This window comes from Canis lupus, chromosome 16 (assembly GCF_048164855.1).
Source record: "Canis lupus baileyi chromosome 16, mCanLup2.hap1, whole genome shotgun sequence".
Lineage (NCBI taxonomy): Eukaryota > Metazoa > Chordata > Mammalia > Carnivora > Canidae > Canis > Canis lupus.
Genome location: NC_132853.1, coordinates 49,107,498 through 50,246,012, shown reverse-complemented (window position 1 = coordinate 50,246,012; position 1,138,515 = coordinate 49,107,498). Strand labels below are relative to the sequence as shown.

General features: G+C 41.1%; 11 protein-coding genes, 10 long non-coding RNA genes, 1 other non-coding gene and 4 pseudogenes across 76 annotated transcripts; 17 read left to right on the top strand and 9 right to left on the bottom strand.

Annotated features, from left to right (window-relative positions):
* Positions 1-16,531: 16,531 nt before the first annotated feature.
* LOC140607043 (transformer-2 protein homolog beta pseudogene) lies at positions 16,532-29,952 on the top strand (annotated as a pseudogene).
* Positions 29,953-54,332: 24,380 nt separating this feature from the next.
* LOC140607046 (uncharacterized) lies at positions 54,333-118,469 on the top strand. 6 transcript variants are annotated; one of them, XM_072781360.1, is made up of 14 exons: positions 54,333-54,375; positions 54,846-54,950; positions 61,745-61,798; positions 64,144-64,247; positions 66,134-66,187; positions 68,087-68,191; positions 69,416-69,469; positions 71,515-71,568; positions 72,117-72,221; positions 87,318-87,371; positions 87,963-88,063; positions 101,020-101,073; positions 101,806-101,910; positions 103,322-103,353. In XM_072781360.1, the coding sequence occupies exons 4-12, from the start codon at positions 64,187-64,189 to the stop codon at positions 101,059-101,061; spliced, it is 630 nt and encodes a 209-aa protein (XP_072637461.1). In that variant the 5' UTR covers positions 54,333-54,375; positions 54,846-54,950; positions 61,745-61,798; positions 64,144-64,186; the 3' UTR covers positions 101,062-101,073; positions 101,806-101,910; positions 103,322-103,353. The 6 variants fall into 6 exon arrangements, with proteins under 6 accessions (XP_072637461.1, XP_072637460.1, XP_072637465.1 ...); XM_072781359.1 differs by having other exon boundaries at positions 54,340-54,406; XM_072781364.1 differs by lacking the exon at positions 103,322-103,353 and adding an exon at positions 92,283-92,333 and having other exon boundaries at positions 54,340-54,406; positions 101,806-101,890.
* LOC140607558 (iron-sulfur cluster assembly 1 homolog, mitochondrial pseudogene) lies at positions 58,984-59,358 on the bottom strand (annotated as a pseudogene).
* Positions 118,470-131,610: 13,141 nt separating the features above from the next.
* On the bottom strand, positions 131,611-132,948 carry LOC140607557 (spermine synthase pseudogene; annotated as a pseudogene).
* A 23,657-nt stretch (positions 132,949-156,605) lies between these two features.
* Positions 156,606-217,155, top strand: EFCAB3 (EF-hand calcium binding domain 3). Of its 8 annotated transcripts, none has more exons than XM_072781349.1 (14): positions 156,606-156,645; positions 159,298-159,333; positions 164,406-164,459; positions 165,938-166,042; positions 174,858-174,911; positions 186,508-186,598; positions 190,261-190,337; positions 197,062-197,205; positions 198,913-198,984; positions 200,071-200,191; positions 206,280-206,473; positions 206,829-207,013; positions 213,659-213,781; positions 216,681-217,155. In XM_072781349.1, exons 1-14 carry the CDS (start codon positions 156,621-156,623, stop codon positions 217,005-217,007), a joined length of 1,608 nt encoding a protein of 535 aa, XP_072637450.1. In that variant the 5' UTR covers positions 156,606-156,620; the 3' UTR covers positions 217,008-217,155. The 8 variants fall into 8 exon arrangements, with proteins under 8 accessions (XP_072637450.1, XP_072637449.1, XP_072637448.1 ...); XM_072781348.1 differs by having other exon boundaries at positions 159,298-159,351; XM_072781347.1 differs by lacking the exon at positions 156,606-156,645 and adding an exon at positions 158,702-158,777.
* An 8,550-nt stretch (positions 217,156-225,705) lies between these two features.
* METTL2A (methyltransferase 2A, tRNA N3-cytidine) lies at positions 225,706-242,874 on the top strand. 5 transcript variants are annotated; one of them, XR_012009195.1, is made up of 9 exons: positions 225,706-225,864; positions 226,070-226,161; positions 227,893-228,251; positions 230,696-230,745; positions 231,066-231,126; positions 234,022-234,161; positions 235,842-235,948; positions 237,836-237,983; positions 238,800-239,439. XR_012009195.1 is itself a non-coding variant. In XM_072781258.1 (9 exons), the coding sequence occupies exons 1-9, from the start codon at positions 225,755-225,757 to the stop codon at positions 238,952-238,954; spliced, it is 1,140 nt and encodes a 379-aa protein (XP_072637359.1). In that variant the 5' UTR covers positions 225,706-225,754; the 3' UTR covers positions 238,955-239,439. The 5 variants fall into 5 exon arrangements, 4 of the variants coding, with proteins under 4 accessions (XP_072637359.1, XP_072637361.1, XP_072637362.1 ...); XM_072781258.1 differs by lacking the exon at positions 237,836-237,983 and adding an exon at positions 237,984-238,049; XM_072781259.1 differs by lacking the exon at positions 237,836-237,983 and adding an exon at positions 237,984-238,049 and having other exon boundaries at positions 225,726-225,864; positions 226,070-226,171.
* Positions 242,875-251,406: 8,532 nt separating this feature from the next.
* On the top strand, positions 251,407-258,911 carry LOC140607017 (uncharacterized). The gene is made up of 4 exons (XR_012009194.1): positions 251,407-251,536; positions 255,906-255,973; positions 257,094-257,235; positions 257,319-258,911. It is a non-coding gene; the product is annotated as an uncharacterized lncRNA (long non-coding RNA).
* A 3,660-nt stretch (positions 258,912-262,571) lies between these two features.
* TLK2 (tousled like kinase 2) lies at positions 262,572-385,363 on the top strand. 4 transcript variants are annotated; one of them, XM_072781256.1, is made up of 22 exons: positions 262,572-267,217; positions 270,233-270,315; positions 313,628-313,699; positions 313,908-313,977; positions 314,984-315,027; positions 315,759-315,854; positions 325,105-325,272; positions 340,000-340,095; positions 341,305-341,397; positions 345,765-345,875; positions 346,885-347,021; positions 354,246-354,398; positions 358,164-358,230; positions 359,589-359,686; positions 361,291-361,372; positions 366,204-366,295; positions 371,100-371,189; positions 374,426-374,595; positions 375,793-375,931; positions 380,165-380,276; positions 382,188-382,295; positions 384,268-385,363. In XM_072781256.1, exons 2-22 carry the CDS (start codon positions 270,235-270,237, stop codon positions 384,439-384,441), a joined length of 2,253 nt encoding a protein of 750 aa, XP_072637357.1. In that variant the 5' UTR covers positions 262,572-267,217; positions 270,233-270,234; the 3' UTR covers positions 384,442-385,363. The 4 variants fall into 4 exon arrangements, with proteins under 4 accessions (XP_072637357.1, XP_072637358.1, XP_072637355.1 ...); XM_072781257.1 differs by lacking the exon at positions 262,572-267,217 and adding an exon at positions 268,242-268,397; XM_072781254.1 differs by lacking the exon at positions 262,572-267,217 and adding an exon at positions 268,568-268,718.
* A 1,693-nt stretch (positions 385,364-387,056) lies between these two features.
* LOC140607015 (uncharacterized) lies at positions 387,057-395,371 on the top strand. The gene is made up of 2 exons (XR_012009193.1): positions 387,057-392,914; positions 394,095-395,371. It is a non-coding gene; the product is annotated as an uncharacterized lncRNA (long non-coding RNA).
* Positions 395,372-396,003: 632 nt separating this feature from the next.
* Positions 396,004-450,911, top strand: MRC2 (mannose receptor C-type 2). 2 transcript variants are annotated; one of them, XM_072781252.1, is made up of 30 exons: positions 396,004-396,713; positions 428,245-428,646; positions 429,345-429,518; positions 429,720-429,884; positions 430,068-430,181; positions 430,542-430,685; positions 433,448-433,636; positions 433,798-433,952; positions 434,869-434,976; positions 437,107-437,222; positions 437,701-437,849; positions 438,432-438,649; positions 439,363-439,505; positions 440,596-440,698; positions 440,960-441,098; positions 441,211-441,246; positions 441,497-441,657; positions 441,756-441,823; positions 442,568-442,668; positions 442,957-443,099; positions 446,238-446,352; positions 446,490-446,653; positions 446,819-446,927; positions 447,409-447,647; positions 447,787-447,955; positions 448,050-448,199; positions 448,497-448,616; positions 448,797-448,976; positions 449,430-449,456; positions 449,599-450,911. In XM_072781252.1, the coding sequence occupies exons 1-30, from the start codon at positions 396,587-396,589 to the stop codon at positions 449,817-449,819; spliced, it is 4,449 nt and encodes a 1,482-aa protein (XP_072637353.1). In that variant the 5' UTR covers positions 396,004-396,586; the 3' UTR covers positions 449,820-450,911. The 2 variants fall into 2 exon arrangements, with proteins under 2 accessions (XP_072637353.1, XP_072637352.1); XM_072781251.1 differs by having other exon boundaries at positions 449,596-450,911.
* Positions 402,680-408,083, bottom strand: LOC140607013 (uncharacterized). Its single transcript, XR_012009192.1, has 3 exons — positions 407,927-408,083; positions 405,033-405,175; positions 402,680-403,271 (listed from the first exon to the last, which is right to left on the bottom strand). It is a non-coding gene; the product is annotated as an uncharacterized lncRNA (long non-coding RNA).
* LOC140607608 (U6 spliceosomal RNA) lies at positions 422,843-422,949 on the top strand. The gene has a single exon (XR_012009574.1). It is a non-coding gene; the product is annotated as a U6 spliceosomal RNA (small nuclear RNA).
* Positions 450,912-458,553: 7,642 nt separating the features above from the next.
* Positions 458,554-546,872, bottom strand: MARCHF10 (membrane associated ring-CH-type finger 10). 8 transcript variants are annotated; one of them, XM_072781249.1, is made up of 14 exons: positions 546,592-546,871; positions 538,738-538,844; positions 529,436-529,555; positions 506,806-506,919; positions 505,660-505,831; positions 493,073-493,225; positions 486,277-486,666; positions 485,250-485,370; positions 479,943-480,112; positions 477,249-477,358; positions 467,260-467,373; positions 462,335-462,448; positions 462,090-462,132; positions 458,554-458,964 (listed from the first exon to the last, which is right to left on the bottom strand). In XM_072781249.1, the coding sequence occupies exons 2-14, from the start codon at positions 538,825-538,827 to the stop codon at positions 458,918-458,920; spliced, it is 1,758 nt and encodes a 585-aa protein (XP_072637350.1). In that variant the 5' UTR covers positions 538,828-538,844; positions 546,592-546,871; the 3' UTR covers positions 458,554-458,917. The 8 variants fall into 8 exon arrangements, with proteins under 8 accessions (XP_072637350.1, XP_072637343.1, XP_072637346.1 ...); XM_072781242.1 differs by having other exon boundaries at positions 485,250-486,666; positions 546,592-546,872; XM_072781245.1 differs by having other exon boundaries at positions 485,250-486,666; positions 493,073-493,222; positions 546,592-546,872.
* Positions 476,757-493,648, top strand: LOC140607011 (uncharacterized). The gene is made up of 3 exons (XR_012009189.1): positions 476,757-486,811; positions 487,191-487,264; positions 488,768-493,648. It is a non-coding gene; the product is annotated as an uncharacterized lncRNA (long non-coding RNA).
* Positions 497,860-513,697, top strand: LOC140607010 (uncharacterized). 5 transcript variants are annotated; one of them, XR_012009185.1, is made up of 6 exons: positions 497,860-498,089; positions 499,041-499,123; positions 501,793-501,881; positions 502,160-502,368; positions 507,846-508,014; positions 509,925-510,041. It is a non-coding gene; the product is annotated as an uncharacterized lncRNA (long non-coding RNA). The 5 variants fall into 5 exon arrangements; XR_012009186.1 differs by lacking the exon at positions 507,846-508,014 and adding an exon at positions 506,225-506,373; XR_012009184.1 differs by lacking the exon at positions 507,846-508,014 and adding an exon at positions 510,591-513,440 and having other exon boundaries at positions 497,862-498,089; positions 509,925-510,081.
* Positions 531,434-534,172, top strand: LOC140607012 (uncharacterized). Of its 2 annotated transcripts, XR_012009191.1 has the most exons (3): positions 531,434-532,200; positions 533,029-533,194; positions 533,371-534,172. It is a non-coding gene; the product is annotated as an uncharacterized lncRNA (long non-coding RNA). The 2 variants fall into 2 exon arrangements; XR_012009190.1 differs by having other exon boundaries at positions 531,434-533,194.
* A 10,309-nt stretch (positions 546,873-557,181) lies between the features above and the next one.
* On the top strand, positions 557,182-562,877 carry LOC140607008 (uncharacterized). Of its 2 annotated transcripts, XR_012009182.1 has the most exons (4): positions 557,182-557,428; positions 557,954-558,014; positions 561,068-561,125; positions 562,682-562,877. It is a non-coding gene; the product is annotated as an uncharacterized lncRNA (long non-coding RNA). The 2 variants fall into 2 exon arrangements; XR_012009183.1 differs by lacking the exons at positions 561,068-561,125; positions 562,682-562,877 and having other exon boundaries at positions 557,954-558,414.
* Positions 562,878-583,209: 20,332 nt separating this feature from the next.
* LOC140607006 (uncharacterized) lies at positions 583,210-668,773 on the bottom strand. Its single transcript, XR_012009179.1, has 2 exons — positions 668,591-668,773; positions 583,210-584,274 (listed from the first exon to the last, which is right to left on the bottom strand). It is a non-coding gene; the product is annotated as an uncharacterized lncRNA (long non-coding RNA).
* On the bottom strand, positions 618,772-646,561 carry LOC140607007 (uncharacterized). 2 transcript variants are annotated; one of them, XR_012009180.1, is made up of 4 exons: positions 646,208-646,559; positions 637,206-637,345; positions 631,834-631,989; positions 618,772-619,049 (listed from the first exon to the last, which is right to left on the bottom strand). It is a non-coding gene; the product is annotated as an uncharacterized lncRNA (long non-coding RNA). The 2 variants fall into 2 exon arrangements; XR_012009181.1 differs by lacking the exon at positions 618,772-619,049 and adding an exon at positions 631,057-631,233 and having other exon boundaries at positions 646,208-646,561.
* Positions 668,774-669,193: 420 nt separating the features above from the next.
* Positions 669,194-1,038,521, top strand: TANC2 (tetratricopeptide repeat, ankyrin repeat and coiled-coil containing 2). 14 transcript variants are annotated; one of them, XM_072781218.1, is made up of 29 exons: positions 669,194-669,388; positions 711,579-711,686; positions 729,416-729,509; positions 780,858-780,929; positions 808,685-808,867; positions 863,702-863,812; positions 889,155-889,303; positions 895,088-895,274; positions 907,357-907,620; positions 923,322-923,447; positions 945,613-945,894; positions 950,325-950,458; positions 958,820-959,051; positions 971,903-972,069; positions 975,072-975,679; positions 991,525-991,633; positions 1,001,733-1,001,855; positions 1,002,582-1,002,818; positions 1,007,438-1,007,623; positions 1,009,723-1,009,816; positions 1,016,376-1,016,509; positions 1,017,503-1,017,626; positions 1,022,403-1,022,578; positions 1,022,897-1,023,029; positions 1,023,591-1,023,620; positions 1,024,456-1,024,547; positions 1,026,583-1,026,729; positions 1,029,155-1,029,255; positions 1,030,846-1,038,521. In XM_072781218.1, exons 3-29 carry the CDS (start codon positions 729,443-729,445, stop codon positions 1,032,794-1,032,796), a joined length of 6,219 nt encoding a protein of 2,072 aa, XP_072637319.1. In that variant the 5' UTR covers positions 669,194-669,388; positions 711,579-711,686; positions 729,416-729,442; the 3' UTR covers positions 1,032,797-1,038,521. The 14 variants fall into 14 exon arrangements, with proteins under 14 accessions (XP_072637319.1, XP_072637323.1, XP_072637318.1 ...); XM_072781222.1 differs by lacking the exon at positions 711,579-711,686 and having other exon boundaries at positions 808,685-808,756; XM_072781217.1 differs by lacking the exon at positions 711,579-711,686.
* LOC140607377 (NADH dehydrogenase [ubiquinone] 1 alpha subcomplex subunit 1 pseudogene) lies at positions 702,942-703,156 on the bottom strand (annotated as a pseudogene).
* A 2,000-nt stretch (positions 1,038,522-1,040,521) lies between the features above and the next one.
* Positions 1,040,522-1,053,155, bottom strand: CYB561 (cytochrome b561). 4 transcript variants are annotated; one of them, XM_072781239.1, is made up of 7 exons: positions 1,048,581-1,048,719; positions 1,047,637-1,047,765; positions 1,044,873-1,045,089; positions 1,043,824-1,043,922; positions 1,043,444-1,043,547; positions 1,042,810-1,042,967; positions 1,040,522-1,042,575 (listed from the first exon to the last, which is right to left on the bottom strand). In XM_072781239.1, exons 3-7 carry the CDS (start codon positions 1,045,075-1,045,077, stop codon positions 1,042,383-1,042,385), a joined length of 759 nt encoding a protein of 252 aa, XP_072637340.1. In that variant the 5' UTR covers positions 1,045,078-1,045,089; positions 1,047,637-1,047,765; positions 1,048,581-1,048,719; the 3' UTR covers positions 1,040,522-1,042,382. The 4 variants fall into 4 exon arrangements, with proteins under 4 accessions (XP_072637340.1, XP_072637341.1, XP_072637339.1 ...); XM_072781240.1 differs by lacking the exons at positions 1,047,637-1,047,765; positions 1,048,581-1,048,719 and adding an exon at positions 1,053,044-1,053,155 and having other exon boundaries at positions 1,044,873-1,045,086; XM_072781238.1 differs by lacking the exons at positions 1,047,637-1,047,765; positions 1,048,581-1,048,719 and adding an exon at positions 1,053,044-1,053,153.
* Positions 1,053,156-1,072,915: 19,760 nt separating this feature from the next.
* LOC140607005 (uncharacterized) lies at positions 1,072,916-1,075,183 on the bottom strand. The gene is made up of 3 exons (XR_012009178.1): positions 1,074,469-1,075,183; positions 1,073,843-1,073,958; positions 1,072,916-1,073,480 (listed from the first exon to the last, which is right to left on the bottom strand). It is a non-coding gene; the product is annotated as an uncharacterized lncRNA (long non-coding RNA).
* A 736-nt stretch (positions 1,075,184-1,075,919) lies between these two features.
* On the top strand, positions 1,075,920-1,095,121 carry LOC140607002 (angiotensin-converting enzyme). Of its 2 annotated transcripts, XM_072781232.1 has the most exons (25): positions 1,075,920-1,076,207; positions 1,076,713-1,076,880; positions 1,077,444-1,077,540; positions 1,078,597-1,078,740; positions 1,079,201-1,079,392; positions 1,079,967-1,080,064; positions 1,080,470-1,080,642; positions 1,081,036-1,081,259; positions 1,081,603-1,081,747; positions 1,081,972-1,082,070; positions 1,082,288-1,082,410; positions 1,082,701-1,082,912; positions 1,083,603-1,083,739; positions 1,084,604-1,084,762; positions 1,085,054-1,085,141; positions 1,087,133-1,087,276; positions 1,087,451-1,087,642; positions 1,088,767-1,088,864; positions 1,089,059-1,089,231; positions 1,091,246-1,091,469; positions 1,091,772-1,091,916; positions 1,092,226-1,092,324; positions 1,093,788-1,093,910; positions 1,094,269-1,094,456; positions 1,094,592-1,095,121. In XM_072781232.1, the coding sequence occupies exons 1-25, from the start codon at positions 1,075,935-1,075,937 to the stop codon at positions 1,094,819-1,094,821; spliced, it is 3,948 nt and encodes a 1,315-aa protein (XP_072637333.1). In that variant the 5' UTR covers positions 1,075,920-1,075,934; the 3' UTR covers positions 1,094,822-1,095,121. The 2 variants fall into 2 exon arrangements, with proteins under 2 accessions (XP_072637333.1, XP_072637334.1); XM_072781233.1 differs by lacking the exons at positions 1,075,920-1,076,207; positions 1,076,713-1,076,880; positions 1,077,444-1,077,540; ... (7 more) ...; positions 1,082,288-1,082,410; positions 1,082,701-1,082,912 and adding an exon at positions 1,083,203-1,083,470.
* A 7,109-nt stretch (positions 1,095,122-1,102,230) lies between these two features.
* LOC140607003 (angiotensin-converting enzyme-like protein Ace3) lies at positions 1,102,231-1,115,769 on the top strand. Of its 2 annotated transcripts, XM_072781236.1 has the most exons (15): positions 1,102,231-1,102,388; positions 1,102,487-1,102,623; positions 1,103,013-1,103,171; positions 1,103,450-1,103,537; positions 1,103,741-1,103,884; positions 1,104,682-1,104,873; positions 1,104,988-1,105,085; positions 1,105,164-1,105,336; positions 1,105,645-1,105,868; positions 1,105,992-1,106,136; positions 1,107,974-1,108,072; positions 1,108,536-1,108,658; positions 1,112,723-1,112,907; positions 1,113,442-1,113,866; positions 1,115,452-1,115,769. In XM_072781236.1, the coding sequence occupies exons 1-14, from the start codon at positions 1,102,301-1,102,303 to the stop codon at positions 1,113,849-1,113,851; spliced, it is 2,265 nt and encodes a 754-aa protein (XP_072637337.1). In that variant the 5' UTR covers positions 1,102,231-1,102,300; the 3' UTR covers positions 1,113,852-1,113,866; positions 1,115,452-1,115,769. The 2 variants fall into 2 exon arrangements, with proteins under 2 accessions (XP_072637337.1, XP_072637336.1); XM_072781235.1 differs by having other exon boundaries at positions 1,105,645-1,106,136.
* Positions 1,115,770-1,117,031: 1,262 nt separating this feature from the next.
* On the top strand, positions 1,117,032-1,138,056 carry KCNH6 (potassium voltage-gated channel subfamily H member 6). 3 transcript variants are annotated; one of them, XM_072781214.1, is made up of 13 exons: positions 1,117,035-1,117,182; positions 1,117,985-1,118,215; positions 1,123,286-1,123,447; positions 1,123,547-1,123,752; positions 1,127,021-1,127,446; positions 1,128,718-1,129,117; positions 1,130,147-1,130,346; positions 1,130,513-1,130,765; positions 1,133,926-1,134,119; positions 1,135,209-1,135,293; positions 1,135,860-1,136,028; positions 1,136,732-1,136,918; positions 1,137,215-1,138,056. In XM_072781214.1, the coding sequence occupies exons 1-13, from the start codon at positions 1,117,107-1,117,109 to the stop codon at positions 1,137,497-1,137,499; spliced, it is 2,874 nt and encodes a 957-aa protein (XP_072637315.1). In that variant the 5' UTR covers positions 1,117,035-1,117,106; the 3' UTR covers positions 1,137,500-1,138,056. The 3 variants fall into 3 exon arrangements, with proteins under 3 accessions (XP_072637317.1, XP_072637315.1, XP_072637316.1); XM_072781215.1 differs by lacking the exons at positions 1,117,035-1,117,182; positions 1,117,985-1,118,215 and adding an exon at positions 1,120,207-1,121,175; XM_072781216.1 differs by lacking the exons at positions 1,136,732-1,136,918; positions 1,137,215-1,138,056 and having other exon boundaries at positions 1,117,032-1,117,182; positions 1,135,213-1,135,293; positions 1,135,860-1,136,010.
* Positions 1,138,057-1,138,515: the final 459 nt, after the last annotated feature.

Genomic DNA, 1,138,515 nt, shown 5'->3' with positions numbered 1-1,138,515 from the left:
CCTGAAATTATATACAATCTTTATGAACACAGACATATAGTTCATGAAATTCACAACAGGGTTTGTGTCTCTAAAGAATTAAAAACCTTTTTGGGAGGCTCCTTGGTGGTTTAGTGGTTGAGCATCTGCCTTTGGCTCAGGGTGTGATCCTGGGGTCCTGGGATTGAGTCCCATATCAAGTTCCCTACACGGAGCCTGCTTCTTCCTCTGCCTATGTCTCTGCCTCTCTCTATATGTCTCTCATGAGTGAATGGATGAATGAATGAATGAATGAATAAATAAATAATATTTTAAAAAACAAAACTCTTCTTTGGAGTTACATAATTTTCTTCCTGGACTTTCTCTTTCTTTAGATGGGAAGATCTATACCAACGACTTGAGTGCTATACTGGATAATATGGGAGTCAAGATCTCAAATAAAGACCTTAAGGCTCTGACTAAAAATTTCCCTGCTGATGGTGAGCAAGTTTTCCGATACCATAGGTGCATGCCGAGGGAGCTTAAGTATAAGAACCACAGACAGCGGTCCAAGGGAAAGGGGCATTAGGAATGGTAATCTACCCTGATAGTAATCAAGAAGCTATAAATACAGACAAAGCATGTAACCAACATATAAGCAGGCAGTTACCAAAATCAACATGAAAGCATTGCACTTTGTATGTATGTCTTTTATGTTCATTATCTATATTATGGTTACTAGAAAACAGTCTTCCACATTTTGAGTAGAAAAATGTAGGCCACTTCGATGGTGGTACTTCTGAATTCCTTCCCATTACTAACACATAGGGGTTTGAAATATTATAGAACTATAAGTAAACTTTATATTATTGAAATGGTATACTTTTATATTTAAGCTTTTCTTTCTAATAATAAAACAATAAAATTGAATAAATCCATATCCTAGAAAAATATTATTCAGTAAATATTTCTTAAATAAGCATATATAAGGCACTTAAGATAATGCCTGTCACATAGTAAACGAGGATTTGTTATCTTTATTCCTATGTTCTCTTTCGCAGTATTTTGTGAGTCTTTTTAATCTCAATATGACTTTGACTTTTGTCCTACGGATGATAGGATTTCACTTAAAAGACTGATGAATGAAGGGAAGGCTAATTTCACAGGTAAGTGAGAAATTAAGGTAAATCTAGGGTTTCAGTCCTTTATATTAGTTTTTTTCAGTGGCATTTCTAGTATCTCACTAAAGTCTGATGTTTCCTTATTAAATACATGCATCTAAGGCCCCTTGGATTGGCATTAAGAAGGCTTCTGCAATAGAATACAAGACTACATGTCAATTTTAAATCCTAAGTTTTCTGTTGTTTGTGCAAGTAATATGCTTCATGTCACGAATATTTAGATGAACATAATCTAGAAATGTATATGGTAAAGTTTATAAAAGATTGAGATAATATATTCACTTAAATCATCAATAATTCTCACCAAAACAATCAAATGCTTTGAAGAGTAATTCAAATACAAATCAGCATTATCTTAATTCACTCCTCAGATTTTATTCTGGAAATTGTCTTTTCCAACTTTAGCAAAAACTCTTTTAATTTTTATTTAAATCAGTATTTAATAAATACCATAGGACATGCTCAATGAGTCTACGACTGAGAATATCTTTTCCTAACTCTTCATCTTGAATTTTGGATATCATTAAGCTGCAGAGAGCATATTTTATAACTTGAGATAATATGAGAGTACCTAAAGCTCTTATGTGTACCCTCCCCTCTCTTGAAAGGTGGGAAGATTGATTCTAGTGACCCAGAAGAATTTCCTGGGAAGCCTGGGGATTGAGCTCACAGATAAGGAAAAAGAGAAGCTGCTGAAAACATTGCCAATTGATGGTGAGATATCATAGAGGTGCCATGGAGGTCTTTTGTGGGTCTTTAGGTCAATGTGAATATCTCCAACTTCATTTCTGTTTATTTTCCTCCAAAAACACAAAAGAAAAAATATTAAAGTGAATTCTAAGTTATATAGCAACCTGTCTTAGAATTTATAATGGAAGTTAAGTAACTCTTCAGATGAGAGTTGACATTAACAGCTAAACATTTTGTTACTCATCAAGCCTCTAATTTGTTTATATCATGAGAAGAGAAAAGATTGGCAATCCATGAAGAAAAAAATATAGAAAGCATAAATAAAAGGAAAGGGTAATCCTTTTTTATTTAACTCATGTGAATTTAAGAAACAAAAGAGATGAACATAGAGGAAAGGAAGGAAAAATAAAATAAGATAAAAACAGAGGGGGAGATGAACCATAAGAGACTCTTAACTATAAGAAACAAACTGAGTGTTGCTCGAGGGGAGGGGAGGGAAGAGGGGGATGGGGTAACTAGGCAATGGGCATTAAGGAGGTCACTTGATATAATAAACACTGAGTGTTATATGCAACTGATGAATCACTAAGTTCTACCCTGAAGTAGACAGTAGTACATAGTAGTAACATACATTCTATGTTAACTAAATTAAATTTAAATAAAAAATGAAAGAATAAAAAAAGAAAGGGAAGCTATATTCATGTTTAAGCAAGTAGACTCCCTCAGGTACTGGAATAGGAATATTTGTCACCATGAGAGAAGTTTCTATTTCTAAACTTCACTATATTAGATGAAATAAACTAAAAATAAGAGATAACGTTTCTTAAAATACTATTTCTGAAATTATTTAATTCATGCCATTTTTGTGATTCCATGTTAGCTTCGCCCTAACATGAATTATGACTTTTCTTACAGCTGCTGGAAAGGTATATCAAAATGGGTTGCTGAAGGGTATGAAGTCTCTCAGTGGTAAGAAACCGAAGTAAAAATTGTATTTTATGACATTCTCCAACTTGACCGCCGTTCAGTTACAAATCCCGGCTCCTTACTTTGGTATCATTCCTTATTTATGATTCTTTCAGTCTATCTACATTTTAACTGATAACAGCATATAGTTTATCTTGTAGGAAATTCCATATACTCTTGCATTTTTTTCAAATCTGTATACCCCTCCCCCACAAAAAAGCAATCAAACATAGAAAGTCACAGCATAAAGTGAAGTATTAGGCTTATTCAAGGAATTGAGTCAGCTCTAACATAGAAACTCAAGCAAAAATATATATATTCATACCCTCTATTTATTGCATACAAGTATTATATTGGTTGTCTACAGTTCCACTGGCTTCAACCTCTTAATTTGTTTTATTATACAAGCTTTTTACTAAGACAAGCTCTAATTTTAACTGTTTTATTGACTTTCTCCATACTTGGACAAGTCTATTTGGGATTTTAGCTTTGTTGAAAGGTAAGTATACAAACACTAAAAATACATTTTTCTTTTTTTCTGTTTTACTTTGATAGAATTTATGATTATTATATCCATTAGGGCTTGGTTGGGGAAGCAAAATCATGATGAATGACATGGAATAAGAGATTTATTATAAGGATTAGATTATATATAATTGTGAGAGCTGGTGAAGAAGTCTGTGAAAGCTGTCACCTCTGCTTTTGTTGGTGGGCCTGAAGTCCTGAAATCACTACAGTCAGCAGGATCAGTACTCAGGAGGAAAAATTGGACATGAAAGAGTTGGAGAAAACAAAAGAAAACTAGAACGCATGAAGACAAACTGGAATCCATGTCAGTCTTATTTCCCCCCATCCTGAAGCATACAAGTGACCTGATAGGGCACCTGGGTGGGTGTCTCAGTTAGTTGAGTGTCTGACTCTTGATTTCAGCTGAGGTCATGGTCTCAGGGTCCTGGGATCAAGCCCAGTGTTGAGCTCGGCACTTAGTGCAGAGTCTGCTTGTCCTCTCTCTGCTCTTCCTCTACTCTTTCTCTCTTTCTCTAAAATAAATAAATAAAATATTTTTTTAAAAAAGAGTACAAGTGAATACAAGCACATATACATTCCCCATGGAGATGTATATGTACTTAACCCAAGATTAGGAGAAGTGGGAGGAGCCAGAAGATTGTAGGCCTGGCTTCCAACTCATGTCAACAAAGCAATCCAGAAGGTTAAGAATAATATCATGAGCTGTAATGGCACCTAGAACCTGACAATGAGCTTTACTTATTTTTTGTAAATTTTTTTGAGAGACTGAGCATGTGCCTGTGAGCCTGGGCAGTGGGGGGGGAGCGGAAGGCAGAGGGGTAGGAGGGAGGTCAGAGGGAGAGACAGAGAATCTTAAGCAGACTCTATACCAAGTGTGGAGCCCAATGCAGGACTCGTTCTCACCTCCTTGAGATCATGACCTGAGCCAAAATCAAAAGTCAGATGCTTAACCAATCGAGCCACCCAGGAGCCCCTGATGCTGATTTTTAGAGTATAATAGCAGCTTCTTCATTTGTACCTTCCAAATCTCATGCAAAATATTCTGTGGCAAGCCAGAACTCTATAGGGAAGGGAAATCATAGAATATAATTACAGCTTAGCTAATATGACATAGTAAAAGTGAACCATCAACCACCCCTTGGCAACTAAGCATCCATGTATATATCTTTTAGCCTTTTTAATATTTCTAATAAAAACAGTAATAACCGGGATCCCTGGGTGGCTCAGTGGTTTGGTACCTGCCTTTGGCCCAGGGCGTGATCCTGGAGCCCCGGGATCGAGTCCTGCGTCGGGCTCCTGGCATGGAGCCTGCTTCTCCCTCTGCCTGTGTCTCTGCCTCTCTCTCTCTCTCTCTCTCATGAATAAATAAACTTTTAAAAATCTTTAAAAAACAGTAATAACCATTTCTCATACAACCAAAACTACTATGCTAACACTCTTCTCAGAAGATGTTTCAAAATCCCAACTATCATTCTCTCCTTCTCTAGGTTATGTTTATTTTCTAATTGACTCACATTCTTCCTTGGCATCCTGTAACTTAAACAATGATATATAAGGCTAATACTGTTCACAAATCCTTTGTAGATGTGAGGAAATAGGAGATAAAAAGAAAGGAATTGGTTAAAATATCCACAAGTATATCTATATCAAATAATATAGATATACTCATGACTATTATAATCCTATGCAGTCCTTTAGCAACCTGTCATGTAGTTGTAGCTAGTATATATCTTTCTTTTCCCACTCCCATTCCATATTGCTCTTTTTCTCACCAAGAACTTTGGCTTCTCCTACTTCCTTACCTGGTAGGTGATCCTAAATTTTGTTCCTGAGGGATAAGGGTCATTATCAGACCTGTCTGCATTGTATTAGGTTGTTTAATTTACAATTAATCAAAAGACAATAGAATATCATCAGATGTCCTATATTCTAGACATATTTATCTATATTCTCAGAGTGTATTTATTCCCTGATGGTCAGGGGAATAAATCACTTTAACCAGTAAAGTCATCCTTTTCTCATAGATTCACAGCAACAGGAAGCCAAAATGGCTCGGATTCAGTATTTTTTCTTCCTCAGTCAGTTGGCCATAGGATATTCTTTTCTTTATCAACTTTATTGATACATAATTGACATATAACATGTAGGTTTAAAGTATACGGTATGATGATTTGATACACTATTACATTGCAAAATGATTACCACATTCATCACCTCACCTTAAACAAACAAACAATAAATAGAATGTTGATATGCATGTAAAATTTTGGTATAATACACTTTTTTTTCATATTCCTACATTGTCTCTTTCCTAAGGGGGGAAGTTTCATGTAAACAACCTGGACAACACTCTTAAAAAATTAGGAATTGAACTCACAGAAGAGAAACTTTCAAAGCTACCAAAAAACCTACAAATTGATGGTGAGCACTACAGATATCCTCAGGGCATCTTTTTATTTTTTCTTTGTATCTGATATGTTTAAAAATATATGTAATTGGCAGACACATGTTAGAAAGGTTTGAGGAGAGCCCAATCTTTTTAATTTAAGGTTTTTTATTTTAATTACAGTATATTTTACATACAATTTATATTAGTTCAGATATATAATATAGTGATTCAACAATTGGAGACATTACTCAGTGCTCATCTTGCTAAGTGTACTCTTTAATCCCTTTCACCTATATCCCCCATCCCCTCCAGCCACCTCCCCTCAGCTAACCATCAGTTTATTCCCTATAGTTAAGAGTCTGTTTCTTGATTTGTCTCTCCCCCTCCTTTTTTTTCTTTGTTCCTTTGTTTTGTTTCTAAAATATTACAGATGAGTGACATCATATGGTATTTGTCTTTCTCTGCGTGACTTATCTCACTTAGCATTATATTCTCCATCCATGTTACTGCAAATGGCAAGATTTCATCCTTTTCTATGGCTGAATAATATCCCTTGTATGTGCGTGTGTGTACCACATCTTTATCCACTCGTTTATCAATGGATACTTGGCAGAGAACCTAATTTCAAAGTCAGAATAAATCTTGGATCTTCATTATAATTAATCTAAAATAGTATCACCTTTCTTATGTATACCAAGAATTGCAGAGGATATTAGGATTCTAATAGGTCTGGATGATAAGAAACCAAAATAATAAGGATATGAACATCTATTTATAGAGAAGTCAATAGGCCCATTATTCTATCTATCCTTCTGTCTACCGAAGTCTTCACTCTAATATGAATTCAAAGATTCTTATCGTAGTGCATGAGACATTCAATCTCCATCTGCCTGTCTGGATATATCTCCTCTCATTTTCCTTCTGTTCAAGCCATGTTGAACTATTTGTAGTCTCACATGCATAGCATGATGTCCCTAGACTTTTCCCTTTTCTTCACTTCTCCTCCATGTGAAATCTCTTGCATCCCTCCATAGTCAGATCAGCGGTTCTGATACATTAATATAGTTCATGCATTATCTCCTGCAGGAAACAATCTTAGAACATACCAAGCTAGATTAATGGCCCCTTCCTCAGCTGTTTTTTGGTACACAAAGTTTCCAGAATACCTGGCCAACCCCAATAGTATCTTCAACTATGGCTTATAATGGCATCTGAAAACACAAGAAAGAGCACTTTTCCTAACCCAATTTCTCAGATATAAGAGACCGTTGTATTAATGGAAATCATCTTAACTCCCTGAGAGGGATTTAATAAATGGTCTCAGGTAAAATGAAAATATAAGAAATTTTTAATGGAATTGTTTCCACAAAATATATTTTTTAAATTTGTGTTCTGCACTTCTGACATTTGCATTGTGCTTTTTCTTGTAGCTAATGGGATGATTGGTCTGAAAGAGGTGATGGATGGAGTAAAAGCTACTACAGGTAAGTGAGAAAATATCAATCTAAACCATTTAGTATTTATAGTAATTATATTTTATCATTATCCCTCAATTGCCATTTAGTTGTGGCATTTATTTCCTTATTGATTAAATTACTAGCAATTCATTTATTTTCTGGTAGATTTTTTATTTATATATTTTGCTCTTCTTTTTCTAGAACAGCCAAACTCTATATTAGTAAAATAACATATGAAGTAGAATTTTAGTAAAGACTATAGAAAACTTACAAAAATGAGACTAAACAGATCTTACCTTATTGATAAAATTATTTGAATAATTTATAATAATTCTAATTGAATAGACAAATACATAACATAAGTTTCACTGAGTTCAGGGCAGCCCGGGTGGTGCAGCGGTTTGGCGCCACCTGCAGCCTGGGGTGTGATCCTGGAGACCCAGGATCGAGTCCCACATCGGGCTCCCTGCATGGAGCATGCGTCTCCCTCTCCCTCTGCCTGTGTCTCTGCCTCTCTGTGTCTATGAATAAATAAATAAAATCTTAAAAAAAAATTTCACTGGGTTCAGAATTGCCTTGCCATTGTCACTTCTTTTGTTATATTTAAAAATTAAGTTCTTTTCCTGTGAATGTCATAGTCAGTATACTTGGAGAGGTCTCATTGGCCTTTGCTCTTCATTCTCTACATATTCAAGCTACATAGGCATAGATTAATTATCGCTATTTGGAATCATTAGATTCTTTAAATTTTTATGTGTAATGATATCTGTCTTTTTTTAAGGAGGGGAGGTTGATGTCAAATATGTAAAAACTATTCTGAAAAATATGGGAATAGAGTTCACAGATAAGGAACATTTGAAGCTGATGAAAAACCTGCCTTTCAATGGTAAGCATTTCAAATACTAATGTGAGAGTTTTATAAACTTTTCTTTAAAATTTTAAAATTTAACTTCCGATTAGTTAGCATACAGTGTAATATTAGTTTCAGGTGTAGAATTTTGTGATTCAACACTTCCATATATCACCCTGTGTTCATCACAAGTGTACTCCTTAATCCCCATCACCTATTTCACACATTCCCTCCATCCTTCTCCCCTTTGGTAACCAACAGTTTGTTACCTATAGCTAAGAGTCTGTTTCTTGGTTTTGCTCTTTTGTTCCCCTATGTTCATTTGTTTTGTTTCCTTCTAAGCTTTTTTAAAAACTCAAGCTATCCCCCTTTGCTAAGATGCAAAAATAAATAAATAAATAAATGCCCATATCAAAATAATTTAAATGTTCACTTATTCCTGAGGGAAATTTCCATCTATGTTTAACTTTCAGTTTTAGAATAAACATCTACATCACGTTGACTCATACCATTGAGGGGAAAACATTTCTGAGGCTACCCTTACCTTGTAGATACCTACAGGCAAATGTGGGAAGTCAGGGAAAGAGGCATGTTAAACTGGAAGGGGCTAAGAGGTGAGAGGTGCTATTAACAAAAGAAATTGTGCATAATATATGGTGCCTTGTGTGCCAAATTTTGAATAGATTTACCATATTATAAACTTTACTGGAGGCAGGGTGAGATGGCAGAAGAGTAGGGGTCCTCAACTGACCTGTCCCACCAACTTAACTACATAACTTTCAAATCACCCAGAACACCTACGAATTCGACCTGAGATTTAAAAAGAGAACAGCTGGAATGCTACAGAGAGAAGGGTTTTCACTTCTTTTTTTTTTTTTTTAAGATTTATTTATTTATTTATTTATTTATTTATTTATTTATTCATGATAGACATAGAGAGAGAGGCAGAGACACAGGAGGAGGGAAAAACAGGCTCCATGCTGGGAGCCCGACGTGAGATTCAATCCCAGGACTCCAGGATTGCGCCCTGGGCCAAAGGCAGGTGATAAACCGCTGAGCCACCCAGGGATCCCCTGGGGTTTTCGCTCCTAACAAGAATCATCTAGGGTGAAATTTACTTAGGTCATGGTTGAGGTTCTTGACTCAGCCCACTCAACAGCCACTCTGCACTGAGCAGAATGACTAGAATGAAGAATTCACCACAAAAGAAAGTATCAGAAACAGTACTCTCTGCCACAGAGTTACAGATTATGAATTACAATTTGATGTCAGAAAGCCAATTCAGAAGCACAATTATAAAGCTACTGGTGGCTCTAGAAAAAACCATAAAGGATTCAGGAAACTTCATGACTGCACAATTTAGATCTAACCAAGCTGAAATTAAAAATTAATTAAATGAGGTGCAATCCAAACTAGAGGTCCTAACGATGAGATTAATGAGGTGGAAGTAACAGTGAGCAACATAGAAGACAAGTTGATGACAAGAAAGGAAGCTGAGGGGAAAAAAAAAGAAAAACAATTAAAAGACCATGAGGAAAGGTTAAGGGAAATAAATAATAGCCTCAGAAGGAAGAATCTATGTATAATTGGGGCTCCAGAAAGCGCCAAGAGGGACAGAGGGCCAGAAAGCATATTTGAACAAATCATAGCTGAGAACTTCCCTAATTTGGGGAGGGAAACAGGAATTCAGCTCCAGGAGATAGGTTCCCACCCCAAAATCAATAAAAACCATTCAACACCTCAACATTTAATAGTGAAACTTGCAAATTTCAAAGATAAAGAACAAATACTTAAAGCAGCAAAGGATCCCTAACTTATATGAGGAGAAATATTAGATTAACAACAGATCTCTCCACAGAGACCTGGAAGGCCAGAAAGGACTGGCAGGATATATTCAGGGTCCTAAATGAGAAGAACATGCAGCCAAGAATACTATATCTAGCAAGGCTCTCTTTCAGAATAGAAGGAGATATAAAGAACTTCCACGATAGACAGAAACTGAAGGATTATGTGGCCACCAAACCAGCTCTGCAAGAAATACTAAGGGGGACCCTGTAAAAGAAAGAGGAAGGCCAAATAAATAATCCACAAAAGCAGGGACTGAATAGGTATTATGATGACACTAAATTCATATCTTTCAATAGTTACTCTGAATGTGAATGGGCTAAATGATCCCATCAAAAGACCCAGGGTTTCAGACGGGATAAAAAAGCAAGACCCATTTATTTGCTGTCTACAAGAGACTCATTTTTAGACCTAAGGACACCTACAGCCTGAAAATGAAAGGTTGGAGGACCATTTACCATTCAAATGGTCCTCAAAATAAAGTTGGGGTAGCCATCTTCATAACAGATCATTAAAGTTAGTACCAAAGACTGTAGTAAGAGATGAAGAGGGACACTATATCATACTTAAAGGATCTAACAAGAGTACCTAACAATCATGAATATTTATGCCTCTAATGTGAGAGCTGCCAAGTATATCAATCGGTTAATAACCAAAATAAAGAGATACTTAGATAATAATACACTAATACTGGTAGACTTCAACACGGCACTTTCTGCAAATGACATATATTCTAAGCACAGCATCACCAAAGAAACAAGGGCTTTAAATGATACATTGGACCAGATGGATTTCACAGATATTTACAGAACTTTACATCCAAATGCATCTGAATACACATTCTTCTCTAGTGCGCATGGAACTTTCTCCAGAATAGACCACATACTGGGTCACAAAACAGGTCTCAAATGATATCAAGAAATTGGGATTGTCCCCTGCATATTTTCAGACCACAATACTTTGAAACAAGAATGCAATCACAAGAAGAAATCTGGAAGAAACTCAAACACGTGGAGTTTAAAGAGCATCCTACTAAAAGATGAATGGGTAAACCAGGAAATTAGAATAGAATTAAAACTTTTCTAATTAAAACGGTAACTAATGAGAATGAAGATACAACCATTCAAAATCTTTGGGATACAGCAAAAGCGGTCCTGAGAGGGAAATACATCGCAATACAAGCATCCCTCAAAAAATTGGAAAAAATTCAAATACACAAGCTAACCTCACACCTAAAGGAACTGGAGAAACAACAGCAAATAAAATCTACACTAAGCAGAAGAAGAAAGATAATAAATATTCAAGCAGAACTCAATGAAATAGAGCCTGGAATAACTGTAGAACAGATCAACAAAACCAGGAGTTGGTTCCTTGAAAGAATAAGATAGATAAACCCCTAGCTAGCCTTATTAAAAAAAAAGAGAGAGAAAAGACTCAAATTAATAAAATCAAAAATGAAAGAGGAGAGATCACAACCAATATATAGGAAATACAAATAATTTTAAAACATATTATGAGCAGCTATACACCAATAAATTAGGCAATCTAGAAGAAATGGATACATTTCTGGAAAACTATAAATTACCAAAACTAGAACAGGAGGAAATAGAAAACCTGAACAGGCTGATAACCAGGGAAGAAATTGAAGCAGTCATCAAAAACCTCACAAAACACAAAAGTCCAGGGCCAGATGGCTTCCCAGGGGAATTCTATCGAATGTTTAAAGAAGAAATAATACCTATTCTACTAAAGCTGTTCTGAAGTAGAAAGGTAACAGAATACTTCCAAACTCGTTTATGAGGCCAGCATCACCTTAATTCCAAAAACAGACAAAGACACCACCAAAAAGGAGAATTATAGACCAATATCCCTGATGAACACAGATATAAAAATTCTCAACAAGATACTAGCCAGTAGGATCCAACAGTAAATTAAGAAGATTATTTACCATGACCAAGTGGAATTTATCCATAGGATGCAGGGTGGTTCAAAACTCATAAAACAATCAATGTGATAGATCATATCAACAAGAGAAAAAACAAGAACCATCTGATCCTCTCAATAGATGTAGAGAAAGCACTTGATGAAATACAGCATCCATTCCTGATCAAAACTTTTCAGAGTGTAGGAATAGACAGAACATTCCTCAGCATCTTAAAATCCATTTATGAAAAGCCCACAGCAAATATCATTCTCAGTGGGGAAACACTGAGAGCCTTTCCCCTAAGATCAGGAAACATGACAAGGATGTCCACTCTCACCACTGCTCTTCAACATAGTACTAGAAGTCCTAGCCTCAGCAATCAGACAACAAAAAGAAATAAAAGGCATTCGAATTGGCAAAGAAGGAGTCAAAATCTCCCTCTTCGCAGATGACATGATTCTGTACATAGAAAACCCAAAAGACTCCACCCCAAAATTGATAGAACTCATACAGCAAATGGCAATGTGGCAGGATACAAAATCAATGCCTAGAAATCTGTGGCATTTCTATACACTAACAATGAGACTGAAGAAAGAGAAATTAAGGAGTCAATTCCATTTACAATTGCACCCAAAAGCATAAGATACCTAGGAATAAACCTAACCAAAGAGGTAAAGGATCTATACCCTAAAAACTACGGAACACTTCTGAAAGAAATTGAGGAAGACACAAAGAGATGGAAAAACATTCCATGCTCCTGGATTGGAAGAATAAATATTGTGAAAATGTCTATGCTACCCAGGGCAATTTACGTGTTCAGTGCCATCTCTATCAAAATACCATGGACTTTCTTCAGAGAGTTGGAACAAATCATCTTAAGATTTGTGTGAAATCATAAAAGACCCCAAATATCCAGGGGAATATTGAAAAAGAAAACCAATGCCGGGGGCATCACAATGCCAGATTTCAAGTTGTACTACAAAGCTGTGATCATCAAGGCAGTGTGGTACTGGCAAAAAAACAAACCCATAGATCAATGGAACAGAATAGAGAACCCAGAAATGGGCCCTCAACTCTATGGGCAACTAATACTCATCAAAGCAGGAAAGACCATCCACTGGAAAAAGGACAGTCTCTTCAATAAATGGTGCTGGTAAAATTGGACAGCCACATGCATAAGAATGAAACTAGACCATTCTCTTACACCGTACATACACAAAGGTAAACTCAGAATGGATGAAAGATCTAAATGTGAGACAATAATCCATCAAAATCCTAGAGGAGAACACAGGCAACACCCTTTTTGAACTTAGCCACAGCATTTCTTGCAAGATACATCTATGAAGGCAAAGGAAACAAAAGCAAAAATGAACTATTGGGACTTCATCAAGATAAAAAGCTTCTGCACAGCAAAAGTAACTGTCAACAAAACTAAAAGACAGCGTACAGGTTGGGAGAAGATATTTGCAAATGACCTTTCAGATAAAGGGCTAGTATCCAAGATCTATAAAGAACTTATTAAACTCAACAGCAAAGAAACAAACAATCCAATCATGAAATGGGCAAAAGACATGAACAGAAATTTCACAGAGGAAGACATAGACATAGCCAACAAGCACATGAGAAAATGCTCTGCATCCCTTGCCATCAGGGAAATACAAATCAAAACCACAATGAGATACCACCTCACACCCATGAGAATGGTGAAAATTAACAAGATAGGAAACCACAAATGTTGGAGAGGATGTGGAGAAAGGGGAACCCTCTTGCACTGTTGGTGGGAATGTGAACTGGTGCAGCCACTCTGGAAAACTGTGTGGAGGTTCCTCAAAGAGTTAAAAATAGAGCTACCCTATGACAATTGCACTACTGGGGATTTATCCCAAAGATACAGATTCAGTGAAATGCTGGGACACTTGTACCCCAATGTTTATAGCAGCAATGTCCACAGTAGCCAAACTGTGGAAGGAGCCTTGGTGTCCATTGAAAAATGAATGGATAAAGAGGATGTTGTGTATATATACAAAGGGATATTACTCAGCCATTAGAAAGGATGAATACCCATCATTTGCTTCAACATGGATGGAACTGTAGGGTATTATGCTGATTGAAGTCCATTGGAAAAGGACAATCATCACATGGTTTCACTCATACAGGGAATATAAAAAATAGTGAAAGGGATTATAGGGGAAAGGAGAGAAAGTGAGTGGGAAAAAATCAGAGAGGGTGACAAAACATGAGACTCCTAACTCTGGGAAACGAACAACGGGTAGTGGAAAGGGAGGTAGCCAGGGGGATGAGGTGACTGGGTGACGGGCATTGAGGGGGGGCACTTGACGGGATGAGCACTGGGTGTTATACTGTATGTTGGCAAATCGAACTCCAATAAAAAATATGCAAAAAATAAAATAAACTTTCCCTAATTTTCTCTCAAATTTTATTTTAGTGGGGGAAATTTCTAGGGCACATCATGAAAACCTCAGTTTTACTGAAATAATTTTAGTATAAAACCACATCATTTCTCTACGATCTTAATTGTGCCCTTTTTTATAGATGATAACAAGGTCTTTAAGAACAGGTTTCTAGAAGGTGTGAGGTCTCTTAAAGGTAAGTGAGAAACATAATGAGAGTGCAAATGAATCATTTTATACTGTTTCAGAAATAGGAATTTGCTGCCATCTGTCTTATACTGATTGCAAATGTATACTTTTTTAGAGCTCAATCTTTATCTTAGCAGATGAATCTCATGTTTTATCTTAGAAGTAAAGCACCACACTTTCTTGTCATTTTCCAAAGTTTTAGGAAGAAAAATATCAAATTTCAAGTTTTCATAGCAAAAAAAATATAGAAATGATTAGCAGTAATTCAGGAAATTTAATAAATAGAAAAAACTAAACTGGAAGTTCATTCATCAAAAGTCAACTTACAGTTGTTTAGAACTAAAGAATATTTACCTTCAGTACCAGAATTCCCAGAGCATTTATTGAACACCAATTTTTTCCCACCAGATTTTTTTTATTCATTAAGAAAATAGAGGCTAGCAAGAGTGATAGCCCTCAGCTCTCTATCTCTAATCCCTACCTTTAGAGATATCTTTAAGCACACCTATCCCAGTATCAAAGGATGAGTGAAGAGTACCTCTCCTCTTCAAGGCTTACCAGGATGCCCTTGAATCCACTCTCTCCCACATCTTTAAGACCCCACCCCATTGGCCATTTTCCACCTCTTCTCCTATGGATAAGCCTTCCTTTCAGCCCATGCACATACTCAACATATCCCATCCTATAAAATAAACAAATTAAAACTCTTCACACTCCTCTTTGGCCACAACTCCAGCTCTTTCATCCCTTTCTCATCTACTTCATGAGAGACTTGTCCATACCCTGAGCCTCTATTTCTGTACCTCACTCTCTTTCTCAACCTAATTTCTCTTTTTAAAAGATTTTATTAATTTATTAATGAGAGACATAGAGAGGCAGAGACACAGGCTGAGGGAGAAGCAGGCTCCCTGCAGGGAGCCCAATGAGTGACTCAATCCAGCAGTTCTAGGATCATGCCCTGAGCTGAAGTCAGACACTCAACCTCTGAGCCACCCAGGCATCCCTCTCAAACTAATTTCAGTATTGAATACCATCTAAAACCTTGTGTTGTGTAGGCTGGTCTCCAAGAAAAGTCTCAAGGAAAGTAGCCTTAATAATAACTTTGTAGTTGATGGCTTAAAATATTTGATCTCTGTGCTAAAGTTGTTGAACATTAACTAATTTACTTTTTTTCACTTTAGAATGAAATAATCTTTACTTTAGACAGATAGTAGGTTTGAGGGAATCCTTTTATAGGCTTTAGTAAGTATATAACCTGTCTGAAATAGTGTGCAAATTTTATGAGAAATTATCTGCTTAAGAAATTCACAATGGGTTATGTATATCAAAAGAATATAAAAACTTCTCTTTTGGAGTCAATATTCTTTATGGACTTATTTTTCTTAGGTGGGAAGGTCAATATCAACAACCTGGACACCACTCTGAGCAACCTGGGGATCAAGCTTGCAGATACGGAACTTAAAGATCTGGCTAAAAACATGCACATTGGTGGTAAGCATACTATCAGATACACTGGTTAACCCTGGAGAGAGTTTATTTAAAAGAACCTTTGAGGGAAGAAATGCCTTTTCCATAAGGAGAAGGGAAGCCCCAAGAGCAGTATGGTGGTACACATCAATGACTAAAACATAGAAAATGTCATTTAAGTTTATGAGTATCCAGTTAACAAAATTAAAAGTTTTTTTATATGTGTGATATGTGTAACTTTTATCCTCTCTACAAGTATCATGGTTAGTAATCTTTCCAATTTTGGATGCAAGAATGCAGATTCTTTAGACACACTCAACTTCTGAATAACTTCCTCTTACTAACACAAATAAATCTGAGCTATTATAGGCCATATTGCATCATTGCAATTGTATGGTTTTCATGTTTTGAATTTTCTTCTTATACATGCTTGTCTTAAAATAAAAATTGGGTAGAATACTAATCTGGAAAGTGTATTAAAAATATTTGTTAAATAAATATATAAAGCAATTAGAATGGGGCCTGACACATAGCAAGTGCAACTATTATAGTTGTTTCTATGTTTTTCCACAAAGTTTTGCATTCTATCATAATATATTAGATCTATATAATATATAAGGTCTATAACATATAAGATCTATAATATAATATACTGTGATTTTGATCTTCTCCTATAGTTTAAGGGAAAATTCCTCTAGAAACATTGATGGAAAATGTCACAGATTTTACAGGCAAGTGAAAAGTTACCATAAATTAGGATTTCAATTATCTACATTAAATTTTGTTTTTTCCCCGATATTTCCTAGTATTCTACCATTGACTTATAAATTGTTATTTCTCTATATTTATTAATGAAATATTTGCCTCTAGTGTTTCATATATTGATATAAAATTGTCTGTTTTTGCAATGAAATCACCATACTATTTCTTGCTTTCAAGTTCTGTAATCTCTGTTGTTTATATTAATAATATAATTCACTTCACCAGTGTTTAATAACTACAGTGTAGAATGACACAGCAAATCAGAAAATGAAGCATAAAATTGATTGAGGTAATGTCTTCATTGTATTTATCATATAATTCTTATTTTTTTAATTAAAATACTTTTTTGGGCAGCCCGGGTGACTCAGTGGTTTAGTGCCACCTTCAACCCAGGGCATGATCCTGGAGACCCAAGATTGAGTCCCGCGTTGGGCTCCCTGCATGAAGCCTGCTTCTCCTTCTTGCCTGTGTCTCTGCCTCTCTCTATGTCTCTCATAAATAAATAAAATCTTTAATAAAATAAATAAAAATAAAGACTTTTTCAAAGAAAAATTCATGTAAGCATCTATTTTTTTAATTATTAGATCAAATTTTATTCCAAAAGTAGTTCCCGATTTTAGAAGAAACTTTCTTGTTCAAATTAAGGAAATAAATTTGACCTAACATCTACATTGATTCTGTATTTGAAAATGTTTTATTTTTACTTTAATCTTCAATCTGAAAATGAGATATTAATTATCCTAAAATAATGTTTTCATTAGAAATAACTACTGCTATGTAAAATGAAAATGTGTACCAAATTTCTTATTTTCAAAGGTGAGAAGATTGACTCAAGTGCTCTAAAAAAATGTTCTGGGAAATCTCAGAATTGAGCTTACAGATAAGGAACTAGAAAAACAGCTAAAAATACTGCCAATCGATGGTGAGTCATACAAGTGTCTATGGAGCTTCCAGGGAACTTGGATTTTTGTAGATCTGTATGAAAATTTTAATTTTTTTCTAAAACATGATAGAACATTTTTTAAAACTAAAATGTAAGCTACATATAAAACTGTAAGTTTCATTTAGAGTTTATTTTAGAAGCCGAGCAATTCCTCATATATAAATTGCCATGAAAGCTAACAAATGCCTACTATTGTCCTTCACAGCTTGTACCATAAGAAGTAAAAAGAGGTAAGAGATTAGTGGAAGAAATAAAGATAAAAGTCAGAATTAAAAAGAAAAGGAAGACATATTTATACAGTACAGTAAGCCCACTCAATGAGACAAGTTTATCATATTGAAAAAGGCTTCTCTTCCTTAATTTTATTGTTATATAAAAATGAAAACTTTGGGTAAAACATTTTAAACAGCATTACTGAGATATCATCCACATACCATATCAATTAACCCAATAAAGTAAACAATTCAGTGAATTCTAATATATTTACAAAGTTGTGCATTCTTCACCATGATCAATTTTAGAATATTTTTATTATCCCAGAAAAGTACCCCATATCCATTGATAACCACCTCCCAATTTCTCCATCCCCTCAGCTCTGAGCAACCAGTAATCTATTTTCTATCTCCACAATTTTCCTATTCTGAAATTTCCACATAAATGGAATCATACAATATGTAGTCCTTTGTGACTAGTTTCACTTAGCATGTTTTCAAGGTTCATCCTTGTTCTGTTATGTGTTAATACAGTTGACCTTTGAACAACCTGGGGGTTAGGAGCACTGACTCCCTGTGCAGTCAAAAATCCGTGTAAAACTTTTGACTCTCCGAAAACTTAACTACTAATTGCCTACTGTTGACCAAAAGACTTACTGATAATATAAACAGTCAATATATATTTTGTAAGCTATCTATATTGTATACCCTATTCTTACAATAGGTAAGCTAGAGAAAAGAAAGTGTTATTAAGAAAATCATAAGGAAGAGAGGGGCACCTGGGTGGCTCAGTCTGTTAAGCCTCCAACTCTTGATTACAGCTCAGGTCATGATCTCACAGTCCTGGGACTGAGCCCCACATCAAGCTCCAAGCTCAACACAGTCTGCTTGAGACTCTTTCCCTCTGCCTCTGCCCTTTCACACTCCCTCTGCTCGTACTCTTTTTCTCTAAATAAAAATCTTTTTTTAAAAAAGGAAATCATAAGGAAGAAAAATACATTTACAGTACTATAAAAATTCCATGTATGATGGACCTGTACAGTTCAAACCCCTGTTTTTCAAAGGTCAGCTGCACTTTGTTTCTTTTCACTGCTGAATAATATGCTATTATATGGATATACCACATTTTATTTATCCATTTTTGGTTAGTGGACATTTGAATGGTTTCCACATCCTATCTATTATGAATTATACTCCTCTGAACATTCATGTACAAGTTTTTTCATGGATACACATTTTCTTTTGTCTTGGGTATACACCTTAAGAGTAAAATTGTTGGGTCATATGATAACTATGTTTAACCTTTTGAGGAAGCCAGGCTGTTTTCCAAAGCGGCTACCCTACTTTACATTTCCACCAGCAGTGTATCAGAGTTCCAATTTCTACACTTCCTAGTTGACACTTGTTATTTGCCCTTTGATTATATTATGGTGAGTGTAAGGTAGTATGTTATTCTGGTTTTGATTTTCATGATGGCTAATGATGTTAAGCACCTCATCATGTGCACATTGGTTAAATGTATATCTCTTCTGGAGAAAAATCTTTCCATATCCCTTGTACATTTTTAATTTGGTTGTCTTTATTATTGAATCATAGGAGTTTTTTATATATTCTAGATACAAGTTCCTTATCAAATATATGTTTGCAAAAGTTTTCTCACATTCTGTGAATTATCTTTTTTACTTTCTCGATAGTATTCCTTGATGCGCAAAAGTTTTTAATTTTGATGATGTCCAGATTATAATTTTTTTCTTTTGTGCTTTGGGTGTCATATATAAAAAAAACCATTGTCTAATCTAAGGTTAAGCAAATTTACTGCTGTGTTTTCTTCTAACATTTTTATAGTTTTAACACTTGTAATTAGGTCTTTGATCTGTCTTGAATTAATTTTTTATTTTTTATTTTTATATTTTACAGAGAGAGAGAGAGAGTGCAAGCAGGGGCAGCGGGAGAGGGAGAGAGAATCCCAAGCTGGCTCCACACCCAGCATGAAGCCCTATGTGGGGCTCAGTCCCATGACCCTGAGATCATAACCCCAGCCAAAATCAAGAGTCAGACACTTAACTGACTGAGCCACCCTGGTGCCCCATCTTGAGTTAATTTTTGTATATGGTGTGGGTTAGGGATCCAAAGAAATATTCTCTTTGCACATGAATATCCAGTTGTCCTAGCACCATTTGCTGAAAAGACCCTTCTTTCTTCATTGAATAGTGCTGATAGCCTTGTCAAAAATCAATTGACTATAAATTGGAAGGTTTATTTTTGGACCTAAATTCTATTTTTTGATTGATCTACATATCTAGTTCTATGCCTGTACCGCACTGTCTTGATTCCTGTCATTTTGTAGTTTTTAAACTGACAAGTGTGAGGGATGCCTGGGTGGCTCAGTTGGTTAAGTGTACAACTGTTGGTTTCAACTCAAATCATGATCTCATGGGTTATGGGATTGAGCCTTGTATGAGGCCCTGCACTCAGCAGGGAGTCTGCCTGAGATTCTTTACCTCTGCCTGTGCCCCTCGCCCCATGCACACTTGTGAGCATACATGCTCTTCTCTCAAATAAATAAATCTTAAAAAAAAAAAAAGGAAGAAAGAAAAGTGTGAGCCCCCCACTTCATTTTCCTTTTCAAGATTATTTTTTTTAATTTTTATTTATTTATGATAGTCACAGAGAGAGAGAGAGAGAGAGAGAGAGGCAGAGACACAGGCAGAGGGAGAAGCAGGCTCCATGCACCGGGAGCCCGACGTGGGACTTGATCCCGGGTCTCCAGGATCACGCCCTGGGCCAAAGGCAGGCGCCAAACCGCTGCGCCACCCAGGGATCCCCCAAGATTATTTTTTCTATTTGGGGCTCCAGCTTTACCATATGAATATTGGGATTGGCTCATCAATTTCTGCAAACAAACCAGCTAGAATTTTTTATAAAATTGCATTGAATCCATGGATCAATTTGGGGAGCATTGCCATATTCACAATATTAAGTTTTCCAATCCATAAACATAGGATATCTTTTCATTTATTGAGGTCATCCACAATGTTTTATAGTTTCCAAAGTTTAGGTTTTGTACTTCTTTTGTTAAATTTATTCTTAAGCATTTTATTCTTTTTGATGCTCTTGTAAATGGAATTGCTTTTTTAGTTTCCTTTTTTGTTTGCTTTTTGCGACAGTATAGAAATACAATTGATTTATATATGTTGTTAAAAGGCTACAATTTCTGTTTCTGAAATTATTCCATTCATGCTCTTCTTGTGAATCTCATATTCATTCTACCATTACATGGATTATGACTTTTCTTACAGCTAATGGAAAGTTATATCGTAATAGATTACTGAAGGCTATGAAGTCTCTCAAAGGTAAGTAAGAAACAAAATTATAAGGCATGTTATTTAGGTTCTCCAGATATGTCATCCAAGCATGAATCTTGGCCCCATATAAGTTTTCACTTATGATTCTTTCAGCATAACTACATTTTATCTGCTGTTAATATACACTTTCTCCTGGCAGAAAGTCTAGTATCCTCTTAGATTTCTTTTCAGCTTTTTCTCAGAAAGAGAAATCAACCCTAGCAAATACAAACAAAAAATGCTGGTCATTACTGAAGAGCAATGGTCAGCTACAATGTTAACTAATATGTCAAGTCAGTTAAAAAAAAAATTTACTACTACTTGTTGTGCTGAGTAATTGAGTTAGTTGTCTGCAGTTCTATTTGTTCAAGCCCCTTAACCCTGTTTTATTATGTAGGTTTCTCAACAAAAATAGATGAAAGGAAATACAATTCTAATTCTGACTTTCTTGACTTTCTCTTTGGTTCTTCAAGTGGACAAGTCTATTTGGGGTTTCAGTCTTGTTGAGATGTAATGATAACGGAGGCATGAAATATATTTTATCTTTTGTCTCTTTTGTTTTTTATAATATATTAAACTATTAAAGTTAATAGTTTTACTAAAAATATTTTTTTAGTTTTGCTATATAGAACTTTTTTTCAAATGTTTCTTTACTGTCACTTTCCTAAGATGGGAAGATTAAAAAGAATAACCTCCATACTAGCTTGGAAAATATGGGAATGAAGCTCACAGAAGAGGAGCTTGCTGAATTGTCAGGACAACTACAAGTTGATGGTGAGTACTAGAAATTAGCACTAGGGCATCTGTTTCTCTTCTATTTGAAGGAATGTCAATTAAAATTAGGTGAGTCAAATTTAGCTGGACTTTATTATTCTATATGAATAATTTATATCTTTTTCTAAGCTAATGTCATTGATTATATGTCTCTTTTGGACTTACATAGCAAATGGGAATGTTGATCTGCCTAATTTGATGGAAGTAGTGAAAGCTATTACAGGTGAATGCAAAGTCACTATAAACATATAATTAATTGCCATGTTGATTCTGTTAGTATACTCCTTATTATAAATATTTGTCTAGAGTTGGACTTTGTGATATTCATATTTTAGTAATAAAATTTTAGTTTTATTTCTTGATAGACCCATATTCTCTAAAAAAAATTTTTAAATTAATAACCTTTTTAGTAACTAAATTTTCCTCACAGGCCTTTCTCTTTTTGATTAAAGGAAGTTTGACATCAAGAACCTGGAAACCATTCTAGGCAACATGGGAATCAATCTCACTAACAAGGAACTTGAAGATCTGAAACAAAATCTGCCAGTCAGTGGTGAGCATATGAGATACCATTGGTTTTTTGTTTTTGTTTGTTTGTTTTGTTTTGTTTTGTTTTGTTTTTTTACCATTGGGTTTTGAGCTTTAGGTTTTATGTACCTTTAGCAATGAAAGGAATGGAATACAGAATTTTTTATGCAGATGTCAAGATTGGAGATGAGGCAATAACACTGACAAAGAAGTTAGGAATGTAGAAGTTGGACACAGGTGGCATTGTCACTAGAAGAGTCTTCCAAATTCTGAAAACAAGATAGCCACGTTTGAATCCCATCTTTTCATTATCAAGTTCGAGTTGATATTTTATTAAATAGAAGGTCAAATTTACATTTTTTAAATAAATATATTTTAATATATTAAATTTTTTCTTCTACTCTATGCTCATCACATATTCTGAGTAAACATTTGTTGAATGACTATTTAAAGTGCTTAATAAAATGCCTGGGACACAAGTGCTGTTATAATCTGAAGGGGAAAAGAATGTTCTTATGCTATTTTACCTCAAATGTGATCATTTTATGAGCTTAAAGTTACAGTTTCTTTTGTTACAGTTGATAAGAAAGTTGCTCTGAAAACTTTGAAGGATGAAGTAAAAGCTTTTACAGGTAAGAATTTGTTATAAATGATTTGCAGTAAATCATGACTTACATTAAAATTTTAATAGCATTTTCTCTATAAATTGTATTAGTGACTTATAAATTCACGTATTTTCAATATTCATTTTAATTAATATTTGTATCTACTGATCGGCAGTTCAATCTAATATTACCTAGGTTTATAAGTAAAATAAAAGATAATTTCCTCATAAGAAGTCTTATATTCTTTGATGCTTTTTTTTAAAGATTTATTTATTTATTCATGAGAGACACAGAGAGAGAGAAAGGCAGAAACATAGGCAGAGGGAGAAGCAGACTCTCTGTGGGGAGCCCAATGTAGGACTCGATCCCAGGACCCCAGGATCATGCCCTGAGCCAAAGGCAGACACTCAACCACTGAGCCACCAAGGCACCTGATGCTTTTTTTCAATGAAAGTATCTGGCTGGTACTTATAAACCCAAAAACAAGATGGACACAGTTAAAACAGGGTAGAACCCAAAAATAGTGAGTCCATTGCCAATAGCTAATCACATAGAGTTAACAAAATTCAGTAAAATATGTCATAGTTTGTTAATTGTGTATTATATTATACTAACCATCTCTTGACCTTATTTCTGAATAATTATATGACCAGATTTGCTTCTGCACTATGTGGTATGATTCTCAGTGTTAAGAATACAATCTATTTATTAACATTAAGGGACAAATTCTGATTTTTATTTACCATTTGATTCTTTTTATCAGAAAATCCTTAACTTTGCCTTTTCCTTTTCATTCTGGTATTATAAAAAGACTAGAGCAGCAAAAATATATGTTTAGATGATTTTAAATAATTAGAACATCCCTTGGTATTTTAACTTATAACTATTCCATCTTTTCAAAGGAGAAAAGATTGATTCTAGTGACCTACAAGATATTCTGAAAGACATGGGGATTGAGCTTGCAGATAAGGAGTACAAGCAACTGCTGAAAACACTGCCCATTGATGGTAAGTAAATAAATGCCATATAAATGCCAACATGCCTTCCAGGGAACTTGATTTTATGGGTCAGTGTGAGCCATTCTCAATATTTTAACAGTACAGTTTTGTCTTTAAAATGCCATAAATTAATATAAAGTCACATCTGACTTGAAAAGAAATTCTATCATTACTTCTTCAAACACAATTTGAGACATCACTACATTGCTGTATAGTTGTCTAGGTGACTAATACTACTCCCTCAGATCAGCATTAGTTTTGCAACAAGGACAATGAAAAGTAATGGAGAAATGGAACATCTGTGGAATAAAAAGAAAGAAACATTTTAATGTGTTTTTGAGAATTGCACCATAAGAGACTTTAACAAATGTCTCTACACCTAACTCTGGCAAATGAACAAGGGGTAGTGGAATGGGAGGTGGGCGGAGGGTTGGAGTGACTGGGTGATGGGCATTGAGGGGAGCACTTGGTGGGAGCACTGGTTGTTATGCTATATGTTGGCAAATTGAACTTAAATAAATAAATAAATAAATAAATAAATAAATAAATAACTGAAAAGGAGAAGGTGGGAAGCGGAGAAATTAATTAGGAGACTATTTCAATACTCTAGGTAAGAACTGAAAGTGATACAAACAGGGTGGAGGCATAGTCATAGCAATAGGAAAAAAATGTCTCTAATTCCAAAGAATAGGTAAGTTTGTCACTGTTGAAAATACTTATATTTTTAAATGTCCAGTTTGTACAACTATAAAATAGATTATTTTTATAGCAAATCATTGAAATATATCTTTCTACAATCACATAATTGGTAATGTTTTGGGGAGTCTTCATATCAATTTTCTAGAGATCTGAATTGTACCTTTTTCTTATAGCTCATGAAAAGGTGTTTCAAAACAGGTTGCTGAAGGATGTGAGATTTTTATAATAAAAGTGAGTAAGAAGTGCGAAGAGGAGGCATATGAAATATCCTTAAGCGTTAAGTTTTTAAATTTTTATTTAAATTCAAGTTAGTTAACATGTAGTATATTATTAGTTTCAGGAGTGAATGTAGTGATTCATCACTTACATATAATACCTAGTGCTCATTATATCCCGTGCCTTCCTGAATCCCCATCACCGATTTAGTTCATCCCCCAACCCACCTCCCCTCCAGCAACCCTCTCTCTATCTTTAAGAGTTTCTTATGGTTTGGCTCCCTCTCTCTTTTCATCTTATTTTATTTTTCCTTCTCTTTCCCCTGTGTTCATGTTTTGTTTCTTAATTCCACATAAGAGTAAAATCATGAAATATTTTTATTTCTCTGACTGACTTACTTCATTTAGCATAATACACTCTGGTTCCATCCACATCATTGCAAATGGCAAGATTTCATTCTTTTTGATGGCTGAGTCATAACCCATTGTGTGTGTGTGTATACATCTGTATACACATATATGCATACCACATCTTCTTTTTCCATTCATCAGTTGAAGGACATTTGGGCTCTCTCCTTATTAGCATTCAATTTATATCAATAGAATATAACACATTATTTTGCTGCTTGTATCACATCTGTGGGGTTTTTTAGTAATAACCCTTACTTTATGTTAGATGAAAGCTCTCCACTGGTTTGCACTTTTCAATATTTCTCTAAAGTAAGATATGAACAGAAATAAAGATAGGAGGGAAGAAAGGAAGCAAAGAAAGAAGGGTAGGGAGGGAGGAAGGGAGGGAGGAGAGAGGAAGGTTTAGCATTTATTCCAAAATGTGAGCAGCAGCAGAGAAAACAATCCGAGAATAAGAATAGGAAACACATACAATCTCTATTTCTTTGTGGAGATTATTGATTAGTGCTCTTTAGTTGCAATTGTATAGCCCTGTCCCACCTAACTTTTTCCTAGGCCCATATGTTTAACATTCAAGGAAACAAATTCTAACTTTTAACTCTTAAATTGTAACTTTGCTTGCAAAGAATTGTGCAGATCTATTGTAGTTTTGTTCTTTGTTTGAAAATTTTAGGGATCCCTGGGTGGCGCAGCGGTTTGGCGCCTGCCTTCGTCCCAGGGCGCAATCCTGGAGACCCGGGATCGAATCCCACGTTGGGCTCCCAGTGCATGGAGCCTGCTTCTCCCTCTGCCTGTGTCTCTGCCTCTCTCTCTCTCTCTGTGACTATCATAAATAATAAATAAAAATTTTAAAAAAAAGAAAAGTTTAGCAGTTATACTAGACTATAAAGCCATTCTCTTTTAGCAGTGTATATTTATGTAACAGTAACAACTAGTACTATCTTAAAGAGATATTTGTACCCCCATGTTCATTGGAGCATTATTTATAATACCAAGACACAGAAACAATGTGTCTATGCACAGATGAATGAATAAAGAAAATAGGACGTGTATGTACACACTTACACACACACATACATACATAAATAATAGAATATTATTCAGCTTTAAAAAAAATAAAAGAAGGAAGTCCTGCTATTTACAGCAACATGGATGAACCTTGAGGGCACTATGCTAAGTGAAATAAGTCAGACAGAAAAAAAACAGTATATGATATCACTTATAATGTAGAATCTAAAAAAAAATCAAACTCATAGAAACAGAGCTGACTGGTAGTTGCCAGAAGCAGGGGGATGGGGAAAGGAATGGGCGAAGGTGGTCAAAGGATACAAACTTCCAGCTATAAGAGGAGTTAGTTCTGGAGATATAATGTACAACATAGTGACTATAGTTGACAACACTGTGGAAAACACTAAAAGAGTAAACCTTAACTGACCTCACCACACACACACACACACACACATAAATATAACTATATGAGATGGTGGATGTGCTAACTAACTTTATGTGGTAATGATTTTGCAGTATACATATATCAAAATAATTACATCACCTTAAACTTATATTATATGTCAATTATATCTCAAAAAAATCTGGGTAAAAACAGTAATGCCTATAGTTGAAAATAATAATTCGTGTTTATGAATTTTTCTAAATATTTTATAATCATTCCATTTTTTTCCTTTTCCTTTCATGTTTTCAAGGAGGGAAGGTTGATGAATCCTGTTTTAGAAGCCATAGAGGTCAAGCTTACAGAAGAGGAACTTGATCTGATGAAGGATCTTCTTAGTGGTGAGCACTGTGAAAAACAATGTGATTTTTAAACAGATGTTGAGCTTGCAAGATTAATTATGACTGTTTCAAAGGTTTAAATTATTTGTTGCCCAAAGCCATTTGAGCTTTCAGAAGAACTCAAGGGAAAAAAGGCTGTTCATTTTTGTTGCTTTAAAACCTGTAATCTATTTCTTTATACATCTCAGAGTAGAGATGGGTGCTAGTGAGAAGGGGAGGAGTTCTTGTTGTCTGGTTTTACAAAAATAGGATCTGCAACATGTTTTTTCTCACTAATCCAAATATCACTGACATCAACCAAGGGTATAACCCAGTCCATTCACCCATTCCTCATTTCTCTGTTCATGAATTTTGAGATGCTTTCTTTTGTTCTATTAACAAAAAAAAAGTTAAGAGAATAATATGTATAGTATTATTAATTTAAAATATATATATTATACCTTTATAAGCAAAGGAACGTCTGGGAAAATATACACAAAACTGTTAGTAATGGTAAGGAGTAGTAATGACACTGAGGAGAGGTAAAAGAAGGGACATTTACCTTTTCTTCATATGCTTATATATTTTTTAATTTGTTACACAAAGTCTGTTTTAAATTCTAATTTTTTAACCTAATTTATTTTGTTTTTAAGTTAATATGAATATAAGTGATGTGGTAAAATGATAGGATTTTGGCTGTGTTCTTATCCACCAATTAGGTTTAGGGAATCACTAAATTGACCACATAAGTAATTAGCTCCTTTCAAACATCAACTTGCTGCTTAACACTAGTCTCTGTCTGCCCTTTGCATCAACACGTGGTAATACAAAATTACAATCCTTGCGAATATTGAGAAAGATCCAAAATTTCAATAAATAAGTAAAAGTAAGGTTGAAGGACTGCCCAAATCACACAAAGCCACTAACAAATGTGGACCTGGCAGATTTAGAACATTTAATAATTGAAGAAGAAAAATTCTATATGAATAATGAGATAGGACATTCAACATACACTGATAATGGATTTCAAAAGATTTAAAGGAACCCTCAGGAAAAAGTCAATCATTTTTGTAATAGTTATTTTTATATATCTTGTTTCAAAGTTCAATAGGATGTTTCAAAGTTCAATAGGATACAATAACCTTTCTCAGAAAAATAACATCTCAACACATTTGTAAAAGTTAGTATTGATTCATTGCTCTTCAAAGAATTATTCTATATCCTACAGAATAACTATTGCAATAGTTATCATTATAACCTGAATTTTCTTAAATATTATATGAAATGAACTTATTATTACAATTTTCATTTTTATTATTTAATACAACCTTGGTTCTCGTTGTAAACGAACTTATTTTCCTTGGTCATCTTCTGGAACAATAAATCTTAGATAAAAAGGACCTTTTGGAGAGCCCATGCGGAGGCGGTGCGGAGCGCTTCGGTACTCGGGGCTTGGGAGCCCGTGCGTTCTGTGAGGCTGCGGCGGAGCCTCTATACAGAAGGCGCCAGAGGTTGGCAGCTTCAATTGAAGCCCGTCCAGCGTCAACGGCAGCTAGGAGTCATGAGCGACAGCGGCGAGCAGAACTACAGCGAGCGAGAATCCCGTTCTGCTTCCAGAAGTAGAAGTGCTCATGGATCTGGGAAATCTGCAAGGCATACCCCTGCAAGGTCTCGCTCCAAGGAAGATTCCAGGCATTCCAGATCAAAGTCCAGGTCCAGATCTGAATCTAGGTCTAGATCCAGAAGAAGTTCTCGAAAGCATTATACAAGATCAGGATCTCAGTCCCGCTCCCATAGACGATCCCGTAGCAGGTCTTACAGTCGAGATTCCGAAGACGGCATAGCCACAGTCACTCTCCCATGTCTACTCGCAGGCATCATGTTGGGAATCGGGCAAATCCTGACCCCAACTGCTGTCTTGGAGTATTTGGATTGAGCTTGTACACTACAGAAAGAGATCTAAGAGATCTAAGAGAAGTGTTCTCTAAATATGGCCCCATTGCTGATGTGTCTATTGATATGACCAGCAATCTAGGCGTTCCAGAGGATTTGCCTTTGTATATTTTGAAAATATAGATGATGCCAAGGAAGCAAAAGAGCATGCCAATGGACTGGAGCTTGATGGACGTAGGATCAGAGTTGATTTCTCTATAACAAAAAGACCACATACCCCAACACCAGGAATTTACATGGGGAGACCTACCTATGGCAACTCACGCCGTCGGGATTACTATGACAGAGGATATATGATCGAGGCTATGATGATCGTGACTACCATAGCAGATCATACAGAGGAGGTGGTGGAGGAGGAGGAGGATGGAGAGCTGCTCAAGATAGGGATAAGATTTACAGAAGGCAGTCACCTTCTCCTTACTATAGTTGTGGAGGATACAGATCACGTTCTAGATCTCGATTGTACTCACCTTGTCGCTATTAAAGCATGAAGATGAAGACTTTCTGAAACCTGCCCTAAAGTTGGGATATTGTTTGTGGACAATATTTTTTATTGTCTCCTGTTTAAAAAGTGAACAGTGCCTAGTGAAGTTAGGTGACTTTTACACCTTTTATGATGACTGCTTTTGGTGGAGTTGAAATACTGTTTTCATTCTGCATTTGTGTAATTCGGTGCTTTGTTCAAAGTTAAGTGTTTTCAGAAAAGTATGTTTTGCATGTATTTTTTTACAGTCTAAATTTTGACTGCTGAGAAGTTTCTATTGTACAAAACTTCATTTAAAAGGTTTTTCTACTGAATCCAGGGTATTCTGAAGATCGAAGCCTGTGTGTAAAAATGTTACCAAATGGTAAAAAGCAACAATAAAGTTTGGTTTTTACTTTTCTTTCTAAAAAAAAAAAAAAAAAAAGGACCTCTTGTCCTATGTATCTTTTCTCTGAGTCCATTTTATTGTTTTTCTCTGATTAAACTTTGTCTTATAGCCTAGAAGAGAGTTGATCTGAAAATGCTGTTGGAAAGTGGAGGCTGTTACAGGTAAGAAAGAAGTTATCAAATACATATGATTCTGATTCTTTATACATATTGTATATTCTTTCCTGTTATTCCCTTTAAATTATGCTATTTTTTAATAAACTGATTGTAGTTTGATTTCCTAGACTTGGACTTTGATTTGTCAGTGTTTCAGCAACAAAACACAGTGCCACATTTTGTTAGGCCCTATGATCTCATTTTTTTCCAAATTAAGGTATTTACTGAAAATATGTTAGTGTAAAAAAAAGAGACTAAAGTTTCATTACCTATTATTAATCTCTCATAATAGAAAATTATGAAATGCATTATGCAAATGTATTTTGTCTCTATTATTGCTAAAGTTATGGAAATAAACACTTCAGTGTTATGCCATAACTATACTGAAACAAGATTCATTTGACTTTATTATGCATTAAGTAGTTGGAGCTAATACTTAAACAGTATTAGAAGATTTCATCTATTTTAGAATAATTAAATGGTTCTTTAAAATCATACATTACTATTTCTATCCTTTTGAAGGAGAGGAAGTTGTTGATGTCAACGACATAGGAACGGTTCTAGGAAACATGGGAGTAGAACTCACTGATAAGGAACTCTTGCAACTGGTGAAAAACCTGCCAGTTGATAGTATTTCAAATAAAAATATAGTCATCCAGGGAAGCATATTATTAAATTGCAAAAATTTCTAAAATTGTCTACATCTTATTGCTTATCAGAAGTAATCTTATGATCAATGTTATATAATTTTAAATGACTCTATTATATCTTGGGATGCCTGAGTGGCTCAGTGGTTGAGCATCTCCCTTTGGCTCAGATCATGATCCTGGGATTGGGTCCCACATTGGGCTCCCTTCAGGCAGCCTGCTTCTCCCTCTGCCTATGTCTCTGCCTCTTTCTCTGTGTGTCTCTAATGAACAAATGAATAAAATCTTTAAAAATAATAAAAAATAAAAATAAAATAAAAGACCCTATTATATCTTAAAAGGTTATCTGTGCCATTTAATCCTTTTTTTAAGATTTTATTTATTTACTTGAGAGAGAGAGAACATGAGGGAGAGAAAGATCACAAGCAGGAGGGGAGGGATAGAGGGAGAAGCTGACTCCTGGCTGAGCAGGGAGCCTGACTCAGGACTTGATCCCAGCGCTCTGGGATCATGACCTGAGCCAAGAGCAGATGCTTAACCAAGTGAGCCACCCATGCACCCTGTGCCATTTAATCTTTAGTTTGAGAATCAACAATTATGTCATCATGACTCCTATCATCAGGGTTTGATTATATCTTTTATATAATTATATCTTTTATAACTTTTGAGTCTATCAAAAGATCTGAAATTTAAGCCAGAATAAATGAGAAAAAGAAAGAGCAATATAATAAGGGAAAATGAAAATATCACAAAATTAAAGGAAAAGAGATGTTTCAGAATGGTAGCATGTCAGTATCCCTATGCCCTATAATTTCATTATTTGCCACTAAATCAGAAAATTTCTACGGTAGTTCATAAAATGTCTTACTTAAATTGCTGTTTTCTTACCATCTATGAGACTCCACATTGTAAGTTTCTATGACCTGAACAGTGCTTTTCCTTACAGATGGAAAGGTCTATCAAAGAAGTTGCTGGATGGTATAACTTTTCTTAAAGGTAAGGGGGAAACTTAATAAAACACAAATCAATCTGAGATCATCACGTTTGGCATTTCTACAAATTTCTTGTAATTAAATTGTCAACCCTATTAACACATTATTACCTACTTTTGTTTCTTTTATAGATTAACATGTTCTTTAGGATATCATTTCTTATGATGTAACTTGGAAAGAATTCCCATGTATCTCTTTGGATTTCTCAAACTTTGACAGAAGAAGAAATCAGAGCCCAGGCTGCACAGCAAAAGTGAAGGGAAAGTTAGCACCTCATCAGTTAGTTTACTCAGCAGCAAGAGACTACTAATCTGACATTTAGGCCAAAAGAGAGAGAGAAAGAGAGAGCATAGGAGAGCTCTAAAGAGCCTTCAAGAAGTTGAAGGAACTTAAGACTGAATGATAGACAGGAAGCAGGCCAGGAGGAAGGTCATGTCTAAGCAAGGTTCTCAATACCACCTTCATAATATCTGCCAAATCCACACACTATTTTTGCTCTTATTAATATTTTCATTTAAACTATTTTACTTTAACTTGAATTTTAAGGGATGCCTGAGTGGCTCAGGGGTTGAGTATCCATCCTCCTTCAGCTCAGGGCATGATCCCAGGGTCTAAGGATCAAGTCTTGCATCGGACTCCCTGTGAGGAGCCTGCTTCACCCTCTTCCTATGTCTCTGCCTCTCTGTCTGTGTCTCTCATGAATAAATAAATAAAATATTTTTAAAATAATAAATAAATAAATAAATAAATAAATAAATAAATAAATAAATAAATTTTAAGTGGTAATGGAACACCAGCCTCCCTTACCATAACACCATAACTAGAAGTTAACTGTAAAAATAAACATGATGAAAGTGAGACAATAGTCGTTCAAAACACAGGAATTATTATCCCTCTACTAGAATTCTCTGAGAAGTCATCCCATCACCTTCAGATTCTATACTGGGTATACTTACATGAAGACTAAAATTAAAACAATAAGCTCTAACTCTTACTTTTGACACTCCTCTCGTAAAGATCTCATCAGGCTTTGGTCCTTTGGATGAACATGATAACCATAATCCTCAGGATCCTAAGGTAGGGGTTATCCCACATTTGAGGGACATTAACTTCTGTATATATATATATATATATCTTTCCATAAGGAGGGAAGATTGATTCCAGTAAAGTGGATGCAGTTTTGGGAAACATGGGCATGGACCTCACTGAAAAGGAGCTTAAAGACATAATACATCTGCCAGTTGATGGTGAGCATTTTGGATACCACTGAACACTACAGAAAAGTGACTTTTATGAGCCTATTTATAATAGGCTGTTAAAATTAAAATGCTGTTTGGCATCAAGAAGGCATTCTGAAAAGCTCAGGGGAAAACATAGGTCCAAAGAAAGAACACACCCTGTCTCTTGCTGGTTTTATGTGCAAATGAGAGAAGGATTTCAAGATATCTCTGTTTTTTTCACTCAGCCTTACCTATTTTCTCCCTGTGGAAGAGGGAGAATTGATAGATATTGCTCAAATTCCACTTAAACTCTTTGGCCATATTTGCCAATACGTGACATGAGTATTCATAAAAAGGATATTTAATATATATATATATATATATATATGGCTATCTTTAATGTTCTTTATTTCTTTTGGTTGTTGATGCCACCATAAATGTTTTTTCTGGTTTTTTTTTATTGAAGTTCGATTTGCCAACATGTAGTGTAACACCCAGTACTCATCCCATCAAGTGCCCTCCTCAGTGCCCGTCATCCAGTCACACCATCCCCCCACCCACGTATCCTTCCACTACCCCTTATTCATTTTCCAGAGTTAGGTGTCTCTCATGTTTTGTCACCCTCTCTAATTTTTCCCACTCATTTTCCTTCCTTTCCCCTATAATCCCTTTCACTATTTCTTATATTCCCTGTATGAGTGAAACCATTTAATAATGTTCTTTATTTCTTAATGTGGCTAAAGAATACCTGCTCTACATGGCTGCCATCTCGGTATTTGTCTGTCTGTCTCTCACTTTTACCTGGGTCGCCTATGGAGAACAGTCTATTGCAGACAACTGAGAATAGTTCTTCTCTAGGGGCACCTGGGTGGCTCAGTGGTTGCATGTTTGCCTTTGGCTCAAGTCGTGATCCCAGAGTCCTGGGATCGAGTCCCACATCGGGCTCCCTGCATGGAAACTGCTTCTCCCTCTGCCTATGTCTCTGCCTCTCCTTGTGTCTGTCTCTCATGAATACATAGATAAAATCTTTAAAAAAAAAAAAAAAAAGAAAAGAAAAAGAAAATAATAGTTCTTCTCTAAATCTGTAACTAGGATGAAGTCATAGAGCACCAAATGCTGTTATTGAAGCAATCACAAGACCTGCCCAGATTCCATCTAAACTCTTGGTGGGAGATGTATCAGCCACGTAGTAATAAAGTCATGTGGAACAGAAAATAGATAGCTCAGCCATCCTTAAAAAATATGTTCTGCCACGGTATCTTTTACTCAGCATATGAGTTTTAGATGTATCTGTGTTATGGCTTGTGTCAGTAATTTGTTTTCATTGCTAAATAATATTGTATAAATATACACAACATGTTTATCGCTTCTACTATTGTTGGGCCTTTGCTTTTTCTAGCTTTTGACTATCATGAATAAAACTGCTATGAACATTCTTGTATTAGACTTTTTTTTTGTTTGAGATATTTTTGAGCATGTGTTTACTATTCTTTTGGGCGTGGGAGTAGAAATACTGCATCATAGGGTAAATGTGTCTTTAATTTTATAAGAATCTGTTAGATACTTTTCCAAAGTGAATGCATGCTCCCACCAACAATGTCTGAAGGTTCTCATAGCTCAACTCCTCACCACCATTTGTTATTATCATTATTTTTAATTTTAGTCCTCCTGTTAGTGTGTGGTGCTATCTCAATATGGCCTTAATTTACATTTCCCTGATAACTAATGATATTGAGTACTTTTTCAAGTCCTTATTAGACATTTATACTTCCTTTATAAAGTATCTGTTCAAATTGTTTGCCCACTTTTTATCTAATTGTTTGTCCCACCACTTGGGGAATGCTTGTTTCTCTTTCATACCACCCTGCTAGGATTACTAAGTTTCTTTTCATCTTTCTGCTTTATTATTTTTTTTTATTTATTTTTTTTTTATTTATGATAGTCACACAGAGAGAGAGAGAGAGAGAGGCAGAGACACAGGCAGAGGGAGAAGCAGGCTCCATGCACCGGGAGCCCGACGTGGGATTCGATCCTGGGTCCCCAGGATCGTGTCCTGGGCCAAAGGCAGGCGCTCAAGTGCTGCGCCAGCCAGGGATCCTGTGCTTTATTATTAAATGAAGGAGTTTAAGGCCATACATTTTCTTCTGAATGCAGCTTCACTAAGTCCTTTTCATTTTGATATGAAGAGTTCTTACTTGTTACTTTCTACTAGTAGATACAAAGATTATCTAATATCTAGAAATATATTTCTTACTTTCTTTTTCTTTTTAAGTCTTTTAAGTTTTTATTATATATAAACTTTGGAGTTCTATCAGATAATGCAGCCACTAAGATATTAAGAAAAATCTCTGTTTTGATAAAGTTTTCATTATAACCATTACTTAATAAATTTTTGTTAAGTTTGTAGGCATATAAAAATAATTTATAGTCTCTAGAGACTACATGTGGACTTCTATATATGTATTATGAAATCAAGTTTATCAGTAGTATTATTCAATTCCTTTGTGTCTTCTATTTTGTCTACAAAATAGATCTTCTATTAAGAGGGTTAAGATCTCTTACTTTAATTGAATTTTTATAAAATTCTTGGGACACTTGGGTGACTCTGTTGGTTGGGTGTCTGACTCTTGATTCTGGTTCAGGTCATGTTCTCAGGGTCCTGGGATTGAGCCCCATGTCAGGCTCCTCGCTCAGCAGGGAGTCTGCTTGAGATTCTCTCTCCTTCTTCCCCTCTCCCCACTCATACACACTCACTCTCACTCGTGCTCTCTCTCTCTCTCAAATAAATAAATCTTTTTAAAAAATTCCTTAAATTACTAATAGTCTTTGCTTTATAGGTCTATACTGTTATAATATTCTTCATAAATTGTACCTTTTGATGTCCTTCTTTATCTACATCTATTTTGATGATTTGACACTAAGTTTTACTTTGATATTAACAATTGCCAGCACTGGTTTCTTTTTGCTTGTATATGCCTTATATATCTTTGCCCATTCCTTTATTTCCAATCTTCTTTATCATGTGGTTGAAATATATTTTGTGAAATCATTATATAGCTGGGTTTTTAAGGAACCCATCTGATAATCTTTTTTTTTTTATGAGTAATTTCAGTTTGTTCAAATTTAGTGTAATACTGGATATATGTATTTATTTTCATCTTGTTTTATGTTTATTATTCATTTTCTACTCTTGTTTTCTCTTTTCTCTTATGCTTATTATACTGGTTTGTTCAAGTTGTCATTCATTATATTTCTTTTCTTCCTAATTAATTTTGAAGTTCCAGAAGAGGGTCACATTTCATTAATTCTTGCATTTCTTTTCTTTTCTTTTTTTAAATTTGTGACTATGTGGAGCAACAGGAACTCTTAAACACTGATGTTGGAAGCGGCAGTTGGTACAACTTTGATAGGCAGTTTAGTAGTCTCCAATAAAATTGAAAGTACACATACTCTATGAGCCAGATTCCACTCCTAGGTGTGGGGTGATCTGATCTGATGGAGGCTGTTGGTGCTGCCAGTGAAAGAGTTCACCCAAGGCAGAACAAAAGATATAGAAGTTTATCGAATACATGGAATACAAGATGACAAGATGGAGAGGGAAGTATAACAAAGAAGAGACTGCAATGAGGCTGTGGGGAGGGGCCACAATTATAGGGTAGCATAAGCGAGTATGGGAACTTACGGAATTTTCCCTTATTTGGTAATATTAGGAACTGTGCCTGGTTGTGATTGGTCAGTTAGGGCCTATGGCTATTTCAAGATGGGTTACTTAGTGAGCCTGTATGTATTCATCTTCCTGGTCGCTGCCTTGGGGCCTTTTGCCTTGCTGCCTTTTGCCTTGCTCAAGTTTCCATCACTCAAACCTGTTGCCTTTTTTAAAAAATTTAATTTAATTTTTTAAAATTTCTTTTTATCGGAGTTCAATTTGCCAACACATAGCATAACACCCAGTGCTCATCCCATCAAGTGCCCCCCTCAGTGCCCATCACCCAGTCACCCCAACCCCCCACCCACCTCCCTTTCCACCACCCCTTGTTTGTTTCCCAGAATTAGGAGTCTCTCATGTTCTGTCACCCTCTCTGATATTTCCCACTCATTTTCTCTGAATGGTAAATAAGATGTGGTTTATGTATACAATGGAATATTACTCAGCCATTAGAAACGACAAATACCTACCATTTGCTTCGAGGTGGAGGGACCTGGAGGGTATTATGCTGAGTGAAATAAGTCAATCAGAGAAGGACAAACATTATATGGTCTCATTCATTTGGGGAATATAAAAAAATAGTGAAAGGGAATAAAGGGGACAGGAGAGAAAATGAGTGGGAAATTGCATTTCTTTTCCTCTCATTCATTGTCATACTTACATATGATTATTAATGGCAACAAAATACTGCTTTATTCTCCATCAGGATGCTCATACCCATCAGATATTTCATTCACCTTTATCCCTTCCTTCCACTCCATCCCCACCCCCAATCCCAATAAGTGGAAACTTTTAGAATACTCATTCCTCCCACCATTTCCCCTACTCCCCACCATGAGACCTTTGTAATGTCTTTACTTCCCTAGCTCTACATTTTCAATTTTATGATCAATTCCTAAGATCTCTCTTACATAATTTTTCTTCAACTTCAAGATTCTTTATTTAGCACTTAATATTATATATTCCATAACACTGTTTTCAAACTTATAGAAAAGAAGGTAACATTTGTTCTGGCATATCTGTATTTCCACCACCTGAGGGAAATAAATGTTTCTGCCCACCTGTTTTATTCCTTCTTGATCTTTTAGAGGTCAGAGGAATTAGAATGCCCTCATGCTGGCCTTTAATTGACCTTCAGCAGGGTCTTCAGGATTCTAAATGCAAAGCGTTTCCCAGCTTTCCAGTTCTGTTTATGTGTTCTGACACCTCTTGATGCTTCCCTAGTATTGAGAGTGGAAAGAAGCCCATTCCCATTCTTTCTTCCAGAACATAACCAGAACCCAAGTTTTGATATAGCCCTAGCAGCCTAGAAAGACCATCAACATTTGAATTTCAAAAGGCAACTGCTTTGAGGCAGTAATAGAAAGGGTATGAGCCATGCTCCAGTCTCTATGTTCACAAAAGCCCTTCCAAATTTTTATTAAATTAAATACAGAAGAGTAAGAATAAAATTATAAGTAAAATTGAAAATGACCAACTTTGGTTTAAAAAAATTTCCTTTATCACACAGATGTTTTAATTCCTACTACTAGGTTCTTCTTCAGGTGAGATGAACTTGGAATATTTTAATGAAAGAGAACTTCCCTGAATTAGATGGCCTATGGCAGAGAGCCCTTTCATCTTGGGTCAGAATTTTACCAGTAATAAACCAGATGGACAAAGAAAAGGATGAATAGACAACCATAGAGATGCATATACAAAGACAGGCAAAAAAATTGTAATCCGCTCCAAGGATCCCATCTCTTTTTCATGATAGGCTTGGTTTCCTATAATAGCCCAGATAAACCAACAGATGTTTTCCATTTTGCCCTGACTGTAGCTTTGTATTGATGCAGAAGTTATTGGTGGCCAAGAATACTTTAATATACAAAGAATAAGGCCCACAAATTCTCACCACAGAATTACCAACATTATTGGTAACTGATAGACTTCTTCTGGCCATTCTACTGTTACTTTTTTGGGTACTCAAAAACAAGTTCGTTAAATTTATGATTAACTCTATTTTATTCCACGTTTCCTAGGTTACGGCTAGATTTTCTCATCAACATGGAGTATTATTTTGCTGCAGGGGCGGGGAGCACTTTTCAGAAATTAAATGACAGGAATTAGCCACTTTTCTTCCCTGAGCACAATACATTGGAAATGCTGGAATATTAATTGTATCCAGGAAATAATCATGCTTATTATCACTCAGGCTGTCATCCTTCCTCTTTTACCTTCTTGTAAAAGATATAGCAAGAGGTTAAGTTTTCTTGTGTGTGTGTGTGTGTGTGTGTGTGTGTGTGTGTATGAAACCAGCTTCTATATTTTATATTGAGGTATAATTGACAGTTTAGTTATATAACATAATTTTTCAATATTTATACATATTGCAAAATGATCACCACAGTAAGTCTAGCTAACATCCATCATTATACATACAGTTACAATTTTTTGTTGTGATGAAAACTTTTAAAATCTACTCTCTTAGATAACTTTCAGATATTATTTCAATATTAACTATAATCAACATACTATATATTACATCCCCATGACTTACTTTTTAACTGAAAGTGTGTACCTGCAAAAGGTTAAATTTTCTAGAGCAAATAAATATTGCTAAGTTTTTTGCTCCATGTTCTTGGCCTCATTGTCATGTTTCTATCCAATTAATTCCTTGTCTTACATTCCTTGTCTTACAGTAAAAGGTAAAGTTGATCTGGAAAGGCTGATGAATGAAGTGAAATCTTTTTCAGGTGAGTAAAACATTACTAAGACATTTTTAATTAAATTCTAACCTTGTATTATATTTTGCATAGTGTTTTCTCAATATTATATCATAAATTTATTAATGTTGATATTTTACATATTTTAATGAAATATTTATATTCAACTTTACTTTTGCCTTTGATTTTGAATTCTCTAGGATTTGGCTATAAAAATAAGGGGTGAGGGGCACCTGGGTGGCTCAGTTGATTAAGCATCTACCTTTGGCTCAGGTCATGAGCCCGACATCCAGGCTCCCTGCTTAGCGGGTAGTCTGCTTCTTCCTTTACCTCTGCCCGCTCCCTACTTGTGCATGCGCTCTCTCTCTCTCTCTCTCTCAAATTATTTAATTAATTAACTAATTAATTAATTATTTTAAATAAATAAATAAAGGTGATGCTTAAGTAATAAATTATATTTTCTGTAGCTTCTGCCAGTATTTTTTTAAGATTTTATTTATTTATTCCTGAGAGACACGGAGACATAGGCAGAAGGAGAAGCAGGCTCCCTGTAAGGAGCCTGATGTGGGACTTGATCCTAGGACCCCAGGATCACAACCTGAGCCAAAAGCAAATGCTCAACCACGGAGCCACCCAGGTGCCCCAGTTTCCACCTGTATTATACTGATCTTAACTAGTGTTTAAATCAGAGGTTTAACAAATTGGCCATCCATGAATTGAGTACAATCTGTAGTCAAGTTTTCTAAGATCTAGTAACACTGGTCCTGTATTCCCTCACAATAACTGGTGCGTTTTCTTTTTGGACAAGGCATGTGCTGTCTAGTTTACCACAGCCAGTTTCACTCCTTTCTTCTACCTCTAAGCTCCTACAAGCTTTTGAATTAATAACTGCTAGCTTAAATAACCAAATGTGGTAGGCACAGAATATAAGATGAATATTTTTATAAAATTAAGTTAATAGGACTGCTTTAAATAATAATCACATGATTCAACATTAAAAATTTTTAAAGACTAGATATCATAAATTACAGGCCAATTATGGTACGGTATCTTGCCATCTTAGGAGACCACTCCCTCTTTATGAAGAATCAAGAAATAAGTTCTGCCTCATTATCCTTAAACACTATTGGAATATGTGAGAATATATGTTAGGATGACATTCTTAAACCAGCTTTTTCATTATTTTACATCATTATAATATCCTAAACTTGTCATGTGTCAATACTCCATTTTTTTTTAAGGAGACAAAGTTGATGGTAATAAACTTGAAAGTGGTTTGGGAAACTTGGGGATTGAGCTCACACCTAATGAACATTTGAACTTGCTGAAGACACTGCCACTTAATGGTGAGTCTTATGGGTGCTATAGGCCTAGTTTTGTGGAACTATTTACACATGTGAGAAGTTATGAAATAAACTAAACATGCTAAACTGTTAAAACTAGAACTGTTTAAATCTAATGTTAAAAATCTGTTTAACTGTTAAAAATCTAATGAAAATACAAAGAAAAATCTCATCACTTAGATTTTCATTTAAAAATCATCAATCTGGGATCCCTGGGTGGCACAGCGGTTTAGCGCCTGCCTTTGGCCCAGGGCGTGATCCTGGAGACCCGGGATCGAATCCCACATCAGGCCCCTGGTGCATGGAGCCTGCTTCTCCCTCTGCCTATGTCTCTGCCTCTCTCTCTCTCTCTCTCTCTCTCTGTGACTATCATAAATAAATAAAATTTAAAAAAAGTCATCAATCTGGGGGATCCCTGGGTGGCTCAGCGGTTTAGCGCCTGCCTTCGGCCCAGGGCACGATCCTGGAGTCCCGGGATCGAGTCCCACGTTGGGCTCCCTGTGTGGAGCCTGCTTCTCCTTCCTCCTGTGTCTCTGCCTCTCTCTCTCTCTCCCCCTATGACTATCATAAATAAATAAATAAATAAATAAATAAATAAATAAATAAATAAATAAATAAATCTTTAAAAAAATAAAAATCATCAATCTGGGCAGCCCAGGTGGCTCAGCGGTTTAGCACCACGTTCAGTCCAGGGCATGATCCTGGAAACCCAGGATCAAGTCCCACGTCAGGCTCATGGAGCCTGCTTCTCCCTCTGCCTGTGTCTTTGCCTCTCTCTCTCTCTCTGTCTCTCTCTGTGTGTCTCTCATGAGTAAATAAATAAAATCTTAAAAAAATAAAAATCATCAGTCCAACCCATTTCAGTTTTAAGTTGCCATCAAAGGCAAAGTTCATTATTCAGCCCTCAAGTTGCTGATCAACTGAATTTGTAAAAAAAAAAAAAAAAAAAAAAAGAAGAAGAAGAAAAAGAAAGGATTAAAAAAAAGAAGAGGGAGAGAGGCATCCAGTTTTCCCAGCACCCACTAATAATGTAGCTATGTGCGTTTCTGCAGCATCAAATATATACTTTACCAATAAATGGGTAATTTTGTACACTGAGAAAAGGCTTCAGTTCTTAACTTCCTCATTAGCTTAAATAAAACAAAAAACATTGTTTAAAAATGCTTTTTAATTCCATAACCCAAAGATAACCATTATTAATATTTTGGTACACTTACTTTTAGTGCTTAGTAGATAATTTGATAGATAATATTTATGTGTATATTAATTTACTTATACTTCTTCTCTCTTCACAATGTTAACATGCATATTTATCATGGAAAACTTGATAATGCAGATAAGTAAAAATAAAACATCTCTATTCCCAACTCAAAGCGATAACTACTGTGAAAATTCTCATGTGTATTTTTCTAGTTCTCCATCTATGAATACATATCCTTTTTTTATTTGGCAACCTTGTGGATAAATCTTTGCAAACATTCTAAAATTTCTTAAGATTAAATTCCTTTAAGGAGAGTTGCAAAATGGAAGATATTTTGTTTGTTTTCTCACGTTTCCTTCCAGAATATTGTAATTTGAACTCCCACAGCCATCATTTGAGGATGTTATTTTCTCTACATTGTCAATACAAAGAAAAAAAAAGAGCATTTCATACTATGCGTTACAATTCACTCCTTTACCACTGAAGTGAACATTTTGGCATATCTATTTATCTATTTGCATTTGAATGTTCCTTAGGCAAAGATTTCTAAATTCTTTCTTTCTGAAATTAAAAGATGTATACTATCTTTCTGACTCCATTTTCAAAATATCCCATTTGTTATAGCTGATGGAAAAGTATATCTAAAAAGGCTGATGAAGGACATAAAGTCTCTCAAACGTGAGTAAGAAGCATAGTGAAAAGATTGACTCTGAAACATTTATTTGTGTTGTTAAACTATGAATCATTGTTTCCTATATAATTGTTTTTATTTATGCTTTCTTCAGTAGATCTGCACTTTACCAGGTAAACCAAGTAGTTCCTGCACTAGGATTTAACAGAAAGTGTTAAACTTTCTTGAATTTTCCTAATTCAGCCCCAAAGAAACAAAATAAAAACACAAAGCAAAAGGTGAAGAATGAACTGTCAGATAAAGATTTCAGTCAAAAGCAGAGGCAAATAATTTGAAAATACAGACAACAAAAACAACTCCTGTTTTATAAAATACTAATCCTCTCTAGCTCTCACTTTTCAAAATCCGAACATAAAATTGAGACAAATTTTTATTCTATTAACTGAACAAAACTAGTTTTCTGGTATTCATTTTGAAAGTCTTAACAATAATACTAAGAAATATGTGAACTGTTTTTTATTGTAATAAAACACATGCTTGATAAAGAGAAATAATAACACAACAGAGTGAATGCGTGGTCCAGTTTAGAAACATTCAATTTTACTATATTCCTTTCCTGCTCCTTACTTAGGAGGCAATGTTGATGTCAATAAGCTGGATACTCTTTTAGAAAACATGGGAATCAGCATCAAAGAAAGAGAATTCATGGATCTGATAGAAAGACTGCCAGATGCTGGTGAGCACCCCTGTGCTTTTTAAGGAGTACTTATTGTTTTCATCTTTACTGAGATATAACTGACATATAACATTGTGTAAGTTTAAGGTATACAAAAAAAAAAGTTTAAGGTATACAACTGCTGATTTGATATACTTGTATATTGCAAAGTGATTACCACTATAGCCAACACCTCTGAGACATCACATAATTATTTCTTTTTTTTATGGTAAGAACATTTAAGATCTATTCATAGGAACTTTCAAGTATATAATACAGTGTTATTAACTATAATCACCATTCTGTATTATGTTCTCAGAATTTATTCACATTAGAAATGGGAGTTTGTACCTTTTACCTAACATCTCTACATTTCCCCAACTCCTCCCTCTGCCCCTGATAATGACCATTCTGCTCTGTTTCTATGAGTTCAGCATTTTTGTCTTTGTTCTTTTTTAAAGATCTTTTCGTTTGAGAGGGGGGAGGGCTAAACAGGGAGAGAGAGAGAGAGTCTTAACCAGACTCCACACTGAGCTCCCTAAAATCACAATGTGAACCAAAACCAAGAGTTGCATGTTCATCCAACTGTGCACACACCCCAAGTTCAGCATTTTTAGATTCCACATATCAGTGGTATACAGTACTGGTATTTCTCTGTCCAACTTATTTCACTTAGCATAATGCCCTCAAAGTTTATCCATGGTGTCACAAATGGCAAGATTTCCTTCTTTCTCATGGCTGAGTAATTTTTTATTGTACATAATGCACCACATCTTCTTTATACATTCATCCACTGACAGACATATATCTTGGCTAATGTGATTAATGTTGCAATAAACATAGGAGTGCAGATATCTTTTTGAAATCCTATTTCCAAGTGGGATTTTGAATTACATGCTATGCTGTGGGATTAATGGCTCATATGATAGTTCTATTTTTAATTTCTTAAGGAACTGATATACTGTTTTCCACAGTGACTGCACCATTTTATAGTCCCACCAAGAATGACCAAGAGTTTCCTCTTCATATCCCCACCAGCATTTGCTATCGCCTATCTTTTTGATGATATCCATTCTAACAAGTGTGAGGTGATATCTCATTGTGGTTTTAATTTACATTTCCCAATGATGAGTGATACTGAACACCTTTTCATGTACCTGTTGGCCACTTGTGTATGTTCTTTATAAATATGGCTATTCAGTTCCTCTGCCCATATTTTAATTGGATTTGGGGGGATTTTGCTATTGAGTATATGCATTCCTTATATATTTTGAATATTAATCCCTTATCAGATATATGGTTTGCAAATATTTTCTACCATTCTGTAAGTTGCCTTTTCATTTTGTTGATTGTTTATGTTTATGTGCAGAAGCCTTTTAGTTTGATGCAGTCCCATTTTTAAATTTTTTCTTTGTTGCTTGTGCTTTTGTTGTCATAACTAAAAAAATAATGGCCAAGATTCATGTCAAGGAGCTTTTTCCCTCTATTTTCTTCTGGAAGTTTTATTGTTTTGTGTCCTACATTTAAGTCTTTAATCCATTTCAAATTCATGTTTTTGAGTGGTATAAGGATAGTGGTACAATTTCATTTTTTGCCTGTGGTTATCCTGCTTTCCCAACACCATTTATTTAAAGAGACTGTCCTTCCTTATTGAGTATTCTTGGCTGCCTTGTTGATAGTTGACTGTATACATGAGGTTTTATTTCTGGACTCTTGATTATGTTCTGTTGGTCCAAGTATCTATTTTTATGCTGTGCCAAATTGTTTGATTAGCTTTGTAGTATAGTTTGAGGGGGAGTTAAGATGGTGGCAGAATAGGGGGACTCTAAGCATGTCTTATCCCTGGAATATAGCTAGATAATTATCAAGTCACTCTGAACACCCAAGAAATCAATCATAAGTCTCAGAGAATGAAAACTGCAAGTCTACAAGCAGAAAAGTGACCACCTTCTGGAATATTCTTTTAACAAGCAGACCAAAACACACCCAGGATCTAGTTTTGTTGTTGCTGTTGTGGGTTTTTTGTTTTGTCTTTTTCTTTCTTATTTTCTTTTCTGGACAGAATGATGAGATGGAGAAATTCACACCCCCCCCAAAAAAAAAGAACAGAAGGTAGTACAACCAGGAATTTAATCAATACAGATACAAGTAAGATGTCTGAACTGGAATTTAAAACAATGATTATAAGGATATCAGCTGGACTTGAAAAAAGCATAGAAGATACTAGAGAATCCATTACTGCAGAGACAAAATAACTAAACTCTAGTCAGGTTGAAATTTAAAATGCTATAACCAAGATGCAATTCCAAATGGAGGCCATAAAAATAAGGATAGACGAAGTAGAGGAGCAAATCAATGATACAGAAGATAAAATTATGGGAGGGTAGGAATGAAGCTGAAGAGAAGAGGAAAAGAAAGGTAATGGACCATAAAGGTAGACTTAGGGAACTCAGGGACTTATTAAAATGTAATAACCTTCATATCATAGGAGTCCCAGAAGATGAAGAGAGAGAAAAAGGGGCAGACGGTTTATTTGAACAAATTATCACTGAAAACTTTCCTATTCTGGGGAAGGACAACAGATATCAAAATCCAAGAAGTGGAAGAACTCCCATTAAATTCAACAAAAGCCAACCATGATACACCAAAGCGTATCATAGTAAAATTCACAAAATATGAAGTCAAGGAAAGACTCCTAAAAGCAGCAAGGGAAAAGAAGTCTTTAACCTACAAGGGAAGACAGAACAGGTTTACAGAAAATCTGTCCACTGAAACCTGGCAGGCCAGAAAGGAGGGAAAGGAAATGTTCAACATGCTGAAGGGGGAAAATATGCAGCCAAGAATTCTTTATCCAGCAAAGCTGTCATTCAGAACAGAAGGAGAGAATGAGTTTCCCAGACAGACAAAAACTAAAGGAGTTCAGGACCACTAAACCAGCCCTGCAAGAAATGTTAAGGGGTACTCTCTTTGGGTGGTGGGAAAAAAACAAAAGCAACAAAGACTAAAAAGGACCTGAGAACATCACCAGAAACATCAACTCTACAGGTAACACAATGGCACTAAATTCATATCTTTCAATAATCACTCTGTAGTATCATTTGAAATCAAGAAGGGTAATACTTCCAGCTTTGTTCTATGTCAGTATTACTTTGGCTATTCGGGGTCTTTTGTGGTTCCATTTAATTTAAGGATATTTTTCTATGCCTGTGAATAAATACTGTTGGAATTTTATAGGAATCAATAGAATTCTATAGGAATCTATAGATGACTTTTGATAGTTATGGACATTTTAACAATATTAGTTTTTCTGGCCCATGAATGTGAGCTGTATTTCCATTTGTGTCTTTTTCAATTTCTTTCATCATGGTTTTGTAGTTTTCATTGTATAGATCTTTCACTTCCTTATTTAAATTTATTTCCAAGTATTTTGTTGTTTTTCATGCTATTGTGAATGGTATTGCTTTCTTTATATCTTTTTCAGATAAAAAGTGTATAGAAATGCAACTGATTTCTGTATGCTGGTTTTGTATCCTGCAACTTTACTGAATTCATTGATTAGTTCTGAAAGGTTTTTGGTGGAGTCTTTATGATTTTCTATATATAAGATCATATCATCTGCAAACAAAGACAATATTCTTCTTCCTTTCTTATTTGCATGCCTTTTTTTTTCTTGCCTTTTGCTCCGGCTTAGACTTCTAGTGCTATGATAAATAACAGTGGTGAGAACAAGACAAGACAATGTTGTCTTGTTCATAAGGCTCATTTTCTTATAGGCTTCTCTTTGTCCCTTCAAACCAGTGGGTTAAGTGAGTATTTTTTTAATGAAATAGTAAAGCTAGATATTGTTTCATAAACCTTCATAATCAATTGTGTGTATGTACGTATGTGTTTAGAATTTTTAATGCAGCTAACAATAAAAATTTTTGACAATCACTGGCTTAGATAATAGTAATATAACAGTTTATTTTCAGTCTATTGTTCTTTCCACTCTCTTCCTGGCTGATTCCACTTAACCATATATGTTTAGTATTTCAAATCTCTTATCTCAAACCTATACTTATTTCATGCATTTCAGTTTAGGGCAATGAGGTCTTTTTATGTAGCATGATGGGGGCAAGTATTTGATCAGATACTCTAAAATCCAGTCAGAGTAAGGAATAATAAAAATGATGTATATGTACCTTACATGTTTTATTTCCTTGAAAAAAAAAAAGGGACATTTTAACTTAGTGTCGCCATACTCTTTATAGAGATTTCTTGCACAAAAATACCTGTTTATCATCTACACTCCCACTTTAAGTTTAAGTGTAACAAAGTGCTTTTTCTTTAAGTTGAGCAGAAATTTCCATCAGAACCCATCTAGATTTTAATTCTTCTCCCAATCTTCTTACAGTTATTTATCCACACCAAATTCAGCAGAACTTTTTTTAGCAATTTGCCCTTATGTAAACTTTCTAAAACATTCTAGTCTGTTTTTATGATAATAACTCCCTTTTCTATTTATAGTTCATCAGTTTATATAATGTTATCATCAATTTAATAATAAGTACAACTCTTTATAAAAAAGCCTGGAAACCAAACTCAACAACTCAACCCATAACACAAATGCGCTGACTTGCTAAAAGTGTAGATTACTAATGCAAAGTTTAGCATGCCATCATTATCAGTATGTATGTTTTACAGTAGGAATGAAGAATATAGTTCAGGCCATCAGGGTGGATAAATGGAGGTCAATTAAGAGATCTCCTATATCAACAAACCTCTGCTGACACATACATTTCCCACTGGAAATCCAAATTCAACATAAAAAGTAAACTATCTTCCCGGTTAAATTCATTTATTCATTCATGTAAAATACCTATTGAACACCTAACACTTAGCAGTCTCTGTTTTGGTCTTAGGAATACAGCCATAAATAAAACAAATTAATGTAAATTTTGTGGAGCTAGGATTTTTATCTTTTTTTTTTTTTCACTGCTCTATTCCCAAATCCAAGCAGTCTGATGTCAGAGTCTAAACTGTTAGCTCCAACCAATCTCTTTCAACTCATTTTTCCACTCCCTACGTGGCCTTTTTCCCTCAAGCACAATTTAAAAGCTTTAGTTCACCACACACTGTGCTCTTCATTGCTCCTTTTCCTGGGCTGCTTTGTCTTTCTCCAATGATAAAAAAAAACAATACCATGAACAATGGTTTTAAATGTATACCAATCATGTGTTATCAGCCATTCCTAGAGAAATATGGAGTTAGGAATAGAATGAAACCAAAAGACTTGAGAGAACATTTTTCCTAAGGTAGACTTTATGGTTCAAAGAATTTTAGTGCCCCTTGCAGATAATGGAGCTATCTATTAAAATTCAAGAATTATAAATTTAAAAAGGACAAGATATAGTGAATAGTTTTCATCTAGTCTCTACTTCATAATTTACATGTTTTGTGCTTTCTGCTTTTTTCCTGAGTTTGGATTACCAGTGTCTAAATTTTGTCTTGACTTACAGATGAAGGGAAGGTCAAACTAAATACACTGATGGAAGAATTGAGTACTGTTCTAGGTAAGTGAAAAATTACTTAATTCTTTATACTGTTATAATATTTTCTACCGTCCCTTAATTTCCTTGTTAATTTCACCATTTTAATCCTTCACTAATTAAACATTTTCATTAATTAACATTAATTAAACATTTCTACCTGCTCTGATAACCTATTTTTTTTATAATCTATGCTTTTGCAACAAAGGTACCAGGTCTTAGCATATGACAAGAAATTTTAAAATTCAGATTATAAATTAGATACTATGTGTAAACATAATTATTTGTATAGGTCATCAACAATATAATTTCTTAGGCAATTATATTAGCCTTATATTATTATATGTAGTATTTTCCTCTAATATTGTGAAGATATGCCTTTTATTATAAATAAGGGACAATGTTATATTTTTTTTTAATTTTTATTTATTTATGATAGTCACACAGAGAGAGAGAGAGAGAGAGGCAGAGACATAGGCAGAGGGAGAAGCAGGCTCCATGCACCGGGAGTCCGACGTGGGATTCGATCCCGGGTCTCCAGGATCATGCCCTGGGCCAAAGACAGGCGCTAAACCGCTGCGCCACCCAGGGATCCCCAATGTTATATTTTTAAGTCTGATATTCACTCTGCATAATACAGCAGGTGACCTTAAGTCCTTGTTGTTCCTCTAGCAATAGAAGATGGTACTGTACAAACACATCTTGTTTTTCATAATTTATATTCATTTGATAATGTTCTATTATAGTCATGGCAACAGCTTTTTCTTAATAATATGGGAATGTTTTTATTCCTAACTCTACCTTATGATCTTCACTTAACCGAAGCCATAGGAGAGATATGAGGAACTGTCCAGACTTTCACTATTGTTGATTTTCCCGAATGTCAGGATAATTTCATCTTGGTTTTGTCTTTGAATTACTTGTTTAATTATTTGTACAGTGACTACATAGAAGCATTTAATCCCTGAAAAACAGACCTCAAACAGCTCTCAGACAAACAAAACTAGCTGAAGGTACTCTAGAATTGTAGTCCAATATTTCCTCAGGCCTGAAAAACTAGTCCTAATAATGCCTTGAGTCTATCTTACATACCCAAGTTGTCTGTTCCTTTCTTAGATAATTAAATCTATAGTGTAAATCCAAGTATAATATGCATTATGTATATGGTACAAATCCCCCTAGTTGGTGAAAAGAAAATTCAAGACAATTCTGTCATTTATCTAGGGAATTTTAACTGGCTTATTGTACTAAATAATAGGGCATGAACTGTATTATATGCTAAGTCAGCCACAAATGTATTTATTACTGTGAATAGAATACATTATACTTAGGAATCTCTTCCACCAGACGTTATTTATTTCCCCAGAAAAGTTTCTATCCCCTTGGACTAAGAAGACAAGATCCATTAGTACTGTTGGAAAGTCATCCACAATTCATACACATAAATTTTCCATTAACCCTACAGTAATTCTTTAAATTGGTTTACTAGTAAAAGGCTGAGTTATAGAGTTAGGATTGTCCTAACTCTAGCAAAGTGATTGTCTCTAGTAAAACTAGACATCATATGTCATTAGGGAATTGCAACTTAAAATAATGCAGGAATGCTACACACCTATTAGAATGGCCAGTAAGAGGAACTCTTATTCATGGCTAGTGGGAGGGCAAAATGGTATAGTTACTTTGGAAGACAGTTTGCCAGTTTCTTACAAAGCTAAATTTAATAGTACCATAAGATCCAATAATCACAAATTAGGTATTTACCTACATGACCTGAAAACATGTACACAAAAACCTGCTCACAAATATTTATAGCAGTTTTATTTATAATTGCCAAAATTTGCAAGCAAATAAGATGTCCTTGAATACAAAAATGGATAAACAAACTGTGGTACATCCATATAATGAAATATTATTCAATGATAAAAAAGAAATGAGCTATCAATCTATGGAAAGACATGGAAAGATCCGTGGTTGCCAGGAGTTTAGGAGAGTGGAATAGGGAAGAGAGATGAATATAAGGGCCACAATGTTGTCCATGTGTGCCCAGGGAAGCCCACTGGAGACTCAGTGCCCAAGGTTTTTCATATGGGGCTACTCGCATAGACACACTCTGCCTATCAACTACAAATATACCAGAATCCCAGAAGAAAAACAAATAAGTATTCACCATAAATCACATTGTTTACACAAGTCTAGACACAATGAACTAGCCTTTTCAGTTTGTATTGGAGGGAACATTCTAAAATCCAAGTTCCCAGATGCCAGCCAAGTACCAACATCGCAAGCAGGCTCTTCTAAATATAGCAGCCTCAGGCCTGTTTTGTTAACCCTTTTCTGTAATTTATTTAGTAAGATCTGCTAAAGCACTTTCTCTAGTCTTTATATAATCTGTTTACTGTGAGCTTCTACCTTTAAGATAACAATTTCCTTGAGCAGTATCAAAGTATCAAGTAATAATTACTATAAAAGTATATTGCCTATAATTTAGTTTACCAATTTAAAATCTCTAGAAAGGGCCAATGTTCAGTCACTTGAATCAATCTTGTATCTGCTAAGGACTTGGATCTTTCAAAAGAAACTAAACTTTATTGCATCTTTAGCCTACTATGGTTCCTTTTCATCAACAAATAATATTAAGTCAGAATGGTGTTAAAATACCCAAAAGATCTGTTTAGGACAGAAATACTATTACAGAAATTAAAATAATAGAAGTAGAAAACTTCTTCATGGAGTAAAGGTAATAGAGTCACTGGATTGAGAGTATTATACCAATGGATAGTAATGTGGGGAGAAAGTAGCAGTATTCCATAATTAGTAACCAACTAGCCAAAAAATATTGGATCATTTCAGTCAGCAATAGAGATTATTATTGCAGAGTACCATAAGATTTAAATATGATCTTAATATGAGACTGAAGATATTTTAACTAACTTTAGAAACTGCAGTTGCTCTGAAGCAAGAATAAAGTCAAGGCCACTGAATTAAGAGAAGCTATAATAAGTAATGGGTCTTTAACATACACTATTGATGTACTCTGTTAACACTCCTGAAGCATAGCCTAACTTCATGCACTGATAATCTAGAATGAATCAATCTGACTCTTTAAAGGATACTGTTCTTCTTCTTAAATCAAAATTTCAGGGCAGCCCCGGTGGCGCAGCGGTTTAGCGCTGCCTGCAGCCAGGGGTGTGATCCTGGAGACCCAGGATCCAGTCCCACATCGGGCTTCTTGCATGGAGCCTGCTTCTCCCTCTGCCTGTGTCTCTGCCTCTGTGTGTGTGTGTGTGTGTGTGTGTGTATAAACAAAATCTTTTTTAAAAAATTTCACATAAAGAGCAATTCATAGTTTAAAATTATTAAATATAGAAGGAAATGAGGCAACTTGAGTGAGACACCCCTCATGAACAACAGCAGAATCAGATCAGCAAAGGTTTTAGATTTTGGAATTATCAGACCAAAAATTATTAAATAAGCATGCTTAATATAATTTAATAATTTAAGGAGAGGCTTGAATACATTTGAGGAAAGAGCAAGCAGATTTGATAAAGAACCAAATAGACTTTTGAGCAATGAAAATACTAAAAATTTAAAACATTTGAAGGATTTAACAGTAATTTATAAACAGCTGAAGAAAGAACTAAGGAACTTAAGAAATTACAAGGTATATAGCACAGAAAGATAAAGAAATAGGAAATATAAACGTAAACTTTTATTACTAGTTATATTTTATAAAAATATAAAAATAGAGATCCCTGGGTGGCACAGCGGTTTGGCGCCTGCCTTTGTCCCAGGGCGCAATCCTGGAGACCCAGGATCGAATCCCATGTCGGGCTCCCGGTGCATGGAGCCTGCTTCTCCCTCTGCCTATGTCTCTGCCTCTCTCTCTGTGTGTGTGTGTGTGTGTGTGTGACTATCATAAATAAATTTTTTAAAAAATTAAAAAATATATATATAAAAATATAAAAGACACAGAGGATAGGATATATATATATATATATATATATATATATATATATAATTGAAACTATAGGAAGAAAAGAGAAAGAGAAACAAGACAGAGGCAATATTTGAAGAGAACTTTCCAGAATAGATAAAAGTGCCAATTTGAAGAAGCCAAGTAACTCCTAAGCATAATAAATAAAAAGAAATCCATTCTAGACATATACATTTAAAATATGCAACATATCTAATTTATGGATTAAAGTTTAGGATTTCTAGATTCTAGAAAGTTCTAGATCTAGAACTAGATCTAGTTTCTAGATTCTAGAAAGTAAACTTTCAGAGATTCAGTTTCCACTGATTTAAACCAAAAGACTTAATTAAACCAAAATTATTTTGCCTTTCTAAAGTTACAAAGTATAAAACTACAATAATCAAAAGATTATTTACCATAAAAATAGTACAAAACAAAAAATTATTATGGAAGCCTGAGGCCCTGTTTTTGAAACATACTTTCTAACAAACATTAACTATGTGCATTTTTATATATAGTGTGTTAATTATTTAATTCATATAAGCATGTAATCTATGTATATGTCTATATTTATGTGCCTAACATCCTGCTCCTAACGTAATTATAATTCGAAAGTATCAGGAAAACTACTTTTCTATTTTGTGAAGGAAAGACCCAAATTATTATTTGTCTCATTTCTTACATTTTATATAATCACTCAAGGTGATAATAAATTTTAATGTTTTTAGAATACATAATTGTTAACTACCCATGAAATTATTTTAATGGCACATGAGTGAAAATATTGCTAGTTAACAGCATTTGATTTAATAACTCATTAATTTTGTGTTCTTAGATTCTCCTTTGTCACCATTTCTATCTTTTCTAGGAGAGCAGGTAGATGTCAGTGATGTATGTGATCCTCTGAAAGACAGGAAAGTTGAGGTCACAGAGAAGGAATACTTTAATTTAGTAAAAACTCTACCACTTGATGGTAAGGATTTAAAATATATATGTATATTTCAAGGAGCTTTAGAATGCTGTAGGATTTTCTTCTAAAATGATACCAGATTGTTACCAGGTTGTTTTGTTTAATCATTTTTGAAGACTTTTAGAATTATTTGATTTTTGCCAAAGAAAATTTGGGTTATTTAGTTATTCAGTTATTTAGTTTTTATTATGGTAGGCAATAGCTATTTCACTTAATCCTCCCAATAACATATGTGTATTGTTGTCCTTAGTTCCATAAATATTCCTAAGAGTAAGTGGAAAGATGTAAAAATGGAATAAAGACTGTAAGAAAAGAAATTAGAGATAAAAGTAAATCAAAAGAGATATATGTTTTATAAGTTTTAAGCCATAATCCTTGCCTTTTATGCAAGAGTGAATAAATTTGCCTCATTAAAATATTTCTCCAAGCAAATTTTGTGATTATTTGAGAACAAATTAGGTAAATTTCAGAAAAATCATTAAAAGTCTATCTTTTTGAAATTTATGGAATTAGAGGAAAATTGTAGAATATTTATTGTTTAGGTGAAAGTCCCTTATTATTTTTCTCTGACCTGAATTATGCCTTTTCTTACAGCTGAAGGAAAAGTGTATTAAAAAAGGTTGCTAGATGGTGTGAAGACTCTTAAAAGTGAGTGAGAAGTATGAGAAAGCAGATAAATGTGAGATATTCTCTTATTTTTCATATACACTAGTTTATTTTTATTACATTAAAAAGTTCACATATGAATTTCCAAATATTTATGGATATGGTATTTATATGTATATATAACATGCATACATATATATACATATGTGTATACATATACATATATAACATACATACATATACATATATATAACATACATACATATATATGTATGTATATAACACTTTCACTGTGTTGATATAACAAAAGATACAGTCAGAGGATGAAACTCTATATATGTTTTTAATATTGACCCTCCTTGTATGCCTAAGGTCTTACTGGACCTTAATGTTTTATGATAATTCTAGATTAAAAAAAATGTCTTTATGAGTAAAGTGATAACCATAATATGTATGAATTAATGAGGAATTTTTCACATCTTGGTTTTTTATGCTATGTTGTCTCTCCTAAGGAGGAAAGGTTAATATGAATAACCTGAACACATTTCTGAAAAATACGGGGATTAAGCTCTCACCTAAAGAACTTGAAGATTTTTCACAAGACCTACCAGTTGATGGTGAGTATTGTACATAAAAATGTATTCTCTTGGGATCCCTGGGTAGCGCAGCGGTTTGGCGCCTGCCTTTGTCCCAGGGCGCGATCCTGGACACCCAGGATGGAATCCCGCGTCAGGCTCCTGGTGCATGGAGCCTGCTTCTCCCTCTGCCTGTGTCTCTGCCTCTCTCTCTCTCTCTCTCTGTGTGACTATCATAAATTTAAAAAAAAAAATGTATTCTCTTTAGGACAGCCTGGGTTTGAGAATATCAAGAGACCAGGGATAGTGTTTATTTAGTATCAACAGGACTTTTTTTTTAAGATTGTATTTATTTATTTGAGAGAGAGAAAGTGAAAGGGCATGGACAGAGGGAGGAGCAGAAGGAGAGAGAGAAGCATACTCCCCACTGCCTCTGGCTCCATCCCAGGACCCTGGGATCATGACCTGAGCCAAAGGCAGACGCTTAACCAACTGAGCCACCTAGGCATCTTTCAACAGAACATTTTTAAAGCATGTATCTGAATTCAGGTCTCAAATGAAAGCACATCCTGGCTCTTCATTAACAGAGTATTCTATGAATAATGAAAATTAGAGTTCTGCCAAGCCATTCTTAGGTCAAAGCATGAAGAAGAAAAGGAAAGTAGAATGTGAAACATTTAAAAGGAATATTAAAAAGTAAGTAAGAGAACAGTCTACAATGAAGAATGATTAAATAGACTGATGGTTATTTCCAGTAGGTATGCCTTGGCTGTATGCCTGGAAAGGGATAGAGAGAAACATACTAAGAATTTTAAAAGAGAGATAACTGTGGATATCGAACATAATACTGCTATGACAGTAAGAAACCACATATAACATGAGATTAAGATGTTAAATATATTAGTAAAGTGAACACTTTTCCAGAACAAAAGAAATAAATTACCAATATTGATCAAATAAGAAGTGAAAAATATAGACAGACCAATAATGATAGTTGAAAAAAGTATCAAATAATTACATCTATCACTTTTCCAGCACCGCTCAGCACTCTAACAAAAGGTAACAGGCCCAGAAGGTTTTAAGAGTAAGTTCTTTCAAATCTTTAAGGAACTGTTTATAGCAGTTACTATTTAACAGTAATGCTTACTGATCCAGAGGGCTTCAGTTTAAGATGATAAAGAAACCAAAATCTGCCTAGTTTTTCTTTCCTCCAATACCTAACAAAGTGAACGAGAACAAAAAAGTAAAAATCAGCAAAGGAAATTCAGCACCAATCAAATAATAAAAGGAGGCCTATCTAATGCCATAATGTTTAATGAGGACAACCAAAGAAATAAAAGATTTTAGAGTAGTACAGCAGAACTAGCCTTCTCTTAGCCTTTCTCCTCCCTCAGAAACTAAAATGGTGAAATCCAGAGATTTCTTACTAAAATGCCCAGATCTGGAGTGAAGCAAATTGGATAAATTTCTCTCTCCTCCTCCTCCTCCTGACTCCCTCCCTCCCTCCCTCCTAGGAAGGAATAGAAACCACTGCTGGGGAAAAAACAATAAAATGGGAGAAATGAATAACAGGAATCACTATTTAGTGAAAGTAAACACTTCAGGACCACAGGCGGAATTGGAGGTCTGATGTGAAGCTCAAGAATACCATCCCATGCACAGATCTATGGTTTGGTTAAATGTCTTTACCAGGGTTCATTCTACTTAATTAGAGCAATGAACCCTGTTGGGACATTTGACCAGACCTCTCGTATGAGAGCAGGGCTCAAGTATAACACGTAATACCTCACCACACCCTCAGATTACGGTAGAAGTGAGTAGAACAGTTTTCCTCAACTGCATTTCACTGAGGAAAGCAAAGTGGCCTTGGATGCTACAGAAAGAGCAACTAAAGGTTACATTAAACTCTGAAACTAAAATGAAGATCTGAACAGAACTGCTGAAGCCAATGCAATATAAAAAGAAAGGACATGGCAACTTTCCTAGCATTAACATAGCAAAGAAAAATAGCAAAAGGGAAATAAGAAAGAAGACAGAATGGAAGGAAGATAGCATGTGAAAAACAAATAACCCAGTCTAGTAGTACAATCAGTATAACATAAGGAACAACCAAAAAGAAGTACTTGATAATTCATAATACAGAGCAACTTGTCAACTAAAAGAATCTAAGTCAGATTGAGATCCCATCTTTGAGCAGACTTTACAGTGGCAAAAGAAATGTATTAAAAGACAAGTATTGGGGATCCCTGGGTGGCGCAGTGGTTTGGCGCCTGCCTTTGGCCCAGGGCGCAATCCTGGAGACCCGGGATCGAATCCCACATCGGGCTCCCGGTGCATGGAGCCTGCTTCTCCCTCTGCCTGTGTCTCTGCCTCTCTCTCTCTCTCTATCTGTGACTATCATAAATAAAAAATTAAAAAAAAAAACTTAAAAAAATAAAAATAAAAATAAATAAAAGACAAGTATTTCTCTTTTTTTAAGATTTTATTTATTTACTCATGAGAGACACACGGGGGGGGGGGGCGGGGGGCGGGTGCAGAGACACAGAGGGAGAAGCAGACTCCATGCAGGGAGCCTGATGCAGGACTGGATCCTGGGACTCCAGGATCACGCTCTGTGCCAAAGGCAGGCATTGAACTGCTGAGCTACCCAGGGATTCCCCCAGACAAGTATTTCTTATCTTTTGATACCATAACTCAGAACTATTCTGCACTACCAATCAAGAAAATCTTTGCCTGATACTTTAATCGAATGGCTGCTTAAAAAAGAAGTCAATGAGGCATCAATGAAAATTTTTATAACAATGTAAAATGACTGGGCCAAGTTTGGATTAAAATTTTTTTTTGTGGGCAGCCCGGGTGGCTCAGCGGTTTAGCACTGCCTTCAGCCCAGGACCTGATCCTGGAGACCTGGAATCGAGTCCCATGTTGGGCCCCCTGCATGGAGCCTACTTCTCCCTCTGCCTGTATCTCTGCCTCTCTCTCTGTCTCTCGTGAATAAATAAATAAAATCTTTTTAAAATTTTTTTAAATTTTTTTTTCATGATTGACAGACAGGACTTCCTACCTCTGAATTTTAAAAGCCATCACTCTGGGAGCACCTGGATAACTCTGTTAGTTGAGCATCCAACTCTTGGTTTTGGCTCAGGTCATAATGTTAGGATTGTGAGTTGGAGCCCCAAGTTAGGCTCCACGCTCAACCCAGATCTTGGAGAGATTGTCCCTCTGCCCCTCCCCCAGCTCATACGATAGATAGATAGATAAAATCTTTTTTAAAAAATAAAATAAAAACCATCACTCTGATCAGGATATCACCAAGGGAGATACAATTTCAGGCCATTCAACAGAGATCTAATGACTGCACATCTATTAAGAATAAACTTCTGGTAATCCTTCCAGAAAAGGCAACTTTTTTTTAAAGATTTTATTTATTTATTCATGCGAGACACAGAGCAAGAGAGAGAGAGAGAGAGGGGCAGAGACACAGGCAGAGGGAAAAGCAGGCTCCATGCAGGGAGCCCAACGTGGGACTCAATCCCGGGTCTCCAGGATCACAACCTGGGCCAAAGGCAGCGCTAAACCGCTGAGCCAACCAAACTGCCCAGAAAAAGCAACTTTAATGAAATTAGTTTAGAAAGGATGCAAGGAAGTTAAGTGCAGTGTAAGATTTCGTGTTTTTTTTCCTTTAAAAAACAGAAAAATGGGTGGGACAGATGGATGAGCTAGGTAAAGGATTAAGACTACAAGTATCTTGATGAGCTCTGAGAAATGTATAGAATGGCTTAATCATTATATTGTACACCTGAATCTAATATAATACATGAATTTTTAAAAAGAGGGGAAAACAGAAAAATAACCCCCAAAAAGCGATTTCTTATTTTCTCTCCCCTAAAAAGAATACAAACATCATTTCTCAAATCTAACAGTGGCTTCATTTTCAAAATGCATCACTGTATTTTCCTCATAAGGCAGCCATACATTATAAACCTTCAGCACATAACAGTCACATGATTTATTCAGTAAGCCTAAAGGCTTCCACAAACCTCCTGGAGCTTACATCCAGACTAGTTCTGAGGTTTCAAATATTAAAGCTTTTTCCACAGTCATAAGTTTCTTTCATGTTTGGGTTATTGAACACAAACTTGGGATAAGTTGTCTTCAACCTAGTCCAATTCTGTTCCTTAAAGTGTTAACTGTTCTTTCTTTTCAATGAACATTCTGACTCCATCTTAAACAACTTCTCCATCCGAATATACTTTTGTCTTTGTATATTCTAGAATATAAGAATATAATACAAAGCTATTACAACCCTCAGTTTGAAGTGTAAAAATTTAAGCTTCTTTTTAAGAAGTTCTTTACTGCTGAGAGTGTCAGGGTGAGGGCAGACTGGGTGGGTTGTCAGCTTTCTCTTGTTCACAGCCCAAACAGTGGCTTGGATTAGCAATGCCAACATCTTTACCTTCCTGGTGCCTTAGTGCCCTAGACTGGCTATTTTATAATTTTATATGTAAAGTTTTACATTTAATTCAATGGGTTTATTCCTAGGTATTTTTTATACTATTGTAAATAGTATTTCTTAAAATTTTCTTTTTTCAGCTTGTTGCTGATACATAAAAAATTATTGATTTTGTGTAATGAGCTTATATCCAGCAACCTGTCTTCACTCTTTTATAAATTATAATTATCTGAATATTCTCATATATAATCATGTTTCCAAATAATAGGCAGTTTTCTTTTTCTCTTTTCAATGATTATATCTTTTAGTCTTTGTCTTGCCTTACTGCATCAGTTAGGATTTCTAGTATAATATTGTCAAAATGCAATGATAATGGGCATCCTTATCTCATTTCTAACCTCAAAGAGAAGTATTTCCATATTTCACCATTAAGTATTACTTTGCTGAAGTTATATATATATAAGTTTTATATATATATATATAACTTTTATTAGATTAGAGGAGTTCTCTTCTATTCCTATTTTGCTAAGAGATTTTTTTTATCTTACTACTATCAACAAAATTTTGTAGTGTTTGGAGTATGAGTTTTGTGCTTCTTTTGTTAGATTTATTCCTAGGTGACTTATTATATTTGGTGCTATTGTAAATAAAACTTAATATTTTTGGATTGTTTTTTGCCGTTGCTTTTAAATTTATTGAGATTTGACTTTATAATACAGGATATGGTCATTTTTTTCTAAATATTCCCTATGTGAAGAAATATGTATCCTGAAATTATTGGGTTGTCTATATGTCCATTAAATCAAGTTTGTTAAATTTATTGTTCAAATTTCCTAAAGTCATAAAGATTTTTCTCTGCTTATTCTATTAACTACTGACAAATATGTGTCAAAAATCTTCAACTATAATTTTTTATTTTTCTATTTCTCAATGTAATTTTAAATTTTTCTTTATGTATTTTGAGGCCATATTATTAGGATCATACAAGTTTAGAATTATGACATCTTCATGTTGAATTAAACCTTTTTCTTTGAAATGCTTTTTCTTTTTTTCTTAGAAATGCTTTTTCTTAAAGTTTATTTTGTTTAACATTAATATTCCTACACTATTTTGCATAGTATTTGTATAGTCCATAGTTATCCATCCTTTTACATTCAACCTCTCTGAATCCTTAGACTTAAGATATTTTTAATTCTTAAGTTTTAGAGGCTTAGATAACTTCCTTGATGAATTTTATCTAGTATATACATAATAAATAATGCCCATATTACTCAGCTCTTCAAAAACACAAAATCAAAGAACACTTCCCGGCTTGATTTATGAAACTATCATAATCTTGATACCAAAATTTGATGAAAACAATACAAAAAAAGGAAGATCACAGGCTAATCTCTCTCATAAGCAAATAATGCAAAAATCCTAAACAATTAGCAATCTGAAATCATTTACATTTTTACAATATTAGTAGTAATTATGAAATTACTGACATATCTGTGTTTAAATCTACTTTTACTGAATACCTGTACTTATATCACATGTTCAATATTCTATTTCCTTCCATTCTTGCCTTCCTTTTGGAATGATTATATTTTATTTTTCTTGTTAATTTGGAAGTTTTAAAGGTTACTGTAAAAATTACAATATGTGGGATCCCTGGGTGGCGCAGCGGTTTAGCGCCTGCCTTTGGCCCAGGGCGCGATCCTAGAGACCCGGGATCGAATCCCACATCAGGCTCCCGGTGCATGGAGCCTGCTTCTCTCTCTGCCTGTGTCTCTGCCTCTCTCTCTGTGTGTGACTATCATAAATAAATAAAATTAAAAAAAAAATTACAATATGCATCCTTAATTTATCATAATCCAATTTTATATTAGATTTTTATCCTCACTCAAGAGGACTATCTTTCTTATCCACTTCCCAATTTATTGTTTTTGTTTTATATAATGTGTTCCCTGAATTACTCACATATTATCATTTCATTTCTTCTTATCCTTCCCTGTAGTCCTATATTGAAAGGGAACACAGAGCTAGGTCAGATTACAAAACTTTTTCAAAAAATTTTTTTCACCCTATGCCTAAACATCCTTGTAAAATTTAATAACATCAGGAACAAAGAGAAATTTATACGTAACAGGAGAAAAAAACAGACTACACACAAAATTTAAAAATATATATAATACAAGAGAAAATACTGGGATGAACCAAAGTGGAGGAAAGAACTTTTAAAAACTTATATTTCAGTAAGTATGATGAAAAATGTAACATAATAGTCTAGAACTAAAATTCAAGATGATATCAACATTCTAGTGGAGGGACAGATGTCATAGGAAGAGAAAAAAGAAGGAACAGTCTCATTTTTGGTCTGTGACTGCTCTTTGTCTTACAGTTGATGGGAAGGTTGATCTGGAAAATGTGACACTGAAAATGAAAGATTTTACAGGTGAGTGTTCTATAATAAATTATATTTTAAATGTTATTCTCCCAGTAGTCTATTCATACTAATTTTGCCAACTTACCTACTTATTATAAAATATTTCTGCCTGATAAAATCCATTTGACCTTGGATTATCTATTTTAAAAATAAACCACAGAACTTGTTTTTGAAAACAAGTCCTATATACTGTAGAGGTGTTTTTCTCACATATGTATATGTCTTTGCCAACACGTAAATAGCTAAATTTTAGGTAAACACATGAATAAAATAAGGTAAAGTTTTATAAAGCTCAAGATAATGTGGATTTTGTGAAAAATCAAAGACATAAGTCAGTATAAGATCTCCTTGCCATAATTATTTCTTTTGGCAACTCATTATCCAATTTGATAACTAGGTTTTTTTTTAAATAAATTACTTTTTTATTGGTGTTCAATTTACCAACATACAGAATAACACCCAGTGCTCATCCCGTCAAGTGCCCCCCTCAGTGCCTGTCACCCATTCACCCCCACCCCCTGCCCTCCTCCCCTTCCACCACCCCTAGTTCGTTTCCCAGAGTTAGGAGTCTTTTTCTTCTCCCTTCCCTTATATTCCCTTTCACTGTTATTTATATTCCCCAAATGAATGAGAACATACACTGTTTGTCCTTCTCTTATTGACTTACTTCACTCAGCATAATACCCTCCAGTTCCATCCACATTGAAGCAAATGGTGGGTATTTGTCATTTCTAATGGCTGAGTAATATTCCATTGTATACATAAACCACATCTTCTTTATCCATTCATCTTTCGATGGACACCGAGGCTCCTTCCACAGTTTGGCTATTGTGGACATTGCTGCTAGAAACATCTGGGTGCAGGTGTCCCGGCGTTTCATTGCATCTGAATCTTTGGGGTAAATCCCCAACAGTGCAATTGCTGGGTCGTAGGGCAGGTCTATTTTTAACTCTTTGAGGAACCTCCACACAGTTTTCCAGAGTGGCTGCACCATTTCACATTCCCACCAACAGTGTAAGAGGGTTCCCTTTTCTCCGCATTCTCTCCAACAATTGTTTCCTGCCTTGTTAATTTTCCCCATTCTCACTGGTGTGAGGTGGTATCTCATTGTGGTTTTGATTTGTATTTCCCTGATAGCAAGTGATGCAGAGCATTTTCTCATGTACATGTTGGCCATGTCTATGTCTTCCTCTCTGAGATTTCTCTTCATGTCTTCTGCCCATTTCATGATTGGATTGTTTGTTTCTTTGCTGTTGAGTTTAAGAAGTCCTTTATAGATCTTGGAAACTAGCCCTTTATCTGATACGTCGTTTGCAAATATCTTCTCCCATTCTGTAGGTTGTCTTTTAGTTTTGTTGACTGTATCCTTTGCTGTGCAAAAGCTTCTTATCTTGATGAAGTCCCAATAGTTCATTTTTGCTTTTGTTTCTTTTGCCTTCGTGGATGTATCTTGCAAGAAGTTACTGTGGCCAAGTTCCAAAAGGGTGTTGCCTGTGTTCTCCTCTAGGATTTTGAAGGAATCTTGTCTCACATTTAGATCTTTCATCCATTTTGAGTTTATCTTTGTGTATGGTGAAAGAGAGTGGTCTTGTTTCATTCTTCTGCATGTGGATGTCCAATTTTCCCAGCACCATTTATTGAAGAGACTGTCTTTCTTCCAATGGATAGTCTTTCCTCCTTTATCGAATATTAGTTGACCATAAAGTTCAGGGTCCACTTCTGGGTTCTCTATTCTGTTTGATAACTAGGTTTTATCCTGCATATTATCCCCCAAATTAAGAGAGCCTTTCTCCTTTCTTATATCAATAATTTAGGAACAAATTTGCTTTGACTTCTAATGACACACAATTTCCACATCCTATTTTACCTTTGCTTTTTTTTTTTACTTTCTAAATTATGAGATTTTATTTTGTTTTTTTAATAATAAATTTATTTTTATTGGTGTTCAATTTGCCAACATACAGAATAACACCCAGTGCTCATCCTGTCAAGTGCCCACCTCAGTGCCCGCCACCCAGTCACCCCACCCCCTGCCCTCCTCCCCTTCTACCACCCTTAGTTCATTTCCCAGAGTTAGGAGTCTTCCATGTTCTGTCTCCCTTTCTGGTTATTTCCCACTTATTTTTTCTCCTTTCCCCTTTATTCCCTTTCACTATTATTTTCCCCAAATGAATGATTTTACCTTTGCTCTTTAATCCCAAATTGAGAATGATGCAGTATAAGCTATCTTAAGTATACTTTAAAATATTCATCATATAGGTCAATAACATGTTCTTATAAACCTCTTGAGCCTCTGTAATATTGAGTTGTTAATTTCTAAAATTCTCACCTATAAACACTCTGTATTTTAAAAGGAGAAAAAATTGATGCCAGTGATCTGCAGAACATTCTGGAGACATGAGAGTAGAAGTCAATGATAAGGAATGTCTTAAACTACAAAAATTACTACCAGTTGATGGTAAGCTGCATCTGTAACCTCTGGAGAGTTCAGTTTTATGGGTCTAGTTGTAATATTTATATTTTAAAGTGACACATGTTCGGATGTTACCTGTACTCATCCTCAGCTCTTGCTTCCATATAAAGTTTATTATTACTCTGTGCCAATACAAGTACAGAATTCAACTGTCAAAAGAATCCTTTTCCACAAAATCAGTGTTGAGAAAAGATGTTACTGATGATTTTGAAAGGCAGAGGAAAGGAGAATTTACATCTTGTCTCTCAGTAAATATTTCAGAAGTCCTCTTAAATTCCTGTTCTCTCCCCAAGTCACTTTTCCTAACATTGCCCTTGGAGAGTCCCTTTTCCTTTTTTTTTTTTTTTAATGAAAATCGCTTTTATTTATTTATTTTTTTTAATATTTTATTTATTTATGACAGATACAGAGAGAGAGAGAGAGAGAGGCAGAGACACAGGCAGAGGGAGAAGCAGGCTCCATGCACCGGGAGCCCGACGTGGGACTCGATCCCGAGTCTCCAGGATCACGCCCTGGGCCAAAGGCAGGCGCCAAACTGCTGCACCACCCAGGGATCCCGGAGAGTCCCTTTTCCTAATCCTTATCCTTCCCAGAGATAAACCCTAAAAACTCCTCCCTCTGTTAAGTTCAATTTCTTTTTTTTATTAAGTTTTTATTTTGATTCCAATGTAGCTAACATACAGTGTTATGTTAGTTTCGGGTGTACTATATAGTCATTCAATAATTCCATACATCTCCCAGTGCCATAATAAATGTACTTCTTTTTTAAAGATTTTATTTATTTATTTGAGAGAGAGAAAGCATGAGCAGAGAGAGGAGCAGAGGGAAAAGGACAAGCAGACCCCCTGCTGAGTAGGGAGCCCAACATGGGGCTTGATCCAAAGATTCTAAGATCATTACCTGAGCTGAAGTCAGATACTTAACTGACTAAGCTACCCAGGCACCCACAAGTGTACTTCTGAATCCTCATCACCTATTTCACCCATTACCCCACCTACAGGAGTTTATTCTCTGTAGTTAAGAGTCTGTTTCTCAGTTTGTCTCTCTCCCTCTTTTATTTCCCTTGGTTCCTTTGTTTTGTTTCTTAAATTACACAGGTGAGTGAAATCATATGGTATTTATATTTCTGTGAGTGACTTATTCCATTAACTTAGCTTTATACTCTCTAGCTCCATCCATGTTGTGGCAAATGGCAAAATTTTATTCTTTTTTATGGTTGAATAATATTCCATTATTTATATAAAATATGGTGTGTGTATATATATATATATACACACACACAAACACATATATATAAAATATGCTATATATATATATACCACCTCTTCTTTACCTATTTATCTATCAATACATACTTGGACTGCTTCCGTAATTTGACTATTATAAATAATGCTGCTATAAACATAGGGATGCATGTATCCCTTTGAATTAGTGTTTTTGTATTTGTGGGGGCAGAAGCGGGGTGGAGTAGATACCTGGTAATTTGATTACTGGATCAATTACTAGATCTAGTACAATAACCGCTAACATTTGTTAAGCCCTTATGTTGTGTCAGGTTCTGTCCTCACAATTCACAATGATGACACCATATGCCCATTTTATAGTAGAAACTGTGGCACAGAAAGGCCACAGTTTGTTACTTAAGGCCACAAAAGTAGGCAGCAATAGAGCTAGAATTTGAACTCTGGCTCTTTACCTCTACACCATACTATCACTCTATACCAGAGTGAGAACTTTTTCATTGCTTAGCTTCATCATGATTTGAAGGTGAAAGCGGGTATATTTCTAAAGTTGGTCACACAAAGGAAAGCCTGACCATTATATTCTATTTGTGACTCATTCTCTGTCCTAAACTGTGCCTTTTCTTACAGATAATAAGAAAGTTTTTCAGAATAGATTGCTATCAGCTTTGAAGTCATTCAAAGGTGAGTAAGAAACAATGAGAAAGTATGTAAAATTGAGATTTTTAATCTCTGTATTTATATTTTTTCCTAGTTACTAGATCATGATTCCTTTGCCATTCCTTCTATATATTATTAATCTTATCATCTTTTTGTTTTTTTTGATCCTGTGTAGGCTTAATTCCAGGGTCAGACAAAAAAATCAGTACTCAAGATCTCCACAGTTATCTTTCTTTTTTTTTAATATTTTATTTATTTATGAGAGACACAGAGAGAGAGAGAGAGAGAGAAGTGGAGACACAGGCAGAGGGAGAAGCAGGCTCCATGCACGGAGCCTGACGTGGGACTCAATCCCGGGTCTCCAGGATCATGCCGTGGGCCAAAGGCAGGCACTAAACTGCTGAGCCACCCGGGCTGCCCCAGTTATCTTTCTATGTACTTTTGGATAGGTCTGATTAGACTATTAGCCTTCATAGTACTGAAAATAATCATGATAATGCTCAGCTGTGAATTGTTAGTTTTCTTCTATTTTTCTTTCTTTTCTTTTTTAGCTTTTTTAGAGAGAGAGAACAAGAGAATAAGCCAGGGGGAGGGGCAGAAGGAGAGGGAGAGAGAGAATATTAAGCAGACTCCATTCCCAATGCAGAGCCCAATGCAAGGCTCAGTCTCATGACCCTGAGATCATGACCTGAGCCGAAATCAAGAGTCGGACACTTAGGGCAGCCCGGGTGGCTCAGCGGCTTAGCGCCGCCTTCACCCCAGGGCATGGTCCTGTCGACCCGGGATCGAGTCCCACGTCAGGCTCCCTGCATGGGGCCTGCTTTACCCTCTGCCTGTGTCTCTGCCTCTCGCATGAATAAATATATAAAATCTTAAAAAAAAAAAAAAAAGAAGGAGTCGGACACTTAAGCAACTGAGCCACTCAGGCACCCTTCTTCTTCTATTTTTTCAATATAAAAGGTGTTACATGACCAATAAATATAAATTAAATTAAAGATAAAATAATCACTCATAATCCTGCTATCCAATCATTACCATTCTTAATATTATGAAATCCTATATAGTTAAAATAGTAATAATCTCATTGAGTCAAAAGTGCTCTGAAATTCCATTGGAAGACTCTATAAGAGATACCAACATACTAGTCACTTTTTCTTCCAGTGATGGAATACATTGTTATTGCTATAGTTAAGCAATTACATAGTTTACTTGCCTAAGAGCCATAATATTAAAAAAACTGCATCTAATACTAGAATCACATTGACTTAAGATACTTACAATATGATAGACATAGGGGAAATGAATCCATATGATGGAATAATAAATTGATGTTGTCCATCTAAGGTTCATTCTATTTATGTGTTTGCTAACTACAGAATGTCAGAGTCAAGTGCATTTACATTGTTCATTTTATGTGTATTTTCACTGTGCATATGATTTTAACTCATATATGTTAAATGATTGCATGATGTAACTTCATCCTATAAAATAACAGTTTTTTTGCCTGTGGTAGTCACCTTTTGTACCAGCTATGGTTACGTAACTTTCTGTAGATTGAAGATACAATGGTTTACTTTCCAGTACCTTGTCATTAGAAATTTAAATTGTGGGTTCTTTCTTTCTTTCTTTCCTTCTTTCCTTCTTTCTTTCCTTATTACAAGTAAGATTATAATGAACATTTCCCTCTCCCCTTTGGCATAGCCTTTTCTGCATTCCCACAAATGGAATTAGTGGGCTAAAAGTTATAAACATTTCAAAGAACCATAATAGTTACTACCAAACCACTTTCCAATAAGGTAATTCCAGTTAACATTCTAACCAGTAGCCAGGCCTATTGAGAATTGAATTAACTCATCAGCACAAGAATTATTTTTCATATTGTGTCTTAACTGGTTTTTTCTTACATCTCCATCCCTTTCTAAGGAGGAAAGATCGATGTCAATAACCTGAACACACTTCTGGGGAACATGGGGATCAAGCTCAAAAATAAAGAATTTAAAAGTGTGGTACAAAATCAACCTATGGATGGTGAGCATTGTAAACAAGTATTTTGCCTTTTAGAGGAGAACTTAGAATCTTGGGATCCATATAAGAATTTCTAAAACTAGGGCAGCCCCAGTGGCACAGTGGTTTAGCGCCGCCTGCAGCCCAGGGTTGATCCTGGAGACCCAGTATCAAGTCCCACATTGGGATCCCTGCATGGAGCCTGCTTCTCCTTCTGCCTGTGTCTCTGCCTCTCTCTGTGTGTATCTCTCATGAATAAATAAATAAAATCTTTAAAAAAAAAAAAAAGAATTTCTAAAACTAGATTGATTTGAGGAGTTTAAGATATTTTTAAGAGTCATGGAGAAGAACTTGGCCTTCAATAAAAAGAAATCCTGTCTTTTTTCATTTGTATTCATCTGAAATTAGAACAAGAGAGTAGCCAGGGGGAGGGGCAGAAGGAGAGAGTGAAAGAGAATCTCAAGCAGGCTCCATTCCCAGCACAGAGCCTGATGCGAGACTCAGTCTCATGACCCTGAGATCATGACCTGAACCAAAATCAAGAGTCAGACACTTATGCAACTGAGCCATGAGGCACTCTTCTTCTCCTATTTTTTCAATATAAAAGGTGTTACCAACGATGTAACGGTGTTACCAATTAATCCTACTCAACGATGATTACTGCTGAGAAGGTATTCACAGCTGTTATCATGCCAGAGAATGGTAGAGAGAAACAAACATGGGAGCAGTGGGGGAAATTAATGCATGTCTAATCAAGAAAGCCTGAAATACTTGAGAGAAAAATATCCATAATAGGAACTAGTAGAACATCATTATTTCCTCAAATATCCAACAAGTACATGTCACCACCATTTTAAGATAGATTCAGGAGTTGAAATACTTGAGAAAAGCTTATTGCAAATAGCTGGAAGATGTGAAGACCCTTCCTTATCTGTGTTAGATGTAAGGTTCACCAAAAACAAACAAAACAAAATAAACTGACTTCTGTAGATATCACCTTTGGCTGTGCTTAAAAGAAAACAAGAACTAGAAATATAATACATTTGTCATAGTCAGAGCCTGTGTTCAAGGGACATGGGCCAAATGCCATTGTTCTTCTTATTAATAAAGAATCAAGCACTCAAACAAGGAAATATAAATTTAAGGTGAACACAAATTATTTAATAGAATATATGGACTTTCATTGGACCCTATATCACATTTTTCCTGATTGGTGTCATTGTCCAAATTTTTTATTTTGTATTACAGCTGTTGGAAATGTTTCTCTGAAAAAAGTGGTGAGTGATGTGACAGCAGTTACAGGCAAGTTAAAAGTTATCATAAAGATTAAAATTCTAATTCTTTAATGACATTTTCCCATCTTGTCTTTTCAGTGAACACATAAATCCATAAGCATAGTACTAATTTCCATGACTCCACTTCAACAAAGTAACTAGAATATTTCCAATATCATTGCATCAACACATGGTTGTTTCCCTATCCCTTTACCATGTCTCCCCACTTTTGAGATAACACTATCCTGAATTTTATATTGCCTATTCTTCTTTAAAAAAAAATCATAGTTCTAAAAAAATAAATAAAAATTTAAAAGTCATAGTTCTATTACCTACATAATAACAACATAGTCTTTCATTTTGCTTCATTTGCCTCTATAAAAATGCTATCATAAATAATGTGTAGTGTTCCATAACCCTAATAATGTGCAGGTTCTTCAAGAAACAATAACTTGTTTTCTTAAGATAGTTGTGAGAAATGTATAAAGAAAAGCAAGAAATCAGTGTCCAAAAATGATAGTGATTAACTCTAGAGAAAGATTGTGGATAAGGATTGGAAAGGAGTATGAGAGCCCCTCAGAGTGTTATCTGTGTTTTATTTCTCACCTAGATGGTTATTACAAGGGTGTTGTTACAAGTCTTGTGTCTAATTGTGTAAGTCTTTGGGTTATCTGGATTTTAAAATTTTCTCATTTCTCCATAGCAAGTCCTATATCCTCTAAAATACTTACCAGTAATAATGCTTCTGGTCTTCACCACTGAAAAAACTGACAATCTATATAAAGGATAAACAAACTACTAAAAAAAAAAAAAAAACGAACTACTGGTAACACAACAAATCTAGTCCTCTGCCTCTTATAAATAAAGTTTTATTGGAACACAGTCATATTCTTCATTTATGTATTATTAATGGCTGCTTTCTGCTAAAATACCAGAGTTTAGTAGCTAGAACAGAGGAAATATATCCTGCAAATTCTAAAACATTTACTGTCTGGCTCTTTACAGAAAAGATTTTGCTAATCCTTGATCTAGATCATTAGAATAATAATTGAAGTAAAAATTAGGATATTGGCCAAATAATCTAATGATTTTAGGAAAAACAGAGAGCAATATTAGGTTAACCTTTACATTCTAATTTATAAGACAATTATGTAAATTCCCAGTTTACTGAGAATTATGCCTTCTTATCCAATGTTATGAAAGTGCATCTTTCCCTAGGGTCAAGGAAATATGTTCTAATTCTCTGCCTGCCTTTCCCCCTATAGCAGGTCTTGCTATATCTTTGTCTTTTATCTAGCAAGCCAGGAATGGTGATGTGTAAACATGGGCAATTTTGTTTCATCTTTTTGAATACTTAGATAATTCTTAAAATTGTCAACTATACTTGCCATTTCTCTTTTTTAAAGGAGAAAAAATTAATATCAAAGATGTAAAAAATATTCTGGAAGGCATTGGGATAGAATTCACACCTAAAGAATACCTGGAACTGGTGAAAAATCTTCAAGTTGATAGTTAGCATTTCAAATACTACTAGAGCCTTCAAGGGAGGTTGGTCCTGTGTGTTTAATACAACTTTAAAAAAAAAACTATATTTATAACATATCCTAATTTTAAAACAACAACAAAACGAATGTCTAAGGAATGTTAGCATGGCTTTGTTTTTCCTTTGGAAAGTGTAATTTAGTTCTTTCTTTGGGAATCAGCAATTCTATTTTCTTGAATCCTGCCTTTGGATGTAAAATTTTCAACTATATTGTTTTCACCTTCAAAACTAAAAGTAGAGGAAGTAGAAAAAGGAGTAAGAGAAAGAAGGAAAAGTCAAAGAAAGTAAAAGAAATATGGGTTCATATTCCATTATGCTATTTGCCATCAATTATTGGCTTTGCCCTCCATCACACACAGCACTCAGAGAATTTTCCCCATTCTGTGGTTTCAGATACACTGAAGGGTAAAATCAAAGTTATCTCTAAGGCAAATCATTTAAAAGTATCTTTGTGAAATGATACATTTGTTCTGTCTCTTTAAATCTCTATATTACTTTATCTGTGATGTCAATTGTGCCTTTTCTTACAGATTATGGAAATGTATATAAAAATAGATTGCTAGATGATGTGAAATCTTTCAAAGGTAAGTAACACGATAAAAAGAAAGATAAATAAGATTCCCCTGCCTCATATTTGTATTATCATTTAGCTTTTCTTTTGTGGATCTTATTACCTCTCATCTGAACTAATTTTGCTATTTTGAATATAGCCTTGCTCAAAATCTTTCATTTTGCTGCTTAGTAAGTATGGTTTTTGTCAAATTTAGTTTAAGAGCAGATTTAAATCTGGGTCTACATAGAAAATGTGAAGTGAAGAATTGGCAGTTATTCAAGGCATTTCAGTTGACTAGAAGAACTAAACTTAGCATTTATGCCCTACCTAACCAGAAAGAAGTTTTCAATTTGTTGTTCTACCATTATAATTCATTGGAGAATGAATTTGTACTTTGCAAGATTGCCCTCAAGCCTAAGGAAGAGGTTACAATTCTAATTTCATTTTGTCTACCTTTGTGCACTTGAATGTGTTGTCATTGATATTTATTCTGCTAGCCACGGTGCACAGGGATTTATTGAAATTTTCTCCTTCAGGGAAGTCATTAAATTTCTCTTGTGTTCCTGATTCTTTCTTTAGGTCGGAAGGTTGATGTCAGTAACCTGGAAGATGCTTTAGAAAACATGAAAATCAAGTTCCCAGATAAGAAACTTAAAGATTTGTCACAAAACCTACCAACTGATGGTGAGCATCATAGATATTAGAGATCTTTTTTTTTTTTAATTTTTATTTACTTATGATAGGCACACAATGAGAGAGAGAGGCAGAGACACAGGCAGAGGGAGAAGCAGGCTCCATGCACCGGGAGCCCGACGTGGGATTCGATCCCGGGTCTCCAGGATCGCGCCCTGGGCCAAAGGCAGGCGCCAAACCGCTGCGCCACCCAGGGATCCCGATATTAGAGATCTTTTAAGGGAAATTTATATTTATAAGCTTATGTCTGAGAATTCCTGGAACTAAATCTACTTGGGTGTTAATATGACTTTTTAACTCTTTATACTCTTTGGACATAAAAGAATATTTTGATTCAGGGTATTTTCATTAATCTCATGGTGCATGGTACAGGTGTTAGAGTGAGTTATAGGTGATAAGTATTTACTTGAAAGAAGCTGAAAGAGGACTTATTCCCTCAGAGAAGAGGTTGCTAATTTCAGATTAAGTATATGATTTAAATATCTTTTAAAAGTCTTGTCACCCAAATACCATATGATTTTTTCCATATATGGAATTTAAGAAACAAAACAGATGAACATAGAAGGGGAAAAAAGAGAGAGAGGCAAACCGTAAAACAGACTCTTAACTATAGAGAACAAACTGAGAGTTGCTGGAGGAGAGGTAAACGGGGGTGGGTTAAATAGGTGATGGGTATTAAGGAAAACATGTGTTGTGATGAGCACTGGGTGTTGTATGAAAGTGATGAATCACTAAATTCTATACCTGAAGCTAATATTACACTGTAAGTTAACTAACTGGAATTTAAATAAAAACTTGAAAAAGAAAAAAAAGTCTTGTCACCCAATTATACATTCCTATTGGAGGAGGTAATCAAAAGGTTGTAACTACTGGTTGACCCTTTAGCCAGACCCAGGCAACCAGAGGCTCCTCACTCCCTCCTCTGTCTCTGGAATGTATCCTCTGCCCACCATTCTTACAGTGGGAGCCATGTTCAAGTATGTAATGTTGAGGGAGCAATGTGTTTTGAAGCCATCTGGAACAGTATACATGACTGAACCCGGTTAAGACCTCTATATGAACTTTTAAGATACCAGAGGGTAGATGCAAAGATCTACTCATCTTGTGGCCACCCAGGAAAAGCTTTGTATGTAAGTTCCTTTGCTTAATAAATCTGCCGTCTACCAATCTGGATTGGTCTGCCTGTTCCTTTGGTCTTTCTTGATCACTGTTTATGGGGGGCCAGTTTTAGATTTCATCCAGGTAGCTTTCAAGGTTGTGAACCAACAGTTCCTCTATACTTTTGTGATAACCAACTTCTGATCCCTTCTCCCCATGTTTTGGCACTGGCTTACATTATTCCTTCCTGGTCTACCTTAGGAACTTTAAGCCACAAGTTTTACCTTCTCTTTAAAATAGCTTTCTAGGAGTACCTGGCTGGCTCAGTCAAAAGGACAGGCAACTGCTTGATCTCAGGGTTGTTAGTTTGAGCCCCACATTGGGTGCAAAGATTACATACATATATTATATATACATTAAAAAAGAGCCTTCTAGGGGCACCTGGGGGGCTGAGTCTGTTGAGCATCCAACTCCTGGTTTTGGCTCAGATCATGATATCGGGGTCCTGAGATAGAGCCAATTTTGGGCTCTGCACTGGATGCAGAGTCTGCTTGTCCCTCCCCATGCTTGCTTACTCTTTTTCGCTCGCTTTCTCTCTCTCTCAAATAAATAAAAATCTTTTTTTAAAAATAGACTTACAATTTTCTTACTCTAATTACCAAGAAATATACTCTTCATATTCATCAAAAATACTAATCCCTGCATTTCTACATTTTCTTTCAATACATAACTATCTTTTAACTTCTTTTACTGTCCAACTACTCTCTGTTCTCACCTGCTCTATAAAAATTTGCAACATTTGATCACCTCAGTCATTCAAATCTTCACTTCTATTGCTGAGCCTTGCTAAGGAAAATCATATAAACTTGCATATTAGAGCCCCTCCAAATTCATTTCCTCCTAAATAGTACAGGACCTAAGAACATTTTAACTCCGGGGGCGCCTGGGTGGCTCAGTTCAGTTAAGCATTTGCCTTTGGCTCAGGTCATGATCTCTTGTCCTAGGATCAGCCCCTTACCAGGCTACCTGCTTATTGGGGAGTCTGCTTCTCCCTTTCTCTCTGCCACTCCCTCCACTCACGCACATGCTCTCTCTCTCTCAAATAAATAAATCCTTAAAAGAAAGAACATTTTAACTCCATTTCCCCTTCCCTACATTAATATTGTTTCATATCTTTTAATACTAACTTATATTCTTTTAATTCAGCAAAATATTATTAGTAACAATGTTTTATGAGGCCAGTATTCATTCAGATTTATCCACTTTTGCCTTTTCTTTGCTATTAATCTTTTTTTTTTTTTTACTTCAGACCTTTCATTTGAGATAACTTTTCTCTGCTTGATGTAACTTCCTTATTTAGGATCTGCTAGTAACAAATAATGATATGGAAGGCATTTTGGCATAAAAACATCTTTATTTTACCCTTACTTTTGAAATATATTTTCTCTGGGTTTAGAATTCTAGGTGGACAGTTATGCTCTTTTAGCTCATTGAAGATATCATTCCACTATATTCTGCTTTATAACATTGCTGATGAGAAGTCAGCTGTGAATCTACTGATCTTTGGAAAATAATCTTTTTCTTTTAAAAAAAAATTCTCTTTAGTTTAAAAGTTTCACTACAATGTGGAAGATAGGAATGGATTTCTTTCCATTTATTCTCCTTGGGATTCTTTGGAACTTGAGTCTGAGAATTGGGATCACTCATAAGATCTGGAAAATTCTCAGCCACTGTCTCTTCCAGTATCGTCTCTGTCCCATAGTCTTTTTTCCCCCTGGAACTCCAGCTAAATGTATATTAAACCTTTTTCCTCCATCTTCCATGACACTTAACCCCTCTTCAGTATTTTCTATATTTTTTTCCTGTGCATCATTCTGGAGGGTTTTGCCTGACTTGACTTCTAGTACACTAACTCTAGTTAGTCTAATTTGCTATTGCATCTAGCTATTTACCTCTTTATTTTATTTCTTGTATTCCTATTGTTTGTATTCCTTTTTTGCATTTTGCCTTGCATTCCTTTGTTTTTTATTCTCAATTTCTAGAAACTCGACTTAGTTCTCTTTCAAATCTAATAGCTATGTTTTTATTTCTTGCAGATATTTTCAAATTTACATAGTTATCTTATAATATTGGTCTCATAATTCCAGTTAATGAATTGTTTGGGGGGTTTTCTTTACTCTCTGTTGTCTCTTCTGATTCTCACTTACAGTGTCCTTGTTTCCCTATGTGTTTGGTTATTTCCTGTATGCTATTCAATGTCACTGAAAAATTACTGTAAGAATTCTTTGAGACCTAAAATGAAATGCATTCCTCCAGAATGGATTTGCTTTTCAACTATGACTTTTCATTTCTATCCCTTCATAAGCTTTTCAGGTTATAATTTCCTTTCTTCAGCTGTACTAATTTAGTTATCACTACTTTACTTGCATTCTAATTTCTAAATATTACTGAAGTTTGTTGTTCACTGGTATCTCCTCTCCTATATTGTTGCTATCTTTTGTGAGTGATCATAGTTTTTATTCCTTACCTATTATCATTTTATTGAAGTTTGCAAGAAGAAGAGAAAATAAATACTTGAGAATAGTAAAAAAAAAAAAAAAAAAAAGGTTTTGAGACATTACCCTAGTCAACAAATTGATCAAACTATTTTTTCTGAAAAACAATTAAATAACTAAAATCCATGGGGCACCTGGGCGGTTCAGTTGTTGAGCATCTCCCTTTGGCTCAGGTCATGATCCCAGTAGTCCTGAGTTTGAGTCCCACATCAGCCTCCCTGAAGGGAGCCTACTTCTCCCTCTGCCTATGTCTTTACCTCTCTCTCTGTGTGTCTCTCATGAATAAACAAAATAATCTAAATAAATAATTCATTAATAAATAAATAAATATCCAGACTCAGATCTCCAGCTAAAAATTGAGATATGATATACACTAATATAATGAGACTGAAGAAGAGAAATTAAGGAGTCAATCCCATTTACAATTGCACCCAAAAGCATAAGATACCTAGGAATAAACCTAACCAAAGAGGTGAAGGATCTATACCCTCAAAACTACAGAACATTTCTGAAAGAAATTGAGGAAGACACAAAGAGATGGAAAAATAATAATAAATAAAAATAAATAATCCATGAGCATGGATTAGAAGAATAAATACTGTGAAAATGTCAATGCTACCCAGGGCAATTTACATGTTCAATGCAATCCCTATCAAAATACCATGGACTTTCTTCAGAGAGTTGGAACAAATCATCTTAATATTTGTGTGAAATCAGAAAAGACCTTGAATAGCCAGGGGAATGTTGAAAAAGAAAACCAAAGCCAGGGGCATCACAATGCTGGATTTCAAGCTGTATTACAAAGCTGTGATTATCAAGGCAATGTGGTACAGGCAAAAAAAATAATAAAAACAGACATATAGTTCAATGGAACAGAATAGAGAACCCAGAAATGGGCCCTAAACTCTACGGTCAACTAATATTCGACAGGGAAGCAGGCAGGATGGCGGAAGAGTAAGGTCTCCAAATCACCTGTCTCCACCAAATTACCTAGAAAACCTATGAATTCGGCCTGAGAATTAAAGAGAGAACACCTGGAATGCTACAGTGAGAAGAGTTCGCGCTTCTATCAAGGTAGGAAGACGGAAAAAAAGAAATAAAGAAACAAAGGCCTCCAAGGGGGAGGGGCCCCGCGAGGAGCCGGGCTGAGGCCGGGGCGAGTGTCCCCAGGACAGGAGAGCCCCGTCCCGGAGACGCAGGAGCTGCACCAACCTTCCGGGGCGGAAAGGCCTCGCGGGGAGTTAGAGCAGGACCCAGGAGGGCGGGGATGCCCTCGGCTCCCTGGGACACTAACAGACACCTGCGGCGGGCAGGAGAGTGCGCGGCGGGACCCGGAGCAGCTCGGAGGGGCTCCGCGAAGGGGGCTGCGGGCCGGGAGCGCGAATCCAACAGCGCAGGCTCCTGAGCACAGGGCGCCGGGACACACCCAGGATCCGGCCTCCCCGCGGGACAGGCAGAGGCCAGGAGGGCCCAGGACAGCAAGGACCCTCCTGCCCCGGAGCCTCCAGGCCCTGCAGACGGAGAGCTCCGTGGTTCCTGCCGGAGCTGAATACAGGTTTCCAGAGCTGGCCCCGCCACTGGGGCTGTTGCTCCTGGGGCCTCACGGGGTAAACAACCCCCCACTGAGCCCCGCACCAGGCAGGAGGCAGAGCAGCTCCCCCGCTGCTAACACCTGAAAATCAGCACAACAGGCCCCTCCCCCAGAAGACCAGCTAGACGGACAATTTCCAGGGGAAGCCAAGGGACTTAAAGTACACAGAATCAGAAGATACTCCCCGGTGGTTCGTTTCTTCTTTTTCTTCTTCTTCTTTTTTTTTTTTGTTGTTGTTGTTGTTTTGTTTTGTTTTGCTTTTTGATCTGTTTCCTTCCCCCACCCCCTTTTTCTCCTTTCTTTCTTTTTCTTTCTCTTTTTCTTCTTTTTTTTTTTTGTTTTTTTCTTCCTTTTTTTTTTCCTCTTTCTCTTTTCTTTCCTTCTTTCTCTCCTCTCTTTTTCTCCTTTTCCCAATACAACTTGCTTTTGGCCACTCTGCACTGAGCAAAATGACTAGAAGGAAAACCTCACCTCAAAAGAAAGAATCAGAAACAGTCCTCTTTCCCACAGAGTTACAAAATCTAATTACAATTCAATGTCAGAAAGCCAATTCAGAAGCACTATTATACAGCTACTGGTGGCTCTAGAAAAAAGCATAAAGGACTCAAGAGACTTCATGACTGCAGAATTTAGAGCTAATCAGGCAGAAATTAAAAATCAATTGAATGAGATGCAATCCAAACTAGAAGTCCTAACAACGAGGGTTAACGAGGTGGAAGAACGAGTGAGTGACATAGAAGACAAGTTGATGGCAAAGAGGGAAACTGAGGAAAAAAGAGACAGACAATTAAAAGACCGTGAAGACAGATTAAGGGAAATAAACCACGGCCTGAGGAAGAAAAACCTACGTTTAATTGGGGTGACGCAGGGTGTCAGACTGGATAAAAAAGCAGGACCCATATTTGCTGTCTACAAGAGACTCATTTTAGACAGAAGGACACGTACAATCTGAAAATAAAATGTTGGAGAACCACTTTCCATTCGAATGGTCCTCAAAAGAAAGCAGGGGTAGCCATCCTTATATCAGATAAACTAAAATTTACCCCGAAGACTGTAGTGAGAGCTGAAAAGGGACACTATCTCATACTTAAAGGATCTATCCAACAAGAGGACTTAACAATCCTCAATATATATGCCCCGAATGTGGGAGCTGCCAAATATATAAATCAATTATTAACCAAAGTGAAGAAATACTTAGATAATAATACACTTATACTTGGTGACTTCAATCTAGCTCTTTCTATACTCGATAGTCTTCTAAGCACAACATCTCCAAAGAAACGAGAGCTTTAAATGATACACTGGACCAGATGGATTTCACAGATATCTGCAGAACTTTACATCCAAACTCAACTGAATACACATTCCTCTCAAGTGCACATGGAACTTTCTCCAGAATAGACCACATACTGGGTGACAAATCGGGTCTGAACCGATACCAAAAGATTGGGATCGTCCCCTGCATATTCTCAGACCATAATGCCTTGAAATTAGAACTAAATCACAACAAGAAGTTTGGAAGGACCTCAAACACGTGGAGGTTAAGGACCATCCTGCTAAAAGATGAAAGGGTCAACCAGGAAATTAAGGAAGAATTAAAAAGATTCATGGAAAGTAATGAGAATGAAGATACAACCGTTCAAAATCTTTGGGATGCAGCAAAAGCAGTCCTAAGGGGGAAATACATCGCAATACAAGCATCCATTCAAAAACTGGAAAGAACTCAAATACAAAAGCTCACCTTACACATAAAGGAGCTAGAGAAAAAACAGCAAATAGATCCTACACCCAGGAGAAGAAGAGAGTTAATAAAGATTCGAGCAGAACTCAATGAAATCAAGACCAGAAGAACTGTGGAACAGATCAACAGAACCAGGAGTTGGTTCTTTGAAAGAATTAATAAGATAGATAAACCATTAGCCAGCCTTATTGAAAAGAAGAGACAGAAGACTCAATAAAATCATGAATGAGAAAGGAGAGATCACTACCAACACCAAGGAAATACAAACGATTTTAAAAACATATTATGAACAGCTATACGCCAATAAATTAGGCAATCTAGAAGAAATGGACGCATTCCTGGAAAGCCACAAACTACCAAAACTGGAACAGGAAGAAATAGAAAACCTGAACAGGCCAATAACCAGGGAGGAAATTGAAGCAGAAATCAAAAACCTCCCAAGACGCAAGAGTCCAGGGCCAGATGGCTTCCCTGGGGAATTCTATCAAACGTTTAAAGAAGAAACCATACCTATTCTCCTAAAGCTGTTTGGAAAGATAGAAAGAGATGGAGTACTTCCAAATTCGTTCTATGAGGCCAGCATCACCTTAATTCCAAAAACAGACAAAGACCCCACCAAAAAGGAGAATTATAGACCAATATCCCTGATGAACATGGACACAAAAATTCTCAACAAGATACTGGCCAATAGGATCCAACAGTACATTAAGAAAATTATTCACCATGACCAAGTAGGATTTATCCCTGGGACACAAGGCTGGTTCAACACCCGTAAAATAATCAATGTGATTCATCATATCAGCAAGAGAAAAACCAAGAACCATAGGATCCTCTCATTAGATGCAGAGAAAGCATTTGACAAAATACAGCATCCATTTCTGATCAAAACTCTTCAGAGTGTAGGGATAGAGGGAACATTCCTCAGTATCTTAAAAGCCATCTATGAAAAGCCCACAGCAAATATCATTCTCAATGGGGAAGCACTGGGAGCCTTTCCCCTAAGATCAGGAACAAGACAGGGATGTCCACTCTCACCACTGCTATTCAACATAGTACTGGAAGTCCTAGCCTCAGCTATCAGACAACAAAAAGACATTAAAGGCATTCAAATTGGCAAAGAAGTCAAACTCTCCCTCTTCGCCGATGACATGATACTCTACATAGAAAACCCAAAAGTCTCCACCCCAAGATTGCTAGAACTCATACAGCAATTCGGTAGCATGGCAGGATACAAAATCAATGCCCAGAAATCAGTGGCATTTCTATACACTAACAATGAGACTGAAGAAAGAGAAATTAAGGAGTCAATCCCATTTACAATTGCACCCCAAAGCATAAGATACCTAGGAATAAACCTAACCAAAGAGGTAAAGGATCTATACCCTCAAAACTGTAGAACACTTCTGAAAGAAATTGAGGAAGACACAAAGAGATGGAAAAATATTCCATGCTCATGGATTGGCAGAATTAATATTGTGAAAATGTCAATGTTACCCAGGGCAATATACACGTTTAATGCAATCAGTATCAAAATACCATGGACTTTCTTCAGAGAGTTAGAACAAATTATCTTAAGATTTGTGTGGTATCAGAAAAGACCCCGAATAGCCAGGGGAATTTTAAAAAAGAAAACCAAAGCCGGGGGCATCACAATGCCAGATTTCAGGTTGTACTACAAAGCTGTGGTCATCAAGACAGTGTGGTACTGGCACAAAAACAGACACATAGATCAATGGAACAGAATAGAGAACCCAGAAGTGGACCCTGAACTTTATGGTCAACTAATATTCGATAAAGGAGGAAAGACTATCCATTGGAAGAAAGACAGTCTCTTCAATAAATGGTGCTGAGTAAATTGGACATCCACATGCAGAAGAATGAAACTAGACCACTCTCTTTCACCATACACAAAGATAAACTCAAAATGGATGAAAGATCCTAATGTGAGACAAGATTCCATCAAAATCCTAGAGAAGAACACAGGCAACACCCTTTTGAACTCGGCCACAGTAACTTCTTGCAAGATACTTCCACGAAGGCAAAAGAAACAAAAGCAAAAATGAACTATTGGGACTTCATCAAGATAAGAAGCTTTTGCACAGCAAAGGATACAGTCAACAAAACTCAAAGACAACCTACAGAATGGGAGAAGATATTTGCAATGACATATCAGATAAAGGGCTAGTTTCCAAGATCTATGAAGAACTTCTTAAACTCAACACCAAAGAAACAAACAATCCAATCATGAAATGGGCAAAAGACATGAACAGAAATCCCACAGAGGAAGACATAGACATAGCCAACATGCATATGAGAAAATGCTCTGCATAACTTGCTATCAGGGAAATACAAATCAAAACCACAATGAGATACCACCTCACACCAGTGAGAATGGGGCAAATTAACAAGGCAGGAAACAACAAATGTTGGAGAGGATGTGGAGAAAAGGGAACCCTCTTATACTGTTGGTGGGAATGTGAAGCGATGCAGCCACTCTGGAAAACTGTGTGGAGGTTCCTCAAAGAGTTAAAAATAGACCTGCCCTACGACCCAGCAATTGCACTGTTGGGGATTTACCCCAAAGATACAGATGCAGTGAAACGCCGGGACACCTGCACCCCGATGTTTATAGCAGCAATGTCCACAATAGCCAAACTGTGGAAGGAGCCTCGGTGTCCATCGAAAGATGACTGGATAAAGAAGATGTGGTTTATGTATACAATGGAATATTACTCAGCCATTAGAAATGACAAATACCCACCATTTGCTTCAACGTGGATGGAACTGGAGGGTATTATGCTGAGTGAAGTAAGTCAATCGGAGAAGGACAAACATTATATGTTCTCATTCATTTGGGGAATATAAATAATAGTGAAAGGGAATATAAGGGAAGGGAGAAGAAATGTGTGGGAAATATCAGAAAGGGAGACAGAACGTAAAGACTGCTAACTCTGGGAAACGAACTAGGGGTGGTAGAAGGGGAGGAGGGCGGGGGGTGGGAGTGATTGGGTGACGGGCACTGGGGGTTATTCTGTATGTTGGTAAATTGAACACCAATAAAATATATATATATTTTTTAAAATTTCACAGCAATATCTTAATTTTTTTAAATTCATAATCCTGAGAACACTTAATCAAAAACCTCCCATTAAACTGAAAATATATGGAAAAAAAGCTAATATTCGACAAAGCAGGAAAGACCATGCACTGGAAAAAGGACAGTCTCTTCAATAAATGGTGCTGGGAAAAATTGGACATCCACATGCAGAAGAATGAAACTAGACCACTCTCTTTCACCATACACAAAGATAAACTCAGAATGGAAGAAAGATCTAAATGTGAGACAAGAATCCATCAAAATCCTAGAGGAGAACACAGGCAATACCCTTTTTGAACTTGGCTATAGCAACTTCTTGTAAGATACATCTATGAAGGCAAAGGAAACAAAAGCAAAAATGAACTATTGGGACTTCATCAAGATAAAAAGCTTCTGCACAGCAAAAGAAACTGTCAACGAAACTAAAAGACAGCCTACAGGTTGGGAAAATGCTGTGTGTCACTTGCCATCAGGGAAATACAAATCAAAACCACAATGAGATACCACTTCACACCCATGAGAATGGTGAAAATTAACAAGACAGGAAACATCAAATTTTGGAGAGGATGTGGAGAAAGGGGAGCCCTCTCGCACTGTTGGTGGGAATGTGAACTGGTACAGCCACTCTGGGGAACTGCGTGGAGGTTCCTCAAAGAGTTAAAAACAGAGCTACCCTACAACCCAGCAATTGCACTACTGGGGATTTGCCCCAAAAATACAGATGCAGTGAAACGCCGGGACACCTGCACCCCATTGTTTATAGCAGCAATGTCCACAATAGCCAAACTGTGGAAGGAGCTACAACGTCCTTCAACAGATGAATAGATAAAGAAGAAAGAAGATGTGGTCTATATATACTCAGCCTTTAGAAAGGACGAATACCCACCATTTGCTTCGACATGGTTGGAACTGGAGGATATTATGCTGAGTGAAGTAAATCAATTGGAGAAGGACAATCATTATACAGTTTCACTCCTATGGGCAATATAAGAAATAGTGAAAGGAATTATAGGGGAAAGGAGGGAAAATGAGTGGGAAAAATTAGAGTGACAAAACATGAGAGACTCCTAACTCTGGGAAACAAACAAGGGGTAATGGAAGGGGAGGCAGGCAGGGGGATGGGGTGACTGGGTGCCGGGCACTGAGGAGGGCATTTGATGGGATGAGCATTGGGTATTCTACTATATGTTGGCAAATCGAGCTTCAATTAAACATATATATAATATATATGTTTATGCTTTATATAAACATATACAAAATATTTTATACATTTTATTTATGTGTATATATATATTTATATACATATAAATTGAGAGGTGAGAAGCTATTGCATTTGGTCCTCAGGCTAGAGTATATTATGTTACACATGAAGCAAAAATAAGTATTTATACACGCAGATCAAATAAACAGTACTCTGCTTCCCTCAGTGATTCCCATCATATACATGATTAGCTAGTATACCTTTGTTGTTGTTCCTAGGAAATCAGCACAAACTTTCCTGCTATCTTAGAATAAAAAACTGAAAGAGATTTCTGAAGGTCCGTCCTGATAGAGAAGCTGAAAGAAATTTCAAAGTTTTCTTCTTACTTAAACTCAGTGAAATAAGTAATAAATGAAGGCTCTCTAAGGACAGGAGCCATTTCTGTGTTGCTCACTATTGTATCCCAGTGCCTAGCACAGGTATGCAGATATTTGATACTATATAAATATTTGTTGAATGAACAAGAAATGAAATTAATTACATAATGTGTTTAGCCACACTATTCAAGGCTTTCAACAAGGACTTTCCAGTTATTGTAATTAGTAGGTATTCACTGATAGTTAACTGGATATTTTATGTAAAATGACAACGTGCTATACATATAGCAAGAGCCCTCAAGGTGCAAATCTGCTAAATAAATGTATGGAGAGGAGGTGCCTGGGTGGCCCAGTCAGTTAAGCATTTGTCTTTGGCTCAGAGGATCTCAGGGTCCCTGTTCTGCAGGGAGTCTGCTTCTCACTCTCCCTCCGCTCGCTGTCTCTCTCTCTGTCTCTCTCTCTTAAATATATATATTTATTTAAATATATGGAGAAGGTATACTGGAAACTACTTCAAAAGAAGAATGGCACTGAAGGGTATTATGCTGAGTGAAGTAAGTCAATCAGAGAAGGACAAACATGATTTCATACATTCGGGGAATATAAAAAATAGTGAAAGGGATTACAGGGAAAAGGAGAGAAAATGAGTGGGAAATATCAGAGAGGGTGACAGAACATGAGAGACTCCTAACTGCGAAATGAACAAGGGGTAGTGGAAGGGGAGGTGGGCAGGGGGTTGGGGTGACTGGGTCACGGGCACTGAGGGGGGGGCACTTGACGGGATGAGCACTGGGTGTTATACTATATGTTGACAAATCAAAATCCAATAAAAAATATACAAACAAATAAATAAATTTGACCTTAAAAAAAGATGAATGGAATTCCACAGTAATAAATAGCATATTTTTCGTAAGAAATTCTATAATATGCATAATTTCTAAGTTGGAGGGGTTGCCCTAAAATACACTGCATCTGCAATCCTGGAAAAATATACCGATATAAAAGCTGATTCTGTCATTCTGACATGTTCCATTTCACTGTTTAAAATGTTTAATATTACCATGTGCAAAACATTATGCTACTTATTGGACTAGAATGTCTAGGTGGGATAAGGAATAAATACATTCTTTTCATTTAAAGGCACTCGCAATCTTTGAGCATGCAATGAACAGATCTACTAGAAAAAATGTAATAAACTAAGCTAACTTGGCAGTGTCTGACTGGAGAGTGTTAAATTGGGAAATAGCTAGACTTAAAATTCCAACTTCTTGCTCTTTTTCCAGGGATCTGGTATAGTAGGTGGTATAAAGTGAAGAGAACAAGCCTGAGGAGGGAGATGTTACATAGTGTGTAGAGTTGGGATATTAAAAGAAAGTAGAGAATAAATAATGAAACTAAAGTTAACGTTTTTAGAGGATAGTTTTCCCTTTCATGCTTATCTGCATGTGTGTATTCAACAACAAATCATAAAAAAATTAATTCTTTTGCTCTACTTAACAATATTTCTCAGTCAGTACACAATTGTGTCTGTCTGAATTGTGGCTTATTTTTTAGCTTCTGGGATGGTTGATCTGCATAAACTGCTAAAAGAAAGAAATTAAAAAAAAAAGAGAAAAATTCACAGGTGAGCAAATTGTTTTGTGAAAAGAAGTAGAACTAAAATGTAAACACTTCGCATTTACATACATATTTAAGGTTGTGTTTTCTTATTCTGTTATTGACCTTTAACTTCTACTTTTTTAACAATTAAAGTTTGATTCTAATGACATGAAAATTACTTTGGATTATTTATGTTTTGGCAAAAATGTGGCACTCTCAATAACAAGTTCTATATTCTCTGAAACTTCATTTTTTTAATAATAAATTTATTTTTTATTTGTGTTCAATTTGCCAACATACAGAATAACACCCAGTGCTCATTCCGTCAAGTGCCCCCCTCAGTGCCCGCCCAGTTACCCCCACACCCCGCCCTCCTCCCCTTCCACCACCCCTAGTTCATTTCCCAGAGTTAGGAGTCTTCATGTTCTGTCTCCCTTTCTGATATTTCCTATGAAACTTCATTTTTCATGTTGTGATTCACTCCAATGGGCAACCTGTTCATTCACTTATTTAACTAACATCTACTATCACCCAGTAAATTTTAAGGTGAAATTTTGGCAGGGATACAAATAATGTGGGCAGTGAAGATCATCTATCTCACAAGTCAGGCAAAGTGAAGAGTAACAGATTTTAGTGATGATAATAAAATTTAGATTAGGTAGCTGCCTATACATAACTTAGATCACTTTGCCTCCTATATATTCCTTTACTACAATTTGGGTTAACTCCTCTGAGGTTATTAAGAGCATTAGAAATAAGTATTTTATTTAGAACTCTCACAATAACTTCTGATAATTGTAGATAACCCTGTGCAAGCTTAGACACTTCATCATTTGGATTCAGAAGGCAATTCTCATCTGTTACCATTCCTTTCTTTTAAAGGAGGAAAAGTTGAAGCCAAGGACATACACAAAGCGCTGGGAAACATGGGGATAGAACTCACAGATAGAGAGCTCTGGAGGTTGTTGAAAATGTTGCCAATGACTAGTAGGTAGTTTACATACTGTGTATGTATGGAGTATCTCTGTGCTAGTGTAAACTTCAGTGTGAAAGCATATAAAGAATGGTTTCTTATAAAAATCTAAAAGGCAAAAAGATCAACTTTAGTTGTAAAGAAATTATGACTTTGACATTTTAGGTATATATTAGAGGGTATAATATCTTCATACCTGGGCCCTGCCATTAGGAGTATCATTACTCTGGGGTGCCTGGCTGGCTCAGTCAGTAGAGCATGTGACACTTGATTTCATGGTTTTAAGTTAAAGCCCCACATTGTGTGTAGAGATTTCTTAAAAATAAAGTCTTTTTAAAAAGAGTATAGGGACGCCTGGGTGGCCCAGTGGTTGAGCCTCTGCCTTTGGCTCAGGGCATGATCCCGAGGTCCTGGGATTGAGTCCCGCATGGGCTCCCCTTGGGGAGCCTGCTTCTCCCTCTGCCTATATCTCTGCCTCTCTCTGTGTGTCTCTTGTGAATAAATAAATACATCTTTTAAAAAAAAAGAGAGTATCATTACTGAGGGTAATGAAGCTTAATCAGGGCAAAGATAAAAAGAAGGCTAAATTAGTAGGTTGTAGAGGAAGGAAAAGGAGAAATCAGTTTGAGGAAAAAGGTATATTTGTTTCAGTGTAGAATGGACAGATGGTTCACATTAAGAATTTTATTTTTTTTCTTATTTATGAAGAGGTATGTGGGCCCGGGAAATGTAGGCATAGAACTTAAGATATTTTTAAAGTATATATTTATGAAATTATGCCCTTCCTACTCCTTTTTTTAACTATCCATATAACCTTTTTTTTTTTTTTTACCTTAAATGTATCTTATTTCACAGCTGATGGAATGGTAAAGAAAAATACATTGCTTGATTATATAAAAGCTTTTCCTGGTAAGTGAGAATCTTAACAAATGGCAAGTAAAACTAACATCTGCAGACTTTACCTTAATTTTTAAAAGACCTTACCATTACACAATAATTAGATTATTGATTTTACTATCCCTTTAGCCTGTAAATCTACTTTAGATGCAACTATATCCAATTAATTTATAGTTCTCTGACCCTGAAAAAGTTTCAAAATTTATTTGCTATCCAGAGCTCTAGTTATTGTCCAAAATAATCAGGTTGACCATATATATTACATATATATGTATAATATAATATAAAAAGACAGTATGTGGAATTGATATGTAAGTACAATTATATATAATTTATATATTATTTTCTTCTAAATACATCTTTCCTGCAAACTATATAAAGAACCCCTAGGATGAGATTGGCAGAATATATTCTATTTCTGGCTTCCACAATAAACCTCTGTTGTGCAATGTGTTGAACATGTCCCACATGTAGCTGAAAACAGGTTTTGTGGGGTTTTTTAGTTATTGTGCTCTGGCTTTGTTCCATTCAGTTGGTGTGTGAATATGGCCAGTATTTTTCTTGGATACAGTTATTTTTTATCCTTATTTCTTCTTCCCTGAGGTGGAAAGTGTCGCACCTCTAAAATAGCATCCTGGAAAACTTGGGTTATGAGCTGGAGGGTGAGGAAGTTGAGGACCTGCAGAACCAACTGCCGACTGATGGTAAGCATGTTGTTGTGCCTTCAGGGAGAGTGAGCTCCTCTAATAAAATTTGCAAGTGTATTCATATGGGAAAAAATATTACCTCAGATCATTAGTGTCTAAATCAGTAATCTGTTAAAACAGTGACAGCCACCTGCAGAACTGAATTCCTAGATGCCAACTAGAAATTGACAGATCTAAGAAGCAAGTGAAGAAATGAAACAAAGGAAAGTCAAGAAATTTTACAGTCAGAAAAAAAAAGTAAAAATCCCTTAAATCGGGATCCCTGGGTGGCGCAGCGGTTTGGCGCCTGCCTTTGGCCCAGGGCGCGATCCTGGAGACCCGGGATCGAATCCCACATCAGGCTCCCGGTGCATGGAGCCTGCTTCTCCCTCTGCCTGTGTCTCTGCCTCTCTCTCTCTCTATCATAAGTAAATAAAAATTAAACAAAACAAAAAAAAATAAAATAAATAAAAATAAAAAAATAAAAAATAAAAACCCTTAAATCATCATAAATTTTAACTAGACTAAACAAAGGAACATATAATGGCAGAAAAGACAAGTAATCACTTCCCCAAATCTTTACTTATCTTGAAGATTATCTTCAGATGAGAGATATTTTTCATTGGTCCTGCTTATTTCTGGGATTTTCTCCAGCATCATATGGATATACCTGCTCCATGCTTCTTGCTCCCTCTTCTGGCAGAATTCTTTTTTTTTTTTTTTTTTTTTTTTTTTTTAATTGAAGTTCAATTTGCCAACATACAGTATAACACCCAGTGCTGGGCAGCCCTGGTGGCGCAGCGGTTTAGCACCACCTGCAGCCCAGGGTGTGATTCTGGAGACCCTGGATCGAGTCCCACTTCTCCCTGTGCCTCTGCCTCTCTCTTTCTCTCTCTCTCTCTCTTTCTCTGTGTGTGTCTCTATGAATAAATAAATTTAAAAAAAATAAAAAACAACACCCAGTGCTCATCCCACCAAATGCATGCCCCCCTCAGTGCCCGTCACCCCATCACCCCCACCCACCTCCCCTTCCACTACTCTTTGTTTGTTTCCCAGAGTTAGGAGTCTCTCATGTTTTGTCACCCTCTCTGATATTTCCCACTCATTTTCCCTCCTTTCCTCTATAATACCTTTCACTATTTGTTATATTTCCCCATATGAGTGAAAGCATATAATGATTATCCTTCTCTGATTGACTGACTTCACCCAGCATAATACCCTCCAGTTCCATCCACATCGAAGCAAATGGTGGGTATTCGTCATTTCTAATGGCTGAGTAATATTCCACTGTATACATAGACCACATCTTCTTTATCCATTCATCTGTCGAAGGACATCGAGGCTCCTTCTGTTTCTTCTCTGGTTCTTACAACACACCAGGCTGGCTATTGAAAACCTCTCTTTTGTTTTCCAAAAGGTGGAGCTACAAGCTCAAATTTATGGTTTCTCCCTCGCCCACAGACCCTAGTGTGTTTTCTGAAGGCACTCACTGTTTACTCTCACCACTATATTCAGGAGTATGCACAAGAAGCTTGCAGCAGAGTTAGGGGTGTGGGGTTAGCACTATGGGTGTTGGAACTGCCCCTAGGCCAGGTGTGGGGTTCTTCCAGTGAGGTTCCTCCAACAATTCATGGACAGGCTTCTCTACTGAGTCTTGAAGGCAGTCAGCAGAGACTACACTTGTTTAATGCTCTTTAATATTATCTGCCTATTCCTGATCTCCTCCTTTTCCCCAGTCATAGAAGTCCCACCTCAACACTTTGGGTGCTGCAGGAAAAAAACTGGCTTCTCTAGCAGCATTCCACATAGCTGGGGTAGCTAGGAAATCACAACCCTCCCTCCCCCTCATCCCCATCCCAGGGAAAGATTGCCACCAGCTGGTGCAGCCCAGCACACTGTTGCCTTAGGAGTGGGGCAGCACTGTCAGGATTCCCCTTACCTCTCCAATGCCTCCAAACTCATTGTTAGATCCTGTGGAGGGCTGGAATCTCTCCTCTTAAAAGCTGGACCTCCACAAAGCCCTCTCTTTGTGGGTGTCTGCCCAAGTCATCACTCTCCTGAATTTTCCCAACCACAACTGAGAGGAGCTGTGGCTGGTTGGCAAGTTCCTACTGATTCTGCCGCCTGCACTAAAGTCTTTCTCCTTGTTACTCAATACCCATGTGGGCAAATTCCTGCGGGGTTTCTTGGTATATGGTGCTGGATCCCATAATGCCCACAGAGATATTTCTGTTCATAAATAGATGCTGAATTTAGTAGTTAAAAAGGGGGACAAGAAAGAGGGATGTCTTATGCTGCCATGATGCTGACATCATTCCTCAATAATTATAAAGTATTAAATGCCTGCTATATGCCACAAACAGTATTTGGCACTTGAAGTATGCTAAATAATACTAAATAAATAGTCCTCAAACAACTTTGAGAAATAGATTGTTATCTTAGTTTCCCTGATTGGAAATTGAGGGTCAGCCACAGAAGTCAATTGACTTGCTCAAAGCCACGTGACTGCTAAGTAGCAGAGAGAAGTTGTCAACCCTGTAAAAGTCTATATAGGTTTATATAACTTCAAAGTTTTGTCCTATCTACTAAATAATATAGCCTTGTATAAGAGAGGTAAGCAGTGCTTCAAAGACAATGATATGAGTGATACCTTCAGGGGGCTGTGTAATATGGCCTGAGAAATGAGGATTTTCAACCAGTAATCACACAAATTAAATGAAGGATTCAGAAAAGATTGGAAAAAAAAGAAAAAATTGGAAATCTTGATGGCTGTGGAATTGTAAGCATAAAGAATGTGCTGAGTAAGCATTGCACATGGAAGTAGCCATCTACAATATTTTAGGTAGGTGAACCCACTATAATATACATTGCTTTTAAATCCTGTGATAGTAAGGTGGCCAAACATCAGAGTACTCCTGGATTCTAAAGTAGAATAAGCCGAATGGAAAGCAGGCCCAGCAATGCTTTTAAAACTGCCTAGCTAAAAAATAATGAAAGAGATTTTAGAGGAAAGGAGAGAAAATGAGTGGGAAAAATTGGAGAGAGTAACAAAACATGAGAGACTCCTAACTCTGGAAAATGAACAAGGGGTAGTGAAAGGGAGTGGGCGGGGGTTGGGTGACTGGGTGATGGGCACTGAGGAGGGCACTTGATGGGATGAGCACTGGGTATTATATTATATGTTGGCAAATCAAACTCCAATAAAAAATATACATATATAAAATAATAATAATAATAATAATAATAATAATAATAAAACTTCCTAACACTGCTGGTATTTACCAGCAAAGAATACAAAAATACTAATTTAAAGGGACACATGCACCACAATATTTATAGCAGCATTATCAACAATAGCCAAACTATGAAAAGAGCCCAAATGTCCATGGATTGATGAATGGATAAAGAAGATGGGGTATGGGGATCCCTGGGTGGTGCAGCAGTTTAGCGCCTGCCTTTGGCACAGGGCGCAATCCTGGAGACCTGGGATTGAATCCCATGTCGGGCTCCCTGTGCATGGAGCCTGCTTCTCCCTCTGCCTATGTCTCTGCCTCTCTCTCTCTCTCTCTCTGTGTGACTATCATAAATAAATTTTAAAAAAGAAGATGGGGTATGTATTTAATGTATTTAAATATATAATGGAATATTAGCCATAAAAAAAGAATGAAATCCTGCCATTTGCAATGACGTGGATGGAGCTAGAGAGAATTATGCTAAGTGAAATAAGTCAGTCAAAGAAAGACAAATACCATACAATTTCACTCATCTGTGCAAATGAAGAAACAAAACAATCAATCTTGGGAAAAGAAAAGAGAGAGGAAAACCAAGAAACTGACTTTTAACTATATCTAACAAACTGATGGTTACCAGAGGGAAGGTGGATAGGTGTATGGGTTAAATAGGTGATGGGGATTAAGGAGTGCACTTGTGATGAGCACAGGATAATGTATTGAAGTGTTAAATCAGTAAATTGTACAACTGAAACTAAAAGCAAACAAAAAGAACTTCCTAGCACTGCTATGTATAGAATTTTATACTACAATTTTTTCTTTTGTGTTATATATTTATCATATTTATAATTTGATTCTTCAATTCCATGCTTATCTGGGATACATTTATAAAACAAATTTGGATAAATTTTTAAATTTCAGTGTTATGTTCTACAATATAAAGTTTTTATAATGTTTTCTGGATCTGAGTCATTATGGCTGGGTCTTGTTTGCACATTATCTTACAGGTGAAAAGGTTAAACTGAATACACTCATGGAAAATGTAAGGCCATTCAAAGGTGAGTGAAATCTTATAGGGAAAAGTCATTTTAAATACCAATATCCTGATGCTTTTCTATTATGCTTTTAAACATTTTATTCCTGATACTGACATTGTTATTCTTGTTGGTACATTAGTGGTATCTTTTATATAATGATCCAGATTGGTTTGGGGCTATATGCTTTTTGAGCAAACTACTGATTTTTTTATATCTTAGTAAAATATCTTATATTCTCTGGATTTTTTTTCAATAATGCATATCACTTTCCATTGTTTGAACAGCCAAAAATCTATGTTACCACAATAATTGGCATGATAAAACATTAGTATAAATCCTTTTTCTGAATAACTTATCACATAGGCAAATAAAAAGTAATATACATGCCATCTTTATAGAGTAATTTATATAAGCCTTTGTATAAGTGGTTCTAGTCTCTTATACAACTCCCATTTCAGAGTTTTTATTTATCCCACTTTTATTATATTAGAGCATTCAGAAAGTATGCTCTCCAGAATTATGAGATTTAGTTCTGTTTTTGACATTCCCTTAGAGTACTGACTCAGCACTTTTATCAACCCTGCTCTCAATTCTGCAATTAAACTTCGATGAAATTCATAATTAAGAATCATTCATAATTCTTAAATTTTCATCAGTCTATAATTTCCATCTTTTCAAATGAATCAAGATTCATGTTGATGAAGTAAGTGACATTTTGAAAAACACAGGGCTAGAACTCACACCTAAGGAATGCTGGAAGCTGCTAAGAACTCTGCCAATTACTTGTAAGCATTTATGATACTGCTATGGCCTTTAGGAAAATATATTTTGAGTATATATATTGTTGGGGTAGGTAGGGAATCATTAAACATTTATTAATTGGAGAAGGACAAACATTATATGGTCTCATTCATTTGGGGAATATCAAGAGTGAAAGGGAATAAAGGGGAAAGGAGAGAAAATGAGTGAAAATATCAGAGAGGGTGAAAGAACATGAGAGACTCCTAACTCTGGGAAACAAACAAGGGATAGTGGAAAGGGAGGTGGGCAGGGGGTTGGGGTGACTGGGTGACAGACACTGAGGGGGGCACTTGACGAGATGAGCACTGGGTGATATGCTGTATGTTGGCAAATTGAACTCCAATTTAAAAAAATAAAATTAAAATTAAAAAATAAATTAATAAATAAAAATTTAGTAAATATATATTTATATTCAATGTATTTATTGAGAACTTCTTAGGTTGTGGGATTAAAGACAAAAATCCTTGCATTCATGGAGGCTACTGTAGGGGATGGAACTGGCTGTATTGTGATTTAGAACTTCATAAAGAAATTAGGATTTTTGGGATCCCTGGGTGGTGCAGCGGTTTAGCGCCTGCCTTTGGCCCAGGGCGTGATCCTGGAGACCCGGGATCGAGACCCACGTCGGGCTTCTGGTGCATGGAGCCTGCTTCTCCCTCTGCCTGTGTCTCTGCCTCTCTCTCTCTCTCTCTCTCTGTGTGTGTGTGACTATCATAAATAAATAAAGTTAAAAAAAAGAAATTAAGATTTTTAAAGTGATAAATTTTAATTCAGGATATTAACTATGAAATGTCTGACAGTCCTAAAACATAGTGAGAAAGAAGTGGGAGAAAAAAAGAGAGGAAGTCAGGTAAAAAGTGTCAAATCAAAGAGATGTAAAGTTTTAGAACTGTAAAATGGATAAATTTAAATTCTTACTCTCTTCCTTCCCTTTATTCTTTTTTTAAATAATAAATTTATTTTTTAATGGTGTTCAATTTGCCAACATACAGAATAACACCCAGTGCTCATTCCGTCAAGTGCCCCACTCAGTGCGCGCCACCCAGTTACCCCCAACCCCCGCCCTCCTCCCCTTCCACCACCCCTAGATCGTTTTCCAGAGTTAGGAGTCTTCCATGTTCTGTCTCCCTTTCTGATATTTCCTACCCATTTCTTCTCCCTTCCCCTCTATTCCCTTTCACTATTATTTATATTCCCCAAATGAATGAGACCATATAATCTTTGTCCTTCTCTGACTCACTTATTTCACTCAGCATAATACCCTCCAGTTCCATCCACGACGAAGCAAATGGTGGGTATTTGTCATTTCTAATAGCTGAGTAATATTCCATTGTATACATAAACCACATCTTCTTTATCCATTCATCTTTCGATGGACACTGAGGCTCCTTCCACAGTTTGGCTATTGTGGACATTGCTGCTAGAAACATCGAGGTGCAGGTGTCCCGGCGTTTCATTGCATCTGTATCTTTTTTTTTTTTTTAACATTTTTATTTATTTATGACAGTCACAGAGAGAGAGAGAGGCAGGGACATAGGCAGAGGGAGAAGCAGGCTCCATGCACCGAGAGCCCGACGTGGGATTCGATCCTGGGTCTCCAGGACCGCGCCCTGGGCCAAAGGCAGGCGCCAAACCGCTGCGCCACCCAGGGATCCCTCATTGCATCTGTATCTTTGGGGTAAATCCCCAGCAGTGCAAATGCTGGGTCGTAGGGCAGATTTATTTTTAACTCTTTGAGGAACCTCCACACAGTTTTCCATAGTGGCTGCACCGGTTCACATTCCCACCAACAGTGTAAGAGGGTTCCCTTTTCTCCGCATCCTCTCCAACATTTGTGGGTTCCTGCCTTGTTAATTTGCCCCATTCTCACTGGTGTGAGGTAGTATCTCATTGTGATTTTGATTTGTATTTCCCTGATGGCAGGTGATGTGGAGCATTTTCTCATGTGCATGTTGGCCATGTCTATGTCTTCCTCTGTGAGATTTCTCTTCATGTCTTTTGCCCATTTCATGATTGGATTGTTTGTTTCTTTGGTGTTGAGTTTAAGAAGTTCTTTATAGATCTTGGATACTAGCCCTTTATCTGATAGGTCATTTGCAAATATCTTCTCCCATTCTGTAGGTTGTCTTTTAGTTTTGTTGACTGTATCCTTTGCTGTGCAAAAGCTTCTTATCTTGATGAAGTCCCAATAGTTCATTTTTGCTTTTGTTTCTTTTGCCTTCGTGGATGTATCTTGCAAGAAGTTACTGTGGCCAAGTTCAAAAAGGGTGTTGCCTGTGTTCTCCTCTAGGATTTTGATGGAATCTTGTCTCACATTTAGATCTTTCATCCATTTTGAGTTGATGTTTGTGTATGGTGAAAGAGAGTGGTCTAGTTTCATTCTTCTGCATGTGGATGTCCAATTTTCCCAGCACCATTTATTGAAGAGACTGTCTTTCTTCCAATGGATAGTCTTTCCTCCTTTATCGAATATTAGTTGGCCATAAAGTTGAGGGTCCGCTTCTGGGTTCTCTATTCTGTTCCATTGATCTATATGTCTGTTTTTGTGCCAGTACCACACTGTCTTGATGACCACAGCTTTGTAGTACAACCTGAAATCTGGCATTGTGATGCCCCCAACTTTGGTTTTCTTTTTTAAAATTCCCCTGGCTATTCGGGGTCTTTTCTGATTCCACACAAATCTTAAAATAATTTGTTCTAACTCTCTGAAGAAAGTCCATGGTATTTTGATAGGGATTGCTTTAAACGTGTAAATTGCCCTGGTTAACATTGACATTTTCACAATATTCTGCCAATCCATGAGCATGGAATATTTTTCCATCTCTTTGTGTCTTCCTCAATTTCTTTCAGAAGTGTTCTATAGTTTTGAGGGTATAGATCCTTTACCTCTTTGGTTAGGTTTATTCCTAGGTATCTTATGCTTTTGGGTGCAATTGTAAATGGGATTGACTCCTTAATTTCTCTTTCTTCAGTCTCATTGTTAGTGTATAGAAATGCCACTGATTTCTGGGCATTGATTTTGTATCCTGCCATGCTACCGAATTGCTGTATGAGTTCTAGCAATCTTGGGGTGGAGACTTTTGGGTTTTCTATGTAGAGTATCATATCATTGCGAAGAGGGAGAGTTTGACTTCTTCTTTGCCAATTTGAATGCCTTTAATGTCTTTTTGTTGTCTGATAGCTGAGGCTAGGACTTCCAGTACTATGTTGAATAGCAGTGGTGAGAGTGGACATCCCTGTCTTGTTCCTGATCTTAGGGGAAAGGCTCCCAGTACTTCCCCATTGAGAATGATATTTGCTGTGGGCTTTCGTAGATGGCTTTTAAGATGCTGAGGAATGTTTTCTCTATCCCTACACTCTGAAGAGTTTGATCAGGAACGGATGCTGTATTTTGTCAAATGCTTTCTCTGCATCTATTGAGAGGATCCTATGGTTCTTGGTTTTTCTTTTGCTGATATGATGAATCACATTGATTGTTTTACCAGTGTTGAACCAGCCTTGTGTCCCAGGAATAAATCCTACTTGGTCATGATGAATAATCTTCTTAATGTACTGTTGGATCCTATTGGCAAGTATCTTGTTGAGAATTTTTGCATCCATGTTCATCAGGGATATTGGTCTATAATTCTCCTTTTTGGTGGGGTCTTTGTCTGGTTTCGGAATTAAGGTGATGCTGGCCTCATAGAACGAATTTGGAAGTACTCCATCTCTTTCTATCTTTCCAAACAGTTTTAGTAGAATAGGTATGCTTTCTTCTTTAAACGTGTGATAGAATTCCCCAGGGAAGCCATCTGGCCCTGGACTTTTGTGTCTTGGGAGGTTTTTGATGACTGCTTCAATTTCCTCCCTGGTTATTGGCCTGTTCAGGTTTTCTATTTCTTCCTGTTCCAGTTTTGGTAGTTTGTGGCTTTCCAGGAATGCGTCCATTTCTTCTAGATTGCCTAATTTATTGGCGTAGAGCTGTTCATAATATGTTTTTAAAATCGTTTGTATTTCCTTGGTGTTGGTAGTGATCTCCTCTTTCTATTCATGATTTTATTTTTTTAAAGATTTTATTTATTTATTCATGATAGACAGACAGAGAGAGAGAGAGGCAGAGACACAGGCAGAGAGAGATACAGGCTCCATGCCGGGAGCCCAAAACGGGACTTGATCCTGGGATTCCAGGACTGTGCCCTGGGCCAAAGGCAGGTGCTAAACCGCTGAGCCACCCAGGGATCCCTCATTCATGATTTTATTAATTTGAGTCTTCTCTCTCTTCTTTTTAATAAGGCTGACTAATGGTTTATCTTATTAATTCTTTCAAAGAACCAACTCCTGGTTTTGTTGATCTGTTCCACAGTTCTTCTGGTCTCGATTTCGTTGAGTTCTGCTTGAATCTTTATTAACTCTCTTCTTCTCCTGGGTGTAGGATCTATTTGCTGTTTTTTCTCTAGCTCCTTTAGGTGTAAGGTTAGCTTTTGTATTTGAGTTCTTTCCAGTTTTTGGGTGGATGCTTGTATTGTGATGTATTTCCCCCTCAGGACTGCTTTTGCTGTATCCCAAAGATTTTGAATGGTTGTATCTTCATTCTCATTTGTTTCCATGAATCTTTTTAATTCTTCCTTGATTTCCTGGTTGACCCTTTCATCTTTTAGCAAGATAGTCCTTAACCTCCACGTGTTTGAGGTCCTTCCAAACTTCTTGTTGTGATTTAGTTCTAATTTCAAGGCATTATGGTCTGAGAATATGCAGGGGACGATCCCAATCATTTGGTATCAGTTCAGACCTGATTTGTGACCCAGTATGTAGTCTAGTCTGGAGAAAGTTCCATGTGCACTTGAGAGGAATGTGTATTCAGTTGAGTTTGGATGTAAAGTTCTGTAGATATCTGTGAAATCCATCTGGTCCAATGTATCATTTAAAGCTCTCGTTTCTTTGGAGATGTTGTGTTTAGAAGACCTATCAGGTGTAGAAAGTGCTAGATTAAAGTCACCAAGTATAAGTGTATTATTATCTAAGTATGTCTTAATTTTGGTTATTAATTGATTGATATATTTGGCAGGTCCCACATTCGGGGCATATATATTGATGATTGTTAAGTCCTCTTGTTGGATAGATCCTTTAAGTATGAGATTGTGTCCCTCTTCATCTCTTACTACAGTCTTTGGGATAAACTTTAATTTATCTGATATGAGGATGGTTACCCCTGCTTTCTTTTGAGGACCATTTGAATGGAAAATGGTTCTCCAACCTTTTATTTTCAGGCTGTAGGTGTCCTTCTGTCTAAAATGAGTCTCTTGTAGACAGCAAATAGATGGGTCTTGCTTTTTCATCCAGTCTGACACCCTGCACCTTTTGATGGGGTCATTAAGCCCATTCACGTTCAGAGTTACTATTGAAAGATATGAGTTTAGTGTCATCATAATATCTATTCAGTCCCTGTTTTTGTGGATTGTTCCATTGGACTTCTTCTTAATGGGGAATTTTAAGAGTCCCCCTTAGAATTTCTTGCAGAGCTGGTTTGGAGGTCACATACTCTTTTAGTTCCTGCCTGTCTTGGAAGCTCTTTATCTCTCCTTCCATTCTGAATGAGAGCCTTGCTGGATAAAGTATTCTCGGTTGCATTTTTTTCTCATTTAGGACCCTGAATATATCTTGTCAGCCCTTTCTGGCCTGCCAGGTCTCTGTGGAGAGGTCTGTTGTTACCCTAATACTCCTCCCCATAAAAGTCAGGGATTTCTTGTCTCTTGCTGCTTTAAGGATCTTCTCTTTATCTTTGGAATTTGCAAGCTTAACTATTAGATGTTGAGGTGTTGAACGGTTTTTATTGATTTTAGGGGGGGGATCTCTCTATTTCCTGGATCTGAATGCCTGTTTCCCTTCCCAGATTAGGAAAGTTTTCAGCTAGGATTTGTTCAAATACATATTCTGGCCCTCTGGCCCTTTCGGCGCCCTCAGGAACCCCAATTAAATGTAGGTTTTTCTTCCTCAGGCTGTCACTTATTTCCCTTAATCTGTCCTCATGATCTTTTAATTGTTTGTTTCTTTTCTCCTCAGTTTCCCTCTTTGCCATCAACTTGTCTTCTATGTCACTCACTCGTTCTTCCACCTCGTTAACCCTCGTCGTTAGGACCTCTAGTGTGGATTGCATCTCATTCAATTGATTTTTAATTTCTGCCTGATTAGATCTAAATTCTGCAGTCATGAAGTCTGTTGAGTCCTTTATGCTTTTTTCTAGAGCCACCAGTAGCTGTATAATAGTGCTTCTGAATTGGCTTTCTGACATTGAATTGTAATTAGATTTTGTAACTCTGTGGGAGAGAGGACTGTTTCTGATTCTTTCTTTTGAGGTGAGGTTTTCCTTCTACTCATTTTGCTCAGAGCAGAGTGGCCAAAAACAAGTTGTATTGGGAAAAGGAGAAAAAGAGAGAAGAGGAAGAAGGAAAGAAAAAGAGAAAAAAAAGAAAAAAGAAAAAGAGAAAAAAAAAAGAAAAAAGGGGAGGGGGAAGCACAGAAATCAAAAAGAAAAAAAAACAAAAACAAAAAACAAGGGGGAGTATCCTCTGATTCTGTATACTGTTAGTCCCTTGACTTCCCCTGGAACTTTCCAGTGCTGCTTGGTTAATAATTTGTTTTTCCCCCGTTTGTCTAGCTGGTCTTCTGGGGGGAGGGGCCTGTTGTGCTGATTTTCAGGTGTTAGCACTTGGAGGAGCTGCTCTGCCCCCTGCCTGGTACAGGGCTCAGTGAGTGATGTTTATCCTGTTTATCCTGTGAGGCCACTGTGAGGTTCAGTGGGGGTTGTTTACCCTGTGAGGCCCCAGGAGGAACAGCAACAGTGGCAGCGGCCAGCTCTGGAGCCCTGGATTCAGCTCCCGCAGTCACTACAGAGCTCTCAGCCTGCAGGGCCTGGATGCTCCGGGGGGCAGGGCCACTGATCCGCTCAGCTTGGGGCAGGAGTGTCCTTGCTGTCCTGTGCCCTACTGGCCTCTGCCTGTCCTGGGGGAGGCCGGATCCTGGGCTGTGTCCCCGGTGCCCTGTGCTCCCGGGCCTGCGCTGGTGGATTGGTGCTCCCGGCAGGGCAGCTTCCTGAGCCACTCCGAGCTGCTCCCAGGCCGCAGGGCGCACACTGCAGCCCTTTAGGGAGCTCAGCCACGGGGTGTGGTGCTCTCCCTGGGGCGCAGGTGTCTGTTAGTATCCCAGGGAGCCTGAGGGCATCCCACCCCCCCGGGGTCCTGCTCTAACTCTCTGTGAGCACCTTTCCGCCCGTGAAGCTCCTGCTTCTCCCTGTTGGTGCTTTCCTGTCCTGGGGACACTCGTCCCAGCCTTAGCCCGGCTCCTCGCGGGGCCCCTCCCCCTTGGATGCCTTTTGTTTCTTTATTTCTTTTTTCCCCGTCTTCCTACCTTGATAGAAGCGCGAACTCTTCTCACTGTAGCATTCCAGCTGTTCTCTCTTTAAATCTCAGGCTGAATTCGTAGATTTTCAGGATGATTTTAAGGTTATCTAGGTAATTTGGTGGGGACAGGTGACTTGGGGACCCTACTCTTCCACCATCTTGCCCCGCCTCCCTTCCCTTTATTCTTAAAGCCAAAAAAGAGAAGGATGTGTGAATAAGAAATTAGATAAATTTGTAAAGCCAATCATGGGACATTATGTCTTTAAGAAATAGTCTAGGGGCACCTAGGTTAAACATCCAACTCTTGGTTTTGGCCAGAGTCCTGGAATAGAGCCCAGTGTAGTTGGGTTCTGTGCTCAGCGGGGAGTCTGCTTCCCCTCTGCATCTCCCACTGCCCCTACCCCACACTCATGCTCTCTCTCTCTCTCTCTAAAATAAATACATAAATGTTTAAAAAATAATAATCTGTACTCTTGTTATGAATTGCTGTTTTACTTTCTCTGTTACATCAATTATGACTTTTCTTATAGCTGATGGAAAGGTATATCACAGTCGATTGCTACATGGCTTAAAGACTTTCCAAGGTGAGTGATAAGCATTATAAGAAGTCAAGTGAAAATGAGATCTTTAAGTTTTGTGCTTCTTTTTGGAAATCCCTTTAATTGCTTAATGATAACAATAGCTAATTTCTCTTGATTATAATGCCAGGCACTATCCTAAATACATCTAGCAACTCATTTAATTATCACAAAACTCCTAAGAGATCATGTGCTTATATTAGCACCATTTTACAGATGGAAGATATTAACTCACTTGCGTAAGGTCACACAGTTTGAACTTGGGAAGAGGATTTAAACCCATATTTGAGCCTATTCTGTTAAATATAACAATTAGGCTATTAACCTTTTTCATTCTCCTTTATGACTTATAACTCAAGCTCAAGTAATCACTAAGTTTGTAGAAATAACTTACTGTTATAAGAGCAGGCTACAAACTCAGGAACCAGAATTATAGCTATTGTTTCTGACATATTCCTTTATGAATAATAAATGAAGAATGAGTAATAGGCCTCATTTCTTTTATTTGCTTTAGAAGTCTACAACAAGTTTTAGCAAAGTGTATTGTAACATGTAAAGGACATGTTCTTTTCTTCACATTCCCCAGCCCTATCCCTTGACCCCTTAGTTTTATGTTTTCCTTGAACATCTGCATTGAACTTTGCTTTCCTCTTTCCCATTGGGGTTTGATGCATAGACTTATCTAGAATTTTTAATTTTAGACATAGTTTCACATTTTAATTTTACCTCTTTATTAAGGTGGGAAAATTTTAGATAATAAAATAGAATTCCTTCTGGAAAATTTGAACTATGATCTTGAAGAGAAAGAAATCCAAGATCTACACAATCATCTGAAAATTGACAGTGAGTATTTCATTTAACCACTTACCACTTCCTGTCAGAAAAAAATCTTTGAAATATTCTCATGAAATCTGAGTATTCTTATTCAATTCCACTGAGAAAGTTAGAAGTACTTATAGAGTTTTTATCCTCGATGGTGAGAAATATGACTTCTGATTATTATTCTCAATATTGTCAGAGGACCAACATGGCACTGGTAGATTTAAATTTAGCTAGGAATATCAAAAGAGCTCTTAGAGGAAAATAACAGAAGTTATTGAAATAGATGTCAGAAAAGATCAGAGATTGACAAAACCAAGTGAGGAAGTAGGATTGTTTAGTATGTAATGTACAAATAGAGGCTATCATATTCTCATTTAACAAATACGAATGTCAGGTTGGGTTGAAGTAGAGGCTCAGTGATATCTGACTTTAGACTAATAATGTGGCCCCAAAGAAATAGCTTTTAAGTGAAAAGGATCAAGTGGAAAAGAATTACCATACCAAACAATCATGTTAGCATGTTAAAACAACTTCTTTAGGGATCCCTGGGTGGCGCAGCGGTTTGGCGCCTGCCTTTGGCCCAGGGCGCGATCCTGGAGATCCGGGATCGAGTCCCACGTCGGGCTCCCGGTGCATGGAGCCTGCTTCTCCCTCTGCCTGTGTCTCTGCCTCTCTCTCTCACTGTGCCTATCATGAATAAATAAATTTAAAAAAATAATAATAAATAATTTAAAAAAAAACAACTTCTTTAGAATTCTATAAGGTGGTTGGACATTAAAAAATTTTTTTAAAGAACATATTTCCTCTATGTAAGGAATGACAACTTAGAAATTTTCATAGAAAAAAAGGGACCCTATTCCCAATAATAGTACATGTTTTGTTTAAATACGATTTATGATTTGCATTTTAGAGAATGGAAATATTTCACTGACCTCCTTTATGAGTACAGCAAAGTTATTTTCTGGTGAGTGAGAAGTAATGATGAAAAGATATAAAATTTTAAAAAAACAGAAAAGATATAAAATTAAGATCCTTTGTTGTATATACATACCATTTTTTAATTGCATATCCCAATATTCCAAAACTATACACAAGCCTTATTTTACCAATATGCTGATGGCATGTTTGTTTTTAAGAATGTAGATGGACTTTTTATTACCTGTGGTTTTAGAAGTATCATTTTTTAAGAAGTATATTTTATTATAGGCTGGTTGGCTTGTCCCTGTTTTTTTAGAGCAGTAATAAAAGCATTCTTTTGATGAGGCTTAAAGGAAACATGTTATCTCTTAACCCCTTCTTGTGATAGTTAGATAGGCTTCATTGTCTCCTTGTTCTTCTGCAGTTACATCTCTAGCAAGTTGAAATACTGCTCTTTTATTATAACTATCTTAAAGTAGATATGAAAATGTACATATTTCCCATCTTTTTAAAGGTGGTAAAATTAATGCCAGTGACACACAACTCTATCTGGAAAATGTAGGAATTGAACTAACAAGGAAAGAAAGCCTGGATCTACTGAACATACTGCCACTGGATGGTAAGCATTTCAGGCACTGCATTTAGATTTCAGAGAATATTGGCCTTGTGAGTTATTATATAAAATTCTGGAAGTGTAACTATTTAAAGTCCCATTAAAAATTTTTAAAAGGAATGACATCACCAACATGGCACAAGTTGTTTCTCCTCTTTAATCCCCCTTTTTAATCAATGAGTTGTACACCCACACACAAACAAGAGTACCTGTGTGAGTGTTTTGGAAACTGGCACCTTGCCGCAAGGGACCCAGGAGGAGTCTCACTCCTCACTCACCAATCCAATTGGTAAGAGACAGACAACCACCCAACAAGGCTGCAGAACCAACAGTCAGCAAAACTGCCTACACCTCTCTCATTGCTGTCAGGCAAAGATCAGGTGAGTGCTGATCCAGGCATGAGACCTTTCAGAAATCCAGCCTTCCTGAAGGGAGACTCCAGCACACCATCAGAGAAAAAGAAAGAGAAAAGAAAAATATGAGTTTGGCCACAGTGGAGGCAGTAATTATCTCAAGGAGAGATATATTGGCCACCATGACCTCTCCCACAAGGGAAAGGAAAGCAGTGAGTGAGTGCCTGGCTACCCACCCCAGCACATCAGGACCAGCTGGAAAACCCTATTTCTCTCCACCAGCATCCGGAGCATTAAGGTGGTTGCTCTCTGACTGGGAAAGAGGCAGAGAGACAAATTTCAACTGGCTTTAAAGAGATTGTGCTCAGCAGGAAGTCGACCCATGGGCCTTTGGGAGTACCACTCCTTGGGATCTCCCTGTAGTTGTCTAGCATCTCCAATGGCCAAGTGCTAAACCCACACCTCCCCCATTCTGCTGCTAGGTCACAAGTGCAACCTCTAGAGTGAGCTACAGTAGTAAGCACGCTCAGCAAACAAGCTATCAGGAGTCACAAGGAAGAAACCATAAACTTAAGCTATATCGCCACCTAGTGGAAAACAAAAGTTTTCAGTAGCCAACCTGGTGAATTCTAAGAACCAGAAAAAAATACAAAGGCTTAAAATTTGGCCTCAAAGGCACTCTGACAGTATAAGGTAACATCTCACTGTGGTTCTGATTTGCATTTCCCTGAGATATTACCTTATACCTGTCAGAATGGCTAGAATCAAAAAGACAAGAAATAACAAGTGTTGACAAGGACATGCAGAAAATGGAACCCTCATGCACTATTGGTGGGAATGTAAATGATGCAGCCATGGTGGAAAACATATGGAAGTTCCTCAAAAAGTTCAAAGGAGAAATACCATATGATCCAGTAATTCCACCACTGGATATTTACCCAAAGAAATACAAACACTAATTTGAAAAGATATGTGTACCCCTGTTTATCGCAGCATTATTTACAATAACCCAGATATAGAAACAGCCCAAGTGTCCATCAATAGATGAATGAATAAAGATGTGATATATATATATATATATATATATATATATATATATATACACATACACAATGGAATATTACTCAGCTATTAAAAATGAGATCTTTCTAAAAAAAAAAAATGAGATCTTTCCATTTGTTTGGGGGTTTTTTATTTTTATTTATTTATCCATGAGAGACACAGAGAGAGGCAGAGACACAGGCAGAGGGAGAAGCAGGCTCCATGCAGGGAGCCCGACGTGGGACTCAATCCTGGGTCTCCAGGATCACACCCTGGGCTGAAGGTGGTGCTAAACCACTGAGCCACCCAGGCTACCCAGATCTTTGCATTTGTAATAACATGGATGGACCTAGAGGGTATTATGCTAAGTGAAAAAAGTCAGACAGAGAAAGAAATACCATTTGATTTCACTCATATGTGAATCCAAAAAGAAAATATTAAACAAATAAACAAAAAGCAGAATCAGACCTATAAATACAGAGAACAAACATGGTTGCCAGAGGTGGGGAAAGTGGGAGATGGGCAAACTGGATGAGGAGAAGATAACTGGAGATGCAGGCATCCTGTTATGAAATGAACTGTAACTGGAGATACAGGCATCCAGTTATGAAGTGAATGAGTCATAAGTACAGCACAGAGAATTTAGTCAGTGGTATTATAATAGTGTTGCATGGTGACAGATGGTAGCTACACTGTAGTGTGTATCATAAAGTATTGAATCACTATGTTATATACCAGAAACTAATGTAACATGTATCAACTATGCTCAAATTAAAAAATAAAAATAAGATAAATATTGGGAAAGTTAAAATTAAATTTAGCTACAAAATGAACAAGAAGAGTGAAGGAAGCATACCTTCACAAAGACAAAGGAAAAATTCATAATAACAGCACCATAGAATATAACACTCCATCTGAAAGCACTAGGCAAAAAGTTAAGTTACCTACTTAACTTCAAATGCAATAGAAGCGAGGCATCTGGGTGGCTTAGTGAGTTAAGCAGCCAGTTCTGGATTTCAGCTCAGGTCATGATGTCAGAGTCCTGGGACTGAGGCCCACAAGGGGCTCTGTACTCAGTAGAGAGTATGCCAGAGAATTCTTTCTCCTTCTTCTTCTGCCCCTTCCCCTGCTCTCTCTCTCTCTCTCTGAAATAAATAGATAAACCTTTATAAAAAAATGCAAAAGCAGCAACACATAACTACAAGGAATATTTAAAATCAAAGAAATATGACATCACCAAAAGAAAATTATAATTCTCCAACTGAGCTCAAAGGCATGCATATTAAGATCTAATGGATAAAGAATTCAAAATAATTGTTTTGAAGAAACTCAGTGAGCTACAAGAAAACTCAGAAAGAAAATTCAGGGACACCTGGATGGCTCAGCAGTTGAGCGCCTGCCTTCAGCCCGGGGCGTGGTCCTGGAGTCCCAGGTTCTAGTCCCACGTCAGGCTCCCTGCCTGGATCCTGCTTCTCCCTCTGCCTGTGTCTCTGCCTCTCTCTCTGTGTGTCTCTCATGAATAAATAAATAAAATTTAAAAAAAAAAGAAAGAAAATTCAATGCCATCAGGAATAAAATGTATGAACAAAATGAGTTCTTTACCAAAGAAATTGAAATTATGAAAAAGAACCAAACAGTAATTCTGGAGCTGAAAAATTAAGTGAGTGAGATGAAGAATGCAATTGAATGCATCAGTAGCAGGGCATACAAGATGCAAGAAAGAATACATGATCTAGAGAATAGAAATTTTGAAATAATATAGAAGAAAAGAAAGAAATTTTAAAAGCAGAGAAAGCCTATTTGAGCTACAGAATTCTAATCAAAAGACAAACATTAGAATAATCAGTCTCCAGAAGGAGAAAAAAAAGGGAAAATGGGACAGAGAATTTATTTAATAGCTGAGGGTACTTAGGTAACTTAAATGTCACACTCTTGATTTGGGCTCTGGTCATGATCTCAGTCGTGAGATCAAGCCCTGAATCGGGTTCTGCCTGGAGTCTGCTTAAGATTCTCTTCCTCCTGGGGATCCTTGGGTGGCTCAGCGGTTGAGCACCTGCCTTTGGCCCCAAGCATGATCCTGGAGACCTGGGATCGAGTCCCATGTCAGGCTCCCTGCATGGAGCCTGCTTCTCCCTCTGCCTGTGTCTCTGCCTCTCTCTCTCTCTCTCTCTTTCTTTTTCTCATAAATAAATAAATAAAATCTTTAAAAAAAATTTCTCTTCCTCCTCTCCTGCTGCCCCTCCCCCCAACTTGCACTGTTCTTGCTAAATAAATAAATAAATATTTTAAATCTTTAAAAAGAAAGGAAGGAAGGAAGAGCTGAGAACTTCCCAAACCTGGAGAAAGAGCTCGATGTAAAAGTCCACAAAGCTAATAGATCACCCTATTATCTCAATGGAAAAAGAGTTTCTCCAAGACATCTTATTTTGAAACTGTCAAAAATCAATAATATTAACTAGACTTAACTGTGATCACTTTACAATATATACAAATATAAAATTATTATGTTGTAAACCTGAAACTACTATGTTATATGTCAATTATATCTCAATTTTAAAAATTAATGCTAAAAAATCCTAAAGAAAAGAGGAAAAAGCAAATGTAACCTAGAAAGGAACCCCTACTATATACTATCAACAAATTTCTCAGCAGAAACTCTGCAGAGTTTAATCACAGATTCAAAGCATTGAAAGATAAAACTTGCCAGCCAAGAATACTTTTCCAGCAAAGTTATCCTTTACATATGAAAGAGGAATACAGGCTTTCCCAGACAAACAAAAGCTGAGGGAGTTCACCAATAATAGACCTGTCTTGCAAGAAATACTTAAAGGAGTTATTAAGCTTAAATGAAAAGACGCTAACCAGTGACATGAAAACATACAAAGGTATACAACATATTGGTAAAGGTGGAAAATATGTTAGACTTAGAAAACTTTAATTCTACAATAGGATGGTATGTTAATCACTCAACTATAGCATAAAGGTTAAAAGAAAAGTAGTAAAAATAACTAGAGCTACTATAAATTGTTAACAAATATGCATATTAAAAATAGGTAAATTGTGGCATCAGTGATGTGAAAGGGAGAAGTATAATGGTGAAGCCTTTGTAGGTGATTGAAGTAAGTTGCTATAAGCCTAGAGTGAACTATTTTATCTATAAGATATTTTCTGTAAACCTGTGGTGTCGTAACAAAGCAAAAATCTAAATTAAACTTAGATTAATTTAAAAGATAAAAAGAAGGGAATCAGAGGACAGCACCACCGAAACTTACCAATTTACAAAGGTAGGCAGAAACAGAGGTGAAAAGAAACAATGAATAAGCCAGAAAGCAATGAATAAGATGGCATTAGTAAGTCCTTGCATACCAATAATTACTCTAAATGTGAATGGATTGAAATCACCAATCAAAAGTAATTGGATGTTTAAAAACAAGATCCAACTATATGCTGCCTATAAGAGACTCACTTCAGCTTTAAGGAAACACATAGACTCAAAGTGAAGAGATGGAAAAAGGCATTTCATGTGAGTGGAAACCAAAAGAAAGTGGGGATAGCTATGATTTTATCAGACAAACTAGATTTTAAACCAAAAATGGTAACAAGAGACAAAGTCATTATATAATGATAAGGTGGTAAAATCATTAAGATTATATAATAATCATAAATATATACAAGCTCACCATCAGAGTATCCAAATATATTAAGTAAATACTAACAGATCGAAGGGAGAAATAGACAATACAATAATAGTAGGGAACTTCAATGCCCTGCTTTCAATAGTGAAATAAGTTCATTATCCAAAGACAATGGTATGAAACTAGAAATCAACATGAGGAAAATTGGAAAATCTACAAATATGTGGAAACTAAACAACATACTCTTGGTGAACCAATGGGTCAAAGAAATCAAAGGGAAATCAAAGAATACCTTGAAACAAATGAAAATGGAAATACAGCATACCAAAACCTATGGGATGCCTTAAAAGCAGTTCTGTTGGAGAAGTTTAAAGTGATGAATAGGGCAGGCCCCACTGGCTCAGCAGCTTAGCGACACCTTCAGCCCAGGGCCTGATCCTGGAGACCTGGGATTGAGTCCTGTGTCAGGCTCCCTGCATGGAGCCTGCTTCTCCCTCTGCCTGTGTCTCTGCCTCTGTGAGTGTGTGTATGTCTCTCATGAATAAATAAATAAATAAAAGCTTTCCCAAAAAAAGTATTTAAAAAAATTTTTTTAAATAAAATAATAAATAAATATGTCAGGAAATTAGATCACAAATAAGCTATCTTAGTTTATCTCTAAAGAAACTAGAAAAAAAGAATAATTAAGCTTGAATTTAGCAGAAGGAAGAAATAACAAAAATCAGAGTGCAAAGAGTGGAAGTTTGACTCCTTTGCCAGCCTATATGCCTTTTATTTCTTTTTGTTGACTGATTGCTGAGACTAGGACTACCAGTACTATGTTGAACAACAGTGAAGAGAGTGGACATCATGTTCCTGACCTTAGGGGGAAAGTTCTGTTTTTCCCCATTGAGGATGATATTCGCTGTGGGTCTTTCACATATGGCCTTTATGATGTTGAAAAATGTTCCTTCTATCCCTACTTTCTTTAGGGTTTTTATCAAGAAAGGATGCTGTATTTTGTCAAATGCTTTTTCTGCATCTATTGAGAGGATCATATAGTTCTTATCCTTTCTTTTGTTAATGCAGCATATCACATTGATTCATTTGTGGATGTTGAACCACCTCTGCAGCCCAGGAGTAAATCCCACTTGGTCATGGTGAATAATCCTTTTAACGTACTGTTGGATCCAATTAGCTAGTATCTTGAGAATTTTTGCATTCATGTTCAAAAAGGGATATTGGTCTATTATCCTCCTTTTTAGTGGGGTGTTTGGTTTTGGGATCAGGGTAATGCTGGCCTCATAGAATGAGTTTGGAAGTTTGCAGAAGAATGAAACTGGACCACTTTCTTACACCATACACAAAAATAAACTCAAAGTGAGACAGTAATCCATCAAAATCCTAAAGGAGAACAAAGGCAACAATCTCTTTGACCTAACCCACAGCAGCTTCCTACTAGACGTCTCCAGAGGCTAGGGAAACAAAAGCAAAAATGAACTATTGGGACTTCATCAAGATTAAATGCTTCTCCCTAGCAAATGAAACAATAAACAAAAATAAAAGCCAACCTATGGAATCAGAGAAGATATTTGCAAATAATATATCAGATAAAGGGCTAGTATCCAAAATCTATAAAGAACTTATCAAACTTGGGGATCCCTGGGTGGCTCAGCAGTTTAGCACCCTGCCTTTGGCCCAGGGCGTGGTCCTGGAGTCCCGGGATGGAGTCCCCCATCAGGCTCCCTGCATGGGGCCTGCTTCTCACCCTGCCTCTCTCTCTCTCTCTCTCTCTCTCTGTCATGAATAAATAAATAAAATCTTTTTTAAAAATTAAGAGAAAAGTAAATGTAGAAAGAGCCACTTCTGGCATAAAATATTCTGTCCTTACCATTTAAGTCTTAATTTGAGAGTAGTGTTCTCTCTGGAATATTCCTGTTATGGATAAACATTTTCAAATGTTGGATCCAGCATCTACAGCAAGTCTAAAGCTAAAGATATGGAAAAGGTGATAAAACAGTTGTAGAAAGGAAAGAAGGACACTTTAGAAAAAGAAAAAAGAAAAGAAAAGAAAAAATCTGTTTCAATGTGTTGGAGTTCCACCAATAGTATATCTGATGCCAGAGAATGGATAGTTACCCTGAGAATCTTAGTCATTCCTTTGCTTCCTTCTTTGGATTATAACATAATAACTTATAAAATCTACAAATATCTAAATATTACTATCTTTCTCAATTTCCACTTCTTGGTAAACTAAATTAAACATTATGTTACAGATCATATAAAGGGGTATAAAAATAGATTGATGGATGGAGTGAAGACATACAGAGGTGAGTGAGAAGCATGCTGGGAAAGAGAAAACATCTTCATTTCAGCTTTTGCATTTACTATTCTCAAATCTTATTTCTCAATTATTAGATTAGCTAGCATTCTCAGTTGTATACAATCATATTTGGGAAAATTGCCTATGCTATTTTGTCATTGTAGCAAATTTGAAGTCTTATTTATTGGTAAATTGTGTATTGGTTGTCTCTTTGGCTATAACTCATCTGTCTTGCCTGGTTTTCTCTTTCTTCTGGGTAAACTCACCCTAGAAACTGCTGTGGTTGTGTTTTCTGGAAAATTGATAGGGAGAACTTTTCCACTCCTAATCCTTAACTAATATTTTGATCATTCCAAGAGCTTTATGGTGACATTGCTTTTTACTTCCTGTTTCTGTTGGTCAATTTATATGACCAAACATTTTTTCCCTCTTTGGCATAAATACAAATTTATTTTATTCTTATGTCTTTCTTTCTTAAGGAGTAAAGGTTAATGTCAATAAACTAGATGATGCTCTTGAAAACATGGGATTCTCACTTGAAGAGGAAGAAATGGAGGAATTATGCAGTCACCTGTCAATTGATGGTGAGCATTTCAAGTACACAGTGAAAGGAAATTTTTATTTTTTTGTGGAAACCTCTCAAACATATTAATTTCATGGGAAAAGCCAGAAGTTTATATAGATCCAATGCTAAAGAGTGGAGATATATTGTCTCAATATTGATCTTAGATAAAACATCAGTAATTGCTCATGTTGCTGCTTACAGAGTTCATATGCCAGAGAATATTAAAATGAGATGACAGTCAGTGCTGGGATCAAGTAAATATTAAAAAATAAAACAGAAAATTATATTTGAGGGGTGGAAGAGAAATTTATAAAGGAATTCAGAAGGCAACAAAAAGAAATGGGGTAGAAGAGTGCTGGAAACTATTAAATGCTATTTGTACTGTTGCAAAATATATATAACATATATCTAACAATTGCATTAAATAAACTCATAGGTATCAAATTTTAAATTACACAGATATTACCCACTTCCTCAAGACTATGATCAAGTAGCCCATGAATCTTAATTTTAAATAAGCAATCCCCCCTACAGTTAACTTGCTGAAATAGCTAACCTTTATGATATAAAGAAAAATATATATTAGTAAATTTATGTGAGATTAGTACTTTTTGGCATGATTATTAGCAACATCATCTGATCAAAGCACTCTATAAAACTCTTAGTGTCTTGAACATCTTAACATCGTTAGCTTCTTGAAATAATTCTGTAGACTGATTAGTAGTTTGATAAGCATCTTAGAAGTGTTGGTTTACCTAAGCTTACCTAATATGATCTGATGAATGCTTGAAATCAAGACTTTCTGCTTGTCAAAAAAGTAATCTCCTATTTTTTTTCAATTCTAACCCTTTTTCACAACTCTGTCTGTAATATATGAGCCAAGTAAGATTATATAAAACTCCTATTGGAATTGGAATATGGCCCCAGCTGAATATCTCAAAATAAATATTATTGCTTCTGTTCAGTAAAGGTACCAAGTACTGAGTTTTAAATATATAACCAAAGAAACAAAGATACAGTAATAAACCAAAGAGATCCAAGGAACAGAGAGACAGTAAAAGCACTTTAAACAAATTTCTGCTCTAATGCAATGCTCTATTGTTTAATCTGAAGTCATTCATAACCCACTGGTTGCTTTGACATTAGCAATTGCTGCCACAGAAGCAGAGACTTTGTATTATTTGCTTTGTATTGCCAGCACTGAAAATAGGGCCTGGCATATAAGTAGGCATCCAGCAAATAGTTGATGAGTTAAAAATGAAAAAAATCAGCCTACATCTAGGTGTTGACTGAGATCCTCCATTTGGGATACTGACAAGAATTGGCACACCCTCAACTGCTGTAGCTGCTGAAAACAAAGAAGGCAGCTTAGATAATCACAAAGGTTTGAGACAATAAGGAGCTCAGACTAAGCTGAACAATAAGGTTTATCTCCTACATGAGACCACTCTGTTAAGACATTGATTGATGAATGGATAAAGAAGATGTGGTATACATATACATGTATGTATATATATATATGTCATAAGTCAGACTTATGACAGAGCTCAGGGACATATACAGATCACAGAGTTATAAAGCAGGGTTGATCCTGACAGTCCTTTGCACAGTGATCTTCAGATCTTAAAAGAAAAATAAGGCATAGACTATATTTTGCTTAACTTCTCTTTTAAGGAGAATGGAGAACTGTGATATTCATATAAAAGGGAATAGAGCTATGTGCAGAAAGGGAGAAATCTGGGATGAAGGCCGTACTGCTTTGGAGACCATGATGAAGAGCCTGGGATCTTAACCTTTGTACAGTAAAGAGTTAGTAGAGGTTTTTAAGTTAAAAAATAGAACCTTACACCTGAGGGATCCCTGAGTGGCTCAGCAGTTGAACTTCTGTCTTTAGCTCAAGTTGTGACCCCCAGGTGCTGGGATCGAGTCCTGCATTGGGCTCCCTGAATGGAGCCTGCTTCTCCCTCTGCCGGTGTCTCTGCCTCTCTCTGTCTCTCTATCTTGAATAAACAAATAAAATTTTTTTATGTATCTTAAAATATATATAATATATGTGTGTGTGTATATATACACATACACACATGTAAGTAATGGAATATTACTCATCCATAAAAAGAATTAAATCTTGTCATTTGCAACAATATAAATGGAGCTAGAGAGTATAATAAGTGAAATAAGTCAGATAAAAACAATGCCATATGATTTCACTCATTTATGGGATTTAAGAAACAAAACAGTGAAGGGAGAAAAATTAGAAGGAGAGAGAGAGAGAGAAATTAAGAAATAGACTCTTAAGAGAACAAACTGATGATTACTAGAGGGAAGGGGAGTGAGGGGATGGGTCAAATAGGTAATGAGGATTAAGGAGTGTACTTGTTGTGATGAGCATAGGATGATGTATGAAAGTATGGAATCACTAAATTCTACACCTGAAACTAATATTACACTTTATTTTAACTAACTGGAATTCAAATGAAAGCCTAAAAATCTTTTTAAGAATAAAAGAGGTAGCTCTTTTATATAACGTACAGAAACCAGTAAAAAGAGTCAAGAAAAATGAAGATGCAAAGGAATATCTTCCAAACAAAAGGACAAGATAAAACTCCAGAAACAGACCTAATGAAATGGAGATAAGTGATTTACCTGATAGAGAGTTCAAAACAACAATCATAAAAAAATGATGTTCATTGAGGTCAAGAAAACAAGTCATGAACAAAGTGAGGATTTCAACAAAAAGATAGAAAACATAAGAAAGTACCAAACAGAAATCCCAGAGCTGAAGAATAAAATAACTGAAATGAAAAATTCAGTAGAGGGATTAGGCATCAGACTAGATACAGTGGAAGCAAGAATCAGCAAACTCAAATACAGAGCCATGGAATTTATCCAAACAGAGGAGCAAAAAGAGAAAGAGTGAAAAAGAGTGAAGATAGCTCATAAGATTAATGGGCTACCAGAAAGTGAACCAATGTTAACACTGTAGGAGTCCCAGAAAGAAAAGAAAGAGAGAAAGGGACAGAAAGCTTATTCAAAGAAGTAATGCCTGGAAACTTACTTAACCTGAGGAAAGAAACAGACATGAAGATACAGGAAGCTCAGATAGTGTCAAATAAGAGGAAACAAAGTTAGCCACACTAAGATACATTATAATTAAATTGTTAAAAGCTACAGGCAAAAAGGAAGTCTTAAATGTAGAAAGAAAAAAACGTGTTATATACAAGAAAATCCCCATAAGACTATCAACAGATTTTTCAGTAGAAACTTTGCAGACCAGAAGAGGAGTGGCATTATATATCCAAAGTATGAGAAGAAAAAGCTGCCAACCAAGGATACTCGGTGAAGTGGTCCTTCAGAATTGAAAGAGAGAGTTTTCCAGGATCACCTGGGTGGCTCAGTTAAGTTCCTGATTCTTGATTTCTGCTCAGGTCATGATCTCAGGGTTGTGAGATCAAGCCCTGTGTCAGGCTCCACACTCAGTGTGGACTCTGTTCCTCTCCCTCTGCTCCTCCGCTGCTTTCTCTCTCTCTCTCTCTCTCTCTCTCTCTCTCTCTCTCTCTATATATATATATGTATATATATATATATATAATATAATATATATAATATATCAAATAAATAAATAAATAAATAAATTATTTTAAAAGAGTTTTCCAGACAAGCAGAAGCTGAAGGAGTCCATCACTACTAGAGTAGCCTTGCAAGAAATGCTAAAGAAACTTCTTCACAAAAAAAAAGAAACTTCTTTAAACTGAAACAAAAGGATGCTAATTAGTAATAAGAAAACATATGAAAATATAAATTTCACTAGTAAAGGAAAATATATACTTAATTTCAGAATATTCTAATATAATAGTAGGGTATAATTCACTAATCTAATGTAAACATTAAAAAAGTATTGAAAATTATAACTACATTAATTTGTTAGTGGACACACAGGTAAAAGATGTAAGTTGTAATAAAAACTTTATAAAAGAGTGGGAAAGTAAAAATGTATACCTTTGGTATGCATTCTTAGTTAAGTTCTTATAAGCTTAAAATAGACTGTTATAAATATGTTTTGTGTAAGCCTCATGGTAACCACAAAGCAAAAACCTATAATGGATGCACAAAAGATAAAGAGAACAGAATCTAAGCATACCACTAAGAAAATAATCAAATTACAAATGAAGACCCCGAGAGAAGAAAGGATCAAAGAAACTGTGAAACAGCTAGAAAGCAATTATTAACAAAATGGCAATAGGGCATAAACTCTTTACTAGAAGATGAGTAAGGTCAGAGGACCTAATGTAAAGCATGGTTGATAACACTATATTTATCATTGAAATTTGCTAAGAGTAGAAAATGTAAATATTCTCACACACACCAAAAGACAAATTTGTGAGGTGATAGATGTGTTAACTAGATGGGGGATTCCTTTCATGTGTAGGTATATCAAATCACCATGATGGACACTTTAAATATATTACAATTTTATTGGCTGATTATACTTCAATAAAGCTAATATAAAAGACAAAAAATGAAAATAATTTCTCTTCTTCCATTCTGACGAACGAGGAACACAAAAAAAATTGAATAGATGTATCTACCATATTTAGTTTTTTTCTTTTTTCAACCTTATGCTTATATAGTGTGAAAATAATTAGAAAAAAAAGACTTTAGGCAACTAGTAAGTCCTTATACTTTATCCTACAGTTTAAGAATTTTATGTAGGGGACCTGTTTTAGTCCACTCAGGCTGCCATAACAAAACACTGTAGTCTGTGTGACTTACACAACAGAAATATATTTTCTCACAGTTCTGGATACAGGGAAATCCAAGATCAAGATACCAGCTGATTCAGTTTCTGATGGGGATTCTCTTCCATGATTGCAGAGCCTGTCTTCTCACTGTGTCTTCTCATGACATGGAGATAGAAAAGATGGAGAAAACAGGGAGAGACACAGGGGGAGAAATACAGACAGAGAGAGAAAGAGGTATCTTACAGTCCTGTCAGATTAGGGCCTCACCCTTATGACCTCACAACCTTAGTTATCTCTTAAAGACCTTATCTCCAAATAGTCATATCAGAAGTTAGGGCTTCAAAATATGAATTTGAGGGGACACAGTTCCATAGCAGGACTATATCTGAATTTTGTCTTATCTTGCAGAAGAGAGAAGAGTTAAACTGGATGAACTTCTGGATCAAGTACATGAAGTTTTAGGTGAGTGAGAAGAAATGATGATGCATGATAAAAATAATCTCAATATTTAAGAAAAGTTATATTTAAGTATTTCCTGTTATTCTATGCATGACATATTAATCCTGTCATTATATATCTTTCAACTGGTAATGTATATATAACTAAAGAAACAGCCTTATAAATTAAATGTTATTCATTATTATAATCAATTGTTACCTCCATCTTATTCAAAAAGCCACAGTGTAATACCTAAATAATAACCCCTATCTTCTTTGGAGTTTTTCAGTGATATAATTTTATTTTCTACTGTTTGAATAACAAAATGCCAAGGCAAATTACACATACAGGTAATATAACCATCTGAACAAGCTCATAATTTAGGTAAAAATAAAACAATAGTGCAAATACTACATGCTGGCAGAATACACCAGTTAATTTAGTGGGATGTTAAAACACCAACTTTCTGCATGCTGTATTAGTTCCTTGTTCCCAATATTAAGGAACTCCTTTTTAACAGAAAGAAGTTCCATTTCTGAAAAAAAAAAAAAAGTTCCATTTCTGAATCTCCTTTCTAATTTTATGTAATTAGACAACACTTAATATTTCCATTGCTTTTTATCATATATTTGAGAATGATACGACACAGAAATAGTTGATATGATGATGGTGATGATGATTTAAAGCTTCAAATTTGACTTTTTACTATTGTTTTCTTTTTTAAGGGGAAGAAATTAACTATGAAGACCTAGAAAATATTCTGAAAAACATAGGGTTAAGACTCAAACTGAAGAACTCTGTGTTGATGAAAAGTTTGCCACTTGATGCTGAGTATTTAATTTACCAATGAGGTATTCATCCACCCAGTAAAAGTTAATTGGTTGCCATTGTACTAGACATAATACTAGGCTCTGAGTTACAAAGATGCATGAGACAAAGTCCAGTTTCTAAAAACACTCAGTGTAGAGATGGACAGCACATACAAAATGAAAACAGAAACAAATGCTATCCACTATCTATTCGGCTATAAAAGTGTAAAGGAGTTGTTGACCAACTATGCCTGGAGTTTCTAAGGCTTCACAGAGTGGTTATTACTTCAAATAGGCCTGAAAGGTTTGATGGTAAGAGGTGCCAAGAACTAAAAATAAAAGCATTGAAAAAGGCATAGACATACCTGACTATGTATAATTTCATGTTGATCTAATATAGAGTACACATTCACATTATGTGAAGATATACTTTATTAACTTGAATCAATCTGATCAATAATTTAGATATAATCTATCCATGAAATAGGATAATAACAATCCCCAGCTATGGTGATGGTGAGGATAAATAAAATGATAGGTATGGAAATCTGAGAAATTTATAAATTTTTTGAAATACAAAATAAAGATATTAGTTATTAGATTTTCTATTTCAGGGATCCCTGGGTGGCGCAGAGGTTTAGCGCCTGCCTTTGGCCCAGGGCGTGATCCTGGAGACCCGGGATCGAATCCCATGTCGGGCTCCCAGTGCATGGAGCCTGCTTCTCCCTCTGCCTGTGTCTCTGCCTCTCTCTCTGTGTGTGACTATCATAAATAAATAAAAAAATTTAAAAAAAAAAGAAAAAAAAAGATTTTCTATTTCAAAAACCCAGTAATGTTTATTAAATAATTTCTATATTCAAGTCATTTTTCTAAATTCAGGAGCTATGAAGATATATGCCAGAATCTTACTGTTCAAAATAACAATTTCTGCTTTTAAAAAGTTCATAATCTAGTTGAGTAGATAAGACAGAAATACATATTTTAAGCTTCTGGATAAACAGCACTTTTTTCAATATTTGCATTAGCTTTACTTCTTCCTAAAATACTAAAAAGGCACAAAAGAAATTAAAAGGCATAATCCACAAAGACTAAGAGAAGAGAACATTATAGCAGATAAGAGATGTCAGTTAAATTTCAAAAAACAGAAAGTGGATGAAAGACCATAAAGATGAAAACTGAGCCTGAAATGGGAAACAAACAAGAAGAAGGCCACTGCAAGGGCACTTGGTTGACTCAGTCAGTAGAGACTGTGACTTCTGATCTCAGGATTGTGAGTTCAAACCCCATGTTGGATGTAGAGATTACTTAAAAATAAAATATTTTTTTAAAGGCAGCCATTTCACATCACAGAACCATAAATGGGGGGATCCCTGGGTGGCTCAATGGTTTATCACCTGCCTTCAGCCCAGAGCATGATCCTGGAGTCCCAGGATTGAGTCCCACGTCAGGCTCCCTGCAAGGGGCCTGCATCTCCCTCTGCCTGTGTCTCTGCCTCTCTCTCTCTCTCTCTCTGTCTCTCATGAATAAATAAATAAAATCTTTTAAAAATATTTAAAAAACAAAACAAAAACAAAAACTAAACTATAAATGGCTCAGGAAGTGGAGGCACCAATTACCTCCAAAGTCAGGAATATGAGTATGGTTGAAAGTAGAAGAACTGATAGAAAATCTTTTAAAAGAGCAATGTGAGGTACCGGGGAGCGGGGGGTGGGGGGCCCTCAATCAGTTGCGCATCTGCCTTTGGCTCAGGTCATGATCTCAAGGTCCTGGATCAGCCCTGCATCAGGCTCCCTGCTCAGTGGGGAGTCTGCTTCTCCCTCTGCCCTTTCCCTCTGCTTGTGATTTCTCTCACTCTCTCTCTCTCTCTCTCTCAAAAAAAAATTTTTTTAACTGTAACAACAGGCATAGATCATTATATAATGATAAAAGAGTCAGTTAATCAAGAGGATATTACAATTATAAATGCATATGCACCCAATATCAGAGCACCTAAATATAGTTAGCAACTACAACAGATCTGAAGGGAGAAGTAGAAAACATACAATAGTAGGGGACTTCAATATCCCACTTTGAACATTAAATATATCATCTAGACAAAAAAAAAATCAATAAGGAAATAGTGGGCTTGAACTGTACCTTATACCAAATAGAACTAATAGACTTATACAGAACATTCTATCCAACGTCAAGCAAAATACACATTCTTCTCAAATGCACAAACAACATTTCCCAGAAGAGGTTATACGTTAGGTGACAAAAAAAAAAAAAAAAAAGTCTTAGCAAATTAAAGGTTAAAATCATAGTAAATGGAGCACCTGGGTAGCTCAGTGGTTGAACCTTTTGGTCAGGTCATGATCTTGGAGTCCTATGATCGAGTCCCACATCAGGCTCCCCACAGGGAGACTGCTTTTCCCTCTGTCTATGTCTCTGCCTCTCTGTGTGTGTTTCTCATGAATAAATAAATAAAATCTTTTTTAAAAATCATACTATATTTTTTCACTGCAATGATATGAAACTAGAAATCAGGAAATCCCCTACTATTATTGTACATTTTTCTATTTAAGATTTACTCCCTTAGCAAATTTCAAGTATACAATGCAGTATTGTTAACTATAGTCACCATGCTGTGTATCTCCAGAATTTATTCCTTTTATAACTGGCATTTCTACCTTTGACCAACATGTTTTCATTACCACCTTGCTCCCTGGCTTGTGGTAACCCCCTGCTACTCTCTGCTTCTATCAGCTTGACTTTTTTAGAGTCCACATATAATTGAGATCATGTAATATTTGCCTTTCTGTGTTTGGCTTATTTTACTTAGCATAGTGTCCTCTAGGTTTATCTGTAGTGTCACAAATGACAGATTCATACATATTTATAGTGAAAATATCTTTTGTTCTATTGATCCTCTTACAGATCCTTCTTTGTCCCTTATGATACATATTTTGCCTTAAATCGTATTTTGTCAGGTATAGTACTGTTACCCCAGCTGCCTTTTGGTTCATATCCATGCTTTGGTTTTCAAGCTTTTGTATCTTTTTGTTCTAAGTGTGTCACTTGTAGACAATATATTCTTTGATTTTGTCTTTTAATATCATCTGATAGCTTATATTTTGTAGTTGAGTTAAATGCATTTATAATTATCATAATTATTGTTATATAGGACATAATTCTGCTATCATATTTCAGTTTCCATTTATACTGTTCTTTTGTTACTTTTTTTCTGCCTTTATATTTCCCTTTAGATTCATCAAGTTTTATTCAGCAGGTTGAAAAATTACAGTGGTTGTCCTTAAGACCCATATTCATGGCCACTTTCCTTATTGACTTCTTAAATTTACCAATCTGTATCATCCCCCAGATAAGCCAAGAATTTTATTACACTCTCACATCCTATTTGTCACTGAGTTCTTCATACAGTGCACGGTGAGCACTGCAAAATGTGTAGAATCGTTGAATCACTATATTGTACACCTGAAACTAATATAATACTGTATGTTAACTATACTGGAATTAAAATTTTTTAAAAAGCTGAGACAACCCTTAGAAAACAATCACCCACAAGAAACTCCAGCAGGCTACATGTATGAAGTACATATCCATATGTATGCATACATGCCTATACTTGCCTATACTTGCAAGTGCTTACTTACATGGGGAACCTCAAGGATAGGGGGGAAAGGCTTTCCAGATGAGGAAAGCAATGCATACAAAAGCATAAAATCATGCAAAATCATGAATATTAAGAGAGCAGCAAGTATTTCTTTGTGACTAGGCTATAAACTTCATGTTACAAAGTAGCAGGAAACAAGGCTGGAAAGGTATCCTGGTGAGACCAAAAAGACCTTACACCAGGCTGTGGAGTTGAACCTTCATCATCTTGAGGTAGTTCACAGAATTCCTTTATAATTCTTTTAGTTAATGTAGAGTTGATGGTGATCTTATCACTCCTGATTTTGATCCATATTTTTTCTCTTTGTATTTGGTTACCCTAGCTAAAGGTTTATCAATTTTGTTGATCTTTTCAAAGAACCAATATCAATTTTCCCTAGTGATTTTCTGCTTTTCCTTTTTATTGATTTCAGCTCTAATCTCTATTATTTCCTTCTTTCAGCTTACATTGGATTTAGTTTGCTCTTCTTTTTCTCTATTCTTAAAATGAAAATCTAGGTTATTAATTGGTGATTTTTCTTCTTTTCTAATTTGGTGTTTATTTATAACTATAAGTTTCCTCAAAACACTCGAGTGCATTCCAAAAATTTTGATATGTTGTATTTTCATTTAATTAGAAATACTTTCTAATTTTCAATATGATTTCTTCTTTGATCCATGGTTACTTAGAAATGTGTTTTTTAACTTCCAAATATTTGTGAATTTCCCAAATTTCCATCTGCTGTTGATTTTTAATTAATTCCACTCTAGTTAGAGAACATAGTTTCTATTATTTTAGTCCTTTTAAACTGAATGAGACTTGTTTTATGACCTAGTATATAGTCTATCCTGGAGAATGTTTCATGGTTGGTAATATTGTTCAAATCTTCTTTATCTTACTGATTTTTCTGTTTAGTTATTCTATCCTTTATTGAAAGTGGGATATTAAAGTCCCCAACTATTGTTCTTGAATTGCCTGTTTCTCTCCTGGATCTCAGACTTTAACCTACTGGCAGTGATATATCTAGAGTATTCCTCATTTATAAATCAATACTGATGACAATGCAGGGGCATTATTGGAAGCAAAGGCTCAAACTTAGAAGATATCGCTATGCTCCAAAAAAAGATGATGAGGGCTTGAGCAAGAGAAGTACACTTAATAACAGATAAGAGATTAATTTGGGATACATTTTAGAATTAAAATGAATAGAATTTGATGACTGATCACATGCGAGTTAGGAAAAACAAGAAAATTTTTAAGAAAACAAAGACCCTTTGGTGGCTAAGTCATCAGTTGTATTATCACCCAATTGAAGAATTCAGGGAGACATTCAGGTTACAATGTCAAGAGAATAGTTTTAGTTTTAGACAGGTTTACTTTAAGAGACCTACATTCATCTAGAAATATGGATGAATATGGTTGGAAATGAATACTCTAATAATTCAACTTTACTTAGGAAGTTAGCAACCCACAGATTCAACAAAGCTTAGCAACATATCAGAGGGCTAATAAGATTATTAGCAGACCAAAAGAAGCAGTGAAAAAAATCAATGAATGGAGGAAATATTTGATAAGAAAAGTTTGAAAGTAAGCAAATCATAAGGAGGAAACAGTATTAAGAGAAAGACAGAAAAACATTTACCTAGAGTAGATTCAAAACTAAGTTCAGAACAAATTCGAGACAGAGAATAATTTTCGAAGTAATATACATTTATATCAATCACATCTAGCATATGTTATCATGACCTAATAGTGAGAGCAACAAGTACTGACTAGGAAAAGTTTCCAAGATAACAGTTCTCATGGGAAAAACAGCAAAAACCTGCGATTAATCTCACCAATTCCTCTAATTATATGCCATTGTGGAAAAAATTTAGGAATTGGAATAAGATGCCGATCTAAACCTCAGCTCTGAAAATTCCTGACTGTGCAAGATTGGTCAAATTAACCCCTCTGATTCTTAGTTTCCTTTTGTTAAAAATAAATTAATGGCTACCTTTCATAAACAGAAGTTCCTAGTGTAGAGCTTTTATACTAGTAATAATAACCAGTATGCATTCATCTCAACACAATGCCACTTAATTATGCCTTTGCCCTGGCCAGAGAAAGTAAATTTTCCACAGGATAGTTATTTATTACTGGAAATATATAATTTCCCGGTATTTTTTATCTGCCTGTGAAAGGATGTGGATATTTTTCTTATCACATTTTCCAGGTATCTTGAAAGTTTACTGAAATGCCACAACTGTGATTTTAGTGGTGAAAGGATAAGCCATCTCCCTGAATACTACTTTTCAGGTCAATAAGCCCACAGGAAATAGCATTAGAGACCTGCTTCAGACTATTATAAGTCTTCTGTGGGACTAATTGAAATACATGAAAATGGACGAGACATTTTCATGTGAGGCACTGACCACCTATCAGGCTGTTCCTTCTAAATACCCCCATTTAAAAGGAAAATACAAAATAAAGACTTAAAAAAATACAAAATTTTTAAAAATTGTTATTCAAGCCCAATTAGATTGATCAAAGCTTTTTCAAATATATATTGAGTGTGGATAGTAGAAAAAGACAGCTAAGTGTTGCCTGTCATTTGAGTATAGAAATAGGCATTATCAATGCTCCAAGTCAGATTTTCCTACTGTACTATTTGCCCCTTTTAAGATGCATATCAGCCTCATAATCAGTAAAATGTAGGTCTTCCAGATCTGAAAACAGAAAAGGCTACTCTTTTTTTTTTTTTAAGGCTACTCTTTAAATGTCAGTCCAGTGCTCTGCTATGTAGAGCTTATCTTAAAAGAATAAAAACTGAGGTTAGAAGTGTGAAATTAAGTATTTTTTTATAATCAGACCTTTATCTTTCCACATTTTCCATTTGATAAGAATATAGGATAAAATTCCAGAGCAAATAATTAAAATTTGCTGAATTTTGCGTTGTACTTCAATGTATGACTTTTATGTCTTTCTTCTATTTCTCTCTATTACTGTTTTTATGCATAAAATTCTGTCTTACAGATGAGGAGAAAATTAAAGTAAGTGTAGTAATGGATGAAGGAAAACTTTTTACAGGTGGGTTAGATCTTTATTACCTCATTATTCAACATCTATATATCCCAAGTGTGGATCTACAAAAACCAACCTTCCAAGAGCTCATTTAGCTGGAGCAAGAAAAAAACATATAAATAAATGCAATAAAATGTTATCAGTGCTATGTTAAAAACCTATACAAAGTAAAGAATGGCCACTTGCACCTGAGGAAGAGAAATTGGGAAACGCTTTAATAGAATGGGCAACACATGAGGTGATCTTTAAACTATAAGTCAGGCTTACCAGGGAGAGTAGGATGGGCATACCTGATAGAGAAAAAAATAATAATAAAGGCACCAAAATGAGAAACCATATGATGCTTTAAGGAACTAGAAAAAATCTGGAGTAGCTAAAGCATAAATGCTGTCAGGAGTTTGGCAAAGAATAAACTTAGAGAGTATGATGTAGGATGTGGTGGGCTGAGTAATGGCTCCCAAAGATATCCAGGTCCTAATCTCCAGAACTTGAGGAATGTTACCTTATATAGGCAAAGGGACCATGGTGATGTGACTAAGGATCTTGAGATGGGGAAGTTATCCTTGATTATACAGTTGGGCCCTAAATATAATCACAAGTATCCTTAGGAAAGCAAGGTGACTATTGATAACAGAAAAAGTAGAGGGAGGGATCCCTGGGTGGTGCAGCGGTTTGGCGCCTGCCTTTGGCCCAGGGCGCGATCCTGGAGACCCGGGATTGAATCCCACATCGGGCTCCCGGTGCATGGAGCCTGCTTCTCCCTCTGCCTGTGTGCGTCTCTGCCTCTCTCTCTCTCTCTCTCTGTGTGACTATCATAAATAAATAAAAATTTTTTAAAAAGCCACACACACAAAAAAGTAGAATAGGCTTGCAGTATAAATCACTTTAAAAAAAAAAGAGAGAAAAGAAAAGAAAAAGTAGAGGGCAATGCAACAGCAGAAGCAAGATGCTGCATTGCTGACTTTAAAGATGGAAGAAGGGGAGTAAGTTAAGGAGTGTAAGTGGTCTCTAGAAGTAGAACATGGAACCATCCCACCTAATACATTGACTTTAGCAGAGTGAAACTAATTTTGGGCTTCTAATCTCCAGAAGTATAAGAGAAACTGTATTGTTTTAGGCCACCATGTTTTTGGTAATTTGTTACAGTAATAGGGAACAAATATAAGAGACAAATCACAAATGGCCTTGAATATCTAGTAAAGGAGTATTAATTTCATCCTGCACAGAGAGGGGAGTCATTCTAGGATTTTAAGCAGGGGACCATGTGATTAAATTTACAAATTAGAAAATATTGCTCTAGCAGCAATTATATAAGGGATGGATGGAGGTGTGTGTACAAGAAAAGAGTGAAGGAAAGAATCTAGAAAACATATTGTAACTGTCCAGGCAAAAGAAAATAAAGGGCAGAAGTAAATAATTCTCTATGAGACTTGAGAGGAAGGGACATATAGAAGAGATGTTACAGATATAGAACCTGTAGAATTTGGTTACTGATCAGGTATAGAGATAGAGCAAAAGGATTGAATGAAGGATAATGCCTCAGTTTCTGAGCTGGGTAGTTGGATGGGTGACAGTGACATTGACCAAAATAAGGAATTCAGTAAAATAAATTTAGAAATAAAGATACAGTTTTCATTTTGTTCATATCGAGTTTGAGGTTCCCATAAGACATCTAAGGGAGATTGAACCCAGGCAGTTAAATATGTAAGAATCTGAGGCCACCTTTTTTTCTGAGACAAGCAGACTTCAAGTCAGGAAGGATACAGATACAGAGAATCTACATATATATGGGAGTAAAATTCAGAGGACTTTACCTAAAAGCTTCAAGTTTCCCAGTATAGTAGGAAACAATCATCTACTAAAAGAAAGGGCCCAGTGGTGGGGTAGAGGACTTTAAGGAAAGTGTTGATGATTTTGGATAACTCTGATAGAGAATAAGAACTAAAGTTGGTGAGGAATATATGAAAGCCTTGCTGATAAGTGCCAAGAGTCTAACCAAAGTCAGATATTATAAATAAGTAATGGCAACTTTTCACATGATTATGATATTCTTAAGTTGGACCAAAGTAGGAGATTATGAAGGCTGATGTGCTGAAAGAGTAAAAGCATAAAGATATTAAAAGTATAGTCAAGAGAGTGGTTAAGTAGTGCGGATAAGAGAGGAAGTGAGGTTATGATGGAAATTATGAACTTGGAGAAAAGTGAGAGAGGAGGAAATGAAAGTCTCTATAGAAACACTATAATGGGTGTGGTAGGAGTAAGGAAGTAAAAGAGTAATATGAGGTTCTGGCCAAAAAGTAAAAAGTATGTTAGAATTTAAGATTTTAGAGGCAAAACATCTCCAGGTGATGACAAAGTTCAGGATATCCATGATGGCTAACTAGTACAGAATTTAGGAGACAATCACTGAGAATAAAGAGCTCAAGAAATTTGGAAGCCATATTGTGGAGTTAACTATCCAGACAAAGACTGGAATTCCCTATAATGATGCCAGGAATTTGGGTGCAAGAAGTCTATAAGTAATAGGACAAGTTCCTGAAGTGACCAAAAAGTCAGTGACAATAAAAAGAAAGCCAAATACCATAATTCTAACAAGAGGAGAGGTTTGAGTATGGCCAGAAAGCAGCAATCTGGATCTAGGAGATTGCAAGCCCTAAGGCAAATGGGATATAGAAAAAAAGAGAAGTTTTCTCTCAGAAGAAAGAAAAGGAAAAAGAAAAATCTATCAGGAACAGGCAGTGTTCAGTTGGGGAAGAAGAGTCTGTAAAGAGACTAAAGATATAGAGAAATTCATATTCAATGAAATAATGAGTCCAAGAAGGCACTTTGGGAAGAGTGAAAAAAATCCTAACAATGGAAAGAAAAATCAAAGTGGTAAAACACAGACTAGATTTGAGAGGACATATAATTTTGCAGACTTACATTCTGAAGAATGGGGATGATACAGATAAAAGGTGTGATTAGACTGATAATCTTGAAGCAAAGGGCCCATGTATGTCAAAACGTGATCAAGTTGGCAGACTAGGAAATTGCTCTGTTTTGTCTGAAGAGTTATTCCCTTGGCTGGTTACAGGGGGATAGTAGAAGCTCCAATAGTCCAAGGTGTCACATAAGAGGTCTGAAGCAGTTAGGGGAAAACAACTCTTGTGCACACTTCCTACCAGGCACTTATGCAGAAGACTGGCTAACTCCCTAGATATTATCCTCCCAATGGAAGCACTGCAGTATGGTTCCAGAGGACTACAAGTAAGAGTTTTCTTTTTCTGGAATTGGAAATGATTAGGAGGTCCAAACTGTCCACCTAAATGGCATCTTCCCCCCCACCCCACCCCCACACACACACGGGCTTTATTGAGATATAATTGATATATAACATTGTATAAGTTTAAGGTACACAATGAGATGATTTGATATACATATGTATTTCAGAATATTTACCACAATATGGTTAACACATTCTTCACCTCACATAATTACCATTTTGTTGTTTTTGTTGCTAAACTGCATCTTCAAGCTAGAGGGAAGAGCCATCATGAAGGAAAGTTTCACATAACCATCTTACAAGTGGATTGGGAAATGGCTAAGGGGGGCAGAGCTAAGTGGTAATTCCCACCCTTCTAGCCAGGAACTAAAACCAAGTCCATTACCAAACAAAACTTGTTAGCTTTGTGTGTTGTCCATTTTTAGGACAGTCTGGTATTCCCTTGTCTGTCTCCCTTTGGCACTTTACATTAAAGCCCTAAGAATAAAAATATCCAAGTGCTAGTTTTTCTGGGACACTCAAAAGAAGGGAGCTTAGAAGACTACATCTAATTTCCCAGCCACCCTTACTGGAAGTCCAAAAAGTATACTGGGTGATAGTAACCGCCAAGAAGAGAAGAAACCAAGCCCACCAAATCCCTGAGGCATGACAGAGAGCCAGTCTGGGTTAAGAAAGTAGCCCCTGGAGAAAAGCTCTGTGTGGTTCCATGTTATATAATTAAGAAGACTCTGCAAGAGACACGTGGGTGGCCCAGTGGTTGAGCATCTACCTTCGGCTCAGGGTCGGATCCCAGGTTACTTCCTGTGAGGAGCCTGCTTCTCCTTCTGCCTCTATCTCTGCCTCTCTTTCTGTGTGTTTCTCTTGAATAAATAAATAAACCTTAAAAAAAGACTCTGCAAAACCAAGATTTTAATGTTTACACAAAATTATACTTCAATAGCATTGTTTTCCTTATTGATTATTCTCTCACTCTATATACTGATGAATGTTTACATCTACTGACTCCTAGCCTAAATTTAATCATCACTGTTTTAGCCAGAAAGCTCTAGGAATATGTCTTTGCTAGCATTCTTTCAGCTTTACATCATTGTTTAATCAACAAATGCCATATCAGCATTTTTTTATAATATAGGATCATCATTCCTCAATTTTCAACCATTACCACCTTTTACTTTTTAAAGGTGAGAAGGTTGGGGCAGCCCGGGTGGCTCAGTGGCTTAGCACCACCTTCAGTACCGGTTGTGGTCCTGGAGACCCGGGATCGAGTCCCATGGCAGGTTCCCTGCATGGAATGGAGCCTGCTTCTCCCTCTGCCTGTGTCTGTGCCTCTCTCTCTCTCTCTCTCTCTCTGTGTGTGTGTGTGTGTGTCTCATGAATAAATAAATAAGATTTTTAAAAAATAATAAAGGTGAGAAGGTTGATATGAGTAACCTGAAAACCTTTCTAGGAAATATGGGGATAATGTTCACAGAAGATAAAGGCCTGAAACTACAGAATAAGCTTCCAGTTGATGGTAAGCACTAAAAATATCACAGTGGGAGGGAAAACAAATCACAGTGGCCTTCAAGGAAAGTTGAGTGTGTGAACTTTTGTAACTAATACTTTCTATTTAAGGAATGTTTCATCCCCCCAAGTCCCATCTCTAAAATGATTTCACCAAACTGAGAACTGTTTCCACCCTTAAGTTTTATTCCTGGAAGTGAAATAATATGAATTTTTAGAATAAAACACTTAAAAGTCTGTGTTTCTGAATTTATGCATGTTTTACTTAAATTCATTTAAATATCAACAGTACTGCCTGAAACTGAATTTTTCCCTTTCTTCCAGCCAAGGGAAAGGTGTATGTGAACAGATTGATGAAAGAGTTAAGGTTTCTTTAAGGTGAGTAAGAAGCATGATGCAAGGGCAAGTAAAACCGGTCATCAAGCTTTGCTTTTATTTTCAAAAACTCTTACTATTTTACAATTTTCAGATTATTAATCCCACCTACCCCAGCCATTTAAGTCAGTGTTTATTCTTTATATACTTTAAGCACACTATAGTCACCAAAATGTTTTAAATATAGTAACCCAAAAGCAGTGGTTCCCAAATAAAATTGTACATCAGAATCATAAGGGGGAAAATACAGCATTCAAAACACTAGGCCCCTTTCTAGTCATATTGACCTTGAATTTCCAGAGATAGTATCTAGAAACATATGTCCTCAAAAAGTTTCCCAGAGTATTGTGATACAGTAAATCCATGGATTGCTCAACAGATGGCTGGTTGAATGGATGGTTGGATGGATGGATGGATGGATGGATGGATGGATGGATTGATTTATAGTTAATCCATTGATTTAGCAAGTTTTGAATTCTGTGCAAACACACGTATAAAGGCTGATTTTTAGTCTTTGCCTTGACTTACAAATACCCTTAACTCCTTACTATCTTCTCTTAGATATTTTCCTAAAAGTCCTAACGGAATCTCACAGATCAGAATTTAAGAATTTCTGACTTACATACCAAAACCACATTTACTTGGATAGTTTAACTGTTCTTTGCTCTTCATTGTATATGTAGTACTGATATCTAAGCATGACCTAGAATAACCCACTCTACATTACAAATATTTTTCATATCCCATCCCTTTCTCTCCTAAGGGGTGAAGATATCTCCAAATAAGGAAGACATTTTCTTGAAAAACATGGGAATTGATCTTAAGGAGAAAGAAATCAAGGAACTGAAGGATCGCCTACCAGTTGATGGTGAGAGTTTTGAGTGTCAATATATCCCTTAGCCAAACTTTGGACTTGAGGCTAGTCTCAGTTCTGGAATGACTGAAGATAGGATGTATATGAAAAGAAGAAAAAGAAAGAGTGAGTAGGCCTTTATCATAGCTATCAAACTGGCCCAATGGCTATCACTAGGGAAGGATCACCAAGAATCCTGCCCCATATAGATGGCAAGTGTCACTCTTCACAGGAAATGCCAGGATCTAACAGAATACTAAAGATTTTAATCTTTGAGTCCCTATTGCTAATCCAGCATTAAATAGAAATGGCCAACACTACGGTCCTGACACATTCAAGGTACTGTTTTAAGCATTTTACATATATTGTCTTATTAGATCTTGCAAAAAACTCTACAAGTCAGGTTCTATTTTTACCCACGTTTTACATATAAGGAAACTAAGGCACAGAGAAGTCAAGTAGTGTGCCTACTGGAATTTAATTATTTAGTAAACATTTATGGAGCATCAATCTTGTGCAGACCTTTAAACTAATGCTGAGATAATTGGAATACAAATGATTCTTGGTATCTCACCCTTAGGGGAATTTACAATCTTAGGATTATTATTACACATAAAACAAGAGTGTGAACACATTTGAGTAGTGATGGATTACCACCTTGACCAAGTCATAAGTGGAGAAAGAGCATGTCCCATAGGCAGCTTTAAGGTTCCAAACTAAATCTTGCCTATTAGAGCAATAACATCTTTTAAGTACTATCTTAACATTTCAATCCAGTCTTTCTCAAACTTGCAGGTTTACAAACTACTAAAACTGTATCCATTGACTTCTAGTAACTTCAGATTTTGAGAAACAGACTAAAGGAACTAAGTGCATCAATTATGAAAAAGTCTTTCAACTAAGGATAGGTATTGCAAAACAAAAGTTTTGTCATCATACTTGGGAACTTAACTGAATATATCAACATGATGATTATCATGTTGGCAACCTAAGAGCAGCCAGACAAGCATACCAGCATTCTGTCCTTTAAGGGGATCACTTGATGCCAAAGTGATCATAAGCCCAGAGGTAAAATCAGCACTGACAAAATGGAAACATAATTTTTAAATAAAATTTTTTAACTCTTTGTTTTTTCGTCTCATTTATAATTTTAATCAAAGCATTGCTATTCATTTTTTCTTAACTCTTTCTTATAAGCACCAAATTTTATTATTTTTTTTTAGCACCAAATTTTAATATCTAGGTCAATTTTTTTGGGAAAGAAACACCATCAAAGAACTTCCCTCCAGAATAAAACAATGATGTTCATTCCTCCAAACAACTGAATTTGAAGTCTACTGAAACAAAACAAAGAAGCACCCCCCCACACACACACACAGAAAAGTAACAAAAATCACATTCTAGGAGTTCAGTGCATTTAGTAGCCTTTGCTGTGCTGTCTAATCATCCTTCAGCTGACTTTTTTTTTAATTGGAGTTCAATTTGCCAACATATAGCATAACACCCAGTGCTCATCCCAACAAGTGCCCCCCTCAATGCCTGTCACCCAGTCACCCCCACCCCCCCGCCCACCTCCCTTTCTACCACCCCTTCAGCTGACTTTCAAAAAAATTAACACCCTAGCGCATCAAAATATACATTTTCCATTTGCTTTGTTTAAATTAAAAATAATAATTAAAAAAAAAGAAAACTTGAAGGAATTCACAATCAATTGCCTGACTCATTTCTATGTCATGTATAGCCTATGAAGGTCAGGAAGGCTATTTGCAGCACACATGATTAGAAGAGATTGGTCTTCAAGGTTTAGCTTTCTTCCAAACAGTGTAAAATACCCACAATTCCAAGTATGAGGGAACACAGATGATCTCCTTTGAGAATTCCACAGGACAATACAAGTGCCCAAGCTGTTCTTCATAGAGCAACAAGGCTTCTGTCAAATTCACACAGTTACCCTGTGTAAAATATTTCCCATCTTGTTTCAGTACTTTCATTGAGAGGTCAAGAATCAGTCTGAGAAACTCCCATGTGGAATCTTCTTCTGGAGATGTGGAGATTGGAACAGCTGTCAAATCATTAATCACATAATCAAACTCTCTCCCTTCTTTGGCGTACCTCTTCAGTACTGGAATACAGTCTTCTATTAGAACCTGATAGGAGTCTCCTTTAAGATTGTTTAAGACGTCACCACATGTTTTCCGCATGTATTTCTTATATTCATCAATCACCATTTGGTCAATCTCTACCATAGTGACCATCTTTGGTTTCAGTTTGACTATTTCACATAATATGCCCCATCTCCACCCCCCAGAATCAGTACATCTTTGCCACTGTAGTCTTCTTTTCCACTGCCCTTGATGTCCTGGGTAAACGCCAAATCACTCTCCGCCAGATTAACATCCCCACTAAGGATGAGAATATATCCAAACTGCTTCGAGTGTAAAATTTTAGTGTTCTGATAAGGTGAATCTTCATCATACACTACTTCATCTATGTCATACTCAACCAGGCGACCATGAGCAGTGGGCCAGTATCTGTCAATGGCCCCTCCTCGAAGTATGGGTGGTAACTGCTTCACCCGCTCAGTACTGTCCTGACTCAGTCTTTCATTCTTTCTTCCACTTTGTTCAAAAGACTGTTAACTTCTTGGCCTTGCATATCGCCACCATAACTCTGAATCCAACAACACAAATCCATGTGGGTAAATTATCGAATTGGCAAAGCTGCCGTTTTTGTTTATGTAGGTCGAAAGATAACCATGGTCTTGCCAGGTGTACACCAACTCCGTCATCCCTTGCTCCTGGAAAATGAACTGGAGGCCTTTTAGAATGGTCTCGCCATCAGCTCTGGCGCCGAGCTTGAAGTCGAGCATGCTGTGCCGTGCTGCTGCCATAGTGAGGCGAGGCCCTGGGCCATGCCTGGGGCAGGCGGCAGTGGGAGACGTGGGTGGGGGGGGGCACATTGGGATGCGGCCGGTGGGGAGTGGGGCGCGCGGGTGGCCGGGCGAGGAGGAAATAAAATTTTTTAACTCTTTTTTTTTTTTTCTTTTCTTTTTTTTTTTTTTTTTTTAAATTTTTTAACTCTTAAGACATTTCAGACCCATGCCTGAAAAAGAGTAGCCTAATAAATAATAGATTGTCTTGAAGGAAAAGAGTGCTTTAAACCTTGCTAATGTGTTGTGCTGTATGGATTTTGATAGTGTAAAATACAGGAGCTATATTAATTTAAATTGATGACATGAAAAATAATAAACTTCTAGCAAAAATGTTTTTAAATGGTTGAATTTGGAGTTTCTATTTCAATTTTTCTAAAAATCTTTTTGATGCTTTTTTGCCTTAAAGATAATGGGAAGATTGACTTAAATGTGTTGATGGATGAAGTTAAAAATATTACAGGTGAGCAAGATGTTACAGTGATGAATATATTATATGGTCTTAAGGTTTTATATGGAACTATATTTTTAACACAATAGTGTTTTATCCCTCCATTTATTCACTTAAGAACTGTTTGCTCAGCACTTACTACATGCCAAGCATTGTTCTAGACACTTAGGATTCATCAGCAAACACAGCAAAGATCATTGCTCCCCTGGAGCTTAAATATTAGCAGGGAAACAAGCAATAAACAATTGACATAATAAGTCATTATAAAATATGTTAGAAAGTGATAGATGCTATAGAAAACAATGAAAAGTAGACTGAAGGAGATTGGAAGGGCAAGGCATATTGGAGAAAGAGTCACTTGTGGCTTTAAACAGCTAATCAGGCCTCCTTGAGAAGGTGACATTTGAGCAAATACTTGAAGGAGGTGAGGGTTTTGTCCATGTGGAGACTTCTAGAAAAAGAATTTTAGGAAGAAGGGGCAGGGACTAAGACCCAAAGGCAAGAACGAGCCTGGACTATTCAAGGAACAGCAAGAAGACCAATGTAGCTGAAGCTGAATAAGGAAGGAAAAAAATAATAAGAGATGAGGAGAGGCAGGTGATGAAAGCAAGATTAGTCAGGACTCTGAAAGCTCTGCCAGGATTTAGGCTTTCTTCTGCGAGAAATGGAAAGCCACTGTAGGTTTTAGACCAGAGGCATGATATGATCTGATCTATGCTTTCATCAGATCTTCCTGGATTCTGTGTGGAGAACAGACTCAAGGAGTGGGGGAGGAGTAGTGAGTAGAGCCCTAAAAGGGCTTTTAAAGTAATCCATGTTAGAAATTATGGTGATTCAGGGATCCCTGGGTGGCGCAAAGGTTTGGCGCCTGCCTTTGACCCAGGGCGCGATCCTGGAGACCCGGGATCAAGTCCCACGTCGGGCTCCCGGTGCATGGAGCCTGCTTCTCCCTCTGCCTGTCTCTGCCTCTCTCTCTCTCTGTGACTATCATAAATAAAAAATAAATAAATAAAAGAAATTATGGTGATTCATATCAGGGTAGAAATCAATGAAAATGATAAAAAGTGGCTGGATTCTGAATATATTTTAAAAGGAGTTATTGTGATGATGGATTTTAACTAGACTTCTTGTGGTGGTCATTTCATAATTTATACCAATATCAAACCATTATGTTGTACACCTGAAACTAAAATAATGATATATGTCAATTATATCTCAATTAAAAAAAATAAAAAGAGTCAACAGGATTTCCTCATGGAAACTAGATAGAGGGAGAAGTCAGGGATGACTCTTAAGATTTTTGTCCTGAACAACTGACTGGACAGACTTGCCCTTGGAGCCTGGAGAAAGTTGCCAGAAATACAAGTTTAGTTGGAAGAAAACTAGGAGTTCAGTTTGAGACATTTTAAGATACCTATTAGACTCCGAAATAGAGATATCAGGTAAAAGTTACCAGACAGTCACAAGTTCAAGAGATATCTTAGCTGAAAATATAGAATTGAAAGCCATAGGCATATAGATGGTATTTAAAGCCATGAGATTGAATGAATTCACCAAAGGAGTGAATATATATGAAGAAGGAAAGAGAACTAAAGAGTAATGCTAGAGCACTTCAACATTAAATGTTAAAGCAAAAGAAACCAAGAAGTGACCAGTAAAGTAGGTAGAAAACCAAGAGAATATGGTGTTCTGAAATCCAAATAAGTATACTAGGTCGGGTATCCCCAGACACAAACCCTGAGACAAGGATCATGTATACAGGTAGTTTACATGGGCGGTGAGCCCAGAAAACACAGGACTCTGAAAACTTCAGCAAACTTCAAACTTCAGCAAAGAGAAGTTTCAGGCAGTGAAGAGAGTTTAAGAGAAAATGGTAAGGTAAATATAAATCACAGGGGAGTAGGGAAGTGAAACGTGAATGAAGGCAGCAAATAAAATATGGGTTTATCAGGCAAGTTACCAAGAAGGTAACTGGAACTTAATTCCACTGGAGAATATCTGGGAAATTCTAGGTTACTTTTACACAAACCCCTCTCAGTCATTGGTTGAGAAATGCTCAAGGAGAAGGAGGCAATATTGCTCCACTGGCATTTCTAGCAGTAGAGCATAAGCAGAGTGAGCTCTGGCAACTGAAGAAATCCCTCAGACAAAGAGACACCAGCAATTGAAACTTGGACTAGCATGCATTAACTGGTAAGTGTTGAAGAGAAATGATCCAGGCATCTATAGCATCTGCTACAGGTATAAGCCAGGAAGACAAATCAACAGTCAAACAGATCAATAGGTCAAGTAAGATAAGACCTGAAAAGTGGCCATCGCATGTGGCCACGTTAGTGATCTCAATCACAAAATACCAAAAATATCACAAAATCAGTGATACCAAAAAGAGAAGTTTCAGGTAGTGAGGGTGGAAAGAAGCCTGACTGAAGAGAGTTTAAGAGAAAATGGTAAGGTAAATATAAATCAAAACCATCATGACATACCAACTCACATCAGTTAGAATGGCTAAAATGAACAACTAGGGAAACAACAAATGTTGGTGAAGATACAGAGAAAGGGGAACCCTCTTAGACTGTAAGTGGGAATGCAAACTGGTACAGCCACTCTGGAAAATACTATGGAGGTTCCTCAAAAATCTGAAAATAGAACTACCCCACAATTGCACTACTAGGTATTTATCCAAAAGATATAAACATAGTGATTCAAAGGGGCATATGCACTCCAGTGTATATAACAGCAATGTTGACAATAGCCAAAATAAGGAAAGAGCCCAGATGTCCATCAACAGATGTATGGAGATGATAGATAGATAGATAGATAGATAGATAGATAGATAGATGATAGATACACACACACTAGAATATTACTCAGCCAACAAAAAGAATGAAATCTTGCCATTTGCAATGATGTGGGTGGAACTAGAGGGTATTATGCTAAGCGAAATAAGTCAGTTGGAGAAAGACAAATACCATATGATTTCTTTTGTTTTTTAAAGATTTTATTTATTCATGAGAGAGAGAGCGAGAGAGAGGCAGAGACATAGGCAGAGAGAGAAGCAGGTTCCCGTGGGGATCCTGATGCGGGATTCAATTCCAGGACCCTGGGATCACAACCAGAGCCAAAGACAGAGGCTCAACCACTGAGCCACCCAGGCATCCCAATACCATATGATTTCACCAACAATGTAGAATTTAAGAAATAAAACAGATGAACATAGGGGAACGGAAGGAAAAATAAAATAAGATAAAAACAGAGAGGGAGACAAACCATAAGAGACTTTTAACTATAAGAAATAAACTGAGGGTGGCTGGAGGAGAGGTGCCTGGGGGTATGGGGTAACAGGGTGATGGGCATTAAGGAGGGCACTTGATGCAATGAGCACTAGGTGTTAAATGCAACTGATGAATCACTAAATTCTACCCTTGAAACTAATAATACAGTATATGTTAACTAAATTGAATTCAAGCTAAATTTTTTTTTAAAAAAAGAGAAAATGGGAAGACAGGATTTAGAAAAGGTGTGAATATCTGAGAAATTTTGCTGCAAAGGGGAGCAAAGAAGTGGAACAAAGAGGCAAGTAAGTCGAAAGTGGTGTCAAGAGAAGGCTTTTTTTTAATTAAAGAGATAAAAGAATTTATGATCAAATGGAAGAGGAGGAAGTGGTGGTTTGAAAAGAAAAAAAGTGATATAGTCAGCAAGAAAAGCAGGAAAGTTAATACCTAGCAAAGTGTAGTGTGGTCATCCAGAAGAATTAAGGACTCACCTGAGGTTCATGATCCATTTAAAATGAGAACAGTCAGCACAGTTCACTTTAACACTAATTCAGCTGCCTGGCTGCAGCACAGAGTAAGCACAAACTTGTATTTAAACAGGATTGAGCTTTTGCCAAGTGGATATATTGAAAGCAAGGGCAGAGCAATTTCAATCCAGTCTTTCAAAACTTAAATACACTTAGCACTTTCTTTGCTCACCATTGCTTTTTACTTCTGTTCTTTATTGGGTTCAGTTTCATTCTTCCTGAAGTACATCCGTCTTAGTCATTTCAACAAGAGTTAGTCTTTGAAAATATCTTTATTTTACACTCAGCCTTGAGTCATGCATGCTTTGACTATGTCAAAGACTCCTAGATTATCATTCTACCTAGAACCCTGAAGTGTGCTGCTAGTATCTCCAAAAAGTGTAATGATACTGGTTCCACAAAGTTGAAACTGGATTCATCTATTGCTACAGGGAAGGAACTTCTGACAGCTTTTCAGACTCTCTCTCTCTCTCTCCCTCTCTCTCTTTCCCTCCCTCCCCTGTCCCACCACCCATACATTGGCAGAATTTAATATAGAACCAGCCAGCAAAAGAAAAATGTGGTCTAGAGTCCGAGCCTCAGCATCCCAAAGCAGAGGTTAGAAGGGTAGGATTGGAGCTAAGAGATAATAATTAAACAGCTGAAATAGCCTACCCTTTGGGCTACTCAGCTATGCACCCTTCTACACATATTTGAACTCAACTTCCATATAACAACATAATAACTCTGCATTTCCAAGTTGTAAGAGGCAACTGTCCTTTATACAAATGAAGAGGTCTTCATTCACTCCCCAGAATGCGGAGAAACAAAGTTCTAACAGTCTCTGAGAGAGTCACGCTATCTCTGGGCTATGTTAATTCTCAAATTTAGTTACAGTCCCAACTGAATATTTAACCTAAATTTAAACCTGTAAAGTTAACCTATAATAAATGTGTATTCAAATTTAAAAGGGGAAAAAAGGGAGAAAGAAGAAAATACACACAATATATGTAGATGGACTGTTTTCTGGCCTCTCTTTTTGCTGCTAAAAGTCAGCTGTAAGTCTTCATTGTTTGTTTAGAGTTAATCTCTTTTTCTCTTGTAACTCTTAAGATTATCTCTATCTTTGAAATTCTCATTATCATGTGGCCAAGTGTGGACTTCTTTTCATTTTTCCTACTTGGAACTTATGATTCCTGAAACTGAACATTTATGCCTCTCATCAAGTTTTAGAATCTCTCAGACCTCATGTTTCACATATTGCCTCTCTTTTGGAAACTCCTAGTACATGTTTGTTGAACCTTCTCATTCTGCTCTTCATGTCTTTCTTTCCATATTTTCCCTATTTTTATGTTTTTGGCTTTTCTTAAACCTCTCTTCCAGTTTGCTGTCTCTACAACTGTGCAATAGGTATATTTTTATTTCTAAATATTGTTTTAGTTCTTTTCCAAATTGGCCCATTCTTTTCCCTGACTTCTTGTTCTTATGCTTTCTATGCTTTCTTTTCTCTTCGGTGGATTTTTAGATATGTGATTTCAAATATATCCCCAATCTGATATGCCCAGCTTACAGTGTAATCATGTAAATATAAATTTTTTTTACATTTACATGAAAATTTTTACAGAGAACCAGGTTTTATTGTCATTTTTAAAACTAGTCCCATTATCCAGGTAAAAGAAGAAGAGGAAGGGGAAGGGAAAGGGCACAGGGAGGCTTAGAGGAGGGGAAGGAGAAGAGGGAAAAGAGAGAAAATACAGATATTACATTAGTGATTGAATAGTTATTCATCAAACACATCTAAATCCCTGTTTTATTGATTATATATGAAATTGTCTTACATTGAGGATATCCTCTTAGGTTAAAAAAAATTCTGACTCCCGGGGCACCTGGGTAGCTCAGTGGTTGAGCATCTGCCTTTGGCTCAGGTCATGATCCCGGGGTCCTGGGATCAAGTCTCGCATCAGGCTCCCTAAAGGGAGCCTGCTTCTCCCTCTGCTTATGTCTCTGCCTCTCTGTGTGCATCGCTCATGAATAAATAAATAAATAAAATCTTTAAAAAAAAAAAGATTTTCTAACTCCCTTCTTGATTCTGAATAGCTAAACAAGGCTTCATTATGCCTAGCTCTTCCCCTGTACCTGAGAAGGATGTTTCATTATGTATGTATTTCTTACCAAAGGAGAGAAGATTCCTACTGAGGACCTGAAAAATGTTCTAAAAGACATGGGAATAGAGATTACAAACAAGGAACATAAAAAGCTTCTGAAAACTCTGCCAGTTTCTGGTAAGCATTGAAGTTCTACTTCACTGATACCTAAAAACTTACTCATTTGACAAATAGTTATTGAAAATCTGTTCTGTGCATGGCACTATCCTAAACTCTGGGAGAACAAGGACCATGTTTGCAATGACTATGTATCCTCATGGAAGGTTTCTTTTAAGGTTTCATATTAGAAATTTTACTATTTGGTGGCTCAGTCAGTTAAGTGGCTAACTCTTGGTTTCAGTTCAGGTCATGACCTCGGGCCCTGGGACTGAGCCCTAAGTGAGGCTCCACACTCAGCAGGGAGTCTGCTTGAGGGTTCTCTCTCTCCCTCCCCCTCTGCCCATCCTCCTGCTCATGTGCTCTCTCTTGCTTTCTCTCTCTGTCTCTCTAAAACAAGTAAATAAATCTCATTTTTTTAAAAAAAGAAAGAATTCTACTGTTTGAAACATTTTATGTCAATTAAAAACATTTTTTTAAAAGACTCAATCCTAGCATTTAAAAAAATTCTGTTCTTATTATTTAAAGAACTGGGACCTCTTCAGTCAGAGGTCCTATCATAAGACAAACGTGTTCTTTTGTTCCTTTTGGGGAAATCTAAGGTCTAAGCCGGAAGAAGATGAAAGGGCAGGAAAGCTGAACAAAGAAAAGGTGAAGTCAAACTGGGGAAGAGAAAATGAGAAAGAAAAAGCTGTGTGTATTCAGCAAACTAGCTACTAACAATAGCCTTGTATACTTTGCATTTCATTGAAAATGAATTGTGATAAATTTCTAAATTTTCCCTTTCTGAAAGTAAACACTTTAATTTCTATGAATCATCAAAAACTCAGTAATGTTTTATCTTACAGCTGATAAAAAGGTGTTTGAGAAAGAATTACTGGAGGGTGTGAAATCTTTCAAAGGTAAGTGAGGAAAAGGATAAGGACAATAAAATCAAATTGTCGTAACTATTTTTTCTGATAAACATTTTACTCAACAAATATCCAGGTCTCTACTGTGTGTTAGGTACTTGAGAAAAATCTGGAATATATAAAGTACCATACAGAAAAAAATGCAATTACCCATAATCCCAGGTAATAGTACCTTTTTTATTATAGCTCTCTCTATTCTTTTCTTCTGTGTATATGTATGTATAGATAATAAAACTCCTAGGGTATATTTTATGTAACCTACACTTAATCCTAAAATTTGAGTGTAAGAATTCCACCATGCCAAAAACTTCTTTATAGGGAATCCCTGGGTGGCTCAGCAGTTTAGCGCCTGCCTTTGGCCCAGGGCATGATCCTGGAGTCCCGGGATGGAATCCCACATCAGGCTACCTTCATGGAGCCTGCTTCTCCCTCTGCCTGTGTCTCTGCCTCTCTCTCTCTCTGTGTCTTTCATAAATAAATAAATAAATAAAATCTTAAAAAAAAAAGAAGAAACTGATTTTAAAAAATAAAACTTCTTTATAAACACCATTTTAAAAAAAGATTTTATTTATTTATTTATTCATGAGAGACAGAGAGAGAGGCAGAGACACAGGCAGAGGGAGAAGCAGGCTCCATGCAGGAAGCCTGATGTAGGACTCGATCCCTTGACCCCAGGGCCTGAGCCAAAGGCAAACCCTCAACCTCTGAGCCACTCAGGCGTCCCAATATAAACACTATTTTTAATGACTCTATCATCAGGTTGTATTTATAATTAATCATTCCTTTTTTATTAAACACTTAGGTAGTCTCCAGTGTTTTGGTCTTATATATCTGTGATCTTTGTCCAACTTTAAGCCATTTTCTTTGCATAGATTCTTCTGGTAGATCCTGTAAATCTTACCATGTTTAAGGCTGTGATATATACAAATGGATAAAAATACTGGTTCCCATTATGCCCGGGCCACAATAAATTATTTTCACATTTTTTGATCCTTGCCAATTTGATAAATGAAAAATGGAATCTAATTAATGTTTAGATTTTTTGTTATCAATGAAGTTAAAAACTGTTTTTATATCATTGTCTTTCAGTCTTTTAATTATTCGTTCCTGCCTTTTGCCCATTATCATATTAGAATATGAGATTTTTCCTTTTTTTTTTTTTTTTTTAATGATAGGCACACAGTGAGAGAGAGAGAGACAGAGACACAGGCAGAGGGAGAAGCAGGCTCCATGCACCGGGAGCCCGACGTGGGATTCGATCCCGGATCTCCAGGATCGCGCCCTGGGCCAAAGGCAGGCGCCAAACCGCCGCGCCACCCAGGGATCCCAGTTTTTTCCTATTAATTTGAGTGTCCTCTTTATAAATTAAAGATATTAGCACAATTGTCATAGCTACAGAAAATATTTTCACAGTTGGTTATTTGTACTTATACTTTATTATGTTGTATTTTTTACAACAATTTATTGAAATGTATTTTACAGAAGAGGGGCAGGCGGCGGAAGAGTAGGGTCTCCAAATCACCTGTCCCCACCAAATTACCTAGATAACCTTCAAATCATCCTGAAAATCTACGAATTCAGCCTGAGAATTAGAGAGAACAGCTGAAACGCTACAGTGAGAAGAGTTCGCGCTTCTATCAAGGTAGGAAGACCGGGGAAAAGAAATAAAGAAACAAAAGGCCTCCAAGGGGGAGGGGCCCCGCAAGGAGCCGGGCTGAGGCCGGGGCGAGTGTCCCCAGGACAGGAGAGCCCCGTCCTGGAAAAGCAGGAGCTGCACCAACCTTCCCGGGCGGAAAGGGGCTCGCGGGGAGTTAGAGCAGGACCCCAGGAGGGCGGGGATGCCCTCGGGCTCCCTGGGACACTAACAGACACCTGCTCGCCCAGGAGAGTGCGCCGAGCTCCCTAAGGGCTGCAGCGCGCGGCGGGACCCGGAGCAGCTCGGAGGGGCTCGGGCGGGGGCTCCGCGGAGGGGGCTGTGGGCCGGGAGCGAATCCAACAGCGCAGACCCGGAGCACAGGGCGCCGGGACACAGCCCAGGATCCAGCCTCCCCCCGGGACAGGCAGAGGCCCAGAGGGCCCAGGACCGCAAGGAGGCCCCTGCCCTGAGCTGAGCAGATCAGCGACCCCGCCCTGGAGGCTCCAGGCCCTGCAGACGGAGTAGTTCCTGCGGGAGCTGAATCCAGGTTTCCAGAGCTACAGCAACCACTGGGGTTGTTCCTCCTGCGGCCTCACGGGGTAAACAACACCCACTGAGCCCTGAACCAGGCAGGGGGCAGAGCAGCTCCCCCAAGTGTTCACACCTGAAAATCAGCACAACAGGTCCCTCCCCCAGAAGACCAGCTAGATGAACAAGTTCCAGGGGAAGTCAAGGGACTTAAAGTATACAGAATCAGAAGATACTCACTCCCCCGTGTTTGTTTGTTTTTTTCTTTTGGATTTCTGATTGTTTCCCACACTCTTTTCTTTTTTCACCTTTCTTTCTTTTTCTTTTGCTTTTTCTTCTCTTTTTTCCTTTTTTTCTTCCATTTTTCTTTTTTCTTTTTCTCTTTTCTTTCCTTCTCTCTCTCTTTTTCTCCTTTTCCCAATACAACTTGTTTTTGGCCATTCTGCACTGAGCAAAATGACTAGAAGGAAAACCTCACCTTAAAAGAAAGAATCAGAAACAGTCCTCTCTCCCACAGAGTTACAAAATCTGGATTACAATTCAAAGTCAGAAAGCCAATTCAGAAGCACTATTATACAGCTACTGGTGGCTCTAGAAAAAAGCATAAAGGACTCAAGAGACTTCATGACTGCAGAATTTAGATCCAATCAGGCAGAAATTAAAAATCAATTGAATGAGATGCAATCCAAACTAGAAGTCCTAACAACGAAGGTTAACGACGTGGAAGAACGAGTGAGTGACATAGAAGACAAGTTGATGGCAAAGAGGGAAACTGAGGAAAAAAGAGACAGACAACTAAAAGACCATGAAGACAGATTAAGGGAAATAAATGACGGCCTGAGGAAGAAAAACCTACGTTTAATTGGGGTTCCCAAGGGCGCCGAAAGGGCCAGAGGGCCAGAATATGTATTTGAACAAATCCTAGCTGAAAACTTTCCTAATCTGGGAAGGGAAACAGGCATTCAGATCCAGGAAATAGAGAGATCCCCCCCTAAAATCAATAAAAACCGTTCAACACCTCGACATTTAATAGTGAAGCTTGCAAATTCCAAAGATAAAGAGAAGATCCTTAAAGCAGCAAGAGACAAGAAATCCCTGACTTTTATGGGGAGGAGTATTAGGGTAACAGCAGACCTCTCCACAGAGACCTGGCAGGCCAGAAAGGGCTGGCAGGATATATTCAGGGTCCTAAATGAGAAGAACATGCAACCAAGAATACTTTATCCAGCAAGGCTCTCATTCAAAATGGAAGGAGAGATAAAGAGCTTCCAAGACAGGCAGCAACTGAAAGAATATGTGACCTCCAAACCAGCTCTGCAAGAAATTTTAAGGGGGCCTCTTAAAATTCCCCTTTAAGAAGAAGTTCAGTGGAACAATCCACAAAAACAAGGACTGAATAGATATCATGATGACACTAAACTCATATCTGTCAATAGTAACTCTGAACATGAACGGGCTTAATGACCCCTTCAAAAGACGCAGGGTGTCAGACTGGATAAAAAAGCAGGATCCATATTTGCTGTCTACAAGAGACTCATTTTAGACAGAAGGACACATACAATCTGAAAATAAAAGGTTGGAGAACCATTTTCCTTTCAAATGGTCCTCAAAAGAAAGCAGGGGTAGCCATCCTTATATCAGATAAACTAAAATTTACCCTGAAGACTGTAGGGAGAGATGAAGAGGGACACTATCTCATACTTAAAGGATCTATCCAACAAGAGGACTTAACAATCCTCAATATATATGCCCCGAATGTGGGAGCTGCCAAATATTTAAACCAATTAATAACCAAAGTGAAGAAATACTTAGATAATATACACTTATACTTGGTGACTTCAATCTAGCTCTTTCTACCCTCAATAGGTCTTCTAAGCACAACATCTCCAAAGAAACGAGAGCTTTAAATGATACACTGGACCAGATGGATTTCACAGATATCTACAGAACTTTACGTACACATGCAACTGAATACACATTCTTCTCAAGTGCACATGGAACTTTCTCCAGAATAGACCACATACTGGGTCACAAATCGGGTCTGAACCGATACCAAAAGATTGGGATCGTCCCCTGCATATTCTCAGACCATAATGCCTTGAAATTAGAACTAAATCACAACAAGAAGTTTGGAAGGACCTCAAGCACGTGGAGGTTAAGGACCATCCTGCTAAAAGATGAAAGGGTCAACCAGGAAATTAAGGAAGAATTAAAAAGATTCATGGAAACTAATGAGAATGAAGATACAACCATTCAAAATCTTTGGGATGCAGCAAAAGCAGTCCTAAGGGGGAAATACATCGCAATACAAGCATCCATTCAAAAACTGGAAAAAACTCAAATACAAAAGCTAACCTTACACATAAAGGAGCTAGAGAAACAACAGCAGATGGACCCCACGCCCAGCAGAAGAAGAGAGTTAATTAAAATTTGAGCAGAACTCAATGAAATCGAGACCAGAAGAACTGTGGAACAGACCAACAGAACCAGGAGTTGGTTCTTTGAAAGAATTAATAAGATAGATAAACCATTAGCCAACTTTATTAAAAAGAAGAGAGGGGGATCCCTGGGTGGCGCAGCGGTTTGGCGCCTGCCTTTGGCCCACGGCGTGATCCTGGAGACCCGGGATCGAATCCCACATCGGGCTCCCGGTGCATGGAGCCTGCTTCTTCCTCTGCCTGTGTCTCTGCCTCTCTCTCTCTCTCTGTGACTATCATAAATAAATAAAAATTAAAAAAAAGAATAAAAGATAAAAATCATGAACTAACCATTATCTAACCTCACATCCTCTTAAAATATTTAAAAAAAAAAAAAGAAGAAGAAGAGAGAGGAGACTCAAATTAATAAAATCATGAATGAGAAAGGAGAGATCACTACCAACACCAAGGAAATACAAACGATTTTAAAAACATATTATGAACAGCTATACGCCAATAAATTAGGCAATCTGGAAGAAATGGATGCATTCCTGGAAAGCCACAAACTACCAAAACTGGAACAGGAAGAAATAGAAAACCTGAACAGGCCAATAACCAGGGAGGAAATTGAAGCAGTCATCAAAAACCTCCCAAGACACAAGAGTCCAGGGCCAGATGGCTTCCCAAGGGAATTCTATCAAACGTTTAAAGAAGAAACCATACCTATACTACTAAAGCTGTTTGGAAAGATAGAAAGAGATGGAGTACTTCCAAATTCGTTCTATGAGGCCAGCATCACCTTAATTCCAAAAACAGACAAAGACCCCACCAAAAAGGAGAATTACAGACCAATATCCCTGATGAACATGGATGCAAAAATTCTCAACAAGGTACTAGCCAATAGGATCCAACAGCACATTAAGAAAATTATTCACCATGACCAAGTAGGATTTATCCCCAGGACACAAGGCTGGTTCAACACTCGTAAAACAATCAATGTGATTCATCATATCAGCAAGAGAAAAACCAAGAACCATAGGATCCTCTCATTAGATGCAGAGAAAGCATTTGACAAAATACAGCATCCATTCCTGATCAAAACTCTTCAGAGTGGGGATCCCTGGGTGGCGCAGCGGTTTAGCGCCTGCCTTTGGCCCAGGGCGCGATCCTGGAGACCCGGGATCGAATCCCACGTTGGGCTCCCGGTGCATGGAGCCTGCTTCTCCCTCTGCCTATGTCTCTGCCTCTCTCTCTGTGACTATCATAAATAAATAAAAATTAAAAAAAAACACTCTTCAGAGTGTAGGGATAGAGGGAACTTTCCTCGACATCTTAAAAGCCATCTACGAAAAGCCCACAGCAAATATCATTCTCAATGGGGAAGCACTGGGAGCCTTTCCCCTAAGATCAGGAACAAGACAGGGATGTCCACTCTCACCACTGCTGTTCAACATAGTACTGGAAGTCCTAGCCTCAGCAATCAGACAACAAAAAGACATTGAAGGCATTCAAATTGGCAAAGAAGAAGTCAAACTCTCCCTCTTCGCCGATGACATGATACTCTACATAGAAAACCCAAAAGCCTCCACCCCAAGATTGCTAGAACTCATACAGCAATTTGGCAGCGTGGCAGGATACAAAATCAATGCCCAGAAGTCAGTGGCATTTCTATACACTAACAATGAGACTGAAGAAAGAGAATTTAAGTAGTCAATCCCATTTACAATTGCACCCCAAAGCATAAGATACCTAGGAATAAACCTAACCAAACCGGTAAAGGATCTATACCCTCAAAACTATAGAACACTTCTGAAAGAAATTGAGGAAGACACAAGGAGATGAAAAAATATTCCATGCTCATGGATTGGCAGAATTAATATTGTGAAAATGTCAATGTTAACCAGGGCAATTTACACATTTAATGCAATCCCTATCAAAATACCATGGACTTTCTTCAGAGAGTTAGAACAAATTATTTTAAGATTTGTGTAGAATCAGAAAAGACCCCGAATAGCCAGGGGAATTTTAAAAAAGAAAACCAAAGCTGGGGGCATCACAATGCCAGATCAGGTTGTACTACAAAGCTGTGGTCATCAAGACAGTGTGGTACTGGCACAAAAACAGACACATAGATCAATGGAACAGAATAGAGAATCCAGAAGTGGACCCTCAACTTTATGGTCAACTAATATTCGATAAAGGAGGAAAGACTATCCATTGGAAGAAAGACAGTCTCTTCAATAAATGGTGCTGGGAAAATTGGACATCCACATGCAGAAGAATGAAACTAGACCACTCTCTTTCACCATACACAAAGATAAACTCAAAATGGATGAAAGATCTAAATGTGAGACAAGATTCCATCAAAATCCTAGAGAAGAACACAGGCAACACCCTTTTTGAACTCGACCACAGTAACTTCTTGCAAGATACATCCACGAAGGCAAAAGAAACAAAAGCAAAAATGAACTATTGGGACTTCATCAAGACAAGAAGCTTTTGCACAGCAAAGGATACAGTCAACAAAACTAAAAGACAACCTACAGAATGGGAGAAGATATTTGCAAATGACGTATCAGATAAAGGGCTAGTTTCCAAGATCTATAAAGAACTTCTTAAACTCAACACCAAAGAAACAAACAATCCAATCATGAAATGGGCAAAAGACATGAAGAGAAATCTCACAGAGGAAGACATAGACATGGCCAACATGCACATGAGAAAATGCTCTGCATCACTTGCCATCAGGGAAATAAAAATCAAAACCACAATGAGATCCCACCTCACACCAGTGAGAATGGGGAAAATTAAGGCAGGAAACAAATGTTGGAGAGGATGCGGAGAAAAGGGAACCCTCTTACACACTGTTGGTGGGAATGTGAAATGGTGCAGCCACTCTGGAAAACTGTGTGGAGGTTCCTCAAAGAGTTAAAAATAGACCTGCCCTACGACCCAGCAATTGCACTGTTGGAGATTTACCCCAAAGATACAGATGCAGTGAAACGCCGGGACACCTGCACCGTGATGTTTCTAGCAGCAATGTCCACAATAGCCAAACTGTGGAAGGAGCCTCGGTGTCCATCGAAAGATGACTGGATAAAGAAGATGTGGTTGGGGATCCCTGGGTGGCGCAGCGGCTTGGCGCCTGCCTTTGGCCCAGGGCGCGATCCTGGAGACCCGGGATCGAATCCCACATCGGGCTCCCGGTGCATGGAGCCTGCTTCTCCCTCTGCCTGTGTCTCTGCCTCTCTCTATGAATCTCTCTGTGTCTCTCATGGATAAATGAATAAAAATCTTTAAAAATAAATAAAGTGTATAATTCAGTGGTTTTTAGTATATTAACAATTGCATGACCATCAGCACTATAAATTTAGAACATTTTCATCACCCTAAAAAGATACTATCTCCATTAGCCATCACTCCTCATTCCCCACAGCCCTCCCAGACTAAAAAACCACAAATCTACTCTCTGTCCATTATGTTGTATTTTGATACACATTTTTAATTTTTGTGTATTTAATTATGTCAGTCATTCCTTCTATGATTTCTTCTTTTTTCGTATTTAGAAAGTCCCTTACTATCTAGATAGCATATAAAACGTATATATATTTTATCTTTGATTTCCTAAGATTTCACTTTCTTCATTTATTATTTAACTCATCTGAAATTGACTCTGTAAGTCCTCCTATTTTATAGTGATTTGATCAAAACTACACCAATAGTTTTCAGTCATTTTGCCTCATTAACTCGAATTTTTCGTTATGTATAATTATATTAAGAAGGCAATTTGTTGTTACTGTAGGGAGTTTCAAATCTTACTTTTTGGCCAGAATAACATGATATGGTTTTGTCTTTGCCTAATTTACCAGTAGCCAAACTTGTTCTTTACTTTATTTCTCTCTTGTATAAACTTCTCTCAAAAGTTTAGTTATAGTATCATGTGCTCTTCCTGACTCCCACACAAGTTAATGTAAAGAGCTTCTTTTGCTCTCATTTCTAGGTAAGGTTGATGGCCTGGTTTTTCATTTTGTGACATCCTTATCTACTTTTTTCTTTCCTGACTCTAGCTAGGAAATGTTCTACAAAATACTGGGTTCAGACTTGAGAAAACGAAATCCAGGACCTGCAGAGTCACCTACTCCCAGTTATTGGTGAGCATTTTAAGATTCCTTGGTCTGGGGCACCTGGTTGGCATAGTCAATAGAACATGAAACTCTTAGCCTCAGAGACATGAGTTCAAGCCCCATGTTTGTTGTGGAGCCTGATAGATAGATAGATAGATAGATAGATAGATAGATAGATACATACATACATACATACATACATACATACATACATACCTTTATCCTGTAGATAATGACTAGTCTACCTCTCTCCAGCAGAGAGAGAAAAAACAGGGGCAGAGAGGTTGCTGCCAAGGTCCAGATGATAAGGGTCTTTATTAAGGAACTGCACTGGTGATAGAAGGGGAGGGCCGATGGGACGTGGTAGGTTAAAGAGAGAGGGATACTAGAAGTGTGAAGCAGAAGTTCATAGCTTATATGATTGGCATAAACACACACACACAAGCGGGGTGGAGGAGAAACAGAAAAAGGAGCAAAATGAAGACAAAAAAGTTTAGAATAGGGGTGCCTGGGGTGACTCAGTCAGTTAAGCACCTTAACTCGGTTTCAGCTCAGGTCTTGATCTCAGGGTTCTGTGATCAAGCTCCAAAACAGACTCCTTGCTCAGCAGGAAGACTGCTTCTTTCTCTCCCTCTGACCCTCCCTCCCCTGCTCAAGCTCTTGCTTTCTCTCACTTTCTCTCTCTCAAATGAATAAATTTCTTAATTTTTTTTAAATCACATTTGTTAATATCACCACCAATCCAGTCAAAAAAGTGTTTAAGTATTAGGAACCTATCAAGTCATAGGGTGGATATAAGATCTTCTAAATTTAAATTTTCATTTGAAAACTCAGACTCTACCATTAAATATCTACTGTCAGTTGTTTTCTTACAATAACAGGCTCACTTTGTTCATTTTCAGGAAGATGCTTCACAAATACCAAATACTCTGAACACCTGGATTTTGTCCATTTTTGCAAATGAAAATAATGTTTATGAAAAAAGCAGCTACTTTGCTTGAGACTCAAACAATCACACAAGTTCTTTTTCTCAAGAAATCATTGTATTTTAGTATGTGACTGATGTGCTTTATACAAACTTTTCAGTTCGTTATACAGAATATTTAAAAATGTGTTCTCAAGGGTTAGGATGTAATAAAATAAATAACTTTTGCTATATTATCAGGAACATTCTTTTTTTTAAAGAGTTTATTTATTTATTCATGAGGGATGTGGAGGGGGCGGGCAGAGAGAGAGGCAGTCTCCATACAGGGAGCCTGGTGCAAGACTTGATCCCGGGACTCCAGGATCACGCCCTGGACGGAAGGCAGGCACTAAACCACTGAGCCACCCAGAGATCCCCTATCAGGAACATTCTTTTTTTATATATATAAATTTATACTTTATTGGTGTTCAATTTGCCAAAATATAGAATAACACCCAGTGCTCATCCCATCAAGTGCCCCCGTCACCCAGTCACCCCCACTCCCTGCCCACCTCCTCTTCCCCCACCCCTAGTTCGTTTCCCAGAGTTAGGAGTCTCCCATGTTCTGTCTCCCTTTCTGATATTTCCGACTCATTTTTTCTATCAGGAATATTCTTAAGTGAAACTGACATTCTTTTACTACAAGCATGTACAGTGAAGAACACAATGACTGCAAGTACATTTGTTGCCATGGCCTTGATTTATGCACAGATGCCAGCAGTTTCACCCACCACTGCTTTTGCATCATCAGTGCAAATGTCAAAAGTGTAAAAGACAAAGGGTATTGGGTGACTCCAGAGGTCCCTGGATCACACTTTGAGAACTGTGGCTCTAACCATCTCAGCCTTCTACTCAGTGCAATAGAACTAGGCCTGAAAGAAGGAAAACTAACATTTGGGATGGACCTGACTTCAAACAAACAAAACATTCCATTCATCATAACATTCTAAAGATTTTTAATAGCTCATAAAGTAAAAAAAGAAGCTATATTAATTGAATAGATATATACTTAAAGCTCAGACTTTTTGTTATATGTTTCTGTGGATTGAAAATATAATAAAAATTTTAGAATAAAACATGGACAATTATTGGTATTTCATACACCAAATCTTTATTTAGGAATTTTATATAGGGGCACCTGGCTGGCTTAGTCAATAGAGCCTGTGACTCTTGATCTTGGGGTTTTGAGTTCAAGCCCCATGTTGGTTGTAGAGATTACTTAAAATTGTCTTTAATCTTCAAAAAAAAAAAGAGTTTTATTTAATTGTTCAAGTCTTGTTATCTTCAACTAAATCTAAATTCTGAATTTTCCTACAGAAAACGAAAAGGTTGATTTGGATGTGTTGATGGAAGCAGCTAGTGCTTTTACAGGTGAGTGAGAACTTGTATACAACATCATAAAATTGAGATCTTGATGCCTTGTAGAGAATTACCTTTTTAAAGCAGTAGTTTACCCCCTCTAGCCATCAATAGTAAGTTTGCTTTGCTCTTTTATTTATTTTCTTATTTATTGATGATTTTGTCTTATTGACAATAATTTAAATCATTAGAGATTTAGGAGAAGCATGGGCACTCTCAAATATTTTGGCCAGTAACGTGTCCATTTCTCTAGTGTTTAAAGAATCAAAAGGTAGGTGAACATAGTGAATCTCTAATGTGAAGTTTTTGCATCAGGGGTTATGAGCACTATGAACAGTACAGTTAAGCCCCATAATTCAAGTCATAAAGCAGTAACAGAGGTATTACTTGCCAGCATAATTATGTCTATTCTGTATACCATCATAAGTCATTGGGCAGTTACACTCCATGCTATACTGACCCAGACATGGAATAGGAGTGTTATCTTCTTATTTTGATTAAAAATTTTTTCAGGTATTGAATTTTACAATAACTCGTGTATTTCAACTTCATCCTGCAGTTAGAAATAATGCTGTACTGGATTATGTTTTTCATAATTTAGAATAATTGTATTTTTTAATATTGTCACCTGAAATGATTCCCATCTATTCAAAGGAGAAAAGGTTGAAGCCAGTGACTTAAAAAATGTGCTGGGAAACATGGGAATTGAGATTACTGAAGAAGAACAGTTGATGCTGTCAAAAACTCTGCCAATCTCTAGTGAGTATTTAATATGCCATCATGGTGCTCAGGGAAATGGGGCACTGTGGGCTTCTGGGTGAGAATTGTCTAATGCCCTGAGAAACCTCCTAAGGAAAATGCAATCCAGACATAATAAACCCCATTCTTGTCCCTTGTGTTTTAGTTTGGAAGTGAGAAATTTACAGGTGAGAAATTCCTGTCTTTTTCATTCAGTCAATGGACACCTTGCTATATATTATACATATTATGAATGCTACACAACTAAATTCTTCTTTAGTCCCTTGAGTGTACTCCATATTCTCAGTGCTTCCCCTGAGAGCCCTCCCATCTCCCCATAATCCAGCAACTAAAAAATAAACATCTGAGAGCAGGGAACCTCCAAGACCATATGCCTAAGCTGTCAGTATTTGATTCTGATTGGTCAATGATCCAACCGGTCAGTCCCTCAAAAATTCTACCTCCTGGGCATCTGCATATACTCGCCCCCAGAGACCCTACCAGGCCAGCCTGTGCTTCACCTGGGCCTCCTGCCCAGTCTCAAGGACCTCCATGTAGACATCCCTCCACTCTCCAGCTTGTGTCCCCCAAGCAAGAGCAAGCCTGATCACCCACATCAGGGTGGGTGCTAGCACCCCTTATGGCAGAAGCAGCAGCCCAAGCAACAAATGCTCAATGCCCATCTATATTCTCCTCACATATACCTAAGGCTGTGGCCACTCCCTATGTCTAGCATTCCCCCAGATTGCTCTCAAGGGGCCAATTATGAGAATTGGAGCATAGTTAGGATATCAGCTCTGAGCAAACAGGGTAGAGATGCCAAAAGAAGCAGATGGACTATAATGGAGATGGCCACGTACATATGCCAGGCGCTGAGTATTCAGTCAATGCTTCAGACACTCCTTCCACAGGAAAGGGCACTCTGAGACAGCACCTATGGAGATGGACTAGGCTGGCAAATGTCCCTTGTTCTTTGTCCCTGTTGAATTCCATTTATGAAAAGAGTTTGCTGAGAGAACAAAATTTAAATATTGTTTTATACTACTGTTTGGGTTGATAACTATTTTTAATAAAATCCCTTTATAGGCTCTACCATCCAGGCTAAACATACATTTATAAGAATACCTTATGGGCCTAGAGCAGAGGCAAGAAAAAGAGAAAGACAAAGAGTTCAAAGTACAGTTAAAGAAGGGAAAAATTAGAAGCACATATGTGGGTGTATTTGTGGCCTGCATCAGCTACTGCCGTGTGTTCCAACTGGGAAATAGATTGACCACATTGTGGGCATTCCTTTTATTATTATTTGACAGTGAAACAATAAATTTCTAGGGAATTATATAAAATGTCTTACAAAATTATAGAGTTCCTTATCCTTTTTTTCTCTTGACTTGAATTTTACCCTATTGCACAGGAGATGGAAAGGTATATAAGAAGAGATTACTGAATACTGTGAAGCCTCTCAAAAGTAAGAATTATGAGAACAGCAGCTAAAATGTATTATGCTTTGCATTTGCTTTTTTTTAATTTCCAATTAGAATAATGCTATTCCATTATTCCACTGGTTTACTGACACTGAACTTGAACTTTATAACCTACCACTCTTCTGTAGGTATAACTATATTAGAGGAAGTTATTCTTAGTAATATACAGCAAGTTCAAGATTCTGATTTCATTTACATTGGTTATCTTTATCAATTCATCAGACTTATCACTCTTCTTTTTCATCCATGATTATTTCAATTAAAAGTTATAGCACAATGTTGAGGGCGCATTTTCTCTTCTCAGCTCGAACACTGACTATCTGGGTTCAGTTAAATGGCCATTATTTCACTCTGCAGTTACAGCAGATGCATACTCAAGACTAGCATCTTCCACTTCTTGTACTAACTTGTATTATTTACATCCTCTTTTTTCCTTAGGGAAAACATGTCAGTGTCAAGAATCTGAATGCTATTGTAAAGAACATGGGGATTCAGCTTGAGAAAGAGGACTACCAGGATTTACTGACCCAGCTGCCCATTGATGGCAAGTATTTCAGATACCACCATACCTCAGGGCAAATCTTAGGGCTTCTATATGAGGGCTTCTGAAAGTCAAGCTATTTTTTAATCTCTTTGAAAAAATTTAAGAAATATTTCAAACATCTATTAAAACAGAAAACAAACAGTACAATGAACACTTCTGTAGACACTGGCTAGAGTTAACAAATATTACCATTTTGCCATATTTCTTTCATATATCTTCCTTCCTTTCTTTCCCTCCTTGAACACTTTTTTAATAAGACAAAGTTTCATTACTAACTGAATAAGACCAATTTAGTTGGATAAAAATGTCACACAGAGGCCAAGTAGAATTCATTAGAAAGAATTTGCTAAGGGGTAAGTCCCGGGCTAAAAGTCCCTGAATTAGAGGGCTCTTAGATTCAAACGCAGAGCCAGTGGCTTCCCATTAAAAACTTGATGAAAGGGGCACCTGAGTGGAGTAGACCTAGGTGTCTGTTCAGGTCATGATCTGGGGTTCTGGAATTGAGCTTTGCCTCAGGCTCCCTGCTTAGCGAGGAGTTGGCTTCTCCTTCTGCCCCTCCCCCTGCTCATGTTCTCTCTCTTTCTGTCTCTCTCTTTCTTTCTCTTTCTCTTTCTCTTTCTCTTTCTCTGTGTGTGTGTGTGTGTGTGTGTGTGTTTCTCTGTCTCTCTCAAGTAAATAAATAAAATCTTTTAAAAAACTTGATGAAAAACAACTTGTTAAGAGAGTCAGACAGCACATCTTTCAGCACAGCCAGCACAGGCCAAACCAAAATAGTTCTTCCCTAATTCAGGGTTCATATCCTCAACCAATGGGAAGCTGGCAAATGTAGCTAAGGCAGGCCACTGTCAGCAGCAAACACCATTGCTGCCCCTCCCTGTAGCTGGCCTTACCATAGAAAATAGTTTTAGCCTACCCTATAGTTTAAAACTTCACTTTCCCTGGGTGATTATTCATTAGGTTGTCTGGTGCCTCTTCTTATCATGTAAAAATCACTATGAATTATTTTTCAGTTATGACATTGTCCCCACATATTAGCCAGGGACCCTTAAAATGCTTCCTACCAGGAAAGGTGTTGTTACCGATGAGTATTTTGAGACCCTTGATTTAAAAAAATTAAAAAAGGGGACGTCCAGGTGGCTCAGCGGTTGAGTGTCTGCCTTCAGCCCAGGGCGTGATCCTGGAGCCCCAGGATGAAGTCCCACATCGGGCTCCCTGCATGGAGCCTGCTTCTCTCTGCCTGTGTCCCTGCTTCTCTCTCTCTCTGTCTCTCTCATGAATAAATAAATAAAATATTTTTAATTAATTAATTAATTAAAATAAAAAATTTTTAAAGAACAACATTTTTTTCTATTCCAAAAGTGACTACTGTAACCCTGGAATTTATTCATTCATTTAGCTAGAACAACTCTATATGCAAGATACTGAGCTGACAGTTTATACTTGGTTGTACAAAGAAAATTAAGGCATGATCTCTGCTCTCAAATAGCTTAATGTCGTGAGGGGTGGAGGTGAGGAACATAAAATTTAGAGAGTAAGATTGATGGCATCCTGTTAAGGTTTAAGGGTCAGCTGCTATGTAAATAAATGATGTCTAGGTTTCAAATTCCATCTTGTCTATTGAAATATACCTCCTTATTGGGTCTGAAGAAACGGAGATCCTATTAGGAGGGACTACAGGTGATCCTTGAACAACACAGGTTTGACTGTGTGGATCCACTTACATGCAGACCTTTTTTTTAAATAAATATAGTACAGTGGTATAAATGTCTTTTCCTTATGATTTCCTTAGTAACATTTTCTTTTCTCTAGCTTGCTTCATTGTAGGAATACAGTTTAGAATACATATGACATACAGAATATGTGTTAATTGATTGTTTATGTTATCTGTGAGGCTTCAGGTCAACAGTAGGCTCTTAGTAAAGTATTTGAGCAGTCGAAGGTAACACATGGATTTTCAACTCTGTAGGGGGGTTGACACCTGTAATTCCCACATTGTTCCAGGGTCAACTATACTATTAAACCTGCTTAACCTCTGTGTTAAGGGTCATTTGATACTTTGTACAAAGTGGTATTCATTAAAGGGATGTTCACTTAAACTTTTTAATCGTTTTCTTTGTTCTTATTTTTTTTTTTCTTTTTAAATTTATTTATTCATGATAGTCACACGGAGAGAAAGAGAGAGGCAGAGACACAGGCAGAGGGAGAAGCAGGCTCCAAGCACCGGGAGCCCGATGTGGGATTCGATCCCAGGTCTCCAGGATCGCGCCCTGGGCCAAAGGCAGGCGCCAAACCGCTGCGCCACCCAGGGATCCCTCTTTGTTCTTATTTTGAATTAAAAAGAGTAACTAAAGAAAACTATGAAAAACAGATGAATTTGAACCCTTTATATTACAACTTAAATTTTTCATATAATTTTTCCAAGTCTAAGATTTGGTCTGTGTGCCCAAATTGTCTTCTTAGAGAATAAAATGGTTGAGTTGAATGTTGTGATGGATGACGCAAAAGCTTTTACAGGTAAGAAGTTGTGGGAAAAGGGAATTCATTATTAACTAAGATGTTAATGCTTTTTTTAATATCTTATTTTATTTATTTAAATTCAATTAGTTAACATATGGTTAATGTTAATTATAATGTATCATTAGTTTCAGATGTAGAATTCAGTTCTCATCAGTCATACAATGCCCAGTGCTGATTATATCATATACCCTCCTTAATGTCCATCAACCAGTTACTCCAACTCCCCACTCCTGCGCCTCCAGTGACCATCAGTGTGTTTCCTATGATTAAGAGTTTCATGGTTTTTCTCCCTCTCTGATTTCATTTTATTTTTCCTTCCTTTCCCCAATGGTCCTTTGTTTTGTTTCTTAAATTCTACATGTGAGTGAAACCATATGATATTTGCCGTTCTCTGACTGACTTATTTTGCTCAGATAATACCCTCTAGTTCCATCCATGTTGTAAATGGTAAGATTTCATACTTTTTGATGACTGAGTAATATTACATTGTATATATACCACATCTTCTTTATCCATACATCTTTTTTGTTTTGTTTTGTTTTTTATTATTTTTTTGGAGTTCAATTTGCCAACATATAGCATAACACCCAGTGCTCATCCCATCAAGTGCCCCCCTCAGTACCTGTCACTCAGTCACCCCAACCCCCCGCCCACCTCCCTTTCCACACCCCTTGTTTGTTTACCAGAGTTAGGAGTCTCTCATGTTCTATCACCCTCACTTTTCATACATCTATCGATGGACATCTGGACTCTTTCCACAGTTTAGCTATTGTAAACATTGCTCCTATAAACATTGGGGTGCAAGTGCTCCTTCAAATCACAATGTTTGTATCCTTTAGATAAATACCTAGTAGTGCAATTGCTGGTCATAGGGTAGCTCTATTTTTAACTTTTTGAGGAACCTCATACTGTTTTCCAGAGTGGCTGCACCAGCTTGCATTCCTACCAATGCTGTAATAGGGTTTCCCTTTCTCCTCATCCTGACATTTGTTGTTTCCTGACTTGTTAATTTTAGCCATTCTGACTGGTGTGAGGTGGTGTTTCATTGTGGTTTTGATTTGTATTTTCCTAATGCCAAATAACCTTGAGCATTTTTTCATGTGTCTGTTGGCCGTTTGTATGTCTTATTTAATGCTTTATAGAAAAAAAATATTTTTTAAATATTTTATTTATTTATTCATGAGAGACACAGAGAGAGAGGCAGAGACACAGGCAGAGGGAGAAGCAGGCTCCGTTCAGAGAGCCTGATGTGGGACTTGAGCCCGGGACTCCAGGATCATGCCGTGGGCCAAAGGCAGGCACTAAACCGCTGAACCACCCAGGGATCCCCAAAAAGATATTTTTAAATAGTAGTTTTCTCTTCGGGCTATTATTGGCATGCTAAATTGACCCTCTACAGATTTACTGGTTAAATGTTTGTTTGATAACCTTACTGTTTGATTTGGTATTTTTCCTGTATAGACCTATATTATGTAGAGTTTGGGCCAATGTTTTCTGCTTTGCCATTGTTTAAACAATCAAACTATACCCTGAACACTGTTCAGTCTCAAGATGAAACCAGGAAATATGGTCACTATGTCAGAAAACCCCATAATCCAGGAAATAATGGCATTTGACTTAAACCTGGGATTATATATGCTTTTGCTTGAGTTAAAAGTATAAATTCTATTTCTGACATAATCTATACACCCACATGTACTCTGAATCTACATAGGTTAACAAGTTTCACTGTCAATTTGCTCTCCTAATTAAGCTTATACCACATAGGTAATCTTTTTCATCATTTGAAATCCTTCCTAAAATTTTTTTTTTAAGATTTTGTTTATTTATTTATAGAGACACAGAGAGAGAATGAGAGGCAGAGACACAGGCAGAGGGAGAAGCAGGCTCCATGCAGAGAGCCCGACGCAGAACTGATCCAGGGTCTCCAGGATCACGCCCCAGGCTGCAGGTGGCGCCAAACCACTGCGCACCGGGGCTGCCCCTAAAATTCTTATATGTTAACAATTTCCATCTTTCCAAAGGAGAGAAAGTTAATGTCAATGATCTGAACAATGTGCTGAGGAAAATGGGGCTAGTACTCACTGATAAGGAGAAGCAGCAGCTGCTGAAAACTTTCCCCATTCATAGTGAGTAGCACATCTTTGAAACCCAGATCGATGGGCATGTGTGTGTGTGTGTGTGTGAAAACTGCTAAAATTATATGTATATGTCCAATAAAACTCATTTAGAAAACACAGTTACACATAAGAAATCCTATTCTTGTCACTCCCTTTTGAACATTGAAGTTGGTAACATCTTTCACTGGTTTCCATCATCAAGGTTAAATTATCCTGTCCCCCTGGAGTACTGCGTCACCTTAGTCATGACCCAAGGGAAAGAGGAAAGGCAGGGGAATAAGAGTAGGAAGAAAAGGGTGAGAAATAGGGAGATAAACACTTTTTTTAATTCAACCAATAGGTAGATTTATATCCATGAAGGTTTTATCTTTGGTTTCATTCCTACTTGAGGGTAAAATAAAATAAAATCCTAAACAAATCTGAAGGGTTTTTTTCCCTCTGAAATTATGGATGTCATATTGTCCTTGTGCTGTCTTTGTTAACCTTCCCTTCACTTAATCTCTATTCTTAATTGTGTCTTGTCTTACAGCCAATGGAAAAGTATATAAAAATAGATTGCTAAAAGGTATGAAGGCCATCAATGGTAAGTGAGAAACATAATGAAAGAGCTAATAAAAATAAAATCCTTATGTTTACCATTTGCTTTTAAATGTTCCAACTTTGTTTCTTCCCATTTAACATATGAAGATACTAACATTTAGTTGAGTTAAATTGTCAGCAATTTAGTTCCAGAACAAGGAGGAGGCCTCAGCACAAAGAAATACTATATATTATAGATGAGGCATGTATGCTTTGATTCACCAGGGAAAAGGAAAATAAAAGGTTTTTATTTCCCGTGTAGATATTGCCAAATGACTTTTCCAAGATGGTATCTAGCAATGGTAACTCTCACTTGAAATGTGTCAGGGAGTCCCTTCCCTCATATCCAAGTAGATGTCTTCAATTTTGCTAATTTTTGCCTGTCTAATGAGCGAAAATAATACTGTATTTTACTTGTATTTTCATGGTTATTGATAAGGTTAGACATCTTTTCATATGTTACTGGCCATTTATATTCCTCTTTTATGAATTATCTATTTGTATATTTGCCTGTTTTTCTACTCTCAGTATGTTTTTTTTATATATATATCAATGTGTGAGGGCTTTTTTCTACCTTTGATGATGACCTTTATATAAATAAATAGTTGAAATGCAACTAGAGCATGTTACAAGAAATAGCACTGGACTCACTGTCCACTACTCCTATTCTTATTCTTGGCAACTTCAGTATCTTCCATATAGATCAGAGTTTTTGACTTTACAGTGCAATAGACCCCTTTGACAGTATGATGAATGGATCACTTCCTAGTATAATACTTTTAAATGCATAAAACAAAATACGTAATATTATACAGAAACTATATTAAAATACAATTTATCAAAACATTGATATCAATTATTAGTACTTACACATTTAACAAGTTCTGGTAGTAGATCTAATAATTATTAGAATTTTTAAATAGTGATGAGCATAAGCAACATACTACCATATACCAATATACCAATATATTTGCAACAACTACCATATAATATGAAAATGTCAGTGATCTGTATTAGTAACAAAGTCATAGGTTTTGCTACTACATGGTTTATTGCCTATACTAATCATTGAAGAAAATGCTAGATTTAAGTTAGTGACTAGTGAAAATAAAGATGTACAGTTGACCCTCAAATGGTATGGGAATTAGGGGCACCAGTCCCCTTTGCAGTCAGAAATCAGTATATAACTTTGACTCCCCAAAAACTTAAAACTACTAATAGCTTACTGTTGACCGAAAACCTTACCAGTTACATAAGTCAATCAACACATATTTTGTTATATGTATTATATATTATATTCTTACAATAAACTAGAGAAAAAATGTTATTAAGAAAATCATAAGAAAAAATACATTTGCAATACTGTACAGTATTTACCAAAAAAAGTCCACATAAAAGTGACCCCCTGCAGTGCAAACCCATGTCATTCAAGGGTCAACTATATTTTTTCCCAAACTCAAAGATTCCTTGAATTCTATCATTAAACGGTCCATAACCCCAGGTTAAGAAATCCTGATTAAATCCTAATTAACTCCTGATATAAGTCACTCATCCAACACCCTGACCACCTATTCCTTGACCTCTCTAATTTCAGTCATCTTTTACTCCCATCCCCTTAATTGCTCCTCACATGGTGATGGCCTAGAGCTTATCCTCATCTAATACTTCAACCCCAAAATCTCTATTTCATATACCCACTTTCTGACCTTTATCCTTCCAGTTTATTTACTATGCAGACATTTCTGCCATAACACAATGTAGGAATGCCTGAAAAACCTCGCTTTCTATAAAACTTAAATTACCCACTAAAGTAATGGAGTTTATGGGGAAAATTGGAGAAGTCCATTCAAAATGTGTGCCATTTGTAACCAGAACACTAACAAAAGCAGCAATACTGTGTGAGGAAGCTTAGCCCAGGTAAATAGCTCAGAGTAACTGGAGACTATTTAAAAAATAGATATGCAGATCCACAAGGAAAGAGTTGAAAAGCTGGCTTGCAGCTCTGAAATAGTATAGATGAAAGCAGAACTCTGAGCCAATGAACCTGGTTCCCCTTCCTATATTACAGGCACTTATTTTAAAATTTTATTAAAATAGAACTGAAAAGGCCCCTGCTGTATCCAAACCAGAATTTTTTCTTTTCCTTCTGACATTTGTAATTCTAATTCTTTCACTTAGGAAAAAATGTGTGTGAACCAACACACCCTCCACATTGCTGTGACATTATTCCATTCAGCAGTTGAAATCGTAAACTGATGCTGTTGAACAGGTGTGGTAGCAGAACAGAATGCAAAACTTCAATTCGAGCTATTCACCAGCCACCTGTAATCTCAGCTCGCATTGTAGGCTGGCCCTTCCACTTGTGCCCTAGATCTCCTTTCCACCTGCCTTCTCAAAGACTTAAGTCCTGCAGCTTTCCCCCTTTCTCTCTTGCATCATCAATTTCTCCCTCTATAGATTCCACTGACATGCAGATAATGCTTTCCTATTTTCCTTGTGCCCTACCAGTTACCACTCCATCTCTTGGTTCCTCTTCAGAGAAGAACCTTTCAAAAAGTTGTCTGGTGACTGATTGTAGCTACACTTGTGGTGAGCACAGCATAATGTATAAACTTGTCAAATCAGATGTTGTACACCTGAAACTAACGTAACATTGTGTTAAGTATGCTTCAAAAAGGAAGGAAGGAAGGAAGGAAGGAAGGAAGGAAGGAAGGAAGGAAGGAAGGAAGGAAGGAAGGAAGGAAGAAAGAAAGAAAAAAAGAAAGAAAGAAAGAAAGAAAGAAAGAAAGAAAGAAAGAAAGAAAGAAAGAAAGAAAGAAAGGAAAAAAGAAAAAAGAAAAGAAAAGAAAAGAAAAGAAGAAAGAAAGAAAAGAAAAGAAGAAAGAAAGAAAAGAAAGAAACCCAAACTTGTGGTTACTCTTTGTCTCCACTTCCTCACTGCTCCCATTCACCCTTTAGTGCTCCTTTCCTGCCTTGGAATTGAACCAGCTCTCAATCATCAATGACCTCTATCTCTTGCCAAGGTTCATGGTCAAGTCTCTGTTCTTATTTTACTTGATATCTCAGCAGCATTTGACATAGTGACTAACCCCTCTTTATTGAAACATTTTTTTCTCCAGACTTTTGAAGCCCCATACTCACCTGGTTTTTCCTTTCCTCATAGAGAGCTGCTTCTCAGTTTCTTTTTCAGTTTCTGACTTTTTCCCCTGCAAGATCTGTAAATAATGACCTGTCCAGGACAAGACTCTTGGCTATGATTTTTTACCTGTATCTTCTTCCTAGGAGCTTGCATCCAGTCTCATTGGATCAGATATCTCCTTTAAGCTGATAAAAGCAAATTTATATCTCCAGTTCAACCTCCCTAAGTCAGGAATGGTATCTCAAACTAGCTATTTGAGTATCTCCACTTGGATGTCCAAAAGTCATCATGAATTTAATGGAATAGTAATTAATTCCCCTAAAAAGCCTTAAGCCCTCCTCATCTCAGTAATGGCATCCCATCTACCCTGCTGAGTGAGAAGGGGGGCGGGGTTAGGGGGAGATGAGAGGAAATGAATAGTTTTCTTCCTTGATTTCTCCTTTCCCTTATATCCCACATTTTTTTTAAGATTTTATTAATTTATTCATGAGAGACACACAGAGAGAGAGACAGACAGACAGACAGACAGAGGGAGAAGCAGGCTCCATGCAGGGATCCTGATGTGGGACTCGATCCCGAGACTCCAGGATCTCGCCCCAGCCAAATGCAGGTGCTAAACTGCTGAACCACCCAGGGGTCCCTATATCCCACATTTAAATCTAGGTTCTACCTGAAAAATATGTCCTAAATCCATTTATCACCACCTATACTGCTGCAACCCAAGACACCAGCATCCTTTTCCTGGGACACTCAGATCATCTCAGATCATCTCCTCTCTAATCCCCATTCCTCCAGTTTCCATATCCTGCATACAGTAGCCAGAGTGATCTTCTGAAAGCTGAAATCAGATCAAATTACTCCCCTTCTTCAGGGCCTCCAATGAATTCCACTGCAACCAGAACAAAAATCACAACTTTATCATCAGGCCAACAGTGCCCTTCACAATTTGGCCCGTGTCACACCAGCCTTTTCTCTGCCTCTCAATCATATCAAATTCTTCCCTGTCTTAGGGCTGTCCCATGTACTGTTTTTCAAATTAGAATGCTCCTCCCCTAATTGTTTATATGACTATCCTCTTCCCAATCATTCAGGCCTCAACCCAAATAGATCCTCCTCAGAGAGGCCTTCCCTGACTTCCCTGTCTAAAGCAATCCTAATGTTACACTTTATTATATAACTCTATGTTATTTTTATAACATCTTAATCTTAACAGTATCTGAAATGATCTTTTTTGTTTTACATGTTATCTGTTTCCCTCTGCTAGATGTATACTCCTTGACATCAAGAATTCTGCCAGCTGGTTTACTTTTGTATCCCCAAAGATTAGCAAAGTGCCTGACATATAGAAGCTACCCTCTATATGTTTGTTGATTAACTGACTACAATAAAAAAGTACTCGAGGTCAGGTTCATTTGTTGTGTCTCCCTATACTGACCTCTAACCAATCACTGCTTAATTTAATCTTAACTCTGGTGGTCTCTAAAGCAAAGGGAAAAAAAGGAGATACAAGAATGATTCATTAGAAATTGAAAACTTGGGCAGCCCTGGTGGCCCAGCAATTTAGCGCCTGCCTTGGCCCAGGGCCTGATCCTGGAGACCCGGGATGGAGTCCCACGTCGGGCTCCCTGCACGGAGCCTGCTTCTCCCTCTGCCTGTGTCTCTGCCTCTCTCTCTCTCTCTCTCTCTGTGTCTCTCATGAATAAATAAATAAAATCTTTAAAAAAAAAGAAATTGAAAACTTTCTTCATTTCTAAGATAACACTATTATCTCTGAGTCTGTAAAGTTCTAAGGAAAATTTGGGGGGAAAATGCTGAATTCTTCTAGCCTTCATAGTTTCAGAATTTATGCATCATAAATTTTGTGGGTCTCAGTAAGACCAGCTTATCTGATTCTTAAGCTTATACTATCTGCCTTACAGGTGATAGAACAATTGGACTGAATCACTTGATGGATGCTATCAGTTACATCAAGGGTAAGTTGCAAGCTATGATGAAAGGATATTATAAGTAACACCTTAATGTTTTGCAGTTGGTAGGGAAAAATATTTCCCCTTCATATATGTTTAAATTCTTGCAAATATATTCCATTTTTATGGATGTTTCTGAACTTGGGTAAACAGTAATTACTGTATGTTTATGTAACAATGCCCATATTCTCTGAAATTTTCCCCAAAGAGTTTTTCAACATAGTAATAGGTATCAAGAGTCCAAGAACTATTCTTTTTCCCCCACAAACCCCACTCACAGGAATTTATCCTCTGAAAATAATTAAGCTGAATAAAAGAAAAAAAATCTTACCTAAAGCCCTTCAGAGAAATTTGAAACAGCCCTAAATATCTAACAGTATGGGAATCACTACAGACACCATGGCCTGTTAGGCTAGTGGGATATTTGTGTTGAAATGTTAACCATAAGGATTATGTGGCAACTTGGAAATATGTTAATGATATCATATTAGGTTGGAAAAGCAAAATACAGAATTGTGTATATATTAAATTTCCATACAGTGAAAGTATAGCCTTATTGTCAAAGGCCAGAAGTAAAATATGAAAAACTACAAATGGTTTTTGTGGTAGGGTAGTAGAATTATATTTTTACCCTTTATTAATCTTTAATGTTGTTGCATTATTTTTGTAATGAATGAGAAAAAATTACTTCTGTGTTGAGATGAATAAAATTCTTGGAATGCATAGTGATCAGAGAAGTAAACTCCAAGCAAATATTTTTAAATAAAAATAAAATTTTAAAAACTGGTCTAGGGATCCCTGGGTGGCGCAGCGGTTTAGCGCCTGCCTTTGGCCCAGGGTGCGATCCTGGAGACCCGGGATCAAATCCCACGTCGGGCTCCCGGTGCATGGAGCCTGCTTCTCCCTCTGCCTGTGTCTCTGCCTCTCTCTCTCTCTCTCTCTCTCTGTGTGACTATCATAAATAAATAAAAATTAAAAAAAATAAAAAAAATAAAATAAAAACTGGTCTAGAGAAACTGAATTTTCAAGTAGGGTAGGAGGAAGGGTAAAAAGAAAACCAAATCCCTGTATGTAGTTTAACTTGCTATGGATTTTGCAATACCTCACCTGTCAATTCCTAACCTTGTAATGTACTTTCTTTTTTGTAGCCACCAGAATTAAAGACACAGGAATTTTTTCTTTTACGATTCATTCATTCATTTTAAAGAGACAGAGAGAGCACAAGCAGGAGGAGAAGGGAGAGAGAGAGAGAATTTCCAGCAGGCTCCAGGTGCAGACTTTGTGCTGAACACAGATTCTGTCTCAGGACCCTAAGGTCAAACCAAGAGTTGGATGCTTAACCAACTGCACCACGAGGGTCCCTGACACAGGACTTTTTTCACAACCTCCTGTTGATTTGGGGTATATATGTGGGCGATAACATTTTTCATCTTTTATAGATAGTTCTATAATATTTCCACTATTTGTTTCTTAATTTTTCTAAGGAGAGGTGATTGATATCCATGACTTAGAAAACTTTCTAGCAAGTGAAGGAATCAAGCTCACAGAAGAAGACATGAAGGAGCTGATGCCTCATTTGACAGTTAATGGCAAGTGTTTTAAAAATTCTCTTCTCAAAAAAAAAAAAAAAATTCTCTTCTCTTCCCAGAAGTGTCTTTGTTATCCTGTATATATGATCCTCAGAAATTATCTTTGTCTTTTCATCACCTCAACAATGCTTCTCAAACTTGAACATGCATATGAATCACCTGGGCATTTGTTAAAATGCAGATTATGATTTGGGTCTAGGTTGGAGCCTGAAAAATTCTGCATTTCTAACAAGTTCTCGATGATGCCAATGCTACTGGTCCATGGACCACACTTTGCCTATAAAGGTCCTCAAAGATGAAGAAATGATACATTAAGATTGTGCCCAGCCTTTCATTTCTTAAGTCACAAGTACAAGCAATATGTTAAGGTATGATTCCAGTCCAAAAATAAGAATGAAAAATATAAAAAAAAAAAAAAAAAAAAAAAAAGAATGAAAAATATTAGAGTAATTGAAATTTAAAAATAAAAATGAGTATTAAAGAAAGATATACAAGAGGAACCCAGGGAAGTTAAGGATTAATTGATTTCATTTATGTTTGCTCTTTTGTTTGCTTATTGCAATTTGTATTATTGAATCTGGCTACATGCTTATCTGCTGGCTCTTCTGTTCTATAGCTACTTTATTTTTTTTTCTATAGCTACTTTAGATGAGTCTTTTTCTTTTCTACTATTTTCTTTGCTGTTCTAATTTTATTTTTTTTTTAAAGGTGATCTGAGAGCATTTGCGGAGTAGCATTTCTTACTATCATGCTTCAGTGATGTTTCTGTGCATCTCTGACCTTCAGTGTAAAAGATTGTATATTGACTTCTTCAACCAACAAATATTTATTGATTACTGAATATGTCCAGGCACTATACTAGGTACAGGAATATAAGAGTGAAGCAGGGAGTATAGACTTGGTTTCTCTGCTAAACCTAACTGAAAGTAGGAAGTAAAACACTGAACCAGTATGTTTCTCAAATCTTGGTTTTAAAGCAATAAATTTGAACTTACTCATTGCAAACATCACTTTCTGTTCTCTCCAGCTTACTATATCTTCTTATTCACCTAGACTTTCTTCCTCCCCTCTCTCCAATGGAGGAGAAGAGGCTCTTTTCAACACCTCCAAATCCATCGCTCTTGACCTTATCATTTCCTAGTTCTTCAAAAATTATTTTTTAATTATTTTTTAATTTTTTTTTAATTTTTTTTTTTTAATGATAGTCACAGAGAGAGAGAGAGAGGCAGAGACACAGGCAGAGGGAGAAGCAGGCTCCATGCACCGGCAGCCTGACGTGGGATTCGATCCCAGGTCTCCAGGATCGCGCCCTGGGCCAAAGGCAGGCACTAAACCGCTGCGCCACCCAGGGATCCCTAAAAATTATTTTTTAAATTGAGATATTATTGACATATAACGTTATATTTCAAGTGTACAACATGATGGTTCAGTTATTTTTATTTTAAAAGAATCGTTTCTTCCATAATTCCTTTCCAACACATTCAATTTCATCTCTTTCTTTCTACTCTATGAAGAGGCCACATGGTCCACCACTGCTTTTTTTTTTTTTTAAGTTTTTATTTATTTATTCATGAGAGACACAGAGAGATAGGCAGAGTCATAGGCAGAGGGAGAAGCAGGCTTCCCTCAGGGAACCTGATGCAAGACTCAATCCCAGGACACCGGGATCATGCCCTGAGCCAAAGGCAGACACTCAACCACTGAGCCACCCAGGTGCCCCCTCCCACCACTGCTTTTATTTTTTTTTAATTTTTTTTAAATTTATTTATGATAGTCACACAGAGAGAGAGAGGCAGAGACATAGGCAGAGGGAGAAGCAGGCTCCATGCACCAGGAGCCCGACGTGGGACTCGATCCCAGTTCTCCAGGATCGGGCCCCGGGCCAAAGGCAGGCGCCAAACCGCTGCGCCATCCAGGGATCCCTGCGCCATCCAGGGATCCCCCACCACTGCTTTTAAAAACTAACCTTCAACTGGTTCTTCTGCCTTATAATCATAATCACTCATCCCTCATTCCTTTCTCAGCTCACTTTTATAGGAGCCACTTCTGCTTCCTCTGTTCACATTCTCTCTGAATCCTTGCAATTGGCTTCTCTGCTCACATAGCCCTTGACTCAACTGAAATAGCCCTCAGAATCCGAAATTACTAATGATTTCCTTTGCCAGCTTCACATATTCTAGCTTCCAAATGTGGGAACAACTGAGGGTTTATTTCTCAGTCTTCTCAGTTTTAATTCCTTCCCACCCTTGATTATATCACTTCCTGATGGTGGCTTCATTATCAACTCTCCATGGCAGCAGATCTCAAATCATAGTGCAGGGACACTCTCTCTTTTGAGAGGTCCATGAGATTGAAACTATTTTTAAAATAACAGTAAAGGGCAGCCCAGGTGGTTCAGCGGTTTAGCGCCACCTTCAGCCCAGGGCGTGATCCTGGAGAACTGGGATCAAATCCCATGTCAGGCTCCCTGCATGGAGCCTGCTTCTCCCTCTGCTTCTCCCTCTGCCTGTGTCTCTGTGCCTCTCTCTCTCTCTCTCTCTGTATTCTCATGAATAAACAAAATCTTTAAAAAAATAAAAATAAATAAAATAAAATAACAGTAAGACATTATTTGCCTTTGCCATTCTCATTCATTCACAAATGTACAATAGATTTTCTAATAAGCTACATGACATATCCACACATGATATCTGAAAAAGCTATTAAAATATTTCTTTTCTGGGTGCCTGAGTGGTTCAGTTGGTTGAGCAGCAAGCTCTTGATTTCCACTCAGGTCATAATCTCAGAGTCGTGAGATCAAGTCCCATATCCAGCTCACACGCACATACAGCCTGCTTAAGAGTCTCTCTCTCTCTCTCTCTCTCTTTCTCCCTCTGCCCCTCCCTTTGCCTCGCACTCTCCCTCTCGATCAAAAATAATAATAATAAAATATTTTTTTTCTGACTACATAACTCTGAGGCCACATTTTCTTCAACAGAAGAAATATATCATAGCAAACTAAATGCAGAAACAGATTGAGAATCCCAGCTGTCTTCTATTAAGCCAGACATTAAAGAGATTTGCAAAAATGTAAAACAATGCTATTTTAGTTTAGGCTGCTATAACAAAAATACCATAGGCCGGGTGGCTTATAAACAACAGAAATGTATTTCTCACAGTTCTGGGACCAGAAGTCCTGAGATCAGGGTGCCAGCAAGGTTGAGTTCTGGTGAGAGCCCTCTTCTGGGTTTCAGATTGTCACCTTCTTATGGCATCCTCACATGGCAGAGAGAACAGAGCAGCAGGCTTTCTCCTGACTAATCCATTCATAAGGGTCTGTCTTCACAATCTCATCCTATCCTAATCACTTCCCCAAAGCCCCGCCTCCTAATACCTTTACACTGGAGATAGGATTTTAATATCTGAATCTGGAGAGACACATTCAGTCAGTAATACTACCTTTCCCACTAAATTTTAATGCCTTAATTTTCTCATTTCCAATTGACACATATTTTTCATTAAAAAGTATGTTAACATGTACTGGATTTATTATTGCTATTTTTTTTTTTATTGCTATTTTAAAACCTTTTTTGGGGACGCCTGGGTGGCTCAATGATTGAGCATCTGCCTTTGGCCCAGGGCGTGATCCCAGAGTCCTGGGATTAAATCCCACATTGGGCTTCCTACAGGGAGCCTGCTGCTCCCTCTGCCTGTGTCTCTACCTCTCTCTCTGTGCTTCTCATGAATAAATAAATAAATAATCTTTAAAAAGAAATAAATAAAACCTTTTTTAAATTTCTCAGTTTTAATATCTAATATGGTAATTATAACCCACGTAATAGCTATAACACACAAACCTTTTGGAGGTCCTCAAAAATTTTTAAGAATGTAAAGAAGTCCTGAGACTAGCATGTTTGTTCTCTGGATTATTCTTTCTCACCACAGTATTTTCAGTTGCCTGCTATATCTTTTTTTTTTTTTTTTCTTTTTTAAATGTCAGCTGAGTCTGGAAAAGATACTGCCAGATCCAAGTCCTGTAATATCCCTTCTCCACATGTAACCTTTGGAGTGTCATACCTTGAAACACAGAAAAGAGGAACTGTATTGAAAAAGTAGAGAGATTTGTCTCACTAAGATTTATCCTTTCTTCCAATACACTCACCTGAGGGAAAAATGAATCTAATTCCCAAGCAAACCAGTTTCTCTAGTTCTTCTAACTCATGGGAGAAGTTCCAGCCTGCCATGGCATTTTAATAATTTCACAACTTTTATCAGTTTTTATGAGTTTTTTTTATTTAAATTCAATTAAATTAACATACAGTATATTATTAGTTTCAGAGGTAGAGTTTAGTGATTCATCAGCTCATATAACACCCAGTGCTCATTACATCACATGCTTTCCTTAATGCCTGTTACCCAGTTAACCTTTCGCCCACCCCCCTACCCTCCAGCAACCCTCAGTTTGTTTCCTCTAGTTAAGAGTGTCTTATGGTTTTGCTCCTTCTCTGATTTAATCTTATTTCATTTTTCCCTCCCTTCCCCTATGATCCTCAGTTTTGTTTCTTAAATTGCACACATGAGTGAAATCATATGATAATTATCTTTTTCTGATTTATTTTGCTTAGCATAATACCCTCTAGTTCCATCCACATTGGATGCAGAGAAGAGGAACCCTCTTGCACTGTTGGTGGGAATGCAAGCTGGTACAGCCACTCTGGAAAACAGTATGGAGGTTCCTCAAAAAGTTAAAAATAGAGCTACCCTATGACTCAGCAATTGCACTACTGAGTATTTACCCAAAAGATATAAACATAGTGATCCAAAGGGGCACCTGCACCCCAACGTTTACAGTAGCCATGTCCACAATAGCCAAAATATGGAAAGAGCCCAGATGTCTATCAATAGATGAATGGATAAAGAAGATATGGTATATATACACATGGAATATTAATTACTCACTTTTTATGTGACTTCTCTGTGTTTGATTCAAATGCTTTACAGGAAATGGGAAAGTTAGAGTACATTCAATAATAGAGGACCTGAAGAAGTTTAAACATGAATGGAAATTCATGATTCACTTTATAAAAATGGATAATCTGGTGCTATGAGTTTATTTTTATATGTATTTTCTCAGTTAAAAAAGTAATACTATTCATTATAGGAAATTTCTATGTTCAAAAAAATGAAAGAATGGAAAAGGAAAATTTTAATAATTTCTAATCCTCTCAATGATAATCTATAACTTTTCTCACCCTTAATTTTTCCCCTTATACATACAAAATTTTTGAGCAAATTTGTGCTTTAAAGTCCTGCTTTCAAAGTACGTTTCCATTTTCTTATTAATACTTGAAACTTACCTATTGATAGGTACATCTGATGACCCCAAATTCCTTTCTGGATGCCTGTGAAATTTAACACATAACCTCAGTACTTTCTGTTTGCAGGCCTCTTAACATATTTATTTCTAAAATAAGTTTCCCAATGCCAAATACCACCGTCTGTACTTACTTAGAAAAGAATGAATGGGAGGTTTGAAAATGATGCTGTGAAACTCATCAGGAGAGGCAAGTTAAAACTTGTCTTCTGTCCTCTTGCTCCTAACACAACCTCAATCTGTACTTCAGTCTCCAGTCATTTTGATTTGCTCTCTATACCAGCATTTTTCAATGAGAATGATTTTTTTTAATTGATGTATCTCTGAAAGCCTGCTAGTGATTCAAAAAGAAGAATTTAAGAATAATTTAAGGTGTTTTATGTAAGTATCTACAAAATGAATCTTAATAAGAGAAGATAAATTTAAATTCTGGGCACCCACACTTAAATTTCCAAATGAGTTCTGTTGTCTGTTGTATTTTATTATTTGCAAAAGAAAAAAAGATGTCTTTGAATAGGTCCCATTCTATCCCATATATTGCTGCTTCTGACGCTGGTGCCAGAAAACTTTCAAAAATGTCTGCTTAGTAGCTTTTAACCCCAGCATTTAAAATCATGGTGATAAATTTAGAGATGTTAGAAGCAATCCTCTGTGATCCTATATAAGATCAGTGTTCATCTGGCAGCCCAGGTGGCTCAGCGGTTTAGTGCCACCTTCGGTCCAGGGCCTGACCCTGGAGACCCCGGATTGAGTCCCACTTCGGGCTCCCTGCATGGAGCCTGCTTTTTCCTCTGCCTGTGTATCGGCCTTTCTCTCTCTCTCTCTCTCTCTCTCTCTCATGAAAAAATAAATAATTTTTAAAAATCAGTGTTCATCAATAAGCATTTATTGAGTACCTAAGCACTGTGAAAAAGAAAGTTCAGCAATAAAAAAGAGACAAGCTAAGTTCCTGCTCTCAGCAAGACTGTTTTTGAGTAGATAGTATATGCTCAATAAATGCTTGTGGATTTGACTAATAGAGGTTCTAGTCTCCTGCTTTCAGATAATGGAAGATGCACTAACCCAAGCAGCTTTATCAAGGTCATTCTCATAGTAACCCTCCCAATCTGGGCCACTCAAAAGAAGTAGTTATATAACACTATATAAAACCCCAGGGGACCTAAGTGAGTCACCCAAATCAGAATCCATTGTTAAAACCCTTTTACAAAACTGAGAGAACACAACTTGCCAGTCCTGTCTGCTTGCTTTTCCATCCTTTTTTATCCTCTTCCATTTCTTCTTTCTACCTGTTTTTCTTCTCTTTTCCCTGTCTCTATTAATAGACTATTTTTATCTCACTCCTGCTGCCACTTGTTTTCCTAGTACTGTTGCCTTTTTCTCTTGTGTTTCCAGTCTCTATTAAACATACATGTTTCACATGCCTACCCTGCTCTCCAAGCACTTGCTTTTTTCACTACCTAACCCCATTCCACTTGTTGCCACCAAAATGTATCTTATTCTGTGAGGTCCACTGTGCATTAAAGAATATGTAGACATTGAAAAGTATGTTTCATAATTTTAGAAACTTCCAATGGTAGAGTCTATTACACAAATTCACCAGATACTACTTAAAGTCCACTTACTAACTTTTCTTATGGATATAGGTATTTAGGGAACAGATTTATTTCTGAATACAGTATTAACATTTTTTGTACATTCAAACACATGCTACCTATGATTTAATTTTTCACTCTCAAATTTCTGATGACTAGACTCATTTTTTAGAGAGTGGCATTTTTTTTTTACACTTATGTATCTTTTTCTCTCCAATTCCCATTTCACCATTTCTATTTTTCTAAGGAATAAAAGTAAATTTCAGCTACCTAAGTGTAATAATATGAATATGACACTTCTATGTGAACATCATCAAGACCTGTCAATAATTCATGTCATTTGATGTTAAACATTCAAATTTCACCTCTGGCCTGCAGTGATATAGGTTGTAGGGTTCTGTATGAGATTTTCTAAAACCATACTTATTAGGTCTATAGGGGAAAACTCTAATATACATTTAGAAAAAGGCTATTGTGTAAAATCTGCCTCTTGTCAGAAACAGTAATCTTCCATGTCACATTGCTAACCAGAGTGGTACCACATGCAATATTCTAGGATGGCATAGGATGCCACCAGCAAACTAATGTCTAGGCAGGGAGAAGAACCAAGCAACAGAGAAAAAGAGAATAATGAGAGGGAAGGGAGGGAATAAAGGTGTTTGGTAGGTTTTTCTTAATCCTACAAATAATGTATTTTGTATTAGTATTAATCTCTCCCTTTGCATAAAGAAAATATACCTATTTTATCTGTACTGCCTTCTACATGATATATTACCCTGTATAGCCTTCACAGCCTAAAAGTACTACCAAAACTTTTCCATGTTTCCATAGCATAACCTGCAACTGAGCTTTCTTGACATTAAAATATATATTATTGACTTTACCTGGACAAACTAAACCAAACTTAGGGAATTGAACTATTATACCCAGCACTTTTCTCCTGAGTTAATCTCCTTGTGTATATAAAATGAAACTATGTGACATTTTGAGGGAAAAAAAGAAAAGAACCAGTACTATTAAAGTACTTGTTTGGTTGTTGTTCTGGCCATGGGATGAGGTAGAGCAAGGAGGGGAGATTTTGTAGTCAATATTTTAACATACATTGCATGCACACATTTCACAGGAGAATTCACTAGAAAGAAATCTCTATACTATTAAAAGGCATATAATTAGTCAACAGTTCATAACCAAAGCACTAAGGAAAATGAAATGGACAGTAGGTCATTCTCCTCAAGTCAACAAGTTTTCAAAGTCACTTCACTTCCTTTCATCCTAAAAGATGATAAATGAATAGTCTTAGGGCAGCCCCTGTGGCGCAGCAGTTTAGCACCTGCAGCCTGGGGTGTGATCCTGGAGGCCCAGGATTGAGTCCCATGTCGGGCTCCCTGCATGGAGCCTGCTTCTCCCTCTGCCTCTCTCTGTGTGTGTGTCTCTATGAATAAATAAATAAAAATCTTTAAAAAAAATGAATAGTCTTACCTTCAATGTTGACTCTATAATGCTTTTTCAAAAACAATTTTTTGGAGTTTGATACACTAAGGCACCAAAAATGGCTGTATAAATTAAGAGGTTTATCACTAACTAGAGATGAAAGAGTGCACTTGTCATGATGAGCACCAGTGTTGTATGGAAGTGTTGAATCACTGAAACTGAATATACAACTGAAACTAATACTGTACTGAATGGTAACTAACTGGAATTTAAATTAAAATTCTTAAAAAAAAAAGGGGTATGTCATATATAACTGACATTTTCTTCACTTTCCCACTCATCAGAAGAAAAGTTAAAAGAAAAATTGTAATGTCCTCCTATACTACTTTTTAAAACTTTAGAAATGCATATAATTTTGACTCTTAATCTTGTCTTTAAGCAAAAGGGATGGTGCCACCACATAAGTTGGTGAAAACTGGACATGATACTGAAGGTGAGTATGAGACCTAATGTGAAGGCATCGTCATGATGGGATTTAATACTTTGACTTATATATTTCAATCCTATGGTTATTTTCCCTCATTAGTTTTGTTAGCCACTACCCTCTATCTACTTGCTGATAGGCAACTGTAAACCATTCTCTCTCCAGGTATTTTTCTGAGTTCCTTTTGCTTTTATAGTCCACACCACACTGCATCACATGTGATTTATCAGATATTTTCCATTGTTTTCTAATGGATTTGTTTGTGATTAATTTCTTTTTCTTTTTTCTTTTCTTTTTTTTTTTTATTTTTTGTAAGATTTCATTTATTTGAGAGAGCAGAACAGGAGAGAGACAGAGCCACGTGAGCAACAGTGGGGTGGGAGAGTACAGAGGGTGAGGGAGAAGCAGGCTCCCCCTAGCAGGGAGCCCAATGTGGAGCTTAATCCCAGGACCCTGGGATCATGACCTGAGCAGAAGGCAGAGCTTAATTTACTGAGACACCCAGGAGCCCCCATGATGAATTTCTTTTCATCTCTAGTTACTTTGTTTCTTATTTGGTACGATTTATAGTGCAACTACACAGAGCAAATGATCCTAACTCTGCTACTAAAGAGATTAATTCAATTCACACTGTGCTTTAGTGGTCTTATCAATAAAATGAAAAAGGTGAATTAGATTAATGATGTTAGTTCTGTTCTTTTTCAGCTGCAAAATTCTAACTTTTGTGGTTGAAAAGACATCATCAAGAAAATGAAACAACAGGGATCCCTGGGTGGCGCAGCGGTTTGGCGCCTGCCTTTGGCCCAGGGCGCGATCCTGGAGACCCGGGATCGAATCCCACGTCGGGCTCCCAGTGCATGGAGCCTGCTTCTCCCTCTGCCTGTGTCTCTGCGCCTCTCTCTCTCTCTCTCTCTCTATCATAAATAAATAAAAATTAAAAAAAAAACCTAAAAAGTTTATTTAAAAAAAAAAAAAAGAAAATGAAACAACCCACAAAACAGGTGAAATATTTGTAAATTATTTATCTGATAAGGGTCTGATATCCAAAGCAAAACATAATAATATAAGACATTTGTAACTCAACAATAAAAAGACAAATAACCTAACTTTTTAAATGGGCAAAAGATCTAAAATCATATAAAAATGACTGATATTCACATGAAAAGATGTTCAACATCGTTAGTCGTTAAAGAAATGCAAATCAGGGCAGCCCCCGTGGCACAGCGGATTGGCGCCACCTGCAGCCTGGAGTGTGATCCTGGAAATCCAGGATCGAGTCCGCGTGGGGCTCCCTGCATGGAGCCTGCTTCTCCCTCTGCCTCTCTCTCTCTCTCTCTCTCATTGTCTCTATGAATAAATAAATAAAATCTTAAAAAAAAAAAAAGAAAAATGCAAATCGAAACTTCAAGCTACCACTTCACACCCACTTGGATGTCTACAAAAAAAAAAAAAAAAGACAATAACGAATGTTAATGGGGGCATGGAGAAATTGAGAGTCCTCATATATTGCCAGTGGGAGTGTAAAATGGTGCAGCTGCTGTGGAAAACAATTTGGTAATCCCCAAAATGTGAAGTATAGTTACAATATTACCCAGCAATTCCACTCCATGGGTTATACCCAAGAAAAATGAAAACATATGTTCACACAAGAATTCTTACAAGAATGTTCATAGATAGAAACAAGACCTGTAATAGTTAAAAAGTGAAGAAAATCCAAATTTTCTTCAACTGATAAGTGGATACACAAAACGTGGCCTATCGATAACAATGGAATATTGTTCAGCCATAAAAAGAAATAAGGGGATCCCTGGGTGGCTCAGCAGTTTGGCGCCTGCCTTCAGCCCAGGACGTGATCCTGGAATCCCAGGATCGAGTCCTGCCTCAGGCTCCCTGCATGGAGCCTGCTTCTCCCTCTGCCTGTGTCTCTGCCTCTCTCTCTCTCTCTCTCTCTCTCTCTCTCTGTCTGTCTCTCATGAATAAATAAATAAAATCTTTAAAAAAATAAAAAGGGGAACCCTGGGTGGCGCAGCGGTTTAGCGCCTGCCTTTGGCCCAGGGCGCGATCCTGGAGACCCAGGATCAAGTCGGGCTCCCGGTGCATGGAGCCTGCTTCTCCCTCTGCCTGTGTCTCTGCCTCTCTCTCTCTCTCTCTGTGTGACTATCATGAATAAATAAAAATTAAAAAAATAAAATAAAATAAAAAATAAAAAATAAAAAAATAAAAAGAAGTATAGATACGTGCCAATGCTGATGAACCTTAAAAACATTATGCCAAGTGAAAGAAGCCAGACAAAAAGGCCACATATTATATTGTTCTGTTTATATTAAATATCAAGAATAGGCAAATTGATAGAAATAGTAGATTGCCTACAGGCAACCATATGGGGAGTAGCTGCTAGTGGTACAGGGCTTCTTTCTACATGATGGAAGTATTCTAGAAGTAGATGGTGGTGATGGTTATACAACTTTGTGAATATACTAAAAACCACTAAACTCACCCTTTTAAAAGAGTGAGTTTTATGGTATGTGAATTATGTTTAATTGTCTTTAAAGTATAGGACTGACAAAAAAAAAAAAAAAACCCACAAGAATGCCAAATCTGTACCTGTTTACTTGTCAAGCTCTGTAAATGGAAAAAATAAACAATAGGCTGGCCCCAAATATAAATCTTAGTCCCAAAGCACCTTCCATATACCCAGTGTATCTATCTGTGGAACCCCACTTATGTCCTGGGACTATCAGCCCCACAGATATCACACCAGTCTACCAGTTCTAAACTACCTAGGATATGCCCACAAGTAAATTAAATGAAATTGCCCTTCATCCCATGTGGATCTGGTTAGATAACTATTGGTGTACCTAAATTATAATACATGCCTATTCCCTGGGATATTTTAATTTCCTATGTATACCACCCTATTAATTTTGATGACTTCTGTCACCAATATTCACTCACAGATCATGGAAACCTGAATTTGGGTGAACTGGTCCCACTTCCCTGTCAGCTACTTTTGCCATCTTTTATATCGTTATTCTTTGTTCCTAGCAGATACTAGGTATCTGCTGAAGGAATGAATGGATGCCTATATCCATTCATTTAAACAATCAGTTAGTGTCTGCCATGTGCCAAGCATTATTCTACATGCCTAGGACAAAAATCCCTACCCTCACAGAACTTACACTCCAGTGAAGAGATATATCTAACAACAACAACAACAAAAATAAGATAATAGTATGACAGAGACTACAAAGCATAAAATAAAGCAAGGATACTTTTCCAAAGAAGATATCCCGATGACCAACAGATACATGAAAAGATACTCAACATCACTCATCATCAGGGAAATACAAATCAAAACCACAATGAGAGACTACCTCATACCCATCAGAATGGCTAAATTAACAACACAAGAAACAGGTGTTGGCAAGGATGCAGATAAAGGGGAACCCTTTTGTGCTGCTGCTTGGAATGCAAACTGGTGCAGCCACTCTGGAAAACAGTATGGAGGTCCCTCAAAAAGTTAAAATTATAACAACCCTACGATCCAGTAATTGTACTACTAGGTATTTACCCAAAGGATACAAAAATACAGATTCGAAAGGGTACATGCACCTCAATGTTTATAGCAGCATTATCAACAATAGCCAAACTATGGAGAGAACCCAAGTGTCTATCAACTGATGAATAGGTAAAGAAGATGTGGTGTATATATACAATGGAATATTACTCAGCCATCAAAAAATAAAGTCTTACCATTTGCAACGATGTGGATGGAGCTAGAGTGTATTAGCTAGGTGAAATAAATCAGAGAAAGACAAACACTATATGATCTCATTCATATGTGGAATTTAAGCAAGAAAACAGATGAACATACGAGAAGGGGGGAAAAAAGGAGAGAGAAGCCATAAGAGACTTTTTTTTAAAGATTTTGTTTATTTATTCTTAGAGTGCCGGCAGGGGGAGGAGCTGAAGGGATAGGAGAGGGAGGGGAAAGAACCTCAAGCAGACTCCATGCTGAGCACAAAGCCCGATGTGGGGCTCCATCTCACCACCCTGAGACCATGACCCAAGCCAAAACCAAGAGTTGGATACTAGATAAACTGAGCCACCCAGATGCCCCAAGATTCTTGACAATAGAGAACAACCTGAGGGTTGATGGAGGAAGGTGGGTGAGTAAAATGGGTGATGGGTATTAAGGAGAGCACTTGTGATGAACACTGGGTGTTGTATGTAAGTATGTATCACTGAATTCTACTCCAGAAACCAATATTGCACACTATGTTAACTACCTAAAATATAAATTTTAAAAATGAAAAAATAAATAAAGCAAGGAAGGGGGGTATAGGGAACTCTGGGAGCAGGGGAAGATAATCAAGAAAGGCCTTGCTGATAAAGGACATTTAAGCAAAAATATTAAAAGGTAGGGAGTGAGCCATGAATAATCTGAGGCAAGGGATCCCTGGGTGGCGCAGTGGTTTAGCGCCTGTCTTTGGCCCAGGGCGCGATCCTGGAGACCCGGGATCGAATCCCACGTCGGGCTCCCGGTGCATGGAGCCTGCTCCTCCCTCTGCCTGTGTCTCTGCCTCTCTCTCTCTGTGTGTGACTATCATAAATAAATAAAAAATTTAAAAAATAATAATAATCTGAGGCAAGAGCACTCCGTGTAGAGGGCAAAGCAAGTGTAAATGCCTTTTTATAAGAGCATGTTTACAGTATTTGAGAAAAGGCAAACTGGCCATTCTGGCTAGAACAGAGTGAACAAGGGCAATGGGGGACATAAGATCATAGAACTAGGAGACAGGGCTATCATGTTTAGTCACATAGTCTATGCAATGCACAATTGCAGGGTTGTGCAATAAGGTATCCCAATAAGGGCGTAATGCAGGTGCAACCAGTAAAGATCATATAAGTCTTGAAGGCTATTGTAAAGGTTGGATTTTTACCGAGTGACATAGGAAATTACTAGAGAATTTGAGCAAAGACATGATGTGATCTGACTTAGGTTTTGAAAGGATTATCCTGGCTTCTATGTGTAGGATAAACTTGACAGGTAGTGGACAAGGCAAGAGCAGAAGCAGGGAGACCTGAACAGCAGGTAGAGGTGGAGATAGTGGAAAGTAATTTGGTTACATTTATATTTTGAAGATGGAATCAACAATATTTCCTGCTAGATATATTCCCTGATGTATCCCAGGGCCTAGAACAAAATAGGCACTAATAAAATATTTACAGAATAAATGGATTGGATTAGATGTCAAATGCAAGAGAAGAGGATTGAGCATATTCCATATTAATCTTTATTAAGATTTTAATAAAATCTTTAAGAAAAAAGAATGAAATTGCTATTTCCTAACATGAAGAGATGAATGAATAGGTGACTGGATACATGGTGTTATATTTGTTGAGTTAGTAAATTCATTCAAATCCATATGGATACAAATATTATGAAAAGAAGAGCTATTAAAAATCAGAGCATTTAGTGGTTTTCAGAACATGGGTTAAGCAATTTAATATTAAAACTTGCTATAAAGTTGATGCGAAATTTTCTCATATTTGGGGGGGGCATTCAAAGATTTTATTTATTCATGAGGGACACAGAGAGAGAGGCAGAGACACAGGCAGAGGGAGAAGCAGGCCCCATGCAGGGAGCCTGATGTGGGACTCGATTCCAGGACTCCAGGATCACACCCTGGGCTGAAGGTAGGCACTAAACTGCTGAGCCACCTAGGGATCCCTGAAATTTTCTGATATTTTGGATTGATTCTCAAGAATAAACAAACAGGAGGAATATATTTTATATTTTCCCCTTATTGCCTTATAAGTATTATTCTTATAATCCCCCACACACCCTTGCACCGCATGCCTTGTTTGAATGGTATGGGGGCCAGGGTTTATTGCTGCTCCAAAAAAACCCATCCATGTATTTGTACATAAATTTTAAAATTATAACTATTGGTCTGAATGAGTGATAACTAAAGTCATATTGTGTAAAGGGGAGTAAGACTTTTAATTTCTGCAAATATTTCCGTTATCATTAATCTAGACTAGTCAGGAGGGAGCAAGAGAGGAATTGGGGCTCATCAGGATTAGGCCATCCCAGAGGATTTTGCCTACCCAGCCTACCAGAGTTGAGGGTAGGAAATAATATTTCCTTCATGCTGACATACCCTGATGATTTCTAGATCATAAAGATTAGGACAAGCCAAAGGGGAGGGAGTAATGATGAAGCACAATATCTCTGTCCAAAAAGGAAAGAACACCTTGCCTTTACCAAGTCATTCATTGAACACCTCCTATGATTCTGTCATAGAACACTGAGCTTCTGACCTCAAGGTGCTTACAGTCAGGGAAAGCAAAACAGCCAGGGAGAAAAAAGAGAAACTCTGCCTGTAAAGAAATTGGCCTACTGGGGCAGTATCTCTAACAGAGAGGTAGCTACTTTTTTATTATTCTGAAAAGTCCAGTTCCCATTAATCTGGTAAATGATAGAACTTGTAAAATGTTCGTCTCTTTAAGGCTCATATATCTTTGTCTGTACAAGATGGATCAGATATTATATATTAGGTTTTCAGAACTTACAAATTATAAATCACACTGAGACACAACATTTTGTCATGGAGTTTTTCTGCTTTAGCAAACAGTACTACATAGGAAGAAGCCTAATACCAGATATCCTGCCCCATCTAATATTCACTTCCTTTTTATTCCTTATAAGGTCAGAAGAGAATATGAGCCTAAATAACTATTAGAGTAATATGGTTGAATTAATTCCCATAGAAAACAGCTATATTCATTCAACATTCCTACTCAAATATCTTTAGGATTCCCCAGTGCTAATAAAGTGCAGACTGCCTTAGCTTAACAATGAAGATGTGTATATGTCTAAAAAAAACAAAAAAAAAAAACAAAAAAAAAACAGATTAAATGAATGACATGCATGGTATAAGAAACTAGAAAAATTAATAGGGACTATGGCAATCAGGAATCTTAATGATTTTAGCTAAAAGGTTGACACTTGTTCTGCTCTAGCCAATTACTGCTATACCAGAATGTGAGCCATTTTCTGATCTTTGGGTTTTTCATGCAAAGTCCTAAACTGATAACTCTATGTTTTCATTTATGAAATTTAAATTTTTTAAATGCTCTGTAAGGCAAATGAAACTTGTGTGAGATTCAGATTCACAATCTCTGCTTCTGTTTACCACCCAATCCAACATACCTAATCCTTTTTGCTTCCACTATCTCACTTAATGTAATCCTATCCTCTAATGTAGCTGAACTGTTTCTCATCTCCTAATTTTTATGATTATTCTACATGCTTTTGCTCTTTTTTCACTCTAAATTGCTCTTCCCTCAGTGCTACATGTTAAAAATTCTGCTTCTCCATACATATAAGACCCAAAGCAGTAAACTCTTAGAAGAAAACGTAGGAGAAAAGCTTCATGACAGTGGGTCTGGGAATGAGCCCTTGGATATGACACCAAAAGTAAAAATTTTTAAATTGGACTGCATAAAAATCTAAAACTACTGTGCATCAAAGAACACAATCAACAGAGTGAAAAGGCAACCTACAGAATGGAAGACAGTATTTGCAAATATTTCAAATAATAAAGGGTTAATATCTAAAATATGTAAAGAACTCCTACAACTCAACAATAACAACAGAAAAAAAAAGCGGGCAAAAGAACTGAAGAGACAGTTTTCCACAGAAGATATACAAATAGCCATTAAGTATATGAAAAGATACTCAGGGTGTCTGGGTGGCTCAGTCAGTTGAGCCGTCAGCTCTTTTTCTTTTTTTTTTTTTTTAAGATTTTATTTTATTTATTCATGAGAAACACAGAGAGAGGCAGAGACACAGGTAGAGGGAGAAGCAGGCTCCATGCAGGGAGCCAGATGTGGGACTGGATCCTGGGTCTCCAGGATCACGCCCTAGGCCTAAGGCAGCACTAAACCGCTAAGCCACCTGGGTTTCCTGAGCCATCAGCTCTTGATTTCAACTCAGGTCATGATCTCAGGGTCTTGGGATTGAGCCCCATGTCAGGCTTCATACTCAGCAGGAAGTCTGCTTGAGGATTCTCTCTCTCTTCCTGCCCCTCTGCCCCGTCCCTGCTCATGTGCTTGCTCTCTCAATAAAATAAAAAAATAAATCAAAAAAAAAGAAAAGATCCTTAACATTACTAATCACTAGGGAAATATAATTTAAAACCACAGTGAAAGATCCCTGGGTGGCGCAGCGGTTTAGCGTCTGCCTTTGGCCCAGGGTGCGATCCTGGAGACCCGGGATCGAATCCCACATCGGGCTCCCAGTGGGAGCCTGCTTCTCCCTCTGCCTGTGTCTCTGCCTCTCTCTCTCTCTCTCTTTCTCTCTGTGACTATCATGAATAAATAAAAATTAAAAAAAAAATAAAAAATTAAACCACAGTGAGATATATCACCTCACGCCCATCAGGGTGGCTACTGTCAAAAAAAAAACAAAAAACAAAACAGAAAATGATCTAGAAAAATTAAAACCCTTGTGCACTTAGTGGAAGTGTAAAATGGTGGCAACCATGGAAAACAATATTTCTTTAAAAAACTGAAAATGGAATTACCATGTGATCCAGCAATTTACTGCTTGGTATATATCCAAAAGATTGAAAGCAAGGTCTCAAAGAGACATTTGTACACCAATGTGTCATAGCAACTTTATTCATAGTAGCCCAAAGGTGAAAGCAATCCAAGTGTCCTTTGGCAGATAAATGGATAAATAAAATGTGGTACATATAATTATTATTCAGGCTTAAAAAAGAAGGAAATTCTGACACATGCTACAACATGGATGAACCTTGAGGACATTATGCTAAGTGAAATAAGCCAGTCACAAAAAGACAAATACTGTGTGATTCCACTTAGATTTCTAAAGTCTAATTCATAGAAAATAGAATGGGATTAAGGGGAAGGGTAAATGGAATGCTATTATTTAATAATTTTAGAAGCTCATTTTTGCAAGATAAAAAAGTTCTGGAACTTGGTTGCACAACAGTGTGAATATACTTAACAATACTAAACTGTATGCTTGAAATGGTTAAGGTAGTAAATTTTATGTTTTTTTACCACAATTTAAAATAATAATATTAATATTAATATACTTCTCAACAATACTATCCAATAGGAACTGCCAGTATTTCCATTTTAATCCTGGTAGGCTCTAACAGAGTAGGTCCTTATTAAATACTTGTTTAATTAATTTATAAATTAAACCATCCCTTTCTTTCCCTTTGCATCACAAAGCAGAATAGGAGGCAATGTACTAAGTTCAGAAACACTAGGGAAATGTCAAATTATGCTCACAATAGGGATGTTTGGGTGGCTCAGCGGTTGAGAATCTGCCTTCTACTCAAGGTGTGATCCTGGGTCCCGGGATGGAGTCCCACATCGGGCTCCTTGCAAGGAGCCTGCTTCTCCCTCTGACTATGTTTCTGCCTCTCTCTCTGTGTCTCTCATGAATAAATAAACAAGATCTTTAAAAAAATTATTCTCATAATAAATAAACTCTGAGAGCAGAGATAGGAAGCCTATAAAACTGCAGCTACTAAGTGAGGCCTGAAACAATTTTGAGGACTGAAGCTAAACCTTGGGTGTCAAAGGTATCTATCTATGCTTGGCCCTGAGGAAGATTAAAAACATGCCCAATTCCTGTGCTAAATGATTTACAATGCCATGAGACATTTAAGACCTTGAATATTAAAGTTTCTAATTTTAGAAATATTTTAGATTTTTTTAGAAATATTTTTCTATTAAAGTTTCTAAAGTTTCTAATTATACAGTAATAATTTGTAATTGCTTTTTAAAATTACTCCTTCCAATAATATTATAGTCTTCAACCCTATGAGAGTTTTTGTTTTGTCCTTCCTAAGCTTAAGCAATGAATGAAATGGTTCTTAATCACCATTCAATCAAGGCATTTAGGTAAAAATTTTCATTTGAACAACTTCAGCTCACTAATGTTTAACATGGAATACAAAATTTAAAAACAAAAAACTTCCCCTTCCCTGAAATCCCCACAATGTCAAAATGTTCTCATTCTGCAAATCACACCCACACATACCCCAGGGGTGCTAAGTAAACCACAGTGAAAACATGGTTGCTCTAAAGCTGGAAGGGGCTCGTAGGTCATTGTCACCTGGGCCTAAGCCTGAGAAGTGAATGAGGTCACAGTTGTATGATGGAACAAACCCCCTTATTGGATTCTTGATCTGATTGAAGCCCAGAGGTGGAAGGAAGCATGGCTTAAAAGTAGGCAAATATCTGGATTTTGTAGGAGTCTATGCTGAGTCTTTTTTTTTCAATCTATCATCTCTATGAGAGATTGAAGGTAGTTTTTTAAAGTAATGTTTATTTTGCACTATGAGGATGATTTCACAGCACCTTTCAAGTGCCTAAATTATTGAGCCTCTCCGGAGTTCCCATCTCTGTGGTAGGTTTCTAGAGTTTGAATACATGTAATGGGGTTGTTTAGAAATGACTGGCTTTCCAGGCTCTGAGATGAAGACTTGGGAAAATGGACCAAACTGTAACTAAACATTCAAAGACTTTTCTTTGTGGCTTCCTAGTAGTTATCTATTATTCCTAAATCAGCAATCCAGTGTTCTTGCCAGTGAACCACCTAATACAGTCTATACTTTGAAAATTGCAATTGGAGAGGTAAAACCAACAATAAAAGGGGGAAGCCCTACCAACCCAGCTTCTGATCTATAGGCCCTGATGCCCAAACTCTGCCTAAGTGGAAAGGCAGGACGAGGGAGGCTCTAGTGGTTAAAAGTCCATTTGGGAGGTTTTAGAGTGGCAAAACAGCATTGTATCCCACCTCCACTCCTACATTCAAGAAAGACCAATGCACTCCTAAGAATTGACAGGGCAGGGACAGACCTCCCAGAAGGAAATCCTGGGAAAATCTTAGTACCAGGCAGGTATCCAAGATATAAACAATTGGGTAAATATTTTAGAAATGCTGTCACATTTTATTCTCTGTCAATTATGACATGAAATTGTCTACTTATTTCAAAAATAAATTTTGTTTTTACTTAAAGTTACTTAAATAACTTTTCCACACACTTCCAGGATGCTTTATCTATGTCACACGGTACCATTTGCTTTTATACATGATCAGAGTGACACTATTTGAAGGGGGAGACAACAGTAAGATATTTTGCTTAGAGATCTCAGGACAGTGAAGGGGTTCTTACACATGGCCTTCCAACTTTGCACATACATCTAACTTGAACATGTGCACATTTGCACATGTTCCTCAAGGCCCTGGACTTCAAACTCTAGGTCTTGAGCTAGAATAGTTGCTAAAGAAAATAGAGGAATTTGGGCAGCCCGGGTGGCTCAGCAGTTTAGCGCCACCTTCAGCCCAGGGTGTGATCCTGGAGACCTGGGATTGAGTCCCACGTCAGGCTCCCTGCATGGAGCCTGCTTCTCCCTCTGCCTGTGTCTCTGCCTCTCTCTCTCTCTCTCTCCCCTCTGTGTTTCTCATGAATAAATAAATAAAATCTTAAAAAAAAAGAAAAGAGAGGAATTCATCTGTGATTTGATCCTATTTGTATCTTCTGAATTCCAGACAGAGTTACTGGCCCCATGGCAGTTTCTGACATTAAATCAAAACTTAAGCTGAATCCTCTAACAAAAATACCCAGCTTCCATGGCAAGAGGTAAGTAATGAATGTCTTCAGGTGATAAATAGATTAAGGTAAAGAATTTTTTTTTTTAAAGATTTTACTTATTTAGAGAGCACGAGCAGGGAGAGAGGCAGAGGGAAAGAGAATCTCAAGCCAACTCTGTGCCAAGCACAGAGCCTGAGTTGGGGCCTGATCTCATGAACCTGAGATCAAGACCTGTACTGAAACCAAGAGTCAGACACCCAACCAACTAAGCTACCCAGGTACCCCACATAGATTAAGGTAAAGACCTATTAAGGTGATAACAAATTTTAAATACCCACAAGGCTATGGGGAAACAAATTAGAAGGCTCTTCAAGTACCCAAAGATAAATTTATTTATAAAACTAAGCATATGAAAAAAAAACTAAGCATATGAATTGAAGATAAAGTTTTTTTTTTTAAGATTTTATTTATTCATTCATGGGAGACACAGAGAGAGAGGCAGAGACACAGGCAGAGAGAGAAGCAGGCTCCCTGCAGGGAGCCCAATGTGGGACTCAATCCCAGGACTTCAGGGACTCCAATCCCATGCCCTGGGCTGAAGGCAGGTGCTCAACTGCTGAACCACCCAGGTATCCCAAAGATAAAGATTCTTTATGAAAAGAAAAAAATATATGTCCTTTTAGATTGGAGAAACAAAAAGTTCTCTTTCCTGTTCCCCTCAAATGAGAGAGAATTTTTGCGTAAGAGGACAGACTATCGTAGAGGGCTTAAGAAGTTGTCAGTAATACATTAAGATATTTTGAGTGCCAGTTTAACAGAGAATAAAGTTAGAGGATCAGAAAGAAGACCTAATCCCTTAAGCAAGTCAGTCCAGAGAAAGGGTCTGTAGCTCAACCATGGCCAGAAAAATGAAATCTGGGTAAATTGGCTGTGACTAACCTTACGCTAAAATTGGGAAGGGAGATATGTCTGTGACATTAAAAATAGCTTTTTTCGGGGTAGCCTGGGTGGCTTAGCGGTTTAGCGCCGCCTTCAGCCCAGGGCATGATCCTGGAGACCCAGGATCGAATCCCATGTCAGGCTCCCTGCATGCAGCCTGCTTCTCCCTCTGCCTGTATCTCTGCCTCTCTCTGTGTCTCTCATGAATAAATAAATCAAATCTTTAAAAAAATAAAAATAGCTTTTTTCTTAGTCTGATAATTACAAATTCCAGTAAACTGTAGCCACAAATGACCAAAAGAAAGAGCTTGGTCTATATTTTATCACAGCATAAGAAGAAAAGCCTCTCTTCTCTCTCAAACCATCTACTTTCTGTGCCATTTTGAGAGTATTTCTCCTACTGTCCTTGACTATGCCACTGCTACAGAAGTAGATTATTGACCTTTTTAGAGGCACGTGAGTAAGACAACCTTAAAGCTGCCAGATCCCTTGATCTCGTTGTTCCCTTACCCTGAATTACAAGCTGTCTCTTGAACTAGTGACATCCTTGTCATGGAAAGTAGTCAAGCACAGACTCGATAATACCACACGTAGAGGGAATTCCTCCATGAGATGAGAGGCCAGACTGGGCTCATTCCAAATCTAAGGTACTTCAAACCTTTGAAACATTATAAAATAAAAAGACTTTCCCATGCATGAGCCAAGGTAAGATTTGAAATTCTGCGAAGAGTATCCTTTAAAAAAAAAAAAGATTTTATTTATTCATAAGAGACACAGAGAGAGAGAGAGGCAGAGACACAGGCAGAGGGAGAAGCAGGCTCCATGAAGGGAGCCTGACGTGGGACTCGATCCTGGGACTCCAGGATCATGCGCTAGGCTGAAGGCAGGCACTAAACTGCTGAGCCACTCAGGCATCCCAAGAGTATCCCTTTTTTTATGTAACTAATAAAAACACACTGCCTGGCCTTCTACTTTCCTCTTGCTTCTTGAGAAATCCATATTTCTCCATCTACTGCATCTTTTATATCATGCAAAAGAAATTCATTTCTATTTAGAAACACAACAAATATAAAATGCCGTATCTGAGTAAGGGCCAACTTAAGTTTTCAGAAGTCCGAACAGATAATAGAACAGAAATATCAGAAGAAGAAATCAGTGTTATTAAAGCAGAGAAAATTAAAGGTAAAATTCCACACCTAAAAAGTTAGAAATGGTACATTTTGAGACCTTATCACTTCCTTTTTTCCCAGGTGCCTCTTTGAAAATGAGTTGAGGGGGGCACCTGGGTGCCTCAGTGGTTGAGCATCTGCCTTTGGCTCAGGTTGTGATCCCAAAGACCGGGGATAAAGTCCCACATGGGGCTTCCCTCAAGGAGCCTGCTTCTCCCCCTACCTATGTCTCTGCCTCTCTCTGTATCTCTCATGAATAAATAAATAAAATTTAAAAAAAAAAAAAGAAAGAAAAAATTAGTTGAACCTACTGGAGACTGTAGAGGATACTAAATTCATAAACCATAACTTTTTAAATTTACCCATGCTTAGTATTTCTTCCCCTTTTACTTTTTTAACTGCTTCCTGTAGAAATAAAAACCAAGAGATTCCATATTAAAACTTTAAGCTTAGAAAAAAAATTTAAAAATAAAACTTTTAGCTTAGGATCAAAGCTAAACGTATTTTAAGTAAAATTAATTTATAAAATCATGATTATTTAAATCTACTTTTAAATAACTGTATTATAAGCAAACCCAGTTTTAGGTAATATATTTTTATGTTCCTAAATTAATAACCTCCTGCAGATCTATACAAACTATCTGCAAATATTAATATGTTTTCTCTCTTTCCAGATTTTATTTTTCTGAGAAAATGAAAAGTCACCCAAGGTTCCAAACTTTCTAGAAGCACTCTCTGCATCAGATGATAGATAGAAAGTTAGAAAGGAAAAAAAAAAAAAAAAGAAAGTTAGAAAGGTAGATAGATAGATAGATAGATAGATAGTTGATACACATAGAGATAATGTATAGCTATACTACCTCTATTTTATATGCTGGTAAAAATACAATTTGGCAGTTAAAGTCATAAAATAACTACAGTTACAAAGCTTTCAGTATAAAGATATTCACCATAAGATTATTTATACCATTTAAAAATTTAAAACATGGGGATCCCTGGGTGGCTCAGCGGTTTGGCGCCTGCCTTTGGCCCAGGGCGCGATCCTGGGGTCCCGGGATGGAGTCCCGCATTGGGCTCCCAGCATGGAGCCTGCTTCTCCCTCCTCCTGTGTCTCTCTCTCTCTCTCTATGTCTATCATAAATAAATAAATAAATAAATAAATAAATAAATAAATCTTAAAAAATAAATAAAATAAAAATTTAAAGCAACTTATATTTCTAGCAATAGGAATAGTGTAGGGCTTATATCCTTGAGCTTTGGAGTCAGATAAACCTGAATTTGAATCCCAGGACTTTCACCTATTATCTGCGCAATTTGGAACAAGTTATTTAATCCCTCTGAGCCTCAGTTTCCACTTTTGTAAAATGAAGAAAATCAGATTTTTTAAGGGTATAAGGGCAACGCAGGGATAGGGCAAATATGGACCTCAGCAGCCAGCATTTTTTCACTGCCCGTCCTGTAACTATTGGCGAGTGACAGTAACAGGTCCCTTAGGAGGTACACTGTGATGCTTACAGTCATTCCAGTCAACAAAAACTGATAAATGGAACTAATATTTGCTGGTTTCATATATGTATTAAATCTTTTCATGTCTTTTGTCAGGTATAAAGATTTACCAGAATCTCTCCCCTGCCAATTACAACACAAAGAAAAGAGGCTGAATACTTCACAAATTCAAGGTAATGAAAATCAGCCCTCAAATGAAAGCATAAACAATGACCCCTTGATAAATCTGATCATTTTCTTCTCTAAGAGAGATCTGTGATTTCAAGAGTTTTCTGTAGTACTCTGCTATTTGAGAGCAAAAGTTCTAATTCAGTGCCTAATTTGTGGGAAGGAAGGGGGATTACTTTTAAACAAACATCTTCCTTGGATTTGGACAGTCCTAGACAAATATTTTTATTCAATTAAGAACTTGTGGGTGTACAAAAGAAAAAAATGCAAAGTCAAATGGAAATCAAGTAATGGGGCAGTATAAATAGCTATACTGGCTATAGTTTATTAATCCAAACAGCAAATATTTATTTAAAGCCCATATTATACTAAGCATAGGAAACATAACAAGTAAAAAATCAGACATGGTCACTGTCACTGCCCTGATAGGAATTCTTTCAGGGAACCCAGACCATTAAACCATGAATTTTAGACTGAAACATTTAAATCACAATATGACACAAGTTATGAGGAAGTATAAAGTATTTGGGGAACATGAAAGATAGTCTCCTGACTTAGTATTGGTCAGATAAGAGAGGAGTCCTAGAGAAAGCTGGATAATGAGTAGGAAGCAAATAGTGCAAGGGAAGTATTCTGGACAGAAAGAGTGGAATCTGCAAAGGCCCAAAGGAAAGGGAAGGCATGACTCCTTAGAAAAAAGAAAAGAAAGAAAATAAATAAATAAAGTTAATCATGGCTGTTTTTGGTTCTGAGAAGGCTAATGCTTTACTCCTCCAAACTTGGAACCAATTGAAAACAAAACAGAAATCAAAGAATCACGTTTACTGCTGGGAAAGCTGGCTTAAAAACAAGAGATTGTCAAAATCAGAATTGCATTTTTCATTGTAAAACTGAGCTAAATGCCTTAATAATAACTATTTATAGCCTTCTAAAAGTTTAAGGTTTCTATCGTGCATTAATATACATTGGTGCTTGTATTAAGGGTTCCCAGGATCTATTTTTTAAGATTTTATTTATTTTATTTGAGAGAGAGAGAGAGCATAAAAGCAGGGGAAGGGACAGAGGGAGAGAATTTCAAGCAGACTCCACAGTCCATGCTAAGGCAGGGCTCAATCCCATGACCTGAACCAAAGAGATCTTAACCTGAGATCATGACCTGAACCAACCAAGAGTTGGACACACAACCAACTGATTCCCCAGGCGTCCCCCAAGGATCTATTTTAATCAGGTATTTTCAGACATACAGACACAGATATGACTGTTAAAGAGAAAGAAGTGTTTTATACTCATAGATCCCTAGAAGTAAGAGACACAGCACACCATGAAGGGCTGCACAGGGGCAGCACCAGAGTCACTCAGGAGGCAAGGAGTAGGTAAGAATGGGCAAGAGCCTTCCTTACATGTGGTTTCTGCAGGAAGGAACAGGTTCTAAACATCATCTATATGCTGACAATTCTCAAATGTGTATGTCCAACCAGAGCCTCTCTCCCCAGCTCCAGGCTCATTTCTGACTGCCTCCTCAACACTTCCAATTGTATGTCTAGTAGACATCTCAAAATCAACATGTCTAAAACTGAACTCCTGATGTGTTCCTCATACTCTCTTTTCTATTGTAGCTAAATATATATAACATAAAAATTATAATTTTAACCATTTTCAAGTGTATATGTACAGGTCAACACATTAAATATATTTGTATGTTCTATAGCAATCACCACATCCACCTCCAGACATTTTCATCTTCCCAAACTGAACCTTCACACCCACTAAGCAATAACTCCCTATTCTTCCTTCACCTCAGCCTTTTACTCTTAAAATATGCTCTACCCATAGCCTTCCCCATCTCCTTTGACTGTTCTGGAAAAAGTTTTGGAGACATCCTTGACACTTCTGTCTCAGCCTACTGATCAGTCCACCAGGAAACCTCATGGGCTCTCCCTTTATTATTTTTTTTAAATTATTGGAAGCTTCTTTTTTTTAAGATTTTATTTATTCATGAGAGACATACACAGAGAGAGAGGCAGAGACACAGGCAGAAGCAGGTTCCATGCAGGAAGCCCGACGTGGGACCCAATCCCACCCCGTCTCCAGGATCATGCCCTGGGCTGAATGCGGCGCTAAACTGCTGAGCCCCCCAGGCTGCCCTGGCTCTCCCTTTAAAATATATCTAGAAGCAGCCAATTTGTACCACCTCTGCTACAACCCTGATCTGAGATACATTGTTGTTCACCCACAACAGCCCCCTGATGCTCCATACTTCTACCCAAACGTAATGACACCTAGAGTGATTGCTAAAACATAAGTCAGGGAGCGGTAAGGGGAGGACTGACCTGAGGGACTTTGAAAATGGTGTTTTGACTACAAACTCTAACACAAAACACAAAGGAACTATACATAAACAACGTACTCTAGCCAGTACAGTTGTTTCTCATAGGGGTATAGCTTAAAAATTCTACAATTGTTATACTTATATACTAGGATGGAATAACTCAGGAAATGGACGGTGGGCGGTGGGAGCCAGGATTCTCATTGTTGGAGTGGGAAGGTGTGAAGTTACAGAGAAACTGGGTGAGAAGGCTAAAGTGAACCAGCAGTACTGGGTTAGATTTGAGACATCAGTGTGAACACCTGTGAACTCATGTTTAGCTTCATAGGAATACACACAAGTAAATCAAGAAATAAATATGTGTATCAGCATTCATACACATATTTCCTAGCTCTGTCTGTTGAAAGGACTTAAGCACTAACACCCCCACAGCAACAAGCATACCCACCACCCAGAAATTTAAATGCCCTTTTCCTATAAAAGAAGCAGAGTTGCTTGGATAAATGGTTGATTCTAGTGCCTGGGTAGGGAATATACAAGACAAACCTGCAACATCTTACAATGACAAAGTAAGGAAGTTCTCAAAAAACAAAAGGATGGGATCCCTGGGTGGCTCAGCGGTTTAGTGCCTGCCTTTGGCCCCGGGCGTGATCCTGGAGTCCTGGGATCGGTTCCCATCGGGTTCCCTGCATGGAGCCTGCTTCTCCCTCTCTGCCTGTGTCTCTGCCTCTCTCTCTCTCTCTCTCTCTCTCTCTCTCTCTCTCTGTCTCTCATGAATAAATAAAATCTTAAAAAAAAAAAAAAAGGACACAGGAGCTTTTCAAAGGGATGCAGAGGCCAACCTCAAAGGGGGTTCACAGTGGTTAAGGCTGGAGCAATTTGGGCAACAAAAATAAAATAGTATTGGATTATAACTAAAAGTATAAAATAAATACCTGCAAGTCACTCCTGACAGAATGGAGACTGAATTTTTTAATGGAAAAGAGATAATCTCTCTTACAAAAGAATTCCAGGGGATCCCTGAGTGGCTCAGCGGTTCAGCACCTGCCTTTGGCCCAGGGTGTGATCCTGGAGTCCCAGGATCGAGTCCCACGTCGGGCTTCTGGCATGGAGCCTGCTTCTCCCTCTGCCTGTGTCTCTGCCTCTCTCTCTCTCTCTCTCTCTCTCATGAATAAATAAATAAATAAAATCTTAAAAAAATAAACAAAAGAATTCCAAATAATGAATGTAGATATTACCTCCTCCAGGAGGTAGAACTTAGATCTCCTGTCCCCAGCTCTCGGTCCCTTGAGTCTGGACTTCCTTTAGTGACTTACTCCAAAGAGTAAAATATGAAAAGGAGGGAAGTAATTTTATAGTGGAAGACCCCAACAGACACTCCCTCAGCCAAGGAATCAAGATAAATATCAGTGATAAGTCATATTGATAATACATAACCTTAATATACTGATGAGAATAGCACTTCACTTTGGTCTTCTTTCTAAAAATCCCTCATCTCAAGCAAACCATGAGAAAAACATTAGAAAACCCCAAACTGAGGGACTTCCACAAAATACCTGAACAATATTCCTCAAAACTGTTAAGGTCTTCCAAAACAAGGAAAGCCTGAGAAGCTGTTACAGAAAAGAGGCTAAAAAGATAAAACAACTAAATGTAATATCCTGGAAAAGAAAAATGGCCTTAGGGAAAAACTAAAGAAATCTGATTAATATCTAAAGTTTAGTTAATAGGGGCAGCCCTGGTGGCTCAGCGGTTTAGTGCCTGCCTTTGGCCCAGAGCCTGATCCTGGAGACCTGGGATCGAGTCCCATGTCGGGCTCCCTGCATGGAGCCTGCTTCTCCCTCTGCCTCTCTCTTTCTCTCTCTCTGTCTCTCATGAATAAATAAATAAAATATTAAAAAAAAAAAGTTTAGTTAATAGCACTAAACCACTGTTGGCTTCTTAGATGTGACAAATTGAATCAGAGTACTCTAAGATGCTAACATTAGGGGAAACTGGGTGAGGGATCTACAGGAATTCTCTGGGCTATCTTTGCAATTATATCTAAAACCAATCCAAAAATAAAATTTGCAACTATATCTAAAACCAATCTAAAATAAAATAAAAAATAAATAAAATTGTAAAAACGTTACTGTGCATGCACACACACGCACACACACAAACACACACACACATCTTTCTGACCTCTCCAACTCCTCTCCTGTTGCTCACTCTGCTCCAGCCACACTAGCCTTTTGCTGTCCCTGGAACATATCAGGCCCATTCCCCTTTGTGCCTTTGCTCTTGCTCTTCCCTCTGTCTGGTCCTCTCTTCTCCCAGATATCCACTCCCTCACCCCCATCAAGTCTTTGCTCAGATCTCACCTATTTAATACAAGCAACTTACCCCTCAACCCCTGGAACCGCCAAGCCCCTCGACCTGCATTATTTTTTCTTTTTTCCAGAGCACTTAACATCTTCTAACCTTCTTTTTAAAAAGATTTTATTTTTTCATGAGAGACACACAGAGAGAGAGAGAGAGAGAGAGAGGCAGAGACATAGGCAAAGGAAGAAGCAGGCTCCATGCAGGGAGCCCGATGTGGGACTCAATCCCAGGACTCCAGGATCACACCCTGAGCCAAAGGCAGATGCTCAACCACTGAGCCACCCAGGCGTCACCATCTTCTAACCTTCTAACGTGCTATCCAACTTACCTATTCATTTCATTTATAGAAGGGCAGAGATCTCTGTCTGTTTAGGGCACTAATGTACCCTAAGCACCTGAAGCAGCACCTGGCACATTAGGGCACTAATGTACCCTAAGCACCTGAAGCAGCACCTGGCACATGCCTACTGACATGCTAGAAATACTGGGAGAAATTAGAAACAAGTTAGAGATGACTCCAGCCCTAGAGAAGCCTTCCTTCAACCAAGGGAGAAAAATGTTACCTACTCACACAATTTTAAGGCAGGTATCATTATATCTCCACAAGATGAATCACTCTCATACATACAGATGCTAACACTTGAATGTGATATGAAATAAGTTTTATTCTGGTGCCATTTGAGATATACTTTATTCTGGGTTAATTTCTTCATTCACTAATTTTAGAAAATACATGTCTAACTTTGGTTCCATTTAATGCCCTGAGTATGTCTTTGAAAAAAACTTTTGAATCTATTCAACACATTCACATACATATAATTTGGGTCCATTTTGGTGCCTCCATTTTCTGTTGCTGCCACAACAAATTGCTACAAACTTAGCAACTTAAAACAACACAAATTCATTATCTCACAGTTCTGTGGGCCAGAAGTCCAGCTCGGCTAGTTCCCCTTTTCTGGGTCTTGCAAGGTCAGAATGAAGGAGCTGGCCAGCCTGATTTCTTATCAAGAGGCTCTGAAGAAAAATCTGCTTTCAAGCTTATTCAGGTTCTTGGCGGAACCTAGTTCCTTGTAATTCTAGGGCTGAAGTGCCACTTCCTTACTGGCTATCAGCCAAGAGACTCTCTCACTCCTTAAGGCTCTGGCTCTCTGTGTGTCACATCACTGTGCCCCTTCCATCTTCAAGCCAGCAACAGAGTCCAGTCCTTCTCACATCTCTCTTGCTTCTAGCTGCCTAAGGGACCCTGTGATTAGATTGGGCCCACTCAGTAATCCAGGATGATTTATCTTAATTATATCTGCAAAGTCCCTTTTGTCCTATAAGTAATACATTCACAGGTTCCAAGAATTAAGGTGTGGACAGCTTTCAAAGGCCATTTTAGCAATATATTTGGTTTTCCACCAAGTAGTTTATTCTAGTTCAAATCTCTTGGAAGGATGCTGTCCTTTATATGAGATATCTATTAAGGGGTGCCTGGGTGGCTCAGTTGTTTAAGTGTCTGCCTTTGGCTGAGGTCATGATCCTCAGAGTCCTGGGATAGAGCCCTATATGGGGCTCCCTGCTCATGGGGGAGCCTGTTCTCCCTCTCCCTCTGGCCCCCTGCTAACGCACACACATGCACACTCTCTCTCTTTCAAATAAATAAATAAAATCTTTTTTTAAAAATGTCTGTTGGGATCCCTGGGTGGTGCAGCGGTTTAGCGCCTGCCTTTGGCCCAGGGCGTGATCCTGGAGACCCGGGATCGAATCCCACATCAGGCTCCCGGTGCATGGAGCCTGCTTCTCTCTCTGCCTGTGTCTCTGCCTCTCTGCCTCTCTGCCTCTCTCTCTCTCTCTCTCTCTCTGTGTGTGTGACTATCATAAATAAATAAAAATTTAAAAAATAAAAAATAAATAAAAATAAAAATGTCTGTTAAGTACGCATTTTTCTCTCAATACTTTTCCAGAACATGATCTCCAGTCAACCATATAGTCTGTCCTAGTTACCAGAATATGTACTTATTCTTGAATAACTGCCTAACTTAATTACATTTCCTCAGCCTTCCAAGATGCCTACAACTTCTTTAACAAGGATAAAACTGGCTGTATTGATTTACATGGAATGATGTGCACTTTAGCTAAGTTGGGAATGAATCTAACCAAGCGTGATGTCTATAATGAATTAAGGTGTGCTGATATTGATCGTGAGTATTTGACTTATGATTATTTTTCTCATAAAAGGTTTTTATAAACATATTTTTTCTTTCATAAGAAATCTCATTTATTATCAAAGGTACATATATGTGTTTCCCTTTGAGGGTATCAGTAAGGTATATGTACAAGTCACAAAATCAAAGTAATGCAGAAAAAATCAAAGTAATGCTACAAAATGGACTATTCTTTGAAAAACCCTGTGTGGAAACTAAAAGTGACTGTCACATTCATATTAAATTCAGATTACCTGTCATGACGTACATTTCCAAGGGTGCGTTGAAATAACAGATATAAAGGCATTGAGAATTTCAAAACTGACATGTTACCAAGAAACTCTAAGCCCCTTGTTTCCATTTGAATCATATAGTACAAATTTTCCTTCGATCCTTAGATGCCACCTAAATTATATTTTTATTTTTTTAAAGATTTTATTTATTTACTCATGAGACACAGAGAGAGAGAGAGAGAGAGGCAGAGGGAGAAGCAGGCCCCATGCAGGGAACCCGACATGGGACTTGATCCTGGGACTCCAGGATCACACCCTGGGCTGAAGGCAGGCACCAAACTGCTGAGCCACCCAGGGATCCCTTGTTTATATTTTTAAAGCTTTGAGATACTTCCTTTGAATATACTGACTAAAAAAAAAAAAAAAAAAAAAAAAAAATGAATATACTGACTAGTGATTACAGCCCAAGCTGATATGTTGTATGGAATATATATTCAGTGCATTATCTCCTTTCACCTCTCCCCACCAAACTACCAGTGCCTCATTAAAGTAGCATAAGTTCCACCTATGAATCAATGTCACCAGTTAATTAAGGTGTCACTTGTTTCTACTAACTCTGCCCAATTTTCCTGTTCTTGCATCAAAACACACACACATGCCTCTAATAGCACTAGCCTATACATTAGAGGAGAGTGGGTACAATTTTGGGGTGTTATAATAATAGAAACATCAGGGGATCCCTGGGTGGCTCAGCGGTTTAGTGCCTGCCTTCGGCCCAGGGTGTGATCCTGAAGTCCCAGGATCGAGTCCTGCATCAGGCTCCCTGCATGGAGCCTGCTTCTCCCTGTGCCTATATCTCTGCCTCTCTCTGTGTGTGTCTCTCATGAATAAATAAATAAAATCTTTAAAAAAAAAAAAAAAAGAAATAATCAGAGGTGGGTATGGTGTGGGAAAGCTGGAATGGATTCCTTGAAAAAATGGCAAGTCTCTAGGAAAGGAGTGAGTAGATAGGACTGCAGGGGCTGAAACCCCCTAGTTTGACGTTTATACTCCCACCATTGCTTCTGGTGGCTGTGGGTCATTCAAATTCTGGTGCTAAAACCACTTCAAGACCAATTCTCCCCTGAGCAAGTCTCCAGCTTTTTTTTTTTTTTTAAGATTTTATTTATTCATTCATTCATGAGAGACACAGAGAGAGAGGCAGAGATATAAGCAGAGGGAGAGGCAGGCTCCCTGCAGGGAGCCCTATACGGAACTCCATCCCAGGACCCCAGGATCACTCCCTGAGCCAAAGGCAGACAGACGCTCAACCACTGAGCCACCCAGGCATCCTGCAAGTCTCCAGCTTTAACATGCTGTCTGATTTTAACTATTGAATAGTCCAAGGTGTTTTTATTTTTTCTTTAATATATAATTTGATTACTGAAATGCATCTTATGTCCTTGTTCTGAGCCTTAGATTTCTGTTGCAGGAGATGGGAAGGTGAATTTCTCAGACTTTATAAAGGTGCTAACAGATAAGAACCTCTTCCTTAAAGCTGTGGGTAAGTAGAGATATTACTGAACAGATGGTGGTTGGGTGGCTGCAATTCACTGCATAGTAACCATTATTCATTTAGGCCTCAGATCAGGAGACAAGTGAGGAAGGCATATTCTGGGATGAGATTTACTGTCTTACTGCTTCTCCAAAACAATATTTGCTAAGCAAATTGATACAAGTTTAGAATTCTAACTTAAATGTGTCAAGTCCTTCTGCAGGAGACACTGCTTTTTGCCCTCCAATGCAAACACTTAGAATAGTGTAGAAAAATTCAGTCACCTTTTATAATATTCTTTACCAAATGCATGTGCCACTTTGGGAGGTACTCTCTTTACAAATGATTTTTTTTTTTTTTTTTAGAAAAAGAAAAATGCTCTCTCTCATGCAAATTTGGGGTATAGACCATTCACTATTCCAAAAATATCCTCCTTATCCTGATGAAGTCCGCCCTCAGTACAAGGACTGGAGAGTCAGCTGGAGGTTAAAGAGCATATTCTCACACAAGGTCATAAATGAGGTGGAGGTGTCCTTAACATACTGTTATTAGTCCTCTGAGGATTTGTTTATGAGTTTAACAGTCTGCATGGGAAAACTAACTACAATTTGTGTCATGTTTTCTAGGATAAATATATTCCAAATTCCAAATACTGTATATGGTTTTGAAAATACATTCATTCATAGGCAGTGAACTGTCCTTAAAAGAGGCAGAAGCTACTGCTTCAAGTACTACTGTAATAATGAGGGTTTGCCTGCAAGCCTGAGATATGTTTATCAGCAATTCCTTTACCCAGAAGAACAAGACAATAGTCCTTAATGCATAAGTCGTGTTTATGTTAAATGTATTAACTTATAAGTCAATATTTATTTAGAAGTCATGGAACTAAAGTATTTTTTAATGATTAATCAGTCTATTCAGTAATCAAAATGACCTTTCTACCAAATGAAATGGATTTTGAATGTTTTTCTATAATTTTCTAGTACCTGGATTAGTATTAATATTGTAAATAAAATAAAAAGACTGTAAAAGGCTTATTACTTCTTTGGATAGATATTTTTTCAGAAGGCATTTTGAATTTTTTCCCCTTCATAGTTCCAGAAAAGGAGAAATGTTTAGATTTAGCTGGCAACCCAGGGATCCTGTTGTTTGAAATACTATCAAAGCTTGTAGAGACTTCAGCTTTACCAAGAAAGGCTATAATGGAAATAGTAAGGTAAGTGGCAAAGAAGGATAAAATCAGCCTTCATAGAAGCACTTATGAAGATATTTACAAAGCAGTCACATCTGATTAACATCCTAGTCCACAGGGTATGCTCCAAAACAAAGGAGAAGGGGTCTGTGGCAATGCTCACATGCCACATGAGACCTATTCCTTCATCCCCACTCTACTAACTCCGAAATCACAAGATGGACCTCAGACCATCTCAGGGCCTACTGAAGGCATAAGATGGCCAAAAAAGTTCAGACTCTCCTACCCTAGGCTATAGAATCCAAGAAGAGTAAGACTTTTCCAGGGATGACTTTGGGTGGCCTTGGAAATCTAGTTTGGAAGATGTTCCCATTCATGCTGGAACTACCAGGGGCTCCCAAGAGATCTTTTGACTCTGGATTAATGTAGAGCGATTCCAGACCTCCCAAAGTAGCCTTTGGATTGTAGCTGAGCCAGAACTGGACTTGCAAATAGAGGATGAGGAAACATTCTCACACCCAAATGTGCTTTATTCCAGTAAATACCACTAAAGATAAATTTCCTCAATCTATTTTCATCATTGTATTATAGATATTTAATATTGCTGTTATCAGTCCTTTTAGCTCATACTCTTTCAAAGCATCCTGCTTTCCCTCTTAGACTTAAAAATACAGAATGTTTTCAGAATCTTCAATGGGTAATCTCTCTATGCTATCCTATATCTGTCAGATATAGAATCAAAGGGTACATAAAATTCTACTCTTTATTCCGATTCAAAGGCATTTATTAAATGCCTGCTATTGGTACACAAATTTGGCACATTGCTTAACTTCTCAGCCTTGGTTTCCTCACCTATAAAATGGAAACAACAATAATAATACCTACCTTACAATAATAAAACTAAAAATACCTACTTTATAGGACAGTTGTGGGGATATGTGATAATGCAGGTGAAGTGGTTCAATAAATATTCCTAGAGCTCAATAAATATTATTATTTTGTGGAGGTAGCTAGAATAGTCATAGAACATATATATTATTTATTTTAATCCTCACCTCCTTAATGGATACTATTATCCTCATTTTAAAATGAAAAACCTGAAGTACAGGTAGTTAAGTAACTTGCCCAAGGAGCAATGGTGCCTGGATTTTAGCACAGTCTAATTCTAGAACCCATGCTCTTATCCATTCCCCTAGACTGCCTTTCACACCCAGTAGTGCTCAGGAAATCTTAGCTAGTGTTTTTATTATGACAAAGATTTTGGCTGTTACTTATCATAAACCTGGTTTCTAAGGAAATCAAGTGTTTAATACATAGCATTTGCATGTAAGGAACTTAAAATATAAATTGAGAGAAAAGCCATAAGTATGTAGATAACTAAATATGCAGATGTGAAGTGACACAAAATATAACACATAATTAATTGTCAAATGAGTGGCAAAGAATCATTCATTCCTGAGAAAGCTGATCTTGAGTTGGTTAATCCTAGATTTTTATAGGTATGCCCATAGTTGATTATAGCATTTATTGAGCATAGCATGCTGAGTGTGCACTTTACATGCATTAGCTTTTTTGTGGATTACTGTCTCCTCCCCACCTCCATGACTTGCCCACTCCACCATCTATTCTCAGCACGCCCTCTGCCTACCTGATGTCTTGACACATACAGCAACAAATGGTCCTTTTTTCTTTTTTTTTTTTTTTACAAATGATCCTTTTAAAACATTATCAGATCATGTTGCTTCTCTGCTCAAAACCTTCAAAACTCTCCATTCCCCTCAGAGTACAAGCCTCACACTCTACATGACTTACTGGCCCTCTAGATTATCTGCACTCACCTCTGAACTCTTTGACTTCATCTCCTGTTACTCTGTTCAACCCATGCTGGCCTCCTTGCTGTCTCAAATAGACCAGACATGCTCCCACCTCCAGGCTTTTGCACTTGCTGATCCCCCTATCTGGAATGCTCTTTGCCCAGATATCCACATGAGTCACTATCTCCCCACCTCCAGGTCTTTGTTCAAATACTGTCATATAGTAGGGACTTCTCTGTCCCCCCATCTAAAATTCAGCCCTCCTACCACTCCCTGTCTCCCTTTCTCTTTTTTTCACACTATCACCTTCTAGTATAGTATATAATTTACTTATTTATTTTGTTATGTATTTTCTCATGCTGCTCTCCATGAGAACAGGGATTATTTTTGTCTGTTTTATTCACTGTTATATCCTTAGTGTCTAGAAAAAATTATTTACACTCAATAGCCCTCTGTTGAATGACCTCATTTAATCACTACTTCAACCATGTGAGGTAGGCTCCAACACCCATTTGACAGGCAAGGAGAACATGGCGTAGAGAAGATCAGGCTGTATACCTAGCCCAGATCCCTCTCTAGGGTTCCATCTGCTTACTGGGCAGTCCCATAGGTACCTCAAACTCAAAATGTCAAAACCTAATTCATCTCCCTCACCCAACCCCACTTCTACTAGTTCTTCCACTTGGCTTTCAAATGTCAGTGAGTGACTCCACTGTCTCACTGTGTTTATCCAATTGCCAAAGACCCAGCATCCTCCTCAGCTGCTGCTGCTGCTCTGTCAATCCCCACATCCAACCAATCATGAAATCCTATTTGACCTCCTAAACCTACCTCTTAACTGTGCACTTCTCTCTATCCCCATGGTGGGGAGGGGGTGAGGAAAAAAGCAAAGGACTGAGGACAGAACCATGAGCAATTCCCATACTTATGGAATGGAAAGAAAAAGAGAAGTCAGCAAACGAAATATGAGTCAAAACATTAGTCATCATGAAGGGAACCATGACAGTGTGAAGTCAAAGAAGCCAGAGCCACAGAGAAATCCAAACCAGGATAGACTTTCCCCCAGTATTAAATGCTAAAGTGAGGCCAGATGAAGTCAGAACTAAATGGGTAGAGTTAGATCTGACAGTTAAGATGGTAGTTAAGAAATCATAAGGGAGGGGCACCTGGGTGGCTCAATTAGCTAAGTGTCTCCCTTCAGCTCAGGTCATGACCCCAGGGTCCTGGGATGGAGCCTCAGGTTGGGCTCCCTACTCATTGGGGAATCTGCTTATCCCTCTCCCTTTGCCCCTCCCCCTGCTTGCTCTCTCTCTCTCTCTCTCTCTCTCAGTAAAATCTTCAAGAAAATAAACTTTAAAAAAAAAAAAGAATTTTAGAGGGCATAAACCCACAAAAAAAGGGAAAACACTGGACAAGAGATATCAACATAATTTGGGAAACTGAAAGGAAATGGATGACTGTTTACCCGCTGGTAAACTCAGAACAAGTTGACACCTGAACACCTGCTGTGGAGAAGGTCAAGAAGCCAGTTCTCATCATAGAACACCTGACAGGCTCAGGAACTGAGGCACCAACAACCTCTGAAAGTAGGGAGCAGGAGAATCCTGAAACAGAAAGACTGGTTAAAAGTAACATGAGAAGCAGGTTGACCCTTAGATTCTTTTCCCTAACCCCACACAACCAAGGGACTGCCCTGACAATTACCTTTCTGAAGAAGATATACCAGAAGTATTGTTTGGACTCGGGGATATCAGACATAACTAAGTATGAAGGTATCAGAGTGGAAACCCAGAATTATGTGAAAGTCCACTTATTGAATGATGAGGCCCCCCGCCCCACCAGTCACCTTCCCCTTCCCTAGGTCCCAATGTGCTGACAGCTAGATTCATACCACTCAATTAAAATATCAGACAATCCCTCACCAGGGTAACTGACTAGCCAAGAGAGCAAAACCCATGGATAATCACAATTAAAAGGCCTCTTAAGGGCATCTGGGTGGCTCAGTCTGTTAAGCCTCTGCCTTCTGCTCAGGTCATGATCTTGGGAGTCTCAGGATCAAGCTTCTGCATCAGGCTCCCCGCTCAGTGGAGAGTCTGCTTCTCCCTCTGCCCCTTACCCCGCTCAAGCTCTCTTGGTCTCACTCAGTCTCTCTCAAATAAATAAAATCTTTTTTTAAATCTCTTTAATTGGGCTCCACCCAATTAGCTGACAGTGAAGTTCCCACTCAATACAACCCACCATACCAAAAAGCTTCTAATTGGTCTTAAAGAATGTTTACTCTCACTTTTAAATATGAATAGGCATCCAGGAACCAAAAGGGATTTCAGGAAAATCTGTGTTATTAAAGAAAGATTGCAAAAGGAAATAAGGGAAGAAGAAGGGAAGGAAGCCACTAGTTATAAATACAACATGGTATGTAACCGGTGAGCAAAGATTAGTGTGTCAGGGAAGGGGAGAATATAGACTGCAGCAGTGTTCTCAAATTCTAGCACACATCAGATCATCTGGAGTGATTGTTTCAACATTGCTGGATCCTAGGGTTTCTGATTCAATAGATTTATGTGAGGATCAAGAATTTGTATTTTGAGGGGTCAGTTTCTTATTTTGGCTCGGTTAAGCTGCTGCCTTTGGCTCAGGTCATGATTCCAGGGTCCTGGGATGGAGCTCCATGTCGGGCTCCTATTTAGCAGGAAGTCTGCTTCTCCTCCCTCTGCCACTCGCTCGCCGTGCTTGTCCTCTCTGTCTAATAAATAAATAAAATGTTAAAAAAAAAAATTTGCACTTCTGGCAAGTCTCCAGTGCTGCCGATGCTGCTGGCCTGCAAACCACACTCAGACCTGTAGAGTATACAGAGGATACTTGGAGGGAAAGAAAAGGTGAACCTTGAAGGACCTGGTAGGAATTAAATTACACTAAGTGTTAATATGTTTTCAGAGAAGAGTGAAAGCACTGGGGATGGTTGGTTTCAAGGACAGGGAAGGAATTATCTGATTATAAGCCAACCCTAGGAATTCCTGGGTGGCTCAGTAGATTAGACATCCAACTCTTGATTTTGGCTCAGATCATGATCTCAGAGTCATGGGATGGAGGCTTGTGTTGGGCTCTGCTCTCAGCAGAGAGTCTGCTTGAATTCTCCCTCTCCCACTGTTCCTCCCCCACTCGTGCTTCCTCTCACTTTCTTTCTCTCTCAAATAATCTTTTTTTAAAAAATAAATAAATAATCCAGGCTTCAATCAGAATGCTATTGGCACATCTACCAAACCACTGCTGCAGTTCCAAAGTTTAGAATGAGTTCTTTCCCTCTTTCTGAGAAGAGAAGAGAAAAAAAAGTTGCCTGTCATCATCTCAGATCCCATTGTTATAAAAGAAAAACCTGTCTACATAATGATGAGAAACCAAGGTGTTATATTTTGTCCTCTGGGACATTAAGAAGTGATGCTCCTCTGCCCAGCATGCTGAGAAGTGTGAGGTCTTCCACATTCATACTGAAGCCCCACTACACCAAGTCAGTAAGAAACAAGTCCTTCCCTCTCAGCAGCCAGGTCTCTACCACAGCTGCAAAGGAAATCCACCATTCTAGCTACAAGAAGGAATCTGATCTACCATTAATATTTAAGGCATGCATGTCTGTACATCAGATGTTACCTTTGGGGATGTTTGTGCTATGAATGAGAGTCCTTTAGCATACATAGCCTGATGTAATTTTAGAATTTATAACATAAATGAATACCAATAGATCTACTAGATCTGTTTATACACATGTTCATACACATACACACACACAACTGCAAAGAAATGTAATCAGTAGTGATTTACCAAATAGTAAAATTACAGGTGATATTTTCTTTTTTATACTTTTATTTTTCAAACTCTATGCAATAAGGATTTCTTTTAACTAAAAGTTACATTTTAAACTCAACATAAAGTAATATAATCATAGGTATGTTTAATATTTGCATTCAAGCTGGTACCACTTAAGGTTTTGTCAATGATCACAATCAATAGATATTTTTCTAGACAGGACTGAGGAGTTTGGGGCAGAGGAAGGAAACTAAAGCCCAGAGACTAGAAATATAAACTAGCCAAATAGCCTGTGCAAAGTATTAATAGATATTCTATAAATGTCACAGAAATAAGCATTTAATAATATTGAACAAATATGCAAATTAACTTTAAAATAAATGTATTCATCATGCAACTTGCAACTGGACTTTTTTTTTTCTTTTTGTCTAACAGACACTTTTTCAGTAGGACTATACAGCACTTTTTATTCTTTTATGGATTAATTTTTTTTTTAGCTATTTCCAAAGAAAATTCCAGGAAACCACATCAGGAATGTCGTGGAGCCCCTACACTACGGGTTATGGAAAAAGGAGATTTAAACTAGATATATGCACACCTCCAAGTTCAAGCACAGCTGCCTTTGCAAATGCTGCCCGGATTGCAATAATGAGAGAAAAGGATTTACTTAAATTTCTTGAAGAGCTCAAGAGTAAGAACCATTTGTCCTCTCCCATTGTTGTAAAGGACTTATTTGTACATTACTAGTCAGAAATAAATAGTAGAGGCCAAGTACTATAAAAGCAGAACCACAGTCTATTCTGAGTGACAGATATCATTTGAAAACAAATCTACATCCTCACCTGAGTCCTCCTGATACAAGTGAAGCCTAGAGTCTGGATGAAGCCTAGATTCTGTGGATGGGGAGGGAGGTCAAAAGAGTGAAAACAGGGGTCATGGCCACTGAGAAGACTAGACACAGAGCAAAACAGGCACTGCATGCATGTCTTTTATGTAAATTTATTCCTACACTGTTCATAATACCATTTTTGTTTTTATCTTTTAAGGGTGCAATCCTCCTTCAGGTAGCCCATATTCAAAAATACCCGTCTTTCCATTGTTTCCTAATGTGGACGGGGTGGTGATGGGAAAGCCATTCAAAGACATACAGAAATTAGAAATGCTAAGGAAAAGAGAGCCGCTGAACTTCTTTGAGAACTATTTTTTCCATAAAAGGGATTGGAAAACACAGGTAAGATTTTGGTTATGTCACATTAGTTAATTTAAATACTTAGGTTTTCAAGTCCTAATTTAACAGAAGAACATCTTTTATGAGATTTTTGGTTTTCATTTATTTTTTTTTTAATTTTTTGTATTGGAGTTCAATTTGCCAACATATAGCATAACACCTGGTGCTCCTCCCTCCAAGTGCCCCCCTCATTGCCCGTCACCCAGTCACCCCAACCCATTTTTAATGACATTTTCAGTCATTATATTTCAAGATTTCTATTTATTCATGAGAGACACATAGAGAGAGGCAGAGACATAGGCAAAGACACAGGCAGATGAAGAAGCAGGCTCTCTGCAAGGAGCCTGATGTGGGACTCAATCCCAGGACCCCAGATCACAACCTGAGCTGAAGGCAGACACTCAACCACTGAGCCACCAAGGTGCCCCTTAGTCATTATATTTCAAACCAGATTCCATAGCTGTGCTCCTAAATTTAAGCCCAGGTACAAATATTTCATTTAATTTCAACAAATAGTTAAACTTAATGAAAACTACCTTACACTTGGGGATAGAGGTGAGGAGTATAAGAATAACAATAAAAAGCTCCTTAAATCCTACCTATGCCTGCTCTCCCTTCAACTTAGTGGCCAGAAGCTGCATTTGGGGCTCCCTCAACTGGCTCTAGATCATGGTTGGGCCAGACACCATGGGATGAGAGAACCAGATCCTCAACTGAGTGGAATGATGCTGTGACAGAGGCGCCAGCCTGCCCTTGGACTAGAACTCTACTTATAGTCCAGCTACATCTTCTGGCCTCCTTCAAGCTCTGAGTTTTAAGCTGTCAGGCCACCATGCCTTGGTTTCTAGAAATTCTCTGAGGAAGCTCTGGGCTTACTCCTGGTTTATGACAGGCCTCCCAGCCTGCAAAACAACATCAAGATTTGACTGGAGACCAGCCCACCGTGTGAGGCATCTCCGGGTTCCAGAAGTCCACGTGGTGTTCACATTACAATAGAACCTCTTAGAAGAATAATTAATTAATTAATTAATTAAAAAGAACCTCTTAGAAGGCCTTCCAGGCATAGGGTTTAAGAGTCTCCAAGGCTGGAATGAGGGTGTAATGGGGAGTTGCTAATCAGCAGGCATACAATCTCAGTTATGCAAGATGAATAATTCTAGAGATATGCTGTACAACACTGTGCCTGTAATTAACAAAATGTACACCAAAAAATGTGTTAAGAGCATAGATTTCATGTTAAGTATTCTTACCACAGTAAAATAAAAAATTTTTAAAGATTCTAGAAGAAAACAACAGGTGTTGGCAAGGATATAGAGAAAAGGGAAAGCTCATACACACACCCACACCCACACCCCCCCCCACACACATATATGCATAATGGAATATTGCTCAGTCATAAAAAAGAATGAAATCTTGCCATTTGGGGGCAGCCCGGGTAGCTCAGCGGTTTGGTGCTGCCTTCAGTCCAGGTTGAGATCCTGGAGACCCAGGATCGAGTCCCATGTCAGGCTTCCTGCATGAAGCCTGCCTCTCCCTCTGCCTGTGTCTCTATGTCTCTTATGAATAAATAAATAAAATCTTTTAAAAAAAATCTTGCCATTATGCAACAATGTGGATGGAGCTAGAATGTATTATGCTAAGGAAAAGAAGTCAGTCAGAGAAAGACAAATACCATATGATTTCACTTATATGTGGAATTTAAGAAACAAAGGGAAAAAAATAAGAGAGAAGAAACAGACTCTTAACTCTAAAGAACAAACAGATGGTAACCAGAAGGGGATGGGTAGGAGGATACGTTAAATAGGTGATGGGGATTAAGGAGGGCACTTGTGATGAGCACCAGGTGTTGCATGCAAGTGTTAAATCACTATATTGAACACATGAAACTGATATTACTGTATGTTAACTAACCAAAATTTGAATAAAAACTTTTTAAAAAATAAAGACTCTTGGAACGCCTGGGTGGTGCAGCAGTTGGGCAGCTACCTTCAGCTCAGGTCGTGATCCCAGGATCTGGGATCAAGTTCCATGTCGGGCTCTCTGTGGCAAGCCTGCTTCTCCTTCTGCCTGTGTCTCTGCCCCCGCCCCCTCTGTGTGTGTGTGTGTGTGTGTGTGTGTGTGTGTGTGTGTGTGTGTCTCATGAATAAATAAATAAATCTTTTTAAAAAAATAAAAAATACTATAGAGGAGTATCACAGTAGCAGACTTGATCTTTATCTCTGCAGATGAACTCATCATATCCACAGGCAGATATTACGGACAAGTTGGACATTAGGGAAACTTTATTCCCCTTTAAATTTATTTCCCGGGATCCCTGGGTGGCGCAGCGGTTTAGCACCTGCCTTTGGCCCAGGGCGCGATCCTGGAGACCCAGGATCGAATCCCACGTCGGGCTCCTGGTGCATGGAGCCTGCTTCTCCCTCTGCCTATGTCTCTGCCTCTCTCTCTCTCTCTCTCTCTCTCTGTGACTATCATAAATTTTAAAAAATGATATAAATTTATTTCCCAACACTAAGCTCTCCACCTGTGATCCTTATCTGTTTACTGTCAATCTCTTCAGAATATAAGGGTCATTTAGGCAAGTACTTTCTTTCTTTCACAATCCCTATCACCTAGAACAGAACCTGGCCCATAGGAGACTAAATATCTTTTGGATGAAAGGAAAATATAATACAAAACCTTTATTCATTGAAAGCAAGATTGTCTCTAATCATATCAGCAGAGAAAGTGTCAATAGCTTCCTAAATGGTCCCCTTTTTTTATTTTTATTTTTTATTATTATTTTTTTATGATAGTCACAGAGAGAGAGAGAGAGAGAGAGAGAGGCAGAAACAGGCTCCATGCCCCAGGAGCCCGATGTGGGACTCGATCCCGGGTCTCCAGGATCGCGCCCTGGGCCAAAGGCAGGCGCCAAACCGCTGCACCACCCAGGGATCCCCTAAATGGTCCCCTTTTATCTTTGTTCTCTGCAGTCTATTCTCAACACTGCAACCAAAGTGGCTCCACTAAAATCAACTCAAAACTTTCCAAAGGCTTTTCATATCATTCAGAGTAAAAGCCAAAATCTTTACTATAACTCACAGAATCCTACACAATCTAAGCCTGAGACTTCCAATAATGGTAGCCACAGTGGTTATTTAAATTTAAAGAATTGGGCAGCCCTGGTGGCTCAGCGGTTTGGTGCTGCCTTCAGCCCAGGACCTGATCCTGGGGACCTGGGATCGAGTCCCATGTGGGCTCACTGCATGGAGCCTACTTCTCCCTCTGCCTGTGTGTGTCTCTGCCTCTCTCTCTCAGAAATAAATAAAATATTTTTAAAATGTTTTAAAAAAATAAATTTAAAGAATCACCTGGGTGGCCCAGGAGGTTAAGCGTCTCCTGATTTTGGCTCAGGTCATGATCTGAGAGTCCTGGGATGGAGCCCTGCAACTGGCTGTCCGCTCAGCAAGAGGTCTGCTTGCTCTCCATCTGCCCTCCCCACCCTACACTCTCTCTTTTTCTCTCTCTCTCTCTCTCTCTCTCTCTCAGTAAATAAATCTTTTTTAAAAAAAGAGAAAGAGGGGCAGCCCTGGTGGCGCAGCAGTTTAGCGCCGCCTGCAGCCCAGGGTGTGATCCTGGAGACCTGGGATCGAGTCCCATGTCGGGCTTCCTGCATGGAGCCTGCTTCTTCCTCTGCCTCTCTCTCTCTGAATGAATAAATAAATAAATCTTTTAAAAAAATAATAAAAAAGGAGAAAGAAAAAAGAATTACTGGTTTGGGGAGTACTAATCAACAAGAACTAAAATACCATACACCACAGTGACAAGGGAGATGAGGAGGGTTGTATTCAGAATTAAAGTTTTCCAAGTTCATTTTATTGTTTGAGTAGAGACTTAGGATATTGGCCAAATCTATATTTCATTAAAGTTATAATAAGTGTTTAAAATGTGAGGATAATCAGTAAAATGAATCATGAATAATTTAATGAATAATTATTAAAACAAGTAACTGTCAAATAGAAGGGGGAAAGAACAAGAAAAAAAGGGAAAACATGGAATAATAGAAAGTACAAAACAAAATAGGCAGAAAAATCCAAATATATAAGCAATCACAATAAAAGATAAAATATACTAGTTTTTTAAAAAGTATTAAAAAGGGAAAAACAAACAATGGATCATCTTTCAAAGTCTAAAAGGATACTAAGACTGATTTTTAATAATTTTCAGACATATATTCTTTAAAGGAGACACACCTAAAATATAACACAGAAAGTTTGAAAGTAAAAGGACAGAAAAAGATACATCAGGCAAATACAAATCAAAGTGAGCCAGTATCAATCTATTAATATGGGGAAAGTAAAATTTAAGGAAAACATAACTAAAGATAAAGATGATATTTAATTTTTTAACTCATCAGGAAGATATATAACTATCCTGAATGTGTATGCACCTAGCAAATTGACAGATAAGGTGACAGTTAACAGAATTGTAAGGATTAGACTTTTTAAAGGCATTATGCATGCTAAGAAGGTGAATAAGTAAATCCATAGTCACAATGGGAAATATTTATCATGCATCTCCAGAAACATAAAGCAAACATAAAAAACACAAAATCTTTTATTTAAAAAATTAAAAAAGGAAATCAACTGATTTTACAAAAAAAAAAATGTTATCTGTTTAAGGAAAAGAGATATGGAACATTGCAGAATCAGAATCTAGGAAAAGTTGTTTCAGGACAGGGGGAGCTTGAATACATTAGTAGCTGGGAAGAAGGGCCCTGAGAGTCATGATTCTCCTTTAAAAAAAAAATTATTTATTTATTCATGAGAGACAGAGAGAGAGAGAGAGAGGAAGAGGGAGAAGCAGGCTCTGTGCAGGGAGCCTGATGTGGAACTCTGTCCCAGGACCCCGGGATAACAGCCTGAGCCGAAGGCAGACACTTAACAGCTGAGCCACCCAGGCGTCCCGAGCCGTGATTCTCAATCCTGGCTGCACAACAGAACTACCAAGGAGAGCCTTGAACAACCCTGTGTTCAGGCCACAACCCTATCCAATTAGAGCTGGGGATGGGGCTTAGGCTTCAGTATTTTTAGAAGTTCCAACATGCAGCCAAAGCTGGCAACCACTGCCCAAGGAAGAGAAACTGAAGATGGAAGAGGGGGCAGGACTAGCTACAGAATTTGTGGAGCCAGGGGCAAAATGGAAATTTAGGGCCCCTTCTCCAAAAATTACTAAGAATTTAAAGACAGCAACAGCAGAGCAATAAACCAAATTCAGGGATCTTCAAAGCGCATAGTCCTATGGGATTGAACAGGTCACACACCCATGAAGCCAGCCATGGAACAAGGAAAATCTAAGGGAAATGGTCCAGGAGGGAAATTAATAAAGATACTGGGGCCTTGGAAATCAGAAAAAAACTCTTACATATAAGAGGCAAGGGCAGAGGGGTACCTGGGTGGCTCAGTTGGCTAAACATCTGCCTTCAGCTCAGGTATGATCCCCTGGGTCCTGGAATCAAGTGCTATGTTGGACTCTCTGCTCAGTGGGGAATCTGCTTCTCTCTCTCCCTTTGCTCCTCCCACTCCCCCGAGCTTGCACACTTCCTCTGTGTCTCTCTCTCAAATAAATAAGATCTTTTAAAAAGAAGAAGCAACAGGGCAGCAGGGCAACCTGGGTGGCTCAGTGGTTTAGCGCCTGCCTTCCCCCCAGGGCGTAATCCTGGAGTCCTGGGATCGAGTCCCACATCAGGCTCCCTGCATGGAGCCTGCTCCTCCTGCCTGTGTCTCTGCCTCTCTCTCTCTCTCTCTCAAGAAAAAATAAATAAAATCTTAAAAAAGAAGAAGAAGAAGAAGAAGCAACAGCAAAGAGGAAAAATCAGGCAACACAATGGAGAAATCCTAAGGTGCAAAAAAGAGTTAAAAGAATTAATGTTATCTAGTCCTGGTGAGACGATCATTAGCTGAGGGAGTGTGCAGATCTGGTTTTCCAGCAGCCACTAGGAGGACAGCTATGAATGTCTATAAGAGGGTTAAGAGCATTCAATGAAGAAAAGTAATGTCAAGCAGTCCCAAGGGCCTGGATGAGACTGGGTACTACACGTTTTCAAAGAAAGCAATCTGGGGCGCCTGGCTGGCTCAGTTAGTAGAGCATACAACTCTTAATCTCGGGGTTGTGAGTTCAAGCCCCACATTGGATGTAGAGATTACTTAAAAATAAATCTTAAGAAAGAAAGAAAGAAAGAAAGAAAAGAAAAGAAAGAAAAAGCAAGCAAGCAATCTGCATGTTTACATGATTTCTACCAGCACTGTTCAGCAGCCCAGGAACAGGGAAAACAGCCAGTTCCCCAGTTGAAGTTTGGAAAGTAAGATGGCTTGGAAAATTTGGCCAGGACAGAGTTGGTTCCCCTCCACCCTCCATATCTATCCCACACATAAACCATCTTCTGGTCTACATATCTGAGTAAGTTTCATTATGAAAGAGAATTTGCTAAATGTTCATTTATACACAGCGCTATACCAGGAGCCCACAAAATATGGACAGGTGGCTTAGCAATAACCTTATAAATCAATACAAACCCCTTCCTAATATGATGTGTTTCTGTTTATTATGTCTTGGTTATATAATTCAACCCAAAATATATCTTTAATCTTCTTTTTTTAATGCATAAAGGCAGAAAATATAAAGCCTATCGACCCAGTCTCAGGCTATCCAAGTGACATCCTGGCTATTGACCAAATATTCAAGAAGAAGCAGAATTGGACAGTGATGGATGCAACTGCTATTAAACAGCATGTGAGTGTTCACTGTTGCATCCCTTCCCAAAATGTGTTGACAAGAATATTTTCCACTTCAATACTACAACCACACATCCCAAAGATTTTTTTTCCAGCTCTACATCTTTAAAATAAGACAAGATCATTTCTCATTGTAATGATGCTTCTTGCTCTATGATCCAATGGATTCAAATGTTAGCTGTTATAATTCATCCTGCTAATCACCCATGGAACCATACCTAGCATTGTTTCTGGGACATTTGTTTGTGTCTTGCTGGAAATAGCAACTAGTTAAAGCAGTAAACCAGCAGTTATAGTGAGCAGGTGTACTAAGGGAATCATGATTGAGTGCTATTTCTTACAGCAGCTAAAAGAAGAAGAGTTTAAGTGCACTTCCTAGGTGCCAGGCATTCGCACTCTACAAGAACTCTACAGGCACTAATTCACTTACTTATCACAACAATCCTTCCAGATGTTATCATTGTCATTTTATAGATCTGTGTAGAGAGATTGACTTGTCTAAAGGCAGAAGTAATAGAGGAAGTAATAGAGCCAGAATTATAAATATGAGGAGCTTGGCTCCTTGAATCCACACTCTTAACCATAACTCTATGCTGCCTGTCTGCTTTTGTGTCCTGACATATTAGCAACTTTTGTACTCCACAGAGACAGACTAGGGTGTTAGTATTTCATGGCACCTCCCTTCTACATTTGACACTAACGATCAAACTCTCCTCGACATTTTCTGCTTCCTTGGCCTTTTTTTTAAAAAAAAGATTTTATTTATTTATTCATAGAGATGCAGAGAGAGAGAGAGGCAGAGACACAGGCAGAGGGAGAGGCAGGCTCCATGCAGAGAGCCTGACGTGGGACTCAATCCAGGGTCTCCAGGATCACGCCCTGGGCTGCAGGCGGCGCTAAACTGCTGCACCACCGGGGCTGCCCTTCCTTGCCTTTATAATACTGCATCTTGCAACTCTGTGTCCCTTCCTCTTCCTTTTCTTACCTGAATGTTCATCCCTTAAGGCTTGGTATTTCCTTGTTTTCTAGTCCCATCCTACTGCTCTTCCTGTTATATGCACTCATCCATTCATTTGTTTAGTAGATATTTATACACTATTAACAAAGTTCTAGGGCAGCCCGGGTGGCTTAGCAGTTTAGTGCCACCTTCAGCCCAGGGGGTGATCCTGGAGACCCAGGATCGAGTTCCGAGTCAGGCTCCCTGCATGGAGCCTGCTTCTCCCTCTGCCTTTGTCTGTGCCTCTCTCTGTGTGTGTGTGTCTCTCATGAATAAATAAATAAAAATCTTAAAAAAAAAAAAAAAGGTCTAGGAGTAGGGAATACCACAGCAGGGGGGAGGGGGGCATAGTTCCTCCACTCCATGAGCTTGGAGTGAAGGTGGAAGATAAGAGAAGGAAATATACATTGGTGATATATGAGGATCAATGAAGCTACAGGTGGTCGATACTACATGCCACAAAAAGACAAAGGAGTGGGCCCAACCTCTGGTGCATATTCATGCTGAAGTACATGGAGGCTACTTATAGCCAGAGACCTCCAGCCTACAGCAGCAGCTGCCTCAAGGGCTAAGAAGCTTGAGAAAATCAGTAAGGTGGCATACCTGTAACCCAGCAGAACACTGGGGATCTCTGAGTTAAGTGAAGGAAAAGCTAGGGCAAGTATTCTTCAGATGATCTCAGTCTACCCTCAGTGTTTCAGCTGCCACCTATATACTGATAAGGTATAAGTTAAGTTTGTCACTAACCTAGACTTCTCTCCAGTACCTTTGACTCATCTCACTGCCTGATGAACATTTTGACCTCACTGTCTTAGCATATCAAACTCTATACATGTCCAATTCAAACGCATCATCTTGCATCAAACTGGCTCTTCATTGGGGATTCTGTATCTCAGGGGTTGATATCACCATCTACCCTGTCACTGAAACTAGAAGGCCAGGAGTCATCCTTAATTTATATTTTGTCCTCACTCCTCACATCCACCTATGACCAAATATGGCGATTCTTGTTCTACTGAAGATTTTTCAAATCTGTCCTCTTCATCCTCTCCCTACTGCCTTAACTGAGGCCCTCATTAGGTCTTACCTGGACGATACCCTCCAACCTCCTATCCCTCCCTCACAGCTGCTCGCCTCACCCATTCTCCACACAGCTGCTGATCTAACGTGAAGCTCTAGCTACATCCCTGTCCTTGCAGATGAATGTTTCCCTCTCCATAGTGGCAGGATTTTCAACTATATATTCTGCTCCACACACTGAGATTTGTCTTGCTTCCATCAGCAACAGTGGCTTACTACTACTACTTACACTCAGTGATTTTCACTGAGAAAAGGGCTCTCAGCCTCACTGAGATAAGCCTAAGGGCCATGACAGCAGACAACACTTTGCCCACCTTACCTTCATCATTCCCTCCCTCTCACTTTCAAAACTTGATATTTTAGCAAAACCGTGCTTGTGCCTCCTACCAACTCCAGAGGCTTATCAGCTTTGACCCTTTATTTATGCTGTCTCCTTTCCCTGGAATGGACCCCCTCAATCTGGTCAAATCCTTAAGGAACTATTTAGCATCTTCTCCCTCCCTGCCCTAGGTTGGATTGAATGCCATCCTTGGCACTCCTTTTAGAACCAGAGACTATTTCCATCCCACATTTCCTCCTTGGTTTAGTATATTGTGTTCTTAATATTGTCATAAATGTGTTATCTCATTATTCCCAAAGTGGACATTTTGATTGCCCACCAACTCCTAATTCACATGTCCTCAAGAGGTTCCACCCAATGTATAACCTCACTGATTTTCAACTAGCCTGGAAATGTAAGTCTTGAGATATCTAGAATTGTGGTTCATAAGTCAAAGATATGTTACAGTAACTACTGCAAACGTCTGTTCTCTCACTGCAGGTGAAGAGGGCTACAGATACCTATAACTTGGGAATTGCCCTTGAACACCGGAAAAACATGCTAAACCTCTGGCGGAAGATCCGAGGGGATCTGATTGGAATAGACACTAAAAATGAGTCCTTTTATGACACCTTTTCTACCTATACATGGTCCTGGAATGTTTGCCAAGAATTACTTTCACCGAAGGACTTAAAGTTATATGATGCATACATGAATAGGAATACCTACCACAACTTTGTATTCTCTTCATCCTCGGATATCAGTGAATGTGATACAGAGACAGGAAGAAAAAGAAAACGGAAAGGTTTCAAAGGGTCTCAACAATGAAATTTCTACATTTTCTAAACAGCTCACTGCAAACTACTTTTTCATAGATCTCAAAATTATGGTTTCTTGCTTTTGTCTAGTACATTCTTAGCACCTGGAAATGTTGACATCTTTTGAATTCTGACCAGTAAAAAAGTTTAAGTCATAATGTGGTTTCCGTTTCCTTCTATTTTTTTTTTTACATTTTTTAAATTTAAATTCAATTTGCCAACATTTAGTATAACACCCAGTGCTCATCCCATCAAGTGCCCTCCTTAGTGCCTATCACCCAGTTACCCCATTTCCCCACCCACCTCCCCTTCCACAACCCTTTGTTTCCCAGAGTTAGGAGTTTCTCGTGGTTTGTCTCCCTCTCTAATTTTCCCCACTAGTTCCCTTCCTTTGCCTTATAATCCCTTTCACTATTTCTTATATTCTTCATATGAGTGAAACCATATGATGATTGTCCTTCTCCATTTGACTCACTTCATTCATTCCACATCTACATTCTCCATTTGACTCACTTCATTCATTCCACATTCTACATCTTCTTTATCTATTCATCTGTTGAAGAACATTGTGACTCCTTCCACAGTTTGGCTTTTGTGGACATTGCTGCTATGAACTGAGGGTTGCAGGCGTCCTGGCATTTCACTATATCAGTATCTTTGGGGTAAATCCCCAGTAGTGCAATTTTTGGGTCATAGGGTAGCTCTATTTTTAAATTCTTGAGGAACTTCCACACAGTTTTCCAGAGTGGCTGCACCAGTTCACATTCCCACCAACAGTGCAAGGGGGTCCCCCTTTCTCCCCATCCTCTCCAACATTTGTTGTTTCCTGTCTTGTTAATTTTCACCATTCTCACTGGTGTGAGGTGGTATCTCATTGTGGTTTTGATTTGTATTTCCCTGATGGCAAGTGATACGCAGCATTTTCTCATGGGCTTTTTGGCCATGTGTATGTCTTCTTTGGAGGAATTTCTGTTCAGGTCTTCTGCCCATTTCATGATTGGATTGTTTGTTTCTTTGCTGTTGAGTTTAATAAGTTCTTTATAGATCTTGGATACTAGCCCTTTATCTGATATGTCATTTGCAAATATCTTCTCCCATTCTGTAGGTTGTCTTTTAGTTTTGTTGACAGTTTCTTTTGCTGTGAAGAAGCTTTTTTATGTTGATTAAGGTCCCAATAGTTCATTTTTGCTTTTGTTTCCCTTGCCTTCATAGACGTATCTTGCAAGAAGTTGCTATAGCCAAGTTCAAAAAGGTTGTTGCCTGAGTTTTCCTCTAGGACTTTGATGGATTCTTGTCTCACATTTATATCTTTCATACATTTTGAGTTTACCTTTGTGTATGGTGTAAGAGAATGGTCTAGTTTCATTCTTCTGTGTGTGGCTATCCAATTTTCCCAGTACCATTTATTGAAAAGACTAACCTTTTTCCAGTGGATATTCTTTCCTGCTTTGTTGAATATTAGTTGACCATAGAGTTGAGTGCCCATTCCTGGGTTCTCTATTCTGTTCCATTGATCTATGTATCTTTTTTTTGTGCCAGTACCATACTGTCTTGATGATCACAGCTTTGTGATACAGCTTGAAATCCGGCATTGTGATGCCCCCAGCATTGGTTTTCTTTTTCAATATTCCTCTGACTATTCAACCTCACTGAGATAAGTTTAAGGGCCATGACAGCAAACAACACTTTGCCCACCTTACCTTCATCATTCTGTCCCTCTCACTTTCAACACTTGACATTTTAGCAAAACCGTGCTTGTGCCTCCTACCAACTCTAGAAAGACTCCATTCGGAGTCTTTTCTGATTCCATACAAATCTTAAGATTATTTGTTCCAACTCTATGAAGAAAGTCCATGGTATTTCGATGGGGATTGCACTGAACTTGTAAATTGCCCTGGATAGCATAGGCATTTTCACAGTATTTATTCTTCCAATCCATGAGCATGGAATGTTTTTCCACCTCTTTATGTCTTCCTCATTTTATTTCAGAAGTGTTCTGTAGTTTTTAGGGTATAGATCCTTTACCTCTTTGTTAGGTTAATTCCTAAGTTTTGGGTGCAATTGTAAATGGGATTGGTTCCTTAATTTCTCTTTCTTCAGTCTCATTGTTAGCATATAGAAATGCCACTGACTTCTGTGCATTGATTTTGTATCATGCCACATTGCTGAATTGCTGTATGAGTTCTAGAAATCTTGGGGTGGAGTCTTTTGGGTGTTCTATATACAGTATCTTGTTATCTGCAAAGAGGGAGAGTTTGACTTCTTCTTTGCCAATTTGAATGCCTTTTATTTCTTTTTATTGTCTGATTGCTGAGGCTAGGACTTCTAGTACTATGTTGAATAACAATGATGACAGTGGAAAAAAAAAATGATGACAGTGGACATCCCTGTCGTGTTTCCTGATCTTAGGGGAAGGCCTCTCAGTTTTTCCCCATTGAGAATGATATTCATTGTGGGCTTTTCATAAATGGCTTTTTAAGATATTGAGGAATGTTCCTTCTATCCCTACACTTTGAAAGGTTTTAATCAGGAATGGATGCTGTATTTTCCAGAAATGGATGCTTTCTCTGTATCTACTGAGAGGATCATATGGTTGTTTTTTTTCTCTTATTGATGTGATCTATCACGTTGATTATTTTGGTTTCCTTTTCCTAATTCTTAACTAGTATACAGAGGTCATGCGGTTATCTCCCCAGCAAACAGCTGCGCTCTGCTGCCTCCACCTGGCTCAAAAGTGCCTGGGCAGAAGAAGAAAAGCCAAATGCCGGCACTTATCTCAATACAGAGCCACCCCTATGAGCCCCTAATGGCTCCCCTAGTAATAAGCATCTGAGTTTATGTGACCATAAATCACATTAGGTTTTTGATTATTTGTAAAAGAGGCCAGAGGCAGCAGATGACATGATCTTTCAGTTCCAGGGAATAATATCACCATCTCCCAGGGACTCTTTTTTTTTTTTTAATAAATTTATTTTTTATTGGTGTTCCATTTGCCAACATAGAGAATAACACCCAGTGCTCATCCCGTCAAGTGCCCACCTCAGTGCCCGCCACCCAGTCACCCCCACCCGTCGCCCACCTCCCCTTCTACCACCCCTAGTTCGTTTCCCAGAGTTAGGAGTCTTCCATGTTCTGTCTCCCTTTCTGATATTTCCCACTTATTTTTGCTCCTTTCCCCTTTATTCCCTTTCACTATTATTTATATTCCCCAAATGAATGAGACCATATAATGTTTGTCCTTCTCCGATTGACTTATTTCACTCAGCATAATACCCTCCAGTTCCATCCACAACGAAGCAAATGGTGGGTATTTGTCGTTTCTAATGGCTGAGTAATATTCCATTGTATACATACACCACATCTTCTTTATCCATTCATCTTTCGATGGACACCGAGGCTCCTTCCGCAGTTTGGCTATTGTGAACATTGCTGCTAGAAACATCGGGGTGCAGGTGTCCCGGCATTTCATTGCATCTTATCTTTGGGGTAAATCCCCAGCAGTGCAATTGCTGGGTCATAGGGCAGATCTCTTTTTTTTTTTTTTTAATTTTATTTATTTATTATAGTCACAGAGAGAGAGAGAGAGTCAGAGACACAGGCAGAGGGAGAAGCAGGCTCCATGCACCGGGAGCCCGACGTGGGATTCGATCCCGGGTCTCCAGGATCGCGCCCTGGGCCAAAGGCAGGTGCCAAACCGCTGCACCACCCAGGGATCCCGGCAGATCTCTTTTTAACTCTTTGAGGAACCTCCACACATTTTTCCAGAGTGGCTGCACCAGTTCACATTCCCACCAACAGTGCAAGAGGGTTCCCTTTTCTCCGCATCCTCTCCAACATTTGTGGTTTCCTGCCTTGTTAATTTTCCCCATTCTCACTGGTGTGAGGTGGTATCTCATTGCGGTTTTGATTTGTATTTCCCTGATTCTCCCAGGGACTCTTGATTAAATTTGGGTGTTCCTATGGCTCCTTAGTCACGCGTCATCAGGCTCATCTCTTGGATCCCTCTTAAAAATAGTTGATCTCATCCATTACACTTGTTGCTGTTGTTCTTTAGTGCATTTAATAAAGATGTGCATGTATAACTATTACAAGTTTGGGAGGTGTACTTTTTATTGTGGAAAAAATATGCATACAATTTACTATTTTAATACTGTTTAGGTGTATATCATCCATTACATTTTTTTTCCTGTTAGAAAAAGGAAAAGACATGTCCCATATTGATGGAGACAGTGGCTTATAATATGAAATCATACCATGCCAGAAAAAAACAATGAAGATTGTGAAGGCTCCTAAAACTATTTAATGAATTGGACTTGAAGCAAATTTATGTTACCTTGAATATTCAAAACTATCTAACACTATTTACCATTCTTTACAATATTATGATGTTGAGAAACAGAACCTTGGGGCACCTGGGTGGCTCAGTAGGATAAGTGTCTGCCTTCAGCTCAGGTCACGATCCCGGGGTCCTGGGACTGAGCCTGGTGTCAGGCTCCCTGATTGGCGAGGAGTCTGCTTTTCCCTCTCCCTCTGCCCCTTGGCCTGCTCATGCTCTCTCTCACTCGCTCTGTCTCAAATAAATAAAATATTTTTTAAAAAAAGAATCTTATAGATAAGTCACCATGTTCCTACCTCAAAAACAAGTTTTATGGTTTGACAGATTTTTTTTGATATGGTTATGACTGTAATGGCAATCTAAGAGCTGTAATTTCGATGCCAAAATATTCAAATTCCTGGAATATTTTCTTGAATCAATAGGACAACAGGACAGAATATTTTTCTGTCCTGGAAATTCTAAAATGTACAGAAATATGGTCTATCAATCTGTCCCACACTGTGGTTGACAGTAGAAACTGGCATCTTGCAGATGGAATACAGTTTAGCAACAGGTATTCAGCCATTCATTCAACAATTATTTATTGAGTTGCATACTGCATGCTGGCCCCTATTCTAGGACCTGGATATATAACAATGAATGAACAGATAAAATGCCCTGACCTTACAGCTGAGTAATGCAGCTAATTATAACCACTGACTCAGTACTTCCACTTCTAGAAATTATTTCTAAAGAAGCAATCGTGAATATACAAATCATTTAGTTAGGGAATCCCGGCTGGCCCAGCAGTTTAGCACCGCCTTCAGCCCAGGGCCTGATCCCAGAGACCCGGGATGGAGTCCCACATCAGGTTCCCTGCATGGAGCCTGCTTCTCTCTCTGCCACTCTCTCACTCTCTCTCTCTCTCTCTGTGTCTCATTAATAAATAAAATCTTTAAAAAAATGATTTAGTTATAAAGATGTTTATCATGTTGGATTTATAATAGTAAGAAACTTAAAGTAGCTTAAATGGCCAGTAAATCATGATACAGCTCTATTAAACAATACCAGGGTCATTAAAACAATGTTAGAAAAGAACATTCCAAAAAAAAAAAGAGAGGGCAGCCCCGGTGGCACAGTGGTTTAGCGCTGCCTGCAGCCAGGGGTGTGATCCTGGAGACCTGGGATCGAGTCCCACGTTGGGCTTCCTGCATGGAGCCAGCTTCTCCCTCTGCCTGTGTCTCTGCCTCTCTCTCTCTCTCTCTCTCTCTGAATAAATAAATTAAAAAAGAGAGAGAGAACATTCAAGCAAAAGAATGATATTCACAAGGTATTATCAAGTTATAAAACAGACTACAGGGATCCCTGGGTGGCACAGAGGTTTGGCGCCTGCCTTTGGCCCAGGGTGTGATCCTGGAGACCTGGGATCGAGTCCCACGTCGGGCTCCCGGTGCATGGAGCCTGCTTCTCCCTCTGCCTATGTCTCTGCCTCTCTCTCTCTCTGACTATCATAAATAAATAAAAATTTTTAAAAAGATTAAAAATAAAAAAAAAAACAGACTACAACTGCTCAGAGCCATGAGAAAACTTTAAGGGGTTGTTTTAGAACCTAATTATGGTGGTAGTTGCACAAGTATAGATTTTTTAATGAAAATCTGTCAAACTGTACACTTATAATGGATGAATTTAATTGTATGTAAACTATACCTCAATGAAGCTGTGAAAAAAGAAGGCAGAAAGCAGTTCTAAAACTATTTTAACTTAAAAGTGACTTCTATAAATAAATTAGAAAAAAGAGAGTGGAAGGATACAAGTCAAAGAGTTTAATGGGTTAAATTAAGGATGGAATGGGGTAGTTTCTTTTTTTTTTTTTGTCTAAATGCTCTACAATAAACATGTATTTATTTTGCAATGAGAAAAGAACCACAAAGTCTGTTTAAAGTTGTTAAACCAGCTTAATTATCTAGGGCTGCTACATGTTCTGTGAAACTTTAAGGAGAACAAATTAGGACACCCTTCCCCACCTTTCAGTTCCAGAACACATGCTTACACAGACCAGTATTTCCACTGATTGGAACTCAAAGGAAAGCATGAAATAATTAACTACCCATGTCCCAGGTTGACGCCCAAGGCCATAATTCAGTCTGAGTGTTCTTAACCTTTCCAGGCTTTGAACCCATGCCACCCAGCTAGAAGAGCTCCTGCAGCTCACCAGCAGAGGGACCCCATAGGTCCCCTGAGAAGTATTGCTGAAGATACAGTTCAGTATATAGTCTGATACAAAAAGGACTCAACAGCCATGTCTTCCAAATTTCTTCAGAAAAATGCTTTTGAGTGTTTCAAAATTCAGAGAACAATAAGTTTTACAGGTCAACCAACCAATTCTAAAGAAGTTAGGTTTAGGATACTTTTACCACATTTTGTCAAAAGGGCCCAAGTTGTTTGACATTTTAAATGACTGATTATTGGAACTAATATAGTGATTTCAAGTGAAAACAGAGTGAATGCTATGTGAGGAAATATGCAGTGGGGCTGTTGACTGGGAGCATTAACAGCTTTTGGTGTAAGAAGAAAAAAGCATGTAGAAGAGACAAGATGCCAAGAATAAATATAAAGCAACCACTGTATCAAACAATTGGCCTTGAGAAAAAAAAAATCCTTATATACTTGCTTTTTGGAAAGGTTTTGTTCAAATGTTTCAGAAGACCATGAGCATGGCAGAAGTGCTTTCAAATAAAGTACAAGTTCTTTACTATCTTATCTTCTCGACTCACTCCCATATTTTTCTTTGTGATTAGGGAGGGTTTAGGGCTTGTTCGTATTTCTTTTCTGAGAAAGATTACAGAATCGCGCAGAGCTCCCTTCTGCCTGTGGAAAGAATCTGCAATGAAAACAAATGATCACTGGTTACCAGTGTGCCGGCTAGTACTGTTCCACTTAAAAAACTAACCCTTTCCTTAACTTCTTTCAAATGGTAGTCGTTACTCCCCTGGAACTCTTTTCAATTAACCTTGTATCGACAGGGTACTTTCTTCTAGATTTTTTAAAATTTTTTAATTTATTTATGATAGTCACAGAGAGAGAGAGGCAGAGACACAGGCAGAGGGAGAAGCAGGCTCCATGCACCGGGAGCCCGACGTGGGGTTCGATCCCGGGTCTCCAGGATCGCGCCCACCCAGGGATCCCCTCTTCTAGATTCTTTTGAGAATCCATCTATAGTAATTATCGACATAGAAATGGAAGGCTGAAAAACGTATTAATCTAACAAACTATGTGCATTATATTACAATGCAGATTGTGTAAACAAGCTCGGGTATGGGTAATTCCAAAAAGTAAGTGGTTACAGATTATGTACTTATAGGGGCGCCATGTGGCTCAGTGGGTTAAGCATCTGCCGTCCGCTCAGGTCATGATCTCAGGGTCTACTTCTCCCTCCCCCTCGTTCTAAGTAAATAATCTTAAAAAACAAAATTAAAAAAAAAAGAAAAAAGAAAGAAACAAGGGATGCCTGGGTGCTGGCTCAGTGGTTGTGCGTTAGTTTCAAGTCCCAGGATCGTCCCACATTGGGCCTCCTGCATGGAGCCTGCTTCTCTCTCTGCCTATGTCTCTGCCTCTCTGTGTGTCTCTCATGAATAAATATTTTAAAAATCTATCTTTAAAAAATTATGTAAATTAACCGCAGGTTCTCAGAATTCATTCTATAGCCTTCCCCAAAAGAAACTTTTTTTTTTTTTCAGAGCTTTCCACACTATAAAAAGCTGACTATAAAAGCTGGAAAACTCCCCTATTTCGTCAGCCAGCTTGCAATCTTGCTCAAATTCTTCTGCCATCAGGTCTACCATGAGACTACGCACCCTTAATTCTCAAAGTGATTCAAGACGCTTCCTGTCTTAAAACTTGAGGGATGGGGACGCCCGGGTGGCTCAGCGGTTTAGCGCCACCTTCGGCCCAGGGCGTGATCCTGGAGTCCCGGGATCGAGTCCCACGTCGGGCTCCCGGTATGGAGCCTGCTTCTCCCTCTGCCTGTGCCTCTGCCTCTCTCCCTGTCTTTCGTGAATAAATAAATAAAATCTTAAAAAAAAAAAAAAAAAAAAAAACTTGAGGGAAACTAGCGAACCTGTTAGAGGGCCCAAGCACAGAAAGGGGGCTCAAGCCTAATGTCTCCCACTTTCCTGACGGCCTGCACCTTCGCCAGCACCTTTTCGGGTTGGAGGGAAAAGCCGGCTCTGACCAATTCCGCGGCCACGTGCCGGGTCCCCAGAGCGCGCTGCCCCGCCCCAGAGGCGGAGCTCGAGCTCCAACCCCGGCGGGGCCCTTCAGAGCCGCCCCGCCCCGCCTCGCCTTGCTCTTTTCCCGCCCAGACCCCGCGACTTCCGGAGGGGGCGTGGACTCTCAGGAAGTTCTCGCGTTACCGAAAGGGAGGCACATCCGGCTCCGGTGTCATGGCCGACCCTTACCCTGAATGCGCGCTGGCTGCGGTCGGCGAGAAGAGGCAGCAGTTTGGGAGCAGATTTCTGAGCGATCCGGCGCGCGTCTTCCACCATAATGCCTGGTAACCGCCCTGCCCCTCCCGGCTTGCGGCTCGCCCTCTGTCCCGCCGCCCCGTGCTCTCTGAGAAGCCCCTGACCGCCGGCCACGAGTCCCGCTGCCCTGCTCGAGGCGCTCTCCTTCCACGGGAGAGGCCCTGTGGGGCCAGCGACTCACCCCGCTCGCAGCTGGAACGTGAGGCCCCTAAGCTGCTCGTTTGATTTTCCCAGGGACAATGTGGAGTGGTCGGAAGAGCAGGCCGCCGCGGCGGAGAGGAAAGTCCGGGAGAACAGTACCCAGCGGGTGTGCCAGGAGAAGCAAGGTGCGCCCAGGTGTGGACCCTCAATGGTAGCAGCAGCCAGCGTGCCAGTGGACACGCTCTCCCCTAGAGGCCAGAGACCGAGACCGCCAAGAGCCTTTGTTACCGGACTGATACCGAACTCGGGGGTGGGATGGGAGGGACAGGGGATGGGTAAGGATGGCAAAGGGCTTCACCCAAAATCTTATTAGGGCAAAGAGGGACTTTAGATTTTGGCTTTATCCGAGAGGGAGGAACTGTATCCTGATGTATTTTCTAGCGGATACATTTTTAGTTAGGTCGACTAGACCCATATTAATAGGACTGGCCTGTGGCAGCCGTGTGGTCACGTGATCGACTTAGAGGCTGTGCTTCCCGTGATTACACTCCGGCTAAAGAAATGTCACTGAAGCTAGATTCTAGCGACCAGATTCTAAATATCGTTGGGGGAGGGAGCTAACTATGGTGAATTATATGTCTTTTTCTTGGATGATGGCTATGAGGATTTAGGGCTTCGTCCAAGGAAAGCTGGGTGAAGAGGAGTGTATGTAGGTAAGCCTGGCCAAAGTCAAAGAGACCCCTTTCTGGAGAGGTGGATGATTTCACTGCAAAACATCTCTAAGTACTAAAACTAGGACTGGCAGGTCCTATGTCCTAAAAGACCATTCAAAGCAGGACTAGAAATTGGGAGAGTGGTATCCCACAGTTCACAGTAACAATTAGAAGATTCCAGTTACAAAATATTCACCCGACATAGTTTGACAGAGACTAGTTCAAGGCAAGTTAGAGCTGAAAGGGATTTTGAAAATCATGTAGTCCAATATCCTCTTTTTACAGTTAAAGAAACTTGGACCACAGGACATTAAGTGCCTTACCCAGAGGTAAGCAGTTAGTTAGTAGTAGGAGTGGTGGAACTAAAATCCAATTTGTTAGATTTTTGTTCTCTTCTACTACACTAATCAAAGCCCTGTATTGGCAAAGAGCAGAAAACTGAAGTCTGGGACTGCCGGCTGCCTTGATGGCCTTAAACTATGATGGAAGCAGTCTACCCTTAAGTCTCTCCTGTTGTCTCTCATCAGAACTCTTCTCACCTGAAGACATTTTTCCCTCTTGTCTCTGTTTTCTCCTTTCCTTTTAGACTTATTTCTGTTTTTAGGATCTTTTAGTAGTATTAAATTCATTCCTTAGCTCTACTTTCGATAAGACTCACAGGCAGAGGAGTGTATATAAAACAAAAAAGCTGCATGTATCATAATCATTGAGTTCACATGGGGAATGACTGAAGAACCTGGTACGTTTCGCCTGTAAAAGAGAAGGTTTAGCGGTGAAAATAACTGCATAACCGCCCTTAAATCAAAAGATTGTTCTGTATGGCCCTAAGAAAGTAGGACTTTTTGACCAGGAGACAGATTTTCTGCTTAATGTTAGAATTTTTTTTCTCTCTCTCTCTCTCTCTTTTTTTTTTTTCCCCCCTTAATGTTAGAATTCTCTAATAGCTAAGAGCCACCCAAAAACGTGGGTGGAGAATTGGTAGTAAGTTCCCTGGTAAAAGTTCCTCCTAAGAAGGGCAAGATACAGAGGGAATTTATGTAGGGTAGGTGGTAGAACTCAGAGATTTCCAGTTCTGAGGTTATGGCTCTACTTGAAGATACTTTTAGTATAAAATTACATTCAGTGAAGCAGGATGACGTTTGACATCAGGGACACATAAACATTGGGAGATGGTTTTTTAAATTCTTTCTTTAATATTTACAGTTGATTATGAGGTCAATGCCCACAAATATTGGAATGAATTCTACAAAATCCACGAAAATGGATTTTTCAAAGATAGACATTGGCTTTTCACTGAATTCCCAGAGTTGGCACCCAGCCAAAACCAAAACCACTTGAATGATTTGCTCCCAGAGAACAAGAGGAGTAAAGTACCTCAATGTAGAAGCAATGAGGATGGACCTGGCTTACAAATAGAAGAACAACACAAGTGTTCTTCAAATAGCCTTGGACATAAAATGCAGATGCCTCCTGTGGAAGAAAACGTAACTCAGAAACTCAGTCACCTGGAAATCTGTGTGGATGAGTTCCCTGGGTCCTCAGCTACCTACAGAATACTTGAGGTAACTCCCCTTTATTGTCCTGATAGTGGGGTTAATGAGGCTGTTGTATTGTACATGTGGATGGTGCAGAGAGGCTGACCACAAAAGTGATTGTGTCTGAAGAAGCTGACTAGACTTGACTCATGTTGGCTTGGAAACCCCTCGATTTTTGAACGAATGACATGTCTTAAATTCAAACCAGATATCTGGTGGGTGTGGCAAACAAAGATATTACCTGAGGTGTTACCTGGAAACATCCTGTTGTATCTGAACATTGTAGAATCGTGCTATACCTGCCACCTGAAAAGAGTCCCGAGTCAAAAGACAGATTCTTTTACCTCTCTTGTAATATAGGATGGAGGGGAGGGGTTAGTTGGGTTGGTGCCTGCTTCTCAGGCATGGGGGAGTTCATGTCTTCCTAGTTTGGATGGTGTTGCTGAGATAAAGCTAGACCTGGAAACGTTGTCTGGGTGGGTACTGTGATGCAGATTTACAAGTGGTGACTGCACTCCACTGGAAGCTCACCTTGGGGTTGAGTACTCTAGCCTGACCTTGTTATAGCCCCCCCCAACCCCCAAGCAGAAGAGGACCTCTGCCTTGTAGTTATGAGAATTACATACATTGAGATAATGATGTAATATCGCTAAAAATAGTGTCTGGCATGTAGTAAGCCCTTAGTAAATGGTCACTGTCTTTTTTGGGGGGTTGGGGGTTTTTTTGTTTTTAAAGATTTATTTTGGAGAGAGTTTGTGAGAGCAGGAGGAGGAGCAGAGGGAAGGGGAGATAATTTCTAGCCGACTCTGCACTCAGCGCAGAGCCAACCACCCCAAATAGTCACTGTTCTTAGTAGCACCCAGTTGAGGATAATGTAATCCATGGTTCCTTTTTTATTTTTTAAGATTTTATTTATTTATTCATGAGAGAGAGAGAGAGAGAGAGGCAGAGACACAGGCAAAGGGAGAAACAGGCTCCATGCAGGGAGCCTGACGTGGGACTCAATCCTGGGTTTCCAGGATCATGCCCTGGGCTGAAGGTGGTGCTAAACCGCTGAGCCACCCGGGCTGCCCCCATGGTTCCTTTTTCATGAATTTTTTAGCCTATGAAACACATTTTTCCAATAATAAAGTGCAGTTCAGGGATCCCTGGGTGGCTCAGTGGTTTAGCGCCTGCCTTTGGCTCAGGGCGTGATCCTGGAGACCCGGGATCAAGTCCCGCATCGGGCTCCCGGCATGGAGCCTGCTTCTCCCTCTGCTTGTGTCTCTGCCTCTCTCTCTCTCTCTCTCTATGTCTATCATGAATAAATAAAATCTTTAAAAAATATAAAGTGCAGTTCAGTAAGAAAGTGTTTCATCTGTCCTCTCTTCTCTGCACTGGGAGTAGCTCTTTCTGTCATACCCCCTCGTCACTAAAATGGACACATATGCAAAGTTCTTCTCCACCTCTTTCTTGGTCAGGAGCACTTCTCAGCTGTTGAGCTGATCACTGTCTGCAGTGGTGCTAAAACCACCAGAGACACTGATAGATGAGAGCCTCAGCTTGGCAGCCCCATGTCCCCTGACCTCACTTATTAATAGTCACAGCTTTGGAACCCAGGCCATTACAAGGGACATCGACACAGCAGCCAAGTTCATTGGGGCTGGGGCTGCCACAATAGGGCTGCCTAGCTCCGGGGCTGGAACTGGGACTGTTTGGGAGCCTCATCTTTGGTTATGCCAGGAATCCCTCGCTGAAGCAACAGCTCTTCTACATCATTCTGGGCTTTGCCCTGTAGGAGGCCATGGGGTTGTTTTTCCTGATAGGACCCTTCTCATCCTCTTTGCCTTGTGAAGGAACCATCTCCAACTCCTGTAGGTCTTTCTATGTCCCATCTGCCCTGGATGCTCCTTTCCCTATACCTCCCCAGGCAGCCTGGGGAAAGTGGTTGGCTTGGGGTTTGACAAAGGGAAGACAAAGAAATGCTGTATTAATAAGAAAAAAAAAAAGGGGACGCCTGGGTGGCTCAGCATTTGGGCATCTGTCTTTGGCTTGGTGTGATCCCACTGTCCCAGGATCAAGTCCCACATCGGGCTCCCTGCATGGGGCCTCCTTCTCCCTCTGCCTGTGTCTCTGCCTCTCTCTTTCTGTGTCTCTCATGAATAAATAAATAAAATCTTAAAAAAAAAAAAAATTTCATCGTTAGGACTATTTGCTAAAACTCAAAAAGTAAAAGCAGTTCATGCCCCCTTTTTTCCACAGCAGCTCCTTTGTGCTGCTGAGAGCCCATGCTCTTGTCTTTTATGGCTCCCCCCACTTTAGACTTCCTGAGATCAAAGTCAGGGTATGTCATGGGTGCTGTTTAGCTCTGGTCTCTGCACTTTCCCTGCTAATACAATGAAACAAGATTATCTACTGTTGATTATTTATCTAGCTCTAGGGAATTAATTCTTTGGAACATCCTGTAACTAAAAGTTCATTTTTGTCTGCAGGTTGGTTGTGGTGTGGGAAACACAGTCTTTCCGATTTTACAAACTAACAAGTAAGTGTGTTGTAAAGTTAAACTGTAAGACAGCAAAGAGGAGAAAGGGTGTGTGGTTTCTCAAAACTGCAGCAAACTGATAATAGTGGTTATTGGGAATGCTGGGGATAGGAGATGTCGATTTCTGTTATCCGTTAATGATTTGATTGAATTTGATTTCTTAGTTACCTTTGTCATCAGGAAAACTAATGAGCTTCAAAACCTATTCCACTGTTAATATGTGGTCCCTTTGATATTTTAATTCTGCTATACAGGAGAGAGAACAGACATAATTCAGTTTGTAGTCTTAATTGTGCTACTGTTTTTCCTGTTCATTTCAGTGACCCAGGACTCTTTGTTTACTGTTGTGATTTTTCTTCCACAGCTGTGGAACTGGTCCAGGTAAGTGCAATGGCTCCTATCTGTAATTTTCACTGATTAAAGGGGAAATGGTTTCCTAAAATTCAAGGTTTTTAGCACTTTTTTTTAAATTTCTTATTCTTATGTGGTCTGAAAGTAAAAGATTTCCTGAAACAGCTGGGAGTAGAGGAAAGAACCAAACATGAACATGGAACCTGTTACTGGCCAGCTATGGAACTTTGGTTAGGTCTCCTGACCTTTCCAAACTTAGATTTTATGGATTAAAATGAGATTTTTTTTTTCTAGTCAGGGTTCTTTGAGTTACAAGTCACAGAAACATCTACACAAACTCAACCAATGAAAGAGACAGTCATAGAACCCAAAGGCATAAAGTGTAGCCAGGGCTGTCACTCTGCCCTGAAAAAGTGGCAGATACCAAGGCAAGTTGGCTAAGCTGATAAGATGTTGCCACCCTCTCTTCTTCCTATCACAATACCTCCCTCAAGCTCATGGTTTCCTATTTCTCATAGCCCAGAGCCCATTTGTCCTTTGTCTACAGACCAGCTTTCTGTAATAAGTTTTTCATGTGACCTCCAACATGGCTTGCCCCCTTACAAGTCCACTTGTTCAGGCATTCTCAGAACCTCACCAGAATTACTTATTGTCCTTCCAAAGTCCCCAGAGTCTGATTGACCCAATCCAAAACTTGCTCTGTTTTAATTAGCTGTGGTCAGTGAGCAACAAAGTCATTTTTGGGGAAGAGAGATATGGAAAGAGAAATTACCCTAAAATGTGTCTAATCATGTATAATGCTTATAGTACAGGGGCTCTGGAATTGGAAGTTCCTTGTCTTTCTGGAGTGAATTACTTTTATAGATCTAGACCAGGTGAATACTGAGGCTTATTTTTAATTAATTATATTTTTTTCTTTAGTTAATTTTTTTTTTGTTTTTTTAAGGATTTTATTTATTTCAGAGAGCATACACGAGTGGGGTGAAGGCTAGAGGGAGAAGCAGTCTCCCCTCTGAGCAGGAGGTCCAATGCAGGGCTCAATCCCAGGACCCCAAGGTTGTGACCTGAGCCGAAGGCAGACACTTAACTGACTGAGCCACCCAGGCACCCCAGGAGTTGTCTTATTTTTTATTTTGTTTTAAAGATTTTATTTATTCATGAGAGACACGGAGAGAGAGAGAGAGGCAGAGACACAGGCAGAGGGAGAAGCAGGCTCCCTGCAGGAAGCCTGACGCAGGACTTGATCCCAGATCTCCAGGATCAGGCCCTGGGCTGCAGGTGGCTCAGTTTAGCTGTTTAGCACCGCCTTCAGCCCAGGCCCTGATCCTGGAGACCCGGGATTGAGTCCCACATCGGGCTCCTTGCATGGATGGAGCCTGCTTCTCCCTTTGCCTGTGTCTCTGCCTCTCCCTCTCTCTCATTAATCAATCAATCATGCTTTATTTTTTTTTTTTTTTTTTTTAAAGATTTTATTTATTTATTCATGATAGTTACACAGAGAGAGAGAGAGGCAGAGACACAGGCAGAGGGAGAAGCAGGCTCCATGCACCGGGAGCCCGACGTGGGATTCGATCCCAGAGCCTCCAGGATCGCGCCCCGGGCCAAAGGCAGGCGCCAAACCGCTGCGCCACCCAGGGATCCCAATCAATCATGCTTTAAATGTTAGTATGTGGGATCCCTGGGTGACGCAGCGGTTTGGCGCCTGCCTTTGGCCCAAGGCGCGATCCTGGAGACTCGGGATCGAATCCCACGTCGGGGTCCCTGTATGGAGCCTGCTTCTCCCTCTGCCTGTGTCACTGCCTCTCTCTCTCTCTCTGTGACTATCATGAATAAATAAAATCTTAAAAAAATAAAATAAAATAAAATAAATAAATAAATGTTAGTATGTTTTGTCTCCTGATGAGATTTTTCTTCTTGTGGTCACTTACCTTCCCGATCACTTTCCAATCTTCAAATCTAACTCTGTACATCAGAGTAAAAAATAAAATATAGAAGAATCAAGAATATTCCTTTTTTTTTTTTTTTTTTTTTAAAGAGAGGGTGAGCATGAGAGGAGGGTGTGGGGATAGAGGGAGAGAGACGGAGAAAATCCTAAGTAGGTTCACACCCAGCATGGAGCCCAATGCGGGACTCAGTCTCACAACCCTGAGATCATGACCTGAGCCAAAATCAGGAATCAGACGCTTAACTAACTGAGCCACCCAGGTGCCCCTCATTCATTTTACTTAAAAAATTTTAATTTAAGTAAGCTCTGTGTTCAACGTGGGCTTGAACTTACGACCCTGAGATCAAGACTTACATGGTCTACCCACTGAGCCAGCCAGGTGCCCCAAAAACATTACATTTTATTTATTTATTTATTTTTTAGAAGAGAGTATCTTCTTTTTTTTTTTTTTTTTTTTTTAAGATTTTATTTATTTATTCATGAGAGAGAATGGCAGAGACAAAGGCAGAGGGAGAAGCAGACTCCATGCAGGGAGCCTGATGTGGGACTTGATCCCGGGACTCCAGGATCACGCCCTGGGCCAAAGGCAGGCACTAAACCGCTGAGCCACCCGGAGATCCCAAACATTACATTTTAAAAGTACCAGTTGGGGCACCTGGCTAGCCCAGTGGGTCGGGCATGTGACTCTTGAACTCAGGGTCATAAGTTTGAGCCCCATGTTGGGTGTAGAGATAATATAATCTTTTTAAAAATAAATATCATAAAAATACCAGTTAGATTCCACAGGCTCCTCCCTGGAATTGTTCAACATTCTGGGCCTTTGACTAAGAATACATGCCTTCATGATTAGAATGATAACCCTCAGCAGGCAGTAGCAGTTACACTTAACACAAGATAAGCTTTCCCTAAGGCTGTGTGAACATTTTCTTTTGTGTGTGTGTGAACATTTTCTAACCTATGTGACTTTCAACTGTCTGCAGACAAATTCAGCATATGATCCTTGTCGGTGCTTTGCCTTTGTTCACGATCTATGTGACGAAGATAAGAGTTACCCAGTGCCCAGGGATAGCCTTGATATTATCATCCTTATATTTGTTCTTTCAGCGGTTGTTCCAGACAAGTAAGTTTTAGGTCCTTTAACCAATAGTGTAACAAAAACAAAGCTGGGATCAGGGACCTTGATCCCAGAGTTGGACCCTAAGTGAGCAGGGTGATCTGATAGGCAGGGGGAAGCCACTCTATCAGAGTGATGGCAGTATCTCGGCCCTTTTCCTAAATCTGTGTGCCTCTAAACCTCTGCCAGTTGATTGCAGCGGGTGGGTTGGCTTTTCGATGCTGTGGTTGAACATCCGCCAGGAACGGGAGCACTGTCTCTATTGGGTGTGGGGGCGTCCCCTGTTGATAATCTCAGCATGCTGTTTTAGAACAGTGGGTGCACAGCTGTTTGGTACCATCCCCTCATTGGTTTTTTTTATTTTAAGCTATTTCTAAGTAATCTCTTCACCCAACATGAAGCTCAAACCTACAAGCCCGAGATCAAGAGCCACACACTCAATCAACTAAGCCAGTCACTTGGGCTTTTTAAATGCTTTCAGTAAATCAGGCTTATTAACAACACAGAATTTACAGTGAAGCTTAACTCAGATGTTCCTTTATGTTTAAGCTCTTCAGAAAACTGCAGTACTGGGGAATTCCATAAAATCAAGTTTGGGTGAAAGGAAAGTCTTTTGCTGAACCCTGCAAGATACTGTTAAAAGTTGCTTAGATGTGGGCAGCCAGCTCTCCTAATGAGATACTGTCCTCAGGAAGCAGTGTCAGCTAGAGACCTAGGGGAATGATTGATGGTCTCTGTCCCACATTTCCTTGAGGAGAGCACGGAGTCATCTGACCTGAAGGTATTATGAGTGTGTGTGCATAAAGGCAGGTGCAGGCCAGCCCAAAAGGCCGGGCATGGTTCTAAACTTTCAGAACTGCAGAAATCTTGGGGCACCCAGCTGGCTCAGTTGGTAGAGCATGCGACTCTAGATCTCAGGGTCATGAGTTCAAGCCCCATGTTTGGAGGATAGAGATTCATTGATTGATAAAATATCAGTAGAAGTTTAAACGCTACAAACTTAAGAACTGATGTGACTGAAACAAATCATTAAACTCTTTATTCTGTATTTAAGCAGATTTTGTAGCACTTATACTTCTGAGGTTAGTACAGCTAAAACCTGCACTTGTGTGTGCAGAGTGCAGTCAAAATGTAAAGCGCTCTGCCCGTGGCACTCATTTGCATACTGACTCACCATGTAAATTGTAAGTTCTTAAAGTTTCATCTTCACTTAACAAATGGAAAGATACAGTCTCTGCCTTCAAAGCGCTCAGGCCTGGGGGGCAGGCGGATGAGTCAGCTAACTAGCTAGTCTGCACCGCAAGTTTTCAGGGCTGTGCTCCGTTTTCAGGGCTGTGCTCCGAGAGCCCTGGGAGCACAGGGCAGGGATGGCTTCCCCATGAGATAATCCCAAGAGGAATACGAAGTGAGCCAGATGCAGAGTATCTTAAGTGGCGCACTCTAACAGAAGCAGGTTATCCTCAGGCCTCTTCATCCTGAAGGGAGTGGGTCAAAGCCACAGTCCTGAGCAGACCGCAGAAGCTTGGGTGTGTGCTCCCACTCTGACTGAAGCAGGAGCAGAGGAGCTAAGATTTCAGGGTTCGTGTGTCAGGGTTAAGAAGTCCACTGGCTTTTACAGACATGCTTCAAGGAAAAAGAATCCTGTCCTTAAAGGAGACCTGATCTTCATTCCTTGTTGCCCCACAGGATGCAGAAGGCTATCAACAGGCTGAGCAGACTTCTGAAACCGGGAGGGTTGATGCTTCTGCGAGATTATGGCCGCTATGACATGGCTCAGCTTCGGTTTAAAAAAGGTATTTTGGGGCACCTGGGTGGCTCAGTCATTCGTCTTCAGCTCAGGTCATGATTTCAGAGTACTGGGATTGAGCCCCACGTCAGGCTCCCTGCTCAGCAGAGGGCTTGCTTCTCTCTCTCCCTCTGCCCCTCCCCTGCTTGCACACACACTCTGTCAAATGAATGAATGAATGAATGAAATAAAATAAATTTTTTAAATGAATAATTATGGCATTTTGCTACTATAACCAAAACAAGAAGTTTTGCCATCCTGTTAGACTTATGAATCAGTGAAATCGAATAAAAATTCTTGAATTAATAGCTCCATATATAAGGCCACTTAGTACGTGACAGGGTGGTATGTTTTTGAAGATTTGTATAATTAGATATTGGGGAGATCTTTTAACCAAGACAGCTACTTTTAGAATAGCTACTTTTAGAAAAAGATTTGATTACATGAATAATTTTAAATGTGGCATGCCAAAAGGTGTCTTTAAAAAATTGAAAGAGGGCAGCCCAGGTGGCTCAGTGGTTTAGTGCTGCCTTCAGCCCAGGGCCTGATCCTGAAGACCTGGGATGGAGTCCCAAGTTGGGCTCCCTGCATGGAGCCTGCTTCTCCCTCTGACTGTGTCTCTGCCCCTGCCCCTCTCCCTCCCTCCCTCCCTCCCTCCCTCTCTCTCTCTCTCTCTTTCTCTTGTGAATAAATAAATAAAATCTTTTTACAAATAAAATAAGTAAAAAATTGAAAGATGGGACACCTGAGTGGCTCAGTGGTAGAACGTCTGCTTTTGGCTCAGGACGTGATCCAGAGTCCTGGGATTGAGTTGTGCATCGGGTTCTCTGCTGGAGCCTGCTTCTCCTCCCTCTTCCTACATCTCTGCCTCTCTCTGTGTGTGTCTCATGAATAAATAAGTAAATTCTTTTAATAAATAAAATAAATAATTGAAAGACAAATTTTGGTGCCTGGAACAGATAAAGACTTAATTATTATCTGTGTTCTTCAAGGCCCTGTTGGCAAATTGATAAGCAGATCAATAACCCACCCAAAAAAACGGGAAAGGGAAATTTTAGAGTTGATTCACTGAAGGGCAAATCCAAATGGCCAAAAACAAACTTCAAGGTAACAAAGCCTACAGTGAGATAACCACTTCTTAAACCTACTGCTGGCCAGTTCAAAGAAGGAGATATACTTCTCCATTACTGGTAGAAATAACAAGTTGTTAGTGGTGTTTGGGGCTTGGGGGTTTTTTATTTTAAGCACACTGGTGTTCTCTACCCAGTCTTTTAACTCTTGGGAGTTACTCAAGACCTAGCATGTACTATGTGTGTTGCCAAAATCTTGGGAACAAAACGAATGCCTCTGGAGAGGGTAACACTGCCTGCCGCTTGAGGTAGACCCCATACCAGTAGTCTTAGAGGGGTTTCCATTCTGCATTCCCGATGAGAAAATCAGTGTGCAGATGTGTATTTTAAACTTGATCGCACATATAAGAGTAGCTGGGGAGAACTAAGCAAAGCAAGTAAGATATTGACATTCCAAAGGTGTAGAAGGATTACATACTGGGTTGGTGAATTGGCATTATGTCAGAGGGCTTGGCAGCTAAAGGGAGAGTGTCCATGATAGAAACAGCAGATGTGTTGTATTGTGAATGCGTGGACACGTGCAGAGACATGGGACATGGTCATGGTGGCTATCTCAGGTTTCCTTTCCGTAAGTTTCACTATGGTCCCTGGCTTTTAGTTATTTATTTTTGTTTTACAAAGAGTACATGGTGTTTATTTAATGAGGGAGGGGAAAGAACACTGTTGTCAACCTGAAACTGCTCTTGAACAGAAGGCTGAGAATGTGTGATCTAAGTCTGAAATTGGATCACGCCACCCCTCTCCAAAGCACCGTTCCTTTGTAGGAGGGAAATGACAGAGTCCTACAAAGCGCCCACAGTAACCAAGACAGGAGTCTGTTCTCTAAGAAATCGGTATCATGATGCACATTTGATTGGCAGTGAAATTCAAAGAAGTGCTTTCAAGTTTGATTTTTATCACATCGCTCCACAGGTCAGTGTCTGTCTGAAAATTTCTATGTGAGAGGTGATGGTACTAGAGTTTACTTCTTCACACAAGGTAGGAAGACGTTCCTCTTTACATATGTCGGTGGTCCCCAAAACCCTAGCTGCAGTGCTGCTCTGTGTCCTCGACATACAGCTGTTGAGCCCCTCCTACCTTTTGCAGCCTTTTCCTGCCCTTGGTGGCCCAGGGCCCATTGTCCAAGCAGGCTCCACTTCGGTCTCCACCTTGCCCTTCTGTTGTGTGCTCTTCCTCCCTGTCACTTTGTCCAGAACTGGGGGAGCCTACCCCATTTTGCAAGATTTTGATGCAGTTGGCTTCACCCTGAGGCTGGGTTCTCCCGGGGTCCAGGTGTAACCCTGAATTGCTCTCCACAGTTTGCCCTGGTCATGTGTTCAGTGTCGTCCCTGGGCCCTTTATTGTGTCACATACTTTCTTAAGCTTTCAGTTAACGTGGTAGAACCTCTCCCCTAAAAAAGTGACTGTGAAGTTAACATTTTTGTAGATTTTTGCATGTCATCTTCAAGTGTCCATAAAGCCCTTCTGGAAAATACCCCCCCATCAGCTGACTTATTAGGCTCTCTCTCTGGACCCTAAGCTGCCCTTCCCAGATAGTTTGGCTTCCTCTGTGTAAATACAAATTTGCTATTACCAAGCTGCTACTGTGCTTATAAACAAACAGCCCAGCTAAAGCCATTTAAAATAGATAAATAAAAACTGTCTCACAGTGGCCCTTTCAACATAGGAAGTGGTAGGCAATGTTTTTTCTTCAGCAGAAAATATATAAACATCTCTTTCCCAAACCAGATGAGCTGGATACACTTTTCACTACTGCTGGACTGGAAAAGGTTCAGAACCTGGTGGATCGCCGATTGCAAGTGAACCGAGGGAAACAGCTGACAATGTACCGCGTTTGGATTCAGTGCAAATACCGCAAGCCTCTCCTGTCCGGCACTGGCTAAGAGGCACCTGCTCTTGCCATGATAGGAGTTCTTGGGAGTTTTTTTAAAAAGAACATTCACGAATGGTGTCTTGTTGATGTTGGGAAGTTCAAGGATTCAGACTTGAGCATTGAACCTAGAACAGGTTGCTTTTTATCAAGTTTCTAATAATTGTCCTTCATATTTGTGAAGCCCTTTTGTATATACTTTCCTCAAGGTTGTTGGGCTGCTTTGGTTTTGGGGTTTTTTTTTGTAGGCTCTGTGCCCGGCATGGAGCCCACTGCCAAGCTTGAACTCACAACCCTGAGATCAACCCTGGATGCTTAACCAACTGAGCTACCCAGGCACCTCCTCCTCCTTAAGTTTCTTTCTTACTTTGAGATCTCAAAGAATCTTTCTTGGCATTTTGTAATTAATCATAACTAACTTTCCTAAGAATCATGAATTTAAAGGCATCAAGAATTTATTATATATGAACATAATAAAGAAGTATTATGTATGATAAAGTGTCATTTGACTGGGAGTTACATTAAATTATTTCAGAGTTCAAATACCTAAGCAAGGCAGTTGATACATTCAAGGGTAAATAAAAGTGTTGTTCAGCGAGAGACACATGAAGAACAATCATCTTTCTTTGGATATTTTCCTGACTCAAAAATACTACTTTAAGGTGGCCCAGGTGGCTCAGCGGTTTAGCACTGCCTTCAGCCCAGGGCCTGATCCTGGAGTCCTGGGAAAGATCTTGATTTTTGCAAAATTCTCTCTCTCTCTCTCTCTCTTTTTTTTTTTTTTGTGTGTGTGTGTGTATGTGTGTGTGTGTGTGTGCCCTTAAATGTTTGACACAAAAGGAACTGAGAGAACTTTATTTTAGCCACATGACCGAATGAATGATAGAAGTGAGCATTGGCAGTATTACTTTCTTTATGTTGTGCTTTTTTTAAATTACGACTTTTACCTGAGCTGAAATCATATTAAAAATCATATTAAATCATATTTAACCAAATGTGCCACCCAGGTGCCCCTAAAAAATTTCAAATTAAAGAAAAGTACCAATTACCAAGACTGTTGCAGGAATAGTCCTTTTTTTTCTGAGTAATTTTTTTTTAAGATTTTATTTATTTATTTATGAGAGAGAGAGAGGCAGAGACACAGGCAGAGGGAGAAGCAGGCTCCATACAGGAAGCCGGACGTGGGACTCGATCCCGGGCCTCCAGGCTCACACCCTGGACTGAAGATGGTGCTACACCACTGAGCCACCTGGGCTGCCCTTTCTGAGTAATTTTTAAGAGTGGGTTGTAAGGTTATGTCCCAACACTCCCACATATTTTAGTGTATAATTCCTATAACTGAATATGTTCTGTATCACCAAATAAATCCATCAGGAGTAAAAACATGAAAACGCTACCACCCACAGATTTTCCCAACGTCCCCAATAATCTACCACTAGAGAAAAGTTGCACTTAGTAGTCATGTCTCAATCTCCTGCTCTCTGGAACAATCCAGGCTTATTTTAATGACGTTGACATTTGAAGATTCCAGGCTATTTTGCAGGCTGTCCCTCAATTTGGGTTCCTTGATGCTTTCTCATGATTTGGTTCAGGTTACACATTTCTGGCAGGAACATCAAGTGGAGCTTTGCCCCTCCTGTTACATCCTATCAGGATAATGTTTTGAATTCCTGTTACTGATTATGCTAACCTTGATCACTTACCTGAAGTGGTATCTGCTGGGTTTCTCCACTGAAAAGTTACTAATAAGCATCTTGTGGGATTGTGCTTTGAAATCGGGTAAAAACCCATTCCTCATCAAACTCCAGCCCCTAATTTGGTATCTGTGATGCAGTTTCTTGGCTGAACTACTGCTATGATGGTAGCCTGAGAGGGTTTCCTAATCCCTCCATTCTTTCTATATTATTGGTTGGCATTCTGTAGGGAAAGCTTTCTTTTTTCTATTCATTTATGTAACGTGGACTCAGACTTCTGTTTTATTAAATGATTATTGTATATACTATCATTATTTTGGTGCTCATTACTCCAGATTTGGCCAGTGGGGGGGGCCTCTTCAAATGCTTCTGTGAACTCGTGACTCCCCATTATTCTTTGAGCATTTTAAGCACGGGTTGTTTAGGCTCATACACTTTCTTGCCCCAGTCAATCTGCCATATCCCTCAAGGAGTTCTGGTGTCTTTTAGTGCAGAAAGGTATTTAGAAACCAAGCTAAGTGTGCTTATTGGCTTTGGGGTGTTCTTTTTCCAACCCCCATCAGTGGATGGAGCCTTCAGGTATTTGCATATATGTACATACATACATGCATACTTGCAACTGTATTTCTATACTTAAACATAGATCTTGAAAACCATCCATTCAGATTAATGCCTTTAATTCCAATCCAACACCACAAGATTTCTTCTGGTTGTTATTCTAGTTTTTCTCTGTACTTGTAATCTCTTTCCAACAATCCCAAACTCCCATAACCTTCAATACATTAGGCCAATGCCCGCATATATAACATTCTCCTTTGCTACCGCTCACATGTGGATGGCCTCCTCACTTCTTGGGCTCTAACACCTTGCTCCAAGTCACTACCACCACAGCTCCCTGCCTCCCACAGACAACCTCCTCACCCTGCCTGGGGTCCAACAACCTACCACCACCACCACCATCCCTTTGCCCTTGCACTAACGTCCACCTTGCTGAGCTTCATTAGTGAGGTGTGGGTTTTTTTTTTTTTTTTTTGAGAGAAAGAGTGAGGGAGAGCTTGAGCAGGGAGGAGGCAACAGTGGGAGAAGCAGACTCCTCACTGAGCAGGGAGCAATGTGGAACTCCATCCCAGGACTCCAGGATCATGACCGAGCCAAAGGCAGACACCCAACCAACTGAGCCACCAGGCACCCCTATTAGTGAGTTTTAAAGAGTGGGAGGGAAGGAGATTCCTATTTCTTCCATTATACTGAATATATTTAAAGCTAAAAAAAAGTCACTGGAAGGGTATGTCATGAAGCATTTCAAAGTAACAGGAAGAGCATCTTCGAAGCACCTAGCTTAGGCTTTGGGCTTTAGGTATAAAAAATGAGCCTCTTTCTGCCTGCTGCTCTGCTTTCTTCTCTGACATCTACTAAGCTCTCTTCCCTTGCTCTCTGACTTTTTATCTGTCATGCTACCTTAAACTCCATTAGGGACTTGACATAATCTTTTAGCCTTGGAATCTCTAATAATGGTCAGAGGACAATTAAACATGGTGAAGGTAGGGCAGTCCGGGGGGCTCAGCGGTTTAGCGCCGCCTTCAGCCCAGGATGTGATCCTAGAGAGCCAGGATCGAGTGCCACGTCGGGTTCCCTGCATGGGGCCTGCTTCTCCCTCTGCCTGTGTGTCTCTGCCTCTCTCTCTTTGTATCTCTCATGAATAAATAATTAAAATCTTTAAAAATAAACATGGTGAAAGTAGATTAAAGTATGATTTTGGTGTGCCACTCAAAAACATATAGTCTAGACTATGGCTCTGACTCCCAACAGCATCTCTGGTATTTTTTTAATCAACACACAATGTTGCATTAGTTTCAGGTATACAACATAGTGATTCAACAGTTCTATGTTATGCTATATTCAGTGGAGCTGCAGTCTCACCATACAACACTATTATAGTACCATTGACTACATTCCCAACACAGTGCCTTTCATCCCCATAACTTATCCATTCCATACCTGGAAGCCTGTGCCTCCCCCTCCCCCTCACTTATTTTGTCCTTCCCCCCCACCCTTCTTCCCTTCTGGCAACCACCAGTTTGTACTTTGTATTTTCAGGTCTGATCTCTTGATATTCTTGGTGCAAGAAAAGTGCTGTGTTGGCGGGGAAGGTAACTCCACGTGTGAAGCTACTCAGGAAGTTGTGTGGTTTAGATTCAAGTCTAATGGACAAGTTTCTGAAACTGCTCTGCCAATACTAGTCATTTGGCTGAGGAGATAAATTCGATGTTGCTTGAAAAATGAATAATAGTTTAACTTGAGAGAGGTGCACTGGACCTGCTGGTGTAAAGCCACAGTCGTGAAGGTGGTGCACAGGGTCAGGATGTAACCTGGGAGAGTGTGGATTTGTGCCCCAAGAACTCATTCATTATCAGAGATTCATCGTCCCATTTGTGTTCTTCATCTTGAGCCTGGCCTCTGCTAATTATGTCAAATTTATGCTTTGCCTTGCTTTCATGTAAGTTTGCACTCTCTTGGGCTCTGGTTGGCAAATAGGGTCTTAGAAACTTAAGAGGAAAAGGAAAAGCTGATGTATTAGGACATCCTATTTTCCTCCAATTGATTCCTATCTTTGCCTAAAGATGTCACTTTAGTAATAGTGGGGAGCTGTATCAGTGGCTTAAAAGATGAGCTCAGGACAAACAGCTTCTTTCACTCTGCTCACAAAGGTCTGTTCTCTGGTTTGTGGCTTCAGCTGCTATTTTTGGAGCCCAACTGCATCGATGCGTGGCAGGCTGTTTTATATGCTGCTTAATTTGGTGTGCAGGTTGATTTGGGAACCTGGGTTAGCAAGTAGAAGCAGCACTGGCTGTTAAGTTTCGCAGGTAAAAACACTGAAATGGTGCGTCACAGCCACCCTGCTCTATTTCTGTGAATTTCTAGGTCCAAGATTGGACATCATCTTGCCTGCCATCAGTGGAACACAGTGCATGATCAAGTTACAGAGCAAACAGCCATAGTCAAATTCCATGCTTGGCGGATGTGGGGGGTTGAGGACTGGGAATCCTGAAACATGGTGGCCAGTAGACTCACCAAAGGCTCAAGCGTGGCATCTTCACCCCAACATGAGCCCCAAATTGCATTCAGTCCTTCATTCCCCACTTTCCTGAGTTTGGATTTCTTCACTAAAACTTAAAATATCCAAAAAAATAATAATAATAAAAATAAAACTTAAAATATCCTGGGGCGCCAGTCAAAGTCCAACTCTTGATTTTGGCTCAGGTCATGATCTCAAGGTCATGAGATGGAATGGCATGAAGCCTGCTTAGGAGTCTCTCTTTCCAAATAATAATAAAAATAAAATAACTGGGGCAGCCCTGGTGGTTCAGTGGTTTAGTGCCGCCTTCAGCCCAGGGCCTGATCCTGGAGACCCGGGATCGAGTCCCACGTCGGGCTCCCTGCATGGAACCTGCTTCTCCCTCTGCCTGTGTCTCTACCTCTCTCTCTCTGTGTCTCTCATGAACAAATAAATAAAATCTTTAAAAAAATAAATAAAATAAAATAAAATAACTTACATTCTTAAATTTATTTTGAAAGGAAACTTTAAATCACTACTAAAAATATAAAACAAGGGATCCCTGGGTGACGCAGAGGTTTAGCGCCTGCCTTTGGCCCAGGGCGCGATCCTGGAGACCTGGGATCGAATCCCGTGTCGGGCTCCCGGTGCATGGAGCCTGCTTCTCCCTCTGCCTGTGTCTCTGCCTCTCTCTCTCTCACTGTGTGCCTATCATAAATAAAAAAATAATAATAAAAAATAAAAATATAAAACAAGTATCACTTGACATTAACAGAAGGTATTTTTTAATATTTTTTATTGATGGGACACCTGGGTGGCTTAGCAGTTGGGCGTCTGCCTTTGGCTCAGGATGTGATCCTGGAGTCCTGGGATCGAGTCCCACATCGGGCTCCCTGCATGGAGCCTGCTTCTCCTTCTGCCTGTGTCTCTACCTCTCTCTCTCTCTCGTTCTCTCTGTATCTCTCATGAACAAATAAATAAAATCTTTTTAAAAAAAATAAAAATAAAATAACTTACATTCTTAAATTTATTTTGAAAGGAAACTTTAAATCACTACTAAAAATATAAAACAAGTATCACTTGACATTAACAGAAGGTATTTTTAAATATTTTTTATTGATGGGACACCTGGGTGGCTTAGCAGTTGGGCATCTGCCTTTGGTTCAGGGTGTGATCCTGGAGTCCTGGGATCGAGTCCCACATCGGGCTCCCTGCATGGAGCCTACTTCTCCCTCTGCCTGTGTCTCTGCCTCTCTCTCTCTCTCTCTCTGTGTGTCTCACAAATAAATAAATAATTTAAAAAATAAATAAGATTATTTATTGATTTTAGAGAAAGAGAGTGTGCATGCAAGTTAGGGGAGGAGCAGAGGGAGGGAGAATCCTCAAACAGACTCCTCACCAAATGGAGAGCCCTTCTCGGGGCGATCCCAGGACCCTGAAATCATGACCTGAGCTGAAATCAAGAGTCGGCCACTTGGGGCACCCAGATTGCTCAGTGGTTGAGCATCTGCCTTGGCTCAGGGCATGATCCTGGAGACCCGGGATCTAGTCCCACATCAGGCTCCTACATGGAGCCTGCTTCTCCCTCTGCCTGTGTCTCTGCCTTTCTCTGTGTCTCTCATGAATAAATAAATAAAATCTTAAAAAAAAATCAGCCACTTAAATGACTGAGCCACCCAAGGGCACCAATATAAGGTATCTTTAAAAATAAATACAATGATGGGTGCCTGGGTGGCACAGTGGGTTAAGCATCTGACTTTTGGTTTTGGCTCAGGTCTTGACCTCAGGGTCTTGAGATCCAGCTCCATGTCGGGCTCCACACTCAGCACAGAATCTGCTTAGATTCTCTCCCGTTCTCCTTCTGCCTCTCCCTACCCTGTGCGTTCTCTCTCTCTCTCTCTCTCTCTCTCAAATAAATAAATAAATACGATGAAAACAAAACAGTCTTAGAAGTTCTAGCTGGATCCCACTGCTGCCCAAAGGCTCTGGACCCTATGCCTAGGAACAGTACCGCTAACACAGCAGAGTCACAGCTCTCTTGGAGCTCACATCTGGACTCTGAGACTCCAAGTAAGCCCATGATACATGACTCAGGTGGGCATGTGCCAGAGAGAATTGAGCAGGGCAGGCAGAGGTAGAGGCGGGGAGTGGAGGAAAGAGCCCACTGAGATGTGGCCTCCTGGAGGAGGTGACATCCATGCATGTCTGAGTGAAGAGCCTTCTAGGCAGAAGAACAGGCATTGTGCAGGCGGGGACGTAGACTCCCACACTCTCCACCCCCAGCCGGGAGTCCTGCATGGCTCACTCTTGTCATAAATGCATCTGCCTTTAGCACATTTTAATGAGACTGTTACTCAAATGCACTGTGTACTAAGAAATGAGTAAGTATGATTGTCTCCTACTGACCCTCACATCCAGGGTCTGGATTCTTCGAGGGACGATTAAGATTATGAAGCCAGCCCAACTCACAACGGTCTGGCACATAAAGCAGGATTATTGATCTGTGATCTCAAACATAACTGAAAGGCAAGGGGATCCCCCCAGGAAAGGAAGCTACTTGAGAAACTGAAGATCAGAAGTTGATTGTTAAGAACACACCAGAGCCCAGCAGTCAGGTGGCCTGGGGGTTTCTGACAAGCTGCTGCTGAACCAAGGTCCCCCACCTGCACCCATGAGGTTGCTGCTGAGCAGATCTGTAGTAACATGAACTGGCGTTTGTTTAGAACTTAATACTCTTGAAAAAGCTTTTCATATAATTTAATCCTCACAGCACCCCTGTGAGATAGAAGTATAATTATCTCCATTTTACAGATGAGGAAATCTGATGTTCAGGGAGGATAAATGGTTTACCAAGGTCAGACAACTAGTGTTAATTGTAAGGTAATTCGCTTAAGATTAAGGAGGGGTATTTTGATATAAATTATATTTGACGCAAGGTATGGGTCCAAACATTCTTGGCTCCAACCAACTGTGCCTTCTGGAAAATGCTCCACCGGCTCAGAGGTGTTGCCTGCCATGGGCTGGAGGGAAAAGAAGGGGCACTGGCCCCATCTCTACCCACCACCCTCCCAAACCTCCCAGGAAAAAAGCTGCAACTCTCAGACCTGTGAAATAATTATGGATTGTCCATGAAATCAGCTACATAAATTGTGGTTTTACAACATTGTACAATTTGCAACATTTTCATCAAAGTTAGAAAAATGTAATCCACCAGGCTTACCCTGCACCCTGGGCCTATGAGGCTCAGCCTCCCCTGAGAAGGGAGGACCTGCTCCTCATCTTCTCAGAAGGGCTCCTCCTGGCCCACGCCGGGCCTCGGGCTGTGTCCTGCTCTGTCTCTGCGGCCAGGCACTCTGGAGGGCCAGGTAGGCTCAGTGCTCTGCTATTGCCATCTGGAAATTTTTTAAAAGATTTTATTTATTTATTCATAAGAGACACAGGGAGAGGCAGAGACACAGGCAGAGGGAGAAGCAGGCTCCCTGCTGAGCAGAGAGCCTGACATGGGGATCAATCCCAGGACCCTGAGATCATGACCTGAGCTGAAGGCAGACACATAACTGACTGAGCCACCCAGGTGCCCCAACCTTTAAACCATTCTGACTGGGCCTCCTCTCTTGGAGAGCTGGGCAGCCTTGCTCCCTTGGTGGCTCTTGCTCCCTACTCTGTCCTAGGGATGGTCTGAGAAAAGCCTAGGGGGCCTCTTCCATCCATAGGCCCAGGACTTCCATCCCCAGACCCACTACTCAGCTGGGTTAGATGACAGAATTTGACTTTCCTCACTTCAGTGCCTGACATGCTCTAGGGACCCAGTTCGTGGGTGACAGTTTATGTACTCACCTCAGAAGTATTTACTGAGCACCTACTATGTACCAGACATCATTATAAGTACTGAGGATACAATTGTGATCAAAGTAGACAAAACCTCTGACCCCAAAGAGCTCATATCATAGTATAGAGGCAGGAGGTGGCTAATAAAAAATGAAGGACAATGCTGTATGTCATGAGGAAGGTAAGGCCACATACTGTGTATGACTGAGGTGGGGAGAGGGCTTGGGGTGGGGGGGATTGACACTGGCCAAGAGCATCAGTGGAGGACTCTCACAAGTTGGGGAACATTCAAGTTGAAACCTGAATGAGGAGAAGCCATAAGTCATGAGAAGGTGGGGTACATGCAGGACCCTGAAGGTGGGAGCAGCACATCCTGAGGGGTCCGGGTATGGTGTATCTGGAAAGCCTACCTGACAGGAGAATGGAGGGGGGCTTGGAAAGGCAGGAAGAGCCCAAGGCAGGCAGGAGGTCCTGCCCTGGGCAAGAAGACCCAACCCAGGGCAGCCAAGGATCAGCTGATAGGTGGGAAGGGAAACATAAGTCCAGTGAACACCACTCTTTCCTGAGGAAGGAGAAACAGGGAGGAAGAAGGAGCAAGAAGGAAGGAACAGCAGGACTGGCACACAATTCACAAGGCCCTTTGTTAAAACTTATCAAGAATTTCCAGATGGTGGAATCCCTGGGTGGTTCAGTGGTTGAGCATCTGCCTTCAGCTCAGGTCATGATCCGAGGGTCCTGGGATGAGTTCCACATCGGGCTCCCTGTGGGGGAGCCTGCTTTCCCCTCTGCCTGAGTCTCTGCCTTTCTCTGTGTATGTCTCTCATGAATAAATAAATAGAATATTTTTAAAAATATATTTTTTTGAATGGAAGAAAGGACCCGTGAAAGCAGAAATGCTTAGAACCCATGTAAGTCACAGTGTGGGGGCAGAGTTGACAGAGGTAAATGTGGGTGAACCCCTCACTCCACCTTCTCTCTCTCTTTCCAACTCACACTGACTCAGGGAAACATATTTGTGGAATAAGTCTAAGTGGGAGAAGTATTTGTGGGTGAAGAGTTTGGCATGGAGGCACCCAGGGCATCAAGGAACAAAATCCAGACTTTTGCATTTATTCTTACAGAAATGATTTCTATTTATACGTTTCTTGCTATAAATTCCATGTTCTCAGAGCACAGAAAAGCAGGACTTCTCAGGGAGGATGTCACAAGCTGGTAACCCTCAGGCAGGGTCTTGGAAGGTGAAGTTTTTCGGTTTTTTTTTTTTTTTTTTAAGATTTTATTTATTTATTCATGAGAGACAGAGAGAGAGAGAGGCAGAGACACAGGCAGAGGGAGAAGCAGGCTCCATGCAGGGAGCCCGACATGGGACTCGATCCTGGGTCTCCAGGATCAGGCCCTGGGCTGAAGGCAGCGCTAAACCGCTGAGCCACCCGGGCTGCCCTGTGTTGTTGTTGTTGTAAGATTTATTTACTTATTTGAGAGAGAGAGAAAGAGTGCAAGCACGCACGCACGAGCAGGGGGAGGGGCAGAGCAAGAGGGAGAGGGAGAGGGACAAGCCGACTCCTCCCTGAGCGCAGAGCCTGAAGCTGGGCTCAATTCCAGGACCCTGAGATCACCACCTGAGCGGAAATCAAGAGCCTGCCGCTTAGCCAACTGAGCTACCCAGGTGCCCCGAGGGCGAAGCTTTTCCTGGTGAACGGGGATGAGGTGTCTGATCAAAGGAATGGAATTTCACAAAGACCCATTTACTGGGAAGAGGAGCAAATGGACGGGATTGCCGCTGTTCCAAAAGGACACTGCATAGGGCAGGTCTTGGAGTGTCTCCTGAGAATACAAATGTCTTCCAGTCAGTTCCTCCCAGATAGATTGTGGAGGCCCCAGATGCCATGCTGAGGAGGTGGGGCTTTATCCTGTGGGCAGCAGAGGGCCACTGGAGAAACTGAAAAGAGGACAACAGAATTACATGGACATTCAAGAAAGTTACCTCTGGCAATAATTCAGAGAGATAACCACAGGGGATGAAAGGGTACGTTGGGGGAGGGGGGCAGGGGCAGGGGAGACCAGAGCCAGGGAGGTTAGGGAGAAGATTCCACTAGTTCCAACAAGATGGATGACCCAATGCTGTGGAAGTGAAGGCGGAAAGGTGGGAACAGGGCCAGCCACATTTAACCAGTACAATGGATAGGATGGATGATGGGTATGAGGTCAGGGAGGCAGGGAGTGAGAAAAACAATCATCTAGAAGTTTCCTGGCGTTAACCAGGAGGGGATGTTGATGCCATAATTAGAGTTTCAATTGAGAAAGAGGAAGAGATTTGAGGATTTGGAGGCAAGCCTATAGTTTGAGCCACCCACAGGCATCTAATGGAGATGCCAGGTCCAATAGACACAAATTTGTAATGAAGAAAAAGGCAAGAAAAGACTTTTTTTCCTTAAAGGTTTTATTTGAGAGACAGAGCAAGCCCGAGAGAGCACGAGCAGAGGGGTGGGGCAGAGGCAGAAGTAGACTCCCCACTAAGCAGGGAGCCCGATGTGGGGCTTGATCCCAGGATCATCATCTGAGCCAAATGCAGACACTTAACCAACTGAGCCACCCAGGTGCCCCAGCAGGGGAGACCGGAATGAGGATCACTAGCACAAAGGTGGTGAATTGAAGCCACAGCAGCAGATGAGTGAGAATTAGAAAGAATGGGGTTAAGAATCAGCTCCTGGGGAACTGAACTGGTCAAGCATCCAACTCTTGATTTCAGCTCAGGTCATGATGTCAGGGTTGTGAGGTGTTACCCTGGGCTCCAAGCTAGGAATGGAGCCTGTCTCAGGTTGTCGTCTGAGTGCCTTAATCATTAAGCAACCCAGTCTCAGCTCAGGTCTTCATCTCTGGGTCTTCAGGTCAGACCCCACATTGAGGGTGGAGCCTTCTTAAAAAAAAAAAAAAAAAAAAAAAGGAATCGCAACTGCGCTCTGAGGAAGCTAGGAGAGGGGCCCTTCAGGTTCATGGATGGAGATGGTCCACAGAGAGGACAAGAGCCGTTGGAGGCTAACGGTGCTTGTTATTGTTAAGTTTTTTAATAACTAGACGGAAATGAGACCGCCAAGGCAAGCGAGGGTCCAAGAACAGATTTTATTGCAGGCACCCTCGGGCGAGGTTCCACGACTCACGGAGGAAAGAGAGTGAGTCGAGGAAGTCGCGCCGAGACAAGGTGGTAGGGGGTTTCCATAACGTTGTAAGGCAGAACGGTTTCCTATTGGTTGGCTCATATGCAAAGGAAGGATTGCAATCCAACCAGAGTGACCCTCACTATGCAAAGGAAGGATTGCAATTCGACCAGTCAAAGGTGACTTCCTCCTCTGGGGTTTGAAGGGCATTGGGTTCGGTTGAGGAAGTCCAAAGGAGAGGTGTAAGGGTCTGCTCAAGCTGTCGTCCCAAGTGGAGGTGGTGACAGGAACCTCAGCCATTTTGGCGTATCCGCCATCTTGAGGAGTTTCCCTTCCCGCCTGGCCCCAACAGTTATCAGCTGGTCAATATCTGGAGTCTCTTTCCTCACTATTTGCTGTATTTTTTAACTCTTTCATCAGTACCTATATATTGCCCTTTTTTGGTTAAAATATTCCTGGGTCAAATGAAAGAGGCTAAGCGCTGCTGACCGGCCCAGCACCCTGATGCCTGAGCAGAGCGGTAGAGAAGGCGAACCGCGGCCCACCACACAACCCCCTTCTCCAGGACCGCCCCCCCCTCCAGGAATGGCCCCCCTTCTCCAGGACCGGCTCCCTTTCTCTAGGAACAGCTCCCCTCTCCGCCCTCCGACCCCAGAAGAACCGGGGCAGCCGTGTTCCCGCCCTATGACCTCTGTGGCCCCAGATGATTGGACGGGGGTGTGCATGTGACACCGGCAGAGCCAATCAGAGCCTCTCCCGGGACGGCGGCGCGAGAGCGCACCTGGCGCTGGTGGCGGGTCCGAGGGCCTCGAGCTTAGGGGCTGTTGGTTGCCTTGAAGGTCGAGGACAGGACAGACATTGAGGTTGTGGGTGAGAGGGAGCCTGGCAGGCCGAGGGAGAAGCCCCTACCAACAAAAGCCCCGAGGGAGGCCAGGGTTGGGTCACCAGAAACAATGGTGGAGGAGGCGGGAGAGAGGTGGGTCTGAGTTGGGATGATTTCTCATTGCAATGAGAAGTTGCTGGAGAGTTTTTAAGAGAGGGAGTGGCCCGATCTGGATGACCTTCTAAAAGGTTAACACGGTGGGGTGGGGGGTGTATTGTGGGGGCGGGGCAAGGGTGGAGAGCTGTACGGTGGCCCCCGGGTATCCAGGCCGCTATGCGTGGACCAGACTTCTGGCGTGGCGGCCGGGAAGATGGAGGGAGGGAGTCCATGCAGCACCCGGGGCGGGTGTGTGTGTGTGTGTGGGGGGGGGGGGGGGTGTGGAATCAGGTCCAGATGGGGTGATGGTGATGCTGTTACTGAGGTGGGAAAGAAGCCAAACATCGAGGCTTCCATTTGGACATTGTAGGTTGGAGGTGCATGTCCCAGGGAAGATGGAGTGGAAAGCAGTGGGGTACACGGGTCTGGAGGTGGGGAAGCTGGATGCCGGTGTGTGGGGTGGCATCCGTCTGCAGCTGGTGTTAAAGCCATGGGCCTAGATGAGACCACGTGGGAGCTGGAGAGGAGGGCCTAGCACAGAGGATTGGGAGAGGGGAAGGAGCAAGGAAGGAGGGAGGAAAGGAATGTGCAGCGACCCAGAAGTCCAGAGGAGACTGCCCTGGCCAAGCCTCCACTGAGGCCAGAGAAGGACCCTTTGGATTTGGTGATGAACCTACCTGACCTTGGATAACCTGGGTGGAGATTTAATCTAGAAGTTAAATTGGGGTGGGCTTCATCCTTCACTGGAATCTGGATTTAAAAATAGTTATGAAGGACATTTTGGGGGCAAATGGCTAGATCTGAAAATGGATTTTATATTAAATAATATTGTACTAGCATTTGACTTCTTGTAATAATGGTCTGTGGTTAAGTAAGAGAATCCTGGCTCTTAGGAGACACGCATTGTAGTATTTGTTGTAGTAATGAGCAGTGAAGGAGCAGGATGCGTGCAACTTTCCAATGGTTCAACAGTAACAACTAGATATAGCCACCTACGTATGTTTATATACGTAATTTATATATGCTCACCTATGTGTCTATTACCTATATATAAATTATATACTATATATAGGTGTCTTATCTGTTAGAGAAAAGGAAAGCAAATGTGGCAAAATGCTAATTAGGGAAAATCTAGGTCGAGGGTATTTTAATACTTTTCAACTCTTGTGTAGGCTCCTAGAAAAAAAAAATGGGAAAAAAGCAACTTAGAAGAATGAGTGATAGGTGATGAGGAAAGGGAACCCACAGAATTTTGAAAGAGAAAATGGTACAGTAGCTGGAGGAGAATGCGAGGTCGAGGCAGGATTTTACACAAAATTTTTCAAAATGAAAAAAATTTTAATAAGAGCATGTGTATGTTGACAGAAATGATCCTGTGGAAAGAGAAACTGATGATGTAAGAAAGTGCTGAGAGGTACAGGACAAGGTCCTTGGGTAGGAAGGTGGCGGACCAGGGCCACCAGCACACAGAGGGTGGCCTTTGGCCCGAGGGGATGCTGTTGCATGCAGGGCCAGGCCCTGGGGTCACTGGGGCTAGATGGTCCTGTCTGAAGGCTTCCATTTTCTTCATGAAGTAGATCTGGGGCTGCCAGCTGGCTGACAGGACCCCGAGGGCAAGTGAGAGGTTCAAGCAGATTGGGGCACCGGGCCAAGAAAAAACTGGCAAATTTGTTATTTTGTGTTTAGGATCTGAATGAAGGGTATTCACTGGTTTAAGGAAGGAGCCAAGAGAGGAGAGATATAAGCCCTTACACCTCAGTCTTTCCGTCTGTAGCATGAGGGGATCATAGTGGGAGATCTCAAAGGATTTCACTCCTGTAGGCTCAGGGTCCCTTTGTGACAAGCACCTGCTGCGGGGCTTTACTGAATAGCATGTATTTGCATTGTTTAAGAATTAGAGATAGCTAGTAAAGACTGGACGCTTGCCTAGAGAGATTTCTAATTGAGGGTAAGAAGGAAAATATACAGAGAGACGCTTGAAAGGCAGACTGGGTAAGCCTCCAGGGCACCCCTGGGGGGTGCAGGGGTGGCCCAGAGGTCCCTGGGCCTCTGAGATGCCTTGACGAGGCGCCGTTTGGGTGAGCGCAGCACGAAGCCCTTTGAGAGTAAATTCTGCTCTCTCCTGGCTCTCACTGAAGTTGGCATCACACAGCGTGAAATGAAACAGCAGATTAATGTGATTAACACTGAATAAACCTCTGTGTGCGAGCAAATATAGCATGAAGTGGGTTCGGGAATTTTAAAATATCTATTATTAAAGACAGCCCGCAGGGCCGCCGTGGCACCGATGACAAAGCCAGAGGCTGCACGGGAACTTGATATTCCCACGGTCCTTTCCTCAGCAAGGTGCCGTTGCGGGGTGGGTGTCCCTACCGATGCTCTTTCCAGATCCCGTCGGGGGATTACCACCTGTGCCCCATTTTAGAGAGGAAGAATCTCGAGCACTCAACAGCAGGTTTCTAGTATCACGCGAGCAGAGACCGTGGATGTCATCACTGGCTCCCTGTGACCCACTGAGCACCAGGGGGAGGGAAGGCACCTCTCAGTCCCCTCCCACCCCCACCTCCACCCCAGAGCCCAGTGTTCCCTACTGGGATGTCCATTTCTGGCGTGCTTGCTGGGCGCGGGGCTCTGTGCTGAATGCTTTGTGCAGATGGTCTCATTTGGTCTTGATGACAACCCTTGGCGGCTGGTATTATTAACCCCAAGAGGAAACCAAGGGCAGAGAGGTTAAATACCTTGCCAAAGGCCACAGGGCAGAATTACGATTCGAACTTGGATTTGTCTGAACCAGAGCTTGTGCTCTTGCCTGCCCGGCCAGCTGCCATCTCCCAGGAGAGCGCGGTGTGGTGTGGACATTGGAGTTCCTGAAGCCCTTTGCTGGGAAGCCTTAGCACAGTGCCCAGTGCAGGTAACAGGGCGCTTGACAAGTACCAGGGACTGTGGACAGAAGGATGACAGTCCGAACAGATGAATGAATGAATGAGAATGTGACTGCCTGCTTTGTGGGGTCTTTCTCTTCCAAAGGAAGATTTCCCCATAGCTTATGAACAATCTAATTAAGGCAAAGAGGCATCAGAGAATTGCTGGGCCTTTCCTTTATTAACTGTCAGGTCCAACCTGTAGGCTGTTTATATGCCAAGGTCAGAGATCAGTCTTTAGCTGCTGCTCTCCTTTGATTCATTCTGCAAAGCCCTGAACATAAAGTTTATTGATGCGAAACTGATTGGCAGGTAGAGGTAACAAGGTGGCAGGGACAGGGCGTATTAGAGTCTCAGCCACTCTGGGGTCAGTCCCACTCCTTTGCTGTGTTCCTAAGCCATGCTCTGGTTGCTGGGTCATAGCTGTGAGCACTACAGTCCAGATAAGCAGCAAATGTCTGGACCTTCGGCCCTGTTCAGGGAGCCCATCGAGATGAGGAGGGGAAGCTTATCCCTGGTTTTGTCTATTAATTTGGCAAGGAGAGAGTAAGGAACAGAACTTACATAGGGATGGTCTTGAAACTTCACAGACCAAAGGAAATCCTTGGTAAGGCCTCCCTCAGACAGGCCTGGGAATCGGAAGGAGGGGGTTCATTGTTACATCTGCACTTTGCAGCCAGCGCAGGACTAGGATTACCCCGTTACCCCGGTGCTCAGCCCTGTCTCTCTGTCGCGCCCCTGCCAATGCGTCCTCCGCAAAGGAGGGGGTAGGGGAGCATTCGAGACTCTGCTCGTGCTGCTTGCAGAGCGTCTTGGGATAAAAACCAGGAGGTAGGCTGTGAGTTCCAGGAGAGGAGGGTGGATTCAGGAGTTGATGAAGCTCGTGCCATTCAAGATATGGAAAGGTCTCTGATATTATTCCCTTGTATCAAAACCAAACTTGATTCCGTCTGATCTGAGAAAAAGCCAGGCTGCAGTTCATTTTATTATTTATTATTATTTTTAAGATTTTTATTTGAGAGAGCACAAGCAAGGCAGAGGGAGAGGGAGAAGCAGGCTCCCGCGGGGAGTCCGATGGAGACTAGATTCCAGGACCTGGGATCACACCCTGAGCCAAAGGCAGGTGCTCAATGGCCGAGCCACCCAGGCATCACCTCCTGCAGTTCATTTTAAATGTAATTTAGAAATAGTGGTTTTCCACAGCAAACAGCTATCTGGATTTAACCCCACCCTCCCTTACAAATTAAACAGTCCATTTAGAAGCAAAGTAACAATAATGATGATAGTAACAAAATTTAACCAACCCCCACCCTCCCTTTTTTATTTCCTTAGGAAATAATCCAGGTTCAAGGTCTAGGCTGAGCAGGGAATGTGTCCTTTCCTGGTCTGTTTCTGCACAGGTAGGGAGACAAAATTCCTTTCCTCTTCTGTGGCAGGGCTGGGCCCAGGTTGCACAGAGCTCCAGACAGAAATGTCCACCAAGGAGCAGGGAGGGACCTGGGGCTTCCATGGCTGTACCCTCCCTTGAATTCACTGAATGCTGAGCAATTGTTATTGTCAGGCACTGGGATAGGAAGGTACGGAAGGAAGGATCCCAGAGGGGCGCCAGTCGATAATACTCTTGCTCTCCTGGTCATGAGTTCAAGCCCCACATTGGGGGTAGAGCATGCTCAAAAATTCTTAAAAAAGGATTATGGAGACCCCCACACTGACCACTAACCATAATGGAACATAATAAATGCTATATTCGCAACAAGAATAAAGTGGTTTAGGTGCATAGAGAAAGAAGGTGAGTGGGACTGGCTACAGTGGTTCTGGGAGTGGTTCCCAGGCCAGCAGCACCAGCCATACCTGGGAAATTAGAAATGCAAATGACAGACTCTACCACAGACCCACTGAATTAGAAACTCTGGAGGTGGGGCCAAGTGATCAGATTTGAAGAAGCCCCCAGGTGATTGTTATGTAAGCTATAGTCCTGGGATTAATAGGGCTTGGCAAACCACCTTGCACCAGCAGCTTATTTTTGCAAATAGAGTTTAACTGGGAGTAGCCACAGTCCTTCATTTACATATCATCTGTGGCTATTTTCCTGCTGGCACAGAGTTAAGTAGTTGTGACAGAGACAATAGTTGCCTGAAATATTTACAATATCCAGCCCTTTATAGAAAATGTTTGCTGCCTCCCAAGGAGTAGGGGTGAGGAGAGGTGGGTCCCCTGCTTGCCCAACCCCTCCCATGGCTGGCGCTGCTAGTGCCTCTGGCAGTCACACTTGAGGCAGCAGTGCGGGACTCAGCTCTAGTTTGGAGACTTCCTGAAAACTCTATAAACAAAGTCAATTCTATGTATCATAAATACGTATCGGTCAACACAATTAGGAAGGTGGTTTTTTAAAAGTCAAATGAGCAAAAAGAAGTCTTCATTCCAGGAAGCCCCATGTTACTCCCTGCCTCTTTGGCCAAGCACTGTGCTTGATGCTTTAAGCATACCTTTCTGGATGGGTATCCTGTCCTCATTTTACAGATAAGGAAGTTGAAGCTCCGAAGATGAAGTAACCAGCCCAAGTTCACAGAGCTCAGCAGAGTAGAGCTTGGATCAGATCCTGGTTCAGCCTTGCTCCCACGTCAGGATCTTTGCCCCATGCTTACCAGCTGTTTTCCTAGAGGTAGGGCAATGCCCCCAGTTGACAATGGGACACTCCACAGGAATCTGTTAACATACTACATACACTTTTCATACTTTTTCTAGTAGAAGAAACAAATCAGCAGGCGTTGGAGAACCAAACCCAGGCCCACTTCTTGGGAGTGGGGTGTGCTCTGGGGAACGTGGAGGAGATAGAGGGCCTGCAAGAGCATAGGACCAACTCCCCCACTGCAGGAGCCCAGTGGGGCAAGTGCTGCATCAGTGCCAGGTGTGATGCTGGCTTTCAGGCAGTGTGAACACCAGAGGCCTCCCAGCCCCCTTCCCTTTCCTCAAGTACCATTACGGCAGGTGGCTGAGCCTCTGCTCAGCTCCTGGTTGTCAGCGTGAAGGTATGTATAAGGGCGTCCCAGGGAAGAAGGACTTGGTCAGGTGAGTCTCGTATCCATGCGAGAAGGAAAAAGAACCTACCGGGGTGTTTCCTGCTCTGATATAGGAATGGAATGGATGGGATGGTCTATAGGTGCCAAGTTTGCAGTTAGACTGAGGAAGTAGTTTCTGTGTGATATCCTTGCAAGGTTGATGCTAGAGACTAGAACAAAAGTAAAATCTTGTCCTGTGACCCCTTGAGCAACCTGGGAGCCAATACACTATTGTCTGGGTAGCGAAAGCAGTGACCAAGGAAGTCCACCCTCTTGTACACAATTACCTGTTTTGGCTTCCACATATTTTTGTTAGATTAGGAAGACAACATTCCTTTGTGTGTGTGTGTGTGTGTGTGTGTGTGTGTGTGACAAAAACATTCTTAACAATAGAGCTTGGGATGTGAGGCAAAAGTTAAAACCTCAGAAAACAACAAGTGGGTTTTTAAATTTATTTTAAAGGTTTTATTTATTTATTCATGAGACACACAGAGAAAGAGAGAGAGAGGCAGAGACACAGGCAGAGGGAGAAGCAGGCTCCATGCAGGGAGCCCAACGTGGAACTCGATTCCCGGACTCCAGGATCATGCCCTGGGCTGAAGGCAGGCGCCAAACTGCTGAGCCACCCAGGTGTCCCTGTTTTTTGTTTTTAAAGATTTTATTTATTTATTCGTGAGAGGCAGAGACATAGACAGAAGGAGAAGCAAGCTCCTTGCAGGGATTCTGATCCGGGACTCGATTCCAGAACCCCAGGATCACAACCTGAGCCAAAGGCAGACCACTGACCTACCCAGACATCCTGATAGCAAGTGTTTTGAGGAGACTAATGATAAACTGCTCTTTTATCAAACTAATCAGTGGCCATGATCAGACATTTTTATTAATATTTTTTAAATGATTTTATTTATTTGACAGAGTGCTCGCACATGTGCACGTGCTGGGGAAGGGGCAGAGGGAGAGAATCTCAAGCAGACTCCCCACTGATCAGAGAGGTGGAGGGGTACTCAATCCCACAACCCTGAGATCACAACCTGAGCCAAAAATCAAGAGTCAGATGCTTAATTGACTGAGCCAGCCAGGTGCTCCTGATTTTTTATTATTTTAAACAAACTTCTTTGAAAAAATAAGCATCTCAGAGTGTCTTCTACATGCCAGCCTCCGTGCTAGTCTCTCTTAACCTAGGTCACCCAGCCTCACAGCAACTCTGAGGGGTCCCTTTACAGATGGAGTGGCTGGGAAAAAAAAAGATGGGGTGGCTGGGGCTCAGTCAGGGGAATGACACTGGACTGGGCCTCATTGATGGGGAGGGAGAGCTGAGTTTTGAACGAGGTCTTATGACTCTGTGTCTTCTATTCCTTTCACAGCATCGCATTTACTTTTTTTTTTTTTTTTTTTTTTTTATTTATGATAGTCACACAGAGAGAGAGGCAGAGACACAGGCAGAGGGAGAAGCAGGCTCCATGCACCAGGAGCCCGACGTGGGACTCGATCCCGGGTCTCCAGGATCTGCCCTGGGCCAAAGGCAGGCGCCAAACCGCTGCACCACCCAGGGATCCCCATCGCATTTACTTTGCACCAAACTCTGGATTTGGGAGGCACCTGGGTGGCTTAGTTGGTTAAGTGTCTGCCTTTAGCTCAGGTCATGATCTTAGGGTCCTGGGATCGAGCCTCACTTTGGGCTCTGTGCTCAGGGAGGAGTGTGAGATTCTCTCTCTCTGCCCCTCCTCCCTTCACATTCTCTCTCTCTCTCTCTCAAATAGATAAATCTTTTTAAAAAAATCAAGATACTGGGCAGCCTGGGTGGCTCAGCGGTTTGGCGCCGCCTTCAGCCGAGGGCCTGATCCTGGAGACCTGGGATCGAGTCTCGCATTGGGCTCCCTGCGTGGAGCCTGCTTCTCCCTCTGCCTGTGTCTCTGCCTCTTTCTCTCTCTCTCTCCGTGTCTCCCATGAATAAATAAATAAAATCTTAAAAAAAATCAAGATACTAAAGTATATTTTAGGGTGGTGGTTCTTGGACAAGATGGAACCACACTCCCATCAATAACAGACCCTGGGCCTCTGGGTAGTCTGTAAAGGCTGTACACTATGTGCAGGTTTCTGGGGCCAGCTGTGATGTCAACTTCTTTTTCCCTGTTGCAACTGTTGTTTTAGGGAGATCTTGCCTTGAAAAATCATTTCATTTTGCATTTACATGATCCTTTTTTTTTTTCTTCCAAATCTCAAAAAGCTTTATTGTGTTAACAGGCTTCATCCTCGGAGCAAGCTTGGGAGGAGAACAGGTGTTAGCTGTCAGCTTGATAGATGAGGAAATTGAAGTAACTTTCCTAAAGTCTTCGGCTAATAAATGTTAAAGCAGAGCCTAAAACTGGAAGCCTCACCAAGATACCTGCAAACCCCTGAGAACAAGACTTGGAAGACTCAACAAGTGTAGGATGAGATCAGCCACCTACAAAGAAGCAGGGTTGGCTAAAAATGGGCTATCCAAATGTCTAAGAAAATGTAAGCCTCTACATTGCTTGTGGTTTCAGAAGAGCTGTCATCTGCCCACCCAGCATCTAAGAGAGGAGTCTAAAAAGAAGGGCTCTGGTGTAATTCCACAACAGGGACAGACCAACACCCTGGCTTTTTTAGAAGACAGTGTCCTGTTTCGAGGAATTGGAAACGGCAGCTGAACATAGCTTGACACAGTGGAGCCAGTAAGATTAGCCCAGTCATCCCCCTGGCCTGCGGAGGAACCTCCTGGTGTGGTTTGCCTTCCTGAGTAGCTTTTCTGTGAGCAGAGTCAGCTGGTCAAATGTCACTGCCTGGCAGTCTTGTTCTTTTAAAGGGAGTGAGTTGACATCATGGGTGTGTACCATTCTCTCAGCATTTTCATTACATTCTTCCTGAGTTAGATTAACTCCGAAGCAAGGGACCTGAAGAACTGAGAAACGGGTTCTGAGTGATGTGACTTCGATAAGAGTCTTACCTAAATAACCAAACAACTGCCCATGCGTGGTAAGCTGTCACAGGAAGTGCAAAGCAGCTGCCAGCTAGGGAAGGCAGGGAACACAATAAATATGGGGTCATGAAACGAGACCCCAGAACAGGGTGGAGGAAAGTTAGAGTTAACTGAACCAAACTAGAAAAGTAGGTGGAACCTGGGACAGGCCAGGAGGGGGACAGAAGGGAGCCCTCGCCCCCACCCCATACAGCGGAGACCCCAGTGCAGCAGGGGGCCAACTGCACTGGCTTTGGAGAATCCTCTGAGCTGGCTGGGGACCTCATACCTCTTCTGCACTTTCTCCTCCTCATCTGTACGGTGGGCCTCCCTCAAGGTGGAAGGGATTAAATGTGATAATGAACATGCTCTCATTCTAGTGCCTGCCCTATAAATGCTCAATAAGTGCTTTCTGTCATAATCCCTATCCTTTGGGATTAGACATTAAACACAGACTCAAAACTGTTGAAACACACTACAGCATTAAGTACTCTGCTGCACCAGAACCTTGCTGCAACTGTGGTCTGCCTGTGTGCTCTGCTCCATGGCTGGCACCGTTCTCTCTAGCACCAGAGAGCCCAGGAACAAAGTTGGCCTACAAGTTCTGGGCCCGGGGCATTTTCATTTACTGTTTCCTCTTCCTGGAATGCTCTTGCCCTAGACAGTGACAGGGTTTGCACATTCATTTCATTTAGGCATCTGCTCAGATGGCACATTATCAGAGAAAAGCTGTGCTTGACCTACCTCTCTATAGAAAGTAGCATCTCTACTGCCACCAGGGCCTAGTGCTCTATTCATGTTTCCTGCCTGCTTTCTCCCCACACACTCATTACCCTTGACATTCAATCACGAGTTTATTGTTTCTCCAAGTGGCATGCACATGAGAGCAAGCATTTGATTTGGGGCTGTGCTCTTCTTTTTAACATGCCCTCCTCACTTCCTTCTACTCAAAAGCCTAGAATGGTTGTCCCTTGAAAGAGGTGGGAGGCTCTTCTCATTCTATCACCTAAAGGCAGATACTTGCCAGTTCCATATTGTTATCATGTATACACAGAAGATAGGACACACTTCATGTGATGTAAAAATATGTGGCCATGCCAGTTAGGTAGCTGATGGACAGCATTCCAGGGAGAAGGATGGTAAGTGCAAAGGCTCTGAGGTGGGAGCAGACAGCGAGGCTGGAGTAGAGGAGCTGGGGGCTGAAGTAGAAGTTAATTCCAAGGTTTCTGGTCTAGATGGTGAAAGAATAGAATTGATGTTTGCTAAAATGAGTCAGCTCGGGGGAAGAGCAGGTTTTGGGTATGTGAAGTTTTCAGATGCTTGCAGTTTGAACGTATCTGCCACAAATCCAGTGGCATACCAAGTGCTTTACATACATTATGCCCATTGCACAGGTAGGAAAACTGAGGCACCAGAACTTGCATCTCAGAACATGTATATAGAAAGGCTAGGCTTTGAACCCTGGCTGTCCTCCAAAGGCCTGTCACTGAGAAGTGCTGGTCATTAAAGGAAGAGCTAAGAGAGGAGACTTGGCTCATTTTGGAAAAATCAATAATAATTTGGGTATGGTGAACTCACAAAGGTCTTTCTGGATCTGGAATGGTAACTTTATGGAAATTAAAAGGGAGCCTGATATCACGGGAGTTTTGGGGCTGCAATCCCTTTGGCCTCAGCAAGGTTGCTGGCAAATCCATTTCCACGTCCATCAGGCCATCATCACATGATGCCAAAACAATGGAATGAAATGTGGAAAATCTGTTTGAGGTTATTATCCTGGGTTATACTCCAAGTTTTCATATTTTCTAAGATTTGCTTACTTAGAAATCATTCACAAAAATTAGCATAAAACAGACAAACCTTTCAAGGCCTTGATACGCAATATGGTCTGCAGACCAGCAGCAAGAGCATCACCTGGGAGCTGCCGGAAATGCAGAGCCTCAGGTTCCATCCCAGACTTTTCTTTTTCTTTTTTTTTTTTTTTTTTAAGATTTTATTTATTTGAGAGACAGAGAGTGAACGAGAGGGAGCATGAGCGAGGTGAGGGACAGAGGGAGAAGCTGGCTCCCTGTTGAGCAAGGATCCTGAAACCAGGCTCGATCCTGGGACTCTGGGATCATGACCTGAGCCAAAGGTAGATAGATGCTTAACCGACTAAGCCACCCAGGGGCCCCCCATCCCAGACTTATTAAGTCAGAACCTGCATTTAGCAAGATGCCCAAGGGATACAGATGCTCATTACAATTTGAGAAGTCCTTGGCCCGGAGCCGACACGGACAAACTTTTTCCGTAAAAGACTAGATAGTAAATATTTCAGGTTTTACTGGCCTGTCACAATTATTGTTTTGTTTTTGTGGTGCAAAAGCAGCCACAGATAACATGTAAAGGGTTAGTGTGGCTGTGTTCTAATGAAACTTTTATGGATGCCAAAATTAGAATTTTATGTAATTTTCATGTGTCATACTATTCTTTTTCTTTCAACTGTTTAAAAATGTAAAGCTCATTCTTAGCTCAGAGGCTGTACAAAAAGGCACTCATTTTCTGACTTGCCTTTTGGGGGCTGACCATGCCCAAGCCTCCTGCCCCTCACTGGGTGATCCCCTTCTTTCCTCCCTACGGACATGGGGCTTGGGCTCCCATCCCCTCATGACCTATGTCAGAAGGTTGATGGCTTAAGCCTAATATAAAAAGCCATAGAAGAGGGGCGCCTGGCTGGCTCAATCAAGATCTGACTCGATCTTGGGGTCATGAGTTCGAGTCCCATGTTGGGTGTAGAAATTACAAAAAGAATTATAAACTTTAAAGACACCTATTTTTGTTTTTAAAGCCAACAGAGGAACTGAGATTTTAAAAATATACTTTTGCTAGTTACCACAAATACGGGGGAATCAGTAGCTAAGGGAGGGGGCTTGTGACATTTAGTGCATTTGCTCTCTTTTGCTTTTTTTTTTTTTTAAGACTTTATTTCTTCAGGAGAGAGAGAGAGAGAGAGAGACAGGCAGAGGGAGAAGCAGGTTCCACGCAGGGAGCCAACGTGGGACTTGATCCGGGGTCTCCAGGATCATGCCCTGGGCTGAGGGCAAGTGCTAAACCGCTAAGCCACCCAGGGATCCCCTCTTTTGCTCTTCTATTTGTCTATCTTGCATTTCAGCTGTTGGGAAGAAGGAACACACAATGCAGAGGAAAGACAATTATTAAAAAATAACTTTTGGGGAGGGAGTTGGAAGAGGAAATAAGAAAAGGGAGGTACTCTCCAGGAGAATAAGAAGATCGTTCCCCGGTCAGTGGGCTGTGGGGGAGAATGGATGACTCGATAAATAAAGCAAATGGTGTCAAGGGCACTTGCTCAAGAGTTTGTGAAGCAAGCTAGGCGGGAGGAGGCTATGACAAACACAGAGACAGGAGACTGACTGGCAGAGTCGGATGAAGGCCGAGACCTGAATTTTAAAAATCTGTAGTGTATGTTTATGGCAACCAACCACTTTTCCATTTGGTAGGAATGGGGAGAAGGGGGGAAATAAGGTTGACTCAACACTTACTATAGGTCACGTCAGGCATGGTTGAAAGACATTTCCCATCGTTTCAATTTTAATTAAAGCAACTCACGGAATTAGGTGTGCTGGCCAGTTTTTAGATAGAGAACCCCAGAGGTGAAGAAGCAGGATTGGAACCGAGTTTGGTCCAGTCACAAATACTTTAGTATTTCATACTGTCCTGCCTAGTGCAATGTCTAGTGGAAATACTGCCTTCATGAAATTCCTTATTTATTCTTATGATGAGAAACCCTCAATTCTCAGGGGTGGGGGAACAATATAAAGAGACTGGGCAGATGACTTGTTTTTCTCTACTGCCCATACCACCCTGCACCCCCCCCCCACCCGACCCAGGCAACAAATGTAATGCTTTAATTAAAAAGACGTTAAGTCCTTTTTCTTTATTTTTTGGCCCTTTTCCTGTTATGAAACAAAACATCTAAACAACTCAGTACACTAGCAGCCTGGTTTCCAAAGTTAAATTGTGTGCCCTTAAACCAATCTAATGGCAAACATACATAAACCCTTTGCAGAAATGTGGAGTTTGGTGGTCATTTATTCAGGAAATACTCTATCAGGCATATATATATATCTCATTTAATCCTCCCACAGTCCTGGAAGATGTTAACACCATTTTGTGGATAAAGAAACTGAGGCATGGAGAACTTAAGTATCTTGCTTAAGGCTACACAGCTGATAAGAGTCTGGAAGGATTAAAATCAAGGACCTTGCCTAGTAAGTTTGTCCTCTTAGCCACCACATTGCAGGCTCCTTTTAGAAAAGGTGCAATCACGCTAGGACTATCAACCTGCTCAGTATCATATGCCAGGATCTTTTTGTTGCAGCTGGTGGATATTGTGAAACATTCAAGGAGATGCTGGACAATCATTAGTGTGGTACAAGTCAAAAAGCCAAAGGTTAAACCAGTTTCTCCCGGTGTCTTCCTCAGAACAACACCTTTTCCATGACTACACTGAACCAACCAACCAACCCACCCAAACTAGAGTGGTAATTCCAAAATTAAATGGAAAAATACTGAAAAACTCCACCTCCCTCACCTCCGAGATTGCCATATGCATATTACACATTTTAGGCTCCAAGTAGTACTGAAATAATGGATTCCATTTAGTTTTAACCAACAGTTTCCCAAGGACCCAAGTACAATGTCTACTCTCTTTAAAGCCTATTAACCAATCAAGGTTTGCAGAGTACATCTTGGGGAACACCAGAACCAGCCCGAGGCATGTCCAGCCAGCTCCACGGTCTTCTCTGTGACCTTGGGCATGAGCCTGGAGGAGCTGTCATGCATTCCCCTGAAGACAGGGGCAGATGATCAACATGCATGGCTTCTGACTGAATCCCTGTCTGAGCCATTAGCCTGTACAGCTAATGGGAATTGGGCCTTTGCATGGGGCATGTCACCATTTGCCAGTCTGGGACAAGGGAGTCTGACAAAGTTGCAATGTGAGTACACACATTTTAAACAAGTTGATTCACGAACCCAAGGTTCAATTGCATTGTGAGAGGTACCATCTGACAAGATAATTTACTTTGAAATTACCCATCTTTCTCTGGGAAAGGGTAAGGTTCTTTTCCCTCGCTGTTGATATTTGATATCTTCATTTCTACAATGCTTATAAATAGAAGCACCCAATCTTTGTGGTAAGCAAATTCATTAAATTCCTACAAGCAATTCCTAATAGGACCAGTGTTAAATCCAGAGTGGGGCTGTGAATAGATCTACACCAGTGTGAGTTCTTTGGCACGCAGAGAAAAACACACCAGGAAAAGCGAAACTAAAAATATCACCTTTCCCTGTATTGCAATGATTATTCGAAATAATTACCTCATCAAATGGAATCCTAGCCTTTTCGACCTGGAAAGGCCTTTGTAAATCTAGTCCAAACCCTTCCTTCATAGATGAGGTTGGCAAAGCTTGAAAAGGGTGAGTGACAGGTCCATGCAGCTTGTCAGTGGAACAGCTGGACTGAACTCGGCTCTGACTCTCTGTCCAGTGCTCTGTCTCCTAAACTCTTTTCTCCCCATTTAAGACATTCCAGTGTTGTTTTAAGGAGTTGCTTTCTTGATCATTCACTATAATGCAAAAGCTTGCCTCATTTGCTGTTTTTGTGTGTGTGTGTGTGTTGGAGGGGAAGGCAAGTCCTACCTAGATCATCTGCCCCTTGGTTCTCTGGCTAGCCCTCCACCTTGACCTCTCCTCCTACCCTCTGCCCCCAGCTGGCTCTCCCCCTCCCCTTCAAACATTGTTATCTTTGGCAATATGTGTGTGCACTTTCCAACCTGGCTGGGATCTGGGGCAAGGTGACTCTTGGTTTAATGGATTTTTTTCCCACAGTGCCCGAATTGGTCCAAGGGTATGGAAGGTCAGACAAGGAACAAAAAGTAAACTGCCATCCTCGGCCCTTTCAGCAGGTCTGTGTTCTGTTAATACAACAAGAATTAAGAAAAAATAAGAGAAAAAGGCAGAAACTCCACTTGAAGTACTTGCCTACCCCCTGGAAAAGTTCAAGGCTGTTGTTCATTGTCTGAATTTTCCCCTTGTGATTCACTTGTATTCCTTAAATCATCTTCAGATGTCTGATCATGGAAGCGTCAGAGGAAAATACAAAGTTGAGTATTTGCGTTGAAGTCAGTGTCCAGGCTCCTAGGAGTCAGTGGAGAATGTGCTCCCCCCCGCCCCCCCCTTGGGGCTGAGAGATCAGAGTGGGAGTCTCTTCTTCCCACGCTGGAGGCCCTCCAGGCTGCGGGGGCTACTAGGCACAAGAGCTCACCTCTTCCTAGTTCTCATTGCCCAGGAGACATTCTGTGTGGGCCAGGCCTGTGTTTTCTATGCTAGTCCTACCCGCAGGTCCCGCTAAGTACCCAGGAGGGCCGTGTTTTTTTTTTTTTTTTTTTTTTTAAATCAGAGGTTGCAATGGAACCTCCCCTTGGGTGCCCGGGGCGTCCCTCTGGGGTAGCGCCCCCCCTTCCGGAGGGCAGCATCCTGGCGGGGGTGGGGGCTCAGCTTTGATCCCTGGGAACCTTTTGTCCCTAGAGGCGCCCTCCGCCAGCCAGGTACGTGGAGGGAAAGTGCTGTCCGTTTTCCAGGGTTTGGTGAGCCGGACGGTCCCTTAGCAGAGCGGCGGGGCGTGCGAGAGGCCAACGCGGTGGGCACGGCGAACTCACTAGCTGGGCGTCTCCGAGGAAGTTCGGGCGGGGTCCGCCGGCTCCCGGGCTTTCTTCCTCCAGAATCCATCCCGGGGCAGAGCAAGCCCGCTTCTCACCCAAACTCGTGGAGACGAGGGGCTGGGCGGGCGCGGGGCTCGGCGAGGCGGATCGGGGAGCGCCCGGCCCAGGCGGCGAGGCCCCTCCAGCGCCGGTCCGCGGCCCAGGGCGCCGGCCCGAGCGCCTCGGCCAGGCCGGTCGGTCCCGCGGGCGGGGGCCGGTGACAGACGATCGGCGGCGGGGGCTCCCGGACTCCGGCCCGGGTCGGGCTCGGGGCGGCCAGTAGCCGGCGCCGCCCGCGCGCCCGCCCTCAGCCGCCCGGCGAGGCGGCGGCCTCCTCCGCCGGCGCGGGGTCCCCTGGTTAACCCCTGCCCGCCAGCCTGGCCGCTGATTGGAGGAGGCGGGGCGCCGGGGCAGCGGGGACCCCCCCACCTTCCTCGTCCCCTCCCCCTCCTCCCCCACTGCCGGCTCTTCCCCCACCCCCCCAGGACCCCCCCTGCCTCCCAGCCGTGCAAATCTCGCGAGGAAACACGCGGTTTCACTAGTGTGTTTACACCGATCACTACTAATCCGGACCGAACCGATCCGGATTAAGGGGCCGGAGGCGGGTCCTGGGCACCAGCGGTTCCGACCCCCCCCCCCCCGCCCTCCGCGCCGCACCCGAGTGGCCCCCAGCCGAGCGGGCCCCCACCTCCCGGCCCGGCCTGGGCCCTCTTGCGCCTCCCTTGGCCTTTGTCCGGCGCCAGGAGGCCGGTCCCGCGCCCCCCGCGGCCGCCCGGGCCCGGGCCCGCGTCAGGCGCCTGGCTCTGTACGCGAGCCCGGGGATCTGCGGCCTCCGCGGCCCCCCTCCCCCGCCCGCCCTCTCGTGGAGCCCGGCGCCGGCGGCGGCTGCCCGGGCGGGGGGTTGCGGCGCTCAGGAGAGGCCCCGGCTCCGCCCCGGGCCTGCCCAAGGGGAGAGCCGAGCGGTCCGCGGCCGGGTCGGGTCGGGGCCCCTCCCGGGAGGAGCGTGGAGCGGCGGCGGCGGCGGCAGGTGAGAGGCTGAGCCCCGGGCGGGGGAGGGCGCCGGGCCTGGGGCATTAACCGTTCGGGGGACCCCTCAGCTGAGGAGGCTGCGGCCCGGGCCCACCCGGGGGCCGCCGCCGGGCCGCAGCTCCTCGGCGCTGAGGCGGGAGGGGCTCCCCGAGGGCTGCGGGTCGCCGAGGGGCCGGACTGAAGATGGGGGAGGCCCAGGCGGCCCCGGCCTGGGAGTGGGGCCGGCGGCCGGCAGGGCGAAGGGGACGCCCCGGCAGCTGGAGGCCCCGGCAGCCTCCCGGGCGCCCCCGAGAGCCGGCCCGCCCTCCCTCCGTGACAGGTGGGCCTGGAGTTGGGGAAAGTTTGGAGCCGGCGGGAGGCGAGGGGCGCCGGGACCAGGCCCCATCGGTTCTGCTTCCCGGCTGTGGGCTGCAGGGAGGATCCCGGTCCAAGGCCCTGCTGGAATGAGACAGAGTGGAGATTTCCTCAACATGAGTTGACATTAAATGGAATAACCGCTGGGGCGTTATTTTCCGGTCCAGGCCTGGGGATGGAGGTTTAGGAAATGTTCCGAGAGACCCTAGGGTGTGAGGGAGGCTGCAACCTCTGCCATTCAGGCCTTGATTAGGGCAGGGCGAGACGCGAGGAAGGCCACTTGCGGGGAAGCGCTCTCTCTCTCTCTCTATCCCCTTCTCGCTTTCTTTCTTTTTCTTTTTTAAGATGCCTTTCTGCCTTCTGGAGAATTTCCTTATTCCCTCGCTAACCTGCACTTGTGTGGGTGAAACTTTAATTTGTCACCCTTTCATTCCCCTTTGCCCCAGGCTCTCAATCCAGGAAGGGAAATGAAACTGGAGGACTGGTAGGGGTGGTTACAGTTAACGTGGAGTTGTTAGATTGCAGAGGAGAATGTTTAATTCATGTTCTCAGTGAACTTTTAAATCATGCCCATCGTTCCAAAAGCTGTTTAATAATATGTTCGGAGGGGTTCTCTGTAATGGTGTATGCTCCCATTCCACTTTTAATATTAGATTTCCAATGGGTTCTGCAAGAGCTGATCTCTTGCAATGATGGACGCGTTTGCTGAAAGTAGCCTGTGCATTTATTTTATTGGTCGTGGAAGGAGTTTAAAAATGGTGTCCTCCTGCCCTTCCCTGCTTGGAAGGAGTGCTAAAAGCAGATGTCTAGAGAAACCTACTGCTCCAGGGAGTGGTCAGAAAAAGATTTTGTAAAGGGATGGTTATGGAGCTCTACTGATTTCCTGAGTGAATGCTGGTTGATGGTTTTACCATGGGTTCTCTATTAAATTTAAGATAATTAATTCCTTTTTTCATGAGCTACTGTGAGCTCTTCAGAGAAGGGAGCTATATAATAGAGTTATTTGAAGTTATTTGTGGCTTCTGATTCATGCTACATTATTTTTAAATTATTATTAGCAATTCATATTTTTAGTTTTAAGGACTAGTTCCTGTGGGTTGGGGAAACCTATCGAAAAGTACTTAGTTAAATTGAAAGGTCGATAGAAGGAATTTTTCTGTTGTTGTTTTGTAAGTTAGTCCTTGCTCAACTTTTACTGAGATTATATGAAGGTTTGAGGTTTTTTGCTGTTAAAATCAGATCGGAACTGGACAAGGATAAGAAGCCCTCTGAAGAGGACTTCTGAGCCATTTTTAACTTTAAACGTATTGCTATTTGAGGGAGCATGTTGTAGTTTATCATTTGTATGCTGTATTTACTTGTGGTTTACCTGTGTGTGATCATCAAATGAAATAATCACTGCATTTTCTTATATCTAAAAATTGGTACCTCATGTTTTAGCTTCTATGGTCTCACAACCTACTTTGTCTTTTTCAATAGAAATGATGGAAGAATTGCATAGCCTGGACCCTCGACGGCAGGAATTATTAGAGGCCAGGTTTACAGGAGTTGGTGTTAGTAAGGTGAGTAGAATGCTGATAATGAGCACTGTTCATAGTCTAATTGAAACACAATTAGAAAGCAATTAAGATCAGTTTGGGTGGGCCATACTGATCCATTGCAGGTGAGATGGGCTCATGATTTCGGCGAACTTTTAGATTTACCAGTCATTCCTCTAACTTAACAGTATTAAAAAGATTCTAAAGGAGAGTATATGCTGCTCTTTATCCTCTAATATGGGAGAGGTTTCCCATGGGTCTTGTTGCAAGGTTACTAATGGGATGTGTATCTGGATTTTGTGCCATGTTTTGTCAAAACTCCTCAGTCATTCCAAAAAAAAAAAACTGTTAATGAAAGGATTTGGGCATAGATTCAATACAGTGGGGTATTTCAGATAGTTTTATACTAGAGTTCTGAAAAATCTGCTTCTGCGAAGTTTGTCAGTTCTCCCAATCTGCAGTTCAGATTCCTCCTGGTTGCACCCCCAGACTGCCTTTTCTCTCCTCATTTTGTCCTTCTTGCTCACTCTTTATTATTTTTGTTCTGGGAGCATAAAGTAAGATCAAGCCCCTCTTGATGGTCAGGTGGTTCATTTAAGCAATGTTATGGCTTCCTCTGCATCCTCCTGTAGTTCACCCCTTTGCTTTCATGGTTTTAGTGGAATATATTTATGGTTTTAATACAACATGTAAAAGGTATTTGTGATGTCTTATTTAAAAACTTCACGAGTCCAAGATTGTTGTATTACTTGGGCTTGAGACTTGTGCATTTTTGATCTTTGACTTCATGTGATACATTTCTTTCTGTGCTTTGCAAGAAATCTTATTTCTCATGGCAACCTAAACATTAGTCTCATGCTTCGGTTAGTAGCTTCTTAAGGGAGAAGGTGTCAAGGTTTAGTTGGAAAAACTGGCTGCTTTGAGAGATCTTGTAGATTTGGTGAACTGGAATAGCTTTATAATTTTTGTTCATTCAACAGCTGTTGAGTGCCTGCTGCATACGAGGCATTGTGCAGGGTATCAGGAATGACATCTCAGTCTGTCCAAGCCTCCTTTGTGGAGTAAGCGAGAGGGAGATGGTACTGTGGTGAGATCTGTGTCAGAACTGTGACAAGGTGCTGTGGGAACACAGGATTCGTTACACGTTTACAGTTCTTGGTTTCTCTGGCCACTTTTACTAAGTAATTGACTTGTGGTACTTTGGAGTGGCTATACTGACTGTTCATATATTAAAGATGTATGTATAAATGTGAGTTCTTTGATCTGGGAGAAGTAGCTTCAGCTGGAAGTGAGCAGTATATTTGAGTATTAAATTGATCTCTGATTCAGTTGATTACCTAAAAAGAACTTTGATGTGTCTTTTAATTTGGGAATTCAGCAGACGGTTCATATCCAAATCTGTCTGTTCAAGTGGGCACCTATGGAATAAAAGTAAGTGTGTATTCAAGTTGTATGTGGTTTTGACTCATTGGGTTTTGTTGTTAGTATGCCTTTCTTTAGTTTTTAAGGTAATGATAGCTATATCCAAGTATACTTTTGATGGAGTAGGGCATAAGTGATGGGGATAATTGACGCTGTGAATCTTGTTGCCTAGGCCCGACTTAAAATCATGTAATTAAGGTGTCAGAAAACTTAATCTGCCTACTTATTTATTTATTTATTAAAAGATTTTATTTATTTATTCATGAGAGACACAGACAGGCAGAGACACAGGCAGAGGGAGGAGAAGCAGGCTCCATGGAAGGAGCCCAATGTGGGGCTCAATCCCGGGAATCTGGGATCACGTCCTGAGCCAAAGGCAGATGCTCAACCGATGAGCCACCCAGGCGTCCCTAATCTGCCTATTTAATAGAAAGTTTTTCCTTTTATATATAATGAAGTTTATTTATATCCAAATGTTTTTATGTCACTAATTGTATGTTATTTTGATGTTTTTAGTCATAGTTAAGTATATTGATTACAATAAATGTTCAAGGGGCAGCAAGAGATTGATTTGTTTTTTTCCCTATAGCAAACACACTTGGGGGGAAAAAGTAAATTTTTCTGTAGTTTGGAGTTAGGAAGAAGAAAAGGAAATCTCCATTTTGTAGGACTTTTTTTGCCTGCAAGCCATGGTATTCCTCAGACCACTAATTTTGAAATAGAACTGGGGAGGAGGAGGCGGCCATGGTCCTGGCAGAAAAGGTGCTTTGAGAAAAACTCCTCCTCCCAGCTTTGATTTCCTCATTATGGGTTGTAATTTCCCAATGAGGATGTCATTGAATTGATAGTTTTCAGTTTTGCAGAGATCAAGAGAGCTTTCAGCCCTTGCTCCAAATGGGAGAAGAGTGAATTTCCTGTGATAGTGCCATCTAGTGGGACTGGTACAGCCTTCAGGGGCTGTCTGTTGAGTTTCTCCTAACTATTCATAACATTTTCAGTACTTTTTGATGTCCATAGAAGGAAGAAAGTGCCACTGTGGATTCTTTCCTAGTGGACAAGAGTGTTTTAAGTAGCTACGGTGTTTGAACTTCAGGTGGTTAATAGATCTTCTGTCATGTTGCTTCAGGTTTTTTACACCTGCAGATTAGATCTGCATCACAAAATTAAGGCTCAAACAAAATGGTCAGGCTACCATTTAAAATTTTCTGTATATTGCATTTATATACAGTTCCGCAATTAGTGTATTTAATTTATAATTGGTAAACCAGAAGGATTTGTTTTGTGCCTTGGGATGTACTGCATGGGCATTTATTTATTTATTTATTTTTTAAGAGATTCATGTTTTCTATCATTAGTGGATTGATGATAGAGGAAAGTAGCCTAATATGCACTAAGAAAATATAACTGGTTTTCCTTCCCTACCTAGCTGCCACTTTTTAGGAGGGCATGTAACCATCCTCTTAACATTTTTGAGGTGATAAGGTTAAATTTGGGTTGTGAACCTACTTTTACATTTCTTTTTGACCTGATACGTGAGCTAGCCTACTTTTTTTTTTTTTTTTTTTTTTTAAATCGCCTCCCTTAAGCACTGGATAATTCACTTCTAGTTATGTGAAACTGACTCTACCTTATATTCATATGTTTTCAGTGAGGACCTATTGCAGCTTATATTGATACTCTGCTTTAGCTCTCTCTCTCAACATTTTATTTTTTTAAGTAATCTCTACATCCAACGTGGAGCTTGAACTTAACCCCAAGATCAAGAGTTACATGCTCTACGACAGAGCCAGCCAGGAACCCCATTTTGACAGTTTAAGTACAGGTAGTCTCTGTGACTTCAGAGGCTGTGTAAAGTAGGTAGGATTCTACCATTGCGTGTACTGTATCTAGCTAGTTTACTGTTTTTGTTTGTTTGTTTGTTTTTTAAGATTTATTTATTTAGAGAGTGTGTGAGAATGGGGGGAGTGGCAGAGGAAGAGAATCTTCAAGCAGACTCCCTGCTGAGCATGGAGCCTGATGGTGGGCTGTATCTCAGGACCTATGAGATCATGACCTGAGCTGAAACCAAGAGTCAGCCGCTTAACTGACAGCCATCCAGTCACCTAGTGTAGTTTTGTTTTTGCTTGTTTGTTTAAATAACGTCTCCACCCAATGTGGAGCTCAAACTCACAACCATAAGTTTAAGAAAGATTAAGAGTTGCATGTTCTTCCTACACTGAGCCAGCCAGGCATCCCTGTAACTAGTTTAGTTTTAAGGCTAATATAGTAGCACATACTTCTATAATACTATGTGCCAGGTACTGTTCCAAGTACAATAAAAGCAATAAGTGAATTTAAATCTTTTCTAACAGGTATGCTAGTCTTAATAAACTCTGTTCTCTTTTCGTAAGACATACTGATGCACACTGCATTGCTCGCACTGGTTGAATTATGGATTTACAAAGGATCACACCATGACACTTGCACTTGTATTGTAATTGTATAATTTAATTTAAATTTCATAAGCCAAAGGAATATAATAGTAAAATATAAGAATTGTTGATTCTATGAAAACTAAGTTAACTATCTTGGAAAGACAGGCCAGTAAGGAAATGCATATAAATGTTTACAAATTACTGTTTTTTATAATCTAAAAGGATTCTTCGTTTAGATCCTTGGCAAGTATCTTTTAAGTCTCACTTCACTTTTAAAGAAATTGAAACTAGAAATTGTGGATGATGCAGTATGGGTGTGGTTTGTGTGAGACTAGAACTATAGTCATTGGATCTATAACTCAAAGGGCCTGCATCAAAAAACTGGCAACAGAATATGGATTTATAAGTTTCAAGTTTAAAGAAAATGTTTAAGGCGTAATTTTTTTTAGATTCCCCATCACAGTCTACTGTTTTGATTAGTATTATTAGTTTCAGTTGTATTGAATAAAAAGGATTATGTAGTATGTGATGATATCGAAAAGAAGAACAAAATGAGAAGCCGTGAATGTGGGACAGTCTGTTTTGGCACTGCAAGAACCTTCTACATTATAGAGCCTGAAGTAAGACGGTATACTTTAAAGTATTATCACATAGTAGATTTTTGATGTCTTAAAGAAAAATCTATTTTCCTACCTTCTATAAATTTGTGTTACACAGTCACTTTTTTTTTAAGATTTTATTTATTTATTCATGAGAGACACAGAGAAAGGGGCAGAGACATAGGCAGAGGGATAAGCAGGCTCCATGCAGGGAGCCCGATGTGGGACTCGATCCCAGGACGCCAGGATCATGCCGTGGGCCAAAGGCAGTCATTCAACCGCTGAGCCACCCAGGGATCCCAACAATCACTTTTTTAAAAAAGATTTTGTTTATATTGAGACAGCACACATGTGAACAGTGAGAGGGGCAGAGGGAGAAAAAGAATCTCAAGCAAACCCCACACTGAGCACCACATGGGACTCCATCTCACAACCCTGAACTCACAACCTGAGATGAAATCAAGAGTCAGATGTTTAACATACTGAGCCACTCGGGTGCCCCATGATGATTACTTTAAATTTATTTTTATTTTATTTTTTTTGATACATGATCACTTTAAATATTTTTTTTTAATTTTTATTTATTTATGATAGTCACACAGAGAGAGAGAGAGAGAGGCAGAGATATAGGCAGAGGGAGAAGCAGGCTCCATGCACCGGGAGCCCGACGTGGGATTCGATCCCGGGTCTCCAGGATCGCGCCCTGGGCCAAAGGCAGGCGCCAAACCACTGCGCCACCCAGGGATCCCACATGATCACTTTAAATGATCAAATTTGACTTCTGAAAAGATGTTTAACTTAACTGGTACCTTTTTCTCCTGCCATTTAGTTACTAATTGCATTAATTAGAATGTGTTAGTTATGGGGGTACCTCAGTGGTTTAGTTAAGCGCCCAATTGGTGATTTCAGCTTGAGTCACGAAATCAAGCTCTGCGACTCACTCCACGCAGGGTGTGAAGCCTGCTTAAGATTTTCCCTCTCCCTCTGCCTGCCCCTCCTCCCATCTCTCTCTTAAAAAAAAAAAAAGATGTCAGAAAAAAATGTCAGTTATGGATATCTAGTGTTAACTATTTTACATACCAATCCAGTAATTTAAAAAAATACATGTTTCGGTGTTTTACATTTAATACATAGTTAGACAGTGCTCAATAAGCATAATTCTGAGAAACAGTCTACGCTTACACCATTGAATTTTAAGGCACTGTTAAATTTATTACTGTTTGCCTTTATGTTGTCTTCTCCCTTTCATTTACTTAGTATTTGTTAAGTTCTCCTCTCATTTCACATGTAGTCAAGTATCAACTCATGTCTCTTCTTTTTCTGAAATGTTTCAAGCAGTTTTCTGTCCTCCCTGCCACTTTCTCAGTCCTTCCTCATTCATAACTCTAGTAGCCAGTCTCTCCTACCCCCATTTTTCTTTCTGTAAACTGTTTCCATTTATATTTCTAAGAATAGGGGTGTCTAGTCGGTTAGGTGTCCGCCTCTTGGTTTTGGCTCAGGTCATGTTATGATCTCAGGGGTAGTGGGATTGAGCATTCTGTTGGGGCTCCAGTCTCAGGCAGGAATGTGCTTGAGGATTCTCTCTCTGCCCCTCCCCTTCCCCATGCATGCACTCTCTCTGTCTCTCTAAAGTAAAGAAATATTTAAAAAATAGATTTTGGGGATCCCTGGGTGGTTTAGTGCTTTAGCGCCTGCCTTGGGCCCAGGGCGTGATCCTGGAGTCCCGGGATCGAGTCCCACATCAGACTCCCTGCATGGAGTCTGCTTCTCCCTCTGCCTGTGTCTCTGCCTCTCTTTCTCTGTGTCTCTCATGAATAAATAAATAAAATCTTAAAAAATAAAATAAAATAAAAAATAGATTTCTAAAAATCCCAGCATTATTGTCTTAATCCCTTGCTTTAAAGTCTCCCTGTTACCTGTTGGACAGAGTTAAAGCTCCTATCCTAATTTTTCAACTTCATTCCCAGTTGTTTTCTCTCCTACTTCATTGCTCTACACCCTTAAACCGTGACTGATCTCCTGACCTGTAATGTTAGCAAAGAAGTTCATACTTTCTCCTTTTCCTTTCCTTTTTTATTTACTGGATGAACTTTCAGCTTAACCTTCAAAGCATAATCTAGATATATTGTCTTTATAGCTTTTCAAGATATCTGCATTATTCTAGTTGCAATATTTTATTAGCACTTGATAACATACTTTTATTATGATGTATTATTTGTTTCTCCTATTAGTCTCCTTGGGAGAATGTTTGATATCTTTATCTCTGACTATTGAAATGCTCAGCATGTTGTATACATTGAATAAGTTTTTGTTGAATGGAAAAAGAATATTGAGAAGACGAAAGTAGAGTTAGTTGTCATCCATATCAGTAGACATGGTCTGCTCTAGCTTATTGTTTTACTCCACTCAGAATTCTTATCTTTCAATTAGAAGATTTAGTTCATTTACATTTAATGCAATGACACGTTTAGGCTTAACTGTTCTTGGTGTTTCTTTTTAAATCTTTCTTATGCCTTTTTTACTTTCTTTTGAAATGATTTTTTTCATTAATTTTTTTCAATGAAGGATAAAGAAATAAGCATTTAATACTTCTCTACAGATTTTTGTTAGTTATTATTTTTAACATTCCATTATTCCCTTTTCTACTTTTATTTATTCATGAGAGAGACAGAGAGAGGCAGAGACATAGGCAGAGGAAGAAGCAGGCTCCATGAAGGGAGCCCGATGTGGGACTCGATCCCGGAACTCCAGGATCATGCCCTGAGCCAAAGGCAGACACTCAACCGCTGCGCCACTCAGGCGTCCCCCCTCTTCTACTTTGAAAATTATGTACTCTTCTATTGGTTACCACAGAAATTACATGTATCGATTATCAAAGATTAATGTTAATCATTTTGTCCTGTTTGTCAGTACAAGGGGCTTGAAGATTTAACTCCATTATTTCTCTCCCAGCTAACATGCTGTATTTCATATTTAATTATATATATATATTAAAGATTTTATTTATGTATTTGACAGAGAGTGAGTGAGAGAAAGCCAGAGAGAGAGAGAGAGAGAGAGAGAGAGAGAGAGAGTAAGTGAGCCAGAGAGCACAAGCAGGGGGAACGGCAGAGGGAGAGGGAGAAGCAGACTCCCTGCTGAGTGGGGAGCCTGATGTCGGGCTGAATCCCAGGACCCTGGGATCATGCCCTGCATTGAAGGCAGATGCTTAACCAACAGAGCCACCCAGGTGCTCCTAGACTTTTATTATTTCTTAAAGATTTTATTTATTTATTTGAGAGAGACAAGAGTGTGCACAAGCAGGGGATAGGGGCAGAGAGAGAGAGAAGCAGACTCCCTGCTGAGCAAGGAGCCCATATGGGACTCCATCCCAGGATTCTGGGATCATGACCTGAGCCGAAGGCAGACACTTGCTTAACTGACTGAGCCACCCAGGCACCCTGGACTTTATTTTTTAGAACAGTTTTAGGTTTATAGAAAATTGAGCAGATAGTACCCAGTTCTTGTATACTTCTTCCCTGTTTTTCTAGTTTCTGCCCACTATTTTTTTTTTTTTTTAAGTAAGCTCTGTGTCTAATGTAGGCTTGAACTCATGACCCTGAGATTAAGAGTTACATACTCCATGGTCTGAGCCAGCCAGGCACCTCTAGTTTTCCCTACTATTAATATTTTACATTAGTGTGGTAGATTTGTTACAATTGATGAACCAATATTGATATGTTAGTATTAACCAAAGTCTATAGTTTTGTTTTGTTTTTTAAAGATTTTATTTATTAATGAGAGAGACACACAGAAGCAGAGACACAGGCAGACGGAGAAGCAGGCTCCATACAGGGAACTCAGCGTGGGACTCAATCCCGGATCCTGGGATCACGCCCTGAACCAAAGGCAGACACTCAACCGCTGAGCCATGCAGGCGTCTCCCAAGTCTATAGTTTAACATTAGGGTTTACACTTTGTGTTGCACAATTACAGATTTTGGTGAAATGCAAGAAATGTCACGTATTCACTATTTGTCTATATATTTTTAAGAGTCTATATTATTTTTGAATCTCCTTATGTAGTCAGTGTTATTTTAGCCTAACCTGCATGTTTATTACCATTTTGTTCTTCATTCCTTTTTGTGTCTGACCTTCTATTTGGAACACTTTTTCTTCTAAGATATGATAAACATTAAAAAAAAAAAAAAGATATGATAAACATTTATATTCCTAAAATATATCTGTCCTTTAGTGTGGGTTTGCCAGTGATTGTCTCCCTATTTCATCTGCTTTAAATATCTGGGGTTTTTTTTTGCTATATTCTTTTTTTTTTTTTTTTTTTTAAGGGAGCAAAGGGACAGAGGGAGAGGGATGGGGAGAGAGAATCTTAAGTGAGTTCTTTTTTTAAAAAAATATTTATTTATTCATGAGAGACACAGAGAGAGAGAGAGAGAGAGAGAGGCAGAGACACAAGCAGAGGGAGAAGCAGGCTCCATGCAAGGAACCGGATGCGGGACTCCATCCCAGGTCCCCGGGATCTCAACCTAGGCCGAAGGCCGTGCTAAACCGCCGAGCCACCCGGGCTGCCCTTATGTGGGTTCTATGTTCAGTGTAACTCAGGGCTCAGTCTCACAACTCTGAGATCATCACTTGAGCTGAAATCAAGAGTCTGGTGCTTAACCAACTGAGCCACCTAGGTACACCTTTGCTGTATTCTTTAATAGTATTTTTGTGAGGTTTAAAATTCTAGATTGGCTATTATATTCTTTCAGTATTGTTCACTGTTGCTTTTAATTTTTAGTCTCATTGCTATTCTGTTGAAGGTAATCTACCTTTTCCTTGCCCATTTTTGAGATTTTGTCTTCATCTTTGATTTTCTATATTATAAAGTAGGGTTGGGTGATATGTCTAGGTTGGATTACCTTTTTCCTTTATTATTTTCCTGTGCTTTATTTACATTTGAGTTTTTTGGGGGAACCTGAGCATACATACACTTAAAAAAGTAGATTTTAGGTTTTTGGTTTTTTTTTTTTTTAATTTTAGTTTTTAAAGAAATTGTAGGCTCATGGCAAAATTGGGTATAAGGTGCATCATTTAACCATCTACTCACACATGCATAGCCTCCCACAGTATCAACATCTACTACCAGAGTGGTACATTTGTCACAATTGATGAATCTATATTGACACATCATTATCACCCAAAGTCCATAGTTAACATTAAGATTCAGTCTTGGTGTTGTACATTTTATGGGTTTTGACAAATGTATAATGATCTTTCTTTATTACAGTATCATACAGAGTAGTTCTACTGCCCTAAAAATCCCCTCTGCTCCAGCTGTTTATCCCTCCTTCCAGTAAGCCTTGGCAACTACTGATCTTTTTACTGTTGTCATAGTTTTATCATTTATGGAATGTTGTATAGTTGGAATCACACAGTTTGTAGCCTTTCAGATTGGCTTCTATCACTTTGTAATATTTACTTGTTTTTTCTGTGACTTGTTAGCTCATTTCCTTTTAGCACTAAATAATATTCCATTGTCTATATGTATTACATTTTATTATCCATCCACCTACTGAAGGGTATCTTGGTTGCATTCATTTTTTAGCAATTATTAATAAGCTGCTTTAAATATCTATATGTAGATTTTTGTGAATGATAGAATTACTTTTATTTATTCTGTTGGGATTCATTGGGATTCTTGAATCTGTGGATTGTTGTTGATCAGTTCTAGAATATTCTCAGCCATTGTCTCTTCATATGTTGCCTCTGCCTTACTCTTGGTCTTCTCCTTGCACTCTCTGTAAGCATATTGGATCTTAGAATATTTGCTCTGCCTTCCACCCTTTTTTTTTGGATTACTGGTCTTTATTTCCCAGGGCTGAATACTGGGCAGTTTCTTCTGACCTATCTTCTGCTGCTTAATTTTTTTAAATTTGTCTAATCTGCGTAAACCTATCCATGAGTTTCCACAAAGGCTGATTTGTTTCTGGGTCACTCTTGTCCTGTAAAGGTAGCCCTATGCTCCTTGTTGGATTTCCCAGACTCCCCTCTGGGGAGGGCCTGGGCTTTGACTTCATTCTCTCCCTACACCCCTAGACTTCCTAAAGTAGAGCTCAGTTTCACAGTTTTTTTTGGAATTAAGTCAGCAAATGCCCTTAAATAGAACTAAATTTTGAGTGCTGAGCTTACCTTTCTGAGTTGTGTCTTCTCATGGATTTTGGTACAGTAATTCCTGATTTCACTTTTTTACAGCTAGTAATACAAACCTATTTAATACTCATAAAATGTGCATGGACCCTTGTGCCATAGTAAGAATGCATACCTAGGTTTCTCCCTTGTGAGTTTTCACTTTGCATCTGCTTTCTTACTTTTATATAAAGTGTTGTCATTGTCATCACTCCTGGCCATTAGAGTCATTGGTGCTATTTCTTATTCTCTGTTTACTTTTAGTTAAATAAAGCAGGAATTGAAATATTCCTTAAAACTATTTTTTAAAAAGCCAAGGAGGAGAATTAATAAGGTATATTATCAGTGATTTCGTATTTCAGCCCTGAGTCTAGGGATGATTGGCTTGATCAGTCTTGTTCTTCTCTACCTTGTCTGGGTTTCAAATTGCTAGGTCCCTTTTGGTGGTAGGTTTCACTTGACCTTGACTACTACTAGATGTGTTGGAATTGGATTAGTGTAGAATCTGCATCCTCGTATGTTAGCTTTGTTAAATGTTTCATAGGCTCTTCTCTTTGGCTTTTTTTTTTCTTTTTTCTTTTTTCTTTTTTTTTTCTTTTCTTCTTTTTTTTACAGGGCAGTTGCCCAGTTTCCCTAACCCAGACAGAAACTTTACTTTTTCTAGTCCCAGATATTCCTTCCTTAGACTTCAGACATACTTAAAAAAAAAATTATTCCTGGAATATTTGCTGACTTTGCTCTACAGAGGGTCTTTCTTACCTTCCTATCTCTCTGTTCTTTTTGGTTCATTTGAGGGTAGTCTTTTGGCTGAGTGTGGGCCCCCAGAGCTTCTTTTTTTTTTTTTTTTCCAGAGCTTCTTATCATAGGTTTATTTGTCTTAGCACCTGCCTGCCTGCCCCTGGTCAGCTTTCTTTTCCCTTACAGAGACTTTCATAGGAAATCTTATTTCAGGGATGCCTGGGTGGCTCAGTGGTTTAGCCCCTGCCTTTGGCCCAGGGCGTGATCCTGGAGTCCTGTATCAAGTCCCATGTTGGGCTCTTTGCATGGAGCCTGCTTCTCCCTCTGCCTATGTCTCTGCGCCTCTCTCTCTCTCTCTCTCTTTCTCTGTGTCTCTCATGAATAAATAAATAAAATCTTAAAAAAAAAAAAAAAAGGAAATCTTATAATTTGGACTTTTTTTTTAAGTTTTTAATTTTTAATTCCAGTAGAGTTAACAGTATTATATTAGTTTCAGGTGTATAATATAGTGATTTACCAATTCTATACATTACTCAGTGCTCATCAGGATAAGTGTGTTTTTTTTTTTGTTTTTTTTTAAGATTTTATTTATTTATTCATGAGAGACAGAGAGAGGCAGACACAGGCAGAGGGAGAAACAGGCCCTATGCAGGGAGCCTTTCGCGGGACCTGATCCCAGGTCTCCAGGATCATGCCCCATGCCAAAGGCGGTGCTAAACCACTGGGTCACCAGGGCTGCCCCCCACCTTTTTTTTTAAAAATCTTGCTGTCTGTGTAGGGCTCGAACTCATGACCCCAAGATCAAGAGTTGCATGCTCTACCAACTGAGCCAGCTGAGTATTCTGCGATAAGTGTACTCTTCATGGGCTGTTCTTGCTTTAAACCCAAGGAACACTCCTTTGCAGATTAGAGCTGTCTAGAGGATCTGTAGTACCAGTGGGAGCGCTTCTCAGTTTGGTTTATTAGTTTTCCAAGGTTCTCATGTTTTCCAAGGTTCTCATGACTAAGTCAACCTTTTTTGCTTTCTTCCCACTCCCACTACTTTAGTTTTCTAGAATTTTATCTTTATTGTGTGTGTGCGTGTGTGTGTGTACTTTAAGTGAGCTCTGTGCATAATATGGGGCTCGAACTCACAACCCTGAGATCGAGAGTTGCACACTCCATTGCCTAAGCCAGCCAGGTGTCCCTTATCTTTACTGATGTTTAACAATGGAAATAGGTACACTACATTAGCTATCAGATATAAGAAGTATCATTCCCCTCACAGACCTTATGCTGAGGAATGCTTGTGGTCAAATGCTAAGTAAAAGAGAATTTTGGTTGTTTTGACGTTTTAGCAACTTAATTGGTAGTTTCCTGTGCAGTTTGGGATATAGCTAAGAATGAAATTTTCATTGTAGTCCTATCTTACTCTTTTAACATAATCTTTTTTTTTCTTTAACTATATATACCAAAATGGGAATAATTTATCTTTGGTCCTGAAACCGTCTAAGAAGTTAACTAGCTGTATGACTTGGAAGTCTCTTTGACTCTGGACACTTCCAGTTTAAAAAATTCTTTGATGAACTATACCAAAAGGGGGGGACCATATTTGAGATAGAGAAAATAAAACTCAAAAATTCCATTTAGGAATTAATATTCTCAGAGAGTAAGTAGTGGTGTTGAAATATAAAAGCCTCAGGAACAAAGCTAGAACAAAATCTTGCCAAAATCAATCTATCTTTCTTTTTCTTTCTTTCTTTCTTTCTTTCTTTCTTTCTTTCTTTCTTTCTTTCTTTCTTTCTTTCTTTCTTTCTCTCTCTCTCTCTCTTTCTTTCTCTTTCTCTCTCTCTTCTTTCTTTCTTTCTTTCTTTCTTTCTTTCTTTCTTTCTTTCTTTCTTTCTTTCAAAATCTTCTAATAAGCTTTTCATTTTGTATATGTTGGCTTTTGGGAATTTGGGTTACAAATAACATAGGAACATGAAAAGTACCTTGTTCTATTAAGTGTACTCCAAAGACGGCAGGGAGGAAAATAGAAGTGGAGCATTTTTCTGAAAATATTCTCAAAGAAAGGATGATGTCTGTTGCTTAATCTTAACTAGATGAAGGAGATAAAGAGGTTGGTCATTAAACTTTACTTTTTTATTGTGGTAAATACACATACAATTAACCATTTTAATTATTCTTCAGTGTATAGTGACATTAAGTTTATTCATTTTGTTGTACAGGTGTCACCACCATCTCTCTCAAGAACCTTTTCGTCTTGCAAAAATGAAACTCTGTACTCATTGAATAATAACTCCCCATCTACCCCTCCCATCAGTCCCTGGCAACTCCGATTCTGTTTTCTCTTTCTATGGATTTGACTACTTTAGAAATCTCATATAAGCGGATTTATATAGTATTTGTCTTCTTGTGGCTGGCTTATTTCACTTGGCATTGTACAAGGTTCATCCACGTTGTAATGTCAGAACTTCCTTTTTAAAGCTGAATAATATTCCATTATATGTACCACATTTTTTTTTTTAATTTTTATTTATTTATGATAGTCACAGAGAGAGAGAGAGGCGCAGAGACACAGGCAGAGGGAGAAGCAGGCTCCATGCACCGGGAGCCCGATGTGGGATTCGATCTCAGGTCTCCAGGATCGCGCCCTGGGCCAAAGGCAGGCGCCAAACCGCTGCGCCACCCAGGGATCCCCTATGTACCACATTTTATTTATCCATTTATCTGACGGTGGACACTTGGATTACTTCTTCCTTTTGGCTACTATGAATACTGCTGCTGTGAACATGGGTGTACAGAAGTCTGTTTGAGTCCCTGCTTTTATTTCTTTTGGGTGCACATGCAGAAGTGGAATGGCTGGATCATATTAAAATTCATTATTTTGTTGGAGTTTGACCTTCTCAGCCCTTATAATCGATCAAGGGCGGCTAAAAATGGTGATTGGGTTTCCCTGGGTGGCTCACTTGGTTAAGTATTTGCCTTTGGCTCAAATCATGATCTCAGGGCCTTGGGATTGAGCTCTATGTCAGGCTCCCTGCTCAGTGAGGAGCCTGCTTCTCCTTCTCCCTCTGCCTCTTCTTCATTCATGCTCTCTCTCTCACTATATCTCAAATAAATAAAAATCTTTTTTAAAAATGGTGATTCTTTTTCTTTTAGTTCATATCCAGCAAAAAGCCTTAAAGCTCTTAGAAATTTCATTAATATCTATAGAAGAACTAGTAATAATACTCAAACTGCAGTTTTTGCAAATAATACTATTGGCCTGGAAAGTGGAAGAATCAAACCATCATGTAATTTGGTGAGTTACATAGGATAACCTTTTATTTTAACCAATTTTAGAATAATAAGCTATCCAAATTTGGCGTCCTAGATTTTAGTTTAACCAGTATTGCCTTAACTGTTAAGTTCTATGAAGACTATTTGTTTTTCAAATTTATTTATTTATTTATTCATGAGAGACACAGAGAGAGGGAGGCAGAGACACAGGCAGAGGGAGAAGCAGGCTCCATACAGGGAGCCCGAGGTGGGACTCGATCCTGGGTCTCCAGGATCATGCTCTGGGCTGAAGGCAGCGCTAAACTGCTGAGCCACCCAGGCTGCCCCAGGTTCTCTGAAGACTATTGATGTTGACCACATAAAGATAACAAGATGTTGGTGTCTGCTGTAATGGATGTGACCTGTATGACTGAAAACTTGGCTTATATGAAGAGTAAATATGTGACTTATCACATAAACTGCTGCCAGAGTTGGTGTTAATTTAGTTCCTGTTTTGTCTGACTCCAGAGGAATACTAAGGATTAATTGTGGAATTAAAATGTAATCTGAAGGGCCGTTGATCTCAGGAGATGGTGGCTCCAGTTCAGGATATCTTCTGTTAATTAACTCTAACAGACAGATTTAATGTTCAAATTTAGCAGAAGCTACTAGCATCAAACCAAAACTAACTTATCCAGTCTGCATTATATTACCAATTGACCAGCTAGTAACAAGATACAAAATATTCTATCAATATTTTATGAACCATTTGACCTGCTTGTGTGATAATCTAGATAAGATGAAGGAAAAGAGCTATAGTGAAATTTTAATACTCAAATTTTTCAGCAGTTGAGTTCAACCAACTTTGAGTCTGTACTATGTCTAACAGGTGTTAAGGAGGGTTTAAAAAAACAGGATTCACTGTATACTCTTGAAGCACTTAAAATCAGGCATACGTGGACTCATGTCTATGGCACATAGCTGAGGGTGGATAAAGAGATGTGAAAGTACTGTGAGCCTAAAAGAAGGGAGTGTAATTTGCTCAGGAGTCAGATTGTGTGTGGAAAGGTGAGACTTTTTCTATGTTGCTTAGAAAGATCACTCTAAGATACACTGTAAATAACCTAAAGAAAGTTTTTTTTTTTTTTAAATAAAGATTTTATTATTTATTTGGCAGAGAGAGCACAAGCAGAGGGAGCTGCAGAGGGAGAGGGAGAAGCAGGCTCCCCTCCTCACTGAGTAGGGAGCCCAGTGCAGGGCTCTATGCCAGGACACTGAGATCATGACCTGAGCCAAAGGAGATGCTTAACTGACTGAGCCACCCAGGAGCTCTCTTAAGAAAAGGTCTGATAAAATATTACAGAGTAAGTCACAGAATGATAGTACAGATTAGCTTGGTTTTTAAACTTAACAAAACTGCTTAGGGTCTGGGTACAGGTTCTTTTTTAAAGAATTAATTTCAATTAGGTGATATAGTCAGTACAGAATTCGAAAGATTTCAAAGATACACAATGAAACATTTCTTTGACACTTTTCCCATGTCCATCTGATTTCCTTCCCTGGAGACAGTTATTGGTAGTAGCAATTTCCTTAATTTATATGATGGTATATGTTTATAAATCATATATATTTGATGTATATGTGACATGTTTTATATGTGTGTGTGTGCGTATGTGCAAATAAATTGGTATATTAGCCCCCTCCATTTTTTAAAAAAAAATTTTTTTTATTTATTTATAATAGTCACAGAGAGAGAGAGAGAGGCAGAGGGAGAAGCAGGCTCCATGCACCGGGAGCCCAACGTGGGATTCGATCCAGGTTCTCCAGGATCGCGCCCTGGGCCAAAGGCAGGCGCTAAACCACTGCGCCACCCAGGGTTCCCAGCCCCCTCCATTTTAAAAAAACACAGTGAGGGCACCCCTGGTGGCGCAGCGGTTTAGCGCCGCCTGCAGCCCGGGGTCTGATCCTGGAGACCCAGGATCAAGTCCTGCGTTGGGCTCTCTGCATGGAGCCCGCTTCTCCCTCTGCCTGTGTCTCTGCCTCTCAGTCTCTCTCTCTCTCTGAATAAAAAAAAAAAAAAAAAAAACTTATAAAAAAATAAAAAATAAATAAAAAATAAAAAAACAGTGACAGATATTTTATACAGTATCATATGTTTTGCTTTTTGTGCTTAAAATCTTAGAAATTGTCTTATAGTAGTGTATGTAGGGCTTCCTTGTTGTATTTGCCAAAGGTTGCTTAATATTCCAAGGTACAGGGACGCCTGGGTGGCTCAGGGGTTGGGCGCTTGCCTTCCGCTCAGATTGTGATCCCGGGATCCGGAATCGAGTCCTGCATCAGGCTCCCTTCGAAGACCTGCTTCTCCCTCTGCCCAAGTCTCTGCCTTTCTCTCTCAGTCTGTGTCTCTCATGAGTAAATAAATAAATCTTAAAAAAAAAATTCCAATGTACAGCTGAACCGTAATTCAGCCAGTTTCTTGTTGATGGACACCTAAATGGACAACAGAATTTTGTTGATAGAAGCAAGTGCTGTAGTGAATAGTCTTGAGCATTAATGACATTTCACATATGTTCATGCATGTTTACAAAATAAATCCCTAGAAGTGGAATTGCTGAGTCAGAGGATATGATGAGCATTTGTAATTTTGGTAGTTATAGCCATATTTCTCTCCATTGTGGGGAGTAATATATTTTTATACCTGTCAATCAATCCAGCCATGTATGTATCAATGAATGAAAACATTGGCTTCTCCATAGTCGGTTATGGCAAAGGAGTCCATGGACAGACGTTAGGGTTCTTGAACCTTGTAAAAAGGTAGGTAAAATTTATATATACTTACAGATGTGTCTTAGGTAAAATTTATATATATTTATGGATGTATCATTTTTAGGAGATAAGGGTTCCATGGTTTTCATAAACAGTTTTGTGACTCAAAATAGACTTAAAAAGTACAAAACTGCTTAGGGTCTGGGTACAGGTTCTTTACTTCAAATTAGAACACATATTTGTCTTTTACAGGAAGTATTTGAGCATGTGAGTAGTTATTAGAGATATTGTATGGAGAGTTACTGTGCAAGAGACTTGCTTCTAATTCCCAACCTTTTATTATTACTCCCTTTACTCCCAGGGAGATCATGTTTTAAAAGGTTATTTTTTTTCTTTTAAATGGAGTTTATTAAGCAATATTTTGTTTCCTTAATTTTATTAATCAGCGCTTTTGAGCTTTTAAGATGAGTTCTACTGCAAGGATTTGAAATTCTTTCATCCATATGGAGTCAGTAAAATTTTAGCTACTGAGTCAGTTTGATATTTTATTTATGAAAGATTTTATTTATCAGAGAGTGTGTATGAGTGAGGAAGTGGGGGGAGGAAAGGGGAAAGAGAGGGCTCCTCACTGAGTGGGGGCGGCCCCCCGCAATGTGGAGTGGTCCCAGGACCCTGAGATCATGACCTGAGCAGAAGTCAGATGCTCAACTGACTGAGCCACCCAGGTGCCCTTCAATTTGGCATTTTATTTTACTATCTATCTATCTATCTATCTATCTATCTATCTATCTATCTATCTATCGATTTTATTTATTTATTCATGAGAGAGACAGAGAGAGAGAGAGAGAGAGATGCATAAGACACAGGCAGAGGGAGAAGCAGGCTCCATGCAGAGAGCCCGACGTGGGACTCGATCCCGGGTTTCCAGGATCACACTCTGGGCTGCAGGAGGCGCTAAACTGCTGTGCCACCGGGCCTGCCCCAATTTGGTATTTTAAATGGGCTGTGCAGATAAACAGTACCCTGTTGTTATGTTTGGTTCTTTTTGGAGGATCTAAGGAATAAGCCTCTACCAGATAACCTCCAAGGCTCTTTTGAGTTCTGTGTATGTGTCAATAATATATATTCTGTGATTTAGATGAGGACCTATAAGTTCTGCTACAAACGATATTACAGATTTTATGTATTTTACTTTATTATTTTTTTAAAAAGATTTTGTTATTCATGAGAGACACAGAGAGGAAGAGACATAGACAGAAGGAGAAGCTGGCTCCTCTCAGGGAGCCCAGTGCGGGACTTGGATCCCTGGACCCAGAATCACGCCCTGAGCTGAAGGCAGATGCTCAACTGCTGAGCCACCCAGGGTCCCACAGATATTTATTTTGGAGTGAGAGAGAGATAGCAAGTGAGTGTGTAAGCAGGGAGGGGTAGAGGGAAAAGCACGCTGCTCAGTGAGCTGGGAGCCTGATGGTGGGACTTAGTTGCGGGACCTGAGGATCATGACCTGAGCCGAAGGCAGATGCTTAACTGACTGAGCCACCTAGGCATCCCCGTAGGCACTATTAAAGGTAAACTCTCACCATAACAAATTCCATAGTCCTTTCATGGTTTGGGATAATGGAATTAATTGGTGATATACATAGTATTGCAAGTCAGAATTATGTAAGTCCTGGAGAGAAACAGAAACTCCATATAATGAATTAGAAAGAGATATTATTGATTGATTGGCTTCATGCCTAGTCTAGGACTTGAACACAGGACCCTGAGATCAAGAGTTGAATACGTTTTACTTACTGAACCACCCAGATGCCCTGAGATTTAATTTATTTAGATAGTTGATGGTGTTATATAAAACTCTCTTTTTAAATACTGCATTATTATTTGGTGGCTTATTTTGAAAGAGGATTTTTCTAGAGGAATAGTCTATGTGGGAAAAAATGAGGTGAATGTTTATGTCATGCTAGATAGTGGAGCAAAATTAAAAGGTCTTAGTTGTAATAGAACTCAGGAAAACTTTTATTATTATTATTTTTAAGATTTTATATTTATTCATGAGAGACACAGAGAGAGGCAGAGACACAGGCAGAGGGAGAAGCAGGCTCCATTCAGGGAGCCTGATGTGGGACTCGATCCTGGGTCTCCAGGATCAGGCCCTGGGCTGAAGGCAGGCGCTAAACTGCTGAGCCAAGGGATCCCCCTCAGGAAAATTTTTAAAAAGTGATTGTGACATACTCTGGAACAGAACTGGTAGAGTTTTTGTTATACAGACTTGTGGTAGATAGCTTATTTTTATTTTTTTAAAAGATGTATTTATTTATTTGGGACAGAGAGTGGGAGAGGAAGAGGGACAAGTAGACTCTGTACTGAGTGCAGAGCCCATGCAAGGCTTGATCCCAAGGCCCTGAGATCATAACCTGAGGTAGAAACCAAGAGTTCTATGCTTAACCACTGAGCTACCCAGGTGCCCTGGTAGATAACTTATTTTAACTAGTTCTCTAAAGTCTTTTATTTCTGAAAAAGAAGGTTAGGACCATATTCTTATTATGGGATATTCTTATAGAATTTTTTTTTAAGTTTTTTATTTAACTAATCTCTACACCCAGCATGGGGCTCAAACTCAGAACCCCGAGATCAAGAGCCACATGTTCTTCTGCCTGAGCCAGCCAGGTGCTCTAGAATTTTTTATAGTGACATTTGTTATAATGGGATTCTGCCTTTACAACCAAACCTTTAATTACAGTGAATTTCTAAGATTTGGTCTATGTTACTGATTGCAGATAATATTTATTAGGTTATTTGATTGTCATTTGAAGGTAGACTGATAAATACCAATAAAAAAAATAATACAACAAAGAAGTAATAGCTAATAATCCCTCAGTGGAGATAAAATGGAATACTTAAAGAAAAATACACTTCAGTCTTAAGGAAGGTAGAGAGGGAAAAGAAACAAGAAGATGTGATAAATAGGGGTGGGCCTGGGTGACTCAGCGGTTTAGCGCCACCTTCAGCCCAGGGCCTGATCCTGGAGTCCCAGGATCGAGTCCCAAGTCAGGCTCCCAGCATGGAGCCTGCTTCTCCCTTTGCCTGTGTCTCAGCCTCTCTCTCTCTCTCTCTGTGTCTCTCATGAATAAATAAATAAAATCTTAAAATAAAATATGTGATAGAGAAAAAATTAGCAATATGGCAGATCTAAATCCAAATATATTTGTATTAAATAAATTGTTAATGGTCTAGCACTCCCTTTAGAAGGGAGTGTCAGGTTAGGTCATTGTTATATGACCCATCTGTATGCTGTCTACAAGAAACTCACTTTATTTTTTTTAACCTGAATCTCTGTAATTAAAAGGATGGGAAAAGATATATATAAACACCAAGGAGGCTGGAGTGACTATATTTGTATTAGACAAAGGCGACTTCAGAAGAAGGAAAATATTACGAGGAATAAAAAGTACGTTTCACAATGAAAGAAAAAAGGATCAATTCATTGGGAAGACCCAGCAGTTCCAAATGTGTGTGCATCCAATGACGGCAGAGCAAAAACTGACAGCTGAAAGGAGTAATAGACAAATCCATAATTGTAGTTGCAAATTGCAGCAGTCTCTCTCAATAATTGATAGAACAAGCAGGCAAAAAAATCAGTGAGGATATAAAACAATCGGACTATCAATGGACTGTATCTAATTGACATTTATAGAATACTATGCCCACATTCTTTTCAAGTGCACAGGTAACGTTTATCAAAATGGACTATATGGTGGACTATAAAACATGTTTAAACAGATGTAAAAGGATTTAAATTATAAGGAGTACTCTGACTACAATGGAATTAAATAATAAATTTTAAAAAATGGTATCTGGGGGCACCCGGGGTGGCTCAGTGATTTGGCGCCGCCTTCAGCCCAGGGCCTGATCCTCTGATCCTGGAGACCTGGGATCGAGTCCCACGTTGGGCTCCCTGCATGGAGCCTGCTTCTCTCTCTGCCTGTGTTTCTGCCTCTCTCTCTCTCTCTCTCTCTCTCTCATAAAGAAAATCTTAAAAAAAAAAAGAAAAAGATATCTGGGAAATTGCTGAATATTTGAAAGTTAAATAACATTTCTAAGTAAATGTATGTTAAAGAAGACTTCACAAGGGGGGAGGAATTCACAAGAAAAATTAGAAAATATTTTGAAATAAATGAAAACGAAAACCATATCAAAATTTGTGGGATGCAGCTAAAGCAATGTTTTTTTTTGTTTTTTTTAATTTTTTAATTTTTATTTATTTATGATAGAGAGAGAGAGAGAGAGGCAGAGACACAGGCAGAGGGAGAAGCAGGCTCCATGCACCGGGAGCCCGATGTGGGATTCGATCCCAGGTCTCCAGGATCGCGCCCTGGGCCAAAGGCAGGCGCCAAACCGCTGCGCCACCCAGGGATCCCTAAAGCAATGTTTTAGAAGGAAACTTAAAGCTTCAAAAGAAAGGTCTAAAATCAATGACCCAAGATTCTGCCTTCAGAAACTAAAAAAAAAAAAGAGCAAACTGAAAGAAAGAGCTGAAATAAATAAAATAGAAAGCAAATCTGAATAACCTTGTATTTATTTTTAAAAATTGGATTTGTAATTAAAAGCTTTTCCACAAAGGAAAGTCCAGACTCACGTGGTTTTATTGGTGAATTCTATCAAAGATTTAAGAAAGAAATAGTAACAAAATTTTTACAAATTTCAGAAAACTTATGAGGACAGCATTATCTTTTTTTTTTTTTTAACTTTTTTATTTATTCATGAGAGACAGAGAGAGAGAGAGAGAGAGAGACAGAAACACAGGCAGAGGGAGAAGCAGGCTCCATGCAGGGAGCCTGATGTTGATCCCGGGTCTCCAGGATCACACCCTGGGCTGAAGGTGGTGCTAAACTGCTGAGCCACCTGGGCTGCCCAGGACAGCATTATCCTGATATCAAATCAGGCAAAGACATGAGGAAAAAAGAAAACTATAGCTCAATATCCCTCATGAATATATACTAAAAAATCATTAAAAAGTGTCAGCAAATTGAATTTACATATATACACACATACATACTCAAATATAAAGGATAATATATCATGACTAATTGGTTTAATCCCAGTTGCAAGGTTGATTTAACATTAGAAGTCAATGTAAGGGATCCCTGGGTGGCACAGCAGTTTGGCGCCTGCCTTTGGCCCAGGGCACGATCTTGGAGATCCGGGATCGAATCCCACGTCGGGCTCCCGGTGCATGGAGCCTGCTTCTCCCTCTGCCTGTGTCTCTGCCTCTCTCTCTCTCTCTCTCTGTGACTATCATAAATAAATAAATAAATACCTTAAAAAAAAAAAAAAGTCAATGTAATTTCACCATATTAATAAAATAAAGCAGAAAAGCCAAATGACCTTGTAACAGATGCATGAAAAGCATTTAAACAAAATTCACTAATTTATGCTAAAAGCTCTTAGCTAACTAGGAATAGAAGTGAACTTCGTCAATATGATAAAAGGCATCTGTGAAGAACCTACAGTGAACCTCATACTTAATGGTGAAAGATTGCATGTTTTCAACCTGATGTCCAAAAGAAATCAAGGATATTTGTTTCACAACTTTTGTTTAACCTATTCTCAAGATCCTAATTGATGTATTAAGGCAAATAAAAGGAATAAGCTCACACAGATTGGAATGGAAAAGTAAAACTATGTTTATTTTTTAGATGTCTTATAAATGACATGATTGCACATGTAGAAAGTTCTAACTAGGGACACCTGGGTGGCTGGGACACCTGGGTGGCTCAGCGGTTGAGCGTCTGCCTTCGACTCAGGGCATGATCCTGAAGTCCTGGGATCAGGTACCCCATCGGACTCCCTGCATGGAGCCTGCTTCTCCCTCTGCCTGTGTCTCTGCTTCTCTCTTTGTCTCTCATGAATAAATAAAATCTTTTTTTTTTTTAAAGGAGAAAATTCTAACTAATTTATATATAAAAAAAAAGGGATGCCAGGGTGGCTCATTGCTTGAGCATCTGCCTTGTACTCAGGATATGATCTTGGGGTGCTGGGAGCAAGTCCTGCATTGGGATCCTCGCGGGGAGCCTGCTTCTTCCTCTCCCTGTGTCTCTGCCTCTCTCTCTGTGTCTCTCATGAATAAATAAAATCTTAAAAAAAAATTTATAAAAAAAACACTAGAGGGGTGCCTGGGTGGCTAAGTCAGTTAAGCATCTGTCTTTGGCTCAGGTCATGATCCCAGGGTCGTGGGATCGAGCCCCCACGTTGGGCTCCCTGCCTAGTGGGGAGTCTGCTTCTCCCTCTCTCTCTTCTTCTCCCCCTGCTTATGCTCTCTCACTCGTGCTCTCTCTCTCAAATGAATAAATAAAATCTTTTAAAAAACCTATTAGAGTTTAAGTTTAGCTAGGATACAAGATCAATTTATGAAAATCTGTTGTAATTCTGTATACTAGTGATGTACAGTTGGCAGTAGAAATTTGAGAAACAATACCAGGGATGCCTGAGTGGTTCAGCGGTTAAGGGGACTGCCTTCGGCCCAGGGCGTGATCCTGGAGTCCCAGGATCGAGTCCCACATCAGATCAGCCTCCCTGCATGGAGTCTGCTTCTCTCTCTGCCTTTGTCTCTGCGTCTCTCCCTCTCTGTGTCTCTCATGAATAAATAAAATCTTAAAAAAAAAAAAAGCAATACCATTTGCAGTAGCATCAAATAATATAAATATAAAAACAGTCCCCAAGATCAGAAGAGTGAAGAATATTTGTTAGAGTTCCTTGTAATAGAATTTACCTTGTATTTTCGTTTCATTGATGAGGGCATTGAGGTACAAAGGATTATAGAACATTTGTTTAAGTAATCTCTATACCCAACATGGGGCTTGAACTCATGACCTGGAGATCAAGAGTCATATGCTCTATGAACTGAGTCAGCCAGGCGCCCTGCATTTTTAATTTAGGTGAATGGTTCAAAGTCTTTACCTTTTAGTTATACCTGTAATATTGCAACTTGTTGAATATTCTGGCCTCTGTGTGGGGTAAACTTATTTTATTGTAATACATGCTTGATGGTTTATAGGGTGATTGAAACTGGTTAGCTTGGTCTCTTAAACTGTTGGTGGGAATACAAATTGATGTAGCCATTGTGGAAAACAGTATAGAGGTTCCTCAAAAAATTAAAAATAAAACTACCCTACAATCCAGGAATCGCACTATTGGGTATTTACATGAAAAATGCAAAAACACTAATTCAGAGGGACACATGCACCCCTATGTTTATTGCAGCATTATTTATAATAGCCAAACTATGGAAGTAGCCCAAGTATCCATCGATAAATGAATAGATAAAGCAGATGTGTGTAGATAGAATGGAATTCAGCCATAAAAAAGAATGAAATCTTGCCATTTGCAACAACATGGTTGGAGCTAGAGAATATAATGCTAAGCGAAATAAGTCAGAGAAAGACAAATACCACATGATTTTACTTACGTGGAATTTAAGAAACAGAACAAATGAGCAAAGGAAAAAGAGAGATAAACCAACAAATAGACTCTAAACTTTGGGGAACAGACTGATGGTTATCAGAGGGGAGGTGGGTGAGGAGATGGGGGAAATAGAGGATAGGGATTAAATAATACACTTACCATGATAAAAAAAAAAAGGATGTGTACCTTTGATTAATCCTTCTAGCAGTGAGTCCTTTTTACAGTGCTGTTGAAATAAACATTAAGTCGTGCAAAACTGATAACAGTGTGGAAAAAGAAAACTCGTTGGTTTAGTTGGTTAAAGTTTCATGTTAAAGATGGTCCTTGAATATCCTCCTGATAGGGAATATCCTTCCCAGAGCAAGGGGAAAGTAATAACAAATCTTCATTGACCACCAGCTATATTTCAGGCACTGTTTTTCTCTTTTCCCCAATATATAGTATTATTTTATTTAATCCTTGCAATAACCATAGGTGGGTGTTCTTTTTTATCACAGATGAGAAGACCAGAGTTCATATATCATATAGCTTAAGTGATTTGCGTAGTTTCATGCGGTGGTTCAGTGATTCAGTCCTACATCTATCAAATTTTAAACTGTTGATACCAGCTGTTTTCAGTAATTTTGCTATTGTTCACACTCCTGGACCATCCCATTCTTTCCCATTCAGGAAATGCAAATAAGTGAGATAAATTTTTACAGTGCTAACTTGGAATCTGTTCCTTATTTTAGAAGTAAATCACTCAGAAAAAAAAGTCAGTGATGTAATTTGTGATATTTCTCACAGCTGATATGTCAAGACATCATTTTTTTGTGTTTTGTTTTAAGTAGGCTCCAAACCCAGTCCCCCAGGCCCCAGTGTGGGGCCTAATGTAGGACTCAAATTCATGACCCTAAGATTGAGACCTGAGCTGAGACCAAGAATTAGATGCTTAACTGACTGAGCCACCCAGGTGCCCCAAGACACCAGTCTTAAAGTAGCTTTGATAAGTTTAATTCAATTCAGTGTCTATATTTTTTAATTGTTGTGCTTAACTCTGAGCTCTAGGAGCTATCATGTGCCTTAGGAAATAATGTGCTTTAGAGGTATAAGTAGCAGTAACCTAGCTAAGAGTATTTTACTTGGGTTATACCGAAAATTTTTAAAAATTTATTTATTTATTTATTTATTTATTTATTTATTTATTTATTTATATTTTTATTTATTATAGTCACAGAGAGAGAGAGAGAGAGAGGCAGACACAGGCAGGGGGAGAGGCAGGCTCCATGCACCGGGAGCCCGATGTGGGACTCGATCCCGGGTCTCCAGGATCGTGCCCCGGGCCAAAGGCGCTAAACCGCTGCACCACCCAGGGATCCCCCCGAATTTTTTTTTAAAGACTTTATTTATTCATTCATAAGAGACACACACACAGAGAGAGACAGAGAAAGAGAGAGAGAAAGAGAGGAAGAGACACAGGCAGAGGGAGAAGCAGCCTCCATGTAGGGAGCCCAATATGGGATTTGATCCTGGGACCTCAGGAGCCGAAGGTAGACGCTCAACCGCTGAGCCACCCAGGTGTCCCGGGTTATACCAGATGTACCTACCACTTTGATGATAGGTTAGTAGTGTAATTTTTGGAATTGGAGGGTAAGCAAATGAAGATTGCCATGGCTTAGTGGAAAATCCCTGAATTATTTTTTCCTAAACCAGATAGGTAGAAACTGGGAAGGGGAGTGTATAAACTTAAAATTACTGTGTTAAATTCTAGCTTTTGAAGGGTCAGAGAGAGCATTAGGGTTGTCTGCCTGGCTTTCTCTCTCTTTCTCACCCCCCCTTTCTCTTTCTCTCTCTCTTTTTTTTCTCTCTTTCTTTCTCTTTCTTTCTTTCTGTTTGTTTGTTTCTTTTTTTCTGCCTGGCTTTTTACATGTGATTAATTTGAGGCTCAGAGAGCAGTTGACTTGCTTAAGGTTATGTCACAATCAGTATGCCAATATATTGTGTTCCTCAATAGAAATTTGTTATAGTTTCCTGTAGGAGATGGCATTAGGTTTGTTTCTTACAGATTGATGATCTCTTCAAAACAGTAAAAGCCAGGAGCTTAAACTTACTGATCATCAAACTTTCTTCAGGGTTACATATTTTTTGGATATTTGAAATCTGGATTATAGTGATCTTTATATTTAAGTGATGTTTATATTTTTGTTCTTAAGACTATTTCTTCTGTCTTGTCTTAACTGTGAAACTTCCATAGAACTTCTCTTTTCTATCTGTAAATATTGAATTTGTAGTTTTTAATCTGTGAAGGTGTTTCATAGCATAAAGGAGAAAGACTGAGGCTAAACTGCAAACTTTATAATGAAATACACAGTCCACATGACTATTGCTTCTACATATGTTGAAATCATGCTCCATTCCTTTACATTTTGCCTTTTTTAATGATTAATTTTTAGTTATATAAGGAATGCATACATACTTTTGTAATAATGAGAACAGTAATTGCTCTGAGAAGTTTGAGATATATCTATATTTTTAAATACTGTACTTATCCACTTGCATGCATATTTATGCATAGAAAACACCTTACTGATTTTTATGTGTATTTTTTACAGAAATTAAATTATACTCTTGTTTTGCAACTTATTATTTATTTATTTTTAAAAAATACTTATTTATTCATGAGAGACACAGAGAGGCAGAAACACAGGCAGAGGGATAAGCAGGCTCCGTGCAAGGAGCCTGACATGGGACTCGATCCTGGGTCTCCAGAATCATACCCTGGGCTGAAGGCGGCGCTAAACCGCTGAGCCACCTGGGCTGCCCAACAACTTGTTTATTTTTTACTCAACAGGTGATTTTGAGATCTACCATTTAGATGTGGCTACATGTTCTTTAAACAGTCCTCCTATAAACACATCTGTTAGGACAGTATTTTATCTCTTATGTAAAGTAATATGAGGGGTGCCTGGCTGGCTCAGCCAGTGGAGCATGGAACTCTTGATCTCAGGGTTATAAGTTCAAGCCCCACGTCGGACGTGGAGGGAGCCTGCTTAAAAGATGAGGGGCACTCGGGTGGCTCAGTTGGTTCAGAATCTGATTCTTGGTTTCTGCTCAGGTCGTGATCTCACAGTTGTTAGATTGATGGGGAGTCTGCTCGAAGAATCTGTCTGCCCCTGCCCCTATCCCTGTCTGCTCATGCCTTCTTTCTCTGAAATAAATAAATAAATAAATAAATAAAAAATAGAATAAAATAAAATATGAAGTGAGATAAAGGATAAAAAATTAGAGGGAGAAAACCTAATCCTTTCCATGGATGATCAGGATTAGGTTTGATAGTCTTCTCTGTCCACCACGGTTGCAGTGCCTCCTATGGTTGAAAGTAGCTTTCTGTATGGAGCAAAATTGTGCTGGATTTTTTTTTTTCTTTTAAAAGCTTTATTGAAACGTGATTCACACACCACACACACACTTCGTCATTTATACAATTCAGTGGCTGGGTGTATTTACAAAGTTGTGCAACCATGATCATGATCAATTTTAGAACATTTTATCACCTCAAAGAGAAACGTTTATGCCTCAGATGTCACCCTCAAAACCCCCATCCCCCTCAGCTGTAGTCAACCACCAGTCCACTTTTTTGTCTCTATAGATTTGCATATTCTGAACATTTCATGTAAATGGAATCATACAATATGTGGCCCTTTTTTTTTTTTTTTTTTTTTTTTTTTTTTTTTTATATGTGGCCCTTTGTAAGTGGCTTCTTTGATTTAGCATCTTGTTTTCAGGGTTCATTCATGTTATAGCATGTATCAGCACTTTATTTCTTTCCATTGCCAAAGAATACTTCACTGTATGGGTATGCCATATTTTTATTCATTCTTCAGTTTGATGGACGTTTGGTTTTTTCCCCCATTTTTTGGCTATTATGAATAATGGTGCTGTGAATATTCATGTGTGTATTTCTGGGTGCACATATGTTTTCATTTCTCTTGGCTGTATTCCTGGGCATAGAATTGCTGGATCTTCTGGTTAAGAGATACCCTGTTAAGGGCTGGAGCTAATGTAAGACTCCAGGATCTCGTTTTTAGTCATTAGTTTAACCAAATTAGAAGCTGCCAGACTTTTCTAGTGTGGCTGCACCATTTTATATCCCTACCAGCAGTACATGATGGATAAACTTTCTTCATATCCATGCTGACACGTTATTATCTCTTTTTCTTTCTTTTTGTCATATGCATCAGATCCTGAATGAATTAATGTAGACTTTTATGAGGAGGTTTCCAGGAGAGAGGATAGTTAAAGGATTTCTTGTTTTTCTTCTTATTGTTGGGCTTGCTTGTTGTCTGGAAATGGGCTTTATTAAATTACATCGTTAGGATTTGGCATGACTAAAATATTACAAAAATCATTACTATTAATTAAGGATTTTCTTGACAGTGTACTGTAATATTTTTGTTTTCTTACTAAAACACAATTATCATTCATTGAAAATCACTGTTTCTTTTTTTTTTTTTTTTTGGTTGAAGGGTGTTGTTTTGACCTGGTATATTCATTTTAAGTTTCAGTTAATCTGATTTTTTGTTTGTTTGGGAGGAGGTTGGGATTTTAAAAAAAATATATTTAATTTTTAAAAATATTTTATTCATTTATTCATGAGAGACACAGACAGGCAGAGGCACAGGCAGAGAGAGAAGCAGGCTTCCTGCAGGGAGCCTGATGTGGGACTCCATCCTGGAACTCCAGGATTGCCCCCTGGGCGGAAGGCAGGCGCTAAACCGCTGAGTCACCCAGGCGTCCCTGGGCTTTTTTTTTTTTTATTTTTTTTATTTTTGAGGTTGGGCTTTTTAATTTTTTAATCCACAATATAGTTAACATACAGTGTGATATTAAATTCAGGTGTACAATATAGTGATTCAGTAGTTCTATATATTACTCCATGCTCATCCTAAGTGTACTCTTAAGGCTTTTTTTTTAAGAGGTGTAATTGACATACAACACTATATTAGTTTCAGATACATAATAGAATTACCCTACCCTACTCTGGTCAAAATCAAATGGAAGTAAAAAAAATGAAGTAAAAAATAAACTTAATTGTATCTATGCCACCCAAAGTATGTTTGCTACTGTTATTATTAGAGTTAAACCAATTGATTGAATTGAATATTTTTCCTGGCTTTCTAGATTAGATAGCTTCACCTGGAATCGAGATTGATTATCACAGTAAATAAGAGCTACCTCAGTTACATTGGCTTACAGTTATAAAAATTGTATTGAAATACATTAAAATGGTGCTGCCATTTTTAAAATACGTCAAATTGATTTTGTTCTTTAAAAATAATTTTTCTTGAGAACGTTGCTGAAGATGGTTCTGTAAGTTAAGAGTATAGTGGTCCCTGCTAAATTGGGAACATTCCGGAAGTAGTGGGATTCTGCCAGTTGCTGAGTATGTTTATTCTGAGTATGCATTCTGCAGCTGGGGAAATAACCACATCAGTGTTCATGTCCCACTGTTAGGTGGACCTGGGCTAAAATTCGACTGATCCCCTGACATCCCTAAGCCCCTCTTTTGACTGGTGGATCACAGTGATGTTTTGGGTCTTCTGGAATTAGTGTCTGTTCAGAGCCAGTGTCTAGTAATCCTCAAAGAATCTTTGATTATTTCATTTTACCCCATGCAGAATCACCTTGGTAGACAGTGGTAGTCCTTTTGGGGAAAGCTTGTGGAGAGAAAAATTAACAGTGTAAATTTTTCGTGGCATAGTAGGATCCTTCCTCAAGAAGACTGCTTCATTCACTGATTCTGGATCTATAAAGTGACTCAAATCTTGGGATTGACTAAGGGGCCCTGGCTCTGTGCTTGTTTCTTTTTTTAAAATATTTATTTATTTATTTATTTATTTATTTATTTATTTATTTATTTATTTTATTTATTTATTTATTTATGAGAGGAGTGCACAAGCAGGTGGAGGGCAGAGGGAGAGGGAGAAGTAGGCTCCCCGCTGAGCAGGGAGCCTGATGCAGGGTTAGGTCCCAGGACCTTGGGATCATGACCTGAGTCGAAGGCAGATGTTTAACTGACTGAGCCAACCAGGCACCCCCCACCCCCTGTGTTTTTAATGATTGAAATTAAGCTTTTGTTCCCTTTACCTAGACTCTTCTGCTTATACAGATCAGGTAAGAATTTAATAGATTTCCCTTGGGGCACCTGGGTAGCTCAGTTGATTAAGCTCTCCACTCTTGATTTCAACTTAGGTTATGATCTCAGAGTTGTGAGCCTGAGCCCTGTGTCAGGCAGGCTCTGCGTGGACATGGAGCCTACTTAAGATTCTCTCTCCTTTTCCCGCTGCCCCTCCCCCCTGCTTGCACATACATACTCTCTCAAATAAATTCATTCATTCATTCATTCATTCATTCATTCTTAAAAGAATTTATTAGACTTCCAATCTATTTCACTTATAGTAAACACTGATCAACTAGCCAGTGCCCAGCATCTCTGGGAATCAGACTGTTCTAAATGCTGACTTAACTCTGCTAGGGTATGAAAGGGTGGTGCTACCAATGTTTAAAAAAAAGTATGAAAAAAAAACAAACGTATGGAGACCCTTAGTTTTTATTTTAGCTTTTTATTTTTTTCCAAGTTTTTATTTAAATTCAAGTTAGTTAATGTATAGTGTAGTATTGGTTTCAGGAGTAGAATTTAGCAATTCATCACTTAAATGTAACACCTAGTGCTTATTGCGGCAAGTGCTCTCCTTAATGCCCATCATCCACGTAGCCCATCCCTCCACCCACCCACCATCCTCCAGTAATCCTCAGCTTGTTCTCTGTGGTTATGAGTCTCATATGGTTTGCCTCCCTCTCTATTTTTATCTTATTTTATTTTCTTTCCCTTTCCCTGTGTTCATCTGTTATGTTTCTTAAATTCCACACGAGTGAAATCATACGGTATTTGTCTTTCTTTGACTGATTTCATTTAGCATAATATACTCTAGTTCCACCCACATTGTTGCAAATGGCAATATTTCATTCTTTTTGCTGGCTGAATAGTATTCCTCTGTATGTATACGTGTCTGTGTATGTGCGCACAGATCACATTTTAATCCATTCATCAGTTGATGGACACTTGGGCTCTTTTCATAGTTTGGCTGTTGTTGATAATGCTGCTATAAACATTGGGGTGCAGGGGCACCTGGGTGGCTCAGCTATCGAGCATCTGCCTTTGGCTCAGGGTGTTCATTCCAGGTCCTGGGATTGAGCCCCACGTCGGGCTCCATGCAGGGAGTCAGTCTGCTTCTCCCTCTGCCTGTATCTGCTTCTCTGTGTCTCTCATGAATGAATAAATTTGAAAAAATCTTTTAAAAATTGGGGTGCGTGTACTCAAATCTGTATTTCTGTATCCTTTGGGTAAATACCTAGTAGTGCAACTACTAGATTGTAGGGTAGTTCTATTTCTAACTTTTTGAGGAACCTCTATACTGTTTTCCAGAGAGGCTATACCAGTTTGCATTCCTACCAACAGTGCAAGAGGGTTCCCCTTGGGAGGCCCTTAGTTTTAATTTCCATTAGGTATAACCTTTAATGGAGTATCTTAACTACTTCAGGTAGTTTGACCCTGTCGTCAGCTATGTTCCTCTGTACTTAATCAAGTTTAACTTTTGTCTGTTGTTCTCAATTCTTAAATTCCTTTTAAGATGCCAATTTAGTCTACTAGAGCGAAAAGATTAACCTTTGGCCCCTACTTCTACAAGTTTTTCTTAGTTTATATGGGCTTTATTCATGTGCTAAAGTCTGGCTGTCAACTTTTGTATTTTAACCTCAATTTTCATAGGTTTATAACTTATACACAAAGTTTTCTTTCTTTTCTTTTTTTTTTTTTTTTTTTTTAAGATTTTATTTATTTATTCATGAGAGACACAAAGAGAGAGGCAGAGGGAGAAGCAGGCTCCATGCAAGGAGCCATACGTGGGACTCGATCCCGGGACCCTGGGATCACACCCTGGGCTGAAGGCAGGCCCTAAACTGCTGAGTCACCCAGGGATCCCTACACAAAGTTTTCTTTGGCTTGTGACTAAAGTACTCTTTTAAAGCTCCCTCCCCCACCCAAAGTACATTTTTAAGTATATTAGAAAAATTTTTATTTGGTTTTAGAAATCATACTTTTTAAAACAAGAAAATTGGCTTTTCAGTTTTTTAAACCGTCCATTGACTTGTCTGTTTTTTACTTATGAAGAAATGATTAAACGAAGACAGGGTAGGGATCCCTGGGTGGCTCAGCAATTTAGTGCCTGCCTTCAGCCTGGGGCGTGATTGATCCTGGAGCCCCAGGATCGAGTTCCGCATTAGGCTCCCTGCATGGAGCCTGCTTCTCCCTCTGCCTGTGTCTCTGCCTCTCCCTCTCTTTCTGTGTCTCTCATGAATAAATAAATAAAATCTTAAAACAAAACAAAAAAAAAACAACAAGACAGGGTAAATAGTTTAAATGTTGGCATGGAAAATGGGGCTTTTGCTAAGGAGTCTTATTATCATACATTGTTAAAAAATTTTTTCTAGCTTCTATTTGAACCTGAGATGACTCTTTGAAGGGACAGTTTCCCCTCCCCAGTGACTTGGATATTAGTAAGTGTTCTAAATAGCTATTGTATATCAAATAACAAGTGACAGACTATTTTACTTAAAAATATATGAAAAATATGATATAATTGTTAAACTTGGGTGGATGAAGATGTTCTTAATATACAAGAGTGTGAATTTACCATTACAGTTTAAGGTTTCAGAAAAAAAAAAGAACAAAATAATAAAAATAGAAGAAGAAATAAATATACTGCAAAACAGACGACTAAGAATCCAGAGTTGGAAAATTGGGAAACACGGGATGCCTGGGTGGCTCAGCGGTTGAGCATCTGCCTTCGGCTCAAGATGTGATCCCAGAGTTCCAGGATGGAGTCCCACATCGGGCTCCTGCATAGAGCCTGCTTCTCCTTCCTCTGCCTCTGTCTCTGCCTCTCTCTGTGTGTCTTTCATGAATAAATAAATAAAATCTTAAAAAAAAAAAAAAAGGAAAATTGGGAAACAGCAGGAAAAATTGAGGGATAAATTGGGATCACAAAAGATACTGAGGACTTACAAAGTGAAAAAACTGGAAATGGATGCATTATATCCTATTAATATGAAAGTCTCAGTGGAATAGATGATTTCACTGGAAGTAGGAATTCATGTTGACAGTATGTAAAGATCAAGATAGATTCCTATAATCAAGTAAAAATCAAGATTATAAAATTATCTTTTCCTCTCCTATTCCTTGAAGTAGAGCAAAAATCCAGTCCCTAGTTACATGGTTTCTCCTAATCTTTTAAAGAATAGGGAGTTTTCATATTAAATAATAACATAGAAATAATAAATTCCAATAGCAAAATCTGACAAATATGAGGAATTAAAAATATAGCCTACTTTCATTTATGAATATATAGATGTTTATTTATTTATTTTTTTCTTCTAAAGATTTTATTTATTCATTCATGAGAATACACACAAAGAGAGAGGCAGAGACACAGGCAGAGGGAGAAGCAGGCTCCATGCTGGGAGCCCGACATGGGACTCAATCCTGGGACTCCAGGATCGCGCCCTGGGCCCAAGGCAGGCGCTAAACCACTGAGCCACCCAGGGATCCCCTGTTACCTTAAAATTTGATTAATATAGGGATCCCTGGGTGGCTCAGCGGTTTAACGCCTGCCTTGGTCCCAGAGTGTGATCCTGGGTCCTGGGATCGAGTCCCACATCAGGCTCTGTGCATAGAGCCTGCTTTTCCCTCTGCCTGTGTCTCTCCCTCTCTCTCTGTGTCTATCATGACTAAATAAATAAGATCTTTTAAAAAATTGATTAATATATCTAGTGTCAGTATAGCTCAAAGGCTAGTAGCACATATTTTGAAGCCACACTGCTTAGGTCTGTATCCTGGCTCTGCTTACCAGCTGTGTGACCTTGGGGAGTTTAGTTTACTAAGTTTTCTTACGATTTCTTCATCTATAAATGAGAGTAATTACAGCAGCTGTCTTAAGCTGTGCATAATGTACTAGGGCTGCCATAACAGACTGGGTGGTTTAAAGAACAGAAACTTATTTTTTCACTGTTCAGAGGCTGTTAAGTCCAAGATCAAGGTGTTAGCCGGGTTGGAGTTTTTTCTGAGGCTTTCCCTCCTTGGCTTACAGATGGCCACCTTCTCACTGTGTCCTCATATGATGTTTCCTCAGTATGTGTGCATGTCTGGTGTCTGTGTCCTCATTTCCTTTTCATAAGGACATCAGTCATACTGGATTAGGGCCCACTTTAACAATCCCATTTTAACTTAATTTCTTCTATTTATTATTTTTTTTAAGATTTTATTTCTTTATTCATGACAGACACAGGCAGAGGGAGAAGCAGGTTCCATGCAGGGAGCCTGATGTGGGACTCAATCCCGGAACTCCAGGATCAATCACCCTGAGCTAAAGGCAGGCACTTAACCGCTGAGCCACCCAGGAGTCCCTGATTTCTTCTTTTAAAGGCCCTATCTCCAAATACATTCTGATGTCTTGGGGGTTAGGTCTTCAACATAAATTTGAGGAGGACACAGTTGAGCCCATAGCAGGTTGTTACCAGGATTAAATATTATAGAATGCCTTGCCTCTGTAGCAATTCTTACCTAAGTATCGTTTATCATTATTGATTAACTATAGCAAGTAAATGATACATAAAAACTTAAAAAAACTTTTTATTTCAAAATAATTACAGATTTAAAGGCAATTGCAAAAGATTTGCATGGAGGTTTCATGTAGTTTCCCTCCCTAATGCATAGTTTTGCATAGTTATAGTACTAAAACTAGGAAATCAACACTGATAAAATCCACACAACTCATTCAGATGTCACATTATACATGCACCATTTGTGTGTGTCAATGTACACATCTGTTTACTTTTATTATTTGTGTAGCTTCTTTTTTTATGAGTTATTTATTTTAGAGAGTGGGGGGCGGGGCAGAGGGAACAAATCTTCAAGTAGACCCCCCTTAAGTGTGGACCCTGATGCAGGGCTTGTTCTCACTCATGCAGTACTCCATCTCACGACCCTGAGATCACAACCTGAGCTGAAATCAAGAGTTGCCTGCTTAACCAACTGAGCCACCCATGTGCCCATGTATAGCTTCTTATAATCACAATCAAGATGCAGAACTGCTCCAATACCACAAGCCTCTCTTGCTACTCCTTTTTAGCTATCCCTACCTCCTCTTCTTTGAAATCCTAACCCTTGACAACCACTAATCTGTTTACATCCTTGTAAATTTATTATTTTGAGAAGTACATATATATGTTTTATATATATATGTGTGTGTATATATATATATGTATGTATATATAATATACAAATGGAATCATTTAGTATATATTCTTTGGAGATTGGCTTTTTTTACTTGGCATTATTTCCTTGAAGTCCATCCAAGTTGTTGCATGTGTAAATAGTTCATTCCTTTTGATTGCTGAGTAGTAGTCCATGGTGTGGATATACCACAGTTTGTTTAACCATTTACCCAATAAAGGGCTGGTTTCTTTCCAGTTTTTGGCTGTTATGGGTGTTGATTTTGTAAGTTCTTCATAGAGTTTGGATACTGACCCTTTTTCTGATACATAATTTGCAAATATCTTCTCCCCTTCTGCCCATTTCTTAGCTGATTGTTTTTTGGGTGTTGAGTTTGATAAAGTTCATAGTAGATTTTGAGGTTTTGGCTATTTAAAAAATTTTTATTCATGAGAGAAACACAGAGGCAGAGACATAGGCAGAGGGAGAAGTAGGCTCCTCATGGGGAATTTGATATATGGAATTTGATCCCCAAACTCCAAGATCACGCCCTGAGCCAAAGGCAGATGCTGAACCACTGAGCTACCCAGACATCCCGAGGTTTTGGCTATTATGAATAAAATCATTATGAACATTTGTATACAGGTTTGTATGTGAACATTATTTCTCTGGAACAAATGTCCAGTAGTATACAGTTCTTGGGATATGATATGTGTTAAGTACAATTTTAGTTTTTAAAGAAACTGCCAAACAATTTTCTAAATTGGCTCTACCTTTTTATATTCTCACCAGCAATGTATGAGTGATTCAGTTTTTCTATATACTTGGCCAGCATTTAAATTTGTCACTGTATTTTATTTTAGTATTCTGATAGGTGTATAAGGACATTTTGTTGCAGTTTGAATTTGTACTTCCCTAATGGCTAATGATGTTGAACATCTTTGTCATGCTTATTAGCCCATCTTTGTATCTTTGTCAGTGAAATGGCTGTTCATGTCTTTTGCCAGTTTTCTATTGGATTAAAAATTACTGTTTTAAGTGTTTTATATAGTCTAATTTTAAGCCCTTTGCCAGATATATGTGGTTAGGAAATATTTTAGTGTGTGATTTGTCTCTTTGTCCTACAAGGTCTTTTGCTGAGTAAAAGTTTTAAATGTTGAGGAGGTTCCATTTATTAATTTTTCCTTTTATAGATCAAGCTTTTGGTGTTAAGTCTAAGACCTCTTCTCCTAGTCCTGTGTTGTGAAGATTTTCTCCCCCGTTTTTCCCCCTAAACGTTTTATGGTTTTGTTTTACATTTAAGTCCTTTTTTTTTTTTTTTAAGATTGTATTTATTTATTTGAGAGAGAGAGAGCACGAGCCAGGGGAGAGGGAGAGGGAGAAGCCTACTCCCTGCTGATAGGGAACCAGAAGCATGGCTGGATCCCAGGACCCTGAGATTATAACCTGAGCTGAAGGCAGACAATTAACGGACTGAGCCACTCAGGAGCCTCTACATTTAAGTTCTTGATCTCATTTTTTTTTTTTTTAAGATTTTATTTATTTATTCATGAGAGACAGAGACAGAGGCAGAGGGAGAAGCAGGCTCCATGCAGGAAGCGTAATTCAGGACTCGATCCTGGACCCCGGGAGCCATAGGCAGACACTCAGCCACTGAGCCACCCAGGTGTCCCTTGATCTCGGTTGAGTTAGTTCTTTAAATAAGTTATGAGGTTTAAGTTGAGGTTCATTTTTTTTGTGTGTGTATGTCTAATTGCTCCAGCACCAATTTGTTGAAAAGTCTATCAAATTGTTTTTGTGCTTTTGTCAAAAACTAGTTGGGCATATTTGTGTTGGTCTGTTTTTATCAGTTGTGAGAATTAAATATGCTAATATAGAATGCTCGGCCCATGCAAGTGCTACATAAGTGTTGGCTATTACTATTATTATTATTACAATGGCAAATAAGTAATAGCTTTTTAAAAAGCATTTGGATGAACTCAGTAGCCATCTCAACTTTCTAATTTAAAAAACAATATAGTTTTTAAAATATATTTATTTGAGAGAAAGAGAGAACATGCGTGCATGTGTTCATGAGCTGGGGGAGGGGCAAAGAGAGAGAAATCTCATGCAGGCCCCTGTGCTCAATCCCATGACCTCGAGATCATAAGGTGAGCTGAAACCAAGAGTCACTTAACCAACTGAGCCACGCAGGTACCCCAGTACAATTTTTATTTTTATTATTATTGTTTAAGTTTTTAAAATATTTTATTTATTTATTCATGAGAGACACACACACAGAGAAGCAGAGACAGAGGCAGAGGGAGAAGCAGGTTCCATGCAGGGAGCCTGATGTGGGACTTGATCCTGAGACTAGGAGCACACCCTGAGCTGAAGGCAGACCCTCAACCACTGAACCACCCAGGTGTCCCCCCAGTACAGTTTTTTTTTTTTAGAGATTTATTTATTTATTTATTCATGATAGAGAGAGAGGGGGGCGCAGAGACACAGGCAGAGGGAGAAGGAGGCTCCATGCTGGGAGCCCAACGCGGGACTCGAGGGACTCGATTCCGGGACTCCAGGATCGTGCCCTGGGCCAAAGGCAGGTGCCAAACCGCTGAGCCACCCAGGGATTCCACCCCCCCCCCAGTACAGTTTTTAAAAACAGTTTTAGTTGTGGTAAAATACATATAAAATTTACTGTTTTACATTCTAATAAGTGCACAAAAGTTCAGTTTTGCCACATCCTTGCCAGCACTCATGACTTTCCTTTTTTTTGGATAATAGCCATCCTAATAGGTACAAGATGGTGTGGTATTTCAGTGTAGGTTTGTTTTTGTTTTTTTAAGATTTGTTTATTCATGAGAGACACAGACAGAGAGAGAGAGAGAGGCAGAGACATAGGCAGAGGGAGAAGTAGGCTCCATGCAGGGAGCCTCATGTGGGACTCGATCCCAGATCCCGGCATCATGCCCTGAGCAGAAGGCAGATGCTCAACCTCTGAGCCACTCAGGCGTCCCTCATTGTAGTTTTGATTTGTTTTCCCTAATGATTAGTGATGTTGAGTCTCTTTGTGTGCTTATTGGCCTTTTTGTGTATCTTTGGGCAAATGTTTGTTCAGGTCCTTTGCCCTTCTTAAAAAATTTCTAAGTAAACTCTATCCCCAACGTGGGGCTGAACTCACAATCCTGAGATTAAGAGTTGCAAGCTCTACCAACTGAGGCTGTTTTTTTTTTTAAGATTTATTTATTTATTTATTTATTTGAGAGAGAGAGAGAGAGTGAGAGAGGCAGAGACACAGGAGGAGGGAGAAGCAGGCTCCATGCCGGGAGCCCGACGTGGGACTTGATCCTGGGACTCCAGGATCCCGCCCTGGGCCAAAGGCAGGCGCCAAACCGCTGAGCCACCCAGGGATCCCCCCTATCCAGTTTTTAATTAGGTTGTTTGTTGTGTTCTTTTTGATTTGTAGGAAGGAATTCTTTGTATATTCTGGATATTAACCCCTTATCATAGGGTATATGATTTGCAAATATTTTCTTCCATTTGCAAATATGATTACTCTGTTGATCATGTTCTTTGATGCACAGAGGTTTTTAATTTTGATGTAGTCCAGCATATCTATTTTTTTCTTGTTGTTGATGCCTGTACTTCTGGGGTTTTCGATTTTGAATTCATTTCTGTATGTGGAGTAAGGTAAGAGTCCAACTTCATTTTCTTGAATGTGGATATCCAGTTTTCCCAATACCCACTTGCTGAGAAGACTGTCCTTTCATCATTGGATGGTCTTGAAAATTATCTTATATCGAGTCATTATGCAGTACACCTTAAACTTATGCATAGTTGTGTATCAATTATATCTCCGTAAAACTGAAAAATAATCAAAAGAAAACATTGGAAAAAAACATATGAAAGGGTTTATTTCTGGGCTTTCAATTTTATTCCATTTTTCTCTATGTCTGTCTTTATGCCAGTGTCATCTTACTTTGATTATTATAGCTTTGTAGTAAATTTTGAAATTAGGAAGTGGAAGGCCTCCAAATTTGTTCTTTTACAAGATTGTTTCTCTGTTTGAGGTCTTAATACAACTTTTAATGGTGAAGCACTAGAGGAGTTACCTTGAAAAAGAACAAAACCGTATTCTTTATGCTTATTATTTCAGTCAGTAAAATGTGAAACATATGAGATATATATTGTGGAAAGGAAGATATAAACTTATTTACAAATGCTGTGGTTTTATATCTAAACAACTAAATCAAAAGGAACAAACTAATAGATGATTAGAAAGAATAATCAGTAAAGTGGGATCTCATTTCGGTTCTGATTTGTATTTCCCCCTTACCTAATGATGTTGAACTTATTTTCATGTGCTTATTGACCATTTGTATATAGTTTTTGGAGAAATGTCTGTTCAGATCTTTTGCCATTTTTAAATTGTTTTTGCTCAGAAGTCAGCTGTTAATGTTACTGTGATTTCCTTGTAAGTGATGTGTTATATTTCTGCTTTCAAGATTTTCTCCTGTCTTTGCCTTTGAGCATTTTTCCTATGATGTATCTCTTTGTGAATCTCTTTGTGTTTATCCTGCTAAGAATTCATTAAGCTTCCTGGATGAGTATGTTATTGCTTTTCAATAAATTTGAGAAGTTTTCAGCCATTATTTCTTTGAGTATTTTTTTTTCTGCTCCTTTCTTGCTCTCCCAGTTATTTGCATGGTGATGTACTTCAACACTTTCCCACATTTCTCTGAAGCTGTTTGTGTTTGTTCTTTCTTCTGTTTTCTCTTCTGTTCTCAGCTTGCATAATTTCTATTGATCTATCTTCAGATTTGCTAATTATTTCTTTTGACACTTCATTTCTGCCCTTGAGCCTCTTGTGCATTTTTTTTTTTTAAAGACTTATTTATTTGTTTGAGAGAGCAAGTGAGCGCACTCATGCCCACCTACAAGTGGGAAGGGCAGGGGGAAAGGGAGAAAGAATCCCAAGTAGACTCAGTACTGAGCGAAGAGTCCTATTTGGGGCTTGATGTCAGGATCCTGAGATCACAACCTGAGCCAAAAACCAAGAGTCGGATGCCCAGATGACTGAGTGCATTTTTTATTTCAGTTACTACAGTTTTCAACTCCAGAATTCCCTTTTTAAAAATATATATACTTTCTGTGTTTCTATTGGTACTCTCTATTTGATACAACATTGTCATTCATACCTTTCTTTACTACTTTAATTATGGTTTCCTTTGTCTCTGTGAACATTTATAATGTCTATTTTGAACTTTTTTTCTGTTAAATTTAACATCTCACTCTCATAGTGCCTATGGTCACTCTCATAGGCAGTTTCTATTGCCTGCTTGCTTTGTTTCCTCCCTGTTATATGGGTCATACTTTTCTATTTCTTTGTATGCCTCATGATTTTTTTGTTGGAAACCAGTTGTTTTAGTTGATATGCCAACTCTGGGTACTGATTTTTCATCCCGGTATTGGGACTTGTTATTGCTATTTGCTTGTTTTTTTGTTTAGTGACGGAATTATTTTCTCTTTCTTGCTATTCTTCCAGTGTCAAGCCTCTGGGGGTAGCTTTAGGGAGTCACAGCTTTAAGTCGGTTTGGGATGACTGGTACTTTTAGGGCTTTCTTTCCCTGACCAATGCAGCTGTTAAACTCCACTAATTGTCCAGATTGCTCTATTGTTTTCAACAATACCCTGAGACTTAAATTCCTCCACAAACTAATCAGATCAAATTGGGGCTCCCTGGAACGGAGAGTTTCTGAGGTCAGTGTCTGCTATTTGTTCTTAACCCAGAAGTACTTCTCCCCTGTGTCTTACTCTTGGGTTCTCTTCTGCAAACTAGCTGGCTTACAGTCTAAGTTGTGTGTGTTTATTACCTCCACAGATCTTCCAGTTGCCTTTTACCACGACTTCCACCATTCTTGAGAATACCCTTCAATGTTAAGCTTGTCTGTGATATTTTGGGAATGAAGTCAAGTCTTTTGGGAAGAGATTTGTTAGCATGTGTTCTTGCCTTTCTCCTGAGGCAAAATATCTGAGTCAGGGTTCTGGAGCTGGAGACAGGGACAATGGCAATCTTTTCTGAGTGACATCCTGGTTCTGGGAGCTGAGTGCTGGGGCTGGGCAATGGGAGTAGGGTGGGAGTGAGGTGCATGCAGCAACTTGCTTCTCTTGGTGTGGAACTCCCACCATTTCATGAGCTGGGCAGAAGGGCTTTTGGGGCCTCACTGTTTTCAGTGTGCCATGCCTGAGGTGTAGCCTCTGTTCCACAAGTGGGGGTTGTAAATGGGGAGCCCCTGCTTTTGATGTACTTGCCTAGGATTTAGTATCAGCAGCATGGGCTGGCGATAGTCCTGTTCCTTGCAGGAAAAAAGCTCTTGGACTTAGCTGGGGGAAGAGGTTGACCACAGCAGGAACTGGAACCTTGCTGAGATGGGAGAGGGTAGGAGTGAGAGTGATCCTGGTTCCAAAACCACAGACTTTGACCTTTCAGTCTGAATTTTCATAGATTTTTATTGAATAGTTTTCTTTATTTACTGTTTGCACTCAGAGACCATTTCTAGAGGTTTTGAATGGTTGTTTTTTAAAATAATTTTCACCAATTTCACTGGAGGGGGCCAGCAGAGCTCCTCGTACTGTGAGGCTAGGAATCAGTCCCTTGTAACTTTGTTTTGTTGAGCTAGTGGTCATACCTCCTTAAAGCTTGACTCAGAAAAGGATTTCCTTCCTTATGGTCCCTGACCACTCCTCCTGACATACTCCTTAACATATCAACTTTCAGATGATGCTTCTATGATATGGAAGGCCAAGAGAATTTATTTCCCCTGCTTATTTTCCTTAAAAAATGAATTCACTACATGTGGAGGTACTCTAGAAGGGAAAATTTGCACATGACTACAAGTTGGTCAAGGAAAAGAAAATAATAGTAGCTAGAGAAATTTTTTTTTAAAGATTTATTCTTTTATTCTAAAGTAATCTTTACACCCAACAAGGGGCTCTAGCTTACAACCCTAAGATCAAGAGTCACGTGTTCTACTGACTGAGCCTAGAGAATTTTAACATGAGGGCACCTTAGTATACTTGATTTTTTTCAAGTTGGCTTGTAGGTGTTATAGTTAATTCTTGATTTCTTTGACCTGACTTACACATCAAAATCAGCAGGCTTCGTCCTCAGTTTTGCTGTCATTTTAAATTAGTTTCTTTTGATTCCTTTTTTATTTTATTTTTTTTCCTTTCCAGGGGCCACTCAACAGTGAGTCTTCCAACCAGAGCTTGTGCAGCGTGGGGTCCTTGAGTGATAAAGAAGTAGAGGTAAGAGGCCGTATTCATTGTGAGACTTTACATGTTTCCATACTTTCAGTCTGGGTTGAAAGATAGCACTGCATAACTACAGGACACTGATTGACTTGTCTGTGCCTTATATCTCCTTATAAGTTTGATATTTTGTACATACTCTCAAATTTTCATAATGTGAAAAATTTAACAAAATGCTAATTGTAATGTATATGGTGTTTAACAGACTCCTGAGAAAAAACAGAATGACCAGCGAAACCGGAAAAGAAAAGCTGAACCATATGAAACTAGCCAAGGTAGTAATAATTTCACACCAATAAAAATACTAAATTCTTATGTACTTAGAATTTTCCAACTCACGCTAAATAATTAGTTCAGATACAGGGATTCCTAACAAAGGAGATTTTTTGTACCTTAAGGGAATAGCAGGCTGTTTATTATAGACTTGCCATTTGATATACACCTGACAAAAGTGTCAGTTCTCTGGGGACTTTTTGTTTTCCCTGTTGTAAGTTAACGATCTTCTCACAGGTTTTTCTTCAGATTAAACATGTATTATACAGAAAAGAAGTTACATTGGCGTTTTAACCATGTCTTGCATTAGCTCAGTGATTTGTTAATAAAAGATAACCAAAAATTGTTTTATTTACATGGCTGTCCTTTCTACCTCCTCTTCTTCTGTGGCAATTATCTAGTTGAACATTGGCACCCAGTGGAATCATTCTGTAAATATGAGGATTATGATGCTAAATATCCATATGTAACGAAGGAGGGAATAAATGGTTTGTTTCGTCCACCTACCCCTCTGAGGAATGGAAGTCTTAGTCTTTTTAACATTTTTCTTTTCTTTTTTTATCTACAAATCATTTTTTACTTTTGAGGGGAAAATTTTCCCAAAGTGACATGGCCACACAGTTTTTTGTGGTGTAGAATAAACTCTTTAGTTCTGATGAGTTTGTTTTGAATTCTTTGTTCTCCTAATTGAGGGCATGGACTATAAATTAATTTTATTTTGATTCACAGTTATGGCATAGATTTTGTTAGTATGTTATAAAAGAAAGATTAGCAAATCTTAAAGGAGAGCAAGCTCAGAAAAAAATCTTTTCACTGCTTTATTAAGTCTTTTTATTAGATGAGAAAACTCTCTTCTTATGAAACAGGTAATTTGGCTTTTATTTGTTAAAAGTAAAGCCAACATTTGAATTGATAACGTATGCAGTTATTGAATTCATAGTACATTTAGTGAATGATGGTTTACACATGTTATTGGAAAAACTATACTTACTTTGGTTTCATTTTCAGGGAAAGGCACTCCTAGGGGACATAAAATTAGTGATTACTTTGAGGTAAGTTAAATTTTTGGAAAAAAAAAATCTATAGTGATTTTTTAAAGAACTAAATCCTTGCGTTCATTTAAAGCTTTAGAAAGCAATATTTTGCCTTTACTGTGCTCTCCTCCCCTTCTTCCCCATCTTCATCAATCTGATGGTGCCCCTTCTCTCTCCATTAAGAGGAAACTGCTGCTGACTTCCTAAATTTAAATTTGTTTATGATGTGTCTTGTCTGTGATGATATAAAAATTCACAAATGAGGTGATTTTTCTCTTGGCCAGACTAGGTTTTGGGTCTTACAAAGATTGAAATGGAGTGACTTGGACTCTTCTTTTGTCCTCTTCCCTTTAGTTCAGTGGGACATGTAGCGAGCTTGTTGACCCATCGTTAGTGGTTCCTAAAGAAGACACTAACATCCACTATATCACTGTATTCTGCTTTCGGGTATTTTGAGACAAGAAGGGAAAACATTCTTCTCTGATGTCCTTTCAAAACCATGTGTACCTTCAGCTTTCTAGCCATGTTTTCTTTATATCTTGGTACATTTCTGCTGGAGCTCCTTCTTAAAATCTGATTGAAAAAAGCAGAATTTGACTTACATGGCATTTTTTCTTTAGCATAAGATGTATTGACTTATTAAAGGGGCCATATAATTAAGACCTGTTTGTGTGTTAATCTTTTACTCTCCTTATTTGAAGCATAGTACTGTTTTGAATTATTCATATCCATTTTTCCCTGTTGGCCAGTTTGCTGGGGGAAGCGGGCCAGGAACCAGCCCTGGCAGAAGTGTTCCACCAGTTGCACGATCCTCACCGCAACATTCCTTATCCAATCCCTTACCGGTAAGCATTCACCTGGAGAAATTTGACACCTGTTGTAGGAGACAAGAAGCCCAGGAACACTCAAGCAGTTTCTCTTCCATTAATTACCCAAGGGGAATGAGACATTAAGGAGAAACATTCATAGTATTACCTGTGAATCGCTTTAGATTCAAGTCTGTATCCGTAAATTTATGTTTTACAAGAGCTAACCCTATTTTGCAGTATAAGTTGCCTCTATGCTTACAGCTCGGTGTCCTGTCAAGGAAATAATTGCCAGTTCAAATATTAGGTTTTTATCCTTGCCAAGCTTATATGTTCCTGTAACTGAATTCTGTTTTTTTTAAAAAAAATTGGTCAGCTCCTGGCATTTGATTTATTTTCAAGGCTTTCTCAGTGATGTGGTAGAGAAGCTAATGTTACACAAATTTGAGATAAGTTTGTTTCCTTTCTTCCTTTTTTTTTTTTTTCCTTTTAAGATTTAAAAAAATAATCTCTACACTCAGTGTGGGGCTTGAACTCAGAACCCTGAGAGATCAAGAGTTGTAGGCTCTACTGACTGAGCCTGGCAGGCAGCCCTGTTCCCTTCCTTTAAGTGAGAATTGAAGGTCTTAAAAAAACATTTTAGCCAAGTTAGTGGTTCTCAACTGGGGGGTAATTTTACTTCTTAGGGGACAGGGAGCAATGTTGGAGTAATTTTTTATCACAACTAGAGGATGGGAGGAGGGAGCTGTGGGCATCTAGTAGGCAGAGGCCAGAGAAGCTGGTAAACATCCTACACAACAGGCCCCACAATAAAGAGTTACCTGCTCCAGGTGTCACTGGTGCCAAGATGGCAACTCCCTGAGCTAGCTAACTAATACGGGGTTTTGTGTTAATTTACTTGAGTGCCTTTGGAAAATTTGTTGATACAAGATCTTTGTACTCAAGAGTGTGTTCTGGCCGCTGATGTCTCAGGTATTGTTTTGGGATCTTGGAGAAAAGGGGTCTTCCTGAGATCAGTTTCTGTGCTAGGTCTCTTTTTAGGAATTTCGTTTAACTGTGCTGCTTCAGCAGAGTTGGGTAATAGTGCTCTTTTTCCTAAGTGATTTAGTTGGCTGCGTTAGAATATTCAGAATGCACTTCTTTCCCTTTTCCGCGTCATAAAGTCATGCGTTCATTAGAGTGACTACAATTATTAAAGCACTGAGGAAAATATATTCAACTTGAAATTTGGCTATCATTTCGTCATCCTTGTCAATCTTTAAAAATGTTAGAAATATTTGATGTGTAGAACTGGTTAGATTTGAGGTTTTTAAGGTAATTGTCTTAAGAGGCTTATGTACCTATTTTTTTTTAACTATTTATTTATTAAAACGAAACAATTTTTTAAAAGTGATCTCTACACCCAATGTGGAGCTCAGACTTACAGCCCTGAAGATCAAAAGTCACATGTTCTACTGACTGAGCCAGCCAGGCACCCCTATTTTTCTTAGCTTTTCAACCAATTAAAGTGTTTAAAGTATTCCAACACAAGAAAGAAATATTACTAGCCCCCCTCCCAACCCTTTTATGCTCCCTGCCAGTTATTAGCCCCCTCCCTGCCACTGGGGATGGGCACTATCCTGACTTCTAACAGCATAGATGTTGTTTTTTGTTTTTCTGTTTTTGTACTTTGTATGAAAAGAATCATACGATATATAATCTTATGTCTGGCTTCTTTTATTCAACAGTTCTTCTATGAGATACATCCATATTGTTGTATGTTGTTGTAGATCTTCACTGTCATTGTTGTGTGGTATAAGTTTAATATTTTTATTTAATAACATATATTTTAACTTTTAACCATATGGTTAATCTGTTGTCCATCTTCTTCCACTAGAATGTTAATCCCATGAGAGCAGGGACTTTGCTTTGTTGTTTATTGCTGTTTCCATCTCTCAGTACTTCTTACATAAAGGTATAATTTTTTTTACTCTTTCCTCAACTTGACATGAAGAGGTAGTATCTTGTTCAGTTTTCAATCTCTAACACCCCAAGTAGTACTTGGCACACACAGTAGATGCTCAAAACTGTGGAAAGGAAAAATCGATAGATAAAAGAATTACTTTAGCTTTTCTCCCCCTAAGTGACTCTTGTATTTTTTATTGAAAACAAAAAAGAACCTAAAACATGAGCCTTTTAATGCAGAAGTTTGGTAAACTACACCCCACACCTGGCAAGCTGAGAATGAGTTTTAGATTTTTAAAGAATTGTAAAGACAAAGAATATATCACAGACATGATATGTGGCCTTTTAAGAAGCCTGAAATTTTTGTCTGGCCCTTCACAAAAAAAATCTTTCTGGGAAATCATTATAAAGTTAGCTCCATGTAATCATTACTTAGGTCAAAAAGTAAAATATTTCCAGCACCCTGGAAACCTGCATGGTCTTCTCTGATTACAACTCTCTCCCTCTACCCTGGAATCAACCGCTGTCCTAATTTTTGTGATTATAATTTGCTATTCCTTACCAGTTGACTATGTATGCATCCCTAAACAAAATAGTTTCATTTTGTTATTAAATCAATTTTGTTAATCGTGGCATTTAATCACAGTGGTTAAATTTTCTGCATTCTGATTTTGGGCTTTTTGTTCTAGCAGTTACTAAGAGATGTATTCATATCTCTCATGGTTGTGAGAGTTCTTATATTTTTGTTTTGTGTATTAAGTGACTCTTCATCTTTTTGATACATTGTGTTCTAAATGCATTATTTCAGATATTCCATATATCCAAATCATTGTATGATATAGATATTTCCATTTTTATCCTATTGGCTTTTCATTATTATGTTTTCAATATACCTGAAAAATATCTAACTGAATTTTTTATTCAGTCTAAAGTAGTTTTTTAACTTTAGCATTTATTTTATTTGCATTTAATTTAATTATCATTATATTGGGTTTAAATGTACCATCTTTTGATGTGTTTTATATTTATCCTGCATGTTCTCTGTTCCTTTTTCTTTCATTTCTTTTATTTGGGTTGGGTTTTTTTGTGGGGGGTAATAATTTCATATTCTCATCCTCTACTAGTAGCTAGGTCCTAGTCTGTGTTTCTCTTAGAAATTACCACATGTATCTTCAGTTTACTTAAGTTTGATGTTAATAGTATCTTTAGCCTCCTCTCAGAGAAAGGATGACATCAGAACATTAACTCCATTTACTTGCTTCTAACTTGGTGGTGGTGGTGTATGTTTTTGTATTTTGCTTTTTTTTTCCAGCCTCATAAAACATTATTATTTCATACTGTCAGTGTTCATTTACCTCTTTATACTTCTTTCCTTTTTGGATTTTATATCTTCCACTTAGGGTCATTTTCCCTCTGCTTAAAGTGCTCCTTTAGTATTCTTTTATATGTATCTGCTGCAGAGTTAACTCTTTAGGTTTTTGTTTGCTTAAATAATTTTATTTTGCTTTTATTCTTTCTTGTTTGTTTATTTTTTAAGATTTTATTTATTTATTCTTAAGAGATAACACTGAGAGGTACAGAGACATAGGCCGAGGGAGAAGCAGGTTCCCTATGGGAAGCTCAATATGGGACTAGATCCCAGGACTTGGGGATCATGCCCTTGAGCCGAAGGCAGATGCTCAGTGACTAAGCCACCCAGGTGTCCCGTTTGTTTTTATTTTTATTTTTTTAAAGATTTTATTCATTTATTCATGAGAGACAGAGAGAGGCAGAGACACAGGCAGAGGGAGAAGCAGGCTCCACACAGGGAGTCCGATGTGGGACTGACTCAATCCTGGGACCCTGGGATCATGCCCTGAGCCGAAGACAGATGCTCAACCACTGAGCCACCCAGGTGTTCCCAGTTTGTTTTTATTCTTGAAATATATTTTTGCTGTGTATATTAGTATGGCATTTTTTTTCTCTTAATAATTGAATATATCATTACCATCTTCTGGCTCCCATTATTACTATTGAGAAAATAGCTTTCATTTACTTCTTATTTCTATGAAAGTATTGGGTTTTTTTCCCCCTGGCTGCTTCACAAATCTTTATATGTGGTGTTCTGTAGTTTCACTATGATGTGTCCTTTTATTTTTCTTGCTTGTAATTTGTTGGATTTCTTTGTTGGGTATCATACCAGTTCTGGATAATTATTAGGCATTGTCTCTTCAGATATTATCTCTGCCCTGTTCTCTTTTTCTTCTTCCTATGAAATTCCAATTAATTTTATGTAGGACCATGTCACTTTGTTTACTTCTTTTTTCTGTTTTATTTTTGTCTCCATAATGCTCCATTCTGGATAGTTTCTTGCCTTTCAGTTCCCAGATTCTCTGTTTTGTTTTATCTAATTGCAGTTAACCCCGGTGAATTCTTATTTTTGTTATTTTATGTTCCCTGCTGATATTTTCAAGCTTGCCTTCTATTATCATTTTTTTAAAATCTAGTAGACCTTGTTTTATAATCTGTATTTGGTAATTCTGACATTTGAAGTTTTTATGAATCTACTTGTTTCTTATTTTTCTTAGCTGTTGCTCTGGGCTTTATTTCTTTTATGCTTCATTTTATTGACTGTGTGCCGCTCATTGTTCCTAAAAAATTATTTGTGAAATTTCTTTAGGATCTAAGACAAAGATGTGTTCCTCCAGGGAAAAATTTTGTTTGCTTCTTCCAAGTACCTAGAAATTTTACTCATCCAGTACTACTTTCAATTACTGAATTCTTGGCTTTCATTTTGTTTGTTTGATTTATTTTGTTTGTTTCATTCACCCATTCAATATTGATCTGGATTGTGTTAACATTTCTCAGGGGAGCCCTTGCCTCCTTCATTGCCAAGGCAACTTCTTTGTAGTTCCCTGAAGGTGGAGGAAAGTTTTCTTTGGTTTACACTTTTCCCTGACTGAGTGTAACACTTTGGAAGCCCTGGAAACTTGAAGTGTGAAGGGTATCCTTTTGAACCCCCTGCCATCAGTGTACCTGTGATTATCTGCTTGGCATATTATACCCTGGAAATGGAGATTCAAGATCTGCAGGTACCCTTAGGGCAAATGTGACTTTGGTGCTTCATTTATGTGTCTTGTATTCCTAATTTCCCTTAGAATTTGCCCTGGCAGATCCCTACTATTTTATCAACTCTTCAGTGCTTTTAATATCTTTTTTTCCTATTTTGCCCTGTTTTTATGATTATTTCCTAAGAAAAGGTTTAGACATTCTAGCCTGCTGTATTTCCAGAAATACTCTAAAATCTTTCAGCCCTTGGCAAATATTTATTGATTATGTAACAGAATGATTAATTTTAGTATTGCAGCTTCAGAGATACAAGTAGTGCAAATATTGCCGTGATTGGGTATCCCAGTGCTTTGTAGCCTGTATTGAAATAGTTGCATTTGGTTGGGATAGGAATGTTGGTTTCAAGGAATGGGATTCTACTTACAGATTAAAATAAATTCTTTTGTTGGGATCATTTCAGTTTCTTTTCTTTTTTTTAATTTTTAAAAAAAATTTTTTAAATTTATGATAGTCACAGAGAGAGAGAGAGAGAGGCAGAGACACAGGCAGAGGGAGAAGCAGGCTCCATGCACCGGGAGCCCAATGTGGGATTCGATCCCGGGTCTCCAGGATCGCGCCCTGGGCCAAAGGCAGGCGCCAAACAGCTGCGCCACCCAGGAATCCCAGTTAGTTTATTTTCTTTTTTTTTTCTTTTTTCTTTTTTTTAGTTAGTTTATTTTCTAAAATGAGTGTTACGTAGTTTTTCCTAATGAAGTGATACATGCTGACTATGAAAGCCCAAGTCGAAGTGGTAAAATAGAAAGTCTCCTCCAGAAGAACTATTATTGAAGAATTTAGTGGGCATAAACATATAGTGTATGTTCATTTGATAGATTTCCTCATTTCTGTTGTTTATTTATTTAATCAATATCCTATGAACATTTTTGTGTCCTATAAATAGTGCTGTAATGAACGTACTTGTTATATATCTGTACTTTAGGCATTTCTTTTCCTTCGGATAAATTTCCAAACTGTAATTCCCTAGTCAAAGAATATGCTTACTTTTAGATGTCATCACCTAATTGCTAGCAGATTATCAGCAGTTTGTGGGTTCCAGTTTCTGCATAGCCTCCTAATACTGAAGTTTCATTGTCGTCTTTGTCAGTGAGAAGAATACTTTGTTTTACCTTAGATTTCTTCTTCAGTGATATTAAACATCTTTTCACAAGTTTAATGGCCTCTTTTAATGCTTATTTAGGCTCTTTGCCATTTATTTATTGGAGTATTTGTTTTTTTTCTTCCTGATGAATAAGAATACATTATTTTTTTAAGATTGTTAACTTATTATCATTTATATGGTAAACATTTTTACCTGTTTGTACTTTTATCTTTTAACTTTATGTTGACTTGCCATTCAGGGGTAAAAAAATTTGGAATCAAATTTATTGGTGCTTTTCCTTTATGTCTTACTGGTTTTGTGTTATTCTAAGATGTTCCTATATGGTTTGTATTTTGAACGTCTTGTTTAAAAAGTCCTTCACCACAGAAGATCATAAAAGTACTTGTTTATATTTTCTTGTAATTTTTATGTGTACTATGAGGAAGCATTCTACTTTTCCTATTTTTTCTAATACCTGCAAAATATCCTGCCATCTTTTTAGTAAGTTCCTACTAATCTGAAATACACATTAAATCACAAATTTTTTTTAAAAATTTTATTTATTTATTCATGACAGACACAGAAAGAGAGAGAGGCAGAGACACAGGCAGAGGGAGAAGCAGGCTCCATTCAGAGAGCCTCCCGACAAAGGACACTCGATCCCTGGTCTCCAGGATCATACTCCAGGCCGATGGTGGCGCTAAACCGCTGGGCCACCAGGGCTGCCCTAAATCACAAATTTTATATCCAAATTATAGGGGTCTGTTCCTGATTTTTCTGTTCTGTGCCACTGATTGATCAGTCTGCTCATGTACCAGTGTTATACTGATGTAGTTATGTTGTTTTGTAGTGTGTTTTAATAACTAGTCAAGGGATCCCTGGGTGGCGCAGCGGTTTGGCCCCTGCCTTTGGCCCAGGGCGCAATCCTGGAGACCCAGATCGAATCCCACGTCGGGCTCCCGGTGCATGGAGCCTGCTTCTCCCTCTGCCTGTGTCTCTGCCTCTCTCTCTCTCACTATGTGCCTATCATAAATAAATAAAAAAAAATTTAAAAAAATTTTAATAACTAGTCAAGTTTCCCTGCTATTATTTTTTAAGATTTTATTTTTTTTTTTTTAAGATTTTATTTATGTATTCATGGTAGTCACACAGAGAGAGAGGGAGAGAGAGAGAGAGAGAGAGAGAGAGAGAGAGAGGCAGAGACACAGGCAGAGGGAGAAGCAGGCTCCATGCACCAGGAGCCCGACGTGGGATTCGATCCAGGGTCTCCAGGATCGCGCCCTGGGCCAAAGGCAGGCGCCAAACCGCTGCGCCACCCAGGGATCCCAAGATTTTATTTATTTATTCATGAGAGACACAGAGAGAGGCAGAGACAGAGGCAGAGGGAGAAGCAGGCTCCGTGCAGGGAGCCCAATGTGGGACTCGATTCCGGGACTTCAGGATCACGCCCTGAGCCAAAATGCAGGTGCTCAGCCGCTGAGCCACCCAGGTGTCCCCATCCCTGCTATTCTTTATCAAAACTTAATGGCTAATTTTGTTTATATTTCCAAGTGAACCTCAGAATTAATCTGTGAAATTCCACAAAAACAACCCTCCAAAAGAGAGCAAGAGTTAACCTCTATGATGATTATACCACTATAATACTTTTTCTTGGGGGTGGGGGAGAAACATCAAAAAGGAAAAAAAGAAAAAAAACCAAAAGGAAATGAAAACCCCTAAGCATTGGGTTTTATTTTTTTATTTTTTTAAAAGATTTATTTATTTATTTATGATAGACATAGAGAGAGAGAGAGAGAGAGAGAGAGAGAGAGGCAGAGACACAGGAGGAGGGAGAAGCAGGCTCCATGCCGGGAGCCCGATGTGGGACTCGATCCTGGGACTCCAGGATCGCGCCCCGGGCCAAAGGCAGGCGCTAAACCGCTGAGCCACCCAGGGATCCCATAAGCATTGGGTTTTAGAGAAATTTGACATCTGTGAAATTTGAATGCAGGAGAGTGGTATCACTGTGTAGGTCATGTTTTACATGTCTGTGACACTGTGCTTTTTCTTTATATGTAACCCCCATATTTCTTAAGTTTATTTCTAAACATTTCTATTTTATAGATTTTTTAAAAATTTGAATCTACTTTTTCTTCCATTACATGTTCTGATAATAATAAATTGTATATGAAGAAGCTATTGGTTTTTTGTATGTTTATTTAATATTTGGCCATCTTACCCAACTCTTTATTATTTTGCAGTTGATTTGCTTAGTTTTCTTTGTGAATACTTATATCATCCAAAAATGACACTTTTTAATCTTGTATCTCATTTTTCCCCCTTATCACATCAGCTAAAACTTGTATAATAATGTTGAGATGATTGTGATATTAATGTTAGCCCTTGTCTAGTTTTCCTAACTTTGATGAAAGTGTCTCTGGTATGGCACCATTAATTTATGCTGTTTCTGAAGAAATACTCTCTTGTATTAAAGATGGATACTTCCAGTGTTTTTTGTTTTTGTTTTTTAAGAGTTGCCCAACAATGCTAATCCTTTTTGGCATCTAAAGGGAAGAATCTTGATTCCCGCCACCACCACCACCACCACCACCCCCCCCCCCCCGTCCCCACCATTACCATAATGAATTATATCAGTTTTGCTAATAATGAACCAGTTTTACATTTCTGAAATAAACTATACATAACTGTGTTGTTATTCTTTTAGTGTTCTATGGAACTTGTTTTGCTTGTATTTATTTTCAATTTTTGCATCTAAGTATAGTATGGTGAGGATAGAATTGAGAGTGAAATAAGCTCTGCCTATTAGGGGACAAATGTGTTAATCTTCATTTACCTACAGGATAAAAATAACATTTCTTTTGTAGGTTTAAGGGAATTATGAAGTTGATTTGTTGAACTCTACAAAGTAAACTGCAAATGCAGTTATTTAAATACAGAACAATTAAAATGTAATTTTACATGATTCAAGTAAGATAACACAGATTTATAGATAGGCTATAATCCAGTGGTACTTCTGTTATGCTTTCCATATTTTTCAGAAAAGGTGTTTTTCAAAAATACTCTTATTTTCGATAACTGTGTTTTAGTCTGTTAACATGTTTTGGCAGTTTCAGGTTTTCTTTCTCATGTAATTTGTGTGTTTTCTTTAATGTTTTTCAGCGGCGAGTAGAACAGCCCCTCTATGGCTTAGATGGCAGCGCTGCAAAGGAGGTGCCAGAGGAGCAATCTGCTCTGCCCACCCTGATGTCAGTGATGCTAGCAAAACCTCGGCTTGACACGGAGCAGCTGGCACAGAGGGGAGCTGGCCTCTGCTTCACTTTTGTTTCAGTGAGTACTGGGGCTGAGTTGATTGCAGATCCTTTCCTTATTGCTCTGGAGCTCCTTGATGAAGTTTGAGTAATTATTTTGGTGAAGAGATGATGACATTTCTAACTATGTGACTTCTAAAGGTAGTGTGAATTTACTCGTCTCCCTTGATATGAGGGGCTGAGAGAGACTGTTAAAATCTGAGCAGATCAGGGGCTGCATTTTGGGCTTTGCACTCAGCACAGAGTCTGCTTGTCCCTCTTCCTCCCCCCAACTTGTGCACTCTTGCTTTCAAATAAAATCCTTAAAAACAAACAAATTTTTAAAAGAAAAAAGTCTGAGCACATCAAGGGAGAGGAAATGTGGTTTTAGGTTGACAGAGAAGTAAAGAAGGTACAGACCAAATTCCATTATAGCCAAAGTACTTGTCTAATTAAAAAAACAAACAAAAATCTTCAAACTCCTGGCATCACATATTTGAAGCATTATCAGATCAGTCAGATTTTTAGCGTATAGGCAGGCATCCTGTATCCTGTTTGCCAGTCATTCCCCTCTGTGGTATTTGGGTGACCTGTATGCTCTCACCTCTTCACAGTTACTTTTTCCAAAAATATTTGGCTACCCATTGGCTGCTTTCACCTTGCTTCTTCCTCTCTCCTTGAAGAATCAAGAATTTGAGTATTATGAAAATTTGACCCTGTTTGTATTTGCCAAATTATAATTTAGTTTGACTCAAAAGTTGTTATTTTTCTTGTTTTCTATGCCCAACCATGGATGGTGTAAAGCAAAAAGAAAGCCCCATTGCCCTATTCCATTTTTGGGGGCCTCTTTAGAGCTCATGTCACCACTGATCCAAATTTCTTTCTCTTCTGCTGGTTTACTTTCTCCACTTATAACCTGAATTTCCTCTTTATTTGCTTTGTGGATTCTGAGTCATTGACCCGCCTGTAGTTGTATATTTAAAGAGGCCATGAGAATGGTGGGTGTCTTAAGGAAAGGAAATAAAAATTATAAAATAATTAGCTAGGGACCCATTGTACACTATTGGGATTTCTTTCTTTCTTTCTTTCCTTTCCTTTCTTTACTTTCTTTCCTTTCCTTTCTTCCATTCTTCCTTTCCTTTCCTTTCCTTTCCTTTCCTTTCCTTTCCTTTCCTTTCCTTTCCTTTCCTTTCCTTTCCTTTCCTTTCCTTTCTCCTTTCCTTTCTCCTTTCCTTTCTCCTTTCCTTTCTCCTTTCCTTTCTCCTTTCCTTTCTCCTTTCCTTTCTCCTTTCCTTTCTCCTTTCCTTTCTCCTTTCCTTTCTCCTTTCCTTCCCTCCCTCCCTCCCTCCCTTCCTTCCTCCCTTCCTTCCTTCCTTCCTTCCTTCCTTCCTTCACGAGAGACACAGAAGGCAGAGACATAGGCAGAGGGAGAAGCAGGCCCATCGCAGGGAGCCTGGTGTGGGACTCGATCCTGGAACTCTGGGATCATGCCCTGGGCCGAAGGCAGACGCTCAACTACTGAGCCACCCAGGCGTCCCCTGTTTGGAGTACTTTCTTACAGTTATTGCTCTTCCTCAAAGAAGAGATACTACAACTTTTAAACTTACAGAATTTTTTAGGAATGGAGAGACTTGTTGTATGAAGACAGTATACTTTTATCTGTGGGTGGCAAAAGAAGCACAACAGAAACATAAATATACTGACAGTGAGTGCCTCGGTGGCTAAGCGGTGGCTAAACATCTGCTTTCGGCTCAGGTAATGATCCCAGGGCCCGGGGATCGAGTCCTGCCCGCATTGGGCTCCTGCTCCACAGAGAGCCTGCTTCTCCCTCTGCCCCTCTGTGACTCCTCCCCCAAATAAATAAATATATGTGTATATATATATATATATATATATACTCACAGCAGTATGCCATAGTTTGAGAATGTCATGGTTCTCTATAGTATTGTTTTAAAGAATCTGTCTTTGTGTGTATATGTAAATTACATTGTGTGTTTACTATTCACTGACTATTAAATCTTCATCTTAGATCTAACATTCTTAGGTAAAACCTTGGATAATCAGAGGTTTCTTTGCCTTAGAAGCTACCTCCATTTCACTTGAGGGGAGTTCCCTTTCTTCATTGCACAAATGCTTACTGAGTGCCCACTATTTGACAGACATGTTAAGTACACAGGGGGGCTCCTGGGTGGCTCAGTTGGTTAAGCATCTGCCTTCACCTTAGGTCATGATCTTGGGGTCCTGGGATTGAGCCCCACATCTTGGTTCCCTGCTTGGCAAGGAGTTTGCTTCTCCATCTCCCTTTGACCCTCTCCACAGCTTGTGTTCTCTCTTTCACTCTTTCTCAAATAAATAAATAAAATCTTAAACAAGTACACAGGATTTTGATCAGCAAAACTCAGTCCCCTAATATGAGTATTCCATAAAAGGTATGGGGATGCAGGCTTGGGATGGGTGCACATGGATAACCACCTGCTCAGTCCTATCAGCTAGTACACTCAGCCTGTCAGAGGAGTTGCAGATGCTACAGCCAGATTGTTCTCATGTATAAAAGACATGGCAGAGGAGTTAGAAAATGATCACGTCCGAAGAAGGAACAGGGAAATAGTATGAAAACCAAAGACCTAAGTGGTTTGGTACAGTTCTGAATCTCTTTGCTTCTCTGTAGCTACAGCCAGGATATAAGCTTAGTAATATAAAGAAAGCAGAAAGCAAAAGTTGACAATAATATATAAGAAATGTTTTGAATCAATAAAGACAAACAGTTTCCAAAAGAATAGGCAAAAAAGGCCATGAGAGACCATTTTACAGGGAGAAAAATGACTAATAACATGAAAAATGCAAAATATAACAAAATAAAACTTTTGACCTATCAGTGTCAAGAATTGATATATTTGATAATTCTCAGTGTGGTTTATAGTTTGACACACCTGCAGGTTTGCATGATTGGTTCAGTCACTTGGACCAATTAGTAATCTGAGTGTTAAATTTACATATCCTGGGTCTAGAAACTCCATTCCCATAAAACTACACGAAGATTTTTATTGTATTGTTTATAATTGCAGAAACCTGGAAGCATTTCCCTTCACCAGTGTTTCAGAGGAACTTAGAACAAGGATATTTGTGACCTCCACACTGCTAACCCCAGTGATCATTCTCAGAACTAATCTGTCCAGCATGATTCATAAGCCACATGTAATGACTCCCTTCTCCCAGCACGTGCTTTTCTCTTGGCTTCCACTCTTAGATCTTTCTCATTTCCCAGACCACTAAACAGTGGAGTGTCCCAGGGCTCAGTCTTGAGACTTTTGTCTACCTTTACTCTCTACCTAATCTCATTTAGTTTCTTTGCTCTAATTATCAGCCATATGCGGAGCATTTCCAAGTTTCTATCTCTTGCCCAGAGCCCTGCCCTGAATTCCAAACCTGTGTGGTCAGTCACTACTAGTCTTTGTGTCTCATAAGTATATCAGATCTAATATGTCCCCAATGGAATTTTTCATTTTTGTCCCCTTGTTCCAAACCCATTTCTTCCATAGCCTTCCACCTCTCAGTAACCATCAGCTCTCCTTTTAATTGTTTCAAAACCTTGGAGTCATTCTTTTTTTCTTTTTTTCTTTTTAAGATTTTATTTATTTATTCATGAGAGACATAGAGAGAGAGGCAGAGACATAGACAGAGGGAGAGGCAGGCTCCCTGCAGGGAGCCTGATGTGGGACTCGATCCCAGGACCGGGATCATGCCCTGAGCCAAAGGCAGCTGCTCAACTGCTCAGCCACCCAGGCATCCCTCTTTATTTTATATCCGAATTACAAGTCCATCAGCAAATCTCACTATTAAGAATATGTTCAGAATCCTCCTACTTCTAACCTTTTCACTATTACTGACTGCTTGAACTAAACCGTTGTCTCCCACTGAGGATATGGTAGGAGCCTCCCAGCCTGATTGTTTTCTCTGACCTCTGTTTCCTTTTAATCTGTTCTCAACAGATTAGAGTGTTTCAGTCAGGCCTGCTCAGAGGTGCTTAAAATGGCACAGAAAACTTTGCATGGGCGGTTCCCCCATTGTGCTGTATGTTACTAGTCTCACTTCCCTACCAGATTCTGTCCACACTGGCTACCTTACCGCCTCAAATACTACCTGTCATGTTCTCACCTCAGGACCCTTGCACTTGATGTTGCCTTTGCCTTCACATTCTTCTCCCAGTTACTAAGCGTGCTCTGCTTCCTCAGTTCTCTAGTCTCTGCATCAATCTACACTATTAGAGGGGCATACCCTAACTACACTGTAGAATAACGCAGCTCCTCTCTGCCCATCCCACACAGTGTCTAGCTCCTGTGTCTTGCTTTGTCTTTCTCCTTCGTCTTATCACCAGCTGACCTGCCATAATTTACTTCTTTGTCTGACTCTTCCCCTCCCCCACTAGAATGTAAACTCCATCAAGTCAGGGACTTTTCTTTGTTCACTTTTGTATCTCCAATGCCAGAACTGGAACTACTCAAACAAGATACCAGTGTAGTCCTATGTTGCATGAATTGATAAAGGTATCCTTCATGTAGGGTCTAGTGAAATGCTATGTAGTTGACAGAAAAAGTGAGATAGGTGTATATAGTTTGTTATTTTTAAAAGATTTTATTTATACAAGAGACAGCATGTACACGTACAAGCCTGTACATATAAAGCATGTACATGCGCAAGGAGTTGTGGGGGCTGAGAGAGAAAGAGAGAGGGAGAAGACGACTCCCCACTGAACAGGAAGCCTGATATGGGGCTCAGTATGAGGACCCAGAAGTCATAACCCAAGCCAAAGGCAGAAGCTTAAACAACTGAGCCACCCAGGAGCCCCTAAGTATATATAGTTGACTTATATATTTGACTCTTGAACAACACAAGGGTTGGGGCACCCCCCCCCATGCAGTCAAAAATCATGCAATATAAATTTTGACTCCCTAAAACTTAACTGCTGATAGCCTACTATTGACCAGAAACCTTACTGATAACAGAAACAGCTGGTCAACACAAATTTTGTATGCTATTTGTATTGTATATGGTATTAGAATAAAGTAAGCTAGAGAAAAATGTTATTAAGAAAATCATAGGAGAGGGTGCTTGGGTGGCTCAGTTGGTTAAGCATCTGCCTTCCAGGCTCAGGTCATGATCCCAGAGTCCTCAGAACTAGCCTCATGTTAGGATCCCTGCTCAGCGGGGTGTCTACTTCTCCCTCTCTCTCACCCCTCCTCCCCACTCGTACTCTCTGTCTCTCTCTCTCTCAAATAAAATCTTAAAAAAAAAAAAAAATCATACGAGGGGGCACCCATGTAGTTCAGTCAGTTAAGTGTCTGGCTTCATTCAGCTCAGGTCATGGTCTATCTCAGACTCCTGGGAAGGAGCACACCTTTGAGGCTCTGCACTCAGTGAGAAGTCTGCTGTCACTCTCCCTCTTGCTCTGTCTCTCCCCAGCCACCTGCCGCTTGTGCTGTCTTTCAAATAAATAAATAAAATCTTTAAAAAGGGTGGAGGGGGGCACCTGGGTAGCTCAGTTGGTTAAGTGTCTTCCTTTGGCTCTCAGGTCATCATACTGGGGTCCTGGGATCAGCCCTCGAGTTGGGCTCCCTGCTTGATGGGGGGGTCTACTTCCCCCTCTCTCTCTGCCCTCCCCCCCACTCATGCTCTCTCTCGCCTGCACTCTCTCTTTCTCTCTTGCTCACTCTCTCTTGCCCTCTCTCAAATAAATACAATCTTTTAAAAAATGGGTTATGCTTTAGTATTTTATTTATTTTTTTAAAGAGATTTTATTTATTTATCCATGAGAGAGAGAGAGGGAGGCAGAGACACAGGCAGAGGGAGAAGCAGGCTCCATGCAGAGAGCCCGAATGTGGGACACGATCCTGGGACCCCGGGATCACACCCTGAGCCACCCAGGTGTCCTTGTTTTGGTATTTTATTTTTTTTATTTTTTTTTTTTTAATTTTTTTTTTTTATTTATTTATGATAGTCACAGAAAGAGAGAGAGAGAGAGGCAGAGACACAGGCAGAGGGAGAAGCAGGCTCCATGCACCGGGAGCCCGACGTGGGATTCGATCCTGGGTCTTCAGGATCGCGCCCTGGGCCAAAGGCAGGCGCCAAACCGCTGCGCCACCCAGGGATCCCTGTTTTGGTATTTTAAAGTACATTTCAGAAATCCTGACTTCTTATCTTTGAGTAACTTAACAGGCATTTCCTAAGAAATATTAACATTTTCCTGGATAATTAACATTATCACACTTTTATTGGTAAGTGTGATTTTTTTTTTTAGATTTTATTTTATTTTATTTATTCATGAGAAACACAGAGACACAGAGAGACAGAGACCTAGGCAGAGGGAGAACAGGGTCCCTGCGGGGATCCTGATGTGGCTGGCACTCACTCCAGGGACCTCGGATCATGCCCTGAGCCAGATCTGAGCCAGATCACGCCCTGAACTGAAGGCAGATGCTCAGCTCCACCACTGAGCCACCAGGTGTCCCTATTGGTGTCACTTCTTATGTAAAATAGAACTTTGCTCTCATCATCTAACCCTTTTTGGCTGCATTGACATATAGTTCCTTTGGAAAGGCAGGTTAAATGCTTAATTCTTACAGTTTAATTAACAATTTAAATTTTTTAAAGAAAATTTTAATTTTTAAAGTAAGGGATAATAGCTGTATGAAATGGTGACAATTTCTGCTTTCATTTTTATTTTGAATTTGTGGGCTTTCATGGATGTGTATTCATCGATAGAATTCTTTCTTCTGGTGTTCAGCTGGTCACAGCCTTTTACCTTTTCATCAGTTGATGAACATTTGCATTGTTTACAATTTTTGGTTATTATGAATAGTACTGCTTTGAACATTCATGTCCCAAGTTTTTGTATAGGCATATATTTTCATTCTTTTAGGTACATACTGAAGAGTGGAATTGTTGGGTCATATATAGTAACTTTCTGAGGAACTCTGAACACTTTCCAAAGCAGGTGTACCATTTTGCAAACCCAGCAGCAGTGTATGAGGTCCTCCATATCCTTGTCAACACTTGTTGTCTGTTTTGATTCTAGCCACCCTAGTAGGGGTGAAGTGATGTCTCATTGTGGCTTTGATATGCATTTCCTGAATACTAATGATATTGGACCTTTTTTCCACTTGCCAAGTATATATCTTCTTTGGAGAAATGTCTATATAAATCCTTTGGACATTTTTAAATTGGATTGTCTTTTAATTGTTGAGTTGTAAGGTTTTGAGTTTAATTTCGAAGAAGTCTAGTTTAACTTTTTTTTCTTTTGTGGCTTATGTTTAGTGTTGTAGCTAAGAAGGCTTTACCTAACATAAGGTCATGACTCTACTCCTGTTCGTTCTTCTCACTGTTTTTTAGCCCTTATGTTTAGGTCTATGATCCATTTTGTATCATTTTTGTATGTGTATGTGGTGTCAGGAATGAGGTCCAACTTTATTCTTTTGCATATGGATATCCAGTTGTCCCAGCAACATTTGTGTGAAAAGACTATTCTTTCTCCATTGAATTGTCTTGGCACCCTTGTCAAAAATCAGTTGACCATAAATGTAAGGGGTTTATTTCTGGACTCTCAATTCTACTCTGTCAATCTGTAAGCCTATGCTTATGTTAGTACCACAGTCTTAATTATTGTAGCTTTGAAGTAATTTAAATTTTGAAATAAGGCAGTGTGATTCCTTCAACTTTGTTCTTTTTCAGGGTTATTTTGGCTGTGGGATCCCCTGCATTTCCATAAGAATGTTAGGATCAGCTTTTCAGTTTCTACAAATAAACCAGCTGGGATTTATAGCAGCTGTGCAGAATCTATTGATCAATTTGGGGAGTATTGCCTTCCTAAGTCTTCTACTTCATGAACATGAGATAAATATTTATTTAGGTCCCTTTATTTTCTTTTAATGATCTTTGCAGTTTTCAGCATATAGATCTTGCCCTTTTATTTTTATTTTTTTTTTAATTTTTATTTATTTATGATAGTCACACACAGAGAGGCAGAGACACAGGCAGAGGGAGAAGCAGACTCCATGCACCGGGAGCCCAATGTGGGATTTGATCCCGGGTCTCCAGGATCGCGCCCTGGGCCTAAGGCAGGCGCCAAACCACTGCGCCACCCAGGGATCCCAGATCTTGCCCTTTTATTAAAATTATTTCTGAGTATTTATTCTTTTTGATGCTATTGCAAATAAAAGTTTTTAAAATTTTTATTTATTTTCTGATGGCCCTGTGCTAGAGAAATGTGGTAAATTTTTATATATTGATCTTATATCCTGCAGTCTTGTTGAGTGTGGTTTTTTTTTTTTTTTTTGTTCTAATAATTTTCAGGTATGATTTTCTGTATAAAGCATAATGTCACCTGCAAATAGAGACAGTTTTACTTCTTTTTTAGTCTGGAGGCCTTTTATTTTATTTTCTTGCCTATTTGCCCTCTAATACAATATTGAATAGAAGTGGTTCAAATGAATATCCTGTCTTGTCTTGTTCCTGATCATAGGAGGAAAGCATGTGATCTTTGACAGTGTTAGGTTAGCTGTGTATTTTTTTCCAGAGATAACCTTTTTTGGGGAAGAAATATTTCCATTCTGAGTTTGTTGAGTGACTTTATCATGAAAGAGTGCTGGATCAGAGAAATACAAATCAAAGCCACAATGAGGTAGCACCTCACACAGGTCAAGATAGCTAAATTTAACAAGTCAGGAAACATGTTGGTGAGCATGTGGAGAAAGAGAAACTCTCTTACACTGTTGGTGAGAATGTAAGCTGTTGCAGTCACTCTGGAAAACAGTAAGGAGGTTCCTCAAAAAGTTAGAAATGGAACTACCCACAATTGCACTATGTGGTATACCCCAAAGATACAAATGTAGTGATCCAAAGGGGCATCTGCACCCCAAACTGTGGAAAGAGCCCAGATGTCCATCAACAGATGAATGGATAAAGAAGATATGATATGTTACTCAGCCATCAAAACAAAACTAAATCTTGCCATTTGCAACAACTTAGATGGAACTAGAAGCTATTTATTATGGCTGAGTAAAATAAGTCAGAGAAAGACAATTATCATATGATCTCACTCATGTGGAATTTAAGAAACAAAACAGGATCATAGGAAAGAGAGGGGAAAATAAAAAGACGAAATCAGAGAGGGAGGCAAACCGTATAAGACACGTAATCATAGGAAACAAACAAGGTTGCTGGAGGGGTGGGGGTGGAGGGATGGGGTAACTGGATGATGGCATTAAGGCGGGCATGTGATACAGTAGCACTGGGTACTATATAAGACTGATGAATCACTGACCTACCTCTGAAACTAATAATACATCATATGGTAATTAATTGAATTTAAATTAAAAAAAAATGAAAGAGTGCTAGAAGCTTTCTGTCTATCTGTTGAGATGATCATATGGTATCTTTTTGTTCTTGAAGTTTCTCCACTATTTTTTTTCTTCATTAATGCTGCTTGTCATATAGTAGGCTTTTTTACTCTTATAACATACTTTTTTTAAAAAAAGATTTTATTAATCTGTTCCTTGATTATTTTTTCTCTTTATCCTTTTCCTCTGGAAAGTCTAATTGTTTTGGAGCTGTGTTGTTCACATTTCTTAACTTTACTTTCCTGCTTTATTTGAATTCTTGTTTTATTTTCTGGGAGATTTTCTTGATTTTCTTGTCTTCCAGATGACTGATTCTGTCTTCAACTATGTTCATTTTATTGTTTAGCTAATCTGTTCAGTTTTCAAATTTTTGATAATCTTATACTTTGTTACAAGTTCATTTTTTCATGTTCTTTGCTGCTTTTTCATTTTTATAGCTGTAGTATCCTTCGGCCCTCTTTGAACTTAACTTTTTATTTTTAAAGTTGTTTTTATTGAATTATCTGTTTTCTCTTGGAGCTTTGTCTTTTCATATTGGATCTTCCCTTTTGTGCTGTTGGATTCTTGAAAATGTGCATTTAGTATTTGTTGAATGAATTTAGAGTGGTTAATAGAGATCTTTGGCATGGATTTTTCTGTATAAGTAACATAGTGCTGCTTCTCAAATGGTGAGGGGGCTGACTGTGAGCTCTCTGGAGTGTCTGGTAAAGTCTGGGCACAAAGACCAGCTCCTCTACAAGCATCAAAATAAGGAGGGCTTTGTTTTGATGCATAAACTGTTTTACTCTCTACGGTACATTCCATTTCTTTCTCCATTATATCAGTTGTGGAGGGCAGGAGTACTGTACATTCTTTGCTTTTTTTCTTCAAGTCACAATATTCATACCAGGAGCCCTCTGTCCCCTGGACCCACTTTTTTTTCTTTTTAAGAATTCTTTTTTGGGGCAGCTTGGGTGGCTTAGCAGTTTAGCACTGCCTTCAGCCCAGGGTGTGATCCTGGAGACCCGAGATTGAGTCCCACATCGGGCTCCCTGCATGGAGCCTGCTTCTTCCTCTGCCCGTGTCTCTGCCTCTCTCTCTCTCTCATGAATAAATAAAATCTTTAAAAAAAAAATAATAATTTTTTTAATAACCACTTTCCCTCCCCACTTTTTCTATCAATTTTAACCCAACTACTTTTGTTTCTTTAAATTTAAATTTATTATTTAAAAAAAATTTTTTTAATTTAAATTTAAAAATATTTCTGCAGACACCTGGGTGGCTCAGCAGTTGAGCATATCTGCCTTTGGCTCATGGCATGATCCCTGGTCTGGGTTTTGAGTCCCACGTCGGGCTCCCCATAGGGAGCCTGCTTCTCCCTCTGCCTATGTCTCTGCCTCTCTATGTCTATCATTAATAAATAAATAAAATCTTTTAAAAAATAAAAATATTTCTGAACCTAGATGCTCTTTTATTTTTTAGTGCTATTATGATTTCATTTTTAAAATATGTTTGCATGTCAGGGGCACCTGGGTGGCTTAATCAGTTAAGCATCCCACTCTTAATTTTGACTCAGATCATGATCTCAGAGTTGTGAGATCAAGCCCTGCATGGGGCTCTGTGCCTGGCATGGAGCCTACTTAAGATTCTTTCTCCACCTCTCCATAAGCCCCCTTTCCCTCCCTCTCTATTTAAAAAAAAAAAAAAATCTTTGTGTATCAGTAGGACTTGGTAGATCAGCTTATCATTATGAATTAGAAGCCATGTTCCTTTTATATAATAGGAATAAAGAATACAGACATCTGGGGAGTTTTGCAAGGTGGGGGTTGGACTAAATTTACAACTACAGTGGCCTGCTTAGCAAGGCCAGCAACTTCTGGTCTTATTTGGGAGACTATAAGCTCTCTTTGTTTTCCAGTTTTGCATTTTTAGAGTTTAACCAGGAGGTTCACAGTTAATATGAATGAATTCTGAATGATCAGAATTAAAGCATTTTGCTGTAGACTCACTCGTCATAATAGGTCCTTCTATATCTGTAGTTCTTTTACCTTTTGAAGGTATTATTTTCATTTTTATGAGGATTTGTTACCTCATAACCTGTTTCCATTTACTCGGCTAACTTTTTGCATTTTACTTATCATTGATTGAGCTATTCGTACATGTTTTTACAGAAGGCTTTAATTTGGAAACACCCCACTGAATTACATTCTTGCACCCCGTTTGCTGGAAGAAAACCTACAATCAGAAATGAGCACATATAAAAAGGGCATTTTAGCAAAGCTTGTATACCAAAGCCTAGAAGTTAATAGAAGAGCCTTTTAGTCATGTGATTCTTTTTTTAAGGGAGGAAGAGGAGAGAGAAAATCTCAAACAGGACATCACCCTCTCCCCCATGGAGCACAGAACCCTTTCATTCCTGGGGCTCAATCTCATGACCCTGAGCTGAAGTCAAGAGTTGGCTACTTAACTGACTGAGCCACCTAGGTGCCCCAGTCATGTAATTCTTATTGACTCATCATAATTATAGTTCTAACAGTCATATTTGTTTAGAAATACGCTTTAAAGGGTGCCTGGGTGGCTCAGTCGGTTAAGCGTCTGCCTTCAGCTCAGGTCATGATCTCAGGGTCCTGGGATCAAGTCCCATGTTGGGCTCCCTGCTCAGGGGAGGCTCGCCCTCCCTCCCTCCCTCCCTCCCTCCCTCCCTCCCTCCCTCCCTCTCTCTCTCTGTCAAATAAATAAAGTCTTAAAAATTTTTTTAAAAAGAAATACACTTCAAAAGGAAAGGATTATAAGAGGAACCTAATGATAACTAAAGGAGATAATGCTCCTATAGTTCAATATAATACTTGAGGTTCATAATGATGACCTTTATTAACTAGTAAGTAAAAAAATTTGTTGCATGATAGAAAGAGTAAAGAAAGAACACTTTCATTTTTTGAATTTTCCTATACCTGGCTCTAATCACAGCTCTGGCACTTATAGGCTGTGCATATTATTCAACCTCTTTGAGATTGGTTTCTCAGTTTTTACTTCTTTGATCCCCACATCAGTCTTTTCTCTTCCCCTTGTGTTTACATACATGTTCTCTCTGAGGAATGACCTGATCATTTCCTTCAAGTCTTAACTCATACTGCGTTCCTAAGGAATTCATCCCTGACTTTAGTTTAGATTATGTGCCCTGTTGTATACTCTATAGCACTTATCTCAATTGGAATTTTGTGTTTATTATATGATTATTTAAGTTTGTGTCAATAAATATTAGCTGAGTGCCTAATCTTCTCTGGGATTGTAAGCTTTACTAAGGCAGAATAATGACTAAGTCTGTGGGCTTTGTGTCTTTAATTTTTAAAGATTTTATGTATTCATTCATGAGAGAGAGAGAGAGAGGCAGAGACAGGCAGAGGAAGAAGCAGGCTCCCTGCAAGGAACCCAGTGTGGGACTTGATCCCAGGACCCTGGGATCATGCCCTGAGCCGAAGGCAAATGCTCAACTGCTGAGCCACCTAGGTGTCCCGGTTTTGTGTCTGTTTTACTTAGTCTTTGTGTCCCTGACACCTAACATAGTGCTTAGACATAGGGAGTGAGCAGTTGTTGAATGAACACAAATGGAAATGATACCATTGTTTATCCTACTTACAAAGCTGTTGTGAGCCTTCAAGATGATTATGTGGATGAAGTGTTTATTAGTTTGCTTGTGGTCTGGTTGGGACAGTATCCCTAACTTAATAATTAACTGCTCTGCTGTTGGCCCTTGAGAGAGGCAGTTCTCGTGGATACAGGGAGTCCTGAATTCATGCTCTCCCACTTACTGGTTCTGTGACCCTGCATAGGTGCTTAATATCTTTGATTTGCTTTTTCTTTATGTATAAATGGAAATAATAACTACCATAGGGTTTTATAAAGATTGGCGTGTGACTATCACAGTGAAGCAGTTAGCAGACAGTAGTTATGCAGTAGGTAGTGGGCATAGCATTGGTCCTATGTTAATGAATAAGTGAAATAGTTTAAGGAATATATAGAAAGTATCAGAAAATTCACATATATGGAAACGTTATATTCTCTGATAGATGGTAATAGTAGATGTATTGTCATTAGCCCATAATCCTCAGAATATCCAATATTTCCTAATTATGCCTGTATTGTATTGTATTGTGTTAGGTTCAGTCTTTTTTAAGAGGATTTTTGGTGGGGGTGCCTGAGTGGCATAGTCAGTTAAGTATCTGACATTGGCTCAGGTCATGATCTTGGGATCATGGATCAAGCCCCCACATCTGGCTCCCTGCTCAGCAGGGAGTCTGCTTCTCCCTCTGCCTCAGTTACCCCCTCATCATGTTCTCTCTAGACTCTCTCTCTCTCTCTCTCTCTCTCATCCTCAAATAAATAAAATCTTAAAAAAAAAGTAGAAGGACTTTTGAAAGTATGATTGTATATTCCTAAATAGTTGAATTATATTAAGGCTTAGGCTTTATAAATTTTAAAATGCTTTAGAATGCCCTATCCATTGTGTATAAAAATTACAGTCAGCAAATGACAATATTAGAAATCATCCTGCAGTTTTGGACCACAGTGTGTTCATAGGTAATATTTGCAGATTTAGAAAATTATTCTGAATAGTAGTTCACAGTTCTTTTCTGCCCAGAGTCATGAACATTCCCTGTACATGGAATGCTTTGCCAGCCTTTTCTGACAAAAGTATATTTCCATACAAGTGAAAAGGACATGTTACTACAGGAATAACATAATTTTCTCTAATTTACATATTTAAAAATTCATTTGGGCACATTTGATAATTCAGACTATTTATAGGGACATGATCTATGCTACCTTGTTAGCTCTTGCTTCTCATTTAAATTGTTTTACTTTCATCTTGGCTATATAGCCCTGACTTCTGACTTTCATCAGGAGTTTATTTTATTTTATTTTATTTTATTTTATTTTATTTATTATTTATTTTATTATTTATTTATTTATTCATTCATTCATTCATTCATTCATTCATTCATTCATTCATGAGAGGGACAGAGAGAGAGAGAGAGGCAGAGACACAGGCAGAGGGAGAAGCAGGCTCCATGCAGGGAGCCCGACATGGGACTTGATCCCGGGACTCCAGGATCACGCCCTTGGCCAAAGGCGGCGCTAAACCGCTGAGCTACCCGGGCTGCCCAGGAGTTTGTTTTATATAATTGTTTGCATTCATACAAATTTGTGGCAGGGGATACCCGGCTTGCTCAGTTGGTGGAACATACAACTCTTGATCCCAGGGTTGTGAGTTTGAGCCCTACGTTGGGTATAGAGAATACTTTAAAAAAGAAATAATAAAATCTAATAACAAAACAACAGATGTTTGTGGAGAAAGATGCAAAACTTTCTAGTGATTAGTGATACCTTTATTACAGGCTCAGCAAAACAGTCCCTCTTCTACAGGATCTGGCAACACAGAGCATTCCGGCAGCTCCCAAAAACAGATCTCCATCCAACACAGACAGACCCAGGTAGGTTGGTGATCAATAACAGGGGAAAAGATGTTCTTAGGAATAAATTTAACCACATGTAAAATCTATTAGTCTTCTCTTTGTCTTTCCTTTATTTCTCTGACTTTGCCTCATTATTTGTGTATATTATACTCAGAATTTGCATTTTGAATATTAAAGTCTTTTGGAAGGTGCCTTAACTTTTTGAAGTGTTTCTTTACCAAATTCTGCTGTGTTGCAGAGAAATGCTTATGGTATAGTAAGTTATTGAGGAAAGAGCACTTACTTGGGAGACCTCTAGGCCTGGGTTCAAATTCTGGCTCTGCAACTTACACTATCTTTTTGGGCCTCAGTTCTTGAATACAAATCATCTGTGAAATGTGATTGTGATTATACTCTCAGACAGTGTATACAAAATGCTTATTAGGGCAATGCTTATAATATATTTAAGTGAATGTTAATTCCCTGCTTTATGAAAGTGGTTAATTTATTCCTTGTACCTGCTCATTTGACAATACCTAGCTAACTAAACTCCTTTAACATGTGGCACACTGACATAATTTTCTCCTTAAAGAGTTTTCAGAAACTATTTTTAATTTAGGGAATGTTGTGAACATTCAAAATTAGTATCTGAGAAGAATAGTGGATACACCATCCATTCTGTAGTGTTGAGCTAGCCAAATAGTACACTGCGTTTTCTTGAAGTCTCTGGCAATGTGTTACCTTCAAGACAAGATGCTTGGCAATCTGGGAGAATTTCTTAAATCTCAAGAGCTATATATACAGCCTTCAGGAGTAGATTTTAATTTTATTTGAATTAGCAGCTTTTGGACAGTTGAACAGGTTTTTACAGAAAACTTCTCTCCCCTTATGAGTGTTCTTTGTTTCCACTAGGTGGCGTGTTTGTTCTTTAGAGATTTGGGTCCTCTCTGAACTCCTTTTCTATTCAAAGTTAGTTTCATTTCTAGAGTAGTATGTTTCTGTATTACTCAATGCACAGTCATTTGAGAATTCATATATTTTATACCAGAGTTAACATGTATTTAAATGCAGGTGTAGCAAAATATAAGACTTAAAGAATGGGATCAGGAAAGCAGATTTAATTTCTTAAGCCATATGATTGCAGGCTATTTGTGTTAGCAAGTGCTTTTTTTCCCCCAGAAAAGTAATGAGAAAATTATGAGATATAATATTTTGAGACTAATCTTAACTTGTTTTTTGTTTGTATAGTCTGACCTCACAATAGAAAAAATATCTGCACTAGAAAACAGTAAGAATTCTGACTTAGAAAAGAAGGAGGGAAGAATAGATGATTTGTTAAGAGTAAGTATTAAAATGTGGTAAGAGATTTTATAACAAACTGATTGATACTGTGTGTATTTGGATTATGCACATACCATAATTATTGTCACCAAATAATAAAGTTAAATAATGGGCAGCCTGGGTGGCTCAGCGGCTTAGTGCTGCCTTCAGCCCAGGGCATGATCCTGGAGTCCCAGGATTGAGCCCCATGTCGGGCTCCCTGCATGGAGCCTGCTTCTCCCTCTGCCTGTGTCTCTGCCTCTCTCACTCTCTGTGCTTCTCATTAATAAATAAATAAAATCTTAAAAAAAACTAAAATAATAAACATTTGGATATTTTCCTTTATTTAATCTGAGGGAATCTCAGTAGGAGCTAGGATCAAACTTCTATCTAAGCACTATCTGCACTATCTTTAAATTGGAAATCTTATGTTGTAGAATTTTAATATTTATGTACTAGAGAAATAGACATGGAGTATTGTATTTCATTTGCAACTGTGGGAAACAACATAAAATATTGTTTTTCTATTACAGAGAAGTTTTTGTAATCTTTTTAAAACTATTTCACAAGTACTTTTCAGCCCTGGTTTTGCATTTTGTATCTTTTATAAGTATTTGTCTGAGGTTTTTTTATACGTGGAAGAGTAACTTCAAAAATACCTGATCTGGGGACACTTGGGTGGCTCAGCAGTTGAGCGTCTGCCTTTGGCTCAGGATATGATCCCAGTTCCAGGGATAGAGTCCCGCATCGGGCTTCCTGTGGGGGAGCCTGTTTCTCCCTCTGCCTGTGTCTCTGCCTCTCTCTGTGTGTGTCTCACAAATAAAGACATGCTTCCTTCCTTCCTTTCTTTCTTTTCTTTTCTTTCTTTCATTTTATTTTTAAGATTTTTTTTTTTTTTTTAATTCATGAGAGACACAGAGAGGCAGAGACACAGGCAGAGGGAGAAGCAGGCTCCATGCAGGGAGCCTGATGTGGGACTCAATCCCGGGTCTCCAGGATCATGCCCTGGGCGGAAGGAGGAACTAAACTGCTAAGCCACCAGGGCTGCCCAAAAATATTTTTTTAATATGCAATTTACCATATTGACTGACTCACTCTTTAAAAAACTTTGTTTTTTATTATAAAAGCAGTATATGCCTATTCTAATAAGTTTAGAGAATGCTGAAAAAATATGACACCCATAATTCCATTAACTGAGTAATAACATTTGGTACATTTCCTTTAGTAATTTTGAGCCATTTGTAGTGTGTGTGTGTGTGTGTGTGTGTGTGTCTGTGTATACACACATATATGTAAATGCATATATAAATCAGTCTTCCTGATTTATAAATAAAATTGACTAACATTTTTATCTTCTCCAATGATTTATTTATTTATTTTTTCTCCAATGATTTAGAAGGTGTAGGTTTGATCTCATTTGTACTAATGCAGTATTTTTCCATCTGGCTCCATGGGGCCCTGAAGGTTCTGTTGGAAGAACCTCCAGGGCTCGCATGACACAGCTGGGTGCGGATCTGCAGTCTCTCTCCCTTATTGAGTAAGACTATTTGAAGAAGGGTTTTGTTTATTAACAATAATAATAATGTTTAATAATAAAGGTAATAAAATTCACTGTATTGTGATTATTACCCTCCAAAAAATTTCACCTCTATTTCTGTAATTATCAAAATACAGTAAAACATAGTGTATTTGACTCCCTCCTGTATAAAACCTGGAATCGAGCACGTATCTGAACCATAAGCCTAGTCTGAGTAACATCTGATGTCTTTAGACTATTATTAAATTATTACTTTTAATATTTTGTATAAGAATAATTCTTATATTACAAGCAGTTTTATGACCTAATTTACAATAATTAGTAATATGTTAAGCTCATTGGCAGTATTATTATTTTTTGGTCTTATTTCATATTTTGGTTGACTGCAACCAAAGACAGAGGCAGAGGGAGAAGCAGGCTCCACGCAGGGAGCCCAATGTGGGACTTGATCCCGGGACCCTGGGATCACGACCTGAGCCGTAGGCAAGCGCTCAACCGCTGAGCCACCCGGGCATCCCAGTAATTATTTTTTAAGAAGGATATATTAGTGTTTTTTTGTTTCCTTGTAGATTTGAGAATTCTTTCTCTTGCCTTCCCATTTAAAAGGTGTTCTTAAAAAGAAAATAAAAGGTGTTCTTTTTGTGTCATAACTTGTTAGGCTTCTCCTCTAACCTCCTTGTTGTATGATGCAGACACACATGTGTATGCACATTTTATATTTTTTCTTAGCATTTACTATTTCTGAGAAGACTATGACCAAAGGAACAAACCCTGTAATCTGTTTTCTATGATTGTTATAGGTACTTGCTCCTCTTATTCTTGTATTTCAAAAATTTTTGCCAGGGTACATCTATACAAGAGTCTCTAAATTTTTATTCTAGAAATGTGTGGTTATGCTTAATTTTTGCCTCTATCTTCTGTTGGTCTCCTCCTTGGTTTCTAGCTTGAATCTCTGATCTCTTCCCTTTATTTCTATCACTTCAAGTCTTCTTTAAACATGATTGATCTTTTTTTCTGAATCTCATTAAACATTAATTTGTCTTCCTTATATTTTCTGTTGTTTACTGTATCTTATATCAGTTTTGATTCTAATATTTACATTTTTAGTTTACTTGATTTTATTCCCCTTATCTAATTCACTTTTTTTTTTTAATATTTATTTATTCATGAGAGACACAGACTGAGAGAGAGAGAGAGAGAGAGAGGCAGAGACACAGGCAGAGGGAGAAGCAGGCTCCATGCAGGGAGCCCGATGTGGGACTCGATCCCTGGACTCCAGGATCACACCCCGGACCGAAGGCAGGCGCTAAACCGCTGAGCCACCCAGGGATCCCCTCTAATTCACTTTCTTATTCCATCCCAAAACCACATTCCTTACAGTTTTTGACTCTGATTTCATAGTTGCCATGTCTTTTTGTGTTTTATGGAATATGACATGCTGTATTCTAAAATGTTCTTTTGATTAGGGAGATCATTTTCATCATTCTCAAGCTGATACTCTTTTTCCTGACTCAAATATTTTTACTAGGTCTGGTTTTTTGTTTCCTTTTCTCCATCTTTCAATGAAGAGAGGCTTTTTTTTTTTTTTTTAAGATTTTATTTATTTATTCATGAGAGACACACACACAGAGGCAGAGACATAGGCAAAGGGAGAAGCAGGCTCCATGCAGGAAGCCCGATGTGGGACTCAGTCCCAGGACTTGGGGATCACGCCCTGAGCCAAAGGCAGATGCTCAACCGCTGAGCCACCCAGGCGTCCTTCCATAGATTCTTTATTATGAATCAGTCACATTTATCCAAATGCACTTTTGCACTTTTGCTTTTGGTAGAGTGGTCCATAGAACTCTATACAAAGAACTGATAGAAATTATACATATAAGGAGAGTAGAAATTGGCAATGGAAGCTGTTGTACATTGGTCACTTTAAAAATGAAGCTATAAAGTCTCAAAAATTACGTGCCTGTAATATCTTCCATTTGTGCTTTTTTATTGTTTCAGAAACACGTATATCATTTGATTGGGAAATACCAGATCTTTTTCACAACTCAAGCACTTTATTATAAAGTAGCATTTATTTGCTGAAAGAATAGAGATCTTTTGTTAATATAAGTTTAAAAATTGCAAGTCGAAATTGACCTTGGGTTAGTGGTTCTTCCCTTCTCTGTTATTGTAGGAGGTTTGACTTTTTCAAAGTATTTAGCCCTTTCTTCTGACCACAGCTAAATTGACTGCGTATTTACATTGTGGCATTCTTGAGAACCAGGACCTCCTATTCATCTTGTTTGTTAGTTCTGTCTTATGCAGGCATGGGTGTGCCTGGTTTCCCTGGTAAGAAACATTTATGTAAATTCATGTCTCTTTTTCTTTGGAAACAGAATAAATAAACAAGGAACAATTGAACATAACATTATGTAGTTTTTTTAAAATTTTGTAATTTTTTTGTATTTAATTATCATTTGTAAGTATTCTGTGAGTGCTTTAAAGTGTTTAATTACCTTTTGAATGTGTTTTAAACATCTCATTAATTGTAGGTTTTTGTTTTGTGACAGTTTAGGTATATGTGATGTACTTGATTTGCCTATAATAACTGCCTTTTGAGAGGAGTAAAACATGATCAGTAGAAAACTTGCTCACTTGTAGTAACAATTCATTTTTATTAAATAGACAAGTTTATGAAGAGAGAATAAAGGAATGAAGTATTTGTTTTTTAAATCTAGTTACTCTTAGCTCTTTGAACCTTAATTTTGCTTTTGATTGCACAATAGGAAATTATGGTTGGACTCCCTAAAAACTGCTTTTGTATTAATCTGTCTTCCTTGGAGCTAATTTAAAAACTGTTTTCCCCTTGAAGGCCAACTGTGATTTGAGGCGGCAGATTGACGAGCAGCAAAAGATGCTAGAGAAGTACAAAGAACGATTGAATCGATGTGTGACAATGAGCAAGAAACTTCTCATAGAAAAGGTGAGTATCTTGGTTGGTGGCCAGCATCCCCGGGTGCTCAGGGTGTGGCATTGGTGTTGCTCCTTGTACCTTACCTAAGATGCACATACTGGAGAATAGGGCTTTTATGAGAAGACTCATTATGGTTTGACAATTAGAATTCTTTCTTACGTGGACACTGGCCCTAGTGTCCAGAGTGATAATTTGGGACGTTATTTCTGATTGTGCCTTGCTTTGAGTGTAATGTTGATTGCACAGGGATAGCTTGTCCCACTTGAGTTTATTTGCAGTGTTGCTCTCCTGAATTCTTAACATTCATCCTGTTAATTGAAATGCACATCCTATTGGTATTACAAACATTTAGCAATACTTAGACTTCCATTTTAGAGATGGTATTTGGAGTAACTTTACATTTATAGTAATGTGATAATTAAGTGCTTTTTATGCTTTGAAAAAATTAAGTTGATATATACTTGAATGCAATTACTTTATTTATTTATTTAAAATGCAACTACTTTAATTGGCTGGTGTTTCCTTTAATATAGTAATTGATTAGTTGCTAGTTATTAGTAACTCTTTCTTGAAAGTTTTTAAAATTATATCCCTAATGTGTATTTATCATAGATGGAAACAGTATTGCTAATGAAATAAATTATTATAAGCTAGAGATTTCAGACCGATTGGTGGTTACTTCTGCTGGAATCTTTGGAATGCTGTTAAAAAGACAGGGAGCACTGATAAAAGGGAAGTAGGTTATTTTATTAATGTCAAAGATACTGAGGAGGACTTTGTTTTTAATTCATTAATTTTATAGAAAGGAAACCACTTTTTTCATTTTTAATCTTAGAAATAATATCATACATGTTAATACAGAGAATTTATTTAAAGTTTTAGGGTACTTCCTGAAGACCACGTAGAGTCAGCCAGTTGTACTAAATTTTGATCAATATAGTACAAAAAATAAGCATCATGCTGTATCTGAGTTCTCATAGGAGAATAAAGTTATTTTCTATTTGTCCTTTCCCCTAAGTCAAAACAGGAAAAGATGGCATGTAGAGATAAGAGCATGCAAGACCGCTTGAGATTGGGCCACTTTACCACTGTTCGACATGGGGCCTCTTTTACTGAACAATGGACAGATGGTTATGCTTTTCAGAACCTTATCAAGTAAGTGAACTGCATTGATTAAATGAAATTGAAAAGTTAGTTTAAGTTTTCTGTAATTGTAGTCATTAAAAATTTTAGTAGTGGTAGGCACCTCTTCATTCAACTTCAGTCCTTACATGTGTAAAGAGACATAGGGAATGAGGTGAAGTGCTGGGAAAAATGACACAATCAGAGAAATAGTAAATGAGTTCTACATTAAAATTTAAAAGAATTAGAATTGCTGAAGTTAAGGAAGAAAAATCTGGTACTTGACTTTTTTTTTTTTTTTTTTTAAATTATGTAATGTATTTTCACAAGGAGTCAGTGAGCTTATTGATTCTGGGCCCACAGAGAAATGAAATAGGCAAAGACCTAAGGAAGAATGTCCTGAATTAGGTAGAAAGCAAAATAAAACCCTAGAAGAACCTTATAAGATATGTCTCTGAGGCCCTTTAAGGAGATGGTGTCCGGTGATTTGAGATAGCGGCTCCCTTAAAGTCAGAGGCTGAGCCAGTGGTCAGGCTAGGGGCCAGCCACAGTGTGTGTCTGTCAGCAGCTTGGAATCTTAAGCACTCATTCACTTTATCTTCTAACTTCACTTTTAACTTTGGTTTGAAACATTCAAGTGTCTACTTGAAGGAGGAAATTGACATTTAAAATCTTAAATTCCAACTGTGTAAATAGCTAATATTAGCTCTGGACTTAAAAAGATATATATCTTTATGTTGTACCTTTTGGTATATCTTATTTGTCTTTATTTGCTAGATTATTTTCATCTGAGGCTGGGGGGAAGGGCATTGTGTTTTTAATTGAGGACTCAAACTTTCAATCTGTGGGTCATGGTGAATAGGATGGTTCCATAGACTGCTTTTCCTTTTCCTTGCTGATGTAGCTTCTTGAGCAGTAATTGGAGAGTGTGGGACTCCTTTAATAGCAATGAAACATAAATAACATTTATGCTTGAAATAAAGTACAGATTTTGATCTTATTAATAATCCTAACCTCTGGATTGCACATTAGTAGTCACTGTCTTATGTATCATACATTACCCTCCACTTAGCTTTGGTATGTTTTTGCCTCACACTTGTACCTTAAGTATGTGTAATTTGGTGTGATAAGAGTCTAGCTGTTGAGTGAAAGATACAATACCCAGGAAGAAAAACAAAGCCTTCTGAGTTAGGCCAGGTGCCAGAGGCTCAGAACGACATCCATTCTAAAGTGCTAAGCATAGGTGGCTGGTGAGAGCAGAGATGCACCAGGGCAGTGGAAATGGCTGCTACATGGAGGCATGGCACCCTGACTAGGACGTGTAAATTGCCCTGAGATTGGCATACCGTCCAGTTTCTTTCTTTCCTTTTTTTTTTTTTTTTTTTTTAAGATTTTATTTATTTATTCATGCGAGACACAGGGAGAGAAAGAGAGAGGCAGAGAGAGAAGCAGGCTCCATGCAGGGAGCCTGACGTGGGACTTAATCCCTGGTCTCCAGGATCAAGGCCCTTGGGCTGAAGGCAGCACTAAACCGCTGAGCCATCTGGGCTGTTCCCCTTTCAGTTTTAATGCAGAAGCTGAAGTTCTTCAGTTTTAAGGCTATATTTGATATCCTCATAAATGATTATTCTCTGTATATAAGAAACTCCATGATACATATTTTGGGGATGAAGTAGCTAAACACCAGGTAGTAGTGCTAGGTTTTATAGGAAGAGACAAACCTCAAAACATTTAAAAATTTATTTATTTATTTATTTTTTTAACATTTAAAAATTTAATCAGATAATTAAATACAGTCTCAGCAGGACCCTCAGTGCAATTCTTTTGTTTTTACTTTGTTCCTCTGCTCTTTTCGAGTGATCTTTATTAATTCCCTACAATAGAAAATTTACCACCTAGTAGGTAAATCAGAGTTGTATTGCAGTTTTTTCCTTTCCAAAGTATGTTTGAACCTACTGAAATAGTAGCTTTTTTTTTTTTTTTTTTAAAGATTTTAATTATTAGAGCAAGCACAAGCAGAGAGAGTGGCAGAGGAAGAAGGAGGAACAGGCTCTCCACTAAGCAGAGAGCCCCCTGTGGGTCCTCATCCCAGGTCCTGGGATCATGACCTGAGCTGAAGGCAGATGCTTAACCGACTAAGCCACCCAGGTGTCCCAGAAAGTAGCGAATTTTACAGTTCTGAGAATATAGTTATGTTATATACTGTGGTTTACTCAGTATACTCTTCCTTTGAAGTCTTAAAGTCTCAGTCAGTGATGAGGTAATCAAAAAAATTGCTTTTGGTGGTGGTGGGGGTGGTTTTCATTTTTATTAAACAGATCTAAATTTCACCATTAAGTACTGAGCCTAAGTATATGCCGGCCTTATTTCTGAAATATAAAGCTCAAACAGATGATGTAAAGGTTGTTGAATATATTAATCAGAGAATCCGAGAGTTGGCAAAATCTGTCATACGTTTACACATTCAGTGCTACAAGTGAACTCTAGAGAGAGGAAGATATATAAAACTTTGGGTTAGAATTGTCGGAAAACCCATTCGGGACAGAAAGGAGATCCTTGTCACTGATAAGAAATTCTCTTTGACTTCAGACAAGCTAAAAGAGGCTGTCAGTTTACAAAAACCATTGATTTGTACAAAATCACCATCAGGCAAGAGAAGCAGTATTGACAGGATAGATGAAGGCTTTGGGTTGTGGGAGTTGACTAGTCTGCAGAGGGCAGGGCTGGTTGGGCTGTCACTCAAGTCCAGAATCTGTAGATTAGAAGAGCAGGCTGGAAAGTCTAGATGTAGAGTAGTTAGTGCATTCCTCAAAGGTCCTTGCTTTCCAATTAGGTTCCTAGGATGCTTTCCTCAAACAGGGAAAAAATTCTTTATTAAGATTTTGTTTAGGGCCGCTGGGTGGCTCAGCAGTTGAGCACCTGCCTTCAGCCTAGGGCGTGATCCTGGAGTGTCGGGATCAAGTCCCACATCAGGCTCCCTGCATGGAGCCTCCTTCTCCCTCTATGTCTCTGCCTCTCTTTTGCTGTGTCTTTCATGAATAAATAAATAAAAATCTTTAAAAAAAATTTTGTTTATATTGAAATAAACAATATTATTAAAGTCATGAGGTTTGACCATATACAAAATTGTGGTCACTTAAGAAGATATGGATTATCAACAGGAGTAAATTAAACTTCTAGCGTTGTAATGATAGTCTTGGTATTTATTCTGGTGTAGAAGGAGTAATAGAATCCACCCCCCTGCCCCCTTTTTAAGTAGGCTCCATGCCCAATGTGGAGCCCAAAGTGGGGCTCAAATTCATGATGCTGAGGTCAAGAGTCTGATGCTTAACTGACTGAGCCACCCAGGCGTCCCTAGAATCCCATTTTAAAATGATTTCTTGTGAACCATGTGATTCTTTGTCACATGATCTATGATGAAAAACAACTCTTGGTTGATGTTCTAAGTGTCAGATCTCCGTTGAGTGTCCATACCATTACACAGTAGATAAAGAACACAAAATTCTGGAAATCTGTAAAAATTTTTATCTGGTATATTCAGGAGTTATCTGTAGATCATTACTAAATTTTTTGTCCCTTTGGTTAAAATGATGTCTAAAAATACGTGCATTTGTTTTTTAATATCTCTCTTACTAGTTACTGTATAGTATGGTTGGAGTCTGGAATACAGTTTTACTGTTGAAGGTGTCTGTATTCATTTCCTAGGGCTACTGTAACAAAATATCATAAATTAGGCAGTTTGTTTATTTATTTTTAAAGATTTCATTTATTTATTCTTGAGAGAGGCAGAGACATAAGCAGAGTAAGAAGCAGGCTCCCTGCATGGAGCCTAGTGCAGGACTCCATCCTGGGATCATGCCCTGAGCCAAAGGCAGATGCCCAACCACTTAGCCACCCAGGCATCCCAAATTAGGTGATTTAAAACAACATAAATTTATTCTCTCACAGTTTAGGAGGCCAGAAATCCAAAACCTAGGTGTTGACAGACCATACTTCCTCTGAAGCTTCTAGGGAGGATCATTCTTTGACATTCTGTGGCTTGTGGAAACATAGCTTCAGGTTCTGCCTCCATCTTCACATGCTATTCCCTCTATGTGTCACAGTGTCTTCTCTCCCTTTATAAGGACATTAGTCATGTTGAATTAAGGGCCTACTGCACTCCGGTATGACCTCATTTTAAGTAATGACATCTTCAGTGACCCTATCTCCAAAGGTTATAATCTGAAGTCCTGGGTGTTAGAACTTTAACATATCTTTTTAGGTGACCGACTTCAATCTGTAATGGTGCCTAAGACTATGGTTGTCTTGTTTTCTTTTAAGAGGTAATGGCTTTTTAAATAGGGTTATTTAGATTTGAATGAGGTGGATTATCAGATATCAATACCTCTATAAAAGATAGTGGAGGGATGCCTGGGTGGCCCAGTGGTTGAACATCTGCCTTTGGCTCAGGACATGATCTCGGAGTCCCTGGATAGAGTCCCACATCAGGCTCCCCGCAGAGGGAGCTTCTTCTGCCTGCTTCTTCTGCCTGTGTCTCTGCCTCTCTCTCTGTGTCTCTCCTGAATAAATAAATAAAATCTTAAAGAAAGAAAGATAGTGGAAATACTCTTTCTATGGGTGATGAATGGCCATTATTCTCTAAAATTGATACAATGCAAGAAGTATTTAAGGATCAACTCTAAAAAGCAACTGTCATGTATTAGAGGTATAAGGCTTGATAGACATGGTTCTTTTCTAAGATGAGTTACAGTTTACTGACATAATTCCAGATTCTACTCCCAAAATAAATGTAAATGAAGTATCACTGATAGGACTGTCTTTAGGTGATTTTTATTTGTAAGTATAAATAGCTAAATCATTTTAAGAATATCAAGAATTAATATAGGAATTGTTACTATATTGTATATAATTGTGATCTCTGCATTTTCACGTTCAAGAAAGTGTTCTTGTTCTCAGAATATGCAGTTTAAAATTTCCCCAAGTTTTGGCATCATTGTACGCTGTATTTATGCATTACACATATGATGGCTGTGGGGCCTCTTTCTTGATGAATCTCTGGAGACCAAATTTTTTGGATTCTTACTGGAAACTAATAGAAAATTAGTTTTATTTTATGTTTAATAAAGATGATTGCTGAAAATCTCAATCTTCCAGAGCAGCTCGTTTTCAAAGATAAGACACTGTGGCACTCCACTTGCCCTCTTTAGTTTATAGTTTAAACTATATACTATATAATCATCTCTAGAGAGTATACTGTGCCTTGCATTCATGGTCCATGAAAGGATAGAAAAGGAGCTAAAGATATTTTACCAATGTTTTGATTGAGAAACTCCTTGAGAGGCTATTCTGAGACAGTGTTTTCTGGAAGACATGAATCAGAGGAAAGATTGTGATTTTACCTACGGATTCTAGTCTCAATCTAGAAGTCTTTCAAGCCGTATACATGTATTTTGGTGGGGAGGCACATCTTTAATGATAGTTTTAAAAAGTTTTTTTTTTTTTTAAGGACTTTATTTATTTATTCATAGAGACACACACACACACACAGAGGCAGAGACACAGGCAGAGGGAGAAGCGGGCTCCGTGCTGGGAGCCTGACGTGGGACTCGATCCCGGGTCTCCAGGATCACGCCCTGGGCTGCAGGTGGCGCTAAACCGCTGCGCCACTGGGGCTGCCCTAAAAAGTTTTTTTCAGACAAACAAAACTCTATGGTTTCCATTTTGCTGTTAAATTGACATCTATTTAGTAATCAGCTCATCCTGAAGCCAGAGGAATTGTATTATTAGATGAATATTTATTTACAATGCTTTGATTAGGTTAATCTTGCTTACAGTATTGTCCCTCTAGCTATAGGAGTATGAATTGTAGGTATCTACCCTGGAATACAGTCTTGTTTTTCTGGTTGTTATTCTTCCGAGAAAAAATACACTGTGTATAGGGATTGACTAGAGATTGACTACTACAATGTTGAGGTTCTGAAGAAGGTTGAATAGACTTCATTTGAAAATCGGTTAAAAACTTAGATTCCGTCATTCTGTAGAAATGAAGGTGGGATCAAGAAAAGGAGGTGGGAGGAAGCAGGGTAGAGAGAGAAGGAGGAGTTAGCATTTGATTTTCAACTAGGGTAGGTGATTTAAAGATTTTAATATTTTATTTTATTTTAAAATGGTTAATCCCAAATCTTGGTATATTTTTAATATGCCAGGTCTCCAGACTTTTTAGTATCTGTTAGGCATATATGAGACAAAGTGGTTTTCTAGTATTGCTATTTTTACTGACTCCTAATTTGCAAATGGGTTTTTTAAATTTATTTTTATTTTTTTAAGATTTTATTTATTCATGAGAGACACGGGGGGGGGGTGCGCAGCAGAGACACAGGCAGAGAGAGAAGCAGGCTCCATGCAGGGAGCCCGATGTGGGACTCGATCCCAGGTCTCCAGGATCAGGCCCTGGGCTGAACGCGGCGCTAAACCATTGAGCCACCCGGTCTGCCCGCAAATGGGTTTATTTTAGAAAATTCTGACTTCTTATTAGGACATCCATTAATGGTGATGATGTTAGATATCTGAAGAATCTTTGTAGATGTTTTTTACGAATTCATTTTGCCCCATTCTCTAAGGAGTTTTTATGAGTTGCAAGGCCTTACTGTGCTTTCTCTGAGAGTACTTATTTTTGAAAAACTTAGTTTAAGTTTGACCATATCAGTGAGTGGGAATGACTGTGGGGGTGGTAATGGCTCACTTAGAGTAAAATGAACGATAGCTCTAAAAAGAAAATCTTTTTTTACTTTGTTTAGCATCCTTCATATTAGCTATGCTTTTAGATAAAATTTGAGGAGACTTTAATCCAAATAAAAAATTAAAAGGCGCTTGGAACCTTTTGTAATTTTCTTATAGAAATAACAGGTTTTTAGTGGGGTCATACCAAGAGTTGTTTTCTTAACTGTTAAAAAGAAATCAGAAAATTCTTCCTGAGTCAGAAAATAAGGTTGCAGTGGAAATTGGATATTGTTCCTGCCTGCTTTCCTGGTCTGAGAAAAATTATAACTACCGTCTTAAAGCACAGACTCATTCCAAAACTTCTTTCTGTCATCAGTTATTTGGCTCTTCTAACCTGAAGTTAAAATCAAATCTTTATTGATTGAAAGGGCTTATTTTTTCTGAAGCCTATCACATATATACATACCAAGATATTTATTCTACAGCCATGTTACAATTTTTTTATCACCTTCTGTGCCACATCTTTTCTATCTCTAGGCAACAGGAAAGGATAAATTCACAGAGGGAAGAGATAGAAAGACAACGGAAAATGTTAGCAAAGCGGAAACCTCCTGCCATGGGACAGGCCCCTCCAGCAACCAATGAGCAGAAACAGCGGAAAAGCAAGACCAATGGAGCTGAAAATGAAACGTATGTTCTTTATTAATGTGAATTGTGAGAAACTATACTCTCCCCAAAATACTCATGTCCTGTTGAGTGCCACTGGACAAAATGATAAATTATGCGGATTTCTAGAGCATTAGCCTTCTTTTTAGTTACATTTATGGATTTACTCACAACATATATTAAAACCTTGTAAAATTCATTTTCTTAGTCCTGATCTCAGGTATTTTTGAATAAGTGGGAGAAATAATGTCTCTTAACTTGGCGTCATGGTCTTTGGCCACCCTTGTAACAAATGTGATGTCATTGTGATCGTCAAATTGTATAGTTGCTTATGTGTGGATCTGGGTTATGGTACCTCAGTATCATCTTATGGGTATTACCCAGCCACTATTTGTTTTGTTTTTGTTTTTTAAGATTTTATTTATTTATTCATGAGAGACAGAGAGAGAGAGAGAGACCGAGACACAGGCAGGGGGAGAAGCAGGCTCCATGCAGGGAGCCTGATGTGGGACTCGATCCTGGGTCTCCAGGATCAGGCCCTAGGCCGAAGGCGGCCCTAAACCACTAAGCCACCAGGGCTGCCCCCAGCTACTATTTTGAACTAAAGAATGCACAGCTGAAGAATGCTCTTTATGGTCTAAACAGCACTTAGTTAACAGTCTCAAATTTTAGGAGTAAGCTAAGAAAAAAATATATTATTTTTAGAAAAGAGTATTTTCCCAATAAGCCAAATCTTGACATCACCATTTTTTCCTCTTCCGTGGACCTAAGGAAAACACCAGTATCTTCAGTGACAGTGTAGTCGTCTTTTCCACTGCCAATCAGCAGTTAGTCTGCATGAATGTGAGGGGTAGAAGATCCTTAGTATAGATGCTGTCTTTTTTATCCTTGCCATGTGTCATATTTCCCTAATTGATTATCACATTCTTGATAATCCACTCCGCTAAGAGAATCTTCTTCTAGGACAGTTGTTGACAAGATTTTTCAATAATGGTAAATATTTCATGCTTTGTAGGCTAGAAGGTCTCTATTGCAGCTACTCAGCTCATCTGTTGTAGCCTGAAAGCAGCCACAGGCAATACATAAATGAATGGGTATGGCTGTGTTCCAATGAAACTTTATTTACAAAAATAGAGTGAGCTGACTTGCTTATGGGCTATAGTTTGCCAACTAAGCAGGAACTCCAAAACAAAATTGACATGGGAAATAACCTATATATTACTCACCTACTTAAAATATTCCTCATACATACCCCAAAGACAAATTTAAGTCAGCACCTCTGTCTTCAAGAAACTTTCAAATAAAAAAAGGGGAAAAAGATGTACAGATAGTATAGGCAGTTTCTGAAGAGTTGATGGTGGCCATGAAGTTGATTTCTCAATTGGATGCTTGAAATTTTATGTTTTAAAGATTTTTATCTATTTATCCATGAGAAACACAGAAAAAGAGGCAGAGGGAGAAGCAGGCTCCACGCAGGGAGCCCGATGTGGGACTCAATTCCAGGACCCAGGATCATACCTTGAGCCAAAGGCAGACACTCAATCACTGAGCCACCCAGGCGCTCAGATACTTGAAATTTTAAATACATTTTTCATAGAGACAGTTACTGGTATTGTAATCAGTGTATCTGTAGTGGGTGAATTGGTTTTTCAAGGGAAAAAGAAATTTGGTACAGCTGTCATTATGGGATTCTTTGAAAATAAGTTTCAGATCCAAAGATAGACACAAATAAAAGATAATAATGATATTGTATGATTTATTGAAGAATGTCTTTTGCCTTTATGTTTTCATATCAGTTCTTAAAAACATATTAACATAATCCATCTCAAGTATAATAATACTTGTATTACACTATTTTTAAAAGACCATGATATCCCATTCCAGTGAGAAAGATAGCTTACACCAGTCCTCACTCCATATATACCTGATGTGTTGGGGAGCCTTTACCTTGCCACTCATTTTGTAAATCTGTGTTAAATGCTTATTATACAGTTGGCCCTGTTCTGGACACTGGGGATACAGAGCTAAGAATATAGCCCCAGTCTTAGGAGCTAATGGTTTATTTAGGAGAAATGAACAGATTAATAATTAACTAATAATTACATTGTAATTAACTAATAATTACATTGAGTATAGTGATAAGAATACGCACAGTGCATAAGCTTGGGAAACATGTTCATTCTTACAAATAAATATTTTAAAACTAGATTCTAAATTTAAAGTCTTTCCTTTCAGAAAGTCCAAGTAGGAGCCCAGATTTTAAATTTTTCTGGGCAAATGTTATACACAGTAATCTGATCATTGTCTTCTTTTGCTACCACTCCCATATTTATTTTGTGGAGAGACTCTCCCTCCATTATTACTTGAAAATTATCATAAGACCATTGGCTTAGGAGTAATAGAAGGCATAGGCTGTTTCCTTGCCATAGAACAATAATTAGAATTCAGTCCAGGCCAGTAGTGTGTCAGTAAGCAGTTGCCATCTGGAGTCCTGTGTAAAATCCAGGCTGGAAGGTTTTCAGTCCAGTTTTTAATTAGAGTATCTGTGACTTGGCTCATTCCTTTGGCCAGAAGCCAAAAACATTCCTCTGGAGCCTTAGTGTGAGTCACATTATCCATCCTGGTATTGAACCTATTTCAGGCAAGGAGAGTCCCTAGCTATGATTTTTCATTTCTCCTTTTTTAACTGGTGTGATACAGAATAATGGATTTTAGTATTTCTGCACAGTGAAGAGACAAGCGTAACAGCCCTAGTGGATACATTTCTTCTTGCTATTCTTTTTATTTTATTTTAGTCAGATCTCAAAGGCTATTTTGTAGCCCTGCCTGGTTGATAGGATAGCTATTTCTTCCTTCAGCTATTTAGAATATATCTAAACAGTGACACCTGAAACTTTGAAGTATATGTGTGTGCTTCTAGAGTATGAAGAAAGTGAAGATAGAAGAGTAAGCTGTCACTTCTTAAATGCTCATTCCTTTCTTTTTTTTTTTTTTTTTTAAGATTTTATTTATTGGGACATCTGGGTGGCTCAGTGGTTGGGTGTCTCCCTTTGGCTCAGGTCATGATCCCAGAGTTCTGGGATCGAGTCCTACATCGGGCTCCCTGCATGGAGCCTGCTTCTCCCTCTGCCTATGTCTCTGCCTCTCTCTCTGTGTCTCTCATGAATAAATAATTTTTTTTAAAAAGAAACTATACAATATGGATTATTTCACATTTTCATTTAATAGGCACAGCAGCTTTGTTAGGTGGGGGGTTATTACTTGCTAAATGTTTAAGAAACTAAGATTTAAGTTAAAGTTGCTTTGTCCAAGGTCACATGGCCTGAGTTGCAATTTGAACTCTAGACTTCAGACTCCAAATCCTGGACTCTTCTACTGTGTTGTTCTTCTCCTTGTTATTATAGTAGAAAGGTCTAAGAGTTATCAGAAATAATCAAATCCATCGGCTTAATATTTTCCCCTCAAAAAAAACTTAGGCATATAATTTTGGCTACCTCTCCCAATGAATTTTCATCTGAAATTGTATGGACAAAGCTCATTTCATAAATAATGTAAAAATATAGCTGACTTCTTTTCTCATTTTTTACAAATTAGTCTTCTGGCTCTGCAGACCTTTCTTCATGTCACATCTGAGAAATCACAAAAGTTTTCTCTTGTTAGAGGACTTCTAGATAATCTTTTATTTTAACAGAGAGACTGAATATATCATATGACATGCTTTGTCATTTCTCTTAATAGGCACACTACAATTTCAAATAATTTACTGGGATTTCTGCCATTATTTTCCAGGTTAACATTAGCAGAATACCATGAACAAGAAGAAATTTTCAAACTCAGATTAGGTCATCTTAAAAAGGTAAGTGTAATAAAAATATGTCTGGAGAAGTGAGTTTACATGTGGTATTGAAGCAAATGTCATAGTTTGACACATTTGAGTAGAAATCTTCAGTAGTTAAGCTATTGCATTTTGTATTTTTTTTAAAGATTTTATTTATTTGTTTGTTTTAGAGAGAAAGCAAGTGGGAGTGGGGCGGGGGAGAGAGTCTAAAGCAGACTCCCCACTGAGCTTAGAGCCCAACTCACAGCTCAGTTTTGGGATCCTGAGATCATGACCTGAGCCAAAATAAAGAGTTAGATGCACAACCAGCTGAGTCACCTGGGTACCCCTCCTTTCTTGTATTTCTATATATTTTTTTAAGATTTTATTTATTCATGAGAAGGGAGGGCCAGAGACATAGGCAGAGGGAGAAGCAGGCTCCATGCAGGGAGCCCAATGTGGGACTTGATCCCGGGACTCCAGGATCACACCCTGGGGCCAAAGGCAGGAGCTCAACTGCTAAGCCACCCAGGCATCCCCGTATTTTTAAATTTTTGAATCAACTCCAGCCACCCAATGAAAGTACTTTTTCAACCAATGATGCGCCAGTGGATAATTCTATATATCTTATAAAGCTTCATAAGTAGTTATCCTTATAGTAAAAAATACACAATATGAGCAGGTGGTTCAGATTTGATATGACGACACTTAGGATATTTTAAATCACATAGTAGCTCTTATCTCTTGCCTAAACTGGCTGAGGTGGTTTTGTATCAGCCATATTGTAACATGAAGGCACCTACTTAAAACTTGTTATTGGCAATGTTCACAGAGGCATCTTGGATGTAGATTGCTTATCTCCTAAATTTAGCAGCCCATACTTTTTTGGTAGGTGCTACTTATGGTAATGATGGTCAATAAGCATCTAATAAACTGCTGTTGGTGTATGTGTTTTCCCCCACTGGGTGCTCAGATCTTGTTAAATCAGTGGAATTTAAGGCACCAAGTATAATCTGTACTTACCGAGCAGAACCAGATAGTCTCTGGTTTTTGTATTTAAAAAAAAAAAATTGTGTGCCTATATGTAAATACAGAGAACATTTCTGGAAATTTACACGAGACACTTATCAGCAGTTCCATCTAGGGGTATGATGGAGAGGAGGCGGCATGGGAGCAGAGGGCTTTTTTTCTTTCTTGTATTCATTTGGTTGGTTTGAATTTTAGTAAATACTGTGGGTTTATTTTTTATGATCAAAATTCTAGTTCTTAAATCTTTTTCAGTGGAAAAGAAACATTTACTTTAGTTTTTGAAAAGAGAAACGTCTACTGTTTTTGAAATGAGATTCTGAAAAGGCAGTGTCCTGTGTTCTGAGCTATTTCTTTCCTTTTCACTGTAGGAGGAAGCAGAGATCCAGGCAGAGCTGGAAAGGCTAGAAAGGGTTAGAAATCTACATATCAGGGAACTAAAAAGGATACATAATGAAGATAATTCACAGTAAGCAACTTGGGGGTATGTTGGGTTGGAGATTGCTGAACACTTTCTGACTTGAATTGAATGGTCTAAAATGATGTTTCTGCTTAATATAAATTGGGTAAATAATTCCATGGTGTATTTAGCTGTATTGCAAGGTATAATACAAGTTTGTGAACATAACACAGCTATGATTTGCTTTTGTTTAAATAAATAAATAAATAAATAAATAAATTTCTTTTTTTACACACACACACATATATGTTAGATTTATATGTTAAATATCTGTATACATATTATAGCATTTTTACACAGGTAGAGGTCACTAAAACAATACAGCTTTGCAGTTCTTAGTGGTTGGGATACATGTATATTCAGATTGCTGCAGAGCCTTGCTAAGTGGAAACATGGGTGACCATATGGTGTCATGGAAAGTTACTTGGTTGAGATGGCACCAGTTTTGGAATGACCTTTAAGGGCCAATTTGTGTGTTGAGATTTTAAACAAGAGACTCGTAAGTTCAGTGCATTAGTTGTAGATGAATGCCCACCTTTGTTTATAAGTTATTTAAAGGATTGCAACTGAAAAGTAGATTAAAGTGGGAAGTAGTTTCAGTCCATAATCTATTCTTATTCATGTTTTTCTGACTCCAAAATGTGATTTTCTTGGACATAGCTGTAGCTTGAGTAATTTTGTTTGGCCAGTGTGAGCCATGGACTTTTCTTTCTGTGAAGCGGCAGCAGTTACCATGACTGAGTACTTTATGGCTGTATGGCGGCAGAGGTGGTGGTGGCTGGGGGGGTGGGGGGGTGGCACAGTGCCACGTGCCCTGATGCTGTTATATCATCTTTATGGTAGCCCAGTGAAATTCAGTCAGCCCAACTGGGGATCTATAACTCTGTGACTGAACAAGGAGCTAACTGCCACAGTCATGTCACCTCTCTGTAGGCATGTCACTGTCTCAGAATTATTTCAGGAGTAACAGTCGAGCTATTTAAGATTAGGAATTAGGTAGAAATATTTGTGAAGTTATTTTTGCCAGCATCCCTTCTTTGTCTTACTGTTAGAAAGCATGAGGTGGAATCTTCTGTGGGGAAAACAGTTATATTGTAAAACTGTCTTAGAGAAAATGAATGAACAGAGAACATGTGACTTGATAATTTTTAAGTTCGTGTAAAATATCTTTACATTTTATTGTATTAGTTTTGGAGTAGTGGGAACATGTGGCTCTTGAATACTTTGGAAGAACTAAGTAGGTAGTACAGTTTGAAAATCCCTGATCTGGTGTAGTCTGTACCTTATAGCAAGTGGATGGTGATGGTAGTTGCACAACCACCTTTAAGAAAGGGAGGAAGGTCAACAAAGGTCACAGGTCCAGGTGTCATTGCGCTGAGCCTAGCACCTATGCCTAATGGCTCTAGAGCTAGTGCTGTGTGTTGTAATTGTGTGGTCTCTTTGAACTATATAACTTACTTCATGTTCACAACTAGCTATATTGGTGTTGTTGCCAGACTGTCAGCAGCAGCTGTAATCATGTGTAGAGCATGTAAGATACTCTGAGAATTTTGCCAGTGTGGAGATTATGTGGTCCTTAAACTCAGGATGTTCTGTATTCTCTGTTTCCACAGATTTAAAGATCATCCAACGCTAAATGACAGATATTTGTTATTACATCTTTTGGGTAGAGGAGGTTTCAGTGAAGTTTACAAGGTAAGTGTAAGAAACTGGGTACAGAGACTAAGGATTAAATTATTGGTTATTATCAACTTGAAAGAGTATTAAAAATAGTGATAATTGTGGGTTGATACCTGTTCGTTGAAGTTCAAAAACTTTAAGAACCTGTATCTTAGGGAGAACTGCTTCCAGTAAACTTCAGTGACTAAGGCAGGATACAGTGTTTTTGCACTGTTCTCAAGTTTGAAAAAAAAAAAAAAAAAACCAGAAAGGAAAACACTCATTTCTGGGTAAACTGTGATGATTTTTATTCTGGTTTTACATTTCCTACCTCACATTTGTTAGAAATAAGTATATGTTACTTTTATTCTTACAGTTTTATTTTTTAACAAAATAGATGTGTTAAAGTTCATTCTTACTTGAAAACCTGGTTTTTGTTTTTAAAATGTCCTCCTCTTCTAAGCCCTGAGTGTTTAGTAGCTCTGGCATTCTGAAGGAGCATCCCGGCCTCAGCTAGGCCAGTGAGTTCAGGCTGCTGTGCCTCCATTCCAGTTGGTTTGTGCTAAATGAGAAATTCAGCTTATTTTCAGGATAGCTGCAGATCCAATAACATGTTCACTAGTCACTGCCTCCTTAAGTTTCTTCCTAGCTGTTTCTGGCACCGGGCTTTTACATGCAGAATCCATTTATTAAATAGTCTTTACTATTTGGCCCTGCTTAGTCTCTTCCTGAACTGCAGCCTTCACTGCTAGGATTTATGTTGGGCCCTATGGATTTATATATGGGAAATCTTCTGAACAAAATAATTAGTTTTCATTTCAGGTACAAACAGTATAAACTAGTTCTTTTTTTTTTTTTTTTAATTTATTTACTTATTTATTTATGATAGTCACAGAGAGAGAGAGAGAGAGAGAGGCAGAGACATGGGCAGAGGGAGAAGCAGGCTCCATGCACCGGGAGCCTGATGTGGGATTCGATCCCGGGTCTCCAGGATCGCGCCCTGGGCCAAAGGCAGGCGCCAAACCGCTGCGCCACCCAGGGATCCCTATAAACTAGTTCTATCCCCCACTTTTTATTGTTATAAAAAATATATTTTCCAAAACGACTAGTACCTGTGTGTGTGTGTGTGTGTGTGTTAATTGTAGTTGGCACACAATGTTATATTAGTTTATGGTGTACAACATACTGATTGAACAGTTTTCCTTTTTTTAGTGTTAATATTTTACTGTGGTGATATATACATAAAAATTTACCATTTTCACCATTTCAAGTGTACAGTTCACTTGCATTAAGTATATTCATAATGCTGTACGACTACTGTCACTATCCACTTCCGGAACTAGAATATTATTTTTAGTGTACTATTGGGCTTGATTTTCTAATATATCATATTTTGTTATCTATGTTTGTAAGTGGGACTGGCCCATAGTTGTCTTTTATGTGCAGGCAGCATTGTCTAGCTTCTGTGTCCTACTTATCCAGAATAAGTTGTGCCTATTTTTTTTTCCTATGCCCTGGAATGCATTGCATAGGAATTGTTGGTTCCTTGAAAGTTAAAGATTTTATTTATTATTTGACAGAGAGCATAAGCAAGGAGAGCAGCAGAGGGAGAGGGAGAAGCAGGCTCTACGCTGAGCGGGGAACTGGATGCAGGGCTTCATCCTAGGACCCTGAGATCACGACCTGAGCCAAAGGCAGCTGCTTAACTGACTGAGCCACCCAGGCACCCCAAGGAAAACTTTTTGACTACCTTTTCAATTCCTTCTACAAATACTGATTTATTCATATTTTCTTCCCCTTCTTAAAGTCACTTTTGATTAATTTTTCTGGAAAATCTTCTGTTTCACCTTGGTTTGTTTGTTTAAAGATTATATTTATTCATGAAAGACAGACAGAGAGAGAGGCAGAGACACAGGCAGAGAGAGAAGCAGGCTCCATGCACGGAGCCTGACGCAGGACTCAATCCCAGGCCCCCAGGATCAGGCCTGGGCTGAAGGCAGCACTAAACTGCTGAGCCACCTGGGCTGCCCTCACCTTGGTTTAAAAATATCATCTATACCTTAGTTATTTTCTTTTTTAATGAAATATTCATTTTTGCATCTTTTTTTCTTTTTTTAAGATTTTATTTATTCATGAGATACACAGAGAGAGAGGCAGAGACACAGGCAGAGGGAGAAGCAGGCTTCATGCAGGGAGCCTGATGTGATGTGGGACTCGATCCTGGGTCTCCAGGATCAGGCCCTGGGCTGAAGGCAGCACTAAACAGCTGAGCCACCCGGGCTGCCCATTTTTGCATCTCTTGACCGATAGGTCAGAGAGGTTTAGTCAATAGTTTTTTCCCCTGCCAAGAGTCCACCTTTTTTTGTTGATCTAGTCTACTCTTTGATTTGGGTTTTGTTTTTTAAGATTTTTGTTTATTTGAGAGAGGGAGAGAAATGAGTATAACGGAGGGGGAGAGGGAGAGGGAAAAGCAGACTCCTTGCTGAGCAGAGATCTCAAAGTGGTGGGGGACGGGGCAGGAAAGACAGGGGCTTTGCTGGATTCTAGGACCCCGAGACCACGAGCCGAGCTGAAGACAGATGCCCAACTGACTGAGCAACCCAAGCGCCCAGGGTTGCGTTTAGGGGTTGTTGTTTTTTTTTTTCCATTAACTTTTGCACTTTTGCTTTCATCTTTCCTTTTACCTTTTTTGGTTTTGGTTTCATTGTTAAATCGTACACTTAATTTTTTATTTTTGATAATTTTTGAAATTGTGATAAAAACAAAATTTACCAACATTAACCATCTTTAAATGTGCAGTAGTGTTAGCCATGTTTATGTTGTTTGTAAAACAGATCTCCAGAATTTTCTCATCTTAGAAAACTAAAACTTTACCTATTTAATCAACCACTCTCCTCTTGCCCTCCCCCAGCCCCTGCTAACCACCGTTGTACTTTCTCTTTCTATGAATTGGACTACTTTCAGATAGCTATATGGGTAAAATCACAATATTTGTCTTTTGGTGACTGGCTTGGCTCACTTAGCAAAATGTTCTCAGCGTTCATCCATGTTGAAGCCTGTGATAGGATTCCCCTCCCCCCCTTTTTATTTCCTTCTTTTAAGGCTGAATAATATTCCATTGATGCACATACTTCATTTTCTTTATCCATTCATCTGGCAGTAGGCATTGGGGTTGCTTCCTCTTCTGGTTTTTATGAATAGTACTGCTTTGAACATGTGTGTGCAGATATCTCTTGAAGACCTTGCTTTTCATTCTTTTGGCTATAAACCCAGAAATGAGACGACTTTTTTAAAATATCAAAATTCATTCTTGGTACTTCCCAGTTGCTCATTAGTGATTTCTTTATCCTGTTTTTTCCCTAGTGTGTTCCTTAAACCTTTTAATATTCCTAAAATTTAGATGCTTCATCCAATGATGTGTACATTCCACGTAGTTCTTCTTTTGCTCTTCTCCACTCTCCAGAAGCCTTTCTTTTAATCAGTGGTGGATCCCAGTGTCTTGGATTCAGAAATATGGTGTGGTGGGTGGAAAAAAAGACACTTGTAGTGTCATTAATGTTCTTATGCTCTTATAAATCAGGTGGTATTTGATCTGGCTTTTAATGGCTTGAAATTGTTCTTTGCTGTAAAGCCATGATGTTATACAAGTTTGCAGGTGGACTTCAGAGTCCACTCTGAAAATAGAGTTCAGAAATTTCCATTTCTGTGAAATAAGATATTCTGTTTGAATTGTGTGGTTTTGTATTTTTAAAACTACTGGTTTAATTTTAGTATAAATTGGGAGTTTCTTTTATAAGCAGCCCTCTCTTGCATTTAGTGTTCTCCTAGAGGTAGTTTTTATTTTAAAAGATCCATAGAACAGTAATCATCACTATTCATGGACTTTTCCTGTGCCTGTTACCTTCATCTGTTCATACATTTGTGGAAACTGGCAGATGGGTGGTAATAATGTTGGAACTCTAGTATTAAGTTTCTCATCTGAACTTTAAAAGCTAAGAAAAACTATTCATTCCAAAGGAATTCCTCCATGAATTATTTTATATAAGAGACATTTCCTATTATATTAAAATGCTCCTCACTTTACCAAATTGTGATTTATACCCAGCATCCTCACAAACCCACCTGTTTGCCTTCTTCCCTTCACTGTATAGTACTACTTAGCTGATGGAGGACTTTCCAGCTGTGATGGTCTTTGGAGAAAGTCTATCCCTTTCTTTGGACAGTACTAGAGAAGTGACCTGGTGTGACCAACTTCAGACATTGTTGGCATCAGAAAGTGCTATTCATTTTACCCATCTTATGTATATGGGTGGGACTGGTTTTTGTCTCTGTTTCTGTTTGTATTTTAATAAACACAATATAACAAATTACGAGGTTATTTTCTCAACAAACATGTATCTGGAAGGGTTATTTCTCAAGGAGGAGGTAGTCTGTGTCCCCAGCATTTCAGAAGTGGCAGGACACCCCAGTGAAGCCTGTCAAGTCCCAATGTCAGCAGAGGGGTAAGACACAGCCCAGGGGAGCAGGGTCAAAGAGAGGGCGGACAGTGTCCACAGAGAGAACTGTCTGGGAGTGACTGGTGAGGCGCGGGCCGGCCTGCTGTTTGTGGTGTGTGCCTGGTTGTTTCCTAAGCCCTTTGGTGCCAGTGCGTCTGGAGACTCTAAATGATCTGATCACAAGTTTTAAGAAGATGGTTGTAACTCTGAAACAAGTACGTTATGTGTTGTCATCCATGGCTGCTTGTATTTAATAATGCATTTTAGGTTTTGAGTATATCCATGTGTTAAATAGAAGCTTCAAATGCATTACTTGCCTGTAATTCTTGTTAGCTTTTACCCAGAATATAACTTATTTCTTTTCTTTGTAGGCATTTGATCTAACAGAACAAAGATACGTAGCTGTGAAAATTCACCAGTTAAACAAAAACTGGAGAGATGAGAAAAAGGAGAATTACCACAAGTAAGTGATGCCAGAATGTCTGATTTGTCAGAGTTCAGGAGTAGTGGCTGTGGTGTGAACCCCAGGTTAACATGGTATGTGCACTGCTGTTGTGGTGTCACATACTCCTCTAACTATTCTAGGAGAGTAAGTGTTCCATCTTACCAATGAACAAACTGAAACTTCCAGAATTTGAGTAATAGTTCAGAAATGGCTGAGCTAGTATTTAAACCTAGACTTCCTTCAATCCAAAACCCATACTCTTTAACCTCCCTTTCCATTATGTATCTAACCTTAGCTACAATAAACAAGTAAAGCCTCAGAAACCATCTTGCTTGTCTGTAGAAAGCAGATGGTAGTGCCCTGGGGCTCCTGGGGAGCTTTGGGTGAGGCTTCTGCTATCTCAGTCATTTCATCATGGAGGATACAGTGGGGGTCACTAGAGGTGCCTCAATGGTGTTTACTTGACTCATTCAGCTCCTCAGTGCTGGGCTCATCTCCCCCTCATAGTTTCCCTTCTCAGAATTCTCCATGTTCAGTGTCCTGCTTACCGTGCTTGCCTGTCTTCTCAAGGCTGCTGCTGGCAGTCCTCCTCCGCATGGGGTGGGGGTGGGGGGGCATCTTCTTTAGAATGAATGATTATTACATGTACTACAGGTGTGAATTTCTCTGATCCACTAATGTCAGGTTTTGCTTATTTCCCTTACTCCACCCCAAGCTTCAGAACATTGGAATTCACGGCTCATTTGGTTTGGAGGCCATGCATAATTAATTTGCTTTTAGGGGACCTCTCCCCCTGCCACCCTGGGCTTAGTTTTGTTTCCTTGTTGTAGGCACAAGCACTGAGTTAGCCTTGCCCTAACTCTGAAAGGAGAAGACAGCCCCTTTCTATTAAAGCAGTTGTTTGTTTTTTTTTTTCTTTCCTTACAAATAGTCCTTTGGAGGAGGGAAAAAGCAGTGGACTTTGAAGTAGCCTTTTAATTGGCTGCTAAATCTCATTTCTACATCACTGACTGGTTCTTGGGGCAGGGACCAAGGCAGCTCTTACTGTATAGATGTTAGTTCTCAGAGGTCCAGGAACGCTTCTTATTCCATGTAGATTGGCAGTAGCACTCAGCACTGAAAAAGTGAGGGTTCCTGGGGGCATTAAGAGAATAGGACTGAGCAGAGGTAGAAAGAGGGATGATGTGTGCATTATGCATGGCACCCTGCATGTGTCTCTTACGTGACAGGCAGCTGCAGTCCAGATGCTTCTGAGGAGCAGTTCCATTATTATAAGTACATTCCAGTCACTTGGCGTGCAGGGACGAATGACATGCCATAGTGAATGCCAGGAGCGCTTCAGAGAAGGAAACCACATGTTGTTCTGACCAGTTATAAATGAGAAATGTCCCTGATATATATCTCAGAGTGCATAAGAGGGTTGGAACTGTATATGCTTCTCTTTAAAAATGATCTTCACCTGTCCTTGGAGCCTGTTCTGTATCTTAGTGTGCATTGACCACTCTGAACCACTTGACTTCATGAGGTACCAGCCTTGGTCAACCTTGAGAAAATGGTTCCCTTTGCTGGGATTTACACACATACATTGCCTGGTCTCAGTGTGCAGCTTTTAGGCTGGCCCTAAAGAGAACACTGGTAAGGAACACTGTGGTATCTGTAGGTGGGGTGCTACTTGCCTTAGCTTTCTGCAACAGTAAGGGATTGAAACCAGGACTATGTGCCTCTGTGACACATTTGGCAGGCTGTTTCAAATGCTAGTGGGTAGAGATTGAGTATTATCTCATGTTCCTCTACCAGGCAGGGTCGTAAAGTAAGTGGAGGAGGTTGTCTCATATATCTGAGCTCTTTGCTGGTCCAGCTCCAGGCTCGCAGGGGTGCCTTCCCACCCCTTTGTTTCCTCACCAGAGGTGGGAACCATGACACCCAAGTACCTTCTGTGGAGCCATCTCAACAGGGCCCATTTCCTAGCTGACAAACACATGGAGGAAGGGGTGTGTAGAGTTCTTGTGACTTCCATTCACGCCCAGGGGAAATTCTTTAGCACTTCCACCTTGTTTGAAAGATACTGCTTGGTATGAAATCATACTGATTAATACAGGCTATGTAGATAATGAATTAGCCAAATGTCATCAACTCCTTTGAACTAAAAGAAGGTTTATATCAAACACATAACAGATTTTACAGAGCGCTTTAAAAATTCAGTATTAAATAAAAAGTGGTACACTTTAGTGTTATGGTAACATTATAAAATGTAAAATGTTCCTATTCTTCTGCATAGTAGGCTTTGATTGCTTTTCCTATCGTGGGAGTGACTTCCCAATCCCATCTGGGATCAAGACATTTATTTAGGTAAAAAAGAAGGAAGAACTCAAAAGGTTGTTTAATTTTGAGTTCTCTTCTGTACCTCCTTCCCTGTCCTTCTCCCACAAACAAACAAAAAGCAAATTGATTGTTTTATTTTTGCATTATTAAAGCATTAGTAGGTATTACAAGATTTCTTTAACTCTTCCAAACTTTACCATACTCTGGAAAGTTTTTCTTTTCTTTGTTATCCCAAATAACATACTAAAAACTCCACAGTACGAAATATTTCATGTGAAGCTGTTCACAGAAATAATTGTATCCAAATTAGTAACTAGTGTACTCTTATGTGTGATACTCCCCTAATTTTTTAGGTTACAGTCGTTTTGGAAGTCTAAATATATACACTTACAAAAGAGTAAAAGACTGACATTTTAGTGGATAGCTTTCTTCCAGTTTCTAATTAAGTTTTATTTATTTGTAGCGCATTAATCCCTTAGATGAGAAATTAAAAGTTGAACGCATGAGGGATGTTGCAGAACCACTGGCTTGCTTAATGAAGTACGAGAAGCAGGCATAGAGCCTGACATAATGTTGAGGAAACGCTTTCAGTGACCACAGCAAATGCCCTTAGCTGATGAGGACTTTGAATGATCCTTCCTTTGGTTCTTAATTTTTCCCTTCCTTTAATTTCCTCTATTTTTTGTACCTTGACAGAGAAATTGTCTCCTCTGAAGTGTATGACAAAATCAAAAAATTTAAACAGAATGGCAGAGAACTATACAGTTTTAGTGTGCTAGCATAAGAAATTATTTCAATGATTATCTAGTTAGTCCTTAGCTTTCTAAACTTGTTTATTGTTAACAGCATCACCTTAATTATACTGAATGAAGTATTACATGGAATCTTGATACATGAAAAGCTATGATGCTGCTTAGGTAGAGTGAGGGATTGGGCCACAGCTACATTTGCTCAGCATCCACACAGGGCTCCAGAGGCCTGGGTCTCCAAGAAGGGTCCTTTGAAACCTCCAGGCCTGGGCAGCAGTTGGAAAGCCCAGAGAAGCGGCAGCACAGAGCTGGGGACTCAGGGCCAGGTTTCCAGGTCCCCAGTGTAGTGAGTGTCTTGACACTGCTCTGCCTAAGTGCTGGCAAGTCTTGTCTTTTGAGAAAGAGATAAAGATGATGAAATGAAATATCAGAAGAAGCAAAAACTGCTAAAAGTGGCAGCTTGAAAAATCAGCTTAGTCAAACCCAGTTTCCTTTCGGGAAAAACATGTTTAATTACTTTTAGATTCCTGTTCCTCGCTCCTCCTTGCCCTGATTGTTTCCTTAGCTTTTCTTTAGTTGAGTATTTCCTATGTATTTTTGACATACTGGAATACACCAATTTCAGAAAACATCACCTTAAGTTTTACTTTACCATACTCTAGAAAGTTTCTCTTTTCTTACTGTTGGCTTATAAGAAAATGCCCCAAACTAAATGGTACTAGCTTACTTAAAAGATAAAAATTTTCTGTTGCTCTTCTTGTAAATAAGAACTAAATACTTTTAAAATGATTGATAATTATGTTGAATAAACTTGTTTGATAATGCTTTTAAAATTCAGTGAATACCTAAGATTAGTTTGTTTTTGTTCCTAATCTAATTTAAATGGTTTTAAATTGGAAAAGCACTAAAAAAATGGATATTAAGTATATGTAAATTCTGATTCTAAGAAAACTAGGATTCAATAATATTTTTCTTTTTAAGATTTGTTTATTTGAGAGAGCAACTGTCTGCACGCTTGTACCCATGCACTGAGGGGGAGGGGCAGAGGGAGAGAATACCAAGCCAACTCCCCACTGTGTGCAGAGCCCAATGCAGGGGCTTGATCCCAGGACCCTGAGATCATGACCTCAGCCGAAATCAAGAGTCAGATGCTTAACGGACTGAGCCACCCAGGCACCTCCGGTTCCATAATTTTCATCAATTACACATTTTCTTAGAAGAAAGTAATGCTGGTACCCTTTTAAATTCTTTTCGTAAAGAGAATTTAAAAACAAATACAAAGCACTGCTAATTGCTTTTATAATCTGTAATCCTTTAACCAAGGAGTTTACATGCCAAAATTGATCTCCTTCATGTAGCCCCAGGATATAAACATTTATAGATATGAAGTATCAGCTTTTGAGGAAAGAGAAAAATAAGATATCTTTATAATTTTTAAAGCTTTGATATTTGGATACTAATATCAAACAGGTGAGATTGTGATAGAATAAACTTGAAAGGGATAAGAGATTGGTAAAAGGTTGGCACAAATATCTGAACAAATATCTGAACACCTGCTATTTTCTCAACAGCTTGGTAGACACTAGTAGTGAAAATAGGACGAGGGAAGATACGGGGGGGCCAGCCAGACCTGAATGGAATGCACATAGGCAGAGAAGCAAAGAGCAGTGAGAGAATGTATAGGAGTATTCTTGAAGAGGTCGGAAAGACAGTCCAAAATACAAAATGTTAATTTTCCACTTTATTTACAGGCATGCATGTAGGGAATACCGGATTCACAAAGAACTGGATCATCCCAGGATAGTTAAGCTGTATGATTACTTTTCACTGGACACTGACTCGTAAGTGCTGTGCCATTTTAGCCTAGCAGTTGATACTGGTTTCTTGCAGTGTGTTGATTATTCATGGAATAGAGTTTCAGTCTGGATTGAGGAAATACCCTCTGAGGGAACCAAGTGCACTTCTAGGCAGATGATCCTATATCAGTTCACATTTGGGCCAGCAGTACATCTCTTAGCCACAGAATGTGTTTAGTTGTGTGCTGGTAAATGTTTAACAACCAGCTCAGTGGGGAGGGCTAATTCCTAGTATCTGACAATATCTGTGATAATAAATTTCTCAACATGTCTAATTTCACACTACTAACTTAAAAAACATCCAGCTTTATTGAGATGAAATTTAAATACCATATAGTTCACCCATTTAATGTGTACGATTTAAGGCTTGTTGTAGTATATTTACAGATATGTGCACTCATTGCCATAGTCATTTTTTAGAACATTTCACTACCTCATAAAGAAACCCTGTACCTTTTGCTAGCACCTCTTATTCTTCCCCGCATCGCCAGCCCTAAGCAGCCACTAATCTTTTTTTTTGTCTCTATAGATTTCCTATTCTGGCCTTTCATATGAATGACTCATATAGTATATGGACTTTTATGACTGGCTTCTTTCATTTCATATGATGTGTTTTCAAGGTTCATCCATTCTGTAGCATGTATCAGTACTTCATTCCTTTTTATGACCAAATATATTCCATTGTGTGAATATACCACCTTTTGTTTGTCCACTCATCCTACCAGTGGTGTAATAACCAGCTCATAAAATTCCTGAAAATTTAATTATCAGCTCTTGATAACTGTCACAAGTTGGTGCCATCTACCTCTGATATGCACCAGTGAGTGTGGACTCTACAAGAGTCTCTGCCCAGCTGCAGAATCTGATAAACAGTAATGGGCCTTTTAAGGAAGGACCAGCAATGTGATTTTATCATAGAACGGGAATAATTGTGGCACAAATGAGGGGATAACCCAATGCTGCATGTGAAAATATAGCCTCACAGGCATGTAGGATGTTAGAGTTGAAAAGGATCTCAGTTCAGCCTTCTCATTGTATAGATGGAAATTTGAGCTCCATAGAAGTTAAATGACTTGCCTGAGATCTTTAGTTCTCTTAGGCATTGTTGTATTTCATTACCTGGTATAGGTAAGCTCTGTCACTTCTGTGTTTAACCAGGAACTTAGAAATAATTTCAGCATTTGAAAACATTTTCTCTGTAAGAGTCTAAACTGAGTCAGGAGAACACACCGTAGAATCTGACCAACAGATACTCTTCCTTAGCCTTGCAAGGTGATTCTGGATGTTTTGGCCTATCCCAGACAGCAGCTGTCTCAGAGATTGCTATGCTGAGAACTGTCCCACATTTACAAATGCTTCCCAAAGGGGGAGACCTTAATTCTCTTTGGAAATGTGAAGTATCCCTTCTTCCACCTGCTCAGGGAAGTATCCTTTCCAGAAGTATGGCCCTTGAACCAGGCATAGTCAGTGTAGTTAGCATGGATGAGGTTCAGATAAATATCTAGGTAGAGAACAGGTACCTGCATGGTGGTCTTACCTTTTTTGCTTTGAATAAATGCCTTGAATACTAAGTAGACCACCACCCCTCAAAATATAAGTACATAAAAGTCTCAAAAATAATGACTTGGATTATCTGTGGTTTTTAATTATATATACACTTTTAACTAATCTGAGGAATTTCCTTGGTTGTGTGCTATTCTTGAGTTTATTTTGTACCTCCAGTTGTGTGTATGGTGAATTTTCACCATCATTTTAGTAAATCTTCTGAGAGTTGTTTGAGTGAGGTTTTTATTTTAAGCTTGCACTTGGGTCAAAGAATACATCCACTAAGCACAAGAATCCATGTCTTAGACAATCTATAAATTTTTGCTATTTATCTTTAAATAAGGTGCTAGCATACCCTAGTTTGTTCCATAAGAAACATAAGCTGTTCAGTTCAGGGGTCCCACAGGACTGTGTATGTCCACCTTTCATTACGGTACTTTGTGAAGGCCTCGAATTGCCCAGAGGCCGTAGTGCTGGCTAGTCCTGAGCCTGTTTGCTCTCAGGTCTGCTCTTCACCCTTCCCCTGTTCTGCATCCTAGGTGAGTTGACCCTTGTAGGCTGTTTTTACCAGGCTTCTGTGTCAGTTGTTGTTCAGCTGGATTCAGCTACTAGAGAAGCAGATGGTGGTGGGTAGAAACATACATGCACCCCTGCCCCCACTGTGATTCCAGTTTCTCTTGGGGACCCTTGGTTCTAGTTGCACCATCTCTGCCCTCTGGCCTTAGGGTGCTAATGGCTTCCTGTCTAGATGATCTCTGAGGTGCCTCACTGGCCAGTTTACCCTCTCAGCTCTTCCATCATCCATGTGATCAGTGCCCTGAATTAACACCTCTCTGTTTTAAATACTCAGGTGGTTTTTATTTCCTGACTAGACCCTGAGTGATGCACCCACATTGTCACAGCTTCGGATAGCTTAAAGGCCTTCATCTCTCAGGAATACTCCAATAATTCAGGAAGCCTCACTTTGGTTTATAACTGCCTTGGAAGATAGGCACATGCCCTTTAATGCTACAAATGTTATAGAGTTTTAAATTGGAGTCTAATATGATGTATTGATACAAATGAAGGAAAAAGCTCATACTGTGTAATAACACATTTGTTAGAACCACAGATACTGTACTTTTACACCTTGTGTTTCACAAGGAGAGATTAATTATAGTACAGTATTGTGCCAGACTGCCATGAGACAGGACATGAAACCAGTTCTTGAGACCTGGGCAAACCCTAGATTCTTTCTGTCAGCCCTCGGGATTATAGACATGTTACACTGAGAATTGTGTACTTGACCACAATATGCTTGTTTAGACCTGGAGCACGGTAGGGATACATGTAGGAGACTTTTCTAAAAGACACCTAGCTTATGTACATTATAGTTCATGGTAGTATTCTTATAGTCTGGATTTAAGAGGAGATATGTCATGGGTGAGCTGTAAGCCCAGCAGATAGATTCCAGTGTGGAGGGTAGGAAGACTCTTCCCCAGGAGAGAATCCAGGTTCCTTCCTGTCAACCACTCAGGTAGCTGATACTGAATAAAGAATAGAAGAGTACTTTAAGGAAGAAAGAAGAATGGAGCAAGAAACTAATTACCCAAAGTTTTCAGTGCAGCTAGTCTAGGAAGCCTTAATCTCCTTGTTCTTTCCCACAGTCAAATAAATGTTGGTTTATTTGTCTTTAGGTTTTGTACAGTATTAGAATACTGTGAGGGAAATGATCTGGACTTCTACCTGAAACAGCACAAATTAATGTCGGAGAAAGAGGCCCGATCCATTATCATGCAGATTGTGAATGCTTTAAAGTACTTAAATGAAATCAAACCTCCCATCATACACTATGACCTCAAACCAGGTATGTCTAACTTTTAGGTGACAGTATTGATGGCTTTTCTCTTGTCTTAGAAGTGACTTCTGAAGTTAGAGAATGTGGCGGGAGCCTGGAAGGCCTAATAATGTCTGGCTTTTGCCTGGGTAGGTGTGGGAATAAGAGTCCTGGCCCCACAGTCTGGGTTTGAAAGGGTGAGTTGGATTAAATGCTCTGGAGAAACAATGCCCTTGTCTTTAGAGCCAGGGCGGTTCATGATGTCAGCCCAATTTAGAAAGAACTGCTCTGGCAAGCTCAGTCCCCACCCCCCCGCCGGCCAATCACTCATAGTACATAGCACTTTCCTCTACTCCCAAGTGTCTTTGGTAAGTGCCCCAAAGTAACAATGTATTTTGCAAATATGCCTCCTGTTTCATTAAATTCCAGCAGTTTTTCTTTTTTCTGTATGGTTACTGTGTAACTTCAGTAGACCTCAGCAAACAGTAGAGGGCAGTTAGACTTCTTACCTATGTTTTTTGTTGTTGTCATTGTTGGCTGTTTTCAGAAGTCTGTATGTTTTCTGGAGACAGCTGGAACCAGCTTGGCTTGGGTGTTGGTTGCTAATTCTGCTTTCCTCTCCTGGGAGCTACATATTAAATCACACAATTTATTATTCTTTAATGTTCTAATACAGTTGAAATGACTAAAAAACTCATTACAACGAAGAGATTTTTAAAACGATGGCCATTGTGTGATTGGGTTTCCCATCGCTGAATCCGGTACATTTCCCAGCATAGGAGCTGTAGGTGGCACTGTGCTGCTAGCTTTGGTGTCCTTGTTAGGTGTGTGTGTGTGTGTGCGCGCGCGCGCGCATCTGTCCTGAAACGACTGTTCTAAACAGAGTGGTTTAGAGATCCTTATTGAAAGTTTAGATGAAACTTTCTCACCATTTTTGACCAACTGTCCAAGTGATATTTTACTTTGGCGAGTTACTATTTTTTCCCCACTGCTCATCGTGGTGGTTTTGGCACCTCTAGCAGGTGGTTCTTGGAAAATGGAGATTTGCAGCCAGACACTGAGGACTCTCCTCCAGCATCCAGAGTCCAGATCATTTTATTCCAGGAATTTAGATGTTTGCTATTATGTGCAAGAATTTGAGTTCAGTTGTCCCCTTCTTGTCTGTTATTACCTTGAACTTTTAATTAGTAAGTCTCTTTTTATTCATGAAGGTTTTCATCTTTTTAGGTAATATTCTTTTAGTAAATGGTACAGCATGTGGAGAGATAAAAATCACAGATTTTGGTCTTTCCAAGATCATGGATGATGATAGCTACAATTCAGTGGATGGCATGGAGCTAACGTCACAAGGTGCTGGTACTTATTGGTAGGTATCCGGAAGATCTGCCAAGGTGGCTGGCTGTGCTTTACTGAAATGTTGGTAATTAATAATTAATATCTACATCCTGTCTTAGGTGAAAATGCTATAAACCAAAGTAGACTTTCCTCCCCAGATATTACTGTCTTTTTGGCAGTCTGACTCCTTCTGTTTAATTAATTTTTCTTTTCTTTTTTGGAAACCATTGAGAGAGATTATATATGGCCAGGCATTGGAGTTATGTGTTTCGTCCTAGGTTTCGCCCTATGGAGTAGGAAGAGAATGAGATTGCACATGTGTATTTAAAGAATGGCCTTAAATTTTTTTCAGTATAAATGCAGTTCTCTTATTTTTATTTCCCCAGGAGAGAGAGGGGGAGGGTCGGGGCACAGAGCAAGAGAGAGAATCTTTAGCAGACTTTATACCCTGTGTGAGCCTGATGTGGGGCTCAGTCTCATGACTCTGAGATCATGACCTGAGCCAAAATCAAGAGTCAGACAGACACTCAACTGACTGAGCCACCCGAGCGCCCCATTGCAGGTCTCTTTTTATGCGTTAATAGGATGAGGGATTCATCTCTAGAGTTGCCTGAGGATGGTGGGCTGTCAAGGACAAAGGAGTTGTGAAGATCAGTATGTAATCACAGCATCCCTTGAAATCTAAACAGGAAAAAAAGCACAGTTTGCTAAGAAATATATCCATCCCCTTAGCCATGCTCTAAAAGGTTTTGGGCCACATATCTTCCATCTGTTGTGACTTATCTCCCTGTGGCCACCCTACCCCAGCTGTTTATGACCTCTCCTACTTTTGCCTAGTATTCCTTTTGACAGCAAGAACCATAAAACATACCTGCAGCCCAAGCATTTAACTTTGTGATTGTAAAGGCATGTTAACAGAGCTTCCTTTTCACTTCTGAGGTGGTGACACAAAGGTACTTATTGGACATGTGATTCCAACATGGAGGAAGCAGGGGTCACACATGCTGTTAAACTCCAGGGTCTGTTGGTCATATCACTTCTCTTTGAGATTGGAGGGCCCTGGGCTCCTGTAGAATAGTGACTGCTTCGGAGGATATTGTTTGGAAACAGAGAAGGGGGAATATCATTCACCACCCACAAGATGAGCTCTATTCTCATCAGTCTGATCATATGGAAGTTAGAGAAACTATCAGATCCCGAGAAAAACACCATGTGCACAAATTTCTGTGTTTCATTGCTCCTTATTTTGTATGGAGATGGTACCTATAGTGAAAATCAGTCCCTAAATTAAAACTTTGAGATTCTAGGTTTAAAATAGAAGCTACATTTACAGTGTTTATTTACTATGGTGGTTATTGTGGGTTAGTGTTCCTGTCACTGAATGACACAAAAATATCTCTTGTTGGAAATTCTGGAAACAAGTCTATACCTCTGCTGTATAAATTCACTAGAACTTAGATTTTAGCTTTTTTGTCTGGAGCTTGTTCTTTGTAAAAAGTGAAGCCTTTTAACATTGAAATTAATTTTCTCATTGCTACCTATTGCTGTATTTGCTAAGGTTTTAAAATTTTAGTGGTTGGAGTTTAAACAAAAATTATGTTTGGGATTTACTTCAAAGTAATCTGGGAGGAGGGGAGAGATATTATATGAACAGAGATGGACCCCATGTTGATAATTATCGAAGCTGGGTGATGGTTACTTGGGGGTTCATTTTACTGTTCTACTTCAGACTATATTTGAATATAGGTTTCATAATAAAAAGGTAGAGAGGGAGGCTACTGAGAAAATTTAATTCCGTGGGTTTCTTTGAAGGTTTACAAAGTCTTCATGTTGGTAGAAGCATTGTCATAACCAACTTCCTCATATGTAATCCACTTGTGATGTCCACAGAGATATAAACAGGATAGGAAGACATAAAAAAAAATCTAGGGACTGTTTGCAGTATGTTGGTTGTTGCAGTATTTGGTAGAATTCTTCTGCATTGAATACTACTTTTATTTTACAGTTTCATTTTTAAGTAATCTCTACAACCAACATGAGGATTAAAGGCACACTCCTGAGATCAAGAGTCACATGCTCTGGGACGCCTGGGTGGCTCAGTTGGTTAAGCCATGGACTCTTGATTTGGCTTAGGTCTTGATGAAGGATTGTGAGTTCAAACCCCACATTGGACTCTATACCCAGTGTGGAGGCTACATTAAAAAAAAAAAAAAGGAAAGAAAGAAAAAGAGTCCTATGCTCCACCAACTGAGCCAGTCAGGGACCCTGAATACTATTAAATAAATGATCTGACTAGACCTTGAGAAACATGTTTCTCTATGATGATTTTATCATGATGGAATATGCATCTAGGTTTTTAAACATAGTTTAGTGCAGTGTCGTAGAACTGTCTTCTCTCTCCTAAAGTCCTTGATATTGGAGCGCTTATTATTTTCAGTATTATTTGGGTGGAGAACTAGTTTATTTCTCCATTTTTTTTAAAATTTTTATTTATTTATGATAGTCACAGAGAGAGAGACAGAGAGGCAGAGACACAGGCAGAGGGAGAAGCAGGCTCCATGCACCGGGAGCCCGACGTGGGACTCCATCCCGGGTCCCCAGGATCGCGCCCTGGGCCAAAGGCAGGCGCCAAACCGTTGCGCCACCCAGGGATCCCTATTTCTCCATTTACACATGGGGTAACTGAGACCTAGCTAGTATTTTTCCTGACTTGTACTATCCAGTGGCAATCAGTGTCTTTGTTTCTTTAATCAGTATCATTTGTACTCTGAATATTTGGCTGAATTATTACTTAGCATTTGGATAAGTTCAACAACTTCTGTCCTTCCCTACCACCTCCACAAAAGAGTTATAAATACATTAAAATGATCATTTTGGAATCAAGGTTCTATTTATTTATCCAAGATCATATTTAAATTATATATATTGAAGAATCAAGAGCCATGAAAAGTTGGGTTCAGGGAGGCTTTACTAGTAATTGGGAAAGCTGTTCTTTTTAGTCTTTTTTCCTGTATTTTTATTTCTTTGCTTTTTTCCCCCCCTCTTTGTGAGTTCAGTGTGTGTTTTGGCTAATAGTTTTCATTGTGAAATAATAATGTAGGTCAGTGGTCTTAATCATCCCAAAACATCCATTAAAAGTAATAAATAAGAAACACAAACATGAGAATAAACTACTTTTAAAAAAGAAAAAAGCCCCTCATCAAATATTTTCTGCCTCTCAACTCTTGTGGTCCCCTTCAAATTATAAGTTTAGACTTTTATACCAGTAGCACAGCAGGGTTTAAAATAAAGAATTTTTCACAGAATTGATTTTGCCAGCATGAAATCTGCAGAAATTGATCTGTTATCTTCAGAATGCTGCTTTCCAGCTGCACCGTGGCTGAGACCCTGAGCAATGAGTGGAAGCATATTTGTTTGGTTTCCTAAATGCCAAGAGGCACTTACCTTCCACACCATACAATTTGGTGTGGTTAGCTGCCCATCTCATCTGTTTCAGAGGCCAGGAGTTGGTGGGGAGGGAAGGGATTCAGATGAGGTTTGAGTTGTGCTAACTACTAGTTTGTTTGGCTTTTTCTCCCCTACTTGTTAGACTTCCAGTAAGCCCCTGACCACCCTTCGAATGGAAAATGTAAAATACCTTTGATAATTTGGGCTGTAATATCACCATTTCTCATATGTTGTAGTTATTCACAGTCCAGATTTTGCAAAGAGGTTACTTTAAAAAAAGCAGACAGCTGGTCCCCTTGGATTTATAGTGGATCCTGAATTCATTTGGAATTTTAGAAGAGTTATTTTAGAGACCATCATCTTTCTCCATCAACATGAAAGCAAACCCATACCGCTTAGAGTTATATTTTTTGACGTTTGTTGCTGCAGCTCTCATAAAAGAGAATGCACTTCTTTTGTGTTGTCCCTCCCTTTCAGAACTTGTTGAATGACACTTATATTAGGCACAAGCCTGGGAACGGATGCTGGGGTAGGCGAAGCAGGGACTGAGGGAATATTTGCCCCCCTCAGTGAATTGAGAAGTGTATTTTAAGGCTTTTAGGGCATGACTGCCTCCTTAAGTTAGAGTATCTTCTCTCTGACTTCCCTCAGCTGGGCCCAAGTTGCTTTTTTGGCAGAATTTCAGTTAAAATTCAGGTATTTAAAAAAAAATTCAGGTATTTTTATTTCCCACAAGGTCTTCTACTTTGCCTTTTTGTACATGTCCTAGATTTACACAGTCATTTTTCTAAGAATTTTTATTTTCCTTTTGTCCCAGGTATTTACCACCAGAGTGTTTTGTGGTTGGGAAAGAGCCACCAAAGATCTCAAATAAAGTTGATGTCTGGTCAGTGGGTGTGATATTCTACCAGTGTCTCTATGGAAGGAAGGTAAGGGGCAAGGTCGGGGATGGCAGCCTGACTTCTGTCTTGGGTGGCACGTGTGCACACTGGCATGGTGTCAGTCATTCTCTTGGAATTAATCATTTAGTTATACAGAACGGAATCCTGAAAGTTGTGGTTTGAAGAAAATACAGACGGTAATAAAAGCTTAATGCATAAGCAGAACTTTTCAACCCTAGAGTACTGAATGAATTCCACTAGCTATTGAAAACATGCCTTTTTGCTGTTTTCAATTAGATCCAGGATATGTTTTGTTTTTGATAATATGTACAAGGAATTATATGAAATAGTTTATTTAAAGTGTAGAGTCATCCCCAGGAGCCACTCTTTAAGGTCTCAAGAACTGAAACTTGAAATATCTACAGGACACTCTATTCCCAGTCATCCCCATTAGTTAAAGCTATTATTAATAAAAGCATACTCTCTATTTTCCATACTGGGGATATGTAGTGTTAGAAAGTATTCACTGTCTGTTACCTTTGGAGCAAGGTGATAGATGATTTGGACACATAGTAACGTAGGTGGGAAACCATACCTAATGAATTCTCACATTTGTGTTTTCCTTAAGAGCATACTATCCTATAAATAAACATACACACTAGGATCCAGTGTATATATACTCAGATTTTTACTGTCAAGTATGAATAATTGAAGTTTGTCAGTGGTCCCGACAGTGTAGGTTGTGGGTATGAGCCATTTGAGAGTTCTACAGCTCCTCTGGACTCTTAATATTTTTATTACAATTCCCAGACCAAGCTCTTAGTTCAGATTTCAGCTTCCTCTAACTTCTCCTTGGTCTTTGTTTCTTTATCTTACTTCTGTAATATAGGGAAACTATTCAGAACCAGCCAGTAGGGGGTTATTATTTTTAAGTAATCTCTACACCCAACATGGGGCTCAAACCCACGACCCTGAGATCAAGAGTTGCATGCTCTACTGACTGAGCCAGCCAGGCACGCCGCTCCCCGCCCCTCCCCGGGGAGTTAATTATTATTTATACTCTCTGATAATGTGGAAATGCTGCTGACAATGTTGGTAGAGGTTACGTACAAAGAATTGTTTGTGATCTCTCAGTTGAAGCACTGTAGAGATGACGCTAAGCTTGAACTTCTAATACTTTATTAGAAAATTGGGGTTCCTGGGTGGCACAATTGCTTGGGTGTCTGACTCATGATTTTGGCTCAGGTCATAATCTCAGGGTTGTGAGGGCCAGCTGCTATGCCCCCCTCCCCCGCCAGCTTGTTGCTCAGTGAGGAATCTGCCGAAGATTCTCTCTCTCCCTTACCCTCTGCCCCTCCCCCCTTGATCCCTGTTCAGTCTTGCATTGCACACTTGTGTTCTCTCTCTCTCCCCTTCTCTCTTTCCCTCTCTCTCAAGTAAATAACATCTTTTGGGAGGCAAAAAAAAAGAGAAAATAGCACATTGGGGGCACAGATGAAGCCACTAAGTAGCCCTAGCTCTTCCCCCCCGCCCCCCTCTGTCCTTACTTCCTCTGCTGTTTCCTTTTCCATCTCTCTTTACCTGTGTCTTGGGTCTGCCAGTGGCACACGTATGTAGTACTTAAGCCTACAGGTATCATTCAGGGCAGAAGAGGTTGCTGGTTCCTGCTGCAATGTTCTTGGCTATAAGCAAAGCTGAACAGAGGTGTTATGACATGGCCGATGCTGCTTCTAGTCCCAGCTCTGCCTTAATCTTGATGTTGCACCGTGAATATGTTACTTCAATTCTGAACCTTTCCACCCCTCACCTGAAAAAAGCAAGAGTTAGAGGAGACCATCTTCGAAGTTCTTTCTAGCAGTTCTCACTGAAGCATGTCTTCTTTCCCTTCTCCGTGGTTTTGAATTGTGTTCTCTTTCATCTTAACAAGAGGCCCACCTCTGTTTTGTTTTTGTATGATAGCCTTTTGGCCACAACCAGTCCCAGCAAGATATTCTACAAGAAAATACGATTCTTAAAGCTACTGAAGTGCAGTTCCCGCCAAAGCCAGTAGTAACACCAGAAGCAAAGGTAAGCTGTAACCCACTGGCCAGCAGGAAACGACTGCTTTGCTTTCTGTATTAGTTCTCTGGGTAATAGTGGATGGATTATCAGTATAAACAGATCCATCTTAGATGGTGAAAAATAAATGCAAGAAAGGATATGGAGGGGCGGGAATTCATTTTTTGCTGGCTTGGTCAGGGAAGGCTTCAGTGAAGTGATATGTTGAGCAGTCTTGAATGATGTGAAAGGTATAAGCCATGTGTAGGTTTGGGAGAATGTTCTAAGCCAGAGAAATGTGTGAAGCTGAGATGCAAGTGCAAGCTTAGCAGATCCACAGAGCTGGTGGAGCGGAGGGAAGGGTGGTGGGTAGGAGAGGTAGCAGGGCAGATGGTAAACTGAGATGGAAATACTTGAAGGTGTTACTCAGGACAGCTATGTGATCTGATTGCCGTTTCAAAGGCCTGTGTAGAGAAAAAATGCAAGATGGAATTATTTGACCAGTAACTATCTTGTCCAACCTAAGGTAATTCATTTAACTCTCCTTTCACATCTCACTAGGAAGCATTCTTTTTTTTTTTTAAGATTTTATTGATTTATTCATGAGAGGCACAGAAAGAGAGGGACAGAGACACAGGCAGAGGGAAAAGTGGGCTCCCCACAAGGACCCTAATGTGGGACTCAATCCTGGATCCCAGGATCACACCCTGAGCCAAAGGCAGGAAGACGCTTAACCACTGAGCCACCCAGGCATCCCAGAAAGCATTCATTTTTTAAGGCCAAGGATCATGAAGCTTATTTCTGTGACTTGAATCAAGCAGCTACCTATAGGTGTTTTTGGTTTGGGAAAACCAGGATTGTTGCTATACTTTTGTCCTTTATTAATTAAACATGGGAAAAAGAAAAATCATTACATCTCATGTTTATATTTTTAATGGATTTTTTAGACTATATTTTTAGACTGTATTTTTTAGAGCAGTTTTAGATTCACAGCAACACTGAACAAAGTAAAGAGTTTCCATGTATTCCCTGTCCTTCCACATGCACAGCCTCCTCCACTGTCAACATCCTGCACCAGAGTGGGACATTGGTTATAATCAATAGACCTATATTACAACATTATTATCATTCAAATATAAAGTATGGCCTGAAGGTGATAATGACATTTTAGATTTTTAAAAATCAGTTCATTTATTTAAAATAATTAGGAGACTCTGATTAAACAGAACTCTCTCCTTAAAAAATAGGAAAAGCTAGATCATCTGCTTGAGGGCCTTTGTGATAAGAATTGTAAATACTGAGCCAGTGGGGCCCTTCACACCTAGCACAAGGAAACTTCCATGTTGGTAGTCAATTAGGATTCTGAATGAAACCAAACTCTGTATGATTCCAGGTCTGTAGTCCTCGTGGGGAGACAAGTCCTATGCAGGTTTTCCTTTACTACCTAGGTGTGTGTGCACCTAATCATTTGCTTGATGATCTTTCAAGCAAGAATAAGATTCACCAATCTGTGACACACTGCAGTGTTAGTGTCAGTCTCCTCACCCTCTCTGTGGTGGTGGCTTGTCATCACAAGTTTTCACTTCCTTAGGAAGTAGAAAGTTCACATGAGGCTATGGTTTGTACACACAGGACCATGAGAGTAGATGTGCCTGGGTAAACTGACCAAGGCAGAAAGAGTGGTTTTTGTGTGGGTCTTTGTGCTTTGGGAGCAGAGATATTTAGAGGTCAGGTGGTGCCCTGTTTCCCCTCAGGAATGGCTTGGCCACCTCTTTCGGGGAAGTAGTCTGTGGCCACGGAGTGGTGCTGCTGCCCGTGCATCTCCTTGCCTGGTCCTGTCTGCGTGTGCCCAGTGACTCCTGGGAAGGGCCTGGAGCCCCTTCTCTGTAGAAGACTTCAGCTCCGGGCCCTGGGCCCTGGCAGCTGCTGCAGAGCCTCAGGGTTCACCCCAGGGGCGCCATGATTATGTGCCTCAGGCTTCTTCATGAATCTTTCTTTTCAGGCGTTTATTCGACGATGCTTAGCCTACCGAAAGGAGGACCGAATCGACGTTCAGCAGCTGGCCTGTGACCCCTACTTGCTGCCTCACATCCGAAAGTCGGTCTCCACGAGTAGCCCTGCTGGAGCTGCTATCGCATCAACATCAGGGGCGTCCAATAATAGTTCTTCAAATTGAGACCCACTCCTAGGCCGTGAACTGTTCAGCACACACAAGTGGACAAATGGCATTCAGCAGCGGGTTTGGAACATAGCGAATCCGAATGGATCTCATGAAACCTGTACCAGGTGCTTTTATTTTCTTGCTTTTTTCCCATCCATAGAGCATGACAGCATCGATTCTCATTGAGGAGAAACCTTGGGCAGCTCTGGCCAGGCCTCGTAGGAAAAGGCCCCGCCCGAGGTTCCGGCGTCAACGGCCACTATGTGTGGCTGCTCTGAGTGAGGAAAAAATTAAAAAGAAAAACTGGTTCCATGTACTGTGAACTTGAAAACATGCAGACTCAGGGGGGTCCCTGATGCAGTGCTTCAGATGAAGAATGTGGACTTGAAAATACAGACTGGGCTAGTCCAGTGTCTATATTTAAACTTGTTCTTTTCTTTTAATAAAGTTTAGGTAACATCTCCTGAAAAGCTTGTAGCACAAAGGCTCAGCTGGGGATGGTGTTTGACTTCGGAGGAAAAAAGTTGCTATTGCCCGTTAAAGGCACTAGAGTTAGTGTTTTATCCCTAAATAATTTCAATTTTTAAAAACATGCAGCTCCCCTCCCCCCCTCTTTTTTATTTTTGAAAGAATACATTTGGTCATAAAGTGAAACCCGTATTAGCAAGTACGTGGCAATGTTCATTCCAGTCAGATGCAGCTTTCTCCTCCGTCTGGTCTCCTGTTTGCAATCGCTTCCCTCATCTCAGCAGGGAAAGCATCGAGTGGGAGGACTGAGGTGTGTGGGGCTTTTGCCGTCGGACAAAGAACGAGGTTAGAAGCCCGCAGCTTGGAGTCTCTAGGTTTTCAACTCTTCACAATTTAAACACTTGACGGTTGTCCCTTTTAATTTATTTGAAGTGCTATTTTTTTAAATAAAGGTTCATCTGTCCATGCAGTCCTCTTGGATTCTCTGAATGTAGTAACTATGAAAAACTGTTCCAGAGGTAGGCAGAAAATGGGCCAGGGAGCCAGATGCTCCAGGGATCAGGAGGTCCTACCCACGGTCTCTGTGTGCTTGCTAAGTGGTGTACCTTTCTTGTTAACCACGATATTAAAACTTGATCAGCTCATAAGCTTTCCTCTGTTAGATCTTTTGGCAGGAAACAACCTCCAACCCTCTAAATTTTGTGGGTGTGTGCTGGTGTGTGTGTCTGTGTGTGCATGTGCACATGCACACACGCTTTGTCTAACTCACTTTAATAGAATGATCAAGTGGAGTTAAAGAATCGCAGGGAGATAGGTATTTTGAATATGAACATTCTTTTGGAACTTAAGGTTTTATTATTTTTTTTTCCATTTGGTTGTTTCTGAGATGTGTGATCAACTGAAGACGGAGCTGAAATGGGAGATGCATGGCCCCACCATGCCCTTGAAACAGCAGAGCACTCAACAGTAGAGAGGGGAGGAGACCAGAGCCTGAGCATGTGGTAGCCAGCTTGGAATGTTACTGACATATGTGGCAAGAGGGCTCAGCCAGAAATATTTAAAGATGCAGCATTCAGGCATGCAAGTTCCCTGGGCAGGGGGAGGGAAGTCAGGAAGGGTAGAGAGCTCTCAAATAATTCTAGCCTTCTTTCAAGTGTGAAAAATGTCACTGGTGACACTTTCACTGGCACCTGTGTTGGTTTTGTGGCTCTGCCCTGCCCCAGTCCCCTCAAGGCCAGGTGATCTCAGGGGAGGATGGAGTGATCCCAGTTGGAGAGATTATGCCAGGTAGGGACTATCTTACAGAACTCTGAATGGAAGGAAGTCAGTCCCGGAGCCCTTGGTACCCCCAGCTTTCCAAGTTATCACAGATAATTTTTTCGCCAGATTTCCATTTTATTGTGTTTATACACTTGTTACATACTTGATATACATGTGTGGGAGGGAGTACCTTTTTTTAACCATGACTTTCAAGCTATTAAGCAGAGGTCCCTGTGGGTCTCAGAGGTTGAACGGAGCCCTGGAAGGATGGTATGTGCATATGTGAAGAGATGGATGAGTCGAGACTAACTCAAGAGTATTAAGTTCTATTCCTTGTTTTTTTCTTCTCATTCATTGATCTTGCAAGACCTTTTTTAAAAACAAAACAAAACAAAAAAACTTTTTTTAAGGTTGAAAGAATGCTGCATCTTTAAGCCTTCCCTCTAACTTCCTGCCTCCTTCTCCCCATGGGCTTGTAAGTGGAGCTACAGGACTTTATTTGTTGATCTACCTTTTCTGCCCTCGTCCTGAAGAAGGTATGCCCTCTCTCCTCAATTCCCTTGGGTCTAGGGCCTGGTTGGAGCTCACTAGGCTTGCTTGAGTCTGGGCAAGGCCTCTTTCCACTACATGGACTAGCCCCAGAGAACATGCAGAATGTGGACTTTTTCTAGATTTTTCAGTAGCCAATGAAATCACTAAGTGGGGTTCTTCCATGACATTTTGTTAATATGGGTTTCACTTTTTCCAAGGATAATCCCTTATTGCCACAATTGATTTACTTTCAACAATGACAAAAAAAAATGTATTAATTTGTAATTAAACCCAGCCAGACTGTTTTGGACTTTCCCAACTTGGGGGGTGGGGGTGGGTGGGAAGGATATTAAAATAAGTTTTAAGAAGTGAATCTCCCAGCCTCTTGATTTTACTCTAGTTCTTCAGCTTTAAACAGGGTTCTTAGCATCCAGGGGGGTGAGTAGGTAGGGAAATCCTGCAGCTGAGTCCCAGTGGACTTTGCAGGCATGTTGGCAATGTGTTGATTCCTACAACACCTTTTGTAGTTCCACTGTGCCAGTAACGAAAGCTTGTTGGTGGGAAGACAGCAGTGAATAGGACAGGGAAGTCCTAGCTGTTAGCACACAATCCAGGGGTGAAGGCTCTGGGCCCCAAGAAGGGAAGGAAAACAGGTCTTTGATGGGAGGGAATTGGGCTCCGACTTCCCCAACAGAAGATGGGGCAGCTCTACATGAAACTTGCCCTTGAGAGCCAAGCATACCCCACTTTTGTGGCTGACCCAGACACACCGGCTAACTGCCTTAGAGGATTTGTGGCCCTCCTTCCTCTAGCACTGAGGATAGGTTTTCCTTCAGCTGAGAAGATAAGCAGGCAAGGAGCTCTTGTGTTTCTTAATTTAGAAAATAATATTCTTTAAACATAGTCATTTGTAGAATCCTAGAGCTAGAAGTAAGCATTGAATCCAGCTCCTCGCTTCTGAGAAGGCAAAGTTTACAACTAGCTTGACCCCCACCTTGGTGAGTTTTGCTTTCTGAGAATCTCTACCCCCACCCCCACTTACTCACCATTCTGCTTGCCCAAGCTTGCTCTGTCTATAATTAAAATCAGCCCTGGGGTAAGTGGAGAGACATGGTACACATACTAGTTGAGGTATGGGGGAGTCTCTGCTTCCTAAAATTAGCTGTTCTAATTTCTTAAGGCAGAATTACCTGGAGGTTAAGAACCTGGGCTCTAGAAGTAGGTCTGGTTCAGATCCTACCTCTGCAAGCTTCAGGGATGATTCCTTGCATGGTTGTAAGGAGTAGAAATAGGGTATAATAAAATGCCTGGCATGTAAGAGGGGAATCAAAAAATGTGGTTTACAGAGAGATCACAAGATCCAGTAAGAAAGATTGCTGGGCCTGAACCCATCAAGTTTGCTAGTGGAGATTCAGAGCCCTTCTACTTGCCGGGTGGTCAGGAGATCCTTTTGCCTTGGGTAGGTGACGCAGTCTTTGTAGGAGCCTTCCCCTTTGGTTTGAGATTCCCTATCTACCTTTATCCTGTGAGGTCAGCAGTCTCCTCTGACCCCAATCCAAGACTGCTTCTGGCTAAATCTGAGAGGAGCATCTGGCCCCCAGGCCACCTGGAACCTGTTAGGAATTAATGCTTAGTAGCCCCTCCCCCAGTCTGTCTCCCAGGCGGCTTCAGCACTGAGGGTCACAAGTCCTGCTGATCCTCCTATCAACTGCAGCAATAGGGTGGGCCAGTTGGAGAGAGTGACCATCAAGCCTTGTCTAAAATTCACCCAGCGGGAAGGCAGAAATGAGTTTATTTTCTGTGTTAGGGATAAAATCTTATCTTAAGCTTTAGGCTGTCCTAGGACCAATGTCATGCGTCTGCTCCTTGCTCCGTTATGAGGAGCCTCAGGAGTGCCCGTACAACACATCCCTTCCTTGCTTTGATACTTAACCGTACATACAAGAATCATTCACTCTTTTGGGCAAAGCTTCTCACCCTTGGCCTTCTTTAAAATACATATCAACTTGCCAGTACCTTATTGTGAATTAACTTAGCACGTTTTTCTTTTACCTGAGGGGTCCAGGGCTGTGGGAGAGAGCTGCGACCTGGGCTGGACCTGGGTGGGCTTATGAATACAGCCTGGCACTCTGAATCAGGGGTGAGGAGAGCCTGGGGCTGCAGCTCTTTGAAAAGGGTAAGGGTGGAGAGAACAGAGAGGTTGCAGGGAGAAGAGGGTTAAGTAGGGAGTGGTTAGGGACTCTGGCTGCTGTGGAGCTCTTGCGGGTGGGTTGGGAGAACCTGCCAGAGGCTGGGACCTGGTGAGGGTAGGGAATACAAGAGCCCTATTGTGCTGGGGTTGCTCAGCAGGGGTCCAAGACAGGCTGGAGTCAGCAAAAAGTGTGTGTGTGTGTGTGTGTGTGTGTGTGTGTGTGTGTGTGTCCCTAGGCAAGAGACCCCCATGGTGTGAAGGGGTGAGAGCAGCTGGCTGGCTGGTCTCAAGGGAAATGCCTTGTCAGAGATCTGGGATAACCTCAGCCCTCAGTAGCTTCCTGGCACCTGTAGTTGGGCATAGTGTGAGGCATCGGCAAAGGGCAGGGGCTCTAGCACTGGTGCTTTGTAGGGAGGTTTTGGCTGTGTTGGCTTCACAGCTGAGGTGTAGACAAGGTAGGAGTATCTCACTGATTTTACAGATGAGGAAACAGAGTCCCACCCAGAGAGATTTGGTAACTGGTAGTAGGTAGAGCAGCGCTGAATGGGCTTGAAATTTTTGTGAGGTGGAGCCCCTGAGTGCCATCCTTGGGCAGAGTGCTGTGGGTGACGCTGTGCCCTAGGTCCTAGTTGGAAGCTCTCTTGCCCTAACCTAGGGCTCTACTCTTCCAGACTCCCTCACAGCTAGCCTTAGAAGTCTAGCTGGACCCAGCTGGCCTGGGCATCAGCCTTGCCTCTGAGGTCCTGGGCCATGACTGAACTTAGGGCAGTAGGGGCATGGCTTCACAGAACTACAATCTGATCAGGCCATCTCTGCAGATGAGGAAATGAAAATCCTGCCCTACCCCAGCCCTGGCCAGCTCTGTCTTCCTGTTCCTCAATGTCCTAATGGACAGGCAGGAATGGCCCCCTCTGCCTTGGCCGCCTCAAGTTGCTGTAAGCCTTGAAGGAGGTGGGAGACGTGAAGCTGTTTTTGGCAACTGAAAAAAGTTAAGGCCAGAGGGCGTTTCTAGGTGCTGCCTTCATGTCACAAGGGGTCCCCGGAGAGAGATTTGCAGGATATTGAAGGTCCCCTGGTGAGGCCTTGTCCTGTTCTAGAAGGAACCTGTTCTAGAGCCAGACCTGAGCCCTGCAGCCTGGTTCCATGATGAGAGAAGGGCATGCCACTGGAAAACATGAAAAGAAAGGTCTTTCCCTACAAATTAATTTCAGATGCCATTGGTTCTTTACATCTACAGACTTTTTTCAGAGCCCTGTTCACAATGTTAATACTGACCCTGCTCCTCATCCCACATTAAGTAGACAAAACTGTATCCAGAACAAGGTAACAGGAGAGCCCCTAGTGAGGACTGTTTGGGTCATAACTCTAAACATGCTGTGTGATTAAGCCAGGTGTTCACACTTGAACTACATTTGCCAGTTCTGTAAGCTTCAGGCAACTACTCAAATCACATTGAGAGCCTTCTGTTTGGAATATGCTGGGCTAGGTGCTGTGGGAAGCAGAAAGGCACATTGGACTCAGCCCCTTCTCTAAGGAAGGTTATAATTTAGAAGCTAAATGTAATAAATGAAAGCTGGGAGCTGGTAAATTTTGTGAGAGCAAGATGAGGTCCCAGAGGAGTTGGGAAATGAAGCTGGGATGGGCTTTGGAAGCTGGCTGAATTGAAGAGAATGAGAAGGGGTAGGGATTTGCCGCACAGGGTTTTTCACACTTTGTGTTCTTCCCTTCCAGCACACCCCCACCCATTCTCTCACACCTCCAGGCCTTTGCAAATGCTGTTCACTTGCCTTGGCCATCTGAGCATCTTTGAAAACTCAGCTCAGGTGTCTCCTGCAGCCTGCCTGTCTCTGGACTGTCACATCACTTTGTACACCTCTCCAAACTCCTGCCTCATCGTGTGTGTGCTCTCTTGGCACAGTGAGAACTGGCCCCTTGATAAGCCCAGGGCATGTAGAACAAGTAGTTTGTCTGTCAAAGCATGGGGCCCATGGAGGGAAGAGGTATGGCTGCACTGGCTGTGGTGAGGACCCTCAGATGTGAGACACAAGGAGGAAGTTTTGGGCATGTCAGGGAGTAAGCAGATGAGAGCTGGGCAGGGCCAACCGAGGGGCCTACATAGCAGGTTCCAGGTCTTCAACAGCAATATTGAAAAGATAGTATTAAGGAGCTGCTTGGTGGCGCAGTCGACTAAGCATCTGACTCTTGATTTCGGCTCAGGTCACGATCTCAGAGTTGTGAGATCAAGCCCCTTGTTGGGCTTTGTGCTAAGTGTGGGGTTTGCTTAAGATTCTTTCTTCCGGGCGGCCCCAGCGGCCCAGGTGGCTCAGTGGTTTAGCGCCACCTTCAGCCCAGGGCCTGATCCTGAAGACCCGGGATTGAGTCCCATGTCGGGCTCCCTGCATGGAGCCTGCTCCTCCCTCTGCCTGTGTCTCTGCCTCTCCCTCTGTCTCTCATGAATAAATAAATAAAATCTTTAAAAAAACAAAAAAGATTCTCTCTCCCTCTGCCCCCAACCCCAGCTCACACACGTGTTCTGTCTCCCCCCCAAAAAAAATTAATAAAAAATAAGAAATCTTAAGCAATCTCTACATCTAATACAGGGCTCAAACTCACAACCCCGAGATCAGGAGTTGCATGCCCTACCGACTGAGCCAGCCAGGCACCCCCAGATATTTTTCAAAGTGTGTTTGATGGCAACCCACAGTGAGAAACACTTAACATCTCAACCCAATACATATTTCACAGGATAGAATTTAGTTCACATGCAGTATACTCTGATATTTACTGTTAAACTTCATTTTTAAAATGCTGGTCATCACCCGCTGAAACCCCAGTCCACTTGCTGCTGTGTCACTTGGAGCCCTGGAAGTTCAGACTATCCTCTTGGAGCTGGGGTAGTAGGATGATGGGCCAGCTGGATGCAGCAGCCTGGCTTCTGTTCTGGTCAGGGGCTCTATTCCACCAGGAGCCTTGAGTGGAAAAGATGGATCGGCAACGTTCTGCATCTTCAAAGCCACCTCCCACCTCTTTTGCCTCCATGCTGGAATCAGAGCCACAGAAGGATGCTGACTGAGGCTGGGCCCAGTCTTACCTTGGAGGGTTGAGTACTGAGACTAGGGAAAACCTCCCACCTGTCCTTCCTGAGTTGAGGAGAGGGAGGCAGGGACTAGGGAACAGCATCAGATGTCATCCTGAAGAGGGAAGTGCCGAGGCCAGAGTCCTGGACCAGGGCAGGCCTCACTGGCTCAGCCCCACCCTCAGTGCAAGGATAGCCTCAGAGGAATTGCAACTTCAGGTTGGGAGAGGCATCTGAGAGCCTCTGGCACCAGTCAGGTAGGGCAGTAGAAGGTTTTGGGAGCTACATCCCATCCAACTGTAGTTGGTTCTGCAGTGCTGTCCCCACTTCCTTGTGGTACCTCAGGCCACCCTCTGTTCCTCTGTGAACCCCCTTGGCCAGCTTGGTCCTGACCTGCTAAAGTCTCTCAAGTGGAGACCGGAGCCAGCGAGAATCCTGGAGATACTGGATTTGTGGCCTGTGCTGCAGCCCGCAACCTGGGCTTGGCTAGTCCTGAGCCCGCCTGCTCTGAGTTTACTCCAAGGCCCTGCCAACTGCTGCGGACCTTCCATGGCAACTCCTCCACCTGGGAGTCCCCATCTTCTGGGGAGGGGGTCTGCACAGCCTGAATAGAGACCCAAGAGTTTCAGCTGCAGGAGGAGCTTAGGGAGAGGGCAGAGGTGGTGGGAACAGCATAGGCCAGCCTCTGGCTTGGAAAAGTTCAGCGTGAGGAAAATCTTAGTGCCCCTTTGGGTTCACACCCCTTTCTCTAGGTCAGGACTGACCACATCTTTATATCCTCCTATCCTACGTGGCCATCCATTTGCATTCTTCTTGTGTTCTCCTTTCTTAAGTTTTTGTTGTAGGCCTAGCCTGCTGGGGTTGTCCACAGGCTCCACCCCCTGGGCATCCTCCAGCTGCAGAGGCTGCTGAGCTGCAGAACCAGTGAAGAGGAAACTAATGGAAGAGGTGCCCAAAGCACAGTGAGTAATGACACTTGCACATCCAGGGGCTCTAGGATTCTGAAGGGAAGTGACTTGCCCAGGGACAGGTGGTGAGAAGTAACAGCAGGAGTTCCATTTCAGCTGCAGCCCCCAGGCCTGGACTCATCGCACTGCTCCATGCTTGGCTCTTTGTGGGCATGCATTTATTAGCCAGCCAGAGTAAGCATGAGCTGCTACTGCCTGGATTGGGTACACTCCAGAGTCCCAATTTTGTATATGATTTAGTATGAGATGTTCAGACAGGGAGGGAGGTTGTATTGTTTTCTCAGGCAAAGGAAAGCACCTACTGTTGGAGTCCTGCTCACTGACCTGTGTGGCTCTCGTGACTGTGGGGTGCTGGGCAAGAGGAGAGGCAAGTGGGATTAGGGAGGAGTAAGGGAGACACCCTGATGTTCAAGAGGTAGAGGGGACACAGGACACAGGGAGGGGATGAACATTCCCTGAACATCTTTATCCAGGAGCTGTGCCGTCCCTTTATATGTAACATTTAATTTTCAGAACAAGGTAGGAATTGTTGCCACATTTACAAAGAGGAATTGTGAACTCAGAGCTTTGAGTAACTCACTGAATGTCCAAACTAGTAATTGGGAGAATCAGAATTCCAACTGAGGTCTTTCTGACTCTATATTCTATCCTAAACTTTTTTTTTTTTTTAAGATTTTATTTATTTATTTATTTATGAGACACAGAAAGAGGCAGAGACACAGGCAGAGGGAGAAGCAGGACTTGATCCTGGATCCCAGGATTACGCTCTGTGCTAAAGGCAGACAGTCAACCACTGAGCCACCCAGGCGTCCCATCATTGCTCTAAACTGGTTTTGATGAACTCAGCAAACCCACAGTGCTTGTTGCTGGCTGTGTCTGAGAGCCATTTCTCAGTATCGATTTCACCACAGTGGCTACCATCCTGGCAAAAATCTCCTGGACCAGGTCACAGACTTCACTAAGTCCCCAGCACCTTGCCTGATGCCTGGCACATAGTAATAAACGGCTGTTTATTATTATTATTATTTATTCTGCTGAGTGTTAACAAGAATGGTGAGGAAGCTGTAGGCACAGAGCACACTAGCCCTTCTTTGGGAGTAGATGAGGGCCTGGGGGCTAGGGAAGGGTCCCTCTGAAAGCCCCAGCACTCTCAGGACACCCACCACTCCTGCAGACTGTGACCATGTTCCGATGACAGCTGATGGTGTGCAGGAACTTTAAGCAGTGAGGGATGACTAGATTCTCCAGGGAGAATGGCCCAGACATAGCCCGGCTCTCTGCCCTGCGAGTTCAAGATCTAAGACAGATGGTGGCCGCAGATGTGGGTCCAGACAGTCAGCAGAATACAGTGTGTAACCCTGACACGCTGGAGCAGGAAGTCTCACGCTTGGCAGGGACTAGAAGAGGGCCTCAGAGACTTGGACAGCCATCTGTCCCTGTGAGCGCAATGCACTTGTGCTCCTCAGCCCCTGCCTGAGTGGCTGTCTTCTCTGCCTGGAATACGGTAAAAATTGGGTCAGTGTTCGCCACTAAATAAAAACTCTTCTAGAGCTGTGAGTGTTCACCTTTGTTTTCCCAGCAGCTAGCACAGTCCATCAGTGATTGTTGAGTGTGGGGCACCTCCTGCGTGCTGGGGACTTAGTGTAGTATTCAGGTGAGTAGTGAACTTTATGGACCCATGTGATTCACTGGTGATGTGGGAGTTGGCTTCTGCCCTGCTGGTGGGAGGGAATGGTAGGGAAGGGAGATCCAGTTCTGTTCCAGAACCTGGAGGGCTCCTTGGGTGTCCTGCCTGAGTTTCCTTTTGGAGGAAAGGGAACCCCTTGGTGAGGACTGTGGCTGGCACATCCGGCAATAAGTGAGCAGGCTTAGGAAGCCTAGAAGATGACTTCGAGAATAAGCATTTTGTGATTTGTTCTCTCAAGAGCCACTTGTTGAAGCTGGCCAATCCTCAAACCCCTTGTAGATAACAGGACTGTGAGAAAGAACAGGCCAAGAGAATGATCTGTGAGCCAGCGCCAGCATGGTCAGTCAGTCACCTGCAGAGCACTGGGATCCTGGGACATGCCACACCAAGATGGTGTGTCCCAAAGGGCAGTTGAAGCCACAGTCACCAGAAGGAGCTTGGTTCTGTCAGACTTGCCCAAGCTAGCTGTGGAGTGCCAGAGGCTTGCTATTTTTTAAGGCCAAAGTATGGATAGTGGGAACGTTTTCCAGGGGACTGGAGCTTTCAGTGGATGTTCCCTGTGGGGCCCTGCAGCCTCTTGACTGACATTTGTCAAGAGTCTCAGCCCAGTAGAGAGCTCTAAATGAGTATCTCTAGCCCCATATCCTTACTGCAGAGATTTATCTAAGGCAGGGGTGGTTAAAAAGGAGAAAAAAAAAATTTCAGTTATTTCCAAAAATAAGACCAAGGTGGACAGCACAGGAAACAATAAAATTTATATTACAGTTTCGTAGTGTTTTTATTTGATTACTCGTGGTGGGAAAACGTGAATCTCCTTTGCATTTAGGGTCTCTGAATGTCTCAGTCGGGCCCTAAGCCCAGAGATCTCTAGCGACTTTTCCAGAGCTGCTCAGGGAATCAGAGGTAGAGCTGGGGCTAGACTCCAACATCCTGACTCGCAGTCCAGTGCTCTGCACTGCGGTGACCTGTTGCATAATACGGAATAACTGTGGATTGTCTTCCTTTTATAAAATTTCCATTTGGTCCTTTGCGACCGGCCAGCAGTGGCTTGCTAGTTGAGAGTGAGGATGTCTGTCTGCTGGGACGTTCAGTGCACAGATTTTCCCTTGGATTCTGGATACAGCCCCAGCTAGCAAAAGCACTGCACCCCTTTGCGCCAGGGACGCATGACCTAGGGGTCATGCAAATGCTAAAACAAGACGTGCTAGTGTTTGCGCTCCGCACATGGCAGGGGCCCTGCCTCCCCCTCCCCCAATCCTCGCCCCGGTGGCCGAGCCCTGGGCTCCGCCCCCTTCCCCCGCAGCCCGGGGGAGGGGTCCTCCTAGGCGTGGAGCTTAGCGGAGGCTCCCCGGCTGCAGACGTCCGCAGAAGGCGGGATAGAGGGGGCGCTCGCGGCCCGGGTCTGGCCGCCTGGGTCGGCCGCGCTCCCCGCCCCAGCGGGCCTCGCAGCCCAGGTCCCGCCACGCCGTGAAGTTTGCGGAAACTTTTGCAGTTGCCTCCCCGCCCGCGCCAGCCGGGGAGCTGTGACGCAGCGTCTGGGGCTCCAAGCCCGGGCTGAGAAGAGAGAAGGCGAGGCGGGGAGAGGGAGGGCAGCCGAGAGCGAGAGAAAGAGCGCACGCCGGGGTCCTCCTCGACCCCGCAGATCCTCCTCCCCGCCTCCCCTTTCTTTCCCCCTTGGCGCTCCCTCTGCGGCCCCGGCCCCGCGCCCGCCCGCGCCTCCTCCCCTTCCCCTCCCACGCTGCCCGCTTCCCTTCCCCTCTGCCCCTCCAACCCTCCTCCCGGCTTCTGCGCTCCTCCCTCCGCCCTCCCTCCACCCGGCCAGCCTCCTTCCCTCCTCCCCTCTTCTCCCCGGGAGGCATCACTCCGTCCCGACCGGAGGAAGACGCGAGCCCCTCGCGGGCGGTCAGCACAGCCCCGCGCCCGCGCGCCCTGCGTCCCCGCGCCCCGCCGCGCCCCGCCGCGCCCCGCAGCGCCCGGGCATGGGGCCCCGCCGGCCAGCCCCCGCGCCCTGGCCTCGTCACCTGCTGCGCTGCGTCCTGCTCCTCGGGGGTCTGCACCTCGGCCGCCCCGGCGCCCCTGGGGATGCCGCCGCCGCCGCCCTCCCGGGTAAGGCGCTGCCAACTTGGCCAACTTCGGGGGAGGGCGGGGGGCGGGGGCGCCGGGGAGCGGGCCGCTCTCGACTTTTCCCTCCTTTTTTTTTTCCAGAAGCGCGTGTGCGTGCTTGTGTGTGTGCGTGTGTGTGTGTGTGTGTGTGACTGGGTTTTTAAAAATCGTCTCCGATTTTCTGGAAGCGGGTGGGGGGGTGAGGGGAGGAGGAGTGCGCCTGGAGGTGGGGGAGGACCTGAGTGGAACCAGATGTGGCAGGCGGCGGGGGAGGGGAGCCCGGGGGTCTCGAGCGGCCTGGGAGGAAGAGGGCGGGCTCCGGGAGGACCCCCGCGCCCGCCCCCACCCGGGACCACCCGGCTCCGCCCGTGCGCGATCTCGCTCCAGGCCCGGCTCCTTGCTTTGCCCCAGGACCCCTGCGTTATTACCGTTCTCAATTATTCGTCAGGGCTTGCTTGCCCTTCCTGGCATTTCGGGGGCGTTTCTGTTTTCCGCACTCGGCCTTCAAGGACAGCTTGTGGCATGTGGGCAGCCGCGCTGTCTGAAGGGAGCTCTGTGGGGCGATTCTGTGCCCCCCGGGTGTAGCGACAAGCTGGGCGCAGTGTGTGTGTGTGTGTGTGTGTGTGTGTGTGTGTGTGTGTGTGTCTGACCAAACTGGCACCCCTCCAGAGTAGACAGACCTTGGGCCCCAGACGAGCTGCTAAAGATGCAAAAATCCAACCAACAAAACAAAAAACCCAAGTTGTGCCTTCTCTTTCTGCTGCTCTTTCATAGGGTGACAGTGTGGGGACAGACAGACCCCTCAGCAAGAATCTGAGCGCTAAAGGGAAAGATTCACTTCCGCAGGGGGGTTGCAGGAGTCAAAGCTGGAACCGCTGCACAGTGTCATTATTCCAGCCTGAGGGCTGGGCCCAGCTTCATCTTACTGGGTGTTTAATTTGGGGATGGGGGTGAATGAAAGGGGGCAGTCAATGCAGTGTTTGCAGTCTTGTGCAAAACCCAAACAGCCCCCTGGAGGGTCCGGGTCTGTAGCCATGGCCGATGCTTGCTCAGTTGGCCCGCCCGGTATGACGTAGGGGACCAAGACACGTATTTGCACGACTGTGCTGTCCCGATTGTGCAGATGGGAGTGGTGGGGTTTGGAGTGACCCATATTCACACCAAGTAGGCCCCCCACCTCCTGCTGAATTCCAGACCCACCTGGAGTTGAATGTTAGACACATATCAGGCGGTATCGCCCTACCCGCCTTGGATCTAGGCATACCGCTGTCCTCCTGCCTGCCTCTTGCTCCTCTGGGAAGGAACTCAGAAGACAGGCCGGGTGGGAGGGGTGGAGGAGGATGGCCATTCCAAGAGCCCCAGAGCACATTTTAAAGCCAGGCCCTGGGAGAGTCGTGGCTAGAGTGCTGACTCGGCCCTTTCCCCTATGGAGCTTTTGACAGAGGGAGCTGGAAATGCCTGGGGAGAGGCCCCATCAGGGAGAACGCCTGAAGTGGCCTCCCCCCCCCCCCCCCGCCCCGCCTCCCCTTCTCATTGTGCCCCCCCTGCCCCCAGGGCTGCATCTCAGGACTCTAGCCCCCACTGCCTGGGAGGGGCCCTTTCCCAGTGGTATTGCATTCATCACCCCTCAGAAGAAGCTTAGGTAGGGGTGGGGAAGAAGCTAGGGGTGTGGCAGTGGGGGGGACTGGTCCCTGAGGCAACTGTTGAGTAATAGAGTGAGAAGTTGCGACCAGTGCCATCCCTGCACATCATTGTTCCGTCTGCCCTGAATGCTCCTCCTCTAGGCCCTGTTCCCTCTTCGCGCCCCTGGACTTAATGAATGTGGTAGTCCTCAGGACTGATTTCCTGGGTCTGAATGGTCCAGGAAATGCTTGTGGGACCTGGATTGGGCTTGGCAGGCCAGTGCTGCTGGGGCAGAACTTACCTCAGGGCACAGGGTGTCTGAGGGGGGCTTTCTGACCACCAGCAGGGGAGCCCAATGGGATGAGGGTATGGGGCACCCCAGCGCCCCTCGGGGGGCGGTGAGGCAGCAGAGTGGCCGTGCCTTGTGGGTGTGTGATGACAATCCATCTCCTCCACCTCCGGAGGGTGCCCCCCAAAATGTGACTGGAAGACCTCTTTGTTAATTGCAGCGTTGGTGTGTCTTTTGTGGAATTCTCTGCTCAAGGCCGAACCACCCACTCGGGGAGGGTGGAAGGTACAGAAGAGTGTAAGACACGTCCTTAGAGAAAAGAAAATGTTGTTGGAGGCAGGAGAAACGGTGTGGGGCCAAGGGTCACCAGGGCTTTCTGGAGGGAGGCTGGATGGGACCAGCTTTTGCAGAGGCAGAGAGAGGAGCAGAGAGGGAGACCAGGAAGGTGCGCTGGGCTGCCTGAGAATGATGTGGAAGCTTGCTGGGCTAGGGTGGAGAGTTCCTCGTGGGGTGGAGAAGCTCGGGTGAAAGAGGAAGCTGGCCAGGTGCCTGGGAGGCCAAAAACAGGGAGCCACTTGCTGGCTGTGGCAGGGAACCCCTAGGGTTTCTGAACAGGACTGGGGTACAGATTGGAAGAGGGTTGCTGGGAGCCCTGGGGATCAGGCGTCCAAGTTGAGGGGTGAAAAGACCTTGGGAGATCTTCCTGCAGGGACAGACGCTACTGTCTAGAGGACAGGCAGGGAGGCATTCCTTTTGAAAGGCAGCAGGTACTTGCTGCTACTGCCAGTCAGCCAGACAAACGGCCTGCATTTCCGGCCTAGCTCCTGGTGAGTCAGAGTTTAGAGGCTCCTAACCACCCCCCCACCCCACCCATAAAACCCAATCTTCTTGCTCCAACCCTCTGGTTTTCTGTGGGCTGTCAGGACCGGCTTGGTGCCTGGCTGAGCTGTGCTCGGTGCTGGGACCCGGCCCTCCCCCAGGCTCACCTGGACAAGGTGAGGATGCATTCCGGGAAAGAGGAAGCCCCGGTCTTTGTCCCCATCTGTTCACGTTCGAGAAACCTTGTCTTTTTGAGGCTTGCAAAGTACAGTGATTTGGGCCAATGAGATGATTTCAGAAATACCATTAAATTCTCAGAAGAGTACTCATTTGGATTCACCACTAATTTAAGCCCCCCGTGGAGGGATGAAGTGGTAACAGCAACGGCCACTGTTATTCATGTGCCGGGCACTGTGCCAAGTGCTTTACAGGCAACAGCTCTTGTATCTCTCAACCCTGGGAGGGCCTTGCCACCCATCTTACACACTGGCAGTCAGCAGATGCGAGGCATCAAGACACTTGCTCAAGATCACACTGCCACACCACTCAAAGGTGAGAGAAGTCAGATTTAAACTCAGGTGTGGCTACTGAGCCCAAACACTTCAGGACCAGACCTTACTGTGTCTTTGAGAGTCAAACACAGCAAAGATACAGGCAAGGCTGGGAAACCCTGCTTGATGAGTTTTTCTCCAATAGCACTAAGCCCTTTAGAACATCCTCTTGCTGTGTCCTCCTCAAAAGAGCCCTAGGAAGAGGGTAGAGTGGGCAACCCTCTGTTTATACTCTGGCTGTTAGGGTGCTTGTTTCTCTCCTGGTCCCACCAGGCCCAAGACACAGGGACCCAGCCCTGCTCAGCATCCTCAGGATGTGTGAGGTGCCCCCTCTGAGGAGACATCCATAAGCCTGTGATTGAAGGGGCCTGATGGTGGAAGAGCCAATCCTACCCTGCACCCCAGCTTCCCAAAGGTCAGGGATTCATAGGTTCATTCATTGCTTTGATGAGCCTGTGCCACACAGCCAGCAGGGAATGATGATGGCCTGTCCTTCTGAGCCCACCTCAGCCTATACGTCCACTGGGGGGGTCCCTGGGTATTGCTGACAGGAAGTGTCCCTTCCTGTTTGGTCCTTCAGATGGGAGGGGCCACTTCCCATGACTGGATCCTATAAATCTGGGTGGGGTGGGCCATGGCAGTGGTGACGCAGCTCTTGGATCTCACCCTGGGCACTGCAGATCCCCGTTACTCCTTAGCTAGGGGTGGTGTCTGTAAACAGGCCAGCTGGATGAAGGCAGCATCGTGGCATCTGTGACCCCGGGGACCTGTCAGCATCAGCCAGCTTCGGCCACTTAGAGGACAGATTGGGTTGGCCCCCAAACATCACATGTGGCCTCATGGGGGAACTCCAGGGATTTGTTCCTTTCCTGCTCTTCCCCCTCCTTTCCTGGCCCCTTGACTGTACAGAGACCCCTCCCATCCTGCTTGGCAGGACCCATGCTCTCTGTCACCTCTGCCCTGCCCTACCATCCTTGGGTTCCTCTGGTTGTGTGGCTATATGATGGCTATGAAACCTTAACTCCAAGAGAAAAAAAAAAAAAAAGAAAGAAACCTTAATTCCTTCCCAGTTTCTCTGGCTCCCACACCATCCCCCCGTCCTCCTTCACCCACTCTACCCCCCCTCCCCTGAATCTTCCCTGCCCACCCGCCCCAGGCCTTTGTCCACAACTTCCTCTGCCAGGGATGCCCTTCTCTTTTTCCTCCCTAGCTGTCACTGCCCTCCTTCCAAGACTCAGGATCTTGAGAAGGACACAGAGGTGTCACTGCCTTGGGCTCAGCTGTGCTACAGGGAGACCAGTACCGAGACCCTGTGTTCAGGGATAAACCCCAGCATAGAGGAGGGGCCCTCTCCTTATTGCTCTCTCTGGGATCACCTCTAGGAGGACAGTGATGAGCTTTAATCCTGAGCTTGGACAAGCTCCTTCCTATAGGGAAAAACAAGAAGCCAATGTCCCATCCTTTCCTGGGGTGGCATCTCCAGAGAGCATTTGGAAGGGGAAGCGGATGTGGTGCTCCCCAGTGTAGACTGAGGCAGGAGTGTGGTGTGGCCAGGAATGTTCCTGCTTCCTTTCTGGGCCTCCAGAAATGTAAATCAGGACTGAGGTAATGCCACTCACCAGCTGTAGAGACTCAAGTTTCTTCATTTGTAAAATGGGAAAGATAAAACAATACCCCCTCCTTAGGCGTATTGTAAGAGTGACACAAAAATGAGATAATATGTGTATGAGATGCATGCCTGGTAGAGTAATTTCTTAGCAACTAGTATAAATTATTGCTATTTTTATTATTAGTAGAGAGAACTTGAATATCAAGAGACTCAAATGTGAAGGAAAAAAAAAAAGTCCTCAACATACAGAGTCCTAACCACAGCATTTTTTTTTTTTTTTAAGTCAAAGCAAAGCATGTTACATCTTGGTGACATTTCACTAACTACTATAAGTGCCTAAAAGTAACCATACTTTTCCCTTTTCTTGAACATCAATTTAAATCCTAAAGAAGGGCAGCCTCGGTGGCTTGGCAGTTTAGCACCGCCTTCGGCCCAGGGCGTGATCCTGGAGACCCAGGATCAAGTCCCACGTCAGGCTCCCTGCTTCTCCCTCTGCCTGTGTCTTGGCCTCTCTCCCCCCCCCCCCCCCGCCTCTCTCTCTCTCTCTCTATATATATATATATATATCATGAATAAATAAAATATTTTAAAAAATAAATAAGTCCTAAAGAAGAAAAAAAACCCTACCCTCCACTGTTCTTGCTCCAAAACCCCTCAACTTGCCACCCTCCCTCTTCACTTCCCTTCATCATGAAGCTTCTCTAGCTGACCTCATCGGAACTGAGGAGTTTTCCTAGCCTCTGGACTGCGTGAAAGCCTAGCCAGTTCCCGGAGCTGCTCCCTGACCCCAGGTCACTATAGGGTGCTTTCTCCTGCTGGTCACAGTAACTAGGCCCCCTACTTACTAATTTCAGCGACCCTCCTCGGGCCTCACCTTGCAGCCTGGTGGGTGCTGTTGATAACCTCAGTTTGGAGAATGCATGCTCAGTGGAAAGCAAGACCATACGGGAGTAAAGTGTTAACAATTTGAGGTCCTCCCTCCCTTCAGCCCACAGCTTGTAGTAACCCCTGTCAGCAGTTCATGACATAATCTTCTGGTTTTTATAATATGCAAACACACAAAAATGCTCTTTTACACAAATGGGACCCTATTTTATACTGTATAATGCTACAAAATAATGTTTATTTTATAATATTCTTGCGGATCTTTCCATGACAGGCTACAGAGCTGCTGCATCCTTAATAGCGCTCAGGATGTACAAAAAAGGCTGTACAAAAAACTGCTTCCCTAAGGATGGACACTTTTTGAAAATTCTCTCTTCCTCTGGCCTTTGTCACTCAGTGTGTGTCCATGGTCTCTGCCTCCTGTCTTCCCCTCCAACCTCAATCCAGAGCCAGCACTGCTGCCACAATTGTTCCTCAAAGGCAGATTTAATCTTCAGCAGAACAAAGTCTGAATTTCTAGAATTGAGAATTTTAGGCCTTCTGAGCTAAGTTTCTGCCCAGCAAAGCTTCTGCTCTTGCCTTTCTCCCTGCGAGGAGCTCCTGCTTCCTCAGATCAGAGCCCCAGCTCAGACCTGAGGCCTTCCAGTTGCCCTCAGCTCGCAGAAGCCTTTCCTTTCCAGAGCTCTTCACCTGCCTGGTGGAGCCACTTCCTCCCTCTCTAGACTCTGGGACAGGCATTTACAGTACAGCACAGCACCTTGGATACAGTGGCATTTAGGAAGAACCTAATGAAACAAAGAGGAAAAAACAGACAAGTGTTCCAAAGACACCCCCCCACACCCAGTTTTATTGCAGTATAATTAATTGACCTATAACACTGTGTTAGTTTAAAGTATACAGCATAATGTTTTGAGATGTGTATACACTGTAAAATGATTGCCCCCATAAGTTCATCGGCCTCATCTGATTACAAACTTTTTTTCTTATGATGTGAATATTTTGTTGTAGTAGAAAGACAGTAAGGAGAGTTGTCCTTCCAGAGTTTTAGATGATGTCCCAATCATGAAAAACATATATCACTGAATTAAACAGAACAAAACATTCAATGGACTAGAATAAATTTCAGAAGTAGATTTAAACTCATTGTAAGAACTTAATGGGAGATCTACCAGAAGCAACACAGTGATGGGGAAAAGAATCTTTACTTTTAAATGTCATTGGACAACTGGATTATCATTAAAAATTTAATTTCAATTCATAGCTGATCACACCTGAGGAACTTCAGATGGCAAGTTGTCACGTGGGAAGTGCAAAGATCACTAGAAATTAAAGGAATTAATTCTCTTTAAATTATAATTAAACTAGCGAAAACAGAACACCTAATCTTGGCCGAGCTCAGAAGAAATCAGTATGTATGACTACGGCACTGTAAATTGGTGCCGTTTTTCAGGATTCAGTCTTTCAGACGATATGTAAGAAACTAGTTATGTAAGAGTTCATCTCCTTTGACCTCGTAATTCCACTTTGGGGAATTTATAAGGCCCTAATCCCAAGGAGGAAAAAAAAAATGCTCTTAATAGTGCTATTTATAGCAGCAAAACAAACTGGAAAGCATTTAAATGCCAGATGATAAAATTATGGCTAAGCAAGCAAAGATATCTTAATATGACAATTTATGTAGCTCAAAGTGACAAATAGCTAATGTCAATACACGGAAATCTAACTAGGCAAGTTCTCATGACCACAAGGCAATCTTAGAAAATAATGTGCACATACCAGTAACAAGTGGAGATGCATGCCTGACACTGACATTCATCTTTTCATTCATTCACTTCAACTGTTTTGGTTGTTTTCCTGAGCACTAACAGTATACCAGGAATAGTATTTGGTGCTGAGGACACCATGGTGAACAAGGTGGGCATGGTTTCTGCCTTCCTGAAGTTGCATTTTGAAAGTAATCTCCCCCAAAATGTGGAACAGCATAAATAGAGTCAAATGTTTACTAATTCCATTTTAGGTGCAGTTTTTATTTGCTTATTTACTTATTTATTTATTTAAAAGATTTTATTTATTCATGAAATATACAGAAAGAAAGGCAGAGACACAGGCAGAGGGAGAAGCAGGCTCCGTGCAGGGAGCCCAACGTGGGACTCGATTCCAGGACTCCAGGATCACACCCTGAGCCAAAGGCAGACGCCTAACTGCTGAGCCACCCAGGAGTCCCCAGGTGTAGTTTTTAAGTTAATTAAAAGAAAGATGGGAGCCATAGACCTCTCTGAAATCTCAGATGTGGGGTCAGGAACCTGTCTGAGAGGAGAGAGAATAGCCCTGAGTGAGACCAGCCAGGGCAAGTAGGAATTCAACTGGAAACAGGCTTGTCGTCAGTCTTAGTCCCTGAGAAAGGATTTCCTGGTATAACCCCAGAGATGCTTAACCTCTCTGAAGGCTCTGAGGGTGTAATAGCAATGGCAGTTTAGAAAGAGCCCGGAAGCACTGTTTATAATAGCCAAAACAAAATACACATTGAAAAGATACATGGAGGGCACCTGGGTGGCTCAGTGGTTGAGCGTCTGCCTTTGGCTCAGGGTGTGGTCGCGGGGTCTTGGGATCAAACCCTGCATCCGGCTCCCTGGTCCGTGAGGAAACTGCTTCTCTCTCTCTCTGCCCCCTGCTTGTGCTCTCTCTTGTTCTGTCAAAAAAATAAAATCTTAATATATATATTATATATATATATTACATATATTTATCATACAACAATTCTTTTTCTAATATGCAGTCCATGTTTGGGTTTCTCTAGTTGTCCCAATAATACCCTTTTACAGCTGTTTGGTTTTTTGTTTGTTTTTTCAATCCAGGATCCAATTCAGTGTCCTGTCTCTTCAGTCTCTTATTTTAGAATAGTTACTTGGTCTTTTTGTCTTTTACAGCATTGCATTTTTTATGACTTCAGGCCAGTTGTTTTGTAGAATGTCCACAGTCCATATTTATCTGATGTTCACTCAATACATTCATGTTAAACAGTTTTGGAAAGAAATGTACATGGGTCGTGCCATGTCCTTTCCATTGTATCACATTAAGTACGTTTCCCTATTGGTAAAGCTAACTTTGGTCACCTGATTCAGGTTGTTTACCAGATCACTAAAAAGATAAGAGATCCCTTTGCCCCTTTGTATTTAGTAGGTAATCTAAGGAACTCAACTAAAACAAGGGAAGGAACAACTAAAAAGTAACCGAAAAGCAGAATTGTTTACAGCAGCTCTATTCATAATGGCCCCAAACTTAAATCCAGCCCCAACTGAAAACTACCCAAATTCCCATCAACAGAAGGTATAAATTATGGGAGCGCTACACAATTGAATAGTATAGAGCAATGAGGGGCACCTGGGTGGCTCAGTTGGTTAAAGCGCCTGCCTTCAGCTCAGGTCTTTTTTTTTTTTTTTTTTTTAAGATTTTATTTATTTATTCATGATAGACATGGGGGGGGGGGCTGTTGGGCAGAGACACAGGAAGAGGGAGAAGCAGGCTTCTCGCAGAAGCCTGATGTGGGACTCGATCTTGGGCCTCCAAGATCATGCCCTGGGCCAAAGGCAGGCGCTCAACCGCTGAGCCATCCAGGGATCCCAGTCTTTTTATTTATTTATTTATTTAAATTCAATTTGCCAGGACGCATGATCTTGGAGGCCCAAGATCGAGTCCCACATCAGGCTTCTGCGAGAAGCCTGCTTCTCCCTCTTCCTGTGTCTCTGCCTTCTCTCTGTGTATCTCATGAATAAATAAATAAAATGCTTTAAAAATAAATAAATTCAATTTGCCAATGTATAACACCCAGAGCTCATCTCATCATGTGCCATCCTTAGTACCTGTCACCCAATCACCCTATCCACCACCCTCCTCCACCCTCCTCCCCTTCTGCAACCCTTTGTTTCCCAGAGTTAGGAGTCTCTCATGGTTTGTCTTCCTCTCTAATTTTTCACCACTCAGATTCCCCCCTTCCCTTATGGTCCCTATTTCTTATATTCCACATATAGTGAAACCATATGATAATTGTCTTTCTCTGATTGACCTATTTCACTCAGCATAATACTCTCTCAGCTCAGGTCTTGATCCTTGAGTCCTAGGATCGAACCCTACATTGGGCTTCCTGCTCAGTGAGGAGTCTGCTTCTCCCTCTCCCTCTGCCCCTCCCTTCTCCCTTGCCCTCTGCCCTTCCCCTAACTCACGCATGGGCACTCTCTTTCTCTCTCTCTCTCAAATAAATAAAAATAAAATCTTCAGAGCAATGAGAATGAACAATCCACAACCACATGCAACAGTGTGGATGAAGGTCACAAACACTGAGCCAGATGCAAGGGAGCTCATGCCATATGATCCTATCAATACAAAATACAGGAGGGTGCCTGGGTGGCTCAGTCGGTTAGGCACCTGCCTTCAGCTCAGGTCATGATCCCAGGATCATGGGATTGAGTCCTGCATCTGGACTCCCTGCTCTGTGGGGAGCCTGCTTCTCCCTCTATTTCTCATGAATACATTTTTTTTAAATACAAGAAAGAGACTATGCTGTTTGAAATCAGGAGAATGGTTGCCACTAGTGGGAAAAGTTTGGCCAGAAAGGGTCTTTTTTTTTTTTTTTTTATGATAGTCACACACACAGAGAGAGAGAGGGGCAGAGACATAGGCAGAGGGAGAAGCAGGCTCCATGCACCAGGAGCCCGACGTGGGATTCGATCCCGGGTCTCCGGGATCGCGCCCTGGGCCAAAGGCAGGCGCCAAACCACTGCGCCACCCAGGGATCCGGCTAGAAAGGGTCTTAAAGAGAATTAAAAAGAACAACCAGGGAAAAGAGGTCTGTGTAGTGTTTATGGCAAGAAGCTCGTATAAGCCAATGAGGAAAGACAGGAATCTCCGGTAGTTTTCAGGTATCTAAAATCGTTATAGATAAGACTGCAAAGGCCGTGAGCAGAGTTCACCAAGAAGAGAAGTAGCAATGTCTAACCAGCCTGTGGGAAATGTTTAAAATTGCCAGCAAACAAGGTACCATTTTCAACCCTGAAAATAGTGCCCACAAAGATCGAAGTAACCCCATGTTCTGTATCGTGATAAAAACCTCTTTATAAGTTGAAGGCTATTAATAATGAATAGATGAAACGCGGTAGATTAGATGGCCTCATGGAATAGCATACAGCCACTAAAACGGTTCTTAGAAAAGTTTTTGGAGACAAAAATCCTTTTGCTGAAATGTTAAGTACAAAAAGAATCAAAAACGTTTGTATAGATGTGTGATGTACCTGCATATATCACATACACATATACCTATAAATTACGCATATTTATCATGGATGTACATGAACATCTATTGTATTCTGAGTATATAGACAAAATTGGTAGAAAAGTCACACCGAAATTGAGCCGAAGTTACAGAGCTCGCTTCGGCAGCACATACGCGAAAAACGAAGAGAAGGCACAGGTCGTAGTTTACTGTACTGTACTGCATCGTGTGACTCCAGATGAGGCCTTTCTTCCCTTTGAACACGTCTGCACGGCTCGCAATGGGGAGGCCGGGGGCAGCGGTCCGCTCGCCGAGCCACGTGACGCCAGCGGCGCTCCCCGGCTCCCTCGCTGTAATTGGCCCGCCTGCAGCACGTGACTCCAGGGGACCAATCAGAGGCTCGCTGGGAGGGCGGCCCTTCCCCCGCGGCCGGGCGCCAGGGCGCCGGGGGAGCTCGCTGCGGCTGCGGCGCGCGGGGCGGAGACGGCCTGGCAGCGGCTGCGGAGCGCGGGAGGGGAGCGCGGTGGGCGGCCCCGCGGACTGGGACCCTGGCGGCCGTGCTCCCCGCCGCTCCTCGCCCGCTCCTCCCGTTTTGTTTTGTGGGTGGTTTTTTTTCTTTGGAGTGGGGCCTGCCCGCTTGCAGGCGAGGAGCCCCGGCGGGAGCTGGGCCAGGGCGGGTTCCCTGCGCCCCCGGAGGGTCGCGGTGCGGCGGCGGAGACCCGCCCCGGCGCTCCTGACCTCAGCAGCCCCCGGACGCCAGCCTGCTTCTCTCGGCCTCGCACTTAACCTAAGTGCAGTGTTCGCAGAGGGGTAAGGGGCAGGGGGACTTAACTGAGTTCTGTAAGCACTCAATAGCCATACGTTTGTCCTGGACTGGAGAGCGAATCAGAAAGGCGCCGAAGTTAGGGAGCAGGGCTTTTGGAAGGCTTTCTGCTTTGGAAAAGTTTCCTGATGTTTCTCTATAACACTGTGCAAGAAGTGGAGGCCGCGCTTAATACTTAACTAGAAGTGCGTAAGGTCTGTCGGAGTCCGTGCTGGGCAGTCCCACGTATACGGTTTTAAGCCTCCCGTAACTCCATTTCACAGATAAGGAAACTGAGCCAGAGAAATTTAGTCAGGATCACATAGCTGGTGAGTGGCAGAGCCAGGGATGCAATGCGGGCTTGTTTGGTTCTCTCCAAGGCCGCCTTTTATAAATTAATAAGTGTTGATTAAAACATCATGAACTGGGCAGCCCTGGTGGCTCAGCGCTTTAGCACCTCCTTCAGCTCAGGGCGTGATCCTGGGGACCCGGGATCGAGTCCCACGTCGGGCTCCCTGCATGGAGCCTGCTTCTCCCTCTGCCTGTGTCTCTGCCTCTCTCTCTCTCCCTCTCCCTCCCTCCGTGTGTCTCTCATGAATAAACAGATAAAGTCTTAAAATTAAAAAAATAAAAAAAAAAAACATGAACATTGAGAGGCACCTGGGTGGCTCAGTGGTTGAGCGTCTCCTTTAGCTCAGGTCGTGAGCCCAGGGTCCTGGGATGAGTCCACATCATGCTCCCCACAAGGAGCCTGCCTCTCCCTCTATGTCTCCGCCTTTTATGTGCGTCTCATGAATAAATAAGTAAAATCTTTAAAAAGAAAAGTAGTAAGTATCTTGTGAACCCGCTACCTAATCCAAGACAGAACATTGCAATACTTCCCTTTAGCTATGTGCTTCTCTCCTGTCTTCCTCGTTCCCACCAACCCAATCTCTGTCCTGAATCTTGTGCTTATCAATCCCTTGTTTTTAAAATCTTTAAGTACAGGGAGATGAACATAGGAATGTTCAGTTCAATGAGTTTTCACAAACTGAACACACCCATGTAACCAGTGCTCAGATCCAGCAAATAGGGCCATTACTAGTATTCCAAGGGCTAGTAAAGATGTCCCATAGCCCAATTAGACATGACTATTTTTTTTTGTCAACCGTGTTCATATCCTTGATCATCATCTCTTCAGATCTTAGTGGCTTAAAATTTTCACGATATCTATATTTTGCTCATTGATTAATATAAGCTTCTTGCCGTGTTTTTTACAAATATCTTGCCATTTGTTTTCATTTTACGTTTTTCTTGACATTTATTTTTCACTTTACATTTTCATTTGGGGTATACCTGGTTGGCTCTGTAGGCAGAGCCTGTGGCTCTGGATCTCAGGGTTGTGAATCTGAGCTCCAGATTGCGTGTAGAGATTACTTAAAAATAAAAAAAATCTTACTTTTTTTTTTTTTAATGTGGGAAATGTCTCTTTAATCTTCCTGCCCTCCACACGTGTGGTCTTTTTAGTAAGGTATAGAAAGCCCTTTGGGGTCAGATTAGGTTCTTGCCTTCATGGGAAGGCTCATGACAATACCCTTCAGCTCCCCCCATCTTCTCTAACTCTCCTGCCTTCCCTAGGCCCTCGGCAGCACATCTAAATGTGTGGAAAGCTTCAGTAAGTGAACTTAAATGAGGCTACAAAAAGACAATATTCCTTTTTTTTTTTTCAAGATAAGAATATATTTGCAGGAGCCTGGCTGGCTCCCTAGAGCATGTGACTCTTGATCTCAGGGTCATGAGTTCGAGCCCCACATAAGGCATAGAGATCACTTTAAAAAATACTTATTCATGGGGCAGCCCGGGTGGCTCAGCAGTTGAGCACCTGCCTACAGCCCAGGGCCTGATCCTGGAGACCCGGGATCTAGTCCCACATCGGGCTCCCTGCATGGAGCCTACTTCTCCCTCTGCCTGTGTCTCTGCCTCATTCTGTGTGTCTCTCATGAATAAATAAAATTAAAAAAAAAAACTTATTCATGATTATAAAAACTTGTGCTTATTTATAGCATACAATTAAAATAATAGGAAAAAAAATTTTATGATAGTCACAGAGAGAGAGAGGCAGAGACACAGGCAGAGGGAGAAGCAGGCTCCATGCACCAGGAGCCCGATGTGGGATTGGATCCCGGGTCTCCAGGATCACGCCCTGGGCCAAAGGCGGGCGCCAAACCGCTGCGCCACCCAGGGATCCCAATAATAGGAAAAGTTACCAAAAAAGAAAAATTACTTGAAATCTCATCACTAAGAAACAACCACTGTTAACATTTTAGAGAGTATCCTTCTGACTCCTGGTTTTAGCTGGGGTCATGATCTCAGGGTCTTGAGCCTCATGTCGTGCTTAGCACAGAGTCTGCTTGTGCCTCTCCCTCTGCTCCTCCCACTACTCACAGGACCTCTCTCTTTCTTTCTCTTTTTTTTTTTTAAAGATTGGTTTATTTATTTATTCAGAGAGAACAAGAGAGAGGCAGAGACAGGCAGAGGGAGAAGCAGGCTCCATGCAGGAAGCCCGATGCGGAACTCGATCCCGGGACCCCAGGATCACACCCTGGGCTTCAGGCGGCGCTAAACCGCTGCGCCACTGGGGCTGCCCTCTCTCTCTCTCTCTCTCTCTCTCTCTCTCTCAAGTAAATAAACAAAATCTAAAAAAAATTTCAAATTGCCTCTCCTCCCTCTTCCTTGCTCTCTTTCCCTAAAATAAACAAAATCTAAAAACAAAAAGTTCAAATTGCCTTCCCTCCCACTCCTCTTCCTTTATGAAACTTGACATGTTTTCATGTTGTTTTGTAACATTCTTTCATGTGCCCATACATCAATATATTTCCACCCAATGCTTTTATTGGTTGGATAGGATTCCATTGTATGGATGTACCATAACTTATCCCTTATTGGCCATTTGGGTCATTTCTCATTTCATTGTTATGGATACCCCTGTATGCATCTTAGCACATTGGACCTGCAGACTAATGGGGATCCTGATGCAAGGTGGGAAGGTGGTTTGATTCGCATCAGTTTAATGCTTCTGGAGTCACCCAGCTTCTTTGTTGTTAGGGGTCTCTACTCCTTGGCACATGACTAGGTGTGTAGTGTCTCCCATCTATAGATTCTCTTGGGGAGCATCTCTTCTGATTCATTCCTTTAACTTCCCTTTACAGATAGGCTGAGTTTAATTAGAACTTTGCACATATAAGTTGAGGTCACTTAGGGTTAAGTTTGAAACAAAGGATAGACACGCACACGCATATTCTCTAATCTTTTTTAAATTAGCAAACATGTTCATTGTAGGAAATGCAAAGAAGAGGGAGCTCGGGTGGCTCAGCAGTTTAGCGCCGCCTTCAGCCCAGGGTGTGATCCTGAAGTCCCGGGATCGAGTCCCACATCCGGCTCCCTGCATAGAGCCTGCTTCTCCCTCTGCCTGTGTCTGTCTGTCTCTCTCATGAATAAGTAAATAAAAATCTTAAAAAAAATGCAAAGAAGAGTGAAAAAAATCAGCTATCCCATAAGTCAGTGATAACCACTGTTGACAGTGTGTATACAGTGGTTCTAGAATTCGTGTGTACCTGGGAATGTTGATTACAATCCAGATATTCCTTTACCCTGAGGTTCTAATTCAGTAGCTCTGTTGCAGGGCCTGAGCACTTGCATTCCTCCTCAGGCAATTTGGACACTCAAGAACAAGAAAGCAAAAATATTGTTCTAGATTTCCCTTGATTTAAAAGAAAATAGAAAGGAGATCATATTATACATTCGGGTTTTTTTTTTTTTTAATATTTATTTAAGTAATCTCTATACCCAACACAGGCCTTGAACTCAAAACCCCAAGACCAAGAATTGCATGCTTTTCTAACTGAGCCAGCCAGGCACCCCCGCATTTGGTTTTTGTTTAATTAGAATATGAACCTCTATCCATGTCTGGATTCTCTTTTAAAGGTGTATTTCTGTTGTCTGCATAGTGTTCCATCACATGAGTGTATTTCAGGTAACTTAGTCAACACCATATTGTTGGACATTCCCCGCCCAGTCACTGCTATTACAAATAATGCTGTGTGGTTAAATTTTTGCATAGATTCCTAATTATTTCCTTAAGTTAAATTCCTATGAAGTGAATTTAGGAGTCAGAGCATTTAGGAGTCAGAGCTTCAAAAGCTTTTGAAGGCTTTTGACACATATTGCCAAATTCTCCTCCAGGAAAGTTACCCTCCTATTACTACATAGGTTGCTAACTACAACCACGAGCTCACTTTTTGCCAGGCAGGCTGATGAGGCCTTTCCATCCGTGGTCTCACCCAGTCCTGCCAGCTTCCTGGTGGGCAGCACTGAGCATGGCTCCTAGCCCATGCTAACCATTTCTCCACTGAACAGATGACAACACTGAAGGATGAAGAGGTCAAATGACTAGTTTGAAAGCAGGAATTCAAACCCAGCCTTGTATCTAAAACCTAAGGTCTCTTAACCACGCCATGATTTTCAATTAATATCAGTGATGGTTGTGGGAGCAGTACTCTTTTTATATGGTTCTAAAAAGTGTATGAAAGAAATCAGGAAAAGGGAGTGAATGGGTGGGGAAAGAGAAGTAATTGGAGGGGCCCAGCACAGACATTCCTTTGTAGGTCAGGCCTAGTGTGTTATCGTGGGTCTGGGTAGTGTCACAAATGGAGGTGGGGAATCAGGTGTTGTGTATGTGACCCTTTGTGTCTGTCCAGGGCAAAACAAGTTAAATTCACAAACACTGAGCACTGAATCAGGTTCTGTGGGAAATATAGAAAGATTTGGTTTCTTCAAGATCTTAAGAACCCCTGTGTCTCCCTTCCCTTGGTTTTATCTGTTCTAGAAACATTACAGTAATATAATTGAGGGGCACCTTGGTGGCTCAGTCAGTTAAACATCTGCCTTCGGCTCAGGTCATGATCCCAGGGTCCTGAGATTGAGTTCCACATTGGACTCCCTGCTCAGCGAGGAGCCTACTTCTCCCTCTGCCCCTCCCCTCTGCTTATGTTCTCTCTCTCTCTCTCTCCCCCTTTCTCTCTGTGTCAAATAAATAAAGTCTAAAAAAATAATATAGTCAAAAGTTATGTATAATGCCAACCTCCTGGCACAACAAATAATTTTGTGTTTCCTTTATTGCCTTCGGTTCATTGTCTATACATAGACCAGTTTTAAAGGAGGGTATAATTTAGAGGATGTTAAGCCCTTACCCACAGGACACAGTGCAGCTTGGTTTCCACCCCTCCCTCCCCCCAGTCCAATTCAACTCAGCAGACACGTGTGGAACACCTGTTGTGTGTCCCACACCAGGGAGACACATGGATGAGACACAGCTCCTGTTCTCAAGGAACTGGTTAATGGGGGAGACAGACCCAAAAAGAATCACATAAGTATTCCAGTCCTCTCCCTGGAGATCTCCCCAGGAGTCTGTGAAGAGGCAAGGAGGGTATTTTATAATTCAGTTTACTGGTGAGAAAATAGAGTCCCCTAAGGTCATTTAGATTGTAATGACAGAACTCGAACTCCCAGGCTAGGTCTGAGATTTCCCATCCTCTGGTCCTTCTTGTAGGTAAGGGACCATGGAGCTGCATGACTACCCGAGCCCCAGAGAGGATCTCATGCAGCCTCTGCGCTCCTGTCCTGCACCTGCCAGGCCAAGCAGTGTAGGCGCTATCCGGCCTCCTTCCACACTCTCCCCTCTGGCTGCCTATTTTCTGACCTCATTTTTCCTTTACAACTGGCCTTGGAGTTTATTTCTGCAGAACCAGGATGTGGCAGGGAGCAGAGCACACCCCACGCTGCCCTGACTCTCCCAGAGACCCACACACACGCACATACACACATTTTGCCCTGGCACACTCTTCTTCCTGCATCTCCCTTCCAGGCACACCTGGGGAGGGATACAGAAGTCCAAAGGCCAGAAGCAAATGGCAGTTGCCAAGGTACCCATGGGAATTGGGGGAAGGATTCCACATCTGGACTGTGAATTTATTTTTCTTTTAATTCTCTTGAAGACCAGCTTAAACACTCAAGTCCTTGGCCTTATTTCCTCTTATCGTTTCCTCTCATCCAGATAGCAGTGTCTGCTAAGCCTGGTTCCCAGGCTCTCTGCTGTGAAACAAACAGATTCTTGAGCTCACAGCGCCAGTCAGGACTAAAGCTCTTGCTTAAATATCAAATAGTAGTACTGGCCTTCCATTACTGTTTACCAGGTACAGAGCATCTTGAAGTGTTTTCTTGCTGAATTCTCCCAGACACCCAGAAGACGGGCCTCATTAGTGTCCTCCCCAAACAAGGCTCGAAGTGAGGCAGCTGGTCCCGGGACCCACACAGGGACTCGAACCTGGGTGGGTATAGATTCCGGAGCTCCCCTCCTGACCCCTCCACTGTGGCACCTCCAGGAGGTGTAAGGTCCTGTTGGCCTGTCATTGTAGAAGTCAGCAAGTGTCTAATCTCCAGCATGTAGTTTTAGGGAGATCCTGAAGGTTCCCAAGCTAAAAGATTCCAAACTCAGTTAACTTTAAAGAGTGCCATGCTCTGCTCTTAGAACCAAACAAGTCATCCTTGGATGTTGCCAGGTCAGAAGGCCAAGAAATTGCCAGTGAGTAGAGGAAGAGCTTGTTATGAAACGTGTCATGATTTCTCAGAATCCTGGTGTGCTTTATTTCAGAAATGTCTCGTGAAAGGAATGTCACAGGGACATGGTGGTTCCTGCGGAGCCTCATTTAGAGGACCCTCCCCCCTTTTTATTTTTGGTTTTGAAATAGGCACAGCCCTCTGGTCATTCTTGATAGAGATAGAATGTTTCTCCTCTCTGCTAAAAAGTCATGGAGGCATGATAATATACGGCCTCTCTCATCTCACCTCAGTGTTGGGGTGGGGGCTGAGGGGCTTACAAGAGGGATGGGTGGGAACTGTGGCAAGCTATGGAGCCCCATCTCAGTGAGTAGCTCCACCCCCCAATGGGGACTGGCTGCCTATGGGCACACTGGCTCAGTGTTGTCAGGCCTCCTGGTGTTTCCCAAGAGAAACTGGAAATCCAGGTTTTTATTATGTGAAATCTCTTGAGTTTTTTTTTTTTTTTAAGATTTTATTTATTTATTCATGAGAGACAGAGAGAGAGGCAGAAGGAGAAGCAGGCTCTCCTCAGGAGCCCCATGTGGGACTCAGTCCTGGACCCCGGGATCACGCCCTGAGCCCAAGGCAGATGCTCAACTGCTGAGCCACCCAGGCATCCCAATCTCTTGAGTTTTAAATGTTGGCTCACTTTTCTTTTGCACATTGTGAAGACCAAATATAACTCGGCTGTGGCTTATCGATACAAAGCACCTGGAACAGTTGTTTGGTGCTCAGCTTTGCAACCCGTCCTCCTGGGCTCCCATCTGAGCTCTGCCCCTTATCCACTGTGTTGTCAAGATGTCTGGTCTCTCATTTAATACCTTGTTTTCCTCATCTGTCAAATGGAATGGGAATTTTACCTACTTCTGAGGGTCGCTCTGAGGATTGACGAGAAAGCCTTGGAACCTGGCACTGGTACCTAGCAACCCCATGGTAAACGTCATCATTATTTGTGTCTCTTAAAGTACAGGGTGACTTTAAGTCCTAGTTTGCATGAGATAGGTCTGGTTCAAGCTTGTTCCACTGGTGTAATTATTGTGAATTCCTCTTTACATTCTCAATATTAGACAATAAAGTACACAATCCTCCTATATAAGCAAATCCTGGCATTGTGCTGTTGGGACTTTAACAAGTTTTAGTTCAAATGAAAAGGTCATGGACAAGGACAAGGATCCTTGGACAAGTCACTGAAGCTTTCTATGTTTCTGTTTCCACATTCTTGTCAAAGGTTCAGAAGACAGCAGAAGTAAAGCCAATGAATCACTGAAGTATAATTAGTAAAAGTTTCTTGTGCACACCCCAAACAGATTATAAACCTGGAGCATTCAAACCAAAACATGGAATGAGGCTCTCCGGTAGATTGTTATAAAGCAGCTTAGATGGTGTGGAGGCAGTAAGTGTTTATTCTTCACAGTGACTAGTTATAATATTAAAATTTTTTTAAATGAACAGGACTTGGGGGTACCTGGGGGGCTCAGTCGGTTAAGCATCTGCATTCAGCGCAGGTTATGTCTCAGGGTCCTGGGAATGAACCTCACATCAGACTCTCTGCTCAGCGGGGCATCTGTTTCTTCCTCTCCCTCTGCTCATGCTCGCTCTCTCTCTCTCAAGTAAATAAATAAAATCTTTTAAAAAAAGAGAAAGAAAGAAAGAAGAAAGAAAGAAAGAAAGAAAGAAAGAAAGAAAGAAAGAAAGAAAGAAAGAAAGAAAAAGAAAGAAAGAAAGGAAGGAAGGAAGAGAAAGAAAGGAAGGAAGGAAGAAAGAAAGAAAGAAAGAAAGAAAGAAAGAAAGAAAGAAAGAAAGAAAGAAAGAAAGAAAGAAAGAAAGGAAGGAAGAAAGGGACTTGGTTTGTGGTTACCTCATATCAATTTTGGAGATCCATTTAAGTTTTGCTTATGATGTTTCAGAGACATAAGTATTTATCCAGTTCAGGTTAGCTTTGCTTGTGTTGCCAATAAGCTAAATTAAGCTTTGCTCGTATGACTACACTGGTTTTGTCTGCACAGGGAATTTTCAAGTCTGATCTTGGTTTGTGTTTGATTTTACTACTCTAGAGGATTGACGAGATGAATTCTAAGATCCTCGGTTCACATTCATTTTGTCACTTGACAAACATTTATTGAGTCCAGACCATGCCAGGCAAACACCCAGCACATGGAGAGGCCAGAGACAGAGGCCAGTAAGGTCCTCTTGTGCAGTGGAATGGAAATCTCAATCGTATTTCAAGTATTATTTGAAAGACTGTTATCTGGAAATTGTTCACAAAAGGTTTCTAGTAAATCGAAGGTTTATATTTGAAACCTCAAACCTTCAAACCTTTATATTTGAAACCAATTTCTAGCAAACAAACCATTGCATTCAGCATAATTCTCTACACATTTCTAGTTTGTGAGTGGGTATCTACATTTAAAAAAATTATTTCAGGGCAGCCCTGGTGGCTCAGAGGTTTAGCACCTGCCTTTGGCCCATGGCGTGATCCTGGAGACCCAGGATCAAGTCCCATGTCGGGCTCCCTGCATGGAGCCTGCTTCTCCCTCTGCCTGTGTCTCTGCCTCTCTCTCTCTCTCTCTCGTGGATAAATAAATAAAATCTTTAAAAAATAAAATAAATAAAAAATTATTTCAGTGTGGAAAATTGGGAAACAGAGAAAGGGCCAAAGGAAATTCATACTTCTGTTGCTTGTGCAGTGAGCATGGAGGCTTCTAATGATTTAGCTTTAGGTTACTCCCCCCTCCCCCAACCTGCACACGCCTCTGCAGCCACTTGGTCAAAACTAAATATTAAGGATTTATTTATTTGAGAGAGAGAGAGCATGAGTGGGAAGGGAGGGAGAGAAGCAGACTCCCGCTGAACAGGGAGCCAGATATGGGGCGGGATCTCACCAACCCTGAGATCATGACCTGAGCTGAGATCAAGAGCCCCAGACTCAACCCACAGAGCTACCCGGGAGCCCCCAAAATAAATTTTATTTATTTTTTAGAGATTTTATTTATTTATTCAAGAGACACATAGAGAGAGGCAGAGACACAGGCAGAGGGAGAAGCAGGCTCCATGCAGGGTCCATCCCAGGACCCCGGGGATCACGACCTGAGCCAAAGGCAGCTGCTCAACCACTGAGCCACCAGGTGCCCCCCAAAACTAAATTTAAAAAATATTGCTATCCCCAAATTTGCCTGAGAATTTCCTAATAAGTTATTTCTCTCACTCCTTTATTTATTCATCCCCAGTCGGCCGGGTATGGAGTACCCAACCTGGCGCTGTTGGGGGGCCCTTGACAGAGGCGGTATGAACTTCTCCGTCCGGGACTTCCTCGGACAGACAGAACCCGGGCGGCGCGGGGGCGCGGGGGGCCGGTGACCTCTGCGCCTCGGGCCCGTCCGCCCCAGTCCCTAGTCCTGCCTTCGGCGCGGCGCGGCGCGGGCGCGTCCGTGGGGCTGGATGGTGCAGCCCCGAAAGCGCTTCCTGCCGCGGCCGAGCCGCCCGTCCCGGTGAAAGCGGCCCCCTGGGGAAGGAAGTGGCTTGGCCGTGTTTATTTTGGCTTCGGGCGAGCAGACGGCGCCGGGGGCTGCGGGCCGCGCGGGCTGGGGAGCGGCTGACCTCGCGGCCGGGGTGGGGGCGGGAGGCCCGGCGCCCAAGCGCTCTGGGGAGCGCTGCCGAGAGGGGGCGCCCCGACGGGGGGCACATCGCGGGGGGGCGCAGAGGGGGATGCGCACGGCCGAGGTCGGGGGCGCGCCGAAAGGGGAGCTCGTGGGCGAGAAATGCGGTGCACCGAAGAAGAGGGTGCGTGGCCGAGGGGGGTGCAGCAGCGGCGAGCACCCAGAACCACCCCCCCGCCCCGGGGGAAGGAAGGAAGGGGTCGCCCGCCCCTGGGATGCGCCGCAGAGAGCTGGGGAAAGGGCGGACGAGCTCCCTAGGAGTGACCAGCCGCACCGGAGCCTGGAGGACCCGAGCTTGGAGATCCTTGGAGACCGCTTCTGTCGCGGCCTGGCGGCAACCCCGGTTCATTCTACAAGATGGAGCCTGGGAAAGGACAGGACGATAAGATTATGATGCTTTAGTGTGAGGAGACAAAAGTCAGCAGAGGGGGAGATCAAACACCACGAAATCGCCGAGAGTGGAGGGATGGGGCCAGGGAGCCCCAGGGGCCAGCCCTAGTCAGCTGGCACCACCCGGGGGATCCAGGGGACCCGCAGAGTTGCGGGGAGGGTGAAAATTGCCTTTCCGGATTTGAATTTATGTCTCATCCTGTTGCCCACCACCCCTTCACATCACCCTTCTTTTGCTTCCTGAAGCGGAGCATGTCATACATTTTAAGGGGGAAGAAGAGCATCTCCAGAAATAAGTGATGGAGGAAGCTCACCATGGCTGGAGGGAGAGACACACCACTGACCGTGTGACAGCCGCTGGCTGAGCCCAGTGGAGTCACATGCACTTTAAGTAACGGAGAGCAGGCAGTCTGGCCTGGCTGGAATGCAGGGGCAGTCGGGAGGAGGGAGGAGAGTGTGAAAAGCTTGGAGGGTGGAGGGGAGACAGAAGCCCGCAAGAGCCAGGATCTGGGTGGGGATATTGCAGAGTTAGGGCATTGAGCCCTCCTGTCCTGTAACTGCCCTGTGCTAGGGAAGGGCCGGCCTGCCTCCCCCACACAGGTCCAATGTGTGCAGGGACATGCATAGAGCCTCTAGCAGAAGGTGGGGCAGGGTGGGGTGCTGGGTCCCCAGGGTTGGCCCTTCAACAGGGTGGGGCTGGCAGCTTCTGCTGACTCAGGGACATTTCCAGGCCTGGCCTTAGGGCCAAGCAGCTTATTGAAAACAGCTGCTCCTCTTGGCTGGTGGCCCTGCGGCCCCTGGCTCTCCCTGGGATGACCCTTTGCCTCTGCATGGCCTGAGGAGGCCTGAGGAGGCCTGAGGAGGGGAGTCAACTACAGAGAGGCTTGGCGTTGGAGGTCACCCTGCCATGCCCTCGGGGACCAAACCCAGTCAGTCCCTGCAGTTGGTCCATAGGAGCTGAGCCAGGCTGACTGCTGGGTTCTCAGTCTCTGCTCCTGCCATTCCCCCACCGTGGAACACCCTCCTTTGCTCTTGTCCCTGTGGGTGCCTCTCGGGCTTTTCTTTGACGTGCCTCTCATTCAGCAGATTTCATTGAGAGTCTGCTGAGTGCCAGGCACTCTGCGAGAATTAACCTCCCCTCTGCTTCCTTCAGCACGATGTCTAGCACTTGTAATGGAGAGCAGCCGTCTTATCCAAGGTCAGACCTCTGGCTGCCTTCGCTCCTGGACTGAGTCCCGAGAAGCTGCTGGGACAGCTGAGAGGTTTGCTCCCGAGAGACAGACACTTCTGAGCCTCTGCACTCAGCCTCAGGACTCCACCAAAGCATTGCGTGTACCTTACAGCAGATGGGAAAGGAAGAGAGGCCGTGTGACAGTCAGCAGGCAGGGAGGAGACAGGGGCTACTCAATGTAGGACACATAGCTGTAAACCTCTGAGCACAGGCACAAATGACCAGAGTGATGACCTGGATGTCTGAGAAGCCAGGAAGTGTGGACATTGCAGCAGGATTCTTGTTATATGTTAGTAACCTGGAAAATCTGTTCTGTGGAGCACCTTCACCACCAGCCATGCAGTATGAATTGGACCTGGCAGTCTTGCACACTGATGTGTTCCTTGTCACTATTTCATGGATTGCTTTGTGAGTTCTGCCTCCCGAGCTTCACTGCAAATGTCATGAGGCCAGAGGCCGTATTGTTTAATTCCCCTGTAGTACCAAGTATAGTGCTTGTCATCTGCGTGAGTGAGAAGGCCTCTGGGGGAGCAGCCAGAAGGGTGATTAGGAGGATGGGGTGAAGGCGTGGCTTCCAGGCACCTCCTCTGATGAGCCCAGGAGGCTCATTTGCAGGTCTGAGGGTCAGAGGGAATCCTGGAAGGGTAGCTTCTGGGGAGTAAGGAGGCTGGGAGAAAGTCTCCAGCTCCAAGACATAGGGTTGTGTATTTGTAAGGATTCTTTGTTGCAAGGACAGCAACCCAATGCACACAAGGTCAGCACAAAAGGGAAATGTGGCTGCTGATGAGCCAGAGTGGTCCACAGGCTGGAGGAAGAGCCACAGGAACTCGGGGTCTGGCACTGAGTGTTCAGCGCATGACCACTCTTCCTCCCCTTCCAGTGCTCAGCCGTGTCTCTGTAGTGTCCCCGTTCTCGCCTGTAGCAGGAAGGTCTTTTCCTCGTGGTAGGAAACGTGGCCATGGGCAGCCCCAGTTTCAAGATCTCAACAGAGAGAGAAAACCACATATTCCAGGGGAGGCCTCCGATTAGCCTTGTTTGGGTTCTATGCCCAATCTCTGTGCCAGGGGATGTATGCGACTACTGGCCACGAGTGAGACCTCGCGCCCGCTCACGTAGCCAGAGCCCAGTGCAAGAAAATTATATTTTTTTTTTAAATTTTTTTTTATTTATTTATGATAGGCACACAGTGAGAGAGAGAGAGGCAGAGACACAGGCAGAGGGAGAAGCAGGCTCCATGCACCGGGAGCCCGATGTGGGATTCGATCCCGGGTCTCCAGGATCGCGCCCTGGGCCAAAGGCAGGCGCCAAACCGCTGCGCCACCCAGGGATCCCAGAAAATTATAAATAATAATAGGAAGGGATGGGAAATTGATCGGGCAAGCAGAAACCAAGGCCAGAGACGAAGGGGGCAGTTCAGTGAGGTTCATGGATTCTGTTACCATCTCCGTATCTTCCATGCAGAGCCCAGGGCCTCCCAGATCATATGGTGGGAGGAACCAGGTTATGTCTCTGTTGCTCACCTCTGTACTCTCGGCGCCTGGCACCGTGCCTGGCATCTGTGAAATTCTCCATACGAATTTGTTGAGTGACTGGATGGATACACTCAACGCAAAGTTCCCTGCCCGGTTTCATACATTCATTTATTCATTCACGGAACAAGTACCTAAGGAGCCACATAGCCTGGTGCACAGCACTGTGCTGGGCGTGGTGTGCTTGCCAGCAAAATGCAGGTCATCTTGGCCCTTGATGAAGGACATACCACAACCCTAGTGAGGGGCATTCCACTCCCTGCCAAGACACCCGATGCTCCTCAGGCTACTGGGTGGGGAAGACCAGAGGGTCCTTCCCAGGTTGGGGGCACCAGACCTCTGCGCCCTGAGCTTCTGTGCTGCTTCCTGTGCGCTGGCTGAGCACGGGGATGCGAAGAACACAGTCTGTTCCAGAAACACCTTTGTGCCCTTCCCTCTCACCCTTTGCACATACACCTCCTCCAGGGCCAGGCTCATCACTTCCTGCATTGGGCTCTGGAGAAAGAGCCTCCTTTCTGCGAGGGTCCAGGCACACCCCTAGCTCTGGGTGGAAAATGCTCTCCCAAGAGCCCCTGGCCCCCAGCTTGGCAGAGTCCCCAAGATCTATCTCCATGAATCCCCCTCGGCCTCCCCTTTGCTTTGTAGATCTCCTGCAGTCCTCCCCTCTGCTCCCAAATTCCTTGTTCTTTTCTCATTTGCTGCCAAGGTGTTCTGTGATGTGCATCCTTCACCCCTGCCTCCTCCAGACCCTCAGCATCTTCAGAGAGTCTCCCCGCCCCCAGAAGGCACAGCTCCCTCCTCTGCCCCCAGACACCTGGATTTTAAGGACTTGTTGGCTTCGAGCTAGCGCTAGCTTCGGCAGCACAGATACTAAAATTGGGATGATACAGAGAAGATTAGCATGGCCCCTGCGCAAGGATGACACAAATTCGTGAAGGACTTGTTGGCTTCATGTGCTGCTGTGCCCGTGGCGGGCACTAGGACAGTGCCATGTGTTTCTTCGTGGCCCCGGCATTTCCTGGGACGTGCCACACACAGAGTAGGTGCCCCAGGGAGATCTGTGGATTTGAACCCAGAACCTAGGACCTCAGAGGAAGAAGGGGACTTGCAGCCCCATTCATGTGACAGAGGAAGAAACTGAGGCCTTAAACAGTATTGCAGTGTCCTAATCTCTTCCCCTCTCTGAGCTTCAGTTTCCTTATCTGTCAAGTGAGGGGCAGGCAGCCCGATCCTGGGACTGTCACTCCTGACTTACATGGACCTCTTTCAGACCCTTCATTGGCCACTTATTCTGGCTGTGCGGCCTGGTGGGAATGCTTCAGCTCGTATGTGGGTTTTCTGGTTGGAGGGGAGTGAGAGTTCTATCCCCCTGGGCTGCTGTGGGCTCCTGTGACGTTTGGGGGCTGCATTGTCCAATCCCATCTCTGAGAAAAATCTAGAAAAGCAAGCACGGTTTTCTTCCTCTTCCGGTCTCAGGCCCTTTTCCTACCCCCTGCCAAGGGCCACTTTCGGTTATTACTGACTGTCCTCACTGGAGGGGAGTTTCTGAGAATCAGATAGCCAGTCCTTAGAGTAGGCTCAGGCAGGCCTGGATCAAGTCATGGGGACAGTTTACGGTTCCAGGGGACAACTGGAAGGGAAGAAGCAGGTTGAGAGGAGGGGGCAGCGAGGTCTCCGCCCCCCCCCCCCCAATTGGCGTTGTTGCAGAATACAGCAACTAATGTCCCTGCCCCATAAGCCTATCCATGGTGTTTTGAGCACTCATTGAGGAAGCTGCAGGTACTATGTTTTAGGAAAATCAATTTAGCAGCTGGGACAAGGAACAGAAAGATTGGCAGATTGATTGTGATTGTTACCTAGGCAGGAGATTCATTCATTCGTTCATTCATTCATTCATTAATTCATGTGTTCATCCAGTGTTTATGAAGCACTATGTGTCAGGCAGAGTCATAGGTGCTTTGGACACAGCAGTGGTAAAGACCGAGAGAGTCCTTGGGGGCTTATAAACAAGAGGAGAGACACACAAAATAGAAGCATGTCAGAAAATGAGTTCTGCTTCTGGAAATGGCAGGGTTGCTGGCACCAATCTAAGTCTCTGGCCAAGGGTACTTAGAGACAAAGGATATAATATAAAATACAGTGGTTTGAGAGCAATCAAAAAACAGCCAGATGCCAGGGAGGAAACAATCTCCCAAAGGAAAGAAGCAGATGTGGTGAGAGTTTCAATTAAGCAGTGTCTCCCCCTGAGAGCATTGCCCCATTTGAGGACCTCAAACAGAAAGTGGCAATCTTACTGGCCAACATTTGGGGCTACCAGAAAAGCTAAAAATCAAGAGGAAGAATCCTGGAAAGAAAGAACCCATAACAGTGTTCTCTTACAAATTCTCAAATCCTTGGCAACTCCTAAACTGTGTCTGGGCGGGATGAGGCTATAAGAAACCCACCAGGAAACAGCAGCAAAGAGGCGGAGGTTTCAGATGCTGCCTGGTGCTGAGGGAACAGTGTTTGGAATTCAAGTTCCCACCAAGTTAGAGGAGCTTGATAACTGCCTAAGGTTTTCCTTTGAAACTGCAAAAGGGTCTCACCTTATGATTAAACCCAAGGCTAACAGCCACACCCTAAGACTACAGGCAAAACCAAAACAACCCCACCCTAGTAAAACCTAAAACCAAGCCTCTAGAGATTAAGATGATCCACCAGTAATTTAACTGCCTGCCAGAACAAAACTCAACATTCTTTTCAGGAAGATAAAAAAAAATCCAGACTCCCTGTAACATGTCACCCACAACATCTCATATGCAATAAAAAAAATCCAGACTCTTTAGAACATTATCCACAATGTCCAATATGTAACAAAAATTACTAGACCTGCAGGTAGCTGAAAAAAGTGACCCATAATCAAGAGAAAAAAAATAATCAGTAGACAAAGACTCAGATATAACTCAGATATAGAAAAAAATATCAGATAATAATAAATGTTGTGAGGAGAACTACAATCAAGTAATATGATAGAGAGTAACTGAGTGGCTGCTTTAGATTAACTCAGAATGGCCTTTTTAAAGATGTGACTTTAGGGCACCTGGGTGGCTCAGTCGGTTAATCATCTGCTTTTGGTTTAGAAGATGATCCCAGGGTCCTGGGATTGAAACCCACCTTGGGAGTCTGCTTCTCCCTCTGCACCCCACCCCCCCCCCGCTTAAACACTCGTGCACATGTTCTCTCTCTCTCTCTCAAATAAATACGTCTAAAAAAAAATAATAAATATATGACTGTTTTGAAAAGTCAAATACCAGGCAGAGGAAACCATGCAAGGGCATTGAGACAAGAAAGTACCAAGCCAAGGGTGCCTGGCTGGCTCAGTCTGAAGCTTGTGACTCTTAGACTCAGGGTTGTGAGCTGGAGCCCCACATTAGATACAGAGATGACTTTAAAAATAAATATTTTTTATTTTATTTTTATTTATTTATTCATGAGAGACACAGAGAGAGAGGCAAAGACATAGGCAGAGGGAGAAGCAGGCTCCATGTAGGGAGCGCAAGATGTGGGTCTCAATCTGGGGACTCCAGAATCATACCCTGAGCCTAAGGCAGATGCTCAACCACTCAGCCACTCAGGCATCTCTAAAAATAAAATCTTCAAGAAGAAAAGAAGGAAGTACCAAGCCTGTTCAAGGAAGGGCAAGGAGGGCAATGTGACTTGAGCAAAGGGGAATAGTGTGATCCAGGATCAGACTGGTAGGCAGGACCAGACTATGCAGGATCTTGTGTTCATGGTAAGAAGTTTGAATTTTATTTGAAGAGTGATGAATTGCCTTTGAAGGACTTTAAGCAGGACTTATTTGATAAGAGAGTTATTTGATGTTTGTATTTCTTTCTCTTACTGTGAGTGAGCCCATTTCAAATATTTATGAGCCAATTGCATTTCATTTTTTAGCTGTGCATATGTATCTTTTTTTAATATGTTGTTGATATTTTCCTCATAGTTCATTATGTTTTTATAGAAGCTCTTTTTATATTAGGGAATAAACTATTTGCCACCAATAAGTTATACATATTATTGCTATTGGAATTCTGGCTTTGCTTTTGGTATTTTTTGCCATGGAAAAAACTATAATGTCACTGAATTCATCACTGTTTCCTTTATGACCTTCAACATTCCAATATCATTTTTAAAAATTTTGGAACTTAATTTACATCTTTCAAAAAGCATCCTGATGGGCCATAGAGAGTGGCTTGAAGAGGGATGATAAGGCCATGGTGGAATAGAAAGAGCTTGGAGTTTGGACTCAGAAGACCGGGGCCAAATTTCAGCTCCATCTCCAAACAGCCTCATGACTTGTCAAATCATTTCATTCCCTTAGTCAATTTCTCTACCTGTAATAACATGGAAGAGTAACCACTGTAATGGCAACAACAGTAATTTACAGTGCTCTTACCACGTGTCACACCCTGCTCCAAACACTTGACATGCATTCTCTCACTTAGCCTTTACAATAGTCTGATGGGGAAACTGAGTCACGGCGAGGAAATGCAACTTGTGTGAATCACACATTAAGGGGTAGAGCTGGGTTTTGAACCGTAGCGGTCAGATTCATGCCTTTAAGACATGGAAATTATCCTGAGAGGCTAGTGGCTAATGGATGCAATAATTCCTTGGTGACAGGGATGTCCTATATGTGTGGGTTGTGTACTTCAGTGGCAGCCTGGGAATAAGTAGAAGGTGGTGAAACATGGGTGTCAGGCCTGGGTCTGCTTCCTGACTGTGTGACACTGTGAGCAGGTCACTTCTCTAAACCACGTTTCTCTTTTTTATCCCTCCCACTCTCTCCCTCCCTCTCTCTCTCTCTCTCTCTCAGCTTTACTGAGATATAATTCATATATTAAATAACTCATCCATTTAAAACATACAATTGAGGGATGCCTGGGTGGCTCAGCAGTTGAGTGTCTGCCTTTGGCTCAGGGTGTGATCCTAGAGTCCAGTCCCATATCGGGCTCCCTACATCGAGTCCCACATCGGGATTGAGTACCACATCGAGCCTGCTTCTCCTTCTGCCTGTGTCTCTACCTCTTTCTGTGTCTCTCATGAATGAATAAATAAAATCTTTAAAAAAATAAAACATACAATTGATTGGGTTTTACTATAGTCACAGAATTTGGCAGCTATCATGACAATCTAACTTTAGAATATTTTCATCACCCCAAAAGAAACCATGCACTCCTGTGCAGTCACTTCCCATTCCCATTACCCCCAGCCCAGCCCCAAGCAACCACTATCTACTTTCCATACATTGAAGTCTTGATTTCTTAATCCGTATAGTCAGCGTGCTTGGGCACAGGCTGGATTCCAGTGCCTTGCCTAGAAGGGTCTGCACAGTGAGATGGGGGGTGACGCAATGCAGGGCTGGGGGATCCCCTATCTAGAGCTAAATACTGCGTACAAAGGAAGGTGTGCAATGGTTCTGGGAGGTGTGAATGGTTGAATATGAGGGATGGTGGTGTTAGGAAGATTCTAGAAGTCAGGAAAGGAAGGAGCCAGTGAAGCTGATGGGCAAAGGGGAAGAACAAGACAAATTATGCCAGGTCAGAGAGGAACTTTGCTGGGAAAGCCACACAAGGTCGTGGAGATTGGGATAAAATTGTAATGTGCTGTGTGACATCAGTGCCTCCACTGCCCCTCAGAAGATCTTTGGAAAAGCCTACAGTACCCTACCTGATATGTGGAGTTGGGTTGGCTTTTGAAGGCAGGACAGAGAGCCAAGTCCTGCCTCCAGGTTGAGCATGGGGCTAGAGCAGGGACTGGTCATGCGGGCTCTGCCTCATGTGAGGACAGGAAGGGCTGGGGGCCCTCAGAGGGCTGGGGGTGAGGACTGGGTGATTTAACATCTGAGAGAAGGTTTGCAACCTGGCGCCAGGCTCAGGGGCAGTGCCAGCCTCAGGGGCAGCGCCAGCCTCAGGGGCAGCGTCTGAAGGTGGCACTGGCCATTAAGAGCCAGCCCAGAGGGCAGCCCCAGTGGCGCAGCAGTTTAGCGCCATCTGCAGCCTGGGGTGTGATCTTGGGGACCTGGGATCAAGTCCCAAGTCAGGCTCCTAGCATGGAGCCTACTTCTTCCTCTGCCTGTGTCTCTGCCTCTCTCTCTCTCATGAATAAATAAATAAATAAATAAATAATCTTAAAAAAAAAAAAGAAAAAAGAGCCAGCCCAGCCCAGAGAACCCCTGTGATGGCTTCATGTCCTGCCTTCCCTTCCAGAGCCCAATGTCTTCGTCATCTTCAGCCATGGACTGCAGGGCTGCCTGGAGGCCCAGGGGGGGCAAGTCAGAGTCTCCTCATCCTGCAATGCCAGTCTTCCTGCCCAGCGCTGGAAGTGGGTCTCCCGGAATCGGCTCTTCAACCTGGGCACCATGCAGTGCCTGGGCACAGGCTGGCCGGGTACCAACACCACAGCATCCCTGGGCATGTACGAGTGTGACCGGGAGGCACTGAATCTCCGCTGGCACTGTCGCACACTGGGTGACCAGCTGTCCCTGCTCCTGGGGGGTCGCACTGGCAACTCGTCCAAGGCTGGTGGCCTCGAGCGTGGTGACCAGACCCGCAGCGGCCAGTGGCGCATCTATGGCAGCGATGAGGATCTGTGTGCGAGGCCCTACTATGGTGAGAGGCTTCTTGCAGGGAAGGGGAGAGGGGTGTCAGGAGGACTGGAGCCATCTCACTCCTGTGAGATGCAGGAGTGACAGGGCCTTTGGCCTCTGCGGACCTTTGGCAGAGCCATATCTTTAACTGCAGTGGGAAACATTTTGGAATAATTAAGAAAATTCACTTCAAAGCATTTATTTTCAAGAAATTACAAAATTAATACATACTTGTAAAGACCTCAAACAGTACAAAAGTGTGTAACGTAAAATTAAATGAAAATTCCCTTCCAGGCCCACTCTCCAGGGGAGACCCAAGCCTAACTCCCATAGGTGTCTGGATCCCGATTTTGCAGGGGTGACCGGGAACCAGAGTTACCTGGTGCGGGGCCTTTTCTGGTGGACAGCTCTGCACTGGGGGGTGGGGCCTTTTCCTGTAAGACGTCCTGATCTCTGAGCCGGAGCTTGTGGGGGGAGGGGACAGCATTAGGGACATCAGGAGAACCCCTTCCTGGCCCTGTGAGATGGCCAGCAAGACCTACTCCCAGGCTCCTGCGTTGACCTAGTGCCAGAGGGAGCCTGAAAGCCATAAGCAGCACTTGGGCTGTAGCATCAGCGCCCCGGCCTTGGCTCCCTGGGAGAGGGGGTTTTCCGAGAGGGCTGGGGGAGGTGGGCAGCCTCTGGGGTCCAGATGCCAAGGGCCTGGCTCCCTTCCTGCAGAGGTCTACACCATCCAGGGGAACTCCCACGGGAAGCCATGCACCATCCCCTTCAAGTACGATAACCAGTGGTTCCATAGCTGCACCAGCACAGGCCGTGAAGACGGGCACCTGTGGTGTGCCACCACCCAGGACTACGGCAAGGACGAGCGCTGGGGCTTCTGTCCAATCAAGAGTGAGAGCAGGGTGGAGGGGGTGGGCCAGGGCGGCTCCTGGGGGCGGGCCCCGAGGGGCCTCAGGGCAGGTGGAAGAAGCTCAGGACTGGGGTGATGGGAGGCCCCTCAGTATAGCCGGAGCAGCACGTGTGTGAGGGCGTGTCTCTGCCCTCCTTGAGGGGCCTGTGTGTGGGACCCACCTGGCACTGTCGCGGTGGCAGGTAATGACTGTGAGACCTTCTGGGACAAGGACCAGCTGACGGACAGCTGCTACCAGTTTAACTTCCAGTCCACCCTGTCGTGGAGGGAGGCCTGGGCCAGCTGCGAGCAGCAGGGGGCAGACCTGCTGAGCATCACGGAGATCCACGAGCAGACCTACATCAACGGTGCGGCGGCGGGCAGTGCGGGGGGGGGGGGGGCTCTGCGGGGACCCGGAGACCCGGGCCCCATCTTTGGAGGGCCCTGAGCCCTTTCTGCTGGTGGGGAGGGGAGGCCACCTGGAGGGGGCACAGAGTGAGGAGGGCGGGGGGGGGGCGATCCCCGCCTTCCCGCGTCTGTCCTGCTGTCAGGGCTCCTCACCGGCTACAGCTCCACGCTGTGGATTGGCCTTAATGACCTGGACACCAGCGGAGGCTGGCAGTGGTCCGACAACTCGCCCCTGAAGTACCTCAACTGGGAGAGTGGTGAGGCGGGGGGTTCGGGGCGCGGGGCGGCCTGGGGGCTGCAGAGGCGTTTGGCCTTATTCCTGCTCCAGGCCGTGGGGGGGGGCGGCGGGGCAGATTTCCACCCCCTCCTGGACTGCCCCTGCCTCATGCAGTGCTCCCGTGGGACCGAGGCCCCGACGCCCTCTCCGCGGGGCGCGGGGCGCGGGCTGGGTTGCAGGCCTGGCCGGGGAGGCGGCCCCGGGCCTGAGCCCGCGCTGGGCGCAGAGGTTGGGACCCCGTGGGCTCAGGGAGGAGGCAGCGGGAGGCCCCGAGGAGCGCCCAGGGGCCGGGCTGTGAGTTTCCCTCTCCTGGGGTGCCGGCGCCCTGCCCTCCCCACAGATCAGCCGGACAACCCGAGCGAGGAGAACTGCGGGGTGATCCGCACGGAGTCCTCGGGCGGCTGGCAGAACCGCGACTGCAGCATCGCGCTGCCCTACGTGTGCAAGAAGAAGCCCAACGCCACCGCCGAGCGGCCGCCGCCCGGTGAGCCTAGGGGCGGGGCCTGCGCGGGGCGGGGCGGGGCGGGGCGGGGGGGCCCGTCGGGGACTCTGATCCCGCCTGTGCTGAGAAACAATTGGAATGCGCTATTAATTCTTTGCGAGAACCTTCGTCAAGAACTGTGCTAAATGCCGGCACTTGGCACTGTCCTTGTGGCAGTCACACTCCGCCAGAGGGTGACAGACCTCTCAACACACAATTAGAGTATCCTGAGTTATGTACCATTATAAAAATATGTGTAATAAATTTAGAGATGAAATGCCTAGAGAAGAAGCCGCTTAAGCTCCTGGGAGTTAAGATGGGTTGCTGCGTGGAAGTGACAGTTGATTTGGACCTTTCAAGTTGACTGTAAGTTTAAAAAGGCATAAAGAGCTGTGAGGGAAGGGCATTCCTGGCAGAGGGAACTGCATGTGCGAAGGTGTACAGGCCTAGACACAGACAGCAGCTTCAAGTTTGGTGAGTACTGCAGTCCAGTTGGAGTATAGACTCTAATTACTTAAAGTGTGGTTTTTGGAAGAGCAGCATAGCATCCCCTGGGAGCTGGTTATAAATGTAGAATCTCAGCCTCCACCTCCAGCCCCCACCTGCATTTCATAAGATCCTCAGGCAATACATGTGCAGGTGCAGCTGGGGTGCACTGGCTTAGCATGGTGCTAAAGAGACTAGTTGAGGGCAGCCCTGGTGGCTCAGTGGTTTAGCCCCGCCTTCAGCCCAGGGCCTGATCCTGGGGACCCGGGATCGAGTCCCAAGTCCGGCTCTTTGCATGGAGCCTACTTTTCCCTCTGCCTGTGTCTCTGTCTCTCTCTGATGAATAAATAAATCTTAAAAAAAAAAAAAAAAAAAAAGAAAAAGAAAGAATAGTTCTGAAAGGTAGGTCACAGCCAATCCCTGCAGGCTCTTGGCTGCTGGTTCCAGTTTGGGTGGGGAGCCTCTGCAGGTTCTTAAGCCAGGGAGTGCTTTGCTCACATCTGTGATTCATGGAGATAGCTCTCTGGGCCTTTGGCGGCGGTTGGAGCTCCATAGTGCTCTGAGTGCAAATCACAAATAAACTCCAACCACTTGCAGGGCTATTGTAAGGGTGGAGATCTGGCCTGGCCCCAAAGGATCATGTCCATCCATGTCAGAGGATGTTTATCTATAGGTTGGAAGAGCTACTACCGTAATCTGGTAGCCGTGGGAATGAAGAGGGAATTCTTTTTACAAGAAAAAAACATCAAACCCAGAAAAAAATCACAGGCTCACAGAAAGTAAAGAGCTTACTGAGCAAGACTTCTGCTTCTGACCACTAAAGTATTGCCAAAGGGCTGTCAGCTGGCCACTGCTTTCTCTTCTCCCCTAAGGGGTCAGAAGCAAAGGCTGAAAGCGCTGGTGCCTCAGACCTAGGGCACTTTACTTCTAGCTGGAGGGAGCCTGCGGCAGGCATCAATTCTAGGTCATCTCAGAAGTTGCTTTGTGAAGGAGGGAGGGCCCCACTTTGGGCAGGCCTAGCCTATCTGGCCTCCTTTGGGCCTGACCCCTCCCCAAGTCCTCTGTCCGTGGATCTTCCCAGTATGGCCAGGGGAGAAGTCTCCTGTGGGGCCTCATGGACCCACAGATATGTCTGTGGCCATGAAATGCCTCTTCCATCCCACTCTGAGCTAATTCTTGGATGCATTCTGCGTTTTGGGTCTCATCCCACAAGGCATGTCATTCCAAAGTCATGCATCATTGTGCTCCCAACACATCCACATTTCCTGAGCTTCCCTCCTCCCAACAGCCCAAGAAGGCCCCCTCGGGTCTGAGCTGGGTTCTGTCTGTGGCAGCTGCCTCGGGTCTTAGATTGGAGGCTGAGATGATTAACAAGTCTGAGCCCAGGAGTGAGTGGGCCCAGGCTCAGCTCTCCCCACTTTGCTGGGCCTCCGAGAAACAGCATGTTAGACCCTGGAGCATCTCTGGGAATGGAGTGGATCCCAGAGTCAGTCTAGGGTGATGCTTCGAGTGGGCACATGCTTTCCCACCTGGCCGGCGGAATCTTGCCCAAGCCTGACATTGTGGGTGGTTTAGTGAAGTCTTGTTTTCTCTTGCCAGGGCCCAGGTGAGGGCTTGTTTGCTTCAACTGCTCTGGGACTCCAATCCTAGAAAGTGAACCTGAAATGAGTAGAAGTGGGAGTGAGGAAGAGCTTGTTACTGGTTGGTTTCTCAACCCTGGGTGGAGCCCCAGGTAGAGGAAGGAGCAAGAGGAGAAATACCCACTAGGGGATTTCTTCCAATCAGCCATGACTTCCTGGGCCACTAGCCTGGTGGGCCCCACTTCCCCATCCCTTCATCCTGGACTGCCAGGGTCAGCATGAAGTCCACACTCCATATGTACTATTTGAGGTAGTGACAGTAGTTTCATTTATTAAGCAAGGTGGACATAAGCTAAGTTTGCACTATAGTAGGAAACTCCATTTACAGAGGAGGAAGCTGAGGCTCCCAGGGCTGGCCTGACCTGAGTCCCCACCCGTCTGTTTCTGAAAGCCCCAGCTGGAGGGGTTATCCTATCTGGGGTGAAATCCGCCACCACCATCTGGGCCACCAGGCTCCCTGGAGGGCTTTGTCTTTTTTGCATCACTCAGCATTGAGAGCTGTTCTGGTGGCCAGGGCTGATCTGAGACGGGTTTGGGAAGGAGGTGACTTCAGGGCCCTGTCTGTGTTGACACTCAGCGGGTCTGAGCACCCTGGCTGGGTGGCTTGGTCCCTGAACGGCACCTTGTGGGTCTCTGCAGATGTATGGGCCAATGTGAAGGTGGAGTGTGAGCCCAGCTGGCAGCCCTTCCAGGGCCACTGCTACCGCTTGCAGGCCGAGAAGCGCAGCTGGCAGGAGTCCAAGAAGGCATGTCTGCGGGGCGGGGGTGACCTGCTCAGCATCCACAGCATGGCAGAGCTGGAGTTCATCACCAAGCAGATCAAGCAAGGTGAGGGACTGCTCGTCCACACTCCCGGGGCAGAGGGCAGGGCCTCCTCAGTGCCCATCCTGTCCTGGCCAAGAGGTCCTGGGACTGTCTCTTTGTCCGTTGCCGGTGGCCGAGGCTGACCCCTCCCCGTCCTCTCTCTCCTCTCTCCTGCTGCATCCCAGAGGTGGAGGAGCTGTGGATTGGCCTCAACGATTTGAAACTGCAGATGAATTTTGAGTGGTCTGATGGGAGCCTTGTGAGCTTCACCCACTGGCACCCTTTTGAGCCCAACAACTTCCGGGACAGCCTGGAGGACTGTGTCACCATCTGGGGGCCGGTGAGAACCCCCTCTCCCCAGCCTTCTGGTGCAACCCAGACTAAAGGAGCGCTACTGTCAGCTCCTACCTCCACACCACCACCCTGTTGCCTCTCAGAAACCCCCACTTCTCCATCAACCCCTTCTCTTCCACATGAAGTGTTCGAATCCTCCTGCCCCCGACTGGCTGAGTCACCTTGGGCAAGTTACTTAACCTCTCTGTGCCTCTGTTTCCTCATCTGTCAATGGAACACTAACAGTGCCAACCTCAGAGAGTCTTTGGGGGGATTAGAGGGGTTAATTCTCATGCAGCCTGAGGACGCTGCCTGGCGCCATCTTGGTCTGCCAGCTGCTCTTCCCCGCCGGCAGGTGGCATCAGAAGCCGCATTTTATGGACACATTCCCTTGGCCGCTCGGTGCCAGCCCTACCCAGCCCAGGGTCCTGTCTCCTCAAAAAATGATGGGGTGGTGACTCTGCCATGGCTTTGGTTCTGATGCAATGTGGGGAGATGAAGGAGTTAGCGGAGGCCTTCGAGCGGACCTAAGAGATCCTTTAAAAAGACAAAGTCCGAGAAAGAGGATACTGACTCCGGGGACAGATAAGACATTCTGCTGTGACATACTGCACATGGTGCCAGGACTATGGAGACAGAGCCATCTGGCATGAGGGATGCTATTTAAAAATTTATAAACAGTTATTTGTTGAGTGTCTGCCACGTGCCAGGCATCCTCCTGGGGCCTGGGCTGCAAACACCTCTGCCCTCTGGATGGAGCCAAAGGCAGACAAACTGCTGGCCAGGAGCCGGGGAACACAGGACAGCCTTGGAACACAGAGAGGTCAAGCAAGTGGACGCAGGGGCAATTCTGAAAATCAGCTTCACCTTCAAGGGGTTTGGGGGAGGGAGGGCTGAGACTCTCCCTCATCCTGTGTCCCTAGGAAGGTCGTTGGAACGATAGCCCCTGTAACCAGTCCTTGCCATCCATCTGCAAGAAGGCAGGCCAGCTGAGCCAGGGGGCGGCCGAGGAGGACCACGGCTGCCGGAAGGTGAGGGTGCTTCTGGAGCTGCTCCTGGTGGTGGTGGGGGGGCAACCAGAGGAGTTCCCAGGGGAGGGAGGAGGCAGATGGAGACCTGCAGCCTCCCGTGGCCTCCTCCCTTGCTTGGCTTGTCCCTTCTTCCTGCTCTCCAAACTGCTCCGTTCCAGAAAAGGGTGATAGTGGATGAGGTGGGGTGGGGCCCCTCTCCATGAAGAAGCTACTTCCCAGAGGCAGCAGGGAACAGGAGGTGGGGGGGCAGGCCCCCGAGTCATCACCTGAGTGAGGCTGCCAGGGTGCACCCCAGTCCTGCTTGGCCACCTCTGCTGGCACCCCTTGCCGTCTGATAGAGTGTGTGCTTGTCTGTCTCCCCCCGGACAATGAGGCCATCCTGGTGTCGCCTTGCTGTGTCCCTAGCCCCAGGGGCTTCCAGGTGTGAGGGAGGGAGGGGATGAAGACTGACTGGGTTAGTGGGCCAGTGAGTGTGTGACTGAGGGTGTGGGTAGGTGGTGCCGGTGTCCTCCTCCAGGCCCTCCCCGGCCTCCCACCACCTGGCCCCCAGCCAAGCAGGGGGGTGAGCGGTGTGGGTGAATATGGGGAGGTTACTCAAAAAAGACACTTCATGGTGCTTTGGCCCCTGATGGCTCCAGCTGCCAAGGCCACGCTCCTGCCAGCCTGTACCTGTCAGTTTGGCTTCTCATTCTGTTCTCCTTTGGATTAAGCCCTTCACCGCACCCTGCCTCCTGTGAACTCCAAGCTCTGCCCCAGGGGGAGGGGCCTGAAACAACAGGCATGTACCCACAGTGGGGAGGAGAGAGAGCAGACAGGGACCCTGCTGAAGCATCCAGGAGGCTGGCAGGGTCAGGGACTGGCCCAGGGGCTCTGACCTGGCTCGGGGTGAGGTGGTGGCAGGGGAGGAGGAGTGACTAGCTTCTCTGAGCATCCGGGCCACCCGACCTGTGTGTGCAGTGTTGTGCAGCCCCAGTTAATGCCCTGGGAGAGCCGAGATCTTCCCACAGTCCCACCGTCTACCCCAAGGTGTTCCCCGTCCCCCACCTTCTCTTTTGCTCTGGCTCCTGCCCACGGGGCTGTCTCTCTCCTAACCTTGAGTCTACCCTAAGGCTTCCCATTTCAAGGGCTCCTGGAGAGGAAGGCCCTGGCACCTGGTGTCTCAGGAGGAGCAGGGCTGTGGTGAGGACAGGCAAAGCCTTTGCGGTGCGGGTTCGAGTCCAGGCTCCACCTTGTACTATCTGTGTATGAAATCCAATCACTTAATTTATCTGAGCCTCAGTTCCTCTTTTGAAAGGCAGCAGCAGAGAGCTCAGGGTGGCCCAAGGGGAGAGGAGTCTCCCTTGGGTAAAGGCTTGCTTGGTCTCGTGGGGGTCCGATGGTAGAGAGCCAGCCCCTCAGGAGCAGTGGTCTCTTCCAAAGCTTCACTGCTTCTCACTGAGGGCCTGTCCCCCCACCCCAGGGTAGGTGCACCCTCCACTTACTCTACCTTTTCCAGGACCCAAGGATTACCTGGGCCCTCTGCATCCTGGCAGCCCTCCCAGCTTTTCAGCTCTGTTTCTTTTTCTTTTTTTTTTTTTTAATTTTTTTTTTATTTTATTTATGATAGGCACACAGTGAGAGAGAGAGAGGCAGAGACACAGGCAGAGGGAGAAGCAGGCTCCATGCACCGGGAGCCCGATGTGGGATTCGATCCCGGGTCTCCAGGATCGCGCCCTGGGCCAAAGGCAGGCGCCAAACCGCTGCGCCACCCAGGGATCCCCTTCAGCTCTGTTTCTTAGCCAACTGGCAATTTTCCCACTGTGACTCTTGGTTTAAATGCCTAGAGAGGAGTCCAGTGGGCCACTCATCTTTTTTCACCAACCCACCGGCAGATCAGCCACCCTTGAGCCATGCTCACCCTCCAGTCTGACAGTTGTGGGTAACGGTAGGGAGGGGAGTGTGAGGCTGATGAGGTGCAGAACACAGCACGGGAAGAGCTGTCCCTGGCGTCAAACCAGTCCCCTCTGTCCTGTGCCCAATCCTGTGGCACGCTCAGTGATGCCACTGCTGGCACTCCCCACCCAGGATTTATGGGTGAGGGAGGAGAGTCCTCCCCGCAGACATCCCTCTTCTGCCCATCTCTCGAGCCAGGGTTGGACATGGCACAGCCCATCCTGCTACTGGCTGGGGGAGGACCAAGTAACCTACAGTGAGGCCCGGCGCCTGTGTACCGATCACGGTTCCCAACTGGTCACGATCACCAACAGGTACAGGACGGGCATGTGCCCAGACCAGCCCTCATTCCTATCCTGGCCCAAACAGGGTGGCATTTGCCATCAAGCGCACAGGGACTAAGTCCTTGGAGCCTCAAATGGCTAATGTCATCATAAGAATTTTTCAAATATCATCACAAGAATGACTCCTGTTATTTAGTGACCCCGTTGTGGGGCAGGGCCTGGACAGGGGCACAAACAGGTGTAGGTGTGGGCTGCCTGCCCAAGAGAGGGCTGGGCTGTGTCTGTTTCTCTCTACTTTCTTCTCAGCCAGGCACAGAGGTGCAGGCAGTAGGGGGGAAGGTCAGTTGCTGTGTGTCAGCTGCAGGGTCTCCATGGGCCCCCACTTGCCCTAAGCAAGTTACCGGGTATAACACTGAAGTTCCTGGGGCAGGGCATCTGGCCTGTGGTTCAGGGACTGAGGGGTAAGGGGTGGTGGGAGCTCCCTGCCTGACCAGCTTCTCTCCCACAGGTTTGAGCAGGCTTTTGTCAGCAGCCTCATCTACAACTGGGATGGCGAGTACTTCTGGACTGCCCTGCAGGACCTCAATAGCACCGGCTCCTTCCGCTGGCTCAGTGGGGATGAGGTCATGTACACCCACTGGAACCGGGACCAGCCCGGTGAGCCCCTCCTCTGTGGCACCTGCTCAACCCCTTCTCTGACTTTCCTTGGGAAAGCCAGGAGGCCGTATGGGCCTGCTGCTCAGGACCAACTCCCAGGGCCTCCCAGGAAACTGATCATTGGTACAGTGTGGGCAAGTGATTAGGAGCCCAGGCTCTGGGACCAAACCAACTGGCGCATCTTTGAGCCTCAGTTTCCCTTATGCCAAACAAGGATAACGGTACTTTGCTCATAGGGCTGACGTGAGGTTGAACTGGATAAATAGACCTGAAGTGCTTAGAGTAGTGCAAGCGCTGGCCATCAGAATTGTTGCCATTTCACACTCACTGTCTCTTTTAGCCTTTTCAATAACCTGATGAGACTGAGGATAAAACAGCCTCAGAGAGGTTAAGCAACTTGCCAGAAGATCTCCCAGGAGTAAGCACAGGGCTAGGACTGCCTCCATTCCCTTCCGGGCCCTGCAGAGCCCAGCAAGCTGGTCACCAGTGCAGGGGGCCGAGGCCGGGGAGGTGTGCTGTGGGGATGTGGGGGAGGGCCGGCCCAGGAGTCCTCAGCAAGCGGGTCTCTGCTCCCTCCTCCAGGGTATAGCCGTGGGGGCTGTGTGGCCCTGGCCACAGGCAGCGCCATGGGGCTGTGGGAGGTGAAGAACTGCACGGCATTCCGGGCTCGCTACATCTGCCGGCAGAGCCTGGGCACACCAGTGACACCGGAACTGCCTGGGCCAGATCCCACACCCAGCCTCACCGGCTCCTGTCCCCAAGGTTGGGGGTCAGACCCCAAACTCCGGCACTGCTATAAGGTAGGTAGCCGCTGGTGTGGGAGGAGGGAGAAAAACAAGCAAAGCCAGGGTCAAGGGCAGCCCCAGTGGGGCCCAGCCATGATCCAGGGTTCCAGGGCCACTATCTCCCCATCATGGACCACAGACGGAGGTAATCTCCGATGACGCTCTTGTCAGTGAAATTGCAGGTCTGGTACATAGTAGGTGCTTGATGAAGGTGAGGAATTGAGAAAAAAAAGACAAGGGAGAGAATTGATTTCAGAGGTTCCCAAATGTTGGGCCTGGGCTGGTTGCCTTTCACAATCACCTGGGCAGCTTGATAAAATAAATTCCAGGCTGCCATTATGGAGACTGGGATTCTTTAGGTTGGAGTAGGGCCTGGTCCTCTGATTTTTAAACTCTGCTGGGTTTGGGAGCCATCCTTATAGTCCAAGGTCTTTTATTACATGAGGAAATTGAGCCCAGGAAGGGGGAGGGACTTGCCCACAGCAAACAGTGGCTCCCTGGGATAAAAACCCAGGTCTTGGACTGGTTCCGGGATTTGGGCAGGGGGTGTTCTCTAGGAGCGGGCGATACTGGCTCCCCTCCCCTGAGGTTCATTCTCTGACGAGCAGGATTGTCTTAGCTAGCCTGCATTCCTGTCCAGTGAGGCCCCAGCCTCCTCCCTACTGCTGTCATAGGAGGCCAGGTGGACCAGTAGGGACAGCTTGGACACCTGGACTTTGTTCCTGTAGGTATTCAGCTCTGAGCGGCTGCAGGATAAGAAGACCTGGGTGCAGGCCCAGGGGGCCTGCCAAGAGTTGGGGGCCCAGCTGCTGAGCCTAGCCAGCTATGAAGAGGAACACTTTGTAGCCAACATGCTCAACAAGATCTTCGGGTACTGAGCCTGGGGCAGTGGCTTGCATGCACCTGTGTGGTTCTTGGTTTTGCTGGACACAGGGCAGAGGACAGGGTGAAGGCGCCTCCAGTGAGGCCTGTCTGAGGGCTCAGAATGACCTGTGTATCCGCAGCTAATGCTAGGATCGCCCTGTCCTTCAGGCAGCCCTGGTTGGAGACTCTGTTGCTCACCAGTGTCAGGGAGCCAGCAGTGTCCCCTGCAGACTCACAGACTTTTACGAAAGTAACTGCCCTCCCCAGCCCTCCTTGTCCATGGTAAAATCTTCTGCAAGTAGATCCAAGTTGAGCTTCCCCCCCACCCCCGACACCGTCCCATAACACCTCACTCTCTTCAATAAATAACTTTTCCTGAGAGACAGGAGGAGAAAAGCTACAGACCCCATGTCTGTCCTGTGGGCATCCTATGATACACAGCACCTATAATCCCTTAGCAGTGGGAAACATCCGAATGGATTCAGGCTTCCCAAGATCTTAGTTCCAGGGACATGTCTTTCCAGCAAACATTAAGATTACGTTATTTGACTAGTAATTATAGTTCTCATTGATGGCCTCTTACCATGTCTCAGATTCTGCACTAAACATTTAATCCTCTTTCGGTCTTTTCTTCAGCCCTAAGAAGTAGACATTATCCTGGACCCATGTGGGCTGATAGAGAGGTTGGGTTATTTCCCCGGGGTCAGGGAGCTGCTCCATGGGTGAACCAACACTGGAATCTACTTTTATCTGATTCCAGAGCCCCAGGTCTATGCTCCAACTCCAGTGACTTACTAAACTCCCTGAAGTGAAAGCCTACAGAGTCTTGCTGGCAGAGCAAACCCCACCCAAAGGGAAGCCAGGGAAGGGAGCCAGGTCAGCCCTCCCCAGCCCCAGTGAGCTGGGCGCCTGGTCCAGCTAGGTCAGTTCTCTCTGGGGAGAGAACCCATAAAGGTGGCCCCAACAGTGTCTTGCTGGTGAGTGTGAAGCCCGGATGGTGAGGCCCCAGGACCTCAGGACTGCCCAGGTCACCTGCAAGGGGCTCCTGCCCCTCTCATCCCCATCTCTATTGTCCCCTCCCCTGGGTTGTGCTGAAGTGAATCAGAGCCGGAGATCCACGAGCAGAACTGGTTCTGGATCGGCCTGAACCGTCGAGACCCCGGAGCCGGGCAGAGCTGGCGCTGGAGCGATGGCTTGGGGGTGAGCCCGCCTGGAGGGGGCGGTCAGGGGCGGTCAGGGGTGGGCGGGGCCGTGGTGGGCGTGGTCTTAGGGGCGGGGCAGAGCCTGGCGGTGGGCAGTCTGCGGCCTGAGCAGGCCGGTTAGGGAAAGAGGGGCGGGGCGGGGCGGGGCGCCCAGCCGGGGTGGGGGTTCCTAGCGCCTGTCAGGCCTTTTATACGTCTGTTCTGGGGACGCGGAGGCCTGCGCCTCGTGCCGACAACCTTCTCCCACTCCCGCCTCCAGTTCTCTTACCACAACTTCGACCGGAGCCGGCACGACGACGACGACATCCGGGGCTGTGCTGTGCTCGACCTGGCCTCCCTGCAGTGGGTGGCCATGCAGTGCGAGACGCAGCTGGACTGGATCTGCAAGATCCCTCGAGGTTGGGTGGGATGGTGCTGGGGAGCGGGGCAGGGGGCGCAGGGCGGTGGGGCCGGGAGTCCAGGGGAGGGTCTCCCTTCCCTGCAGCATCGCTGTCCCTGTTGTCCCCGTAGGCACAGACGTGCGGGAGCCCGACGTCAGCCCACAAGGTAAGGCCCCCGGCCCACGGTGCTCCCCTTGGTGGTCGGGAGAGGGTGAGGGGCGTCACCTCTGGGGCCGGGCCTGGCGGGATGGAATGAAAGGAGTTAGGGATTCGAGCCCAGAGAAGAGGAATCGTGGCGCCTGGAACCCGTCTCCAAGCAGGGACAAGCCTGGGCTTAGAGCGGTGTCTGCGGGGGGCCCTAGGCGCTGGCAACCCCTGCTGGCCTCCAGTCCCACGCTCACACTGCCCCCCCGCAGGCCGGCGGGAGTGGCTGCGTTTCCAGGACACCGAATACAAGTTCTTCGAGCACCACTCCACGTGGGCTCAGGCGCAGCGCATCTGCACGTGGTTCCAGGCCGAGCTGGCCTCCGTGCACAGCCAGGCGGAGCTGGACTTCCTGGGGCACAACCTGCAGAAGGTGAGCACACCAGTGAGCATGGGCCTACGGGCAGTGGGAGGGCAGGCCCGGGGAGGCTAGGCCCTGCCAACCCTTATCTGCCTGACCGGTTTCCCCAGTTCTCCCGGGGCCAAGAGCAGCACTGGTGGATTGGCCTGCACACTGCAGAGAGTGATGGGCGTTTCAGGTAGGAGCCTTCCAGGGTCAGCAGGTGTGGGAGGGAGCCCGTGCCGGGAGCTCCGGGCACCACCCCCAGATGGGAGCTAGGGAGGCTGCCCACAGAGACAGATAGACCTGGATTTGAATCCAGCTCTGTTCCTCCCTGGCTGTGTGGCCTTGATCAAATGACTTAACCTTTGTGGGCCTTGATTTTCTCATCCAAAAATGAGCTTAATGAGGCCTGCCTGGTAAGATTGCTCTGAGGATTAGAAATAAGGTATGTGAAGTCCTTAGCATAGGACTTCATCCAGCATCCAGCACGTAATTGGGCACCAAATAATCGCAGCTCATATTATGCTGGGGCCACCCATGAATAAGACCCCCTCAGGACACGGGCAAGAACATACGATGTCCAGAGGGGCCTCTTTGTATTCAATACCCACCTACCATGCATGAGGGGGCTTGAGGCAGGAAGGATCAGGAGCACATGTTTATCTGAGCACACTGCTGCCCTTGCACCTCTGTTCTAGGATTCTTGGACTTTTCCAGTTAGCAAATGAGTGCCCATGGAGGGCTGCACCTTACGTGGAGGCACCAGGTCTTTAGGTCCCCAGCTACCCTGAGCTCAGTAGCCTCACTCTCAGCCTGCAGCCACTGAACCCCTGGACTTGGGCCCTTCCCTGCCCCCATCTTGGTGGCCTTCATTGCTGCATCCAAGGGAGGTTGGGCCCAGGGACAATGCTGGAGCCTTCTCTGCTCGGTGTCATTGCAGGTGGACAGATGGTTCCATTATAAACTTCATCTCCTGGGCACCTGGTAAACCTCGGCCTATTGGCAAGGATAAGAAGTGTGTGTACATGACCGCCAGCAGAGGTGAGGGCGAGGGCGGGGCAGGGAGGGTGCAGAAGCTGAGCAGAGGGTTGATGTTGGGGGAAGGGAGGTGAGCAGGCCCATCAGTCTCTTCTCAATCTCTTTGTTCCCACAACCCCAGGGGGGCTAGACCCAGAGAGGGGGCCTGTGCCCCTGATCCAGCAGCCACAGAGGACTGGAGTTCAGAGCCAGACACGGGCACCTGACCCCTGTGTCCTCTTCTTAGGGCATGAGGCAAGGGTGCTGCCAGCCCTGCCCCGTGCTAGAGTGACTGCCCTCCTCTTTCCACAGAGGACTGGGGGGATCAGAGGTGCCTGACAGCCTTGCCCTACATCTGCAAGCGCAGCAACAGCACTGGAGAGCCACAGCCCCCAGACCTGCCGCCCACGGCCCTGGGGGGCTGCCCCTCTGGCTGGAACCAGTTCCTTAACAAGGTAGGGGGGGCCACCTAAGGGATTCAGGGGAGGCGATGTGAACATGAGAGGGCTGAGCTTTAGGAGTCCTGGCCCTCTGGCAACATTAGAGTCATGGCCTCTTGCCTATACCCATTGACCTCTCTCCTACTTGGCCCCAGTGCCTGGGCCAGACTCCTGAAAAATAACTCTGTATAGTAGCCCCTTCTAATCCACCAGGTAATGAGGGTGTCCACATAGGTTGGTGAGTTGTCTAGATCAGTGGTCGCCAAACATTTTGATAATGAATCCCCTACTAGTAAAACACGATATTAAACATACGAAATATGTGTGTCTACATCAGGTATGTGTGTGTAAAGAAATACATATTTACTTCCATACTAATGTAGCGAATGTTGCACATAGTAAACTATGCGCAAGAGCAAAAGAATATGCGCTAAAGATTGAAAAGGAATATTTTTAAGTTTAAAAAATTTTTCTTTCTTTTTTTAAATTTTTCTTTCTTAGTGGAATGAGGAAAGTCCTCAGAAATGATCAATTATAAGAATTATTCACATTTAAATAATTTTAATAAGAGCCAGGTAATTGCATATATTTCATTATTTTAAAAAATCCCAGCCTGACACTTTCTGATTGGAGACTTCACAGGTCTTGTTTGAAGTTTGAATTATTTTAAAACATGGGTTTAATGGTTATTGTAGAGGAAAGTTGCCTCACAAAGGCAAATATATCAAAATGGAAAAGTTCATCCATCATCAACTGGGCTTTCTTTGTTTTTCAGTCCTTGTACCAATTAGACAAAGGTTTTTGTTTAAAAATCGGCTAGTACATCTCTGCATTTTAAATTAAACTGTCGGGGCTCCTGGATGGCTCAGTCAGTTAAGCGTCTGCCTTCAGCTTAGGTCATGATCTCAGGGTCCTGAGATCGAGCCCCACATTGGGCTCCCTGCTCAGTGGGGAGCCTGCTTCTCCTTCTCCCTCTGTTGCTCCCCCAGCTTGTGTGCAGGCTCTCTCTCTCTCTCTCTCTCTCTCTGCCAAATAAATAAATAAAATCTTTAACCTGCCTCATAAACTAATCAGGAGACCCGATTAAGATGGTTTAAGAACAAGTCTTTGGCAGATTTTTTGAAACATTCAGGAAATTCTTTTCCCAAGGGTTTTGAGTGTGCGGACAAGAAAGTTGGAGGCAGAAAGTTGGAGGCAGTAACGGTAATCAGGAGCCATATGTTTCTAAACATGTTTGCAGAATGTTCCTTCTAGAGTGTGAGTTTCTTTCCAAAAGTGGTTAGTTTTGTACTCATGGGCTGATTAGTCAGACCTGGTTAGATCTTCACTGTTCTTAGATAGTGGCTCACAAGAGCTTGTCCCAGGAAGAGAGGAGCACTATCTTCTTGTTGGTGCTGGCATCTCAAGTATGAGCTTCAATCCGTGCTTTCTTTGCGGACGTTGTAAAAACCATTTAGCCGGATTGTGAGGATTAGATTAGTTAACGCTAGATCATATAATCCATAAATCTTTGTCCTGCATTGGAGTGCAGCCAGCCTCTTAGTGTCATAGAGCTCTTACTGTCTTCAGAATATTCAAGCGAATATTATACCTTTCCTACCTTAAAAAAAGAAGAAAAAAAACATGTGCAATATTAAAAACTTGGGGAAAAAACAGAAAGAACGAAAATAAAACTCAGCCTTTCCAGAAATAGCCACTATTAATATTTATTACTCTGCTTCCTTCCTTTTTCCATGTAATTGAGATCATACTACGTAACACGTTTTTGTATCCAGCCTTTCTTTGTCAGTATTACATTTTCAGCATTTCCTCATATCATTACATTGCTTTTTTTCCAGAAACTTATTCTCCTGGCTTCTTCCACCTGATATAAAACAGAATGTATTGTATGTATGTAATTAGTCTCTTTCTTCATGTGTGTCGGCATCATTGTAAAGATACCGGTTACTCCCGTGGCAAAAGCCTCTGAACTGTGCGGGGCCGTTTGCCCTTTCACTGCCTTGCCCCAGACACCTTGCTTCGTGAGTTCTCTACCCCCTGCCACAGCCCCGTAGCATCTGGATGTGGGAGGAGAGAGTGAGAGCCTGCCTCCCCTCCCCCAGCTTCAAACTCCTGTAGGGTAGGGCCACTGGCCTCTGACATGCCACTTAATACACTTGCACATGGTGGGGAGACCCCGAGTGTTGCTGAATTGAGCTGATACTTCCTCTCTTTAGCTGCTGACACTTGCTGATACTGATGTGACCTTGCTGCTGCTAATTTTATGACTAATTTCACTGATTGTTTAAAAGAGGCCTCAGAATATCTCTGAACTACTTCTGTGAAATCAAATGCATGTGCTTTGTGATAAACCTTCCCTCAGACTCTTGCATCATTTCTGTGTTTATAGTGTTCAGCCCCAAATCTGACGTTTGCATCGGTAAGCTAATGCTAGAACTCATGCTCTTACTAAGAGCTTTCACTTCTGAAGCACTTGCTATCATGTTGTGCACTGTTCTCTTTAACTCTTAAAATGACCCCAAAAGACAGATATTTTTATGTTCCCATTTTACGGAAAGTTTATATCAGATCTGGAGTCTGACCTGCCCATGTCCCCTGGCCCCCTTTGTGACTCCAAAGCTTCCTTCCTTCCTTTCTCCCTCATCAGACTGAGGAGAAAATCACTGGAAATCATTCATTTTCAGAGCCTTCACTTGAGAGATTTCCCATAGAGCTGCTGCCTCACAAAGATCATTCAGAAGAGAAGATGAGAGTGTCGTACAGATGAACATTAAGTTCAAAGGAAAAAAAATAACAGATTTCAGGCAACATGCGGGAAGGTGTTGAGCTAAAATCGAGGCAGCCCTTGTCCCCATGCATGGCCCAGGTGCTGTTGTCATAGGTAGTAGAGTCTTTGGTGGCCCAAAGACGTCCTGCCACTTACAACCCCCCCACCTCCCGCCAGGCATAGGCAAGCGTACGTGACTGTGCTGTGTCAGGCTGAGAGGGTGCCAGAGCCTTGCTCAAGGAGCCCCAGATGTCCTGGTTCTGTTCTGTTATTCTCACAGCCCTCGAAGCCTCACAGGGCCTACTGCTGAGTTCTACACAGCAGAGTTTCTGGGTTTGTGGGACAGGGTGGTGGAGGTGGACATCACGCCTCTCCCTCCGCCCCAGTGTTTCCGAATCCAGGGCCAGGACCCCCAGGACCGGGTGAAGTGGTCAGAGGCACAGTTCTCCTGTGAACAGCAAGAGGCCCAACTGGTCACCATTGCAAACCCCTTAGAGCAAGGTAGGGCCAGCCCATGGGAAGGCCCCAGTAATCCTCTGACACAGTGCCCCCCCCCCCCCCGTCAAAATGGCTAGACCAGAACGAGCAAGGGGCTGGCTGCCCTGTTGCTCATAACTCTCTCTTCTGGGGGACTGTAGCATTCATCACAGCCAGCCTGCCCAATGTGACCTTTGACCTTTGGATTGGCCTCCATGCCTCTCAGAGGGACTTCCAGTGGGTGGAGCAGGAACCTCTGCTGTATACCAACTGGGCACCTGGGGAGCCCTCTGGCCCTAGCCCTGCTCCCAGTGGTAACATACCGGTGAGGAAGCCCCCTCCTTGCCCCCCTGACCTGCAGCACTTGCCTTCACTCCCATGGTCCCCCTCTTCCAGCCTCTTTGCTGGGAATGCAGCCTCGGGGCGTGGGGGGGGCAGTGACACAAGGGGAGAGCTGCCCGGGCTCCTCTGAGCAGCCCCCTCCCCCCAGACCAGCTGTGCGGTGGTCCTGCACAGCCCCTCCGCTCACTTCACTGGCCGCTGGGATGATCGGAGCTGCACAGAGGAGACGCACGGCTTCATCTGCCAAAAGGGCACAGGTATGGGTCTCCAGTGACCTCGGGGATGTCAGCACTGGGCCAGATGCTGTGGGCCGTGCCTGGAGGAATGACGAAACGTGGTCCCTGACGTCACTCCCAGAATCTAGTATCTGCTTAGGACGCAGAGAGGCAGAAAGACCAGGCCCCAGTCAGAGGAAAAGGCAGTGAGCCCTGGGGCTCTCAGAAGGTTTGGGGGTCTGGAGGACCGAGCAGGTGCAGCTGGACACTGAGCAGGCCTGGTGTCGGGGAACCTGCATTTGTGCCTCTGAGGCCCCTGCGGCTCCTGTGTGTTCTCCCGGGCCCGTGGGGTCCGAGTGGGTCATGGCTCCAGCGAGCCCCTCAGCTTACAGGCAAGAAGGTATTATTCGTCACAGTGGCTGACACTTCCATCAGTCTGGGCCTGCTCTCTGGCCTCCCCCACTTCATGCCTGGGAATGGGGTGAGGGCGGGCCTGGCCTGAGCCCTGCCCCCTTCCCTCCAGACCCTTCCCTGAGCCCGTCCCCAGCCGCGTCACCCCCAGCCCCGGGTACCGAGCTCTCCTACCTCAACGGCACCTTCCGGCTGCTGCAGAAGCCTCTGCGCTGGCACGACGCCCTCCTGCTGTGTGAGAGCCGCAACGCCAGCCTGGCACACGTGCCCGACCCCTACACCCAGGCCTTCCTCACACAGGCCGCCCGAGGGCTGCGCACCCCACTCTGGATCGGTCTGACTAGCGAGGAGGTGGGCCCCCCACAGTCGGCCCGGCGCCAGGGCCGGCACCGCTCCCTTGATTTCCCTCCCTGTCTCCCCCCAACTCCTGGCCTTACCTCGCCTGCCTCTGTCCCCCACCCTCCCACCCTGACGGCCCCCTCGTGCCCAGGGCTCCCGGCGGTACTCCTGGGTCTCGGAGGAGCCGCTGAGCTACGTGAGCTGGCAGGACGGCGAGCCCCAGCAGCCGGGGGGCTGTGCCTACGTGGATGTGGACGGGGCCTGGCGCACTGCCAGCTGCGACACCAAGTTGCAGGGGGCTGTCTGTGGCGTGAACGGTGGTGAGCGCCCAGCTGCCGGGGCGGGGCGGTCGGCAAGGCGTGGGCTGTCCCGGGGAGCACCCTGGGCCATCTGCTCAATCCTGCACCCCCACAGGGCCCCCTCCTCCCCGAAGAATAAGCTACCATGGCAGCTGTCCCCAAGGGCTGGCTGACTCTGCATGGATTCCCTTCCGGGAGCACTGCTACTCCTTCCACATGGAGCTGCTGCTGGGCCACAAGGAGGCGCTGCAGCGCTGCCAGAGAGGTGGGCCAGGGCCGGCTAGAGCCCATGGGGGGTCGTTTCAGGTGGTGGCCCCTACCGTGGACACCTACAGGCTCCATGGGTGCAGTCCCTGTGCCACACTCTGCCTGTAGGCAGTGCTCCCACATACGTGCCCCATCAGTTTCCAGTGCACAGAGACCACGTGTGACATTACCCGTAGATAACCCGTGCCACTCAGGCTGCTGGAGAAGAGGGCTGGGGCCTCTCTGGGGTGGGGGGTGTCTCTGCTCCCCCAGGGAGACCACTGTGTGTCCTGATGCGGGTCCCCCTTGTGTCCAGCGGGCGGGGCGGTCCTGTCTATCCTGGATGAGATGGAGAACGTGTTTGTCTGGGAGCACCTGCAGAGCTCTGAGGGCCAGAGTCGGGGGGCCTGGCTGGGTATGAACTTCAACCCTAAAGGTGGGTGCCCTGGGTGTGGCATCAGGTGGGAGGGTGAAGCCTTAAGATGTGGGGAGGATGCCTTCCACCAGGGCTCGGTGGGTGTGAGGACTTGGGGGGAGGTGAGGATTGGTTCTAGAACAGACCTGCTCTCCCACCTGCGCCTCTCCCCGCGCCCCCTCAGCACCTTGTCTCCCACAGGAGGCACCCTCGTCTGGCAGGACAACACAGCTGTGAACTACTCCAACTGGGGACCCCCCGGCCTGGGCCCCAGCATGCTGAGCCACAATAGCTGTTACTGGATCCAGAGCAGCAGTGGGCTTTGGCGCCCAGGCGCCTGCACCAACATTACCATGGGCGTTGTCTGCAAGCTCCCCCGAGGTGGGTGCCTGGCAGGCACAGCGCAGCCTCCTGCCACCCCCGCTCAGCTGGCACGGGGCCTGGGCTGGGGGCCAGTGACGAGGTGGACTGGAGGGCAGGACCGGACAGGCCCGGGCCGCCAGGACCCTCCCCTGGGATAAATTGGTCTGTAGGAGGGACTGGCCCTTCCTACAAATTTCCAGATGAGACAGCAAACCCATCATTTTGTAGCGGTTAAGGGCACAGATGGGGTTCAAGCCCTGGCCAAACCACTTACCAACTCTGTGACCCCCGGCAAGTTCCTTAGAGTCTGTGGCCTCAGTTTCTTCCTATGTAAAATGAGGATGATGACAGTACCCACAAGATCAAATGAGCTAATAAAGTGCTGGGCACTCAAGAAGTGCTCTATATGTGTTTGCTTATTTTTACTGTTACTGCTTCACTTACTAACTGGTCCCTCCCTCTTCCTTGCAGCCGAGGAGAGCAGCTTCTCTCCATCAGGTGAGTCCAGGCCTGGGCTGAGACAAGCCCTCTCCCCACTTCGCCCAGCACGTGGGGACATTGGGGGGCATGGGTGGAGGTGCGGGTGGGAGTGGCGGGGCTGGGCTCGGCCTCACCCTGAGCGGTGGGCTTGCTGCAGCAGCGCTCCCAGAGAACCCAGCGGCCCTGGTGGTGGTGCTGATGGCGGTGCTGCTGCTCCTGGCCCTGCTGACCGCAGCCTTGATCCTCTACCGGCGGCGACAGAGCGTGGAGCGCGGGACCTTCGAGGGCGCCCGGTACAGCCGCAGTGCCTCTGGCCCCGGCGAGGCCACGGAGAAGAACATTCTGGTGTCTGACATGGAAATGAATGAGCAGCAGGAGTAGAGCCAAGGGCGTGGGCAGGGTGGGCACAGGAGGAATGGGGAGGCTGGGCCCTGGGTCAGCCGGGCCCCCCACCAGGTACCAGTCCAGGTGGCCTATGGAGGGGGACCTTTGGGAGCCGCTCTTGGGAACTGGGGCTGATCAGGGCGTGGCTGCTGGGAGCCTCCCTCCCATATGAGGGCTGGGCTGAGACCTGGCTGAGTGCAACGTGGTGTTTCCCTTTTGGGGCGGGGGGCTAAGGTCTTGTCACCTGGGCCTGTGCCCCCACGGTGACCAGAAGCAGGACAGGAGCCTCTTTCTGCTCCTTTCTCCCCAGGCCCCCCTGCCCAGGCCTGCTGACCCATGCCCCAGGACCCCCTTTCTCATTGCAGAGCCTGAGGACCCTCCCCTGGGCCCTCAGCTAGCCTCTGTTGCTTCTCTCCTTCCTGGCAGCCTTGGCTCTGAGCCCTCCCACCCCCATTCCGTCTCCCTGCTTCTCATGCAGCCCGTCCTTCTGAGCCAGGGCCCCAAGGTTTGGGGAGCCCTGTTGCTCATGGTGGGTGTCAGCTGAGGGGGCCAAGCATGTCACTCCTGTGCCTGCTGGGGTGGTCCATGGGACGTGGAGGAGGGGCCTGGGCTGGGCCTGAGAACGAGAGCCCCATTGGGGTGTCAGCTGTGCTGGAGACAGGACCAGGAGAAACACCCTGACCCCCAGGGGGTGACCGGGCTGAGGTGTCATCTCCTGCTGGTTGGGGGAGGGCTCTGTCCCTAAAGAGTCCCCTGTGGGGACCATAGTAAGTACCCTCACGTTTCCAGCTCCTGGCTCTGGTTGGAAGAGAGAGAGGAGGGGGTTGTCAGAGTCCTGGGGGGGGGGAGGGGGGGGAGGTTTGGAAGCAGGAGACCGCCCTCTAGTGGGGCCCAAAGGAACAGTGCCCCAGCTCCGGAGGGGCCCAGGCTGGGGTGGCCAGCCAGTCCCTGTGCTACGGCTTGGGACAATGTGAACACGGACTCAAACACATGGTCCTTTTTTTGTAGTTCTTAATTTTTTTTAATGTGCCATTATTGTGAGGGAAAAAAGAAAAAAAGAAAAGCAAACCAATAAAACACCTTTAAGAAGCTTGAGAGAGAAGGGTTTCTGCTTTGTTCTCTTGTCAGCCTTGTTCCTTGCACCATCTCAGAGGTAAATGTCATGTTTGGAGTTCCAGTCGTGCGTGCTTCTGCGGTCTACCATTTTGCTTCTGTCTCTGGGCCTCATGGGGACACCTGCACTCTTGTCTCCTCTCCTGGGCTCTTGCCCTTTGGGGCCTGCTCGCTATGTCCTCTGTGCCCCAGAGGGTGTGTGTGGGTGACAGCACGGGAGCCACCAGATGGCTGTGAGGGCTCTGGCCACTTAGCTCACCTGAGTTCAACGTGTGTGAGATGGGAGGCCGGGACGCGCTCCCTGGGGTTGCTCTACGGCTATTTGAGGATTAAATGAGATCCCCTGTGCCAAGCAGTTAGCCCCACACCTCCGAGTTCGTGCAGTAAGTGCCCCATAAACAGCTGCTATTGTTATTTGGGGCTGTGGTTCCCAGGGGGCATTGGAGGTGCCCTGGGTGGGGGCTCCACATCACCATCTTCCCAAGGTCGCTGTCATACCTGCCCCCGAGCTGTGAACAAGTGCATATGTGTCCTTGGGGAGTCTGGCTTTGAAACCCCTCGGAGGCAGGCAGTGGTCCTCAAGACTGCCCCTCCTGACTGTTCACTCTGGACACTTGAGCTGCAGACGCAGCAGCCAACAGAGAGGACTCTGCTAGTAAGCGATGGGTGCCAACGATGCCAGTCGTGCTGGGTGCGGGCACCAGGCCGTGGGGAGGGGTGTTAGTTTGGACCCGGTGGTGGGGAGGGTCTCGTCAGAGGAAGTAGGATGAACCTGAAGGAGGTGAGGGAGTGAGCGATACAGACACCTAGGCAGGTGGAGGCGGGGGGGGGGGGGGGGGGGTTGCTGGGCCAACCGTGGTGGTCCTTGGGGTGTCCCAGAGGAGGCCAGGCTGGCTAGAGGGCACGGAAGGGGAGCACGGATGAGCCTGATTCCCCGGGGCCTGTTTCTAGTAGGAAGTCCGAGGGAAGGGCTAAGCCAGCTGTCCCTTGAGGTTGGTGGTGTGGTTCAGGACCTTGGTGGTGGTCACATTCTGGACCTGTGCGTGTGTCGCACACCAGCTTTACTTCGTTCATTATTTTTTATTATTTATTTAAAGATGTTATTTATTTATTCATGAGAGAGGCAGAGACACAAGCAGAGGGAGAAGCAAGCTCCCTGCAGGGAGCCCAATGTGGGACTGGATCCCAGGTCTTCAGGATCACACCCTGAGCTGAAGGCAGAGGCTCAACTGCTGAGCCACCCAGGCCTTCCTCTCCCCCTCTTTTTTCTTTTTTAGATTATTTATTTATTTACTCATAGAGACACACACACAGAGAGAGAGAGAGGCAGAGACACAGGCAGAGGGAGAAGCAGGCTCCATGCAGGGAGCCCGATGTGGGACTCGATCCCAGGTCTCCAGGATCGCGCCCTAGGCTGCAGGTGGCTGTGCCACCGGGGCTGCCCCTAGGCCTCCCTCATTCATGATTTTTTAAAACAAGTTTCTATTTTTCTGAATAGGTAATACCACCACATGGTTCAAGACCTAACCCTAAAAGATACAGAGCTTTCACCCTGAACAGCAGGGTAAATGGGGCACCGTCTTTTAAGCCAGGGAGCCCCCAGCCGGGTTCATGAGCTGCTTCTCTGCAGCCCTGACTGAGGCCAAGCTGGAGGCCCTCCTCCCCCTGTCTCCTCCCTGCAGCTTCAGCAGCGCTCTCCTGATGGCAGGATCAGGGGCGGACCAATCTGGTCACTTTGGGGAGGGTGCCCCAATCCCAGGGGGGTTCCTTAATGATTAATCCACTTCACCCTGAAGTGATTTGCTCCCTTTGTGAGTTAAGTGCCCTGCCATTATCTGCAGCTCAAAAGACTGCTTGACCAGGCTGCAGGGAGCCACCCGGGGCAGATGCTCTCTGGGAAGCCCAGCTCTCTGCTGACCCTTGCCCAAGGAGGAAGAAAAGCTGAGGGGTGAAGACAAGGTCACCGGATCCCTGGGGGTGGGAGGAGCAGCCAAGGGACCGAGGATACAATGCCCAGTGCTGCCTGGTGGGGCCGGGGGAGTGATGGTGAGGGTCCAGGGGTTTAAATCATTCCAGAAATACCTATCCTAGCTCCTCTCTCCCTCAGGTGCCTGTAGTCCTCACCAGAGCCCTGCTCCCCACCCAAAAGCATTTCAGACAGCTTCACAGGTACCTGGGGGCTCCCTGTAGACCTCTTCTCAGCCTTTCCATGTGGGGGCTTCCCAGAGGAGGGTAGGGGGTTGCTCTAGTAGCTCTGTCAGGGCAGGAGGAAGACTCTGGGTGTAGGGGGGTGCCATTTGCCTGTGGCTCCAGAATAGTGCTGGTTCTAAGGGGACTACACAGATACCAGAACCTCCTGTCTTTCTGCTCATTTCATTTTTTAAAAGATTTTATTTACTTATTCATGAGAGACACAAAGACAGAGGCAGACACACAGGCAGAGGGAGAAGCAGGCTCCCCATGGGGAGCCCAATGTGGGACTCGATCCCAGGACCCTGGGATCATGACCTGAGCCAAAGGCAGATGCTCAACTACCAAGCCACCCAGGTGCCCCTGTCTACTCATTTCAAGTCAATAAACAATCAGCGCTCCTCCACATTCCACCTCTGCTGGGGGTGGGATGCCCTGAGACGGAACCTGGTGGGCCCGACAAAGGGCACTGTATGCCAGACACCGAGGCCAACCGTCACCTGCAGGGCTAAGCTGGCTCAGCTCTAGCCACCTGGATGTTCAGCGACAGCTCATTGAATCCATGAATGAATGGGAGGATGGGGCCACTCTCCAGAGAACAGTGTCAGGCTGCTCACCACCTCTCCTCGTCAAGGCAGGGATGGCCTCCTCCCAGGTGTCCTGGCAGAGCCAGCCTGGCCCAGTGGGCAGCACTGTGAGGCCACAGGGGTGAGGAGCCAGCCAGTCACACCACATGGCTTTCCTGGAACTGGGCCGTCTGAGCCCTGCCAAGCTGCCTGGAGCACTGGGCTTGAGTGTGTTACAGGCACAAGGAAGAGAATTGCATCTTGAGGGTGGATCAGGAAAGGAGGGTGGGAGGAGGAAAGAGGGAAAGGAGAGGAAATAGAGAGGGGGGGCCTCCGGTGGGGGGGAGGGGGGCAATGAGATGAACGTGTCCAGACTGTTCCGGCCTTTATCTCGGGGCCAAGACAGCCAAGAGGCCTCAGGAGAAGGCTGACTTCAGTCCTGACTCCCACCAGAGTCGGCACCACTGGAGCTGTAGACGTCTGTCCTTCCTTGTCCGAAAGGCAGGCGGGCTGCCAGCGCAGGCTAAGCAGCAAGTAGGCATCGCCCCCTCCCTTGAAATGGATTAGTCGCTGGTGCTCAATCCAAAAAATTGACTATCTTTTGATATCAGCAGATGGCAGGAGTTTGGTTTTTGCTGCTTCCAGGAAATCCAGCTCCTCTAAGGCTTTCTGGTCCAGTGTTTTCCCCTTTCTTCCCCGGCGCCTCTGAGTTCTGTGGTCCTGTGGAGTGTTCCTGGACCTGGTCCTTGGTCCCTGCGGGTCCCTGCTGGCGGATGCAGAGATGCCCTTCTTTTGCCCTTTTGTGTCTCTCTGGGATGTGGGAAACTTTTGGATGGTAGTTTTCCCCATACTGGGGCTGCCGGGGACTCAGGACGCTGCTTCAGATATGCCATTCCTCCGTGATAATGATAAGAAAATATTTATTATTTACTAGGTAAAGCCCTTTCTCTCTCTCTCTCTTTCTTTTCTTTCTTAGAGAGGGAGGGGTGAGGGGGCAAAGGGAGAGGGAGAGAGAATCTTAAGCAAACTCCATGCCCAGTGCCGAGCCCAGGCTCGATCTTACAACCCTGAGATCATGACATGAGCAGAAACGAAGAGCTGGATGCTTAGCCAGCTGAGCCACCCAGGCACCCAATATATATATTTGTGTGTGTGTGTGTGTGTGTGTGTGTGTGTGTGTGTGCGCGCTCAGCCCTGTTCTGCTTGCCATGAATTAATCCATGTTATCCTTTCAACAAACCATAAAGCAAGTATTGTTGTCCTTTACAGATGAGGAATGGAGGTGCAAGAGGGGAAGGGCTTGCCATGCCACCTCTCTGCTTCCCCTACCCCCAGTCTGGAGAAATTGTCAGCAACGAGCACGGAGAGCCCCTGGGATCTTGCACTCAGGCTCTGAGACTCAAGAATTTTGCCTCAACCTATTATTTCTGCTGAGAGTTTCAGAAGCCCATTTTGAGTTTCAGGGCTAAGAACGACCACTTTTCTTTTGTTCCTTCATGGCTTCCCTTCCAAGACAGGGGAAGACAGAGACTGGGCAGCCTTGGCTGGGGTAGGGCGGTGGGATATGATGCACCTATTTCTTGCATAGAATGCATAGAAATAAGGTGGGGGCTCGGTTGACCTATCAGACCTTCACAAGGTTACAGATGTTTTAGAGCTCACATCCACTTCCTCAGTGACAGTCAACTCACCCAAGGTGATATAGCGACAGGGTGCTCTCTCCTTCCTACCGCCCTCTCCTCTAGGTCTCACTCTCCTCATCTCACCAGCCTAGGTTGTGGCTATGGAAGCTCCCTGCTGCCCACGTGTGGACTCTCAGCTCCCTGTCTTGGCCCCCTGGGTCCTCCCTCCCCCGGCACCCCGGCTCCCTTGCCCAGTGAACCCCTTCTAGCAAGCTGCTCCCACCACACCATATACCCCTGCTTGCCCTTCCTCCCACCACCTCTCTGCTCACCTGAGGTCCACCATCGTTCAAGGATCTTTTCTACATAAACCTTCCCGGTACCCCTTGATTCTGATGACCACTGATTCCCAAGTTCTAGAATTGGTTAAGGATGTTACCCTCTCTCTCAGGCAGGCCAGGAGCATGGCCTTGGCTGACAGGCTGACTTCACCTTAAAAACTTGGACAGATCACTTCCCTGAGATTAAGGTTTGTGATGGTTAATTTTATGTGTCAATTTGGATGCCCAGAGAGCTGGAGAAGCATTATTTCTGGGTGTTCTGTGAGGGTGTTTCCAGAAGAGATTAGCATTTGAAGGGGTAGACTGAGTAAAGAATATCTTCCTCCCCAGTGTGGGTGGGCATTCCCCAATCTGTTGAGGGCCCAGTACAACAAAATGACAGAGGAAGGGTGAATTTTTTTTCTCTCCTTGAGCTGGGACAGCCTTCTTCTCCTGCCCTGGAGAATCAGCTCTCCTGATTCTTGGGCCTTCAGACTTGGACGGGGACCCAGAGTGTTGGCACCCCTGCTTCTCAGGTCTTCACGTTTGAACTGGAACTACATCACTGGCTTCCCTGGGACTTCAGCTTGCAGATGGCAGATGGTGGGACTTGTCAGCCTCCATAACTACGTGAGCCAATCCTTCATAAATACATCGCTTTCTACATATTTATAAATATATCCCTCTGGTTCTGTTTCTCTGAGGAACCCTAATACAGGTTTCCTCTCATGTAACATGGGGTTAATAGTAACTGCCTCACGGGCTCCTTGGGGGTCCCCAGGCCCAGCTTCTAGAAAGTGCTCTAGAAGTGGCATCTGTAGGTTCATATTACCTTGATTTGACTTTTTCTATATATGACCTGTTGCCTCAATAAGACTATGCTCCTAGGGGGTGGGCATCATGCATTTTTCATGTGTCCTCACCATCTGGCATGTGATTGATGGTTGCTAAATGTTTGTCAGGATGAAGCCAAAGGCTAAAAAAAAAAAAAAACCTCGTGTTTTATCCACTGTATCTCTATCTCTAATAGAGTGTGGCAATATTTACTCAGAAAGGGCAAGGTAGTCCTTTTCACCAGGGTCTTTTTAATAAATGAGACTTGATTCTTTGGGTACCTCAGGCCATAAGAAGCCCCATCAGCAGATCCCTGGGCCACTGAGATGTGGAATTAACAGTGTGGGTAGATATCAGTTCCACCCCAGGCCTCAGAGGAGGCACTCCTGGCTTCCTGGGTAAACCCTTGAAATCATCTTCAAAATCCCAGTGTTGGCTGACGTGAACCTATGCCAGTCTTGGGGTCGCTGCCTCAAACACTGTCACATGTTAGGGCCGACTTGGCCTGTCAGATGTGTATCCAGTCACCTCAGATTCCATCAAGCTGTCTATAAAGCTTGCCTTTAAATATGCATTGTTCCTTCTCAGACATTTCTCAATATTGGCTCCTGGATAAATCTTTAATCTTCAGCCAGCCCTGAGAGTCCAGTTGGAAAATGAAGACCCAGTTTCTCATAGAATGATTAGGACTGGGGGCTGTGTTTGTGAATGGAAGAATCTGAGATTTTAGTTTTTAGTTTTTTTTTTTTTTTTTTAAATCAGGGAGATATTTTCAACTGGAATGGCCCTTGTAGGTTCTGTTAACATTTGAGGATGTCCCTTTGCTTGGCTCTTGGATCTGGGATCTAGGCTGCCTGGCTACATCTACCAGTTTGCAGGAATAGAGTCACTTTAACTGTGGAGCATGTCATGGATGGATAAGACTTTGAGGGAATTCAATTAATTCCAGACTTCCTAAAACTGTGCTGGCACCACTGTTCATCTTGGCGAAGTCCTCTTGGCTGCAAAATCTGCTGTGGCCTCTCCTGGTCTTAAAAGAGGGAGGGAGAAGCACTTCTTTTTCCTCATTATCCCTTTCTGTCTCTTCTGTCTCTCATTCTCTGTCCTTCTCTCCATTTTTACTTTTTGAAAGATTTTTATTTATTCATGAGAGAGAGAGAGAAAGAGAGAGAGAGAGGCAGAGACACAGGCAGAAGGAGAAGCAGGCTTCATGCAGGGAGCCTGATGTGGGACTTGATCCTGGGACTCCAGGATCACGCTCTGGGCTGAAGGCAGGCACTAAACTGCTAAGCCACCTGGGCATCCCGCCTCCCTCCATTTTTAAAGAAAATTTATTGAGGTGTATCATAGAGCTCACCCATTGCGAGTGCTCAGTTCAGTGAGCTTTCGTAAGTTTGTCCCACCAGGGGACAGCAGCTGTAGAGCAGCCACATCACCAGATCTCCTGAGCCCATCTGCAGACAGTCTCTGCTCCTAGTCCCAACCCTGCAACCACTGATCTGTCCCTAGAGTTTTGCCTTTTCTAGAAATTGCTTGTAAATCGATTTATACGCTATGTTGTCTTTGAGTCTGGCTTCCTTCACTTAGCATAATGTTTTTGCATGTATCAGTGCTCCCCTCTATATTTTTTGACCATCTTTGTCTCTCTCTCTTATATACACACAGTTTTCTCACTAACCTTCTTTTTTTTCTTAAATGCCCAACTCAGGGCTTGAACTCCCCACCCTGAGATCAACACCTGAGCTGAGATCAAGAGTTGGATGCTTCACAGACTGAGCCACCCAGGCTTTTTTTCTTCTTTTTTTTAACCTCATGCCTTGATCTGGTCTTTGGGCCCTAAGGTATAAAGAGGAGAGTAGTGTGGCATCCACATACCACGCCCATTCGAAGTGGGTACGTACAGGGGCAGCCGGCCACGCAGCCTGTCACAATCCCCGGGGCCCAGGATGTGTGACCCCTCAGCGTAGTGATGGTGGGGAGAGAGGAGAAGTGGAGGCAGGGTGCGGGCTGAAATCCCCTTCCTTCTCCCCTGAGTTTGAGGCCCTGAGCCTTTCTTTGTTCAGGGAGATGGAAAAAAGAAGGAAGCTGGTGCATAAAGTCGTTTTACTGCAGATACAGCTCGAGTCCACTCGGGGTGGAGTGAGGCCTGAACAGGTGCCCTCCGTGGAGGGCCTCCAGGCTGCCGAGTCACCTGGGGTCCCCTGGGCCAAGGGGCAGCTGCAGGGCAGCGGGCGGGGACTCATCCAACCCAGGCTGCAGGCTTTCGGGGACCGCGTGGTCGCTGCTGTCCTGTTGCTCAGGCCAGACCCTGAGAGGAGAGGGGCACGAGGTGAAAATGGTAACTGTCAACACTTCAGTTTCAGTAAAGAGAGGGGAGGGAGGTGCATGGGAACACAGAAAAAGCCTCCAAGGGGAGATGTCTCCGCAGGGCTCCGGGGCCAGCCCCCGTGCTAGACAGCGTGGCTGCTGCTTTCAAGTCCGTCCCCCAGCTCAGCATCTGGAAAGCAAGAAGGTGTCTCAGGCGGGGGAGCCAAGGTGAACGGTGAGCTCTGCCAGTGAGGGTGTGTGGCTGGGCTGCCCTTCCTGCCCCCTCTGCCCCCTCCCCCACCCCCCCCAGTCCTGGGCAACAGTGTCAGCAACAGAGGTCAGCTGTCTCTGGAATCCTCAAATGGCCAGGGCACAGGGGCTGTGAGCCCCTCAACAAAAGCACCCAGGTCCACTCCTCCCCTGACCTGGGGCAGCAAATGTCTGCAGGCTGAATCCCTGGAGGAGCCCCTCAGGGTACTGCCCCTCTCTATACACTCTCCCTTCCTTAAGTTGGCAGGGCAGTGGGAGGAGGGTTGACCTAGGTCTTCAAGAAATCTTTCAGAGATCAAATGACTGGAGGTAGAGGGTCACGTGATGGGAGCAAGGGGGGCAAAGAGGCAGGAGGATGACAGTGGGATCCGAGTGGAGGAGTGGGGCATGGGGGGGCAGTCTTTATTCTTGGGGGAAACTCTTGTTCTCAATATACTTTTCCCATTGGCTTGCATGAGTGCTCCCTGACTATCTGAAAACCATTGAAAGGTAAGGAGCCGGAGCAATGGACGTCCCCCCATTCCTACGAGGACCTTCTCAGACTCTACCTCTGCTACAAGGAAGCTCCAGCCCCATGAGCTGCCCCTTGCCTATCCTGTTCTGTTCCCCAAAACTAGTTGTCTTGACTTGTGTGTATGGGGGTGAGGTGGTCTGACCCTGCCTTTAGTGCAAGGACCCTCAAGCCTGCTCCTGTCCACACCTGATGAATGGCTGTGGGAGGCACTGTTCCCTTCCCAGGCTTTGGACTGTGGTGACAGTCATTTGTGCCAGCTGGGACGCAGCCGTTAGGAGGGTTGGGTCACAGAGCCATGTGGCAAGTTGTCAGAGCCACCCAGGAACTCTCCCCAGCTGCTTTTACCTGGCGCCACCTGTGGCACTTGTGTGTTCCAGATGCAGGGGAGGGGGCCCCAGTGAGAAGCCTGGCATGGGCACCACGGAGCCATGAAGAGGCTGGCGTCTCCTCGTGCCCCCTGGTGGGCCCAGGTGTTTTGTCTTTTTCCTCCCTTTAGACCTGAACTGAGCTAGGGCAGCAGGTCACAGCTGTGACTCAGCTCTGGCAACAGTCCATCTTGACAAAGCGCTGCCAACCAGGTGAGGCACGCCAGGCTGCTGGGGACCAGAGAAGAGTGTGGCCAGGGGCTAAGCGGGAGGCAGGCGCCTCTGCCTCTGGCTGCCCTGGCTTGTCTTGATCTCGGCCCTGGCGGCAGCCAGGCGAGGGCTGCATGACCAGTGTGCCAGGACAGGCCCTCTGTGCCGGGCCCTCCTCCACCAGTGTCCCTGGGCGGGGGACCTGGCTGCCCCCACATTGGGGCGGCTCCTACAGCTAGTCCCCGTCCTGAAGAGGACGGCAAGTGGCGGTCGGTGGGACCGTGTGCCTCTGAGCAACGCAGGGGGGCAGCAGCGCAGCGCCAGGCGCGTGCAGGGAGGGCCCGCCGGGCTCCTCCGTGGGGACTCGGTTTAAGCGGCGCCCCCGGGATGCTCTTCTGCCCTCCAGAGGGGGCCGGCTTCCCTGAGCCGGGGGCTCGGAGGCCCCAGACCCTCCGGGGAAGGGCTGCGTCCCCCGCCCAGCAGGGCGACGGCGGCCGGCGCCGGGCACTAGGGGTCGCCCCGGGCCAGCCGAAGCGCGGGGCAGGTTTCCCGGGACCGGGAAGAGCGGCTGGCGCCTCCGGGGCGGGGGGGGCGGGGGGGGGCCCGAGACCCTGCCCGGAGCCGCGGGCCCCCGCCCCTCCCGGGGCCGCGCCCTTGCGGAGCCCGGGCTCCCGCCGCAGGCCGCCCCCGGGACCCGCGAGCGCGGCGCAGAGGCGCTCTCCCCGAGACACAAAGGTCTTCGCCGGAGCTCCCTGCTCCCGCCCGCCCGCTCCCTTCCCGGCCGCCGGAGGGGGGCCCGGGCGCGCCCGGACGGCGGGACCCCGAGTGGTCCCGGGGGCTGGCGGGGGCGCGGGGCGTGGGTGGACACCGTGGTGGGGCTCCCTTTGTGAGCCGAGACAAGCGTCCCCTCCTCCCCGCGTCTCTGAAAACGGGCGGCCCGGGCTCTCAGCACGGCGTGCCCTGAATCCCAAATCGGGTTCTCGAGGGTCGAAATCTGGGCCCCACCCTGGGGCGCTCGGAGCGGGTCCAGCTTCTCCTCCGGGCGGGCCTGCTGGGGGCTCCCCACCGCCCCACCGTGACCCGCTGCGACCGGCGCGCCAGGGGCCCACCCCAGGGTCTGCATCTGAATCCCCGGGAGGGACCCGGGGAACCTGCATTTTTGGTAAATTCCCCAGGTGGATTCTGACTGCAGAGCCAGGGCGGGAAATCCTCTCCCAAACCTTACACCTGAAGAACTTCTGGAGATGGAATTGTCACACCTGCCTCAGCCCACTGTGATGTTTGTTCTACCTGCTGATGGGGAAGTTCTTTCCAGTCTGGCTGCAAGCCCTCCTGCTTTAATCAAGCACATTTTCTTAATTGGGTGCTCTCTATGAGATAACGAGCCCGATGGAAGACAGCTGTCCTGCCTCCTGGAGCCGGGTGTACCTTTCTCAGGAGACCTGTTTTCCTTGTTCAACCTCTGGGTCCAGCAGGCCTACCTGACCCCCCTCCCCAGTGCATGGTAAGAAGGATCCACCGCAGCCACTAGCTGGTGGATGAATGTGGCCCCTCCCCATAGTGGCTAAACAGCACCCTTCCAGGGCTTAGAAGATCACCTAAGAGGCTCCCTGAGCACTGGATGCTGGAAAATCCCAGCCAAGGAAAAGGAAAAAAACAAAAAAACAAAAACTGCCACGAGTCATCCTGTGACCGCCTGACAATACCATATTCCCTTTCACTGGCCCTTGACCTTGGTTTCAAGATGAATTAAAATTCTTATCTGCTCTGCATCCAGCGGGCTTGGGCCTCGCCTTCCTGAGTGCTGCAGCTAGAGCTTCCCAAGCTTTGTGGGACTATTTTTGCCTCTGGGTAGTGGTCATTACTTCCTTCCACCACACGAGGTTCCACACAGGGACAGAGAAAGAATAAATTAGCAAACACCCTCAAAATGGCAGGACTGACCCCCAGACCTACTTTCATTTTCTTCCCGTCTTGGTTGTGGGTAATTTCTTGACAACTATGAGAAAGAAGACAATGAAAAATGAATGGTTTCCCCAAAGCAGTTGTGAACAGATGTATAATTCTCTGGTCTCGGGAACCGTTCTGGGAACCCCTTCCCTCCCCTTAGAGGGGCAGAGGTGCCAAAGGGCAGTGTTGATATTTGGCACCTGCGGGGCTCACCCTCGTCCTAAAGACAGCACAGAGGTAACCCAGGTCACCTTCGCCCGTGGTTCAGGGCTTCTAAATTCGGCAGTGTGAGCAGACCTGCTTCCTTTCGGCAATTGATCTGAACAGCAGAATCCCATTCTGAGGGTCCGAATCACATTTACAGGCTGTGGGGGTGAAGGCCGTGCTAATTGGCCACTTGCCTCACCACTGGCTTTTAAACAATCAGTTGTATTCTCTGCCCGGCAGGAAGCAGCAGGCCCATCAAGGCTCTGGGCTCCCTCTTTGTTCTGACTTTATGGCATTTTATGCCACAATGAGAAACACTGTGCACTCCGTGGGAGCCCATTGTGCCAGGCTGCAAGGCTGTGGGCTCCCCTGCAGAAGGGCTGGTGCTCTTCCCCCAGGAGAAGAGGCTTTGTGACAGGCGGGAGGACAAAACAAGGGGTGCCAGACACTGTACTGGGGCAACTGCTGGCCAGTGTGGAGGCAGCTGTGACTCCTGGGTCCCTGTCACCCACAGGCCAGACTGAGGGCTGGAGAAGGATGGATTTTCTTCTAAGGAGCCATCCTGGTTACCTGGTAAGTTCTACGTCAGTACGGTGCTAACGCCTTCCCTCCCAGCTGCCCAGCCAGCCTCATCCCGCCTCATCCTGCCTCAGCCCACCTCTAGACTCCGGCCAGATGACCGCATCCATGTGCCAGGCAGCTCTCAGTCCTCCTGGAAATACCATCTGGGTGAGTAGGGAAGTTTTTCCAGATGAGGGCCAAGCCTGGGCCTCAGATATTGTGGGTAGATTTGGTTCTTGGAGGCAAGAGTTTGGGGGTTTGTAGAAACAGTGTGAATGGGAAGACCTGGAGAAAGTCCCTGTGGTCTCACGCACAAGGAGGCCAGTGGAGTGTCAGAGCTCCTTGGAGACCCTGCCTGCCTCCCAGGCCAGCCTCTGCTCCCCTGCCCCTCCCCCACCATGAGTTTTCTACAGTGGAAGTCTCCCCACAGGTGAAATGTTAATGCAGCATCCCTGGGGCAGAAGACTGGAGGCTGTGCTGGCTCCAGATCACCGTCCTGATCCCAGCAAGGCCTGGGGTCCCTCTGCCCTTTGCCTTTCAGCCCATGGACAGAGGTCCTTTGTCCTGTTTTACCTAGTTTATCGAAGTAGGCATTTAAGGGGCATAGGGCAGGCAGGGAGAGGAATTCAGGGTACAGTACCATTCATTGGGGAAACAGGGAGCAGGTATAGACAAAACCTATCACTAAGAGGAAGCCCAAGACGGGACTTTGGGGGTGCAGACCCTGAATAGTGGAGCATCCCACTTGGGGACTGAAAGGGGGAGAGGTGAGGGAAGGCCAGTCTGTTTAGCTTCACCTCACAGGACCGCCCTGTGTCCCTTCCCATCTCCAGGGCCCCCACAGGGGTCCCCTTCACCTGCCCCATTGCAGCAGCAGCTGGCTGGTTTCTTCTCCCTCCAGCCCATCCTCCGTGTAGCTGCTCCAGTTTTCACTCAAAAATGCAAATCTCCTGGCCTGCCCATCTCAGGCCGGAAACCTTCAGTGGCTTCCCAGAGCTGCACACAAACGCTCCACATCCTGCTTCCTGCCTCCACCTCCACACTCCCTTCCCACCGGCTCCAGCCACACTCAACTCCTTGACTCTCTCAATAGGCAGGTCCTCACTCCTCTAAGCCTTTGCCTCTCCTTCTGCATGGAACGCCCTTTCCCTCACCACCACCCCTTGTCTGCTTGCTAAACTCTCCAAGATTTGGTTCAAACTATCACCTCCTCAGCGGATCAGGTGACCAGAGCAGGAGTGGAAGCAGCCTTGCTACCAGGCGCTCCAAGCCTTGAGAAGGCTGATGGCAAAGAGTACAACCCAACCAGATTAAAAGCAAGGCCTCTGAAACGTTAGTTTGGGTCTCTGAAGACCCTGCCTGCACAGTCTGTCCTGAAGGAGTGGAAGGAAGGGGTGACCTCACTGCTCTGTGCTCTTCCCCATCTGGCTCCATCTTCTGTCATAACATAAGGCACATTTTTTGATACTCTTGGTTACATCTTTGTCTCTCTTTAGACTCAGAGTCCCTTGTAGGTAAGGAGTATCTTAATCATCTTTGTAGTCTCAGAATCTAGTTTAGAACCTGGCACATATTAGGCACGCAGAAAATCTTTGAATAAATATATCTATACCATGAACCTGAGAGTGTTCCTTTACCTAGAATACTGTTCTCTCCACAAATTTGGACTATCACTTTCTCCAAAACATAACTCAAGACTCACTTCCTGGAGAGGCAGGTTTTGGTTTAATAGTTCGTTGATTTAGGCATCAAAGGTTAATGAGCACCTACTATGTGCCAGGCATTTTCTAGGCCCTGGAGGGTGATGGGGTACAAAGAGAGATAAGAGTTCCAAGTCCAAGTTGCCTGTGACCCCCTCTGTCCCCAACCCTTAGCAGACCATGTCTTCATTTCCCAGTTATTTCGCATTTTTGTAATCACTCCATGCTCCTGGCATTCACATTGCCTGGGACATGGTCAGCGAGTATGATTCACTGTATGCCCAGCATCATGACACAGGTGTAGAAGGCCCAGCTTTGCCTTCAGGTAGCTCACAACCTCACTAAGGAGACAAACTGTTTGTTTATGGGATCACTGGACATGCCAGGAAGTCCCAGCCAGGGAAGATCTTGTGTTGTCAGTTCATAGCCTCTGGGAATTCACTGGGTCCACTGGTTCTCTTGATCCAAGTGCTACTTTCCAGTTACTTCTTGTTCAGAGGCTTCTCAAAGAATAGGACAGCATGGCATCGTGTCTTGTAGCCGCTTTCCCGGATCCCCATCTCAGCCACCTGATACAGGCCAGGGCATGAATGAATGAGTGAATGAATGATTGTCATCATGGGCAAACATTCATCACCAAGTGTCCTAATGAGACACATCCAAGGAGCCCGATGTGAATGGGTTCTCCAGTTCTGATAGGGAGAGAGAAGGGTTTGTTGTTTGTTTTCCCAACACAGTGCCTCTTTTTTTGCTGTTATCCTCAGATTCTAAGTGTTTTCTACAAGAAGATACTGAGACTCAAATCCAGAAGAGCATGAATTTGACAAAAGCCATTTGTTTCCCTGCTTCCATTTGGGTCCGTCTTCGCTGGCTATTTGTACTGGTTATCGCTTGGTGGGTTTAGTGCGTGAGGTCTATTTCAGGGTTTCTCAAATTAAAGGTAAGCTTTAAGAGTGTTGCCCAGTCTTTCCTGCTTCCTCCCGACTTGGTGCCCAGAGTGTTCCCGTTGTCACTTACTCCTTCTCTGGGATAGTTTTACCAGAAACTTCTTTAGACCTAGTGCTTTAGGGCCTTGGTTTCCACCCATTGGCTTGTGCTGCATGTTGCTTGCTCTGCAGTCCCAGAGGCCAGCGTTGCTTACATTAGCTTGCTGACGTCATGGCCATCTGTAACCTGTATCAAACCCTGGGCGCTTTGAAGTTCAATGTGCAATAAAAAGTTCATTAAAAAAGATGGGGAATCATGAAAATAAGGTTATGGAAATGTTAACAAAGGATCATTTCCTGCTTCCTGTACATTTTTCCCTTTTTTTTTTTTTAATGTATTTCTCTGAGGAATTTATGTCACCATTAAAACTATGGAAGAGTTAAAGGAAGGACAGGCCTGGGTCAAAAAGAGGGTGAGATTCCTGCGGAGATATCTTGGCCAAGACCCAGCCTGTTCTCTTAATTGAGAGCTTGGGGTCTAAGTGGAGAATTTATGCCAGAAAAAAATTAAAAGTAGGGACAAATCTCGAATTCTTAGGACTTTTGAACCCAGCATTTTCCATAGGGATGGCTCTAAATGGATGCCAGCAGCTTGCTATCATTACAAGGTCTGCGACAATGTCAGGAAGCTGTGAAATCACTGGGCTCCAGCCTCCGGGCAGCGACCGGTGCTGGCAGGTGCCTCCTATCCACCGGAGGAAGAAGAGAGAGACGTGAAGAAAGACGGGAAACAGGAGGCAGAGAAGAGAAAGTCAAGAGAAAGAGAGGTACCTGGGATAGGGAGGCAGAGTCACTAGAACTGCCTTGCGGCTTGCCGGCTGCCACACTGGCTTGCTTGCCAGTCCTGACCTCCTGATGTGGGCAGGGGTCGAGTTTCAAGGCTGAAGGGTTGTTAAACACTAGAAGCATCAGTCCCTGACATGGTGTTAAGATAAGGTAAGGGGGGAGGGTACCCTTGTCCTACCAGTGAGTGCCCTTTCCTGGCCTGGCTGCAGACAGGCATTTTGCCAAGAGGCAAGTCCCTTGGGGCTCTGTGTTCTGACTCGACAGTGGCCGAATTTACATTGTGGTGGACTTTGCTGGGGCCAGGATCCGGTTAGTGGGAGAGCCAGGCTTCTCTCTCCAAACTACCTGGCCTCCTGGAAGGCTCCTGGTTCTCTTTTTAGAGGAAAGGCAGCCACAGATCATGATCCCTGGTAAACATATTGTCACTTCCCTAATGACAAAGGGGACCCCCATCAGCACCTTTGTTTCTTGGCATTCACCACACAGATCCTGAAATCACAAACTCTGGGAAGCAAAGCAAAACAAACAGTTCTCTTCAAAGGGAGGCCCCTGTTTTTCGGGGACCCTCCATGCTTGGGCAGTAGACATGCCCATCCATCAAGCATGCACAGTCCCAGCAGCTTTGCTGACTTTTGTTTTGGGGGGCAAATATCCCTAGAGACTCCTTTGCTTATATGACCATTAATGGCCACTTAATTACTACTCATGTTTAATAGTAAGCTATTGTGTGATTATCACTTTTTCCATCCAGAAGGCTACTGTGCGCACACTTACCCAGTGTATACACTACATCATAGTCCTGATGATGACAGTGCCATATCCTAGCAAGTGACCATGAAGACCTCAACAGATTGCACACGTAATAAACAACACTGCAAGGTCAGGGCAGGGGGAGGGGTGCTGCTGCCTGATGGGCCGCATCAGAGCCAGACTCACCCTCTCTCTTGCAACTCGGTTGTAATTGAGTCTCATGAGTTCTGCAAACCTCTGCTCGTAGAGGTGAAGCAGCAGCACCAGGTACAAACCTGAATTCATCAGCTCATTTTGTGCCTAAATATGGAAAAGAGACTTTTAAGTTCATTTATAAAATATTCGTGATCTAAATCGTGGGGTGGAGGGAGGAAAAAAAGGATAAAGAATCAACAACAATAAATAAACAACAACAAAAATATCACAGGGTGCAGGGTGGCAAGGGTACCAGGTGGCAAGACAACAGGGACAACAGCCTGTCCTTGGGGATCAGAGGATGGAGCAAGAGGGGATTCAGGGTAGAAGCTAGGCTGTCATTCTGGAATTCTTTACTACCTACTGGAGGATGCCCTGGAAAGGCTCCATGCTCCAGGCTCAGTCCCATGCTGTGAACATTTATTGGGCAGTTACATGTCAAAGCCTTGAGCTGGGTGTTGCGGGGAACCTGAGGCAAAAGGTCTCCGCAACCTGCTGGGAGCCCATCTAGTCCCAGCTGGAGGTGTCACATGCTACAGTGGAGACGCACAGGGGAAGAGAGGTTTACTGACACAGGGAAGGCCTCTTGGATGATCCTTAAAGGATGGGAGGGCCTTTGGTTGGCTCTGAAAGTTGGTGAGGGCCTTCCAAACTGAGGCACAGAATGCCAGAAAGGCACAGGGGAGGAGGGAGCAGAGCATGTGTTGGGCAACATTCCCTACTCACTAGCGTGGCTAGAGTATATGGGGAAGGTGTTTGCTTTGGATTTAAAAAATATTTTTGGCATGAGCTGGGGAGATGGGAAGGTGGGACCTGTGAGGCCAGGAGTCTGGATGTCATGCTGTGTGTGTGTGTGTGTGTGTGTGTGTGTAGCCACTGGCCTCTGAGCAGAGGAGTAAACATAATGAGATGTGTGTCTTAGGAAGGCAAACTTTTCTGTGGGAGAATTTGGAACACAGACACCACAGGGCATATTATTTTCCTAGATCCCTCGTCTGTCCAGAGAAGAGGCCCCAGGCTTTAGGTCTGTATGTTTCTCTATCTGTAATTGGGCTTAATGATGGTCTCACCAGGGGCCCCCCAACCCTGGCTGGTCTATTATTTAACTCCCAGACAGTGAGCGTGTGCCCGGCGGAGTCCTAGATGGACTGTGAACCTCAGGGCCTTGGCTCATCTCTTTCTCATTTGGTCAGTTAGCTTGTTTTGTGCTTCTGTTTTGAATGCCGCCCCCCCCCCCACCCACAGACTGTGTCCACAGCGTCACAATGTCACCTCCTTGCAGAAGCCTCCCCGATGAACCCCATTTGTTCTAATCACTTCTTCACTCCCTGATTGCTAACTCTTGCTTTTGTATACTGCATCTTGCCCCTGTTAATATTTTTGCTTTTTCTCGGTGGGTGGGTTGTGTTTTATTTTTCTCACTGGTGCTTACAAGGAGGTACCCAGGGAGGATCTGGCTGTCTGGCTGCTGACAGCTCCTGTGTCCTTAGCTCCTTGGCAGCAGTCTTCTCCAAGGCCTCACCCTGGGGACCCTTCCTAGACCTTCAATAAATTAGGAGCCATTAGCAATAACTCCTCCCCATCGGCTGCTTTGTTTCCCCACCCGGCTTCCTATCGAATGTCCACGGGTAAAGGATGGGGCTTGGGAAGCCTCTGGGAGACTCTGCATCACCCTGGGGAGAGGTCAGAAGTGTGACTGTTTCCCCAGGATAACTGAAGCTCAGACCTGACCCAGGGGCCGCCTCAGTGCTTTTCCCTTCCATCCCATTCCATCCAGGGCAGCTCAGGAAGCTAGTGTAGGACACACCTCTTCCAGGATGAAATGGCTGCCAGGAAAGGTGCACTGATTTTTTAAAAGACATTTATTTATTTATTTATTCATTCATTCATTCATTCACTCATTCATTCACAAGAGACAGAGAGAGGCAGAGACATAGGTAGAGGGAGAAGCAGGCTCCCTGTGGGGAGTCTGATGGAGGACTCGATTCCAGGACCTGGGATCATGCCCTGAGCCAAAGGCAGACGTTCAACCACTGAGACACCCAGGTGTCCCAAGGTGTCCAAATTGAGCAAGGATCGATGCGTTCTTCCTTCTGAGTCGGGTCCAACTCTGGATCTTGCCCACTGGCCCCAAGGTCATGGCTCAATGCCTCTCTGCCCTCCTAAGGCTCTAGTCAACTGTCCTTAGCAATAGGAGGCCCATCCTATTTTTAGACTTTGGCCATGTTTTCTGTGCTCTTCTGACCTTGGTCTAGAGCAGGCAGAGAGGAAGTCGCTTGTTTTCACTTTTTTTCTAATCGCCTCCTCCCACCTTCCCCCTGAGTCTGTGCCTCCTTGGCAACCTGTCTCGGAAGCCTTCCTAACCCACCCTTCAGCTTCTCCCCACACACTGAGGCTTGTCCCTCATTGGCTTTTCTCGCTGGCGCTGGCGGTGGCCTCTTGCGAGCCGCCACTGGTGTTCCGTCCAGCACTCTCTTCGCCAGTAAGTCTTGATGCTCAGAGACACTCTGATGCATGATGGCAAATCAATCAGCTAGAAAATCGCTTGGAACTATCGGGTTTGTCAAAGCATTCAGGGAAATCATTTACTTTTTATGACTCAATAAAGCCCGGAGGCATGCAGATGGGAAAATATCCACTAATGTTTTCTGCAGATAATTTGAAAAGTCACTTCTAGCAGATTGTGTCTCTTCTCTGGTCTGTGGGAGGGAACCTGTCACGTGGTGCCATAAATCTCAGCGGCCAGGCTCCTTGATGTGTGCCCTTTTGCAGAGCTTGTGATGCTGCATAGAGGGGCTGGGCTGCCCAATCAGAGAATGCGTTTGCTAGTGAACTCAGAGTCGGCTCATGCTCTGAGCCACAAGTGGGAGGGACTTGTTAGAGACTTCCAGAGCATTTGTTCGGCAAGGGCAAAATGAGCTAGGTTTTGGAGTGTCCTTGACCCTCTTTCCCTGATCTGCCATGGGGGGCATTGGCATCCATGATGCAGTATAGGTGGGGAGTGGGAAGGGCGGGGAGGCTTGTGAGGGAGGGGGCTTGTGAAGCCATGGACAGGAGCCCTGGAGCACGCAGGCTGCCTGCCAGATGTTTTTCTTTCTGTTCTCTTGCCCTCTGCCCCACTTCGTTTTGTTAATATTCATTTTGGCCAAGAGATTTGCTACCTATGGAAATTCTCAATAGAATCCACTCAAAAGAAGCAGACAGCCTGGCTGAATGTTCTATCAAGTCTTCATATGTGTTCAAGAGATGCTCCCGGGTGTGAGGGTGATTAGGTGGCTGCATGTGTCCAAGGACATCTGTCCGTGGCTGAGATGGAGCAAAGCCAGGCCTGTGCCTCAGAGCAATGACAGCCAGAGGCCCGCTGAGACCCTCCTCTGCTGCAGGGCAAAGCTGGCAGAAGCACATCTCCGTCACACAGTGGGCCCGGGCCCCCGGAATGGGCAGCCTGGGGGCCATCGAGCACTAAGACTTCAGGCAGAGTTTTAACTGTACATGGCCAAAGTGACTCCATTTATAAAAAGGGAGCAGTAACCTTTATCAGGCCTGTTTCCCCAAGGTGTTAGAGCAAAATGAGCTAATATGTGGGGGTGTGGTATTTTGCAAAACAAAAATAGCCAAGAAGAGGCAAGAATGAAAAATAGGATGCAGGGCAAGGACCACATGTGTCTTGTTTGCTCCTGTGCTCCTCGTGGCTGGCTCAGCACCTGGTATACAGTATGTGCTCAACAAATGTATGTACAGATGACAGAATGACAAAAAATGTGTAATTTTGGCCCAGATAGTGGCCCATTCAGTCATGACTTTGATTCTAGTGACTCCCATTTGAATGTGTATCAGAATTACAGAAAGGGACTTTTAAAACATAGCTCCTGGGCACCACCCCTCCCCCTCCCCCAGATTCTGATCCAGTGGGTCTGGGGTGGGGCCAGAGAATGTGTGTTTCTAACAAGTCTCCAAGTGATGCTGATGCTACTCGTCTGGGGGCCACCCATCGTTGAGAACCGCTGCCCTAAACCAAGCATCAGCAATTAGTAGTCTATCAGCTGAATCTGGCCTGAGGATGCACTCTGGTTGGAAGGAAGGAAGGACGGAAAGAAGGAAGGAAGGATGAACATGAACTTCTTCAGCTGCGGAGAGTACTCTCCGTTTTGCCTGCATTGCCACCACTATGTTGTAATGACTCTCGTAGGATTCTGACCATTTGCAACCTGCCTGGCCTCGAAGGCATTTAAGTGTACAATCTGTGATCTCCACTGTTCCTCAGCCTGCTTTCTCCTGGCCCATTTTGGAATTTGGAATATTACTTTGAGCTCTTCCTTGCCACTCAAAACTGAGTGCCCTGACCAGAATCAAGGATGAGGCCTACTTCCCAGTTAAGGAGCATGCACCCAGGACTCATCCTTCCTGCAGCACTCACAGTGGGTATGGATGCCTGGTGGGCTTAATTTTTGGGCATCTTTGAGTCAGGAAGGAGGGAGGGTTGAGCTGCCACAAGCCCTGACAAGCCTAGGATTGGACCACCAGGTGCCAGCAGCCCCAAAGTGCTGAGCCCCATAGTGCTTGGGGCCCCCCAGCTGTTTCTACCTCATGGGGCCACTCTACACACCGCCTGTAAGAGGTCCTAATATAGCAGCTGGAAGCCTACTAATAAGCCTTGGCCCTGTGGGGCCTACAGAAACCACCCAGTGTCTGAGAGATGGGGGATAATCAGATTTCAGTGTTAGGGCCTATGGTCAGCATTCACTCTTGCCCGACTCAGATACATTGAGCCAAACCAGGGAAACACTCTGGTCTGAGCCCCTCCACACCCTCGAAGCCATTGACCATGCTGATTCAACATCCAATGGGCATGACTGCAGTCTGGATTGGATTTTGAGTCAGGTGTCTGTTCCTAATGTCTCAGATTTTGCCCTCCAGGGCACATGGATAGAGGGCTCCCTCCTCTTTTTCCTTCCTGGTCTTAAACGTCTCTTCCTCAGGGAAGCTTCTCTGGTCCTGAGAGTTGGTCAGATCTCTTTGTGACGGCACATCCCTCATTCTCATCCTCTGGGGGTACTGGGGGTACCCTCACCATGTTCTTCCCATGAGAAGGAAGTGACTGCGTTGGTCTTGGGCACCTAGGTATCTCCAGCATAGTATCTGATATACAAAAGGCACTCAATATGTGTTTTAAAAGTTAAACTCTTGGGCAGCTCAGGTGGCTCAGCAGTTTAGTGCTGCCTTAGCGCTGCCTTCAGCCCAGGGCATGATCCTGGAGACCCAGGATCAAATCCCGTGTCAGGCTCCCTGCATGGAGCCTGCTTTTCCCTCTGCCTGTCTGCATCTCTCTCTCTCTCTCTGTGTCTCTCATTAATAAATAAACAAAATCTTTAAAAAAATAAAATTTAAGCTCTTATGTGTATTTTGATACCTGGCTCCATCCCAGATCAATTAAGTCAGAATCTCTGAGGCCCAGTACCGGGGCATGAGTACTTTATTTATTTATTTATTTATTTTTTGCACGAGTACTTTAATAGCAAAAAAAAAAAAAAAAGACAGCTAAATGTTAATTTTAATTATAGCAGGTTTTTATGTGTTTGTGATTTTTATAATCAAGCAAAAGCAAAAACAAACCAACCAACCTAAGTGAGAAAAATGCATAAGAGAATAAGTGAATGAGTGAGTTAGCAAGTTAATTGAGGTTAAGTGAGACCTGGACTGAGTGGAAGTCAGTTCTAGACTTTTTTTGTTTTTGTCTCTTTCTTTGAATATGTCTTTTTTTGGCACCAGCTACCCAGCTTCTCAACAAGAGACCCTGTTTAACAGGAGTGAACAGCATGGGGCGTTGGCTAAGGTGGCCCAGAGGACTGAGATTTGGGACTCGGGAAGGGGCAAGGCCTCAGAAGCCCAGGTAGACACATCAGTTCCAAGGCCAATCCAAAGGACCTCCCTGGCTGGGGATGAGCCATTGATTCCATCCTCCATGTCTTTGTGTTAACAACAGTTATGGAGTGCCTGGGTGCTCGGTGGTTGAGCTTCTGCCTTTGGCTCTGGCTGTGGTCCCAGGGTCCTGGGATCAAGTTCCACATCAGGCTCCCCACATGGAACCTGCTTCTCCCTCTGCCTGTATCTCTGCCTCTCTCTGTCTCTCATGAATAAATAAGTAAAATCTTTAAAACAAATACACCAACTACAGTTACTTCTGCCTTGGTTCATGGAGAGTTTCTGAACTTGTCCAAGTCTTGCTTCCCTACTGTCTCAGGTTTAAACTCACTGTTAGCAAACAGACCGTGGTAAATTCACAGCGGGCCATGGGAGTAGTCAGAACCATGTAAAAGGGTGAGCCCTCCACTGTTTCCCATCAGCAGGTAAATGTCGCTTGTTGGTTCTTGGGACTGTTGTTCTCTCACCAGGGTGGGTCTGTCAATCTAGCTTCTACCCGTGATTATAATGAAGGGCATTTTCCAAAGGCTTTGATGGCCTGTCAGATTTTTTTTTTTTTTTTTTTAATTTATGATAGTCACAGAGAGAGAGAGAGAGGCAGAGACACAGGCAGAGGGAGAAGCAGGCTCCATGCACCGGGAGCCCGACGTGGGATTCGATCCCGGGTCTCCAGGATCGCGCCCTGGGCCAAAGGCAGGCGCCAAACCGCTGCGCCACCCAGGGATCCCGGCCTGTCAGATTCTTATAGAAACTAGTGTAAACTCGTTTCTGCCTCCATGGAGAGTGATTATGTGCTGGATGTCTTCCACGTTCCCCCCAGAGCCCCCTTCCACCCTGCGCTGTGGCCTAGAGGCTGATCTCAATGGACTGCGTTAACCAGCCCCCTCGTTCTCTGGCTTCTCACTGGGTTTGGGCAATGGGAGGCCCTGGCAGGAGACCAGAGGGCGGAAGGAGAGAGAGGCTGGGGTGGTTGCCCAACTTGTTCTCTCTCCGCGGGGCAGTGGCAAGGCTCTACCGAAGGTCACAGGCTGTCAATGACTCTCCTGTAACTACAGGCCTCCCCTTCCCGGTGATTGCCCCAGCCTCTGTCACTTCAGGCCTCAGAATGGTCACGGTGCCAGTCCCAAGAGGCTTTGTCCCACCTTGTTGATTTCTTTTCCTGCCCACTTGGGGCCTTCATTCAGCTCTCCTCACTCACCCCTGCTGAGGAAGCCACCATCTCCTCTGCCTAGATCCTGGCCGACATGGTTCCTCTCACGGTTCCTGTTAGGATGTGCTAGTGGCCGCTTCTCTCAGCTGGAGGAAGCTGTGAAGCCGAGGTTATGAGTCTTACCCCTGCATGGACCGGTTGGCTTTTTTCACTAATGGGCTCTAGCCTGGTCCTGGTGCACTTATCTTCCTTTTTTGAGTCCAGAGAGATTGGGCATTCCTGGGTCTGTCACATGGCGGTTCTCATTCCCTGAGCACCTTTCTCTCCACGGGCATCGGATTAGAGGATATATACTCAAGTTTTTCCCTACATCTCATGCTCCCGGGGAACAATGATCTCCTACTTCCCACAGGCGAGAGAAAGGAGAGCCAGAGACTTTGTGTAGTTTCACACAGCAACTTTGGGGAAGGGAACGAGATTCAGATGCACACTTTAGCAAAATGGGTGTGCTGTTCCATGGGGCACGCTACCTCTGGCTACTTGAGTGCAAACATTGTAGTATAGCTGGAAAAATGTGCCAGTAGTGTGTCAATTCTACAAATACCATGGGTAAACCCAACAGGGCCCTGTGGCAGCATCTTCACAGAGGGCGAACAATGCAGAGATGCTTGGAACCAACAGGAGTCTTTACTAGATAAGGCATTGCCCTGGGCTGTCCCGTGTTGGTGATGTCTGCAGACCATTCTGGTAGGATGCCACAGAACCTGGCCATGTCTGGACGTGTCCTTCCCGGGCAGTCCTAGGGGCTCTATTTCCTGAAATAATCTTTGAGATGACCACATGGAAGCTGTTTGCACCCTAGCTGGTACCCTGACCACAGGCGCCCACGGGGCCTGGTTCCTCTCAGTAGCGTGACTCCAGAAGCACTTCTGTTTCTCCTCTCAGTGCCTGGGGTTGTGACCGAGTGATTCAAAACCCTCGGGCCTCAAAACGGATGGACTTGAAGTACATTTATTTCTCAGGAAATTCTTTCTTCCTTTCCTTTCCCCCTCCCTTCCTTTCCACTTCCTAATGCCCAACCTCTTCAATGCTGGTGTGGCATTATCCCCCATTGTATCATATTCCTTGGTTGTGCTGGTCAAGTCTTTCATTCTCATCAATAGTTTATTCTTTGGTTTAGCAGCCTTAGGATTTTATCTTTTTAAAAAAAGATTTTATGTATTTATTCATGAGAGAAAGGCAGAGACATAGGCAGAGAGAGAAGCAGACTCCCTGCAAGGGAGCCCAATGCAGGACTCTATCCCAGGACTCAGGAATCATGATCTGAGCTGAAGGCAGACACTCAACCACTGAGCCACCCAGGTGCCCACAACCTTAGGATTTTCAAAAGGTAACTAGACAATTGCCCAGACCCATATGTGGCATTTTGACTCAGCTGTGCTTTAGGTCTGGACACAAGCTAAAGATCTGAAAGCCAAAGTGACTCCTCTGAAGAATGATTATTTATGTACTTATTTATTTGCCTACTTATATACATACAGTAGGCTCCACACCCAGCATGGAGCCCAACATGGGACTGAACTCAATGATTCTGAGATCAAGACTTGAGCTGAGATGAAGAGTTAAATGCTTAATTGACAGAGCCACCCAGACACCCAATACATCTTGAGTGGAAGTAGCCACCTGTTCATTAGCCATATAGGACTTATGGCTTCCATATTAGGCATTGTAGTGTGTGTGTGTGTGTTCTTTTTTTTTTTTTTTTTTTTTTATGATAGTCACACAGAGAGAGAGAGAGAGGCAGAGGGAGAAGCAGGCTCCATGCACCGGGAGCCCGACGTGGGATTCGATCCTGGGTCTCCAGGATCGCGCCCTGGGCCAAAGGTAGGCGCCAAACCGCTGCGCCACCCAGGGATCCCTAGGCATTGTAGTTCTAAATAAAGGATTGTTTGCCTGATAACAATTAACTATTATTCTGAGCCTGAATCACCTAGCCCACCTATGGTTAACTTTTTCACGGCATTAGAATTGCAAACCAGGGGTACCTGGGTAGCTCAGTTGGTTAAGCATCTGACTTTGGCTCAGGTGGTGATCCCAGGGTCCTGGGATTGAGCCCCGAGTGGGGCTCTCTGCTCCTCCCACTGCTTAAGGGAGCACACATACTCTCGCTCTCTCATAAATAAATAACATCTCTAGGGGATCCCTGGGTGGCTTTGCGGTTTGGCGCCTGCCTTTGGCCCAGGGTGCGATCCTGGAGTCCCGGGATCGAGTCCCACGTCGGGCTCCTGGCGTGGAGCCTGCTTCTCCCTCCTCCTGTGTCCCTGCCTCTCTCTCTCTCTATGTCTATCATAAGTAAATAAATAAATATTTAATAAATAAATAAATAACATCTCTAAAAAAAAAAAAAAGAATTGCAATCTAAATACCCCAGGAGAATTAATTCACCGGGTATTAAAAAGCACACACTAGGTGCTAACGACCTTTTTATTAACCTTGAGTAAAGCAATTTCTTATTAACCTAGAGTTACTTGATATGTAAATTGTGGACCATTTCCTTCAAGACCCTGATTTTTTCCCCCTTTTGCTATTTTATATTCCACGAATCTGGGTGAGGAGCTTTCCAGACTATTCCTGTTTCTGTGTCCAGTCAGTTATTGTGGCTTCCTACTTTTATCCCTAACAATAGCGGGACCTCAACCCTGGGGGCTAAGACCTTTGAACGCTCCTACCCCTCCCGGCACTGTGGGCTGATGTAATAGCACACCTTCTTGGAGAAGTGAGCTTAGGGGACACTCCTAGACTCATCCTGTGCACAGGCCTTCTATAGTCTTATCAGGGAAAGCCTTTCTTCCAGCCTTGTGCCTCTAATGGACTTTGCCTTCGGAGACAGTTGGTGAGCCTCTCTTACCCGGGATTGCTGGTGCTTCTGATAGAAGTCGGTCACGTTAAAATCATCCAGGTCAACCAGCAGGCCTTGCTTACACATCTCACAAGTTTTCACAGCACCTAGATCTGCTCCTTAAATTAAAGAATTATTTGTTACATATAACCCTGGGTCTTTATGTGTTGACACTCTGGTCTCTTTGTGTTGACATTTTGGGAATGAACTCATGTGTGTTATGAATTCTGAGTTTTAGCGGCTTTTTTTTTTTTTTTTTTTTTAAGTCAGTCATCTTCTGTAGAAAAGAAGAAAAAAAAGCCCACTGCAACAAAGGAAAATTTTGAGATCTGGAAAATTTCCTTCATAATCATTTTCATTATTTTGCAAGCTTCATATAAGTGAAATTCCCAGGATTTTTAAATAACAGGTCTTGCTTTCTGTTTAAATATAAACATACTGGTTCATAAAATTGGAATCGCTACACGGAGGCTGAGTCTGTAACACAGGTGGTTGCCAAAAAGAGTGAATATTGTCCTCTGTTATTGCTTTTTTTTTTTTTTTGACAGATCTAACACAGGTCCAAGCAAATAAATATACGAGGACCAAATTGATGGCAGAAGCTATTCTCAGCTGTGGTTTAAAAATCTGCCTTTACTGTCACCCAGGTGACTTCCCACCTAAGAGAGCAAGGGAGCCAGGGGCCATGTGTGGGAACTAACCCAGCAGTATCTGCGGCCAGCACCTGAGAAGGAGCTCAGCCTCATCTGGGAAAAGAAATTTTCTTTGTTACAGTGGGCTTTTTTTCTTTTCTTTTCTTTTCTTTTAAAACATGCATTCTAGATCAGCACTTTTCCTCTGCTTGTCCTAGTCCTCAAAGCAAAACTGGAAGATGCAGGAACTGTGCTGTGTTGAAGCAAACGTTGTGTTCTTGTCTTTTCCCCTCGCCTAGGAGCTGCACTTTTGCTAAGGATGTGCCACTGTTTAGTTTATGCGTTAGAGAAACAGGACTGATTAGCTAACACATTTATTTGGTAAAGATAGGGCTTGTGCAGCTTTAGACTTCAATTCTACTTTCTACTTTGCTTCACTGGGGGACATAAAGAAAGAGTAAATAATAGAGAACTTCAAGAGACAAGGATAAACGGTAATCTCATGTCTGCGTGTTGTTTGCTTGTTTTTTCTCTCTCTTTTTTTTAGAGCCATTCTATAATACTTTAGGATTCTGAGTGCCCCTTGTGTCTTCCGATCTGATCCCACTCAGCACACTCCTACTGACATTGGCGTTTACAAGCATTTAGCAGGGCTTCCATTACACATTTCACGAGCGATTTTTTTTCCTGTGTTAAATGTTTAATTGGCCCGAATTTGTAGTAAGTTAAAACATTGCATGGTAGGGCAGCCCAGGTGGTTCAGTGGTTTAGCGCTACCTTCAGCCCAGGGTGTGATCCTGGAGGCCCGGGATCGAGTCCCAGGTCAGGCTTCCTGCATGGAGCCTGCTTCTCCCTCCGCCTCTCTCTCTGTCTCTCATGAATAAATAAATAAAATCTTTTTTTTTTTTAAATAAAATCTTTTTTTTTTTTAAAGAAAACAAAACATTGCATGGCAGGATCATTAGTAGCCGAGATCCCCTTGTTTCTACCCTGTCTGCAGGACTGAGCACCCAGCACACTACATGGAGATGTGTTTCAGCAGCTTGGGAGGGGGTATAGGTTTCTCCTGCCTGGGAAGATGCTCATGGGGGGAAAAGGGACCAGGGAGGACACAATTGGTCTGATCATCCCACTATTCATTCCTCTCTCTCTCTCTCCAGGGGGCGCAGCCATATGCTGTGGGGTTGGGATGAAGCTCTTAAGTCTCCCTGGGCTGCCTGGAAGAGTGATAATCAAGGAGGATAATGTGGAAGAGGAGAGAAAAAGGATCTGGGCTATGGGGTAAAAGGTTTTCAGAGAGATGTGTCTGAAAGACACAATGGCTATTTGTCATTGAGTTCTTGCATTGCTGTTTCCTGTTTTGTTTTTCAAGTTGCCCTTCTTCCCAAAACCAAGTTTTAAAGAAACCCCCCGATTCTCTGCCAAAAAAATGCCAGCTGACCTACTACCCAAGTGGCCGTATTTAGGTTATAACCTCCCAGGGAGCTGAGAAAGGGCTGTATATCCAGTTACAAGATCTGCAAAAGACAGGGCTGACAAAGCCAGCCCATGGAAATCTCCTTATCTAAGATGGTTCTAGAAAATTAGATCAGGGCTCTCTTCCTGCTCCTCTTGCAAAAAATGCAGCTTTGCATAGTTTCTTAGATGACATCCTTCTTCCCCCATAAATAAAAGGAAGCCAATCAGTTTTTGCCAGGTGTCCATTAGTTGGCATGGCTTGCTGTGCACTTGCTGAGGTTCGACCATTGACCTATTTTAGTTTCCTTCCTCCTGGGAAGGCATCTTAGCCTCTCTGCTCAGGTGCAGGTGGGGGAGGATCCACAAGCATATTCCAGGATTCTTCTCTCAGACTTGGAAAGCAAATTCTTCTCCCTCCCATAATTTAAAGGCAGCATTTCATCCTGCTGCTTTCCACTGGGGCTGTGAGCAGGAGCCCCTGGGTTCAGGGGCATAGATCTCCCAGCCATGGCTCACAGGGCAGAGGGAGATGTCATCAAGGCTCTGCATCCCACACCAGGCGTCTCATTGATTATAAGTTGAGGCACGTTCCCTTGCTTCCTTCCCTGCCTACCTGATGTTATTTTCACTTTCAGCCACTTTTTCAGGCACTCCTGATGAACGAACCGTAGGCTGCCCACACAGCCACAGGGCTCCAGGAGGGGGTTGGTTGGGGAACCCCCGGCTATCTGACAGATGCGACACAAGTCTCCATCCTCCTCCTCCGAGTCCTCCTGCAGGAGACTAAATGGAAAACAAGCCCTGATGACCAAGGGTCTGCACGGTTGCAGGTTCTGCAAACTACAGCTACACATACCATTTCCCAGGGCATTAAAGGGGGAGGCCCTGCAAGGGCTCCCCAGGATCACCCACTGCTCCCTCCAACCCTCCTGAAAGTTCTTCCAGGTGCATGGGATCCTGTTATCGGGCTCCTCAGCAGTGACTGACTCATGCGAGTCGCCCATGAGAATGGCCACTGCCACCGGAAAACCAGAGGCCAAGGATGGGGCTGCAGAGGAAAACCAGAGGAAAAACTGGGAGCCCCTCTCCCAGGCACAGCCATTGTATAGGAGTTGGTAGTACACCGTGTTGGTAAGTGCACAGGGTCTACGGGCAGAGGGCCTGTGTTTGAGGTCTGCCTCTGAGACTTGTGAGCTTGATGACTCTAGACAACTTACTTCAACTTCTTGGGTTTTCCTCATGTGTAAAGCCATGGGATGATGATACCTCCACCACCTACCTGAGTTGTGGGCCGGATGCCATGATGGCAGTGCAACTGTTCTGCAGATTGTAAAGAGCATCTAGTGTCTGGGGAAGCATTTGCACAAAAAGATCACTCAATGGAGGTTGGTTGGGATGGGGATGAACCAATGAACCTAGTCATGAACTCACCGATAGCATAACACTTGGCCAAAAAATTATGCCAACATTCCAGAAGGTAAGCTGCTAGAATCTGATGCAGATGGAATTATGAAAATGTAAGCAAATATGTTTGTGTTTAATAAATAATGAGTGAAGACTAGCCTGTTGATGGTCATGTAAGGTCATGTAAGGAGTCTCTTAAGAAACCTAAGACTAGGGATCCCTGGGTGGCGCAGCGGTTTGGCGCCTGCCTTTGGCCCAGGGCGCGATCCTGGAGACCCGGGATCGGATCCCACGTCGGGCTCCCGGTGCATGGAGCCTGCTTCTCCCTCTGCCTGTGTCTCTGCCTCTCTCTCTCTCACTGTGTGCCTATCATAAATAAATAAAAAATTAAAAAAAAAAAAAAAAAAAAAAGAAACCTAAGACTTATTCTTTAGAATCCTCATGGACTGAGGACTGTCTGGTCAAGGAAAGGAAACTGACTAGAGACTAAAATCAAAGAAGGGGAAGAAACGGGCATTGCTCTGGAATAGAAGTATGTGCTCCATTTTTTTCAAAGACCTTTCTCCCCAGGAAAGGGAAGTCAATGAAGAGGAACAGAATTATAGTTTTCCATTATGGGCACAAACAAAAGAAGAGATACATTTTTCAAAGACTCAGTATTTCCAAGATGTCAGTTTTCCCCCAGAATCATCTGTAGATTCAACACAGTTTCAGTGAAAGTCCCAACAAGCTGATTCTGAAACATATATAGTCAAGGACTCTTTTTAAAATATTTATTTATTTATTGTTTAAGATTTTATTTATTTGAGACAGTGAGAGAGCTTGAGCAGGGGGAGGGACAGAGGGAGAGGGAGAAGCAGACTCCCCACTGAGCAGGGAGCCCAATGTGTGGCTTGATCCCAGGACCCCAAGATCATGACCTGACCTGAAGGCAGCAGGTTAATCAACTGAGCCACCCAGGTGCCCCTATAGTCAAGGACTCTTTAGGAACAAAATGGGGAGGGAGGCTTTGTGCCACTGGCTACCAAAATATACAAAAGCCACAGACAGTAAGATGATGTGGTATTGGATTAGGAAAAAACAAAAAAGAACAATAGGCCAGAATAGAGAGCTCTGAAACAAACATGGTCATTTATACTTATATGATAGATATGACTCTTTTTTTTTTTTAAGATTTTATTTATTTATTCATGAGAGAGGCAGAGAGAGAGAGGCAGAGACACAGGCAGAGGGAGAAGCAGGCTCTATGCAAGGAGCCCAATGCAGGACTTGATCCCAGGACCCCAGGATCACGCCCTGAGCGAAAGGCAGATGCTCAACTGCTGAGCTACCCAGGTGTCCCCAGACATGACTTTTCAGTTTAGTGGGGAAAGATCCTGGGACAGTTTCGCATTCATCATGCATAACCTCACACCACATATTAAACCTAACTTCACATTCAAGTCCAAAACCCATTTCATACTCTTAAGTGTGCGAAGTAACACTATGGAGATTTTACAAAATATAGGAGGACTATCATAATGACCCTAAGTTGGAAAGGATTTCTTCATCGAGACAAGAAGATACAAATCACAATCCATAAAGAAGATGAAGTCATTTGACTTCATTAAAATTAAGAATTTATTTTTATTTATTTTTTTAAGAATTTATTTTCATTAAAAGATATCAAGAAAGAGAAATGACAAACTACAAATTGCAAAAAGATATTTCCAACACATAACTGTTAAAGGATTATATCAGTGACTGGAATGTATAAGGGACTCCTAAAACAAGAGAGAAATATTCTAAAGGAAAAGTGGACAAAAGATATAAATGAGTATTTTACAAAAGAGGAAACACAAATGGTCATTTGACATTTAAAAGAGCACATAAAATGCCTAAACTCATTAACAGTCAATGAAATTAAATGTAAATTAAGGCCACAATATCATTTTGTTCTCATTAGAGAGGCAAAATTTTGAAAAGCCAATCAATAAGTGCTGGCAAGGATGCACAACAGTATATATTACTAGTGAGACAGTACACTCATTATTTAGCATGGTGGAAGGTGTGCTACCCTTTAGCTCAGCAATCCCACCCCAAGATAAATATCCCAGAGAACTCTTCCCATATGCACCAGGAGGCATTTGCAAGAATGTTTATGTGGCACTGTTTGCAGAAAACAGCAGAGAACCCCAATGCCCATCAACAGGAAAATGCCAAATTGTGGTATATTCATATAATGGAATACTCTGTAGTCGTGAAAGTGAACAAAATAAAGCCAAAAATATCAACAAGGATGCCTCTTTCTAATGATGCTAGGGGGAAAAGCAAATTGTGGAAGAATAGATATTCCATTTTTACAGAGTTCAGAAATAGAGGTAACATTTCTACAGAATTTTTTTTTTATAAATTTTTTTTTAATTTTTATTTATTTATGATAGTCACAGAGAGAGAGAGAGAGGCAGAGACACAGGCAGAGGGAGAAGCAGGCTCCATGCACCAGGAGCCCGATGTGGGACTCAATCCCGGGTCTCCAGGATCGCGCCCTGGGCCAAAGGCAGGCGCCAAACCGCTGCGCCACCCAGGGATCCCTATTTCTACAGAATTAAAAAGTATGCACAACATATTGTTAGGAATATATATAAATATATATCCCTACGGGGAAGCCAGAAAGCAAAACACTTCCAACAACAACAAAATTAAAATAAAAGGAGGGGCACCTGGCTGGCACAGTTGGAGGAGTGACTCTTGATCTTGGGGTTGTGAGTTAGAGCCCCACATTGGGTGTAGAGATTACTTAAAATAAATAAATAAATTTTAAAAAGTTAAAAGCATAAGAATGACACTTGCAATGCAAGAATGGTTTCCTGGGGGCAGAAGGGGTTAGGAGGGTGTAGATGAGGGAGGAAAATGAAATAGGGTGGGTGAGGGGCTCAAGAGCTCCAGTAAAGTTCTGTTAGCTGGAAGGTAAGCACAGGGATATTTGGGTTTTGTTTTATTTAGAGTGCTCTAATTATTTGTATGCATTAAAGTAACTAACCAAGGGAAAATTTTTCTCAAAGTGTGGCTTTGAGAAATGGGCTTGAAATATTAAAATGAGGCATATTATAAAATATGAGCCAATGTTTACTAAAAATTGCATTTATATGCAAAGATAAAGGCGGGAGATGAAATTTTTTGTACTGCTTATCTCTGGATTATAGGATTACAGGTGATTTTTCCTTTAAGTTTATATTTTCCATATTTCCTAAAGTGAACATTTTTGAGATAATAAAAGCATAAGGTTTGTTATATAGAGAAAAAAACGGTGTCTGATAGAGAAAGTACACAACTCATAGCTATTTAATGCATTGCCACACTGAGAAGTGGATGAATTTTTAAAAGAAATCATTTTTAGCCCAAAGGCATCACTTTGGGATGGTGGAAGTCTAGACTCCTGACCAGCGGGTCTCAAGCTATATTTCTGGGTAGGTATAGATGGGTGTGTGTGAGGCCTTTTGGCCCTTCACCATGAGTCAGTGTGCTGGTAACTTGCATAATATGGAAAAGAAAAGGTCCTGCCAACAGGAAAGTTACTCATTCTTGCAGTTGGATAATAGATCTAGAGGAGTAGTCGGGGGTGCATCCTGTGTCCTGTCTTAGCCTTCTGCATTCTCATTCATTGCCATGGAATTTTTCCACTTGCGAATGAATATCAACTGGACAATTAATGGCCCAAATGAGCAGTACTAACATTTAATTAGGAAGGCTTGCATTCAAAGAATCCATTTCTAGATCCGTAAGCCAACACTAGGGAGTGGTAACACCCAACATAAAGGAAAGGGTCAAATCCTTGACATGGTGTCTAATGATGGCTTTACACGGTATCAAATTTCGTAGTTGTGAAATATCCCCAAATCAACTTACAAGACAGTGAAGATCAAAGAAACAGGCGATCCACAAAAAAGATCTTATTTCTCTCCCATGAAAGAGAAAGAAGACAGAAAATGGAAGCAGTAGTTACCCCAGCACAGTGGCCCTGCAGAGAACCCAGGTAACCATGGTAACTGGTTGGGACTGGTCTTTTGGTTGGAAAGATTCAAATTCTAGAACTGTTGGTTGGATTTGCACAAAGTCCCATGAGAGATAGCTAGTGAATTTCAAGTGTGGAGTGGTTCACTCTGGGGAGATAGCAGCCTTTTTGTAAAAAATCCTGGTTCCTAATTGCTGGTGAGAAGAGCTAGCCCTTTGTAGCAGTCAAAAACCCCTTATGTCTAGCAAACTTTCCTTCCTTAAAGTTATGGTACTCAAGGAAAAAACACTTTGGGAATCTTGAAGAGATTGAACCAGAACATCAAAGTTTTCCTCATACACAAATATTTTATGAGCAACAAAATAGACAATTTCCTCCATATAAGCAATCATTAAAATGCCAAAGAAGGGCCTATTTATGATTTAAAGTTCCCATGATGCTCTAATGAAGGCACTGCTTATTTCTACCTGGGAAACATGGAATAAAAAAAAGTATATATACCTAATTATGAAAATCCCTTACCTTTCTTGTAATTTCTTGAGTTTCTCAGGGTCTGCCTTTATCTTAATGGCTTCCTTTTCATCCTTGAAAGCAGAGACTGCCATTCTGTTTCCATTATCACTTTGATTTGGGAAATCAGAGACTGCAAAGAAAGTAAAAGGTATGTTTTCTTGCAGAGACCCAGGCACATGCAAATGGCCTTGTAAATTCATTCTTGATGGAGAGGAGCTGGAAGATTCCACAAAGGACAAACTGCTTTGAGAATTTAGTAAGAGGTCTTCTGCATATAATGGAGCCCTCTGTGATGGGCTTGTTAAAGTAACATCTGCTCCCCTGACATCAAATTCATGTACACTGTTTACTGGAAAATAACTTTGGTTTTCAGCACTGGCAAATGGATTCCTATTTCTAATGGGGGACAGTGGTCGACGAACATTAAATCTTGAGTTTCCCTCTGAGTCTGCACTGTGAATAAACGTTGACGACATTGACAAGTCTACTGGAATATCCTCTCTCATAGCAGAATGCATTAATGAGCCAGGAATGTTATAAGATGAATTCACTGGTGATCTTGGAGCTGTTGGTCTGCCAGAAAGAAAATAGTCAAGAGAATTACTAGAACTGTTTAAATAGGCATGCCAATCTCTTTCATAATCGTGAGTACCAGGCCTATCTTCCACTGAAGTACAATCTCTAAGTACATTCTCAGCATTGAGGTCACCATCTAGACTAGCTTCAGATTTGGTGTCCCATGAAGGAAAGGTGCTGTTCTTGTGTTCACCATTACCATTGTCATTCTCTCTAGGAGACCCCCCATTAGGTGGCTCAGGGTCTTGAAACACCCTTGGCCCAAGAGGAGGTGGCTCTGTCACTAGCTCCATTGCATTGCTTATTCTTAATGAGCCATGACTGGACTCATTTCTTCTTACAGAATTAGCTCTGCAATTTTCAGGATTTTCTTCAAAATTTTTATTTTTGTCCTGAGTGGCCAATGTCCCAAGAAATCGACTTCTCTTATGATTGGGAGGAGAACGAGGTGGGCGCATACCAACCAACAAAAGTTCTTCTGCTATGAGGGTCTCCTCTTCAGTGTCATCACTTTCTCCTCCAGGGTCTAATGATAAAATGGAATAAAAATCTTCATCTCGGAATCTAAATGGTGCCCTTCTTGGTCCTCCCATGGTGGTGGTTAGGAGTGGTGGTCTCAAGGACTCACTCAACACCTGAGGGGTGTTTGTTCCTTGGAAGGCCTGAGGTAGGGCTGGATGTGGCTCATTCTGGGAAAGGGCACTTGAGTCTCCTTTTTTGGCTCGTTCAGAGGTATTCTCAGTCATGGTCATTAGCTGGGAGGATGAGACTACATTTCTTCTCTCTTGAGTTGGCCTCTTCAGCTTAGTGTCACTTGCCCACATTGGGCCCTCTTGTTGAATTATTGGATCTACATGGAAAAAAAAAAACCACACAAGTTTATCATTCTCCTATAGGTGTTCATGGATGAAAGACCTCTAACACCAAGGGTGAGAGTCCCTCAAGGCAACAAGGAAGCCTAGAGAAGAAAGTATGCATGGTTAAAATGGCTGGAGGTACAAAAATAGGACTTGCTTCTTGGATTCTCCTTTTGTATATTTACGGAGCTCAGGCTGGTTCTGGGGAGACAGGGTGACCCTGAGATTAGAGGTCTTTTCTGGAGAGACACCTGAGTGGCTCAGTAGTTGAGCATCTGCCTTCAGCTCAGGGTATGATCCCAGGATCCGGGATCAAGTCCCACATTGGGCTCCTTGCAGGGAGCTTGCTTCTCCCTCTGCCTATGTCTCTGCCTCTCTCTCTCTCTCTGTCTCTCATGAGTAAATAAATATTTTTTAAAAAGAGGTCTTTTCTGGAGAAGCTTTGGGAAGGCTGTCTAGTCCAAGTCAGCCAGGGCTGATAATGGGTCAATCTCTCAAATCATGGTTTTCATTCCAGTATTTATAGAGAAGGAAAACCAGGAACACGTTCTACAAAAACCACCAGTGCCTTCTCATCTGGATTCATTCAACGTACGTTTATGATGCTCTTGCTTCACACACAGCTTTATAGAATCTTAAGGAAAGTATAATCTACATTAGCAGACTGGGAGGAAGGCTCTAGAAGCTGGTGTCCAGTTACTCTGATGATTTTGGTTACATTTACTGCTTAGTGTGATAAAAATTATAACTCTTGGGCAGCCCGGGTGCTCAGTGGTTTAGCACCGCCTTCAGCCCAGGGCGTGATCCTGGAGATCCAGGATCGAGTGCAACGTCAGGCTCCCCGCACGGAGCCTGCTTCTCCCTCTGCCTGTGTCTGCCTCTCTCTCTCTCTCTGTGTCTCTCATAAATAAATAAATAAATAAATAAATACATACATACATACATACATACATACATAAATCTTAAAAAAAATTATAACTCTCCAGTAGATTTGTAACCTCTGGCTATGATAGAATTCCTCCCCTACCCCCTGATTCTAAAGGATGAAGAGATGTACAGAGAGAAGGAGGCAAGGTGACCAAATGGGTAGGAATTTGTAGGGGTGAAATCACTTGGTCAAAACTTGCCTTATAAAATAATGATTATAAGGGTACCTGGGTGGCTCAGTTGGTTAAGCATCTGCCTTCAGCTCAGGTCATGATCCCAGAGTTCTGGAAGTGAGCCCTGTGTCAGGCTCCCTGCTCAGTGAGGAGCCTGCTTCTCCCTCTCCTCCTGGCTCTTGCTATCTCTGTCACTATCTCTGTCTCTCTCTCTCAAATAAAATATTTTTTAAAATTATAAAATAAAAAATAATAAAAAATAAAAAATTATAAAATATAAATTATAAAACTAATGAATAAGTACTACTTCCTAATGGCTTATACTGAATAGTCCAGGCACCATTCTAACTGTATTACATACATACATTTGGGCCTCATAACCCTATGAAACAATCACACCACACTATGATTGAGGACACCAAGGCTTAGGGAGGTCACATAACTTACCCATCATCATATTTCTACCAAGTGATGGTGTTGTAATTCGAATTCAAGCCTGCCTGACACTCTGGCTTGTGTTCTTAATCCCAGCCCCACATTCCCATAGAGAAACTGGCTGGACTTGCAATTGCCATGTGAAAATGAGAATCTGTTTAATTCACTGTGATGTGTGCACCGTTTAGGGTTTTTACCCTCTCGATGCGGATAGGACACTGAAAGTACTTTTCTTTTTTTAACTTTTTTTTTTAATTTATTTTTTATTGGTGTTCAATTTACTAACATACAGAATAACCCCCAGTACCCGTCACCCATTCAAGTCAGTCGGAGAAGGACAACCATTATATGTTCTCATTCATTTGGGGAATATAAATAATAGTGAAAGGGAATATAAGGGAAGGGAGAAGAAATGTGTGGGAAATATCAGAAAGGGAGACAGAACGTAAAGACTGCTAACTCTGGGAAACGAACTAGGGGTGGTAGAAGGGGAGGAGGGCGGGGGGGGGGGGGGGGGGTGAAAGTACTTTTCTGATTCCACTTCCTTTGTTCCCTCCAGGCATCAGCCTTCACGCCCTGCTCCCCTCATGCTGGCCTGCAGGATCTAAGGAGGCGCTGCTGTCCTTATTCAGCTTCTAAAGCCATCCACCTCAACAAGGGACAGGAACTCTGTGGGTTCGGAGAAGGCCTGTGTGGTACTAGCTCAGGCAAGGATTTGATTTGCAAATCCTCGGAGCATCTGGCCCAGTCAAGGGCCAAGTCAATACTGACTCACTTTAATTGAGGGCCTCCCGGGGAGCACCCGTTCCTAATGTCCTAATACTCTGTAAGCCTCTTTTATTGTTAACTGCATGGGACACTCAGCAACGCAGTGTGAATTTTTACTCATCAGCTCTTCCAGAAATCAGTTAAGCTCTCCTATCAGGCCCCTCGTGGGTTTTATAAACTCCAGTAAGAGATGTATCAGCAATTTCAGGAGGCTCTGAGCATCTGGCTGTGTATGTATAGGAGAGGAGCTGGTATGTCCACTCAGATCACATTTTGAGGGACAAATGCTTCTATCTGACCAACTGAATTGAATTATCTTGATAATTTTTTGGGGGTGGTGGGAGGTGATATAGAAGATTTGGAAATGCAGGCTCTGATGGATTACTTTTCAATTTGAATTTGATAAAGGGCCTTGGAGAAAGGTGCTGGAACTTCTGGTCTGTCCCTGAACACACAGCTGTCTCTCTGCCCTGAGCCAATTTAGTTTGGGCTTCAGGAGACGCCTAAGCAAAATAAGCAGCTAGGGCAGCTTCTAAAAAAATGGAACTAGACATTCAACAGGAACCACAAGCTTATTTCAAGGAAGTCATGGAGCTGTCACCCAGCCTCACTGGCTTCTGAATGCTGCAGGGCAGCTCCTGTGGATCCCAAAACACCCCAGGGAATGCATCTTCACCCTTCTTTGTCACCACTGCTGCCTTTCTCTTTAAAGGTTCAATCAGCCTTCCCTGGTATGTTTCCCCCTAAAGGTGGCAGACTGCGCCATTCTATATTTATGCTATTTTAACCCGATTTCTTACGTTTATCAGATAGGGAGCAGATTTCATAGCTCTGGGGTTGGGAATAAACACCCCATGTGGTATGCCAGGATGTGCTATTCATAGACCAGGCCTTACAGATTCTGCTGAATGCCTCTGGGGCCCCTTGTGGACTTCAGCTCAGAAGGGAAGGCCTCCAGGAGTTCAACTAGGTGTGGCTGAGTGTTCTAGATACAACAAGACAAACCAGAAAAAGCATCTGTCTGCCCTCAGGCTATGTCTTTGGTCTAGACTTCTTCATGTGCTTGACCAACCAGTACTAACCTGTACTTTCCTACATTCCAACAGCCATATATACTTTTAACTTTTTCCTCTGTTTATACAAGTAGTCACTATTCATTTTGGGGGAAATTTGGAACTTTCAGAAGAAGAAGAAGAAGAAGAAAAAAAAATCCCATAATCCTAAACCTAGATGGCCATTGCTCCTGTTCTGGAATTCAGGGGTTGGCTGCCAACTCAAGACCTCTGGGCTATTCTCATCCTGCAGTAGTGCTTTGACTCAGCCTTTGAACACTGAGTTAACCACCTTTAGGTAGAGCCTGTATGTTCTGGTTTACCTCCATCCCCATAGCCTTGAATATCTGTTTCTCCTGCCATCCCTGCCTGTTCCCTGAAAGCATCTGAATTTATAACTCTGAACTCTTTTACCTAGAAATACTTTTTAAAATATTTGAATATTGGGGTATATACAACTTTATGTCCTGCTTTGTTTCCCTCAGCTTTTTATTGTGAGCATTATCTCCTGCCATAAATTCAATTATTCTTTAAAAGCATGAGGGGCACGCTCTTTAAAGGGGGCATCTGAGTGGCTCAGTCGGTTAATCATCTGCCCTCAGTTCAGGTCATGATCCCAGGGTCCTGTGATTGAGCCCCATGTTGGGCTCCCTGCTCAGCGGGAAGCCTGCTTCTCCCTCTCCCTCTACCTGACACTCCCTCTGCTTCTGCTCTCTCTCTTTCTCTCTCCTTCTGTCAAATAAATAAAATTCTTAAAAAAAAAAAAAAGAACATGATATTAAGAACAGGTTAAGATACATTATATAAATGTGTCATAATGTAACTCTTCTATTCTTGGGTATATAAGTTGTTACACGGTTTTTGCTGTGCAAATTACACAGTGATAAATGTCCTTGTTCACACATCTTTGACTACATGTCTTATTAGAATAGATTCACAGGCGTGGAATTGCTACGTCAAAAGAAATGACCCTTCTGAAGACTTTTCACACATGTTGCCAAATGCCAGTTTGTACCACATTACCCTACAGGTAGGATTTGAAAGCATCTCTCTTAGCTGTGTTACCAGCCACTCATGCCAAGTGCTTGGCATAACACCTGACACAACAGTGCCCAGGAAATGCTATTCATTTCACTACCAGTATTGAATATTGTTTTAAAAACCTCAGCCAATTTGGAGGGCCAAATTGATCTCATGAAAATTTACATTTATTACTTAGTGAGATTCAACTTTTTTTTTTTCAAATGTTTATTAGCTACCTGCATTTCTTCTGTGAAATTGTCTGCTACATCTCTTCCCATTTTTCTATTAGGTATTTGTGTTTTTCTTATTGATTTGTAAGAGCTTTCTATATATTACCTCTGTCACATTTGCTTCAAATCTCTCTCTGATATAATTCAAACATCTGGCTCCTACTCTAATTTATGCAAACCACTTTAGAATGAGAGAGAAAGAATTAGAGACTAGTGAGGAAAAAATTGGGGAAAGACAAGGAGCCCTTACCCTTATATAAAACAATATATACCAGAAAATTGGGACAAATTCTCAGGGAATCTCAGGATAACAGAAGATGTCTTCTGGGTACAGGCAGAGGATTGTAGGAGCCTCATGGATTTGGGAATATTTCATGCATGCGGAACCTCACCTTTCAAATAATATTCTGGGGTATACTAGGGCCACTGGGGAGAGGACAGGAGAGAAAATAATAGTAGTTTTTGCCCACTAGAGCTAGGTGCTGGTCAATGTATTATTTCTTTAGTTATTATAGCAAGGCAGTGTAGATTTCATTATCTTGATTTTTAGACAAGGGAACTATAACTCAGAGCGTCTACTTGACTAGCCTAGCCTCCAAGGCTGGGAGGAAGAAGATCTGGGAAGAATTATTTTTTATTTATTTATTTATTTATTTATTTTTAAAGATTTTATTTATTTATTCATGATAGTCACACAGAGAGAGACAGAGAGGCAGAGACACAGGCAGAGGGAGAAGCAGGCTCCATGCACCGGGAGCCCGACGTGGGATTCGATCCCAGGTCTCCAGGATCGCGCCCCGGGCCAAAGGCAGGCGCCAAACCGCTGTTCCACCCAGGGATCCCCTGGGAAGAATTAGAAGGGAGATCTGCCCTTCTTAACAGGAAGTGTTAGATTACTAGGAGCCTGTGACATCTGGTTGCTACAGATTCACATATGCTCTTGTTGCCCATAATTCCAAGCCATCCACACCACTATCACGTTCTTACAAGTGTCCACTAAAGCATATTTCACACGTTAACATAAAGCCTATTGTGTTCATTGGGTGGTGAGGAAGTGGGATTATCGATGGTTTCTCCAAGGGGAAGACTAGGTCCATGGCAAGGTTGGCTGTCAAGTGTTACTTTGAGTCCCATGGAGGCTCCTTGGGTCCTATTTATTCTGCCACCATAGAGGAGGGTAACATGGGTCAGTGGAGTGGCATGTCTTGGGCCTTGGGATGCTCAGGACTGAAAGAGGAGGTATCCACCAAACCAGTGTTTGGAAATAAAGCATATATTTATTTTGATGTTATTTCTTACACATTGAGGTCTTGACATCCCGGGTTGGAGATGAAAAAGATCCCTATGGGACGAGAGGAGTCTGCCACCCACAGGCACCCATCCACCCCTCCTGGGCCAGGTGAGATAGTCCCAGAATTGCACAATGCTTTCTCTACCCCTCATTCCCCACCCTGACCCGCACCCCCTGCCATCTGCAACCCACCACCCAGATGCTCTCTCCAGAAGCCAAATTGCTGGCCTCCACTCAGAACCATGCACAATCATGCTTAGTGGAATAAAGGAGAGAAAAAATAAAAACAGACTCCCTGCCTGCCCTACCCTTTCCTGCCAGCCTCTCTTGGCGAAGGAACTAGATTCAATAGTTTGCTATTAAAACCTTTCAAGCATTTCATTTTAAGGTACACTCTCCTCCACATAAAAAGCACATACATTCTAAAAATCATAGAGAAGTCACCAGGTAACAGCACAAGTCATTCTGAGGACCAAGATGCATGAGCCACGAGTCCTTACCTGGTCCCCTGAGGGCTGGCGCCTTGGTTGGCAGCTGGGATTTCAGTCTGCTCCTGGCGCCCAGCACCCTCAGGCTCTGCGTTTCTGGGCTGACGATCAGTGTCCCCAGCTTTGGCCTCCTCTTCCTTGATAAAATCTGTGGTTCCTGGGCTGCTGAAAGGTGCAAAATCTTTTCAATAATTAATTTTTTTTATAGGGAAACAGCTTCTGCATAAAGAATGCTCAAGGGGCCCAGCAGTGGGGGAGGCAGTAGATTGGGCCCAGGTGGTCAGAAAAGAGTTGGATTTGAAACCTGGTTCTGAGGACCTTGGAGCTGGATGAGTTTGGACAGATCACTTCACCTCTTGAAGCCTCAGTTTCTCTACCTGTTAGTTGAAAATAGTAATGCCTACTTCGCAAGGTTGTAATCACTGTTAATGAGCACCTGTGACACCTGCAGTGCAGTCTATAAGGGGTGTGTCCTTTTGCTAGAAGTGTTTAGCTTCTCCTTCATAGCTATGGGGAGAGGCATGTTGGTAATACTGTCAAGAGCTTTCTGTCCAAGGCCCTCTCCCCAACTGCTCTTCCAAGGTTGAATCACAGCCTATTTTGAATTTTTTTTTTTTTTTTTTTTTTTTTATGATAGTCACAGAGAGAGAGAGAGAGGCAGAGACACAGGCAGAGGGAGAAGCAGGCTCCATGCACCGGGAGCCCGATGTGCGACTCGATCCCGGGACTCCAGAATCGCGCCCTGGGCCAAAGGCAGGCGCCAAACCGCTGTGCCACCCAGGGATCCCCTCACAGCCTATTTTGTACCTCCATATCCTCAGGTGGTTTATTAGCAGCTCACAGGGCCTTCCAGAAAGGATCCAGGCATTTGGGCCATCAAGTATACCTGTTTTCTTGGCTATGTGCTACCCACCACTGTGCCAGGATGATAAATTCATAGAAAGATGCCAATGTGGATTGAGTTCCCAAAATTTTTTAAAAATCCACATTTTGAATTAGGTCACTAATTGGTTTGGATCATCTCACATTTCTTCTGAGTGTGTCTGAAGCGATGGTACACATGGAGTTTGGGGCAAGAGTTCCAGTATTTTCCATGCCTCTCTGCAAGTTCTTTGGTTTATAAGGCAGTTAGATTGTGAATATCTGAACTCAATCTTTCCAAGAGAATTTGCCAGGCTCATCCCCTCTTGGACCATTCAGAAATTTCACAAATAGGGATCCCTGGGTGGCGCAGCGGTTTAGCGCCTGCCTTTGGCCCAGGGCGCGATCCTGGAGACCCGGGATCGAATCCCACGTCGGGCTCCCGGTGCATGGAGCCTGCTTCTCCCTCTGCCTGTGTCTCTGCCTTTCTCTCTCTCTCTGACTGTAATAAATAAAATTAAAAAAAAAAAAAAAAAAAAGAAATTTCACAAATAGCCATAGCCAGCAGGCAACTCAAGGGAAAGTCCTTGAGTTGTGTGCAAGACAGCAGCCGTTCTTGGCCGGTGAAGACAACTGGATTTATGTTCCAAAGTGTATGTTGTGGTTGCGTGAGTAGTTTTCATCCAGATTCAGGAAATGACTGAGAATTCTCCATGGCGGTTCATGAAGCCAAGTTTAATACAATGATTAGGTACTACCTGCTTCTCCTGATGGGTCCCAGGAGGGGAAGGTACTGGGTTCTGTGCCCCAAGGCAGAGGAGGCCATGTTCCCCTGGGGACAGGATAGAAAAAGGGGGCTGTTCGTGTTGGAGGCTCACATAGGGGAGGTGGTAGAGTCCAGAGAAGTTACGATCCTGACCAGAAAGGAGGGGAGTTCTCTAGAAAATGAGAATATATTCTTCAGAGGGTGTAAGGTGGTGATGAGACACAGTTTCCCCCAACCTCAAGGAGAGTGAGGGGGGCTTTACAGCACAGGACCCAGCATGAAGGAGGTGAGGGAGGCACCTTCTCAGCACTAAGAGATGCCTTCCTGCAATCCAGAGGTTTCTCCCTGGTCACTAGGACCTCATCCCTCTGAGCTTCCAGCAGTCAACAACTGCCTCCTGCCTCTCATCCGATGACGGGGCAGGACGCCACAGGATTTTTACTGAGGAAGCAACAGAAGCACTACCAGGGAAGGGGCAGGCTTGGGGCTCAGGCACAAAGGTCCTGGTCACAAAGATTGCACTTTGATTCCTAGCAGGGATCCCTTCAGAATATTCACAGTTCCCTCACATCCTGGGCAGCAGAACCTCACACTGCCCACAGCCCTGGCCCCCTCCACATCCTCCCATAGTCCAGGGGTGTGATCCTCCCACCAAGGACCTTTCTTCCCTAGCCTGTGCCAGCCAGCAGGTCCTCTTAGGTCTGTTTCCAGTTTCATGTCCCTTGACTCTGCTTTGGCCAGTACTTTGAGGATTCCTAGGACCTTTAGTATTTACATCTTCTAACATTGCCTGAGGTATGCATCTTTTCTCTCCTACTGGACAGTAAGCTCCTTAAGGATGAGGACCCCATCTTAGCCAGCCTTGTGTTGCCTTGTTTCCTATAGGACAAATAGTAATTGCTTTGTGTGATTTGAAGGGCTCCAAAAGATGCATTCAGCTACCATAGGGGACTCCAAAAGTAGAACAAACTTTTTCTTGTACTGAACATTCAAGATGACTTAACAGATTATTTTGTCTTCTTGTTCAAAAAGATACTTGCTTCAAAGCACCAGATCTTTTTTTTTTTTTAGCAGCACCAGATCTTTTAAACGATTTCTGAAAATTACCATATCGTCTCTGAGTTTTCAGTAAACCAAAGTCATAAAGCTGAAAACCTAGAGATTGTTTTACTAGGTCTGGCAGTGAAAATGATAGGGTGGGCAGGAGCTAACTTGGGCAGTAACCTCAGTATCTGCAGCTGTGAAATGGGAATATTCCTACCTTGCTGAATTATTGCCAGGTTTAGCAATAATATGCATAAACAGCCTCACTTAGTGTCTGGTGCTTTTAACTTGCTCTAAATGGTAGCTTCAGCTTCTACCATAAACAGTTTACTACTACTACTACTACTACCACTAGTACTACTACTACTAACTGGGAGTCTGAAGTCACTCTCAAGAGAGAACTCTCAGGACCAGAAACTTGCTATTCAGGTTTCATTGGTTGAGAATAATCTATTCAGCTGCCTTCATTTCTGTGCAGTTCTGACTCCCTCCCTCAATCCTCTATAAAAATCCAAAAGGTAAATAGCAACTCCCTTTCTATTATAATCTGTTCAACAAATACCTGTGTGGCTTTGCTATGTAATAATTTGAGGGTTCACAGAGATGAGTAAGACATTTTGGTCATGACCTTAAAAGATTGTAATCCAATTTGGCTGTACCGTTGACTTCTCTCTTGTGATAACCTTTGGATTCTATGGAAAGCAAATTCTTTAACAAAATATTCTTTTTTCCCCACCTGCAACTGCAGTCACAAATGAGGTGCTAGGCTGCAGAACTTGTACGTACCCTGATTCCGGTTCCTAATTACTTTATCTGTACCCAAATCGAACCATACTTCAGACCTCTGGGGCCTTTCCAGGATGGTCCTCCCTGTGGCATGGGACATGTATTAACGTGCAGAAAGACCCAAGTTATATTTACACTGGAAGAGGAAGTAGAACTTCGTCTTCAGAGAGGAGGACAGACCCTTGGCCTTTGAGACAAGTGAGAGATTTGTGCTCAGGAGTCTCATCACGGCATCTCAGCACCCTGAAGTCTGTCGGTGAATTTGGGAGAGACTTTGGTTTGCTTTGCACCTTCTTCTAGCATCTGAGCAAGATGATGCCTCCTGTAGCAAAGAAACCAAATGGCTATTTAGATAAAAGGTGTTTGCCCTAGGTCTCTTGATGATGCTGGGACATTCTAATTGTTGACTGAATAGTTCTTTTTTTCTTTTTTTAATTTTTATTTATGATAGTCACAGAGAGAGAGAGAGAGAGAGAGAGAGAGAGAGATAGGCAGAGACACAGGCAGAGGGAGAAGCAGGCTCCATGCACCGGGAGCCCAACGTGGGATTCGATCCCGGGTCTCCAGGATCGCGCCCCGGGCCAAAGGCAGGCGCCAAACCGCTGGGCCACCCAGGGATCCCCGGCATCTCATATTCATACAAGGCCCGGATGACTGAGAACCACGTCCACCGAACAGGGCCTGTTAGTTCCGTGTGCCTGATCATCCTTCAGGTCTTGACATCACTTGCCATATACACAGACACGGTTCTTGAGAGACAAAGTCGAAAAGAAACAGTGAAAATGACAATTCCTAACCCTTGACCCCCTCCCTCCCTTCTCGACTAGGAGGTGCCTAGATTCTCCGAAGATGCCTTTAAAAATGTATTGCTCCTTTGAGATCGTGGGAAGAATGACAGCTTAATCGCAAGAGCCGGGGCTGCCTCGGTGTGTAACAGGCAGCTTTCTGTACAGTCACAAACAACAGGTCGCGTCTACCCGCCTCTTTGGGTGAGCTGGAAGTTGTGTGCCGGCTCACATACCCAGAGGAGATCTTAATTAAAGCTTAATTACGTACCGTAAATATTTTATTTTGGAGCCCAGGAGGTGGGATCTTTTCTTTTCTTTTCTTTTTTTTTTTTTGATTTGGGGAAATGGGGTGCCTAAGAAGTAGGCAGGGAAGGGAACGTACGCAGTGACGGAGTCCTCTAACCAGTCCCCTGTAAGCGCGGTTCCCAAGGGCCGTCCGGCTGCCTGCAAGCCTCGGGAGCACCTGCGCCCTCCCGCCCGGTCACGTGGCCACCGGCGGCCGGACGACACGCGCACGCGCGAAGAAATCCAAGGAGTCTCGCGAGATGACGGGATTTTATTGGTCGCTGGCTCCTCGGCGCTGCGAGGAGCTTGAGAGGCGGGGTGGCGGCTGTGTGGTCTTCCTGCCCCCCTCACCGCCCGGGGTTGGTGGTGACCTCGCCCTCGGGCCTCCCCCCGCTCCCCCTCCCGTCCAGTCCACTGCCTTCTGGAAGCCTGAAGTCCCCCCTCACCCCGACTCCTCCGCTGTGCTGTGTGCCCGGCCGAGGGCCACTTACCACACCAGGTAGATTTTACTGGGCCTCCTGGGGCCGGGCAGGCACAGCACAGGGGTCTCCGCCGGGGCGGGGCGGGAGACGGGGAAGTAGCACAGGGTGGCCGGGGACTCGGGCACGGGCCCCGGGGACTCAGAGGAGGGGCTCATGAAGGAGGGGAAGGGCACCGGGGGCAGCTGTGGGCGGGGGGCCGGGGCCCCCGGGGAGGCAGGTGGCACGAGTGGCAGGAGGAGGCAGCAGTAATTGGTATTGGGCTGCGGGACGGGGGAGAAAGAAAAGACGGAGCAGTAAGGGGAATATTCAACACAGAACAGAGGGTGCTCGCTGCTGTCACCTGCACAAAAGAAAAAGAGCAGTCAGGAGGCAGCACTCACGGTGGGAAAGGACAATCTTAAAAAAACAAAACAAAACAAAAAAAAACCGTGAATGAATCAGAACTCAAAAAGTGTTCTTCGGGGGTCACATGCCCAGGTGCCATAGGGGCAGGCGGACTTGGATCTCAGAGTCACTTAGGAGTTAACTGAGGGACATGGCCTCATCATCACACCCTTTTCCAGCCTGGAGTCTCTGGTCTCCCTGCCAGACACAAGAAGGTTCTTCCCCCACTAAGTTCCTGCGTAGAGGCTCTGGGTCCCTGCTTCTCTCCCACAGCCACCCACAGCCAGTCTAATTAGCTGTGGCGGCTGCAACATACGGTGGCTGGCAGGGCCTCACCTAGGTAAGGCTCTCCCCCACCAGTCCTCCAGCTGCCTGCAGGAGGAGGTGGCGGTCATGCCCTACTCTGGCCTTTCTGCTGCAGAGAGGAGGCTTGGGAAAAAGAAAGAAGCAGAGAGATCCTGGTGGGATCGTGGAAAGGGAGAGAAGGACCAAGGGGGAAAGAAGCAGGTGGACGAGGGAGGCGTCCAAGTGAAGTTAATGATTTGCTTGCTAACCTCACACTTAATCTGCCAACCTTGCTGTAGGCAGAGTATGGGCACCTAATGGAGTCACGATCCAGAGAGACCCCCTCATGCGTGACAAATCTCTCAGCGCTGCCGCTAACCAGGTGGGTCACCTTGGATCAACTGCTTACCTTCTCGAAACCTGTTTCCTCATCTGCAGAATGAGACAGGTGTTTTCCCTAGCCTTGCTCCTCCAAGGGCAGTCCTTTGACCACCAGCCTGGATGTCCTCCTGGGAACTTCTTAGACACACAGAATCTTGGCCCACCCCAATCTACTGAATCAGAACCTGCAGCTTATCAGGTTCCCCAGGAATCTCTCAACTTTAAAATTCTAGAAGGAAGGCTCTCAGACAGATGTCCAAACCTCTGATGACAATCACTTGTAGTGTTTATTAAAGACGTGGTTTTGTAGGCGGCTTTATTGGAGAATCTTATGCTCTGGGTCAGGAATGGGACCCAGGAATGTGTGTTTTAATCAAGTACCTTCCTGGTGATTCTTATCATAGACATTTGGGAAAGACTGCAACTGAAATCGGTTCCAGTTCTAAAATGCCATCATTTGAACCATCCAGATGGAAACAATTACTAACAGTATAATGGAGGGTAGTGTCTCAGTCCTTATTTACTTGTATCTGCTCCTTCACTTCTAAATGCCTCTGTAGGCTCCTGGAGTGGCTCCTACTTCTCACATCCTTTCTCTGGTTGTCTTGTCCTTCTGTCCTGTCCTCACATTATTTCTGTTTGCTCCATGTACTCTCACAGGGAAGACACTCTTCAGCCCCCTTGTACTCCAGGCCTTTGGATTCCTGCTGGCGGCTAGGATCTCTCTGCTGAGCCACAGACCTGCATCCTCAGGTGCTTGCTGGCATTTCCTTCTGGCCAGATTGCCTGCCCCTCCAGACAACACCAACAGGATGGGCCCAACTCTCTTCTTGCTTTCTCAGCCTTGGCAAAGGCAACCTCCACTGGCCTAGTTTTCTGGTCAGAACTCCAGCTTCTCTTTGGTTCTTCCTTTTAAGATTTTATTTATTCATGAGAGACACAGAGGCAGAGACATAAGCAGAGGGAGAAGTGGGCTCCTAGCCGGTAGCCCAATGCAGAACCTGATCTTTGGACCCTGGGATTATGGCCTGAACCAAAAGCAGATGCTCAGCTGCTGAGCAACCCGGGTGTTCCAACTTTGGTTCTTCCTTTTTCCTTATCCTCACACCCAAAAGTCACCAAGTTCTACCAGTTCTCCTACCATGTTCTTCCTTGAACATCCTTTAAGCCTAGCTCTTTCCCCATCCTCTCTGCTTTTACTCCAGGTCCAGCCCTCGTTTCTCTCTGGTTGTACCACACCTACACTTTGTCTGGTGTCTCAGTCTGACAGATCAGGCTTCCTTCATTCTCCACCAGCCCCTCTCCATGCTACAGTCCGCTTTTAAAAATGCCAGTTGGATGGCATCGCTTCCCACTTGGATCCCCTCCCTGGCTGCTGCTCCAGTGCCTTCTGCTTGACATGCAAGGCCCTTGGGGTCCTTGCCTACCTATAGGATGTTAGCTTTATACTCTACACTTCCTAATTTGTGGGCTGACCCTAAAGCAGAGCTTCTCAAACTCAAATGTTCATACAGATATCCCAGAGAGCTTATTAAAGGCAAATTCTGGTTCAGTAAGTCTGAAATGGGACCTGAGGTTCTGCATTTCTAATCAGCTCTCAGGGGATGTCTCTGCTCTAGTCTAGGGATGCTTCAGGCCCAAAGCCCTAGACTACTTGTGGTTCCTTGGCTGTGTCTGTCTTTCTGCCTCTTGTCTCTCTCCTCCATGCCTTTGCATACTCCATACCTCCTATGGGGCACCTCATTCTTGCCTTCCCCACCTGGCTACATTTCCTGTCATTTAGGAATTTTAACCCCACTTATCCCTGCCCACAAGCTCATAGAACTTTCCTGTGTAGGGACATGATGGTATCCTGCCCTTCCACTAAGCTGTGAGCCCCTGTAGGGCAGGTTCTGTTTGTTTTATTATTTCTGTGTGCCCAGCACCCATGCAGTGCCTGGCAGGTAATTATGCATTAAGCAAAATGCTAAAGTGCAGAATGAATGGGTGATGGATGAGGAAATTAATGTGTCTTGGTATCTTCCTCCTTGGGATAGCAGGGCCGATTGGATGGCTTTGCTAACATCTCAGAGGTACCAGGTAAGTGGATGACCTCATTGCAAAACAAATAGTTAAATGTTTAAGTTTATTTACTTATGTGATCTCTACACCTAATGTGGGGCTTGAATACTCAACCCCAAGATCAAGAGTTGCTTGCTCTTCTGACTGAGCCAGCCAGGCACCCCTGAAATTTTTTATAATAAAGTTATAAGCTCTCTTACATCTCAAATTAAGATGATTTTGGTTGAGCAGCTTATAAAAAGATGCCAACCCTGGAGGAGCAGTTGGTGGTGGGAGTAGGCTTCAAAGGTAAAGGGAGGATTGGGGACTGACCTTTACCTAAGGCCTAAGCTCTTCCCTAAGATGTTAATCCTCCTGTTTACCTGGTGAGGTAGGTAATAACTCGATTTTACTGATGAGGAAACAGAGTTTAGAGAATTTGCCAGCTCACATTTATAGGACTATAAAGTGGTAGACCAGGAGGATTCTGTGCCAGGACTTCAAATTCTGGACTCTGTGACATCCCTAAGCCCTACTGTCTTGGAAGCATTATCATAAACAATTATGAATTGATTCTGTATATAAAAGCAGGAGCATTCACTTAGGTTGGTTGTTTTCTATCTTGGGCAGATGGCCTGGAAAGTTGTTGGACACCAACAACTGCCTGGAAATTCATTAATCTTGGTCTTTTGAGAAAATCTTCAGGATTTATTTGCAAGGTAAGTTATGAAGATTTGGGATTTGCCTCAAATTTCTCTTCCAAGCTGCCCTTCAAATATTTCCCAACTCAAAAGAGACCACAGTTAATGTTAGATGTTTATCTTTTTAAATATGAATTCACTGTTCTTTCTTAGCTTTACAAGAATACGTCTTCACGATAAGCCATTATTAAGCTGAATAGGTTTTGCTACTCCCACAAATGTGAATCTGGTAATGACTAACACTGAACTCAGTAATAAGTGAGGATAATTTCAGAATGCTTGGCTTTGTTTTAAAGGGCAAGGTTTTGGAAGCAGGCTCCAGGACTCCATCCAGATCCATTTTCCTGGCACCTAACTTGAAGACAGTGCCCAAGCTCTAGGTGACAGGAGAGGGCACACTCATTTCCCGTGTGCCTGGCATTGAGGCAGGCACTGCGGGACTCACGCGCCAGAACCCCACAGCACAATGGCCTTTGGATGCCTCTACGTGTCCTGGAAAGGAGAGGTAACTTCTTTACAACTCAGGCGAGGGCTGGGCGGGGTCTTGGTTGTAGACAGGAGTCCAGGAGTTGGAGGCCACAGTTGCTGTCTGTGTTTCTCTTTCCCCCAGCATTTGCTGGGCCTGCAGACTGCTCTGCTTTTCACAAATCCATACCAAATTCTGAAGTAAGAATATGTAACTCTGCTAGGCTTCTATCCCACCCTGTATCAGTGTTCACCTTGATCATGAAATGGGATTTCTGAATCCATTGCACATCAGACGCAGCTGGGTCTTGACTCACTGCCTGAATTTTCCATGTCTTTTTGGAGATAAAGCAAATCTCTGGCTTGGTGAATGCTTTCTGATTATTCATTTTTTTCCCTTTTGTGTTTTGCTTTGGAAATTCAGGGTGTAGTAAAAGCATCTGTACCTGCATTTATATCAGGATTTTTAAAGTATAACTCTGATTTTTGGTAAAGAGAAAAAAAGGATTGTGGGGAGGAGGACCACATTAAGGCAAAGAAAACAAGGTTTTCTAGTTCATTCTCTTAAATACAGTTCTCACGTCCTAGAGATCCTAATGCTGTAATTTACCAAGTGCTTATGGTATGGGGCACCATTCTAATGGCTGAGCATACGTTTTATCATTGAATCTTTACAGCAATCTCAGCAGGTAGGATCCATTTTGACGCCCCCCCGCCCAACCCACTTTACAGATGAGGAAGCTGAGCACAGAGAAGTCACTTGTCCAAAGGCCACACAGTAAATAAGAAACAAGGCCAGATGCTAATCTACACATTTTGACTCCAAAGCACTTGCCTGACACCCCACGGAGGGAGATAGCATGGAGAATCACAAGCCAACTCACTTAGCAACAGTTTCATGGAATATATGAACTTAATTTAAAATGTGTGAATTCCTTCTAATACAGTGTGAAGACCAATGAAAATCTGACAGTTATAGATCTATTTGTAGAGGGTACCACTGGTTCCTAGGTTGTAAATAGCCTTCTTAGGGGCTCTAGATGGTAGTTCACATGGATATAAGGAAAAACTCCTGTATAGAATGGGTTATCATTACATAGATCTGCACGTAAGGCAGGCTGCATTTCCTGGCTATATTATTGTATTCAGGAAAAGTCTAGCATAGCTCATTGGGGAAGGGTAGCCTATTACACAGATGTTTCAAAGGGATTTCACTGGGTTTGATGCTTCGTTTCTGCATAGAGTCCCAGTTCTGAAATGGGAAGAAGTTTTGGCGATTCATTGCCAACTTTGGATCATTCTCAAAAAGCTTTAGGAAAATATTTCTCTACAGAGGTGAAGAAAAGCAGGAAACTCTGAATTTACCCAGTGAATTGGATCAACATGTACAGATAATTTAGGCCCCAAGTCCTCTTTTTCTCCAACAGCAGGGTATTTGTTTGATTCTTCTGAGTTGCTAGTGCCACTCAACTAGACTTTTCCTGAAAAGACTCGGCTTAAATTCTCACCATGTCTCTGGGCTCTCATTTCACTGTGCTAATTAAGGAACTCTGAGGGTGCATCTACACATGTAAAATGAGTGGATCTTAACACACCAACGCTTTGCTTTTAGCCAACTTGATGAACGCAATTTGCTGCACAACTGCTTCGGCTTCCGTAGCAACTGGCATCAATCATCAGGACTGCTGTCCTCGCTGGACAGCCAGAGCCCAGTTCAGCTCCCGCCTGCATGGATCTTGGACATGGTCTAGGGTCATAATAGGATGATAAAGCTGGTGCTTTTTAAAAGCTTTTACTATAAGTAACATCCCTCATTTGATGAAATAGATATATTTCTGCCAACTTGGCTCTCTTGCCTAAACCTTGGTGTTTTCCAGGCTAGTAATTCTTCAAACGTGATGTTTTATAGAATGTAAAGTGAGTTAATTCTTCCTTTTGTCAGTGTTGTAAGTTCCATATGGAGTTTGCTCAGTCAGAAAAGCATCTGTATTAATCACACAGACCAAAATCATCTAGTGGACCTAAACTGTACATTTTAATGATTATTCTCCACAGATGACAAAGCAGCCCATTTGAATAGCTACCCAGTTTTAGTAAGAAGGCTAGGAATTATATCAAGTGAATGGAATTGCATTATTTAAGCTTAAATTCATTTTTTTCCTATTAAAAACATCCCCAATTCAATAAATTACAACACGTATTTTGAAATATTTGGGGAATGATCTTATCTGCTCTATTCCATTCTTAAACAGCTGAATTAAAAACATTCTTCCTACTAAGTCTTCAAAATGAGAAATTGTTAACTATTGATGATACTTTCCCTTGATTAAATAAGGAAATAGAATTCAGGCTTTGCTTGGAAGGACATCATTTCAGAAGCCAATTTGTTTTTTTTTTAACTTCATTAAAGCAACAAAATGTGGGTGGTTAATCTGAGGGAAAGCTGCCATTTTCTAAAAATGCATTAAGACTTAACTGGACGGGTGGTTGCATGACAAGAGCTATTTAGGATTAGAAAGTAGTTGTGATTTGTATTTAAATGAATTGCACACTATTTACAAATTCTTCAGCAGTTAATTTGGATCATTTCCATTCTACTGCAAGCAGAAAGCAGACCTTTCTGCCTAGTTACCCTAACTTCGAAGTCTGTTCCTAGAGGAATCAAGTTTGTCCTCCATATGTTGGCTTTGATGGGGATGAGCCCGAGGGACTCCATGCTTTCACTTGAATTTATCCTCTTTCTGGATACTATTAAATCACTTCTGCCTCAAGCGGAGGACTGATCTCCGCTTCAAAGGCTGCTAAAGAGTGAGTTATTTACCAAATTGCACAAAAGGGAGGATTTATCAAGCCCTTTTTCTCCCAGAGAGGACAACCTCAGAACCAGAGGACTTTATTACTCTTTCTTGGCTACAAATTATGGCATTCAGATGCTTTTGAAAGCAGCTCTTCATGCTCTTGCTTGAGTCATAAAATTTGATACCTGGGGCCAAATGCCTTTATCCACCCCTCACTCCTCCCCACCAGAGGGTGAAGAAGATGAAAAAAGTGCCAATTCCAGGCAAGTGCCACACAAAAACCAATGATTGGGCAGGAAATGTGGGCAGTGGGAACACTTACTCTACATAATTCACACCTCCTTGACCTGCTATTCTACCCTGGAATGAATTTTACCATTTGCATAAGATCACTGGACCCTCCAAAACCTGAATTTACCATTTGGAGGACATTAGGAATAACCAATACCACCAATCTGACTGACTGTTGTCATTACCTATAATACTGGGATTTTAGATTTTGTGAATTTCAGTAAGTCAAGTCAGCCACTCACCTGAAGAGGGTTTGCTGGGGCCTGCTTTCTCCAGTTTCCTTGGAGTCATGGTACTTTTATGTTTCTGTTTGACTGATGTTTGGTCAATTGCTGGAAGTCTGGAATCACACTGAGCTGCAGAACTCTTGGTAGATGGTCTTGGTTCGGCTAGAGGATCCTCCTCAGCAGAACTCTACCAAAAATGAAAGGTGTCAGTATCAGTGGCCAAGTGGGTCATCTTTGCTATGCAGAGGAGAGAAGAGCTGAATGCATGGCCTCCTTTAGCGCTAACACTGGAGCATCCTGTCATGCTTAATATGCCTTTTTACCAGTGAGATTTTGATGGACTGTATCAATTTAGAAGTACCAGTTAGAAATAATAGCAAAGTTAATGAGTCTGTTTTGTAGAACATAAAAAGAAGGCACTTCTGTGAGTCTATCATGTAGAACATTATGGCAAGAATGCATTTCTGACCCTTATGTAAACCCAAACAGCTCATGTTAAAGGCTACATAAGAAAGCAGAGGAAGCAATCAATGCCCTTAAACTTCTTGTTTTTGTTATTTTTGTTTTGTTTGTTTTAAAGATTTTATTTATTCATAAGAGAGAGAGAGACAGAGACATATGCAGAGGAAGAAGCAGGCTCCCCACAAGGAGCCCGATGTGGGACTTGATCCCGGATCCCAGGATCAGGACCTGAGCTGAAGGCAGATGCTCAACCGCTGAGCCATCCAGGTGTCCCTGATTTTGTTATTTGAACTGCTGGTTGGGTGAGGAAAAATATTCCTTATCGTAATCATATACCTGACAATGAAAAGGAAATTTTTCTAAAAGATTTATTTATTCATGAGAGACACAGAGAGAGAGAGAAGCAAAGACACAGGCAGAGGGAGAAGCAGGCTCTTCGCAGGAGCCTGATGCAGGACTTGACCCTGGATTACGACCCAAGCTGAAGGCAGCCGCCCAACCACTGAGCCACCCAGGCATCCCTGAAAAGGAAATTTAGATAGTGTATTGGGGCTGAAAAGATTGAACCTCAGTTTAATATTCTGAATTACTGGGTGCAACCTATGACAGACCAATCTTTTTAAAAGTCTCCTACTTGTCAGTCTTCTATAAAGAAGTCAGTATAGGGATCCCTGGGTGGTGCAGCGGTTTGGCACTTGCCTTTGGCCCGGGGCGCGGTCCTGGAGACCCGGGATTGAGTCCCGCGTCGGGCTCCCTGTATGGAGTCTGCTTCTCCCTCTGCCTCTCTCTCTCTCTCTCTCTCTCTCTGTGTGACTATCATGAATAAATAAATAAAATTAAAAAAAAAAGAAGTCAGTATAAATCTATGCACAGCCAAATCATGATTCCTGCAGTGTCAGAGTATCTCAGGACAGCTTTTCCAACACAACAGAAATTATCCAGGCATTCAGTAGTTATATACTTTGCCACAACTACATCCACCAGAGAAATAACAAAAGCAGTGTAAATGGCTATGGAAAACCTGATCATGAGGAGGGAGTTAAGTCATACATTATGATTTTTTTTTTAGTTTTTTTTTTTTTAGAAGATTTTTATATTTTAAGGGATAGGGGCAGAGGAGGAACGAAAGAATCCTCAAGCAGACTCCTCACTGAGACCCAGGCTGGGTTTGATCCCAAGACACAGAGGTGGTAACCTGAGCTGAAACCAGGAGCCAGACACTCAACCAACTGAGCCACCTACGGTGCCCCCCTGCCTTACAGTTTTAGGTCCTGGTGGTATGATTTGTGATACACCCTGGAACAAAACCCCAAGGTTCCACCCCTCCCTCCCAGGGGAAGGATCACTCAGTTCTTCTTCAGGCACATTAGTCTAGTATTAGAAAGTCCTCTGAAGATGCAGTCTTTTGGAGACAAAGTGCTACATTAATGCCCCTCCTCCCCTTCCAACTGTGGCAATTTGTATTGATCTCGCTCATCGTTCTTGCTGACAGTTGTGGCATTTTCATTTCAAGGCTCCTGACTCGGGGAAAATACTCTGAGTAGCTTTGAATTATTGGGTGCAACATTAAGACAAACAATTGTAAAAAGTCCCCTACTTGTCAGTCTTCTCCAAAGAAGTCTGTATAAATTTGCAGGTGGACAGATCATTATCCTTTAAGATTATAAGTCATGTTTTGTAATTTAGAGTCTGGATACAGTCTTCAAACAAATAATTATTGTTTCTCTCTGTCATTTTAGAAAACAAATCAGATAAAGAGACAGGGAAAAAGAAAGAACTTAATGAATTGGTTCTCCATTTTCCTTTTTGATTCTGGAATTTAATAGAAATCCTTGAAAATGATTGTGACATGTCAAAGATGAAGTATTAAGTCATTTCTGAGCAAGATACAGGCTGTTTTCAGAGAAGGTAATGTGGGCAAATTTTAATTATGATGCCTAAGACTGTCACAGTCAAGAAGAGCATCAGTGAACATGTGATGGAATTTCCTCCACACACTGCCCAGCACAAATACCTGACATTAGTGGGTAGAGAAGCCTGCTCATACAGGCTCATACAGCCTGTTATTCAGCCCTTTATTTCTAACCAATGCAAAGGCAAGAAAGCTGTTCTGGGCTAAGACTACCAATATCTGCAGTGACAGTGTCAGGAACAATAATAGTGTTCACCATTACTGGTGGGTCTGTTACCTTCAGCCAGGGCTGGATTTTTTTGCTTGCCCCAAGCAGTGGTGAACTGGGAGGAGTGAGTTGGTGACAAGATTTTTTTTATTGGGTGGGTGTTAAGCCATATTTATCCTTCCTTCACCCACTCATTATACTTCAAGCCTTTAATAACATAAAAGGTGAAAGAAAGTTTGGCCTTCTAGACAGTGCCTATTACATATGGAATTGTGCACCTGCATTCTGAGTACATCCTTTTCTGGTTACTGGTTCCATCAAACTTATTTCTGGTTGGTAATCATTCCAGAGAGTCCAGAAGTTGTAGCTGAAAGAGGGTTTTGTGTCAGCAGGAAACTAAAGTCACAATGGCAGGAACTGTAATACTTATGAATGTGCTTGTTTCATTGAGTCATTGTAAGCAAATCATTTCAACTTTTTGTGCCTTTATTCATGCCCTCTTATGTTCTCTGTCATTCTTATTTATCTTCTCTTATCAAAACCTATCATACTATGCAGGGAGGATGATCCTTGATGGGACAAGTCAGAGTAACTCATTCTGGCACTAAAGTGTAGTATTTAAGACTTCTTTTTTTTTTTTTTTTTTTTTTTTAAGAGTTTATTTATTCATGAGAGACACAGCGAGAGGCAGAGACACAGGCAGAGAGAGAAGCAGGCTCCATGCTGGGAGCCCGATGTGGGACTTGATCCCAGTACTCCAGGATCACGCCCTGGGCCAAAGGCAGGTGCTCAACCACTAAGCCACCCAGGCGTCCCTATTTAAGACTTCCTAGGAGGGAATCCTGGCCCTTTCAGAGTTGTTGTGTGACATAGGGTTAGTTTTATTTATTTATTTATTTATTTATTTATTTATTTATTTATTTTATATATTTTTTTATTGGAGTTTGATTTGCCAACATATAGTATAACACCCAGTGCTCATCCTGTCAAGTGCCCCCCCTCAGTGCCCATCACCCAGTCACCCCGTTGCCCTGCCCACCTCCCCTTCCACTACTCCTTGTTCATTTCCCAGAGTTAGGAGTCTCTCATGGTTTGTCACCCTCTCTGATATTTTAGGGTAAGTTTTAGTTCATCTCTCTGCATCTCAGGTTTTTTCATCAATGAACAATAGTGGTCTACCTTTTGGTGGTTCTGTGAGGATTAAATGAGTTAAGATGTGTTGGTAGCACTCAGAACAATGCCAGGCATGCAGTGCCATACAAGCATTGGCCTTTCAATTAGTTGTTCATTCATGTTCAGCCATTAAATTAACTAGCTAACTACTGAATATTAACTACCTATTGTTGAAAGCAAAAACCAAAATTCCAAATGAAAACTTTTATTGGATTTTCACCTCATCTGAAAAAATGTGAATAGAAAGGTGGATTAGTTCCTACATTGGAATCTTGGTTTCTTTCAAAAACTATATCATTTATGATCATCTTGTAAGTAGTTGGAATTTATCTAGTCTTAAGAAAAGATGGTACGATTTCTTTTTTGAGCAGTAAAGCTCTAACAGAAAATATTTAGCAATGTTTAGAGATTATCAAACAGTAATTAAATTATTTTGATTTGAAGTTGATTTTTAAAACTGTCTTTTCCTCTTGTAATTTTGAACAGTAATTACAATTTTCATTTCTTCCCCCATATGTTCCTAAGTTGAAATGTCACATGGAGGTGGAGGCAACAGCACATTGCTATTCCTTTGAGGGAAGAAAACCAGCTCTTTCAAAATCAAAGTCTAAAGCATTAAAAAAAAAAAAAAAAAAAAAAAAACTAGAAAAAACTTGAAAAAAAATCGAGTTACATGACACATGTGAGGATTCTAAGTTCTCTATTTGTAATTTGCTGAGAAAGTCCTAATAAAGCCATGTGAACTAAAACAAGTTATTATCAAAATTGACATTTTCTAGAGTGTTATTTGTACTTAACATTTTCCAAAAATCCCCTACTTGCTCTTCTGGCATTATAGAGATATATTATTGTATATATTATATATACATATATATACAATATAGTCTCTCTCTATATAGATAGATAGATAGATAGATAGATAGATAGATAGATAGATAGATAGATAGATAGATCTCCCAGGTCTGGGCTCTCTCAGAAGTTCAGAGAAAGAGTCAAACAAGGAAGAGAAGGAACTTCTGTCAGGGAATGCAGTGGCACTGGAGTAACAGCTCAGTCACACTATAATGGTTCTAGTTAGGCCTTGAAGATGGTGACCCAAGGGATGGAAATGGAATGCATTTCCTCAGGGGTATGAAAATGATGAGTTTTTTTTTTTTTTTTTTTTTTTACCTGGGACCTAACAATGTTGAGTCTGGAATGGCAAGATGACAGTGAACAAAGATGAGCAGAAGAGCAAGGAGACTAAAGCAGTTAAGAGACAGACAAAACCAACTTTTCTCCAGCTCTTGCCTCATGGCTCATTTCTGAGACCCAAGGAACAGGTTCTCAACTGGTATACCACTTCCCTCCCTCCACTACCGTGTGCTACTGAATTCTGATAGATGGAGAGACTAAACCCATTTTGCCACGTCATGTGGTGGAAAGCTGGGCTAAGAAGATCTTATGACACAGTGTAGACCAGGATACAACCTGCTGGAAATAAGAGGGAAGAGGCAAAGTGTAGTGTCAGCTGGTGCCAGAGAAAGACCACGTGTTTATGACATTTGAAATGAATGTGTTTTCATGAGAGTATGAAAAACAACGATCAAGATGGTGATTCTCGACATTCAAACAGTAACAACATGGGAAGGGTGACCAAGGGACTATGGGTGCAAATGTGTACCTTCAAACCTCCAAAGTCCACATTCACATTATGCGTCAAACACAAAAACAGAGAATTTGAGGGTAGCTTCTATAAATAGCGTTCTGGCTAGTATGGGCCCCTTTGTGTATTCAAGAACCATAAAGTCCTGCCCATGTTTAGGACAGTTTTGAGATTATTGGAATTATAAACTTCAACAACAATAAAGAACAGGGATCAGTAACCTTTTTTTGGGTTTTGGTTGTTGTTTTGTTTTGTTTTTGACTCCGGTACCGCCTGCCAGATTGAGATTGCTGCTTAACCCCATTTGTATCTCCTACCTGAAGATATGGCTGCCAGATGGGGCTGGGCAAGAGCAGGATTAGCAATAAACCCTTGCTCTCCATTTTGCCATAAGATGCTTTTTGGAGTCAGGTGGTCTGCCACGTGTATAAATATCACCCACACCTGTCTGTACCATTGACTTTGATAAAGAGCCCCACCACCACTACCACCTGCCACTGTCTGTGATACTCATGCTAGCAAGTTGGAATGACTCAGCCTAAGACACTGATCTGAAAGCAGTAGTGGCCTTGATTAAATTAATGTCTGATAGGACAGCCTGAGTGGCTCGGTGGTTTAGTGTCGACTTCAGTCTAGGGCATGATCTTGGGGACCTGGGATCAGGTACCATGTCGGGCTCCCTGTGTGGAGCCTGCTTCTCCCTCTGCCTGTGTCTCTGCACCTCTTTCTCTCTGTGTGTCTCATGAATAAATAAATTTTAAAAATCTTTAAAAAAAATTAATGTCTGATGACCATTGGGTCTGCTCCCTGAAGAAGGGGCATGTGAGACTGTAGAATTGGCTTTGTACTTTCCATCTCACTACGGAATGGCCTCTGGGTGAAACTCAGAGCTGCAAGCTACTAAAATAGCAAACATGACAGATTTCTTGACACTTGTAGGTATTATAATGCAAATTGATCCCTTGTGTGTTGTAGAAATCACTGTCAGTTTACACACATGTGGCAACACATTTTCATGCTTTTGGAAACAGTGTGTATGGTATTCTTTGGGATAGAGTTCGGTGTGGTAAGCAGTGGGTAAGGAAGTGATATGTGACCAGAAAATGTTGAATTTTAAAAATTTGAATACTACAGTGTAGTGTTTAGTAGCACATTGAGACTGTTCTCAGTTGGGTATTGCTCAGGTATAATGTGGCTACAATATATTTCTCCTCCATTTTTTTTTTTATGATAGGCACACAGTGAGAGAGAGAGAGAGAGGCAGAGACATAGGCGGAGGGAGAAGCAGGCTCCATGCACCGGGATTCGATCCCGGATCTCCAGGATCACGCCCTGGGCCAAAGGCAGGCACTAAACCACTGCGCCACCCAGGGATCCCTCTCCTCCATTCTTTATTTGAATTCATATTCCTCTTTTAGTTGAGAGGAGCATCTGAGGAATATGAAAGATTTGGCCATCAAATGGAGATCACCTACCTACAAAAATACCTCCTACTCAAAATAAGGTGTCATAAAATGTGAGAATTAATTGAGAAGTATCATTTGCAAACCACTATGTCTTCAACCCCATGCTAGGCACCACGAAGACATCTAAAGACACAAAGCTTGCAATGGGAGAGATCAGATTATATCATACTAGCAAAACGTAAAACAACATTTAAGCGATAAACGGCTGGCACCAGTTCTGAATTCCACAGAAAAAGATGTGAAGTCAAGGCAGGGCTCATGAGGAGGTGGTGGATTCTGGAACCTGAAGGATGAGTAGTAACCGCTTAGGCTAGAGGCAGCACAGGAGCCAGGGTATGGATGGAGTAACAGGTAGGACATGATTCTCAGACAGCAGGGCAAGGGGCCAAAGCAAAGTGTGTAGGAGGAGGGAGGAGAAAAAAAGCTGGATAGCAAGGTGGGATCATATGGTGGGGAAGGGGCTCTGAGATTCAAGCAAACGATTGAGAGTCAGTGTGGCAGAGACTGGGGTCTGAGTAGAAAACTGCTTACATGGTATTTAAGATTAGCATGTATGTTTGTTTCAGAGTGGGAAATAAAGCATCCTGCAGATTTGCCAGTGAAATAATCTTTTTTGGAGTTTCAGTGGCTTATTTTTATAAAGTGTAATTCTTCATTACAAAGAACATGCATGTTCATAATGGAAAAATAAAGACAAGTCTAAGAAAAAAATTAAAACATTCAAAACTCCACGAACCTTGAAATAAAAATTGCAAACTGCTTGGTCTATATACTTTAAGATTCCCTTTTAAAGGGAATTTGTGATGGAGGCTACTAGCTTCCCACCTCCATCTGTGATGGAGGCTACTAGCTTTCCACCGAAATCCCTTCTCAAGCAGTGAGTTGAAGCTGGATATGGCCGCCCACCTTGAAGGTTTCCATCTCCCCTGCCACTAGATGGGAACTCAGGAGGAAAATCAGCCAGCGGGAGTGGGAGTGATGTGTGCATTCTGCCTCAGTGCCTGGCTCAGCACTTCAACTTGAAAGGTAACAACTTCGAAAGTTGTACATTGAAGACAACTGAACCCAAGTCTGAAAGTCCCGGTGGAGGAGAGCTGCCTGCTGATCTGGTTCATCCAGCCTGAACTGTTACAGGTACAAGAATTAAACGACTGGGGATCCCTGGGTGACGCAGCGGTTTGGCGCCTGCCTTTGGCCCAGGGCGCGATCCTGGAGACCCGGGATCGAATCCCACGTCGGGCTCCCGGTGCATGGAGCCTGCTTCTCCCTCTGCCTGTGTCTCTGCGCCTCTCTCTCTCTCTCTGTGACTATCATAAATAAATGAAAATTAAAAAAAAAAAAAAAAAAAAAGAAACACGTCAGATCTACCGAGTTGAAAGAATAGTACAGATTACACCCATTACTCTTTGTCAATTTGCATGTGTGTGCTCTCATGTGCACATTCTGTGTGTGTGTGTGTGTGTGTGTATATATATATGCTTTTCAAAGTTACTAGACTTGATGCTTCACCCCTAAGTACTTAAACATGCATCTTCTATCAAAATAGGCATTCTCCTAAAAAGTGACTATACCATTTATCTTACCTAAGAAAATGTAATAGTTTCCGTGACATTGTCTAATATGTAGAGCATATTTAAATTGTCCAAAAATGTCTTTAGCACTTTGTTTTGATCTATGAGCCAATCCCAGTACATGCATTGCATGCAATTTTTATGTCCCTTTTGTCTTTGGTTTTCTGCCTTTTTGTTTTTTCATGTCTTTTACTGTTTTGAAGAGTCCCAGCCTCATAGGTCTTAAGTTCCAAATTTGATTGTTTCCTCATAATAAAATTCAGGTTAACCATTTTTGGTATGCATATTCTATACGTGTTGTGTCCTTCTTCATAACCTCACACCATCAGCACCTTACAATGCTATTTGGTAATGCTATTCAATTTCTAGGGAAAGTTGGTGAGCACCAGATTTCTTTCTTTCTTTTTTTTTTTTTTTTTTAAGATTTATTTATTCATGGGGGGAGGGCAGAGACACAGGCAGAGGGAGAAGCAGGTTCCCTGTAGGGAGCCTGATGCAGGACTTGATCCTGGATTCCAGGATCACGCCCTGAGCCAAAGGCAGACACTCAACCGCTGAGCCACCCAGGCATCCCACTACCACATTTCTTTAAAGTTACATCCTCCCCCAATGTAATTAGGTGATGATTCTTTGACATTGAATGATTCTTTGACATTGAATAGCCTACATAAGCAACATTTTATCCAGTGCTTTTAGCGTCTTTTGATGTCCTTTTCCTGATTTGATAATTATTCAGGAGTAGCAAGACTATGATTTTTCTAATTCTATCATTTTTTCTACAATTAATAGCTGGTATTCTTCTCTAAAGGAGAACTCCCCCTTCTCTTTTTATTTATGAATGTAATTTATTTGTTATCATTGTGGTCTCAAGGATATATTTTACTCAGTTACCTCATCACATTCTTTGATTCTCCAGTTGTCCCAAAAATGGTGAGTAGGTGAAGTTAACTTGACTTTAGTCTTTGAGCATTTCTTTGCTTTCTGGTACAATAAAAAAAATCATAGCTTCACCTTGTATTTTACCTATTTTAGAACTGGAATCCAAGAAGCTTTGTTCCTTTTAGTTAAAATGGTACTTAGGAATTAATATCTGCATGTGAGGTGTGTGCATTGCTAGTGTCATGACATTGTTCCTAAATCCTTTCAATAGAATTAAATTAGAAATATGTATTTAAAAAAAATCATGAGTTCACAGTGATATTTCTTTTTTTTAAAGATTTTATTTATTTATTCATGAGAGACACAGAGAGAGAGGGGGGGGGGGGGCAGAGACACAGGCAGAGGGAGAAGCAGGCCGCACGCAGGGAGCCTGACATGGGAGTCGATCTGGGTCTCCAGGATCAGGCCCTGGGCCAAAGGTGGCGCTAAACCGCTGAGCCACCCAGGCTGCCCCTAATTAAAATGTAACACTATATGGAGCCTTCCCTTCCTTGAAAAAAATTATATTTGTATTTTACATTTAACATCTTTATTCCTTAATTATATTAATATTTTTGTGTTTTATTCTGTAATAAACATGAAATAATGTCAGAATTACAAAATAAATATTACTCTAGGAATAAACCCATTATATAAAGTTCATTCTTTCTTGGTAGTTCTCTTTGTCTATAGAATATACTCCTCAGGGCAGACCTGATTTTAATTGTAATTTTTCCAAATGACAAAAATTTAAAAAAAAGAAGAGTTGGAAAAGTTATGTAGAAACTAGCATTCTTATACACCTCTAGAAATGTAAATTGATACCAATATTCCCGGAAGACAATTTGGGAACAAAAAATTTTAAATCTTTGTAATGCTTTTAATCTACTAATATAAATTCCTACTTCAGGAAACTTGAGATAATTAAAGATATGCATAAATCTATAAGAATATTCATCATAGCACTATTATAGCAAAAAGCTGGAAGCAAAGTATATGGCCAGCAGAAAGAATTATGACAGATCCATCCAGTAATTGAGGAGTATATATATATATATATATGTATATATATATATATATATATACTTTAAAGATCTTATTTATTTATTCATGAGAGACACACACAGAGAGAGAGGCAGAGAGACAGGCAGAGGGAGAAGCAGGCTCCATGCAGGGAGCCCGATGTGGGACTTGATCCCGGGTCTCCAGGATCAGGCCCTGGGCTGAAGGGTACGCTAAACTGTTGAGCCACCTGGGCTGCTCAGGAAATCTTTTTTTTTTTAAATGGAACAAGAAAAGGCAAAAATAATTTATGGGGAAAACACTCAGAATGGCAGCTAACTCTGAAAGGCACGGGCACAGGAATCAGTGAAAGGGGCATGAGTCTTCATGGGGTGAAGAAACCTTGATGGGGGTTTGGGTTACATGCACAGTTACATGCATTTGTCAAAGCTCATTAAATATTACTATTAAAATAATTTTAAAAACTATTACTATTAAAATTTGTATAATCACTGCAGGTAATTTCTGCCTCTAAAAAACTAGAAAAAACATGAACAGTCAAACCACAAAAGCCATAAATATTCATAACTAACAATGTTAATGATGTACATGCTGAAGTGTCTTTTTGGGTGTGTGTGTGTGCGGGCAGAGTACTGATGTCTGCAACTGGCTTTGAAATGCACCAAAACACAAGGTGGAGCAGTGGATGGATAGATGGGCAGATTGATATTCGATAGCAAAATGTCAACAATTGTAGACTCTAGGTGGTGGATATATGGATATTCATTACACAATTCTGCCAAGTTTTCTATATTGAAGCTCTCAGAGTAAAATATTGGGAGGAAATGGAGCAGTAATATAGATATATAGATGTTGCCAGGCTGCCAGGATAAACTAGGTACTTGGTGGGAACACTGCCAGTTGTTTTTTTTTTTGTTTGTTTGTTTGTTTTTTTAATTTTTATTTATTTATGATAGTCACAGAGAGAGCGAGAGAGAGGCAGAGACACAGGCAGAGGGAGAAGCAGGCTCCATGCACCGGGAGCCTGACGTGGGATTCAATCCCGGGTCTCCAGGATCGCGCCCTGGGCCAAAGGCAGGCGCTAAACCACTGCGCCACCCAGGGATCCCAACACTGCCAGTTGTTGTTTTTTTTTTTTTTTTTGGCTCATAATAAACATTTCCTTCATGATATCATCTAGTAACAATGAGAGATCAAGGATCAATAAAGGAGAGTCAATGTGAGATAAATTTTAAAAGATATGTCTCATACTTGGTGCTTTAGGATGAACATAAATTTATACTAACAGGTGACCCTCCATGGAAAAGGCAGTATAGCCACGTATGTTGGGATATGGGAATGACGAGTAAAACAAAGACTTGGACCTTACAGAACTTATAGTCCTGGTAGGAAGGTGCATTATTTAATCAAATAATTATTTTAAAAATGTAAAATTACAAGTCCTAAATTAAAGCATATGGTCAGCCACAGAAGATAGGACAGAAGAGTCCGAATCTAGTTGGAGGAGGGGGCAGTTTGGAAAAACCTGAGAAAGTAATCTGAGCTGATGTCTGAGGCATAGTGGGAAGGCAGGGTGTGTGTTGTGAGAAGAGAGAATAGCATGTACAAAGATTCCTTTGCTGAAAGTGGCCTGGCACATAGAAGGACCCAAATCCAATGTGGACAGACCTAGGGCAGTACAGAGGGCCAGATCCTGCAGGGCCTTATTGGCTCCATCATGGATTTTGGTTCCCATTCTGAAGGTCACAGAAAGCATTAAAGGGGTCTAGGGATGTGATCTGAGTTTCAGTGGTCACTGTCACTCCACCTGTGGAAGGGAAAGTGGAATTTGGAGGAGTAGAAGTAAAGACTGGCCAGGTCTCTGTAGTAACCTAACTAGGCAACAGAAGAGAAGCACACACATATTAAAAAGCTATTGGAGAAGTAAAATGAGAAGGACTTGGTGATTGAATAGTATATGAGGGTAAGGAAGAGAAAGAGGGCAGATTCTGTTGATGCCACACACAAAAGGATGTGTGACGGGCCAGGTTGGGGACTGTAGCATTGGGCTTGTGGAAACTTCCAAGTAGATGTAATGAGTAAACAGTTGAATATTCAGACCTGGAGATTACAAATGAGTTCTGATTTGGATATGGAGATCTGGGAGTCATTGGCAATTAACAACTTGACTTTGACAGTTAAAGTCTTGAAGAGGTGACCTAAGGAGAATTTAGAGAGCAGACTTCTTGGGGGTAGGTCATGAACTTGGATGGGAAAATTATATGTTTATTTCTACTAGCCTCCAACTGAAATCTAAGCATGGCTCTCCCTTCTGAATGCAGGCAATGAACGACAGTAGTTATTGGCAGTACCTATGACTTTGTCACCAATAGCAATCAAGATATTTTCACATTTCATTAAAGTTGTTACAGATGCCTCAAAATCCCCTTCACGCCCATCACTTGTTATTTAATGTGTTAATAAAGAAGCACATAATTTACTGAATCACAGATTTCTAAAAACATTTTGGTGACTATTTTGATAAAAGTGGTTTCCTTTGAAGCCCTATGTATTATTATTTTATGCATTTGTGAATGTTCTGAGAAGAGGATCTAGGAGTTCACCATACTGTTCCAGAGGTCTGTGATCCAAAAATAGGATAAACCCCGAGGTATGGAATGAGAAGAGAACCAAGCCTTGAGGAATATTGGGACTCAGAGCCTGGGTGAAGGAGGGAGGAGAAGCCACCTCCAGAGACAAGGGAGGAACCTGGAGGAGAAGGTGGCTTTGCAGGAGCTCAGGGAATGCAGTGTTTCCAGAGGGACTGAGGAAGGAAGCCAGTCAAAGCTGCAGAGAGGGCAAGCATGGTGAGGAATGAAAGACCTGGCACATTGAGAGACAAGGAAGTTATTTGACAAAGTGCCATTTCAGTGGAATGACGAGCATGGAAGCCAGATTGGTGTGGGTTGAGGAGTGAGTGGGAGGTGGGGAAATGGAGTCAGTCAGTGTAAATAATTCTTTTGAGAACTTTGGCTGTGAAGGAGAAGAAACCAGTGGAGGGGATGTGGGATCAAGGAAGAACTGTTCTTTTTTTTTTTCTTTTGGTAGGAGACCTTGGACCATGATTAGATGCTGATGGGAAGGCTGTTGGGCAGCTGGAGATGCAGGCAGGGAAAGCTGGATGGATAAGGGTCCCAGTGGATCTTGAGCGGAGGTGGAGAGGCTTGGAACCGGTGGGAGTGAGGGGAGGGCGGTGCACAAGGAAGGGAGTGGGTGGGCAGGGCCGCAGTGAGCTGAGGAAGCTGTCTGAGGACCCCCGAGGTGTGAGATGGAAGAGTGGAGGGAAGACCGGACAAAAGGAAGAAGATTTGAAGTGGGAGAGAGAGTTGGACAGTTAAACTGGGCAGCACTGAGGGGTTCTAGGAGGTTGGTGGCTGTGACTTTCAGTGGGCATCACATCTCACATTTGAGTGATTTTTTTCTCCAGCAGCTGCCAGGGTCCTGGATTGAGACCTAGGGACCACAGATGGCTGGGGTTTTGCCAGAGAGATGAGAAAAAAAGACAAAGGGCATAGGAATTAGTAAGAGGATTTTTTTTTCCCAAGTAGTCTCCATCCCCAGTGTGGAGCCCAAAGCAGGGCTAAACTCACGTCCCTGAGCTCAAGACCTGAGCTGAGATCAAGAGTTGGACACTCAACCACCCAGGTGCCCCTCATTAAGAAGATTAAGCACAGAATCTAGGCTGCTTAGGAAGAGAGAGTCAGTCAGGGCCCACGAGAGAGCAAAGGGCCAATGGACCAGAGATTCCCAAGAGGTAGAAGAGATGTCATTGTAAAAATGGATGAGCAGGAAGCTGGAAGTCTGGTGTGATCAGTGGAAATTGGAGATGGAGGCCTTCTGGTTGATGTCACATGCAGGCCAGGATGTGTAGGGGGGGTGGGGAGGTGGTAGCAGAGTAGAATGGAGGGGACACTTAAGATGCATCCAGAACTGAGAAGCCAGGGTGTGGCCTGATGATCCAGGAGGGTGCTGAAGTCATCCAGGATTTCGGCAGATGAGAAGATGAGTGAACAGAGAGCCAGCCACTGCTAGAGCCTTCAACGTGGAAGAGATAGGAGGTAGTAGGGATGATGAGGGGTGGGAGAGTGGATAGCAAAATAAAACAGCCAAGCCTTAGTGCACCTGTGTTTCCATCAGAGCCTGGGAAGCAGTGGTCTGGGAGCAGAACTAGGAGCGAGAAGGGCACCCTCCTATCTCCTGATCCTAAGGAAAGGGTGCAGGAGGGATATGACTGGGCCCCCCCCCCCTCCCCGGAAGGGAGCTCTGAAAAGAGATTTGATGTACATGCTCTTAGCTGCAGGAAGACTGGACAGCTCACCCTGGCCCAAGAGTGCCCATATCTCTGACTTTGACTATTCCTGCCACCTGTAAAGCTGCCATGCCTCAGCTCCCCAGATCCTGTCATGCCTTAAGATCCAGGGGGAACAACTACATCCTCTATCAGCCTTTCCAGAGTTCTTTTTGCTTTTTCTTACACTCATCAGATACTATCTTGAACTGTGGGCATTTCTGCAACATCTTATTTCACCAACCCTGTGATCTACCCAAGGTCAGGGGCATGGTTTATTTAGTACCCTATCCCCATAGCACCTACTAGCATGTCTTGGACACAAGCGGTTCATAATTCCTTAATGAATAAAGCAATATAAAAGCAATACCAAAGACTTTAGGATGAAATGCTGTATGTTGTAAATCATGTTTAATGCAGGTATGCACCCAAATAATATCTTGCAACTGAAAATATTTAAAATTTTGATAGCTGGAATTTTAATTGGCTTTTAACAAGTTTTTTGGTTTTAAAAATTAGGGCAATTTTTTTAAAAGTAGGGAGTTTTAATAAAATACAGTAAACTGAAATACACAGCATTACATAAAATGGAAAAAAAAACTATTATAATTTTCTCATACAATTTCGGAGCTGCTGAGTCCAATTAACACAAGGAACTCTCTGGGTCAGAGGCCACCAATTCTCGGCATTGACAATTTCACTGAGCTGGGATAACAATTGGTGTTTGGATCACCCGGCCACAGGATAAAATCACCCTAGTGGAAGGACTGACTTTAGGCTGTCTTGCTTATCTGTTAAAAAAGGCAGGACAACATTCTGGAAGCAACTGCAATTTGAACTGACAGTTGCCCCATTTTACTGCCATGGCCTATTTTTAAATTACCTAGTGGAACTCAGACAAAGCACAGAATTGAAGGAGAAATGAAGCACTGCTGGCTCTGCCCAGCATACAGTTAGCAATTTGTGTGCTCCTTTAATGCTGTTGAAGTCTCCAGCACCCTGGCTTGCCCACAGGCGGGCATGCATGCCAGGTATTCCAATTAATCTATAATCTAATCATAAAGGAAATATCCCATGTAGTCTGGTGAGTTAGCTGGTAGAACATAGGACATTCTGAGTTTCTTTTGTCCACAGAGAGCTTGAACCCAGACTTTCTTATGTCCTCATGTTCTTGCCTATCTGTGACAAAAGGAACTTACCCGGGGCTCTGAAGAAGCCATCTGTCCATGTGCAGAGGGGTATGCCTGGGAAAGAATGCTCTCTTCTGGTCACTCTCTGGTCACCACCAGTGTGGAGGTTTCCAAGTGGTTGATTGTAACTGACTCATCTTCAAGCCCAAACTGGCCATGGCACCTTGACAGCCTCACTAAACTACTTGCCTCTCAGGAATTGCAAGCAAGGTCAGGGAGCACTCCAGTCCAAGTGACAGCATCTCCTGTTTTCTTTCATTCATGGGGAAGTTTCCTATTTTGGCTCTTACGACTATATAACTATGACTTCAACGTGTGTGCATTCCTAAAACACTCGTGTAGCTGTCAGCCGTCATCCATTCACTGAGCTCCTATTATGTGGTGGTCTCTGGAAATATGACAATAAACAGCACTTGCTCTTGAGTAGCTTCCAGCCTAAGGGGGGGTAGGGAGATGAGAAGATGTATCCCAAGGTGGACTTGAACCCAGAGAGTGTTATGGGAATCCAGAGGAGGAACAACAGTAAAGTCCCCTGACCCCCAGGAGAAGCTCTAGAAACTTCACAGAAGAGGTGCCCTCAGAGTTGAGGGTCAGGCCATCAAGGGATTTAAGTACCTTGCTAAAGTGTTTGCGCTTAATCCCAAAGACAATGGGGATCCACTAAAGAATTTTTTAAAAGATTTTATTTATTCATTCATGAGAGACACAGAAAGAGAGGCAGAGACAAAGGCAGAGAGAGAAGCTGGCTCCCCTCAGGGACCCCGGGATCATGCCCTGAGCCAAAGGCAGATGCTCAACCACTGAGCCACCTAGGCGTCTCCCAGTAAATAATTTTTATTCTATTTTATTTATTTTTAAATATTTTATTTATTCATGAAATAGAGAAGCAGAGACACAGGCAGAGGGAGAAGCAGGCTCCATGCAGGGAACCTGACATGAGACTCCATCCCAGGACTCCAGGATCACACCCTGGGCTGAAGGTGGCGCTACACTGCTGAGCCACCCAGGCTGCCGGAGAATTTTTATTTTTATTTATTTTTTATTAAAGATTTTATTTATTTATTCATGACAGACACACAGAGAGGGAGAGAGAGGCAGAGACACAGGCAGAGGGAGAAGCAGGCTCCATGCAGGGAGCCCGACGTGGGACTCCATCCCAGGACTCCAGGATCTGGCCCTGGGCTAAAGGCGGCGCTAAACCGCTGAGCCACCTGGACTGCTCTGCCCAAGAATTTTTAATAGGGGAGTGACATGATCCGATTTGCTTGCAGAGGAATCACTCCTACTGCAGTCTGGAAGACTGGCTGGAAGAGGTGAGGTGAAGAGAAAATGTCTGAGGAGGGCAGCCCGAGTTTAGTGCCTCAGCGGTTTAGTGCCTCCTTCAGCCCAGGGCCTGATCCTGGAGACCCTGGATTGAGTCCCACATCGGGCTCCCTGCTCCAGGAGAAGGGAGAAGTCCCTTCTTCATGGAGCCTGCTTCTCCCTCTGCCTGTGTCTCTGCCTCTCTCTCTCTCTCATGAATAAATAAAATAAAATCTTAAAAAAAAAAAAAAAAGTCCAAGGAAATGAGTCCTACAATTTCCAGGCCGAAAAAGATGGCCCTGCAGAGGAGTGTGCTAATGGTCAGATTCACAACAAAGGAGACAAGACAGTTTGGCTTTGGTGTCTGATTGCTGCAACGTGTGAGAAGGAGCAGGAGAAGGAATCCAAGAGAATTTCTAGAATTCTGACTTGGGCAGAAATAAATTCAGGAAGAGGAACCATTTTGAGGGAAACAGATGATGCAGTCAGCATCTTGAGTCTGAGGTGCTTGTGGTACACGCTACGGTGAAGAGATCAACAGCTAAAATGGAAAACGAACTCAAATGAGAATTCCCACAGATCTACACTTGTCAGACCGTGGGCTGCACATTCCCTCTCCATGACGTACATTTGGAGCTTGAGATGTCGTGTGCAGAGCTATGTTATTACTCAGGTGCACCTTGAGGGTGCAGAATCTGAGCTACAGTCAAGAGGGCGGCTATGACAAACACCACACCAGGTGCTAACGATGACTCACAGCCTCCCAGGGTGGGGCCTTTTGGCAGTTAGAACCAGTGTGTGCGTGTGTGACCTGCTTCATCCGCACATGGGCCTGGAGCCAGAAAGAAGGGAGGCCCGACCCCCAAGGAATCTGACAACGGACAAGCAGAAGTTAGGGAAAATTAAAAGTGTGAGTCATGGAACGCTTATGCCATGTGCTAAACTCTGGCTGCTTTCATGACACCAGTAAGGGTGTTGGTAGGTTGACATTGACAGATTAATGGGAGAATAACTCCCTGAGAGCAGTTTGAAAGGGGAGAAGCAGAAGGTTTCACAGGCCTGCCTGAGATAGGCTGAATACCTAGGTAATAAAAGGAGGCATGCAAATACTCAGGTCGCCAAAAACACAAAATGCAAATCAAGCCAGCCTTTTGGACTCCTGCACCATCATCAGAGAGTGAACATTTGCAAGGAGCTACTGTATGCAAAGCACGGAGTTGTGGATTTTGCAGGTTCAGTTTCTGGGAAACAAAGCCCCTTCCTCACCCAAGGGCTCTTGTTTTGTTTTTTGAACTTGACCACAGTCTGGAGCAGCCCTGTCCCATAGATCTTTCTGCAGTGGTAGAAATGTCCTACATCTGTATGGTCCGGTATGGTAGCCACGAACACATGTGGCTACTGATCATGTGAAATGTGGCTAGTGAGACTAAGTAACTTAATTTAATATTTTCTTTTTTTAAATTTTCTTTTAATTAATTTAAAGTTAAAGGTAAGTAGTCACACATGGCTAGTGGCCACCATACTGGACAGCACAGTTCTAGACGTTTGCTGCCCTCATGTATGGATGGACATTCTGACTTTTTAAGCCACTGCAAGTGACTTAAAGAGGCTTTGTTTTTTATTTCAACCTCCAAAGTTAGTGTTGGATCATCATGAACAAAACAATTAAGATGCTTATGTTGGGTAATCACCTTCACACTTAAGGCTACCGTGCCTTCCGGAAGGTTCAGGTGACCTCACCGGTCAACATCCCACCGAGCCAGGCCTGGGGACAAACCAGCTACTGCTGGTATCAGGTTTACTGCCTCCTTCCAATGTAATGTTGGGTCCTTATGACCTGGAATCTAAATATTTGCCCATTGCTGATGGTAGAGGCCAATAATCCTGTTCCTAATTAGCAGAGTGAACGGTCCTGTGAGTTAAGAGTTGGTCTCTTAACTGGTTGGTATCCACCTTCTTTGCCCACGAAGAAGCAAATGCCATGACAACATGTCCTAAGTTCTTGAGGTTTGTGTATTTGGAACAGTGTCCCTTCCAGCAAGGATGAAAGATGAGAAAAGCTCATGACGCCCCTCTTCATGGAAGGTTGCCATACCTCCATATCCACCCACAAGTCCTGGGCTAATCATTTTCATCATTTTCTTTGGGAAAAATCAGAGCTCCTGTTTCTTCTCTGTGAAGGCTTGGGAAAGCGAAATACCCTGTCAATTATAGCAGGCTCCTCTAGGCCAGCGGCTGTCCCAGGGATGCTGTTGCCTGCTCATATTGAGAGACTGCTTTGCTTTTTCATCTACTAATCATCCAATTCCTAGTTGATTAGGTGGTATTTATTTATTCTACTCTGCTATTTATTTATTCTACTCTGATTAAACAGCTAACAAGGTTGTGTATAACTTCGAAAAGGGTCTAAACCTAAGTTGCCTCTTAAAATTACATTAGCATTTAGAAATGTGGCCTGGGATTGGGCTGAGGCAAAGGAAGGTATTCTGGAAGCCCCAGAACCTGTTCGGCCACTGGTACCTATTAGAGCACCATTTATAAAAATAGATACCAAGGCAGCTTATAATGTAACCTAATGTTAGTACAAACGTTAAGAGTCTCACATGTTCTTGCATTGATCCCACAAGATAAGCATTAATAATAAGTATCTCCTTGATGGGAAATTGAAGTGCTCAGAAGTGGCTTGTCTGAATTCACACTGTAATAAGGGAGAGAGATGGCCCTTGATGATAAGTGTTCTTTCTGCTATGCCACACCACTAACTTAAATGTATTTAGGAGGTACTGCTTTAAAGAACACGAGCTTGATGGTTATTGCTTTATCTTGGATTTAGATGTAATACAACCTCTGCTTGAGGTGCTGTGAAAGCCACTGGTGGTGGTGAGGTCATTGTGCACAATGGAGTGGCCACTGCATTTACTGTGCATTTGGGGATCTGCCCTCCTCTAGGCAGTTGTCTGGAAATGATAGCTTGATACTGGACCCATTACTTGATGGTAAATGTCTCACTAATTCCAGGTTAATCAGAATTGTGATCATCTGAGACAGGGTCAAGAGAGGAACAAGTGGCAGAAATTGCAATGTGAGCATCAAAATTTGGTGGTGGCACATTCATGTTGTGACTGTGGTAGAAGAATTCCCGTGGAGTAAGCCATCCATCCGCTCCTGTACTACCCACCAGTCAGAATGAACTCTCCTTTACAAATCAGAGGCAACACGTTCCTTGGAGTTTTCAGCCATAGGAGTCTCTAGAAGGGAATTAATTACTTAGGGGAAGGTTTACCTATAGAGGGCTTTGGTTAGATTTACACCTACTCATTGAACTGTATCTTTCTCCTGCTCTTTTCTTACTGATCCATGAATGATCTTTTGCAAGGGTAGTGCCTGATGTCATATCCAACACACTGAGCTCTGGAAATTGGGACTGATCTGGCCTGGATTCTCCTTTGGGAGGTGGCAGCATTCTTATAGCTTCCTCTAGGAGAAAGTCCTGGCTCCAGGACCTCCCTGGCACTGAGGATCCTATGAAAAGAGGATTGATAAATTCTGTATTTCCTCAGGATTTGAAATATAGCAGGGCAGGCCCAGACTATGAATGTTTAAGAACAACCAGATTTTCAAAGAAATTTGGGTGGGGATCCAAGCCTGGGAGGAGAACACTCCAAACCAACTCATGATCCTGGGGGCTGAAGAGTTCTGGATCTAGTTTATCTCATAAGGATCTCTGGCTTCATTTGTACACAGCAAAAGTTGAAGGGCTGAGACTGTGTGTTTGTGTGTGGTGGGGCTGGGGGGGGGGTGTTGGGGATCAGCATTATAAGCACACAAGTCAGATGGCTGATGAGTGATGCATTTGGTAACATTTTTGTTCCCTTGCCCTTCCTGTGCTCTTGTATCCAGAGACAATCCTCCGGTACACCCCAAGGAATATCTGTGATACAGACAGCAAAACAGAGGTGAATTTCACTGTGGAAAATTCTGATTTTTGTCACTCCTCTTGATAGAGAAGATATGACCTTGAAGGCACTTGTATAACCAAGGCCCAGACCCTTGGGATAGCATTACCCAGGAAAAATTTGAGATTATGTAAGTGATGTTGTTTTGGGTTCTCTGGCAGACTGAGGTACGGTGACAGAGTGCAAACATGAAAAATCCTGTTCTTATACTTTAGAAATTGCCAGTTTTATGCCTCCGACCACATATTTTTGTCCTTATTTCATCATCACTTTTATCTATGCAACCGTATCCTTTTTTAGATGTGGTCCAAGTGTTTTGCAATGATGATTTAAAGAATGAATAATTTTTATAGCATAAAGAACACTACAGAAATCTGTCAACAGCCTGTCCCCCCAAACAAAGTTTGTGGAGAGGAGCATGAAATTTCAAGTCTTAGAATATCCCAAATGTGCAAGGACTGCTGTGCAAAATGGCCACGTGAGTCTTTGTGTGAAAACAGAAGAACCCAGCTGCCCATTTATTTATCAGTCTAGAGAGATTGCTGCATGCTACTGTTTGACGTACGTAATATTTTTTTTTTTGGCTGTCCTTGGGTTTTGTTCCTATGTGCAAAAAAACCGTGAGAATTTATCTTCATGCTAAAATGTGTTGATTTTCAGATTAATCTCACTCCCTAAGTTTAATCAGCAGCAGGCATTGTATTTTGTCTTTGACTAACAGGAAACAATCCAGGCGATGTGTTCTTTTCGATGGTGCCAGTTTTGTAAGATAGTCTTTTCTTTTCAGACTTGAGGTGGAATATTTTATCATGTGATTTTATGTTTCTTAATAGGGAGTATATATCTCACCCAGGGATACATCCGCATCCATAAACATCAATCATTGATGTTTTTAAGGTATCCTTTGAACATTAAATAACCATGGTGTGAACATCCCAGATTAAAGGAGAAATCCCAATGAGAACTTGATGGATATCAAGTATCCAGGATCTATCTTAGAGATCCACGCTGCTGACAGAAAGAGAGAGTCCATCCTCTAGAGTATATTGCAGGCATAAAATATTAAATAAGAATTCATAAAAGGCATATTACTCATCTTAAATCAATTCACCATGCTAACAAACGGTGTTGAATGCAGCTTGTGGTACTTAGTGCTTACATAGGATAAGTAAAATTCTTACTCAGATAAGATCTTAAACATGAAATATGATCATAGAGTTCAGTGGGCACCCTCCCTCAGTTAGACTGCCTGGAAAGGAACCCCGACTCTACCACGCACTGGCTGTGAAGTCTTGGATCAAATTTCTTATCTTTTCTAAGGCTCAGTTTCTCATTTGTAAAATGAGGTAAATACATAGAGATTTATGAGAATTAAATAAGCTAGTATGGATAAAACGCTTATTAGCACAGTGCTGGAACATTGTAAGCACTCAGATTATGTTACCTACAACTATTATCATATCACTATCATGTTGATCTTATTATTTTTATTTTTATCCAGACAGAAATATTTGAACAATTTCTAGTTACTAGAGGATGTAGTTTTTACATTTTACTTTATTTTTTAATGATTTTTTAAAAGTTTTATTTATTTGAGAGAGAGTGACAGATACCAACAGAGATACTGAGAAAGAGCACGAGTAGGGAGGAGAGGGAGAAGCAGGCTCCTCATTGAACAGGGAGCCTGATGCAGGGCTCAATCCTAGGACTTTGGAATCATCACCTGAGCTGAAGGCAGGTGCTTAACTAACTGAGCCACCCTGGTGCCCCCATTTTACTCTATTTAAAAACCAGACTAAGTAATGCACTGGGTTAGGCTATAAGCCCATACACATATATATCTATTTTTTAAAAATTTATTTATTCATGAGACACACACACACACACACACACACAGAGGCAGAGACACAGGCAGAGGGAGAGGGAGAGGGAGAAGCAGGCTCCATGCAGGGAGCCCGACGCGGGACTCGATCCTGGGTCTACAGGATCACGCCCTGGGCTGAAGGCGGTGCTAAACCACTGAGCCACCCGGGCTACCCCACATATATATATCTTTATATCTGTATCTTTTTTTTTTTTAAGATTTTATTTATTTATTCATGAGAGACACAGAGAGAGAGGCAGAGACACAGGCAGAGGGAGAAGCAGGCTCCATACGGGGGAACCCAATGTGGGGCTCGTTCCTGGGACTCCAGGATGATGCCCTGGGCCGAAGGCAGGCACTAAACCGCTGAGCCACTCAGGGGTCCCTTTATATCTGTATCTATCTTATGGTTATATGGACAGATCAGATAGGTATAGATGCAGGTGTATAGAGAGATTACGCTGTGCTTTAGAAGGCCCAGTGCCTCAACTGTTGAAATCAGAGAGCTGTAGCATTTCTAATTTAGATGGTGCCTTGGAGACAATCTCCATTAGGCCCATGAGGAAAGAAGATTCCTGGGCCCAACTGGGTGAAAGGGGACAGTCACACAGCAGAGGAGCGACTCAGACAGTAGTCAGGATGGGAGCTCTTGCCCCTGCATCTCCCTGCCCTGACCTTTAGGATTCTCCAACACCTTTTTGAGTTGGCTTTTTCACAATTCAACCACACATACGCCAGCAGCAGCAGCAGGATATCTCCCAGAGTTCTAAGTACCTGTTTGGAAGATGACCCACTTAAAAACCGGGATCTCTCCAAATTTGTCTCTTGTCCCCAAAATTGATCTCGTTTCTTCTCATTTGGGTCTTTTCTGTATTCTTGTCGTCTCAGACAAGCCTGCAAAATAAAAACAAATGTTTCTTTGGCTTAGGTCTACAGTAACTTTAGTCTTTGATAATTTTTGCTTAATTCCTATCATGAGGAACATGAAATGCATAAGGTCCATCTCCAAGGGCTCACTGACACCTTTACTAAGTGTGAAGACGCCCAGCCTGGCATCATTCTCTCTTCCCTCTGCCCAAAATGCTAGGTCAAAAATAGTAGTCAGTGCTTTAATAAATTAAAATAACAAACCAAGAGGTGTTTTGACAAGTATTTCCCCAACAATTGCCTTCTTGGGACAGGAAGTACCTGACGATACAGGATATTAACTTCCTCTTCTGTATTAATGCGCTTCAGAGCTCCCCTCATCCTACTGCTGCTCTACAAGGGGTTCTTGGATCACACCTGGTTACAGGGTAAGACATTTCCTCCATGCACACAAGAGCTTTAGCATGTGCGCTTCCTTCCACGAATGCCTTTCATGGGATGCTCACAGGATGGCAAATCCTGCAGATCAACTCAGATCCAGCTCATGTGGAGTCTTTCCTTGCCTAGCTCCTCTTCCCCAGGCCAAATTAATTGCTCCTTTATACATACACAGCTTGAATTATGCAAAAAAAATTTTTTTTTACTGTTGTATTTAGTTGTTTTGTTTTGAGCCTGTGTCTCCTGCTGATCAGTGAGAACCCTCAGGGTAAGGACCACCTCTTATCTTTTGAATCCCCCAGCATCTAGCATTTAATGCTAGCTGAATTGCATTATTGTTTCAGAGGGAAATATCAGTCCCCAAATGCAAAATAAAAAAATTAAAATAACTGACAAAAAAAATTTCCATTTAAAAAAAACAAAATTAAGAGAAAATCTATCACCAATATTTTTTTCTTCCAGAATCAGGACCAAAAAAAAAAAACCACCCCAAGGACATCATGTGCTATTGGAGGTGTCAACTGGTATTTTAAATAGTTTAAAATAGTAAAACTTCTTGGAGAATTTCTATAGATTCAGTGCCCGAATTCACCTTTGTGCTGCTAGAGCCAAATTATTCGCTGTCATGATAAAGAAACGCAGTGTAAAGACCAACAATACTGTTTCTAAACAGGGCCTGACATCTCCCCTTCCTGGCTGGGTTGAGAAAGGAAAGATTCCTTCCGCATTTTCCCCCTTTGTTAGAAAATGCATCTCCTTCCTTGATGTGGAAGGACTTGCCAGAATTTCACGCCTCTGGGAAAGCCTAATATTATGCTACATGGTTAAAAATAGAAATGACCTGATATTAACAAAACATTAACCACTTGGAATTGGGAACAGCGGTTTGGTTACACTGTGCTTCACAAGTGAATTGCTGGTGAGGCACTGGCCACAGGGCTCATGCTTTGTGGCCAGGTGGTACCTGCGGCAAGTGGAATCCTGGAGAAAAAAGTGTACCATTCCACTCTGCCTTCTTTGGAAAGGGAGAGCACTCCAAAATGGTTGCCCCCCTCCCTTATTTTCCTGTCTCACTGTTAATCTTATTTTATTTTTTTAAAGATTTTATTTACTTATTTGACAGCGCACACAAGCAAGGGGAGCTGCAGAGGGAGAGGGAGAAGCAGGCTCCCAGGTAAACTGGGATCCTGATGTGGGGCTCGATCCCAGGATTCCAGGATCAATGACCTGGGCAAGGGTAGACACTTAATGATTGAGTCACCCAGGCACCCCCCCCCCCCCCCGGTTAATCTTATTTTCAAAAACTATGCTAATATAGATGGCAAGCCATTTTAATAAATCCTGGGCAGTGGCTTTTTTTTTTTTGTTTTTTTCAAATTAATTAATTTAGAGAGCGTGGTAAGGGGCTGACTCCTCATTGAGCTGACTCAAGCTGACTCCTCATTGAGCACGGAGCAAACAGGGGGCTCGATTCCAAGACACTGAGATCATGACCTGAGCTGAAATCAAGAGTCGGACACTCAACCAACTGAGCTACCCAGGTGCCCCGGCAGTGTTTGTTTTAATAAATAATTTGAGCAAGAAACCCTCCCAAAATACTGGACAGTAACTGTGATAAGTAAGTTAAACAAACACGGAGTAATAAACCAAGGTAAACTCGAAGAGAGTTAGCAGAGAGTTGAATGACATTCAAGTAAAGATGGGCCTCTTCTTTTCCAATGACTTCAGATCAGAGCCCGTTTGGGAGGAGCTCTGGCTCAGAGTGCTGTTTCCTGAAGCGGCAGATGTCTGTGTTATCCTAACCGACTGGGATTAAAGGCACAAGAAGCAAATGCTGATAGGCTAAAAGTGGAGGACAGTGTTAGCAAATGCACGCAAGACCAAGGCAGATTTTGTGGGATGAACAGAATTCTTGTGGGTTGAGTGTTTTTTGAAAATTCTCTCCAAGAATGCATGCAACTTAAATATTTCTTTACCAAAAGGGGAGGAGGAGTAGAATGGTTTGCAATGTCGAAAAAAATTTTTCCCCTCTGGTTCCTTATGCCTCTTCTCATAGAGGAGCCGGAGAACAAACGAGTGTCAGGGTAGGTAATTTTTATCTTAATACAGCCAAACAACCTCTCTGTGTAAATCAAACATTAGTCCTCTTGAAGTTATAGCTTTGCCGAGTTGAAGGAACACAGGGACAGAAGCAAGTCCAGACTTCCAGTCCCAGAAATAGCAAGAACCCAACCGTAAGTAACTGTCCTAGGGGCTAGTTTTCTGGTTGTTTGTAAACGTGAATGATTTTTTTTTTCTATTTTTGATGCTGGTGTCGGTTCTACTTTGGGGGTCCTGGAGTGACAGAGCAGAGTGTGAAATCCATAGGGTGAGGAGGAGGAACTGATTTGTAACTCATGATATCCCGGAGCTCCCCTTCCTCTGGAACTTTAAAAATATTCCCCTTTCAATTCCACACGTCTGGAGCTAAATTGCTATAAATAAGTTTCTCTTCATGTGAGAGAACTGGCTGAGGACAGTCTTAAAATCGAAGGCTTCAGGTAACCCCTTATTTCCTCCTTGAGCTGGGTGGAGGTGGGCTTTCTCCTTCACTCCTCCTCTGCCACCAGCCCCTAGGGCCCCCGCCCCAGCCCAACCCTCTGGATGGCCCAGTGAGGCTGCCTCCCCAGAGCACAAGCTACTGGAGTGGGGGCAGAACACAGAATGTGCATATATGCCTGTGGGGGATAACGTGGGTCTTGTGACTCACTGTAACTCAGTACGGGTAAACATGACAAACCCCAGCTCTGCCACTTTCTCGCAACGTGACCTTGGGCAGGCAGGCTAACTAACTCCATTGGTTCTTGCTTCCCTCATCTCTAAGAGGGAGATGCCCTGTGCCGCCAGCCAGCCAGAGTCTGGAGGCCCTGTTGGCAGGATGCTCAGCAGGGTGACCGGCTCCTGGCCAGGTTCAGGGAAAGGCACTCATCACCACCGTCATCAGCGTCATCATCATCATTATCATTATTAGGCTTTAATTGTTGTTTCTGATCCCATTGCTTGGTCTACGTCTCTTTCTAAAGCCAGCCTTTGCCAAATCATGTGACTCTGATCAGGGAAGAAGAAAGACTCTTTCTGTCCAGGCCTGAAGTTTCATCCCTGGTTTTTGTGCCCTGGAGGCAGAGGTTTGTTTCCTAAGCCTGCAGTTTCCCTCCACCCCACCAGACAACTGAGGAGATCCTGCTCAGGGTCAGTTGGGGTGCCTCGAAAACCACCACTTTTTCTTCAGTGTTACAGCTTTCTGAGTGGGAGGGGGGAGGTAGCGGGGGGGGGGTGGGGGGAGCGGAGGGGGATGATTGTGGGAGGGGGGGCTCAGTTTCTTCTGTGTATTCAACTACCAGTCCCGCCTTCTGGTCCTCCTCCAGCCTCCTGGTGCCTTAGGAAGCCAAGGGCCACAGGAATGCTTTCCAGCCTCACAGTCCCATGGCCATGACCGTCTCTACCTCTCCAGTGCGGTGGCCTCTGCTGAGGTTATTGTTGCTCCAAGTCCCCAAGCATGGAGAGAAGTGTGAGTTGCCACTGCTTCGGTTGGTACTTTGCTGCTGTTCTTAAATTCAAACGTGCATAACCCCGAGTCTGGGGATTGGATGATCATTGGTGGCATTCTTCAAGTTCATAAGTTTGGAGGAGGTAAGAAATCAGAGGCGTAAAAACCATCTGACATGATATTCTCCTCAAATGAGTTTCTTTTCCTGTTCTATTACAGAAGCACATACGTCAGAGGTGAGCAGGGCAGAGAACCCTCCCCTCTGGCTCCTGCGGCAGGGGAAGCTGAATTTTCTCTACTCCCTCAATCTGCCATCCTCCGCCACTGGGCATAGTCTCCTATCATGTCTTTGAACAAGTTTATAGCGTCACGTTCAGTTGTTTGCTCGGTACTTGAAAGATCGAGATGAGTAAATGACAGGAAATGAAACCCATCCGAACACATTTGATAGATTACAGAATATCATTCTGAAATGCCAAGTGTAAGCTTTCTCTCCAGCTTTCAGTAGACATTAATGGCTAAATTCTGCCTCAAGTTACATAAACACGTTTGACCAAAACAAGGAAGGAAAAAAAAATCTTCGCAGCATGAACACCCTTGAAGAAATAGAGCCAAATCCTGAGATGGCATGTAATTATGTACTAGCTACCAGATTCTGAAATAGCATGTAATATGCCAAATAGATGTTTATTTCCTCTTGTTTTTTCAAAAGGGTCCCACCCAACCACTGAAAGGAGCAGCATCAAAATAACTCAGAGTGGGTTTAAGCCACCTCTCCTCTTGCCAGCACACAGACCTGTAAAGGCACTGCTAATTTGGTATGCACCAACCCGTAGCGTATTTTGGGATGTAACAGGAGTAGTGTACACAGGAGGTTTGTAAGGGCTTCAATTTGAGCCAGTTCATTAAAGGCGAGTAAAGCACAGGAAGGAATCTATGGCAAATATATATGATTTAGGAGTCATATCTAGTTATTAGGTCTTACATTATTTGTACACCCTGAAATGGGGAATCCCTAGTATCCAGGAAGGTTGCTGCACTGTGTGAAGGCTGGGATTCCTTGACCCAGGGTTTCAGTATCGACCTGATACAAAGTCTACCTTAGTAAATTATCTAGACACACACAGGTCATATATGGACCAAATTATTGAGGGGTTATTAAGGTCATGCAATTGATTCTTAAACCCCTACTTTAAATCCTTTCTGGAACAAGACAGGGGAGAGACTAAATCATACAAATAGCTCACCACTGTTCCCTTCAAAGTCGTTTCTGTGGGTTGCTATATATTTAATTCAACAATACTCAGAACATATTAAAGACAGCCATATTTATTTTTTGCAGACTTTGTGGTGAGTGGTTTTGGAAATGCTCAATGAGGGTGGACTTGACCTTGAGAAATAGTTACAAGTCAGCTGAATCTAAGACTGATAAACAGAGTTGGTGGTCAGGTTAGGTAATGCGGGCTCACATCAATGACAGGCATTCGGTTCAACATAGAAGAGTAAGAAGCTGTGGTCCAGATTGAGAGGAAGTCACCCAGAAGACAATTTCAATACAATTTCCTAAGCAATGTGAAAGAGGGATAAAAGGGCGCTTTGGTAATGGACTGATGGAAATCTTCTAAAGCTGGATGATGGGGATGGCTGCAAATTTGGTAAATTTACTGTAAGTCATTAATTCTACACTTAAAACAAGTGAATTTTATGATATATGAACTATACCTCAATAAAGTGGTTTTTAAAAGAAGGGTGTGGTGGGAGCACAGAGGTTCCATTTAGTTCTCAATGAAAACTGGTCTTTACCTCCCTTGTCAAGAGAGTAAAGAAGGGGGAAAGAGATGGTCAGAGAAGTGGTGAAGATTTAGGCTGGTCTGGCTGTGGTTCTCAGGTCTTGGACCTGCCTTTAAGTGAAGGGAAACAACTCAAGGGTGTCATACATTCCAACTGCATCATCAAATTCACATTTTAGATAGATTTCAAAAAAAGCAATCTGAAAGATGCCAAGGTTGGAGGCAAGGGGACTGATAATAGGGACATGGTAATAATCTTGGAGAGAAACTGTGGAGATGGAAACCAGAGTGGTCGCAGTGGGATGAAAAGGCAGGCACAGTTCATGGACTTTTAGGTAATGGTGGCAGGATTTGGTTACAGGTAGGATGTGGATGGTGAGGGAGAGAAAGGAGTTGGGGAAGGCTTACATACAGAGGAGGGCAGCAGAGGGTGGACCTGCTGAGGTGCCTCTGTGACATCCAGATGGAAATGTCCGACAAACAGGTGTGCACGTGATCGAGACACTCTGGGGAAACTCAGGACCACGGGTGGGAGGAGATGGGTCACAGAGACCCTTGTGAGTTAGAGGGAAACTGGGCTGATGAAAACCGGTGGCAGGGTAGGATGGGGGGCGGTGTGTTAACATTTGTAGGGCATGGAGAAGAATGGGAGACAAACAGAAGGAAAATCAGCAAAGTGTGAAGTCAGAAAGCCAAAGAAGTAGTATTTTGAGAAGGAAGGAGTAATAGTGTCAAATGTAAATGAAGCTTCAGAAGACAGACTAAAAAGTTGTCACTTGAATTTGGCCTCTGACCTTAGTGAGAACAGCTTCAGGGGAGGGGAGGTGACAGGCTGCATTGGATTAGGAATGAAGGGGGGGAGGAGGAGTGGAGATAGAAATGTAGCAGTTTGGGGACATCTTGGGGACAGTGCCAGGGCTGTGGCTAGAGAAGGACCGCGTGTCCTACAGCTTTGTTCTTTTGTTCTCAGTATAGGCGGGGCTTGAGCATGTTTGCAGGCTGAGCCAATTAGAAGGAAGGAAATGTCAAAGATACAGACAAAAAGTCCCTGGATGGAGAGGGGCTGGGTACAGCGGGGTGTGGGCCCAGAGCTCAGGCCAGGAGATAGTGGCTTCACCCTGAGGACCTGAGGGAGGGATAGGTGTGTAGCCTGGGAATGGGGGAGGGGTGGTGAGGCTTCCCACCTGATGGCCTTGGGTCCTTTGCTTTGTTTCCTGTGTGTGTAAAACAGGAAGGGAAGTTCTTTGTTGAGAGTATGGGGACTACAGGTCTGAAAAAAGTAGGAAACTTTAAAACTGATGATAACAGAGGGAGTTGATGGACAAGTAAACACGTTCATGTGAGTCAACCTTCGCTCCTTTCTCTCCCTCACTCCGCCTCTCCATAATTCAGCGTGATGTCAGTTCTGCTTCTGTTTCCTGGGTTGGGCCACTACTCACCACCCTCCACTCCTACCGCCTGGGTCCAAGCCACCATAATTTCTCTCCTAAATTTACATCAGAGTTTCCTTACTAAGCTTTTCTGCTGCCTCTCTAGCCCCTTTCGGTCTTTTCCCCATAGGCAGCAAGAGGGATCTTTAAACGCTGTAAATCACATCATGCCACTCCCTGCTTCAAATTATCCATTATTCTCCCTGAGATAAGAACAAACTCCAAACACTAAGCTTTGTCCTGAGAGATTCCACACATTTACCTCCCCTACCTTATCATACACCACATTCTCCCTTGATCAGTGTGTTTCAGCCCCTCTGGCCTTCTTTTGTTTTTTTCTAGGGCTCCAAGTTAGTTCTTGCCTCAAGGCCTTTGCACTTGCTTTCCTTCTGCTCAGGATGCTCTGGCCAGCTCTTTCCCATCTTTTACCTCCCCAACCAAATGTTACTTCCCGAAAGAGGCTTCCCTGCCTGTGTAAAGGAGCATCATCCCCTGCCCATTACCTCTGTTTATTTGCCTCCTTGTATTTATCAGTAATTGAAACTATGTTACATATTATTTACTTGTGTGTATTGTTTCTCAATCCCAGAAAAAGAACTCTGGGAGAAAAGGGACTTCATTTAGGACATCGTAGGCACGTGATAAGTATTGTTATTTATAAAGATAGTGTTGAAAGTATCCTTATTAATAAGGACAGTGTTGAAAGTCCAGTGAAATTAGAAAAATAAAGCCTGTGACTTCAGGACACACAGTTGTGTGATTTTCTTCAGCAGAGACCATCAAATAATAAGATTGATTTTCTTATGTGTCTGTTCTGGAGACAATTTCAAACAAGTATTTCCAAAGGAGCGTCAGGCGGCAGAGGCATCTTGGTGAAAAGCAGATGGATTCCCAATGTGACCAGTTCAGATGTTTACGCACTTATTCATTTTACAGAAATTCCCTCAATTTAACAGTCTTGTATGTGGGTTGGCAAGTTGTGGGAGGAAATTGCTGACTCTGTTTCCAGCTCCAAAGCTAAGCTGTGTTATACAGGTGAAATCAGGTTACTGAGATAGGTATGGTTTCCTTGGTGACCCAGGAGGTTTGGTTATATTTGAAATTGCTAAGAAGGAGAAAAATCTGATGACAGTTCTGTGTTTTCCTTGGGGAAGGAATACTTTTCAATCCGCAGCTGAAGCTGAGGACATGCCTCCTTGATTGGCAAGGGTCGACCTCTGGCCCGCAGACTGAGCGACGCTTTCTGACTGCTCCCAGAATCTCACGCCCAGTCTGGCAAGGTTGTCCTATGCCAGCTCTGGGTAATTACATCATGACTCCTCAGGCTCCTTGTCTGTTTTGTTTTTGCACGTAAACACTGTAACTAAGGTGACGAATAGTTAGCTTATTGGAGAATGTGTTAACCACCTTTCTTCTGGTGAGGTGGCAGTGGAAAGGCATATTATTTTATAAATACTAGGTTGACCCCATTAACTCTTTAATGTTTTTTTTCTGGATATATGGTTTATCAAATTTTTAAGACTTAATGTCATTCATTGACAAGATTTGTGTGCCAAGCTCTGTGCTTACTACTTTTTAAGTAATTTTTAAGTTATTTTTTGTGACAATATTATGAAGTGGGTGCTATTATTATTATTATTAATTATTTTTTTTAGAGAGGGTGGGAAGGGCAAAGGGATAGGGAGAGAGAGAATCCCAGGTAGACTCCATGCCCAGCACAGAGCCCTAATGCAGGGCTTGATCTCACAACCCTGAGATTATGACCTGAGCTGATATCAAGAGTCAGATGCTTAACTGACTGAGCCACCCAAGCGCCCCAAGACAGGTACTGTTATTAATCCTATTGTAAAGATGAGGAAGCCCAGAGAGGTAAAGTGGCTTTACCTCTTGGTCACACATCTAGGAAGTGATGGGTTTTGGATTTTAGAAAGTGATTACTGCTTATCCTTTGCTGATACTGTATCCTGAATTCTCTCATAATACTGTAAGCGGAGGTGGAAGACAATTCCAGTTTTTTGCAGTTACCTGATATTCAGAGTCCACCTTATGCTGCATGTCCCGCAGATACTGAACCTTACTCACGAACTTCTGCCTCTCCTTTGCTTCATGCAACATGATTCTTAATCCCCAACCTGCATATAAAAGATAATAAATGTGCTGTGACATAATCCTTTGTTGCCCTGCGTATTTGGATTCGTCTTAGTATAATTGCTTTTATTCTCTTATTAATCTACTTTCCATTGTTTGAAAGGCACGGATGCCCCTTTCAGAAAGCAAAGACCCTTTGTACAGGTGTGGATGCCCTCACAGCCCTCCTGTTCTGGGCATAAATAATGCAGCTGCACTTGTCAGCTGGCTCCAGGGACCCCGTCCTGGTTATTCATAGGGGGGTAGATTGACAGATGCCTGATGCAGAAGCAGTTCTGTGACTTGGCAAAAAGGAAAACCCAAGAACCAAGCTAGATTAGCAATGACTATGAGCCCCTGGTCACTTAAATCCACTTATTCAACAGTCGTTGGGTCTCCATTCCAACTGAAGTGCTCTGCTGGGTGCTGGGATATAGCAGTTGGCAGGAGGAATGCACCCCTGCTTTTGTGTTGCTTACAGCAGGGGGTGGGGTGGGGAGGGCTGACAGTGGACATCCCTGCACCTCAGCCCCTTCAAACTCCACCAGAATTGTCTGAGGGGAATGTTCACCCTGCCCAGCGAGCTGATCAAGCCCCAGAACCTGGCTGGCTTCCCCCACATTCGCCTCTCCCACACCATCCTCAGAATCCCCAGCCCTGATGATCTTCTCCCCTTGAGTAGCCCTCTAATTCATCGTGGTGAGAGTGTGGGCCCTGGTGTGAGACTCTCTGGGTTCAAATCCCAACTGTTTGAGCATGGACAAGAGAATCCTAATTGTGATAAGTGCTATGGAGTGGAAACATGGGCTTCTTTGAGAGATGGTTATTATGGGAGGGCATGACACAGTCTAGGGGGACAAGGTTTTCCTTAGGAAACGACACTGGGCTTGCTAAGGAGCCAGGCAAGAAGTGGGATGGAGAGTGTCTCAGAAAGGACAGCAGGTGCAGGAGCTTCGGGGCAACAAGGGGCAGGTGTGGCTGAGGACCAGGACAGCCAGCACAGTTGACAGAGAGAGGGTAAAACAGCAAGAGAAGGCTGTCGGGTAGACAGGGGCCAGTTCACTTGGAGCCTGGAAGCTTATGATTGGAAGACCATATAACTGCTACCGGAAGGTTCCAACCCGGGGAGTAAATGCTTAGATTTGCATTTCATTTTATTTTTTAAAAGATTTTATTTGTGAGTAATCTCCACACCCAACATGGGGCTCCAGCTCACAACCCCAAGGTCAAGAGTCACACACTGCTCTCCCCATTGAGCCAGCCAGGTGCCCCTAGAGTTGCATTTTCAAGGGACCCTCCAGCTCTAGTGTAGAGAATGAATGTGGGGGTAGAATAAAAATAAGTAGAAAGACATTGGGAGGGATCCCTGGGTGGCACAATGGTTTAGCGCCTGCCTTTAGCCCAGGGAGTGATCCTGAAGACCCAGGATCGAATCCCATGTCGGGCTCCCAGTGCATGGAGCCTGCTTCTCCCTCTGCCTGTGTCTCTGCCTCTCTCTCTCTCTCTGACTGTCATAAATAAATAAAAATTAAAAAAAAAAAGAAAGACATTGGGAATATATTACCATAATCCAGATAAGACAGTGACAACTCTTGGTAGCAACAGTGGAGGGGGGGGTGGAGGAGAAAAAGAGGGGGAGGAGGAGGATCTCAGAGCTACTATTTACTGAGCCTCCTGAAGTGCTGGGCACTCTTCTCAACATTTACACACATTAACTCATTTGATCTTCAGGCCCATGCTTGAGGCAAGCACTCTTATTTCCATTGTGCTAATAAGGAAACTGGGGCACCAGGAGTAACTTGCTTAAGGTTACAGAGCTGGTAAATGGAAAAGCTGGGATTGGAACCCAGAGAGTCTCACACACACCAGGGCCTCCCACACTCTCACCACGATGGATCTGAGGGCTACTCAGGGGAGAAGACCATCAGGGCTTGATGACTATGGACAGCACAGGAGAAGGAATGTGGGGGAAGCCGGCCAGGTTCCTGACTGGAGCAGCTCACTGGGCTCTGGTGCCTGGTCTCCGCCAACGTAACCCTTAGACAATTCTGGAGATATTTCTCTCTGTGAGAAAGCCATGCCGAGTCTGAGGTGGTGGGGGTGCAGCAAATGGGGGTGTCAAGCCACCAGTTAGACACGGGGCTCTGGAGCTGGCTAGAGAAGTAAAGATTTGGGCACCCCTAGCATTCAGTGACAAGTGGAAAGAGGAGGAGAACCCGGGGTGGGAAGCTGAGGAACACTCCAACCTAAACGTGGGGCGGAAGAGAAACTGCAAAGCCGCCAGAGAGGCAGGAGGAAAACCAGGTGGGTGCGGTTTCATAGATGCCGGGAGGAGCGTGCTGCAAGGAGCAGGTTATTTATAACCTTGGTGAGAGCACTGAAGACAGATTGCAGTGAATTGCGCAAATGAGAGGTAAGAAGTAGAGACAATGCTTTCAAGAGCTTTGGCTCTGATTGGGGTGGCCTAAATTTATGACCAAAATATTTCAAGTCACACAGTTATTAAACGGCGCGGTTCATGAGGCGTCTGCTGGACCTCCTCAGTAGGGTCACCTGAGGTCTTACACAGCCTGCTTTTTTGGCCAGCGAAGCACTTTCAGTGATTTCTACACGTATTTTTTTTTTAATTGACATATCACATGACGTTTGCTTCATGTGTACAACATAATGATTCAATATTTGTATGTATTGCAAAATGATCACAATAAGTCTAATTAACATCCATCACCCACAGGGAGTTAAATTTTTTTCCTCTTGTGATGAGAACTTTTAAGATCTATTCTCTTAGCTTTCAAATATACAGTATGTTTTTTTTTTAAGTTTCTTTATTTTATTTATTAATCTCTGCACCCAACGTGGGGCTCAAATTCATGACCCCCTCCCTGGCTCAAGTTCAAGACTCAGTGCTCTTCTGACTGAGCCAGCCGGGCGGCCCTCAAATATGCAGTATTATTAGTTGTAGTCACCATACTGTACATTACATCCTCAGTACTTATTTTATAGCTGGAAGTTTATGCTTTTTTGACTCCCTTCACCCATGGTGTCCCTCCCACCCTCCACCCCCACTTCTGGCAACTGCCAGTTCTCTGAATATTCTCTGTATCTATGTATTTTGTTTTGCTTTTAGATCCACATATGTATGAGATCATAAATTATTTCTTTCTCTGACATAAATATACATATATAGATCTCACATTTTCATCCATCAATAGACATCGAATTTGCCTCCATGTCTCAGCTATTATTATAAATAATGCTGCCACGAGTTCGTGTTTTGGATAAATACCCAGAGGTGGAATTGCTGGATCATAGAGTGGTTCTATTTTTAATTTTTTGAGGAACCTCCATACTGTTTTCCATAGTGACTGCAGCAATTTACATTCCCATCAACAGTGCACAGGGATTCCCTTTTCTCCACATCCTGACCAACACTTAATTCTTACATTTTAGATACAAGCCATTCTAACAAGGGTTGAGGTGATATCTTATTGTCAGTAAGGGTGATACACATTCCCTCATGATGAGTGATGTTGAGGACCTTTTCATGTACCTGTTAGCCATATGTATGTCTTTTTTGGAAAAGAAGTCTATTCAGGGATCCCTGGGTGGCGCAGCGGTTTGGCGCCTGCCTTTGGCCCAGGGCGCGATCCTGGAGACCCGGGATCGAATCCCACATCGGGCTCCCGGTGCATGGAGCCGGCTTCTCCCTCTGCCTTTGTTTCTGGCTCTCTCTGTCTCTCAGTCTTCCATGAATAAATAAATAAATAAAATCTTTAAAAAAAAAAAAAAAAAGAAGTCTATTCAAATCTTCTGCTCATTTTTATTTTTATTTTTATTTTTATTTATTTATTTATTTTATTTATTTATTTGTGATAGTCACAGAGAGAGAGAGAGAATGAGGCAGAGACACAGGCTCTTCTGCTCATTTTTAAATTGGATTTTGGGGGCTTTTTGCTATCGAGTTGTATGCATTTGTAATATATTTTTGGATATTAACCTATTATCACATACATGATTTTCAAACATTTTTTCTCATTCAGTAGATTGCCTTTACATTTTGATGATGGTTTCCTCTGCTGTGCAGAAGCCTTTTTTTTTTTTTTTTAAGATTTCATTTACTTATTCATGAGAGACACAGAGAGAAGCAGAGAGAGAGGCAGAGGCAGGAGAAGTAGTCTCCATGCAAGGAGTCCAATATGGGACTCGATCCCGGAACTCCAGGATCATGCCGAGCCAAAGGCAGAGGCTCAACCGCTGTGCAGAAGCTTTTTGATTTGGTGTAGTCCCACTTGTTGGTTTTTGCTTTGTTGCCTTTTATTTTTTTAAGTTTATATATTTATATAATCTCTGCACCCAACATGGGGCTCATATTCATGATCCTGAGATCAAGAGTTACATGCTCTTCCAACTGAGCCAGGCAGGCACCCTGCTTTTGTTGTCTTTGATGCTTTTGATATCAAATCAAAAAAATCATGGCCAAGACAAAGGTCAAGGCACTTACCACCTATGAGCATTATGGTTTCAGGTCTTATGTTCAAGTCTCTAATTCATTTTCCATTCTTAGTTGATTTTTTGGTTATAATGTAATATGGTCTAGTTTCCTTATTTTCCATGTGCCTGTCCAGTTTTCCCTGCACCATTTATTGAAGAGACTATCCTGTCCCCGTTGTAAATTCTTGGCTCCTTTGTCATAAATTAATTGACGACATATGCAAGAATTTTCCAAGGCTCTCTATTCTGTTCCATTGATATCTGTGTCTGCTTTTATCCCCAAGTCATATGATTTTATTACTACAGCTTTGTAATATTGTTTTGAAATCAGGAAGAATGATGCCTCCAGCTTTGTTCTTCTTTCTGATACACATTATTTAGTGACTACCATGTGACAGGTGCTGCTCTAGACTCTGGAGAAACAGCAGGATAAGATAGACAACATCCCTACCCTCAGGTGTTTGTGTTCTGAAGCTTTCCTCTCCCTCCCCATTTTTTTCAGTCGTATAGATATTTGCAAAATCAGATTGCCCCTGATTCATGGTGACTCAGTGTCTGGACTGGTCATTGTGAAATCTCACCAGATTTATCACCAGGCCCTGAGCAATATCATTTAGAAACTTGTGCTGCTTCCTCTGGAGTTACTGTCTCTGAAGTATAGAGAGTTGGTCTTTGAGAGTCCAAATCAAAACTACAATCCAACAGATAGTTCCACAGACTACACACAAAACCTAAATTTTGCCTCTGAGTATCTTTAATAGTCATTTAGGGAACTATACTTTAGAAGATCACTTTTGGGGCTCAGTCACTTAAGCATCCAACTCTTGATTTCAGCTCAGGTCATGATCTCAGGGTCTTGAGATCAAGCCCGGTGTAGGGCTCTGTGCTGGGTGTGGAGCCTGCTTGAGATTCTCTCTCTCCTCTCCCTCTGCTCCTCTCCCATTCTCTCTCTAATAAATAAATAATCACTTTTAACTTTTCATATGAATTTGTACCTGCATAGAATGAAGTTATGTTCCCACTCTTAGGAAAACAATGCTGTTAAAACAACAGAAAGATGAGCCCCTGCTGCTACTGTTGGAGAGAGAAGCCTGTCTGAATATTAATCAGGAAGAGAACATAAGGTTTCATAACAGAAATGTGTTAATGGTCACTAACGGGGCACATTCCAGAGTCCACATGGATGATACATTTTGGTTACAAAATTAGCATAGAAAACTAGCTAATATATCCTGGCTTTAATGCTGTGTTATTTGAAAGAGACTTATTATAAGTCAAGAGGCTTGAAAAAACTTTGTCTAACTGGGTAGGAAATAACAACTTTAACTACTTACTAGGTTACCTCTGACTTCACAATCACCTACCAAATAAAGGACTTGCAAATTACCTACAAAAGTCTCTTTACCCTCCCATAAACTCTCTTATTACTGTACTTTACTATAAAATGTGTATTTAGAAGCATCATGGTACCACATGTACTTTACTTAAATGCATCAATACTCTGTGAGAGTAAACAAATACTCCAGGCACCAGGGAAAGAGATTATTAGGAGATCACCACAGTTTAGGTAAACACTCTTTAGCTTTCTGAAGTACCACTTGAACCCCATTCTCTACTGCAGGTTTGAAAACTGACCAGGACGAACCAGAAACAGAAATAATTGTATGGAGATAAATTCTCATGAGATAATGCTTAATTTGCAGATCTCAGTTTAGTGGGCCTACTCAACCAGATAGCCATTTGAAGCCCAAAAATTTTCCCTCAGCAAATACAGGCAGGTGGGGGAGGGGGGGTGATAATCAAATGTGGGCAAGGGGTATGTTTCTAAAATAGTATTCTGTATATTCTCTTCCGTTTCTCACCTTTGAACTGCTTCTCAATTTAAAATCCACTCATGGTCATGCACGTTTCTGTTTTAAGTCTCTGGTGACAATATATTGGGCCAGATTTGGGCTTTAAAAATCAACATAAGAAGCCATATTAAATTGGGAGAAGAAGAGGAGGGAGTAGGAGGGATGTGGGTAAGGGAGAAGGGAGTCCTGCTTTGCTGAAAGCAAGAGCGAGTGATTCTTCTTGGCCTTGAAATTCTACATATCTGTGAAATTTCAATGAGGAATATTCTAAGAACTTTGTGACATATGTATTCCTCTCTAGTGTAAGTTTGCAATGAATTCAAACCAAGTTTCCCTGACTAAGGAGAACAGAATCTGATTGCGGAATATATTTCTTTCGGTTCTCTAAAATGTCACATATACTGTCCTGTCCTTCTGCTCTATGACCACATCTGCCAAAAGAATCAAAGGGAGCTCTTTTTAATAACATCGAGCTATTTCACTGTTTTATTATTAGAAGTTTCTAATATGCCCTCATATTAGAAGTATTAAAGTGAATATTTTATTGGTTCAGCAATAAAGAAAAATGTAATTCAAGCCCCTCTGTAGGCTGCAGGTTCCTTTAGACCAAAATCTAAATGGCTATATTAATACCTGACAATCAGGTTTATAACCACCACCACCCCCAACACCTGGGTGCTTGGAAGAAGGAGCTCAGCACTTATTTCTCCTTTTACACAATTAATTTGTAAGGACAAAGGTACAGGATTTCTTTAAATCTTAGCTTTAAAAGATCTTAAGAGTTTTAAAATCTTATAAAAATGACTTGAATATAAGCAACAAAGATGAGTGATTTGAGGCCAATATTCCTAACACCCCTCTACTGAGAGAGAATGCTGTGGCCGAAAGGAAAGAGGAGGAATTAATATGGATGGGGGTGGTGGTGGAGATAATCGGACTCTCCCAGCCCATTTGGTTTAAGAGATGAAGGTGTGCGGGGTGTGAGGGTCTTGTAAGAAAAGCTGGCAGTGACTCTTCGTTTTATTGTGAAACTGTGACAGAGATGGGCGGCCACACACTGACTTTCAAGCCTAGAAGAGAGACACTCCATGTGTAACTGGGAAACTTTTGGGGGTGGGGTTGATGTCACAGGCTTGACAAGCAATTCGAGGCTCCCAACGATGACCGTAGCAACAGTTGCGCTCTCAGAAGCCGGAGGGGCGGTGCGGTTCCCGTAGACCTACCCTGGACTTGCAGACCCGAGAAGCCTGCGGGGACGTTATGCCAGGGTGCAAACAAGTGATTCCCCGGGTCCCCCACATCTGTCCCTTTGAGGCAGGAAAACACGGGGACGGCCGGGGAGGGGAGGCGGACAGCCTGGGCGGGGAGCCGCAGGGGGCGCGCGCGGCTGGGGCGGGCAGGCGGTTACCTGGCGGGTCAGTCCCCCACCTGCGAGGGCTGAAGGGGCCGAGGGGCGGGGCAGGCGGGCTGCTCCAGGGCGGAGGGGCCGCCCATCAATCGCGCGAGGCCGTCCCTGTGCTCCTCTTCCTCCTCCTGCCTCGTCTCCCCTCCCGCTACCGGGCCCTCTTCCTCCTCCTCCCGGGAGGCAGCTTTCTGCGGCGGCGGCCGGGCTTTCTAGGGGCGGAGGCGGTGGGGGCGGCTGCCTGGCGTCCTCCCGTTCCCTTGGCAACGCGGCCTCCTCGGCCGGCGCGCGCGGGAGCTGGGGGCCGCGGGCGCGCGCGTGGGGGCGGGGCGGGGGCCGCGGCCCCGAGGTCCTGAGCCCGGCCGCGGGCGCCCCGCGGTTGCCGTGGGAACGGGATGCGGTCGGGGAGGCCGAGCGGTGATGGCGGCGGGCGGAGAAGACACGCTGAAGGAGGCCGCGGATTGGCTTTGCCTTGATGGCCAGGCCCAGACCCAGATATTGAGGCCATCGCCCCTGCTCTGAAATCAGTGCTGTGCTTTATAAAGAACGGGATTAGAAAACGAGAGGGGGAGAGGTTTTTAATTGAATAAAGTAGTATTAAAGGCAATAGATGGGTAGAGGAGAGAGAGCGGAAATTGCAGCTCTGGAGTCTGTTCAGGGGATCTCGGAAATACCTGCTCTGAAATAAGAAATAAATGATCGAGGGAGGCACCCCGTCAGTTGCAGAACTGAGGCCGGATTCCAGTTATCTCCTGGTTATCAGTGATCTTGGCTGCCTTTCCCAAGGAAGGACATTCTTAGAGGTTTAGACTAGTGCCCACAGATTTGGAAAGGACCAGAACCTGTGCTAGCCTCACCTTCTCTCTGCCAGGTTTATTTCTGTCTGTGGTTTTCCGTAGGCCAAGATGACTCTTCCATTCATTTTGCACATGTAGGCACTCAATAACTTGCCAACTGATGTCAAGTTACGGCATTTCTGATTGGGTAGAGAATAGAGAGGAAGGAGAATAGAAATTCTTGGATCTTTCATCAGTGCCCAGCATCCCTAGGTGTCTGTGGTGTGGGTGTCTTCTCAGCAATCCCCCCAATCCAGTTGGCATCCATACTTCCTGCAGTATTGCATCCTTCCTTCTATTTTTATTGCCACCACCCTAGTTTGGGGCTCCAGGAGCTCATGGCTGGATCATTGTAAGGACCTCCCCACCACATCTGGAGCCCCTGTCTTCTGCCCTACCCAGACCGTTTCCCTTATTCTATAAGCGCTGAGGTCTCATGTTGTGGTCCGCTGTTAAGAAGCTCTCAAAGATTCCTCGCTGTGGAATAAAATCCAAACTCTTGACTATGGCTTTCCCTGTACCCTCCCCCTGGCTCGCTTTCTTGGTTTTCCTCTGTCAGCACTTCTTCATTCACACTTCAGCCAGACCAGACTGCATGTTATACTCTGAACATTACTCCCTGCCTTCACACCAAATTCTAAGGCATATTCTGAGCCAAGCAGAGAGGTAAAACCTTTGTTTTGGGCACTTTGTCACCCAGCCTTCCTTGGTCCTTCAGCAGTCGCTAGTACCTTTCCATCCATGGTAGCTCAACCCATGTTCTGTTCTTATTCTTAGCTATCAAGTAATCTTATTAAAGCATTAGTTAATACTTGAACCATTAACTGATAAGTAGTAACCTAAGACCTCTCCCCATGGTTTTCACCTTTCCATCTTTTTCAAATTATTTTTTAAACTTCAAGGATAGTTGACACCATGTTATGTTAGTTTCAGATGTACAACCTAGTGATTCGACAAGTTTATACATAATGCTCTGCTCACCACAAGTATAGCTACCATCTGTCACCATACAATGCTCTTACAGTATCATTGACTATATTCCTTATGCTGTGCCTTTAATTTCCATGTCCTATTCATTCCCTTACTGAAAGCCTGTATCTCCCACTCCTCTGCACACCCATTTTGCCCCTCTCCCCCTTCTTCTCCCGCAACCCGTTTATTTTCTATAGGTCTGATTCTGCCATTTGTTTGTTTGGATTCCACCAATAAGTGACATAATATGCTATTTGTCTTTTTCAGTCTGACTTAGTTCACTTAGCATAATACACTCTAGATCCATCCATGTTGTCCCAAATTTGCCTTTCAATTTTTTTTTAAATGATGATTTTAATTTATTTATTCATGAGAGACACAGAGAGAAGGCAGAGACACAGGAGAGGGAGAAGCAGGCTCCTCCCAGGGAGCTCGATGCGGGGCTCGATCCCAGAACCCCGGGATCACGCCCTGGGCCAAAGGCAGATGCCCAACCGCTGAGCCACCCAGGCATTCCCCAAATTTGCCTTTCAATCTTTAAGACACACTGATCAAAACTATAATAGTGAAATGATAGATGGTGAGCTTGTTCTGTTAAGTTAGGACTCCCTTCAAGTAAGAATAATCATAATGATTAATGATAATCAGGAATTATTAATCACTAACAAACAGATGAGGAACTGGAAGCTGAGGTGAGATAGTTGAAGACAAGTGACATGCCCAAGGACACAAGGTAAGAAGCAGACCGGGACTCAAAAGCAGGGCTTTCCATTCTCAGCTCCTGATGTTTCCTACTAGTAAGAAAAGCACCGTGGCACATATTAGATCCTCATTTTTCTCCTTCCACTTCAACATCTGTATAAAATAATAAAATCTACCTCAAAGCAGTACTGTGGAGATTAAACAAGAGATGGTGAAGGATTTAACATCATACTTGGTATATAGTAAGCACTCAATAATCGGTACCTTCATTTTCTGAGGCACATTTTAAGATTTTATTTAATGCACTTGAGTGAAAACCATGAATATTTTCAGATTTTTACTTTTTAATTTTTTAAAAGATTTTTTTTATTCATGAGAGACACAGAGAGAATGAGAGAGAGAGAGAGAGGCAGAGACAGGCAGAGGGAGAAGCAGGTTCCATGCAGGGAGCCTGGGACTCAATCCTGGGTCTCCAGGATCAGGCCCTGGGCTGAAGTCGGCACTAAACCCCTGAGCCACCCGGGCTTCCCTTCATTTAATTTTTTAACTTTATTTATTTTTTTTTTAATTTTTTTTTTTATTTATGATAGGCACACAGTGAGAGAGAGAGAGAGGCAGAGACACAGGCAGAGGGAGAAGCAGGCTCCATGCACCGGGAGCCCGACATGGGACTCGATCCCGGGTCTCCAGGATCGCGCCCTGGGCCAAAGGCAGGCGCCAAACCGCTGCGCCACCCAGGGATCCCTTAACTTTATTTTTTAAGTAATCTCTATACCCAATGTGGAGCTCGAACTCACAACCCCCGAGATCAAGAGTCTCATGCTCTACCGACTGAGCCAGCCAGGCACACCACCATTTTCAGATTTTTAAATAACAAGGTTTGGAGATGTCACTTTATATCTCAGTTTTAAATTCTTCCATGTTTTCAAAGTGTCTCTGAAAATTAAGTTCTATGAAAAGAATCCTGGTGCTCTTGAAAGAAGGTGGCAGTGCCAGGGGCTAGCCTATAAACAGCTCCCTAGCAACTCCAACTCTGGTGTTTAATGAGTAAACAAGTTTGGCACATCGATAAAATAAGATTAGTTCTAGTGTTAAGAAGCGATGTGCTAAGGAAGAGAAATATTAATGTGAGGGGGGAAAAAGACAACACAATTCCTGACTGGGGAAAGGAGCGTCCTCTTTGCAAAAATCTTTGCAAAATGTCCTTGGTAGATGATGAATAAGTGAAGAAAACAGAACTTAGACTCAAGTAAATAGTGGGTTCTAACGATTAAGATATTTGGTGTTTGCAAATAAGTGTTGGGAAGTTCTTTAGCTTAACCTACAAGTTCTGCAAAGGGCAGCTTCAAGTATAAAATGTCAGAAGTGTTCCATGTATTAAGTTTCAAAAATAACATTTTTTGAGGGAACATTTAATTCAGTGCAAAGAGGAAGCTGTCCAGAGGGAATAGTTATGCATTTTAAGCCTCCTAAGACTCGGGACTACCCCCTAAGCCTGGGATATCCAGGAGCCTCATGGAGGCCTGGCTCAGCTATTTACCTCATCTGGAACAACACCAGCTCCTTGTCCACCTAATATTTCCTCTTCCTAATAGCGGAATCTAACTAGGTCACTTTGTTACTGTCTAATTGGGAGCTCTCCTGAAAGGCATAGAGCAGTATGCCAAGTGGCCTCAGAACCTGGTGGCCTCCCTTGTTATTATATACAACACGGTCAGTTTTACCTTGGGCCTCGCCATGACTAATGGGTGTCTGTTCTCATCAGCTAAGGCCAATGTGGTGATGTTGCTTTCATTCAATGCACAGAGCATGAGGCATAGCAGTTTGTTTATAGAAGGAATCTCTAGAAGTGGCTTTCTTGAGAAGGGACTGTGGGCATGATAGTCCTCGAAAGCTTCATAAGTTCTCCTCCAGAACCTCTTTATGTGTGTGTGTGTGTGGGGGGGATTTATCTGTTTTATTTATTTATTTGTTTGTTTGTTTGTTTATTTATTTATTTTATTTATTTATTCATGAGAGACACAGAAAGAGAGGCAGAGACACAGGCAGAGGGAGAAGCAGGCTCCATGCAGGGAGCCCGACGTGGGACTCGATCCTGGGTCTCCAGGGTCACGCCCTGGGCCGAAGGCGGCGCTAAACCGCTGAGCCACCCGGGCTGCCCTGTTTAATTTTAAAAACTGGCTAATGGCTTATTTAATATGCCATGGGCTGTTTTGACCCTCTGCATTCATGCCGTAGCTATATTTGGCCAGACAAAGCATGCAGTGTGACAGTCTGTTAATGTCACTTATTAAAAGTGGCCTGTATAGATCTCTCATTAAGGTGGCTAGAGAGCTTGGTAGGCTCTTTCAAGGTGAGCCCTCTGGGCATTTTAGGGCAGGTCATCCAAGATTCAAGATTTAGGTCCTTGATTTTGTATGATCAGAAATGCCATTTGAGTTCATTCAGAGCTGATCTTTTTAGGAACCGATTCCCAATAATTCCACACAATGGAGACTAAATGCTCTTCACTGGACCAAGTTATTATTTTACCTCAGAGAATATAAGTGCTGGCTGACCAACTCTGGTCACATGCATAAAGTACTTTCCCCACCAGGGGAGAAGGCATCCCTAGGAGATCAGATTAAAGATCAGAAGGCTTGGTGAATATTGAATTAGATCAAAGGGACTTGAGTATTCTTAAGGGATTTCTCTAGCAAGCCGAGGAGGCCTTAAGGAAGAACATCCCTTCCCTCCAGAGTTGTTTCAGTCTGGATAACTGATTTGGATTATTCATCTCAAAGCCTTCAGAGATTTTACTACATCTTTGTTTCAGTTAACTGACTTTCTGGTTAACTTCACGGGACTGCTTCTGTTCCACTTATGCCATTAGCTTCATAGTTTGGAGTTGAGAAGAGCAGGGTTAGAATCCCAGCAGTGACACTTGCTTTGCGACAGTGAACAACTCTCAGGCCCCCACACCTCAAAATCCTCACAGTTGGGGCACCTGGGTGGCTCAGTGGTTGAGCGTCTGCCTTTGGCTCGGGTCGTGATCCCAGGGTCCTGGGATCAAGTCCTGCATCGGGCTCCCCTCAGGGAGCCTCCTTTTCCCTCTGCTATATCTCTGTCTCTCTCTCTGTGTGTCTCTTGTGAATAAATAAATCCTTAAAAAAAAAAATCCGCACAGTTAAAATGGGAATAGTCAGAGCCTCCTTGCCAGCTTGTTGTGAGGATTAACGAAATAAAGTTTCTGGCATTCGTCTGCCCCATCATAGCTGCTCAGTGAAATGGTAGCTCTCATGATTATTTACATTATGTAGATTTATTTCTCCTTGCTGAAACACAGCAGGGCACGTCACCCTACAAATTGACAAAAACCGCTCCAAAGGCCTGGTATTTCTTTAAAATGTTAATCTCATGTTACTGATATCATGGTGGTTAATTTTATATTGATATTTTTTGTCCTGAATTTCAGAGACTGACATTTTATGACCTCATTCCTAATGGTGAGGGTGTATCCAATTTGGGGCTTGCAGCCATCCATGAACTATCTGAAATTTAGTAATGCCTGTTGGGCTTTCATAGGTCAAACAGCTGAGATCTGATTCTCTTGTGGAACAAAGTAGGCTCTAGTAAAGATTGGCAAACTCCCTACAATTAATTTTTAAAAAGCATGTCCTTTAGCAGATTCCTTAGAATTTTCCTCATTTGGAGTTGTAGCCGGCCTATTTTGCTGTTTTACAAAGAGAGGGCAAACTCATTAATGTTTTTGGATCGTACAATGTTGAGATATTTCTCAAAAGTTCAAACAGGCTTTCATTTCTTTATTCGTTTTGGAAGCCTCAGACTTTTCAGAGCCCTTCATTATTGCAATTGATGCATCTTAGACAAGATTGGATGTGATTATAAGAACTCTGAGGATATAAAACATACTGCTTTTCTAAATTTCTGAGCAGTTGTTACCCAAGGAAAGAATTTGACTTCTGTCCAGAAGGAGTATCTGATTTGTTTGGACTTTGGATAAACTCAAGCCATACATGTTTGGCCAAGAGTTTAATTTGTGGACTGATCACCAAGCTCTGAGCAAGACCCAGGCCTCAGAAAGCTATGACAGCATCGGGATCTCATGTGATCTTTAAACATGTTTCTGGACAGATAAATACACAGGCCAAAAAAAAAAAAAAAAAAAAAAGAAAGAAAGAAAGAAAGAAAAGAAAGAAATTCCTTCTTATCAAGAGGGCAGAGGAGCATGAATGCTAAGCATGAACTCCTGGACATTCATGAAATGGATGTTACCCCAGGATATTTTGTTTGGATAAAAGCAGAATGACACCCCAAAGGCAGCTTAATAGAGGAGCAGAGGCAGCGCTGGTTTGGAAGGCAGGCGGGCTCCTTTCTCATTGCCCATTTCCTGTCGGTGGCAGTCGGGGAGCTTTTGCTCTGAGGAATGCCCTCTGCATGCACAGGGATGGACCGGGGATCCAGAGGACCCTCAGAGGACCGTACCACACAGAGGAACATTCATCCCTGACTAAGAACATTTCTAACCTCTGTACTCTCTTTCTTTTGTGATGCTCTTTCTGCTTTTCTAATTATACAGAAGGAGCATCAGATTAGTTGCTAACTCTAATTTCCTTCTTTAATTCTTTGAGGCTTCTGATTGCATCTGCCCCGCCCAAGGACAGCTGCTTGCCTTCCCTTTAACTAGAGGGTGGCCAGGAAGAGCTTCAAGGCCAAGGTGGGAATGAGGTGTGGGGCAGCAGGGAGGAGGACGAGACATTCAGTAAAGAGGGGTTCCTGGGGGCTGCTACCAGTCCCCAAATCTGGGTATCCCATATCAGTGAATCTGGAACACTCCATTCACTTAATCAACAAATATTTGGGGAGCCTGGGTGGCTCAGTTGGTTAAGTGTCTGCCTTCCACTCAGGTAATGATCTCAGGGTCCTGGGGTCGAGTCCCACTTCGGTTCCCTGCTCGATGGGGAGTCTGCTTCTCCCTCTCCCTCTGCCCCTCCCCACTGTGCTTATGCTATTTCTCTCTCAAATAAATAAATAAAATCTTAAAAAAAAAGAATATTTGGTAGGTGTCAAGGACAATTTACAGGTACACAAATCAATAAATATACCCTGACAAATGATACTGCCAGGGCACTAATAGTGTGTAGAGAGAGAATATTGAAGGTGATGAGGGGGAGCATGGGAACCTATTGAGACAAAGTGGTTGAAGATGGCCTCCCTGGGTGAGGTATAGAGATGAAAAGGAGCCAGCTCTTTGAGGGTGAAGGAGCACAGGCAGAGGAAACTGCATTGGGAAAGTAAGATTTATTTATTTATTTATTTATTTATTTATTTATTTATTTATAGCAGGGGGAGGAGCAAAGGAAGGAGGAGAGAGGCTCTCAAGCAGACTCTCTCCTGAGCCCGGAGCCTTACATGGGGCTCTATCTCATTACCTGGAGATTGTGAGCCAAAACCAAGAGTTGAGGGTTTAACCAATTTCCCCCCCGCAGACACCCCAACAATGGGAAAATTTTGAGGTGAGAGCTCAGGGGATTCAAGGAATTGCAAGGCAGCTGGTATGGCCACAAGGCTGTTGTGAGGGAAGGCTGGTAAAGCTGTAGGGGTTGAGGCTGGGTTTTTATTTTATGTTCAGTGGAGTGGTTTTGGAGTGATTTTTAAGTGTGCGTGTACGTGTGTGTGACATATTGTGTGGGGACCTGTGAAGAGATTCTTCACCAGAATTGGTAATGATGACCTCCTGATCCCTATCCCAATCTTTGAAGAAACTTGAACATGTCATTCGAGCACAAGTTTATCCATTGGCACAAGATTTATCCATTGGCACAAGATTGAAGATGAATTGCCAAAGTATTTCTCCTAGTTCCGGGACCCTGACATGACCAGAGGTGCCATATTGGGTGGCCTTTCCTGATTATCCACTTCTAGGTTCTCATCACAGTGCGTTTCCTCATAATGTCCCTTACTGATGCCTTTGTGTCACACACTGAGTCTTGCTGCTTTTACTCCCCTGCCTTCCTCCTTTCTTGCTCCCCTCTGCCTCTTCTTCTCTCCTTTCCTCCATGCTCTTCACCTCTGTTTTCCTTCTTTTTTTTTTTTTTTTTTTCTCTTTTTTTTTTTTTTTCTGTTTTCCTTCTATCTCTGTCTTTTCCATTAAGGGTCGGAGCTACTTGCCAAACCACAGCTCCTAGATTTCTATTTTCCCAAATTTTGTGACTCATCATTTCTGTTTTGTTTTTCTCCTCTCACACCATGCTAGGCCCTCCTCTGTTCTACTCACTTCTCCTAGAGGGGCTCGTCTCCATCCATACTCCCCTCCCTCAGTGGGCCTCACTCCCAGGTCATGAAGTTTAATCAATGTTATCAGGAAAAAACACTCTTGCTCTAGCCCTGTAAAAAGATGTGAAGGAACAGACCCCAGTGACATCAGTCTACAGCCATCAATACAGCTGAAGGCATTTCCTGAAAACCAGACAAAACAGAAGGTATCACTGTGCACCCTCCTTTCTGTGGCTCACTGTGCCCTCTGAGTCAGGATAATGAGAGAACATTCTTAAAACATGACTTAACCACTCTCAGTTCTCAAACAAATTCCTGGATGTGTGTAGAAGACGCTCTTCCAGCAAGCCTGAGCACAAATGTGCGGGCGGGCTTGTTAGCACTCTTCAGAGTTGCTACCTGTACAAAGCCACCTTCTGAGCCAGTTAGTTTGTATTAAAAAAATAAATAAATAAAACACCAGCCGGTTTGTCTGTACAGCAGACACACTCTAGGGCCACTCATGGTTGCATTTACATGGTCTCTGTGGTGTTGACTGGGTCTCTGCTTGGGGTATTTGTGGCCCCTTGACAACATCACTCTTTAGCAGGAAGAAGTTATATGGAAAATCCTGGTCAGATATGGAAAAAAGAAACAGGATGTCGGGGCAGCCTGGGTGGCTCAGCGGTTTAGCACCTGCCTTCAGCCCAGGGTGTGATCCTAGAGACCCAGGATCAAGTCCTGCGTTGAGCTCCTTGCATGGAGCCTGCTTCTCCCTCTGCCTGTATCTCTGCCTCTCTCTCTTTCTCTCATGAATAAATAAATAAAATATTAAAAAAAAAAAAAAAGAAACAGGATATTGCCCATTTCCAGAGTAAAGTGGAGGTAAAAAGTCACAACACGAGTGTCATTTGTCTTTCATTTCACCTATACCTGGAGGGGTGTGTGTGTGTGTGTGTGTGTGTGTTTAACATAGGCGGCTTATCTGAGTGGATTTTAAGAAATTAATTTAACTGAAAAATGATTAAATTACAAAGAGGAAAAAGCATTCAGTTGGCATCATGCGGGGTCAGAGGCCATTGCTAATGCAATATTCCATCAATTGACTCATTGCTATTCTTTCATTGATGTGATTTAGTTTCTCAAATAGCTCTTACCGTGGCAGGCTCGCATTGGATACATGGTACAGATGCCTTATAATCATTGCAGCGTGTTTACTTAACATTTTTAAAAGCAATTAGGTGATTTAAAATGTATTCGTGTGTGTGTGTGTGTGTGTGTGTGTGTGTGTGTGTGTGTACACATCCGCGGAGAGATTTTATAAATGTTCGGACAAGGGTTCTCTGGGAACACTAGGGCAAGTGTTGAATTGATCCACTGTAGTGCCCTTCATGCATTTCAAAGAGCTCCATGCAGACTAATGTTAAGCTTTCTTCATACCCCTTGAATATACCACTATCTCTTTTGATACCCTGAAGAAACCAGAAGACAAAGAGTCTCCCTGTGTTCCTTATCCAAGGCCGCACAACTGTTGCTGGGACCTTGAGCTTCCTGAGTGCCGGCCACTTATTTGCAGCATATCCCAAGCGCTGGCAAAGGCGGTGGCTCAGTCTGTTGGAAAGTACAGTAATCTACTGTTGTGGGGGGAAGGTTTGGACATGCTCTGCTTTTTATGGATTTTGGTACAAAATAGAGCAAGACCAGTCCTCAGAATGGTTTTTCTCAGAGAAACCCCCCGAGGTGGGTGGGGGAACAGTAACACAGCCCATGGGAAAGGGCAGAGCAGCCCTGGCAGCCGTAAGCAGGTGCGTGCGCCCACGGCTGGCAGTCTCCTGACGCCGGGACCTGTCCTCCGCCCCTCCTCCTTCACCCTTGCTTCGGGACCTTGGGTCCAGGGTTTAGAGCGCAGGCGGAGCTCGATGCGGAGGCACGAGCCCGGCCGCAGGACGACAGGTGCTCCCGGTGGCGCCCTCCGCAGAAGCCCTTGAGCGCCAAGCGTCGTGCTGGGTGCTGGGGCCTCACGGAGGAGTAAGCAGGGCCTTTGTGCTTGTGGCGGAGGAAGGAAAACAAGACCATGAGTAAGTGCTACCGCAGCGGTGGGTGGGAGCCTGGGAGAGGGACACGAGCACACCTGTCGCCAGGTCCCCTCAGGCCGCGGTGGCCTTTCCCCTGCGCCAGACGCCGCCGCCCCGGGGGCTCCCAGCCTTCCGGGCGCTGCCCTCTTCCTGCCCCCCACGTCTTGCTGTCCCTCCCTGCCTGGAGGGGGCGCCCAGCCGTCCCCTGCGGATCTGCTCAGGGCGCCGCGCACAGGGAGCCCAGGTGACCTGAACGGCCCTCACACGCGCGCCGTCCGCGACCGGGGCGCGCCGGGCCTCAGAGGCCTGGGCTCAGAGCGGCGGCAGCTGAGGGGCTGAGGAGCGTGGGGGAGTGCTGCTGGCACCCGAACCCCCACACTCCGCACCGCTGCCTACTCTTCCCGCGCATCAAGCTGGCCGCGTTTCCCCACCCAGCCTTGCCGTTCCCCTCCCCGCCCTCTCTGTTGCGGCGGCCCAGAAGGCCCGGCCGGGGCTGCTAATCTGAGACCTTTTGGCTCAAAATCCCAGGAGACCGCGGACACCATCGGGCTGAAGCATTTGAGGCACCGCTGAGGGAGAAGAAAGGCGGGTGAGCGGATGCTCAGATGTTGTCCCCCTAAATGCTCTCGTTCACCGAGTTCACCCTTCACCGTGTGTCTGTTTCATGCACAGAGCGCGGGTGGGTCTGAGCGGGAAACCTCGAGAACAAGCAGCCGTGTTGAAGTCACATTTCTCACGTGAATTGGAAGGAAAGGGAAAAGACCAGGGACCACCCCATCGTTCTCCCCGCGGTGTTCCACTAGGGTTCTCCCAAGGGCCAGATTCGGGTGCACAAGAGTGTCCTGTTGGTGTAAAGTACTGCCTTTGATTTGTGTATTGCCATCCAGCTGAGGTTGGGTAGTTCCAGTCATTTCTATTAAGAATAGTCCCCTTGTAAAGAGCCTGTGTGGTAAAGACTAGTAATTAAATGTTTTTCAAACCCCAACTGAGCTCATTCCTAGGAGCTGTCTTTTTTTCTAAGATTTTATTTATGTATTTGAGAGAGAGACAGAGAGCATAAGCAAGGGGGAGGGGCAAAAGGCCAGAGAGAGAAGCAGATTCCCTGCTGAGCCAGGAGCCTCATGTGGGGCTCCTTCCCGGGACCCTGGGATCATGACCTGAGTTAAAGGCAGATGCTTAACCAACTGAGCCACCCAGGGCCCCTATTTTTTATTTTAGAGACACAGAGAGAAAGTGTGTGTGCAGCAGTATAGGGGGGAGGGAGAAAGAGTCCCAAGCAGACTCGCACAGAGCCCAAGGCAGGACTCCATCTCACCACCCTGAGATCATGACCTGAGCTGAAGACAAATGTCCTTTGCTTAATTGACTGTGCCACCAAGGTGACCTTGGGCCTGTCTTTTTTAAAACTCTATAAACTTCAGTTAAAGTTTCAGAAAATGGATGTCTCTTAGCACTGTCCAATAGAAATATAACGGGAGCCACCTAAGTAATGGAAAATTTCTAGTAATCATATTTGGAAAAGAAAAAAAAACAGGTGAAATTAATTTTAATATTATGTGAAACACATTCTATTAAAACATTATTATTTTGGGGATCCCTGGGTGGCTCAGCGGTTTAGTGCCTACCTTTGGCCCAGGGCACGATCCTGGAGTCCCGGGATCGAGTTCTGCATTGGGCTCCCGGCATGGAGCCTGCTTATCCCTCTCTCTATGTCTATCATAAATAAATAAATCTTAAAAAAATTATTTTAACATGTGATTGATATAAGAATTATTAATGAGATATTTTACTTCTTTTTGTACTGACTATGGAAAGCTGAGTGTATATTTTTCACTTCCAGTGTATCTCATTGGGGACTACTGACATTTCAGGTGTTCAGTGCAATGTGTGGTTAGTGGTTACCTTATTATATACTGGGAAGGTAATATGCCATCTTTCAAATGGCAACAGCATAGATACCTTGTCCAGATAAAGATATTTAAATCAGCGTGCCTTGGACAGTGATACCTGAATGTGGTTGTAGAGAGTGAATTTAAGGGAGTGGGTGTTTGAATTTGGATTTAATGGTTTAATGTAAATGAAAAGCTATGACCACATCTTCTTCATCTTTTTTTTTTTTTTTGTGTGTGTGAAATGAAGTTTTGACCGGCAATCTGACATAAATGAGAAATTAACAGAGCAAATAGCTATTTTCCTGACGCCACTATCAAGCCTTGAGACCATAAAATTGGGGGATCCCTGGGTGGCGCAGCGGTTTGGCGCCTGCCTTTGGCCCAGGGCGTGATCCTGGAGACCCGGGATCGAGTCCCACGTCAGGCTCCCGGTGCATGGAGCCTGCTTCTCCCTCTCCCTCTGCCTGTGTCTCTGCCTCTCTCTCTCTCTGTGTGTGTGTGTGACTGTCATAAATAAATAAAAAATTAAAAAAAAAAAAAGAGACCATGAAATTGGAGAATGGGAAGGAACCTTGGAGATCATGTCAAACAGATCATGTCTCTCCTTGGAAATCATGTGGTATTGTCTCCCTTTCTGTGCCTCAGAATCATAGAGAAGAACCTCAGGAAAATACTGATTCCTGGGCCCCCATATCAGAGAACCAGATTCAGTTGACCTTGGGTGGGGCCTAGGCATCAGTATTTTAAAAAGTTGCCCAGGTGATTCTAACGTATGGCCTGGGCTCTGAATGCAGAAACATTCCCTTCCTTTTATAGGTGAAAAACAGAGGCTGAGTTAAGTGAGTCAATTAAGGTCCCACAGCTGGGGGCATCCTTGGGTGGCTCAGTGGTTTAGCGCCTGCCTTTGACCCAGGGTGCAATCCTGGAGTCTCAGGATCGAGTCCCACGTCAAGCTCCCTGCATGGGGCCTGCTTCTCCCTCCTCCTGTGTCTCTGCCTCTCTCTCTATGGCTATTATAAATAAATAAATAAATAAATAAATAAATAAATAAATAAATAAATAAATAAATAAATAAATAAATAAATCTTAAAAAAAAAAGGTCCCACAGCTAGTTAGAGACAGTGTGGGTCCCAGAATCCAGGTATTCTTCTTTACCTCATCTCATATACAGAGAGACATTTTTTAAAAGTATACTCCTTGCTCAAACTCAAGTCCCAAGATCAAGAGTGTCATGCTCTACCCACTGAGTCAGCCAGGTGCCCCCCCTCCCAAGGAGACATTTCAGTAATACCTCCATCGTGGGTCTTTTTTTCTGTTTGATTTCAGAATTATTCTCATCTTGAATTGAGATACATTACCCAGCTCAACCTAGATTAGACATAACCTTCAATTAAAGACTCTGAATCCTTATTTCCCCAAAACTCTCCATTTCAGTGGTAAAACTCTAAGGTGATTCTAATCTGGGATGAGGGCCCTGAAAACCATCCTAAAATGGTCCATTTGGGTTCTGCAGCTGTACAGATAATATGGAGTTTTGTTGGAAGAGATAGGGAGGAACCCCAAAGGAGTAGACACCTGAACTTGATCTTGCCTTCATTACTCACAGCTGAAGCCAGAGCAACTGATTGACAACCACCTTCTACGTAAATATATCCATGCACCAAGCAGGAAATACACATGGGTCTAATGGACTAGGGAAGCTCTGGTAGGGTGGTCACCCTTGCCTAACCTCCCTCTGATGCCTTGACAGAACGACACAGGAACTCTGTTGCCAGACCTTCCATTTGTTCCAGGAGATAGAAATGCAGGTATGTCTTTGTTTCTGTGAGATATCCCAACCTGTGATGTTGACAATGAATTCAATTTTTAGAAAAGCACTCTAAGGGTCAAATGAAGCCCACACTTTCATAAGCTCTATTCCACCTGTAAGCCTTCTGAGTGAAACTTTTAGATAAGTCTAAGACTTCTTCATACTCAGAGTTGTATTGATTTACAAAATGTTGGTCTAATATCATCATGCTTACATTTGCCCTACACCCTGTGAAACTGATGAATGTGAGCATCAGTATCAGAAGGAAAAATAGTACCTCGGTTCCTTTTTAAATTTTATTCATTTTCTCCCTGACCACATTATTTCCTTTGGTTTTGGCACCTGTGACATGTCATAAATCTTTACAATGAAATTGAAAGTAAAGATCATGACAGTTCCGAAGATCTAGTATCATTTATTTTAAAATTCTTTTGGAACATAGAACGAGTCAGGCAATTACTAGCATTGCCATGGAGTAGACTTGTTCTGCTGCACACGTCTGTAGAAGGAAAATGTTTTCCTTCACTGTAAAACAAAATGGAAGGTTCCATTGTAGCACTAGGGCAACCTCTTAGCCAATGAGATGATAATCCAAATAAAAATCAAGATTACTCATAACCACATTTTTCATTTCAAGAAAAGAAAGAAAAAAAAAAAAAGAACACCCTGGATAAGTACCCAGCATTTACATGGAAAGCCTTTGATTTCAAATACTCTGAGGTGTTTATAACAGGTGAAGGCTTTTAACAATTTAGTTGATGCTAAATTACCCTTTGATCCAAAGTATTCATCCAGCAAAAATAAATATAAGTTATTCATGAAGTGTATTAGAGATTAACGTAAAGTATATGTCGTTTCTATCTTGGTTCTTCTCCCTACACCTAACCTTGAATTTTATCACAGTTCTTTTTTTAAACGTAACAACTTTAGAATATGGACTTGTAAGAATCTGTTTCAGGTATATTTCTGTGAACAGTTCCACTGTCCTCAGATAACCAGAGGTGGGTAACAGTTTCTGACAAAAGCTGAAGGGAACAGGATTAAACACGAATTAGGGCGATTATATTTTCTTTATCTAAAACCTTCACGTCTTTGGAAAGCTGCTTGGCTTCTATTTTGAGCCACGCTGCCCACATATCTTAACGACAGAAATGTTGCATAATTTTGCTTTTCCCCTTTTTATCTCTGTTTGGGTGTATTTATTATTTCATACGTGATGATGCAAAGCTCATTAAAAGGTCCATTTATATTCTTGTTATCTGGGTGAGGATCTAGCTATTTTTTCTCACTGTTTATAAAACCTCACTGTAATATTCAGATTTGCTGGCAATGGGCCCTTCCTAACACAGTATATAGTCCATTCCCCTGTGTGACTCTGTTGATGGGAGTCTGTGTGATTTACTCAAGGCTAACAAACACCGTGTAAAAGGATGGGTCATGGATTTATCCATCCGTGGAATTTTAGTACTTTCAGAGGGAGGTTTATCTTATGTTCTCTCTCTCTCTCTCTCTCTCTCTCTCTTTTCCAATTTAATTAAAACAACAACAAAAAAGCGTTAGTCCAAATGAGTGACAGTTGGCAGATCTGCATTATTCAACTGGAGGGACTCCAGAGCTTCAGATGCTTGGAAATGGACAAGTATTTACCTCCTGTCTGTGACTGTTTTCTACCAGGCTAAGCCCGATGTTTATTGTAAACTAGCTGCCATTAAAAGCTGTAATAGCAAGCCTTATGTTCCCACACCATAAATTTGACTTGCACTGTTTTTTTATTTACCTTCATGTTTTATTATATTCTTTGAAATGTTTCATTTTAAAGGAAGATAACAGAAGAATGAAAATTGAACATATTCCAAATTCACGCTTGAAAAAAGATACACTTAGCACACATACTTTCTGCATACGCCCGGACAGCCTGATGGCCATTTTCTGGATATTGGCAGCTTCTGTGTGTTAACTATTAGATGCAATTGCTATTAGTACATCACTTGCCAAATGAGCCAGAAAATAGCCTACAAATTAAAGTTTAACTAAACCACCTAGGCCCAGGGCAGTGGTTTTCAAACTTCTTTTGGTTTCAGAACCCCTTGATGCCCTCGAAAGAGCTTTTGTGCATGTGGATTTTATCTGTATTTCCTCTATACGAAATGAGAACTGAGACACTTTAAAAAATCATCATTTACTTAAAAATAATGTTAAAAATCCATTACATGTTGACATAAATAGCATTTCAAACGAAAAACAACTATTTAGTAAAAAAAAAAAAAAAAAGTTATATGAGAAAGGGATTTAGATTGGGTGACTTAACAGAGACAGGTGGGTTCTCATCTGCTTTTCCTGTCAATCTGTCATGATCTGTTGCTTTAGTGCAAGTATATGAAGCAAATCTGGCCCTACACAGATAATGTAGCTGGAAAAGGAAGCATTTTAACAGCTTTTTCAAATAATTATGGATGTTATTCTTGGATTGCAAACCTAAATTTGACAAGTGGTAGTTTCCTAAAGGTTAGTTACAATGAGGGATCTGAAAACCTATCAGTGGACCTTTTTTTCTTTTTTAGACAGAGTTTATTTATTAGATTTTTTTTAAGATTTTGTTTATTCATGAGAGACATACAGAGAGGTAGAGACACAGGCAGAGGGAGAAGCAGGCTCCCTCAAGGGAGCCTGAGGTGGGACTCGATCCCAGGACCCCAGGATCACGACCTGAGCTGAAGGCAGATGCTCAACCACTGAGCCACCCAGATGTCCCAGATTTTATTTATTTTTAAACTCTCTACCCACCGTGGGGTTTGAACCCATGACTCTGAGGCCAAGAGTCACATACCCCAACAGACTTTATTTTTTAGGGTGGTTTTAGGTTAACAGAAAATTGAGCAGATAGTACAGGTTTCCATATTATATCTATACCCCAACCCCCCACCAAAGTTTCCTCTGCGATTAATATATTGCATTAGTGTCGTCTAACCTGTGTTAGCCCATGAGCCAATATGGAGATCTTATTAACTAAAGCAGACATTTAAAGTAGGGTTCAGGGCAGTTGTGTGGCTCAGTGGTTGAGCCTCTGTCTTTGGCTCAGGTTGCGATCCCAGGGTTCTGGGATCAAGTCCCACATCAAGCTCCCCATGAGAGCCTCCTTCTCCCTCTGCCTGTGTGTCTGCCTCTTTCTCTCTGTGTCTCATGAATAAGTAAATCTTAAAAAAAAATAGGATTCACTCTTCATGATGTATATACAGTTCTGTGGATTTTGACAAACGCATGTCCTGCATCCACCATTACAGTATCATCCAGAAGAGTTTCACTGCCCTAAAAATCGTTGTGCTCAACCTATTCACCCCTTCTCCATTTCCTCTGAACCTCTGGTAACCATTGATCTTTTTACCATCTCTATAGTTTTGCCTTTTCCAGACTATCCTATAGTTAGAATCATCCAGTATATACCCTTTTCAGACTGGAGTCTTTAAGCAATATGCCTTTAATGTTCCTTTATGTCATTTCATGGCTTGATAGCTCTTTTCTCTTTATAGCTGGATAATATTCCACTGAGTATATAGCAATTTACTTCCCTTTTGAGGACATTTTGGTTGCTTTCAGCTTTTGGAAATTATGAATAAAGCCACTATAAACACTTGTGTGCAGGTTTGTGTGTGGACATACGTTTTCACCTCATTTGGATAAATACCAAAGAGTATGATTGCTGGATCCCCTAGTAAGACTATATTCAGCTTTGTAAGAGACTACCAGACTATCTTCCAAACGGGCTTTACCATTTTACAGTCCCACCAGTAATGAATAGTTACTACTGTTGTACATCTTCACCAGCATTTGACAGTAGGTTTTAAAAAAAATTAGCCATTTTAATATATAGTAGTACCCGATTCTTGTAATTTGCAGTTCCCTAATGACCGACCTATGATGTTGAGCATCTTTCCAATGCTGTGGTTCTTTTATTTTTTTTATTTTTTATTTTTTTTAGCTTTTATTTAAGTAATCTCTATACCTAACGTGGGGCTTGAACTCATGACCCTGAGATCAACAGTCCCATGCTCTTCTGACTGAGCCAGGCAGGGATCCTTCCAATGCTTATTTTCTTCTTTGTGTATCTTCTTTGGTGAGGTGTCTCTATTGAGATCTTTTGCCCATTTTTAAATTGTGTTGTTTATTATTGTTGAGTTTTTAAAGTTCTTTGTATATTTTAGATACTAGTCCTTTGTCAGATATGTGTTATGTAAATATTTTCTCCCAGTCTGTGGCCTGTCTTTCCATTCTCTTAAATCAATGGGCCTTTTATACTAGTATGGTTTCGTGCCACTGCCCTGATTTATGCTACAGCAGCAGCAGTTTTGCCCAGCATTGTTGTGTAATATCAGTGCAAATTTCAACACAGAGAAAAGGCAAATAATATTTTAGTAGTATTTTAAAGATAATATTGTGGACACCCCCAGAAAGGCCTCAGATCCCTGGGGCCCACAGACCACACTTTGAGAACCACTGCCCTAAAGCAAACCAGTACAACTCCTACAATTTAGTTCAAGCCTCAGAAAGACCAAATGGAATTGGAAATTAGGAGTTTTCCAAATGTGAAATGTTAACTTAGTTTTCTGCAAAAAGGATTTAGAAGGCACCAAAGAAATATTACGCACTGAAGTCACTGTTCTAATTCTTGGGCAGAGTCAAAACCAATTTTGTGTAGACGTTTTCCCCCCCAGTGATTCTTGGCACAATATTTTCTAAGAAATGCATCATACCTGTGTGTATAAAACAAACAAAAAACCGAAAACAACTAAAGTTTGTGAACCAATGTCTCCTAATAGCCAAAAATTGGTAGATGATGCCCAGTAATGGGCTTATAGTATATTTGTATATATAGACAATATGTGGAGCCCCCAACTTTTTTACTCCTCCAACAATGTCCAATCAGCATAGAAATTGGGAAAGAACTCTAGCTTTGCAAACCAGACAGATTTGAATTTTAATCTTGGCTGTGTAATCTGACATAATTTCTCCAAACCTTGTGTTCTCCATCTGTATAAGGGAACTGATATCATAGCCAAAGCTGTGATTATAGATGATATGTGAAGGGTCTGGAACCTCATGGATATCCCTCACATAACCAAAAGTCACCCATCATCACCAAATGTCATCCCCTCCATTTTTTAAAAAAAGTTTTATTATTAGAAAGTGTGTGTGTGGGGGGGGGAGAGCGAGAGCGAGCGAGAGAGAGAGAGAGAGAGAGAAACTCAAAGCAGACCCTTCACTGAGCTTGGAGCCTGATGTGGGGCTTGATCTCATGACCGTCAGATCAGGACCTGAGCCAAAACCAAGAGTCAGATACCTAGCCAACTGTGCCACCCAGGTGCCTCATCACCTCCATTTTTTTTTTTAAGATTTTAATTATTTATTCATGAGAGCTACAGAGAGAGAGAGAGAGAGAGAGAGAGAGAGAGAGAGAGGCAGAAACACAGGCAGAGGGAGAAGCAGGCTCCATCCAGGGAGTCTGACGTGGGACTTGATCCCCAGTCTCCAAGATCACACCCTGGGCTGAAGGTGGCGCTAAACTGCTAAGCCACCAGGGCTGCCCTCATCACCTCCATTTTTAATAATTTCATAGTCTATTCTTACTTTCTGGCCCAGGAAAGTATGCCTTCATGTGCATTTACTGGAGAAAATACTAATCAGTCTTACTGTACCTCAATAGGAATACTAAGTTTAGACAGGGACTAAAGCAGATAAATCTCTAGTATTGTCAGTTCCTAGAACAGGGACTAAAAATATAAATGAAAATGAGAAGCAACTAGAACAGAACTGAAAGATAGGACCATAAAAGGTGTGACACACAACTGGTAAAGTGGCCAGGACCCATTCTAAAGGTAAAGGTCTAGTAATGGTCAAAAGCTCAAGATGAGGGGTACCTGGCTGGCTCAGTTAGTAGAGCATGTGATTCATGATCTTGGGCTTGGGAGCTCAAGCCCCATGTTGGGTATACAGAGTACTTAAAAAATAAAATCTTAAAAAAGTTCAAAATGAGAGCAAATCATGGGGTGTCCCAGAGGTAGGGGGAATGAAAAATCAGTGGCAAGGCACCAGGGAAATGTCACAGGGATGTACTTGCCCCCACAGAATTCCCATGGGCAAGATTAGTTGCATCTTCTCTCCATACGGAAACCCCTCAAGACTGCTTTGACAAGCATGACCTATCAAACAGCTGGAAGATTTTTAGAGTAGGAGGAGGCCTTTTTTGACGTCCTTAAAATTAAAAGTTTGGGTTCTGGGGACACCTGGGTGGCTCAGTGGTTGAGCATCTGCCTTTGGCTCAGGGTGTGATCCTGGAGTCCCAGGATCGAGTCCCACATCAGGCTCCCTGCATGGAGCCTGCTTCTCTCTCTGCCTGTGTCTCTGACTCTCTCTCTTTCTCTCTCTCTCTCTCTCTGTCTCACATGAATAAATAAAATCTTAAAAAAAAATAAATAAAAGTTTGGGTTCTGGAGCACACTTCCTGTGCTTTATGTTCTAGCTCCTTTGCTTGCTACTGTGTGACGGAGGGTAATCACATGAGGCAGTTCTGCCTCTATCTTCTCATCTGTAAAAGCATTAGGAGGACAATGCTCCATGGTAAGCATCCAGAACAGTACCTTATGTGAAGTATGGGCTCAGTAAATGTCAGCTTCTGTTATCATTAGCCTGCCACCCATGTAGCTTACTCGTCTGACCAGTGATGAGTACAGCTTTGTGCAACTTCTATGCAGTTTACCCGCAGGCCTGTCACAATGTTTTTATGAAGTGACACATCCACTTATGCTTTCACTTATTTCCAAATTAATGCAGGGCGAGGATACCAGTTAATTGACAGACAGCATGATGTTTTTTTATGGAGACTCTAGACTCCCCCTCTCTGCCCCACCCCCATGACCACAGCTTTAGGTCACTGAGTATTAAAAACTCTTTGTCTACCCTTAGAATGATTTTTGTTTTGTTCTTTTCAGATAGAACATGGATATTTGTAAAAAACTTAGGACACTAAGAAATTTTAAACTACCCATAATCTGAGTTAACCCTGGGATTTTGATAAATTTCTTCTAATCCTATTTGCACCCTTACCTGGAAGGCTAAATTCTTTCCACCATAAAATGCAAATACTGATGGAGAAGGCATATCTCAGGTCTATATCAATTAATCTAATTTTTAGTCAATATCAGTTCTTACTGTTGAGGTTTTAAGTCTGCTCTTGATGTGGTGAGAGTCTTTGGAGCAATTAAGTGCACACTAGGTAAAGAAGGAAATAGCATGTTAGTCATGATGCATTTATTCATTCAGTAAACGTTTATTAGCTTGGCACTGCTGAGCCCTGGTGATACAGAAATGGAAAACAAGCAAATACCCAAACAATTGACTCTCTTGTTTATTGCAGCATTGTTTTTAGTAGGAAAAAAATTATATCTATTAACAATCTAAATGTTCATCAGTAATTTATGGCATAGCCCTCCAACAGTCTTTAAAAAAAATAAGTAGCAGGAGGGTAGATAAACTTTTTCCTATTCCTTACACTAAGTACAACTAAAAATTGTAGACATTATGTATGAAATAAGTTCTAGGTAGTTTCACTGCAAACATTTCACTGCTTAACTAATTTGCCATAAGGCAATTTTGCCATAAGAGATAAAATCATGAAAAATAAGAGGGCATCCATTAAAAAAAAGGACCTAATTAAACATGAGAAATGAAGAACAAGATTAGAAGACTTTATTGTGAAATACAGAATATTTGAATACATTTACAGTGTAGAGAGATCCATGGCAATACTATGCAAATAACTGATTTGGTGGATTGTACCAAAACTCCTGTCTTAGAAGTATTTCATTCAAAAAAAAAAAAAAAAAAAAAAAGAAAGAAAAAACCAAAACCACAAAACAGTATAATACTGTTTTTTTCCCTCTTGTTGATTTATCTCATTTGGCATTGCATGTTTTCTTTTTTTAGGAGAGGCATCCATTTCCAAATACTAGGATGCACATTTTTAACTGAGCTTTGTGTTGCATTTTTGAAAGCCTTCCACAGGGTTGTTTGTTCCTGGTGTATATTCACATGTCTGTTGATAGCTATTTCAAAGTTCTATGGCAAATGTTGATTCAAACCTCTGTGCCCACTGTAAGACTGTTATAAGGGCTAAGATTTATATAATAGAAAGATGAGAGTACTGCATCAATGGAGAAAGGAAAGCACACTCTCCAGCAGTTGCTGAAACTGAACTGCCAAATCAAACGATCAACTTTTTTTTCTTTTCCGACAAAATTGCCTTACAGTTAGTATCTTTGCCACAAGCATTTTTGCCATGTAACTTACAGTGAGAGTGCCAGACATGACAGAAAACATAAGAAGACTCTGAAAGGTAGAGAAAAGGCAGAATGGTTAAGGACGTTAGGACTTGAGGAACAATAAGGCAGCAAGTTCCTTGAGTTTTCTTTTTGCCTCTTACATCCCGTACTTGAAACTGAAGAAGCCAGCAACCTTGAAATGCCAACAGAAGTAGACAAAAAACACCCTAATAAAAGCCTACTGTCTCTAGCCAAAGGATTGGGAAAGGTGCACTCAGCAAGACCAAACTTCTAGATAATGCTATGGACTGAGTTGTGTGTCCCTCAAATTCATATACTGAACCTCTAACACCAATGTGATAATCTTTGAAGATAAGGCCTTTGGGAGGTAATTTGAGTTAGATATGGTCATGAAAGTGAGGCTCTCATAATGGGAGTTGTGGCTTATAAGAACAAAAAATGTGAGAGAGGCTCTCTCTGCCTTATGAGGACACAGCAAGAGGTGGCCATCAGCAACCAAAGAGAAAGCCCTCACTAGGCATGGACCCTGTTGCACATTGACCTTGAACTTTCAGTCTTGAGAACTGTGAGAAAAATGTTGCTTAAGTCACCCAATCTATGCTGTGCATTTTGTTAAAGCAGCCCAAGCAGACTAAGATTTTGGTACTGAGAAGTAGGAAGTTGTGACTTTGGGTAATGAGTAGAAGCTGGAAGAGTTTTGAGATGCATGCTAGAAATAAAAATGTAAGTGATTCTGGTGAGATCTCAGAAATGAGGAGCAGCTATCTTGACACTGAAGGAAAGATGATCCTTGCTGTAACATAGCAGAGAACTTGGCTGAACTATGTTCTAGTGTCATGCGTGGGGAAGGCAGAATGTGTAAATGATACAGATACTTAGCTGTGAGGACATTTTGTACAAAAAGTGTCAATGGAGAAACTTGGTTCCTCCTTAATTTTACTCAAAGTAAAATGTGAAAGAGGAAAGATGAACTGAAGGAGGAATTCTTTTTCTTTTTCTTTTTAAGATTTTATTTATTTATTCATGATAGACATAGAGAGAGGCAGAGACACAGGTGGAAGGAGAAGCAGGCTCCATGCCGGGAGCCCAACGCGGGACTCGATCCCGGGGTTCCAGGATCATGCCCTGGGCCAAAGGCAGGCGCCAAACCGCTGAGCCACCCAGGGATCCGGAAGGAGGAATTCTTAAGCAAAAAGGAACCACACCTTGAAGATTTGGAAAGTTCTTAGCCTATCCACATTGCAAAACATGAGAAATGTTGTTCCAAAGAGAACACTAAGAATGTGGCTGAACAACCATTTGATAAAGAGATTTGGGTGTGAATCCACCATTTCAACAGAAGGCAGGGAAAGAAATGGGATTATCAGCAATGACACTGCCAATGTGAATCAAAGGGAACATTTAAAAATGAGATGAAATGAAGGAAAGCTGTCAGATTTCTTAGTTCCTATAGGACTGGACCAGAGAGCTATTCAGCTGCAAACAGGTGCTTTTAAAAAAAAAAAGGGGTGGGGGGGAGTGGAGGGAAAAAGAACCCTGAAGGCAATTTAGCCATCCAGGCAATTTAGCCATCCAGGCTACCATCTGGGTTTCAATAGGCCACATGGTCTGACTGAATTCAGCTAGGGGGATTGGACCCCTGAATCCTTGGGGGCATGATTCCTGCCTGGCTCCATCAGGTGGGACTGCTGTCCCAGTGGGTTCAGAAGGCAGAGCATCAAACCAAAGAGGATCATTCATTCTCAAGCCTTAGATCTAGTGGAATTTGCTTTGGTATTTTTGGGTTTTGCTTGAGATCTGTCACCCCATCCTTCTTTCCTCTTTCTCCCTTTTTTTTTTTTAATTTTTATTTATTTATGATAGTCACAGAGAGAGAGAGAGAGAGAGAGAGAGGCAGAGACATAGGCAGAGGGAGAGGGAGAAGCAGGCTCCATGCACCAGGAGCCCGACGTGGGATTCGATCCCGGGTCTCCAGGATCACGCCCTGGGCCAAAGGCAGGCGCTAAACCGCTGTGCCACCCAGGGATCCCTCTTTCTCCCTTTTGGAATGGGAATGTCTATCCTGTGCCTTTCAGCACCCACAAAAAAATCCACAACACTAATACTCTAGTTAAATGGTAAAAGACTGAAATTTCCCTTTAAGATTAGGAAAAGGCAGGGCACCTGGCTGGCTCAGTTGGTGGAACATGTGACTCTTGATCTCAGGATCCTAAGTTCAAGCACCCTATTTGGCTTAGAGATTACTTAAAAAATAAAACTGAAAAAGGGAACAAGCCATGGGTGTCCACTGTTACCATTCTTAATGAACATAGGGGTGGAAGGTCTAGCCAGTGCAGGAAGGAAAGAAAAAGTATGGAAATTGGGAAGGAAAGAATAAAAATCTCTATTTGCAGATGACAGATTGTCCACATAGAAAATCTCAAGTTGCAAAAGGAAAAACCAAGAAACAAAAAGCCATGTGAAACTAATAAGTGAGTTCAACAGGATGTGTGATATAACAGATTTTTGCATGTAGATCTTATATAGTAGCAATGAACACATGGATACTAAAAACGATACTATTAAGAGCCTAGTATAAATCTAACAAGACAAATATAGGACTTGTATGTTGTAAACTATACAGCATGATGAAAGCTACCAAAGAAGATCTAAATAAATGGAGAGATAGTTGATGTTCATGGATTGAAGTCTCAGCATAGTAAAAATGTCTATTTTCCTCAAATGAATATAAAGGTTTAATGTAATTCTTACTAAAATCCCAGGAAGATTTTTTAATAGATATAGTCAAAGCTATTCTAAAATGCATGTGGAAAATAAAAAAGCTAAAACAATTTTGAAAAATGAGTAAACAGTCTACCTGATTTCAAGACTTACTATAAGGGTGTAGTAAGATTGCATAGTATTGGCAAAGATACACATTAGACACATCAAAGGAATAGAAAAAAAATCTAGAAAATGGACCCACACAAATGTGCCCAACTGATTTTTGACAAAGATGTAAAAGCAATCCAATGGAGGAAAGCCTTTTCAAGAGATGGTACTAGAGTAATTGGACATCTATTGGTGGGGGAAAAACAAAACCTTGACCTAAATCTCACACTATACAAAAATTAACTCAGTCACAAACTTCTATATGAAATGTAAAACTATAAGATTTTTAGAAAGAAAAGAACCTTTGAGATGTAGGGCTAGGCAGGGGGTTCATAAAAGGAAAAATTGATAAATTAGACCTCATCAGATTTTGCTCTGCAAAAGGTTTAAGAGGATTAAAAAAAAAACAAACTGGACACCTTTCTAGAGAGAAAGTATTTGTAAGCCTCCTATCTGACAAAGGACTAGTATCTATCATATATAAATCTCAGAACTCAACAGTAAAATAGGCAAAAATCCTATTAAGGGGTGGTCAAAAGACAGGAAGACCTTAAAGAGGGCAAATAAGCATGTGGGAGGATGTTTGGTATCATTAACCATTAGGGAAATCCAAATCAAAACCATGAGATGCTATTTCCCTGTCAAAATAGTGTCAATATCAGACAAGAATAGAAACTGAATCACTTATATATTGCTTGTGTGAACAAAATTGTGCACCCTCTCTGGAAATCAGTTTGGCAATTTCTTAAACATGTAACACCCCTACAACTCAGCCATTACACTCTTGGACATTTATTTCAGAAAAATGAAAATATGTGTTCAGCTCACACAAAACCCTGTACGCAAATGTTAATTGCAGTTTTATAGCTGAAAACTGGAAACAACCCAGATGTCTTTCAACACATGAATGGTTAAATAAAGTGTGGTGCATCCAAAATACTGTTGAACAATATAAAGAAATGAACTATTGATATACACAGCAACTCCTATATGACTCTCTAGAGGATTAGGCCTGACTGAATAAAGCCAATCCCCAAAGGTTATAAGCTACACGATTCCATTTATATGACATTCTTCCAATGATAAAATTCTAGGAATGGATTGGTGGTTGTCAGGGGTTAAGGAAGGGAGAAGGGTAAGAGAAGCAAATGTAGTAGTACAATGGCTAACCTGGGAGATCCTTGTGGTAAAGGAAATGTTCTGCATCTTGACTGTATCAATGTCAATATCTTGGTTATGATATTGGGCTATATATAGTTGTATAAGAAGTTACTGTTGGAGGGGCACCTAGGTGGTGCAGTTGGTTGAGTGTCTGACTCTTGGTTTCAACTCAGTTCATGGTCTCAGGGTCGTGAGATCAAGCACCACATTGAGCTCTGTGCTGAGCAGAGTCTGCTTAAGTTTTCCTCTCTCTCCCCGCCTTGCTTGCTTGTGCTTTCTCGCTCTCTCTCTTTTTTTTAAAGATTTTATTTAACACAGTGAATGAGCGAGGACAAGTACACAAGTAGCCAGAGCGGCAGGCAGAGGGAGAAGCAGGTTCCCTGCTGAGCAGAGAGCCTGATGGTGGGGCTTGATCCCAGGACCTGGGATCATGACCTGGGCTGAAGGCAGCTGTTTAACCAACTGAGCCACCCAGGTGCCCCACTAATGAATCTTAAAAAAAAAAAAAAAAAAGAAAAAAGTTACAATTGGATAAAGGGAATACAAGATGTCTCTGTATTACTTTTTATCACTGCATGTGCATCTACAATGATCCCAAAATAAAACATTTAATTAAAGAGAGTCAGATAATGTTTTTGGTGCTTGGGATATGACAGATGTCTTGAAGAGTCCTCCAACCCACCTCAGAACGACCAACTCCTCACCATCAGTGGTTTTCTGCTGACTCTATCTAGAATATTCCATTTAATGCTATTGCAACCCTATGAAGTGCCATTATTCCCAGTTCTCTGATGAGGAACCTGAAGTCAGTGAGGTCCATTGATTTGCCCCAGGCCACACAGGTGCAAAGCCAGTGTTCTCAGACTCTCAAGATCATGTTTTAAGTCACCCTCAAGATGCAGAAAATTGAAATTAAAGTAGGGTAAGAAGTGGAGAAGCAAAATAAAACACTTGAAGTGTTCAGAGAACTCAAATTAGGTAGTTACAAGCCCAGTTGTAGGTCTCCACTCATTCCATCCTGCTTTGATGGTCCTGCCCAAAGGCCACGCCCTCCAGAAGGCCTTTCTCGAATTTCCAACCCAGTAACATCTTGCCCTCTTCTCCCAGACTTGAGAGACTCTGGTTCAATGCAGTCCACACTGCTTGTTGGTCAACCTCAAGGAGATAGGTCTACTGAAGATGATAAACATGTATCCATGGAAAACATCCTGTGTGGCAATGCCAGAGCACTCCAGGAGCCCAGAGCAGCCAGGTGCCGGCCCAGGGGAGTGGGTAAAACAGGACAAAACCTCCAGGGGCAGTGATTCAAGGCTGTGGGTCTCCAGAACAACAGTTTGTCATCACACAGCTTAAGGGCAGAGGATGGGAGAATGAAGAGGTTGGCAGGGGCCAAGTGCACATTTTAATCACCTGGAGGGAGGTTTAAAAATAGCACCACTTGAGCACCACCTTCAGAGATCTAGAATACAGCTCCTCTGCAACCAGGGCACCCTGCTGGTTCTGACGTCCCAGATGGTGGGAGGCTGGCACACAGGCTGTTTGAGTTTCCTATGGCTTCCACATCCAGTTTTGTATGAAATTAACGGCTATGCTAACAAGAAAGTCATGGTTTAGAGATACAGAGGTATTTACAAATGAGACAGTTTCTGAGGAGTGAATTCTATGCTGAGGAGTTTGGTGTTTTTTGTTTTGTTTTTTTTAAGATTTTATTTATTTAGTGAGAGGGGGTGCCTGGGTGGCTTAGTCTGTTAAACATCTGCCTTGGGCTCAGGTCATGTTCCCAGGATTCTGGGATCGAGCCCCACATTAGGCTCTCTGCTCAGTGGGGAGTCTCTTCTCCCCCCTCCCCGCCCCCACCCAGCTCCCAGCTGTGCTCTCTTTCTTGCTCACTCTCACAAATAAGTAAATCTTTTTAAAAAAGAAATAGGGCACAAGGAGGGCAAGGGCAAAAGGAGAGGGAGACAGACTCTCAAGCAGACTCCCCACTGAGCCCAGAGCCCAACACGGGGCTCCACTCCACAACATGAGATCATGATCTGAACCAAAACCAGGAGTCAGATGCCTAACCAACTGAGCCACCCAGGCGCCCCTGGTTGTTTTGTTTTTTTTTTTAAAGATTTTATTTATTTATTCATGAGAGACACACACAGAGAGAGGCAGAGACACAGGCAGAGGGAGAAGCAGGCTCCATGCAGGGAGCCAGATGTGGGACTCAATCCCGGGACTCCCGAACAATGCCCCAGGCTGGAGGCAGGAGCTAAACTACTGAGCCACCTAGGGATCCCCACCTGGTTGGTATTTTGAAGGTAAAAGGTGTCTTTTGAAGTATTTTAAAGAGAAGTGGTTATAAGGTAGTGATTTTTGTAGTTTTTTAAGTTCTTTTAATTTATTCATTCATGAGAGACAGAGAGAGAGGCAGAGACATAGGCAGAAGGAGAAACAGGCTCCCCATAAGAAGCCTGACGCGGGACTCGATCCTGGACCACTGGATCACGCCCTGAGCTGAAGGCAGATGCTCAACTGCTGAGCCACCCAGGCATCCTGATTTTGTAATTTTCAAAGGTTATTGATATTTGTTCCAGTCATGTGTTTTATAGCAAAAGAAAGTCCCAGATCACAGGTTGCATCCTGTTGTTAGATCTCTATAGTTACCTTTAATTAGAAAAGCCTCATAGCTTTCATTGCCTTTTGTGAACTTGACATTTTTGAAGGGTCTGTCCAGTTATTTTGCAATATGTATCTTGAGATTTGGGCTTGTCTGATGTTTCCTCATGATTATATTCAGGTTATGCATTTTGACAGAAATATTCCAGAAGTAATGTGTGTGCTCCTAGTCCCTCACATCAGATGATGTCAATGGGTCCCATTCATTGTGATGCTAATTTAACTCACTTGGTTAAAGGGGTGCCTGTCAAGTATTTTTGATGGAAAGTTACTTTTCCCTTTGTAACTTATAAGATCATTCTCTCAGGGAAATAGATTTTGAGATGATTGTTAATATGCTCTTACTCCTCAAAAATTTCCCTTTAGTTCTAGTAAAAATGAATGATTCTTGCTTTGGTCTATTATTACCATGATGGTTGCTAAATGATAATTTTCTACTTCTATTATTCCTTCCATATTTATCAGTTGGCTTTATTCTGTAAGGCAGAAATTTCCCTCTTCCATTTGTTTATTTATACACACACAGAGACTGTATTCTTATTTTATTCAATGAATTTTTTGACTTTTAATCTTTCAGCATCATGTTTTAGGTGTTTCTAATCAGCATATAGCTGGGCCTTTTCTTCCCCTACCTCTGACTTTCTAACCTTTGAACTGTAGGTTTTATTTATTTATATAAATTGTGAAAATAGTATCATGGATTTATTTCTACAAAAAAAGAGAGCTATCTACATGAAGTGGTGTAGAAAGATGTCTAAGATGTAGTCTAAGGGAAAAAAAATTACAGGTAAGTGTGCATAATATGAGCCCATCTGTTGGAGGAAAGAGTATATGTACATATATTTCTATAGTCCTAAAAGTCTGGAAGGTTATACAAGAAGTAAGTTAACTTTGATTACTTCTAAGGAGCTGGAGTGGAGTCTACTCACAGTTTTATATTTAAATTCTAACATCTGTAAACAGTTTTGGGGTTTTGTTTTTTTTTAATAATTAAAAGGCCCAAAGTCTGCCTGCTAGAAGCTCACAGCACAGGACTGATGAGCACTTGCATCTCACATTACCTGAGGCCAGTGGAGAAAGGCCTGGGCAGGGTATGCAAGAGCAACCAACATGAGAATTCAGGGGAGGCCCCACCGGAGTAGACATCTGAATATAGCTTTAAAGAGAGACATCTTGACTTCATGGAAAGAATGTAGGCACTGGAAATCAGGCAGGCTTGGATCGAAGTCTCTTTTTACCTACTTATCCACTGTGTGATCTTCAGGAAAGTCTGCAAGTCCCATAGGGTTGTTGGGAGAATTAGAAATTAAAAAAAAATTATTTATTTATTCCTGAGAGACAGAGAGAGAGGCAGAGACACAGGCGGAGGGAGAAGCAGGCTCCATGCAGGGAGCCCAACGTGGGACTCAATCCGGGGTCTCCAGAATTAGGCCCTGGGCTGAAGGCGGCGCTAAACCGCTGAGCCACCTGGGTTGCCCGAGGATTAGAAATTATAATATATGTATCTAATGCCAAAATAGTGCCAGCATAAACAGTCCACATATTTTTGAAGAATGAGGGGGCATTAAGGGAAGAAGGAAGAGGGTGGCCAAGAAGGTCTTGTTCAGAAGAATAGCAGGTGGTTTACTGGGCCTGAGCTCTGGGTGCCAGCTTGGGGGAGCAGAGGGCACACCAAAGACAGCTTATGAAGAGCACAGAATTCCAGGCTAAAGAGTTTGGTTTGCATTCTGAAGGCAAGTGGCATCTACTGAAGAATTTTAAGTAGAAATGGTTACAAAATCAGATTTGTAATTTGGAAAGGTCATTGGCAACTGATTGAAGGGAGAGTTGAAAGTGGAATTAGGAAGGCCAGTTCGATTTTTGTATTAACCCAGAAGGAAGATGAAGAAGGCCTGGACTAAAGTGCTTAACTGTGAGGGGGGCAGAATCATTAAGACCTTAACACCTATTGGCTCTGAGAGTCAAGAAGAAGGAAGAGGTCCTATTATCTTTGTCTTAAGCATTATGTTTGGTGGTGAGCACAGGTTGACAGAGGAGCAGATGTGAAGGAAAGAAGAGTCCAGTTTTGGCCTGCTGAGTTTAAGCTGCATCCTAGTGATTTAGGAAGCCCCCCGGAAATGTGAGGCTGGAATTTAGAAGGATGTCTGTGCACATGTTAAACTATTTCGTTTAGTGCAAGAGAGGATGAATGGCCAGAAAGACAATGGTCATTTTGGGTGATGATCAAGCATGATGGGGTATGGACTTGGTGGATTACTTGGTCTTAAAGTTCTAAAGAAAAGGCTGATGAGAAGTTTCTGTATCAATAACAAGACCTAAAAAAGTAGGAGAGGTTTAAGGATGATACCAAGAAGTCATTGCTGTTGAAATAATCAAATAATTTTGGATGTCTACAGCACAAACTCCAACTGTTTGTGCTTCCAAGGGGAGCCAGTACATATGACCACTGTTGAAACACATGTGGCAAGTGGTAAACTTCACCTGAAACTGACTGTTAAAAGTGTTTGTTCCAATTAGAGACTTAAACATCTAGTTTGGAGAGTCTCTGATAAAGGCTATTAAATCAGACAAGAATCCTGAGTGAAATACTTGAAAGTCCATGCTCAAAACTCTGGGTGTGCTTCATTGGCTCATCTGTGTGAGAGTACAAAAAATGATCAGAGCAGCATGAAAGAAGAATCCAGAGTTTTGCTTCCACACCCAACACTATATAACTGATTGGGAAACCTAGGGTCATTGCTGTGGGCTACTGCCTTCCCATGGAGGTTTTCAGCCTGGGTCCCTAGGAGAGGGACTCCACAGTTACAGAGAAGAAACGATTTGCAGAGTATTGGGCGAACATGGATATGTGCATTTGCCCGGGAGAAAACCACCTCCTGCCCCAACTCGCCAGCAAACTACTACTGTAGCCCATCCGTCTATCCTTCCTTTCTTCCTCCCTCCCTTGATTTTATTTATTTTAGAGAGAATGTGAGCAGGGGGCAAAGCAGAAGGAAGAGGGAGGAGTAAAGACTCTTGAGCAGACTCCTTCTGAGCACAGAGCCCAAGGTGGGGCTTGATCTCACCACCTGAACTGAAACCAAGAGTCAGATGCTCAACTGATTGAGCCACCCAAGTGCCCCTCAGGTGATTTTTTTTCTGTCTCTGACTTCACTCCTCTTTCTCCTTTTTACCTTGAGGAGGGAAAGGAGGCACAAACTGGGCTCTCCTGGTCGGTTGAGTTGTAGAGTATGATGTGAACAAAATGGATGCTTCAGGCCTAATTTCTTCATTTCGAGCAGCTCCAGGTTGCAGGTGGACTTCTCTCCAGAGTGAGCTATTTGTGTGAGAGCTGTAGAGTAGGAGAGCCACATGCAAATCCACCTGTGATGCTGGGGAAGAAGAACACAGACCCTGCAAAACACTGCATATGATTTCTCAATTATGGAAAAAAAAAAGTATCCTTTTGTATACATGTGTCTTCTGATGGCTACCAGATATTTAAGAAATCATTAGGAATTCATGTCAAAGTCCTGAGTCCCTGTCCCATCTTAACCCTTTATTGACTGCCTATAAATGAGTACACAGTTATCCTTACGCTCCTTCGTTGTCATTTTGGGACAAAGGAGGGGCCAACCAGATGATCTGGAAGGTTTTAAAGTAGTCATGGCTGATCCCTACCAATAGAAGTGCCGGACACACTTCCAGGGCATGGTGAAGCCATGTTGCCTGGCCACTTTCTTGTCTGGCCCTAGGTGAGGCCAGATCACCTGTCCAGCTCGTAGCAGTCAGGTTGTCTTGGGCAACCTGGATATTTTCTATTCCCCTGGGCTTGCTGCCCAGGTAAATGGCCTAGTTCCTATACTTCTACATTCAGTTTTGGATGAATTCTCTTACATATATTTTATTTATTTTTGGGAGAGAGGGAGCGAACATGAGGGAGGAAAAGGGCAGAGGGAGAAGCAGACTCCTCACTGAGCAGGGAGCCCAATGAAGGGCTCAATCCCAGGACCCTGGGATCATGACCTGAGCCAAAGGTAGACTCAACCCACTGAGCCACCCAGGCTTCCGAATTCTCTTATATACCTAACCAAGGTTCTCCAACCATCAGGGTTCAGCTCTGCAGCTGCCCTATGTAATGCTTCTCTCCCTCATGCTCCACTCCATCCTCTATCCAGGGATTTTTATCACCTGCCTGGACTTGCTCTGTCTACTTTCCTGCCACGTCCTCTCCCCTGCCTCTTTTCCTGCCCCCTTGCCGCCTCCCCAGGTAGATGTCCTCATCCCCTTGTAGGAGCATAAACTGCAGGGTCACTTGGAGAGGCCAACCCTTTATTCTAGCAATGATGGCATTGCCCAATAATTTATTTGTACATCTCTTCATGTATCACATTATTTTGAATATCTTTAGTGACTCTACTTCAGGGATTGACTTTTTTCAAATGGCCAGGCATTATTCAGGGTCATGCACAGTAACGAAGACTGTGATCAAACCCAACACATTATTTGTGTCGCTAAAGTAATAAAATTGATTTTCCTTTGCAATTTGTAATCTGGGCTCCAAAAGAAATTCTATTACACTGTAAGTGTGAGGGCAGGTGCTGTGTTTGTTCTGCTCATCACTTTATGCTCAGCTTGGAAAACTGTAGGTGCTTTCTTATTTATTTTTTTGAAGATTTTACTGATTTGGCAAAGAGAGAGAGCACAAGCTGGGGAAGAGGGAGAAGCAGGCTCCCCATGGAGCTTGGAGCCCAATACAGGGCTCGATCCCAGGACCCTGGGATCATGATCTGAGCTGAAGGCAGATGCTTAACCAACTGAGCCACCCAGGTGCCCCTTGTAGGTGCTTTATAAATAAGTTGAGTGAATGAGGAGGACTTCCAAGAATGTCTGGCATGGAAGCTGCATCACTTGAACAAGAAGATGACCTCTCAAGGTGACAGCCATGAGAGGACCCCACCAGCTTAGCACAGAAATCCTGATGTGCCTGGTTCCTCTCCTTTATGCTCATGTGGAAATACTTCTGACAAGTTGCAAGTCCAGAGAGTTAGGAACAATTACATCAGGAGTGTAAACCTTGGGATCATCTACATGTTGGAGCCATGTGTGCAGATGTTCTCAGGTGAACTGCTTGCTACAGGGGCTCACGGTCAGTACCATGTGTCTAAGTCTTTCCATTAGAAATCCTTATTACCAGAAATTTAAAATTTTCAAGTACAGCTCAGTGCTTTAGATAGATTTGTTTTTCTCTTCATGTGGTAGACTCACATCTGGACATTAGTTAGATATATTTCATCTAAAAATAGCATTTATCCAATTTACTGTCACTTGAGGAGGAAAATCTTTTTTTTTTCTTTGAGGCAGGGCTCCACTTACTCTCTGCAGTCTTTCCTGGCTCACTGCCATTTAATTTTTTTTTTTTTTCAAGTATCAGGTCGTGTGTATTGTGTGTGTGTGTGTGTATATGGAAGTACAATGAAATGTTTATTTTTATAGACTACAAAAATAGGACAACTGCATCTTCATTCTTTCTCGTCCTTTTTTTCTTTAAAGTTGTCACCAATCTTTCTGGTTATGTTGTTAAGCCCTTATCTCCGCATGGGTATGAACTTCATCAGACTTTCCTTAGTCATTATTTGGGGGCCATGGCAGATGAATTTGGGGATTCTTATCTGTTTTCTTTCAGACTGTCTTCTTTTTATTCTCTTTGATTGTGTCCTCTCATCAGTCTGTGGTTTGGAGTTTAGAAAGAAAGGGGAGAAATGAGCAAGGAGTCAAGAATGAGAGATGAAGCAGTGGGGTTAAGGTACCAGGCCCGTGGAGCCCTCTGGAGCAGTCTGCACACATTTAAGCCAGACACTGGAATTAAATCAGTATGTTGCTGCTTCATCCTAAGGCCCTGACATTAAGGAAGTCCGAGTTGGCTCTGGAAGGAGCTGGTTGTAAATAAGTGGGTCACTTACTAGTCAATCCCAATTTTACATGTTAAGGTCCTTGGTAGTTCTGGATAGTTTATCTTTGGGTACGGGAGTCAGACCTTTCTTGCTTTGTGACACTTGTCCGGTCTCCCTAAAGAGAACTCTGGCTTTTGCTCTTTTTCTCTGAAGGCACAGCCCTCTTCCCATGCCTTTCCACTTGCCAACTGGGATCATTATTTTTATTTATTGTATTTATTTAAAATATTTGAGAAAGTGAGTCAGGGGGAGGGGTATGGAGAGAGGGAGAGAACCCTAAGCAGACTCCCTGCTGAGCAAGGAGCCCAATGATGGTCTAATCCTGCAACCTTGAGATCATGGTCTGAGCTGAGATCAAGAGCTGGATGCTTAACCAACTGAGCCACCCAGGCACCCCAGCTGGGATCACTATTTTCATCATTGTGTTAGAGATGTTTGTTTTTTCCTTCATTCCTTCCAATCAGAGTTATAGGGTCTGGCCTGTTATTGTTAAAATCTGTTGTTCCTTGTGTGTTAAAGTGGCTTCCCTGGCCCTCAGTACAACCTGTACATGGCATTCCTTTCCATGCTGTGGGGAAGGGTTTACCTGACTTCATCCACATCCTCTGTCCTTCTCATTTGTCACCTCCCATGGAGGTGTATGAAATGTAAAATGGTGGAGAGGTGTTAGGGCTACAGCCTGACCTATTAAATTGAGCAACATTGGCTGAGCCATATGGCCATTCAATCCAGGCCCTGGGTCTCATCAGTACCATGTTTAAGCAAGTGTGCCAATAGCCGACATGTCCACCCAGATGAGTTTAAACACATCTGCTCAGAGAATTCTCTTCCAATCCATCAACACAGGGCCCTTCCAGTTCCTAAGCATATTCAGTCTGTAGAAACATTTGTAACATCAACCCTGAGACTAGACCTGTTGAACCATTTTCATTTTGTGAAGTATTTTTATAGATTTTTCTTTGGATATGTCTTGGCATAAATGAAACAACAGACTTAACATTTTAAGAGGAATTCTCATCTGACTGCAGTTATTTGCAACCTTCATTTCTCAACTATAAAAATTGAACAGATATGTGAGTATCATGGGTGGAATGAAATTAATTTTTACCACCCACAATAGTTCATTAGTGAAATAAAGAATGTATTTAATGGATCTGTGCTTGGTGTACCTAAAATTATTTCACCATAACAAAAGGTCTTGAAAGACTAAGAAAAAGTATGATGACAATTAAGTTGCTTCTCTGAACAGTATTCCTGTATGAAAGGAAAACAGTCTTAAAAATAGCTCACTGTAGAGTTGAAAGAGATGGAGAAATTCATAAAGGAAGCACAAAGGTGTTGCAAATGGAATGAAAATCATCTAAAAAAATACCAACAGGGTACTTGTTCCTTGCTTACAGGGTCCTCAATTTTCACAATCGTTCAGGCTTTCATTTCATTTTTCTGGGAGTGTGACTTGCTTCAGTTAGAAGCCTCAGCTAGCTCCCTCTCTCTGCTCTAAAAGACAAAACTTCATTCTTCCCAAATGTACAGGCAAGCTTTATATTCTTCATGTTTGAAACCTACTAATTAAGAATTTGACATTATAAAAAAAAAAAAAGCTAATAGGACAGGGAGACAGGAGGGAATAATTCCACAAACCTTGCCCAGTCCTTTCATAGCGCCCCCTATAGCAGGTCAGAGGTAGAGGGGATTTTAGCAGCCTCTAGTGGAGACCTTTTACAGACAAAGACCATGGAGCAGGGAGAGGGTAGGTTATTTGCTCCAGGGCACGCAACCAGTGAATGGCCAAATAAGAGAATGCAGCCTCGTGCCTTCCTCACTGCCGCTCCATGATCATTTGTTTAGTTGATAAAGGCTTTCGGGATTTCAGCACGAATACATTTTTATAGCTATGTGTCTATTAATACATCTAATGGAAAGAAATAAAATTCCTTCAAAATGTCCTTGAATGCAGACTTTGCAGAGATAACATTTCAAAGCTGTGTCCTCTGCTCTCCATCCTGAGCCCAGGTAAATGTGGTATGAAGATGTTTTCCTACAGATGCAGCTGCAAGCTAGTAGGGGTAGCAGCCTCTGGTGTCCTAGGTCAAAGAATGGTGATGCTGCTCAGATTGAGGTCTGGGTCTTCTTGGTCCCATGAGGCCTTTTGTCTAAATCTTCCTTCCCTCTGCTCCTCTTGACTCTGAAAGGAAAAAGCGAGGAATGAATCCCACATTTCTTTTTCATTATCTGGTAACACATGCTAGAAGAACTATTGTACTTTTCTGGTTTTCCAGCTGCTTGGGTTTTTATTGTCTAGACTTAGTAATTTTTTTAAGTGACAAATAGTTGTCTTGTGAAAGATCAAGAGAAAGGTGGGTATGAAATGTGGATTTGGTGTGTGTCCTGCCAAGTCATGCAGAGTTTATCTCTGTGCTTGGCATTTGGTGTGTGGAGGGAGGGCTAAAAAACAACAACAACAAAATGAGACCAGAGGGTCCCTACACTCAAAAAATTTTTAGGCTGAAAGAAACAAAAACAACAAACAACTAGAAATTATTGGTGGGTCACTGATAATAACCCTATGGCTGTCTCGGGGAAACTTTATAAAAGGGGCCGCATGTCGTCTCTTTTTTTCCTCATCGAGCAGCTCACCCAGATATAGAGAATGACAGGGCTGGAACCAGGGTGAGAGGCAAGTGAGTCATGTACCTTGGGTGTACAATTTAAGGGGACTCCCAAAATTCAGCCATCAAGATTAATATTTTAAAAATCCAAATTAATGCAAAAAAATCCATGATGACAAGATAGCAACATTTTAAATCAAGAGAAGACTAATATTAATGATTTTTCTTTCTTTTGCCTCAGGCTCTAATGTGGCTCAGCATGGCATTTGAGTTAATATCCAGAGATAAAGCAGAAGCGTGTGTGTATGCGTGCATGAGAGACAGACAGATGAATCATAAAGCTGGAGGAAATCTTAATCCCAAAAGTTTAGTCCAATCAATTCTATAGGTGAGGAAACTGAGAAATACTTTACCTCAAACTAATCACATAGATCTTGAAAAATACTAAAGCCCAAGTGTCTTGACCACCAGTCCTGTAGATACTTGCACAGTGGAGTGGCTTTCAAGGCAGGGGAAACTCACCTCCCCGAAAAGGAGGCACGCTTAATGAGTTGGTCAAATTAGGGCATTTTAATGGGCCGCAGATATTGAGAGCTTTTAAAATAGAGGTTCAGAGCACAGCATCATCTGTTTGGACTCTGTACCTATAAGGATTCCTCACAAATAAAGCATGGCCTGGAGACCCAGCCACTGCCTCTTTTTGGGTGCCAGGGCTTCCAGAGGGTAGAGGAATTATTGGGGGGGCGGGGTGAGGGAGTAGTGTCAGGCCCAAATGATACACCTAACACACTGGCTAGGAGACCTGCCTGGCTTGAGCCATTGGAGCAAATACTTTCTTGCTTTGTACCCCTACCTTGTTCTTTGGCTCTGTTCACCAGTGACTCTTCTGGCTTGGCTTTTCCTCACATTTCAATGGTTTGAGCTGAGATTTGGATTTTGTGCTTTGGTTCTGATTTAGCCAGAGGAATCCTTTTCACTGGAGTTTGACAAAGACCAGCTAGAATAAGTGTCTCTTTGCCCTCAGTGAGTCTGAATTCCCTTGTGACCTCGCAGGGAGGAATATAGGTGATGGAGGAAGAAAGGTTTGGGTGTTGCAGGTCCCTGGCCCCTTTCTTAACAGTCCCGTGTTTCTCAAACTACAAATAACTATCAACAGCCTGCATTGACAAGACTTAGAATGTAGTCCAGGTATGTGGTGATCGTGAAAATCTCTGTTCCTCCTTGCTCCTTCCCCATTGGAGTCTAGGGTGACGAAGCCTATCTTGTGTCCACACGAGGGTTCTGAATAAGGCAAATGACAGCTACAGCCTGCAGTTCCAGATCTAACTCTTTGTCGCCCATGGGTTTTGGCAAAGCTCTAGGGCCCATGGATGCTGGAGAGCTGGTCTGGGAGGATCAGTTCTAGGTAACTTGATCAACCTATTATCAGGTTGCTTGGGACTCTGCTGGTTTTAGCACTGAACCCAGGAAACTGGTACAACTGGCCAGCCTAACCCTAGTGACCAGAAGCCAGTAGAGGCGAGGCCACACAGCAATCTCTAATCATTATGGAGGTGGAGAATTTGACTTTTTCTTAAGAACAGAAAGGAAGCCCTAGTGTGTGGAGTAAAGGGGCAGGTGAACTCGCTTTTCAAGTTTAGGCATAGGAACTCTGGTAAAACCTGTCCTTCAGTCTCTGATAAGAATCAGTTGCGTTTGGCCAGGGTCTATGCTGAAAGCTGCCCTTTCACAGCAGTAAGAGTCAACCACTACCTCCATGGTGCTTAGGCTGCAGGCCAGAGACATCTGGTGAGGATCCTTGGGTAATAGGCAAGCACTGATGTGGCAACAAGCAGACTAGAAAGTCCTAGGCATCTGATCCTTCCACCATTAGAATCCAGGCAGAGGGAATGAAGGCAGGACCTCCTGTACTTAACCTCCAGGGACGAGGTTTCCAGGATACCACTTTGTGGTTGGCCTTGCAAGACACTGTGTCTTCACAGTCAGTAACCCACACTTTTCCTTGGTACTCAGGCTCTCTCCAAGAATGGGCTGATGAATATGTGTGAGTCAACACACGCATGATACGGAGCAGTCACTCACCTGGATTTTGAGAGGCTGCTGTGAACAGAAAGGTAAAAGAGAGAGAATGAGGGTTGGCAAACCCTTCAGAGTTCTCCTTTCCACTCGGATGTGCATACACGCATACTCCAGTCTGATCAAAGCATGAAGAACTCTTATGAGAGAAATCAGAAATGTGAAGTCCTGAATGAAGCCGGAAACAAGAGCCCAGCAAGTGAGTAGCAAAAGGGATCCAGTTACTGCACAGCTCACACAAATGTTCAGTGTTCAGGATCTCCCTGAGAGATCTGCACTATATCAGTTAATTTAAGCTATCTTAAAGGCCCCACTTAGCTTCCAGTCGTAACTCCCAACATAGTGGAATGAACAAACGCTGTAGAGGTTCCAGAGAGGCCACGTGCAATGGAAGATCTGCCAAGATGGGGCACAGAATGAGAGGATGAAGAGGGGGGTAGGTTTTAGACTAGAGATTGAGGGGAGGTATGGGGGATGGTTGTGGTCAAAGGCTCTAGTCACAGAGCTGGGGGAAAGGGGAGGCTTAAGAAGGCCTTCCAATGTAGCCAGTAACGATCTTTATTGCCTTATAGTTACTGGTATATACTTCTAATTGTGTCTAATTCTCCTTCCACATGGCCTCTCCACTTTCAAATTATAAGATCCCTAAAGACAGGGCTATGCTGTGCTCATCTCTGTACCCATATAAATGTTTAACATGGTGCCTTTAACATCATAGGTAGGTAGCCAGGAAACAATTCTGATAAAAACTGATTTGAAATTTAAGCACTGAAAATATACATGGTATGCTACCTTTTGTATAATAAAGGGAAGAAGTAGTAATATAAAAAAAATAAATTTATTGGAGTTTAGGGCATATATTTTGGGACAAAGAATGGCCACTATATATGTGGAAATAAACCTTGTGAAGCAAAGTGAAGTCCATGTCAGTTATAGTAAACATCAGAGTAGCCCAAACTACAAGTATGGATCCTATCACATATGTAAACCAAGTTATTAAAACTTTAACATTAAAGTATAAAAAGTACATGGGGGTGGATGCCTGGCTGGTTCAGTTGGAAGAGCATGTGACTCTTGATCTCAGGGGTCATGAGTTCAAAACTTATGTTGGGTATAGAGAGGACTTAAATAAAAACTTTTTAAAAAAGTACATGGACTTCATTAAGATCATGCATATCATTTCAATGAATGTAACTTTAACTCTTTAGATATAGCCCATAAAATCAGAATATAAATTTGACCCTATTCCATGTAAATCAGAATGACCAATTCGGTTACTTGGAAGGGCTTTGTGTTTGCAACCTCATGTGTTCTGCAAGCTGGTTCTCCATTGGGGATAGCCTATCTTCAGGGCCAGTGGGTGGCTGACTACTGGCTGAAACATTTGTTGAGGACATTCCTTCACTGCTCAGTTTATGCAGTCTTTTTCTCTTCAGTTCCTGTATTTGGCTGCTTGACCCCCCTTCTTTCCCTTGTTGCCTTCCTACCTTCGAGAGACTAATTGCCGGCATGCCTGCTCACTCGTAGGGGCATCTGCTTGCCCTTTGTCTACCACCTCACTCTCCTGCAACAACTGCTGCCTGTTCCCACTCTTCCTGAAGTTTCATCACTCAGCTTTCCTTGAGTCCAAGAGCACTTACAACCATCGCCCTCTTTCACGTGAGCTTGTCTAAGTAGATTTCTGTTCTTCAATCCAACAGGGCTTCAAACCCCTTCCTCTATTGTAGGTAGACCTGCCAGTCACACCCCGAGGTGTGTGACTGCTTAGCCTCTGTAGTGTCATCTGGGGCATAAAAGGGATACCACCCAACCTGGATGTTATGAAGGCTCAAAATATTTGGAGATGTGTAGACCGTTGAATTTTCTTTTCATTGAAATGTTTTAGTATCTCGTGGACAAGGCCCTTGAGCGACATTTAAGCACCTTGATAAGACCATCAAATGAATCTTGTTGGGCAAAACAAGGAGGGTTCCCGTTGATATTGCCACTAAGCCCTGTCTATATGGTTCATTTAGCTGCATGTAGGTGGTCAGGGATTTTGGCTATTTTTTTTTTTTTTTTTTAAGAATGACAAACATTTAAAATTGGGAAATAAAGTGGACTTTATCTCTGTAAAAAGAGTGGCTGTAGAAGAGCAAAACCTTTTTCTATCTTCAGAAGGGAATTGTGGCAAGAGAATAGAAGCTTTATAAGGGAATTACTGGTATTATCAAAGGCTTTTCAAAATAGACTTGAAATGAATAGTTGTGTGCTGGTTTTATTACAGCTTTGCAAGTTTATATTTTGTTTTTGTGTGGTATTTTCCCCCCGCCCCCCATGAGATGGTTGCTAGGGCATGAGAGCATATAACCTTTATTGTGTTAAATTTGGGACTGAATACAATTATCTTATAATTTGGGTTCAGAGTGCCATTTTTGACAAGTTATATTATGAGCTTTTTGAGGGAAATTGAGCCCACATGCCGTAAGCTGCTTCCTATTCAGTTGCCCTCCAGAGTTATGGTGTATGCTCTCCCCTCCCCCATTGCTCTGACCAGATGCTGCTGGAGGCAAACCAGATGACCCAGTGCAGCCCCGCCAAGCTCCAGCACTGTGTCTTCTCAAAAGACCCTTGTCCCCCATCAGTGTTTTTCTGGATGACTCCACGGACATGCGTCTCAAGGGTGCTGCACTTGGTTATCCCTACAGGCATGCTGCATTTTTCTGGAGGAGAGGCGTAAGCAAACAAATTTTGCAAATCAAGTCAATGTTCCTAGTAACTCCAGGACCATTTCAGAGAGGCCTTGTCTCCATTTCTGACTGGTCTGTAGTTGGCAGCACTTCTTACCATAGCATTTCTGTAAAGGTAGGTGATGAGCTATAAAGAAACTCTTAAATGCACCATGGGAGCACATGATTACAGACATCCTCCTTTTGAAATACTATCATTTTTTTCTCCATTCCTTCCTATGGCCCTAGCAGAAGTTGCGGTTCCCCTAGTAGCAGGCCTTGAGATAGAAGGGTTTCTGTGCAAATGGCTTACTAGGGAGGTAATGCCAAGAAACACCAGCAGCGGGTTGGGAAGTAATCCATGGGAGGGGAGGAAGGCAATTTAGGATAGGACATGAAGGGCACGGGTGGGCAAGAGACGCTCAGTTGTGCTGGTAACCTCTGGGAGGCAGTGTAGAAGGCACACCTGAGGTGAGGGGGCCTAGGATGCTTCTACCTGGGCTCCCATTGTCATTAGGTGAGGGCTGCATTCAAAGAAGGAGGCATTAATTTCCCAGCCCTTCTACCTTCTACATGGGCAGGGGCTACCACATCCAAGAAAGCTTTTGGATCATAAGTGCTGGCAGCTGGAATCCAAGCCAAATGTAAATGGCTGAAATGTAACCAGCTCTGGGCAGGACACCAACACATCTGCTACGCTTAGCTCCTCAGAGCACGTGTGAGGAGATGGGGCTCTCCATAGCTCCTGAGAGCCACTAACTACCCACTCCTGGTGTCTTCTACGTGAGTTATCTGCCAATCAAAAAAGAATTTGGGGCTGTCGGCTGGTTTAGTTGGTAGAGCATGGGACTCTTGATTTTGGAGTTGTTGAGTTCAAGCCCCATGTTGGGTGTAGAGGTGTTTTCTTAAAAGGTTTTTAGAGATTCATTATTAGGAAAGTAAAGTATACCCCTTAAAATATCTGTGCAGAAATACCAGGAAATGTAACCAGCGGCCACCACCAACAGATTAATGTCAACTCTTTTCAAAATGTTCCCATCCATCACTTTCAGTGGGTGAAAGATATAGAAGCAAATATAGGCAGCCTTTATTCTCAAGATGATCTTTGATCTACCATTAGATTTCCAGGAGTAGCATATGCTTACTCCTTAGATGTTTTTCAGAAGGGCTCACCTATCCCTGGGTACCTTGTGGACCTGGTATGGGGGGCAGACTGTCTATAACTTGCCCAAGTGGGCAGAGGCTAAACAGAGCTATGTGACACTGTCCTTTATTCATGTTCCAGCTCCAAATATCAACGACTGAAAAGTATGATTAAACCCAGGCATCCTAACTCCGATGACGTTCTCTTGATGACCCTGGAATCTCAGGTCCTGCTGCTCTGTTTATCCCTAATGTCATTCTGGCAGGTGCCCCAGTTGGTATCTTGTTTTGAGAGTTGATAAGTCTAAGTTCTTCCCATAGCATCATAGAACTTGGTGAGAAACAGAATTACGCTCATGGAGTTTGTATTGCACACAGATGCCACAAATGAGTGGAGCTGGTCTTCCCTTGAGAAACATATTGATGGACTGGCATCTTGGCCAAATGAAATTCAGAACACTTCACTATCAAGTCTCCCAAAGTGGCAGCCAGTATCTGTATCAGATCCATTGACCATTTCGACTAATTCCAGTCCCTGATACGTAATTTGTGAGGTTTCAGAGCTAGAAAAGACTTTACAAATCATTTAGCCAACCTAACTGATAAGGGTGCTGCATTCCAGTGTGGTTAAGTAATTTGTCCAAAATCAAACAGCTAGTGAAGAGGTGTCCCTAAGGGGGAAGGGCCAGTCTTTTCCCTCTTCACTGTGAGGCTAATAAGACAGAATTTCTCATTGGATTCAGGAGAAAGAAATGTTTGGTTCCACAAATTTTCTTGAATTTTCCTCAAGACAGTGCAGGCATGGTGGGAGATTTGAAGAATGAGACATGGTGTCTTCGTGGCTCTTAGTAAAGCAGGTATAGAGAAATAACTATACAGTGTAGCAGAAGAGTTCTATTTTGATATGTGGGTCCACATGATAAAATGAGGCAGTCACCTTGTACTTCATGTTTGATGAGGTTACTGTTACTGGCAAGGAATCCAACCTTCCCAATCTGTGCTTGACCCAGATGACTGGCAAGAAGATGCCCTGTCAACATTCACCTGCACTACTTCTTGACTGTACAACCTTGGGCAGGTACTTGATCCTAAAATTCAATTTCCCCATTTCTGAAATGCTGTAAATAACAGCATTTACAGTGTTGGCTGGCATGAAGACTAAGTGAGGTAATAGCACTCGATAAAGAGTATTGTCAAAGTTATTTTGCCCAGTTGCTACCATTGCCCCAGCCCCATAATACCTCCCGCATTTTTCCACCTCTTCTGTACACCCTCCCACCCTCACCTTCTCTCCGGCACCATCTGCTTAAGCTCTTGGCTTCCTAGTTCTCTTTCCCTCCCTCTCTTTCTACATCCCTTTCCCTGGTCTTTATTCCTTCTTAACTCTTCCAGTTCATTCTCGATGCCACTTTCTTATAATTTGTGTCCATCATTTCAGCTTGCTTCTCCCACCCCTCTCTGTCCCCATTCTACCGGGTTCTCTTGCCCTTCTCTGCTACTATTTTATTTGCCTATCTACTCCCTTCAGCTTCCCCTAGCTGTCCCTTCCGGGACACCCCTCCTCTGCCTTCTCCCATGTTCCAGGCCTAATTAGGAGCCTGATCTCCAACCCCTGGTCTTTCCCATTCAGTTTGGATCCAGGAAGCATACTTGATTATTGTGGTAGGCAGCCTCAGAGAGGGCCACCAATGGTCCCTACTTTCTCGTATCCATGCTGTCATGGGATCCCCTCCTTTTCCATATGTGTTGGATCTAGTAACTTGATTCTAATGAATAAGATAAAAACGATGGGATAAGCTTAAGTTAAAAAAGACCCCTACTTCCATTTTTGGTGCTCTTTGGCTCAGAGGAAGCTGGCTGCCATGCTGTAAACTGCCCTGAGAGTCACACATACCAAGGAACTGGTCTCCAACCAGTGAGGACCAGTGAGGTCTACCAATAACTGTGTGAGTGATCCATGCCACTTAAGCCTCAAGATAACTGCAGCCTGTCTGACATCCTGATGTACTCTGTGAAGGTTCCCCGAAATCTGAGGCATCCACCCAAGATGTTCTGGATTCCAACCCACGGAAACTGGAAGACAATAAATATTTGCTGTTTCAAGCTGCTAAAGGGTAATTTATTATGCAGCAATATTAAAAATGCAGAGTTGTCCTTCGTAGATCACCCCTCAGCAATGTTTGTCTTCTATGACCTTGAGCAAATCACTGCTATTCTTTGGGTCCATCTCCTAAGAGACTTGGGGGTTAGTATTCAGTGTCTCAAGTCTCTTGTCATATGGCCCATGATGTTACAACAGGCCTATATGTTCTATGGTTGAGTGTAGGAAGCCCAGTTAAACCTGCCCTTCTTTGTATTTCAAGCTCCACATCTTTATATTTGCCTCGCATTTTTCACTCCTATTATCTGAAGTCTGTTTCTAATTTCTGACAGAATTGCAGTGGCCTATTGTGTGCCGTGCTCTGCATGACATGCCAATTTCATTTTGGAGTCACGGCTATTGTCTTTTTCCCTGCTAATCTCTCTTGTTTTGCAAAATTCCAATAGAACGTGTGAACATAGAGAGTTGCCCTTGTGCCTGATCTTGGCGCTGTGTGGCCCCCAACCAGGGGTGGATGATAGACAGACAGACAGCCTGTCTGCCACCCGAGGCATCTTTTCTTGCTTAAAAATTTGCTTTCCAGATTGCAGACTCCCTTCCAACTCGAGCAAAGACTGGAACATATTAAATAAAAGCAGAGCTGAAATTGGACAGAATGTCTCAGCCACTTAGAATCAGACCTCTCTTTCAGGGGAATGCGTGGGGAAGAGGCAGGGCCTCGGACGTGCCTGCATGGAGAATGCAGGGGAAGAAGGCTTCCATACCTTTCTCATACCATTCAAGCCTTAAGCAGGGGCGTTTTTTCTGAAGCAGGGCCTGTAACCCAGGATCCATCACTTATGTATGGTGTCCATGGCAACCAGGCAATGGTATGGGATCCCTTTCTCACTGGGGAATTCCTTTTATGGCTCATTTCCGAAACCAGCATGGCCAGTACAGGAGTCTGCAGTTTCCCAGTTGCTTAGCAACCAGCTTCAATGCTCTAGTCACTAGGAAAAGCAGACAGGTTTTTTTTGTTTGTTTGTTTGTCGTCAGAATCATATGTTACATTCTCTCTACTTTGTCTTTAGAATAAAATAATTAGTGTGTGATAAGGATGCGGGAAAGGGCAGCCGCTCCCCGTTGTTAATGCCTCCACTGCTCCTGGAGGGCTGTTGCAGGCAGGGAGAGGGATGGAAATGTTAGCATGCTTTCGGCTGGTAATTAAGCAGCGCGAGCCATCTGCACAGTGAAAGCTCTACATTTTTCACGTCTCGTGGGGGCATCAAATAAGTACAGGGCCAGCAATCTGCGGCGTTCCCTCCTCTGAACCAGAAAAGCCCAACCCCATCCACAGGTGTCATTGGACGACCTCACTTCAGCTTACACTGGGGTTGGGTTTTTGGTAGAAAGGTAAGGATATCTAGCTCCTTTGCCTTCTTCTGGTAGTGGTTTTCAACAAGGGGTGATCCCAGACACCATTTGGTTAAGGTCTGTGGACATTTTTGGTTGTCACAACTGGTGAGGGAGGGGGGTGTTACTGATATGTAGTGGATGATACTGCGTATGGTAGTCTAGAGACCGGGGATGTTGCTAAACATCCTACAATGCACAGGACAGCCCCCAACAACAAAAGAAGTATCCTGCTCACATATCCATATGCTGAGGTTGAAAAACCCTGAGCTAGAGCAATCAGAATATCCATCTGTCTTGTTAAAAACCAGCACTATAGCTGACTAGGAAAAATGTTGACAAGGTAAAGGGTGGGACTGATCACAATCTGTTCGAAACAATTCCAACCTGAATTTCTGTATAGCACAGAACTCCTCCACCCCCTACCAGCAGTGGACTTAGCAAAGGTGTAGAACAGACAGTCCTCCATGGTTTGTGATAATGGACGTAAGCTCTGAGGTTATAAGGAAAGAGGACAGAGATGGAATGATCTCTCCTTCCAGGGAGGCAACTTTGGGGCTAGACAGATTTAGTTCACTTACTGGATCTACTGCCTATGCACCATGGGCCCTTAGCCATGTTACATAGTCTGAGACCCAGTCTCCTTCATTCCAGAATGGAGATTCAAATGGGTGTTATGAGAATTACATGTCAGAATCCTATTATGCTCTCCTCTTCCCTTTGTCTCAGTGCTAGGACCCTAACTGGCCCCTCTTCCCCAGCAGGGTACTTGGATCTGTAGAGGTATGTGAACAAAAGTGCCAGCCCTATAATGAAAGGTCATTTTTTTTCTAGCAAAGAGCAAAAAACCATTGCTTTTGGGATTTGGGGTGGCAGTCTTAGACTAAATTCAAGCACAAGTACAGGAAAACATACATGTGTGAGAGGAGAGGCAGTACTGTCTTTAAGAGTATGCCTGGGCTTCCATGTCCCAGCTCCTAGGTACTAGGCATGTGACATTGAGTAGTTACTTAACCTGAGTAGGTACTAGGTATGTGACCCTGAGTAGTTACTTAATCTGAGTGGTTTCTCATCTATGAAATGGATAATTATTATCTCTTGCAGTATTATTCTAAGGATTAAAGATAAGGTATATACAAGTGCCTAGCATGATGCCTAATATTGGGTAGGCATCTGATAAGAGGACAATACTTTTAAAAAATAAGATTGGCAGGTATGGTCCAATCACTGAGGCTGAGGATAAGGACTGTATTTAGGAAGACACAGTGGCCTCCCTATTATTTATAACAATCAGATTTCCCTCAGTAACCTGGGATAGTTCCAGCGGCCACAGTGTGATGTAAGCAGCTTTGAAGCAGTTTCTATTTTCAACCTGTGCTACATCTTGGGGGGTAATGAGTTCCATACATTTAGTAACCTTTTCTTACTCCTTTGAGATGATCCGAGAATGCTTTCTAGTTCTAATAGGTGGGTTTTGGTTTATGTTCACCTTCATGCCTTTAAATTTTCTAGACTGGAGCATATCCCCTGTCAGGCTCCAGAAGCCCCTCCAGCCCCCTGATCACTTAAAATGCCTTGTGAACTCCATTATTTCTTTCTTTCTTGAAATGCATCAACCAGAACTGCACATTCTTTACAAAGGTAAGGGAATACCTTCTTTGTACTTTTGTTGATTATTCTTCCTAATAGTTTCCAAAAATTGGTAGGCTCTTTGGGGCCAGAGTCTTTGCTGCACACTCCTACAATGAATCCCAAGGCCTTTTCTGAGGTCACAACAGTTGGTTCATAGTGGTAGCCTTTCATCCTCTACAGTTTGTACTTGCCCTGCCTGTCATGCTCTTATTCCCAGCAAAGTTTTGGCCATTCACCGAGCTTCATTTAATCTCACCATCGTTGGCTTCTTGTTGAATGATACAGCCTGGCAATCTCTAAACACTTAAGAGATTTCACTCTCCCTTCTAGATTGTTTTGTGATCCCACCTGATTTTGTCCAATCAACAGAAGCTTCTTGGGAGTGTAGCTCTAAACCTGTCACTGCTGTGATTTTTTTTCCCCCTCCACCTGGGATAATTAAATGATGTTAAATTTAGATGCTGCTTGTTCATCCCTTCAAAGCAGAATTAGGGAATCTCACCTGGAAGCCACCTTAACTGGGAAAAGTGGCAGAAGGGTATTTATTGGGCATGTATGAGCCTAGCCCCCTAGAATGTAGCACACAGGTGTCTTGTCTCCACAAGAGCTGGAGCCACAGTTACCCCAGAACTGTGAGCACCTGGAGACAGGCACCCCAGAACAGTGAGTGGCTGGAGCTGGGGCATCTCGAGGTTTACCAGAAGGACCAGAAGCACTCAAAGTATGTAGAGGTCAGGGCAGCAGTAAAGAAAGCATACAGGCAAGCTGAGGAGGGGTCAAGGGGCATCAGGCAGCCGAGGAAAGGGCAGGCAGCATGTTTGGGATCCAGGATGACAGATGGAAGATTCAGAACAGGGCACCATTAGAGCCCTGAAACAAGGCAAAATTTTATCAAGGCAGGAAAGAGAGCAACTGGGCCTGGCTAAAGTGGGCAGGGCAGCAGCTGAAGGCAGAACCTTCTAACTGTAAAGTAGCAGGGGAATCAGGGAGGGAGGGGGTTGATGCTGCTTTGGGGGCAAATTTTCTCCCTATTCCTGCAACAATATAGATTTCTAGAAGATCAGTCAGTTGGTCAATTGGCAGGGAACGTTGAATGTGTACTCTGCGTATCACACCACTCTATGGCCATTACCTTCATAGAGCTTCTGCAGAATGTTAATCTCATGAGGTGCTCCAAGAAAGACAAGTCTACTATCACTAAATTTGGGATTTTTGCAAAGTATAAGTTCCTTTTGGAAATTCATAGTGTACATTAGCATGTTAAAAGCTCTAAAACCTCTTGCATAGAAATTTGTTTTTAATTCAATGTTGCTCCAGCATCGTTCACAGCAGGATCCTTTAGTTACGTCAAAAGTATGAATGTCCTGTGGACACACCTTGAGAGACATTGTTCTTGAACATTCCTAATCTGGTGTTCCCAGGCCCTTTACAACCTAGGCCTGCCCTTATTTCTCAACTTGACCTTCCTTTTTTTCCTACAGTCCAGCCACATTGAACTTTTCCCTTGTATACACCACTGTTTCACATTTCCTTCTTCATTATGGCTGGTGATTCATCATCTGCCCAAAAGTAGGGGCGGGGGGAGGGGGGGAACCTGAGCCTTCCTCACTTCACCCCTGCCCCCCATTTCTATATATTCTTTAAGGCCTACCTCAGAAAGGACACTTGATCCATCTCTGCCCCAGCCTTCCTGTTACTATAAATAATCTGTTCTCTCTCCTGATCCCTTATGTCACGCTATCTATTACTTTTACAGCACTTAGCACTTTCGAGTTTATGTAGGGCCATTTATGCTTTTCTTTTTAGAAGACAGAATCCATATCTGATTCTTGTTCAAATCTCCACCCCAGAATACAGCACATTAATAGGATTTTTTTAGGGGGTGCAGAAAGTATGACCCCTAAGGTTGAAATAAATTTAACACTTAGGCCAGAGATGGCAAAAAATCTGGTTTATCTGCAGCCAGCCCACACTCACCTGTGGTGAAAAGACTCATCAATCACCATGTGACTTCCCCTGGGGCCCAGACAGTCCCCCGGAATACTTCTCAACACAGTGCTTTCAACAGTCATAATGACTGAGTTAGGGCTGGCATGACAGAGAAAATCTAATTGTCATCCCTGATTTGGATTTTTCCATGAAGTGAAAAGAGAATTTAGCAAGCCAAACATGAGAGCTGTTAATACTTCAGATCAGGAACTGTCCATAACAGAAAAGAGCAATTAGCAAAACTATTCATTATACTTTCATGTTCATGTCTAGTCTCACAGCTAATTATTTGTATAATTAACATGTTACCAAAAGCAAATAATTGATGAGCCTGATTTCTTGGAATGAAACACGAGTCTTGTGAAATGTAAATAGCTGTGAATTATCAACAGCTTTCCTTTACTTCAGCTTTCTAATAGGGCAATGCCTGTAAATTAAAGAAACAATGTAAGTATAATTCTCATTTATGTTTTAAAAAAACTGACTACATAAAAACAATATGATGTGTTTAAATGCATAGAGAAAACACAGGCTTTCACTCTCTAGCACTTTCCAGCTAGGTGACCTGGGCAAGTTACTTAGTTTCTGCAGTTAGAGAATGGGTCCTAGGGAGCCCCTAGTTCACAGGGTTGTTGTGAGAATTAAGTGAGTTAACTCATTTGTAAAGAGCACAGAGTAAAATATGAGCCCTTGTTTTCACTATTACACTTAGGCACTTACCTATGGTTTTTACCTATAGGTAAAAAAGAAAACTTATGCAGTCCAAGAAATACTGCAGGGAGAGGCATATAGATGTCTCTGCTGTCACATCATCTATTTGTTCCTGAAAAGCTCCCGTGGTCTACAGTGTGGGCTGATGGGGACAAACCTGGGTTGGGGCAGACCACTCAAAGCCCATGCAACTTTGTAACCAGAGCACTATCAAAAACTGTCAAAACTAACAAAATGGGGGCACCTGGGTGGCTCAGTGAAGTGTCTGCCTTCAACTCAGGTCATGATCTCTGGTCCTGGGGGCTTGCTCTTCCGGGAGCTTGCTTCTCTTGCTCTGCTGCTCCCCCAGTTTGTACTCTTTCTCAAATCTTTAAAAAACAAAAAACTAGCAAAATGTGAGCTCCACAAAACCTCAACTTGAACAAACATCTGTACATGGTATCCTGGCCTTGAACTGGGGGTTCCTGGTGGTACTTCTGAAATAAAAGTCCTGGAGGATGTTAGTTCCTCATGGGGACCAGTTGCATCACAATCCAACATTGGATTTAAGGAGTGGTGTTTATTTAAGGGAAATGTCTTCACAGTTTCATTTGTGTCCTCACTTCTTCAGAAAGTGTGCCAGGAGGATAACATGGGGATCTTAAAGTCACAACATCAGTCTTTTTCTGCAGGTAGAGAGGGCAGCTCTGTGTATTCTCAGCTTTTCTTAAAGGCCTTCTATAATGCTGAGTTTCTTATTAAAGAGGCCAGTTACTGTGAGAAGGCTGACTTTTGGTTGCCTCAAACGTTAAGATGTTAGGAAAAAGTTATATAGGAACCAACATGACTTCATGTTATACCAATTTCCTATTTACCTATGGTATGTGAGGTCATTCATGTTTAAGGGACATATGTTGTGGCAAAATAGCGTGTACTGAATATCTATCGCTTGCTGTGGTAGGAGCTAAATATAAACCATGTGATTTACTCTGCACATTAACCTAATGTGGTAGGTGTCCTTATCTCTGAGACTCAGGGACATTAACTTGCCTGAGATCACAAGTTTTTCAGTAGCAAAGCCAGGATTCCTAGCCAGCATCCAACTGACACCAGAACTCATGCTCTTTGAGACCACACTACTCCCTTAAGAGTGGAAGGAGGCAGGAATGAAGCAACCTCTCCACTCCCCACTGGTAATGACGGTAGGCCTGATTCCTAACCACAAGTCACTAACATTTAATCTCAGTTTTTAAAGACTTATTTGTTAGAGCAGGGAGAGGGCAGAGGGAGAGGGAGCAGACTCCCTGCTGAGCACAGAGCCAGACAAGGGGCTCCATCTCATGGCCCTGCGATCATGACCTGAGCCGAAATCAAGAGTTGGACACTCAACTGACTAAGCCACCCAGATGCCCCTTAATCTCATTAAAAAAAAAAAAAAAAGGATTTTATTTTTTAGTAATCTTTATACCCACTGTGGGTCTTGAATTTATAACCCCGAGATCAAGAATCACATGCATCACGGGCTGAGCCAGCCAGGTGCCCACATTTCATCTCACTTAATCCTCACAACAACCTTGTTACTTTAGGGATTCATTCCACTACTTTATAAATGAGGAAAGTGAGGCTCAGAGGAGTCACACAGTTGGCTGGTCATGGAGCCAGAATTCAAACCTAGACCAGCTGTTTCCTAAACTGGGGTGTTGCTCCCTACTTCCTATTTCTTTTTATGTCTTCATGTTTAAAGACACCATTTCCTGAACATCTTGGTGAGTCTGCTAGTTTCCAAAAAGCTACGTGAGTTGGACATCCCCATTCCCCTATTTTCTCATGTGGCAAATTTCACCGTATAAGCACATGTATTCACACAACTGGCAATTCTCATGGGTAGAGCTTATCAAGCATGCTTCATAGCGAAGCCATAAATAGCCTCTTTTTTCAGTGTTTAGAATATTTTCTTTTTGCTATTTAAGTTTGCCTTTAAACATACCAGAAAAGAATTCATAACTAGAAAAATATTACCTACTTAGGATCCAAAATAAGTTTATCAGGTAGAATATTATTTATTGATTCTGTTAATATATTTTTCCTTTAATTTACTTTTAATTTTATTTATTTTTTTAATAAATTTCTTAGAACCTTTATTTTTATTTATTTTTAAAAGATTTTATTTATTTATTCATGAGAGAGAGAGAGGCAGAGACACAGGCAGAGGGAGAAGCAGGCTCCATGCAGGGAGCCTGATGTGGGACTCGATCCCGGGACTCCAGGATCATGCCCTGGGTGGAAGGCAGAAGCTAAACCGCTGAGCCACCCAGGGATCCCCATTTAGTTTACTTTTAAAGTGACAATGCATTTGATTTTTTTACCAAATTACAAAATTTCATTGCCATAATGCAGTTCTTCACGTGGAAAAATGTTATCTACTGAAATACAAGTAAATGAAATTAGAAAAACGATGCATGAGCAAAGAGTTTAAAGAAATAAAAAACGGGTTACCTGGGTGGTTCATTGGTTGAGAATCTGCCTTTGGTTCAGGTCCTGATCCCGGGGTCCAGGGATCAAGTCCCACATCAGGTTCCCCACGGGGAGCCTGCTTCTCCTTCTGCCTATGTCTTTGCCTCTCTTGCTCTATTTCTCATGATTAAATAAAATCTTTTCAAAAAATAAATAAAAACCATTGAAAAATCCCCATAGAAATTCTAAAACTGAAGATTTCAATAGAGTTTTATTTTTATTTTTTATAGATTTATTTATTTATTTATTTATTTATTTATTTATTTGAGAGAGAGAGAGAGAGAGAGAGAGGCAGAGATACAGGCAGAGGAAGAAGCAGGCTCCATGTGGGGAGCCCAATGTGGGACTCGATCCCAGACTCCAAGATCACACCCTGGGCTGAAGACAGGTGCTCAACCACTAAGCCACCCAGGGATCCCCAATAGAGAGCTTTAAAAACAGACAGAACAATGCAGACAAAGAATCTGTGATCTAGAACACAGAAAATGTGATATTATCCAGTCAGTGGAGCAAAGAGAAAGTGAAAAAGAATGAAAAAAAACCTACAGGAATTATGGGACACAACAGAAATAATACCTACATTATGGGAATGCCAGGAAGAGAAAAGAAAGAGAAAGGGGCAGAAAGTATATTTAAAGCAATAATGGCTGAAACTTCCCAACCCTGGAGAGAGAAATGGACATCAAGATTCATGAGGCCCAATGTCCCCAAGGAGGTTGAACTGAGTAGATTCACACCAAGATACATTAAATGGTCATGAGTCAAAGAAAGAATTTTGTTTTTGTTTTTGTTTTTTTTTTTAAAGAAAGAATTTTGAAAGCAGCAAGAGAAAAATGTTATATGCAAGTGTACCCTTATAAGTCTGTTGGAAGATTTCTCAACAGAAACATTTTAAGCCAGATGGGAATGGGATGATATATTCAAAATAGTGAAAGGAAAAAAAAAAACACTCTCAACCAAGAATTTTATATCTAGCAATAGTGTCCTTCAGAAATGAAGGGGAAAGAAAGACTTTCTGGAAAAATAAAAGTTGAGGGAGTTCATAATCACTAGAACAGCCTTACAAGAAATGCTAAAGCGGGTTCTTTGAGTGGAAGTAAACAGATGCTAATTAACATTATAAAAAAATAAGGTAGTTTAAACTCATTGGTAATGGTAAATATATATAGTCAAAGTTAGATTCTATAATATGATAATGGTGGTGTGTGATTAGCTTCCAACTGTAGTTTAAAAAAAGAACAAATGTACTAAAAATAACCATAACTACAATAATCTGCTATTGGCTATACAATATAAAAAATATGTAAACTGTTACATCAAAAACTAAAATGTGAGGGTGAGAGTATAAAAATTATACTATTATACTATTGAAATTATCACTTTAAAATAGGGTGTTATAATTTCAAGATATTTTATGTAAGCCTCATAATAACCAGAGAAAAACCTATAGTAATTCTACAAAAGAACATGATAAAAGAGGTCAAAACTTACTAATGACAAAATGCATCACAACATACAAAAAAGACAACTGAATGTGAAACAAGAAATAGAGCTAAAAAAGCCAGAAAACAACAAATTGCTAATAGTAAGTCCTGACCTATCATTAATTAAATGTAAATAGATTAAATTCTCCAATAAAAAAATATATAGAATTGCTGAATGGACTTAAAAAAACAAACAAACAAGATCTAATGAAAGCTACCTATAAGATTCACTTTGGCCTTAAAGATACACATAGACTGAGAGTGAAGGAATGGAAAAAAGATATTTCACATAAACTGTAATCCAGAAAAAGTCAGACTTTAAAAGTGGTAAAAAGAGGGATGCCTGGGTGGCTCAGTGGTTGAGCATCTGCCTTCAGCTCGGTGTGATCCTGGAGTCCCCGGATTGAGTCCCATATTGGGTTCCCTGTGAGGAGCCTGCTTCTCCCTCTGCCTGTGTCTTTGCTTCTCCATCTCTCATCAATAAATAAGTAAAATCTTTTTTAAAAATGGTAAAAAGAGACAAGGTCATTAAGTAATGATAAAAGGATGAATCAATCAAGAAGAAATAACAGTTGTACATCTTCATGCCATCAACACTAGAGGACCTACATATAAAAGCAAAATCTTAACAGAGCTAAAAAGAGAAATAAACAGCAACACAAGAATTGTTATTAGTATTTTACTCTCAACAATAGTTCGCTCTGCCACACAAAGAATAAGGGAACAGCAGATTTGAACAATACCATAGACCAAATGGACCTAACAAAAATATACAGAATGTTATATCTTTGTATTAGCAGAATACACATTCTTCTCAAGTACACATGAAGCATTTTCTACAACAAACCCTACATTAAGCCACAAAACCAGTCTTAGCATACTTAATAAGACTGAAATCATACCAAGTATCTTCTCTGACCACATGGTATGAAACTAGAAATGAGTAACTGGAAAAAAACTCGAAAACTTGCAAAAAATATGGAAGTTGACACTCTCCTGAGCAACAATGATCAAAGAAAGGAAAAATGAAAAAGAATCTTGAGACGAATATGGAAAAACAACATACCAAAACTTATGGGATACAGCAAAAACAGTTCTCAGAGGGAATTTCATAGCAATACACACAAAGAAAAAAGAAAAATCTCAACCTAACAATGCCTTTAGAAACTAGAAAAAGAACAGGGGTGCCTGGGTGGCTCAGTTGATTAAGCATCTGACTCTTGATTTTGGCTCAAGTCATGATCTCAGGGTCATGTGATACACCCCTGAACCAGGCTCCACACTCAGCACAGAGTCTGCTTGTCCCTCTCCCTACCCCACTTGCACCTGTGCTCTTTTTCTCAAATATAAATCTTAAAAATTATTAGAATAAATGAATTCAGCAAAGTTGTAGGATACAAAATAAATATACAGAAACCTATTGCATTTCTATAGACTAATAATGAAGTATCAGAAAGAGAAATAAAGAAAACATTCCATTTACAATTATGCTAAAAAGAATAAAATACCTAGGAATAAACTAAACCAAGGTGGTGAGAGATGTGTACTCTGAATACTATAAAACATTGAAAGAAATTGATGACAACACAAACAAATGGAAAGACATACCATGCTCATGGATTGAAATAAATAATGTTAAAATATCCAGACTACCCAAAGCAATCTACAGATTAAATGTAACCCTTACCAAAATACCAGTAGTATTTTTCACAGAACTAGAATAAATAATCCTAAAATTTGTATGGAACCATAGAAAACTCTGGAATAGCCAAAACAATCTTAAGAACAACAAAGCTCGAGGTATCACAATCCCAGATTTGTTTTTTAAAATAATCTTAGATTTCAAAATATATTACACATGACTATAATTTTTAAAAAGTATGATACTGGGGGACCTGGGTGGCTCAGTAGGTTAAGTATCTTGGCTTTTTTAAAAGATTTTATTTATTTTGACGGAGATAAAGAGACAGAGACAGAATACACATGCACAAGCAGGGGGAGCAGCAGAGGGAGAGGGAGAAGTAGGCTCTCTGCTGAGCAGAGAGCTCCCAGGACTCTAGCATCATGACCTGAGTCAAAGGCAGTTGCTTAACCAACTGAGCCACCCAAGCACCCCAAGTGTCTGACTCTTGATTTCAGCTCAGGTCATGATCTTAGGGTTGTGTGAACTCTATCTGAGCCCATGATCAATCATGGACTCAATCTCATGGGGTTGTGGGATCAAGCCCTGTAGGTAGCTCTGTGCTCAGTCTGCTTCAGATTCTCTCTCCCTCTCCTCCTGTCCCTCCCCCACTATGTGCTCTCTAAATAAATAAAATCTTTTTTTTTTAATAAATAAAATCTTAAAAAAAAACAAACAAACCAAAATACCAGTATGGTAATGGCATAAAAACAGAAACATAGGTCAAAGGAACAGAACAGAGAGCCCAAAAATAAGCCCATCTGAATATGGTCAATCTATGACAAAAGAGATAACATCTATGGGGGAAAGACAGTCTCTTCAATAAATGGTGCTAGAAAAACAATATAGCTACATGCATAAGAGTGAAACTGGACACTTTCTTACACCATACACAAAAATAAACTCGAAATGGATTAAAGACCTAAATGTGAGACCTGAAGCCATAAAACTCCTAGAAGAAAACATTGGCAGTAATTTCTTTTTTTTTTTTTTTAATTTTTATTTATTTATGATAGTCACCAAGAGAGAGGAGAGAGGCAGAGACACAGGCAGAGGGAGAAGCAGGCTCCATGCACCGGGAGCCCGACGTGGGACTCGATCCCGGGTCTCCAGGATCGCGCCCTGGGCCAAAGGCAGGCGCCAAACCGCTGCGCCACCCAGGGATCCCATGGCAGTAATTTCTTTGAAATCATCCTTAGCATATTCTCCTAGATAAATCTCTTCAGGCAAAGGAAACAAAAGCAAAAATAAACAATTGGGACTACAAAATAAAAAACTTGTACAGTGAAGGAACTTATCAACAAAACAAAAAGACAACCTTTGGAATGGTAGATGATATTTGCAAATGATATGTCCAATATGGGGTTAATGTCCAAAATATTTAAAGAACATCCTACAACACCAGGAAAACCCAAACAATCTGATTTAAAAATGGGCAGAGGACCTGAACAGATATTTTTCCAAACATGACATCCAGAGGGCCAACAGACATATGAAAAGATGCTCAGCATCACTAATCACCAGGGAAATGCAAATCAAAACCACAAAGAGATATCACCTTACACCTCTCAGAATGGCTAGTATCAAAGACAAGAAATAACAAGTGTTAGAATGTAAAGTAAAAGGAAACCTTGTGCACTGTTAATGGTAATGTAATTTGGTATAGCCACTGTGGAAAAACAGTATGGAGTTTTCTCAAAAAATTAAAAATAGAAATATCATATGATCCAATAATTCCAACACTGGGTATCTAACCCCCCAAACAAAAACACTAACTGGAAAAGATATACCCATTCTATGTTCATTGCAGCATTATTTACAATAGCCAAGATATGGAGGCAAGCCAAGCGTCATCAATAGATGAATGGAATATTATTCAGCCATATAAAAGAATGAGATCTCCCCATTTGCAACAACATGGAAGGACCTGGGGGGTATTATGCTAAGTGAAATAAGACAAAGACAAATACCATTACACTTATATGTGGAATCTGGAGAAAAAAACAAACAAACCAGTAACAGACCCATAATGAGAGAGAGAATAAAGTGGTGGTTGCCAAAGGGGAGGGAAGAGGGAGATGGGCAAAATGGGTGGAGGGAAATGGGAGATACAGGCTTCTAGTTACTGAATGAACACATCGCCAGGATGAAGGGTAGCAAAGGGAATATAGTCAATGGTATTGCAATAGCATTGTATGGTGACAGATGGTAGCTACACTTGTAGTAAGCATAGCATAATGTATAGAGTTGTTAAGTCATTATGTTGTCTACCTGAAACTATTTAACACTGTGTGTTAACTATACTTCAATTTTTAAAAGTCATTATTGATATGGGATTTGAATAGTCACTTTTTTTTAGATTTTATTTATTCATGAGAGACAGAGAGAGGCAAAGACATAGGCAGAGGGATAAGCAGACTCCCTGGGGGGAGTCTGATGCAGGACTCAATCCCAGGACCCCAGGATCATGACCTGAGCCAAAGGAAGAGACTCAACCACTGAGCCACCTAGGCACCCTGAATGGACACTTTCCAAAGGATATCCAGAAGGCCAATAAACATATAAAGTGTAAATCATCATAGTTAATCAGGGAAACACAAACCACAGTGAGATAGCTCTACATGTCTACTAGGATGGCTAAAATTGTGAACACTGATGACACAAAACTTTGGCAAGAATTTGGAGCAACTGGAACACTCATACATTGTTGATAGAAGCACAACATTCTAAAGCCACCCTGGAAAACAGTTTGTGGTTTCTCACAAATTTGAACTAATAGCTATCCTATGGTTTTGAGCATTCCACACCTAGGTATTTACCCAAGAGAAATGAAAGTATAGGTCCATAAAAAGTTTTGAATAAAAATATTTATAATAGAAAACTAACCAGTACAAACATCCATGAAAGATAGAACCTTTATAGTGGCGAAACTGAGCAAACACACCATCTAACCAAGTAATCACGTTTATGTATTGTTTTTTTTAATTTTTTAAAAATATTTTATTTATTCATGAGAGAGAGAGAGAGAGAGAGAGGCAGAGAGACAAGCAGAGGGAGAAGCAGGCTCCATGCAGGGAGCCCGACAGGGGACTCAACCCTAGTTCTCCAAGATCAGGCCCTGGGCTGAAGGCGGCGCTAAACCGCTGAGCCTATGTATTGTTTTTTAAAGATTTATTTGAGAGAAAGAGCATGAGTAGGAGGGGCAGAGGGTGCCCTATGTATTGTTTTTTAAAGATTTATTTGAGAGGCTGCCCTATGTATTGTTTTTTAAAGATTTATTTGAGAGAAAGAGCATGAGTAGGAGGGGCAGAGGGAGAGAGAGAATCTTAAGCAAACTGCTGACTGTGGAGTCCAATGCAGGGGTGGGGCTGATCCCACAACCCTGAGCCAAAACCAAAAGTTGGATGTGTAACTGACTGTGCCACCCAGGCACCCTCAAGTGATCATATGTAATATTGACATTGGGACAAACTTCTGTGACATTTCCAACTTATTCTCAAGTTGCTTTGGAAATTGGATACACACAGGAAAGAAAGTGAGGGAGGAAAGGAAAAAAAAGAGGAAAATCTAATTGGTAAACAGAGGTATAATGCAGTCCCTTGCACTATTCTTGGAACTTCTCTATGTTTTCACTTATATCAAAATCAGATGTTACCCCAAAACATTGGAAAAGATGCTGGGAGACAATTCTCCATATCTCCCATGTTTCTCCCTGTCTTGGGAGCAGATGTGCTGATATCCTTGAAAAACTAGTCTGGGACAAAAGCTATCTGTAGTTAAAGAGCCTTGGAAGATATAGATTGGGGTACCTTGGTGGCTCAGTCGGTTAAGTGTCTGCCTTCGGCTCAGGTCATGATTCCAGGGTTCTGGGATTGAGCTCCAGATCAGGCTCCCTGCTCAGTAGAGTCTGCTTCTCCCTTTCCCTCTACCTGCTGCTCCCCCTACTTGTAATCTCTCTGTCAGATAAATCTTAAAAAAAAAAAAAAAAAAAGAAGAAGAAGATAAAGACTATCCCCTTGTAGAGCAAAGGGCAGGTTTGTTTACTGTAAGGTATAATAATATAATGTTTCCCACCAGGGCAAAGATTGGGCAGGTTCACTTGTAGCCCATTTTTAAAGATTTGGATTCCCTAAACTCAGGGCCCTCAGCCTTGAAGCGAATCTATGTGCATAGCATCTACCTGAGCCTCTGTGTGTCACTAAGACTCTGGGAGCAAGAGTAACAGGTGGAATCATGAAGTTCATACAGCACAATCTGCCACGAGTAATAAAGTTTTTTGTCTCTGACCCAGTAGTCTTATGTCTTCTGTCAGCATTCATGATACCGTGATAGGCTAACTTAATTTGCACGTAGGGGGAAATCTCAGACCCTTCACCATTCTTGACAAAAGGAAATGTAAAAACAAGCCTGGTCAACTAATTTGATAAAAGTGGATATGTGTTGTTTTACATTACTGGGCATCCAATGGAAGTCATGGGGAGCTATATGTATTTGGGGAAAGTGTGGCTAGGAAGGAGTCTGGAGAGAACAGGGAAAGGAGGAGGGAACAAAGCAGAACAGTCATGGGGGAGCAATTATTAAGGTCAGAATTCTGAGATCTATAATATAGAAGCAAATGTCCAGCAGTAATAATGGTAAAAAAATTTCATTTTGGGGGGAGGCTTTGGTTGGGATTGTTTATTTAGTTCTCATCACTTATATATATATAAAATAGAGACTCAGGAGAAATTCATTTGAGCTTTAAGTTAATTGGGGTCAGAGACTGTGAATTATGTTCCTTTATTTTATCCCTAGTAGCGTAGTTTTTATTTATTTAAGTAATCTCTGTGCCTAACATGGGGCTCAAACTCATGACCTCAAGGACAAGAGTCACATGCTCCTCCAACTGAGCTAGTCACATACCGCTATACCACATCTTCTTTATGCATCCATCAGTTGGTGGACATTTGGACTCTTTCCATAATTTGAGTATTGTTAATAAATACTTTGTAATTGATCAATTCTATATGAAATAGCCCTATTGTGCTAGTAGTAGTGAAGAAAGAAAACAAATTTTCATGAATTCCCATCATACTATTTCACTAAAAAAAATGCTTTTTAAATCCTCATTATTAGAGTAGTAAATGTTTCTTATAATAAACACAGAAAGTTAAAAGAAAAAATTTAGATTGCCTTCATTCTACTATCTGGAGGAAAATTAGTTAATACTTTTGCTTATTTTTATTTGTACAAAATTAAAATTCTATTGTATATAATTATATATCGTGCTTTTTAACTTAATGTCATACTGAAATATGATTACATCATGAAAATTTTTTAAAGCATGACTTTCATGGCTACCTAATGTCTAATGAATCTGCCATCATATATTTATTATTTTTATATTGTTTCCAATTTTTTGCTTTTGCATGATAAACTGATTGTTTAGGATTAATTTTCATGGGTGGAATTACTGGATAAAGTCATTGTCAAATAGCTTTCTAGAAAAGTTCTGCAACTTTGCCATTCCATATAGAAACACACAAGTATGAATGTATTGCCTGATAAAACCTTAACCACTTGGAATAACCAAATTTAAGTTAAGGACATGTGTTTTAAATGTGATTATTAATTATTAGTGAGGATTATACTTTAAAATTTCATTAATAAAACATTATGTTCCTGGCATAAAAAAAGTTACATAGATTGGTGGAACAGAATAGAGCCAAAGAATAAACCCACTATATATAGTATGGCCAATTAATTAAAAAAAAATTTTTTTTAAAGATTTTATTTGAGAGAGAGAGAGTGTAAGTTGGGGGGCAGGGGGAAAGGGCAGGAGGGGAGCCAGAATCAGACTCCCCACTGAGCAAGGAGCTGGACATGGGGCTCAATCCCATGACTCCAGGATCATGGTCTGAGCTGAAGGCAGATACTCAACTAACTGACCCACCCAAGTGCCCCAGTAAATTAATTTATGACAAAGGAGCCAAGAATAGACAGTAGGGGAAAGAGTCTCTTCAATAAATGGTGCAGGGAAAACTGGACAGCCACATGTGAGAGAATGAAACTAGACCACTGATCTACAACACACACAAAAACCAACTCAAAATGGATTGAAGACTTGAACATAAGACCTGAAAACCTTAAAACTCCTAGAAGAGGAGCTCCTTGACATTGATCTTGGCAATAAAAAATTTTTGGATTTGATACCAGAAGTGAAGGCAACAAAAGCAAAAATCTAATGGGAACTACATCCAACTAAAAAGGTTCTGCACAGCAAGGAAACCATCAACAAGATGAAATCTTAAAGAAAAAAAGAAAAAACCTGAATAAGAGAAAATGTTTGAAAAAAAAAAAAAAAAAAAAAAAAGAGAAAATGTTTGCTAATCACATCTGTTAAGGAGTGAATATTCAAAATTTATAAAGAACTTGTAGTATGCAACAGCAAAAACACAATCTGGGGATGCCTGGATGGCTCAGCGATTGAGTATCTGCCTTTGCCTCAGGGCATGATCCTGGTGTCCCAGGATCGAGTCCCACATCGGGCTTCTTACATGGAGCCTGCTTCTCCCTCTGCCTATGTCTCTGCCTCTCTCGCTCTGTGTCTCTCATGAATAAATGAATAAACTCTTAAAAAAAAAAACCCTACAATCTTATTTTTATTTTTTTATTTTTATTTTTATTTTTTATTTATTTATGATAGTCACAGAGAGAGAGAGAGAGGCAGAGACACAGGCAGAGGGAGAAGCAGGCTCCATGCACTGGGAGCCCGACGTGGGATCCGATCCCGGGACTCCAGGATCGCGCCCTGGGCCAAAGGCAGGCGCTAAACCGCTGCGCCACCCAGGGATCCCCAATCTTATTTTTAAATGGGGGAAGATGTAATAGACATGTGTCCAAAAAAGACATACAGATGAATGTGAAGCACTGCTCAATATCACTTGTCATCAGGGAAATGCAAATCAAAACCACAATTAAATAGCAATTCACACTAACTTGTTAGAATGGCTTTTATCAAAAAGACAAGAAATAAGTGTGAGGAGAATGTGGAGAAAGAGAACCCTCTCAACAGGGTGGGAATGCAAACTGGCATAGCCCCTATGGAAAACAGTATGGAGCTTCCTCAAAAAATTAAAAATAGAACTACCATATGATCCAGCAATTCTACTTCCAAGTATTTATCCAAAGAAAATGAAAACACTAACTCAAGAAGGTATATGCACCATGTTCATAATAGCACTTTTTACCATAGCTAAGACATAGAGGCAACCTAAGTGTCCTTTGATGAATGAAGAAAATGTGTATATACACAATGGCATATTATTCAGCTATAAGAAAGGAAATCTTGCCACTTGTGACAATCTGGACAGATCTTGAGGGCATTATGCTAAGTGAAATAAGTCAGAGAAAGATAAATATGATCTTAGTTATATGTGAAATCTAAAAAAAATAAAAACCAAAAAAAAAAGCAAAACAAAACCTAAACTCATACATACATACAGAGAACAAGTTGGTGGTTGCCAGATGTCAGGGGTGGCAAGTGAGTGAAACAGGTGAAGGGTCAAAAGGCACAAAGTACCAGTTACAAAATAAGTAAGTCATGGGAGCATAATCATAGCATGGTGACTATAGTTAATACCGTACTTCACATTTAGAAGCTGCTAAGAGAATAGATCTTAAAAAGTTATCACAAGAAAAAAAAATTTTCTGGTAACTATGTATGGTGGCAGATATGCACTAGACTGTGTGCTATAATGGAATACAGAGGGAGGAGCTCAAGTTTAGGAGCCAGAAACCCTGAGGTTTAATAATTCTTCAGTGTTGTAAAAATTCAGTTAGATAACATTTATGAAATATATACTGTATGCAAAGTACCTAACATAATGTCTGCTACTCACTCAGAAAACTGTTGGTTTTCTTCTCCTATCTGGTTTTCTGGGACTGCAAAAAGGAAATTCTTTGATAGCAAACATGGATAGAACATTTTATTATTTTTTTAACTTTAGACAGGCAAAGGAATGAAAGAAATGTGCCTTTCTGTGGAAAGACTGACTGCCCAGATCCCAATTTAACTAAATTTCCAAAAGGTAAACTTGATCTTGTAACATTTTTAATCCAATTTTCTATGTACTTCACAAGAATTGTTTTGTTGCCTATACTTTATTGTCAAACTGTCAAAATAGTCACTTCTGACTTGTTATATTTATATAATCATATAAAATGCTTTTTATTACATTTACTTGTGGTTGAATTAGATGGAATCTTTTAGAGGAAATAAATCATTCTTATAGCAGTAAGGAAGTTGACCTTATGGGCACCTTCCTGAGAATGATGTTTCATTAGTGCTGGAGCAGCTTTTGGTAGTTGCAAGACAATCTGAGGTCTGGAGACTTGGAGCAGTACCTCTCACATCCAGACTTTATCAGGCTTTCTGCCTGGGTCCTACCTACCTTGAGAGTGGCTTACTTTGTTTTCATTCTTTGTGCTTGTTACATAGACTGAAGTATTTGAGACAAAACCAATAAGGAGGCAAGGAGCAGGAACTGTCTTCAATCTAAGCATCCCACATAAGGCAAGCCTTTCAAGATGGAAATGATAAAGAAGCTGTTTACTATGGTCCATTGTGAAAGAGGCCATTTGGCACACAGACGGAGAATAAAAAAATGGGAGTGGAGACGGGAGATCGAAGAGAGGGATGTTTATATGTAGAATTACCAGAATTGAGGTACCGTGGCTTCTCTGCCTGCAAATGCTGGCTGTGGTCAGATTTGGGTACACAGCTTTCCAGAGATTGCTGGGGAAGAAATCACCTGCCAGCTGTGTTCTGCTGGTTGGATTGGAAAGGAGTAGGTTTACCCAAGAACTCAATTTTTACTGCAGTTATATGTGCCAGCACCAGGGGAAATTGATGGTAACCAATTGTCTGTGTGTTTTCGTCAGTGCCTCTTTTCTGCTGGGCTGGGCTGCGTAATTACCCGAGCCCCTGAGAATGCTTATTGTCAATGCAAGTAATTTCACATCCTATCCATTTAGTGAAAAGATGTGAAAATTGATCTCAGTTCTGCGGTAAGATTGGAACCAGAGCGCAGGCTACAAATGCCTTGGAAATAAATATGTGCCCATCATTGTTTTCATTAGGTGTTGCTGTAGACCAGCCTCTAGGAAAATGAACTAGAGACGGGCTATCTTTCTGTAGAAGTTCAGATGTGTTCCCAATCTGGTGAAGTAGGCTGTCAGTTTCATTTATTGTTAAATTTTTGTATTGTCACGTAAGGGGTTGCCAGCCCTGGAGAACACAGTTCTTGGTTTTATCCACAGACAGGAGACAATGTAATTTGACACATACTGCCAAGGAGGAACCTGTCCTTCCAATTCAGCTTATTGTTGTTTTTTTTTTATTATTTTTTTATTTTTTTATTTTTATTTATTTATTTTTTTTACAGGCTCTGTATGATTTCAAAAGTCTCTTCAAAAGGGCAGCAAAATTAGCCTTTAATAGTATTTCTTGGATTGCTTTTAACAATGGCAGTAAGGCCAAAGTTTCTAGTATTGACAGAAATGGTTTCTTAACAACTTGTTTTTATCTTGTCAAAATAAGAAAAAACAAAAAAACCCTGTGAAAATATGTTTTCATTAAGGCTAAAGACCTTGTTTTAGCTGATATCTCTTGCAAGGAGAGAACAATCTGTGAATTTGTTTGTTACATCTCTCTCTAACTTTCTGCTTCTAAGGCAAAAAGTAGGGGGGTGTTGTTTGTGTTTTATAGAGGACTGGCCTTCACTTAGCACAATTAACATATCAACAAAAATTAACGTTGCCGAAAGTTCTGCATTTTGCTGCAAAGAATCTAACTTTTAAAGTGACATTCATTTACCAAGAGCTGTAATCAAGATAAAAATCTTGGGGCAGCCTGGGTGGCTCAGCGGTTTGGCACTGCTTTCAGTCCAGGGTGTGATCCTGGAGGCCCGGGATGGAGTCCCACATCAGGCTTCCTGCATGGAGCCTGCTTCTCTCTCTCTCTCTCTCTCTCTCTCTCTCTTTCTGTGTGTATGTGTGTCCTCATGAGTAAATAAATAAAATCTAAAAAAATAATAATTAAAATAAAATAAAAATCTTTAAAATTAAACTTGGAAATAAAAGGCGAATATAAACCATTTTGCAAGTCTTCTTCCCTCGCAGGTGACATTAGCCTAACTTTGATCTACAGACATGATATCATCTACCGGGTATACCCAGTGCCAAATGACTGCATTCTTTTGACCAAAACACTGGTTTTGTGCAGCCTTACAAGTCCGGCCTAAAGAGCTTCAGAGTTGGCCTGCATCTTCACAAACAGGTCAGAGCAGATTTGAATTACACAACTCCTTAAGACAGAGCCTATTCCCCATGGCCAGCTGGAGAGTTTACATTTGTCAATTACTTCCTTCAGGGCCTGGCTCAAGATTGATTTCCTCCAAGCCTCCCTCTTTTACGAACTGACTTCACTCAGCCATTCCCTTTACCACATCTGCTTATTACTCATCTAATACTCTTTGTTCTGCTCTGCCATGCACTGTTATGTTTTACCTCGTGATCATTCTCTAAATTTTTACTTTATCCTTCAGCTAAATTAAAATTGCCTTGAAAGCAGGGCCTGTCTGCTACTTCTTTTGTGTACTCCTATGGCACTTAAGTATAGTGCTACACGTATAATCGTTTCTTCATCAAAGAGGAATGCTTTGTGTTTGTTGGGTTGGGGTTGGGATCCTGCCCTTGCCTTCTGTTCCTGAAAACCAAATTCACTGCTTCCACATCATGGGTTCTCCCATCATGGGTTCTCCCAAGTCTGTTCTAGCAATGGGATGTCACCTTCCTCTCTGCTCTGACCCCAGAAATTTCTCTAACATCTCATGGATTTGATATTTCAAAGGTTAGACTGTCCACAGTCAGGCAGGTAGGGGTGAGAAGGCAGAAGAACCATTAAGTGTACAGTATAGGATCCAAGAGGGCAGGGCAATAAACCTGTAAGTGGTAGAGGGAACTGGGGTAGAGGGTTGGGATCCATAGTTAGGATAGGACACAGCAAAGAGCTTGAGATCTTCCCAGGAGCCTCAGGTTGGGGAGGAACTGGGAAATTTTAGAGCAAAAGTGTTCAGAATCAATATTGATTTGAAGAATAGGCAGATGTACAGTATGGCATCTCTGAAATAAAGATGTAGGGCCTCCCACATTCCTAGGGAACACGACAATGTGCTGGGGGAAATATGAAGCCACAGGATAAACAAGGCACTTGTTCTGCAATGTCTATTTTACTAAACAATTTAGGAACCTTCCAGTTGCAAATGGACTAGCCTAAGCAAACCCACTCTGTCCTTTTATGGAGGGGTTTCACTTGATTAGAAAGCCTATGAAGCTTTAGGTATGGTTGGATACAGTGCTCCAATTGTACTCCCAGAGCTCTAACGCTCTTGCTTTCTGCTTTGCTTGGCTTTATTCTGTGTGTATGCTTTCTCTAAATTGAATTTGTTAGCTGGCAACTCCAGATCCTTATTTACCTTGCTTAGCCACCCAGAAGAAGAAAAAAGACTTCTCTTGGGGCTTCTGGATGGCTCAATTAGTAGAGCATGTGACTTCTGATCTGGGGATTGTGAGTTCGAGCCCCACATTGGGTAGAGAGATTATTTAAAAATAAAATCTTTTAGGGCAGCCCGGGTGGCTCAGCGGTTTAGCGCCACCTTTGGCCCAGGGCATGATCCTGGAGACCTGGGATCAAGTCCCATGTCGGGCTCCCTGCATGGAGCCTGCTTCTCCCTCTGCCTTTGTCTCTGCCTCTCTCTCTCTCTCTGTGTGTGTGTCTCTCATGAATAAATAAAATCTTTAAAAAAAATAAAATCTTTTAAAAAGAAAAAAAGGAACTTCTCATATCCATACACCTATTAAAGAGATTGCTGTGGGGCCTTGTTGGAGATAGGTGCCAGTGGGGTACCATGGTCAGCCCTGCCTGTGTTAGCAGCTCAGCCCTGTGACAAGGATCAGTGGCATCATGAATGGGAGCTCAACAGCAATGATGCAGTGGGGGACTATGATTTCATCCAAGGAAAGGATGCTATCAGACAAAAACATGTTCATGACATGTCCACGTTCAGTAATCTAACACATTTTTATCCACTATGGGCTACCAGCAGGGGTGGGGTACATGGTTTACTTTTTTCTGCCGATAATAGAACTTTGATGAAAAGGTTTGAGGAACACTAATCAATATATGAGCCTTTTTAAACCCACAGCTACTGTGTGGAATTAGGTGTGACTGTACTTATCACACTGGATGGCTGTGCCTTTCAGAGGAAAGCCTGACACTGTTTGCAGATGTTATAAAATTAAAGGGTGTTAGAAATAAAACAGACGAACATAGTGGATGGAAAGGAAAAATAAAATAAGATGAAATCGGGGAGAGAGATAAACCACAAGAGGCTCTTTTTTTTTTTTTTTTTTTTTTTGAGGCTCTTAATTCTAGGAAACAAACTGGGTTGCTGGAGGGGAGGGGGGAGTGGGTAACTGGGAGATGGGCATTAAGGAGGGCATGTGATGTGATGTAATGGGTAGTGAGGTGTTACATGCAAGTGATGAATCCCTAAACTCTACCTCTGAAGCTAATAATACAGTATATATTAATTAAATTTATTTTAAATTAATAAAATTAAAGGGTGTTTTTCAAATTTCATGGATAGCATCAATCTCCTTGCTCCTTGTATCAGACAGACCTGAATTGTGACTTGTGGGCAGTTGTGGTAAGAGCGAGTGACGGGTAGATTTTTGCCCTAGTGGAAAAGACACCCTAGAAAGTGACAGGAGGGTAGGAGTTAGGACTGGAGAAGCAACCAGAAAACAAAAACATGCAGAAGTATGAAGGACAATTGGTATGGAGGAACACATTGCTCTGGTCAGCATACAAGGTATCCCACTGCTCTGATCTGCTGAGCACCCAACCCACCATGGTTTTGTGCTCCCCAAATAAAGATAAAACCAGAAGAAAGGCATAGCAGGTGCTATCAGGCCCTACCTTTATCCCTTTGCCTCAGCAATTCTGACACAGGACTACCAGACTTCTAGTCTCCAGCACCTCCATTTCCTTGCCTGATGGTGCTCCCTGGCTACTGCTAGTGTGGTTGGCTAGAAGTGCCTGGGTATCATTTCTCCTGTGGCAGCCCTTAGCCAGTACCTGACTGGCAGGAGCTGAAGAAATACCCCATCTCCTCATCTTTTGGACGATATTCCTCTGAAGTGCATTCTATGTTGGCTCTCAGATTTGTCCAGTGGGATTAAGTTCCTGTTGCTCACAGTAGTAGCCAGCTTGATGACACATCTTTCATGGCCTGCTATCCCTTCTTCTTGCAACACCCCCTCCCAGCACTCCTATCAGTTAAATAAACCACTTGCACTTGAACCTTTATCTCAGCGTCAACTTGGGGAGGAACCCAAGCCAAGATAGAGCTTTCTGGTAAAGTCTTGGGATATTTCCTTAGACTAGGGAAGGCTTTCTATCATTTTGGATAGGAATGGTGGGCCTATCATGCAAATATTCACTAATATCTTTGTAGATTCATTTGGTTATTAACCCTTATGATATTAGGGCTATTCTGAGGTTATAGAACCACTGCAGAGCCGATGTGACCCCATAACACCTCTGTTGGTTAATTATTATTGAATAACAATAGTGATCCACCATAATAATAATCCCCTGTTATTACAGTTCATGCATCTAGGAATTGGTTGGGGTTGGCTGATCTAGACTGGGCTTGCTCATGCAGGCATAGTCCGTTGGGACGCTCTTATAGGCTGAGCTTAGCAGGGCAACTCTGCTCCACATATCTTTCCTCATACCCTAGGGCCAGTCAGCCAGCTTAGGCACATTCTTTTCTTGGCATTGACAGAGGAAGAACACTAACATGTCCATTTGAGTGAGTGCTTTTCTAAGCCTCTATTTGTATCATATACATGAGTGTTCCTTTGGCGAATGTAAATCAAATGGTCAGAGTCAAAAGGTAGGAAAATCTATCCTTTCCCTTTTGAGGGGGAATCGGCAAAGTCACATGGCAAAAGACATGAGAGAGAGAAGAATGAGGAATTGAGATCAAATCTACTCAGCGCCCAAACATTTGTCAGCATAAGTCCACTTTTCTCTTTGTCCCCAGGAAAGCTCTGCAGGAAACACTTGGCTCTCATCAACTTAAAAAAAAAAAAAAAAAGACTTTATTTGAGAGAGAGAGAGCTCACGAGCAAGCACACAAGTGGGGGGGAGGGGAAGAGGGAGAAGCAGACTCCCCACTGAGCAGGAAGCCCAACCTAGGGCTCAATTCCAGGATCCCGGGATCATGACCTGTGCCGAAGGCAGACACTTAACCAATTGAGCCACCCAGGCGCCCCCTCATCAACTTTTATAACATGTAAATTATGTTCTGACTTGCCTCTTTTTCTTAAGAAAGGGCTGTTTTTTTTTTTTTTTTTTTTTTTTTATGATAGTCATACAGAGAGAAAGAGAGGCAGAGAGGCAGAGACACAGGCAGAGGGAGAAGCAGGCTACGTGCACCGGGAGCCCGATGTGGGATTCGATCCTGGGTCTCCAGGATCGCGCCCTGGGCCAAAGGCAGGCGCCAAACTGCTGCGCCACCCAGGGATCCCAAGAAAGGGCTTTTTATGTATTTTTCTCTTATGTAATAAACTGGTTTTTATAATTTAAAATGAATCCAATAAAGGTACCCATCTGAACTTGCCTTAGTACTGAACTAATGAATTTGAAATGATGTGTATATTTCAATAGCTGAAGCATGAAAGGAATAACCAATTAGCAACCAGGAGCACTGCTTCAAGACAACACACACATTTCCAGAAGTGTTTAATTGGAGGATTCCTTTTCATGATGAATCAGACAGCCTGACTTCTTAAACCTGACACAGACCACCTTCAGCCTTCCCCAGACATGCTGAAATGGCAGGAAAATGGAAACACCTATCATCAGTATTCATGCTAGTCCTTTTTTGTATGCTCTGTCCATCAGAAGAAGGGAAAAAAAAAAGTTTTATGACTCATTGTTTTTCAAGGATGCTTTCTCTGCAGTTTTTCAGGTTGTTTTTGGATAAGGTTTTCTCCTTGTTTATACACTGCCCACTGGAGTTCTTTTTATATCCCAGGTTTGTAGTTTAAGAGCCCATCAACAAACTTCGTAGTACTATTTTCTGCTCAATTGTCTTTGGTGCTTTGAAACTGACTTGATACGCAAAAGAGAAAGAAAACGTACCTAGATTCAGCCAATGCCATTAAAAACAAGCCTATTGTTTGACCCATCCCTTTGTTGATAACCTTTTAGGATAGTTCTGTTTCCTTAGATCTGCTTTTTTGGGGGATGGCCTTTGGCCATTTCTAAAATGGTAGGTTTCTGGCGTTCTCTAGGGAATTGTCCCATAATCTGTAGGAGCCCAGGAAGGAATTTTACAGTAATTCTGCTACAGTGAAACATTTGCCTCAAGGCCAGAATAAAAAATAGCAGCTGGAAGGACATTTGGAAAGAGGGGGGGTGCGGTGTGGGAGTGCAAGAGAGGTGGAGAAGGAGAGCTTTTCACATTTGGATTAAAAAAACACTAGCTTGAAGGCAAAACTGAGACAGGGCTGGCATCTTCGACCCTTTAAACTATCCCATCTCCTCAGGCTTGGCTCTCCAAGCCAGTGATTTCACCGCCGAGAGCGCTGACCGGGGTCAGTGCATTGCGCTTGGCAACGAACAATGAACACCACGATTCCTGGATGTTGACCAGCAGCACTGGCTTCTCTTCTACTGCACCAAGAAGCACAGAAAGACTGCTGCTCCTCCCACAGCAAGTTAGCGTCCAAAATGTAGACCAGTTTCCTGGAGTCACTAGAAATTGAAGGACTAATTTCAGCCCTCTGAAAACTTTGGGGGAAGAGATGCTCCAACTTTAACCAATAAGTGTCACTGCAATCAAGGACATAGATTATAGAAGGTTTGGGTTGGAGCCTAAGAGAAATAAAGAAAGGAATGCAAACCAGGGATAGACCCATCTATATAATCATGATAGAGGAGATGGTGGCAGCCAGTCTGCAGAGATGGCCTCCAGTGAACCATGTGTCTTTGTACTGGTAGTAATGCCCTTGTGAAATTTCCTCCCTTGAATCTAAGCTGCTTTGTGACTTGTGACTATGAGAATATGGCTGAAATGACATGTGGGACTTCTGAGTCTAGGTCATAAGCAGCCTTGCAGCTCTGCCTGGGTTTCTTAGGCAAAAGGTACTCCTTTGAGACACTGCCTCTCAAACCCAGTTACCAAGCTGTGAAAGTCCAAGCTACATGGAGAGTCCACAAGTAGGCATTCTAGTTGGCAGCCCAGCTGTACTCCCCCTTGACAGCCAGCATGAATGGTCATGTTAGAGGACTCCAGGTGCCACTTGATGGCAACCACATGAACTATCCCAAGGAAAACTGCTCAACTGAACCACTGAACACACTGAACATGAGATAATGTTGTTTTAAGCCATTCAACTCAATGGTTTGTAATCCAGCAATAGGTAACCAGAACAGAAGTTATACATTTACACACATGGACATATACACTTATGGATGGACATATCAATTGATGGATTAGTTGAATGGCTTTTTATTTACTCACTTATTCCTTTACTCAACAAATATCTATTGAACATACATATGCTAGGCTCTCAGAACTCAGTCTCTGAGAACTAAGTGATGAACAAAGTAATTGTGCTCCCTGCCTCCAAAGAGCTTATAGGGGGTTATGGGAATAGACAATAAATAGGTATATGCATAATTTTAAAATTATAAGTTATGTCAAGTTTTAGGATAAAAAAAGGCCTTGGTGATGTACCAGAACAAGAGAGGGAGACCCACCCTAGCCTGGGTGATCAGGTGATCATCTAAGGTGATGATTTTGAAGTGAGTATCTGACATATATAAGGAGCTACCTCTCTTAGCGGTGGGGAGTGCAAAGAACTTTCTAGAATACGGGAATAATGAGGACCCTAAAGTAGGAAGGAACTTGAGGTATTGGAAGGACTGAGAAAAAGCCAGCATGGTTGGCCTGGAGGAATTCTCAGGGAGAGAGGCTGAGGAGGGAGACCTGGACCACAGTGTGTAGGCTTGTAGGCCGTGGGGAGTTTGGATTTTCTCTTAAACGCAATGGAAACAGTTAAAGGCTTTTAAACAGGAGTGACAAGATCCAATTTACATTTTAAAAAGGTCACACACAGGCAATCTTGTAGATAACGGATTAGAAGGGGGCAAGAGGGGAACAAGGGAGGATGTTGTGTGGGTGAGAGGATAGAGGCTTCCGACACTCCAGCTGGAGCCCTAAGAGGCACCACGTGTCATCTCCTTCCCACCCTGTCACTGGGGCCACTGCTGCTCAAATAGCCCCAGCAACATTTGTTCTAAGGCAGTTGCTCCATGGAGTGTACTACTGATTGATGACAAATGCCACAGGCCCATCAATTCTCATTCAGAGAATCTAAATTGTTTCAGCAATGCAAACAGTACCCTTGTTCTGGCTTGATAGATGAATAGCACTTATGGCCAATCCACCTCAGTGAGGCAGTGTCCCCAAGTCTGCCCTCCCTCACCCACCTCTCTGGAGCATGCCTTCATTTTACACAGGACACCGTGCCAGGGGTGGCTATGGGTGAGGGGCTCTAGGAACAGCACCACCACCACCCACAGCAAATCCTACATCTTGGGACTCTCATGGTCTGAAGTGCCAATCCATTTGGTAGATTTACTACCTGGATGAGGCCCTTTCCTGACCACCGTGGCCACTACTATCAGCAAATACTAGGTTCTGGTGCTGTTCCATTAGTTGTGAATAAAAGGGAACCCAAGTAACTAAAACCTACAATCCCCATAGGCTAGAGAAAACCTGTCAATAGTCATTATTCCCCAAAATTGTCATTGCAAAGATATTTAGCGCTGCATGTTCAGTTTCCCTCTGACTTTCTCAGGATTTGTAGACTGTTAGAAACTTCCTGTTATATTTCTGACCAAAAAAAAGCCCTTGTGTATGTCTAGCTACATGTGTATGGCACGCACTGAACTAAGCCTTCTGGGGAATAGATCCTGCTACTTCTTCCCAAGCCTCCCCTCGACTTTGCTTCCCCCAGGTCTCCCACCTCCCCCAGCACCATCTGCCCACTGTCTGCCAGAAGTCTGAGAGTCAACCTTGACCTTCTCCTTCCCTCTTCCTCCCTAGCACCACTCACAGACTACCCTTCCAAATCATTCACTTTGTTACCTCAGCCCAGGGAGTTAGTGATGCCTACAGTAGCAGCCTCTCCAGTCTCTGCATCCAGACTCCTCCCACCCAATTTCTGCAGCCTCTTAACTCCCCAGACCTCTCACCTCCTGCTCCCACTTCATCTTCTATGCAGGAGCCGTACTGATAAACTGTCAGTTTATCACAACAATGCTTTTTCCCAACCCTGGGCCTTCCCATATACCAAGGAGTCAGCAAACTAGGATCCATGGGCCTGCTGCCTCTTTTGTAAATAAAGTTCTTTTGGAACATATCCAGACCCGTTCGTTTATGGGTTGTCTACAATACAACATACAACACTCAGCACTCAACAGTAGAGTAGTGGCAACAGAGACTCCATGGCCTGCAAAGCCTCAAATATTTACTATCTGGCTCTTTATAGAAAAGCTTTGCTGTCCTTGCCATATACCATTCCCTCTGCCCAGAATTCTCTTATCTTTATGTTCTTTTGCCATATCCACTCCTTCCCTCCCTTCACCTGGTTAACACTCACTTATCCTTCAGTTCTTGGCCTAGTAATAACTTTCTCCAGGAAGTCCTCCCTGACCACACCCCATCCCCTCTACATGTTTTTCAGGCACCCTATTTTTGTGTTACAACAAAGACTACATCCACCCACCAGTATCTCCCACTAGACTGGAAGCCCCTTGAGGAGCTGGAGACAGTCTGTCTTTTAGGCCTGCTTCTCCATTTGTGTCCATGTTCTATTTGTTTAAATATTTAAGCATTATAGGGATGCCTGGGTGGCTCAGCAGTTGAGCATCTGCCTTTTGACTCCGGCATGATCCTGGGGTTCTGGAATCGAGTCCCACATTGGGCTTCCTACATGGAGCCTGCTTCTCCCTCTGCCTATGTCTCTGCCTCTCTCTGTCTTTCATGAATGAATAAATAAAAATCCTTAAAAATATTTAAGCATTATAAACTACATTATAAATTTCAAGCTAACACAAATATGTCTTTATGTTCTTACCCTGACAGGTATTCCTTTAAATGTGATGAAAAATACATGTAAAGCTATGATTCTGAGGGGATTAAAAGTTGGCAAAAATAGTAAAGACAATTATTATGACTGTCTGAGTGTTCTACTAATAGACCAGTCATGTTTAGATGAGTCATGAAAATGACACACAATTTAAGAACTAGCGTATATTTTATAAAATTTTTGTCTTCATTTCAGCGTAACCGCTAATTATGTTACTATAATCTGATTTTTACACAATGTGTGTGTTCAGTTGCTCATAATCTAGAGGATTAAAAATAAGAGTAATTGTATTGAAAGTACAAAATTTGGGTTATTTTCATAAAAAAAAAAAAGTAAATTGAAGTAGGGGCACCTGGCTGGCTCAGTCAGTAGAGTGCGTGACTCTTGATCTTGGCATTGGGAGTCTGACCCCCATGTTGGGTGTAGAGATTACTTAGACATAAAATCTTAAAAAAAAAAGTAAACTGAAGTAAAAATAAGCTAATTTTTAAAAAAGATTTTATTTATTCATGAGAGACACAGAGAGAGGCAGAGACATAGGCAGAGGGAGAAGCAGGCTCCCCATGGGGAACCCTATCTGGGACTCGATCCCAGGGCCCTGGGATCATGCCCTGAGCCAAAGGCAGATGCTCAACCACTGAGTCACCCAGACGTCCCCAAATAAGCTAATCTATATTATATGTGCTACTCTTGTCAATTATTGAAAACTAGATCTTGAAAGACAATAATTAATGAATCAAAATTATTTAGGACTATATTTCATAAAAATAATGAAATCTTAGTAAATACATAAAATAAACACATAAATAAAAGGATTTCAATTCTAGTGTGTAATAATGTCTACTATCTGACAATGTAAAGAATTGGTATCACTCTTCATAAACTATATCTAGACCTAGGCATGCACAATATGAATTAATATCATAAATATCATTACTATTTCATAATTACCTGTAGAACTATAAGTTAAAAGAATCTGAAGAGAAGCAAGGAAACAGATCTTCAGCCCCACTGGGGAATTATACTTTGTTTTGCAACAATTTACTGCATTCATGCTGAAAGGAAGTTCTGACAACTTATTTGCCTTTTCTCTTACCTAGGCTCTTGCACAGCTCAAATCCTCCCCACAAGCCAAGAAGTATCTTCCTCTGACATTAGTGGTGGCACAGCCCATATCTTTGTGGCACTGACACAGTCTTTAGTGTTTTCAGTCTTTTTTTTTTTTTTTTTAAGATTTCATTTATTCATGAAAGACACAGAGAGATAGGCAGAGACATAGGCAGAGGGAGAAGCAGGCTCCCTGCGGGGAGTCTAACACGGGACTCTATCCCAGAACCCTGGGATTATGACCTGAGCCAAAGGCAGATGCTCAACCACTGAGCTGCCCAGGTGGCCTTTTTTTTTTTAGATTATTTATTTATTTGAGCTAGAGAGCAAGTGAGAGAGATAAGGAGCAGGGGGGAGGGAAGAAGGAGAAGCAGGCTCTCCACTGAACAGAGAAAGACCAATGCAGGACTCTGAGATCATAACCTGAGCCGGAGGCAGACGCTTAACCTACTGAGTCATCCGGGTGTCCCATAGTGTTTTCAGTCTTAAGAACATACTGTCAGGGATGTAGGAAAGAGTTTTCCCAGGGTCCAAATGGTACGAGCTGCAAGAATAGTTGTTCAGATATAAAAGTCATGCTGTGCCAGGCTGAGCGAGGGGTCCAAGTGATGGAAGCACCACATATTCTTTCATGTTTGTTTTTGTATGTATTTGTAACCTGCATAACCCTCTAAAGTGAAGGGGCCTCTGGGCTGAGTGTAAAGGTAATACAGCTTTTATCCACAGTCATATCCCTACTTCTTAACCAGAGTCTGGCACAAAGTAGGTACTCAGTAAGGGCTGACTTAGGTACACTGTGAAGAATTTTTATTCTTTTGGAGCAACGAGGCACTAATATATAAACGACGATCTCTGGCTCAACAACCATTAGTGGCAAAGGTAGTGGCAATCTATTAGAGCAGGGGCCGGCAAACCTTTTCCATAAGTGGCCAGTCAGTGAATAGTTTAGGTCCTGTGGGCTGTATCGCCTTTGTTGCAAATATTCAACTCTGCTGTTGTCATACAAAAGCAGCCACAGACAATATATATACAAGTAGGTGTGACCATACTCCAGTGTGACTTTGTAGAAACAGGTGGTGGGCCAGATTTGGCCGGTGGGTTGCAGTTTGCCAACCCTAATACTAGAGTATAGGAGGAAAGGGACAGTGCTGTTGGTGAGGAGGCAGAGTCGGAAACTATTTAGGAGGTGGGATTATTAGGAGCTGGTGACTGCTAAAGGCATGGCCAACCTACTCTGATGGCCTTAATTACCGTGGCATTGTAGTGAGAGTCTCCAGCTGGCTTTCCCTCATCTGGGCTGCTCTCTCTCTGCTTCCCTGGCTTGTCACCTTGACTGTTGGTCTTTCTGTAGGTATCTGTTTTCTGTCTAGCTCAGCACTTCTCCAGCCTGGCTGTGCATTAGAATTGCCCAGGGAGTTGATGAGAAAGACCTGTCTGGACTCTCCCAAGTGTGTTACTCTGCTTGGGCTGCTGTAACAAAATACTACAGACTGAGTGGCTTAAGCCACAGAAATTTGTTTTCTCACAGTCCAGGAGGCTAGGATTCCAAGATCAAGGTACTGTCAGGGTTGGTTTCTGATACAGCCTTTCTCTGGTTTGCAAATGGCCACCTTCTTGCTATGTCCTTACATGGCCTTTTTTCCCTGTGCAAACGCTGGCAGAGACAGAGCAGGCTCTAGTGTCCATTTCTTTTAAGGACACCAGTCCTATCAGATTGGGGCCTCACTCTTGTGACCTCATTTAACCTTAATTACCGCCTTTCAGGCCTTATCTCCAAATATAGCCACATTTGGAGTTAGAGCTTCAACATAGGAATGGGCGGGGGGCACAATTCAGTCTTGTGATATTGTGATTTATAAGAAATATATATTTGGCCCACTGTTCCTGGCACATAGCTCCTAAAACCCTAGCAAAGAGCCCCTTTGTAAGGGGGACCTTTTGTTATAATATTTAGTTTTTCCTGAAATAGCTTCAGAGCTGAAAGTGAGTGTCTTTTGTTATTCATAACAAGCCCCTTTCAACTACACTGAGTTTATGTTAATGAGGTGACTTTTGGAAAGCCCCTAAGGATGGGGGCTGGTTGCCAGGGGAACCAACCAAGATTAAAAGGTTGGAACTTTCAGCCTCCCATCTCTACCCCCCACACCGTTTCTGGGTAGGAAAGGGGGGCTAGAGATTGATTAGATCATTGGCCATTGGCAATTTAAAACAATCCTGCTGATGTAGTGAACCCTCCATAAAAATCCAAAAGGACGGGGTGGAGAGCTTCTGGGTTGGTGAATAAGCCTCCATCTGTGTGCTGGAAGGGTGACAAACTCTAGACTCCACTGGGACAGAGGCTCCTGTGCTCAGGACCTTTCTAGACCTTGCCCTATGTATCATTTCATTTGGCTGTTCTCATTTGTATCCTTTAATGTCCTTTGAAATAAACCAGTCATCTAGTAAGTAAACTGGTTTCCTGGGTTCTGTGAGCTGCCCTAGCAAATTAATCAAACCTGAAGAGATGAGTCTGAGAAGATCAGATTTATAATTGCTTGGTCAGAAGCACAGGTGACGATCTGGACTTGCAACTGGCATCTGAAATAGGGAGGAGGCAATCCTGTAGGCCTGAACCCTTAACCTGTGGTATATGACATTTTCTCCAGTGTCAGAATGAATTAGATTGTAGGACATGAAGCTAGTATTACAGAATTGCTTGATATGTGAAAACCTACGCATCTGGTGCCAAAAGTAGTGTTGTGGTATTCAAAGTAAGGACACATAGCCCAGCTCTGTCACCCTTCCAGGATAAATCCAGTTAAATAGCTCACCATTTCTGTGCTTGGGTGAGCTCTCTTGATTAGCCGTATATCAAGGGAAAGAGAATTGGACAGTATGTAGAAGGTGGCAGCAGGGTCATTTGCTTGGCCGAAACTCTAAGGAGGAATAGGTCTACAGAGAAAGGGGCAGTGTTTGGCTTCGTCATGCTGACTTTCAGATGCCCATGTGAGAGTCACATGCCATCTACAGGTCTGGAATTGAGAGGTCTCAGCTACAAATAAAGATTTTAAGTCCTCATTGGCAAAGAGGTAGGAATTAAGTATATGGGAGTGAAGGAGTGGGAAAAGAGGGTCAGAAATAGAAACCTAGAGAAATTTAGCACTTGAGAAAAGGAGAGAAAGTTTCCAGTGAACAAGATTAGCATGGAGCCATTTGAGTTAGTTGAAAAACTAGAGGAGGGGATATAAAGGAGAAGAAAATGATTAATTCCTGGATTTGATAGTTAGGCCTGGGTAAACTTCATGAGATATTTGGGGTTTGTGGATACCCTTGGTTTGTCCCTGCTTTGATCCCTTGGAGGCTGGCCTGTATGAGCAGCATCAGTGGATTTCCTGGCCCTCTGGCTTCAAGTAGGGGTTGGCCAATAGGAAATATTAATAAGAAATCAGAGGGAGAAAGGAGAGAAGGGTCAAGGTGTCCATCTTGTTCGGCTCCCTTGACATGGGTCAATGTGACCTGCCTGCATGCCTTCTGAAGGCCCCCACTCTTGTTGGGTGGTCCTCTCCATACAGTACTCTCTTAGCCTGTGCTCCTGTAAAGGTTCCTTCCCTTTTTCCTGCAGGCCTAGGGTAATGACAGCTTCCCGCTGTTACCAGCCCCTGGGGTGTCACACTATTCTTCTGGCTTCAGTATCCTGTCAGCATCTTTGTAAATAGTCCCTATATTAAACTCTCCTTAAATTACCCCATTTGTGCCCTTTGTTTCCAGTTGGGATCCTGACTGATGTAGGACACATTCCAGACTGCAGTGGATTGGGAAATGAGCAGGAGAGTATGGAATATACATTATTTAGAAAAGTACAGATGATAGAAAACTATGTGCTACCAGAACGAAAAAAATGTTATTTTGCTTCAGATGGAGGGGGTGGCGGGGAGGAGGAGGAGAAAGAGGAGGAAATAGGGGCACCTGGGTGGCTCAGTTGGTTAAGCATCTGACTCTCGGTTTGGGCTTAGCTTGTGATCTCAGGGTCATGAGATCGAGCCCCATTATGGGGCTCCACACTCGGCCTGGAGTCTGCTTGTCCATCTCCATCTGCCTCTCCCCTTACTCTCTTGCACACACTCTCTCAAATAAATAAAAAAAAATCTTTAAAAAAATAGAATTAAGATAAGTTCCTTTGGTTTTCCATCCCAATTCCTTTCTTCTCTCTTAACAGAGGTCACTGCTCTCATGAATTAGGTATGAAACCTTCTAACCCTTTAAAAAATATATACTTTATTATTAGTATGCCTGACTGAAATTTACCTAAATGCTGCCATACTATATATATCACTCAGCAGATCCTTTCTTTTCTCACTAGTACATCTTTGAAAATGAGCCATGTGGATATTTATAGAGCTAGGTCATTCGTTTTAACTTTTGCATAGTATTTCATTTTTTCTATTTATTCTTCTGTTAATGGACATTATTTAGGATTCCAGTTTTTCTACCTTTAAACAATAGTGTAATGAACATCTTGTACCTTTCCCCTGATAGGAAGGTTTCTCCAGGGTATATACATAGAAGGGAAATTGCTGATCATAGGGTTTATATATTTTTAACTTTAAGGGGCATTACCAAATTGACACCCTCCCCAAGCCCCCAAAAGTAGTTCCACAAACTCCTATAAGCAGTGGGTACAAGTTATTGTTTCTTCATTTCATGGTCAATATTTTAAGTCATCAAAGTTTGTGATTTTTAAAAATCTGATGACTATAAAATCAGTATACAAAAACCAGTATACAACCATTGCTATTAAATATAAATGTATTGGGGCACTTGGGTGGCTCAGTCAGTTAAGCATCCACCTTTAGCTCAGGTCATGATCCCAGGGGGATAAAGCTCCACTTGGGCTCCCTGCTCAGCAAGAAGTCTGCTTCTCCTTCTGCCCCTCCCTCTACACCTCCCCTGATCATGCTTTCTCTCAAATAAATAAAATCTTTTAGAGTGTGTGTGTGTGTGTGTGTGTGTGTGTGTATTCCGAGTGGGTAATACATGAACATGGTATGGAATTCATAAGGCACAAGAGCATATGGAGTGGAAAGTGACCTTTCCCCAATTCCTGTCTCTTAGCTAACAGAGGACCACCCAGTTATCAGCTTGTGTTCTTCAGATGCATTCTGTAGTTAAATGCATGTAACACTAAAATATTTGTATCTCACTCCTTTGGCTTTAGTAGATTCTACAGTTTTATAGACTCAATGTTAATTGTGTTTGTTTCACCTATTTCCTCAGATCCTGCAATTATAGGTTTGGGTGACAACTTCTGAAGAGCTCCCAATCCTGGACTCATCACCTCTAAAGATCCCATGACAACTGTTCTGAGGGGCTTCAAGAACCTCCATATTAAGTTCTAGTTGTCCTAGGGCTTCCAATAGAAGCTTGTGGACTAGGTTCTTTTATCTGTCATGGTTAAGTCACCACTGTATGTATTTCCAATAGGAAGGGGTTTAGCACAGGGAATTAGAGGCTTTCACAACTCTAAGAAAGCTGCAGGAAGGATAGAGTTTAGGAATCCTTTCAGAGAATCTGAAGTGCAGGGATCAAAAGGAAGTCACTATTTATTTTTTTACGATTTTATTTATTCATGAGAGACACAGAGAGAGAGGCAGAGACACAGGCAGAGAGAGAAGCGGGTTCCCCTCAAGGAAGCCCAATGTGGGACTCCATCCAGGGACTCCAAGATCACGCCCTGAGCCAAAGGCAGACACTCAACCTTTGAGGTACCAAGACATCTCAGGAAGCCACTATTATTGATCTCAGCTGCCTTTAAAACAGACTCTTAGATCACCTAGAAGCAAAAATCCCACACCGGCCATTCCTGCTGCTGCTGCCCACACTTCTGCCTATAATATCCCCTAGAAAACAAGCCCTTCTCCTTCTCTACCAAGTATCATACAAGTGCTTCTCATTAGTGGAGTCTAAGCAGACCATGCTCTCTTGTGGAAAAAGAGGAGCCAGTGCCCAGAAAGGCAGATAGAATACCAAGTATCCATAAATGGCACCCTGCAGGGTTCACAACAAACTCCCCTCTCTCCATTACCTTCTGTCCCTAGTGGGGACAGACACCATGAGAATTTGTGGGACAGCTGTAATTTAGGTCATAGGTTTTTATATAGGCCAACTAGGACTAAGCACCTATTTTACCTTCCAAATGGCCGAGTGTGTGAGAAGGATTTTGGGAAGAGTAACAGAAAAGGAAAGACAATACCCAGTTCCTGTCCTTAAGGAAACATCATTCATTCAATAAACTTTGAGAACCTAGGTGTTCATATCAGAAATCCTAGGAAAGGCAGCACTTGATAGGGACACATAAAAATGCAGTCAAATGATTAAAAAAACTGCATAGGAATAATAAACCCAAAATTCAAGATAGAGATTATTTATGGATGGGAGGGGACACGGCTACAGTTGTGCAAATACTATTTTAAACCAGATGGAGTATAGAAGTTTGTGTATTTATTTTTCCCTCCAGTTTTTTCTGTGTCTCTCATGAATAAATAAAATATTAAAAAAAAAAAAAAAAAAAAAAAAAAAAGCAGCGGCTTCCTTCTGATCCCTGCACTTCCAGATTCTCTGAAAGGATTCCTAAACTCCATCCTTCCTTCAGCTTTCTTAGAGTTGTGAAAGCCTCTAATTCCCTGTGCTAAACCCCTTCCTATTGGAAATACATAAGCGGTGACTTAATCATGACAGATAAAAGATAATGGATGTAGGGTGTAGCACTGGAAAAAGAAAGGGAAAGAAAAGAAGGTAGACATTAAAAATTCACTTGCAGTTAAGACTCCAGTTTAGAGGTCACAGAAAGTTAAAAGGATAAAACAGGTTCCCTGGCCTCAAAAAACTTAAGTATTTGCCCAAAGGCTAGGACTGCCTTGAATGGTATTAAATATGCTATGTGCTTTCCAAGGATGGGCTCAGTTAATTCACCCACTAACCCCATGAAGTGACCACTTCTAAGCTCATATTCAGATGAGGAAACTGAGTCACAGAGCAGTTCCATAACTTGCTCCCCTCCATCAAGAAGTGGAGCCAAGAGTTTGTTAGCCCCATTCTTAACTGGTGTCCCTTTCAGGCAAGAACAATTTTGGCAATGGAACTGATGAGGTCTTGAAAGATTTGTCTTTCAAATCTACCTCAGAAGGTAGATACATAACTTGTTCATTCTTCAGTCTCCTCCCAGGACCCATAGATTTATTGTCCGACTCTGTGCTATTTTAAGTTCCATTCCCTTATTCTCCTGCCCTAATCCCCGGTTCCTCCATGCTCATTTTCTCCGTGTCCCTCCCCTCTCCCAAAGCCTCTCCAAGGCAATACGTATATACCAGCCAGCCAGCAATGCTTTTAGGTTTTCCAAACTGGTCTTCATTCTTTGGGTCTTTGTTTGAAGGAGATGCAACAGGTAATTCTCTCGGGCTGTAATTTTTCCCTCTGTCCTGCATCATTCCCATCAGATTAGAATCATAGTTTAGTTCTCTTACCTAAAAAAAACAAAAAAGGAAAAGAAAGAGTGGTGCCTAAGTGGCTCAGCTGGTTAAGTGGCTGCCTTCTGCTCAGGTCATGATCCCTGGGTGCCGCTCAGCAGGGAGCTTGCTTCTCCCTCTCTCTTCTGTTCCTCCTGCTTGTGCTCTCTGGCTCTGTCAAATAAGTGAAAAAAAAATTTTTTTTTTTCAAAGGAACTCTTTTCTAAAAACCTGTCCTTTACTCCACATACTCTGGCAACCCTATTTTTCTATTCTCCACTTCCAGTGTCTTAGGAAAAGTTGTCTGTAGCCACTGTCTTCATTTCTTACCTCTCTTCAACCCACTTCATTGGCTCCTGTCCCACTCTCTATGCTGATAACTCCCAAATTTATATTTCCAGCCCCAACCTTCCTTCTTAACCAGCTGCCTACTTCACATCTAATTTGGATGTTTAATTTCCAAATTAACATGCCCCAAGGCAAACTCTTGTTTTCCCAGCCTAATCCACTCTTCACCCAGCTTTCCTTATCTGGCAAATAACTTTAACAGGAGCCCAATCTAGGAATATGGGGCTCACTCAACCCCCCCCTCATTAAATCCACCACCGAGTGCTATCTACTCTCTTCTACCTCCAGAATATCCCAAATGTGTCTGCTTCTATCCATCTTTATCCTCGTCCAAGCCACCATTATCTCTCACCGGAGTTACTGTTATAGCCACTTTATATAATCCATTCTTTACATGGTAGCCAGAGTAATATTTTAAAATGTAAGTCAGATAATATCATGCCTCTGCTTAAAACCCTTCGAGGTCTTTCCATTACATTTAGCATAAAATCTATCCTTCAAAACTATACATGATCAGGTTTCTGGTTCTCTGACTGGATCACCCCCTCCCCTGCTCTCTAAGCTCCCAGCTATACTTGCTGTCTTTCTGTTTGTTGAGCATATTAAGTTTTGGAACTTCTGTACTATTTTTTCCCTTTTCCTAGAATATGAATTCCCCTGATCTTCCATTGTTGGCTTCCTCCCACTATTTGGGTCTCAATTCAAATGTCACCTTCTCAGAATGGCCTTTCCTCATGACCCAGTTTAAAACACTCATTTGCTGTCATCCTGTCCTATTTTCACATTCACACTTGTTACTCCCTAATGTTCCATATTTGTGTGGGTCTAGTCACATTAGAGTGCAAGCTCTGTTAGAACTAGACCCGTGGGTTTCTTGCGTTTTGCCACATGCCCAGCACCTAGAATGGTGCCTAGCACATAGTAGGCACTCAAATATTAGTTTGATAGATTAGTGAAAGATAAGATCCTTGAAGGGTACCTAGATGGCTCAGTCGGTTAAGGATCTGCCTTCAGCTCAGGTCATTATCTCAGGGTCCTGGGATCGAGCCCCACATCAGTCTCCCTGCTCAGCAGAGTCTGCTTCTTCCTCTCCCTCTGCTCCTCCTCTTACTCGTGCGTGCACACATGCACTCTCTCTCAAATAGATAAATACAATTAAAAAAAAAAGATCCTTGAAACCTGGGACTCAAGGTTTTAATATTTATTATGATTCAAACTTTTTAAAAAAAGATTTATTTTTAGAGTGAGAACAAGAGAGTGAGCTCAAGAGCAAGTGGGGGCAGAGGGAGAGGGAGAGGGAGAATCTCAAGCAAACTCCCCACTGAGTGCAGAACCCAACCCAGGCTCCGTTCCAGGACCCTGAGATCATGACCTGAGATGTCATGGCTTAATGAAATCAAGAGTTGGATGCTTAACCGACTGAGCCAACCAGGTGCTCCATGACTGATAAACTTCTATATAATTTTTGCCAACTGCCAAATGACATTGCTGTATCTCTTAAGAGTTGTCAAAATAGGATGACAAAAATATGCAACTCATCTACCTTAAAAATTCTAGTGGCTAAGGCAAACTGAAGACTTTAATGTTTTAACGAAGCTTTCCAATGAAAATTTGTTGTGATAAATGAAAATTATACTAGCTACTCTCCCCTGAACAAGAGAACTTTTTCTACATGTGGGGTTCAAGTCTTAGAACCAGAACAAGTCCCAAAGGCAAAGCACTCCCCAACTACCTTCATCTGTCACCCTTGGCCTCTTTTCTTCCTCTATACTGTGAACTATAGGAACAATGAGTATTTAAGAATTCTTCTCTTCCATCAAGAAACAGTGTCAGTAATTCCATGCCCTGGAGAATTTCAGGGTTTCAGAGTCCATATTATGAAACACTTTTTAAAAAGTGGGTTATGGGTACTTTTCTATCCACTCTGTATAACTCTCATAGATTGTGTAAGCCTTACGAAGGGCCTGGATGCTCACCACCCACATCTCCAGTCTAAAACTAGGTTATGAGTAAAATGAAAACTCTGCAAAAAAATAAAAACCTCCTGCTTCTCATAAAGTCCTCAGCTCAATTCATATCTTACAGCCATGGAAATCCAGAGCATGTAAAGAGGTCAAGAACCTAAATAATTATTCAGCTAATAGGGCAGCCCCGGTGGCTTAGTGGTTTAGCGCCACCTTCAGCCCCGGGGCATGATCCTGGAGACCTGGGATCGAGTCCGGCGTCGGGCTCCCTGCATGGAGCCTGCTTCTCTCTCTGCCCCCCCCCCCCTCTAGTAAATAAATAAAATAAAAAAAAATATTCAGCTAATAATGAACAGTAGCAGACACTCCCTTTGAAATTGTGGAAATTCTCATTTCCACACTAAAGCCAAAGAGAACACAGCCATGATGACCAGCAGGCAAGAAGACTGAAGAAGTACTTTCCTTATTCACCTGGTAGCTCTTGCCCTACTTCATCCAGAACAAAGCCAGCCTGCCACACCTGAGGCTCAGGAAATTTTGGAGGGGAGGGGGTAGGATGGAACGGAGAGGTTTTATCTAGTTGAACTATGCATAGTCTGGGAAAGTGCCCACATGAAAACAATTGACTATCAAATCATTTTTTCCCACAAGGCTGGTAAGGGTCTCCAAAAACTCTTAAGCTTCAACTACTCTGTAAGCTCTAAGAAGAATTCTTTAAGGCCCTACTTTCTTCCCCCTTCTGGGGAGAGGTCTTCATTCCTCTTCTAGAGGTTAGCCTGGGAAGATATGGTTATCTTCAAACCACAACAAAGCCCCTTGTCCCCTCCTCCCATAGTTCCTGCGCTCCACCCTGAGTTTAGGAAACTGATAAGGCAGCTGTGAAAATAGAGTGTAAAATGTTCTCTTCCATTCAAGGCAGCTGGCACAGTATGCACTTTTTTAAAAAAGGGGCCAGGAGGTGGTTATTTTCCATTTTTTAAAAATGGTTATGGATCGAAGCACAACTCAGCAACCACACTTATATTGTAGAGTCAGTTTGTCTACTCATTAGTTCATATGGAGCTCATAGGTATATATATTCATTTAGAACTTTGTCTTATATTTTAAAATGTCCAATGTACTTGATAACCTAGCTTCAGCGATTTATCCACGTAAATCCATTCCATTTTAACGCTGTTACAACAAAACACAAAATTTTGTTATGAGAATGTGCCCATGTGTCTTATGGGCTATAACATTTAATTTGTTATGATACATAATAACTTCTTTAGAGTTTTGGGGCAAAAGAGTAAAACTTTAAAAATTCTGACTAATTGGCAATAATTCTGTCCAAACTATTGAGAAAACTGCATTATGCAATTTTTAAAGGCAGTTTTATCACTTCCAAGTTAAAGAGGATCATAAAAGCATTGGCAAAGAGAGGTCCTATCAGTTTTGCTTTAATGAACGCACACGCAAATGGTAACTGTAAAATTATTAATTATCTTTGCATGTAAATAGGTACTTCAAAGTAATGTAAGATGTATTAATCAGCTCACACTGTCACAGCAAAACAACACAGACTGAGTGGCTTAAACAACATAAATTAATTTTCTCACAGTTCTGCAGGCTGGAAGTCCGAAATCAGGTGCCATCGTGGTCAGGGTTCTGGTGAGAGTTCTCTTCTTGGCTTACAGCCACTTCTTGCTTGGTCCTCACAAGACCAGAGAGCAAGCCAAGCTCTCTGGTAAACCTTAACAGGGCACTAATCCCATCATGAGGGCTCCACCCTCAGGACCTCATCTAAACCTAATTGCCTCCAAAAGGCCCCACCTCCAAATACTAGCGCACTGCAGACTGGGGCTTCAACATATGAATTTGCAGCACAGGGAGGGGTGATGTATGCAATTCAGTCCACACCAAAAGACATGTTTTATTCCTTTATGTTTAACATCCTATTTCTTTGCAAATTATAATTATGTAGATATTACATATTTGCTGAGCACACTTTTTTTATTCATGGTGCAAATACAAACTTCAGACCACTTCATCACATCACAATTTCTGTATTAGGTAAATTTTATTGGATAGGTATACAATATATGAAATAACTATGCAGTCAGTACCTGCCAAGCTCTTATTCTTCTCTTTGCCCAGATATTTCCCCCTAAGTAAATTGATAGGGGACAAGAAGTAATAAGGAATGGGTAGGCTTTCTGAGTCTGGGCCTGAAGGTAGAGGGAGGGTAGGGAAGGCAGAGCAGTTTTCACAATGAATAGGCTGGTTTCAGGTTTATAGAGTCAATTATCAAAGCTTACCTAATACTCAAATGAATACTAAGAGTTTCTAAAAGTAACCTTGATTTAAATCTTGCTTGTGTTTTTCTAAAGTACAGTGTTTTTTTTTATTGACACAAGTTAGGATGCTTACCAGGAAACCCGATAAAAATCCAGGCTCTCAAAATTCCCCTTGAATTTTCAAGTAGGTAATTCATTCTGCTCCTGTCCTGTAGATGCCCAGCTACTGGTGGCTGAACTCTCCCACCCAGGTGACCCCACTGGAGGAGTGAGGGCATGGTTGCAGAGCACTGTTGAGAGCTCACCTTGGGATGAAAAGGCATCAATTCTCTTCATAATGCCTCTCTGACTGGAGATGAAAGTGCTTTGGGGATTTGGGGCCCAACCTTATGAATTAAGAGCAGGAAAAAAGGGTACTTTGTGACAGATATTTGAGTTGCCAACACCCTAAGCTAATTTAAGAATGATCTGTAACTGATCATAATAGAATTTTGTCTTGACATTTTCCCTGGAGCTGGAAATACTGAAAATCAGAATGCTTAGTTTGAGGTGTAGCAACAAATTAACGGGAATATTGCTCATTATGATATATATATCCTTATTATGATAAGTATGATAATGATAAACATATATCTCCTTATTATACCTAATAATATTATTGCTTGTGAGGCCTGGGAGTTTAGGAAGTTCTGAGTTCAAATGCTGACTCCAACATTGATTAGCCATGTGACCTCAGGCTAATTTCTAGGCCTCTTCATTTTTTTTGTTTGTTTTCATTTTTTAAATCTGTAAGACAGAGATAACAGTACATACTTTAATTAATTGGCTGTAAGGAATAAAAAATATACGTAAATAGCTTGGCATAGTATCTGGTATAGAGTAAGAGCCAAATACATGGTGGCTACTATTATTAGCTTAGCATAATTGAACTTTCAACAATTATAATTAACTAAAGTACAGTTGAAAGATTTGAGTAAAAGATTGCTTTACTTACTTATCTCAACAACCAGAAACACTTTCTCAGGGGAAGGGAGGGAGATTTTTTAAACTCTTCTTAGTGTTCACTTTGCATATCTTTGGAGTATTTTAAAAGATGGCAAGCAGTTTTTTTCTTTAGCACTTTATAGTATCCTTCTGGTTCATAGGATATTGGTAGCTTATTTGCCACTTACATAAGAAGCTGTGTCTTAAGTCTCACTTTGCAGGAAACAGTAGGAATATTCACCAAACACTTTTGTGAAATAAAAGGTAAGACATTCAGCCAGGGTTCTGGGGATACTTAAATAGTCAACAACATAAATAAAGGGTTTCAATGTAATATACAATCCAACTCAAAATAAGAGTTTATTCCCTGGTGGTATAGGAGTTGCCTGAGTGGGCTACTCTGTTGCAATCACAGTGAAAAGACCAGCTTGAGCTGATTGTAGCCCTGGGTGCACCCAATGAGATAGCCCAGCCTTGATATGCCTCTGTGTTTCATTTACGGTAAGGAAAGTAGTGTTTGCCTCCGAGAGTGTAAAATTCATCTACAGATTTCAAGGGGAAAGCTGGAGGCTGAAGACTACGTGAGAAGACACAAAGTCTTTCAGGAAAACATTGTGAAGTGGTAATATGAAAATGGTGCTCTTGGGATCCCTGGGTGGCACAGCGGTTTGGTGCCTGCCTTTGGCCCAGGGCACGATCCTGGAGACCCAGGATCGAATCCCACGTCGGGCTCCCGGTGCATGGAGCCTGCTTCTCTCTCTGCCTGTGTCTCAGCCTCTCTCCTCTCTCTGTGTGACCATCATAAATAAATAAAAATTAAAAAAAAAAATGAAAATGGTGCTCTTGAGTCCTATTTCCCTCAGTAAGGTACTTGAGAATAGTTGGTCTGATTAAAACAGAGAAAAAATATCCATGTGCCAGAAAACGAAAAGTGGATCTTGCCTTGTGGTCTCCTTGCTCACTACAAACACTCTTTTGTCTATTAAAAGCTAGGAAGGGGGGATCCCTGGGTGGCTCAGCGGTTTAGCGCCTGCCTTTGGCCCAGGGCGCGATCCTGGAGTCCCAGGATCGAGTCCTGCGTCGGGCTCTCAGCATGGAGCCTGCTTCTCCCTCCTCTTGTGTCTCTGCCTCTCTCTCTCTCTCTTTTCTCTCTATGTCTATCATAAATAAATAAATCTTAAAAAAAAAAAGAGCTAGGAAGGGGTAGTGCAAAATTCTGTATTTATGAATAGTGTAAATCAAGTTTTACTAATTGAATTCTAAAACAGGGGAGTGATTAGAAAATTGTGGAGTAAAATGTTTCATCAATGTGAAGCCTTGCCAGCTGCTGCAGTTAGTATTATAATATATCTCTGGGTACAGTTATGGCATACGAGTGCCAGGAGTGCTCTAGTTAATCTGGATATGATAGGATACTGATAATCACACATGATCAGTGGGCCTGGGACTGTGTGTTACAGGTGATGTGTTTAGGTTCCTTCATTCTGAAGGCTTTCACAGTGTTTCTCAATCTCAGGTAATGTAATGACCCCTTCTAAAGAGAAATGAAAATTCTCCATTGAGCCTTAACATTTGCTTAAATTACCCCTAGTATGTTATCTTAATGTACAAAAATAAAACCAGGTGCAAACTCCTAATAGATATACTTCTTATGAACCAAAGTCTTTTTTTTCAGATTAAATTTAAATCAAACTATCAAGCCAATGATATTTAAACTGACAATACTAATTTAATGAGATGGATGATATTTTGCTGAAACTGTAACTGATTACAAAGTAAACATGCTACTGATTGCCACAGGGCAGGTTCTTTTGATTTCAGTGCATTTATTAATGGCAATTTTTCTTTATTTGAACTATTAGATTACGTTCCTTAATGTAGTGGTAATGCATCATTCACATACTAAGGCCACCTCTGTTCTTTTCTCTTCTGCCTAGGACACCTGGAGAATGGTATATTGTACCAATCTGATCACACACAAAGCAAACGGGCAAAATTGAGGCAGTACTCAGTTATAAAGTGGTCATTTTATTTTTAATGAAAATGTTCTGTCTCTGCACTGTCCAATGCCATATGTGGCTATTGAGCACTTGAAGTGGATAAGAGTAACCCAGAGACAGGATTTTTAATTGATTTTCATTCAAATAGCCACATGTTGCTAGTGGCTACTGTTGGGCCAGTGCAGAATCCTAGTTCATGCATTTACTATATAGTTTTTTAGGTTATCAGTTAAAATGAAATCACTAGTTGTGTGAGCAGGGCACTGTATTTAACCTTTCTTTCTTTTCTCTTCTTTTAAGATTTTATTTATTTATTCATGAGAGGCACAGAGAGAGGGGCCGAGACACAGGCAGAGAAGGAGGCTCCCTGCGGGGAGCCCGTTATGGGACCTGATCCCAGGACCCTGGCCGGGATTATGCCCTGAGCCAAAGGCAGATAGAGGCTCAACCACTGAGTTACCCAGATGTCCCTGTATTTAAACTTTCTAAACCTCATTACCTTCATCTATAAATTGGGGATGAGATATAACACACTTAATCACGTAGTACAGTGCTAAGTGAAAAGAAACAACATTTAATCCCTAGGGATGCAAGTGGTGATAACCTGAGAGGACCTTTTTCATGGTCTCTGTCACTGCCCTCTCAAGCCACCCCTGGTTGTACTTCTTTGAAATATACATTAACATTTTCTCCATTTTATGTGAAGTGCCAATAAAGGCATCTTTAGACAACGTTGCTATTTTTATTACTCTGTAACAGGCAAAATAAAAACTGTGTTTATTATGCAAAGGTAGCTTTGATTAGTCACCTGCCTTCTATGTAGATCGTCCCCATGATGCCTGGGTGGTTTAGTGGTTAAGTGTCTGACCCTTAATTTTGGCTCATGTCATAATCTTAGGGTCCTGAGATTGAGAGCCTTGGGCTCTTTGCTCAGTAGGGAGTTGGCTTCAGATTCTCTCTCCCTTGCCCTTTGCCCCTCCCTCCCTAAAAAATAGTCTCCCTGAGCCCCTCCTATATTGAAGTTTTTGCAGCTGCCAGTGATCTTGAATAAATGTCACAGATGTACCAAATATAGCCAAGGTGTTTAGATCTCATTTTTATTTCTCTGGAAAACAGGAAGCCTAAACCCCCTTCAGGGTATAGTGGACCATTATGAAATTGGTTACATCACACTACTTACTGCCTCTGCTGCTGCTCCTGCAGGGGATGGCCCTACCATTCCCCAGGTCCCATATACCCCATTTGGACCTGGCAAACATCTGGCATCATTTTCCAGAATCTGCTCAAACTTCACCTCATCTATGGAACCTTCCCTGATCCTTCCAGGTAAAACTTACCTCTTTTATCACTGCCCTCACCTTGTACTTTTACAGAGACTTGCCTCATAGCAACCACAGTTCTCACATTGATTTTACATTTATTCTTACTTTATGTTACTGACTGAATTGTTTCTACTCCAAAAATATGTTGATGGGGATCCCTGGGTGGCGCAGCGGTTTGGCGCCTGCCTTTGGCCCAGGGCGCGGTCCTGGAGACCCGGGATCGAATCCCACGTCGGGCTCCCGGTGCATGGAGCCTGCTTCTCCCTCTGCCTGTGTCTCTGCCTCTCTCTCTCTCTCACTGTGTGCCTATCATAAATAAATAAAAATTAAAAAAAAAATATGTTGATGTCCTAACTTCTAGTACTTCAGATTATGACCTTATTTGAAAATAGGGTCATTGCCAGTAAAATCAGTCAGGTGAAGAGGAGATTATATTGGGGTAGGGTGGGCCCTGAATCTGTCATGACTGGTATCCTTATAAGAAGAGGACAAGAGAGACACACACAAAAGGAGAACATCATGTGACGACAGAGGCAGAAATTGAAGTGCTATAGCTATAAGCCAGGGAATGCTAAGGATGGCAAGCAACCCACCTAAAACTAAGAAAAGACAAGGAAGGATTCTCTACAGATTTCAGAGGCAGTACAGCCCTGTTGACACTTGATCTCAGACCTCTAGCCTCTAGAACTGTGAGACAGTAAATTTGTTTTTTTTTTAAGCCACTCAGTTTGTGGCTCTTCGTTAATATACCTTACTAAAATCATAAGCTCCTTGAGGACAGGGATCTTGCTTGATTTATTTATATGTCCTTTATAGTTGTCAGTATCTGAACCAATATGTTGGCTGGATAAATGAGAGAACACAATGCATATTCCTTTGCCTTAATCAGGTCTCAAATTGGAACTGGAGAAAAATCACTTTAAATAAATTCAGTGCTGCTGCATATGCCACACAGGCTAGGCACTGCGTGATTCCAGAGTTATGTGATGTGCTGACCTTCAATTATTTCTTATTGTATAACTTAATCTACATAAGGAAAGTCAATAGAACAGTGAGCCCCCATGCTATCTTGTTAGAAGAACTACTGCTATTGTGAGGTTCAGCGCCTACTTTGCCCAATAGCAGAAAACCATAAATAATCATCCTCAAGATCGGGGATTGGTAAAATACAGCCCTGAGCCACATCCAACCTGCTTTTGTAAATAAAGTTTTACTGGAACACAGCCACATTCATTGATTGACATTGTTTATGGCTGCTTAAATCCTATAATGTGAGTGATGAGTGACTGTGATACAGCCCACAAAGCCTAAAACAGTTACTGTCTGGCCCCTTACAGAAAAATTTGCAAAACCCTGCTCTAGATAATATAAATTGGTAGACATTGCCAGAATGTTTTATATTAAGTGGTAAAAATCCCACCTTGAAACTGAAGCAATTCATTTTATCACACTTTGGAAGATTCTATACTACTACTGTTAACGTCGGCATGCCAGAAAGAAAATTATGTGCAGAAAGTAATTTATTTCTTCCTCGAAATGGAAGGCAGGGATTAAGAAAAAAAGAATGTATGAGTTTATTTATGTGTATATGTGAATAGGGTGTGTGGGTAGAGTAAGTTCCAAGCAAATATAACATATGTAACATACACAATTAGGTGCTCTATACAGGAATTTTTTGGAACTGTGTCCAGCTCCTCAACTTGGAGAGAGGTGAGAAGTAGAGAAATGGATGGAGATCTATTACAAAGTCCAAGAGGAGAAATGCTATTCCAAAGTTTATGAGAACAGTTCTGCCTGCAGTTTTATTCTTTCTGGAAAGTATTGTGGAAAGTCTTAGGCCCCTTATGCATCAGGCCTGCCATGTGACCCCATCACCCTGGTTTCAGCTGATTGGGCCAATGCTGGATGCCTGATCCAAAGGTCAAAGGCTTAGGTAATGGCCTGGTACAAGGGCTCTGCCCACTTGGGGTGAATACTGGCCACACCAATCACGTGCTCTTTTGCAGAGGTGGGGGGCGGTTAAGAGACTTATGGAGACAGTGAATCTATTTATCACGATTAGCAAAGCAGGAAGAGAGCATTCCTGTTACCACAATGACAGGGCGATTGTTACCTAAAGAGAAAATCTGCTTACAAAAGTAACACTGCATCCTGAGTGATGATGTCATTTCTAGAAGGCTGACTGTACCACTGGTATGGTCCTGCTCGTACAATTTTTGTGTTACTGTTAGAGGATAGGTTTAGTTCACAGTCAACTCAGATTCTTGATTTTGTCACTACACCCACTTTTTCCCCATCCTCTGCTCCCTTGCCTGGTTGTCCTTTATCTGCAACTGCCTTGCAAACTCTCTCTACCAACTCAACCACATACTTTTCTACTCTTCCATGTGGGCAGTTAGGGCTTACCCAGCCCTAAATATAGTACCTAGCCGCTGTGTTGGTGGGGTTATAAATGTATGGTTTCCAACTTCAGCTCGACTATCTCGAAGTTCCTTTATGTGTCCATATATGACTCACTCTCCTATTCCTTGCAGCTGATAACACAAACCTTCAACTCTTCCTGGGCTCCCATCTCCATTGCTCACCTGTATCCTATTGTCAGAGAAAACAGAGCTATCTGGCCTCAATTTCTAGACTCTTCCCAATGACTTTTATAAATTATCATCCTTCCTTTCTTGCTTTCCTGTTCCTAAGGAAGAGTTGAAACTCTCCTGTTAAAGCTGATCCTTTACCTAGGTTCCAAATTCCAGGATCTTCCATTCTTGATTCTATAGCCTTGTTCCTGTGTGATTGATCATTCCTTCTTATTTCCATATCTGCCATTTCTCCCTTGGCTTTTTTCTTCCTTGCCATTTCTCTATGGTTTCTTTCCTTGAGCATATATAAATGTTCATGTGTCCCCTTTTTATTTATTTATTTTTAAAAAAGATTTTATTTATTTATTCATAGAGACACACACACACACAGAGGCAGAGACACAGGCAGAGGGAGAAGCAGGCTCCATGCCGGGAGCCTGACATGGGACTCGATCCCAGGTCTCCAGGATCACAGCCCGGGCCGAAGGTGGCGCCAAACCGCTGCACCACTGGGGCTGCCCTGTATCCCCTTTTTAAAGCTGTTTCCTGACACTTCATAACTTGGTAGCTATCATCTTACTGAACTCGTTTTTTAAAAAAATGATTTTATTTATTTATTCACGAGAGACAGTGAGAGAGAGAGAGAGAGAGAGAGAGAGGCATAGACCTAGGCAGAGGGAGAAGCAAGCTCCTCACAGGGAGCCTAATGTAGGACTTGATCCTAGGACCCCAGGATTTCGCCCTGAGCTAAAGGCAGATGCTCAACCACTGAACCACCCAGGCATCCCTGAACTCATTTATTTTAAGGCTATTCACCTTAAAAGGGGCAGGAAATTCTGGTCAATATGGAGAACTGAGGTCACTTAAAAGAACTCCACCCCTAAGCCTAAGCACATTGAAATGCTTAAAATACAATAAGCTATGTTTCTCAAACTTTGTTCTGCAGCATCACATAACTCATCTTGAGTGATATAAAGAAAATGGCAAGCGGAGGCAAAAGACATCACTTTAAAGTACTAATGATGAGGATTTTCTAGAATTGAAAAAATAAAAGTTTTCAGATTAAATGAGAATATTGAGTTCTGAGAAAGACAAAAACAAATCCACAATCACACACATACTAATAAAACTGAAGAACCTAAAAAGCATTCTTCATCTAGTTAAATCCTCATAGCAATCCCATTATATAATATCATTATTCCTATTTTATATGTGAAGAAGCCAAGCCTTAGTCAATGGCTACAAGGTAAGTAAGCTACAGAACTAGACTTGAAAAACAAATCCATCTTCTAAAACTCACTCTTTTTCAAATTTCATTTGAAATCTCACTTTCACTTTACAACACTCTTATTTTTACCACTTTAAGATGAGAAAACCGAGGCTCATAATGCTAGATGATATGTTCGAGCACAGAAAACTGGTGAATGGCAAGCTCAGGTTTGATCTCAAGTCTTGTTGGCTTTAAAGCCTAGACTCCTTTTCCTATATCATACTGCCTCTCATACTTTCTGTGAAATTTGGCTTACCTATTTTGACTATTAAATGTTTATAGATGCCTGGTGGCTCAGTTGGTTAAGCACCTGCCTTTGGCTCAGGTCATGATCTCAGGGTCCTAGAACTGAGTCCCTCATCTGGCTCCCTGCTCAGTGGGGGAGTCTGCTTCTCCTTCTACCCTTCCCCCTGCTCATGCTCTCTCTCTCTTATTAAAAAAACAAATTTTTACACATTCTCTCTCCAACCACAGTGGCCTTCCTCCTGCTCCATGAATACACCGTGTATGTTGCAGCCTTGAGGGTCTTTACATGGACAGTTCCCTCTGCCCGGAATGCTCTTTCCTTAGGCAGCATGATATACTCAGGTTTCAGTTCAAATTTTATAGTTAGAGGCCTTCCCGGGCCACACTCCTCCCTAATGTTCTATCCCCTTATTCTGTTTTATTTTCTTTGCAGTATGTATAGTTATCCAGCATTAGAAATCAACTAGTCAAAAAAAAAAAAAAAAAAGAAAGAAAGAAAGAAAGAAAGAAAGAAAGAAAGAAAGAAAGAAAGAAAGAAAGAAAGAAATCAACTAGTCTAGCGGTGCCTGGGTGGTTCAGTTGGTTAAGCATCTGACTCTTGATCTCAACTCAGGTCTTGATTTCAGGGTCATGAGTTCAAGCCTTGCATTGGGCTTCATGCTGGCTGTGGAGCCTACTTAAAAAAAAAAAAAGAAAAAAGAAATCAACTTGTTTATTGTCTGTCTCTCCATCTCTAATGAAAGCTCTTTAAGGGTGGGTTCTTTATATTTTTAAAAGATTTTTATTTATTTGAGAGAGAGAGAAAGATAGCAAGAGAGAGAGAGAGCATGAGTGGGGAGCGGGGGAGAGGGAGAAGCAGACTCCCTGCAGAGCCAAGGACCCCAGGACCACGGCCTGAGCTGAACGCAGACGCTTAACTGACTGAGCCACTCAGGCGCCCTGAGAGTGGGTTCTTTATTTTGTTCTACTTTCTCAGTGCCTAGAACAGTGCCTGGCACAATAAATATTTGTGGAATGAACAAATGAATCAGAGTGTCTATACTTAGCTGTACTGATCCTCATAAGAATAACATGAAATGTGATGGGAACATGGTAGGGAGCACAGTTTGTCATACATCAGGATGGGGTATCAGGCAGCCTAGAGGCAAGTGCAAGGTATTAACTACATCCCTGCCTTTGAATTTAAAGAATATCAAATGCTTTTTACTTTAAATTGACCTACACAGGATCATGTGAAGAGGTTTACTTACCTGCCCTTGACCACACAGCCTGACACCTTACCCCTTGTGCCTGAATATTCACTCATTGAGTCAGAAGTGCTTATTCCTACAAAAGAGCAAGTCTGCTGAACATCTCACTCTCCACCATATGTGCTCCTTTCTTTTGTCCTTTTCTACTCTTCCATGTGGCAACAACCATGTGAGTTAGGATTATGACATCCCCTACCATTCCATTTCATAAATAAGGAATTCTCAGCTTAGAGGGGCTTATCCAAGACCCAAAGCTAGTAAGTGCCTGAGCTTGGATTTAAACTCAGACAAGATGGATGGTGTTATGGGTTGAAGTGTGTCTTTTCCAGAAAAGGTATGTTGAAATGCTGCCCCCTTAGTGCCTATATGATGGATGTCCTTATAAAAAGAATGCCATATGAAGAGACAGAGGGAGAACTCCATGTGATCATGCAGGATTAGAGTGATGTGTCTATAAGCCAAGGAAAACCAAAGATTGTAGGCGAGGGACCAGAAGCTAAGACCAGGCAAGGAAGGATTCACCAACAGGTTTCAGAGGAAGTGTGATTTCAGACTTCTGGCCTCCATAACTGTGAGACAATAACTTTCTCTTGTTCTAAGCCACCCAATTTGTGGTTCTTTGCTATAGCAACTAACCAACTAGGAAACTGATGCAGATAGCAAAGCCATCTTTCCTCTGTGCCATACCATCTTAGATATTTAGGGCAAGATTGACCTATAAGGAATGAGCAGAGAATGAATGTATGCTTAAAGAATGTATGCTTCATTTCAGCTGAAATCCCAAAAACAGAATCAGAAAGTACCTAAACCATTTTATTCACATTATGATATCCATGAATGTGAAGAAGCAGGTCCTCCAGTTGACCAAGTACAAGTTAGTTCACCAGGAGGGACGCCTGGGTGGCTCAGCGGTTGAGCATCTGCCTTCAGCTCAGTGCGTGATCCGGGGATCCAGGATAGAGTCCCACAACGGGCTCCCTGCAAGGAGTCTGCTTCTTCCTCTGCCTATGTCTCTGCCCCCCCCCCCCCCGTGTCTCTCATGAATAAATAAATAAATCTTAAAAAGAAAAGTTAGTTCACCAGGAAGAGGATGCCAGGAAATATTAGATGTCCCCCTGGGCATCCTTCCCAACATGTGTTTGTCATTACCCACCTCCTCAGCCCCAAATTCAGGATGACACCTGGGGACTTCCCTAATTACATCCAAGATAGTTTTCTGGGCAGCCCCGGTGGCTCAGCGGTTTAGCGCCGCCTTCAGTCCAGGGCCTGATCCTGGAGACCCGGGACCTAGTCCCACGTCGGGCTCCCTGCGTGGAGTGTGCTTCTCTCTCTGCCTCTTTCTCTCATGAATAAATGAATAAAATATATATATTTTTAAGATACTTTTCTCTTTTTCTCTTCTTTCTTGTCTTCACTCCCTAACTTCAACAACTACTGTTTTTTCCTTCAGCTTACTCGGGTTTTGCTTTAAATCTGGCAGTGACATCTAAAAGCATTTCTTTAATCCCATTGGAAGGAAACAGAGTACCAGAATATCTAATCCCTACTCTACCACTTCAATCAACATGTATTCTTTTGAATGATGTGATAAGTCTCTCTGGTGCTGCTGTCAAGACAGGGAATTGGGGGCAGAGAAGTCAGAGAGAGACAGAATCTGTGTAGCCAGGAGAGGAACAGAGAGGGTAAGAAGGGACATGAAAGTAGACATGGAGGTGGGTGATGCTTACATTAAGCATCACCCAACTTTCCTCCTAGAGTGGATGTTCTGACCCTTGGGAAATAAACATTTTCCAATGCTTCCTTGCCTTCTGCTCTAAATTTCTTATTCTGATTTTTAGAAGTGAAAAAAATATTTTGATTTAAGCCATATGGCTTTTTTTTCCTTACGCTGGAGCTGTAGAAAACTCAGAGGTGCAGATGTGGAAAGCAGTGGTGGGTGGGTACATAGGGTCTGTGTGTCTAGAGCTTGTGCAGTTCTGTAGCTATGGCAACCATGTGCAATGTCACTTGTGTAGCATCATAACATGGCCCTAGAGTTACCCCGGCTCCTCAACTATTCCTCTTCAATGTACTATCTGTGCTGTTGTTTCCTAGCTACCATAGCTCTGTTACATTTTTTTAAAGTATTGTTTCTGTCTGCTGTGCTGCTTGTCATTACACTTTAGTTTAGCTGGTAGCAAAACCAAAAACCCATCTCTTATAGATACTGTTAATTGTTAAAAATTGTCAGTACTTAAACACATTGAGTTATAAAGATTCTTGAGCCTGTGTCTGGACAAGATGACCACTTGAGACTGTTTCTAGTTCTAAAAGCCCATGCTGGACTCTATTAGAGCTAATGATAGTATCAATTGTCAGTATGCCTGCCTGCCTACTGACAATTTTCTTTTTTTGCCAGTTGTTACAATTTCCCAACTACAAAAGTAGTAAAATTAAAATTTACAACAGTAAAGGCAAATATATCTATGGAGCTTGTACACAAGAAATTTATGTATATGTACCCCATAAATGAAAACTTCATTGTGTTAATTCTGAGAATGTATACATGAATAATCTCTGTTATTTATTGTTAAGAACAATCCCCAAATCCTCAGAAATATTTCTGCTATAATTAAATTTAAATGCTTTTTAAAAAATTCATGTGGGTTGGCAATTTACTATGTTCGTATTTTTAGCTTCCTTATGTTTGGTCATTAATTGTGGTATCATAAACAGCTAAGATTTAAAGCCCTTAACCTTCCCAGGCCCAGCAGAAGCAAGATGTCAACACCCATAAGTTATGAGCAGGCTCCCAAAGGGACTGTAATACAAAATACACTTATAATTGAATTAACTCTGGAGAGAATTCTGGGAAGATGACAGCATCAGTAATTTTTCATTCTCTCTGAATCCTTATATAAAGACAGAGAGAAAACCTGAAGAGCAAAACCCCAAACCTGTGAAAAATATTTACAAAAGACCTAGGTAACAAGGTACCCCCACAAACTCCAGAATATAAGTGGAAACCACCATGAGCCATAAGACCTGCATGGTATCAGTGTCTGTGTGGGAGAAAGGATAAGGAAAATATATATGATGGATCTGAGAACACGAAAACCCCCAAATAGCCAATGGGCATTGGCTGGTAAGAGGGCAGGTCAATTTGAGAACAGCTGCTGAAACTGGGAGGGGTTTTGACCATATCAGTATTGAGCCCATGGGCAAAGGTTTGATGGGGCTCCTATGAACTCTCAAAATCAATCCCTTTGTAGGACAGAGACTCACACCAAAGAGAAAGTACTTAGGGTGAAATAAAAGTTTAGGAGATCCCTAGGTGGCTCAGCGGTTTAGTGCCTTTGGCCCAGGATGTGGTCCTGGAGTCCCGGCATGGAGTCCCACATCAGGCTCTCTGCATGGAGCCTGCTTCTCCCTCTGCCTGTGTCTCTGCCTCTCTCTCTGTATCTCTCATGAAAAAATAAATAAAATCTTAAAAAAAAATTTAACGGGATATGAACAGAGATGAGAGAAAAGCCCCAGACCAAAGTGCTGCAATATCATAGAGTAAGCTGCCTTATTTTTTAATACTTTCCAAAATCAACAGAGGAAGCTCTGTGAAGTGAGGAAAGCTTTCCTGAATGCTACCTTTTAACAAAAGTTCAGGAAAACTGAACTAGTGGTGAGGGGATGCCTGGGTGGCTCAGTGGTTGGGCACCTGCCTTTGGCTCAGGTCGTGATCCCAGGATTCAGTATCGAGTCCCACATCGGGCTCTCTTCAGGGAGCCTGCTTCTCACTCTGCCTATATCTCTGTCTCTCTCTCTCTCAGTCTGTGTCTCTCATGAATAAATAACTAAATCTTAAAAAAAAAAAAAAGAGCTGGTGGTAAGCATTAAGAATTACCAGTATAACTAAGACTACGTGGTGCCAAAAAGAGATTATCATATATAATGGCTGTATACTCTGATAATGTAGATATAGCCCAACTATAAAATATAGAAGCAGGGCACCCCTGGTGGCGCAGCGGTTTAGCACCGCCTGCAGCCCGGGGTCTGATCCTGGAGACCCAGGATCGAGTCCCACGTCGGGCTCCCTGCATGGAGCCCGCTTCTCCCTTTGCCTGTGTCTCTGCCTCTCAGTCTCTCTCTCTCTCTCTGAATAAATAAATTAAAAAAAATACTTATAAAAAATAATAAAATATAGAAGCAGAGCATATAAAAAAATTGGTGGTAGTATTATTACCCTAAGATTGCACTGGGGAGACAAAAGTCGGGCTTCAGGTCTCTATTAGGATTCTCCAGAGAAACAAAAACAACACCGGGATATATATAGAGATACGTATGAGAGGGGATTTATTATAGGAATTGGCTCAAGCAGTTATAGAGGCCAAGAAATACCATGATCTGCCATCTGCAGGCTGGAGAGCCAGGAAAGCTGGCAAAATAATTTAGTTCAAGACTTAAGGCTGAGTACCAGAAGAACTGATGGTGTAACTCCCAGTCTGAGGCCAAAGGCCTAAGAAAGGAGGCCTGCTTGTGTAAGTCTCAGAGTCAGAAGGCCTGAGAACCTGAACTGCTGATGTCCAAGGGCAGGAGAGGATGAACATCCTAGCTCAAGGGGGGTGGGCAGAGAGAGAGAAAGAGAGAGAAGTCACCCTTCCTCCACCATTTTGTTCTATTCAGGCCCTCAACAGATTGAATGATGCCTGCTCACATTGGTGAGGGCACTCTTCCTTACTCAGGAAGGTGCAATCCTTAATGATTATTTTAGAGTTTTGAGTGAAAAATTGTTAAATTCATAAGTATTTATGAAATCATAAGCATTTCAAGTGTTTGGTGTGCACAAGTTTATATCACACATTCTACCTGGAATTAACAGATGATTTGGACATTCTTAAATGTCTGGCTAAGCCACATAACTCATTTGGGTGGTGAATTGGTCCATATTTCTCCAAATATGTAAGCATCATATAAAGAAAAATCTCTTCCACAAAAAAAACCTAAAACACAAATTCAAAAAGATACATACACACTTATGTTTACTGCAGCATTATTTATAATAACCAAGATACAGAAGCCATTCAAGTGTCCATTGATGGATGGATAAAGAATGTGGTACACACACACACACACACACAGACACACACACACAGGGGAATATTACTTAGCTATATAAAAGAATGAGATTTTGCCATTTGTTATAACATGGATGGACCTAGAGTTATTATGCTAAGTGAAATAAGTCAGACAAAGACAAATACCATATGATTTCACTAAATGTAGAATCCAAACAAACAAAAAGCAGAATCAGATCCATAGAAAATAAACAAATGGTTGTCATAGGTGAGAAGAGTCAGGGAGATGGGCCAAATGGGTAAATGGGAGTGGGAGATACAGGCCTCCAGTTAAGGAATAAATAAGTCATAAGGATAAAAGGTACAGCATAGGGAATATAGTCAATGGTATTGTAACAGTGTTGTATGGTGACAGATGGTAGCTACACTTGTAGAGAGAACAGTACAATGTATAGATTTGTCAAATCATTATGTTTTATACCTAAAACTAATATAACACTGTGTGTCAACTATACTTCAATTAAAAAAAAACCTGCAGGGGATCCCTGAGTGGCTCAATGGTTTAGCACCTGCCTTTGGCCCAGGGCGTGATCCTGGAGTCCTGAGATCGAGTCCCGCATCAGGCTCCCTTCATGGAGCCTGCTTCTCCCTCTGCCTGTGTCTCTGCCTCTCTTTCTCTCTCTGTGTGTCTCTCATGAATAAATAAATAAAATTATTTTTTTAAAAAAACCTGCAGATTAGTCAACTAGAAGATAGGTTGATAGAAAATATCCAGATTGAAGTATAGAGAAAACAACTATGGAATATAGAGAAAAGAATGTAAGAAACATATGGGACATTATGAAAGATTTTGTTATTATGATTGTCACTGGAGTCCCAGAAGGAGTAGAGACAAGAAATGTGTCAGGAGACATATTTGAAGAGACACTAGCCAAGAATTTCCCCAGTCAGAAAACATTAAGTCACAGAATCAAGAAGCTCTATAAATCTGAAGCAAGATAAATACAAGGAAAACTACACCTGGTCAAATCACTGAAAACTAAATGCTACTATTAAAATGTTCAAATCAGCCAGAGGGAAAAAAGGGTACATTATTTTCAAATGAACAACAATAAAACTGACAGCTAACCTTTCCAACATAACTGATGGATCAAAGTCAATGGAGTTACCTCCAGACAACAGAATGACCAGAAGACAATGGAATGGGGAAAAATTATGGCAAACATATAATTCTACATCTAGCAAAAATATTCTTCAAAAATTAAGGTAAAATAGACATTTTCATAAAAATAAGAATCAGTGTCAGCAGATGTGTACTAAGAGAAATAATAAAAGGAACTCTTCAATAAAAGTCAAAAGAATGAACAAGGAGTCCAGAAATTCAGGGAGGGACAAACAGCATCAGAAAGAGGACAACTAATTTAGTATTGGTCATTTGAAACAACAATAACGTTTTGTGGTGGTTAAAAACTTTTCACATACCTTTCATACAGATGAACCAAACACCCACTGTCACTCAAGCACAGCATGTATATTCTTGCCTCTGTGCCTCTGGTCTCTTCTTGCTCCTCCCTTGAAGCCAGATGTACATCATCACATCTTCAGGAAGAGTTCATTGGCTACTCCTTCATTTATGTCTCCTCCCCACCCCTCTAACTCAGTACCATGTTGTGTGTGTCCCTTATTCAGACTGAAAATGGAGACAACTTTTTGCTCTATTTTTTATTTCACTTTGTGTTTTTGGTTTCTCACATAGAATGTAAATTTAATGTCCTTTCAAAGTGCCTACTCTATGTTATCTATATAGTATGGCTGAATAGATGTCTGTTGAAGAAAAAAATGGTAATGAGTGGGTTAATCTTGTTGTTTTCTAAGATAGAATCTTCCATCTAGTAGTTATTATTCTGAGATTTGATAGAGGCATCTACTATAAACATCTCCAAGAAACGTTTTAGTAACTTCTTGGATGGAAGATCCATGAGGGATGGATTGGATATTCACACTATGTATGTAATTTTTTGAAATTGATTTTATGCCTGTTTTTCTTTTTCTTTTTTTCTTTTTCTCCTCTCCCCTCCAATTTTATGCCTGTTTAATAAAATCCTTCTTGGTATCATTGTCCAATGTATAAGGCTGGTTGCAGTCTTTCACAGGTATGGTATTTATTTCATTTCATTTGTTTATTTTAAAATTTTATTTATTTATTTGGGGGGGGCACATGCACATAGCTGGAAAGGATGGTGGGGAGAGGGAGAGAGAGAATCTCAAGCGGACTCCTTACTGACATGGAACCCGATACTGGGCTCAATCTTAAAACACTGAGATCATGACCCGAGCTGAAATCAAGAGTTGGAGGCTTAACTGACTGAACCACCCAGGCACCCCTTAATGTGAGTCATTCAAACTATTCCTGAATGCTAAAGATATAAAAGTCACAACTCTTGAGTTCCCCAGAGGATATAAATTCTAATTGGAGGCTAAAACATATATACATATATACAAAACAAGTTGAGATGAAATCTAAAGAAATATTTTAGTAACTGCAAGAAAATAAGGTATAGTGTAGACTAAAGCTACAAAAGATAAGAAAGCTAAAAATAGTAAGTGATCATACTCAAGATGTGATTACTAGGGAAGGTGGTGAAAAGAGGTAATGTTCTGGTTTTGAAGGTTAGATGGAAATACATAGAAGAGAAGAGGCACAGATTTTTTTCTAAGCAAGGAGAAGAACATGCAAAGCACAAAGGCAAAGTAGTAAGTCATGTTCAGGAAACTATATACAGACAAGCTTGAGGAATGGAGGGAATACGTGAAGCTAGAGAAAGGCAGAGGGGCAGAGGATAGAAGACATCAGATATGTTTATTTTTGAAATATTGTTGAATTTTAGTTTTCTTTTCAACAGGAATAATCTTCATGTCAACAGCCCAGTCAGAACCCTTAGCTGATATAATGATGATCCCAGCTTTCTAGGCTACTATTTGCAATAATTTTAGCCATATGAATGTAATGGGGAAAACACACTGCAAGTGAATTATTTTTGAAATGTATTGCATGTTGACATTTGGGAAATTAGATCCTGAACAAAATGCATCCTGATTATTTGAGGTGCCTTCCCATCATGAAAAGATAAACCCAGTCAAACAATTAAACAAATGAAAATCTGCATGTTAGATTAACTTAAATTTCTGTTCTTTGGCAAGGTTCTTCTGCAAGGTTCTTCTTTAAACTTTGGTTACTATTCAGATGAATAACCGTGGGCAGCGATTATTCCTTGCTTAAACAATCTGGTCTGAGGTGTCCAGATGCCCTCATTTAAACACATTTTAGGCCAGCGCCTGGCAGTAACTGCCAGCCTAGCCCCATCTTGTGAAGAATTCTGTTGTGCCCATTCTCTATGTACCCCATCAAATGTGACCCTGCTCAGCTACTTTCCTTTTCATTTTCTGGAAAAAGCATAGCCATACTCTCTTATGAAAAACAAGTCTTCAAAAAAAAAGAAAAAAGAAAAAAGAAAAACAAGTCTTCACTTCTCCATTCCCACTCAGAAAATTCCTCTGGCACCACTGGCCCATCTCATCATGAATATACATTTGCTTTAGCCCTTCCTCCTCCTCCAATAAGTTTTTGTGTTGATGGGTTTCTGGGCTGAGCCACAGTCAGTTCAGCAGCCCTAAATCCAGAAGCACAGATAAGGAGTGAGCTTGACAAAGGGCCTTCTGAGAGATACCATAAATGCTACTTCAAGGCAAAGCCTTCCTTGTTTACTGAATGAATCAAATTTGTGTGCTGAATAGAGCCATGTGACGAGAGGATAGGAAGATGGACAGGGAGAAAATTGGACTAACACGAAGAGTAGAGCATGAATCTGGAAATTAACTGGGAATGCTAAAGAGGAATAAGGATATAAATGGAATTGTGAAGGGTCCATAGTTTCCAAATTATTTTGATCATTGAACAAAGCATGCACCTAACCATGGTTTAACATATAAAATAATAGCTCCTGACCACGAGCCTATACTTTGGAGTCAGAGAGACCTGGGTTTGAATCCGGACTTTACTGCACACCAGATTAATGATTTTGATTCTGCTACTTAACCTAAGTCCTTGTTTCTTTATTTATAAAATGTGAATGCTAATAGTATCTCCCTCAATGGAATTATTGTGAAGATAAAAAGATAGTACTGGCAAAGAGCGTAGCACTTTGCCTAACATGAAGCAAGCACAAAATAAATGTTACTTTTTTTTGAAATTTATGTTAGTCTAATTTCTCTATGGCAAACTGGTTTATACTCACTAGGAGGAATGCCTAATTAAAAGAATCTTATGCTGAATCTTTGGGGGCAGCAAATTATTATGCTCTGACTGACCTTTTTTGGTGCTTCTGTATTTTCATTGAGTTGGCTTAAATCAAGTTGCACCTGTAAATATAGGTGTCCCTATGGTGCCATAGAGTAATCTTTCTTGTAGAACGCTAGGCATATGTTTAATAAATGGTTAATAGAGTTTGTAATTTCCACAAAGCAGATTTGATGAATACCTCTAATACTCAAATTCTCTTCTGATTTTACATATAAAAATATTTTATATTTTATTAGTATATTGCATATACTAATATACAATAAATAATAAAATATATTTATATTTTATTGTGTAAAATTGAAATATAAAATATAATATATAAAATATAAACATTATGAATTATTATAATATGTAAATACACATAAAATACATATATTTTATAGATCGGGAAACTGCATTAGAAAGAGATTAAAGTTACAGTGCTTGCTGGATATATCTGTTTGATCATTTTCCAGGTGATTTATACCTAAGTATTGTCCAAAACTGAACTCATTATTTTGGCCCACAAACTTCCTCTTCTTATATTCCATTTCTCAGTTAATGGTGCAGCCACCTACCCAGCAACCCAATCCAGAAATCTGTGAATCATCTCAGACTTCTCCCTCTCCCACACTCATCATCAATAACTATCAAGTTATTGAGTTTTAACTATTAAGTATTTTTTGAGTCTGATCTTCTCTCCTCCATACTTAGCACCACTGCTTTTATTCAAGCTTCCCACCACTTCTCAAGATGATATGCTAAAACACACTAATCATGTCAACTCCCATCTTAAAAACTCAGTGGTTCCCTACTTCCTCTAGAATGAAGTCCAGGTTTCTTATTATGGCCCTCATGATCCCAAAGCACACCTCTGTCTTAATCCCAACCAAGGGGATTTAAAATGGGTGTGTATATGATTGTCTCCCCTTTTGGACTCTGGGCTCTTTAAAGGTAGAGGCAAAGTCTTTTCAATCTCTGTATCTCAGCATCTGGCTGTGTCAATAAAAAATTGTTAAATTCAAATGAAATGGTGACATCAGGTTTGAAGTCAGGTGGATGAGGTCACACTTTTTTTTGAGGTCACACTTTTTAAACATGGTCTTTATTCTTTAAAAAATTGAGATTAAATCTAGCATTTTAGTATATTCAGTGGTTTTTTTTTTGTATATTCATAGTTGTATAAACATCATCACTGTTTGATTCCAAAATACTTTTTGTCACCTGAAAAAGAAACTGCTTACCTACTAACAGCTATTCTCTCTTATACCCTCTTCCTTCCTCTTCACCATCAAGAAAGTGGAAAGGTAATCCACAGAATGGGAGAAAATATTTGCAAACCATATATCTGATAGGGGACTATTGTCTAGAATATATAAAGAACTATTACAACTCAGTAATAAAAAGACAACCCAATTAAATAATGGGCAAATGATTTTGATACCTATTTTTCTAAAAGAAATATACAAATGGCCAATAAGCACAGGAAAATATGTTCAACATCATTAGTCATTAGGGAAATGCAAATCAAAACCACAATGAAATACTACTTTACACCCAGTAGGATAGGTATAATCAAAAGGACATACAACATGAAGTGTTGGCAAGGATGTGGAGAAATTGGAACCTGCATACATTGCTGGTGGGAATGTAAAATGGTACATACAGCTGCTCTGGAAAATAATTTGAGTTAAATATAGAGTTACCACACAACGCAGCAATTCTACACCCAGTATATATAACAAGAAAATTGAAAATGTATACCCACATAAAAATATGTACACCAATGTTCATAGCATCAATATTCATAATAGTCCCAAAGTGGAAACAACTCAAATACTCATAAACTGATGAATGGATAAATAAAATGTGATATAGCCATACAATGGAATATTATTCAGCTTTAGAAAAGAATAGGGCACTGACACATGCTACATTATGGATAAATCTCAAAAACATTATGCGAAGTGAAAGGAACCACATACAAAATACCACACACTGAATAATTTCATTTATAAAGTGTCCAGAATAAACAAATCTATAGAGACAGAAAGTAGATTAGTGGTTGCCTAGGGCTAGAAGGGTTGAGAAGAAATGGGAATGACTGCTAATGGGTAAAGGGTTTCTTTTTGGGGTGATGAAATGTTCTAAAATCTATTGTGGTGAAGGTTGCACTACTCTATGCATATACTAAAAACCACTGAATTATATACTTTATTTATTTTAAAGATTTTATTTATTTATTCATGAGAGACACAGAGAGATAGGCAGAGACACAGGCAGAGGAAGATGCAGGCTCCATGCAAGGAGCTGATGTGGGACTCGATCCCGGGACTCCAGGATCACACCCTGAGCCAAAGGCAGACATTCAACCACTGAGCCACCCAGGTGTCCCTGAATTATATAATTACAATGATGAATTTGATGGTATATGAATTACAACTCAAAATATTATAAAAGAAAACAGGCAAAAAAAGCGCAATGTATAAATATAAAACTGGCCATTTATACCTGAAAAGGAAAAAAGCAAAAAGAAAAAGATGGTTAGACTGCCTTTCCTGTCTTAAGTAGGGCTAAACTGAGGATCTGATCAGGTTGGCAGGAATTATCACTATAAGAGACCGTAGGGATTGAGGGTGGTAGAGAAGGAATTGTACATTTTCAGGTTCACCCCGAAACTCTGGTTTGAACAATTGTTTCCAATTTGGGCTGCTAAGCCACTCTTGGAAACAGATATCTAGTCCTGCTTATTCTGATCAAGATCTTGAAAGCATAACTGAAAAGTGCTGGCACAGTTTATCCCAGCCCAAGACCTGACTTCCATGCCAAATTTAGCCTTTGGCAACTTCTTTCTGTTGAGAGTCCCTGGGGACTTGTTTGACCTCCTTTTGGAGTGCTGCAAGGGAATTCACTTCTGGATGGTGGCCCGGCAAGCAGGGAGTGGCTCAGCAGGCTGCCTAATCCTCTATTAAATTAATGATAAAGTGTACCCGGTCACAATCCACTGAAAGGCCAATTCCCTATATGTGGGGTTTGGACCAGGAATTTTCCAGATAACCAAAGGTAATTCCCAGCATTTAATATTATAATCATCTTGAGAGGAAATCTTTCGGAATGCATTGTTTTTACTCCTGCCTTTTTGTACTTAGGCTTTTTCAATTGATAATGAAAGTATTATGTGGCTGCTATGGAAAACTTGGAAAATATAGTGCCATTTTCTTTGCATAAGATACACACACACATGCACACACACTTTTACCCGTAGCAGGCTTTTTTTTTTTAAAAAAAAGCTTTTTTTTTTAAACATAAATAGGATTATACTCTACCTCCTAATCTATCACTTGCTTTTCTACTTAACAACATATATGGGAGATCTTTCCATGACAGTACATATAAATCTACCTCATTCTTTTTTAGGCCTGTATATCCTTCTATGGTATGGATATACTATATTTAGTCACTCCCTAATGATGCATATTTCCTTTATTTCTAATTTTTCTTTATGATCAACAATGATGAAATTTATTTTTTTACTTTTTTAAATTTTTATTTATTTATGATAGTCACAGAGAGAGAGAGAGAGAGGCAGAGACACAGGCAGAGGGAGAAGCAGGCTCCATGCACCGGGAGCCCGACGTGGGATTCGATCCTGGGTCTCCAGGATCGCGCCTTGGGCCAAAGGCAGGTGCTAAACCGCTGCGCCACCCAGGGATCCCAACAATGATGAAATAAGAACTCTTACACAACATCTTTGTGTGTGTATATTGTGTACATACAAGGTATTTTGGGGGAATGTATTTGAAGAAGTATGATTATTTGCATTTTTGATACATCTGGAAATTATTTTTTAAAAGTTTATATTTTGAAATAATTTCAAATATACAGAAAAGTTGCAAGAGTAGCATAATAAACTGCCATATCCTCTTCAGCTCAATCCCCCAATTGTTATCATATACATACAATATTTGTTCTGATCCATCTGAGACATCTGGTCCATTGTGGGCAAAACCCTTACTTCTAAATACTTCAGTGTGTACTTCTTAAACACAAGGGCATCATGCTCTTATGTAACTTTAGCACAGGAATCTGAATCAGGACATAGAATTATAACTTTGAGTTCACACCAATTTCTCCAATCCAACATCACAGAGTTCTTTTTAGGCTTCTCATTTTCCACATTTATAACTCCCTTCTCCAACAGAGAACTGCTTTCACCATTCTTCATGTACTTCCTCATTTGTCCAATACCTCTGAATATGACAGATTTCCCTGCCATGCCAGTTGTCTCCTCTGCCCTACCCATACGGCCTGCTGCTTGCTTGGCTCCAGCTATGCCAATTCTAGCCATGCCAGCTTCTACCATGCTGGCTGCTGCCTTTCCAGGCCTTGGCCCTGACCATGCCAATTGCGAGGTAGGGGAAGTTAATTACTTTTGAATGAAGTGTTGTAAGATATACTTTTTTTTCTTTTTTTTTTTTTTTTTTACTTTTTTTTCTTTAAATGAATTACCAGTATTCTCAATTATTTGAAATTCTTTCACATATGTTTGTGTCAGTAGCTGAGGATCTATCTTCTTTGATTAATTTATTCTATTTATGAGCCAATATGCTACTTTAGTTACTGCGATTGGATAATGTATTTTTTTTTTTTTTGGATAATGTATTTTGATATTGGGTAAGAAGACCCTCATGATACTTAAAGTCTAGCTATTCTTAAGTATTTACTCTTCCAGATAATTAAAATTCCTATCGTAATTTTGGTTGGAATTACATTGAATTCATAAATTATTTGGGTAAAAGAGCATGTTTACAATACTGAGTCTTCCCATCAGGGAACATGGTATGCTTCTTCATTTATGCATTTTTTCAGTTCCCTTCAGTGAATATTTATAGCTTTCTTTGTGTGAGTATTGAACATGTAGTTTGTTCCTAGGTTTGAAAAAATGGTGTGGGTGTGGAGGTGCAGAGTATTTTTTCATTTTCTTTCCAGATATTTTGTATGTTGTTGAGATGCTTCATATCCAATTCTATATCCTGTTTTTTAACTTAATATTTTGCCATACAAATTTCCTAATAAAAGTATAGTTTTTATGGTTGTATAATTATTCAACAAATATTTATGTGCCATAATTTATTTAACCATTCTTTAGGGTTGGTAAATTAAATTGCTTCTGATTTTTAAAATGCTAAATACTACTGTGATGAACATCTTTGTGCATAAATCTTTGTTCTGTTTTGGATTATTCCCTAAAATGTATTCCTATAAGTAACATCTATCTTATATATAACATAGATATTCCCTGAAAAGTCTTGTATAACACAAAAAAGGTTAGTTGAAATTATCTTCATACTTTTTAAAAGTTTTAATATTTTGCTCTTATTCAATTGCTTATTCTTACAAACTGGACCTGCATTTTTTCTAACTCTTAGTCACTTTTTGGACATGACTAGGAAGTAACAAATGTGGCATAAACAAATAGCAGTGCCATAACCCAAGCTGATGCATGAAAATCTATGTGGGAATAAAAGCATGCAAGACTGATCATGGAAGGTCATTATCTCCTTGTACCTGCAACTCTGCTCTTACATTCTTTCTTTGCAATGTTCATTTGCACACTTGACTTCTTTGCATTTCTCAATGTGATATAAAATCTCTTACATCTTCAAAATTTTATTATGTGCCTTATGGAGCTATTTACATAAAGCTGAGTGCTGCATAACTCAGGGAATGTCTTTATAGTGAATGTAATTTAATTTTCTTGATTCCTCAGGGTTAATATAGAATCAATTTTTAAAATTTCTTTCCCAAGGCCTGTGGAGGTATGGAGGACTGTTTTCTCTTATGCTAAAGGCACTAAATGGCTGTGTTTTTTGATCATGAAGTCAATTTTTATGTCTTTCTTCATCTCTGCCCTGTTTAAGATTTCCAGCTTTCTCTTCTCACTGCTATCTGCATGCCTGCATGCGATAGTTTCTCCTCTCTCTTCTACTTTACTGCTTTTAATTTTTTATGAGTTTGGAAACCAGATTGCCAGGTCTTTTAAAATCGAATCCAAGTAAAAATTAATAGCCTCTGAGAAAGGGCATCGATGAATCGAATCTCTAGCAGTAATGGGCATGGACTTTTGTGATTTCTGTTTTGTTTTTGGAGAGGTCTTTTTTCATCTCCTTTATTTCTCTGGGTCTTTGCTGTACTCCAGATAGATGGGATTGTTAAATAACCAAGTTCCACATAAATGAAGTTCCATTCAATTATTATGTTGGTAACATTAAGATGCCTCTTCTTTTCCTCTACTGAGCTTTGATTCTTTCTTTTGTTCTTTCACATTATGTGTCAGGCTGGTTGACTAAATCTAGAGAAAATGTTAATTGGGCTTCAGATGTGTGAGATAAGGTCCAGTCGAAACCTTCACTTTCCCTATGTTTTCTTCCTTGCACTTTTTTATTAATTAAAACTTCTCTATATTTCACATCAACAAAACTACAATTCCCTTAGATTAAAAAAATTCATTTCTTATCTAAAGAGTCTTTTGATTAAAAAGAAGTGAAGTGTATTTCATTATATGATAGAAAGCAAAGACAACTTACACAACTCTATTATGTTCTTTTTTAAAAAAAATATTTTATTTATTTATTCATGAGAGATACAGAGAGAAGGCAGAGACATAGGCAGAGGGAGAAGGGAGCCTGATGTGGGATTTGATCCCAGAACTCCAGGATCACACCCTGAGCTGAAGGCAGAGGCTCAACCACTGAGCCACCTAGGCGTCCCACTCTACTACATTCTTATATTTACTTTTACTCATGGCTAATTGATAAGGGCTATGATACTAAACCAAGATTGTGTGGTCATTCTCTATAAAGGCCAATCATTCTTCCTTTGCTTCTAATTGCCCGCCTAATATTTATTAACTACCTTATCACTACTTAGGTGCTTTGAGTGAGGGAATATGGCAGGTTCAATAAAACTCATGCAATACCGGAGAATCAACTAAAACATCATGTCTTATTAATGGTGGGTCAGTGGCTTCATCTTTGTATTTGGGTACAATAAATACCCTTGATGATGATAATGTTTTTATGACTATTAGATTAAATTAAATCATGTAACATATGTGGGCGCCTGGGTAGCTCAGTGGGTTAAGTGTCTGACTCAGGTCATGCATGATCTGAGCGTTGTGAGATTGAGCCCAGCATGGGGTTCCCCACTCAGCAGGGAATCTGCTTGGGATTATCTCTCTCCCTCTCCCCTACCCTCTAAAATAATAAATAAATAAATCTTAAAAAAAATAACATATGCAAAATGCCTATGCATAGGCCTATTATACTGAATGGTAATAGTCCATAGAGACTTGCTATGCATAGGCCAGGCATTTCTACATGTACCAACTTAAAATCTTCACATCAACCCTATAATATATAGTTTTTAATTTCCAATTCACAGATAAGTAACCTGAGATCTAGAAATGTAGAATAACTTTCTTGAGATCATACATTTAGTAAATAGTTAGGTTAGGATTTGAGTGCAGTCAGTCTGGGTCCAGGGTCCTTGCTCTTAAAGACCCGTGCTATCAATAGTCCCTCTGCATGAGTATTCATTTTCTTCCTTTTCTCACCTAACTTCAACCTGTTTACTGGTCTATTTCTACTTGGGTGACTTTCCATTATCTTAAATCAAGGATTCTTACCTGGATCCCATGGGTGGGTTTCAATTTATATTTTTAACCCTTGAATTAATCAGGACTCTCATATATAAATTGCAGAAATGCAGCTCAAACAAGCTTAACCATAGTGGAATTTCAATGAAGGACTAGGTTATCTCCTGGGATCCAAGGATAGAAATGTGGTGGATCTATGAACTCAACTGCCATTAAGGTATGTTCCCTCTCTTACTTCTGAGACTCTCTCTGCTCTCATTCTGCATTTAAGCACGTTCTCTTTCTCAGACTCATGTGTTAGGAAACAGATCAGCTAGCTAATAGTATCCATAGCTTCAGCTACTATGGAGAGACTGATTTGAACCTCTAGATATAATGTACAAAAATTCCAGAGAGAGCTCTGATGGGCCCAGCTTGGGTCAAGAGTTCCTAGCAGTTAACTCCAAGGGTATCCATTACAAATGCATAGCATGTATAAGCATGAATAATTTTTTTCCTAAAAGGGAGGATCCATTGGTTCCATCAGATTCTCAAGAAGTGATTTGTAATTCAAAAGCAATAAAAAACTACTATTAACACAAAATATGCTGACACCATCTCTTTCTGTCTTCCCTTTTTTTTTTTTTTTTTTATTTACTTATGATAGTCACAGAGAGAGAGAGAGAGGCAGAGACACAGGCAGAGGGAGAAGCAGGCTCCATGCATCGGGAGCCTGATATGGGATTCGATCCCGGGTCTCCAGGATCGCGCCCTGGGCCAAAGGCAGGCGCCAAACCGCTGCGCCACCCAGGGATCCCTCTGTCTTCCCTTTCAAAGCAATCCTGCTGACTCTCCTGCTTCTGTCATAGGTAACATGGTCTTCTGGAGTCCTGTTACCTTGCTGTATTTTTATTTCTCACTCTTCTTTATCCTTTGCATTCAGTTATTCAGTAAGTTTTAATTCTTCCATTCAATAGCCATTGGAACTTTTCCTTTATATTCCCACTGCCACAATTCTTAACTATCAGCTGTCACTTTCTTTAGCTCATAAAATAGTAATATCTTCTTAACCAAGTCCTTATCCGTTGTCCTTCTATGCTGAAATCCATCCTATTAGATAGTTTTGAACACTGTCTTCTTATCATTCTGCTCAAAGACATCATGGTGTCCTCCTTTTCTGGACAGCACCCTCTTCAATTTGGTCCTGAACCACTTTTCCAACCTCTTATCAACCAGATATTGGTAAGATGTTACCAGATGCTTTATCTCTTGAGTAGTAAATTCTACTCATCTACACTTGTTGCTCACTGGTCTGTTTTTTAGATTTGTACCAAGTCTACTTGTAGTTCACACCAAAGCAACTCACTTCCAAAAGGGATTTATTCTTTGATGTGAGAATTGTTATGCTTGTTCCCTGCTTTAAATTTCTGTTGACTCTCTAGGGCCCTCCCTGGAATAGTCCTTCCTTTTTTCCATTTATATTTTTTCCTGTTCTACTTTCCTCAAGTAGTAGTCCCATACCATTCCAGGCAAACTTATCTCTCTCTCCCTTCTATGAATTATCACAAAGCCTACTGTTTTACTCATGTTTCAACACTTAATTCTATATTATATTAATATTTAAATGTTTGAAGAATTTTGTTTCCTAAATACATTATAAGGTTCTAGTAGGCAAGACATCTCTCAAATTAGTTAAATGTGCTCTGTGGTACTTACCACAGTTATAAGCATCAGTAGGCACAAATACTTGTTAAGCATTTATAAATGTCAATATAAATATATATGGAGTTTTGCTTCTTCATACTGGACATGAATTTTTCACTTTCCCAAAAAAGAGATTTACTGGAAACTTCTTTTAAGTAGTAGTTCCTCTATGTGGAAATGCTTTAAAGTGTTAGTCTTGAAATTATTAAATATTTATCAAAAGACCAAGGTGGGAGTTAGTGGGGAAATGTTGAAGCTATTGAGTTTTGAATTATCAATTGCAGATAAAAAGAAATGAGATTATAAAAAACAATCAATGAGAAACATCTTTTACATCAACCTTCCAGAGATACTTTCATTGTGTAATATGGTTCACATTTTTCAAATCATGTATTCTCTGTTCTCATTTATATTTTACAGGCCTTTATCTTGAGGGTAGCTGATAAGAGGATAAAGTTTGTTTGGGTTTAGATTGTGGCTCTGCCCACCATTCAGTGTGATCTTGACCTGATCATTTAACCACTCAAAGCCCCCCATCTAGAAAACTGAGATATTGGTGGGATGTTGCAAGAATTATGTAATATAGTATATATAAGGCATTTGGAAAGCATTTATAATCATTAGGCAATCAGTTAATGGTGATGTCATTATTCTTTATTCAATAGGGGGAGAATTGAGGAAAAAGGGTAGGCAATGTGAGCCTAATGGTTTGCTTAGGAAACTTGGAGGTGCCAAGGGAAGACATATGCAGAGGTGAGTATTAGTGGGCAGAATTGATACACCAAAACGGGCATTTTGAATAGTATAGATCAAATTGGGAGGTATAAGGAAAGGTTGGGCTAATTTATGTATATTTGCATGTTCCTCTTACATGGCATACATCATGTTTCCAAATTTAAGTCATAGACTAAATGATCATTTTGACTAGAATGGATTTTCAGTAGGTGTAAAAATGAGCATTCTCAAGATTTTAGGTATCATTGATGGAAAAGAAAACCAGGGAGAAGAGCTGAAAACAGGGGTGACTTCTCTCTACAATGTTGTTCACCACCCCAACTATACCCCTCTGTCAGGGACAGAGGGTTTCCTCCACAAAGTTTAAGTATAACAGCAAATTACAAGACTTAACAGGAGTATTATGTGGAAGAGAATGGGCTGAATAGAATTATGCCGGATGATCAAAACAGCAAGGCAGTGAGTTCATTCAGTGGGTACTAGCACTGCTCAGTGTGAACATGGGATCTGGGAAAGGTCAGCCAAAAGAAATGGAGACTGATCTTTGGGAGTGAGATGAGGACAGTGAGTCAGAGTTACTCACTTCATCCGAGCAAGAGACCCTGTGGGTCACAGCTATTAGAGCTTACTGTGGGAAAATCTAATAAAGCGAGCTCTGCTGCTATACTGAACAATTACAGTGTTTTTTTAATTTCCAGGAAACATGGACTTCAAGGTTTTCATTTTGTGAATTGTTATTAAACTTTTGGTGCTTTCTACTTTGTGAAAGTTGGAAACAAATTTTAAAGGAAAAACACGGGCCTATTCTCAAAAATACAGTTTTTGAAATATGTGAGAGATTTGCATAAACATTATATAGCCAGATTTAGTGCTGGTAAAATTGTCATGTCCATATGGCTGAATTAAATCTATCAATATATATATTTTAAAGATTTTATTTATTCATGGGAGACACAGAAAGAGAGAGGCAGAGACACAGGCAGAGGGAGAAGCAGGCTCCATGCAGGGAGCTTGACGTAGGACTAGATCCTGGGTCTCCAGGATCAGGCCCTGGGCTGAAGGCAGCCCTAAACTGCTGAGCCACCCCGGCTGCCCCAAATCTATCAATATTTCATGGTGTTCTACAATGCACACAATAATTTGTACTATTTGTACTAAGTACTGCCACCTAAACTAGTTTGAAAACTAACACATTACACCGCGGACTGCCTTTCCTTATTTCTTGTGGGAAGAAATGTTATTAGCTTCAGTGAAACTCACAAAGGTTGAGACACAAAGTAATCTTTGAAATAAGCAAACAAACAAAAAACCTCAAAGGAGAATTGAATAGGGTAAATCTGAGTGCCAGAAGAATAAGGTAACAATAGCTACTGCTTCCTCAGCACTTACTATATACCAGGCTCCATGCTATTTTTCAAAGATAATCTCATTTAATTTTTACAACCATCCTGTGAGGTATCATTAACCACATTAGAGAGATGAAGAAATAAAGGCTCAGAGACTTGCTTAAGGTCACATAGCTGGTAAGTGGTGGGTGACACTGAGATTTAAATCCGTTTCCAGACTCCAATCATGATGTTGTAGTGCTTCTTTGTGTGTATGAATAAATCTTTTTGCATATATATTAGCCCTCGTAATCATTAGGTAGGTCAAGATAGTGAACATCTCCACCAACCTGGAAGGCTCCCTCCTTCCCTGTCAAATCCCCCGTAAATAATCACTACCATGCCACTAGCCCTGTCAAGTCCCCCATAAGTGATCACTACCATGCTGCTATCACCATAGAGAGGTTACAGCAGGAGTAATCAAAGGTTTTGGAGTTATCTCCAAAAGATTCCATATATCAATCCTTTACCTTGCTGTTTTAGCTGTAGTGTTCAAAGCTGCTCTAGCTCTAACTTTTCAAGCATTCATTATAGACTAGCTGTTGAAATGCCTTCATAGTCAATTTCTTTTATTATTCTGAAGTTAATACTATTTTTTTTTTTTTAACCAAAGAAAGTCCTGGATGAAGTAGATTCAAAGAACTGTGAGCAAACAAACAAACCAAACTATCTTAGAAACACCATAGACACAGATTCCTTGACTGAGGTAATTTGGGGCATCTATTTCCAGTCATGGCATCTCATTAGGAAACAGATCACCACGAAAGGTGGTTGGTTTGACTTTAGGGAAGGGAAGAGTAGCCAGGCGGAGTATGTAATAGTGATTGCTCTGCATCATCTTACAGCACACGAAAACACTGACGTCCAGATATCTTCCACAGTTGACTTATGACACAAGAGAAAGAAAAACGGGAAGAAGATCTAGGTGGAGGGGTAATGGGGGGAAGTAAGACCTCCGAGGAGGCTTTAATGTGGTGGCTTTCCGTGCCTTGCCCACTAGCTCCGAAAACCACATTACTTCTCGTCCAACCTGGCAGGAACAGAAGCAGCGTCACAACTTCACCTCAGGCTCTCAAGCTGTGGTTGGTGAATTTTCAGCAAATATTCTGCGGAACTAGTCTCCCTTCTCTCTCGTCCCTCCCCGCCCACCTACCCACCCATAATGGTTGTGCGCCTCATTCTGATTCCCACCACAGCCAACTGTGGCTTTGGAAGCGGTTTATAGAATATAACTGAGCATCAGGCAAGGAACAACCGACATATGTAGGGTTTGATGACTCCGGGAGTGATGTGTTCGTAAGGTGACTGAAGTGGGGGAAACCTAGGGGAACGTTTTGCCCATGAGCAGCAGGAGGACAGGCCCAGAAGTGGGCGCACGTGACAGCAGCAGCACCTCGAGAGTGACATCACCCCTCCGGGGGGCGGAGCCGAACTATTTAGGGCCTTGTCTGCTATTGAGCTTCCACCCCTTTTTCCCACCAAATGCCCTCGACCCCACCAGGCAGAGCCCCCTGAGGAAACGAGAAATGCCCAGACCTCACAGAGCTGCAGAGTCAGGGCCCGACCTCTCGGCGCAGGGAAGGGTTCGGTCTTCACTCTCTCTTCCAGCCGCTCCCCACCCCCAGACTGTGGAGGGGGCGGGGGCGCGCGCGCTCCACCACGCACGCGCCCCCACGCACGCGCTCTCCCTCCGCGCTCGCGCTCCTCCCCACCCCGGCCCGGAGGGGGCGGGGCTGCGGGCGGCCTGGGAGGGTGCGACGCCCCCGGCGCGGCGGCGGCGCTAGCGAGCGGCCGGCCGGGCGCGGGTTGCTGGGTGCGCTGCTCCGGCGGGGCCCGCTGGCACAGCCGCCTCGCGCGAGCCGCCCGCCGGGCGGGGGAAGGTGCGAGCACTCTGAGCGCGGGGGCTCGGGGCTGCCGGCGCTGCCCTCCCGCCGCCGCCCTCCGCGCCTCCTCTGGGCGGCCCCGCCCCCGTTCCCATCCCCCTCGCGCTCACCTCCCGGCTGTGCCGCGCGCGAGGCGGAGCGAGGCGCCCGCCGCAGCTGCCGCCGCCGCCGCCGCCGCCGCCGCCACCGCCGCCACCGCCGCCGCCGCCGCCGCGCTGAGGGGCGAGAGCTTGCACCCGCGCCGCCGCTGACAGGAGGACCGCCGCGGGCTGCGCTTGCCCGCCGCGAGGCCCCGCCGCGCCTTTCCGGGGCGCAGACCCACCGCGGGCGTCGGAGCGCAGCGAGGTGCTCTGGGAATCGCGGGCGGCGCCGGCGGGCGGCGCGGTCCTCACTGGGGATCCCGGGGACCGGGGCTTGGCCCCGAGGTGCAGCGAGCCCCTCAGAGCCGCAGGTAAGAGACCGAGGGAGCGGCGGAAGGAGGGGTCGCCTTAGTGACAGGGGCGTTCGCCTCCACTGCCTCGGCTCCTGGGAGAGGGGCGGGGGCGAGCTGGGAATCAGCGAAACGGCAGCGAAGTGCCTCCGGTGTCCAAGGTGTGGGGAAGGTTGGCTCCAAATGTGGCACCCAGGGTGGCTTCCGATGGGGAGGGGGACGGTCACTTCGATGTCACCGAAGGTGTCATGGAATTCGGTACCGAGAGAGGCTCTAGATGCCGGGGACCCAGGGTGAGATGCGAGGCAGATTGCTAAACGTGGCAGGCAATGTGGTGCAGAGCGAGTTGCAAAATGTGCCCCCAGAATGCAGCATAAAAAGTAGTTGTGAAATGTGCCAGGTAAGGCGCAGGGTGGGTTGGCCTGTGTGGCATTGAAATTCATGGTAGAAGTGTTGTGAGCGATATTAACAGTCCCCCTGGGAAAGGAGATGTGGTGTAAGAAAAAGATTAATAAGGCTCATTGCTAGATATTTTATCTCAGGAAATCGAGAGGAGCTAGGATATGCTATTTTATGAGATATAGTACGTACCCACGTGAAAGAAAAAAAAAAAGCATATCGTGTCTGGTTGTGAGATGGGAAAGAAAAAATAGGGCTAAAATAATTCCAGGTTTTGCCGTCAGCTTGTAGAGCACCGATATAATCGTGTCCTGTCTTTTATTTCAGTTGTGGAATGTTTAAAATGGGTTTCACAAAATATAAACAGTGATAATTAACATTAGGAAGATTGGGTATTTTGGGTGTCTTTCTACTCTGTTCTCTGCTCCTCTCCAGGAAAAGAAAAACAATAAACAAAAAAACCCCACACCACATCCTGATTGTAATTCTGAGTTCAAGATCATTAGGCATAGGGATTTATTTTTTCCTATGTGCCCCTGTCTTCATTTTCACACAGGTGAAAATATCTGGAATGAGGAAAACAAAACAATATGGTGAACAAAAGGGATAAATTTTCAGGCATTTTGAGGGGTTGGAGCCAAAAGCTATTGCAGTGGTTAATTACAGTGAATGACAGTAGTGCTATATTCTTGCATGTTCTTGGTGTTGAGGTGGCAAAATAGGGAAAAAAATTGAATACAGTAAATGTAGCATAAAAAGCAGCAACATGGATACTGTCAGTGGAGCACTTCTTGCAGCGCTTCCCAGGTATATCATCCTAGGAATGTGAGCACAAGAATAAAATATTAAATATTCTTTCTCTGTTTCTTTCTCTACGTTAAATATTCTGTTTCTTTCTCTATGTATGAAATTATCCACATCTGTGAAACATTGTGACTTCCACTTAAGAAGAATATCTGTGTTTTGAGAGGATTGTCAGTAAATAGCTGGAATTTCAGAAGTAACAAAAGATAGTTCAATGAGCTATGTGATATAACTTACATATGTACATTCAATGAGTGTCTACATGCTATGAAACAAACAGGAATATCCTGTTCATTAGGATATAGTTAATGATTGAAATTTTGGTGTTTTATGTTGTGATTACTGTAGAGAAATTGAATTACTTGCCTGAAGAATGTTGTTCTTATAATAGCAGTAAGTAATTTGCTAGATAATCTGAAAATTCATACTGATTGGCTTCCTCTTGCATCCACATTCAGCCACTAAGGGATCATTTGCTTCAAAGACAAAACTGGATTTTCCTTCGTGGTTAATTTTGGGTTTTAGTGTTTTCTATAGATACGGCCCTCACCTTGAGGCTATGTTGGGGCTAAAGCAGAGAGGAGAGGGCCAGAGGAGAATAAAGAGCAGTTCTGTTGGGTCTTCCTGTTTTGTTCTGACTGTAAGCCATATGTACTGCCACCCCCTACTGTCTGTAGGAAGAGGTGTTGCAGAGCCCCATTCTTTTCTTGTTATCACTGCCCCCTTGTGTAAGGGAAGAAATTGATAGTTGCACTTGGGAAAACCACTTTCCCCAGATTGTTCTTGAGAGTGATTATGTGGCTCTATTAGTCATCTATTCTTTTCAAAGTTGCAGGGGTTTAAACTTACTGTTAATCAGGTTTCAGATTTAATGTCTGTTTTTAATAATATCTAGTTTTAGTCAGTAATTCAAATTGTTCAGAATGTTTTTAATATGTTTGGAAAGATGGAGTACTATTACTAGTAGAAGTAGGTGTAATAGCTCACCCGGATATAGCACTTACTCTGTACCAGTCCTGTTATTCATGTTTTAATCAATTTCAACACCCTATCAAGTATGTCCTGTTTATTTACGTTTTACTGATGAGAAACCGAAACACAGAGATGTTCAATAACTTGCATTGGCCAGTCAAGAATCAGATTTAGCTGGCAAGTAGAAGAGTTGTTGCAATTCAGTAGGTATGTAGTAAGACATATAAATGTTAAGCCTACGAATATACCAAAAATAGTTACTTATAGTATGAACATTTCTCTTACAGGATTTACTTTTGTAATTTATCTCTGGGATTGTGAGTAGAGGAATATTAGTACTTTTTATGTGATTAAGGAAATATTTGCAATGCAGGTTGGTTTGGGGGGAGCTTTAGAGATACAAAGTTACTTTCAAGTAGTTTGGTGTGTGTGTATGTGTGTACATAGTGTGCAATAAAGGTTTATTGGTGATTTTATTTTATTTTATTTTATTTATTTTTTTTTTTTTTTAATTTTTATTTATTTATGATAGTCACAGAGAGAGAGAGAGAGGCAGAGACACAGGCAGAGGGAGAAGCAGGCTCCATGCACCGGGAGCCCGACGTGGGATTCGATCCCGGGTCTCCAGGATCGCGCCCTGGGCCAAAGGCAGGCGCCAAACCGCTGCGCCACCCAGGGATCCCTTTATTGGTGATTTTAAAGAGATAATGCAGCACATACACAGGGATCTACATACTATCTCTTTAAAAGCACCAGTAAATCTTTACTTTCTCGAGGAAAATTAAGGAGAAATGATCTATTTCTCCTATATCTTCATACTTTTATCTCTATTTTATTTTGAAAAGTAGCAAAAATGGGTTGGATGCTGGTGTACATTTTACCACTTGCATCAAGAATCTTGGCTCAGATTTTCAGAAATACATATTGTTTCATATATATTACATATGAATTAATATTTATTAAAAATGTGTAAATCATAAAGAACAGTAGGGGCAATTGGGTGGCTCAGTTAGTTAAGCATCCAACACTTGATTTCAGCTCAGTTCATGATCTCAGGGTTGTGAGATCGATCCCTGAGTTGGGCTTATATGCTGGGTGTGGAGCCTGCTTAAGATTCTCTCTTTGTTTCTCTTCTCCTAAAAAAAGAAAAAAGAAAAAAGAATAACAATCAAGGTACCTGGGTGGCTCAGTGGTTGAGCGTCTGCCTTTGGCTCAGGTCGTGATCCCGGATCCTGGGATTGAGTCCTGCATCAGGCTCCCCATGGGAGCCTGCTTCTCCCTCTGCTTTCTTCTTTCTGTGTCTTTCTTGAATAAATAAATAAAGTCTTTACAAAACAAAAACAAAAACAAAAAAAAAACCAAACCAATCCTCTCTTATACTTGTAACAGCTATTTTCTTCTGTAAGCCAAACTTTCTGCCATTCTGTAAATCACATATCTCATGTAATCAAACACTTCTTTCATTTTTATATACATTTATTGGTAAGGGGATTCAAGATAATCTATTGATTATGGCTAAGATTTATTTAGGATTTATGTTTATATACTTTAGTGTACTTAATAAATTGTCATAGAGTTAGATCATTCTTTGTATTTTAGATTGGTTGATAGTTCCTTTTAGCATACTTCACTTATGAAACCTAATTTGATGTTTACATCTTTATCATAAAGTTTTACTAAAACATTGTTAAACATTCCATTATTTCCCTCTTCCATGTTTGATTCTTGGACTGTCCCATGCTGGTTCTCTAGTTTTCCCCCATACTTCCCCATAAATACTTTTGCTTTTTTCATATTTTTTGAATGACTTTGTGTGCATTATTTTGAATGGAGAAGAAAGTAAGCCTAGAAAGGAGAACAGTAATCCCCCCTTATCTGCAAGGGATACATTCTAAGACACCCCAGTGGATGCCTGAAACCGTAGATAGTACTGAACCCATATATACTGTTTTTTTTTTTCTATGAGTATGTTCCTACAATAAAGTTTGCTTATTTATTTATTTATTTATTTATTTATTAAAATTTAATTTATAAATTAGGCATGGTAAGAGATTAACAACAATAACAAAATAGAACAATTAGGGATCCCTGGGTGGCACAGCGGTTTGGCGCCTGCCTTTTGGCCCGGGGTGCGGTCCTGGAGACCCGGGATCGAGTCCTACGTCGGGCTCTCTGCATGGAGCCTGCTTCTCCCTCTGTCTGTGTCTCTGCCTCTCTGTCTCTCTCTGTGTGACTATCATGAATAAATAAATAAAATCTTTAAAAAAAAACAACAAAAAAACCCAAAATAGAGCAATTAAAACAGTGCATTGTAATAGTTATGAGAATGTGGTCTCTACTCTCAAAATATCTTACTTTGTTGAATTTATTCTTCTTGTGATGACTGAGATGATAAAATACTTATGTGATGAGATGAAATGAGGTGAATGACCTAGGCGATGTGGTGTAGCCTTGGGTTATTTCTGACTATACATCGGAAGGAGGATCATCTGCTTCGGACTATGGGCAGTTTAGCAGGGGACCACCATATACTAAACCGGTACAGTTACAAAAGGGGAATATTAGCGTAGTTGATCTTGGAAAACAAGTATACATAAAAGAAATGCATCAAAGTTCTCTCCTTGTCATATTTCTTCCTTTTACAATAGAATTAAAACTGAATTTCTGAAATCTAGTGATTGGGCATAGTAGTTGAATATACTTACACAGAATCACCAATGTTAGCTGGAATATTTACTCATGGTTCCCAGATTTTATTTCAAGGGGCTAGAACAAGCTGTTGCAGATGGCTGTTTACTTTTCTAGTACTAGTCTGATCAAGGTAACAAATATAAAATAGTTTGGAAGTTAGTTTAATTATTTGGACTATTTTTTCCTTTGTGAATGAATTGAAACTCAGCATTGTCCTATCTGCTGAGTACTTGTAGTTAACAAATATCGTTATTATTTGGAGAGAAAGCACCATATAAATATACTGTATAAGTAAATAGTCTTTGTTATAATATGAAAAATATCACCTGGTTTGTTTAAATAACATCTTTTGTAGTAATTTGTATTACATGAAGATTGTTTACAATAAAAAAATGAGTTGAGCTCCATATGATGATGGAGGGTACATATTCCTGATGAGTCTCTTTAAAAAAATCCATGGAAAGAAATGGGTTAAAAGAAGAGTTTAAAGACTTAGAGCAACATTTTCTCAACCAATGGCCCTTTTCCTTTCTTTTAGATGTATTTTACCTTGAGTATTTAAGATTCAAGGTAATGTTAGATGGAGAACAATAAATTTGGGCCTGAGTTTTAGAAGGTTTAAAGCAGGGTGAGGATGAAATACATGAAAAAATTTTCTGGTAGGGATTATTCTTATTTTGGAAAGCTCTGTCTAATTACAATACCATGATTATTTCTGGAAACAAATTTATTAGGTCAGTTTATTTTGTTTAACAAAAATCTTTATAAGTCATTTGAAAAGTGTGTTTGTGGATGTTTTAAGTATCAGATAAGTTGCTTTTTTATGGGCCCATATGTTACAAAAATATCTTGTTATGTTCAGCTTCTATTTGTCTTTGAATAGTTGGAGGTATAAATGACTAGGTTTAAGAGGCGAAAGAATTAAGTTTGTATTAGTTTTAATCATGCTTTTGCTTTACCCTTTTCTTGCCCATAATATTAATTTCTGTCTTTATTCAGTGAATAGTAGGTATATCCTATCTCTCAAACTCCTTTTTATCAGAACGTGAGAGATTCTGATGCCATTTAAATGTAGTTGCATTATAGTGAGCAATCTTGTTACTGTGGTGTTTTTTTTTTTTTTTTTTTAATCCAGTTGCCTAAATCCTAACTCTGGGAAACGAACTAGGGGTGGTGGAAGGGGAGGAGGGTGGGGGGTGGGGGTGAGTGGGTGACGGGCACTGAGGAGGATACTTGACGGGATGAGCACTGGGTGTTATTCTGTATGTTGGTAAATTGAACACCAATAAAAATTATTTTATTAAAAAAAATAAATCCAGTTGCCCTTTAGACATCTCTACTTTTTTATTTCACATTTATGTACCTTTCTTTCTTAGATACTTTGCTGCCAGAGGGATCTTTCTAACATGGTCATCTGATTATGTCATTCTTTTCTTCAGAATCTTATCACCTCATCACTTAATGGATAAAATGGAAACTCCTTAGCAAACCATGTAAGGTCCTTCATGATGGTCTGATCTTTGTCTTCTCTTTAGACTCATTGCCTGCCATATTCTTCTTCAAAGTTCTAGGCATCAGGAGATACATGTAGAGAAATACACATATGTACACCATCTAGAATATTATTCAGAGTAACTCCTGGACTATAGTTAAAACTAACTCTAAAGACTCTTAATCATAGGAAACAAACTGAGGATAGCTGGAGGGGAGGGAAGGGAGGGGTCGATGGGTGGATGGATGAGGTATCTGAGTGATGGACATTAAGGAGGGCATGGGATGTCATGAGCCCTGAGTATTGTAGAAGACTGATGAATCACTAACCTCTGCCTCTGAAACCAATAATACATTATATGTTAATGAAATTTAAATAAACAACAACCACAAAAAACTAACTCTAAAGATAAACCAATTTTTATTCCTTTTTTATTTCCTGGGTTGGGGGAGGAAGATTAGAAGGTTCTGTGTATGAACTTTAGCTGATTTTTCATTATATATTACAGGGGTTGGCACACTACGGTGCATGGGCCAAACGTAGCCCAACGTCTGTTTTGGTATGATCTGCAAGCTAAGATTGGTTTTTATATTTTTAAGTGATTGAAAAGATATCAGAGGAAGAATAATGCTTTGTGATATGTGAAAATTATAGGAAATTCAAATTCACTGGCCATGAAGGAAGTTTTATTGGCATATGGCCATGCTCATTCATTTACATTGGTTATGGCTGTTTCATGTGTACAGCCAGAGTTGGGTAGTTAGCACAACAAAACCTAGATATTGACTGGCTAGCCCTTTACAGATAGTTACCAGTCCTTAGGTATTTTATAAATGGTCATTGAATGTCATAAGTTGGAGATAGACCAACTATGTCTGTTGAAGTCTCTCGCAGGGCATAATTGCTTCTATCGACTGAGAAAACATTGGCTACTTTGCCTTAGTAAGGATTTATCTGACAGTCTCCTATTGGGTCTTCGTGTTACAACTGTATAATGTCTAACTCTGAAGAAGTTTCTAACAAAGCATATTAATTGATCCTATTCCTGAGAAGAGGAACCCAAGTAAAGAGTTTTGAAGCACAGCATAGAAGAATATTTTTCTTTGTTTGCCCCAGTCTCTCTTATATGCATATTTTGTATTAATAAAGGTTGTTCTATGAAAAACTTGATTTTTTATATTAATTTGTTATACATATACCTTGTGTTTAAGGCATATGAGCTGAGTTAGATTAGGTACATTGGAAAAATTGGGGGATTTTTGCACATTAAATTATTCACTTAAATATTTGTTGACTACTATGTATAAGGAGTTTGACTACTGTAGTCTTTCAATTGAAAGTGGACATTTCATATTCTTCCTTAAATAAAAGCTAATAGTATAATTCAGAATTCTGTGTCCTAATATTCATTCTAACCTGGGCAAAATATAGTTAAAAAAAAAAGACTCCAGTGTATTAAAGTTTAGTTTTACTGTTTTCATTGGGTGGCAAAGGTATTATGAAAAGACAGTGATTTAAACATTCCTTTTTATAAATATCAAAAGTATTGCAGACCTAAAATTCATAAAGCAATACATAGACACACACATACACACACGATAATAATGGAAAACTTATTTACTCCAAACAGATCTCTTTGGATTAGATAGCCATGCTTATTTCCTTGTCTGTAATACCATACTTGGACTATCATATCTGATTATATCAAATGACATCCGATTATAGAGATTGACAACATGAAGAAATATGGCACCACTTTTTTTATTGCATGGATACCCCACCTGTGGATTGTAAGTAGACTAGTTAGTTACTAAACTTGAAAATGGGTGGGCATCTGGGTGGCTCAGCAGTTGAGCATCTGCCTTTAGCTCAGGTCGTGATCCTAGGGTCCTGGGATCAAGTTCTGCATCAGGCTCCCTACAGGGAACCTGCTTCTCCCTATGCCTATGTCTCTGCCTCTCACTGTGTCTCTCATGAATAAATAAATAAAATCTTAAAACGAAAAAACAACCTTGGAAATGGTACTGGATATGTAGACATTGTGATTTAATCATTTTAGTCATGGAGGATGCCTCAGATCTTGGTAAATTCCTTCTGTCTCAATGAAGGAAGTCTTTTCTTAAGCCCTTTGCAAACTTGGGTTGTGGGGGTTCCACAATGTTTAGCTTTAATTCCTGAAATTTGATAGGGCAAAGCTAGTCAGGTTATGGAAGCTTGATGGGTATTATTACTCTACAAGTCTATTTTTGTTCCAATTCCAAGGAATTCTTTTGGGCTCCCTTGGATTGGGAATTAGGGTGAATGGAGGTAGCTGGTTTCATTAGACATGTGAGTAAAGATTTGCTACATAAAAAATCCTGTTTTAGCATCAGAGAATCTTAGCTCTTTCTTTTTAGAGCTCTGAAGAGGGAGAAAGACTTCTTTGGAAGTTATCAGATATTCCTTTATTTTATTTTTAGGGGGGAGGGGCAGAGGGAGAGAGAGAATCTTAAGCAGGTTCCATGCTCAATGCAGACGTTGAGGTGGGTCTTGGTCTCATGACTCTGAGATCATGACCTGAGCCAAAATCAGGAGTCACATGCTTAACCAACTGAGCCACCTAGGCACCTCACACATTTCTTTATGATAGAATGATAATACAGTTGTTTAGTTGTAAGAAGCTTTTGAAATTCTACAATCATGAGACCAATTTTATAGTAGAAAGAACATGAATTTGTGAGTTTTTGAATCATGAAAACAGATTCAAATTATCACTCTGTCACTCACTCATTAGGTATATGAAGGTCTGAAATCTATCTTGCAGGGTTTTGATGATGAGAGAGTAAAATAATGTCATTGAAAATCCTTAGGACAATGTCCAGTATTTAAGGAATGGTTATTATTTTTTTAAATTGATTCATGAGAGAGAGAGAGGGGGGGGGGCAGAGACAGAGGCAGAGGGAGAAGCAGGCTCCATGCAGGGAGTCCAACGTGGGATCACACCCTGGGCCGAAGGCAGCGCTAAACCGCTGAGCCACCCACGCTGCCTGGAATGGTAATTTTTATTAAGCCATGGAAATCATCCTGGATTGCTCTTTTTTGATGCATGCTTCATCCAACTCCTCCCTTCAGTTCTTTACTAGCATTGTCAGTCCAGCTTTTCTTTGTTATCTTGTCTTACTCTCTTATTCAGCCTGGCAAGGCATTTAAAAGACCCATGGTAATTCAGCTACTGATTTATTTTATATCCTGAAATTTTCTCTTATGAAAGATTTGAGGAGAGTTGAGAGAAAGAGTTCTTAAATAACTGTAAACTTAAAAATAAAGACACCTAGAAGTGAGATACTGTTGGGCAGACTTCTGGTATGCATACCTTTTTGGGCTATTTCCCTTTAAGCACTACAAACTTGGCAAAAAATCAGTTTTTGATCTCCCCCCAAAATAGCAAACCACGGCATTTCTTGAGACTGTGAGCCCTTTGACAGTTCTTTTCTGTTTGATTGCAGAAACGTCAATTTTTATAAGCCTTTCTTACTTTTGTCTATAACTGGAATTTTCTCTTTTTTTAAAAGATTTTATTTATTTATTCATGAGGGACAGAGAGAGAGAGAGAGAGAGAGGCAGAGACACAGGCAGAGGGAGAAGCAGGCTCCATGCAGGGAGCCTGACATAGGACTTGATCCTGGGTCTTCAGGATCAGGCCCTGGGATGAAGGCAGTGCTAAACCGCTGAGCCATCTGGGCTGCCTTGTAACTGGAATTTTCTTTTTTCCTTTCCTTTTTTTTTTTTTTGGAATTTTCTATGATAACTTTATCTCCCCATCACCCATGCTACATGTTGATAGCTTTTTGTAATTTTTCTTTTTTAAAGATTTGTATGTGACAATCAGTTAAGGCAGTTTGCTTTCTTTAATAAAAAGGATTTGTCTATTTATAGTGTAAAATAATACATTAGAAAAAGTTTACTCCTTTTACTTTAGCATAGATAACTAGTTAACAATTCAAAATCTCATTTTTTCCCCTGAGTTTCAATTACTTCAGTACCATTTTGCCCATTTTTGCTAATTGGTGTATCATGCATACAGTTTTCATTGAATATTTTTCTTTGGCTTCCTTTCTCTTAGTTTTATCCTTAGCTGTCAAAATATCCATGACCTGATAAGTTTGCGCTAGCTATAAAATAAAAACTAGTTCAACCTGAAGACATCTTGCTTAACACACTTGAGAAAGACCACTTATATGCAACTTTAGTTCCAGATTGGATTATTTTCTATTTTTAAATAAATGAACTTCATAACAATTCCTCTCCTTGCTTTACATAATTTAATTCTAATTTTGTCTTTGGATGTATTAAAGGTAGTTATTTTTTAGTTATCAACTACTGTTTATTGTCATTACTTTTAATAAATAACTATTCTCCTCCCCTGTTCTACCTTTATAAAAAGTTATAAAAGTAATACTCTGTTTGCAACCATGAAACTGAACAAACTAGAGGTGAATAAAGGAAAAGTTAGTATTTTCCTTTCCTCTCAGGTCTTTCCCTTCTCCAGTTTTCTTCCTGGAGTAGCCAGTGTTAACCAACACTGAATGTTTTTCAGCATCTTTTTGTTGCTCAAAAACATGTAAGTATATATACACACACATATACAGGCTTTTTGTAATTTGCTTTATTCTTTTAAGAATGTATCATGGCATGTCTCCAGTTTAGTAAATGGAACTCTAATTTTAAAAAGCTGGATAACATTCCAAAGCATACTACACCATAATTTATTCTGTTGTTCCACAACGGATGGACATTAAGATTGTTTGCCTTTTTTCTTTCTTTTTTTGGAGCCACTATGAACAGTCCACTCTTACTTATGACCAGAGAAGCAAACGTTCTTTTTTTTTTTTTTTTTAAAGATTTATTTGTTTATTTTAGAGAGAGAGAGCATGTGCAGATGGGAGGAGGGATAGAGGAAGAGAGAGAATCTCCAGCAGACTCCCTGCTGAGCATGGAGCTCGATGCAGGACTCAATACCATGACCCTGAGATCTCAACATGAGTCGAAATCAAGAGTTGGATGCTTAACTGACTGAGCCACCGGGCACTCCAGAGAAGCAAACATTCTAAATAAAATATTAGCAAGATAAAACTAGTAGTGTATTTAAAAGATAATACATCAGGACTCATTTCAGGAAGGCAAGGACAGTTAAATATTAACATAATTACAATATTAAAGTTACCAGATCAAAACCATTATGATTACCTCTCTCTTTTGGGATGAGTTAGGAGACTCTGTATTGTATTTATACAAAATAGCATAGAGAGATGCCTTCCCATGTGGACAGTAGTCCACATTTTATACAGTTCTTTGACCCTCAAAGTTGATAGAAACCTTTTTTCCAGAGTCTTTGGGGGTACTTTGTGGGGTCTGGGCCTCAGCTTTGACTTAGGCCTGACTATAGGATTTTGGTTGCTAAAGCCTGGTACCTTTGACACTACGGAAATATGTAAACTTCCTGAGACTGGGTTGGATGATAAAAGGTAAGCCTGTCCAACTTTAGGGCTGGCATCTTTTAAGATCTTGTATTTGATTACTTTGAGCTTAATGAACACTTGTGGCCTCTGTATTGGCACTCATTGTTTGGAAATATTGCCCTAAATCTTTTTGAGGCCTTTTGTGCTTGTTGGCAAAGTATGCATTCCTTGGGATCTAAGTTTCTTGAAGCTTTCTAGGACTGGTTGTATATGATGTTCTTGGATTTGGCCATTTCTGTATTGCCAGCCACAACTTTGGGAGAGGTAGAGACTGGAAAAAAAGAAACACATGACTATCTTAATAGATGCCAGAAAAGCATTTGTGCCTCAGTGGATGTGGCACAATTACTAAATCCTTTCTTGAGTGAAAATGTCTGTCTTTTATCTAGGCTGAGTAGTGTTGTTGGATCATCATCCTCCCACCCTTTTTTTCCTACTATGTAACCTATACACCATCATTTTCAAGCTTGTGCAGTAGATAAGTCTGATGCCAGTCTGATTCTACTTTCTTTATAATAAACATGTTCTTCATCTCCTACACAAATAGTCTTGCCACCCTTATGTACACTGAGATTATCAGATCTAATCTTATTGTGCATTTTAACCCTTTTATATCCTGGGAAACCCAGTACTGCCGGTTCATATCACATCCCAGACTCCTGTCTATAGTTCTGTATTTCCCCCTTTCTGACCCCAGTTTCCCCTCCTCACTTTTTTCTTACTCTTTAATGTTTAATAATAGTATAGTAAAATAGGTCATTCTGAGTTGATTTTTCCAGGTACATACTGTGCTCTTTCAAAATGTAGTTTCAAATATTTATTTCAGGAAATTTTTTTTGAATTACTATTGTTATTATTCTGGTCTTTGCTTCGATTTTTCTTCATGGGTTCCTATGACTATGTTCAATCTTTGCCTATTTTCAATAGTTGTCAATTTTTCTCAAACCTTTTTGATCTCTTTGGGTTTTAAAACTTTCTCCTTTTTTTACTTTGTATTTTTGATAAGGGGCTATCTGTTTTTATTCACTCTTGTCTTTATTTCTGGAATGATTCTTTCCTTTTGTTTTTAATTATTTAGAATTTTTATAGTTCTTACATCTGTTGTTCTTTCATATCTTGTATCATTCTCTTAAGGTCTTTAGTTCATTTTGAAATAGCACGTTACAGTTCTGATCTGTTATGTGGGCATGTCTTTCTGGCATGCTTTCCTTGTCTGTAGGGATGTTATTCTGCCCGTTATTCTCTCTTGTAATTAGTATATGGAATTGACCTTAATACTTTCTGTGACTCATTTTTATTTGAAATTAATTTTAAAAAATCTTTTACAAAGTGGCTAGATTCAGGAAAGCCCTTTCTAACTTCATAGAGCTTTTCCTGTGGTTGTTTTTGTGTAGTGTTCAAAAATATGGTGCTTGTGTTCTGAGATTTCCTGGCCTTATTCTCCTCCAGTAGTTTTGTCTGGACCTTTTCTTTCCTTTGTTTCTCTTGTATGATCCCAGTTTTCACCCCTTATGATCATTGAACCCTTTTCTGTGCCTTCTGGAGTTCTTGGTTAGTCTGCAAAATTCTGATCTTGTCCTTCTGCAAAATTCCCTTTATCTTTAACCTGTTCTCTAAACAGGACTACCTTCTTACTATGAGTAAATTTACCTCTCCCCTGAGGGTGTTGCTTCCCTGTGGAGTTCTTAAGTGGTGGCTCCTCCTATTGACATGGGTTAAGTGTTCTCTTTGCTTTCTCTAGCTGCAGCTTTGGTACTCTCCAACTACTCCAGTTATGATTGTTGGTGATTATAGTATCCACACAGATGATCCTTCTGGTATTGTGGTTGTGGCCTCTTTACTTCCTCTCCTCTGCTGATCTTTGTTTGTTTTTTTTTTTTTTTTTTTTTTTTAAAGATTTTATTTATTCATGAGAGAGAGAGACAGAGAGAGAGAGAGAGAGAGGCAGAGACACAGATAGAGGGAGAAGCAGGCTCCATGCAGGGAGCCTGACTTGGGACTCATCCTATCCTGGTCTCTAGGATCACACCCCTGGCTGAAGGCAGCGCTAAACCGCTGGGCCACTAGGGCTGCCCTCCTCTGCTGATCTTGTCCTTTACTTTACCTCAGCCATTCATTCCTTTCTTTCTTTTTTTCTAGATTTTATTTATTTATTCATGAGAGACACAGAGAGAGAGCCAGAGAAATTAGAGAGAGAAGCAGGCTCCCTGTGAGGCTCCCAATGTGGGACATGATCCTAGGACCCTGGGATCACAATCTGAGCCAAAGGCAGACACTCAACCACTAAGCCACACAGGCATCCTGTCAGCCATTCATTTCTATGGCATATCCTATGCAGATGGTTTTATTTTTTAATTTTTAAAAAAGATTTTATTTATTCATGCATGAGAAACATATATAGAGAGAGGCAGAGACACAGGCAGAGGGAGAAGCAGGCTCCATGCAGGGAGCCCGATGTGGGACCCCAGGATCCCACTCCAGGCTGAAGGCGGTACTAAACCGCTGAGCCACGGGGGGCTGCCCTGTACAGATGTTTTTAAACCCTCAGTATATCTGCATTAACTGGGGGAGCTTTGAGAAACTACAGGGGCCTAGGATTCACTCTCAGAGATTCTGATTTGGTTAATCTGAGCTGTAGCTTGGTATGTTATTTTTAACAGTTTTCCAAGGTGACTTTCATGTGTGGCCAGGATTGAGTGTTACTGTTTCATAAATTGTTATTACCAATAGCTACAGCTTTCTATAATGTAATTTCTGGCATTTTACTCTCCAACTACCACTTCCAATTTTTCTGGTTCACTTTTAAGTACCCAACAACCTTAAATCTTTGACTTCACTGGAGCCTTTTAATTTACCATCTTTTCACTTTTCCTTGATACATATATGTCCTCAGTTCCTTTTCTGACTTGGTGAATTCCCTTTTCACTGTCCCTCAGCGCATACATGTTTTCAGTTTCTTTTCTGACTTGGTGAATTCTCATTGTAGTTGCTCTTCTGCATCTATACTCAACCCCCTTAACAACCCTCTCCCTTTGTTGTTCTTGCCTAGCAAAACCTAATCCTGGTTAAAACCAGCTCTACTTTTTTTATACCTGTGCACTTTTAGCTGTATATGGCTGGAGCAGAACAACTATGTTGACTTTAAATTCTTAGTTAGTACCCAGGGACTTTAAAATTCATTACTTAGTGCTGCTAAGCTATCCTACTTGATGATTCTAGTTTTTCCAACCTTCCATTTGCTTAGATGATTATATCTTTTCCTTGCATGCAAATCTTCAACATTTCCCTTTGCATCCTCTCTTTCAGCTGGTGACCTTCTTTTCTATTTCATTAAGAAAATAGAAAGTCTTCCTAACGCCTGCATCTTTACCAGTTATGGTAAAGTAACTGGTATTGTAAATTAACTTCTATTGAAGGTCATTCGCACCAATTGTTCCTTTGAGCCCACCCCTTCTTACCTTCTCAAGGACATTCTTCCTGTAATTCTAACCTGTTTTTCCTTTTCTGGATCACTGTCAATAGCATAAGAGCATATTGTAATTTTTTTCATTTCAAAGAAACACTCTCTTAACCTCACTAACTTTTGTCTACTACCCCATTTCTTTTATCATTTATACTAGACTCTGTAAAACAGTTATCTGTGTTTACCGTATCCAACTCACTTTTTTTTTTTATAGCTTTATTGAGGTATAATGTACAAATTTCAGAATTTACCTATGGTAACAGTACAATTGAATGATGGATGATAGGGAATTGTGCAGTCATCACCACAGTCCAGTTTCACAATATTTTCATCACTCCCCCAAATTCCTTTGAGCACATTTGCATTCACTCTCCATTCCTAATGCTAGCCTTAGGCAACCATTCATCTGCTTTTCTTTCTATAAATTGGCTTTGGACATTCATATAAAAGAAATCATAAGTATGTAGTATTGTTTTATAATATGCAGTCTTTTGCTTCTGTCTTCTTTCACTTAACATAATGTTTTTGAGGTTAATCCATGTTGAGTATGTCAGTATTTCATTCCTTTTTATTGGTGAATATTATTTCATTGTATGGGCATACAAATTCACACATTTGGATTATTTCTAGTTTTATTTTTAGTTTTAGGTTTTAATGAATAATACTGCTATAATCATTCATGTGCAAGCCTTGGTGTGGATATGTATTTTAATTTCTTCTTGATAGATCACTAGGAGTGGAATTTCTGGATTTGTGATCCATTTTGAGTTAATTTTTGGATATGGTATAAGGTAATGGTCTAAGTTTGTTTTTTTCTACATATGGATATCCAGTTGCCCCAATACCATTTCTTGAAAAGACTATCCTTTTTCCCCAATGAATTGTCTTGATACAATTAAAAAAATGATTAATTGGGGCATGAGAATAGATGATCATCTTCTTATGGCTGTTATCACTACTTGGAACTTCCTGTTAAATCCCTAGGTAGTCCATTAGTTTATTTCTTGCTCCAAACAGTGCTACAGCCTCAGGCTAGGAGATCTGACAACTGCCTCTGTTCACCTACCACTGAGATGGCTACTTTAATTCACAGTGCAAAAAATTGAGTCCTGTTTGGCACCAGCAGCAAAGCTCCTGGTTTTTCATGGCCTACTCTACCATGCTGCTATTTGTGGAGGGCAGGATTAGGAGAATGAGAGTAGCCCCAGGCAAAAATGCCACAGGTTTACATCGTTCTTACCCAATGTGGCCTAGTTTGCTTAAATAACCATTTCTTAGTTTATTGTATGCCTTTAGTTGATTTCCAGAGTGTTGGAAAGTCAGAGCTCTACTCTCTTTGAACCCATTCCAACCAGGCTTCCTCTCCCACTTTTTCACTGAAACTTCTTGTTATGGTCATCAGTGACTTTCATATTGCTTAATCTGTTGGTAGTTTCTTAGTTTCTCTTGCTTGATCTATCAGTATTGTTTGATACAATTGATTACACTCTCTTCCTTGAACTCTTTGACTTTCAGGATAATACTCTCACTTGGTTGTTCTCAGTCACTGGATACTCCCATTTTTGTGAATTTCTTTCACTTAGTCCTTCTTATTCTCATAGCCTCTAAAATTTGTAGTGTGTTGGGAATTTTATCTTTTCTGAGGACATTATTACTCTTTCTGCCATCTCAAGTGATGCTCTTTTTTTCTTCTCATAACCCTTTTTTTCTTCTCATAACCCTCATACCACTGGAGGTGGAGATAGATACTCTTTTCATTTTCCCCTTTCTGTATTGAAATCATTCTCCTCTCTTCCTAAAATTTTCTGGTTTTGAAATTCATGTCATCACATTCTTTTTACTACAACCTCTATTGCTGTTGACTTTATTTCCTGGTTCATCCCCTACAATGACTTTTGATGGTTACTACCTAAGATTAGACCAAACTTCACATATTAAGGGCACAGTCCTCCTCCACAGGACAATTTTCACTTTAGACACCAGTTGCAGGCTAGGGGGTTCCCAGAATCACTCTCACTTGTAACCAACTGGCTGCAGATGTGGGAGTTCGTGCTACCTCTGTCAGGTTCTATAATCTAGAATAGCTATACAACTTGGGAAAGTGCTACACTTACACAGTTTTACTGTGGCAAAAAAGATACAAAACAGAACCAGCCAAAAGAAGGGGCACATAGGGTAAGGTCTGTCAAATGTGCAGCTTTTGGTGTCTTCCCCCTTAGGAATCGGGATATGTCATCCTCCTCCTGGCACATCAGTGTATTTGCGGTACACAGAGTATTGCTAACCCTGAAGCTCACCCAGACTTTGGTGTCTAGGGTTTTTATTGGGGTTTTGGTATATAGGCATGATTGATTGATTCATTGGTCACTGATTAAACTCAGTCTCCAGCCCCCTTCTCCTCACTGGAAGGAAGGCTGTGATATTGTGGCTCAAAGCCCTAACCCTCTGATTACATGGTTGGTCTCTTTGGTGTAGGCAACCCCCATCCTGAGTCATTTTATTAGCATAAAGTGTTTAGGGGCCCGCCATGAGTCATCTCCAATGACACTCCTGTCATTCAGGAAATTCCTAGGATTTAGAGACTCCCTGGAACCAGGAACAAAAGCCAGCCAAATTCTTTATTTCACAGGATTCCTTCCTTCTTTTTACTTTTTTGTTTATACTTCCCTTTTCTCTCACCAATACTATGTCTGATCTCAGTTCTTGGTGATTTCAATCATGTAGATATTTTTTCAACATTCAGATCTTTCAGTTCTTTGAATTTCAGTTCTTTGAATCACCTTCATTGATCTTGTCTTCCACCTAACCTAAATCTTTCATTACCAAAGCTATACCCTAGATCTTGACATAATTACAACCTCCCCATAATTTTAATTTTCAGTCCCACTCTCTGATCACCACTTGCTCTTTCCAAATCTTTTTCCCCTTAGTACCCCGACTCCCAATAATTCATTAACCCCATTAGGAACTCTAATCTATTGATTCTATCACTATTTCATTGTCTCAAGGGCTTGATAACCTCTTTCCTTTCCTTATTCAAATCACTCATAATCTTAGTTTTCCCTTGTACATACCTTTGACATCATTTCTACTTTATTGATTAGTTGTCCTTGCTGTGCCAAAACCACATTCCTAGTTAAATCCATTTCTGCCTGTTCCATGCCTGCACCCATGAAGCTGAATGTGGTTAGTGAAAAACATACAATTTTGCTGATTGGTTTCATTTGAAATTCATGACCATAAACCTCAAATAGAACCCTCATGCTTCTAGGAAATCATGTTATATATCCTTAGTCTAGTAGGAGGGAGAATGCATGGATGATTATTTTATATTTTTTCCCTCTTTTTTTCCCTTTCGCATCTCATTTCTAATACTTCCATTCTTTTTCTCAGCTAATGACTTTTCTTCCTACTGTAATTGAAAAAGTTGAGGAGAACTTCTCAAGAATTCCAGTCATATTTACTCATTTATCAGCATAAGTATTCACATATTCTTAGTTACTGTAGAACTGTGCCTACTTCTGTCTGAAGGCAGTTTCTCTATTCGTGTACTAGATCATATCCAATTTTGCCTACTCAAGAACATTGCCTCGATTATTTTCTCCTCCTTCAGTTTTTCTTCTCTGACTGATTGATTCCCATCAGCATTCAAACATATTATTTCTCTCATGTTAAAAAAAAGTTTTGTTGGGACACCTTGGTGGCTCAGTGGTTGATCTGCCTTTGGCTCAGGTTGCCATCCTGGGGTCCTGGGATTGAGTCCTGCATCAGGCTCTCTGCAGGGAGCCTGCTTCTCCCTTTGCCTATGTCTCTGCCCCTCTCTTTGTGTCTCATGATTAAATAAATAAAATCTTTATTAAAAAAAAGTTTTCTTGACCTTAGTTTTTCCTCCAGCTACCACCTAATTTCTCTGTTCCATTTTGTAGCAAACCCTTCAAGAGTTGTCTATAATACTGTTCCATTTTTCACCTCCCGTTCTTTTTTTTTTTCAATTTTTTATTTTGAAATTAAAACATACAGTGAAAGTTGGGAGGAAAAAGAATTTCCATCGTGCAGATTCACCAATTGCTAACATGTGCATTACTATTCTATTATGTATTTTCTTTTTTTTAAAGATTTATTTATTTATTTATTTATTTGAGAGAGAGAAAGAGAGAGAGAGTGCATGCGCAAGGGATAGGGGTAGGAGGAGAGGGGCTCAATCCCAGGACCCTGGGATCATGACCTGAGCTGAAGACCGATATTGGCTTAACCACCTGAGCCACCCAGGTGCCCCTCTATGTATTTTCTGAATAATTTGAGAGTAGGTTGCAGTGTTCATGTGTTTGCATCTAAATTCTATCGTGTTAGGGAACCTGGGTAGTGCACTGGGTTAAGCATCTGACCCCGGGTTTTCGCTCAGGTAGTGATCTCAGGGTTGGGAGATTGAGCCCTGTGTTGGGCTTTGCCCCCTGCCTCAAAAATAAATAAATAAATAAATAAATAAATAAATAAATAAATAAATACTATGATGTTTGTTTTCTTTTTTAAAAAATAAGATTTTATTTATTTATTCATGAGAGACACACACACACAGAGGCAGAGACACAGACCGAGGGAGAAGCAGGCCCCACTGCAGGGAGCCTGACATGGGACTCGATCTCAGGACTCCAGGATCATGCCCTGGGCCAAAGGCAGGTGCTAAACCACTGAGCCGCTGAGGGATCCCCTGTGGTGTTTGTTTTCTAAGGACATTCTCCTACATCTCTTGGAATTATCAAAATCTGAAAATATTTATTTAATATACATATTTATAAATATTTATAAATGTTTAATATTGGCATATTATTTCACCCACAGTCTGTGTTTAAATTTTATCTCTTTTCTAATATGTCCACATAACATTTTGCACACTGTACTCCCCCAAGTCTAGGATTCATTCTAATATTCATTCCAGGATTGTTGTGAATTTAATCTTTAATCTAGAGCAATTGCTCAGCCTCTCTTGTTTCTTGGCATTGATATTGAAAGAGTACAGCTAGTTATTTTGTACACTAGTACACTATGTCTTGGCTTGGTTTGTCTGTTTCCTTGAGTTTTTTTTTTTTTAAGATTTATTTGTTTATTCATGAGAGACAGAAAGAGAGAGAGAGAGGCAGAGACACAGGCAGAGGGAGAAGCAGGCTCCTCGCAGGATCTGGGATCCTGGGCTCATAACCTGAGCTGAAGGCAGCCGCTCAACTGCTGAGCCACTCAGGCATCCCTATTTCCTTGAGTTTTTTATTTTTGGGGCAAGAATACTATATAAATGATGTGTGTTTTGGTGCATGCACATAATTCTGATTTGATCCATTATTGGTCGTGTTAATAACTCTGATCACTTGGTTAAAGTGGTGTCACCAGTTTTCTCCACTGCAAAGTTACTATTTTCTTTTTGTGGTATATAATAATTTGTTGGAAGATATTTTGAATTTGTAGATGACCCTTGGATGGTGCAGGGGTTGGAGGTGCTGAGCCCTTCATACAGTAGAAAATCCAGGTATAATTTGTTTTGGGGAAAATCTGAGTATAACTTTTTGACTCTCCAAAAACTTGACTAGTAACAGCCTGTGACTAGAAGGCTTACCAATAACATGAAGTCAATTAAAACATATTTTGTATGCTGTATTATTATGTACTGTATCCTTACAGTAAGGTAAGCTAGAGAAGAGAATATGATATTAAGAAAATCGTAAGGCAATGAATATGTCATGGGAATAAAGGGTATAGTATAGGGAATATAATCAGTGATATTATAATAGTGTTGTATGGTGACAGATGGTAGTTACATTGTGGTGAGCATTCCATAACATATAGAGAAGTTGAGTCACTGTGTTGTACACCTGAAAGGAATGTAACATTGTGTGTCAACCATACTCAAATAAAAATGTTATAAAAATTAAAAATAATTTTAAAAAAGGAAAATCATAAGAGAAACTATATACATAGTACTGGACTGCATAAAAAAAAATTCCATGTAAGTGGACCCATGCAATTCAGACCTATGTGGTTCAAGTGTGAACTATATGTAAATCACACTTTTACCTACTCATTTTAGTATTGTTAATAATTCTCAGTGGAATTAGAGTCTCCTGGGTGGCTTAGTTGTTGAGTGTCTGACTCTTGGTTTTGGCTGAGGTCGTGATCTCGACTCAGCAAGGAGTCTGCTTGGGATTCTCTCCTTTCTCTCTTCCCCTCCCCTTGTGTGAGAGAGTGCATGCATGACTCTCTCTGTCTCTCCTCTAAAAATAAATAAATAGAATCTTAAAAAATAATATTCATTGGAATTATTACTAGGATGACTGAAGAATGATGATTCTCTAGCTTAGCTTTTTTTTTTTTTTTTTAAATATTTTATTTATTTATTCATGAAAGACACAGAGAGAAAGGCAGAGAAATAGGCAGAGGCAGAAGCAGGCTCCAGGCAGGGAGCCCGATGTGGGACTCAATCCTGAGACTGCGGATCATGCCCTGAGCCAGGGGCAGGTGCTCAACCGCTGAGCTACCCAGGCATCCCTAGCTTAACTATTTTGTCTGTGTATTAGCTGATATTTAAATTGGAAAAACTCAGGTTTTTTTTTTTTTTTTCTTCTTGAGTAGGGAAAAAGCCATTTTACTTACATAGTAACTCTCTGACACCAGCTGAGTGTCCTACAATTTAATTCTGACATTATTTACCCAAACATAGTGTCAAATCTCACAGGTAAGTGCTCAGTTTTACCAGACTGCTCCACCTTACCCCAACTTCAGATGCCAGTCTCAAGTTCAGGTTATCACTTGTGCTTCTGATCAATGGGCTGTAAATTAGAGGTTCCAATACCCCCCCCCCACACACACACACCTTTGATTCAGTTAATTTGAATCAGAGTAGAGTGGTTCTATGAACCACTAGAGTGGTTCATAGAACTCAGGGAGACACATTTACCAGCTTATTAAAGGTCATGATAAAGGGTACAGATGAAGAGCCAGATGAAGAAATACATAGGGTGAGGTCTAAAAGGGTCCCAAGTGCAGGAGCTTCTGGCCTGGTGTGGTGTGTTTGCTACCTTCCTGTATGGTGTATTTGCCAGCCAGGAAATTCCCTGAACCCCATGCTATTGGGATTTTATAGAGGCTTCTTCATGTAGGCATGATCAATTATTTACTTTTTTATACCTTGTGCTCTCTTTGGAGGATGTGGGATAAAGGTGAAAATTATAGGCTTCTCAGCCTGGTTTGGTCTTTCTGGTGACCAGCTCCCATCTTAGAGTCATCCGGGAGCCCATCCAGGAGCCCACCCAAAGTTGTCTCATTACAACAGAAGATGCATGCCTAGTACTGTTATTATTTAGGAATTTACAAGGGTTAGGAGCCCTGTGTCAGTGATAGGTCTAAGACATATATTAGAATAAGAGATGTTCCTAGTGTTGTATCACTTAGGAAATTATACTGGTTTTAGAAGCTCTGTGCTAGAAACTGGGAGCAGAGACTAATATATATATCTTCTATTATTTCACAATATTCTCATATGGAGGAGCCAGCCAAGCCTTTGTCTTCCATTCCTTAATTAATAATATGAACTCATGGGTTCCTTCTTTATTTAGTGGGTTATGATCTATTTCTATCATTTATTTGTTGCTCAAATTGTTCCTGGTTTGCCTAGTGGGAGCAACTTCAGAGTAGTTCCTTGCTACATGCACTGGTCATTATTTTGAGCACTTTCTTGGATTTTGGAACAACATGATATTCCCAGCAGTAGAATCATACATTTCCTGATCAGGCATGGAACCTTGGATTCCTTTTTATCTTCCTTTTAATTGAGGTATGATTTATAAAGAATCAAATGCAAAGATATTAATGTTTAGTTTAATAAGTTCTAGCAGTTATACATATCTGTGTAACCATTACCACAAACATGGTATAGAACATTTGTATCATCTAAGAAAGTTTATTCATGCTTCTTTCTATTGAGTCCTCCTCTGTTCCCCCAAACAAGAGGCAGCTTTTTTTTTTTTTTTTTTTAACTTCTGCTACCATGGATTAGTTTTACTTTTCTACATTAAGGTTTTTTTTAAAAATTTATTTTTATTTTTTTTTTATTTGGCTTCTGTATCAGTCTGAGTCTAGTCATGAGAGAGAAGCTACATAGTAATTTGAATAGAGAACATTTAATATAAAGAATTTCTAACTGTAACAAGAAAATAGAGTAATGTGGCTAGTCAGAAGAGAAATTAGGAATAGCAGAAATATAGAGAAGACACTACTAGACTGAGTGAAATAGAGTATCCAAGGAAGACTGCTCTCCCCAACCCCCAAATGACATCTACACTTTGTTGGAAAGGGCATGGTCATGACTCACTTGAATGGCAGAGAAATTGCTGTGATGCCACACTGAAAGAACTTTCTGGAAATCTACCTTCCAAAATTGCTGGAAATCTGCCCTGCTGAGGAAAGGAATGTGTCTCACTAAAGGTACTCTACTATAAAACCACCAGAGGGAGAGTGTTTGGGGAAGGTGCTGGTTGCTGGGTACTCTTGTCTACCCTGTAGCCCAGGGGCAGGGCATTGGATAAGCTGCACATGCTGTAGTAACTTGATGTTGGAGAAGCTACTTTTGCTGCAGGAACCATGTGCTGGAGAAATCCTGTGTACTGTAGGAGTCTGCTGAGCAAGCCCAGTGAAACATAGGAACAAAACTTTGCTTCTGCAAAGTCTCTCCAGTGACTCCTGATAAAGCTTAATTAACATTGTGTCAGCTGGCAAACGAAGAAATACTTAAAGGTCTCAGATCCTTTTTCACAGAGCAGGCAAAAAGGATGAATTTGGAGCTGAGAGAAGTTTTTAGTGCAGGTCACATTTTCTTTGGAATCTCCTGATTTTTGGTTGTATGCTAGGCATTTTGTATAAAAGTAGAGACCTAGATAAATATTCACCTCCAGAGAGGGGCATGCTGCTATTTCTGTCCCATAACTAGAGCAGGACTCTCAGTCAATCTGATTTATCTTTGACCTATGACTGGACTTTGTTATTGTTTAGTTAATTTTATTTCACCATTGGCTTCAAATATATTGAGGATGATGTCAGGACATTTTTTTTTGGTAGGAGGGCTTAGTATCTGAATACTGACAGGTTTTCAGAGATCTCTGTGCTTTACAGCTTAGCCCCCAGCTTCTGAATGCAGATTTCTCACTGTTTTATGTTCTTTCTGGCTGCCAAATGTTTTTGGCTTATCCTTCCTGTATTCTTCTAAAAAATTAGCATATACATTCATATTTTTTATTTCTTCTTTCTTACAAGAAAGGTAGCATAATATAATACTCTTGCATTTTGCTATTTTTGCTTAACAATATACCTCAAAAATCATTTTATATTTTATAGAGCTGTTTATTTCTTTTGTTTTTACAGTTCTGTATAGTACTTCATAGTGTATATGGACCTTCAATGTATGGACATTTACAGAGTTTCCAGTATGTTGCAGTAAAAATTGTAATAATAATCTTTTGTGTATGTATTTTTATATTGTTGGAAAACATCCTGTTTCCAGCCCCCTTTAAACAGAATTTTGCCCTTGTTATTCCAGGGAAACTTCTTATCAAGGACTTCAGTGATCTCTATGTTGCTCAATACAATAGTCCTACCTAAGATGAAGATTTCATATGATCTCAGTTTGTACTCATTCCTTTGATAATCTCAATCTTATGTCTGTATTTACTGTCTATATGCTGGTAACTCCTAAGTATATGTATGTAACCCAGATTTCTTTCCCAAATTCCGAACTCCTATATCTAGCTGCTTACTTGATGTTTTTACTTGTATGTCAAATAGACATTTCAAGCACATTTGCCCCAAATTAAACTTCTCACTATTCCCCTCTTCCCTCCCAACTATTCTCCCTGTAGTCTTTTCCATCTTGTAGAAGCTCCTTCCTTCTGTATGTTCAGAATGTTGGAGTCACCCTTGATTTCTTATTTGCTTACCATATCCAGTCTATCTGGAGAACTATTGGCTACCTTCAAAACATACTTAGAATCTGACTGCTACCTACCACTTCCACCCAGGTCTGAGCTGCTGGTATCACTTACCTGAATTACTGTAGCCACCTTACTAACTAGTTTGCTTCTGTAATTTCTCTTCAAAAGAGCAGCCAGACTGATCTTTTGAAAATATGTCAGATCATGTCTTTACTCTTATTAATATCTGTCCTGTGAATGTTCGTCTTATTCAGAATAAAAGCTAAAGTTCTTACAAGAGCCAATAAGGCCCTACTACACATTTTGGCGTAAGTTCTCTGATCTTACCTACTGCTTCTAACTCCTCCCTCCTGCTCCTGAAGCCCTGGACTTTAGTTATGCAGGCCTTCTTGCTGCTCCTTGAGTAAACTAAGCATGGTTCTGGCTTATGACTTTTGCTTTTACTGTTTCTTCTGCCTGGTGTTTTATTTCCCTGGGTATCTGCACAGTTAATTTCATTGTCTTCAGATTTTGCTTGTCCAGTTTACAGTTGCAATGCTCCAATCTTCCCTTCTTTCAACCCCCAATATTCCTGTCCACCTTTTCTACCTTTTTTCCCCTTCTAGGGTTTATCATTTTCTGACATACCATGCTTTACTTATTTATTTGTATAAATATATATATATTTTAAAGATTTTATTTATTTATTCATGAGAGACACACAGAGAGAGGCAGAGACATAGGCAGAGGGAGAAGCAGGCTCCATGCAGGGAGCCTGATGCAGGACTTGATCCTGGAACTCTGGGATCATGTCCTGGGCCAAAGGTAGATGCTCAACCGTTGAGCCACCGAGGCATCCAAATTTATATTTGGGGTACCTGGGTGGCTCAGTTGGTCAGCTCAGGTCATGATCCCAGGGTCCTGGGATCGAGCCCCACATCAAGCTCCCTGCTCAGTGGGGAATCTGCTTCTTCCTCTCTGCTTCTTCCCTTAGCTTGTGCTGTCTTACTGACTTCCTTGCTCACTCTCTCTCTCAAATAAGTAAATAAAATCTTCAAAGTATACTCAGAAAAAAACCTATTCATTCTTTGATTCTCTGCTATTAGAATTTTTATCTTAGTGAATGCATTATACTAACCTGGTTTTTAATAACTGGGCTGTGTGTGCACGTGCATGTGTGTTAGTTGACATCCCACTGTTTCATTACTTTACTGATGAATAATTTAACACTATTTTACTGATGAATAATTTAATGCATTCTGTTAAATGAGAAGTTTTATGAAATAATTACCTTTACTGGTCTTCTGGGTGTTGGATTCTTTTCCTGGGCGCTTTTATATACTCTGTTAGGATTGTGTTCAGCTGCATGTAACAGAAACTCAAGTGCGGTGGCTTAATTACATTGGACTTTTTCTTTAGTAACAGAAATCTGGATATATGCAGTCCAGGGTTCGTGGCAGTTACACAATGCCATCAGGCTCCTTCTTTGTTTCTTTTTTATCTTTGAAGTGGCAAGATGGCTGTTTTCTCCCCATTTTAGTTTTTTTTATTAGGAAAACAGTGGATTTCCTTTAATCCTTGCTCATAAGCCTTATGCTTTCATCTCATTGGTTACAAATGAGTCACATGGCCACCATAGGATGTGTGGGAGACTGGGAAGCTGATACTTGAGGCACATTACATTGTTACTCCAAAATCAGTATTCTGATAACAGGGAAGAGACTGAGAATTTGGGGTAGGTAACTTTAGCAGTTGGTAGGTGGTATCAGATCATACATCTTTATTCTTTAGAACAGCCTTGCAAGTTAAATGGTGTTCTTTTCATTGTAGAGGAGAACTGGGGGTGGGGGGGTCACAGAAGCTAAATAATTTGTACAGATAAAGTAATTGATAAAGCCAGGATATGAATGTAAGTAATCTCTGTCCAAAGATCATACTCTTTCCATTATATTGCATGATCTCTTTATATTGTCTATTTAGCAGTCTGATTTAGGTAAAGATTTTGTCTAAATCATATTTAAGATTATTATTATTTTTTTTAGAATGGGATGCTCTTTTAGAACCGCTTATTGGTTTTTAAAAATATATAGTGCATATAAGAGGGTTCCTGCTGCTTGATCTTTTGGATATATAGAAATAATGAAATTATTGTATCAGAATCAAGATAAACTGTGAATGCTGTAACTTTATTGAGGTCTCCTCAGATAGAGGATTATCACAGCATCTTAAAAGGACTGTAGCTATCTTTTCAAATTAAACTAGATACAATAATAATAATGCAATAATTTGGGAATTGTCATAAAGTAGATCATTTCGGGTTTCTGAGTTCGTTAGTATTCTGTAATTTATAATCACCACCTGCCTAAATACTAATATTCCTTAGCATGTCTGACTAGAAAATCTAATGTAGCAAATCGTAAAGTGTCACCAATTTGATATTTTGATAAATGCCTTTATTAAGAATAAACTTATTCTCACATTGGCAAAATGGTCCCCATTTTGCTTTACATAGTTTTAATTTTTAATTGGCAAATTCTGGTACTTTATATACTTGTTTGAACCACATTTTTCTTCTTTGTCATTTTATTTATAACTACTCATTAAAGTGTATTTGTGTTGTTTACTTATAAACGTGCCAAAGAGCTTATAATATGTTTACTTATAAACGTGCCAAAGAGCTTATAATATGTATAGATAGAGATATCAAAACAAGTAGAAATTACTATTTACATTGGGAAAAAAACCTAAGCTCTCTTCTCTTCTTCCCCCTGAAAGTGGGGGAAGCCTTTTTCCCCCACTGCCAGGTTTTAAATTCTGTGGATCCCAGTGATCATAGTTTGGTTGGGAAAACTGGTGGTTTGCATTAAGAAAGAGTGGGAATTTCATTTCTCCCAGTGGCGACTTTGAATATCTGAATAATTAAACTAAACTTACTACTCTTTCAGAATATATTTATTGAATGTTACAAAGCAGACAATGAGTGACTTGCTAAAGATACAAAGTTGAATTTAGGGAAAAATATTATCTCCTAGTATATAAGTGATTACAAGCACAAGTTTCGGAGTCTTGACATGTCTGAGTTCACATTCTGATTTTATTTGCCAAGTATGTGATTTATGACAAGTTTTTTGACCCCTTGAAGCCTCAGGTTTCTCATCTGTAAAAGACTTATGTCATGGTGTTTCTGGGTTAAACAAATGAATGCACCTAAAGTGCTTATTAGCAGAGTTTTTGGCATATAGTAAGCACCTCAAAAACTATTAACTACTACTATGATGATATGAAGATACAGTAAGGAGTAAATATGCAATTCAGTGGAGAGAAGGTGGGCTTTTCTTAGGGGGCTGGAGGCAGGAGACTAAAATGTATTAATAAGAGAAGTCACATGTCACATAATTTAAAAAATATGTTAGATAGATATCTTCCATAGTTGTGATAGTGAGTATAGTAAGTCTCCACTAAACATAGTCTTTTTAATTCACCTGTAGTATTTTTGTTTGGTGAGAGTAATACTTTTCATACAAGATAAGAGACAGATCTATAGGAAATCAGGTTACTTCAATTTTAGGAGGTCTTAGACTGGACCTGCTTTCTTGTTTTAATTACTTTTTTGTAGATTTTCTTCAGCACTTAAGCTTTGCTCATACTATAATGAGATTTTCTCTTTTCATGTTGAGAATAGTAATGGTGTTTATGTGTAAGAATGATTTTTGAAGTTTAAATGCAGTTGATGTATAAGTGAGATCATGTATTAAGGTATATAATTGCTTTGGGTTATAGACCAAAATAAGCAAATCAGGAATTTAGAGGAAAGTAGATAAGGAAAAAAAATTTTCAGTGGTATACAATCAGGGCTACATAACTAGGGCAAAAATAATAAAAGCGATTCTCACTGAGTGTGATTTAGATATCCCAGATTTACTACAAATCCAGTACTCAGGCACAGCTGTGAAGTTTGTCAGAAGACCAAATCAGCACCAGCTCTAGTTCTTCAGCATGCCCTGGAACTTAGAACAGAAAGAAGCAAGATGGAGAAAAGGAGCCATGGTTTATATGTAAACTTTCCCTTGAACTTTATTTCAGGGAAGCTAGGAGAAGTTATTTTACTTGTGCAAACAAAAGTCTACTTCTAGGAAGGTGACTTTTTTTTTTAATTTTTAATTTTTAAAAAGATTTTATTTATTTATTCATGAGAGACACAGAGAGAGGCAGAGACACAGTCCGAGGGAGAAGCAGGCTCCATGCAGGGAGCCCAGTGGAGGACTCGATCCTGGGATTCTGGGATTCTGGGATCACACCCTGAGCCAAGGCAGATGCCAGAACCACTTAGCCTCCCAGGCATCCTGTAAGGTGACATTTTAAAAAACAAGTAGGCAGCCAGTGTAAGAGACATGTTATAAATGAGCAACTAAGGAATATAGAAAAGTGATGATATTTTGTATCCCCAGTGAATACAGATGTTCATGTTAATACTTTCATGTTTATCAATTGCTTAGCAGGTCCCAGACTGTGCTAAAGTCCTTTATTTGCTTTAATTCCCTTCGTTTTTAAAACATATGAATGGAAAGTCACTTTAATATTATTAGCTTCAATTTATGGATGAGGAAACTGAGCCTTTTAAAGGCTATTTATATTTAGTATGCTCACAATCAGGAAACTAGTAAGTGGCAATGGAGAATATCCCCCAGAACCCCATTTCTTGCCATTACACTAACACAATCAACTGTTTTGTTTGGTACAAAGAGAGAATCAAGTATGACAATGATAATTAAAGATAGATTTGGGAAACTTGATTTCTGATGTTGCTTCTGATTTGGTAAAAATTCTGGGGTAGTTAAATAATTTGCCCTGAGCCATCTTCTTATCAAGCCTGGCTTGTCTTCAGATATCTTTTGCTTCCTATGTCTGTCAACTTCAGAAATTGGAGGCTGGTCCTGGCATTATCTTTAAATGTCCAAAGTAGATAGCTGGGAGTAGCATAGAAGCTAAGTAAAGGTTGTAAGTAGCATTTTCAAAAATTAGAAGATGAGGTGCCTGGGTGGTTCAGTTGGTTAAATGTCTGCCTTCTGCTCAGGTCATGATCCCCAGTGTCCTGGGATCAAGTCCCTTGTTGGGCTCCCTGCTCAACTGGGAGTCTGCTTTTCTCTCTGCCCCTCCCTCCTGCTTATTCTCTCTTTCTCTCTGTCAAATAAATAAATAAAATCTTTAAAAAAAGAAAATTTGGAGATGGTTCATATTTGGAGGATTAATGGATTTACCTTTGTCCATATTTCATGATGAAATCATATAAAATTGCTTTTAGAGGACAGATATTCTGATAAGAGTAGTTGATTTCTTACTATAGCTAATCATTATAGTTATCCCTGATATTAACTCTTTTGGTCAACAAAAGTTAAAGTGTTCTTGTGGGTAACTTACTTTGGTCTCCTTAATGGCAATGTAGTTATACTGCTAACTGCTTATAAAATATGAGTTTATTGACCATCTTTGTTTGGTTTGCAATCTTTATTGCAATGTCTAAGAATATCCAGTCATTGCTTTCTAAGAATGTTCATGAGAAAACAGCAAATTATTTCCCATCCTCAACACTCTAAGAATTGAAATTTGAGTATTTTGGTGGACATAAGTACTAATATATTCAGTTCTGCTATATCACTTTATTTTGAGAATGTGAATTTATTTTAATATGATTGATATATCAGGGAATGATTTTAGCATAATGGGAAGTTCACATGCTTATGCACAGTTTCCTCTGTGAGAAATACTAGGTAAATGCAGAAAACTGTGCCCAACCCCAGTATCAGGAGCCACATGCTCCACTAGGCCAGCCAGGAGCCCCTGGACTATAAAATTCCCTTTCCCTTTCCCTTTCCTTTCCCTTTCCTCTTTTCTTTCCTCTTTTCTTTCCTCTTTTCTTTTCTTTTCTTTTCTTTTCTTTTCTTTTCTTTTCTTTTCTTTCTTTTCTTTTTTCTTGATTTTGTTTATTCATGAGGGACACAGAGAGCAAGGCAGAGGGAGAAGCAGGCTCATGGCAGGGAGCCTGATGCGTGACTCAGTCCCAGGACCCTGGGATCACGACCTGAGCCAAAGATAGACACTCAACCACTGAGCCACCCAGGTGCCCCGAGGCTGTAAAATTAATTTCTTTTTCCTTTCCTTTCCTTTCCTTTCCTTTCCTTTCCTTTCCTTTCCTTTCCTTTCCTTTCCTTTCCTTTCCTTTCCTTTCCTTTCCTTTCCTTTCCTTTCCTTTCCTTTCCTTTCCTTTCCTTTCCTTTCCTTCTTTCCTTTCCTTCCTTTCCTCTTTTCAGATTTTGTTTATTTATTCATGAGAGACACAGAGAGAGGCAGAGACACAGGCAGAGGGAGAAGCAGGCTCCATGCAGGGAGCCCAGTGCAGAACTCGATCCTGGGACTCTGGGATCACGCCCTGAGCCAAGGCAGACACTGAAACCGTTGAGCAACCCAGGCATCCCAGGCTGTAAAATTTCTTGAAGGCAGTTCACTGTTGCTATCATTAGTACTCAGAATGACGCTGGGCCCCTTAGTAGACACTTAGGAACTATTTACTTAAACCCTCTTACAAATTCCCATCACACTGTATTTCTCCTGTAGTACCTAGCACCTTCTATTTTGAATTGTATTTCGCCTCAGTTTTTCTTAACTCTCATTAAGAGACTGGATGGTCCTTTAAGCAGGAACTTTTTTTTTTTTTTTTTTTTTAAGGATGCCTGCTTTTTTTATTTTTTATTTATTTATGATAGTTACAGAGAGAGAGAGAGGGAGGCAGAGACACAAGCAGAGGGAGAAGCAGGCTCCATGCACCGGGAGCCCGATGTGGGACTCGATCCCGGGTCTCCGGGATCACGCCCTGGGCCAAAGGCAGGCGCCAAACCGCTGCGCCACCCAGGGATCCCGAATTATTATTAACTTAAAATTTTTTTTCTTTAGTACCTTCTAAAGGCCTTATACTTAGTTGGTTCATAATGAACATTGAATAACTAGAAGATTAGAAGACGTTTTATTTTAAAATTTATTTATAGGTTAATACTAGAAAAAGATTTGAGGCAGCCTTGCCATCTGTATTTCACATGTTTTAGAAGTAGAGAAGCATTCCTAAGCCCAAGAATATAATTTGTAAAGAATTTTAGGTTAACATATGTTACTAAAATAAAGTTTTTACTGTGTAGATGTGTTTTGGTTGTTTCTTGATGTTATTTATAAGAATGCTTAATGCCTGGACTTAGTCTTCTAAAATAGCAGGTTAATTTTAACTTCATGGTCCTGCTGGACTGGTTCATTATATGGTTTGGAGAAACCAAGGGAAAGCAAATGATGCAGGAAGTGGTAGTGGTAGTTCTGTAAATACTCTTTTGATTTGACCTTTTACTGAACCTTTTACTGAACTGGTGACAAAACAGTTGTATCGTGTAACTTTAAAATGTTTTATTAGAAAATGCGTATATTAAAAAAGATCTAAATTTTTAAACTTTGTTTTTGTGATTTTGGATTTTTTTGTTTTGTTTTCCTTTTTTGGGTGTATGTGTCACTGGTTATGCATTGAGACATTGTAGGTTGATGGGATAACTCTTTGAGAAGCTAGTCAACTTGAAAGGCAAAGATTTTCTAGAGTGCTCTCTCATCCTTCACCCTCTGAGATCTTAACTGCTTTTGCGGGGATTCACAGAAATTTTATGCTGACATTAATAATGAATAAATACTTTTGGAGTGATGAAAATGTTTTGGAACTAGACAAAGATGGTGAATGTAGTACATGCCACACTGAATTTCATTTATTACTTTTATTTTTTTTTAAGATTTTATTTGTTTATTCATGAGAGACACAGAGACAGAGGCAGAGGGAGAAGCGGGCTCCCTGCAGAGAGCCTAATACGGGGCTTGATCCCTGGACCCTGGGATCCTGCCCTTACCTGAAGGCAGATGCTCAACCACTGAGCCACCCAGGTGTCCCTCATTTATTATTTTTTAAATTAAGATGTATATTTATAAAAATTTCACCTTTATCTCCCTTTTCATACTGTACTTATTTTCTGTGGGAATGTTTATAAAGTTTATGTGTTTTTTCTCACAGTTCTAAATACACACACACACACACACACATATAGGTCCATAAACACATAGTTCTAAAAATTATAATAAGGCCATACTTTACATATTGCTCTGTGACTTGCTTATTCTCTTTCTTATTTTAAATTTTTTTATTATGCACTACATTAATGCACTGCATCACCTTCTAGAAGGGTAGATGAACATAACTGAGTTATTTTAAATCAATCAGGAAAACACTTCCTTAATGGATATTCTCCAAACCCTTTGACATATAGTAATGATTAACTCCAGAGATGCGCCTGTCTCTTTGCATCAAACTCCACGGATATGGTCAATAGGCAACTCTTTTTTTCCTTGCCCCCGTTCCTGAACCTGTGGATGTGTGCCATGGCTGTGCCAGGGATGGCCAAGCCACCTGGCCATGACACCAATCCCAGGCAGAATCTTGAACCACATCGTACTGCGGTTGCCTGGGCCAAACCCTTCCTTTTTGGCTGATAAAGGTGACCTGGCCTTAGCTACTTCCCAGTAGGCTCCCAACTTGCTTATTTTCACTTAAGTATAAAACTTGGAGAATTTTTCATCTTACAACAGATGCACTATATACTATTTAAACTGTACATCATGATATTCCATGGTTCATGTATTTCATATGCCAAAAATTTGATCATTTCCCTATTAATTGATCCTCCCTTTTTCCATCCTTCCCTCATTCTCTTCCTTCTTTCAGTTTTTAAAAAACAATTAGGTATTTTTTGGAGCGGTTTTGGATGCAGCAAAATTGAAGAGAAATCACAAAAGTTCTCATGTCTCCCCTGTCCTCAAACCTGTGCAACCCTCTCTACTGTCAGCATCCCACACCACAGTTGTATGGATTTGTTAAAATCGATGAACCTACATCGACCCATCATTATTACCCAAAACCTGTAGTTTGCATTAGGGTTCACTCTTTGTTCACTGAATTTTTCACTGAATTACAAAGTAGAAATGGCTGAAGGGAAAATTAGTGATTTGCGGATAAATTTGAAGAAGTTGCCAGAGTGCAGTGCAGATAAAGAAATGGAAAATATGAAAGCGTGGTTAAGAGAGAAAAGGCCTTTCCATTCTGTAGTAAACACTATACGTTCCTGCTCATGTTCCCTTAAGCCTACTTTAATACTTAAATGAAGTAGATGGCTTAAAAAATGCTTTTCACAAATTGACTACTCAAGAAACAGAAAACCTGAATATACCAATAACCATTAAATGACTTGTGTCAGTAGAGATGGATAGATAAGCATAGGTGAGAAGACTCTCTCAGTTGTTACTCTCTCAGTTGAATCCTGTGACTCCTTGTAAGGGAATACTTATCCCTCTTCCTTTAGTAGAGTGTATACTCCACTGACACTATGTGTCATTGTCAGGCCACATAGAATGCATACTTGCTGGGCATCCTCAATTCATAGATTAGAATTTTGGTTGGATTCTCTGATACAAAGAAAAGTGTTGCCACTTATTACTGAACTGCAATTTCTCCCCAGCCCTTTCCACTCTCCATCTTCCCTACCTTTTCCCTGTCCTTCTGTTGTACTGTTACCATTCTCCTATTCTTGATCTATCACAGGCACAATCTATGGTCTTGAGTCTTATGCATTAGCATCAGTGAAAGGGAACTCATTGCTACAATGTATGGTAATAAGAGGTGTCTTCCTTTTCTTTAAGAATTAACTAAGGACTCCTCCCTGAGGCATTAAGTATTCCCTCCCCCTCCTTATGGTTACTGTGTCCTACCTCATTTGTGGGTAGGTGATATGTGTTGTTAATGTGGTCATTGAATGAAGCTCTTGCTCCCCCTTCCAGCACTACTGGCTAATCTTTGTTTATTAGTGTCAGTTGGCAGGCAGGGATGCCTCACCTCTCCCTTCTTCTCCCTGCCAGTTCTGGCCCTAGTTTGGTTGTACTATTTTATGCTGGCAAGTATCTCTCTGAATTATTAGATACTACTTCTGAGATAGTATACAGCTGTTTCCAAAACCCATTTTCCTGGAGCACTATAGTCCCTTATACAATATCCCATGGGATCCCTGGGTGGCGCAGCAGTTTAGCGCCTGCCTTTGGCCCATTAGTGATAATTTCTGACATTACTGGAACAGAAAACATTATTACATTTAGTCTCCCCTATGAGAAGTATCCACTGTTTACTTTCTCCTCTTTACAGCTATAGGATGTACAGATCTTCCCACTTTATACCAATATTCCATTCTCATTTGGGAACAGTGGCTCAAGTTTTAAGGATATGTAAATAAAGTCTGCTCCAGATACATATACAGAACTCAGATGACCTCCACTCCTAGATATTGTCTCAGTGGTTTAGAGGTGGATGCAGTTTATTATGCACTGCTAATAGTTAATACTGTGATTGTAGTTTTTTTTTTCTGTGATTGTAGTTTAAGGGTCATTCTTGTTGCCCTGTGGTATTCAATTTAATGCTAGTAAGGACATGTATGAGGTTTTTATCAATCTGTGTTTATGAAGGTATTTCTATACATACTCCTTATGTTTTGGGTTAATTATTTACCTCAGTGATAAAACTTAAACTTCCTAATGGTATATTAGTCTTTCTCTTGCATGGTTTCTGAATAGAGAATGGCATATATTTATTTTTTCCTGAATCACCTTGATACAGTATTGCCCCCTTGGTCATCTGAGGTGGGTGTATAAAGGGTTATTATGCAGAGGCTTATGGGGGTTGTAAAAAAAGTCGTTACAGGGGCATTGATTTTTCCACCATTGTTAAAAATTGCTGCTTACAGGCCTTCCCCATCTCTCTCCAAAACTAGGCCATAGATTGAGTACCTGCCTTATAAGTATACATAGTTGCCCCTGCTGTTTTCTTGCTGATAAAAGATGCTGAGGCCCAGCAGATTGTCTCTAGTCAGCTTGGCAAGGGGGTTAGTGAGATACATGTAGTCTGTTTTATCTGCTTAGTCTCAAATATCATTTCTCGAAAGATGGTGCACTTATTAGGCCTTTGAGCAAAATGTTCTCTTTGTTCCTTTGTTGAGAAATTATTGCTCTGCCTCATAGTTTCTTAAACTGAGCTATGGTAGAAATGATACTCATCCAAGTGATGGGTTTTTTATTTTTAAAGATTTTATTTATGAAAGAGAGAGAGAAAGAGAGAGAGAGAGAGAAAGCATAAGTGAGGAAAGGGGCAGAGGGAGAGGAACAAGCAGACTCCCTGCTAAGCAGGGAGTTGGACACGGGGCTCGATCCCAGGATCCTGAGATCATGACCTGGGCTGAAGGCAGACACTTAACCAACTGAGCCACCCAGGTGCCCCCAAGTGATGATTTTAACTATCTCCTGTAGGCAGTATAGCACTGTGGGGGACACATTGTTGCTTGTCTCCTTAACTTACATTCTGTTTTCCCTTTGGTTTGGTAGCTTTAATTTTAGTGTGAGATGTGTTTCTCAATATTCTATTCACCTGGCCTGAGTGGGATGGGCTAGAGGTGGAGGACATGACATAGGCCTTAGCCAACCAGTGTATCACATTGCTTTGTTTCAGTAGTACACACCTTCAAATCAGAGAAAAATCTCAGAACCAAGACCTTACTCTTCTGCTGGCCTGGATGTGCTAATGAGTGAGTTTGAAGTTGTTGGGGACCACAAATGTGGAGACTGAGAATAGATCCAGTATAGGTGAAACAGAGTCAAGAGTTGCATCCTTGTCATCTTCAAGCCTTGGTTGCAACAGAGGTCAACCTTGCTTTTTCTTATTCTCTAAAATAAATGGCGGATTCTCTATTTTGGTTAAGCCAGTGAGGATTGAGTTTATTTCCTTGTTATAGAGTCTTAACTGCTGAGAGAGTGCCTTAAAGAATTGCTTCTCCTATTATTTGTAAGTCCTTCCAGAAAGTTATGTCTCAACTGGATGTTGGGATATTTGTATAGACTCAGACTTGGATGTCATGCCAATTTTTAAAACAAACTTAATATGGTCCCTTAAATAATTGACTTGTGACAGAGCAGTCTTTTGAAAATGTCCTCTAGAATTCCTGAGATTTTTCTAACTCTGTTGTTCTCTTTTTTACAAAAACTATATTTCCACTAATGGGAGTGGGAATACATTACTTCTGACTTACAGCTGTTTCTTTCATCCCATTTTTGTTTTGGTAAATTGCTGAGATCAAAACTGTTTATCATCACCCTTTGGAAGGTGCTGGCTAAGATATGTAGGTGGTGGTCCCCTGGGCCCTCAGAGCTTCTGATTGTATATAATTAGAATACAGTGCATATTATAGAGCTTGGTTAGATATTGCACCCCATTTAGTAACCAACAACATTGATGTTATTATCTGACACATCAGTTGGTCAATCTGATATGTTTTTTTTCAGCACCCCTGAGCAGTTATCTTAATTCTTTTTTTTGTAATAATAATTTATTTTTTATTGGTGTTCAATTTGCCAACGTACAGAATAACACCCAGTGCTCATCCCAAGTGCCCCCCTCAATGCCCGCCACCCAGTCACCCCTACCCCCCGCCCTCCTCCCCTTCCACCACCCCTAGTTCGTTTCCCAGAGTTAGGAGTCTTCCATGTTCTGTCTCCCTTTCTGATATTTCCTACCCATTTCTTCTCCCTTCCCCTCTATTCCCTTACACTATTATTTATATTCCCCAAATGAATGAGACCATATAATGTTTGTCCTTCTCCAATTATTTCACTCAGCATAATACCCTCCAGTTCCGTCCACGTCGAAGCAAATGGTGGGTATTTGTCATTTCTAATGGCTGAGTAATATTCCATTGTATACATAAACCACATCTTCTTTATCCATTCATCTTTTGATGGACACCGAGTCTCCTTCCACAGTTTGGCTATTGTGGACATTGCTGCTAGAAACATCGGGGTGCAGGTGTCCCGGCGTTTCATTGCATCTTATCTTTGGGGTAAATCCCCAGCAGTGCAATTGCTGGGTCGTAGGGCAGATCTATTTTTAACTCTTTGAGGAACCTCCACACAGTTTTCCAGAGTGACTGCACCATTTCACATTCCCACCAACAGTGCAAGAGGGTTCCCTTTTCTCCAGAACGACGATCTATCTTTTCCTTCAGCTCAGCAAACTTGCAAGCAATGAGAGCTGTGTGACAATCCAGCACAGGTGCATATCCAGCACTGATTTGGCCTGCATGGTTCAAGATAATCACCTGAGCTGTGAAGCCAGCTGCTTCCATTGCTGGGTCATTTTTGCTGTCACCAGCCACATTGCCACGACGAACATCTTTGACAGGTACCTTCTTGACATTGAAGCCCACATTGTCCCCAGAAAGAGCCTCACTCAAATGGTGCATTTCAACAGACTACTTCAGTTGTAACATTGACTGGAGCAAAGGTGACCACCATGCCAGGCTTAAGAACACCAGCCTCCACTCGACTCACCGGGACAGTACCAATACCACCAATTTTGTAGACGTCTTGGAGAGGCAGACGCAAGGGCTTATCATTTGGATGAGTTGGTGGCAGAATGCAATCCAGGGCTTCAAGCAGTGTGGTTCCGCTGGCATTCCCATCTTTACGGGTGACTTTCCATCCCTTGAACCAAGGCATGTTAGCACTTGGCTCCAGCATGTTGGTCACCATTCCAACCAGAAATTGGCACAAATGCTACTGTGTCGGGGTTGTAGCCAATTTTCTTAATGTAGGTGCTGACTTCCTTAACGATTTCCTCATATCTCTTCTGGCTGTAGGGTGGTTCAGTGGAATCCATTTTGTTAACACCAACAATTAGTTGTTTTACACCCAGTGTGTAAGCCAGAAGGGCATGCTCACGGGTCTGCCCATTGGAGATACCTGCTTCAAATTCACCAACACCAGCAGCAACAATCAGGACAGCACAGTCAGCCTGAGATGTGCCTGTAATCATGTTTTTGATAAAGTCTCTGTGTCCTGGGGCATCAATGATGGTCACATAATACTTGCTGGTCTTGGATTTCAACAGGGAGATATCAATGGTGATACCACGTTCACGTTCAGCTTTCAGTTTATCCAAGACCCAGGCATACTTGAAGGAGCCTTTTCCCATCTCAGCAGTCTCCTTCTCAAATTTTTCGATAGTTCTTTTGTCGATCCCACCACATTTGTAGATCAGATGGCCAGTAGTGGTAGACTTGCCCGAATCTACGTGTCCAATGACGACAATGTTGATGTGAGTCTTTTCCTTTCCCATTTTGGTTTAGGTTTAGCAGTGGTTTTCATGACACCTGTGTTCTGGCGGCAAACCCGTTGCAAAAAAGCAGTTATCTTAATTCTGACCCTACCTATAGATAGGGTCAGATCTCACAGGTTAACGGCTCAGTACTACAAGTTTGCCCTATCCCTCCTAGAGCCCACTTCAGATGCCAATTGCAAGTCTAGGTTGTCACCTATGCTTGTGACCCTATTGGCTATAGATCGGAGGTTCCCAAGACCCCTTCCTTGTGTTCAGTTAATGTGCGAGAGTGGCTCACAGAATTCAGAGAAACTTTTTACTTACGAGATTACTAGTTTATTATAAAAGATTCTAACTCAGGAGCAGCCAGATAGAAGAGATGCATAGGGCAAGGTATGTGGGAAGGGGCATGGATCTTCCCTGTTCTTTAGGTGCACCACTCTCCCTTAATCTCCATGTGGAAGCTCTCTGAACCCCATCCTTCTGGGTTTTTATGGAGACTTCATTATGTAGGCACAGTTGATTAAATCTTTGGGTATTGGTGATTGATTCAACCTCTAGCCTTTCCCTTCTTCCCCAGAAGTCTGTGGGTGAGACTAAAAGTTTCAACCTTATAATCACAGGTTTGGTTCTCTTGGCAAACAGCCCCTATCCTGAGGTTACCTAGAGGCTTTCCAAAAGTCATCTTACTAACGTAACAAAGGAACATTTCCACTCTTTTAGCAAATTACTAGGGTTTTAGGAGCCGTGTGTCTAGAATAATGGTCAAAGACTAAGTGTATATATTTCTTTTTATAAAATCAGAGTGTCGCAATTGGTACAATTCATTGGTATGGTCAGACTTGGAGGGTCTGCATGCTGCTGAAGTGTAGTAACTTCTACTTTCTTAACTCCAGAAATCTTTTAGAAATTCCAGGTATTCCATAGTATACCTCACCAACACCACCCCATTCAGATCTTGTGGGTATGTGTATGTGAGCCAGGTACAGCAGATAGACCAACTGAAAAGTGGTTGTGGCTTGTTCATCATAATGAGTTTGATATAGCTTTTCTTATTGCAATCTTCACTTGTCCCATCAGCCTTAGGGAGGATAGGAGATATTGGAAGCAATGCTATGGGGTTGAATCTTAGGCGGTGTGGAGTCAGAGTAGTTTTAGTTTGGAGTTCAGAGATTACTTCCTGATCTCTTTTACCAACAAATGGGAGGAGTTCTTGTGGTGGACTTAATTTATTAGAACACATTGTATTAGACAGAAGGTTAACAGAAACTAGGTTACCCTTACCAAGGAGGCCTCTGAGTAACCACCTTCCTGAAGATAAGGCCTAGAGTAATTTTTCACTGTGTTTATTATGGCTGTTAGCACAGTAATGTGTTTCTCTGAAATCATGTCTTTCTTTTTCACTAAAAAGAGTGTTTTTGTCAAGATAGGCGTAGAGGTGGTTAAAATCCTGCAAATAGCTAGTTCAGTCTCAGAATGATATATTGACAAGGTAAATCTTTATCTTACTAATATTGTCTCTTAGAGCAAAACTCTGGTGAATTATTATTATATTGATAATCTCTATATGCTGGTTCTGTATGGGTCAGGGTCCTGGTGTGATGAAGTGTGTGTGTGTGTGTGTGTGTGTGTGTGTGTTTTGCTCATTGTCCTGGGAAGGAATGGACTAGGGAGAGATGTCATTGCAACTTATTCTTTCTGTAGTCTAGTTATTACTGTTCATTCTGCACATATTTATTGAACACTCCCTTTTTAAAAAAAGATTTATTTATTTATTTTAGAGAGAGCAGGAGTGGGGGGTAGAGAGTTAGAGAGAGACTCCTAAGCAGACTCCCCACAGAGTGTGGAGCCTGACGCAGGGCTCAGTCCCATGACCCTGAAATCATGACCTGAGCCGAAACCAAGAGTTAGATGTCATGATGGTAATCCTCATAATCTCTTAACTTGAGCTACTCCAGAAGCTTCCTGATTGATCTTGCCTGTAATCTTTTCTTTTTTTTTTTTTAAATTTTATTTATTTATTTATTTATTTATTTATTTATTTATTTATTTATGATAGTCACAGAGAGAGAGAGAGAGAGGCAGAGACACAGGCAGAGGGAGAAGCAGGCTCCATGCACCGGGAGCCCGACGTGGGATTCGATCCCGGGTCTCCAGGATCGCGCCCTGGGCCAAAGGCAGGCGCCAAACCGCTGCGCCACCCAGGGATCCCGCCTGTAATCTTTTCATTATGGAGTAGCTTTTCATGAAAATTCTCTAGTGATTTCCCATCATATTGAGAATAAAATTCAGTCTTTACCAAAATCTACAGTATACTTTATAATCTGAACCCTGGCTACCTCTGTGACCTCATCTACCATTCCTTCTTACTCTTCTCCAGCCACACTGGCCTTCATTGTTGTTCCTTGAACATTGCAAGCTCGTTCCTGCCTCAATATTTTTGTAATTGCTTTTTCTCTGGCCTAGATCTTCATATACATTCTGAAGGATTACATCCTCATTTCATTCAGATCTCTGCAAATGTCATCCTCTCAGACAAACTTTCCCTAATCTTATTTGTGTAAAATAGTACCCTATTTTACTCTCTAAACATTGCCATTCTTTATTTGTCTTCATAGCATTTTTCACTACTTGGAATTAGATCATGTATTCATTTGTTTACTTACTGTCTCTTTTCACTTCTAGGTTGGAGAGCAGAAATCTTGTCTGGCTATTTTTTTTCTCAAGCTTTATATTTCCAATACCTAGAAGATTGCCTGATAAATAGCAGAAAATGAGAATTCTTAGTTGAAGGTAGGAGTGAAAAAGAGATATAACAGAGATTAAGAATAAGAGAATATTGCATGTAAGTTTTGGTTAACAAATTGAAAAAATTATAAGATGATTTTTCCAAGAAAAAGATAAATTATATTTAAAAATAAGTGGAAATCTGTATGAAGTATCTGGAATAGGTGAATCCATAGAAACAGAAAGCAGTTTAGTGTTTACCAGTGGCTGGCTTCTGAATTCTGGTATGTTAAGTATATAAGTATCAAGTATATCAAACTGTGCCCCTGCACTGCTAAATTGATTGATTTCTCATAGTATTAGCTCTTCCTCATATATATCAACTGTGTGTTGTGTACATATGTGTTTGTGTTCCCTTTTAGGTAAACCTTCCTTATGTCAGTTATCTCCCTTTTTGTCTTTTAATTTCATTCTTTTTTTTCCCCAAAGATTTTATTTATCTGAGAGAAAGAGAGCAAGAGAGCACAAGTGGGAGAGAGGGGCAGAGGGAGAGGAAAAAAGCACGTTCTTCGTTAAGTAGGGAGCCTGACTTGGGGCTCAATCCCAGGACCCTGGGATCATGACTTGATCTGAAGGCAGATGTTTAACTAGCTGAGCTACCTAGGTGTCCCTCATTCTTTTTTTTAATGATTGTTTTCAGTCCCTGTTTTACGAAAACTATATCTTACTGTACTATCTTGGATTTGAATTCTTTTAAAGAACATCCCTTTCCTTTGGTTAGCTAGAACATAAACTCCATGAGGAAACAGACTACTGTTTTGTTCATTGTTGTATCATTAGCACCTAGGACAGTGCTGGAGCTTGGTAGCATGAAAATGAATGTTTGCTAAGTAAATGAATGGATACACGCCCCCTTTATTCTGCAGTGTTTTAGAAAATACACCTCATATTGATTTATGATATTTAAATATGTATATCATCAGATGTAGGGTATGGCTTAGCCTTGATTTTGCCATTCATTTATTCATTATTTATTGAGCCTCTAGTATATACCAGTCAGTGTGTAAGTACAGAGGTGGCAGTGAACATGACAAGCATGGTCTGTTGCTTCATGGGACATACATATGTTTAGTGTGGAAGTCAAACACTAAGTTATTAGTGTTATAAAAGATCAAGAACAAGGTGTTTAAGTTTTGGGAGTTATGATTGCCAGAGGTAATCTAGTCTGGGATATGAGTGAAGATGTATGCTGACTGGTTAGAAAAATTAGATGAGTGAGAAAGAATAAAGGATGATTGAACAAATTAATGATGATGCTAATGAACTGGGCTAGAAAGTACTAACTAAAATCAGAGGAGCGTGAGATTTGGTTATTGAGATAATAGATGACAGAGTCATGGCAATGAATGAACTAGAGAGGGAGGGCATTGAGAAAGGATGTTTTTATTTTTTTAAGATGGGAGGATCTTGAGTGTAGGGAAATGCTGATGGAAGGAGCCATTAAAGGAAGAAGTTCAAAATCTAGAAGTCAAATATAAAAGATCCTAGGAAGAATGGAAGGGAGTGGGATGCAGGGCAAAGGTAGAGAATTTGACAGTAATTCATTTATCTGTCTGTCTGTTTTTAGTGTTAGTGAGAGTGATACATTTATTTTTATCCTATTTAGATTGATAACACATTTCCTTCTGGAATGAATTTATATGCTTTTCTTTTTTAAAAATTTTAATTCCAGTATAGTTAACATACAGTGTTGTATTAGTTTCAGGTGTATGGTATAGTGAGTCAGAAATTCTATACATTATTCAGTGCTTATCAAGACAAGTGTACTTTTAATCCTCTTCATCTAAGTAATACACTTATTTTAATAGGAGGAGAAGCTATGTGTTGATGGGCTTAAATTTGTATGTTTATTGGTAGGTAGTTGAAGTTCTTTCTGATAATTTTGAAGACATGTAATTTTCTTATTGTTATAGGAGCCAAACATTGGCTGAGTGTGATAGAAATGGAGAGTCAACCAATGTTCAGAAGGAATTGACTAGAGAAAAATAGTAGATTACTGAACAAGTGAAAAGGGTCCGTGAAATTTGCAACCATGGATTTCTAGTGTATCAGTCCAGTCTGGCTAATTATGCAACTTTCTGCAGTAGTGGTTAGTGGCCTTGGTAGAACGAATCAACTTGAATTTTGATTTTTGTCTGGTGTGTGGAACCAGAGAACAAAGGTGCTAGGGAGTTTTAGGATTTTGGTAGAAGAGTGATTGAAATGGTAGATCCAGTATTCTCATTTGGAGATTGAGAACTAAAGACCAGAGGAGACTGATTCCTAGGACTCAAAAGCCTTCATTTATATCTCCATATTTGTTGAAACCACTTCCCAAAATCTGGAGGGCGGGGGGAGTTCTACGTATATTTTCTTGTATTTTCTTGTGTTATTGCATGCCACATTTTCATTCATGTGCTCCTCTTTTTCTTTGGTAGTCTAACTAGAAAACTTTAACATTTTATAAGTTGATAGCAGGATTTGAGGCTAAGATTTAGGTTTCTGTACACCTTACATGTCCATGTCATACACCAGTGCTCTTGTTATGTGGTATGAGACTCTGGTGTCTGTGAACTCTTTAAGTACAGTGTAAATTTTTTTTTTTAAGATTTTATTTATTTATTAGAGGCGGGGAGGAGCAGGGGAAGGGGCAGAGGGACAAGCAGACTCCCTGCTGACCAGGGAGCTTATCCTGGGGCTTGATCCCAGGGCCCTGAGATCATGACTTGAGCTGAAGTCAGACTGAGCTACCCAGTGCCCCAGATATGGTGTAAATTTTTAATCAGTTTGTGAGGTTTATTTTTGTCACAATTGTGTATTACTAGTTCATTGTCTTTCAGTTTGACTGTTAATCTGAGTTATAAATGATGTGGAATAACTCGCTATAAGAAGTATAAAATCATTTTAAACTGGTGACACCTCCCCTCCAAAAAAATCCAGTGTGTTTACTGAGAACTGAAAACTTTGCTCTTGCATATAAAAAGATAGACCTGTAGAGTAGTACAGTAAACAGTTTTTAAATAACACAGCATTTGGACAGCCACATTAATAGTGTAGTGACCCTGCATGCTTTCATAGGTGTTTGAGAGGTTGTTGTAACAGTAACTATGTTATACATGTTGGTTGCCATTATGATTGTATTTGTTTCCTATTGCTCTTGTAACAAATAACATAAATTTAGTGGCTTATTTCTTACAGTTCTGGAGATCAGAAGGTTGAAATGGTTCAGATACGGGCTAAAACCAAGGTTTTAGCATAGTTGTGCTCCTTCTGGAGGTACTACCAGAGAATCTCTTCCTGGTCTTTTCAAGTGCCTGGTAGCCACCTACATTTTTTGGCTTATGGCCACACCACTTTGACCTGTCTTCTGTCATTACACCTTCTGAGATTCTCCTGCAGTCTTTTCCTGTTTTAAGGACTCTTGTGATTGATTATATTGGGCTCATCTAGATAAAATCTAGGATAATCTCCCTTTATTAAATTCCTTAACTTTTTTTTTTATTATTTTTTTTTAATTTATTTATGATAGTCACACACAGAGACAGAGAGAGAGGCAGAGACACAGGCAGAGGGAGAAGCAGGCTCCATGCACCGGGAACCTGATGTGGGATTCGATCCCGGGTCTCCGGGATCGCGCCCTGGGCCAAAGGCAGGCGCCAAACCGCTGCGCCACCCAGGGATCCCTAAATTCCTTAACTTAATCACATCTACAGAGAGTCCCTTTTGCTGTATAAGGTAATAAATCCTAGAGATTAGAATTTGGATACCTTTGGGGGAGGGGGGTGCGCTTTACTGACTTTGTTCTTTTTAAAGAGTGTTTTGGCTCTTTTGGGTTCCTTGTATTTCCATATGAATTCTAGGATTGACTTATCAATTTCTGCAAAGAAGGTACCTTGAATTTGTTAGGTTATTGCATTGAATCTGTAGATCAATTTGAGGATTATTGCTGTCTTAACAATATTAGGCTTTCTAATCCATGAACATGGGGTGTCTTCTGTTTAAGTCTTTTTTAAAGTTTTTTTTTCAATGTACAAGTCTTATGCTTTTTTGTTTTATAAATTCCCAATTTTTTAAATAATGTTTTTGATGTGATTGCAAATGGAATTATTTTCTTGATTTCATTTTTGTATTGTTCATTGCTAGTGTATAGAATACAAATGATTTTTGTTGCAAGTTTGTTGAATTCTTTTATTAGCTCTACTAATGTTTTGGTGGATTCTTAAATTTTTTTTAAATTTATTTTTATTATTATTATTATTTTTTAATTTTTATTTATGATAGTCACACACACACACACACACACAGAGGCAGAGACATAGGCAGAGGGAGAAGCAGGCCCCATGCACCAGGAGCCCGACGTGGGATTCGATCCCGGGTCTCCAGGATCGTGCCCTGGGCCAAAGGCAGGCGCCAAACCGCTGTGCCACCCAGGGATCTCTGGTGGATTCTTTAGACTTATATAAGGTCATGTTATCTGTGAATTTAGACAAATTACCTCTTCCTTTCCTCTTTGGATACTTTTCTTTCTTTCTTTTTTTTTTTTTTCTCGTCTAATTGTCCTGGCTAGAACTTTTATAATGATGTTGAATGGGAGTGATAAGAGCAGTTACCCTTGTCTTAATCTTGGGAAAATAGTGTCTGTCTTTTAGCGTTAAGGATGATGTTAGCTGTAGGTTTTTCATAGGTGCTCTTTATCAGATTGAGGAAGTTTCCATCTATTCCAAGTGTGTTGGGTGTTTTTGTCATGGAAGAATATAGTCTTTTGTCAAATGATTTTTCTTCTTCCGTTGAGGTGATTATTAGGGTTTTGTCCTTCATTAGTATGGTGTATTACATTGATTGATTTTTCAGTATATTGATGATTTATTTCTATCAATGACCTTACATTTCTAGAATTTACTCATTGATTATTGAATGTGAGAAAATTCATCTGTTATATGGTGATCTCAAGACTCACAGTCTAAAATTTCCATTACATGATCAGTTTCATCTTCATTAGAGTTTGGGCACTGTCATCTGTTGGTTTTTTTTTTTTTTTTTTTTTTTTTTTTTTTTGCATTCATCCTCTCACTTAATAATTTTTTCTTTTTAAATTTATGATAATCACACAGAGAGAGAGAGAGAGAGAGAGAGAGGCAGAGACACAGGCAGAGGGAGAAGCAGGCTCCATGCACTGGGAGCCCGACGTGGGATTTGATCCCGGGTCTCCAGGATTGCACCCTGGGCCAAAGGCAGGCACCAAACCGCTGCGCCACCCAGGGATCCCTCTCTCATTTAATAATTGTAAAACATCTTGCTTTAACAGTATTCTTTTTTCTTTGATATTTTTGGCAGAAAATGAAAATTCCTGTATTCTCAAATCTATTCTGTGAAAACTTAAAAAAAAAGTCTTTGTAGACTTTGTAGCTGGTGTCTCCAAGCTTTTATTGAAAGTTGATGCAGCACTTTTCAGCAAAGTGATGAGACCAAAGGAGGATTAATAGTGATAATTTATTTCATTGTTGAATCATTCTTTTTGAAAAGAATGGTTCAACATTCTTTTCTAGCATACTTTTTTTAAAAGAAATTTTATGATTTTTTAAAGATTTTATTTAGCTATTTGAGAGAGTGTGAGAGAAAGGAAGGAGCAGAAGGAAGGGACGAGCCGACTCCCCATTGAGCTTAGAGCCTGACATGGAGCTTGATCCCACCATCCTGAGATCAAGACCTGAGCTGAAATCAAGATTCGAATGCTCAACCAATTGAGCTACCCAAGCACTCCAGCATGTTTCTGTTTTCTTTTTTTATCCCCCGTCTTTTATTTTTTTAAAGATTTAATTAATTAATATATTTATTTAGAGCACAAGCAGCAGAAGGAGCAGAGGGAGAGAGAATCTCAAGCAGACTGTGCTGAGTGTGGAGCCTGTTGTGGGGCTTAGTCTCATGACCCTGAGATCATGACCTGAGCTGAAATCAAGAGTCTGATGCTTAACTGACTGAGCCACCAAGTACTCCATTGTTTTTCCTATCTTTAACAGTGAACAGACATTATATAATAATAAAACAATTTTTTTCCCTCAACACCACTCTAAATACTACTATCTTATCTGCCTATGTCACATTGTTTTTTAGGCAGTGCAGCCTGCAGGGGCTCAGATGATGCTGGTAGCTGTGTTTGGGTAGGAGTGGCAAACTGGGGACTTACTGATCTTTGGCCCATGATATAAAGATCCAGAATCTGGGATGAATTGAGAGCTCACTCATTTGTAAATCTTCTGGACAGACTACTTGATAAAATATTTGATTGAGTTGAAATTTAGAAGTTAGGCAGCTTAGTCTAATGGGGAGAAATCTGGGGAGGGTGTTGATACACATACATACATATGTGTGTGTGTGTGTGTGTGTACGGAATTATACTATCTTTTAGATATTTAAAAAATACGTGTTTTTAAATTCAAGGATATGTATTGTTTGGCATCTCTTTCATTAAAACTGTGTATTATAAAATATTACCCATTTGTTCCATTTCCATCATGTCTTCATCATTAACTACAGCATCCTTTCACATAATGTTTAAAAGTTTTCTTGAAATTTTGTAAATGTGTGTGTTTTTTTTTTTTTTTTAATTTTTATTTATTTATGATAGTCACAGAGAGAGAGAGAGAGAGGCAGAGACACAGGCAGAGGGAGAAGCAGGCTCCATGCACCGGGAGCCTGACGTGGGATTCGATCCCGGGTCTCCAGGATCGCGCCCTGGGCCAAAGGCAGGCGCTAAACCACTGCGCCACCCAGGGATCCCAATGTGTGTGTTTTGTTGCGTTACAAAAATTTCTCTGAAGGAAGCTCTAAATTGAAATATGCTTGAAAATGGGTAGCATTTACTTTAAAGATACTTAGTTTATTTTTTGTAGGTTTTTTTTTTTAAGATTTTAAAAATTTATTCATTCATGAGAGACAGAGAGGCAGAGACACAGGCAGAGGGAGAAGCAGGCTCCATGCAGGAAGCCTGACATGGGACTCCATCCTGGGTCTCAGGATCACACCGTGGACCGAAGGTGGCGCTAAACCACTGAGCCACCCTAGCTGCCCTATTTTTTTTAGTTTTAACAGGTTGTTTCCAAGGGGATTCTAAAGGCAATATCCAAATTAATATTGTAGAGAAAACCATAAAAGGAGATTTTTGTTGGTTGCCTGAGTAAGGAAAGACAATACTTAATCCGTCATTTGAATCAGTATGCATTCTTGTTTTTGTAATTAGTGTTCTACAGACAATATCTTCCTTCTTACTTTTCCTTATTTTTTATTTTCTTACTATATGCAATATTTTCTTCAGATCTTATAGAACTTTAAAAGCACTTCAGTGGTATAGTTTTATCCATTAGGCATAGTTCTAATGTCGAGAAACTTGTTTCTAGAATTGGAAAACAAAAAATAAGAATAAACTCATCCATCACAAAGCCAAAAATGAGAAAAAAAATATCATCCATTCAGAATAGAGAAGGATATAGAAAAAAATATATATTTGTGAAAAGCTTATAGAGTAAAAAAAGGCCCTGCGTGGAAAAGCTAAGGGGAATACCATGATTATTTAGCCTGAATAGTACAGAAGTGCTTTATACTTTTATTTCATTATTATTACATAAGCATTTTTATGAAGGGGGATATTGTTCTCCTTTTTTTGAATAAAAGGGTAAGAAAAGGTCTTTATGAAGGAGGGATGAACACTGAAAATGAAAATTGATCATCCACTAATAAACATAGTGCAAGAATATATTGAGTAATGTTTTGAATATCCAGCCTTGGTGGACCAATTAGAGGAGAATGGTCAATACTTTCCTTCAATGGTTTAGATCAGGTGTTGTAATCATAAAAGCTTAGGGGCCATGTAGATAACATAAGGTTTGAATCAGTTAAGTATAAGACAATTAGAAATGATTGGGGGCCTGTGAATGGCTTCTTTGTTACCTTCTGCCAGAAATTTTTCACTTGCCAGGAGTTTATTTGTTGATTTCTCTTGCGAGAGTTAGCCATTTTAAAATTTGGTTATATGGGATCCCTGGGTGGTGCAGCGGTTTAGCGCCTGCCTTTGGCCCGGGGCATGATCCTGGAGACCCGGGGTCGAATCCCACATCAGGCTCCTGGTGCATGGAGTCTGCTTCTCCCTCTGCCTGTGTCTCTGCCTCTCTCTCTCTCTCTCTCTCTCTCTCTCTGTGTGACTATCATAAATAAAAAAAAAAAAATTAAAAAAAAATAAAATTTGGTTATATAATTTGGAAAAGTCAGATGAAATTTAGCCATATATTACTGTCATAAATCCAATTAGATGAAACTGCATTTCCCACTTAGCTTCAATTTTGTGGAGTTTCTATATTAATATTTTATTACAATAAATTTTCTGGTGATGTGTTAACTTGAATAAGAAAGTCATTTTATCAAAGTGTAACTGAGATGGATAATTAGTTTTAAATAAGTATTTTATGTTTCATTTCATTCTTTATACACTTCAGTCAATTTTTAGAAAATATTTTAGGACTAGCAAAGAAAAAAACCTATATACTTCAAAAAGTGATTATTGTAATTATTTTATTGCACCCATCATCCGTTTTTTACTTAGGTTAACTTTATTGTCTTGGTTTATTTTTAGACATGAGATTTTAAATTTATTTTTGGCTCCTAGTCTTAGTAAGTTTTAAATAATGGTTCTAATAATCTGTGCTGTTACTTTTTTTCTTTTGAAACTTTGAAGAACTGAACATATATAGGTAGGTTTGAGGCAGAAGTTTGAAATATGACTAGAATTTCTTGTGGTTTTTTTTCTCATGTAAAAATTTAAACTTGCCTAGAATTTCTCTGTGTTTCCCTGACAGTTCCTGGTATAATATGACCCTAGGTAGTGCCCATTGTTACAGTTAATTCATAACCTTTTCTTGTCTTTTGAAATTTACATTGTGCCTGCTTACCTCTTTAACAGGTTAGTACTCTGATGAATCAAGTCTTTGCTCAATTTTTCATTCATTTATTTATTCATGCAAGAAGTGTTGAGAGCCTCCCATGAATTAGGCATTGAGGATAAAAAGAGTAAGACCAGGTTTCCCTCAGGGAATTTGATTTAGCAATACAATCGATTAATTTAATCAATGTTTATATGACACCTCTGTTTACCAGGCGTTATTCTTCAGTTTGCAGCAATTAATTAAGCAGTTTCCATGTCTTCATGGCAATAAACAGGTATATATCATTTACAGATTAGAATTTGAAGAAAAGTAAAGCATAGGAAGAGATGAGTGAGGGCTTTGGGGAATAATTCATGCCACAAAAAATTGTTCCCCCTTGAGTTAAAGGAGCTGTTCTTTTGTACCCCTGTATTAGTATGTCATTGGTGGCTATATTGAGCTTAGATCAGTTGTCTGAGGCTGGGAGCAGCTCTGAGCCATTAACACCTGAGGAATGAGTGCTCTGATCCTATAGTGGGGATCTGGATAGGACATCATAGAGTCCACTAATGCAGGATATCTTTTCTTTTCCTCCTCAGTGTGTTTTGTCATAATTTTTCTTGGATTTGTGAAGACTAATGCCAGCCTATAACACTGCTACTACTACTATTTTTTTTTTAATTCATTAGATTAAGGTAAAATAAGTTAAAGTATGTGCTGGTGCTACACAAAATAAAAAGCAGTATTTCAAAAATGGGACTCAAATGGGGTAATACTTCTGAGACTTAATTTGGATCACTAGATTTAGATATTTATAGTTTCAGTTAATGTTTTAAATAGATTTATTGTATTCCTTTTCTAAGCAAGGCATTGAGGAAGAAGACAAAAAGCATGGGTTCAAATATTAGCTGCATAACTGTGAGCATGCTATTTCACTTTTCTTTACCTCAAATTTTTCTTTAAAATAAAGCAAATACCACCCATCTTAAGGGGGTTTTGATGAGGGTTAAATGAGATCATATGTACAGTATTTTACATATTTTGTTTATACTTGGATACACAGAAAATCTTGTATATAAAAAATAATTGTTCATTCTCTTTCAAGAAAATACAAATTGAAGAGTTAAAAGACTTGCTGTTTAAATTTTATAATATATTTTAAAACATGAAGTCTATATAAAATTATAAAATATATTTTTTTCAGGTTTTTCAGTTTTTAGTGAAATATAAATATCAAACTTAGAATTTCTACATCCCAGTCTCTTATTTATTTTTTAAAAATATTTTATTTATTTATTCATGATAGACACTGAGAGAGAGACAGAGACACAGGCAGGGGGAGAAGCAGGCTCCTCAACAGGGAGCCTGATGGGGCTCTGTCCCTGACCCCAGGATGATTCCCTGAGCCAAATGTGCAACTGCTGAGCCACCCAGGTGTCCATCATGTAGTCTCTTAAATAGGGGGCGAAAGTAACTAAGCATAGCTCTTAAGATGAATATATTTCTTAAATGCTTGAAACATTTTTTTTCACCTTATTTATCTTCAGTGATTAAAAGGATAAGTCATTTATTGGTGTTCACCTGTTTATGTTTTTTTTTTTTCTTTTTCACCTGTTTATGTTTTACACTGTATTGGCGACCTTACTAAGCTCACTTATTCTAATAGTTTATAAGTTCTCTTAGATTTTCTAAGTATATGATCATATTGTCTGTGAAAGTAGCATTTTTTAAAAAGACTTTATTTATTTATTCATGAGAGACACACAGAGAGAGGCAGAGATACAGGCAGAGGGAGAAGAAGCAGACTCCATGCAGGGAGCGCAATGTGGGACTCAATCCTGGGACTCCAGGATCACGCCCTGGGCAGAAGGGAGGCACTAAACCACTGAGCCACCCAGGGATCCCTGAAAGTAGCATTTTTAGGGCACCTGGGTGGTCATTTGGTTAAGACGTCTGCCTTCTCTTCTACTCAGGTCATGATCCCAGAGTCCTGGAATTGAGCCCTACATCAGGCTCCCTGCTCAGTAGGGAGTCTGCTTTTCCCTTTCTCTCTACCCACACCCTTGCTTATGCTCTCTCTCTCTCCCCGCTCTCTCTCTCTCCATTCTTGCTCTCAAATAAATAAATACACTCTTAAAAAGATAGTAGCATTTTTATTTCTACTTTTCCATTCTTTGTATTTCATATTCAGAATGATATTGAGTGTAACTGGTGATAAGAAGTGGTCATATCATTTATCTCAGGCAGAATATTTTTATTCATTCGCCATTAAATAGTGTTTACTACAGGTTTTTAAAAAGGCATACTTTTAAAATATAAAGAATTTCTCTTATTTCTAGTTTTGTACAAGTTTTTTTAGATCATGAATGAGTATTTCATCAATTACTTTTGCTTTATCTATTGATAGTATGATTTATTTCTCTTGTTAATGTGGTAAATTATATTGATTTTCATATGTTCAATCACTTTTGTATTTCTGGATTAAACTCACACTTGGTCCTGATCAGTGTATTGATAGATTTCATTTTGCCAATATTTTGTTAGAGTTTTCGCATTTATGTCAAAAGAGAGGTCTGTAATTTCTTTCTTTTTTTTAAAAAAAGATTTTATTTATTCATAGAGACAGAGAGAGAGAGAGAGAGAGAGAGAGAGGCAGAGACACAGGCAGAAGGAGAAGCAGGCAACATGCGGAGAGCCTGATGTGAGACTCCAGGGTCTCCAGGATCATGCCCTGGGCTGCAGGCGGCGCTAAACCGCTGCGCCACCGGGGCTGCCCTGTAATTTCTTTTTTGTAACTTATTTCTTGTAATAACCATATTGACGTATGTTATTAAGCTTATGCTGTCTTTGGAAAACAAGTTTGGAAGTGTTCTTTGTTTTTACTCTCTGGAACAGTTTGTGTAAGATTGGTATTCTCTCTTAAATGCTGATAGGATTCATTGTTGAAATGATCTGGACTTAGAGTTTTTTTGTGGGTGTGTGTTTTTACTGTACATAACAAATTTCAGATATATAGAAAATGTAACATAATTTTACAGTTAACATGTGTATACCTACTACTTAGAATCTACTGTTAACATTTTGCTGTAATTGCTTTATTACATATCTGCCTTACCATCATCTCTCTATCCATCATTTCATCTTATTTTTTTTTAAGATTTTATTTATTCACGAGAGAGAGAGAGAAAGAAAGAGAGATAGGCAGAGGAAGAAGCAGGCTCCATGCAGGGAGCCCAACATGGGACTCGATCCTGGGTCTCCAGGATCATACCCAGGGCTGAAGGCGGTGCTAAACTGCGGGTCCACCAGGGCTGCCCTCATCTTATTTTTTGATGCATTTCAAGGAATTGGAGATGTCAGTATGCTTCTTCTAAATATTTAAGCATGAAAGTCATAACTAGAGTTCAGTTTTTACTCTTTTTTTTTGAGGTAAAGTACATATGCAGTTTCATTCACAAATCTTATGTGAACATTTGCTGAATTTTGACAAATGCATACATCTGTGTATTCCAAACTTCTTTTTTTTTTAAGATTTTATTTATTCTTGAGAGACAGAGAGAGAGAGAGAGAGGGGGGCAAAGACACAGGTAGCGGGAGAAGCAGGCTCCATGCAGAGAGCCCGACACGGAACTCGATCCCGGGTCTCCAGGATCATACCCTGGGCCAAAGGTGGCGCTAAACTGCTGTGCCACCCAGGCTGCCTTATATAGGGTTCTATTTCAGCATATTTTTAGATTTGTTTGTTAAATATGCAAATAGTTCATATCTTATTGCTGAGTAGTATCATACTATATGAAAATCCCACAGTTTATCCATTTTCCTATGGACACCTAGGCTATTTTTGGGTTGTTAAAGCTGCTATGAAAATTGTTATACTAGTTTTTTTATGCACATATGTTTTAATTCCTCCTGGGTAAATATGTAATGTGTGGAGTCATATGTTAGGAATATGCTTAGTTTTAATAAACTTAATAAACTTCTAGACTTCTGTCTAAAGCAATTGTACTATTTACCTCTGAAACAATGTATTAAGAGTTTCATTTGCTCTTTATCCTGGTCACTATTTGATATTATCAGTCTTTCAAAAGTTTGCTCTTCTGGCAGAGCATAGTGGTAGCTATGTGTTTTCCCAATGACAAATTGTGTTAATCTCTTTCAGTATATGTATTGGCCATTCATATATCTTCTTTTTAAAAGTGTTCAAATCTTTCACCCATTGGAAACTTTGATTGTCTCTTTATTGGATTGTAGGTGTTCTTTATATATCTTGGATATCAGTCTGTGTTAGAAACATGTTTTGTGAATAATTTCTCCCAGTTTGTAACTTGCCTCTTCATTTGGTGATATTTTTTATGTGCAGATGTTTTTAAAATTTTTAATGAATTCCAAATGTATCTTTTTCTCTTTTATGGTTATTACTTTCTGTGCTCTAAGAATCTTTTGCCTATTTCTAAATAATAAGGATGTTCTCCTGAGTTTTCTTCTGAAAGCTTTATGATTTTAGTGTTTGTGTGATGTTTGATGCTTGATATGTTTTGACTTAATTTTCATGTATAGTGTGAAGCACAGATCAATGTTAATTTTTTAAAGAATGGATATCTGTTTGTTCCACTACCATTTGTTGAAAAGACTTTTCTTTACTCAATAATGACTTGGTCAAAAAAAAAAAAAAAAGAACATATCAGTGTAGGTCTTTTTCTGGACTACATATTCAGTATTGTTTATCTTCTGATGATATTTAGGAGAGTACTATACTGTCATGATTTCTGGAGCTATAGAGTAAGTATTGAATTCAGATCCTATAAATACTCCAGCTTTTTTGTTAGTTTCCATGATTGCTTTGGGTGTTCTAGGCTCCTTGTATTACCGTATATGTTTTAGAATGAGCTTCTCAGTTTTCTATGAAAAAAAAAATGCCTACTGGAACTTGAATTTTTGTTACCTCTTTAGGACATTATGTAGAGAATCAACATTTTGACAATATTGAACTTTCCAATCTATGAACATGGTATATCTCTTGTTTTATTCTTTATTTATTTATTTATTTTTAATTTTTAATTTTTAAAATTTATTTATGATAGTCACAGAGAGAGAGAGGGAGAGGCAGAGACACAGGCAGAGGGAGAAGCCGGCTCCATGCACCGGGAGCCCGAAGTGGGATTCGATCCCGGGTCTCCAGGATCGCGCCCTGGGCCAAAGGCAGGCGCCAAACCGCTGCGCCACCCAGGGATTCCTATTCTTTATTTTTTTAAAGCAACCTTTTATAGTTTTCAGTGTCTTTTATTTTTTTATTTTTATTTTTGTTTTTATTTTTATTATTTTTTAAAAAGATTTATTTATTTATTTATTTATGATAGAGAGAGAGAGAGGCAGAGACACAGGCAGAGGGAGAAGCAGGCTCCATGCAGGGAGCCTGATGCGGGACTTGATCCCAGGACTCCAGGATCGCGCCCTGGGCCAAAGGCAGGCACTAAACCACTGAGCCACCCAGGGATCCCCTTCAGTGTCTTTTATTAAGGATATTTTAGTCTATGTTCATGTGGTATATGGTCTATAATTTTTCGTAATTTCTGTTAGGTTTTGGGATTATGATTATACTACCTCATAAAATATATTTGGAAGTATTCCTTCTATTTCCTTAAGGAAACTGTATAAAAATTGATACTGTTATACCTTAAATGTTCAGGAGACTTCACTAATGAAATAATCTGGCCCTGTAGTTTTCTTTCTGGGAGGAGTTTTGATAAGTTCAATTTCTTTAATAGAGATACGGCTGCTTCAGATTTTTTGCTCAGTTTTGTGTCAGCTTTGGTAATTTGTATTTTTCAAAAAACCTGTTTTGTATAAAACATTAAGTTTGGTGTAAAGTTGGTATAGTATCTTATTTTAAAAAGCCTTTAGTGTCTGAAATGAAGTCCCCTATTTCCTTTCTCATATTGGCAATCTCTCTCTTTCTCTCTCTCTCTTTTTGATTAGCTTTGCTAGGGATTTATTAATTTTACTACTTTTCAGAAATCCAATGTTTTGCTTCATTGATTTTATCTGTTTTGGATTTGTTTTCTATATCATTGATTTCTACTCTTTACTCTTCTGTTTTCTTTGATTTGCTGTTTGTTTTTGAACTTTTTAAAATAGAAGCTTAGATATTGATTTCATCCTTTTCTAATTATGTGCATTCTTCTCTACAATTATTTACAAGCATTGTTTTAGTTTCATTCTTTATGTTTCTATAATTTATATTTTCATTATAATTTATTGCAAATATTTTAAAATTTCCATTGTATTTATATACTTTATTTTGACTCATGTTATTTAGAAGTATGTCACTTAATATTCAAGTAGTAGGGGAGTTTCTCAATTAAAAGTTACTTTTAGCTTAATTGCCTTGTAGCTAGAAAATATATTCTTGAAGACTTAAGATCTTTGAAATTTGTTGAAACTTGTTTTATGATTCAGTCTGTGATCCATTTTGTTATGTATTTTGTGTATAATTTGTATACTCTGTTTTTATTTGGAAGGATATACTATGTATATGAAGTCTAGTTGGTTAATCATGTATCAAACCTGTATCTTAGTAATTTTTTTCTTCTTCCTCTTGTAGCTATTGACAAAGATGCGTTAGTTTCTCATCTGATTATGGATTTGTCCATAACCTCTGTTAGTCTTGTATATTTTTGCTTTATATTTTTTTAAGCTTTGTTATTGGGTTCATTCATACTTAGAAATATGATATCTTTTTGTTGGTTTGACTTTTTAATTATTAAGAAATGTCTCTCTTTATTTTTATAAGCTGACTTTGCCTGATATTAGCATAGCTATAACAGCTTCCTTTTAATTGTTTTTTGGATGAAATGCTTTTCCCCATTATCTTATATTTAATCTTTCTATGACACTAAGTAGTCTTATAGTGGAGTGAATATTTAACATAATAACTATAATTTGAATTTAAAGCTACCATCTATATTTTTATATTTCATTGGTGTGCACTATGCTTTTTCTCTCACTTTATACCTTCTTTGGTTCAATGAAATATTTTAATTATTCTTTTTCTCACTTCAGTTAACCTTAATGGTTATCCTAGAAATTACTACATTAATTTTGAGTTATTGCAGTCTGATGCAGATTATTAGTTTTATCACTTCCTGCATAATGCAGATATCTTAGAAACTTTAACTCTATTTATCCCAGTTCTAACCTTTTTTTGTTACTGTTATGCATTTTAAATCTACATAAAATGTAAACTTAACAAGCTGGTAATATAATTATTTTTATGGTTTTTTTTTTGTGTGTGTGTATTTTTTATTGGAGTTCAATTTGCCAGCATATAGCATAACACCCAGTGCTTTTTTTTTTTTTTTTAAGGTTTTATTTATTTATTCATGAGAGAGACAGAGAGAGAGGCAGAGACAGATGGGGAGGAGCAGGCTCCCTCTGGGGAACCTGATACGGAACTCGATCCTGGAACCCCGGGATCACTCTCTGAGCCAAAGGCAGACTCAACCACTGAACCACCCAGGCGTCCCTATAGTCATTGTTCATCCATGTTTCCCAACATTTACCTTTTTTATGACTCTTCCTTTTTGCATTTCTATGCTTTTTTTTCTAGTATCATTTTCTGTCTGTTGCTAGAACCCTCTTTTAGTATTTCTTTTACTAATAAATTCTTGTTTGTTTTTCTGAAATCACCTTTATTTCATTTTCAGTTTTCAAACATATTTTAAGTTGTGAATAGATTTCTTGATTGGCACCTATTTTCTTCTAGAATTTTTAGGAAGTCATTCCATTGTCTTCTGCCATTCTTAATTTCTGTTGAAAGTTATTTCGTGTGTTGACTGTTGCTTATTTAAATTATTTTTTTCCTCCAGCTCTTTAAAGATTTGACTTTATGTCTATCATTAATGTTAAGAAATTCTTTGTTGTTATTACTTCAGATATTACTTGTTATTTTCTCTCTCCTTTCTTCTGAGATTTCATTGATATGTGTGGTAGAACCTTTCATTGGGTTCCAAAGGCCTCTTATTCTCTCTTACATTTTTCAACCTTTATTTTTCAGTGTTTTGGTTTGGATATTTTTTGTTAACCTCCGTTTTAGTTCATGTGTATTTTGTTCAGTCTGCTGGAGGCACCAAATACAACACTTTCTGGAAATTTTGCCATGAAGTCTAGGGATAGGAGCAATAATTGGACCATGTGGGAATAAAGAGAAGGGCTTACTTACTTGTTTTTGGTTAGGACATATGGGCATGTTTATGTTATAATGGGAATGATTCAGTAGAGAGAAAAAATTAAAGCTGTGTGGGAAAGAAAAGGCAGATGTTTTTTGGCTAAAAATCCTTGAGGTGAGAGAGGACATAATCTGAAGCACAACTAGAAGAATTTTCCTTTGATAGAACTGGGATATAAGGAGGTTAGGCACTCATTCATGTATATAGTGGTCTTTGAGGTGGGATTCTGGCTTGACCAATGGAAAATATGCACCTGCCGTAAGTTTCTAGACTCTTAAACTTTGGGATGTGTGTATTGGGCATATGGGAAAATTGTCCAAGAAAAGAAGAGTCAAGTGGAAGCGGAAGGGGCTACTTAATTCTTTCATCTATTTCTGTGTAACCTTAGTGATATCTACTTTTATCTCTTAGGATACTCAAAGTATTAGAGTATATTTTTAAGGAAATACTAAATTGTTTAAGTTAGATTAATTAAATGTTTTTGTCATATTGTTAATATTTCTGTAGTATATACTTAAACATAGTTAATTCCTTATAGTGCATTTAAAATTAATTATTAATAGTGTTTTGAATAGAAAATCAAGTTTTCTAATGTATATTCCCATATTTTCTTTTACAGTTTTGTGAGTACTAGAATAGCACAACCATGTTTCGGAATAGTCTCAAGATGCTTCTTACTGGAGGGAAATCAAGTCGTAAAAACAGATCAAGTGGTAAGTGACTATGTTACATTTATTCTGTGTGATACTTCAGAAAGAGAAGTTCTTTTAGGGGTCTGAATTGATGCTACAACTTCATATATTTATTTATTGAATGGTTTATTTAATTTAGAAAAAAAAGTTTACATTCCATTAGGCTGCCATACTTTTTTTTTTTTTTTTTTTTAAGATTTTATTTATTTATTCATGAGAGACACGGAGAGGGAGGCAGAGACATAGACAGAGGGAGAGGCAGGCTGCCTGTTGGGGACCTGATGTAGGACTCAATCCCAGGACCCTGGGCTCATGACCTGACCCAAAGGCAGATGCTCAACCACTGAGCCACCCAGGTGTCCCTTCCCTCCCCACCCCACCCCCTTTTTGTTTTTTTTTTTTAAATATTTTTTAAAAATTTTTATTTATTTATGATAGTCACAGAGAGAGAGAGAGAGAGAGAGAGAGGCAGAGACATAGGCAGAGGGAGAAGCAGGCTCCATGCACCAGGAGCCTGATGTGGGATTCGATCCCGGGTCTCCAGGATTGCCCCCTGGGCCAAAGGCAGGCGCCAAACCGCTGCGCCACCCAGGGATCCCCCCACCCCCTTTTTGAAAAATACTTTTATTTATTTGAGAGAGGGAGAGCACATGAGCAAGATAGAGCAGAAGCAGGGGCAGAGGGAGAGAGAAAGCAGACTCCCTGCTGAGTAGGGATCCCAATAAGGGGCTCAGTGCCAGGAACCTGAGATCATGACCTGAGCTGAAGGCAGACATTTAACCATCTGAGGCAGCCAGGCACCCCAAGGCTGCCATACTCTTAATTAAGAGGTAGGAACACTTGAATACTTATCAGGAAGAGTTAGATAAAGGGAAGTTGGTAGAAGAAACATTAATTTAAAATATAGGAGAGAGTAATGCTTCTGTGCATTACTTAATACGAACTTTCTAGACCTAAATTTAGTTTTTTTATTTTTTAAAGATTTTATTTATTTTAGAGAGAGGATGAGAGAGAGCATGAGCCAGGGGCAGGGGAGAAGCAGGCTCCTCACTGAGTGCGGAGCCTGACATGGGGCTCCATCCCAGGACCCTGAGATCATTACCCGAGCCAAAGGCAGACCCTCAACCAACCGAGCCACACAGGTGCCCCTAGACCTAAATTTACTTTTTGAATTAACATGTGAAATTATTTCAGTCCTAGGCACTCTTTGGAGAATGAGACTGTAAAAATAGAAACTGTCCTCAGAGAGTTTTATGGAAAGTGAAATATAAATTTTAGATTTTTATAGTCATTAAAATAAAGTTTATAAAGGTTGGTTTAAGAATAGGAGATAATTCCAGGCTTTTAAGGTAAAAACAAGCTGAAACTCTATATATACTTTTTTTTGGAGAAATGTTGAGAAATGTGCTAAATATTTGTTTTCTGCTAATGAGTTGTAGATATTATATCCTTTTAATCATTTCAATTTCCTAATTTTTCTTATTTTACAAGTTAACTTTATTTTTTTTTATAGTTTTTGAGGTTTGCCTTATAGCTCAGCATATGATCAATTTTGGTGAATGTTTTGGATGCACCTGAAAATAATGTGGATTCTGCAGTTATTGGGTGCAGTGTAGTTAATGGTGGTACTCAAATATTTTAGATTCTTACTCATTTTAAAGAAATTATTTGCTGAGAAAGCTATGATTAAATCTCACATTATGGTTGTTGAATTGTCTGTTTTTCTACTTCTTGTTCCTGACAGCTTTTGCTTTATATATTTGGAAGCTATTTTATTAGATACATTGAAATTTAGAATTCTGCTATCTTCCTGGTGAATTTGGTGGTTTCACCATAATGAAATATCCTCTTTATTTCTAATAATGTCTTTTGTTTGAAAGCTGACTTTGTCTAATATTACTATAGTTATCCTAGCCTTTTCTTGATTTGTGTTTGCATAGTATGATTTGTTCTATTCTTTTTACTTTCAGCATTTCTTTTTTTTTTTAACTCTTTTTTTTTTTAATTTTTATTTATTTATGATAGTTACAGAGAGAGAGAGGCAGAGACACAGGCAGAGGGAGAAGCAGGCTCCATGCACCGGGAGCCCGATGTGGGATTCGATCCCGGGTCCCCAGAATCGCGCCCTGGGCCAAAGGCAGGCGCCAAACCACTGCGCCACCCAGGGATCCCTACTTTCAGCATTTCTATATGGTTATACTGTTAATAGAATACAGTTGGATTTTCTTCTTTTATTCATTCAGACAGGTTTTTTTCCTTAAAAAAGATGTTGGTTAAGCCACATTAATTCAACCAATGATACATTTGAGTGTAAATATAACTTATTACAATGTGCTTTCTCCTTGTCCTACCTGTTCTTTGTTCTTTCTCCTTTCTTGCTTTATTTTAGATGGATCAAAAACATTTTTTATTATTCCATATCTCTTCCTTTTGACTTGGAAGGTATATATTCTTGTAATTCTTTCTGTGGTTATCTTAAAGACTAAAATATCAAAGTTTGATGTTGATTCAAACAACTTTTACTTTCTTCTTGGACAATGCAAGAGCCTTAGATTCTTTTCACCTGTATGTATCTTAAACTCCAAGACATTATTGTTGTCTTATGTAGTCACCATTATTTAGGTTTACCTACATACTTGATTGTTACATTGATTTTCTTTTCTTTTTTCTTTTTTTTTTTTAAGATTTATTTATTTATTTATGATAGACATAGAGAGAGAGAGAGAGAGGCAGAGACACAGGAGGGAGAAGCAGGCTCCATGCCGAGAGCCGGACGCGGGACTCGATCCCCGGACTCCAGGATCGCGCCCCAGGCCAAAGGCAGGTGCCAAACCGCCGAGCCACCCAGGGATCCCCTTACATTGATTTTCATTCCTTCCTTCATCCCTCACTTTTTTCTAGATGAGATCATTTTTCTTTTTGTCTGGAGAAGACTATCATTTCCTTCCTTTGGCAAATTTACTTTGCTTTTCTTTATGTGAAAATGTCCTTATTTTGCCTTTATTTTTTGTGGGATATTTTTGCTGGGAGTAGAATTCTAGGTTAGCAGTTATCTTCTTTCATGACTTTCAAATATAGTTCATTGTCTTCTGGCTCCTTGAATTATTTCTGGTGAGAAATCCATTGTTAGTCTAATTGCTGCCTCTTTAAAGGTGATCTTTTTTCTCCTTGTTTTTAGTTTTCTAGATTTACACTGATGTGTCTAGGAGTGATTTTCTCTTTTCTTCTTTTTTTATTATTATAGTTGACATACAATTTCATATTAGTTTCAGATATGCAACATACTCATTGCTCACTATGGTAAGTGTAGTCACCATCTGTTGTCATACATTATTACAGTATTATTGACTATATTCCCTATACTGTACCTTTTATTTCTGTGACTTATTTATTTTATAACTGATAGTATGTACTTCTTAGTCTCCTTTACCTATTTTGCCTATCTCCAACCCCCCCCCCCATTGGCAGCCACCAATTGATTTTCTGTATGAATTTGTTTCTGTTTGTTGGTTGGTTGGTTTTGTTTTGTTTTTTAGACTCCACATATAATTGAAAACAAATGGTACGTGTTTTTCTCTCTTTCTCTGACTCATTAAGCTTAGCATAATAACCTCTTCCATCTTTTTTTTTTTTTTTTAAGATTTTGTTTATTTATTTGACAGAGAGCATAAGCAGGTGGTAGTTGCAGTGGAGGGAGAAACAGGTGCTCTGGGGAGCACAGAGCCAGATTCGAGACTTGATCCAGGACACTGGGATAATGATCTGAGCGGAAGGCAGATGCTTAACTGAGCTACCCAGGCGCTCATTTCAGTATCTCTTAAAGACAAGGAGATTCTTTTATATAACCACAGTATACTTATCAGTCTCAAACAGTTTAACATTGATACAGTACTTTAATCTACCATTTATTTTCCAAATTTTGTCAATTTACCCAGTAATTTCCTTTGTAGAATTTTACCCCTTGTTTTTAAAATCTAATTAGGATAAGGCATTGCATTACTTGTCATGTCTTTTTACTCCTACTCAATTTGAAATAGTTTTTCTGCCTTTCTGGACATTTTTAAAGAATAAAGACTCTCTCTCCCTTTAAAAATAAGCAGAATGCCCCTAATTTTGTGTTTGTTTTTGTTTTTTTAAATAATCAAGAGTCAGGATTTGGTCTGAATGTTACTTAAATGTATGTGTTTTCTTTTTGGAGCATCACAGCTGGAAGCACACAATGTCTGTCATTCATTAGTGATTTTGATGACCAAATCAAGATATTCTCCAGGTTTTTCTGCTATATCGATACTGATTTTCCTCTTTCAATTTAAAAACAATCGAGAGATGGACACCATTTTATTCTTCTTATGGTTTCCAATTCTTGGTCAGTATTCTCAATTTTGTCTCTTATCTCCCCAAGTGTAGTAAATGTATATTTATATTTATATCTATATTTATCTGTCTTAAAATCTATGTCTTGGGACGCCTGGGTGGTCAGCGGTTGGGCACCTGCCTTCGGCTCAGGTCGTGATCCCAGGATCCGGGATCAAGTACTGCATCGGGCTCCCTGTGAGGAGCCTCTGCCTCTCTCTCTCTGTGTTTCTTATGAATAAATAAATAAATCTTAAAAAAAAAAAAAAAGAAATCTGTGTCTGATAACGAAATGTGTCTGTTTTTGTTGTCTCTTTCTTTTGTTTTTTACTACTGTTATTTCCTCATGTGTCTAGTTAATTTTTTGGAGTAAGCATTTTATTTTGGATTAAATTTAGACTTATAGAAAAGTTATAAAGATAGTACAGACAATTCTCATGTACCCCTTTCCCACTTTTACCCGTTGTTACATCTTACATTATTATGGTCCATTGTCTAAAGTAAGATACCAGCATTGGTACACTACTCTACCAGATTTTTACTTGGATCTCATTAGTTTTTCCATTCATGTCCTTATTCTGCTTCAGAATCCAATCCAGAGAACTACATTGCGTTTAGTTGTTTTGTTTCCCCAGACAGTTTGATTGAATTTGGCAGAAACAATAATTGGCATCATTCCACTGGTCACTTTTTGATTACACACACACACACACACACACACACACACACACCCTCCTCATATATGTTGGAGATTTAAGCTGCCTCCAAATTTGACATTTAAAGAAATGATTTGTCCAAAATTTGTTTTCTGGCCTAGAGCCATGATTTTCTTAGACACCTTTAGTTGTTCACTTTTGACAACAGCACTAGCATTTTCTCTCACTTCATAACTATCATTTCATATACTACTAGATGACTAGTAGTAATCAATAAAGCCATAATAGGATGCAGTTGTGGATAGCCTTTTTGACCTGGGTACCAGATAAGTAATATGTGTCATACTAACCTTACTAACGGTAGGCTTCCTATTTGTGCTTTAGCAAAATTACAAATTATTACATGCTAGGCTTCTAAGTACTGCTCTAGTAGAAATATTATTAAATTCATACTTGTGAAGTTTCTACTGTAGTATTAAAGCTAATTCCTTTGATTTACTAGGTATTTAATTATGTCAGTAATGATTTTGGGGGGTCTTATTTTAGTATTTATTCTCCATGGTTTTTCATGTAAAATGTTTATAATTTAGAGTAGTTATAAAAATAGTGGTTTGTATTCTGTATGAAAAGAACCCTATTTGTAGAAAAGCAGTACTTTTTTTCAAACGTTTTCCAAGGCAGGAAATTCTAGAGCAAGGATGCATCTTACATATTTTTTTTTAAAGTGTACTTATGGAATGATATCATTAGTGTTTTCATCATTATTTTTCTTTCTTTTATTGTTAAAGAATAAATGGGTGGACTTGATTCTTTATATTAACTTTTGTTCATAGCTTATTTTTAAGATTAAAAAGGTGTGTTTTCATAGGCATAATTATTTGTTTTGTATTAGGAAACCAACTTAGTATTAGTTTAAAAAGAATTTGTAATAAAGGGACATTGTTATAATTTGTCTTTTAAATAGCTGATCCGAACTTTTATGCAGCCACTAGATAAATATTTCACAGATAGCGATTTTATATCATATAATAACAAATGAATTTTCTCAGACAATGTTTTTTTCCCTAAGGACATGTGAATATCAGGTTTCAATTTTATAACTTAACTCTATTTTCTGTATAAAAATTGTTCTTGATGAGTGTAGGACTAGGTACTCCTAAGTTTTACAAAAAAACAATTGTGTGACTGTTTTGAATTATGAGTTACAAAGGAAATATATGTTTCTATGCTATTTAAAAATGATACGTTTATATATAATATTTATATATTTTCTGTTTATATCTTTTGTTAACCTTATTACTTAAAATCATGCAAGTATGCTTCATTAGTATATGTTAATGCTATTACTTGATATCATTGTAATGGTAAACTATCATTCAAGTATGCGCAGGGAAAATAACTGCTAATTTCAGATATTCAAGGACTCAGTAATATAACACTCTAAGTGTAACAAAGCTGTTGGGAGAAAAAAACTTGAGGCTGTCTCCTAGCAAAGTAAAAAGTAAAGGTGAAGAAGGTAGGAGGTATAGAAAGAAAAGTCAGCCAAAGTAAGTGAGTAAAACTTATAGTTAAATGTAAATAATCAGGCAGCCCCGGTGGCGCAGCGGTTTGGCACCGCCTGCGGCCCAGGGCGTGATCCTGGACACCCTGGATCGAGTACCACGTCGGGCTCTCTTCGTGGAGCCTGCTTCTCCCTCTGCCTGTGTCTCTGCCTCTCTCTCTCTCTCTCTCTGTGTCTCTATGAATAAATAAATAAAAAATCTTTAAAAAAAAATAAATGTAAATAATCACCAGGGGCACGTGTGTGGCTCAGTCAGGTAAGCATCTGCCTTCAGCTTAGGTCATGATCTCTGGGTTCCTGGGCTCCAGCCCTGCGTCAGGCTCCCTGCTCAGCAGAGAATCTGCTTTGCTTCACCACCTCCATCTGCCCCTCTTCTCCCCACCTCGCCCCTGTTCGTGCACTCTCTCTCTCAAATAAATAAATAATCACTGATAATGTACTACAATAAGTAGAATTTATGCCAGGAATGCAAAGATGTTTGTATATCAGAAAGTCAACAGAAGTTTTTAACTTAGAAAACATTTAAGAAACCACATTGTTTTATCATTATATTCTAAAATAGCATTTTATAAAACTGAGCAGCTATTAAAAACATCATCAAATAGGAAAAAAAGTTACTTTAATAGACTAGTCTCCAAATCCAGCATCTGAACAAAGAAATACAGCATTTTTAATTAGAACAGAAACATGATAGTGATTTAACCTGTTACCACTCTTTTTGACAGTTATCTGGAAAGTTCTTGTATATATAAAGACATGAAACTAAAATTATTAGTACGAATATTGGAAAAGACAGTGTCATCACTATTAAAAGCATTTACTACCGTTTTTTTCCTTTCCTTTTTCTTTCTTTTTTTTTTTGTCCACAAGCCATTGAAGTTAATTAAAATCTTCATTGCTCTTTGAATAGTGAATACTCATAATAAACTATAAATAAATACATACAATAGTATTTAATGCATATATATTTATACTGTAAAAATATCTTTTCCCTTCCTCGGACATTATGCTTTATTTCACTGATAAGCCATGAAATTACAACATAAGTTTTTCAAGGATTCTTACCTCTTCTGTTATCGTTCTAACAAAATTTGGTTAAAACCCATACTGCCATTTAATATAAGGAAAGGAATTTATTTTTTTAATTTAGAGCTGTAAAATCTTTTGTAATACAACCTAAACCTGTCATTTTTTTTGTTCTCTGCTTTCTGCTTCTCTGCTCATCAATTTGTCCAATTTATGGTTGGCTGTTGAGATACTTCTTATGAAATTCATTTGTCCTTGCCAATTAAGATAGATTGGCATGGAACTTGAGGTGAAAAGTCATTAGAGGAAGTGACAGAATGTGGTCATACAAAGGAGAATGAGGATTCTTATTTGGTGATTAGAGGACAGTGAGCTATAAAAATAAATTTAGCTGGAGAATGAAAAAAGTGGTGAGAACCGTGAAATTGCATCTTGAAACAAGTCTGATTTGAGTGGTTTTGTTTATATTTCTGCTTCTGGTAGCAGTTCAGTAGTTAATGACACTTCTCACCAGATAAACACATATACTCACACTCATGTTTTCACATTTATTCCTAGTTTAGTTTTCATCCTCTTTTTTTCAGAGTTGTTTTAGAGTTATGCTAACTTCACAAGATGAATTGTCTTGGTTTCAGTCTTTCACTGTGCTTTATGTATCCAGGATCATGCATGCCCTGGGCTGCCGAAGGCAGACTCTCAACCGCTGAGCCACCCAGTAGTCCCTTGACAATATTTTGTATTTTATTGTCATTCATAGAATTAGTTTTTCTTTAAGCAGTTTGGATAGTTTATTATTTTTCTAAAAAATCTTCATTTCAGGGGATCCCTGGGTGGCTCAGCGGTTTCGCACCTGCTTTTGGCCCAGGGTGCGATCCTGGGGTCCCGGGATTGAGTCCAGCGTCGGGCTCCTGGCATGGAGCCTGCTTCTCCCTCTGCCTGTGTCTCTGCCTCTCTCTATCTCTGTGTCTATCATAAATAAATAAATCTTTTAAAAAAAAATGTCTTCATTTCAGGGACGCCTGGGTGGCTCGGCAGTTGTGCATCTGCTTTCAGCTCAGGGTATGATCCTAGAATGCTGGAATTGAGTCCTACATTGGGCTCCCTGCATGGAGCCTGCTTCTCCCTCTGCCTGTGTCTCTGCCTCTCTCTCTGTGTCTCTCATGAATAGATAAATAAAATCTTAAAAAAAATTTTTTCCATTTCATTGAGGTTTTAAAATTTATCTGAGTAAAGTTATGTATATTATGGCCATTTGAAATTAATTCAGTTTCTCCTTATATTGAATATTTTCATATTTCTTATCTCTTTGCTTCGAGGCATATCTTTATTTGGTTTTTCAAAAGATGCAGCTCTTTGATTTACTAATTTTATTTTTTTCTTGTGTACATTATGAATTTTCCTGATATCCCATTAACTTTGATATGTAATATTCTCATTACTAACTTTTTACATAGTCTGTAATTGTTGATTTTCTTTTTGACCCCATAATTTAATCAGGTTAGTATTTCCCAAGTGATTGATTTTTGGTTTGTTAACCCTCTGTTACAATTTTCTCACTTAATACACAGTAGTTAGAAAATGTGGCCTAAAAAACAAAACAAAACAAAACAAAACAAAAAACAAAAAAGAAAATGTGGCCTGATCATTTGCTTCTCTTTAAAGTAGTGATTGGTGAACTGCCTCCTGCAAACAACCATCCGTATTTATAAATAAAGTTTTGTTGGAACATAGCAACACATTTGTGATAGATACTGTACAGTCCACAGTCTGGAAATATTTGTAGCCTGACCCAATAAGAACAAGCTTGCTTTGCTTTGAAATATTGGAATTTATTTTTCTTGTCTGAGTCTTGATCAGATTTTATAACTTGTGGGTTCTGGAAAACAAAATGTGTTTTCTGTTAACAGGACAAAGTTAATTATATTTATTATAAACTAATTTCTTAACTGCTAATTCTTAAACTAGTAATTTCATAACTCCTATGTGGTTTTCTTTTTCTTAGTTGAGTGTCCAGTACTTCTTTGCCTTAAGTCTATCTGGATCTTGTATTTAAGGTGTATCTCTTGTAAATATCATGTATTTTTTTTTTGTCTTAAATCCAATTTGCTTTTCCATTTCTAAACAGTATAATTAGTCCATTTACATTGATTGTATAACTTGATATGATTTGGTTTTAGTATCTCACCTTGCTGTTTGTTTTGCATTCCATATGTTCCTTATTTTTCCCCTACTTCCTGTCTTTAAGATTTATCAAAAAATTTTTTATATTTTATCCATTTTCTTGGCCTTTTATGTATAGCTTCTTGGGACTTTTTAAAAGAGATTATATAAGGGATTACAACATGCATCTTTTTTTTTTTTTAATTTTTATTTATTTATGATAGTCACACAGAGAGAGAGAGAGGCAGAGACACAGGCAGAGGGAGGAGCAGGCTCCATGCACCGGGAGCCCGACGTGGGACTCGATCCCGGGTCCCCAGGATTGCGCCCTGGGCCAAAGACAGGCGCCAAACCACTGCGCCACCCAGGGATCCCCTACAACATGCATCTTTAACTTATTATGATTTAACTTGAATTTTTATTTTACTACTTTGTTAGTGTAATGACCTTAACGGTATTTTATTCTATTTATAGCCAACTCTTCTTGTTTTTTTTTTTTTATGATTTTAAAAAATTTATTTATTCATGAGAGATACAGAAAGAGAGGCAGAGACATAGGCAGAGGGAGAAGCAGGCCTCCTGCAGAGAGCCTGATGTGGGACTAGATCCCAGGACCCCAGGATCTGAGCCAAAGGCAGACAATTACTGAGCCACCCAGGTGTCCCCACTTTTCGTTGTCTTATATTTTATTTATATATGATATATGTTACAATACGTTGTATTACTTTTGCTTTAAGTAGTCTGTAGTCTTTAAGATGTCTTTTAAAATGTGTTGTATATTTACTCATATTTACCTCTTTTAGTATACTTCATTCCTTCTTACAAAATGATGTTTTATCTGGGATTCTTCACCCTGCAGAATTCCCTGTGCATTTCTTAAAGTGTAGATCTGCCAGCAGTGAATTATCTCAGTTCTTGTATTCCCATGATGTTTTTATTTTGCCTTCATGTTTGAAGGATATTTTCCCTGGGAATGAAATTTCAGATTGGTAATTTTTTCTTTCAACAGTTTAAAGATGTTATTCTATTATCTTTTGATTCTTACTGTTTCTGATGGAAAGTCAGCCATCATTTGCATTGTTTTCCCCCACTCCAGACTTGGAATTTAATGACCTATTATTTAATTTGGTTGGCTTGCTTTAAATGTTTTTCTTCATTTTGGCTTTTAGCATTGAGCTATGATATTGCCTAGGTATATAATTTTCTTCCTGTTACCTTTTTTGGATTTTGGAGAGGTTTAGTTTATGTGTTGATGTTTCATCAATTGTGGAAAACCTTAGCCATTATTTCTCTGAGTATTTCTTCTTTTTTTTTTTCCATCTGTGTTTTGGAGCTTTAGTTTGTATACATTAGATTCTTTGATACTATCCCTAATGTACATCACACTGTGTTTTGTTTGTTTGTTGTTGTTGTTGTTGCTTTTTTTTGTTTGTTTGTTTTGACTTTTTTCCCTTTTTGGTTAACTTATGTTGGCCTGTCTTCACGTTTATTGGTACTTTTCTTCTGCTGCGTTCAGTCAGCCTGTAAGCCCAGTTAATCAATTGTGATTTACATAGCAGTTTTCAGTTATAGAATGTTCACTTAGTTCTTCTAAAGATAATTACAGGACACCCAGGTGGCTCAGCCATTGAGCATCTGCCTTTGGCTCACGTCGTGATCCTGGCATCCTGGGATCGAGTCCCACATTGGGCTCCTTGTATGGAGCCTGCTTCTGCCTCTGCCAGTATCTCTTCCTCTCTCTCTTTGTGTCTCTCATGAATAAATAAATAAAATCTTAAAAAAAAGATAATTATTTCTTTATTAAAATTTTTAATCAATTTTTTCTGTTTTTAACCTCTTTTTTCTTAACTTATACATAATAGCTAAAAGTAATAGTTTAATAGCTGAAGTCTCTGCTAAGACATGTAGGTCATATATGTATCTGCTTCTATTAATTATTTTGCCACTTGCTTATGGATAATGCTTTCCCACTTCTTTATACATCTCAGCATTTTTCTTTTGTTTGCCAGATATTATGTTTAAAAAGAACTGTAGTGTCTGGAGTAAATCATATTTTTCCCTAGAGAAGGAAAGACTTTTCCTATGTAAGGCATCTGTGATGAGAGACTGATCCTTTGGATTTGATGGACTAGTGAAGTGGATAAGGGTTAAGTTATAGATTAGTTTGTTTCAGTTTACATGTATTTCATATGTCTAGGGTGAGATCTCCTCTGTGTGTATGTCAGTTCTTACCTTACCTTTTAGCAGGACTCTGGCTATTTCCATCTGATTATGAAATTGTGATCAACTCTATTGTCAGGGTTCTAGTCCTCCATGTTGTTGCTACCATGAACATGGTAGAAATCCTGTGTGGAGAATCAGTGGGTATGGAGACCTAGCTTTGAATAAAGGATTCCTTCATCTTCTATATCAGGAGTTGGTGAACTGTGGCCTGCAGGCTAAATCTGGCCTACCACCTATTTTTGTAAATAAAATTTTATCGGGACATAGCCATACTCACTTGCTTATGTATTGTCTATGTCTGCTTTCATGTTACAAGAACAGAAACTAAAATGTTTAATATCTAGCTCATTACAGAAAATTTTGCTAACCCCTGTTCTATACCATTAAGCCAGTTCATACCGTAGATAAAGATTTTGCTAATTGCTCTTTATCTCACTGGAGTCTCTGCCTGTAGCAGACCAGCCTTCATTCTACTATTCATGCTTTGATTTTATAAATGACCATAGTGATCTTAAATAAAATACATCATATCATATCACCCCTAATCTTACAATCCTATAATAGGTATCAGTAGATTTTAGAATAAAGTTAAAAGTCTTTCACTTAAGCTTATAGAGCCATTTGTAATATAAACAGTGCCTAATCCCCAACATTCTTCTTTTTTTTAAAATAGACTGAAGGGGCACCTGGGTAGTTCAGTCAGTTGATTTTGGCTCAGGTCATGATCTCCGAGTTGTGAAATTGAGCCTGGTGTGGGGTTCTGTGCTCAATTCAGCATGGAAACTGCTTGGGATTCTTTTCCTCCCTCATCTCCTTCCCCTGCTTGCACATGTGTGCTAAATAAATTAAAAAAAAAAAACTTTTAAAAACTAGACTTTAGGGGTACTTGGGAGGTATAGTTCATTAAACCTTCACCTCTTGGTTTCAGCTCAGGTAGTGATCTCAGGGTTGTGAGATTGAGCCCTACATATCAGGCCCCATGCTCAGTGCAGAATCTGCTTGAGAGTCTCTCTCCTGCTGCCCCTCCTATTCATACTCTCTCTCTCTGTTTCTCTAAAATGAAGAAATAAATCTTTTTAAAAATTGACTCTATTTTTTAGTTTAGAGCACTTTTAGGTTCATGTCACAATGAAGGGAAAATACAGAGATTTGCCATAAACCTCTGCCACCACACATGTATATAATACTCACCAGCCTTTCCTCTCAGTATCTCACAGGTCTTCCTTTTTAGGCCCTACCATGTTCAGACTTCATCCTGAACCTGAGATTTCTGTCCTGAGAGTAGATACCGTTTTTTGAGATATTTTACTTTGTTTGGTTTATTTTATTTTTTATTTTTTATTTTTTAAAGATTTTATTTATTTATTCATGAAAGACAGAGAGAGAGGGAGAGAGAGAGAGAGAGAGAGGCAGAGGGAGAAGAAGCAGGCTCCATGCACGGAGCCCGATGTGGGACTCGATCCAGGGACTCCAGGATCACACCCTGGGTTGAAGGCGGCACTAAACCACTGAGCCACCCAGGGATCCCACTTTGTTTGGTTTATTATTGTCTGTCTTCTTTGATAAATGTAAGCCCTACAGATTCACTGTCTTATTTCTAGCATGTAGAATATGCCTAGAAATTAGTAGATCTACAAATATTTGTTGAATGAATGAACAAATATACTATTTTCTCTGACTCACCATCATCTGCCCTCACTCTCATCCTGCTACCATATTAATTTTCTTAGGGTGCTAATTTTACCTAAAAAAATTCTTAGCTTGGCCGGACCTGACCTTACCTAATTTCTCAAGCCTCATTCCCTGTAATTCTTATTGAGAAACTTTCTACTTTATCTAAATTAGACTTCTTAATGCTATATATTATTAATGCTGGACCCCTTTGATCATGACATTCACCCTGTCTGGAATAAACCTGCCACTTATCTTCCAGTTACCTCTTTAATCCTGTCTAATTAATCATTAAAGTCCAGCTCATGTCTCATTTTGGTTCACAGTTGTCAGTCTTCTGCCTCATGTACTATATATGCTTATTGCCTGTATTCCTAATATGAAACTTTTATTGTTTATGAACTTTCTAGAAGTATTTTCCTAATATAGTTTAACTATCTTAAGTGTAAGATAGTTTCTGTCCTCCCATCAGTTCAGACTGTCACTGTATTTACATTTACATATCCGTATTTCATTGAAAGTGAATTTAAGGGGTCATGTAAAGTTATTGTCCTTGATGAAGCATGTATTGACTGATGGTTTCCTTCTATTTGCATATGTTCTGTTTCACAAAGGCAGGTGACTTTAACATATTTAACTTTAACATATTTAACTTTAACATATTCTGTATAGCAAATGCCATGTCATTTTACAGGTGAGAGAAAAAAGACTTACCCAAGATAAAAAGACTTTCTCATGTGTCTACAGCTAGTAGATAGCTGCAGTAGAAATTGTTGAATTTTAACTCTTCATATATTGCCGTCACTGAATAAATGAGACTGTTAGTAATGGAATTAAGTATAACTGAGATCTGAAAACTATGTTTTTTCTTTGAAGTAGCAAATTGGATGTTATGAGATCTTAAACTACTAAGGATTATATCAAAGTAACAAGTAGGCAAGAATTTAGTGGTTTCTTGTGGTAGCTGAGAGATTTTTTAAATTGTGTGCATTTTTGCTCTTTGATGTTTTCCCCTTGTTTTTTGTGGAAACGTTACAAATGCATACCAGTTATGCTGTGAGTTGACTTGTCAGTTTCATGTATGTTTATTGTTTGAAAAATTGCCTTATATGTAAACTAATATTAACATCGCTCCATGTCTTTCCTGATTGTTTTATTTGTTAGAAAGAAAGAGTGTGAGCAGAAGAGAGGGGCATCGGGAAAGGAAGTGAGGGAATCTTAAGCTGACTCCATGCCCAATGTAGAGCCCAATGTGGGACTCCTCACAACTCTGAAACCATGACTTGAGCTGAAATCAAGAGTCAGATGCTTAACTGACTGAGCCACTCGGGTACTCTGGCTTTCCTGATTATTAATGTACAGTAATACAGTTGATGTTAATTAAAAATTTTTTTTTCATGCAGCAGAATATTGGTCTCATTTTTCTGCCCATACATTCCTGTAATATTTACTGAAAGTATTAGGAATTTTCAACTAGAGTGGCAAATATGAAGATTAGAATTGGATGAGTTAGGTTAGATTATGCTTTCCTTCCAATTGTGGATGTTTTCTTCTCCATTCTTACTGGCTTAAGGTAGAGTATTTGGGAATGGGCAAATGAGGGAGAGAGTTGGAAGGCAGAATGAAATGATAAATAGTGAAGGCTGTAGTGAGGAATTATAGCATGGAGGCACCCTGTACCCCTTTTTTAGTCCCTTTGCTTATTTTGTACCTGTTTTATATTTAATCTGTGTTGTAACTATCACTTTTTACTTTATTGTATATCTTGTTTCTCTGTTTTATTATCTGTCTTTCCTAATGGAAAACAAGTTTCATTACAAGTTCATTCTCTTTTCCACTGCTGTATCCTTAGTATAGCCCTGGTACCTAGTAAGCACTCAGTGTACTGTTTTATGCATGAATAACATTTTCAGGAAGATAACTCTGGGGTTAGTGCATAAAATGGACTACAGTGAGGAGATATTAGTTGGGAGATGATAACAAGAGTAAAGAAGTGACAGTAGGACTAATGAGGTTACACAAGGAAGACATTTTTGAGGTAAAATAAAAAGGACTTGGTTATTAGAGTATCTGGGAAAGGAAAAGAATGAGCAGAAATAATTTGTTCTGAAATTCCTGGCTAGGGAGACCAGCTAACTAGTGACATTGCATCATTTCAGGCTCATATTATGCACACAGTGATCATATATTAAATGAATAACTGTCAAGAGAAAAGCTTTTACCTTTTGCACGGAATTTTGCTTTTAAATGTAATTTATTTAACTCCATGACTTATTTCTATTCTTCTGGGTCTCTTTGTAGTTTACCCTCATTTGAGCTTTGGGATTATGCTTCCCCTGGACTTTAGGAAAAATTAATGTTATAAGCCCTTTTAGCACTGCACTGCAATACATCAGCCCCAAAATTTGTTTCCAAGCTTGTCTACTTTCACAGTTTACTGTTTCTATCCTTGTTGCTGAGGAAGGAAACTAGAGAAAGCTATGTAGGGTTTTTGCTGTCAGCAGAAGTCATTTTGTGACTAATTCTTTAAAGGAAGTAAGTTTTCATTCTTCTAATTAGTTTGTGCCTATCCTCCAGGTATTCATTCTCTGCCTGTTGCACAAGGTGCTTGAAATTTAAAATACTGATTGAAGTTCCTCTGATGACACTATCTTCAGTTATTAACCCAATCATATATTTTAAGCAACAATTTTTTGAAAGATAAAATCATTTAAACTGGTTTTAATTTGGATGTTTTTCCTGTAGATCAGTTACTTTAAAAAGCCAGGTATATTTCAAATATGCCACTTATAATCCTACATTCATTAATCAGAATGTGCAATGAAGAAAAATATTTAAGAAATAGATTGTAATTTCTTTTTTTTTAGATTGTAATTTCTGATTTAAAAAAGGATTTAAATAGTGTTAAAATAATTTTCTTTTGAATGCTTTTTTTATATAGCATATTTTGATATACAGTAATGCTTTCAAGCAAGTTAAATAATAAATTATTTTAACACTCAAATTTTTCATCTAAATATATCTAATTTTTTGTTTTCTTAGAAAACTTTAAATATTTCATATAAAAACCTTTAGGTTATAGATTTGTGCTTTTACAAATTTGTGATATTCAATATTACCTCATGGTTTCCTCATATATATAATATAATCATTCTTATTTGTGGTATATGGTAGGGTTTTTGTGGGCGGGGGGGGCAGGTGGAGCGAGAGAGAGAGGGCATCTTAAGCAGTCTCCAAACCCAGCATGGAGCCAGCCACAAGGCTTGATCCCAGTGGCCCTCAGATCATGACCTGAGCTGAAACCAAGAGTCCAGTGCTTAACTGACTGAGCCACCCAGGTGCCCCTATATGGCAAGTTTAATAAAAATACATACCATCTACTCATGATAGTAGAAGGTTAATGATAGAGCCATGAGATTAGTGAGATGCTGAAAGGAGAAAATATCTTAAATCGCCCTGAGAATACTTTCATAGACTCTTGTCCTGACTCTTGTCTTGTCTCTGAAATACACTTCTGAAAGGATCATTTTTAATGTAAATTGTATGTCTTTAAAGAAACTCAGTAATTGGGGTGCCTGAGTGACTCAGTTAAATGTCCGACTCTTGCTTTTGGCTCAGGTCATTATTTTGGGGTTGTGGTATCAAGCCCAGTGTCAGGCTCCATGCTCAGCACAGTCTGCTTGAGATTCTCTCCCTCTCTCTCTCCCTCTGCCCCTCCACTTGTGCATGGGTGCATGGGTGCTCTCAAATAAATAAATAAGAAACCTCAAAAACCAAAAATTTAACATTACATTATATCATTATATTCAAGTTTTATTTGACTTCCTGGAGAAAATAGGTTAACTTAATTTTCTCCAGAATCAGAGTATTCTAAGAGTCATGAGTTTTAAAAAAAATTTTTACTTATTTATTAAAGAGCATGAGTAGGGGGAGGGGCTGAGAGGGAAGTATAAGCAGACTTCCCACGAAGCAGAGAGCCGGACTTGGACTCAGGGCTGGATCCATGACCTTGAGATCACAACCTGAGCCTAAAGCAGGTGCACTTAACCGACTGAGCTACCCAGATGCCCCAAAAGTCATAATTCTCTTTCATTCATCCCTACGTATCTTCCATTAAATATCCTGGTGCTTTAAAGAAACTTCATAAGGATCTTTCATGTCTTACCAAGATATAAAGTAAACTGGTCATGTTTTTAAGCTAAAGATGAACAGGCTGGGTTTTGTTTTGTTTTGTTTCTTCCTAAATCACCATAAGTTTTTTAATAATTTGAAGGAACAAGTAACATTGAAAATGTCACCTTTACTATTAGAATGATGGAAATTCTTGTGTGGTAGCTCCATGGTTCAACAGTTTTCAAATGAAATGTCTTTTGTAGAATTACTTCATATAATTAAGAGGATTTATCGGTAATTAATAGGTTACTTCAGATATATTAGACTATACCTGATAGGATATATAGGATATATATATAAAACTATATATGATAAAGATATAGCTATAACACTAATTCTATTTCTATAACAAAATGGTTTTACTATCCTCAGATAAGTCTGTGGTATTGACATGTGGTGGTATTGTCAGGGAGCAAAACTTCCTGTCCCCATCAAGATCCTTTTTTCCAGATTAAGAGTCAAATTGACAGGAGACAAATTAACAGGAGAAGATCAAATTTAATAAACTAAGTGGGCTCCCTGCATGGAGCCTGCTTCTCCCTTCTGCCTGTGTCTCTGCCCCTCCTGCCCTCTCTCTCTCTCTCTCTCTCTCTGTCTCTCATGAATAAATAAACAATCTTCTAAAAAATTTAATAAACTAAGTATGGAAAATCCATATAGATATGGATATTCCAAAGACAGGCATCATAAGGTATATATGACATTCTGAACTAAAGAGTAGAGAAAGGGGTTTGGGGCTTCAAAGGGAAGGAATGCACTTCACAGGAAGATGAAAAAGAGTAAATGTTTAGTAAACAAATGTTTGCTGGGCCACTCAGGCACAGTGGGACATAGAGAACTTTCATCAAACAGGTCTTGCTAGGTTCCTCCCTGTATATCGTACTTAGCTTAAATAATGTAGTTATCTATGGGGATAGCTTTCTTCCTGTAGTAGATTCTCTGTCTAAATTCTTTTTAGGGGCATCTGGGTGGCTCAGTCAGTTAAGCATTTGCCTTCAGCTCAGGTCATGATCCTGGTCCCTGGGCGATTGAGTCTCAGGTAGGGCTCCCTACTTAGTGGGAAATCTGCTTCTCCCTTGCCCTCTGTTCCTCTCCTTGCTTGTGCATACTCAGTTTCTCTCTCTCTCTCTCTCTCTCTCATTCTCTCTTTCTTAAATAAATAAAGTAAATAAATAAAATTTTTTTTTTTTTTTTAGGTAGTGTATGTGTCGGTGGGGGGGCGGGGGGAGAAAAGGAATTTTCCTGAATTTACTGGGTTTTGATTGCTTTTTAACTCAAAATGATCTTTATGCTAAAGTGGTCCGTCTTGGGTCAGCCTGCCCTTGGCTCTTACAATATATGAAGATATAAAACTTGGAATAATACTTTGTTCATCTGCATACAATAGATTCAGATTCAGCATACATTTATTGAATATTATGTGCCTTGCACTATATTAAGTACTTAAACTAAAATTATACTCATGTATTAGTCTACATTAACTTGAAATATGTGTAAAAATTTGAAAATTGTGGGATGATTTCCTTATCCTTTTGCTTTTCCTTTTGCTTATTTTAGGAAGCTTATCATTTTAATTAGGAAAGAACTTGGTGTAAATATTACTGTGGGTTGTTGTAAAGCATTTAGGTAGTAGTCTGTGCTCACACCAAGAATGTTATGGGGACAGAGCTTTGTATCCTTGGTCCAGGTTGTTTAGTAAACATTTGTCATGTAGCATGAATTTTTCTGAAAAAGCCATAATATCATTTTGTCTTACATTGAAACTTAGCGACCCTTTAGAGTAATGCTATGCTGTTCAATAGAACTTTCTGTGATGATGGATATGTTTTTATAAGTTTGTATCCAATATTGTAATGGCAAGAACTTAGGACTGCCCCCCCCCCCCCCCCAGTGTGGTTAATTAAATCATAAAGATTCTTTTTTTTTTTTAAGTGCTTACTTTGTATCAAGCATTGTGATACATGCTGGGGATCTTCCTATTCTCAGGGAGCTCAGTTTAATACAGGATAAAAATTCCTAACCTAGCAGTGATAATACAGTTGGAGGATAGGCAGGAAGGAGAGGAGAATTCAAGTTGGACGCTGAAGGATAAGTGTGTGTTAGGGGTCCACATGGAGAAAGTAGCGTTTGTCAGTAGATGAAGATAGGAGACTATATGATGCATTCTAGCAACTGTAAGAATTCTTTATTCTTAGAACCTATGGTGATTTAGAAAGTTGCTTAAAAAAAAAAGGGACAGTTAATCACTCATCAGCTAATGAAGTATTTGTGCCCTGCTAATGACTTTGGGTGATATCTTTAAAGCCACAGAGGGGGGCACCTGGGTGCTCTGTTGGTTGTATCTGCCTTAGGCTCAGATCATGATCTCACGGTCCTGGGATTGAGTCCCACGTTGGGCTCCTTGCTCAGCAGGAAGTCTCCTTCTCCTTCTACACCTCTCCCCTGCCTCGTGCTCTCTCTCCCCGTCTCTCATGCTTGTTTGCTCTCTCCCTCTACCCCCCCCTCAAATAAATAAAATGTAAAAATCTAAATAAATAAATAAATAAATAAAGCCACAAGGGGAATCCTGTGCTAAAAAAGGATTTTATTTTATTTATTTATTTTTTAATTTTTATTTATTTATGATAGTCACACACACAGAGAGAGAGAGAGAGAGAGAGAGGCAGAGACATAGGCAGAGGGAGAAGCAGGCTCCATGCACCGGGAGCCCGACGTGGGATTCGATCCCGGGTCTCCAGGATCGCGCCCTGGGCCAAAGTCAGGCGCTAAACCGCTGCGCCACCCAGGGATCCCTAAAAAAGGATTTTAGCATCTAAATTCAGTATCCCTGTCCCAGAGTTATTAAATTTAAAATTTCTGGAGAAAATGAGAATTTTCTGTTAAAATTTGTATTTGATTAGATCTCATGTAATCTTTTCCCTGGTCAGTTTTATTTGCTGTTGTAGTAGTTAGAATGGTTAGAATTACCAAAGATCCAATTTAGAATGACTGAGATATGAAGGGAATTTATAATTTCACATAATAAAGAATTCTGGAGGTATGATGATTATAGATAAGTTAATTCTGAGGCTCAACAGCATCACTAAGGACTCAGTTTCTTTCCATTTTTCTGTTTTGCCATTTTCAGCATATTGGTGGTGGTTTTCCAACTTGTCCATACATAACTGCAAGAGAACTACCATACCTTCCACTTGTATATCTGCATACATCGTTGTTCAGAGACAGGTGGAATAACTGACTTTCTTGGGTCCATTTTTAAGATTGAGGAAAACTTTACTAAAACCCCTCTCTCTCACACTCCTATTCACATCCTATTGGCCAAAGAACATAACCTTTCTTTAACCAATTAATGGAATTGCAACTGTTAAGATTCATTTAGTAGTTAAGGTTCACATCCTAAGGCTAGGGAGAGAACCAGTCTAAAATACCTAAAGTAAAATTAGGGTTCTATTACTGTGAAAGAAGGGATTGAATGGGCATCACTAGAGCTTCCCACTTTGGTTTACTAATCTAGCTATGGGTTTTTCTGTTCGTTTTTAAAATTAGTAATCTTTTCCATACCAGGAGTTAGAAGGACAGCCCATATTTGCCCCTAAATAGGAAAGACAAGACCTCCTTATGTTTGTCAATAATGTATATACTTTGCTATGAATTTTGCAGGTGACATAGAGCTATAGTGGCAAAAGTCAATCTCTTTGCGTCTTAATTCACTTTGAAGATGTATCTTCTTTAAAGACTTGATTTCTGACCTGCAGAGCTGAAGATTGGGCCCTGAGTCATAGGATTTTTCTGTATGAGAGGTCTTGGGGGGAAACAAAACAGCTGATCATCCTAGAAGATAGATTTCTTTATTGTTATTGACTAGGGTAATTCTTTTCTAGTGTAGAGTAGGAGTACATGGGTGATTCTTACTTTTTTCTCCTGCATATGTATTTTTTAATTAAATTTTTTAAGAAAAAGATTTTATTTATTTATTTATTCATGAGAGACACAGAGAGAAGGCAGAGACATAGGCACAGGGAGAAGCAGGCTCCCTGCAGGGAGTCTGATGTGGGACTTGATCCTGGAACTCCAGGATCACGCCCTGAGCCAAAGGCAGACACTCAACCACTGAGCCACCCAGGTGTCCCTGAATATGTATTTTTTTTTTTTAAAGACTTTACTTATTTATTCATGAGAGACACAGAGAGAAAGAGGCAGAGACACAGGCAGAGGGAGAAGCAGGCTCCACACAGGGAGCCCGATGTGGGACTTGATCCCAGAACTCCAGGATCATGCCTGAGCCAAAGGCACACAGACACCCGACCGCTGAGCCACCCAGGCATCCCTGAACATGTGTTTTTAATGGTATGAATGCTTTGTGTGTCTTTGTTAAGGGTCCAGATTTTCCGAACTCAAATATTTGAAACATATTTTCTTTTTTCTGTCACTTCCCATCCTAACCACAAGATTTTGCTTGAATGTTGACAGGAGAAAGATAATATTGAAGAAAAAATTAATTTTTTCAAAATAATGCCTAGTTGTACTTTTTTGCTCTAAAAATTTACTTCGTGCCTCTTTCTGTTACCTCTGATATTCATGTATAAGTTAGTGCAATCGTTACTCAGAATATTGTGTTGACTTGTGATTATTCTTTGTTACCATATTAAAGACTGAACTGATGGCCAGACTAGTAATAAGTCTCCTGTTAACCTTCTAATCACTTTATACTCTGAGGCTGAAGTACTGTTAGATACTGTTTAGATATTTCTTTCTTTACCTCCTATCTGTGTTCTCTTTTCATCCTTGATTATATTGTGAGCACCTATGGGTCAGGTAAAATACTGAGGGATATAGTTTACTTAGAGATATAAGACATAATCCCTACCAGATTATACTCGATGGTATAAGTAAACCATTAATATTAAAATATTGTGTGAGCAGTATTATGCTGAAGTTCCCCGAGGATACTATTGGAGTATAGAGGGAGAATATCTCAAACTTGAGGAAGATGGAACAGTTCTTGGAGGAGGTAGTGACTATCATTGTTCCAGGCAAGGGATACAGAAATTATAAAGCTTAAAGTTGTGAGGGATTTTGATACATTTAGGGAATTACATAGAGGTAGTTTGGTACTTTGGTTGGCTTCCATTTTATATCTGCTGCTTTCTGCATGTCTCTTTTATTCTTTTCAGACCTAAAACATTAGTTTCCTCTATTATTCAGTACAAATAATGGAATATACCTAATAACAACATTGGAGTTATATATCTTGTAGTTCAGGCTGTCCTAATTTAGGTCTGGTATCCACACCTGAACAAATCATTTATACTCTGGAGCAGGGTTTGGGTAATGTTTGTCATCATGTCAGCTTGGGTTAGATAATTTACCCTAGTGGAAAACAACCATGGCAGAAGGAGTGAGTAAATCAGTAAATGTAATGAAAGTTAGTAAAGGGCAGTTCCCAAAAATGGTTATGTATGAAGGTGGGTAGGGCAAAACAACACATGTCCTTGTTAGGAGCAGTGGCAGCAGTGTTCAGGTGAGACATTATGAGGGCCTGAAATAAGAGGATGGCAGTGGAGATGGAGAGATACCAAGAAAGAATCAACTAGACTTGATAGATTGAGTTTCGGCTTAAATGAAGGAGGTGCTGTAGTTTAGTTTATTCATTCAACAAAAATATTTGCTGAGTGCTTCCTCTATATTAGCTATAGTTAGAGGTACTGGAAATATAGCAGTGTTATATATCAAGTTATGGTCCTAGTTATGTAGTAACTTACAAAATTTATTCAAAGATGATACTTATGTTTCTGGCTTAGATGATTGGGTGAATGGCAGGTTCCATTCACTTTAAGTTTGAAGGGAAATGTAATGAATTCATTTTTGGAGATATTAAGTTCGAGATGATAATGCTATATTGAGGAGAAGTTAGATATATGGGCGAGGGGCTTAGGAGAGGGTGGAACAAGAGGTCTAGAATTGGAAGTCACAACCACATGGTGGTGGCAGAAGTTTTAAAAACTTACGTAAGATAAAATTTGCTTTGTATGTGTGTATGTGTAAGTTAGTGAATTTTTTAAAAAAATTATTTATTTGATAAAGAGAAAGCATGGGTAGGGGGAGGAGCTGAAGAAGGGAGGGGGGAGAGAGAGAGAGAAAGAGAGAGAGAGAGAGAGAGAGAGAGAGAGAGAAAATCTCAGGTAGTTTTGGTGCTGAGCACAAGCCTGACAGAAGACTTGATCCCATGACCCTGAGATTATGACCCAAGCTGAAACCAAGAGCTGAATGCCCAACCAATTGAGCCACCCAGGCGTCCCTATATAATTCAGTGAATTTTAACATGCATATGGTTGTATGTTGCTGCCACCACAATTAGTATACATGATGGTACAAGTTATATTATGATACCCTTTTCTAGTTACACCCTAATCCCACCCCTCATCCTGAAAAGCAGGGAACTATTTTTCTCTATCTCTATAGTTTTTGTTTTAAGAATGTGATATAAATGGAAAATGGAATAATACAGCTCTTAAGACTGGCTTCTTTTTACTTAGCATAATATCTTTGAGATTCATTCAAGTTGTATCCAGCAATAGTTTGTTGCTTTTTATTGCTGAGTGGTATACCATTGTATGGATGTGCCATAGTTTCTTTATTCATTCACCCACTGAAAAACGTTTGAGTTGTTTCCAATGTGGGGCAGTTAGGAATAAAGCCACTTAAAAACACTCTTGTATAGATTTTTGTGTGATTGTGAGCTTTCATTTTTCCGGGGTCAGTGGCTAGGAGAGAGATTATTGGATTATATGGGAGGTATATATTTAGCTATAAGAAACCGCCAAACTACTTTTCAGAGTGGCTGTACCATTTTCATTCCAACCAGCAAAATTGAGAGTTTTGATTGTTCCATATCTCTGCTAGCACTTGGTATTATCAATAAACTATATCTTTTAATTTTAGCTATACTTTTAAATGAGTTGTGGTATCTTATAGAGTAATATGCATTTCTCTAATGGCTAATGATACTGGACATATTCATATATCTTATATGGTCAAGTGTCTGTTTAGATTTTTTGTACAGTTAAAAAAATGAAAAAAAATTTTTTTGTACAGAGCTTAATTTTGTGGTTTTCTTACCATTGAGTTTTGAGGTTTGTTATATATTCTAGATACAAATCCTTTGTTGGATATGTGATTTGCTTATTTTGTTGTTCTCATAAATGATTTTTTTCAGAGCAGAAGTTTTAAATTTTGATGAAGTTCAATTTATCTTTTTTTAAAAAAAATGGATCATACTTTTGATATCATATCTTAAAACTGTGTCTAATCTAGGTCATAAAGATTATTTTCCTAAAAGTTTTATAGTTTAGATTTATGGTCTATTTTGAGATACTTTTCATATAACATATGAGGTTAGGATTGATGTGTCTGGTTTTTGTATATGGATATGCATTTGTTCCAGCACTGTTGTTGAAAAGACCATCCTTTCTCCTTTGAATTGCTTTTGCATCATTGTCAAAAAATCAATTGACTATATTTATTTGGGTCTCTTTCTCTAATGTGGGGCTCTGTCCCAAGACCCTGAGTTCATTACACGAGTTGAAGGCAGATGCTTAACTGACTGAACCACTCTGGTGCCCGTTTGGGTCCTTTTTCTGCACCACATATTCTTTTCCACTGATCTCTTTATATTTATGTATAATACAACACTGTCTTGATTACTGTAGCTTTATAGGAAGTCTTAAAACCAGGGTAGTGTGGTTCCTGTAACTTTGTTTTTGTTTTGCAGACTTGTTTTAGATAGTTTAGATCCTTTGCCTTTCCAGATGCCTATTAGAATCTGTAGGTAAAAAAAAAAAAAAAAAAAAAAAAAAAAAAGCTTCTGGGATATTGGTTGGAATTTCATTACATCTACAGATAATTTGGAGTAGAATTAAAATCTTTACCATGTGGGGTCTTCCAGTCCAAAAACATGATTCTTTTTCCATTTATTTAGGCCTTAACTGATGTCTTTCATTAGCATTTTGTAGTTTCTAGCATACAGATCCTACATTTGTTTTGTCAGATTAATACTTAGGTTTGTTCTTTTTCTTTCTTTCTTTCTTTCTTTCTTTCTTTCTTTCTTTCTTTCTTTCTTTCTTTCTTTCACTGTTGTTAGTAGTATTCCTTTAAAACCTTGAGTTGTAAAATGCTGATTTTTTTAAAAAATATTTTTATTTATTTATTTTTGAGAGACACGGAGAGAGACACATAGGCAGAGGGAGAAGCAGGCTTCCTGAGGGGAGCCCAATAAGGGACTCGATCCCAGGACCCCGGGATCACACCCTGAGCCAAAGACAGATGATGCTCAACCACTGAACCACTCAGGCGTCCCTTGATTTTTGTTTTTAGAGATTGTACTGTGACCTTGCTAAACCCAGCTCTTAGTTCTAAGAGGTGTGTGTGGGGTTTTGTTTGTTTTTGGTAGAGTACTTTGAATTTTTAAGTGGACAGTAATGTCTTCTGAGAATATAGTTTTATTTCTTCTTTTCCAGTCTGTATTGCAATGACTAATACCTCCAGTATGATGGTAGCTAAGAGTGGTGAGAGTGTGTGTTCTTGCCTTGTTCCTGATCTTAAGTGCGAAGCATTTAGTCTCTGCCACTAAGTATGATTGATGTTGGCTATAGGTTTTTTTTTTTTGTAGGTGTTCTTTATCAAGTTGAGGAAATTCCCCTGTATTCCTAATTCTCTAATTTTTTCATGAATGAATATTGGATTTTGTTACTTTCTTGCATCAAATGATATGATCCATGTGGTTTTTCTTCTTTGAATCATTAATGTGATAGATTACATTGAGTTCCAAATATTAAACTGTTGAGCATGCCCAATATAAGCCCCTCTTGGTTATTGTGTATGTTTGTTTCTACACTACTGGAGTTGATCTGCCAATATTTGTTGAGGATTTTTGTTTCTGTGTTCAAGAGGGATACTGAGCTATAGTTTTGATCTGCTTTGGTATCAGAGTAATTTTGTTCTCATAAAATGAGTTGTGTTTCCTTTTTTTTTTTTCCTTTGGGAAGAGATAGCATAGAACTGGTGTGTTCTTTATTTAACTGCTTGGTAAAATTCACCTGTGAAACTATCTGGGCCTAGAGATTTCTTTTTTGTAGAAGTTTTTTTAACCACAAGATTTATTTAATAGTTACAGAAATATTCAGGTTACTATTTAATTTTGGGTGAGGTTTAGTAGTTACTAACTATTTATTAAAAGATGTATTTTGAAGACAAAGTTTTGCTGCTAACTGGCTATGTGACCTTGGGAGAGGTATCTTAGTGTTAACCTCTCTGGTCTTAATTCGTTCATCTGAAAAATTAAAAAGATTTTTTCGATTTCTTTAAGGTTTCACAAAGTTTTTAAATTCTGTAATTAGGGTAGGATAAGAGTGTATATGTTTGAAGTTTATGTGAAAGGATTGTGAGCCTCTGTTTCGTGTTTCATCTGTTAGTGTTTGAACATTGGTTTAACCTTGATTCACTTCGCCTCTTAACAGATAAGTTCTGTATTTTCTTCTTATCAGTGGATTATTTGGTGATGAAAAGGTATGGTCAGAGGCAGGCCTTTTTTTGTATTTATACATGATATACTTAAGGTGTATGAAAAATTACTTTTATAAGCTAATTATATAGGAAGATGTAAGGTATGTCGTATGCTAGTTTTTAATGTTATATTTTTTGAATAATTAAATTACCAGTTTAGAATTTATACAGTGTTAGAAATGCATTTCTCTTTTGGCGATTATCCTTCTGATTCTTCATAATTTGGTGATTATCCTTCTGATTTAAAGTCATTCATTTTTAGCTACTTGATGGAGACAGTGTCTATTTAAATATTTTATGTAAAATTCGTTTTTAAAAGGTGCACACTGTTGTGCATCCTGTCCATTTATTGGGTTAAAGCAAAGTGAAAATAGCATACAGATCTGCTGCCGAAGGAAACATTAAGTTGCAGGCTGCAGCTGGAGGATTTTACGTAGGCACCTGTGGGTTTGAGTGCGTTCAATATACAGACTGCAGTAGGAGGCTGGCACTGCCTCTGCTGACTCCAGTACACTCCTTCACTGCTGTCTGCCGATTTCTCCACTGTCCAGAAGACAAACAAAATGGTGCAGCACGTAGAGGGCATGGGAAAAAAATAACCGTCAATATGATTCAAAGGTGGGTTTGCTGCATTGAATAGTAGAGAAAATTGTTTAACAAGATTAAAAGCTTGGATATAGTTCAGTATGTCAGAAATCCTTAGCTGTTTTAATGTTTGTGACCATTTAAGAATGAAAATGTATAGTTCTGAAATCTGCATGCCACCTATATATAGAGGTTTCAGATATATTGCATGTGTGACATTAATAAATATATGCATGGTAGATTATAAACAGATTTATATTTGTACCAAATATGTGGAATGTGTGTGTGTGTCTATATATATAGACATGAATGCATGAAGGGTTTTTTTTACTATTAATACTAGGTTGTTAAAAAAGTAAGAACTTAAAGGTTTAATATTTTCTCTGTTGCTTATTTGTCGCAGCTCCTACCAATGTCTTTTTCCTTATATTGTTCATTTTATAATAGTAGAGAGCATTAGTAGGGCATTCTCTGGTGAGATGGAAAATAAGTAGAATGAACACTGGAGTTGGCACTTCATATTTTATTGATGACTGTAATGCAGTGTGAGTTCGCATTGCACATAGTCATGATTTAAATGATTACCTCTTTTATGAAAGCAAAATGTTTGTAAGAATGGCCATGTTGAGGACAGTGAGTATAAAATAAGGAGAGGAAGTAGGACAAGTAAAATTTCTGTCCTTGGTTTCTTGAGCAATGTTTAGCATGGACTCAAGACACTGTCTTTTTAGAAGTACAGTATAGAAACAATTGAACATCAAGCATAAAAAAAAAAATGGAGGTTTAGTTTCCCACCTCCTCCCGGAAGCGCTTTACTTATGTACTCATATATTTTGGGTTTCAGTGGCTGCATGTTACTGGGGAGCTGTCCAGTTGAGACAAGATATATTTACTTAAGCCACACCCAACAGATTGAGCTTTTTTATGCTTGGGCACTATTTTAATCCTGTGCTGATTTGTAACCGTCATATGTGGGATGCCTTTGAGTTGTGAAAAAAAAAAAAAAAAAGAAGAAAATACTAGATTCACAGGTTCCAGCTTAATGTGTTCTTGAATATCTGAGTTGTTATATTAATAGCACAGAAGAGCAGTATTTAAGTTATGTAGCATTATCTCTATCTGAGAGAGAGAGAGATATTGAGAGAGGAAATATTTGTATGGTGCCAGTACAAGTACACTGCAAGTATTCTGATCAAATAGGGAACAGTGCTGCTGGCATACTATTTTTTAGTTAATATTGTAGGTGTTAAATTGAGGGTAGACATTTAGAGTTCAGATTTTCTTCTTTGAGAAAATATTTGGCCAAGTGTTTTAAATATTTCACTTAATTTTTCTGTGCCTTAAAAAATTACAAAAGATTAAGCCTGAGTTTATAAAATCTACTTATAATATTTTATTCTATACCAATGACATGTTGTATGTGATAAGAATTAACAACTGTATGGCTGTTTGCCACTGTTGGATTACCTCACCCACTTTACTATAAACAGAAATAAAAAGGATCAACATTCATTTTAGTAGTCTGTGGAGTGCCCATATTCTGTATTTTCACAAACTCTTTTAGACAAAGCAAATTCACTCTTTTTCCCAAAAAGAAAAATAACCCTCTTGTCTGTACTATATTCCTTTGATTTTATTGAGTAACATAGAAGAACAATACAGGATTTTTATATGCTAGATTTACAATAAATAGCTAAATGTAAATTGAAATATACTATATTATTAGAGTGTTTCATGTATCTAAAATGTTATATAACCCTGATGGAATGTTGCAGATGAAACAAAGAAATCTGATTGGTTCCTTACAAGACACAGCAGCCTTGAAATCTGTTCTAACCAGAGGCTTTTACAGCAGACTGGATGGCTAGTTAGTATCACAGTGAAAATATAAAAAAATGCTGTGGTGACAAGGAAGGGTTTGGAGGAGAACTGAAGTTATTAAAGCACTTCAGTAATTCCTGTCTTCTGAGCATTTTATTTCCTTGCAGGGCACCACCCACCTTTTTTTTTTTTTTTCTCGCTTTGCTTATTGTTACTTCAAGGGTGTTATATTCTATTAGGTTAACAAACTTTCTAAATAGTATTATTTAATCAACTAGAAGAGCCTGTCTAAAAAGTTTCACATTAAATGATAGGGTTGGTTAATGAGTAATATAATTTCAGAACATTTATTAAATATAGATGAGTGGGACTTGTTGGGAAGGAGGGAAGATATAATAGAAAAGAGTTCTGAAGAACATGAACTCTTTCTCCCTACCCTTCCCCATTCTATTAGATTTGTATTAGATGATTTGTCATCTAAGACTTCAGTGATGCTTGGTGAGGGCATATTGTTATTGACATTCAAACACAGCAGCCTATTGCAAGTCAAAACAGGTGGAGAATTGTTTGCTGTCTGCTGGCTATTAGAAACACCCTTGAGATGTGAGAACAATATATGTTAGCTTTTATGTACTTATTATTCTTGGCTAGATGGTCTGCTGGAATATAGTTGTAAATTATAGTACCAAATATCCAATCCTTTTATCCTATTACAGAAAATATTCAAAATATATGTGTGGTTTATTTTATTAAAATTTGAAATTCTTATATTTAAATAGTAGTAGGTCAACCTCATAGGATCTGGGGAGGGAAAAATTAGTGTGAACAGGAAGTAAGCATTTAAATTAAGAAAATTAATTATATTGAAAGGAATTAGAGAAGCATCATAAAGCATAAAGACTAGTATCTAATATATAGATATATTCTGATAAAAACCGACTATATCTTTTAGGTTCCATTTCTGTGCTCATTTTCTAAATTATCCGATATGCTAATAAAGTCAGGCTAAAGGCAGCTGGCTGCTCGTGTTACAAGCTGAAAACAAAATGGCTGGCAAGGATTAGTACTGTAAATTTGTAATAGAGAGCTGGATGCAATTAAGCTATCTTTTGTTGAAGGAGATTGTTACAAAGTAAGTTGATGAGGGAATGACTTGCAGTAGATATTTCGGATAATAAAGAAACATCTTTTTATTAAAAAAATGTAAAAATTGTCTATTACAGCATAAAAACAAAAGATTTTATGCTGTAAATAGAGAGTAATTCGTTTTAAACTAAGCAATAAAAAACTCTTATTAATATTCATTTAACCATCATTGTCTTTGTAATTCTAAGATCCAGGTAGTTTCTGGGTGTATTATTTATGAATCTTTCAGATTCACAGTATGTTTATGGGTAAAAGAAATAAGTGAATACATTCTTAAAGTGGGGGGGAATTTAGAGTTAAGTTTCTGGGAGTTTTATAAATTAATGAGTCTTTTAGATTAACATTAGATTTATTTATTTATGAATCTTTTAGAAGGATAAAAGAAAATAACAGGAAACTTTAGAGACAATGAAAATAGGAATTAGAAAATGACTTCATCCATAGGTTTGTGTATTAATAAGGGTTTTTCTCTGTGTAACTCTAAGCCTTTTCTCTTTATATTTAGCAATTGTCGAAAGATTAAATGACACTGAAATGGTTAATAGGCTTCAAAAGATTGAGAAATAGCTTCAGGAATTCCTAATTACTTAGGTCAAAGACCATACATTAGCTCTCACACGTCTGTCTCTCACAGTGTCATGGCTATGTACTGTGAGAGGGCAGACAATATAAATATGTCATCTCTGTTTCTTCAGGACGTAATGCAATGCCCCAGCACTTACTGGGTGCCTAGTAACTGATGAAGAAGCGTAAGAGCACTTTGTGTGTGCATATAGAGACACAGATACGTGTAAATACATATGTAATTATACTCAAGTTTTAGAACCTTATGAAATAAATTCTATTACAGTTGGCCTTTGAACAATTTAGGGGATAGGGTACTGACTCCTGCACAGTTGAAAATCTACAAATAACATTTGACTGCCCCAAAACTTAATTATCAATAGCCAACTGTTGACCAGAAGCCTTACAGATAACACAGTTGATTAACACATGGTTTATATGTTATATATTGTATTCTTATATATGAAGTAAGCTAGTGGAAAGAAAATGATACCAAAGTCATAAGAGAAAAAAAAGAAAGTCATAAGAGAATATATATAGTACTATATTAATTTTAAAAACTCATCTATACATGGGCCTACACAATACAAATCCATGTTGTTAAGGATCAGCTGTACTTTATTTTACTCATTTAGCAAATAAAGAAACAGGCAGAGAAAAAAAAGAAGAGACCTGGCCAAAGTTTTACAGTAAGTGTGGGAGCCAGGATTTGTCCTTGTATGGACCCAAAGCCTTTTATTGTCTCTTCCTCCGGTAACTGAAGATTGAGATGTTAGTATTCAACGGGATCCTTTACCCTCAGGAGGATGCATTGTGCATATAATCTGGCAGAAACTGCAAGCAGAGAAAACCTTCCCTACATCTCTTTCAAAATTGCTTTAGCTGATACTTTGTTTTCTAAAGTCCTTTTCTATAGCTATAGTTGATGGCCCATTATCATCACTGCTAATGGAGATGTCATTTCTAAAAGCTGCTTAAAAGCACAAAGCCGGTGTATTCAGGAAGCAGTTGGAAAATACACGAAGCTTTCTGCACTCCCAAAATGGCCACCAACATCTAACCTGTTTTCATGTCCAGTTGATTAGAACTTCTGAATTATCTTCAACTTTGTTTTCTCTTGTCCTCTTCCATTCTCACTTCCTAATTTAGAATTTCCTTTTTTTCTACTTAAATTATGATGTCTCCAGGCTCAGTACCCTTAGGTCCATTCTCTATTTTGCTATAATAATGAATTTTCATAAATGTAAATTCCTATAACTTTCAAAACAAAATATAGTATGTCTTCTCACTAGTTCTCATTGTTATAACCATATCCTAACAGATACACACAGATGTAGATAATATACAGACTCCTACATACAAATATAGAATTTGGTAAAAAAAAAAAAAAAAAAAAAAAGAAGTTGATGTTTGAATCTCCTTTATCAGAGATGAAAAATTCCTAATATAAATATATCCATGAACAATTTTCAGTGTTGTATGTGTTCTAAAATTTACTAAGTGTGGGCAGCCCGGGTGGCTCAGCGGTTTAGTGCCGCATTCGGCCCAGGGTGTGATCGTGGAGATCCAGGACTGAGTCCCCTGTCAGGCTCCCTGCATGGAGTCTGCTTCTCCCTCTGCCTGTGTCTCTGCCTCTCTCTCTCTCTCTCTCTCTCTCTCTCTCTCTCTTTCTTTCTCTCTGTCTCTCATGAATAAATAAATAACATCTTTAAAAAAATAAATAAAATAAAATTTACTAAGTGGTATTATTGTCTCTGTAGAATTCTGTATCTTGCTTATTTTGCTTTTGTTTGGTATGTATGGATTTGGTTTATTTCTTGTATGTGTTGTGTAGTATTCAATTTTATGAGCACATTTCTTTTACTCATTTCTTTCCTAATAGAAATCTGAATTTATTTCAGTGTTTGTTTTGTTCTGTGTTATTACAAAAAATGCTGCAGTGAATATCCTTATACACATTATCTGAATTTTTCTAGGGGCTATACCTGAAAGCGGATGTAGATTATTTGCATTTCACTTTTGCTAGATAATTCTTGTGCTTAGTCACTGTGTCAGTTTATAATCTTCTCAAAAATGTTTGAGAGTTCCTGTTTCGCAGTATCCTTGCCAACATTCATATGGTCAGACTTCTTCATTTTCCTAAACTGGTATATAAAAGGTAATATCCTACTGATTGAATTTTTATTTCCTTAATTTCTAGTAAAGCCAGATATGCTTTGATGTGTTTTGGCCTTTCAGATGACCTCTTTTCTTAATAGCTTCCTTATATTCTTTATACATTTTTTTCTTGGATTATTTATCTTTGTCTTATTGGTTTATGGATATTTATATATTCTAGACAGGGTTCAGCAAACTATAGCCCATGGATCAAATCTAGTCCACCACCTGTTCCTGTGCAACCCGTGAGCTGAGGATAGTTTTTACATTTATTTTATGATTCAGAAAAAAACAGAATAGAATGTTACAACATGTAAAAATTATATGAATTCCAAATTTCAGTTCTATAAAGAAGAAAGTTTTATTGGAATACAGCCATACTTGTTTATTTACATATTGTCTGTGGCTGTTTTTGTGCTACAATGGTGGAGTTAAGTAGTTGTAACAGAGAACATATGGTCTGCAAGCCTAAAATATTTATTCTCTTTACAGAAGTTCATAGATCCCTGTTGTAGATCGATCCTTAGTCTGTGACATTTATTGCAAATATCTTTTCTCGTCTCTATTCTTTTTTAAGACTTTGCTTTTGGTTATAAGACTAAAACTCTAAACCTCAATTGAATGTAAGTTTAAAATTTTAATGTATTCATATTAATCATTCTTTATTCCTCCTATATTGTTTCAGAAAATTTTCTTTAATGGTTAGAGTTTTGATTTTTACTTCCAGATTTTTTACTACATTTTTATTTTTTTCCCTCTTAATTTTTTGGTAGTGAGATTATAGAATGACAAGGGGATCTAGTTATTTTTTTCTCATATGGAAAAAGTTAATTTCTGTACCCTTTTTGTTGTTGAATTTAGCCTTTCCTTTCTCCAGTGCTGTATATTGTTATTTTCTCATATATGAAATTCCTTTATTTACATGTGAGTCTATTTTCTTGATTCTTTATTCAGTTACTTCCTTATTTTTTGATTAAATATTTCTGTTTTTTTTTTTTAAATATATTTATTTTAGAGAGAGAGCATGCATGGGTAAGGGGTAGGGATGGGGAGAGGGAGAAAGAGAATCCCAAGCAGACTCCCTGCTGAGATCGAGACCTGAGCCAAAGTCAAGAGTCCAATGCTCAAGAGACCAAGCCACCCAGGTGCCCTGATTAAATATTTCTATATTCTACTAGATCCTAATGACTCCTGTTATTCAACCAGTTAATCATTATTGTATTTATGTTTCCTAGTAACTTAGGAGAAAAATATAAAACAGTAATACTCTAGTAAGGACCTTACTAATGACAAGTTTAGAGAAGGCAGTATTTTTCTTGAATTTTTTTTTTTTAATATATTATATATACCAAGGTTTTTCAATTGAAAAACTATTTTCCTTAAAACATTTTGATCTTAAATTTTTATTTTCATTGCTATCATTGTAATCAAATAATATAGGTGTATGGGATAAAGTAAAATTTGTGAAAAAAATTGAAGCATAGTTAGATTCTATATATATAGGCTTTTTATTATTTTATTTTTTCAGTGAGTGTCAATACATTTAAATATACTTCTCAAAACAGAAAGATGTGCCTTTTTTGTGGGGTGAGGTGAGGGGGGGAAGATTTTTAATCTGTCAGTAGCTATCATTCTATCTTTTTAAGACATAAGAGGAATAAATATAAGGGTTTATTTTATTATGAACATATGACATAAAATACAAATTTTCTCTTACTTGTGCTTTTGAACTTATCCTCATATATGAAGGTAGGAATTTGGGGTCAAGATCATACTTTATCCTGACTCCTTAGGTATATAGTGGTTGTTTCGCAGGTTTCCACTCTAGATATCCTGAGGGTAGAGATTAAAAAGTGAACAAAAGCCAATATTAGGAAAACAAAGGGAGATCTAACAAGAAATGAAGCTGGAAAAGTAGAATCTTATAGACCATGTTAAGAATTTTTATCTCTTCTTGGGCACCTAGGTGGCTCAGTCAGTTAAGTGTCTGCCTTCAGCTCAGGTCATGATCCTGTAGTCCCAGGGATCTAGTTCTCACTTGCTGACTCTCAAATAAATAAATAAAATCTTGAAAAAAAAATTTTTTTGATACGTTCTGATGGGGATTGCTTTAACATTTTAAACGTTAAATGAGAAAACTAATACATCTGCATTTCTAAATGATTACTCATTTTGTGGATAAACATTTAGAAGAGAATGGGTATAGGAATTGGAGACAGGTTAGGTATGGATTCAGGGACATTTAAGAAGAAGAATCAACAGTATTTGGTGATGAATTCATTGAGATGAGAAGCTCTGATAGAGTATCAGGTTTGAAAGAGTCAGGGGAAAGTAAAATTTCCTGTTCAGATATTTTGAGTTTGAGCTATATAGGAGACATTCAAGTAGAAATTTCAAAAAGACAAATAATAATTAATAGATGGACCTCTCCAGTTTTTACACAAAGATGAATAAAAGGAGCTCCTTTTACATTAGAATACATTAGAATCATGTATTTAAAAGTAAAACACAAGCATTTGTGTTGAGAATTGAGAATCATTACAGAGTTCCTGATTGAGAATTACCTGTTTGGTTTAGAAAAAAATCAAGGGATTAAATAATTTCATTTCTGGCTGTCTGTGTTTCCCTCCTTCTAGTCCTAGATCTGGAATTGATGAGGCACTAAATAGAGGTTAAGATTAAATCAGATTGTAAATTAAATCCTTGATTTAAAATAACTTCCTATTTCTCCATCCCAGTCTCACAGCTTCTGTTTCTTTATCTTGGTTAATGGAATTATAAGAAGTCCAATGAAATTCTATTCTTTATCTTGGTTAATGGAATTATAATAAATCCAATGAAATTCCCAAGTTAAGAATTCTAAGGCATCCAGAATTCCCTTCTTTCACTCATGCAAATTAATTAATTCAACAGCTATCTTTTGAGCAACTACTACCTATCAGCTGTTGCCCTAGACATGGGGAATGGAACAGTGAATACAAAATTATTTGCCCTTATGGAACTTACATTCTAATAGAGAAGATGGCCAAAGTTAAAATAAATAAGTAAAATATAGACTATGTTAGTGATAACTACTAAGGGGAAACAAGCAGGGAAGGGAGAAGAAAGTATGTCTATTGTAAATCTGGTATCTAGGGGGAGTATGATTTTAGATAGGGTGCTGAGGGAAGATGTCCTTGAGGGGACACTTAGATACCTATCTGAAGGAAATGAAAGAATAGGCCTTACTGATAATCTGTGAGAGAAATATTCCAGGCAGATGCCTTGATACAAGTATATTTTTGGTGTGTTTATTTACTTATTTATTTTATTTTAAAAGATTTTATTTATTTGAGAGAAAGCGAGAGAGAAAGAGCACAGGCAGGGGGAAGGGCAAAGGAAGAGGGAGAAGCAGACTCCTCTGCCGAATAAAGGAACCCAAAACGTAACCACAACATGGGCTGGATCTCAGGACTCTAGAATGATGACCTTAGCCAAAGGCAGACACTTAAGCAGCTGAGCCACTCAAGCACCCCTCTTAAATATATATATATGTATGTGTGTGTGTGTGTATTTATTTATCTATTTAAGATTTTATTTATTCATGAGAGACACATACACACAGAGAGACAGAGACATAAGCAGAGGGAGAAGCAGGCTTCCTGCGGAGAGCCTGAGGCAGAACTCGATCCCAGGACCCCAGGATCACGACTTGAGCCAGAGGCAGACGCTCAACCACTGAGCCACCCGGGTGCCCCTCTTTGGCATGTTTAGAACATGACAGGAACCAGTATGCTTCAGTGAAGTCAGAGGCGCAAGAATAGTAGGAGATGATGTCAGAGAGGTAATGGGGACCACATCAAGTTGCGCTTTGATCTAAGTACTTTGACTTTTACTAAGATGGGGAATCTTTGAGGAGAGAAGTGTCATGATGTGATTTGTGTTTTAACAGAACCATTCTGATTGATGGGTTGAGATTAAACTCAAGTCCGGCCAAGACAGAGCAGAGAAACCAGGTGATAGATAAAGGTGGTTGGGACCAGGGTGGCAGGAGCAAAGAGTGAGAAGTAGTTTGGATAGGTACAGCTGACAGTTTACTGTTGGAATGAATGTGCAGTGTGAGCGAAAGAGAGGAGTTAAGGGTAACTCCCAGGTTTTTGACTCGAGTAACTAAAAGAATGGAGATGCTGTTCACAGATATGAGGAAGACTGTGAGAGGGGAAATGTTAGGCTGTGTCAAATTTTGAGATGCCTGCTTGATGTTCAAAGTTGAGATGTAGGGTGGTCAATTCTGGAAGTACTGAGCTTTTGTTCACAAGGTTCAGGCTGGACATACAAATTTGGGAATCGTCAGCATTTAGATGAAACATAAAACCAAGAGTCTGTTTGAGATAAACAACGGAATGTACATAGCAAAGAGTACAGATTAGAGAAATGAGCCCTGGGGCCCTGGGCCATAGGGACTGCGAAGAGACAGAACAAGCCAGGGGGAGCCACAGAGGTAAGAAGGGGTAGGGTTTTGGAAGTTAAGTGAAAAGAAAGTTTCAAGGAAAAGAGAATGATGAATTGCATCAAATGTTGTTATAATAAGGCAAAAAATAAGAGAACAGAACTGACCACTGAAGTTAGTGGACTTTATAGGAGATCTTGGTAAATGTGAATTTGCTGGAGTGGTGTGGTTGAAAGCCTGATGGGAATGGATTCAAGGAAGAAAGGAGAAATGATCATCATTAGAGCACCTCTTTCAAAAGGATACAGAGTCTTTGGAGTTCTCAGTCCCAAATATGCCACGAACCTGTGCTTCCTTCTGTGTTCTCAGCGTTAGTGCATTTAGTCAGGCTTTCCTTTCATCTGGGCTTATTGCAGTGATCTCTTTATCTCTGTGACCCCATGGTGCCAACTGTAGATGCTTGCCAGATTTGTCTTTGCAAATACTGTTCAGATCATGCTACTCTCCTGCTCATTGTCCCTCATTTTCTTCCCCACACTTAGAAGATGAAGTCTAATCATGAATAATGATTATGCCTTTTGTTGTGATTATGCTTCTGCCAACTTATCTACTTTTGTAATCTGTGTCTTCCCCATACTTTCTGTGCTCTAGTATATCAAACTCTTTGGATTTTCCTAAGTACACCATGGTCTTTTTTTTTTTTTAATTTTTATTTATTTATGATAGTCACAGAGAGAGAGAGAGAGAGGCAGACACACAGGCAGAGGGAGAAGCAGGCTCCATGCACCGGGAGCCTGATGTGGGATTCGATCCCGGGTCTCCAGGATCGCGCCCTGGGCCAAAGGCAGGCGCCAAACCGCTGTGCCACCCAGGGATCCCCCACCATGGTCTTTTATTCCTGTCTGTTTTTATAAATAAAATCTGCTACTGTTCCTGAACATCCCTTCTTATACTTTAGGGAAGTGGCTTTCCTTAGACCAGGTTAATGTGAAGAGGCAGAGGCTATTCTAGTTTTAAGAATCTTAGGAAGCGGGCAGCCCCGGTGGCTCAGCCTTCAGCCCAGGGCATGATCATGGAGACTGGGATTGAGTCCCACATCAGGCTCCCTGCATGGAGCCTATTTCTCCCTCTGCCTGTGTCTCTGCCTCTCTCTCTCTGTGTCTCTCATGAATAAATAAATAAAATCTTAAAAAAAAAAAAAAAAAGGATCTTAGGAAGCTTTACATCTAGGTGACATCATCATCTTAGTAGCATAACTTCTCAAGCCCAGCTCAAAAGAGTAATATTTAGTCTAGTTAACGATAGGTTAAAACCTTCTTTGCTTTATACAATATTATCCCAATTTGGTCCATAAATCCCCCAAGTCACCAAAATCAGCAGTAAACAAGGAGTGAGTGTAACCTTCATCTTCAGTTTAGAGATCATAGCTTTCTGTACAATTAGTACTTCTTACCTATAGTATCTGTCTCTGTTAGCACTGGGAATTTACAGATGGATCCAGTTCATTTCTGTATCAAAGCAACGCATAATCTCTGTGAATGTTTCTCAACTTTGGCTACAGGCTGAATCATCCAGGGAGTTTCAAAGAACTAGTCATGCTTGGGTCTCACTCTCAGTATTCTCATTTCATTGATCTGGGGAAGAGGCGTAGCTTGAGCATAAGCCGTTTTTAAAAAAATAGCTGGATTTCTAGATCAATCTGGTATGTGGCCAAGATTGAGACTCCTATGTATCCTCCTCAGCATCCAGTTTCAACAGATAAGAACATCAAAAATAGATAAAGTGTGTATATGTGCATATATAATATACCTATTGTTGACATTGTTTTATATATATATATATATATTTTTTAAAGATTTTATTTATTTATTCATGAGAGACAGAGAGAAAGAGAGAAACAGAGACACAGGCAGAGGGAGAAGCAGGCTCCTTGTAGGGAGCTCGATGTGGGACTCGATACTGAAACTCCAGGATTATGCCCTGAGCTAAAGGCAGACACTCAACTGCCGAGCCACCCAGGCATTCACATTGTCATATTTTTAACTGTTGTTAAGTTCCTTTGTTGGGCTTTTTTTTTTTTTTTTCAAAGCTTCAACCTCACAAAATGTTTAAAAAGTATAAATTGACAAAAATAAACTCAAAATTCTTTCTTAGCTCTATCATTCTGTGAATCTAAGAAGTGCTTATTTGTAGAGATATCTGTGCTTACTAACAACTCCAAGCAAACTATTAAACTCAAGAATTCGAGTGAGCTATACTGAATACCCGATTTGAGGGGAAGAAGTTTGAAATCAGAGATTATTTCAAATTTACCTTGGAATTTTTTCTTTTCTTTTTTTTTTTTTGGTCTCCTACCAGCTGTACTGTTGAGTTTTCTAACATGTCATGATAGGTTTTTGTATAGATAGAAAATGGTGGAGAAGAGAAGGGCTTTAGAATTAGGCCTAATTTTAGATCCTGGATCCTGCAGTTATGACCTACAACTGTGGCCATGTTTGCTTGAATCTCAATTCCTGTTTCCTGATGTATCAAAAATAAAAATGATATTTATATTATAAGGTTTTATTGAGGATTGAATGACATAAATTTGTAAGACATTTAGCACAGTGACTGTGCCTGACACATAGTAAGAACCAAATAGGTAATGTATGTTTTCATTAATGTTGGCACAGCTGAAGAAGAACTTCAGTTTTCTTTTTCAGTTATATAGAATATGTAAACATATATACCTATTTATTTAGTTTCAATATATTGATACTATGCATTCTTGAAATTAAATAATGAAGATGGCAATTTGCCTCTTGGTCTTCCTCCTCTAAACCTATAACCCAAGTCTAATCTGAGAAAAATATTAGACAAACCCCACTGAGTGCATTCTACAAAATTCCTGACCAGTACTCCTCAAAACTGTCAAAGTTAAAACAAAAATTCCTGAGGAACTAGTCTAAGGAGTCTAAGAATACATCATGACTAAATGTAATGTGGTATCATGGGATGGAAAATAGACATTAAATAAAAATAAGGAAATCTAAAGTGTGGACTTTAGTTAATAATGTATCAATATTGATTCATTAGTTTTGGCAAATGACTAATCTAAGGGGGAAACTAGGTGTAGAGTTTATGGAATCTCCCTGTACTATCTCAGCAACTTTTTTGTAAATCTAAAACTATTCTAAAATAAAAGTTTATTAATAAAAAAAAAAGAAGGGATGCCTGCGTGGCTCAGTGGTTGGGCGTCTGCCTTTGGCTCAGGGCATGATCCTGTGGTCCTGGGATTGACTCCCACATCGGGCTCCTGCATTGAGCCTGCATCTTCCTTTGCCTCTCTCTCTGTGTCTCGTGAATAAATAAAATCTTAAAAAAATAAATAAAAAATAAAAAATAAATATGTAATTGAAAATACCTTGATTTTTAACAGTTGCTCTATTTAATTCTGTGTTTGGGTTGACATTTTATATATTCATTGTGCACCTTGAAAGCACAGTCATCAGGCTTAAAAATACTGACATTAAAAAAAAAATACTGACATTATTACTGGTGATTGCTTCATTTACAATTAGCAAGTCTATTTGTTTTCCTTTTATTACTCATCATCGTTGATGCATAGCTCCATCATGAGAATCAAAGCGTTCTGTGTTTAGAACTTTTCTCAAGCTACAGATCAGACTTTCTGGGATACTTTAGGCAATTTTGGATACCTTAGGCAAATATAAATTTTTTTTTTTAATTTTTTTTTTTTAATTTTTATTTATTTATGATAGTCACACAGAGAGAGAGAGAGAGAGGCAGAGACACAGGCAGAGGGAGAAGCAGGCTCCATGCACCGAGAGCCCGATGTGGGATTCGATCCCGGGTCTCCAGGATCGCGCCCTGGGCCAAAGGCAGGCGCCAAACCGCTGCGCCACCCAGGGATCCCTTTTTTTTTTTTTTTTAAATTTTTTTTTTTTAAATTTTTATTTATTTATGATAGTCACACAGGGCAAATATAAATTGATAACTCATCATAGGGAAGTTGATTTTTGTACTTAGAGTATATGAGCTAGATCTATGAGAATCTGAAAAGTATTAGCTACAGTATTGGTGGCATTGTTAAATCCTTTTTATTTGGGATAGCATGCTTCCTTTTTTCTTTAGAGGAAGAGACACTATAGATGTTTTCTTAAGAACGAAATAACTTTCAGGTGGGTCTGGACTTACCTATGAAAATTCTTATTGATAATTAAGATCATTGAGATTGTTGTGGAGGTTAAGGTCTTTGTGCTTTAGAATAATGCCACTTTTCTTATTGTAGTAATAGTTTAGATAAGAAAAGTAAAAACATTGAACTTCTTAAACTGTGTCTCAAGCCACATCAGTACCACTTATTATTCCCTTGAACTTGGTTTGGTTTTATGAATGCATTAATTTTAGAGCTGGCTCTTGGCAAAATTAATTCAACAGTGTGTTTTGTTTTGTTTTTGAGAATAGCCATGCCACTTTGAACCTTAGCCCAAAGATAGTCATGTAAATAATTAATCTTTATGTAGTATGTTAGTAGTATAAAAACAAATATGCATAATGTGTTGTGCCCAAGATTGCGAATCCGAGAAACCACCAAGGAGCCGACACCGATGCAAGCGCACGAGGGTTTATTAGCAAGCTCCAGCTTGGGTCCAAGTATACCCGACACAGCGGAGCAGGGACTTGGACCCCGAAGTGGGTTACAGCTGGGTTTTTTATAGGCTGGTCTAGGGGATTTCCAGAAGGGATGGAAGAATTCTAAGATGGGACTTTCTACCACGGGCGTGGGCTCTGTTGTCTTTCTGATATGGGATTCTCTGCCGAGGGCAATTCTGAGCTCTGTTGTCTTTCTGATATGGGATTACCTGCCGAGGACATTCTGCAGTTTTTCCCCTTAAAGTTCAGCTCTTATTCACAGGGACCTAAGATGGCTGTCCTTGTGCTAATGCTGAACTTTAGGTGGGATGGCCTTAATTTTTCTCGGCCTCCACAAATGTACTATAGAAGCTCAGAAGTGGGAACAATTAATTCTTAGTGGGAGTCATCCCAAAAATCTTATAGACAAGATAAGAAAATGATATATATTTTTTAAAGATTTTATTTATTTATTCATGAGAGACACAGAGCAAGAGAGGCACAGACATAGGCAGAGGGAGAAACAGGCTTCATGCAGGGAGCCTGACATGGGACTCGATCCCGAGACTCTGGGATCATACCCTGAGCCAAAGGCAGACGCTCAACTGCTGAGCCACCCAAGGTCCCAAGAAAATGATATTTAAGCCATCTTTTGGTGAACGGATGTTGTTACTGATCATGATGATGACAGATGAAGATTCCAATTATCATTTAATAAGTGTTTACTTAGTGCCAGATGGCATGCTGTGTTTTATATACATTACCACATTTGTTTTTCACTGCAACTCCAAAGAGATTACTAATATCAGCTTTACAGATAAAGAAATTGAGGTTCAGGGAAGTTAATTAAATTTCCTAAGGTCTTAAATTGAGTCCAGCTTAGTTGTGCTAGACACCAAGCCCCGTAAATATGTATTGGATACGATTTCCTTATATTGTTAAGTAGAGGCAACTGCATTTTAGGTAGAGGAGTTAGTGTGAATAAATTGATAGTGTTAATAAATTAATGAGGAGGCCTCATTAATCCATTTCCCCTTTGAATATCATCAAGTAGTTTGGTGCTGCCAGAGTATAGGAGAATGGTTGCAGGTAATAGAATATTTGTCTTAGAATTGCTTATATCAGGGGTTAGCAGACTTTTTCTCTAAAGGGTTAGATAACAAATATGTTGGGTGTTGCAGGCCATAATAGTTGCAACTACTGAACCCTGTCATTATAGTGTAAAAGACACCATCAACTGCATATAAATGAGTGATCATGACTCTGTGCTAATAAAACTTTATGGACATTCAAATTTAAATTTCATATACTTTTTATGTCACAAAATATTAATCTTTTAACTTTCTAGTCATTTAAAAACGTAAAATCTATTCTTACTTAGCTCATTGGCTATCCAAAAGTAAGTGGCAGGCCAGATTTGACCTCTGGTTTATATGATAATAAGGATTTATTGATTTATATAACTGTAAACCAGAAATAGGATAGTTTTCTTCAGTAATCCAGTGTTAATAAGGACCTTAGTGTCTCCCTCTATCTTAATTTTCATAGTGTTAACTTTATCCTAGTGTTTATTCAGATGCCACCCAGAATATCCAAGGTCTCCATGGGTTGTCTTCCATGTCTAGAGAGAGATAAGACTTTTTCAGGAAATTCTTTCTAATCTCTCTTGAGCTTAATCCCATCAAATTTCATATCTTCCACTCCACAGGAACCATGTTAAATCATCTACATCGACTACATTTACTGGTCACTTCTCAATCTTCATGTTACTTGACCTATCAACATTTGATCTTTTCCTTCGATGAAATGCTGGTGCTGCTTCTTTTTTTTTTTTTTTTTAAGTAGGCTCCATGCTTAGCATGAAGTTCCACATGGGGCTTGAACTTGCAACCCTGAGATCAAGACTTGAACTGAGATCAAGAGTTGGGTACTTAACTGACTGAACCACCCAGGCACCCTCATGAATCTCTTTCTTTACTTGACTTCTGTATTCTTCTAGTCTTGTCTCTGTTCTCTGGTTGCTACTTCTTATTGTCTGCAGTTTTTTTCTCATACCACCAGCTTCTGCATGTTGGATTCAGGCCCAAGGTTTAGTCTTTTGACTTCTCTCTTTCTCTCTCCCCTTATCTATACTCCCTTCCGTGGAGATGTCATACAGTTTAAAAGTGGTTTATTAAAAAAAAATAAAATAAAGGAGTTTATGTACTGGTGGCATATGTATGTTCATGTCTGCTTTTATACGAAATGGGCATTGCAAGCTTAGTATGTCCAGACCTGACTTCCAGATACTCTCCTCATCACTGGACCTATTCTTTCACAATTTTTCCTATCTCAATATAATTGCACATCCATTGTTTGGACCCAAAATATTGGAATCACCCTTGATTATTTCTTTATTTTTCTCTTCTGACAGCAGATTCTTTCTGCTGTACCTTCAAAATATATCCAGAATCTGACCTCTTCTCTCAACCTCCACTGCTCCCTTGCTCCAAGTGTTCATTCTTCTGGATTTTTGTAGTGGCCTCTGAATTGAATTCTGTCCACTTTTGCTCCCTTTCCCCCTCAGGATGCCCTACCACCATCTTAATGACTTCTTTGTTACAGTAGAGAGCAGCAGAGATTTTTGAAACTAGACAATTTGAATTATAGGACTGCAGTGTGATTTGGAGGGAGTCACTTTACTTCCCTGAGTCTCAGTCTTACATTTAAAATGGGCATCATACTTGTTTCATAGAATTGTTATTAGTATTGAATGAGATAATGTTGTAAATATCTTTCTGATACTGTAGATATCAGAGAATAGATATTGGGACAAATAAATTGTGGTTCCTTTTCCCTTTTCTACCCCAGACAGATGAGCTGCTTTTCATCTTTTGTCTTATGTAGCCAGGAAGCATCTTATCTATGTACCTATTCATAAGTGACTTTTGGCTAATAAATAAATCTAGCTTATGTTCCTGGTCCTTCTTCTGCATTTTATTTATTTTTTTAATTTTTATTTATTTATGATAGTCACAGAGAGAGAGAGAGAGAGAGAGAGAGGCAGAGACATAGGCAGAGGGAGAAGCAGGCTCCATGCACCAGGAGCCCGATGTGGGATTCGATCCCGGGTCTCCAGGATCGCGCCCTCTGCCAAAGGCAGGCGCTAAACCGCTGCGCCACCCAGGGATCCCCTTCTTTTGCATCTTAAAAAGATCCCACTCATACCTTCCAGTTACATCTGCCTTTGTTGGCACTAAGTGTATACAGTTCTTACAGATTCATGCCTGACTAGTAAAAGGCACCAGAGTTTACACCTGAATAGTAAAACTTTAATCTATTTGAATTGTATTCCTTACAGCTTTAATACCCCTCCCATGCCTTCTATTAGGGTTGTATATTTAAGTTACCAAATGAGGATTGAAGGCAACCAACTTCAAAATCTTCATTCATAAAATCTAATCTGTTATTTATTCTAGCACAGTATTTAGCCGAGAACACTCAAGATGGGCTTGGCTTACCAGATTCAGAGTTACTTAAATTGCTAATTTTTCAACTCTAATATTTTGATCCTGGGTTGAGAAGAAGAATCATTTAAAGTATCACCTTCTTACGGGAAAGAAAAAGTTTTTCTTGGAATTATTTAGGCGCATTGCTACTAGACTTTCTCTAACTTTAAAGTTCCTTCATAGGAATCACTACATATTGAATATCCCTATATGGTTAGTATTTCTTTAGGAGGACTATTTTGCTGCTTTAATACACCTCATTTGAAAGACATCTACCCTATGAGGTAAATTCTCCAGTGGCATTTTCCTCTTTGAAATAATGGGCATAGCAAATCCATTATGTTTCTTAGTATTAAAGTATATTGTTGCATATTATTTGCAGATAAAAAAACACAAATGTTCTTTGCTGACTATCTCAGAAGCAGGAAAATTAAGCTCTGATTTTAAAGGCTAGCACTTGAGTTGGAGTCAGGTCTTTTTATTTCTGTACCTGTTACATCAGGGTGTTTTCCTCTGCAAAATTCATAGTATATCTGAAGTAAGTCTTTAACTCAAGTTTGATGAGTAAATTCTTACTTCATAGACACAGACTAGTCCTACCTTATACACTCAGGTGTGAGGTAATCAGTCTTATGCAAATAACTTGATTTGCTTGACAACTGAAGGTTCTGTTTTGTCCATAAATGTAGATATAAGTGTCTTGTGTGGGAGGTCTTCTCTGTACTGAAGGAATTGTGTGTTAAGCAAAGCAAAAACATTTAAAGTACTATGTGTCATTGTAGTCTTGCTATATTGTATAATGGATTCTTGGTTCCATAAGCATACCACAGGTACTTTTTTTAAAAGAGGTTGAAATTATTTTCCTACATCATGTTGGGGAAGAGATGAGTTTCTTCTTAAACAATCTTTAACTGTTTATTTTCACCTGAGAGTTAATCTCAACTCTTATGCTTAGTTTCCATTGGAGTAAGACACTGTTGGTTATAGGGTTTCAGTCTTAGGGGAGTGAATTGCTCAAATTTATTGCAATGTATTTCTCACTTAATTTTGAAAATTTAGGCAGTTAAAACATTTTAGATTATGATGGCATCAAATTGGTGATTTTTTTTGGTCTTGTTTTCCACTGGCGTGCGCACTCAAAACTATATCTTAAACCATTTCTTGCCTATATTTCTCCTGTGAATTGTTTTATTGATACCTTGACATTCCACAGATCATGCAGATTTAATACTATTTGAAGCCTAAGTTTTATTTATTTTTTGCCTCTTATTGTTTAGGAAGACAGTGCTGGGGCACCTGGGTGGCTCAATGGTTGAGCATCTGCCTTTGGCTCAGGTCTTGATCCTGGAGTCCAGTGATTGGGATCAGAGTCCTGCATCAGGCTCCCTAAAGAGAGCCTTCTTCTCCCTCTGCATATGTCTCTACCTCTCTCTCTCTCTCTGTGTCTCTCATGAATAGACAAATACAACCCCCCCCCCAAAAAAAAAGGAAGACAGTGCTGATAAGAGGAAATGTCTGTGTTTTATTCATATTACTTTCTCTCATTTTAAGAGCATGTTTTGATGTTAAAACAAATTATATGTATAAAATTTTACCCACATAGAAAAAATCAAAATAATGAAAATTTAAGACCTGCCTAAATATGAATGTTGCTCATTGTAATTGATTTCCAAGTAAAGAAAGATACTTGCATTTAAAAATTAAATAATTACTGGGAAGGAAAAGTGACTAGTACTGTATTCATACATCCTGATTTAAGATGCCACAGATTTCTGGTACAGTTTTGTATTTTGATAAAATGAATGTTTATTCCACAATAATTTAGGACTGCATAATAACTTTTTTTTAATCTGTTCAAAGACCTAGGTTATTTGACCTGTAAAAATTTCCCCAGTCTAATTTTTATTGATTGTGCGCTCAGAAACAATTCAACATTTTCCTCTGTCCTTCATTTTTCTTGAAATGTAGTGACAGCTACATTCAGAGGTTTGACCAGACTTAAGTTTGATTGAAAACTGTAGTTGTTATGCTCCTATCATCAAGAGGTATGTAATGTCTGGGCTTTATTTACTCTTTTTTTTTTTTTTTTTTGGTTATTAGTCATTGGTACCCTGTGCCTCTGGAGCTATCAATTCATTGTGAAATGGTGATATTCTGATTTTTTTTCTTTTATTTCCCATTTATTGTCTGGAATGATTTTATAGAAGATCTCTGTTATATACTCTTTGGCTACCAGTATAGTTTATGGTGGAAATGTAGGACAAATTGCTTAATTCTTTCCTTTTTCCCAGATTTCAAAATAATAAACTGGGTTCCTGTTATCCTTAGAAAGTGACCGGTTAGTGTGGTGTTGTTTTTTAAACATCATTGTGATCTCATGACCAGTGAGTGCTTCTTCACTGAGTCTTTTTGGTATGACCCTATTTGTCTATTGTCTTTCATAGCTTCCTTGCAACTAAATTTGTCAGGATAGTCCAGGTTCACCTAATACATTTCCTTTGCTAAACCAGCTTTTTTTTTTTTTTTAACATTTAAAAAACCCAAACATTAGACTATCCCATAATTAATCATTTGCTTTATCCCTCTTTATAAAGAGAATGGCTTCAGAACATCATTGCCACCAATTTTGTTTACTGAAATTTTTTGTTGTTTTTTTTTAATGCTTCTTCAGTCTCCTCCCATTTTTTTTTAAATGATTGTCCTGCGTCTACATTGTCAGACTTTTTTTTTTTAATTTTTATTTATTTATGATAGTCACAGAGAGAGAGAGAGGCAGAGACACAGGCAGAGGGAGAAGCAGGCTCCATGCACCGGGAGCCAGATGCGGGATTCGATCCCGGGTCTCCAGGATCGCGCCCTGGGCCAAAGGCAGGCGCGAAACCGCTGCACCACCCAGGGATCCCCTACATTGTCAGACTTTATAGCCTTTATATTCTGTAATCTCTCTCCTTAAAAACTGTTTATTCTTTTAGTCTTAATTCTATGATCAACTGTATGTTTAGTGCTCACTATCTGCCCTTATTTTGATGTCTCTCCTGTCACTTTGATTGCCTATAGCTAGTTGTCTAGTAGAGCTAGGAGGAGCTCACAGGAACAGTATCTTCTGAGTTTTTGCATGTTGATAGCAGTTTGTCTTTGCTCTTTATACTGAAAGGTAAGTTTTACTGGATATAAAATCTTTGGCTCAAGTTTTCTTTGTGTATTTTAAATATACTATTTCATTTTTTTTCTGTTATTTTCTCTTATAAATCATGTGATGCTTTTACCTAAATGGCCAAAGGATTTGTTTTTTCTTTAAAGTCTAATAATTTTAGTAAAAAATGTCTTGGTGCATTGCTCTAAGTTGATTATCTCAAGTACACAAGATACTCTTGCAATATGTAGTTTCAAATATACTGTAGATACATATATGTGTGAGAATGTATATATGTATTTACACACATATATAACTATATCATACATACATATACACATTTTTTTTCTGGAAAGCTTTCTTGTATTATAGATTTTTTAAGTTATTTATTTATTTGACAGGGAGAAAGAGAGAGAGAGAGCAAGAGCGAGCACACAAGCAGGGGGAATAGCAGGCAGAGGGAGAGGTTGAAGCTGACTTTCCACCGTGCAGAGAGCCTGATGTTAGGCTTGAACCCAGGACCGTGGGATCATGAGCTGAGCTGAAAGCAGGTTCTTAACCAACTGAGCCACCCAGGCACTCCCTGTATTACAGTTTTTAATATTTGTTTTGTTCTGTCATTTTGGTTTTCTCCTTCAGGAACTTCTTTTTTTCCCCTTATTTTCTTTCATATGCCAAATCTTCTTCACCTGTCTTTGATATTTGTCACTTTCTTGAAAATCCTTTTTAATTTCTCTCTTTAAAATTTGTTAAAGATTTTTTCCTTTCTTTTTTTTTTTTTTTAAAGATTTTATCTATTCATTTATTTAGAGATCATGAGTGGCGCAGTGGGGTGGGCAGAAGGAAAGGGAGAGAGAGCATCTTAAGCAGACTGTGCGAAGGGCAGAGCCCGACCTGGGGCTCAGTCTCAAAATCATGAGATCATGACCTGAGCTGAAATCAAGAGTCAGCACTCAACCAACTGGGCCAGTTGGATGCCCCAATTTTCTGTTTCTTTTAAGATCTCTTGTTAGGTTTATTTACACTTGTTTTCTAAGCTGTCTTCAGAACTGAAATGACTGTTTTATTTCTAGTTTTTTCTTGGTTTCTGTCTCCTCATTTCTGAGTTTTTCTGATTCTGATTTATATTGCTCTTTCATGTATTATGTAATTTTCTTATTATCTCTCATGAGACATATAAATGTAGTTTTTATTAGTAAAACATACAGCCTGGGGGATTACTTGACCTACTTTAAATAAATAAGCAGCTGTAATTAATTTAGACATTGCTGTAAATCTTTAAATCAAGGCTTCTATACTGGAATCCATGAGTGAACTTCAGAGTTGATAACATTATTCATTACATGCGAAGTAGAGTGTATATGTTTGGGGGTAGGGAAAAAGAACACCTTGACTTTCTCTACGCTTCCAGAGAAGAGTGTAAACTGTCCTCACAATAATATGGATAAGAACTTCTGATTTATATAGGAAAAAATCCTCAAATATTTTAATGATTAAGATCATAAGAAATGAAAACAAATGATAAATATAGTTTTTTTTAAAAAAAATTTATTTATTTTAGGGATGCCTGGGTGGCTCAGTGGTTAAGCATCTGCCTTCAGCCCAAGGTGTGATCTTGGAGTTCCAGAATCAAGTCCCACATCAGGCTCCCTGCATGGAGCCTGCTTTTCTCTCTGCCTGTGTCTCTGCCTTTCTCTTTCTGTGTGTCTCTCATAAATAAATAAATAAAAATCTTAAAATTTTTAAAATTTATTTTAGAGAGGAGGGCAGAGCTTGTGCCAGGTGGGGGAGGGCAGAAAAGGGAGAAAAATCCAAGCAGACTCCTCACTGAGTGCAGAACCTGGTGCAAGGTTTGATCTCAGAACCCTGAGATCATGACCTCAGCCAAAATCAAGAGTTGGACGCATAACCGACAGAGCCACCCAGGCACCCCTAGGTATTGCAGTTTTAAGATACGGATGGTACCATAGGAGATACTACATCAATTCCGTGATCTATTTGCTTATGCCCTTTCTACTTTTATACAGATGGAGGGAGCGAGGAACCACCGGATCGAAGACAGTCAAGTGTAGACTCTCGCCAAAGCCGCTCTGGGCAAGGTAAGTTTTTGTTAAATTTATTATTAGATTAAAAAGAAAAGATATCAGCTATTCCTTTCTAGTACTTAGTCTGAAGTTTGAGATTTTCCCTGGGTCTAGTTTAGATATTCTAGTTTCTCCTTTAGGGCTTTAAGTGTAGCATTCTAAAAGTTATAGGATATCATTTATTTAAGATAAAATGAAAATTTTTCTCATGTCATTTTTTAAATGGTAATACCTTAATAAGGTTTAAAGTAATTTTGGAGCATTGTGATATATATTTGGATATCACTTTTGGAATATAACCAAAAGTAAATTTTTAACAGTAACATTCATATCAACACACTGGCTTTTAAAAATTTCATCAATACAATATTTGTTATCTTAGCTCTCTCAGAAGAAATTATTTTTGTTTATATTGCTATCTTCAATTAGGATCTTATTTTTTCCTTCTGTTTGAAATTTAATATGTGCTTTCAACTGTTTTTTTGAAATAACTTTCAAACTAGGTAAAAACATCCTGTATTAGTGAAATAGGCCTTCCCTAATTATCTTATTTAAAATTGTATGACTAGTTCCCCCACATTCCTTTTTCTTCGTAGTACTTATCATCTTTGTATTTATTTTATTTACAATCATGTTTCATAATTGTAGAGATTTTTGTCTGTTTTGTTCATTACTGTATTTCCACTGCCAAGAATAAGTACCAGGCATATAGGAGTTACTAAATAAATATTGCTGAATGAATGAAATGATCTCTGAGAGAAAGTGAATTGAGAACCCAAATTGATGAATATATTACAAAATTTCAGGCAGTCATTTTGACTGATTTATGATTTTTAGAGAATCTTTACTTATAAATAAAAGAAAGCTTTGATTTACAAATGTTATGGTGTTTTAATCCTGTAAAAGTTCCTGGTTCATTTATCCCATAATCCTATTACCTTTTTTCTCCAAGTTTGCTCTTCCCAAGTTTTAGAGTTGTGCTATATTTATAAAGTTGTTGGAGAATGAAAAGAGTAATAATATATGCAGGTTGGAAATTTTAACTTTTACTAGTACTTACTTATTTTTAAATAATGTGCATGGTATTATATCAGGAATTTGTCTGATTTTTCTCCTTAAACATATTTTTATATGAAAAAAGAACTTAAAATGAATTATAGTATATATCAAGTCAAGCTTAAACTTTCATAATGTTGTGTCAGTTATATCTCAATAAACCTGGGGGGGAAAAGAAAGAAAATAAGCTCACGTATGAGAGACCTTAAAAATAATATTAGTAGAAATTAATAGAAAAATTATACTAATTTTTATTAAATATCATCATTTATATTAAATGTCATAGAGATGTAAGCAATTATTCATTTATCATATGGCCCCTGGGCTGTGTCAGTTAAAATATTTTTCAAATCAAGTGTAGTTAAGTTTTAATAATAAAAGCTGAACTTAATAACATCAAAATCAGTGATCTCCATGACCTTGAACACAGCTACCTGATCTCCATTAGAAATTACTGGGAATTGAATCATCATCAGAGTTAACTAATAGTTAAAACGTGTTTCTTACCTTCTCGGAGATTTTGTTTGTAGTATCTCTTTACTCAAAAGACAGAAATAAATAGAAAGCCATCTATATTGAGCTGAATGAGCATCTGTACTAAAGGAGTAAAGAGATGAGATAAACACAGACTTGTGCTTTTGCTCCTTCCAGAAACCTGCTAAAAGATCAGTAAAGGGGGATTGGTGAAAAGCCAACATCAACACAATTTTAGAAACTGGAGAGTATATAAATAATTAAAAACTGAACCCTAAGCTCAATAGCAGAGGAAATCAAGAAAACAACCTGAGGGTAACTCCAGAAGCTACAAAAAAAACCTCAAGAATGGTAGTATATGGAAATGGAGATGAAAGGAAGATTGGCTGAAAATCAGTTGAAGAAGCACTTGATTCCTGAGACCTCTTCCTCAAAATTAGGTAACTAGTCAGCTGGGCAAGTGCCCAACTCCCCACTCTAAACCTTGGCAAAACCCAGCAATTTATTCTTTGGAATAAAATAGAGATTCTAGACTGGGAGACATCTACCAGGCATAGTTGAGGGCAGTCCTATACTGAAAATAAGACAATTGGATTCCAGTTGTCTTTATCCTACTGACACTAGAATATTGGCAGTTAGGCAGGAGGTTGGCAGGAGGTTGGCAGTCTTTTCTGAAAAATCTGACTGAAAAGAAAGACACAAAATGTAACCATCAGAGATTCCTTAAAAAAACAGCCCAGCTAGATAACTCTATGTATCAAAGCTCTCAGTCTCTTAGTTCTCTTCTTTTAAATATTAGCAACTAACCAAGGGTTACTTTAGATATTTGAGGAAACCCTCTATTGTATGAAGATAGAGATTAAAATAAATAGAATAAAGCAACTTGGAGAGAATAGAAATTTTGCAGAGAAAAATAATGGAACCATTATTAACATCCTTAAAGAAATAAAAGAAACTAATACAGTCTTTTAAGACATATAAGGTTTTGCTTGTTTGTTTTGTTTTGACTGCCTTGTACTCTTTCTTAGGAATATGTAGGCTATGATCCATCAAAAATGAGAAATGAGTTGTAGGAAATAGGAAATTCAACAAAGGAGAAAAGTAAAGAAATATTTAGGATAACAATGAGAGGTGGAGGCGGGGGAGGCAATCAAACCAGATTGGATTTAGGTTAGAAACCTCGGGAAGAGTTGTCTCCATGAAAATGAGATTGATAGAAACCTGACGCGTTTAATTACTTTTCAGAAAAATTTAAACAATTGGCAAAAAGTTTAGGGTTAGTGACATACACATGAAATAATAAGTAAAAAACAGTTCTAAATTCAGGGGAATAATGTGTAGGAAAGGAGATATTCTTTAAAATAAGTGCTCAGTCCTTGGGGCAGGGTCTGGGGTAGCTGATGTCCATGCCTGTTTTATCACTTTATTCCAGTGTGGTACAAATATTTCCAGTATTTGATTTGGGCCATTATAGTTGGGAAACAATACTCTAGAGCCCAGTGAGCAAATCAGGTGTATGTGGCCTCTTTTTGTGCAGTTGATGGATTTGATTTGCTTAAGCAATTTTTATTATTTTTGTATCTATGGTCAAGTGGGATATTGACCTTTAGTTTTCTTGCCGCACAATGCCTTTATTTGATTTTGGTATTTGAGTAATGCTGGCCTCCTAGAACCAGCTGAAAGTTGAGAATTATTTCTTTTTTTTAAGATTTTATTTATTCATGAGAGACACACAGAGAGAGAGAGAGAGAGAGAGAGAGAGAGAGAGAGGCAGAGACACAGGCAGAGGGAGAAGCAGAGGGGGAAGCAGGCTCCCTCCATACAGGGAGCCCGACACGCGACTCAATCCCAGGTCTCCAGGATCAGGCCCTGGGCTGAAGGCGGCGCCAAACTGCTGAGCCACCGGGCCGCCCTGAGAAGTATTTCTTCAATTTTCCTAGAATATTTTGTGTAGAACTGGTGTTATCTCATCCTTAAATGTTTGATAGAATTTCTCAGAGAAGCCATCTGGGCCTGGAATTTTCTTTATGGGAAAGTTTTAGGATACAAATTAAATGTCTTGAATAGAATATGACTATTTCAATTATCCTTTTTTTTTTTTCAATTATCCTTGAGTAACTTTTAAAAATGGGTAGAATCTTCAGTGATGTCTCCTCTTTCATTCCATTTCTCTTTTTTAAAGATTTTATTTATTCGTGAGAGACAGAGAGAGAGGGAGAGGCAGAGATACAGGCAGAGAGAGAAGCAGGCTCCATGCAGGGAGCCCGGTGTGGAACTCGATCCTGGGACTCCAGAATCACGCCCTGGGCTGAAGGCAGACTCCCAACCACTGAGCCACCCACGCTGCCCACTTATATTGATTTCTAATTTAATTTCGTTGTTGTCAAAGAACACACTCTTTGAATTGAATTACTTTTTATTGAAACTTGTTTTATGCTCCTGGAAATGATCTATCTTATGTTCAGTATGCACTTAAAAAAGGTGTATTAAAAAAAAAAAAAAAGGTGTATTATATTCTTTTGGGGTGGAAGGTTCTATAAATATCAGTCTGGTCAGGTTGATTAATAGTGTTGTTCCAGTCTTCTCTACTTTTGATGATTTTCTGTCTGCTCATTCTTTCACATATTAGGAAAGGAATATTGAAATCTCAAACTCTAAGTGTAGATTTATCTATTTTATCTATTTCTCCTTTCAGTTCTGTCATACTCCTTATAGCACTGTTCTGGTCCCATCCCTCAGAGAGAAAGCAGCCAATAGTGAAATAGGTTTTGGGGATTGGGTGTGGTGCGGAAGAGCTGGAAGCAAAAGGTAAAAAAAAAAAAAAAAAGCCAAGGAATTTTCCGTCAGTCCCATATGGAGCCACCCTCACTCCCTTCATTCATCCTGCCTAACCAGGTAGAGACTTGTCTTGCATCTCTCTTTCTATCCCTGCTCTGCTGTTCCAGGATTTGGATTTTCTTTGAATTTGAGCTGGGAGTTTGGGGACATAAAAAAACATTAGGAAATGTGCCACTGAATTGGTTGTCCTACAGATTAGTTACCCTTCAGATTCTGGTTTTTTCCACACTTTGCCTGCTACTATTTATTTTTCACAGTCTTCAGATTGCTGTTCTACTTTCCAAGGTTTTTATTTACATTCAGGGGTTTTAGTTACATTCAATTAAGGTGGAGTGTGCTTATTCCATCCTAACCCAGAACTAGCACTCTTCCATTTTATTACATTTTGTGTTTGCCTGTCAGGAGGGATGGTACTCAAATTATTTAACAGTTGATAATACCATAGATATCAATGGGCCAGAAGAGATGGCAGTCTGTTCAGAACAAACACTAACTTTAAACAACTGTTTTGCCTCTATAGGTACATAATACTTGATAATCTGCCCTGCCTAATTGTGGATTCAGTTTCTATTTAGTATCTTCTTCAATAATAATAGCAGACATGTAAGGAAAGGTGTCTGGTGAGATGTCTTTTCTTTGTGTGATAGCTCTCTCCTGTGTGTTAACTTTAGGCATGGAGGGCTCTCTCCTGTGTGTTAACTAGCTAGCTTGGCCTCTGATCTGTCTCTCAGGTACAGTGGATTCCGACTCAAACATAACCACACTTCCTGCTCTAGCTTGGGTCAGAGACTTATGATGTTTTTTGCTTATAAAATGGAGATGGGAGATGCCTGTTTGCAGTGAGTCTGGTCCTACTGTACTCATTCAGATTGCCACCCCTGGGCACTTCCTGCTCCTTGCATCTCTTGCTTCTGTGCCTAAAACAGACCTGGAAACACGCTCATCTTTCACAGTTATCCTCCTACACATGCTCTGGGCTATAATTTCCTCACTCCAATTGCATCTAGTTTCTGTCTTCCATGGATTTCTTAACATTTCTCCTCTATTATTGGCTTTTTGTTTTATTTTATAATGCTTTAAGAATTTACTCTTTTTAAAATACTTTTGTGTCATTCTGCACCACCTGTGTTGCCATTTTAGTCTGAACTATCGTTATTTCTTTCCTTTACTACTGTAATAGTGTCTTAGTTGCCTTGCCAACTTATAGTCTATTATCCATGTGATAGAGTGCGCTATTAAAATAAATTAAATCACATATTTCCCCAGACTTGAAATAAAATTCCTCAGTAGCCTCCTATCACATTGCCTTTATCATTCCCTATAGGATGCTACCTGAATTGCCCTTTTCCTAGTACTCTGACTCTGTGCCCTCCCACTCCCTCCATTGTCTACTTTGTTTCCTCTATGCTGGCCTTTTTGTTTAAACATGTTAAGAGTGTTTTCTTTTTAAGGCCTGTAAACTTGCTCTTTCTTGAATAAAGGGCTTCTGCTTAGTCAAGGAGGCCTTCTGTGACCAAATACCCAACCCTAACCTTCATAGTATTTATCACTACTTGAAAATAATTATTTATGCATTTACTTATATATGTGTTTTTTCTTTTTTAGTCTCAGTTACTAGAAAATAGGTTTCATTTGAGCAGACTTTGTCTTGTTTACCACTCTTGCCCTAGAACACTTAACATATATGAATTTGTCAGTATTTGTTGAATGAAAGAATGAGCAAGAGGCACCTAGGGTGTTTGGGAAGGAATGTGGATATGCCCAGGCCGCATATTGATTCAGTATTCACTTCTGTTACTTAATGTAACTTTAAAAAGTAAAGCAGTGTAAGGAATTTTGTTGAATGTAGAAAGCTTACCAGAATATCAACTATCTATTGTTTTGTGAAATGAGGCTCTTGGCATATGATTTTTTTTTTCTTGGCATATGATTGTAAGACTGATTGTGCTAGTTAAGCTTCTTCTAAGTTAAGGTCTTCTGAGGTTGAGTGATTATTTTCTGCTTTCCAGTATAGCATATTGTATATAACTGAGATGTATTATTTATTGCATTTAGTCTTGTCTGTTGAATCTCTATTTTTCCTGGTAATTTAGGAGTTTGTTAACAGTAGGATTTTTGCATCTAGCACAGTGCTACTGTCTTACAATTAGGCTATCAAATTGACCAAGGAAGCTTATCAATTCTAGGAATGCTGGTTCTGTATTTAATGTGTTGCTTCATCAGAATTGGTTTTGATGTACTAGCTCCATATTATGCAGCAAATGATTTTTCATTAGAGTTCTTCCATATATAAACAGAACTTACTTGGTTCTAGATATTAAATAAATGCATGAGCCAATGTGATATGATTGGAACCCAATTTTTATTTACTTTTGCAAGGATAGCATTATGCAGACATTAGGCTTTGATATACAAAATGTGTATTGATTTAGTAATGTTCCAGTAGTAATGACCAGTTCCAGGGTAATGACCAGCTTGTGCTGGAGGACTGAGAAACTGTATAGTGTTTGACTTTGCATGATTCCCATTATCTGTAGCCAGTTTTATTTGATTAGTACATGCTGGTGCATTTATAGTAAATAATACACTAAATTGTCAAATGTGATGTCTTCTGATTATTTTTCTTTCCTTCCTAATAAGTAAAATATTTAGTAGAAATGAGATGTTCATGCTCTTAAAACATATACAAATTATTTTTCCGTTTGATAAGTTACAAAGGTACCTTTATTAAACCAACAGTGTTTTTATTATATAAAATAGTAAGGAAAATTATTTCAGTATTTAGTGTGTCATTTGTGTATCATTGTAAGAGTATATCTGGTTAGGTGGCATCACTAATGAACAAAATTTTGTATTGTGTTAGTAGTTTATCATTGTGATAAAAAATTTACTTAGTTTTCAACATATATTGCTTTGAAAATTAAAAAAAAAAATACATATGTGCCAGGCTCTGGGTGAGGTGCTTTCACATAATCCTCATTTAATTCTCAGAATAATGCTATGAAGTAGGTATTATTTTCAGTAGGAAAATATTTCAGGCTTTATACTAATCTATACCAAAAGTTTCAAATCAGCTTTGTTGGTATCATGTACTTAGAACCTTTCTGTTCTGATGTTTAAAATACAAATTTATTAATGGTTGGATAAGGCCTGGAAGAAAAGATCTGACCTTAAATGATAAATCCCTCTGAAGTGCCTTTATTCTAGTCCTATATTTCTTCTGAGATTTAACTTCATGTTGATTATTCTTTGTATAACACTCATTTTTCATAGAATTAAACTTGAAATTGAACCTTTAGCCAACAATTTTTTATTACCTTGAACTTCTAGGGATGTATCAGAATGTGTTTACATATACTTCAGTCATTTTTTTAAAATGTGAGTTATAATAATTTTACTAATTAAAAGATTACTTTTCACCAACAACGTACACATTTAAAAAGAACATGTTAAGTAAGGCTTCTCTCCCTTCCACTATCCTAATGTAACCAAGTCTATATCCTTTCATGTTTTTCCCCTGAGCTCATATTGGCATATGCAGGAGTGTGTGTGAAGGTGTATGTGTGTGTGTGTACCGAAAGACTTAAAAATAAAATGCGGGCAGCCCCGGTAGCCCAGTGATTTAGTGCCGCCTTCAGTCTGGGACCTGATCCTGGAGACCTGGGATCCAGTCCCACGTCAGGCTCCCTGCATGTAACCTACTTCTCCCTCTGCCTGTGTCTTTGCCTCTCTCTCTCTCTCTCTCTCTGTGTCTCTCATGAATAAATAAATAAAATCTTAAAAAATAATTAAATAAAAAAAACTAAAATGAAATTTTTAGTTCTGTTACCCCCTCTTAACAGTATAGCATGGCCATCCCTCCAGGAGCATACTTAAATTCTAATTTTAAAAAATCTGTACAATGTTTCACAGCATAAGCAACCCATAATTTATTTCACCATTTCCTCATATATGAGTGTTCAGATTTTCAAAATGATTCATAATCATTTATCTAGTAACATCTTAAAAATCTTGGAATTTGCAACCCCAAGCACATTTTGTGTCAGACCATACTAAGTATCCTACTTAGCATTATGATAATTGGCCTAGTTAACACTAGAAACATTGTAGAAGCTTCTCCTTGCTTATCCATATTTATGAAAGAAAAGGAATAAAAGCAGGACAGTGAAAAAGGTTGGAAAAGGTTATCTTCCCAAACATCTAGAAAGATTTTGATTAAAATATTCTTAACTAAGTTTTTCTGGCAAGAGATTAAAAATCATAAAACCTCTTTCTTTGAAAAACTTAGTGATCTTTCATGAAAGGCCATAAAAGTTAAATAACAAAGAGTGAAGAAGAAACGTGTTAGTAAAGTCTCAGATAAAGTTATTATTGAGTAAATACGTTTTTTTTGTTTAGTCATGTTGGATGTAGTAAGTCTTATTCCTAGTGAGATTAAAGACCTGGTTTCCACAAGGGGGCAGAGTAAGACTACCTGAAAACCTTGATATTATAAAGAATATTTATTTTAAATCTGTAGTTGATTTATTAAAGAAGGAAGAGGAAATTACTAGGGCTAGAAATGACCATCCTGTGAACAGAACCATATATTGAGGGCATCCACCCACCTCATCCCCAGTGCAAGCATGGACTCTTGACATGTTGGACACTCAACTGTGGCTCTGGTCATACTGGCCTTGGTGAGTGGAAGTCCATATTGCTGAGCCCATGTATAAATTCCATCCCTGCTACCATGGCAGCTTTGTTAATGAGCCCTTTGAGCAAGGTTAGAGTGGCTGGGTAGAAAGATGGACTGTGTCCCCCAATTAGATCATCTAACCTGCTGTGTTGTTAAGCACCTTCTCTGCAGTTTGTTCTTTGGTAAGCATTCACATGGGACATAAATTGCTCCATATTCTGTGCCCTTTCAAGTGGTCTATTCACATACCTCATCCCCAGATTTCCTTGTCACAAGTTTCCTAATTATTCCTTTCAAATCTCTGAATATCCATTAAATACTCTCCATGAGTGAGTTCCTCTGTCATCTCTTTTCCTAGGCAAAGTGAACAACAAGGTACCCTGTTCAAATTTCTGCCACTAGAAAGGTTTCCCTTCCCTAATGCCTTCAAGACTACCACAAAGTGGGGCTGTAGTGTTGTCATCTGTAGTGTGTTGTTATCTTACAGAGCTATCAGTAAAGAAGCCTGACTTCTTTCTTGTCTTGTCTTTCTTTCTTTTCAGTGAGAGGGTACTAGAGAATTTACCAGATTAAGATCTTTTAAGTGAAAAGAAACTATAGCAGGAGTAGAAACTTTGGGCATCTTAGGTCACTTGCTCATGTGAATTATTTGTGCCTTTAGGACCTGTTCAAGCCTAATCTCATGTACACTTTTTGCTTTTGCTGATGAAGTGCTGCACTATACACCCAAGCATATTGATTTGTTGGTTCAACAATACTTAGTTCATGATGGCCTGCCAAGGGTCACATGCATTTATTCTAAGGTCCTATGGTAAGCCAAAAGCTAATTTTCAAGAAAGATAGTAGTTCTTACATAAGATAGCATATATTTTGTTTTGTTTCTTTTATAAAATAGTAGAGGTCTTCCCTGAGATTTAACTAAAGTTCTACAATAATGATGCAAGAGCCCTGTCTACCACAGAAACCTCAAGTAACATTGGTTCTGGTGGGTTATATAACCCAAGAGGCAGGGCGCCGCCTGCAGCCCAGGGTGACATCCTGGAGACCTGGGATCGAGTCCCATGTCTGGCTGTCTGAATGGAGCCTGCTTCTCCCTCTGCCTGTTCTCTGCCTCTCGCTCTCTGTGTGTGTCTCTCATGAATAAATAAATAAATAAATAAAATCTTTAAAAAAAATAAATAACCCAAGAGGCAAAGTAGCCCATATTTGTTGCAAAGCCCCTGTTCTGGGCCTCTCTCACATCCAGCAGTGTTGGCAAATGGTTCACACAGTAGCATGACCAAATGAGGTACAGGTTGCTTAGAAAAAATCAAGGAGGTCTACTAGGCATTGTACCTCTTTCTCAGTAGTAAGGGAGAGTAGATGCAGCATTCCTTGGAAGGGATATTTTGAATCACTCAAGACCATAGGGCTTAAAGAAATTTCACAGTGTGGAAGATCTCTGATTTTTTGTGGGGTTTATTTCCCACTCTCTGTCATGCATGTTTCACCACAATATCTAGATCAGTTGCTGCTTCCTGTTCAAGTTTAATCATCATGAATTTATCCATATAATAGAACAGTAAAGGTGTCCTATGAAATTGAGGGACAGTTAAGGTAGGACAGTGAAAATATATAGCTGATCTTGACAACTGAATGCATACTGCATATGATTATCTCATTCTTTGGTCAATAACTGCAAACTGGGTGTCAGGGATATGCTAATTTGCTTTAGCAAGAAAACCACATCTAAAATTGTAGTAGCAGTGGGAGTCACAACCTGAATAAGTTACAAAAACACACTGTCATTCTTCAAGATTTGTCTATCTTTTGTATAGGCCATATAGATAAGTTGAATGGGGATGTGGTAAGAGTTATTACCTTTGGATCTTTCCAATGTTTACTGATTGGATCACACTTTTACCTTATCTCTAGAGACTGAACTTAGTTCTGATATAGTTCTAGAACTTCACTGTATAGTACAGTAGTCACTGGCCACATGTGGCTATTGAATACCTGAAGTGTGGCTGCCCAGAAGGGAGATGGCTGGTCAGAAGGGAGATGTGTTGTATATGTAAAATATACACCAGATTTGAGACTTTCTTTTTTCTGTACATTTCAAGAATATTTGCCTTTACTTACTGACGCATTGTTATAATAGTTGCTTTAAGGTCTTTGATTTTGATTCTGACATCTGTGTAATCTCAGGAATGCTGTTTAAGGACTTTTTTTCCTCAGTTGAACTTTTCATGTTTCTTCATATGCCATATGATTTTGGATTATATTCTGAACATTTTGAACATGAGTGTGGGTTTTATTTAAGGCTTAAGGAGAATGTTGATTTTTTTGGTGTGGTCAGTGGCAGTCAACCAGAATTTGTTCAGGACACAGGTTCCTGCCTGCCCTCTGGGGGCTGTAGTTCCATTGTCAATTCTGTTTTCTAAGCATCTGCAGTACTATTTAGATGGGTCTCATAAATGTGATCCAGTGTCCCTTCTGGGATCAAAGTAGTGGTACATCTTGTTCAGAGCTCAGATGAGCCCAGAAGTTCTTGTACAACCTGATGGGATTTTTTTCTTGATATCCCTTCTCACCTCAATCTCATGAACAATTTCCAGCTCCCTTTCTCCTCAGCACTCTTGCTAAAACACAGACTCTAGTTTTCCCATTCTGATGTTCAATTCCTATTTAACTGTTTGTATCTAGATCAAGAGATAAAAGGACATAGAAAGGGAAGAAAAGGGATCCCTGGATGGCGCAGCGGTTTGGCCCCTGCCTTTGGCCCGGGGCACGATACTGGAGACCCGGGATCAAATCCCATGTCAGGCTCCCTGCATGGAGCCTATTTCTCCCTCTGCCTATGTCTCTGCCTCTCTCTGTGTGTGTGTGACTATCATGAATAAATAAATAAAATCTTTAAAAAAAAAAAAAAAAGGGAAGAAAGCAGTAAGGATTCACCTCAGACTTGTGGGATCACAATTTTTGGGGTCAGAGAACAGGGTTCTTTCTCCCAGGTTGTTAGGTATCTGCCCAGTCACCATCTCTGTGTTGCTGCTGAATAGAATTGCCTGGACACTTTGATAGAAGATGAGGGGGGGGGGAGAGGAATTTCCCTAGTCTCTCAAACCAATAAGGGCCCCCTTTCCTACTCCTTACCAACTAGGTAGAGATTTTCTTGGAGCTTTTTCTTACCTGGAATACACTTCTGAGTTTTAGGTGTCCAGGTCAGGAGGTATCTGAGGAAATAACACGGTAAACTCATCACCACTTAATATTTTGCACTCTTTTCCCAATCCTCTGCTACTATTTATTTCAGTCCTCAGATAGCTACTCGAGGCATTCTTTTTATTTTTTTTTTGTTTGTGCATTTAAATTTTTTTAAAAATAGATTTTATATTTTAGAGTAGTTTTAGGTTCACAGCAAAACTGAATGGAAAGTACAGAGTTTTCAGATGCCTCTTGGACCCACATGTACATAGCCTCCCTCATTATCATCATCCCTCACCAGACTGGTACCTTTGTTTATAGTAGATGACCCTACCTTGGCATATCATTATCATCCGAAGTCCATAGTTTACAATAGGGTTTATTCTTGATGTTATATATATTATGGGTTTTGACAAATGTATAATGACATGTGTCTACCATTATAATATCATAGTTTCACTACCCTAAGAATCTTTTGTACTCTATTTATCCCTCCCTCCCCCTAATCCCTGCAAACCTCTAATCTTTTCACTGTTTCCATAGTTTGGCCTTTTCCAGAATGTCAGACTATTGGAATCATATAGTATATACCCTTTTCCAGTTAGCTACTTTCACTTAGTAGTGTGCATGTAAGGTTCCTCACTGTCTTTTCATGACTTGATAGCTCATTTCTTTTTATTATTATTTTTTAATTTTTTAAAAAAGATTTTATTGATTTTTTCATGAGAGACACAGAGAGAGACAGAGAGACAGGCAGAGGGAGAAGCAGGCTCCATGCAGGGAGCCCGACATGGGACTCGATCCCAGGTCTCCAGGATCAGGTCCTGGGCCGAAGGCGGCACTAAACCACTGAGCCACCCCGGCTGCCCGTTCATTTCTTTTTAGTGCTGAATAATATTCTCTTTCCTGGATCTACCACAGTTTATTTAACATTCACCTACTGAAGGACAATTATGAATAAAGCTGCTATAAACATCCATGTGCAGTTTTTTGTGTGAATATATTTTTAACTCATTTGGGTATATATGAAGGAGGACTTAAGAGTATGTTTAGGTTTTTTTTTTTTTTTTTTTTTTTTTTTTGTGTGTGTGTGTGTGTGTTTAGTTTTATAAGAAACTGCCACACTGTCTTCCAAAGTGGCTGCATCATTTTGTATTCCCATCAGCTCTGAATAAGAGTTCCTATTTCTCCATATCCATGTCAGCATTTGGTGGTGTCAGTGTTTTGGATTTTGACTATTTTAGTAGATGTGTAGAGATACCTGTTTTAATTTGTAGTAACATATAATGTTGAACATCTTTTCATGTGCTTATTTTCCATCTAGATATCTTCTTTAGTGAGGTGTCTATTCAGATCCTTTGTCCTTGTTTTAACTATGTTTTTCATCTTCTTGTTGGATCTATTTATTTTGGATAATGGCCTTTTATTACACATGTCTTTTGTACAGCTGCAGTTTAAAATGTTAATGAAGTCTAGCTTATTAAGTCTTTCATGGATCATGTTTTTGGGGTTATATCTTAAAAAGTCAGTGCCATACCCAAGGTCATCTAGTTTTTCTTCTGTGTTATCCTCCAGGAGTTTTATATTTTTACATACTACATTTAGGTGTATAATCCATTTTGGGTTAATTTTTTGTGATGAGTGTATGGTCTTTGTCTAGAGTTTTTTTTTTTTTTTTTTTTTTTAAATTGTGGATGTCTAGATCTCCTAGTATCATTTGTTGAAAAGACTATCTTTTCTCCAGTGTATTGGCTTTGTTCCTTTGTCAAAGATCAGCGTAGTTTTGTGGGTCTCTTTCTGGGCTTTCCATTTTCCTACATGGACTTGTTCTTTTACCACCATGACACTGCCTTGATTACTGTAGCTCTCCCTCTTTTTTCTTAAGATTTTATTTATTCATGAGAGACACACAGGCAGAGACATAGGCAGAGGAAGAAACAGGTTCTCTGTGGGGAGTCTGATGCGGACTTGATCCCAGACCCCAGGATCATGACCTGAGCCAAAGGCACTCAACCACTGAGCCACTCAGGCATTCTGATTACTGTAGCTTTATAGTAAGTTTTGAAGTTCAATAATGTCTGTTCCCTAGCTTTATTCTTCTTCAAATATTGAGTTGGCTTTTTGGGTCTTTTGCCTTCTCGTTTAAACTTCAGAATCAGTTTGCTAATATCAACAAAAATAACTTCCTGGGATTTGATTGGGATTGCTTTGACTCAGCTCAATTTGGGAAAAACTGACATTTTGACAGTATTGACAGTATTGATTCTATCCATGAATGTGGAATATTTTTCCATCTATTTAGATCTTTTAAAATTCCTTTCATCAGATTTCTTGTAGTTTTCCTCATATAGTTCTTGTATATTTTTGTAGAATTACATATAAGTATTTCATTTTTTAAATTCACAGTTTGAAAATTCTAGCACCCTGCCATATCTGGGTCTAGTTTGATGCATTTTCTGTCTCTTCAAATTGTATATTTTTGCCTTTTAGCATGCCTTTTAAGTTTATGCTGAAAGGTAGATACGACACTCTTGGTAAAATGAGCTGTAGTAAATAGTAGGGTAATGGTAAGGTACAGGGGAGGAGAAGTGCTCTGTAGTTCTATTAAGGAAGCTGGAAGTGAGCTCTCTGCATTCTTTCAAGGATTTAAAGTTACATTCAGTAGAAGAGTAAAGGTGGAATGTGCTTATTCCATCTTTCCTGGAACTGGAACCTTACTGATACTTGTAAAACACTCATATGATTTGTTTCCTTGTATTAATTCTCTTACATAGAACAGAGGAAAATTGGGATTGAAGGCTTTCCCACAGGGTATATATTCATGGATTTCTCTCCAGGGTGAATTCTTATGTCTGTAAAGGCAAAAGGGATCTTTGAGTATATAAGGCTTCTCTAATATATGTGTGCTCACATTTTTCCCATGGCATAAGTGACTTCTAAAAACTTTTTACAATCCATTGCATTCATAGACTTTCCTAGGATGTACTTACATGTGTTCAGTAAGTTTAAAGTTTCTATAGAATGCTTTTCTGAATTCATCATAGTCATGATGTTTCTCTTCTGTGTCTATTTGCATAGGCCTTCTGAGCTTACCGTTCCTACTGAAGGCTTTTTCTCTGTCATTTGTGTTTGTAGAGTTTCTCCCCAGTGTGAATGCTCTGGTAAGAAGTAAAATGAGTGATCCTGCTGAAAACTCTCTCCTAGTCTTTCTGTTTATAGAGTTTCCGCCCAGTATGTATTCTCTTGTGCACCACTAGACTAGAGATGTTTCTGAAGAATTTTCCACACTGTTTACATTAATAAAGTTTGTCTCCAACGTGAAGTCTTATGTATATTTTGGAGATGACTATAGACCAGATGCTTTTCTACTCTGAAATTATTTGAAGAGTTTCTCTTCATTTTAATTCTCCCATGTCTCTGAAGAAAATAATGATTACTGGAGGCTTTCTTAGAATTCTTACATTCATGATTTGTTTTTCCTTTATGATTTCTCCTGCACAATAAGATTAGTGCTCCTTCTGAAGGCTTTTCCACATAGACTACATTCAGAGAGTTTATCTCATTAAGATTCCCTTCTATTTGCATCTCATTTATGCAGTGTAGTGAAAAGCTGAAAGCTTTCCTTCTGATGTCTGCTATCACTGCTTTTCTTCAACTGTGTCTGTGGATTCTAGTCAGTGCAGTAAAGCCTCTGTATGGAGAGATGTTCTTTCTGTACTAAGATCAGAACAGTAAGAAGAAGAAATTGACAAGAAACCTTAGGGCAGAGTACCCCAGGCAGATGGAAGGGCCAGACTGGGACCCACCGAAAACTGGGAGCCTGAGTCAGGTATGCCACCCAAGGGTGATCCTAGTACACAGGTCTCAACCAGGCCAAAGGGCAGGAACAATAAATAAGGCAAAGAACATTTCTACTGTTATGATGCTTTCATTCTAGAGGAGTGAGACAAATAGCCAGATAATTTCAGGTCATGCTAAGTGCTATCAAGAAAATAAAATAGGATTGTGTGATATAGAATGAGAAGTGGGAGAAAAAGTGAATGGTAACTTTAGGGTTAGTCCTGATAGACCTCTCTGAGGAGGGAATATTTAAGCTAGGATCTTTCAGACAAAGGAAAGCCAGCTTTGCAGAAGTACTGGGACTCAGCAATTTGGGCAAAAGAAACAGGCAGAGGCCTGAAGTTGAGAATAAATTTGGCCAGAGCAAGGAATTGGAAGGCCAGTTGACTGAAGCATTGTCAACTGGGGGGAGGAGTGGAAAATGATGGCATCAGAAAATTAAGTAGGTGGGGCCAGATTTGGGGGTGGGGCTTATAACTCTGGTCAGGATTTTGAGTTCTAATTGTTTGCTAATTGACTACATGATTCTGTATTAGTTATTAAATTTCCTGTATCTCCTTTCTGATTAATACACGAACATGTGAAAATATTGAGACTCACAGTGATATAAATCTTGCCTTGAAAGGTCCTTAGGAGTAGTTTAGGCCAAATCCCTTTGTTGTAGAAAGTATATGAAAGCCCTTTGACAAATTATGCATTGTTATTATGTATATAATCTTTTATATGTCTATAAGTGTTGTAGGGGCTAGTTTATCACCTATGTTATTTTTTCTGTATACTTTTGAAAAATAGTCTTTAGTGAAATAAAGCATGCAATCAGAAAAGTTTATAACTTATAACTATATACAGTCAGTATATTATCACAAAGTACTATAGGGTTTTTTTAAGTCAGCTTATTGAAGTTTAATTTATATGTAATAAAATTTGCCCCTCTTAAATTTACAATACCATGAATTTTTGCAAACATATGGTCATGTAACTATCACTAAAATCAAATATAGCTCATTTCCACCATCATGTAAAAGTTCTATCATACCCTTTTGTAGCCAATCCCTTTCCTCTACCCCAATCCCTGTCAGCTATTGATCTGCTTCCTGTTACTGTAGAATTTTCAAAATATTCTATAAATGAAACCATACAGTGTGTATCCTTTTGACTCCTGACTTCTTATATTTTAATGCTTTGGATTTTTTTAAATTTATTTTTTATTGGTGTTCAATTTACCAACATACAGAATAACCCCCAGTGCCCGTCACCCATTCACTCCCACCTCCGCCCTCCTCCCCTTCCACCACCCCTAGTTCGTTTCCCAGAGTTAGCAGTCTTTACGTTCTGTCTCCCTTTCTGATATTTCCCACACATTTCTTCTCCCTTCCCTTATATTCCCTTTCACTATTATTTATATTCCCCAAATGAATGAGAACATATAATGTTTGTCCTTCTCCGACTGACTTCACTCAGCATAATACTCTCCAGTTCCATCCACGTTGAAGCAAATAGTGGGTATTTGTCATTTCTAATAGCTGAGTAATATTCCATTGTATACATAAACCACATCTTCTTTATCCATTCATCTTTCGATTCATCTATTTTTTGGGTTTCTTTTTTCATTTTACATATGTATTTTATTGCTGAATAATGTTCATTTGTAGAATATCCTATAATTTGTTTATCCATTCACTAGTTGATGGACATATGGGTAGTTTCCAGTTTTTGGAGATTATGAATAAGTCTGCTATTTGTGTGCTTGTGTGGTGATGGTGTGTGGGTAGGGTCAATGTGTCTTCTTTTCTTTTGGGTAGATTTCTAGGTATTGGATTCCTGGGTTGTATGGTAAGTTTATATTTAAGCTACCAGAATGTTTCCCAGCATTATATACCATTTTATCTTTTCACCACCAGTATATAAGTGTTATAGTTCATTCTTCCCAGCACTTGATTTGTCAGCATTTTGTTTTTAATTTTAGCCATTCCGCTAGGTGACATCTCTAATTTGCATTTCCCTAATGATTAGTGATGTTGAGTATCTTTTCATGTGTTTATTAGATATCCATATCTCTTACTTGATGAAATGTCTGTTCAAATCTTTTCCAACTTTTTAAATTGGAGTAGTTTCTGGTTGTGAGTTAAAAGAGTTCTACTTAGGGATGCCTGGGTGGCTCAGCAGTTGAGCGTCTGATTTTGGCTCAGGCTGTGATCCTGGAGTGCAGGATCAAGTCCTACATCAGGCTCCCTGCAAGGAGCCTGCTTCCTCCTCTGCCTATGTCTCTGCCTCTCTCTGTGTATTTCTCATGAATAAATAAAATCTTAAAAAAAAAAGTTTTACGTACATTCTAAATACCAGTCCTTTATCATATATGTGTTTTGCAAATGTATTCTCTCAGTTGGTACTATTTTTATTCATTTTGTAACAGTGTCTTTTTGAAGAGTAGAAATTTTAAATATGTATAAATTCCAATTTACCAGTTCTTTTTATATAAATCTTTCCTTGACACAAGTTCACCCAGATTTTCTCTTATCATTTCTTCTAGAAGTTTTATAGTTTTCGGTTTTACAATAAGGTCTATGATCCATTTCAACCTGATTTTTGTACATAGTAAAGGTTTAGGTCTAAGTTTGTTTTTTGCATATGGATAGCCAGTTGTTCCAAAGCTTTCTGTTGAAAGGAGTATCCTTTAAACATTGGATTGCCCATACACTTTTGTCAAAATTTAGTTGACTGGGGTGCCTGGGTGGCTCAGTCAGTTAATTGTCTGACTCTTGATTTTAGCTCAGGTCGTGATCTCAGGATATTAGATTGAGCTCTGTTTTGGGCTCTACACTGGGCATAGAGAGCCTGCTTGGGACTCTGTCTTTACCTCTCCCTCTCTTAAAAAAAAAAAAATGTTGACTATATTTGCATGAGTCTTTTTCTGGACTTTGTAGTCTGTTCCATTGATTTTGTGTCCATTCTTTTGTCAGTACTACATCCTCTGGATTACTATAGTTTTACAGTTAATCTTGAAATTAGGTACTATGAGACTTCAAAGTTTGCTTTTCCTTGTTCAAAATTGTTTTGTCTTAGTTTTTAAAAAATTTTACACACAAAGTTTAAAATCAAGTGCATAGCTGGCTCAGTTGGTAGAGCATGTGACTCTTAATCTTGGGGTTGTGAGTTCAAGCCCCATGTTGGGTGTAGAGATTACTTAAAATCTTTAAAATAAATAAATAAATAATTTAAAAAAGTAAAATCGGCTTGTTGATTTTCACCAAAATACTGCCTGCTGGATTTTCATTGGAGTTGCTTCAAACCTATAGATCACTTTGAGGAGAATTGCCATCATAATGATAGGAATCTTGAGATCCATGAACACATTATATCTCTCCATTTTAGTCTTTGATTTTTCATCAGTGTTTTACAGCTTTTATCATATAAATACTGTCTGTGTATTTATTTTGTCAGATTCATTCCTGATTAATTTCATTGTTTCTAATGATGCTATTTTGATGCTATGGTTTTTAAATTTTTTATTTTCCAAGTGCTTACTGCTAGAATGTACAAATACACTTGCTTTTTTGTACTTTGACTCTTTAGCCTTTGAATTTGCCTAACCCACTTATTTTATTCTAGCAGGTTTGTGTGTGTGTGTGTGTGTGTTTGTAGATTCTTTAGAATTCTCTAGAGGCAATCATGGTGTCTGACTACATGATCCTGTTCTAGTTATTGTATTTCTTTATGCTGGTTTTCTGCCTAATGTATGGATCTGTTGTGAGAATATTGCCAAGTTGCAGAGTGATTATAAGCTTTGAGTTAAAAGAAGGATGTTTGAAGTAACTTAGGCAAACACCCTTTGTTTCTAAAACATGTAAATAGGGGCTATTTTTTCACTGTGCTTTTTAAAGATAAACATTTATAAAAGTATAATATGTAAACTGAAAAATTCACAAATCATATGTATAGTTCAATGAAATATCATGCTAGAGGTTTTGATTTGTAAGTTTTATTTGTGGTTATTCATGTAACTTGAAAAATTAAAAGGCTGTTCTGTAGTATAAATACTGCATTTGGCTAAAGAATTTATTATTAACTTGAACTTTAATATCTATTAATCATCCATATTAAATATAAGACTTAATAGCGACTGAAATTTTTATTGAATTATAATTACTCCTCACACTTCTTTAGTGTCCACCTACTTGATATCCTTGTGCTTTCTTAGTTCAGCTTTTGAACATTTAATCACCAGGTATCCAACATAACTGAATTTTTTTAGCAGTTTATTTTATTCTGCCGTATTTTCATCACATTATTTCAGTAACTTTTATTTGGTTGAATGAAGCAGGAAAAGTGGTAGGAAAAAAAAAAGTAGAGGATGAAGGTGAATAATTTGGAATACCAGTAAATATCCTACATGCTTGGTAAATTGGACTCCCAATTCCACTTTATTCCTGTTACAAAATTAGATATCCATTCCTTTTGCTGTGCACTTTTCAGTAGTTCCCACTGAAGTGGGCCAATTAGAATATCAGTGAACAGAGGTCTTAAATCTGTTCCTCTGGTTTGACTTGGCCACTTACACTCTTGTGATCTACCATAAGAGCAGCCCCACATACTCACTGCCTTTTTAGTGACTAGGCCCAATATTGAAGACTCATCAGAGTAGTTCTGAACCTTATAGCCCAGCTTAGATCAGCTGACCTATGGTGAATCTGCAGACTCATGAGAAAAGTAAATGTAAACTGCTGAGAGTTTTGGGGTTGCTAGTTACTCAAGAAAAACTGGCTCATATAGCCAAATTCTGTAAATGCTTACCAATACTTTTCTTTACTTGAAATATATATTTTTAGTTTTTTTCTCTATAGCTACAATGAGTTCAAACACAATTTATAGGACAGAGAAGATGGAAGAAAATATTTTTAAGCAGAAAAGTAAACTAGGACATCCAGACTGGGCTAATTGCAGTATTATTCCTTAAGGAGTATTATTAGATTCTAAAATTATCAGCCAAGTTTTAATATTGGAACAAGTGAAGAAGGAAGCTTCACTAAATCAAATGCATTCTTCTAGATATATTGCTTTTAAAAAATCTAATGCTGATTTTTCTCAACAAAAGGATTCCTCAGGTAGGAAATTATATTAATGGCTCTTTGTTTGTAAACCTATAAAATACCGTAGTTCCATATAAATCAGTTTTGAGTCTATTCAAGAATGACCAAAGATTAGAAATTATGAAAGAGACTTGAAAAATATGTCTAAGAGATGCAATATCCATCTGATCATAGTTCCAGAGAAAGAAAAAAAGGACAGTTGACAGAGAAGAATTAGTCAACATAGTAAACGAAAGGACCCAGAGACTAATGAGAAGAAGAAAGGAAAATCTTGGTAAAATTTCTAAGCTCCAAGGATAAGGAATAAATTCTGTATTTCTACCAAGAGAAGTTTAGGGGAAAATAATAGTGATTTAGACTCTGGTAATGGTAGGAGAAATGGAAAAAGCATAGCTGATTTGAAATCTATTTATATTGATAATCTGCAGAACTTCTAATGCATCTGTTGGGAAAGGGATGTGTCAGGAAGAAATTAACAATGATTTACTAGGCTTCCGGTTTTTTGTTTTTTTTTTTTTTTTGGCTTCTGGTTTTAATAAATATGTGAGTAGATGGTAAATATCTGCATAAATTTTATTGAGTAAGATTCATCATTAAAAAATGTATAATTCAGTGGCTTTTAATACATTTATAATGTTGTACAACCATTACTGCATTCATCACACCAAAAGTAAATCCTGTAACTTGTAAGCAGTCACTTTTCGTTCCTTCTTCTTGTAGTCCCTGGCAATTGTTAGTCTACCTTTTCTCTATATTTGCCTGTTCTGAACATTTCATATAAATGGAATCTTACATGTGACCTTTCGTGGCTATTTTTTTTTTCTTTTCACTTAAACGTAGTGTTTTCAAGGTTTATCAATATGGTAGCATGAATCAGGCCTTGCTTTTTATTGCTAAACAATATTCGATCATATAAATATGCTACATTTTGTTTATCCATTCACCTGTTCATGACATTTTAGATATTGTGAATAATGCTGCTATGAGTATTCATGTTCAGGTTTTTGCTTGAAAACTTGTTTTCATTTCTCTGGGTACACACAATAGTGGGATGGCTGGTTATTCTGTGTTTAACTTTTTGAGGAACAGCACACTGTTTTACACAGCAATTGTACCATTTTATATTCCCACCAGCAATGTATTAGGATTCTAACTTCTTTACATCCTCACAAACACTTTTTTGTTGTCTGTTTTCTTTTTTAAAACAACTAACCTACTGGGTGTAAAGTGATAGCTCATAGTGACTTTGATTTACATTTCCATAATGATTAATGGTGCTGAATACCTTTTCATGTGCTTGTTGTTCATTTTTATATCTTTGGAGAAATGTCTATTCATATCTTTTGCCTATTTTTAAATTGCATTGTCATTTTGTTCTTGAGTTGTAGGAGTTCTTTATATAGTCTGGATTCTAGACTCTTTTCAGATATGTGATTTGCACATATTTTCTGCCATTCTAGGCATTGTCTTTTCACACTTTTTTTTTTTTTTTTTAGAGAGAGAGAGAGCAAGAGAGCAAGAGCACGTGTGCATGCATGCATACACAAGCTGGGGGAAGGGGCAGAGGGAGAAGCAGACTCCCCTGCTGAGCAGGGGGAGCCTGTTGGTGTGGGGCTTGATTTCAGAACCCTGAGATCATGACCTGAGCTAAAGGCAGACCCTTAACTGAATGAGCCACCCAGGCCCCCATTCACACTCTTGATACAATGTCTTTTGATGCACAAACTTTACCTTCCAGTTTACTAATTATCTCTTCATATCTGTCTAATCTGTTTTTCTTTTTCTTTTTTTTTAAAGATTTTATTTATTTATGAGAGACACACAGAGAAAGGCAGAGACATAGGCAGAGAGAGAAGCAGGCTTCCCTCAAGGAACCTGATGTGGGCGTCAATCTCAGGACCCCGGGAAAACACACTGAGCCAAAGGCAGACACTCAATCACTGAGTCACACAGGTGCCCCAATTTCTGTCTAATCTGCTTTTCAATTAATCTGTTGAGTTTTTATTTCCATAGTTTTAATTCTTTGCTAGAATTCTAAACTTTTATTTTCTCCAAGTACTAAGCATACTATTCCCCTGCTTTTTTTAATATGCAACATGAACAGACTTTTTTTTTTTTAAGATTTATTTATTTATTTGAAAGGGAGAGTGAGAGAGATCAAATGAGTGGTGGGAGGGCAGAGTCTTCATGTAGACTGCCCATTGAGCACGGAGTCCCGCATTGGGCTCTATCTCATGAGCCGTGAGATCATGAAATGAGCTGAAACTAAGAGTTGGCCACTCAACCAACAGAGCCACCCAGGTGCCTCTACACAGACTTAATACAGCATTTAGTCAGTATTTCTCAGTAGAAACTCTCAGCACTTTGGCCCAATAATTCTATATGTATCATCTATAGAAATACTATAGAAAGAGCTGCATAAGTTGCCATTAATCAGATACTAGTTATGTTATAATGAATGATATACCACAGTAGTTTTTAAAATGAGCTGAAATTGCATATGATGAAATTACAACTGTAACACAATTGGGAACCTGAAGTGAGACACTGCTTTAATTTTACTTCTCAGTGTAGACCACATTATCATCATTTCAGGGAAGACCATATGCTTGCTTTTTAAAATTTTCTGCTCTTTTCCCCCAGGTTTATTGAAGTATGATTAACAAATACGAATTGTATGTATTTAAGGTATATAACATGTCATTTTGATAAATGTATATATTGTGAACTGATTACCACCATCACACTAATTATCCATCACTTCACACAATTACCCATTTTGTACGTGTGTGAGAGAACACTTGAGATCTACTCACTTAGGAAATTTCAAGTATATAGTGTATTATTATTGTTAGCTGTAGTCATCATGCTGTACATTAGATCTCCAGAACTTATTTATCTAATTACTGAAGAGCATCTCTTTTTTTCCCTCTCCCCCTAGCCCAGGTAACCATCACTCACCTCTCTTTACAATGAATTTGACTTTGTTTTTTAGATTCTACATATAACTGAGATTATACAGTATTTGTTTTTCTGTGTCTGACTTAGTTGACTTAGCATAATGTTTTCCAAATTCATCCATGTTGTTATAAGTAGCAGGATTTCCTTCTCTTTTATGGCCAAATAACATTTATTTGTGTGTATGTGTGTTTGTGTGTAAAATCACATATTCTTTTCTACCTGTTGACAGACACTGAGGTTGTTTCCAAATCATGGCTACTGTGAATAATGCATCAGTGAGCATGGGAGTGCAAATATCTTTTTGGGATGATAGTTTTATTTCCTTTTGATATGTACTCTGAAGTAGGATTGCTTATCATATAGTAGTTCTGTTTTTAATTTTTTGAGGATCCTCCATGCTCTTTCACATAATGGCGTGTACAGTTTACGTTGTTACTAACAGTGTACAAGGGATCCCTTTTCTCCACATCATTGCCCACACTTGTTATCTTTTGATTTTTGATAATAGCTGTCCTCTCAAAGGTGTGAGGTGATATTTCATAGTGGTTTTGATTTGCAGTTCCCTGATGGTTAGTGATGTTGAACACCTTTTTATGTACCTGTTGGCTATTTATATCTCTTCCTTAGAAAATACTCATTCAGGGTTTTTGCCTTTTTTATAATTAGATTATTATTGGGGGGGGGGGTTCTACTGAGGATGAGTTCCTTATGTATTTTTGGATATTAATCCCTAAGGATGTATGGTTTGCAAATATTTTCTCCAATTCCATAGGTTGCTTTTTCATTTTGCTGGTAGTTTACTTTGCTGTACAGAACCTTTTGGTTTGATGTAGTCTCACCTGCTTATTTTTTTTTAAGATTTTATTTATTTATTCATGAGAGACACACACAGAGAGAGAAAGAGAGAGAGAGAGAGAGAGAGAGAGAGGCAGAGACACAGGCAGAGGGAGAAGCAGGCTCCATGCAGGGAGCCCGACATGGGACTCAATCCCTGGTCTCCAGGATCACACCCTGGGCTGAAGGTGGCGCTAAACCGCTGAGCCACCCAGGCTGCCCCTCACCTGCTTATTTTTGCTTTTGTTATCTCTGCTTTTGGTATCAAATTCAAAAAAATCATTGCCAAGTCTGGTTTCAGGGAGTTTTTCTCCTATGTTTTCATCTAGGAGTTTTATGGTAACAGGTCTTATGTTTTAAGTGTTTAACCCATTTTTCAGTTGATTTTTGTGGATAGTGTAAGGTAGAGATCCAATTTCATTCTTTTGCATGTGACTATTCAGTTTTCCTGGCACTATTTATTGAAGAGACTATCATTTCCCTATTATGTATCCTTGGTGCCCTTGTCAAAGACTAGTTGACTATATATATGTGGGTTTATTTCTAAGCTTTCTATTCTGTTCTCTTGTTCTGTGTGTCTGTTTTTATGCTACCATCAAACTCTTTTGATTACTATAGCTTTGTAATATACTTTGAAATTAGGAAGTTTGATGCCTTCTTTTTTTTTTCTCAGAATTGCTATGGTGTTTTAGGGTCTTTCGTGATTTCATATACATTTTAGAATTGCTTTTTTCTACTTTTATAAAAAATGCCCTTGGAATCTTGATGGGGTTCCATTGAACGTATAGATGACTTTGGGTTGTATGGACATTTTAACAATATTAATTCTTCTAGTCCATGAACTTGGGATATCTTTCCACTTATTCTTCAGTTTCTTTTTCTTAGTTTTCAGTCTTACAGTTTTCACTGTGCCGATCTTTCACCTGCTTGGTTAAATTTATTTCAAATTATTTTAATCTTTCTGATGTTAAGTATACTATTCTAAATTCTATGCCATGAGGCATAGATTGCTCTGTAATCTCTATTCCTTGTGAGACTATTTCTTTTAAGTGGTCTTTCTGGTTTACTTTATTCATATCATTTTACCTCTTTGTTTTTGTTAATTAAGGGCTAGATATTGTGTATGAAAAATTGTGAAAGTAATTTGAGACTATGATATTGTGTCCCTCTAAGAAGATTTGTGTTAGTTTTTGGCAGGCATTAGCAATCCAGGATTGCCTTAATTTAATTTTGTGGTAGACATTTGGAACTGAGCTTTATTCCTGTAAAAGACCAGACTAGCTTTGGTTCATACTCCTAGAGTGTAGCCCTTTGGGCTTCTAAACAAAAGTGTTGGAGTTTTACCAGCTTCCCTTCTGCATCTTGTTTATTTCTACATTTCATTATTTATCCTTTCAGTTCTTTAAAACTGTCAATACCTTCTTAGCCTCTCATGCCACTAAGTAAAAAGTAACCCCAAATGCCAGGCTTCAGCCTTTTCTTTTAACTATTTTTTTTAATTCTTTTTTTTTAAAGTATTTTTTTAAGTTTTTGTTTGTTTGTTTTTTATGATAGTCACAGAGAGAGAGAGAGAGAGAGAGAGGCAGAGACACAGGCAGAGGGAGAAGCAGGCTCCATGCACCGGGAGCCCGACGTGGGATTCGATCCCTAGTCTCCAGGATCGTGCCCTGGGCCAAAGGCAGGCGCTAAACCGCTGCGTCACCCAGGGATCCCTAATTCTTTTTTTTTTTAAGATTTTATTTATTTATTCATGAGAGACAGAGAGAGAGAGAGAGAGAGAGAGAGAGAGGCAGAGACACAGGCAGAGGGAGAAGCGGGCTCTTTGCAGGGAGCCCAACATGGGACTCGATCCTGGGTCTCCAGGATCACGTTCTGGGCTGCAGACGGCGCCAAACCGCTGAGCCACCCAGGCTGCCCTTTTTTAACTTTATAATCCTTCATCATGCTATTAACTTTTTAGTGCCTTCAGAAAGATTTTAAAACATATATGTTGTTCTAGTTTTTCTTAGGGAAAAGTTGGTTTGAAGTGTGTAACCTGCCATTATTGGAAGTAGAAGTCAGCAGTGTATAAGTAGAAATGAACAGCATATAACTTAATTTTTTTAAGGTCTTAAAGCAGATTTAAAAATCACCATATAATAATGTCAGTGTTACCTACTTGTATTTTCACATACTTTCTTGAGAAGGGGTAAGAAATAGAGTTACATTGATCCTACTAGCAATTGCACATATTGGATTATCAAGCAAGTGAATATCTTCTTTCATGTTTCTTATCAAGGAAAAAACTGAAAACCAGTGCTCTAATTGTAACACTTACTGCATTGTACCATAATTTTTTAAAAAATATTTTATTTATTTATTTGACAGAGCCCAGGCGCACACGTGCACATGAGCGGGGAGGAGGGGTAGAGGGAGAAGCAGGCTCCCTGCTGAGTAGGGTACCTGATGATGTGGGGCTCTATCCCAGGACCCCTGATAACATGAGTCGAGCTGAGGACAGACACTTAACTGAGTGAGCTACCCAGGCACCCCCATAATTTTTTCTTTATTGGACTGTCGTTCATGAGGCAGTCGGCCCCTGACCAGGAAGAACCTTTTTTTACCCAGATTTAATTTCCTAGTGCTAAACCTGGTGTTGAGTGTCCAATAAGTACAGAAATGAATGTAGGTGTTGAAAAATACCTTATTTGACTTTTTACAGTGAAATTTAACATGGATATATGCTGTTCTGAACCATGTTAAAAGGTAAATTTTAACAGAGTAGGAAGAATCTTTTCTGACCAGCTCTTTTGTTCTGTCCCTTTCTATTTTAACAGGTGGCATCTCCACAGAAAGCGACTGTGCTTTTGAGCCAGACTACGCCGTTCCACCACTTCCCGTGAGTGAAGGTATGCAGCACATTCGGATTATGGAGGGCATGTCTCGCTCTCTTCCATCCTCCCCCTTACTCACACATCAGTCTATCAGTGTTCGGCTCCAACCTGTGAAGAAGTTAACTGGTAAGGACTTTACCTAAATTTAGTATGTTTAACAGGAAACCTAACATGCCACTTTAGGTCATATCAGATATGTTTATATGCATCTTTAGGTTTTTCTGCTTTGGCCTTCCTAGTGTCACAGACTCTTGGAAAGTGGAACTCCTACTGATTTTAATTCAGGGAATTAAAATAGTACTCCGTTTGACAGATTGATGTATTTATTTCCTAAGTGATCCATCTGTTGTGGACATATTTTTCTAGGCTTTCAGGAAACTTCTAGTTTTGCCAGAATACACTGTTGTTCTGATTTCATTTATCAGCTTGTTCATGTCAGATTAACAGATGAAGATATTGTAATTTTAAGAGAATAAGAGCTTCAGAGTTCATCAGTCATGTATTCTCTTTTTAATCCTAATCTATTTCATATCTATTTCTAAAAGTTGATTTAGATACTTTCCTCTCCCATTGTACATTCCTCCAACTTCTTAGGATACCTAATATAATTCATAAGTTGTGGATTGCATTGACTTTAGTATGATCTCATGATATATGTTACCCATTCAGATCAAGTGATTAGGTGTGAAACTGTGTCTTAATTATTAAATGAACTTTTGTCCTTTAAAGCTTTTTCAGAGAAGAAATTTTAATGTGTTGAATGATACTTACATGTGAAAATATATAAGCCTGGGTCGCTTTCTTAAGTTTCTTTTAACATTACCAGTATATATCTGGTGTCATTAAGTTGACTGAATATTGGTGGATTATGAGTGATTAGAGGTGAGAAACTAAGTCATTCTCAAAGGATACATTAACTGTTTCCTATATGTCTAGCACTGAGCTGAACAGGGGGGAGGATTGATTATTATATGACAATTCAAAAGAAAACAGGAGAGAAGGGAAAATGGAATTTTTAGACTTTTGTATCAATTTTGAATGAAAATTTTACAATGTTCATAATTCTCATGAAAATAATAGTATTTCTTTATTCTTTAGTTTTACAAGACATAAGTCATTCCTCTTATATTTATTGTTTTTAGGCTTCTTCAAATAATGAGTCAAAGTCTATTTTGATTCTTGGGTCATTTGATAAAAATCAGTAAAATAGCCTAGTAACATTTTACTGAAATATTTATTCCCTCTGATATCTAAAAATAGGATAAATTTTATGTGGTTGGACTTTAATAAAATTTCTTTGCATAGAAATGTCTCCCTTTTACAGCTTAAGATATTATTGATTAGTGAAAATACAAATAACCAAATATGAGATGGCTATCAAGTGATGTGTTTCATTTAGCACACTTCGGAAGAGGTAGGAAGAAAAGTTCAATTTCCTTGCAGAAATAAACTGGATCACCGAAGTTTTGAAGATAACACTTTTTTTTTTATCCCATTGGCCTATCCCAGTTTAAGCTTCAACTTAAAAAGGGAACTTTATTAAAAGATAAGTACATTTAATAACAAAGTCAAGTACATGCCTGATATCACAGAGGTGAGACAGAGAAGTGGTAATAAGAGGCATACTTGGTTAATTACATGTGTGAACTATTCAGTTTTAATTTTTTAATATTTGAAGTATTTGCATGCTGTCAAATAGTTTTGTCAAAGGCCTAAGAATTTGAAGATTGAGGATACACTGTAAAATTTCTGAATGAGAGAAATCTGTCTCCTGAAAAAGGATGCCATGAACATTTTCCTGTGGACATTTTTCTGCCGAGTGAAGCAGATGATAGGAATTTTTTGGTTTAACCTAGAATGAAATTACTTTGAAATTTAAATTTAAAACCTTACTTAGTAGATTTATGAGTTATCTTTCCATTTTCAATTATATTTTGTTATGAACTAAAAAGAAAGTTGAATAGAGAAAGATTTGCTGACCATAAGTAAATGTCCTCCAGAGAATGTTTTTTTAGCAAAATGCATTAATTTAATCCAGCCATTAGGACTGCACTTACTGATTTACCCATTTCCATGCATTTAAACTTCCAATTACCTTATATTCCTTGTATTCATATTACCAACCAAACTGAGTAAATAGGGCCAGATTAGTCATCTTATTCTATTTTCTTTCTGGCTTTCTAACATTTATACCCTGTCTTTTCTATAGTCAAAGTAGTTTACTTATTATTTTTCTGTGCTTTTCACTTAATTGTTCAGCAGATAATTTGTTTAGGACCTGTAATATGCCAAACACTGCTCTAGACATACTTAACAGGGTGTTGAAAATTTTAGATAGTGACAAGTAATATGAGGGTAATAAAATAGTAAATGGGAAGGAGAGAGAGTGGAGTGGAGGTAGGATTTCTTTCTGTGGAGTCATCAGGGAGAGTAAGAACAGGAGGTATTTGAACAGAGGTGTGAATAACAAAAAAGAAGCCAGTCGTGGGAAGATCTGGGATCAGAGCCTTCTGAGCAGAGGGAACAGCCAGAACAAAAGTTCTAAAGCAGAAAGTGGCATTGGCATGTTCAAGGAATGGAAAGAAGGCAGGTTGGTGTCAGCAGAACAAGTCATAGGGAAGAGCAGTAGAAAATAGTTGAGGAGGCAGACAGAAACCAGAGTTTTTAGGTCATGGTAATGAACCTAACTCTGTAGGATTTTAAGCAGAGCCGGAATGGGAAGTAATATGATTTGATTTACCTTTTAATTAGATCTTATTGGCAAACATGTAAAGAATGGCATATGAGGGACTAGAGTATGTTATGTTTGTTGACCTTGTATCTGTGTTCTTCATCTTTAAATCTTTTTAACTTCTAATAAGTTAATAGAGTGGTAAGAAAAAATCTTTTTTGTTAAATCTTTTGAGATATAGTGAAGGGATAACTAACTTTTTCCTATCATTATTATAGAACTTTCGTATTCCTAACATATTTTTCTTAGTCCTTCACACAGGTATAGATAATGACTCATTTGGTGTATCAATTAAGACTTTTTTTTTTCAATTAAGACTTTTTTCTTCCAAGTTACAGAAGATAGATTACAAATGATTTAAGCAATAAAGGGAAACTGGAAAACCTAAGGTTGGGCAAGCCTCATTGTTCCTTTGACTTATTTGGATGTTGCTGTGCACTGGGGAGGTATGGAGGAGAGTACGCAGAGACACTATTGGCTCCTGTTACACTGGTGATCGTATCGCCCCAGTTCTCTAGATTCTTGTTTAGTGCTTTCCAAGATGTTCTTGTTCGTAATATCCTAAAACCCCTTAAGCATCCTTCTTAAAGTATAGATAATTGAGAGTGCCAATAGTTCATTCAACCTTATTGAGCTAATACTGTTTTGCCTATTATATACACTATAAAGTTAGTAAAAGATCATGAGTATTTGCAATTTTGGTAGGGTTATTAAATCATTGCAGCCTTTTTGTAGGGCAGTTTGATAGTATGTATCAAAATTGTAATACACAGGGGTGTGTAGGTGGCTCAGTTGGTTAAGCCTCTCTTAATTTTAGCTCAGGTTGGGTGCACACACACTCTATCTCTCAAATAAAATCTTTTTTAAAAATTGTAACACACATACTCCTTGACAGAAATTTTATTGCACAGTTTATTTTAAAAATTAATTTGAACAAGTTTGAAACATGTATGTATGTGTATATGTATATATATGTATACTAAAAAACTAAAATCTAAATATTTATCACTAATAGTAATCCATTTGTATGACACACAAACATACACAGATGCATATATATGATGGTGATGTGAAGATAGAATAACTCTAACTCACTAACTTGGGAGAGGGATGACATAAATTTTGTTGTGTACTTTTTTATGATGTTTATATTTTTTTACCACACATAAAATCTAAAATCTCACGAGGCAGTAGAACAAAATGGGCCTGGACTGCCATTTCTTAACTGTGTAAACTTAGGCAAATTTGCTGGAAGTCTTCTAAAATAAGGTTAATAGGACTATTACAAGCATTGGATGATTTGGCACATATAAAGCTCATAAGACAGTGTCTGACAAAGAATAAGTAGTCAATAAATGTTAGCCACATTTATTATAATACTAAAAGAAATTTGAATGACTTTCTATCAGCTATGTTAAGTATGAGTTCTGAGCTTTTGGAAGGTGATCTTCAAGAAATTTGTTTAATTACTGTAGGTAAGCCCTTTTTCTTTTCAGAAGAGTAACCCTCAAGTACTGATATTCAAAGGATTATTATCTAGTTTGGGAAATTTTTTTGACCTGATTTAAAAAGTATTTGCTACATAGATTGGAAAGACTATGTGGTAGTACAATTTAGATGGTAAATAAGTCATAATATCTCATCTGATCATACTGCAGCCTAGTTACTTTAGATGCTAACTATGGCCAAAATATTATTTTCATCATGGATAAAAAGGGAGATTTTCCCTTTCTTCCCTGCTAAAAGGGAATCATTGACTTGTTTATGAGACATCCTGGGGAAAAGATTTAAAGCTATTTTGAGGGATCCCTGGGTGGCGCAGCGGTTTGGTGCCTGCCTTTGGCCCAGGGCACGATCCTGGAGACCCTGCTTCTCCCTCTGCCTATGTCTCTGCCTCTCTCTCTCTCTCTGTGTGACTATCATAAATAATAAATAAAATTTAAAAAAAAATAAAAAATAAAAATAAAGCTATTTTGACATTAAAAACAGCCTTATGGGGCAGCCCGGGTGGCTCGGCGGATTGGCGCTGCCTTCGGCCCAGAGCCTGATCCTGGAGACCCGGGAATTAGTCCCGCGTCGGGCTCCCTGCATGGAGCCTGCTTCTCCTTCTGCCTGTGTCTCTGCCTCTCTTTCTCTCTCGGTCTCTCATGAATAAATAAAAAAAAATCTTTAAAAAAAAACAGCCTTATGTAATATTAGCCTACATATTCTGATATATTTTAGTGTACTTATGATACATTTTTCACATGATAATTTACTTGCGGTTTTTGGAAGCACTCGAATTCAAGATATACTTTAGTGAATTTTATTGTTAGAAAAAAATTCAGGACGGGATCCCTGGGTGGCGCAGCGGTTTGGCGCCTCCCTTTGGCCCAGGGCGCGATCCTGGAGACCCAGGATCGAATCCCACGTCGGGCTCCCGGTGCATGGAGCCTGCTTCTCCCTCTGCCTGTGTCTCTGCCTCTCTCTCTCTGTGACTATCATGAATAAATAAATAAAATCTTAAAAAAAAAAAAAAAAGAAAAAAATTCAGGGTTCCTGTGAAGATTGAATAAGATTTCTTAAACTTACAATATAATACATTGAATAAATGTTACTTTTCTTCTCATTTATTATCTTGGATAAAATAGAAACACAGTGTTGATAAAATTATTGAAAAGCCAATTTAAAAATATAAGACCACAGAGATTATGTTAGTCTTTGTAGCTGATTTATTGCAGTGTACTCATGATTCTGTAGCATGAGTAAATACTGCAATTTTAGGAAAAATATTAGAATTCAAGATCTATTAGTGAATTTTATTAGATTAAAAAATATAGTAGATATGTATGATAGTCTAAGCTCCATCATTGCTAATGTTAAATATTTCTATTTTAATTTCCATATGGATAAAGTATCTTACCAAATATATTACTGTGTGGTCCCTAGACCACTCACATTAGAAATACTAGAAGTTCTTTCAAAAATGCATATCCCTAAGTATCCAGGTTTACCTAATCAACTTCACGTCGGAGATTCTGTCTCATTAAGTCTGGAGCTCCAGAATCTGTTTTTTTTTAAGGTTAAATGAGAAAATGTATATGAAGACTTTTAAGCTCTTTGGAATGATAGTACTAATTAAACTAGGTCTGGACCTCATTACTGTTTCTAATTCAAATTCTCTAGTTTTATGGGTTAAAGATTATGCTGTTTAAAATTCCAAGGTTTACTCAGTGGCAGGAGTAGAGAAAAGAGGGCCCTTACTTCCGTTACTGTCCCTGTAGTCTTCCAGACCAAAAGTAGAGAATGTTAAGGGGTTGTTACTTAATTCAATTTAGATAATTTCAGTTGTCCTTAGTCAGTATTGTAAAAATCAGAGCTGCCCAGTAGTTAATATTCAGAAACTATTGCAATGGAGAAAAGAGACCTTAGTGCAGACCTGGGCTCAATGCTAAATATAGTAAAGAAAGCTAAGGACTTATAAGCCAAGGATCAAGGTAAGGTGGGCAGCAAGGTGGATGGAAAATTCCTAGGAGGAAGACATCAAGGATAGGGGGATTTTTGCTAAAACCAGTTTAACAGGACTCTTGCTAGATAGGCCAGGGTGATCAGAGGTGGATGGAAGGATTCTTACTAAATGGACTTACCGGGATCCTTGCTGATGCTGATCTAGTCAGTAGAAAGGAGCTCAGAAGAGCCTTGATAAAGTAAAGTTTAGTCTAGGAGAGAGTCCTTGTCAGTATGCATATTTTGAACAACTAAAAGTCAACATGTATTATCAAATAAAGAATCCTTTGTGATATTTACACATGCTGGATTTGCAATATAATTAAGTCTCTTTTTAGATTTTGTAAGAACATAACCTAAGAATTTGTATGTAAGAAAATAATTTTATTCTACTAAGTATTTTCATAATTGAATGGAAGTCACTCATATAGAGTGGAACTATTATTTATAGTATTGTATTTATAGTAAGATTATTTATAGCAGCTGTAGTATTGTTGTATATATTTTATTGAAATATAGTAGTCCTGTCTTCCTACCCTTTTTTCAACCACTAGTATGGAAAGTTTGCAAATACCACAGTGTTCCTTAATGGAGAAGGGGCCAAAATAACAAATTATTTACATTTTTCTTATGAAATGGTGTTGTTTCTATCAGGTTAGATGATTTATTTATGGAGACTTTCTCACACACAAAACTTAAACCTTATTATAGAAAAAGCAAATGAGGAGTGCCTAGAGGGCTTAGTGGGTTAAGCATTTGACTCTTGGTTTCAGCATGGGTTGTGATCTCAGGGTCATGGAGTAGAGCCCTGCATCGGACTCTGTGCTGAGCACAGAACCTGCTTGTCCCTCTTCTTCTGCTCCTCCCCCTGCTCCTGTTCTCTCTCTCTATCCATCTCTAGAGTGAATAAATGAAATCTTAAAAAAAAAAAAAAAAGAAAAAGAAAAGAAAATGAATTTGACACTTGGAAGAGTGGTATGTTGGAATGCACACGCAGTGGTGGTTTTGTAGAATTGAAACAAGTGCGAAGAGCCCAGAGGTCTACCTTTAGAAACTCTTCATCCATTCCTCACATATAAGAACCACAAGTATAATGGAAATAAATCGGCTTTGCTCCTAAACTAAGCTGAATCCCAGCATTGCCTCTTTCTGGTTGTGTTGTACAAAGTATGTTAGTTAATTTATGCTTTCTTTGCTTTCTTCTGATACGAAAACATGGTAACTTTCCTTCACACAGTTGCTGTTAAAATTAAGTAAGATACCTATACACACAGCCTGGCATATAGATAGACATTGAATAATTGATACTTCTCTTCTAATTTTATATACCTTCTCCAATACCCACACATACACACACACATACACACACACAGAAAAAAAGAGAAAGATCAAATTTGTGACTATAATACTATATATAGTAAAACCTTTACATATGTAAAATGCTTACGGACAGTGTTTCTCACTGTGTGGTTCCCTAGACCCCTTGCATTAGAAATACCAGGAGGACTTTTTTGAAAAATACAAATTCCTGAGTATCCAAATTTACCTAATCAGCCACACTTTCACAGATTCTGTGTTGTTAAATCTGGAGCTCAAGGATCTCTATTTTTCACAGTCTGTTTTGTTCACTAAAGTTTGAGAAACACTGCCCTGAGGAGTTACTTCAGATGTTTTATTCTTATATTAAGAGTTGTCTCTTCAGGCTTTTTCACTAAAAAATCCCAAAAAACCAGAACAAAACAAAACATTTTCGAAGAGTTTCTTTTAAAAATGTGTTTAGTTAAATGCTGAATTTAACCTTTTCTTGATGATTAAGAGTTGTTACTATGAACATGAAAAGCTGAACTAGACTCTAATATATCTTAGGTGACCTACTGGAGATGTAGCATTTTGCTCCTACACCGTGTACCCAAACCATTATAGTTTTTCTGTTCTCTCCTTTAATCACAGACTCGTTTGTCAGCTTTCACAACTCTGTTTTTTTACCATTACAGTTCTTCATCTCCTTCTAGTTTGAACTTAATGACATGGACTTAGAAATCACATCCGTTAAAAAAAAAAAAAAAAAAAGAAATCACATCTGTTGACCTGGTTGTGGAATTTACCAGGATGTTCTTTTTATATGCTACTTTGGTATCTCTCAGCAGAGTAAGGGAATACCTGGACCCAGATACTCACATTTCAGAGGCCAAATTGACTTAGCCATGTCTGTGTAAGATTATAAGAAATAGTGATGGTACTTTTCAATAGAGCTTTTTCTTCTCCTTTGTTTCCCATTTCCTTGTAGCTCTTGAAATGATTGTTACCTCCTACAATGTATTTCTTTTTCATTTGAGGACTAATATTTTCTAGAGGAAAATAGAATCTTCCTAGGAAAATTATAGCATATGCTACAAATGAGGATAATTCTCAGGAAGGTTTTTCTATAATTTTCCTGTGAAATGGTTATTAGTAGGCCTCATCTGTATAAAAAATTCCTATTATGTGTTCTTTGATGTACAATTTAACTGGTAAGCTAATGAGCTGACCCTCTAGTTTCTTTTTCTTAGTAGTTGTTTTTTGTTAGGATCTCAATCATAGAAAACAGTTATCTAAACAGAAACACATGTAGTGAAGGGTTATGATAGCTTTCAGAATCTCCAAGAGGGCCTGAACAATGCAACCAGAAACTCCTACCACCCTGCATACCTGAAGGAACACCACTGCCTTCTTTATCTCTGTTGCCTCCAAGGACTCAGGTGCCTTGACCTTAGGGATTTCCAGAGAGGTAATCTCTCCACATACAGCATTCTCTTTCTTTGTCATTGAAGGCATGGGAGGTGGGATGCCTGGGTGGCTCAGCAGCAGTTGAACATCTGCCTTTGGCTCAGGTCATGATCCCGGCATCCTGGGATCAAGTCCTACATCAGGCTTCCTGCATGGAGCCTGCTTCTCCCTCTCTGCCTGTGTCTCTGCCTCTCTCTCTGTGTCTCTCATGAATAAATAAATAAAATCTTTAAAAAAGAAAAGAAAAGAAAAAGAAGGCATGAGAGGGTAGGTCTATCCTAATGGTAAAATCCTAGGCTATATATCTGTACCTTAACTCAAGGGAATCTGAGAAATCTAGATTTTTGGCTTTCTAGCCATGGTAGTATAGGAACACAAATTGGAAGAGGCTGAGTAAACCAGCTTATAGTGTCTGCTTCACTTTGCTCTTGAACTTAATAGTTTCATTCTTTCTACTCTGTTAATGAATGAATGACACCATCACTCCCCCTCCCCTGGCCCAAAGAATAACACATCTAATCAGAATGGTATTCAGGAAAAAAAACCAATCAGTGAGTCTTTATGAGCTGTTATGAATATATCAGTGGTGACTTAGTCTATTTAAATTTAAAGTCTTTTCATATTTCTTGTAGATCTTCTCAGTGATGTGAGTGGTGTTAACTAATAAGTGATAATCTTTTATATTCTTAATGTACTTACAGCTGCTCTGGTACTTAGGGATTAATAATTGGTTTCTATTGGTGATTGGAAGTATTTCATAGTTTAAAAGTTGATGTAATTGTTACCAATCTAATTAGCACAAATATAGTTTTGTAGATGATTTTACTTTATAATTCAAGTAACTTTTAAACTATCACAGTACAGATTATTTTTAGCAATTATTTTATAATGATTTATTATTAGGGTAGTGGTAATGTAATGCTGAAATGAATTTCTTTAAGAGTAGCCCTTTTGAGGGGGATCCCTGGGTGGCTCAGCAGTTTGGCGCCTGCCTTTGGCCCAGGGCGCGATCCTGGAGTCCCAAGATCGAGTCCTACGTCGGGCTCCCGGCATGGAGCCTGCTTCTCCCTCTGCCTATGTCTCTATGTCTGTCTCTCTCTCTCTATGTCTATCATGAATAAATAAAATCTTAAAAAAAAGAAAAAAAAAGGAGTAGCCCTTTTGAAATCATCCATCCAAAGGTAATAGTAACATATTTCTACTTCTATATTTGCCTTCATTTGTAAATTGCAGATACAGAATGTTATTTTTTCTAATAAATATTTAATAATATTTTTCTATTATAAAATTTTGGCAATTCATATTATTTTTGATGTGTTTAATTATCAGAATGTTCTAATTATAGTCGATTTTTTAAATTAAAATATAGTTGACTAATATTATATTAGTTTCAGGTATATAACATAGCGGTTTGACAAGTCTACATTATACTGTGCTCATCACAACTGTAGCTACCACCTGTCACCATAATTTTTACTGTAGTACCGTTTATTGTGTTCCCTATGCATAATAGGAGTAAGTTTAGTTTTCAGAGCAATGTAAGTGGATAGTCAACAGCTTCTGGGTGAAAACTTTCAATGAGGATAAACTTTCGACTTTGTAGCATAGCCTATTCCTTTGTTGAATAGTTTTAACTATCAGTATTCTAATTTACATGGATGGAAATCTCCTCTGTTGCTCCCATCCGTTAGTCCTAGTACTGCCTGTTAAGCTGTGTGACATAAATGAACCTCCTCTTTCCCATGGCAGTCCTTTATGTCCTGGAAAGCTACTATCAGATTGGCTTTTCTTTAGCTTACAGAACTTCATTTAAGACCTGTCCAATATCAAGATGGCACTACATCTGTGTTTTTCCCTCATGTTCTGTATCAAAATGGACATGAGGTTATTTTGAAATTACTTTTCCTTTTGATCCCTTACTGTCTCTTAATGTTTCTCCCTTTGTAAAGATTTTATAGAAACTGTCTCATATCCATATTTTGCCACTGTCTAGTCCTATAGCCCTCCTAGTTTTCTGTATGGTTTTGCAAAGACTGCTATTAGTATTTTTATGTTCCTATTCTCATGTTCTTTTAGAATATTCCTATTCTCATGGTCTTTTAGAACTCATATGTCAATTGTGTGGGCCTGGATTTTGAGTATATGTTTTTTTATAACTTATCTTCATAAGTCATAACTTACAACTTCAGTAATTCTTAACAATATTTATTCTACCCTTTCTGGTTTAGATATATTTTCCTTGATGGGGAAGATTAAAGGAAATTGAGGGTTGAGTAATTAATTGTTCTATGGGTGGAGGTAGGATGTTGTTAAACATGGCAAACTTTGGAGTCAGTTATACTTGAATTCAAGCCCTGACTCTGCCACCTATTAGCTGTATGACTTGGTCAAGTCACTTATTTACTCTTAGTAAGTTTGCTTATCTGTATTATTACTATTTTTTTAAATTCTGCCTCACAGGGTATTGTATGGGTTGAATAATATGTATGTCAAGAACATATAGTTTAGCTAATAGCAGCTGATTCATAAGTGGAACAGAATCATTTCTTTTGTTCTCTTTCTCATGCACTGGATCTGGCCTTTCCTTGTCCATCTTTTTATTCTAACAATATCCAAACAATCCTTTATGCTGTTTTAGCAACATAGCTCTTCTTAGCTTGGGCTCTGTTCTTCCTTGACAATATAATTAGAGGGTTTTCCACTCTTCATCTTTGATTATGTCCTTGTCTCTTTGTATGTTTCTTTTTTGGACACAAATCTGTCTTTATCAGAAAATTTCTGGTATGTCCATATTTATTTATTTATATTTTTCCATGCATTTGTGATTGTATAAATTACTTATTAATTTTTAATCTGTACCCTTAAACTATATTTCCTCTTAGAACGAAATTACCAATCATTGGCTCATAGCTTCTTTTCTCTGCATTTTTTTTTAAAGAAATCTGTTGCCTAAAATATGAAGTGAAAATTTGACTTTATCCAGCATTCCTGTTAGAGTGGTGGCCCACAGGAGGGTCACACCAGGGATGCCTAAGATCTGGGGTGGAGGAAGCAATTCAGTAAGATGCAGTCTGGTAGCAATCACTAAGTGAAGACCTATCAGACCCTAAATACTAGGGTGATCAGCAATAAATAATTGTGTGTCACAGGAAGGGGATGGAGCCTGTTAATCCAAGGGAAGGGAATCTAGGAGCAGATGACAGGCAGAGTTCTAGGAGGGCAGGTGGCCAACATCAGGAAAGATGTTTAACAAGGACAGCACACTGTAAGGTAATGTTTTCGACAGATTTTTATGGAATAGAGGTATAGATGTATCTATAAAATGGCAGAATTAACACTCAGAACTCTAGGCCCTAAAGAACTGATAGTGCCATACTGGTCAAGAGCCAGGTTCTCTTGGACAAAGAGTCAGGTAAAATTCCATGCTCATTCATTTGTAAATTGTATACCTGAATAGATGAACACTTTTTGAACTTTTATTTCCTCATATGTACAGTAATTATAATAATGCCGTAGGGCTGAGAAGAATACAGAAATGTTTGTAGTTTCTCTGTGTGCCTAGCCCTTACTGTTATAAGATGTCAGTATGCATTGACAGTTACTTTTTATTTATTTTGAAAGATTTTATTTTTTTATTTAGCACAGTATGGGGAGGGGCAGAAGAAGAGGGGGAGGGAGAGAGAGAGAGAATCCCAAGCAGAGTCCCCACTCAGTGTGGAGCCTAAGGTGGGGCCTCATCCCAGGACCCTGAGATCATGACCTGAGCTGAAATCAAGAGTTGGATATGTGACTGACTGAACCACCAAGGCACCCCAATTACTTACTTTTTAAATATCATTATCCTTACCACCATTGAGCTCTGTAACATTCAGTATCATATTCTGCATATAATCCTCAATATTTAAAAAAGCCTCAAAGAAAATACATGTTTACTTATCATAAAATTACATGGGCTAGCTTACTTTGCTTTGGATGAAATGATAGCACGTTATTGTGATCAGTTCGTATTTATTTGAAACTTCAGTTAATGGTTATTGTCTCTTTGTTTAATAAATAAAATTTTTGATACATAAAATCTTTCAAAATGTTAAGTCTGTATAAATGGAGAAAATAATAAAAGGAATCCTAATAGGGTGGAAAGGTTGGCAATCACTTGGTTTAATAATCTCTGGTATCCTTTTTAGCTGGTATGTGGTGGTTCTAAAAGTTGTGTATCACTTTCATTTTTTTTTTTAAATTTTATTTTTAAGTAATCTCTATACTCTACACCCAACGTGGGGCTCAAACTCACAACCCTGAGATCAAGAGTTGCACACTCTAGCTGAGCCAGCCAGGTGTCCCAGATATCACTTTTAAATGTGGCAAATACCATAGACGTTACAGGAAAAAAAAATTATTGTCCATACCTTCTGTTATCTTCCCCAGAAAACTCACCACAGTTTTATTTATTTATTTTTTTTAAAATTTTTTTATTTATTTATGATAGTCACAGAGAGAGAGAGAGAGGCAGAGACATAGGCAGAGGGAGAAGCAGGCTCCATGCACCGGGAGCCCGATGTGGGATTCGATCCCGGGTCTCCAGGATCGCACCCTGGGCCAAAGGCAGGCGCCAAACCGCTGCGCCACCCAGGGATCCCTCACCACAGTTTTATGCCACAGTTCCTAGAAAGTCTTAAGTTTATGCTTAATTGACCCTTTCTTCTTACTTGCTTATCTGCCTACCTGCTGTGGAATGTAAGCAGTTCAAAAACTGTCAAATGCTGAATGTAAATACTGAATAGTATTGGTCATCAGTCATACTTCTCAGTCACAAAGCACTGTAAAAGGCAAAAGGTAAATATCCATGCTCTTAGTGACTCAATGCTCTTAGTGACTCTCCAAACAGGAAGTAAATTATAGTATGGGATAATAGAAGGCTCAGCCCAGAATATATGTTGCCATTATAATAACAGAACTTATAATACTCAACCATGTTTTTTTCTCATTATAGAAAATTATGTGCCCAAATTGATGGATTTAGCCCACAAAAGCAATAAACATATGGCTTGACAAAGTACTCCCTCTCTGATGAACATTTTAAACAGCAGAGGGCAGAATGTTCCAAAGGACATTTTTTTTTATTATAAATATATCATCTTATTGTCATTTTTTCTTTCATGTCACTGGCTACATTAAAAATAAGAAATATGACCATTTTGGAATTGTCTATGTGTATGAATGGTTTTGTTTTGTTTAGATGACATAATGAACAGTGTTCTGATATATATCAGAGTTGATTCAACATCTGTGTTTTCCTTCCTTTCTGCTTAATGTCAATATTTCTGGCTTCTAAAATGATTAAATTTAAAAATTACATATAAATATATCTATATCATTTAGTGAATTTCACAAGTTCACTCACTGAATTAAGTAAAGTGAGAGGACAGAGGTTTGATATGTATGTCTATAGCTCAGTATGCTCTTTTATGTTCTATTAATCAATAAAAAAATTCTGAAAGAGCTACCTGCCATGAAATGATATTTTTCAAATGTTGAGATTATAATTTAGAAGTAGCATCACACATTTGGGAAATTTTACTCAGGGGTTAGGTAATAGAGTCAACATATCAAGTAAAAGCTGTATATAATGAAAGTAATTCTCAGATATCTTTTAAATACCATTCATGGCATCCATTAAACAAATGCTGCTTCTTGATATGTCCAACCTGCCAGTTTATCTTACTCTTTTATTACCCACCAGATGAATAGTTATCTTATGTGTAGAGACCACATTATATGGTGTTTAGGAATATATTTCTTACTCTTTGCTTAGTCACCACTCTGCTGTTGCAAATTGTAGTTCTAATCTGAAGCAGTAGTCGTTCCTAGGAAAGGAAATTAGAAATCTGGCCAGTGATTGGAAAGGGTGCCTAAGTGACGCAGTTGGTTAAGCAATCCAACTCTTGATCTCAACTCAGGTCTTGACTTCAGGGTCATGAGTTCAAGCCCTGTGTTAAGCTCCATGCAGGGCGTGGAACCTACCTGAAAAAAAAGAAAGAAATCTGACCAAAACCTGAATTGCTATAACAAGTAGGATGGCTATTTCTTACTTCTGTGAGAAAGAGGATTTCATATACTCACCTCTTCATAAGTATTACCCTGCCTTTAAATGCTGCAGAATTTAGCGCTGATATTTACTCCTTAGAGGAAGCTTATAAAGAGGGAAGATTTAAAAAAGAATACAAATAATATAAAACTCTTTATAAGTTTTAGAATGGTTTACCTAAATTAAGTAAAAGGGAAATTAAAGATTAATAGCCAAGTAGCACCTTAAATCTCTCTCTCCCTTTAAATGAAACCCACTTTTATAAAAGCAAAATGAAACCTACGTATTTTGTTTCTTAAAGTATCTCAACCATGTCCACTTCCCAATCAGCTCCTTTAGAGGCATAAACAATGATAAAATGAATGTCGGTGGAAAAATGATTATTTCTCAAATTTCACTTTTTTTTTTTACAAAATTATTTTGGAATCCTTTTAATGTGTATCAGCTCAGCTTGATTTGGGACAGACATGGACTTGCCCTCTTTTTTCTAAAGGTATTGAGTTCTTGGTAGTCTAAAAGTAACAACTAAAGAGAATTTGCCTCAAAAATAACCATTGGGCAAGACAATATTTGATTTTAAAACTACTAGAGAGGTTATCAAGGAAACAGAATTTGAGATATACTGTCTGTGGAATTTTAAAATCTAAGATAAATGCTTATTTTTAAGTTTGTCCTACAGTTTTCTGTTATGTGAGATAAAAACTAGTTGAAAGTAATTTGAAAGAATTTCTTACTTTGCACGTTGTTTAGTGTTACCATTCTATCAAAATTGCTTATTCTTCTTTATTTCCAAGTTATAATTTTCTAAAGACATGAATAAATCGTATTGGGGTAGTGGAATATTAATTACTTTAACATAATTATCTTAAGTAATCTGTTAACATTAGTCCATAGCATCTCTGTTTACAGTAATCTTAAAATGAAATGGCTCCTTGCAACAAATACGTGCATTGCAATGAGACCATACATTCAATCAAACATAAAAAACTAGCCTGAAATATATTTTTTCTTAGGGGCCATTTTCTGTCTGTTGACTTCTGTGGAAATCTATTTTCCCTTTTTGTCTTCACTGTTTTGCTTAATTAGATATTTTTAAATAAGATAACAGATTTTTAGAATTTCAAGACTTTACATTATTTTATTTCTACAGTTGCTTTAGGAAGAAGTAGAAGATATGTTATTACTCAGACTTTACTGCTGATGAGTTTGAGGATTGGAATTATTTTTTTTTAAATTTATTTATTTATGATAGACAGAGAGACAGGCAGAGACACAGGAGGAGGGAGAAGCAGGCTCCAGGCACCAAACTGCTGAGCCACCCAGGGATCCCCGAGGATTGGAATTAAGTGACTTACTAGGGTTATGTCTCATAATCAACTAAGCCATTATTACAACTACAATCCGAAGACAAGTCAAGGGTGTGTCCTTTCTATTAAATTGCAGTCCTTTTCATTCACATTGTACTGAGGTTGTCATTTATGAAGATTAAAGTATCATAAATCCATACCTAACAAATATATAATTATACCAGAATTTTTTTTTTAAGATTTTATTTATTTATTCATGAGAGACACACACAGAGAGAGAGGCAGAGACACAGGCAGAGGGAGAAGCAGGCTCCATGCAAGGAGCCCGATGCGGGACTCGATCCTGGGTCTCCAGGATCACACCCTGGGCTGCAGGCGGCGCTAAACCGCTGCACCACCGGGGCTGCCCTATACCAGAATTATTATAATAGTCCCAGTGCTACCCACATAAGAGAATATTGCAATAAATGATTTACCTAATTGTTTTTGCTTTATTTGTATCTTAACATTTCATTAAATACGCTGTGCTAGGAAGGAAGCATACATCGATATGACACAGATGATTTCATGTAGAATTGCCTTATCTAAATAGATAGCACCAGTGGATCATGCTTCCAGCAAGCCTAATGAAACTTGGCTCAGAGCTACATCTAGAGTACCGCAAGGAGAGTACCATAACCACTGCTCAATTCATGCATTGACACTTTTCCTAGTTTTCTCTTCTCCCATGATTCTTTTTTGACACTGTCTTGCTGTCTACAAGAAGGGTAGGGCTTCTTCTGGATTCCTGGATTCTCACAGGACAAACTGACATGAGAAAGGTTCTCTACGGCCAGTAGGGAAAGAAAGGCCTTCAGAAGCATGAGGTGGGAGAGTAACCCTGTCTCACCAGTGATTGACACAAGGAATTTCCTTGATCCTAAGTAAAGGCTATGGGCATTTTCAGGGAAGTTAATGTATTTTGAATCTTTCTGCTTCTAGAAGGAATACAGCAGGTAGTTTGCCTATCTTTGAAATTAATATCATTTTTACTATATTAGTCAATTGATGGTTTTCTAGGTTTGGTGTATCTGAAGCTACCATCTGAATAAAAGGCATTTAGTCTGGTTTTTAATATCTCTAAGCGTTTAAAAATAAATTTTCTGCTATCACATTCTAGACAGTTCTTTACTTGTCACTGTCTAATTTTACCATTTAACCCAATAAATTATGAAGCTACCACAAGTATGTCTTAGCTTGCTAAAGTGTTATTAATCTTTTTAGTTACCTCAGTATTTGTGTGTGTGGTTTTTTTTTGTTGTTGTTAATTTACTTAGTTACTGTATTTTGCAATATTTATTTACACACGTCTGGTTTAGGAATTCAGAACAGAAAAATCTGAGGAGGAATTAGTAAGAGAGGAATTTATAGCTTTAAGGCATGAAGAGCTTACAGCTTTTTAATATAAATTGTTCCCAGAATCCATGTCACTGTTCCTTATATGGCGCTGCTTTTTTTCCTCTCGGTTGCTATGACAACAGCAGCACTGCACCATTCATCAGCTCTGGACCTGGGCTGCATTGCTAGCCTTCCGTGATACTCCTGAATGTTAAGAACATCCGTGAATCATTCACTATGTTAATGCTGCGCCATTAGAAACCTAAGAACCAGTTTTTCCAGCAGTTTGCTCTAACAGAAGGGTAAACTAAACTGCGCCATAGAGAAAAATTATATAAAAATATTTCTTTTTTTTTTCCTAAGGGAATCATAAAATTTATATTTGCTGCAGTATTCTGAAAGGATAAGCTTCTGTCAGGCAATCTCATGAAAAGAGCTTGTCTGTGTAATCTTTCTTGAAATCATTAGCTGTTCAAAACAAATATCATGTTGCATCTCTGGATATAAAAAGAAGCAGGTGATGTTGTTAGGGGTTCTAAGCTCCTTTGGGAGCATCACTTGTGCTTTGGGACTTTAATCAACATCTGCTGTAAGAAGTATCACCTGTAACGCACAGTAAGTTCTGGGCAGTGTGAAGAGCTGGCTGGAGAAGATTAAAGTGTGGATCATTACTGACGTCAGATCTGATAACATCATGACCATTGAGTAAGAAGAAGCCTTTCAGGTTTCCAGAAGAAAAGCCTATATAGTATTGACTAATGAGGAAGAAAAACTAAAGCCTGTGAGTATGATGAGTAGAGTATTTGTGTGTTACATGGATTTCTGAACTCTAAGGCCTACTTTGAGATTTGTAAAAAAAAGAAATGCAACCTAAGAGAATTTGACACTTAGTTTTTAGGGAAGCCATTAAGAAATATCATTAGGCACATTTATTTAATTTTTAATTGTGTGTTCTTTTACTCTGTGTATATATGAATCTTTTATCTTCATATTTTAAAAAATATTTCGTTGTGAAGAAAGATACTAATTTTTTAGTGTAAATGTGACAGGTTGCTTTTTTTGTTAGATTGTGATTCCAGAATAGATTTCTACTTCTTACTGCAATATCCTTATAAGTGAAATACATTAAAAAAAAAAAAAAAAGTAACAGTATGACAACCTAGAATTGTTTAAGCCTGCTTCCTTAATACATCAAATCTTCCTTATTTCATTAATGGGGTGCTTACAAATGGATGTTCTTGCACAGTTTAAGGAATTTTTTTTTAAACTTGACATAATTTGCTAGTTATGTTGATTTATATTGTCTATTTTCCCAATTGAGAAAAGTAAATTATTTAACATTCCTGTGTTTTTAGACCATTTAGTAATTATCAATTTAAGGTAAATTGGATTTATAGATTGAATCTTCTCATAAGACTCGGATCTCTTTTCTGGCTCTTAATTATTTTCTCTTTTTAGTTCTTCAGCTAACCATGGTAACTTAGAAATGTACTAAAAGTAGGAACTTTGGTTTTTCAAAATTAGAATATTTAAACTAATGTTCAGCTGCCTCACAAAAGAAAAAGGCATTTCATCTGGGCTTATACTTTCAGTTAGTTATCTTCCTGAATTACTCTTCTTAAATGCACGTTGTTCAGACAAGATATACTATAGGGAAATAACTGTGTTCCTTTAATTTGCACAATTAAGGGAGAAAAAAGATTTTTGGTTCTTGTTACTTCATTTTGATTTATATTCCTTCTTCCATTTTTGAAATTTTTGCCTATTGGCCTATACATATGACTTTGCCCAATGTTTAAGAAACCTTTAAATAGGGAGAATTGATATATTAAAGAATAATAAAAGTACTAATCACTTATACTTACTGTTATATCTGTCTTTAATGAAAGGATTTTACATTTATTTGAAAGCCTGTAATTAATAAAGTAAATTGAATATTCACACCTTAACCATTGCCTTGTAAGAAAATAGGAATTTTAAATTGTATGTATATTTAGTAACTTGTACATTGTAAGTTGATACTCTTTTGACTCCTCACAAACGTATAAATACAAAAGATTTTGTATTGTATTATCTCTGAAACCATAATTCCTATTAACAATAACAAAGATTAACTTGAACACTTTTTTTTTAAAACAAAGATAGTATTTTTAATAACATATTTATTTATTTTAAAGTAATCTTTCTTGGCATATCCTGTGCTGTTTTTGTATTTGGGGCCTTGCCCAATGGGTACATTCCAGAGAGGTTGTATATAAGCATATTTGTTCGTTTGTATATTGTCTAAATTAAAATACACCCTTGAAGCTCCCTACTTTGAGGGATTCTGCAATAAGTTAATTTGGTGAATCTATATATCATCTCTAAGAGCCATCTGTTTTTTTCAGTATATAAAGATTAAAATTACAGATTTAACTGGCAGCATGCTATGAAAAAAAATTAAACCTCATGCTTTGGATTTATAGTTTAACCCCTCAGTTTCAAAATCTTCAGGTTTAGTTTCTGAAATCCTTTGATATCTTTTCAGTATTTTTTAAAAAGATTTTATGTATTTATTCATGAGAGACACAGAGAGAGGTAGAGACATAGGCAGAAGGAGAAGCAGGCTCCTCACAGGGAGCCCAATATGGGACTCAATCCCTGGACCCAGGATCATGCCCTGAGCCAAAGGACTCAACTACTGAGCCACCCAGGCTTCCCAACATCTTTTCAGTATTATTCATATAACAGCTGCCTAAAATCCTAATTGATAGTAGGCATTGCTTTTATTTGGGAAGAAATGTGCTAGTAAATAACTAATATATAAAATTTATAAATATAAAAGGCTTAAGTTTCTTCCCTAATTTCTACTGACTGAAACTTAAACATGTCATTCAAAGAACACTTGTGAATATTCGTGAGTACCACTAATAAGGTTTTACAAGGAAATAGGTGCTTCATTTATGTCCAGATCTACATTAAAACTTAAAATCTCACATTGGCAGTTATTTTAAAAGAATGATTCCTAGTTATTTTATTCTTATGGGAATCAACAGTCATAGTATTTCTGTGATAAACATGTCTTCATTATCACTTCACATTATCTAGTAAAACCTTTTAACCACTTGTCAGTGTTGCACCTTAGGACATATTAACGTCTCTGAAGTCTCCCTTCTATACAATGAATGAAATAATGCCTTTTTGCAGTGTCATTGCAGACATTGAGAAAGATAATATATGTAAAGGATTCAGTATAGGACTTAGCACAAAGAAAACATTTTCTAAGTAATTCTCTTCTCTACTTTCCTCTCCATTGACCTACTTCAGTGGTTCTTGGGCTTTTCCTTGGGAGTGGCTTTAAGACAGAGGAATTTGAATGTGTATCAGGGGGGTGCGGGATGTAGCTTGAAGGGCATCCAAAAGCAAATGTGGAGGGGTGCCTGGGTGGCATAGTTGTTTGAGCATCTTGGTTTCAGCTCAGGTTGTAGTCTCAGGGTGCTGAGATTGGATTTGAGATTGGACCATTCGGCCACATGCTCAGGGGATTTTCTCTCCCTCTCCCTCTACCTGTCCTGCTTGTTCTGTATCTCTAAAAATAAATAGATAAATCTTTAAAAACAAGCAAAAGCAAATGTGGAAATTTCCTGAAACTCCTTTTTTTTTTCTTTTAAAATAGTGTACATTCTACATTTTTTATCATAGAAAATATTTTCCAAAAATGTCTTAAACTCACTTTTCAGGAAAACATGCTACATTTCTTCCTATTAATGTGCATGTCCCAACATACTACTTCCTATCTCTATGGATTTCTAAATGTAAAACATACTACTTAGATCTCTTGGTCTGGGTATCATTTTTAGGAAATAAAGATCGTGAAATAAAATAAGCATGTATTTCTGAAGAAATAGATTGAGAATCAACAGACAGGGATGAAAAATAAATCTGGTTAAAGCTGAAAACTTAGTTCAAAAGAATGAGTGCTGGTATGGAGCTGGGTCAAGCGGTAGTGAGATGAGAAAGGAACCTTCAAGCCAGAAATAAAGAAAAATGATAATGGAGAAACTAATAGTTTAGCATTTTTAAAGCTGTGAGAAGTCCTGCAATAAAGGGACCTATTTACCTGTTTAATCTAGCACCTCTCAAGCTTATTTTGACAACAGATCCTTTTTTTTCTTACACAAGTCCAGCAAAATCATGACAAGTAAGTGTTCCAAGGAGCTTAGTTAGGGAAATAAATGACTGAAGGAAGTTATGTTATTTAGAAGGAAAGAAGAATTGGTAACTGTACAGAACAAAGTTTGGCAGGAATCATTTTGGCACTGCAGAAGATTATGGAAGAGTGACATTTTACTCCTATTCCTCCCCAAAATTGTACTTTAATATGTTAGAGATTAGTTGTTGTTGTTGTTTTTTAACGGGAGGAAAGATGATCATGTGGATTAGCAAATGGAATGAGAAAGTGACTTGAATAAATACTTGAAACAAGAGTGTATAGGACACATTCAGCTGTTAGACAAGTAAGTTTGTCTGGAACGAGGATTTCATGAAGGATGCTATGGAAGAGGATATTAGGACCACATTGAAGAGGCCTTTGGGGTGATGGTAAGCTAAGATGGTAGCAGTGGGAAAGGAACAAGGAGAGAAAGGCTTTAAGAAATAAAGATATTGGTGACTGACCAGTTCTAAGATCCAGGAATGTGGGAGATTTGTTAAAGGTGATGCCAAGTCAAGAATGGGACTTGATGACCTCATCAATAGGAATAGAGAGACTAAGACAACTGATTCTGGAAGAATGAGGCACTTTGAGTGAGTTCAAGGTGACTGCAGGGTATGAGTAGAAATTGTGATTCCAACACTTAAAAAAGGTTTTAAGATATAAATTTGTAAGTTATAGAGAGTAGCTAAAACTGTTAGAGTAGGTAAAAAAAAAAAATCTCTTGAAAATGAAAGTAGAACATATAAACAGAAAACGTGGGAAATTAGTATTTCATGAGCATTTACTAGACATTTCACCTTAATTTATTTGATTTTTTTTCTGTAGCAGTTTAAATTATTATGGCCCTGATTTTATAGATAAAGGGGGGGAAAAAAAACCTAAGCAGGTTAACCATTAAGTAATTTAAGCATAAGAGATCAGGATTCCAACTGAGGTCTTTCTCTAACTTCAGTACCTACTCTCACTTATCCCATAAGTGGATATTGGGAAAATCCATCTTAAAAGACAGATAAGGGGATCCCTGGGTGGCTTAGCGGTTTGGCTCCTGCCTTTGGTCCAGGGCGCAATCCTGGAGTCCCCGGATTGAGTCCCGCGTCAGGCTCCCGGTATGGAGCCTGCTTCTCCCTCTGCCTATGTCTCTGCCTCTCTCTCTCTCTCTCTCACAAACAAACAAACAAACAAATAAATAAATAAATAAATAAATAAATAAAATCTAAAAAAAAAAAAAAAAAAAAAGATGAGATGAGATGAGTAAGGAGCAGTCTGAAAGATCCTGGGAGAACCATGGAGGTATTATGGAAGCTGAAGTTTGAGGGGGTTTCTAGAGAACATTTAATCACCATTTTCAGATTCACTTAGAGGTCAAGAATCCAAATTCATATGGGACCATCAATCTATTGTAGTTAAGTGATTCAGCTTTTTGTTTTCCGAAACTGTGGTCCAGACTCTTACCTGTAGTGATCTGCATTAGACAAATAATTGTATTATCTTTCTTTGAAGAGGAGAAAGGGATAGAAGCTACCCTAAAACAGATGGGAGTGGAGATGGGAAAAGAAAGCATCTAATGAAAAATGCACAGCCAAATATGCTTCTTGGAGTTCTAGTTGTTATTCTGGTGTCTATAATATATAGTCGCAAAAAGGACTCTTCAAGACTCTTGAAGATAAAATAAGTTTCTCTTCATTTAACATCACCCCAGTGAATTTCCCATTTTTATTTTAACATAGTTAAAGCAAGATGACTATTTTACGTTAATTCTGCAGTATGGTGTAGTAGTTCACATTCTGCCACTTACTAGCTTTGTGATACTGGCTATGTTCTATAACCTCTCTGTTTCATTTCCCTCATCTGTGAAGTAAGTACAACAGTCCCCATAGGGTTTGTAAGGATTAGATGTGTTTTTACAGTCAAATGCTTTAAACAGCCTTTAGTACATAGTAAGTTACTCAGTAGAAATAATTGATGATGATATTACTTTATTGGCGATTCCAACACCCCATTTATTTCTCCCTGTACCTTTCTTTACTTTTCCAGTTTTTCCTTTGGTAATAAGGGAAACTTTTTACTCTTTCTAATTAGGTCATTAAAGTGATTGGAGAGTAGTTAAAGCTCTGATCAGAAGGTTTAAAGCATGCTTGGATTTAGAAAACATCTTGCTGTCCGTAGTGGTGGGTACTAGTATGGACTTTTTCCCTGGAACACTGTTAGAGTAATCACTAATGTTCAGAATATTTCAGTGTGAATTTATGTTACTTCCAGTAGAAATTAATTTCATGTTCAAACTAAAACAATTGATAAATGTTTTCCTTCTCTTTGAAAGAACCTCCTATCCCAAAAGTCTGAACAAACAAATATATTGTCATTTTAATATATAATGAGAAGCTTAGAATCATGGTAAAATTGTACATTCAGTACAGAGTTGGCTTTTGATGTTAGCATTTATGAGAGATAGAAGTTTTAATTATTTAGTATAGATTAGAATAAAAGGCTATAAAACATAGTTTGTGGACTCTGTTACCAGACTGCTTGGGTTTGAATCCTGACTGACATTCATTAGTTTTGTGTCCTTGGGCAAGTAATTGAACCTCCCTGTGCCTCAGTTTCCTCATCTATAAAAAAAATAGGTAATAATAATATCTACTTCATACAGTTGTTGTGAGGACTAAATGAGTAAAATACTTTGTACAATTTCAGATCAAAATTGCCCAATCATTGTTAACTTTTATTATGATTTAGTATGTGTGTAATTTAGGGCTTGTTTCCTTACAAGGCAGAAATGGTATCTTCTTTATTATTATATTCCCAGCCTTTAGCACAATGCCTAGAATACAGCAGATATTCATAGTAGATGTTCAATACACATTTGTTGAATAAATCACAAAACATTCTGACCTTACATAGCGCTTCAATAACATTCTTAGCTTGAATACTTTCAGCAAAGCAGACCAAAGCAGATAACCCTTGTATAATGTAATATGCTTTGCTCACTAAGGTTTTAAGTGAAACCTTGAAAGTGCCTGACCTACCATTTTGTTTATTCAGCAGATGGATGATGGTAAACACTTATAAACTGAGGTTAGAATAAGTATGACAACTCAGGTTCTTCCTCCTCACCCTGATTCTCAGGATTCTCTGAAGTTCTTATAGTGCCTAGAAAAGAAGAAATAGCATTCTTTATGCCAATTTTGACCTGGTTTAAGAACTTCCTATTGAAAAGTTGCTCTGATGTATGAGGTCAGCTTACTTAAGTTCAACGCAGGGGGCATACTACAGTTCTAAATCTCTCATTTTTAAGTACCAGAAAAGGTCACGTTTAGTTTGGCAAAGCTGAGGTTAAAAATTACTGTTTTTTTTTTTCCCCCTCACCACTAGGTCTTCTCTTTTGTTGTGTAATTCTCCTTATTATACCAAATGTCTGATATTTTCTGCTCTTCCTCTTTCTGGGGATAAATCCTTGCCTTAATGAACACTCTTTAGAGCTATGTTAGTATCTAATCTGTTTAGCTTAGATTTTAAACTATGAGCTACCTCTTCTAACTTAATTTTATTTTGATTTTAATTATATAATTTTTCCTAAATTATGCCTTGGATTTTAAAAAGACTTTTTTTCTTTTTTGGTTAATGTTAACTATCTGAAGTAGTTTTGTTTTATATTTATATTTCTAGTATTGCTTTTGACACTTTGCTTCTCAAATAGTTTATTGTTATGAATATAGTTAGTAGAGCACTAGGTATTGTTTGGAAGTGTTGAATCACTAAATAGTACATGTGAAACTAATATTGTACTGTATGTTAACTAATTGGAATTTAAGCAAAAATGTAAAAAAAAAAAAAAAGAATATAGTCTGTAGAATGTCAGTAACTCCCTTTTATGGAAATCTTTTCATGTATTCATTTCCTCTTCCATCACTGTTGAGGTCATCTCTGTCCTTTTAAATATGGACACTGGCTCTCATCAGTCACCATAGTAGATTGACAGGATTTTATACTCTGTGTTTTATTTCCAAATCTAAATCTTGATAAATTGTTGCCTTGCAGGCATTTTGATATCTGAGGATGTTCAGTTAGGATTCTGAGTCCAGTCTTACATTCTCATCTGCATTCTACATTTAACTGTGCTCCAAGCAAGATGTGTTAGCTCTGCTAGTAACAGGAGAAGCTTTCTTAATAACCTTCACTTAACCACTTGCATGATTAATTAATATTCTCCATTCCTTTTTCGACACCCCTTGACTGTTGGGATAAGGTGGATATTACAGGCCAGTTGGCTACCTTCTGATTTACCCACATACTTCTGTTATCCTGTGGTGACATGTACTTACTGAGAGGCAGTTAAATTAATGCCATTGTATTTCTTATTATGATCATATAACTAAATCATATATATATTAACTAATGAGATATAAATGCAACAAAGAGGGGCAGCCCGGGTAGCTCAGCGGTTTAGCGCCACCTTCAGTCCAGGGCGTGATCCTGGAGACCTGGGATCGAGTTCCATGTCCGGCTGCCTGCATGGAGCTTGCTTCTCCCTCTGCCTGTGTCCTTGCCTCTCTCTCTCTCTCTCTCTCTGTGTGTGTGTGTCTCTCATGAATAAATAAAATTAAAAACAATAAATGCAACAAAGAGGACATTTATAAGGGTACTATTTCTGGAAAACTATATTAAAAGACTTGGAAAAAATCAATTAAAATGTCAGCAAAGGTAATTTGCTTAAAAAAGTGCCTTAATGAATTTGGGTAAAAGTGCTGAGTGGGATAAGATTGATGGTGTTTAAGGGTACAAACGTGTAAAGAGTGGTAAATACGCCATAGATATCTAATGCATAGTATAACGAATATCAACAATAATAGATAATTATGTGACAAATATTGCTACATCAACATTCAGAATATATAAATATATCAGTAACACACTACAAACTTTAAATTTATACAGTGTTACATGTCAAATTAAAGATTTTATTTAATTGCTCATGAGAGACACAGAGTGATGGAGACATAGACACAGGGAGAGAAGTAGGCTCCCTGCAGGGAGCCTGATGTGGGACTCAGTCCCAGGACTCTGGGATCACAACCTGAGCCAAAGGCACACGCTCAACCACTAAACCACCCAGGTGCCCCTAAATTTGTTTTATTTTAAAGAAAATGAATACATTAAACATTTTATCATAGTTTATGCCAGAAAGAAAAACTATAATTCATGTTCAAACAGAAAGGCCTTGGCTTTACATCAGAAGTTTGGTGAATAAATGTACATTTATATTTTAAGTTAAAGTTTCATATATATATATTGTTTACAAATATTTTGTTCAAAAAAAATTTTTAAACTGATCAGCTACTAGTTCCTATCACTGTAGGATCAGAGGACTTCTAGTATATATTACCATTATATATTTCAATAGCTCTGACCACATTTGGGAGAATCATGAGAAGAGCCAAAAATTAGTGTGGAACAGACCTGTGAATTCTGGTCTTATCTGTATAGGACTTAGGCCCACATTTAACTGTGAGTGGGGATTTGTGCTTAGTAAAACGTCACCCCTATCCTTGAAGCCTAAATGCCATAAGTCAAAATAGAGAGCTATGTAAAAAGAATATTCTGTTCCTTTCGGTAGAAGTGCATACTTTAAGGTAGTTTACAGAAGTAGTTAAGTTCCTGGACTTTGTAGTCAAACATACAAAATTCCGTTTCCAGCATTACCACTCATCAGCTGTGGACTTTTTACAAGTTATTCATACTCTTCTAGTTTCAATTTCATTGTTTATGAAATGTACGTAATAAGAGTAACTGCCTCATAAGAATGTTATGAAGATAAGCAAACAATGTATGTCAAATGCCTGACATCGTATATAGTGAGCACCATGTAATACCTATGCTTAGACCATTAGTATATGCTCACATACACACTTTTCAATGATCTTTATTATTAATAGTGCAATTTATTTTGAAAGCTCATAGGAAAATAAGTGATAAAACTACTAAATCTGAAGTAGACCTATGTACAGAAACACATAGCAGCAGCTAGCAACAAGAGAGTTAGTGTTGTATCTACTTGTTTTAAGTCTAATTAAATTGAAAAAATAAATTATAGTTACCATCTTCTATTTCCCTTATAGTAATTGATGTCTACACAATTACAAAATAGGAAATAAAATCTAGAAAGCTATTTATATTTCTCCTTCAGTATTAAAGAGAATTATTTTTTCATCTTAGCCAAATATTTTTCTCATTAATTAGTGCTGTAAAAGATTTATTATCTTTTGTTAGCTGTTTTGTTAATTCTTTTTTTTTTTTTTAAGGTTTTATTTATTCATGAGAGACACAGAGAGAAAGAGAGGCAGAGACACAGGCAGAGGGAGAAGCAGGCTCCTCACGGGGAGCCCAACGTGGGACTCGATCCCAGGTCCCCAGGGTCACACCCTGGGCCAAAGGCGGCACTAAACTGCTGAGCCACTCAGGCTGCCCTGTTAATTCTTTTCTTAAAAGAAGTCCATACTTGACAAGTACTTTATAAATCTGTTAATTTACTGCTTATAATTCAGGGGGCATGGCCTAATCTAACTTATAATTGAATCTATATAATAATAAAATGTTTTCTTATGGGTATTATTACCAAGCAATTCTACATATCTTTATTAAGAGCAAAATTCGTTTTTCTGCCATGAGGCTTCCTTGAGAATTTAAAGTGCTGATGTAGTACACTTGAAATTATATTAAAACACTAAATTTAGAACCACTTGTTATATATATATATATATATATACACACACACACACACACACACACACATACACACCTCAGTGCAGCTTACATTGATATGCACAAACACCACTAAAATCTATAAATAATTAATAATCAGTTTATTTTTCAGAAATCTGAAAACTAAACATTAACTTTATTCCTTCACATTAGTGGGAAAATGAATATAGCAAAGTTTATAAGATTCAGACAACATCAATGAAGAATAAGCTTTAGGTGATTAAAACTGAGAAACATAGAGCAGATCAGAAGACACAAAAAACTGACTAGAAATTAAAAATCCAGGAAAGGTTTTTCAAGAATTGTGATGAAAAAGAATTTACTTAAAAGAAAATAGCTCTAACCAAAATGCTTTGGAATATGTTGTGTTATAGCAGTAGGACTAGAAGACTGATTCTCCACAGTGCTTTTTTTTTTAGCTCACAGCATGGTTTGATAAAGTAAAATGTTTAAAAACAAGAAGAATGTAATTAGTGCTATATAATATGCAGATTAAAAATTGTTCATAATAGAGATCTAGATTAAGAAGAAAGTCTGTGGCTATAATGGTCGAGGGTACATAAAATAAAAGCTGAGGGTATGAGGTAACTGGGTGATAGACATTAAGGAGGGCACATGATGTAATGAGCAATAGATATTATATAAGACTGATGAATCATTGAACTCTACCTCTGAAACTAATAATACACTATATGTTAATTAATTGAATTTAAATAAAACATATATTTAGGAAAAGCTGTCAGGGAAAAAGAAAGGGGAAAAGGAAAATTTCAGGTTCCATTGTAGACTGGTTGTATGTTTTTGTTGTTGTTGTTTTTTTTAAGATTTTATTTATTTATTCATGAGAGACACAGAGAGAGAGGCAGAGAGAGACACAGGCAGAGGAAGAAGCAGGCTCCATGCAGGGAGCCTGATGTGGGACTTGATCCCAGGTCTCCAGGACCATGCCCTGGGCTGAAGGCGCCGCTAAACCGCTGAGCCACCAGAGCTGCCCTGGTTTTTCTTTTTGAACAGTTGCTTCACCTCATGATAAAAAGGAAGGGGGGATAAAACTTATATCTCTTACTAAATATCACATCATCATTACTTTTTCAAAACAAATTTCTTTGTTTTTTCTCTTTGCATCAGTTGTGTGGATTTGTGTGTGGATTTGTGTGTGAATTGGCTTTGTCACAGGACTGATAAAATATCCAGGATTAATGGATGTTCAAATCAAGTGTAAACAACTTACCTTTAAGACTTTTTATATGATGTTATTTCATAACTCTTACATTCTGAAGGAATTGGAGATCATCTGGATTAGTGAGCTTAGAGTATGGTCTATAGACTGGCACCACGAGCATTACCTGGAAACTTTTTAGAAGTGCAGATTCTAAGGCCCCACACCAAACTACTATATCACAAACTCTGAGGTTGGAGTCCACCAATCCGTGTTTTAACAAGCCCTCTAAGTGATTCTGATGCATGCTGAAGTTGACATTTACTTAGCTAGACACCCTAGCTTCTTTCACCAGACTGTTTCAAATAGAATTACACACCACTTGCTTTTGAGATCAATTGGAAGAGGAACTCTTTTTTGCAGGAAGTAGGTACCTTTGTATTATATCTAGAACAAAATGCTATCCTATGTGTGTTAGGCTGCTTGGCTATTCTCTCTGTAGTTGAACAGCCTGGATATATTTTTGGGGACAACAAAACTACTCTTTGCCAGGGTTACACATCAAGTTGGCGGTACGATTGACTTTCCTTGTAGGGAAGAACTTCAAAGCTCTTAATTACTTGAGCCTGCTTTACATTAGGATTGGTAAGGAGTAAGTGGATTGGCCAGATTTTCCATAAAAAAGAAACATATATCAGTATTTCCATAGGAGTAATAGAGACTGAGGTGACATTACCATTGCCATTTGTTAGACTCCAGTAAGCCTCTTAAAGCTTAAGTTTTGGCAGTTCTTTCTTAATGAGTTCCTCAGGATGGCCTATTTTCACGTAGCTGATTTTATTCTTTCTTGTGTCAAAGAAAGGAAAAGAACCAAACATTAGAAGCTTAAAAAAGACAGGACTGTTGGGAAAAGTGATACATTTATTTTTCTGTCTTTTTCATTCTCTCTACCCTGTGTTTTTTTTTTTTCAATTATCTAGAGATTAATATAATTTTTAAGTGGATACTTATTCCACTTTAGTACATCTCGTAATACAGATTGTGCTATGAAAATGTTACTATAACTTGGTCTTTGAAAGTTCTGTTATGGGGTGCCTGGGTTTGCTCGATGGGTAAGTGTCTGCCTTGGGCTCAGGTTGTGATCTTGGGGTTCTGGGTTCAAGTCCCACATGAGGCTTCCCATGGGGAGCCTGCTTCTCCCTCTGCCTGTGTCTCGAGAGCCTCTCTGTGTCTCTCATGAATAAATAAATAAAATCTTAAAAAATATATATGTGTATATATATACATATATATAAGTTCTGTTATTTATTTGAGAATAAGATAAAAGTGACTTACTGGTAATGTTTACTATTCACAGTTACATTGCACTGACCATTTATGACAGAGATCAGCAAACTTTTTCTTAAAGAAACATAATTTAGGCTTTGTCGGATAAAAGATTAAGTCAAGAATATTATGTAGCTGTTTATATAACCATTAACATGTAACTGCTTAAAAATTTAAGATCATGGGTCATTAAAAGGTAGATGGCCACATTTGGCCCACAAGCCATATAACTTATGATATAGAGAGGGTCCTTAGCTATTTACCCTTCAAACTTTGAAGTGGCAGACTTCGGTGATTATGTCATATATTAATTATGTAATTTCACAGTATGGTTACACAATAAATTCGATCAATAAATACTACTTCTCCAGAATATTTTAAGAATATAAATGTCCCTCTTCAAACAAATTACCAAGCATTCCAGATTATAGATTTAATTTCATGATGTTTTACATTACTAGAAATCAGGGAAGTGGGTTCTTGGAGACCCTTCAAGAAGATAACTTTTGAATACTGTGAAAGTATTATAGAAATATATGTAAGTTTACGTCAACTCTTAAGAAATTTGATAGAGAAAAAAATACATGATAATTTGAAGAGAAACTAGTTGTGTTTTACGAATATGCAAAAAAAAAATCAGATGTTTGGAATCACGGAGTATTCAGATATTCAGAATTTCACAGCCAGGTTACAATATCTAAATGCATAGGAAGAGAGAGATTTGAGAGACTGTTTTTTGTAGTATTTTGGAAAAATAACCCATTTTCCTCAGCCAAATACAATAGGGACAAAACATGCATCAGTAGGACATTGGGGCTAGATCTGACCATAAGTCATGAAAGAAATTGTAGTTACTTGAGAAGAATGTGCTATTAGAAGACCTGCCTATCATTCCTCTTTCTGGGTGATCTACTACATTCCCATGACTTGAAAATATCTATATGCTGATATCAAGAGCTCAGAACTCTCTTATGAGCTCCCAATTATTACCAGTAAATTTAGCTGTCTTTTTTTGACAGTTCTGTACAGATCCTGTAAAAGACAAGGTATTGAGGAAGAGAAAAAGCAAATTTTGATGCCTATCATAATGTCTTGCATGTTAAAGTTACCCAATAAATACTTAATGTTTTAAATGTTCTGTTTAAATGGAAGAAGCATTTATTCCCTAATAATTTTGTGTGTGGTTTAAAAAAATTATTTATTTGAGAGATTGTGTGCATGTGCAAGAGAAAGAGAACAAGCAGGGGTAGGATCAGAGGAAGAAGCAGACTCACAACTGGGCTTCGGAAGCCTGACTTGGTTCTGATCCCAGTACTCTGGGATCATGACCTGATCCAAAGGCAGATAGTTAATCAACTGAGCCACTCAGGCACCTCTGGCTATTTCTTTTGGTAGTTACGCCCACATCTTTAGTTAACATGCTTCTGCTGATGTTTCTTGATTGATCAGTTTTAAAACATCTAACGAAACAGTAAGCTTATTTACACTGCTCCCACATTTCCTCCCAACATAATTATGTAACTTTTTTGTTTTATTGGTTATAGCCATAAATGATTTGTTTTTTATTTCTATATTTCTTGTTCCATAGGTATAAGACACTATTTCTTGATTTCTACTTTGTAAGAAGATGTTAGTACCCTTGCCTTACCCCTCCCTCTTTCCACTTTAAAATTCTGTTATCTGTAATTTATGGTTCAAAGACTGACCCTGTTTACATTCTGCTCCATAATCATAATTAAGTCATTTGTGTTTTATCTCTAGATTAATTTTAGAACTTGAAAATCAATATAAGTGTTATTCTGATTATGTAAATGTTGTTACCTGCGGGGACAAGTAATGTAGAATGACTACATCTTCTTTGCTATATTATTATTTGTTTTTCCTGTGGTTTCTAATCATGTTTCTTTTTTGTACTGCCAATGTTTTTCAAACTCTTCATCATATAAAGTATCAGATCCTTTTTTTCTTTTCACCAGAAACCTTCCGAATGTCTTCCAAACTCTTATACCCAACTGGACTGGTTACTGTCTAGACTTAAAGTTCTCCTATCCTCCTCTGTCTTAGCTTTTTTGTTTTCTTGGTTGAGTATCCCATTTTCTGGATCCCAGATATTTCTCTTTCTTGGTTTATTCACTCTTTTCCTGTACCACTCCTTCAAGCAACTTCTCAAGAAATGACATGTAGGAATTCAATTTTTTGAGTTCTTATACATCTGAAAATGTTTTGTTTTTTAAAGATTTTATTTATCTATTTGACAGAGAGCGCACAAGCAAGGGGAGCAGCAGGCAGAGGGAGAGGGAGAAGCAGGTTTCCCGCAGAGTGGAGAACCTGATTCAGGGCTCAATCCCAGGACCCTGGGAATCACCACCTGAGCAGAAGGCAAACGCTTAACTGACCACCCAGGCGCCCTTGAAAATGTTTTAATTTTGCTATCACACTTGATGTAAAATGTAGAACCTTTGGAACTATATGGATCTATTTGCACCTTCTGTCACCCTTCATGCTATGGCTGTCATGTCTCACATCTGTGTACATTTTAAATTTCACAGGGGTGTGTAAAACAGTCACATATATTGGAATGAAATTACGAGTAAAAGAACAAGTCTTTTACATTTACTCAGATTTTTATCATTTTTAATGCTCCTAATTGTTTTCTAAACACTTATGATTCCATGTGGTATCACTTTTCTTCACCTAATACCCTTAACGTTTTGTAGTATGCATCTGCTATTGTCACATTCTCTAAGTTTTCTGTTATCTAAAAATATCTTATTTCGCTTTCATTCTCTTTTTTTAAGATTTTATTTATTTATTCATGAGAGACACAGAGAGAGAGAGGCAGAGACACAGACAGAGGGAGAAGCAGGCTCCATGCAGGGAGCCTGATGTGGGACTCTATCCCGGGATCTCAGGACCACACCCCGAGCTGAAGGCAAATGTTCAACCACTGAGCCACCCAGATGTCCCTAGCCTCCATTCTTGATATATATTTTCACTGGATATAGACTTCTGTGTTGAGTTTTTTTCCCCCCTTCTCTCTCTCAGCCCCTTAGGGTAGGGATGTTACTTTATCGTCTTTTGGCCTCCATAGTTTCTGATGAGAGGTTAGATATCATTCAGATTGTTGGCCCTTTAATATAATATCTTGTTTTTCTTTGGCTGCTTTTAAAATTTTCTCTTTCTTTATTTTTTTTTAGCAGTTTGACTACAATGAGCCTAGTGTGTTTCTGTTAATATTTATCCTGGATTCCTTGATAATGAAAATTTATGTCTTCTACAAATTTGAGACATTTAACTAGTATTTCTTGAAATATTTTAACTGCCTCATATTCTCTTCTTCTGAGACTCTAATTACATCTATGTTAGACCTTTGGATATCATCTCACAGATCCTGAGCTGTTTTTTGTTTTTGTTTGTTTTGTTTTTTGTTTTTAGTCCTTGTTCTCCGTGGTCTTCAGATCAGGTAAATTTCATTCTTTTGTCTTCAAGTTCATTGATTCACCTGTCATTTTATATTTTTCAATTTATTATATACTATATACTATTTATGTGTGTATGTGTGTATATACATATATATACACACTATATACTGTCATTTAAATTATCATATTTAAATATTTAAGTATGCTGTTAAACTCATCCAGTAACTTTTTATCTTAGGTATTATGGTTTTCAGTTCTAGAATTTGCATTTGATTCTTTTTTACAGTTTCTGTTTCTCTGCTGAGATTTCTTTGCTTTTTTTTTAAGAGAATATATATTCCTTTACCTCTCTGAAGATACTTAAAATGGCTGCTTTAAATGGCTATAGTGTTACAGAGTTATCTCCAACTTTTCTCTTGATGGTGGATCCTATTTTCCTGGTTCTTCATGTAATGAGTAATTTTGTATCCTAAATATTTCATTTTGTAGATATTCTGGATTTTTTCATATTTCCTCAAAGAGGAAGAGTTTTTTCTTTTAGCAAGCAATTAACTTGGTTTGATTTAATGGAAAACTGTCTTTTGGGCATCAGTTCAGTTCAGTTGTTTTAGACTTAGCCTGTCTGCCCTATGCAATGCATGGTTCAGCAATTAGCCGAGGTTTAAGCAGAGTTTATACACAATTTTTGCTACCTCCTATAGCGCTCTCTTTCATTCGCTCTCTCTTGAAAACCTCTTCCCCATAACTTTTCAGTGACTTACTGCTGCAAGCTTCAGAGGAAAAGAATTGTAGGTTTTGTCTTGGAGTTTTAATGACCCCATGCATGCTGTGGTCTGTTTTTAGCCCAGAAGCCAAAAAAATTAAAATTAAAAAATAAAAAATAGATTAACTCATATCAGCCTGTTCATTTTTTTGTTATTATTGGCTCTCTTTCAGAATCTATTATGTTTAATCTCCACGGCCTTGAGGTAGTTGCTTTTTATATTTTGTTCAGAGTTTATTTATTTTATTTTATTTTATTTTATTTTATTTTATTTTTATTTTTTTATTTTGTTCAGAGTTTAAAGTTAATTTGTGAAAGGGTCCATCTAGTAGAAGCTTATTTGGCTGTAGAGTAACAGAACCACCCTGATAGGATTTTGAGATTTTCATCTTTCATAATATTGAAAATTTCTCAAAAAAAATTTTTTAAAGATTTTATTTATTTATTCATGAGAGACACAGAGAGGCAGAGATCTAGGCAGAGGGAGAAGCAGGCTCCCTGCAGCAAGCCCGATGTGGGACTCGATCCCAGACTCCAGGATCAAGCCCTGAGCTGAAGGCAGACGTTTAGCCACTGAGCTACTCAGGTGTCCCTCTCAAGTTTTTTCTAATTGTAGAAATATTTATGCACTGGGGAACTGACATGTAGGTTTAGGACTCAAATTTATAAAAAATGACCTTAGAGTTCTTTTCCTTACCACTTGTTGTTTCATACTTAAATGTAATTGTTTTCCATACATCCAGTGAGGTACCTTATTAAAATGACAGAAATTATATGGAAAATTTATAAACTCTTAAATTTGAGATTTATTTTTTGGCTTCTATTCCTTTTTACTGTATTATTAAGTATCACTGCTTCTGTCTCCATCCAGCTGCCAGAATTTTTTTTTCTTCAATTCTTAAAGTAATGTGGTGAATAGAACAACATGTTTTATTAGTTTAAAAACCACGAGTGGGAGGAGACCTATAAAAACTCTAAGAAAAGAAAGACCTCTAAGCTAAGTCAGTGTCTACTTTTGCATATTCATAGACCACCCTTTTATTAATGTACAACCAAGAAGAGTAAAACAAGCAGTTTTTTTCTTTTGTATACTTAAGGAAAGTCCAAATAAAAATTCCTGCTATTATCTCTAACTCAGATCGTTGCCTGGTAGAACAGTAGTTCTGTTCCTCCAGTTAACCCTCTCTTGCCATGATTAACTTTCCATCCGAGTAGGCAACTCATCTTTCCAGAATATGTTCTTGTCAGGAGTTAGTCATCTTCTTATATCCTTCTCTATTCCTTCTCAGTCAGATATCCCAAGGTTTCTGAGAGATGAAAAGCAACTTATCCTGTTACAAAAACTGGGAATTGCTTGGAGATATTCTAAGGTTAGAGGAATGCTGATTCTTTCCCCGTGGTTAGTGGGTAGTGAAGTGTTCTCTGTTGTGAGTTCTTTATTATAAGAGTAGCAACTGCACATTCCAAAAACAAGCCAAAAAGTTATTGGTCCCTCACAGTTAATCTCTGAAAATGTCTCAATAGTCATTTTTGTTCATGGGACAAAGACTTAATTTGTTTTTAATCTACCCTTGTAGAATTTCATTACAGTCTGGCACAGTGTTTTTGTTTATGCAGATCTTAGCAGTTTTCCTGCCGCCTATATTGACTGCCTAGGATCTTTTCCAGTTTACTGTCCTGAAGTTTTGAAAAAGAAGAAGGTTTTAATTTCCTTCCCTAATTTTAACTTTTCTCTTTCTTTGTTAGCCCTAGACCTTTTGGATCTGCCTTAGAGAAATCCATTTGGAGTTGTCAGTAAATGATGGTGAACCATTATTTACATGCTTACTATCCAAGTTTATTTTTCCTCTCAATTATTAAGTATATGTAAAATTATTTTTTTCTAAGGAATGTTATTGTTACTGTACTTAGCGTATTTTCAGCCATTATTAAGAGCTGGTGCAAAATGGAAAATAGCATTATATATCATTCTCAAACACTGTTCTGAGATGATTATTCTAGTCCTTGCCTCCAAAGAGCTTATAATCTGGTAGGCTTTGATAATTCACATAAAATAGTAGGGGATAATGGAGTTTATACTTCAAATTTACAATGCCAGAATCCTATATCCAATGTCCTAAAACATATATACATACATTGATTGATTGATTGATTGATTGATTGATTTAATATAAGCTCCACACATAGCATGGAACCCAATGCAGGGCTTGAACTCATGACCCTAAGATCAAGACCTAAGCTGAAATCAAGACTTGAGCTGAAATCAGAGTCAGATACTTAACTGCTTGAACTACCCTGGTTCCCCCCTATAACATACATTTAAATAATGGTTTTAAAGCATTCAGAAAGAAACTAACCACTGGCTTATTCATATGATAAACACCTCTTCTCCAACTTACTGTACCTTTCCCTGTCATACATACAAGAGGAACTGTACTAGTACTCTTGGCATAATACATGTTCCACTAAAGAGAATAACTTCATCTATTAAATAACAGCTATCAATAAATAAATAAATAAATAAATAAATAAATAAATAAATAAATAAATAACAGCTATCCTTTTTGGTACAGGGAGATAGGAGACAGAATTCAGGCAAGAAGTGTGAGTAGATTGCTTCTTGCAGTCTGATGTCATAAATCATCCCCTCTAGATGCCAAACACTCTGATCAGCACCTTGAAATTTACTTTGTACATCTCCATGTCCCTCCATTACCTATCACATCATCATCACCATCATCATCATATACTAATAACCACAACATCTAGTAGTGAGCACATTCAGTGTGCAAGGCACTATGCAATTGCTTTACAAAATCTTTGCAATATCCTTGAGAGGTAAGTGGCATATTATTATGATAACATAGGCCGCTTAGTTTAGAAATATACAAAGCATCTGTTGTGTGCACTATGGTTGATCCATGAGTCTAAGATCCACATTTTAGTTCCTGTTCTGGGATAGCTCAGCCTGTGGCCTTGAGGAGCACATTATACTTCAGCTTCCTATTTCTAAAGGATAACAAATTTTAATATCTTTTTTAGTCTTATCTACATTACTTTTTAATTGTGGCCCTCATTACAATTCTGAGAGATTGTGGCCCACATTTTAAAGATGCAGAATCCAAGCTTGGAAAAGTTGTATAATTTGTTGAAGACCACGTAACACAGGCAATGTGATGCAAGTCTCACTTGAAAGCCCTTTCTTTTAATCAGTGTGTTCTTTATCCTACAGTTTCTTTCCCCCTGCTTTCTCATAGGTGTAGATGAGAAGATAGGAATTATAGATGTAATATTTCTGTCTTAAAGGTGCTAAAGATACATATTTTTTTCCTCTAATTTGGGAAGAAATGGTAGCACATTCATGAATTTTTAGAACATTTACAAGTACATCTAACCTCATACCCACATGTCTGCTCTATGTTATGACATAAATTGCATCTATAAATATGTTACATTTTTAGTTGCATTTTACATTTTGAGGAGATGAGAGTCATTTAATAAGGAAAAAACTGGCTAATACTCAGGTTCATATTAATAGTGCACTGTTTTCAGGCATCGCGTGATCTCCCTTTATGTCAAATGTTGCTCAGTGATTTCACTTGCCACTTTTAGGGTCTGAGTATTAAATAAAGAAGTCTGGGCACTGAAGTGGGGTTTAGTTGGTTGAGCATCCAGCTCTTGATTTTGGCTCAGGTCATGATCTCAGGATCCTAAGATGGAGCCCTGTATCAGGCTCCCTGCTCAGTGGGGAATCTGCTTGAGATGCTCTTTCCCCTCCCAATACCCCTCCACCCACTCACATGCTTTCTCATGCTCTCTCTCTCTAAAGTAAATAAATTTTTTTTAAAAAAGCAAAAGGAAAAGTCATTAGTTATTTTTATCTGCTTTGGGTTGGCATTAATATTTTATATAAAATAAAATATCCAAAAATTTGAAATTTGGAACTCTCTTTTATATTCTCAAAAACCTGGTGCTACTTCAGATGTATGGAAATGAAATCCAGTTGGCTTTTGAGTATTGTGTTGGCATATTTAAAAGGCCTTTGTATCTGCAAAGATATTAAAATAGGTAACTGAAATTTACACTGCCTTATTTTATCTACTATACCCTAACTTTTGCCATACACTAATAAAGAGGTAACATTTACAACAATGAGTTATAAGCTATAATAATTTGCCTTTTTCTTTGTAATAACGTTTATGGGTAAACAAAGATTTAAATCCCAATTTCTTCTTGTATTGAGAATTTCTATTTAGTTTATTCAAAATTATATTAAGTAATGTTTTGTAGGAATGTCCTAAAAGTTGTTGCAGTCATTTTTGGAGTAACTGTTTCTTTAGAGCACCATGTTGTTTCCATATGCTGTGTGATCTATCTATATATCAATGTGTCTAGTATATCCTTTTGTAACAGCACATCATATTTGCATGAAAACAGAGATTAGGTAGGAGGGTCAGATTTACTCTTGACTTACATTGAATACAGCTTAGAATCACCTATTTTCCTAGGCCTTAAGCACTAAATGGATGAAGGACAAATAGGTCACTTATGCCTCCAAAAATACATGGATAAACAGAAATAGATCATTGAACAAATAATAGTATTTGCTCTATACCCCACACTATTACAAATATTGCTACAACATTATATAAGACAAAGGTTCTGCCTTTTGTTAGCCACATTGTGAATGGTAAACATCTGGAAAATGCAGATTTTAAAATAGCAGTGAGATACTTCTTCCCAATATGATGGAGTAACCAGTACTGGACTTGCCCTCCCACTAGAAAAAAAACTGTTTTCAGACATTAGACAGTTAACAGCATGGTAATGTGATCCCTGAGAGAGAGGATAGGGGAGAAAACTAGGTGAACCCTGGCTTTTTGCCCAAAGGTTTTCCCTGATGATGGAGAACTCAAAGAAGGAATAGTTTTACTAAACTGAGGAAACAGATCAGAAGTTGGGGCAGTCAAAGCAGCTGAAATTTACAGAGTACTGAAGAATAGGAAGCTAGCAGGAACAGAACTACAGAATTCTGCAGAGGGGTTCTTTTGAATCTTTAATTTAATATAAATTGCATATAGATGAGGTAAGTTCTCCCATGGCACTGGAGAACAAATAAATACCAGGGAGCTGTAAACGAATCAGTTCCTAGAGTTCCCATAGGAATGGGAGATTTTTTTCATTCTGAGCAGCTAGAATGTAGAGATCTTGTTAAAAACCTGGAGCATTCAGTAGAGAGCCAAGAAAGGACGCACTTTGGTTACAAGGCTAACCTAGCCTTAGAGCAAAAAGTTACTCCAGACCTGCCCAAACAAAGCTGTAAGAAAAAGGCTCTAAAGGATCAGACTGATCCACCAGTGATTTATATGCCTTGGGTCAGAAAGCAGCTGCTTAGCCTTCCTGTTGAAAGTTAAGACTAAAAAGGCTATTGACTTCCTTTGTTAGCGCATCCTTCAGATATCCCTGAGTGGGCACAGCCAAAGTGTCTTCTAATCTTTTCCTAATTCAACTATATTCTCAGCATATTTTGTTGGATTTTTAAAATTATTATTCATAAAAGACACAGAGAGGCAGAGACTTAGGCAGAGGGAGAAGCAGCAGCAGCAGGCCCCCACCGTACTCCAGGATCACACCCTGGGCTGAAGGCAATTGCTCATCCACTGAGCCAGCCGGGCATCCCTGTTGGATATTTTTTATGGAAAATAATCCAGTCATTAAAGTTAGAAATGAAATGATTATAGTCTGATTATAATGATGATTTATACAGCATTTGTTTTATGAAAGTCTGAGTCTCTCAGTCAGATAATTTATATTATGATTAACATTTATAATATCCAATGAATGCTTTTTTAAAACTCACTTTTAAAATAATTTGCTTATTGGAACTCTTATATGTAATGCTTGTCTTTGCTTTGCTTTTTCTACTTCATACTGTTCATTTAGCAAATAATTATTACCTAGCTACCATATGCCATACAGTATTCTAGGCACTATAATCTAAAGCATTATATTTGAATGAAAAAAATGTATAGATTTAGGCTAATTTTTGATGATGTAAGTTAACTTCAGTCCATTTAAAAGAGGGCTAAATTTATATAGAATTTGCTGCTTTGTTTTTTAGTTCTGTGTCTTTCTTTTGTGAACTATCAATTCTACTATATGTAGAATATAACAAAGAATGCTATGTGTTCACCAAGTTTTATTCCCTTTCCTCCTTGGGACATAAGTAAACCATATATCCCAGCCTTTCATGCAGATAAGTGTGTCATGTGACTGAATTTTTAACAATATGAATAGAAATAATATATACAAATTTCAACTAAGCTATAAAAACTTCATATATGCAGTTTTTCCCCTTCTCCCCCCGATCTTTAACTTGATGTGGGGAACCTGCAAGAGAACTCTAAGGCTTAAAGATAAGGAGCTAATTACTGAACCCCCATATTGATTTGAGAACTCTATTCTGTTGTGTTAAGCCACTGAGATTTTAGGGCTGTTTCATTTCTCAGCCTACCCTAGTACAGGGAGGAAACATGATTGTAATGTAACTGTGGTGGTGTGTCTATGGGAGGGGACATACGTAAGTGAGTTGAGAGACTGGCCTTTCTCACCCAGTCTGTTGTGTACACCAGTTTGCTAAGATGAAAACACTGCTTACTTCTTTTTGGTTCTGGTACTGGCTCTTGTTCTCCTTGAGCCTTTGGAAGGGCTGCTTTACTCTACTCCCATATCATCTCTTGATCTCCCTGTCAATCTGTGTCCTTTCTTCCATTTCCCTAAAATCAAATACTTCCTTTTCTTCTCTTTATCTACCTTTCCTTTTCTCTTTCTTAGAAATCAGGGGCAAATTTGTTTAAAGGTTTTTCTTTCAGTGCCAAGTTTAGTGAGTGACCATGATGAGACACCCTTTACATATTTTTAAGTATGGTAGCACAATTTAGAAACTATGAGTGTTAGAACACACTAATCACCCATCACATCTAAGAACGACCTCATGATTTACTTGCGATTTAATGGAGTAACTAAAGCTTTTCTGTATCACACTTGTTTAAGGATGCCACGGTACCCTACATGTGGTTTCTTCAAGGTTATGTATTATATATATAACTGGTTTACTCTGTGCTTCCTCTTTCTCCATTTTTTTTTTTTTTGAGTTCAGGTTTTTATTGAATATGTTACAGAAAAGGTTTAGTCAAAAAGACCAAAGCTCATGTCATCATCATACTCCTCAGATTCTTCTTTCTTTGCTTATACTTTTCATCTCCTCAGCTGGGGCAACAGTGGTGGAGGGGACAGGACCTCCTGTTGGTGCAGGTGGCGCTCCCAGTGTTGATATTGGTGAGGGACTTTGTAAATTAACCTGGCCAGAAAGGTTTGACATTTACACTGGCTGCTTTAATGAAGGCATTGAACTTAATTGTCATCTCTGACTGACAACTTTTGTCTTGCAAGATGAGGGCCACATAGATGCAGGTGAGCTCCACGGTGGAGGCCATGGTGTGGGCAGATGATGGGTGGGTGCTGCTGGGCACAGTGCAAGTTGCCCAGTGAAGTGAGGGCCTCAACCCAGCTCATCCCAGCTTCTTCAGAAGGAGGGAGTACCTTAGTGGCAGCTAAGGAGAGCCTCTTTCCCCTCTTTTGACCTCTGACTGTGCCATCAGTGACTCTTATAAATATATAAAAAATGGATTGGCTCTCTTGAAGAGATGGCCAAAAAAATGTTAAGAGGAGACTGCCCTGTTTAATCAAAAGACTAGATTGCCCAAATGTCCTTAAGTCTATTTATATGAGAAGTCGTTTCTTAGCTTAATTTATTTTCACTACTTAACCTGTTATTTCCTGAGTCTTTTACTATCTTTATTGCCTCACCATTATCTCAGTTATGACTAGACTAGATGGTTATTATCTCAGTATTTCATCAGCTCTATCCCTTCACAGCGATACCAGTTTAAATGCAATTGCCTAAAGGCTCAGTAGTGGCTTAGGGATTGGGCATCTGCCTTTGGCTCAGGGCATGATCTCGGGGTCCTGTGATCGAGTCCTGCATCAGGCTCCCTGAGGGAGCCTGCTTCTCCTTCTCCCTCTGCCTATGTCTCTGCCTCTCTCTCTGCGTCTCTCATGAATAAATAAATAAAATCTTTAGGAAAAAAATAAAATAAATGCTGTTGCCTAAATATTTTGCTACCATCTGAACACAGAATGGACAGAAAATAGAAAATTAAATTAAGTTACCCAAATTGAGAAACAGTTTAGTACAGTGCATGTTTCTCAGATTTCCTTGATTGGCATAGTTCCTTCATGATTTTTGCCATACCTACTTATAACCATACTTTTAAAACCTAATATTGTCTTTGAACTTCATGTTTTTATTTAAATAAATTTACTTTAAAAATAAATAAATAAATAAATAAATTTACTTTAAAACGTTGTATAGGGACACCTGGGTGGCTCAGTGGTTGAGCGTCTGCCTTTGGCTCAGAGCATTGATCCCTGGTCCAGGATCGAGTCCCACATTGGGCTCCTTGCAGGGAGCTTGCTTCTCCCCCTGTCTCTCTCTGTCTCTCCTTCTTTCTCTGTGTGTCTCTCATGAATAAATAAAATATTTTTTAAAAAAGAAATTGTATATTCTAGTTAAACTGGAGAGTCACTATCAGACACTGTAACTGTATGGTTATCCAGAACTTTGGTTCTTGCTAAATACTTTCAAATGGCACTGATATTAAAATTTTTCCCTTCTTTGTTAAAAAGGAGGATTAACTAATATTAGCACATTAAAATTTTCTTCTGGACCTATCCAAAAGTATGGAAACATAATTGAAAAAGGAGTAACATTGTAGCCATTTCATTAGAATAATCTAGACGATGCTGTCATAACAATGGCCTTATAAATCTCAGTGGTTTAGCATAACCAAGGTCTATTTCTAGTTTACCCAACAAGCCTGGGCAATTCTTCAGGACAGCTGTTCTTGATAGAGTAACACAGCAATTCAGGTTGCTTCAATCTTATATCTGTATCATCTCAACATGAGACTTTACTGACTTGTGTCATAGGATGAGACAGACTATAAAACCATGCAGGGCTGAGGTCACCGGTGTTCTCATTTCATAAGTCAGAACCAGTCACATAGTCCTTCCTAAACTTCACAGGAGCTGGCAATTGTAGTCATCCTTGTGCACAGAAAGGAATGGAGACTAGGATGTTGGTAGGCACTAGTACAGCCCACTATGCTGTATAATTCAGTGCTATTTACTGCCAATTTTATAGATCATTTAAAATCATTTCTTGCTATAATGAGTTCCATACCTTGAAGAACAATATTGTTGATGATATTCTAAATCAAAAGACCTGGGTATGGTTTTTTGCTTTTTTGTTTTTGTTTTTTTCCCCTGGGTATGGTTTTATAATGTACCACTTAAATGCTGTGATCTTGGGTAAGAGATCTTGTGATTCTGTTTTCCCATCTGCAACAAAGTTAATGTGTTGTATTTCTCATAGAAAAATTATGAAATATAAATAAAAGCATAAAATAAACTTACACAAACGTTAACGGGGCACCTGGGTGTGGCCCAGTTGGTTAAGCGTTTCTTGAATTTGGCTCAGGTCATGATCTCATGGTGGTGAGATCAAGCCGTGTTGGCTCTACACTCAGAGTCAGTTTGAGATTCTCCCTCTCGGTTTGCCCCCCACCCCCGGCCGTTCATGTGCATTCTCTTTCTCTCTCTCTCAAAAAAAAAAAAAAAAAAAAAAAAAAGCTGTTATTTTATTGGTTGTAGCATAGCTTTTTTGAAAGTAAGATATCTGTTTTTAGAGCTATGTACCTAGTATTAGAATTTGGCTCTAGCAAGAAGTTAGTTTCACTAACAAAAGAGACTATGCAAGTCCCAAACAGAATTACCTGTTCCCATTGATTTTTCTAAAACAAAGCTTAAGTGTATTTTTCTACAATTGAAATCCTCTTTCATAAAAAATTCTCTTATACTTCGTTTTGTTTTGAATTACCAAATAAGAGCAGAGCAAACTTACAGTTTCTTATAAAGCTCTTTAAGAAAACAATCATAGGGATCCCTGGGTGGCTCAGCGGTTTAGGGCCTGCTTTCGGCCCAGGGTGTGATCCTGGAGTTCCCTGGTCGAGTTCCGCATTGGGCTCCCTGCATGGAGCCTGCTTCTCCCTCTGCCTATGTCTTTGACTCTCTTTCTCTCTCTCCCTCTCTCTCTCTCTGTGTCTCTCATCAATAAATAAATAAAATCTTTAAAAAAAGAAAACAATCGTCAATAAATGTAATGTTAGAAAACTCAGTTTTTAAATTTTTTGCTTTGATAAAATTTAAAACAATGTATTTACTAATTTTTAAAACAGTAATACTTAAATGATAAAACTAAGAATAAATTCATAAATCAAATGAATATTGCATATTTCTTATATACTGTGATATAAAATCTAGTCATGTACCCAAAGTAATGTTTTTCTAGGTCACTTGCTCCTGTCCTACCTTCTTCCCTAATTTTCTGATAGAGTTTATAAAGGAATTCTATTTCTTCTTTAAATAATTGGTATAAAAAAAATAATTGGTATAGTTCACTAGTGATGCCACTTGGGACATGGCTTTTCTTTATTGGAAGATAATTAACATCTTACGTGTTATATATCTATTCCTTACGTGTTATATATCTATTCAGATTTTCTATTTTTTAATGTTTTTTAATGAGTCAGTTTTGATCATTTGTGTCTTTCCAGGAATTTATTATTTTCAGTTTTATTGCTTTCTGCTCTAATCTTTATTATTTCCTTTTTCTCCTTGATTTTAATTTTAGTTTGCTCTTTTTCAACTTTTTAAAAACACGAGCTATTTCTCTAGTAGCTTTTTTTTTTTAAGATTTTATTTATTCTTGAGAGACACAGAGAGAGAGAGGCAGAGGGAGAAGCAGGCTGTATGCAGGGAGCCTGATGTGGGACTCGATATCGGGTCTCCAGGATCATGCCCTGGGTCGAAGAAAGGCGCCAAACAGCTGACCCACCCAGGGATCCCTCTCTAGAAGCTTTTTAACTGTTATAAACATAAAACTCTTCTTTGAAACTTTTTTTTAAAAAAGGTAAATTTAAAAAGACCTACTAATTCTCTCCGAACTAGCTTTTTAAAAAAATATTTATTTATTTATTCATGCGAGACACAGAGAGAGAGAGAGAGTCAGCGACACAGGCAGAGGGAGAAGCAGGCTCCCCTGAGGGAGCCTGATATGGGACTCGATCCCGGATCCCGGGATCACAACCTGAGCCGAAGGCAGGTGCCCAACCACTGAGCCACCCAGGCATCCCTTTCCAAACTAGCTTTTTGAAATAAGTTTGTAATTTTGATTTTAATATAAAATTAATGAACATTTATTAAACTTTGTGCTGAGTTGGGAGGCATTCTGAAATATATTTTTCTCTTCTTTAAACCCAGTAGCCCCTGTTTTATACCTCTTTTGGCACTTAGCTTTCTCTACTTTATATCATAGCTATTCTTTTGTTTGTTTTTTTAGATTTTATTTATTCATGATAGTCACACACACAGAGAGAGAGAGAGAGAGAGAGAGAGGCAGAGACATAGGCAGAGGGAGAAGCAGGCTCCATATAGGGAGCCCGATGTGGGATTCAATCCCGGGTCTCCAGGATCGCGCCCTGGGCCAAAGGCAGGCGCTAAACCGCTGCGCCACCCAGAGATCCCTATCATAGCTATTCTTACTCTGCCTTTTCTCCATCATTGAGTTCCTTCTGGCCAGAGACTGTTCTAATGATGTTTGAATCCCCTGAAGCATCTAGCTCTGCACATGGTAGGTAGAACACAGTAACATTTTACTGGATTGAATGGAAGAGCTCTCTGGTACATTTTATGGTTGGTTTACAAATAGTTGTATTCAGTTTTCTAACAAAACAATTCTCATTTTATTTTTTTGTTGAAGATTTTTATTTATTTGAGAAAGCACAAGAAAGAGTGAGCATGAGCTGGAGGGGTGTGGGGCAGAGGAAGAGGGAGAAGCAGGCTCCCCACTCAGTAGAAAGCCCAATGCAGGGCTTGATCCCAGGACCCTGGCATGACCTGAGCTGAAAGCAGATGCTTAATCTACTGAGCCACCCAGTTGCCCAACAATTCTCATTTTAAAAGTATCACTCTTAATATGTGAAAATTTCATTAAGCATTGAATTTGCATTTTGAGTAAATGATGTATCTTAATACTGCCAAATGGTTATGATAATCCTTAAAATGTATCCTGATGGCTGTTTTTGTTTATTACATAGTTGTTTTTTTTTTTAATATATACTCTAGTGGTGAGGTGGGGGACTTTGCCGTGTTTTGCTTTTTAAACAAGATTATTTGAATAAAGGGATAATTAAACGTGAAAAAATACATAGAAAGTAATTAGATTCATAATTAGAGTTTTTAGCAATATGTTGTCTATATATAAACTTTCACCTGACAACTAGAACTCCTGGAGTAGAAAGTACAAGTAAAGCATTTAGCCTCAATATCTAACCTTTCTGTTTTGATCAGTAGACAGCTTTATGAATATTTTTGTGATAAGCCATTAGTCTTGAAGTTGTTAGTTGTGAATAAATAAATACACTAATGTACCTTCTCAAATTCCATTTCCTTTTATTTCTGTGTAGCAGTTTGCTTTGTCACTGATAGTGAATAGTTCTATCCTTTATTGAATTGTGTACAGATTTAAAATTATTAATGGCATTTCAGTTATTTGGATGTTGTTACTTTTGAGATTTTTTTGTTTTCATCATTAGGAAGTTAATATTAAATCGTTACATGGTAGTTTCTTTAAAAAAACTTATTTTGATTTCCAAATTGCTAAATTTTTTAACATATTGAAAATCGGAAAGAATATTTTCCCCACACTTGGATAGCTTCTAAATTCTTTTTGTGATATTCAAGCCCCTTCTTTTCACTGGGACCATAATGCCATAAATTGATGCAGATTAACTAGCTTTCTATTTCTTCTTTTTTTTAATGGACATAATTACTGTTATCCTTTGAAATGTTAAAACTATGTAAGGTTGCTTTTTTTACTCAAATAAAATGAATTCTGTTTTTCCTCCTTCCTAAGGCTGTTCACTATAATCAGTAGAGATAAGAAAGGTTCATATGTGAGCCTGTCATGGATAACTAGGGGCCATACACTAACTCATGTTTGTTTGGTAAGCAAAGTTAACTTTACTTTGCCAAACTGCTCACATTTTGTATTTCACTTACATTTATAAGCTTTCAGAGAAATCAGATATCTTTTATAGTTTGTTGTCAAGAAGATATATATGCATTGTATCTCCAGCTACACTAGTATATCTTTATTCAGATTTTTAAAAATGTCTGAATCTTTATTCAGATTTAAAATAAATGTGTCCCAATTATTTGATACATCATAGCATAATATGGATATAAAACACTATGCAACAATTTTTATTTGCAAAGTAGAGTCAGAGAGTGAGGAGACTAAAGAGGATACTGCATGGCATTTGAGGAAGATGCAGGAAAAAGAAAAGTGTATAAAACATCTATTTCCAACAAAGGGTTTTAATGTAGATTTTTTTTTTGCACCCATGCTGTTGATTGCTAAATGTAATAGTCTGATCATGACACTGAATGTGTCTTTTATTTTTTTTTTTTTTTTTTTTTTTTAATTTTTTTTTTATTTTTATTTATTTATGATAATCACAGAGAGAGAGAGAGAGAGAGAGAGAGAGAGGCAGAGACACAGGCAGAGGGAGGAGCAGGCTCCATGCACCGGGAGCCTGATGTGGGATTCGATCCCGGGTCTCCAGGATCGCGCCCTGGGCCAAAGGCAGGCGCCAAACCGCTGCGCCACCCAGGGATCCCCTGAATGTGTCTTTTAAAAAGAAAATTAAAAATAAGAAATAAAACATCTATTTCATACATTATCCTTCCATAGATAATCAGAAGAAAAAACTGAAAAAATACTCTGCAGCTACTTATTAATTTTGTAGTTGGTTTTAGAGCAAAAAGTTTTATTTTTCATTATAAAGAGTCCCCCTGTTTCTACAGTAGACTAGCCTTTATTTGATGAAGGTTGTCATGTCAAGTTCTGATCTCTTCCTCCTGCATTGTATCTGGGGGGTGTTTTGTTCTTTCTTTTCTTTAGATAGGTACTTTCTCCTTGCAAAAAAAAAAAAAAAAAAAAAAAAAAAAAAGAACTATGTGATTTATAGTTTTTCTTCTTCATCTACTTTTCACTTACATGTAGTCTATGCCAAGTTGTCAAATTCTATTGGTTTTTCTTTCTCTCTCACTTTTTTTTTTTTTTTAATTTTGTTGTTTTTGATTCCTCTGTTTTGGAGGAGGTACATAACCAAAAAGGAAAATCTCCTTAGCATTCCCCTTCCTTTAATGTGTTACTTATGTCATTTTTTAAAAATTTTTATTTATTTATGATAGTCAGAGAGAAAGAGAGAGAGGCAGAGACATAGGCAGAGGGAGAAGCAGGCTCCTTGCACCGGGAGCCCGATGTGGGATTCGATCCCGGGTCTCCAGGATCACGCCCTGGGCCAAAGGCAGGCACCAAACCGCTGCGCCACCCAGGGATCCCTTACTTATGTCATTTAAGCACCATCATGAACAGTAATTATTAGGACTTTGGATAGGTTAGAAGGATGCTATTCCCACCTATTTCCAGATTTTAAACCCACCATAGATGGAGGGGGTAAGAAGGAGAAAATAAAGAATGTTAGAAATATCTCTTCTTCTTTCTTTCTCTCCTACTGTCCTACTCCAGGATATCCATTGTACCCAAAGGTTATTTTCTAATAAATGTTTAGGAGCTTAAATATTATGAATATTCATAAAAGATTCTCCCTATGAAAGCTCTGTCAAAAACTTTTTAAAATATAGTTTTCTCTTTCCACATAAAATTTCCATTTTTCTCCAACTTATTTATTTTTAATATTTTTTTTACATTTTTTTAAATTGGAGTTCAATTTGCCAACATATAGCATAACACCCAGTGCTCATCCCATCAAGTGCCCCCCTCAGTGCCCGTCACCCAGTCACCTCCACCTCCCATCCACCTCCCTTTCCACCACCCCTTGTTCGTTTCCCAGAGTTAGGAGTCTCTCATGTTCTGTCTCCCTTTCTGATATTTCCCACTCATTTTTTTCTCCTTTCCCCTTTATTCCCTTTCACTATTTTTTATATTCCCCAAATGAATGAGAACATATAATGTTTGTCCTTCTCCAATTGACTTATTTCACTCAGCATAATACCCTCCAGTTCCATCCACGTCAAAGCAAATGATGGGTATTTGTTGTTTCTAATGGCTGAGTAATACTCCACATAGACCACATCTTCTTTATCCATTCATCTTTCGATGGACACTTGTTTAATAGTTCTCCAGTTCATATCTTTTTCTCCTATATTTTCCTCTAAGAGTTTTAGAATTTTAGTTCTTACATTTAGGTCTTTGATCTTGTGTTAATTTCTATATGTGGTGTAAGATATGGATCCAGCTTCATCCATTTGCCTGTGAATATCCAGTTTCCCCAAGACCATTTATTGAAAAGATTGTCCTTTGCCCATAAAATGGTCTTGGTATCTTTGTAAAATCATTCGTGTATTGGATTTATTTCTGGAATCTCTGTTCAGTTGGTCTATATGTCTGTCTTTATGACAGTGTACTATATATACTGTTTTGATCACATTATAAGAAGCTTTATAGTAAGTTTTGAAATCATGAAGTATAAGACCTCTGACTTTGTTCTTTTTAAGATTGGTTTGGTTATTCAGGGTTTCTTGAGATTCTTTATGAATTTTAGGGTCGATTTTTCTATTTCTGCATAAAATGTCATTGGGATTTTTATTAGGATTGCATTGAATCTATAGATCGCTCTGGCAAGTATTGCCGTTTTGGCAATATTAAATAGTCCTCAAATCCATGAACAAGGGATGTCTTTCCATTTATTTGTGTCTTTAATTTCAGCAACAGTTTATAATTTTTCAGTGTTTAAGTCTTTAACCTCCTTGATTAAGTTTATTCCTAAGTACTCTTTTTTATTGCTACTTTAAATTGAATTGTTTTCTTAATTTCATCCTGGGATTGCTCATCATTAGTGTATTTTGTGTATTGATTTTATATCTTGCAATTTTGCTCAGTTTGTTCTAACAGTTTTATTGCAGAATCTTTACTTCATTTAAGGTTTTCTACATTTAAGGAATGTCATCCGTGAACAGAGATGATTTTATTTACTCCATTCTGACTTGGATGCCTTATATATTCCTCATTCTCACCTATAGCTAAAATCTGTTTGCTCTGCTTTCACATTTGGCAATTAATTTGTCTTAGATTAATCTTGCTGAATATGTTTTTTATTATAAAACTGACTTTATGAAAAGAATTTCTTAGTACTTTATGATGTTCTCATCCTAAATATATCCTTCAATTCCCATTTTCCTTATCTTTGCTTTGGTTTGGTCTGCCTCTCTACCTATCTCCCATAATTATCTGAGTCCTGTGCCACCTCCATCCTAAAAATTCCCATTTGCTGGATAAGTTTATCAAAGATAAATACCTTAGTAATTATTTAAAATCCTTATTTTAGGGATCCCTGGGTAGCTCAGCGGTTTAGCAGCTGCCTTCGGCCCGGGGCGTGGTCCTGAAGTCCTGGAATTGAGGCCTGCATTGGGCTCCCTGCATGGAGCCTGCTTCACCCTCTGCCTGTGTCTCTGCATGTTCTCTGTCTCTCTCATGAATAAATAAATAAAATCATAAAAAAATTAAGTCCAAATAACTGATAGAAAACATAAGAGAAATGTTCTCAGCTAAGAAGAAGTGGAAGAGATGGAATCTCACTTAAGCTTTCTCTTAATTCTTGTGTTATCCAGCCCCTTGCTACCCTACTACCATATTATATCACAGTAAAATATCTAGTTTGGTTTTATGATCCTCCTACCCATCTCGTTTCAACCACTTTTTAAAAAACTGATAAACCCTTTTGACACAGAATTCTTTTACCCAGCTGAATCATCTTATGTAACATTTTTTTTTACAATGAAGCAAATTAAAATTCTAGTCTTGCGAGCAAAATATTGTGTCCTATATTCCAAAGTGACCTTTTATGTTCTTCACCAAGCAGTATTAAGACTATAGGACAACCTGTCATACCTGTGATTGCACCCTCTGTGTTTGGACTTATAGACAGCACTAGTTTTCTATGATTTGGGTAAGAGCAACATTATAATCTACCTTTAAAAATAATTTAAAGTAATTATTAGACATTTACAGTATCTCATGAATGAGGGTAGAGATGAGGTAGGAAAAAAGAATCAAATGTCCACTATGGGCTGTAAAGATAACCTCAGTTGGAATTCCTGAGAAGGGAAACACAAGAAGTCTGCGTGGCATCGAGTTTACAGAATCCCTGGGATCCTGATTTATCCCCTTGACTCCCATCTCATAATTCTTATACTTTCCTCATACCACCCCCTCAGTTTCTCCTGCCATCCTTCAATTTCTTCCTTATATCTCTACCCTGAGTTGCTGATTTCTGTCTACTAGCCTACTATTTTCATTATAAAAATTGTTATTAAGATTTTTAGATATATGGAATCCCTTTAACAGGGACCAGTGCTGTCTTTGTCAGAACTCAGCAGGTGAATAGTTACTCTGCTGCCATGATAAAATAAAATAATAAAATTCTAGTAAAGGACTTAATAGCTTTAAGAATTAAATTATAATCATTTCTTCTATACAAAGCAATACTGGATAAATAAAATGCTTCATTATTTTTGAATTGGTTGGTGAGATTATAATGAAAGAGACGCTAATATTGGTTATTAGTAACCTGCAGATCTGCATATAAATCACTTGAGATCTTTGTGACAGTGACTTTTAAAAATAGGCTCAATTATTACAGTTTTAGCAGAGGTGAGAGTTCTGCTATTCTAAAGCTTACTTTTGGCAGAGAACCATACTGTTAACACCCTTAGCTCTTGTTGCTATGGAGAAAGTAACAGGATTTATTTTGTTTTTTAACATACCACTTAAAATATATATGCATATCTTAAGATTTGAAATGTGATTTAGTTGCTTGTAGGTTTTGAGTATCGGCACATTTCAAAAGTACTTCTATATTTTTTAACACTTGATTATTTTTATCCTCCAGAGAAAATAGAGAATAATTCTGGCCATTATAATGGCAAAATTTTATATTACTTTTTACAGGGTCTTTTAGGAATAACTTAGAATCCCTTGTGGATCATTAATGGATGAGGATTTTGAAGAACATGCAGAAACTTTTGAAAAAAGTAATATAATCTTAAGCCCTCACATGTTTTGGACACCTGTAGTTATGATGGAAATATATAATGCATACAACTCAATTTCAGATTCAAATGATACTTTTGAAACAGTGTTATGCTAAGCACTTTCACCCTGTTGTAGTTTATTTAATGGAACTCAGTTTGAGAGTACCAAAGTAATCTTCATAATTTCAAATTTTAATGTATTAAACTGATTACTTAAATGTTTATCAGTAGTGTTCCATAACTCTTCCTCCTAAAAAATCAGTAAATAGAATTTATACAAGCCTTTAATAAATAGAACTTTTTTTAAAAAAGATTTTATTTATTAATGAGAGACATAGAGAGAGAGAGAGGCAGAGATATAGGCAGAGGGAGAAGCAGGCTCCAGGCAGGAAGCCTGATGTGGGACTCGATCCCAGGACTCCAGGATCATGCCCTGAGCCAAAGGCAGACACTGAAACCACTGAGCCACCCAGGCGTCCTATAAATAGAACTTTAAATTGTGAATTATACTTTTTATTTCATTCCTTACAAGAATGAATGGATTTCATGACATGGAATATTACTAATCCATAGACCTCCTGATTGTATATGTAATTAAATCACCTCTCTCTACCTTTAGCATCCAATGTCACACTGACATGGCCTAGATAACATCTAGTCCAAAAGCAGTTTGACTTTTTACTTTATAAGCTGAACAGTCAGGTGATTGATTTACTTTTAAGCTAGGTAGATTAATCCTAGTTATGGTATTTATCACAATTGAGTGTCAAAACAGTTATTTCTGGATTTAAAAAAAAGCTTTGATTACAATTGTTATAAACAGAATTTTAAAACCTAGCTCTATACTTTCCTCAGCACCTTTATTTAATGGCAAAGAAAAAATAGCTCTTTGCTTTCTAAAGAGAGAAAGTAGCTAAAGGTAATAAACAATTGCAAGTTAGGCTCATAGTTTTGAATATTAGATTTTAGCTGTTCCAGTTTGCAGTGACTTTTTAACAAGACCCATCTTCTCTATGAAGAATGCAGTTAATTTTTTTTCTGGCACAAAAAAATAGGGTAACCTGATCTGAGTCTGACAGAGTGTGTCGTTCATTTAAGTGCTTCCATCTGTTGCCTGCTGTTCCCCTTACTCATGACCCCTCTGTGTTTCTCTCTTTCCCTTTTCTTTCCCTGTTTCTTCCCTTTTTCTTTCTTCCTTCCTTTTTGTTTTCTTCTTTCTCTCTCTCTCTCTTTCTCTCTCTCCTTTTTCCCTCTCCCTCTCTCTGTCTCTTCTTTTGTTCTTAGCCCCTCTGAGGAAGGCAAAGTTTGTTGAGAGCCCACGAATTCCAGAATCCGAGCTTGGCTCACCAACCCTCGCTTCAGCTCAGAAACTGGATGTGGATGCATACTGCCCTGGTAAGCATGCATGCAAAGTGTCTGCTTTGACAGAGGGAGGTTTGGATCAGGCCCATCCGGCAGAGCAGTGTTTTGCATGTATACTATTCATAAAAACATACTGTAACTCCTTTTGCAACTGATTGCATATATTCCTTATTAGAAGATAGTTTTTATTAAACATCCTTTTTACTACTGATACAATCAAGAGTAAGTATTGAAAACCATTTCAAGGATAATTCTCAAAAGAACTAAAATAATTTTGGTAGATAAATAGTTTCCAGAATGATTTTTGTGATTTGAGATCCTTGAAGAAATATTGCTTTGGCCGTGTACAAACAAAAATATTAAAAATATGAATAAAAATGTTCATTCAACACTCGTCCCTTATACACGACCTACTTTTTTGAATGCCTATTGGATTTCTGGACAGTTACAGAAAATAGTTGTGATGTTGGAAACATTAAACTTAAATTAGAAAAGAAACCTTATAGGTTACCAATTTGGACTCCTGGATATTCACTTTTAGAAATACCTCTTCTCATGAATGGCCTATGAGCACATGTGGGAGTTCACTAAAACCCTTCTCTTGTGGGAGCCAAACTGAGACAGAGTCATTATCAATGCTTAGATTCTTGCAAACTGAGATGAGTTGCCTGGCAACATCCTTTACACTCACTCTACAGTGAGTCTATAGAGCTGTGTCAGAAATGTTCAAAGATCTAGTTGAGTATACAGATCAGAGCTTTAGTAGAGGGCCTTAGAAGACTTGGTTTTAGGTCTTTTGTTTATTCCTGCTCATTAAAATTGATGGTAAACCACAGAGTGAAACCACTACATATTTACCACATTAGGGATCAGCAGAATAAAATGATTTTTAGTTCTAGGGAAAGTATCAATAACTCCAATCTGAAATGTCAGGGTAATATAGTTCTGAAGGCAAATAAGACATGTTTAAAAAAAAAAGATAATAGGTGAAAATCTGAACCAAACCTAATCAGAGGCATTGTATGGATCAGTTTTAAATATTGAAATATCTTGGGGATTTTACTTTCAGGATGCAGAATCCTAGTTTTCATCCACTGTTGGAGATGACTTTTTAAAAATCAATCACAGTTATGTATTAGGAGCCAGCTTTTCTGTTTCTGAAAGGAAGAAAATAGCTCTTTAAATGTCATGATAGCACATGGTTAGAAGAATCCTTTTCATGTTTTGAGGTACTGTCACACTTCTTGGTAAAGGGAATAATGTGCTTTGCATTTCTTCATGCAAATTTTAATACAATAAAGTAAAACAAATAAATGCACTAATTCCCTATTCCTGTGTGGAGTTTTGGAAGAGAAGCTCTGTCAGAGGCCTTTTCTTTTTCAGATTTGCAAGTCAGAGTGATTGTCAGGGAGACTAATCTTTCACTTCCTGATTGTCCATCTGACATCTTTAATGTAATCTAGCTGTTATTGTCAAAGAAGCAAGGTAGCTGCTGTTTGTTGGAATGCCAGTGCTGAATCCCTGTCCTTTTAAAAATTATCCATGTATTTTCCACCAATATGAATCTTTGCTGAATTGGAATTGAACCAAACTAAACCTCAGTTGAAATTTTCAGAAAGCCAGGAAGAAACTAAAACATGTTGCCAGAATGTTAATTGCCATACTCCTCAGTCTCTCCTTTTCTTATCTGAACAGTTTTAATGCACGGAAACTTCTTAGTGTTTTACTCTTTTATAATAAAGTTATTAAACTCTCCGAAAATAAGTTTCTATTGAAATAAGATTAGTGACCTGAAGGTTGAAGCTGTTATCTTCTACATAGTACCAAAACTTAACGACAGATAAATTCAGTGTACTCACAAAGCAAACAAATAATCCATTTCTTTTGAATTTCTCTTACGTAGGATATGCTAACAGAATAGTGATTATATTTTATTGTATACTTATATATAGTAATTCAGTTAAAGCTGTTTTCTCTTCTTGTCCACTGCTGTATTCATTATCAGATACTAATTTAGGAAAATAGTATATTTCACAGAGACAACAGTCATAAACCATAGGTTCAAACAGTGACTTTCAGATTTTCACATGCTTCAGAATTACTAGGAAGACCTATTTAAATGCAGATTGCTGGGCCCACCCTCAGAATTTCTGGTTCAGTAAACCTGGGTTGGGTTGAGAATTTGCTTTTCAGGTGATTCTGAAGTTGCTGGTTGATGTTCCACACTTTGAGGGACAGCTGGGTTACAGGACTGCTGCAGGCTGCTTACGGGCAGTCCAATGAACAATGCTGAATTCTGTAGGGTTCATTCTGCTATTGATTTCTGAGAGTGTTGTTTCTGTATTATCTAAACTTTAACCTTTTGATATCTATATTTTAGGTTGGAAGAGTAAAACTTTTGTTCTAAGAAATGGCCATGTCTTTTTTTTGGTTTGTCCGTTTGTACCTGGTATCTGTTACCTGTCTAGTTTTCAAGATTATCCTACATATAAAAGGAAATTGTGGATCAAACCAGAGCAGATCATTGATATTTGGTCTGCAAAGTCTAGTGAAAGGTACACTGAGGTATAGCTGTGGATCAGAATTTGTCTAATAAATTAAGGGATTCAGTCTTCATAGCTTTGGATTCTTTTTTTTTCTTTTAAGATTTTATGAATTTATTTGAGATAGAGAACAAGAGCAGAGGGGAAGGGCAGAAGGTAAAGGAGAAGTAGCCTCTTCACTGAGCAGGGAACCCAGTGAGCAGAAGGCAGATGCTTAACCCACTGAGCCATCTAGGCACCCCTAGCCTTAGATTCAAAATACCTAACTTACATTTTACTATTCCTCGAATCAAATTTGTTGTATGCAGAAAATGTGAGAAAAACACAAGTAAACAGTATGTTTTGGTTCTGTACTTAAAATCATGGGACATGATTGATCATGTTACATAACTGACCTACCAGAGCAATTGTTAAGTGAATTGTGTTTGATAATTGTCTTATGGTGGAGAAATTAAGACTTAGAAAACTTAAGTGATATGTATAGGATCACAAACAATTTATTATTGAACTCTTGGAGTGGACACAATGTAGTCCAGAGATAGATTGCCTATAATTCTGGTACTGTTTAAATTCTATAAACACCCCCTTAAACTATCTTTAAGTTAAAAAGCAGAAAATTCAGTTTTTAAGTATGAGACTGGACTATAATCCATTTTTAGGGTAACCAACTGATAACCCGTGATTTCAATAAAAGCAGTTCCCAAGGTAAGAGAATAGATTCATCCTATACTCTTAACTTTCCTGCTTATGGCATTATTTATTAGCTGTGTGGTTTTAGGCAAGTCATTTAACCTTTCAGTTTTCTCATCTATAAAAATGGTAATAATAATCTTAAATCCGACTAATAAATGTAAAGCTCTTACAAGCAGCTTGATTCATAGTAAATACTTATAAATAAATGTTAGCTTATTTTGTTATTATTATAGTGATAATCCTGAAGTATACTGCAGGGTTTTAAAGTGTTTTCTAAATAATGGGGCAGGAGGAGAGATGTAAAGGTTTAGGGTCATTTTTAATTATTTTTAATTATTATTTATTTATTTTAGACAGGAAGGGGATAGGGGAAGGGTGGATGGAAAGAGAGAGGGAGAATCTTAAGCAGGCTCCACGCCCAGCCATGAGCCCAACTCTTGGCTCAATCTCACAACACTGAGATCATGAGCTGAGTCAAAATCAAGATTCGGGTGTTTAACCGACTGAGCCACACAAGTGCCCTAGGATCATTTTTAGTTAAATGTATCTTAATTACGTTTCAGTTCTGATTTCCCCCCTACTAGTCATATGATCCTAAACATGTGATATAATATCTCTGTGCCTCAGTTTTCTGTCACAGCAACATGACATATACTATGATGTTATTTCTATAATTTAACATACTAAATATGTATTTATATATATTTATTTATTTATTTATTTATTTATTTATTCATAGGGAAAACATTGGTTTCCTAAAGAGAGAGATAATTGGGATTGGTTGGGAAGTCAGGAGAGAATGGGATTGGTGAGAGAATGGTCATGTTAGCAGTGGTTGTAGCTGGTTGGTGGGATTACAGGTGGTTTTAATTTTCTTTCTTGGGCCGCATATATCAGTAAATGAGAGCTCAAATTCTGGAGTTAGATCTGAATTTAATTTCTGACATCCACTAGCTATATCTATGTGTTAACTTTCATAACCTTAAATTCCTTGCAAACTGATAAAAACAGGTCTTTAATGATAGGTTTATTTCTTAGGGTTGTTAAGATCAAGTAGAATAACACATATGCCAAATGCTTATTACTTTAGGCAAAATAATAAGAATACCTTTCCTGTTGTTAATTCATCATCATCATTACACTTTGTTCATTTTCTAAAGTTTCTGCATTGAATTTGTATCCAAAATTTTTAGCAATCATATGCCACTAAAGGATGGTGATACTCTATTTATGCCTTTGTTTCTTAACTTTTTGTATTGGATATTATAGTAATACATCATTTCAACTGTAGAAATGAATCTTAACCCAGATGGCAGGCCAACTCAACAGTTTTATAGGACTTTTGACTACATGTGCGAGGTTAAGGGCCAAAGTCCAGACCAGTGTTCTGAAAATAGATAGGCTTTTATCCACACTGAATGTTTTCAGAGAAATTTGAGATTAATCTTTTTATAATAGATCTTTTAAATCTCTTTAAAAATGGCACTGTCCTTCAAAGGACAGTGTTATTTAAGGTGACAACAAGATTAGGATGTATTTGAAACTCAAGAATGGGGGAGAGTTTTATAATAGTTATTTGGGACATACTCATTTATATATTTCTTGAATTCGTAATGATTTTTCCTCTGGATTTCCTATCAGCATTGTACATTCTGTTGCACAAGTACAAGCCACTGTAGATAAATGTTTTATAAAAAGTGACTAATTCCTTGAACCTCTTTCCCCAACTTCTATATAGTTGTGGTCATTCTGTTTAAAAGAAAAGGATGATTTGTTTTCTCATCTTTTTCTTCCCATTTATTTTTCCCTGAAAACATTATCAAATGTTATCTTTGTTAGTTAGGCATGTTTCATTTGTTTTGCTCAAATTTTATACTTAAAATTATAGTTTAAAACCCTCTGTATGATTTTGATTGACATGTAGATACCAGGAGCCTTTTCTTGTCCTTCACATCTTCTATTATGTTATGTTCATATTCCCTATGTCTGTGTTGTAAACACAATAAGTATAAAGCAGGGTTTTTAACCTGACTTAAATTGATGAACTTTAGGGGTAATCCTTATTATACACAATTATGATGGTTATTATACACAAATATGATTCTATAAGGTACCTGTGTGCTTCTTTCTGTAACAGGTTCCCAAAGCAGTCTGTGACACATATTTTACCCACCCCAAGTAAAGGAGAAAAGAAATACTGTTGTGGTCTTGAAGCTATGTGGTATAGCTCTAGTAGCTATGTGGTGTAGCTACTAGAGCAACATCAAAGAATATATGTGTACACGCACACACACACATATGTATATATGGACAGTGGACAGACTTGTAAATGGAATGAAGGGGATAATTGACAGTGCTGCTCTAATCATACAGTGTGAAAGTTGGTATAGAAAGTAGAGCTCAGAAGCAGAGAGATAAACTGAACATATTTCAGTGTATTTTAAGTATGAGAGACACTGCCTGATTACTGGTTACAAAAATAAGCATGCTAAAGAACTAGAATATGAATATGGATAGCTTTTCTTGCCCAGACTTCCTTATCCACTAGTAAGTTCTTAACATGTTAGGAAGTTATTTCAGTGTACAAATTCTTTATCAAATAAAATGTTTCATTTTGATCATTTTTAGTTGTTTTCCTGATTTACATTTTATCATTGTTTAAAAGATGAATAGTGTCATCCCATAAACTTTTAGATTAACTTTTCTCAAGGTGTTTTGCTTCATAAATTCAAAAGACTTGGCCTATGAATGTGGTACTTAGATCCACAAATTTAGATACGCAAAAGAACAATTTTCCCATTAACTGAAAAACATTTTAATGTAGTTTTTGAGGAAGTAAAATGCACTGGTTTAGAGTAAAATGCACTAGTGTAGACTGCAGACCTTGGAGCCAGAGTACCTGTGTTCAAATATTAGTTTTGTCACTACTTGTGTGAACTTGAGCAAATAATTACCAAAAGAAATTAATTTCCTTATCTGTAAAATGGATATTATAATATTACCTACACCATAAGAATACTGTAAAGATGTATTAAAATATGTAAAATAATCAAAACAACCATATTTGTGGTCCATAGTGCTATATAAATCTTAGCTACAATTATCATAATGTTGTAGAACCTTTAATGCCTTTTATCTAAGAATGCTGTGGATAAGGCTATCATCCTTTTTAGAGTACTTTGCAGAGGATAAAAGTACACCTGTAACCTGTAGTTATTGGTTGTTTTTACAAGCAATCTATGTATATTCATAGATGCTAAGGTGTGTGGGATTTGGTTTTCGTTTTTTTGTTTGTTTGTTTGTTTTTAAATAGAGGCAGTTTTTCACAGTGGTAAATAGCTTGGGCCCAGGATGAGACAGCTTGGATTCAACTCTAGCTGTGTCACATATTAGCTGCATAACTTTTATTACTTAATCTTTCTAATCCTCTGTTTCCTCATTTGTAAAATGAAGATAGTAACATCACCTACTCCATAGAGTGTGATGATTAAAAAAGATAATATGCATAGTTTACTTAGCTCAGCATTTGGAACATCAGTTATTATGACTAATAACTTATCTCTCACATGTATATATTATTGTATTATTATAAATTTATTTCTGAAAATAAATGTTGTTTTATGTTTCTCTTTTCCTAAGCTGTATATTCCTGTAGCCCAATGTCCATGAAAAGTTCTATGGGAGGAAGGAAGGGATGGAAAGGTATTCCTGACTTGTGTTTTGACACCCAGCAAACTCAAGATTTATGAATTCTTTATATCACCAGTGCCATCCTTTATTTCTAAGTCACTTAAAATCTTCCTTGTCTTTTTGTTTATGTTTTGCTTATCTAGAAGTTATACATTATTAAACTTATGCTTATAAGACTTGCAGGAAGTGTTGGTTAAATTCTGTTTATTTTCACTGAGTACCCTTGAGAATAGATTCTGTATTAGTGATCTGTTCCTGTATAACAAATTACTATAAAATTTAGTAGCTTAAAACAATATCACTTACTATCTCATAGTTTCTGTGGGTCAGGAATCTAGATGCAGCTTAGCTCCTTTCTGTGGATCAATGTTGCTCACAAGCTGCAGCCAAGTTGATAGCATGGGCTATAATAATCTCAAGGCTTAACTGGGAAGGATCCTCTTTCAAGGATCATACATATATGATCATATATGATCAACAATCATACTTATATGATTGTTGGAAGGATTTGGTTCCCTATGGGCTGTTGTGACGGTCTTAGTTCCTTACTGGCTTTTTACCAAAGGCTGCCTTCAGTTCCTTTCCATGTGGATTTTTCCATAGGGCACCTTACAACATGGCAGCTTGCTTCACGAGAGCAAGCAAGCAAGAGGCAGATTGAGTGCAAGCAAAATGAAAGTGACAGTCTTATAGTATAATCTCAAAAGTGACAGGGCACTGGATGGTTCAGTCTGAAGAGGGTGTGACTCTTGATCTTTAGGTCGTTAGTACAAGTCCCATGTGGGGTATAGAGATTACTTAAATAAATAAAACATTTTAAAAAGGTGACACACTATCAGTTTTTGCCATATTCTCTTTGTTAGAAGCAAGTCACTGTGTCCAATCCACACTCAAGGGAGTAAATTGGAATTTTGAGGAAAGTTATTTAAATGAAGCAACAACTTTTTCTTGTTTTTTCCTACATATTTGATATGCACCATTCCATGGCCTGGAAGCATAAATCTTTCTCATCCTTGCATTCCAACAGAAAAATTCCATGTATCCCTAGTATCCACCCTTTTTATATTCAGAAATTTCCTGTTTCTTTCTTATAACTATACATGTCTTTCCCCTTACTTTACCAGTATAGATTATTTACAGATTACAAATTATTAGAGTAATCTGTACTATTAAGCAATTTATAATCAGTGCTATTATACCTTAAAGTTTACTGTAATGTGTTTTGACTTTTATAGAAAAATATATTCAACGAAAATAGCTAATATAATTTATGCCACTTTCATGCGATTTGGCCTTGGAAAAATCTGTCTTATGGTGTCATATTAAGATTCTGATGCTGCAGCTAACGTTTGCTTTTTTGTTTTTCTTGATCAACATAGAAAAGAAGAATAGGGAACAAAGACAACTTACCACCCTTTTGTAGTATACCTTTCTCTCCTATTCTCACTATTCAGAAATTTTTTTCAAAGTATAACATTATTCCTTACCAAGATGTGGCCAGTATTTAAACCTATCTGTGCTTTAAAAAAATGCATAAACCATATACATTATGGAAGATTAATGTATCTGGTTATGATCTTAGATTGTATTTACTATATTAGAACAGATACCTTACTTAGAACAGGATTTCCTAAATTGTGACCCAGGGAATGGAGAGGTTAGTCTATTGCTATATGAACTATGCTAAACTATAAGATCTGTGAATGTAGGACTTGTCCAGTTTTTTCATTACTGTATCCCTACTGCTCAGACTAGTGACTGCTGTATAATACTCAACAAATATGAGATGAATAAGTAGTCAACTATAAAACAATAACAAGTACTAAAAATGGGAACATCTTGCAAACAAGGAAAAATACCAGAATAAATGGTAGAGGTAAATACTAGAGATAAGTAATAGTAGATGCTAACGATAGGCAATCAGGAGTGTATGAAACATACTGAAAATCTAATAAGAGCTGCTTTGTCAGGTACCATGTACACACCAAAACATTCAGATTATTTGGAAAATAGTAGAATTATTTGAGGAACAGCTTATGCTACAAGCATATCTTTTGGCATTAGATAAGCCAATCCTTGAAAAGGGGCAGCTACTGCAAATACATACCTTCAGCTGGATTCTCCACTCCTCATCCTTCAACTTACTCAGGGAGAGTAAAAGAAAATACCACATTTAAACATCTGACGGACACCTAGGTGGCACAGTTGGTTAAGCATCCAACTCTTAGTTTTGGCTCAGGTGGTAATCCTCAGGGTCATGAGATCGAGCCCCATGTTGGGCTCTGTGCTCAGCGTGGAGTCTGCTTAGGACTCTTTATCCCTCTCCCTTTGTCCCCCTCCCATGCTCATGTTCTCTCTCTCTCAAAAAAAATAAATCTTAAAAAATAAACAACTGAAGGAAGAATTAAATTCTTATGTACACCAACAAGTTTTTAAATAAGAGCTGACCCAGGAGAGTCCATTCTAGACCATTCCCCTACTTTCTTCCCTAACACTTCACCTTTCCATTTCACATTGTCAAACTGTACCAATCACTTCCTTTGTTGAAGTTTCTCTAGACTCTGAGGTCATACCACTTGTTCTTTAAGGGTTTTAGCTACTGGTTCACCAGAATTCCTGTTGTCCTACCAATTTTATTTTCAAAGCTCTCCTTCCACTTAAAAAAAAAAAAAAGTAAATTCTACCCCTAATGTGGAGCTTGAACTCACAATATCAAGAATTGCTCACTGAATGAGCCAGCCAGGTGCCCCTCACCTGCTACTTTTCATATAACTATCTGTAGGTCTTTCCCAGTCTGTACTATTGACAGTACAGTATAAGTGAAAGAATTCTTTCTAGAATGATACTTTTCTCTTTAAGCCTGCATCATTACATCGTGTTATTTTAGTGTGCAATTTCTAGAATAAATCCCAGATTTGAAAGCCAACAGAGAGTAAATTTGTTATTTAGACAAACATGAGTTTTGAGGATAATCCTTTTTCTTACTGTGACCAGTATATACATACCTAGCTTTCTACATTAGAATAAGTTGTGCTATGGATGAGGAAGTCCAGGCCAATAAGGGAATAATAGGGAGAATACTGCATTACAGCAGTAATGCTTCCTTACCATAACTTGTATCTCAAATATATGTCTATTCCAAGCAGACATTAGAAACCTCAGTTTAAAACCCAAAGGAACACTCAGTGAGAAACATCAGTCTTGGAGATTTCAGTGAAGTATTTAAGGCTTTTGAGCTTGTCAAATAGTGCTTTTTATCCCAGCCAAATAGTCATCATCTTACATCAGTGTGCACATACTACTTCTTGTACATTGGAAGCAATTATTAAGCAATGAAACACTGTAAGTGTTGCCAGCAGTGAGTGCTTTCTATCTCTATATATCCTGTCTCTGTAATGATTCCTACTTCAGTGGGAGAGAATCAGTAGTAGGGCATTGTGATAGGAGATTATTAGCTTTTAAAAGCCCATTTTCTTAGCTAAGTGCCAAACTAGTGAGTTAAAAAATATGCAGAGTCCTGGGATACCTGGGTGGCTCAGTCAGTTGGGTGTCTGACTCCTGATCTCAGCTCAGGTCTTGATCTTAGGGTTGTGAGTTCAGGCCCCAGGTTGGGTTCTACTAATTAAAAACAAACAAACAAACAAACAAACAAAAAAAAATATATATATATATAATCCCTAATCTTTTAGAAATTTAATTTCTGAAAAGCAAAAGGCAGAGCAACTAAGTGTGTATATGTGTGGGTGACTTTTTTGCCCACTTATGTCTAAGTTATCAGTAATAAGACTGCAGAATTAAAGATGGGATTTAAGTTTACTTACTGTTTTTTAGGGAACCTATTTGTAAAAAAAAATTTTTCCAGCTTTTTTGAGATATAATTGATATATAACATTGTGTAAGCTTAAGGTCTCCAATAAGCATGATTTCATATACGTATATATTGCAAAATGATTCCTGATGAAATTTATGGACAATGCCTCCAGAAAATTACACCTACATAAAAAATTTTTCATATTGTCTGGGTTTCAAGAAAATTAATAAAACAGGTTTGTTGCTTTATGTAAATAGTTTTATCTGTAAACTAGTTGAATAAACCAAAGTTAATAAGAAAGACTATTCTAATGGATTTGCATTATTTCTAACTCCCATTCCATACCCTAAAGCAAGGCATCTAAATACTCCTCTCTGTAATTGGAGAGATTCCCTAAAAGTTGATTCTTGATTCTTTAACTTGGGCCCTAGGTGAGTTAATTTAAAGAAGGCAGTAATTTGGAAGAGAAGGAGGGATAAGTAGGAGAGATTTAGACCCTTCCATTTTCAAGAAGTGGGGTCCTATAATTAAAATTCCTTAGATTTTTATGTACCTGCCCCAACTTAGGCAATTTTTGCTCTCAGTTGAGGATTGACAGTGATCTGTGTCATTGATAGACTAACATGAATCTAGTGTTCCCATCAATCTCCCATTTTTCTATTTTACTGTCTTCTGAGCCATATTGAAAGGTAGTTCTTAGAACTATGGAAAGCATCTTAGACCACCATCTTAACCTCCAAACTTATGTTTAACCCTAAAGCAGTAGACCAGTTTTTCTAGTTAATCAAAAACCTGTTTGGCAAGCACTTTTTAAAAAATTAGTATTAGAATACTCTCTTGGTGGCAGTTCAATATATATTTTATCACTTCCTGCTACCATTAACCCAGTCATGACAGGCATATTAAAACTGCTTGTATCCTGAGGGTATTTGAGTTTGCAGTCTCTGCTATGGGTTACTGGGAGTTGTTATTTTTTTTTAGGAGGTGCAGAGAAGCACTGGAGGATAAAAGAATGAAATTTTCTTTTACTCTCTCCCTTTAAAACATATGATTTCAGGCAGCCCGGGTGGCTCAGTGGTTTAGTGCCACCTTCGGCCCAGGGCCTGATCCTGGAGACCCAGGATCGAGTCCCATATCAGGCTCCCTGCATGGAGCCTGCTTCTCCCTCTGCCTGTGTCTCAATTTCGCCCCCGCCCCCCAGTCTCTCATGAATAAATAAATAAAATCTTTTAAAAAAATTTAAAAAATTCAACGTACGATTTCAGGGGATTCACAGACTTTCAATAGAGCAGATAGCAGAGGATCTCGGATCAAGAGTTCCTGATTTAGGTCCTTTATTAGCTTCCATATACTACCATTTAGAATATCATTTGTTATTAGCTGCTATAGTTAGCTATACCAGGAGAAAACATGCATGATTAAACAGTTGAAATGTGAAGTTACTTTGTAAAGAAAAGAACTGAGGAGACTTTCCTCAACCAGTAGCTTCTAGGGGATCCCTGGTTGGCTCAGTGGTTTAGCATAGCACCTGCCTTTGGCCCAGGGCACGATCCTCGAGTCCCAGGATTGAGTCCCATGTCGGGCTCCTGGCATGGAGCCTGCTTCTCCCTCCTCCTGTGTCTCTGCCTCTCTCTCTGTCTATCATCAATCAATCAATTGATCTTAAAAACAAAAAACAAAAAACAAAAAACAGTAGCTTCTAGTGGTGTTAGGGAAATATTTGCCATCTCCAGTGCTGTGATCATCACTCTTGCAGCTCTTCCATTACTCTCTCCTTCCTCCATCTCTACCAATCATCATCCCACAGACGCTAGCTCTTTTCTACCACAACTTTATGAGATATATTAAGAATTATCTTGGGCAGCCCCAATGGCCCAATGGTTTATGGCTGCCTTCAGCCCAGGGTGTGATCCTGGAGACCCGGGATCAAGTCCCACGTCAGGCTTCCTGCACGGAATCTGCTTCTCCCTCTGCCTGCCTCTCTCTCTCTCTCTCTCTGTCATAAATAAATAATAAATAAATAAATAAATAAATCTTAAAAAAAAAAGAAGAGATCAACTATAGTACTGTACCCCATCACCTGCACCACTATTACTTTTGTCCATTATTTCTTCAGATTCTTTTGTGTTCTCATACTCCTAATTATTTTTATGTAACTGGATTTAATATTTGAAAATATGTGTAGAAATAACGTGAAGATAGGATGATGATTTTTTTTTTTTCCTCTAGAGAAGATTTGTATTGGCTTCTGCCACGTGGGACCAGTTTGATCCAAGTTCAGAGTTTGTGGTTTCAGATGACATAAGGCAAAATTTCAAGGCCTAGTTTACTTCCGGTTTATCTTTACCCCCAGGGTACAGTTAAGATTTCAGCCCAAAGTGTAGGTTGCTTTACTAGATTTCCCACTCTTGGCAGATCCTAGACTGCAGTTTTGGTTCCCTGACCTCATGAGACAGACAGAAGCACAGCTCAGCTGCGAAATTACTGCTTCCCCTGGTTAAAGTGACCGTTGGTGCTGGACGAGATCTCCATTCTGGATTTTCATCTTCTTTCTGTTCTTGTCTTTTGATTTGTCACCACCTTGTTTGGTCTTTAATGTTTTTAAAAACATTTTTAAGGTATATTTTGTTCAGTTTTTATTAGTTATCATAAGCTAGAGGGTTTCCAGTTACTGAAAGGTCTTTGACAACACCATTTCCTTTGGGGTGGGAGGATGGAATTTGAGCATTTATATTTTTAGATTGCATACATATTCTAAAGTGTATAAATAAAAAAATCTTCATTTTTCATTCTGTGCTCTCCATGAAGCTAAATGGAAGCAGACTGTATACTAAAACAGTCTTAGAACTTAACCTCTTTGAATAAACCAGTCTCCTTAAGTTCTGGGAGCAATATAATAAATTGAAATAGTAGTATTAGCCAGGTGATTACTTGAAATATAAAGAAGTTCCCTTTTCAAACAGACTTTTAGAGTTGATTCATGGTCCATCTCTTTGAGCAAGTTGTCTCCTCTTTGGACTTGGGAACTAAAGATTTGTAATTTGCATCAAAATTTTGTAAGTTTTGCCTATTGTGGTTATATGACCCTTGATACTAAATTGTTGAAAAACTTGCCTTTCTGTTCCTGATCTCCAGCAGGCCTCATTTGACCTCTTATCGTTAGTTTGGAAAGGAAAATGTCTACTTTATTGAGCCACAAATCTCAAATATATTTCATAGATCATTGAGATAAGTTCAGCATTACTATGTTTTCTGCTTTTATCTTAACTTCTATAGTAGCCATAAAAGTTCAATTATAAATGTGAGTAGATGAAACTGATGTTTCTGTTGTTGCCAGAAAAAAAAAATTGAATAGGAAATAGGAGTCATCATGCAAAATGATGAGAGATTTTCTTTTCATGTTTAAAGAGGATCATGAGACATAAGCTTACTACAGTCTGGCTTTCTATTTCTTGGCTCTGTTGCAAATCAATTTAGAAGGAATGTTCTTACCTGATGGTTAATGTTTGATTAAAACATTGAATTTCAAAAGCCACACAAGACATTTTTGTGTTTTACCACAAAATGACTAGTGTATTTATTAAAGAGTTAATCTTCTGTTAATCCATGTATATCATCTTTGGCTACTATAGAAATGAAGGTTATCCTTAAAATCTAAAGGTATTATTTTTTTTATACAAGTAATTTTTCTATTTATAAGTCTTAAAGAACATTGGTTAGAATTCATTTGTGTACAAGTAAAACTTCCATTATAGTCAAGGGCACAAAATACAGATTTTTTTTTTCTGGTAACTTAACAGAACAATGATATTATTTTTCTTAGTTAAAATTCTATGCAATGAGTTCTCTCATACATCAGATGCCTTATCTTTCCCTAACCAAGTGACATTTTTTATTATGACAGAGAAGATATGCTGTTTGCCCTAGAGAAAAGGGTTAAGCTGTAGGTGAATCATCATGGCATTTTTCCAGTGAAAGCTTTTAATTATTTACTTATTAATATTTTGTTTATTTATTCATGAGAGACACAGAGAGAGATAGGGGCAGAGACACAGGCAGAGGGAGAAGCAGGCTTCATGCAGGAAGCCTGATGTGGGACTCGATCCCAGGTCCCCAGGATCACACCCCAGGCCAGAGGTGGCACTAAACTACCAGGCCACCAGGGCTGCCCAAATGAAAGCTTTTAAATGATTAATCCTCCATCATTTCTTCTCAGGTATCCAACCGAGAAAAAATAAGCACTAAAATTATCAAAAACACCCATCTGGGGGGGATCCCTGGGTGGCTCAGCAGTTTAGCGCCTGCCTTCAGCCTGGGGCGTGATCCTGGAGACCCGGAATCAAATCCCAAGTCAGGTTCCTTGCATGAGCCTGCTTCTCCCTCTGCCTGTGTCTCTGCCCCCACCCCCCGCCATGAATAAATAAATAAAATCTTAAAAAAAAATCCATCTGAACGATTTAATATATTTTCTTCCTTATGCTTACAACTAAATCCACAGTGCTTAGTGTAGTGACTAGTAAGTACATAGTAGATGTTTATTTGGTGTGTGTTGAATGAATGAGATGAACCCAAAACATCAGGTAAAATGAAGCAATTGAGTACATTATAAATATATGTAAATGACATTGATTTCTGTCTACTAAGAATCTATCTTTTCACTTTCTAATTTACTACAGAGGGGTTCACAAGCTTGAAGAACTGGAGCTATATAATAAAACTGGAGCTCCGTTTTGGGAGAATGTGGCAGAGCCTCCATGCCGACTTCAGCACTTACTGTGACAAATAACAGCCCTGATTTTAACAGCCACGCATTTTCCAATATTCATTAGAAAAGGAAAAAGTTTAGGTAATCATTTAAGAACTAAGAATTGAAAATATAACCAGGTTTGCTTTGGCACTTGGGCCAAGCTAATCATAGGTTTTAGAACGCTGTTGGAAAGAAAGAATGGGTTTCTTTATTTGATTAAATGTGGTACAAATTTCTGAGTTTTGAAATAGATGAGAGCAAGCAGTTTATAATTAGCAGATCATAAAGGAAAATGTAAACAGCTTGATGTGAAAATGCTAAGAGAATGCAGGGAATTAAGAGAGTCTATACACTGAGACTGTGTAGCCTGCCATGTTAGGGATGTAGATTAGGGGTTTAGATTCATTGGCTATTAGACACTCATTTTTTGACACAGCTTTAGTCATTGTCTAACCCCTCTGTGGTTTGCCTACTTTAAATAAAAGACACTTTTTTTGCAAATTTAAAGTGTAAACCATCTCTGAAAGGAAAATTGGTGTCATCAAGGAAAATACACCAAAATGTTCAGCACTTGCTTTTTTTTACAGCATCCTATTTCTTGCCTTCATTGTATTTCTCACATAGTTTAATTTACTATGATTTAATTGATTGATTAATTTTCTGTTTTCCTCTATGAGATTATAACCTCCTTAAGAATAGGGGCTGTGCCCCTTGTTCATAAATGTACGTGTAACACCTGACACAGTGCCGGACACACAGAAAATACTTAGTAAATATTTATTGAGTTAATGAATGTTTTCCTATATTGTCTATCATCAGGACACTATTAAAGATAAAAGTAAATAAAATAACCATATAAACAGTTTGTATTCAGCAATCATGTATTTCCTGACAAAATAATGAGGTGATTGAGAATACAAACTCGGGAGCCAGACAGCCTGGATTTCACTATTAACTCTGTCACTGACCTAACTGTAACCATGGGCAAGCAAGAACTTAATCTCCATGGGCCTCTCTTTTACTAACTGTAGGGTAGGGAACATGTGAAGATTAAGTGATTTAATACATGTAAAGCACTTAGAAAAAAGTACTAGACACTAACATCCCAATAAGTGTTAGTTATTGTTGTTATTACTACTAGTACTACTATCAGTATTATTATTCTAGAAATAAATTTAAAACACCCTTTTAGAATAACATTAAATATACTGCATTTAATCTGTTTTGAACTTAGAGCTCTGTATTTGAACTGGTAAGTTATATAGAATTTGAATTTGAAAATTGCTCCCTCTGCTCTTTTTCCTTAACTCTTCTGTTACAAAAAAAAAAAAAAAAAACCAGCCTCATCTATTATAAGAATTTTGAGTATAGCCTCCTCCAAGAGGTATCTTCTCTCCTTTTCCTGCCTCCACCCTTCTAAGACAAGTTTAATTGTTTTCTTTCTCTGTGGCCTCCAGCACTTCCTTTATTTATAAAATATTTCTTGTTTTCATTGGCTTCTCTCTACCTACCTGTATGTCATTGATCTGCTTTAAGTTGATGAGTGGTATAAGAGGAGTGGCCAAGTAATTTTTAATTTTATACTAAATTTTAAAATACAGCATTGTTTCTTTTTTCATAATTTTAGACTTCTTTCTTGGAGGGAAAAACCAGATTATTGTGAATATTGTTTCATTCTCAAACCCAGTGTCCTTAATACATTTTATGTAATTTTTAAAAATTAAACTATAAGTACAGAAAGGTGCACAAGTCATAATTGCATAGTCTTGATGAAATTCTGTGACACGGACACACCCATATAGCACCCCATATAGAACACACCCATAACACACCTATTACCCAAATCAAGATATAGAACATTACCAGCACTTTAGAAGTTTTCCTCATGCTTCCCCTGCATCATTATCCACTCTATATAACTACTATTATGAGTACCATTCTGTTATTTCCTTTCTCAATTTTCACACTTAGTACAAATGAAATCACTTAGTATGTATTCTTTTGAATCTCTCTTCTTTTATTCAATAGCATATTTATGAGATTGTCTTTTATTGCCGTCATATTTTATTGTATATCTACTATTGATGGACATTTTCAATTTTGCCTATTATGAACAATTCTACTAGGAGTATTTGCTACACCTTTGTATATTTTCCTTTTGTTATATACCTAGCAGTGGATATGCTAGAGTTTCAGTATGTTCGGCTTAAAATTTTTCCCAAATTCAGTGCTACCAATTTACATTTCTACCAGTATAGCAGTATCTAAGTATTTTTTTTACCCTGTATTATTCAGGGTTTGTTTATTTTGTGTGCTATTCTGTGCTATACATATGTAGTAGTATCTCACTGTGATTTTGGTCTTCATCTTCCAGTAATGTTGAACCAGCTTTTCATATGCTTATTGGACATTTGGACATCCTCTTGTAAATTCTTATATAGATTTTTTTTTGTTCATCTTTTGATGAAATTGTCTTTATTTTTCTTGTTGTTTGTATGGGTTCTCTATATATTCTATAAAGAAATCCTTTGTTGAGTATATGAATTAAAGATATCTTTTCCTGGGACACCTGGATAGCTCAGCAGTTGAGCCTCTGCCTTTAGCCCAGGGTGATCCTGGAGTCTGGGGATCGAGTCCCACATTGGGCTTCCTGCTTGGAGCCTGCTTCTCCCTCTGCCTCATGAATAAAGAGACACAGAGAGACAGAGAGGCAGAGACACAGGCAGAGGGAGAAGCAGGCTCCATGCAGGGAGCCCAACGCGGGACCCGATCCCGGATCTCCGGGCTCAGGCCCCAGGTCGAAGGCAGCGCCAAACCGCTGAGCCACCCAGACTGCCCTAAATAAAATCTTAAAAAAAAAAAAAAAAAATATATATATGTATATAATCTTTTCCCACCTTATGGCTTACCTTTTTACCATCTTAATGCTGTCTTTAGTGAACAGAAGTTTTTCTTATTAATAAACCACTAAAAACCAATCTTCTTTTGTGGCTAAGTGCCTTTTGTGTCCTGTTTAAGAAATCTTTGCCTAGTCCTAAGTCATGCAGATATTCTATTAGTTTATCTTCCAGGAAATTTATTGTTTTACCTTTCATATTTGGTTCTGTAATCCATATGGAATTGATTTTTGTATATGGTATGAGGTAGGAGCAGGTTTTATTTTTATTCATACATTGATCCATCATCAATTTTTGAAAATACCATCCTATGACTCAAATATGGCAGTGGCTCACCCATGGCCAAAATCAGATGAATTATATGTGTATAGATATGCTTCTCAGTTCTTTATTCTGTTCCATTGGTCTTTTTATTTATGCTTGTGTCAGTCATACTGTCTTAAGTGCTTTAGCATTATATTAAATTAAATTAATTATATTAAGTAAGAGAAGTCATTCTTCTATAAGTTTTCTTTACTATTCCTGGACCTTTCCATTACCATGTAAATTTTAGTTCTTATGGTGCTGTACTCTTCTTTCAGTGTTCTGGGAGCAAAGCCTAATACATAAATACACTCCTCTCAAATAGCCAAGATAAAATAAGAGCTGTAAATTTAAATAGTTTTAATCTCCAGAGAATATATGAAGGTTGTATGATTTATTTTGTGTAAAATAGTCTTAGAGTGATCATCTCGTTTTGTTTATCATACTCCAAATTCATCATTATTAAAGAAGTCACAGTAGAATTCCACTCAAGGAAAGTACTATCTTTGTTTAGGGATATACCTTAATGGTGTGTTTGGTTATAAAAATGACATCCTTTTCATGTTGCCTGAATGATCATGGATGAGACAAAAAATGGGTAAAACATTTGGTACAAAGATTGAAGAGGAATTTTTTTAAAAGATTTTATTTATCTATTTGAGAGTGAGAGAGCATGACCACAGGGGAGGGACAGAGGGAAAGGGAGAGGGAGAAGTAGACATCCCACTGAGCGTGTAGCCCACCCCAGGGTTTGATCCCAGGACCCCAAGAGCATGACCTGAGCCGAAGTTAGACTTAACCCAACTGAGCTATCCAGGTGCCCCAAGAGGCATTTTGACAGCAAATATTTGATATGAGGATTTAAGAGGAATTTTGAGAATTACAAGAGCAGGTACCCTAGGTGGGGGAGGGGGAGCAGAATTGAGTAGTGCAGAAAACAAACCCCACACTCAGGAAGGAAACAATCTAAAGACTAAAAATTCAATATGAGCCAGAAATTAAAGTAATTCTAGGAATCCTCAGAAATAACAGATTGAGGGTACCTGGGTGGCTCCATCAGTTGAGCGCCTGCCTTAGCCTCAGCCTTAACCTTAGCCTTAGCCTTAGTAGGTCGTGATCTGAGGTCCTTGGATTGAGCCCCATGTTGGGCTCCCTGCTCATCGGGGAATCTAGTTCTCCCTCTGCCTCTGCCCCTCCCCCTGCTCTTTCTCTTTCTATTTCTCTCTCTCTCCAAAAAAAAAAAAAAAAAAAACGAAGAAGAAGAAGAACAAATAAGAATATATACAGTTTGACAGATTTTAAGGGTAAAGTGATTTTAGCTATTTCAGGGTTTCTCAGCTTCAGTACTGTTGACTCTTGAGGCTAACTAATCATTCGTTAGGGCGAGCTCTTTTGTATAATGTAGTATGTTTAGCAGAATTCCTGGTCTGTATCTACTAGAGCTTATGTTCACATAAAACATTGTACGTCAATGTTTGTAGTAGTTTTATTCAAAATACCCAGAAACTGGAAACAACCCAAATGTCCTTCAGCAGGTGAATGGTTAAACAAAATGTGGTACATCTATGCAACATATTACTACTTCCCAGAAATAAAAAGGAACAAATTTTGAAACAGGCAACAATTTGAATGGATCTTAAAAGCATTATGCTGAATTTTTTAAAAGCCAATCTCAAAAGATTGCATACTATATAATTTTTTATGTATGATATTCTCAAAAATCACAAAATGGCTTACAGGACTCAGGAAGGCACTTCAGTATTACCAGTTTATCAAAGAGATTTCTTTTCTTTTCTTTTCTTTTCTTTTCTTTTCTTTTCTTTTCTTTTCTTTTCTTTTCTTAAGTAAGCTCCATGCTTAGCATGGAGCCCAACATGGGGCTTGAACTCATGACCTTGAGATTAAGACTTGAGCTGAGGTCAAGAGTCAGACGCTAAATCAACTGAGTCACCCAGGCAACCCTTATAAGGGATATCTTTAATGATACAAATGAACATTTAGATAAAGAGGTATGTAAGGGGAGGTCCAGAAAAGTCTTGAGCACAGAGATTTGGGTTCTTGTGGAATTTAGATGCACCATCCTCCCAGTATGTGGATATGTTCATCAACCTAGAAGCTCTCCAAATCTCAATCCATGAAAATATTAAACATGTCCATTATGTAGACATGATTGATTAATCATTGACCATGATCGATTTATTCAGTCTTAAGCCCCTTTCCCCTCCCTGTAGGTTGGGAGGGTAGGCGTTGAAAGTTCTAACCCTATAACTACATGGTTGGTTCCTCTGGCAACGAGCCGCCATCCTGCAGCTGTTTAATGACCCACTACGAGTCACCACAGAAGGGCATATGGAAAAGAAAAGATGCTTCTCAAAAAAAAAAAAAAAAGAAAAGATGCTTCTCTGACTACTGTCACTCAGCCAATTCCAATAGTTTAGGAGCTTAGTTCCAACAACTGGGAACAAGGACCAAATATGTATTTGTTATATCACAATATCATATATAAACAATGGCTTATAAGAAGTTGTCTTTTATTTAGACCTATTTATAATATTACTTTCCAGTGAGGGAGCCATATAACATACTAATTGGGAGCATTGATTCTGGAGTCAGGGAGCCTGGGTTGTAAACATGGCTCTACCATTTATTGCTTGTGACTTAATTTCTCTGTGCCTAAATTTTCTCATCTGTAAAATGAGGATAGCAATACCTATTTCATAAAGTTGTTATAGAGACTGAATAAGTTAATATTTGTAAAAGTGTTCAGTGATTTGTATACAATAAACACCATGTTAAATGAATCATATAATCTGTCTTATTTTCCATATAGATTATAAACTTTTTAAAGTCAATGACTATACATCCTTCATATTATATAAATCCTCATGGTACCTAGTGTTAATGTGTACATAGAAAAATTTGATAATTATCAGAATACCTTCTTAGAAAAAAACAAAATGGAGCCCCAGAATATATAGAGGTCAGGAATCTACGTTAAGAAGAATTTGGAAAAGCTTAGCTAGTTTAATCTTTAGAAAGGGAAAGGGTAATTCATCAGTTTGAATGTAGCAGTTACCTTTTTATTTTATCAAGGAATAAGAAGCTTTCATTCTTAGGGAGGGCAGGAGGGCAGCACGGACTATATAAACTTAAATATTTGTAAATAAAAATAACATCGATTCTATTATATCTGTTCTATGGCAAGAAATCTATTTTTGTTGACTTAGAAAGGAAGTAGGGAAGAGAAAATAGAACCTATTTTTCAACTCTTGACATAAATTCAGTGAAAGTTCTATATAGATTTTCCACAGATAGAACACTTGAGTTCAATAATAGTATATAAAAATACACATATAATCCATTCCTCTGACCCCAGCTTATAACTTTAGTAGAGAAGCTAAGATAAATGTAAACTGGATAATAACCATGTAAATCATACTTTCTTGCCATATGGAGTGGTTTAATGTATAAGACTGAATATCCTAAAAAATTAAGAAACTGTTATATTTTGGCATTGAACCAGATGACATTATAGCTAATGCTTGCTGCATTGAAAGGATATGTCTCACTGAGAAAAAAAAAATTTTTTTTTTGTAATGTCCTATGGGATCTGTGCTACCTAGATTGTTATAAAGTCGGACTAACAAAATCTGAAAAAATGTTGACCATGAATCAAATTAGTTTAAGCAGATAGTTTAAATAAATTATTTATACATCACATTTAGAGTAGATCATCTTGCATTCCCTGGCTCCTTTTTGTATGATTTCTGTAAATTCTCTATTTGTATTTATCTTAGCCAAAAGGCCAAAAAATGATTATAAATTCTCTACTTGGAAATAAGTTTCTCTTGAGGGTGAGTCCAAGTAAAAACCTCATACTGACTTTGTTTAGCATCCCTCAGTCAAAAGGTTTTAAAAGAGTAATTCCTATAATTGGTAACCATTGAAAAATAGCCTAAATAGAGAACCTGAAAAGCAAATTATATGGAAAGAATGTAGCAGTCTGGAAGCAGAGTATTAAAATGAATACCAGTGATCAGGCATTTGGGGGAGAGGGATCTAAATTTCAGGGCAAAAATGAACCTTAATGGAGTTTCTTTTTGGGGTTTTTTAAATATTCTAGTATTAGAAAGTGATGGTAGAGTACACCTAGGGGGCTCGGTCGGTTTAGTGTTTGCCTTTGGCTCAGGTCCTGATCCTGGAGTCCTGGGATCAAGCCCTGCTTCCGGCTCCCTGCTTGGCGAAGAGCCTGCTTCTCTCTTTCCCTCTGCCATTCCGCCTGCTTGTATTCTCTGGCACTCTCTCTCTGTCAAATAAATAAATAAAATCTTAAAAAAAAAAGTGAGGGTGGTTGTATAACCTTATGAATATACGAAAAGCCATGGAATTATACATTTTTAAGAGGATAGAGTTTATGGTATATGAATTATATAGCAATTTAAAAAAATGACCATGGGGGGCCTGGATGGCTCAGGTTTAAGTGTCTGACTCATCATTTCAGCTCAGGTCATGATCTCATGGGTCCTGGGATCTAGCCCTGCATCAGGCTCCCAGCTCAGCAGGAAGACTGCTTGAGATTCTCTCCTTCTGCCTCACCCCAACTCACACCCGTGCACTCTCTCTCCCTCTCTTAAAAATAAAATAAAATAACCCTGACTGTGGGAAAAGTGCTAGTCCAGCTCCTGTGGCATGAGATAGGATTCCAATGAGGGAGAGTAGAGCAGGGCAGCAATGAACAGCGGTGACATTTGTATGTGAAGGGGGAACAGATTAAGCAAGGACATTGAGAGCCAGATTTCTCACTATTGGAGTGCAAATTTACAACTTTGGAAAAAAAAAACCGTAGAATTTACCTTATGGAATTGAATTGGAATTGAATTGAATTGGACTTCCAATTGGAATTGAATTGGAAGTCCCCAGGAACTTTTGGGGAGTGTATTTATATACAGATTTATAAGTGAAAATGAATATAAAGATGTGTGAATGTACGTATATATACATGTATGTATGTATGTGCATGATTATACTGCCTATATCTGTCCAAGTGGATCTGGAGGATGGTGGCATCCTAATTGCCATGAGTATACCTGATATTCTATATGCCTTTCTCCACCAAAAAGAACCAGGGCTTCTTGGAAAAGCATCTGATTCTAGAGCTAGGACAGGGAAAGTAAAAAATGAGCTTGGAACATCTTGTACCAGAAAGAAAAATAATGCTCAGAAAATGACACGGATTTGTTAAAGGTTACAAGAGCCAAATTCAAAGGGCTTCCCCTGTCCAAATCTGGGACAATTGGAGCAACAAAACAAATAATGAGAGTAACAGATTATAGCTTATTAGTAGATAGGAATTGTTTGGTTCAGATAAATAGGTAAGGAAAAGAAACTAAACTGTAGAAAGAGTGATGGGTTTAGAAAAATCACTACATGACAAGCATGGTAGTAATTAATTTAACCAAGAAACATTAGTGAATGCTAAAAAATAGTGGGCAAAAAGTCATTGAAAGATTCAGACTGATACTTTTACACCAGTTCATACTATCATTATTAATAATACCTAACAGAAACAACCCCAGATGTCCAACATCAGTTGAATAACCTATGGTAGTATACATACAGTGGAATATTATTTATTAATAAAAAGGAGTGAAGTTCTGATACATGCTACAACATGGATGATCCTTGAAAACATGCAAATTCAGATAAGCAAGACGTAAAAGGACAAATATTGTGTGGTTCCACTTATGTGGTACTGAGAATAGGCAAATTCATAGAGACAGGAAGTGGGATAGAGGTTAGCTGGGGGGCTAGTAAGAGGATGGAATGGGGAGTTTTTATTTAATGGTGCTGTTTCTTTGAGGGAGGATGAAAAATTCTAGAAATGGACAGTGGCAGTGGCTGTACAACACTGTGAATGAACTTAATGCCACTGAACTGTACATGTAAGATTAGTTAAAATGGAAAATCTTGGTAAGTATATTTTATTGCAAAAAATATTTTTTAATTTAAAAATATATTGAGAAGTGAGATGTATTTGCATGGATGCAAAATGTCCCCCCACAAAATACTTATTCATTACAAAGAGAAAAATATAATTTTGGAGTGGCAACATCTAGCAAACACTACTTTAACCAAGTGAGGAAAGTTAACACAGTATTATAAATATAATATATAAATATGTCACTTGTAGGACATACATACTAACTAGGGATAACAGGACATGTCTATACCTTCAAATGGTTAAGAAAAAATATTTTTTGTATTATTGAAACTTTCTTATAAGCTTGAACTGATTTCAAAATCTATTGAAAAAAAAGATTACATAAATTGTAAGAGGAAAGAAAAAGAAAATAAAAGAACCTGAATGAAGGTGGGGATTGTGGCAGGAACTAGATCCCAAGACTAGGACTGAATTGGAAGCCTAACTGCCAAAGAATTGGAAACTTCTATTCAGTAAGTTACAAACACTCTATCAAACTCAGGTTTTAAGTAGATACATTAAGGATAATCCGAGAAAATATATCAGTTATAATACACCAAAGTGGGAAAAATCAGTGTCTAGGCAGGGACCTTGTAATTTTGGATTTAAAATGAAAACAAAGGGAATGACCAAATTGAATGTAAGAATAGTTGCAGAATGAAGCCATTTTGTTTTGAAAGATTCATGTGTTTCAATGTCTGCCTGTTATAGGTGATGCTGAACAGGAACTTGGTCCCCCTCCATCTGTAGATGAGGCAGCAAACACACTCATGACTCGTCTGGGTTTCCTCCTTGGAGAGAAAGTCACGGAAGTTCAGCCAGGTGACCAATACAACATGGAAGTACAGGATGAAAATCAGGTAAACTGCATGCTGGCACCTGTGAAACATGGAATAAATCAGCCTATTATACCAGGAAAAATGTTGCAGGTTGTGTGTAGGTGTTTTTCCCAATTGTTGAATGACTTTGAGCCCTAAAGATATAGCTTAATTTTCCATAATCTCTGTATTTCTTTAGTTTATGAAACACCTTTTAGTTTCAGTCTTAGATTTAAAAAGCCACTTTAAAGGTTTGATTCATTTATGGAGTGAATGAGGAAATAAATAAGTGTAAAGCCAAGAAACAATTGACATTTTAATATGAACACTACATCCAGAAATTATGTAGAATACACTTCATTTTCAGGTACATATGGATTATTTACCAAACTGACAATATGCTGAGCAGGTCTCAGCAAATTTTGGATTACAGTTGCTGTGATAATAGTAGAATTAATCAATTACAAAATAATAACCTTGAAGACGGTAGCTAAAAGACAATTTAGAAAATCCCCTAAATGTTTGACTATTAATATACTTTCAAATAGCATTTCAGTCAAAGAAGAAACCACAAGAAATTAGAAAATATTTTAAACTGAAATAATAACAAAATATAACAAAATATAACTACATATTTATAGTATATAAAACTTGTTAAAGATGTGCTCAAAAATTTTAGTTTTGAATTATATATATTAGAAAGTGAAAATCTGAAAAATTAAGAATCCAAATATTCATGTCAGAAAGTTAAAAAGTATCAGCAATTTGAAAAAAAATTTATTTCATAGATTTTTTTTTCTTTTGACTATTATTTAGTTTAAATGTACCAAAGGAAGTAGACTCAGATTCATTTGTGTGGTCTTAATTTTTAAAATGTATGTCCTGTAGTGAATCGTTTTATTCTACAAGATGACAAATTGATTTCATCTTATATATTCTTAACAAATATTTGTGAAGAGTCTATGTCATATGTTTTGTCATAAAATCATAGTCATCAAGGATTATTCAGATATATTTATAGATCATATGTTCAGGTGTTCCGGAGCTCTCTCCTCACTTCTCTGTTTATGTCCTCATTCCCTCAGTCATTGGTTTTGCTGGCTGCACATTATAATCACCTGGACAGTTTTTATAAAATTCAGATGCCTGGAGAGTCTAATCATACTGAAATTCCTCCATTTTTTTTTCTCTCTTAACTCCTGAATTACTCTAACCCTGCCTTTCCCCTTAACTCCTGTGTATTTCTGGCTACCTGTATTCCCTTTTCTACCTGTGTGTCCAAGATACAGCTCACACTTAAAATGTCAAAAACTGAACTCTTAGAGTTTTTCCCAGAACCTGCTCCTTCTGCAGTGTTTTCTGAGTAGGTTCTATTACCTGTACGCTTAGGACAAAAGCATTGGAACCATTCTTGAGTGTTTATGTCATATTACACACTCACTTCTTTCAGCAAATCATGTAGGCTTTGTCTGCTCAGTAAATATTTACTGAATGAATAAACAGCCTCCTAATATGTCTCTGCTCCCCTATAGTCTGTTCACACAAGAGCCACAGTGATCCTTGTAAAATGTGAATCTGATCCTTTTCCTTCTGGGCTCTCAATCTTCCACTGTTTTCCCATCACATTTAGAATTAAATCTAAAATCTTCAGCATGGTCAGAAGGGCACAACCTGATCTGACCCCTTGCTTTTACCTTTCCTACACTGCCCATCCCTTCTCCCTTTCAGGCAGAGAGTCATTCCTCTGACACAGAGCATTCCCTTAATACTGGAAAGTGCTTCCCCCATAACTCACTTGCTCATTTCATTCAGTGCTCTGCTCAGATGTTACCTCTTCAGGCAAGCCTTCCTTAACTATTTTTGGTAGCACCTGCCCATCACAATACCCCCTTATCCTACTACTTTATTTTCTTTTGAGTTCTTAATCATGACTATATTATCTTCCATATTTAGTTGTGGGTTTTTGTTTTGTTTTATTTTGTTTTATTGTCTGTATCATACAAGAGTGTAAGGTTCATGATGGTAGGGATTGATGGTTTTGTTAATCAGTTTATATTATAACTCTTTTTTAAGACTTTATTTATTTATTTGAGACAGAGAGCAAGAGTCTGAGAGAGCACAAGTAGGGGCTAGGAGCACAGGGAGAGGTAGAGAGAAAAGCAGACTCCTTGCTGAGCAGGGAGCCTGATGCTGGGCTCGATCCCAGGATCCTAGGATCATGACCTGAGCTGAAGGCAGACACTTAGCCAACTGAGACACCCAGGCCCTCTATACAGTTTATATTGTAATAGTGTTGGCATGCTATGCCCTGTGAATAAAAAATGGGAATGATATCTATTAAGGGCTTTTTTGATATTGTTATAAGTAAAATATCCATTTTTATTTTATTTATTACTTCTTTCTTGGTATATATGTCAAGTTAAAATGTGACTGTTCTAATAATGACCAAGGAATGTGATGCTACAGTATGAGTATTTACCAAGGATCCTCTTGTTTCTAATAATAGAAAACTCACATTTGTGGTGAGCATAGCATAACATAAACTTGTTGGAATCACTGTTATACATCTGAAGCTATGTGACATTGTGTGTCAACTATACTTCAATTAAAAAAAGAAAGAAAGAAAAAAGAAAAGCCCCTGAACCCGGAAATAGGAAATCTGTGTCCTGGTTCCAACTCTACCATCTATGATTTTTTAAGTTCAGACATGTCACTTAACCTTTTTGAACTTTAGGTTTTTCATAGGCAATAACAGCTGACATTTAAATGCATTTACTAACATGCTAATCATTGTACTAGTTGCTTTATTTGCACTATTTTGTGTAAGCTTCCTTACAACTCAATGTGGTAAGGTCCACTGATATTCCACATTTCAGATAAAAATGTGGAAACACACTACTACAAAATGATGGAATAGTATTCAAATACAGGCAGTCTGCTTTTTACAACCTCTATTCTTTACAACTACACCATACTGTTTCAGGGTAATATGAAATAATAATACCTGACAGGATTGTTGTGTGGATCAAATTAAAGGATGAATATGAAATTACTTTGTAAGCTATAAAATGCTATATAAACAAAAGATATAAAATACTATGCAGTATAATTAGTGTATAAATATAGGCAGGAACTATGATTTGAGGAAATTATTTTATAAGTTTCATTCTTTAGGGCAATTTTCATATTCACATTTCTTAACGAGGGAAATAATATTCATTTTGCCTTATACTTGGTTGATAAGGAATAAATGAAATAGTATATTAAATCTTTTAAACTGTAAAGCATTGAACAGATGTAAAATATTAACATGATAGCCTTCTTGGAATATAGTATACCACGAAACTATCTTGGAGTCACAGGAGGAAGTGACTAAATTGATCATTGGAATTTCTGGTCATAGGAAGGTTATTAAAAATTAGGAGGTCATGTTCATTTGGTGACTTTCCTCCGAGCTAAACAGCATGCTAACAAAGATAGATTGCTTTGTTTAGGAAGACCTGAATAGTAATGGCATCCTCAGAATTATACTAGAAAGGACAGAATCCAGCACAGACAAGTCAGTGTGTATCATTTTTTGCAAAAGACAAAGTCCTGAAGGTGATAGTCAACCACTGTATTTCCTTCACTTAGTTTCTGGAGTAGGAGGATGTAGTTTAGGAATTTCTTGCATCAAGTTTTTACCTTGTACATATGTAGAACCTTTAAGAAACCAGACTGGGAGTTTGTGATCCTTCCAGAGAACACAATGAAAAAACCACTGAAAGGTTTTATGAGTGGAGTAGTTTACTTAGATGTCCATTTTAGCTTAAAGCATGGAGAACAGTTAAGGTTGTCTTTCTGTGCCTAGAAAAGATTTCTATATCTCATTAGCTAGCCTCTTTAAATAAATATGAAACCTACTTTTTAATTCATAACTCATGAACAAATATCTACTTTCTAAATGGTTTAATCTTTAAGCTTTGCTTTCACAGTTAAAGCTTTTTTTTTTTTTTAACAGTTAAAGCTTTTAAAGCATACATTCTGTGATACAAGCTTTATTTTATAGAAAACAACTTGTAGTAAAAGTAGTTAAGTGTTGTTTAGGCTTAACCTCAACAGTGGCTGTATTATGTATATAATACAGTTTCCTTTCTCAAAGAACAGACTGAGAATCTTGTCTAAAAATGGAAATAAGTTGCTGTGGAAGTAATAGATTCATACCAAAATGGAACTTTTTCAATATAGAATGACTATAGATATATTCAATGTAAAAAAACCCAACAAACCCTAGTATAGTTCGTTTCATCTACCCACATATTTTTTAAACTGAGAGTGAGGAGGTTAAAAATTGCCATGTTAGATTCTAACTAGGGAGAATTCTAATTCAGTAAGTTTGGGGTGTGGGGCTCTGTAACTGTCAATTTCATTGGGGAGCTTACTTTTTACATTCTACAGGTGATTCTGCTGCATGCCCAATTAAAACTCATTGCTCTGGTAGGCCAACATCATTTTATAAAAATAGAGGACATTACAAAGAAATTGAAACTCTTTCCCCCTCTGGAGAAAAATTACATAGTAGAAGAGAAATGACATAGATCTGAGGGCTTATGGTATGACTAACAAAAATCAGTTCCTGATATTATTAATATTGTTGAAAAGATTTGCTTGGTTGCAAGGTTCTGAAAGTGTCACTTGTACTTTAAATTGAATGGATCTTTTATGACCTAGTTATAGCATTTAAATTAAAATCAGAACCTGAATTCAACACATGTGATTAAATACAAAGGATTGTATTTGAAACTCATTTTAGGATAAGTAAAAGAGCCTTAATAGTATCATATCTAGTGATTAACACATTTTCCAGTCAAGTTGTTAATTTTAAATCTTCAATTTTAGTGGAAGGAATGTAAATAGTGACTCCATAAGTGAAGAAGTTGAAAAATTTCATTTAAATTTAGCATTTAAAGATGTCAAATTTATCATCAGTGTCCCTTCAAGTAGTTTTGCCACTGATCACTTAACATTTTGAAAAGGATAAAATTTTTTAGTATTTGAAAAAATATATGCTTTTGTTCATTACTTCAGCAGTTTATTTAGGTAGACAAGAGCTAAAGAAAAGTGGATTGTCAATAAATTAGGTAAGCCAGAATATATTGTCACCAGTCTTTTTGGTGATTATTCATTCCTTCCCATCAAAAACATTGAAATGGCCTCAGATATAAGAATCATTTAAGATACAAAGCACTCTCAGTCTATAATCAGTTTCTACGGAGAAATTTAGTTCTATTTGAAATGAACGTTGTTTGATAGACTTTTAGCATAAGGCACTTTCTCTGCATTCCCTTACTAACTCAGGGCAGCCACCTATATATCAAAAAAAAAAAAAAAAGCTTTTTTTTTTTCACATTAAGAACCTTACTTTTATTTTTTCTTGACTGCACTTATATTTTTTTTCATCCGAAGAAAAGTATTAACAAGACTAAGTTCTGTGCCTTCAGAATAGCTTTATTGATAGGAAAAAGCAAGGACAACTTGTGCTTAATTAAAAAATCCCTCTATGAATTCATGGCAGTGATAAAGAATACCTGTCACTAGAAATTTCTTAGGCAGAAAAACTGGCCATGGTCTCTGCTTGTGTTAAATGTATCTAGTTGCACTTTAATTATACAATGCAGAATATCTTATCCTAGAAGGCAAAAAATAACTAGTACCTCATAGATGTAAAAGCTATGTATATAAGATTTTTCTTCTTTTTCTCATCAAAGCGTATGTTTTGCCATAAGATACATTTTACTTTAACAGCTGATCAGTTTATCTTGTTTGTTTTTCATTCCAATTTTTCAGACCTCAGCAATCACCCAGCGGATAAGTCCCTGTTCCACCCTGACAAGTAGCACTGCGTCTCCACCAGCCAGCAGCCCCTGTTCCACCCTCCCGCCAGTCAGTACAAATGCAACTGCCAAGGATTGCAGCTATGGGGCTGTTACTAGTCCAACCTCTACCCTTGAAAGCAGAGATAGTGGCATTATTGGTGAGTTCATTTTTATGTTAGTCATTTTGGATTTTTTTTTCTTTTTAAAATAATTATACAAGCTTAAGGTTTTCAAAAATTCTGCTTTTGAGTTGTTGATATATATATATAATGTATCCTTTTCTTTTTAATGATGTTGGAAAGAGAAATAAAGGTAAACAAAATGAAAGGCATCCCTCCCTGCTTAACCACTTCTTTAAAGATATTACTTGATAAAAGAAGGGGTGGATAGAAGAAGTTTTGTCTACCTCTTCCTGTAAATTCATCTATCTGCTAACAGAAGTGGTTTGGAAAATGTTCATTCCTCACTGAACTAGTAGAGCTTCATGGAGGCTCTCAGTTCTTTATATATGTATTGCTTATTGTATACTTACTAAGGGGAGTCAGTCAAGTGGAAATGAGTTAAGTTTTGAGAAATGAGGAATCTGAAGAAAGGAGATGCACAGAGAAGAAAACAGGAGTGAGCACAGAATCTTAGGGCACATTCAAATTGAGCAGGAAATGAGAGGTGGGAGAATGAGCCAGTGGACAGGAGTACTTAGACAAAAGAATTTGGTCAGTGTAATGTTGGCAAGTCAAAAAAGATAAAAGGTTCAGGGGAAGGGATGAAGGAGAGGTTGGTCAACAAATGATAAAAGCTGAAAAGGCTAGACATAAAGAAAATATTTCATCCTCATTTGGCTTCCTTCTAAAAGTTATCAAAGCAAAATATTTATTTAGATGGTATGGCAGATATTAATACCATGGCAAATAAATATATCTCTACTACTTAAATGCATATATATCAACATGTGAATTTTTTATTTAAAATAAGTAGATGAAAAGAATATTTTTTAAAGATTTTATTTATCTGAGAGAGAGAGCAAGAGAGTGCTCACTAGCATAAGTAGTGTAGTGGGGGCAGAGGAAAGGGGATAAGCAGACTCCCCACTGAGGAGGAGGGAGCCTGATGTGGAGCTCAGTCCCAAGATCTTGAGATGATGACCTGAGCCACCCACGTGCCCCAATGAAAAGAATATATTTTACAGCAAAGTTGCAGGATATAAAATGAACAGCCAAGAACCAGTTGCATTTCTACATGCTAATCATGAACAATTCAAAAAGAAAATTAAGAAAATAATCCTATTGTAATATCATCAAAATGAATAAAATACTTAGAAATAAATTTAACCAGGGAGATAAAAGACTTGTACACTAAACAGTACACTAAACTTAGACCAGTACATTAAACATAAAATATTGCTTGAGAAATTTTAGAAAATTTAAATAAATGAAGATATATTCTGTGTTTATGGATTGGAAAACTTAATATTGGTAAAGTGATAATATTTCCAAAGCAATCTATAGATTCAGTGAAATTACTATCATAATCCAAAATTATTTGCAGAAATAGAAACACTCATCCTAAAATTCATGTGGAATCTCAGAGGACACTGAGTAGCCAAAACAATCTTGAAAAAAGAGAACAAAGTTGGAGGACTCACATATCTTGATTTCAAAACTTATTGCAAAGCTTCTTAAAGGCAGGATTCATGTCTTACAGTTTTTATATATCCTCAGGACTTAGCATGATAATTTCTAATTTGTGATTTATTTATAGGAGAAGTCTTTACAAAGATACAGTCATTAAGTGACTAAATATTTTAGCAAAATAGAGAAATAAAATGTGGAAGAGTAGCCTCTTTTTCTAACTTCTGAAATAGTTTATGGAGGATTAGAATTATCTGTTCCTTGAATATGTAGTAGGACTTGCCATTAAAATAATCCAGACCTGATACTCATGTAGATTTTTGTAACTACTATTTCATTATGTGTGTTTTTTTTTTTAAGATTTTCATATTTTATTTTTGAGAAAGAGAGAGAGAACAATGGGAAGGGGCAGAGAGAAAGAGAGAGAGAATCCCAAGTTGACTCCTCACTGAGCATGGAGCCCAATGCAGGGCTTGATACCGCAAACCTGAGCTGAAACCAACGATTGGTCACTCAACTCACTGTGTGATGTAGGCACCCCTAATTACTACTTCATTGTATTTAATACTATAGGACTTTTTAAGCTTTCTCTTTCTTCTTTAATCTGTTTTCCTTAGTTATGGCTTTTATCTTTTTCAAATTTATTGGTGTAAAGTTGTCCAGAATATTCACTACATGCACAGGAACCTAAGCTAGAAAGCTGAGAGGAGTCCTTCCCACTTCCCTTCCCCCACCCTAAATTTCTCATCCCTGGATTTGATTTTCATCTTTCTTAGTATTGCCTTGGCAGTCCTCATTATCTTTGACTTAGATTAGTGCAAATGTAAGTCTTGTTTCTGCTTTTTATCTTGTCCTTTCCAAGTCTGTTTTTCACACAACCACCAAAGTAAATTAACTGAAAATCACTTACTTTGATTCTGTTACCTATAAGGTGGACATGAACTACCTGAAAAATCAAATCTGATCATATCACTCCTTTGACTCCATTTACCTATAAAACAAAGTCCAGACCCTCCTGATCTGACCATGGCCAATTTCTCCAGCCTTCTTTCCCACTACTTGTAGCCTTGTATATATTGTTCTAGCAACATTAGACTTTATCATTACCTGATGCATTCCAGTTGTTTCACCTCTCTGCTTTTGCTCATATTGACTATTCTGCCTGTAATCTCCTCTCTCTTACATATGAAAGACTCCGATGGATTTTTTAAGATTCAGTTACGTATTCTGTCACTACTACTACCACCATCTTTCTTCAGTTTTCCACTCCCAACTCCTATCCAATATATATTATTACTCCATGTTCCCAATAACACCTGAGCATATAGATGTCATGGCATTTAATGTGTGGTGTAATAATTACGTTTTGGACCTGCTTCCCGCCATTAATCTGTTAATTTTTTGTTAGCAGAAACTTTGCCTTACTCATTTGTATCTGTAGCACCTGATCCAGTAACCGGCATGTGGTAGCATAATAGGTGCTTAAGTAAATGTTTACAAATGAAAGAAGAGCTGAAGGGAGAAGGGGAGGGCACCAAGGACTGACCTGGCAATTTGCATTATGTTTTGGCAGTACTTAGAGTGACCATTAAGTACAAGATCAGTATTAGATTTTTTAGATTTTGAATAAATAGTAGAGATTAGAATTCTCCATTGACTAATTTTGTTCTCTTAAATTTTCTTATGATTAATTTTAGCAAAATGACTTTTATAATCCCAGCCACACTTCTTCTTGGGTTCTTCTGTTGATTTTGTTAGAGTATATATCATTGCCTATCCTCTGTGTTGGCATATATAAAACAAAGCTTTAGAAATGTTTTTATCCAAGCAAAAGAGATGGTGCTGACATATCAGACAAAATCTGTTTACAAATAGTTACCTTTCAAAGGGAAACGTAACACATGTAATGTTCAGAATAAATGTTCGTATGTTCTGAAAATTAAAAAGGGGATACTGCTTTGACTTATAGCTGGCAGTGTTTCTCTATTTATTTTTTCTGGTAAATTTCCAAAATTGTGTTCCTTGTACCATAAGTGCCTTTGTGGATAGCAGATCTAATTTAAAAGAATGATGAACTTCCATTTTTTAATGTGTATAAATACTGAAACATTTGCTTGCAAAATTAGAAGAATGAGAATAATATCTGGTCATAAAATTACTTCAACTGTAGAATAGTTAACAAATTATATATGAACAGTTTATCTTGAGAAATGATTTGTTTCTCTTTGTTGTTTTTTTTTTAATGCAATTTGAGTTGGAAGAAAATTGAATGTGACATAAGTAATAATAGTTGAAGATACTGTTATTGGAAATCTCACAACTGACCTGCATTAATTATTAAATGTGCTTTCTTTAAGTATTTTCCCCTCTTATTATACAAACATCTGCTTTTCCAAATTACGTATTGCTTTCATTATTTCAAAGAAAAACTTCCAAGATGGTCTGTTATCAGTGCTCTGTTTTTAAATCCTGCCCTGTTAACAAAATGCACAAAAGTTATTAAATGTTTTAATTTATACATTTTAAAGTCCTTTATAGGTCAGTTCAGTGTGATCCTTTATGATGCACTGCATTTTCCACTTATAGTTATCAGAATTTTAGCAATTCATGTGCCTGACTATATCACTCATACAGCATACCAAAATATGTAGAATCCTAGTTATAAGAATCAGAATACTAGAAATGCACACTTCCTGAATTTTTAAGTTTATAAATGTAAAAAGTTCCTCTCTAGGGTTCTAAGATTTTAAATAACCGTGACTTATGTTATTCTGTGTAGTCTGGATTCACTCCAGACATGAGTTAATTTCTACCACAGAAAGCATTCTCTGTTCCAATCATAGCTTCCCTCTCCAAATTTACAACCCTTCTTAAATATGTGGTGAAATGTCACCAACACAGTTGTCAGGTATTTGTATGGTAATTCTATATCTGTGACTCTCCCTTTTTATTTTATTGGTATAACTCTAGTAGTATAATGGTCTTATATATGTGCCTAGTTGATAATACCACATATATATAGATATAGCTTCAAGCAAAAATCTTAATAATTTAACCTCCGTGAGATATATTTATTTTTCTATACTATTCCTTTTTCATGTTAAATTTTAACAATTCCTTTTTGGTATGGTTTATATAGCAAAATGAACTTAAGCATGGGTCCATTTTGTTTCTCCTTTTGTTTATCTGGAGGTCACAGTTCTTTCTAGAATGGTATAATTCTTTCTTTTAATTTCTTTTAATCAAATTATTATTTCTTTTAATCATATCTCAGAATGTTTTTAAGTCCTGATTTTATTGCCAAATTTGGTCTTATATCCTATAGTCTTATATCACTTAACACCTATAAAGATGGAGTATCTGTGACTATGCATGTTGTTTGTGATGATGTTTTCCTAATGTTTCACATTAGTAAGTAAAAAGAATCAGTACTAGACTGGCAACCCCAGAGATAAGCATAGGGCTGGACCAGTCCAGTTGTAAAGTAACTCTGTCTTATATAATAATGTAATAATCTTTCCTTGAATTAAAAAAACTGAGATTCAAAAATAATTAGTCTCAAGTCATATAGACAGTAGGAGGCAAAGCTGAGATTAAAGTTCAGGTCTGTATGACTTCAAAACCCCTGGCCCTAATTATTACAGACAATGCATAGTTCTAAAATAATTCTGTCTCAGGACAGATGACCTAGAACTATTATATGGTATTAAAAATTTAGTCTCTATCAACAAAAGTACAGTAATAAGTCAAGATAAAAATTAGTCCTATTAATTTTAAAATATAGAAGACAGACCAATTTTATTTTTTTATATTTGAAAAGAAATTTTAGTATAGCTGACACACAACGTTACATTAGTTTTAAGTAAACGGTGTGGTGATTCAATACCTGTATACCTTATACTGTGCTCCCTGCAAGTGTAGCAGTCATCTGTTAACATACACTGTCACTGTACACTGCTACACCATACACATACACAATTATCATTGACAGTTATTCCCTGTGCAGTACGTTTCATCCCCATGACTTATTCAGTCCATAACTGGAAACCTGTATCGCTTTCTCCCCTTTTGTCATCCCCCTTCCCTTCCCTCTGGCAACCATCAGTTTGTTCTCTGTATTTATAGGTCTGATTCCACTTTCTGTTTGCAAATAATCCTATTTTAGAATGTACAAAAGACATTTGATAGACATTTCACCAAACAGGATACATTGTATAACTAATAAGCAGAGAAAAAGATCCTCAATATCATCAGTCATTAGTAAAGTGCAAATTAAAACCATAATGAGACACTACCACTCACCTACTAGAATGGCTGTTTTTAAAAAAAGTACCAAGTATTGGCAAAGGTGTGGAAAAACTAGAACTTTCATGTATTACCCTCATGTGTTACTTTTATGTTTATGAAGTAAACAGAAAATTACAATATGACCTAGCAGATCCCAGTCTTTGGAATAGATCCAAGAGAAATGAAAACATGTCTCAGAAAGAAGCATTATTTGTAGTAGCCCAAAACTGGGAACAGTCCAAACGTCTGTCAGTTGACAAATGGAAGTACAAAATGTGGACTGTCTGTACAGTGGAATACTATTTAGGCAATAAAGAGGAAGAAATTATTAATAAATGCTACAGAATGCATTGGACTCCAACATAAGGACTACATACTGTGTGATTCTGTTTCTATGAAATTCCAGCCTGGTACTGGGATGAGAACAGAAATTAACTACAAACAGCATGAAGAATCTTCTAGGGGTTATGGAAACATTCTAAAACTGAATTGCAGTAATGATTGCACTGATCTATAAATTTACTAAAAATCATTGAATTGTGCATTTACAGTGGGTCCATTTTATAGTATGTAAATTACACCTTGCTAAAATTGGTTTAGAAAGATATAAAGTTAATTTTATTCACAATAAGCCTGTGTATACACCTGTGATTCCTTCTTCCTCACATTATTTCCTCCTGGCCTGTGTGGCAGTATGAACAGACATGTCACATAAACAGTTCTTTATACTAAGGCAGCAATTTTTTTTTTCTATATCAAAGAAGCAAAATGGAGAAGGTCTCAGAAAAATCTCTTCAGTTACTTGAGACTCAATATTTTCTCCCTGTTCCACCTGGTAATTATTAGAAATAATGATAGATTAGGGAAACAAATATGTATATTTCAGTGAGGAACTGTGTCCAACTTCATTTATAGAAACTTCACACATATGAGTGCTTAATTCATCTAGGCCAGCTTATCTGGCACATAGACTGCATGCATGGGCTTTGGGCTTTTGAAACTTGTAGTAACCACATACATGAAAATATTACTGCTTTCTCTGATGCTTCAGTTACCTTGATGACCTTAAATTATATAGGGTCTCACTATAGAGGAATGGTTGAATAAAATGGGATGCATATATAAAGTTGAAAAATATACAGACAATAGCCTGTTGTTATTAAAAATAACATATCATTTTCGATACATTTTTCTGTGTATGATCTCTTTTGCCACAAAATTGTCCTTCTTCTAGGATTAAGGACCTATCTTGTTCCTATAGCCTGATACATATTAGTTGCTCAGTAAAAATTTATTGAATGGAATTAGCCAAAAGCCACCAAGTTCAGTGAAAAGCATCAATGAAGCAAAAGTGTACAAAATTTGTAAGTGGGAATAGTTACCTAGAGAATTTTATTTCTGGTATTTTGTGTGAGTTGTCTATTTTTGCTTTTTGTGCCCCCATGATTGTAGACCATTGTGCACCAGAAAAAACTAAAGTAAGATCCTTAGGCCACTGAATCATTCCATCTTTATGTACCACAAATTAACTCATAGTTTCTCTAATCTTTCTACCACTGATTAGGACTTTCATAATTTTTGTTGATAGATCCTATAGTTTTGAAAAATTTTTCAGCATCACTCTTTTAATTATCAGTTTCTCATGTTTAATTTATCAAACATGCATCTCTGCCAAAGCTTCTATTTAAATGAGATAACTATTATTGTCATCCTTGTTATAATTTAGCTATGTTTACAGGAGTTTGATGTTTTAACTAGCTACCAGTTTTAACTAGCTACATATTATTTATAAATTACTTGAGATACTTAAAATAGTGAATCCCATTGCTACTTTCTCAGACCTGTAAAGGTGTACTGAATATGCTCACGGTTTATCTCGAGGAAAGGGGTATATTTCTGGGATATATATCAGGCTAAGACCACATAGATACAGGTACATCTTAGCCAAATCTGATTAGGGACTTAATAATGAAAACTTCTGTTGAACACAACACACAAAAAATATAAAAGGTAAGGGGTTAAATAACAGACATTTTACATGTAGACAAGTCCTCTGGGAAACAGTTTTCATTCTCTGGATTGATTCAGCATACTGACCATAGCAGTTGTGTGAACTCTAAGCTTCTTGCAAGAATTATAAAGCCAGCTGAATCACCACATCTTTATTACACCAAATGAAATATTATTTCAGTCAAATTTTACTGAAAAAAAAGTTTATATTTTATAAATTAATAAGACAATTTTCAGAAATTAGGATACATACATAGCATACATCTGTTTTTAAAGAACACACACAGATACATGCATACATAATACAAATACATTATCACTGAACACATTTAGAAATTATAAAATATTGCTGTAGAATCCGTAATAATCTCATTGGAGAAGGTACAACATTATGTTTGGTGGCAAAAAAAGTAACTATTGGGCTACTCATGACTGAAAGTCTGTATATATAAAATGAATTTTTAAAGTGAGTAGTTTTGACTGTATATTGAAATAACGTAGTATCTTAACAGACTTGAACACTTGGATGGGCTTTAAGAATATCCTATAGTTCCAACATTTTAATCAATAAGACTTCCCTAGTGTAGATTTCTTAGAAAATAGAGCCTGAGACTAAAAGTTATGTGCTAACACTATATGAATGAAGAGGAGTAAGGCAGAAAAGGAGGAGAAGCAAATATAAGGAAAGGAATTACAGAGCTGGCAAAGGTGATTGCCTGATTCTACTGAAAGTCTTCAGAGAGATCATACATTTCTGAATTGTGGAAGGGGGAATTAGAAGGTGATATTACTGCTAGTTCCCTTCTCACATTGGTATGTTAGCCCTAATACGATACTATTTCCCCCACTCTTACAAGTGCTTGAATCCAGTAGCTCTGCTGTATCTCATATGTCTCAGTGGCAACCAGGAAGTCTAGGGTCAGAGGAGAGAGGCTATAGGGCAGTATACAATACAGACAGATGTTGGCTTGTGCCCATCATTATCCCAAAGGGCCAGGAATAGCCATTATAGGCAACCCTTCAGTCTGGAGCAGGATGTTAATAACAGGGGCCCAGCTCCAACCCATGGGAATAGTCCTCACCTTGCTAGAGTCCATGTAGCCAGACAACAGGCAGGTGAGTAATTTAGAGTGGCAAATCCAGTTTAACCCTTGCACTACATAGATTGATCATTAGTATTCTCTTTTGGCATCTAGTCTCACTTGGGAACATAATATTGTGATACTCTCAATTCTTTTATGAGAGGAGAGATCCAAATCCAGTTCTTCAAGAGGATGACTAGTTGCAGTCTCCCAAAAAGACTTAGAAAGGGCTAGTAAATGAAAATTAAGTCCCTGCTGCTCCTGCTGGTTCTAAGGCCATCATGTATGTTCGTCATCTCCTTCCTTCACCCATTTCAGAACAAAGAATATCAAAATAGATTTCAGAGCAAACAGTGATGACCTATCAAGGAAAATCATTTCATAGTGCTAAATGGAACATTTCATCAAGAGGAAATAATGATCCTAAATGTTTATGCGCTGAATAATGAAGCTTCAAAGTGGCAGAAATCTAGCTTCAAAATGGCAGAAACAGGGATCCCTGGGTGGCGCAGCGGTTTGGCGCCTGCCTTTGGCCCAGGGCGCGATCCTGGAGATCCGGGATCGAATCCCACGTCAGGCTCCCGGTGCATGGAGCCTGCTTCTCCCTCTGCCTGTGTCTCTGCCTCTCTCTCTCTCACTGTGTGCCTATCATGAATAAATAAAAAAAATAAAATAAAATAAAATGGCAGAAACAGAGATTTTTAACTCTTATCTCTCAGTGGTTGAAAGAACAAGTAGGAAATCAATTTGCATGTATAAGACCTAAACAGTTCTATCAACCAATTTGACATAATTATTTTTTATAGGACAGTCCACCTAACAATAGCATTGTTCAGATTCTTTTTAGCTATACACAGAAGATTCACCAAGAGACCATATTTTAGTTCATTAAACAAGTCTCAATAAAGATAAATGGACCTAAACCATTACAAACTGTGTTCTCTGACTACACTGTGTTTAAACTAGAAACCAATAATAGAAAAATATTGGGAATTTTCAATAATGCTTAGAAATTAAACACATTTTTAAATAACACAGGTCAAAAAAATCACAATATTTTGTGAAATTTTAAAATATTTTTAATTGAATGATAATGAAAACAAAACATCAGAAATTTTAGAATGTAATAAAGAAGTGCTCAGGAGAAAATTTATAGCATTAGATGCTTATTTTAGAAAAGAAGGAAGTTATTTAATTAGCAAACTAGTTCTACTTAAAGAAGAAAAAGAACTTCAAATCAAAGTAAACAGAATAGGAAATAATGAACAGATATCAATGAAACTGAAAGCTGGTTCTTTGAAAAAAACATTGATAAACCTCTAGTCATATTAACCAGGAAAAAAAGGAGATATAAATTATCAATATCAGGAATGAAAGAGGGGACGTCACTACAGACCCCACAAAGGGTAATGCAATGTCATGAACAACTTTATGCCAATAAATTTGACTGTTTAGATGAAGTGGACAAATCCTGGAAATAACAAATGACCAAGGATCATTTGAGAAGAAAAAGATAACCTAAAGAGCTTTCTAGCTGTTAAAAATGAATTGAATTTGTTGTTTAAAACTTTCCCACAAGGTAAACTTAGTCCAGATGCCTTCACAGGTAAATTCTATCACAGTTTAAGGAAGAAATAATACCATTTTCCCACAAACTGCTCCAGGAGGCTGAAGTTAAAAGAACAATTAATGAGGGAGGCCAATATTACCTTAAGACCAAATCAGACAAAGAAATTATATTAAAAAGTAAGCCACAGACCAGTGTCTCTTATGAACATAGACATAAAAGGCCTAACAAAATTCTAACATTGAATCCAGCAACGTATAAAAAAGATAACAGGGACAATATATAAAAAAGGATGTGTTGAGGCTCCGGGGTGGCTTGTTGATTGAGTGTCAACTCTTGATTTCAGCTCAGGTCATGATCTCAGGGTCCTGGGGTCAAGCCCTGCATTGGGCCCCATGCTTAGCAGGAGTCTGCTTGAGGATTCTCCCTCTCCCTTTGTTCCTTCCCTCCCCTCTGCCCCCTCTCCTCCTTCCCCTCCCCTCTCTCAAATAAATTAATAAATCTTAAAAAAAAAAAAAAAAGGATGTGTCACAAGTTGGTATGAGTGGGGGGGGGGGAGCACTGTCATCTTTGAGAAGTGTAACGGTGACTGCCCCCTCTGACAGAATTGACAGGGAGGTGTTGCCATAAAACCAGACTCCCTTACTAGCAGTGAGGATACAGAGACTAGTTTGTAGCAGTTAATTCTCAGATGCAAGGAAAACTTATTCTGTAAAGAACAACAAAGCTTGAAGGCAACCAGGGTTTCTTCCTTTATAACTCATATTTTCCCCTTGTTACTACCAAGTCCAGAACTCCATTTAAATTTCCAAAGAGAAAACCTCACTAAAAGGAATCATGGAAAGTACCCAATAAACTTAGGTTTCTTCTTTTCACAACAGGTACATTGAAAATGTAAGAAGAGAATATGCACTAACATATTAAAAGCTTTCCTGAGATGACCTCTTTTATTCTTAGAATTATTGCTAAGATTTTTATAATCTTTATTTTAATGTTTTTAATCCTTGCATTTCTATGGCTGATGAAAATTTTTGTTTAGAAGTCCTGTTTATAATTAGTGGTAAGACTAGATAAAATTCTAGAAGCCCTTTCAATTTTTGTTTGATTTCATTAAAGAACATAGAGCTAGAACTGCAGAGGCTACCTGTTCAAGAAGGCCCTGTACTGTCTCCTTATTTGGACAGATTATTTCTCCTATATTAACATCTACTTAGGGACCATTTGTTTTTTCTAATTCTTAATTACATATAAGGGGCCAGGAAATAAATTTAAATGAGGGAAAATATGGGTTAAAAGAGTATAAAGATCTTTTTGAGACTTTGGGAGCTATCCAGCAATCCCTTTTTGATGAAATTCTGAAATTTTTAGCATTGATAGGCCCTAGCTGTAGATCTTTTAGCACTGATGTATGAATGTATTTAGTTTCATTTAAATAGAGTTATTAAAGTAAAAATAGGAGAGATATGAGAGAAAATATATAAGAGATAGTTAAATTTTGCTTTCAGTTATTTAAACTTCATGATAGAGATAAAATGATCATGAATAATTTTTAAAAAAATAATATTGCTACTACTCTTACTAGCTATTTATGATTTTGGATAGTAGTAAACAGCTTAATCTGTAGGTTTTTAGGGTTTTTTTAAACTTGTTTTACTCTGTCTTTCAGCTACCTTGACAAGCTATTCTGAAAACGTAGAACGCACAAAATATGTTGGGGAAAGCAGTAAAGAATTAGGATCTGGAGGAAACCTAAAACCTTGGCAATCTCAAAAATCCAGCATGGATTCCTGTTTGTATCGAGTAGATGAAAACATGACGGCTTCCACCTATAGTCTGAATAAGATCCCAGAGAGGAATTTGGAATCAGTTTTATCACAATCAGTACAGTCTATTCCTCTGTATCTTATGCCACGACCAAATTCAGTAGCAGGTAAGATTTTTTTAAAAATTGACCATTTTACTGGGGTATATACTTAAATGAAAGTAAGTTCTGCTTTAATAGAATTTTCCATTTGTGTTCTTTGACTAAGCTATTCTTTTGTGTTTCGATAATATGTATGTGTATATCTTTCTGAACCTGGGGGATGGCTCATGTTCAAGTGGTTGTTTAGTTCTGTTCCCAAAATGTGTAACAGCATGCATGAAATCAGAAGTAAAATCTATAAAGTATATTGTTGAATTTCTAAAAGTATTTTTTACATCTGAAACCTTTGAAAAGATTTCAGTTTGAGGTTTTTAAAAACACCAGTTTAAAAAAAAATTATTAAATTGAAGTATATTTCAGTAGAAGTTGTATTATCAGAAATCATCATCCATAGTTTGAGGGAGTGACAGGCAGGCAAGAATTCAACTTTCCAGTCCAAGAGCTCAATATTTTCACAATACCCTGGCCGTCTTATCATTGAAGAATCACCAGGTACCAGTTATTACTAAAGAATAACTCAGACACTCCTAGCAGTTTCAGTCATAAAGGAGTATGGAGTCATTATTCTTTAGCAGCTATTCAGAACTGATGTCAAAGGATATTTTTTATACAGCTAAGTTGCTACTTAATAATTCAGACCAGGAGCTTTTGCAGAATAGTTTGGCATTCTGGCATTTTCAGAATGCCATACCATCTAGACTTTGTCTCTACTACAAAATCATAGTTATGTTTGTCTTTCTTACTTGTCTGATGAATGCCTATAAAGTTTGTCCTACACCAGGTAATAAAATACTTTTTGTAGTTAGAAGCTCTTATTTCCCAAGTGTAATGATTTATGTTATGCAGATGATAGTGTGATGCTTCTTGCCTTTTTGTACCTTTTCTAAAACATTACTCTTTGTTCCATCCTCTGGGAGGCCATCAGCATCAGTCATCACATGGAGTAATATAATTATGGCTCATCTGGAAGATGGATAACTATAGGCAATTTTAATACTAAGTTTTCAAGATTATTCACTTTTATATAGTGCCGGGAACTTTTCTTTCTTAGATTCTTTGGAATATATTGATCCCCACTGATGTCATATTAGAATCCTAGAATGCTATAACTTAGAAAGTACTAAACAAATACAGTCTTTCCAGAAGAGAAGCATTTAAATCCTTGCCTGCATAAAATTTGGGAAATACAGCCACCAGCCACCAGCCTTAATGGTACATCCCAGTGTACTTCTTAACTAAGCTGCAGTGATTTCTAAGAGAATTTTTTACTCTGTTATTTGAGAATGGCACTGAGCACCTAGTAGGAGTCAGAAGAATAAGCTTCTCTTGTCCTCTTTTTTTAGTTTACTGGAGAGATTATAAAATAGAGAGATTATAAAATACTTTGCTCTCCTTGAGCATAAATATCTGTAGATTCATTATTCTACCCTCTGCAGATACTAAACTTATTGTGTACAAAGGCTTGTCCAGGGATCCCTGGGTGGCGCAGCGGTTTAGCGCCTGCCTTTGGCCCAGGGCGCGATCCTGGAGACCCGGGATTGAATCCCACGTCAGGCTCCCGGTGCATGGAGCCTGCTTCTCCCTCTGCCTGTGTCTCTGCCTCTCTCTCTCTCTCTGTGACTATCATAAATAAATTTAAAAAAAAAAATTTAAAAAAAAGGCTTGTCCAGGACTAATTAGCCAAATATTATCCTTCCCTTACTTTCTCTGAAGTTTTCTAACACTATTGCCTTCTAGAAATTAGCACAAGGCACCTGTCAGAAGTATCACTGAGTTACATTTAAAAGAAATTGACTTCATAGCTCTATTGCAGAGACTAGAACCCAGCTTTCTATACCAGATATTTTAATCACCAGGTAAAAAATACCATTTGAAATGTTTTTTTTAAAAAAACTTTACAAAGGACGTAACATTTTAGCAGGTAAAGAGTACCTCCTTTCTTTTGTGTGGATTGTAAGATTTTTGTTTATTTAGAATCTTATTTTGTAAGAGCTGATATTCTAGTTACTTAATAAAATCTTTTAAATCATGGTCAGTTTTCAGGGAATTGTAATCCAATCTGTGAATTTGGGGGTCTTCTATCTTTGTGGTGTATTTTTGCTAACTGCCATTTAACAACTCTACCACTCATAGGCATCAGTATATTTGTGGCTACACTTAGACTTCAGTAACTTTTTGGGTATTCTTTGGGACACTAACTCCAGCAAGTAGTAAGATAGGAATTATATGGAGAATTACAGGATGGAATTCTAATTGACATCCATTGTTGTTTTTGTAGAATAGTCAGCTACAATGTGATAACTGCTATAACACAGTAATTTACAAAGTACCATAGGAACACAGAGGATGGAAGCATCTGAGTGCAAAGGGGAGAGGACAGGGCACCTGGGTAGCTCAGTTAAGTGTCTGCATTCCCCACAGGTCATGATCAAACTCCACATCAGGCTCCCTGCTCAGTGGGGAGTCTACTTCTCCCTCTCCCTTTGCCTCTCCCCACAGCTCACACTCTCTTTCTTTCTTAAATAAATAAGTAAATAAATAATCTCATAAAAAGGTGGGGGAGAGGGTAGAGAGGAATAGAAGATATCACAGAAAAGGATGAGTGAGAAGTCACAAGAAAGACAGAAAAAAGAGGAAGGCACAAAGAAGTTAAAGAACTTGGCACATTATTGGCATTTCACCATGACCAGAACCTGGGTATAGTGAAGGAATAGTGAAAAGTGATGCCAAAGGTGATACCAAGGAGCTTAAGTGCTCTGATGTTAAGTATTGAGGGTTTTTTGTTGCTAGTCAGTATAAGCAGGTGCTGTATTATCAAATTTGCAGTTTAGAAAAATGGCTATTATATACCCATCCATTTAGGAGAAGGAGGAGGGCCTGGAGTTAGAGATAATAGTTTGTCAACAGCTTGTGGTAATGTGCAGAATTATAGGGGGTGAATTGCCAGGTATTTTGTAGAGTTGAGAAAATGGCTTGGGAGATTTTCTTCTTTTTTGCCTTAAAAAATAACATATATTAGTGTTTTTTGTAAGTTAGAAATACAAGAAGAAAACAAAACAAAAATGAGCCACAGGGATGCCCAGGTGGCTCAGTGGTTGAGCACCTGCCTTAGGCCCAGGGCATGATCCCAGAGTACCCGGATTGAGTCCCGTATCAGGCTCCCTGCATGAAGCCTGCTTCTTCCTCTGCCTGTGTCTATGCCCCCCGCCCCTCTCTGTGTATCTCTCATGAATAAATAAATAAAATCTTAAAAAAAAGAAAGAGCCATAGTTTCCTTGCCTAGAGGTTACTGCTGACATATTCTAGGAATTAAAGATTCATATATGTTACATAGTATGTATATATGTAAAATATCCAAATTCAAACAAAAGTACAGAAGAAAAAGGAAAAAACACTCCCTTCTCTGCCTAGTTTCCCTCTCCAAAGGTTATTACTTAAGAATCTTTAAAATATGTATCATACATATAATATCCATATTACATATGTAATACATAATATATACCTATATAGTTATAATATATGTAAGAGACATGTGAGGTCAAAAAATCAGGATTTATAGAAAGGAAATGAAAGTATATATTCTTACAAAGATGTATAGCTTTATTTGTTAATAGCTCAAAACTGTGAACATCCCAAATGACAATTAGCTGCTGAGAGGATAAACAAATTAGAGCATATCCTTACAATGGGTACTACCTAGCAGTAAAAAGAAATAACTATTGATACTGCAGCAACACATACAAATCTCGGAACGGTTCCATTGAGTGAAAGAAGTCAGATTAAAAGTATATACTATATGATTCCATGTATATAAATTCCTAGAAACACAAACTAGTTTATAGGCACAGTGCATATGCCACTATCACCCCCTTTTGTATTGCCCTGTGGTAACTGGGCCTCAGAAGAGTGCCACCAGTGTTGATACTCTGGCTTTTGCTATTCTTCTGAGTAATGAAATCTCATTCATCTTAGATGTCTCATGTCTTCTTCCACCATCCAGGCGTGTTAGAAGTAGAATAAAATATTGGACCTTCCCACTCTGTGGCAGTGAGATACCACTATACCCATACCCACAAAATTAAACGGAATGGCAAGTGTTAGTGAGGATGTGATGCAATTAAAGTTGTTAGACATTGTTAATGGGAGTATAATAATAAACTGGTACTAGCACTTTGTAAAGTGCTTGGCAAGATCTATTAAAGGTGTATAAAACTATATATGCATGTTACCTAAAACCTGTCAATTCCACTCCTGCATAGAATGGCCATCAAAAATACATCATTCTGGGGTGCCTGCCTGGCTCAGTTGGTAGAGCACATGACTCTTGGCCTCAGGTCATGAGTTCAGGCCCTGTGTTGAGCATGGAGTCTACTGAAAAATAGAAGTCCTTATATTCACCAAAAACTAATAAAAATAAATATAAATAAATATAGGAGTGTTCATATCCATTTTATTCATAATAACCCAAAAGCTGAAAATCATCCAAATTGTCCATCAACAGTAGACTGGCTTAATAAATTGTATACAACAGTGAAAAAGAATGTACTACTGCTATAGACAACATCATGGGGAGGGCATACTATATGGAATATGTATATTTCTATAAAGTATAAAAAATCATACAAAAACTATGTAATTTCTAAGGTGATAGTACTAAAAGTAATGTTACCTTTGGTGGAAATATCAAGGAAGCCTTCTGTATCTTGATTGAACAGTGGTTGCATGGGTGTGTATATTTATAAACATTTATTGAGCTATACACTTAAGATTTATATACATAAGGTATATAAATCATACCTCAATTTAAAAAAATGTATGAAGTATTTAGGCTTCTGTCTTTCTAGAAGAATTTCCCCTTTAGTTTAGAAATAGTGGTTCTTGGTGATAACTAGATCTTTGAGAAATACCTATTTTTAGTGTTGATTAAAAATAACCTAGGAGGCACCTGGGTGGCTTAGTCTATTAAGTGTCAGTCAGACTCTTGATTTCGGCTCAGGTAATGATCTCAGGGTTGTGAAATCAAACCCTACATTGGGCTCTGCACTGGATGTGGAGCCTACTTAGGATTCTTTCTCCTCCCCTCCTCCCTCAAGAGAGAGAAAAGAGAAAGGAGAGGAGAGGAGAGGAGAGGAGAGGAGAGGAGAGGAGAGGAGAGGAGAGGAGAGGAGAGGAGAGGAGAAAGCCAGTAATGTCAGCAAACGGACAATTAAAATGTTCCATTTATTGAGAACATAAACCTAGGATCAATACCCAAACTGGCCAGAAATGATTCTAATTAGTTCATTGTTAGCCTAGGTAAAGTCCTGAAGCAGCAGTCTCTGTGTGACTTTATCCTTTTTTAAAAAAACAATTATTTTGAATTATATTTTACATATCATAAAATTCACCCCTTTTTATATAATCCACCCAATTTAGTAATTTATAACATATTTACTAAGTTATACAGTCTTTGCCATAAATCACTTTTGGAACATTTCATCATCCCAATAAGATCATGTCATGATGACATGGTCCTCATGTCTATTTAATACTAATTTCATTCCCACTCCCAGCCCCAGGCAACCACTGATCTATTTTCTATCTCTGTAGACTTTTTCTGGACATTTCATATAAATGGAGTCATACAATCCGTGGTGTCTTGTGTCTGGCTTCTTTCACTTAGCATAATGTTTCTGAGATTCATTTATGACATAGTATGTATCAGAAATTTGTTCTTTTCTTTTTTTTTTAAGGATTTTATTTATTTATTCATGAGAGACACACAGAGGCAGAGGGAGCAGGAGAAGCAGGCTCCCTTGGGGAGCCCAATGTAAGACTCAATCTCAGGACCCTGGGATCATGCCCTGAGCCATTGGCTGACACTCAACCACTGAGCCACCCAGGTGTCCCCGTTTGTTCTTTTTTATTGCAAATAGTATTCCTTTGTATGACTGTACCACATTTTATCCATTCACCAGTTGATGGACATTTAGATTTTTCCCAATTTTTGGCTGTTTTGAATAGTGCTACTATATTCATGTGCAAGTCTTTGAGTAGTTATATGGTTTCATTTCTCTTGAATAGATACCTAAGAGTAGAAATGCTGCATCATAGGGTAAATTTATGTTTAATTTTTTAAGAAATTGCCAACCTGTTTTCTAAAGTAGCTGCACGATTTTACATTCCCACCCATAACGTATGTGTGGATTCCTGTTTATCCACATTCTTCCAACCATTTGTTATGGTCTTTTCTCTTATTATACTTCCTCAGGCGGGTGTGAAATACTATTTTGTTATAGTTTTAATTTGCATTTTCTTAATGACTGATGGTGTTGAGTTTATTTTGTGTGTGTATTACCTATTCATGTATCTTCTTTGGTAAAATATCTTTTCAAACCTTTTGCACATTTTTTTTGTTGGATTGTTTGTCTTAGTGAGTTGTAAGCATTTGTTGTGTATTCTGGATACAATGCTTTATCAAACGATGGGTTTGCAAAATATTTTCTTCCAGTCTAATGCTTATCTTTTCATTTTCTTATTGATGTATTTTGATCACATCAATTTATCAAATTTTTCTTTTCTTGGATCATGCTTTGGTGTCATTTTTTTCTCTATCTTTTTAATAGAAAGTACACTTTATATAAAATATTACAAAACAATGATTTTTCTTTGTTATTGGAGTTTATTTGTTTTAAATTCAAGTATTAGAAAATATTTTTCTGTCCTCACTTACATGCTTTCTACAGTCTTCTTTTCCCTCTTCAGTCCCTCCCTCATGTTAAAAAAAGTAAAAGGGATAACAGCCTATGTTGTTATGCTGTTGATTATTTTTCCACTTATCACAGTGGTCATACCACAATAGGCCTTTTCTGGCTAGCATAGATTTTCAGAATCTTAAGTAGTACTGATCATGCTTGTTCCAAAAAAGGTAAAAAGTAAATGTACCATAAGAAGCCAGATAGATCACAGGATTCTGGGGTGGCTCAGTCAGTTAAATGTCTGGCTCCAGTTATGATCCCAGGGTCTTGGGATGGACCCTAGTGTCTGACTCCCTGCTCAGCAGGGAGTTTGCTTCTCCTTCTCTCTCCGCACCTTCCCCTGCTCGTGTTCTCTCTCTCTCTTTTTGCTCAAATAAATAAAATCTTAAAAAAAAAAAAAGAAGCCTGATCTGTCCTAGAGTGTAGGATTTTAGACTGTCAGAGTAGTACAAATTGTATTAAAGTATGAACATAGAGGATCCCTGGGTGGCTCAGTGGTTTAGCACCTGCCTTTGGCCCAGGACGTGATCCTGGAGTCCTGGGATCGAGTCCTCCATCGGGCTCCCTGCATGGAGCCTGCTTCTCCCTCTGCTTGTGTCTCTGCCTCTCTGTCTCTCTGTGTCTCTCATCAATAAATAAATAAAATATATTTTTTTTAAAGTATGAATATACTCATCAGAGAATTATTTCTTCTCCTTGTTGAATGTAATATAAACAGATCTAGTGTTGCCTACAGGGTAAGTCATAGGTCAGGGAATAGTTTGTACTGGATTGTTTTCTGTATCTGGAAACCATGGTTTCAGTATCCTCACAAAGAAGCAGGAAAGTGAACTATAAACCAGAGGACTCAGTTATCTTCAAAATTTAATAGATTATAGATTGAAAATGTTTCCAGAATGTAGAGAAATAAAATTACTTTTGCAGGGTATTATCCTGCTAACTATATAATGTGTAAATATTTGGTAAGACCACAACCTCTCGTAGTTTAAATGATTAAGTATCTACATCGTTTTTTAAAACAAATTTTCTTAGCTCTGGAGGATCCTTTCTAGTAGATTCTAGATAGACCTCTCTAGATAGACCACTCTAGATAGAGCTCTAGATGTACTTATATTTTCCTTTGCTTTCTAATGGGCACATATAAGTGGTATGGGGAAGTGTGGGAAGATCAAATACTCGAATCTCCTTGGTGAACAGGAGTAACTGAGGATTTCAAACACAAGATAGCTTAAAATAGAGGGGGGAGAAAAACCAGTGTATTTATTTATTCTTATTAAATTATTCTAAGCATATAAATAGCTGAGGGAAGAAATAATGTGAATGCCAGTTATAAAAGACCTTGTTCAAATCCGGCTCTTAAATTTCTCTTTTTAAAATTTTATCTCAGTAAGAATAATATAGTTATTTTAGAGATGAAATAATGTTGAATAATGAGGTGAAAATACCATTTGCATCACTTCAAAAATTCTGGGGGAATAATTGTTTAAATGGTCTTGCCATGTTACAGACTTTTCCCACTTGTGGAAGAGAATCACCCATTTTGGCTTGATTTCGGTATCTTTACGGGGCTACAGGACCAGGAAATTGTCAAGAAATTATTTATTTATTTATTTATTTATTTATTTATTTATATTTATTTATGATAGTCACAGAGAGAGAGAGAGAGAGGCAGAGACACAGGCAGAGGGAGAAGCAGGCTCCATGCACCGGGAGCCTGATGTGGGATTCGATCCCGGGTCTCCAGTATCGCGCCCTGGGCCAAAGGCAGGCGCCAAACCACTGCGCCACCCAGGGATCCCAAGAAATTATTTAAATTAATTTGCTGCATTGAACTCTAAAGAATAAAACTGCTTATGTTATTCCATAAGACCCATGATTTAAAAAAATCACTTTTATAACACTTTACTTAGAAGAAGTGGGGTCAGTACATATGCATATGTTTATGATGATTTTATTAAAACTTTTTTCTGAGTTGTGAATTCACCTGCAACATAAATGGAAAAAATATATCTAATGAAAATTTTAAAACAACCATATACTCTTTATTACCTATTAAAATAGAAGATTATTATAAGTATAAATATGTTGATCCATTAGATTGATCCAAAAGCTGTATACTTTTAGAAACAAAGATTCAAACAAGTGAAGTCTTTATACTTAGATGTACCATTTAAAAGCTCCTCCTAGGGCAGCCTGGGTGGCTCAGCGGTTTGGCGCCTGCTTTCAGCCCAGGGTGTGATCCTGGAGACCTGGGATTGAGTCCCACATCAGGCTTCCTGTGTGGAGCCTGCTTCTCCCTCTGCCTGTGTCTCTGCCTCTCTCTCTCTCTCTCTCTCTCTCTCTCTCTATGTCTTTCATGAATAAATAAATAAAATCTTTAAAAAAAATAAAATAAAAGCTCCACCTATATCACATATGAAGGTAGTGCTATTTACTGAAAGTAAACACTTTTAACTCAAATGATAAAGTGATTAAAGCTGATTTTGGGCAGTCTCTACCATCAGGGCTTGAGTTTTTCCTAGAGTAGCTCAGTTTTCTGAGTCTAAAGTTAGATGTATATATACTTTTAAATTAAAATTCTAAGATATGAAAAAATACTACTGTGTTTTATTGTTTTCAAAATGTAAATCACTACTGTGTGGGTTTTGGGGTTTTTTGCGTGTTTTTTTTTTTTAAGCCTGTTGTGTTGGAAGAAATGAGAGAACATTGTGGACTTGCAGTTGCATGGCAGAAATTATTGTAGAGTAGGATGTCTATGGTCATCCTTGATGTCTTAAAATGAGATTGGCTGGGCAGCCCTGGTGGCTCAGCGGTTTAGTGCCGCCTTCAGCCCAGGGCGTGATCCTGGAGACCCGGGATCGAGTCCCACGTCAAGCTCCCTGCATGGAGCCGGTGTCTCTGCCTGTGTCTCTGTCTCTCTGTCTCTCTCTCTCTCATGAATGAATAAATAAATTTAAAAAAAAATTAAATGAGATTGGCTGGGTATTGAAAGGATGTGGAAGCAGGAAATACTCACTTGCAACAGCTGTCCTCAATGCTTTGTGTGAAAATGAGGAGTCTATCAAGAAAACATAAAAGCAGTGGTAGTCAGTTAAAATATAAACTCTTACCATCTATTTGTTAAAGTTTGGAGCTGCTCATTTTCCTAAGAAAAGGATCTTAAGAATCAGGTAAATGGAAAATTGGAATCATGAGGGATTTAGATGAATCCAATCAGAAGCTATAATCAGGATTTTATAAAGAATAAAATACGGGCTTTTCAGCAGTCAGAATGTTGGCTTTATGAATCAAGGGTGTAAGGACAGCAGAGTGGCTTCTTGCCCAGGCTATAGCAACATAACATCATTCCAAACTCCCTTCTCAGCTCAGCTAGAATGACAACTGTGCTACCAAAATTTCTTTGCACTAGTGACAAATGATATAAGAAGAAACGATTCAAACTGGTTTCATACTCAATATAGAGTTGCCTCTGGAATGTTTTGTCCCAAAGGTTGTCTGCTGGATTTTTTTCTGCCTGCTTATTTGTTATTTTAACTTCAAAAAAGTATGTCAGTTAAATGTTATATATAAATGAATCAACTGTTTCAATCTTTTGATTGGATCTCAAAATATATATATATATATATGCTCTCTTTTTCCACTTCCCTCATTCTTCTCTGAAATCAAGAATTTTTAATGAAATAAATTTTACTTAGAGATAGATTTTACATAGACATTTACTTTTTAAAGCATTTTCTTTTCACATAAAATTTTTTATTGTAGATTTGTTTTTCCTCTTTCTTCAGTTCACTTTGACTAACCTAATTATCTTCTATGCTTGTATCTGGAAAGTGTTCACTAAATATTTTATTTTTTTATTATTTTATTTTTTATTTATGATAGTCACACAGAGAGAGAGAGAGAGAGAGACAGAGACACAGGCAGAGGGAGAAGCAGGCTCCATGCACTGGGAGCCCGACGTGGGATCCGATCCCGGGTCTCCAGGATCGCGCCCTGGGCCAAAGGCAGGCGCTAAACCGCTGCACCACCCAGGGATCCTCACTAAATATTTTAGTATTAATTTAACTTGATGGAACTATCTCAAAAAAATTTACCAGGACAGTTTCCCAGTAAGAGTACCACTGTGAAGTAGTAATATGTGTGTCCCTGTAGATCTGCCATGTACACACACACACACACACACACACACAACTACATTTCTTGGTTTTGTGAAATAAAGCAATAGAACAGTTGATGTCTGTTTTCCTAGGAATTACTATGGTGAAGATTCATTTAGCAAAGCTTGTTAACTTTACACTAAACATTTATATTAACAAATGCTGCCAGAAGCTCTTTGAATTGGAAAATGAACCTATCTGAGGCTGCGGCTAGTAGTACCTGCCAGCGGGTCTTTTCAGTAAAGAGAAATTAAATGAATTATCTGTTACTCAGGTCTGTACTCAGAGTATAGATCTCCCTGAGTTTAATCTTTAAAAGATTCATAGATGAATATAATATAGATAAAAAGGGCTTTTTCCCCTTAACCACAGCTTTTTTCCTCCACTGTATCATTCCACCCTCTATTAATGAAATATACATTCTCTTTTTATTACAACATATCAAACTATTTTAGTGCATTGGCATATAGAACAGTTTTAATAAGAGAACCTTGCTTTAAAATTATATAATGTACTGTTAATATTGCCGTAGCAGTAACCCAAAACTTACCACACTTTCAACTATTAAAGGTTTCATTTGAATTTTGTTTTAATGTGAGTAGAAGATTCTACTTGTCATTGATAATTCTTTGCATATTACTCTTCAGTTTATCAGCTTTAGAAAGTACCTTATATGTATTTTTCTTATTAAAAAATAACAAATTTGGGGGGAATCCCTGGGTGGCACAGCGGTTTGGCACCTGCCTTTGGCCCAGGGCGCAATCCTGGAGACCCGGGATCGAATCCCACATCAGGCTCCCAGTGCATGGAGCCTGCTTCTCCCTCTGCCTGTGTCTCTGCCTCTCTCTCTCTCTCTGTGACTATCATAAATAAATAATAAAAATTTAAAAAAATAACAAATTTTGGAGCTTTAATTTGTTTCTTACTGTGGGAAATATTTGAAGTGTAGAGATTTATTAGTCTGTGCTACACAAGCACCTTCACTTTGCATTACAAAGTCTTTATTGCCCAGCTTTGATTACTGCTCTTTGAAGCCATAAAAAAAAACAGGGAAAGTGACAAAGATGTGGAAGGGCTGAAAAATAAGGCTTTTATTGGTGTTCAATTTACTAACATACAGAATAACCCCCAGTGCCCGTCACCCATTCACTCCCACCCCCCGCCCTCCTCCCCTTCTACCACCCCTAGTTTGTTTCCCAGAGTTAGCAGTCTTTACGTTCTGTCTCCCTTTCTGATATTTCCCACACATTTCTTCTCCCTTCCCTTATATTCCCCTTCACTATTATTTATATTCCCCAAATGAATGAGAACATATAATGTTTGTCCTTCTCCGACTGACTTACTTCACTCAGCATAATACCCTCCAGTTCCATCCACATTGAAGCAAATGGTGGGTATTTGTCATTTCTAATAGCTGAGTAATATTCCATTGTATACATAAACCACATCTTCTTTATCCATTCATCTTTCGTTGGACACCGAGGCTCCTTCCACAGTTTGGCTATTGTGGCCATTGCTGCTATAAACATCGGGGTGCAGGTGTCCCGGCGTTTCACTGCATCTGTATCTTTGGGGTAAATCCCCAACCGTGCAATTGCTGGGTCGTAGGGCAGGTCTATTTTTAACTCTTTGAGGAACCTCCACACAGTTTTCCAGAGTGGCTGCACCAGTTCACATTCCCACCAACAGTGTAAGAGGGTTCCCTTTTCTCCGCATCCCCTCCAACATTTGTTGTTTCCTGCCTTGTTAATTTGCCCCATTCTCACCGGTGTGAAGTGGTATCTCATTGTGGTTTTGATTTGTATTTCCCTGATGGCAAGTGATGCAGAGCATTTTCTCATGTGCATGTTGGCCATGTCTATGTCTTCCTCTGTGAGATTTCTGTTCATGTCTTTTGCCCATTTCATGATTGGATTGTTTGTTTCTTTGGTGTTGAGTTTAATAAGTTCTTTATAGATCTTGGAAACTAGCCCTTTATCTGATAGGTCATTTGCAAATATCTTCTCCCATTCTGTGGGTTGTCTTTTAGTTTTGTTGACTGTATCCTTTGCTGTGCAAAAGCTTCTTATCTTGATGAAGTCCCAATAGTTCATTTTTGCTTTTGTTTCTTTTGCCTTCGTGGATGTATCTTGCAAGAAGTTACTGTGGCCGAGTTCAAAAAGGGTGTTGCCTGTGTTCTTCTCTAGGATTTTGATGGAATCTTTTAAGGAAGAATTAAATCCAGTTAGCTTTAAAGAATGGTAAGAGGTGTAGTACAAATACATAGCACTCACTGGATTAACAGACCAGATAGCTGGTTTCGAGGCCTGGATCTACCATAAATGAGTGTTTCACTGTAGACGAGTCACTCTACAGTACTTATCTATAAAATGAAGGGATTTGACTAGTTTGGGATCAACAAACTTTTTATTAAAAGGCCAGTTGGTAAGTATTTTAGGCTTTGCAGGCCAATATGGCCTCTCTCCCAACTACTCAACTCTGTTGTAAATGAATACTTAACAAACAGGCAAGAAGGCTGTGTTCCAGTAAAACTTCATTTACAAAAATAGGCATCAGGCCAGATTTCATCTACAGGCCTTAGAGTGCTGACCTCTGAACCTCTGAACTAGATGAGCATTAAGATAACTTTCACATCTTCATGCTGTGTTACTACTTTATTTATTATCAACATCACATATATGTAAGGATTGCTCCTAGTTATTTTCTGTGGTGTATCAGTCAGGGGCTAGCCAGGAGACAAAAACCACAGTTATTTTACCAGAAAATCTGATATGGAAAGAATGGTTGACTATGTTTAAATGAACTGAAAAAGTAAAAAGAAAACACCGAGGTATCATGGACTGCAAGAAGCAGCTACCACCTCTGAGCCCATAGAACAAGAAGAGGTTGGAATTATTAAACCATAGAAAGTTGGAGGAAAGACCCTACAAAGCTGAAACTCGTATCTCTGTGCAAGGGGCCCTGCTCAGCTGATGCTGATATTTCCCAGCTCCAAGGAGGGCTCTATGGGGATAGTAATTCTGAGGGTCCTTCCTTCCTTCCTTCCTTCCTTCCTTCCTTCCTTCCTTCCTTCCTTCCTTCCTTCCACCCACAAGTTATGATTAAAGCAGGAGGGACTAATAAACATAAGAACCAATTCACAGAACCACATTAGAGTACCAGTGGGAATGGTGTAAGAGTCATTGTCTTCAGTGGTTTTAAATGAAAGATTATGTAATCTTTTCTGGATAGTTTTTTAGTTTCTGAATGCAGAGATCAAGAATATCTCTTATTCCTCTGTTACATTCCCAGTGGGAATACTGTAAGAGTCATTGTCTCCAGTGTTTTTAAATAAAAGATTAAATAGTAATCTATACTGGATAGTTTTAATTTCAGAATGGGGAAGTCACGATTATCTCTTATTCCTCTGAGACTTTCTCCCGCTGATGTGTAATGTGGCATTTGACTTCCTTCTCTTGGTTAATTCCCTAGACTAGCTTTCAGAGACTTTTATTTCCTAATAGAAACTATATCTATAAATTTGGATAAATTCCTTTTGTCTAGATTTCCAGTAGACCCAAGTAACTGAAGTAATTGCAGTAAAGAATGAAGAGAATACATCTCTTGCACATATTCTCTTATTCCTTTCTTTCTCTACCTCTGTTCTGTTGTTTTCTGTCTTTTCTCCTCCTTTTTCAGCTCGGAGAGCACTTTGTGACTTTCTTTGTGCCACTTAGTCATACTCCACGTTAGATTGTGGTTTGTGTCTTATCTCAACTGGGGATATGGACAGTAAGTACTTCATTAGAGCTCTGTGGCCAAGAGTGATCTCATTTTGCTTCCTCTCACCCACTCAAAACAGTCACCAAAGGTAAACTGGCAGCTAAGCCAAGAAGGGCATCAGGAACAGGGACTGGCACACTGTAAGCTCTGGGTAAATAATTGCCATTGAAGAACTGAATAACCCCTGGCACGATATTGTACATAACTGGCAACAAATTGAACCATTTAATTAATAATTTATAAGCTCTAAATTATTATATTCTGACAGAAGTTTGAGGGTTTTGTTGTTGTTATAGTTCTTGCTATTAAAAACTGTTTTGTCTTCAGCCAGCGCTTCCTTCTTAATTTCTTCACTTTTTGGTTCATTGTGAATGGACCTAACAGCTCTTGATATATAGCAGTGCAAATACCCATGCCATTTTTCCTCTTTCTGTTGTCACAAGATTGAAGGGTTTATACATGTAATGGGGGCCATTATTACCTATGTTCAGAGGGCAACTAAATGTTTTTTGAAATTCGTGGACATTGGCAGTTCCCTAAACATTCTTTAGCAATTCTCTATCTGTTGTCCCGGTGCCCGTCTCTCCAACAGATATACACATGTGAAATTTGTTTTTAGAATGTTTTCATATTTCATTCTTTAGCATGAAGGGAAGATGTTGAAGACAGAGCCTCCCGTTTTTCTTATAGCTAAATATAATTTGGAACATGTTTCTCCACTGATGATGTTTATGCCTTGTCATGTAAAGGTATTTGTGACCCCAAAGAAGGTAAAACTAATAATTGTTGCTGTCAGGTACTAATGTGTTTGCCAACTTCTTGTTAGTACTCTTCATAAGTTCAGGCAGTTGATAGTGATGAAGGAGCTGAAGACAACTCTTAACACTTTCCCCCAGCACATGTTCTGGATGCTGATTGAGGACTGTGAGTTCAGCAAACTCTTAGTAAATGTATATGTCAGAGTAAGCTCCGATTCCCAAGTTTGGGAGATATAGACTAATGATAGGTTTCTAAACTTACATATTCTGACTAACCTTTTCTGTCTTGTCAGCCACAAGCTCTGCCCACTTGGAAGACCTTGCTTACCTGGATGAGCAGAGACATACTCCTTTGAGAACTTCTCTTCGAATGCCGAGACAGAGCATGGGTGGTGCTCGCACGCAACAGGATTTAAGAGGTTAGAACCCTAGAGGGGCTTTGCCTAGTGATGCCCAGGCACAAGTGGAAATGGGCAGTAGGCAAAAAGTTTGTTTTCTGTTTCCACTCTTATTGAGGCGTCCCTTAAGAAATGAACGTGTCACCATAGAAGAGAAAGATAAACACAAATACATTATACTCATCATAGACTTTGTAATTTTGAACAGTTAAAAGCATTGATTCCATGAAATTCTCAAAGACATAGGGTAAAGTTGGTGATGGAGGAAACAACCTTTTTAAGGTCCTGGATTTCAGAAGTGTTGATTCACTTCAGCCCTAGTCCTCCAGGTGAGCTTGGTGCTAGTAGTCACATGTTTTCATAGAGAATTTATTTCATCTTCATCTTAGTTGCCATTTCTGGAGACATACACTTTTATTTACTTGGAGTTTGAGACAGTGCTTCTACTCCTCTCTGACAACATCTAAACAACTTATCCTTTTCCCACTCAGGCACCAGTTTCTTTATACTTTTTATGCATACTACTTATTTCTACAATCAGGAACCTAATCTTTTTCAAAGACTTTTAATTTTGTTGATCATTTCAAAGGCAGTCTAGTTGAGGACCTGTTAGTGGCTATCACTGCTTGTGCTTCTGGTTTGTTCAGAATGAACCAAACTATCTCTGATAACCTTAAGAGCTAAGTGGTCTACTTTCTCTAGTTTCTTGTAATCCATAGCTCTACTATCCCAAGTACATTTTTAAATTTTGTCTCCTAAATTTTATTCATCTTCCCTTTGCTCTCCTCCTCACCCTTGCCCAGTGCTAATCTGTGTTATATCACATGCATGATTCACACAGGAAGGGCTGTTTTCAATGATGACTAGGCAATGAGGAGCGTAAAATAATTGATTGTATTGCTGCAGTTACCATACCTCCCATGGACTATAGTGAGTTGACCACCACAATCATAGTTTTAGTTCCCAGTCCTATTCATCCTGTTCACCATTTCTTTAGGTAAGCCACGTGCTAGTTGCTTAGTATATACAGTTGTGTATTTCCAGCTTAGGAAGTAGAATTATATTAAGCATTACTTTAGTATAGCAGTACTTTAGTATATATACTTTAGTATATTTAGCACTACTGAGTGCTGCTAGATTGATTATATCCAAAGCCTGAATAAATCTAGTCAAAAGACTAAATAAATGATTTGTGCCAAAACCAAAATGCATAGCCATAGTAAAGAAGATTGAACACATGACTCACTCATATGTGGAATTTAAGAAACTAAACAAATGATCATGGGGGAAAAAAGAGAGAGGCAAACCAAGAAACAGACTCTTAGCTATAGAGAACAAACTGATGGTTACCAGAAGGGTGGTAGGGGAGATGGGTTAAATAGGTGATGGGGATTAAGGAGTGCACTTGCCTTGATGAGCACTGGGTGTTATGTAGAAGTGTTGAATCACTAAATTGTACACCTGAAACTAATATTACACTGTACCTTAACTAGCTGGAATTTAAATTTTAAAAAAAGATTGGATACAGCTATTGATCTATATAGACCTTCAGATTTGGCTGAAAATCTGCATTGACATCACCTTGCATTTCATTTCTGGAAAACATACTGACACAATTTATTTTATTTTCTGATTTGCTCGCCATTGAATAATGGATTTTATAGTACTGGCATATTTTAGAGATCTTGTGGGTTCAGTTTCAGACCACTGTAATAAAGCAAGTACCACAATAAAGCAAGTCAAATGGATTTTTTGTTTTCCCAGCACCTATAAAAGTTATGTTTACACTCTACTGTAATTTAGTGAGTGTCTAACAGTTATCTAAAAAAAAAAATGTATATACCTTAATTTTAAAATACTTTATTGCTTAGGGGTGCCTGGATGGCTCGGTTGCTTAAGCGTATGCCTTCAGCTTAGGTCATCATCCCAAAGTCCTGGGATCAAGCCCCATGTCGGACTCCATGTTCAGCGGGGAGTCTCCTTCTCCCTCTCCCTCTGCCCCTCCTACTGATCCTATTCTCTCTCTCTCCCTCTCTCCTTCTCAAATAATAAATAAATAAATAAAAATCTTTAAATACCCTATTGGTTAAAAAATGGTAACCATCATCTGAGCTTTCAGTGAGTCATAATCACTGATCACAGATCACCATAACAAATATAATAATAATGAAAAGTTTGAAATATTGCACAGATTTCCAAAATGTGACAGAGAGACACAAAGTGAGCAAATGCTGTTGGAAAATGGCATCAATAGACTTGCTTAATCCAGGGTTGCGAAAGACCTTATTTGTTAAAAAAAAAAAAAAAAAAAAAAGAAAGAAAGAAAGAAATTATCTGCATGTGAAGCGAAACAAAACAAGGTATGCCTGAAAGTAGAAAACAAAATCCATTGACAAATTGCAGCTATATCTTTTTGAGAACTCTTTTTGTGTTCGGTTCTATTGACACTTGATGGTGTACCTCTGCCCTGGTATCTAAAGATTTATTAGTAAGATCTTTGACAGATGCATTCTAATGGGCTTGATATTTAGATACAGATATCACTTGTATCTAGAAAACAGCAAATACTTTTCTATTGAATTGAGCTTTCAACCTAAACATTCAGTAAAACCAAAGTACATCCAAAGATTTTTCATAGCATGCCTAAATCTTTAGAGAACTCTTTGCCTGAATAATGGATTCCTAACAAAACTAATTTTATAGCTCTTGCAGATAATGTCTCAACTTACTGTCTACACTACTACTTAAGATGCAGTTTTTCCATTGATAAAGGTGCTATGATATGAATGTTTTAGTTTCTTAAAGTTGTCTTTTCTTTCAAGAGCTTTTCTTGTAGTAGTCTAAATGGTTAGAACATGCCATTCATTTGAGTACTTTAATCCATAAGGGACTGGGTGTTTACTAAGCAGTATTTTGCCTTCTAAAATTAGCATACTAATCTTCCCTCAAAAAATGGCATGTTACTTTAATTACTCTTTATAAATTAACTCTGTGTCTTCCGATATGACTTAAAACATGTTAATAAGAAAGGAACACAAACTTGGATTGGCTTTCCTTGTATTTCTATAGACCTGCTTGGCGAGCCTTTATCATTTGTGCTTGTTATATCCAAAACATTGCACTTTATTGTGGAAACAGAATCATATTGTTTTCCTGGCATAATTTTTTTTCCTGGCATAATTTTAGAAAACATGTCACATTGTGCTTTCTATTTAATTTAAAGAAACTTACAAATTTCAATCATATTTGGATTTTATATATTTTTCTTCTGGCTGTGGTAGAAGTAAGACTTACCCTAAAAAGTAATAAAATGATTGAAACCTTTTGTAGTATACATTAAGACAAATCTTTCTACATGAGAGAGAGATCTTTCAACATTTTAAAATACCAAACAAGTCCTATGAAATAGTTTTTCAATCACAAATAAATGGGTTTTAAATCACAAGTGATGAGTTTTAAATGACCCTGAATCTTCAGAGAAGGTAGTTAATGGCATGTACACTGTAATGTGTCCTCTGGCTACTAAATATACTGACTTTTTCCAAGTTAGAGATTATCTGAAATGTTGTCTTTTGAGGATATGTCTAAAGAGGTAGCAAGCATTTATTGGGCACTTCATATAGGCATTCTTGCATTATTCTATTTAGAGTAGTAGCTCTGAAACTTTTTGGTATCAGCACCCTTTTATTTTTATTTTTTTTAAAGATAAATCTTTTTCATTTTTTTATTTTTATTTTTTAATTTATTTATTTATTCATGAGAGACAGAGAAGGGCAGAGGGAGAAGCAGGCTCCATGCAGGAAGCCTGATGTGGGACTCGATCCTGGGACTCCAGGATCACGCCCTGGGCCGAAGGCAGGCACTAAGCCGCTGAGCCACCCAGGCGTCCCTCAGCACCCTTTTATACTTAAAAAAAAAAAAAAAAAAAAAAAATTGAGGACCTTAGAAGCTTGTGTTTGAGTTATACTTATTGATATTTATCATATTAGTAGTTAAAGCTGAGAAAGTATTAAAATATCTGTTCATTTTCAAAAACAACAATAGACCCATTATTTATTAACATCATATAGGCGCTTGAAAATTCTGTTGTATATTTGTGAGAGAATGAGCATGGAAAAAGACAAGTAACCTCTTTGTATTAAACAATGTTGATTTTTTGGATTCCCTGAAAGTGTCTTGAAAGTAGCCCCCATGAGTCCCCAGATCACACTTTAAGAATCACTGGTTTCCATTGCAATTGAAGATAAGTGCCTTTACACCTTTAAGGACCATATAGTCTATTTAGAGAAATGCAAAAAAAGTTTAGTTTTAGAATTGATTAAAAGTCATCTACAAACATTGTTTAAGAGTATAGGCATAGAGCTATACTTTTCATCTCTGATTTATTTATTTTATGACTGGAAGTTTATACCTCTTAAATCCCCTCTACCTATTTCTCTCTTCTCCCTACCCACTCCCCTCTGGAAGCCAGTAATTTGTTTTCTGTATTTATTTTTGTTTTGTTTTTTTGTTTTCTGTATTTAAGAGTATATTCATTGTTTTTTGATTCTATATATAAGTGAAATCATATATTTGTCTTTCTCTGTCTACCTAAATTTTTCACATCTTTTTATATTTCCAAGCCGGCAGGAGCTCTTGTAGCTGACAGGCTCTACTCTTTCAACTTTGCATGGAAGCAGTTTTTGAATATTTGTCCGGAATTCACTTAAGTTTCAAGAGATACCTTCATTCTGGAATTCTAAGCTATCCATGTATAATTCTTTCATCATCTTATCACTAGCATTTAATTATGCTAACTTTGTGTTAGAAGGGCCAGCCAGTTTTCACTGATATTCTTTCGTTGTGTTACTTACATGCAATGACTAAAACCTTAGAGGTTATTCCCAGAGTTGATGCAGAACAGCTCTGTCATTGAGTAATGACCATTCTGCATGAAATCCGACACTTAAAACAAATGTCAAACAGAGTTACCTGTGTAATAAATGTTTATTTGAATTTTTAAAAAAAGACTACAGGCATAGTTCATTTAATAGTTACCTCAGTAATAACTACGGTTGTTTGATCATAATGGTAGTGTTTTTACTACTGAAGCAGAAGTTACCGGATAACATCTGAGCTAGAATTTGGATCTTAAGTGGGGCATTAACTCTAATATTTGGAGGAGAAAAAAAAGAACAAAAAACAGACCAAACAGACCAGAGCAAAGATAAAATACAGAATAAAAAAGCAATAGAAAGAATTTTGTAAAAAAACATTCACATTTGCTTCATTAGTAGTCTTTTTATTTATTTTTATTTATTTATTTATTTTTATTTTTTTTTACTTCTCAAGGCAGCTGTTTTGAACAACTGTTCTACCAAAATTGATGTTTCCAGAGACCTAGCCCAACAATGGGGAGAAGGTCACATAAGTGCACTGTCCAGGATCTCATTGCAGCAAGTTGGTAGATTTCTAGCTGTCAACCATCCAAGAGCCTGAGCTCTAATGGTAAAACAGTTAAAGAAGATTGTGTACCAGTAGTGCAGAGTATATAGCTGATAACCAACCAGAAGTGCCTTTTCTAGTCTCAAAGCCTAATGTCCTTGATAGATATTAATTTGAAACCTTATTAAAGTTAAGTCAAGGTTTAAAAACTATTTTGAGGTCCTTTTTTTAAAAAAAAAAAAAGATTTTTAGTCATTTATTCATGAAATACACAGAGGGGCAGAGACACAGGCAGAGGGAGAAGCAGACTCCTGGCAGGGAGCCTGATGCAGGACTCAGTCCCCAGATCACTCCCTGAGCTGAAGGCAGACGCTCAACCACTGAGCCACCCAGGTGTCCCTCAGGGTTCATTTTTAAAAGTTTAATCAACATTGTGTTAATGTAGAGTTATACTAGAAGTAACCAACCTGAAAACTCTCTTTCTGACTATCTTAATGGATGGTCTCTTTCTGATCATCTTAATGGACTCTCTTCTTCCACAGAGAAAGAAACTAACTTTGCTGCCTAGTGAAAGGAAAGAAGAGGTTGTGAGTTTTATGGATAAATGTAATAAATCTTATGATGGAATATGTAAAGGGAACAAGGGGGAATTAGAATACACAAAACAAATCTGACTTCTAATAGTAGCTACCGGGGCAAATTAACTATGAATTATTAATGATAATATTCTAACACTGTTCTGCCTGAAGAGATTACACATTCCCAATTAAAACTTATTTCCCGATACACGTTAGTTTCCCTAGGATTTTTATACTAAATCCCAATACTAAATGGCCATTCACAGGCATTGGCTTTAGTTAATAGCTCCTTTAGTAGATAGTAGGTGGGAGGGCATATGTGCAAATGATAATCTGACTCATTGGCAGAATTTATATGAAAGTGACCCTGCCACGTGGCTTCATCAAAGCAAAATACTGAGTTTTCAAAAAAAAAAAAAATCAGTGCATAACAATATTTGTGAGTCCCTTACTTTTCCAAAACAATGAATCCTTTATGAAGATGACTAAGATGCATGTCATGAAGCTAATACTCTTACATTAGCCCACTGAGTCACACACCCCCGAGGTTCTTAGTCATCTTGATCATGACCTGGCTGGCTCTTACATTTACAAGAGAATATTTCCCTTATTGTCTTCTGTCTCACTGATCACTGTTTTATTTTTACAAAATTAGATTTCTTTTAAAATCCTGAAGTAAGGTTACATGCACATTCTGCCTATAGATAAATATTAGATGGGTAGATAGCAATCTTTAATTGTATGAAATTGACCCTCAAAACCCCAGCCACTGTTTTGGAAAGTACTTTAAAATTTGAAAATGTGGTATTCAAGCTGTATGTCTTTGAATGTCTGCTAGAAACTAGTTTATGCTTTTTGTAGTAGTCTGGCTGTGATTTTTTTTTTTTTTAAAAGCAGATCACTACTTGTTAAAGTAGCTCCAGATAGCTACACAGACCTGGTTTTCATTTAAGCCAACCTTATTTAGTAAATTTCACCTTAAAGTTTGGGAATCCAAACAGTAGCTAGTATACAACAAAGTTCTCCTGCACAACCCACAAAGGAGAAATAACCTTTGAGAAAGAGAAAAGACTATATAAAACATACGGTCTTCTAACAGGCACATATTGACTCCTTTGCATTAAATAACACAACTACTAAAGTCTGTGGAGTAACATGAAAGAGATTCTAAATACGATTTCTAATTCTGCAGGAACAAATCACTGAAAATATTTTTAAGTGCCTTAGGTACAATAAAGGAAAAATAAGTAACATTATGACATTTTGATGTTTTGATCTAAATGAGATTTAAAGAATCAGTTTCCCAGTTAACCTATCATTATTTTCTCCAAAAGTAACTAAATATTATTAAGTAACCATATTCCAAATAAATTTACTTAGGTAACCCTTTGCAAAACCTTTCTGACTATGTAAAATGATTTAAACTTTCCAATCTTGTATATGAAAGTTTTTTTAATGAAATAACCTCCCAAGATATAATAAAATAGAGAACTAGAGAATTTCCTTTGTAGGACCATAGCTATTTCATCACTGAGAGTTCACTTAAAAATGTTTACTTTTAGGGGCATCTGGATTGAGCGTCTAATCTTAGGGGCTGAGTTGGCGGAGTGTCTAACTCTTCATCTTGCCTCAGGTTTTTTTGTTTTTTTTTTTTTTGCCTCAGGTCTTGATCTCAGGGTCATGAGTTCAAGCCCAATGTTGGGGCTCATGGAGCCTACTTTAAAAAAAAAAAAGTTTAATCTTAAATTTCAAGTCATTAACCAGTTTTGATGCTCCAATCAAAATAGATCTCATATCTCACATTCAAGGCCAACAATTTAATAGCGTAAAAATGTGTTGGCATAGTTATATAATTATTTTATCAAATGTTTCACATTTTAGAAACTTTGCTGTTTTTATATTTTCCCTAAATTTTGGAGTATTCAACATGAGGAAATGTAAAAACAGACATTTGAGTTATGCTTTCCCTGTTTCTTTTACTGTTTTCCAAAGGGAAAATCCCTTCCTGAAAATTCCACTCAGCAGTGACTCCAGGTTTTTCTCAACAAGTGTTTTCCTAGAAGACCAATGTCAGAAAGCTGAAATTTAATATACAGTTATTCAAAGACTCAAAGTATAATTTTCCAGAGTAAAATAAGTGTGTTCCCTTAATAGAATAAAATGGAAAACACTAAGACAGATGTTGAGAGTGGTACACTTTTAGACTTATAAAAAGTGATAGCATGCATTTATTGGAGTTCTTATTCTTTGTAGACACAGTGCTAAGAGCTATAAACATGTTCTTATTTAATCCTCACAACCCTTTGATCTAAGTAGTGGTAATAAGGAAACTGGGATTTAGAGAGGTTAAAAACTTGCTTAAGGTTACATGTCTAGTCATTGGCAGTGCCAGGATTCATTTCATATCTGGCCGACTCCAGAGCCTGTGCTCTTAACCACCATAATATACAATGTCTATAGACAGTATAATATAAAAAGCAGTAAGTAATGTAATTATGTACCAATACAATGGCTAATTGTAGATACTCCAGGCTCTGGGGTGTTAGGTATGGTAAAGAGAGCTGCTGCACGCGTATCAACACTGCCAGTGACTGTCCTTTTGGCGGTGGCTCCAATCAGCTAGGGCACCACTGTGATTCATTAGCCCAAACTAGCTCTTATTTCCCTTTTTCTATTAATAGTGCCCCAATTTTGCTCTCACCTAGGCTTTATTTAACTCTTGAAGTCAGCTTTAAATCACTGTCTTCATTATTTCCTACACCCAGTCAACTTAGGAAGTCCTGAGGATTCTGCTCTCCCAGTTTCTCACATTCTTCCCATGTTCTCCATTCTCCATACAGCTAATTAGCTTGTCTCCCTCCTCTGGCCTTTCCAAGTTCAAATCAAGCTAACCCCTGGCTTGCCAGATTAGTCCTTATAAAATGCAGCTCACATAATGTCATTTCTCTGCCTTATAGTTACCATTGCTATCATCCTTCTCTAGTACAGATATTAGAAAAATAAAAAAAAATAACTTTGGAGAAGACAAGTTATGCTTTGCTAGTAGCTTTAAAAATTAGCTTTGTTGAGGTGCCTGGGTAGCTTGGTCAGTTTAAGCATCTGCCTTTGGCTCAGGTCATGATCTCAGGGTCCCTGCTTGAGCATCAGGCTCCCTGCTCAGTGGAACGCCTGCTTCTTCCTCTTCCTCTGCTGCTCCCTCTACTTGTGTGCGCGCGCTCTCTCTCTCTCTCTCTCTCTCTCTCTGTCAAATAAATAAATAAAATCTTAAAAAGTAAATATTAGGGCAGCCTGGGTGGCTCAGCGGTTTAGCGCCGCCTACAGCCCAGGGCGTGATCCTGGAGTCCCGGGATCGAGTCCCACATGGGGCTCCCTGCGTGGAGTGGAGACTGCTTGCTTCTCCCTCTGCCTGTGTCTCTGCCTCCCTCTCTCTCTCTCTCTCCTCTCTGTGTATTCTCATGAATAAATAAATAAAATCTTTTTAAAAAAGTAAATAAATAAAAATTAACTTTGTTTTTGCTTATGCAAAGCTAAATAATATTCTTTAAAATGGACACTGCCAGATGGACCATGAAGCAGAACATGTGGTGGACAAGAACTAAAGGAGCAAATATACTAGATAATGTATGAGAAGTTGCCTAGACAATGCTTAATGAATTTTATTCATTCATTCAAAAACAAAGTCTAAAATCTCAGCTCACGTCTTGATCTCAGGATCATGAATTCAAGCCCCACATTGGTGTTTTGTCTTGTTTTTAACATTTCTTGTATTGTGGATCTGCTGGTGATTAATTTTTTCAATTTTTATATGTCTGAAAAAGCATTTCACCATTACTTTCGAAAGATAAATTTTCACTGGGTTTATAATTTTAGAATCACAGATTTTATTCTCTACATAATTTAGAGCTGTAGGTCCACTGTCTTCTCATTTGCATCGTTTCTGACAAAAAATCTGCTGTTGTCTTTATCTTTGTTCTTCTGTACTTTGTAAAGTCTTTTTATTCTGTGGCTGCTTTTAAGATTTTCTGTTTATCTCTGGTTTTGAGCAATTTGATTATGATGTACTTTGGCATCATTTTCTTTATATTTTTTGTACTTGGGGCTCATTGAGGTTCTTAGATCTGTGAGTTTATAGTTTTCATGAAATTTAGAAATTTTATAGCTATTATTTCTTTAAATATGCTTTCTGTCACCCATCTTCAAGAACTCTACATACCTCTATTTGGCCACTTGGAATGTATCACAATTCACTGATGCTTTTCTTATTTTAGAGGATTCTTTTTTTCTCTGTATGTTTAACTTTGAATAGTTCTTATTCCTGTGTCTTCAAGAGCACTCATCCTTTCATTTTTGTTGTTGTAGGTTTTTTTTCCCTAATAGTTCACTTGGATCTTTTATATCTTCCATTTCCCTACCTTTCGAACACATAGAATATTGTTATAATTACTGTTTTAATATCTCTCTCTCTGATAATTCTAACATATGTGTCAGTTCTGGGTCAATTTCAGTTAGTTGATTTTTCTCCTAATTATGGTTCTTTTTTTCATGCTTCTTTGCATGCCTAATAATCTATGTTTGGATGCCAGACATAGTGGATTTTACCTCACTGGATGTTGGATATTTTTGTATTCTTACAAATATTTTTCAACTTTTTTCAGGAATATTGAAGTTATTTGGAAACAGTATAATTTTGGGTGTTGCCTTTAAGATTTGTTGAGTAGGAACAGAACAATATTTATTATAGGTCTTTCTATTCTATACTACTGAGAAAAGACCTTTCTGAATATCCTACCCAATGTCCGGGAAATTGTGAGGTTTTCTATTCTGGATGCTAGTAATAGGCACTATTCCCTCTAATCCTCTTGGATAGATCATCTCCTGGCCTTGACAGTTTTCTCACATACATGTGCCAGTCAGTACTCTCCTTTCCACAGATCTTCAGAATTATCTCTGTTCAGTACTCACCTTCTTATAACTCTGTCCTTTGAGAGTTGCTGCGTTAGTCTCCCTGGATTCTTGGTTTCATCTCCTCAACTCAGGGAATCTGCCAGAATCTGACTGGGTTTTCCCCACCCTATATTAATGATCTGGAAATTCTCTTAAGGCAGTAAGTGGGCATGGGATAGGATATGCTTATTTGTTTTCCATCTCTCAGGGATCATTATTTTTCATTGCTTATGTCTAATGTCTTGAAAATCATTGTAAATACTTTATCTAGAAGTTTGTTTGGGAATTATTTTAGGTAGGAGGATAAATATAGTCCGTTTTACTCCCATCTTGGACAGAAGTAGAAATTCATGTCATGTATTTTTAAAAAATTATAGATGAAGTGGGCCTGAGCATAAACCCATCTCATTAGAAAATGACTGGTTTAGAGGCACCTAGTAGCTCAGTCAGTTAAGTATATACCTTTGGCTCATGTCATGATCTTGGGTCTTGGAATCAAGCCCCACATCGGGCTCCCTGCTCTGTGGGGGGCCTGCTCCTCCCTTTCCGTCTCCCTCTGCCAGCTGCTCCCCTTCCTTGTGTGTTTCTCTCTTTCTTTTTCTCTCTCTCCCTCAAATGAATGAATTTAAAAAAAAAAAAGTCTTTAAAAGAAAAAAGATTCTCCCTCTGCCCTTCCCTTCCTATTCTCTCTCTCTCTCTCTTAAATAAATAAATAAATAAATAAATAAATAAATAAATAAATAAATAAATAAAAATTTAAATATAGCTTGGTGGTTATAATTGGGTCCTCTGTGAACTAAACTATGTATTATACCTATAATGATGAAAAATTAAATATGGTCATTTGTTGTACAAGAATAAATCTTATGTGTAGTGTTAGCAAGACCTCAGTCACTAAATGGATTTGTGTAGATCCAGCCTTTTCAGTAACTTTTGTAAAAGAAAACAAGAATTGTCTTTAGAAATATCTGTCCTGTCCTCTCTGGACACTAGCTCTAAGACACCATTTTCTCCCTTCCCCCAGCTTCCTGTAGGAAGAATATTCTTTGATTGTTGGTCAACACCCAAGCCTTGCCTGTGATATGTGCAGAGCTTGGAAAATAACATTTTTCTTCTCTATCTTGTTATTTAATGGCCTACTTGTTTGTGACATTTGCCTTTTAACAGGAAGGTATCCCTGAAAGGTGCCAAACAAATGACTCATTTCTTTTTATTATTATCATACAGAGCAGTGATTTTTCAAAGACCTGAATTTGCATCTTATAACTGTCTTCCTTGAGCCCTCCTGCTCTATCAAAGTGAAGTATATATACTATATCTCCATGTAGTTGGAGAGGAAAAATCCATATTGACTTTTCATTTATGAATTCATTTATTAAGTGTTATTGAATATACCTACCTTATGACAAAAACTATACTAGTCAATAAGTTAATAACTTAATGAGTTAGGTGACTATGGTAGGGCAAGTTGATAACATATGAGGGTAGAGTGTAGAGGTTGACATGATCATGGTAGATAGATTGATTTGGTAGCTGTATACAGAAGGAATAATAGGCTATTTAAGTACATAGTAAAAGCAAGAGATATTGAGAACCTAAACTACATGGCTGCCACTCACTGAGGATTAAGGTTCTGAGCTAAGAACTTAACATATATGTTCTCATTTAGCCTAATGGGATACTCTTACTATCCTCATTTACACATGATAATATTGAGACTTAGAATGATCAACACCTCCCCCAAGGTTATACCTCTCTAATAGCAGTAGAATAGGAAAGAAAAAGGGAATTATATCTGAGAGATCTTCCTCAATAATTTTTTTTAAAGATTTACTAATTTATTTGAGAGAGAGGGAGAGAGAGAGAGCATGAGCAGGGAGAGGGACAGATGGAGAGGAAGATAATCTCAAGCAGATTGCCTGCTGAATATGGAGCCCAACATGAGACTAGATCTCAAGACCCTAAGATCATGACCTGAGCTGAAACCAAGAGTCAGACACTCAGCTGACTAAGGCACTCAGGCACCCCATTCCTCAAGAATTATTGATAAGATTTGTGACAAAGTAGATATAAAGATTAAGGAAGAAGAAATCTTGATGAGTGTCAAGTTTCTATCTGGAAAGCCCAGGTAGATTGGTGATACTTCATTAACTGAGATAGTAAATGGAAGAGAAAGAATAGATTAAAGTGAGTGAGACAGCAAACATTTGACGTTTGAGGTTTCTATTGGAAATCCAAATATATAACTCTTGTAAGTTGTTGGAGATACTGTATAGGAATTTGGTAATGAGGTAATGAGGAACAGAAATACAAACCATCACCACTTAGATAGTTGTGAAAGCTAGTAGTGTATTTCTTTGAGATTATGCAGGGAGATCATGAAGAAGAAAAAAATAAACAATTGAACCTAGAATTGGCAGTATCTTAGGGATGGACAGAAGAGAAAGAATCATTAAAGACACACCAGGAGGAGAAGACAAAAAGAAAACTAGAAGGTTAACAAATCAGGAAATGACAGACGTTGGCAAGGATGTGGAGAAAGGGGAGCCCTCTTATATGGTTGGTGGGAATGCAAGCTAGTGCAGCCACTCCAGAAAACAGTATGGAGGTTCCTCAAAAAGTTGAAAATAGAGCTACCCTATAACCTGGCAATTGTATTACTGGGTATTTACCCCAAAGATACAAATTGTTGATAGCAGCGATGTCCACAATAGCCAAACTATGGAAAGAGCCCAGATGTCTATCAACAGATGAATGGATAAAGATGTGGTGTGTATACACAATGGAATACTACTCAGTCATCAAAAAAGGGAAATTTTGCCATTTGCAATGATGTGGATGGAACTAGAGGGTATTATGCTAAGTGGTAGAAGTCAATCAGAGAGACAATTATATGATCTCACTTGTGGAATTTAAGAAACAAAACAGGATCATAGGGGAAGAGAGGAAAAAAATAAAGCAAGATGAAATCAGAGAGGGAGACAAACCATAAGAAACTCTTAATCATAGGAAACAGGATTGCTGGAGGGGATGGGGTGACTAGGTGATGGACATTAAGGAGGGTACATGATGTAATGAGCACTGGGTATTATATAAGACTGATGAATCACTGACCTCTACCTCTGAAACTAATCATATATGCTAGTTAATTGAATTTAAACTAAAAAAAATAAACACACATTTTAATTTAAAAAAAAAAAGGAACTAGAAGGAAATGCTGCCATGTGAAGCCCAAGAAAAGAATGTATTTCAAAAAGTGGATGTTAGTTAAAAGTTTTGAATACTGAAGCATAAAGACCAGAAAAAGAAATCATCATAATTAACAATTAGAAAGTCTTTAGTGACTTTAACCAAAACAATTTCAGCAGATATGTGGCTGAATAATACAGGAAGAGGCCAGGGTAGAGTGCTTGATTGCTGTGGAAGTGAAGAGAAGAAGCAGGGCTCTTTCAAATGTTGGGTAGTGAAAGGAAAAAGGGAGATAAGTCAGAAGCCTTAAAGGGAAAAGGGCTTCAAGAAAGTTTTAGTATGTTCTCAATGTCCTTTTTTGCTAAGTTTTGTTTTAAAGAAGTATGTATGGGAGATGGGTGATTTTGGTTATTCTGGATGTCTTTTTGGCTTAATGATGTTGGAAGTGCTAGCAGCTAACACAGTTAACCAGCAGACACTATCCTAGGCATATCACATCTATTAACTCATTTAATCCTCAAAGTGCCATTGTTATCCCTATTTTTAAAATGAGGGAGACTGAGATATCCAGAGCCAAGTAATTATCTTAAGGTCACACAACCAGTAAGTAACAGGATACCAGCTAAGGGATCCTGGCTCTGAGTCCACAGTTTTTCCTACTCTATTTTTCCTTATGGACTCCAAAAGTGATTCTGCTTTATTTAACCTTTTTTTTTTTTTTTTAAACAGAAGTTATCTGGCATGAACATTTCTCAGACTGTTATCTTTAGATTGTCTTTAAGACCTGCTTCAAATTGCTTTACATTCTTTAGAAACTCATTTCCTGGTGTAGAAATAGCTGCCTACTCTAGTCCTATCCAGAGCAGTAAGAATAAACAACAGACCCTAAAGAGATTTGACTCTTGTAAATGGGAGAGTAAACCTTCTAGAAACTCAGTAGACAAATCACCCCCTGCCCTGGCTCAAACATTTCTTAAGGAAAAAATAAGGGTGTTTTTTTTTTTTTTTTTTAACTTAAATTTGGTGTGGGGATCTCTGGGTGGCGCAGCGGTTTGGCGCCTGCCTTTGGCCCAGGGCGTGATCCTGGAGACCCAGGATCAAACCCCACGTCGAGCTCCCGGTGCATGGAGCCTGCTTCTCCCTCTGCCTGTGTCTCTGCCTCTCTATCTCTCTCTCTGTGTGACTATCATAAATAAATAAAAATTTAAAAAAATTAAAAATAAATAAATAAATTTGGTGTGGATGTGACATCACGTTTTGTCTGAAGCACATGTGGTTTTCTTCTCTGCTTTGGGTTGAGAATGGCATTCATGTCGTGAACCCTAAGAATGAGCCTCAAAGAGCCTGAAATTATCTTTTGTTCTGAGGAACAGAGGTGCTTCCAGGCTAGACTTTACAGTCATTGTAGAAGAATGTGAGGAAACACATCTCTGCTCCAGTTTGCACCAGACCTTGGCTGTATTACACACAGCCTTTCTTCTGCCAGTCCTGTGACTGACTTCTTTTAAGATGATTCATGATTGTTTTCCATGAGTAAATATGCTTTAGTCTAAATCCAGTTAGAGCTCCTTTGCCTCCACTTCCGTTTCCCCCCTTACTGCAGCTGTTTATATTTGCTTTTGGGCAAGCTGATCTCTTACCCTTAATGCACTTTTGTGTTGTTGTTTTTTAATGTTTACACTTTGCCTTGGTTAAAGAAAGGTCTATTTTCTCCATAAGCCTAGGTATATAATTATACTTATTGATGGTCTCACAGAGACTGTTTCCTAGAGAGAACTCATTCATCTGCCACAAGTCTAATTTGCATTGAAAAGACACACACTGAAGAAATGCCCACACTGATCTGAGTCTGAAGTGGTTATTAAATCCTTTTTTAAATTACTTTCCAAAGCTTGTCTTATTTGTGTACCCTATTGAAATGTGATTCCTTTCTATGGATTTTTCTCCCTTTTAACATTTTATTAGGAAAATTTTCAGATATATCAGAAAGGAAAGAATATTACAATTAATACTTACATACCCGCCACCTTGATTATATCATCAACATTTTGCTATCTTATTTTATCAGCCTTCTATCCACCTGCCCATCTCTTTACCCACCCATCATTTTTTATGAACTTTTAAGTAAATTACAGATATCAGTATGTTTTTTTTTTTAAAATAAGATTTATTATTTTAAAGAGTGAGGGCATGCCCATGAGTTGGGGTGGGGCAGAGGGAGAGAATCTTCAAGCAGACTCCATGCTGAGTGCAGAGCCTGACTCAAGGCTCAGTCTTACAACCCGTGAGATTATGACCTGAGCTAAAACCAAAGAGTCAGATGCTCAACTGACTGAGCCACCCAGGTGCCCCAGGATACTTTGTTAGAATGCTTTGAAAGGAGTGGGATGGTCTTGCTTTACTGGGATTACCAACTCTTGAGTGCCAGAGGTAAGAAAGCTACATCTGTTACTAAATGGTATGGATTAGCTCATCTTTTTTTCCTTAGCTCAGCAGTAGTTGCAGTGGTAATTTCTCATGGATTATTTCGGTGTTTCTGCCTGAGAAAATCTCTTGGAAGCCAGCTGATATCCCCAACAAACATTTACTTAGGAATATGAACCCCACAGAGAACATCGATTACCTCCATGTCCCACAATGCAGGCCAAAATGCGTTCTTGTTCGTATGTCCTAAATTTATTATTGGTACATAGGAAGTAGGGCTCTCTTTCATCATATTGAGCTGACAAAAGCCTTAGGTTCTGAGGTACAGAAATTGTTTCTAGCTGTTCTTGGCGTCTACAGTTGTTTTACCATATGGTACTGGGCTAATTTTGTCTGTTCTTCCCTTGAGGCTTTTGTGAATTGATTACATTTTTAGAAAATTTTTTAAATAACTTTTTAAAATGTCAAAGCTTTCTCAGTAGAATAAAACATGATGGGAGATGACGTCAACATGAGAACAAGTTATCTTAAGAGAATTTTTCTCAAAAACTTAAGCATTTAAATGGAGTCTATACTTAATTCCATATTACAAATTAGCATCGGTCATATTCCTAAAAGCCTCTTTGATAGAAAATATAAAGTAATCTTGGACCTGAAGAGATAAGTCTGTTAGTTTAGAAATCAAATAAGAGTTTTTATAGCTCTTCTTCTCTGGAAAGGTTATTTCTGGCCAAGCACACGGTTCCTAAAGGGAAGCACAGGAGAAGTGAAGGAGAAAGAAGACCGCTTAGCCTGTCAGCTAAAGCCTAATCAGTCCTGGTCATCAGTAGGATCATTCATGTCACATTCAGATTTGAAAGTGACATCCTGTAGAGCAGCTGCAACATAATATAAAGAAAAAATCTGGATTTTTTTTTTCATCAGAATTAGGGTTTTTTTCTATTTCTGACACCAACTGTATGACTTCAGGTCTTGCTAGGCCTAATTAGACTCATCTTAAGCCAACTGATCCATTTTCTCCTTCTTCCCGGGGAGTCCTATCACTGCTCATCCTGATCTCATAGGGTGTTTCTGGGTGCCTACCGAGTGCACTCAGGTACCCAGGAAGCACTAAGTGGGTAGCAGCCACCTCCCATCAAGTGACAAGAAAAAATGGAGTAAGGAGCTCCAAGAGTCAGTCCCACCACTGACACAGCCATTAAGCTGGCAAGTCTCCCAGAATTAACTTTATCAGAATTCTGGAATTGCTAAGTGAAAAATGAAAAAAGGAGAACAGGATTTTAGAGTTAAAAATAGAGCTACCCTATGACCCAGCAACTGCACTACTGGGGATTTACCCCAAAGATACAGATGCAGTGAAAAACCGAGACACCTCCACCCCAATGTTTATAGCAGCAATGTCCACAATAGCCAAACTGTGGAAGGAGCCTCAGTGTCCATCGAAAAATGAATGGATAAAGATGATGTGATCTATATATACAATGGAATATTACTCAGCCATTAGAAAGGGCAGCCTGGGTGGCTCAGCGGTTTAGCGCCGCCTTCAGCCCAGGGCCTAATCCTGGAGACCCAGGATCGAGTTCTGCGTCAGGCTCCCTGCATGGAGCCTGCTTCTCCCTCTACCTGTGTCTCTGCCTCTCTCTCTTTCTGTATCTCTCGTGAATAAATGAATAAAATCTTTTTAAAAATTATAGAAATGACAAAAACCCACCATTTGCTTCAACATGGATAGAACTGGAGGGTATTATGGTGAATGAAGTAAGTCAACCGGAGAAAGACAAATGGTCCTATGGTTTCATTCATTTGGGGAATATAAAAAATAGTAAAAGGGATTAAAGGGGAAAGGAGAGAAAATGAGTGGGAAATATCAGAGAGGGTGACAGAACATGAGAGACTCCTAACTCTGGGAAACGAACAAGGGGTAGTGGAAAGGGGAGGTTGGCAGGAGGATGAGGTAACTGAGTGACGGGCACTGAGGGGGGCACTTGACGGGATGAGTACTGAGTGTTATACTATATGTTGGCAAATCAAACTCCAATAAAAAAAACATACAAAAAATATATATATTAAAAAAAAACAGGATCTACAGTATGATCCTATTTGGAGTTTTTAAAATAAGTATTTATGGTACAGAAAAAAATTCTGAATATATGTGAATAGTGTTTCTCTTTGGGTACTGGAAATACAATTATTATCTTGTTTATCTGCTATTCCTAAATTTTCTATAGTGGATATGTATTACTTCTGTAAAAAAAATAGCAAAAAGCAAAATAGGACAGTTTAGCACTTTCTCAAAAAGTTAAACATAGGGATCCCTGGGTGGCGCAGCGGTTTGGCGCCTGCCTTTGGCCCAGGGCGCAATCCTGGAGACCCGGGATCGAATCCCACATCAGGCTCCCGGTGCATGGAGCCTGCTTCTCCCTCTGCCTGTGTCTCTGCCTCTCTCTCTCTCTCTCTCTCTCTCTGTGACTATCATAAATAAATTTTTTTAAAAAATTAAAAAAAAAAAAAGTTAAACATAGTTTCCATATGACTCAGCAATACCACTCCTAGATATATACCCAAGATAACTGAAAACATATATACACAAAAACTTGTACATGAATGTTTATACCAGCATAAAGCATAATAGTCAAAAAGTGCAAATAAATTAGATGTTAGATAAATTGATAAACAAAATGTGATATATCCATATAATGGAATATTACTCAATAATTAAAAAAATGAAGTACTGATACATGTTTTGATATGAATGAACCCCAAAAACATTATGCTGAATGAACCAGACACAAAAGAACATATATAACAAAATAACATTTACTGTGTATGTCCAGAATAGGCAAATCTGTAAAGGCAGGACGCCTCTGGTTGCCAGGGTCTGGGAGGAAGTAGGTCTAAGGAATAACAGCTAATGGGTGTACAGTTTTCTCTGGAGGATAATAACATTTCAGGAATTAGATAGTGATGGTTGCACAACTTTGTGAGTATATAGTTGACACTTGAACACCAGATTTGAACTGTGCTGGTTGACTTCTATGTGGATTTTTTACAGACAGTACTATACATGCATTTTCTCTTTATTATATTTTTCTTACTAACATTTTCTTTTCTCTAGCTTACTTTATTGTAAGAATATAGGGCATAGTGTGTAAAACATACAAAATATGTGTTAGTTGACTGTTTATGCTACCAGTAAGGCTTTCAGTCAGATAGGCTATTAGTAAAGTTTTGGGAGAGTCAAAAGTTACACATGGATGTTTAGCTCCATGGGGCATCATGTCCCATAACCCCCAGGTTGTTCAAGGGTCAACTGTACTAAAAACCACTGAACCATATACTTTAAAAGGGTGAATTTTATGATCTGTAAAGTATAGGCCAATAAAGTAATTATTAAGAAAGTTAAAATAGACTATGAGCTAGCTATAAGACATTAGAATTATAAAGAATATACTTAGCAAGTTAAAGTCAAAATTTTCACTGAATTCTGTAATTATAGTTATGAATTTTTAAAAATTTTTTATCTTAAGTCCAGTTGTTAACATACAGTGTTACATTAGCTTATATTCATGGATTTAATTTATTTATTTTTTTAGTTATGGATTTTAAATGTAAGTTTTGCTAAAGAGATGAGAATCAGGAAATTTTTTTTTTTTTTTTTTTTTTATTTATGATAGTCACACAGAGAGAGAGAGGGAGGCAGAGACACAGGCAGAGGGAGAAGCAGGCTCCATGCACCGGGAGCCTGATGTGGGATTCGATCCCGGGTCTCCAGGATCGCGCCCTGGGCCAAAGGCAGGCGCCAAACCGCTGCGCCACCCAGGGATCCCGAGAATCAGGAAATTATAAGGGATTATGTAGCTAAATCTCCAGGATTTTTTAGGTTGTTTTGCTTTGTTTTGTTTTTTTAGTGAAAATTTGGGACATTTTAAAACTAATAGAGGAAACTATTTTCTCCTCTTTTTAGAGTTTGGCTTTATATTTTTAATTATTTGCACTATTTTTTAGAATTGTTATCCTTTTTTTAATGAGAGCGTGTACATGTATGCTTTTTGTGAGTAGATTTTCTCAAGTAAGCTGCCATCTCTAGGTCCCATTTAATGATGTATAAGTGGTTTTTTAAAGTATGTTCTAGAATAATATGAGCAGCATAAATAGATCTCATCTCCCCCTTTTATAATTTCCCTTTCTCCTATCTTCATTCCCTTCCCCTGGGCTTTATTCTTCAAAATATAAAATGTGGTTAGTGGAATACCTTATTTTTAATTAATTCTTTCAGTAAGCATTTATTGAGTACCTGCTATATGTCAAAGCACTGTCTAAGGTTAAAGATAATAAAAATAAGATACCTGGTTCCTGGGGCACCTGGCTGGCTCAGTCAGTCAGAGCATGTGACTCTTAACCTCTGGGTCATGAGTTCAAGTCCCCAAATGGGCATAGAGCTTACTTTAAAAAAAAAAAAAAAAAAAAAAGATACCTGGTTCCAGACAGATGAAGTGACACATCTTAGAGCTACTCTCTGAACAGTTAGAAAGGCATTAACCCATATAAGGGAGGTCATAGACAGGACTTCTTTTTACCATCAATAAAATTAGAAGGCTGATCTTTGAAACTAAGTTACATCTATTATACATTTTTAGAAAACTATTGAAAGTAGAGCTCATACTTGGCTCTTAGCACATCCCACAACTACAGAAGCACAGGAAAAAATCTTGAGAAAAGCAGTAGGATCTGTCTCCAAGACATGTGTATATAAGCCAAAAATCTTTGTTGGTTTTTTTTTTTTTCTTTTTTAATTGGCATGAATACAAACAGTAGAGAAGCAAGACCTGAGGTCAAAGTTTGGTTTCTGCTTCCTTGACTGCTTAACATGTTGAAGACTTTTTAAACTATCAGAGCTTTGAAAGGCTTTGCTTATCTTAATATACCTACTAAATTAAAAAGAAAAATACCATTATGAACTTAAAAGGAATTACTATTCACTGATATTTTTAAAGAAACAGACATGTCCTCTTTGCATTGTCTTTTGCAAGACTGATATGCACTGATTAGTAAAGTTTTTGGGTTTTAGCCACATTAGTTGTTAAATATTGAAATATGTCCTCGCTGGTTGGTAAAGAGCTGATGCTGTAAGCCATCTGGATGCTCTGCCACAGCTTGGACTCTCTCCCAGGAACTCCAACCCTGTATCTTCCCACAATCCTGCAGCTAGAAGGTTATCTCCAGTCATAGAAGGAAGCCATAAGGACCCTGCTTCTGTACTACTTTCACATCCATTCTGATTGCTCGTGTCAGGCATTCCCCACTATTTAATAATTTTGAATATCACTGTGTCTTTCTGACTATTCCATAAATCATTGACATTTTAACCATGTTTGTTTTGTGCCAACTAGGGTATCAAATGACCCTACCTCACCTGCTATCTGTGTAGAACCCATTTTGAGTTGTATTATTTGCTGAGTAACAATTAGAGCTACTCAGCAATTATTTGCTGAGTAACTGTAACAACAGTTACAGAATACTATTGTACTGTAACTAATAGTCTCCTAAACCATGCTGCTTTTCTTCTGTATTTCTTTCAGTGATGACAGTTTGGCCTAAATTCTGTGTTCTCTTATTGTTCCTTCCAGTTCACTTTGCACCTTATAGGCCTCCAGATATCTCCCTGAAGCCTCTGCTTTTTGAAGTGCCCAGCATCACTACAGAGTCCGTGTTTGTTGGTCGGGATTGGGTTTTCCACGAAATAGATGCTCAACTTCAGAGTTCGAATGCCAGTGTGAACCAAGGAGTAGTGATTGTGGGAAATATTGGGTTCGGCAAAACTGCCATCATCTCCAGACTGGTGGCCCTCAGCTGCCATGGAACACGGATGAGGCAGATTGCCTCAGACAGCCCACATGCCTCCCCCAAACGTACGTATTCCTTTTTTGTACTACTTCGTTGTTCGGGATGTTTTTCTGACATATTAAGTCTAATATCCTTTTTATTTTATGATCTGCAAAACCTGACTTGCATGTGAGGACCATTAATTCAGAGTTGAGACAAAGAATGTAATACCCTGTTTACATTTAACCCACATATCTAGCAGTCACCTAAGTGTGACTGAGAAAACCTTTCTCTAGAAATAAATTTATGACTTCCCTTCTGGCAGTCTGGCTAATCTATCCTTTGGACAATGACTATAGCAATCGCCTGTAAGAGCCATTGCATCTATCGCTGTCAGCTCTTGCTCTGCCGGGGCCCATGTCTTCTTGCTACTAGCCAGCACAGTCTGTTCACAGCCTTCATTTCCTCACTCTTGATGTCAGTACTGCACTGTTTGGGCTTGAACTTCATTGTGTCCTTGAAGGGTTCCTTCTAATTCCTTGTAAAAAGATGCTGAGATATCATATGTATTCATACTTCTTTCATCACAGGCAAAGCACAGCTTACTGATCACCATCAGGATCTTATTTGTTTATTTTTAAAATACTCACATGGTCCTTAGTACCAGGCACTCTCTAAGACCTTAACAAATCTTAATTCACCCAGTCCTCTTATCAACTCAGTAAGGTAGTTCCTGTTATCTTCATGTCACAGATAAATGGTCTGAGGCTCAAAGAGGTTAAGTAGACCTCCCAGGTTTCAAAGCCAGTAAATGGTGAAACAAGAATTTGAGCCTAAGCAGTCAGTTTCAGAGGTCAGTCTCTTACTCATTTTGCTGTCTGGCCTCTCCGTGTTGGAGAAACTGACCTGAAGAAAGGAAATGTATAGTTCTTCTTCCTTATATGCCCTATATGTATAGAACAGTCTATCTGGCTTCTGTTAGTTATAAGGGAACAAAACCAAAAAGTATTACTCTGTTAGTCCAAATCAATAATGTAGCTCATGGCACATTTTCAGACAGCAACCACTAGAGATGGCTTGAGATCATAGTAGATACAGAGTCTACCATATGCTAGACACTCAACAGGAACTCTACTGAGCATCCTGCAGACATCCTGCTTCCTGATGAAATTAGCAGCCTCCTGTCACTGTGCAGGCAGATTACCTTTGGTCACCTTCTGGACACCTCACATGGAGATCTAGTGTCTATGGAGAAGGCTGGTGGAATCGAGAGTCCCTGTTTACCAGGGTGTGGTGAAAATGGGTATGGAAGAGCTCCTTCCTCACAAGCAGTAGCATTGTTAGTTTCTACATGAAGCTCTTCAGAGGTAGATTGGCGTTGGGTCATGGAGTTGGAGCCCCAGCACTCCATTGACTACGTACTTTGTAACTTAAGGCTTCTAATTGGAATTTTTAGACCTGTTTTCTCATCTGTAAAATGAGGAAGTGATCTTTAAGATTTGTTCCTGTGTTAGGATTCTGTGGTTCTAAAAACATTTCGTCTTGAAGTTGAAAAGTCATTGAAATTAGCTTTCCAGTCTATTCCAGTGTTTTTCTGTGAGTACTTAAATGTCACACCAAACTATATCTTATCGGAGTAATCCAAGAGGTTGACTCTTTGAGTGTGTCAAAAAGGAAACCAGACGGCTAATAGCCTCTCTGAGTCCTCTGTGTATCACTGTTGCAGATAACAGAATGGTAGAGTCCTGCAGGACAGACTAAATCCCAAGTGCAAGAAGAGCTGCTTTCTCAGAAAGCAAAGGTAGCTGGGAGAGCAAGAGTTAATAGAACACAGCCCATGTGCTCCCCAAAGCAGGGGTTCCTTAGAGGTAGTTCATTAAGTTATTCTCTGACATCCATCCACTGCCTTTTATCTCCAAAGATACTCTAAAAATATCAGGACGCTCCCATTCTTGAGATAAATGTCCATATGTTGTTACTGTAGATTTGGCCTGATAGTTAACTGTGAAAACTTGAAGCCAGTGTGAAAGGAGATAGAATATGTGGTTATGTATTTATCAAAATTACACCGAACCAGTAGTTGCTTTGTACAAAATAATTTTTGTTGTAATCTGCCGAAGTCCAAACTACATTCTACCTCTGCCACCTTCCCAGAGCCACTAGCCCTTAAGAAGGGTCAAGAATAAGTGACTGATAAAGCATGTGAGCTGTTTTTTGGCATTAATCTGTTATTATGTAAGCCAGCACTGGGAGTTTTGCTGGCAATAGCAGAATTTCTTTCATTAATGAATAAGAATGATGTCTGTATAGAGAGATGGCTTAATTTTTCAGAGTTTAATTTACATCAAGCTTGGATAGGTTTATTTGAATTCCCAATGGTTTTCCTAACCCTGAGTCAGTGATACCAAGGATACAGTTGTAGAAATAATGAAAACAAGGTGGAAAATCATTGGAGCTCCCATCTTCCATCTCTGTATCATATGCCTTCTTTCTTCGCCCCTGCCTCCTCCACATTGTGCAGTGCTGCTGTGAAAGATGTGAGCAGCTCCGCCTGCAGGACTTCATTGCCTGGCTCTGTCCTTCCCCCACAGATGCTCAGCCCCCGGCTCACCCCCACCTTGTCATGTCCCTGGGAAGCTGTCAAGACCGGCACAGGCCTGTCATCCTGCCTTCCACCTACACCCCTTCCCAAACCTGACTCCCCCGTCAGTCTCCACCACCACCGTCATCACCCACCCCCCAGTGCAGACACCCAGAGAACAAAAACATTTTGTAAAAATAAACCTGTTGTGTAATTTAGGCATTATTACGTTAACTACAGGTATACTCAGTACAGTAGTTAGGGAAGCTCTGCTTAATATGAGACTCTTTTTTTCCTGTCTCTAAAAGTCTCAGTGTAGGTATTATTTGGACTTGACATTTGCCAACAGCTGCCAAGCCTCCAGACAGCTGTTAAGTAAGCCACCTCTCCACTCCCTAGTCTGCTCGTTTCAGGAGTCTGTTTGGCTAGTTTGCTGCGCATATTGACTGCTGCCTACCTATAAACTTATTTAAATTCCTGTTCTCTGAGTACTGAGCGGAGAGTGAGGATACTCTGACAAAAAGGAGTGCTTCTCCAAATGGCAGTAGCTAGAAGACAGTATTCAGTCAATAACGGCCCACAAAATCAGATAGAAATAAAGGGGAATAGGGCAGGGAGAAAGTGCATAACAGAAATGATACAGTGACAGTCACTGAGCTTTACCTCAGGTCACACATTTTCAGTCTTTTTCCATTGCTGTCTCCCAACCTCTGTCTTCCAAGTTATTCTAAACTGGCTCCAATGACCGGAGAATTGACTCTCCCAGCTGGATGGAAGAAGTCTTAATTCAGTCCTACTGGTGCAGAGTTGAATGAGGACTTCCCCTATTCCTCCTGCTTTTCAATGGCTAGTAACCATCAGCAATCTCCTTATTTTAGTTCCCATTTTTATGCTATGATCTGCATCCATATATATATATAGTCTATAATTTCTAGTAGGAGATAAGACACTTTCTAAATAACATGAACAAATGCAATTTTAAAAAAAGATTTTATGTATTTATTTGACAGAGAGAAAGAGCACAAGCAGGAGCAGCAGAGCAGGGAGGAGAAGCAGGCTCCCCACTGAGCAGGGAGCCTGATACCGATACAGGGCTCCATCCCAGGACTCCTGGATCATGACCTGAGCTGAGGCAGATGCTTAACTGACTGAGCCACCCTGGCATCCCAAATGGAATTTTTTAAAAACAGCTTTATTAAGCTACAATTCACATACCATTCAATGCACCCGCTTAAATTGTTCAGCTCTGTGCTTTTTAGTATATTCACAGAGTTGTACAGCAATCACCATAATCTATATTAGAACATTTTTGTTCTCTCCCAAAAGAAATGCCTACTAATGGTCAATCTCCATTCTCCTCCTAACTCCCTACTTCCACCCCTATATAACTACCAATTTACTTTTTGTTTCTATGAATTTCTCTACTCTGGAAATTTCATTTAAAGAGAATCCTACAGTAGATGGTCTTTTGTAACTGGCTTCTTTGAGTGAGTGTAATATTCCATTGTATGGATATTCCATATTTTAAAAAAAAATTTTTTAAATTTATTCATGAGAGAAACAAAGAGAGGGGCAGAGACACACACAGGCAGAGGGAGAAGCAGGCTTCCGATGGGGAGACCAATGCGAGACCAGATCCCTGGACCCCAGGATCATGACCTAAACCAAAGACACTCAACCATTGAGCCACCCAGGCGCCCCTGGATATTCCATATTTTAAATCTTCATTAGGCAGATATTTGAGTTGTTTTCACTTTTGTGCTGATATGAATCTTGATTTTTGAACATTTGTGTACAGGTTTTTCTGCAGATCTAAGTTTTTACTTCTCTTGGAATAGAATTGTTGGATCATAGAACAAGTGGAATTTAACCAGTACTCCTTTAATTCAGGGTTTTATGATTATCTTATGCAAACATCTCATCTTTTTAATCCAGATGTGGATGCCAACAGAGAACTGCCACTCACCCAGCCACCTTCAGCCCACTCATCCATCCCCAGTGGAAGCTGCCCAGGAACCCCAGAAATGCGCAGGCGGCAGGAGGAGGCTATGCGGAGACTAGCCTCACAGGTACGATAGGGTTTCCAGGGCGTGGTCATGCCAGTTCCATTTTAACATCAAGGGGCAAAGGTAGAGGGCCCCTTGGCAAAGTGGACAGAAATGTGTACAGCTATAATACCATGAGACCATGGAGAAAAGTTTTTCTTTCTTTGCTTCTCCTAGAAAAATACTTTGTCATTACAGAATCAAAGCCTTATCATTTGAAAGGTCCTCAGAAATAACCAGAGTCCCATAATGAATAGATAAGGAAGTCGAGACTCAAAGAAGTTATATGATTTACCCAAGTCACAGTATAAGCACTCAGTAGTTTTTTATTTTCATTCCTAGTTTAAAACTCTTCCTGCTATACTGTCCATATTATTTTTTACATGTCTGAGTTTTAAGTTTCTATTTAAACATATGCATGATTTAGATATGCATGATATCTATTTATATCATATGCATGATTTTCAAATGAAATTATGTTCAAAGACTTATAATAAAAACCAGCAATTCTTTTCCCCATCTCACCCCATCCTCTCCCCAAAGGCAGCCACTTTCAACCTCTGAAGTTGTTCTGATCTTTACCTCCACTGTTTCTAAATAATATTCATATACTGTATAACTTTTTCATCAGTTTTATACGTTATCTCTTGCTGCTTCTTAAGGATGATGAGAATTTTTGGTACTTTCCTTCCTCCCTCCATCATCTCAGTACAATTATATCATGATTTTTGTGAATCTGCATTATAGTATTTTCAGTATTAGTACTGTGCACATATGGTTTATTGTAGAACCAAGGATAACATTTCCTCCTTGAGCAATTTTGTTTTTCCTAGGGTTATGAAATGCCTCGTTTTTAATTTTTCTTATTCTTGGCAGAGGGCACCTGGCTGGCTCAGTTGGAAGAGCATGTGACTCTTGATCTCAGAGTTGTGAGTTCAAGCCCCACATTGGATGTGTAGCCTACTTAAAAATTTTTTTAAATAAAGTAAAATTTGCTTATTATTTTTCAAATCTACAGCTATAATCCATAATCCTTAATAGCTTTATAAAAGGCCTCTCAGTACAATTTTCCACGTCTGTTGCATTTCCCCTGAGACATCCATCTAGAGCCTTCCATCAAGCTCAGTCTGGACATAGGATACTCTTGAGGCTTACCACCTAGTTGTTATCCTGGAAATTCCCATTACTTTTCTTCTGTGTTTGATTCCATGTCATCATCTTCTTTCTTGATTTTATTTCTAATTTTGGTGGAGCACATCTGCCGGTGGCTTCCTAAAGCATAGGAAGTAAGTTTTTAAACTTCCTAAAGCATAGGAAGTAAGTTTTTAAACTTCCTAAAGCCTAGGAAGTAAGTTTTTAAAACTTAATGTTTCTAAAAGCATCTTTATTCTATTTTCATACATTACTATTGATTTGAAAAAATGTAATACTATGTTAAAAATTATTTCCCCTCAATTTCTAAGGGATTGCTCCACTGTCTAGAGCTAATAATTGTGTTACTAAATGATATACCTAGTTCTTTATACTATTTTTTTCTCTGCAGAAACATTTAGGATTTTCTTTTTTATCACCATTTTTCTTGGTCCTTTTTTCCATTTATTCTCTTGGTACCTAGCAAGCCCTAGAGATATTCTCTGATTCTAGGAAATGCTTTTGTACTACTTATTGATAATTTTCTCACCACCATCTCCTCTGTTCTCTCCTTCTACAATTCTTTTTATTTTTTTATTTTTAAGATTTTATTTATTTATTCATTCATTCATTCATTCATTCATTCATTCATGAGAGACAGAGAGAGAGAGAGAGGCAGAGACACAGGCAGAGGGAGAAGCAGGCTCCATGCAGGGAGCCCAACGTGGGACTCAGTCCCGGGTCTCCAGGATCACGCCCCGGGCCAAAGGCAGTGTTAAACTGCTAAGCCACTGGGGCTGCCCCTACAACTCTTTTTAATAAAAAATTAGATTTCTTATTCTACTTTTCTGAAGCTTTCTTTCTTGTATTCTACTTTTATTATTCTATTTTTTATTTACTTTAAAGAGATTTTTCTCAACATTACCTTCCAGTCTTTTCACAAGGATTGGCTATCATTCATTATAGCAATATCATTAATTTCTAATAGCTCTTTCTTTTGCCCTAGTTGTTCCCTTCTTTTTTTTTTTTTTAAAGCACAACTTAGCTTCTTTCTTTCTTTTATTTATTTATTTTATTATTTATTCATGAGAGACACAGAGAGAGAGAGGCAGAGACACAGGCAGAGGGAGAAGCAAGCTCCATGCAAGGAGCCCCATGTGGGACTCGATCCCAGGTCCCCAGGATCACGCCCTGGGCTGCAGGCAGCGCTAAACTGCTGCGCCACCGGGGCTGCCCTGTTCCCTTCTTTTTTTTGTAGCATTCTGTTCTGGTCTTATAGGTGCAGTATTTTCTCTTATCTCTTCCTTAGTAGTTAGGCACTGGAAAACCGATTGGAAGCTTATATGTATAGTAGAAAGCTTAACTATTCAGCAGTAAGATGACCTGCCAGTCTTTATTGGAAATACTCAAAAGTCAGTGTTCATAAATTTTTTCCTTGTGCTGTTCTTTTGTAGCAAACATCCTCCAATCTTTTTCCTGGAGGATATATATCCTGGAAATATATTTAGAGCTAGGCAAGAGAAGAGCTAGAATTTCACCATTCAGTATGTAGACTTTCACTTAAGTCTCTTGTTTTCAGTCCTGCACTTGTCTCTTACCTATTCTGTGCCTGATATCCCTAGGCCTACTCTCCTTGGTTTTGTTTCTCTAATGAATATAATTCTCTTTCCTATGGGTACTGGGGAAGGTAGTCACCTGGCTGGGCAGGGTAGGTGTGGCTATCTGGAGATCTAACTGCTCCTTTTTTATAAACTTCAAATAATTTCTGTATTTTCTTTTTTTTTTTTTTAATTTTTTTTTTTTTATTTATTTATGATAGGCACACAGTGAGAGAGAGAGAGGCAGAGACACAGGCAGAGGGAGAAGCAGGCTCCATACACCGGGAGCCTGACGTGGGATTTGATCCTGGGTCTCCAGGATCGCGCCCTGGGCCAAAGGCAGGCGCTAAACCGCTGCGCCACACAGGGATCCCTAATTTCTGTATTTTCAATTCTGTTCCTCACTCTCCTCTTCCATAGTAGCTGGTGCTTCTAACTCCTGTGCTTTTCTGAGGTTTTACAAATGATTTGGCTTAGTCCTGTTGTCATTACTCCCAGCAGGCATCTGTTTCACCTTCTTCTATCTGTTAAGTCATTTATAAATCCTACATCCACTTCCCATCCTTGTATATTATAATCTGAGATTATAGATAGATAACCATACATGGAGTTTGCACTTCTCTTTCTTGTTTTCCTTATTTTTGAGGATTTCCAAGAGAAGAACAAGAGTTTTAAAATGTCTTTTTCCAGTATTCAGAGAAATCTCTTGTCATGGTTAATTAGTAATGAGGAATGGGGAGTCATCTGTAATATCATAGCGTTCTAATTTCTTCATAGACATACAGTTCCAGCCTAGAGCTCAAAGCAGCATATTTCCCCGAACTACATTTTTAACTGTTCCCCACTTATCAGCGGGCTTCCGAAAACAGTCTCAGATTTCCTTCATATTCATTGCTAACTCAGTGCAACTTTAAAAGACATCTGTTTTTTTCTAAATATTTTGTATAAACTATCTCTAGCCTCTTCTTTGGAAGAATCAGAATAAATACCACCTTGGAAATACATTGAATGCTGAAGAGCTTCCATCATCATCATCATCCATTTACTCATTTAGAATGGATGTTTAGAATGCCTCTAAAGAAGACTGAAGTTAAGGCAATGAACAAAACAGACACAGTCTCTGCTGTTACGTAGCCCATGTTCTCATGGTGGGAGAAAGCCAATAAACAAACATGTAATATGTCAGATCGTGATGAGTGCTGAAAAGAGCTCCAGGAATTACATCTCTCCATATTGTCACTTCTTAGTCTCTCTCTCATCAAGAGAAAGTCTCAAGATGTTTATGTTCAATATTTGGAAAATGTTACATATTGTTAGTAGGAAATTAGTGATTACACTTAAGAAGTGATCTCATTTTAAATTCCACAGTCATGTCTATCTTAAGCAAAGTGTAAATAAATCCCCCAAAGATATTTTATTAACTACAGAGGGAAAGAGAGTAACTTTATAGTAGAGAAATCTGGCAGAAACCTTTACTTTTAACCAAAGTGATCAAGGTCAGCATCGCCAGTACCAAGACATGTCAACATCGTGGGCCCCATGATATGATACACTAAGAAGGACACAACATTGTTTTTGTGGTATTTTTGCCCAGAAATCTCAGTTGGATTATGAGGAAAATATCAGACAAGCTCAAATTGACAGTCACCAGAGTAACTGGTCAGTATTCTTTAAAAGTGTCAAGGTCATGAAAGACAGAGATGGAGGAGCTCTTACAGACTATAGGAGCCTGAGGAGAAATAACAACTAAATACATTATGGGGTCCTGGATAGAATCTTTGAACAGAAAAAGGACATTAGTGGAAAACTGGTAAAATTTGAATAATGCCTTTAGTTAATAATATTGTGCCAGTGTTATTTCCTAGTTTTGATAATTAGGCTATGGTTATGTAAGATATTAATAAAAAGAGAAGCTGGGTGAGGAATATACAGAAACTCTGTGTACTACTTTTGCAACATTTCTGTAAGTCTAAAATTAGTTCAAAATAAAAAGTTAAAAAGTAAATAAAAGTTCTACTGCCAAAAAAAAAAAGTAGACCTCCACGCTGGAAAATTACTGAGGCAAAACCCAAGTCTGGAGCTATTCTTAGCTTCCAGCCTAAGGGTAAGGATTAGAGTCAGAGTTGAGGGACAGAAAGGCAAGAGAAGGTCATTATTCAAACTAAGTAAGCCTCCAGGTCCCTGGAAATATTAGAAGTCACATTAAGTGTTGGAAGGGGATGTATTGAGCAAGAAATCACTCAGTGGAGATGAGGAAACTCAAGGAGTGATGAAAGGAGACATGGAGCAAGATTATGAGAGCAGACCTGAAGGGAGGGCATTTGCAACATTAGAATTTAAATGGTACAAATGCTAGCCATTATGTAAGCCAAATTTTTATTTCCAAATGAATTCCAAATCAGAGCTGCCTTTTCTTTTTTTTTTTTTTTTTTTTTTTTTTGCCTTTTCTTTATGTGAGATTAGCTTAATCCTGTCACAGATTATTCATTTGAAGTAGAAAATGGTCTTGGATAGTGAGGGTCTGGGATTTTGAAGAGGAGCCTGACAGATTTGCTGCCACTCAATCATTTGATTAGGCTCTTTGATAAGGATTATACTTCATTTTATGATTTCTTATACACAGCATTAAATCAAAGCTTTTTATTTTTTTAAGATTTTATTTTTTTAGGTCATATCTGCACCCAACATGGGGCTTTAAACCCACAACCTCAAGCTAAAGAGTTGCATGCTTCAGACTGAGCCAGCCCCAGATCAGTTTTTTTATACCCAGAGCTATACTGACCTCCAGTCTTGTCTTTTGCCTATATAACCTACAAACCTGCCTTTTGCTTTCTTCCCTCATAGGAGTAATCTAAAATTTAACTTTCTATTGAGGCATCTGAGTGACTCAATCAGTTAAGGGTCTGACTCTTGATTTCAGGTTAGGTCATGATCTCAGCACACTCTGCACTAAGTGTGGAACCTCTTTAAGATTCTTCCTCGCCCTCTCTAAAAATAAGTAAATAAAAAAATAAAATCTACTCACTGTCTTCCCCAAAGAATTAATATAATTCTGGTCATATCAAACATATTTTGGGTAGAATTATTTTAATAAAAAGTAGAGGGATTTAACTTAAGAAAACTTTGAAATGGAGATAAATTTATAATATGAGAGGCATAGCTCAAAATGAAATTCCAACAAATCATCATCAGAGACAAGAATTCAAGGAGAAAGTTTCTACCTGCTGATTTATTGGACGTAGACTACTTCCAAATCATTTCCAAGAAATTGGAATGATAGTGACTGAATATAGGTGGCCTTGATAACTTTCTCAAAGCTGTAGGGAAAAATCGAATACCACTGAACACTGTGAGACACTGAAGAAGAAGACTACATTACCAGACGTGTTTCTATTTGTATATGTAGGAAAAGTTGTAGATGGTGTCAATAGACAATTTGGAGGAAGTATCAGATAGGTTTGACGAATGAACGTGTGTTTGTCAGTTAACTGTGTGTGCATATTCTATGTACATATGCTGCATAACTACTTTGAAATGTGTAGTAAATAACCTATTTTGAGCCACAGTGCAAATTTTGTGAAGATGTTGAATGGTCTTTCTGCTTGAAGTCTGCAAAGCAATTGAGACTTTATATTTGGAATGCTGAGGAAATATTTTAAATTAAAAGAAAGAAGGGTAGCCACAGAAGGGGTAACTTTAGCAATGACCTTTGTTAGATAAAACCTCAGTCAGCCAAGAGCACAGATGATTTTTAAAAATATCAGTAAGAGAAATCTCTTCCTAAATTTCAGAATTTTTAATCTTCAAACTTATATCCCATTACTTTAGATAAAGTATAAATTATAGCTGATTTCTCAGCCATGCTTCACCTTGACATGTGGAATCAATCAAGGTAAAATATGATGAAAGTTCATATTGATTCAGAGATTGGCTGTTTGCTTTTTATGAAGTGGATATTTGTATCCATGTGGACATAAACACTGACATTCACTGTTCATTAAGAGGACAGATCAGTTGCTGCCAGGTTTTCTCTTTGGGTCCTTATGTTGTGCTTAAGTAGGTAGAATAAAGCAATGAGCAATCTATCTAAAGAAAAGAGTGGAGATTTTTTTATATATAACTTCTCATTTCCAACTCCATATTGTGTTCAGATATCATTGCTTCACTCACAAGCAATTCCTATCCTCAGCTTTCTATGGTTAGTAACATTTCCTGTATTAAATTTTTCTGTGTGTGCTTAATGAGAAGGATTTCAGGTGTTTAAAAAAAAGTTTCAGGTGTTTAAAAAAAGTTATATTTATAGTGTTTGTTAAAGAGCAACGATGACCATACCTATAGATCAGGAGTCTTTTCAAAACAGAACACTTTAGTGGATGACTGTTCTCTGAGAGATGATAGAAAAGCTGGACTAGTATATCTATGAATGCTCTTAGGGCAGTTTTCACCTGCCTAAAGGCACAAAACCAGTAGCCAAAAAAGAGAGTATACAGAACCTTGATGTTGATGTTGATGATGACGATGATGATGATGATTGATGATGATGATGGAGAGGAAGAGGAGGGGAAGGGGGAAGGCAACAGCTGGCATCACTGTGCACTTTCCTTGTGCGGAGCACCATGCCAGGTGTCTTCAATACATTCAAGCTGAATCTCCCCTGCCAATTTCATGTTACCTCATCAGTCCCATGACTTCTGTGAGTACTGAGCCAACAGAGAGCTATAGATTAAAATCACCCTTGCCCTTGAGGCAAAGAGAACAACAGAAGGTATGGAATGAGTTCTGTAAAAATTCAAACCAACCAAAGGTTAAAATCAGGTTCTTGCCAGATAGCCCAGATGCTAAGACTCACGTATTTTCTAACTTCTTTGAATTTAAGATCTGAGGCTAACAAAAATCTCAGTCCTTTCCTGTCATCTAATTCTGATTGTCTCTGGTGCTAGAAAATATTTAATGCTAATTCTTAAATCCAAATGATTTTTTATAAAGCTATTGTAACAACATTAATATTAAAAAGTAAGGATTTAATAAGTGAATGTGTTTATTGAGATTAACATGGCTTTTCTGTGATCATTTTATTCCTAATGCTTTATTACAAGATTGGACTTTTTCTTGTCCTGTTCCATGCTGAATAAATATTAAAGAGATAAATGTAAATCTTTATTCTCAGGTTTGTTTTTATTTCTTATAATCCAAAACCTGAATTCTACAAAGGAATCTTACAATTCGAAACTCAGTTTGCATTAAAAATTTTAATTATGAATTATGATATTGTATACAATAGAAATATTTTTTTAAAGATTTTATTTAGTTATTCATAAACACAGAGAGAGAGAGAGGCAGAGACACAGGCAGAAGGAGAAGCAGGCTCCATGCAGGGAGCCCGATGTGGGACTAGATCCCAGGTCTCCAGGATCACACCCCAGGCTGCAGGCGGCGCCAAACCGCTGCACCACCAGGGCTGCCCCAATAGAAATATTATATCAAATTTCTGATCTCAGATAAAGCAGGCAGTTTCTGAATAGCAGCTTTTGTTTTTACTTGAAAAAGTTGAGGAATGGAGAGACAGAAGACAGTGTTAGAGAATGATCATATAGTAACCATGGCTGTTGCTCTTGCTCCTGATAAATCTGTTTGCATTCTCATCTTTGCGTTGTAGGTGGTTGCCTATCACTATTGCCAAGCAGATAATGCCTACACCTGCCTAGTACCAGAATTTGTCCACAATGTTGCCGCCCTGCTCTGCCGCTCGCCTCAGTTAGCGGCCTATCGGGAGCAGCTTCTTCGGGAGCCTCATTTACAGAGCATGCTGAGCCTTCGATCCTGTGTTCAAGACCCCATGGCCTCCTTCCGGAGAGGAGTCCTCGAGCCCCTGGAAAATCTCCACAAAGGTACAGCTGAGGTGCACAGAAGGCGAAAGGTGGAAGCTTTAGAGCCCCAAGTTCACCTAGAACATGCCATGGAAATGATTCTTTTTATCACATGGCCAAAACCAAATGTGCCATAGCTGATGTCCCATGGGATACAGTTAACATAGAAAAGACTTTACTTGAAAACATGAGAATTCCTGCAGGAACTTCCACTTCACCCTAGCTTTATAAAACCTCTCATTCTCGCTTCCAAAGAGAATACACTTTTCTTGTACTAAAGATAGTAGAGCCTCTAGTCCTTTCTGTAGAGTTCAAAAAATCAGTAAAGCCATGATTCTAACTCAGTGTTGTAGAGTTTGTGCAGTTAGAAACTTCCTCATCATTATGTCTGTTCGTTTTACTCCACAGTCAGATAAAATGAAATGGCATCCATGGTTGTACAAATCTGTGTATATCCTAAAAATCAGCTTTCCACTAAAAACTGTTTAAAAGGTATTTAAGATATATTTAAGAATGTATGGGGGGAATGAAATGGAATCCATCTTCCTCTCATGCTCATGCCTTTCCTCCCTCTTTCCTCTGCAACTCTAGCATCAGCTGTGGCCTACGTGCAAGCATCTCCTCCTTCACCCGTGTCTGCCCCATCCCCTTAACAGTGTTTTATCAGTGCTGGAAGCCCAAGAAAAGGACTCAAGTGAGCATGAGGTTCCTGAGCAATCGTGTTTATTCCCGACAGACTTTTATATCTTTCTTGAAGGTTTTGGAGGTACTCAATAAGAAAAACTGATTATAATTTTCTTTTTTCCGGCCACCATCTTCAGTTTCTTTCAACCTCCATACTAATTACTTGGATATCAGAGTTTCTCTTCTCAACTCTGATGACCTCTCTATCCCTCTATTACCTATTAGTTTCTCCGTACTATACTTTTTTCAACCTTGGAATTTCTCTATAGATATTTTAAAACATAGTTTTTGTACAGTCTACATCCTGCTAATTCTGCCTTCATGATGTTTCTTACATCTATCAATCTCAAATTCATTCCTGCCACTGTCACCTCACAAGCCATTCAGCTGCTCATGACATCGTATCTGTATTACTACCCTTCCTGGTCTTCTCTGGCTTATTGGTTTAGTGCTTCTTTCACATCATAACACACTTAGAAAATTATAAAAATTTGTATAGCATACTGGAATAGAAAATCAGAAATCCTTATAGCTAGACATGACTGACCTTGAGGTTACAGCTGTGCCAAGCCCCCAGTGCCTGAGGGCTAACAAGATTCATTTTTAAGCACACCTCAACCATTCTTGATACAGCTGGTAGGGAAGCTGTGCCCCAGCCTCTGCAGTCTTGCAGACTTTATGTACTACTTCCAAATAAAGCTTCATGAAGTATCACTTTCATCATTCAATTTTATCTGTACGAATCCTGTGTCTACATGCAAAATACTCAAGCAGTTCTTAAACACTCACCTACATTTTCCTGCCTCCATATATTTGCTCATTGTTTCTGTTTCTTGTTATGCCTTTCGTTTACATCTCTGTCAGAACTCTACCCATCTTTCAACAACCAACTTAAATGCCACCTCATTTGTAAAAGGTCTGCTGATCTACCTGCCACCCTCTAGTAAGATACAGTATCCTTCCAAATTGATATTAGGGTTTTAAAAATTTCTAATTTATGTTACTTAACACATTGTTATATGCATAATAAGAATTTAAAATTTTATTACTAATATTTACTGAACTATGTGTCAGATACTATACTTTGTGCTTAAGAATTAGCTATTTCTATACCTATCCTATCCCTTTGACTAGATTATATGCTACTGAAGTTAGAAGCCTTTTCTCATTCATCTTTTATCCTTTGTAATGGTTACCTCACCTTAAACATAGTAGACGTTTCAGGAAATATAGTTCGAACAAATGAGTGAACATAGAAATTGCTCATATACTGAGTGCCTTGAAGGAAGGACAGTGATACGAGGATCTACATCTTATAGCCAATTCACAGAAAGTATACAAATTCTTGTAGATTCAGCTCTAGATTCTCAACTTGTGTTTCAGTTTTGCCTCTTATATATATCTGCTGCTCATGTAGATCTCCATAAGCAGCTTTAGGTATCCTTATTGATAAATATTGTTCTAAGTGAATTTAATTATTCCACCTGATTCCCAGGTTCTTACTTTTAAAACAAATCCCCATCATAAGCAATAGCTGGAAATATAATTTATAAAAATAAGTAAAATACTAAAAATTATTTTATTAACCAAAATGAAGGCAGGAAAGAAAGAACAGAATAAAAGTGTTTTAAAAGATGGAACAAGTGAGAATAAAAGGCACAGCTAAGAGAATGTAGTCAGTGATATCATAAGTGTTGTATGGCGACAGATGGTAGCTGCATTGGTGGTAAACATCGCATAACTTAGAGAAGTTGCACTATGTCATAAACCTGAAACTAATGTAACATTATGTGTCATCTATACTCAAAAATTTTTTAAGTTTTTAAATTAAAAAAATGAAATATAAGAAGAACAAAAATGAGTATAGGGTTAGGCTACAGTAAGTGTTAGAAGCAGAAAGTCAAGCAAAGAAAGGAAAATACTATATGATCTCACTTATATGTGGAATCTTAAAAAACCAAAACCAAGAAATCAATCTGCTAGACACAGAGAACAAATTGGTGGTTGCTGGAGGTAGGGAGGGTGGGGTATGGGAGAAATGGAAGAAAGGGGTCAAAGAAAAAAACTTCCAATTATAAAATTTGTAAGTCATAGAGATAAACAGCATGGTGACTATAGTTATAATACTGTATTGCATATTTGAAACTTGCTAAGAGAGTAAATCTTAAAAGTTCTCATCACAAGAAAAGAAAGTTTAAATTGTGTAAGGTGATAGAAGTTAATTATACTTGTGGTTATCATTTCACAGTGTACACAGATATCAAATCATTATGCTGTAGAACTGAACCAAAACACAAAATCAAATTAATTTTTTTAAAAAAGCAAAATGCTATACATAAAATCAATCATATCAATAATTATATTAAGTTTAAATGGACTGAGCATTTCTACTAAAAGCAGAAACTACCAGACTAAATAAAAAAGCAAGATCCAGCAATATGCTATATCTACAAGAGAGGTTATCTGAATATGGAGACACAGATTGAATGTGAAAGGATAGAAAAATATATACCCTGTAACCAGGAAGCATAAGAAAGCTGGAGTGGGTATATTAATGTGAGGCAGAGCAGGCTTCAAGATTTAACAACAATGTTAACAGAGGGCAATTTGAGATAAAAATAAAAGGATCAATTTCTGGGAAGATAAAATAATCCTAAATGTGTAAATGCCTAATAATGGAAGCTCAGATTACATGAATCATTGTCAAATCGCTATGTTGTACGCTTGAAATGAATATAACACTGTATATCAAATGTACTTCACTAAATAAATGTTTTCTAAAAAGAATTTAAAAAATATTTCAAAATAAAAAGTTTTTTAAGTGAAAAAGAACACGAGTCAAAAACTGATAGAACTAGAGATAAATAGGCAAATAATCATAACTGGATTTTTTTAAAGATTTTATTTATTTATTCATGAGAGACACACAGAGAGAGAGAGAGAGAGAGAGGTGGGGCGTGTGGGGAAAGGCAGAGACACAGGCAGAGGGAGAAGCAGGCTCCAGGCAGGGAGCCTGACGTGGGACTCGATCCCAGGTCCCCAGGATCAGGCCCTGGGGCTGAAGGCGGCGCTAAACAGCTGAGCCCACCCAGACTGCCCCTGGATTTTTTTTTTAAGATTTTATCTATTTTTTCATGGGAGATACAGAGAAAGAGAGAGAGAGGCAGAGACATAGAGGGAGAAGCAGGCTCCCTGCAGGGAGCTTGATGTGGGACTTGATCCCAGAACTCCAGGATCAGGCCCTGAGCTGAAGCCACCCAGGCATCCCCCCCGCTTTTTTTTTTTTTAGAATTTAATTTATTTATTCATGAGAGACACAGAGAGAGGCAGAGACATAGGCAGAGGGAGAAGCAGGCTTCATGCAGAGAGCCCTTTGTGAGACTCCATCCTGTCATAACTGGAGATTTTAACACCTCTCAGTTAAGTATTAGAACAAGCAGATAAAAAAAAATGTGTAGATTTCAACAACACTGTCAACCAATATGATCTACTCGCCATTTGTAGAATACCACCCAATAACTGCAGAATATCTATTTTTCTCAAGTGCACAAGGACCATATTCTGGGCCATAAAACCAAGTCTGAAGGTTTCAAAAAACTCAAATCTTTTTTTTTTTTTTTCTTCAACCTTCATCGAGCCCCTTTTTGCTCTGATCAATAAGAATGTATGTATCTGGCTTCATATTCTAAAGTCACCTGTCTCCCAGATCCCTGGATTCAGACCCCAAGGCCACAAATCCTAGGCATGAAGCACTTTCTTAAGACTCTGACCTAATGTTGGATTGTTCCCCATTGAATGCCTGCATGCTGCTTGAATTGTACCACCCACACCTCCATGACCAAGGGCGTCAGAGAGTTCTGCAGTTCAGGCCTAGGCCACTCTCTGCTTTTCCTGTCTGACTCTTGTAAGTCCTCCCTCACTGAATGTAGAATTGTTGCCGAGTTTTTGAGAAGTGTTGATTCCCTGTTAACATGGGGTATCAGTTCTGCCTCACATTTCCCACTTACAGTCGAGGCTCATTGCAAACAACACCTTGGGCCATCTCAACACCATCCGTGGATGAAAATGGGGCTATTAATATACACTCTAAAAACCATAATCAAAATGCTCAGAGGGAACTGGATAAGGACAGTGGGCCTGGCTGTTGTCTACTGCGCATGGTTTTGTCTGGTACTGTTTGGAAATCTGCCACCTTCTCCCCGCCCTTGTTATTTTGAATGAAATGCTTTTGAGGTTATTTATGAAAGGAGTGATCCTGGGGCAGGCAGGAGGCAGTGGGCTTTATGGCTCTTTGGAGTTACTATTGAACTTGACCTTCTCTTTGGCTACTTTTAGACAAAGAATATGCCAATACTTGGGGCTCTAAGTTTTACAATTGATATTTATTTGTATCATCTCTTTGTCTAGGAATGTAAAAGTGATTCTAAACTAAGATGTGTAATAAAAATCAATCAGATTTATTGTACCTACAAAAAAAAATCAAATCTTAATAGAAATTATCTAAGATAATGGAACTAAATGAGAAATCAATACAAATAAAATCCCCAAATATTTAGAAATTTAACAATATACTTCTAAATAACCCATTAAACAAAGAAGAAATCACAAAGGAAGTTTATAAAGTATCTCAAAAAAGAGTAGGGTAAAATCAATGTCTAAGTTTCTGGCTTAATAAACCAGAAAAAAGTGAGGAAAATAAACTCAGAGTAAGCGAAAGAAGGAAATAGTAAAAACAAGAGCAGACATTAATAAATAGAAATTAATATTTAAAATGAATAAATCCCTAGCAAGACTGATCAAGAAAATGAGGGGAAAAAACTCAAATTAACATCAGGTATATGGGCAGCCTGGGTGGCTCGTTTAGCACCACCTTCAGCCCAGGGCGTGATCCTGGGAACGGGGGGGGGGGGGGGGGGGGGGGGGGGGGGGTCGAGTCCCACGTCTGGCTTCCTGCATGGAGCCTGCTTCTCTCTCTGCCTATGTCGCTGGCTCTGTCTCTCATGAATAAATAAATAAAATCTTAAAAGGTATAAAAGGGAGATAGTGGGACGCCTGAGTGGCTCAGCACCTAAGCATCTGCCTTCAGCCCAGGGTGTGATCCTGGAGTCCCAGGATGGAGTCCCACATCCTCCCCTGCAGGGAGCCTGCTTCTCCCTCTGCCTATGTCTCTGCCTCTCTCTCTGTGTGTCTCTCATGAATAAATAAATAAAATATTTTTAAAAATTTTAAATAAAAGGGAGATAACACTACAATTCCTATAGACATTAAAAGAAAAATAAGAGATTATTATAAACATCCTTATAACATAAATTCAACAACATAAACTGGACAAATCCTCTAAAAAATACAGCTTACCAAAAGTGACTCAGGAGAAACGGAAAATCTGAATAGCCCTTATCTATTTAATTTTAATTTATAACTTGAAAGGAAAAAAAATCTTCAACAAAAGAACTCCAGGCTCAAATAGTTTCACCGATGAATTGTTTTCAATATTTAATGAAGAAATAATATTTCTGTAAAAACAGTAAAATTGGAAAGATAAAAAATGTCTATCACACATTTTCAGAAAATTGAAGGAAATGGGAACATTTCTCAACTTGTTTTGTTAGACAAATGTTACACTGAAACCAAAATACAGTAAGGAATTTGTAAGAAAAGAACATTACAGATCAGTATTCCTCATGACCATAATAGCAAAATCCTAAAAAAAAACAAAACTAATAGCAAATCAATTAGTCCTACTCAATGAGAAATGCAATGTTAGTTTAACATTTGAGAGTTTATCAGTGTAATTCATCATATTAATGAGATAAATGAGAAAATCTATGTCTTTATATAAATACATATTTATGTAAAATATGCATACATGATGTTCTCAAATATAGAAAAGCATTTGACTAAATATTACAATTAATGATAAAAACTATCTGCAAACTAGGAATACAAGAAAACTTAGTCTAATAAAGGAAAACTCCAGAAAACATACAGCTAACAATGAAATGTTAAATATTTTCCCCTAGTATCAGGAACAAGACAAGAATGTTCTCACTCACATCACTTAAGTTAAGCATTCAACATTTCACTAGTAGCCCAAGTTTAGCACAATAGGAGAGCAAACAACCAAATAGTTAAGATTGGAAAGGAAGAAATAAAACTGTCTTTATTTGTAGGTTATTTACCTAAAACACTCTCAGGAATCTACAGAAGAAAAAATAAACCTACTAGGAACTAATAATAAATACAGCAGAACTCCAGGCTATGAGGCCAATATGCATGTATCTATTGTATTTTTATACTGGAAGAAAACAAAAACTGAAACTAAATAAGGAATGTAGCAGGGTGGGTTTTTTTTAAGCTTTTTTATTTATATAAGTAATCTCCACACCCAGTTTGGGACCCGAATTCATGATCCCAAAATCCAAAGTCACTTGCTTCTCCAGTCTAACCAGGCAGGCACCTCAGCAGTGTGGCAGTTTTAAAAGATGGCTGCAAATTCTTTGACATTCCTCCCATCCAGAGTTGGGGGTCTGTAACTCCTCTTGAATATTAGCAGGCTTATGACTGCTTCTACCAATAGAATACTGCAAAGTGATGCTATATGATATCTTGAGGCTAGGTCATAAGTGTCCATGCAGTTTCCATCTTGCTCACTGAAACACTTGCTTTTGGAGGATTGCATTGTCACGTAAGAAGTAAAGAAGTACAAACTACGTAAGTGTTCTAATTGACTGTTCATTCTAGCCCTGCAATGTGAGTTTTTGTTCCAGATGATTTCAGCCCAGAGCTATTTGAGTAACCCCGCTCTGTTTGATGTAGCAGTAGATAACTGGAACAAATCATATTCTATGTAGAATCAAAATACTTAAGAATAAATTTAACAAAAGATTTACAAGACTTCCACAGTGAAAGTCACAAAACATTGCAGAGTGAAATTAAAGAACTTAGTAAATGGAAACAATTTACCATGTTTGTAGATAAGAATTTTTCTCCAAACTGGTCTGTAGATTCAATATAATCCTAATGAACAAAAAATTTAGCCACTTCACAAAAGAAGGTAACACAGGTGTACCTACAAGCACATGAAAAGGAGTTTAACATCATTAGTCATCAGGAAAATGAAAATGAAAATCACAGTGAGACATCACTTTACTCCCACTAGAATAATTAAAAATTTTTAAGTCAAACATCAAATGTTGGTGACAATGATAAGCAACTGGGACTCTCACACATTGCTGGTGGGAGTATAAAATGGTACAACTACTTTGGAAACTATTTGGCCATTTCCTTATAAAGTTAAATATAAAGCTACTTTATGACCAAGAAATTCTATGCCTATGTGTTTACCCAAAAGAAATGAAAACATTTATCTACATTGTTAAAAAAAAAAATTGTACAAGAATGTTTATAGCAGCTTTTTTCATAGTAGTTAAAAACTGGTTTCAACCCAAATGTCCATCAACAGAAGAATGGATTGTAGTATATTCACTCAATAGAATACTTCATAGTATTAAAAAGAAACAATCTAATAATATACTCAACAAAATAGACCAATCTCAAAATCATGTTAAGCAAAAGAAACAAGTGTGATAGAAGAGTGATTACCTATTGAGGATTGATTAGGAGAGAATCTAAAAGAACTTCTTGGAATGATGAAAGTGTTTTATATTTTGATTGGGATGTTAGTTACATGAGTATATATATTTGTCAAAACTGATCAAAGTGTATAGTTAAGATCTTCACAATTAAATATATTAAATTTTATCACAAGTTTTAAGATAAAAAAATCTTAAAGGTAGGGAAGCTTTCTTTCCAGGAAAGCTCAGTAGAAAACACTTTCAGTTTAGATTCAGAAGCTAAATTTCAAATTGTACATTTTTTCTTTTAAAAATGAAAGTAGGGCAGCCCCGGTGGCTCAGCAGTTTAGCGCCACCTTCAGCCCAGGGTGTGATCCTGGAGACCTGGAATCAAGTCCCGCATCGGGCTCCCGGCATGGAGCCTGCTTCTCCCTCTGCCTGTGTCTCTGCCTCTCTTTCTCTCTGTGTCTCTCATGAATAAATAAATAAAATCTTTAAAAAAATAAAAATGAAAGTATTTTCACAACACTTTAAGGTTCTACAAGTGTGATGACTAAAACACAAATGAGGGCACCTGGGTAGCTTAGTTGGTGAAGCTCAGGTCACAATCTCAGGGTCATGAGATTGAGCTCCACATCAGCCTCAGCACTGGGTGTGGCTACCTTAAGATTCTCTCTCTCTACCCACTGCATACATGTTCATGCTCTCTCTCTCAAAAAAAATTTTTAAGAGTGAAACATACATATATATAAAGCAAATGGAAAAGTTTTGAAGTTTTATGGTGAGCTTTTGCTTCAGCCACCAGTATGCAATGACAGGAGATACTAATTGGTTGTCACAACTAAAAGGAAAATCACATGTAATGGGCAGCTTTTCTGAACAGAAATGTTCTCTGATATGAGCCTTTTTTTTTAACTTTTGATAATTCCTATACAGTATACCAGTAGTAAAATCCCATGCAGTAGGATTTAGTTCTGACTTTAGTACTAGCTACCATCTCTTCTCTTGTAGCCTCAGATACCTAGGTACAGAATCTCAGAATGGGACTGCTAAGCAAGTCAGTTCCAGCATACATTAAATGTATATATAAGCAAGGGCAGTAGGGAATCCCTGGTGAATATATTTTTACAAGAGAATAAAAACAAAGGTTAAAGAGCTTAAAAACTTCCAGGGACTTGTCTGCTAGGACAGTGGCTTCCGAGTACCAGTCCATTTGAAGTTTTCATTTGTTCATTACAAAATAAGAAAACAGAAACAGCCTAGAATGTGTGTGAATATAGTTTGGTATATACATGTATGTAAAGGTTAGATAGATTAGGTCTTTCCTGTTTTTTAAATACTAAAATATTCTTATTCTATGACTAATGGTGATAGTAGATGGTAGTTGCACTTAAAAAAAAAAGATTTTTATTGAGAGAGAGCACACAAGCAGAGGAGAGGGAAGAGTGAGAGGGAGAAGCAGACTCCCCACTGAGCAGGGAGCCCAATGCAGGATTCAATCCCAGGACCTTGGAATCATGACCTGAACCAAAGGACTTGCTTGACTGAGCCACCCAGGTGCCAGTAATTGCACTTTAAATTTTCCTACATGACAGGGCACCTGGCTGGCTCAGTTAGTAGAGCATGCAACTCTTAATCCTTGGGGTCGTGAGTTCAAACCCCATGTGGGTGTAGGGCTTACTTTAAGAAATAATAATAATAAGTAAGAAGTAGCAATCCTTTGTTAGTCCCCAATTTTTAAAAAATTTTCATTTGTCTGTATAGTCTTTTAAAGCTGATGATCGAGTATGTATTTAAATAACCTGCATAAGTTTGGAGATGAATATGCAGAAGCATTCTTGTAAAGCTAGTTGCATTTGAGAGATGATATCTAAATATCATTAAGGCCTCATCTCTTAAATTTATAACTGAGGTACCTTATCATTTAGCAAAGGAAAAGGAAATTTTTTATGAATACTTTTCGTTGTTTTACAGTATTAGCAACATTTGGAAATCCTTTGCATTTATTCTTCTGAATTCTAAAAAGGTAATTTTAGACAAACATGATGTCCTTATTAAAAGATGAAAAATTCTTGATACCTCAAATCACCTGTATTAATAGATGACTTCTAAGTAACTTCTTCAAGGAAGCAAATATCAAAAAGGGAAAAAATAGGCAAGATTTGGAACAACATAATTATCTTAAATAGGGCACATATTTCCTTTTTTTAAAGAAGAAATGATGTATTGTCTACTTTACTCATGGCATGAATAACATCTACTGGGAATTTATGCAAATGAGAATTTGATTTTATTAGCAATTGAATTATTTCATTCATTAAAATGTCCAGATCATAACTTAGAGCATGTTCTTGATCTTTAATGCTTAAGAATGTGTTTGAAATGTTTTTCCCAATGAAAATCCCAGCACAGATACATTATCACCAGACTTTCTCCACTGGAAGATCATGGCTTTCTTATGAAGGAGTCTGGGTGAAGTTAAGTGAGTTATAATTGAAGTTGTGGAGGCATTGGCATCGCTGATAAAATTTTAATAGCCAGCTGGGGAAGGAGGGCTTGTAATATTTGCAGGTTTCCACTGTGTAAATAAATATTCCCACCTTGGCCAATTTCAGGCTACCAGCTGCTTAACAACTTGTCTCTTAAAAATACTGCAGTGAGCTCTCCTGGACCCAGGAGATGGCTTCAGCACACCACTTGATGGGGCAAGGTGATGGTGCTCAGGAACAATGGATAGATTTATTACAGCTGCCAAGAAAATGTAATTAGAAAATTCCTCTGTGGACATTAAAGACACAATTATGCTTATGGATGCCATGGTCCTCAAAATAAAGAACATAAGAGCCCCCAGATTTATAGGTCAGTCTGTTAGTTCCAAACAACTTTTTTCTCTCAATTCTTTGGACTCCCTATAGGTATGTTTTTTCTTAGTACTATGTCACCAAGGATGTTATTTCATTAATAATCATTGTTAAGAGAGCTGGAATCCATAGTTTATTTCAAAGTCACCAGATGAAAGTAATGGTTAAAACTCTTCATAATTTGAGAACTGACTTATAGTCCTTAGGATATTGAAGTTAAATTCCTATAAATATAAAGCTTGTAGTTTTTGGGAGAAAATAAAAGTTTTATTAATCTTAAAAATCTGCATATTTTCAAATAGAAAACCAAAATATGTATTTTCAATTGGTCTTGACTCTTTTAAAAGAGCCAATCTTGTACAGAAGTCCACAGACCTCTTCTTCTGTCACCAATTTCCTCTTTTCCTCCTCAGATATAACCTATTTTCTACTTCAATTATCCAATAACTACTTTCTTTCCCCTACTACTTCCCTTCAGAACCTGTCAAGTCCTACTAACCACAGTTAATCCTTAAACAACCCAAAGGCTAGGGGCATGGACCTCTACAGAGTTGAACATCTGAGTAAAACTCGTGACTCCCCAAAAACTTAACTATTAATAACTTCCTATTGACCTGAAGCCTTACCAATAACATAAATAGTCAATTAATGCATATTGTGTCTGGTATATGTATTTATGTAATATATTCTTACAAGAAAGTAAGCTAGAGAAGTTATTCAGAAAGTCATAAGAGATATTTACATTTACAGAACTTGTACTATACAGTACAAGATAGAGTACTATAGTACTATATCTAAAAAAAAAAACTACATGTAAGTGTACCCATGCAATTCAAAGCCAAGTTGTTCAAGGGTCAAATGTAGTAATTTTTGCTTTACTACTTGCAATTCATTTGTACTAAAGTGTGCATTCCAGCCTTGGGATTTTTTAAATCTCTAATTTGTTCACTATGGTTCAAGAATCACTAAGCATTTAATGAAAGCTGAAGCCTGAAAATTTACCAAGCCTTTTTCTACAGCCTAGCCCTAAAGATAAACTGATTTTGTCAAGTTAGGAGAGTACAGAGTTTAGGAGGGAGTGCAACATAAAAGTGGTGGGTATCTTTCCCACGTGACTCCTTCATCCTAGGAAGATCACACAAGGGCCTGGTCTCGTTGAAGCTGCAATAGATATAGTCTGGGAAGCTGCTAGTTCTGTAAGATCTTGGGATCCAATCTGCGTAATTCGAGATCTCTTTATTGGCTGGGATTCCTTTTCTCCATTCCACCATCCTTCCTTCCCACTACACATTCATGTGAAGTCATATATACTGCTTTGGACTTCACATTAAACCTTTCTCAGGGGGAGTGGAATTCCCAAAAGAACATGTGATTCTGTTCTCATTAATGCTATCAGATAGAAAAAAACCAACGCATTATATTCAGCTTTTTTAAGTATAGGAGAAAAAATGAATTTCGATGTGCATATTTTCATAAATGTGTTCAGGCTGTCTCACAATTGATAACATGGGGGAGGTATACACTTCATACATTACATATGTAATAAAACTTACACCCCTGGTAAAAACAAAATAAATTCACTAAATGAATTATGCTTTGTCTTTATAATAAATTATGTACCTGAGCATTTAGTAAAAAAACAGAAGAGATCTTCTCTAATTTTTTTCCCCAAACAGATACATGATCAAAGACCCAAAAAGAACTCAGTTATCCACTTGGTAATTATTAAGTAATCTGTTTCTTTCTGTCTTAGAGAGAAAAATCCCAGATGAAGATTTCATCATCTTAATTGATGGATTAAATGAAGCAGAATTTCACAAACCGGATTATGGGGATACAATTGTATCATTTCTGAGTAAAATGATTGGAAAATTTCCTTCTTGGCTCAAATTAATTGTAACAGTTAGAACCAGTTTACAGGTATGTGTTTGTTTGCTTTGGGACCATAAATTATTTCCCTGGGGGAGTGCTTAAACAGAAAAAATTCTAGATCCTTGTTCCCTTGGTGATGAGTTTTTCTAAACCTCTACTGTGTCCTGGAGCACACAACTAGGAGAGAAGTTTTTTTTTGTTGTTTTGTTTTTTTTTTCTTTTTTTAAAATCTTTTTTATCTTCCATCCTCACTCACTGGTCACTTAATGGCCTGAAAGAAGGACTAGAAATGTGGAACAGAGCCTGCAAAGATAAATGGGCTTAAGGATAAATGACTTTATCCTCTCTGCCATTCTCATTGTAGCTGAGTCAGTATCCCCCATTCATACTTGGTTTGGAATAGTTTCCCAACGTTTTTTTGCCTAACCATAGCCTTGTTTGATGAGCATCAAAGGCTTATACATTATATATCTATCCCACTATTTTAATACAACCACCTGTAATAATTACAGTCTATAGTTTCTCCCTCCTTTTCCCCTCTCCCAGGGACTTAGTAGTATTCCTACATGTTGACCAATTAGCTGTGCTGCCTTCTTTGATCAGAAACTATACTTATAATCCTGGCTATACCACCTTGCAAATGTTTGTTATTAATATCAAAGTAACTTAAAGAATGTGGATGAATCAACATAAATGCATCTTTATGACTGAAAATTACGTAATATACTATTACTGGTCAGTAGCTTGATTGTTAAAGATGAAGGATGAATTAAAAAAACTTCCAGGAACACATTCTCTGACTAGTTTTACTAAATGTTTGCTTAGGAGATGTTATCTTCATTTGTATTTTTAAGTAATGCCATCTACAATTTCAAAAGACATTTTAAGTATGACTTGATGAGCAGATGACTTTAACTTTTCAGCTATGCCAAAGAACAGGAAAAGTGCTATACATATTAATGTACAAAGTTGAAATTTCAGTATTCTCATAAATCAAGACCTGTAATAACTTCCCAGATACTTTATTCACTTCAACTAAGAATTTTCTTATTTTCATTCAGTTCTGACAGTGAAATAATTCATAGGTCTAAAAAAAAAAAAAACACCCTCCTATTTGGTCATTCATTATTTCCACAAACATTTCTTAAGTACTTCAAGTGTGTCAAGCACTTTCTAGGAGCTGAAGATACAACAGTGAACAAGGCAGACTATATCCCTGCCCTCATAAAGCTTATATTCCAGTGAGGAACATAAATAAAAACTAAGTGAAAAATTAAACATATATTAAAATTTTAGGTAGTATCAGTGTTATGAAGACAAATAAAATAGATATAAAAGGATAAATGGAGATGATAGTTATTTTTGATAAGGCAATGGGAAAGCCCTCTCCAAGGAGCCTGGCAAAGTAATGCTATCTGCTTTACATTTTAAGAGATTCCTTTGGCTGCTGGCCATAAAGATCATAAAATGTAAGGGATCAAGAAGAGGAGCAGAAGTACAGGAGAAAGGTGATGGTGACTTACACTAGAGTGGTAATGGTAGAGACCCTGTGATGTGGTCATACTTGAACTATACTTTGAAGGAGAATCAAAAGGACTTAATGATGGGCTGAATGTGGGGTAAGATAGAAGATTCAAAAGTGAAACATGGTGAGCAACTGGGTAAATGCCAGAATGAGGAAAAGAAAAATATCACAAAGACCTGTAATTTGGTAGTAAGTTGGTGGTAATATGGTTTATTGACACAGAAAGGTTTTGTGGCACTGGGCAAAATTCATTAGTTCTGATTTGGTCATGTTAAGTTTGTCTATGCTACATCACAATGTCAATGTCAAGTAGACAGAAGTATGCAATGAGAGCTCAGGGGAGAGGACTAAGCCAGAAACACAGGTTAGGCCTCATCCCCAGATAGATTATATTTAGAACCATGGACCAAAGAAGCTGTTGTAGGGAGTAAGAATGGCTAAAGAAGAGAAAGGAGTAGAGACCCCAGCCCTGAATGCCCTGAGAAATGAAAGAAGAGCCAGCTAAAAAGACTGGTAGGAGTGGCCAGTGTGCTAAGAGTAAAATGAAAGTATTACTGTGGAACTAAGCTACAGAAAATGACTCAGAAGGCATGATCACCTTGTGAAACACTGCTGAGAGGCTGAGGAAGATGAGCCCTGAAACACGATTATTGGTTTTGTCAAGGTAAAGTTTACATAAAACCTTGACAAGAACCATTTCAATGAAGTGATGTGTTTGAAGTCTGATTGCAACAAATAGAGGACGATGGGAAGGAGGAATAAGAGATAAGAAGTAGGGAGGGAGAACTCTTCTGTGAAGTTTCCTAAAAATGGGGACAGAGATTTAGGATAGTAGCTGAGGGGAGGAATTGTGGTGTCATTCATCTATGTGATCCAAAAGAGAAGAAGAAATTGATGCAGAAGAAGGTGGATACTTACAGGACCAAAGTCTGCATGCCGATAAGATAGAATCCAGAGTATAAGTAACCATAAAGCCCTAACACCTTTCCCCAGTATAATTTCCGAGCAGATCACCAAGGTACCAAGCATATTAGAAGTATTCCTCTGGGATAAGGCATCTCCAAAAAGTCTGCATTAAAATGTAGTCATCTTATTAGGAAGGTTAGAAAGGTACGTTTTTATATGACATTGTTTTGAGTCCTTATGCATTTCTCTTACTGAATTGTGCTTTGACTTTATGCCATTGTTAACACTGAGAAAAATGACAACAACTACAAAATTACATGGCATTCCATTTTCTATTTATGTAAGGAGTGTTATTTAGAATATTGACAATTAAATCACTCCTAAAGTACCCTTTATGAAGACCTCTAAAAAATGATCCCAAGTCTCAATATTAAGGAAAAAAATTGTGTCCCATCTGTGCAACATATTTGTTTTAACCTATGGATACTAGTACTTGATCATATTTCCCTCTTTGGCCACTTGGAAGTTTAGAATAAATGTGTGGACCTCATAGTGTATCACAAGAGTTAGGGGAAACTGAAGGTCTTTCTGTCTCTCTCTCTCTCTCCATCTGTTTTAGGAAATTACCAAGCTGCTGCCTTTCCATAGGATTTTTTTGGATCGACTAGAAGAGAATGAAGCCATAGACCAGGACCTGCAGGCTTACATCCTGCACCGGATACACAGCAGCTCAGAGATCCAGAATAACATTTCACTTAATGGCAAAATGGACAATACTACATTTGGCAAACTCAGTTCTCACCTCAAGACCCTCAGTCAGGGGTCCTATCTATACCTGAAACTCACATTTGACCTCATAGAGAAAGGCTATCTAGTGTTAAAGAGCTCTAGCTACAAAGTAGTTCCTGTTTCGCTCTCTGAGGTTTATTTACTCCAGTGCAATATGAAGTTCCCAACCCAGTCTTCCTTTGACCGGGTGATGCCTCTCCTGAATGTGGCAGTAGCCTCTCTACACCCACTGACTGATGAACATATCTTCCAGGCCATCAATGCTGGTAGCATTGAAGGCACCCTAGAATGGGAGGATTTTCAGCAGAGAATGGAGAACCTCTCCATGTTCCTAATCAAGCGCAGAGACATGACTCGTATGTTTGTACATCCTTCTTTTCGAGAATGGCTTATCTGGAGAGAAGAAGGAGAGAAAACCAAATTTCTCTGTGATCCCAGGTAAGCCACAGACCTGTATAATAAGCAATTCTGAGCCTATTTTGTATTAATTGCATGGAGCATGGGTATTGAAAGCCATGAGAAGTGTTCTTCATTGAACATTTCACACGAAGGAAACATCATCTCTGTTTCTTTCAAGACAGGGCTTTAATGAAGTTAATTTATTTTTTCACATTGTTATTTCCGTAAGACTTAAAATCTGTATGGATATTTAGAATACTCTCCTACATTCCTGTACATTCCTAAATAATTTTCTCTGTGCTAGTGAACCCAGGCTATAATTAATTTAGCCCTTTCACAGATTTCCTCAGTGTTCTTCAGATATGAAGAAAGAATTGATAACATTGTTAATCTCTGACTTAGAGTAGAATCATTTTAAAATTGTAATTGCCCCTTTAAAAGCCATACCAATTTTAAAGCCACCAGTGACTAACCCCATTAAAGTCCAGCCAGTGTGATAAGGTTTATGCTGGAAAACAGAATCTTAAACCTCACAGCTACAACGGACTTGAAGAGATCAGGTGGCCTAGCTGCCCTCCCTATAGTTGAATAAGGTGCCATGGTTCCCATTTTACAAATATCCCCTTTTACAAAGGCCTTAAGATGCTAAATCAGTGCTGGAAGTCATCAAGTTAAAAGGTGGGGGAAAGAAGGAAGGACTAGAAAAAGAATGGCAGGGCAGCCTGCATGGCTCAGTGGTTTAGTTCCACCTTCAGCCCAAGGCGTGATCCTGGAGACCCGGGGTGGAATCCCACATGGGGCTCCCTGCATGGAGCCTACTTTTCCCTCTGCCACGTCTCTGCCTTTCTCTCTCTCTCTCTCTCTCTCTCATAAATAAACAAAATCTTAAAAAAAAAAAAAAAAAGAATGGCAAACATGTAGTATGTACCATCACTCCCCTGCCCTGCAACCGTGCATGCCCAGCATTCCTGCCTGATGAGCTTGACTCTGATTTGGTGATCTTTCTCAGCTCAACAAACCAGAGTAGTGTGAAACTGTTTCCTGTTCTCTTGGGTAGAACCTAGATCTCTAGAATCCTAGAGGGGTGTGCTTTCTACTCCATACTATCTTTTTAAAAGAATTATTCCTTTAACAAAGTTGGTGTTTTCAAAAGCAGATATACCTCTGACTTACTGGAAGAAGACACCAACAGCATAGCTGGCCTGAGCAGAGCTTATTCTGGCTCATAAAGAAGAGAGACCAGATGTGACTGTGCCTCTGTCCATGACTTATCAGAGAGACTAAACCTCTCTGATCATGCTGGGGTTTTATTTCTCTCCTGACGTGTTCTTCACCCAGCCTTATTAGACACAACTGTGCTTATGGGCATGCTGCTTAGCCTACTCCATGCCAGTTCGTCAGAAAATTAGTTCCAGATTCTGATAAAGATATTAAGCCAGGCAGTAGATTTTGTGGTATTTTCCCTGAGGTAGAAACTTTTAAAGAAACAAGCTGTAGTGGAAAGAACATGGATTTTTGAGTCATTACTTGCATATAAATCCTGTTTCTTCTAGGAACTGTGACCTTTGGAGAGTTTAGGTTTCTGAGACAATTTTCTTATCTATGTAAAAGAGATAATAATAATTCCTAAAGTTCAGAACTAAATGAGGTCATGTAGTATAATACCTAAAATAGTACAGAATACAAAGAAAGTGTTCAAGGAATGTCCCTCCTTCTCCCCACCTTTGGAGTAATAGACCCTTTAGATACACCTTAACTACATCCTGTAGCTAATTGGATAAGCAGTAGTAGTCTTCTGCTATTAGCATTCAGGGGCACAGATTTTTTTATTGGAGTTCAATTTGCCAACATATAGTATAACATCCAGAGCTCATCTCGTCAAGTAGGGGTGCAAGATTTAAAAAACAAAACAACAACAAACTTGAGTCTGAGTTCTTTGTGAATTATATGGCATTCCCAAGAGTGTTTTACTATAAATCTCACTAGTACTGCTACAATAGTTAATTCATGGAGTTGGCAACCAAATGTTAAATAAAAAGAGACCAATCTAGAATTGCCTCATGAACACTTTGAAATCAGTTTCCAGAGAAACTTTGCTGGTTGATCTGCTCTCTTTCTTCCTGCAACATCTCAGAGAATTGAATGCTGAGATCCAAGGCAGCAGGCTACCACTGAATTAACAGTATCTTTACAACAGATGAAACCTTAGGGACTCTAAAAGGAGAAAATACGGTGTTTTGCAGTCATATCATGACTTTACAGGCTTACCTTCTCAACATGATTTATTAACTAGAAGCATTTTGGCAACAAACTGATACACTGGGACAAGCAAACACTTCTAACTTCAGATGCTATGTAGTCTGTTCCCTGGTGATTGAATAACACATGGAGCTGCTGAGGGATCATCATATATCACTTAATGACACAGAGAGTAAAATAGTAGGACCAGGAGTTATCACAAAAGCTTCCTTACATTTCATTTCAGTTGGAATTCAGCCTTCTACCCAGCACTGTCTGGCACCAGCTTTGTTACTAAAGTATTGATCTCAGAGTTCGAGGCCCCCTGGGTCAATGAGATGGAAATTCACTAAGAATTTAATGCTGTTGGCAAAGCCCAAGCTGGCCTTTCAAAGAAACTGGCTGTAATTGCTTTCCATTTCAGGCAAGTCTGATTAGCAGAACGCTTTCAAAGCAGGGTTTGTCTTTGTGGCCTTCAGCCCCTGCTTCCTGTACATTCCCCATCTGCTCTCCTGTTTCTCCCCATTTTCTTTCTAGAGCATCACATGTATTTCACTAGACCAGAGAGACCAACTCAGTGCCTCTGAAATCACACTGTGTGACCCAGTGCTGACAGGCCTGTCTCAGTATAAGGAGAACTCTTAGAGACAACAGAACATCTCTGCCTCTTCTAGTCCATTTTCCTGGGCTTTCAACACTTTCTTGTTCACCCTGAACTTGCTGACCTTATTAGGGAATTAGACACAGATGAGAATATTCTATCCTGAAGCCAAAAAGTAGTTGATCTTCATCAGAAATAGGCCACCCACAGAGGTACTTCTGTTAAACTGAAGAGAGTCAATAATCTGAAGATGGTGCTGGAAAGAGGAAATAGCTGAGCCAGAGGTCAGTGCTACAACTGAGATAAAGTTTTCCTTATTTTAAATATCAGATGGCCTGTTTCCCAGGATGTCAGAGAACTGACATCCCATAGAGAATGACCTAATGTTGCATAAACATATAACTGTCACAGAAAGAGATGAGTTATAGATGTCTTTTCTCAGTTTGGTAACAGGACTGTGAGGGTGTGTGTGTGGGGGGGTGGGTATCAAGCTATAAGCAAAGCATCACTGAAAAAATTTTTATGACATCAGAATTTCTAAATTTTTGGATTTGCATTCTGGATGAAAAAATGCCTTTTGAAGCCCTGAGAAACCTTAGATCTTACCACCTTATTCTTTCCATTTCCCACTATTCATCACTGTCATATCCTGTCCTACTCTGAAATAAATCTAGTTTATATTTTATTCCCTTGGGCATTGAGATATCAGATTAACTCCCTAATCTTATAAACTAATCTCTGCTATTATACTAATAAGAGGTAGATTGCAAACCCATTTGAAGCAACTTGTGCATTTCAGTAGGCATTTGAGAAAAGAAGTCATCAGTCTTTATTATCTAACCTATTGATGACTTTGATAGTTGAAATTTGAGGCTGGGAGAGTAAACAGTTGGGGGCTGCTGGCCCTGTACTGTTTAATATTTCTTCAGTTGTTAGGCTAGCCCTGCATGAACCCCCACTCTTTTTTGTTTTCTTTCTTCACTATCTTTGTCTTCACAGTATCTAGCCTCTCCTTCCATAGGAACAGCTCACAGATCAACATTTTTATATAGGAATATATATGTAAGATTTTTATCTAAAGATCAGAAGACTCAGCTACCATATTTTTAACTTTGAATAAAACACATGAGGCTTGTGAACTTTTGAGTACTGAGCTGATGTGACCTAATGAAGTTATGATTTGGGACCCTAATTTGGATTGATGTGATTTCCTCAAACTAAGAGAAGCAAACTTTATGGCGGATGAAAAGGGGGAAGAGCTACACAGATCCTGTGGGGGTAGTTGAATACTTACTTGACTCTGTGACTAGAGTTGATATCTTACAATACATGGTCTGTTGAGATCTTTCCTAATTATTTTGGTCATGTTTGTCTATGAATTACACATTGGAGACCTGATGCTCCAAAATGCATGCCACAGAGCAGACTGTCAGAGAAGAAGCAATTTGCCTAAGGCAAAAAGAAGGCATTCCCCTAACACCAATAAAAAAATAAATAAATAAATAAAATAAAATAAAATAAAAAAAGAAAAAAAAAAAAGAAAAGAAAAAAAAAAAAAAAGAAAAAAAAAAGAAGGCATTCCCCTTAAAAAGGAAATCTAACTCTATGCAGAGGACCCGCACAGCCTGGCTTCTTCTAGAACACATGGGTCTGAAATAACCACAGAATGGTAAATTGCAGGGTTAAGGTGATTCTTTTTGTTTGTTTTAATCTAAACATGAGCCTCCAGGAAGGATGATGTTTAACTTTGACCTCTGAAGCACAAATTCTAGGTTACTGCTGATAGCCATTGCAGGCTTCCACAACAGTTAAATTGGGAATAAGTTCTGCTTTCTAAAAGCATTAGGAAAGAAGTCAGCAAAGTGATGGATCATGGGAAGGAAAAAAGGGTCTGGAACTACATCAGCCCTTAGGAGGTTAGAATCACAGCAAGGAAAAAGATGGTATACCAAACATCCTTTACTAGCACTTGACTATTAGTAGAGGATCTTACCTGCCTTGAAATACTAACTTTCTAATCTCTGTGCTGGATCTGCATCTGCTATACTTTTAATTCCTTTCTATCACTGAGGAGAAATTGGTCTTCTGATGTCAAATTTGGATGTGTAATTTTGAAGAAGAGATTTCATTGATGCATAATATTATTAGAGATTTGTCTAATTCGCCAATAATTTTTTTCTTATTATCTAATTCAGTTTCTAACTCCCTATTGGTATCAAGAAAAATGTAGGACTCATATCTGAGGTATTACTCTAGTGACCTAAGGTCATAGTTTTGTGATTTAATGCAAGAGAGAAATTAGATAATATCTAATGTGTATCTTGGACTGTGTCCAGTTTGCCAATTGCATGAATGTCCTTCAACTTTACAAATTTGTTTGTAAATCAGATGGCAGTATAAATCGGGGGACCCACATCTATTAGTCAAATAGGCAAACTGTTCCCATCTTTAAAACTCTTATACCTTTGAAGATGGGCAACATAACACTTTATTTCCTTTTCCAAATCCAAAATTAAGTTTAGAAAAAACTAGTATTCTTACTGTCATAAAAACTCTTATGAAATTTGCTAAGTTAATAAATATACAGAGAAGTATTATGGGTTAGAGAGAGAGCATTGTTTTATGATTTGGAAGGCATACAGAAGAGTCAACTAAAGAAAACACAGAAAGGATTTGTACTCTCTTCTTTTGGTTTTGCTACAAGAAAGTGATAATTGCTTTATATGTTTAAAATTTGTGTGTGTGTGTGTGTGTATGTGTTTGTGTGTGTATATATATAGAGAGAGAAACAGACAGACAGACAGATAGGTACAGATTTCTTTTAAGTGGGTGTGCCCTGAATAGCAAATTCTGAAAATCTGAAATGGAGGGGCAGCCCTGGTGGCTCAGCAGTTTAGTGCCACCTTCAGCCCAAGGCCTGATCCTAGAGACCAAGGATCTAGTCCCATGTCAGGCTCCCTGCTTGGGAGCCTGCTTCTCCCTCTGCCTGTGTCTCTACCTCTCAGTCTCTCTCTCTCTCTCTCTTTCTCTCTCTCTGTCTCTCATGAATAAATAAATAAAATCTTTTTTTAAAAAATCTGAAATGGAGAGAACTAGAGAAAGTGATTAAGGAAAAGTTTTGGTCCTGAAAGTAGCATAGGAAATAGAGGCCAATTTGTCCTATTAATGAGTCTCTCTGAAGCAATACTAGCTGAATGAAAAGATGAGAATCCCAGAGGCTTTCCAAGGTTGTCAAACCAAGATTAATGGCATAGCATTCAGAAGTAGTTATTGCCAACTTAGGGGGACATGACAGGACAAGTTCTTTTTTGTGAGTACAGCAACTTACTCAGCTGTCTCTAGAGACTCAAAAGCAGCTAGATCTCCACATTTGGTAAAGTCAGCATTAATAGCCTTTTATCTTCTCAACCATAAGACCCACAGCTATGAGACATGTATTCACTTCAGCATCAGCATATCCAGTTGGTTCGACCCATTCAAATTTTACTTGTAAGTATTCACTTACTTACTTCCACCCCTACGGACCACACCCTAGGTTCTCACATGAACTGTGTTAGCCTCCTAAGCAGGGAGAGCCTCCCCTCTGTCCATTTTCCAACAGCATCCAAAGTAATTTTTTTTTAAAGCGTAAATCCACACAAATAACCTCCTTCTGAAAAATCATTTAATGGCTACTTCAAAGGCCTGTTATAACAAAGATATCTTCTGCCTACCTTTTTAAATTGAGCTCATTCATTCTCTCTCTTATTCATGATATTCTGGTCATAACTGATCGTCTGCTAATTCCCAGAACTTGATAAGCTCTCTCCCACCTCTGGGCCCTCACACTTAACAATTCCCGCCATCTGGAGCTCACTTTCCCTGGCTCATCACATGGCAAGATCTCTCTCACTCCTCCTTCAGATCTCAGCTTAAAATGCCATCTCCTCAGAGAGACTTCCACTTGGCACCTTATATAAGTAAGTCCGTCCTTGTTTTCTTTATCATAACAACCTATATACTTCCTTTCTAACAGTTGTCACACTATTATTAATTTGTTATGTGTGAACACTTGTTTACATTGTCCATTTTCCCCCCTAGAATGTGAGTGAGTTCATGAGGACAGGAACCTTTTCTATCATGCTCACATTGATCTTCATAGAGATTAATACAGTCAGTACCTGGTACACAGTAAGCACTCAGTAAATATTTTTTTAATGAATTAAATAAACAAAGAAATGATAAGTGGTACTAATTTTAAGATTGCAACTAAAAATATTTGAGAAACTCTTCTGACAATTCAAGAGACAGTGTCTTTTATTCACTCTGTCACTATGTGTCAGGAATAAGTGAAGTCATGCATTTCAGCAAGGATTCAAGGAACAGTTATTAAATTATTTTCAAGACTGTGTTAAAGACTGCAGAGGATACAAATGTAAGTTAGATTTGTCTACCAGGACTTAACAGGTTAGTTGTTTTAACAGATACATTTATAACTAGCTATAAATCAAGGGAGAGTGCTATGTTAGAAGTATAAACAATAAGCTGAGCAATAGGGGGGAGGAAGAGAGAAGTGATAAATCTTCAGTGCCTGCTGTTATTGTTTTAAATTGTGACAATTCAATGGAGTCATAGCTCTTTTGCTTCATGAATCCCTGCCAACTGCCTAAAGACTTTATTGTCAGAGGACAGGTGTCCATATTCTTCAGGCCAATGATGCATTAACAGTACAGAAGGGCTATAGGAAACTGTGGAGCTAAGTGGAAGAAAGCAGGAAATTTCTATCCAGCTTCCATGTTTAAAAAGAAATAATGCTGCTCCACTCATTTCTACAAAGGTATATCTTTGGCACACTTTACCTTTACAGTCTACTATTTAGGGTTGACTTTGAACAGGCTCTTTCATTTCACTTCCACATTGAATATGAAACATTAGGACAAGCTTTCTAGAAGTGTGTTTTGTATTCAGGTTCCATGAGAAAACCATGACAAGAACATGCCAAAGCAGTTACTGTCTAATAAGCTAAAATTAGAAGAAATTTTTGCAAAGATGTGTGGGTGCCATTTGCTGAAATTTGATAACAAGAAGCAGACTGTAAGGCAGCAACCACCAAAGTGTGGCTGCAGGCAGAATTTTTAAGATGAAAAGTGAAAAAGATCAGGATTGTCAATCTCTTCTCAATATTTGAGTTAATAGTTAAATTCATTTCACAAACAGTAGCAATAGAGATGCCTGCAAATTCTAGACAAAAGTGAGTTAATGAATTAGAAAGCGAATCTGCAAGTGCTTGTATTGCTTTTCCTTGAGCCCATCTGCTTAGCATGTATTCATTGATGAAATGTTTATTGAACTTCTACTTTACACCAATGACCATGCTATCCACTAGAGAAACTTAGATGAAAGAGACACCTCCTGACACTAAAGCCATCATCTTCTAAAGGGAAGTTAGACCCAAGCAACCAACAGTAGTGCCATAATACAGAGTACCCTGGGAACCTAGACAAGGGGAGATACTTTGCAGAACAGATGACACTCAAGTTGAGCCTTAAAGGATGAGTTGATCCCATGAAACAGAGCTGGAGTGGGAGACCACTGTAGGCAGGCAAGAAAAGGTCATAGCAGGAGCAAAAGCAAGTGTGAAGATAGGGATTGCCTTTGGGAAATGGTGAGAAGATGTGATTAGAGGATAAGACACATGATCAGAAAGAATAAATGGAAGTATCACTAGACAAAAAGGCCTTGACTGCTATGTTTAAGACTTCACAGTGTATTCTGTAGGTAATAGGGAGTCTCTGTAACTTTTTATGGAGGAGGAGACAATGATCAAGTGACTCTGATGATGTGAAAAGTAGCTCTGACAAGTGATGTATGGAAGGTGGGTTGAAGAAGAGGAGAGAGTGCAGGTAGGGATACTAGTTATGAGACTTAGCGGTACTGTAAGTGAGAAATGCCAAGACCTGCAATGTCAGGATAGACACTTGGTCTTTTTTTGTGTTTAGTCAGTGAGGGTGGAGGACTCCAAAATGACTCTAAAACTTATCTTGAATGATGGAGGAGTGACCAATATAGAGCATTCTGATGGAGGAGGGCTTCTAGCATGAGCAAAGGCAGGAGGAAGAATAATAGGATTATTGAGGGAGAAGGTGAGTTCTGTTTTGGAGATGTTGTTAATGAATTACCTCCACGGAAAGTGCAGAAGTATGTTGAGAAATGTGGCTTTGAAAAATAGGGAAAGAAAAAAAATCAAAGCACAGGGTTATGGATTTGGAAGTCATTAGCAAATAAGTTGTAGGACCAAACACGGTCAAAGAATATAAAGCAGGAAACTTAGAAGCATTGAAACAGAATAGTTAAATTTAAACACTAGGGGAAAATGATGAACTAAATAATTTACAAGGGCAATATTAGAAGAAGAAACAAGAGAAAGTAAGATCATGAAAGGCAAAGGCGAAAATTTTTCTTGGCCAGGTCTGAGGTGATTAATATAATTTCTGCCTATATCCCATTAGCCAGATATCCATCTATGACCCCCACTTGAATAAGTGAATGCAGGGTTCCTGGCAAAGTAGCCACCTCCCAGCAACAACTATTGGCTGTGAATGGGAGCACAGGTCTTTTGTAGGTAGCTATCCCTCCCTGCCCCATAATTCTAATTTCACTAGGTCTCCCTGAATAATCCCCACATCTACTTATATACTGTAAAGACATCCCACAGCAGCAGCAAATGTTTTTTTCTGCCCAAATTATAAGATAGATTAGCTGGCTTTAGATTGTAAGCAATGCCTTGCCAGTGGTCTGTAACTGTACTACTTTATCACATCTGAGCACTGCACAGAATACCAAAACACCTAGGTGGTGTTTCTCTGAATACTAAAGTGTTGTATGTCAACTTTCAATATAAGAGCTAATGAAATCTTTGTGACTACACATCAGTGACAGTGATTAGAACAACGGAAAAAACATCCATGCCAGAAATAATTTGAGTGAAACGTTTGTTAGCATGTTTCCCTACTACAATTAGAAACTTTAAGTCTAGCTGTCTCCCTGGGGTACTAAGTGAAAATCTATTAGAAAAACACAGTGCCATTATATATTTTGTGTAAAACAACTGTTCTTCAGTTTTCAAACTGTTAAATGGGTGGAGGGAAGGGAAGGTGATTCCTGCTTGATAAAGGTTTTTTTTTTTTTTTTCCTCCAAAAGACTCCATAGCTCTGAAGTCTTGAGGTATAGGGAAACAGGGTTATCATGTAAGAGTAGCTTCTCACTGCCTTATAATCTATCATTGTCCAAGGGTAAGCATCACTTGTCTCCAGTAATACATATCAAGGGGCCTACTGATGCCTGCAAAGGAGAATGGAGGTAGGATCTACCCTCTGCTCTCTTTTGTCAGAATATATACATCCAGGATAGGGGAGAGGGGACAGTACTGGGAGAAAAGTCTTCAACTCTGACCTGTGGTTGGTCCTCTCCTAAAATATCTAAAAGCAAATCTGTCTTGAATATAAGGTTTATTAATATCCTCTTGAAAACCCTCTGGTCTACATGAGAAATTAAACCGTTTCCTTAACTTTTATGGTATTACTAAGGGACCAGTTAGCTCTGTCTTTATCTCCCCTCTCTGCCTGAAATTACACTACCAAGTTTTCCTGCATTGACTAACATTGAATGGCACCCATATCCAATAATTGTTCCCTGATCTGTGGATTTCTCTTTGGTTGTGTAGGTATTGGGGTCAAGGCATGGAGGGGTAAGGATTGGGGTTAAAGAGAAAGGTATCGCATTTCAGGATTAAAGTTCTGTTTGAGCATGCAGTCATCTTCCAATATGTATAGTTGTGTGGTTAATATTCATTCCTTAAGTATAGCACTCTGCTAGTTCTTATGGAGAATATAAAAGAAATATAAAATACAGCTCACTTAATATAGCTCACTTAATTCTTACCACAGTCCTGAGAGGTCATTATTACTATTCCTGTCTTATAGAGAAGTTAAGTAGCTTTTCCAAGATTACAAAGCTTCTAAGTGACAGAACTAGGATTTGAAACATGGGCCTATTTTTATTTGTTTCAGAGATGAAGAAGCAGCATTGTGAATGCAGTCAGGGAACTTGGCTATGTAACTTTGAATCACAAGATGATCTCATTATATATAAGCTATGTGGAAATAATTCTGCCTGCACCCCTGCCCCCCCCCCCCCATTTGGACTTTATCACCACATATAAACCCACACTAAAGTTGACTTTGATTGCCATCATATTTAATTATAGAGGGAAGACATAGTTGTGTTCAGTCATACCTAAAATCATGTGACACTGATGAAGGTTCCCTCTGTTTCTTAACTAGTCTCTCCCAAAATGCCTATCAAAAAATGTCAAAATTAATTGCTGATTTTAATTATGTTAAGAATTCAGGGTTTATACCATTACAAATGAATACATTGCTCTTTATATTGGCTGATTTTTTCACACAGATATGTCCATTTTTCAGAGAAATAAAAATCAAGTTGCTAATCTCATCAGTGTGTTAGTGGAACTGGGTCTCAGAAAACCCTGGGTTCTCATCCCAGCTCTTAGATCCCAGCCACATGAGCTGGGAGCTGTCCTTCAGTCTTGCCAAATTTCCGTCTTCCACCATAATATTAGGAGTAATATTTAGACCTATGCCTATAGTATTGGTGTTTGTGAGAATCTAAAAAACTGTTAAAGATTTTTAAAACCATAAGGTAGTTTACAGCTTTACAGTATTACTAACTCAGTCATTCTACAAATATGTATTCCTATTGCCTAGGAGTACATATGTGAAAAGGCTTCCAGCCTCCATACAATCTCGTGGGAAGACTGATGTACAGACAGATAGTGTAATGAAAGTGTGTACCAAGTACAAGAATCTGAAGGAAGGAGCCCCTGAGTCTATCTGGTGGGACCGGGGAGAGCTTCACAGAAGAGATGGTGTGAACTGAGACTTAAAGAATAAGAAATAGTTTGCCTGATGAACTAAATGGGAAAGAGAATTATAGGCAGAGGGAGAGCGTGTTTAAAACCCTAGAATAGGGGATCCCTGGGTGGCTCAGCGGTTTAGCGCCTGCCTTCGGCCCAGGGCATGATCCTGAAGTCCTGGGATCGAATCCCACATTGGGCTCCCTGCATGGAGCCTGCTTCTCCCTCTGCCTGTGTCTCTGCCTCTCTCTCTCTCTCTCTCTCTCTGTCTCTCATGAATAAATAAATTTTAAAAATCTTTTTAAAAAATAATAAAATAAAACCCTAGAATAATTTACTCCATCTGAAATTAGAAGCAGAAGGTAAGTAGGTAAAGACAGACAAATAGTCAAGGGACACATATGGAGAGCCTTTGAATACCATGCTAAGGAGTTTAGATTATGTATGGGAGGAGGTATAAAGCCAGTGAAGAATTTTGAGCAGACTTTTTATCAGGTTTCTGCACTGTAGATTATTGGCATGGGCCAGGGAGCAGGCAGTGGAGAGAATAAGGCTCTTGCAGTTATCCAAGAGAAAGTATAAAGAGAAGAGGAAAACAACTGATAGATTTTAAACCTGAGTGACTGGCAATATATTAAAAAATAAAGAAATCCTAAATGGATTTGGTTCTCAGAAAGCTTCAACTTCAAATAGTGTCATATGACAGGTTATTTGAATGATCATTTGAAGGAAGATAGATCCAGTAGGCAATTAGAGAAGCAAAACAATATGTCTGTGCTAGAGATGTCAGTGCAGTAAGAGCTGAAGCCAGGAGACCTGTGAAATAAGAAGAAATGGGAAATAAAGCAAAGAAATTACATCACTGAAGAAAATGGGAGAAAAAGTACCAGGGTGGTGTCACAGATGTCAAGAGAAAAGAGTTCCAGGGGAGGTAGTCAATCGGGCCTACTGCTGGAGGAAAAAAAGAAAAAGAGTTCAAAGGCTAAAATACAACCAATTACAAGGCTGCCGGTAATGGCGAGGCTAGGAGTCAAAAGGAGTAAGGCTTGGGGGTGAGCAAATAATCAGAAAAATAGAAATAGGGGCACCTGGGTAGCTCAGTGGTTGAGCATCTGCCTTTGGCTCAGGTCATGATCCCGGGGTCCTGGGATTGAGTCTCGCATCAGACTCCCCACAGGGACCCTGCTTCACCCTCTGCCAATGGCTCTGCCTCTCTGTCTGCCTCTCTCATGAATAAATAAATAAAATCTTTTAAAAAAATAGAAATAAACACAGACAAATGTAGTGTAACACGTTCAGAGGGTAGGTTAGCCACTGGCACCATATCTTAATCAAAACAGTAAGGGACAAATGGAAATGTTAGTATATGACATAAATTGCTGTTTTCCTTCATGTCCTGAACACTCTAAACTCAGAGTCCAATCAGAACCATTCTTTCATGAATAATGAGATATGCTATGTCCAAAAAGAAATGAACCACAGTTCTCACTTCATCTTTTCCTTGATCTGTTTTGCTTGCTGTTTCTCCTCAGTGCCAGATCAACAAAAGCAAAAGCAAACACTATCCTCTCTAGCTAGCTAAAATGCATACTAAAGAAATGCAAACATCTTACCAGAGATTCTTATTTATGGTAGTAAAATGAAAGCAGTTCAACATCAGTTCTGTGTCTAATTCATTTCCTTGTCAGATGTGAGTTTTTTATCTTAACTCTGCTGGGCATGGCCTGAAGCTTAGGTAGTGGGTCAGAGGCCTGTATTCAAGGGTTGTAGTACTATGTAGATGAATCTGTGGATGAGTCACTTGAAGTAATAATTCTTATACCAGGGAGGCTACAGTAATTTCAGTGTTAATAACTGGATAGGATTTTGAGAACTTGAGATAGGGCACTTTATAAATATTGCATGTCATTTTCTAATATACTCTTAAAATAGCCTACCAGCTAAATTGGGCTTTCAAATGATAAATAAAAGTTCAATAGCAATTCCCAGACTTTGTGAATGTGAAACAATCTGGGCTCATACCTTCAGATGATACCGATGACTCCATGCAGGCTACACTTCTCTGAGACTTTTTTTCAATTTAATAACTTCCTTTCCATTATGGTTGATCTTATCCAGTGAAATAAGTTGGAATGGCATCCACTAGAACTCAGAAACTCTTGAAGCTCAAGGTTAAAACATGGTAGAATTTCTTTTTGAAGTCTCTTTGGAATGAAATCTCTTTGTAAATATTCTTGAGTAAGCTGTCCCATTCCCTAGACTTCAGATACTATACTGAAGCTTGAAAAAAAAAAAAAAAAGAAGAAGAAGAAGAAATTTAAAATGTATATGTTTTTCAGACTTTGGTGTGAGGTATCTCCAAATGTTAAACCTGGCAGAGTAGCCAGTGTTCAATAGGAGAGAAAATCATCCAGAAGATATTTGGGCCTCTTTTCAGGGAAACATCATCAACAAAAATGTACTTGCAGTTTTTCCCCTTCTTTTTGATTAATTCATTAGACTTGAAACTGATATAATGGTTTCATTTCCCTCTTCTATGGCACTCCAAGTGAAAGGAATAGAAGAGTTTTGTTACCAGTAACATAAAGAACCTGGTGGTTTCTAATGACCACTAACCTGGTGGGCAGGAGAGACAGTTCTAAGTGTCTGCAGTTCTTATAGGCTAGAGCAAAAGTGGTAAGAAGCCATATCCCAAAGGTGATCTGGCATCCTTTCTTTAATACCCAATTTTCTCTTGCTTCCAAAAAATGTTATTGAGAACGTTTATATGCAATATACTGTGTTAGGCATTCCAGGGAATATAAATAACTCAGAATTTCTGTCATAAATGTAAATAGAAATAAATACACATCTTATATACATACACATATATACATACATTCATTCACATTTAAAGGATTAAATCAGAGATGCCTGGGTGTTGCAGTCAGTTGGGCCATCAGACTTGTTTTTGGCTCAGGTCTGATCTTGGGGTCTTGAGACTGAGCCCTGTGTTAGGCTCCACACTCAGCATGGAGTCTGCTTGGTTCTCACTCCCCTCTCCCTTTACACCTCCTCCCACTCCACCCCAACCCTCAGATAAATAAATAAAATCCTTTTTTAAAGGAAGAATTTATCATTAAGATGCTTTGAGCTAGAAGAACTAGAATACTCCCAATTCAGATTTAAACAAATAAATGTGTTACTTCATATAACAAGTCCAACCTTCGGGCAGCTTCTGATACCATAAAGTCAGGGCTTATACTTCGTATTTCCACAGTTCTCTTAGTTTAACCCTTCTGTTAACTTTATCTTCAGACAAGATGACCACATGATTGCAAGAGAGCCATTGCAGTTCTGAGTATCAGGAGCTGATAAGACAACGTGCAGAGGCAGAAAAGAGAGTTTTCTCTTTCTTCAGAGATTGGAGATCCATTATCAAGAAATGGGGGAGTGGATGCCGTCAGGAAACCTTCAGTCGAGTAGAGGAGAGAGCATGAAATAGTGTGCTACTTACTTTACTACACAGATACACAATCTATAATGCTTGTACCAAAAAGAAAATACTCCCTGTTTCTTGGCTATGGGAAAGGTAGAAGGGATCAAAGAAGACTTCACTTGGGAAAGAGGTTGTTAATTCATCTGGGGACATGTTGAGCTTGAGGTACTGCAGGACCTCCAGGTAGAGAAATACAACAAACAGTTGAGTGTATATTGTTGTAAATCTTAGAAGTCTAGATTAAGAAAAAGATACAAGTGGTGGTGAAGGCTCTCAGGATGGATGAGCTGATGGAGAAGGGACAGACTAGAACCAAAAAGGAGATCCTAAGGAGCACTGACATTTAAAGCACGGGTAAAATAAGAGGAGTTCACAGAGACAGAAAATAAAAATGCATCTTTTAATGCCATCTGTGTGTGGGATGGGTGTAAGCCAACTAGAAATGACATTTTGTGATATTCACACATGTAATCTGGGTAAAGGACTGGTAAAAGCTAGGGACCTTTCAATACCCATTATTTGCCCAGCAGCAGGTCCCCTCTCTTAGAAACTGGTTGAATGAAACAATGTTTCACTGGAGGTATGAACAATACCCCACCCAGTGCAGAATTGGAGCATTAAAATTCTAAAATGAGTCTCTTTTTCTTTGCAGGAGTGGTCACACATTACTTGCTTTCTGGTTTTCCCGCCAAGAGGGAAAACTAAACCGACAGCAGACTATTGAACTGGGACATCACATCCTCAAAGCACACATTTTTAAGGTAATTAGAGAAGTTAAGTTTTCCTTTCTAGCTCTAGCAGGTTTTCTTTAACACTATGTATGAAGTTACTCTCATTTCAGTGTAGTCCCTGCTTTTTGTTGTAGAATTGATCCATCCCCTAAAATTTGTGGCCTGTTCCTCTTCAGGCCTTTGGAAAGAGAACCACATTTGTCATCTCCCAGTTTAGCAGATTGCTAGGCCTTTTCAGGAGATGTACAAGTATAATCATTTAGGTAAGAAGTAGACACACATATATATGTGTACTCCATATATGACTTACCGTCTCCTGAAGACAGCCGTGCTATAGCAATTAGTAGCAGATTTTCACAATGTCTGAAAAAAAGGCACTGAGAGCAATTACTCTCTCAATTTTCTTAGAGTTTTATAAAGATTTTAATATTCCTGATGTTATGGTTTTCCAATTGTTTATGTGGAACCAGCAATAACCTTTCTTTGAGCTACTTCTCCCATTTCTTCATTCAAATTATAATCCTAATTTTTCTCCCAGTAGTTTCAAAACTTTTAAGAACTCTATAGGATCAGCATCCCTCTCTCTTGGCATTCACAAGCCTGGAGTAGAGCCTTGTAATCCAGACAATGGCACATAATTCACCTATTTTTTGTGAATGCATTCATTTGTTTATTTAGCACTTACGTGGGCACTGTACTAGGTCCTAGGGATACAAAAACAAAAAAGATAAAGTCCCTAATTTCAAGGAATTTACAGTCTAAATAATAGTTGTGGGATAAAGCACAAAAGTCAGGAAAGAAATTTGTTCTCCTGGTTTTTCTAGCCCACAGTTTGCTGTTGCGTCTGCTACCTCCAACCCTGCAATCTCTTCAGAGTGCTTTTCCTGCCTCAGGATTGAGAAATACAAGTATCTCAAATAGTTCTCTGTGTCGGATTTCCCCCGAGGGATACTGTTAAAGATAAAACAGTTCTCTTCAGAGAAAAGGATGGCATTAAGGGCAACTCCAAGAGCCTAGCAAATTCTTCCCAGCATATAAGCTCACAGCCAGAGAAACCTGTTCAGCAGAGGTACAGAAGTGAAACCCACAGTGACAAGTCCTTTATTTGAATCATAATTGTCTTATCTAACAAATCACTGTACCAAAAATGACTTTACCCGGTGACCTTACTTAGCGGGAGCAGAGTGAGACTAAAATAACAGGCCAGGTGTCTCATTCCAACTTCAAGTGGACCAAAAAGTGTCTGCTACTTCTATAAACTCTGAGATCATTATCCTTCAGTTAGATAGGAAAGTAACTTAAGTATTAAGCATTACCACTTTAAACACTTAAGCTTTTAGCTTCACCATCTGCCTTGGATCAGATGCAAAGAAGTTGATTCCTGTCTTTCCTACACTGTAAAATAAACAAATAACACATTACCAGATAAATGATATGAAGTTTCTTTGACCTAGTGTGATTATATCCAATAACGAAAACCTACATTTAAACAACACACTCCTATCGTTGACACAGTTTTATCTTATGTTGCTGCAGACAACATGGTTGCTGAGATAAGACTGGCTCCATGTGTGATTCAGGCCATAAATACTCGGGTGCACAGCATATGGTGATGACATGACCATGGGCTGAAGAATGTAGACGTGGACTATGACTTTCCTGATGGTATACTTTTCAGGGTCTTTTAAATGCACAGTGCTCCCTGTCAATACACTTTAGCTTCTCCCTGAGTACTAGAATTTTCAGTCCCTACAGTTGAAGGTCATGAAAAGGCAAAGACAGACTCTATGATTAAACCAGTACATTTAGAACTCCCAATCAGCAATGACATATAGTCCAATTTATATTTATTTCCAATTAATTTTAAATTCTCTGCTTTATCTTTGTTCATGAAAAGTTGCATAGTATCATTAACAACCTTAAAAGCACAAGATTATAGACCTGAAATTCTGGATATTCAGCTGGCTAAGGAGCCCTTTTCATTCTTTCTGTTTTTAACAGCTTCATTGAAGTATAATTTTTTTTTTGAAGTATAATTTTTATACCATAAAAGTAACCCATTTTAAGTATACAAATCAGTGACTTTTAGTATATTTACGGAGTTGTGTAACTATCACTACTAATAGTACATTTCCATCACCCTAAAAATAAACCTCATGCCTCCTTGAAGGTACTCCTCATACTTCCCTGGCAACCACCAACCTGCTTTCCATCTCTATAGATTTGACTTTTCTGTGTGGCCTTCTGTGTCTGGCTTCTTTGAGGATTTTTTCAGGGTTTATCTGTGTTATAACAAGTATCAGCACTTGATACCTTGTTTTTTTTTAAGATTCTTAAAAATTTATTTATTTTAGAGATAGAGCGCACACATGCAGAAGGTAAGTACAAAAGGAGAAGGACAAGACTCCACGTTAAGCACAGATCCCAATGCAGGGCTGGATCTTATGACCCTGAGATCATGACCTGAGCCAAAATCAAGAGTTGGATGCTTAACCAACTAACCCAGGCACCCCACTCGATTCCTTTTTATTACCAAGTAATATTTTGTTTTGTAGATATGCCATATTTTATTTATCCATTTACTAGTTGGACATTTGGGTTATTTCTACTTTTTGGCTATTATGAATAATGTTGCTGTGAACATTAGCTTATAGATTTTTCCCTTTTTTGATTTTTTTTTAAGATTTTATTTATTTATTCGACAGACACAGAGAGAGGCAGAGACCTAGGCAGAGGGAGAAACAGGCTCCATGCAGGGAGCCCGGTGTGGGACTCGATCCTGGGACTCCAGGATCACACCGTGGGCCAAAGGCAGGCACTAAACCTCTGAGCCACCCAGGCGTCCCCTTTTTTATTTTATTTTTTAAATAAAACTATCCATTTTAAAGTGAACAGCTCAGTGACATTTAATACATTTACAATAGTGTTTAGGTTTTTATACGAACATGTCTTCACTTCTTTTGGAAATATACCAAGATGGAATTACTAAGTCATATAGTAACTCTTTAACATTTTGAGGAATTACCAATATATTTTCCAAGCTGCATACCAACAGTGTATGAGGGTTCCAGTTTTTTCAAGCCCTTGCCAACACTTGTTAGATATTGTCTGTCTTATTGTAGCCATTTTAGTGCAAACTGGTATCTCACTGTAGTTTCAATCTGCACTTCCCTAAGGACCACTGGTGTTGCACACTTATGGTTATTTTGTAATCCTCTAATTGCTATTTAGATTTTTTTTTAATCTATGAAAAGAAAGCAAGCTATTTGTAAATTGTGGCCAGAAATATTTCAATCTGGTTTGTAATGCAGGGTGTTTCATTGGTTTGAGTCTGGCCACCAGAAGGGTTTTGGAATGCTCTTGTGATTAGCTCCCTAAATGCTGCCCTCTAAAATGTTTCTTTGATTGTTCAGTTCTATAACATTTCTTACTAGAACAGAACTGATGACCGGGAGGAAAGATGCTATAAGTAGGCATCTGGTGGGTAGAAGAAAGATCCTTCGACATCAGTCAGAAGGCATGAATTCCAGTACGGACTCTACCATTTCAGTTAAGCAGTCTGTTTTCTCATCTGTAAAATGGTAACAATATCTAACTCTCAGGATTGTTAAAAGAATCATAGATATATATAAAAGAAAAGTACTTAGACATATATCTAATATAAGGTTTTATGATCAAAATTATTAACAGAAAAAAATTATTAACAGGCCTTAGATGCCTGGTGGCTCAGCGGTTGAGCATCTGCCTTTGGCTTAGGGCATGATCCCGGAGTCCTGGGATCTAGTCCTGCATGGGACTCCTCCCAGGGAGCCTGCTTCTCCCTCTGCCTATATCTCTGCACCTCTCTCTCTCTCTCTCTCTCTCTCTCTCTCTGTCTCTCATGAATCAATAAATAAAATCTTTTTAAAAAATTATTAACAATAATGTCTTGCCTGCTAATAAGAATTAATAATGAGCATATGGGATCCCTGGGTGGCACAGCGGTTTAGCGCCTGCCTTTGGCCCAGGGCGCAATCCTGGAGACCCGGGATCGAATCCCACGTCGGGCTCCCGGTGCATGGAGCCTGCTTCTCCCTCTGCCTATGTCTCTGCCCCTCTCTCTCTCTCTCTCTCTCTCTCTCTCTCTGTGACTATCATAAATAAATAAAAATTTAAAAAAATAATAATAATGAGCATAAATTCCAGATGGTAATATAACCTTTTCAGAGGTTACCTAACACCCTCTACGGCAGTAATCAGCAAATATGGCTTTGCAGTCCATATAATCTGAATTGAAACTGCTTAACTCTGCCATTGTAATTCAAAAACAACCAGAGGTGGTGCAGATATAAATTTATATGGTCATATTCCAGTAAAATATTATTTATAAAAACTAGTGAAAGGCTGGATTTAGCCCCAGGCCATAGTTTGCCAACCCCTTTGTTTACTAGGATCCTTTTATTATAACTCAACATAGCCACATGGATGGTCAGATAAGAATAGTAATGATTTATTTAAGATGCTTGAATAACTACAGGTGGATCACTAATGATATACTTTTAAATAATTTGCCTTAAAAAACCTCTTTGGATGAGCCACCTAGGTTAGTTTTTGCCATGATCTTAAGATACCTGAGCCATGGCTAAGATCCCTAAGATGAGATTGCTGTCATTTCTTTATGCTTTTCCTGTTTGTATTCACAACTACTGAGCAGGCTTTCTACCAGCTAATAAACAGTGTTGTAAATTTAGACTCTAACAAATATTTAAGGAAGGGACTCCATTACCATCTATCTCTGACAAAAAGAGATCCCTTGTTACTTGGGCAGTAGTTACAGATATTAAAAAAAACACTTTTTCTGGTTATTTGAACCAAAAGTTCTCTTTAAGAATCCATCAGCTCAGAATTAATTACAAGTTATTTTTGGCTATATCCTTCCTAATAATGGAATCCTTCCTATCACATTTGTTGGGTACAATTTAACTAAACTGAAACTCTTTCCTCTTATATCTCATAGAAACAAAGAGTCAGCCCCACCAAGCAGAAGAAATCAGTAGAGCAAGTCCATGGCACATGTAAAGCTCATATTCCAAATCCTAGAGTCTAGCTCTATTATTTCAGGCTTCTTTCCTATGTATCTACTTCAGCCTCATGGGGACCCTCAGTGCTGCTTTGCCACTTATTTACTGGACCATTTCACTGAAGTTCATTGACCAAGGTCTATTTTTACTCAGTTCCTTTTCCCATTTCTTTTTTATCTGGCTCTCAACTAATTCCACAAACAACCTGATTTATGAGTCACTGAAGAAATCAAAGCCATTGAGTGTGACTTCCCTTAACTACTCCCTTCCTCTCACCAAAAAATTAGTCTACAGTATCATCAATTCTTACCTCCCTTTCTCTTGCCTCAGAGGAAGAAATATCCCTATTCCCCTCCTTTTAAAATGTTATTATATTTTAAACATACCAGAAAGCACAGAAAACTGAATAATTGAATACTATCTACCAGATTTAATGGATGTTAAGATTTTTCCATATTTGCTTCAAATAATTTTCTTTATTTTGAAGAAATGAAAATTTAACACATATAGTAGAAGCTCTCTCTTAATCCTGTTTCTCTCCCTTTTCAGAGATAATCTCTACCCTGAAGTTCACATGTGTTCTTACCCATATTTTATACTTTTCCAACATAGAAATGTCTTTATAAACAATATACAGAATTATTTCATTATGTTTTAAACTTGACATATACAGAATCATACTCTTCATATAATTCTATAACTTTTTCACTCAACTTTGTATATTTGAGATTTATCTGTAGGTTATCATTGGCTTTCAACTTTGGCTATACATTAGATTCTCCTGGAGAACTTTAAACATATGTACACACACATACACACACACACACACACACACACACACACACCCCTGAGCTTTACTCCCAGAGATTATCATTCATTGTTCTAGAATAGAATCCAGGGTTTTTTGTTTGTTTTTGATTTGTTTTTTTTGTTGTTGTTGTTGTTTGTTTTTTATTAATAGACTATTTCTTAGAGCAGTTTTAGGTTTAAAGAAAATACAGAGAATTTCCATATACTCACTCTCCCACCACAGTTTGCCCTAGTATTATCTTCTTACATTGGTATAATGTATTGCTATAATTGATGAACCTATATTGATGCATCATTATTAACTGAAGTCCATAGTTTATGTTAGGGTTTAAATGGGTTGTATGCTTCTGTCGATTTTGCCAAATGGCTAATATGTATCGACCATTACAGTATCATATAGAAGTGTTTCACTGCCCTAAAAATCCCAAAGCTATCAAAAATACTCCTTGCTAACTCTGCAGAAATGGCAAACACATCAACAAGAAAAGTAGATCTAAACTGCTCTCCTGGGCTCCATCCTAACCTTCCTTGGTCTAGTAATTCTCCCACTTATTATTCCTCCCATGTCATTAATGAAGATAATTTTTAAATTTTGTACAGTTCTTTTCTAGTTGTCCTTAGCAGGATCAAGTTTAGATCCACCATGACCAGAATTAGACATACATCCAAGTCCCCTTAAGCAGAAATTATGACTTGGTATTCTGAGAACATCCAGCTTTTCTCTAAACATCTTAGGGTTTTTCATTTAAAATTCCTTTGGTATCCCTAAATGACCAAACTGTCCTGGGTATCACACAGAAAAAAGAAGCAATTTACAGTCAAGAAAATTAAGCCCAAATTTATAGGCCCTGAGCAGAGGAGTGAGTTGCTCTATCTTCACAAGAAGCTACATACAGCATTTTCTGAACTCCCTGTGTTGCCAGAGATCTTGAACAAAAATAGAATTGCCATGTAACTTTAATAAACACTGGTCCAGCGTTATTCTTCTGTAGGATAATCTTCATAATATTCTATGGATTAAGTGACATATCTAAGGAATTTCACATAAGTCAGTGTTAAAGAGAAAGTTGACCATTACAGGTCATAGTCATAGTTTTGCTTTAAATATCATAGTTAGAAAAGAAAGAATGCTTAGTTGAAATCGTAAGAGTTGGATCCCTGGGTGACTCAGCAGTTTAGCGCCACCTTCGGCCCAGGGCATGATCCTGGAATCCTGGGATGGAGTCCCGCATCAGGCTCCCTGCATGGAGCCTGCTTCTCCCTCTGCCTGTGTCTCTGCCTCTCTCTCTGTGTCTCTCATAAATAAATACATAAAATCTTGAAAGAAAAGAAAAGAAAAGAAAGAAAAGAAAAAACAGAAAAGAAAAAACAGAAAAGAAAAAAAAAAAGAAAAGAAAAGAAAAGAAAAGAAAAGAAAAGAAAAGAGGGGATCCCTGGGTGGCTCAGCGGTTTAGCGCCTGCCTTTGGCCCAGGGCACGATCCTGGAGTCCCGGGATTGAGTCCCACGTCAGGCTCCCGGCATGGAGCCTGCTTCTCCCTCTGCCTGTGTCTCTGCCTCTCTCTCTCTCTCTCTGTCTGTCTATCATAAATAAATAAATAAATAAATCTTTAAAAAGAAAAGAAAGAGAAAGAAGGGAGGGAGGGAGGGAGGGAGGGAGGGAGGAAGGAAGGAAGGAAGGAAGGAAGGAAGGAAGGAAGGAAGGAAGGAAAGGAAGGAAATCGTAAGAGTAAAGGTCATAGCCAAGAGTAAAGCCTATAGGATAAAAAAAGGACAGTTTTGGAAAAGACACTCAGAGGTGGAGAATGGATAAGAAAGGCAAAAGGAGAAGCCAACAATCAGCTGCTTCGTTTATTTTAGTTGCTACTTTCCAGCTAAGAATTCAGAATTGAAGTCCTTACTTAGGTTTAACTTGGTCTAATGGAAGGAGCATGAATTAAAGGTCGTGTTAAAAGAACTTGGCTTCAAATTCCAGCTCTACTTTTTAATGGTTCTGTGACTTTGGACAAATTACTTAGCCCTCTCTGCATTGTTTCCTCCTATATAAAAATAGTAATAAATTCAACTTCATAGGCTGTCATGGAGATTAGATTAAAGGAGCTAATGTATCAGAGGCCCTAGTACAAAACCTGATACTGAATAAATGCTGAATTCCCTTCCTTTTTTTTTCCTTCAACCATAATATACAGAGCTTGTCTTCTATTACTAAAAGCTTCCTCTATTGGACTATAAATATTTATTTCTAATGATTTTTCTGTATAATTGGTTAATATAGTTTACTTTTCTCTCAGAAGATCTGATGAGGCTCACATATAGTCTAGATTAGGAGACTGAGGCCCAAAGAGGGAGTCAGAGCTAAGTTCCTGGTTTTCCAGGATCTACAGTGGAGGTAAGCTCTAGAACCTAACTCATCTATAAGTAAATTTTGATTATGATATATCAATATAACAGACTACTATGTCTCTCTTGAAATAAAATGAGGCAAAACCATGTGTACATGTATGAAATATGTGCACAATATTTTATTTAAGAAATTAATAGAAGAATATCTCATTTTTCTTTACATTTTTAAAGTTTTAAAACCAGTTACAGTATGTGGACCTTCTATGGATCACAACTTAGAAAAAAAATTATTTCTCTTTTAGATACAGTCAAGGAAATTTGAACACTAGATATTTCATATCATAGAATCCTTGTTAATTTTAGGTATGATAATGATGTTGGGCTTTGTTTTAAAAATACCCCTTATTTTTTTAGAGGCATTTACTGAAATAGCTTCAAAATAATTCAGTTATGGGAAAAGGGGAGAATAGGGTTAGGAGTATAAATAAAACAATGTTGGCCATGAATTGCTATTTTGGACATAAGTAGGTATTCTAGGCAAGAACAACCTGCATTTCAAGGAACAAAGCAGACAGAAGTAGCTTACGTTTTTTAAGAGAATACCTCCCCAGAGCCACTTTATTAGGTACCATTCATTGTTAGTACCTTCCTTCCCTCGGGATTTCCTGCTTTACTCACTTCATCCAGATATAGACAGAATAGTAAAATGATAGAATATCTGACTATCCAGAAATTTTTTAAAAATTTTCTGACCTTTGCAATTGGAGAAGGACGAACATTATATGGTTACATTCATATGGGGAATATTAAAAAATGGTGAAAGGGATTATAAGGGAGAGGAGAGAAAATGAGTGGGAAATATCAGAGAGGGTGACAGAACATGAGAGACTCCTAACTCTGGGAAACAAACAAGGGATTAGTGGAGGGGGAGGTGGGCAGGGAGATGGGGTAACTGGGTGATGGGCACTGAGGGGGGCACTTGATGGGATGAGCACTGGGTGTTAGGCTGTATGTTGACAAATCGAAATCCAATTAAAAAAAAAATACAAAAAAATTTTTTTTCTGACCTTGGAAGAAGCTGCAATGAAAGGAGCAAACATTAGTACATGCAATGGAACCTATGCCAGTCATACTAAAGAAAATTTATTGCTGATGGTGATCAAACCTATGTTGTTGTTTTCCTAACATAAACAGATGTGATCACTTTAGAGTGTATTAGGCAGGGTGAGGAGTGCTAGCTTCTGTAACAAACCTGTAAGATCTCAGTGGCTTTGTTCATTTCTCTTTCATATTGCAGTCCAGGGCAGATCATTAGGCAGACTCCCTCCTTGCAGTGATTCTGAAATAGTCTAGAACCTCCAAATCCTCCACTGGATCATTCATCCTGCAGTCAAGAGGAGCAATAGAAAATGTGGGGCTTTAGGGCCATCCCTGGACACAACATACCATTTCTGCCCATACTTCACTAGCCAGAAGTCAGACACATGGCCCACTCCACTAACTGTAGAGACTGGGAAACATCATTTTCCCAAATGCCAAGGAATAAAATAAAATGGAGATCAGTGACCACATTGCATTATCTTTGTCACAGTGTGTACTTTAGTAGCTTGAATTTAAGAGAGTGATTCAAGAAGGCTAATAGAAAAGGTATGGGGAAAGAATTACATCCAGACACAACAGAAAAAGAAGGGTATTAAGTAGATTTGTTGCCAGAGACTACTAAGGTAGGGACAGTTTAAATCAGCCTGTTCCTACAGGACTAGTCTTTGTCCCCATAGGTGGATTGGTTTTGCTGGGCATGGACGTAGTTAGGGCAAGACTTTACTCTCATTTCTTAGTACCACAAATCTAGAAGCCACTAACTACTCATGGTACTCTTCAGCTGGGCTAATAATTTAATTGTCTGTTTCTTTTTCAGGGTTTGAGTAAAAAAGTTGGTGTGTCATCTTCCATCCTCCAAGGTCTCTGGATCTCTTATAGCACAGAAGGTCTTTCCATGGCATTGGCATCTTTACGGAATCTCTACACTCCAAATATAAAGGTAAATGCTTGTAAATTATAGACAGATTAAAGAATTAGCTGTGCAAAAATAAAATTAGGACATTTAAGTAGCTTTTTTTTTTTAAGATTTTATTTATTTATTTATTAGACAGAGAGAGAGGCAGAGACACAGGCAGAGGGAGAAGCAGGCTCTGTGTGGGGAGCCCAATGTGGGACTCGATCCCACGTCCCCAGGATCATGCCCTGTGTTGAAGGCAGCACTAAACCACTAAGCCATCGGGGCTGCCCTTAAGTAGCTATTTAACTGATCTTTGACTTAACCTTAGACTCTTTACTGTCAATCAACGTTTTATTGATAATCTAATATATTTTAATTATTGTATTTTATTCTGTGAATTGAAGACCACACCTGTTGAGCTACTGCCTTATATGAACTAACTCTGATTTATAGGATTAGGTAGGCAGTAAATCTATCTTGGTAGGCTTTGTTTTGGTAGGAGCTTTTCTGACCAGCAGTTCACTTAGTAGAGACTGTGTTCATTCAGCACTATAGTGTGGTGGCGTTTGCTCTTATGACTGAGCAGTTCGTGTAAAGGAGACTTTTTACATCCCTTTCTGAAGGCAAGGTATCAAAAAAGGTATAAAATAAAGCAGTTACTGAATGCTACTAGGTGCTGTTGTATGGGGTCCCGGGTGGCTTCATTAAAGGACTGAAAGGATGCAACTGATACATGCCTGAGTGTAATTTCTATTTACTTATTTCTAGGTCAGCCGGCTGCTGATTTTGGGAGGTGCCAACATTAATTACCGGACAGAGGTTTTAAATAACGCTCCAATTCTGTGTGTCCAGTCTCATCTTGGCTACACAGAAATGGTGGCCCTGCTGTTGGAGTTTGGGGCCAACGTGGATGCCTCTTCTGAAAGTGGCCTGACTCCCTTGGGCTACGCAGCAGCAGCGGGCTACCTGAGCATCGTTGTGCTGCTATGCAAGAAACGTGCTAAGGTAATGTTTCCCCACCCCGCTACTTGTCCTTCCCCCACTTTTTCTCCCTGCCATAGAGTCTTCCTTTTCCCCTGTGTTACCTCATGAGTCTGGGCTGAGCACATCAGACCTAGTAGGATCAGGCCATGGGGAATACTGCTTCTGCAGACATCTCAGTGTTTGCCCACTTGCCGCTGCCCATTCCATACCACCTCTGGTAAAACCCTTGGGAAGCATTTAGGAAACTGCACTTTAGCAGCAGCCACAGAAAGTCCCCACCTAAAAACCAAGGAATTCTCTGCTGAGCACAGAGCGAGGAAGAAGTGAAGATGCAAAGAGGCTGTGGGAAGTCTGAACTGAACCGTGCCCATAGGCGCTAAGCCTTTCATGTGTAGAGAAGAGAAGTTAGCCGTGGAGGTAAGAACATAGGCCAGACTCCCTCACCTTAGCCTTGAAGACCCACATCGCAGAGGTATGAAGAGAACATGATTCCCTGTTTATACTCAGACCAGCCAGGGGCACTCAGCAGTGTTTCTGCTACTATACTTTAATTCTCTGAAGACCATTCTGGGAAAGTGTTTGCTTTATAGTATCTCAAGAGCTGCTGATATAAAAGAACTCAATTTCAAAATTTCGGTGAAGAGAAAAATACTGGTCTCAAAATTGTAAGCCTCTGGGGAAAATTGTAGCCTTGTGGCATTTTGTTTCAGTCTTGAAAACAGACAGAGGATTTTGGTGGTTTTGCAGTGAAATATAAATAATATGTGCAACCTCGTGCTGAGGTGTCGTCCATTGTTCCTACCAGAGAAGAATGGGGGACTGCTGAGACCTTTGGAAAGTGGGACATGAGACTCTCAGTGAGATCCTAGAGCCTTGGGTGTCCACTGTGACACGGACCTGTAATGTCCTATTCATTTGAATGAACATCTGTAAAACCAGAACAACTGGGCCTTATTACTGCTGTCAGTTCATATTCCAGCTGCAGTTGGGTCTTTCCTCCTGCCCAGTTATCATTCTAGCCATCTCCCGTTTCCCCCAGAGCAGATAGGGAAATCATTTGCAGTCTTCTCAAGACCCTGTCACACCTCGTGCCCTCCTGGGTTACGAAGATTGAGGTCATCTCCACGTGCCTCTGTCTCAAAACTCTTAATCCTACCGACACTCACTTCACTTCTACCTCAGAGAAGGAAATGTTTACCCTTCTTTCCCAAGGCCTTGCCTCCATATATATCTTTTTATCTCTGTATATTGCCCTTTTCTTACAATTTGTTTCACTCTTTTTCTAATTTCTCAACAAACCTATGAATGTCTCCTGTAACCCAAAAAGGCAACTTCCCTGTCTCCTGCTAACCAGAAGCCACCATCCCATCCCTTCCCTTCCATGTCCACCCATCCTGCCCTAAGAGTCATCTCTACTTGCCACTTCTGCTTCCTTACTATCCCTTAGCCACTTTTAGTCCTGCTTCCATGAGAGAAAGAAGAGTACAATCGTTAAAATGATAAACTTTAGGATCAGACACAACTTGATCAAAACCTCCATTTACACTTCCTTTCTCTGAGGCTTGGACAAGTCATTTAACCTCTCAGTCTCACTGTTTTCATCCATAAAAGGGATTAATGGGGTCACCATGAGAATTAAAAGTGAGGAAACCTTTTTAAAAAGAGGTAAAGTCTTGGGACACCTGGGTGGCTCAGTCATTTAAGCTCCGACTCTTGATTTTGGCTCAGGTTGTGATCTCAGGGTCATGAGATTGAGCCCTGTGTTGTGCTCACTCTGCTTCCTTCTCCCTCTCCCTTTACTCCTCCCCCTGCTCACACGTGCGAACATGCATGCACGTATGTGCTCTCTCTCAAATAAATAAACTTTTCAAAAAGAGAGATAAAGTCTCTTTTCATCTCTTGCAGAGCCTAATAAATAGTATTCTTTAAGAAAAATAAGGGCAGGGGGCACCTGGCTGGCTTAGTCGGTAGAGCATGTGACTCTTGATCTTAGGGTGATAAGTTCAAGCCCCATGCTCAGTGTAGAGATTACTTAAAAATAAAATCTTTAAAAAAAAAAAAAGAAAGAAAACACCTAGCCTCTTGGCGTTTAACTGACACTCTGATCTCAAAAGTAGTCACAAACAACTGCTGATCACCAAATAAAGTAACTTTTTCTCATTTCTCACCCCTCTAATAATGTTGGCGGTATTGACACAACACTTCCCAGAATTTTTTTCCTGCCTGTCTGGTTGCTCTTCTCTTTTCCTTCTCCTAATGTCAGTGTTCACTGAGATTTTGTCCTCTGGTCTCCATCCTCAGACTCTCTCCCATGGTGTCAGCACCAAAATACTGAAGAATGCTAGCCAGTTAGGTGTAGAATGTTCTTCAGTTTTAGTTTGATATTTTCTCATTGTTAGGTTGAGTTTATATCTTGTCAGCAAGAATATCATAGAAGTGTTGCTGTGCCCTTACAATTGCAGCACTTAGGAAGGTATGTAATGTTGCTGTGTGCTAACAGGGGGTGCTGACCTCTATTGCTTGGGTAAGATTGTGTCCTCTAGGTTTCTCAGACCTGAAGTTCCTCTTTTTCCCTTTGTAACTAAGAAGTATCTTTGAGGGAAATGCTTTGAGACTGGACAAAAATCTTGTCTCTCATGCTTTTGTCCACTGATTTTAGTATCCATCAGAGATTCTTTCTGCAATAATGATTGCTGTGGTGTTTTTTGCGATTTTCTATTTCCTTCAGTCCTTCAACATTTATTAGTCAGAATTTTAATGCAGGGATGAGCTATCCCTTCTCCCCAATAGATGTATTTGTTTAATTATCTGTTTATAGCACTATGGATCTCTATATTTATTTTATACTATGACCTGTAACTCATTGCCATTATTATTTATTTTGTTGCTCAAATTGCCTAAGATTTGGCCTTTGGGAGCTCCTTCAAGTTGGCTCTTGTGTCCTTTCAACTTCCACTAAATTATTTTATCAGCATTTCTATACTTTCTGGCACCACAAGATGTTCCACATTCATCGTTTACTATTAATGCCTCAGCCCAGGAATTAATCATTTCTCTAAGAAGCCAAAGCACCTTTTTATTTATCCCCTTAGTTTTTGAAAATTTAGTATGAGCATGAAAATTCTCAATGACTCTCCATTACCTCTGACTAAAATTCAGACCATTTAGCCTAGCATTCAGAAATATCCATGCTCTGGTCCCAAAAGACCCTCTCAACTTTGTAGTTTAAGCTCCCCCTCCATGTACCTCACACTTTCAAAAACTAGAGTTAATAATTTCCTATCTCAGCCAGTTGAGTTGGGCCTTTTCTTAGTCTGTTTGGGCTGCTGTAACAAAGTACCATAGACTGAATAAATAATCGGCAGCATTTATATCTCACAGTTCTGAGACTAAGTCTCAAGATCACAGTGCCAGATGGAGCATCTGTTGAGAGCTTCCTGGCTTATAGGCCATACCTTCTTGTTATGTCCTCCCATGGTGGAAGGGAGAAAGCAAGCTCTCCGGGGCCTCTCTAGTAGGACACTTATCACTTCCTCAAAGGTCCCCTTTCCATTTAATATCATTACATTAGGAGTGGAAATTCCAACATATGCTTTCAAGGGGACAAAAATGTTTAGACTACAGCACCTTTCCTTCAGAATCGGTTACTGATTCCAGGTAGGAATTCTCTCCAGTTTTATTGCACCTGTACTTTCCTTACATCATTCGTTATCCTTTGTTGGACAGGTTTTTGTCCTGTTGGTCGCATCTCCCCTACCTTGTTTGAAAGTCCTTGAGTACAGAATAATCTACGTTTTACTGCCTTACTCGCTTTTCATCCTATGTGGTACCTTGCACAAAGTAGGCATTCAGTAAACATTTGTTAAGTAGATTGCTGGGTGGAACTAAAGCTGAGGAGAACCAGATGCAGAACTTAGGTGTCAAGTGTTCAGCCCACCTGCCAGAAAAAGCTACTCTTCTGTTGAAGCTTTTGGCTGCCTTCTGGTAGATCGATCTTAACCAGGCTCCTTTCAACCTAAATTTGCAACCAGCACTGCAACCATAAAAGCTGCTATTGGAACATAGTCCAGCATTAAGCTCCAAGTACCTCTAGCCATTTTGACCAGAACTTGGAGATTCTGCTCTCCCATTGGAAGAAAAAAAGCAGCCTCTACCAAAGTTTGGTGGTCAAAAGTATGATTCATGATGTGAAGTATTTTGCTGCTTTGGAGACCAAAAAATTTGAGCTTCAAAATGTTTTTCTTTCCTTTTATGATTTCAAAGACAGTTTTTTGTGCCAGCAGAGCTACAAGTCTTTGAAAGCTTGGTCTGAAAAGAACTATTTGAGGACAAAAGAGAATGTACCTCAGGAAAACAAAGCTGGAGCCGGGAATTTTGTTTTTTTAGTTCCTTTCTCTATGGAAACAAAGGCTGACCTTATGAAAAGAGGTTCTCCCCTGAGGGACATCTGCCAGAGTTCTAGCTCAGCAATGATCTAGCCTGAGTAGGAGAGAACTTTCTAGATTTGCCCAGATATTGGTTCACGGTATGGGAAGGGATGACTCTTGGTAGTCTAGTCATGTACAGTGGACCAATGTGACTGGATTAGGAGTGTGGCTACAAATCTTTGTTCACATACATTTCTCTGTCCTTCCCCTTAGGTGGATCATTTGGACAAGAATGGTCAGTGTGCTTTGGTCCATGCTGCTCTCCGAGGTCATCTGGAGGTTGTCAAATTTTTGATTCAATGTGACTGGACAATGGCTGGCCAGCAGCAAGGAGTATTTAAGAAGAGCCATGCTATCCAGCAAGCCCTCATTGCTGCAGCCAGCATGGGTTATACGGAGGTAAGAAAGCAGGTGATAAGGTTTAGGGTTTTTAGGTTTTTTTCAGGCTATGTATTGAAAGACCTAGGAAACAGGAGGAAAATGGTTGCATTATTATAAAATTATCTTACTAATTAATGTGAATTAGCTTTTTGGTCACTGTTTTGGGGAATAAGAGACTGAACTCCATGAAGCACTTGAATTCTCAAATACCAGCATATCTAGAATTATGAACATAGCATGTCAGAGTGGGAAAGAAGTTTGGAAATCATCTAATCCAATTCCTCCCCATCTTGCTTAACAGACAGTGACACTGGACTCCTAGGGATTATTTATTGACCTGTACTCACATGGGTAGGCAGTGTAGAATGGGAAGAACACAACATTTGAAATTTCAGAAGGACCAGGTTTGAGTCCCAGTTTGCTACATCATTTGCTCTGGACCTTGGACAGTTTACCTAATATCTTAGAATCTTCATTTCCCATCAGTAAAATAAATGACTCTAATAAATTCTTTTTTACACAGCTGGTGTGAAAGGGTCTTAGTGAACTGTTAAACACTATACAAATGATATTTTTACTAATGATAGTAATAATATAGTGGCAAATGTATGGAATTAATAAATGCTAAGAAATATTGAACATCCAGTTCCAAGACAATTGTGTAATAGAGCAGAAGTGTGTGTGTGTGTGCATTCATACTTAAAATTAGTACAAATTTTAATGATATGAAGAATATGTAGCACACAGTTTATAAATGATGAAATATGCAGTACTCTTAATGGAATGCTTGATTTTTGTGACATTTATATTGGCAGCCAACCTATGGTTGCAACTCATAGATCATTTATAGATGATCTTTTTTGCTTTTTTCACAATAACTTTATTGTCATTATATTTGATATGTGATCTGTGTTAAACTACTTCTCACCCTCATACAAATCATACTCATTAAACTGGAACCTCTTTGAGACTTTAGCACTAAATCAAATCTTGATTTGTAATGTTTGCCAATTTCCCAGCTACCCCCAGAACTGATATAGAGCTGCCATTGTGGCATTGCTAAACACAGAGTTGAGAAGAGACGCATAGTAGCACACACCATGATGTGATATTTCCACCATACAGACACAATACATATAAATAACCTCAAGGGCATGGATAATGTAAAGTGTAGTTAAATAATTAAGAAATCACAAGAGTTTATATTTTTTAACCTTTTTTAAAATATAATTTATTTGTTATTTAATTTTTAATAAACAGCTTCGTTTAATAACTGACTTACAAAATTCCTGAAAACGTAGTGCTCAACTTTCATGGGTCAGTACACGTTGGCTCACCACTACATGGGATACTTCTATGACACAGCTACCCTGCCAACTGACCTGATATGTCACCAAGGGAATATTAAGTAAAACTGGGATTTCTAATATCTCTAGGTTTTAAATTCTCTCTACAGGCACTTTAATGCTAGTAGTCGTTCTGCCTTTTTTTTTTTTTTTTTTAATTTATTCATGAGAGACACACAGAGAGAGAGGCAGAGACACAGGCAGAGGGAGAAGCAGGTTCCCCACAGGGAACCTAATGCAGGACTCGATCCCAGAAGCCTGGGATCATGCCCTGAGCCAAAGGCAGACACTCAACCACTGAACCACCCAGGTGCCCCTCGTTCTGCCTTTATTATCCCCAAAGCAGTCCTTGTACTTGCAAGCAGAAAAAAGATCATTGCCTGACTCTGATGAAATACAGGCCCTCTGTTTTCTCCATATTTGTTTTCTGGTTTTTATTTATTGATTGGGTTTTTTCCTCTTTATTTATTGGTATTCTTATTGGGAGAATGAGGGTTGCTTCTTTAACTTAAATGTGAGGAATAAATAATTTTTTAAAAATAACAGGCTATATAAGTGAGTCATGTTCAAGAGAAACGTATAAACTGTAGCTAATAAAACAAATGCTTATCATGGCAGCTTTCATTTCTTTGTTGGGATAGTCAGTTCTGGTTTCTGTGCAAGAGTTTTCATCATACTTGGGTCATCCAGGTATCTTTCAAACCGCACAGGCTAGAGTTGGTAGCATAGTTTTCCACCTGAAGTTTGAACTGACACAATTTCTTGTTTCAGATTGTCTCCTACCTACTTGATCTTCCAGAAAAAGATGAAGAAGAAGTAGAGCGAGCACAGATCAACAGTTTTGACAGTCTCTGGGGAGAGACAGGTACTTCAGTAAACATTACTCTCTTTTCTCATTAATGTTGTGTGTTCATATGGAGATACTTTGCATCACACACCCTGATTTTTCCTCTGACATACCTTTAGCAGTCTCCATCTAATGGCTTTTTACTGGAGATTGATTCAGCCAAAGTAAAAAGTCAAGCGCTATCCTTCTTCCAATCCTCTCTCCCTTTGGATTCTCCAAATCATTAGCACCAGAGTCTTCTTTCAACCAAAATCTTACCCTGCTCTTGTTTCCAAATATTTTTAAAAGACTGAAAGTTTCCTTACAGCATGCCAAACCAGAGCAAAAAATGGTTGTGGCCTCTCTCTTCTTTTATATGATCCTTGTAGCTGTTAAGTATAAATATTTCTCCCATCAAAATAACTCCACCTGCAGTGTAAACCAGGAGGTTAAGTTTTTATCCACACCTCTGACTTAACCAAGTTAGTTATCATGGCAGAGTGGTATCTGACGTGGTTAAACTGATATAAGTAAAGTTACTATCTGGATGCAAAATGAAGGTACCACCCTAAAGGCACAGCCCCATGCATCCGTTTTCATCTGTAGCCAAGAGATTTCTATATTGCTTGGTACTTACTACAGAAACAGAAGCTTCTTGCTTTGTGGCCTTTGCAGGAAATGATTGCTGTCTTTCCTCCAAGTCTAAACTAGAACATCTGGAGAAACATTAATAACCTTTTCTATGTTTTTATGAAATCAGGGCAATGAAAGCTTTAGAGTCACCACAGATATGTGTCATATTAGCCAGGAAAAGTAGACCAATATTGAGATGGCCAAGTTAGGGGGAATATTTTTTTAAACAAGGAGGGTATGTGTTTTGGTTAGTCAGAGTGTTATTAAAAATAACGGAGGCACTTGAATTCATTTAAAATTTATAATGATCTATCAAATTGTGATGTTTCCATTCATGGCAAATATCATAGGTAGGTTTCATGGCTTCTTTAACATCATGTAGAATGGTCCAAAGCTCAGGAATTTACTTCTCAAACAATCCCTCCCTCTGTAAGACTAAAGGGAACAGATGCCAGGCAGCTGCAGCTTACGAGCCCAAGACAGATTAAAGGAAAATGTGCAGCTGGAAACAGCTGCTGTCTCTGGGACTCTACCCTGTGGGAAGCCAGAGGACAGACTGAGGGGAAGGAACTAACCAGGATGCCGGCAGCTCTGGAGTTCATGTCTTCTGAATAAGAACTGTGGGAGGGACATGTTGCTTTACTGCTCCCATCAGCACAGCCTGTCCCAGCACACTATTGCTGGGCCATGCACATGGAACCCAGGAGGATGAAAAGCACTATGGCCTGATGACAATGTAGAGGAATTATAAGGCTAGCAATCATAGTGATGAATATCATACACATTCTAGTACTGTACTTGAAAGAATTTCTTAAAAACATTTAAGAAGGGAGTGACCTAAATGGAAGACTTATTTTTATTGATATGAATTTCTTATCAGAATAAAATTTTATGGGGGCACTTGGGTGGCTTAGTCGGTTAGGCATCTGACTCTTGATTTTGGCTCAGGTCATGATCTCAGGGTTGTGAGATCAAGCCCTGTGTTAGGCTCTGCACTGTGTATGGAGCCTACTTGGGATTCTCTCTCTCCCTCTCTTCTTATACCTCTCTCTCTTTCCCTCCCACCCTCCCTCTAAAAAAAAAGAAAACTGTGGCCTCGGGACTTTCACATGCGCAATGAAGTTTGTTACATTAATTTATATAAATATGTACCATATCTTAAGATTGTAAAAGAAAATCAGAGCTTCATGTCAGTTGGCTTGTAATCAGAATTGTATTGTGTTTAACTTGATATTTATATGAAATAATTACAGCATTATAAACATAAAATGCTATTTGAATAGCACTAGAATGAAATGCGTCTGTAATACAGTTTATACATCTATAAACAGTTATTTGGCTTCAGGAAAATTTCTAGGAAATAATGTCTGTGCTATGTAAGAATGTCCCTAAACCTCCCTACTGATATAGAACAGACTATGAGTTGCTTTTCTATCTATAGTGATGGATTTACTAGATATACATGTTCCTTTCTACCTTATAGCACATATGATTTAAAACGTATAATAACCCATTGAATTGTGATGTTTTCTCCAATGGTAGAATCTTACACATGTCCCCCTTATTAGAGAATGAAGGTGTGTGACCTCTAGCCATTGGTTGGGTCTTATACCTACAGCCCTGGTCTAAACAATAAAATCCAATGGTTGTGATGTCCCCAACAATCTGTATCATTTACTGTATCAAATCTAAAACACCATTAACTATAGGAAACTATATAGCCATTATTTTTTATGTGCCACTACAAAAAAAGAAAGCCTCGGCCTATTAAACTGACACAGTTCTTTATTATCACAGCAATCACAAGATGCATCCCAGTTTTAGAGATGTTAAAATGTGAAGGGAAAAAAGTACATCTTAGAATCAATGAAATTTATTTAGCATATAGTGAAATAATAATTGAGTTTTTACAGAGCAGATTTTCTAAAAGCAGGTCACTAGAATATACTGGTTGCCTTCTTTTTCAGCCTCTTTATCCTTCCTGATAGCATCTGCCTACATCCAGCCTCCACCATCTGGCTGGCCCCCTCCCATCCCACAGGGTTTTTACAGACTTCTCATGGAACAGTACAGAAGAAAAACAATTAAGGTGATAAGATTGTTCACCATGCCCTCTTTCCCTTGTCTAACAAGCTTAAACCAGGACCAGCATTAAAAGCTTCTAGCAACTCTAGAGGGCCTGAACCATCCTATGACCCAAAAGAAGCAAGAGTTCACAAAATAAACAAGATACCCATAACTCATGCCCTTATCATTTTTTGCCTACGTTATTGCAACTGCCTCCTCGCTGATCTTGTCACCCTTTCATGATTCATCTCCCTTGTGACTTCCACCAGAGTGAACTTAGTGAGCCACAATCTGTTGGTATCACTTTCCTGCTTACCACCCTTTAATGACCTGTATCATTAATGAAGTTATTTAGTATAATCTAAGAAGACCAGTTGTGATCTCTAGGCTTATCTTTTGCCCCACTTCTCTAGTAACTCCAGTAACAACAAACATACTGTCTCCCACCTCAGTGCCTTGTAAGTGTTCTCCCTGTGCCCGGCCTGCCTCCCCTTGTCCTTGCATGCCTTTGAGACTTCTATTTCTCAGATGAACATGTATCTAGCTCAGATGAACATCTCTTTCTGAAGACCTTCTCAGACGCTTCTTCCTATTATCTCCATCCCACTTATACACTGGATAGTAATGTATTTTTTATTTGTCTATCATCCTGACTCAACCTTGTGTTCCTTGAGAGCAGAGACAGTGTCTGATAAATAGTTCAATAAATGTTTAGTTAGTGTTTTGGATAGCAGTGATCAGTTTATGTCTCCCCAACCACCTCTCTCTCATTGTCTTGCATGACCTAGTCTGTGCTATACTCTTTCACAATTGAAAATAGATACACACAAGAACCACTAGCTTTGCCACATTCTGTTGAGTGTTACCATCCCATCCAAGCAGACTGGCTGTTTCCCCATCTCTGAGCTACATCCTGTCTGCCTATTCAGACTCCTTAGATGTTCCACTTTGAAGAAGGACCATTTATGTCAGATAATCTCATCAGCTGCTGACAAGCTAGGGAACAAATTCTGTAACTGGTCTCTTAGGAAGAGATTTGGCTCCAAACTGCTGTGTTTGCTCTAAGAATCAGTTTGTTGCTTTATGGAACTGACTTTACCTTAATCTTCTTTCTTTCAAAAAGTTGTAACAGTTTTTGATAAGACTTACATAAAATCCAGCCAAAGCAGTTTTTTGCTCTTGGATTTTGAAAAGTACAGATCCCATTTTATGTAGTTGTGTTGTTCTGAGATGAAATTGGCCAGCTGTTTTAATGACCATGTCCAGCCATCAGCTGGAGATTCCTACCAAATTACATCATAACCTAAGCAACAAAAATGATACAACAAAGAAAAAAGCCAAATGGAACATTCCCTCTTAGATTAATGTGTTATCCAATGAGCTGAAATGGGCCAGCCAGAGCAGTATAACTCCAGATTAGAGTGAACAATATAAGTTTTAGCTTTCAAGATGGGCACTGGTTGTAAATTTTCAGCAGTGTTGTGTGAACTGGCATCATTGGTATGAAAGGCTTGATTCTGAAATACTGTTTGTATTTTCTCCAACAAGCTGCAAATTATTTTGTGAAAAGAATGTATTTGCCCTCCCTCCACCATACACAGGGCATTAAAAGGGAGGTTTGCTGCAACCCTATCACCTCGTAGCTACTTTAAATGGAATCAGAGAGTAAGAGTTAGAATTTTTTCTAATTATTTGTTTTATATACCAACAATATGATTCTTGTGGTTTCTAATGAGTGTCTACCCCAGTCAAGTTCTTTTTTTCCCTAGCTTTCCTAGGATCTAATTTACATATAATGCATAAATGTAAGGTGTACAACATGATGAGTTCTAACCAATGTCTGAAGCTACTCTCGTGTTCTGACCCAAGAATTAAAGTGGTTTTTTTCCTAAACTGTTAGAAGTATGAAGTTGGCAAAGAGAGAAGATCACTTTGATGTAAGGAACAAGACACAAAACTTCTTTGTCAACTTAATAATCATAACCATCAATACCTATACTTACTCATTGAAGGCTTGGAAATGACCCTCACCTCGGATAAACCTCTGCCCTCCTGTTAGGAATAGGACAGAAATGCCAGTGTTAAGAGCTCCAAAATTGAAAATACACATAAGGCAAGACACATACATCTAGTTTGAGTAAATATATCTTCTAAAACTGTCACATTTTTTTCATAAGCCCTTCTTATCCTTGAGGAAAGAAAAGGTTACTTAAAAGTTTATCTTAGTTGAAATTACAGGTAGTTTGATTTTGCATATGAATCAGTTGTGGATGAATTTGACTAAGCCCAAGGACAAAATGCCACTGGTTGTACTTAAATGAAAAAAATTTTCAAGTGACCATTTGATTTGAATTTCAGTTGCTTTCTTGATTAGATACCAACATTTGCAAACTGAAATATTATCTGCACTTACCAAATACTATCTTTTTCTGATTTGCCATTGGAGTAGGTGGCCATGATCAAGGAAGGACTTGCTGGCTACCACATCAGCTGTCCAAGTCAGCATGGTAAAAAAAAGTTCTCTATCCTCTTTTTTTATTTTTTTAAATTTTTAAAAAAGATTTTATTTATCTATTTGAGAGAGAGCAAGAGAGGGAGAGAGAGAGAGCACAGAGGTAGAAGGAGAGGCAACTTCCTGCTGAGCCCAACATGGGGCTCCATCCCAGGACCCTGGGATCATGACCTAAGCCAAAGGCAGACACTTAACCAACTGAGCTACCCAGGCCCCATCCTCTTTCTTTAAAAGCATAATTCCTGCTGCCTTGTAACCGTGTTTACCATCCTCCCCACCCTCCTCCATTCTTTAAAACACAGAACCTATGCATTTGAGATGCGACGATCAAATGAAATATATATATTTGTTCAAATATGAGCTTAATAGAAAATCTATCTCCAAATCCCTCTTGCTACTATTGAACCAGGCTCAGAGAATGAAATAGGCACTCAGAGAATCTACTCTCTGAGTGGACAGTAGCACAAAAAGAATGTTTAAGTTTCTTCCTGCTGTGTCCCTTATAGTCACTATTGCTATTTTTATTATTTGTGACTCCATTATTTTATAATCAGAACCTTTGTCACACCTCTTTTCTCATCTTTAAGACTATTAACTTGAACATCTCCGACTTCCATATGAAAGTGGCTGCAAATGTACTAGAAACTTCTGTCTCAACTAATGAAGAAAAAAAGAAAAATGGCCCAACTGAGACTGCTATTCTTGACTTTGGTTCTTTAGGTTTAAGGGCCCAGGAGTAGAGGTTGGCCAGAAGTGGTTCCTAGCTAATTTTAAAAATTACTTACTTGGGGCACGTGGGTGTCCCATTCGGTTAAACATAAGCTCAGGTCAGGATCCCAGAGTCCTGGGATGGAACCCCATGTCGGGCTCCCTGCTCAGCGGAGAGCCTGCTTTCTCTCTCTTCCTCTGCAGCTCCTCCTGCTTGTACCCTCTCACTCTCTCTCTCTGCCAAATAAATAAATAAAATAATAAAATAATAATAAAATAAAAAGACCTTACTCTGCAAAGGCCCTTCTCTCTACATTTCACCCATGCATACACACCCATGTGAAGTTTGTTGCCAAGAAGAGGTGCCAAAAAAAGAGGTAAGTCAAAAGCAGAGAAGACAGTCTAGGTAGGAAAAATGAAACCAAGTAAGTTTAATCAAAGGTGATTTTCAATAAATTTATTATCTACAATTGTCTCCATATATTGTAAGCCCATTTAAATGTGGTTCTATTCATGATTTTTCTTTAAAAATTTCATTTGTGACAAAAGTAGCTTATAACCATTCTTGGAGGTAAAGTAGCAGTTCCATTAATCTAACACAGATATACTGCCATGCTCACACAGAGGGCTGGAGAGGGAAAGACCCACCTGTTCTCAGTCTGTGTTCTCTGCCCTCAGCACTGACAGCTGCAGCTGGAAGGGGCAAACTGGAGGTATGCCGTCTGCTCTTGGAACAGGGGGCAGCAGTGGCCCAGCCAAACCGCCGTGGGGCAGTGCCCCTGTTCAGCACTGTTCGCCAGGGCCACTGGCAGGTAAGCAGGGTAGCTACTTCCAGTTCTTCAGATAGGGCTGAGTTCTAGGAAGGGACTTCAGAAGCAGAGAGGAAAAAAAAATCACAAAGTTCGGGTTACTCAGCAGTCACCGGGCTTGAGGACTTGGGCCTTTGTTAATAATACTCTGGTTCATTAAAAAAATAAAATAAAAAAAAATACTCTGGTTCATTGAGAATATGTCAGAAACCTAACATTCAAAATCATCATCATTTAAAAAAAGATCATCATCCTGATCTATATTGTATAGAAGGACCAGCTAACTTTTGCCTGGTCATGGAGTGACCTGCTTCTCACATTTCACAGTATCCACATGTTCTCTAAAAGATTCATATCCCAATAGACCCCTGCTAACAGGTGTCTTGCAGGTGTCTCAGACTTGCCAAAAGAAAATGTGGTGTATGTAAATTCTAGCTATGCAGTCTTTCCAGATGTTTGAATTCCAGATAAATTCCACTAATTTATACACTTAGGATGGAAAAGAAAACATATTGGTGATAATCTTTGGAAGTATTTGTGTAGAAGAAAGGCTCCAGAAGCCAAACAGTATAGAAGAGTTACAGAGGCACTTTATTGTATTCACTTCAGTCAGAGGTATTCACAACAGGCAGCCTTGCAACCTCTAGAAGTCAATAAAATGGCACTGGCATAGGTAGTGACTTGTGTTAGAGCTTCCATCATGGGATTGCTTAGTCTACATCTTGGCCTTTTGTATCTTAAATTCTTTTTCATTTAGGGGTTGAGTCAAACATTCAGAGTTGAATTCTTATTTTGGCTATCCTTAGGAGAGTCAGAGATCAAATAACATGGTACTAGGACTGTGCAGGAACTAAGGGACTCTTGCAGTAGACACTTACATGTAGAGATGACTCGCCTGTACAGCAGGAAGAAATCCTTCAGTGGAGGGAACAACATGCACGTGGCTACTCAACAGCTCTTCCTGGCTCATTTGTCCCTGTTTCTCTACACTTGCAGATTGTTGATCTTTTACTCACCCATGGAGCTGATGTCAATATGGCAGACAAGCAGGGTCGTACTCCCCTGATGATGGCTGCCTCTGAAGGCCATCTAGGAACTGTGGACTTTCTACTTGCACAAGGTCAGTCCTGGGATGCTGGAGCTGCATGGTCAGTGCCTATAATAACCTAAGGAATTCATGATTTCCAGTGATGGATTCTAAGAGATGTTAATAGATATTATTGGGGCACCTGGGTGGCTCAGACAGTTGAGCATCCTGACTCTTGGTTTTGGCTCAGGGCTTGATCTCAGGATCCTAGGATCCAGCCCTGCTCCATGCTCACCAAGTTGCCTATGTGAGTCTCTCTCCCTCTGCCCTCCACCCTGCTCGCGCATGCGCTCACACGTGTTCTCTCTCTCAAAATAAGTAAATCTTTAGAAAAAAGAATATGTACTATTAATCTAGTTGGCTAAAATGTGAAAGTCCATCTCCCCTCTTATATACAGTGGGACCCTTCACTCTGATACTTTTTGTTTCCTTATGGTTTGAGGGATTTTTGGTATTCTAGTCAAATTAACATCTTCTGAATTTTCTAATTCAAATTTGTAATCTCTAAACTTTGATTTTTAATATATACTCAATAGACATTCATCTTCCAAGGACTATGCTTTTTCTTTATCAATCCTTTTGTAAGCCTGAACAACTAATATTTTTCTTGTATCTAAAGGAGACAGAGGTTAAGACAGTTGCCAACAGTGGGACCCTGTTTGAGAATTCAGAATATTATCCTCTTGTTGTAATAAATTGCTTTTGACATTAACCAACATTCACATACTCCTAGTGAATGGGAAGTGAATTAAAGGAGATTGTGGTCACACCACCTTCAAAAGCATTTCAGGCTCCTTTTGATTGCTCTGACTTCATTCACTGATGCAAAACAGGGGTGAGTGATGGAGGACTTCTAGAGAAGGAAAACTCACGTCACTGATGGCTCTACAGTACCATCTAGTGGACTTTGAGCATTTATAGGAAGCAGGAGATAGTATAATTGTGACCAGCCTAATGACTCCACTCCAGCCAACAAACAAATCTGGTTTTATGATATCTATCCTTACTTCTGCCAAGAGGGGGTTGGAGGAGGATAGAGAGTGTACCTTGATTCTCAGGTTAAAATGTGGCAGGAATAAATGTCCCAGAACAACCTAAGTCTACTGGAAAAGGCAGGACCTCTTCAGCTACTGATAACCTTGAGATCACTGCACGGAGTCTGCCACATGCCAGTGGAAGCTTATCAGACATAGATATCAGAGATTTGTTCTCCCTTACCATTGCTTATGATGGGCTTATGTCCTGATAAACCCAAGTTTAAAATATCATAAGTTGAAAATATCTTAAGTTGAAATACATTTAATACACCTAGCCTGGGGATGCCTGAGTAGCTCAGCGGTTAAGCTCTACTTTCGGCTCAGGGCGTGATCCTGGGGTCCTGGGATCGAATCCCACATTGGGCTCCCTGCATGGAGCCTGCTTCTCCATCTGCCTGTGTCTCTGCCTCTCTCTCTCTCTGTCTCTCATGAATAAATAAATAAAATCTTAAAAAAAAAATACATCTAGCCTGTGGAACGTGGTATTTCCATAGCTTAGCTTTGCTTACCCTAAATGTGTTTAAATGTGTTTACAACACTTACATCAGCTTACAGTTGGACAAAATCATCTAACACAAAGCTTACTCTATACTAGTGTTGAATATCTCAGGTAGTTTATTGAACACTGTACTGAAAGTGAAAAACAGAATGGTTGTACAGCACATAATGGCTTTATCTGTTGTTTACCTTTGTTGTTTTGTGGCTAATGGGGAGCTGTAGCTCGCTATTGCTGGCCGGCATCACAAGAGAGCATCGTACCACACATCACTAGCCTGGGAAAGGGTCCAAACTCAAAATTTGCTGTACATTTGCTACCAAATACCTATCACCTTTGCACCATCATAAAGCTGAAAAATTGTAAGTCAGACCATTACAAGTCAGGGATGTTCAGTATTTCCTTTATTCACACTTAAATCAGAGACTTCCACTAAATCAACAAATTCTGCAAACATTTATTTAGCTTACATTATTTGCAGAACACAATACTAGTGCTATGTCAGTGAGTGATTTCCTTTTAACTAATACACTATAATCCGTGCCCTCTGAGATGCTGTATCTGGCAAGGAAGAGATGAAACAAAGATAAATACCTGAAAAGCAGAGAATCCTAAGTGCTCTGATAAAGGTATTGGAGTTAGGAAAGGACAGACTTTGAAAGGTGAATAGGAAAAAAGTTTCAAAAAGAAAAAAAAAGAAAAAAGTTTCATATTTAGGGAAACGAACATAAATGAAAAGTCAGGGAGGAGAACCAGCACACAACAGGTTTGGGGAAATAAGCAAGTTGTCCAGTAAAGTACATGAGGGCTTTTGGGAAGTAAAACTGGACATGTAGGTAGGAAGAAAGTGAAAAGGAACAGATTAAATGAGGTTTTGAATTTAATTCTGAAGGCAGTAGGGAGCCTTTCAATATTTTTTAAAAGTGAATAAAAAATGTGCTTTAAAAAAAATATCTCTGGCAGTAGTGCAAATAGTAGATTTGATGGAGGAATTATAGTGGACCAGGGGATCAATTAGGAAGCATTGTAATAGAATAGATGAGAAATAATGATGCTCTAATCCAGGTGCACTAGCTGTTAGAATAGAACAGAAGGGCCAAGAACAAAAACTATTTTGATTATAAAGAGTAATTACACGTAGGAAATAGTAATCGTTGAGTTATAGATCACTCCAGAGTTTTAGTTTTTTAAAAGATTTTATTGATCTATTTGAGAGAGAGAGAGAGAACACATGTTGAGGAAGGGCAGAAGGAAAGGGAGCAGCAGACTCCCCGGCAAGTGGAGAGCCTGATGTGGGCTCTATTTGGGGCTCGATCCCAGGACCCTTAGATTATGACCTGAGCCAAAGGCAGACACCTAACCAGCTGAGCCACCCAGGGGCCCCAGATCACTTCAAAGTTTTAAAATGGATGTTTGGAAGAAGTGTGATTCCATTAACTGCAAGGGGAAGAAAAGAGAGAAGGGGAAGATTACTTACTGAATTTTGGACGCATATTGAATATATGAGTTTATTTCATATGTATCTCCTATTTCTTAGATTCCAGCTTTCCTTATCTTTGGAAAATCAGCTTATAATATACATCTGTATATTGCAGCTGTACATTACAGCTTGTAATATACATCCAGAACCTTCTTACCCTGCTTCTTCTACCTTTGGAGTCTCTGTCCAGGAAATTTATAGATGTTCCATCTAAGAAAACTCCTTAGATTCTGTACCACATTCAAATTCATTCTGTGTTAGAGTCAGTGTTTTAATTGCAAACTATACCATTATGAAAAGAGAACCCAGTACATAAACAGCTGTCATCAGAGTTAGAGGTATGGTACCTTCCAGCCCTTCATCTTGCTATGGGAAGCCACAAAGTCTGGTTGTCTGACCTCTGGGAGTAAAAAGATAATAGAAAAAAAAAAAAAAAAAAGATAATAGGCCAGATAACTGCTGAGTGGATCCTGAGCCTAGCTATGGCACATCCTAAGCTTGATCTGACATCTGAATCTTGTCTAGCTGGGGAGGCAGCCTGGAAAGTGTTCTGTACACAGTAAGTTGATCCTACTTTAGTTAGTATGACATGTCAACTGTGTGAAAAGAATTGTCTTAGGTACTCTTCAAACTAGCAAGGAAGTGATAGGCTCTTTGCCATCCAAGAGCTTACAGTCTAGGCTAAGAACCAAATGTATGCTGAATTTTAGACTAATTATACAACAGTGTATCAAGTATGCTTGATCCTTACAGATAAAAATAGAAATGTTGAAGAAAAACAGTTATAGAATACCAAAAAGGCTAAGAGAGTAGGGATGGGATCATTGAAGCCTGGTGAGTTTAATTAAACTCTGAATTTCCTTGTGACTGGGGCTCAGTTTCTTCCTGTGAGTTCATCTCCCCCATGTTGTAGGGAGAAAGAAAGTGGCCAGTGATAACCATGATAACCATGTACTGAGCTCCTCCTGTTTTATGAGAATCTCTACAGGAGTTTACAGTGTTGTCACTCTGCTGAGTTCTGAAAACATTCACTGAGAATTCTGTGCAAGGAGGATACATTTAAAAAGATTAATAACCGAATAAGGTCATATGTTAAGCACATTCAAGATGAAGTGAACAGTGAACCAGGAGAAGCTTCCTGGAAATAGGGGATTTGGAAATGGTTCCTAGAGAATGAGTAGAAATGAGGCAGTTTGTGGGGAATGAAAAGATTGCCCACATGGAAGCCAACATGACCAAAAGTGAAGATACAGGAATATTGTGGAAGAGTCCAGAGGCAGTGAGCATATCTGCTGGCCAAAGTAGAGGATTCTCTGAGGGGCATAATGAAACTTAAGCTGGAGAGTAAGCTTGGGGTAGATTGTGGAGGGCCCAGAATATCCAGTGAAAACAATGAGGCTCTCTTCTACCAAGTGCTTATAGGATCATTTTTTTAAAAAACAGTTTTATTGGGATCCCTGGGTGGCTCAGCGTTTAGGTGTCTGCCTTCGGCCCAGGGCGTGATCCCGGGGTCCTGGGATTGAGTCCCACCCACATTGGGCTCCCTGCATGGTGCCTGCTTCTCCCTCTGCCACTGTCTCTGCCTCTGTGTGTGTGTATGTTTCTCATGAATAAATAAATAAAATATTTTTAAAAAAATAAAAATAAAAACAGTTTTATTGAAAGATAACTCACATACCAGAAACAAAAGCTGTGCTTTGGCCAGAGTGTGCAGCTTAAGCACCAGCTTTGCCTCCTGCTCTGAGTGGTTCTGGGTTCTATGTTTCCTCAGCCCTCTGTTACACTTGCTCTTATAGGTGCCTCCATTGCTCTAATGGACAAAGAAGGATTGACAGCCCTCAGCTGGGCTTGCTTGAAGGGTCATCTGTCAGTAGTCCGTTCTCTGGTGGATAATGGAGCTGCTACAGACCATGCTGACAAGAACGGCCGCACCCCCCTGGATCTGGCAGCTTTCTATGGTGATGCCGAGGTGGTGAGTGCCTTTACAGAAGCCTTTGCATAGCATAGGTAGGGAAGGTTCTCCATCCATAATGTCATCTGGGATTAAGGGTAGAGTAGCATGTTGATGATTTCTGATAGAAAGTTCGTGGACCTGTACTTGCTAGAGGACAGGAATATTCAAAACACCACTGAAGACCAAGAATACATGTATGGCCTGAAATACCATGGCTACTCAGCCTGGTTCAGAGCAGCAGTTGAATAAAAAGCCCAGGCAGCAGCCAAAGCCCTCAGTGGAGCTCTGCTGAGCCACTGCACTTGTGTTAACTGTTCTGCTTGATCCATGTTCTAGGTCCAGTTCTTGGTGGATCACGGGGCCATGATTGAACATGTTGACTATAGCGGAATGCGCCCTTTGGATAGGGCAGTGGGGTGCCGGAACACTTCTGTTGTTGTCACTCTTCTGAAGAAAGGAGCCAAGATAGGTAGGAGAAAGGAAGAAGGTGCTGGCCATCTGTGCCCGGGGGCCAGAGTGGCCCAGTGGTCTGGCTGCCCTGGGTGTTTGGTGTGAGTGTGTATAGTTTCCCCTCTGCCCTGGCCCAGTTGTTGTTAAGTGAACAGAAAGGCTCTTGGCCAGAGAAAGCACCATCTGAGCCACGGTCTACACCACTCTGTGTCCAGACTCACATGGTTCTCTGCCATGCCCTTAGGGGCCTCAGCCAGGAGGCTGCTCTGACCTCAAGCACATCTTAGTGCTAATGCCTGTGTGCCAGCCCCGCCCTGTGAGCATCCTCGATCCCTGCACTGCCGTGAGCCTCTGCTTTCCCTTGCTCTGTATGTGCTTCAGACTCTCCAGTCCCTGCTGCTGCCGCCCCACCTGCACCCCCATCCCTCAGACCCATAGACAAGGGTTGGCTGATATGCTGGCTTTTTTGCTGCCTGCCTCTCACTGCTGCTTTTTCCTTCTTTTTTTTTTTTTTTTTTTTTCACCTTCATCCATTTTTTTTTCCTCTCCTACAACTTTTTGTTTTCTCCTTTCTTTGAAGGTTGTCAGACGTTACCGAGTCGCCCACGAGGTATATTTCACCGCTGTCAGCATCAGGCGTGGTCTGATGGCTTGGTCAGCTTTGCCTTCTCCTCTTTGATTTAGCCTGCATGAGTTCCCTACACCTCTAATCTTTTAATTTACTTCACCTTAAAAGAAGATTTTTTTTAATGACTGTTGTAGAGAATAACTTGAACTTTTGATAACTAACCCTGGAAAGCTTAGTTGGTAAATAATTCAGGTGTCTATAAACTAATCAGTTTAACCTCTTCTTTCTCTTTGTGGGTAAAGTAGTCCTCAGTAATGTCGGCTTGTTGGCTTGTTTCACATCTTTTGACTTTTGAACTGTGCTCCTGGTTCAAAGTAAATCCCAGGGAGGCCTATTCAATACTTACTCCCAATTAAGGGAGCCTTTAGAATCTTTAATGATTCCCCTTCTACAAAGTACATATTTTTAAGTTAAGAGACTAAACAACTAGGGATCATGAGTCCCAAGGTTGCCTTTTTTGGATTTTTTAGATCTTGTGGTAACATTTAATGTAAACCTTCTCCTAATGACCTCATTTAAAATAACTCCAGAGTAAGCCATGGCCTGCCCAAATACAACACGTTGGCAGGCTTTGCTGCCCTCTTGTGGTGCAAGCTCAGACAGTTCAGACGTTCTTATTTTAAGGTGAATAGAAATCCAGCGCAGCTTCTTGGCAGTGGGAGTCCCTAAGATACTCCCAGGTCTAAACGATGAGGAAATTGTTGTGGAGCAAGTTGTTCTCTCAGCAGAAATCCCCCAGGATGTTTTTTTCACCTAGCTTCCTGCCACCCTTACATTGTCTGAGTTTTTTACCCATCATGCATCCTGTACACTACAGGTCCAGCCACATGGGCGATGGCCACCTCCAAACCAGACATCATGATCATCCTGTTGAGCAAGCTGATGGAAGAGGGGGACATGTTTTATAAGGTGAGGGGAGGAAGAAACAGTTTCCTTAAAGCAGCCACTGACTCTTTTCTACATGTAGAATTTACTAAAGTCTTGACAGTCTCATCTTCGGCTCTAAGGCAAAGGGAGACTGCTATCCCTCAGTGATGGGCTCATAAGTCGAAGACACTGAGTTTTTAATTTCCCAAGAGGAGAGCAGAAGGGCCTATATATAAGCCTGTAGCTGATCAACTTGAAGACCTAATTTTAACTGGTCACTAGTAGGCAGTTATATAAATCATGCATGGAATCTGCTAAGTGGGACCTGGAAACTCATGGGACAAGTGAAGTAAAACTATGTAGTAGAGATATTTCTAGTCCATGGGAAAGAGGCATTGATCTTTGCTTTCATATTTAATTTATACATAGATTTAAAAGTCTGTAGTAATAATAGCTTGTTAACATCCCTGAGTAAGATAAGGAAAGCAAGACAAATAGCAGTTATAAGATTTGCTTAAGTCACTCACTGAATCACAACAAAAAAGCATGGAGTCTTTTTGTGCTCACAATTTTAGCTGAAGGCCTATAACCCTAACACAGACTCTCTCCCATGGCCTATAGGAAGTCCCAAAAGAACATTACATGTCAGGGCACCTGGCTGCCTCAGTCAGAAGAACATGTGATTCTTGTTGTGAGTTTGAGCCCCACGGTAGGTGTAGAGATTACTTAAAAAAAAAAAAAAAAGAAAAAAGAACATGTCACGGTTGTCTGGTTAAGATATCAGCATCTTCTCCTGAAGGTAAATATAAATCCAACCTCACTGAGATATTTCCCAGGCCCAAAGATGGGAAATGATCAAGAAGCGCATTATTATGTAAGAAACATACAGTTCCTGGGAGCAGAGTTGTGTTTTCTGAGGATGAAAGTCATGGTAATCTAGGACTCCTGGACTCCAAGGAAACTGGAGTCCTGACCCAACCAGTATTTCACATGACTTCCAAGAAGTCATTACTCTGGGTGTTACATTTATGGACTTGGGGATAGCATTGCTCTCAGGAATCTAAGCCCTGGTCATAATATAACCTCTGATATTCCAAGAAAAGGAGTCCTACCTCCTAAGGAGAAGAGGCCCAACTACTGCTGTTCCCACCCAGAATTCTACCTTGGCGTACTCCAGATCCCTCCTTAATGAAAGGTGCTGAAGACATAATCAAAAGATCAGGATCCTTGGTGGAGTTACAGCTATACAGAAGAAATGGAGCAGATTAAGATCAGTGGAATGAATGGGAGATGCCTCCTGCATTATTCTGAGTTCAGCTTCTAGATTTTCCTTTGTTTTATTTTTTTTGTGTGTGTGTATGTATGTATTAGCTGATAGATTTTTCAGATACAAAATGTGAGGAAAATTCAAGGCCCCTATTACCAGGTCCCTAAGTTGATCATAGATTTACTGCATCTTGGAAAATCCTTCCTACATAGATCACAAATTCTAAACTCCTCTACTACCACCCTATCCCCAGCCTTTTCTAAAAGCAAGGGAATACTGACATACAATTTTATGCATTGAGATTCAGGAAGCAACGGCTAGACTGTTTTAGCTCCCACCTCCTTTGTGAGAAAGAGAATGACCTGTTGTACAGGACTGGCAAGGAGGAGCATCAGACAGGAAGTATTCCAGGCAAGCCAAAAGTAAAGAAGTAGTAATAACTCTGTAGTGGTTGGGACTAGGAAATGATATGTGTCCCAGGGATGTAGGGTCAAGAAAAAGCTCCTTTGAAATGAGCAAGATCGGTCTCTTGGGAATCCAGTCAGGAAGCCTGAGGTTCCAGGTGTTGGTTCTCTGGCTTGTGTCTTGGGGTATCCCCTTCAACCTTGCCCTTCCTGCCAGGTGAGTTTCCTGTTGAAAAGACTGGACCCTCTGCTCTCACTGCCGGGGCCAGACCTCATCCCCAGGCTAGTAGTGTTTGGGAGGGTGAACTTAATCATCACTGCAGAGAGGAGGAAGGGAGTGGGGGCCGGACCTCCTCAGTTGCTCAGCAGACCAACTGTGTGTTTTGCCATCTTGTACTCCCATTAGAAAGGTAAAGTAAAGGAGGCTGCCCAGCGCTACCAGTATGCTCTGAAGAAATTCCCCCGAGAAGGGTTTGGTGAGGACTTGAAAACCTTCCGGGAACTAAAGGTGTCTCTCCTCCTCAACCTCTCTCGATGTCGCAGGAAAATGAACGTAAGTCCCTCTCCTCCCAGCTGCTTTCTACAGCCCTGGAAGCTGACAGTCCACATCACTCACTGGCTCTTACCAGGCCCTGAAATCGTTCTCTGCCCCATTTGGAACTTGGTTGTCCTTCACAGAGCACTGACATTTGCAATTTGAAAGAAATCAAGTCTGAGTATGCTCCGTATCTTAAACTATAAAAAAGTTAATGCTATGGGCACTTTTGGAGCTTTCTGAATTTTTAGTTCCCACCAAAAGTGATTGAAATACCATCATCATCGTCTCCTATCCCCAAGTCAGTTTTCCAGTCTTTGGGAAAATGTGGGAGCAGTGGCCACTCGAATTCCAGCTGCAATTGGATATGAATTGTAGTCACTCCCTTCCTTTCTGGTAGGCCCATCATCACTTAAGGAAGGGCTGGAAAGACGGCTCAGGACCATGGACTTCAAGGTTTATTTCAAAGGCTAATCTAATTGAACTTTTCACTCCTTTCTTCATCTTTGTACTCCAGCATGCCCTGGCTCTTCTGTCACGGAGGGAACCATAGGACTCTTCCTGCTCCTCTGTTACCTCCCAAGTAGTCCTTGGTCCTTTTCACCTGCCATGCAGAAACAGTCTCTGATGCCCTCAGCCACTGCTTCCGTGACACACAGATACTCCCAGGCCGAGAACCCTCTCTCAGAGATTGGCAAGAGCTGAGATTGTGTCAGAAACCTCTGATAACCCCCTGCCTGAGGTCTCACAGTTCCTCAGGAGCTAAAAACAATCCACCCTGAAAAAGAATGCCAATGAATAGGGAGCTCAGCTGTGCAGAAGTGAGATTTCAGCTGCAGGGGCAAGAGGCCTGCTGTCAGTTCCAGAGAGAGGTTGTTTGTGTGTACAACCTTCATCTCCTCCAGCTAAACCCTGGCAATCAGAAGAGCCCTCATGTCGACATGCGTGTCTCAGAGAACAGAGTTATGGCCCAAAGAGGCAGAGTTGCCCAGGGTGCTAAGGAGAGTGGGGACAGGGTAGCAGTTCCTGTTGGGAAGGGGATGCCCCAAGGAAGGCACTGAGGCTCTTCTGTGAAACAGAACCAGACCAGCGGTACCCATGCTCCCCGCAAGGCACTAGCCAGTGAGAATGAGACAGTGCTCAGGAGCCGCTACCAGCCTGCCACCTTCTCTTTTGCCTAAACAAATAATCTACTTCTTAAAAGCATTCTAATCTTGCCAAAAATGATGATTGTCCAAAGAAAAAAGATAAGAATGGAGACAGTAGCAATAGGAGAGGACTTCCGTAAGTTGGAATACTTCCTCGCTAGCTTCACGCTTGCTCAGAAACAGTTACCAGTCACCTCCCATGACCAATACTGTACAAAGCACCTGAGGTCCATCTTCTTCTGTCCGAGATAGCTTGTCACTTTTCCTTGTTAACTTCTACCTATACCCCAGGCCTTCATTCTGCCTCAGGAGCCATGCATGTCACCAGAAGTTACTGTGCTGTCCTAAGGCTTTGACATTGAAAGAAGAGAAAGAACTCTCCTTTTAGCTTAGTATGGAAGAGTACCTTTACAACTCTGGCTTTGTTCCCCAGAACCCCCATTCCCAGGGTTCTCAGATGAGGACAGATGAGACCATGCTCCTTGAGGGAGCCTCAGTGATCAAGGAATGAAGTGACAGCACAAACCCTAGTCACAGCCAGGGCCCTCTCTTACTTTATTTTTGTTGTTTTAAATGCTTCCTAAGTAAGGAACCAGTTATGAGGAAAACCAGAGAAACCCCTGTGAAATAGAAGGGAAACTACCATTTACTAAGCATCTACTATGTGCCAGCAATGGTGTTGGGTCTTTCAAAAGTGTTCTCACATTTCATCCTGTCTGTGAAGTAGCTATGGATGCAAAAACACGCCACCCCCTCTGAGGGGTTGTGGGGTCGACCAGAGGACTGAACCCAAGTCTGTGTGGCACCCCTACCCCATCTAGTTAGTCTCCATGGTCAGTGCAGTTCTCCCTTCCACAAACCTCATCCTGCTGGATCTCACTCACCCCCTAGAGGGCGTGACAGGAAGCTGGGGCATAGGATGAGGCCCCCATGTTTGCCTCACACACATATGTGTAACAAGAGTTCAGGTTTCTAACTTCAGGAGCCTCATTGGGTTAACATTTGGCTTCTGGGCTAGAAGGAATTTCATTAGAAAAGCAGAGGAAGGCAAATGAAAAGTATTTTAATGCTTCTGGGCAGGTAAATTCCCGGGAGTTGTTGCAGGCCACACAGGGCAAAGGCAAAAGGAGCTTCTAGCCTAGGCCACATGGCTAGAGCCATGCCAGGCATGTCAGGAACCCCACGTGTTCCATCCATAAATGTCAAAGAAATGTACATATAATCTGTTTTATTCCCAAACTGTCTATTTTTCATATCTCTTCAATGACTCATTTGCACACCTATTGTAATGACAGGATTTTGGAATGGCGGAGGAATTTGCTACTAAGGCCCTGGAGCTGAAACCGAAATCTTATGAAGCTTACTATGCAAGAGCAAGGGCAAAACGCAGCAGCAGGTGAGGAGAGAGAGAGAGGGTGACGAGCAAGATGTCTCTTTTCCAAAAATCTGGCCAAAGCAATGTAGGCCATCCTGGGGCATATGTACCCAAATGTGTCTCTCCCTGAGGACTTTGAGGGCCATGCTTTGGGGATGGCTCCCATAGCATAGAACTCCGCTTGATACTGGCAAATCTTCAGGGCTATGGAGATCTAGAACATTTTACTTTGGGAGAAAAATGCCTTTGTGTTGCTAGAGAATGGTACCTTCTTCCATGAAGCCTCTGCTATCTCTCAATCGCTTTTTAACCCCTAGAGCAGACAGCATGAAGAGACACTGGTGCCTTAAGAAGAGGTCACTTAAGCAAAATATCCTTCTGGCCCTTTTAGAAGGAAAAGTAGAATGGGTCACTTATATGGCAGGCTCCTCTTTTCCTGTAGGCATTTGAGGAGTCCCTAGGTCATTTAATCTTCCTTCTGAGTCTCTCCTCAAGTCTGGTAGCATCAGACCTCCTCCTCACCTAAGTCACCACCACCACACCACACCCTCGCGGAGACAGGAGGTCCCTGCTGCCAGGATTGAGGGGTCCAAGAGAAACTGCATCCCTCATGTCCATCTGCTGTGGCTTGGCCAGTGGACATGAAAGGCTCCAGAAAGACCTAGAACCTGCCATCACTGATCTTTGGATAACTTGTCACTGTCCTTGATGCCTCCTGCCCAGTGCCCTTCCCTTCTTCCCAACTCTGCCCAGGAAAGAATTGCTTCAGGTGCACTGTTGTGGCCAGGGGAGGATATGGTCCTAACAGCCAAACCCAGGTTAAGTCTAGTGACAACAGTGGCAGTAATATTAGTCTTAACTAGCTGGGGTAACAAAGTCCTTATAGAAGCTTAACTATCAAATTCTCTTTTTCCCCAGATAATTCCTTACCCACAAAGGCAGTTGCCGCTTTCCTGGGCGATACTAATAGGATGGGAATATGTCTGAGAGTTTGTGTCCTCATCTGTAAATTAGAATCTGAGTTGCCTAGTCAGCAAGCCTAATACCTGCCCAGCTCTGATGTAGCAGAACGGAGGAATAGCAGTGCTGTGGGGCGAGAGGGAGAAAGGGGCAGAAGACAGGCTTCTTGCCAAGGACTGAACAGGCCTGAAATTTGGAGCCAAAATATTGAGAATACAAAGAAAAAATTATGCTGGATCAGCAAGATTTTTAAATATTGTAGTTACTGTTTTGTTCCTAAGCTAATTGACAGTGACCCTGTAAATGACAACCCCACCCAACCCTTATACTGCCTGGTGTGCATTTGCGCACTTACAGAATCTTCCGGAAGGGCCTGGCGGGACTAACAAACGGGGCCATTTCTCTGCTAATCCCAGAGAGGCCAGAAGGAAGATGGAGGCTAAACAGGCTAAGGAAGCATTCTGGACTCTTCCAGAATGACAGCCTCCCTGTTTCCTTCCTTATAAATCAAACGAAAGCAACCCCAATGCCCGCCCAGACTCCCACAGATACTATCCCCAGTTCTCTGAATAGTGGCTGCCTCCTCAGCTCTTGGTAATTCCTGTTGATTCAGAATAACTCCAGTTCCTGTGTTTACATTTTGTCAAGCAGACAGTTTGCAGCAGCCTTAGAGGATCTGAACGAGGCCATCAAGCTCTGTCCAAACAACCGTGAGATCCAGAGACTCCTGCTGCGAGTGGAGGAGGAATGCCGCCAGATGCAGCCGCCGCCACCACCTCAGCAGCCGCCTCAGCCGCCGCTCCCAGAAGAAGCGGAACCCGAACCACAGCACGAAGACATATACTCTGTACAGGATATATTCGAGGAGGAGTACCTGGAGCAGGATGTTGAAAATGTTTCCATTGGCCTCCAGACCGAGGCTCGGCCCAGTCAGGGGCTCCCAATAATCCAGAGCCCTCCCTCCTCTCCGGCCCATCGGGACTCAGCCTACATCTCTAGCTCACCACTTGGCTCGCATCAGGTTTTTGACTTCCGTTCCAGTAGCTCTGTAGGTTCTCCCACCAGACAGGGCTATCAGTCCACCTCACCCGCTCTTTCTCCGACTCACCAGAACTCTCATTACAGGCCTAGTCCTCCGCATACTTCCCCGGCCCACCAGAGCGGCTCTTACCGCTTTAGCCCCCCACCCGTGGGAGGACAGGGCAAGGAATACCCAAGCCCCCCTCCTTCCCCTCTCCGGAGAGGCCCTCAGTATCGGGCCAGCCCTCCTGCTGAAAGCATGAGTATCTATAGATCTCAGTCTGGCTCACCCGTGCGCTATCAACAAGAAACAAGTGTTAGTCAGCTTCCTGGCAGACCGAAATCCCCATTATCCAAAATGGCCCAGCGGCCCTACCAGATGCCTCAGCTTCCTGTGGCAGTTCCCCAGCAAGGGCTTAGGCTACAGCCTGCCAAGGCCCAGATTGTGAGAAGCAACCAGCCCAGCTCAGCGGTTCATTCAAGCACTGTCATCTCCACAGGGGCCTATGGCCAAGTAGCCCACTCGATGGCTAGTAAATACCAGTCTTCACAAGGAGACATGGGAGTAAGTCAGAGCCGATTGGTTTATCAAGGGTCAATTGGGGGGATCGTAGGAGATGGGAGACCTGTGCAACATGTCCAGGCTAGCCTAAGTGCAGGTGCCATCTGTCAACATGGAGGGTTGACCAAAGAAGACCTTCCACAGCGACCTTCCTCAGCATATCGGGGTGGTATGAGATACAGCCAGACGCCACAGATTGGGCGTAGTCAGTCTGCATCCTATTACCCAGTCTGTCACTCAAAACTAGATCTGGAGCGTTCCTCCAGCCAGCTAGGTTCCCCTGATGTGTCACATTTAATCAGAAGACCTATTAGTGTCAACCCTAATGAAATCAAGCCCCATCCACCCACTCCCAGGCCGCTGCTGCACTCCCAGAGTGTAGGCCTCCGCTTCTCTCCATCCAGCAATAGTATCTCATCAGCCTCCAACCTCACTCCTACCTTCCGGCCATCTTCTTCGATTCAACAAATGGAGATCCCACTAAAACCGGCGTATGATAGGTCATGTGATGAGCTGTCACCAGTGTCTCCCACTCAGGGAGGTTATCCCAGTGAGCCCACCCGATCCAGGACCACACCATTCATGGGGATCATAGATAAAACAGCCCGGACTCAACAGTACCCCCACCTTCACCAGCAGAATCGGACCTGGGCCGTGTCATCAGTGGATACCGTTCTCAGCCCCACGTCTCCAGGCAACCTGCCTCAGCCCGAGTCCTTCAGTCCACCATCATCCATCAGCAACATTGCCTTTTATAACAAAACCAACAATGCACAGAATGGCCATTTGCTGGAGGACGATTATTACAGCCCCCATGGGATGCTGGCTAATGGGTCCCGTGGAGACCTCTTGGAGAGAGTCGGCCAGGCCTCCTCATATCCTGATGTGAAGGTGGCTCGGACCCTCCCTGTGGCTCAGGCATACCAGGACAACCTGTACAGGCAGTTGTCCCGGGACTCTCGACAAGGGCAGACATCCCCTATCAAACCAAAGAGACCATTTGTGGAGTCTAATGTTTAAAAGACGTTTGTTGGAGTGAGACCCATATGTTTTCACTGCACATTTTCAGGCTTGGTTTCCACATTTGAGGTAGTTCTCTGGCTTAATTTCTCATGTAGTTTCTGTGTGGTGTTCAGAGGTGGCAGCCCACATGCCGGAGTTCTTTGCATGCAGCCGACCGGGAAGCTGGCCTCCAGGGAGCCAGGACTTCGGTTTCTCTCGTCTGTGCCCCAGCCACATGCTCTCTCCCTCTCTTCCGATGCCAACGAGGAGATTGTTGTGCCGTGTGCTTTAACCCAGGGAGATCAGACACACTGGTCAGCTTTTTCCAGGAGACAATCGCTTTCACTGATGTTCTTGTTGTGTGAATGTCTTTCTCCTTTTTTACAAAAATAAGGTGTTCTTGTTTGTTTTCTTCTAGGAACTTTAGAAAGAGTATGATGCCCCTTTGCCTTTGCATTCTTATCCAGTGTTATCCAAATAGCCAACCCCAGTGCATTCTTGTGCCATGGTCTCCTCCCCAGGACTGCCAGCTCCCTGCAGTCATCAGGTCTAGAATGTTCATTTAGGTTATTGCTGGTCTTCCTACAGGGGCAGAAGGATCAAGGAGAAAGAGAAGAAACAGGTCTATTAAATTGTAAGAAAAAAAACAATATAATTATTTAAAAATATCACTACATTGATTTTCCAAGAAGTGTTCTATGAGTATTTAGAAAACAACCAGCCCTTTAAATATTTCACTCAGCCAAGGAAATCGGATGAGGATCATGGATATTTTAAAATAATTCACCAAGAGGTATTCTTTAGGCTTTTAGCCAACAATTAACTATTAAAATCTACTGATTTTTCAGGGGTGGTGGGGGCAGTATTGGGGAGGGCAGGAATACATAAATAGAGCAAGAGGAAGACTGTTCTGGATTCTCAGTGAAAGGCTAGAGAAAAATCTTTGTCTTGGAGAAGTCTGCTCTTTAGGTCCTGATGTATCATCGAGCATCATATTCCACAAAAGCAAGCCCTTCCTGGAGTGTGACTGGTACAGTAATCCTGTCAGTGGGTCTTCACCCAGAGCCTAATTGTGTTCTTACCAGCCCTCCTCTTTAAAACCCACGTGGTGTAGTGAAAAGATTGGTTCTCTGAGAAGCAAATAATTCTCTTGGAACTCTATTCCTGAAGTTTGCACCCAGGGCCACTGCACCCTGTGCCAGATGTCATCTGATTCCATTTCCAGATCTAGTTTCATTATCTATTACTCTAGGAATTGTTTCTTCTTTTCTTTTTCGAGGTAGGAGTGTTTGGGGAGCGATCTTTGAAAACCAGACACAGCAAAGTGTTTCAGGGAGAAGACAGACCCCTTTCAGCCTTGGGTGGGGGCACAGGAGACGGACAGCAGGTCTTCTGATCCAGCTACCCTCCACCCTTCTGTGTCTTGTGGTCATTTGCTGACCTGTCCTGTGCGTGACTGAGGCCAGCATGAGATGGACAGCAAGAACACTGAAACCAAAGCCTTAGCACAGGCCTGGTACTGACTGCACATCAGCTCTGAAAACTTCAGAAACTGGACAAAAGAGAATTTGTTCTCTGTCCTTAGGAATCATTCTGCTCTTGTTCGTAAAGGGCTATTGAAAGGGCAGTTTCCTGAATAAAAATCCAGACGTGACCAGACCTGTTTGTAATAGTAAGTGTCCTTTGAAAGTATCACTAAGACACAGGGAGCATGAAGCTGAGATCAGAAACGTTTCGCTACTATTTTAGATTCTGCCAAATAGATGGACCCTCCGCCCCCAAGCCTGAAACAGGCCAGGACTTGTCTGTGCTAGAAGCAGACAGCTGGGCCAGCTCAAGACCCAGACTCTTTCCACTCTCTCTGATGCCTAGGGACTGTCTCCTACTCAGCTAGCCCAGGGCGAGTGCCAGTGTCTTATCCCTTCTCTTCTCCTTCCACCTCCCTCCCTCCCTCCCTCCCTCCCTCCCTCCCTCCCTCTCTTTTTCCCTCTCTCTTTCTCTCTCTCTCTGAGAAGATGAAGTGTTCAGCTGTAGCACCAGCCTGCAGCCAGGAGCCCAGCTCCCGCTTTGTCCAGGTCTCAGCCCTACGGGGCCCTTTGCATCTCCTCCCTTCCTCGTCACCTCTCACTGAGGAGCTGCTGCTACATTCTGAGAAATTTCTGTATCTGTCAGGAAAGTGCCCCTGCTTATTTGAAACACCACCACACATACCACCCGTACTCAGCTGTCTAGGCAAGTGAGCAGGTTCTGCATTTTACAAACATGCCACTGATGCCACTTGTCCCCAGGGTCTTTCGATTTTCCTGGACAAACTGGAGATTGCGGGTCTATGCCTTACTGGGCAAAACACTTAAAACAGTCAAAATGCAATTCTTTGTTAGCCATTGTAGGAGGAAGTGAATAGCACTACTGGGCTCCAGTTGAGTTTGACTAGAATATGCCAACTAGACCATACTGGGGACAGGCGACCGTTTTTCCCTGTAAGCAGACTGCCTGTGCTCTGTTGCACTACTTCACTGCCATGGGCTGATCTTAGTACCGAATCTCCGAGATGCCCTCTGCCCCAGCAGCACTTGCTGAGTCAATGTCTGGCCTCCAGTGGGGGAAGTTTTTCAGATGAGCCTGGTAAGTTCCACTCACCCAGTTCACATCACCCTGAAATGGAGACAGTAGTAACAGACTTCAGCCTCTAGATTTCTCACCAAATTGTACGTTTCGTTCACCCAGAATTCTTGCACTAATGGGTTCCCATCACATGTCTATAAATGGGTGCACTTTACTGTTTGAATTTGTAACTCTGATAAATACTGGATATTTAAGTGTGCGTGATGTCTTCATTAGAAAATAGCAAAACCGCTCTTGTCTTTTAGTGTATCTTTCAAGGAAGAAAAAAAAAAGGAAAGAAATCAAGCAGTGGATCACAACATTTATAGCACAAGAAATAACTGTTGTATATAAGCATCAAAAAGATTAAGGATTTTTAAATACAAAAAAAATATTTGCAGTGATTTTAAAGTGCTTTTCCAGCAATTTTCTTAGGGACTCCTGAGACATGGTTACTTTATTTACTGGATCAGTAAGGCACACAATTAACAATTAAAAATTAATGTTTATTTACAAAGTAAAGGGAAAACCTGTGTAACATGAGAATTTGGCACGGACAAAATGGAGACCATTTTGTATCTGCTGTTGTATCTTGTCCGGGTTGCAGACGTGCACTATTAAAGCCCCAAGTTAATAGAGCACAAACCCTTCTGTTCCTCTCCCATGTGCCCCTCTTTCTAGATGTGTTTAACTGAAACTCGAAGGCTCAGGAAAATCCTACTAATTAGAATCATGTACAGTACCCCAGGTCGTTGTCCAGAGATACAAGTTTGCTAATTTAGTCAAGCCTGGATTATTAAACACTTTTCCTAAATTATTGTAAACAGATCAGCCTAGAGAAAGGTATTCTCGGTCCTCATATTGTATAGTAGTTTATGAACCCCTCTCGAAATATTGGTATTTTTATATTCCAGAGATGTACCCAATAGAAAAATTAACCAGTATCTAATTTAATATCCATAAGTATTTTCCTTAGATATTTAGTCCTGTACAGTGGGTTATGTGGACATCACCTTGCTTCAACCACATTCTACCACTAGGTGTCACTGTGGCTCTGCACCAGGCTTGTCTGGTGGCAAAGGAGGGCAGCATGTCCCCCCTGGAGGAGCCGCCTCCAGGGTAGCCCGCAGGCCCAGAGGGTTCAGGAAGGAGGGACAGAGGCCTGCAGAGGTGTCTTCACGGATCTGTGCCAGTTGTGGCAAGACAAGCTCTTTGAACACTACCTGCTTTGGACCTTGAGCCAGGCAGAGGCTGGGAGAATGCTGACTAGAACTCACTTGCTCTGGTGGATGGGTGGGTGCGAGTTAAGACTCCTTTACTCCCCACAAGCACCCCTCTCAGTTTCTCTTGGCCTCCAACTTTTATAACTCCAGAGATGTCACAGTTGGGTGGTTTGATTCAAAAATAGTTATTTTTCTACTGCAGAAATGCCTTGGACAAAACCAGTTGCTCACTGAATCTTTGCCACAAAACGGAACAGGCTCCCCCTCCCTGTCCCAGCCTCTCCCACCCTGTCTGTCTGTCCTTGGGCTGCCCACTTCTCAAGAAACCAACTTGCAAAGGCAGCCTGCTGCTGCTTCCACACCGAGGCCTGTGCTGCCCCATTGAGTGCACATTGAGAGGTGTGGCTTTTTCTCCTTTTCCTCTAGGAATTCCAGACTGACCATCTACCATGACTAACAACAATGAACAAAGGGCTTAGGGGTAAGAGCTACCTACAAAGATGTGTCATGGAAACCTTCACCATGCAATGCCTTGAACTCAGCTCTGGCTGCTCCCAAGAAAAGGTGGCGGCGGGGGGGCGGGGGGCCTGGACACAAGCACAATGGGAATGGTGGAGCCACTGTGCAGAGCTACTTGAATAATCACTGGGTCTTCATCAACTCTTATAACACAGACCACTCAAGGGCTGAAGTGTTGGTAACCTGCATTTCGGTGTCCAATGCCTCACAGCTGCTGAACCACCCTGAGATGCTTGTGGCCACATGATGGCCACAGTCAGAGCTTTGCAAGTCTGTACCAAATGAATGCGTAATTGGACACCAAAAATCAAGTGTTACTTTCATGTTTCCTCACCCATATCATCTCACTTCTTCCTGCTGACTCTGATAATCTCCACTAAGCTGACCTGTCAGGTTTTAGCTGAACGCATATAGATGCAGGCCAGCATCACTCTCGTTTTTCAGACAGACTTACTCTCTGGAAAGGAAGGAGCCTAGCTGCTTTGTTTTTGTAGCACTTACTGGCTGGAGTTTTCTTTTGCCTAATCGCTAACCAGAACACATGGTTAGGGGGACTCAACTCAGTCCCTTCGGTCCCCAGGACCAGACAGACAGTTAATTCTGGAAATTCAGTACTTGAATGTACCTGCCTTATTGTGTACCAGCTTACTGGAAAAAAAAAAAAAAAAAAAAAGAGAAATGCTGGCTCTAGATCTCGCCTTCATTGACAGGTTATTTTGGGAATCCTGTAAGTTACACTTCCTGTTCCGGTTTGGTTTTGTTTTTGTTTTTGTTGTTTTTTTCCTTTGGCTGATTCCTGCTGAGTGGGGCCAGTTCCTCATCAGGCTCAGGGCAGGTGCCATCCTCAGGCATGGCCTCCTTTCCATTTAGCGCAGCATCTCCGTCTCTGTTCTGTCTCCTCCAAATCCAAGATGATTTTAATTAGTACAGACATGTACAGTCTACAATTACAGAGTGATTTGTACTAATATGATTTTGATTCCTCCTCCTCTTTGCTGTCCTTTCAAGACACTTGCTGGAAAAAGCTTTAATGCACTTAGTTTTCCTTTAGGTTTTCTATGATTCAGATGTAAAGGACTTTCTCTGTACAGTATATTATCCAATGCATGTTTGTTCTCTCTCCCGATATATTGAACACCACGCAGTTGTGAACTCGTGCAGTGGGGATGTCCCACACCCAACAGAGGCATTTAGCCCCCTGTGTATAAGGAAAGACATTTTCCTTTGCTGTACTTGCTTGAGCAGTTGTATTGTCTGTACATGTGAGCTGTGTGAGATAGATGTGAAAAGTTCAATGAATGCATTTTCCTGCCCATGTGTACAGATCGCCATCCGTACAATGAACTGTATGTATGAAAGCAAATGTACTTATTTATAAAGGGTAACACTTGGAAAAACCTGGTATGGTGGTGCTTTCTCCTTCCGTTACAGTGCCTCCCCGGGGAGCTGACTGGAGCCCTCACTGAGGTTCTGGGTGATTTGGTTGGTCTCTCTTGGGACCTGCAAAGTCACCCCTTCGAGCTTGTATTCATTCATTCAGTGAAGTGACAGCACCTGCTCAGAGTTGGGGCAGCACGGTGGGCACTCAAGAGAGCTGTGGCTGAGAAGACAGTTCTGTGCAAAGGCTTGCAGTATCCACTGAGAGAGGGAGGCTTTTTCTTCAGTGAGTTTCTCTCCAGCCAAATCAAGGGAGCACTGAACTCTTCTTGTTTCATTTTAGTAGCTGAGGCTGCACCCTTGTCCTGCTGCCAGTGAAAGCTGTCACGTCCAGAGGCTGCGTGCCTGGGGCAAGGGGATGCCCCCTAGCTCGAGTTCTGAAGGAAAGTGGTCAAAGCTGGAAGCCATTACTTCCAGAGCTTTGCTTTTTCTTCATAAATCTGGATAGACTTTCCCATCCTTACCATCTAGAGAGCTAGGCCACTGCATTGTAGAAGCTGCAGGGTTCCTGAAACCCGCTGGGGATTTGATACCTTTTTCTAAAAAGTGGCTAGCATGGAGTCCTGCAGCCCTTCCTGCCTAGCAGGTACCTGTCTACTGTAGGGACGAGCTGTAGGGACACAGCTTCCCCTTGACCCCAGTGTGTGCTGAACAAACATCCCTATTGTGTCAATACATCCATTTCCCCCAAACAGCCAAAGCTGGAAAAGCAGGAAAACCAGGCACACAGTCATCCCAGCCTGGATGCCAGAGTTACCTTCAGAAAAGAAAGGAGAAGACTCTTGAATGAACCACCTACTGGTTCATAGAAAACCTCCTGGTTTGAAAACTTTGAGACCTCAAGGGGTTCCAAACCCAGTTAAGGTGAGGGGCATCCTGAGCAGGTAAAGGAGGCAAGAGGTCCATCTGCAGGGAGAAGAGGCACCACTTTCATGGCTGGGATCTTTTGAATATTTACAAACTTAGGAGACCCTTGATGCAGAGGCAAGCACAAGAGTCGGAAGTGAGATGGGACGCTAACAGGGTCAAGGTGATTCTGTCCTCATTCTGAGAGCCAGCTGTGACCTTGACTGAGCCAGCGGCTTGTGACACATATGAAGTCGTGTGCTTTGCAAGCTTTTAAGCCAATGAAGGTTCAGGCAGAAGCTTCATTCAGGAGAAAGAACATGGATGCAGAAAGCAAAGACCTCTCAAAAATATGGAGAATAGGAGGCACTTGGGTGGCTCAGTGGTTGAGCCGCTGCCTTGGCTCAGGTCATGATCCCAGGGTCCTGGGATCAAGTCCTGCATTGGGCTCCCCGCAGGGAGGCTGCTTCTCTCTCTGCCTATGTCTCTGCCTCTCTCTCTCTGTCTCTCATGAATAAATAAAATCTTTTTTAAAGGACAGAGAATAAAATAAATGTCAGGAAGGATTCATGTTACCCAAGGATTACTTACCAGAGGACTTGCTATAGGATTCCTTTAAATAGTATTTTAAGTGATGATGCTTTTCTGGAGCACACAGAGCATCCTGTCGTGAGATCACCATAAACACACCTCCTGCCTGAGCCTTAGGGATTGTTCTCAAGTGGAATCTCAGCTTGTTCTCAAAGCTTTGCTCCTCTTCTTAAGGAATTAAGAGACAGATTTTCAAAAAGTAAAAAGTGAACAGAATACTGGGGAGAACTTCTTGCCAAGGCCCTTATCGGGGTGCACCCTCCAGGCCACTCTCTCTGGGCTGAGGAAAGGGTTTCTCTAACCCTAAGGGAGTGCCTCCCACACTGGGGTCAGACACTGAACAGCCCCTGGGCCATTTCAGAGCCTGTGCCATGACAGATATCTTTAATCACTTTACCTTCTGTGCCCAGCGGGGGGACGTTCAATTTCTGTTGAGCCTAGTAAGACTAACTTCATGTATCTGACTCCACTAGAAGCACAGGCCTCTCTTTTTTTGTCACAGCAAATGAAGACAAGTCAGAGATCTGCTGTAGACATTTATTGAATCATCTGTTACACCAATGCTACATTGTACTTCACAGAAGACTGGCCACAGGCAAAGTAAAATAAACCACCATGCATCAGCTTGCAGGGGGCTTCCTGAATCATCCAACATACGCTTCGGCAAGCCGGCCAGTTTACAGATTTTGACTACAAATCTAAGGTTCCGTTTCTCTATGTGGCATCTGGCAAGGGAGACACACAATTGTACTTTGGTAGTTCGTCCAAGGGGGCGTTTCTCCACGTGTAACTATCTGGCTATACAGCGTGAGCCAGGCCCTGGCAGAGAGCACGGTGTAACCAGGCGAACACCCAGTCTGTCCAGGCAAGCTGCAGCGGAGGTGGGGGAGGTGGGGAGAGGCTCAGAGGGGACTGGGCAGCCCTGCGGGGGAGGGGGGGAGCTCCGGACCCCAGCCACCTGCTCAGAGAAGTGGCAGCAGCCGGAGGCAGGGCCCAAGGCCAAAGTCGAGAGTTAGAAATCTGAGAATTGGAGGATTGGAGGAGGCCAGCCCCATTCTCTAAGGCAGCACTGAGTGAGAAAAAGGCAACTGTCAAAGGAACAGTAGTCAGGTTTGGAAATCTCATTCATTTCTTCATGTCAGTAAACTGTGTCTGTCTCAAACTGGGTCATGTTCCTCAAAGCCCGGAAAACAAGAAGAGAGCATTCACCAAGTCCAAGAAGCACAAGGTCAATGCTCTAATCACGTTACTGTTACTTCGAGACTGAAGCCAAAGAGTGACTCAGGAGGCAGCACAGCCTGCTTATGCAGCTGGGGGATTAACCCGATTCCAACTCAGTCCCCAACTTCCTGCAAAATGGGCCCAGGTAAAGGGATGAGGCTTTCCTCCAGAACACGAGCAGGCAGCCTTGCCTTCCCCGCTGAGCCGGAATAAGACTACAGCAGCAGCCTTCTGTTTAAAAAAAAAAAAAAAAGATCCGTGCCCTTGGCCTCAGGGCAGAGCCAGAGCAGCGCCTAAGCCAGCTGGTGAGGGTGGGGACCCTGCGGGAGTAGCTGCAGGACAGCCCACCCACCACCCAGGGGGCCATCTCCGCCCTCCCCTGTCGCCCTCAGCGCCAAGTACAGTTTGTCTCAGACCTGTGGCCCATCCCCCTCCCAGTAGAGTCGTCCCGGGGCTGAGGACTGAAGAAAGGGAAGGCAAAGCGCAGACGGGGCCAAAGCCACATCTCCACAGCTTCCCAGGGGCCCGTCCCTCCCCTCTCCGGGGGAACCCTGCCCTGAACACCAACATATTTTATACATAATATCACTTGCTCGGCTGCCAAAGCTTAGACCCATTCTCACCACGTGTTATTCAGACTAGCGAGACTCCTGCTTTGCATTCAGTGTTACACAAAGCAAGTCTTGGCCTCGCCAGGCCTGTCACTAAGGTCCAGTTTCTCCCACAGCTTTGTGCTCTTTGCAGCCCCTGGACGCGGCCCAGCATCCGCTGCTTCAAGAGGAGAGCCACTCTACGCCTTTAGGGATCTGTGCTTTTGTAATCAGGACTGACCACCCAAAACCCTACCCAGAGCTTCTCGATTTGGGGGGGGGGCGGGTGATGGTGACACAGGGGCAGGGGTTGGTGGATGACTGACAGGACTCTAAAGCAGCAGCAAGGAGGGAAAGCAGAGGAAGCCAAGTCCTTCACCCCAGAAGTCAGACCTCAAAGTTCCCAGGAAAGCAGCCCCCACACTCCCTACCCACCCTGCCGAGCCCTCCCCAGGAACCGCTGGTCCTATGGGCAGCCTCGACGGGGCGTGGGAAAGAAGCCTATCCAAACCCCCAGAACTGAGGAGGCCAGCCCCAGCCAGGCCCTCCCTGTGGTGGGGCAAGGGCAGGCCATCACTGGGAGCTGGGGCTGTCGCCTTCCGTCAGTGTCTTGAAGTCCATGGAGAGAGCCTGTTCTTCCGCCTGGGGTGGCCGCTTCCAGTCAGCGCGAGTCAAAATGTAGAGCACAGTCACACCAAAGCTGGCCAGCAGCAAGCCCAGCACGTTGGCCAGGACACCCTCAGCCTCAAACGTGCTGTACTTGGCCCTGCAGGGTTAGGGCAGAAGGGAGAAGCCACCCAAAGGGTCACTGTCAGGCCCAATGCCATTTGCACCCAGGACAGAAAGATGGAGGGTGTTCCCACCCGGCCTCCCCGGGCCCCCCAGAGAGGAGAACCACCACTCCACTAAGTCCACCAAGAGCTGGCCCAGAAGGCAGAGGTCTGGGGAAGCAGAGGGCAGGGCTCCATCTCTGCTGGCCCTGGAGACACAGGACACTCACCCAAGTTTAAAAAGCAGCGCCTCCTTCAGGCCCAGCAGGGCTGTGCCCAAAGACAGGACGAAGATGGTGGCGCCAAAGAAGACGTGCTGGGGGCGGTAGCGGCTCCGCAGCGAGAACGAAGCTCCAGGGAACAGGAAGAAGCTGAAGCCCACGAGCCACTGCAAGGAAAGGCGGTGGTGCTGGGGACTGAGCTGGCCCCCCGCCCAGCCACCCCGAGGCCACCCCGGGTAAGTCGTGTCCACACGCTGTCTGGGAAGTCCTCCATCCACCCACTTGGCTTCCTCAGTCCCGGGAGCAAGGGTGAGGAAGCAGTAAGCACCCACAGGAAAGGTCCTGGCCCCGGCAGGGCGCTCCAGGCCTGCTCTCAGTTCACCGGGCCTGTACGCTTGCTCGGCAGCCTGGACCAGAGGCCAAACACGTGCGCGGGGTCAGCTGGAAGGCACCTGGGTCTGAGGCCCCCTCACCTGTGATCCTGGCTTTGGCACCCATCTCAGAATCTGAAAGCAGCATCCAACTGTGCTAAAGCACCTTTTTCACTTTCAGGCACATGCCTTGGAAAATGGGCCCCCTGGTGGCACTCATGTCCCCGCACCGGCCTCCCCGCATCGCATCGTTGTGGGGCTGAAGGACTCACCTGCATGAAGTAGAGGACAAACACGAGGATGCCACACCAGCTGTGCAGGCTGTACAGGTCAGCGTAGCCCTTCTGCCGGTGGTAGTCGAACACCGCCACCAAGCCTGGAGCACAGTAAGGGGCCATGTGAGGACAGGGCTGTGGGGCGGGGAGCGGGTGAGGTGACCCAAGGGAAACCCCACTAGCTGGGACTTCTGGGATCTGGTCCCAGCTTGATGGCTGCCAGCACCCAGTGTCCCGGCAGGGGACGCCAGCAGGGGGAAGGGGATGGGGAGGGGGCTACAGCAGACCTGGAAGAGAGACCAGACCTGTCCCGCAGCCTCTTCCCCCAGGTCAGAACCAGAGGGAGAGGAAAGGAAAAGCCGTGCCCCGGAACTCACCCACGAGGGCGATGATGAGCGCGAGGACATGCAGCAGCCCGTGCAAGACTTTGGTTGTGCGTTTGGCCTCATTCCTGAAGACACGGTAAACCAGCAGGGCTTATGGGGAGAAAAGGAACGTCAGGCCTGCGTGCTGCTGGCACCAAGGAGACATGCCTTGGCTAGGAAGGGCGATCTAAATTAAGGGCTTGTCACATTAAACAAGGCTCCCGGGAGCCCAGCAGGGGCCCAGCAGGGGCCCAGCAGGGGCCCTCGGGTCTGGTCCGTGTGCCTTAGCACTCCCCCAGCCGCCACCTCCACTTCCTGGTCAAGTGTCCTGTGTACTCCAGGCTGTGTTGTAAGTTCATCATGCGGTCACAATGAGGGCCCACCAAGCTTCTGAGGTCACCTCTTAGCTATGATGATTCTCAAATAGTCCAGTATGGAAGCCTGAGCAGACATTAACTACCTGTAGCAAGCAGGCTCCCTAGTTGGGGGGCCCCTGGTTCCCAAGCTAACCCCCTCATTCGGCTGAGCGGGACAGGGCCAGGCGGCATGGGGAATGCCTCTGAGGATTCTGCTGCTGAAGGAGGGGCTGTCACCAGGACCTCCTCTAGGAAGAATGGGTCAAATAGATCCAGATTTGGATTTCTTGTTACCAGAGAAGGCCACAGAAGGCAGGGTGGGAGCTAAACATGGCCTCACTCCCACCCCAGAGAGCTTTAGTTTGGCCACAGCCAGTATCCCCCCAACATGCACACACACACAGTCACCCTCTTTCTCCCAATTTCAGCTCAAGGCCCAGCCCCTGGGCTGCCTGCTCTAAGCAGCGCGCACACCCTTGGACGCTCCTTGTCGAAAGAGCCAGGGTAAGTAGGAAAGGAGTTGCTACCCACCAACCCCAAGCCCCTGGATTTGGATGCCTGGGATCCCCAGGCTCCAAGCTAGCTTCCTTCATGTCTTTTCTGGAATCTGAAATGTGCCCAATTACAGGAGACCTCAGGGCTGAGCGATGTCTGCAAACGGCCTCCCCCAGGAGCGGCTCCAGAAGTGCAGGCAGCGGGACTCACCATCTCCCTGCAGGAAGATCAGGCCTATAACCATGCAGAGCGGATGTACGTTAAACTGCAGGGCGCCCTCCCAGGCGATGCCGCCCCTGTACAGGCCGAGCCACGCACCGGTCATGGCCACCACCGTCAGGCCCAGCAGCTGGGAGAGTGCCACGTAGTAAGGCAGTGCTCCGGGGGTGGCCGCCACGCCGGCCCGGCTCTCCATGCTGAGCAGCTGCTGCAGGAGAGACAGGAGAGCTCAGAGCAGCTGGCACCCCACAGGCACACCCCTGGCCTCTGAGGCCAATGGGCAGCCCCCTCCTCCCACCTGCCCCCAGGGCCGCCCCACGCTAAAGCTCGGTATCTCCAGTCTCAAGGGTGGCTGGGCAGGGGTGCCCCACTTCCCCCAGAGACAGGCCAGATGCCTGGCTGTGAGATGCAATGAGGGTGCAAGTGAAGGCCCTCCAAATTCGGGGGGGGGCAGGGGGCCCTGCACCTGGGCTTTATATTGTTTGACGAGGCCCTGGGTCTTCTCAGGGGGGCTTCACAAATGAGGTACAGAGAAGTGAGAAAACCCCTTGAAGGACCAGGGTCTGTCAGGGCGGCTGGGGGGGGGGGTCATGAGTACATCCAGGGAGGAGAAAGCCGACCCCCCACCCCAGCCCCCCACAGCCAGCATGCCTGCTGCAGCCTGAGATAATCCCTGCCCTCCCTGTGGGCCTGGGCTCGGCCCCCACAGCAGGTGCTTGCAGGAGAGATGTGCTGTGACCCGCTTGCCTGCAGGCCTGCAGGAGTGGGGAACAGGAGCAGCCAAGCAGCCTGCTCCCCCTGCTGCCCCCCCTTAGGGCTGCACGGCTCAGGTGAGCTCTCCAAACCTAAAGGCACCAGAAACCTACAAGGGCCAACAACCGGCCACTCAGGGCTCCTGGCATGTTTCCTGCGTTTCACTTCACTCCCCGCAATGCTGTCGGGGCAGGAAGCAGGGGGTCTGGTCCCCTGCGAAGGACAAAGGCAGTTCAGGGAGGTGGGAAAGCCCTGCTCAGGGCGCTGTGTGTGTGTGCGGTGAGCCTGTTTCCTGGCTCCTCTGTGCAGTCCCCCCCATGTTCGCCTCCCCCAGGGTCAGGATGGCCCTCGTGCCAGCTCTTCACCCAGAGCCAGTGGGTTCTCCTGACCCAGAGCCCAGCCCTGGCCCCTACGCCCAGGAGGCAGAGGCACTGGGGCACGAACGAACGAAGATGACTTCCACCCCCCTCACCCTGGTGCTGGGCATCCTGTGCCCACAGAAAGGTGCTCTCCCCTCCCCAGCGTCCCGGCCTCTCCTAGAAGCACTGGGAACATCCCAGAGGAGGACAGCTGAGCAGAGCCGTGGCCCAACAGGCTTCTGGGCCCCGCTAACAGCCAGCGGGAGCTCGCTCTCTACCCCTTGCCGCACAAGAACTCGTGTCTGGTTGGTGGGCGGCGGGGAGGGACTCCTTTTACCTCCCGGTTCTCTCTGCCATACCCGACAAGTGTTGGCAACTTCACCATGAAAAAAAGGCAGGGGCAGTGGGGAGTGTTACTAATACACACTACCTACAGTAAAATGCAGATTAGCAAAAAAAGGTAAAAATTCCAAGTAATTAGTATTTTCACATGTGTCCTTACATCCCTTTTTTCTAGAAACACATACAGTATTTTATAGAAACAGAATCGGTATGACCTGTTTAACTTCCCAGTAGGTCATGCGTATCTTTTCATGTCCAATATCCACCTACGCCATCGTTTGCATGACATCACAGGATTCTTCTGTACTGCTGTTCCATGCTGTAACCAAGGCCCGATCCCTGTTGTTCAACATTTAGCTAGCTTCCAGTTTTTCGCTAAATGAACCATACTATGTGGCCATCTCTGCACGTGTGTCTAATTCCTAACCGGAGAAACGGAACCCTGCAGCAAGCCTACATTCTCTTTTACTTTTTTGACATTTTATCAAATCATCTTCCGAACACACTCCCATGGCAGGGAGGCACATCTGTCTCCAGAAGGCCTGGCAGACTATGAACCCTCATTTCTGAAACTCTTGTCTCTGTATCTGTCACCTTTCACAGGTAAATCTAGGCCCGGTTCCAATCTCTTCCCCAAATACAAACCCTGTTTCTAACTACCCACTGTGTTCTCTACCTACATCCCACAAACACTTCAAACTCAGCACAAAGTCAACTCACCTACCCATTGCTACCAAGTCCCCTCCTGACCAGGCAGGTGACCAGTGTGGCTCCTTCCTGGGCCTGGCCCTGACAACTGTGCAAATGTCAGTGGAGACAGGTCAAGGAGTCCGAGGGGATTCCCCCCCTCCTCCCCCCCCCCACCCCGCCATCACTTCCCTCCTGACCCTCTTCATCACCACCACCCCAGCCAGGGCATGGAGCTTCTACCCCAATCTCTGTACCCCCTTCAACATGCCAGACCTGCCAGGGACAAGCCAGATCCCCAATCCTGAGGCCCTACCCTGCATGAAAGGGCCGCTACCTGCTGGTGAAAAGCCAATCCTGTAACATGATGCTGACTCCCTTTCCATCTGTGGCCACGGGTTTTCTCACCAAACACACTCAGAGGATACCCTCGCTTCCCACTTCCCAGCCCTCACAACACCCTCTGCCTCACACTCCCCGCGCCTCCCTGCTCCCCACCACTCGCCCCTCCTCCACCTCCTCCACTCACCCTCCCCTCCATCCATCTGCCCACAACCTGAAATGGGCATTTCGCTCACCTCTGCCCCTCCGAGACTGGCCTGCAGCTGACTTACCCGGTGGCGTCCTGCCCCCCGTTAGGCTCGCCTGTGCCTCTCTGCTCACGGGCCCTGTGAGCTGGTGCCAGGCCGGGATGCGTCCTGCTCCTCTAGGGCCTCCTCAGGATCTATTCCCTTGCACAGACTCTAACAGGAACAGATGCTGTCCTCGGGTCACTTGTTCTCCGCCCTCCTCCCCTTTATTAGATTCATATAGCCCTGGGGCGCGGTCGGAACCTGATTAGCTCCGAATTAGAAAGAGCAGAAGGAACGTGCTCTGCCGCGGGTCCACCTGCCACACAGAATAACCAAGGACAGCAGTGGGAGCTCTTGGATCTCAGAGCCACTCTGCGGCTAGGCCAGCCAGCCTCCTACTGAGACAGGCAGAGATCAGAGCAAGGTTCTCCTCAGAGCTGTGGGTTGTGACTTACAAGAAGTATATAAGATGGAGCTCCTAAAACCCTTGGAATTTCCTAAGAAGGCCATAAAGCAGTCTTTTGTTAAGTTACTGAGCCTTTAGATAACCTGGGGATGGGGGCTGGTTGCCAGGGGAACCAACCACGTGACTGAAGCCTAGAATCCTTAGTTCCACCCATCAACTACCCCCCCCCCCAGGAGAGCGGTGCTGGAGATTTGAGTTCAATCACCAATGGCCAATGATCTAATCAACCACCTCTAAGCAACCAAGCCTCCATTAAAATCCAAAAGGAGCTTCTAGGGAAAGACAGCTCCCCCAGTCCCCGGGGATAGAAGCTCCTGCACTCAGGACCCTTCCAGACCTCACCCTCCCCTCCGCTCCTCTTCATCTGGCGGGTCCTAAGTCATATCTTTTTATAATAAATCTAATAAGTAAAATGCTTCACTGAGTTCTGTGAGCTGCTCTAGCAAATTAGTTGAACCTGAGGAGAGGGCCATGGGAACTTCCTATCTACAGCAGGTGGGTCAGAAGCACTGGTGCCAACCTGGATGTGCAACTGGCATCTTTAGTGGGGGGCAGTCTTGTGGGACTGAGCCCATAACCTGTGAGATCTGACGCTGTCTCCAGATAAACAGCGTCAGGACTGAGTTCACTTGCAGAACACCTGGTCGGTGTCCTCTGAGAACTGGAGGAGTGGTTGGTGGTCCTGAAAAGAAAACACACATTGGAGTAGTGAAAGGACTAAATGGGGGGCTTGAACGTTCTGCACTGTAAATTCACACCCTGAGTGCCCCCAGGAAGTCAGGCCCCTCGTGCTCTTTGCACCCCACCTGCTGAAGTGGAGAGGCCTGCCTGCGTGTGTTGGGAGGACAGGGGCCTCACGGCGGGCTGCCTGCAAGCCCCGACTCCATACTCGGCATTCTCTCCTGTAACCTTCGCGATACCACTGTGGTAACAGGAGTACTGGCTCAGTTTAATGGGTGAGGAAATGGGGGCTTAAAGAGGATAGATGACATGCCCCAAATTATCAGCCGCAAATAGCTGCTCAATGATTTGTTCATGAAGCACCCTTTGTATGCTGGCAATACGCCAGATACTGGATAAGCCATGATCCCTGCCTTCAAGGAGCTTGCAGACAAGTTACAGAGCAGACACAAGATTTTTTTTTTAAAGAGTAGCAGGAATTCAAGCCACGAGTTCAACTCAGGCTCCAATGGCCCTTTCCACCATACACACTGAAGACTGTGTCCCCCTACTTTTATACATTGAAGTGGCGCAACCCCAGCAGTAGTTGTCTGGCAGGGGTGTGGCTTTGCCCCGCATCCAGGGTGGGCTGTCTTGCTTTCCAAATACTGAAGTCAATCAAGGATGTATCTGAATAGGCATTTGCCAAAGATGATCACTCTGAAGCAGAGCTCCAATGGGTCCCTCCCTGTCCCATGCCAGTCCTCCCATGTCCCTCACCCCTCAGGAAACCAGGCTCCTAAGGCAGTTTAAGCCCATCAAGTACTGGTGTCCCCTGTGGGCTCTCCTGGGGGAAAAAGAGGCAGGACGGAAACCGGTAGTTAAGAGAGAAGGGGATGGGACACCTGGATGGCTCAGTGGTTGAGTGTCTGTCTTCGGCTCAGGGCGTGATCCCGAACTCCCAGGATCAAGTCCCACATCAGGCTCCCTGCATGGAGCCTGCTTCTCCCTCTGCCTGTGTCTCTGCCTCTTTCTGTGTCTCTCATGAAAAATTAAATAAAATATTTTTAAAAAGAGAGAGAGAGAAGGGGACGCAGGAGGCTGAACCAACTGATCAGTGAGCTTTTCACAGAGGCTCCAAAGGCAGCGCTCCTGCCCCATCTGTCTGGGGAACTAGGCATCCAGGAGAAAGCCATAAAGATTAACCTGTGGAACTTCAGAGGCCCAAGCTGTCTCCCCCACTCCCCCTCCCAATGTGAAGGTGATTTAAGTCCAAGTAAGAGGGATGCTCAAAGCTCACACCAAGCAAGACCATCCTGCCTCAGGCAGGCCTGTGCCTTGCCTACAGGTGACCTCATAGTCAATAAGCTCCAAGGGGGAAAAATCCAGATTCACAAAAAAGATGAAGTAGTGAGTGTTCAGTGGTTTACAGAACATGAGCAGAAAGATTCCTTCAACAATGGCATTCCCCCATTCCTTATTCCATTCAACATCATTGGCAACCTCTCTTTGTGCAAAGGAAGGCCTGCTTCCAATGCTGGAGAGAGAGCACATTACAGGGACTCTGGCTGGAATCTGACCTGCCCACAAAACAGATCGAACATGTGCAAACCTTGAAGTCAGTTGAGAGTCACTCCCTACTAAGCAGATGCCTTGGAATCATGCTCTTGGGTTCATCCAGACAGTGACAAGACTCTCTCTTCCTTCCCAATTGGGCTGTCCCTCCAGAATGCTGGCAGTCCTTACACCTCCTTTGTTCCCAAAGCAGAAGCATGGGCAGCAGCATCAGGCCTGGAAGCAGCCACTCTCCACCCCAAAGGCCTCCTCTGCCTCACAGACCCGAGTCTTGGAAGCAGAGGAGGCCCTAATAGTCCCCTACCCAGCCACCCTCCTTGCTGTCAGAGCACAGGATGGGGGTGACAGTTCTGGCAGCTTCTGGAACTTTGGGCTGAGACAGTCACCCCCTCCCCTCCCACACACTTGCAGTCAGGTTCCACTTAATGCAATCAAACAGGGACAGGAGCTACCCGCAGGGCCTGAACGTGCTGAGAATCACTGTTTCTCCCCCAGCCCACAGTTCCATTAAAAGGCCACGAGGCCTAATCTCATTATGGGGACCAGACATTGACTGTGTCCTAGAGCCTGGAGGCTGGCAGCCTGGCCTGGCCACAGCCCTCCTTGTCCACAGCAGGGTTCTAATTGGGTTAGAGAAGATTATATTGGGGACGGAGGTTAGAGCTTTTCTTGATGAGTGAGTGGGGGAGGAGGGAACAACTCAATTGCCCTAGAATGTCCTAGAATGTGATGGAAGAGAAGGCAAAATGAAGGTTGAGCTGTCAGGCAGAGCTCCAATTAGCCTGCAGGAAGAAAGCAAAGCTTGAAGTTAGACACTGGGCCTGGTTCTCCATTAAGTACAGCGGGCTTGGTGCCAGGGCTCCCAAAACTTGTAGGGACCCACAAAAAAATGTTATGATTTCTACCAAAGTCAGGAGGAAAAACAAATTTAGCATTGAAGAAAACGTTCTAATTTTTAATCCAGCTTGGATTACATTTGTCTTTATACCAACACAGTTGTAAAATATAGGGTGTTTGTTTGTTTTACTGTTACTATTTTTTTTTTTTTTTTTTAATTTATGATAGTCACAGAGAGAGAGAGAGAGAGAGGCAGAGACACAGGCAGAGGGAGAAGCAGGTTCCATGCACCGGGAGCCCGACGTGGGACTCGATCCCGGGTCTCCAGGATCGCACCCTGGGCCAAAGGCAGGCGCCAAACCACTGCGCCACCCAGGGATCCCTGTTACTATTTTTAATGGAAGAAGGGTCCCAGCAAGGCAAAAGTGCCTAGGACCCATGAATGCAGCTCTGGTCAAGCAGATGTGATGTTAAAGCCAGTCCCACTGTTTATGACTCTGTGCTCCTGGACAAGCCAAGTCCCCTCCCTGAGCCTGCTTCCTCATCCACAACATAGGGGATATTGAGTCTCACCTGATTTACTCACTGGCCCAGCAAAAATTAAGTGGGATAAATATGTACTGGTGCCTAGCAAAGTGCCCGTCACATGGTTGGCATTCAGATAACAATCTAATAAAAACAAAACTTTGGGAAGAGTTGCACAACCAAAGTTGTTAACATAAGAGGTTTGGGGCCACAGAGAGCCAGATGGCAGCAGACAGCCCTACCACCTCTCATAAATCCACACTCCTCTTCTATCTGCTCCCGTCCCCCACCCTGGATCTGGGGCGGATTCCTTCACCCATGCCTTCTGGTGTTGCTGTGCCACTCCATATTAGAGAAGCCAAGCTCTGCCAGCCAAGAAAAGGTGGCCAGGGCCAGGGCCAGGGCCAGGGCAAGGTGGGGCAGGCAGGGGTGGCTCCACCTCCCGGCTTCCGGCTGCCTCCTCCCGCACGGAGGTGGGGGGAGGTTGCCGCACCCTTTCTCTCTGTGGGTCTCACCTTGGCATTTACAAGTTTTCGTTCTGTATTTTTCTGCCTCAAATCCAATTTCACAAGAGAAATCAAGGTACCTGTGAGAAGGTGGGATTTCTTCATTTGGTATAAAAACAGAGTTAAAGAATCCAGATGTCCTGAGATGGAGCTTCATTTAATGAGACTTAGAAATCCCTGAAAGACTGGCAAGTTAGGGATAATGAGAGGAGAGGGACAATCTCAAAGAGAAAGGCTGGGGGTAGGGTCCAGAGGGATCCCTCTCCCTGTGACGCCCTGGGGGAAAGAGCAGGCGTGGGGGGGGGGGTGGCCCTGCCATCACCTGGGTGTCAAGGGCAGCAGCGGGCCCCTCCCTCCGCTCAGTTCTGCACCCCTGTACTCACAGCTCAGGGCCCCGCAGGGCCGAGCCGGCGAGCCAGGGTTTCCCAAACGAGACACTCCTCCCCTCACACAGGAAGCTGCGGAGGTTCCAGAACTAGGTGCTCCCAGCTAGATACTTTTCAACCCCAAAGGAAGAGAGGCGAGGCTCAGGAGAGAACCAGCAAAGCAGTCCGGCGGGTCTCGGTTTCAGGTGTCAACATAACAGTCGTAGCAAACGCTGGCGGGTCCACGTCTGCCCTCCCGAGTTTCTAGAACAGGTGAGGTCACCTGGCGCTCCGACCTAACTTCCGCAGTGGCGCGGAGGCCGACAGCTCCCGCGGGGCGCACGGCCCGCTCTCGCCGGTCCCGACCGGCTCCGGGGGGCTGGGAGCAGGTGAGGTGCGGGGGGCGCGGAGGCCGGAGCCTGCGGGGGGTGGGGGGGCGTCCCGCTGCCGCACACCTGGGCGCCGCCCCGGCTTCGCGCGGGGGCTCGGCTCGCACCCACCCGCCGGGCGCCTACCTGGCCGGGCGCCGGGCCCGGAGCTGGTCCCCGCCGCGCAGCACCACACGGCGCCCCGGCCGGCGAGCTCCCCGCGCCGCGCCCCGGCCGCTCGGCCGGTTCCGCCCGCCGCCCGCACCCCGCCCCCCGCCCCCGGCGCGGAAGCTACGGCGTCGCCATGACGACGGGCGGCGGCCGCGGGGGCGGCGTGGGGCGGGGCGGCGCGGGTCACGCCCAGGGCGCCGGAAGTGCCCCCGCTAGTGCGCGGCGCTCGGGACGCGGCCCTGCGCTGCCCGGGCCCAAACCTTGACGCCGCGCCCCGGGGGCCGCAGCGCGCCCACCGCGACCCCGGCCTTCTGGACCCGAGCTCGGGTAACCTTCGAGATCCGGGGCTCGCGACCCGGGCCGCGTGCAGGGGTGCAGGGGGCTGCGGCCCACGTGTGGGGACCTCTTGCCCAGGCCTGACGCGGAGGCCGCGGGCGCTGCGGGGGAGGGGGGCGGGAACCGGACCCGGGACGGGGACGGAGCCCGGCGCCGAGGGGAGGGGCTGCCGCCGGGAGAGCCGCCGCCGGGCCTCGGCCTGGGCTCCGCGCTTCCTGATTCCTTCCACGCCCTCCTCCTCCCCGCTTCCTCCCCTTCCCCGCGCCCCGCCCCGCGCTCAGGTGGCCACTAGGTGTCACACACGGCCCGGGCCTGGGCGCACGCCGCGGCTCCTGCAGCCCTTGGGGGACGCGCCGCCTCCCTCCCGGCCGAGCGAGAGGTGACTGGACCGGGTGGCTGGGCTCACTCCTTCCCCAGTACCAGCACCCCCAACACACACACACACACACACACACACACACACAAAGGTGACATTTTTGCTCCCTTTTGTCAGGGAGCTTTGTCTGGGACTGACTGCCCACCCCCCAAGCAAAGAATAGATACCCGTTGTCGCCAGCCCCGCCGCTGATGAAGGCCTAGACCTTGCCAGCGGCAGCCTCCCCTGTCCCCAGAGCGGGAGAGGAGGATGCCAAGGCCAAAGCTGGGGGCCAGCCTCTACTACAGCCCCCTGTCCAGGAAATGCTGTGGGTAGATAACAAGTCCAGCTCAGACTTCTTACAAGCTCAGAACAAAAGGTCCTTTCCTGTCAGATGCCTGGCAAGGCTCCCCAAGAGCCTGAGGGTAGGAGGGAAATGGGGTTTCCTCCCCTGGAAATGTAAAAAGACACCCCTCCCCCACGGGGTCGCTCTCCCTCCCCCTACCTCCCCGACTGTGGGCTTCCCATGGGCAGTGGCCAAAGGCTCCTGAAGGACTCTGGCCAAGGGGGGGCCTTGGGAATCTAATTCCCCCGTACAGAGGGGACACACTCTCAAGCAAGACACCCGAGGGTGCCCACTGCCCTAGGCACACCTTCTAAGGGGACAAACAGAGCAGGGCCAAGCGTAAACCTGCCACGGCATAAATTCGTTGGAGTAACTGTCCAGTTGGAGGAAGCTAATGGACATTTTAAATTAAGCAACAGCTTCCTTGGCGTGCCAACAGGCAAACAGCAGGCAACAAATGCTCTGTGTGTTAAATGTGGAACTGAGCCATTTCCCATTGTTTGGCCTGTATATCTGGGCTTAGAGGAGGACTGGAGTGGGCAGGGTGGCACGGAGGAGCAGAGCCTGCTGGGAACTCTGTGATTTGAGTGCTGAGCTTCCCGGTATAGGGCTTTCAGCCCCTTCCAAAGCTGTAAGAGATGCCTGCTGAGGCAGAATGGGGCCCCTCGGGTCCTTCTTCCCCCTGCCCCCATGATCCCATGGCCCTGGGCAGCCACATTTTCCTCTTAGAAGGGAGAGACTACCATGCCAGCTTAAAGTGGGGAAGGGATGGAGGTGGGCCTCTGAGTGAGGTAAGGTACCTCCATGGGGACCAGCCATGCGGGGACTTAGCTCTAAGGGCTCATGGCTCCACTCAACCATTTTAAAGAGCAGGTGATCCACTAAACTGCCACTGAGCACCAGAATCCCCAAACCAGGATGACAGACACTCCTACTCTCTCCCCACTACCAGCTGCTGAGGCTCCTGCCACAGAAGCTAGAGAAGCTTCCCCTCTACAGCTGGGGTCAGAGGTGGGTAAGAGCAGGCTAGGAGAGCAGCACCAAGGAGCCTTCTTGAGGACTGAGGATGTGGTCCAGGACATTTTCCATGCAATCCCCTCCCTTCCTGCACTCACGGACCTACACTAGACTTACCAAGTTCACTCCTGCCTCTCTCTTGGAATGCCCTGATCATCACTTGGCTCATTCCTTCATATCTCAACTCCTGAGACTGGCTTTCCCTAACCCCAGTCTAGTACCTGGAGTTGAAGTTGAGATGTTGGGGGAGACTTTGCATTAAGGGTGCTCATGACAGCTCTGGGAAACCACACCTGGAGCTCACCCTGTTCTTTGGCCAAAAGTGTTTAAACAACAGGAAGAACCCAGAGAGTGAACAGAATGTACCGCATGAAAAGGACCTCAGATCCCCCTGGGGAGCCAGGCTGATCAGGGCTGCCCTTACTAGGGTTCCGAGGTTGAGAAAGATGGATTCCCAGTTAAATTTAAATTCAGTATTTTTTTTTTTTTGGCATAAGTGTGTTCCACTTATTACATGTAATATACTAAAATGTGTTTGTCATTTATTTGAAATTTAAATGTAGCTGGATATCCTGTATTTACCTGGCAAGCCTACCTTGCTCCTGTGTGGGAAGGACAAGAGGGGCCTCCTAGCCATTCTGGCCCCTTCCAGAGAAGTTTCTTCCAAAGAACCCTACCCCCCAGCCAGGCTGAAACAGCCAGTTAACTCCTGTTCAGAGTCAGGCCAAGGTGCATCCAAAGCACGTTCCTGTTCAGCCTGGGCTGCAGGCAGGGGCCTTAATCTTGGGCAACAGAGAATACAAAAGGCATAGGAGACGGGGTTCCACAGGCCAAAGGCTCTGTAAGATGCATGCACACAGAATTCATTCACGCTTTACAACAGTTGATTTATCAAGTCCCTTCTGTGTACCAGGTGCTGGGCGACCCTGGGAATGTATCAGTGAACACGACAGGCACGGCCCTGTTTTCTCAGCTCATAAAAAGGCAACTCAGATCATAAAAAGGCAACTCAGATGGGAGGGTCAGGGGAGGCTTCTGGGGCATGTGACATAGACTCAGAGAGCTACAGGGGTTCACCTGGCAAAGGAGCAGCAGGGAGATGGCAGGAGTGTTCTGGCCAGAGAAACAGCTTGAGTGGCTAGCGCATCGTGCAGGATGCCTAACCCGTACACCCTCGGGGCTCCTGGGCCATTGCCAGGATCCGCATGCCTGAACCAAAGCCTGTGCCCGCCCTGGGAGCTGGGCCTTGCCTTAGGAGGCAGATCACTGAAAGACACATACCCTGACAGTCTACAGAGGTGGGAGCAGCCTGCTGCTCCAGGTGGCACCGTCAGGCCCACTCCCTGACGAACTTGTTCCAACTTCCTGGAAAAGATAGTCTGATTCTGAGAGTATGTGGCTACTTTGGTGAGCTTAAGATGGAAATAGAATCACTCGGGGAGAAAAATCTATCTTTCTACTTCAGGGGCAGCAGCCCCAGCACAAACAGTCCAGTGGAGCAGCAGCAATGGTGAAGGGGTGGCTGGGGGGCAGGGACCTGACCACTGATGAAGACAGTCAGTCACCTAGAGCCTCCGGAATTCAAGGGGATTGGGCTGAGCAATGTCACAGGCTGTGGGTCCCAGGCTGAGGAAAACAAGTGGGTCTCTGGGTCCCAGAGCTGGTCTAGGCCAGGAAAACAAGACTCGGACAAAAGAGTAACCTGCTCACAAACCAACTGAACACCGCGGGGCAGGTGGAGAAGCCGTGAGAATCAGCATAGTCAGGCCAACTCTTCCCTCTGCCAGGTTCCAAGGGAACCAGATGTGGGTTGGATAAACAGTGAGGACCGCCTGGAGCAAGAGGTGGCCCTGGGTACCCAAGGTGAGAGGCAATGAAAGCGGTGGGTTTTCCAACCTCCCAGTGTGTTTCTGTGCAGCCCTCTGGGGGAGGGAGGGACCAGGAGGAAGTCTGTTTTCCCTCCTCCAGCTCACCCTCCCTCCTTCCCTTCCTCTAGCTCGCCTTCCCTCCCTCCTTCCCTCCTTCCCTTCTTTTTTCCTTCCTTCCTCACTTTTTTCCTTTCTTCCAGCAAAGGTTTATTGGGCACCAATTTGTGTCAGCCACTGTCTGGGCCCTGGAGAGATAGTAATCAATGAACAGAAGGTCCTGCTTTTATGTAACCTATATGAAGTGGGGGTGACATAATTAAAAAGTAAACGAGTAAATGACACATATACACACATATGTGTGTATGTACACCCACACACAGACCCTAATTGCCTGTAGCAATAAGCATTATGAAGAAAATAAAGCAGGAGAAGGGCTGGACTGTCACAGGAGGAAGGCTCCCCGAGGAGAGAGGGGTGCAGGCCCTGTGAAGATCTAGGGGAAGGGAAGTCGACCAGAGGGAAGACGGAGCAAGGGCAGAGACCCTGAGGCAGGCATGTGCATGGTCACCTCCATCCTGCCCCACCTCTAACGCTCCTCTTCTCCCAGCAGAGGAGACGATGTATACAGAAGGGGAAACAGGATTGCAGACAGGTCCTCAGGGAGGGCAGAGGTTGAAGATGTGAGGTGGTGTGCAGGGACCAGCAGTGGTCCCTGAGGCGTCTAAGAAGTGTCTGTAGGCCCATAGTTGTAGCTGTGTGATTCCTGAACGTGTTCTTCACACAATGGGGAAACTGGATGTAGGGCCACCTACATTGGTAGGGCACACCGAGCTCCCCTTGTCCAGCCTGGCCTGAGCAGGAGGCTTTGGAGCCCAACTCCAGGACCGAGCTCCCCTGGACCAGCTCTCCCCGCCGCCACCCCCCTCCCCCCCGGGAAGAAAACATGAAGAGGTTTGTATCCCAGTGGTGTCCTCAGTCCCCACCTTCCTGCTTTTCTCCTTGGGTAGATCAGTTGGTCAGTCAATCAAGAAACACTGCTGACGATGTAAGCACTAGGGGCATTTACTGTGGAGAGCGAGGGCATGAGGCTTGGGGTAAAGGGTGGCCAGAGCCTTGGTGTTGTCAGCAGGGGCATGGAGAGAGGGGAAATACTGCTGATAATGATAGCCACCTAATCAGCTCCACAAACCAGCCATAAACTGCAGGTCTACGACTCTTGCACTTTGTTCAAAGCACTTTGTTCAAAACTCTTAGTTCTCGACTTGACTCTGAAAGCTATGTCACTTCTGGCTTCATACCCTCTGGTTCTTGGCCAACCATCTCATGACAGAAGTGCAGCAAGGGTGTGATGGCCATGCTGAGCCAAATGTGAGGGAGGACCAAGCCATGGCCCAGAGGGTGCCCCCAGTGGGAGCTGGGTAGAGACTTAGGCAGCATTCCCCAGTGGTGGCTTTAGGGCATCCCTCTCTAGGTCAGACCTCAACTGAACCCAGAAGAGCAGAAAAAAGGGGACGCTCATATAAGGCACTGTCTCTGATGAGTCCAGTAAGTAAGGCTGATGACTCTTCCAAGGTCGTAACAAGTTAGCAGCATACCTGTCCTGAGTCAGAGGTGTCCCTTAACCTGGCTTCACCCCTCCCACCTCCATCCTTTACATTTCTCTTGACCTTGGCCATCGCCTCCTACCTTGAGTTTCCTATCAGGCCAGCTGGTCCTTTTGGAGAGCAGATTAGATTTGAAGGCATCTTGACCTTAGAACCTCCCTTACCTAGGAAGCCATGCCCCTTGATCCCTCCTGCCAGTCAGTGGGAGACGCTAATAAGCGAGCTGCAACCAGGGAGAATCACCCCCTCTTAGCTGGTCCCCCAGTTTGGATTGATCCTTATCTCTTGCCTCATTGCCTGATGTGAGCCAGTCATGCCTCCTGCTCTAGAAGGTATCCGAGGGGCTTCTTCTGGAGTAGGGCTAGAACTGGGGCCTTCTGCTCTGACAGCAGCAGGTAGCTTATGTCTCTGGGGTAAGCTTGCTTCAAAGTCTCACCCTAAAGCTCCAGGGTTCAAGAATTACCCAAGGGGGACGCCCGGGTGGCTCAGTGGTTGAGCACCTGCCTTCAGCCCAAGTCGTGATCCCAGAGACCTGGGATCGAGTCCCATGTCGGGCTCCCTGCATGGAGCCTGCTTCTCCCTCTGCCTGTGTCTCTGCCTCTCTCTCTCTTGCTCTGTGTCTCTCATGAATAAATAAAATATTAGAAAGAAAAAAAAAAAAGAATGTTGCCCAAGGGCTGGCTCTTAGGTTCCAGGACCTAAGACTGTATTTTTGAAAGGCAAAGTTACTACTTGGAGACTTTACTAAGTCATCCATCCCAACATCCTGTTGTCCACTGTGCCCTTTACAGCTTGAACGGCAATGTCACATCCTGACATTGACAGGACTTTGAGCACTCTCAGCTATCGTGAGCTTTTCTCCCCTCCCAAAGGCCTCTCCTCATTTGATAAAGTACCCTCAGGGCTTATTTTGGCCAAGGGCTCAGTCTTGGCTTCACTTCATTGAGAATTCGAGACCCAGCTGCACCTGCTTGCCTGGGCAGCTGGACACAAGCAAATGTGATGGCCCCATGTTAGTGAGCCCAGCTCCTGAGCTCTAGAGTGGCCCAGTGCTGTTTACTGCCCCTGTGGCATCCCCAGTATCCAAGTGGCCAGGCCACCGCCATTCCTTCCAGAACCAGGCCACTGCAGGGACCTCCACTGGCCTTATGCAGGTATCTCCATGGAGAGGCTTCTCCCAGAAGCCCTAGCGCCTGTCTTGCCAGCTGACATCAGAGGAGGTTTGCTAAGATAGAAGGGTCTCAGCTCACATTCTTTCTTCCTAGGCATGTTGGCCAACTATGTCACCCTCAAGGGGGGTGACATGAGGTGGCCCCTGTCTAGCCACAGCAGGGCACTGCCATCTTGTCAACATATGCCTTTCTGACATCTGCTTAAAAGACCCTCTCAAGAGGTACTTCCTGAAACAAGCGACTACAGAGTAATGGAAAACAAAATGTCATATTCTCCTCCAGGAGTCCCTCTGACCATCTCTGATTCCTTCAGGGAGTTTATCGTAAGGGTCCTCAGCGGTGGAGAGGCCAGGCAGGGTCAGGGTGCTGCCCAGCCTGACAGCAGTCCTGGAGGCTCTTCAGGGGTCTGGGTGTTCAGAGGACTTTGCCAGGGCCCTGGACATGGACAGGTGAGGGCTGAACCCGGAAAGGAGTTTGCCTCCTATGCTCTGGGTCCCACCGTGGAAACTGTGTTAGAGCCAACTGGCAGGTCCTTTCCACAGCCCCGGGAGAGGCTGGCCAGACCCCCAGCTCCAGCCCCCCGCCCCCCGCCACCCTGATGGCAGCTGCCCCCACCTTCTCTGCGGGGCCCTGTGTTTCTGTCTCTGCTGCCACCCTAGGCCTTGTTGTGCTCCTGTCCCCCTCTCTGTCTCAGCTTCTCTCTCTGGTCCCTCTCCCTGCCCTCCCTCCCTTTCCCTGCCTGGCCTGAGCTTCCCTGGAGGCCCGGGAGACAGATGATCATCTCCGGCACCCCAGAGAGCAGGCAGTTCCTGGCCTCTCGCAAACAAGGGGGGCCTGACCCTCAGCCCGTGCGCTCCCCAGGGGCCCGCCGGGACTGGTGGTGGGTGCTGGGTGCGTGCGGAGGTCCGGGCAGGTGCAGAGCCCCTCGCCCCCACCGCAGCCGCGCCTGTTGCGGGGGAGGCTGGAACACATTGGTTCTGGTCCGGATGTCAGGAAAGCTGCCGGGTACCTGGGTGGCCGCCGCAGTACCGGGCTCGCTGGGCAAACGTAGACGTGAGCACAGGAGCACAGGAGCGTGCCTGGCTCCCAGGCCCGGCGCCCCGGGGTTGGGGGGAAGAGAGCGTGCAGATGACCCGTGTCCCCGCCGAAGGCCGAGGCCCCGCTTTGGAAAAGAGGGCAGGCCAGGCCAGGGGGGACGATGGCGCAGGACCAGGCCACGGTGGGGGGCTGGGCAGGACAGACCCTGGGACAGCTTCCTTAGACCACTGAGTCACCAGGAAAAAGATGGAGTCTGAGTGGAGTTGCAGACAATTTTCATTTTGCCATATAAAGATATTTTTAAAAAAATAACAGCACTTTAATAACCACCATTTTATGAAAGAAATAATATTTTAACTGCAAAAAAATATATATATATAGAAAGGATCCTTGGGATAAAAGATATTGTGACCAAGGAAGGACAGCTGGCAACTTGGCTGATATATGCTGATGGACTTTTTATATCTGACTCTTCTTATTTTGCTCCCTTTATTGCTGACTACCAAACACTTTATCAAGGCTGGAGTTGTCAGCGATGGACCTCAGGGGCACTGATACAGGGACCCGGAGAGGTAGGGGCCACACAAGGAAGGACTTTGGCCTTCATGCTGAGGAGTGCAGATTTTATCCCTTAGGTGATGAGGCGTGGAGAAGGGTTTTGCCAACAGATGCTGTTTTCAGGTTTGTGCTTGAGGACAGACATCCATTTCCAGGCTGCATGTGAGAATGGCCCCCAGGGGGAGACCCCTGTCTGGCCTGAGCCCCATGTTAGTGAGCCCAGCCCCAGAAGAGGGGCCCGTGAGAGGTAATGAGGGTCTGTAAGTAGAGACAGTGGCGGTGGTGGGACTGGAAGGAGGACAGGTGGAGCAAGAAGAGCCGTGAGAAGCCAGGAAGGGGAAGGTGTCCTGTCTGTCCACATTCATGTGGGGACTGCAACAGAGATCCCTCATCAGGAGCAATACCAGGAGAAGTGAGGTTGAGATACGGCATCCAGAATAAGAACATCCTGACTCTAAAGAGTATGGCACTTGACCTATCCTGTGAAAGTAGACAGAGACAGCATTCTGGAGGGGAGAGCAGGAGGGAACAGTGCAGTGGCTTACAGTGCGGGCATTTATCTGACTTTGCATTTGGGCTCCACCACTTGTGTGACCTTAGTCAACTTACCAACCTTTTGGTGCCTTAGTTTCCTCATCTGTAAAGTGGGAATTGAATAGTAGCTAACCCATAAGGCTGCTAGGAGATTTAAATTAATTAAGATATATAAAGCACTTAGATGCCTGGCTCAATGCACATGGCCTGATATCATGGTACATTGTTGTATCTCCAGCACCCACACAGCATCCACAGCATAGGAGGATCCGTTCATGTTGGTGAAATGGAGTAAGGAGGTATGATCAGGGAAAATGCCTGGCCTGGTTTTGTGAAAGGACAAGGGTCTGGGACAGGACTCTGAATGCTCCTCAGTCCTCTGCGGGGAACCTTTACCTGCCTTTCCACGTTCACTGAACAGGGATTGAGAGAGAAAAGATGGTGGGCTTGGGAAGGGGAAGCACTCAACACCTCCTGAAGGTTCTCTGGGATGGATGTTCTCTGGCATCAGCAGCCTCTCAATAGGCAGAAGGCAGGCAGAGAAAAGGCACAAAGGATCCCATGGAGGACCCATAGAAGTGGACCAGAGGATCCATAGCTGCTGTGGGAGTGAGGAGCTGGCTCCCCAGTCACCCACCTCCTCACACCAAAGGACCAGCACCCTCCAAAACTGAGTCATTTCCTTTCCTTCCCACCACCCAAACCTGCTTCTAGAATGTTCCCCTCCGAGGAACATGTCTTTCAAAGCATTGTCACCTCCCTCGTCTCCTCCTGCCCCTTCCACTCCAACCGGTCAGTTCCTGTCCCATGTCCCTTGGCACACTCCTGAATCTACCACTGCCCTAGGTGTCTGGGGGGCCCTAGCCCATTGTCTTCTCCCACCACCTCCAGCCCTCTAAGTTTGCTAATCATATCTTCACTGCTGGCTCTAAAATACAAATGTGGCCGGGCACTGCCCAACCTAAAGCCTTCCTTAGGAGGGAGGCTGACCACTCACCTTGGCTCTAACAGCCTCAGCCTGCTTTTCTAACCTCTGCTCACATCCGAATGCTGACTAGCATAACTTTCTGTTTCCTCTGCTGGAAATGTGCCTTCTAACAACTGGCCTGATCGACTCCTATCCCTTCTGTCAGGGTTCAGCTGGAGCAATACTCCTAGCTGGGGCTCAGGGCCCATCAGGTCTTTGGAATTGCTTGTTAAACATCCAGGTAGTCTGTGTTAGTGAGACCATCTCTGGCAGAAGCACGGTGGTCTCAGGAGAAATGTGCAGAGGAACAAATGAGAAAGAAAAGCAGGGAATGTTTTTAATGAAGACCAGGCAAAATTAGGCAATAGGAGACAGGACCGCTATGAGTCAAAGATTACTCAGAGGTTCCTGGCCTGGGAGGCGGAGATGGGTTGTCACTGTCCGTGGCTATGGCAAAGCTGGGCTTCACCGTGGGCCCAGAGTGAAGAAACACCCCTTCCCCTTGGCCCTGCTTCCAGGGAGCCGGGGGGCCTGATGCAGAATGTAATACAGAGAGTCCAAGGATGCGTTCTTTGGAATATCAACATTTAAAAAACAAAACAAAACACTGTCTTGCTTATTAAAGATGTGCTTGACATGAAGCTGTGGAGAGAGCTAAAAGGAGACACAAACGTTAAGAAAACTTCCTTAAAAGAGAGGAGTGCTGAGCCCAAGCAGAAGGGTGGATTCTGTAGATGCTCTGCATGTAGATGGTAACGAGGCGCATAAACAAAGTGGTTTCCGTCAGCTCCTGGGTTCTGTGGGAACGCCAGGGCTGACGAGCCCGCCAGCACAGCCACGGCGCTCTGCAGCTGCCCCAGGAGACTCCCGTTAACTGGCTCAGGGCCCCCTCTACACTGTTAGACCGGCCCCGAGGCTTTCCTCAAACAAGGATATACAATGTACACAGGATGCAGAAAATCTGCAGTCTGTTCACAAGAGGGTGATCATGTGCAGAGGAATCTGAAAACTGTCTCTTCCCAGGAATCACTGAAGGTGATAGATTTCTCCTGAAGAAAAGGAGACACAGATAGACATGGAAGCTACCTCTCATGTTGGAGGGTAGTCATGTCAAAGAGCGAAAAGACTCACTAGGTGTTTCTCTAGAGAGCAGAGTGAAGAACAGCAAGTATAAATGACGAGGCAGGAGACACAGCATAAGACACAGTTTCTAACAACTAGAGCAGTCCAGCCCCCAACGGTAGTGAGCTTCCTGTCCCCGGAAATGTTTAGGTGGAGGCAGGTGGATGTCAGGACTACCATAGGCATCTCTGGTAAGAGTTTCCAACCATATTTCCCCTCCCAAACATCCCACCGTTAAGGCATCCCATGTTTTGAAATACTGTGTTTAATAAACCATGCTTACTCAAAGTGAAAGATCTTCCATTTTAATAGTCAAAAACCTGTCTCCTGTCAATCACCTGATGCTTAGGCAGACTAACCCCCTAAATAGAGGAAGAAGTGACTCAGCCTTGGGGGGCTGGAACACTTCTAGGAGGAGGTGTGCCTTTCAGCCAGAACCCCCTCTTCCACCAAGGTGCCAGAACAACCAGCCCAAAGGGAAAGAAGAGAGGCACCACTGTATGCTCTCTAGGCCTTTTAGAAAACACAAGAGTTGCTCCTTTGGCTGCATACATGCAAATCTTCAAGAAAGGTGAAATTGTAGACATCAAGGGAATGGGCAGTGTTCAAAAAGGAATGCCCAACAAATGTTACCATGGCAAAATTGGAAGAGCCTGCAGTGTTACCCAGCATGCTGTTGGCATTGTTGTAAACAAGTTAAGGGCGAGTTTCTTGCCAAGAGAATTAACCTACGTACTGAGCATATTAAACGCTCTAAGAGCCAAGATAGCTTCCTGAAACGTGGGAAGGAAGATGATGAGAAAAAGAAAGAAGCCAAAGAGAAAGTTACCTGGGTTCACCAGAAACACCAACTTGCTCCGCCCAGAGGCGCACATGGGGAGAACTGGTGGAATGGAGCCTGAGCTCCTGGAACCAGTTCCTAAGAATTCATGGCTTAACAGGTGTAAAAATAAGTAAGTAAATAAATAAACAGAAGACCTCTGGACTGTTTTTTTTTTAAAAAGGAGCTTGTACCAGAGTTTGGATTTAACTTGGGGTTCTGTAAACCAACAGGGGGGTCCAAGGAGCAGAGAAAGACAGGTGAAAAAATAAAAAAGCTTTAAAATAAACCAGAGTATAAAGTGGGGCTGACATGAGGCTGGGGGCAGGAGGGTCCATATTAAAAGGGGTTGTCCATGCTCTGCTCTGGAACTTGTCAGTTCAGTGGGGGTCAGGCTGGGGCTTTGACCGTGATCTCCCCAAGGCATGATCTACGAGGAGTGAAGAGGAGCTAACCAAACAGATAAAACCCAACTACTTTAAACGTAAGACCTTCAGGGTGCCTGGGTGGCTCAGTCAGTTAAGCATCTGTTTTCGGCTCAGGTCACGATTCCCAGGGCCTGGTATCGAGCCCCACGTTGGGCTCCTTGCTCAGTGGGGAGCCTGCTTCTCCCTGTCCCTGTCTCTCGCTTGTGCTCACTCTCTCTCTATCTCTGTCTCTCTCAAATAAATCTTAAAAAAAAAAAAAAAAAAAGTAAGACCTTCTGTGATTGAGACACACCAAGAAAATGCAAACAAGGGCAGCCTGGGTGGCTCAGCGGTTTGGTGCCGCCTTCAGCCCAGGGCCTGATCCTGGAGACCCGGGATCGAGTCCCACGTCGGGCTCCCTGCATGGAGCCTGCTTCTCCCTCTGCCTGTGTCTCTGCCTCTGTGTGTGTGTGTGTGTGTCTCATGAATAAATAAATAAAATCTTTAAAAAGATGCAAACAAGTCACAAACTGGGAATTATATCTGCGGCACATTTAAATGACAAAGGACTACTAGCTAGGATATTTGAAGAACTGTATGAATCAAGAAGAAAAAGAAAAGAAATGAGCAAAGGAAACAAACAGGAACAGCTTGGAAGAGGAAACACAAATGCCCCCAGTTACATGAAAAAGGTGTTTGACCTCATCAGCAGCAGGGGAAGGAAGGCCTGTCCTACCCACAGAATTGGCACAAATTTAAAAATTGGACAATAGTAAGTGTTGGTGAAGATGGACCAGTGTAGGAGCTCTCATCCACTGCTGGTGGGAGTGCACATTAGTACAAGTATTTTGTTTTGTCTTTTATTTACTTATTTTAATTTTAAGTAAGCTCCACACCCAAGGTGGGAACACACAACTCTAAGATCAGGAGTCACATGTTCCACTGACTGAGCCAGCCAGGCGCCCCCAATATAAGTATTTTAGAAAGCAGTTTGACATTTGAACACCCTTGAACTTTTACATATCTTTGAACATCTGCATACCCTTGACTCAGCAATTTTACTCCTAGTGTATTCCTGACAGCAGTGTTTCTCAATGAGGACTAGTTTTGTTTTTGTTTTACTTTTCAATGCTGGGAAAACAATAGTTTTATAAATTATAATACTAATGAATTTCTGAAAAATGACATGAAAGAAAAGACATACAGTATATACAAGCCCTGATATTTTATTATTCAACATACATATACTGCATACCATGGAGACGTGTACAAACGTGTTACTGGCATATTGTTTTGTAATAGCAAAAAACAAGAGGTAACTCACATATCCAATGACAGGATTAGAAGCTGGGGAAATAAATTGTAATGTCATCACGATGGGTGAAAATAAATGAACTACTACTACTCTTTGCAACAACACCAGTAGAGTCTCAGAAACATAATTGTGAGAAAAAAACAAGCCTCAGAAGACTAATATGTCTTTTTGAAAAAAGCTGTATCAAAATATTTTTTTTAAAGATTTACTTATTTGTTTTAGAGAGGGAGAGAGCACAAGAGGTAGGGTAGAGGGGCAGAGAGAGAGGGAGAGAGAGAATCTCCAGTAGACTCCCTCCTGAGTATGGAGCCCAGCTCGGGGCTTGATCTCATAACTCTGAGATCATGACCTGGGCCAAAATCAAGAGTCAGACGTTCAACCGACTGACTCAGGTACCCCTAAAAATATAATTTAATTTACACTTCCGTGTTGTAGCATAAGTCAGCCATTTTAAGTGTGCAATTACTAGATTAATATAGAGAATTGTGCAACTACCACACTATCTAATTTCAGTACATTTCCATCACCTCAAAAATAACCCTCATGCCCACTTTTGGTCACCCCTCCCTATTCCCATCTCCAGCCCCAGGCAACCCCTGATCTATGTTCCATCTCTATAGATTTGACCTCTCTGGACATTATATATGTATATTTTTAAATTTTTTATTTATTTATGATAGTCACACAGAGAGAGAGAGAGGCAGAGACATAAGCAGAGGGAGAAGCAGGCTCCATGCACCGGGAGCCCGATGTGGGATTCGATCCCGGGTCTCCAGGGTTGCGCCCTGGGCCAAAGGCAGGCGCTAAACCACTGCGCCACCCAGGGATCCCCCTGGACATTATATATAAATAGAATTGTGCAATATGTAGTCATTTGTGTCTAGTTTCTTTCACTTGGCATCATGTTTGGGACTCCGTCCATGCTGTAGCATGTATCAGAACTTCATTCCTTTTAAGGTCCAATAATATTCCATTATGTGGACATAACCACATGTTGCTCACCCACTCACAAGTTGATGGACATCTGGATTGTTCTCACTTTTCGGCTACTTTGAATAATACTGCTTTGTATGCAAGTCTTTGCACAGCATGCATTTTCATTTCTCTTAGGTATGTTCCCAGGTGACACGTTTTTATAAAATTCTAAAACAAGCAAAGCTAAACAGTGTGATGTTTAGAAATACACAAAGTACTGAAACTATTCTTTAAGAGTGAAGAGAGGGGCAGCCTGGGTGGCTCAGCAGTTTAAGTGCCCAGGGCATGATCCTGGAGTCCCGGGATCGAGTCCCATGTTGGGCTCCCTGCATGGAGCCTGCTTCTCCCTCTGCCTGTGTCTCTGCCTCCCTCCCTCTCTCTCTGTGCGTCTATCATGAATAAATAAACAAAATCTTAAAAAAAAATAAAAGTGAAGAGAGTAGGGGCACCTGGGTGGTGCAGTCAGTTGAGTGATAGACTTTTGGTTTCTCGGCTCAAGCCGTGATCTCAGGGTCCTGGGATGGAGCCCTGAGTCAGGCTTCCGAGCTCAGTGCAGAGTCTGCTTCGGACTCTCCCTCTCTCTCTGCCCCTCCCGCTTGTGCACTCTTGCTCTCTCTCTCGAATAAACAAATCTCCAAAAGTGAAGAGTAATAAACAACATTCAGAGAAGCCAAATGGGGGTGCATGCGGGAGCAGAAGACAGAAAAGAGAAGGACGGGTCTCAGCTAGACAATAATATTGGCAAAGGGAGTTTATGGTGTTCATTTAATTATATTTCTTAACACCCATTACATTAGATATCATGTATACATATTTATATTATTTATAATGTATATATTATATAAAAATACATTTTTAAAAAACGAAAGTCTATCTCCAATACTGTAATTCCATTGGGTTCTCATCTCAGGATAACCAGGTCCCCACTCCAACAGGCAAGATTAAACACACTCTGATCTCCCGTCTGCACTTAGCCTGTCTATGGCTCCTTGTGCTCCAGCCACACTGGCCCAATATCTGGCTCTTCCTCAAAGATGGGGAGCAGGTCCACAACAGCCCCTCCCCAGATGTCCACTGGGCTGCTGGTTGTCCCCCTTCAAGGCCTTTCTTCCCTGAAGCCCTTGGTGGGGAAGCACGTCTGTGGGTCCTCCTCTCTACTCCAGCCCCTGCCTCAACAGAGCATCATCCTTCCCGGGCCACAGACACATGCACAGCTGGCCTCTGTTTGGCTCTGTGCCGAGACCTCCGCATGCAGAGGTGCCTGGCTGTAACAGGGTCTCAGTAATACTTACAGAGTGAAATAAAGCAGCCAGGCTTGTGATTAGATGGAGACTACTAGTGTTCCCAACCTAGCTGCTGTGTGTCCACTGAAAGTGCAAAATGGCATGCTGTAAGTAACCTGTGCAGCACCTGCACCTTGGGGAAATGTATGATTTCAGTTGGAAGTGGGTATCTGACCTTCATGAGCACCTTCAAGGACCCCAAAGCGTCCAGGATCCCATTTGGAGGCAACTCGGCTAGGTGAGCCCTAAAGTACTCTGCAAAGCTAGGATTCCACATTTCCTTGTGGGGTGGCCTCTGGGGGAAAGGAGTTGATAGTACAGTCACCACGATCATAATCCAGACCCCAGACAGAAACTCTGGAAGGCAAATGAGCACTTGCCTAGAGCCCAAGGAGGTCTGGGCTGGAGGTGTGGATTTAGAAGCTATCTCCAGCTTCAATCCCACAATCTACCCTCATAATTTTAACTCTAGGGCTGCACTGACCAACATGAAAACTAATAGCCCTAAATGAAATGTGGCCAGTGTAACTGGATTTTAATTTTCTTTAATTATAATTTAAAAACAGAAGCAGGGACACCTGCGTGGCTCAGCGGTTGAATGTCTGCCTTTGGCTCAGGCCATGATCCTGGGGTCTGAGATCGAGTCCTGCATTGGGTCCCTTGCAGGAAGCCTGCTTCTCCCTCTGCCTGTGCCTCTGCCTCTGTGTGTGTGTGTGTGTGTGTGTGTCTCATGAATAAATAAATAAATAAAATCTTTTAATTAATTAATTAATTAATTAATTAATACAGAAACAGTACAAAATATTTTTCCATTGAATACAACTCTTTTGTTTTGGTAGGATTACATTTCACTCTCTGTTGAAAATTTAGCATCCAAAACGTGATGTGTAAAATGCACACAGGAAGGACCCCTGAGTGGCTCAGCGGTTGGGCACCTGCCCCTGGCTCAGGGCATGATCCACAGTCTCAGGATAGAGTCCCACATCAGGCTCCCTGCCTGGAGCCTGCTTCTCCCTCTGCCTATGTCTCTGCCTTTCTCTCTCTGTGTCTTTCATGAATAAATAAAATCTTTAAAAAAAAATGCACACAGGATTGTTAAGACTTAGCATACACACAAAAAGGTAAAATATCTCATGACTTATTTTTATAACTATTGCATGTTGAAATGACTATTTTGGATATATTGGTTTACATAAAATATTAAATTATTACATGACTGTTATTAAAATGAATGTTACCTATCTCTTTTTGTTTTGTTTTGTTTATTTGAGAGAGCACAAGTTGGAGAGGGAAAAGCAGGCTCCCCGCTGAGCAGGGAGCCAGATGCAGCTGGACAATGAGGGGCTCCATCTCAGGACCCTGGGATCATGACATGCGCCGAAGTCAGATGCTTAACCAACTGAGCCCCCCATGCCCCACTTTTTATTTTTTAAATGTGGTTACCAGGGCAGCCTGGGTAGCTCAGCGGTTTAGCACCTGCCTTCAGCCCGGGGCATGATCCTGGAGACCTGGGATTGAGTCCACGTCGGGCTCCCTGCATGGAGCCTGCGTCTCTGCCCGCCTCTCTCTCTCTCTGTCTCTCATGAATAATAATAATTTATATATATATATATATATATGGAATAGATCCCAAGCAGGGATCAAAAAAAATTTTTTAATAAAATAAAATAAGTGTGGTTACCAGACATATAAAATTCTATATGCAGCTCTCATTATATTTCTGTTGGACAGACATTTCTGCCATCATAAGAAAGTTCCAATGGACACTGCTGGCTGGCTTTAAACAAACCGTGCTGATCTTGGCCTCTCAGCATCCTTGTTCTCACCCTCTGCCTGAGGAGCCTACCTCTCTCAGATTCCGCCCTCCTTCCCCTCCTGCCTGCTGAAGCCTTCTTCCTCCCAACTCCTTAGCACCGACTACTGATGGGAGCCTTTAGCAAGTGGCCTCAGGGACCTAATCTTCTCTTCACCCCATTTTTTACATTAAAGGCAATAAATTTGTATTTCTCCTTCAGCCTAGTGCCTTGCATATAGCGAATGGGAGCTGATGATTTTTATATTAATAACATCTTGTTTTTGTGTGACAACAGACAAGAGATCTGTCTTCATTTTCTCATGACCCTTGGAAGGAGGATGGATAAAAGTGCTTACAGCCATTTACACACGCTCGGAGAGGTTATTTTGCACAGGTCATAAGACTTGTGTGGCCCAGATTTTTCTGGCTCCTAATCCAGTGCTATTTACCCTACACTTTGCTTTTGGTGCCTGTGTGAGCTAATGCTGAATAAATATGGAAAAGAGATTAGCGTGGATTAAAGAAACTAGAACTGTTTATGGGCTGGGCTTTGAGAGATGGGTAGGTTTTGGCTAAGCAAATGGAGTAGGTGGGTATTTTCAGTAAGAGAAGCACAGCTTCTCTGAAAGCCAGTCAACATCAGAAAATTTCTTGATGACTGTAGAATGACAGAAGTAAACATTTGGGCATATTTTTTAATAAACAATTTTATTGAGATATAACTCGTGTACTATAAAATTCCCCCGTTTGAAGTGTACGATTCTGTGGTTTTCAGTATACTTGTAGTTATGCCACCATCGCTGCCAATTTCAGAACATTTTCATCATCCCATAAAGAAACTCCTTTCCATTGGCAGCCACTCCCAATTCCCCTCCCCCCAGTCCCTGGCACCCACTCGTCTACTTTCTGTCTCTACAGATTTGCTTATTCTAAAAATTTCATATAAATGGTTTATTAAAATATGTGGCCTTCTGTGACCAGCTGCTTTCACTCAGCATAATGTTTTCAAGGTTCATCCATGCTGTAGTATGTAATAGCATCAATACTTGTAGCATATAATCAATATTTCATTTCTTTTTGTGGAAGAATAACATTCCATTGTATGAATATACTACATTTTGTCTATCCATCAGTTGATGGACATTTGGGTTGTTTCCCATTTTTGGACTGTTGTGAATAACAATATGCTGCTTTGAGCATTTGTGTAAAAGTTTTTGTGTGGACACATCTTCAGTTCTCTTGGGTATATACCTCAGGATGGAGTTGCAGGGTCACCTGGTAACTCTACAACCAACAATTTGAGGAACTGCCAATCTGCTTCCCAAAGTGGCCACATCATTATACAATCCCACTAGCAATGTGTATAAGGGTTCCGATTTCCCCACATCCTCAACAACATTTATTGTCTTTTTAAATTAAAAAAAATTTTTTTTAAGATTTTATTTATTCATGATAGACACAGAGAGAGGGGGGGAGGGAGGCAGAGACACAGGCAGAGGGAGAAGCAGGCCCCACGCAGGGAGCCCCACGTGGGACTCAATCCCGGGTCTCCAGGATCACGCACTGGGCTTAAGGTAGCACTAAACCGCTGAGCCACCCAGGCTACCCTAAATTTATTTTTTAAAAGCAACCTCTCTACCCAATGTGAGGCATGAACTCACAACCCAGAAATCAAGAGTCACAGACTTCTGAATGAGCCAGCCAGGTGCCCTATCTTTTTTATTTTAGGCATCTTGGTTAGTGTGAAGTGGTAGCTCATTTTGTGGCTGGATTTGCATTTTCCTGATGATTAATGAAGTTGAGAATCTTTTTATGTGCCTATTGGTCATTGTGTATCTCTTTGGAGAATGTCTATTCAAATCCTCTGTCCATTTTTAAATTGAGTTATTTGTCTTTTTGTTGAGTTGTAAGAGTTCTTTAATATTCTGGACACAAGTCCCTTATCATATGCATGCTTTGCAAATATTTTCTCCCATTTTGTGAGTTGTCTTTTTCATTGTCTTGATGGTGTCCTTTGAAGCACAAAAGGTTTTAATTTTGACAAAGTCCAATTTACGTAATTTTTCTTTTGTCACTGGTGCTTTTGGTATCGTATCTAAGAAACTACAGCCTAATCTAAGGTCACAAAAATTTATATCTATGTTCTAAGATTTTTATGATTTTAGCTCTTACATTGTCTATGATCTATTTTGGGTTAATTTTTGTAAATGGTATGAGGTGGGGGTCCAACTCTATTCTCTGATAGGTAGAAATCCAGTTGTCCCAGAGCCATTTGTTAAGAATTTCTTCCCTTTCCCTCCACCCCATTTAATTGTCCAGACAGCCTTATCAAAAAATCAATTGAATAAATATAAGAGTTTATTTATAGACTCTCAAATTGTATTCCATTTGGGGGCATATTTTCTAAGGTGTTTTTTTTTTTTTTTCCTCCAACTGTGATAGCTGGTGATTTCTCCTTCCCTGGAAGAGAGGTGGAGATAGTGAATGTCCTCCCAAGCAGACTGCATTTCCTTTATTGGGTCAGGCATCCACAATTCTTTGCACTGGCCTAATCATAATGTCTTCTCCTATAGGAACCAGAACCCCCTCCATTGTTTTGATGGCAGACAAAAAGTAAATGACCAAAGGACAGTCTCTCCTTCCTAACTCTCAGGGATAGTATCAATATCAAATTAGTTAATTCCCACAAAAGAATTGAGGAGGTCTAAAGTGCTATCTAAATGTAACATGTATTCTTATTATACCTCCCCCTTGTGAATAAGACCCTAAAGAGAGAGAAAGAAGTTATTTTTAACTTGTACTCATTGGGATCAAGGTTGTGGCGTCAATATTATTGCAAATTCCAAATTAGTGAGCTTCAGCTCTTCCTGTTATTCTTGCAGGAGGCTGGGAGCCTGCCACCTGGAAAGTGAATATGAATGATGTTTATTCCTTTTATCCCTTCCTTAAATGAGGGTCTGCTTTGTGCCAGGCACTGTGCTAAGCTCTGGGAAAACCAGGGGATCAGACCCCGTCCCTATCTCCTGAAACCGATAGTGTGGGAGGAAGCAGACTATTATAGTAAATGTGACCGTTAGGGAGGCACGGAGTGACGCCTCCAACCAGCCCTGGCATCAGTTTGCTCCATGTAAACCATGGGGAGGAGATTATCTTCCAACCCATTTACGTTTGCTTCAATTATTTTTCAATGAGGCAGAAGCCGTCCCATGCTGAACTCAGTCTCTAACCCATATGTTCTATAGACATCATGATGCCACACAGACCTGAGAACGGACTGGCCTGCTTGCCTGTCCTCCTAGGTAGGTTCTCATTGGGCAGCTCTTCAGACGGAAGTCGGGACTGAAATCTCCCTTCAGCCTGCTTTCCTTGGGTTCCTTTTCTGATGACAGAGAAAGGCTCCCAGGTTGCAAGATAAGCCTTAGGCTCTTCCTCCACTCCAACCATCCTGCACCCCCACCCCCCACCCTGATCCTTCCTTCAGGCCTGAGGGGTGTTATTCTCAACACAGCTCCCCCCACACACACTGCAAACCAGCAGTGGAGACTCCTCCCTCCCAGAAGACAGCAGCTCACTTGTGTGCAACGGGGCTCGAAGTGTGGAACACCAGGCTGTTAGGACCACCTGAGAGCCACATGGTTCTGAGAAGGAGAGCCCCAGCCCACTGCTTCACCCTCCTCCTGGCCCGTCACCCCTGCTAGGGCTGCTCTGGTCACAGGGGGCCACTTAACCAGCCCTAAGGTGCCCCAGTGTCCCTTGGCATGAGGGAAAGCCACAGGGCCCCCAGCTCTCTGTCCCCTGCCTCTGCTCAGTCTAAGGACAGCACCAATCAGCCTCCCCCTCTGGAGCAACCATCTTCCTGGCCACCTCTACCCCGTCCCCCTTCACACACCTGTTCCTGGCCCCCTGTCATCTCATAAGCCATCTCAGGGGTTCTCGGGTCACAGCCTCCTGCACATACTCCATATGACAAGGGGAGCCCATGTGTCCCTCGGAGCCTCAGGCATCGTCCACACGCAGATACTGGATTCCTTCCCAACTGCCTCAAGCTGCTGAATGGGTTGGGGAGCCACCCAAGCTGTTCCTTTCCTGCTTCCTCTGCCCCGCCTCCTGCTTCTTCCACCATCCCCTCCCACACCCTTGTCCAGGTCTGCCAGGGTATAGAGTTCTCCCACCTCTGAGGAGGGCTGCCCTGGTGCTGAGGAGTTAGGAGAGGAGCCTCAGCTTCCACAGCCACCTCAGAAAGATGCCACTCTCTTCCCTCCCTGTGCTCCTCACTTGGAGGGACACGTGGATGACACAGGAAAAGATTGACGGGGAGTGTGGAGGCCTGAGGTGACTGGGAGCAAGCCACTCAAACCTGAGTCTTAATTTCTTCATCTGTCACAATGAGGGGGTAGCTCTCTGGTGACAGAGAGGCTGGAAAGGGGGACCTCCCCCGCGACAGTTCATCTTGCAATTCCCAAAGGCTGCAAGTCTGTGGGGTGGTTTCTGCGGAAGCCACTGACGGCTTGTGTCCCCAGTGGGAAGGGGGCATGTGTGCCAGCGCTCCCGTGCCTCTTTACAAACCCTCCCGGAACAGCCTCTCCGTTCCCCGCTCCTTTTCTGGTAAGTCCCCCCCTCCCCCCTCCCCTTCACCCCCTCCCCGGGCCACAGGTGAGCCCGGGGCTCCGAGCCCCTCTCGAAAGCCAAAGCCGAAAGCCGAAACTTCCCGTCGCGGGTGCAGGCCACACCCCCTCCCCCAGGCCTGGTGGAGAAGCAGGACCGGGCGACAGATCAGCACCCCCATCTCTGCTGCACCAGCGGCGCCGCGGACAGCTCCCCCACGTTGTCGCTCCGGAGCCCAGAGAGGCCTGGGGCCGTTCGGCCGCGAGACTGAGCCCCGGGCACCGCCGGGCTCCCGGGTCCCCGCGCCGAGGCTGGGTGATGGCAAGGAGAGGGCACCGTGTGCAGACTTGGGGTGTTCCAGCAAACTGCCGGCTCCCTCTGCCTCGGAGGGGGGTGTGCGCGTGTGTCGCGGGGGAGCTCCCCCTCTCCTGCCTCCTCTGAGAGGGCCTGACCTGAGCCCCCCCGCCTCTCCCGGGCTGCAGCTCGCGGGGTCCGCCTTGGCCCCTCCCCGGGCGGGCGCCCCTGCCCAGGCGGGCCAGGAAGCGTCGGTCCCCGCCCCGCGCGGCTAGGCCCGCAGCCGGGGGACTTTGGAGTCGAGGAGGAAGCGCGGCGGGGCGGGGAGGTGGGGGTGTGTCGGAAGGCGGCGGCGGGGTTTTATAACCCGCAGGGCGGCCGCGGCGCGGGAGAAGGGGCAGCGCCGCACCGTGCACCGCGCACCGCGCACCCGCACCGCGCACCGCGCACCGCGCCATGGGGGCCGCGCCGGGCCGTCCCGGGCGGGGGCCGCTGCCGCTGCCGCTGCCGCTGCTGCTGCTGCTGCCGCTGCTCCTGCCGCCGCCGCCGCCGCCCGCCGCCCTGGCGCTCGACCCCGAGCTGCAGCCCGGAAACTTTGCCGCCGACGAGGCCGGGGCGCAGCTCTTCGTGCAGAGCTTCAACTCGAGCGCCGAGCTGGTGATGTACCAGAGCACGGTGGCCAGCTGGGCGTACGACACCAACATCACCGAGGAGAACGCGCGGCGCCAGGTGGGCGCGCGGGCCCGGGGCGGGGGCGGGGCGGGGCCCGGGCGCCCAATCACAGGCCCGCGGCCCGGCGCTGGGGGGCGGGGAGCCCCCGACCCCGCCGAGCCCCGCAGACCCGCGGTGGTGTCCCCGCGCGGTGCCGGGCGCATGGTCCGTGCCCGGTGCGAGCACCGAGGGGACGGAGCCGGCTCCCCTGGCCTCGAGCCCCCCCGGTGGCGGCGCCCCGGGACGACCTCGGGCTGGGTCAGGGTGCCCGCTCGCTCCGGCCGCGGCCCCGGTGGCTTCAGCCTGCCCCTCACGGCTCCTGCCCCTGCTCATCGCCGCCTCCTTACCCTCCTCTCCAGCCGCCTCTCTTCTGGCCCCCGTTTCTGCTCCACCGTCCACCTGAGGCCGATTCCCCCAGTTCCTGACCCCGCAGGCCCGAGAGGAGGCCCCAGTGTCCGGGAGCCCCCCGCCTTCCTCCCGTTTAAGGAGCCATGGCCTCCCTGTATCCCCCCGGTGCCCGCAGGAGGAAGCGGCCCTGCTCAACCAGGAGTTTGCTGAGGTCTGGGGCCAGAAGGCCAAGGAGCTGTATGACCCGATCTGGCAGAACTTCAGCGACCCAGTCCTGCGAAGAGTCATCAGTGGTGTGCGCACCCTGGGCCCTGCCAACCTGCCTGTGGAGAAGCGTCAGCAGGTGGGCCCTCGGACCTGGGCGGCGGAGGCAGAAGTGGCCAGCTTGCCTCCAGGGCGTCCGGGCGCTGGCGGGGGAGCCTGGCAGGAAGGGACCCTGGGTGGGAGGCACCCTGGCTGCAGGAGAAGCCTCTGAGCCCAGAATGGCTTCCTGAAACATTGATTTCTCTTAGAGATGGGGTGTAGAAAGTGAAGTTCAAGTAAACGGATGAAAAGGGGGTTTTCAAAGTGTCTCCATCGAGGGATTTGGTGTATGGGTTTCTGAAAGACAGAGGACTGAGAAGGCATTGAGACCAGAGAGTCGAGAGGGGTTTGCCCTCATTGCAAGGCGGTGACTGAACTTGGACTTGAACCCCATCCCAAATTCTAAGGACACTTGTTTCCGCATCCACAGGCTGCCCCACTGGGAGGGGGATCAGTAGATTAGTGATCAGAAGTGTCCTGAGTGTCCTGGCCACGTCCCCTCTCCAGGCCTCCTTTTCATCCTAGCAAAGAGAGGAGAGGGGCGCCACCAGATTGTCTCTGGGGGTGTTCACTGCTAACATTTTCTCAACTCTAACTCTCCAGTACAACGCTCTGCTGAGCAACATGAACAGGATCTATTCCACAGCCAGGGTCTGCTTCTACCCCAACAAGACTGCCATCTGCTGGTCCCTGGACCCAGGTATGGCTCTGTCTCTATTGTCTCGGTTGGGGCTTCCCAGCCCTACCCCAAGGCCCAGCTGCACCCAGGAAGAGGGTGTGTTTAATGGGAGGGCCCTGAGGCACCTGGGTGGCTCAGTGGTTGAGCATCTACCTTTGGCTCAGGTCATGGTCCCAGGGTCCTAGGATGGAGTCCTCCATCAGGCTCCCCGCCATAGAAGCCTGTTTCTCCCTCTGCCTATGTCTCTGCCTCTCTCTGTGTGTCTCTCATGAATAAATAAAATCTTAAAAAAAAAAAAAAAAGGGAGGGCCCATGGAGGGAGTGGGTAAACCCAAAGGTATTGACCTCCAACCAGGGCTGAACAGTCAGATGCTCCCACATCCCTGCTTCTCCCAGCAGACTGATTTCTGAAACTCCAGCCTCCAGCTCCCACACCATCCCTGCCTCCATGGGTGCTTTGGCCTCTCCTATTCCCACTAGCCTTATTCCTGGCCGCCTGTGTTTTTTCCCTTTCATGGGTCCTTTCAGTCTCCCCAGAGCCCTCCACAGGCCTTAGACCCCTTGTGACCCTCCTTCTCTCCTCCCACACCCACAGCCCCCTCATCTACCAGGTGGCCTAAGGTTAGCACTCCAACCAATGAGAGCTGTGAAGGATCTGTCTGGGTTTTGGCCTCTGGACACATCCTCTTTGTATCCCCTCCCTTAGAGCCTCACTTCCGTGGGGACAAGGGTCTCTCTTGAGTGCTTGCTTTGCATAGCTCCCAGCCCCATCCCGCCCAGCCTGTGGGCAGCCCTTGCCTTTGGGGACACTGTGATGAAAAGGGGGTTTTCAAAGTGTCTCCATCGAGGGATTTGGTGTATGGGTTTCTGAAAGACAGAGGACTGAGAAGGCATTGAGGCCAGAGAGTCGAGAGGGGTTTGCCCTCATTGCAAGGCGGTGACTGAACTTGGACTTGAACCCCATCCCCATGTGATGTTGAGGAAGCAGATAGAGATGGTGAGGACTGGCATGTGAGCTCTACTGTAGACCGTTGCTGCCTTGGTGGAAGCAACTGACCCTGCTCCCCTGTGTCTCAGAGCTCACCCACATCATGGCCATCTCAAGAAACTACGCCCTGCTGCTCTATGCCTGGGAGGGCTGGCACAATGCTGTGGGCACCCCGCTGAAGCCCCTGTACCAGAACTTCACTGTCCTCAGCAATGAGGCCTACCAGAAGGATGGTGAGTTCGCCCACCCCATCCATGGTGGGAGTGAGTGCTGCCCTTCCCACCTTGCTGGGTGCTCCCCCATCCCCTGGCCCCACGGAGCCCAACCCCCGAGTCACACAGAGCAGCCATTACAATGACTCCATATACTGACTCAAGAAGGCACAGGTAGGTAGTGGACGGTGGAACCAGCTCAAGCCCCACCTGCCTTCATCCAGGCGGCTGTGCGGCCCTCACACTGCGCCTCCTGGCACACTTTGAAGCCCTAGCGCTCATCTTCACCTCTCCAGGATCTATCTAGCTGGAGTTAGAACAACCCCTAGTTGGAAAGTCTTAGAGCAGCAGCCCCCAAGCCGTCTTTCCTAACTAGCTGGCAGATACACGGGCCCGCAGCCAGGAGAATGGTGAAGCAGTAGCTGGGTGCCCCAGCCTGGGGCCTGAGCTGCACCCCAAACACTCCCCACCCTCCCCCCAGGCTTCTCAGACACAGGGGCCTACTGGCGCTCCTGGTATGAGTCGCCTACCTTCGTGGAGGATCTGGAGCACCTCTACCATCAAGTAGAGCCCCTCTACCTGAACCTCCATGCCTACGTCCGCCGCGCACTGCACCGCCGATATGGAGACAGATACATCAACCTCAGGGGACCCATCCCGGCTCACCTGCTGGGTAAGAATGTCACCTTGTCTCCCTCCACGCGTGTCCCACAGATTGTCCTCCACCTGTGTCACATTCTAGAGCACTCCTGCACATGAGCCCATGTGACTCCCTCAACAACCCCTTAAGGCAGGTGGCCCTTCTCAATCGTCAGTACTGTTCCTACTTTTCAGACAGGGTGCCCAGGGCTGGAGGCACATCGACTTAGCAGAGGGCAGAGAACTAGTAAAAGGTGGAGCTAGGAGTCACAGTGAAGACTTTGACTCCAGGTCCAATGCGGGAGGAATGATGATCTTAGACTATGTTCCAGGAAGCAAGCCCTTTGGAGGGCCTGCCTCAGCATCAGGAGTCGGGGACCCTGGTAGCATAGGGAAGGAACTTAGGCTCCCCCTGTCAACCCTGGGGAACCCAGAGCATTTGGGAGTGCGAGTGGGCCTGAGATGCTGAGCAGGCTGCTACACTTGAGTGCCCAGGCTCCAGGTGCCAGGGACCCAGAGTCCTGCTCAGTGACACACCTGGGGAAGCGGGCAGGGAGGACACTGGCCAGGCAGGGAGCTAAACTGTCTGGCCTCCCTCCTCTGTCTAGGGGACATGTGGGCCCAGAGCTGGGACAACCTCTATGACATGATGGTGCCTTTCCCCGACAAGCCCAGTCTCGATGTTACCAGCACTATGGTGCGCAAGGTAAGCTCGGAGTCAGGCTGGGGTGGGGGTAGCACACAGGAGTCAGACATGGGGAGAAGGGGAGAAAGAAGTCACATGAGGGAGATGGGGAGGGGAGGGACCTCGCTCCGTCCCTTTCTATGGCCTGGAGTGTATGTACAAACCGTGAGTTGAGGCCTGTGTCCTGGCTGAAGTGCCAACCCCCCCCTCCAGGACCCCTCAGGTAAGTGGAGTGTGGGTAACCATCTACTTTTGTTTTCCCACTGTGGTTAATAGGGGCTCTGCTTCTGGGAAGGGAGGCCGCAGAGCAGAGACTCCCGTCATGGGAAAGGAGCCAACCCTAGGCCTGCCCCCCACCCACCCCAGGACAACCACAGTGAGCTCCCATAGCTGGTCCCTGACTTGTACCTGCACACCCCCCACCAGGGTTGGAACACTACGCACATGTTCCGGGTGGCAGAGGAGTTCTTCACCTCCCTAGGGCTCTCGCCCATGCCTCCTGAGTTTTGGGCAGGGTCCATGCTGGAGAAACCAACCGACGGGCGTGAGGTGGTGTGCCATGCCTCTGCCTGGGACTTCTACAACAGGAGAGACTTCAGGTCTAGACATGGGAGGGAAGGGGGGGCGGTCTGGAGCTCCAGGAAGGGTGGGCTCGCTGGGCACGGAAAAGCCAGTTTCCAGGTCCACCTCCACCCCAGCCCCAATACTGTTTGGGGGCCGCTGGGTCTCTTCCAAGGTCATTGGGTATATGAGACCCTTTGGGCTGCCCTCCCTTGGCAGCTTTGGCAGGTGGCGGCTCTGTACACTGGAGTGGAGGAGAAAGACCTGAGTGTGGGCTGGACAAGGCAAAGCATTTATATGTTTCCACCAGCTCCTTGGAGGCGCAGGGCCGTGTCCGCTTGGCTCCTTTCCCTTAGGTGCCAGCCTCCCTGTGCTCTGGCCCTTGCCCTGCCCTGTCCCTCACCTTCACGCTCACCATCTCTCTGCCCCAGGATCAAGCAGTGCACGCGGGTTACGATGGACCAGCTGTCCACGGTGCACCACGAGATGGGCCATGTGCAATACTATCTGCAGTACAAAGAGCAGCCTGTCTCCCTGCGCCAAGGGGCCAACCCCGGCTTCCATGAGGCCATCGGGGATGTGTTGGCGCTCTCCGTCTCCACTCCTGCACATCTTTACAAAATTGGCCTGCTGGACAATGTCAGCAATGACATAGGTATGGGAGGTGGAGAGGACCCAGCCCAGCCCCACCTGGACCCTATTCCAGCCCACAGCAGGACAGCTTGCCCACGCTCCCACCTGCGCTTCCTGGTTCTTCCTCTCTGCCCCAGGTCAGGAGGCTCTGGGGATCCACCTGGAGCCTCACAGCTCACCCCAAGTCCCAACTGGACACTGCCCAAGGACCCTCTCCCAAGCAGGGCTCTATGGTCGTGAAGGCTGGCCTTCCCTTCTCTATGTCTGCCGACTCCGCCTCCTGCTGGCTCCTGCCCAGTCCCACCCTATCCAGCTGGACTCGCATCTCCTTCTGACCTCACTCTTCTCATCTTGTCTTCCAACAGAAAGTGACATCAATTTCTTGTTAAAGATGGCACTGGAAAAAATTGCCTTCCTGCCCTTCGGCTACTTGGTAGACCAGTGGCGTTGGGGGGTCTTTAGTGGGCGTACCCCCCCTTCCCGCTACAACTTTGACTGGTGGTATCTTCGGTGAGTAAAGAGGGAGCAGGAAAGGGCCTAACCCCAACGTGGCTGATGTTGTCTCCACCCTTTTCCCTACCTATTCTTTCCTACCTAAAACTCCCTCCTCCAGGAAGTCTTCCACCATTCACCAAAAGGGGGAAGGGACAGCCTGGTGGGAACACCTGCAAAGGCCAAAGCAGCAGAAGTGCACAACACTTCTGTCCTAAGACAATTGAACCACTCTCTTCTAGAACCAAGTATCAGGGGATCTGTCCTCCAGTTGCCCGAAATGAAACCCACTTTGACGCCGGAGCTAAGTTTCACGTCCCAAATGTGACACCATACATCAGGTACTAGCGGCCCCCTCCTGCCCAGTTCTGTCCCACCATTTGTCCCCATGATCCTCTGCTCCCTCGCCCCCAGAGCCTGAATTTAAGTAGGCCTCTCTCTTGCGCCCGCTGGCTTCTCTCTTCTCCCCTAAGGCAGCCCCTTTCTGCCCCGGGAGGAGCTGCATGGGGCCTGGGCGAGGCCCCCCCCGCCCCCCTAATGCCCCTCCTGTACTGGCAGGTACTTCGTCAGTTTTGTCCTGCAGTTCCAGTTCCATCAAGCCCTGTGCAAGGAGGCAGGCCACCAGGGCCCGCTGCACACGTGTGACATCTACCAGTCCACCCAGGCGGGGGCCAAGCTCCGGTGTGTAGGGGCATGGGGAGGGCCAGTGGGAGGCGAGGGGAGAGGCAGGAGGGAGATGTGTCTGGAAAGCGACAGGCTGCTCATAGGAGAGCCACGGGGCTCCTGGTGGAGGGTGCCTTTCTTCCTTTCCACGCCCGTCTGCCTCTCATCAAGTATTTACGGAGTCCCTGCTCCCCTGCCAAGCTCCTAGTCTCCAGAGTCCTGCTGTTGCTGTTCTGGGAGGTGGGCCAGAGGCCCGGCTGGGATGCAGGCCTGAGCCTCGTACCCACCGTGCCCACTCTGCCCGACAGGGAGGCACTGCGGGCAGGCTCCTCAAGGCCCTGGCAGGACGTGCTCAGGGAGGCGATTGGCTCAGACACCCTGGACGCTCAACCACTGCTCGACTACTTCCAGCCCGTCAGCCGATGGCTGCAGGAGCAGAACAAGCGCAACGGCGAGGTGCTGGGATGGCCAGAATACCAGTGGCGGCCACCGATGCCCAACAATTACCCACAGGACATTGGTAAAGCCCTGAGTGAGGGTGGGGCGGGTGCTAAAGTGAGTTCTCAATTCCGGGCTCCGGACCCAGTCCCCTTGGTTCCTGGTTCCTGGTTCCTGGTAGCAGCAAACAGCTGGGCCCCGGCACCCTACCCCAAAAGACTGTGCAGCACCCTTAGCTCATCACAGGGACCCGGGCGGAGAATGGGCATGTCTTTTTCCCCAGCATTCTAGGGAGGGTGTGTCTAGATCTAAGTGCCCCCCCGGGGGGGGCAGGCTGGTGGGCACACTGCTCTATGAGATCACATTACAGGCTCCACTCTTATTGGCCAGAGGGCTGTGGCTACAGGGCTCTGGTGTCCTGCGGCCATGGGCCAAGGTTGGGCTGCTCCAGGACTGCCTAGCCTCTTTCTCCTCCTGCTCTGCTGTGGGCACCCTATGCTGGTCCCCAGCCAGGAGGCCACCTACCAGGTGACAACCACCCAGGGAACAACCAGCCAGGCAAAAACCAGAAGCCAGACAACAACTCACCAGACAACTCACCAGGCAACAAGCAGCAGCCAGACAACCCAGAGCCCAAGTGGTAGCAGCTGGGGGGCAGGACGGGGCCTGGAAGGAAAGGAGCAGGAGGTGGGGGCAGTTCTGGGGGCAGAAGCAGGCCAACCTGCAACAGAGGGCAAGGGGAGGCCTGTCTGTTTCCCTCTCTGTTCCACAGGCCTGGTGACCGATGAAGTTGAGGCCAGAAGGTTTGTGGAGGAATATGACCGGAGATCGCTCGTGATATGGAATGAATATGCTGAGGCTAACTGGAACTATAACACCAATATCACCACAGAGACCAGCAAGATCCTGGTAGGGGGCCCCCTCCATGCCCTGGACTCGCATGGGCACCCACACTCACGCACACGTACAGCACATATGTGCTCCTCCCCTCAGGGACTGATCCTCCAAACCCAAGGCAGAGCCAAATGCCCCCTCCCTCCCTCAGTGTGGCTGCAGAGGGGTGGGGCGAGGGGAGCAGAGCTGTCAGAATTTGTGAAAAATCTAGATGGAATATCTCAAATAATACTCGGCTTCAGGTTTGGGTGGGCATCTACTCAATGCCTAACAAAGTTGTCTTTCATTAGCAAGTAATCTGCTGTTAGTACTAGAATGGTTTGCACAGACAGGTGATGCTAAGGGTGGATTTTTAGATTGACAACCCCTTTTTGCCACCACAGTGAGGGCTAGCTTCCCCTCACCCCCTTCCCTGCCTATGTGGTAAGCGCAGGTTACACCGAGGTGAGCCACAGAGAGCTAATGTTTTTTGAAGACTATTGTTTGTTGGCCACCATTCCTTGGTGCTTTACATCTCCTGCCTCCTTTGTTCTTCAACAGCCTTGCAAAAGTAGTGATCTTATTCACATTTTACAGAAGGGACTCCGAAGCTCAGAGAGGCCACAGAGCTAATACCAACCTTCTCCATCCTAACAAGTTACAGGCTGGGCTTCCCCTTCTCTACCCCAGCCAGGATATGTCTTGTGTGACTATGGGTATCCGTTGAGGGACATGTACCGCATGCAAGACATTACAGACATTACAGACAGTCCAGGTTGAAGAGCAAAGGCAACAATCTGATAAAACAGCCCCCCGCCATGGCAGCCCCCAGTCCCCTCCAGTAGTCCTCCTTTGACACAGCTCCTGGGCCTCACGACATGCCTCCCCCTATACCTTCAGCTGCAGAAGAACATACAGATGGCAAACCACACCTTCAAGTTTGGCACCTGGGCCAGGCAGTTTGACGTGACTAACTTCCAAAATGCGAGCATCAAGCGGATGATAAAGAAAATTCAGGACCTAGAACGGGCAGCACTCCCTGCCAAGGAGCTGGAAGAGGTATGTGGCTTGTGGCTTGTGGGGAGCAGGGAATGGAAGATCCAGGACCAGGACCAGGTCCTGGCTCAGGGGAGTGAGCCTAGTACAAGGTCTGGCCTTCGTGCTGCTTCCTCTTCCTCTATCTGTTGTGACATCTGCCGTGGTGACATCACCCACAGAATTACTGAGAAGGGAGCACCTTTGGGAACACACTCCCCCAGCTCCACAGTAACCCCCCACCCCCCGGGTGGTGCCAGGGGCAGAACGGGTAGCAAAGGTTGCAGCTTGCCGCCTGTCTTCTTCCTCCTGCAGTACAACAAGATCCTGCTGGACATGGAAACCACTTACAGCGTGGCCTCTGTGTGCCACACCAACGGCACTTGTCTGCAGCTGGAGCCTGGTGAGTGCACGTGGGGAACGAGAGGGAGATGGGGGAGGCTGGCGTTGGCAGTGTTAGGGGTGCTGGCCCTTGGAGAGGGTCAGGTGCTCCTACCTCGTGGGGGACTCACTCGCTGTTTTCTACCAGTGGGGCTTCTCTGCCACCACTTAGATTGGGCACGTACTTCATCTCCAAGCTGATCGTAGCCTTATATCCACCCTTCTGCCCCCTCTGGGCCCTCCCTGGATTCCTCTCTATTCCTCTCTGCCCTCTGCCCTTCAAAGTAGGAGGTACCTCAAATTTGTCTGTTGAGTGCTTAGATCCCCAACTAGGGATAGTAACTCTAGGTACCTTCCTTCCTTCACCCTATCTGTGTCTTTCCCACCTTCTCTGGCCTCCTCCTTGCTCCCCCATCCCCCAAATTGAAGCCACAGCTCATAGAACCCAATCCCATCTTAAAGGAATGGACCAGCTCTTGCTTGTCCCCTTTCTCTCTCCACATTGGCTGGTCCTTTTTACCTTCTTCCCTTTGAAAGAGCTCACCCTGGACACCCAAGTACCTGCACACAGATATGTTCCCTTCTCCCTCCTGACCCATTCTCCCAAGGGTTGGGGAGCCAGAGGCATAAACATTCTTCCTGAGGAATCGCTACCCAGAAACCATCTCTTCCTGGCCCTCTGCCCAACTCCCACATTAGAACAATGACAAATAGAGGGGAAATGGAAAATAAACAGGAGAGAGAGACAGTTTTCCTGAGACAGGGTTTGGCCTACGGTTTGTATACATGGGGATGCACGCACAGTGTTGTGGGGGCGTATGTGTGCTGTGTGCATGTGTGTGCGCACGGTTATGGAGAAGAGCGTTAAAGGGAGTGTAGTCTTCACCCTCTCCCCCACCCCCCACCAATTAGCCTCTTAATCCAGACCTGGGCCATCAGATCACTGCCGTTAGTAAGATGAAGAAGCACCCACAAAACAGAATACATCAGCAGAGGGCAGAGGTGAAATTCTCCAAATATGTTTTTTTTTTTTTTCAAACAATTCATTGGAATGTACTTTCTCTGTGAGAAGGAGGTATCACGAAGCATATTCCAAAACAGGGAGAGAGAGAGCACAAGTCAGATAATGAGGTGTGTATGGCCCTGAATGGTTGTAGCCTTCCGGCGCAGGCTGGTGGCCAGGAAGGGGAGCCACCACTGGTCTGCGTGGGGCTTCAGAAATGACATGTGAGTTCAGGCCATTCTCGTTCCGGCTCCGCCCCGTGCATGTCAGCTCCATGCAATCCATATGGAGGAGGCTACACACGCGGCATGGCTTTGACAGGACACAGAGCCAGGACTTCTGGCTCCTTGAAGGTGCTGGGATGGCTCTCTGTACTTTGTCTCCATGGCTGTCCTTGTATTCCGTCCAGTTCACGAGCAGTTTGTGAAAGATGTCCTGGGTCCCGTGAGGACGCAGAGACCAATGAGGCACACACCCTGCTCAGGGGCCTCATGCTCCCATTAGATTTTTTCACCCCCATGAATGTTGGTTTACCCCCATTTTACAGATAGGGCAAGGGGGGTCTTGTGACCCGTGAGGTTATTCTGGGACACTAGATAGGAACTTGGGTCTTGTGACCTCCAAACCATTTGTCCTTCCCACGGAGGGATGAGCAGGGAATCAGTGGGCACCAGCAGCAGCTCCAGGGTCTGGACCTTTGCTTTGTGCCTGGTTGGGCCACTTCCTGGCTGGGGGGACCTGCCATGTCACCAAAACACTCATGTGAAAACCAGCGCACCCCTCACAGGAGTGTTGTGCCCCCTAAGCCTGAGGCGGTTGCCCTGTGGAGACCTTTCTAGAAAGTGCACCACCCTTTCTCCCATTTCACTAGACTTGTTGCCTGTACAGGCCTTTTCACGAGTCTCACCATGCTTACCCCAGCTCCAAACCCCTGTGACTGACTTCACCTTATAGGAGGTGGGAGGGGAGTCAAGGGCTAGAGGCTCGAGCCATTCAACCCGTCCCTGCAGATCTGACGAATCTGATGGCCACATCCCGGAAATATGAAGATCTGCTGTGGGCCTGGAAGAGCTGGCGAGAAAAAGTGGGGAGAGCAATCCTCCCTTTTTTCCCCAAGTACGTGGAACTTGCCAACAAGGCTGCCCGGCTCAACGGTAAGTCCCTCCTGCCAGTATCACTAGCTCTCTGGTTCCAGCCCTACTAGGGGCCTCTGAAGCATCCTCTGAGCCCCAAAACTTGATGAGAGGGAGGTCCCTAGAGGAGGTGGGGCTGAGGGCACTCCAGGACTGGTCGGGTGTCCAGAGAGCCTGGCCACATCCCCTCTGCAGGCTACGAAGATGCAGGTGACTCCTGGAGAGCCATGTATGAGATGCCGTCCCTGGAGCAAGACCTGGAGCAGCTTTACCAGGAGCTGCAGCCACTCTACCTGAACCTCCACGCCTACGTGCGCCGGGCCCTGCACCGCCACTACGGGCCCCAGCACATCAACCTGGAGGGCCCCATTCCAGCTCACCTGCTGGGTGAGGACAAGTCCTGGGGGGGAGGGCCAGTGCTATCCAGAGGGCAGAGGGCAGGCTGGGGGGGATCTTTGGACAGCATGTCAGGTGGCTGGAATGAAGATGTGAGGCCGGAGCTGGGGTGGGGTGGCAGCTGGGTGCAAGGAGATGAGCCCCCTGCTTGCTTTGAGCACCACAATTGCTACAGAGCCACATGGGGCGGGTCACCCAGATGGATCAGTGGAGGAATTTATAATAATGATGCAGGAGACCATACCACCCAAGATGGCAGCTCAAGACGGCGTAACAGCGGGGAGGCAGGGGGTGAGGAAAGGCTGTGAGTTAGACCTGGGGCCTCCCCATAGGTGGCATGTGACCAGAGCCTTGAAAGATGACAGGCTCGGACAGACGGAATGGGAGATGTAGTGGGAGGAAGGAGAAGAGCAGACACAAAAGGTTCAGGCTAAGGGGAGTTAGGAGAACAGAGGAGAGTATGGAGAGTGTAGATCCATCCCAGCTTTTGGACCCTCGTTTTTTTTTTAGGGGTTGTAAACTGAGATGCCCTGAACACAGGAAGTAGGTAGTGGAAGACAGAGAGGGGTGGTGGAGAGAGCAGCAAAGCCAGAGGCTATCGGGTTCTTGTCCCCGTCGGGCCACTGAGAACACATCCTTGGAGGGCTTGTTACTGTGAGCAGAGGCCAGACAGGGCCACAGACCATTCGCCAATCATGAGGGAGACCCCAGAAATTCATCCAGGTTTGGGGACCTTGTAGCCTAAGAGACCAGCCATCCTGGATCCCACTCAGGTGAGACCAAGAATATCAGAATGGACATCAGCTTGATGACTGAGGAACACAGAGCCCGAAGGGGAGGCCCTGTGCCCAATGGCCCTGGGAATGGGGGCAGAGCTGGGGCATAGAGCTCAGACCTTGGCACTCAGAGCCAGTAATGACCTGGTGGGCTGGATGTGGAGGCTGGAGACAATGCATATCAAATGCCTAACACAGTTTGCAAACAGTAGGTGCTCAAGAGACGCTGTTAAGATCCTAAGACTGGGATCTGGTTCCTTCTCCATGGGTGATGGTGCTGAGTGTAGGAAATAACACCTGTTTCTCCCCTTTCTCTTCTCTTCCCCCATCTGCCTCCAGGGAACATGTGGGGTCAGACGTGGTCCAACATCTATGACTTGGTGGTACCCTTCCCTTCAGCCCCCAAGATAGATGCCACAGAGGCCATGATAAAGCAGGTGCACACTGGGCCCCTGGTCACATTTCTGCTCCTCCAGGGCAGCCCCAGGGCACAGGGGAGGGGAGACCTCTGCCTCAGTGGGACAGGAATTCCCTCTGGCTTGGCCCTCTTCCAACCCCCACCCTGACTGCAGCACACAGTCTGCTCCCTTCGTCCCGCCCCCAGTTTTGGCAGAGCTCCCTCTGCTTGCAGGGCTGGACTCCCAAAAGGATGTTTGAAGAAGCGAACAATTTCTTCACCTCCCTGGGGCTGTTGCCTGTGCCCTTTGAGTTCTGGAATAAGTCAATGCTGGAGAAGCCGACTGATGGGCGGGAAGTAGTGTGCCATGCCTCCGCCTGGGACTTCTACAATGGCAAGGACTTCAGGTGTGTCCAGGTGGCAGCCAGGGGACCATATCCTGAGCCCAGTAGCAAGGAGATGAGCCAAGTAAAGGTTCTACTATTGTCCCCTCAGCCATAGCAAGCAAAGCAAGTATAGGGACCAGAGCTTAGGATGAGGGGTCAAGAGCATTGGGCCTGACCCTGGGCTTAGCCATTCGCTTCTGGCAGGGGCATCTTGTCTACCAGATGAGGGTCTTCTCGGGCCCTGACCAGTCCTGGGTGAGAGCAGTGTGAGCTGCCTAGCTTTCCCTCATTCTGGGGCGGCCCCTGCGTATCGCAGGCCATCTATGTGGGTGTGTGTGCCTTGATACAGAGAAGAACCTGAGGGCACTGAGGACTTCACACAGATCCACCATCGGCAGAGGCTCAGAAGTTGTCTTCATCAGAGGATAGTTATTTATTGCTGCAGAACAAACCACCCCAAACTTAGTGATATAAAAAAAAACTGTTCATGTTCATGATTTTATGAGTCAGGAGAGCAGGCAACATGAAGTGGACATGGCTTGCTCCTGCTGTACAATGATGGAGACCTCAGCTGGGGTGGCTCTGATGGCTGGAGACGGCAGGGTAGCTCAGTGGGGCCATCTGTCTGGGGACTTGGTTCTGGCCCTTGATTGGGTTCCTCATCTTTTCTCCATGTGGCATGCACTGGGACAGAAGGGATCAAGTTGGCTTCTTTATTCAGATGTTGAGTCCTTGGACTGGGATGATTGGAGCAGCTGGGGGTTGGTGGGACATCTCTGTCTCCAGGCTAGCCTGGGCTTCCTCCCAGTATGAGAGTCAGGTAGATTTCCTACTTGGCACTTGGCATCCCCCAGAAAGAAGGCAAAAATAGCCAGTCCTGCTAAGGCTAAATCCAAAACTGGCAGTCATTTATGCCACACTTTATTGGCTAATGCAAGTCACAAGGCCAACCCAGATTCAAAGGAGGGAAAGAAGACCCCATGTCTTGGGAGAAGTGGCAAAGATGATCTGCCACTATTGACGAAGTGTCTTCTTATAAGAGTGGACATAGAGAGACTAGAACAAACCAGCCAGGGTTCACTGGATTGCCTGCCCTTGGGCCCTTCCTCCAAAGGTATGAGGACTTCAACTGTAGGGCTAGATGTAGACAGAATCTGGGAGTCTTCCCTTATATGAGGAGTCATAGGAGAAGATGGACAGACCCCAACCTTGGTGTAATGGGGATGCTGGGAAGCTCTTCCCCTCCCAATACAATGACAGAAAAACAGGGTCAACTGAACTGAAGGGCTCTGAAATCCTCATAGGGGATTTCACTGGCTCACAAAAGAGAATGTGGAAAGGGACACCTGGGTGGCTCAGCGGTTGAACGTCTGTCTTCGGCTCAGGGTGTGATCCCGGAGTCCTGAGATCGAGTCCCACATCGGGCTCCTTGCATGGAGCCTGCTTCTCCTTCTGCCTATGTCTCTGCCTCTCTCTGTGTGTCTCTTATGAATAAATAAATAAAATCTTAAAAAAAGAGAAAAAATGAGGAAAGAGAGGAAGGTGGGACCTCCAGTGTGGACAGCTCTGCAGATGACATTTCAGCCCTAGCCGTAGACGTCCGGGGGTGAATATGTTTGCTGGTGTTGGGCACATGGGAGGCAGAATAGCTCAGAATAACTGTTGTTTGCTCCAGGAAGCCTAAGTCTTAGAAGAGACAAAATGTGTGCATGAAAAACAACGGAACCCACATTCTAGAAACTCCTACACTAATAACTGAGTGTCCCAATGCCTCTAGAGCATGTACTTTGTACAGTTAGAAAACATGGCAGCAGTGAGGGCTGGAGTTATTGAGGGAAGCTGGAGGCAGAGAGTGGCCTGAATGACCATGCTTTAGGGGCTTCCAACCCTCAGATTCCCTCTTTCTCAGGCTTACTCCATGCCTCCTTTGGTTTTCCTTCCCATAATGCTGTGTTTCCTGCACAGAGCATTGATGGGCATCTGCTCTGTGTGCAGTAAGGACAGCAGATGCCTTTGCCCCGCCCCCGTGTTCCAGGATCAAGCAGTGCACCACTGTGAACATGGAGGACCTGGTGGTGGCCCATCACGAGATGGGCCACATACAGTATTTCATGCAGTACAAGGACTTGCCTGTGACCTTCCGGGAGGGCGCCAACCCTGGCTTTCATGAGGCCATTGGAGATGTGCTGGCACTCTCCGTGTCTACCCCCAAGCACCTCCACAGCATCAACCTGCTGAGTAGCGAGAGCGGTGGCTACGGTGAGACAGGAACGGGAGGTCCTGGTGGGCAGAGGGGCTGAGAGGGGGCAGTGCGCTTGGGAAGCAGGGAGAGGACACTCGATGGCTCATAGACAGAGGCTGAGACAGAACAACGGAAAACAAGGATGCCACCAGCAGGGTGAGCCGGGAGGATGGAACCCACATACCAGCCCAAGAGGCAGGTTGCTAGACCCAGGGGGATATAGCCCTCTCCTGCCCTCTCCACCCGCTGCACACCTGTCCTGGCTGAGCCGCTGTGAGATGGCTGGAGATCTGATGACCAGCGTCCCTTCCCTCTGCAGAGCAAGACATCAATTTTCTAATGAAGATGGCGCTTGACAAGATCGCCTTTGTGCCCTTCAGCTACCTGGTTGACCAGTGGCGCTGGAGGGTATTTGATGGAAGCATCACCAAGGAGAACTACAACCAGGAGTGGTGGAACCTCAGGTGCTAGAATGCTCCTGTGGGGGCCTGGGGTGGAGGGTGTCTCCATGGATGTCTGCATGTGTGAGTGTTCAGGTCACTGTCTGTACACGTAGTGCATGTTTGTGTGTGTGTGTGTGTGTGTGTTTGTGTGTGTGTATGTAAGTGATGAGGTGCACAGGGGGTGATTGTGCAGAGAGGCACAACACACCAGAGTCTGGGGTGTTCTGTGTAGCTCCAGGGGCAAGGACTACCCTTTACTTAAAAAACACCAACTCCTCCTGACTTGATTCTCCCCAAACCCTCCCTTCAATTTTCCTTTCCCCTTGGCAGGCTGAAGTACCAGGGCCTCTGCCCCCCAGTGGCCCGTTCTCAAGGGGACTTTGACCCAGGGGCCAAGTTCCATGTTCCTTCAAGTGTGCCTTATATCAGGTAAAGGGGAAGGGAAGAGGTCATTCCGTATTCAAAGTGCCATCACTGCCCTGTCGGGGGCTCTCTGTCCAGTGACCTGGGGGGCCTGGCTGAGTGGCATGCTGTGCTGAGGCCACTCACCTGCAACTAAGGTTCACTCTTGTTTCACACTTTTGATGTGATGAGAGCCTCCCCCTCCAGGAGTTGAACACAGAAACTATTATAATTGGCTAATGGTTACAAGACCTTGGTTGGATAGTTAACATTATTAACTGTGACCCATAACTTTGGCTAGATCATGACCTAAGCACTGCTTTGTTTTTAAACAAGATTGTTATTCCTTTACTATATATTCAACATATTGCCCATGATATCATTTGAGTTGTACCTGGAAGAATGTCTATATAGTAAAGCAAGGGTTAGAGACCCAGTTGGATCTGGGGGCCCTCCCTGGGAGGGAAGGGTCTGGAGAGACCTCAAGGGGAGGGGTCCGGGTGTCTCTGAGCTGCAGGTAGGCTGAGGCCACCTGTGAGGCAAAGCAGAGGGTGGTGAGGGCTGCCCCAGGAGGGCTGTAGCCACCTCTAGCCCTTGCCACCTCTATTCCATGGAAGCCCAGTGAGGGAGGGCTTGTGATCACTGTGCCCACCTTTCCACCTTAGCATCTGACATGATGTCAGCATATAGTCAAGAAACAACTGTAGGGTGGGTGAATTGTGCTCCCAGAGTCCAGGAAGGGAGAGAAAGCCTGCTCAGATGTTCCAGAGAACATTAGGACCAAGGGGGCCCAAGGACATCTCAGAACAGGCCCAACCTGGGCAGTGGACGAGTATGACCTGTAAGGAGCACCTGCCTTTTCTGCTGGTTTCCCAGCTCCCAAGCCAGCATTAGCTTTCACATGGAAGCCAGTTGAAGATAATTCTCTAGGCAGGGTGGGCAAAGGAGACACATTCCAAATTCTGACCAGCAACCTTGGCAAAGCACTTTTAAGAAATGCCAGGAAAGTCAGTGGCACATGGCTTGTGCCCAGCATTCAAAGTGGGAGGCCTGCCCTGGTGGTTTGGGACATTCTGAACCCAGGGTGGAGAGGTTGCTCTGGACTTGACTGGCAGATTTCTACCAGGGAATCCCTGCTGTTTGGGATAAATGCAGGTGACCCTTGAGGCAACACCTGGCCTCTACTTACATTGACCCCAGGAATCAAGACCTCACTGCCTCGGAAGCAACCTGCCAAATCTTTGAAGGGCTCTGCCCTGACCCTCCTCACCTATGAGTGATCCCAGAGGCCCTCAGAACAGGTCCTCCTGAGATGTAAAGGGAGCCTCTCGGGTGGGAGGCATGGAGATGGGGAGCCTTGATGATCCTGAAGACCCGAGGGTGAGCTCACCCTGACATGCTGGCTGCAGTGGAAGATGAGGGGCGGCCAGGGCTCAGGGGCTCAGGTCCTCAACCACCCCCACCTCACCCCACGCTTCCCTCCACTCCAGGTACTTTGTTGGCTTTGTCATTCAGTTCCAATTCCATGAGGCTCTGTGTCAGGCAGCTGGCCATAAGGGCCCCTTGCACACGTGTGACATCTACCAATCTAAGGAGGCCGGGAAGCGCCTGGAGTGAGTCTTCTCTGCCTTTCTTCTGACCATTCCCCACCCTCTAACTCCTCAGCTTTGAGGAACCCGGTGGGGCTCTTCTGGAAACACCCACCAGTTTGGTGCCTGGACTGGGGATCCCAGGTGGAGCCTGTGCCAGGCCTGCATGTGGCATCCCAGTAGGAAACTAGAGCCTCTGGGCCCCAGTCATCCCTCCCCTACCCCCGCTCCCACCCCCAGACCCACCCCTGCCCTCCCAATCCCAAAGGAGGTTTAGGCTATGAAGGGGGGGATGGCGGGTGGGAATTAGGCCGGGCCAGGAGCAGTGAGCTTCTCCACCTGTCCTTCTGACTCGGTTTCCCTTCTTTGGCGCTGCCCCCAGGGATGCCATGAAACTGGGCTTCAGTAAGCCGTGGCCGGAAGCCATGAAGCTGATCACGGGCCAGTCCAACATGTCTGCATCAGCCATGATGAACTACTTCAAGCCGCTGCTGGACTGGCTGCTCACGGAGAACGGGCGGCACGGGGAGAAGCTGGGCTGGCCTCAGTACAACTGGACGCCAAACTCTGGTACTCCCCCCCCCCCCCCCGGGCCGGGCCCTCCCCCGTCGAGGCGGGCTGCAGTCCCAGAGCGAGGACAGGGAAGCCGGCCTGGGGAGCCCCGGCCGCCCGCCCACCGTCTGCCCCCTTGCTTCTCCCGCCCAGCTCGCTCCGAAGGCCCCTTACCGGGCACCGGCCGCGTCAACTTCCTGGGCCTGGATCTGGAGGAGCAGCAGGCCCGCGTGGGCCAGTGGGTGCTGCTCTTCCTGGGCGTCGCCCTGCTGGTGGCCACCTTGGGCCTCACCCAGCGGCTCTTCAGCATCCGCCACCACAGCCTCCGCCGGCCCCACCGAGGGCCCCAGTTTGGCTCCGAGGTGGAGCTGAGACACTCCTGAGGTGACCGCTGACCGGGCCGGGCCTGCCGGGGAGCGTCCGCCACCGAGAGACCCGACCGGGGGCTCGGGCCGTGGGCTGAGGACCCACCACTCCTCTCACGGCTCACCCCAGCGCGCCCGCCTCCTGTCACCCCGCCTGTCACCTCCCTCCTCACCACGCCTCGAATCCTGTGCTGACGATCCGCCCTCCGGACCACAAACCCCCGTGGCCCCTGCCCCCGAGTCCCCGGGCAGCAGGCCACCTAACATGGAGCCCCCTCCCAGTCTCTCTGTGAATACAATTAAAGGACCTGCCTCCCCCGTCTGAGTCTGTGTCCCTCGTGGGGAAGCCAGGGACAGGGACAGGGATGCTCTCCGCCTCCGGGCAGTCAAGTGGGTCACTTCGCTGGGCGTCTTCATCATCCTCCAAGAAGAGCCTGGGAAAATGCCCCGGAGCGCTGGCCCCAGCGCCCACCTCTAGCCCAGGCAGCCGGCCAATGTCCTGCCATGCGGGCGGCCCCTGCCAGCCTCGGCACCCGCCCAGGAGGACTCTGGGAAGCAAAGGGGGAGCAGACATTCTGGGTTTCCGGCCTTCTTCCATTTCCACGAGCTTCAGGAGCCCTGCCCCAGCTGTTCCCATAAAATGGCAGGTCCTGAATATGGAAGGCTCCCGGCTGTCCTCTGGCTGCCTGGGGGAGCAGCCTTGCATGTGTCTGACTCACGGAGGGCGTGGAACGGTTCCCTTACACACCTCAGGCTCCTGCCTGCACCAGCTCCGTGTCTCCTTGTGTCACTAGACAGCGTTCCCTGAGTATTGCCCGTGGGCTCCAGGGCCAGATCGCTTCACCTCAGCTGGAGAGGGGCCCCAAAGCTGGCAGGGCTAGTGCTCACGCAGGGAGTCACTGCCAGAGGCTGCCCCTGCCCTTCCCCCGAACTCACACTCTCGCCCTGAGCCTTCCCTCGAGAAACCAACGTGGGCTGGAGGAAGTAGAATTTCGAGGGACACTTTCATAACTTCAATCTACATCTTTATTATAGAAAAATGAGAAAACAAACTATGAAGAAAAGAAAAGCCCTTTATATAAACCCCAAGAGATATTCACCGTTGACAGTTTTGGTGTCTATCTTCCCACTGTTTTTTCTCAGCACATGTTTTAAATGAGATTATAGTATATTCACAGTTATTTATCCTTTTTCTAGTTAACATACAATCTATTTTCCGATATTTAAATGCCGAGTCTTGGGACACCTTGGGTAGCTCAGGGGGTTAGGCATCTGCCTTTGGCTCAGGTCATGATCCCAGGGGTCCTGGGATCGAGCCCCACATTGGGCTCCCTGCTCAGCGGGGAGTCTGCTTCTCCCTCTGTCCCTCCCCCTGCTCATGCTCTCACTCTCTCTCAAAGTCTTTTTAAAAATAAATAAATGCCAAGTCTAGAACCTGACCAAATGGAGTTGGCAGTTTGCCAGGGCCAGGGGCTTCCACTGTAAGCCGGGCCCCTTCTGTTAGGACCCTAGGCTGAGAGCCTGTGCCTAGCTTTGCTGATGCCTTGACCCCAGGCAGACCAAGCCTCAATAACTGTCCCCTAATATCCTTTAGTCCTCAGGGTTTTTTTAAGCCCGCAATCATCTCCAGCTGCCCTGTGTGTTCATCTCTGGGTGTATTTATGTGTCTTTGTGTACATGTGCACGCGCGCCTGTGTGTGTGTTGCACATAGACTAGGTTGTACAGGCCTAGTCCATGGAGCAGGATGTGGAGCTGTGGTATTTTGGATATGCAATCGGGGAGAAGTTTATGAATACTTAGGACAATGGAATTTATAAACATCTCCTCTAAATAGTTCCAAGCCTTCTACTACCAATGACTTTTTAATTACTCTCCTTCCCAGCCTGATGTTTCAAAAGCTCCTTGTCTGCTAGACAAAGGTCATTGTCACAACACCCGGTTTCCTATCCTTGTGAACATAGGGGTTTATACTGCCTGTCACAGCTGTTAGAATAGCACGAGGGCACCAGCATTCAACACCCAAAGGTCTGAGCCACAGACCAAGGGCAAAGAAATTTAACATTGGGACATCCTGATCAGCCTTATCCCCTCAGTCTTTTGAAATATTAAAATTGCTTAGACTCCTGTTGCTGCCTCCTCAAGTGAGGAGGATAAGACTGCGTCTACCTGGAAGAAGGCAGAGGAAGGGGAGGGAGTGGCAGTAGAAAGAGAGACCATTCTGGCATCTTCTTCCAGTGACCCTAAAATCTGAGGCCTTCCCTGTGGTGCCTCTACTGATGTCTGACAGTCGATCTCTCCTTAGTGACCAGCTCTTACCTAAGAGGACGAAAGGTAGATCTGGTGGCTGGACGGTGTCTCTGATCTCTCAAACCCCCTTTTGTTCCACCCTGGCTCTAACATTAGTATATCTGGTGGCTTTGGATTAGGCCTGAGTCAAATCTTATCTCAGTACTTACTGCTTATGTGACCCAGAGAACTCCATTTTCTGAGCCTATAAAACAGTTCTTACAAACCCTCTCATGATTTTTTAAAAAGACTTTATTTATTTATTTATTTATTTATTTATTTATTTGACAGAGGGAGAGAAAGAGAGAGAGCACAAGCAGGGGAGGGGCAGAGGAAGAGGGAGAAGCAGACTTACTGGCTGAGCAGGGAGCATGATGGGACTCAATCCCAGGACTCTGAGATCATGACCCCCAGGACTCTGAGATCATGAGCCCCAGGCAGACACTTAACTGACTGAGCTGTCCAGGTGCCCCCTTGCTCATGGTTCTCATCTCCTTCTCTGTCCTGAGTTCCAGGAGATTCCCCAGTCATGTCTTCACAGGCCCCAGTTCTGCATTTTAGTCTGCTGTTCTACCTGTCCATAGGGATTTTCACTGTTCCAATTTAATAACTCTATTTTTCATTTTCACATTTCTCTTTCAAATCTCCTGTGTGTTCATAAAAGCCTATTCTTGCTTCATGGGTTCTATTCCTTTTTATCACTTTAAGATCTGTATTTTTTTAAGGTGTGGTAAAATGTACATACCATACAATATACCATTTTAACCATTTTTTAAAAAGATTTTATTTATTCATGAGAGACACACAAAGAGAGGCAGAGACACAGGCAGAGGGAGAAGCGGGTTCTCTGCAGGGAGCCTGATGTGGGAATCCATCCTGGAGTCATGCCCTGGGATGATGCCCTGAGCCAAAGGCAGATGCTCAACCTCTGAGCCACCTAGGTGTCCCCATTTTAACCATTTTTAAGCGTGCAGTTCAGTGACGTTGAGTACATTCATATTGTCCTGCAACCATCTCTACCTATCTGTTCAGGTCCTTGCTTTCAATTCTTTTGAATATGTGCCCCAAATTGGAGTTGCTAGATCATATGGTAATTCTTTTTTTTTTTTTTAAGATTTTATTTATTTATTCATGATAGTCACAGAGAGAGAGAGAGAGGCAGAGACACAGGCAGAGGGAGAAGCAGGCTCCATGCACCGGGAGCCCGACTTGGGATTCGATCCCTGGTCTCCAGGATCGCGCCCTGGGCCAAAGGCAGGCACCAAACCGCTGCGTCACCCAGGGACCCCTCATATGGTAATTCTATAATTTTGTGAGGAACCACTATACTACTTTTCATGGTGGCTGCACTATTATACATTCCCAGCAGCAATGTGCAAGGGCTCCCAGTTTTTCCACATATTCACCAACAGGTGGGGTTTTCTGGGTGGTTTGGTAATAATCATCCTAGTGGTATCTCATGGTTTTGATTTGCATCTCCCTAATAATTAATGATACTGAGCATCTTTCCAAGTGCTTATTATCCATTTATGTCTCATCTTTAGAGAGAAGTCTATTCAAGTCCTTCTCCCACCATTGAATTGAACTGTTCATTTTTTTTCATTGTTGCATTTGGGAGTTCTTTATATTTTCCAGATAGTAATCACTTACCAGATATGTGATTTACGAATATCTTCTCCCATTCTGTGAGTTGCCTTTGTGCTCCGTTGTTAGCATCCTTTGATGTGCAAAGGTTTTTAAAATTGATGAAGTCCAGTCAGATTTTGGTTGTCATTTTTGTCTGTGCTTCTGGTGTCCTATCCAAGATGGCACTGCCAAATCTAATGCTAGGAATATTTTCCCATATAATTTCTTCAAAGAGTTTCATGATCTTAGCTCTTCTGTTTAGGTCTTTAATCCAGTTTCATTTCATCTTTCCATATGGTATAAAGATCTATATTTCAAGTCTCTTTCAGATTGCTCTAAGACTCGTCCTTCCTGAGATGTGTCTGTCATCTAGCACAGGCTCTGGAGACAGAGCATGTGGACTTGAGTCCCACCTCCACTATTTGCTAGCTGTGTGATGGTGAGAAAGTTTCTCAAACTCTCTGTGCCTCGGTTTCCTCAACTGTAAAGTGGGAGTGTTGATCACGGTACTTACCTCATCTATTTTTCATGAGGATCCATATACTAAAAGCTTTCAAAGGGTCCCTAGCACCTGGGTAAGTGATCAGAGGGGACTGGTGGTCAGTCACTATTGAGCCTCACTTGCACTTTGTAGTTCTGACCTATGAGCCATCTCCCGTGGCAATATTCTTCTGCAAGGTCTCATGCACACAGCATGTGGCATGTGTTGTGAACATGTCCCCAGGGTCAGTTTTTTTTCCTAAAGATTTTATTTACTTATTCATGAGAGACACACAGAGAGAGCGAGAGAGGCAGAGACACAGGCAGAGGGAGAAGCAGGCTCCATGCAGGGAGCCCAACGTGGGACTCGATCCTGGGCCTCCAGGATCAGGCCCCGGGCGGAAGGCAGGCACTACACCACTGAACCACCCAGGGTTCCCCTCCAGGGTCAGTTTTATGATTGCTTCTTGCAGGCCCCCACTCACTGCTACCTGAACCCTCTCTATCTCCTCAGCATCTGAAGAGTTCTCTTTCTTGCTTTTCATCTCAACCCTGTATTTTGCATTTTAAAAAGCACATTTTGGGGCACCTGAGTGGCTCAGTCAGTTAGGTGTCTGCCTTCAGCTTGGGTTGCGATCTCGGGGTCCTAGGATCAAGCCTTGTGTGGGGCTCTCTGCTCAGCAGGGAGTCTGTTTCTCGCTCTCATTCTCCCTCTGTGTTTTCTCTCTCTTCCTCTCTCTCAAATAAGTGATTTAAATAAGATATAATTTTTTTTAAAAAGCACTACTTTTTAACCTCAAATAGCCAAAGCAATCTTGAGAAAGAAGAATAAAGTTGGAGGTGTCACCCTTCCTATCTTCAAAGTACCCTCCAAAGTCATAGTAATCACAACAGTGTGATATCAGCATAAAAACAGACACATAGATCAATGAAACCAGAATAGAGAGCCCAGAAATAAACCCACCCATATATGGTCGATCTATTTAGGACATCAAGAACATATGATGGGGAAAGGATAGTTTTTTCAATAAATGGTGTTGGGGAAGCTGTATAGCCACATGCAAAAGAATGAAACTGGATCCCTATTTTATACCATACCAAAAAATCAACTGAAAATGGATTTAAGACATGAACATAAGGCCAGAAAGCATAGAACTCCAAGGAGATAACATAGATTGTAAGCTCCTAGACATTGGTCTTGGCAACGATTTTTTGGATTTGCCACTAGAAACAGAGACAACAAAAGTAAAAATCAACAGGTGGAATGACATCAAACTAAAAGGCTTTAACACAACAAAGTCAACCATCAACAAAATGAAAAGGCAACCTACAAGGTGGGAGTAAAATTTGCAAATCATGTATCTAATAAGGGATTAATGTCTAAAATATATAAAGAACTCATACAACTCAAAACAAGCAAACAATCCAATTAAAAAATGAGCAGAGGAACTGGGTAGACATTTTTCCAAAGAACACACAGATGGCCAACAAGTACACGAAATGGTGCCCGATATCACTAATCATCAGGGAAATGCAAATCAAAGCCACAATTAGATAGCACCTCATGCCTGGTAGAATGGCCATTATCAAAAAGATAAGAAATAACAAGTTCTGGCAAGGACATGGAGAAAGGGTACTCTAGTGCACTGTTAGTGGGAATGTAAATTGGCAGCCATTGTAGGAAATGGCATGGAGGTTCCTCAAAGAGTCAAAAATAGAACCACTATAGGATCACAGCAATTTCAAATTCTGGGTATTTATACAAAGAAAATGAAATCACTGTCTTGAAAAGATTTCTGCACCCCATATTCATTCATTCAACATAATTTACAATAACCAAGACATGGAAACAACCTAAGTGTAATGACAGGTAAATGATAATGAAAAGGTGGTATATGTATACACAAAAAACTGAGGCATAAACTTCTGGTTATGATCTAAATAAGTCCTGGGGAATGTAACGTACAGCATGATGACTATAGTTAACAACAACAAAATACTATATTTTATCAAGCATTTCTATATGCTTGAAGCAGACCTCAGTTGCCCACCTTAACTGGAAGTGTCACTGATTTTTTTCTTTCTTTGTATCTTAAATAATTTTGATCATAGCATCATATTTGGAGACTTATTTGATCAGTTTCTCTGGTAATGATGTCAGCTCATGTGCAGAGGTGAAGCATCTGGGGGGTTGTGGGTGCACCTGGGTCAAGGGGGAGTAATAAGACTAGAGAGTGGAGGGCATGTGAGTGTGGAAGAAAGTGAATATGAGGAAGAAATCCCAAAGTGAGATAGATGGGCTCATCTCCCCCAAACTAAGCGTGTCAGGCTAGTGATGAGTCACCAAAGGCTAGCAGAGAGCCAGGGTCCTGCCACCTGGTGCTCAAACCAGGCTCAGGTACTTTGGCACATGCATCCCGAATGGAAAGTACCAGCCACACATTCCCCCACAGCCCTCACAGCCCTCTGCCTTCTGTGCTTCCGCTGGACTACAAACTCATAGCATCACGCTATCCCTGGGGAAACAGATATAAGGACCAGGGGAAGGGAGGAAGGGCCCTGCATTGCCCCAGGAGAGATTACACATGCCGTAAGAGAGAAGGAGGCCAAAAATGAGAACATAGGAGGTCAAGTCAGAAGAACAGGGAGAGACAGCTGTGCTGCTGGATTCCAGAGACCCAGAGATGTCACTTCCATACATCTATCCATCCACTCATCCATTCATCTATCATCCTATCATCATCACCTTCTCAGAGACCAGCCTGTGGAGGGCGAGGGTCTCCTCAATCCCTGGCCAAGGTCCAAGGGTGGTCACCAAGGAAAGGTGACCAAATAGACTAGAAGAAGCTTTGGCTTAAAAGTTAAGAGCACTGGTTCTCTCCTTGGTTCTGTGACTATCTAGCTGTGTGAACCCAGTCACATGACTTGACCTCAGTCTCCTCACCTGTAAAATGGGAACAGCTGGACCAGAAGGTGGGTGGGGGTTTTCCAGTTCTGACATTCCATGGCTAAGCCTTCAGCCCCTGATGTCACAATATGGAGCTGGACCTTGATTGGCCCATAGCCTCACTCAGCTCAGCTGTTCTCTTGGTCATGGGCACAAGATGGACTTGCCATGGACCTTTCCTACTTGTTCTCTTCTGTTATGGGCAGCTCTTGCCATGGCTCAGTACCAAGGTCATCAGAGCTTAGGTGGGGCTGAGACCTGAAGAAATATGGGAGCAGAAAAGGGGACCAGTCAGGGGCAGGCCCCTCCCGGGACATCATTATGTCCACCTCCTTCTCCACAGGCAGGTTCTACAATGAGACCGTGGCAAAGGCGTTCCTGCAGTTTTATGACCAAACTGCCCAAATTGTGTGGAGCCAGTTCATGGAGGCCACCTGGAACTATGTCACCAACATCACCAAGAAAAATCGGGAGGAGATGGTGTGGTACCACTTCAATTCCAGCCCCTTCTTCCTTGCTCTTCTCGAGGATCGGGGGGGGGGGGGGGGCGGGATCCACATCTTCTGCCCCTGTCCAGACCTAGAGGAAAGAGGGAATCCCTAAAGGACATGTAAAAGCAGGCTGCAAGCTCTGGGCCTCTTGGTGGCCCCCAAAGCTCTCTGAGCAAGAATCTCTTGTTTCTTTCCCCTCATAAATATCATCTCCTTGCTTTTAAGGACCCAGACTCCTTCCCTTCTTGTAGCAAATCTTCAGTGATTCTGAACCCTCAGAGGATGCTTTTGGGGGGGGGGGCGTGACTCTGGAGCTCGATGTGGGCCCTTTCTCCCTCCACCACGTTCACATGGTAAGTACGGCGACCCTCATTCCAGCTGCACAAGGACTCAGAGAGATCCAAGCACATGCTGTACTTTGGCACCCAGGCCCGCCTGTTTAAGACCTCCAGGTTCCAGGACCCGGATGTGAAGCGCCTGCTGAGTAAGCTGCTGAACATAGACAAGGCGGCCCTGCCCCAGGACGAGCTCCAGGAGGTGATGGACGGAGCCCCCAGGTCTCCAGGCACATGCTCCCCACCCCAGGGGTGGGTGGGCTGGCCGGGCTGGCCGGGCTGGCCGGGCTGGCCGGGCGAGAAGCAGAGGTGTCTGGGCAGAGGGAGGTTGGCAGGCAGGGCCAGAGCTTCCTCTGGGGGAGGAGAGGAGCAGAGGCTGGTGGGAAGCTGCCTCAGGCCTACCCCTCCCAGCTGGTGGGGCTAGCACTGGGGGTGGGCCCCAGGGCACAGGCCTGCCCTAGGTGACACCTGCTCCCGCAGTACAATCAGCTTCTGGCCTACATGGAGACGACATACAGCATGGCCCAGGTGTGCCTGAATGAGGGACCCTGCATGCCCCTGGAGCCTGGTGAGCACCCAAGCCCAGTCCCCTGTCCAACTGCAAAGTCTCTGGCAGCAGCCCTGTCCACGAGCCTACCCCGACTCCCATTGCCTCCCTGCCCCAACCGCACTCACTTGTTGGAGAGTGGGGGTAGGGGGGCTGCTTTAGGCAGGTGAGGGCAGAAGACAAGCAGAAGTGGGTGGGTCCTACTTTGGCTTTTCTGGGCACAGACCTCCAAGAAGTCATGGCTACCTCCCGCGACCAGAAGGAGTTGCTGTGGGCCTGGCAGGGCTGGCGGGATGCTGTGGGTCGTCAGCTCCGTATCACCTTTGAGCGCTATGTGCAGCTCAGCAACAAGGCTGCTAACCTCAACGGTGAGGCCCTTACACTACCACCACCACCCCCAAACCCCCCAAACCCCTGCCACCAACCCATCCAGCCCAGCCTGTGCAGACAGCACACAGCACAGGCCTTGGTGGAAGGGCAAAGCAGAGTCTGCAGGGAGTCAAGGCAGTAGTAGGACCTGGAGATGGGGACCCTGAGCCCTGCAGCTGGGAGAAGCAAAGGTGGCTCATTCACCATTGGTCTGCAAACATTGCTTGAGCACCTGCTGTGTCCCAGGTCCTGGAGAGGTTCTAAGGATACATAAGTGAAAAGACAGAAAAGATGCCTTGCCCTCCTAGGTAGGGCTTACAGTCTGACAGACAAGATTTGTGCAAATGCACATCTCTGGACAAATGCTGAGAGAGGAGAAGGGGAGGCCTCTAGACATTTCCCCAAGGCCTGAAAGAAGGCAGACAAGAAGTGAAAGAGCCTCCTAGGCCCCACGATGGGAGGAGCCAGTCTTTGGGAGGATTGGAAAGGAGTCCAGTGGTCTTAGGGCTTGGACGGGTGGGGATCAAGGTGGGTATGAGGACCCAGACCTTACCTGGGTCCTATTCAACCAGGCACAGTGAGGAGCACCGAGGGTGTACTTTGCTAAGTGCTTTTCCACCCCTGATCTCATCCAATCTGAAACGGTGACCTTGGGAGACACGCTGCCCATTTGGCAGATGAAGACCCTGAGGGGGAGGGAGGTCAAGTGCCTTCCCCCAGAAAGTGCCTGCGTCTCCTGCCTGCCAGGCCAGGACTGAAGGGAGGGTGGGTGGTGAGTGCCTCTCTCCTGCCCTAGGTTACAAAGACATGGGGGCCTTGTGGCGGTCCAAGTATGAGTCTGAAACGCTAGAAGACGATCTGGAGCAGCTTTACCAGGAGCTGCAGCCACTCTACCTGAACCTCCACGCCTACGTGCGCCGGGCCTTACATCGCCACTACGGGCCCAAGATCATCAACCCAAGGGGGCCCATCCCTGCCCACCTTCTGGGTAAAGCCCCAGCTGGTGGCAGGGTGGGCTGGGCGGAGTCGGCCTCCCAGCTGGCACTTGGTAAAGGGAGAAACTGTCTCCTGCCTCCCCTGAGTCCCTCCACTCTCCTTCCAGGGAACATGTGGGCTCAGTCCTGGGTCAACATCTTAGACCTGGTCCTGCCCTTCCCAAAGAAACCCCCTGAGGATATCACAAAGATCATGAAAAGCCAGGTTAGTATACTGCCTCCATCTGCCCCTGCCTGTTCTGCACCCCCGGGCACAGCCCCATGTACCCACTCTTCCCCACAGCACTGGAAGCCCTCAAAAATGTTCGAAGAGGCTGAAAAGTTCTTCACCTCCCTGGGGATGCTTTCTACCCCTCCCAGCTTCTGGAAAAACTCGATGATGGAAAGGCCAGCCGACGGGCGGGAGGTGGAATGCCATGCCTCTGCCTGGGACTTTTACAATGGCAGGGACTTCAGGTCTCACCCTGCGCCAGCACCACTCTCCTGCCCCACTCTCACTCTTCTTCCACTCCATCCGCTTTCCCTCTGTCTGCCTGTCTTGGGAGGTGTGTGAGGAGGGGTGTGAGCAGGGCTGGAGCCAGGCAGCAGAGGGGGATGCAAGCTGGCACGTGGGTGAAGGGGACCTGGAGTGAGAAGGGACAGCACCCAAGGCCTCGGTGGTCTCCAGCCCAACTACCCCAGTCCCTTAATGGAGTCCAAATGGAGAGACCTCCCCTTCTCCCAGGGCCTCCCCATGCTCCTTGACCCCTGCCCTTTAACCCTAGGATAAAGAAGTGCACCGAGGTGACCGTAGAAGACCTGCTCTCCATCTTCCACCAGATGGGCCATATCCAGTACTTCCTGCAGTACAGGAACCTCTCTGTGATCTTCCGCGCAGGCGCCAACCCAGCCTTTGAAGAGGCCGTGGGGTCAGTGATCACCCTCTCAGCCTCCTCCCACAAGCACCTGCTCAACAGAGGCCTTCTCAGTCACCAGCACCAAGACTCAGGTGACGGGAACCAAGAGGACCGTAGCAGGGCAACCAAGCCTGAGGCTGCAGCTCCGGCCCTCTGGGCAAACCTAAAGGGAGGGAGAGCCAGGAGCCACCCCCTGACTGCCCCACCTTCCCCAGAGGAGGAGGTCAATTTCCTGATGAGCGTTGCCCTGGAGAAGATTGCCTTCATCCCTTTCTCCTACCTGATGGACCTGTTCCGCTGGAAGGTCTTTGATGGCACCATCCAGAAGAATGTCTACAACCAGGAGTGGTGGAACCTCAGGTGGGGAGGACGGCTGCCCGGGCCTCTCCGCCCCCTCCCACCCCTGGTGGGTGAGGCTTTCCGGGCAGCTTTAAGGACACTGCCCATTTGCTGTAGGAAGCTGTTGCCTCTCCTTGGAGGGCAGTGTTAGGTGTGCCACGCTGGTGGCACTTGGGGACCATCAGGGGTAGTGTTGGCTGTTTGCTGTCACCAGATAAAAGCGTCTGTACTACAGTGGATAGGGCCAGCATGGGCAATTATGAGGCCTCACGCTGCATCTGGCACCAGCACTGAGCAGACCTCTTCACCTCTCTAGGGTCCCTAGAAGTGGCCCTGTCTGCTCCTGGGTGGCTGGGAAGCTCACATGAGGGTGCACCTGGGCTCTTCCATTGACCACTAGGGAGGCCCACTTGCTCCTCCTCTCCCTTCCTATTCCCTTCTTAGTGGGGCTAGCAGGAGCATGGCGGCTGAGCTCTTTCCCTTCCATAGGGAGTCCCCATGGGAGAGAGGCAGGCCCACCGCCCCTTTTCCTGCTGCCCCAACACACATGCACAACTGCCTCTGGTTTAGCAACCTCAGGCATGTCCAAGGTGAGAACTGGCTGCCAAAAGAGCCCACCAGCAGTCAGGGAGCACCACTCTTGAGTGAGGGGCATCCGTGTTGCATTTCCTTACCAACCACTGGCGGTCTGATGGGATAATGAGTGCCCATGGCCAGGGCGTTCCACCTCCACCAGGCCTCACTCAGATTGACCTGTTCCAGTCACAGCATGGTCTAGAGTGGCTGTGAAGGGGCTGCGAGCTCTGCACGAGGCCTTTACATTTCTTTGAACCTGTGCAACATCCCGTGGTCATTCACAGAAGAAGAATGTGTGACCAGCCCATGGTCACACAGCAACCCAGGGTGGCAAAGCTGGGTGCTCCTTTCTCTATCCACTTATTCTCCTACCCTGAACCCCAAATTCAAGTCCAGTCCTCACTAGTGAAGTTGGCAGAGTCTTGACTTTGTACCCTTCTAAGTGCAACCTTACCAGCCATCTGGGGTACCTGCAGGGGCCCCTTTTCTCCCAGGGTCAATGGCACCCACCACTATCAATGATGGAAGCCAGGGCCTAAGGGACAGAGGTGGCAACTTCCTGGACCTGAACAAGAAAGGCTCTATCAACTGGGAGCCACCTTCTGACTGTCTGGCAGCCCCAGAGAATGGCTTGGAGGCAACCAGTGCACCAACAATCAAACGATGAGAACCTTTCATAGGCTTTGTCTCCTTCCCCAAAATTTTATCCCATTTACAGACAACATTTTGCAACAGGGATCAGTGACAATCATTAACTTTTGCACAGTCACACAGCACAGAAGTACAAAGCCAGACCTGAACTTGAAAGTTAATGTGATCTGCCAGTGACTAGTTCTACGACCTCCCACCAGTTCCCTGACCTCTAAACTTTGGTCTCCTCATCCGTAAAATGGGAATAATAACAGTGCTATGCCACAGAGATGCTATTCTGTTTCTCCTTGGCCCTTCTTGCCAGATGCCACGACCTTGTTGATTGGTCTGTAACCATCTCCATTGTTAGCATTAGAAGCAAGACCTTGCCCAGCCCCTTCCCTCCCATGTCCTGAGAACCAAGGCTGTCAGTGTCTTAACATGGTTCCTCCACAGAGGAAGTCAGTGTTAACTACTGTTATTATTTGATTCTGATTCCCAATCCCATGTGTTTTCAACTCATTTAATCTCTAAAAATGCATTAAGTGTCCTGTGCCCACTGAGTCCAGTTTTGATGGCTGTGCAAATATGTCGAAGGGTAAGGCTCTGAGAACCCAGCTGGGTGGTACTAGCATCCTATTCTCACTGGCAGGTTGAAGTACCAGGGCCTGTGCCCCCCCATCCCTCGAACAGAGGAGGACTTTGATCCTGGTGCCAAGTTCCACATCTCTGCCAGTGTGCCCTACCTACGGTAACAGTCTGGGCCCTGCCAGCAGAACCAGCTCTGGGAGTTGGAGGCCTAGGAATCAGGCTGAGGATTTCCAGGAAGGCCCTAGATCCAAAGGTCTCCCTGTCTCCCCTCCCCCATCTCTTCCATTGGATTGAAGAGCCTCCTGAGGGCCACACCCTGGGATAATTTGGGCTTTTAGATCAGGTCCCACATGGAGGGCTGAGATGTTGGGAATATTCTAAAGCACCCCTGCTGTCCAAGAGGAGGGCAGGAGAGGAGGAGGCAAGGCTAAGAAGGAGAGCCCCTGCAGTATTCTCAGGCCAGGCTAATGTGGGACCTTGCCAGAGGAGCCTCTGCCCAGCAAGACTGGGCCCTAGCGGAGCCCTCGGACAACTGCATGTGGGAGTTGCCAGGCTCCAAATGGCTCTGGGCTTCCCACTCCTGACACCAGCTCCCCAGCCTGCCCTCACATTTCTCTACCCAGGTACTTCCTCAGCCTCGTGCTCCAGTTCCAGTTCCACGAGTCTTTGTGCAAGGCCTCAGGCCATATAGGGCCACTGCACCGGTGTGACATCTATAACTCCAAGAAGGCTGGGAAGCTCCTGGAGTGAGTGCTCTCCTTCCTTACTTGTTCTTAACTCTTCTGCCGCTGGCTGGAAGCCTGTCCCTGGCCCCCTCTCCTCCCTAAGCCACTCTAGGCACCCTGAGCAAGCCTCATTGACCTTATAATTTGGTGGAAGTTTGTCTTTGTGTCATACTGCAGTCTCTCCTACAGTAATTGGAGTCCATTTCCTTTTGTGTAGCCCCTTTATGGTCAAGAGAAATGGCTTAGCCCCTCCTGCCCTCTCTCTCTCTCTCTGTCTCTCTCTCTCTCTCTCTGTCTCTCACACACACACATACACAGAGTCATTCTCACACCCACATACATGCACACACTCACATGCAAACTTCACACAGTCACCACCACACATACACACACGTGTGTACATATGCACCCACATGCACAGACTCACACTCACACATACCAATAAATCAGACTATCCCAGGTGGGAAGCCACTGCTGGAATCCTGCCTCAGCCTTCAGACTTTCATCTGAATCCCTTCATCCTTTCCTCTCAAGGTGTTTGCCTACCCTTAGCAGCATCTGATGCACCCTTGGGTGCATACTGCTTTTCCCACCTCTTCTTGGAGGTGCCTGCATCCAGCTCCCAGGCTGATCCAGTTGCTTTCACACCAACCTCAGGGTGCTCTGGTCAGCATGTAGTCCACTTCGACTCCCTACCCCCAATCTTTTTTCCTGCACTTTGCCTCCAGCCATCCTTTCCGTTCCTGCCTCTGTGGGGTTGGTTTTGGTCCTGAAGCAAACATGGAAGGGTGGGAGGCTGACCCGATGGTGGGAAGCATTTGCTAGTAGAGGCTAGGCTCTCTCAGGAGCACTCTTACAAGGTCTCACGTTAGCAGCTTATAACGTGCAAAGTGGATATGATTAGCCACATTTCATAAATAATGAAGCTAAAGCTAAGAGAAATAATGTGATTGCACATCACTCATCTAGCAAATGCAAAATCAGACTTTGAGCCTCAAATGGACTGTAGAACACATTCTCATCCATGCTATTGCCTCCACTAATCAAGGGATACAGGTCTGGTCCGAGGTTAGATCTAAGTCTCTAGATCTCGGTCTAGAGCAGCTAGACCTAGCAGGTCTAGGTCTGCTGGCTCTAAAATCAGTGCTCCAACCACTGACATGGTCTTTTCCTCACTAATTTTCAGCCCATTTCAGTAGATCCATTGCCCTAATTGGTCAAGGTCATCTTGAGTTTTACTCCTCTATCCCAGAGGATTAATATAGCCGCATCATTTGGTATCCTTTGTGAATTTAATGAGCATATTTGTGATTCCACCACGCAGTTTGTCAGTAACCACTAGGCCAGATGGAGTTGCAGGACTGATCCCCTCCCTGGCTTTGCTCCCAGGGAGGGCTGCACCTCGCATGCTGATTATCAACCTAGTCTGTTCGCTTTTCCATCTTTTCACACTACGGGGGTTTATTGTAGCCAACTGTCCATGTTTGAGCTTTCCTGAATGTGTGGAACATGAGCGGCCTTTCTGCTCTCTGCATTCGTGTCTCTAGCTGCCCATCATTTATTCATTCAGCAAATATTCACTTGTGCACATGCCAATCAGCCTACCCTGTGTCCAGCAGGGGGCAATGGGCCACAGGATAAATCAATACCATAATACAAGAAAGGAGCAGGTGCAGTAGGAAAGGGCTTTGGTGAACATGCAGAGGGTGAAGAGGTCATGTCAGGCGACCAAGGAGGGATCTCTGTCCCCCAAAGCAGGCGTGCAAGAAATAGCAGACATGTTTTCTACACATCAACTCACTTTTAATGCTGAGCCTTCACCACTTGATTGGTGGGACATTTGACCTCGGTCATCCTCACTTTCCCCTCTCCTACCACCACCCCACCAAACCAGGCCACACAAGGCTCACAGGATCTGACTTGGCACCAAGGCATGTAGAGGCCCTGCGAGTCATCACTGGTCATTGCTCATCCATCCTCACACATTGACATCAAACCCCTGGATTCCAGGGAAGACCCCAAGTTCCACATTTAGGACTTTGAATGCTATCTCGATATCTTCTGGGCAGAGGGCAAAGGAGAGGGCTCTGAGAAAGGGGGATGTCGTGAGATTTGGGGAAGTGAGACAGCAGCAGAGTGGAATATAGGTTGTGTGTGTGGGGGGGGAATGAGTACTTGTGGAGGAGAAGAGGTAGGGCAAGATTCTTGGCTGCTCTTTTACCTAATATATCTTAGAATTTGACTCATCTTCCTATATGTGATTGCTCTGGATTGGTTCTTCTGGGAATGGAGAGTTGAGGTGGACTTGGTCCAAGTTCCCAAAGCCCTTGGCTCGTCTGGCCAGCCATGGTAGGCCTGACCTTGTCCATGGGGCCCGTTGCTGGCATCTTGGAGCTGAGGGTTCCAGGAAGTGACCAGTTGCCACCTTTGCCAGTCTTGCATGCTGGCCACATTGGCTGTGAGCTGGGCTTTAGTCAAACCTCTTGTCCCACCGAGCCTGAAGGACTGTTTCCAAATAGGTAGATTTCCAATGGTTGAAAATTTCATCCCCCATCAGATCCTTCCTTGCCCCCAGGACCTAGTATCTGATAAAATCCTCTTACCTGCAGTTAGTTGTGAGATTTTGTTTTGTTTTTCTTTTAGTCTTGATAACTTTTCTCCTGCACTTCTCTAGGATCTTTCTTTAAAAGATTTATTTATTTATTTATTTATTTATTTATTTATTTATTTATGAGAGACCCAGAGAGACAGGCAGAGATACAGGCAGAGGGAGAGGCAGGCTCCATGCAGGGAGCCCGATGTGGGACCTGATCCCGGAACTCCAGGATCACGCCCTGAGCTGAAGGCAGACACTCAACCACTGGGCCACCCAGGTGTCCCTCTCTAGGATCTTAACTATGTATATCTCTCATGGTTTCTGTCAAGGGTCCACTAAATTTTAGTTTCCCCGTCAATCTTTCTCTTCTGGTTATGAAGCGATGCATGCAAATATGTGCGTGCTACAAAGCCCTCTTTCACCACCAACATGTGGCTTGATCTGCACCACAGTGAAAGGCGGATATTAATAGGGCCCATTTTACTGATAGAGAAACTGAGGTTAAGAGGGGATGAGTTGATGGCCTGAGGTTATAGGCCCATAAGTAGCACTGCTGAATCTTGAAGCTGTTCCTGTTTGTCTAGACTCCATGGTCTGACTTGTGGGTCTCTAGAGCCCATCTCTTTCCTGGTTAGATGGGGATACAGATTAAGAAGGATCAACGAATGTCCCCCCACTGTCTCCATAGGGGGCCCTGGTGGGGAGCAGCCCAGAGCCCTGGCTTCAGCACATTCTGTGCCCCCACCAAACCTCAGGCTGGTCCCCTTGCCACCAAACACTGGCGTACTTTGAGACACAGCTGACATTTGTGCAGTGCTCCAGGCAGTACACAGAACACATCCCACGCTCTCGATCTCCCTAATCCTCTCAAACGCTCCCTGTGAGACCAGAAGGGAGTGGCTCCTCCCCTACTGACACAGAGCACCTTATGGGAAACAGCGCCTCAAGACTTTATACCTATCTGAGTCCAGGAGAATAATAATCATCACAGTGGCAATAACAATAACAAGCAGCTAACATTTATTGCCTGCCTACTATGATCCCAGCATTGTGTCTATTTAATCATCATGCCTGTCCGAGGAAGTAGTGCTGTTATCTCCATTTTACGAATATGAAAACTGAGACTCAGATAGGTTAAGTCACTTGCCTGAGGCCCCACAGGATTCGAACCCAGGTCAGTCTCATTTCAGAGCTTGTGATTTTATCCACTGCACTGCGCTCTATGGGAAGATGTCTTTTCTCCTGAACTTCTCTAGAATCTTTTTTTTTTTTTAAGATTTTTTATTTATTTATTCATGAGAGACTCAGAGAGGCAGAGATACAGGCAGAGGGAGAGGCAGGCTCCATGCAGGGAGCCCAATGTGGGACTCGATCCTGGAACTCCAGGATCATGCCCTGAGCCATAGGGCAGGGTTGGGCACACTGAGGGAATCTCAGCAACACCAGCTGATGCTCCCACACAGCCTCACAGCTGTATCCACTCTCCCAGGGATGTCCTAAAGCTGGGTTCAAGCAAGCCCTGGCCAGAAGTCCTGCAGAAGATAACTGGGCAGACCCAAATGTCTACAAAGGCCCTCATGACCTACTTCAAGCCCCTGCTGAACTGGCTGGTCACCGAGAATGTGCGGCAGGGGGAGATCTTGGGCTGGCCAGACTTCAGCTGTACCTTTGAAGGTTTGATAATCTGACCCTGACGCCAGCTCTGGTATAGCCGCAAGCCCTACCCTAGCCTGCCCTGTGCCAGTCCCCACCCCAATCCAGCCTTAACCCTTAGTCTGTCTATGACCTGGCTCCAACAAACAACAGCATTGTTCCTACGTGACCCAATCTGCACCTGATGCAGCCTTGGCAAGACCACGGCCCATGGCCTAGCCACTGGCTCAGTTGCTTCCTTGCACAGCATTCAGTTAGAGTGCCAGGTTGGCATCTGAGCACAGAGTGGGCTTCTTTTCTCCTGAACCTTGCACGGAGCCACCACTGGGCACCATGGGGATGGAGCGCTAGCTATGCCCATCTCCCCCTCCTCTCCCTTCTACTCCTCTTTCTCACTCTCCTTCCAGGGCAATGACCTCACCTATGCCTTGGAAGGTAGGTGCCTGAGGCTGAGGGAGGAGGCCAGTGGCAGTCAGGTACTCTGACTTCCAGGGGACACCCCAGGGCTCCCTTCCTCATTTTATCTGTTCTGTAAGACTCCCATGTCTTCTACAGAAAAAGACACAGAGAAGGTGGCATTTCTGAATCTAGAGCTGGACCCTGACCAGGCCAAATATGGGCAGTGGGTGCTGCTGGCTCTCAGCTTTATCATGTTCCTGGCAGCGCTACTGCTGGCCTACAGGCTATACTTCCTGGAAAAAAAGTCACTGCCTCAGGCAACCAATGCTCCGGCCACGGAAGCCCAGGCCAGCGGTTCCCGAGATACCAGCGCACCTGAGACACAGCCCAAGGCCTACTTCCTGGGCATAGCCATGGACCCCCGTCTAGTTGCCAAAAGACAGTGGATCCTGCTAAGCCTCTGCCTCATCCTGATGCTGTGCTCAATCAGCCTGACCATTCGGGTTTTCATGCAGCACTACAAGAAGCCTCCGTGGATGAGAGCTGAATGGTGGAGCTGGGACTAGACACCCGTATGACTGGTGAGGCTGGAGGGCAAGAGGAGGGTGACCAATGCAGAGAGGACTAGAGCGCTGGAGAGGGGACAACTTGCATGCATAGTGTCTAACTGCAGTGGGTGCAATTGTGGAAGATCTGGGTACATGGGGGTTTGTAATTGTGTGTATGGAACTGATGTATGTGAAGCCATGTGCACCAGCTACTGACTCTGTGTGATTCCATGTGTACCTTGGATGCCAGACCAACCTCCTTCCCCTAGGGAGGGCTCAGGAACCATGGTTTTAGTGACCCAGTGATTGTCTCCCTCCAATCCATCTCCTACCCCAATTCATGTCCCAGACTTCTTCACACAGTCTTGTTTTCTTCAGGAGCCCAGCTGTGGGGCTGGGCCAGGACTGCAGTGCCCAAGGTTTCTGGCTAGAAACAGGACGCTGCTTCAGTCCCTGTATAAAATGTAGAACTGGACATTCTGTACACATCACTGGTGCCCAGTTCACAAGTACTGTGCTCTATATGCTATCCAGCACATCTTTCTGCTGATTCTCTGGCCTATTCTGTGTTGAGCTGCATAATCCAACCCCAAAAGCTGCTTGTCAGCTTCATGAGATGCAAGTATCCTCACAAACTATCCCACGGCCCTCCCTGCCCCAGTCCAGGCCCTCCCAAATAGAGACAGTGGGTAGCTGGGCACCAAGCCAGGCTTGATTAATAATTGACTTATTTAATATTTAAACAAAGCTCATCTCTAGCCACTCTGCTCCAGAGATGGCCTTGTTCAACACACACACCTGCTGCCTGGACTGTTGCCCTGGGAATCAAGCACAGGGCAAACAGCACCTTTCCAGGCTCAGTGGAGGAGGGAAAAACAGGATGGAGAGAGCTGTAAGAGGACATTTGGGAAGGGACAAACTTGAGAAGAGAGAGAGAGAGAGAAAGCCTCTGCTCTTTCCCCTTCTAGCCCTTTCTTTCTAGCCTGGGTCTTATCACCATGGGGATGCCACATCCAATATATGTGGGCTCCTTGAGTCTGGGAGTCAGGCCCCAAGGAGCTCTTGGGGAGGCTGCAAATCAGTGCCTGTGAGAGATTAGGGGAGTCTTGAGGCAACAAGCACCATAGCCAGTAATCACAGAGATGGGGCACTAGGCTGCAGTTGAGTTGGTGGGAGGGTGGTCAAAAGGTAGGACTGGCTCTCTCTAGATTAATGATCTGAACCCAACAGTCAAGAGTTCAGGGGATAAGAGGGACCAGGCTGAGATCTCCATGGACCCTACCTCTGCCCCACGTTTCAAGAAGTCTTCATCTTGAGTTCTGACTGAGGCCAAGCCAGCTACAGGCTCCACAGCAGTCTTGACTGATGTCTCTGTCACTGCTTTTGCTTTACTGTGCTATAATGTCCTCATTTATCTGCATTACTAGCTGTTAGCTCTGTAAGGGCAAGACACCCAGAGGGTCTTGTGTCCCTGTATTACTGTCTTCAGGTAGCACAGTTCCAGATAATGTGGTGGAGACTTGGAAAATGTTTGAATGAGAAAGTGAATGAATGAGTATCCTACTGCCCAAGTCCTTCCTCAGAGCCCACGAGAAACAGCCCCACCTTTCATCCACAGCCAGTCTGCAGCCCCCAACAAGGGGCAGCCAGGACAACTCTGCCCCCCTAGGAGGCCACACTTGCAGCCCTCCCATTCCCCAGCCACAGTGGCCAACCAGGCCCCCATCAGGCATCGTGGCTCTGCGTGGCAAAGGCACACCCAGCCCGGGACTCCAAGCCTCTCATCTGGACTCCAGCAAAAACCTCACTGAGCCTCCTTGTCCATCCTCTCTCCCCCACCCGCCATTGTAAATTTTCTTTCACTGGAATATTTCCTTCGTGTCTAACTGCTTAAGAACTTCGTTGTCCATCAATTAAATCTAGATGTTGAAAATGGCATCTGAGGGTCTTTATCAATTTCTCTTTTGTCCAAACCTCACCTCTCCCAGGCCCCAGCTTAGCCCACTTGCCCTGATTCCACCACTGGCCTTTGCCTAAGGTGTATGCCCCATTTGAATGCTTGACTTACAAGGCCTGACTCAAAACTGTTCATTGGACCTTCTGCAAAGCTCCAAGACCACCGAGATGCTCAGTGAATAATAATCCTCCTCTTTAAGAAGCCTCTTTCAATAAACCTCACCCCATTCCCATCTGCTCTTTTAGTGTATTCATTTTCAATCAGTACTCAGACACTTTTCTCAGTGGTCACTCACTAATAGGTGGTTTTCAATCTGTTCTCCCCCTAAGCAGTGCCTATATGCTAAAACAAAACCAAAAACAAACAAAACAAAACAAAAAAACCTCTCAGGCCCCTGAAGAAAGTACCTTATTGTGTATATTTTTTGTACACCTTCGTATGTACTCCTACCCCATTTTCCCAGGGCCAGGGCCGCGTTGAGCTTGCCATTTTTTTTTTTTAATTTATTCATGATAGACATAGAGAGAGAGAGAGAGGCAGAGATACAGGCAGAGGGGGAGAAGCAGGCTCCATGCAGGGAGCCCGACGCGGGACTTGATCCCGAGACTCCAGGATCACGCCCCCTGCCAAAGGCAGGCGCTAAACCTCTGAGCCACCCAGGGATCCCCGAGCTTGCCATTTAGGAGCTCTGCATGGGCACTGGGATTCAGCTGGAGGGCACGCGGTAAGGGCGGATTAAGGGTTGTTTAACCCTGAATGAAACAGCAAAAGACCACCTGAGGGCTCTAACAACTCTTGCTCCTCCTCTCCCCACCCCCCGCCTAAAAAGACCCGGCCAGGCAACGTCTGGGCTGCCCTTCGGTAGCCGGAGAGGGTCGGAGAGGGGCTGAGGCCACTGGCCAGTGGGATATGAGCAGAAAGAAGCTCCTGAGAGGAGCCCAGATCTGTTCCTGGTGCTGCACTTCTGCCCGGCTCCGCCCCCTCGGAGTCAGGGCCCGCCCCTGCCCCGTCGGGTCGGTGAGAAGTTGCCCCCGCCCCGCGAACCCCGCCCCGCCGCCGCGCGGCTTCTTTCAGCACCGCGGCGCGGACAGCTCCGGGGCGGGCGCCTGGGGAGTGAGGCGCTCGCCGAGCGGCCGGCCTGGGAAGGCGGTGCAGGGCCGCGGGGGTCGGCGCAGGCGGGCAGCAGGGGCGCGGGGCCCCGCGGCCCTCCCCGGGGGCGGCGCCCACCCGGGACCGGACGCCGCTGAGCCCGAGGGCAAGCGGAGAAGCAGGGAGCCGGGGCCCTGGTGGCTCCGGGAGGAGGCTGCCGCCGAAAGATGCCTGTCCGCAGGGGCCACGTCGCGCCCCAAAACACGTACCTGGACACCATCATCCGCAAGTTCGAAGGCCAGAGTGAGTGTGTGCGTTGAGGTGGGGGCCGATCTGAATTCCTGGTCCGGTGGCAGGAGTGGAGGAGACAGACCCTTTTACTTACTTCGAATGGATCAGCGTGGGTCGGGGTCGGGGGTACTGATGAATGCAAAATCCTTCGCTTTAATGTCCCCGGACACCTTCTGTTCCAGCAAGCCCCACTTACCTCAAATGCCACGCTCTCTGCTGGAGCAGCAGAAGCAGTGTACTCCCCTCCTCCCCTGAGTTGATTTCTTGGTACCCCAAGGGCTTATCCCCCCTTCTATCGCTGTCTTGCTTCCTCCTCCTGAACACCCGCCCCCCATTTCCTCCAGAGATTTCCTTGATCCCTTGTTTTCACTGCCTGACCCTAGCCACTCTAATTTTTCTAGGAGCTCTCACCAGGCCTGGGCCCCATCTGATCACATCCTGGCTCCCTCTTCCTGACTCCCTGCACTGACTCCAGGAAGCCTTGGGCCTCCTTCCCAATTCACTAACCCCATTGCTGCCCTGGTCTTCCCACGACTCTCAGGCCTGACTCCTCCTCCTACACATTTCTGGTCATTGTTCTGATCTCCCATTCTAACCATTACTCTCATTACTTTCAGGAGTCCCATAACCTTCCCCCATCACCCTGGCCTTCTAGGTCCCCCCACCCCCATCAGACCTCACTTCTCTCCCTCATTCTAGTTATTGCTCTGCTCCCCCATCTAGACACCCCTCACTGCTGCCAAGAATCCCTATGATCTTTCCACCCCTCATTGCCCAGTCTTGGTTGCCATGGGCTTCCCACATCCCACCCCAGGTCGGAAGTTCCTGATTGCCAATGCGCAGATGGAGAACTGCGCCATCATTTACTGCAACGACGGCTTCTGTGAACTCTTCGGCTACTCCCGAGTGGAGGTGATGCAGCGACCCTGCACCTGCGACTTCCTCACAGGCCCCAATACCCCACGCAGTGCCATGTCCCGCCTAGCGCAGGCCCTGCTGGGGACAGAGGAGTGCAAGGTGGACATCCTCTACTACCGCAAGGATGGTGAGGCTCCCTCAGACTACTGGTTCTACAGGACCTACTCAGTCCCTGTCTTGTACAGCCAGAGTAGCCCTCAGGAGGGCGCTGTCCCAAGGGCCAGAGGCCCTGACAAATCCTGTTCCTCTCCGCTCCTCAGTTTCCTCATCTGCAAGGGGGGACGTGGGGGGAGCAGTTGGCATTGAAGTCAGTGAGGTCCTTTCCTGAAGCTGGGGACCAGGCTGACTCACCAACTGATCCTTACCCTAGGCAGGGCCTCCACCATCCCTCCCCCATGTTCCCAGTCTCCTGGCTACCCACTCTGTCACTGTCAGCCCCAGCTGTCAGGCAGCTGGAATGAAAATTAACCTTTCCTCATCTCCATCTGCTCTGGGGATTAGGGGAGGCGTCACCCCCTCAATGCCTCTGTGGGCAGGCCAAGCTCAGTGGCTGCTGGCTAGAAAATAGGAGTGGACCTGGCTCACCCAAGCCTCAGATCCTTGGGGAGATAGACTCTGGAGTTTGCCCTTACCCAGAGGTTCATGCAGTTTGGTATGTCACTGCCAGCCCACGTTTATGGCAAGCAGAACAGAAGCATAGGGCAGGGGCTAAGGACAGAGCTCTTTGGCCCTTTAAGACCTTCCCCCTAGGACCTCAGAGTCTCCACAGTGGGTGGGAGGGAGGGGAGAGATGAGTGGGAACCAGGATTCTGAAAGTCCCTTTGAAATCACTTAATGGCCCCCCAATCTGGTTCTGCATCAGAATTACCTGGGGCGTATTTTCCAAAACACACCTTCCCTAGAGAGAGGCTGACTCAGAGGTGTGAGTTGAAACCAAAGCAGGTGCATTTGGAGAAATCTCCCTGGCGGTTCTGATGTTGTGCCAAGTTTAGGAACCACTGGCTTAGATAAATCCCTTCATTTCATGGATGAAGAAACCAAGGCCCAAGAAAAGGGAGAGACTTGTCCAAGATCCTACTGCTGGGGTCCAACTTGGGGCCAGAACCCAAGTCTCAGGATTCTTTCAAGATATTTGTTTGGAGTAATCCTAAGAGGGGAGATGACCCCAACTGCCTCTGTTCAGAGGCGGCCTTTCTGGAAAAGGCAGGGATGAGAGTCATCTGAGTAAGTGACAGATGAAAGGTAGGCTCCTTTGGATTGGGACTGAGGGGTACCGAGAACCTGGGGCCTAGGGGGCTGGGGCATGTGCGGGACATGGATGGGTATGTGTGTGCCTGTTTGTGTTTCAGGGCTTCTAGAGTGCTTCATGGGTGGGTCCTGGCTGTCCCCTGGCTGTCTCCTGCTGCTTCCAACCAAGCAGATGCAGGGCTAGTGATTAGGGGACTAGGAAGAATTAGGCTTAGTTTGGCAGCACTCACAGGGTTAATGAAGTCAGAATATTTTTAAAAGCTGTGACCTCACCTCCTCACATCATTGCAGGGAGGAGGTGGCAGTCAGAAGAGTGAGAAGGGTTCCCTAGGAATAGGATGGGATAGCAGGAAATGGGGAGGGGGGGCGGCGGCAGGAATAACAGATCCTTTTCCTTGACCCCAGAGCTCTACCTGGGCCCCAGAAGGGTTTGGACTGATATCAGGCTCCTAAAGATGTCAGATCAGGTCTTTTAGGGTCTCCTCAGCACTTTGCATGTGCCCTGGGCTGGGGCCAGAGATCAAGACCGGGCCTTGGCCCTCTGAGATGAGGATTCAGATCTTCAGAATTTTGCTGGGGTCCTCTGACTATCAGAAGAGACTCCAGGACCTAATCTTGGATGCTGGCTCTGGGTATAAAAGGAAAATTATCACATATCTGATACCCCCAAATCCCAGTCTATGCCACCCAAACCTAAGCCCTTCTCTGTCCTGTTACCTATCTACCTACCTGAGACCTACCGGAGATTGGCCTGAAACCTAGAAAAGAGAGCTTCTTGCCCTACATTGCTCTAAGGAAAGGATGTGGTGCTCAGATAGTTTATGTTCACCTTATGGTCCACTCTGACCACATGATTCTTTTTTTTTTTTTTTTTTAAATCATATGCACATCTTTTAATCTTCCTGGCAGGCATCCTAATGGTGATTTCTTCCCCTCTTCAGTCAATGCCCCCTCTCACCCCCTCCCCCTGATTCCAGGGAGGTAGAAAAGTGTCCTAAACAGAACTCTAGCTGGTTTGTTTATAATCCTCTTTTACTCTAAAAGGGTAATCCACTGACAGTTTTCCAAGTCAAAATGAAAGGTCTGTGTTCATGTATCTCCACATTATATAGCAACACAAAGTTGGATTCAAAGAAGCCAGGGCACTTGGCAAAAATTGCCCCCGTGAGATAGGACTCAGAGACCCCTGAGAACCTGGCTTTTCCTCCATCTGCCTTTACTAAGGAAAGTAAGAATCTAGCAGATAAGGCGGAATGGGGATGTTCATAAGACTAGAACTAATGAGAGCCTGGAGGGAGGGATGAGAGCACTCACATCTCCCCTACCTCCATGCCTGCCCCCGCTGAGCACCTGCCAGAGAAGCCTACGCCTGCCTGCCTTTGTTGGGCCCTCTTGTCTAATGACTCCAAAACCAGAGAGTCTCCTAATCTCCAAGCCACACTAGAGGATGCCTGGGCTCCTCCAGTCCTCAGCTCTGGAGGAGGAGGACAGGGTAAGGACCGAGGTCAGAGGCTCCAGTGTTTCCCCGCATACTCCCACATGAATGCAGAAGCACCAAGCAGGAGGCCACCCTCCCCTGCTACCCTTTTAGTGGCAGCTTTCTTCTGAAGCATCAGCTTCTCCCTGAGGGCTCACTGCAACCCTGTATGGGATGGGCATAGAGAGATGGGGGTGATAGATAACAAGGAGGCTTTGCAGAGGAGAGCAAGGGCGGGGCAGGAGGTAAGAACAATGGGACACTGAAGAAAAGAGCACATCCAAGAGGCAGAGAAGAGCGGAGAGAAGGGCTGCATCTCAGGGAGCAGACAAATCTGCTGGGGTCCTCCGGTCAGAGAAGAGGTAAGCACTGGGAGGAGCCCCTGGAAGGGAGAAAAGGCAGAGACTGTGGACCCCCCACCCTCCAGCAATGGGGCAAGAGCACAGGGACACAGCCACTCCTGGACACAACCTGGGGTGACACATTCACCTACTTCTGGTTGCCCAGACGCAGTCACTTGTGAGCAAGGACAGCCGAGGGATATGGAAAAAGAATGCTCTGAACTCATCCAAATCCTCATAGCCTCCTGTCCGCCCACCCTACAGGCAGCAAGAATGAAGTTTGGGCACAGGGTGTCGTGCATAGCTCCCCTCCAGCCCTCACTGCTATGATGGATCTTTGTTCCCAGCCTCAGTTTTCCAAAGATAGCAACAGTGGATGGGTCCAGCCACTTGAACTCTGGGCCTTGACTGTTCCCAACAGTACTGAGAGCCTGAAGGCCCTGCCGCTCTGCCCAGCTCTCCCCTCACTGTCCCCTCCACCAGGCCAGGTCTCTTAGTGCCAGAGAGTGAAGAGATAGGCTGGCTTTGGAGGGAACGTTTTGGACCACTGGCTAACAAGACTTCCTGGCTAGGTCCCAGAGTCCAAGCCTCCCCACATCCTGGGCTGACAAGAATGCCAGGCTGTGGTCTGGGAGGCTGAGCCTATAGCATTGTGAGCCCAGGACTGGTCACAGAAGCAGGCGGGTGGCCTCTCCTCGGTGTGGATGTCTCCCCCGGGACCCAGTGCAACAGCTGGCAGATGGCTGCCTGGTGCCTGGGAGTCCGGGAATCTGATCCAGGAGATTCCTGTTCCCAGGGAAGAAAGTGGGAGGGAGGATGGGGGCAGCTCAGTTGCACCCCAGCACTGAAGGTGTGAGGAGGCACTTTGGGGAAAGCAGGATCCTAATGGACCCCAAAGTAGCAAGGCTCCTGCCAACCAGCCTCGCCCCCACTCACATTTACACATTCTTTCATGTACTCAATTAACAAAAGCCACCTGGGATAGGTGCTGGACTCACAAATGAGACAGACACAAACCTGCCCTCAGGAAGGGGCAGCTCTGCCTTCTGATTTGCATATTTACTTGAGGCCCCTCCCCCTTAGCATCCTGCCCTTTGGGCCCCATAACACACCAACAGCTTGAGCAGAGAGACAAGGGACCACTGGGTACCTTGGAGACAGGGCTCATGGGACATCCACCCACCCACTCAGTCCATAGGGCTGGGCTCTGGGGGGCATGTGGCTGTCTTAGCTTTGATTTGTCCCACTTGCCTATGTGGGGGAGATCCTGAAGCCAAGAAGGAAGAACATAAAGCCAACATCTAGGTCTAACCTGTCCAAGAGGGTGTGAGAGTGGCAGGAGGGGGCTGCCCTGTCATCACCCTGCTGTCTCATTCCCTCTCCAGACCCCAGGGTATTGCCCTGCCTGCCTTCCAGTCCCAACACTTCTGACCTTCGAGGCCTGGGGCAGCAGCCTGGCCTTCACGCTGGTGTCCTTCTCATCCTGGACCATTCCCTTCTCACCCAGCTGTTATGTGCTGAGTACCCAGTGAGCCCCACTCCATGTCCCCTTCCAGCCCCAACCAGGCAGTTTCTTAGAACCCCAGGCTCTAGAGAATGGGGGTCTATGTTTGCCTCCCTCCCCAAGGATCCACTGGACACCAACCATGGATCTTTGAGGCCTCAAGAGTCAACTGGTTCCATGCGCAGCACTTAGCGTGTTCTCAATGAGTTTCTTCCAGCATTGGGGGAGTGGGGCATTTTTGTGGGAAGGGAATATGGGAACTGAACCCAGGGCTAGCCAGAGCTACATGGGAGTAGAATGCCCGGCCTCACCTCCCCACTTAATCCATCCCATCTGCTCAGCTTTAATCACAGCAGAAGCAAACCTCAAGGTTAAACCCTGAGCTGAGGGCTGAGTGTGGACTTGGGCCCGATGCTACATTATCTCCTAATGAGCAGCTAAGCTGCTCTGCCCTGTGGGTGGGACACCTGCTGAGCAGCATCACCAACCCCCTGCCCAGTAGTCCAGGCCTCCTCACCCCATAGCTGTCTTTCACTTGACCTCAACCCAGCCCCCTCCCTGGCTTCCCTTGGCCATGTTTCTACAGGAGAGGATCCCTTCTGTGATCCCTCCCAATGGTGTTTGCAGCCTCCAGCTTCCGCTGCCTAGTGGACGTGGTGCCTGTGAAGAATGAAGATGGGGCTGTTATCATGTTCATCCTCAACTTTGAAGACCTGGCCCAGCTCCTGGCCAAGAGTGAGCGCCGCAGCCTGTCCCAGTGCCTGCTGTCCCAGAGATTCCTGGGCTCTGGTGAGGTGGGGTGCAGGTGGTGGTGGGGATGAGTGGGGGGACCAGATGAGGCAGCTGGTCCCCTGGCCCTGGCTGTTCTGACCCTGGGACTGGTTTCAGAGGGCTCTCATGGCAGGTCGAGTGCACAGAGGCCTGGCACAGGCAGGGTCAAGTACAGGACCATTGGCCAGATTCCACAGTTCACACTCAACTTCGTGGAGTTCAACCTGGAGAAACATCGCTCTGGCTCAACCACAGAGATAGAGATCATTGCACCACACAAGGTAGTGGAGCGGACCCAGAATGTCACCGAGAAGGTCACCCAGGTATGGACTGCAGGGCAGGGTGGGCGGGGCTGTGCTGGGCCTGGAGGGTCCCTTCTCAGGCCTGGGGCTGGAGGTGGCAAAGGCAGTCAGCTTGTCCAGCCCCCGGTGTCTGGTCTGAGCCCCGGGCTTCCTGTCCTGCTGAAGTCTGATTCTCTAGACCTAAAGGCTTACCCTGGGGTCTCCACCCTGATGGTAGAGCCAGGGGAGGTTGGTGTCAACAGAGCCTGGGAATAGTGCCACATCCTAGGTCTGGAGGCGTCTGGGATGGGGGAACACACAGGCTACCACGAGGGCCTGTTCAAGCCTCTGCCAGTCACAGAGAAGGAGAAGCAGAGAGAGGAGGTGGCAGGACCACACTGAGGGGAGATGAGGAGGAAGGATGGAGGGAGGCCCCCAGCCTGCTTCTGACTCTTCTCCCCACCTCCCACCCCCCACCACACCACAGGATCCTCTTGCAAGCCAGGCAGAGGGGAGCTGGTCCTGGCATCTTCAGCTCTCTTTGAGCAACTTCCTGGGGATCATGCCCTGAATGCCTCCCTCCCCTTAAGCCCCTCCTTGGACAGCCCAAGGCAAACCTCCTTGGGTTTTCTGTTTCAGCTGACCCCAGTGTCCCCTCACATGGGGCCTGATGCCCCTGTCCCCCCAACCATTCTAGAGGGAAATGCAAGGTTCAAATGACCAGAGTCCTGCCACTGACTTGCTATATGACCTTGGACAAGTGATCTTATACCCTCTCTGGGCCCCAGGGCTCTCACATTAGGCATTAAGGTGGGGCTAGGCCAGGGCTGAGCAAGGAAGTACAGGTCATGGGGAGGGTGTGAGGGACTCCACCCAGCTTTCTCTGAAGATTTGCCTTCATGGGGGATGGGGGCCATTCTTCTTCCTCCATGCCTCCTTTCACTTGTGATGGAGCAAGTGGGATGGAAACTCCCAGTGACCCAGCCTCTCCCCAAACATGAGAACCCTGGAAAGCAAGCACCCCAGGCTGCAGGGCTGGGCCTTCAGAGGTCAGCAGGGTGGCCCAGTAGCCTGACTGCGGGAACTCCACCAGGACCACTCATCCCAGGGCCCTCAGGTTGACACAGGGGTGATGGGGACTGTTAGACTGGCAAGTGGCCCATGAAGACTGAGAGGTCTGGCTGGGGCCTATGGTCCCTGCTCTACCCAACCCACCTGGTCCTATCCTACTCCCGGCCCCGGCCAGTCTTGGCTTTGCTAGCTCACCCTAAATAGGCCCTAAGGTAGGAGAGGTGCCTGATAGAGCTTAGAGCAGAAAGCTGTATGAGCCCAGAGTAGGGCAGTCACCCTTACTTCAACCAGGGCTCCAAGGGCTGGAACCTCACATCTGAGTTCCTACATCCTGAGAACCCTGCAGCTCTGGGCAACACTGGCAAGGGTCCTCATGCTGACTTCAGAGGCAATGGGAAACCGTGGAGGTCTGCGTGGTGGGGGAGATGGCACCCCTGTCTGGGGGGTCCTGGGGAGGTGGACATCCTCTTCTTATCTACCCCCAACCCTCTGAATTCCTACCTCCTCCCCTCTCAAGCCCTATGATTTGCTATTCCAACTTGGTGTGGTTTTTTTTTTTTTTTTTTAAAGATTTTATTTATTTAGGAGAGAGAGAGAGAGAGAGAGAGAGAGAGCTGGGAGGAGCAGCAGAGGGAGAGAGAGAAGCAGACTCCCCGCTGAGCAGGGAGCCCAATTCGGGGCTGGATCCCAGGAGCCTAGGATCATTACCTGAGCCAAAAGCAGATGCCTAACCGACTGAGCAACCCAGGAGCCCCCATCTTGGTGTCTCTTGAGCAACCAGGGAAGGAGAGGAGTAGCTATGACAACTCAAGCTCTCATGACTCATTCAGCTCTGTTGGCTGAGGTCACTGCCTTGAGTTGAGCCCCAATGTGGACTAAGTGCTGGGCATATAAGATGGCCTGTTGTTCAGTGGAGAATAACTGTGTTCAGGGGTGTTTACAGGGGACAGGGAGAAAAATCAAGAAAGAGGGTCAGAAGAGGCTTCCTGAGAGGCAGAATAGAAGCTGAGGCCTGAAGGCAGAGTAGGGACTCACTGTAGGGTGGAGATACTGTGACCCCTTCTAGGTGTTTAGATGGCTGATTAGGGACCCACAAGGTGAAACCAGCCCTTTAATGGATCTTGTCTGTTAATGGATTTGGTTTTCAAGGTCAGAACCTTATATTGCAGATTTTCTTGAACCAGGGCCATCTGCCCAGGCCAATCCAGTGGTGGTGGTAGGGTCAGCTGGCCACCCCTCAGGCTCCATCTTTGTTGGGGCAGTGCTTGACATAGGATGAGTCAGGAGGAGGATTTACCATAGAGTAACACGTGCCATTGAGATGCACCACGGCATTTAATCATCTTTTTATGGAGTTGCTTGTCCTTTGTTATTCATTCTGCATGAGGCTTAGAGAGGTCGTAAAATTAGCCCCAAGACAGACATATTGCAACATCAGAACTGGGATCAACCGGGAAGGTCTGGCTGGCTTAAAACACATGCCCTTCTTGATGCCCCGGCTGTTTCTTGTGTTGGGTAGCTGGCCAGAGCCTGGGAGTATTGGGCTGAGCCTGGGGATCCTATGTTGGCCATAGTCTTGGAGGCAAGAGTGGGAGGGGCAGAGCAAAGCGGGCTCAGCTGACAGTAATGAGCAAAGCACCCTTGTACATGTGCAAAATAGTCGGGGCTCTGTTGTGCCCAGGATGTATCAAGGACTCAAATTAGCTACATGCCTCCAAGTTTGACTCTTCCCATGGAAGGCTCTGTGAATCAGCCCCAAGGAGGCCCCTCACTGGTCTAGACTCCACAGGGCCTTCAGAAATGAAGAGGTTATTCTGGGAATGACTTGTTCCCACCAGAAATCCTGACCATGGGGAACCGAGCCCACCGGAAAGGACCAAACCACCAGCTACCCCCTCGTCTAGGTTCTTCAAATAACCCCGAGCCTAGTCCTCCCCTGGCCTCCCCACCTTCCTCCCCCAGCCCTGTCTTAACTCCAGGTTGGCCTGTTTGTGAGGGAGTTGGGGAGCTTCCAACCTGGGATCACCCTTCATCCTATAGCCCACCTCCTCTCTGCACTTCCTCCCAACACACCTATCCCCTTATGAATTTGCCCCATACACGCTCTACCCCAACTCTGCTTCATTCCCTCTGTCCCCACAGCCCCCTTCCCAGGCCTCACCCCAAAGCCTTCATCCCTCCCAATCGGTTTCACTAGTGATGGACACCCTGCTGACTGCCCTGTGGCCCCCACCCCCAGGTTCTGTCCCTGGGCGCCGATGTGCTGCCGGAGTACAAGCTGCAGGCACCACGCATCCACCGGGGGACCCTCCTGCACTATAGCCCCTTCAAGGCCGTGTGGGACTGGCTCATCCTGCTGCTGGTCATCTACACGGCCATCTTCACACCCTACTCGGCTGCCTTCCTACTCAGTGACCAGGACGAGTCTCAACGCGTGGACTGCGGCTACACCTGTAGTCCACTCACCGTGGTGGACCTCATCGTGGACATCATGTTCGTTGTGGACATTGTCATCAACTTCCGCACCACCTATGTCAACACCAATGATGAGGTGGTCAGCCACCCTCGCCGCATTGCCGTCCACTACTTCAAGGGCTGGTTCCTCATTGACATGGTGGCCGCCATCCCCTTTGACCTGCTCATCTTCCGCACTGGCTCTGATGAGGTGAGCAAACCCTCAGGCCAGCTGCTGTGGCCATCCCCTGTGCGCCAGCCTGGGGCCTCCCAGCCCCACAGTCCTGCGTGCAGAGAGCACCTGGCTTTGCATACCTTTGCCAAAGCATGTGGGGGGCCTCAAACATGTGCCATCTCCCAGCCCTGGAGAAGGACCAGCCAAGGCTGTGCCCTAGACCCTATGATCCAGAATTCTGACCCCTCTGGGATGGGCACGCCTATAGTCCCAGCCCCTTGTGCTGGCTTCTAAAGCTCACTTACCCTGGAGTTGCGAAGGGAATCCATAGACTGCTTCTGCAAGGCAGCCTGCCACCCCCTGCCACCCCCAGACCCTCCATTATGCCCACTCACTCCCCACAGCTGACATGAAGGCATTTTCAGACTCTTCTCATAGCTTCTAATCCCACTGAGTCCTTTTGCCCACGTCCTTGGGATCAGCTTTCAAATCAGCTCTGCCTTCTGTGCTCCAGCCACCCCCTCAATAGCCTATCCAGCGGGCAGTGTCCATCTGACTCCCATGCCCGCCCACTTCCAGCCAATCTATCCCCATTCTCTCCACTTCTGCTGCCCTTGGCTGAGCACTGAGGAGCCTTCTTAACCACCTCTGCCCCACCCCTACACCTGCCAGCCTCACCCCTCCACACAGAAGCCAAGACCAGCTTCAGATAATCTGACACTGTAGAACTTCAGTGGCTCCCCAGTGGCTTGAAATAAAAGCCAAGCTCTTTTTGGGCCTCAAGGTCCATAGGAGCAGCCCCTGCGCACCCACCTTCCAGGCTCATTTCTCACCACCATCTTCCACTCTGTGCTCCAGGCAGCAGCACCACACTTGGTTTCCCACATGGGCTGTGCTATTTCACACCTCCACACCTGGTTTGGCTCACTCTACTCCTGTGCCTAGAATGCCTTTCTCTCTCCCTCCTGAGGCCTGCAGACTCAGCCTCATCTCTCAAGATTCAGCTCATGTGTCACCTTCGCTATGAAGCCTCCCCTGCCCTGCACCGCTGAATGGACCTCCCTTTTCTCTGCGCTCCCCTGGACTTCTGTCCTCACAACCATAACACTGTTTTGAGCTTTAGGCTGAGAATTCCTTAACATCCTGCCCTGGGCTGCACTGTGCTGTGCCAAGAGCCCAGAGCAGCTGCTCTATAAGTGTTTGTTGAATGACTGTGTGACCATATGCACAAGTGAACAAATGTGGTCCTAAGGGCAGCCTTTCCAGGGCTGACTCTTGGCCCCATGGTCCCCTCCCTGCCCCTTCAGACCACAACCCTGATTGGGCTGCTGAAAACGGCAAGGCTGCTGAGGCTGGTGCGTGTGGCAAGGAAGCTGGACCGCTACTCTGAGTACGGGGCGGCTGTACTTTTCCTGCTCATGTGCACCTTTGCACTCATTGCACACTGGCTGGCCTGCATCTGGTATGCCATCGGCAATGTGGAGCGGCCCTACCTGGAGCCCAAGATCGGCTGGCTGGACAGCCTGGGCGCACAGCTTGGCAAGCGCTACAATGGCAGCGACCCAGCCTCTGGCCCCTCGGTGCAGGACAAGTATGTCACGGCCCTCTACTTCACCTTCAGCAGCCTTACCAGCGTGGGTTTCGGCAACGTCTCCCCCAACACCAACTCTGAGAAGGTCTTCTCTATCTGTGTCATGCTCATCGGCTGTAAGTGCCCAGACCTTACCTATGGCATTCAATTTTTAGTTTCATAATGAGACATAACACAGTAACATTGTGTGTGATGGGGAAATACCAAGCAGGCAGCACAATGAAATTTTGCATATGTACACCCACTATACACAGAATTTACCATACTTACAACCCTTGCTATGTGCCAGGCACCAGGGCCAGCTACATTATTTGCAGGGCCCAGTACAAAGTGAAAATATGAGACCATTATTTTTAAAGTCTTAAAGATTTCAAGAATGGTGACTTCAGAGCCAGGAATCAAGCATGGGACCCTTCTTAGCACCCGGGAAGCTGGCCCCTGCCAGGCACTTTTGTAATTGCTTGTCCAATGTGCACACTTCATTTTCATCACTATCCTATGGGTGCCATATTACAAGCCCAGTTTACAGACCAAGAGACTGAAGATCCTAACTTGCCAGGGATTACAGAGACCCAATTTTATCGCAGGGGACCAGCTCCCCTGGCTATGTGTGCTCCCAGGCCCTGCACCGTGCTGCCTACTTCCCAAGACACCTCGTCTAGCAACACAAGAGTCAGTGTGGAATTTTACACATAGATTAAGTTGTCATGTTCAGGGTATTTAGAGATGTGAAAGCCCAGAGAAACAAAAACAAGAAAAAAAAAAATGGGTGAAAACAGAGACTCAGAGTTTTCCCTTTATTATACTTTTTTTTTTTTTTTTTACAACTTGAAGGACAAAACAAATCTGTACTAAAAAAAATCATTGCCCTAGTTCTCAGGAGTCTGGCCTCTGGGCCCAGGAAGGTGCCAAGAGACACAGGACAGAGGGAGGAGGGCAGGAAGCCCAGAGGCTTTTGTCCCTCGTGTGCCCTGGTGCTGTTCTGGGCACTCTGACTTGGCCCTGGACAGCGGGGCCCCTGATCAGAGAGGGCTCCCAGGGAGAAGGATGTCTGGAGCAGGCCCTGGGGTGCTATGGCCTGGTGGGGCTGTGGAGGAGCTCACTACCAGCACCCCATGCACGGCCCCTCGGCTTCCTCACCCCAGCCCTCATGTACGCCAGCATCTTTGGCAACGTGTCCGCCATCATCCAGCGCCTGTACTCCGGCACTGCCCGCTACCACACGCAGATGCTGCGTGTCAAGGAGTTCATCCGCTTCCATCAGATTCCAAACCCCCTGCGGCAGCGCCTGGAAGAGTACTTCCAGCATGCCTGGTCCTACACCAACGGCATTGACATGAACGCGGTGAGCCCCTGGCGCCCTGCCTCGGGTGGGGAGGGCGGTCCAGCTCAAGTCCCAGCTCCGGCCGAATGCCCCGGGGGAGGCCGAGGTCCGGCGGGCACAGGGCACCCCCAGACCCCTCCCCACCCGTTCCTCCAGCCTCCCGCTGGACGCGGCCGCCCCCTCGCAGGTGCTGAAGGGCTTCCCCGAGTGCCTGCAGGCCGACATCTGCCTGCACCTGCACCGCGCGCTGCTGCAGCACTGCCCTGCCTTCCGCGGAGCCAGCAAGGGCTGCCTGCGCGCCCTGGCCGTCAAGTTCAAGACGACGCACGCACCCCCCGGGGACACGCTGGTGCACCTCGGCGACGTGCTCTCCACGCTCTACTTCATCTCCCGTGGCTCCATCGAGATCTTGCGCGACGACGTGGTCGTGGCCATCCTAGGTGGGTCTGGCAGGGAGGCCAGAGCGGTATGGGTGAGTGTGATGGAAGTAGAGACGTCCTGCCTCGAGTACTCTGATCCAGATGATGGTGGCACCTTTTACGGGTCTGCCATGTGAGCATGCGCGGTGGAGAGCTTTATACCCAGCTGACGGAATCCTTAAACCCAACCATATGTTCCATTTTCCTTTTTTTTTTTTTTTTTTTTAAATTTTATTTATTTATGATAGTCTCACAGAGAGAGAGGGGCAGAGGCACAGGCAGAGGGAGAAGCAGGCTCCATGCACCGGGAGCCCGATGTGGGATTCGATCCTGGGTCTCCAGGATCGCGCCCTGGGCCAAAGGCAGGCGCCAAACCGCTGCGCCACCCAGGGATCCCATGTTCCATTTTCCTGATAGGGAAGTAGAGGCTCAGAGAGGTCATGCTGACAAGTGGCCAAACAGGGATTCCAGGGCTACGTGTCAGACTCTGAGTCCGGGAAGGGTACTACCTTCTTCCACTCTTGGGGAGCTCAACAGTGAGAGGGCGAAAGTTTATCTTGGGTGGAGGGAGGACCCCAGTCTCATTCACCGCTGCTACAAGGACAGCTGGACACTTTGAAGGAAGGATATGAGCACTGGACAGGGGACAGATTTTGGGGCACACTCAGCCTCAGCTACTCACCAACCATGTGACCTTGGGCAGGTCACATCACCTCTCTGAGATGATTCTCATCTTCCTTGCCTTCTCCCTGTCTTTAGCCCACCCCAAGACCCTGATCAGGATGTCAGCCTCTTCTTCCTTTGGTCTCCATGGCTGGGCTCTCCTCCAACCCCAGTGTACAGAACCCCTCCAGTTCCTCTGTTCAGTACTCTCCCTTTGGCCTGGCCTTGGCTGCTGTTCACCAAACATAGGCTCAGCTTTCTTTTCCTCACCCTATACCCTCACCTGAGCTGCCTTGTTGCTCCTGCAATCTTAGCCTAATCTATGCCTCAAGGAGCCCCAGAGTGTTGTCCTGGCCCCAATCTCTCCTTAGACCAGAATATTCCAATCCTTCTTGGGTATGGCCACCATATATTCCATACACAGACCAAACAACATGTCTCAGTCTGAAATCAGCATCTTTCCTCAAAAGCTGTTCCTTCAGAATCCCCATCACTGTGAACTGTCTGTTTCCAGGGCCAGAGATCTGGGAGTCAACCAAGGGAGCACCCTTCATGGGGAGACATGGGAAGATTTTGAACAGAAAAGGAATATGCACAGATGTGAATTTCAGGTCACTGGCAGAAGGCAGAAGCTGGAAGATTGGGGAGGGGGGTAGACCAGATGCAGGGACACAGGAAAGGAGCTCTTGACACCTCTCCAGGAAAGCCCCACAGAGGGCTGGAGCCAGGCAGGAATAAGGGGATGAATGTGGGACAAAGGGGTATTAATGAGGGGAACAGACAGGAGTCTATGGCTGCCTGGATGGTGGGACTGGGGGAGGAAAGGAGAAGGACACATGCTGCCATTCTGCTTGGAGCACTTGCCTGGCAGATCCTGGGCATCCTTTAAGGCTGAGCTCAAGCCATGCCCTCCTCTGTGAGACCTTCCCTCACTCTCAGCCTACCTTAGGACAAAATGAGAGGATTTCAGTTCTCTAACTGAAACTTAAATTGGACTAGCTTCTTAATTATTAAATATGCATCATCCTTCCCACGTGGATGGCATTTCTAAGTGGAAATGGACATTAGATAATAATCCTTCACCTACTGAATCACCATCATTTTACAATGCTGCCCAGATTTCGAGCTTATGGGTTTCCTATGTGACTCTGGTAAGTCCCTTCCCTCTCCAGGCCTCATTCCCCTCCTCCAGAGCAACCTTTGATCCTGTTCTCTTGGGCAACAGGTCTTGGCTTTCATCCATCATTGTCCATGCAAACCATTAGCACTCCTGGACTGAGGGGCTGCACTTTCCTGTGGGGAGTGGACATCAGGCAATCATGGTCCCTGGCACCCCAGCCCTGGGCTCCCTGTCTGCGCTCACTGTGCAGCACACAGCTATTTCTTCTGCTCTGATGGCCTTTCTCCTGGGGGCTGATCTCTCATTGTCATAACCCAGCCCCCACTTCATGTCCTCTGTAAGTCCCTCCTCCCTTCCTCCACCATCCCTGGTAGATTTAGCCTTCCCTGTTCCTTAGCTCCTTAGCTCTTGGTTCTCCCCTGTCCTACGGCTCTGTAGATCATCTGCAAACCAGCTGGTTGTTTAGGTGCCTGTCTTATGGAGCTTTGGGGCTCTTTGTGGGTGGGACAGCATCTTATTCTTTTTTTTTTTTTTTTTTAGCATCTTATTCTATGTTAACATCCTGTGGCCAGCACAGTGGGCCTGACCCCAGGGGGGCCCGCTATCCTTGCCACATGCCCCAAGTATCACCAGCGTATGTCCACCCTGGGATATCCATCCCCCCCATTGCCTTGCATCAACCTGTCTGGTGCCTCTTACTATTTGAGGCTGTTTCTCCAGCATCACATCTGTTCCTCTGGACAGTCCAGTGTGGCAGGCAAGGCAGATATGGTTATACAGTTATACCCATTTTAGAGATGAGGACACTGTGGTCCAGAGAGGGGAAGTCACTTCCCTTGGCTTCCTCTGCTAAGGCCATGCTGGTTACCTGGCCCCATAGCAGGGTGTGGGAACACAAAGAGACAGAAGCCTCAGGTCTTGCCTGGGGAGCAGTGGGGTGCTCTCACAGCACCATCAGGCTGAGGATCGAGAAGGAGATTGAGCTGGGAGCCTTTGGTGTCCCTTCCTGCCCATTGTCCCCTGGAATGGGGGGTGGGGGGCTAGACAGGAACAGTGCCAAAGAACATGGAAAATAAGAGGGGGGCAGATTCTGACAGAGGGTGGTCCTGAGAGGCCTACAGACTGGTGTGTGTGGGGGGACCCACATACTGGGACAGGTATGTGCTCCCTGCAGAGCTCAGAGAACAAAGGAAAGGCAGGTTTCACATCAAACCCCTCTACATCCCCAGCCAGCACACCAACCTTGACCCCAGAGCATGATCCCGAGCACCAAGCCCCAACCTGATGGGATCCCTGAAGTGGGGGAATTGGTGGTACAGGATCAAGGGGCCCTCAGGGAGGCTCTTCCAAGGAGACCTTGGAGCCAGACCCTGGAGAGACTTCCTGCTCCTCTGGCAGGAAAGAATGACATTTTTGGGGAGCCCATTAGCCTTCATGCCCAGCCGGGCAAGTCCAGCGCAGATGTGCGGGCCCTGACCTACTGTGACCTGCACAAGATCCAGCGAGCAGACCTGCTGGAGGTGCTGGATATGTACCCTGCGTTTGCAGACAGCTTCTGGAGTAAGCTGGAAGTCACCTTCAACCTGCGGGACGTGAGTCAGGGCTGGGTGGGCCAGGGAGGGGAATGGTCTTGGCCAGCTGGTAACAGCAATGGAGGCTGCTGAGCACCTGGCCTGCCTGGCCTGAGGGAACCCATTTGACCACCTTCCTTGCTCTCAAACCCATCCTGCATCCCACACCATAATTTCTTCTGTGTCTACACCATTATGGCCAACATAATGCTAAGGATGATGATTATCAAGTACCAACTCCACGCTGAGCACTGGGCTCTTTTACATGATCTCATTTAGTCTTCTCCTGGCACACGGTGTTATTTTTCCCACTTTCCAGATGGAGAAACTGAGTGTCAGAGAGGATGAGTAAATTAACCAAAGCCATACCTCCATATAGTAAGACAGACAGTCCAAAGGTTGGACCCAAGTTTGTGCGACTCCATAGCTGAGGCTTTTTCCACTCCATGGCACCAAGCTGGAAGGGGAGCAGTGTCTACCATCCAGGGGCTCACAGAGCCAGGTCCCAGGGGGTGCAAATAAGTGATAAAGCAGCCTCTCCTCTCAAGCTTATCACTCAGTGGAGGAGTTTATAACAACTCAGGGCAAATAAAGAGCCTAGTTAAATAACCAAGGAAGTCATGAGGAGGTGTGGGGAGACCAAATTTCTATGGAAACTGGAGTTACCAAGCAGTGGGACAGCCAGTACAAACTGGAAGAGCCCAGAAGGGACTGTATGGATGAGGCAGGGTGGGGAGGGGGGTGTCTGGAAACAGTTTGTGTGAAGGAGGGGGCAAGAAAGGGAGGACTGCAAGGAAGGCTTCTCCCCACCCCCCCACCCGTACCAAATCTTGCTACTCAAGGCTGCCTTTTCCAAGACCCATGGTGGGGCGGGGGCAGGGCAGGGGGAGATCTGCACATCTCCAAGCCCCTGTTAATCTCCTGCCCACCCACACAGGAGACAACCTACAGGAAGCTGCCGGGAGCTTCAGGGGGAGCCCGGCCACCTGTTACCACTTTCTCACCTAGTTGTCTCAAGGGCCTTGGGGGTGGGGGTGAGGGACAGGGGAGAAAAAAGATGCCTCGTCCCAGCTTTGGTACCTATTACTTGATGCTCTTGTTCCCCACAAGGCAGGCGGGGGTTTCCAGTCATCACCCCGGCCAGCTCCAGGCAACCAAGACCACCAAGCCTTCTTCCTCAGTGACAACCAGTCAGGTAGGCAAAGCCAGCCCCCACCAGTGCCTGCCCTACCCCAGCCCGAAGCCCCTGCCCAGCCTCTACCTCTTTCAGGTCCTTCCCTGATCTGCCTCATCTTGGGAGAGGCCTCCTTAGCCCCGTGATGAGAGGCGAGGTGCTTTCTCTCCTAGGCTCAGTAATAGACACCCTTGTCTCCTTCCTGCCCCTGTGTACTCAGAGCCTGAGTGAGGGCTCTCCCCAGGGATGGATACGGGCCAGCCCACTGGGGTTCCACATCAGAGCACCAGGGGATTGGCTGGGCTGCAGGCTCCTGGACAGTGAAGCCAGGGCTGGACTGTCTCCATCCATCTAGCATCCCCAAGCTGGAGCCCTAGCTCCCTTCCCAGGGCTACTGGGACTTTCTGGGACCTGGAAGGCAGACCTTTATGGGGATAGGACGTTATACTCCAGGGGGTCCAGGTAAAGAGATCCACTTTTCCCATCCTGTGTTCCCATGGCCAGTAGGGGAAGGGGATGCGCTCTGTCCAGGCCATGCCTGTGGATCCAGGTGGACCAAAGCTCAGGCTTTCTTTTCCCTCCTACAGCTGCAGCCCCTTCCCTGAGCATCTCAGATACATCTGGCCTCTGGCCTGAGTTGCTGCAGCAAGTGCCCCCAAGGCCAAGGCACAGCCCCCCAAACCCGCAGGGAGACCCAGACTGCTGGCCTCGGGAGCTAGGCTCCAGGCTAGAGCAGCTCCAGGCCCAGATGAATAGGTGAGTGTCCTGTGGGCCAGGGGTCCCAGTGGCTGCAAAGAGCAGACCCAGCAGTGGGCTAGCCACGGGTGCCCCCTCTTGGTGACTCAGGGACATCACTGGGTACCCTGTGGGTTTTAGAATGGCAAGCCCTTCTCTATGTCACTAAGACTAGTTCTTTGGATGGCTTGTCCTAACAAACCCCGGAATGGGCCAAGGAAGCCTTTTTGGAAGAGGGGCATAATGTGGTGCAGAAACAAATTCCAGGGACTCTTGGAAAGGGGGTGTGGCCCGTGGATGGCAGGGCTGTGGTGGTAGAGTGAGGGCTTGGGGCAAGATAGTCCTAGGCTCCAAATCTACCTCTGCAACTGACCAGCAAGAGTGTGGACAAGTTACTTAACTACTCTGAGCCTCCATTTGCCCTTTCATGAATTGGGGATAATCAGAATACCCATACCAAAGCTTCCTTATGAGGGCTAAATGAGTGTGCACAGTGTCTGGTCACTGTTATTATTGAAGTCCGGGATATGCTAAGGGAAATTTTGGCAGGGGCTGTGGATCACAGCAGGGAAATAACTTCTAGTAGCTCCCAGGCTATCATTCAATCCAGCAGGAATGGCATGCAGGCTACAAAATTGAGAGCTGCCCTCAGGACCTGAACTGTCCTCCCTTACCCTGATGCTGACTCTGACTCTGACCTTGACTGTGGGGCTCTGTCTGGCAGGTTGGAGTCCCGCATGTCCTCAGACCTCAGCCGCATCCTACAGCTCCTTCAGCAGGCCCCGCCCCCGGGTCACACTGGCTATATCCTGGGAGCCCCTACCTCCGATGACCTGACCTTGTTTCCTACAGCCTCAGCCACTCAGAGTCCAGGAACAAGGCTGCCCCAGGGCGGTCTGACTCCTGCCCAGGTGAGCAGATGAAGGGATCCCTGGGGGCTTTCCTGGAGGTAGCTGTGTGTCTGCCCCCACCCTGAACTTGGTTTCAATGTGGCATGAAGCCCAGGGCCCCTGGAGTCTGAGAGCAGCTGTGGCTTCTGTTGTCCTCCTTTATGTCATGACAAGCAGCCCTGACAGGTGGTGGCAAAGCCTGGACTGTGACCACAGACCCCACAGCTGGGGCAGGGGCAACAGGACACAGCTCCTGCCAGTTCCCATCTCTGAAGTTGGTGGCCTCTTCCTTTCTTGCCCCCCACCCCCATCCCCAGGTCCCAAGCTGTGGTGACTTGGACAAGTTTAGGCTGAAGCAAAGGAACTCCTCCTCCAGGGTGCCTACCCTGGTCACGGCCACAGACAAAATTCTCACACTATCCTCAGAACGGGAGCAGCCTGAAGGGATCCTGTCACCCCGAGCCTCACCTCTTCATCCCCTTGAGGTCCAGGGACTCATCTGTGCTTCCCGCTTTCCCTCCCTTCCTGAACACCTGGGCCCCGTCCCCAAGCAGCTGGAGTTCCAGAGACATAGCTCAGATCCTGGATTGACAGGGAGTTAGAACTATTGAAACCCCAAGAGAAAAGATACCATGAGGGGACTGAAGGTGGGTGAGAGTTAAGGATTTGGGGGAGGCAGACAGCTGCCAAATTGGCCTCTGAAAAGCATTCCCCTACCCTAGCTACAAACTGCCAACCCAAGTGACCCAAAATGGCATGGGTGAAGAGGCTTGGGACTTTCCTAGACTCCTCTAGGGCTCTGTTTAGACAGTAGGCCTGGTGGAGGGTGGGTGAGACTTGGGGGTTGAGGTAGCTTACAGGCCAGAGGACTCTGCAAAGAAAGAAGTTTCCGATCTGTGTGAGAACCTTGCTCTCGGCTGGGTGCTATCACCATGTGGCTCAGAACTAGCCACCTCTTCATGGCCCAGCACCCAAGGTTAGTGAGATCTCCTGTCAAGAGACTTTGAACTGGCTGGGGATGAAAATGTCCTCTGTGGTGAACACATCAGGGCACAGAGCTCCAGCCCCCAGCCACTCTGCCCCTCATGGTTCTATAATAACCTTTGGGACTCTACCAAGCAGTGGAATATCTCACAGCTAATAAAGTCTGCACATTTCACGTTGGGCTGGGTGTGTTATTTACCTGAGGGTCATCAAGTCCTTGACTGTGCTGTGGTCTTCTTTAAGTCCCTCTTACAGGATTTGTGTGTTGCGGACCTGAAGGTACTCTGCTGGGCCCAGGAGCCCCAGGAGCATGGGGCTTTTAACCGGGCTGGGGTAAAGGGAAACGGAGAGGCTCTGTCTTAGTCACCATCAAGAATCATGACAAGAGCCAGCTTCCATAGTGCTCACCCTGTGCCAGGACCCTGCTGACAGCTCTGCAGATACGAGTTCACTAAGCCTCACCACAATCCTATGGGGTTCATATTGTTAGTTCCATCTTAGAGATGAGGGATCAGGAGAAGAGAGGCTAAGAAAGCATAAGGGGAACTTCTGGGGTGCTAGTACTGTTCTATTTTTTTTTTAAGATTTTATTTATTCATGAGAGACACAGAGAGAGATAGAGACATAAACAGAG

Excerpts from the sequence above, each read along its gene's own strand:
- LOC140607046 (XM_072781360.1), top strand. The coding sequence starts at position 64,187 with ATGAGAGTAGAAGTCAATGATAAGGAATGTCTTAAACTACAAAAATTA. Across the intron at positions 87,372-87,962 it reads TTATATAAAAGCTTTTCCTG|GTGGAAAGTGTCGCACCTCT; the intron begins GTAAGTGAGAAT and ends TTCTTCCCTGAG. Across the intron at positions 88,064-101,019 it reads GAACCAACTGCCGACTGATG|CTGATGGAAAGGTATATCAC; the intron begins GTAAGCATGTTG and ends CTTTTCTTATAG.
- EFCAB3 (XM_072781346.1), top strand. The coding sequence starts at position 158,717 with ATGGGGCTAGTACTCACTGATAAGGAGAAGCAGCAGCTGCTGAAAACT. Across the intron at positions 166,043-174,857 it reads GCCTCATTTGACAGTTAATG|CAAAAGGGATGGTGCCACCA; the intron begins GCAAGTGTTTTA and ends CTTGTCTTTAAG. Across the intron at positions 213,782-216,680 it reads CAACTGCTATTAAACAGCAT|GTGAAGAGGGCTACAGATAC; the intron begins GTGAGTGTTCAC and ends CTCTCACTGCAG.
- METTL2A (XM_072781258.1), top strand. The coding sequence starts at position 225,755 with ATGGCCGACCCTTACCCTGAATGCGCGCTGGCTGCGGTCGGCGAGAAG. Across the intron at positions 225,865-226,069 it reads GTCTTCCACCATAATGCCTG|GGACAATGTGGAGTGGTCGG; the intron begins GTAACCGCCCTG and ends TGATTTTCCCAG. Across the intron at positions 231,127-234,021 it reads CAGCTGTGGAACTGGTCCAG|ACAAATTCAGCATATGATCC; the intron begins GTAAGTGCAATG and ends AACTGTCTGCAG.
- TLK2 (XM_072781254.1), top strand. The coding sequence starts at position 268,583 with ATGGGGGAGGCCCAGGCGGCCCCGGCCTGGGAGTGGGGCCGGCGGCCG. Across the intron at positions 270,316-313,627 it reads CAGGAGTTGGTGTTAGTAAG|GGGCCACTCAACAGTGAGTC; the intron begins GTGAGTAGAATG and ends TTTCCTTTCCAG. Across the intron at positions 313,978-314,983 it reads ACCATATGAAACTAGCCAAG|GGAAAGGCACTCCTAGGGGA; the intron begins GTAGTAATAATT and ends TTTCATTTTCAG.
- MRC2 (XM_072781251.1), top strand. The coding sequence starts at position 396,587 with ATGGGGCCCCGCCGGCCAGCCCCCGCGCCCTGGCCTCGTCACCTGCTG. Across the intron at positions 434,977-437,106 it reads AGGACCACGGCTGCCGGAAG|GGTTGGACATGGCACAGCCC; the intron begins GTGAGGGTGCTT and ends CTCTCGAGCCAG. Across the intron at positions 441,824-442,567 it reads GAGAGTGATGGGCGTTTCAG|GTGGACAGATGGTTCCATTA; the intron begins GTAGGAGCCTTC and ends GTGTCATTGCAG.
- MARCHF10 (XM_072781242.1), bottom strand. The coding sequence starts at position 538,827 with ATGTTGCATGAAGCAAAGGAGAGGCAGAAGTTCGTGAGTAAGGTTCAG. Across the intron at positions 486,667-493,072 it reads GCCAGCCCTCAGGGGACCAG|ATCCAATAATTCAACAAGAG; the intron begins GTAAGGACTCGT and ends TTTTCCATGTAG. Across the intron at positions 480,113-485,249 it reads CTCAAGAAATTACAAGAAAG|TCTCCTGCAGGAGGACTCGG; the intron begins GTAAGGGATTTT and ends TTTTCCATTTAG.
- TANC2 (XM_072781217.1), top strand. The coding sequence starts at position 729,443 with ATGTTTCGGAATAGTCTCAAGATGCTTCTTACTGGAGGGAAATCAAGT. Across the intron at positions 895,275-907,356 it reads CAGAGATAGTGGCATTATTG|CTACCTTGACAAGCTATTCT; the intron begins GTGAGTTCATTT and ends TCTGTCTTTCAG. Across the intron at positions 1,001,856-1,002,581 it reads TCTACACTCCAAATATAAAG|GTCAGCCGGCTGCTGATTTT; the intron begins GTAAATGCTTGT and ends ACTTATTTCTAG.
- CYB561 (XM_072781237.1), bottom strand. The coding sequence starts at position 1,045,783 with ATGCCAGGAGCCCTGAGTGGCCGGTTGTTGGCCCTT. Across the intron at positions 1,045,090-1,045,747 it reads GTGGCCGGTTGTTGGCCCTT|CAGCTGCTCAGCATGGAGAG; the intron begins GTAGGTTTCTGG and ends TCTCTCCTGCAG. Across the intron at positions 1,043,923-1,044,872 it reads GATCTTCCTGCAGGGAGATG|CCCTGCTGGTTTACCGTGTC; the intron begins GTGAGTCCCGCT and ends TCTCCCCATAAG.
- LOC140607002 (XM_072781232.1), top strand. The coding sequence starts at position 1,075,935 with ATGGGGGCCGCGCCGGGCCGTCCCGGGCGGGGGCCGCTGCCGCTGCCG. Across the intron at positions 1,082,071-1,082,287 it reads AATGTGACACCATACATCAG|GTACTTCGTCAGTTTTGTCC; the intron begins GTACTAGCGGCC and ends CTGTACTGGCAG. Across the intron at positions 1,094,457-1,094,591 it reads CAACTGGACGCCAAACTCTG|CTCGCTCCGAAGGCCCCTTA; the intron begins GTACTCCCCCCC and ends TCTCCCGCCCAG.
- LOC140607003 (XM_072781235.1), top strand. The coding sequence starts at position 1,102,301 with ATGGACTTGCCATGGACCTTTCCTACTTGTTCTCTTCTGTTATGGGCA. Across the intron at positions 1,103,885-1,104,681 it reads CAAGGCTGCTAACCTCAACG|GTTACAAAGACATGGGGGCC; the intron begins GTGAGGCCCTTA and ends CTCCTGCCCTAG. Across the intron at positions 1,106,137-1,107,973 it reads CAGGAGTGGTGGAACCTCAG|GTTGAAGTACCAGGGCCTGT; the intron begins GTGGGGAGGACG and ends TCTCACTGGCAG.
- KCNH6 (XM_072781214.1), top strand. The coding sequence starts at position 1,117,107 with ATGCCTGTCCGCAGGGGCCACGTCGCGCCCCAAAACACGTACCTGGAC. Across the intron at positions 1,118,216-1,123,285 it reads CCTCTACTACCGCAAGGATG|CCTCCAGCTTCCGCTGCCTA; the intron begins GTGAGGCTCCCT and ends TGGTGTTTGCAG. Across the intron at positions 1,134,120-1,135,208 it reads TCACCTTCAACCTGCGGGAC|GCAGGCGGGGGTTTCCAGTC; the intron begins GTGAGTCAGGGC and ends GTTCCCCACAAG.